This window comes from Acinonyx jubatus, chromosome C2 (assembly GCF_027475565.1).
Source record: "Acinonyx jubatus isolate Ajub_Pintada_27869175 chromosome C2, VMU_Ajub_asm_v1.0, whole genome shotgun sequence".
Classification (NCBI taxonomy): domain Eukaryota; kingdom Metazoa; phylum Chordata; class Mammalia; order Carnivora; family Felidae; genus Acinonyx; species Acinonyx jubatus.
Genome location: NC_069384.1, coordinates 131,877,737 through 133,031,169, shown reverse-complemented (window position 1 = coordinate 133,031,169; position 1,153,433 = coordinate 131,877,737). Strand labels below are relative to the sequence as shown.

The 1,153,433-nt window shown below is 39.1% G+C and overlaps 3 protein-coding genes, 2 long non-coding RNA genes, 1 other non-coding gene and 3 pseudogenes across 18 annotated transcripts; 4 read left to right on the top strand and 5 right to left on the bottom strand.

Moving 5' to 3' along the window:
- The first annotated feature begins 286,622 nt into the window (after positions 1–286,622).
- On the top strand, positions 286,623–287,144 carry LOC106971597 (U6 snRNA-associated Sm-like protein LSm3; annotated as a pseudogene).
- Positions 287,145–332,221: 45,077 nt separating this feature from the next.
- TBC1D5 (TBC1 domain family member 5) lies at positions 332,222–863,145 on the top strand. Of its 10 annotated transcripts, XM_027061905.2 has the most exons (26): positions 332,222–332,418; positions 376,783–376,842; positions 441,345–441,564; positions 469,451–469,650; positions 525,799–525,930; positions 603,886–603,952; positions 623,852–623,960; positions 625,444–625,533; positions 625,635–625,709; positions 627,096–627,163; positions 638,115–638,150; positions 647,831–647,933; positions 655,012–655,100; positions 656,632–656,682; positions 656,779–656,848; positions 662,622–662,794; positions 727,419–727,561; positions 748,383–748,489; positions 779,754–779,839; positions 796,352–796,653; positions 800,764–800,829; positions 809,514–809,677; positions 841,762–841,861; positions 854,575–854,654; positions 855,477–855,632; positions 861,302–863,145. In XM_027061905.2, exons 5-26 carry the CDS (start codon positions 525,834–525,836, stop codon positions 861,602–861,604), a joined length of 2,535 nt encoding a protein of 844 aa, XP_026917706.1. In that variant the 5' UTR covers positions 332,222–332,418; positions 376,783–376,842; positions 441,345–441,564; positions 469,451–469,650; positions 525,799–525,833; the 3' UTR covers positions 861,605–863,145. The 10 variants fall into 10 exon arrangements, with proteins under 10 accessions (XP_026917706.1, XP_026917709.1, XP_026917707.1 ...); XM_027061908.2 differs by lacking the exon at positions 441,345–441,564; XM_027061906.2 differs by lacking the exon at positions 469,451–469,650.
- LOC128315309 (protein-L-histidine N-pros-methyltransferase-like) lies at positions 588,923–599,305 on the top strand (annotated as a pseudogene).
- LOC128315359 (POU domain, class 5, transcription factor 1-like) lies at positions 641,091–643,269 on the top strand (annotated as a pseudogene).
- LOC128315310 (uncharacterized) lies at positions 695,948–700,090 on the bottom strand. Its single transcript, XR_008298012.1, has 3 exons — positions 699,666–700,090; positions 697,871–698,138; positions 695,948–696,188 (listed from the first exon to the last, which is right to left on the bottom strand). It is a non-coding gene; the product is annotated as an uncharacterized LOC128315310 (long non-coding RNA).
- On the bottom strand, positions 745,714–745,816 carry LOC113600080 (U6 spliceosomal RNA). The gene has a single exon (XR_003421047.1). It is a non-coding gene; the product is annotated as a U6 spliceosomal RNA (small nuclear RNA).
- Positions 863,146–864,720: 1,575 nt separating the features above from the next.
- Positions 864,721–872,520, bottom strand: LOC106971618 (uncharacterized). The gene is made up of 4 exons (XR_003420991.2): positions 869,823–872,520; positions 869,255–869,369; positions 868,855–868,984; positions 864,721–868,251 (listed from the first exon to the last, which is right to left on the bottom strand). It is a non-coding gene; the product is annotated as an uncharacterized LOC106971618 (long non-coding RNA).
- A 63,780-nt stretch (positions 872,521–936,300) lies between these two features.
- PLCL2 (phospholipase C like 2) lies at positions 936,301–1,124,758 on the bottom strand. 4 transcript variants are annotated; one of them, XM_015068497.3, is made up of 6 exons: positions 1,124,254–1,124,758; positions 1,008,394–1,010,880; positions 1,005,330–1,005,533; positions 978,706–978,781; positions 954,963–955,072; positions 936,301–936,680 (listed from the first exon to the last, which is right to left on the bottom strand). In XM_015068497.3, the coding sequence occupies exons 1-6, from the start codon at positions 1,124,605–1,124,607 to the stop codon at positions 936,501–936,503; spliced, it is 3,411 nt and encodes a 1,136-aa protein (XP_014923983.2). In that variant the 5' UTR covers positions 1,124,608–1,124,758; the 3' UTR covers positions 936,301–936,500. The 4 variants fall into 4 exon arrangements, with proteins under 4 accessions (XP_014923983.2, XP_053077470.1, XP_053077469.1 ...); XM_053221495.1 differs by lacking the exon at positions 1,124,254–1,124,758 and adding an exon at positions 1,078,331–1,079,143; XM_053221494.1 differs by lacking the exon at positions 936,301–936,680 and adding an exon at positions 972,227–972,330.
- LOC113600012 (putative hydro-lyase KRH_21160) lies at positions 1,124,740–1,126,646 on the bottom strand. The gene is made up of 3 exons (XM_053221909.1): positions 1,126,610–1,126,646; positions 1,125,151–1,125,999; positions 1,124,740–1,124,843 (listed from the first exon to the last, which is right to left on the bottom strand). The coding sequence occupies exons 1-2, from the start codon at positions 1,126,644–1,126,646 to the stop codon at positions 1,125,158–1,125,160; spliced, it is 879 nt and encodes a 292-aa protein (XP_053077884.1). The 3' UTR covers positions 1,124,740–1,124,843; positions 1,125,151–1,125,157.
- Between the last annotated feature and the right edge of the window lie 26,787 nt (positions 1,126,647–1,153,433).

Below are 1,153,433 nucleotides of genomic sequence, written 5' to 3'. Positions count from 1 at the left end.
CAACAATATTACCAAAAATAACCTCACACATAACTAAAGAGAGGAAACAAGGGTGGGGGAGAATCTGTCAATACGTTTGGAAATGTACCATGAGGAGCCGGCAGAACAGCTTTAACTTTCTGAAGTCACATCTTTGGGACATTTGGAACAACCAAGGGTCTGTTGGGCCATCCTGCAGGAGGCTGCAGAACTTGGACTGAGGCCAAGAGCAGGGAGATGGCACAGGGTGTCAGCTCTACAATCATCAACGTGTGGCACATTGCAGCAGGAGCTGTGACAGACACAGAAAGAGAGGTGAGCAAGCGTCCCAATGTTGGAATGTACTTGCTGAAAGGAAGCTGCAGGCTCCCTCCAGAGCCCGGGCCCTACTCAGCTCAGGGAACTCAAAAGGCTCCTTCTTTTTCCGCACTGCTCCTAGTTTGCCAAGGTCGAGGTTGAATGCCTTCCCCCACAGAGCTTCCCAAAGGCGGCAGAGTCCACATAAATGGCCACAGGAGGGATGCGATCCCTCCACAGGCTCCAAGGGGACAAGCGGCAACAGGTAGAGCCTGTTCAGACAACAAGAGCCTTTTTAGAAAATCCCCTCCTCTTCCGAGTTTCCGGAATATCGTCAGTACTGATGAACTAATGAACCACAAGAATATGTCGTGCGTGGCTTTTATGCAGGCCGTTCTGTCAAGATGCAGAACACTGGGGCCCGCCGTGTGGCACTGCCTCTTCCAGGTACAGCTTCAATGATTTTTATCTCAGCTTGGAACACAAAGTGTGTTCTGATACTAATACTGATAAAAGCATAAAGGCTGGCGCCATCTGCCATGGCAACTATCAAGATGGCAGATGCTTTTCATCAGCTTTATCTGAACTTTGCATTAATGGGAATTCAGAGACTGTGGGTGCGTTTTCAAAAAAAAAAAAAAAAAGGACATTAAAATGATAGCACTCCTCTGAATAGAACTAATTCATCACATATCAACCTATCCTCACCACCTTTCTTTCTCCTGCGAGAAAAATAAGAGGGAAAGAATCTTGCTCTGTTTTTGTTGTTGTCGTTGTTGTTTGTTTGGGGTTTTCTTAGGTGCCACTCTAGTGGTCCTGTGGCTTTATCCAGACCACTCGCAAGGGCCCTGACCCTGGAAAATTTGCTAGGGAGGGGCTGTCACCTCCAGGCAATCGTCTACACTGCAGCAAATAGGATTTCGATGTGCAGTCTCTGAGCGCAGGACATACAACAAAATAGTGTGTGAGGGTTCAGAGCTTACCACAAGTAACAACAGAGGCATTTTTCTGTTTCTTTGTCTTTAAGTTTATTTATTTATTTTGAGAGAGAAAAAGAGCACAAGTGTGGGAGGGGAAGAGAGGGAGGGAGGAAGAGAGAATCCCAAGCAGGCTTTGCACTGTCAGCATGGAGCCGGATGCGGGGCTTGAACTCATGAACTATGAGATCATAACCTGAGCTGAAGTCAAGAGCCAGAGGCTTAACCAATTGAACCACCCAGGTGCCCCGAGGCATTTTTCAAAGAGGAAGAAGGACAAGGAGGAAGAGCAGGAGGAGAGGAAGGAGAAGGAGATTGAGAGAAAGAGAAGAAAGGAGAAAACATGTTCCAATAGGACTGTTTGGAACTGGGATATGTATTTGAAGTTTACAGTTTATCATTGGCACACCTCTCTGTCATTCATTAGCCACAGAAGAACAGAACGACTCACTATATCTAGAAAAGATGCTAATAATTTCAGCCCATGAGCTTAGTTATGTTGTCTAGGAAAGCATATAGGATGTATAAATACATGATGGTAATAACAGGCTGTGTACATGATACTGTTATGCTTCTCTGGCTGACCATGTATTATTTTCCACAGGATGTTTCCCTCCTTTTTTCACATGTTAATTACATCTATTTTTTATCTATCTATCTATCTATCTATCTATGCATACAAATGTCTTGATATGAGAAAGTTTACTCAGGCTTTTCCTATAAGTAAGATATATGGGATTTCAAATAATATTTTTTATTATTTCTATATTTTTATTTCTACGCCTTATGTGTACATACATACACATGAAACATAGAAATAAATATATATAAAGCATAAAAATATATACATATAAATCACACGCACAATTGGCCATTTATGTATACATACATATTGTTGCATGTAGCAAAGTAATAAAATCAACAGAAGCATGTAAATTAGAAAGGTACAAACACATGACATATAAAAATATTTAAAGTAAAAATCTTTATAGCTACACAAATGACTACCAGAAATTGGAGAGAGTCCTTTGAAAACAGTTTTCTCACCCTGAAAGGGGAAAAGAGGAAAATCAAAACCAGAGAAGATGAATAGTAAAAACTAAAAGAGCAACACCATAGAGGGGACATGAGCTCTTTCATGAAACTTGAGCTGGACCACTGACCTCCATCTGGCTCGGGGCTCAGGAAGATATTGCAGAGAGCATGTCAAGCCTGCCCAGTTAGATAGAATAATTGAACTGCAGCTGGTCACACAAAGAGACTTCTGTGAGAACTCTTGTTTTCCTGATTGTGACCAGGTTGATGGTGGGTTTTTCTGCAACATGATCACAGGCATATTTTCCCTCTGGAATTTCTCCATTCAAGATTCACTCTCAGAGATGTTTCCAATTTTTTTTTGATGGAAGGAAGGAAGGGAAGGAGGGAGGGAAGGAGGGAAAAGGGAAGGGAGGGAGGAGGAAGGAAGGGGGAGGAAGGAAGGAGGGAAGGAAGGAAGGGAGGAAAGGAGAAAGAAGGAAGGAGGGAAGGGAGGGAAGGGAGGAAGGGAGGAAGGGGGAAGGAAGGAAGGGAGGAAGGGAGGGAGGGAGGAAGGAAGAGGAAGGAAAGAAGGGGGCAGGGAGAAAGGAGGTAAGGAGGAAAGGCAGCTGGTGCCAGAGTGAGGGTATCTGCTGACGTGCCCTGCACCGAATCCCACACAGCATTACAGGGTGAAAGTCCGTGCTCCCTGAAGACGTGATGAACAGCGTTTTGCTTTAATTTTTGGTCTACTCAGCTGTCTACTTTTCAAACAAAAAGGAGAACCGTGGGTTATATTTCAAGAAACAACCAACTGCATTTCAAACACCTTCATATGTCCATCAATGTCTCATTTAATCATTTACAACTTCTCTCAGCTCATTCCATAGATTCTCGGTATGAGACATTATTTTAGAGGAGGGGGAAAAAGTGCAAACTTCATACTATTCATAAAGAAAAACATGTTTTAATGGATCATTTTATTATAATAAATGAATACATAGCCACTTAGTCCTAACAACCGAATTCAGTACTCAATAAACAAGTTTATGTTTATAAAAGGGATCAAAAAAGGTAAAGTCATATAAAAGGAAATGCTGTTACACACTAGGAGTAAATCGGTAGCAATAGGATATAAATACAGATCTTATCAGAATAAGATGGCTAACAAAAGCCAGGCTGAAAGGATGGAATAACGAAAGACAGTCTCACAAAGTGTCTTACGTAACAGGAAGTATCTGGAGAACAGGTTCCAATGCTGGCTTCTACTCTCACTGTGCATTCTTGTACAGGTCACTTATGTTCTCCAATCATTGAGGTCTTTTTTTTTTAAAGTGGCATTGAATTTAGTCTTTCTCGTGCTTTTAAAGTAAATTACAAAAAATTGGGTTGTGGCATCCAGTGTAGAACTGCCAACATTTTCATCTTATCTAAAAAGGGCGACTGAAATAGTCGCATTTGTAGCCAGCATTTGATAAGAGATGGGAATTTTAACCCCCTAAATAAGAAGACATCATATCACATAGAGAATAATCCTTTAATTTGAAGAAACTGACTCTTAGGGAAACCTCAGCACGTTATCCTTATTTTTCTTATTGCACCATAAACCAGCAGAAACTTTGTCTCAGTCTTGTCCCCATCTGTATGTGGACATTTGAGAATCATTGGATGTGATGTTCCTTTGCTACTGCAAACAAGTCTGTGATTCAAAAGCGTGATGTCCCTTCTAAACTCATACCTCCAAGTGCAGTACCATCCAATAGACTTGAGCCCTAAGCCTTTGCTGATGAACAGTAATAGCTGTGTTATACTACCACAAAAGGCAGCCTTGAGAGGGAAACAAATATTTTCATTTGTACAATAAACAGATCTCTGAAAATTTCATATAAACTAGTTTTTTGGTATATGTTTTAAAGGTACCACAGGAAATTTCTTATCCAAACTGATCCTAAAGAAAACTTTTCTTAAAAAAGGAAGACTTCTATTTATAAAGCAAAGACTAACTTATTAATACGTCTACTGTGTAAATCTGCATTTTCATATACTGGGGATACTTAGGCAGGGTCCACATGTATCATTAAAGATTACCTGATAAAGGCCAGTTCAGTACTATGAATTTTTTTACAGGGTCTAATTATAGTTCCCATGAACAGACACCTCTACTACAAATCTCCTCAAAACAATAATACATGTAAGTATTCCAAAGTACTGGGGAAACCATAGGGCTCAGAACAATCAAATAACAGCTAATATACACTGAGTACATTTTATGTATCAGGTGCTGTATATGTGTCATTTGTTGAATCTTCAAAATACTCCTATGAAATAGATTATGTTATTATCCCCCCACTTTACAGATGATTAAGTTGAGGCCCAGAGAGGGTAAACAGCTACTTTGGGTTTAGGCATCTAGGAAGTAGTAGGACCAGAATGGAAAACCAGAGTCTGACTCCAGACAGGTGCTCTTACCCATTCTGTTCTCCAACTGTGAAGAGTTTCTTAACCCCACATGGAAGGGTGGCTACATATGGATCGGTAGTGGAAGTTCTCACGAGGGCACCATCACTATGACTGTGAACGCTTTCACAAGGGAACCATTGCTATTAATCACCAGCCTCCATGGGGTGGGAAAGATGACACTGTAATGGCATTCGCCTGCCTTTCCCAATTGGCTGAACTAGGTTAGTGGTCCTCAAATGCTAGTGCATAAAAATCCCCCAGGTGCTTGCTGAAAACGCCAATATCCAGACCCCATCATCAGAAGTTTGGATTTCCTCTGGCTTAGATGAGTCGAAATGGTCTGTAATAATTTCATGAGCCGATGAAGGTTCCTGTTTGATTCCTAGACCTCCCTTTTCCTCCAAGGTAACGAACGGCATTCCAGAACAGCAGCGGCTCCTTCAGCTGAATCGTTCATTGAACTAGCTAATTTTTAAAAACACCCCTGTGTTCTTTCAATGTAAATGTTCTTTTGACCTGACTTAGAAACATCGTGAATCAAATAGTGTCTAAGTTTCATTCTAGTTCCAGCTCTTTGAATTTATCCTCATAAGTAATGTCTCAACCTTATATTCTCTATAATTATCATAATAGCGGGGTTTGCCTGTGTACTATTAATAGAGTGATCTGCAAACACTGACAGAGAATAAGATATAACTAGCTCTCATCTCTCTCTCTCATTCATTCATTCATTCATTCATCATGTATGTATTGCTCAACTGATATGTCAATTAACGAACTAAGTGTAGGATTCAACAAGGAATACAACTGCTGTCATTCTTTCCCATATGGACCTGACAGTCTAAAAGGAAGAGGCTGTGTTAAAGAGTTATTAGACATCTGATCAGGGTTGTAAGGAATCAATCCAGGTTGCAGAGGAGCACATAGGAGGGGGACATATCTGTGTTAGTCAGGTTAAGTTAGGATATGCTGTTAATAACAAAGTAAGCACCAAAACTCAACACAACCGAAGTTCTTTATTATCTGTGCTCCATATTCAGCACAGGGGTCTGCACCATACATGGTCATACAGAGGTTCAGACTGAAGGAGATTCTACCATCTAGGATGTTATGTATCTCCACAGAGGAGAAGGGAGAGGGGGGAATCAGACATGAGCTTTCCCTGTTCATGGAATTGCTATGTGCCTCTTCCATTCTGCCTTCATCAGCCAGCAAAAAGTCACATGACTTTGCCTAACTATGAGGGGGCTAGGAAATATAAGGAGGAACCAGAATGTTGGAAAGCAATATTATGAATCTCTGTCCAATAATCTAGTCTGGGTCAGAGGAATAAGAGGAATGTCCCCTGAGTAAATGAAGTTTATATTGCGACTTGAAGGTCAGGTGAGAGGGAGGGATAACAGCAATGGGGGAAGGGGATTAGAGAAAACAGTGCTGCAGACAGAGGGAACCACACATGTGAAGTCCCAGTAGCAAGAGAGAGCATGCAAGTCTGAGGAACTGAAAGCCTCTAAAATGGCTAGACAGTACAGATGAAAGGAGTGTGTGTCATTTGTTGCTTTATCCCAAGACAGACAGAAGTCATTGAAAATGCACTTATTTTAGGGGCACCCGGGTGGCTTAGTCCGTTAAGCATCAGGCTCTTGATCTCAACTCAGGTCATGATCTCAAGGTTCATAAGTTTGAGCCCAACATTGGGCTCTGTGCTGACAGCATGGAGCCTGCCTGGGATTCTCTCTGTCTCTGTCTCAGTCTCTCAGAATAAGTAAATAAAATATTTTTTTAAAAAAAGAAAGAAAATGCATTTATTTTAATAATAATTTTGGATAATCAAGTCATGAATTTTGTTTGCTAATAACGTCTGAGTTAAAGTAACTATGAATGGTATCTATTTTGAAAAGAAGTTTAGAGGGAAGCCATCATAAGATATTCCTGGAAGTAAAATATCACTCCTTATTCATATTGCCTAATGGGATCAACCAAGTGATAATCTGTTAATTACCAAATGCTAATCCCTAAAACAGTGGATTTTCTATCTTGGCTGCCCACTAGAATCCCCTGGGAAGCCTTTAAGAATCCCAAAGCTCAATTAAGGCAGAATTTCTGGGTGTGGGACCCAGGCATCAATAGTTTTAAAACTCCGCAAGTGATTCCAATGTGCAGCCAAGGATGAGCACGACAGCTCTGCAGGCTTTCAGGAACAGTGACTCTCAGTGGGACACCGAAGTGTGAGAAGGCATGTGGGAGTAACCTGGGGACTTTTTGGAACTACCCCTCGCCCAGATTCTGGTAAGCCTCTCCCCGTTGAGGAGGAAGTACCCACTGGGAGATGAGCACAGCAGGGAGTACAAAGCATTGTTTTTAATGGGATTGTTATATATATCAGATGTGTTAGAGGTATAAAAATGTTGAGAACAACTGATTTAGAGGGTCAGTGTCAAACAGAACTTCCTGTGATGATGGAAGTGTTCTATAATCTATGTTCTCCAATGGAGGTGCCGCCTGCCACATGTAAGAATTGAGCACTTAAAATGAGACTGAGGAACTGACTTTTTAAAATTTATTTTTATTTTAATTAATTTAAGTTGGGCCAGACATAACCAAATGCACCTAACAGCTAGTATATTGCACAGCACAGAACAGAGCCTTAACCTGAAACGGTTGTTTTATTCCATCTAACAAACCCACACATCCATGAGTCTATTGCTTAAGGATATTACATTTGTGATCCATCATTTTTCTATAGAAAATTTCATCTTTCAATCAAGGTGTGTGGGTAGATAGTTTGGATGGTTTGTCCTGTTAAATTCACTTGCTAATGTGTGAACCAGCAATTACTTCCCTCTCGATATTCATGCAATAGTGAGTTACCTGAAAGTTTCAAGGTCATCTGGTCTAGGACCATGAACTAAATATCTAAGTGAGCTAGGCAGGTAAAATAAATGAACAGAGTATGTTATTTGCACATTGCACCAAGAGAAATAGTGTTCTTTTCACAAAGAAGTATGCTTTCTGCCATTTTTCTGGAAACATGCGCCTCTCTGTTTTGCTATCCTGTTCCCATCCTCTTTCCTAGCCTACTACAGACTTAGCCCCTCACACACAGAACACAAAAGGAAAAGAAAACTTCAAAGATCAAGGACTCTGAGGTAGGAGTGATTTGTATTGGCCACATTAGAAACACAGTAGCAGGATAGAATTTTAAGGCTGAAGGAGACCTTTGAAGTCAGCAAATCTAAGAACTTTGGAAAAGGCCTATCTTTATCATGCTCTAGTGTTTTCCTCTCTAAAATGGGACTATTTATCTCTTTACCATACTCACCTGAGGTCATAGGAGTAGCTACTGCCAGATCCAAAGCTAGAACCTAAGTAACTCTGCAAGCTTCCTTTCCATTAATCTCTTAACCAACCTTCTTGCAATAAACTGATGGAATCCGATCTGTGGACATGTTTTGCAAGCTACAAATTTCTATACTCATATCTATCGCTATTGTTACTACTTATTTAAAACACCACACACAAAGCCATAGCATGTTCAATTTCAATGTATTTATCATTATAACTTAGTTGTACCAAACTCTACCAGCTGGTAACTATCATACAAGTTTCTTGCATCTGTTAGGAATTGTTTTTAGCTGCTAATAACAGAAACTAGATATGAGTGCGGCTTTGGAAAGAGAAGATTATTATTTGCTCATGAAAATGAAATCCATACTCTGGGACTGGTAGGGAAGCCACCATCGTATAATTAATGCAGTCAACAACTGAATGATCTCCAAAAGCAAATTTGGAATTCCTATCTTAGGAGGCAAAAAACTGTTTGGGATTTTTATATGGCAATTTTTTTGATTTTGAAAAAAGTCATATGATCCTGTATCTGCCTACTATGGGAAGTTATGGGAATTTCTGCTTTCTGAACATTTCCACAAAGCGATGACTTAGAGTAACCAAGAAAGATTATACCATGTCCCATAAACAATATAACCATAATCCAACCATTTATATACAACCCAACATCACTGTATATAAATCTTTTATACTATTTCTAGTTACCTGATGATAGGTTTATGGAAGTGGAAATACAGGCTGTAGACATGTATTTGCAAAATACCTTCAGAAAGTTTGGAACCACTTCTTGTATCACTAGTAGGTATGAAAGATTTTCTCACCATAAAATCACCAAAGTTGAGAATAATCTACTTTTTTCCCCCAAAGATAGGGAGGGAAGGAAGGAGAAGGCATTGACGTGTTGTTATATTTTTCACCTTTTGAATCATGAATGAGCAGCCATGAAATATAGTTCGAGGAGTGTGATCACATTATCATGGAGGTTGCCATAAAGTAAACCCATAAAATGGTAGTGATCGATAAGGCAAGAAAATCATTGAAATCAAGAACATTCATCAAAAGACAACCTGAATGATATAAAGAGGGAGTGTCTTAAATTTGTGTGTTCTTCAAAATTTTGTCATCTTATTTTGATGCTCTCATCTTTCTTATTCTATACACACACACACACACACACACACACACACACACACACACAATCCTTTAGGAATCATTGGATAAAAAGTTACAATGTTCTTATCCAGATATTTCTAGTCATTTCAGATTTACTACAACAAAAATCAACAAAGCACTAATCAAATCATAGCAAATCACTAGAATTTATCTGATTTTTGAGATAAAATTGGGAGATTGGCTGACTGTGTTTGATAGAACTGCTCCAAATCCCCAGTTGCTTTGGCACTTCTGGAATGAATATACATGTCTAAAATGAATACAACTATTTCCAACATGGAGGCTTTGGACACATATTTACATGTTACCATTATTACATGAATATATTCAAAAGAAGCACAGGATTGGTATAATGGTTTGTGATTGGGTGAAGTTACTTAAGCAAAACTTTTAGGAGAAACTGAACTTTAACCAGAATTTTTAAAATGGAGATATGAGATTTGGGAAATGTTGGGAAGACATTAAACCATAAATTTGAGGGGCACCTGGGTGGCTCCATCAGTTAAGCGTCTGACTTCAGCTTAGGTCATGATCCCGTGGTTGGTGAGTTCAGGCCCTGCGTCGGGCTCTGTGCTGACAGCTTGAAGCTTGGAGCCTGCTTCGTATCCTGTCTCCCTTTCTCTCTGCCACTCCCCACTCACTCATGCTCTGTCTCTCTCTCTCTCTCTCTCTCTCTCTCTCTCTCAATAATAAACATTAAAAAAATAAAATAAATAAAAACAAAATAAAATAAAAAAGAAAGTAAAATAAAATAAAACATAAATTTGAGATTACTGGGCAGGGAGAGGAGATAAATTTGTGAAAGAGGGCCAAATCTAGCAGAGGTAGTGGTTGAGAAGGAGGCAGAAACATGGCATATGATCACTTCAAACAGGCAAATCCAGTACAAGTTGCTGGAGGCCTTCAACGGCAAGAGTGGAAGATTTATTTGATTAGAGCCCTGAAGGACCACTACAGGATTAAGTCACTGGGTATCCTGATCCCAGTGCCAGTCATGAGAAATCATTTTGGCAGCCATGTCCAGAATAATTTGCAATGGAGTGTGTTAGAGTCAAGAAAGAAGAATGTTCTGGTAATCCAAGAAGTAAACTGGAAATTGGATGCAGTAGAGACATAGGGAAGATTTGGAAAACTCCAGGTACATCAGAAAAGGGCACAGGAAATATCACAGCAGTTCATAGAACAGGTCTGTTGGGAGCAATGTTCTTTTTTGGCAATGGCACCAGCACCAACATGGCGGTAGTCTTCTTTGAGCATGGATATTGCTTCCTTTGCACCCAGAAAACTTTAGCAATTTGCCTCCTACTTCCCCTCATGAGTTCGTTAGAGCTCTCTCATGTCTGAATGCCTCCAAACACTTCTCGAGCCTATTTATATCTTCAGCAAGCTTGGTTTCTTAGTGTAAGCAGTTGCCTTTTGCAGGTGACTATTTGTGACCGAGGACAGATAGAAAGGAACTGAAGATCACCCTGAAGTTGGAGGCTTACTGGGGCTTTGGATAATAAAGATAGCATAGGAAGAAAACGCAGTAGGGGAAAATTCCAGCAGCCGAAGGATAGGAAATGGATTCGTGGCTGCACAGGCACAGAATGCAGGTCAACAACAATTACTGCGTTATAATGGAGGGGGCTGGAGGAGAGTCTCCATTTGGAATGCAGTGAGAGCAGTCCTACAAGACGGATCGCATTAATATGAAAAGAATATTATTGAAATCAAGAAGGTACAACAGAGGGCAACCAGAATGATACAAGGACTCAAGGACCTTAATTATTTACAAAGGTGGAAACATAGTTGCTCTACTTTCCTCTGGGAAAAAAAAGGAAAGAAAGAAAGAAAAGAAAGGAAAAGAAAATGTACAAGGAATTCACCAAGAATGTCCTCAATTCCAAGGTAGCAGAATAGAGGGAGATTTGCAAGGACTTAATGCCAAAGAGAAAGAAAAAAGAAGGGCTATGTACTTAAGCCCAGAAAGAACATGGTATTAAATAAGTTTTAGCGGGATTTCTTTACAAAAACAGGGGTAAATTTACAGTGCAAACTATGTGTGTACTGTACATATGCATATGTGTATTTATACAAATACTATATATTTTAAGGAGATAAACATTACAAAGGAAAGTAATTATGGGGTAGCACAATTGCAGACTCAACTAGACTTACAGGGATTTCCTGTTCTAAAATTTCCTGTGTTCCATAACCCTTCCATGTAATTTTCAATGTTTTGAGTACCCATTGGCAATACAGACTAAACACTACACCAATCTAGAATGATATTCAGGTGAAACTTACAGGAAAATAAATCTGATCCTGAGCTGTCAAATCACCACTTAACATACGGTATATTGACACTCACACTAAGGAACCTCTAAAGATGCCTTCTGAGGAGTAAACCACAGAAGCACTGAAAATCCATTTTACCCCAGCCAACAGGTACCAAACCCACACAAAACTCACAACGGACTCTGATGTTGTCAATACATGTTTTGACTGTTGTTACAAGCAACAATTTGTTAATTTCCTATCATACACTCTGCACTCTATTTGCAACGTGAAATAAAACAGAAATGTAAGGACTGGCCCTATTTCCAATAAGTTATTATTAATCTTTTCTTTGTCACAGCTGTATCCCCAGGACTGAGCACTGTGCCTGGTACTTGGTAGGTACTCAATAAATCTGGAATAATAAGGAGACATCATCAGCTATTGCTTATGGAGAACCGATTAAAAGCCAGGTTTTTTGGATACATTGACATTTAATCTTCATAAAGACTCTGTGAAGTAGGTAGTTTGATCCCTATTTTAAGGGGGCACAGAGAGGCTAAGTACATTATCTAAGGGCACACAGCCTGCAGGTAGCAGAGACAAGACACAAGCTCAAACTTGTACAATTCCCTCTAAGCCACAATATGTCCTTTGATCTAGTTGTGAAAACAAGATAAATGCATCTGAAACAACAGTAAGTGATGCAAAATAGAAAACCCTTAAGAGCTAGCAGGTATGGTCCAGACTTCATGTGTTAGAGAGATTCAGAGCAGATGCAGCCTGGAGTGGTCAGGACTTCTTAGAAACGGGATCATGGAATGGGCCTTGAATGATGAGAGGATCAGAGGGAAAGGTCACCCCAAACCAGCTGTGTGGTTAACTAGTTGTTAAGGTTAATGGTTGCCAAACCTGGCCAAGCAAGTCTGAATTAGCATTGAAAAGAATCACAGATGTAGAAAACTAGTATGCATAGTGCCCTCATGATAAATCGCTTTGTGATGGGAAGAGGGAAAAATGTTTAAAAACACTGACTCTGAGGGTGCTTGGGTGGCTCAGCCAGTTAAGTGTCTGACTTCAGCTCAGGTCATGATCTCATGGTTTGTGAGTTTGAGCACCAGTTAGGCTCTGCGCTGACAGGTCAGAGCCTGGAACCTGCTTCAGATTCTGTGTCTCCCTCTCTCTCTCTGCCCCTTCCCCATTTGTGCTTTGTCTCTCTTCCTCTCTCAAAGATAAATAAACATTAAAAAAATTAAAAAAACTGACTCTGGCCTCCTAAATTTTTGAGGGAAAGTTGGTGTAGCTTGCAATACAGAGAAGGCGACATTTTTATACTACTCCTTTCTATTCCTGCCTAAGATTTCAGCCAAGCAACATTAAAGAAGGAGTGGTAATTTCAAAATTTATAGCAGTGCTTTGTGCTGCCTAAGCTATGCTGTCCCAGAGAGTAGCCACTGGCCATATATATCTATGGAGCATTTGAAATGTAGGGGGCCCAAACTGGGATGTGTAAATGTAAAATCCACACCAATTTTTTATGAAAAAAAAAGAATGTAAAATATTCCATTAGTTTTATATTGATTACATATTGATAATAGTTTGCATGTACTGGGTTAACTAAAGTATATTATTGTCATCAATTTCACATTTCTTTTTTCTGTGTTAAGGTGGCTACTAAAATGTTTCACGTTACGTATGTGGCTCGTGTTAAATTTCTATTAGTCATATGTTAGTTTGCTAGGGCTGCCATAACAAAGTATGCCAAATGGCGTAGATTAAACGGCAGGAATTTATTTTCTTAGAATTCTTGGGGCTACAGGCTCAAGATCAAGGTGTCAGCTGTACTGTTTTTTTCTGAGGCCTCTGTCCTTGGCAGGTAGATGGCTCTTCTGGTGTCTTCACATGGTCTTGTGTGTGTGTGTGTGTGTGTGTGTGCATGTATGTGTTTGTGTGTGTGTCTGTGTCCTAATCTCTTATGAGGACACTGTATGGATTAAAGCTCACCCTAATAACCTCATTTAACCTTAATCACCTCCTTAAAGGCCCCATCTCCAAATATACAGTCACATCCTAAGGTACTGGGGTTAGGGCTTCAACATAGGAGTTTTGGAGCAACACAGTTCAACACCTAGGTGTTCATCCTAGGTCAACACCATGCTAGAAAGAGGAGGGGAGAAGATGTTTTTGATTGAGGATGATACCTTCTGAAGTGTTTTAAATGTGTTTTAATGTGAGCTTGAGGCATGAGGCGAGAGGGCTCAGAATTCCTTACTGGGCTTATGAAACAAGGAGGCCGATGCAAAGACAAGAGTAGAAAAGCCAGGTTGAGAAATGTGAATGAGTGCAGAAATAGGGAAGTAGAGGAAATGATCGATAGTGTCACTGGAGATCAGAGATTTAAGAAAAGGAAAGTTGTCAGTGGTACAATCTGTGTGGCAAGAATTCCAACACAACTCTAGGAACAGGAATGCCATCTCATGTTTAATGGGTGTCTGCTTTGCTGGGACTGTTGCACGGAAGCCTTTGTATATGACCCACAACACTATAGCAACTGCCACAGCAGCTGTAACAGCAAAGTGCACAACCGCTTTGTGCAAGTCTTTGCCTTGAAAAACCAAAGCAAGAGGGATGGTATGGGACAGAAATGAAAGAGCACCTGCAGAAGGCAGGCTGTGAAGGAAATCAGGAATCCAGTTGCTAAAAAGAACAGGGGAAGTAGAAGAAAGGTGAGTTGGTTGAGATTCTCCATCAGTGTTGGCCTGCATCTCATGGAGAGGTCAGGGTGGGCGGGCAGGGTTTGTGGTCTCCTACCATATGGAGAATGAGGGCTTGAACCCATCTCATGGCACTATTGGGAGTATTGGGGGATGCCCTTATACCTGGAGTTTGAGTCCTACCTGAGTAAAATTCACATCTGTAGGTGAATTTCTACATCACCTCATTTAAACGCATCACCTTATTTGACTTTCAAAACAAACATGTGAAGCAGACAACTGTACCACACCACTTACCATTCCCATGTTATGACTGAGAAAACAGAGGCTCAGAGGAACTGCATGATTTTTGGAACTAAAATACCAGACGTATTCGGGGCTACAGCAGCCCTCCCACAGCTCTCTGCCATCCTCACGCCAAACAGCACGTACACACACACACACACACACACACACACCCCTCATGTGTGTGGGCTGGATTCCCAATGTTCAGTTTTCTGTCAGAATCTCTCATGATCCATTGTTTCCCCTTGGAAATTCATGTATTACTCAATTCTAAACACTTCTGGTGGGTAACAAAGTGGATGCCGGGAAATTATCCAGGAAGTTCGTGTCAAATTGAACAATATATTTTAAAAATACCAGCTACATGGGTCTTGCAGGTATTTTACCAGAGCGATGGCCTAAATTGGGTGAAATATCTCTGCACCTCAGATCTGTCATCTTTTTTACAGTGGTTTTTGCCCTGGGCAAAGATTTGGAGAAAGAGGATTCACTGGTTTAACATGTATCAAGAGAGAAAGAGGATGCCTTAAACTTTTTCTCCTTCTGTCAGCATGGAAATGAAAACATATAAAGTGGGGAAAGGGGACTTTTCATTCAGCAATAGATTTAAAAAAAAATTCACTAAGCATAGCTCTCTTTATTCCATGTATACTACTTTCCTCCCATGGATTTACCCATAAATCCCTTCCCAGCAACGGTGCCACAAATAGTGTGTGTCAGTGATGTAGGAATCTAACCTACCTTAATGTCTTTTTATAGGTGGTTGTTTGATTTTCCTGTAATCGAACAGGAATTTTCAGGGCGTTGGGTGGCTCAGTTGGTTAAGCACCTGACTTTGGCTCAGGTCATGATCTCATAGTTTGTGAGTTCAAGCCCTGCATGGGGCTCTGTGCTGACAGCTCAGAGCCTAGAGCCTGCTTCAGATTCTCTGTATCCTGCTTTTTGCCCCTACTCTGCTTGCACTTTCTCACTCTCTCTCTCTCTCTCTCTCTCTCTCTCTCTCTCTCTCTCTCTCAAAAATAATAATAGTAACAAAACATTTAACAAAAACAGGAATTTTGATTTTGCAACAAACTAAGATGTCCCAAAATAGGGGACATTTCTGAAGAGTCCCCAAGTCACCTCACTCTAGTTCTTGCTACTCCGAGTCTGATCCGCAGACCAGCAGCATCAGGGTCACAGGTGAGCTTGTCTGGAATGCAGGCTGTCGGGTCCCATGTTAGATCTACTGATTCAGAATTGACTCTTGAAAGCATCCACAGCTGATATCCTTGGAAGTTTAAGAGGCGCTGCTCTAGCCAATTCTCAGATACAGTACCTAAATCCTGACAAAGCAGAATTCTAAGTCCCAGCTACAGAGACATTTGGGGTTGAAATCACAGACTCTTCACTAAGAACTTCACAAGCCAGGGAGCAAACCACAGAGTTGGGTGGAATCATGGCAGTCTGAAACATAGCACCTATTCCCACTTCAAGTGATGGCTGAAATTCCACGGTAGGATCCCAAGCTATTATTCTTCAGGAACAGTCCCCACATAACCAAACAGATTGCCTAGCATTGCAGCCCAAAGCCAGAGAACTGGGACTGGCCATTATTGTTCGGTGGGGATAAGTGTGAGGAAGGGTATTGGGGGGGGGGGTCTCAGAATAGGGGCAGGAGTGAGGGGAGGAAGAAACGAAACAAGAGAAAAAGCAGCTTAAATGTGCCGGGCAGCCAAGGATGAGTCACAACCCTTTAGAAAGTAGAGACACAGACAAAGTCGGAAGGGGTAAAGATGCCTTTCTGAGGCTAACTGAATCACAGGACCCCTACGTCTAGATGACAGCACTCCCTGAAGAATAAACAGCTTTCTTGGCTTTCCTAGAGGAAAGCACAGCACACGACGAGTCACCAGCCCACCCTGCAAAACCCTGCCATTTCCTGACAGATTTTAGGGCCGAGGACTTGCCCTCAGGCCATGAGTCCCATCAACGTTTACATGCCAATTCCAAAGTGGCAAGTGTGGGAGGAAAAGAGCCAAGTGTCTGATACACTTCAAAAGTAATAACAATATTAATAGTACTACTACTACTAATAATAATCTAAAGGTCTTTAACCTGTTAACGATGCACTGACAAACCCTGAGTTTGCCATTATTGGAAGAAATGATGCTGGGGCCAGAACTGAGACTGCAGATTGATTGATTTTTTTAATTTAATATTTGTTCATGGGGAGGCTGGCTTTTTTATTGTGGCGGCACCTGCTAGTGCCATTATAGTTACAAGGCCTGTTGGAGAGGCTTTATGGTGAAGGCTTATTTCTATTATAAATACTGGTTGGGGCTGGTGGTTAATATCCCGACAGATTCCTGTTATACTGGGATCAATCAAATCTGGCCCATATTGTTAAATCACAGACATCATCTTTGCACACAAACATTTTTAAATAAATGTTAAGCCAAAATCAACATCATTAATTAAGTTGTGAAGGAAATATTACCCAAGTCATCCCTTAATTTAATCACTAACTTCAGATCAAGAATGTGAACAAACAAGTTCCTTAAAGCTCATTTTGAACTCAACTCAGTTATAAAAGCTCAATTATTAAAACTATATTATAAAAATATATACATTTGATGGCTATAAAAGTACTTATCTCAAACAAGCAACTCAGCACATGGGTTTCCTTCCATTTACTCAAAGACAATAAACGAATATTAATCACAAGGTTCAGTGTTCTATCAGCCAAGAAGCTATTATGTGCTTACCAAACATAGCATTTCTATTGCAAGCTCCCAAACTCAGGCACACACTGTAAAATATTTATATATGCTACTTGATAGTAAGTGTGAATTTTATTCTCTACACCAATACCTCAAGTGGGTTTTGTGAAGGTGAGGTTTCCCTCATGTACTGAGCAGCTGCAAGCATAGGCATGAAGGGAGATACACTTGGATTCCAGTCCTTTTCTTGATCTCAGCCCCTTTCCAGCTGTGTGACCACGGGCTGGTTAATTAACCTATCTATGTTTCATATTTTCCCATTAGTGAAACAAGAGTAATAATGGCATCTATCATTTTTGTTGTTGTAAAGACTGCAACATTAAAACAGGTGATGGTTAATTCCAGGTCAGGGGTAAGGAAAGTACAAAATGAGCCTGGAATATCTTGGAATGCCAGAAAGTATCAGAATGCTTAAAAAATAATAGATACATGTTGTAATTGGCAGAATACTGTTCCCCCAAAGATGTCCATATCCTAACCCCCAAACCCCTGAATGTGTTATCTTACACAGCAAGGGGGTGGGGGGATTCAAGTTTCAGATAGAATTAAGATGGTTAATCAACTGACTTTAAAATAAGCAGTCTATCTTGAATTTTCCAAGTAGGTGCAATGTCATTGCAAGGCTCCTTAAAAGTGGAAGAAGGAGGCAGAACAGGATCAGAGTCAGAAAGAGACTTGCAGTCTGCTGGTTGTGAAAATGGAGACATGAGACCCCAAGCCAAGGGATGTGGGTGGCCTCCAGAAGCTGGTTAAGGCAAGAGCCTCCAGAAGGGATGTGATCCAGAGATACCTTCATTTTAGCTGAGAGAAAACAGTTTCAGAATCCTGCCCTTCAGCTGTAAGGTAAAAAATTTGTGTTGGTTTAACTCGCCAAATTCACAGCAATACGGCAATAGGACATTATTGCATGGGTCAGGAAAACAGGATCCAGCTCGCCTACATACCAGGAGAGAGTGATAAAGCAACTATTAACATTTGGGGAATCTGGGTGAAGGGTATAAGGAAATTCTTTGTAGTGAATGCAATTTTCACAATATGTCTGAAATTATGTCAAAATTAAGTTTTAAAAAAGAGAAAACTAGTTTGCATAGGAATATGATCCTCAGCACCCCTCCCCTATTCCAGGCAACTAACTGTCTCTCCCTGACATCAGAAAGAGATTGGAGTTTCTGTCTTCTCCAAGGACCTGAGCTGGGAGCACCAGCCAAGCAGAGGGTGGAGGGGAGGTTGGTACTGGACAGTAGAGATTAGGATAAAGTCTCCCTGCCGAAGGTCGGGGCCCTTCTACTAAGTTTCAAACACAAGCAGCCGGTTTGACACCCCAACCCCCACCCACTGGCAGAAATTTAAATTACTCCTTTCTGGAGAAACTAACCAGTCCTAGAGTAGACATCCATACAAGGGATGCCCAATGAAAGAGCAAAACCACTTATTCACTGAAGACCACAAGTTGATGAGATTCATATACACACACTGAGCCCCCCACACCCCCCCCAAAGATATCCACAGCCCAATCCCTGGAACCTGTGAATATGCGAGGTTACATGAGAAAGAGGAATTAAGGCTGCAGGTGGAATTAAGGTTGCTAATTAGTCAACCCTGAAATACAGAGATGATGCTGGATTATCCCTGGGAGACAATATCGTCGTAAGAATCCATTAAAAAAGAAGACAAAAACAAAAGAGGAAAGTCACAGGGAATGTGACCATGAAAAAAGGTGAGTGATACGATGTGACTCAACCTGAGATTTTTGGTTGGCTTTGAAGGTGGAATTAGAGGCCATGACCCAGGGAAGCTTCTAGAAACTGGAAAAGCCAGAGAAACAGATTCTCCCCTACAGCTTCTAGAAAGGAAGGCAGCCATGATTCTAGACACCATGATTCTAGTCCAGTGAGACCATGTTGGATTTCTAAGCTGCAGAGTTGAAAGATAACATATTTGTGTTGTCTTAAACCTTACATTTGTGGTCATTTGTGAGGGCAGCAAGAGAAGACGAATACATACATACAGAGCTTCCAATTGGCTTTATGTGGTCTTCATTTTATTTATTTATTTTCTAAAAGTTTTTAAGTTTATTTATTTGTTTTGAGAGAGAGAGAATGAACAGGGGAGGGGCAGAAAGAGAGAGGGAGAGAATCCCAAGAAAGCTCTTAGAACTGTCAGTTCTAAGCCTGATGTGGGGCTCAAACTCACAAAACTGTGAGATCATGATCTGAGCCAAAAGCAAGAATCAGATGCTTAACTGATTGAACCACCCAGGTACCCATGTAGTCTTTTTAAATGTGAATGTGCAACCAAGAATCACCAGGCATTTAAGAAGTGCTTCTAACACGAAAGAGATGGAAACAAGTAAACAAACAACAGAACAAAAAAACAATGCAGAAGGCAATAATGTTCCCAGAGAAATAAGTGGACATATTGCATCCATGAAACAAGGACAGAGTGCTATTTATTATTGTATTTATCTAATATTTATACAGAACTCACTGTGTGCCAGGCAATATACTAAGTGCTCTACAAATATTAAACCATTTAATCATCATAACAACTTTATGAGTTAGGTTCTGTTATCCTTTATTTTACAGATGAGGAAGTCATAGAGAGGCTAAGTAACTTGACCAGGATCACACAGCTGAGCTGGATTATGAACAGAGTCACACAAGAATACTTGGGAATATAAAAATATACTGGCGGCAGTTGAAAAAAGTTACAGAAAACGTTGAAATATATGAGGCAATATTTTAGGAAGGAGAAAAATATATAAAGAGATCAATAATAGGAAAAAAGATGTAAGAAACCCAGGAAGTTCAATATCCAATTAATAATAGTTTCAGAAAATGAAAATTGAGAAAACAGAGGGAAGAAATTACTAAAGAATTTGTTGGAGAAAATTCTCAAAATAGTGGGACATGAATTTCCAGATTGAAAGGGCCTGTTGAGTGCCCAGCACAATAAGTGAGAAATAATTATTATCAGTGTTATGGGCTGAGTATGACTATCTTCACAAAATTAATACATTGAAACCTATTTCCTCAATGTGATGGTATTTGGAGGTAGGGCCTTTGTGAGGTGATTATGCAATAAGGATGGAATCCTCATGAATTGGAATCATGCCCTTATAAAAGAGACCCCAGAAAAATCCCGCACCCTTACACCTGTGAGAACACCATAAGAAGGCAGTCATCTATCTATGAACCAGGAGTAGGCTCTCACCAGACACAGAATCTGCAGAAGCCCTGATCTTGGATTTCTTAACCTCTAAAACTGTGAGAAATAAATTTCCGTTGTTTATAAGATGCCCGAGTTATGGTAGTTTGTTATAGAAGCCTGAATGCATGGAGAAATCAAACCAGACTGAAATTTCGGGATAGCATGTATAAAGAAGCCCTCAAAACTTTCTGAGGAGAAATAAAACACATCTTATTCAAAGGATTGGCAAAAATAGTAGCATCAGATATCATAAGGGCAGTACTGAAAGCTAGAAGACAATAAAGCAAAAATGTCAAAATCTCAAGTGGAAATGAGCTGCATACTAGAATTCCATACCCAGTCAACTCACCGTCGAGTGTGAGATCAAATAAAGATTATTTTAAGATATATAAGGTCTCAAAATCTCTACCTTGCATGCACCCTGTATCAGGGAGCTCATTAGTATATTACCCAACAGAACAAGGAAGTAAAACCCAAAAAGGAAAACCTGGGAATAGGAAATAGGTAATCCCAAAGATGATGGTGACAGGAGGTCCCAAATGATAGCTGGGCCTCAAGAGGAGCCCACGTATATATGAACAGGAGGATCGAGGTTATAGTCTCCTAGAAAAACAAAAAATAAAGTCACTGGTAATTACCTAATGGGTTTGACTGAACTTAGAGGAGTGTTAGAGCTTTTAGAGTTTGAGGAAAGAATCTGTGATAGTTATATAGAAAGCTAATTTTTTAAAGAGTGAAGCAATTATTAACTCCAAAAAAAAAAAAAAACAACCCGAAAGTGCCACAAAACTCCAGCTATAAGTCATATTAAGGTCATACTAAGGCAAATGCTGAAATTGAATTTTTCAAGGCTTTGAAATAACTATAATGAAAGGATGGGGAGATGGAAGAGATATCATTGGAAAGCTGAATCCTCATCTCCCAAGATAGGAAGTCAATAAATAATATTTCAAAATAGAAATTCAAGATATTGAAATATAAGCTTGTTGTTTTTAAATATGGAGTTAGATAGCAGAAGAAACAACCAAAATGGTTGAAAGTGATTGTCTCTGAGGAGGGCGACTTCAAAGATGGGGGAGAGGGTGGAGCAGGAAAATAACATTTCATTATAAACCTGGTTGTACAATTTGACTTCTTTTTTTCTCTTTACCCCTTCTTTCAGTTCGATATACTTTAATATAAAAGCATCATCTTGATAATAAAAATTACACATAGGGGCACCTGGATGGTGCCTCAGTTAAGCCTCCAACTCTTGATTTTGGCTTAGGCCATGATCTCATGGTTTGTGAGTTCAAGCCTTGCATCGGGCTCTGTGATGATGGTAGGGAGTCTTCTTGGACTTCTCTCTCTCCCCCTCTCTGCCTGTTCCCCCATTTGTGCTCACTCTCCCTCTTTCAAAATAAATAAATAGACTTTAAAAATTTTTTTAACATTTATTTTTGAGACAGAGAGAGACAGAGCATGAGCAGGGTAGGGGCAGAGTGAGAGGGAGACACAGAATCTGAAGCAGGCTCCAGGCCCTGAGCTGTCAGCACAGAACCCAATGCGGGACTCGAACTCGTCAACCATGAGATCATGACCTGAGCCAAAGTTGGACGCTCAACTGACTGAGCCACTCGGGTGCGCCCCCCACACACACAAATTTTTTTTTAATTAAACATAAATGCCTTGAACAGGATTCGGCACACAGTATGTGCTCAATGAATAGTTGATGTTGATATTCATACTGCTGTGATCATTGTCAAAGCTGTTAACACTAGAAGGGGAATCGCTCCATAGTCTGCACAACAGCCCTAAGGTAAGTTATTTCACACCTTTCCATTTCTCCATTCAAAGACAGAAATGCTCAGTGAATCACACTCTAGGTAAGACTAAGATACACGCAAATCTAAAAATGCTCTAAAAATGCTGGGAATCTGTTCCCTAAAAACATACCTGAGTGCTTTCTATAAGCTGGAATAAAGTTTAGCTAAAGATGCTTCCTATTATAGTGTAACAGGATCTTACTTACCACTCCATTTATTACTCAACTCTTCGTTTATCTATTCATTCAAAAACATGGAGCATCTACTATGTGCCAACACTGTTCTGGAAAAGTATCAAAACAGACTAAATTCCATACCTTCACAGCACTTATATTGTATTTACAGAAACAAAAAGAGATTCTGAAGAGACAATGAGACTTGTTGACAGACATGATGTAAGTGTGAAAAACAGAAATTAAATCTCTTCCAAAAATTTTGGCCTAAACAACTGAAAGGATAAATTGTCATCAGCTCATATGGGGAAAGCTGTGGAAAGGGCAGGTTTAGGTGGGAAGATCAGAATTAAGTTTTGGATTTAAGGTGGAGATGCCTATATATCTAATGGAGTGTCAAGTAGGGCTGAATATAGGAGTCCAAGTTCAAAGAACAGATCTGGCCTGGAGATAAAATGTTAGAATCACTGGCCTATCAGTCAGGATGTAGGGAAGCACAGAGAAACCGTTCAAGGTATTTAAGGCAGAAGCTTCCAAATTTGTTGGGAGGAGCGAAAGAATGTAATTCAAGAACCACTGCTGGATGTTCCATTCTCAAGTCCCTTCATCATCGCTGTAATCCAGAAGGCAAGACACTGTTACTACTACCTCCACTCCATGTCTCGCACCCATGAAATTGGCAAAAAGATGTGAAATATGAAGCCCAGTTGCAGAAAACACTCATGCATGTCAGATGGAGCTGCCACAGAAAAATGGCTTCAGCATCCTTGCTGTCTGTTACTCTTCGTATGAGTACTTATTGTTGGCAGAGCCTAAGTCATGTTCATAAGCTTAGTTGCACAAGAGTCTAGGAAGTATAGCTGTTAGCCTTCAAGTACCTGAAATTCAGAAGGGAACTTAAGGGAATTATATGGATGCCAAAGGACAGTAAACAATATCTGGCATAAATGGCATTGAAAACCATAAAACTAGGTGAAGTCACCAAGGAAATAAATAAATAGAGAAGAGAGGAGACCCAACGACTGATCTGTGGATCACTTCAAAGGGAAGGTGAAAGGAAACAGAAACAGCCTTCAAGGTAAGTGGAACATCAGGATGGAATTTTGTCCTGGAAGCCAAATGAAGAAAGTTCTTTAAGGAGGAAAGAGTGATGGGGCGCCTGGGTGGCTCCGTCAGTTGAGCTTCCGACTCTTGATTTCAGCTCAGGTCATGATCCCAGGGTCCTGGGATCGAGCCCCCAGTTGGGCTCCACGCTGAGCACAGAGCCTGTTTAAGATTCTCTCTCTGTCTCTCTCCCTCTCTCTGCCCCTCTCCCTGCGCCCCTCTCAAAAATTAATTGATTTTTAAAAAGGAGGAAAGAGTGACAATCAGTCCCATATCTCCAGATGCTGTACAGTTCTAATTTTTTTGTAAAAATATTGCATAGTTACTGTAAAAACAAAGATACAAAGAATAAATACCACTTGAAGTTCTACTCTTCAGGGAGAGATCATCACCATTAACATTTGGTGAACTACTCACTGTTTTGTATACATAAGTATTTATAATGCTTCTGTACTTGATGTTATCTATCTATATACAATTATATATCAATGAATTATATACTACTTCTATTTCACAATCAACTTTTATCAGCCAATAATATGATATGGCCATGTTTCTACAGCCAATAGATGTATATTTGCATCACTGTTTGTTCAAGAATGCATTTTATAAATAAACCATAATTTATATAACCATTCCCCTATAAATGGACATTTAGGCTGTTCTGGTATTTTAATATTATTTCAATACTGCATGAGCATCCTTATTAATATGATATAAAATTCTTGGTGTCTAAAGCTCCTTTCCACCAAATTAAATACTTGAGGTAGAAAGAACCCATTCAATTCAGAAATGGTCATATAGTTGCAAAGCTTCATAAAAGAAAATAATTTGGAATGATGTTATTATAAAACCTGCACCTGATTTTGTGTGTCATGAAGTTGAAAATAATGTTATGTTTTCTTGCATAGTTTGTATCAATTCACATGGTTCTAAAATTTGGTGAGTATTCCAGCACAGGTGCTCTTTTGAACTTATGCTATTATCAACCTATGATACTGTATTTTATTTTTAAAACACTCAGAAAATATTTTTCCCATAAGCTTCCTTAACATTATAATTTGATAGTTACATCAGTAATCAGTGTTTTGTAGATATAAAATTTAAATATTTAACATACAGTATAATTTCTGCTGCTTGATGTCCACCAACACAGGGTTGAGTTTAGTAGGAACCAAGATAAAAATGAAAACTCATACCATGGTTTACCCAATCATTTGTGCAGGCAGACTCAGAAAGCTGATAGAAGTTTTGGCACTGTGTTTACCATCCTCCAACAAATTATTTCAATAACAATGAATTTATTAAGGTGGGGTGACTTCATCTCTCTCCTTCTCTGTGTATATATTAGCTACTGTGTAGATAAGCCTAAGTGTTCATGTATGCCTCTATGGATAGATTCCTACATAATCCCTGGATGAAATGCACTATATACAGAAAGTGTAAGGCATTATTGGTATGTAAAATAGAATTCTAAAATTGTGAAGCAAATTATATCATAGGAACACTGGGCACCAAATTATAAACAAACATAGGCAAATAAGCTTTAAATCATTCATTTCTGCTTCCAAGAATATTAAATCTAAGTCTTAAAAGCTTCTTATTTCCTTCCCCCTTTTGTAGGCTGTCCTTCCCTGTCTACATTTTGTGATATATGTTGGCCTCTTCAAACATTCTACAGTCATAAAAATCTCAGGGAAACATTTCACCACTTGACAGACCGTTCTGCACTTGGCTGACTCCAGGAGCCACGGGTGCCATCTGTTTACGATGACTCCTTGAGCATTCAGGGGATTCTTTTCCATACAGGAATGCTATCAGGGACCCTGCAACCAAAGTGGTCACTCTTGGACCTCTCCAATCAGCCTATACTCCTAAAGACCTTCAAGTTTCCAGGGATATCAGTGGAACCTTTTTAGACTGTCAGCTTTTACTGGGGTAAGACCTGGGGATCAAATAAGAAGGAATATGCCGTTGCCCCCTTGTTAGAACTATAAGGCAGATTCCTCAGGAAACAGATTCTGACACAGCGATTTGGGCACAGGAGGCTTATTGTGGTGTGCTTTGGGGACTGCCATTGGTGGGGTGTGATGGAAGCAGAACTAGGAACAAGAAGAAGTTTCACTTTGATGCAATGGCAGCAGAAGCTTCGGCTTATCCCACAAGGGGCTCTGGAGCTAGGATGGCTTCTCAGAGTTGTCCCTAGTTGAAGTAAGTAGATCTAGCCTTGGTGCCCTTGCATCGACCAGTCATTGGATATAGGAAGCCCCCTAGGAAGGAGTGTAATCTGGAGTGAGGGACCTCTTCTTGGCTAAGGATATTTCCTCAATGGGGCCTTAGCTGTGAGCTACCAGCAGTCACAACCCCCAACAGCAGGGGAATGAGAGCCTGTGCCTGGAAGGAAATCTGGGCAAAGCACTAAGGCATGCACTACACTCTTCCACTCTGAGGAATCTCCTGATGTCTTGGAAAGCCAACTCTATATGAAAAGTTCCAACCTGAGCACTCTCAAGATGGCGATCACTGTCTTTAGACATTAAAAGGCAAGTATCACAGAGGGACCACCAAGGTTTGGTGACCCTCAAATGCAGAGCCTTAGCCACCCTGGGCATAGTTTCCATAAAAACTGCTACAGCAGGTTTTAAAAGCCATATCTGATTAAGAAGCATCTCAGGGTCTATGGTGAGGGTACCCTAAATGTGTAGATTTTTCCTCAGGGACATGAAATGAGAATTTATGCCAGAATATCAACAGCATCATCTACAACTGATGTTTCCTTTAATTACTGTACAGGCATCCTGCCCATTTCCCTGAGCCCACCCCCTTAACTCACTATCAATACCCAAACATGTCAACAGATTCTACATTTTTCTACCATATTTCCTGCATCTCTCTTTTCTAGCTCCTGGAAAGTTGGACAAACTGGAAAAGCATGGAGATACTATCCCAGGCAAAATGCTCTGACAATGGAAGATGGATGTTGGCAGATAAATACTCCGGCTACATTGCCTCTTAAGGACACAATTCCAAAGTGTGGAGACCAAAGACGGTCTCCAATTGCCTGCAATGGAAACCCACTCAATACACCATTTACTGGCTCTTCTTCCCTGATTCCTCCACTTCCTCTCTGTTCCTGAGATCACCTCCCAATAAATGACTTGCACCCTAATCTTTGTCTCCACATCTGCATTGGAGGAAACCCAACCTAAGTGGATATACGAAGACTATCTTCATCATCATTGATCTTTATCATTATAATGAAGCCACTAAAGTAGTGTGTAAATTCATCTCTGCTGAGGAAAAGCTATTGCCTTCTCTTCACCTCCAACATTCTACAGAGTAAATGCCCCTTGGTGTCATCTTCTTTCTGGCCCTTTACATCGGGATAGATAGAAAAAGAGACAGAAAGATAGATAGATGATAGATGATTAGATAGATAGATAGATAGATAGATAGATAGATAGATAGATGATAGGAAGGATGTATTCTGATGGTTTTATAATTATTCTTGCCTATGTACAAAAGCCTGTAAAATTTCTCTCCAGAAGAGACTTTAACAGTGTGTCATCTTTGATTTTGGCTGCCTGCCATCTCTTCCCCTTCCTTCTGTTCATAACACTTTGGATTTTCTTTGAGGAAGGACCCTTGCCCACACTCAGACCCAATGGACTCATGGTAGCAGACCTTCATGAACTACAGTCTTCCAGTTCCTACAGAAGCACTGGATCCACAACATCTTTCCCCTGTTTAAATCCCACCGCCACCACCACCATGCCCAACACACACGGCTTCATGCTGTACTTAAAGTAAAACTCCAACTATTATGGGGCACCTGGGTTACTCAGTTGGTTAAGCATCCAACTCTTGATTTTGACTTAGGTCATGATCTCACAGTTTGTGAGTTCAAGCCCCTCATCAGGCTCTGAGCTGACACTGCAGAGCCCGCTTGGGATTCTCTCTCTCTCACCCTCTCTCTCTGCCCCTCCATCACTTCTCTCTCTCTCTCAAAAATAAATAAATTAAAAAAAAACCCTCAAACAATTTCCCTGACTGCTATAGGCCGAATGTCTGTATCCCCACACAATTCATACGCTGAAAACTAATCCCCAATGTGATGGTATTAGGAAGTGGGGCCCTTTGGAGGTAATTAGGTCATGTGGGTGGAGCCCTCATGAATGGGACTAGTGCTCTTATGAAAGGGACCCTAGAGAACTCCCTCACCTCTTCCACCACGTGAAGACACAACAAGAAGACGGCCATCTATGAACCAGGACGCGGGTTCACACCAGACATCAAATCTGCCAGCACCTTGATCCTGGACATCCAGCCTCCAGAACTGTGATAAACAAATTTCTGTTGTTGATAAGCCATCCAGTCTATAGTATTTTGTTACAGTAGCCTGAAAAGACTAAGACACTGATCTAAAAATTTTCAGGTGATCTGGACCTTTTTGAGCTCATGTCACATTCTACTTCCCCCAGCTCAGTCTGGTTCTCTCTCTTCTTGGACCTGCCAAGCTCATCCCCGTATTAGGCCTCAGAAGTAGTACGTTGCCTGGAAAACTCCTTTCTCAAACCTTTGTTTACCTCCTTCTTGTCATTCAGTTCTCAAACCTAATATCACCTCCTCAGAGAACGGTTCCCTGCCTACCCAACCAAAGGTAGCTAACCTCTCAGTCACTAGCACATAACCCTGTCTTGTTTTCACCAGTGCTCATGACGATACAAAACTATTGTGTTTATTAATTTACTCATTCACTGTCTGATGTCCCTACAAAAACATAATCTTCATAATAGCATGGCATCATTCTTGTTCACTCTATTATCCCCAGTATCTAGAATAGTACTTAGAACATAGCAAGTATTCAATAAAGGTACTTAAAGTAATACATGAATAAATAAACTGTTTCTTGCTTATATAGCAAAGCATAAGCTTGGAGAAAAAAAATATGAGACATCTACTCCAAAATGTATCGATCATTATTTTAAAACATCCTAAATTCTAAAGGCAAAGTATTAAATAAACATGGAACATAGCAATCATTAAGATTATTACAGGCCATCAGGTTTCAATTGTCATTCCAGATTGTCTAGAGATGTAAAATCTAAAGGCCCTTCCACTTCCAAACTTCTTTAACACTACAGATTTCATTATTCTACATTGAGTTATTTGTTGCTTCACAATGTTAAAATAATAACAGGCTAGTTAATAAAAATAATATAATGACAACAATAGCAAGAAGTCGATGTTGTTCTTTCCTCTGATTTACAGAGGTACTCTAGATGGGGGATTGAAAAGCAGCTGATTTCTGAGTCAGGCAAAGAAGTCCATCATAGTTATGGATACTTCAAGTCAAATCAGCAAAATGTGCTACCCGAGGTAACCCGTGAAATACGTTTTGCTAGATAGTGCCAGGCAGGGAGGAGGGAGAAACAGGTATTCTAGCAAGGATATGGGACTGTGTTGTTTTTGCAGACAAAAAGGAACAAAGCCTGAAAGATTTAGCCCTTCAGAGCAACAACTTTGAGAGCTTGCAGTGATTTATTTGACAGGGAAGAGGAGGGTGGACCCCCTCCTCTACAGGATCAGCTCCTTGATTATAAACATTCAATAACTTTCTGGTTGAAATGCTTCCCCCCCCCCCACCTTGCCTATACATTTCTGACACCTGCTTTATTATTTTCTATTAGGAAATTCTATTTAATTCCGTCCGCAGCTTGGCGACCTTTGCGTGGCTTCCCCACTTAGGAAATTTACAAGTAAATCACCAAGAAGTATGTACAAATGCTCTTATAAAATATACATGCGCTTGTAAATGAAAATGCACCAAACGGAAAAAAAAAAAAGGCTCCATGCATTGCAAGAACCAGGCATATGTGCGTAAGAGGTGGGAGGCAGGTGTTTGGGAAATCTTCACACCATCCCAATATTTTTCTAATGGTTTCCATTTCCAATGCAAGGGAGAATTCGGAAAACATTAGCCACTCTGGTGTGCTCTGAGCGGTGACATGTAGCTGGCAACGTGGTGGGTGGGATCCCCCCCTTTCTTCCTCTAACAAAGAAATAGGGTGAGTTTATTAAAGCATAAATGCCATTTTCATCCTGCAATGTTAACTATGAGGCTGGGATCCCCGAGGTACAGAGGCAGTCAAAGCAAACAGCTGTGCCACCTACTTGCAACAGTTGTACGCCCACCACACAGCACTGAGGGGAGGAGCAGGTCAAAGAAAGCCCTTAAAGAGGACGGGAACCTCGCTTAGCTCTCTCCTCACAGCCCGAGGGAAAATCCAGCCCTTCCGAGGGTAGGTATTGTGTGTGAGGCTCACAGCACTGAGCATTCTCTTGCAACTCGTCTCCTATAAACCACCTACTGCATTTTTATATTCTACAGTCACATAGACTAAAACAGTGTTTAGCAAATTAACAGAACGCTAAATAAAAGACATATCAACCAACCTAGCAGGCAGCTTGTCGATGATCCTGAGTTCCTGGGGTGGGGGGGTGGGGGGTGGTAACTGCTGTTTTGGTGGCAAGTGGTTGCTTCATCATCCAAGTCTCTTTGTGGGGCTCGGGAAAGATGGGGCGCTCTGGCCAAGCTGTTATTAGGTTATTTTTGTGGAGCCTAAGGGTTGCCCCATGCCTGCCTGTGTCGACAGAGAACATAGCGGGAGGGCTCATACAGAAGGAAACTGAGCCCCGCTCCAAAGACTTCCAGGGGCAAAGAGCCCTCCTCTCTTGTAACTCGGCTGCTTTGTCAGCCTGCAAGAGGCAGACTGCGGAGAGAACACCCTTGCTTGGCAAGCCTTCCTCTCAACCTCTTCTGTGCTTAAGAGGAGTTTGTAGGAGGAGCCCTGCTATGTGAAAAACATGAAAATAGAAAAACGTTAGAATATGTTCTTCTTCTGAAATGTGGCTGCTGACCACCTTCTTCCCAGAAGGAGTCGCAAATGCGCAAGGATCCAGCCTGACGTGTTGCTCATCCCTCGTGACCAACTCCATGTCTTATGACACTGCAGCCCAGGGTCAGGAGACAACAATCAGTAGCCCCTATTGGGAACTGAATCTACAACCTGGACCTCAGTGGCGATGTGTCCTGATCAAATAAGATCAACCTCACCTGAATCCCCATCAGGCAAGTTATACCCCCTGGACATGACTGACTCTTCTGTGCCAGCATCCCATCCTCATGGGCACCTTGTTCTATCAATTGTCCCCCTGCAGCTTCAACATATAAAACATATAATATTTTTAAATGCCTTCCTTCATTCAACACCAGTAATTTAAGCCCATCTTTGTGCCAGGCACTGTTCCAGGGCATAGAGGGTGTATCAGTGGAATAAAATGGTCAAGCATCCCTGATTTGGAAGAGATCATATTCTAGCCAGAAAAGACAGATGATAAACAATAGAAATAATATATTAAGTGATATATGAGATAGAAAAAGAAAATGTTAAGTAGAATAAGAAGGAAGCAGGAGTGTGGCAGTTGGAGGGCAAGTGGCAATTCCCGAAGACCGGTCAGAATTTTATTCACTGAGAAAACATTTGAGTGAAAACTTGAAGGGGATGAGTGAGTTAGAGGATATTTGAGGAACAAATGTTCCAGGCAAAGGTAACACCCAGAGCTAAGATAGAAGGACATCTGACATGTCAGCAAGAAAGGAGTTGTTGCTGGAGGGGAGTCAGCAAGGGGGGCAGTCACAGGAGTTCAGGCTGATGGGGAAACAGGTCATGTCAGACAACACACATTCTTCTGAGGACTTTGGCTTTGATGCAGAGAGAAATGAGGAGCCCTGGCAGTTTCCAGAAGAGAAGTGATGTGATCTGATTCATGCATTTAAAAACCCACTAAGGGGGCGCCTAGGGGGCGCCTGGGTGGCGCAGTCGGTTAAGTGTCCGACTTCAGCCAGGTCACAATCTCGCAGTCCGTGAGTTCGAGCCCCGTGTCAGGCTCTGGGCTGATGGCTCAGAGCCTGGAGCCTGTTTCCGATTCTGTGTCTCCCTCTCTCTCTGCCCCTCCCCCGTTCATGCTCTCTGTCCCAAAAATAAGTAAAAGTTGAAAAAAAAAATAAAAAATAAATAAATAAAAAGCCACTAAGGCTGTTATGGGCAGAGTAGCGAACCCAAATTCCTCTCTTGTTACTGTTAGCTATCTCTTTATAGCTAGTCTTCTTAAAGAAGTTGTCTCCACTCAACACCTCCATTTAGTCTGCTGCCAATCATTCCTCAGTCTGCCTTTCCATACCCACCAATATTGACAATGGCCCCTTAGTGCCATCTGGAAATCCACTTGGATATCCACTTGGGAAAATCCAAAGCTGGCCTTTTTGTCCTTACTTTTCCTATATTTTAGTTACTGCTGATGCTCTTTCTCTCTTCCATGAAAGTCTCTCCTACCCTGATAGCCATTCTCACCTATTTTCCTTTAATCACCTTCATGGGTCTTCTTTCTCAACCTGGTAGACATGGGTGCTGCTCAGGTTTCTATATTAGGCTCTCTTCTCATTTGATACATTCTTCTCATTTGATACATTTGATGATTTCCTCCTATCCCACAAATTAAATTTCCATCTTTATGCTAGGGACTGACAAGCTATTACTTTCTTCCCCAATCTTGCTCTTGACTTCCAGACACATATATCCAACTGCTGAATGGACATCTCTATTCGACAGTAAAGGCCCCAGGATTTCTGTATAGGAGAGGCTTAAAAATAGAACTCTAGTGGGAAGGGAAGGGCTGGGATTGTATTAAAACTGATTTTCTACAGTATGTACCCTGTACTGGCTACAACTGTGTCTGTAAGTGGGATAGCCAAGTGGAAGGCTAATTGAAATTATAAGGAGGCTATGAGCCACTGCAAGCTACTTGTTGGCACCACTACAGACATTTGGATGATTGTGTGTGTGTGTGTGTGTGTGTGTGTGTGTGTGTGTGTGTATTCATTATAAACAAATCTGAACCCCTCATCCCATATCCTGTAGCCCAGGCCATGATACCTTGAATGGAGTTTGGATGTGGTCATCCAAACCCCAAACTCAGCCTCTTCTTTAGTTACTGAGAATCCCCTCCCCTCCAACATTTTCTTCTGGTCATAAACTGTAATTAGCCTCAATCATCTTCCCTGGGGCTCTGTTCACTCAACCCAGCCTTCACTCTTTAAGGCCTTGGCCCCATCTTTGTAATACCCTCTCAGCAACTAGCTGAGGTCCTCCTCCAAATCACAAAATTATCCTGAACCACCATGATTCCTCTCCTATGATCTTAAGTATGGTCACTGCCCAGAAAATCCTGCTGCTGTCCTGCCCATTAGATCAAATCTTCTTGGATACACACTTCAATCTAGAACAAGCCTCATTCTCTGGACACTGTCGAGTTCCAAGCTGCTGTTGCTTTCATATTGGTTCCACTGAACCTGCTTCCTAGCATGTTCCTCAGACAATATGTTCCTAAGCATGTTGGTTGCAGCTTATCACAGCTGTGGCCATGTGTGTTAGTCAGGAGAGGGCAGGTGATCTGTAGCAAAATTATCATTAGTGAAATTAAATACAACAAGGGCTTCATTTTTGCTCTTACCAAAGTCTGAAGTGGGTCAGGTAGTTCTGCACAGCACTCTTTCAGATGGCAAACCAAGGACCCACTTTGCAACTCCATCAACTCAAGCAGGTGCTCTCTAGTATCACCAAAGTGGGAAAGGTGAAAGCGTGGAGAAGATGTGCCTTCTCTTACAGACAAGAAGTGACACAGCACTGCTATTTACATTCCACTGGTAAGAATTAGCCACGTGACCCCACCTATCTGCCTCAGGGCTGGGAAATACAGAAGACATGGGCACTAATTAATAGTATTTGGTAAGTATTTCAGACCCATAATCTATAGGGTCTGAAAGGGCGAAACAAACAAACAACAACCTTAGGTCGATGTAAGAGTCATACCCATCTGTATCTAATAAGAATAGCAGCTGGTGAATAAACAGAAGGGTAGGAGGATACCTTCATGTGGGACTCATGACTGACAATTACTTAAGAGTGCTGACCCACATGGAGAGGGTTGGCTTTGGTAGGTTTTCTTTTCGCCAATAGTGAAAAATGGTGGCTTATTTATATGTAGGGTGAGACTGAGTAATTGATGGCCGCCTGACAAACTGGCAGAAACTATACAGACATTCTGAAAAGTTCATTCAAAAACACGCACTTAAATACACCAAGATTACATGTGACTCTCTTCCCGCCTGCAACATAATTAAATAAAGCTTTATCTAACCATTTTACTTGCATGCATTAGGGACCTCAACCAGGGCTCTCTTCCTCCCAAGACTTTAATATGCTCTTATCTGTTTGTACTAATTGAGTTTTCTCATACTGCCACATGGGCAGCAGCTAAAACAAGATGGGAAGTCAGATCTGATACGCCTATGGGATGGTGGTAGGGTTCCTAAAGATCTCTGCATGACCTCAGATCTTTGGGGCCTCAGACTCATGATTGGAGGTCTGAAAATCTCATGCCTTCCTACTAAATGACCTAATTCATATAGAAAGAAAAAAAGAGAGATGGAGAGAGAGAGAGAGAGAGAGGGAGAGAGATTGAACCTCACATACTCACAAGGGTCAGATAATTGCATGAATGAATGGAACGGCTTAGGTGGAAAGCTTTCACACTACCAAGTTCTACCTGATGATAGTCAATAGCAGTGGGAGTTCTCAAGCGCAGGCATGCGTCAGCATCACTGAAGGGCTTGTTAAAACACAGATTGCTGGGCCTACCCCCAGAGTTTCCAACAGCTTCCAGGTGGTACTGGTACTGCTAGCCCAGGGCCACACTTGGAGAACCACTCACTGCTTGAGAGGAAGGTTCACTGTCTTGCCACGTTGTCTACTTATTCAAAAGAGACAAAAAATCTGGATTTGTATGCGAAATTTCCCAATTTTTAAAATCTTGGCAACAAATTCAAAATTATTTTTAAAACACTCTGTGAGCCAGAGTTTTGGGGCAGTACATAACTCTACAATAAGCCTCGATCAAGGAGTAATGCACACACATGCATGTGTGCGCAAACGTGCACACACACACACACACACCTATGTATGGGAAGACAGCACCTTCAATTTAGCACACACCTTTTGGAGGACACATCAGCTAGGTAGGTGAGTCAGACAACTCTCCTGATAGATGAACAAACAGATACTAATGTCACTTCACATTCCTTTCTTGTCCATCAGGTGATCCTACTTTGTTTCCCACCACTCTAAAAGCTACATTTGCCTAGAAGTGGACCAGAACACATATATAACTTTCACATTCCCAGACTAACCCTCACAAACCCTTTCACACGTTGCCAAGGAACATACACTTAAAAAGACATCGATCTTATTTGGATTAATTTTTTAAAACACAAACTCTAAACATTTCCACCTAAAACACCTAATTTTCACGTCTTGATGGGCACTAGGCTCCATGTAACTTCACAAACATTAATTGGGCATCCTGATGTGCTAGATGTTGTGTCAAGTATTGATGATGGAGAAACACCCAGCCCCACCAGCTCTGTCCAGTTCTGGGCCCCATGATCTAGATTTGGAAAGACAGAAGGGCAAGGAGCAGAGAGGAGAAAGGTAAGCAGACATAACTCCAGCCTTTATCTATTTTTTTATGCATTGGGGTTCCATTAAAGAGTTTATTTGAAAAACATTTCCTCGGGGTGCCTGGGTGGCTCAGTCGGTTAAGCGGCTGATTTCGGCTCAGGTCTTGTGGTCCGTGAGTTCGAGCCCCGCGTCAGGCTCTGGAGCCTGTTTCAGATTCTGTGTCTCCCTCTCTCTGACCCTCCCCTGTTCATGCTCTGTCTCTCTCTGTCTCAAAAATAAACATTAAAAAATTTTTTAAAAAAAAGAAAGAAAAAAAAAGAAAAATTTCCTCAGCATAAAAATTGTGACGATTATTTTGGACGATGATTCAGCAAATCAAATACTCTCTCTGATTCCTTCCCTTAGACGGATCCAAACTCTCTGGGCCATTTAGTCGCCTTCAATAGGTTTTAAACTTTGAAGACCACACCGTGCAAAGTAATTATTTCTAGTATGGAACAGCCTGGGTTATAATTCTGACTACTCACCAGACTATATCAAAAGCCAATAGAATTATTTTTTTCCACTTGGAAGATGAAGAACACGGACTGTGGTAGGCACTTCGAGTTTGATGCCATCATGCTACATACAGAGGCATGCGTTCTAGGCAGGAAGTTCAAATGTGTAGTGACTGTAATGATGTACCTTTCAGAGTGTGTGCTCAAGGGTGGCCCAGGATTGCCCTTGTACATGATTCCTGCCTCTCAGATTCCATTCCTGAGCTTAACTTCAGGGGGAATGTTTGTCATGATAAACATTCACATGTTGAGGCTAGGTGTGAAAGGGTTTTGATGAATAAAAATGCTATCTTGTCTTTTAAAAGGGGCATTCGATCAATCAAATCTGAATCACAGTTTCCTAAGGTACATTACTCTTCTTCCATCAATTAAAGTATATAATTTCTGTGCAGTACTACCTTTCATAGGTTCTTTCCTCCAGAAAGCTACAACAGCAGAAGCTCTGGTAGAATTATGGAGTTTACATTCACAAGAAGTGTTCTTAGTGTCTCTGCCTGGACATTTCTATGTCCCGTGTAAGCAGAGAGCTCTGCCCTCCTGTGTAGATACCCTTCGGCTGAAAGGACAAAAACACCGCGAGCTCTTTGAAGTCATGAGGGAGGTGAGTGAATGGAAAGGACACGGAAGCAGGTCAGCAAGGGCAGAGATTAGGGAAATTCTGAGAAGAGAGGAGGGGGTTGACCCCGTCTGTGGAGGCCCGCTGCTCAGGGCAGAGATCCCCAGGCCATCTGCAATGCGACGTGTGCCCTTACGTGTAAGAAGCACCCGCAGGATGGAAAAGGGCTGTCCTGGCAGTGCCACACTTGGAGGAAGGAGGCCCCCTGAGATTTGGAAGAGACATCACATGTGCCGATGCTGCTGTTCTGATATGTCCGACTTGGAGGGGACGGGAAAAGCCTGTATTGTTAGCAGAGGACGTCCAGGGAGAAAAATCATAATTTGTAATGAATCCTTCACCTATTTAAAGTAATTAAAGATCGACTCCATATGTGAGACTGAGCCTTCGTCTCTTTACTCTCCTAATTAGTCCCTTCACTGCCTGGCTCTGGCTTTACCTAAGGCAGATTTTGTTCCTCTCCTCTGCCTTTTTGATCGCCGCGGTGCTCACGGTGCCTCCTAGAATTTGCTTCCCCCGCAATGATGAAAGGGTGTTGCTTTTGGCACACCTCCAATTGTCTCCTTGCTTCAAATCAGTTCCTCCCCTTCCCTCCAAACCCCCACCCCCATCTCTTCTGTTTGGGGGAGTCGGCTCACATTTCCCCCACGTGCCTGGTAAACCTCCACCTTCTTAGACGCAGCAGAAAACGCTTAGAGAGGTAAGATACCGATGGCCATTTTGAGCCAAGAAATGTAATCAAACATTAAGAAAATGATATGCCAATTTGGCAGTTTCAAAATATCAAAATATCAAAGGCATGCAGACCCCTTTGCCTCAGCAATTCCCCTTCTGAGAATGTATCAGTTGCTCAGAGATGTATGTATAACACATGGCAGCATTTCTGCACTACGAAAATTGAAAACAATTGAAATGTTCATCACTAGGGGACTCTTTACATGAACTCTGCTGCTACCTTAGGGTGGAAAACCGTACGGCCATTAAAAAGGCCATGGAGCTCTTATGAAATGATTTGCAATGATCTCCAGGACTCATGGTAAAATGGGAAAAGCAAGGAGCTGAACGGTATGTCCATAATAATAGATATTTAAAAATAAAATATGTATTCTACCCGTGTGTGCATAGAACATGTCAGTAAGGGCACAAAAGAAGGTTGATAACAGATTCTCCCCTGGGAAACAGGACCGAGGAACAACAAAAAGTGGAAGGGAGACTTCTGTTTTACCTTCTTAACTATCTGAATCTGTGAACAATGTGTGTGTCACAGACACAAATGCAAATAAATCAACCGACAGTGAATTAATATGTATGGCCCAAGATGGCCATCAGGGAGAAGCATCAGAACCAAGGCCTTCCTGCTATAGCAGAGCCACGATGGGACCTCTGTTGAGTCTAACTCTGCATGATATTTGGCAGTGTTTCTGACGAAATCCTTCAAGTGACCACAACAAGTTAGTGCTGAGCTAGGGATGGCCTAAGCACCAGAAAATACCCGACAGGCTAAGAATACAAATTGAATATCTCCACCTGCATTCCCAGACAAACATGGCCCAGAGTTTGAGTGCTGATGCTTGATTTGGAAGGTACAGTCCCAGGATGGGAAGAATGGGGAAAAGGGACGTGAGGCCCAGGGCCCTGGAAGCAATCCCAGATGAAAGCAATCTGAGATGATACCTTACTGTGTGGGCCACAGCTTCAAATCGATCTTTGAGAGAGGCCCCGCTGGGTGCCTGGCAGATAAGGGACATATTTGGATCAGACAGGCTTTGTAGAAAAACCACTCTCAGTAAGCACATCAGAAGGAGGAAAGCAAAGGAATTTATGGGCTCACTGTCCTCCTGTCTCCATCTCTGCAGTTCGGTTTGCTCCACAGAGAATTGACTCCCCTGCACTTCTGGGTTGCATCATCTGGCTCCTTCAGCAACTGCTCCGGAAGCCAGACCCTGCACAGCACTTCTTTCTTGGAGCCCAGAAGTGGGGGAATGGGAGGGGAGCCTGGGCCAGCAGCCTCGGGATGCAGCGTCAGCACCACATGGACCTACATGGACCGCCATGGAGTTTAGTGGCTGTGGCATCTGCCCAGGCAGAGCATGCGATTTGGGGTCCAGCAGGCAGACTAGGCCAAAGAGTCTGATGAGACAGGTAAGGTGTGTCTGCTACAATGAGCAAAAAACTCTTTTTGCCCGAAAGAGTCTCGCCTAAGGGGAGAAACTGATGCTCTCCCCAAAATGAAAGCACTAACTGCTTTTTAAAGTGGTTTACTCTGGGGCACCTGGGTGGCTCAGTTGGTTAAGCACCCAACTTTGGTTCAGGTCATGATCTCATGGTCCATGAGTTCGAGGCCTGTGTCGGGCTCTGTGCTGACAGCTCAGAGCCTGGAACATGCTTCTGATTCTGTGTCTTCCTCTCTCTGCCCCTTCCCTGCTCACACTCTGTCTCTCTGTTTCTATCTCTCTCTCAAATAAACATTAAAAAAATTTAGAGAGGTATGTTCTGTTATTGTCCATTGGAGCTGCTATAACAAAATACCACAGACTATTATAAACATCAGAGGGGCACCTGGGTGGCTCAGTCGGCTGAGTGTCCTACTTCAGCTCAGGTCATGGTCTCCTCATTCAGGAGTTCAAACCCGGCATCAGTCTCTGTGCTGACAGCTCAGAGCCTGAAGCCTGCTTCAGAGTCTCTGTCTGCTCTCACTCTGTCCCTCCCCCACTCATGCTCTGTCTCTCTCTCTCTCAAAAATAAATAAACGTTAAAAAAAATTTTTTTAATATAAACATCAGAAATGTGTTTGTCATAGTTCTGGAGGCTGGGAAGTCCAGGATCTGGGTACCAGCATGCTTCAGTGAAGGCCATCTCTAGGGCCACAGACTCCTTGCTGTGTCCTCATAGGGTGGAAGGGGCTATGGAGCTCTGTGGGATCTCTCTCACAAGGTCACTAATCCCATACATGAGGGCTCCACTCTCATGATCTAATTGCCTCCCAAAGTTCCAACCTCACACTGTCACCTTTGAGGGTTAGGATTTCAACATATGAGTTTTGAGGGGGGACACAAACATTCAGACCATAACATTCTCTATTAGTTAACTTTCAGAGCATACCAAACCACTCTGAAACTTAGGGGGTTAAAACAAGAACCATGTTTTTATTGCTCACAAGGCTGGCTGTTCACTGGGGCTGGGTAGGTAGAATGGCCTCATTGCCTTGTCTGGAGGTAGGGAGGGCTGTCAGCTGGTGCTGGCTGTCAACTGAGGTGTCTCTCACCTTCCAGTAGGCCAGCTCTGGCCTCTTCCCAGAGCGGTGGTTACAAGGTTCCCCAGGGTAGCAAGAAAGGGCAAAGCCCAATGTGTAAACACTTTTCAAGCCTTTCCTTGGTAACACATTTACTAATGTCCTTTTGATGAGAACAAGTCTGGCCAGGACCAGAATCAAGAGATGGAAAAATAAAATCTACGTCTTGATGGGGGAAGTTATATCACGAAGGGTATGCATACAGGGATGGGAGGAATCAGGGTCCATTTCGCAATCAACCGCTCTTTGCCAAGTATTCACCCAGCTAGAAGAGTTCTCTTCATCATTTCCTTTCCTAACCATGGCTGAAGAAAATAGTTTTCTGATCACCTTCAGCCCTGGAAGTTCAATTTCCTATATATCCAAACGGACTATTTTGGATGTTTTCACAAAGAGGCAGGAATCCTAAAGATAGCAGGCAGCTCTCGCCCTTCTTCACAAGACCTTGATAATTCACAATTCAGTCATTCAACCAGATGTTCAGAACGCGTGACCTCATGTTGAACTCCTTAGCAATAAAGAGTTTACAGGATGATTATTTACATCAGTATTATTACTTATGCTCACTCTTACTGATGGAATAACTAACGCTCCGGCAATTTGCACAGAATTTTATGAGAAATCTATTGTAGTCAGCCTAAAATGACTAAGGGAACTGCTCGTCTTCTCTCTGTTGAGAGAAAATGAGAATCTTTTTGGTGTGCAATAGCTAGGCGAAGACCTCCAGGTTTACCATCACCTTGAGAAGATTTGGTAAGATTAACGTTCTAAAGAGTCTTTCTTTCTAGGCACTAATTTCCCCTCAATCCAGGTAAACTGCTCCCAAGTGCTCAAGCCACAGCTTCATGATTGGAGCATTCAGGCATCCCATAATGTAGTTAGTTCACTGAATCACTGAGGATACTACCTGATTCTTAACCACCCTGTTACTCTTCACTTTTAAAAAAACTGAACCATTTACTAAACAATGATTTCAAACAATTACTTATCATTGATTGCTATCGCTAAAATGATACAATATTTAAAACACTAGTTGAAGACCACTCCTAGGCATAATTAGCTATCTAGATAATAATTAAAAACCGTTGGTGTCCAATTTTGAGATATCTCCTAGGACAGTTTTTCGCAGAGTATGGTGCCTAGATAACCTCCATTGGAGTCACCATGATCAGGCGGGGGTAGAAGGCAGAGCGAACTAAATACAGATTCCCCTTGCTCCAATCACTTAATTCAGATGTTGTGGGATCCAATCTGAAAAACACTGTCTATGATTTGTTAATGGGTCTGGAGGAATGTCAAGGTTTTAGGGAAGATTTACATCAAAAGTACTTGCAATAGTCTTCCACATAGGCTTTGGTTTCTTTTGCAAGACAAATGTCTTTTTTTTTTTAATGTGTTATTTATTTTTGAGAGAGCGAGAGAGAGAGCACGCTCGCACGAGTGGGGGAGGGGTAGAAAGAAAGGGGGAACAACTCACAAACTGTGAGATCATGACCTGAGCCAAAGTTGGATGCTCAACCCACTGAGCCACCCAGGCGCCCCTACAAGATAAATTTCTAATTGACTGTTAAAAAGTCAGGGAGGGAGCCTATATGTATTTCCAAGTTTCTTTGTTTCTTTTTCCTCTCCTAATAAAAGTGAGAAGAGAGAAGTGAAGAAGGGGGAAAGGGGAGGGGAGGGGCAGGGAAGTGAGGAGAGAGAAGAGGAGAGGAAAAAAGAGAAGAAAAGAAAAATCACACTCTTCTAAGGGGCTACCAATGCTTTTGAAGTGATTTTTGCTCTAACTAGTACTTTGGTTTATAAGTCTTCATATTTCTTATCTGGTAAAAATTATCTACCCCTCCCTGGACCTTGTTTTTGATCAAACTGTTTAATGTTTGTTCAGGAGGTCTCTGAATGACTACATTCAGTTTCCCTTGATATAGATAGTTACAAACTTAAAGCAGAGGCTGTCAAATCCAGTTGTGCTTCATAATTCAATTCAACTTAAATGATGAAAGAGAGTTATTGGCTGAAAAATCTAAAAGTAGAGTAGGCTTTAATTGAGGCTAAATCTAGCTGCACAGTGAAATCAGCAAAGTTCTAATTTCTTTCTGTTTTTCTTTACTGGCTTCTTTGGAGCTACTTTTACCCAAGGCTGACTTCCTTTGGCAGCTTTCATGCTCCCACATTCATATTTAACACAAGAAGAATGTCCAGGAATTTTCACAGAAGACCCAGGATCCCCCTGAAAATTTGTTCTGTGATCTAATTGGTCTAAACTAAGCCACATGATCATCCCTGAACTAATCATTACAGCCACAAGGATTTGGATTTGCTGATTGGGTGAAGTCTATCAAGGCTTATCCTGGATTTGGGGGTGGGATATGTTTCTCCCAAAGCACAGAGGATAAACCTTGGTTGAGGGGTACCAACGGGAGGGAGAGAAAATCTTAGTGGTCTTAAAAAAAAACACTCAACACCCTTTTATGTAGGGATCTGTGAGGATTACATAAAGTAACACACATAAAACATTAGTGGCTGACACATGGTAAACACTCAATAAAGGTTTACTATGATTATTACTATTATTATTACCACTGTCAGCATCAATTAATGGGCCCAATGGATGGCAATGTCATTAAGGCCTGAATATTACCCAGAGAATATGGGCATCTGCTTCTCATTTGTGGAAACAAAGGAGGGGATGTCATGCTTAAATTCCACTGAAGCATGCTTTTCTTAACCACATGTGGTTAAGAGTGATTGTTCAGCATGACAAGGTATGAAAGTTCTGGGAAAAACCTACTGTTTGTTTGTCCTTGCTCATAAAGCTACATTTCACCACCAGAAAGGACACCTTTATGCCACCTCTAGACATACCATTATACGGTTCCATCATCAAAATTACATTTGGTAACTACCATGAAAATGGGACCCTCAAAATAGAGACCCGTGTTGACTTTTATGCTTATACTTACAGGCAAAGAGTCTGTAAAACTGATCAAATTTCATCAGAATTCTAACCTCTGAAATGCACTGTCTTTGTGATACACTCATTTTCATGGTGTTTTTACACTACAGTGGAAAGGAGAGAGGTATGAATTGGTGACAGGAAGAGAGCGAAGAGGAAAATTGGACAAGTTGTAACCATTCCCTAGCATTCTGCTTAACAAGACTGGCCCATTGAAGCCAAAACAAATTTAAAAAACTATACTCAAGAGAAAAGCAAGGATTCCCAGCAGAATATTCAACGTATCTCTCTACACATGATCTCTGTTCCAGACAGTCTGGACCTATTTTTTCCAGAAAAGCATAGAAGAGGGGCACCTGAGCGGCTCAGTAGGTTGAGCGTCCGACTTCGGCTCAGGTCATGATCTCACGGTTCATGAGTTCGAGCCCCGCGTCAGGCTCTGGGCTGACAGCTCAGAGCCTGGAGCCCGCTTCAGATTCTGTGTCTCCCTCTGTCTGCCCCTCCGCTGCTTGTACTCTGTCTCTCGCATTGTCTCAAAAGTAAATAAACATTTTAAAAAATTTAGAAAAGCATAGAAAAGGCATAACTAGGTGGCAAAGTGTAAATTACTCTCCTCTGCAGCTCAGTTAACAATACTAGGGCCCCAGCCTACATTCCCCATCAGTCATTTCCTTGGGTTGAGAAAGAGAGAACTTAAAAGGAAATAATCCCTTCCCATTGCTGGCACCCTCAAGGGTCTGCTGTGTGGTTTCCACAACAATTCTTTCATCTGTTTGTGCTTCCATCCTGTCAGCCATGAATGAGGCAGGCTTCTCACAAAAGATTATAGACAGTTTGAACTGCGCATGTCCACTTATGTGACAGATAGTTCTACAGTACAGGACTATAAGTGTAGTTTCTCTTTCATGTGAGTTTCTTAATAGTACTTTCTGTTCTCTAGCTTGTTTTATTGTAAGAATATAGTATATGATACATGTAATATACAAAATATGTGTGAATCGATTGTTTACATTACCAGTAGGCATCTAGTCAATGGTAGGCTATTAGTAGTTAAGTTTTGGGGGAGTCCAACTATATGTGGATATTTGACTGTGTGGGGCTGAGGTAAGTTCCTCTAACCTCTGTTCCATACAAGAGTCAACTGTATTTCTAAACAGAACATTCCACACAAGTGTTTCTCAGTTGGAAGTGCAATAGTAAAACCCAGGGTGGAGGGGAGGTAGCTTTCAAAACATAGATGCTGGGGCCACACTCTAGAACTACTAAATAAGAATTTCCAAGGGAGGGGCGCCTGGGTGGTTAAGTCGGTTAAACATCCAACTTCAGCTCAGGTCATGATCTCACGGTTCGTGAGTTCAAGCCCTGGTCGGGATCTGTGCTGACAGCTCAGAGCCTGGAGCCTGCTTCGGATTCTGTGTCTCCCTCTCTCTCTGGCCCTTCCCTCTTGAGCTCTGTTTCTCTCTCTCTCTCTCTCTCTCTCAAAAATAAATAAACATTAAAAAAGGTTAAAAAAAAAGAATTTCCAAGGGAGATGCAAATATATGTATGTGTGTGTGTATGAAACATATTTTTTTACCTTTTAAACTCAGTTCTGATAAACATGTCCTCAATTTATATATAAATCAATATAAATGTAATATGAAGGGCCCAAGTACTATAAAAATGTGTATTTCATAAAAGGGAAATTCTATACATTTCTTATGGAACTCCCATTAAAAATAAGCTTTTAAATTCTTTCACTTTATTGTATCCTAAAATGGCTAATGACAAATTGATACCATAAATGGAGAATTCCAGAATTAAATCCTATGTAAAAAGATAAAAGCAATCACAGGAAAGATGTACCTTATTTACATGTTGCCTAAGGTTATATATCTGTCACAGAGGTGATAACATTTTACAAAGGAAGACAAAATAATCAGTAGGTTACGTTTGTTCTTACTGAACAAAATAAAATTGAAAAGAACACAATTATAAAAAAATCATATTCTTTTCATTAGAAAGAGAAAACTTCAAACACCAAAGAAAGAAAAAGAAAAAGAAAAGCAGGGACATTAATTCTGACTTCCTAATTTAATTCAAATATATACTAATGCAGAGGGGACTGTATTTTAAAAATTAGCTACAAGGTGTGAAGTGTGCTAATTCCATTTCATAAAAGCTTTATCTGGATTACAATGAAAGGAAAAAAAGAGGGGTGTGGGGAGAGAAGCTTTGCCAACATTAATTAATTAATAATGTGCTATACTCTAAAGAGAAGGAAGGCATAAACGAGTAAATTATTATTTCCTGAATCAATGTATTGGTGACTGTATACATGAAAACTCTATCTTTTGGTCTGGTCTACATCATCCACCCCAGTTTTTGCAAGCAAATTAGAAACAGATAAGCCATAAAAATCAGATGACTGCAGGCTAATATATTTTGATGTGTGCTCTTACAATGAAAAATTGGATCATTTTCCCAAAAGATGTTCTTTATATTTAAGACATCACTAAGCCTCCCATGTTCGAATCAGAAGGAAAGTCCTAGAGAAGAATGGAGACAACATTACCTTCCCCCACTCACTTTATCAGTTAAAGAAAAGCAGCAAAGGTGAATTCAACATATTGCAAACATTTATCACCACACACTGGTGTGACTATTCACTCTTCTCTTTGGTCGACTAATCACTATGTTTTATCATTCAACCTATGAGTGTATTTACCCAGCAGGAACTAAACAAAGAGGAGCAAGCAAAAAAGAGACAAGATACTGAGGAAGAACGTGGAAAAATGTAACATCGCTGGAACAAAGAAGAAGACATTATTAGAGAAATCTAATTAAAACACTAAGTCAGCATTTCTCTAAGTATGTTCTCTGGAATACTTGTTTCATGACAGACTCAACTAATTGCAGGTTCCATGGCCAAGTAGATTTGAGAAACATTGCATGTTATGCCTCCCCCACCTCCCTTGAAGATTCACGATACACACGGACATAAAAAGACTCTGGGAAGTCTTGCAAAAGATGGATGAACTTGGTTTACACCAAGTTACACGCAAATTTATTCAGTTGTGGAACTCTTTTTGGATATCCTAGTACCTGTAAATAATCCCTAGAGCTAGTGTTCTGTAGAACACCTGGGAACTGTTGGAGCCATGAACATAAGACTGGTGGCTCAAGGTAGCCCAGGAAAGAAATAATGCTTCAGAGGTTAGCCAAAAATAAGGATTCTCATTCTTTTCCATTTCTGTGGCAGACATCAGCACAGATATGGAGGAAACGGGGCAATGTCATGATCTCAAATGAAATTCCACACATGAGATGAGTGAGTCATTGAAAATTCAAGAATTCACAATCTGAATTCAACTAAAAGAAGAAGACGGAGATGATCAAGACACATAACCCTCTAACTACTTTAGAGAACCTAACAGTTTGGGGTGCTTGGGTGGCTCAGTTGGTTAAGCATCCAAATCTTGATTTCGGCTCAGGTCATGTTCTCACAGTTTGTGGGTTTGAGCCGTCTGCACTGACAGTACCGAGCTTTCTTGGGATTCGCTCCCTCCCTCTCTCTCTGCTTCTCCCCTGCTTGCACTCTGTCTCTCTCTCTCTCTTAAAATAAATAAATACAGTTAAATAAACATTTTTGGACTATATTTCACCATCACACTGGAGGAAGAAACATTTTTTAAAGCAGGTATACCAGCAAGGGTAGAGGTCTCATATGTGTTAGCATCTGCAATGCACCAAGCTTTGGGTGGCTCACTCCACATAGCTAATCTCATATTCATCATGACAATTCTAGTGAGAAAACATTAACCTATTCAAACATGACGAAGCATCTTTAGAGGGAGTAAGTGAACTTCCACTACTTTGTGAAGTGTTTTGGAAAGATGAAGGAATACGCATGGGGAGAGATAGTAAGAAGACCAGAAAACAAAAAGAAAAAGAAAAAGAAAAAAAGGAAGAAAATGCCCCAGCTGTGTAAGGAGGAATGCAGAGCCAGCAGCCACTCAAGGCTGCAGAGGTTATGAAAAGGCGTCCCACCTCAGGGATGACTTTTGCGAAGCACTGGTAGAGCGTTACTCAGCCTTAGTAGCCCACACGTCAAAGATACTGCACGATGAGTTCATCTTCAGTGCCTTCTGGTGGTGTCACCATCACATTTTCTCTTTTCTCCGTGAGTCAAAGCAAGAGTAAGTGAAGACAGTTCAGGACTTCCCTAAACTTACAACAAACAAGAATGAGCCCAAGATTCAATGGCTGATAATAATTGGTCATGAATTTTTTTTATAGGAATGCAGGGGTAAGCGGTAGGTCTAGAGGACTTGAGGAGTAAAGAACATACCTATGACTAAAAATAATCAAGAAGGTAAGTGGAGAGAAGCAACAAAAACAACAAAAAAAGATGGCACAAGAAAGCAAGATGAGATTTTTCCATATTCAATCCAGCTTGAAGTAGAATGTCCAAGGACATTCATTTCTGAAAGGAACCCATTTCTCCATTTACCAGTGAGGAAATGTCTTCTGCTGCCTATCTTACCCACATACTGACAGATTTTGGCATTTTAGGAAGTTATACTTACAATTTTTACTATTTGCAAATTCAGAAATCTTTTGGTTACATGTGAGAAAAAAATTCTGCTCAAATGGGTTTAAGCAAAGATAAGATAAGGTAAGGTAAGATGAAACAAAATAATACAAAAATAAATTTAATTACTTCATTGAAAAGTTCAAGAAATGTTTCTGGCCCATTTAACCTCAGGATCTCAAACAGCCCAAATCATATTAGTAGCTTTCTCTCTCTTCCTTTTCTTTCTTTTCCCCTCCTTTACTCTATCTCCGTTTTTATTTCTAGTTCTATTTCTTTCTCTCTGTCCTACTTTCTGCTCTATTGACATCATTCTCAAGGGGGCCTTCTCCACTAGGGATCGGATTACCCCAGCTCCCATTACTAGTACAGCTGTTATTCCAAGTGGAAAGGGCCTTCTCTTTCCCCAAAAGGCTAACAAAAGTCCTGGCATTGAGTCCATCAGACCAATTTGAGTCACCTGTTCCTTCAAGCACAACGTCCAGGGAATGGGTTATGCTGATTGGCCATATATGCCCCCCTGGAGTTGAGGGGTGAGTTAGACCCTCCCAAAGCCATGGACTGAACATAGAGGAGGGATGTTCTCCAAAGTAAAGAAGGGGAATTGATATTGAGCAAGCAGAAATAACAGGTGTGAAGTCCAATGTAGTCATTTTAAAATTTAATAAGGCTCAAATTTAAAGCACTCGGGCTTTGATATTGGCTATCAACATGTATATCAAAGCTCTGTGGATATAAATGAGGATGAAGGAATTTCTCCTTAAAAGGCAACAAGTACTGCTTCATGGAGGAGGTGCTCTTTGAGCTGCAGCTTGAAGAAGGAGTAATGTTACAACAGAGGCAGTAAGTGCTCACAAAAAATGCATATACTCCCTGACCCTTCCCAGCCTTCTCTGCAGTTGAGCCGGAACCATGTGACTACTTAGGGCCAATGGGCTTTGAATGGAAGTGGCCAGCTCCCAGCAAATGCAGTCAAAGCCAGCATGTCTCATCCATTTCTTTCTTCCCCTTTGGCAGAGTCTGTGGAAGTTGTGTATTGTAATTGTACAGCCTCAAGATGGAATCCTTGGGTCACTGCATGGAAGAGAGCCACCCAGGAAAGGTGCCCAACCCACAACAATCTCTGAATGGGTGAGAAAACCTCTGTGGTGGTAAGTTACTGAGATTTGGGGTTAAGATAAGATCACCCAACAGGATCTGCTTTATATTTCTGGAGTCTTGTCCCATGACTTGTCCCATGAAGTTTATAAACTTCATCTAAGCAGGACTACTCTGCTCTATGTGTCTTTTTTTGACTTTAGATCAGTGAGTGAGATGTCCAGGTCATGTCACTGTGATGGGATGGCACATGAGAGCAAATGAAAAGGTACACAGCCCTCTCGGGCTGAAGCTCAGAACTGATACACTGTCATTTCTCATGCCATTAGCCAAAGCAAAGTCACATGGCCAAACCCAAAGTCAAGCGGTTGGGAAATGTATTCCACCCATGACAAAGGCATGGAAATGCTGTGAATCTCGTGAAGGTGAAGATTTGGGACCAATAATTCCATCTACCTCTTACGCATCTTACATTATGTGAGAACTGATGAAAACCTCAGAAGACAACTGGAATGTCAAGACTCTCCTGGACTTTGAAAGCAAAAATAATGACCCCTATCCTCCAGAATTTTCCTCATTCAGGAAGCTCAAAAGCCACAAGTGTCTCTCTCAACTTCTCCACCCTTCTCTCCCACCAATCTACTTTCTCCACATTGTGGATATAGGAGTCTGGATCTTTATTTACCCCAGTGACAAGCAAGGAGATGTAAATAGGCCATAAGGAAAGCTGCTTTTTCATTTGCACTACCTCATTCGTTTTTTATTTATAAGATATACAGCTCTGAAAAGCTGTAAATAAAGAGGCTAGAAACAGCTTGAGGGGCTGGTGATGGAATCACAAATCACCAGAGTTACATCTTCATCTGTACCCTGATGTAGAAACTTTATAATTGCCAAAATATATTTATCTCTGCTCAGGCTACACAATTTGTATATCAGAAGCTAACACTAAGTGACCTCAACTTTCCTAAGATGGCTGTGAAGTTTCATACTGACCAGGCCAAATTTGGCCGGAGTGGATCCTGCTATTTCTCATCCTGTCCAAGGCGATGTGGGCCATGCTGCTGGTGGCCCACAGTCTGGTGTGACTGTTTGTATGTGTTCCCATGTGTCTGCTCTCATCTTCTTATAAAATCCCCAAATGAGCCAGAAGGTGATGTGAGGGCTTAGGCCCACCAGTCTACCTATCATGATACAAATTCTTACCAATTAATCCCTTTTATGATTTATAGGATAAACTGGGAAGATATGGGTAGGTAAAGAGTGTTGTGTCCAAAATATCTCACTAAAAATGCACCTAAGACAGTCTGAAATGAATTTATTTACCGTCCCCATTAAAAAAATCATTTTCGGGGCACCTGGGTGGCTCAGTCGGTCGCGCATCTGACTTCGGCTCAGGTCATGCTCTCATGGTTCGTGAGTTCCAGCCGCATGTTGGGCTCTGTGCTGATACCTCAGAGCCTGGAGCCTGCTTCGGATTCTGTGTCTCCCTCTCTCTCTGCCCCTCCCCCACTCACGCTCTGTCTCTCTCTGGCTCTCAAAAATAAATAAACATTAAAAAAATTTTTTTAAAATCATTTTCAGATCTTTGAGCTGTCTTTGTGGATTTGAGAGGATAAGAAGCATATTTTATTAGAAAGAGAAGCCTGGACTCCAGAAGGAATGACTCAGTAAAAGTAAGGAGGTAGAGCACTCTCAATGGACAAAACTGGACGGTGGGGCCCTAGAGAAGGGAGGATGGACTTACCACAAAAAGGAATAATAAACAAAAATAAAATCTGACAGAAACAGATTTTGCTCTCTTCACAATGTTGCTGAGGCTTGTCCTGAAAATGGGATTCACACTAACAACCAACGCTCATTGAGTAGTTGCTCTAAGCCGGACAGTGTGCTAAGTGTATTACGTGCCTCGTCTCATGCCATCTCATTTTTATTCATAGATGTTATTATTATCCTGTTTTCAGACCAGAAAACTGAGGCTTGAGAGATAGTGAGTGACTTGACAAAGGTCACACAACTGGTAAGTCACAGTGGGGTGGGAGGTACAGATGGGCCAAGGATATAACCAAAGCAGTCCGCCTCTTACCCAGAGAATGTAATCATGGTACCACTTTTCCTTCATTCTCTTTAAAGAATGGACTGACCTAGCTGTGGGGATGTTAAAAAAAGAGGCCAAAAGAGAAAAAGCAAATAATAACACCAAAAGAAATATCAAACAAATAATGAGGCACTAATAATACTGAATTTGGACTCAGGAAATCAGTGTTTTACTCCTGGCTCTCTCTGCCATCTAATTATTTGAAAGATGAGGCACAGATTCTCTGGACCCCAACGTCTTGCACAAAAATCTTGCAGTGTAATGGGATACTGGATGATAATTTTTCTGTTGCTCAGAGTTGATAACAGGCTGCAAAATAGAGGACAAAAAAGGATCAAGTGCCCCATACTCTAAAGTCTGCCATAAGTGAGGGGGGACAGATATCCACTGCAGGGATTACCACGAGACAGGCTCTGCTACCTCCAACCAGCACCTGTAAAATGCGCTCCGTGTCCCACCCAATTCCCCCGGCACTCACCATTTCCACATTCTCCTTCAGCTTTCTACAAAAAGAACCTACGACTCTCTGCCTATGAGCTTTCTCCTTCCCTAGAAGCATGTTCAGCCTGTGCATTAAGTAGTCTGGAAGTGCAGAATTGTTATTTCTTCCAGGAGAAGATGGAAAGGAATTCATAGGAAAATAAACCAGCTCCCTTGCCTTCAGCAAACGCCTCCATGAATTTTCACCTGTCCTTCTCTCATTCAGTAATGTCATATATGCTTGGAAAACTCCTTAAATTACTCATAATAGGATCAGCTCAGCTGTTGTAACAAGTAACCCTAAATCTGAGTAACTCACCACAACAGAGGTTTTCTCACCCATGCAAAGATCAATATGGGTTAGGCGCCTTTCCCAAGTGGCTGCCTTCCATGCAGTGACCCTGGGATTCCATCTTGAAGCTCCACAATTTTAATACAAAACTTCCACAGACGCCACCAAAAGGAAGAGAGAAATGGATGAGACACACAGGCTTTCAACTATCTTTGCCTGGAAATTTGTCACTTCCACTCAAAACCCATTGGCCAGAATCAGTCACATGGTTCCAACCCCAGGGCCATACCCCTACTCCTTCAAGCCCCAGCTCAGAGAGCACCTCCCCCAGGAAGACTTGCCCGGTCCCCCGTGGCCCCTTCCAAAGAAAACAAATTGCTTCATCCTCCTTTATGTTTCCCACAGCACATTTGATACATATTCCTAATTTATACTTCCCAGATTGCCTTATAATTTTGCTCTCCCTTTATTTTGTGAGCCCTACAAAGGCAAAAAACATGTTGTTTCTTTTTCTAGCTCCTGTCACAGTGGCAGGGAAGTAGCAAGGATTTAATAAATGTTTAGCGAATAAATGAGTGAGTGAATGAATGAATGAATGAATGAGTGAATTATGGCTTCATAAATAGCCATAAACTTGCAAGTTTCATCACAAAAGCATGCAATCAGCATCTTCATGAAGCCATCCTTGACTCTCCTGATGTGGGATTGTTCCTTGACTACATTTCTCCTTCTGGGAATGGCAAGGAACCAAAGTCAAGGAAATACTAGATAACAGTAAAGCCCAGGATCAGGAGCCTTGAATTAGTACAGCAGGACACAGATGCCAAACCTAGGTCGGAAATAAAAACAGGACCTCCAGGCTTTAACACACTTTCCAAGATGCACCAACCCCTCCCCTCCAGCCCCCACCACACTGAGAACCCAGCTCAAAGCCCCAAGGGCAGCTGGCACTTCCACGACCACAGTCCAAACCTTCACAAGAGATGAGCTGAGCCAAGACAATCCCTAACTGGCAAGAGTGAATGAAAGAATTTGAGATTTGTCAGCTGAGGAGCCTCTGAGAAAAGCAAAAATTTAAGCTTCCTAAGATCCATCACTCTTGCCATATGCTGCGACTTTTCCATTCATACCAGCAATTGTGGGAATTTCAGCTTCTGAATATAACATTGAGAAACTGAGAGTTTATAAATGAGTCTTGACTCAGAGTAGGCCCTTGTTAAAGTTCTTCAAGCCTTATGTGAACCGATGCTCCAATCAAGACCCTTACTGTTTGAGGGGCACCTGGGTGGCTCAGTCGGTTAAGCATCTGATTTCGGCTCAGGTCATGATCTCACAGTCCGTTGAGTTTGAGCCCCACATCAGGCTCTGTGCTAACAGCTCAAAGCCTGGAGCCTGCTTCAGATTCTGTGTCTCCCTCTCTATGACCCTCCCCCATTCATGCTCTGTCTCTCTCTGTCTCAAAAATAAATAAACATTAAAAAAAAATTTCTTTTAAAAAGACCGTTACCATTTGAGACAGTGCCCACCAAGAAGGAGGTCATCACTGTCTTATTATGACCTTGTTACTACCAATCCTTGCCACCTCTCTGATACCACAACTGATACTTTCTGGGACTCTCAGGTTGTGCCCCAAATCAAAACATTATGCCGAGACACGAGCTGTGAGAGGGACATAGAGGATGGGAATGTGAGAAATGTAATAGAAAATTGCAGCAGGATAGTGCTTTGTGTTCTGGCCAAAGCAGGACCACCTCTAGGGTACATGAGTCCCCTGACTCTATAAGCAACTTGAGCAACCCAGAATCAGTGTATCAGTCCTATTCTGGCAGGCTGGCCTCACCTGATCCTGTAAAAGATATACTGTACTTTCCAATATGATCAGTCTTCTTGCCAGGCTGCTCTCCTGGAACCAGGCCCCAAGTCAACCCTGTAGGCCAAGTCCTACAAGCTCTTTAGGGCTTCTGGTCAATCCCACATGCTGCTGAAGGGTCAGACAGAGCCCTGAGGATCAGGATCTGCTCTCGACCCAGAATATCCAGTTGGGATGACTTCATAATCAGAGAAAACTTGAATCATAGAAAAATATAAAGAAGGCAATAGATGTCACCTATAATATTTCCACCTAGGATTACCCCCTATTGAAATTTTACTCTATTTAAAACTAGTGGGTTTTTTTCCTACAGTTACATAATTTGCTTTGACTCAGGACTGGCTACATAATTTGGGGGCCTAGTGCAAAATGAAGGTAGGACCCCCTATTTAAAAATTTCTTAGACTTTCAAAGCAGTGACAGCAGACTGATCAATACAAAGACACTTGGGAGCACAAGGTTCTGTGTGACTGTACAGGTTGCAGCCCATGACGCCAGCCCTCATTGTTGGCCTGCACTGGTCCCAGGCACTAAAGGAGAATTCAGAAAATTGTTAGGAAAGCACTCCAGAGTGTGAGGCCCCCTCCAACACGTGGACTAGGACAGGAGTCATGTCTGCCTGGGTCTAAGTGCAGTGTTGTGCCAAGAGATACAGAGATAAGGGGCAAGTTTCAAAGTGACTTACCCCAATTTGTCCCCAAATCCCCAAATGTCAAGGAACTCATGATAGAAAGGCTATGTAATTTATGAAGCACTTAGCCAGTAAAACATTACACAGTCACCAAAAATGATGTTTGCAAGATACTTCTAATAATACTGGGTAAAATTATTGCAATGGAATAACAAGTAAATTAAATATACAATTATGTGAATATGTACGAATAGGAAAAAAAACTAGAAATAGAGTCAAATCTCAAAGGGGTAATCCCAGGTAGAAATATGACAGGTGACATTTATTATCCTCTTTATATTTTCCTATGACTCAAATCTTCTCCAACAAACAAATATGAATTTTATAAGGAAAACACAAAATTTTAAAATATAGCTGTATATGGTAGCTTTCACTTCCGGTAAATTCTAGAAAAACTTTATTATGAAGCTTTATAAGAAGTGGACTTATGCTATTCACAGTGCTCTTTAATTCCTAAATGGTAGGAAAAGCACAAAAATACTTTTATGTAATACTGATTTCTTCAACCATTTTTGACATAATATTAAACACTAAAGGAAAAAATGTATTTTGAATTATTGCCACACCAATTTACCTAATGCCAACCCATCCCCTTCTGTCCCTTGAAGGGGATTATGTTCCAGTTCTCAATTTGGGAGTGAACGTTATTGAGAGTAACTGAGGGCCTGGAAGACAGATGTTTAGATACAGATGTAGCAAAGCAAAAAATTATACACTCCAAGAAACACTAAAATTGTAACCTGCTATTTCCAACCTTTATTTCCTCATGATCTCTCTCCTTCACCCCATAACCATGAAATAGGGTGTCTTAGTCACTTTGTGCTACTATAATAAAAATGCCACAGACTGAGTGGCTTAAATGACAAAGATTTATTTCTCATAGTTCTGAAGGCTGGAAGTCCAAAGTCAAGACCCTGACAGATCCAGGGCTCACTTCGTGCCTTGTAGACAACTGCCTTCTTGTATCCTTGCATGACAGAGGACAGGGAAAGGGAGAAAGCAAGCTCTCTCTGTCTCTCATAGAGGCACTAATTGTACTCTGAGGTCTCCACTCTCCTGACCTAATTGCCTTCAAAGGCCTCTTCTCCAAATGCCATCACCTGGAGGATTAGAGTTGCAACATATAAATTGGGTGGGGCTTTGGGTGGGGGGAGAGGCACCCATGAGTATTCAGTCCATAACAGAGGTAAAAGGGAAGTTGATTTTGCCAATTAAGGACTACTCAGCGTCTGCTTGTTTAAAGCAGTCTCTTTCAGGGGCCCCTGGGAGGCTCAGTCAGTTAAGTGTCCGAATTCGGCTCAGGTCATGATCTCACAGTTCCTGAGTTTGAGTCCCGCATCGGGCTCTGTGCTGACAGATTCCGTGTCTCCCTCTCTCTCTGCCCCTCCCCCACTCATGCTCTGTCCCTCTCCCCTTCAAAAATAAATAAACATTAAAAAATAACATTAAAACAGCCTCTTTCAGATTCACTTAGAATAAGTCCAAATTTTGCCATTTACTAGCAAAAGTTCCGCGGAGAGAAATGAGAGACACTGAGGATTTCTTGAAAGATAATCAGAATATTGATTTTTCTAGTTACCACAAACCTGATGTTTGGAGTAAGCAGAAGATGAGATTTCATCAGGAGATATTGTTCCTACACAGTATCTAGCACTGACCTCTGTGTTGAAATTGCCTCACTGGCCTATTGGAAGGAAGATTTAAGAAACAACCTTACTTGAGATTTATTTGGTTTATGTAGGGGCAATGAGGACTAGGTTTCAATTAGGAGAACACACAAAATATATTTCTCTTGGGCGTTCATTTGGCACAGTTCATCTGTTTTGTCTTACAAATACTCTGACCATGGAAAGGATCATAGTTTCCTCTTTGCTTTGACTGGTAGGAAGTTCAGAGCCAAATTTATAGTTTATCTCTAGTAAGTGCATACTGTATGACATGTAGTTTGTTCACTAACCTTCCATTTAGTTCAATGGACTTTTCTTACTCTAGTTTCCTTAGTCCCAGTTTCCTCACTACTCAGTTTTCACCATAGTATGTTCCAGCTCTGGAAAGCACCTCAACATTGTTTGGAAACACTGAAGCCTTCCTTGAATATCCAGCACCCCCTCCCAGTAGCAGGAATACTCTATCTCATAGGGTCCTCTTTTGGGTATCTCCGTTAGACTGTTTTACAACACAAATGCTTCCCCCACTGGCCTGCACTTCTTTTTTTTTTTTTTTATGTTGATTTATTTTGAGAGAGAGAGAGCATACTCACACAGGCACGTGACAGTGGGGGAGGAGAAGAGAGAAGGAGAGAGAGAATCCCCAAGCAAGCTCTGCACTGTCCGTGTGGAGCCCAACACAAGGCTTGATCCCATGAACGGTGAGATCATGACTTGAGTTGAAATCAAGAGTCAGATGCTCAACCAACTGAGCCACCCAGGCCCCCCTGGCCATAAACTGGGTCTTCCTACTTGACACCTGGTGTGTACCAAGCAGTTGGAAAATGTTTTTTCAAGAGAATGAGTGCAAGGGTGGGGGAATGCTTTGAAATGATTAAAAAAATGTGCAAAAGCGACTTACATTGTGGTATTCATTGCACATGACAATTTGCTTTACAGTATTATGATAATGTTATATAAGACGGCTCTATAAAAAATTAGGATGAAACTTTAACAGCAGGATTTTTCAGTGCTACCCACCAAGTCTTGTTCTGCAAAATGACTGTCTGGCTGAAAGCATGTTTGACACTCTTTATTGGTTGTGAAAGCAAACCTGTAGCTTCGTGAAGCAGGTCCAATCGAATACCCTCTGCTGTCAAGTTGAAGATTTTTTGTCTTCGAGTCACAAAGCCTTTAAGCAAAAACTGCTTTTGTGTTTGAATGGACACAAAACAAGCAAATCTTTTCCATGGGGAAACTAGCATAGTCTAGAAATGTAGATTGTTCTCAGAACCCTCAGAGTGACCATGAAAGCCATCACCTCAGTAAGTCCTAAACCCAGGGCTTCTGAGCTCTTGGAGTTGTGTAAAGGTTTGTGTAGTCCTGACTGCCATACTCGTAGCCAATGGCTTGCATTTGCCCAGTACTTTACAGCCTCCAAAACTCAGGTACTTAAGGCAAAAATGATTGTTATTTTCTGAACATTTACTATGTGCCAAGCACTAACGTGAGAACTTTACATATATTTAGCAGGGAAAACATGGATGTTAATAAGCACCCTTTCTACCTGAAAAAGGAGAGTAAATTCCTAGATCCCCTCTCTGTGCTGAGAGAAGATGGTGGGTGGGGATGCAAATGAGGAAGCTGATAGCTCAATCACAGCAAGAAAAGAATCAGAAAGACCCACAGGAAGGTGTAAGAAGGTGAAGGAGCTTGAACAGCAGAAGGGGACAAGACAGACTCCAGAAAGAAAGGTCTGCAGCAAGAAGAGACAGGGGAGCCCGAGAAAGGTGGAACAGCTGCTGTGGGGAAAAGAAGAAATGTTTCAACGTGACAGGGCCATTCGTGACATGGTGTGCAATATAATCATTCCATGAAATAAATATGGAAGCACAAGTGAGGTGTGTGTGAGGAACTGGAATACCAAACCATGCCTGGGTTACATACGTTATTTCTCTCTCTGTTTGTAAGATTCGTTACTTTATACCAGGTGCCAGCAAATTACAGCCATGGGCTAAATCTGGCCAGCCTGGTTTTGCAAATAAAGTTATATCACCACATGGACACACCCATTCATCTTAAGAATCAATTATGGCTGCTTTGGGGGTTCCTGGGTGGCTCAGTCGGTTAAGTGTCCTATTTTTGATAGAAGCTCAGGTCATGATTTCACAATCATGGGATCAAGCCCCACATCAGGCTCTGGGCTGAGCACAGAGCTTACCTGGGATTCTCTCTCTCTCTCTCTCTCTTTCTGACCCTCCCCCACTCTCTCTTTCTCTCTCTCTCTCTCTCTCACACACACACACACACACACTCTGTCTCTCTCAAAAGTAAATAAATAAGCTTTAAAAAAATCGACTATAGCTGCTTTCACACTATAATGTCAGAAGTGGGTGGTTGCAACAAGGCTGTTGGCTTTGTGGCCCACAAAGCCTATAATATTTACTTTCTAGCCCTTTATAGAAAGTTTGCCAACCAACCCTTGCTTTCAACTCCTAAATGAGAAATACAGAAGTATCCATGAAAGGAAACTATTTTATCAGTCAGGCTAATGGCGTCAGGGAAATTTGGAGTCAGTAAATCTGAGTTAAAGATATATTCATTGTTTTCTTGGCCAAGTTTTCCCATCTGTAAAGTGGGATTCATAATAACGTGCTTCACAGAGTTATAAGGAGATTCAAATGTGAAAATCATTTTTTAACACATGCTTTGTAGTTCATAAACATTAGAGAAATATCAGGTATTGCTGATAGTCACAAGTGGCTCAAAATTTGTAATTAATAAACACTACAGAAGCCTCAGATATGGCTGATTTATATATCATCCTGCATGATTTCCTCAGACAGGGAGGAGCTAAACAAAGGGTCTTGTGAAGGTTCTTGAAAAGATGCTTGATCTTTCTACTAGAATTAGCAGCCTGCCACGTTTTGTCTTAAAAGTTCCTACCAAAAGCTTAGTTTGACATTTTCCTCTGTGAACACTTTCTATTTCCATGAAGCTAATCAACTATGAAGTTTATTCACACACAAGGATGTCACCAGGCTGACGAATAAATATGAGGAGGTCATACAACTGTAAAGAAAGTTTTGTGTTAAAGCAATGCAAGAAGCCATCACAATGACGTAACCATGAGAGGACTGATCACATTCTAGACTTCCAATGAATAAAGGGTGTTCATAAAGTCCTCATCTCATTTTTTAACTTTCAGAGCTTAAATTGTGTACATGAGACAAACACTCCTCCAATGGCATTTGAAGGCGTATTCATAAGCACACATAGAACAACTAGAATACATCTTGGCATAACCACCATCCATCATGACATGAGACTTAAATGCTCAGTTTACTCTTTCAGTCCCTTGAAGACTGCCTTAAATTCCATCATGAAATACAATTTTGTTGCATCAACAAAGTCTTTAATATGCCCCTTTGAAATATGATAGGTCAGGTGAACAAGTGGCCAAGCAATCGATCATCCTTTCTCTGAATGATATTTAAGGGCTTATTTATTAAAGTTTTAGGATAGCTAGAATAGATAATTGTACACTTCCACATGACCATCCATCTTTCCCTGCTGCCCATTTGCTCCAGAAAGATACAACAGTCTCATTGATGATTTGTCACTGATGAAATTCCTTTCGGTAAACTTCATCCAACTAGAGTTTAAAATGTCATGCATTGCACTATTCTGGTTGAGAGCAAAGAATTTTCACCTCGTAACTGATAGAGGCTTCAATTTGCTAGCCATCTAGAAGCCATATCTCATTTATTGGGCTTGGAAAAAAAGAATAAATTGCATCTTACGGAGTTGCCCTGAATTACTTTAATAAATTTGCTTTCAGATGATATTCAGAGGGTATCTTGCATACCTTTGACCTAAGGCATTTTAATTCTTTAATCCTTTAAATAAAAACATGTACAACAAATTTACACTGAGCGATATCCTTAATTAGCAATATTGGTTCAGAATTTCTTCTTTTATCAGAATTATTTTTTCCTCAAGAAATTGTTTCCAATGGAGGAGGAGAAGAAAGAATCATAAAAAAACCCAAAATTACCTTTTAGTACAGTGAGCAGTGGTTCCTAAACATGGTAGCCCATCAGAATCATCTGAGAACTATTAAAAATTCACATCCCTAAATTGACTTGAAATAACCAAATCAAAATCTCTGAGGTGTTAGTCATTTTTATTCTTAACGAACATCCAGGCTACGCTATTACAGACTGGTTCAATACCTGACTGGAAACTGTTTTCTGGAGTAACTCAGTCAAACGGGACCACATGGCATGTCCTCATTCCAATGGATTGACCTTGCACTGTTGAAAAAAGCACTCACAGTTCACAGAAAAGACAAAAGTCAGAAATTCGGTTAAAAATTAATATATGAGGGTGCCTGGATGGCTCAGTCGGTTAAGTGTCCGACTTCGGTTCAGGTCATGATCTCACAGTTCGTGGGTTCAAGCCAGGCATCAGGTTCTCTGCTGTCAGCACGGAGCCCACTTGGGATGCTCTGTCCCCTATCTCTCTGCCCTTCCCCCACTTGTTCTCTTTCCCTCTCAAAAATAAATAAACATTTAAAAAATAAAAATTAATACATGAGACCCTTATGGATGCAAATATATTATGTATTAAACCTCCTAAAAGATCAAATTAAAAAAATAAGTTCATACTCTCAGATATGATTTACTTCTAAAGATATCAATTTTCCCCAAATGCAATTCCAATTAGTATTCACAATTTATATTAAAATGCCCATGAATAGCTAAGTCAACTTTGCAGTTGAAGAGAAAATATAAGGAGGGAACTATTCCTACCAAATATAAGATATATAAAGCGTCCGACTTCAGCTCAGGTCACGATCTCGTGGTCCGTGAGTTCGAGCCCCGCGTCGGGCTCTGGGCTGATGGCTCAGAGCCTGGAGCCTGCTTCCGATTCTGTGTCTCCCTCTCTCTCTGTCCCTCCCCCGTTCATGCTCTGTCTCTCTCGGTCTCAAAAAAATAAATCATCGTTAAAAAAAAATTAAAAAAAAAGATATATAATAAAAGCACAGTAATTGAAAGTAATATGGTACTGCTGTAAGAACAAATAGGCCTAGGGAAGAAAACAGAAAGGGGTGCCGGGGTGGCTCAGTTGGTCAAGTGTCCAGCTTCGACTCAGGTCACATCTCACAGTTTGTGAGTTCAAGCCCCACATTGGGCTCTGTGCTGACAGCTCAGAGCCTGGAGCCTGCTTCAGATTCTGTGTCTCCCTCTCTCTCTGCCCCTTCCTAGCTCACACTCTGTCTCTGTCTCTCTCTCTCAAAAATAAAATAAACATTTGAAGACATTTTAAAAAAAAAGAAAACAGGTCAGAGTTAGACCCACATATAAATGGAAATGTATTGGTACAAGCCAAATCCATAGGGGAAAAGATAGCTTATATAATAGATGAAGTTGGGAAATTGGTTCATTATACGCAGAAAACTACTACAGGATCCCTACCTACGCTACATGCAAGGTAGACACCGAGTGGATTAAAGTCCCACACAGTAAAGGTAGGAGCAGTAGATTTAACAATGTCAAAGAATATCTTTAGGATCTAATGGTGATGAAGGACCTCTGAAACAAAATCCCAAAAGCATAAACTATCAAGACAAAATTAATTAATTTAATCCCATCAAAATTGAGAGTATCAGTGTGATGAAGGAAATTATGGAGAAAGTCAATTAGACACACGACATTCTGAAAGAAAATAGTTGCCATGTCTAAAACTGTCAAGAAACTAACATGTAGAACACAAGGAGGAGGCGGGGGGGAGAAGAGGAGGAGGGAAAGAATCGAATGTGAATTTTTGATAGTTCTCAGATGATTCTGATGGGCTACCATGTTTAGGAACCACTACTCACTGCACTAAAAGGTAATTTTGAGTTTTTTATGATTCTTTCCTCACTTCTCCATTGGAAACAATTTCTGGAGGAAAAACAATTCTGATAAAAGAAGAAATTCTGAACCAATATTGCTAATTAAGGATATTGCTCATTGTAAATTTATTGTACATGTTGAAGTTAAAACTCTTACCAATCAACAAGAAAATTTCACAAATCTCAATAGAAAAAAATGGGCCAAAGTTATAAAAGGCAACTACTTAAAAAGAAAACACACAGCCTGATAAACACATGAAAAGAGATCAAACTAATAATTACAGAAGGGCAAATTATAACTATGAGATGTCATTTCCTATCATAAGATTGGTAAAAATTAGATAGCAAGATAATGCTGAAAGCTGACAATGTGTGGCTCAAGGAATTCTCATGCAGAGCTCATACAGAATGTGTTTACCTATCGGAGGGCCATATAGCTGTGTAATCAAATTAAGTGTAGTCTTACCCTATGACCCAGCATTCTAGCTCCTGGAAGTGTTTCAGAGACATTCCCACACAAGTCAATGAGGGTATGTATGATAATACCCTTGATAGCATTGCTTCTGGTGGTGGGAAATTGAAAGCAATCCTGGTATTCCACATCAGAAGATGCATAAGTGCAATGCTGAATATTATGCAACAGCTAAAATCAACAGGCAGATATACACAAAAGCACAAAGAAAGATTAACACCAGTGTTGAATATAAAAAGAGAAAGAGAATGAGATCTACATAACACAATAACATTCACGTAAATTAAAAACCCATGTTCAAAAATAACACACACTGTGTAACAACATATATAAATAAAAGGATACCCATGAAATCATTCAAAAATGGTTGACTGTGGGTGAGGGAGACAGAGGGGGGAAATGGAGATAAAAAGGAAGGAAGGGAGGGAGGGAAAGGCAGTAGAGAGGAGGGCAGGGGGTAATAACGAAGGAAGGAAAGAGAAGGAACTTGCTCTACCAACAATAATCGCACGCCAGGAAATGTGATTAAGTGAATTCTCTGAGTCTGAGGGCCAAAGAAAAAGAAAGAAAATATATCAATATCCTAAACATGTGTTGCTTTGTATCTGAATTGTTGTTCTACCTAAGCAATTTCCAAAAAAAGGAAAATGTTAGTTCTTAGAGGGCACAAGTGATCTGTGAGACCACCCAGGCCTGTAAATCCCTTCAACTCTGACCACTGGATTGACCAGGAAGGCTCAGGTAGTTGTCTCAAATTCCTTGCCCAGTGGTCTGAGAGCTGGATCTTTATCTTTCATCTCTCTGTTTGTGAATAAATATATACATTATTCTTGTTCTTTTAATTCTGTAACCTCTTCAGAGCAGTTAAAAATTATGTTAAAAACTCATTAACTTTGACGAGATATTGATGATGCCAGCGGTTAATTACGAGCCAGCTGGTGTTATGGCAAGAATTAAAAAGTTAGACACTGGAAGTTTGTTTTAAAAAAAAAACAACACACAACAACAACAACAACAAAGTCACACTGCATTCACTTGGAGGATGGCTAAAACAGTGTCCCTCGTTGATGACCTTACAGTACAGGTCAAGGAGAGATCCGGGGAGCAACAGATCAGATTGCATTCCTTTACTCCATTATAGCCTTGGTGTCTTCCAGATTCTCCCTCGCTGAGAAAATAAAAAGTAAGGGCTATAAATTCCCATGCTTCATGGTGTTAATTGATTGCAAGCTGGGGTCAGAAAGACATTTCTCCCCAAGGAGTACTCCTGCACAATTTAGAGGCACTGCGGGGGTTCTAACATGCCTCAAAAGCATTAAGTGGTGGTCACTGTCGAGTACCAAATAGCAAAATTTAGTATGCTTTCAGTTTGTGCTCACAAGGGAGGCGTGAGAGCATTGAGGGGTTCCCATCTCCTCAACAGTGAGGGTTTTTAATAAGCGTATCACCCAATGAGGTCTTTCCTTTGGCAGCCAAAAAAAAAAAAAGGTAGCATTTTTAAAGAGAAAATAGATTTTAAGAGACAGTCATGGATTTTTAAAAAGAAGAAAAATAAACAGAAAGGAAAGTGTATCCTTTCAAAAGACTCTTCAACACATGAGTAGAACGAATATACGATGGGCAATAAAGAACAAGGATTCAGGGTGCTGATTTGGGGTTTCATCCGACCTCAGTCAAGCAGAGAGGTACCCTGACTTGCTCACCTGACATGGGTGAGTTACTGGCACTATAGAAGCCAACATCCGTCATCTGCAGCATGCGCGTGGTTTTCGTCCCTGCCTCATCAGCTTTGTATCAGTAAATGATATGATACACATGGAATGCTTAGTACCACCCGGGAGTGTAGGAAACACACAGGAAACATTTATTGTTTATTTCCCAGGTAAGCAGTGCAATGCAGGGTCTGGAATCAAGCAGCTGAGCTTCACATCCATGGCTTTGCCACCTACTTCCAATGACATTTCCAACACCATTGGGAAGTCAGGGGACCTCTTCAAAGCTTCAGTGCCCCCATCAATAAAAGGAAACAATAGTACCTACCTCACAGCATGCGTTAGGATTAAATTAAGTAATCTGTGTTAAACATAAGAATGTCTGGCACAGAGTGATTTCTCTCTAGTGTCAGCTATCACTTAATGCTGTTACTATTACTACCATCGGTACTGCTGCTCTATGAACAAACCCTTTACTGATGCTGACACAGCCAGCAGGGATCAAAACACTTTGCGGAACTTTGTAATGCACAGAAAAAAATGTGTGCAGATGGAGATATAAAACCAGTTTCTCCAGAGGCCTGAGAGGGGCCCAAGCCGAAAGTGAATGCTTATTTCTAGCACCTTCAGTTCCTACGCCTGTTAAGTGGGGATGTCTCTGGCTTTGCCCCTTCCAAGCCCTCACCCTTTGGGGGTGATGACGGGCAGCCTGTGAGCTGTGCTGAGTGTCTTTCCTGCTAATTATCACTACTCCCCCCGCTTATCTGTGGCTTGCATTTCTCCTGGCCCAGGGTGCTCTCTAGCTGAGCACCTAATGGTGGATTCAGCCATTATCATCTCTCACCCATCAGCGAATAATCGTTATTGTTTACTCGCTTCTCTTTTTATGAGGAGCACCGTTATGAAGATGGTTTTCTTTCCTTGTTTCCCATGAGGCTCTTTATTTTATAGACCTGCTTTCAACTTAGCACGGCTTTATTCTGTTCCAGAAAACTACTTATCATTTACTGATTTTCAACATAAAAAGAAAAAAAGTTTTCTTTTCTCTCACAAATCAAACTGTTCGGCCCAAGCCTTACTGATCTCAACCTCCCTTGTTTCTAGGAAAACAAACCTTCCAATCTCATCTCAGAACATTTGCTTTTTTCTATACCTATTCCATATAGCTTCTCTCCCTAATGTTATTTCATCTTGAGAAACTTAGGGGAGGCATGTTTGTGTGGGAATTGCCATGAAAAATGAAGCTTAGGATATTGTAAATGCTAATTAGCACAGAACAATGGGGCAAATACTCAACCAAGAAATTCCTTTGTTTTCTCAGAGGTCACAGAAATTACCTTATCTTACCCCCACCCCCATTGATGACCCTTAGAAGCCTCAAATAATTAAATACTTTGAACCACAATTTGCGTCCAAACTTAGAAATAAAAACAACCAACCATGGTTGGAAGGGACATCATCCTAAATTCTTCCCGGTTCTATTCTCACAACTAATTTTCTGATTTTTCTTTTTTTACTATGAGAATGTATGACTTTTGTAATCGGGGGGGGGGGGGAACCTTTTTAACAACTTTTTATTGGTAATATTGAAAGAAGTAGACAGATGATCTCATCAAACAAATGCTTTTCTCTTCCCTCCTTTTCCGGAGATATCGGGGAAGGATCGCTAACGGCAGCGATGCCGGATTGTGTCACGGGCTGCGTTTCGGAAGGCTGACAATATAATCTCTCTGCCAAGCATCCGCTATCGCATTTTTAGCTTACTGTTTGGGGTCTCATGTTTTTGCAATCCAACTCTTGACTCATTGTATGTGTACGCACACTTTGTTCCAGACTGTCTGTCAGAAGAACACTTCTTTCTAAATGAAGAAAAGTGTTTCTGCTGAATGCCAAGACTATATGAGGAATCATAGTGCGAGTTGCTATTTCTTTGTTCCTGCTGGGTTAATTGCTTTAAAGACAAAAATCAAGGGCAAGTGTGCCACTAAAAAAATGTTTTGCAGGGCACACATATGCCCCCCCCCCACCTTGTACCTTTTGAATGATCACAAACCGCATTTGCCAACTTTTGATCAAGGTGACAAATCTTGGCTCAGAAGAGAAATTTAGCGATGTGTCAGCCCCATCAATAAGCTCTAAGGAAAAGTAATTCATTTTTAATGGAAATTCTGTTTACAAAATAGACTAGGTATATAACCAAACTCTAAGAGGAGATAACTCACCCTGGCAAATAGTCTGCATACCTAATAGAGTAAAATAAAAGTGAAGCAGAACACATTGTACTTACGGAAATAAAGTACATGCAACATTTTATAGTTACTACAACAGTGATTTTGCATCATACAGAAGCTTTTGTGCTCAGCCTTGATTTAGATTCAAGAAGTACAAAAAAAAAAAAAAAAACTTCGGAAAGATGAAAAAGGAATGGAGCCATTCTGTTAAGTAAAATTTGATCCTTACTTTTCAAAAATCTTTAGAACAATACAAGTTCCTTTCAGTGCCTAGAATTGATTGGGTCTTCGCCAGTTTCTAACCTCCAATGGTCTAGTGCCTCTTGCTCCTTAATAAATGTGACATCACTACCATTATAGATACTATGAAAACATTGCTTATATTCTTTTGTTTCCATTCTGTAATTCGCTTTTCACGCAGACTCTCTAGGCACCTGGGGGTGGAGAGTATTATTCCCGATTGGCAAATGAGAAAAACAAAGCCCTGAGTGGCTCTGCTCCCTGCAGAAAATCACTGACATAATCCATCCAACAACTCTGGGTACTCACCACCCCCATTTGCCAGGGGAACAAACACATAAATGGCTCTCCCATTTGGCTAAAGGATCTTAAGCTCCCTCTAAACGTATTCAGTTTCCACCACACACTCAGAAACAAAAAGAATTAAACAAAGTCCTTGGAAAATATAGAAATGAAAGGCAAAGGCTTACTCGTCTACTAGAGCTAGTGAAGCCTAGAGTAACAAAAGTTAAGCGCAGGATAACCAGGGATGATAATTGAGATCACCAAACATGGTAGAAAATATTCCAAAGATTTAAACAGTAACAACAACAGCAACAAGTCTTAAATAAGTAAACAACAACGAGGAAAAGACCAAGATAGGAGCTTAGGGAAGTAAGACACAGACACGAACATCCATGCTGCTAAAAATAACATAGTTGCCGGTTTATGTGCCCCTGGGGATCAGCTATTCCCCAGCTGCTAGCTCCTGGCATATAGCTCGTGCTCAGTCATTTTTGAAGGAAGTCTAAATGCACCAAGGTCCCCCCTCAATGAGTCTAGGTCTAGCAGAGAAATAAACATGAAAGCAAATAGTTGTTACAAAGCAAGGTCATCTTGATAATAATAGCTAACAGTTTTTGAGCACTTTTTGAGGCCCAAGACCATCATGTGCATTAATTCATTAAACCTTCACAGTAGCCCTATGAGTTTGGACCTCTTAACAGCCTCACTGTACAGATAAGTAAACTGGCACAAAGTCACCCAGACAGCTGCAAAACTGGAATGAGAAGCCAACATTGGTAGCGTAACACTGGTAATGACTGGTACCACTTAGCGTAACAACATTGTGTGTTGTAGAAGGAGGAGACTCTATGTTAAATCACGCCCACCGGGGTGGACTGCACAAATGGCCACGGCTATTCATTCCGTCTGTATTCATGCTCTTTGCAACTGCCTTTCCATTTCCTCCCAGCAGGAGGAGAATGTGTTTCCCACCCCATGAGTCTGGACTGGCCTCGTGACTGACTTTGGCCAATAGAATGCAGGAGGGACAGATGTTTCTGTTGTAAGCCTGGGACTCAAGAGGCCTTGCTTCTGTTTATTTTCTTGGGACTGCCGTGTGAATAAGCCTGGGGTAGCCTGCTGTATCATCATCGCACGGAACACAACTGAGGCAGTTGGATAATCCCAGCTGAGGCCTCAGAGATGTGAGAGAGTCTATCCAAGATCAGCAAAGCCTGCTACATGACCTGCAGTTGATGGCAGATACAGAAGGAGTCCAGCTGAGCCCAATCTAAACTGTCAACCCACAGAGTCAGGAGCTAGATAAATAATTATCGTTTTAAGCCACTACATTTTAAGATGGTCCGTTACACAGAACTGAGTGATACACCCACCGTATCAAAATTTTCTAGAATCATGCTTACATTTTTTTAAGTCATATAAATGCATGCATCTTAGAACTGCCAAGATAAAAATATTTTCGCAGGACCAATGTGGCAAACTATTAGGATCTTCTACCAGGACTATGTCAAAAAATGTAATCAAAACAAATTGAAACAAGGACTTTCACGGACCCCGTTTAGTTATGTGGTAGGCTGACTTCAGCTCAGGTCATGATCTCACAGTTCGTGAGTTCGAGCCTGCTTTGGATTCTGTGTCTCCCTCTCTCTCTGCTCCTCCCCCACTTATGCTTTCTCTCTCTCTCTCAAAATGAATAAACATTAAAAAATTTTTTAATAAAATAAAATGGTCCCCAGTGATCCCCAGCTTCTCTTGAGGGTGTCCTACAAGGCTGCAGCCAAGGTGTTGCTGGATCGGCTACCTCATCTGAAGGCTCAGTGAGGGAAGAAACAACTTCCAAGGCCACTGCATGATTGGGGCAGGATCAAGTTCCTCGCGGGCTGTTGAACTCAGGTCCTCAGTTCCTTGCTGACTGTTGGACAGAGGCTGCCCTCCAGTCCTTGCCTGGGGACGCCTCCACAGGGCAGCACACAACGTGGCCGTCTCCTTCTTCAGAGAAGGCACAGGAAAGGAGTCAGCAAGAGTATGAGCAAGATGGAAGTCCCAGTCTATCATAACCTAATCTTGAAATCTCTATTTCGTCACATTTGCCATATTCTATTCATGGGAAGCCACTTACTAGGTCCAGCCCAGGCAGAAGGCAAGGGATGTGCACAAAGGCACGCATACTGGGATGTGGGGATCATTGGGAACCACTTCAGAAGCAGCCTGCCACATAGCCAAATTCTAGGAAATTGTGAAGATACGAGTTTTTTAAACAGGGACTGACACATCGTATCTCAAAACGATAAGCCTTCAGGAACCAACTCTTGAAACTTGAAGGGGGCGATTTTTTTTAAGTACAAATCATGCAGTGATCTTTTCCTCCCAAAAGAATAACAAAGGGCGAAACTATAAATAAGTTTTAAAAGGTTTAGGAAAATTCTCAGATGCTGGTTCTGTAATAGAATATTAAAGGGCATGAGGAACGTGTACAGTCGATCCTTAATGTTTTCAGAGTAACGTCAAGAAAGACAACCTTAGCTCCCCACGAAACGTCCCTCAGAGGCAGGCAAGATGGACCATTGGCCTAATCCGTTGTGGCATTTCTTATATACTTATGCATAACACTATGTGGGAATGCAATAAAAATTTAAACAAGGTACTACAGTTCAACAAAATAGAAGGATGCAGCCTTTGAAAAACGGAGACACGGCACCCCGCCAGTGTCTCGGGCACTTGATGTGCCCATGATCCCTTAGTTCCCTCCTCAGAAGCTCATCTAAATCATAGATTCAGAAAGCAGGCCTTGATTCCTCACAGAATTAAGGAGAAGAAAACAGGGTTTTGTAGCATCTTCCCGTTAGTGAGGGGAGGAAAAAATCTGAATCCATATGACAGGGCTCTCTTTTATACCTACATTCTGTTCAAGTGTTTAAAACAGCAAAGCCATCTATTTTGCCCTCAGGCAATGTCTAAGTAGCTATTTTCGGGATACCCTTGGGGCTTGAGGGGATTCGTTTCCCTCAAGTTTCTAAGGAGAAGAAGGAGGATAGGTGCATTGAGGCTTATGCTTTACAATACACACAGTAGGGCAGAAAAAAATGTTGCCTGCTAAAGCAGTCGCGCTTAGTTAGAAGGTAAACATCCCTCCACGAAAAGGATGAATTTAAAAGTTTCCGCAGAAGCGGAGTCAAACATTTTGACATTGTCAGAGCAATAGCTTCTGTCAATCAACCTGAATTCTCTTTAAGCCTTAAACATATAAGTCACATTGAGAGGGTTATGCATTTCACAAGTGGATTTATATATAAATACTTTTGCTGGCTCCAGTTCAACACAACAAAAGAAGTCAAACATTAGTCTGTATTTGTATTTCTTTGCTGAAGTGTTTTGACATAAACTGCACACAATCCTAGCTGAAAAGCAGCAGGCAGTTTGGAACTAACTGCTCCTCACACTTGCATTCTTTTGATAGGATTTTTTTTTTTCCTCCTCGGAAAATTAGAAAGCTTAGGAGTGAAAAGTTTGCTCAAACTTAAGAGAAACAAAGGCAGCAGAGCGTTTCTGACAACTTCGAGCTGCGCACAGAATTCACTTTCTACGACATCTCAGAATGCCTATACGTTATCAGATTCCCGAATTCCAACTGCACAATTTGTGGTCAGCACTTATACTTTTTGAAGACAGAAAGTAGTACCTATTACATCTAGAAGTCACTCAGAACAGGATTCTAGTTTTTAACTGATTCAGTCCTTCCAAAACAGAGAAAAGGCATTTGTAGCTAAAACCCACTAAATAGCCAAGTCGCATCGCAAAATACTGTTGAAGACACAAATGGAGAGGAATGGCATTTTGTAGAAATTTTCATAGCATCTATGTCTATGTGGAGTTAGAAACACATCTCTGGAAATCATCTGTGTAGTCCGTTACTGACATGAGAATGCTGAACCACAAACCACCCTGAAACTCATGAACTTGGAACACAAGCATATTCTCACACTCAGCAGTGGTAGGGTTGGCTGCCTGTAGCTTGGACGATGGGCCCCAGGCTGCAGGTCAAGTTCAGATCTATTCCATGTGTCTCTTCCTCCTCCTCGGATCAGCAGTTGCCAGGGTCTATGGTCAGCTCCTTAAGACTCATTTTAGGACTCAGGCTACAGCCGCAGTGGCTACATCATGAGATACGGTCCTCCCTGAGGATCACCAAAATGCAAAAAGGCTAACCCATCACACAAGCACATCCAAAGCCTATGCTTGTGTCATGTGTACTAACACCACTTTGGTTAAAACAACTGACATCATCAAATCCAAAGTCCAAAGGTAGGGGATTGTACTTTGCCGCGATGAGGCCGTAGCAATAAATCAGCCTTCCACACTACCATTCGTGGATGTTATTGCCAACCTTAAATAGCCAGTGGAAGAGTTTTGCTTTCTTCCATATTTCACATATCACCGTTATATTTAAAAATTAAGAATCTAAAGTGCATGTGTTTTTCCAAAAAATGTTTGTATCTCATTGGAAATCTGCATACAAAGGGCAATCTATGGTTGAAAAAATATCCGTGGTTATGAGCTTTATATCAAATATGAATACATGGATATGCAATTTATGTATACAGAGGTATATTAAGGTAGATTAGGTTTATAATTACCTTTAGATTTAGATATATAACTCTTTTACTATTTGCTTTCTTTTCTAAATAGCTTAGTTGGAAGTCAACTGGGCTGTAGCCCCCACCTTATTAAGTTCTTAGAGGTAGCATGTTATTCCAAAGAAGATAAATCTTAAACAAAACAAGATGAAAAGAAGCTAAAATAAATACTAAAATTCAACTTGTGTTTTGCTTGTTGGTTCAAAAACTGGTGCCGGAAAGAGGTGAGCAAGAAGGAGGCCACTCTGGATTGGTAGGTGGCAATTTGAATAAGCCAGGGAACTGACTTTTGAGGCTTGTCTTGAGCGGCTGCAAGATGAGATCTTCACACCCACCTTCCAGAATCTTCCAAGTTTATACAGAGGCCTTAAGTCACTGGGTTCAGTTATACATACTGTCCAGATGGTCCCAGCAACACATTGCTCTCTCAAGGCTGTGTCCTTGGAAACGGCTCCCAATCCAGGAACCGTGGACAGAACTTTCCAAGGACAAGGGAAGGAGTGAGGAGCCTCCAATCTCCGGCTTCTGCTTTCAGGTCAATGGACCGTCACCTCTTCTCCATGGCCTCCTCTACAACTCCAGCCCTCAACCAGCTCCTACAGTCTTACACACACATCCCTCCTCCACTGTGCATCCTGAGCAGTCAGCGAGGGGTTTCATTAGCATAGAGGTGGCTCGTTCTGTGGCTATCTGGCTGTATTAGAGGCAGATGCCACAGCAACAATACAGGTACATGTAAGAGACAACACAGAATAACATAATAACTCCCAAAGGGAGTAACAATTTTTTTCCACCATGACCCGCATAGTCTGAACCACTAATTTATTAAGTCCCCTAGGCCAAGGGTCAGATCACTCAGGGCATCCACTTGTGTCCTTGTTGTGATTTAATTAAGATGATACCTTAGCTTATTCATTGGATATGAACACACATTCTTTTTTTTATAAAAGTACAGGTACCTACCTCCTTGCCAGGCAGTAGTCATGTCCAAGGCCATCCGATTTTGGAGGGTAGCTTTTCTCATCAGAGTCATTTCAGTGTTCACAAGGACAGGCTTTGCCAGCTATTCCTTAAGACTTGCTGGGTGAATTTAGTAAAGACTCCAATGACCTCCCCCAGCAGAAATACATACATACATACATACATACATACATACATACATACATACATATTTTACTCTTCCTGAGACAGAGCAGCAACTTCTTCTGTCCATTTGAGGCTTTATGTAACAACCCCAAGTTAAAGTGCTCCCATACTTATATACTTTTCCTCCAGAATCCTGGATTGGCTACACTCCAGTGGCCTAATTAGCTAGTCCAGAATGTACCAATTTCTAAAGCAAATAGATGTGTGAAGTTGACACAGCAACCTTGCTTTCTTTGGAACAAGTTATTTAAGAAAATGTCTATCTATAGCAGTATCTTTTCCTAATGGATGGTAGCAAAAACACTCATTTCTAATTATTCTAAAGAAACCATCTCACAGTTGGTTTTGGGTATAATCACATGTTCCTTCAACAAGAGTTTAGTATAAGGGATTTATATAAGGGATAGACTATATCCCCTCAGGACCAGGGAGAAATCATTTTCTGTATATTTTTCCTGTATGCCCATAATTTGACTTCAAATTCCTTCAGGTCAAGGACTGTTCTCTTTGCATCCCTGAAAACATCTTCTACTATGTCTTGTATTTATGAAGCATTTGATAAATCTGCCCAAATGATTCAAATGAGTTGAATCATTGGATTGCACCTCTTATAAATCCATTGGCTTAGAAGAGTATTTACTAGTCTTTTGGAGAAGACAATGATTGTTCTTGACAGCAGTAGGTAAATTATGAAAAATGAGGAAAATCACCAGAATGAGAGACCAAACTTTGAGTCAAATATAGTTGGGCTCCAACCAAAATGGCAGGAGATACTATATTAGCTTCATGGGAAACCACTGGAGCTGGATTTCATTTCCTGTCTTAAAAGAGAATCTTCATTTGCCCAGAGATGTTTTGGCTGGAACATGTAGAGAGTGAGTGCCTGGTGAGACACTGGACTCAAGAAAACTGTGCTGGTTGTAAATAATTTTATACATGCAGCAAAAGGAAACTCATGAAAGCTAGAACATTCAAAAGGTACCACGGAAGCTATCTGGAGTACAAGCCTGTAGCCTTATATATAATTTGATTAACTTGTTTATGCAATGACACATTCAAATGTCCAAATAACTCCCACTTTACCAGCTTAAAAACTATTAAGACCGTGGTTTGCCTTCAGAAAATAGCTTAGTAAAATTTGGAGGGAAACTGAGACAATGATGTGATTTTTATGTAGCAATAACCCACTTAAAAATGTTCCTGGCTTGGGGCACCTGGGTGGCTCAGTCGGTTAAGAGGCCAACTCTTGATTTAGGCTCAGGTCATGATCTCACGAGTTTGTGAGATCAAACCCCACTTTAGGCTCTGCACTGACAGCATGAAGTCTGCTTAGGATTCTCTCTCTTTCTCTCTCTCTCTCTCTCTCTCTCTGCCCCTCCCATGCATGCGTGCACGCTCTCTCTCTCTCTCAAAAAAAAAAAAGATTCTCTCTCTCTCTGCCCCTCTTCCCTGCTCTCTCTAAAAAAATAAATAAATTAAATTAAATTTTAAAATGTTCCTGCCTTACTTTCAGAAGTTTGAAAACAATTGTTACAAAACAAACTCACGTGGTTAAAAATACATATCACCATATACTAACTTTGCTTTAATTTTATTAAAATACACACAGATAAGCTCTAAAAATAATCATCTAACAAAGATTATCATTCCTTTCTTATCAACAAATGATTACAATTTAAGCTAGTGTTAAGTTCGTCCTCTCAATATAAGTTCCTCAACTTCAAGCACTCAGGATACCACTTTCTACCTCAAGTCATCTGATAAACATGTTCCTCTCCTCTAATGCCCATATCCACCAATACCCATTTACTGACTAAAAAACCATTTCCCCTTGTGATGGGCATTGAGGAGGGTGCTTGTTGGGATGACAACTGGGTGTTGTACGTAAGTGATGAATCATGAGAATCTACCCCCAAAACCAAGAGCACGCTGTATACACTATATGCTAGCCAACTTGGCAATAAATTATATTTTAAAAAACAAAACAAAACAAAACAAAAACCATTTCCCTTTGACCAAATGATTGCCTCTTCAATTTCCTGGAATTCTAAGCAAAAGAGTAGTTTTTTAAAAATGTTTTTAAATATTACAGAAAAATTTAAATATACACAAACTAAACACGCATCACTAGAGTAGTAGAAGTCTCTACTGGAGACTTCCATTGATTTCAGAGTCTCACTTGATAAAACTGTAAGTTAATGCTTAACACAGCATCTCATTCTCTTTTGTCCCCAACTCTGTTCTTTATTAGAATTCCAAGAGGGTGAGGAACAAATGATTCACTGCCTCCTCTCCAGCTCCAACCTGCGATGTTTCTTTCCGAACCACTCCTTACCCATCCTCACACTCAACTCGATCTCCCTTAATCCCATGAGGAATTTTAGAAAATGAAAGGCAGCTCCTTTTATTCATAAATTCATTCATTCACCAGCTATTTATGGTTATGTGCCAGGAAATGCAATAGGTAGTGAAGATTCTATGTAGGAGTGGGACATGATTTCCATCCCACATGGAGCTAAAATGGTAATGAAGGAGAACAAAAGATACATGGTTACAATCAGGTGTGATTAGTGCTGTAACAGGGACGTTCAGCTTACTCTTGGAGTAGAGGAGTCTCCCCAGACAGGTGGAGGGGCTGGTTGGTCAGGGGGTATTGTTTGGAAGAGGTAATACCTCCATGATATCTATCTACATAGACTAAAGGATGATTAGAAATCAACCAGGCAAATCTATAAGGGGGAAGTGTTCAAGGCAGAGAGAACAGCACATACAAAAGCCCAGATGTGGAGAGCTTGGTACATTTGAAAAAATCAAACTTCAATATGGCTAGAGCACAGACTCTGCATGGAGAAGAGGCTTTAGGTGAAATAATAAAGGAACAGGTGAGCCTGGGAAGATAATCAGCGGCTAGTTTTTGCAGCACTTGTATTTCAAGTGACAGGAGCTTGGATTTCACCTTGAAGGTGATGGGAACAATTGATGAATAACAAAAAGGACCATGACATAACCAGATTTGATTTTAGAGTGATTGTTTTCGTCACATGTGAAGACTAGATTGAGCAGGAAGGTGGGGGGAGACAAGGAGACGGGAGGGGAGACATGTTAGGGGCTGTGGCAGTGTTGCAGGTGAGAAATGATGGTGGCTTTCTTGGGGGTGGAGGGAATGGAAATGGAGAGAGGTAGAGGGATTCAAGGAGTACGGTGGAGGGAAGGACGATGACATTCACTGAAGAGTTGGTTCTGGGAAGAGAAAGAGAGAGATCAGTGATGATTTCTGGATTTCATATGATGCTCAGGTTCCTGTTTGACCAAGAGGGTAGACGGTGGTGCCATTTGCCAAGATACACAGTCCATATTGAGTCCAGAGTCCCCGGGATATGTCAGTAGCTACATGGGGCCTTGGATGAACAAGATTAGATTGGACAAATGCAGATCACAGAAATCATCATGGAATTTTGACAGTCACTTGCCCTATTATTTTAATGTGTCCCCTCATTGGACATTTGCCCCTTTACCATAAGCCACCAACTTGATGCAGGGGAAAGGGATCTGGGTTAGGAATCAGGAGACCTGGGCTCTAGACCAAGCTCTGCCACCCAGAGTCTGTGTGGCCCTGAGAAGATCCTTTTCAGTCTCTGGGTTTCATTATGTGCAGAACAACAAGATTAAAATTATCCTCAACTTTCTTTTCAATCTCAACATCCCATTGTTATTGTTCCATTTAATCCGTTCCCTGCTCACTAAAGTTTACTTTTGAAAAATAAACCATCAGTAAAAAATAAAATGAAATAACCCTTAGTAAGACATTGAATAAGCAATGTTACAGGCAGTGAAACTCCCTTTAATTCTCTCATATCAAAAATACTTTTAAAAAGCTTCTTCATAGCAGAAAAGTATCCTGGGTTGCTATTAATGCTCTTTGTTTTGGTTATTCTACCAGATATCAGGAGGTTTGTTAGATAGCTTTCCCTCCTGTCTAGCACAGCTACTCATAGCACAGTACCTGCATAACAGTACCTGAAATTTAACTACTCCAATTTCTATAAATAAGAAAACATCAATAAGCACTTGACTTTGAAATTATCTTACCATCTATTTTCTAGCATTATTTTGAGTTATAAAAAAATAAAAGAAGAAAGAAAAGCAGTTTCCTTCATTTCATTATTCCTTCTGGAAGAACTATACACCAGCTCTCATTTCTTGATAGTAATTTCCTTTGTTATGGTGAGTCCCTTGCAGAAAATAGATCTGAAATAGCTTTGGAGACAGCTTCCTTTCACTGTTACATAGCCAGCAGTAGCAACCCAAGTCAACAGGGAATGAAATCAAAGCAAATTTGCTCTCATGTCTCATTTAAACATCAAGCCCGTATATCTGACAGCTTCTAGAATATTTCCATCACTGCGTCTCACTGCCACCTTACACAGTGGCACAGCACCTGGCACATAGTCATAACAAGAGCCACTATTATGGGGTCCTTGTTAATACTAAGCACCGTACTAGGAGCTCACCATATATATCTCAGTACGTTTTCACATCCAGACTGTGAGTGAGATGGGTTTTATTTTTAGCCATCGTGGAGGTGAGGAAATTCAGACTCAGAGAAGAACTTGCCCTAAGTCCCTTCACAAGTAAAAAGTGGTGGAACCTGGGACTGAAAGGCAAGCCATACAATGTCAGAGTCTGGGCCTTAACAACTGGTCTGCATGGCTTCCCCACAAGCACTCAACGAGCATTATGGTTGAAAGGATGTGTAGATGCATGGATTGTCTTCATTTCTTCTCAGATCTGCTCATCCTGACTTCCCTGCTTCTGTTGGCCCACACGGCAATCCTTTGACAACCCATTTCTTTAAAAGGGCTTCCTCCCCTGTCTCCCTCCAACACAATTACACAGCAGGCCATGTTCTAGGAGCAGTAAATTCTCTGTTCTCCAGAGCTTACTTACATTCTAGGGGAGTAAGTAGACAATAAACAAGTAAATGCATAAACCAACAAAGGACCTGCAGATTGTGGAAAGCGTTTCAAAAGCAATGAGACAGAACACAGGGAAAGAAAGTGATTGGGAGAGAGCTATTTTCATCTGTCCTATCGATACTCTTTCCTCTAGCTATTCCCACTGCCCGATCCCAACAGAGGTTCAGCTCTTGGAATCCTCATTATCAGCATGGCCTCGTAACTGGTCTCTCTACTTCCAGGTTCTTTTTTCTACAGTTTTTCATGATGGCCTCTTTCGAATAATCTTCTGATAATGTGTTTTCTTATTTTCCCTTTTGCTGTACTTGGGCTCAAACATCTCATCTTATACCCCAATCCTTCCATCATCTGATCTCCTCCCACACATCCAGAAACATCTTTCTTCTTTCATCCACATGTGCATCTGAAGCACCTACCGTGTGTCTTAGTCATGATAGAGTCCACAGTACAAGCCATCTGGTTCTTTTGGATGCGTTTCTTGGGTCCCCTACGTGTTCTATGCTGATTCCCAGATGCCTAATACCAGAACACTCTTTTCTTCTCTGTCCATCTATAAAACTTTCTTTCTTATCTAGGGCCCCACTCACATTCCAGTTTTGCAACTAAGTTTCCTCTATGTATGCTATTGGCGCTTACATCCTTGTAAATAGTCACATGAGCTTCCATAGCTTTCCCTTCCAGCACGTTGCTCTGTAATGCTCTTTAATCATTGCCTGACTGTGTGTGTCATATACGTCTGTGTGTGACTGAAAGCTGTACCTTTATTTGTTCAGGACAACAACCAGTTCTTATACTCTTCTCTTACTCCGTAGGGTCAATGATCACAATAGCAGCAAGAAGACATTTAGCATTTATCATGAGCAAAGCACCGTGTTGCGTTTTATACCTTTCAATCCATAACTTGTCCCCACAGTTTTGTGAAGAAGTCAGCCTTTTTGCCCCCATTTGGCAGATGACAAAACTAAGTCTTGAAGAGGTGACTTGACTTACATGAGGCCACACTGTTTGCAAATGGCAAATCTGGAATTTAAACCTAGAGAGTGCGGTTTCTGAGTGTTCAACCTAGCCTCTAGGCCAGTCTGCCTGAACACAAATTTCTGCTTTATTTTTAATTCCTGTCCCTAGCTACTTCCTAAAAAGACTCAAGACTCTCTACAGGAAAAGACACCATGTCAGGGGTAGCGCGGTGGGAACAGAGAGGGTGTGTAACTCCAGTGCGGGACTCTGTCTTCTGGGGGTTGCTGCTGCCAGGACTCGGTGGGAACAAGCCACAGCCACTACACCTGACCAGAAGGTGAACTTTCGCCTGAAAAATTGGTGGGTAAGAAGGGGAAATACCTTAAACACAAAGTCATTGCACAGGAGAGCAGCAAGGTGGAGAGGACAAACACAGCAAGAATCATGCTACCCACATTAGGGCTTCCAAGGAATGGACTTGGGGTTCTCCTCCACACTCAAGTGCATTTCTGATAATGCAGCTCCAAAGCACTGGGAGTAGAGGAGGAGAGGTAGTTGATTTTTATCAAGAACAGCAGCAAGCCATTCAACAGATTCGACATTCTTTTAATGTTTTTGCCTATTCCTTAGTCCCTTATTTTTATAAGTAGTTCTTCTGTAATGTGACGTAAGTGCTCACTTGAAGCAGGTCCCCACTCCCTGAGAGCCTGCCTTTAAAATATCTGGTATATTTGGGGGGCCTGGGTGGCTCAGTCGGTTAAGCATCTGACGTCGGCTCAGATCACGATCTCACGGTTCATGGGTTCGAGCCCTGCGCCAGGCTCTGTGCTGACATCTCGGAGCCTAGAACCTGCTTCAGATTCTGTGTCTCCCTCTCTCTCTGCCCTTCTCCCATTCTCTCTCTCTCCCTCTCTCTCTCAAAAAAATAAATAAATAAATAAACATTAAAAAATAAATATCTGTCATTTTGAATCTCAGTCCTTACTGTTCATTTTCATTGGTCTTCGTTTTGCTGAGCTCTTGTGATTGAACTGGAGCCTCCTTCACATTACTCTCTCCTTTTTATAAAGTTTATGTGAACATAGGGGGAGAAGGCCACCTTTTCTAGAAGTGGGCATTTTCAGGCTGCTCTGCTATGAGACTGATGGATGAGAGTGCACCCAGTGACTCTTCCATGGGATCTGAAGTTCTCACCCATGACTGCTTCACTGCTGGACCTCCGGTAGGTGTCTTAGTCTGGTCAGGCTGCTATGACAAATAGCACAGACCGTGTGGCCAACAAACATTTATGTCTCATAGTGCCAGAGACTGGAATTCTGAGATAGGATGTCAGCATGGGCAGGTGAGATCTCTCTTTCCAGTTGCAGGGTTCCTGTGTCTTCATATGATGGAAGGGGAGAGGGACATTTCCGGGGCTTCTCTTATAAGGGTGTGAACCACATTCCTGAGGGTTCCACCCTCATGGCCTTATCATCTCCCAGAGCCCCACCTCCCAGTACTATCACCTTAGGGGTTAGGATCTCAACATAAGAAATTGGGGGGAATACATTCTGACCATGGCAGTGGGACTAAAATGGGGGAAGAAAAGATGTTACCTTAATTTGAACATACCTTTAAAATGTAATGGTCTGCACCAAAAGAAGAAAAATTAGGTTGGAAGTGAGGAAGTTAGGTCAACTCCAAAGGTGTCTCTACTGAAGAGACGATGTATTTTAAGAGTCTTAAGGACAATAAGAAAAAAGGTCATACAGAAACATCTGTAACAGAACACCTTTATCTTTCAATTTTGATCATACTTTTTGGCCTGTGGATGGATTTTAAGTGGTAATTGTCTGTACCAGCTACTCTGAAACAAGTAAAATACTTGTAAAAGTCTGTTAATTTTTTTTAAGCGCCATACGATAGGAGTGTGAAATACAATAAAAAGCTAAGAATCATATATAAGAAAGATAGCAATCAACATACCAAAAATTTAAATGAATACCAGGTTTAGGGTAAATCTCTCAGCAACTAAAGCAAACAAACAAACAAACAAACAAAAAACGTGTAATCAGTTATAAAGTTCAGAATTTGATGACATCACCTGCCATAAGAAAAAAATTATTTCTGCCTTGTTTTTCATGAAAACGTCCTCAATTGCCCTGTGTTGTCCTAAGAATACACATAATATAAACACATTTGAAGCTTTGAGGGGCTTACCCTTATTCTTAACATGAAAACTCAAATATCATCCTGGGCATATTGCCCAGTATCCAGTAGTCTATTGAGTTCAACGTGTTGAGAGTCTCTGATTTTGATTAAAACATACACCTGAGAAATTCATGAATGCATGCTTCCTTCAGGCCATTCCTAAACACCTCTTATGGCCATTACCAACACGCGCAGAGTTATTTAATTATGTCCTGAGGCGATGAGGCCAGCAGGGCGTAAGGTGATAGCCTTGAAAAGTAAGGGTTCAAAGACAGCATCTCGCCCAGGAGAAATGTCCTCACATAGACCCCGAATCCTGAGCTACCCCCATTTAGCAACCTGAGGAGCAGCTTCTTACAGTAAATGAGCTTCAATAGCAAACCATGAGAGGAGACAAACCCACCGCTTGTCTCTTGCTTTCATGCACTATCCAGCTTCCATAAGTGACATGGTTTTGGTCTTTGCTTAGCTGCGTTTAACAGGTTCAAAACCCCCGAGGTTGCTGATAAGTGATTATATAAACATTTTTTCCAAGATACACATTTTCGCAAGTCCAAATAAATGGCATATATTCTGTTCGTAATTGGCGTTTATCAGTAGTCATTCTTCCTGTCTCTGAAAACCAATCCGGGCTTTGTTTTTCTCACTCAAAATCCTTTTTAAAGAAGAAAAATATATGTATTAAAGGTACAGCAAGCTTTAGTGTCTTATGTCGACCGTTCTCTGCCAAGAATCCCATTTTAAATGTTTTATTGCCCCCCCCCCAAAGTTGTGTGAAGGAACAAAGTGGATATTATTCCTTAAATCTAAGTTTAAACAGCTTAATGAGTGGAGCCATTTGAAGTAAATCATAATTGCTAAACAGGATTAGGTTTACAACAGCCTCGTGAAAGTCTGCAGGAAAGCACAACACAAAAACAGACGTAGGCAACCAAACTGCATTTGTAGGTAGCTGCTGTCCCAAGACGTCTTTCTCTAAAATGCTGGTATTATGAATCAGTGTGTGTAAATCAGGAAACTTCATGTCCCACGTCCTCACTTGATCCGTATTATTTATATTCCACACTCTATTATGTAACTGGCAAACATTTTCAAATAGTAAGACTCACATGCTACCAACGGTGATGTATAATCAAGCTGAATTACTTTCTCCTGCATTAGGAAATTAGGGCGATCCCACCCTGTCGTATTCATTTGCACACCCTTTGTACTACACAATTTATCTTCACTCTAATGGATTTTATGCAGGTGATTAAAAGTTGTGGGCTTACTTCTCAATTCAATTAGCTAAACTATTTCTTACCATTTCAAATCATAGCCTAAGGCTCCACAAGGAAGCAATTTTCAAAAACTTAGAAGTGGGACCTTCCTGTTCAGACCTCAGACCTGTAGTAAGAAAAGCCTAAGCCTTGATAAGATCCAGAGAAGAAAAGGATGCCTACACAAGTGAATTGGAGCTTCTGTCAGTCTGCCTGTTCTGTTCTGTAAGCCCTCCATCCCCAACTATGTACTTGCACACTTGCTGTTTTATTTTCATATAATTTATCATCAAATTGACTAACATACAGTGTGTAAAGTGTGCTCTTGGTTTTTGGGGTAGATTCCCGTGGTTCATCGCTTACATACAACACCCACTGCTCATCCCAACAAGTGCCCTCCTCACTGCCCATCACCATTTTCCGCTCTCCCCCGTCCCCCATCCACCCTCAGTTTGTTCTCTGTATTTAAGGCTCATGTGGTTTGCCTCCCTCCCTCTCTGTTTGTAACTATTTTTTCCCCTTCCCCCGCCATAGCCTTCTGGTAAGTTTCTCAATATCCACATATGAGTGAAAACATATGGTATCTCTCTTTCTCTGACTGACTTATTTCACTCAGCATAATACCTTCCGGTTCCATCCACATTGCTATAAATGGCCAGATTTCATTCTTTCTCATTGCCAAGTAGTATTCCATTGAATATGTAAACCACATCTTTTTTATCCATTCATCAGCTGCTGGACATCAGTTGATGGAAAAGTGTCTATTCATGTTTTGTGACCATTTCTTCACTGGATTATTTGTTTTTCAGGTGTTGAGTTTGGTAAGTTCTTTATGGATTTTCGATACAAGAGGTCTTGGGTTTTTAATGAGGCCTGAGTTAGAGCTCTTTCCATAATTTGGCTATTGTTGAAAGCGCTGCTATAAACATTGGGATACAAGTGCCCCTATGCATCAGCACTCCTGTATCCCTTGGGTAAATTCCTAGCCATTCTATTGCTGGGTCATAGAGTAGATCTGTTTTTAATTTTTTGAGGAACTTCCACACTGTTTTCCAGAGCGGCTGCACCAGTGTGCATTCCCACCAACAGTGCAAGAGGGTTCCTGTTTCTCCACATCCTTGCCAGTATCTGTAGTTTCCTGATTTGTTCATTTTAACCACTCTGACCAGTTTGAGGTGGTATTTCAGTGTGGCTTTGATTTGTATTTCCCTGATGATGAGTGATGTTGAACATCTTTTCATGTGTCTATTGGCCAACTCGATGTCTTCTTTGGAAAAGTGCCTATTCATGTTTTGTGCCCATTTCTTCACTGGATTCTTTGTTTTTCAGGTGTTGAGTTTGGTAAGTTCTTTATAGATTTTGGATACAAGAGGTCATGGGTTTTTAATGAGGCCTGAGTTAGAGCAAACACTTTGGGGCAATGTGTCTCAACAAGCCTGTGTCAGAACACTGTTCTTGCCAGATGCTTAGGAAAAGAGGGTTCTATGGTCTAGTAAGTTTGGGAAATGCACATTTCACAAAGTTCATTAGCATTTTAACACCTAAAAGGACTCCCAGAAGTCCTACCTAAACTTTTTAGTTAGTTGAGTTAATTTAGCTGAGCCCCCTGCTTCCCAAAATTAAGAGGCCCCACAATCTCTTTTTCAATATAACATCCCAGGGAACCGGTGCTTGGTCAGGATGCACTTTGAGGAAACCCAGTTTTAGAGTCTGGCCTTCTGCCAATGTTGGCCTTCTGCTTACATCACCTTTATTATTTTAAGTTGGATAATATGTTGTCAACAATCCACCATGCCTTTGCATAGAGCATCATAATCTAGTTTTGTGGATGGTTTTTACGTAAATTGGAATTTCTTTTGGCCCTTAAGCAATTTGCTAATTTGGGTCTTGAAGCATGCATTCGGTTACATTCTTCCTTGGCACACAGAATGAAAGGTTTTCAAAGTCTGTCCTGGCGACCTGTTACTTATAACTTTTTACAAACGCTTTATTTTCCCCCAACCCCAAACCTCACTTTATCTGCTTGACTAGTATTAAAGCAGCCAAAGTGAACTGCTTTAATACTCTCTATTGAATCCAGTTCCAGGCCCTCTGGAGCTAGGACACAGACTTGATTAATTACACTAAGTCTCCTAGATCTGTCCCTCTCTATAGTCAAGTGACATCCTCCGAACACAACATCCCGTGCGACCGAGCTGCCTCAGTGCCACAGACTCTCAACTCCCCAAACTCAGAAAGCTGCAGTGTCTCCATCGTCAGTGTGATTCAGCAAGGACCTAGCATAATAAAGTCTTAGCTCCAAAATGCTAAGTTTTGCCAGAGCATATGGGATTATAAAAGCAAATGTGTATTCTGCATAATATTATGTCACATTATCGGGCACATTTTTTAAAAAGGCAACACCCACAGGTCTGAACAAGTTCAGTCTTATGCAAATTCTACAAGCACTAAGACGTGCTTACTTGTCACTTTTTTGTGGTATCAGCACGGTGCCTGGGGAGGAATCGTGGCTCACGTTGCCTTGCCATTCTTAGTGTCTACCTTTGCAAACACTGTCCCCACTTGCCAAAAGACTTCTGGATCCGCACAAGACTTCTCAGTTCACATTCTTCTTTTGTGACTGGCAGAGAGGAGCTTCTGTGAGTACAATGATGCAACTCAGTCCTCCTTGGGAATTCAATATGCTGTACCATTGATGCCCAACCCCGCACGCTTTTTATAATCACAGCCATCATCTTTTTATTATGTCTTGGACTTGAGGAGGCCTGAAAGCAGATGTAACTCATGATGACCTGACTTCAATGGGAGAATGAACCAGGTGGCTAATTGTCTCTAAAACAAATACACTGATAATTAGCAGGAGAGCACAATGCAACAGAAGCCTAACCACCAACCTTTTTTTAAGTGAAGCAAATGGGTGAGCAAATATGCAGCTGCACCGCACTTTGACAAGTTAATAAGGGAGCCGTACTTCATCCCGTCAGCCCTACTAGCCAAAGCATGCCCTCAGGACTTGGGATCAGTGAGGCTGAAACCGGGAACTTGGGAGATTGTCAGTGCTCACGGTGGGAAACGCTCGTCTGAGTACTTTGTGGAGCCAGGGTTTAAGGTGCTAGGTTTTCTCCCCTCTGGAATGCCGGGGTCAACGCTGAGACCCGGCATGCTGAAGTGCCAATAATGGCAGCTCTCGAAGAGCGCTGATTTAGTGACAACGTCACTGCAGATTTCATTTTTCTAGGGCTCAGGTTATTCAGTTTGGATTGGCTAACAAACAGGAAGATCAGAGTTCAGCAAACTTTTTCTGTAAATGGCCAACTAGTAACTATTGTAGGCTTTGTGGGCCCTACGACCTCTGTGGAAATTACTTAGCCCTGCCATTTTACCAACCATAGACAAGTCATAAATTAGTCTACCTGTAGTCCAATAAAACTTTATGGACACAAATTAAATTTCATGTAACTTTCGCATCAAAAATATTCTTCCTTTTTTTTTCAAGCATTTACAAATGGAGGAACTATCCTTATTTATGAGCCATACGAAAACAGGATGGATGTGACCTGTGGGCTGTAGTTAGCTGACCCCTGGCCTAGATTAATGAATTGAGCTGGAGTTAAGGTTTCAGAGGTAACGTGGGGTTCTTCTCTCCCTGTCTTCCCGCTTACTTGTTTTTTAGGTGTACAAGGGAATTCATTTCTTAAGGGAGCTAGAATTAAGGCCATGGGAAAGGGATATTCCAATTACTTGATCTAATAAATGCATATTGATCATCTGCTGTACAAGTCACAGGTCCTGCAGGACATAGACTCTGAAGAAAGTTATAATTCAGAGTGCTATCTGGAAATGGATCAGTCTCGGGACTCGGGACTCAGACAAAGAGATGCCTTCCTGGATGATTTGTCAATAGGAATTAAAATGCACAGATTCTTTGGCCCAGATACTTAATTTCTGAGGATTTATCCTAAAGAAATAATTAAAATTGCATGCAAAAATTAAGGAACAACATCAAGGATGTTTATTACGGTATTGTTTACAAAAGCAAAAAACATAGAAGCAACCTAAATGTCAAACAATAGAAACTTAGTTAAACAATTCATAGTAATACTCTATACAATGGATTATAATGCCATTTAAAGTATAAAGCATAAGACTATGTATTGTCAAGGCAGGATGTTCATCTTGAGGGGAGAGGCAAGCACGCAACAAAACAATAAAGACAAAATGATCAAAGTTTTGTTTTTAAAACTGCAGCTAATCTCTAGGAGCATATAACCAGGATGTGGTGATATAGTTCATCTCTGTAGGGTAGGTTTATGACTGGTTCTTAATTTTTTTCTTCCTCTGTATTATATCTTCTAATTATTTTTAATCCCTTCATTCATTCAGTGCATATTCAGCTTTTAAATTTTTTAATGTTTATATTTATTTTTGAAGGAGAGAGAGACAGAGTGTGAGCGGAGGAGGGGCAGAGAGAGATGGAGACATAGAATCCAAAGCAGGCTCCAGGCTCTGAGCTGTCAGCACAGAGTCTGATGTGGGGTTCAAACTCACAAGCTGTGAGATCATGACCTGAGCCAAAGTCGGACACCCAACCAACTGAGCCAACCAAGTGCCACATTCAGTGCATATTTATTCAGTACTTACTGTGTTCTAAGCCATGGTTTTCTGCAGTGGAGATGTTTATATCGTATAATTAAAAAAAAAAAAAAAAAAAAAAACCTAAAAATTTAAAAGAAGAGGCCATCCTCAAAAGTTAGTGTAAGCATGCTTACCAGCAGCTGGAGTGAGTTACAGCATTGGAGAGACCCTGGAAAGGGTGAGGGCCAGAGAGAATGAGGCCCAGACAGCTGGGAACTGGGTCTCTGAGATATCGAAAGCTACATGGGTAGCGATGGTTAGCCATGTTGCATGAAACTCTGTCATTCATTCTACCATTTCTCAAAACCAACTCTTATAACCATCTCCCAACCTTCACAATGGGCCAAAGGATGAAATGTTAAGAGTTGGCAAAGATCTAGTTTAATAACACAGGCCCACAATGTCCCTTTCTTCTAAGAGAGAGGGGGCGGGAAACGAGAGAAAGAGGCTTGAGGAGTGAATGTTTTCAATTTGGAAAAAAGAAAAAAGTGACTTAGAGCATCCTCAGCGTGATAGAGTCTAGACGGCACTAGCTTGTTTGGGCTCATGTTGACATCTTTTGTCAAGCACATTGTATTTTAGAGCACATACAGTAAAGTACCAGAATGGTGTTGATGGAAAAGTAGAAAAGCAAACATTTGCATGTTTTTCCTGCAGATTTTTTTTGACTTGTGGGTCTTACTGAGGTATGTAATCTTTCCAGGTGCTGTGCCTAAATATTTGTTCTTCTGACATTCAAGTACGTCAGCCATTTTCTACCGCATTTCAGGTTATACCTGCAGTGTGGTTCAGAAAACCACTGAGATAAGAAATATTTGCAGGGTTATTGGAAGATATGCAATCCCAAGACCGCTGTAGATCACATATTTATTTCAGCTGTGAGATTTTTATTGTGAGAACTCAGGTATAATAACAATTGAAACCGAATACCAGAATGCATTGCTTTTGGTGAGTCCTTCTGTGAATTCAGGTCATTGGATGTAGTTTAAACTACATTGATGTCTCCTTGAAAGCATTTTTACAAAAGACGGAAAGATGGTCTTTTCATGGAGAGGAACAAGAGGTCTGAAGGAACTGGGGAACTTCTGAAGTAGAACTGGTAGGCACCTCCCATCTTGTCTCCATCGCTTCTTATCCACCCCCCCACCCCGCCCCAGACACACACGTACACAGTGTCTATTTCATTCCCTGATCTCTCTCTCTCTTCCCATTGATGTTGGATAATTCTCTTCCAGCCTCCGAAAATAATAGTTCTGGTGTGTGGCTGGCTGACAACCCAACATACAATCAAAACCATGCTGGCCAGATATGTGTAACTGCTTCTCAGTCATTGCCGATCCATCTGTCACTTCTCCGTACGTTGGGTTGGAAAAAAACATTCAGTGAGCAGAGCAAGTCTACCAAGCATGCATGAGTGTACACATCACACATCCAGACACACATATACACTCCCTCACTCGCCCTGTATGCAGATTATGTGTGCGTGTATTTACCTAGAACACAAGCCAATATTTTTCAATGACAGTTTGACCTCCATTTATCTAACGGCTGTGTTTCTTTTTGAATTTCAAAGTAACCTATCCCTTCCCCCAAAGGAAAAAGACCTGGAATGTTTCTTTCACTCCTTCCATTTTTCAAAAGACCCCTCATCTGTACTCCAGGGTGAACCAGGTTGGGTTTGAACCCTGGAGCAAACATTTCCATCAGCTATTTTGCTTCCACACACACTCAAAACAGCAACAACAATAAGAACGAAAGAGAAACCTAGAAACAGTTGCTTTAGTCTTTAATATAACACTTAATTTTCCCATTAGTGTATGAAAATTCTCCAGAGGCTGGTTATGAGCTTGCATTGCTATTTTTATTTTTATCAATAATAATAGTGATTTTTATGGGGCACTTATTTTCCAGAGCTCTAAGAAGTTTATGCAAATCGTCTTTTCACCCTCATACCATCTTTGAGGCATCGTCAAAGGGTACATCATTTTATCCCAGTTGGAAAGATAAAGGTAGAAATCGCACAGGGAAAGATAATTGGCCCTAGATCTAATTTGAGGTTTTCCTCTGCCCTCCTCCAACCAATTCTCCGTCCAGTCATTGCCACACTAGCAAACAGAGTGGTCTTTTTAAAAAGTAAGTTAGGTTGGGGCTCCTGGGTGGCTCAGCCGGTCGAGTGTCTGACTCCTAATTTCAGCTCAGGTCATGATCTCATAGTCATGGGACAGAGCCTTGCCACAGGCTCCGTGTTGACAGCACAGAGCCTGCTTGGAATTCTCTCTCCCCCTTTTACTGCCCTCCCCCACTTGTGCTCTCAAGTTCTTTCTCTCTCTCCAGATAAATAAATAAACCTTAAAAAAAAAAAGTTAGTGAGGTTACGTCATTGCCCAGGTTGTACTGTGGCTGCAACCCCTGATCTGTCTGTCTCTGGAATCTTCTCTCCTGCCTCCTTCTTCCTTCATTGTGGTGCAGTGTTACTAGCTGCCGGGGGTCAGGTACCTCAACATCATCTCCAGACAAGAATTCATGTGGGATCCATTTATTAGAAACTGTTCCAGGAAAAACAAATAGAATAAGGAAGTGTGCCCAGGTAAGAAAGGAAACCAAGTGAGGGTCAGAAGTCCAACAAAGTCCCAGTGAGGACAACTCTGGTCAGTTCTATAGGGGAGGTCTGGGGAGGCACTCCCACTGGGGCAAGGGACCTGGGGAGTTTATGCCCCTACACCCACCAGTCATCAGCGAAGGGCTGCCCTGCAGAGTACACATTTCCAGAGATAACAGCTCATGGACTTGCAGAGAAAGTGCATTCTGCAGCCTGAAGGCAGCAGTGTAACAAAGAGACGTAGGTGCTGGTACTGGGACAGAAAGCACACGCAGGGGGTAGTGCATCTGAATGGATATGGACAAGGTCATGACAGTGCTCGCTACACTGAGCTTCTGCTCCTAAAACACAGCGTGGAGCCATCTTCAGGCCTCATCAAGGTCCTTCTGTTCTGGATCTCTCTTCCCCTGGCCCCCTGCATGGGTGCTTTCTTTTCCTTAAAGTAGTCGCTGCTTCATTTTCACCTCTACTATTCCCTTATAAATGGAGATGGAAGTGTCTCTGTTGAAAGGAAGGTCTGCAATGTCCTGCTTTAGCCTTCTTAGAACTTATCACCGTCTGGTGGTTTCCCTGCTTCCTTTGTTTGCTTGCTTCCTGTCACTCCACTAAAACAGAGGCTCTGTGAGGGTAGGGATTTTGTTTGTCTTGCTCTCCACTGTATTCTAGCACCTAGCCCAGCTTCTAATGCTCAGGAGGGACTCACTCAACTGGTATTTCTCAAAAAAGAAATAATAATTGAATATTTTCCTTTACACTTAATAATTTCAAGTATTCTACTATGGGTAACAATTCATTTTAAGATACCTAAAAGCTGTGGCACCTGGGTGGCTCAGTCTGTTAAGAGTCCAACTCTTGATATCACTCAGGTCACACGGATCACATGGTTCGTGAGATCGAGCTTTGCATAGGACTTTGCGCTGACAGTACAGAGCCTGCTTGGGATTCTCTGTCTCCCTCTCTCTGTCCCTCCCCCCATCTACATGCTCTCTCTCTCTCTCTCTCTCTCTCTCAATGTAAATAAATAAACATTAAAAAAGATACCTAAAAGCAAACTCAGAAGAATAAAACATGTTCTGATAGTATTAAAAACCTAAACTCCATGCTAATGTATTAATAAACAAAGCCAAAAATAATTCAGTTATTACTAAAACAAAAAAGTAAGTTAAATAGGAAAGTTTCTCTCTTTACCTTGAGTAGAAAAGTCAACACATGGTAGAAATGAGAAAACTAAAAATGGATTTGGGGGAGGGTGCTTCTATTTTAATAAACCAGATTGTTTCTAAATTGGGTCTGGGAACTTCTCTCACACATAATGTGTATTTTTGTATTACTCTCCCCCCTAAAAATAAGGTGTTTATCATGTAAGCTAAGCATCCTCAAGTTTTCTGTGGTGAGTGGATGTAAATATGGCTCTAATTCTTTCCTTCCTGCATCCAATGGGAGTTTGTAGCTCCTCCCACCAGAGGCATTATTTATAGCCCCTCCTCTTGAATCTGGGCTTCCTTTTACCCATAGAATAATGTCAATGTGATAGTGTTCCAATTCAGATCCTAGGCCTCCAGAGACTTCCCATACTTCCATTCTCCTCTGGAACCCTGTCACTGCCATCTGACCAAGTCTGGACTTTCCTGCTAGAAGAATAAGAGACCAAATGGAGTCGAGTTCCATTCGTCCCAGCTATGGCCGTCCCAGACCAACCAGCCCCAGCCAACCCTCCAGCTGACCACAGGGACACACGTGCGCCCACCTGAGATGGGCCAGTCAGCCCCGATCATTGAATCCACCTGGCAGATACACCGACTTGTCAGGAATAACAAATGATTGTTATTTTTAGCTCCTACATTTTGAGGGGGGTTATTGCACTATAGCAGCTAACTGAGACGTTCCCCCAGGTCGTTATGTTGGAGAAGCAGTTGAAACGGAATCTCACAACAGCTTTGGGCATCTCTGTTATACTGTTACTGTCTTCACAGTGGTTTTCAAGTTACTTTAAGAGAAGCCATCTCAGAATTATTTGGTGTAACTGATTAACATAAAAAACAACCTCAACAGGTAAGCTCTGTTACAAGTCCCTTTATCCCTTCCATAGTCTCCTGAAGCTTAAAAAGTAAGAGTTTACTTTGAAAAAAGAAAGTAAACAAACAAACAAAAAAAACCCACATGCTAAAATAGGTAAAAAATTTAAAAATAATAATAAAATTAAATTCTGTCTAGTCCTACTCCCTCCTATACAAATCAACTGTATTTACTAAGACTTAAGTACTTTCCTCTTAATTCATAAATAATTAACTATGATTTAATAGTAAGAATAGGATTGAGTGAATCTCTGTTCACTTCATTTTTTTGAGGTTACACTTGTATGTGGGATTTTGTTCTCGTTGTTACTTTTACCAGCTCATCGGCTGCTTCATTGTCCTGTGCAAAGATAAAAATCTAGGCACCTGCCAAACCAAAAGAAAAAAAAAATAGGAAGGAGGAGGGGGAAGAAGGGAAGCTTTGTTCAATTTAACTGCTCATTGGCCTATATGAAAAAGAATAACGAATAAACAACCTGCCACAAATTGAGGTGTATAAGGAGGTATAGACCTTTAAAGCATATTTCAGTTGCCACAGTTACCATTTTGCAAAATGAAGCAATGAAATTATCAAATGAAATTTTGGCTGCGTTTCTCATGGGGGTCCAATACATGTTTTTTATATTGATAGGCTTTTCCTCCACATTTGGTGTGATACTTTCAGTTCTAATTGTGCATTGTTTTAGGAAACAGCTCATTTCCCATGTATTTTTGCTATGTCAAAAGCTGAGATTTAAAAAAAATTGCTTCTTTTTATTTCTCTTTGTCTTCCCCTTCCAAACATATGTGCCTATACATGTATTGTTTATTCATGTATAATCAAATCAAAATAGTTTTACTGCTGCACAAGGAGTTTTGGAAATTCAGAGTTTACCTCCTTAAGGTAGAACCTCTCATTTTACTTAACCATATTTTGGAGTTGTGGCACCCTGTGATTGCTAACACACCCTGGAAGCCTTCATTAGTCTAATGGGAACCTTCAAGAATCCTTCACCTACCTACTTAAAATAATAACAGATACTCAAAATGACTCTCTGTCCTTGCTTCCATGGTGGTTTGTTCTGTTTTTGTTGTTGTTGTTGTTGCTGTTGTTGTTTGTTTGTTTGTTTATTTCAGGATCCCTAAAATCCATTTCCCCTTTCTTTCTAACTTCACTCTGAATTTTTGAGACATGTAGTTGGGATGGGATTGACCACACTCCCAGGGCCACCCAGCCATATATTTGCTTAAGCAAATCACTGTATCAGCAACAAAAAAATAAATCAGAGTATCCCATTTACTGTGTATTTTCTTAGGCCTATCGAGGTATCTCATTTCCCCCCAGCCACAGGAATTAGTTCAGGCTTGGGAGCAGGACCCAAGGCAGGCCAATTAGAGATAGAAACATGACCTGTGCAGACCAATGAGGGGTGGGACATGAATCAGTGAGGGCCAGGGAGAGTCCATGCCAGGATTTGTTTGAACCTTTGTGAGCTGCTGAGAGCCCTTTTTAGGCTACAAGGCGAGCCTACCTCAGGATGGAAACAACCCTGAAGAAGATATGCTAGGAAATGGAGAGGAAAAATAAAATGAAAACTGGATCGAAGACACATCATTTGAGCCTGCAGTAAAGCTTTACCTAAAAATTCCCTCTGGATTGATCAATTAAATGAGCCTATAAATCCTATTTTATTCTTAAAGCCATTTTGGGTTGGGCTTTTTAACACAAAGTGTTCTAATTAAAAAATTAAAATTTGTAACAGGAAACATCTAAAGATGAAATGGGAAACCTTAGAAATTAGTGAGTTTCCCATGAATATATCCAAAAGGGCAGGGCAGCAGAGAAAAAAAGCAAACATCAGAGAAGTGGTTCTAAGACTACTGTCCACCCTTTTGGTCCTGAGTAGTGGATAAAAATGCATGAGGGCCAGACCATACTAAACCCATAACCCATCTCACCCAGATAGATAATAGTGTCACAGACAAGACAAGTATAGAAGAGAAACTCAAGTCAAATGCTCAAATTCCCTTGAATAAGTGATGCACCAAATTATTACCCCAGGTTACTCTAGGAATTTCTCTAGGAATCTCAATCTGTGGGAACCAATCAGGAAAATAGAAACCACTCTAAACACTAAACTGAGAAACCAAATGGGGACAGGAGGACAACCCAGACATCAGCAACTACAGGAAGTTAAAGACCCCTGAGGCTGGAGGTTCAAAGAGGGGAGGTAGTGTTATCAGAGCCCAGGGGCAAGGAGAGAGGGCAGAACCCTCTGAACAGAGGGCCTGTCCCCTGGGATCTGGTGCCACAGAGGGTGTTCAGCCCTTGCTAGTGATGCTGCATGAGTCAGACAGAGATAAGAGGAATACCCTGGCTTCACCCTCCTCCTAGGCTCTAGTCTCCTATGAGGACCTATGGTACCAGCACAGGCCAAAGCCCTCCACTTAGAAGTCCAGGAAACCCTGCCTGCAACGATCAGCTCTTCTGTGATACTGAGCAGAGCAGAAAGGCAAGGAACAAATCTGAGCCAAGGGCCAGCCCAGAATCCAATCCACACTGGGTGATGATCTCTTGTGAACAGAAGCACACCTACCTCAGTTAGCACATACTGATAAGGGCTAAAAGCATAGAATGTTCTTTGTCTCCACCCACAGTCCTATTGAAGCCAACATTCAAAACAGTTTGTAAAATTTCTGAGATATGTGTTAAACTTAATATTATTTATTCACTTAGATCCTGCTGGCGATTTATAATAGAAATGTTCCACACTCTTAATCCCCGAGCTAGAAGCCTTCTTCTCTTGCAGCTTTCCCCACCTCACTAAATGACAACCCCAACCTGTAAACTGCACAGGCCAAAATCTTTGACTTCTTTCTCTTTATATATTGTGTGGGTTAATTCTCCTCCTTTACAATCATGTTTAGTCAAGTTCCTAAAGTTGTGCATTTGCAAAAAGTGTTACATAACATAGTTTATAAATAACTTACATCAGAGTTTGAGTGAATTACTTTCAGAGCCCGATCTAAATAATCTGACCAAAGAAATTGTGTTCTATCATTCAGTTCAAAACACCTAGTCTGCTCTGTATTAATCTCATATCTTCTGATATATCCATCCATCTGTCCATGCAACATTTAGAGTTTGCAAAAAATATTTACTCTGTATCAGGAAAAGTGCTTTGAACATGGAGTACTACTAGTATGCGCCATGGTGGGTACAAAATGGTTAAAACTTTTGTTTAAAAAAAAAAAAAAACAAACACAAAACTGTATCTAAATCTCACAGCTTTAATGACAGTGAGGTAATTATCCAAGATGAATTTGCTAGACTTGAAGGATTTATGGCACAAAGGAGCCATTGATGGGAGCCATTGATTGGGGGTTTGAGCAGTGATGTGACAGGAACGGTTATCTTTTAAGAGTATCACCCTGGCTACTCTGTAGTGAAGCAAGGAGGGACAAGAGTAGAGGCGAGGAGCTCTGTTTGGAGGTGATCCCAGTGATACAGGTGGAAATGATGATGACTGGGACAGAGGGGTAGCACCACCCATGGAGATATATTCAGCTTCTGGATATATTTTGAAGGCAGAGCTATTAGGCTTTGCTGACAGATACCTGTTGGGGGTTATTTTAGAGTTTGTCTGCTGCACCACGTAACATTGTAAACCATGTAAAGAATGTGATATTTTATCCTAATACCAACATTGGGAAACTCATTCAAAGGAGGTATTGAATGAAGGAGTGGCAGAATCAGCTCTGCAACTTCGAGGCCCCCGCTGGTTTTCATATAAAGAATCCACAGAAAAGGCAGGGGATCCACTTAAGGTCACAGAGTTAGTGGCGGAGCCAGGGCTAAACTCTTTGAGAATTACCATGCTCCAGCAATATCACAAGGTCCCTTTCTATTCCACGAAACTGTATTTCTCTGCATATACAGGATGATTAAATGCCATATTTAATAGCATTGCATCAATGTGAAGGATAGAAAAGTCACAGAGAGACTATTTTGGTTAGTAAATATTTGGACTTGGTCTTACATAAAATCTAAAACAAATCCTGAGTTTAATTTTCCCCCTTTTACAACGTTTGTATGTGTGGAATAGCTCTTTAGAAAGAAACGTCGTTTCTCCTGCATGTCATCTTGGAGGGCCCTGGGTCTCTCAGAGTAAAAGGTAATAAACCCAGAGTTACCTTCCACCTCAGCTGCTGGCCCAACTGGGTGGCCAGATCCTAAGCAGGATCTAGGTAGGCCATCTCACATACTGTGGGAGGAAGAAAATTAAGCACAACCTTTCTGGAGAGAAAAGGCAATATATGCATTTAAAGGCTTGCATTTGCCATGCTGGCTCACAAGAACCAACTGCTAATTTTTCGGGAATTTTTCAAGGTACATAGCTTCATTGGTAGCTTGAAATCAGCTTCAGTGGGAGTATTTACACCATAGAAATTGGCAAATGCTACAAATCAAGGCTTCCTCCCCGCTCCGCAAGCGTGTTGTTAGATAGTTACCAGCATAGCACTGCCATAAGATGTTCAAACCCTCAGTCCCATCACCTCTGTTCTAAGAAATATTCAGAGAAACACGTAAATTTTTACATATAAAAATGGTGTCTGGGGGCGCCTGGGTGGCTCAGTCAATTAAACGACTGACTTTGGCTCAGGTCATGATCTTGCAGTTTATGAGTGATTCAAGCCCTGCGTCAAGCTCTGTGCTGACAACTCAGAGCCTGGAGCCTGATTCGGATTCTGTGTTTCCCTCTCTCTCTACCCCTCCCTGGTTCACACTCTGTCTTTCTCTCTCTCTCAAAAATAAATAAACATTTTAAAAAATGTAAAAAAAAGGTGTCTGTAGGAGACAAAGTGGGAAATAATCTTAATATCCAGAAGGACCAGGTTAAACAAACTGCTCTGCAGCTACTAAAATCATATTTTTAGTCTACTTGATGACATGAAACATTATTCAGAATATAATAAGGGGAAAACAGAATACATAGTATAAGAGGAATTTTCCATATATAGTATAAGAAATTTTCTGGGAAAATTGTATGTATGCATACATAGAATTTCATTTTATTTGTTTCCAGTTTATTGAAGTGTAATTGACATAGCATCATATAAGTTTAAGGTGTAAACATAATGACTTGATATATGTATATATTGTGAAGTGAATACCACAATAAGTTTGGTTAACATCCATCACTTTATATATAGAATTTTCAGCACCTGGGTGTCTCAGTCGATTAAGCATCAGACTCTTTTATATATATATATATGGATATATATATATATATATCCATATATATATACATATATATATATAATTTTTTAAATCTTTATTTATTTTTGAGAGAGAGACAGTGTGTGAGCAGGGGAGGAGCAGAGAGAGAGGGAGACACAGAATCAGAAATAGGCTCCAGGCTCCGAGCTGTCAGCACAGAGCCTGACCTGGGGCTCAAACTCATGAACCATGAGATCATGACCTGAGCCAAAGTTGGACGCTTAACCAACTGAGCCACCCAGGCTCCCCAAGTATCACATTCTTGATTTCGGCTCAGGCCATGGTCTCACGATCTTGGGATCGGGCCCCACATTGGGCTCTGTGCTGACAGGGCTGAGCCTGTTTGGGATTCTCTCTCTGCCCCTCTCTCTCTCTCTCAAAATAAATAAAGAAAGATTAAAAAAAAAAAAAAAAACCTAAATGGTATCAATGATATCTTTGGATGATAGGATAAAGTTGACTTTTATTTTCTTCTTTATATTTTAAGTATGTTCTAAATATTCTGTGATAAACATGCATTGCATTTGTATTCATTCAAAAAGATGCTATCAAGAAAAAAATAAGGTCAGAAGAACCTGGAAAATATAGGCTTAAATTTAGCCACCATTTTCTGCTCACCATACATTTGCTGTATCAGACTGATACCTACCAATCAGGGACAGACTACACACTTTCTGCATCCCTGGCATAATAGGTTAGTGACTCTAGATTATGGTGGTTCTGTGACTTTTTAGCTCTCTGAGCTCTTCAGGATGTGGCCAGCTTTATTTCTCAGAACATTGCATAGAATTGCACTTCTAACCTCAAACGCATAAAAAGCAGTGAATTAAGCATGTAATTTACCACATACAAGTTTAGTCTCCACTTAACATCCTTTCCAAGGCCTCTCAAGAAGGAGCTTCGTGTTTCTGTGTAGAAGGACTTGAGCTAGAGAGACAATCTAGGCTTCTCCTCCAGCTCACTCTTTGCATGGTAGCCTGTGATTATCCAATTAGTGTTCAGAAGAGCCTCTTGGAACCAGCCTTTCCAAAAGATACATGCATTCTAATCTGGTCTCTGCCCTAGGGACTGTTTCCCACTCCCTAATCAGGGGGAATACCCATAGCTGACCAGCTCTGCCAGTGACCAGAGGTAAGTGCTGATTTCACTGATGACTGGACAAACTCATTGGCCACCGGTCTAACCCATGTTCTCCAATCAATGTTGTTAGTAATCAAGACAATACGATTTCCCATTCTCCAGCAACCATCAATTTGTCCCACATTTGGAAAGGGAAGAAAGAGGCATCTATTATTAGCCTCCTTTAAATCCCAACACTACCCATCACCGGTTGTCTAGAGCGGACACTGTTGAAAATAAGGGTCATGTCTTAGATTTCCATTTTTGTATTTATAGCACTAACTGTGAACATTTACACACTTAGAGGTGCTCTGTAGAAGACTGGGGGTGTGAGAGAGAAGGAGGGCTGGTCAAAGGAAAAGATACAGAATGGAATCTCTCCACCTGTTACCTTGTACTCTTATTTCCTACCGGAAGCAGTGAGAGTGGGACCCTTCTCGCAGGCAGATTTTGGCCCATTATCCCCATTCCCCGTTCCTGGCTTACTGGATAGCATAGCATTTGTGGCTTAAATAATTTATAGTGATCAATGGGAACTAACACAAGGTGAAATTGGGTCTCATCTGAGAAAAATCCTTAGTAATGACAGACAAGGGAGAGGTAAGGCCATCAGCTCTTAATTACATTCTGTCTTCTCTTGGCTGTCTCCTGCTTTCTCTTTTCTCCCTCCTTTAATATGTATTTTAAATAAAGCAAAAATTTTAAATGGAAGAGTACTAAGTACTCAATGCAACTTTCTGTTTCCTTGGCTGGAGCCCCCTGACTAACTCACTCCTGAAAGTCATAACACCATTTCTTCCTTCTCATCAATTGGTACCAATTAGACACCTTCTAGGTAGAGAAATAATTTGCTTAACTGCATAAGAAAATAGCCACTTCAAGCCCTTTAAGAATTTTGGTTCTCAATTACCCAGCCTTACCTCTCCTGTGAAGTGATAATTAGAGTCTAGATGATAACTGGATTACCAAGGACATCTCTCCCGACAGTCGTTTAACACCTAATCAAGTGTTAAGGTCGTAAATTATGCATTTCTCAACAGCATTCAGACCCATTTGAAAACAATTTGAAACAGTTCAAGAGTTCCTAGATGGTCTTCAGTTTTACAGGGCTATGAAGGGTCCTGCTTAAAGGAATTACCCGCTTAGAAGAATTACCCAGTTAAAGGAATTACCCACTTAAAAGATTCAATGTGTAAGGCACTCAGTTCTTTAATGGGCTACAGGTCATGATTTTTTTTTAACTGATAATTGAGTATCCTCCTACTATATAAGAGAAAATGGAGTGTTTCCCACAGTGTCAACGCGCCTCCCCAGGGAGTTCACATAAAAAGATTCTAGAGGGAATCTGAAACCAAGAGGAAAAAAATAAAAAACAGATAGAAGGAAAAGTCTTACAACTTGCTTTTCTCATGACTTGTTCAAAACCACATCTGAAAATCAAAAGTTCAAGATTGAAAACTACAGTCTGTATTTCACAATTCTGATTCAGGGGGGAAGAGTATGTGAGGGGAGAGGAGGTGGAGGAAGTGTGGGGAAAGACTGAACAAGAGGGTGGCACTCTGGATCTGTCTCCCTTGAAAGAAAGCCAAGCTTCCATTATGCAGTGGGCTCTACTGAGGAGCCTGGCCGCGTTAGAACTGTTAGTTCCCCCCGCCCCTGCCCGCACCCTCTCCACTGTGCTTCCCGTGCCTGCAGCTCCACCAGTGACCAGAGCCAAAGCCCAAGTTGAAAAAGCAGCCATCACCATTATCTTATATTTTACAATTAAATTTCCCTCATCCCCATCAAAGGGTCTACCAGTCTCTCCGCCTTCCCTCCACGCTTCACGGGCAGGAATGCGGGTGTCTTTAAAGGCAGTGGGTGTCATACACATTTATGATAGCACACTTTTTCTTTCTTTCATAACAGTGACCACACTTCTCGAGTGGGACTGAGAATCTATTTACAAGCTCAGTTTCTTCCTCTTGTAAAGGAAGAATGGTATAATTGGAAACATAGATTATACCATGTAATTGTATGTAGATAAAGATGCATCTTTAGTCCGGCCCAGCTCAATTAGAATATTTTTACTGCTTAATATGATCTGAAGAGACTTGCAAAAAAGAAAAAAAGAATCTGCCTTCTTGGGGGAAAAAAGTATGACACATATAGCTTTCTTCCCTCTTTCTCGTTCCCCTGCTCCTGCCTTAATAATTAATGTCCCACATACTGAAAAAATAAGAACTATAAATCCAAAGTGAAAATAGCCCTTTCTCATCCCTTCTGCTATGTTTTAGCTCTTCATTCACTGGGACAACCTGAGTTGCTTGAGTGACAAACACATTGATTTCTCCAAAATAAAGATTCTTTATTCAGTATATTTATGAGAAGAAAAAACAAGATGAAATTATAAAAGATACGAAGGATAATTTTACCTGGGCCAACGTAACAAGCCTTTTACCTGATCTCCTTTCCCTAGCTTTCTAAATCAAAATTTTCCATTATGGTCACTCTCCTACTTAAGAATCTGTGATGGCCAATGGGCACATTGGATCCCAATGAAATCCAAACACCATTCAGAGACCTTCACAATTGGGCTCTTACCCACCTTTCCATCCTTATTCTTGGGCATTTTCCCTCAAATAGTCATCATCATTCCCATCTGCCAAGCAGTTATGCACATTCTTGTCTCTGTCGTTGGTCCCATTGTTTCCTCTGCCTCTAACTTTCTTTCCCCACTCCTTGCAAAATCCTATGCATCTGTCAAGACCAAACTCAAAGGCCATCTCCTCTATAGCCCCCCCCCCCCACCAGCTGATGTAAAATGAATTGCCCAGCCCCTGGGTTCATCTGTCACATTTCAATTCCTCTAGTCCATTTTATCAGGGTTTTTATGTCTATTTTCCCCTTGGGAGATTGTTAAATTTCCTGAGAGCACTGATCATTTCTTATAATTTTGTATATGCAACATCTCTAGTACCTTGCCTGGAACAAATGTCCATTTTCTGGAAAGATATTCTCGAAAGATATCAGATTTTTTGTCTTTTATTTTAAATGAGATTTTAAAAACTATTTTTAAAAAGTTTCTAAATGACTTTCTGTTGTTGTTCAAACCCAAATTTTGAAGATTGGATCTCAGTGAGATCCACTATACTAAAGTTCAGAGAAATTCAAAACTTGGTCTTACAATCAATTTTCTTCTTCCTTTAATCTTTCTTATGAAGTTACATGTGTTTAGATATGTTTTTACTTGCAGTCACTTTTTATAAGGGGTCTTTTACTCTTTGTAAATCCCCAGTGTGAGTCACATAAACAAAATGTTCCCCTCTCACTGGTATATTGACAGAAATAAATCACTGGCAAAGCAGACTTAAGTGATAATCTCCTGAATTTTGAAAAGAAAATTTTGAATTTTCTATTATCAGGATGCTAAAAAGTATATGATAAATCATGATAATCATGATCATTAAAGTAGGGTATTTAACATATAAATTGTTTGATTCAAATAAAAGCAATGTCCCAGCTGATGTACAAATTAGGTACACACATAGCCAGGTCAACAAATATATCACTCAGGTGGGTAGAATTTCTATGACAAGTCCCCACTCTTACACATTATCAAGTCAGGGAGAATGGTCAAGGTAGAAGCCAATTCTCAAGGGGCTGAGGACCCCCAATATGCATGGAGATCTAAATGCAATGTAGACACCTTCCCTGAGCCCTGCTCATTGGAGGTGGAGTTTGTACTCAGACTTTTCACACAGCTCCACATCCTACCTGAGGACCGCTCCCCAGACTCATCCTTTGGTCATGTGGCCAGTGCTCCAGTATCTAGAGGTCCCTGTGCGCAGACAAACCAGCTGATAACCTTTCCTCTCAGGCAGCTTTCACACCGTAGTCCTAATCCCCCAGGATCATGGAGCTTGAGGCACCTTCCAAAGTCCTCTGTATCCTAAACGTATCCTGTTGGGTAATAACATAAAAAATATCATTAAACATGATTAACAAAGTGATGGAGGGTTTATGAATATGAATATGAGAAACAGAAACACGAGATCGAGGCTGAAGTGACCCACAAAAGAGAGGAAAAAATAAAGCATGTGCTGAGGGCAAAGCAAAATCTAACCCTTACAGGTTATGGCATGAGGATCGTCACTGTTTATCACAATTGTATTTCCCCCAGACTGAAACACCAACAACCAACTCCACACCCTATGGTCCTGTTCCAAAGGTTCACTGTCTTTTGTCCACCTAGAAGGGATGCCCCTAATGACCCGATGGGATGGGGGTTTTTGATAGGGGAGGACATTTGTCTTGCCAAAAGGAAAAAGGGGAGAATGGGACACTTCACAATGTCTGTCCTGTGGATGATGTGCAATGACTTAAGATGATAGAAGGATACCATTAAATAAGATTAAATCTCAGAGTAAGTTATTTATAAATGTCTCAATTATCCTTAGATGAGACAAAGCTTAGTGTCAGGTTGTTGCTACCAGGTCCTTAACACATCTTAACACCTGCAAGTTTCTTTTTTTAGCAAAAAGAAAGCAGACCCCAGGCTTAGAGCCTTGGCCAGGATACTGTATGCAACTAGATTTCTAATACCATTGGTCTGTGTCTGATGTATTTAATTTTACAGTTATTACTACTGACTTTATATTCATTATAGTCGTATGGTCTTTGTTTTAGGATAGATTATTTAACATGAAAAAAATAAGTCAGTTTAATGTAAAATACAAAGTAAATAATAGTGCAGGCTTGCAAAATTATGGTAAAAATCAGAAAGGATAAATGAAGCTTGGGAAACATTATAATCATCAGAAAATGAGACAATGAGACTAGAAGGCCTGGAATAAAAATCCTATCTCTGCTACTTCACCAGTCCTGTGATTCAGAGTAAATGCATAACCTCTCTGAACCTCAGTTTTCTCATCTATGAAATGGGAATACAGATAATACTGCTACTCAAGATTGTGGTCGGCCAGATAAGCCAAGCACAGGGGATGGGGATGGGTAAATCAGTGTCCTGGTGCTCATTACCAATTAATTTACTTGACCACAGCAGTATTTGTATGTGATACCATATGTGGTATCTGATCATATTTGCCTTGCCCAAGAGGACTATAAGCTCCTTGATGGCAGCAACCATGCCTTATTGATCACTGCACGACTCTGTCTCGGGGGCCATCACCTCTCTGTAGGAAAGGTTTTATGAACATTTTTAAATCAAGTCAAATTAACTGGTTGAATGGAATGTTCTATTTGTCTTGACAATGCAAAAAAAGACCCTTGAGGTCAAAAGTTGTCTATTATGTCACATACAATTACTAGTGTAGGAAATTCTCAGTAAAGACACACTGGTTGATGGTAAACGCATCCCACGTCTGAACTACTGACGTCTAACTCGTCTCCTGCCTCCCCCATCCACTGTCCACGTGGCAACCAAAGTGTTCTAATACTCTCCCACCAAAACCCCGCCCAGGATAGAATTGAAATTCTGAACACAACGCACAAGGTCCTTCATTACCTCTCTCCTAGGTATAGCTTTTACTTACACCCCTCGGCAACCCCTCCTTCCAGCCGAACTGAACAAATTTCATGTGCTCGGATGAGCCGTGTGCTCCCACCTCAGGGACATTGCACCTGCTCTTCCTTGCCCTGGAATGTTCTTTTCCTTCCTACCTCCGTACTGGGCTAGGTTCCACTCAGCCCTCTAGCTGCCCATCACCTCCTACAGAAGGCCCTCCTGTCCTCTTCTGCCTGGGGCTGGATGTCCCTCACAGGAGAAGGTGGTCTTGCCCCTGTCTGGACCCTCATGCCACCACATCGAAATGGCTGGTTTTTCCTATCTGTCCTCACCATAGATTGTGATCCTTTGGGACAGTGGTTCTCAAACATAAGTGGCAGAATTATGCCTACAAGCCTTCTGAAAACACAGATTCTGATCAATTAGGTCTGAGGTAGGGCCCCAAATTAGCATTTCTAACAAGCAGTTGTTCTCAAACCACACTGCCTATTGGGAACACCAGGGAGATGGTTCAAAAATGTCTACTGCCCAGACTCCACCCCTAGACTGATTAAATCAGAGCCTTTTGGTGGTAAGAGCTGGGGAAGGAGGAACATTAGTATTTTTAGCTCCCCAGATGATTGCAGGGTTTGTAACACCTGCTTTAGAGTTGTTCTCAAACTGGAATGTGCACACATGGAGACACTGTTACAAGGAAGTAGGTCTGCAGTGCAGCTAAGAGTCTGCATTTCTACCGTGCTCCCAGGTGATGCTGACATTGCTGTCCATGGACCACACTTTGAGCAGAGTGTTAGAATAAGAGCTGACCCTTATGCATCACTAGAAGCCTCTTGCCATATTGATAGAAAAAGTCATTAACACCATTAGATGAACACCTGTTGTGCTAGTGACCCAGGAGCACCTACATAGAGTTGACATTGTCAGTAACAGATGTTTCCTTTGTGACTTCCAGTTCAGGTGTCAGATTTGAATCTACTGTTTGTAGTCTCTCTGCTCACAACACCTCAGGCGTCCAGTGGGTCTCATGTCCCTGACAAACAGTAGACCTCTTTTCAATGTTCAGTTTCTGCCGCTCTGGTGATGGACTGTGTGCCTCACTGAAATGATTTCCTCAAGGAAAAGTTTACACAGTTTGTATAACGTCCAATCTTGTCAACTTTGCCTCCAAATTTGGTAAAAATCTATATAGCTGTTTCACACGATATGGTTTTTTCAGAAGTCAGAAATGTAATTTTATGCATAGATGGTATGCTCATAGCCTGGTAAAGCTCCTGGCACAGTGTTAGTGGTCAGTGAATTTGTGGAAAGAAGGAAATAAGGAAGAAAGGGAGGCAGGGAGGCAGGGAAAGGGGCAGGAGAGGAGGGCAGTAAAGAGAAAGAAAACTGTGGGGAGGCTAAAAGGGACAAACTGTTGTCCTAGTTTCTCTTTATCTCCAGTAGCCCTGCTGAATCCCACCCTCACCAGCCCCTCCTTCTACCAAGATTTTTTTGTTTTTGCTTTTCTCACCTGACTACAATCATGGCCACACCTGGCATGGCAGCCTCATCCAGCCCACATTCCATGCAGTGTCTAGACACAAGAGCTGGAATGTTCTCCCTCCATCCCACTGGCTTCCTTCATAACCTTGGGGATGCAGATCGGGACTGGGGTACATCCTGGGCCAGCTCTGTCTCATCCAACTCCATGTGTATTATGAGGCTGAGCTTCTTAAAAATTTGAAATAACAGAAAGGTTATCCTCTAAGAGATAACCCAACTAGGCAGGCCATTGGGGCCAACAGCATTTGAAAATGTTCAAATTAGTTACCCACTTTTCTTTCTTTCTTCCTCTTTCTTTCTTTCTTTCTTTCTTTCTTTCTTTCTTTCTTTCTTTCTTTCTTCCTCTTTCTTTCTTTCTTTCTTTCTTTCTTTCTTTCTTTCTTTCTTTCTTTCTTTCTTTTTCTTTCTTTCTTTTAGAGAGAGAGAGAGAGAGCATGATCAGGGGAGGAGCAGAGGGAGAGGGAGAGAGAGAATCCCAAGCAGACTCCATGCCTAGTGCAGAGTCTTACCTGGGGCTCGATCTCATGGCCATGAGATCATGACCTGAGCCAAAATCAAGAGTCAAATTCTTAACAGACTGAGCCACCCAGGTGCCCCAGTTACCAATACTTCAAATTCAAGGTCTGTTTCACAACAATTTAGATTTCCAATATCTTTCCCAAATTGGAAGATCTGACACCATGGGGCCAGCTTTGGTTGGCTCTGAGTGGAGCTTCCCCCTTCAGCAGAGGCATGTGTTGTTTTTTAGTTTGCCACAGTCCCCACCCCTCCTTGTCATCCCCCAATACTAGAGCCAAACATATTGTCATGTCATCTTTATCTCATTTTACTTGCAATATGTCTGCCTTTCACTTGACCTTTTTCATTTGCTACCATTGCCTGCCAGCCCTAGAGACTCCTGAGTGTGTGATCTGAAGACACACATGTGGAGCAAATGGCCCCCCGTACAGTGTGTGCATTGCTTTTTCTTAGAACCAGAGCTTGCACTGTCATTTGCTGCTGATAATTCATGTCCTGCCTTCCCAAGAGATAATAATACTTATTAGGACCTTTTGTAGAGTTCCCGGACCTTTTGGGATTGAAGCACACTTTGCGCGCATAAAGCCCTCCATTATCACCACTATTGTTGTCATTATTATTATTTGGGATTAGGCAGCCCTCTCAGAAGTCTTGCCAACCGCAGGCAGGTGCCACCCCAGAGCCTCACCTGGCCCGGCACAGTGACTCAGGCCGGACGCACCTGGCTGTAGGACTCTGGTTCAACCTGCTGAGTCTTGGGTTTTTGCCAAAGCAAAGACCTGCCCTGAAACATTCACGCCTCCCTTGCTCAAGGGACAAAGACTGAGTTCCAGGAAGGGGGGGTGGGGTGGCGAGCAGAGTCCTTCCCAGGGAGCACAGTCTCTGGGCCACACTACTAGAGAACTATTGCCACAGCAAGCCTCAAACCAGGCAGAGTCTCAGAGGCCAGATTCTCTCTCTAGGAAGAAAGGGACATACGGTATAGTTTGGGGTCAGAAGCTGGGCCCCCATCCCAACTGCCACTCTACAGGTGTGTGAGCCTCAGACAACGTATTGACGTTTGCGATCTCTGGTTCTCATGTGTGGGTTATAATCCCCAACTTTATGATAATATTATGAGATTTATATGTAAGTACAATTGAAAGTACATATGCAATATATATAAATATGTATTTATTTATAAGTGTTTGTAAGTCTCAGGTATGCAGTAAGCCCTCTATTAGCAAAGACGGGGTTCCATCCCTATTCAGGCTTACAGAACCACCCAGAAGTTGACTGCTTTAGCAGCAGACCCAGAGTAAACAGACAAGATGCCCCCAGGAAGCAGTAGTGAATATAAACATCTCACCAAGAAAACAATCCCCACTCAACAACATTCCTGCCTTATCATTCTCCACCACTCACTGACGTGTTTTCCAAGAAAACACGAACTTCCCCTCTTTGATACACAGCCTGTCTCTCTGCTATGTGCCCGAGACAGGTTTTTCACCAGTGAAGGGACTAGGTTGGGGGCATCAACATTGCTTTCTAACCCCTTTATTTATCCTCATCCACCCGTCCTCCAAAAATCTCCCAGAAACCACACTCAAATCAGCTTAAAATAAGAATGCCTGGAATCGGTGATTCAAAGAAGAGCTGAACATGTGACCAGCAGAGGCGGAGATGGGCCTCAAGAGAAACTGGAAGCATGAAAGGAATGCTGTCAGGACCTTCGCTCCATTTCTCACTTCTCCTTCTCTCTGCCCATCTGCCTCATTCTTTGTTGCTGCAGAACAGCAGAGAAGATGGCTACAGCAGGTGCATGGTTGTTCAGTCATTAGGGAGGCAGCCGTTAGAGACTGGCTTATATCCTTTCTGATAGCAGATTTTAAAATCCCAAGAAAGAGCTTTGAGTGGCCAGTTCTAGTCAGGACCCCACTCCTGGACTAAACAGCGTTGGTCAGTGTTCAAAAAAGAGACATCAGGCTCAAAATGGAGTCACTTACACTGAGCCCTATGTCACCAAACTGAGACTTACTATCTAATTTAATTACAGTTTCAGCTTCCCCCAGGAGTGGAATCTTAAACCGGTCAATCTGGAATTACCTGGTCAGTTCTAGCAGACTAATCTGCTTGATAGACCCCTGCCATCCATTCAAGGAAGGTGACCTTGCCACAACTAATCAGCTTTTTGCTAGTGTAACTTCCTTGTCCTGCCTCCTTCTGCCTATAAATGTCTTGCATCTTGGATAGCTCTTTAAAGTTCCTTTCTGTCCGCTAGATGGGATGCTGCACAATTCATGAGTCATTGAATAAAGCCAATAAGATCTTTAAAATGTATTCAATTGAATTTTGTTCTTTTAACACCAGCGAGGGCAGAATATTGTGATGAGTGCAATTTGGTCAGGACCCTGCCCCAGACCGACCAATCGTGTTCCTCAAAATGACGAGATTATGTTAAAATACAGAAGATCCTATCATCAGCATGTGGCAGAAGAGAAGGAAAGACAATTGCTAGGACAAGGGAAATCTCTATTAGGGAATGCTAGAATGGAATTAAGTTCTCTGTTTGTGAACCTTTCTAGGTTGCCAGGCTTTGGTCTTCTCCAGGACAGAAATGAAGCTAGTGCATCCGTGAATCTTGGCCATGGCAAACACCCAGGAAATGTTTGTAGAACTGAACATGAATGACAACTTTTAAAGCTGCGTGTGTGTCCATCTTAGGTCCTATGTGTCCATAGAAGAATCAAAATTCGCTGCAGAAATAAAGATCCTACTCTGCATGAAGAATTTTCTAACAAATAGAATTGCCTGAAGATGTAAGCAGGGGCCTCAGGAAGTTGAGTGTCCCTTTCAGTGGAAGTCTTAGACCCCAAGCAAATGATCATGTGTCAGGGAAATTGAGAAAGATATTTACGTACTGACCTAGATGCCTTTCCAAATATTATTATGATATTATGATTCTGTGGACTCAACCACGGAAGACAAACTCACTGCACCTAAACCAGGAATCTCAAAACACCACAAAAAGGAGAAATAGCCACAGTAATACAGCCAAAGCTTCTGCTGGCCACATCTGAATACATACCTTGATGTGACCCTAGCCTTTCCTCTCCTAGGAATGCTGGCCACTGAAGATGAATCAAAGCACACCCTTACCTCCACACCAGTACCTTCCTGTTTGCAAACCAAAATATGCCCAGCTTGGAATCTCCTAATTGTTTCATCCTAAGATATGACATCGTTCAGCCACATCCAGTGTACTATCAATAAATTGAAACTGTAAGCTATCTGAGCATCATTTATTTTCTTTTTTTTTTTCCCAACATAAAGTTCTGTTTGTTTTATTTTGGTGAGAACATTTTAGTTCCTACTCCTAATAAATTTCAGTCATACAATACAGTGTTATCTACTACAGTCACCATGTTACACATTACATCCTTAAACCTTATTTATCTTATAACTGACAGTTTGTACCCTTTTGCAACCTCTCCCTATTCTCTTCATCCCTCAGCCCCTAGCTACCACTAATCTACTCTGTTTCTATGACTTTAACTTTATTTTTTTTAATTTTTTAGATTCCACATATAAGTGGCACCATGCAGTATTTGTCTTTCTCTGACTTTCTTCACTTAACATAATGCCCTCCAGATTCATCTATGTTGTCACAAATGTTGGGATTTCCTTCTTTCTCGTGGCTGTATAATATTCCATTGTATACACGTTCTGTAAAGGTTAAATTGTACTGTAGGGCTAACACTTAGCTTGAAAGATAACAACTTTGGGGCGCCTGGGTGGCGCAGTCGGTTAAGCGTCCGACTTCAGCCAGGTCACAATCTCGCGGTCCGTGAGTTCGAGCCCCGCGTCAGGCTCTGGGCTGATGGCTCGGAGCCTGGAGCCTGTTTCCGATTCTGTGTCTCCCTGTCTCTCTGCCCCTCCCCCGTTCATGCTCTGTCTCTCTCTGTCCCCCAAAAGATAAATAAACGTTGAAAAAAAAATTAAAAAAAAAAAGAAAGATAACAACTTTGTTCTGACACTGAAGGTCAAAAGATAACAACCTTGCTTTTTACTCTTGTAAATCATACTTCATACTCTTGTGAATCAGGCTTTACCAATGAAGGAAACAAAAGCTCAAAAAAGAGCATCAGAGACAAGGTCAAGGAGATCCACTGGTTGCAACTTATCGGCAGAAAGTCTAAATTAATCACCTCGTTCGATAACTGTTTCTGACTCATCTGGCAACTGTTTCTAACTCATCTGGGAACTGTTTATCTGTTCTGTTCCCAGATAATGATAAAACGATGTGATCGGCTTTAAAAACTCTGTACCCCGGCTGTTCCGGGCCGCACTCTTATCAAGAGTGTTGGTCCCGATCGGTCAGCCTTGCCTCTCATTGTAATAAACTTTGTTGCAACTGTCACTGGTGCCCGTAGCATTCTGTTTCAGGAGTCGTGTGGATGCAACAGTTCCACATCTCTCGTATGCATTTATTCATTACTGGGCACTTACATTGTTAGCATATGTTGGTCATTGTGAATAATACTTCAGTGAACGTGGAGTACAGATCTCTCTTTGCTATCCCCTTTTCATTTCCTCTGATTACATACCCAGAAGTCAAATTGCTGCATCATAGGGTAGTTCTACTTTTAATTTCTTGAGGAAACTCCATAGTGTTTTCCAGAGTGTCTGCCCCAGTTTGCATTCCCAGCAGCAGTGCCCAAGGGTTCCCTTTTCTCCATATCCTTGCCAACACTTGTTATTTCTTGTCTTTTTGATATTAGCCACCCTAACCAGTATGAAGTGATATCTCACTGTTGTTTTGATTTGTATTTTGATAATGATTAGTGATATTGAGCACCTTTTCTTGTACCCGCTGGCCATTTGTATGTCTTCTTTGGAGAAAGAAGGCATATTTAGGTCCTATGGCTCCTTTTTAATTGGGTTATTTGGTTTTTGCTATTGAGTTGTGTGAGTTTCAGTATTATTTCTAATCTTTTTTTAATCCATCTCTCTGATAAATTGACATCTTGATTTTTATAAGCATTTTCAATGTCTTATTTTCCTCACAAAAAGTTCTGTATATTTGATAGATTTCCTTGAAAGGGGCTTTCCTCATTCTTAGAACTACAACAATGACAACAATTGGGTACAAGTAAACTTTTGAAGGTGATAAATATGGTACTATCTTGATTGTGATGATGGTTTCACAAATCTATTCACATGCTCAAACTAACCAAATTGTGCCTATTACATATATATGGAGCTTTAATATGTCACTTATATGTCAGTAAAGCTATTTTTAAAAGTAAAAAAAAAAAAAATCACCAGACATTTTAGAGGAAAATGTTATGAATGAGACCAGAATCCCCCCACCATGAGGGTCCACCTGGGAAATCCTGGGCAGGTACAAACAAGAAGGGTATCTTGGATATCTTTTACCAGATGCAGGGGCTATCAGTTCTCAGAGAAGATTTGTAGTGGATGCTGGAACCAGATTATACTACCTTATGAAAGTTAATTGTTAAATTTGCAGGAATTGTGTGAGCGCGTTGTTAAACCATTGGTACCCTGAAATGAGTCTTGATGAAATTGACAAATGCCACAAATTAAGCTTCTCAGACCCCTACTCTATCCTCACCCCAACTTTACTAGCACACCACTGATTAGCTGCAACTTATCAACTCTTGTCACTGACTTTTTGCAAATAATAAGTCACATTGGCACCGATTCTGGCACCGATACTTAGCTACATTATGTAATTCTTCTCATGATTCCACGAGAGAAATGAAGAAAAGAGCCACCTATTTTAAGGCTATAATAATTTTTCTCTTGAACCCCTGTGCCCATTAGATAGGAATGTAAATTGGTGCAGCCACTATGGAAAATAGTATGGAGTTTCCTTAAAAATTCAAAATAGAATTACCATATGATCCAGCAATCCCACTTCAGGGTATGTATCCAAAGAAAACAAAAACAGAATATCAAAAAGATATCTTCACTCCCATGTTTATTGCAGCATTATTCATAAAGCCAAGACATGGAAACAACTTAAATGTCCATCAAAAAAAGAAAGCCATAAAAAGGAAATCCTCCCTGCCTTTTGCAGTAACAGGGATGAAATTTGTGGGCATTTTGCTAAGTGAAGTAAGTCAGAGAAAGACAAATATTGTACGATATCACTTATTTGTGAAATAGAAACTGAGAGTAGAATGGTGGTTACGAGGGCCAGCAGTGGGGAGTGGGAGGTTGGCAGTGATGGGGATATGTTGGTCAAAGGGTACAAACTTTCAGTTAGAAGATGAATAAGTTCTGTTTATCTAATGCATAACATTGCGATTAAAGTTAACAATAGTGGGTTATAGACTTGAAAGTTGTTAAGAGAGTAGATCTTAAATGTTCTCACCACAAAAAAGAAATGGTAATTATGTGATACGAAAGAGATGTTATCTAATGCTACAGCGGTTACAGTGATAATCATATTGCAACACATGTGTATCAGATCAACACGTTGTACACCTTAAACTTATACAATGCTATATGTAAGTTATATCTCAATAAATCTGGGAAAACATAAAATAATTTTAATGTTCTAATGTTCCTAATATTTGTTGAAAAAACTTTAAAGGAAACAAAGTGTTAGTGGAAAGAGCATGAGGGGCTGATATATGAAATTGGACATGCTATTCAACTCATGTGAGCCTCAGTTAATGTAAATGGATATTTCTGGGTTGTTTAAGAAAGAAGGAAAAAGTATGAAAAATGGCACATAGCAGTCAATCAATATTTGGACTTTAAAAAGTACAACTTCTGGGGTGCCTTTTCCATGTCACTCCAAAAATACTCCCCATATTTTAATAGAAACAACAAAAACAAAAGGAAGAGTTTCAGAAGTTAGCTATATATGATCTACTTTGGCACATATTTATGTAGCTTCTCCTCACCGCCCCCCCCCAATAAAAAAAATAATTCTGATTGCATTTCACAATTTCTATTCCTCAAACAATCTGTTGTTTGGGAAAAGCCAGGTTAAATGAACATGCCAGTAGCCTTGACCAAAAGGTGTTTGAAGAGTTAACACCCTGAACATGTGCTGATGCTTCAGAGATGGGAAACAGGAGTTCCTGGTGGTTGTTCGTAGCTGTACAGATAGAAACCCAGAAGTTAGTGGAAATCCAAGTCAGCTCCTGTGAGAATTCTGTCTCTTTCTCACCAAACAGAGTCTACAATATGAGAGACCTTAAAGATGGTGGGATCTTGAAGCCCATCTGCTGCATAAGCTGCAGACATAGGAGAGACATGTTGTGACTATTATTAGAGAAATTTTTTACTCTTTAAAATTCATCAAGGTAATAGGAGGCCTTTTGGGGACTAGAGAATGGGGCATTCTCATAGCCTAGGATGTCACTTCAGATTCCTTGCTGGTCACAACATTGTCAAATATTCAAAACATGTAGGAGTCTCATGTTACAGCTCTCCGGACGGCTTTAGCAACGTGTTCTTACGAGTCCAGGGTTGCAATTCAGGGGCTTGAGTGGTCATCTATCTCAACTCAAGGCTCTGCCAAGAGGTTGCCTAGAACTTACACATGAACAGGCACAAAAGATAAAGCAGGGTCAAAGCCTAATACAGTTTAGAATTAAATAACAATCACATATAGGAAGGATATATCACAATGCTGAGTGTGTTCAAAGTACTTATTAGGAGAGATTGACTGCTTTGGGCAGAGTTGGTGTCCGGGTTGAGGATGGAGTTAACGTTGCCTTTAGTCTTGGTATAGGTGAAATATTTGGAAATCATTCTGGTGTCTCTCAAATCACAATCACATGTTGGATGCCAACCCACTAAATTAGACCTGACACTAACTGTCCAACTAGATTATGAGTTTCTTTAGCAATGAGACCTATATCCTAAAGTCCCTTCATCCTCACAGCATCTAGCTCTGTACTGTACACATAGAAAATGTTTGGTAAATACTTATCTTCTCTGATTTGTTAAAAAATGCAGCCAGATTCCCAAAGTCCTTCGTAGGTGATTTTGTGAATCACAAAGAGAGCAGAAGGGTCTCAGCAGACAGAAGCTCAAGATGCCTCTGACTCCTTCAACTGCCGAGGCCATTTATTCAACTGTGGTCTACCTAAGAAGCTGCCATTTGTGCAACTCTATGTACCACTGGCTTCAAGTGAAATTTGACATAACTAATAGGACTGCCACCTTGAACACCCTCACTGAAGTTCTTCTACTTCAACATCAAACTCTCACACGTTGTTGTATCTAGAGAGAATGCACAGTAGAGACATTTTCCATAAGCTGATAGAGACATTGTATAAAGTTGTCCCTGCTTATCAAATTAAAATCATGAAGACATAACTCTGAAAAAATTAGCTATCCACAGTCTTGTCCCAATCGGTCCAATGTGTGTCTAAGTGTGATCACTTCCATGACATGTCCCCTTAGTTTCTCCAGGATGAAAACACTCAAGCCCTGTTGATTCCAATTTCTCCTAAGTGCTGACAATCACTCCAGAGCAAGGAAAAACTTTAGTAAATGTCATGCAAAAACAACAAAATACCTATTCGTGGCGCTAACGGACATCGGAAAATGAGAGAGATCACCATGAAATTCTGGAAGATGAAATACTTAATGAGTGTTTCCTGGTTATAAGGTGTTGTTTATGCCATCTAAATGAGCCATCTCCTCCATACAGGGGTACCCACAAGGTGTGCCCTGAGACTTGGTAATAATTGCAGGGTGGCTGGAGGCCAGAATCTCAACCTCAAGTAAGAGCCAAAATTATATCACCAAGCACCTATTAATCAGGATTAACCTCCAAGGATACCAACTCTGGAATCTGCTTCACAAATAAGCATCTTCATGTACACTTTTAAAAGAAAACAAAACACTCATTTTCTCAGATGGAGTCATCTGGCTAGGTATGTCCGGAAAAGATGCTTTAGCCCAATCATGAAAATAAAGCAGTGAACGCCCTAAAAGAAGTTAGAGTGGGTCTAATGAAACTCCATCAGCCCTCCTAATGAGCCTGTTCCTGAAGGCTTTCTGGGACCCTAATTTTTCTGGGAAATCTCTGCTTGTGGCCAAGATAGGAAGCTGTTTCCACAGATAAATAGAGAATTGAGGTCATCTGACACATATGTAGGCCACGTAGGCATTTTTATTTCAATTATCTGATTATTTCCAGAAAAGGAATTCTATTCCTACTCGACTGGACCTAGGAATAAATTGTGTTTTACATTCCTTAAAATATACTTTTGTCCAAATCATTTCCTCCTTTTCCTACTTGCAGAAAGGCTAAGAGTTGGTCTGCGGCCCAGGGAGCGAGGCAGAAACTACCCTTGAAGCAAAGCTGAAGAGGATGTAGGAACCCTGAGGTCATAAATGTCAACAACTAAGTCTGGAGGGTCACAAAAATCTGGGGGATGGGTCCACATCACTAGCAAGCACCTGCAATGTCTTCTTTGGTTTGTAGCCTATATGCACGGACTCGTTGGGATTTTCCAGGTGATGGGAATACGAGCAACAGAGGATTTTTCAGAGCTTTGACAGTTCTGAATATCTTCAAGATTTTTATTTCATTTCCCTATATCTTGACAACTAATCCATTAATAAGAAGATGGCCACATAGATAAGTTAAATCTTTTAAGGGCAAAAATCTTCCCCAAAAGGAAAATGACAGGCCTTAAGTTGGATAGGTGAGAGCCTGTGGGTCACTACCTTGGGGAAATTGTTTGAGCTTCAGGCTTTCCATAACATAAAGAAGTTGCTAAGAGTTTGTTATCGTGTAAGGGAAGCACAGTAAATCAATTTGCAAATATTGAAATTGAATAGTTCAGGAAAATCTACTCTTTGTTTCAAAGTCTTTAGATCACTGTATTTTCTTAAGAAAGAAATCTCCCAGACGATCATAAAGACCAAGATCTTACTTATAGGAAACACCTAGAGGATACAACATAAGATGTGCCCTCTAATCACAGGGGGATGTGTGCAAATTCACATACATATGTAAGAATCTACTTGATAAAAGTTATTCTTTCAAGGAATTTTCTGATCTAACTTATATAAAACACATTTTATGGACACCTGACTTTTATTTTAATCTTTCATCCAAAGTATAGATAGGTTTTTACTGAGCTCCGGGTCTTAAAATTATAACTCTTCATTTTGATCAGACTTTGTAGTATACATAAATTAGCAAACATGCAGAGCATCTCGCTGTTAAAAACAAGTTGTTTTAATGAAAACATAACCTGAAAATCAAGCAGTATTTTTTGGAGGGAAAAGACATTGGTTGAAACAGCAGTGTCTTATTGACATTAAAAACAGTTGACATAAGTCTGCAAGGATGCTGAAATTTAACTTTTGTATGTTTTTATTATACCCAGAGTATCAAAGATAACAGAATTTATTCATAGAATGGCAGTCATTGAATTCAGTTTTCTGGTACAATTTTCTTCCCATATAAACTCATAAAAAATGTGATGGGTGAACCATTAGGAATGCTTAAAGCAGCCCCTGATGTATGCCCGCACAGAAAGAACAGATAGATTGCAAAATGTTTATGCCTTTTACATTTTTTACAGTATTAATAAGGAAACACTGTGATTACCAATCAGAAAAGACTCCAGAGTGCTGCTTGTAAAGTGCACCATTATAAAGATTTATATCTGTATCTAGGGAGTAATATGGAGCATTGATATTTTAAGGAGCTCAGTTCAAAAATTTCTTTATTCAGTGAAAGCCTGGGAGAGTGAAATATCTTTTTTCCTGTGGCAGAAGTGTACGTATCGTAGTTAGTTAATGATCGACATGGTGGGAAGAAAGAGACTTGGTCCGCAAATATTCACCAAGCATTTGCAAATGGATTACGAGGGGGCTATCCAACTTCTCAGCACAATTGTCCATCGTAATTAGAGGTGAAAGGGGCGTGGGGTTACCTGTTCGGTGCAAGTTCTGCATTGGCTGTCTCCTGACCTAGGCCCCGTTCTGTGTCAATAATGTATAGTGTGTCAGCCCTACCTCGAGGCCCCAACCACACCAGCACAAATCCATCTTTCACTCTCAGAGACTAAGTGTTTCAGCCATCTAGAGACATCTAGGAAGGCCTTAGGAAGAACGGCTCTGTATTATTTCAAGGCACGGCCACTATACCCTAATAGTTGGTATCTTTCAAATAAATGCCCAGAGAGGATCAAGGTCTCTGCTTTATGGCCGTTGTCTACACTCATCTTCCAAGTTTTCCAAGCAATACCTTTTCAGAGCTTTACAATCTGTTCCACTACTTCCCAATCTCCAATAGGAAAGCTTGACAGAGCAGGATTCACCTACTTTTGACTAGGATTTGCTTAAACCCTCTATGCCAGTCAGGATGCATTCTGCGGCAAGTATCAGGGTTTTATTTGTCTCAGTCAACATGGTCTGGAAGTAAGGAGGCCAGGCCGTGCAGCAAATTGAGGAAAGCATTTCTCCCATCTCATGGCTCCACCATTCTTAACAGGCAGCTCTCTTCCTGCTGTTGGTAAGATGACTTCTGTACCTCCAAGCATGATATATGACCAGGCAGGAAGAAAAGCGACAGGGGAAGGGCAAAGAGCAAGATTCCTCTCTGTTCCAGACATCTTTTAGATGGGAAGGAAAGTTCCTGTGACCATGCACAGCTGCAAGAAAGTCTGGGAAATCGCGTTTTGTTTGTGGGTTAGCTGGGCTTTTTTCAGTTTTTTTTTCTTTAATATTTACTTATTTTGAGAGAGAGAGAGAGAGAGAGAGAGAGAGAGAGAGAGAGAACGCACAAGCAAGATGGGGAGTGGGAGGCGGCAAGAGAGCAGAGAGAGAGAATCCCAAGCAGGTTCCACACCGTCAGTGCAGAGACTGACACGGGGTTGGATCCCACAGAGTGTAGATCATGACCTGAGCTGAAATCAAGAATCAGATGCTTAACCAACGAAGCCACCCATACACTCCTGTTTGTGCGTTTTAACTGGGCACAACAACATACTACGAAAATTAGGATTCTGCAAGAATAGATGTTAGGTAACGAACTAGTAGAGTCAACCACATAATTTATTTTTTAAACATCCAGAAGGGGGGTTTTCTAGTAATGTCTAAAGCTGTGCAGTCCAGCACAGTAACCACTAGGCACAGGTCATTATTGCAGTTAATTAAAATTGAATTAAATTACAAATTCAGCTCCTCACCCACACTAGCCCCATTTAAGTCAATAACTACATGTGGCTAGTGGCTCCCATATTGGATAGTGCTGGCTCCCAGCCTTGTCTCCAGGAAATGGATGTCCATGCCTTCCACATCCTATATGTTTCCATCTAAAGCCATTTCCTGCGACCAAAAAAAACAGCAAGTTACCACCTCTCATGTAGAACTATTTTAAGTTCATTGCACTACTAAATCACCCCTTGTCTTGGGTTAGTTTCCTCCAAAAGCTGAGGGTAGGAAAAGACTTGGGGGTAGGTAGTTTATTGAGAGACACCCACCATCACCAAACAAACAAACAAACACGCACATGGGATGAAAGAGTGACACTCAGAAAAGGAGACTACAAAGGTGGGTTGTTGTGGTTACTGCTGCAGAGAGAGGGGCTTGACTCCCCCGGGGCCTCTGAAGGACACAATATGCCTCCCAGGATCCTCTGTTCAAAGGACTTTAAGGCACTAGCTCCCACGTCCCATTGGCTGAGGTTTGCCACTGGGGTGTTAACTCCCCTTTCCTTCCAGGCTGTCTCTACCTACTGGCTGAATAGGCTCCCCCAGCTTTGAAGAAACCTGTCGGGGGGATCCCTGTCTGAGTGCACAGTGCTATCTATCAACACTATTGCTGATATAAAGGATGAGTCTAGGAGAAAGGACAGAGCACTCCAAGACCTGCTACACCCCTCCACCCTCATTGCTGGTGACTAAATTTTAAGCTTATTTCTCTTCAAACAGGAGTTTGACCCTACTCAGTCACAGACAGCTTGAGGAGTTCAAGAGTTTATCAATAGACTTGAGGCCATTGTTAGCCATGATTACTGTTTGTATCTTTCTCTACTACAACTGAGATTAAGAGCTTAAGTCATTAGACAGATTAGAGAGAGAGAAAGAAAGAAAGAATAAAGAAAGATAGAGAGAGAAAGAGAAAAAGAGGGAGAAAGGGAAGGAGAGAAAGAGAAAGAGATTGAGGGAGAGAGGGAGGGAGGAAGGAAGGGAGGGAGGGAGGAAAGAAGGAAGGAAGGAAGGGAGGGAGTCAGGAAGGAAGGGAGAAGGGAGGGGGAAGGAAGGAAGGAAGGAAGGAAGGAAGGAAGGAAGGAAGGAAGGAAGGGAGGAAGGAAGGAAGGGGGAAGGAAGGAAGGGAGGAAGGAAGGAAGAAGGAAGGGGAGAAGGGAGGAAGGAAGGAAGGAAGGAAGGGAAGAAGGAAGGAAGGGGGAAGGAAGGAAGGGAGGAAGAAGGAAGGGGGGAAGGGAGGAAGGGGGAAAGGGGGGAAGGGAGGGAGGAAGGAAGGAAGGAAGGGAGGAAGGGAGGAAGGGAGGGAGGGGGGAAGACATGCAGCAGTAGCAGCAGTTGCTAAATTAATGTCACCAACAAAATGTATTTTATATCAGTATGTTTGGGGAAATAAATGGGTTTACATGTAGAAAGAGCAAATGCCTCCCTCACATCCAAGCATTTGCCCTGATGCTGCTTAAGAGCAGACAGCTGACACTGCGCTGTGATTTGAAGGATTCCAGGCATGGCTCCCGTTCCAGAATTTATCCCACCCATTCATCTACCTCAGCCTAGAGGTCAACCACGAAAGAGTCCTGCTCCAGGGGCACCTGGGTGGCTCAGTTAGTTGCATGTCCATCTTTGGCTCAGGTCATGATCTCATGGTCCATGAGTTCGAGCCCCACATTGGGCTCTTTGCTGACAGCTCAGAGCCTGGAGCCTGCTTCGGATTTTGTGTCTCCCCGTCTCTGCCCCTGCCTCTCTCTCTCTCTCTCTCTCTTTCTCTTTCTCTCTCTCTCTGTGTCTCAAAAATAAACATACAAAAAATTTAAAAAAAGAGCTCTGCTCTGGCTTTAAGGCTTTGCATCTCCAGAGATCTCTGTTAAAACCAGCTGCTTCTGGAAAAGAAGGTCTGTCACCACTGAGTGGAACTTGTTTGAGGTTTGGCTTTATGTGATAGTTGGGAGAGGACACTCATGAGCTCAGTTTGTGGAGGGGGAACTTGATCATGAAAGACCATGGAAGGCAGCATGAAGCCCTTGCCCCCTCACCTTCCCCACCTGTACCTTGAGACAGGAGCACTGATAGAAGTCCCCAAAGGCAAACTTTCATTATGTTTCTCTGAGCCAAAAATAATCTTGGGTAAAATTAGCTCATTTGTTCATTACAGATTACTTGAGCATCTACGAAGTGCCAGGCTTGGTGCTAAACTCCAGATACACAGTGACGACCAGAACAGACACAACCCAGACCTCAAGGAGCCTACAGTTCTAACAGGGAGAACTTTCAAAATCTAGTAAATAAATGAGTAAATAAGTACAAATTCTAGTAATTTACAAGGGAAAAGAACAAGGTTCTGTTTGACCTACCTTCTGAGGAAGTAACACTTAAACAGAGGCTTGAAGGATGGGGTAAGGAGGAGAAAGAACATTCCAGGAAAGAAGGGGTTTAATCTCAAGATCATATGGATCTAGGAGAAAAGCCAGGCGTCAGTAGTACAGTGGGCAGGAGGAGTGTGGAGAGAAAGACAATGGCGAGGACACATAAGGCCTTACTAGACCTTCATCCCTCTAATTTCACAATTCTAGAACAAAGCGCCACATTACCAGTCTTTGTACTTGGGTAATTCCCATGCACTTTCTCTGCCTGACAATAACGATACCAAGAACCAATATTGTGTGGTGCCTGTACGATTCATCTAGGGCTTTCACACTGGTATTTACTTATTTACTATTATTAATACTGTTAAATAGAAATATAATAGCATTTAAGGAAAATGCTTGGAATTTGGGGTGGCTCATCTCAGTTAATTGTCAACACAAGACTTCAGAGCAAGAATCATCACACCTTAATTTTTCGGATGAGGAAAACAAAGCTGGAATAGGTTAAGAATTGACCCCAAGGTTGCACAGCTACTCTGACTCTAAAATGCATGCTCTGGACCAGACATTGGCAGACCACAGCCCACGGGGCAAATACTGCCCACCAGCACTTATTCCTATAAATTCATTTTTTTGGAGCACAGCCAAGCCCATCCATTTCCATACTGTCTATGGCCGCTTTCCCACTATAATGACAGAGTTGAGAGACTCTGTATGGCCCATAAAGCCTACAAAATTTACAATCTAGACATTTACAGAAAAAGTTTGCTGACCCCTGCTCTAGACAGGACAAGGGCTTTTATACAGACACTCATGGAATCCCCTTAGGATAAATTCTCTAAAATTACAAGTGTCTATGTTTAGCTATATACCTTTCCTAAGGAAAGGGTCCATGGCTTTCATCAGATTCTCAAAAGAATTTACGGGCTTTAAAAAAAATTTAGGATCTCAATGGAGCCAGAAGATGTTTTAGAACAGTGATTACCATGTGTGTGGTCCCCACACCAGCAGCCGAGAACGTGCTGGGGAGTTGGGAACTTCCACCTGAGAACTTGTTCAAAATGTAAATTTCTACTAAATTAGAAATCCTGGTGATGGGGCCCAGCAATCTGTGTTTTAACAAGTCTCCCATGAGGTTCTGAAGCTTGCCTAAGTACGAGACCCTCTAAACTCACATTGAAAAGTCAAAAATCACAAAACCAAAGTCAGAAACACTGAATGCCACCACATCAGAATCCTTTGGCTTAACCATAATATTTTGTATTTTATGGAGACAGAGAAGGGGGGGAATGGCTTATTTAAACAGATACTTGAAGTTGTCATCTCATCCATTGGCTAGGACTGTCACTATGGCTTTTAAAACTGAACATTCAAGTTCATCCGAGATTTGAAATTAAAGAACATTTCAGCATTTGGCTTTCTTGCCTTTCAACATTGGACTCTCATTTAAGCTGTTCAGACTGATTGTTAATGGCCGACTAGGGTAAACCCCTCTGCAGACGCCACACTGTGAAAAACATACTAGAGACCACCATCTGGCCCATTCTTTTTTAGTGACACAAGTGACAAAATGGTCAAACATAAAAATTCACTGCCTTGGAACTAGAATTTTCCTCCAACAAACTAGCTAGCTGTGGCAAGTGCGCCCATCCCAGCCACCACCGTCCACACATACATTCCTGGTCCAGACGCACGATGACTCCACCTCATGGCTCCTCGAACCTTGCCTCCGGCTCTTCTCTCAACCATTTGTTCACTGCAGAGCTATTTTGTTCTGGCTTCGAAATCACCACCGTTACTTTAGACAAGAAAATACAGTAGTCGGTGTTGTTGTTTCAGATTACAGTTTTACAGGAAAATACAATTATTCGGGAGGCTCTGTCATTTTCCTTTCCTATTTTTTCTTTTAATTCTTAGGACTGCCTGATCAGAGTGGCTTTCTCTTTTATGTGCTCAGGCCATTTGGGGGAAGCCTTGCCCTTGGTTTGGATGAACTCATCCAGAGAAATATCTACCTACGGATGAATGTGAAGTTAACCAGCTGCCCAGTTCAACCATAACTTCACAGCATTGTCTTCCAGCTCAGAGCCCCATGCAGGCTTTTTCATTGTCTATACCCCTCCTGCAGTGATTCCAGAAGTTTCACATAAACCTATCCTACACCTGCATAATTTAATAATTATTATATCAATATTTAATTACCCTCCACCTGCATAATTTAAATCAATTTTTTTGCTTGTTTTCTCCATTTGGAGCTCAGGGTGTATGAAGCAGGTGTGCTGATGTTGAATGTGGCATTTTCTGGAAGATTCCCTCTATAGCATTAACGAGACCTCTCTGCCTGGAAGCGGAAGGGAAGCGTTGTGTGTGGCTAATTAGTGCAGGTAACCCTGGTCTGGTAAGGACCCTTCTGGTGGTTCAGCGGGATTTGGTCTGTACTTGCCCACAAGCAGCTGGAGAAAGTACACCGCTCCACTGATTCCTTTCATTTCCTCAGTAGCTTCCTACGTTCTCTGTTTACTCACTCCTTTGGCACAGTTTTCTTCAGAAACCCACTAAAATCAGTACTCTTGACAAGACTCCATGGCTACCAAATTCCTTCTTATTAGAGGAATAATAGCAGCAGATGACAACAGTAGCAAATAGTGCCAGGCACTGTTGTAAGTGCCTCCCCTAAGTTAACTCATGGGCTCTTCAGGACAACACTGTGAGGATTTGAGCACCATCCCCATCTCACAAGATGAGAAAACTAGACTTAGAGAGGTTAGTTAACTTGCCCAAGCTCCCACAATGAGCAAATAGTGAAGCTGGGATTTGAACCTGAGCAGCCTGGCTCCAGAGTTCACGTTCATAACCACTAGGCTCTCCTGCCTCCAAAGAAGACTTGTCTGTTCTTCGGCTGTATAGGCAATAGCCTCCCCCTGAATGTGACAGTGAGCTCTCCAGGGGGGTTCCAAGAGCCACCTGCAACATGGGCTGAGGTGGTTGTTGAACTTGTCCATTTTTAGTCCTTTCTCCAGCTTTACTGAATCACAGTCTCTGTGCTGGGGCCCAAGGAATCTGCATGAGTAGCCAGATTTAAGGCGAGTTCGTGCCCATCGAAATTTTAGAATCACTAATCAATCCCTGGGAACTGAGTTTTGCCAGTCATTACCTAGACCCACGTTACTCCTCTGTGTTTCCAGTGTTTACAAATTCTCCTTCTCTTTGAAACCTTTCCACTGCACAGGCATAAAACCACATGTTGGAAGCCCCAATTGTGCTGTGGTTTGAAGTGTGCCCCAAATGCTCCATCCCATAGCATTCCATATCTCAGGGCACTCAGAATGTCGTGACTCAAGAGCTCAGAGGCTTTGGCCCCTCTGAGGGGTATTCCTGAGAGGGGCCTTGGGCCATCCTTAGCTAATATCAGTAGTTTGTGTAGAGTCACAGGCTTTGGAAGGGGGAGAGAAGAGAGGCACCAAGATAAAGGAGAGAGATGACAAAGGCAAACATACACATAGTTCATTTTATTCACAGATTGGCACACGAGCTATGTCACTCCAGGCAGGAGCAGCTCCCCATTTCTGGGAGTCAACAACTACAGGAAAGAATTTCTATGCCTGCAACAAGGTGGAAAGAAAAAAAAAAGGTCCCTTTTTTCTTTTAGAAAAATTAGAATGAGGTATGGCTTGCTCTTGTCTACAGACCCACTTCTAACATTTGAAGACCTTGGAATAAGAGTACAAATAGAAGCCCATGTACCAAATGCTCAAATATTTAAAAGTTATAGATCAAATGAACAAACCATTCAGTCCAATGTATTTTATTTTCTTGCCTGACAAATACACCTTCATAATGACCTGGAAGGCTATGCTTGGATTTAGAATCCTCCAGATCCTCAGAGCTCTGTGTTAGAACGTGGAGGTGGGGAGGAAATTGGTTTCTGGATTCTAATCCATAGCTGGCGTCCTCATTTCTTCCTACCCCTTGGATTTATCTCCACTTTGGCCAGCATGTACAACTATGGGCACAAGAGTTTGCAGGTGCAAGTTCTGTCCACACAGCAAGCAAATACGCATCCCACGGCCACCCCTTAGGACTAAGGGTGCACAGATCAGTGAGACAGTTCATCTTCGGGAAAAGAAACCTAGGGAAGGGGTCCACCCAGTCCTAGAAGTGGGTTCAGGTGTGTTTGGGATGAAAAATCTAAGACCTCCAAATCCTAATACATGAAGAGTAGTCTGGAAGGTGGGTCATGGGGTGTGAGCGAACACCACCCTTTGGGCTCTGCAGACCCTTTGCCCTGTAGTGAAGGGACAGCCCGGGGTGGGGGGGGCCCAGAGTGGGCCCTCTAAACCAAATGTGCTCCCTGCCAGCAGGATTAGCCTCGTGTGGGACATTGTTAGAAATACAGACCCTCGGTACCCACCACAGAACCACTGAGTCAGAAACTCAGGAGGGCGAACCCAGGAATCTGAGTTTTAGCAAGCCCCCCTCACTTCTGGTGCATGCCAAAATGTGAGGCTCACTGCTCTGATAAAGTACAGGGCTCAGAGCAATGCCACCCTGCCCCCTTGCCTAGGTCTAAGGACAATACTACTTATTCGTATTTTTTTCTTCTTTCCTTTGGGCTCTGGCCACAGGCTCCATGCACATTTTCCCCAGCTGCTTCATCCTCCTGAAATATTATCTGAAGCTCATCTCACCTGCGGCATTTTCCTCTCACCTGTACCCCCATTAGCACTACGTACCTCTCTACAGCCCGGTGTTCCAATGATTTGTGTAGTTATTTTGCTCCCTCTTTTATATGGCAAGGAACTGAATTTTTTTTTTAGTGTTTATTCATTTATTTTTGAGAGAGAGAACACAAGCAGAGGAAGGGCAGAGAGAGGGAGACAGAGAATCCCTAGCAGGCTCTACGCTGCCAGTGTAGAGCCCAACACAGGGCTCGAACCCACAAACCGTGAGTTCATGACCTGAGCCAAAACCAAGAGTCAGATGCTTAACCCACTGGGCTACCCAGGTGCCCCAGAAACTGACTTTTCCATCTTTGGGTGTGTATCCCAAGGCCTTGAAGACACCACACATGGCATAAACACCCATTGATTGCAATCACAGAAAGGAGAGAGAAATAGATCAGGAAAAACAAAAAAAAGAAGAGGCTCAAGCAAAAAGGAAAGATCTTTCCCATTACCCCAGAATCCTCTTCCCTCCCCCCTTCCCACCTATCACTGCTTATGCCACAAGGAGGACTTGTCTCAAGGGCTGTGCCACTTTCAAGCCAGGTGACCTTCACCAAGTTACCAGACCTCCCTGAACCTGTCCCCCCACTTTGAAAAAGTGAGACGTGGAAAGTCTGGACTTAGGTGACATTTATGAAAGCAATGGCTACACAACAAGGGCTCAGATCCTTCCTTAGGACCCAGAATTGCAATTGCATGTTGAGGACACAGGGAGCACGTGCAAACAGAGTTCGGCAGTTTAAGGCAGCACAGCTCCATTTAGCAAGAGGAGTGGTCTCTTGGGGCTCAGAAGCTGTGGATATTATGTCAGAGGAGGTTGGGTCCAGGGGCAGATTCAGATTTCATGAGCCCTAAAGCTTGTACAGTTTGGGGGACTCATTAAGAAAAAGAATACCTTACTTTTGCAGGTTTTACAGAAATCTAGAACCACGTGAACCCATTGCTAGGGCCTTCTCTGGTGTTGGAAGGGGGTCTGTGCAGGTGAGAGGCTCGAGACCTAAGCTTCCTTCATTTTCTGTTGTTTCCATCTCCGGTCAGGTCTCAATGCAAAGTTTTCTCCCAACTATGAAGCAGATAACATATCATACAGCTTGGTAGTTAGGTTTGAACATCAATAAATAAAGTTAAAGGTGGCCCAGATCATTTTTTTTTTTTTATCTTCCCTTTGGTCTTGCGTCAATAGAGTGTTCCCTTTTCTTTGTTCTAGAAAATTCTGTAGGTGAATGAACGCTTTTTTCTTCACCAGTCTCCCGTCAGAGCATATCACTGCACTCACTCGTCACCCTTGCTTGACTCACCATAATCTCTTTAAGATTCTTCCCAAACTTGCCCCATGCCTGTGGCTGTAGAAGTGGCTCAGAACTGGGAACCCCGTGTTCTGTTTTCCTACCAGCCAGGGACTCACTGAACTCCTAGGGCAAATTGCGGTGGCTCTGGATCTTGATTTCTCACTCTGTAAAATGGGGTGGCATGCTGGGCATTTCCCTTATACCCCCATCTCTAGACATCCTATGAGCTGACAGGGGATGAGAGATGAATGAGGTCATGTTTTTTAAAGGCTTGGCACTCTTGAGTGGGAATGCAATGTTTAATTACAAGAAAGATGTATTCTTGGGCTAAGAGTTCATTCCTTTATTATTATTTTTTTTAACAAAGATTCTGGGAGCAAGGTTAGCTGGAACCTGCACGTGCCCCCTCAGCACTCAAGGCCTGAGAAATGTTTATCTTAGAAGAACACACTGAAGTGTGGTTAGAACAAGGGAAGGAATAAAAAGGAAAGTGAGATCGTTATCAGACTTACTGAGGGGATCCTAACAAGAGAAAACAGAGAAATACAGAAGCAAGAGTTTAAACTTGAACATTTACAGAAATGTGCCACCCTGCCCTGGCCTTGCCCTTTATTAATTCAAACTGGGATTATGATATTCTCTGACATCCACAGCTTAAAGAAGCTGAGCCCCAGGGAAGCAGGGTCACTCATGAGGGACACCATAGCTCATTGGCAGCAGAGATGGGATGAGAGTCTAGTATCTCCACTCCCCCTGGAGAGTTCTTCCCACTATACCACACTGACTATAGAAAACAACTCAACTTGAGAGAAAAGTCTACTGATATGCCAGCTTATTAATTTCCAGTATATATAGTGCTGGCATTATTAGAAATTTTCGGGGTGCCTGGGTGGCTCAGTCGGCTAAGTGTCTGACTTCGACTCAGGTCATGATTTCACGGTTCATGGGTTCGAGCCCTGTGTTAGGCTCTGTGCTGACAGCTCAGAGCCTAGAGCCTGCTTCAGATTCTGTGTCTCCTCTCTCTCTGCCCCTTCCCTGCTCATGCTCGCTCTCTCTCTCTCTCTCTCTCTCAAAAACAAACATAAATTTTTTTTTCAACTGTGAGACCTCTGAGGTCTGTTTTCAATCAAATTTATTTGTAACTAACAGCACTCTTCATACAAGGTGCTAGTAACTCATTAAACTACAGAACATTGTGCTTAGGCTGTCCTCTAGGACTTGACGGTCTTAGTTGAGGAAACAGAGCCTAGGCACACCAAAAATTGACAAAAAACCCAGATGGGATTAAGATTCAACCAGGAAGAGTCCTGGGAGACGCTGGAGGAATTTGGGAGTACAGCCATCCTGGAGGCTGGAGGACGTGCGGCTTCAGCTAGATGTGAAGAACTAGTGAACTCAGAGACAGGACCTGAGAATGCGTAGCCAGCATAAAGAACTTTGTGGGCAAAGATTTTAAGACAGGAACTGTAGGATATAGGAACAGCGGATTCACCAGTCTGGCTAGATTGGAGATCTGGTGTACAGAAAATAGTATGCAAGGGTGGTAAGAGTTTGGGGCCAGATTGGGAAGACAAAATTAGATTTGAACAAAGGAAGAAGACACTATCTTGGAAGTAAAAGAAAACATGATGACAATGTTGGAATTAACCTGGCATGTTGTACTATAAGGATTCTTTTATTTTTTTAATGTTTATTTATTTATTTTTAGAGAGAGAGAGAGAGAGCAGGGGAGGGGCAGAGAGAGGAGAAAGAGAATCCCAAGCAGGCTCATGCTGTCAGGGCAGAGACCAACGTGAGGCTCGATCCCACAAACCATGAGATCAAAATCAAGAGTCGGACACTTAACCGCCTGAGCCACCCAGGTGCCCCCTATGATAAGGATTCCAGGGCAAAAGACTAGCAGGAGAGAGATTAGCTGGGAAGTTTTTAAGGTACGGAGTGATCTCGAACAGATTAAACGTGCCCCTCACCCTCATTTGTATTACTCATTGAAGCAGAGCTTTTCTTCAGGGATAGGGGAGAAGGAAGCTTCGACCCCATCGCAAAGACCAGCACAGCGGCATGCCCATCAGTCGGGAGTCATATTCACAGGAAAGTTTAAAGGCTGTGCAGTTTGGAAGGGCTGCCCCCTCGAATATTCTTCTCGGGCACTGTTAGTGTCCAAGGGAGAAGCTAAAATTGTCACAACAGTCCTGACAATGAGGGAACTGGAGTCAGAATTAGCACCACTCAGAGTGTGGCCCCAGCCTCCAGCCCCCAATCTCCCCAACACTAACCGCTGCCTCCAGGCAGAGCCAAGAGGAAATCCACAGCCACAGAGGCTGTTTGTTCGAACCCGGCTGGCAGTTCACCGGGGCCAGCCGCACTCCTTGCACAACCACAACTGTCGGTTGAAAAGAGGAGGAAGGACACCTGGGGGCTTCAGCCTTAAAATAAGATCTGGGAGCCCTTACAACAAACCACCCTCTGGGCAAGCTGCCTCTCATTATGTTTGCATTCCTCCTGGCTTTGGACTTCCACACCTCTGCGGCTAGTGAAGTAAATGCTTGAGCAGAATATGCTTTAACGGAATGTTTTATCTTTATTATACGGTGTGTGCACATGCACACAAGAGCAGGGTACCCAGGACTTACACAGAAAGACTAATGAAAATGCCAATTAGTATCTGTAGCAGGCACAAACATTGCTCAAATTCAGGTCAGCCTCTGAATAAACCGAGACATCGTTTGTGTCTTGCCTAAAATGTTGGTCTTTTCACCCACCGAACTTTTGCTTATGCGAGTGCCTCCCTGCATTCTCCTCTCAATCTACTGAAGTACTCTTGTCTTTCACATTCCTTCTCTGTCAGCCTCCTCCTCCAAACCTTCCCCAGAGCATGTCAGCCCGCATGGCGCCTCCATAATATTGCTAAGCTAACCCCCATAATATTAAGTTCTTGCTGTATGGCCAACACTTTGCAGATGTCAGAAAAAAACAGGTGCCTACCCTCAAGGAACTCACTCTCCATAAGAAGAAATGAATGCATGAAGAGCTGGCCCCAGGAAAATGGGACCAGTGACCTAACAAGGCACGCATATTAAACATTAGCCTTAGTGCCTGCCAAGCGCCTTTGCTAAGGGAGCAGCTCAGGCTGCTGTGTTCGTACCATATGATGCCCCTGTTCTCCAGATGCAGCTGATGGACCAGTGAAGGACAATAAAGCCAAGGATTCCCAGTAGGCAGGCTTCAGCAGCCTACGAAGTAGCTGGGCTTAAAACAGTTGGTTCACACAGAGCTGAGCCAATCAAATCCCCATTCTTGAGAATTTAAAATAGAAAACATGGCGAGAACATGGCAACAACGAGCAGGAGTAGAAGATGAAAGGTTGTGAGGTAGGAGGAGGGCAGAACGACCATGATGGGCCTCAGCGAACCCTGTAACAACCACACTGGTCGTTAATATTTATTGAGTGCCTACTAAGTGTTATTATTCTCATTTCATAGCTGAGGAAGCTAAGACTTGGATGAAGTAATTCACTTGCTTTGGGTCTCAATTCAAATATACTTCTCTTACAGAGACCACCACCCGGCCCTCCTCGTCCACCCTATTCATGTCCTTTCCCACCTTGATGCTCAAAGTGTTACCCATGGACCAGCAGCAGCATCAATTGGGAGCTTATCAGAAATGCATCATCTTGGCCCCACCCCGGATCTATTGAATTATAATCTTCGTTTCAACAAGATCCTCAGATGATTTGTTTTCCACATTAAAGTTTGAGAAGCACTTCACATTAGTTTATGTTACTTGTCTGTAATTTTTATTACACTTTACAGCCATTTTGAATATGGTCCTGAGTATCTAATTTTTTAAACAAGATTATAGGTTCCATAAGGGTTTGGGTTTTGTTTGAACTTGACCACTTCACCTCTTTATCCTCAGAACTTCAAACATAGGATAGGCATTTCAAAAATATCATTTGAATGAACAAATGAATGAAAGATTTTGCCCGAGTTCTCACAGCTAATACACTGTTGAAATCGCCCCTTGGAACCCCAAAACCCAATAGGTGGCTTCCTATTTGAAGCACCCATTCCTCCAGTTTCTGAGAGGGCTGGAGGCTGATGGCAATGAACTGAGACCCTCCCTAGAAATTGCCCTCAGCAGCCTCATCCATGACCACACCCCCTGCCCAGGACCAGCCTGCACCCAAGAACTAGTGGATGGGAGCATACAAATTATCAACCCCTCCTCCCTCAATTCGGGGAAACTCAGAAGGGCCATCCCAGCTCCAGATCTCCCCACTGGGAGCTGAGGCCTTTGTGGTTCGGGCTTTGTGTCCAACTTCTCCCTCTGCCCAGTCCTGTTTCTGTCCCTCTCAGGAATCAATCCTAAAGGCATCTCTCCCCCAATCCACTTTTCTGTCTTCAGAACTCCACCTCGCAGTGTGTTTCCTGGAGAATCCAACCTGAGACCAACCGACCATGGGAAGAGGTGGGGTCACATTGGTGGTGGGCCCTTCAGATAAGATCCAAGAGCTCCTACCAAGGAGTTGCCTTGGATTATTTCTGTATCCCATGAGGGTCAGTTCTTCCTCCCCTGGAGCTCCCATGACCCCCTGGAAGCGAGCCTCTATTCCTGCAACGAAAGTGACCATGTCTGGGAGGTTTGAGGAGGAGTCCATGTAAGTTCAGAGGAAGTGTGAATGATTTTAATGCAAGGGATAAGAGAGACTTCTAATTGTGTGAGTATTGCATCCAATACAAGATTTCAAAGTCCAGCAGCAGTATAATGTAATAAGCGGAAGACACGAAGTAGACATGTAATAAATACTTAACTGTGCATAAAGTACCAGAAACAAACATCTAAATATCAAAACTGAAGTCTAAGGAAAATGAATGTTTTTCTCCTACTGAAGTCATGAATTAGCCTTTGCATTTTAGCCATAAAGTGTACAACACACTCAAATTGTAATCTCGGCATTGAAAAGTGGGTGAATTGGCCTCAAATAATATTCAAGAGGGTTTTTGTGACTGAAGTACTTAAAGGACCCACAAGTTTATCCCATTCAATAGTCCTGAAGGCAGAGCTCCAGAGAAAAAGAAAACAGTGAAACAAGATTGGTTTCTCAATAATGGCCCAATTTCAGCCACCTATCAGTTGGATGCGTTTGTTATCTCACCAGTCTTGGAGACACAGCAGGGCTTCCTGTTATCCCCCTACTTAAAATAACTAAAACTCAAAAAAAACTACAGAAAACACAGGTCTCAAAACATTGGACATCAGATCACAAAGGACAATAATCCCTGAAAGACAGAAAATAAATAAGGTGAGCCCTACAATTGCTTCAGATTTCTACCTGAAGAAAATTTCTAGGCCATGGTATAGGGAGGGGAACTTCAGGGAGAGCCCCGTGGTCTCTCTGAGTCGAGGAGACTGGGAGTCTAGGGAGGCCAGGGAAGCTACAATTTATAGGGCAGGCAATCTGAGAGGAGAGCTCTGTACAGGGAGAGAATCTCAGCGATCTACAGAGGGTCCCTCTCAAGCATGCAGCTGAGGGCCAACCAGTGCACATGTGTCCAGACATTAAGAGGAAATAGTGCCCATTAGCAGGCAAAAATTAACCCTATGTGAAACACAGCTCTGATCCCACCTGGCAAAGCTCAAAAGCCAGACTTGGAAGGGTAAAACTGGTTCTTAAATAACTTAACCATGTCTCAGCACAAAGCTCAGCGATACAGAATTACAAAACTATCCAGCACCCAACAAGATAATATTCACAATGACTGGCATCAAATTAAAAATTACCAGGCACACAAAGAAGCAGAAAATGCAACCCATCTGGGTCAATTGAAACTGACCCAGAATGACACAGATGATAGAATTAGTAGACAAGGACATTAAAACAGATACTATAACTGTATTCCAGATATTCAAGAAGCTAGAGGAAAGACTGGACATGGGGCATGGAAGGCATTTTGTAAACAATCAAACTTCTAGAAATGAAATACAGTGGGCTGAAGTCTGCAGTAAGAATCCTCAAAAGTCGTTGTGCTCTTCGCAGAGAAATTAAAAGCTCAGCCATTATTCCTCTCTTTAACCCTTCCATCCTGGAGGAGAGACCTATAGGACTGCCGTTTGGGGCCCTGTTCAGCAAAGGGGACCCTTCTGGCTTCCTATAAAGGTTGCTGTTTAGGACTGTATGAAGCGAGACCAGCTGCCACCAAGGGGCAGCAGCTCTCTTCCCAAGCAGAGCAAGGGATAAGAGGCCAGGGGACATGAGTTCCCGTCCCCTGTGTCCCTCAAGCAGCTACGTGACTTTGGGCAAGCTAGTTATCCTCTCTGAACCCCAGTTCTTTAATCTGTAAAATAAGAATGATGATGATAATAATAATACTCGCTTTGTAAGATTGTTGAGGCAATTCAGTCGCATTAAATGCATCTAAAAGTTCTTTATAATGTCCACATATTTGTAATTACTTTCGCATACCACAAAAGCCAGGAGATATGTATCAGCATCTGTGGGTAGGTCACATGTTCTTCCTCAACCCCCAACCCAACCCCCAGGAATCTCTTAATCATCTTTATCTTTTTATTGCCATGCCTCTGACATTCCTTGGGGCTTCTTAGTTCATAGTAAATAAGATAAGAGTAAGACATTATTTGAACAACTAAGAATGGGAGAGACATTTTAAAAGCTTGCCATTCTAGTTCTCCATGTTGTATAACAAACCACTCTGAACTTAATGGTGTAAAACAACAACCCTTTTTATTATGCTCCCCAGTTCTGTGGGTAGGATTTGGACGGCACTTGGTGGGAATGCCTCGTTGCTGTTCCACTGCAACTGGGGCCCTAGCTGAGCACGCTGGAATTGCTGCAGGCTAATACCATCTGAAAACTTCTCTCACATATCTGCACCCGATCTGGGATGACTTGAAAGCTGGGTTCAGCTGAAACTATTGTCCCCATTCTGTGGACATGGGCTTCTCATAGCATGTCTGGGTTCTAAGAAGGATCATCCAGAGAGAGCATCTAGAGAGGAAATAGTGTACAAGAACCAAGTGAAAGGCATGGCCTCTGTATCCTAGTCTTGATAGTCTACCCATGGTGGAAGCACTTATAAACCCTCCCAGATTCAAGGAGAGGGGACATAGACCCCTTCTCAATGGGAAAAGTAGCAAAATATTTGGGACCATATTTTAAAAGTGCCACACTTGATGCCTAAATTCTGCATAGCAGAAGTAACATTAAGGCTTATCCAAGTATTCCGGACAAATGATGGTCAATGGAGCCATCTTTCCCTAGCTCAATCGAGCCCAAGAAAACCCTATCTTCAATAGTCCATCTCTCTGGATTATCTGGATCATCACGTACATCAATCACTTTGCACTGTCACTGAGAACTGCAAATGTAGTGTAGAGGCTACCATGGAAATTAGGCCTGGTGTGTTAGAAACACAAAATTCAAACCATCCTACAAAATTATTAACAGAATAGAACTAATTTCAGAGTTGCCCTCTAAGCTTAATTCAAATAACCTTAGGAAGAAAGAAAGAAAGAAAGAAAGAAAGAAAGAAAGAAAGAAAGAAAGAAAGAAAGAAAGGAAGGAAGGAAGGAAGGAAGGAAGGAAGGAAGGAAGGAAGGAAGGAAGGAAGGAAGGAAGGAAGAAAGAAAAGGAAAGGGAAAACAAAATCTGTTTTCTTCTTGAAGCACATGAAAATCTCAGAAAATTTTAACTGATAGTATGTTTGTATTAGAATCCCTAGTTTTCAGGGGTTACTCCAAAGAAAGTCAAAGCTAATAAAAGCATGTGTTATAATAAGTGCCATGAGTAAACACAGGCCTGCTTCTGCAGGTATTAGGTCCGATATTTTTCAAGTTTTATGTAAAAAATTGACAAGCCCGGTCTGAATCAGAAGGACCTGAGCTCAATATTTATTGTAGCATAGATGGGATGTGTTAGGATGGAAAGGTGTCCAGAAAAGTCAGCACAAGAGCTTGAGAAAAACTCCGCCATCGGAAACATGCCAGCGTCACCACAGAAAGCTGAGCTCCGGCAAACTGATGGAGCTCTCATGAGCTAGAATGCTGGTGTCTGGAAGCCCCGTTCCTTGGTTTGGTTTGAACAAAAACACAGCCCTTGATTTGGAGAGAAAAGCAGAATCACCAAAAGTGACATCCCTTATGAAAAGAAAAGACATGATTCCAGGACCCAGCACGGTGGGAGAAGTGGCCACACACTGCCTCTTTCAGCAAAGAAGAATCAGTGACACCTTCCGATTTTTTAAAATTTTTTATGTGTTTTTATTTATGAGATAGACAGCATGAGTGAGGAAGGGGCAGAGAGAGAGTGAGACCCAGAATCCAAAGCAGGCTCCAGGCTCTGAGCCCTCAGCACAGAGCCCGACACAGGAGTCAAACCCACAAACCGTGAGATCATGACCTGAGCCAAAGCAGGACGCTCAGTCCATTGAGCCACCCAGGCACTCCCCACCCCTAATTTTTTGTTTATACGTGAAATGTGCATGAAGACCAGTGACTTAGAAAGGCAATGTGGTGGTTGAAAATGAACAAATCTATCCCAATTTGAATTGTAATTCTCTACTTCTCTAGCGGAGTGGCCTTGGACACTTACCTTATCTCCCTCAAGCTTTAGTATCCTCATCTATAATATAGGAAAATAATCAGATAAGCTCTCTCAGCGTTACTGACAATGTATATAAAAATTTAACATAGTATAATTCATTAAAAATGCATCCTTAAGTCTGTTTTTATCATTTTATTAATTTTCTTATAGTTTATATTAGTTTCATTTTGCAAACATGAATGCATATTACAGAAACTTTGAAAATTAGAGAAACATACACAGAAAAACAAGTCACCCATAATCCTGCCACCCAGAGCAAGTTGTGTTAACATTTTAGGATATTTCATTTAGTCTTTCTGCCGTGCATTATCTCTCTCTGAGATGTCACTGAGGATATAATTTTGCATGCTGTATTTTTCCCTTCTCATTCCAGAATCAGTATTTTCTATGTAGCTAAAAATCCTCTCCAAACGTTCCTTTGAATGGTTGTATAGTCTTCCATTATATATTCGTAGGACTTGCTTAACTGTAAAACAGATTTCTCTAGAATAACGACAAAAAAGGATCCATTCTTTTCTTTGGGAGCGAAGACACTGGGAATCACCTGCATGGCAGGGGCGATTTGTGCTGCCTGCACGCTTAGAACGATGATAGTAGTACAGTTTTGGGGCATAAAAACATTACAAATATGGTTCTACATCTGCCCACTTGTGAGGAATGTAGTACTAGTCACTAGTCCAGTTTTCCAGATTTCCAAGCGTAAATTCTTGCATAATTGCCTCAAAAATGTCACAGGCCTGTGACTTTCACAAAGGAATTATTTCCATTTTCTGATTTCCACTTGCATATCTATCACTGCTACTTCTGAAAAGTCTTTTTTTGAAATGTATAAGAAGGCATGGTTGCTGTGGTTAAAAACTGCCTTCCTGCCCATCACAAATAAGGCTATTTTCTTCTCTTTCGTAAGTGTTCTGAGAAATGAGCAGGTAATTAAGGGCAGATCTTTATTAATAAATACCAGACATACACAAATGAAGCTAGAAAGCAGCGCAGATATATTCCTGCTCGCACCATGCAGTCGTTGGATGGGCCAGCTTTCCGACTAACAATTTTAAAATCTTTTAATTGTCCCTCTTTGTTTTGGCCATTCTTGCCTAAACATTTAATGCTCCTTAGAAGTGCCTCCTGCGTGTGTTATTAAAGCTTCTTGCGCTCCAGTTTGGGGTATGTCTCCTTCCACAGGCCACCCAGACCAAACAGAAAATGCCTTGAAATGCAAACAGTCCCTGAATTATGATACCTATTACTTTTTATTAGTAGTAAAAACAAAAAGAAGCAAGGAACAATTCTATTTATGCAGAGCAGTTAGAACATAAATAATAATAAAATGCTGAAACTATAAAACTACTTACACAATATTAATTTAATTCTAATAAAAAGTAGGTTTAGGTATTGCCTCCATGAGAGCAAATGTGGTGCAGTTTTTGCTTTCATCCAATATTTATACCCAAAAAACATTTTGGTTTAGGAAATAAAGTAGTGATAAAAAATTACAGTCTTTGAATATTGGGCTTTGACTAGTCCCCTGCTGCCCTTTATTGTATGTTTCAGTAAAATACAGTACATCTTGCTGTTTTATTTCATTGTTTGTGGCCCGTGCAAAATCCTATTGTCCAGCTGCCCAGCGTAAATGAACAACAAATCAGAAGAACCAGAGAGACACTTTAACTGATTAAACTGAGTCTGGAATTTTCCTTTTACTGCTAAATTATCACCTTATTGCAATTATTTTTACACATTGTGATCATTTTTATACATTGTGATTATTTCTGCAAAATTCAGGGTCATGCCAGTCAGGGGGCTTAGGCTACGGCACTCCATCTTCAAATCTCAAATCTCAAGTCCAGTAAAGAGTTCAGCTTTCAAATTCTAAAGTTGTATCTTTTCTCCCCTAAAGTTATTGAAATCAGCTTATTAGTGTAACTTGAGTAGACAGCCCCCCCCCTTTTTTTTCTGTTTTGCCTCCAGGCTCATAACTTGACTTCTTTGTAAAGTTATTTGGACTAAGGAAATTTGTCATCAATTGAAGTAATATTATTTTGTCACAAACAAAATGAAAGACAAAATAGAATGAAGATACGATTCACATTGTACCCATAGAGTGATTTAGAGATAGATAAATAGACATAATGCATGTGAGGAATTGCAGAAAATATTAGAGCAATCAGGTTTGCAATATAAAAACTAACACATGAAAACACTTTTGCTACACTTAAGGATCTTTAAAGGTACCTGATAAAACAGAATACATACCATCTGAAAATGAAATAAAAATGATGTTTCAGCCAAAATCAGAGATACTTCTTTATCAAGGCCAGGTGTATACAGACCGAAAAACAGAGCTGCAACGTATGGATGCACGGATTGTGCACTGCACAACTCCTGGGGGAGCCATTCACACAGACTGCAATGAAAATGCGGTCTTGATTAAATCTCAGTAATTTGGGGCTTTCTATTCAGGAATGTGTAATTTCAAGGAAGTAAGAACAAAATTGACCTTTTTTAGGAGCTAAGATAAAAAAAATTGTTGCTGAGTCAAGGTAAATTGACAGATATGTATTAAATCCATTACCATGGGTATTATTGGCAACAAAGAAAAAATAATTCTACATTAGAGAAGGCCACCTACAGTTGAGTTGCAGGGGGATTTTTAAGGTATATAAGAAAGCAATTTTGAAATGCTTCCGGAGCATTTACTACCAACTGGCAATTAACGTGCTGTCACAGGTGGTCACATTTCCAGACATAAAAGCGGACCTGGCCAGAGCTCCCTCTGCCTGATTACTCTGGAGTAGCCATTCAGTACACTTTAAAGTAATAAAATGACATTTCTTTTCAAAAATTATACTCCTCAACTTCGTCACCAATTCATACTCAGCCCTTTCCACCTGACATTTCAATGAATAAGGTTCAAGTGTATCTCGGCCTGGGGTGGGGGAGAGTCAGGAGTGGGGGTCAACTCACATATTTAATTCTAATTCTAACAGATATACTAGAAGAACGTAAAAATTCAGAGAGCAAACCAATGCGGATGGCAAGTTTTATACGTGCTATCGCTACTGAGTTTATCAGGGTCTCTTCTTATTTAAACATACGTGTGTGTGTATGCGTGTGTCTGGTCTGGTCACCTGCTATTTTTGGGCAAATATTAAAGACGTTTAAATGATTAAGCCTCAAGTGATATACTTATGTTAATATATGCTGAAGAAGGACTTTTGATTCTTCTCTTTAATTACTTTGGTTTCCTTGGACTGAACAAACTTGCCTTGACCACAGCTGAGGCCAACGGTTCAATTATACATTAGGGTCAACTCGAGATATACCTTGTGGCAGGTCCAAATCGTTCCTCACATACCCTCGATCAAGGCTGACTGGTGAGCACATGGTTTACACACACAGCCAGGAAAATCCAGTCCCCAGTTTGTGTATACACAAGCAGGCATTCAGATATTTGATCCATCAGCTTGCATTCAAAGTACGAATTCCTCTCATGGTGAGGGATATGGCCATTATATCTCAATTTTTTTTAAAAAGGTAAGAATTCCTTTGCAGAAAAAGAAACCCCTCTGCTGGCGTATCTGTGGCACGGGAAACTGCTGAATTCTCAGAGTGCTGAGGTGCAGACAAATGATTAACACGTCTCCATAAATCACTGCAGATTTAAGATTTAAATACATACTAAAAATGGCAGGGACTCTTGGGTCTTCTATTTATAAATGCGGTCCTTCTTTTCCTTTTGCTTCTCCTCCACCCCCTCCCCCTTTGGATCAAAGAGAGAATTCCAACCCTGCTGCAAAACAATGGTAAATGTTTGCATTGCTGAAATTCACGCTGGTGCCATTAGTGGATTTAAGGCGGACTGGGCTCTATAAACAAAATAAAAAGATGGCATCCAAATGAAAATATGTAGAAAAGATACTGGGGGAAAAATGCTTCAGAGAAGCAGTCTGGTTAGTTGTAAAATGACTTTAAATTAGGCTTTAAAAAGGATTGCTAAATCTTGACACATATATGAGCAGCTTATTATCATGCAATTGTGCGGTAGTTGCTTGATCTTGTTACTGATTCGTCACATATGAATAAATGATTAATTACCAGAAAGGCTAAAACAGAGTAGAGAGAGAGTACTGAAGCTCACCCTGAAAGAGGGTTTAAACACGTTTATTGCCCTTTAAGTGCATTTCATTAAGGCCAATTAAGGACTTTCATGTCTTATTAGAAAAATGAAGTAGATTTATGAGGTTTTCGTAGGTTGTAAATGCTGGGGCTAGCAGATACAAAACCGAGCAGAAATGGTAGTTAAGAGCTAAGAAAATATATACAAATGCTCCCAGAAAGCAAATATTTAATGGCAGTAAAAAGCCGGTTCAACACGAAGGCGATCTTTAAATAAAAGAAAGGGCATAATTTTTATTTCCTGTCGTCGACTCACTATAAACTTCAGGATCTGCACATGGGGAGTGTTTCTCTCTGCAGCTGGGAAACCTAATTCTGGGTGGGGAAAAAGCACGGCCCACCCTAAAATGGCCTGACAGTCCCTGAATTCTTTGTCAGAGCAAAAGTATACACCAATAAAAATGCTCTTTGAATCCCAGGGTGAGAAACACATTCTTGAAAGAAGGAAAGCTCAGAAGTCAATCCAGAGCTGACATGGTTGTTAATAAACAAACAGCAAGCAAAATTCACTGGCGGTGGTTAGAGCCACCCGCCTAACTTCCCACTTTTCCGGTCCCGTCAGATGGCATCAGAACATTAGCCCTACCAAATGGTTATTATACACCCTGGATTTCCTTGATTCGTTTTCCAGGAAAATTACCATGACAGGTTAGCAAGCATTTTCTGTGGCCCTTTGGGACTGATTATCATCCCCACAACCATTCTAGCCATGGGTTGATCTATTTACTCAACATATAAGCAGCTTCTTTACTTTCTCTCTCTCTCTCTCTCTCTCTCTCTCTCTCTCTCTCTCTCTCTCTCTCTCTCTCTCACACACACACACACACACACACACACACACCACACACACACACCACTTAATATTTTCTCAGGAGACTAGTGCAGCTTTGTGAAATGCAGGAACGTGCATTTATGAATGTTTGGTAAAATGCACATTTTTACCTTGCACATCATTATGGGAAGCTTCAACTGTTTATCACATACCGTCTTGGATAAATAATTTAAAACCATATGAAACTTCTTCAAGAAAATATCAACTGAAGATGTACAGTCACAACTTTTTAAGCTCAAATCTCTCCTCCTTTTTAAAAAAAAATGAATATTGGCAAGTCAGTAGATTACGTCTTCTTGATTTTTTAAAAAATTCAAGAGAAGTGCCATACAGCACATGAAAGATGTCCAAAACTCACCAACAGTTTTGCAGCACACGCATATTACTTTAAAATAAACGCCTCGGTTTTGCTTGTTGAAAACCCATTTGCCACCACAGAAAAGACTGAATATGGAATTTTAGCACTTCTTCAAGAGCACTGGCAAATTTTTCTGCTGAGAACCTTTAAAATGGTATTACTAGAAGATATAACAGAAGGAAATCAGATTAACTGTGCTGTTTTAGAAGAAAAGATGAAGAGGTGGTCGATGATACAAAGGTGGAACTTGGGAAACTGAAGGCAAAGTTCCATAGTCTCCATTCCCTCCAACAAGTAACAACAAACACACAGACAGCAAGCAAAATATTAATTTCAATGTCCTTAGTGTAACTCTATTTTGTTCTGTGAATTTGATTTTCCAAACAAATAATGGCCTGGACAGAGACCTAAAGCAACTAGCCATGTATCTGTTCAGACTCTGCAAAGAATTTTATTGAACCGAAATGTGATGAGCATCTGTCCTTGGTGATTTATTCCAAACAGCGGAGATGTTATAAAATGAACACATTGCATCTCCTGCTATAAAAGAGAAACAAAATGATCTTTTAGTTAATATCCAATCAAACTTCAAGACACCTTATGGAACACAAGGATTTCATGGGATCATTTCATTCCATTGCACCTTTCTCCAGAACACTAAAATGGGATTAACTTAAGAATTTCTAAAATGCAGAGCTAAATGTGTTAACTGGTTGGGTTTTTTTTTTTTTTCCAGATCAACAGATGCCACTTAATTTTTATTTTTATTTTGACAACCCAAAATGTAGGCCCAGGCTAGGGTGCTAATTACCAATAAGTTCTTATTAAAGAACCAAGAGTGCTTTTTCAGAAAGTTCAATACCAATTTGGGCCTCGGGGTCACTGAGTTACAAACAGGAGTGGATCCTTTTCAAGTTCGGGATTAGATACATTTTGTCAGGCACAATAGACTATTTCTGGGAGAATTGCTGCTAAAAAGGAAAAAGAAAAAAAAAGACTTTGGGTTTAAAAGCCTCCAAAGATTTCTAGCATGTGAGTTTCATTCCACAAAAGAATTTTCAGATGGCTTCGGTACAGATGAATCCCGTGGAATAAGCACAGGGACGTTTAAAATTACAACTTGCACCCCCAAATACTTCCACAATAATGCAGTTTGAGATTGTCAAATAAAAACAATACAAGTTTTATTTAACCTATTGATTTTAAAGTAGCTCATTAAAATGAGGGAATTAAACTTTCACATGATAAGGTAATTTTTGCTTATATCCAGCTCAGAAAAAAAAACAAGTCTCACATTATTAGAGCTTAGAACAAACTGAGATTTTAATATTAGGAAAAAAGAATGGTTTCTATTGAATCATAGAACTGAATCTGCCAACACGAAGAGCAGGGATGAGATAAGGGAGGGTTTCACGCATTCAAGCAGAGCTGCACAATTTCAAACCCAACGTGGACTGATTTCTCTTTAAATTTGGTAGGTTGGTTGTCCATAAATCTTCGTTGTTAATGAACAAGCTGCCAAGCCTTCCCCTTTTCCTTCAGGCTGTTCAAATTCTAATGAAATCCTATCATAGAATTTCACTGGGTATGCTTGGTATACCTCAACCTACGGTCGGGTGAAGCCTCGTGGTGCCATCTTGGGGTAAATAGTTTTGCAATAGAGGGGTGACTTTAAGGAAACAGGCATAAATGTGATCAGTCCTTGTAAAATTCAGACTGGCTTTGCAAAAAACTCTAGCCCCATTTTATGGCAACTACAAGTATTTCAACGTAAAGATCTGTGGACTGAGAGCAAAGGTCACAAACTACCAGCCTAAGGCTACATTTTTTTAGTGGGGCACTGAGTGTTTGTTTGTTTGTTTGAAGTTTATTTATTTATTCTGAGAGAGAGAGAGCATGAGCAGGGGAGAGGCAGAGAGAGAGGGAGACAGAGAATCCCAAGCAGGCTCCACACTGTGAGCACAGAGACCGATGTGGGGCTCAAACTCACGAACCATGAGATCATGACCTGAACCGAAATGGAGTTTGCTGTTTAACCGACTGAGCCAGCAAGGTGCCCCAACTCAATGGTTTTAAAACTGTTTTTAGAACTGTTTTTAAGCCAATATTTAAAAATCAGGAGATTTGATGAGGTGTCTGGGCTCTTTTGAAAAATTGGAATATCTAAAACATTGGGCCCCAGTTCCCTATGGCAACGGTCACCTGCAAGAGTGTGTGTTCTTTCTCTAGCAACCAACCACCCGTCCGGTCCGATTGTCTTATTACTGCCTGCTCCTCACGTATGTCTAGCCTTTGAGTTTGGACAGCAGACTCATACCTCTGATCCCTATCTCCATATTACTTGAAATCCTTATAAATATTATAAATAACTGTTAACCAGAAAGAAATGAGAGATCCCTTATTTAAGGACTGTGACTTACTTAAAAGAGTACACTTATCATGATGAGCCCTGGGTGATGTATAGAACTGTTGAATCACTATACTGTACATGTGAAACTAATGGAACACTGTATATTAACTACACTAGAATTAAAATTAAAAACTTAATTTAAAAAGTTGATTACAAAAACAAAATTCTGGATAATTTTTCAAAAAAATTTGTAATAAGAGAGAAAGAGAGACAGTGCCAGTGCGGGAGGAACAGAGAGCAAGGGCAACACAGAATCCAAAGCAGGCTCCAGGCTCTGAGCCGTCAGCACAGAGCCTGACACGAGGCTCAAACTCATGAGCCATGAGATCATGACTTGAGCCGTAGTCAGACCCTCAGCCAACTGAGCCACCCAGGCACCCCGTAAAATTCTGGATATTAACTCATCATATTTTTAATCCCTTATACCAGAAATCAACAAACTGTGGCCCATGCATGGGTCAAATCCTGCCACCAAATAGTTTGATTGGAATACAGCTACATTCATTTGTTTGCATATTTTCTATGGCTGCTTTACACTACAATTCTGAGAGACCACACATATAACCTGTGAAGCCTAAATATTTACTATATGGCCTTTTACAGAGAAAGTATACCAATCCCCACTCCCTTATACTATAGATTTGGAGATGGGCTCCGATTTCTAAAGCCTACAAATGATAGTAAGCTTCACTTAATGACTATTACTTCTTCCCAATGCGCTTTACATTTGCTAAGATCACCTACCTCAATCTGGGGTGCTGGAGTCGTTCAGTTGGTTAAGCATCCAACTTCAGTTCAGGTCATGATCTTACAAATTCAAGCCCTGCATCAGGCTATGTGCTGACAACACAGAGCCTACTTGGGATTCTCTCTCTCCCTCTCTCTCTGACCCTCCCCTGCTCTCTCTTTATCAAAATAAATTATAAACTTTTAATAATAATAATAATAATAGTTTGTTTTATAGGTTAGCATGGCCACTGTTCCAAATTTGGAAAGTGTTCTTTAAAAGAATTATTTCCTCAGTACCTATACACCTAAGACTTCAAATTTCCTTTGTTGGCCCCCTCAAGAGATGTCAATTTTGATAGTAATTTATTAACTGGCTATATCTTGGCTTAACTCTCTAAAATAATACATTCAGGGGAATAAACCTGAAGTCTATCATGCCCACTGCTTCATTTAACAAATATTTTATCATCACCTGCTCTGTCTGGCACCATGTTATATGTAGCTCTGAGGCTCTCAAGAACACAGATTGTTCTGCCTCATTAAAAGCAGGTAAGTCAAGGGGGGCCTGGGTGGCTCAGCCAGCTATTCGCCCAACTTCGGCTCAGGTCATGATCTCATGGTTAGTGAGTCTGAGGCCCGCATCAGACTTTGTGCTGACAGCTCAGAGCCTGGAGCCTGTTTCAGATTCTGTGCCTCCCTCTCTCTCTGCCCCTACCCCACTCATGCTCTCTCTCTCTCAAAAATAAAAAAAAAATTAAAAGTCTTAAAAATAATTAAAAATAAATTTAAAAAATTTTAAAAAGCTGGTAAGTCAATGAATACGAGGGTCAAGCAATGAGATAAAAATGACATAGATCTGTAGATTGATGGGTGGTATTCTTCCTGCTCCAACCTACAAAAATCTTAACACTGAACAACATCTATTTTGGTCTTACTCCATGACATACACAGTACCATGAATTTGCCATCTAACATTCACAACAATGCCACGACCTAGGTGCTGTTATCTTCTCATTTTATAGAGGAACAAACTGAGGTTTAAAGAGGTTTAGGAGGGGCACCTGGGTGGCTCAGTCAGTTAAGTGTCCCGATTTCTGCTCAGGTCATGAGCTCACAGCTCGTGAGATTGAGCCCCACGTAGGGCTCTGTGCTGACAGCAAGGAGCCTGCTTGGGATTCTCTCTCTCCTCTCTCTCTTCCCCTCCCCCACTTGCTTCCATACATGCTTCCTCTCTCTCTCAAAATAAAACAAATAAACATTGGGAAAAAAAAAGAGGTTGAGGAATTTACTCAGCGTCATGAAGCTAATAAAGAACGGAACTGAGACTAGAACTCAGATCTGTCTGACACCAAAGACCTAGCTTCCATTGAGATTTCATGAAGATGGAAAGAGCCGTTGGGACAGCTTCTTTTCCAGCTGCAGAAATCCAGCAGTAAATAGTCATTCAGCTCGACAGGATTACAGGTTTCGGTGTTCAGTCAAAGGTTGCTCAAATACCCAAAAGGTCATTTAGATACTGTACTGTGAAAAGCAAGGTGCCTTCTATTTAGCTGTAATTCATCCTTCCTTTTGAATGGTATCTATAATTCCCATGAACAAGAGTCAGTCAGAAGCAAGGCAAATACCTAAAGAGTCTAGAACAAATGTCAGATGCCTCTCAGATCTACAAAGATATTCTAGAGGTGAGTGTTCCTGAATTGTGTCCTTGTATATTTAGCTTCCCTTGTAGTTGGTGAACTTCTTAAGTTGATTTACATTTCTTAGGTAAGTTTGAGATCTTCTCTTCTCAGGGCACTATTCATGAGCTCCATGAAGTAAAGTAAGGCTTACTGACTGATCCACCTACCGCCACCCCCTCACCAGCAAGATGTGATCCAATGTTCCTAACCCAGTGGGAACCCAATTCAATGTCTATTTGCTGATGAATGCCATAAATATACTACCTCCTGTAACCTGGAGAACCCACCTCCCTTTTGTCAAGTCCAAAGTCCCTGGATAAGGGAAAGAAATCATCTCTGACAGTCAAGGACAATGGCATGTGTAGGGACAGCAAGTCAAAGGAACTGAAAAAGAACGAAGAGGCTTCAGGAATTTCTCAAGTTCCTGAGTTGTAAGGGGTTGTTTTTGTTTTCTCTTTAACATCGTTTCAGAACCTTTCCTATCATTAAGAAGAAAATAAAGGTTTGTCTCTGAAATATAAGCTTATGTATTTTCTTTTTCATCTTTCTACCAAAGAAGAATGTTCCCATTCCGTGGGAATTCATGCTAACAGTGGCCAGCAATTTGAGAGAAAACCCCCTTTTTAGTGGCGAAGGCACATCATCTAAGCAGGCACCTGGGGAGGAATGTGTCATAAAGGCACATTCCTCATAATCAAGGATAATTCAAAAGGGAAACAGTGACCGAACATCCATGGGAGCCAACAGAAGCCTAATCCTGAGCCCAGCGCTGCAGACGGGGACACAGGCTGCTGCAAAGCCAGGGCAGATGCCAGGGAAGGGACCAGCCACAAACCGAACAGAAGTCCAGTCCAGAGCTTGGCATCTGGGTTCTTCAGCTGCCAGCCTCGCCTCGTGAGTAGCCACAATGTCTGGCTCCTGTGCAGAAAACAACAGAGGATGAGGCTAAAGAGGTCCATGCTCTGTCCTGCCAGCAACAGGATGAGGCAGTGCCAAGAGAAGGCTGCAGTGCCACACGGGTGCCAATGTGCCTTGGAACGGCTTCTACATTTTCTAAAGGGACAACAGAATTCCTGCAAAAAGAAAAGACCAGATCCAATACTCAGAACCATTTCTCCCATTTTCCTCTTTCAAAAAAAAAAATGCTCTTCCTGTCCACAGTCCATTTTTTTCACAAGGCTAATGTGGCCAGGTCCCTTTCTACTTTTCTCCTACATCCCATAGCACATCAGAACCAAGCCGACAGTGTGTTTCACACACGCTACTAAACTTCTAGGTTCAATTTCCCTGTTGTTATTTGCCTTTACCCAGTTTCCAGAAGAAATTGTCAAAAGAATGGGGTGGGGGATGTAGAACGTACTGGGGTAGCCTGAGGTACCATCTTGGTTATGAGTCGAGTGAGCCATTCTGACCCTGGGGATTTGCAGGAGGCTTTCAAAGATCCAGTGATCTTTTTGTAAGGAAGTTTTTCTATGATTATTCAACTGGGGAAATTATAAGGAAACAGGAGCAGTAAAATGTCCAAAGAAGTGAAATATGCCACCTAGACTCCATGATTTCTTGAAACATTAGAAATCAGAAAAAGGTGAGGGGCACCCTTTGTCCATCCATGTTAGATGTCCATTTTCATTAAAAGAAGAAAATAAAGAGGCCAGTGGAGGATTCAGAGACCCTTTCTGTCCCACCCAAATGAGTGCTCAGACTTGTCAACCTGAAAAACTCTATCTAGCACAGAATATTTTTGGTAAGAAAATGCAAAATCTCTTGTCATCATAGGGAACATGTTGATTTTGTCACTTCATTCCGGGCCTCACAGAAAATGAGTGAATTTGAGAGTATAATAAGCAAGACTTTTCATATGAAAATCAAGGACGTTTTATTTAATGGTGGGGATGTTACCAGGCTCTCATTTTCCTTTTTACAAATCTAGTTTAATAGATACTAAGGTCAAACATTAAATCTTCTTAACTATTCTTACATGGCCTCTTGTATATTCATGTTTCTTTGGTGGAATGGCTGAATGATTGATAAATAAGACATAGGGACAAGCCCTCAACATCCTAAAATGCAACTCTTACAAAATTCTTGAGAAACACAAAGCTCCTCAAGGTCACTGTGCATATCTCACTATTCCCTACCATGGACCAAATGGCACACCACTCTGTTCTCTCCTTTTACCGTTCCCTTCCCGTCAATGGTACTTGTGCACAGTGCAAAGATTATTTGTCTTTCTCAGGCTTTCCCCACCCACCATCTGTTCAAGGCTCAGTTTAAGTAAGTTATGAAACTTTCATAGGCCTTTTTTTTTCTTTTCCTCTGGTTCTTCCATCATTCATGGCCTCTACCATAGAGCTCAGCATCTGATTACATTGCCTTGTAATTTAGTAGTCTCATGTAAAGATTACATATACAATGGTGGTCTCCTGGGAGGAAGGGGTCATGATTTCTAGTTTCCTTTTATCTTCCAAAACATCTGGCCCAGGGCTGGGCTCTTGATAACAAGGAAATTTTGATAACTTGAAATTTTAGGAAAGATTACTTGCTTTTCAAATTGAACTTTATCTCTAGATGGATTTCTTTCTCTACAGAGATCATGAAAAATAAAGCTTTTGACAAGAGAAGCTTTACAGCTCTGCCACAAATTAACAATTTATTGGGAATTAATATCATGTATGGGGTGCTGACTATGTATACAGAAAGCTGGGGTTCAAATTAGAGTAACCTGCATTCAAAGGAGCTTACATTTAGAGGCCAGGATCACAATTACAACTGGTTATGACTTGGCCCCGCCTACTTACTATGAAACAAGGATACAAGCACCTGGGTTAGCTATCAGCACAGTCTCTAGAATCTTGCCGAATATTACTCCATAGTCCACTTAAATAGGATTTCTCTTTGTTTAATGGCACAAAATTCCTCTAAACAGCATCTTTGAAGGAAAGTGCCTCAAGATTTTTCTCAAAACGATGGGGTGCCTGGGTGGCTGTCAGTTAAGTGTCCAACTTCAGCCCAGGTCATGATCTTGCAGTTCATGGGTTCGAGCCCCGTGTTGGGCTCTGTGCTGACCACTCACAGCCTGGAGCCTGCTTCAGATTCTGTGTCTTCTCCTGTCTCTGCCCCTCCCATGCTCATGCTCTGTCTCTCTCTCTGTCTCTCAATAATAAATAAACATTAAAAAAAAATTTTTTTTAATTTTTTTCTCATGAGGCGTTCCCAGAGCCATAGTTCACTTGGAAGTTTTACTTCACTATTAAGGGGGAAAAAAGGAATCAAGAAAATCAATAGTAAATGCTAATTTAATGCCTGCATTGTCTGAGGACTGTTCCTCTTAAATGTTTAAGGAGTTTTTATTTTATTTTAATAATAGCATCGCATTAAAAGCCAACACCAGTCTGCATAACTAATGGCTACCGACTAGAACAAAGAGAACAAAGAGGAGCCAATGAAAATTGTTTTAAGCACTTTCAGCAATATCAACAGAAAGGAGATTTATTCAGAGAAGATGTGAGTATCAATGTCACTTTATGTCAGATGTCAACGTGTCAAAAATAATCGTGTTTTGTTGCAATAATAAAATAAAATCCCTTCTTTTATTTTCTTTCTTCATAAATGCACATGCCACATAAAGGAAGCACTTCCCAACTGTGTCTTTCTGCTCAGAAACAACATTCACTCTCCTGGTATAATTTGGGTACCTGGTGGTACAAAAGATGTTAGAGGCCTTTCAGCTTTTAACTGTCCATGGGAAAACGTAGCTGTTGCTAGGCTGTGAAGAGAGTCCTAACCGGGCATTTCTCTTTCTTCTTTCCTTACTCCAGCTGCCACCTAACCCTGACCACCGCTTCATAGTAGAGGCACCTGTTTTACAACAGTTGAAGAAAAGGTGCTCTTTAAAAAGTATAGTCTAGGGGCGCCTGGGTGGCGCAGTCGGTTAAGCGTCCGATTTCAGCCAGGTCACGATCTTGCGGCCCGTGAGTTCGAGCCCCGCGCCGGGCTCTGGACTGATGGCTCAGAGCCTGGAGCCTGTTTCCGATTCTGTGTCTCCCTCTCTCTCTGCCCCTCCCCCGTTCATGCTCTGTCTCTCTCTGTCCCAAAAATAAATAAATGTTGAAAAAAAAAATTTTTTTTAAGTGTAGTCTACTAACACACTCAGGCATAGCCGCTCAGAATTTTACGCAATCTTCTGTTCCCTGACAAGCCATTTGCTGGAAGTGGGGTTAGGCGTAGCCAAAATGGCAACTGAAAGGATAAGTTCAGGGGAACCTATCAAATTCAGCCAGCACAGGATGCTCCTGTCCTGTTTGTAGGATCTTTCTTTTCCTCACTGATCATCCCAGTCTTTTGCAAGGGGCTTTTTAGTGAATGAAAATGAAACTCATGTACATACTTTCACCAAGAAACAAAACAGGGCTTTCATAAAGAAAAAGTTTGTTTGCTTTTCACATTGGCCCAGCGTGGATTTTAGCTTGCTATGTATCAAGGGAAATAAAGCTTTAGGCAAGACAAGGATACTCACACCTCTGCCAAAAATTAATATATTTTTTAATGGTAAATTAACACCAAAAGTTTCATACATATTAGTGATGGTCTGACCTCCAACTGTTCACAGTCATGTCCAATCCACACACACAGAAGGAGAAAATCTGTCTGCGATGAATGTTCAATTTGTTCAATCCCCTGCCATGTCTTTTCAGCTGCTAATGGTGCTCTGTGAACAGATGATGACTTTAGTGGGAAAGGAAAACCAACAGGGATAAACTACTCTAAATTTTTTGAGGTGGTGATTTGTAATTTAGGTATGCCTAAACCATTATGCTTACTAGAATACATATACGTATGTGTAGTTTTAAAGTCACAGCTCACTCCCAGAAGCTGATAATTTTTAAAATAAAATCTTCTGTAGTTTTGAAAGCACTGTGTCTGCCATGTTAGAGGCTGAATCTTCCAACCCAAATGGACAAACATTTACTGAATACCTACAATATGCCAGGTTGTTTAAGGGTTTTATTTTTTGGCAGGGGCAGAGGGGCAGGGGGATAGGGGAAGAGAAGAGGGTTGGTGGGAAGAAGTTGCAAAAGCGACATAGTCGGTTTGATAAAATTCAACTGAGAACCTAGAAATACGGGACCCAGCCCAGTTCCATACACAAAAACTATCTGGCAACTAGAAACTATTTTGAAATCCATCAAAGTGCAAGCCCAGGCCAAGTAACCAATGAGAAGATGGCCATTCCATCAACTTTCTATATGTTCTTTCTCTCGGAAATCCTTTTTGTTGCAACGGAAACAACAAAGAGACCTCAGATGGGGAAGATGGAAGCCTGAAGTCACTACGAGCCCCATAGCAATGGGAGCCCCGACATTGGGGAAAAAAAGACAATTAACTCTCTCTCCAGGGAGATTTAAAACGACACAAAGCCAGGTTTAAAGATTCACACTTCAGTCCTATAAAATCTGAACTTACACATTATCTGGTGTTGGAAATTGTTGGAGATTTCTCCTCTGAATGGATGTTTTGTTAGTACAAAATGTATACATCAGGGAACTATTTCAATAATCACCATTTTTAATTCACATTTATGGAAATCTCAAAAATTATTCATTTACAGGAATATTTTTTAAAAGTCAAGTAACAGCATATTTGGCTCTAGGACTTCACCCTCCTGCTCCCCTCCTAGCTCAACAGGTGGTAGCTTCTCTCTCCTTTGCTGCCACATCCCTACTCCCCCTGACTGCCTAATGTCAGAGTCACCAGTGCTTGGGCCTTGGGGCTCTTCTCTTCTCTACCTACACTCTTTCTCTGGCTTTTAAAATACCACCTCCATACTAATTACTTCCTGATTTATAATCTCCCCAGACTCCTGTTCTGAGTTCCAACTGCCTTCTTCATATTATCACTTGTTGTCTGAATTCAACACATTCAAAACTCCTGTTCTTGTCTCCCCAAACCTACTTCATTCATGGTCTTCCTATCACATGGTAACAACTCCATCCTTCCATTGTTGATATCATCTTACTCTGTTAGCAAATCCTGTTGACTGAACCTTCAAAGTATTTCTAGAATATAACTACTGCTTACCACCTCTGTTGCTTCCATGTAGATCAAACCACCATCGTCTCTTGCCTGGATGACAATAATTGTCTCTTCCTAGGTCTCTCTACTTCTAGCCTTGCTGTTATGTCTGTTCTCAACACTGTAGTCAGAGTGATCCTTCTACAATGTCAGTCAGATTGTGCCCCTCCTCAGCTCAGAATCCTCCAGTGGTTTCCATCTCACTCAGAGGAAAAGCCAAAATTCTTATAATAGTCTATAAGACCCATTAATCTGGCCTCCAGTTACCTCCCTAAATTCATCTGCCTCCATACTCCCACTCCATTCCCACCCCTCTAACTCCTTTGGACCCTAGCACTTGCTAGGAATGTTCTTCTTCCCCAGAAATCCACTATACCAAGTCTCTCATTTCATTTTTTTCCTGCTCTCATATCACTTTCTCAATAAAGCCTACCCTCTTCTATTTAAAATTGCAAACTTCCCCTCCACACTACTTTCTTTTTCACTATTCCATTGCACATATGACCTTCTAATATGCTATGTAATTTACATATGTGATGTATTTGTTGTTTCATGTCTATCTACCCATTTAGAATATAAGCTATACAATGCAGGGATCTTTATTTGTTCATTTCACTTATGTGTTCCAAGCACCTACTACAGTGTCTGGCTCATAGAAAGTATTCAAAAATATTTTTTTAATGAATTTCATTTGACAAATGTAGACTGAATACCTAACTCTCCCAAGCATTGGGCAAATGTTAATGATTCATGTCCCTGTCCTCATGGAGCTTATATCCTAGCAAGGGAAGAGATAAAATTAACAAGTGAACTAATAAACAAGTTAATTTCAGATGGCAATAAATGCTGTGAAATGATGTGAGAGTTATGGAGAAGCAACTTTAGATGAAATGATCAAAGAAGTTTTCTCTAAAGAAATGACACTTAGGTGGAAATCTGAATAATAAGAGGGAATCAGACCACAAAGATCTTGGGAAAGAACATTTTAGGAAGAGGTGACAGATCAATAAAAGATCTAAGGTGAGGATAACATTGCCTATCAGGGAATAGAAAGAAAGGTAACATGATTGATATAAATCTGTAGAGTGGATAGGTAGAAGATTACTTTGAAAAGTAGGCAAAGGCCAGATTATATAGGCTTTGTATACCATGTATGCCAGAATTTTAGTCTATGTGCAGCATAAGCTGATCAATATTATAAAAATGTTATTCTGGTTACTTTTTGGAGAATGTATTGAGGAAGGAAATCAGCTAAGAGTCTATTGCAAGATGAGAGGTTTATACTTCTGACAATATGGTGCATTAGCTATTCTGGGATAAAAATGTTCCATCACAAAATAACTTCTGCTGGATATATTATAATAAACATGCTTTTATATACATTGTTGAGCTTACAAGAAAATAAAGGAAACCCACTAAAGAAAAAAAAATTGACAGTAAATCAAAACCAGAGTGGTAAGAAAATTTGGAAGTCAGGACAATCCTGAGGGTAAAAGCACATGAACCTAGAGATGTGAGAACTAACAATTACTCACAGAATGACAGACAAGGCCTCAGGTCTATGCATGTACAGGGGCTGAAATCAGACCCCTACATAAAAATGGGAACTTCAAATAGTCCACATTCAATGAAAGGATGAATGAGAAAAAGTCCCTTTGCCTGCGCCAAAGGGAGTCATCAGGAAAACCTGTCTGATCCAATATTGACTCCAAGAATAATTACAGTAGAAATAATAGTCTCTCTAAATTTTATAACAAACTCCCTTCAAATGTGCCTACAAGTGAACTTTATATTAGCTGCACAATTGAAATGGAAAGATATAGATACATAGATATAGATTCAGATACAGATATAGATATATAGATATATCTCAGAACAGAAAGGACAAACAATTCTAAAATTTATTGCCTCAAATAAAATAGCTTTGCAACACATAAAATTATAAGAAGTGAATAAACTCACATTCTAGTGGGAGCATTAACAAATTTACCTTAGTAATTAAAAGCTCAAAATTAGTAAGAATATAGATCTGGATAACAAAATTAACAGACTTGATTTAATACCATATAAAGAGCCCTGCTCTAAATAATAAGAAAGTGACATTGCCTCAAACACATATGAAGCATTTATAAAAATTGATCAACTATCAGGGCACAAAATATCATTGAATTTCAAAAAATATCATCATATATTTCATACTCCCTCACTAAAATATAACAAGAGGATAACCTTTTAAAATTTAATTTATGACACTTAAAATGTACTTAAAATTTACTCACAGATCAAAGAAAAATTTAAAATACAAGCCAAAATAAATGAGATGCATAGCCATTTTTTAAAGTTTGTAATAAAAAAGCAAAAAGACTGAAATTTAATAAAGTATCCAAAGTAAAAGTTAAGAAATAAAAAGAAAATAGGTATCAGTAAAGTAAAAGGAAGAAAAAAATTAAATAATATAAATTAATCATTATCATTAATTAATTAATTAAAATGGGATACAATAATAACAATGCTGAACAAATATACTGGCCAAGAAAAAAGAGCACAAATAAACAATATTATAAATGAAAATCAAGTTACAGAAATTAAGACACGGACAACAAAAGATAATCAGAATACCATAAACAACATTAGGTTAATAATTTAAAACTTAAGTGAAATAGGCAAATTCCACTAAAAATATACAACTTAACAAAATTGCCCACAAGAAGAAGTAGAAAATATCAATAATCCTTTAAACCTTTTAAACATAGTTTGAAAATCTCCCCAACACCACCAGGCTCCAATGGTTTTACAAGTGAATTCTGTTGAAATTCCAAGAACAAAAATTTTTAACTTACACAGAGAACACAAAAAAGAGAAAATAGTTCCCAATTCATTTTATGAAGCTAGTATAATCCTCATATTGAAATCATAAAAAATCCCAATAGAAAAGAAAAATACAGGTCAATCACACTCATGAATCTGGATGCAAAATTCTGAACAAAATATTAACAAATTAATTCCAGTTTTTTAGTTTTTTAAAATATAGTGCATCTTGACCAAGTTGGGTTTATCCCATGAATACAAATCTGGTTTAATTATAGAAAATCTTATAATTCATCACAATTTAGAAAAGGAGAGAGAGAGAGGGAAAAAATGTGATCATCTCAACGCAAAAAGCAAGTTAACACGGGGCGCCTGGGTGGCTCAGGCAGTTAAGTGTCCACTTCAGCTCAGGTTATGATCTCACAGTTTGGTTTGTGAGTTCAAGCCTTGCATCTGGTTCTGTGCTGACAACTCAGAGCCTGGAGTCTGCTTCTCCCCCGCTCTCACTCTCTAAATAATAATTTATATATTTAATAATAATAAATAATCTCCCCCAGGGGAGATTCTGTGTCTCCCCCGCTCTCACTCTCAATCTCTCTCTCTCTCTCTCTCTCTCTCTCTCTCTCTCTCTCTCTTTCTCTGCCCCTACCCCGCTCATGCTCTGTCTCTTTCTGTCTCTCAAAAATGAACAAACATTGAAAAAAAATTTGTTAAGTTAACATCAATTCATGATAAAATTAATAGCAAAATAGAAAATGAAGGTAACTTTGTTAAGCAGAAAAAGGGTTTCTACAAAAGCCTACAGTACACAAAACATAAAATAAAATAATGGAATCATTGTCTTTAAAATTATAAAAAGAAATCCTTTAATGTAGAAATTACTATAAAAGTAATCCTAGTCACCAAAATATGAAAACAGTATTTTTTTTTAATTTCATAAAGGATACAAGTTTAGAAAGCAAGAAGAGAGACTATAGTAATTAATATATGATAGGGTGTTTTACATAGAAAATTCATCTACAAACAAATTACTTTATTTTGTTTTAATTTTTTTCATGTTTATTTATTTTTGAGACAGAGAGACAGAGAGCAAGTGGAGTAGGGCAGAGAGAGAGAAAGAGAGACATAGAATCCAAAGGATGCTCCAGGCTCTGAACTGTCCACACAGAGCTTGACACAGGGCTCAAACTCACAAACCATTAGATTATGACCTGAGCCAAAATTGGACACTTAACCAACTGAGCTACTCAGGCACCTCTACCAACAAATTATTTTAAAGAAAGTTTTAAACAAGACATTTGCTTAACATACAAAAATTAATTATATTCATAAAATTAAGTAAAAATTAATAAGTAAGAATTAGTAAAATAAAATTAATTACATCAGCCAGCAGCAAATATACAATGTGAATTTTAAAAAGACCACTTACATGCTGAAATATTTATAGATGAAATAATATAATATCTAAGATTTGCTTAAAACAATATCAAATAGGAGAGCGGATGGAGGTATGAAACAAGAAAGGACATGTAATGACAGCTGTTGAAGCTAATTGGTGAATAAAATGAATTCATTATATTATTCTCCATATATTGGTATGTTCAAAAATTTCCATAATAAAAAAAAATTTAAGGTACTATCTAGTGACAGAAGTACTAGAAGAAAACATAAGTTAATTTCTTTTAACCTGGAACAGAAAAACTTTCTTATTTGCCCACATCAAACAAAAAATTTTCATGGCAAAAACAACAAAAAATAGCATAAGTAAAGTCAAAACACAAGTCTGGAACTGGAAAAAAAGAGAATCTGTAACACAACACAAAGGGCAAGATCCCTAACATGGAAAACCAAAACTACAACAGAAAAGTTGAGAAGACCAAAAATCCAACAGAAAAATAGGTTAAAAAAAAAAAAAAAGAAAGAAAAGAAAAGAAAAGAAAAAGAAAAAAGAAAAAAGAAAAAAATATATATAGGCAATTCACAGAGATGGAAAGATACTCAGTCTTGCTCATAAAAAGAGAAAAACAAATTAAAATTACACTGAAGATCCAGTTCTTACTTATCAAATTAGAAAAAAAGCCAGATTATAACAACATGATTGGCCAGCAAATCTATGGGAAATGAGCAGTCTTCTATAGTAGTGGCCAGAATGCAAAAATGGTACAACTTCATGGAGAAAAATTTACCATTATTTGGCAAAATTTCAGGTACATATTTGATAGAGGAATTACCACTTCTAGGATTCTATTCCAAAGATGCACTGGTAAAATGCAAATAATAGAGGCACAAAGCTGTTCATTGTGATGTTATTTTCAATATCAAAAGACAAGACATTACCCAAAAGTCCATTATTGTAGACCAGCAGGATAAACTATGGTACATCCACATAATGTGATATAATGCAGCTGCAAAAAGGAATATGCTGATAAAAAAAATAAAAACAAAAACCTCTCTAAATATTGATATAGAATAATCTCCAAATATATATTGCTAAACAATAAAAGCAACATGCAAAAAATATTTATTTATTGTATGTTTTTTTAAACTTTCATTGCTATTGTATGCTAACTGGAAACATACTATTGTACAAAAGAGGGAAAGGTAAATAAGATTTTAATACAGCAATTCATTTATATTTTTTAAAAGAAACAATAAAAGGGAAAATTAAAAAGTTTTTTTAGAAGTCGTTACCTATGATGGAGATCAGGATCAGGATAGAGAGGACAGGGATAGGAGGCAGACTTCTGCAAGTGTGTCTTGTTACATAGTTTTGACTTTTGAACCATATAAATTAAAAATTAAATTAAATTGAAAAAGGAATAATCAATGCTTCAGAATTGAAACCAGAATGAAAAAAAATGGATGTAACTAAATATCAAGTGGATGGCATAACTACTCATAGAAAAACTTCACTTCAGTTGATGCTAAAACACTCTATCTTATGTGTACCTCCCTGGCAGGATGCATTCTAAAAACAGAGAGTCACAAAGAAATCTAAAGTTTCATTCAATAGTCTTATTGCTGGTAGAAATAGTATTGCTATTTTGAAACCATTGATAGTTTAATATAGGATAAAGTAAATAACTGTGCCCTTATAAACCTAAATTTCCTGTGTAAGAGAAAAAGTATATGATCAAAGTTAAGTTAAAACTCTATAAACTAAAGTTTGAATTGGAAAATCTTCATAATATTCTTTTACAAAATTGCACATATTTCCTTCTGTCCACTTTAAAGACCTGGTTGCCACAGCAACCCAAAAGTAATGGGCACCCTTAGCACCCAGAATTAAGGCTTCTACATACCAATTGCTACAGAGGGAAGCAGGGCTTTTTAAGTTACTGCTTTTAACTCTAAAACAGCAAATATACAAGAAAAGCTTAGGACATCTCTTGTGCTAAAACTGTATAAGACTAATGGAATCATCCCAAAAAGGACACAGGAACCAACTTGAAAGGGCTCCAACAGGGCTAATATGGGACACTTTGAGCATTAAAAAGAATAATGACCTCAATAAGTTGAAAAATATCAAACATATAAAAATCCATAGTTCTTAATGATATTGACAAAAGCGTATAAGTCACCATTGAGCTAAGACATCTACTAATTACTCAACATTAATTAATAGAGCAAAAGAATCAAGTTCTGTGATGACAATTCTCTATTGGTCCCTCAGCTCCATTCTCTGTTCTCCACTGCACTGTCCTGTGACCCAGGAATCTGACCCTGATGAACTGTTTCACATAGATTCTCAGTTGGGTTCAGCCAGGGGAAAGCACTGGCAGGGATGGAGGTGGGAGCAGAGGTAGGTTCCTATTATTCCTTCTGCTCCAGCTCAGGCCCCATTGCCAACAAAGGCTGTTCTTCCCTTTGATCACAGCACCCTTCCCACTTCATCCGGTGACCCATCCTCTACATCCAGCTTTAACTTGGTAATGACATTCTTTCCCACTACCCCTTCCCACTGAGGAGCTATAGCAATCCCCTAAGGTGTATATATAAACGACCTGAATGCATTGTAAATGCATCTGCAGATCTAACTCCCAGATCCCAGGAAACGTGAGTGATAGAGGAACAATTTAGATGGCACAAGAAAGAAAGCAGCCAAATCCAAACCATAGGAACTTCCACAGGGCAAATGACCTGGGTATTTAATAAATCAATTAAAAATGGTAGAGAGGATGCATAAGAGTAAGAGATGTGAGGACAAACAACCAAATGCAACATGTAGATTTTGGATCCTCATTCAAACAAACTAGCCATCTTGGAAATTTCATCATGAACTTGGTATTAGATGATCTGAAGGAACTACTAATTGTATTAAGTATGACAATAACATGGCTGTTATGGATTTTTAAAAGCCCTTATTATCTAGACATAAATACTGAAGTGTGTATAGGGTGAAATAACAAAATGCCTGAGATTTTCTTTCAAATATTTTAGGGGGAAAAAAAAGAGGATAAATGAAACAAGATTAGCATAGTTGATATCATTGTATAATAAAAACTTAAAAGATACCACACACAAAGGCGAGAAAAATATATAAAGTTCTTTAAAACAAATTTGTCAATAGATTTAAAAGACCTTTTCGGAAAAAAATCAGCAAATCTGTAAAGACATTAAAAGACTAAAGAAATAGAATGGATAATTAATAAAAGGATAGACAGTATCAGTATAATAAAGAGATCAGCTCTGCCCAAATGTATCTAAAAAGTCAATGCAGTTCTTTTTTTTAATTTTTTTAATGGTTTTATTTATTTTTAAAGGAGAGAGAGAGACAAAGCATGAGCAGGGGAAGAGCAGAGAGAGAGGGAGACACAGAATTCAAAGCAGGCTCCAGGCTGTCAGCACAGAGCCCAATGCGGGGCTTGAACCCACGAACTGCCAGATCATGACCTGAGCCAAAGCCAGACGCTCAACTGACTGAGCCACCCAGGCACCCGAGTTAATGCAGTTCTAATCAAAACCCAAACAGAGGTTTTCAATGAACTTGATCTGCCATTTAAAAAATGCGTACTGAAGAGCAAGGCATCATGAATAACCACTTACAAGAAACAGCGAGATGGAGGAAATTGCCCTACTAGAAGTCACATATTAAAACCATACTAATTAACATAATTTTGGCATAGAAATAGACATGTAGACCAAATGAACAGTTAGACCAAACAGACTCAAACATATATGGAAACAGTTTCTGAGAGAGATGGCACTGTGTATTAAAGAGGAAATAATAGACCATAGGTATCCATAGAGGAAAGCAAAATAAAATGGGATCATTACTTTTGCTGTAGACAAAATAGCAATTCTAAGATGAATGAAAACTTAAAAGTAAAAAACAAAACATTAACGCTTTTAGAAAAAAAAATGCTATCTAAATGACCTTGGAGTTGGGTAGGATTTCTTTTTAAAAATATAAAAATCACAAATCATAAAGTAAAAGATTAACAAATTTGACTCCATTAAAGTGAAGAACTTCTGTTCATCAAATGATACCATAAGGAGAATAAAAATATAATCCACAAATTGGAAGGAGATATTTGTATCATATGAAAAACAGAAAAGGATCAGTAAAGAATAAATAAATAATAAAGAATCCTTATTTATCACTAAAAAGTAAAAATTTAAAAAGTGAACCAAAACACCATATAAGTCAGAATAGGTTGAAATGCACTAGAGCAACAAATAAACCTAAAGATTTTGGTCTATTTCTTGTCCACAGATCGTCTGTTGCAGGTGAAGCAACTCTTCTGGGCAGCTGTCCTTTATGAAGTGATTCAGTGATGCAAGCTGTTTCAATCTTATGGCTCCAACATCTCCACATAAGCCTCCATGGTCATTTTGTCAGGAGAAGATAGAGCTCAGGAGTTACGCATGAACCCTTAAATGCTCTAGTTCCTCTCATGGCCCATTGGCCAGAACCAATCACATGATCCCACCTAATAGGAAGGAGGATGAGACATCAAGAGAGGGGGGAGGGAAGGGGTGCTGGGTGGGACTAGGTAGGAGCAGAAATTCCTCCGGGATGGACATAAACAGACATTTCATAGAAGGGGGAATGCAAATGGCCAAAGAAACGCATGAGGAAGTGCTCCAATGTCATAAGGGAAACACAGAATAAAACCCGTGACAGATACCATCTTACCCACACCACACTGGCTAAAGTTTTAAAGTCTGACTATACCAAGCGTTTTTGACAAGACTGTAACAGCAGACCATCATTTGCTGGTGGAAATGCAAATCAGAACAACCATTTTGGTAAACAATATGGTCTTATCTTGAAAAATTGAGCATGCATGCAAACTGTGACTCAGAATACCATTCCTAAGTGGTCTTTAAAACTATTTTCTCTCCTAGCCTCAAAATAATGTTTTTAGTTGGGTCCTTCTAAACAATTTTATCACCAGTTTGGACAGTCACAGAAGGTATAGTTTCTGGCATGTTATAAGTACTGAAAAGCTTACATTATAAATGTATCCAAAGGTATCTGAAAACCGTAATAGTTTGATAAACCATGATAATTTCCAACATCCATTTAAAAGTACATGTACAAGTTAGTCTTCAAAGTCAGACATTTTACATCATTCCTAATTTAATTATCTGTTTATTTTATTGATCACTCTATCATACTTCTCTGCAACAAAAATACATCTTTAACAAATTGAAATATATTTCTTTATTTTCTTCATGTTCTGCCCCAGGAGACTGGATGAGAGTGCTTATAGCACCATGTATTGTGGCACTAAAAAAACCAGAAGTAAATGAAGGTGCTATCAGCAGGCAAGTATACCAACAATTGGAGGTTACTCACGTAATAGAATACTATGCAACTGTGAAAAACTGGTGAACTATTGCTACAGGTATTAACGTGGATGAATTTGATATACAATTTTAGTGGAAAAAATATCAAATCACATAAAACTACACAAGACAATATACCACTTGTACAAAAAAAAATACAAAGCCAAACAATACCTCACTGATAAACATCTCTGTGATAGAACCATAACAAAAGGCAAAGAAGGATAAACCACAATCTAAACATTGATTACATCCTCTCACTGAGAGGCTGAAGCATGGACTTAGAACAGGTGGAAGGGAATTCCAATGATATTTGCAAATGTACTGCTGACATTGGATGTTTGTTTTACTAGTCTTATGTTATTTTGTGCATGAAATCTTTTTTAGTATTTTTAAAGAGGGCAATAGTGGCCACAAAGATACTGACCAGCCCTCCATAGAGAGTCCCCCTTATGACCCAGATGACATGACTGGGAAATGTCATGCAGTCCTCCTGTCCAGAGAGGCTGTCCTTTCTGCCTGAGGACTCTATGTTGGGAGAGACAAAAAAAAAAAAAAAAGAAAAGAAGAAGAAGAAGACGACGACAACACTGTCCATACAATCAAATCAGCTCTATGCTAGTCAGCGCTCACATCTGAGGCCCAGAGTTTGTAATCTGGTAGAAGTAATTTTTTTCTATAAGATTTCATCTCCAGGGGCACCTGGTAGCTCAGTCAGTTGAACGTCCCCCTCTTGATTTCGACTCTGATCATGATCTCATGGTTTGTGAGTTCAAGCCCCACATCGGGCTCTGCATTGATAGTACAGAGCCTGTCTGGGATTCTCTCTCTCTCCCTCTCTTTCTCTGCACCTCCCCCGCTGTCTTTCTCTCTCACTTTCTCAAAAATAAATAAACTTAAAAAAAAAAAGAAGACTTCATCTCCAGCTTTGATTGACATCATGTTGGTTCTTTTCAGCCTTTGCTTGTCCACACAGGAAATCTCCAATATAGAGTATCATTTCCCTTTATATAAACTGATTCATTCATGCATTCATTCATTCATGCATTCACTCATTCATTCAACAAATGTTTATTTGGACCAGATCCCATGAAGAACAAAAAACAGTCTCTGTTTTCTTAAAGGAATATGAATAGTTTGTGGGAATTCTAGTACAAGAAGTCAGGATTATTCAAAGGAAAGAATGAAGGGAAGGAGTAATAGGCAGGGGAGAGAGAGAAAGGCAAGGTCTGTGAGAAAAGGAGATGTACAGACGTGAATGATGAGAGTTTTACTTCTTTAATCCCAAAGCACACCCCATTTGATACTTTCCTTCAGAGTCCCTCAGCTTTGCTGAGCCCTCAACATTTTAAGGCATCCTTCAGAGGCAGTGAGAAAGGAAGAGAGAATTTCATACCTGCCAATTGGCCTGAGGTGTGTTTTGTACGAGTACCTCTCACGCTTTGTGTTTTTCATTGTTGGAGTTCTTTCCCCAGTGGTCTATTTCAAGTCTACCTCTTTAACCTTTCTTGGACCAGGGACTCCTAAGGAAGCCTATGGACCCTTTCTCAGAATAATGTTTTTAAATGCATAAAATAGAAATATATAGGATTGCAAAGAAACCAATTACACTGAGATGTATTCTAATCATGGACCTTCCTGAGAGGACAGGCTAGGATAATAAAACCAAATGGGAAAGCAAGGACCGTTCTACTCCTGGATGATTCTACAAAAGGTAATTGGCTAGGGTATAGTGATTTAACTAGAGACAAATGTATTTGCCTTGCCAGACAGAGAAACAAACTAACTCAAGAAAACTTGATTTAAAAGTGGAGTGGCTGATTGTCTATTTCCTAATAAAGCACTGTAATCAAAAATGCTCAGTGTTGTACTTCAACAGAGTGTTTCATTTATCAAATGTTTCCAGAACATCCAATCCATTTCTTAATTTCTGTTTACTCTTTCATCATCTCCCCCCACCCACCCCTGCTTTATTCCAATCTTTGATCTAAGTCTTAGATGTTGACAAAGGATTTGGCTTACCCTGCCTCACTGCTCAGGATTCCATCACCTCCCTATTAATGAAGCAAATAGCACTGGGATGTAATATAAGTATTCTCTACATGAACAGTAACTGTGACATCGGGAGCCTCGTAGATTGCTTGATTGCACGCCTAATCATTTGTGGTAATTCATCCACTGGGCTTGATTTGGGGGGCAATGCTTTTTGACATGCGACATCTGACACTCATCACAACTCGGTGTCTTTACAGAAAATATTCGACAGGTATCTATATGAACCCACATGAAATGTGGTCCCTGCACGATGTCTTCATTTGGGAAACTCCCCCAGCACCCCTTTAAAAAAAGCCAAGGATTAAAATACCTCCAGACCCAGGAGACAGAAACACCTTGCTGTCTGTTTTCTCAGTAATTGCCTTTTTTTCCAAAGAACTCAATCAGCTCCATCTATCATACAATATAGTTTCAGAAAAAAAAACTATTGTATTTCTTGCATTATGATATCCTTTCTGATAATTGATATCAGTTCACATAAATATTAAAATGCATTACCCTCACCCTTCCTCCCAAATGAGGACTCAATAATATTCTCTTGCTCTCGTTCTTTCTCACTCTGTCTCCCTCACACATGCACACACACCTTTACCCAGCACCTTCTCCCCCTTTCCATCGAGAGTAGAGAGAGAAATAAAAAATTAAAAATATTAGATATTGCCTTTTGACTTGACTGCTAACACAATAAAGCCGCATTGTAAACCGAATCAACGGAGTCTGCTGTTCTTATTGCTTTCTTTGCTGGTATGACTTCATGGATATTAGAACCCTTAGGGATATTGGAATATGAATAAAGATTTTTTTTTTTAAATCAGCTGGGTTTTTTTTTTCTTGGTTCTGTTTCTAAAAATAATGCAGTTTTCAAAAACAGAAGGTTTGGTTTATAACACAAACAAAATTGTTACATTCTGAATGGGTTGTAAGTACCTGATTCTTTGCCTTTTTACTCATCCCTGCAAAAAAAAAAAAAAAAAAAATCTGCAAATCCATTTGCTAACCAGCTGTACCTCTGTGCGAAACAGATAACAACCTGTGCAAGCCAGGGTTTGCTGTGAATCGGTGCTGATAGGCCCGAGTCTCATAGCTTTTTTTAAATGCTAATGACAAGAAACATTTCCGAAGCCAAAACGCTCTTGTAGATCTGTCTTCCTCTATTATGACTGATATTTGCTTGTAAGTACATAGAACACTTGTTCCCTGGCCCTTATCTTCGGTGCTGCAGCGTGCTGACCTACATACCATTCAGCACAATATGATGCACAAACATCTTCTATATAATTTTTCATTTTCGACTTAAAAACAGTAGAGGCAAAATAGGATTGCTGCAAATCTAACAAAGAGATGGCATTATTTCCAAATAAAAATGTGCATTTTTCCAAAGAATTTATTTGTCTAGCAGCATGAAGTTCATACATAGCAATGCCGGGGAAAGGGGTGTTGAATTGCGATTAGGAAGGAAGGGACTTAGGGAGAGAGACAAAACCCATCTTTTCTACTACCCGAGAATAATTAAGCTAACTTATTTCTCACCACAATTATAAGTTCAGCTTTTCTGAACCGTGTTTTTGCAGTGTCACGAAATGCGGCAGATATAATAATGCTGAAATATGTCCGATAATAACAAAAGAATGAGGGTAGAAAGTGACACGGGGAGCTGTGGGAAGGGAAGAAAGAATCTATTCTCACACCTGCCATTGTCAGAACACTCCAAACCAAGTTATTTATCTTTTTAATTTCTTGCCGCTATGGCTGCCTCGTTGGAGGGCCTCCCCACCACTGAAATGAGACTTGGGTTTCCAGCAAAACTGTGAAGAGCTGCAGTTGAGACCTTAAGCTTGTGGTTATCTGGTAACCTAGACTTCTTAATGCTCTGGGAGACCATTGTAATTGCAAAAAGCAGCAGAGCCACGCAAAAAGGACTGTATTTCTAGGACGGCCACACAAAGGAGAGCGGCAGGGGCGCCCACAAGGGCAAAGGGCAAAGAGGGTGAAAACCCCTCATTAAACTTGGAACACAGCTCAAGTCTCCACTCACACCTCCTTCCCTTCCCCAACCAGAGAGGTGGCTTAAGAATGCACTTAGGTTTAATTTTTAATGATACGCTGTCTTTGTTTTCCGAGTTTGATGTGTCTAAGACAATCGGAAAATCCCCAAGTAAGATAAAAATGGCTTGAGCTGTGGCCCAAATGACCTCTCTCCTTGCACAAAATTACTTATTTGGCTTCCTCTTTATTTGAAGGGGACCTGAGTAAGAGGGCTGCAACAAATACTTTTGCCACGATTATTGGATGTTGACAACAGGTTTTAAGCATGAATCACATTTCAGAGTCATTATTTTACAGTTCTCTGAAAGGAGAGCAACCTTTCACAAAGAGTTGGCCGTTATTTGAATGTGACCAGCTAGAAGCCTCTTTTCCAAAAACCCGAATCATAGATAAAATTAATTTTCACACTTTTTCCAGTTTTGTAGTTATTCCGCTTAATTGTTTGCACCAGCCAAATTTATCCATCAGCTGCCAGACCCCTGCTTATTTGTAAGCAGTGTTAACCCAGCATCTTCCAATTTCCGTGCGGTATGGTGAGCAGAGCATTGTGCTGAGAGTCAGGGGACCCACTGTTCAATCCTGGCTCCACCCCAAACTAGCTGTGTGACTTTGAGCAAGTCACTTGACCTCTCTGAACCTGTTTTATCTGAGGTTTGGAGTGGCTAACTGATAAGAGCTCTTCTGGCTGTAAAAATTCTACGACTGGCTCCCCATACATCCTTTTCATTTGGGACCATTTATCTCACCACTGTTGGCTCATGTTAACTGCTAAATGCCATAGAACAATTTTCTAAGTGCTTATTTCAGATGATATTGAAAGCTCCTGGAAAACCTTGTCTTTCAGTATTACCATAGATATGTGTAAATGATAACCAGCTTCCACTTAACTATACATTGCTAATGGCAACATTGTACCCCCACACGAGCTCCATAGGTCTAACTTATTAATGGTCTATGCTAATGCAATTTCCAGAAAGTATACTGTTATTAAATTTTCTGGAATTTCAACACAGCAAAACAACATATAACTGCTTGATAAATTACTCTGAATAGATTTAGTAATTTGTGTAAGGGTGGCTCTCATTTATGTAAGAAGCCTAAACCCATTTAAAGTTAATTTCTAATTTTCTCATATTTATGTCATTCAGAAATACACTGCCGGTCCAGGAGCAATCTTTCCAAAGCCCAAGTGAACTATTAATTTTGTTTGGGTTAAAGCACAAAATGTTAGTGTACGGAATCCACGATTTGCCTGTTACTTTCCACAGTCTTTCCAAATACAGTCTATGAATTTTTTCTCATGTGACTGAGATTTTGCTAAGCATCTCTGCTTTTTATCTTAAGAGAAAAGATAGATGGGTTTATTAAGGCAGAGTTCCTAGCAAACATCAAATTAACATAAAAGTTTTCATGGACTAAGCAATCTGCATTTGACACTGCTTTTAATGACTTAGATAAAAATATAGTCCAAAATTCTGGTCCCTTTCCTTTTGAGCTTCTACTTACAAAGTACACACAAATGAAGATTCTACTTCCTCCTCCTCATTATTTTCCATGAATCACTTCGTAGTTGAATTCTGTCTGATACTGTACTAGGCACAGTATGGTTGGAACTGTGGACCATGCTAAAACAAGGGGATAACAGTGAGACGGATTCACCCACACAGAACATGCAGATGATGAAACAGAAGTATCGGGTAGAATTCCTCCCAGGAACGGAGAAAAGTGTTGAATTGTAAATGCTATGCTCCAGTAGCATCTTTTGCTTTAGGCTTCAGCAGACAGTTAATTACACATGCACCCACATACACTCGTACCCACATACAAACGTACACAAAGCTTAGGAACACAGGCCATTGACTTAAGAATGATGCACGAACACAAATTGATATTTCTGCTGGGGGATCATCTCTTAAAGAATTTTGACAGTCCATAAAGAAGTTGGAAAGGAAATGAGACGATCGATTTTTACTTGTTTGAACCAAACTCACTTATTTATTCGTTTATTTACCGTTTATTGAGTTCTTGCTATGTGCCAAACAACATGTTTTTGCTAAGTTCGGTATAATTCATGAGAGAAATAAAATGCTTCAAGAAAGAAATCACGCCAATTCCTAAAGAATTTTCATCACAAAACTTGCAAACCAAGTGAAATGGATAAGATACTGTTAATAAAATATTTTAAATCCAATTTTTAAAATCCAAGGAAAATTAAAGAGATCCTACCTTAGCTATCTTTTTATGTTATCACTGGAAATAGTTCCAAATCTTATCCCAGGTGTGTTCTTTTGTAATAAATAGAACATGTGATCCATTGCATTTCCCTTTAAAGATGCAACTAATCTGGTAACCCTAGATTACTGGAAAGTAGATGATCCACAGTCAGGCTTAATCCTCAACTAGGTGTCTGCTTCCAAGCAGAATCGGCTGTTTGGGTGAGCGCGAAGGTAGCTAAGAAGGGTCATGTTCCAAGCAAGGTATGACAAAATAAATGCTGAGGACGTGACCATTAAAGTTGCATTTGCTCATCATTTCAATCTGGCATCCTTGGGTCTGGAGATGGCACATGAGGAGCCCTTGCCCACCCCTCCCACAGGTATTCTGAGAAAGCATTCTCCATTGTCTTGGCTCTATCTAGAGTGACCACACGTCCCATTTACTCAGGCCATCCCAGTTTACTCCTGTTATCCCAGCAAAATTATTAACAGTTTCCATTCACACTTTCCAAAAGGCCATGGTTTAGGGATGATCAATGACACAGGTTCCTAATCAGAATGCAACCTATGATATATACCACAAAACTGCTTCGTTAGAACAAATTCTAGTCCTGACCCAGCACAAGAAATGTGGCAGTCTGGAAGTTACAAACACCTGCTAGAATTTACAAACCTCTTTCCCTGTGCAATGGGCACATTTTTTTTTTAAGAAACAGGCTGAACAAGCTCCCCTGTCTGGCTCATCGACATGACCCGTAGGCACATGTCCTGTCAAACCATAACTTTCCTCCACTTGCACGCACTGGACTCACTAACACTTCCCAGGGTGCGGCTAAGCTCTGTTGCCTTGTGCACAAAGCCTGACTCTGTTCTGAACTTCTGAAGGATCAAAAATTTATCTTATCCACCTCAGTGTCTCCCAGTACCTTCAGCACTCAGCCTTATTTGTAAGACCCCTCAAAAAATGTTTGTTGGAACGCCTGGAACAGCCCGTCAAAACACCTGGATGGTTAGCCTAATTCTTTACTTTCTTTCCAGCTATTTATCATCATGTACATCCAAAGAAATCCAGAAAACAGCCAAATGCCGGGCCTGTGCTTGTTTGTGAGGAAAAGTGCCCAGGTGCACATGGAAGGAAGTAACATCCACACTGAAACCACTGCGTCTCCACCTACTAACTTCTCAATCTATCTTCATGTTCCTTCCTAAGGCAAGTAATTGGCCACACTCTACAACCCAGATATTCTAGAGGTAGAAGCCAGGTCTTCCCCAACAAACCCATCAACAAAACAGTTGTTTCCAGCTGGATCTCGTGCACAAATCAAGCCAGAATTCAAGACGGAATCTTGCTAAAGGAATATCAGTGTTTGATGTTCACTTGTATGGCATCTAAGGAAGTCTTGACTCCATGGAGAGACCAGCTGCACAGATGGGAGAATAATGAGGCCATAAGGGAGGAGTTTAAAATAATTTCTGCTCATTCTGTCCTGTAAAAAAGTAGAAGTTTGTCCACAAGTTATCCGCAGGAACTGCAGTATTTGAATAAACCTTCATAAACTGTGCTGAAGAGTTTTGTCCTCAGTTTTGCTTTTCAAATTTTAATTCGTGATTTTTCAAATCGCAACTTCAGCACACTTGTGATTTTTCTTTTTTTTCAGATCGCCCGAGCAGACTAAATAAATGCGGCGAATGTGCCTAATGGAATGACTTTTACGAACCTACCACATGGGAGGGAGTCAAAACTGTCATATAATTTGGCGTCATCTGGTAAGAAAAAGATTTTCTGCAACATCCATCCATCTTTGAAAAACAACAAAAAAGCACAGTGGATTTCAAACTGGAAAGAAGGGATATAAAGAGTCGGGCCCTGGAAACAAGACTCCACATTCACACAACATGTTCTCTCGGAAGGCTTGAGTCTGGGAGCTTTCTCCTTTCATCGGCCCACATAAAAGTTGTTTCAGCAAGAAGTCGGGAACAAAGGAAGACTTTCATTTACAAAAGCAAGTCTAATGGCACAGTGTCTGTTAGGAACTTTTATTTATGCCGCACCTGGCATTATTTTTAACTATCTGTGGAACAGAATTGCCTGTGCCAACTCTGACGATGAAATAGTGCAGTTATGCATCCACCACTTAAACCTTTATCGTCTATGTGGGAACCCCGGGCTGCCGTCAGCAACATGGGTTCTGACCGAAGGACTCTGGTACAGGGGAGACAGGCTTGCATTCTTTATGGGACTGGTCTGCCTCCTGGCTTCTGCCTGCAGAGGATCATGACCGGGAGCTCTGGTTGAGCCTTCCTATAGCTGTGCCAGCTCACAACTGCAGTGGGCAAATCTCAGTGCTCCCCCACCTCCAGGCAAAATGGTCTCTGAAATAGCCTTGGAAACAGCAGATGGATGATTTTGAATTGAGGAAATCTTTTCATTCATTCCATAGTTCTTCCTCATCAAAGCAAGGTTTTGGAGTTTGTAATTGTAAAGTCTCTAACTTCATCTACAAGCATTATCCTGGGGCACCTGGGTGGCTCAGTTGGTTAAGCGTCAGACTCTTGATCTCGACTCAGACCATGATCTCACAGTTCATGGGTTGGAGTCCCACAGTGGGCTCTGGGCTGACAATGTGGAGCCTACTTGGGCTTCTCTCTCTCTCCCTCTCTTTCTCTGCCCCTCCCCTACTCGTGTGCTCGTGCTCTTGTGCACACCTGTGCTCAAAATAAATAAATTAACATTTAAAAGCATTATCCTTCCCTTCTTCTTTTTTTAACCAAAGAAAACATGATCCAGGTATGTAGTTATGTCTTACTCTGCTAAGAAGAGCAAGTCTAGTTATTGGGTTAACCTAGTTCAAGGATAGAGGGAAACACATACACACAGGACTCAGACTGTGTTTCGTTGAACACATCACTTCATCTCTTCCTTCATCAAACTTCCTCATAGATATAAAATGAATCATGGCCAAGATAGTCTCAAATTTCCATTCCAACTCTACCATGAGTCCATGATGCTCTAAGAGGAGCCTAGCTTTGTTATCACACACATTTTAGTTGGATGTGAAAAATTTATTTCCAATGCACTTAAATGCTGATTATTAAGGAGAAGAAAACTTTGAGCAAGGAAACCTGCACGTCCTGACCATCAGCCACGGTAAATTTGCCATTTCAATATTACATTCTGCTCTGATCAAATGAATGCAGGTAGAAAGCTAACCTGATATTCAGACGAAGTCTGACAAAGACACTCAGTGGCAAGTTATATGCTTAATTTGCTCTTAAAGAAAAGGAGGTGCTGCATTTAATCCACACAATAGCCTCCAAGAGCTCAAAATGTGGGTTGGGATTAACCTCTAGCCAATTTTAAATCCAAAAAAGCAAAAACAAAACAAAACAAAACAATCTCTTGGAACAAATGAAATCTTAAGTAAGAATCATTTCTGGCTAAATATGCCATTACCACAGAGTCCAGAATTTAACCATAACACTTGAGAACCCAAATATTAAAACTACAGCTTTTCCTTTGGATTTTCAAACTTTTAAAATCCAATTTAATCCCCCCACCATGCCCACAAGCCTATAATTTAGAAAATTAGTATTATAAATGTGCTCCTCTTTCCTAAAATTCTAAACACTCTCTCTTTATGCCCACCCTCCATCTCACCATGGAATGATTGCATATTGCCTGACTTTCCGACTGCAGCAGTCCCAACCAGATTAGCCGGGAGCAAAACTGAATTCACTGTGTGACAGTGAATTGCTGGTGTGCCCATAAAAGCTTGTTGCGGAGGATAGTGAAGGAAACCATCTCCAATTCCAAAAAATATTCCTCTGCCCTCAGAGGGGTGTCTTGCTGAAGAGCTGTCCACATCCACTTTGGGGCCATGCTTTCATTTATTCCCTCAGCTGCCAGTGGTCATTCCCTCCCAACGGAGTTCAGGCATTTCCTGGGTAGGTAGTCCACACTCTGAGCATGTCAAAGCTTTTCTTTGTCACTGGAGCTGTTAGCTACATTCTGAGTTCCCATGCATCACACACTTTGTTGAAGCTGGGAGGGGGTGGACAGAAAAGAAGTACACAGATGTAGAGTTAGCATTTGTGTCCTATAGGGATACCCTTGAAACTTGTTAAAAAATGTCAGTCAAGACATCTGGTCAGCTGTCCTAATCCATATTGGGGTTTTTAGGCTACTGTTATGCCCCAATATGCTTTGAACATTGCCAATATGCTTTCTCCACAGAAGCAGCAGTGTGTCCCCTTTGGTTTCTCAGTTCGTCCCCAGCCCTGGTGTTTATAGCGTCACGTACCGAGCAAAATGAAAAACCACATACTGTATCTTGTGTGTCTGGCTAATGAAACGGGTCGGACAAACCTTGTGCAATCAGGGACGGGGGCCGATTGGCTTAGGCCGGGTCCATCTTGCAGACTGCAAAAGAATCAGCTGTCGCCGGTGCCATGCGGCAGATGGACAGTTTGCATCCGATTTCCAGCCAGGCGCCAAACCCTTTAGAAGCTTTGGCAGCCCAAGCACCATCAGGCAGCAGCCTTTGATGTCCTGCAGATGGCCGCGGCAGCCATCTTGCATTTGCTTCCTGAGAGGCCCACGTCTTACTTTCAGGCAGCATTCACTCTGGCCTAGGCTTGTGCTCAGCCAGAGAGAGAGATCACTGGTCTGAGATGCACTTGACACTAGCCAAGACCTTCCACAAGCTTCTACTTCTAAGTGGATAGCAGCTAAAAAATATTTGTTCCTTAAAAACATAGTATAATACACACACATAGGCACCCCGATCTGATTTCTTCCTACTACAGATTTCCTGAGTATTATCTCTTCCCAGACAACTAGTCTAACCCCTACACAGTAGCCTTTCTTTTCACCTGCTAACTGATTTTTTAATACTTATCAAAACCTCCCACTCATGTCTATGTCTATGTAGATGATATACGCACCTACCCAGATGTTCCTTTAAAACAGAAGGAAGGAAGGAAGGAAGGAAGGAAGGAAGGAAGGAAGGAAGGAAGGAAGGAAGGAAGGAAGGAAGGAAGGAAGGAGAGAAAGAAAGAAAGAAAGAAAGAAAGAAAGAAAGAAAGAAAGAAAGAAAGAAAGAAAGAAAGAAAGAAAAGAAGGAGTAAACTAAAAAGTATGGGTTGTTTCTTCCTTCCTCCAGATTTCCTGAAGTAAATAGTGCCCATTTTCTCCTTCCCAGGTCACAGGTTTAGCCCCCAGACAATCTCAGACTCTCTCTGTCCCTGGCATTGCCACCCAAAATGGCAGGATTTGGGTAATTTCAGAATAATCAGGATTGCAAATTGGGAGGTTTTTAATTTGGTGTCCATTTTAAGGCCCCCTCAGAGCTCTGCTTCATCTGGGTCTGACTTGCCCTAAGCCCAAAAGCAGAACAAAGCATCATCTTCATGGCGGTCGGACTAATCTGGTGCCATGAACAGCCCAGAGTAATCTGTCGCAGAGCTGAGCCTGGAGGTCTTCCAAACAGAGCCCTTGCACATTTGGTAGAAGCAGTTAGGAATTCTGACTGGCGCTATTAGTCAGAAGTCATGTCACTCCACCATAGAAGCGAGTGTGGGTCTCTTCTGCCCACAAGACCAACCTGGAAATTTCCACTTCCCTTCACACTCTCTTAATAGAGCAGGGCAAGCAAAGAGAAGTTTAGAGCAAGTGGCTGACAAAAATTAAAAACAAACTCAGTGAAAATAAATTCAATAATATGTGATTTCCAGCCACTCAAAAGTAATAGAAATATTTGGTAAAAATATATAGATATCAATTGCCAATTAATGCAAACTGGTTAAAGCCAGTAAATGGAAAAAAATAAAAAGTTAATTAGAGCCTTTTTGAAGCTTTGTTATATATACATCATTTGCAGGTGCTACAAAAGTGAAAAATAACCATTATAATTACTAGTATTCAAAGATTCATATTTTTCCCGTGTAATTTATTTAGGATTATCAGTTTCCTTGTAGTTATACAAAAGGCCTGTCAAGGTGTTTCCCACGTGTTTGGCTCGTGTGTGTTCCAAAAACAAGCCAAAACACTGTTGTATTTCACCCAGTACAGGGAAGCTACTCTGAGGGGGGAAAAAAATAGGCCAAGTTTTACCTGGATCTCTATCTTGGTTAAATTACCTTACATGTGTTTTAATTTTTTTTTCTTGTTCTTTCTGTCTTTATCTCTCTCTCTCTCCCTTTGTTAAAATACATCTGTGTTTGTTGACTGCCCCAGATTATATCTAAGTGAGGAGTGGGTGTACTAGCACCTGGTATAGTATATGTAGCTTAACAATACATATCATTACATTATTTACAGCTCATTTTATGTTATTCAATAGTAAACTGCAAATTAACCCTTCCAGAACCAAGTGGAGAAAATGCTCCGTTAGGCATGAGACATCCAGTGAAGCTTTTCTTCCCCCGATAGAATTGTTAAGAGTACATCTATAACTGTATTCATAAACAGGGAAGTGTGTTCATTACAGGAGGGATGCCCACCAGAGCCAGCTAATTCCTCTCTCAGGAAATTTGTTTCATAATGATATTCCTTACTACACCACACTTGTACTTATGCTGATAACACAGGTTATAAAAGGGACTTAGGACTGGAGTCAATTAATGTACTGGCTCTTTAACCTCCTTTATTAGAGTACATTAGGCACCAAAGGGACTGCATGTAATGCTGCTGGCAACAGAAAGACCCATGCGATGCCATTTCATGCCGTCTCAGCCCTGTGTTCAGTTCACAGGGATCCACATCCTGATCTGACCTCATTAGGCACTGATTCAGCTGCGGTCCAGCGCAAGCGCCCTGGACGGGAGGTGGGTGAGCATGGCTGCCGAGAAAGCACCTTTCCCACGCCTGATGAAGGAAATCTCCTTCCCCCGAGTCCAGCCGACTCCAGGGCCCATGGCACCTGTTACTTGGTTGTCATGATCAACTGTTATCTTCTAGATCATTGAGTTCTGCTGATGTTTTGTTCACATGTGGGGGAACTGAGGCCCCAAGAGGCAGAAACAACTAGACTGAAGCTTGTTAGGAGCAGAACCCAAACAAGAGAATTCAGAATTCCTGATTCCTGGAAGGGGGCTCCCACCTATCTCATGATGCTTTTTAAATATAAAAGGCAATCATTATTGAGGGGTCATCAAAGACTGGACCCAGGGAAGGGAGAGGAATAGAAGTATAAATACAAATAAATTCTAAAAGAGAGAGACTGCACAGCAATTTTAAACTGGATTGCAACAGAAATTACAAGTTTCAAAGTAAGTTCCCTTCACTAATAAGAAATTTGGTTTCTCTTTTCTCCTCTAATTAGCATTAATGGGGAAATAAATGTATGTGTTGAACCAAAATTGAATGCATTCTTAATAATGTGGAGCTTTCTAAAAGAAGGATACAATATAATTTGAGGTGAGAAAGAATCCTACACTAACTGTGCTACCCAAACACTACTGCTAACCTTTGAAGAGCTCAGCAATGTCTTGTTCCTGAATTAATCAGTCTCAAGACTATCAGCAATTTAGCTACATTTTGTTGGTAATTAGCTTGATAAATTAAGATCTGCAATAGAAAACACGACATCGTATTGTTCCTGAGGTTTTATGGTATTTTTCTAAAAACAGCAGCTTTCTTTTAAAACATTCATTTCTATTGCAAGGAGACAAACAACAAAACCCAAAGTTTGCCGAGTCTGGCTCCAGACCACAGCCTGCCCCACATCCACTGGGCAAAATATCAAAGATTAGCCATTCAGAATGCAAACTTCAAACGCGTGGTTTAAAATAATATTCAAATCCTAGGACTGTGGGCAGTGGCTTCTAGATAGTGAGAAACTATCAGTTCAATTCCTTCATGTTCTCCTTTCTTTTCTATAATCATGGAACACATGGGCTGGTGAGGAAATATTACGAAAAATGGTGAAACACGGAGAGATGTGTCCACGTTTTATCAAATGGCTCCCTGCGTATTACCAGTGCAAAAATGACAAATTAGAAGCCGAGCTCTTTTTCCTCAAAACTATCCATAAACGAGATGATTTCTTGGGGCTAATTTCCATTCAGGGGACAGTGAAAGTTATTTTTAAATGACCAAAGCCTTTTCAGAAGGGTAAAAGCATATCAACGTGTCCACGAGGTCAGAACCGCTCGCTCTCAAAGACTTGAAATGCTCCAGGAGTGCTAGAGATAACAATTCCCTCCCTTTCACAATGCATGGAAATGAGGAAAGGTATCTTCTTCCGAAACATGCTAAAAATATAGCAATTACCCGATACAGATGTGCTGTTATAAACTCTTATTCCAAAGCATTCTGTTTCAGCCATGATTTCCATTGCAGAAAACTGTACTAATAGAAACATCCCGATTAATCTGAATTTGAGATATTTCATACAATGTATATTACCTTTCTGCTGCCTGCAACCTTCTGCCAGGTTTTTTTTTTCTTTTTAGGAGGTGCTTTGAGGGGACCATACCATGACAACAATACACAGCTGCTGCTGTATAGAGATATCTAATTGTCAATATTGTGGAAATTCTACAGCTTATTACGTGCATTCAGTCTAATTCTGGGCAAATTGCCAGTCACTTCAGGGACAATCAAGTGAGCCACATTACACGTGGTACAGCATCACAGCTTTAAGATACCCGGCTGTTTTGCCTCTGGCCAGAGAATGTTTGTACCAGTGCTACCGAGTGAAGGGGGGTAACTACAAATAAAATAAAATTTGTATTTTTTCAAGTGGGCTGCATTTCAAGCCCAGATGTTAGTAATGAAAGATTCAATTTAAGGATTTAAATTACAAATAAATAAAGTATGAAACAGATGTGATTTTTAAGGAAGTTCAAATTATCCAGGAAGAAAAATATCTCTGTGCATGACAAAGTAATAGGGATTGTCTTGAAGAGTCTGTTGAAAACAATCTGCTAAGCGCAATTCACCCTTAGGACAGGATTGGTTTGGAATGGGAAGGACTGGTGGAGCTTGTCATTAAACAAAAATTGTGTTTAATAAAACTTTATAACCGTGATTAATCCTATGAGGCCCTAAAGGAGTTTGCAGTTTCTGATAAACACATTTTCCTTGTTTGCAATGGTAATGATATTTTGAAGTGAATGGAATAAGAACAAAAAACTCTAAGGGTAGGAAAAGGAGGGTTTGCCAGGTACCAACTAGGCAGAAATTGCAGGGATGTGTAAGAAACAGGGGCCACCCATTAGGAGACTGCTCTGATGTGTGTGAGACACATGTGCACATAGGTAGGTGCAAATATTACTAAGAATCCAAGCTACTGAGCAGGCAGTAATGGAGCACATCTTTATTTATACAGACCAGCTAATAACGCTCTTTTTCTTTTTTGCTCTAAGCTGATCATTAGGTTTGCCTATCAAAAGGATGACAGCGATTTAAGACACAGTGTCTCATATGCCTTACAGATGAAATCAGGAGGGACCATCCAGAGTTGTGCTGTCCCACACAGCAGCCTCCGGTCCATGTGGCTATTTACATTTAAATTAAATTAATTTACTTTAAATTTTTCAGTCTTCCGTCATATAGCCACATTTCAAGCCACATATGAAGTCACTTCATAGCCACATATGGCCAGTGGCTACCTTATCAGACAGTGCAGATAAAGATCACTGCCATCACTGCAGAAAGTTCTAGCGGACAGGGTTTTGGAACAATGCAGCAAGATTAGATTTGGCCATTGGAAGATAGAGTTTGACACTCAGTTCTCATGGTTGTAGCCAAGGGACCTGGTCCTTTTTGGTTCTCCCTTGTCTTTCTCGTCCTGAATATCATCCATACCTGTGCGTGTGGACACACACATACAAGCACACACACAGGCACTTGAACAAGGCTGACAAGCCAAGCAAGCTTCATGAGGCCCCAGGAATACATCAGCCCACGAGCCCCGCTCTGCTAACCTGGCCGCACCTGCTGGTGGTCAGTTATCTCTAACAGGACACCGAGGACAAACACCTCCAGAATCACATTCTCACTGCACAGGGGCTACATGGCTGTCAGAGGGCCAACAACCAAACCTCGGCTGATCGAAAGCCTGCAAAACTAAATAATTCTGTGACAACTTGGATGTGGGGAAATGTAAACAGCAAAGCAATAGGACTTGCACAGGAGAACCAATTCGGGAAAAAAAAAATCGTGATTCTTTTAACACACAAGCTCTCACAATCGGCTCATGTCTGTGATGGAAATCTTGTCTCTGGGCATCTCCCCTTGTGCCAACTGAGTATCCTTGGAGTGCCAGCTCGCACACAAACCCACCCTGGAAGAACAGCACAGCTTCTTTGTGCACGGGGCATGATCCCTCTGCCACATGAACTTTTTCTGACTCCTCGGAACTGCCAGCAGCCATTTCACTTGGATCCTGGCTGTGACAGAAGCAGTACTGCCTCCCTGGCATCAGATGGAAAATGTAATTTTATGAAATCTCAAAAGTCAAATTCTTTTGAAAGTCAAAACCCTTCAATACGTGCCAGACTATTGAAAGACCTTCACAGGGTCTTCAGATTCCAGGAGGAGACTCAAAACGGTACCTTTTTAGGGGTACCTGGGTGGCTCAGTAGGTTAAGCATCTGACTTCAGCTCAAGTCACGATCTCATGGTTCATGAGTTCAAGCCCCACGTAGGGCTCTCTATGCTGTTAGCGCAGGGCCCACTTAGGATCCACTGTCTCCTTCTCTCTCTGCCCCTCCTGTGCACATGCTCGCGCTCTCTCGCTCTCTCTCGCTCTCTCTCGCTCTCTTTCTCTCTCTCAAAATGAATAAACGTTAATTTTTTTAATGTGTACCTTTTTCTCTGTAGTAAAATAGGTGCATTTCTGTCAGCTCTCACACAGCCTTACCCTCACTCTGTTTATTGAAGGATTTGTGTTTCATAAAGTCACACACAGTTCCCTCTCTAATAGATTACGATAATACGGTCATTAAAAGGATCCTAGCACATTGGAGCTAGATGGGACTTCAGAGATGGTCTGCAACAGAGTTCATAACTCAGGTCCACAGACAACTAGAGGTTCATAAATGAGCTGCAGGAAGCATGTGAATCTTTGTGTATAGAATTGTGTATGGGCATTTTTCTGAGAAGAGAGTTCATAGCTTTTATCAAACCATCAAAGACAAAAGAAATAGTATGATCCTGGCCCATTTTAAGTAAGAAAACTGAGGCTCAGAGAAATGAAGTAACTTTCAAACAGTTACACCAGCTAGTTTGACTCAAGTCAGACTGGAAACTGTTCTCGAGAGTCATGATCAACTATGATTTCCACAATAACAGGCCACGGAGGGCATTGTTCTTCTTGCCTGTAGTTAATTCATTTGCCAAAGTTAATTCAAAATCCTTGGATCTTGTTGTAAGTAAAGAAAGCCAAAAGAATCGCAACTGAGGATTTCAAGGAACTGCTCAATTGAAGGTGTGCCGTGTTCTGTGTTCCCACCACACAGACTCTGAAATAGTGCCTTTAGATTGAGGGAATTCCGGGAAATTCAATGTTGCTTAGCAAAACTTAGCTTTTTGCCTTTCCCCAATTTTTAGAATTATTTTAGAAAGATACCTTAACACTAGTTATTTCCCAAAGGCATAATATTTGTTTCACTTTCGAATAAACTCATTTACCAGATTTTGTTATATGCCTTGGATTTGAGATGGAGATACACACACGGATAATTAGGAAATGCATGTGTGTTAACATTACTTGCTTACCAGCAATTTTTAAGAATTTGAGGAGGAAAAAAATTACATATATATATATATATATATATATATATATTTGTTTTTGAATCAAAACTTTTAAGATACTTGAGGTGTATTTATTTATTTCTTTTACAACATAATGGTTAAGGGCCCAAACTCAAAGCAGGTTGACTTACACTTAATCCTGGCCCCACCCCTCTCCATCACAGAAGTTTTGTGGCCCTGGAGAAGTTAGTTAATCTCTCCAAACCTCAGCCTCTGATCTGTGCAATGGAAATAACAATAGGAGTTACCTCATAGAGTTGTCATAATGGATTATTACAAAACAATAAACTCAAAGACTGTGTATCATGTAGGCATAGAAAAGATGCTCAATAAAGCTCAGCTCATAATTACAACAAATCTTAGATGCCAACATTCAGCTATTTTACAAAGTATAGTAAGGTCAACAAACCCATTGGAGTGGACTGAAAGATAGCCTCCAAAATGATGCATCCACATCCTGATCCCCAGAACCTGTGAATGTGACCTTATTTGTAAAAAAAAAAAAAAAAGATGCTTGCAGATGCAATTAAGTTAAAGACCTTGAGACGAGACCATTTGGATTATTTGGATGAACCCTGAATACAATGACAGGTGTCCTTATAAGAGACATACAGAGAGGAGACACACAGAGAGGAAGAGGAGAAGGCCATGTGAAGAGAGGCAGAGATTGGAGTCACTCAGCCACAAGCCAGGGTAACACCCGGAGCCTCTAGAAGCTGGAAGTGGCAGGAAGGATTCTCCACGAGAGCCTTAGGAGAGAGTGCAGGCCAGCTAACACCTTGATTTCAATCTTCTGGTCTACAGAACTGTGAAAGAATATATTTCTTTTATCTTAGGCCACCAAATTGGTGGTAATTTGCTAGAGCAGCCACAGAAAACTACTAACACACCCACTGTGCCTTCACTGAGATTATATGTATTATTGATACACGCTTAGTCTGAGACAACATAAAATTGGGATGATTTTTAAGCAGGTTTCACAAAAAATAAAATATTTGATTTAAACCTAACAAAACTGGGGGCATCTGGGTAGCTCAGTAGGTTAAGCATCCGACTTGATTTCAGCTCAGGTCATGATCTCATGGTTAGTGAGTTTGAGCCTGAGTTGGGCTCTGTGCTGACAGTGCAGAGCCTGTTTGGGATTCTCTCTCTCTCCCTCTCTCTCTGTTCCTCCCCCATTTGTGTTCTCTCTCTCTCTCTCTCTCTCTCAAAATACATAAATAAACAAAAAAAAATTTAAACCTAACAAAACTGGCAAAAAGTCAGTGGGGGCCTCAGTTTTCTTGAGGGTTTCCCTGACTTCTAGGTCTATTGCACCAGAGTTAATGCAGTCTTCAGAAAGTCTGGGGTCACCTCAGAAGCACACCCTCTTCTCTCCCCCGATCCTCTTATCTTATCCTTCCTGAAAGAGAACAGAACGAAATACCAGACCTGGTTTCACAACAACGAAGGGAACAAGCACAGTTGGTCAAACCCGGGAATTAACCCGGTAACCAAATCAAAGCAGCCAAGCTGAGGAAAGGTTGGCCCAACAAAGTCCTGAACTGATTCCTACAAATGAATTTTTTTTCTTCTGCCTCTTTTGAGCGTTCAGAATAATCACATGAGAGCAGTACTCAGAAGGAAAAGGAATTAAATTTCAATTCTATTTCATTTTAAGTTGGTTAAATAATAATCTCTTCAAGAATGTTTACTTGCCCATAAAATGGCATTGCCCAATCAGTACTCAGCAATGTCAGGTAACATCTTTTCAGTGAAAATGGTCAAACCAGTTTTGTCACCTGCCTTAGTGGCCAATGTTATCAATGTATGACCAATTTGATCATGTCAGTGCTTGGCCCATATCCCCTCAGGCCCCCTTCATGGCGTCTGTGTGCCCATCCCCAGCTTCTGAATTCTCTCTCCCAGGTTGCCAGTTATAACTGTCACTGTCTCCAGGACTACCCTTCCCATAATGGAGCTGTTTCACCTCACATGTTAAAGCTGGAAGCTTCTGGGAGTTTACAACAACTGCTCCCCTGACCCCCACCTCCCACCCGCCCAAGAGTCAGTAACCAGTCACTTGCCCAATATCATAGAACATCTTTCAGCTTGGTCCTGTGTTAGTAATGCTGAATGTCAGATGACTACAAAGTCACATCCCTAAATCTGCACATCTAGTCACCCTAGTATGCTTTTCATTATTTTAACAGAGATAGACATGATGGACAGATAGAAAGATTTTATATTTGATCATACCAAATATTTGTCCTCTGGGAGTAGACTTTACTCCTTGAAGCAGACAAAAGACTTGTGAACAAGACAATGGATTAAGCCAAGTAACTCTGTCTGGGGCTAAAGGGGGCATAAGTTAAAAAAAAAAAAAAAAAGAAAAAATTAAATGGATTGTGTTATGTGGTTATAAAATACATCCTAGAAACATTTTAAAACAAACATTCAGATCTTTCTGGACAATGACAGCACTCTCAGCATTTGGAGCTTTTTCTGCTATTTGCTGAAACAGTCTGTTTCTTTACTTCCCAGCCACATGTTTTATGAGAGTCATGATGTTAACATCCAAGCCATACATCCATGCCATTCTGAGGAGGAATGTATATGATGAAGTGTCTTTAAAAGTCTTCTCCTTCTGTCATTAAAAACAAAACAAAACAAAAAACAAAACAACAACAAAAACAACAACAAAAACAACAACAACACTGAAACTTCTCAGTCTTTGTTGCTTCTTGGTCAATAAGAACAATGTGGTTTCAAGGAAATTGCCAGTGGGCCCAAAGTAGTAGGGGAGAGAGATAAGGGTAAGATAAGAGGGAAGAACATCATCTGAGGGAACAGCAGATGGAGAGAATAAAGTACACGTTGGAGAGACAGGTGGCAGAAGAGAAGCAGCACTGGACAAAGCCAGGAGTCATGGGTCGAATCCTGAGGTCCTGTCCTACTAATTTGCTCAAGGCCATTAGCCTTCCTGAGCCTAGTTTCCTCACCCGTAGAATGGGCATAATACTCATTCTCAGGGCTTTGAAGACCAACTGAGATAAGATACGTAAAAATATTTGGGGAGCTGTAAGCGCCATAAAATCTTAGATTATTTTCAAGTGCACTCAACAAGAATTAGCAATGCCTGAGGATTTGTGGCTGTCCCTGCCCCCATGCCAAGAGCACCCCCTTCCAGACAGACAACATCCCCCCACTTCTGTTATTCCCTTCTTGTGTTCTGCCCCAGCATCTCTGCAACGCCCTCCAGAAAACCATCTTCCCCTAACTGGTAATTTGGGCTTTTCTGAGGCAGAATTAAGAGGATGGGGAGAAGACAAGAAGAGCAAGAAGAAAATAAAAGAGAAGGGGGAGGGCGAAAAATGGCTAAAGACAATTTAGATATGAAAGTGCTGAGGACAAGGGAGACAGGAGACAACAGGAGAGAAGTTCTAGCACATGTTGGACATAGAGGAATTTTTAAGGAACTTGACAAGAGAGGCACTGGAGTGATTGCAACGTTGAGAGTTGATTGAAGGGAAAGGAGTTGCTGTAAGGTTTGTATTTCAATCCTATCACAGATTTCCAAAATCCAAACAGAGAAGAGAATTCCTTTTTAATTACTTTTGGCTTTGAAAATATGATTTTTGAACAAGATGCAGCTTCCAGACTGAGCCATATGGGACACTGGTTGTACAAGGATTATAAACTCTAGCTGGTTGGACTGAGGAGTTTCAACTTGTCAAGGTATAAACCTGGAGTTATTTTGCTTTTCTACTAGCTGCTACCAACTTTGTTCTGCCAACCCACCCAATTTTTCTACAGATGAGTGATCATCCTGTGTGATACCTCAGCCTGATTCCATAACTTTTCAGCCACTTTCAGTTATAAAGTGGTCCCGTATGGGTTACAAGAGGTAATCCTTAGTGTTTAAGAGCTTGTATTCAATCCAGGTCCCCCCCATGCCCTGGGCAGTAGCACTGTGTCTCTGTGGTGTGTGTAGGGGAGATTATCTGCTCTCTCTTTCTCGTCCCTCCTTCTTCCCTGTGCTTATTGTTTTGTGTTCCACAGGAAGGAGGAAGAGAAAAAGGTTATTTCCTAATGTGACTTCACTGGCAAAGTGGCTGCCTTTTTTGTTGAGCAAAAGCACTGCGCCCTTACATGAACACCCCCCTTTCCTGGGGCTGTTCCTGATTTAGGTGCCTGGTCCGTCTCATAGTCCGTACCCCTCATGAGGCAGTTAGAGGTTTCCACTGGCCCCTCAAGGGGAGAATCCTTCCTTACCACTCCCCCTGCTTTGGTGGTTCCTTGAGAAATGCAGCCATATACATCACTGAGTCCCAGCAGCTGCTGTCTAATGTGTGAGTGCATTTGCCCCACACTGGAGAGGTCTCCAAAAATCCAACAGTCCCTAATCTCATCCATCCTCCAACTTTTCAATTCTAGAGCTTTGAGGCATGATGGTCCATCTTCGGTATCACTAAGGAATGGGGAAATCAGGGAGGCAACTTGTTCCCCTTTCTTCTTGCCAGAGCAACTATACTAACTCTCCTCTGTGCTTTTCCCCTATTTAGCTGGCACTGGGGCAGATCAGCAGACCCAGAGGTTCAGCAGACACCCAGCAAAGGAACGAGGTACTAGTTTCCCTCCCTCCCCCACCCTCTTTCTCAGCTTCTGAAAAGAGGACCAGGTCAGTACTGCCCACAGGGGAGGAAAGATGAGCCAGCCTCTTCAGCAAAGTGTGGTGGTTCACATGGACTCTGAAGCAAGACTATCTGGGGTCCAGTCCTAGCTTTATCACTTATTTTTCTGTCAGCAGCGAATCTATTTCTCATCCTTCCCTATGGCGCACCATGAAATTGGTCTAGTAGCCTACACACTACATTTCCAAACTCCCTTGCCAAGTGGCCTACCAATTTACAGACTGTAAGAAAAGAGGAAGGGAGACTTAACCCTCGTGCTTCCAGCTGCTGCTGCATCACTCCAGAGCGGAAGACAGCTATGGCTCCAACCTAATTCTTCAGCGCTCATGGCATCAGCCGCATGACAACCTCTCGGCAACACTAGTAGCCTGGCGGTCCCCCTCCCACCCTCATAATGCGTACCAGCTGGTCTTGCTCTTTTGTCTGCCTGAGTACCAACCAAGCCTTCCCACCTTCATGGTTGGCTGTGCCCCCACCAGAGCTCAGAGACCATCCAGCCATGCCTCCCACAGAGGTCTGAGCACTAGGCCCTCAAAACTCCCTTCTAAGACTTAATCACTTGCCCTATGAATTTCCTCCTCCAGACCCCCAGCTTCTGGTAACGCTTCCTCTTCCCTCTCTAGTAATGGCTGCGTCCCACGCCCAGAGATTCTTAATTAATTGGTCTTGGTTATGGCCTGGGATCAGGATTTTTAAACACACTATTTTGCATCCAAGCTAAGGAACCATTGCAATGAGCCATTTTACAAATAATGAGAAAAGTTTTATGCAGATGCATCCACATCTTATCACACTAGTTCTCTAAGACCATCAGCACATTTGCAAAAATGTTGTTCACAGGTAAGGTGGAAGCAAGGATGGCCGTTTAATTAATTCTTAAAGTCAGAAGGTAGTTATTGAAATTCTACATGCCCAGCACTAAATTGGGTACTACTCAGGCCACAAAGAAGTGAAAGACATGGTTCCTGATCATTAGATAACTTTAATTTAGTTACAGAAGTCAAGATTAATACCCATGGAGAAAAAAAAAGAGACATAAGACACAGAGACACAGAGACATAAGACAGTAATTGGCATAAAAACACAAAATTCAATAGGGATAGCTCAGTTTAGTGTTAAAAACAATCCTCTTGGGGTGCCTGCCTGGCTCAGTCGTTGGAGCATGGGAATCCTGATCTCCATGTTGTGAGTTGAAGCCCCACATTGTGGGTAGAGATTACATTTTAAAAAATAAAATCTTTAAGAACAAAAATAAAAACAACCCTCTCTCCTTCAAACCTAACCAAAGCAGGTGAACATACTTACCTCCACTGAGAGGTCTCAGACCCTCTCTCCATAGGAATCACCAGGGTCATTTCTATTTTAAGATTCTGAAGCCCCACCCCCTAGTCTGCGACTCAGAGGAGCCTAGCAATCGCATTTTAACTATACAAACGATTTCAACAGAGGTGGTTTCCAACCATACATACAAACAAACAAACAAACAAACAACTCCATCCCATTACTACACCCATATTTTTAGCAAGCGGTACCCTGCATCTGAGATGCAGGCTTTCCACCCTATTGCCTCCTGTCCTTGCCTGAGCTCTTGAGCTCCTTGTCACAAATTATCTTCAGTACCAAACTGCTCCTTCAAGACTTGACCAAGAACTCTGGTCCTAGAGTTTCTGTTCTCACCTAATTATTGCTGACCTAGGATTCTACCAAGCCCACTGGCTCCCGGGGCCTTTTCCACTATGTCTTACCTGCCCACCCCCAGCCTTATCTCCATGCTCCTAATATGTCTCTGAAGCTCACAGCAAGGCCCCTTTGTGACATATGGGCTAACACATCTAAGTTTCTGGAAAGTGGGGCTTACTCTATACCTTACCATTTGGAACAGAGTAAAGCTAATTGGCTATCACCTGCAGCCAAAACCCATAGCCTTAGATTCATCAGTTGAGAGCTTTGAACTAACCAGCTGAAGGCAGAAAAACATATTTACATGTTATATTAATTTCTTTATGTTTATTCATATAAATTACCAAATTCTGCCTCCTCCCTAGTGGAAAGGAAACTAGAAAGAGCTAACAGGCTTTTGTGCTATTTTGAAACATGATACTACCTGTGTGTGACACTTTATGGTTCACAAAACTTTTTGTATGTCTTAACTCTGATGATCCCTTTAACAACTTTGTAAGGGAAGCCATCATATTATTTTCATCCCCACTTTGTGACAGAGGAAACTGAGGCCCTAAGACCAGCAGGCTTTGGAAGACTATGGCCCTCCAGAAGACTCTTTGGTCATTGACTAGCGTTCATCAGAGTCCATACCAGTCTATAGAAGGAATAAGGAGCACCAAGCACATGTCAGACATTTTACACATAATATCCTTCCTCTCTTCCTGGCTCACTCCTCTTCCCCCCCCCCCCCACCCCGCCACTGGCTTTCCCACTGTTTCTCCAACATGCCAGACACCTCCTGCCTCAGGACTGTTATCCTTGTTGGTCTCTCTGCCTGGGATGAGCTTCCTCCAAGCCACCCTCAGGGCTGGCTCCCTTCCTTACTTCCTTCCAGCCTTTAGTCAAATATTCCCTTCTCTGTGAAGTCTTCCCTAACCAACCTACTTAAAATTCCAACTCCCCACCACCAATCTCTACCCCTTCCCTGCTGTTTTTTTCTCCATGGCACATAGCAAACTTTGACACAACAGGTATGTTCTTTATTGTCTGTCCCCCCACGATAGCATATAAACCTCATGAGCACAGATTCTTATTGGCTTTGTTCACCACACAGAGCAGGCAGTCAATAAACATTTGTTAAATACGTTATATCATCTAAGCCTTCAGCATCCCTGCAAGACAAGTGTTATTAGTTCCACCTTAGAGATGAGGAAACTAAGACAAAGAAAGTTTAAGTGACTTTCCCTAAATGTAAAGTGGCCAGATGTAGCAAATAAAAATATAGGATGCCCAACTAAATTTGAATATCAGAAACACAACAAATAAGGCTTTTTAGTATAAGGATGTCCCGTGTAATATTTAGGAATAACTTTTAGTAAAAAATCCGAGAATTTATCTTAAATTGAAATTTAATTGGTATCCTGTATTTTACCTGGCAACCCTACCTAAATCACACTGCAAGCAAGAGAAAGAGCTGGGAATCCTACTCAGATTTCTTTGACCACAAAGCCCTGCCACCATCTCTCATTCTGAAAAAAGAGGTCAGACAAAGACAGATGTAGCTGTCCCCAAAAAGACCACCTCAACATGGCTTGCCAAAAGTTTCGGTCATAGTCTGTGATACAGCTGTACCTACTCATCAGTGGGGAAAAAAACCCACTTCATTCTCCTGGCCTGTCAGTCTTATAGCTTTCATAAGCATTAAATTAATTTAAAAATCTAGAGCCTCTCAATAGAATTACAGTCCTCTAATTCAGTTGCCTGTTACTTATTCTGTATTAATAATCCCATTCTATGACCAGCCATTGGATATAAAGGAGTTGATCTCATAAAATTTTAAAGTAAACCTGTTTCATTCCCAGGAGGGCCCAGTGTGACAGAACCTATTACAGAAGATTGACAAGAAAATGTTTGGGTAGCCAGGACATTCTCTGGAGCAGCATAAGATATTTAAATGATTTATTCTCAGTGAGGTGATATTTCTAAGAAAAGAATGGCTGGCACAAAGAAACTTTTTTTCTGCAGATAGGATAGCCCTTAACCAATCATGTAGAGAAACTAATCAAATCTAATGGTGTTTAGCTTCATCATCCCTCATTTAGATTTTCATTAGCAAATATTTTTCCTCACCATTACCAGATATCATCATTTCCTAAGTATGAAGCTTATTTTAAACATGAGGTGTTTGGAATCTTAGAAAGAGCAAAGTTTAGATTTCATGATCTTTTGAAGAATTTTAGGGTTCCAGAGTGTTTCTGCATCTTCCCTATGTAGATTTGGCCCTAACCAACTTGCTTAATAAATCACAAAACTCTGCACAGACCCAACTGAGCTAGGATTGATGCACAGAGGACCTTAGGAAGGCATTCTGCACATCTAGCAGAGGGTGGGGTGGCCTGTAAGGCACCTCCTGTAGAATTAATCATGTCTTGCTCTTTTTATGAGCCCGAGAATTTGTTCCACAGATGCTAGTTTACTGTGAAGACATTTAAGTTATTCCTCAAGGTAAATTACAAGTTCAGAACCTCTCATGAACTATATTTTACTAATTCTCAGAACATTCTGGTGGCATATAAAAAATGTAGTAATTCTTGTCTTCCTAACATACATTTCCTCAACTTCTAAAAGCATGTGCATGTGTGTGTGCATAAGCACTCATGTGTGGGCACACACACACACACACACACACACCATTTATACACAAAACCCAGCCTGGCCAATCTAAGCCATACCCCTCCTCGGGGTGATTGTTCAGGGATGGGCATGTGACCAGAAATAGACCAATCAGAGCCTTTCCTTGAGACTATCTAATTGATGCTAACAAAAGAGGCCTCTTGTCTCTTAGACTTTGGAACTAGAACAATATAAACCCAAGGCTAATGATAATTATAATTTCTTGCCATGTGAAGACAGCTGTCTGCCACAGGAAAGAATGAAACCAAGCAAAGACAAGCTGCACAGAGACAGAGAGAGGGTCCTAACAGAACTGAGTCCCCTGGTCCAGTCCCAGACTCCAAAGCTACCCATTTCTTCCTCAGGCTCTTGCTTCAGACTCCATGACCTGACCCAGAATTCTTCCAATAAAGCCAGTTTTCTTTTATGTAAGCTATTTTGACCTGAGTTTCTCTTACTTGCCACTAGTGGGATCCAGATTAATATATAGGGAGAAAATATTATCCTTATTTTATAAATAAGAAAAATTAAAGCACCACACTTATGTGGCTTGGCCCTAACTGTAATATAACATTAGACTTTGAAATTGCTGCTATCCATCTGAAAACTAATTGCAACACACCTCTCCTACAGATGTGACTTTCAGTCTTTTACAATTCACTGTAAAAAATTCATTTTACACTGTGGCCCAGTATATACATATTGTGTGTATGAAACAAAAATTTCACATAATACTCACCCTTATTAAGTGTGATGCACTCTTTTATTCTCTATTCTATTTCATTTTTTCAAATGCTGTTTGTGACCCACTAAATTGATTTCACCTCCTACTAAGCTGATTTCACAACCCACTAGTGGATCCAAAATTGTAACTGTTTAAAAAAAAATTGTACTATAGCCCTTTTCACAATATATTGCTAATTAAATAATCCTTCTCCCCACTATAAATTTCCCTTAGGTGAAACTCTAGAATATGTAGATTAACTTGTGTATTCATTTTGACTTGAGCATATGTAAATTCTAAGTCATTCCTACTAGGAATGATTAGAAAAAGAGAATTTTGGGGGATGGAAGGAGAAGGAAGGAAGGAGGTAGAACCTAAAAGCAGGTTTTTGCCATCAAGCCACCAAAGATAAAGGGAGTGAACTTATATAATGCCATTCTGGCCCTAAGTCACTCCCTATGTCTATCCCTCTCATCATGAGTTTAATCCAAATCAGAGTTCTTGGTTTTCCTTCCTCTTCCTTCTCCTTCTGGTCTTATTATGGCACCATCATTGACCAGAGTGTTCAAGCCAAAGACCATTCTCCAAACTAAGTTGTGAGTTCAAAATATATCCCAAATCCAACCAGCATTTCCACTGAGAGCACTCAAATTAGACTACATCATTGTTCACCTGGACTTCCAAGATAGCCTCCTAATCTTCACCCCAAATCCACTCATTCCCCCACAGTCCAGTCTCCACAGAACTGCCAGAGTAATGAATTAAAAATCTGAATCAGATTATGTCACTCCTTACTTACATGCCTCTCAAGTCTTCCTCTTCGTATTTAGAAAAAAATCCAACCACCTTACCATGATTCTCTTTTATGTCTCCAAACTAATGCTTCCCCAGTTCTTCACCTCATCAGTCTCCTGCCATCTTGCTATTTTTTTATTATTATTATTATTTTAGAGAGAGAGAGCAAGCAGGGAGAGGGGCAATGGGAGAGAAAAATTCCAAGGAGGCTCCATGCTCAGCACAGAGCCCGACACAGAGCTTGATCCCATGACCATGAGATCATGACCTGAGCTGAAGTCAGGAGTCAGACATGTAACGGACTGAGGCACTTAGGTGCCGCCTCCCTTCCCTGCTCCCTCCCAGCCCCCCACCATCTTGCTGTTGAACATACCACAGTCATTCCTACCTCAGGACTTTTCTACCTTCTGTTCCTTTCAGCTAAAACATTCTTTCCCCAGATCTTCTCACTTTTCTTAGGTCTCTACTCAAATTTCATGTCCTCAAAGAAGCCCTCTTAAAGTAGCCCTTGCCTCCTAACTTTCTCTATTCTCTTCCCCTGTTTCACTTTTGTGCATTGCACCTACCTCTACCTTAAATTATATTATGTGCTTGTTTAAAGTCTGCCTCCATCACTAGAATGTAACTTCCAGGAAGGCAGGTGTTAATCACTGACTCCCTGAAAAGACCATGACTTCAAATGAGCTGTTGATCAAACAAAGCCAAGTTTCTTGCTCACTGCACCAAAGGAATCCAATGCCTTGACAAGCCTTACTAGCATCTCAGAAGGGTTTTTAAAATTTGGGAGTTCCCTTTAAGACAAGTATTTTAATGCAGGTATCCTGATTGGCATGAGTAAAGTTTGATAGAAGAGTTTAGGGTTGGTGGGCTCAGTGGACAAAGGTTTTGAAAAGAGCTTTAAAACGTAGACAGTATTTGATAAACTAGTCAAGTATTATTCTATAAAGGTATTATTACCCTGATGAGACCTAGTTTACTAGCCTATTATTCAGGGGAGGGATGGTAAAAATGGATTCCTACAAGTTCCTGAAATAATAAAGGTATAGGAGTTTCCCCTTATACACAGGGGATACATTCCAAGACCCCATGTGGATGCCTGAAACTGTGGATAGTACTGAACCCTATATATACTATGTTTTCCCTCTACATGCATACCTATGACGAAGTTTAATTTATAAATTAGGCACAGTAAGACATTAACAATAGTAACTGATAATAACACAGAACAATTATAACAATCTACTGTAATAAAAGCTCTGTGAATGTGGTCTCTCTCTCAAAATACCTTATCATACTGTATCCGCCCTTTTCTCCTTCCTGTGATGACAGGAAATGATAAAATGCCTACATGAGATGAAGTGAGGTGCATGACACAGGCATCGTGACTTTAGCGTAAAGCTACCATTAACTTTCCAAATATAAGTTAGAAAGAAGATCATCTGCTTCTGAATTGAAACAACAGAAAGTGAAACCGTGAATAAGGGAGGACTACTGTATTCATAAATTCATCTTTCTAGACAAATTTTCTGTATAGTAAAGTCATCCTAATGTAGTCTTAGTTCTTAACCCTATTAAGCTGTATAGCTGTATATGGTTTCATGTATTGGGATCTCATTTATCGTAGTTAATAACTTAAAGTCCGTAGAACTTTGCCTGGCACATAGTAGGCATTCAACAAATGTTTACTTCTGTTGTTCTTTTTTTTAAACAACTTTTTTTTAAGTTTATTTATTTCTTTTGAGAGAGAGAGCACGCAAGCAGGGCAGAAAGAGAGGGAAAGAGAACATTCCAAGCAGGTTCCATGCTGTCAGCATGGAGCCTGACATGGGGCTCAAACTCACAGACCATGAGATCATGACCTGAGCCAAAATCAAGAGTCAGAGGCTTAACTGACTGAGCCACCCAGGCCCAACATTGCTATTGTTCTACAGTTGTGAAAAATTTTTTTCAGGCTCACAATAAATGTTTGTTGAATTAGTTAACTAATTATTACAGTTGGAAGGACAGACACAGAGCTATATCAAACATGAGACATAGAAGCCCTTGATGATAGTGTCCTGCTATCTCCTTACAAGCCCTGGCATGGCATTATTATGGACAGAGACACTGGGAAGAATGGCAGAGAAAGTCTCTGCTATAATGAACTGAGTGGATTCAATGAAGACTCCCCAGTAGTGTCTCCACATCAAGCATCCTTGCACAGCAGACAGACCATGGCGGTACCTCATGATGGAATCAGAAGTTAAAAATATAAAAAGGCAAACTTGTTGAACCGTCAGATGGAAGATCAGACACAGGATGACTGGGCCCCTCAATCCACCTACAACAAAGCAAACAACTTTCCATACGTCTCATTGAAACTGCAGAGGAAGAGAGATTCTGAAAGATTTCTCTTAAGCAAGGATGGTGAATGGAAATTGACTTTGCACTAATGATAATGTAAGATGTGCAAAATGCTATACATAGTGTTAAGTATAATGTTTCATAGTTGAAAATAAGACTCTCATACAAATATAAAATGAACACCTGTCAAAGATTTATTAACTCATTAATGAGGGAGGCGGTAAGAAGGTAAATCCAGTCCAGAGAGCATTTTGAGGAATGGGATATTTATAGGCATTGAAAAAGAAGTGTTAGAATTAGATTGCAAGGTTAGATACAAAATGGATTTAATGATTCACAGGACAGTAAAAACCATAACATTTAGGGTCATCATTGCTACTGGACAGAAATTATTTGCACCTCTGCCACATGAGATCTACAAGCTAACATGTAACTTCACAGAGTCTGAGCCTTAATTAACAGTAAATAACAAAGTCAAGCAAAGGCACATCCCCAAGAAAACTAATCATCTGTAAGTAGCCTTGTTAGACAGTGCTCTATATGTCACCAAAAGACATGCCTGATTTCCAAGCTTTGAAGAATGTTTTTTAAGTTTATATATTTATTTTGGGAGACAGAGAGAGTGGGAGGGGCAGAGAGAGAGGGGAGAAAGAGAGAATCCCAAGCAGGCCCCACACTATCAGCGCAGAGCCAGATTGGGGGCTTGAACTCATGAACCGTGAGATCATGACCTGAGCAGAAACCAAAAATCGGACCCTTAACCAACTGAGCCACCCAGACACCCCTGAAGAATTTTTCATAACAATATTCTTTTTACTTTGTGTGCTTTTTTATTTTCATGAGTTTCATTTCCATAGATTCCATTAATATCCATGGTTTTTGTAGATTCTATCTGGATCCCCAACTCTATTGTTCCTATAATGTGTTATGATAGAACATACTATAACAGAGAAGTTTTTGTATTTGTTGAGTTTTTGTTTGTTTAGGAGGAACGTCAACCTCATGACTGGAAAGGATCATTGTACTTCACGTTTGTCTCATTCTTCAGACTGCAGACACTTTACAGCTAATACCTGGTCAGTTCAAAAATGTCAGCATGGCCTCAGCTAATACATTTCTTTTTTTTTTTTAAGTTTATTTATTTTTGAGTGAGAGAGAAACAGAGCATGAGTGGGGGAGGGGCAGAGAGAGGAAGACACAGAATCGGAAGCAGGCTCCAGACTCTGAGCTGTCAGCACAGAACCCAATGCAGGGCTCAAACTCACGGATGGCAAGATCATGACCTGAGCCAAAGTTGCATGCTTGACCAACTGAGCCACCCAGGCGCCCCTTAGCTAATACATTTCTGCTGTCTCATAATGCCTGATACATACTGGGAACGTGCTCAGTAATGATGCCTAGATAAATGAATGAATGTAATTAAAACAAAAAAATCATTACCCTTAATCAGGAAAAAGTTGCAAAGTTATATAACAGTTTAATACACAGGTCCAGACCGTGAAGGAGTTTTACACAACAAAGGTACAGTCCAGCAGGCTGAGCCTCAGAGCTGCAGGAAGACACCTGTTCTTTCAGGACAAGTAGAAATCAGCCTACAAGGAAAGGGCTTTGGGTTAGGGCAAAGATTGTTCCAATCAGCATTTAGCCCAGGAGACACTCTTTTCTTCTACCTAAAATAATTAAGGTCTGTAAAATCCCAACCACCACACTTAAGAACGGGTCTTGAGGGGTGCCTGGGAGGCTCAGTCAGTTAAGCGTCTGACTCTTGGTTTTGGCTCAGGTCATGATCTCACGGTTCGTGAGTTGGAGCCCCACATTTGTCTCTGCACTGACTGTGAGGAGCCTGCTTAAGATCCTCTCTCCCTCTCTTTCTGCCCCTAGCCTGCTCACTCTCTCTGTCTCTCAAAATAAATAAATAAAGTTAAAAAAAAAAAAAAAAGAATGGATCTTGAAACAGTACTGCATTGGAGAAATGATCCTCCTGGTTTAGGGTGGGTGGGAGAATAGTTCTGTCATTAAAGAAATTTCCCAATAACTATAAATAAGACAAATTATAATAGATTTATGTGTTTATTATATTTTTCCTATGTTTTATTTAAGAATTTGAAGTGGCTTCACTAAAAGATACAGACAAAAGTATTTTCTGGGTGGAAAAGTGTCATAAAGAAAAGAAGATAGGTACCTGTACCAGAAAACCTAGTCCTGAGCATCCTGGTAGCCAAAGCAAGAAAGCAAAGTTTACAACTTGCATAAATCCTATTTTCTAATAGGCAAAAATACCAGAAGAGAGAAATTTTTCACTATCACTGAGTTATATGAAGAATTTATTTTAGAGACTCCTGTATAGGGACACTAGATAGTGTAGTCAAAGCCTTCAACACAAGTTTTACCGAAGTTTTATTTATGTTCTTTGTGTTTCTAGGTTTTTAGTGTTACTGCTTAGTAAAAAGCGAAGTCCACATTGTGGTATCATATATAGGCAATATATCCAGATATGTAGCATTTGGTTGACCTAATGAGATATAGAGCTATAACTTAGAGAATCTGCATAAATAAAGCTAGAAAATATTTTGGTTTTCAGATATCAATTATTTGAACTGCACTTTGACCAAAGCCGTGTAGCAGCCAATTCAAGACTTAGATATAAATGTTAAAAGGGCAGAGATACATCTGACTAATCTTTGTGTTTTCCGTGCCCCACATGATGCCTACCACTATAGGAGCTCAATAAATACGTGACAAACAGCATTAGTAATGGAGAGCAGCCAGAGGGCCACGAAGTAGCAAAGATGGCCTCGAAGAAAGGACTCCCGTCACATTCGGGCAGGAGAAGCGTCTCCTCTCTACCTGTGTCGGTGTATCTAATACATCTCTTACAATTCAGGACTCACCACAGTTATGCAGTGATACTTTTATCCATACTTTTAGTAATACGTAAGTTACTGTTCAAAACCTGCATGTAGTTTATTCATTAATAGGGGTTTCGTTCTTGTCAAGAAATCCTTTGCTGTTCTAGGAGTGTGATCAAAAGAGTTTTTCTTTAACTGTACGTGGGAGTCCAATGGATGCTCCTACAGTAGCCTAGCACCAGCCCCCTATTCAGTGGAATGGGGAATGGGGGCCTACCACACCGGGGTTCTCACGCAGGCCACCATGGTAATACCAAGATCAAGGTTATTCCAGTGATCCATTTCAAAAAGTGATACGTCAGACGATCAAAGTCATTGTCCCAGGGGCCTACTATGCTTTTCCTAGTCGAACCCATGCTCTACATGTGCACAAGTCTGACTTTCTGAAAATACTACTTTCCTGCTCCTTTGCTCAAGACATTCCATGTTGGGGATGAAACGCAAACTCCACAAGTGAGTTGAGGACTGGAAGGCAATGAGGACTGGTCCCTCAAGGACCAACCCCCTGTTGTGTCTGTGCCCTGATTAAACATCCAGTAAGCCTCTGTATCACAGATCAGTCAGAACACAGGCCAGCCCTTTGGGAGAGTAAACAGTGGTTTTGAAAAACACACTCTGTTGTGCTGTCTATCCTGCTCTCGCTTTTTCTCAAACATTCCAGAAGGGCAGAAAAGGCAGGGTCTTTCTGGGACTGTATCAGCTTAATCAACGCATCAATGAGGAAAATGCAGTCCATTTGTGGAGCAATAGTTTCGTATATGCAGCTTTTGACACTCACAGTAACCCACCTCATAGAACCCAAGACAGCGATCTAAAGCAGTGTTTCTCAGACCATCCCTAGCAATGAAACACTGTATTTTTCTGTTTCCAATCCATTCCAGACCCATCCTTTTGTAAAATAATGAATTGTTTCTTCGTTTCATTTTTATACTCAGGATGCACAAAATATAAGTCAGCACTTTTTATTATTATATTCAACATACCAAAAAAATGCTCAAATTCCTTTAAAAGCTTCTGCATATTTTCTGTCAAAATCTGGACTTGTCATATACCCATAACATTCAAGAACTAGCACCAGTCAGGTAACAACACTAAAGAGCAAGGGTCTAAAAAGTGTGCTGGAAAGCCCCTTAGGACACCAGACAAACTCTCTTTCCTTTTCATTCTGGGTACTGTGCTTGAGAAAAAGTCATACATACAAGAAACACAAAATTCCTAACAATTTTTTAGGGGGGTGGATAAGAACATATCAATAAATCACATGGGTTTTATGACATGAACCCAGCTTGCATATCAAGTCAGTTTCACTGACCTATATTCATCACCGCATTGTCAAGGAAAGGCCAGTCCTTGGGATACAGGTGATTTGGTCTCCAGGGACATATTAACAGTTAATTCAGATCACAATACTAACACTAGCACCCTAGCACACCAGAGAGAGTGTGAACCTGTCTACAGTGGCACACACTTAGATCCACAGAGATTCCCAAAACAAAAGCATCCATCCATCCAAACAGAAGTCATCCTCCATTTCCCCTCCTGCTTAGAGTCTGAGACACTCTGGCCATTTCAAGGTTCCTACCACAAGCAGGAAACGTTTCATGTTCCCATCCATACCAAAGATTATCCACACTGTTCTGCATATTTTATTTTCCTTCAGCAGGCAGAAGAGCCTGGGCATGCTTCCTAACCCATCGGAACAATTCTCCTCTGTTTACCAAACTGTTTTCTCTTCTTGGGTGAGTTTCATTCCTCCTTGCAGTTAGGTGTGGCCACAGGACTGAGTTCTGGATGACGGTGGATAGAAGAGATGAAGGTCGCACCTCCTGGCCTGCCCCCCAGAAACCTCCTATGCCTGGTCCTTCATACTCTCTTCCTCCTCCAGCAACCTTGGAAGCCACGTGCTGAAGCTCTAGGAGCCACAGACTGGAGGAGCCGGGGTCCCTGAACCAGAGCTCGGAGGAGACTCTCCCCAATCAGGGACACTCACTCTAGACACTAAGTGAGAGTGAAATCCAACATGGGGGTATGCCATTGAGATTTGGGAGTTTGTATATTAGAGCAGCTGGTGTTACCTTCATTAATATGCCCTCATAATCAAAGATATTAACTACTTTTCTCCTTTAGTGTGCAAGGTTGGCTGGTGAATTAGAATGTCTTTATATATCAACTCCTGTCATGATCCATTCTATGGTCCTGCTCTGTATCTATTCACCCATTCAAAATTATTTACTGGGCATCTACTATGTGTCTTCATTGGGCACAAGTATCATATCTAAGGGTCCCTTAAAACGAGACCCAAGAGGAACAATTCTTATTTCAAATTCGGTTTTAAAGTGACTAGGTTTCGAGCTATCATTATAAAGCAGAATATACCTGTAGACACTTTAATGTCCACATTCTTCTCCCCTTTCTACCCATCCCCCAGCTTCACCCCTGTATTCCTGTGTACCAAAGCAGAAGCAGGACTCAGGCTGTACGATTGTGGAGAAAGAAAACAAAAATTTCCTGGGGACAGTTCCTTTCTCACCCTCAGTTCAGATCTAGAGTTTCACAAGGACTTCAGCCTGGGAGGATATTGCTTCCTTTGTGCTGGTGAGAGCAGAGAGACACAGGGAGGGAGAATGACTTGCACTTGTGAAAAGAGAGATTTAGTTTCTTTTTTAGGTGATCCCCTCTTCTGGGTGCTCAAGTGATTCTCACTGAACACCAGGATTATTTGTTAAGGCTGGCTTGCTTCTCATCAGTGTGTCACAGCAATGAGACAGAGCTTTGGAGGGAAGGGTTTTACAACATATGTGAGTAAGACATTCTAACTTATAGACTTGTATGGAATTTACCTGGGCACCTTACTCCGGATTCAATTCCCAGAGAGGCGCACTTTCCCCTCGTCATGTCTCATCATGCATCTGCCTCTCAGCTACAGGCTCTGCGGTCTTTGCAAAAAGTTTAATCTTTCCATATGAACCTTCCCACATAGCTGAGCAGCTCCCTCACGCACCATCAGAATTTGTTCACTTGAAATGGAAAGTTGGGATTTGCAAATCTATTTTGATTTGATTTTTTTGTAAGTAAAGAATTAAGCTTAGATGAGTATAACCCAGTATATTTTATTCTTTCCTGCTCCTCACATCCAACCTGTGGTCCTATTTCTCCAAGGGAATATTCATTTATGGTCCCCACTGTCCCACCCAGACTACTCCCTTTTTTGCTGTCTATAAAAACACTGCTGGGAAATTAAAACAAGAAATGCTCTTTTCCAAAGACAGTGAAGCATATCTGAGCTTAGGCAAATGATGTTGTTTTCAATGATATTGGAAACTCAGAACTGAGTACAGTGTTGTGCAGGCACCATGGAAATGGTTAATTATGATGATGGAGGTGAAGGAGCTATCCACTGACCTATCAGAAAAAAAGAAAGGAAAGAAAAACTTCAGTTTGCAGACCGCAGACCCAGCTTGGGGACCAATACTCGCTCTGAACGTGGATTTCAGGAAACTTCAAATCGCCCTCCATCTGCAGGATTTAAGCCCCCACAGCCAGAAGCATCTATTTTTCACATTTGATTTGGGCAGGGACCTGGGGCTGAAAGCAGATATCCTTCCCCCTTCTCCTCACCACCCTCCCTTGCGCCTCTGTAACTCTGTTATTTCTTCTATTAATATCTCATCAACATCGGGCAGGTGCTTCCTGTACGGAGGTTCTTCATTAACAAGTTGTCAATGGGACAGAGAGTCAGATCCCTATTGCTGAAGGAAATTGGCAGGAGACCGGCAGGCGGAGGCCATAGAACATCCTGCTCCACGATTACACTTGCTATCGGGTCTCTGTTTTCCTATCAAACTAAGATTTGGATTCACCTATCTGACTTCCGAAAACTTTCCTGGAACTTCCTCCTTAAGCAAACATTTGTTCTCAAATTAAATCTATTTTTATGCTCAATGTACTATCTGAATCAGCAGTTTTTAAATACTCAATATATCTTTAAATGCCAACAGACAACAAGTATAGCAGGTGTTTAATTGTGGTTTAAAGATCCACATTGTTCACATTTTACAATCACAATTAAAATTAAGCAATAACACCAAAGGAGTTCCGGTATACAGCAATAATACTTACCCGTATAGTGAAATTGATAAGGATCCAGATATAATGATGCCCATTGTAGTAACCCTGTGGTGACTGATTGCTATTCTGCTGTTAGCAAACAACCAAGAAATACTTTATTTTTTCAGAATTATCAATTTGTTTCTAGGGTATGTGAACAATGGAAACCTTAAGGGAGAATGCAATAGTTAGTGAGGTATTAAAACAGTTATATAACTAATAAAAACACTAAATCAACTTAGATATGCAGTAGTGTGTCATTTCCATTTTAATAAAAAAGTACATTATTCTCTTCCCGAAATTACAAAATTTTATTTTTTTTTACTCCGTGCCAACATATTTGGAAAGTAAAAAAGTCATAAATCTACGGTTTCTGGAATTGTCATTTATGTGATTCTCTTGTCCTTAAAAAAGATAGAATAAAAACAGGCATTTTCATAAAACGATCGATTTGAAAAATTATTTGCATTTGCTGCTTGCAATTTTTTTTTCTTTGGGAGGTTGGAAGGGGGAGCGCAGGGACTTATAAATAAAACACATTTTATTTTCATAGCACCCCTGTATGCTCAGCGTTAAGATCTCTAGATGTGCCTGCTGAAAAGGCAGTGCACGGAGATGCTTTATTGAGAGAGAAGCCTTCACATTCTTTCCTGTGCAGCCCACAAGGTAACAAAGACCCAGGCAATGGGTCAGACTCCTGTTCAATGAAATCCAGTCACTAGCCAGGTGGGAGACAATTGGGTAACTCATGCATTTTTCTTCTCTGAAAACATAGAGGCAGGCTTATCAACAGGGGCCACAGGATGGTTTTCAAACACCCTTGAAAATCCCCATGAGTGTATTGCCTGGGTTGCTGGTGAACACCCTCCCATGGGGAAGAGCCAAAAGTAGCTCCTGAAAGACCAAGAACTGGAATTTTGGAACCGCAAGATCATTTGAAAAGACCTGAAGAGAAAAGGTAAGAACTACAAAGGACCCTTGAATTCATCCAGGGCACCAAGTCCCATTTTTTCACCAAAGTACACTGGAGCAGTAGTCTTTGTCCTGCCTGCACATAGGGACCCACAGAGAGCTTTTTTTTTTTATATATATGTATATATTTAGATGCTTCACTCTGGCCAATTAAAACCAAATCCCTGGGGACACAGCCTGGGTGATTCTGACACACGAATGCATATCACCAAGGAATCTGGGGGTAGATTCCTTTACCTTAAAATGTGTGCACATTTTGCAATTTGATTCAAGAAAGCCTTTTTGTTTTATTAATTAATCATATAGGCTTGGCTTTCCCCAAATATTCAGGTAAAATCAATGAACCAGGAAGATGACCATATTCCCCCTGTGACTTGCCCTACAACTGAAAGTGTTAAGAATGCCAGAAAAGTAAGGCTCTAACTCGTGCATAAATGAAGAAACTGAGGCTCAGAAAAGTAAAGTCCTTTGGGATTTCTGACGATACTCTACCATCTGCTCCTTTGTACCATATGTAAAGGGCAACTTAGTGATGAAATACTCTGGATTCCATTCAAAAGAACATAAGGAAATATGAAATGGCTGGAAAGTCTGATAAGAGAACACGCTAACAATGGCAGTTACGATTTACTGAGCCCCTGCTAAATATCAGAAATTTGCATATTCATGCATTCATTCAACAAATTTTGTTGAATACTATTCTAGGAATAGCACTGATCCAGCCACTCGGGGATACAACAGATAGCAACATGAGACATGATCCCTGATTTCTTGGAACTTCAAGCTACTGGGGAAAACCAACATACACCAAACATCACAGTAATAAGATAGTAAGAAATATAAATAATAAAAAATAACTAGGACCTGTGATAAAAGCTCTGAAAGGAATTTGGTTTCATGAGAACAACAAAGAAAGATGATCTATGGAGGAGACTCAGCAAAGAAAGGGACACCTGAGCTGAGAGCATCACGGGTGAATAGGAGTTCACCAGAAAGTGAGGGATGAGAGAGTGAGGAAAGAGCATCCCTCACAGAGAAAACAGCATGTGCAAGGGTCCTGTGGTGAGAGAAGGCAAAGCACTTTGGAAGACTTGGAAAGGGGTTAGAGTGGCTAGAACAGAAGTAGATTGGAGGGGCAGGCAAAGGCCAGGCATTTATTAGATCTAACCTTTATAACCACCTTACATGGAGGGTGTTTAAGATTCCATTTTATACATGAGAAAACCATGGCTCAGAATTTATATAACATAATCCAAGGTCACATCGCTAGTAAGTGGCTGAGTGGAAATAAAGCAAATCTGCTTCCCTGGATTATCCCATTATATGCCTTGCCACTGCTCATAAGTGCTCAGAGTGGACAAAGGATTTTTAGAAAGCTGTCTATTATGCCTCCATGTGGGTTATACATCCCTGCTGCATCATACCAGTAAGCACCATGCTTGGGAGCTTAGACTGCAAAGTGGGCCAGTGTTGAATGGAATGCAAGAGAAACTCACTCAGAAGCCTCTAAATGAACCAGAGTCAAAGAGCAATGAAACAAGGAGAGAACAGCTATAGAACAGCTAAGGCAGCCAGTGCAATCCTAAAATCTACTTGGAATTTTCATATTGTTACAAAGAACTTTTTTATTTATCATGAGGATGTTTTTAGCTGCACTTAACAAAACACTCAGCTTTAAATGGTGTAAGACATTTTACTATTTCACATAACACAAGTGCCAAAGGAAGATGGCTCCAGTGATGGTCCATTCAGAGACTCAGTGAAACTATCAAGGACCAACTTTTTTCTGCCCCACCATCCTTAGCTTATGTCTTTTCCTCAATGGGCTTCCACAAGAAAGTTGGTCATAAGAAAGCTACCACAATTTAGGTTCTGCTTGCACGCTGGACAATAACCAGCCAGAAAAGGCCATTTCTTCCTGATGTTTCCTTTTTCAGAGTGAGGAAACATTTTCCCAAATGTCTGTGCACCAAAAGACTTCTCCTCAGATATCAGTAGACAAAACTGGGTCACCTGCCCACTGCACACCATTAACCGTCTAGGGCAAAGAGAAGACCACACATGGCTTAGAATAATCAGGATTACCCCCCAAGGTGGGGATAATGTCACCTGAAAGGCAATTATATGAACAAAGTTGGAGTTCTGTTAGCAAAAAGGTAGGGGGGCTTATTTGAGGTAATCAATAGTATTGTTTCCAAGTTACTTGACTTGTTCAGAAAAAGTCTCACCTTTGGGAAAGCAGGAATTCAGTGACATCAGGTTCACTGATGGTGTTCCCAATCAGTTCAATGTGGTAAAAATAAAACAATAAACAGAGGTGCCTGGGTGACTCAGTCAGTTAAGCGTCCAACTTTGGCTCAGAACATGATCTTATGGTTCGTGAGTTCGAGCCCTGCATCAGGCTCTGTGCTGACAGCTCAGAGCCTGGAGCCTGCTTTGGATCCTGTGTCACCCTCTCTATCTGTTCCTCCCCCACTCGCACTCTATCTCTCTCTCTCAAAAATAAATAAAGATTAAAAAAAAATAGTAATAAACAATGGGTAGGAAGAAGACAGTCTAACTTTGCATCCTAGATCTCTTATTGCGAGGGCAAAAGAACAAGACAAAATCCTAGGCGGGGGCTGGGGCCAACCGTGACAACTGTGAAGAAGTCATCAAACCTGCAGTTGTATCCGGTGCCCAAGTTAACCCACCACACATGAGGGTCAACCACACATTCAGGCCAAGGATGGGGTTTAGATGATCCCAAGAGTCCATTATCAATCAGTGGGAAGAAAATCACAGTGCAATTGGCAAGTCTTTCTGCTTCCTTCTCAGGGTACCAGGGAGAGTTATAAACATTAATTAGGAAAAATCTGTGACCTTCCTGAGATGATAGCGGGTCTGGAATCACAACTGCCCATTACAATTAGCCCAGAGGACGAACAGGCAGGCCACCTAGCACCTTTCCTGAGATTTGGTGGCAAATGACATTGAAGCTCAACAAACTAGTGGGTAACTCACAAACCACTTTCAGACATTAAAAAAAAAAGTCATATGCATCTGAATTGCAAATAGGACCCCCAGCAAACTTGTAGTCAGGGCTCTTGTGTAATGTCACACCCCCTGTCCTCTGCAGACAACATCTCCACTCAGACTCACTTGATAATTCCTATAGGGTAACTCTGGAGTTTCTGGTAACTATTTTTTTTAGAAAAGCTACTCATCTATAGTATAGCATGAAATAAAAGTAAAAGCAAGGGTTTAGGGGTCAGATGTTGGGTAGAATATCGCCTCTACTATTTACTGGCTGTGTGACCTACTTTGCCTCTCCAAGCCTCAATTTCCTCCTCTATACTATGGGAAATCTTTGGGTGGGATCGTGAGGACTGAATGAGAGAATAACAATTCAGTGCTGTAGACAGTGTCTGACACACAGTAAGTATTCAATAGCTGCAAGGCCATATGATAGAGGAGGAGTCATGCCATAAATAGCATAACAAGGAGCAGGATCAGACAGACACAGACATGTGGAAAGAAACAAATTCTCAGAAAATGAGGATCCTAGGATCAGCAGATGACAGAGGTGAAAGAGGCCTCAAGATGACACAGAACTACTTTCTCATAGTATGCTCAAAGTACAGTGAAGTCTTCTCATCCCCCAGAAATTAAGAGAGGTTGACATCCCTAGAAAACTTCTATAGGTTCATTCTATGGTTGCAATATTGTAAACAAGCCCTTGAATCCCACGATGTGACATGTCTCACCATTAATCACTCTTTAAGTCTCCATTCATGCACCCATCACACATTTCCTGGATATGTACTATGGGTCAGTAGCCATAGAGGAGATTTTAAGGCCCCATGCTTGGCATTTTAAATACTTAATGGTGACCCTAAAGATTAACTACTACTAACTCCATTTAAATGTGAGACCATCAGAAAGGCTGGTTATATCTCAAAACCACAGCTTATGAGTTTTAGAGATCAGATTTGAACCCCTGTCTATCTATGTATTGCCACAAAAATGTTGCCAACAAACCACCCCAAATATCAGTAGCTTAAATTTACATTCATTTATTCTCAGTGAGTGATCTGTAGGTCAGCTTCGGGCCATTTGGTCCAGGTTGGGCTTGATTCAGAGTGCCTCTGCTCCCAGTATCTGTCATCTTTCTGGGAACATCAGGCTACCTTGGGTATATTGTTCTTATGAGCATGGCATATACCCAGAAGGGCAACTCCGGGTGTGCAAGCACCTTTCCCACTTGGTTGAATCATCTATGCTAGACTCCACTGGCCAAAGAAAGCTATATGGACAAACCCAGGGAAGTCAGAGGAATCTACTCTAGCTTTAAGTGAACTGCCAAGTGATATGGCGAAAGGGTGAAGAATTGGGGCCATTCAGGTAATCTACCAGAGCCTGAGTCTGACCTCAAAGCCTGCACACTTTCCTCCATCCTGCCAGCCTCCCAACATAAGTGAATAAATACAATGCCCTGTAAATCTCCAACACAAATACATCTAAGATGCTGGGAAAGTATGGTGGAAGGGACGTATCACTCAGCTGAGGGAGACAGAGAGGAGGTACAACAATGACCACTAAGAGCATGTAATTAGATGTCAATGTCTCCTGGCTGAGACAAGGTGTGGGACAGGCATGCAAATGCCAAGCTCTGGCTTCAGCAAACCCATCACAAGGGGGGAAACTTGGGAAGTGGAAGAGGCTTTTGATGATTCAGATTAAACCAGGACACAAGCAACAATGGGAACTGAAACTCTCTGTGGTTTGCCTAAGCCCAGGCATCAGTGCCCTGGAGAGATGGACGTTACGATCAGTTACACAATTTCATCAAACTCCACACTGTAACCTTTAGGTAAAACCAGAAATAATAATTCACTGGTAGAAGTTTCACAGCTAGAGGTGGGCCCAAAACTCTGACGGAAGAGTGGCATCCAGTGGCCAAGGGTTAATTTGCAATAAGCCACAGCTGCAACAGACAGATACGGCAGTTGCTGGCTAACCACACCCCCTTGGAGGTTCAGCAGACCACAGCCTGGGGCCTGCAAAGGAGAAGGCTCAGTCAACGACAAAGACAGATAGGGTCACCCTCCTCCTGGAAGACCAGAGGAAAACTTCTGAGTTTCCTTCACTCCTGGTGTTTCAGTTTTTGGTTAGGGAGATGCATCTGAAACTTGTGACACAATTAGAGAACAACAAGACCATTGAGTATTGAATTATGTGACACCGATGCCAGTTGCTGTGATGCATCAGAGCAGTGGTTCTCAGGGTGGACCGGCAGCGTCAGCATCCCCTGGGAACTCGTTAGAAATGCACACCCTCAGCTCCCACCCTAGGTCTCTTGAATCAGAAGTTCTGAGGGTGGAACCCAACCATCCGTGTTTACACAAGCGCTCCAGGTGATTCTTAGAACCACTGTGTCAGAGCAGTGAGGCGGAGGTTCCCTAGAGGAAGTATAGCTTCTGGTGAAACTTGAAGAAACTGGATAATGGGAAAGATTTTGTGTAAATCAATCCTCTCCTGAGGCAGAGCAGCCACCATGAGAGTGACCCACTTAAGGATCACTTAGCTGACTACCTGAACAAAGGACAGGGTGTTCCGGGTGGTGGAAACAAGATTAACTAGATCGAGTGCAGTGTGGTTTTAGAAAATCTTGAAAACCGGGCACAAAAATGTTTAGACTTCTTGCAATGCAACATTAGAGTAAAAATCCTGGAGTGTGGAAAGGGCAAGAGGATAGGAGAAACAGAGAACAACAACTCAATTGAGCATATCCTCCAAAAGTAGTACCATCTTTTGAAACAACATTAAAGGACACAGTATGAAAGCAAGAGCCAGCTGTCCAATAAGCAACTATCTATCAGTGGTTAGACAAGGAGACCCAAAATGAAGTCAAAGAATGTCACCTTTGTTTAGTGCCCTTCCCCATCTCCTGTCCTACAACACCTCCTCCCCACCATGGTGACAACTGTGAGCAAAAGGATTTAAAGAAAGGTAAGTGAGGCAGCAATACAAAGACCAGACTGAAAGTGTGAGAGGCATTCTGGTTCTGGAAGCAGCTTCTAAACTCCCTTTTTAGAAACTACTGATAATTTTATGGGGATTAGAAACTGAATTTTCTATTTTAATTAATTTAATTATAAATGTAAGTAGACACATGTGGCTAGTGGCTACCATATTGGACAGTATAGTTCTAGATTACTGAAAAATTTTGAAAGCTTCCAAATTCTTTTTTTTAAGATTAGCCTAGCCTTGGTCCCAAAACCCAACAACATGAGCACGAAAAACACACACATCTCGACCAACTTAAAATTACTTCAATATTTGCAGAAAAGCGTATTAATGTGACTCATTGCATTAACAGGTTAAAAAGAAAAGATGACGGGGGGGGGGGGGGATAAAAAAAAAAAGAAAAGATGATCTTGATAAACACCAATAAGATGTCTGATAAAACTAAAAATAAAGTCCTGATTTTTTTTAAAGAAAAATCTCTTACTAAATCAGAAATCGAAGGCTATTTCTTTAATACTACAAGTAGCTATCAAAAATAAACTATAAGCAACTATAAGCAATTCCTATTGATGAAATACTAGAAGCAGTCCATTAAAGAACAAGAAAAATACATTCCCAATGATTGTCATTGTTTTGACAGTGTTTGCCAATCTTATACAAGAGAAAAATGAAGTCACACAAATACATGGAAGAAAGAAATGAAATGATCATTATTTGCAAATGATTTTATTGCTACTCCGAAAACCAAAGAAAATGAACGATTAAAACAAATATGAAATATCAGCAGGTTGTCAAACAGGACACGTTTAATAATATCCCCACTCCCTCCCCCCAGTCTTTAGAACCCTGATAACAGAGACCTGTCTACTCTCATTCATCACTTTATTTTTAGCACCTACTAGAGTCTCTAGAATATGAAAAATACAATAAATATTTGTTGAATTGACTGACCGATTGACTAAAAAGTCTGGAAATTCTGAATGTAGGATGTTATTGTTTACCCACAGAACTAGTTTTTGAACTATATTTGGTAGAATCCTAGTAATCTGGACTGTTATGACAGCAATTACAGATGAGGGCCAGTAGAAAAGGCATGAAGGGAGATCTGGATGAAGCCAGCCCCTCTGCTCTCGCCTAATTTTTTTATGTTACGGCACTATGTAAAAATCTATTTGCAAACACTGAGGTTATTATTCTATTTTCTAAAAAATAATTTTAATTACCATAATATATATAGGACTCTGAATATGATTACAAACAAGTAGTAACTTATATAATAAAATGTAAATTTAATTACCTCACAATTTGCACCTCTACTCCCGGACCCATTAAATTTCTTAGGTTGCTAATGTGGATTTTATCTCTGATTTCTCAGAATAGTTTGGTCCGTTTTTCCTGTCATTGCTGTAAAACAAAACATACCACCCATACATTAAACCCATAAAAAAAGGACTATTTTGCAAGTGACCGACCATCTCACCCTTCACCATGAGATTTGACTCTGGAAAGGTACAAAGACGGACTTTCTTATCGCTAGGAACCACATCTTGGGTCACAAATCAAACTTCAACTAACTTAAAAGAATTTTTTGAAGTTTAATCATTTCCAGAAAGAGAGAGCATGGACAAGTGGGAGAGGGGCAGAGAAAAAGAGTGAGAGAGAGAGAGAGAGAGAGAGAGAGAGAGAGAGAGACTCCCAAGTAGGCTCTGACTCAGATCCTGAACTCACAAACCACAAAATCATGACCTAAGCCGAAGTCGGACGCTCCTGAGTCACCCAGGCTCTCCTAACTTAAAAGAATTTAAATCATTTTTCTGTGTCTTCTTCAATTTCGTTCATTAGCTTCCTATGGTTTTCAGTGTACAGATTTTTCACCTCTTTGGCTAGATTTATTCCTAGCTATTTTATGGGTTTTGGTGCAATTGTAAATGGGATCGATTCCTTGATTTCTCTTTATGTTGCTTCATTATTGGTGTATAGAAATGCAACCGATTTCTGTGCATTGATTTTTTATCTTGCAACTTTGCTGAATTCATGAATCAATTCTAGCAGTTTTTTGGTGGAATCCTTTGGGTTTTCCATATAGAGTATCATGTCATCTGCAAAGAGTGAAAGTTTGACCTCCTCCTGGCCGATTTGGATGCCTTTTATTTCTTTGTGTTGTCTGATTGCAGAGGCTAACACTTCCAATACTATGTTGAATAACAGTGCTGAGAGTGGACATCCCTGTCTCATTCCTGACCTTAGGGGGAAAGCTCTCAGTTTTTCCCCATTGAGGATGATATTAGCGGTGGGTCTCTTTTATATGGCTTTTATCATCTTGGCTAAAATTAACAATTCAAGCAACAACAGATGTTGGCAAGCATGCGGAGAAAGGGGAATGCTTTTGCACTGCTGGTGGGAATGCAAACTGGTGCAGCCACTCTGGAAAACAGTATGCAGATTCCTCAAACAATTAAAAATAAAACTACTCCACAGCCCATCAATTGTACTACTACGTATATATTCAAGGGATCTAGGGATATAGGTGTGCTGTTTCAAAGGAGCACATGCACCCCAATGTTTACAGCAGCACTATCAACAATAGCCAAACTATGGAAAGAGCCCAAGTGTCCATCAACAGATGAATGGAAAAAGAAGATGTGGTATATATATACAATGGGGTACTACTCGGCAATCAAAAAGAATGAAATCTTGCCATTTGCAACAATGTGAATAGAACTAGAGGGTATTAAGTGAAATTAGTCAGAGAAAGACAAATATCATATGACTTCACTCATATGTGAAATTTAAGATACAAAATAGATGAACATAGGGGAAGGGAAGCAAAAATTATATAAAAACCAGGAGGGGGACAAAACATAAGAGACTCTTAAATACAGAGAACAAACTAAGTGTTGCTATTGAGGTTGTGGGTGGGGGGATGGGCTAAAAGGGCAAGAGGCATTAAGGAAGACACTTGTTTGGATGAGTACTGTGTGTTATACATAGGGGATGAATCACTGGATTCTACTCCTGAAATCGTTATTGCACTATATGCTAACTAACCTGGATATAAATAAAAAAATAAATTTTTTTAACTTAAAAAAAGAATTTAAATCATGCAAAATATATTCTCTGACCATCATAGAATTAAACTACAAATTAATAACAGAAGAATAATAGGAAAATTTCCAAATACTTAAAAAATGAACACATACTTCTAATCCAAGGGGAAAAGGAAAAGAAATTCCTGATTATAAAATATTTTAAATGTAATAAGATTTTCAGAGAGAAATTCATAGTATTAAATTCTTGTGTCAAAAAAAAGGAGCATTCTTAGGGGTGCCTGGGTGACTCAGTCGTTAAGCATCTGAATTCAGTTCAGGTCATGCTCTCACACACTCGAGCCCCGCTTCATGTGAGCACGAGCCCTGGGTGAGCCTCACTTCTATCTCTTTCTCTCTCCCTTTCTCTCTCTCTCTGCCCCTGATGGGATTCTCTCTCGCTCGCTCTCTCTCTCTACCCCTCGCTCACTTGTGCCCTCTCTAAAAAAAAAAAAAAAGAAAGAAAAAAAAAGATTCTCAAGTCTCCAAGAAACTAGAAAAGAGCACAATAAGCCTCATTTAAGTTAAAAAAAATGAAATAACAAAGAGCAGAAATCAACAAAATTGAAAGCAGAAAAACAATAGAGAAAATGGATGAAACAAACTAAGATGAAATTAACCACTCTTTGAAAACTGTAAACTACCAAAACTCATGCAAAACAAAATAGATAATCCAAAGAGCCCTAAAAGTATTAAAGAGATTGAATTTATAGAAAAGAAAAGAAATCTCCAGGCCTACATGGTTTCACTGGCAAATTCCACAAAGGAGAAATGACACCAATCCTACCCATTCTCTTCCAGAAAATAGAAATGGAGAGAACCTACCCCAACTAATTTTACAAGCCCAGTATTACTCTTATACCAAAACCAGGTGAAGATATTTCAAAAAATAAAATCACACCCCAGTACCTCTCATGAAAATAGGCATAAAATTCCTTAACAAAATATTTGGAAATCCAACAATTTACAAAAAGAATAATACAACACAACCAAGGGGATTTATCCTGGGAAAGTAAGACTGATCTAATATTCACAAATCAGTATAATTCACTATATTCACAGCCTAAAAAAAAACAAACAACAACAACAACAACAAAAAACCCCACATGTGGTCATACAATAGATTCAGATAAAATTGTTCACAAAATATAACATATGTTCATGATATCTTAAAATCTCCCAGTAAGCTAGGAATAAGGGAAGTTCCTCAAAATTATTATAAAGGACATACACACAAAAAAAATCTTCAGCTAACATCAAACAATAATGCAAAACTGCATGTTTTCTACCTATAATCAGAGACAAGACAAGGATGTCAGTTCTCACCACTCCCACTCAACATTGTCCCAGAAGTCATAGCCAGTGTAATAAGGGTCAGAAAAAGAAAGAAAAGACATACAGATTGGAAAAGGGGAGATAAAACTGACCCATTCACTAACAACATGATTGTGTATGTAAAAAATTCCAAGGAACCTATTAAGAAAGAGGGCAAGGGAGGGAGGGAAGAAAGGAAGGGAGGGAGGCAGGGAGGGAAGAAGAAGGAAAGATAAGTTTCTAGAATTAATGAACTTAGCAGGACTGCACTACAAGATTAACATATAAAAATCTATTGCATTTTTTCTCCCTAAGTAGTAGCTTCCTCATCTGTAAATTGGGAAAACAATAGAATTTGCCTATAAGTTTGTCGTGAGAATTAAACAATTAATATATGGAAGCCATATAACCTTGTACAGTGAAAGCACTTGACAGAAGTTAGCTGTCACTATTATTAGGCATACAAAGGAGAGGCAGATGCATGTGAAGTTGATGTGAAAAGACCTATGGATTTTACAGGCTAAAATCTCAGTAAGGTCAGCGGATCTAGCTGCTAAAAATCACTAAAGCAATCTTGAGACTTTATTCTGAGTTCTGCAAAGTAAGAATATATTAAGCATATATCAGGCCCCAAATTTGAGTTCTCTAAGTTTTGGGTGCCACATCTTAACAAGTACATTGAAAAAACCCTGTAGCTTTTTGAAGGAGTATGGGCAGAAAGATGAAGATTTGGAAAACTATGCCATGATTGTAGTGGGGGTGGGGAGGTGGTGCGGACGGGGGGGAGGCCGGGGGGGGGCCTCTTACAATGAAAATACAATGGCTTCACAACTGCAAGATAGCTGATCACAAATATGTTATATGGAATGGTAGTAAACATTGTCCAGAGAATAAACCTATGACCAGAAAGTAGACAGTATATACTTATTAAATTTAATATTAGATATAACAATTAAAACTCCTTTTGACCATAACCAGTTACCTTGCAGAGTACATGGGGATTATAATTTGACCCCATAATATAGATGAAGGAAATTAAGGCTAAAACTAAAGTATTTGAGCAACACCTGGGTGGCTCAGTTGGTTAAGCATCCAACTCATGATTTCAGCTCATGCTGTGATCTCATGGTCATGAGACCGAGCCCCGGCTCAGGCTCCATGCCAGGCATGGAGCCTGCTTGAGATTCCCTCTCTCTCTCCCTCTGTTCCTCCCCTCCTCATGTTCTCTCTCTCTCTCTCTCTCTCTCTCTCTCTCAAAAAAAAAAAAAAAATTAAAGTATTTGATCAAAGCTAGCCAATACAGAGTCATGATTTAAATCTTGGCCTTTTGACTCTACACAGTGAGTGTCATGGTCCTTCAGTAAGTTCAGGGATAGGCTAGGACTAGAGCCCACAGTCTTTGGGTCTGCTGTTTGGTCCAGTGGTCTGGGCCTCATGGATATGCCTGGAGTCAAAATGCAACTGTTTTGCAGCAACTTTCTAACTATGTTGGAGTTAGTCCACAGTATAAATCCTGAGCTTAAATTCATAGAGGTGCAGAATCTAACATCCAGCTAACTAGAGCTATCCACCAAATGAATGTGGGGTAGGGTGATGGGGTGTGAGCAGATGCTATTGATGTTTTTTGCAAAGTGTTTGAAAACCCACTGTGAATATTGATGCCAAGAGCTTGTTGCTGGCTCTTAGAAACAAACAGAAGATGTAACAGCCATTTTTTTCCCTCAATACAGGATACTGTTAGCCAAATGCAGAATTTCAGTTTGATTAAGAAACACAAGTCCATCATACATTTGCTCCTATTGTTAAAATGTGGTTGTTGATGCCTTGGGAGTGGACTCTCCTGAAAGGTTATACTAACCCCAGCATACAGAGGCCCAGGCAGCCAAGCCAGATGAGTGACAATGCCGTGTCCTGACAGCCGGATCAGCCAATGAATGGATTTTTAAATGATTATTCAATCCCTTCCAACAGAACCTCATTAGCTGTGACCATTGTCACCCTCTATCCTGCCAGTGAGTTGGGTTTTCAGTTCAGTGGAAGCTTAGAGTTTTCTTACTCATGCAGGCAGATTAAAGCTCTCAACTAACTCAGGTGTAACTTATTTAATTCACCACCCAACTAATTACTGCAGATGCAGATAAGCCAGGCTAAGAGGAAAGAATCCACTTTCCAACACAAAACAAAGAGCAAGTAAGCATGTTTCTAAATACCCAGCAAAGGATGTGTCAGATGGCAGACATTTTTAAAAAACAACCAAATGCTCCAAATAACTTCAAAAATCAATGAATTCTAAGAGGTCAAAAATTACAGCATGTTCTCTGTACATTTGGGGTCTACCTGGTTCAACTTTGAATGCCATTTAATAACGAAAGTAGATCAACTGTTTAAATCAAGTAAAATTCAAATTCAACCTGTTCTCACACAATTCCATTCTAAACCAGGTATTTTTTTTTCTCCCCAAAATTGGGCTTGATTAGCAGTGAATAAAGTATGGAGACTAGAATCAAGGACATTTTTAAAATGTGAACTCTGTCGTTCAAAGAGGTTAACTTTGAAATATGAACTTATTTGAATGTCCTTTGCTCCAACAAATATTAACTGGATGTATCTTATTGTGGTAAAAAAAAAAAAATTGTTCCAAAGGGAGATAATTTTAAAAATCAGATTTTTTTTTTTGGACTGGTTATTTTCTCAAGAGGCATATTCAGGAATAAGTTATTTGAGCATATATTTTGAAAAAATATAAAACCAATCTCAAATACTATTAAAATAATTCATTTTTTGGGGCGCCTGGGTGGCTCAGTCGGTTAAGCGGCCGACTTCAGCTCAGGTCATGATTTTGCGCTCCGTGAGTTCGAGCCCCGCGTCAGGCTCTGTGTTGACAGCTCAGAGCCTGGAGCCTGTTTCAGATTCTGTGTCTCCCTCTCTCTCTGACCCTCCCCCATTCATTCTCTGTCTCTCTCTGTCTCAAAAATACAGAATTGTTAAAAAAAATTTTTTTAAATAATTCATTTTTTTCATTTTCAAAGGTTATGGACTGAATACAAGTTTTAATCTTGGCAGAAAATGGTATTCCTACTTAGGGAAGGAAACCTCTCACACAATTTTTTTCTGTTTCATAAGTGACAACTACATGGTAACATTATAGTCATCATATTCCTACAAATTCTCCGCTGTGAAATGTTTGGGGAAATATTTCATGGCCCCATTGTACAAGACTACAACCGATCCTGAGAAGTATGGCCAAGGGGAGTAACCGTGGCCATTAGAAAAATTACCAGCTCCACCATTCACTGAGTGTGTGACCTTACCAAATCTCTAAGTCTCTGAGCCGCAGTTTCTTCATCTGTAGCATATTATAGCCCTTCCATAACATGTAGCGCAACTAAACAGAGATAAGCCTTAATAAGCCAAAATTCCATTAAAATGACCAGGTCATAGGAAGCTAACCACTAGAATCTTAACTCATAATCACATTATAGAAACCCATTGAGTCTGGATTTCTATGTACTATATGACAGAACACAAGAGATGCTTGAAATTAGTATTTGCAATATCCACAAAGGAATGTGTTCCGAATAACTGAGTTTTGTTTCTGTAGAAAGAACTATAGATGACTTAACACACTCATAATGAACCAGATACCAGCCTCAGATTCTCCCTCCTCTTTCTCTCTCCCTCCCTTCCTCTCTCCTTCCCCCACCCCTCCCATCTCACCTGAGGGCTCAGTGACTCTGCGTTTTCTTGGGGGTGTAAAAGCAGCAGGCTACCCAACCATGGGGCAACAGGAGAGGTGTTTTTAAGCTCTCTTTGGTATAAATCTACTTCCAGCTTGGAGGAAGAAACCACCAACAACCCATTGCTCTGAAACATGGGTGCTGTGACCCTTTCTGGAGAACATGATTAAAAATTTCCTCAGCAATCATTACTCAAAATATTTCCCCAAATTTATTCTCCAGAGTCAAATAAAAAAACAATATTCAGGGCACCTGAGTGGCTCAGTTGGTTGAGTGGCCGACTTCGGCTCAGGTCATGATCTCTCTGTTTGTGGGTTCGGGTCCTGCGTGGGGCTCTGTGCTGACGGCTCGGAGCCTGGAGCCTGCTTCAGATTCTGTGTCTGCCTCTCTCTCTGCTCCTCCCCCCACTAACGCTCTGTCTCTGTCTCTCAAAAATAAATAAACATTAAAAAAAATTTTTTTTAAATATTCATCGAGAAAAAAACAGGTAAGGGAGCTTAGTGACTAAATGCTTGGGAAACCTTACACACTTTACTCCCTTCTTAGAAATTCTTAATTTCTCTTAGTTTAAAGGAACTAATATTTGCAGGAAATAAATCTGTTTGACTTTGCTCAACCAGGTACTTCCCAAACACATTTGACTTTGTCCTCATGCTATTTAGAAATCCTACTTTAATATTCCACCAAACACATTTAGCAAATTCCGATTCAGTCACTTGGTGCCCAGGATCACGTGGACCATCACCAGAGGAACCTTGTTTAAGGCAACAGGAAAATATCAAGAAACTAGAAATTAAAGAACACACTTCTAAATATTCCCTGGGTTGAAGAGGGGGTCTCAAAGGAAATTTTTCCTTATCCTTGGACTTTAGAAAATTTACCAGACTGGTTTGTCAATAATTACTATTTTCATAATTCCCAGTTTAAAATGTTGCCTGAATCATAGCAAACTCTTCCAATTCACTGGCCCAAAGTTGTTCTGTTGTGGTTTTAACGTAAGTTTTCTTCTTACATTGTTCCTTGTTACTTTAATTATTGTTCGTCTGCTTTCTTTCCACCAGCTCTTCTCTCCTAGTCAGTTTGACCATATCTTTTCCTCTGTGTTCTTAGTGACTACTGAAGGTTTGTCCTTTAAATCAGTAATTTTGAGCGGGGAAGGAGGTTTGCAACCAGCAATGTGATTCTGTGCAACCAATGAAGATGTATATTACTATCTGCACCTTAGCCCGTTCCCTTTTACTCCCACCCTGCAACATCAGAAGGTGCAGGAAGAACTACATGGGGTGATGCCCCAGCCTGGCATCTAGACATAGCAAACATGCAGGAAGGGCAGCTATTGTAGTTATTATTCCAACTTATACAAGTAGTTGAGTATCCACAAACGAACTAAAGTAATGCTTTTTCAATAAAAAAAAAAGAGGACGCAGAGGCACCTGAGTGGCTCAGTCGGTTAAGCACTGGACTCTTGATCTCAGCTCAGGTCATGATGTCACGGTTCATGCGTGAGTTCTAGCCCTGCGCCCATCTCCGTGCTGACAGTGCAGAGTCTGCTTGGGATCCTCTCTCTCCCTCTCTCTGCCCCTCCCCCACATGCACATGCATGCTCTCTCTCTCGAAATAAATAAATACACTTACAAAAGAAAAAAAGAGTATGCAAAACTAAAGTCACAAGTCTCCTAGTAGACAAAAAAAAAAAAAAAAGAATGATAGCCATTATGTTTTTTCACATTATTTAGAAAGTAAAAACAATAGGCAGAAAAAAATAGAGGCAGGAGCAAGAATCATCATCCCTCAACATTACTGGAATGTCCACTGTTCAAGAGAGTCCCTGACCTCTTCTCAACCCTACCACTCTGTGTTCTTCTGTGAGTTCCAGATAGCAAATAGTAGATTATGGCTCTAGGTTGCTGTTTCTATCAGGAGCAAATAATCAGAGAACTCTAGCTTTAAAAAATACATTTGTTCAAAAAAAAAATGAGAGTGAGAAAATGATACCATAAGAAAACTGCTTTTCACGGCCGCATAACCCCAGCAATAGAACAGTAATGGCTGTTAAATAGTAGCCTAATCCTACAAGTGAACAAATCATTGAAAATTTCAAAGTGGCAGCTTTGATTTGAAGATTCACCTCATTGACTATCTAATTCATTCCTAATGACATAATCATTGGTGAACAGTAAACGCAATTCAGAGGGTCAGAACTCTCCTATTAGTCATTAGCTTTTATAACCAGAGTGCTGTTTTACTACTGAGCCTTGTATTTTACTATTTAGAAGAAGGAAGTATCCCCATTTCCAAGGTGATGGTTATCGAAGTGCTGCCACAAACTGTACATGGTTATTACAGCACAAATAGAGAGCTGTTTGAGATACACACAAAATACATTCAAATCAATTCCACCAAAAAAAAAATTTTTTTGCAAATAAAACTCAGCTAGAGATAAATTAATTACCTTATTATGTTCCACAAGGAAAACAAGTGTTAGATACCCTGCTGCATTGTTTGTGGTAAGCAATCAATATTTTACTGTCTAACCATATTTAACTTTACGTGTATATCTAAATCCCTTTCTACTAGGAATTCTAATACAATACTCTAAGCATAACTCATGGCCATATTCAGGTAAATTAAAGATTCCCTGAAATACACCACACGAAGGAAGTCATATTTTATCTGCATCTGTTTCTCTTATTCATTACCTAATCCTTCAACCCCCAATTCCCTCCACAGTTCTTTATTAATTTAAACAAAACATGTTCAGTTGGACTTTTCTCGGTTAGGCATAAATCTGTACCCTTACCCTATCACAGACCATTAACAAAACCCAAAAAATTTTATATAGTGAGTACTTATAACAAAGTAGGTTTCTAAAATGTAATGTGATTAATTAGGGAATTGCACTTGCTTGTATTAAGCTCCTTTGGAAGGTTTGCTTATAGATTCAACTGCCTGTAGCTCAAATATTGATCTGTTTTCTGGATTCTGAAGATGGATGGTACCAGACTATAACGTTTGGATTTCCAATAGTTAACCTGAAAGCCTTTTTAAAGGTAGCCAGAGAAATTGTTGAGTGATAAATGTCAAGAGCTCTTTAACCATGGGAAATGTGTTCATACTTACTGGTGTGTGTGTGTGTGTGTGTGTGTGTGTGTGTGTGTGTGTGTCTTTGAGTGTTTATTTCAAATTTGTTACCCATGCTTCTATATTTCAAAATCCAAGAAAGGGACTAATGCTAAAAAAGGGATAGTGGTGAAATAGAAAAAATGCATAGCAATGTTGGTTTTAGTTTTGTATGTGTATTAATGTGATGAATCCTAAGAGAGGGGAGTGAGGGAAACCTATCTTTTGTGTTACCTTGAAGTTACTGGACTTGATTTATTTTATTTTATAACTTGTAAGATTAAAGATCAATGCTCATTTGACTTTACACTTAATGTTTAAATTTAACAAATACCCTCATCTCCATGCCCGTATTACTGCTATTTCCCTTTCTCAAAATTCTGAAGCTGAGTATTCTCTGAGAGCATATTTCTTAATAAACTATAAAATCTATACTAATATTAGATATTACCAAGGGTTGCCAACAAAGTCTCAGAGAAAATCAATAGGTCAATATCCTTTACCTCATCCATCCCAACTGTGCATAAAACCCTGTCCTACCTCATCTGCAGAAACACCAAAGAAGGCGTTGATTGGAATTAGTACTCCATTCATTAATCCAGTCACATTAATAAAAACAAACAAATTATTCAATAGGTGGAGAGTATATCTCTGAGCAATGCCATCGTATAATATTAATGATAATATTTTATAACCCTCAGAGGCAAAGAACAGTCCATCTATCAATGGAAAGCCCTTTTGCAGATTTTTCCACGGGCAATAAATTCTTGACCTGGTGCTTTTTCTAAATAAATAAATAAGTAAATAAACTCTTATTGGAGGTGTTAGGGAGAAATGTGGAAGTTTTTGCCAGGGCTAGAGGTTACTACTTCTCCTTTCTCATGCCTTAAAAAAAAATACAGTAAAGATTTTGCCAAAAAAAAAAGCCTTCAGGAATAATTCAACCCCAATTATTATAACCTAGGCAACACTCACAAATAACATATTTTATAATGTAAAAATACCAATAACATATTACATGAAACTGAGTTCTGAAACCTCAACTGTCTACAGCTCTTAGGAGGGAAGTGATTCATCAGCACTGTTATCTTCTGGCACTGGAAATTATTTCTCAGTCTCTTATCCTTTATTTCCAATAAATACTTACTTGTTTGGAATCACTTCAGCAATGAAGATCATGGATTAGGGAGAATACATACCTTAAACTGGAGCCTCTCCTTATTCTTTACCAAAAAAAGCCTTGGACAAGTGACCACATTCTGTGGACTTTTCATAAAAACCACCTGACCTACCATAACTCTCCTTCTCTCTATAGGCTCCCTAGTCTATGTGGAATAGCAGCTCTTAACATTTCCTCATTTTCAATAAATCCAATTAACCTTGACCTTTTTGCTGCCCTGTCTGGTTTAATCACATCTTGCCAATAAGTGAGGTCCAGAGAATTCCTGAAAAGTTATGATGAACCCCAAGAAATTCCAAGATAGGATTTTAACAAACATAATGTAAGATGCAAATCATTTTAATCATTTTAATAGGGGTCAATAAAAGAGTGTCATGTCACAGTCAAAATTGTATTCGTAGGATATACCTTCAGTGCTCCATCCAGATTGCCACAGATATTTCAGTATCTTTCTTTTTCTTTTTTTTTTTTTCTTTTTTTTGAGAACTGCTTTCAAGCCACCAGAACACAGTTTTGTGCATTCTAATGTCTAAGAGGCTCAAAGGTATGAAAGCCTAGCTCCCTCAGCATGGCAGGCTGGGGAAAAGCTGCATTTGTAAACAAGACTTGATTGTCATAAAAAGGAGCCGGCAAAGATAAAAGATTTTGGCAGTTAAAAATATGATTGCCATAACCAATTTGACAGAAAGGGTGAGAAAAAAAGAAGAGTAAGTCTTCCAAAATACTGAGGAGAATTAGAAAGAAAAGGAAAATGCATAAGGAATCAATTAAGAAGATTCATAACAAAATACAAGAAGAAACTAAGAAAATGAAGAAAAGAAAATAATTGGAGACAAATTTCCTCAGCTGAGAAAAAACAGAAGCCATAAGATTAAAGGCAGCCACAAACTGCCTAACATGGTAACCTTAAGAAGACTCATACTCAGGGGTACCTGGCTGGCTCAGTCAGTAGACCATGTGACTCTTGACCTCGGGGTTGTGACTTTGAGCCCCATGTTGGATACAGAGATTTCTTAAAGAAATAAAAATCTTAAAAAAAGTGCTCACTTGTTTGGATGAACATTGGGTGTTATATGTAAGTGACGAATCACTAAGTTCTACTCCTGAAAGGAAAAAAAAAAAAAAAAGACTCATGCTCAGTGATCATGAGATTTCAAGCCACAGAAGATGATATGAAAATCCAAAAAAGGACCACCAAAAAAAGACCTACAATGGAAGGAGAATCGTAGAGGCACCAGACTTCTCATCAGCAACATTTGCTGTAGACAATTAAGTAATTCTTTAAAGTAGTGAGTAGAAATTATTTTGAAACTAGATTTATATTCCATGGCAAAAGAATTCATTTTTAGATGAGAAGTTTATCTCCACTAGTCCTTTGTAAAAAGTAACTTGAGGCTCTAAACAGAAACACAAGAAAGGAGGCATGGAATCTAAGAAATATTATTGCCAGGGCAGGAGTTCAGTGAAAACATATCCCAGGAGGAGAGCTGCGTATTGGAGCTAGAAAACAGCTGTTCCAAAATAGAATGGGAGGTCAGGGGGATCCAAGAAAAACATTTCTAAGAAGAAAGTATGTTCCATTCCCTTCATTTTTAAGTTGAGCTTTGCAATTAGATTAAAACATATGTTTATTTTGTCATGGTGGGGGGGGGGAAGAATGTCAATTAGAAACTCCAAGAAAAATTAGTTGCATAAGACGAAAATAATGATTCAAATATAAAAGAAACTGAAATATGGCAATATTTTATTTGAGAAATAAGCTGGGTAAGCACATTAAAGTGGGAGGGAAAATATGTGTAGTGGGTACTTTCATATGCCTTCTTCAGAGCTAATTCACCAGTCCCCCAGCCTCTGGTAATAGATGCTGACTGATCGCATCTTCATTCTTCATTGAGGGAATTGCCCTCAGCCTCAGGAAATGTCTTGCCAAGGTTATGTCCCTAATAGGATTATTTGAGGCCTTAGTTGCAACCACATTGGGCATCAGCTTTTCCTGAAGCCCAATACTGCCTTTCTCACTTCCTTACAATCTCACTTTCCTTAATTCCTTACAATGTTTCCTTCCTCACTTCGTTGTGAGTGAATCTCCCAAGAGCACTTCCCATGCAATTATCCATCTCAGAATCTGTTTCCAGGGAACCCAATCTAAGACACATGTGTAACATCACAAAGGTCAAAGGGAGCATGGAACACTCAGAAAATTGCACACAGTTCTCTCTCTGTGACTATGGCATTGGACTCATACAAAGAGATGGAGAGGTGGAGAGAGAGGAAATGAACAGATATGTGGAGGTCAGAGAGTAAAGAGACCTGAATGCCACATTATGGAATCTGCATGGAAAGTCTAAGCTGTATGACCCTGATGAATTATCCTCTCTGAACTTCAATGACTTCATTTATAAAATGGATTTTTAAAAAAGTCTCTGGGTTCTTATGAGAAAAATGAAATGCTGTCTATGAAAATGCTCTGTGATGAGATTCACATGTGTGTTATTAGTAGGCTGAAGTCTACTTCAGCCTATCATGTTTGAGCTTGCCTTCAGGTCTGATAAAGTGGGCTAACTACAAGTCTATTTGCAACAAGAACTAAGAGGATTTTATCCTGTGAGGAAAGGGAATCAGATATATAAGCCAATCTAATAAAAGTGGTTACTCAAAGAGGGCATAATTCTGAGTTAAGAGGTGTCACTTGGATTTGTCCACCTACCCTCACTGCCCTCCACCCCCAATCCCAATGAACTTTTTTTTTTAATTTGTGTTAAGGGTCCTCTGGGTGGTTCAGTCAGTTGAACAGCTGAGTTTTGATTTTAGCTCAGGTCATGATCCCAGGGTCATGGGATGGAGCCCTGCGTTGGGCTCCATTCTGAGCCTGGAACTTGTTTAAGATTCTATTTCTTCCTTCTGTCCCTCTCTCCTGCTCATGCTCTTGCTCTCTCTCTCTCTCTCTCTCTCTCTCTCTCTCTAAAATAAAAAAAAATTTATAAAAATTTAAAAAATGAATAAATTTTTGGTGATAGGTCCTGAGAAGAGAGAATGGAAGAAGAATCAGGGAGGAAGGCTAAGAATAAACACAGGAAGAAGCTCCATAAGACAACAGAAACAGTCCTGCTTCATCATGTGACCCCAAATATTTTATCTACTTCTTCCAAGAATATGGTGTGGCTATGGCATCCTGAGGATTCCAGAATGTGTGATGCACAGTTGCCAACTAAGGGGTCCCACATGTCAGCAGCAATGATACATGGTGGAAGAGGTGGAAGCCACTGAGAGCAGCTCAGTCATGGGCCCCTGAGCCAGTGAAGTGCTGAAAACTGGAGGCCAAGCAGAAGGAAGCCAGAGCAGCGGACTAAGAAAATGGGGGCCGTATGTGGTACCCATCAGACACCCTGTGGGACCCCTGGCACTAACTGCCAGACTCTTTTCCAGAAGTAGAAGTCCTGCAATTATAGCTGAGAGGAGAACCAGAGAAGTATGCACTGTTACTGCTAACGCCATCCCATGGCCACCAGGATTTATATAGCTTGGGGCAGCATAATAATAATTACTGTTATTATTTATCAGATAATGGCAAAGTTTATAAGAAAAAATGTCTCTTGGTTGTTACTTATTCAGCCTACAAATAGGTGCTGAATAAATATTGACTAACTAAATGAATGAATCAGTGCATGACTGCATCACTATATCAGGTGTCCCTGGAATTGGACTATAAAAGATATTATGAAGGGTTAAAGATGACAAATCAGGCTCATCATCAAAGGATGCTTAGTGAATGATATCAAAGTCCAAAGAATATGGAATGTCCAGAAGCACTCAAACTTTCATGGGTGTATCATCTGTAAATATGTCTAAAAACTCCTCTGGAATTGACAATATTTTCCATCTGCAACATCTCCTTGGGGTAGTAAATGTCATATGCTACTACCCCCTGGGGAAGTAGCATATCCTTTCCCTGTGTCTGTCTGTCTAAAACTCTAAGGAGTGTTATTTGTCATCAGGAGTGTCTCTCCACAGGGCATAAACTGGGTATTCAGTGTTTGCTAATCATTCAGAGTGTGTCTTAAGCTGCACCAAAACCTGGACCAGTTTCTCCTACTCAGCTCTGGTGAGTTACAGAGGTGGTACTTTTTTCTTGCTGACATTGCCACTAATAATGTGTGTTGGCCTCAATTATTAAGAATTTAAGGGGCGCCTGGGTGGCTCAGTCGGTTAAGCGGCCGACTTCAGCTCAGGGCATGATCTCGTGGTCCGTGAGTTTGAGCCCCACGTCAGGCTCTGTGCTGACAGCTCAGAGCCCGGAGCCTGTTTCAGATTCTGTGTCTCCCTCTCTCTGACCCTCCCCCGTTCATGCTCTGTCTCTCTCTGTCTCAAAAATAAATAAAACATTAAAAAAAATTTTTTTTAAAGAATTTAAGACATAACAAGCAAAATCTTACAATCTAACCATATTCCATCCAAAGTCAGAGGTCACACTAAATTTTTTCCCTGTTCTTAATTAAAATCTTTGTCCTGTGGTGTCTGAGTGGCTCAGTGGGTTAAGTGTCTGACGTCGGCTCAGGACACAATCTCACAGCTCGTGAGTTTGAGCCCAGCATCGGACTCTGTGCTGATGGTTCTGTGGTCTGTCCTGCTTCAGCTTCTGTGTCTCCTCTCTCTGCCCTTCCCCCACTTGCACTCTGTCTCTCTCTCTCTCTCAAAAATAAACACTAAAAAAAACTTTTTTTAAGATAATTAAAAAAAAAATCTTTGCCCTAAGTAGAACTTCTGCCAACTAGATCTCATTTGTGTCCTTCTCAGCTAGGCCCCAGGACACATTTGGATTTAAGCTCACTTTGTTCAGAAGCCTCAGGCTGAAAATAGATGATAGATAGATAGATAGATAGATAGATAGATAGATGATAGATAGATAGATAGATAGATAGATAGATAAAAAATTTGGAACATTTGGCGGGGGGGGGGGGGGGTGGGCGGAGTTTTCAAATAATCATATGAGCCAAAAATATTTTTTAAATAAAAGTTTGTAGGGGCACCTGGGTGGCTCAGTCAGTTAAGTTTCTGACTTCAGCTCAGGTCATGATTTCATGGTCTGTGAGTTCAAGCCCCACATCAGGCTCTGTGCTGACAGCTCAGAGCCTGGAACCTGCTTCAGATTCTGTGTCTCCCTCTCTGTCTGCACCTCCCCTGCTCACACTATGTCTCTCTGTTTCTCAAAAATGAATAAATGTTAAAAAAAATTTTTTAAATAAATAAATAAATAAATAAATAAATAAATAAAATTTTCTTTTAACTAAAAAAGGTCCTATATATTCCCTCCCCTTTAACACACCTTGACAGTAATATCCTAACCGATTTCATCCAATAAACATGGTTCAACCCATTTTTCTTATCAGGTTTTTTTTTCTCCTGCAAAGTTTTCTTAAGTGTGGAACAATATTATTGCCCTCAACTGTAACATGATCTATATCTCTGGTCTTGTTTAAGCTGTTTATCAATTGCTCCACTATTTCAGATGAAATTAATCTTCTAAAAACAGATTACACTCTAGGATGTTTTATGGCTAAAAGCTCCATCAAGACTTTTTCACAATGTTTTAATGGAACAGAAAGCAGCCAGGTAACGTAGTTCCATGTGCTGTAATAAATGCTTACTACTGCATTCGTTGAAGCCATCATGGTTGATTCGCAGACATCGAGGAAGCCTTTTTGTTTCATAAATCATTGAAATATTTCAGGACCTTTTGCATAAGTCAGAGATATTCTTAGAGTGTTTAGCATCAATAACAATGAAAACCAACATGACAACATTTAAGCAGTCTGAAAATATCGTGCAGTGAGTTCCAGCCTGCTTCCATTGGAGGACTACTAAAAACAAGTACATTTCACCATCCCTACACACACACACACACACACACACACACACACACACACACACACACACATATACACACCACTTAGGCAAGTTATTACTTCTAGGGTTAACTAAGCCTTTCTCTTTAATAGAGATACCATAACCAAACATAATGCATAATGGAAAATTTAAATTTAAATCTACTCATACCAAATGGATCTAAAAGATATAAATTAGTTGAACACATTATGCATTATGAGTGAACTCAACTTGAAATTCTTTGCAATGGAGGATCCTGCTCAGTTTCCACCAAAATACCCTGTAGGATATTTTATCAAAATAGTCCTATGTATTTACACAAACAAGTCCTACCAAAAGAAATGAACTTGGCTTTAGTGAGACTCCTTTCTCTTTCCAGTTGCTCAGACCAAAACTCTGGGAATCATTTTTGATTTCTCTTACTTTCACAGCCCACATCCAACCATTAGCAAACACTAACAACCCGAATTTAGCATAACCAATATCTAGCATCTCACCACCTCCACAACCACTGCCTGACCCAAAAGTCTCCAAGATGGTTTCCCAGCTTCCTTCTTTACTCCTCTATCATCCATTCTCCAAGAGAACGTGGAACGATCCTTTAAAAATGTAAATCACATCGTGTCACTCCTTTGCTTCAAACTCCAATGATGTCCATCTCACTTAGGGTAAAAGCCAAAGACCTACCATGGTGGTTTAAAAAGCCCTTCATGGCTTAGCCTCTACTGCCTTTCTGTCTCATCTCTTACTACCCTTGCCCTCAATTATTCCAGTCTAGCCACACTGGCTTCCTTTCTGCTCTCAAAGACACTATGCTCCCACCTTCTGTCTCAAGAAGATCTTTGCACTTGTACTCTCTGCTCAGAATGAATTTCCGCAAGATATCCAGGTTGGCTCCCACACTTGCTTCAGAACTCTGTTCAAATAGTACCTTATCAGGGAGGTCCGGTCACCATATACAAAAGAGCTCATGTACAAGATTGACTTTATGTGCTTCTTTAGATTCATTCTGTTCCACCTGTCTCCAGGCATCATCCATTTGCCCTACTTCCCAGATGGAGTAGCCCCAGCAAACTCAATGCATGTGATCAACGTCCTGGTTGTCACCATCATCTGCTCACCTCTTACCTTTGCTGGCTGACTTAGCTTTCCCATTGGGGAGCACTTGAACCCAGGTCCAACCCAACTGGACTCATGAAGGGTTCAGGCTCTCCAAGAGCTTCCCTGAAAGGCTAGATAAAACAACCAGAAGTGGAACACCCTGTTAGGTGGACTTTGATCAGTGAGAGACAAGGGACGGAAAGAAATCAACATAAATTACTCTCTCTTTCTCCCCCCAAATATAAAGCTCCATATGGTCTCTCTGGGAATGTTCTGAATAATCCAGCAACCAGCTGTTTCTTCTGATGCTGCAGCCAGTTCAAAAATGCATACCTTCCCCCCACCCCCGCCACGATTTCTCTGCTTCACATTTCATATTCCCTCTCTTTTACTGCCCTGAGATTGTACCTCCTAAAAGTATTAGGATGCAAGCTTTGTCTCAGGCTTGGTGTTCTAAGGTATCTAACTCAGATACATACATACACACACGCGCACGTGTGCACACACACACGCGTGCGCACACGCGCGCGCGCGCGCACACACACACACACACACACACACACACAAGTATACTCCAAACTCTGATCCTGCCTTACTTCTCTTCATTGCTTGTCATCACTTATCTTTATGTCCATCTCCCCTTGTGAAATGTAAACTCCATGAGGGCGCTGATTGTTTCTTTTGTTCAATGATGTAGTCCCAAAAGATAGAGCAATGCCTAGCACATATAAGCATTAAATAAATGTGTTTAGACAATGACTAAGTGAGAAGTCTGTTTGCAAGCGTAGAATTAAGCACCATTTTATATTCCAAAAACAGAAACTGGAGAAGTTCAGGTTTTTATGCATGACCTGCCTTTTAATGTCAATGCTCCCACCGGGAATTTTTTCTGTTCTTTCCCCTCTCCTTAGTTTGGCCACCTTTCAATTCCAAGTTCAACTCCCAAAACTTCCTTTCCCCAAATTAAGCTCATGACTGACATAACCACTTCCATCACCATGTGGATCATTTTATTCAATCCCCTTCGATAGCATGCATAGAGTATACGTTATGCATTTTATCTATCCTTCCAGAACTGCATACTATCCTAATAGATTGAGCACTTCTTTCACCCTTCATGCACCACACATCTCCTCGTAGATATACATAAGGATGTTCCCTCCCCACAACCAACTACCTCATGCTGATCTTGTCATTAACGATAACAACTATTCATCGCCAAGCACATATGATGTGCCAGGCATTGTGGTGGACATTAAGTCACCACAAGAACCCTGAAAAGTGTGAAAACACCTTGACATTCACTCATACTAAAGTGTTTGGGACTTCCTATATTCACCTCAGAGTTATTTGCCTGGATAAAGCTGACATAATCAAAAGAAATAAATCATTCTGTTACCATTTCGTGCATCAAGGAGCAAGAGATTCCATGGCGAAAGGTAGGCTCCTTCCTTCCTCATGCCCCTCAATTTACAGCCCCGTTCAAATCATTGATTCACTACTTTATAACTGTCCTAGAATTGCATCATGAAAATATGTTCTGTCTTTTTATGTAATTTAAAGCTCCTTGAGATCAGACATGCCTTTTACTTCTTGGGTGTTCCTGGAATACCATATTTATCTTTTAACTTGATTCAAGCCTTCTGTCTCTCACCTCTCTGGCCTGTCTGTACTTCCAGCACCAGAGCAGTGGTCTCCAGAGTAGGGGTGCACATGTCCAGGGAATGAGCAAGATGATTTTTTGTGTGTGCAGAAAAAAATATTAGAAATTATATATACATTTATTTATTGTTATCCAAAAAATAAGAAATTGTATATGCTTAATTGTGTTTCATATATGAATCCATGCTGGTATCTTTCCCTGGTGTATATGTAAGAATGCCAAGAGTATATGAGATACCCGAGATATCCAAACAGAGGAGATGAGCAGGACCCCTTCACCTCTTTTGTGCAGTCAGCACACTACAGCTTAGGTATACGCAGGTAAAAGTGGAGTTACAAAGTATATAACTGAGTTTTAACTAAACTAACCCTCACAAAATGGGTACCTGGCTTAGATTCCCCCAAAGAAACCATGAATAGAAGAAAACACCATTTTTGTAAGCCCAGGTGAACAAGAAAATGGCAGTGGTAACATTTCTACTCCTAGTACAAATTCTTCATCTAACACGTTGTAAGATAAAATCAGTTACAAAAAAATAGGCTTTAAAAATTCAAAATTATCCAGAAGACTGTTTAAAATATGGACTTACATTTACTTTCATTAACAACGAAACTCATCCTATGTGTATATTTTACCTCAACATGTTGGTTAATGATGATTATATGCACATACAGAATTGTAATAGCTGATGATAATATGAATCAATCACAATTAACAAGACATTTTTAAAGTAAGCATCTAAAACCTAGAGTAACCAGCTTAAGGTCACAGGGCTAATAGGATGGTGGAGTCAGAACTGGAATCCAGGCTGTCTGGCTCCAGAGTCGGCACAATTAACCTCTACATTACCGTGCTAACAGCAACATATAACATTACTCCAGGTTCATCCTTAACATTGTATCCAAGTCACTAGCCCTTATAACCGCATGAAAAAGCCACATGCATTAGAATCAATCTTGATGACAATACAAAAACTATGATTTTACTATGTAAGTTCAATTTAAATCTAGATCAAAGAAATCTAAATTACTTGTCATTTGGGTTATAATCTCGTATTCCAAAGCTTAAATGCCTATAAGAAAGCTTTATCTAATTTAAGATTACTAGCTCAAATATAAGCACAGAGTTAATACTACTTTTCTCTAAAATAATCAGTACAAAGAGTTCTATTCTTCCCATAGTAAAATGTGTCATAGAACTTGAACTAGTAGGCAATCACTATCTTTTCTTCAGAAGGAAAAAAAGCTTTTGAAATATGTACCATAACCTCTAAAAAAATACAATTATCCTCCTCAAGAATTGAAGCATTTTTTTTGACAAAAACGATGAGCAATTGATCTATAGTTCTTTTCTTCCTCAAAAAATGATTGTATATTGTGTAATGATCATTATAATTAAAAATTAAGATGGCTTGCAATAATTCCACCATTATTTGATTCAAAATCTTTATAAAATATTGGCATTTTCCAACATTTATTTTTCCTGTCTATGTTCCATTTAAGGCCAAATTTTGAAACCCAGCTGCCAAATTACACATATAATTACTGCATTTGCGCACAAAAATGTGATAATTGCTTACACAATTTCAGAGGCCAGCTTGAGGCTCCTTTCCAAATTTGTTTTACATGTACAGTGCGGTGTATGTAGTTTTATATGAAAATGGGGGAAAGTAGAATTCATGGTTTGTCTGAGTGATGTGTGAAAATGGGTATAAAATAAAGCCTTTCTGTAAATGTTTGGGCCTCTCTTCATATTTTCTCCCCATAGATCTTTGTAAAAGAAGAGTTATTGAGCAGCTCAAACTTCAGCTGGCATTGGAGTTACGTCAATGGAAGGAGATAGTGTCCAGTATAATGCCATAAGTAGGGCAGGTGTCCATTTTCTCAGTGGTTGATATGTTGTCATGGAACATTCTTCTGTCTGTGAACTATTTCTATCCACCTGGATAAGAAGAGATAAAGGTGATATAAGGTCCACAATTGTACAGTCAGCTATGACATCACCAACCTCTGTAGGGCAAAGTGGTTGAGCACTGGGTGCCTGAGGATTTAGCCTTCTGATTTTACCTGAAGGCTGATACACTGTTTGGCAAATATCCACAGTGGGTATTCCTAACTGAAAGGTTTGGTTCAAGAAAAGACAAATAAAAAGGATCTACCTGGTCATATACATTAGTGAGATGATTTCAGATACTTTTGTTTCTGCACAAGTTGGTTAGAAAATTATGCCTAGTTCCACATAGCCTGACACCGAGGCTCAAAAACTCTGCTTTTCAAACTCAAGGACTATGAATCTGATCTCTAACTATGGCCATATATCTGACAATGGAACTAATCACTAGTAATTAAGCCAAAAGGAAGTTGTCAAAGAAACCCTCAGAAAGATCATGCTCCCCAACGCCCACCTGAAATAACCGTAACACTTCCTGAGCACTTGATTCATGTTAACTAACATTCTAAGCATTTTGCAGATACCCATTCCCTCTTTACACGCTTACTGATCCTAAGAGGAAGTACTATTAATATCCCCATACATCTGAGGAGACTGATGCGCAAAGAGTTTAAGAAATTTGCCCACATTCTTAACAATTAGAAAGTAGAAAAGACAGTTATTGGAATGCAGACACTCTTACTGCACAGCTTTTGCTCTTAAATAACATACTGCCAAGGAAAATAGTGAACAAATGATAGACTCCCAAAGAGAAGACCTTCGACAGCCAGCATGACTATATGAAGAATTCCCTACTGGAATGTAGTCCTCACCATCTCTGCCCAGCAGGAATGATATTGGCATGGACTAAGGACTATTACGTGTTGTTTCCCATTCTTCCCTTTTCCAAATGGTAATTTTTTATTGCAGCTTTTTGCTCTTTCTTCATCATTTTATATGGGTTATATTATAGGTGGAAAACATATTACCAAAAATCCCCAGACTGTGAGGAGTTTCACTCAGACATGATAGACAAGACCCCCACATGATCCAGAAAATCAAAACTTGGAGCTAAAGCACTAGTCTTTCAGTTGTCTCTGGTGAAGAAACATGTTTCTAAGAGGATGAGTGGAAAGAAGGGTATGTATGGGTTCTGGGTAAGCAGTGGACACTTACTGGTAACTTATCCAGTATCCACTTCTCCCTTCTACTGATTCACGGGCTCCTCTTCATACAGCAAGGTGATTGACCACTCTCGTAGCAGTGACAATTGAGCAGGGAGGAAATTCCTGAAGAAGTGACAGTGCTCAAGCTATCCTGTCTTGAGTTTTTTTGTATTCTCCCCAGTATTCCCAGACCTGAACTTTGGAGCCCTTACAGACTTCTTGAAGGATTTTGTCAATCTTGTTACCAATCCAAACTTTACCTTGTCAGTATGTGACTGGATTTTGCAAACTCAAAAGAATTACTTCTCAGCCTCCACATTTGATCTTTACTTGCTGTTAAGCCACTTCTCTGACATGGGAATACGGAACATGTATCAGAATCCACTCAAAATGCAAAAACTGACACCAGTTATCTTAACAGAGAAATTATTTATATTTATTTATTTATTTATTTAAAAAAAAATTTTTTTAAGGTTTAAGAGAGAGACAGAGTGCAAGCAGGGGAGGGGCAGAAAGAGAGGGGGACACAGAATCCGAAGCAGGCTCCAGGCTCTGAGCTGTCAGCACAGAGCCCAATGCGGGGCTCGAACCCACGGACCTTGAGATCATGACTTGAGCTAAAGTTGGACGCTTAACCCACTGAGCCACCCAGGTGCCCCAATTTTTTATTTATTTATTTTTATTTAAATCCAAGTTAGTTAATACATAGTGTAATAATGATTTCTGGAGTATAATTTAGTGATTCATCACTTTATATATAACACCCAGTGCTCTTCCCAACAAGTGCCCTCCTTAATGCCCATCACCCATTTAGTCCATCCCTCTATCCAACACCCCTCCAGCAACCCTCAAGTTGTTTTCTGTATTTAAGAGTCCTTATGGTTTGCCTCCCTCTCTGTTTTTATCTTATTTTTCCTTCCCTTCCTCTATGTTCATCTGTTTTGTTTCTTAAATTCCACATATGAGTAATATCATATTTGTCTTTTTCCGACAGACTTATTTCACGTAGCAGAAAACATTCTAGTTCCATTCATGTTGTTGCAAATGGCAAGATTTCATTCTTTTTGATCACTAAGTAATACTCCATTATATATATATACGACATCTTCTTTATCCATCCATCGGTCTATGGACTTTTGGGCTCTTTCCATACTTAGCTATTGTTGATCATGCTGCTATAAAACATTGGGGCGCAAGTGCCCCTTCAAATCAGCATTTTTGTATCCTTTGGATAAATACCTAGTACTAAAATTGCTGGGTCATAGGGTAGTACTATTTTTAATATTTTCAGGATCCTCCAACTGTTTTCTGGAGTGGCTACACCAGATTACATTCCCACCAACAATGTAAAAGTGTTCCCCTTTCTCCACATCTTCACCAACATCTGTTGTTTCCTGAGTTCTTCATGTTAGTCATTCTGACAGGCGCAATGTGGTGTCTCATTGTGGTTTTGATTTGTATTTCCCTGATGATAAGTGATGTTGAGCATCTTTTCATGTGTCTGTTAACCATCTGGATGTCTTCTTTGGAAAAGTGACTGTTCATATCTTCTGCCCATTTCTTCACTGGATTATTTGTTTTTCAGGTATTGAGTTTGATAAGTTTTTTTTATAGATTTTGGATAATAACCCTTTATCCAATATGTCATTGTCAAATTTCGTTTTCCATTCTGTTGGTTGCCTTTTAATTTTGTTGAGTGTTTCCTTCTCTCAAAATCTTTTGCTTTTTATCTTGGTGAGGTCCCAATAGTTCATGTTTGCTTTTGTTTCCCTTGCCTCCAGAGACATGTCTAGTAAGAAGTTGCTGTGGCTGAGGTCAAAGAGGTTGCTGCCTGTTTTCTCCTTTAGAACTTTGATGGTTTCCTGTCTCACATTTGGGTCTTTCATCCATTTTGAATTTATTTTTGTGTATGGTGTAAGAAAGTGGTTCAGTTTCATTCTTCTGCATGTCTCTTTCCAGTTTTCCCAGCACCATTTACTGAAGAGATTATCTTTTTTCCATTGGATATTCTTTCCTTGCTTTGTCAAAGATTAGTTGACAATACATTTGTGGGTCCATTTCTGGGTTCTCTATTCTGTTCCATTGACCTATGTGTCTATTTTTGTGCCAGTACCATACTGTCTTGATGATTACAGGTTTATAATACAGCTTGAAATCTGGAATTGTGATGCCTTCGGCTTCGGTTTTCTTTTTCAACATTACTTTGGCTATTCAGGGTCTTTTCTGGTTCTACACAAATTTTAGAATTGTTTGTTCTAACTCTGTATTAACAGAGAAATTTCAATATAAAAATTAGTTGGGCAAATAAAAGGATAAAAAGAGAACCCTAAGGCATCTTGGAGGTAACAACTTCAGCAAACAGCCACCACCCCCAGGTCTGAGAGAATAAATAGGCTGGAATTATTAAAACTTGCTTAGAAAAGGGACTTCTTTTCTAATTGTAACTGTAATTGTAATTGAAACCTAGACGTCTGAGTGGGGGGCACTGCTCACCTAGTGTTGGTGTCCCTGAGTTCATAGGAGGGTCCTGGCCACAGGACTTCTGAAGAGGGGATTCACCTAAAACCTAACTGGTGCTGGCATCTGAAAGGGGAGCAGTGAAAGCTCTACAAGTGCTGGAGGAACTGCAAACCAGACTCTGACGCTACCATAGAGAGGAACTGCCCCTACCTGGGTGAGAAAGCATGGCTGGGCTTATAGCCACAGAAACAGGAAGCAAAACTAGAACAGGAAGGAGCAGGTCCCTCTTTCCTCCTCCAATCATGCAGTTTCCCTCTAGTGCCCCCTACTGGCACTACATGGAATCAGCTTGTAAAGCGGTAATGTGGTTTGCAGAACCCCAGGTTCTGCAAGGGTGAGTTTGGAGCTTAGAGATAATAACTTAATTAGCACAGAGCAGCTCATTTTTATTGTATGGAGGAGGAAATCATAATCCTACTCTCATAAAGGATAAAAACACCCAGTTTCTACAAGAAATCTCCCATGATTCCTATATGACTATCAATGATGGTATTATTGAAAGAAAAGTACTGGTTATTATTTCTTCTGGAAGACAGATTTGAGGGTGCCTTGGTGAGTCAGTTGGCTAAGCATCTGACTCTTGGCTCTAGGCTCAGGGTCATGAGTTCTAGCCCCAAGTCTGGCTCCATATAGGGCATGGAGCTTCCTTAAGATTCTCTCTCTCCCTCTCCCTCTGCCCCTCCCCTACTTGCAATTGCACTCTCTCATTAATAAATAAAGAAGTAAATAAATAAATAAATTTTAAAAAATTTAAAAAGATATATTTGTATAGGCAATCTCTAACAGTGTGGATATTAAACATGTGAGTGGCCATATTTATATATGTACTATTAACTTCCAGAAACATAGTGTTTCTGTTCCTACGGAATCATGAGGATGCTTTTTCCCCAGGAAAAATCTTAGACATTGTGAGTATTCTCCACAGATATTTATGGCACCATCATTTGAATATCTCTATTTTCTCAGGGTGCTGAAGGAGAAAATATTGATTATGGAATCTTTTGAAAGTCACTCAGTGTGTATAAAGCTAATAAAAAAGTATATTGTGGTCATGGTAGAATTTTCAAAGAGGTAATGATCATGGCTTCACTATGCCTATCTGTTTGGCAGTTATTCCTTTATATAAAATGTCTATTCATTATATTGTCCACATTGTTGTTGACTGAGATTAGCCAGATTTAACAAGACAGGAAAATCTATATTCTCATACCAATTTTGACAGCCCTAATAGACATAAAAATCTTTCTGATGTCTTTTCTAGGGCAGTTAAATGTAGTGGTCAACCACAGCATTCAGAGCCTTCCTTTAATTGCTAGATTGGAAGGTTGGCCTCAGACTGGTATTCCTAAATGAGGCCTAAGGGTTACATATAATTTGAGCACGGTTTGTTCTGAAGAAATTTCTTCAGGATAAATGGGCTTGGGGAAGAGCAGAGAAGAAGGGTGTCCATCCCCTTAGGCTTTCAAAGGCTTGAAAGTTCCATAAAAGGTAGACAAAGAGACAAGATATAATGCTTAATCTATACCTCTCCCTGAATGGAGAGACAAGGTAATGTGGTAAAAGGCAACTTAGTCACCAAGAGTCATTTCATGTCCATCCTGTTTCCTACATATGATAGTCCATAGAATGGAAATACAGAATAAGTAACTGAGAATATAAGATGCTCTCATCATAGCCACTCCTAAGTATCCCAATGAGTTGAGAGGTCACAAAAGATAATGTAATATTTTAAACTGTGGCCTCTGGAATCAGGTTACCTGAATGCAAAACAAGGTATCTCTTATTCATTAGCTACGCAATCACAGGCAAGTTACTTAACTGCCCGTGCCTCAGTCTCTCATTTGTAAAATGAGAAGAATAATATACCTACCTAAAATTAATTGGGGTAAATAAAGTGTCACACAAAATATAGTGGCTTAAAGGTTATAGCAGTTTCTTCCTCTCATGTAGCAGCTCCCAGTTTGTGATCCAGTGAGTTGAGCATTTCTGCTCTACTCGTTCATTCACAGACCCCACTTCCCCTCATCTTGTTACCCTACTTTCTCCTACGTAATTGTTGTCATTTGCTTTGTCAAAGTTGGCTCCAGGGCATACCTGTGAACCAGCTTACAGGAATGGAAACAGAACCGTGATCTGGGGCAAAAAGATTATCTTCTTTGGAGATGACCCATAAGTTGCACTTATTTCCACTCACATATTGACCCATACATATTCACCTGCTTCAAAGAAAGCTGGGAAATACAGTGTCTAGCTGGAAGCCCATGTATTCAGCTCCATTTTTTTAGAAGAAAGGGAAAATGGATTTTATTGGCCAACGGGAGTCTGTCATCCAACTTTATAGGGTTACTGTGGGGTCAATGAGATAATGTACTTAGAAAAATGTCTGACATTTAGTGTTCTATAATGGCTAACTATTGATATTGCCAGGTTACAGGCTCTTCACAAATATTCTTTTTCTTCCTCTTTTGGGCACGTTATAGGACTAAAACTCCCTGCCCTTTTTTTTAAATTTATTTTAATCTTTTAAATATCCCCTTCCTTTTTCATACCTTTGATTTGTCAGAGAAACTGAGTCATTTTTTCCTATAGGAATTCCCACATTCTGGATTTAACTGCTTCTTATAGAACCCTTTTAGTTCAGTACCTGAATTTGTTCACTTACTCTAGTATTTCTTTTCTACTCAATTTCAATTCTACTCCCAGAATTTTTTTAAAGGTTTTATTTTTTTTTAAGTTTGTTTATTTATTCAGAGAGAGAGAGAGAGAGAGCCCGAGGGGCAGAGAGAGACAGGGAGAGAGAATCCTAAGCAGGCTCAGCACCGTCAGCTGCAGAGCCCAATGCAGGGCTGGAATTCACAAACTGTGAGATCATGACCTGAGGGGAAAACAAGAGTCAGTCACTCAACTGACTGAGCCACCCAGATGCCCCAACTCTCAGTATTTTTTTAATGGAAAAAAATGGAAGAAATTAAAAACTGCCTCTGGCAGTTTGTAAGGAAGATTTTTGAGTTAATGTCTGAGCCTCTAGAGTAGCACCATCTAGTAGGCATATGTGAGTCCACTTGACACATTATAAAAGCTAAAAAAAAATTAGGTGAAATTAATTTTTAACAATAAATTTTATGTGACCCGGTCTATCATAAATAATATCATTTCCATTTATAATTGAAATAAAAAACCATTGAGATATAGTTTTTCATTTTGACACTAAGTTTCCCAAAACTGGTGTATAGCTAATACTTTCAGTAAATTACAATCCAGACTACCTTAATAGCCGTTTTAGTGGCTAGTGGTTACCTGTTCTGAAGGCACAGCTCTTCAGAGATTAACCACCCCAGGACCCTCTGATCATGCTGGAAGTTAGTGGGACTTTGTGAATGTTTTTAAGCTCTCAGTCACAAATAAAAGCTTGTAATTTTATTTTCTTGTTTCTCTCAATTTCCTCAACATGTGGCAGGAATATTTGCTGACATTTTCTGGATTATGAGACTTCTAGAACTATTAGAACTTCCTTTTTCTCCTCTCATCTACTTTTGCACAGTTGTTAAACCCAAGAGGGGTCTGTGAGCACCTTGCTGTTGTGCTTTGGGAATTTTGGGGGTAACTTGTAAGTTAGCTTTGTTGAGGATGTTGCTTGAGTGTTTTCTTTGCTGTTCCAGGCACTATATCTGTTTTTATGTTAGGTTTTGTAAAACAAACCCAGCATCATTATTTTGTCCCATTCAAAAGCCTACCACATTAGATTTACCTACATTTTCTACCTATTTATTTGTTTACCATATCAAACCTTCTTTCTGATATTATTTTTTTAACCTTTTGATCCTCTTCATCCATTTCACACATTCCCCAACTCCCCACCTGTGGCAACCACCAATCTGTTCTCTATATCTATGAAGTCAGTTGTATTTTTATTGTTGTTGCTGTTGTTGTTTAGATTCCACATAAAAAAGATATCATACAGTATTTTTCTTTCTGTATCTGACTTATTTCACATAGTACAATGCCCTCGAGGTCCATCCATGTTGTCACAAGTGGCAAGATTTTATTTTTTTTTATGGCTGAATAACATTCCATTGTGTGTGTGTGTGTGTGTGTGTGTGTGTGTGTGTGTGTATTTATGGTATATATTTACTACATCTTCTTTATCTATTCATCTATTGTAGACATTTGAGTTGTTTTTGTATCTAGGCTATTGTAAATAATGCTGCAATGAATGTGGGGTACATATATCTTTTCAAGTTAGTGTTTTTCTTTTCTTCTGATAAATATTCCAAAGTGGAATTACTGGATCATATGTTAGTTCTTTTTTTAGTTTTTTGAGGAATCTCCATACCGGCTTTCATAGTGGCTAAACCAATCGACATTCCCACCAACAGTACACATGGTTCCCTTTCCTTCACATCCCTGCTAACATGTGTTATTTCTTGTGTTTTTGATAACAGCTATTCTAAGAGGTATAAGGTGATATCTCATTGTGGTTTTGATTTGTATTTCCCTCATGGTTGAAGATGTTGAGTATCTTTTCAGGTACTTCATGGTCATCTGTATATCTTCTTCAGAAAAATGTCTATTCAGATTTTCTGCCCATTTTTGAACTGGATTATTTGTTTTTTTTTTTTTTTTTTTTTTTGCTATTGAGTTGTATGAGTTCTTTATGTAGTTTAGATAGCCCATTATAAGATACATAATTTGCAAATATTTTCTCCTATTCCATAGGTGACCATTTTATTGTGTTGATGACTTCCTTTGCTGTGAAGAAGCTATTTAGTATGATGTAGTACCACTTATTTATTTTGTTGTTGCTGTTGCTTTTACTTTTGGTGTCAGTTGGAAATAGTCATCTAAATTACAGATTCATAGAACTATTGACCCAGCATATTTTCATCTAGGTATTTATCCTACAGATATACTGGCATCCAGGAAAATGACATATGTACAAAGTAACTCACTTCAGCCTCAATTCTAACAAGAGATTGGAAACAAAATAAATGTCCATCAATAAAGGGCTAGGTAAATAAATTATTTATTTCACTTCTCAAACATTTTTATAGATCTTTGAAATGCTCATAGTCCATGAACACTCACCTATGATTACCAATGATTAAATTGGCCCCAGTAAGTGCCAGTAAGTGCCGATCTTCATCTCATTTTACCAGAATGCTTTATCATATGCCAGGTCAGTTTGCTGCCTAGGAGGGTCATTGGGTAAAGAAATTGCTAGTAGACATGATGGTGCATTGTTTTAATTTATTCATTCAATTCATTCATCATCCATCAAATATTCACAGCACCTACTCTGTGCCAAGCACCCTAATAGGTATTTTTGAAACCTGGGATCTAATATGCGTATGTATACAGACCGCAGGGGTTCCTTACTGATAAGCGATGAGTTGGAAAATTTATGGTCAGTGTACAACCACTGGGCATGATATTTAGATGTAAGTCATGCAAAGGTAGAGGTTTAGGTCAAACCTTTAGTGAGTTTGATAATGTAATACAAGTGGAATTTAATCAGGACAGTTTTTATATAATTAATGTTTTTTATTTCAATTATTATGTAGTCCAATGTCATTATTATGACATTTAGAAGACATGATGGTGGAGATTGTCAAAAGTTAAGACCCTACTGTTCTACTGGCTCATGGGTCCTAATAAAAGTCCAAGCGCTATGGAACTCAGCCAACATGGCAGACAAGTAGGGGGATCCGTACTTTCCACGTGTCTCAAACAAAGAAGGGCTGAAGCCAAAGGACTTTGAACCCCAACAGTCTGGGAGGAAAAGAGACTGAGTCTACCAGCAAGAAACTGGTAAAAGTCCAAGCAATATTGGGCAGGAGGTGATTAAATGGAATGTCCAAATCTACCACTTCCCAAGGGACATTTGATGATGTTACAAAAGTATCACCATGCTTTTCAAATGGAAAGGATTTGTATTCAGTTTATATTCCAATCAGGAAGCATCTGTTCCTGCACTGAAAAATGATATTATTACAGAGAGAATATAACCACCAAAGAAGCCAAAAGCACAGTTTGTAGAGAAAATATCTAGGTATCTCTTTAAGCACCTCTTGCACTGTTGGTTGGAATGCAAACTGGTGCAGCCGCTCCGGAAAACAGTTTGGAGGTTACTCAAAAAAATAAAAAATAGAACTACCCTATGACCCAGAAATAACCCTACTAAGAATCTATCCAAAGGATACAGGAGTGCTGATTCATAGAGGCATATGTTTATAGTACCCCAATGTTTATAGCAGCGCTTTCAACAATAGCCAAATAATGAAAAGATGTCCATCAACTTCTGAATGGATAAAGAAGATGTAGTTTAAATATACAATGGAATACTACTTGGCAATAAGAAAGAATGAAATCTGGCCATTTGCAGCAACGTGGATGGAACTGGAGGGTACTATGCTGAGTGAAATAAGTCAGTCAGAGAATGACAGATATCATATGTTTTCACTCATATGTGGAACTTGAGAAACTTAACAGAAGACCATGGGGGAAGGGAAGGGGAAACAAACAGTTACAAACAGAGAGGGAGGGAGGCAAACCATAAGAGACTCTTAAATACAGAGAACAAGGGTTCTCTGAGGGTTGATGGGGCTGGAGGTAGGGGAGGGGGGAAAATGGGTGATGGGCATTGAGGAGGGCACTTGTTGGGATGAGCACTGGGTGTTGTATGTAAGCAATGAATCATGGGAATCTACCCCCAAAACCAAGAGCATGCTGTATACACTGTATGTTAGTCAACTTGACAGTCAATATATTTTTTTAAAAATCCTTTAATATTTCCTGTAAACCTGCAATTCTCTAACAAAAAACAATTTTATCCCCAACTTTTGCTAAGCTGGTATCTGAAAATACATCATGACTTTTGTGGATATGATAATCACGTAAGCAAGTTGCTGTTTTCACCATGAATAGATTAATATATTCTTGACAACTGATAATTTTGCAGTTTTTCCTTAAATACTGGTTATGTTCTTAACAGGTTAGCCAGTCTTTCTTTTTTTTTTTTTAATTTGTTTTTCAATGTTTATTTTTGAGAGACAGAGAGAGACAGAGCGTGAGCAGGGAAGGGGCAGAGAAAGAGGGAGACACAGAATTCAAGGCAGGATCCAGGCTCTGAGCTGTCAGCACAGAGCCCAACACAGGGCTCGAACCCACAAACCGTGAGATAATGACCTGGGCTGAAGTCGGATGCCCAACCGACTGAGCCACCCAGGTGCCCCTAGCCAGTCTTTCTGAAGTCTGACTTCCTTGCACTGTACAAGTGAATTTTTTCTTTCCTTTTCTAAATACTTTGATCTCTGAGCATTCCTTTGACAATGTCTGAGTGGGACCTCCCACCTTACTCTCTAGTTCTTCTACTAGCCTCACAGAGAAAGGAAGTTGTAGAGAAATGGGAAACCACATGGCCCAAGCAAGACCAGAGAACAGCAGGAGTTTAAAAGGGTAAATTGTTGTATGTTTCTACTTGACATTTTACACATCTGTCATTGCTGTAAGAAGACATTTCCCCAGGTAGCTGCTGCTCCTTCAGCCCGGGCTCCAGAATGAATATACAGTGAACAGAGCTGACCCAGGAATCTGCAGGCCTATAGCATGAAGCAGAGCCACCCCAGATGACCCTCAGACTCATGAACAAGAATGAATATTCTTTTAAGCCATCAAACTTTGGTGTAATTTGTTTGACAGCATAAGCTAACGGATACACCCAGTTTTACTTATATGACCACTCCCACATCAGTAATTTGTGACCAGAAAACATGACTGTGACAGACAACTACATCTCCTGCACAAACTACATTTTTGGAAAAGAAGGGGGAAATGATTCTCAGAAAAAGATTGTGGCAGGGAGTGAGGAGCGTACTGGGCACACAAATCAATAGGGATACACCAGGGTCTAGAATTCCCTAACTTTTATTCAATAAAACACTTCATCCAATGAATTAATTTTTTTAATTTTTTAAATATTTATATTTGAGAAAGAGGGGGGGAGGGGCAGAGAGGGAGACACAGGATCTGAAGCAGGCTCCAGGCTCTGAGCTGTCAGCCCAGAGCCTGATGTGGGGCTCAAACTCACAAACTGTGAGATCATGCCCTGAACTGAAGTCAGACACTTAACCGAATGAGCCACCCAAGCGCCCCAAATTAATTTTTTTCTTTCACCCAAAACTCTCCTACTACAATTTAATAAAAGTGTTTTGTTTTTTTTTTGGAGTTGGTGAGATTCAAAGAAGACTTTGAGAAAGAGGGAGACCACATGGTCTCAAGCAAATGGCTCAGTAGTATGAGTGAGAAACTGGAATGCAGGACCAAGGTCATGTTGGAGAGGACAGAAAGCAAAGAGCTGGGGTGGAATGATGACCTGTACACAAACATTTGCCCTAACAGGGCACACATGAGACTGGTCTAATCTTTCTCACTTTTGCTGCATTCTGTGGAATACAACAGGAGGAGTTCTTTGAGAAAAAATCTTGAAGAACCCATTGCCATCGATGCCAAGAGAAAGCCAGAGGTCTGGGGAGCATAAAAATGGCAGTCATAACTGGCATTTATCCTTTTTCTTATAAACAATTTTTCTGTCTTCTTTCCTTTCTCTCTCCACACATCACCATCCACAGAACTAAATAAATGGAAGATACAAAATGAGTATTTGGAGCCTACATATATACTATCCCTCAATTACTATAATAGCCTGTTCTTTAATCCAGAACGTTTCTGTAACATACCACTAATCATTTGGGGGTTTGATTCCTCTATTTGAAGTGTGCCACATGTCCTGTCAAAATAACTTCTTCTAGCTGCATAACAATTGTGGGTGGCCCGTGATCACCTTGTCAGAGTGTCTTTTACACCCAGAGCTGGTTGCCAGATTCCACGTTACTTACTTCCTGGCCCCCCTCCTGATAACTTATGCTCCATATATCATCTCCTTCCGCTTTTTTTGCTGGCAATTGGTGGGGACTAACAGCAATTTCAGATATTTATGCAGCTTAAACCCTATTGTCAACATCCTTATCCTCAACACACAACCATTACAGCGGTGTGAGCTGAGTTTTTCAGGAATAATGGGTAAGTAGGGGAGGGAAATGGGCTGAGGTTAACAGAAGCAAGCCTTCCTGAGGTCCTCAGCCAAAGCACACATTGTTGCTGAGCTGATTTTTTCCTTCTTGCCTCTATTTGGGGTGGATTTTCATTTGGAATTAAAAACAGATCACAGCTTGCTGTTTGTTTGCTATTGTCAGGTCAAACCAAGCACTCAGGAAGAGGGTGGTATCACTATGTGCACAGAATTTTCTTGGCAGTTTAATAAGGATGATGGAATTTGCCTGCATTTGCATGGCACCTTCTCTCCTGGGCTCTCAAATTCCTCCCAAAACAAAATATAATCCTCCCAGAAGTCAGGTGTGGCATGGGACTTTGTTCACCCTCACTCCCTCAAGCCCATTTTAGAGAGCCTAGTTCAGGGAAAACAGGTGAAAGTAAATAGGAGTGGGGAGGTCAAGGCTGATGCTTTCCTAGAGAACCACAATTACAGCCCTTGTGCTACTTACAAAAAAATATCCCCTCTGTTTGGATTAATTTCATTACCCTCTGGACTGACAGCTTCATGCCAGGGCACACAGCTTGATGAGTGGAATATGGACTAGATTTAGGCACCCACCCATCCCCTCAGCCAGGCATTTTTTTGACATGGCACAAACATACAGCTCAACCCTGAGTTCTTACATCCAACAAAGTGAACTAGGTCTTTGTACTTAGGGTCAAATTTTTGTCAAAGGGGCTCATTATATCTCCAGTACACAGTTGACCAATTGAAGAGACCATCAATACCCAAACATCTAAGTCAAAAACTAGTTTAGAGACCTCTAGGGGCACCTACATGGCTCAGTCTATTAAGTGTCTGACTCTTGATTTCAGCTCAGGTCATGACTACATGGTTTGTGGGTTCAAGCCCCACATCATGCAGTGTGCTGAGAGTGCAGAGCCTGCTTTGGATTCTCTCTCTCCCTCTCTCTTTGCCCCTCCCCTACTCGTATTCTCTCTTTCTCTCAAAATAAATAAACTTAAAAAAAAAATAGAGACCTCTAAAAGTCTTTGCAAACACCATCTCATTTATTCAATAAATAATTTATTAAGTACTTATGTGGAAAGCACTAGCCCCCTCCAGGAGCCTAAAGCCTTTTTGGGAAGACAACAAAAATTGTAATAAATAACTGTAGCTGTGGTAGGCAGCTTCTGACATGGTCCCCAACGATCCTCACCTCCTGGTATTAATGCTGTTGTGTAATGATCCCCTTGAATGTAGGCCAAGTCTAGTGACAAAAGAGTTCTAACACATTCTAACAAATAGAATACAACAAAAGTGATGGCATATCACTTCCATGGTAAGATACAAAAGACTGTGCTTCCATCTTGCTGCTCTCTTTCTCTTGCTGGTGCTCTCTCTTGCTCTCTCACTTGCTCACTCTGATATAGCATTCAGCCACATTGCGAGATGCCCTATGGAGAGGCCCATATGGCAAAAAACCAAGAGAGGCATCCGGCTAACAGCTTTTGAGGAGCTGAGGCCTCAATACAACAGCCCATGAGGAACTGAATTCTGCCAACAACTAGAGTGAGCTAGGAAGTGGATCCTTCCCACTAAAGCCTTGATAATTCCTCTTCTACTATTCAAGATTTCTCTCAGTCTAACCCAAAGTACCTTACCAGAAATACTTCCTACTACACTCCAGCCAAACAGGTATACTCATTGTCTTTAGATCACGGCCAGTCGATCTCCTTTTCCATGGCTTTGTTCATATTGTTTCCCCTGGTTAGAATATTCTCCCCTTTCTATCAGAATCCACCCCCAAATTTTGTGACTCAGCTAAAGCCCTATCTCCTTCTGGAAGCTTTAAAACTTATTGTAGAGTCCCTTGGACATAGCTGGTAAAGTAACATATTAACCTAGTTTGATTAGCCTGGGTCTAGATCGCCTCTTTCTCCTCCTGATTCTTGAACCACCCCTCCTTCTGATTCACTGAACCTCTAGTGTGACACACCATAGACTTCTGTTAGCTTGCAATTCCAGGAGAAAATAATAAAATAGGCATATTAATGGAAGTATTAAACAAGTTAAGATTAAAGATCCAAGTTGAGATGTCTAGTTTGGGAAGAGTAGATTCTACCATCAACCTTGACCACAGTCAAGGTATATTCTAGAGCTGTCCTATCAACTTTCCTGGGATTGTATTGCTTATCATCCTGTCTTTAGTAATTCATCATTATTAGTTCGAAGAAAGTATTGCAACTTATATTCATAAGCATGAAATTCTTAGAGTTCTTCAGACATTATTTCTTACCTTAATGAATAATGTAATAAAAAGAGTGCTTCTTTTGAAGTTTATGAAAGGGGAGGAGCAAGCGAGATCCTTCATGACTCTTTGAGACTCAAGGATATATGAATAGTCATGCATACAGACATGTGTGTGGGTAGAGTTATGGCATACAAAAAAGGTGCTGACGACCTAAAGGTGATAATCGGAGAATGAAATAAGAACTTGAGGAGCACCTGGGTGGCTCAGTCAGTTGAGCATCCTGATTTTAGCTCAGGTCATGATCTCACGGTTCGTGGGCTTGAGCCCCATGTCGGGCTCCATGCTATCTGTGCAGAGCCTGCTTGGGATTCTCTCCTTCTCTGTGCTACCCCCACCATCACTTGTGCTGCCTCTGTCTCTCCCAAAATAAATAAATAAACTCTTAAAAAATAAAATAAGAACATGAGGAAATGGGAAATATTTTTGATAAATTGAAGTGGTAATTGATTAGAGAAATGTAAGAAGGCTAAAATTTCATTCACATACTACCAATTATTCACTAATAATTAGTGATCACCTACTAGCTACCCTAGATTACATTATCCTCTCTAATTATCATAACAACCCATTTTACAAAAGAGAAAATGAAAGCCCAAACATATTAAGTAATTTGCCAGAAGTAAATTACTTCTGGTGACTGGTAAGACCAAGATTCTAACACCAGCATGGCTGATTCCAAATCACATGCAACTCCCTTTTGGACACCACAACTGGCCTCATGCATGTTTAAGAGGCATCATACTATTTTGCTTAGTTATCACTGGATGAAAGGCAACTTGTATCATTCTTCCTGAAATGATTCCATTATCTTTAAACAGTATTACCTATCCAATCTGTGTCTGTAAGAAAGCCATCCTTCTCTATGTCTCTAAATGAAAGGAAGAGCAGACTAGCCAACTCACTAAGAAAATTTCATTATAGAGAGGGAGAGATGGTAGAATTTGATGGAATCAGTTTATCCCACACCAGGTCTTCTGATGTCATATCCTTATTACCCATGGAAAAAAGCCTTCAAATAGGTTCTTTATTTCAGACACAAGGTGTCTTCTGCCCCTGAAAGAGCTTTTATGAAGAGATATCAGCATGCTATATTTTAAAAAATGTTTCCTGGAAATGCAAGAGGATATAAGGTACAGCCTTGTCCCAGAGATACGTCCCAGAGATAATTAACTGCTTAATTGGTAGTCTTTCCTGACTTTCTAAAGTCTTCCATTCAAAGAACGTCAAATAATAGTGTCTAATTAATATACTATATTGACATTAGTCAACCGTCTGGCAAACCTGAGGGTACAGAAAGACTCAGGGAGATGCCGAAACTGGATTTATCAAGGTCTGGGAAGCGTGGGCCTGGGAACCATGAATGTGGCCCGTGAACAGAGGGGGGCAGCAGAGAGCTGCTAGAAAGGTACACTCAGGGAGCTTCCAAGGGGGCAGCTGGTTCTGGTCATCATGGGAACATTGGCTGGGAGACATTGCCCAAGGGGGTGTAAGTCAGCTGAAGGATTTAGCCTGCTGATATCCTTGTCTGGGATCCACAAATAGGACCTCCATTCCCCAAAAGGTGGCCAGAGACCCTCATAAATCATGTCATCCTCTTGCTAAACAGTCACTTTCATCAATGGCTCCCCATTGCTTCGAGCACTGGTTCTTAGGCTTTAGTGTGAATCAGCATCACTTGGAGGAATTGGTAAAACACAGATCACTGGACCCACTTCTGGAATTTCTGATAGATTAGTTTTGGGGCAGAGCCCAAGAATTTGCTTTTCTATCAAGGTCCCAAGTGATGCTGATACTGTTGGATTCTGTTGGCCCAGGGACCACTTCTGGTGAAGCACTGGCTTAGACAGTGCTTGAGCTGCCCACCTACCCCCAGTCCAACTTCTCTTCTAACTACTCAGTCCCACCTGCATCCCCCACATCCTCACACTATGCTCTGCCTGGGAACTTCCTTCAGTCTCACAAGGGAGCCATGTTCTCCCACACCTCTTAGCTTATTCACATTTGCCCACTCTTGTTCCTTCTCTTCACCTGGCTAATGCTTCCTTACCTTAGATCCCAAGTTAGAAGCCTCCCTCCTGTGAACTCCCATAATGCTCTGCACTTCACTTTCCACATTATGTTGTAGATAACTGTTTGCCTGTTTGTGTCCCAACTATTCTATCAGGCTTGTGGGAGCAGAAGATCACAAACAGTCACACCATTATAAATCCTCGGTCATCAGTCTCATCTGGAGTCTCACAATAATCATGCCACATTTCTTTGATCACCTCCCTCTTCCGTTCTCAATGATTATTTCAAACAGTCTTCACTTTCCTCAAATCCCTAACCTTCACACCTTCTCTATCACACTCAACAGATGGCCTTGCCTACTCCTTCACAGAGAAAATAGAAGCCACCAAACAGAAACCTCTCAACTTCCCACCACCAAACCTACAAACCCACCAGCATGCACACTCACTACATCCCCCTGACCTTCTGTTACAATAGAGGAGACGCCTGTACTTTCTAAGGCTGCATAAAGCCAATCGCTCCATCTCTACTGCAGTTTTTTCCTTCTTGCTTCCTCAAAACCCCACCATCAACATGCCCACTTCACGTATCTTCAACTCCTTACACTCCCTGATTTTCTTCCTGCCATTTTTAAAATGTATTCAACCCTCTCCTCTCTATATAACCATCCTCCTTTGGCTACATGTCACCCTGAAATTGTCATCTTATTTCTATTTGCTCTTGCTCAGCCAAATATGTCTAACTTTGTGATTTCCATTTCCTCATTTTCCATTCATCCCATAAGACATTTTTCCTCAAAAAATGCTCTTACTAAGGTTGCCAAGGACCTTTGTTTAGCTTACTCCCATGGATACTTTTCAGTTCCCATCATACTTGGCCCAGTTGACTTCCTCCTCCATTGTGAAGCCTTCTCTTCCCTTAGCTTCTGTGACATCCCAGCCTGCTTTTCTCCCTGTCTGGCCTCCTTTAAGGTCTGGTCCTCCTCTGCTTCACCTGTAAATACCAGTGTTTTGCTGCAATCCATCCTAGAACATCCTAAAGTCTGCCTGGATAAGTTTATCCATTCCCATCGATTCACTTACTCTACATGTACCAACCGCACCCTTTACTGGACAGGTCTCCAACTCTCTGATGTCATATAACCAACTGCCTACTATATGTTCTTTCTTTGATGCTCTACAGGCTCCTCATACTCCCCTGAACTTATGATCTTCCAGAAAACCTGTTTCTTCTTTGTGCTTCTTCTTGCAGAAATTGAATGTCAATAGCCCTGAGGACACATATTTGACATCTCCCTCTGTCTCCCATTCCATATCTCACCAAGTCCACAATTCCCGAATTCGACTAGCCTTTCTTCATTTCTTCCAACAAGTCACTATCCCCTCTCTCCTGGATTACAACTATAGCTGCCAGTTTCCTTGTAACATCACAGAAGCCCTCCCACTTTTCCCACTTTGCTAGAAGGTTCTTTCTAAAAACAAATGTCACTTCCTTGTTTAAATCCCTTAATAGCTATCCATCACCATTGGGATAATTAAACCTTGTTTTGCCCCATACCTCAGCCACACTGGCCTTCTTCAGCTCCTCTCCACCTCAGAGTCTTCATACATGCTCTTCTCTCTCCCTGGAATGCTGGCCCTCACACCCTTCTTTGCCTCGAAAATTTCCACTCATCCTTCAGGGCTCAGCTTCAGACTGTCTATGGGAAGTTTCACTGAACCTCCACTGTCACTCACCACACACTGCTTCAAGCTTACCAGTTAAACACATCATAGCATGCTATTCTCTTCCTTCATAGCACTCTTCACAATTGTGGTTAATTAATTACTTGTGAAATTATTTCAATACTTCTCTCTCCTTCTAAGCATCATACAAGCAGAGATCAAATCTTTCTTATTCTCTACCATATCTCTACTACCATTCACAATGCCTGGCTTGTACTGAGCTGTATTTTTTCTTTGTTGAAAAAATAATGAATGATTACAGAAAATATATGCCACAATCTGAGATTCCACACTTCATGGGCTGGTTGGTTTGCTAATTGTCTACATTTTGCAATGTCCTCTATGTTTATCAGATGACAAAATAATAACTCGTATTTCTTCAAAGTTTTCTGTTTGGCTGGCACTGTCCTAAGTGTATTCCATTCTCACAAATTTCCCATGAGCTAAATACTATTATTGTCTCCATTCTACAGGAAGAAACTGAGGCACAGAGACATTAGGTATCTTGCCCCAAAACACAGAACTAATAAGTAATGATCTGAGATACAAATCCAGATAGTCTGATCTAGGTCCCATGTTCTTAAGGTAGTTATATACAGGGAGACCTCCGTGAGTGCAGGGATTTGTGCTTTATTAAGGCTGATATTATAGAGAAAGGAAGACAAAAATTTGATACGCCAGTGGTTCTCAAAATTTAATGTACATTACAATCACCTACAGAGATTGTTGAGATACAGATTACAGGATTCCATTATCAGATTCAGTAGGTGTGAGGGGTAAGACCCAAGAATTTGCATTTCTAACAAGTTTCCAGGTGGTGCTGATAAACTGGTCAAGGGTCACACTATGAGAATTACTGCAGTCCATAAAGGATTTTCACAAGATTTCTCCATTTAAAAAGGTACATAGTCCCCTTCTGCAATATGCCCTTCCATAATATATAAATAAGAGAGAAAAGCTGTCCAAGAGAAAATCTTTAAATGCAAACAAAATAGAGCAAGGGTAAAGTGGTGTTTCACATTCCTCATCCACTAGACTCTCCTCTCTTTCCTTCAATCTCACTGCATCAGTTGTGGTGCACCTCCTTTTGAAGGAACACAAGTATTTGCATCTAACAAAGATGAGAATGTTACCTAGCTTATCTTCTTAATTCTCGCAACAACTTCATGAGATCCCTATTATTATCCTCATATTGGAGGTGAAGAAACTGAGAAATTAAAGATCACAAGATCCAAGATCACAAATCAATTGAGTACTGACTCAAATTCGGGTTGGTATGACTCCAAACTCCTTATCCTTTCCATTAATTGGCACTGTCCTTCATATTTCCATTGGCCTTTTTAATTCTCCTAAACGCACAAAAAAGCAGAAAGTAATTTCTCCCACACTCATAGAAAATGTCAACTGAAAAAACACAAATCTAAATCCATCTCTCCCTGCAAAATATGCTTTTGACTTATTTCACTTAGCATAACACTCTCCAGTTCCATCCACGTTGAAGAAAAAAAAAAAGGTTAGAGAGGGAGCGAGCCAAAGCATAAGAGACTCTTAAAAACTGAGAACAAACTGAGGGTTGATGGGGGGGTGGGGGGGGTGGGTGATGGGTATTGAGGAGGACACCTTTTGGGATGAGCACTGGGTGTTGTATAGAAACCAATTTGACAATAAATTTCATATTAAAAAAAATATATGCTTTTGATATTTCCTTGGATTACTTCTTTGAAATTGGTTGCTATTCATTTCAAATATGTAGTGAAAAAAATCAAAATCTTAAATTATAGAATTATTATAAAGTTTCTCTTTGTTTTATTTTTATTTGAGAGAGAGAAAGAGAGCATGTGGGAGAAAGGGGCAGAAAAAGATAGAATCCCAAGCAGACTCCACGCTCAGCAAGGAACCCGATATGGGGCTCGATTCTACAACCTTGGGATCGTGACCTGAGCTGAAATCAAGAGTCAGATGCTCAACCAACTGAGCTACCCAGGTGCCCCTATTAGAATCTCTCCAAGAAGTATATAGCTCCCCAAAATAACAATGGCCTGGTTTGTCTTTCTAGAACTACCAGAAAATACTGAATTCTATCACCTTCCTGGTGTGGCTGAAGAAGGCTTTTAGAATTCCACTGCAGTGCTGTGAGGCCATACATCCCCCAGGATTAATCACAAATATTTTATAAAGATGAAGTTTCGTTATATCTTTGTTCTTTGTATCTTGGCTTTTGTTGGCGCATTTTAATTAGGATCTGGTATCTGCAATAAACAGTAAACATAAAGAGCTTTGCAAAAATGTATTAGACTGTTTGTTTTCACACTCTAATGCATATTTGCACAATTTTACCATGAAAAAAGGAAAACATGCTAAGCTCTTGGGCTCTATCCCAAATGTCCTGGAATAGAATCCGGAAATTACTAAAAATGCAACCAAACCTCATCATATTCCAGCAATTAACCTAAGAAACGAGGGTCCATTCTCTGTATGAAAAAAATATTTTCAAGGGGAGAAGTCTGTGGAGGAGAATGCTTCTCGATAACAACGTATCGCATTCTCCAAGCCTGTTTTGAAATTTGGACTTTTTCCCTTTCATGCTAAAAGAGCTTAATAAACAAATTAGGTTGGGTAATGTTTTATTTTTCTCTTTCAGAGTGTTAAGAAAGCTTCTGTTACTAAACGAAGACAGGAAGAACTGTTAAGCATAAAACAAGGGATAAGATAATCACATGTTGCCTCATTTTTAAAAGTAGCTGGGGATTAATAATCTCCCTGCTAAATAGTTATACACTAGAATGAATTATTATTAAAACAGCAGAATCACAGCAAGTGCTGATGACAAAGGACAGGTTGGCTGCGGGGGGGGGGGGGGGGGGTAGGCATTTGAACATATCCTGATCAAAAAGTAGCGAAAACTTTTAAAAGTCCCCAAATGTGGCTCCTGTGTACAATTGTTATTGATAGGACAACTTGATAGTGTTTGAATGCTATGCAAAATGATAAAAGTGTGAGCAATTCAGAGGCATAAAGTGATTTTTCCTTCTGTATCTATCCCTTAATATGTTTCCAAATAAAACACAGGATTAAGTAATTTATTTTGTTGTATGATTTATTTAAGGGTTGAAACACAGTAAACAGCAGATAAAAGGCATAGTCCCAGGCATCAACGTAAAAGATAAAAATCACTATATTTTATTAGAGGGAGACATATAAAAATGCCAATGGGAACTGGAAAGAATGGAAAAGTACTAGCTCATAGGTCCCAAGTCTGAGTTAGACTTAGTGTCTCTAACTCCCCTTTAGGGGAATGATATGCCTGAATTTAATTAGAAATCTGCTTTTTTAAGATTAAAGTTGTGAAAAAGTTAAAAGGTTGGATCATGCAAAAATAAAAATGACTCTGAGGATCTTAGGGAATTTGAACTGGTAAACTTAGATTTTATTTCCTGCCAACTGTTTGCACAAGGATTAAGAGATGTACAGGAATTATTAGTTTTAGATAAAAGCCAGCGTTTTATAAAGCAATTAATTTTTCATTAGTTCCACATAATTTTGGCAAAAAATAGTTTTGTTCCAATAAAGCTATTACATTTCAAGAGGTTACTCTAAAATATAGCCATTAACTTTGCATTAATTTAACCAGATTTATAATAGGTTAAACTACAGGCAGGAAAGCAGTAATAGTTTTTTACAGAACATATTAGAATTAAAAGGAAAAAATTAAGATGAAAAATATTTTAAAAACAGGTCATAAAACTTCTAAATTTCTAAGCATGGTTATGCATTTATTTAAAAGACATTTTCCTATAATGTTTGTTAAGCAGATAAAATGAACTACATGAAGTCCACCTTAAGTTTTTGCATGGGGTTATCTTGGAACTATCAGAAATAGTTATTTTTATTATAATACATTTATTTTATGTTACAATAAATAAAGTATACTTTAAAGATTGAGAAAACAAAACTTGTTAGCACTGAGAACTTTAGCCAAAGGGCCATAAACTCCCCTTCCCAATGCTTGAACTACCTTTAATGCACCCACAAAATTCCACTCAGACTGCCCATTCACCCAGATTGCTGAATGTTTTCACCTCCAGTTTGAGCTCTTTAATTCTCACTGGACTGACAAAGAAGTCTAGGTGAGTCGGATAACAGACCTCAAAGTCCTGACTTGGAGAATGTTTCTTGTGTGTTTACCTCCAAATAGGCTTCAATGATTATCACTGCATCTCTACCACCATCCACCAGCCCCAGCCCAGAACCACCTCTCTCCAGCTCACTGCGAAGTTCTCCTAGTAACTCCCTCAAATCCCATACTTGTTCCCAACCCCACTCAGGTTCCATACTGTAAACAGAATATTTTTGTTAAAAATGTAATTCAGGTCATGTCACCCCTAAGTTGAAAAGCCGCTGGTTGCCCCTGCATCTTGAGAAAAATCTCATTCCTTGCCTTGGCCTACAGAGCCCATGACTTTTGTTTCTCTCCTCTGAATATCATATTCTCTTGCCGTCAGTTTAGGAACCCCATGAGGTTCCTTCAAGAGCTCTGCAGCCACTCCCACCCCCAGTCATGCACCAAGCACTAGGTGAATGCTGAATCCCTATGTTACCATCACTTTGGTTCTAAGACATTTGTTCCAACATGTTCTCGATGAGACTTTCTGTCGATCTAGTTTTAAGATTTGTTGCCTGTTTTCGTACCTGTCTTTGTCCTTTAGATTTGGCACCCAATACACTTATTCATGTAAGATCTTAACTCCCCCTCAAACACTACATACCCTCTCTGATTCAGGGTAGGCCCAGAATCTTCTACATAAGCATCGCTCGGATGGGAAGTACACCTGCTGTTCATACCAGCCATAGTGGGCCCAAGGAAATACCACATTCTAACATTAAACTATTCTCTAATGATTGTACCTGTACTTACATTGTCTGTCCCTATAGACCATTAGGTCTTTGAGGGTAAGTAATATACTTACTTATTTAGGTCATGTTAGTAGTAGTATGCTGAGGACTTATCAGATGTCATATCCAACATGGACTGTGCTCAGGACATGGTAAGACCCTGTGATGAGCTGGTTCAGAGAGGGACATTAAGGCAGGACTGAGGAAACCAAACCAGGAGGAGGGCAGATCATTCATTCATTCAATTACCATCCACACAGCAACTTCCATGTCCTGATAGCCATACTAAGGGATGTAGAATGAAATGAATAAAACATAGCCACTTGCTTTTTATTTCTTTTCAAATTCTTGGCATCCTAGCATAATGAACATGATGCATGCATGCACACACACACGCGCGCACACACACACACACACATTTTTGTTTCTCTGTTCAGTATCATTAAGTTCACTTTAAAAAGGAAAGCAAATCATTGTGTATGTATATAGAAACCCCAAAAGATAAAATGGAAAACAATGATGAAAACTAATAATAGAACCCACTTAAGTGGCACATTACTGGAGAAATGTACAAAAATCAATAAATTCCTATACACAAATAATAAGTAAAAAATAACCAAGTAGAAATTATTCCCACTTGCAATACTAATAAAAAGTATTAGATAGATTGTAATAAACCTAATAAAAAATAGGTATAAAGAAAACTCTAAATTTTTGAGGCACATAAAAGTCTTGTGTAATTTAAATGGAATATAATGATCTTGTATCAGAAAAGCTCAAATGAGAGGCACCTGGGTGGATCAGTCAGTTGAGTATCAGACCTCGGCTTGGGTCACGATCTCACAGTTCGTGAGTTCGAGCCCCACATCGGGCTCACTTCTGTTAGCACAGAGCCTGCTTCGGATCTTCTGTCCTGTTCTCTCTCTGCCCCTCCTTTGTGCTCTCTCGCTCTCTCTCTCTCTCAAAAAGAAACAAACATTTAAAAGAAAAAGAAAAGTTATCAATTGGTCCCAAAATGATTTAGAAATATGAGGCAATACCAATTAAAACCTTCTAAAAGTTTTTGGAATAAGTCGTGAAAGGATAAATGGAGAAGAATACCCCTCCCCCGCAAAATTAAAGAATAGTTGTGTTAGTTATTGTTGCATTAAAAAATCACCTCAAAATTTAGCAGCTTAAAACAACAAACTTTTTATTCTTTATTGCTTTTTTTTCTTTTAAAGTTTATTTATTTTGAGAGAGAGAGCACAAGCAGGGAAGAGGCAGAGGGAGGGAGAGAGAGAAAAGAGAGAGAGAGGGAATCTCAAGCAGGCTCCATGCTGTCAGCACAAAGCATGACACGAAGCAATCTCACAAACCATGACCTGAGCCAAAATCAAGAGTCAGACACTTAAACTGCTTGACTGAGCCACCCAGGTGCCCCCAAAATTTTTATTATTTCAACTTCTGTGAATCAGAAATCCAAGCATGGTTTAGCTAGATGCCCCTGGCTGAAGTTCTCTCACAAGGCTGAAATCAAGGTATTAGCTGGGGCTGTGATCTCATAGAAGGATCGACTGAGGTGGGATCCACTTCAAAGCTCACACGTGTTTGTTGGCAGGATTCATTTCCTCCTGAGCTGTTACAATGAGGGCCTAAATTCCTCACTGGCTGTTGTCAGGAGACTTCCCTCAGTTCCTGGTTTCATGGCCCTCTCCAAAAAGCAGATTACAACAAGACAGCTAGCTTCAAAATAAGTTAGAGAACAAGAAAGAGTGTATATATACATATATATATAGGATCTTTACCTCACTCCATGACCCAAATAAGTCCCAGATGTTTAACTAAATATATACATTCGAGGAGGGTTATAAATTGATCTTCAATTCTATTAGTAGCAATTTTATTCCTTAAGCTGGGTTGGGATACACGGATATACCTTATACAATACCAAAGACTTCAGCTCACCACACATCAGGCATTGTTATAAGCACTACACCTACATTAATTTACTTAAACTTCAAAACTATCTTAAAAAGAGAGTTCTGTTATTTTCCCTCATTTTAAAATACGGAAACTAAGACAATCTCACAGCTTGAAGATTCATGGCCATTGTATTAGTCATCTATCGCTACAGAGCAAACTACCCCCAAACTTAGCAGTCTTAACCAACAAACAATTCTTATCTCACACAGATTCTGAGTCAGGAATCCAGAAGCAGCTTAGGTGGCTCGTTCTGTCTCATGGTCTGTCATGATATTGCACCAACATGTCAGCTGGGGCTGCGGACATCTGACGGCTTGATGGGGCTGGATGATCCACTTCCAACCTGACTCATGTAGCTGTTGTCTTAAAGCCTTCATTGGCTTCCCCACTGGCTGCTGGGAAAAGGCCTCAGTTCCTCATCACATGGAGTTGATTGAGTGTACTTACAGCATGGCAGTTAGCTTCCCACAAAGGGGGAAATCCAAGAGAAGGAGAGAGAGAAAAAAGCTTCAATGTCTTTTATGACCTGGTATCAGAAGACACACTCCATCATTTCCACAATATCTACTCATTAGAAGCAGGTGACTAAGTTTAGCCCATACCCAAGGGAAGGGGAATTAGGCTCCAGTTTATGATGAGAAGTGTCAAAGAATTTGTGGACTTATTTTAAAACCACCACACTCATGAAATCAGGCTCAGAAATTTGTGCTCTCAACCACTGCATACACCGCCTCTCTTATATTATTCTTTATGCCAGTTTGTATGTGTAAAATATTTCAGAATAGTTTAAAGTTTAAATATAAAAAATTAAAACCATTAAATCAATCATAGGCAAGTATTTTTAAATGTTAGGATGGGTAAAAATCTTTCCAAGCATGACATCTAAAGTAGAAGGCAAAAAAGAGAAAAAAAGAAAAAGACAGAAGGAGATAACTACTTTAAAAATAAAGATGTCTACATACCAAAAATCACCATAAAAAAAATTAAAAGTCAAATAGAAAACTTGGGGGGAAAAATTGCACGATTATATGATAGATGAAGAGTTCCTGTCCTCAATTTCAAAGGATGCTTTAAAATCACTAAGAAAAAGATATATATATTAGTAGAATATGAAATTGACATAAATATGCAATTAAAAAAAAGAAATAGAAAATACCAATAAACACATTAAGAAAATATTCAATTTATTTGATCTTTGGTAATCAAAAAACAGCAATTAAAAATGAGATCTGTATGTTCTTTCAAGTTGGTAAAGATTGGGAAAATTACAGCATTGTCAAGACTTGGAGGGAAAGGGAATGTCATATGTCTGCAGGGTATATACATTGGTATCTGCAAAGAAGTTTTCAAAATGTACCAAAAACCTTAAAGAGTTGTGTTCCCTTTCACAATAACAACTTTACTTCTAGCAATTTATCTTAAGAATTAATTGGACAAAGATAGAGAGAGACATGCTTATCACAGCATTTTTTATTATACCAAAAAAATTTTTAAACAACTTAAATGTCCAAAAACTGAAGATTTTGTTAAATAAATGATGGTACAGCAGTGAATGATGGAATATGATGCCATTAATAACTGACATGGAGGAAACTCATGAGGTTAAATGAGTAACATATTTTAAATGGCATATATAACATGATACAACTTTTAGAAGAAAAAATTTTAACCTGTATTGCATACAGCATATGTTAATAGGTTAAAGTGTTATATAGAGCAAAATGTTAATAGTGTTATCTTTAGATGATATAACTTCGGATGGCTTTTTATTTTCATCTGTTTATTCTTGTTTTTAAAATCCTGCCTGTGAGATAAGCCCAGATTATAAATCCAAAGTTATTTCTTCACTGACCTCTCTGTCTTTCTACTTGCTCCCCCACTAACTGAATAAATGATAGAAAAGGCTGGAACCGGGCGCCTGGGTGGCTCAGTTGGTTAAGTGTCCGACTTCAGCTCAGGTCATGATCTCATGGTTCCTGGGTTCGAGCCGCATGGGGCTCTATGCTGACAGCTCAGAGCCTGGAGCCTGCTTCTTTGGATTCTGTCTCCCTCTCTCTCTGCCCCTCCCCCACTCATGCTCTCTCAAAAATTAATAAACATTAAAAAAAAAGGAAAGGCTGGAACCTGATATTATCAGTTAATAATCATTAACCCCTCACCCCAGCACAGCCTCTGTAATTTGCATAATAAAGAAATGAGTTTGAAATCCCCTGCCCAGAGATCTACATCTGCTTTCATGAACCTACTAGTGTTCTGCTTTTTAAACTAGAACGTTAGGCAACATATCCAAAATGATGACATGTTCACATTTAAAGCAAGTGATCAAAAACATGAATGTGAGTCTGTCTTACACATCTAAAGAGCTCATGGTAGCCTTTATCAACGCAGACTATCATCTCTTAAAACGGCACTGTCGTTTGCTTCTGTGGTTTTGGAGGTGGCTGAAAGTTTAATTTTGAATATGAAAAACTTTAGATGGCATACACAGGTCTACAATTAACAACCAATCATTCACATTGAAAGGGAGCCAGGGCCAAATATATGATCCACGTATCACTCTTATGTTCTATTGGATTAATGTTTTTAATTAAATTAGCCAAATTCTGGCCAACTTTCTATCAAGGAAAACAAAGTCCAAGAAAACAGATAAGCATTTTTTGACACAACAAGAGAAGTCTTACTGACTTCAATGTTTTAAAAAAGTCAAAAACAACTACAGAAATTGCATAATAATAGAACACATTTCAAAAGGCAGTTGCCAACGTAAAGTCATCATTCACTTTTTTTTAAGTAGAGTATTTCTATATTCAAAACAGCAAGAAAGAATTTTCAATACTTTGTAACTTTTAAGAGGAAGAAATTCTAAATTGTTAATTGCTAAGAAAGAATAAGTGATTTTCATCTTCTTTCCTTCCTTAACTAATAAAATTCCATAAATTCCTTCATTCCTACAAGGCATCACATACCAGATCAAACCAATATAAACTTACAAAGACTTTTTGAAGTTGTATGATTCATTGACTCATTTGGGAAGATTTGGATAAATGACTTGCTAACATTTTCCTATATTGTCATTGATTATCTTTGGAAGAGAAGTATTGGCTGGTGGTACTTGTCCTTTCAGAACATTGCAAGGAAGGCTTTATCCTTTTAGAGCTATCAATTCCCACTGAGAACCAACCCCCTTGATGGTATTAAATAAATAATAAGGATAAAGCTATAACATCCAATATCTGATTCAGCACACGGCTTAATGAGTTTTAAGGTACTGTTAAGTGCTTTGAAATCTTCAGAGAGTGGAAAGGACAATATACCATATCACCCATCTGGAACATAACATCATCTTAGTAGAGATTAATATTTCAATTCTTCACTTTGTTTCGATATTTTCACTTTGATCTCTTTTGCATTGCCTACCTACATTTCATGGAGACAGCTAGGGTTTAAGATAATAGAGAAATAAGCACAAATTCTTAGGGGGCTGAGAAATATTTGGGGGTGGTGCTTTCTATCACTGGCAATTAATAAGTGCTTATTGCATTACATTGAAGAGCATAGAACTAACACTCACAAGAAGCATCTGTTGCACAGTAGAAACAAGCTAAGCATCAGGAGATTAGGGTTCTTATTTCAGCTTTCTTTTCAATACCTGTGACCAACTAGCTGATCATGCACCCAGTCTGGGTCTTCTGAGTCTTGTCATCAAAAAGTGATAGCTAATTGGGGCTCCTGGGTGGCTCTGTTGGTTAAGCGTCAGACTTCGGCTCAGGTCATGATCTCACAGTGCGTGAGTTCAAGCCCTGCATCTGGCTCTCTGTTCTCATCACAGAGTCCACCTCAGATCCTCTGTCCCCCTCTCTCTCTGCCCCTTGGCCACTCAGGCTCACTCTCTCTCTCTCTCAAAAATAAACATTAAAAACTTTTTTTAAAAGTGATAGCTAATGAGACGATCTCCAGCTGCAATATTCTTTGAGCACATGATATCCAAGTTGAGAAAAGACCTGTATCTGCAAATGTCTAAGTAGGGTTGCTTGCTACAATGTAGAGGTACTTCTTTAGAAATCTCCACCTAAGAATGCTCAATCCATGAGAACTCCAAGCTCATACATTGAGAAAACCAAGTTCCCTTCCAAGGAAGGTAAAACAATCACCTACCAATATCAATTCACCTTGACTGATGGCATAATTTGTTCAAAATGCTGTTACAATCAGACCAGTAATTCAGAGCTTAGCCATCCGGAACCAAGGAAATTTATTTTTTATAAGTGAACATATCAAAGATGTCATCTGCCAGCTACACCTAAATTCTTTAAGGGTTAAGACATGTTAAAAATAAAAAAACCCAAAAGGTTTTCAGTAATTATTTGGCCTAACAGCTTCTTTCCTTTTCAATATTGTCAAGAATTAATTTCACAAAACTAAGCTGGAGAGTTTTAAAAATTCTATTATGATTTCACTCCTGGTAGGTCCTACTCCCCTGAGATGAAAACGTTGATTTTTTTCTTTTTTTTTGAGACTTTGGTACCAGACAAAGCTTTGCCTCCCCTGAGAGATGAGTACACCTCTTCCTTTCTAGTGGCTGATTTGTAATTTATCATGCCTCCCTCTTCTCAGCCTGCCAAGAAGCTTAGGTATAAGGGTTGAAACTCAATCACAGCAACCACAGCTAAGTTATAGTTACCATATTTCCCTTGTCCTTTTTTCTATATCCTGCTTTTCTATTTTATTAGCCTTGTTGCTAAGTCATTTTTTATTGCAAACTCTTGGAAAGAGGTGAAGTATAAATAAATATAAATGTAAAATGAGCATAACATATAAAAATTATAGTCTACATCCAAAGAACAACATCTTTCACCTCCATACAAGGATATTAAAATTAAAAGTGAACTTATTTGGAAGTGAACTGCACGATATCAGCAAAATTTAGACAAGTAAGTAATTTGTTTATTAGATGTTTGTCAAGTGTTTCAATCCATTTTGCTTTATTAATCTCTTGGGGAAAATTGAGACCTCTCAACACGTAGAGTGCTCAATTAAATTAAATATTTTGTGAAAATACGTACAACTAATTTTTAAGTGAGTGTCTACCTTTATTTTTTTTCAAGTTTATTTACTTATTTTGAGAGGAGAATGATCAGGGGACAGGCAGAGAGAGGGAGGGACAGAGGATCCCAAGCAGGAGCCCAACTCGGGGCTTGATTTCACAAACCATGGGATCATGACCTGAGCCAAAATCAAGAGTTGGATGCTTAACCAAACTGAACTACCCAGGCTCCCCATGAGTGTCTACCTTTAAAGTGAAAACAAAACCCTTTAGAATGAGAGGCTCTGTTTTATTTAGGGGAGTATTTGCTGCTCTAAAAACCCAAAATGTGTAAAAACTAAAACACATTTGAAGTTTATTTTTTGCTCCTCTAAGAGACTGAGGGAGTTTTTCCTAGTTAGCAGGCAGATCTCTACATAGAGCTTTAGGGACCTGGACTCCCTCCATCTTTGGCTTGGCCATCCCCTAGGGCATCCAGCTAGCAAAAAAGAAAGAGAGCATAAAGCATTGGCCTGTGTCTCACTCTCACTCCTATTCCATTGGTGAAGGCTGGTCAGGTAACCACATCTAGATATAAAGCAAGGGAGGGTGCAAGGTGGGGGGAGGTTAGGGAATTAGGACTAGGAAAGTTCAGGGCTACACAGTCACTTTCCAGTAATGACTCTATACAATGGAAAGGGAGCACATAAATTTTTGCGGGCAGCTTGCCCTGCCTGCTATCGGTTCGTGCCTTTCCATTCTTTGTGTTTCCTTTTTCCACAGTCTCTATTGTCTATGCAAAGAAAAACACTCAAACATAGAGTGGCAGTTTGGCAACATAGCTTGCTGCTTGTCAGACTAGGGTGCGGACAGAGAAGAACTGCTGGGAAAAGGTAGTTGAACAGAACCAGGAAATCACACCAAATGCTGAGAAGACAAGTAGATCATGAATGGACACCTTCCTTCTAGGTTGTTGAGTCCATGAGAACCAAATGAACTAGATATTCCAGGACAGATCCAATCTCATTTTCTTCTCATCAATGGAGGTTCTTTGTTTAATGTGTTACAAAATATGTACCTCTGAAAGATTCCTCTTATTAATAAATTTACAAATCACGAAATTGCCTTTGTCGAGCCATATATCCTGAGGTTTATTCAGGAAATATGATTATCACCTGGGTTATGGGTGTAGCTCAGCCAATAAATAGCTGTGTAACTTCAGACAATCCTCTTTACCTCTATGCTCTCAGATTCTTCCCTAAAAAAGAAATCAAGGGATTGAACCAAATGGTCATTTATATCCAATCAAGATCTAAGTGAAAAACTCTGCGATCTGAGTGGCACTATAAAGCTAATTCAACTTGAACATATTTTAACTTAATATATTCTAGCATCAATGATAAATGAAGCTATTGTAATAAATACATCCATTGACTGGATTTTGAACAAGTAATGGTTTGTTAAATCTAAAAATTTCCTATGATGGGGTGACTGGGTAGCTCAGTCGGTTAAGTGTCCGACTTCAGCTTAGGTCATGATCGCGTGGTTCATGAGTTCGAGCCCTGCATCAGGCTCTGTGCTGACAACTTAGATTCTGTGTCTGCCCCTCCCCAACTTGTGCTCTGTCTCTATCTTTCAAAAATAAATAAACATTAAAAAAATGTTTTAATTGCCTATGGTGGAGGCTATTCTTTTCATGTATCAGACTGCACTTAACCAAAGGCCTAACTTACTGCTATAAAATAAGTAGAGTCTATATAGGTCTTTACCTCTTTACAACTATGACATTACATTTAAATAAATCACATGAAACTTCCTGCACAACTTCTTAACCTAATTATCTAAAAAGAGAATACACGAAATTAATAAAAAAATGTGTTATAAAAGTAAATACCAGGGGTGCCTGGATGGCCTACTTGGTTAAGCATCCAACTTTGGCTCAGGCCATGATCTCACGGCTAGTGAGTTTGAGCCCCATGTTGGGCTCTGTGCTGACAGCTCAGAGCCTGGAACCAGCTTCAGGTTCTGTCTCCCTCTCTCTCTGCCCCTCCCCCCCCCCTCTCTCTCACACACACACACACACACACACACACACACACACACACACAAAATAAACATTAAAAACATTTTTTTTTAGTAAATACCAGTCTTCCCCCACTGGGTATTTTTTGGGCCAGTTAGAACGTCATTTAGTAAACAACCAAATGCCTAGCTTAGTGAACTAAAAATCATAATCTAGTTACCCAGTTGGTTAACTCTGCCTTCCTTAAGCAGTGCCCTGGGCCAGGTTGCTCCTGCAGCAGGAATGTATGCCCTTTCCACCCTTTCTCCCTTGGAAAAGTCCAAGGTTGAGGACCTGTCCAACTCACTTCTCCATGGTCTTCTGGGAACTTCATCAGAGTTCAATATTCATTGTGCCTTCCCTACAAGTAGCTTCAAAAAGTATCACTCAACATCTAACTCTCTGCTTGAAAACCAAATAGCAAATCTTTGGCTTTGGCTTAATTTGGGTTTTTTGCTTGTTTTTTTTTTATATTAAATATAATTTATTGTCAAATTGGTTTCCATACAACACCCAGTGCTCCTTCCAACAGGTGCCCTCCTCAATGCCCATTACCCACTTTCCCCTCTCTCCCACCCCCCATCAACCCTCAGTTTGTTCTCAGTATTTAAAAGTCTCTCATGGTTTGCCTCCTTCCCTCTCTGTAACCTCCCCCCTCCTTCCCCTCCCCACTGGTCTTCTGTTAAGTTTCTCAGGATCCACATATGAGTGAAAACATATGGTATCTGTCTTTCTCTGCCTGACTTATTTCACATAAATACCCTCCAGTTCCATCCATGTTGCTACCAATGGCCAGATTTCATTCTTTCTCATTGGGCTTTGGCTTAATTTGATTTCCAAACTCACTAAAGACAATTGATGCAGTCCCAGAAACTGGTAGGCATCATGAAAGAGGGAAGAGTCAACTCTACCTGGGTAGGGGATCAAGGGAGGAAGGTTTAGAAAAGGTTTTATAGATAAAATAGCACTTGAGAAGGCTCTTTAAAGACATCAGGGGCAAGGAGATAGACAAGGAGATGCATAGGCTAGAGAAATAAACCAGGACCAGATCATGAAGGACCAGGTACAGGAGGCTAAAAAGTTTGAACTCCATCCTGTAGATAATGGAAAATCCCCCCCTGAAGGTTTTAAGCATCAGTAATATGATAAAATTTTTCATTTTACCAAGATTGTTATTTTGGCAACAGTGTGGAGGATAAATTATGGGCCAGAATGGAAATAGGGAGCCAGTCAGGAGACAATTGTGGTAGTTATTACAATGCCAGTTTACACACTATGACAAAGTTCCTAGCCAGAAATCACCACCCCCCCCACACACACCCCAACCTTTAGGCAGGTTCACAAGCAACAGGAAATTTCACACAGATAAATGCTCCTAATCTGTACATAGATGCTTCCAGGCAGTAATGTTAGCTCAAGTTGTATTTATGAAATGCGTAGAGCTAGATGAGAATGCTTTCCTTTTTATTGATTACTCTCAATTACACATTACCTGTGATAGTCCTTTGCCAGATATGCTTTATGATTTAGATCAGCACTTCACTATCTGTGGGAAAGGACCAGGTTTTGTGTTTTCTTTTTCCAATTTGTTGCAGACTGACACTTTTGTCAAATACGATAATGGGAAATTACTAGGAAAATGAAATGAAAAAGCAAAGAACACAAAATGCAAGCCCTTTTTCTAATTATATTGAACAAACATAAAATAATTCTGTCAAATTGCTATCAGAGTTTCTAAACGTTTACCCTCAGTTTCTGCCACAGACCAGTAGGAGTTTGCAGACTGGCACAAGTCCACAGACCACGCTATAAGTAGCCCTGGTCCAGATGGGCATAGCAAGAGGTATGGAAGCACAGGAAAATTGATAACCTCCAAGAGCATCAGACCCCCTCTTGTTTAACCTCCCTGAAGAGACTGAATAATGAGAGCACTAAAACTATCAGACAGAAGTGGTCAGACACAAAGTCCACATTTGTATCATGAAACAATTTAAACAAAGTAGCATTTTTATTAGATTTGGGTCGTTAGGGGTGTTTCCCTCCTACTCAACTTTGCTTTAAGCAACCACTGAGACCAATATTTAAACATGTTAGCGCTGATGAGCAATGCCAAAAAAAATATAATCAAACAAAGTGACTAAATTAATAATTTATACACTAACAACTATGTGAAAATATAAGGCATGAGGAATTCAATTAGAAAAAAATGTAATCCAAATTAGAGTGCGTCTCAATTAAATTAGATTCCCCAACAGTGCTGTAAGTTTAGTTAAAGCCCATAGCACTACAATGACCTTAACATCACTAATGGCAACTTGACTTAGAGCGTATGTGGTATATTTGAACCACTTTATAAATACTTATGTGGATGCTTTGCTTCAGCTTAAGTGGTAGTAAGACTCTTCTCAGACTTCTCTTTATAGTGTAATAATAATAGTTATTTATTGAACATGGTTATGCTTCAGAGACATTATCTCTTTAAATATACCCCAATAACCCTGTAAGATAAGTATTATATTCTCTCATTTTAAAGATGAGAAAATTGAGGTTCAGAGCGGTAAGTACCTTATGAAAGGTATACAGTTGTTAAGAGCAGAGGCCAAGTTGAAACCATATCTCCCTGATGCCAAAGCCTATCCTTCTAGCCTTCTAGCTACACTCTGCCTGGATCATCAGCTTCAGTGGTGACCCAGAGGCTGTAGACTGCCTGGGTGGAGTTGTTTTATCAGCTTTGAAAGGGAGGGAGATATGCTAGTCCTTGACCCTCACTAAGTAGTAAAAACCCTAACAAGGTACCACCATCCAGGGCAGCCCTATCTCTGAAACTGACAGTCTTTCTTTTAACTTTTTATTTTGTAATAACTGTACATTGATTAAAAAGTTGCAAAAGCAGTTCTGAGGATTCCTATATGTCCTTTATCCATTTCCCCTAATGCTAACATCTTACATAACCATAGTACCATTAATAAATCAGGAAATTGGGGCACCTGGGTGGCTCAGTTGGTTGAGCATCCAACTCTTGATTTCTTGCACTGACAGTGCAAAGCCTGCTTGGGATTCTCTCTCTCTCTCCCTCTCTCTCTACTCCTCCCCAACTCATACATGCTTGCTCTCTCTCTCTCTCTCTCTCTCTCTCTCAAAATAAATATAAAATAAAATAATAAAATCAGGAAATTAATATTTTTATGGTAGTCTTAATTAAGCTACAGACCTTATTTGAATTTTGGAAGCTTTCCCATCAGTGCCATGTTTCCTGTCCCAGATCCTATCCAGGATCTGTCATTGCATTTAGTTTTTCTCTCTCCTTAGTGTCCCTCAACATATGACACTCCATCAGTCTTTCTTAGTCTTTTATAACCTTGACATTTTTGAAGAATATTGTCAGTTATCCTATAAAATATCCCTCAATTTAGATTTGCTGGATGTTTTGTCATGATTAACTTAAAGTTATGGATTTGGAGGAAGAACACCACAGGGGTTATATGCCCTTCCCAGTGTATTGTGTCAGAGGATGCATGTTGTCAGTAGGTCTTATTATTAGTGTTATTCACCTTTATCACTCCATTAAGGTGTTATCTATCAGGTGTCTCTACTGTAAAGTTACTATTTTTTCACTTTGCAATTAATAAATATTTATTTGGGGGGAAATGTTTTGAGATCATCCTGCCAGGCTTTTTAATGTCGACATGATAGGTTACTTGTTAATTTTGGCATTTATGACACTGACTTCAGAGTCACTCTTTTATGTGACTGTTGAGAAGAAGAAGGCTGGGGTGGATGATAAGAGCACAACCTACTCATTACTGAGAAGGAAAACAGCTTCTAGGGGCCTGGATGAAGAGTAGAGAGGCAAAGTGAGAATGGTTAACAGAGAAAAATAAAGCCCTAGAAAATCCTAAGAAGAGACTACAAATTGTCTTGCACCCCAGTTTTCAATATCCCCTTATTCGGTAGTAATTTAATCTCCACTCATGCTCAAGTTTTAGGAAGACTAGTGGTCTTCCAGCTTGACACTATATTTTCCAGCTAGATGTGGCCCTGGGACTAAGTTCTCAACAATGCCATGTGAGCCGAAAAGTGCTAGATGCACATCATCTAAGACATTTCTTGCCTTCTTTCCTCCTTCTATGACCCTAGAACAGGACCTCCTGCTCATTTTGTATCACAGACCAGTTTGGCATGGTGGTGAATCTCCTGAGACCTTAATAGAATGATGTTTTAAATGCATAAAGATACAAAGGGTTATAAAGGAAACCAATCATAATGAAATACAGTTGTAAAATATTTTTAATGTTTTGTTATTATTTTTTTTTAATTTTGGAGAGAGAGCACATGCAAGAGGGGTAGAGGGACCAAGGGAGAGAGAGAGAACCCGAAGCAGGCTCCATGATCAGCACGGAGCCTGATGCAGGGCTCCATTCCACAACCCTGGGATCATGACCTGAGCTGAAATCAAGAGTCAGACGCTCAACCAACTGAGCCACCCAGGTGCCCCTGTAAAATATTTTTAAATAAATGTATGATATATTACTCTATGTACTTCTTTATTGACATATTACATAAAAATATTTAACAAGGGGTCTAACGACTAACATAGTTTCCAAGCAGTAAATATAAATGGTAGTTTGAGAGAACTGTAGTAACTATAAGGTGATATGAAAATACCTGTGACTTCTACTGGTGACAGAGTCACTAGGCCTGCTAACACTACTATGGTTTATTGCCTATAATTGTTAGATATGCTACATTTCTATTAGAGGTTTTCCTACTCAAGTTCATAAACATCCTGAATCCCATCCATAGTCCTCAGAATAGAGAATATTGGAGCAACAAGATAGAAAAAATCTGAGAACCACCTGTTTCCCCTAGACTCCCTCCTTATTGACCTCTGGACTATTACTCAAAAAGAGAGAAATTTCTCTATTGTTTGAACCACTTTGTCATGCCTTTCCTATCTAAGTCTCCTAGTTACAATAGTTAAGCTGTACTCCAACTCAGCAGTTCTCAACCTTTTTAATCTTTAGACCCCATTACAATCTTGAAAATTATTGACAACCTCAAACATCTTTTACATGGATTATATATATCAATATTTACCATATTAGAAATTAAAACTGAGAACTTTTTATTTTTATTCATTAAAAAATAACAATAATAAACCCATTACATGTTAACATAAATAACACTTTTATGAAAACTAATTGTATTTCCCCCCCAAACAAAAATTAGGGAAAAGAATAGGCATTGTTTTACATTTGTGAAAATCTCTTTAGTGTTTGGCTTAATGGAAGACATCTGGGTTTTCATATTCTCTTCTGCATTCACTATGTTTTGTTTTGTTACTTTGGTTGAAGTAAATGAAGAAAATCAATCCTCACATAGATATGGAAAAGGGAGTATTTTAAATAGCCATTTCAGATAACTGTGGGTCTCCTTTTTTGATATTATTCAAAAACTTGACAAGTAGTGCTTACGTTTGTTGTAACGTGGAATCTGAAACCACATCACTGAACTTTTACACTGTCACATTAAAATCCTTTAGTCTATAGTTTATATGGCTCTCTTACCCTCACAAGATTTTGTAACACCATGGGAGCACCTGAGTGGCTCAGCTGGTTAAGCATCCAACTCTTGGTTTTGGCTCAGGTAATGATCTCACTGTTTCGTGAGTTCAAGCCCCACATCAGGCTCTGCACTGGCAGCATGGAGTCTGCTTGGGATGCTCTGTCTCTTTCTCTCTCTGCCCCCCACCCCCACTCACTCTGTCTCTCTCACTATAAGTAAACTTCAAATTTAGAGATTTTGTAACATCACGAATTGGTCATTTTGAATACATTGGTTTGCTGAGTTCTGCAGCTCTTCTGAATGTTGACACATTTCATTATACAATATCAAAAAATCACACTGGTTAACATTAGCATGGATCTCATCAAAAAAAAAGTTTTTAAGAATTGAGAAGTTGTCGAGCTCGTGGTGGTGGATACAAGTCTTCCAAAATTATAATTTTCACTTGAAAGCTCAAATGTCATCATTGGCAACAGATACTGTCAGTTGTTTTCCTTGAAGTGACAGGCTTACTTTCTTCATTTTTGAGGAAATGTCTGCCAAACACCATAGCTTGTCTATCAGTCGTTCTCTCAAGTAAAAATGGTTTTCTGCGAAAAAGGGGCTAATTCATCTCACAGCTCAAACAACCACACACGCCCTTTTCCTTGAGACAACCACACGCAGCAGCCGTGCCTTATGTACACTTCTCATTCCGTCACCCAGAGTGTTGCAAAAACATACCCATGGGTCAATATCTGATAAAATGTGATTTAACGTTGTTAATAAATCTAATAAAAATTTATTTCCTTATCAAGGAAATTCTCAAATGAAACTTTTTTTATCTATGTGATGCAAGCGTATGGCGGTGAAGAATACCATCACTGCCGATATTTTGGTATCGCGGCTTTGATTTGTGCTGAGACGCCAGCAATTTTGCCTGTCTTCGCTTTTGCACCATCGGTGGGATTGTCAATACAAGCCGGTGAAAAGGCCACATAAAATCTTAGTGTTATTACGAAGATAGTCTGACCTGTGGAATGCCTGAAAGAGTCTGGGGCCCACGAGGACAAAGGAACCTGACTTTGAGAATCGTTCTAACTAATACAACTTCCAGGCTCTAAAGCAGGCAATAGATTGGATGGGGGTTGCTCCAGGAAAAGGGACATAAAGCAACAAGAAATGAGTCAGTGTGAAGTTTAATGCTCTAAAACATGACCCTAGCCAGGCCAGTCCCTAGGAAACTAGGGACCTTGATTCTGCAGGCTGCCCCTGGGTCTCATTAACTTCCCTGACTACTCCCGTCAAGGTTTTACCTAGACAGTAATGGCTCTCAGATTTATAGTATGGAGATATGGCCCTCATTTTTCTTTTGTTTTATCCATGTAGCATTACCCCTACACTCCACTTATTTTCTAACTGTTTCCTGAAACTGCTCTCAACTCCACCTCTGTCCAGTTGTTTTGTAGTGGGATGAGTAAGGTTATGGTACCACCCAGCTCTCAGGACACAGCTAATCAGTGCAGGGGAGGGCCTGACACCAGGTGTGCCCATAGGCCTTTGCTGAAATTTTTAACCTTGGGATTGCAAATTGGGCATTCTTTCTCCAGATGGCTGAAGCAGTGAGATAGAAACCAGGGATTCTCAAACGTGGCATACAATAGAATCCTGTAAACCAGACTGCTGGGCCCCACCCCAGATTCTGATTCTGTAGATCTGGGGAGGGGCCTGAAATTTCAGAGTTTTAGCGAGTTCCCAGGTGAGGCTAATGTTCCTGGTCTGGAGACAATACTTTGAAATTGATGTAAAGTTCCAGAACTATAAGGGTTTAAGATCATGCCTCTCATCATACAACTAAAGAGGCTGGGGGTGGGGGGAATCTGTCTAGAGAGATAGAGAGAGAGAAAGAGTCATAAAGAGAGAGATGGAGAGAAAGAGAGGGAGCGCTCACCTGAAATACAAAGGTGATTTTCACAGAGACTATCCCTGAAGTTCTATTTGGATCCATAAACCATGGCATGGAAATAGAATGGATGCCATGAAGCCTCTTACAGATGCCTGGAGCTTTAGACAAGATCTGCATCAAAGCTGCTAGATAGTGAAGAAGACCCCCAAACACCAACAGTATTCTCCACTGTAGCTCAGGAGGTAGCATAATAGATGGAAAAGTATGCTCTGGGTGAGAATGCACTGGTTTGAATCTGGCCCTGCTACTTGCTGGCTATGCAATCATGAGCCATTACTGAAGCTTGCTAAGCTTATCTATCAGTGAGTATGACAACAGGACTACCTCATAATGTCCCTGTGAAAACAAAACTAGATATGCAGGGAAGCTTGGAACAACTTCTGGCACATGGTAAACACTCGATAAACATTGATTATGGTTATTACTAATTCTTGTTTCTAATCTGTTCTCATTGTGATCCTGTATCTATAGAAGCAAATGCATTGACCCCGGTCTGTCTCTAGTCTCTGTCCTCTGAACTTGCCTCTTATGCTTGATCTCTGCAGGCTTTATCTCATACACAGCTCCTCACCCCAGGTCTAGCTATAAGGGATCTGGCTGATAGTTTCACTAGGAGATAGTTCAGGCCTCCAAGCCATCATGGTTGTAATTCTATCAAAGACTGAGAGTCTTCAAGGGACTGTCTTGGCCCCAATCATCTGGGCAAGATTTCCAAGGCAAAACAAGGCCTGAGAAGGTGGATTTTAGCAAGCTGGTAATGAGAGTCAGCTTACCTGTGCTGATATACCAAGATAATGGAAGTAAGACAAGGGGGGGAAGAATTCAGATCCTAGATTCAGGTGTTATTGTGGCTTCTTATGCAAAGTCCATGCCTCCAGGTACAGGCATCTGGGATCAGGTAAAGAATCTGATAAGGGGTAGACCCCACTCCTGTCAGCGATAACACCAACAGTGCCAAACTTTGAAAATCAATCATGGTCTTCCATTTCTTGTATTTTTTAGCTTGGTCGGCCCTGTGTCCTAAAAACCCAGGACAGCTGCCTACTACAGGGCCGACCTCCATAGGAAGCCAACCCTGACTTTCTAAGAAGGGACAACGCAGAAAAACTGTTAACACAAATTCTATACCCTGTGAATACTTCCATCCATTTCTCTCCTCTTTTGTCACTCTCAGAAATTCTCTCTCATACCCTTATATGCTTCTATGGCCCTGTTCTTCTTCCCCCAATTCATCTGGCTTTCCCTACTACCTTGGTAGGCAATATCTCTATGACACATGTTTAGTGTTTTAAGCCACTAATTGAGGTAATTCACTATGCAACATGACACTGGGGTAGGCACTAGAACACAGTGGTCAAGATGAGAGACTGTATCTCTTGCCCTCAAGAAACTTACAGACTACTTATGCCCTAGTCTTTCCTTCACAATCATCAAAACATTGGCACCTGATCACTGTCTACTATTCCAGACTAAATCTTACATTTTCCAATAAATATCTATGGGGAGTATCATTCAATACCCCTGCCTCACAGCTCCTGAACCTCTTCAGACCCTATAATCTGCATCTTCTCTATTTCAGCAACTCCACTACTGTGATCATGCTGTGATCTTGTCTTCCCCTATATCCGGACCAACTGTAAAAAGTTTAACTCTGATATACAACTTTTTTTTCCCACAACGACTAGTTTTCCTCTCTTGGTTATTTCTCTACTCTTAGAGCTGCTCTGACCTCCTTAAGAGATCCAGGTCCAAGGAGCTCTCCTGTTCCTTCCCAATCTATCAACCCCTTCCTAATTTTATTCCCTTCTTTAACCAGGTTAGATCCCATAGTCTATCACATAAACGCCTTTTCTGCCATGTAACCCTTCCTTTTTTGTCCCCAGACTTGGACATTTTCCACATCTATTGGTGCCCCGCTCATCCTCCTCAGCATTCACCTGTATCTCCCCAAAGATTGCCTACAATGAATACCTGCACCTCCATCTCTGAAGACTTTTTCCTGGCTATGGAGAGACTCAGCCAGAGTATACAGGGCAAGTCAGAAGTGCTAAAGAGTTAATGACTCTGGAAGCAACTCTCAACTAATGGTGAGTGAGGAGATACAGAAACACCATGTTTGGCAGCCACAGCTGATCCTTACCATTGACCAGATGACCTACTTGTGATGGTCATCTTTGCCTCTCATTTCTGTGGCCAGCCCAAGGAATGTCCTCACTCACCCTCAGTGCATCTTTTTCTGCTTGACAGATGAAGTGGGGAAAATCTCAGAGGAATGTCATTAAATTCCTTTCCCATGCTCCTCCCCTGCCTTAAAAAAAGAGAGAGAGAGAGAAACAGAGAAGAAAAAGTCTCCCTTGCTTCTTTCTCTCATTCATTTCCAGGAAAATTTGTCCCTTCTATCTGCAGCTAATCTTTCACCAGGACTCTGGATCCCACCACCCCCTGCCTTCATTACTAAAGGTCTCAAATCGCCCCTGAACTGACACATGTGATGAAAACATCTCAACTGTCATTGTAATTTACCTCCTGGCAGCACCTGCTGTGGTTGACCGCTTCTGAAACTATTTCTTCCTAAATGTCTGTGACATTACTGTCTTGCAGTTTTCATTCTGCATCTCTGATCACCCCCTGTGTTCCTACTAATCAGACGCCTCTTAAATGTCTCTCCACCTACTTCCATCCTCATGGCCAGTACCATCATCTCAAACCAAGGTCACTAGGTGATTCTTCTACTGGCCTCCTCTGCCCCACCTCACTCTCCAGCCCAAATCTATTCTCTAGACCATAGCCAGGGTATTCTCTCTTTTATCAGGTCATTTCCCAGTTTAAAATCTATCAGTGACTCCTCATCAGTTGGGCCTGATGGATGTCAAGATTAGCAGAAGAGATAGGAGTTGTTAAAGCTGGTCCCCTCCCTCCCCCCTGCTCTGCCTTGAATACGTGTGAGGTTTTTCCACTGGGCAACTGCTATATCTCTCTTGGAAAAATCTCACCACAGTTGTGCTTGAATACCAGGACTTTTAAACAAGCCCATCTGACTTTCTAACCCAGCAACAAGTGTGGAACACTGCATATGTTGAATCATCCTTTAGTCTTGATCTCTCGCTCACTTCTAAGCCCCAAGCCCTGCATATCAGCTGCAACTTTCTGAAACCACTACCCCCAGATTGATATTGATTGACAACAATTGATACTACAGTTGTTAAACATTAATTAGGCTCCATGCTCAACATGGAGCTTGAACTCACAACCCTGAGATTAAGAGTCACATGCTCTACCCACTGAGCCAGTCATGTACCCCTCAATGCTCATGTCTTTTAAGTCTGCAAGAGGAATCATATGCTACACACAAAAGTAAATTCAAAAATAAATGAAAGTTCATATTTTTCCTTTGATTTTGACCACCAAGAATTTCAAAATTAAATCTGTGTTTTAACTCCATAAGCGTCCAAAATCCCTTTCTGTGGTATCTACAAAACTTTGTCCTTACTTTCAATTTATGTCTTGATCTTGAAGTCTTATTTGGATTTTCTCCCTGATATGTTAGTTTTCTATTGCTGCATACCGAATTACCACAAATTTAGTAGCTTAAAACAACATACATTTATCATCTCTACTTCTGTAGGTCAAGAGTTGGGCAGAGTTTAGCTAGTTCTGTTCAGGGTCTCACAAAGCTGCAAGATAGGTTATGACTGGACTGTATTCCTTTACGGAGCTCAAGATCCATAGTTGTTGACAGAATTTAGTTTTGTGCAGATGTAGGACTGAGGTTGCCACTGTATTGCTGGCTGTGAATCAGGGGCCATCTCAGCTCCATGGAGGTTCCTCTTAATTCCTTGCCACATGGTCCTCTAAGACCCTCTTACACCATGGCAGCTTATTTCTTTAAAAGCCAAAGGAGAGCTTCCCCAGTCTGCAAAGACAGTCTTAGAAAATGTCCCATAACCATGGAAATGGCTATGCTATCACTTCCGCCATATAAAATAACATAATCAAGGGAATAACTATCCCATTATAGCCACAGATCCTACTCATACTCAATATAATGGGAATGTACTCCAAGGGGCAAGAATCTGATGGGCCATTTAGAATTTGGCAAGCCACATCTAATCTTAAATTTTTATTTATTATGTAAGAATTTTTTTTGCATAACTCTATGTTATTCTGAAATGTATCTAAAAATTAGGGGGAAGCAAGTTATATAGAATCTTAAGAGAACATCTCACATTGTATGGTCGATTGATTCTAAAAATGGCCCAACTCAATTGTTCCCTTCCCTGTATCCATACCTGATGCAATTGTGACACTGAAGCTCATCCCAGAGATTTTGAGACTGTGGTGTCTTGCTTTGGCCAACAGAATGCAGCTAAAGTAACAGTATGAGAATATGGAGCCTAAACTTGAAGAGTAATTGCATGTATTTGTTCTGTCTTGAAACCACACCATTGCTATGGTAACAAGCCCAGAATTGCCTGCTAAAGAATCACATAAGCTGTGGAGCAAAGATAAGCTCCCATCTTGGTGAGTCCTAGACCAGCTGGCCCCTAGCTGAGCTACTAACTGACCATAGACCTATGAGTGAGTTACTCAAAACTAGCCAAGCCTGTTCCAGATTAGCAGAACTTCCCTGTCAATCCATAAACTCATAAGAAATAGCACAGGATTGTCATTTTAAGCTACTAAAATTTGAAGTTGTTTGTTATACAGCAATAGCTAACTGATGTATGTGGGGAAAGGCAACATACAAAGGACTTGGCTGTGTAGTGGAAGTAAAGTATCCTAAAAAGGCATAATTCATTCACAGTACCCTCAAATTTCTGTGTTTCATATACGAAATCACTACTGCTGATGATGGGATGTTTTCAGTCTGTGTGTCTAAGTAATCTTCATTCAAAAGACTGATGTGTGACCTGCAGTTCTTTCTACAATGAATAGAGCAATAAAGAGACAGAGAAATCAAATAGCAAAAAAAAGAATTCTGCTGTGCTGTTCTAGACACAGCTGCCCTAATAGAGAAATGTGCAGTTTCTACTTTCCTTGCAGTTTTTCGGTTCAGAATTACTTTAAAATAAATCCCAATGAAAGCAGTAATCAATTATGTTGAGAAGAAAACAAAGTTTGATCTGAAAATACTAACAGAATCTAACATTTTAGAAATAAATTACTGTGTCATGTCCTGTGGCAACATTGTATCAAATTGCTTAAAGATAAATTGTACCATCAACTCCTGGGTGTCTGCATGTGGATTATCTATTTTTGTAGATTATCAAGGGCAAACATTTAATTTCAGGTTTTTATCCCTCTTCTCCTCAGTGTATTTCTCTACACATTTCTGAATACCATCAGTCATAGCAAGGTAAGGGGACAGAAGTTTAGTGAAATATAATGATAATTCACTTATATTGCATTCTACAAGAACAAGGTGTTCAATATAAGTAAATTTCCAAGATAGCCTAAAAGTTATCCAAGTACCCTTGTTTTTTAAAAACCTGTAACCATTCTGGGGCACCTGTGTGGCTAGGTTGGCTAAGCATCCGACTTCAGCTCAGGTCATGATCTCATGGCTCATGAGTTCAAGCCCCGTGTTGGGCTCTGTGCTGACAGCTCAGAGCCTGGAGCCTACTTTGGATTCTATGTCTCCCTCTATCTCTCTACCCCTCCCCCAGCCATGCTCTGTCTCTCAAAAATAAACAAAAAAATGTTAAAAAAAATTAAAAACCTTTAACCATTCTGATATAAATTTTTCTTTTTTTTCTTTTTATTTTTTTAATGTTTATTCACTTCTGTGAGAAAGGGAGACAGAGAGAGAGAGACAGAGCATGAGTGGGGGAGGGGTAAAGCAAGGGAGACACAGAATCTGAAGCAGGCTCCAGGCTCTGACCTATCAGCACAGAGCCTGACGTGGGGGTTGAACTCACAAACCACGAGATCATGACCTGAGCCGAAGCTGGTCGCTCAACCAACTGAGCCACCCAGGTGCCCCTCTGATATAAATTTTTCTAAAGCATATTTTACATTTTCCTTCCTTATGAAACAGAATGTGTTTTACTCCTTAAACCTTTATTGTACAAGTTACTCTAGTAGACGTTAAAAGGAGGCACAGGTGGATCACAGGAGATTCCAACCTCAAGTGGCTTACAATTGAAGGAAAGAGAGTGGATACTAAGACATGTACATAGATTATTCTAATGGTGAGGTCATGAGAATGGTAAAGAAAAGTGAGATATAAATTTTAAAAAATATATTGAGGGGCGCCTGGGTGGCGCAGTCGGTTAAGCGTCCGACTTCAGCCAGGTCACGATCTCGCGCTCGGTGAGTTCGAGCCCCGCGTCAGGCTCTGGGCTGATGGCTCAGAGCCTGGAGCCTGTTTCCGATTCTGTGTCTCTCTCTCTCTCTCTGCCCCTCCCCCGTTCATGCTCTGTCTCTCTCTGTCCCAAAAATAAATAAACGTTGAAAAAATAAATAAATAATAAATAAATAAATAAAAATAAAAAATATATTGAATGTATTTAGTGACATGAGATAAGGTTTTGTGGAGTTGGATCTGAGAACAAGAGAGCTGGGACCAGGTGCAAAGTACTAAAACCTCAGCAATCAAGACATTTAATAGTTTCATGTATAATTTTTAAAAGTCAAAATCAATGCAAAAATATCTATAATGAACAAAATGCTGAAATAGCAAAGAAAGACTGGGTTGGTAGCAGTACCATGCAAAGCCATATTGGAGTCTGAGGCCACAGGAAAAATCAACAGAGGACTATTTGAGTTGGTGTCTGTTTAGATGGAACCTAAAACGTGTTACCAACCTTTAACTTATAAGTCAGAATATTGGGTCAGAACTGTACTGCTCTAATAACAACAGAAACGTGTTTTTCTCTACAGTTTCTGTTTAAGACAGCTCTTGAGGCAGCCTGGGGCATCTATCTGCATTGGAGGGGATTAGGATTGTTAAACAGGAATGCAAAGAAAAAGAAAGCTATAGCTTTCAGCTATAAGTAACCTGGAAAATAGAATTTTAAATATGCAGCTAGACTTAAAAGTTAGGCCTTGTCAACAGAATAGGAATTTCTAAGTTCCCTTATCTCTCCCCTTTTAACTTATCAAGACAGAAGCTGACTCTGTATAAAGTCTCAGAGTGTTTTCCACAGTGAAGACAAGTATCCTTCCACATTTGGCCAAGGCCATGGGAAAAGAGGATGCCCTAGGTAATGAGGATATTATACATAGGAAATGAAAAGCCCAATACTTGCTGCTTCTCATACAAAGGGAGAAACACAAGAGGAAGAAAATGATCTCTTCTGGAAATGGCACATTTGAGAGTTGAAGGAAATGAAGACCAGAGGGGATTTTTCCAAATGCAATTTTAAGGCATGGGAAAACACTGCCTCACAGGGTTCCCTGACTCCGGCTTCAGATACAGCCCCATTAAAGTCAAACAAGAACAAGATTAGGCAGAGTGAGAGCCAGGGTTAATTTTTTCTGAGTCTAAGTAAGGTATGGATAGAACTTGAAAGTTCTTCCATGCCCCCAAGAGGAGATGGAAAAGAAACTGAGATGAGAGTCAAAGGGCTTTCTGGAAATGACCATGGCAAAGGACAAGGTCACCACATGGCAGAGACCATGTGGTAAAGTGCCTAAACCATGACCAGGGGAGGGTGTGCCAATGTGAACCATGGCAAGGCCAAATAAATAAGTATGCCTGTAGGTGCACAGGTTATACAGTGGATGGTCACATGTGGGAGATTTCCAGGTCCTAAGTAGTTCCTAGACTCAGTTACACAAGCTACCCTTTTATCAGTTTGTGTGATTTAGTCTCTTCTCTTGGCCTACCAGGTAGACAAATGACAATTCTACAGAGATCAGATGAGCCAGAAGACACGATGAGGTGGACACTGTCAGTGCTGTGCCCATACCCTCTTGGATCCCTTTACAGGTTCTGTGTGCACCAACACCACCCCCCGCCCCCCAACACACACACACGTGCTTTTGCTTCCAATACCTATACCTGAGACTCTTCTTTGGAGGTACACAATTAGGCTACCAAAGCAGCTTTATGCACCTGTCCCCTAGAGCTAGAAGTGTCATGGGAGTAGACCTTAGGCAATGATTGTTGAGGGAGAGGGTTATGTGAAGGGAATAGGAAAGTCCAATCTTTCACTTCAGGTCCTTAAAATGGAACTGCTGTGAGAAGTAATTTAAGACTACAGAGTTCCCCTGCAGGGTCAGGTTGAAGTTACCATCCACCTGCTTTTGCCTGAAACTGCACCCTTATTTGGTGGGCTCCTCCTTCTCCTCTCTTACTGGTTTCTCCTGTTTATTATAGTTGCTCTCATGCTTTTTGAGTTTCCTGAGATAAATGCTTAATTAGTTTATTTTTGTCCTTTTCAGTATAACATTTAAGTCTATGAATTTTCCTCTTAGTGCAGTTTTGATGTCACGTGAATTTCGATATAATGTTAATGTAATAGTCATGTATTTCTAAATATTGTGTAATGGCTGGCTTGATTTTCCTCTTTGATCTGAAAGATAAAATGGAAGACTGTCTTATCATGTGTTTAAATTTCTACTTGGTTAAATAGAAATAAATGTCCACATAAAAACCTGTACATGAATGTTCATAGCAGCATTATTCATAATAGCCAGAAACCAGAAACCCAAATGTTCATCAACTGATGAATGGATAAATGAAACGTATTATTTGTATATAATAAAATATCATTTAGCAATGAAAAAGAATGACCTACTAATACATGCTGTAATATGGATGAACCTTGAAAACAATTCCCATAAGTGAAAGATATCTGTCACAAATGACTGCACGTTGTATGATGATCAAATGGGGCAAATCCATAGAGACATAAAGTAGATGAGTGGTTGCCAGGACTGGGGGAAGGAGAGAATGGGGAGTGACTGCTAATAGGTATAGGGTTTCTTTTGGGGGTGATGAAAATGTTATGAGATTAAATAATGATAACGGTTAAACAACACTGAATACTAAAGACCACTGAATTGTGCATGTTAAAAGTAAATTTTATGTTTTTTTGAATTATATGCCAACAAAGTTATTATTTTAAAGATACTGTTGTAGCACAAAATGTTAAAAAAAAATTGGATGCTCCTATATCCATATACTATATCCATATATTCTATACCATAAGTTGCTTGTTTCTATATCCATATCCAGAAAAAATATATAGATAAAATTTTTTAAATATAGCATCCATACATGAAAGTATACTAAGAGGTGTACATCTTGATAAATTTTCTAATGATGAACACAGTGAATGACTACCTAGATTATATAAAGGACTTTTCTATCACCAGCACCTTAGAGGCCCCCTGATTACTCCCTCCAGAGACTACTTGGGAGAATCCTCATCTCAAAGTCTGCTTCTGAGAAGCCCAACATAAGACAGTGTGGACTCAAGGATCCTTTGTTTTTGCCCTGATCCAAACATCCAGAAGCCATTCTTGGGAGAAGAGAGGAAGAAAAAGAAAATACAAGAGTCTAAGCTTTTACCAGAAGGAACTATAATTAGAAGTTATACTCTGTGGGGGTGCCTGAGTGGCTCAATCGGTTGAGTGTCCAACTTTTGGTTTCAGCTGGGGTCATGGTCTTTCATTTCGTGGGTTCAAGCCCTGCATTGGGCTCCATGCTGACAGTGCAGAGCCTGCTTGGGATTCCCTCTCTCTCCCTCTCTCTCTTCCCCTCCCCCACTCACTCTCTCTGTCTCTCTCGAAATGAATAAACTTTAAAAAAAAGAAGTTATACTTTGTGTGTGTGTGTGTGTGTATGTGTTGTGACACAATTTTTTTTCTTCAAATTTTTATTTAAATTCTAGTTAATTAACATGCAGGGCAATATTGGTTTCAGGAGTAGGATTTAGTGTTCATCACTTACATACAACACCCAGTACTCATCATAACAAGTGCCCTCCTAATACCCATAATCCATCTAGCCCATCTTCCACTCACCTCCCTCTGTCAACCCTCAGTTTGCTCTCTATCGTTAATGGTCTCTTATGGTTTCTTTCCCTTTCCCCTTTTCCCCCCTCCCATATGTTCATCTATTTTGTTTCTTAAATTCCACACATGAGTGAAATCATATGCTATTTGTCTTTCACTGACTGACTTATTCTGCTTAGTAAAATGTACTCTAGCTCCATCCACATCATTGCAAATGGTAAGATTTCATTCTTTTGATGGCTGAGCAATATTCCATTATAGAGATAGATATAGATACACAGATATGCCACATTAAGGTTTTTTTTCATGTTTATTTATTTTGAGAGAGAGAGAGAATGCACAAGTATGTGCACATGAGTGTGCGAGCAGGGGAGGGGAAGAGAGAGAGGGAAAGAGAGAATCCCAACACACGTCTCAGTCCCATGAACCATAAGATCATGACCTGAGCCAAAACCAAGAGTCGGACACTTAACCAACTGAGCCCAGGTGCTCCAAGATTTTTTATTAATCTCTACACCCAATGTGGGGCTCAAACTCATAACCCCAAGATCAAGATCTGCATGCTCCACTGACTGAGCCATCCAGTCACCCCTGGAAGTCATGGGAAGGAAATGACTGAAATAGTAGTGAGTGGACATCATCACAGCTATTCAAGAATCAGGGGACCATGAGGAATGTCAAAGCAGATATAGCGACATAAAGCAACCACCAGTTCCCTGCACATTTGACACCAGGAAAGTTCATCAGGTAACCCTATCAGAGAGATACTGTATGTAAAACACAGAGCTCAGTGACTGACACATAGCTGTGCACCCACTGATGGTAGTTATAAGCATTGTCTTCTACTGTGACCTTAGAGAAGTAATTTAACTTCTCTTGGCCTTTAAGTCCTCAACTATAAATAAAAGGAAAAGATGCTGAATTATATGTGGTTTTCACATCAATGGTAATCTAATTGTAGCTGGTTCAAAGAACTTCCACTTTCACATCAGAAAAGGCAAATATTCATCCATATAAATGACCAGCACAGCATAGATTACAGCTGTAGAGAGGCCGTGATGGAGACACCTGCAACAGGCTTCCAGAGGGCAGAGGAAGGCATCAAGTTCCCCTGTGGCCTTCGGCTGCCTAGGACTCTCAGGATGCTCTTTGAGGAGGCAAATCAGTCCCTTGGTGGAAGAATATGCTCAGCTGTCCCTTTGACAATAAGCTACCCCCTATCTTGTGAAAAAGACGTGGACTTGGTCAGTTAGAAGCCAATAGTTAAAGAGGGCTACTTTAAAAATACAACAATCTAAAATGCTGTAGTGAAATAAGCTGGATGAAAAGGAGACCAGTGGTAATGAATCTCATGTTGGTGAGATTGCTCCTACAGTTGAGTATTCAGTCCTGACACTGTCAAATTTTATAGGGTGGTAAAACCCACCTCAACAGAAGAATGAATTCAAAGCTCCTTTGAGTAATATTGAAGATCAATCATGATCTGGTTCTTTATACTCCTCCAAAGTCATTTCCCACCAATTCTGTGTGTTGTTGGATCATAGAATATTGCTCTGCTCTTCTCCCAAAACATGCCCTGTGTTTTTGCACCTGCTTTCCCTATTTGGGACTTTTTATGTATTTTATATTCAAGAATTCCTATTTTGCTTGAAAGGATCAGACTAGCTTAATAGCCAAATGGGTTGGATCATATTTTTTTTTAAAATACAGCTATAAAAGACAGTTTGAGGGATAATTGGAGAATTTGAATATGGCCTGGATATTAGATCATAGTAGGAAGTATTGCTAATGGTATAATGGTTATGTAGTAGAATGCCTCTACTTTTAAAAGATGCACATGAATTATTTAAGATGGAATGCTTGATGTCTATAACTTACTTCCAAATGGATCAGAAATATGTAAAGAGAAGATAAAGCCAGTATAGCAACATGTTAACAATTGTTTTATCTACATGGTAGGTATTCAGATGTTCCTTGAGTTGTTTTTTTCAAACCTCCCTTATGTTTAAAATTTTTCATAATGAAATTTGGGGACAGAGGAAACTAAAGTAAGGTCTTGGTATTATCCTAGCCCAAATGTAAGTAACATATGGATTTTTTTTAAGTAATTACCTTAGATGTTGTCTCCTCAGCGATGCCATCTTCAACTTCTGCATTGTGGGCTCACATCCTACCCCAGCACAAGTACCAGGATAAGGCATTCTTGTTGACACATATGCAGTAGGATAATTTGTCAACTTATTGTTTGTATTTGGTTCCCACTGGTTTTCCCCTCTCTCACTTCTCAGACACAAGCAGGACTCAAGAGACTTTGGCCCAAAGTGCCAAACTTGGGAAACAGCTCATTAAACTGTAGAGTCCTACTTTAAGTGTGTTCAGTCAAGTTACTTGTATAAAAAATTACTTCTATTAGAGTTCAGAATCCCAGCACTGGAAACTAATCATGGATAGCTTTATGAAAAAAGTGGTTAAAAAGACGCATCTTGAGAAGCAAAAACCCAATTTGGATTTGGGAGAAGGTATTCCTGGTAGGATATAAATATGGCTTGAATAAATATGGGGAAGACAGAATGGCCAAAGTCTGTACAGCAATGGACAGAATTCATTCATTCATTTAGCAACAGTTTATTGGTACTTGCTGTGTACAAAGCAATGTGCTAAGGACCTAGGGTAAAACGGTAAGCAAAACAGACAATGTCTAAAGTCCTAGATTAGATGTTGGCAAGTCTCAGAGCTGTGGACAAAATAAAGTCCACCACCTATTTTTGTAAATAAAGTTTTATTGAAACACAGTCACTTATATTTGCTTCCATTTTGTCTGTGGCTCTTGCACTACAATAGAAGGGTTGGGTAGTTGTAACAGAGACTTATGGTCCACAAAATCCAAATTATTTATTATTTGGCTCTTCACAGGAAAAACAATGTGTTGACTCTTGCCTTAGAACATACAGTATTGTGGAGAGACAGATATTAGTTAAATAACTACAAATAAATTAAAAGTTAACTTTGATAAGGGCCATGGGAATACGTAATAAAGGAACTTAACCCAATCAGAACAATGAGAAGATACCCTAAGGAAAATAAAAATTGAGGTCAAAGCTAAAGGTTGAGTAAGAGCTGACCAGATGAAGGAGAAACAGAAAAACATCATATGCAAAGGCCCTATGGGAATATGGTAAATTTGAAGGAATAAACAAACCTCACTGTGGTTACAGTTCAAAGCACAAGGGGAACATGGTACAGGTTGAGACTGGAGAGGAAGGCAAAGGTCAGACTACAAAAGACCTTGCAGGCCAGGTTTGGAGGTTGTCTTTAAGCTTAAAGAGATCTATTGATCTCTTCAAGCAGGTGAGTGATATGATCCATTACATTCTAAAAACATTGCTCAAGCTTCGTATGGAAGAGATAGGAGTGGTGTCATGTTACTCTTTGCCTAAATCACTGCTTTGTTACCCTGCTTTGCCACTCAGAACCACAAAGACAGGGGACCATGATTTTACCAAACTACCCAAGAATTCTATGTTGTCTCTGAATCTTAGCCTCACAGCTCTTTTCATCTGATGTGTCCCTAGCTGCAGCCTGGGACAGTTTTGCTTTAACCCAAGTGTGTATTTCCGGGCTCAAGTGGCCAACAGGAAAGATACTCTGTGTTATATCCTAATGGCCTATTGGACCAACACAATTGCCTTACACCATACCAACCCAGAATTTAGCACTTGAGCTTCCCCTGCCTGCCTTACCAATTTCCTGCAATTGGCCCACTGCCACTGGGTTTTGGGAGTTTCCAGGCTCTCAAGTCTCGGTGTAGCTCATGCAAATGTTTACTCAGAGCTCCTGGCTCACCTGCTTTTACAATTCAATGACTTTCAGCAGACATCAATACTACCAATTATCAAACCCCTGCATCCTCTGCAACACTTGTGACCACAGTGAATTGCTCTGGCATCTATCCACTTATGCAATCCATGGAAGTCATCCATGACACCTCTCTCTATCTCACATCCAATCCATCACCAAGTTCCATCCATTGTAGGCATAGCTCTTGAATTTGCCCACTCCCCATCTCCATAGATTAACTGACAACTTTATATCTTGTTCATGTTTCGCATCCATTGGGGGTCAGCTGTGCTCTGCTGCATGCTGTCTTCACTCTGTGACCCACACTGAGGGAGCAGCCTCTATCCAGAAAATTGCTGGTGGTGTGGCAGATAACAGAGAACATGTGAAGCTCTTGCTGTTCACAAATGCCCACATCAAACATCAGTGCTATTGGGGAAGTCTTGTGTTTGCAGTCTTCTGACCCCCAGTGAACAACACAAGGCTCCCACTTGGCCTGTAACACTTCCTTACCAAGAGATAAAGAACCCACAAAACCTATGCTGGGTTTATCGCCTTGAATGGGAATATCTTCCCTTGTTTCAGGCTCAATACTGTCCCTTTGTTCCACTTAAAGTGTGTACTTCAAGTGGCACCAACTTCACCACAATCTCTGTCCTCCATGGGGAGGGGAGTAGGGGTCCTTCCACTACAGCACAAGAGGGCTGTGCCTCGGTGAATTTCCCTGCTTGGCCTCAGGAGAAACTCACTGGCCATGGGGGGACGAGTAGCCACTATTCAAAATGATCTTGCTTTTCTCTTCTCTATGTAAGTAGAGCATCATTCCATCCAGCGCTTGATGTTGTTATGTTTTCCTTGGCAGTTCTGAGACCAAGATGCAGTAGGCAGAAGTCTTTAGAGTCCTTTTTGGGGATTGATAACTGATGTACGGTGTTCTACTCCCCTGGGATTGGTAACTGGTGCAAGCTACCAAGCTCGACAGCTACCCTCCTTCCACCATTTTATTGGTCAAAGCAAGTCACAAAGCCATGCCTGAGTTCAACAATACAGGGATGTATACTCTTCTCTCAGGAAGAAGACATATAGATAAGAGTTGTGGCCTGAGCTTTGGAGACAACATACAAGTCCCTCAGAAGTCTAGTAAAATCATGGTCCCCATTTTGGGGTTCTGAGTGTCAAAACAGGTTAACAAAGTAGGGATTCTGGCAATGAGGAACGTGACAAGGGACAGTCATTGGAATGAATTAAAGAGAAAAGAGAACTAAGTCAGGAAAACAGCCCCAACATGACCTACAATCATGATAGAAATGTGAGAATAAGAGCAACTAAAAAGGAAGAATTAACAGAACTGATGGGTAACCCAATACAACTGGTGAGGGAGAGAAAGTGTTAGCGACAACAAATACACTGAGCTCTCTAGGAAAGTGCATTGTGATAACTTGTTGACTTTGTTGACTCAGCAAAGCTGGAACTAAATTTCCCAACATTCTCTTTTCTCTAAAATTCCAGGCTAGCATTTGCCATGAGAGACCTTTTGCATGAAATTTGAAAGAAGTGAAGCAGCAGCTATACATTTTTACCCACTGGAGGTCAGTGCAAGGTGCCGGAGCTCGTGGCAGCTCATGCACACTGTCACTGATCTACGCAGGGTAGCACCAACTGGAAGCTCCTCCAGCTCCCACCAAATGTCTTCCTTCAGCTTCTCTGAGTGCTCTCTCTCAGAACAGCACACCTCTGTCTGAGGCAAAAGGCACCAGCTTCCCCCGCAGGACACCCATAGTGCCAAGGTTGGAGTTAGAGGTGGAAATAGATTTGCATCCATCCTCATAGATTTCAGATTGTCTTTGCTCTTGTCCACTTCCACCTGTCCTTCCTGATGGTCTGGTTGACCTATAACAACCTCAGGTCTGCCCTACCAGCTCCCACAAGGGTAAGTGTAACCACCTTAGTAAGTCACGCACAGCAGCTCTGTTTTTCCCATTGATCCTGACAGAACATGCACCTTAAGGCCTTTTATGTGATGACAATGCTCAGCCTTAAAGTGTGGGGTTTTCTCTGTCTTTTTAAAGAATGCTCTTCATGGGGTGCCTGGGGAAACTCTTGATTTTGGCTCAGGTCATGATCTCACGGTTTGTGAGTTTCAGCTCCACATTGGGCTCTGCACTGACAGTGTGGAGCCTGTTTGGGAATTTCTGTCTCCCTCTCTCTCTGCCCCTCCCCTACTCACTCTTTCTCTCTCTCCCCCTCTCAAAATAAATAAATAAACATTAAAAAAAAAAGAATGCTCTTCATTACAAAAGAAAGAACTAAGAGTCTAAGTGACCTCACCTGTGGAAAGTCACAGCGATGATTGGGAAGTGCGTGCCCACTTACTCTGCATCTGTTAATGTAGTCCTTATATAATGACATATATATGCTATCTACTCAACCTTTCTCCTACGACTCATGAAGACAAAAACAGTTGCAGGAGACCTTGACCAAGGCTTCACAGAAAGTCTCACCAAAAGCAGAGAAAATGTAATCAACTCCTTCTTCTCACTCAGGTTTGTCTCTCACTGCAGACATAATTCCCAAGACTTCCCTCTGCAACCCACCCCCACCTTCCCTGCATGAGTTCCTTGCCGCCAACTGGACACAGAAGATGGCCAGGTTCAATGCTGACTTGCACTTCCCTTTCAGGAAGCGCTTACCGTCCTTCACCCTCCCTGGATATTCAACGTCCTGTTCACCGTCCAGACCCCTACTATCAATACCAGTGATAATTTATGTGTCTCCCAAACAGTTACAGGTGTGACATGCATAGTTCACCCACCATTCACCAACTTAGTGTGCACTACCATCCTACCACCCTTTCTTCAGGACCCTGAAGCCTCCATCTGCCAAGTCAGAGGAATCCAGTTTGTTCCAGAAGCTGTTCTTCCCTAACATGTGCAGAGAGACTCATGTATATTCCGGATTCTGGGTTTTGTTTTGTTTTGTTTACTGTGTGTTAATGGGGCAGAAAGTCAAACACCTTACTAAGATGTCTCACAAAGTAACTTGGATTAATGGGTGGAGAGCTAAAATCGTCCAGGCAGTTCAGCAAGGTGGTATTCTGGGATCTCTACCTTGGGCACACAGTGACATGAATTGGGGGAGGTCATCCAGGCATGAATATATTCTACCAGGGCCATGGGAACTAACCAGCTCCAGGCTCCAGGACTGGTGCTTTAAAGGGGAAGTCCACCAGCTGAATCCTAGTATACAAAAAGCCACACGTGGGCTGATGCTGTATTCAGGGCATCCAGATTTGTAGGTTAAGAATAGTAGTTAACCGATGTTATTGAGATTCACTCTAAGCCCTGTCCATTGGTGAGCATGAACTTCCCAATACATCACCAAGCTTGGTTGGGTTCAGTTCAGGAGTAGGGTTGACTTGAGTCTGCAGATTGAAGGCCTTTAGTACCTGCTGCTAAGCAGAAATAGGACAGGTAAGATACAAGGCTACAGATAATGATTTTTCTGTGATGGGTAATGGTTGGATTATTCTCCTCTAAAGAGGTTAAACATTCCAATGGCAGACATTAGAGACAAGGCAGGTCCTCAGACAAGAAAGTGGAAGTGTGAAGGTGAATCTAGCTCCAGCTCTTAAAAAGGGAGGGTTTCGAGGCCTGGGCTTCTTCCTAGTATATGTTAGAATGATTATTGACACCTTGAGAAAGACAGTAGTCTGCAAGGTCTGAAGAGCAAGCCATGTTTCAGACACCAGATATGTGGCTTCATAGTACTCTTACTATTTATTGCTATTTGATTCCCTTTGTTACCTTTTATCTGGCACAATGGTTCTCACCCTGGCTGCATGTTAGAATTTCCTGGCAAGCTTTCAAAACTACCTCCCCTCTAAGCTGCTCTTGAATGAATTTAATTAGAATCTCTGAGGGTGGGGCCCAAGCATGATATATTTGGTACCTATCCCTACCTAATGTTTGTGTGTGTTCGTGTGTGTGTGTGTGTGTACAAATGCACATACATGTGTAAATATAAAATTGATGTATATATATATGATTTCTGAATATGCATTGTGTTGTATATATATAATCACTGTGTGCATATATATATAACCTATATATATATATGATCAGCATATATAAGATATATATTTAATGAATATATTCACAAATATGATTATATATATATGTGTGTGCATATATATATATATATATATATATACACACACACACACACACGCATATGTATATGTGTTTAACACTGCAGGTGATTCTAATGTGCAGCCAAAATCAAGAACTGCTTTTGTAACCTTTCTTGGATGTACTCCGATCCTGCCTCAACTTTGCTACTGAGACAATGTGAGGCCCATATGCAAAAACAGGATGAAGATGACAGTGCTTTTACTGAGAAGAATGTTAAATAAGTTAGAGTGGCTAAACATTTGGGGTATAAGATCTAGTTTTGCCACCCCATATGAACATTGATAATTTCTACATATATCAATGGTTTTCTAAAAGATAGACATAAGGTTTCTTGAGGCAACTCTCTAAAAATGACTTGATTTGTTTCAATAATTCTATGATAATATATTTTTAAAATTTATTTCCACCACGGGTTGTCAGTATTTTAAAGAAAAGGTATCTAACGTCTGGTTTCCTTACAAGGTAACACATGATATTTAGGGGATGGTAAGAATCTCCTCAAAGAGTCTCAGCTAAACAACATGTATAGCTGTATAAGACCAGTCCTTTTCCTTTGCACTTATCATCCTAAATAATAGCTTATATTTAAATTCTTCATTCATAAGCTGAAATTCTCACTTTAAAGATTCACACTGGTTATAGTTCATGCAATATATGACTATAACATAAGGTGAGTGGTTTTTGCTTAAAAGTATCTCCTGATGATAGCTGCTAAAGAAATAGTTTGGAGAGTTTTCTTATTTGCCTTTGAAGATAGTCAGTGAATATAATATATATTCAAGAACCCATTTTAAAAGTTGTGTTTTGGGAAACATGGCGGACAACATGGACCAGCAACAAACCAGCAGCACTGTAGAAGAGCCCCTGGATCTCATCAGGCTCAGTCTGGATGAGCAAATTTATGTGAAAATGAGAAACAACAGGGGCACCTTGGTGGCTCAGTCGGTTAAGCATCTGAATTTGGCTCGGGTCATTATCTCATAGTGAGTTTGAGCCCCTTGCCAGGCTTTCTGCTGACAGCTCAGAGCCTGGAGCCTGCTTTGGACTCTGTGTCTCCCTCTTGTCCCTTCCCTGCTCACACTCTCTGTCTCTTAAAACTAAATAAACATTTTAAAAAAATTTTTTAAAGAAAAAACAGAGAGCTCCGAGGCAGATTACATACTTACAATCAGCATTTAAATATACTGACATGTAGAAGAAACTGTGACTACTATAGAAATTTATGAGGAAACATATAAAGAGGTATATGAATCAATAAAACAGAATATACTGATGATCTTTTTCCAGGAAGATGGCGTTGTACTGGTTGTAGCCCCTCCACTAAGAGTTGGGTGAAACAAAGAATTTATTATCTATGGAATATAGGAGACTTTGTATGCTTGCCTCTTTAAATGCAGAAGATATTCAAAAGAGAAACTTGGGTAAATTTTGTTATTAAGAAATGACCAAGGGGCGCCTGGGTGGCGCAGTCGGTTAAGCGTCCGACTTCAGCCAGGTCACGATCTCGTGGTCCGTGAGTTCGAGCCCCGCGTCAGGCTCTGGGCTGATGGCTCAGAGCCTGGAGCCTGTTTCCGATTCTGTGTCTCCCTCTCTCTGTGACCCTCCCCCGTTCATGCTCTGTCTCTCTCTGTCCCAAAAATAAATAAACGTTGAAAAAAAAATTTTTTAATTAAAAAAAAGAAATGACCAAGGATTCTTCCACCCCTGTAATGAGTTGATTTTCAGATAACTCAAAAATTCTTAAGCTAAAGACCATTTTTATTTATTTATTTTGAACTCTTTCAATAAATGTGATCATTAAGATGCAAAACTCTTGTCAGGAATTGATTTGCTTTGTTGTTTTCTCGGACAATTTCTGATTATTTTTTTAATGAATGTGTTTTCTTTCTTTTTTTTTTTTAATGTTTATTTATTTTTGAGACAAGAGAGAGGCAGAGAGACAGGGAGACAGAGGATCCAAAGCGGGCTCTGTGCTGACAGCAGAGAGCCTGACATGGGGCTCAAACTCATAAACCATGAGATCATGACCTGAGTCAAAGTCAGATGCTTAACCAACATCTGGTTGAGCACCTGAGCAACCCAGGTGCCCTTGATTTTTTTTCTTTAAATTAAATTCTACATTTCCTTTTTGGATTTTTTTTAATGGAAAAAAAAAAGTTGTGTTTTGTAGATGGAATCCATAAATCAATTTGATATATTTTTTAAGTTATATACTTTAGGGATATTTATCTGTTATAGTAACGATTCTCAAAAACATTTTTTCCAGCTTTATTGAAATATAAGTGGTATATAACATTATATGAGTTTAACGTACATGTAAAGATTTGATACATGTATATACATTTGACCATTGAACAACACACATTTGAACATGTTTGAACTATGTGAGTACCTTTATATGTGGATTTTTTTATGATATGGTACAGTACTGGTAAATTTATTTCTCTTCCTTATGATTTTCTTAATAACATTTTCTTTTCTCTAGCTTACTTTATCATAGGAATTCAGTATATAACATATAAACTATGTGTTAATCAACTGCTTATGTTATTGGTAAGGCTTCGGTTAGTGGGAGGTTATTAGTATGGTAGTTTTGGGGGACTCAAAAGTTATACACAGATTTTCAACTGCAGAGGAGGTCAGTGCCCCAACTCCTGTGTTGTTCTAGGTTCAGATGTATTATGAAATAATTACCACAATAAAGTTAGTTAACACCTCATCACCTCACATAGTTATCATTTGTTGTTTGTGTCATGAGAACATTTAAGATTTACTCTTAACAACTTTTAAGTATACAATACAGTTAACTGTAACTATTCATTGTTAACTACAGTCATCATGCTGGTACATTAGATCTCCAGAACTTATTTACCTTCTAATTGGAACTTTGTACCCTGTGACCAATATCTCCTCTTTCCCTCCACCCCCCAACCCCTGGCGACCACCATTCTGCTCTCTGTTTCTATGAATTCAGCTTTTTTAGATTCCACGTGTAGTATTTGTCTTATTTCACTTAGCATAATGACCCCAAGGTCCATCCATGTAGTTGCAAAAGGCAATATTTCCTTCTCTTTTGTGGCTGAATAATATGCCAGGGTGTGTGTGCGTGTATGTGTATGTGTGTTTCTTCATCCATTTATCCATCAATGGACACTTACGTTGTTTCTATGACTTGGATACTGTTAATAATGTTGCGATGGATATGGGAGTGCAGATACCTCTTTGAAATCCTGACTTCATTTCCTTTAGATAAATAGCCAGAAGAGGGATTGCTGGATCATGTGGTTGTTCTATTTTTAATTTTTTCAGGCACCACAATACTATTTTCTCTAAGGGCTGTACCAATTTACATTCCCACCAGCAGTGTACAAGGGTTCTCTTTACCAAAAACATTTTAAAATCTACTCTTTATTAGTTAAAAAAAATCCACAAAGTCCTTATACCATACACAAAAGTTAATTCAAAATGGTTCAAAGGCCTAAATCTAAGAGCCAAAAGTACAAAATGTTTAGAAGACATAGGGTCATATCTTCATGTTTAGATTTGGGGGTGGTTTCTTGTATATGACACCAAAAGCACAGGCAGCAACAATAACAAAAAAGAGATAAACAGGACTTCATTAAAATTAAAAACTTTTGTGCATCAAAGGACACTATCAAGAGAATGAAAAGACAAACTACAGAATGAGAGAAAATATTTGGAAATAGCATATTGGGTAGAGTTTTAATATCCAGAATATATACAGAACTCCTACAGCTCAACAACAAAAAGACAAACCAATTTAAAAATGGGCAAAGGACTTGAATGAACATTTCTCCAAAGACAATATACAAATGGCCAACAAGCACATTAAAAAATGTCCATCATCATTAGTCATTAGAGAAATGTAAATCAAGACCACAATGAGATACCACTTCAAACTTAATAGGATGGCTATAAATGAATTAATGAATAAAAGAACAAACAAACAACAGAAAATAAGTGTTGGCAAGGATGTAGAGAAATCAGGCCCTTGTAAATTGCTGGTGAGAATGTAAAACAATACAGTCACTTTGGAAAACAGTTCAATGGTTCCTCAAAACGCTACACATAGAATTACCACATGAACTAACAACTTCATTCCTAAGTATATGCCCCCAAAGAACTGAAAACAGGGATTCAAGAAGATACTTGTATGCCAATGTTCACTGCAGCACTATTCTCAATAGCCAAAAGGTAGAGACAATCCAAGTGTCCACTGACAGATTAACGGATAAGCAAAATGCAGTATCCATACAATGGAATATCATTCAGTCATAAGAATGAATGAAATTCTGTTACGTGCTACAACATGGATGAAACTTGAAAACATTATGCTAAGGGAGGAAAAACAAAGAAAAATTACGCTAAGGAAGTAGGGAAGAAACACTATGCTCAGGAAAATAATCCAGACACGAAAAGGAAAATATTGTAAGATTCCACTTACACAAAATATTCAAAATAGGCAAGTTCATAGAGACAGAAAGTCGATTAGAGGTTACCAGGGGCTGAAAAGAGGAGGCACTGTGAGGTTATTCCTTAATGGGTACAGAATTTCTATTTGGGGTGATGAAATAATTTGGGGAACAAACAGTGGTAATGGTGGTACAACAGAGTGAATGTAATTCATGCCACCTAATTAATGTAAAAATGGTTAAAATGGCATTATGTCGTGTGTATTTTAGCACAATAAAAATATTTTTTAAAAATCCATGAAACTAACTATTTTACTTAGTAACTTCTCCCAGTTTCCACTGTCAGATAAATGTCACTGAGATTAATAAGAAATGTGAAGTTACTTTTGATGAGAGCAAGAAATGCATTACTAATTTATGCCAGACACCAAATACAGATGTTGTCAAAGTATAAATATTACCACCACATGGCATTAGTTCATAGGACACTCAGGAGACCACCCTGAATATGGGAACAAGGCTTCACAGACCACTGATCTAGAAGGAAATGTATTATGGAATATACATGCTCTGATTCTAGAAGGACAGATTTCCTTTTACCTTCTGATTTAATTTTCTCTTTAAGACGATCCTATTATATGTGGATTTATTATAGTTGAAATTAGTTTTTAAAAAGAAAATAAACATGGAAGGTAATGTGGATTTTGAGTAAGAAAATCAATTTAATTTGCCATTATTTAGAATTGGTGTTTTAAAGAAAAAAAAACATAAATTCTATCTCTATATTGTCAACCAGGTCATCATAACACAGATTACTTAGACATTGCCAATAGATTCCAGTAAAATTTTGAAACATGGGAATACAGGTAACATTTTTTTTTTGAATCATAGGTCTTTCTTTATGCTGAATATGTATTTGAGCATGCAAAAAAACAATGTATTTCAAAGCCCATTAGAAATTCAGATGCAGAATTTCCTTTCATCTGATCATGTAGAAGTGGATTAATACAGATAATATGAACAGAGAAAAATAAAAAAGATGTCATGTTGGATATTCAATAATCCATTACTCAAAGATAAAAGTTTTCTAATAGCCATTAAAAAGAAAATCAAAGAATATATAAATTTTAATTTAGCATAGCATTGCATCACATCACAGCTAATGGGAGGCTTCCAAAGCATCTAGCAACAGATGGATTACTGGTCATTTACTATGAATTTTAAAATGCCAAAGGTAAAGAAAATTGGACTGCTCCAAAAAGATTTTAAATAAAAAGAAGTTAAATTCCCCATAGTAAAAACCTTATGGAGAACTACTATAAACTTAGGCACTACTGAATAAAACTGTAGTTAAGAAAGCCAATTATTTTTATGGGAAAATAAATTTTCCTATGATAATTCAGATAAAACTGGAAAATGGATAACTGCCTTAATAAAAGGGAGAAAGAAAGCTCAACATAACAGCAATTTATACAAAACAAGGAGTGATAATGAGGAAACAGATAAGGAATATCTGTAAGGCATATTATGAGTATATAAATCTGAGAACGTGGGAAGTGTGGTAGATTAAGAGAGTGGAGATGGGGTTGAAATTTGAAATCTTCTTAATAAGAAGTTTTTTTTTAAAGATGAAAGAGTGTGTCTACCTTAAAAGTGTGCATATGGAATCATCCAAATTTGGGGGAGGTCTAAAATAGGACCCATGTGTCTATGTTTCTGTAAACACATTTCATTGTGGAGGACTCAATCCCACTTTTAAATCACTGTGTTTTACTGAATTGCTCCTAAATAATTAGCCAGTCCTGTGAAAAAAACATTTGCTTACATTAGTCAGGACTCTCTTAATTATAAATGACAAAGACTAACTTAGTTGGCTTAAACAAATGAGCAGGCTAAGTTGGTTACCATAGCTGGGCAAAAATATAGATACTGACCTTATAGATTGGTGATCTGGATTTACCACTGTCCTGGGTTTTCTTTCTGTTTCTTCTTATCTCTAATCTTAGCCTCTAATGTCTGCACTCACCTCCATTTGGGGAGAATAAAGCTAAACCAAGCCAAGCTGGGATTAACGAATTAGAAGAGAAAGAACAAGAGGAAAAGAATGTCTTTATGGCAAGGGAGTCCCCAGTTTTTTTTCCTTGTTTTTTTAATGCTTTACTTATTTTTGAGAGAGAGCATGTGAGCACGGGAGGGGCAGAGAGAGAAGGGGACAGAGGATTCCAAGCAGGCTCTTCACTGACAGCAGTGAGCCCAAAGCGGGCCTCAAACTCACAAACTGTGAGATCATGACCTGAGCCAAAGTCTGATGCTCAACCAACTGAACCACCCAGGTGCCCCAAGGGCATCCCCAGTTTCAAACTCTGAGATTCCCAGTACCAAGCAGGTTTTTGAAACTCTTCCTCTAGTTTTGCTATTGCAACATCATTCAGATAAAGGCCCACTTTGGGCTCAAGCTAGTTTGAGTTGGGTTTCTGTCACTTGTAACCAAAAATGTCCACATTTACATAATATACCGCTCTGAATAGTGCTGGAGAACTGAATTCCTGAAAGAGGAAATGTATGGGCAAGTAAATGTCAACCTAACAGTTTGTGATTTGTTACTAAAGGAAGGAAGAATATCCTAAGTGGGGCTTCCGGAGACGGGCTGGTGCAAGTAATATGTGAGGTGTGAAAGTGGAGCTGAAAGTGAAAGCAGACCAAAGTTATAGAGATAAAGTAAAGAAAGGAACAGGAGTTGATGATCTGGATATGTTATACTGGTCAGCAGAATTGCTCATTGCCATGCTTGACAAGCATTTACTGAGCACTCTTTATTTTCCAGGCACTGTGCTAGGTGCTGGAGAGACCAAAAAGATGTATGACACACATTTGTGCCCCCCAAGGCGTCCATATTGTGGTAGGGGACACAAGAACATCTCACATTACAGTTCTACAGTTTTAGTGATGTGGTCCAAAAAGAGGACAAAGTAAAGAATTATTGAGTCTCAATTTTGAAAGACATTTGTCCCAGATGGGAGGGTAAAGCAGAGTTCATGGAGAGTGACATTAACATGGATGTTGACAGATGGGCATCCTTAGCACAAATAAAGTGGGAGGGTGGGGGAGAGAAAGGATGGATAAACAAACACTTCACATAGAAGAAAAAAGGCGACAGCACAAGAGTGTGTGGACATCATTGTTGCTAGAATGGTGGGGTTTTGCTAGAAGATACCACTTCTTAAATATCACTCTCAGGGATTTAGAATGAAATCTTATGAATGAAGCACCAGTGCAAGTGTAGAAACAAAATGCAGCCGGATTAATAAGACAATGGCAGGTAGAATGAATTGACACTAGAAGGGATGGAATTCAGGACAATTCCTCAGAAGTCTATTAAAATTGTCCAGATGACAGGTAATAAGTAAGTCATTTGAGAAGTCATTGAGGAAAAGGGGAAATTGTAGTTTTAGAAAATATAGAGAAGGTGGGACAGGCGTTGGCAACTGATAAGACAAAAGGAAAGATGATGCCAGGGTTGTATGGCCACTAACTGAGCTGCGGGTGGAAAGAAAGAAGAGCAGGTGTGTAGGGGAAAAGGATAGTTCAAGCCATCTCAAGTTTCAGGTGTTTTGTGGACATACTGGGGTAGAAGATCAGGTAGCTATTAAGTGTGAGACCCTGAAGTTCCAAAGAGAAGTTGGGAACACAAGTTTAGATTTGGAAATAGTCTGCAGAGAGGGAGTCGTTGAGGTCAAGGAAGTGTAGGACATAAGGAAAGAAAGAATAGGGCAAGAGACCTCAACAGCATTAACACAGAGAAACTACCCCTTCCTTTATTCTCTGATCTCTCCTCTGGTCAAATGAAGGCTGTTGTGGAGACAAAAGGAGATGAGAAACACAAAACACTTTGAACACTGCCTGTAACAAGGCAAATATTCAGTGAATATTGTCTGGGAGGATCAAAGAACTGATTGTTCTAATGAATGGGGTTAGTTAAATGGTTAGTTAAATAAATAATTGTGTATTTTCATGACAGGATATTAAGCCATTGTTTAAAATCATGTTTTTGAAGAATAGTGAGATGACTTGGGGAAATGCCTTTAATTTAATATTATGAGGAAAATCAGAGTATAAAATAGAAATTTTACAGAGCACATGGGTGGCTCAGTTGGTTAAATGTCCCACTCTTGATTTTGGCTCAGGTCATGATCTCACAGCTCGTGGTTCAAGCCCCTGATAGAGCTCTGCACTGACAGTGTGGAATCTGCTTGGGATTCTCCCTCTGTCTCTCTGCCCCTCCTCTGCTCTCTCTCTCAAAAATAAATAAATACACATTTTTAAATGAATATATAAATAAATAAATAGAAATTTTACTAAGTAAAATTTGCAGACACACAAACAACACTTGCAGTAAAAAAAATGTTCATGGTGGTTATTTCTGGATAATGGGTATAAGAGGGATTTAAGTTTCTTCCTTAAGAATTTAATTTAAATACTTAAATAAGTTTAAGTATTTCACTGTATTGTCCGTATTTTTATGATAAGTAACATGTTATAGTCAGAAAACAATTTTTAAACAAAGAAAGTTTGATTGGTAGCATCAAATCCTGTAGAGAGTTGAAGGATGGAGGTCATTGGTCTTGGTATCTAGAGGGTCACTGATGGCAGTTTTAGTACAATAGCAATAGTTGAAGCTACTTTAAGAAATATTACAAAATATTTCATTTATAAAAAATATTTAAATAAATAGAACATTATCAAAATGGTTGAAGCTTTCTGTGTCTTCTTTTTTCTTTTTTTACAGTTTTTATTTATTATTTTGAAAGAGAGGGAGAGAGAGAGCAAGCGAGCATAGGGGCATGGGAGGTGCAGAGAGAGAGAGAGCGAGAGAGAGAATCCCAAGCAGGCCCTGCACTCTCAGCACAGAGCTAACACAGAGCTTCTTAACACAAGAACTATGAGATCATGACCTGAGCCAAAACCAAGAGTAGGAGGCTCAATCGACTGAACCACCCAGGTGCCCCACCTGTGTCTTCATTTCTAATAACATTTTCTTTCTTTTCCTTTCCTTCCCATAAGATGTAGAGATTATTCAGAATGCTGTGCTTAAAGCCACACTGTGGACAGTTAAGTGAGCAGGTGGCGAGAGAATTGTGGTAGGGCCCCTTGAAGGCTCATGATTTGGTGGCAAAGTGGAGGAGAACAATAGGAAAATAGCTTGAGGGGAGTGCAGAGTGAAGGGAGGGTTTTTAATTTAGAAAAGAGCATAAGTGATCCTGTTTCTGGCAGAAGTAAAGGAGCCAGATAGAGATTAAGGATTCAAGAGAGATGGGAAACTGTAACTAAACAATTCACTCTCAAAAAGATAGGAATGATTAAAATAGGCACTTTGGGGTAAAATTCAGCTACATCCGTTCTAATCATTAACACAATTCCATTTATTCAATTTAATGTGTTGATTTTCCTTGTCCTTCATATATTCCTTCAGGGTAAAATATATGTTACATTAACATAAACCTTTTTTTAAGCAGGAAAATCCCATTAGAAATTTTATAAAAGCAAAGAAATGGTTAAAACTCAACAAAACATTAGCTGAACACACAGAAAGAAGAATGTTGCTACAATTCCTTGAAGAATTGAACCCTGTAAAAGAGACGATTTCTTCATTTTTATTTCAAATAGTGTCACATGCATAAATCAATTTGTGGTCCCATTTTTACATTATTATTGAAAATGAATAAAAAGAGCTACTTGGCTGTTCAAGATGTTACTCTATTTTTCTCAACAAGATTATGCAATAATACCCAAATTTTAACCAACAGAATGTGTTGGGTTATGGAACAAATTATTCATAGAGATAGGACTCGCCTCATAAAAGGTAGACTCTCATGAAGGAATATGAGCAAGGTCTGAGTATTATTAGTTGCGCCCCAAATAGCTCATTCTCGGTTCTGATGATGGTGAAATACATTGAATCAGCATCTGGTAATATTAAAATGGCTATGTGCTTTTTTGAAGGCTTTAAAGGATCTAGTCTCAAGAATCCATTTACAATATTCAGCCTACTTCAGCCTGGTATGCCTACTTCTACACTTTGAAAACATTTCTTACAATTAATCAGCATTAACCTGCATTCTTTATTCAAAGGATAAGGTGATCCAGGATAGCATCTGTCTCCATAACTATATTTTCCTGATATTAAATTGCTTTTGTACATGTATTAGGCAAAAATAATAACAATATATTAAAGTATTATGGATGCAGGCAGCATCTCATTACTTACCACTGAAAATTATTTACTACTTAAATTATTTAGAATTTTCTTTCATCTAAAAGACATAGGGACACCTGGCTGGCTCAGTTGGTAGAGCATGTGACTCTGTATCTCAGAGTCATGAGTTTGAGACCCACATTGGGTGCAGCAGAGATTATTTTAATTATTTTTAATGAATTAAAATAAACGAAATAAAAAACATAAATAATATATTATGGTTCTGTTTCTGAGAGATATCACATGGGCATACACTTGAGTCTTAGTATTTTATGATCATAAAAATAAAGTCACAGAACAAGCCTCTGAAATTGTTTTCAAACTGACTCATTAATTGAACAATATTATTCATATACAATTTTCATAGGATTATATGCTTGTTAAAAAAGCACCAAAATTTTCCCATATGGAGAAATATTATTCTCATCTTAATAAATATTTTGAACATATTTCCCAAAGAAAAAGCTAAAATTCTTCTTCGTGAACTACTATGGCAATAATATTACTCTTGGGTAAGTTATTTAATTCCTGAGCTTAAACTGGCACCCACAAACAGCTTGCTTATCCACGGCAGTCAGTCATGCATTTGTAGGTCCTATCCATGCCCCACTGACAGATCACACTCATAGGAAAAACTCAGTCATCACTGACCGTGAAGGACTTTGTGAGTATATACTGATGACCGGTAATTCTTAAACTCCAGGAGGCATCAGAATCACCTGGAGGATTTAAAAATACAGACTACTGGGCACCAACCCCAGAGCTTCTGATCACAGTATGTGTGGGGTAGGACCCAAGAATATGTATTTCTAAAAATTTCTGGATGATGCTAAAGCTGCTTGTGTAGGGACCACACTTTGAAACCTAATGTGAACAATTCATTTAAATGTACGCACCTGTAAGACACACTCATAATGACAATACCATTGATTTTTGAAGATTTCTCATCTACAAAGGTAATCACTTTTCCTCTGAGTATCTTGTCCTTTTGGATGGGTTCTAATATTCATCTCAGCCAGGAGCAATGACAAAGAAATTAAGGGGTGCCCTGAAGAACTTATAATTTCGTATACCTGTTGTCTCCTGATCTCTCTGCAGTTAACCCACATCCCTGGGAAAAGCCAGGCATGATCTAGCCTTTGACCACACAACCATCCTAAAATGGAGCAGATTCATTTCTCTTCTTTATGGACAGGAACATATGTTTGTTAGAAGACTCCAATGACTTTTCGTACACGGAGATTCTATTGTTCTCTTAATATAAAGAAAATTGTAGGCTATTAGAAGCAAAAAGGATCACTTTGAAATCAATGGACCAAACAGACCTTTTGTTGTATCTGATCTCTGTGTTAGCCAGAGTTTTCTACAGGAAAAACAAATCTTTCTAGATACTTAAAAAGAGGGAGAGAGAGAGAGAGAGAGAGAGAGAGAGATTTAACATGGGTAGCAAGACGCTTGCAAAATCATCTGAAAGAGTTGGACTATTCAGAATGCTATGCTTAAACCACATTGTGGGGAGTTAAGTGAGCAGGTGGTGAGGGAAATATTAAATCTGGACACCTCAACTTCCTTTAGATACATGTCTCCATTACTTTGCTATTCAAGAGAAGAAAATGGCCTTCACCTCATTTCTGCCTTCCAAAGCTAGGACATGTGCATCTAATTGATAGAGTACAACTTGCAGTTAGAATCCAAGTTGTAGTTTTCAGATTGCCAGCCTTTGCAGTACAGGAGGATACCCTAAGATTAAGGATGAATGCAGAACAAGCTGATAAACACACTGATATATTTTCATAATGATTATCTACCACTATGTGAAAAAGTCCTGATTTATGTTGGTTATCTCCTGTTCTTCCTTCTCCTCATTCTCTTGCACGCACGCACACACAGACGCACATACACGCACACAGGTACACATGAATGCAGCTAGGTATATATCCACCTTCTTCATTTCTGTAAGTGGGAGTCACTGTCCTTTAGTTCCTAAATCTTTGCATTAATTTTTATTCTTTTAATCACAAAGTGTTCAAATTGGAAAAGACCTAGATAATCTAGGCCTGCCTCCTGCATTCCAGATGAAGAAGCTAAGGCACATGAGTAGCCAGTGGCTAAGCAGGGAGTCAAACCCAGTTACAGCACCCTGGACCTATACTCCTTGCACAAAACATGCTACTTTGTCACAGAACTCTGTTGATTGTTCTTTTTAGGTCCCTTATTTTCATCCCTTTGCCTCTGTCTCTACTGCCACCATCCTAGCCCAGGTCTTCAACATCTCAAACTCAGATTCAAGCAAGATACTCTGAGACAATATTTCTGCATTTCTCTACTCCAACCTACCCTATGTTCTGCCACCATCTTCATTCTCCTAAAAAACCTCCACTATGGCATCCCTTACTTCACTTGCTAAAATAGCTAATGCTGCTGAGGGGATGAAGTTCAAATTCCTTAGCTTGGCCCACCAAAAGCCAACCCCTCTTACTTTATCCCATGTCACTCTTGTAGAAGAGGATTGGAATCACAGCCACTTAATGATGGGTGTGTACTGTAAATTACCAGGAGGAACCAAGAACAAGAAGTGGTTGAGTACTAGGCCAAAGACATAATTAAGGGTCAGATTTGATTTTGGGGGGTCAGGTCAAGAAGGTCTGACAATAAAAATATATGAGAAATTGGAATAGGGTACAGTTTAAGGCTGAAGCACAGTAATAAAACTGAATATTAACTCAGCAATAATGGAGCACAAGAACACAGGGCTTTGAACCAAAAGACCTAATTTTTACATTAAGTTCCAACACTACTAAAAACACTTTGAAGCCTGTTACTTAACCTCTTGGAGATAACTTCCTTATTTGTATAATGGAGACAATGATTGATACTTGGTAAGAGTGTTGTTAGAATAAATGAAATAGGGGCACCTGAGTGGCTCAGTTGGGTTTCAGTTCAGTCATGATCCCAGGGTTGTGTAATAGAGTCCCATGTCAGGCTCCACGCTGAGCATGGAGCCTGACTGAGATTCTCTCTCTTTCTCTCTCTACCTCTTCCTCTCTCCCCTGCTTGCACTCTGTCTCTAAGAAGAAAAAAAGTAAAAAAAAAAATGAAATAAATGAAATAACATGTCTGAAATAATGCTGGAGAATACCTGGTACGTATTAGGTATTCATTTTTTTATTATCTTTTCATTCCTTTATTCATTCTACAAATATTTATTCAGCACCTATAATATGCCAAGTATTATGCAAAGAGCTTTCTAAGTACTATGCAACAATACAGTGAGAAGAGGAGGAGCCAAGATGGCGGAACAGCATGGAAGTATTTTTGGTGTCTCGCGTCCATGAAATACAGCCAGACTAACACTAAACCATCCTGCACACCTAGAAAACTGACTGGAGGATTAACACAACAATCTGCACAACCTGAACCAGAGAACTCAGCAGGTACTTGGCACCGCCAGAGAAGTGAACGGGGCGGGGAGAGAGAAGCCCCTGAGGGCAGGGAGCTGTTTTTGCTTGGGGAGAGAGGATGGAGACGGGTGGGGGTGGGGGAAGAATATAGGAAAAGCACTCCTCCCAAAAGCAGCTGGAGAGAAAGTGGAAAAGGGAAAAGTGGTAACAGCCACAGGGACTGAACTAAAAAGGGAGAAAGGAGAAAGGAGAGGGTTTAAATCCCATTAAGACTCTATAAACAGCAGGAGCGCAGAGTCTGAAACGGCGCAGCTCCATACCTGGCGGTGCTCTGGTGGGAAGGGCGAATCCCCAGGAACAGAGTGAGGTCCGGGGGTCTTCGGGCCACATGGGAGAGGCAGGTCCCATGCTGGGAGGACATCTGGGAGGCTGTTTGGCTGCCCCATATGCAAAGGCCTCAGTGGACCCGGGAGAACAACCACATTTGCTGATGCTGGAACACGGTTGTTAAGGGTGAAGCCTGGTGGCAGATATGTGTTGTGATTTTCCATAATCCCTGAAACGCTGTTGCTGCATGATCCCGTGAACTTTTTCTGGGGCAGGCTGGCGCTCAGCTGCAGTCTCTGGGCATCGCCAGCAGCACAGTCTCGGGAAATTTCCTGGGTGCGGCCATCACCCGGCCATTGCTGGGTGAGACCCTCCCACAGAGGGGCAGAACGGATCAAAGCCACAGTCCATCAGAAACGAGGGGTTGGGAAAAACAGCCGCATCTGAGATAAAACTCAGGAAGAAGGTGCTGCCTGGGGTTTGGTCATGGACAGTGTAAAAGCGGGGAGTGGATGGAAGCCCGGGACGGTGCACAATTGCTGATCAGAGAGAACAGAGTTCCAACACTAGAGAGCGGGACGCCATTTTCACCGTTCCCGCGCATGCGCATACACACCTACCAGCGCCACAACAATCCACTTCAGTAAGCTAAGCAACGCCATCTAGTGGAGAATGTAGCTGTTACACTACGCCCCGCCCAACTGGGCTAACCTCATTCAGGAACACAGATTTCTCCGCCTGCTTGGTTTAGTGACTATAAAGCACTTCATATTTTGACTTCGAGGGAAAAACTAAGTAATTTCAATCATATTTCAATCTGCTCGCTGGTCCATCTGTTCAATTTTCGTTTTTTTTTTCTTTTTCATTTGGTTTCTTTTTCTTGAATACAGAAAGAAAAAATTATTTTTATTTTCAATTTTTATTAAAAATATTTTTCTTTAATTTTTTTCTACTATATTTTTTACTTTTGTGTAAATTTTTTCAAATTCTATTTTACTTCCATCATTTCATTTTATTCTATTTCAGTGTATTAATTTTTTCAAATTTTCAAATGATTTCCTTTTGTTTTCTTTCTTTCCCCTTTTTTCTCTAATCTATCAAGCTCCTTTCAACACCCAGACCAAAACACACTAAGGATCTAGCATCACTTATTTGATTTTTGTGTTTGTGTTTGTTGTTTTTAATTTTTTAATTTTAATTTTTTTAATTGTTTTTTAATTAAAATTTTTCACCTCATTAATTCCCTTTCTCCCTTCAAAGTGACAAAAAGAAGGAATTCACCCCAAAAGAAAGATCAGGGTGAAACGACAGTCAGGGACTTAACCAACACAGATACAAGTAAGATGTCTGAACCAGAATTTAGAATCACAATAATAAGAATACTAGCTGGAGTAGAAAATAGATTAGAATCCCTATCTAAGGAGATAAAAGAAGTAAATGCTAATCAGGATAAAATAAAAAATTCTATAACTGAGCTGCAATCTCGAATGGATGCCCTGGCAGCAAGCATGGATGAGGCAGAGCAGAAAATCAGTGATATAGAGGACAAACTTATGGAGAATAATGAAGCAGGAAAAAAAAAAGAGAGAGAGACTAAGGCAAAAAAGCATAATTTAAGAATTAGAGAAATAAGTGACTCATTAAAAAGGAACATCAGACTCACAGGGGTCCCAGAAGAAGAAGAGAAAGAAAAAGGGGTAGAAGGTTTATGTGAGCAAATCATAGCAGAAAACTTTCCTAACCTGGGGAAAGACACAGACATCAAAACCCAGGAAGCACAGCACACTCCCATTAGATTCAACAAAAACTGACCATCAACAAGGAATAACATAGTCAAATTCACAAAATACTCAGGCAAGGAGAGAATCATGAAAGCAGCAAGGGAAAAAACTCCTTAGCCTACAAGGGAAGACAGATCAGGCTTGCAGCAGACCTGTCCACAGAAGCTTGGCCGGCCAGAAGGGAGTGGCGGGACATATTCAGTGTGCTGAATCAGAAAAATATGCAGCCAAGAATTCTGTATCCATCAAGGATGTCATTCAAAACATAAAGAGAGATTAAAAGTTTCCCAGACAAACAAAAATGAAAGGATTTTGTGACCACTAAACCAGTCCTGCAAGAAATTTTAAGGGGGACTCTCTGAAGGAAGAAAAGAGGAAATAATAAAGACCAAATGCAACAAAGACTAGAAAGGACCAGAGAACACCAGAAACTCCAACTCTACAAGCACCATAATGGCAATAAATTCATATCTTTCAGTACTCACTTGAAATGTCAATGGACTAAATGCTCCAACTAAAAGACATAGGGTAACAGAATGGATAAGAAAACAAGATCTATCTATATGCTGTTTACAAGAAACCCACTTTAGACCTGAAGACACTTTCAGATTGAAAGTAAGGGGATGGAGAACCATCTATCATGCTAATTGTCAACAAAAGAAAGCTGGAGTAGCTATACTTATATCAGACAATCTAGACTTTAAAATAAAGTCTGTAACAAGAGATGAAGAAGGGCATTATATCATAATTAAGGGGTCTATCCACCAAGAAGACCTAACAATCATAAACATTTATGGTCCACGTGGGGAGCCACGCAAGTATATAGATCAATTAATCACAAACATAAAGAAACTCATTGATAATAGTACCATAATAGTAGGGGATTTTAACACCCCACTTACAACAATGGACAGATCATATAATCAGAAATTCAACAAGGAAACAATGGCTTTGAATGACACACTGGACCAGATGGACTTAACAGATATATTCAGAACATTTCATCCTAAAGCAGCTGAATACACATTCTTCTCCAGTGCACATGGAATGTTCTCCAGAATAGATCACATACTGAGACACAAATCAGACCTCAACAAGTACAAAAAGATCGAGATCATGCCATGTATATTTTCAGACCACAATGCTATGAGACTCGAAATAAATCACAAGAAAAAATTTGGAATGGTAACAAATATTTGGAGACTAAAGAATATCCTACTAAAGAACGAATGGGCTAACCAAGAAGTTAAAGAGGAAATTAAAAAGTACATGGAAACCAATGAAAATGGTAAAACCACAACCCAAAACCTCTGGGACGCAGCAAAGGTGGTCATAAGAGGAAAGTATATAGCAATCCAGGCCTTCCTAAAGAAGGAAGAAAGTTCTCAGATACCCAACCTAACCTTATACCTTTAAGAGCTGGAAAAAGAATAGCAAATAAAACCCAAAACCAGCAGAAGACCAGAAATAATAAAGATTAGAGGAGAAATCAGTGCTATTGAGACCAAAAATAACAACACCAACAACAACAACAACAACAACAACAACAACAACAACAAATAGAACAGATCAATGAAACCAGAAGCTGGTTCTTTGAAAGAATTAACAAAATTGATAAACCCCTAGCTAGTTTGATCAAAAAGAAAAAGGAAAGGACCCAAATAAATAAAATCAAGAATGAAAGATGAGAGATCACAACCAACACAGCAGAAATAAAAACAATAATAAGAGAATATTACGAGCAATTATATGCCAATAAAATGGACAATCTGGAAAAAATGGACAAATTCCTTGAAATATGTACACTACCAAAACTGAAACAGGAAGAAATAGAAAATTTGAACAGACCCATAACCAGTAAAGAAATTGAATTAATAACCAAAAATATCCCAAAAAAATAAGAGTCCAGAGCCAGATGGCTTTCTAGGGGAATTCTACCCAACATTTAAGGAAGAGTTAACACCTATTCTCTTGAAGCTGTTCCAAAAAAACAGAAATGGAAGGAACACTTGCAAACTCTTTCTATGAAGCCAGCATTACCTTGATTCCAAAACCAGACAAGGCCCCATTAAAAAGGAGAACTATAGACCAATTTCCCTGATGAACATGGATGCAAAAATCCTCAACAAGATATTAGCCAACCAGATCCAACAATACATTAAAAACTTTATTCACCACGACCAAGTGGGATTTATACCTGGGATGCAGGGCTGATTCAATATCCACAAAACAATCAATGTGATTCATTACATCAATACAAGAAAGAACAAGAACATGATCCTCTCTCTCAATAGATGCAGAGAAAGCATTTGACAAAATACAGCATCCTTTCTTCATAAAAACCCTCAAGAAAGTAGGGATAGAAGGAGCATACTTTGAGATCATAAAAGCCATATATGAATGACCCAACACTAATATCATCCTCAATGAGGAAAAACTGAGAGCTTTCTCCCTAAGGTCAGGAACAAGACTGGGACATCCACTATCGCCACTGTTATTCAATATTGTATTGGAAGTCTTAGCCTCAGTAATCAGGCAACACAAAGAAATAAAAGGCATCCAAATTGGCCATGAGGAGGTCAAACTTTCACTCTTGGCAGATGACATGATACTCTATATGGAAAACCCAAAAGATTCCACCAAAAAACTGCTAGAACTAATCCATGAATTCAGCAAAGTGGCAGGATATAAAATCAGAGATCGGTTGCATTGCTATACACCAACAATGATGCAACAGAAAGAGAAATCAAGGAATCAATCCCATTTACAATTGCACCAAAAACCATAAAATACCTAGGAATAAATCTAACCAAAGAAGTGAAAAATCTATACACTGAAAACTATAGAAAGCTTGTGAAAGAAATTGAAGAAGACACACAAAAAAATAAAAGAATATTCCATGCTCCTGGATAGGAAGAACAAATATTGTTAAAATGTCAATACTACCCAAAGCAATCTACATATTCAATGCAATACCCATCAAAATAATACCAGCATTCTTCACAGAGCTAGAACAAACAATCCTACAACTTGTATGGAACCAGAAAGAACCCGAATAGCCAAGGCAATCCTGACAAAACCAAAGCAGGAGGCATCACAATCCCGGACTTAAAGCTGCATTACAAAGCTGTAATCATCAAGACGGTATGGTACTGGCACAAAAACCGACACTCAGATCAGTGGAACAGAATAGAAAACCCAGAAATGGACCCACAAACGTATGACCAACTAATCTTCGACAAAGCAGGAAAGAATATCCAGTGGAATAAAGACAGTCTCTTCAGCAAGTGGTGCTGGGAAAACTGGACGGTGACATGCAGAAGAATGAACCTGGACCACTTTCTTACACCATACACAAAAGTAAACTCAAAATGGATGAAAGACCTCAATGTAAGACAGGAAGCCATCAAAATCCTTGAGGAGAAAGCAGGCAAAAACCTCTTTGATCTTGGCCACAGCAGCTTCTTACTCAACATGTCTCCGGAGGTAAGGGAAACAAAAGCAAAAATGAACTACTGGTACCTCATCAAAACAAAAACCTTCTGCACAGCGAAGGAAACAATCAGCAAAACTAAAAGGCAACTGACAGAATGAGAGAAGATATTTGCAAATGACATATCAGATAAAGGGTTAGTATCCAAAATCTATAAAGAACTTTTCAAACTCAACACCCAAAAACCAAATAATCCGGTGAAGAAATGGGCAAAAGACATGAATAGACACTTCTCCAAAGAAGACATCCAGATTGCCAACCGACACATGAAAAAATGCTCAACATCACTCATCATCAGGGAAATACAAATCAAAACCATATGAGATACCACCTCACACCTGTCAGAATGGCTAACATTAGCAACTCAGGCAGCAACAGATGTTGGCAAGGATGCAGAGAAGGAGGATCTCTTTTGCATTGTTGGTGGGAATGCAAGCTGGTGCAGCCACTCTGGAAATCAGTACGGAGGTTCCTCAAAAAACTAAAAATAGAAGTCCCCTACGACCTAGCAATTGCACTACTAGGCATTTATCCAAGGGATACAGGTACGCTGTTTCGAAGGGACACATGCACCCCCATGTTTATAGCAGCACTACCAACAATAGCCAAAGTATGGAAAGAACCCAAATGTCCATCAATGGATGAGTGGATAAAGATGTGGTATATATATACAATGGAGTATTACTCGGCAACCAAAAAGAATGAAACCTTGCCATTTGCAACTATGTGGATGGAACTAGAGGGTATTATGCTAAGCAAAATCAGTCAGAGAAAGACAAATATCATATGACTTCACTTATACGAGGACTTTAAGACACAGAACAGATGAACACAAGGAAAGGAAGGAAAAATAATATAAAAACAGGGAGGGGAAAAAACATAAGAGACTTTTACATATGGAGAATAAACACAGGGTTACTGGAGGGATTGTGGGAAGGGGGGGATAGGCTAAATGGTTAAGGGGCATTGAGGAATCTACTCCTGAAATCATTGTTGCACTATATGGTAACTAACTTGGATGTGCATTAAAACAACAAAAAATAAAAAATAAAAGAATATAGTGAGGAGCGAAATATATGAAATCTCGGCCTTATGGAGTTTGCAAACTAGCAGAAGAGACAGACAATAAATAAGTGAGCCTATAAGAAATGAAACAGATGAACCTATGAGGAAAAAGATAGGAAGCAAACCGTAAGAGACTCTTAACTATAGAGAGCAAACTGAGGGTTACTGGAGGGGAGGTGGCCGGGGGATGGTCTAAATGGGTGATGGGTATTAAAGAGGACACTTGTTGTGATGAGCACTGGGTGTTGTATTTAAGTGATGAATCACTGAATTCTATTCCTAAAACGAATTTTACACTGTATATACTAACTGGAATTTAAATTAAAAAAATAAGTGAGCCTAAATATAATTACAGATGGGGATGTGTGCCATGAAGCTAAAGAATAAAGTGATGTGAGGATGACCAGCAGATGGGACCAAATTTAAATTGGGGCTGGTCAGGAAAGGCCTCTCTCAGGAAATGCCATTGTAACTGAGACATGAAAGAGAAGAAGTTAAGAGAAGAATGGGCAAAGAGTGTGGTCAGTAAATGCCAATTATTTTCTGTGCCTGCATTGAGAAAAAGAGGCGGTTATCTTTATTTTTTTTATTTTTTTAATGTTTATTTATTTTTGAGACAGAGAGACAGAGCATGAACAGGGGAGGGTCAGAGAGAGAGGGAGACACAGAATTCGAAGCAGGCTCCAGGCTCTGAGCTGTCAGCACAGAGCCCAAAGCAGGGCTTGAACTCACGGACCATGAGATCATGACCTGAGCTGAAGTCGGATGCTTAACCCACTGAGCCATGCAGGTGCCCCATGAAGTGGTTATCTTTAGATGGAGGTCAAAACCAAACATGCTGGCCGCATGAGCTGAAAGTGGTTGTTTTGAAGGTGAGGAAAAATGCAGAAGGGTCAGTGATGTTCTGGAGCTGGCTCATGCTAACTCACAAAAGCTGATGGTACACCTCTCTTCCCAACTCTGTGTTCAGTCGTGTCACATTGGCCATTTGAAACTGGGCACGGATGGCATATTTACAACGTGGAAATCAGAATGTATTATAAGCGAAGGCCTTTTTTTCCTCCAGAGAGGTGGCTGTTAAACATTAAGCAACATGCCACTAGACAAGCGCCTGTTGTACTATTTGGCATCTTGGACTATGTTCTTTGATAAAGATAACAATTAAATTAAAAAGAAAATGAAAATTTAAACACTGGATTAGAACATGAAATCGTTCTAACTATGAGTAGTGTACATCAGCCAAAGGCCAGGCATGAAAGCAAAAACCATGCTGGATATTTCAAACAGAGGTATTTGATACAGAGATTTGACACACAGGCGTTGAAAGGGAGATGCTGAGATAACCTATAGAAAACACCAGGAAGCTACCCCCATCAGGGCTAAGAAAACAAAGAGCATGAGATGGTTGACTAGAACCTAAAAGTTCTGTGGGGTTATAGGACAGGAAAGGACACCTTCACGGAGTTGATTTTTGTTCAAATCCTTGAGATGGGGGTAAAACCATGTGGGTTGGGTGCTAGAAGATCAAGGAGACAGGGCTGGAAGATTATGGCAGTGGGATTCTGGGGACAGTATGGCAGGTGCCAGGACAGGCTCTTGATTGGGTAGGGAAGAGGGAGTGTGGTGAGGCTGTTCTTCCAACAGCATAGCTGCTGCATATTCCTCTGAGGGGCAGCTGAAGGCTGACTTTGGAAGTACCAAAGGAAGCTGGAGTTTACAGCTACCTGTCCTCTCTTGCTGGGGGTAGGCAAACCTGAGTTGGAAACCAGGAGAGGGCCCATTACCCCCCTTCTCTTGGCTTCCAAACTCCCATCAATGCTTCCTATCGGTAGAATACATCTTGAAGATGTCATTTTGGAGTCCCAGTGCCAATAGCACAGGGAAGCCTATAAATAAGGGGCTTGGGGCTCAGAAAAATAGGCAAATAACTCACAAGGTAATCCTGTATACTGTCACAATTTGTAGCTGAAGCTCTTTGGGACCGTAAGGACTGGTTCACGGCTAAAGTGGTTAAGGTATGTTTTTGTTATCAGAAGAATCAGATGAGTCTCATGACCTTGGGAGACAGATTGGGAGACAATTCTCCCTGGGTCTCTGCATGTCTGATGAGCAGGAGCACTGACAATTTTGTTATCCACTATCTTTTTTCAAGACAATTTATATAACAAATAGCCTTGGAAGGTAGAGATAGTGTCTCTCTGAAATAGAAGAAATTTTGTTTGCTGTCCAGTAGAACAAAGATACTCTTTTCTCCCCGAATCAAATGTTGGAACAGTTGGCTTGCATGAGGCTGAAAGAAAAGATTTTAGAAGACTGGAGTTTCCTAAGCCATGGTTCCTCAGCTATGACACAACGCCACTGCACCTATCTGATGTGTTCTGTATCACCTTTGGTACTCACCACCTCCTCTGCACTACCATTTACACTATCCCACAAAAACTTAGCAGAGTAGAGAAAGCTGAAACAAGTCAGTTACCATGAGGCCATCTGCTGTCAGTCTTCTGAAATATTAACAATCTTCATTTGCCACTGTCTCCTTTCTTACAGCTTTTTCCTGTTAGGTTTATTCTTTACTGTACTTTTGGTGCGATTTTAGAAGGAAACCATCAGAGGTCTTCAATATGCCATACATAAGCAGATGCCCCTAAAGTTGTTTTCTATCTTATATGCTATATATCTTTTTTTGTTTTCGTACATGTCAATGGATTATAACCTTTAGGGTCCTGCCTTGTAAAAGGACAGCCGCTTTGATATCATTTTAGGTGTGGAAATGGTATTACACCTTCACCAATAAAAATCTTTCTTCAGGAGTTTTATTCCCTTTTGGGGCAAAAAAAAAAAAAATGCTTTGACTTGTTTGCCATCATTAACATTGGCATGCAAATGAGTGTAGGTCTTTGAGATAGGGAGAAAAACCAGAGGCCTCCATTTAGGATCCTGAATGACGAGCTGCAGTGACATACCTCCTGGAGGAAAAGCCTGAGGCTGGGATCTCGCAAATCTGACCTACTTCACAGTTTTACTTGGAGCTCAGCTGAATATGTTTTCCATAGAGCTGAGGTGTATATCTCTGGAAGTCTCTAACTTTCCAGGAAATAAATAATGTATTGAACTCAATAACCTCACTGAAGCTTGAACTACCCCCCGATCCATCCCTTGCAATGAAGAGAGAAAGCACAGCTTCGGCATCTTCTGCCCATTAAACGAGATTAGTTTACCTTTCCACCAGCTTAAACAAAATAGCGACTCAATGGTCCTCCTAGGACTAACCAAATAAGAAAACAGTGCTCTAATCAATGTAACTGCTAGGCTTAATAGTTTTTTGATTTTTGGTCTAAATTTTATTGCTGTCAGTTGAGTATCTCTTTTTAAGCAATTATATTTGCCTCTCCATTATGTGCATATGTTTCCTGTAATATATCTCCTTGTGGTAGACGAGTAAGGGGACACTGAGAATGTCATTGGTTATTTAGTTTTTCTTGTTATTACAATCAATGGTTTCTTTATGATCGTTTTGTTAAACTAGACATTTATCAGGTTTTTCATTTGGGGTTCGGTGAATTCAGTGATGCCGGCCACTTACCCCCACGTTCAGTATTTTCCTCCCCTCTGATGAGAAAGTTGGTAGCAGTGTCTTTTCATCAAGGTGCTTTTAAGGTAATTTTTATGTTTTTGTTTAACATGGCTCAAAGAGCATCCCAAAAAAATCAAGATACAGATGCTGATTAAAACACATGGCTGTCTGCTTCCCTGCATATTGGCCCCGTGCCTGGAAGGATGGTGCACCAGCAGGTGGATAGGATTGTGGCTGATACACCTGACATGAGAATGGACTATAATGAAACCCAGGCTGCACTCCAGTGAAAATCAGGGTCTTCGTGTCTTTGACAAAATCACTTCAGATCAAGCCTCTATTATGGCAGAACTAACTAGTGGTTTCAAAATTAAAATCAGGAAGGACTTCAGCATCATTATCGTGGTTCCCACATATTGCAGAAATTCTAGACTTGGGTGGTGAAATCATGAAGATGAAGGAGGAAAGGGAAACCGCTGTGGAAGATTAATAGCAAGAATGGCTCCAATTCTTTACCATCCTTTGTCATATTGCTCTGCAGTGCCCTCTCATTTGGACCCCGGGTTGGTCAGGTAATCTGTTGGGGCCAATGGGATATTACTAAATATGTGCAAGCAACCGCTTGAAAAACACTTATTTGTCTCAACCTGCATTGCTGCACTTCTGTCACCACCTTGAGAAAATGAGTGGGCTGGCCTGCTGGTGGATGAGAGACAAAATGCCCAGTCACCCCTATCACATAGCAATAGTGAGCTTACCATCTGACACGTCATCAGATGATCCAGACTGATGAGCCAAATAAATGCCTTTTAGTTTCAGTCACTGAGATTTGGGGTGGATCCACTGAGCACTATCATGGTAATTAATAACTAATACTACCACTATTCAATTCAGCAAATATTCATTGAGTGTCTAGTAGGCTCCTTGATAATACAGAATGGGTAAGGCATAGTCCCTGGCCTTAAAGTGCTTACACACTAGTAAAAGACCCACTTGCAAACAAATACTTTCACGTGCTAAATTCAAGAACAGGTATCTTGCTGTGAAAGCATTGCTCAGTCTCAATGATTGGAAAGAATGCATATGATGTGGAAACTTTTGCATTACAAGTGGGTACACACACACACGCGTGCCACCTGCACAGTATGGGACACACAATGGAAAGCCACTCAAACTGCAATAGCAAAGTGGCTGTTTACTGGTCTGACACGTAAGGTTCATAATGTTCACATATCTGTTCATTTGGTGTTGGGGAGAGGATTCCCTGTCATCGTGAGCCCCAATCTGGAGATGACTTTTCCTATCAGAGGGAAGGAAATAAAATACCATTCGCTTCATCAAGATCTGTGCAAAATTGTGAATAACTTAGAGAAAGAAGACAGGGCCAGCTAGATAGAGGATAGAAAAGGATCCGATTAGAAAGGCAAGTTGAAGCATCTTTGTCTAGTACCTGGCTACTCAAAGTGTAGTCCATGGGCCAGCAGTATTATCTTTACCTGGGACCTCATTAGAAATGCAGATTTCAAGCTCCATCCCAGATGTACTGAATCAGAATCTTTACTACAGCAAGGACCCCAGGTGATTTTGATGCTGTTAAAATTTGAGATTAAAGTTTGAGAAGAACTGGTCTAGTCCACATGCTGGAAATGATTGCAAGTGGCTTACCCAAGTACAGAGGTACAGGAGCAAATGAAAGCCTCAGTCTTTTGTAGGGTGCATTTGAATAAATAATAAAGAGATAATTTAAAAAATAAAAGAAATGAAATAAAATAAAATATTTTCAAATTGTTAGAGCATCAAACAATAATTGAAGAGGCCATTTCAAACAGTGCTTTTCAAACTGAGGGATGAAACTTAATGGAGGATGGGGAAATCCATTTAAGTCCATTTCTCAACCCTGGCTACAACCCCTCTATCAGAATCATAGAGGTTGCTTTTTTAAAATCCCAGTGCCCAGGTCCTTCCACAGACCAATTAGATCACAATCTTTGGTGGTAGGAATTGAAGGGGGCAGAGAATGAAGGATGAACCCAGGTATCGGTATTTTTAAAGCTCCCTAAGTGATCTTTATGTACAAATTAAGCCACATTTGAGAACCAATGATCTAGGTCACAAGAAGCAACTCTTCCTAGCTAAAGTAGAATAAGAAGAATTGGAGTGAAATGGAATAGAATAGAAAAGAAAAGATCAGTGTCTCACATGCAGTCAGGGTATTATTTTGAGACATTTTTGTTCCTTATATATGTATGTGAGAGTATATATGTAATGGATTACCATAAAATACATTTCCAATTGTGGTTCACTGCCAAGAAATTTTAAACTATAATTTTGAAGTGATCATCTAGCAAAAAAACAAAGCAAAGATAGAGAAATATTCACAAATAAAGGTCTTAATAATTAAAAAAAAAAAAAGTTACATCCCAGCACAAATCCAAGCAAGACAAGAATAGTTTAGGACACAGAAAATTACCGATAGACCTTGAATAGACAGAAAACAGAAGAATCTAGATTGTACTGGACTAAAACTTAGACCACTTTTGTTTGTTCTATGTACTCATGCTCAAACTAGAGATGAAGGAAACTATACAGCATGAACTTCCAATAGTGAAGGGTCAATCACATTCACTCTGTTATATCCACAAAATCCTGACTTAGGGAAAAGTTTTTAGATGTTGTCTGAGAGATATCCAAAGTATGTGGGCAGAGAAATTTAGCAGACTTAATCATGAAGGGAATACTTGTAACAGTGGCTCTCAACTTTGGAGCCCTCTTGAAAGTCTGCTAAAAGCAAAGGGACTTCTTTCATAAAACTATGCATATTCAGCCACACACAGAATTTTGCATAGAAATAAAGACCCACCCTCAAACCCATTCATGGACCACTTCACAGTGGTGGTATCCAGATTAAAAGCCCCTGAAAGGAGGCGGCTTTGAGAAAGCTTATTTCCACGTGGGTGTGCTACAAATTATTCAAGTAGCCATTAATTGATGACAAGTTGATATGCAGAGTTTTCATCTCACAGAATTAATAAAGCAGGGAACAGATTTAGTAAATGAAGACTTGCAGTAATCAAAGGTGAGGTCCCAGAGGTTCAATTCGAAGGTTCTGCAAGGGGTGCAATACACCTTGCCTGTGCTGCATAGAGCTTTCTGTACTTCCTTTATGTCCTTTATCTCCTCTCTCTGTTCTAGTCTGTTTTTATTGTGGTAAAATATACTTAACATAGAATTTGCCATCTTATTCTTTTTTAATTGTAATTTTTTAGATGCGTTAAGTACGTTCTCACTGCTGTGCAATCTTCAGAACTCTTTCACTTGGCAAAACTGAAACTCTATGCCCATGAAACAAGAACTCCTCATTCCCCCCCCCCCCCGGGGACCCCAGGAATCACCATTCTATTTTCTGTCTCTATCAATTTAGCTACTGTAGGTAGTTCATAGAAGTGGAGCCTTTCAGTATTCGTCTTTTTTGTGACTGGCTGACTTCACTTAGCATAATATCCCCACTGTTCATCCATGTTGGAGCATGTGTCAGAATTTCCTTCCTCTTTAAGGCTGAATACTATTCCAATGTATATATTACTACAACTTATTTATCTGTTCTTCCATAGATGTACGCTTGAGTTGCTTCACCTTTTGGCTATTACAAATAATGCGGCTGCTTTAACCTTTTACAAGCTTCAACCCTGAGAGCAGCCAGGAAGAAACCTAATTTGGGAGTCTAGAGTATCCTAAAATGAAATAAAGCAGTTTCTATCAACCATCATCAAGGATGAAAGAAAGTGCAAGCCTCAGATTTTAACTTGCCACACAATAACCTGATGATGGAATGCTCTCTTCTTACAGAGAAGAGCTGATTTTAAAATGTCTCTCTTTTTTCTAACTATAAATATAATACTTGATTATAAAAATAATATATGTTCACTGTGGAAAATTTGGAAAGTATAAAAAAAGAATAAAGAAGTATGTCAAAATTGTCTCTAAGCTATCAACCAAGAGATAATTACTGTAAAGATTTTGGTGGGTTTCTCCTAGTTTGCTATATTATGAGTGCTATGCAGAATATATATAGCTACAAATGATTTTTTAAGCCATTTGGGAACATATATTTTTGTATCCCTTTTCCATTTACAATACCACATTGTATTGTTGGTGGTTTTTGCAAGTTATTAAAATTCTTTGTAATGTCTGCATAATATTCCATTTCATGGATGTATTATAACTAATCATTTCCCTACTGTTTAATGTTTAAGTTATTTCCAATTTATCTATTATAATCTTCTGGTAAACATCTCTCTACAAAATCATTATCTGCATTGCCCATTAACTTCTTTTGGATAGGTAGCTGGAAATAGAATTATTGGGTCCAAAGGTGTGAATTCATATAAATCTCTTATGTATATTGCCAAAGTATTGGAAACTTGCAAGTAATTTGGTAATATGTATTAAAAAATTTATGTAAGTTCACACCTCTGGATCCTTTTATTAGTCTTTTATTAGTCTTAGTTTATTTGGGGGACTGAAGAGCAATTACTATCTTTTGTTTTTCTTTAATTTGCTTTCTCATAAGCTTAATGGCCCTTTGTATTTCTTAAAAGTCAAAACTATGGAGACAGTAAAAAGAGTAATAGTTACCAGCAATGGGATGGTGGAAGGGAAGGATGAATGGGTGGAACACAAAGGATTTTTAGGGCAGTGAAAATACCGGTAAGAAAACATAATGATGGATACATGTCATTATACATTTGTCCAAATCCATAGAATGGACAATTCCAAGAGTGAACCATAATGTAAGCTATGGTCTTTGGGTGATAATGATGGGTCAACGTAGGTTCATTAACTGTAATAAACGTACCGCTCTGGTGGGATGTTGATAATGGGGAAGGCTCCGCGTGTATAGGAGTAAGGAGTATATGGAAATTCTCTGTACCTTCCCCTCAATTTTGCTGCGAACCTAAAGTTTTAGGTTCTAAAAAAGTAAAGACCCCCCAAAAATCATTAAAAAATATCTTATGACTTACAGAAACTTTAAATTTTATTGGAGTTAAATGTTAACCCATTGTAATTTAAGCTGTTTTTATGCTTAGAATGCCCTTCCTCAGGACAAATTAATTAATTAATTAATTAATCCTTCAGATAATTTAATGTTTTGATTTTTTAATCTACCTAAAAATTATCTTGATATACTGTGAGATGACAATCTAAATTAATCTATTCCCACCCTCATCCCCATTTTGACTAACACCAACTCAGAGCCTGGAGCCTGCTTCAGATTCTTTGCCTCCCTGTCTCTTTGCCCCTCCCCCACTTATGCTCTGTGTCTCTCTCTCTCTCTCTTTCTCTCTCTCTCTCAAAAAAATTAAACATTAAAAACATTTTAAAAAATAATTATTTGGGCTATTGTTTAAGATAGTTACTAAGGAAATATAGTTTTATTCTTAGCATATTAAAAGCTTCTATCAGGAATGAATGTTCACTTTATTAAATAAATTTTTTGGCCTCTACTGAAATGAAATTTTTTGTTTTGTTCTTTTTTTTATTTTTTAATGTTTTATTTTTTTTTGAGAGAGAGAGAGAGAGAGAGAGAGTGCAAGCAGGTGAGGGACAGAGAGAGAGAGGCACAGAATCCAAAGCAGGCTCCAGGCTCTGAGCTGTCAGCACAGAGCCCGATGTGGGGCTCGAACTCACGACCTGAGCTGAAGTTGGACACTTAACCAACTGAGCCACCCAGGCGCCCCGAAATTTTTGCTTTGTACTAATGATATGATTGTATATATGATTTCCTAATATTAGAGCATCTAATAGAAGCCTAAATACAACTAAAAAATGGCATATTACTATGTTAAAATAACTGATTAATTCCATTTATGAACATCTGTCATTTGTGGGTCTTGATATTAGTACATAAAATTGTGTATTACATTTTTTAGGTTTGGTATCAAAGTTTCATTAGTTTCATAAAATTTTTTGAATAATTTTCCGATAAAATCTCCATCTTTGCTTATATCCACTTTCCTTTTTTTTTTTTTTTAACATTTTATTTATTTTTGTGTGAGAGAGAGATACACACAGAGCATAAGCAGGGGAGGGGAAGAGAGAGAGGGAGACAAAATCTGATGCAGGTTTCAGGTTCTGAGCTGTTAGCACAGAACCGGATGTTGGGCACAAACCCATGAGCTGTGAGATCATGACCTGAGCCAAAGGCAGACACTTAACCTACTGAGCTACCCAGGCGCCCCGTTTATATCCACTTTCTATGAAAACTAATATATCTTTACATGTTGCCTTCTTTTACAAAGAAGTACTTGATATATTTATTAATGCTTCTATTCATTTGTTTTTATTTACCAATCTCTGCTTTTACCTTTGTCAGTTTCATACTACCAAATTACATTAACATAAAAGTGCACAAATATATATTTAAAGCTCAAATGACAATCATCAGAGTCATTTAATTCCACCTGACTCTTATCAGAGGAAAGAAATAGTTAAATGGAACATTATTCCATGGAGAATCAAAAAGGCACAACTTCTATTTTTGTGGAGCACAAAGTCTAACATATATATGTTAAATTGGCCTTAATAATTATATTATTCAAACTTGGCATATACTATCCAAACTAGAACTATTTTGGTTGCAAGTGACAGATGCCACTTGAACATTCTTAGAATGAAGGCAGACTCATTGGCTAGACTGGATGAAGTTCCTGTTACTTGGAACCAAAAAAGTCCTAAATGCATTGTAATGCCTCCTAGGAGGATTTCTATTTCTCTAGTTTGTCCTCCACGTTACTGGCTTATAATTTTGCAGTGTCAGTTTTGCACTTTACTCACTTCCATATAGATTTTAATTCTGTTTTTGTTGTATTTGGGGTTTTCTTACATTCTCTTTTTTCATTTCAATCTGTTTCTTTCATACCATCTTTATGTCAGTCTTATCATTTCATTTTTTAAAATGTATTTATTTGAGAGAGAGAGAGAGAGAGAGAGAGAGTGAGCAGGGGAGGTGCAGAGAGAGAAGAGGACAGAGGATCCCAAGTGGACTCTGTGCTCACAGCAGAGAGCCTGATATGGGGCTCAAACTCATAAACCATGAGATCATGACCTGAACTAAAGTTGAACACTCAACTGACTGAGTGACCCAGATGCCCCCAGTCTTGCCATTTCTGTTCTCTACACAAGAAGCAATGTCCTTGGGCATCTTTTTTATTACTTCAGGCATATATTTTGTAAAAATTTAATGTATTTCTAAGAGACTTTATTTCTTCAGAAACATGATCTTCCTGTGAATATTAAAAGGTGGTGTTTCTGGTCCCAGATGCTATGGTATTTTTTCTCATACCCCTAAATTGGATTTTTCCCTTTCTCTTCATGTTTTTGGAGGGCACTATTGTTTGAACTCAGACTGAGCAAACATCCTTGACCATTCTCAAATGCAAATCTGAAGGTCAAATTAATGTGCAAAGTCCCTAACACAATGCCTACTAACCAGGGATGGCACCATCACAAGCGGAGAATTTCGAGTCATGGGTAGGCATCTTAGTTTGTGGTAGGCAGGCAGAATAACACCCCTGCTGAAGATGACCATGCCCTAATCTTTGGAATTTGTGAATCCTTAAATGGCAAGTGGAGCAGATGTGACTAAGGTTACGAATGTTGAGATGGAGAGATTTGCCAGGATTATCTAGGTGGGCCCAATCTAATCATGAATCTTTAAGGCAGAGACCTTTTCACCTTTCCAGGCTGTGGTCAGAGAGTTGTGATGATAGAAGGGTCAGAGGGGTGTTACACAGGAAGGACTTAACCTACCATTACTGGCTCTGAAGATGGAGCAAGGGGACTACTAGCCAAGGAAAGTGGGTGACTTATAGAAACTGGGAATAGCCTTCAGCTGACAGTGAGCAAGAAAATGAAGACCTCAGTTCCACAAACTTGAGGAACTGAATTCTGTCAACAACCCGAACCAACAGGAAACAGACTCTCCCCTAGAGCCTCCAGATTGGAATGCAACCTGCTAACACCCTGATTTAGTTTGGTGAAATCTGTGTCAAATTTCTGACTTACAGAATGAAAAGATGATAACTTGTGTTATTTAAGAGACTGAATCTGTTGTAGTGGCCATAGAAACAAATACAGAATGTCTTAACGCCACACGTATTCTATTTCCCAAAGATGACAAGATATCTCCCTTGACATTTTGTCCACTGAAAAGTGGGTCATGCCTTTGACCTCAAATCTGTGTGGGTTTAGACTCACTTGTAATCACGAGTGCAGCAGAAGTGACACTGTATGACTTTCAAGGTAAGGCCAGAACATGCCACACCACTTTCACCTTTTTCCCACAAGCACTCATCATGCACTCAGAGCCCTGAGCTGCCATGCAGAAGTCTAATTGTCTTCAGGCTACCAGGCAGTGATGAAGTGAAACCACATGAGGCCTCATGCAGGTGCTCTAATGACTAGTCCCAGTCTTCCAGTCCTCCCAGCCTATATGCCAGATACATAACTGAAGGAGATTCCAGTCCCCAACCATTCACTTGCCTCCTAGCTTTGGAGCCTTCCCTGCTGAGTCCCAGATGGGGCGAAGCGTGGAAGAGTATCCTGGCTGTGCCCTGTCCAATTCCTGACCCACAGAATCTGTGAACATAACAAAATGATTCTTGTTCTATGCCACCAAGTTTGGGGCAGTCTGTTACATGATGTTAACAACTGGAATGCAGGGGGCACAACTTCAATCAGTCCCCAAGGTCCAGTGAAGCCATCTGGCCCACACAAAAAAGAATCACTCCTCCCAAACTAGTAGTGCTGCCATTGAGAAATGTTGCTCTAATACATTCACATACGTCTACTGGTCTGACGTTGCATTTTTCTCCTGCCTTTAACATCCGTTTCTCTGACTAAGCAGTTTGCAATTCTTATTTGAAGAATATGCATATGAGCAAGATCTTCACCCAGCGGGCAGTCTTCCTCATGCCCTCTGTCTCTATCCCACTTACAGCACTTTTCATTTGGTTAACTAAAAATCCCAACATTTAACTTGTCTCTGTTCACTTGCCCCTCCTTCGGCCATATTGTTTCTAGGAGTTGTTTCCAAATGCATGGAGAGATAGGTGCTACCGAGATTAGGTAGGGAAAGAGAAGGTGAATGATAGAGCTGTAGCGCTCACTGGCTCAGTTGCTGTTCATGGTCAGCAAAATATCTGCATGTCAGAGTTAAATGCAGATGGAGGTGGGGGTGCCCAAATTTCTTCCCAGTTTTTGACATCATCTCTCACGTTCTGTTTCAGAGGGAAGAACTTACAGGAAGTAGTCTAAGAGTATGTTTTCAGTCCGTCATCAGCAATAAAACAGTTTGGAAATTCCACCTGGACTTTAGCAACTGTTCCTACCTCATTTTAAGTCCACAGTGCCATTGGCAGTCTTTCTCCCTTTCTGTATCTTTATGGGCATTTTAACAGGAAATTGTAAGTCAGCCTGTCAGACATCTCAAGATAGTCTCTTTGTGAACCCAAATCATAGACTCTCTTCTAAAGGCGTTGCCCTAGGAATATACCTCTCAATATTTTAACAGAAGATATCGAAGTTAAATGAGGGAATAGTCTGATATATGGAATTTAGCTCTCCTCCAGCTTTTCAGGAATGCATCTGTTCATGTCTTAAGGCATACATAAATGAATTGATAATTGGATATCAGGAGTTGGCTGCATATGTGACACTTATTATGACACTACAGAATTTGGAAGGAAGAGCATTATATTGGAAGGAATAGCATTACGTTCTTTAAGTATTTTTGATAGAATAGTGTTTCAATTTCTGGTGTTTCTATGTAATTTAAATTTGATGTCTAATTAATTAATTAAATATAGTATAGCATCTAATGTCCTTCAGATAAGCCAAGTTAAACGGCAAGCTTCAAATAATTCCATACTAATCCATTTTAACTGTCCAGGTAAATAATAGTTGAAAACAGATGATCTTTGGAGGGTCTATGAGATAAAAAGTAAACAGAAACATAATATGTTAGTTTGCCAGGTTCATGAGGCCGACTCATTTGTGAGGAAATAGATCCCAACAAAGAACCATCAGTGAAGGACAACTACTGAAATTTGAAACAAAAACACAGGAGTAAAATATTGGCACTATCCATACTACAGCTAAGAAAATGTGTTTCTTTTTATTTGGGTTACAACATTGCAGCCTTTTTGAATGAAAATTACTTTATTCAGTCACCTATTAAACATTCGGTTGTATTATGCTTTACATTACTTGAGGCTTCATCCATGAGATAAAATTCCCAAAGTAATTTTTCTAACTGAACCCATAACTCTTTCATCACCCGTATCCCTGAATATGCATGATTTCCCATTACTGTTTATAGTTAGGACTTCTGTCTTTACAGTATATGGGCACAAAAAGCTATGTTATATTTGCCATGGGAACTATAATTTTTAAGGCCCTTGTGCTTGTAAAATCTTTACCTTTATTATATTACCATAATGTAGATTTTGTATTTTATAGAGGATTACATATCAAGGGAGGATAGCGTTGTATCACTGAATACAATGCATGGCCTGAATTGTTAGTTACATGATTGTGTGCCTTGTTCTTTTAAAGCAGCAGTCAGAAGCTCATTACAGTGTCACAAGCAACTTGACCAGCTTCTAATGTTGCTACCTTGTGCTTGCTCATCACACTGCATGTTTTAGTCTCTCTTTATACTGGAATTACTCACCATGTTCTCTGTCATGGGACTCTGCATTGCCTCCCACTAAAGTAAGCAAAGTATAGTTCTACATCATATTGATATTGGAATTGGCCGTATGACTTTAGCCAATAGAATGTGGGCAGAGGTAATAGAGTGCCAGTTTTGAGCCAAAGTCTTAAGGATTATTTAATGCTTCTACTTGCTTCTCTTGTACTTCTGTCATCTAGCCCCTGTGTAGTCTTAGTCCCAAAATGAAGAAGACATGTGGAACAGACCTAAGCCCAGCCCAAAGCCTGGAGTCCACCCTAGCCCAGGTTGGCCCAGCCAAGCCCAAATGAGATTATGCGAACCACAGCCAACCTACAATCCCTGAGCGAGAAAAATAAATGCTGCTGTGAGTCATTGAGATATTGGAGTTGTTTGTTATGCACCATTATTGTAACAATAGCTAATTAATACCTCTCCCATTATTGATGGCTCTCATGCATTTGTTGCCGTGTATGCATGCTTAGTGCTTTTGGCTGGCTATTCAGATGGTCCAAATCAACTGGTGCATGCCAAGGACCACATGAGATGTTTTTGCTTTGAATTCCCAAGCTGGCAGAGAGCTATTGAATACCTTCAATGTTCATATTTCAGTCACCAATTAAAGGATTTCTAGATGGGCAATCATCCTAACAAACACTGTCTGGTGATTTTGGGGTTCAACTATTTTCTGTTGATAAGTTATGACTCATCCATTCAAATTGTAAGGACCTCTGTGTTAAGACTGACTTCCTCTTACATTCATGTGTCTGGACCATTAACACATTTGAGCAAACATCTGGACATTCTCATGAATTAGCATGTGAATCCAACCGAGTTTCTTCATTTGAGTGGACTAAGTACTTATATCTTATTTATGTGGTGAATAGACTCTAGAATAGCCCCCAATAATGCTGAAGCAGAGAATTTAGGTAAACCATGCTCAAGTGCAGGACCTGCAGAAACTGTGAGATTATCAAAGTATGCTGTTTTAAGCAACTACATTTGTGGTAGGTGGTTACACTGTGACAGATAAATAAAATACTGTTCCATCATGTAACAAGTTGATGATTTCCAAAATGTGATACATATTTACTTTTATTCATATCAAACATTTATTGAACGTCTACCAGATGCTAAGCCCTTCTTAAAATACTGTGTATATAGAGATGATACTGCTTCCTGAGAAACTCACAGTCCAGGGAGTGTCAGACATTCAAACAGCTGGTCATAACACAATGGGACAAACATAACAAGGATATGAACTAAATGGCATAAGCCATGTTGCTTATTTACACTTTTCTTGGCACAACATTTTAAGCTTGCACCTGGAAAAAAATGTGAGGGTCTCATATGGAATACAGACACTATAAAATCACTGTTGAAAGGTGTTTACGAAGGAACCATCTGTACACACCTGACCAAGAATAAGTAATCCAATGGAAATAATTGCTATCACAGAGAACAAAAGCTTCAAAGAAATGGCTTCACATAATTGTGATCATGACTCCATTGTCCTTCTACAGAACTGTTAAAAATCAACACTGATTATCTCCCTTCTATGAGTTCTTTCTCTTTATAGGATAATGTTTTGAGATATGATACTTCAGAATAATAAAGCTAAGAGACATTACTTTTAGTGCATTGCCATTTAGGTATATTAATGAGTATGTCATAGGTGTTTGGGCAGTACAACAAAAATATCTCTGTCTTTTTGATGCCCAAAGTCAAGTCCAGAATTTGTGAATTTGTGTGTGCACACCATGAATCTCAATCATTATTGTTATATCTAGGATAATTCGCTCTTTCTACAGAATGCAGGTATACTTTCCTGACCAAGACTTTTCTGATTAAGACTCCAAGATATAAAATAAGATAAAGACAATATATAAGTTTTAATTAAATGATTACCATGTGCTTAAACATCTGAATTAATAGTGGATTATTTCAATTAATGCTCACAACAACCTGATAAATTAAAGGCTATTATTCATCTCACAGATGAAACTGAAGCCACAGAGTTTAAATAACTTGCTTGAGATTGTATCATTCACAAGTAAGGGTAAACTGGGATTTTAATTTGGGCAATTCTAGTCCTGGTTCTACGCACTTAACCACCATTCTATACTGTTTTGTAGTGTCTCTGACAGCCTCAAGATCTTTAAAGGCAACTTTGAGCATGATGCTCTGGTGATAATAAGTAGCATAATGATAGAAAAATGGGCCTTGCAGTGTCAAAATATTTAATATTCTTCATATACCCATAAATATTGACATTATTTCTTCCAAGGGCAAGTGTTTATCTACTTATGTTTTAAAAAATTGATCTATGCAGTCTTTCATGAGATTCTTCACATATTAACTTAGTTAGAATATAATACCTCATATATTGTGTCAGGTAGGGTAGGGGATATGCAGCTTAAAGTAGAGATAAGAAACCTCAGTTATTTAAATGGAGTAGAATAGAAAACCTGAAAGACTCCACCAAAAAACACCTAGAACTAATACATGGATTCAGCAAAGTTTCAGGATATAAAATCAGCGTACAGAAATCGGTTGCATTTCAACACACCAATAATGAAGCAGCAGAAAGGGAGATCAAGGAATTGATCCCATTTACAATTGCACCAAAACCATAAGATACCTAAGAATAAACCTAACCAAAGAGGTAAAAGATCTGTACGCTGAAAACTCTAGAAAGCTTATGAAAGAAATTGAAGAATATACAAAGAAATGGAAAAGCATTCCATACTCATGGATCAGAAGAACAAATATTGTTAAAATGTTGACACTACCCAAAGCAATCTACATATTCAGTGTAATCCCTATCAAAATAACACCACCATTTTTCACAGAGCTACAACAAACAATTATATATAAAATTGTGTAGAACCAGAAAAGACTCTGAATAGCCAAAGTAATGTTGAAAAAGAAAACCAAAGCTGGAGGCATCAGAATTCCGGACTTCAAGCTGTATTACAAAGCTGCAATCATCTAGACAGTATGGTATGGCACAAAACAGACACATAGATCAATGGAACAGAATAGAAAGCCCAGAAATGGACCCACAAATGTATGGCCAACTAATCTTTGACAAAACAAGAAAGAATATCCAGTGGAAAAAAGACAGTCTCTTCTACAAATGGTGTTGGGAAAACGGGACAGTGACATGAAGAAGAATGAAACTGGACTACTTTATTACACCAAACACAAAAATAAATTCAAAATGGATGAAAGGCCTAAATGTATCATTTAGGAAGACAGGAAACCATGAAAATCCTAGAGGAGAAAACAGGCAGTAACCTCTCTGACCTCAGCCACAGCAACAACAACTTCTCCTCCTCCTCCTCCTCCTCCTCCTCCTCCTTCTTCTTCTTCTTTTAGTTTTTTTAATGTTTATTTATTTTTGAGAGAGAGAGAGAGCAGGAGAGGGGCAGAGAGAGATGGAGACACAGAATCTGCAGCAGGCTCCAGGCTCTGAGCTGTCAGCACAGAGCCTGACATGGGACTCAAACCCACAAAACGTGAGATCATGACCTGAGCTGAAGTCGGACACACAACCGACTGAGTCACCCAGGCACCCCACAACTTCTTACTAGACATGTCTCTGGAGGCAAGGGAAACAAAAGCAAAAATGAACTATTGGGACCCCATCAAGATAAAAAGCTTCTGCAAAGTGAAGGAAACAATCAACGAAACTAAAAGGCAACCAACAGAATGGAATAAGAAATTTGCAAAAGACATTATCGGATAAAACGTTAGCATCCAAAATCTGTAAAGAACTTATCAAACTCAACATTCATAAAACAAATAATCCAGTGAAGAAATGGGCAAAAGACATGAACAGACACTTTTCCAAAAAAGACATCCAGGTGGCTAACAGACACATGAAAAGATACTCAACATCACTCATCATCAGGGAGATACAAGTGAAAACCACGTGAGACACCATGCCACACCTGCCAGAATGGCTGAAATGAACAGCTCAGGAAAAAAGATGTTGGTGAGGATGTGGAGAAAGGGGAACCCTCTTACACTGTTGGTGGGAATGCAAACTGGTGTAGCCACTCTGGAAAACAGTATGGAAGTTCCTCAAAAAAATTAAAAATAGTACTACCCTATGACTCAGCAATTGCAGTACTAAGTATTTATGCAAAGGATACAGGAGTGGTGATTTCAATGGGCACGTGCATCCCAATGTTTACACCAATGTTATAAACAATAGGCAAATTATGGAAATAGCCCAAATGTCCATATGTCCATTGACTTATGAATGGATAAAGAATATGTGGTATATATATATGTGTGTGTGTGTGTGTGTGTGTGTGTGTGTGTGTGTGTGTGTGTGTACACACACTGGACTATTAGTCAGCAGTCAAAAAAAATGAAATCTTGCCATTTGCAACAACATGGATGGAACCGAGTGTATTATTTTTTTTAAATATTTATTTATTTTTAGAGGGAGGGGAGAAGGACAGAGAGAGAGAGAGGGAGAGAGAGAATCCCAAAGAGGCTCCACACTGACAGCAGACCTCAAACTCATGACGCCTGAGATTATGACCTGAGTAGAAATCAAGAGCTGGATGCTTAACTGACTGAGCCACCCAGGCACTCTGGAACTAGAGTGTATTGTGCTAAGTGAAATAAGTCAGTCAGAGAAAGACAAATATCTAATTTCAGTCATATGTAGAATTTAAGAAACAAAAGTAATGAACATAGAGGAAGGGAAGGGAAAATAAAATAAGATAAAAACAGAGAGGGAGCCAAACCACAAGAGACTCTTAAAAGTAAACTGAGGGTTGCTGGAGGGGAGGTGGGTGGGCGGATGGGCTAAATGGGTGACGGGCATTAAGGAAGGACACTTGTTGAGATGAGCAGTGGGTGTTATATGTAAGTGATGAATCACTAAATTCTACTCCGGAAGCCAATACTATACTACATGTTAACTAACTTGGACTTTTAATTAATTAGTTAATTAATTAATATGTCAAAATTTATTTCTGTATCTTTTAAAGGGGTTGGGTTGGGAGGCAGCTCTCCATGAAGGGGCCTGGTTTCCTCTACCAAGAGGAACTACCAAGCTCTACCATGTCTGTGTTCCAGATGGCAGGAATAAAAAATAGGCAGTCTAGAGCAAGCAATTTTCTTTTAAGCAAGTAACGTGGAAAATGTACACAATGCATCTTCTTACGTTTCATAGATGAAAACAAAGTTACATGGCCACACCCAGCCACAAGGCAGAATGGGAAATGCTGTCTCCAGAGAGGACCATGTCCCCAGCTAAAAGTCAATTCCAATGAAAGAAGAGAAAAATAAACGTGGAAGGGAAGAGCAGCCAGCTGTCTATTACACATAGGTATGCAGACACTACATATAAATCAGTCTTTGGTTTCTCCTTTTTTTTTTTTTTTGGTAGGTTTTCACTAGAATAATGTCAGTTTTGTTTTTCCATGACTGAGATGAGAGTTAAAATGACTTTAAGCCTAATATCACTAATCAGTTGGTTGAGCACCTACTAATACCTACTCTTTAATCACAGGGTTAGTAAATGGATAATTATTTCACATTAGGTAAGAGCATTTGAAATTATGTAACTAATAGAAGGAATGTAGTAAACATGTGTTGTTTGGTCTGCCAAAATTTGTCCCCATTTGACAAATAGTCATGACCTTTCTTTAGACAATTGACCATGTCCCTGTCCTTGTGGTTGCCAGTTGGGGTGGGGGGAACCTCGTAAATGCCTCTGAGCAAAGCTACCCTAAGTAGTTTTCTCTGCATGCAACCACTCAGACTCTTTATTACCATGGTGTAGATTCCATCTGATGATCCCATCCCTGGAGCCCCAGTGACATGATCTCTTCCTCACATCACTTCAGCTATGGGATGGTATAGTTCCCCTCTGCTATTGCTAATCTCAGGGCAATGTCCTCATTACTTATTTGGTTCTCAGCCCCTCCATTACCTGTATAACTCATTCCCTGTATTAAATTTCCTTGGTTGTAAATAATGTAAGTGGATTCTAGCCTCCGGTCAGACACTGACTGATGAAATGGCCTACTCCTTGGGGCTGTTACAGGTCAAGCCACACGCAAAGACTAACCCATTGCTTTTAAACCCAATTCTCAATTATCTCAGAAAGAGGAGCCATTTAGCCCTGCTTGTTTCAGGTTCTTGATTGAGGTTGGAGGTGGGGAAAGAGAAAGGTGACTGAAGGTTGTGGGAGATAGCTCTTACGCTTTGGAACAAACAGCTCCCAAGCTATCCACTATAAGAACACAGGATGTGGAGGGGAGTAGCCAAATGGCTCTTGTTATCTTGCAAAACTTTTAAAAACTTTTACTATTACTTTCACAATCTTTATCATGATCTTAATTATCTTTATGGTCAAAAATAACTCAAACTATCTTTCTTATCTTAAGTGAAGGCTTTAGCTTAGTGTTATCTCTACCCAGGCTTAGCCAATTTACTTGATGGCTCTAGGAGATGAAGTTTCTCAAAACACCAAACACAAAAGAATTAAAGAATTTAGATTTCTTGGTATTACTCATAACTATCCCCTGTAGCTCTAGTCTGAGGATGGGCCAGAAGTAGTCCTACATGGAAGGTAGGTTTCAATTTTGGTCCTCGCAGAAGCAGACACCACAATGGGATTGGATGAACAGAAGTTTTATTGGGAGAATTACCAGTGAACGATAGAAAGAAGTGGAAGCTGAGCTAGAGAGAGCCTTCGGACCGCAATGCAGGGCGACAACTGTAAAAGCTAAGGGGGAAGGAAGGTAGATTAACCAAGAAGAACTTAAGACTGCAGGCAGCCTTAAGAAAGTTTTGACCAGCGTAGGGAGAATCTTTAAGTCAAAGCTGCCCCTTAGAGGAATCCTGCATTCCTTAAGAATGGGTCTGCACTAATCCCATTTGTGTGCTCAATCACTGACTGGGAGAAGCCCAGGGGAAATATCTCAGCATAAACACAGTGCTGGATCTGGCCAGGCAATAGGCAAGGCTGAAAGCCAACTGTGTTCCTTATAGCAGAAGATCTGAGCAAGTTGTTTCCCAGGATGCTGCACAGGGTACTTACTAAGGGAGGAGATGATTCCTAATACCAGCTCCACACACAGAGCATGCTTACCATACTCTTCTCACTGCCATGTTTCAGAATGTGTATCTTATTATCATGTTAGTCTAGGTCCCTATGGCGGTTTCAAGATCTGAATGTGGCTTATTTACCTAGGTGAGCTGAGTGAAGTGAAAGAGAAAAGAGCTGGCCAAAAAGGTCCAGGCTGAGTGTCCCCAGAGACAGAGGCCTAGGAGAGGGTTTCTACTTTTTCCAGAGAACACCTGCATTTCTGTGTGTGCGTGAGTGCATGTGTGTGTGTGCTTCATTTTCTGCCATGTCCTGAGACAGAGAACGCACATTGATGCCAAAGCAAAGAACCAATGCAGCAAAATTGTCTCAATTGCTATTTTTTCTAACAATGCTGATGCTGATTCAAATTTAATGTTTCTACCTCAAAATATGAATTGTATTATAAGTAGCATAACTCAAAATGAATTTTCATACAATGTTTATATTTTATGGAGTTATTAATCATCAGCTTTATTACTTTAGTTTCTTTTTCCTTGATTAGGCTGCAGACCAGTCTCAGCTCTGTCAGGGTACTCTGTAGCAACTGGAGACTGACGGACCCCTTAGGTTTTCTTTTGCAGATTAAGGATGTGAGGAGCCAGAGAGAAGCTGAATCCCTAGAGCTACTGTTGTGACCTAAATTATGGAGTCATTCTGTGGTTCTCCAAACACCAACTGGGCCTCCCAGCGTGAAACCACCCGACACAGGTGATGGGAGATGACTAGGCTGGTTTTCCGTCTCCTCCCTCCCTGGCTGACAATAAACCTCTAAACTAATCTGGGTACATGTATGACTTTTCCCTGACTAGTCCTCAGTAGTTCAGGAGAGAGATGAAGAGCACCTGAAGTGAGAAGGGGGTGGGCCTGGGGAAGAAAGCCCATTACTTGGGTGACTGAATGTTGTAGGATAAAGAGGAGTCAGAGAAATTTTCCAGGTTTTCTGTTTGGGGCCCTGGTGCTAGTTGGGGGATAAATGCATCATCAGCAGAGGTAGAGGATATAGGAGAATAGGCAGGTTTGGAGGGGATTTGCAAAACTCAGTTGGAGCAGGTTGTGTTTGAGTTGCCTGTGGGAACTCGTGGGACACATCTCTAGCAGGCAGCTGGAGATATAGGTCTATTCTGGTTACTTATTGCTACCTGACAAACTACCACAAAACTGAGTGGTTTCACACAACACTTTTATTTATTTGCCCACAATTCTGTGATTTGGGCATGGTGGAGAATAGCTTGTCTCTGCTCCATGTGGTCTCAGCTGGGGCAACTTGATGGGACTGGAGGATCCACTTCCAAGATGGCTCACTTACAAGTGTGGCCAAGTTGGCTGTGCCCAGTGGGAGCACATCTAGGGCTGTTAGCCAGGGGCCTGAGTTTTCTTCTATTTGGCCTCTCAAAATGACTGGGGTTAGACTTCTGACATCATGGTAGCCTCAGAGTAGTTACATTTCTTACATGGTACTACCTCCAAAGGGGGAAAACGGAAGCTGTCGTCAAAAACATAAACAGAACAAACAAGGAAAATAGATTTTATGCAGACTATTGCAAAGGAGAGAGTACCCAGATTTGAAGATTGGAGTATAAGAGCAACTTGAACTTTTATAGAGAGGTTATCAACGGATGCTTATAGTTGTGAGAGAGGGAATCTGAAGGGACCCTATGAAAGATGGCTTTTTTGCTGTCTCTATTCTTGCTACACCCCCACCCTACACATGTCTTGTGGTACAGATAATGTATGTCCTCCTTGTAAAGGTCAAGGATTCAATGATTTCTTTGGAGTCTTCCAGCACAGTAGATAACATCTAAGGAGTGACCAGGCGTGTCATTATGAACATTTTTCTAAGACCCCTAGCTGCAGGTCATAAATGACTTATGGAGGACACTTAAGTACTCATCTTTGTTCCTGAATGCCTGAGAAGACATGTACATGAGTCTACAATCCTCAGTAAAAACACAGACACCAAGTAAAGACAAGACTCATTTTTTTTTTCCCTTTCTGAGACTCCCAGATACTGTCTGCACTCTTTCTATGTCTTCGGTAAACTCTGCTGTCACTTCCTCTTGGCTTATGTTTGATGTCTATCCTGTGCAAAGCCAAAGACTCTCTTGGCCTGTCTTGTGGGACCTCTTTTGGGTCCTTGGACCAGCCAGCTTACATCAGTTAGAATTGTTTTGTAATCAGGGGATGTCTTAATCAGCCAGGATGTGTTGATATCTGGGTCTAGCTAATTTTAAGGAGACAAACAGTTCTAATCTCAGCTAATCATCTATGAGACACAGGAAGTTGAAGGGTTTGTGCCTGGCCTTGTCAACAGGTTTAGACAAAAAGGGAAAGGTCTGTATTTGGCCTTATCACAGGTGAACAAGGAGTCACCTGCTAGTGTTATGAGAGAGTGGACAAAGTTTCATCTAAGTCACACGGGGAAGGGCGGTTCTTTGTGGTAAGCCATTTCCCAGAACACAAACACGTGTGTGTGTGTGTGGGGGGGGATTTCTTAGTCATTTTCGTTTTCCATGAGTATAGGCTCCAGTAAATTTCAATGTTGTCACTGCAAAGTCTTCTTAAGGCCTCAGCCTGAACTGGCAGTCATTTTTGCCTCATTCTTTTGTTTAAAGCAGTAACAGATCCAGCCCACATTCAAAGGGAGAATGTTACACAAAGGCATGGATACTGGGGAGGCATGGTTCATTGTGGGCCACCAGAATAGTCTCTCATAGAGTCTGAACCTTGGACTGGATATTTAGAATAGGATGCTACTAGCATATCCTCGTGGTAGCTGCAACCAACAGGTAGGATCACTGGGCATGTGCACACATTGGTAAATGTAGAAAAGAGTCCATCAACATTTCAGACATATCAGATTGGAGTCTTGAGGGTTGTGACTTTCCTAGTTTCTCAGAAGCTCTCATTAATACTGTTTCTTGATTAACATTTACTCCAACATTTTCTTTAATTTTGTTGTTAGTTATGTTTCGTGAACATCAGCTCGATATTCACCTAGCATCACGGTAAGGATGACTGGACTTAACCGGAACTGCCAATTAGTAAGTTTTTACATTTTAATTATTTGCCCAGATTAGATATGGTCAGAGCCATTGACTTAACCAGCTTCTGCAACAAAGAGGGCCAACAGAAAGAGAGGGAATCCCTATGTGAAGGGGAGTGTTTGTGAACAAAGGTCTCCCACACAGGGACCCTCCGCAGAAGGTAGCTAACCTTTGGAAATTTGATCTTTCTCTGTCTTCTTCTGGACTCAACAATATCAGTTTCTTTTGGAGCTCTTTATGAATAGACAGGCTAATAAAAGACCATAAATCTTTTTTTTACTAGGTGAAGAATTTACCACTCTAATTAGCATCACCATTCAAAGGCTTTCATATTCCAGAAACAAACACCAGGCATTCTGAGCGCTAGGGTTAAAGGGAATCTTAAATCATGAGTAAGCATAGGTGAAGGGCATGAAGACTTAGAGTTTAGGTATTGCCTGTGTGCTGACAGTCATCGGGACTTTACTGAGATACAATGCTGAACACACTGTCCTAGGTTTTATGAGTAAGAGATAAAATCCAAGCCTAGTACTGTGGGTTTGTAAAGAAATGACTGTAATATATTATTTCGTTCTGGGTTATACTAAAGTAGGTCTGCACAAAATGTTAATGACTTCCCCAAAGCAGAGTGGTGTATGTTTCACCAAAGTAAGTGACAGGCAGGGTCCTGAAGCATGGATAGGAGTCTACTCAGCTATACATAGTAAAATGTAGAACGGAAGGCCATTTACATGCAACAAGGAAACGTAAATTTTGAGGTAGGAGGACCTGCCTCTCAGGAATTTCCCAGAGGCTGTCATCTCCTACTCTCAGTCCCATCCCGGGAAGGTGGTGGTGAGTGTGCGTGTTAAGTCCCCTCAGCAGGTTCCTAATCCTACAGCCGCGCGCTGGTAGGGGAATGAGAAAGAACAGAGAAGGGAGGCGGGGTGTGTGGGGGGAGTGAGGGGCAAAGACTTCCCGCGCATGCGCCCTGGCAGATGGCCGGCTCAGCAGAGTAGTTTGGCCTGTGGCTCCCTCCGCACGTCGCGCCTCTCAGGGGCCCGCCGACTTGGCCCTGGGAGCGAGCGCGCTGCGCGCTCGCGCAGCCTCTAGGCCGGGCGGGCGCCTGCGCACAAACGTCCTGGGCGTTGGAGCCGCGGGGTTATTAGAGGTGGAGCGCGGGGAGGGCGCGCGGCAGGAGGCGGCCGCCGTTACGGCGCGAGCGTGGTCACGTGGTCGCTGGTCACCGCCGCCGCCTCCCCCTCCCGCCCTGTTCTCTTTCTGGTCCGGCCGGGCCCGGCCGGTTCCACGAGCACTCGGCAGAGACTGAGGGAGAGAGAGAGAAAGAGGAGGGGAGGAGGAGGAGGATTCAGGGAATAGGAGCTGGGGAGCCCTTCTGCGCCACAGGTAAAACAAGATGATATCGTGAAAAAGCCCGAGCCCCCTGAGCGCCTCCGCCTCCCTCCAGTGCAGCCCCCCACATGCAGTCGCTCCCGCCCCGGCCTCCCCCTCAGCTTCTTAGGACCAGTCCCGCCTTTCCCAGCACCGCTGCTGCAGCTGCCGCCGCCTCCCGGGAGGGCCTGAGGGTGCTGCTGCTGCTGTCGCCGCGAACGGGTAGTCGCACCGCCCCCGTTTGTGCGCCTCCCGGATCGGCGTGGGGGCTGGGTGGCGGGAGGGAGGCTCCTCTAGCTCCAGGGCGGGCACGGAGAGGAGGTTGCTTCCCCCAGTCGGCCAGCCCGCCTTCCCTCCTTCGAGAGGTTGGGGTCTAGGCTGCAAGGCCAAGTGCAGCGAGAGGGTAGAGCCTGGTGGGTGGACGGGCTCAACTTCCTACTTGGTAAATTTCCCTGTTCATTTCAGCCTAGGCAACACGTTTCCTTCACAGGCCGGAAGCAAAAGGGACCCGTAATCCCCAAACCTTTTAAAATGCAGCCTTTAGACTAGCGAAACCTTTCTCGTTTTTGAGGAAAGAAACGTGACCATATTTTAGTGGGACTTAAGTTTGTTCACCTGTAAGAACGTGCAAGTTGAGGCCTTTAAGGATCTGAGAGAAACTTTGTGAAAGTTGATCCCTCCTACTTTTCCTGCAAAAAACGAACACAAACCTAAACAATTTTCGGTTCTGCAAATGACCTAGAGTTTGTTCATTACCAGCTATTAAGCAGTTTTTAGTTTCAGGAAAATGATATAAAGTTCACATCCTTTAGGGTGTTTGTTTGTTTTTTTTCTGAATGATGATTTTCGGGAATGAGCTGTATCCGTCAACCCCAAATTGGACTAAATCTCAGATAGGAGTAGCGTGCAGGTTGAACAGCTTTGGGCCGGGTTGCGCGGGGACACCTAGAACCAGTCATTATTTGTACTCTTTGTACAACAAAATATAGTACCAGTAAAACTGTATGTTATTAGTGTGCTGTTGCACAAAATACTGACTGAAAGCAGGAAGTGTTAAATGTAGGCATTGTTAAAAATCTGTACACTCAAGTTCATTTATATGCTGGTCATTTTTCTTAATGAGCTTTTCTGATTACATGTCTTGGAATTTTCATGCTGTATCTCTAAATTCAGATGTAAACTTGAGTATTTAAAATTTTTTACAGCTACCTGCAGTAGAGTCAGAGCAGTGCTTCTCAAACCTTAATGTGCACAGGAATCCCTTGGGGATCTGGTGTAAAAATGCAAATTCTGGTTTAGTAGATCTGTGATGCATGTTGATATTCTGCATATTTTATGAGCTGCTAGGTGCTGCTAGACAAGGAACAATTCTTGAATAGCAAGGAATTGGATAATGTGTGTGCTGAGAAATAAAGTGATGTGTCAATGAAAACGTTCCTTAATTCATCCTGAGTGTAGAGGTGGCTTGAGAGAAGGGGTAGATGGCAGGATGAACTGCAAAAGCTTGTGTTAGGGAGATCCTTTATGAACAGTGAGCAGGCTATGTTGGAATCCCAGGGAAGGGATAGCAGACGGAGGGTGAGATGCCCCAACCTGGAGGAGTGGAGGTACCAGGTGTGCATCCTGTGGTGCATACATCACCTGGCCTGTGAATTTTTCCGTGGAAGCCTAGTATACTTCTGGCTGACGGACTCAGCTACGGGTAGTTAGGTTTTATCAGCTTATAGCCTGTGTGTCTCTGAATCCATTGCTGGGAGGAAGTTTTCTTTTATTGGTGAGAGTATTGAGTGTGTGCTTCTTCTCCCAGATGCAGCCTCCGTTGAGCAATGCATTCCTGAGCTTTGGAAGCAATCTTGTAAAGAATTTAGGGTCTCCACCTGTTGAGGTTATCCTAAATGGATTCAGATGTTTTCCTAATTTAATTAATAAAAGTAAATTGAAAAGTTGAAAAGTCCTACTTAACCTCATACTTTATGTAAATAAAAATGGTTGTACTTGGGGCACCTGGGGGGCTCAGTCAGTTAAGCATCCGACTTCAGCGCAGGTCATGATCTCGGGGTTTGTGAATTCAAGCCCTGCATCAGGCTCTGTGCTGACAGCTCAGAGCCTGCAGCCTGCTTCAGATTCTGTGTCTCCCCCGCCCCTCCCCTGCTCATGCTCTGTGTTTCTCTGTCTCTCAATAATAAATCAACGTTAAAAAAAATGGTTCTACTTAACTTTTTAAGAACTTTTTTGAACAGTAACCTCGACTACTTTTAGCACTGTAATTTTTATAGTCTTCATTCTAGTCCTTACTTTACCATTGTTTTTTCTTGTTATTAAGTAATATTTATGACAGTACTTTTGAAGCACTAGTGCCAGACTTCTAAGCACTTTACGTGTCTAACTCCTCTAATTGTAACAATCTTTAAGGAAACTAAAGCAGAGAGTGGGTAAAAGTCCTATGCTAACAGAGTTGGGCCTCTGGCTGGCTCTAGAGTGTATGCTTTAACAGTCTTCTCTGTGCAGCTTTAAAAAAGTTTTTTTTAAAATGTTTGTTTATTTTTGAGAGATAGTGCATGAGTGGGAGAGGGGCAGAGAGAGACACACACAATCTGAAGCAATCTCTAGGCTCTGAGCTGTCTGCACAGAGTCTGATGTGGGGCTGGAACACACGAACCGTGAGATCATGACCTGAACTGAAGTGGGACACTTAATTGAGTGAGCCACCCAGGCGCCCCTCTATGCAGCTTTTTGGAAAGAAAATAAATTGATACTTTTTAAAATCCCCTTTCCCTAGTATTGTTGAGAATTATGAGTTTTGCTTTCCATTTTTAAATCCATATTTGTCATCTTTTAAAAAATTTCCCCCATTGTATTCCATGAAATGCAATCCCATAAAATGAAAACTTGCCTCAATGCTTGTACTCTTTTCTGAATAAGATACTGAAATAGTGAAAAGCTTTATTTTATTTGCACCTGTTACCTGGACCAGTCTCTTTCAAGTCTGTAAGTCATTGTTAAATGTGAAAGTAGCGTCTGCTTCCTTTTGGCTCTGCTAGTTTTCAGTTCATTTTTTGCCTATGCCTCTCTTTCATCTTCCACTGCCTCCCCCGCTCTATGCATACATAATAGATGCAGCTTATATTTGTTATTGTAACGTTTAGGATTTTGGGGGGGATTGATGGGGTCACTGACTTTTTATTTGGCCAGTAAGGGAGGATGCCTGTGTGGCTCAGTTGGTTAAGCATCCGACTTCGGCTCAGGTTATGATCTCACTGTTCGTGGGTTTGAGGCTCGCGTTGGGCTGTGGGCTGACAGTGCAGAGCCTGGATCCTGCTAAGAGTTCTGTGTCTCCCTCTCTCTCCCCCTCTGCCACTTATGCTCTGTCTTTCAAAAATAAATAAACATTAGGGCGCCTGGGTGGCTCAGTTGGTTGGGCATTCAACTTCAGCTTGGGTCATGATCTCAAGCTTGTGAGTTTGAGCCCCGTTTGGGGCTCTGTGCCGACAGCCCGGAGCCTGGAGCCTGCTTCAGATTCTGTTCTCCTTCTCTCTCTGCCCCTCCCCCGCTCATGCTCTGTCTCTCTCCTTCAAAAATAAACATTAAAAAAAATAATTTTTTTATTTGGCCGGTAAGGATGATAACAATCTAAGCATGAGTCATTGTTATCATATTTTAACACTGAGAAAGTACTAAGGACAACCTCACAATAAACGTTAAATAATTGGTTTTCATAAGAAAATTAATATGTCATCTGTCCCCCATCCCCTTTTGTCTCAGACCATTGGAAGTTTTGTTCTGTATTAGCACCAGTCTGGGGAGTGGTGCTTATACACCTGGTCTAAGACATTTCTCTTAATGTGGACAGATGGTTAGAATGGCAGTAATAATATAGTGTGTGTACTGGAACTTGAGAAATGAGATTTTGTGGGAGGGGGAAGTGAGAAGGGAGGGCCTATGGGCTGATTGCAGTAGCATTAGTTTTTCATTAACGGGGATAATAATGAGTTTAGGTAGGAAGTCAGTGTAACAACAAAGCCCGGTTGTAAATGTTTTCTCAAAGTTCATACTTTGTTGTGATGTCTGTTGTAATGTTACGCTGCCCAGTTTCTTAGCCTCATAGTGCATCACTTTTCTCATCTTTGAAGTGAGGATAGTAATAGTACCTCACAAAGTTGTTTTGAGGATTAAATGAATAGATGTGTGTGTATATGTTTATATATATTAGTATAGCATATATGTACGTATACATATATAATACTTAGTGTCTGACACACCGTTAATGCTATCATGTGTTAGGTACCGTGTTTTACTATGGATCGTCTGCCATGTGGTTGATCATGTCCACATGAAGACTATTTGAATGAACTTAATGGAAATTGTACATTTATTTGGTATAAACCTGTGTGGGCCCCGAAAACAGAAATTGTTTGTACTTTTTGGATAAAAATACGAAATTGGGGAGGTGCCTAGGTGACTCAGTCCATTAAGCATCTGACTTTGGCTTAGGTTATGATCTCAGCCTGCTTTAGATCCTCTGTCTTCCTCTCTCTCTGCCTCTCCCCTGCTCACGCTCTCTTGCTCTCTCTCACTCTAAAAAATAAATAAACATAAGAAAAAAACAAAATTGGTATAGTAATGTTCTTATCCCTTTGGAGAATTAAATATGAATAAATATGGTTTGGCCACTCAGATTTTTCAAAACAAGGAAGAAAGGCTGTAGAAATAAAAGATGTCTTTGGTGGTGGTTTAGGATTGGTTTACAATTTTCAAGTCTTGAACAAGGTAACCTTTTTCCTGAAGGCTTTTCTGACTAACACATCTAAGTAAGATAAAAGGTTGAACCAAAAGCAGTTTAGGTTTCCACTTGTAAATAATGGATCTTCAGAGTAATTAGATTAGTGAGAGGTAAGCCCCCCACTTCTCATATAATCTCCCTGGGGGAGATGTATCTGCTTTCTGATGGAGTTGGGGTGATATAATCCTGCAAGAAGACTGAGCCGAAGTTACAGATCCTGGCTGTAGAGGTGTGCATTCTGTTTGCTGGTAATTAGTGGGGATCAGAATCAACCCCTTAGGTTTCCCAAAATAGGTACCTTAGGAGGTGTTCTGGTAGCTACCTTGCAGGAATCCAAGAGGAATTACTAACATTACATCTCTTGCCACCCTGGAGTGAGATGGTGGATTGATTGCCCTGGATCCTTGGTGGGGGTTGGGAGAGAAGGTGTTGATAGGAGATGGGCAGATGGTACCACTATTTCCGTCTTTGTCTACTGCCTTGATTAAACTAGACTTCTTTTCATGAAGTCCAAGAGTCTTGTAGTAAGAATGCTCCTTTTGGTAGGTAGATATGTGTGGGGCTTGGGATAAATTGCCTCCCCTCTCCAACCTTCATTACTCTTAATAGTTTAGGGGTTAATTTTAACCTATTTATCCTGTGGGGTGTGTGTGTGTGTGTGTGTGTGTGTGTGTGTGTGTGTGTGTGTGTGTATTGTAAGTATATATGGATGAACATGTGGATGTGTTGATAGACTTATCTTTTTAAACTAAAAGTGGATTTATGCTATTTTGTTACTTGTTTGTTTTTCCCTTAATATTTTATGTTACTAATGATGTTATTCTTCCACACAATTTTTAGTGGCCCATACTGTTTCATTGTATGAATGTACTATTAGTAGTCCTCCATTCTTGGACACCTAGATTCCTTTCAATCTTTACATGTCAAGCAGAGCTACACTGAATATTATTGTAGCTAATATCCCTTTGTGCCTATACATTATTATTTAGGAAAAATTTTTGCAAGTGGAATTATTAGTAGGTCAAAAGATATGCCCATGCTTAGCAGTTTTGATACACATGACCAAATGGCTTATCAAAAAGGTTGTACCACTTTACCCTTTCCTACAAAACTGTTTGAGAGGCCCTGTACTTGCTGTTATTGGGTATTTTCTTTATTTTAACAGCTGTATTTGGGTATACTTGACTTTATACCTCCTCCTCTGTCTTCTTACAGGCTTTAACATTTTATGTAGTTAAATCTTGTTGTTCCTTTGTGAATCTTCTAGGCGTTTCCTACCTTATGTTTATATAGCTATGAATTTATATTTTAAACGATTTTTATATTTCAATTTAAAATTTTGAATTTACAGTTATTCCAGAACATGTTTAGTTGTACAATGTGAAGTAGAGGGTACTAGAGTTTTAAGCTTTTGAGTAGTGAGTTAGTAGTACTGAATGAATGATTTATTCTTTCTCGATTGTTATCAGAAGCTTTATCATTTGGTCTTCTATTCAGTTCCACTGTATTTAATTTTTTATTGGTGGGAATAAGATTTTCCTGTGTGTGTGTGTGTGTGTGTGTGTGTGTGTGTTTTCTACTATATCTGGTAAATAGAAGAGCTATTGATTTTTTTGTGTGTATTTTGTAACCAGTCACTTTCTGAATCTGTCTACTATAACAACTTTTCAGTTGATTCTTTTACATTTTCCAAGTAGATAAGCCTACTGTCAGAAGCTGGTCATTTCTGTGGGGTTTTTTTATTTGTTTTTTATTTTTCCCATGATTAATTTTCACTTATGGAAGCTGTGCTGGAATGATTTTCTTAATTTCATTGACTTGAAAAATGATATTTTGATATGGTATTACTGTGAACTGATCTACCCAGCTCTCAGACGGATTTTAAAATATTTGGAAAACCACTTCAGCAAGTGATCTCTGTTATGTACTCAATGTGTCCTCCCAAAATTTGTATGTTGAAATGCTGTACCTTTACTCTCCCATGTAATGGTATTAGGTGGTGAGACTTTTTGGGAGGTAATTAGAGCATTAGATGAGGTGATGAGGGTGGAGCCCTCATGAATGGGATTAGTGCCTTTATAAGAGTCAAAAGAGAGTCTGTTTCTTCTCTCTGGCATGTGAGGCTATGATGAGAAATCAGCAGCCTGCAACCTGGGGGAGGGCCTTCAACCAGAACTTGACCGGATTGGCACCCTGATCTCAGAGTTCGGTCCCCAGAGCTGTGAGAAATCAATTTCTGTTGTTTGTAAACCAGCTAGTCTATGATACTTTGTTACAGCAGCCAGAACCCATAATCTCTAAGGACCTTCTGGCTCAAAACTTTTGTGATTCTACTTTTATGTCAAAATACTTGTGGTAATATACATAACGCTCTGGTACTTTAACTTACAGTGCCCACAGCTTCTTTTATAATTGTGGCTGTCTAGCTCCACTGCCCAAGCAATTATTCTGAAGTTTTACATTTTTATCTCCTTAGGAGAACTTGAAGATTTTTTTTCTATGTGATTTGGCAGAAATCAAAAGGAAATACTGATAGACTACAGAGATCAAACTGTGCAACGTTGGGTTTGCCTAGTTACATTATTAGGTATCACGATTTTCATTCTCTGGTCAAGTGGTGTAATTTTGTACTATTTATGATTTTTCTTTTCAAGCTATGGTCTTGGTATGGTCTACTTAAAGTTCGCCAATCCAAATTAGGTAATTGTCAAAACTGAGTGTAATGGAAGCCATTGGGAAGTGATAAATAGACCAGGAAGCAGTGAAGATAGGATAGAATAGGAAAGGTAGGGATGGGGAAGTGCCTGGTATGTCAGTCCTTTTTTCTCTGGCCCCCTCTCTGTTCTCTGATTATCCTTTTGTACTTCTTTGCCCTTTTAATGATTTTCTGGCTTCGTATTTGTTCTCAAGATATATTTTATTTTCTCTTTCAGAGAATAGCCCCACTACCTCCTTGATACTTTGGTTAGGAGTACAGATGCTTTCCCCCAGTCTTTGAAGTAGTCCTGATCAGTATCCCTAATTACCTTCCTTCTTGTCACTAAAACTACCCGCATAATGCCTTCACTAGTGGCCCCCATGCATCCTGCCTGGCAAAAGATGTGATAAAACACTGATTAAACTTGGGGTTCTTCATAACATAAAACCACTGTTGTGGAAGCATTAACAAAATGAGAGATCATAAAGACAAATTGTCAGAGAACTGTAGAGTAATATCTGAGTGGCTGAGGAGATAGTGAGAGATTAATATTACAGAGTGAGAAAAAGCTTCTGAAGAAAGTCTGTTATCTTAGCTCTCCAATCCTGATTTCTTATCTGAGCTTTGGACCTGTGTGTTTGTTTGCCTACTGGATGATTCCACTTTTGGATGGCCCACCGAGAACTCACATTCATAACGTCTGCAACTGTCTTCTCTTACAAAACCTGTTCCCCCTCTCAAGTTTATTATCTCAGTGGATGATACCACCATCTTTCTGGTTGTTGAAGCCAGAAATCTGGCAGACACACCCATTTTACTCCCTTTCCCCAAATCCTTATGTAAAGGCATCTCTCTCGGATTCTAAGTCTTGAATCCATTGTCTCTTTATCTTCAGTACTTCTACTCTGGTATATCATCTCTTGATCTTTAAAAAAAAATTTTTTTTAATGTGTATTTATTTTAGAAAGAGAGACAGAGCATGAGCGGGGGAGGGGCAGAGAGAGGGAGACACAGAATCTGAAGCAGGCTCCAGGCTCCGAGCTGTCAGCACAGAGCCCAAAGTGGGGCTTGAACTTAAGAGCCATGAGATCATGACCTGAGCCGAACTCGGACGCTCAACCAACTGAGCCACCCAGGTGTCCCTCACCTCTTGATCTCTAGATCATCATCATTTGCCTTTGTTTCTGTAGGGTTTTCTGACTGGTGTCCCTGGAGCCACGTGATCTTTATAAGCCCTCAGTTGATTCTCTGACTCTATAGCTTAAAACCTTTCAGTACTCTTCCATCACCTATTGCTTAGTCTTGTGTCTCCTCCTGCCTCCCCTATGATTTCATTATAAAGTACCGAAATATTTGGGTTTTTGGAACTATTTATGATTTTGCTTGCCTCAAGCCTGGAATAGTCTGTTTGTCTGTCTCTGTCTCTCTCTCTCTCTCTCTAAAGTAGGCTCCATGCCCAGTGTGGGGCCTCACATTCCTGAGATCAAGGGTAGCATGCTCTACCAACTGAGCCAGCCAGGTGCCCCAATCTTTCTGTCTCTTGATTTTACTAACTCTTGTGAGGTCTTAGCTGAAATGCTATTGCTCTAGGGAGCTTCCTTATACCAATAAGTCTGTGTTGTGTCCTTCCTGTTTGGCCCAATACGCTGTTGTATAATATAACATTTATTATGTATTATAATTGTCATTTTACCTACAGTCTTTGTCCCACTTTTGACTGCTCTGTGAATGCCAAGGCCATGTATGTCATCTTTACTCATACTCTCAAAGCTGTGACTATTAAAAGTGGGTGCCCCATACCAGGTATTGTCTTAAGTGCTCAATTTATAGCAGTAAACAAGAGACTGTTAACAGTTTTTAACTGCTGTGTGATAAACCACTCCAAAACTTAGTACCTTCATATTTATTAGGTATCCATATTATATGGTAATATTAGTACTGTAATATTTACTTATTCATGATTTTATATTTGTATAATATTTGGTAGGGTTAGTTTATCTCTGTTTCACTTTGTGTCAGCTCATTGGAGGTTAGAGTTTCCACTTCCAACATAGTTTACTCACATGGTTGGTAGTTGATGCTGGGAGCTAAACTGGGGCTGTTGATCAGAGCACCTCCATTAGGCTTTTCTCTGTGCCCTAGGTATGAGTGGTGGGTTCTGAGAGTGAATGTCCCAAGAACAAGCATTCTGAGAGGTAGGAAGTAGAAGCAGACAATCTGATGAACATTACTTCTGCTATATTTTATTGGTTAAACAGTCAGCCCAGATTCAACAGGAGGAGAATTAAACTCCATTTCCTGATAAAGTGACAAAGAATTTGTGACTGTATTTCATCTGTTATACAGACCAAAAAATAAACAAAAAATAAAACTACAAAAATTGTTGGATGAGTTAAATCTTGTCTATACTTTTAACCTCCCAAGAATCATGATAGTACATCATTAATTAAAGAAAAATCAAACTACACCATAAAGTGAAATTTTAAAAAGTAACTTTTATTCCCACCCTTTTTAATAGCGATATACTTTTTTGTTCTTATTCATACAGTTTCTGAACTTTAAGTTTTAATTGTGCATACAACTCCAAACTTTAATGAGTTTTGTGTTCTATTTTTTTATTTTTATTTTTCGTAAGTCCTCATGCATTGATATTATTACTCTAAGTATATTACTAGAAGTGAAGTTATTTGTGTGTGTATGTGTGTGTGTGTGTAAGAAATGGGGTTATTATGTAAAGGAAATGCACAATTTAGGTTTTGATTCTTATTGCCAAACTGCCAAATAGGGTAGAAATTAACATTATTTTTCTAACTTTAGTGCATGGTATAAATTACATTTGCCCACAACTTGCTATCAGAAGATGTTATAAATCATTGTTTTTGGTTAACCTATTGACAAACAATGAAAGATTGATTTTGTTCTTATTTTTTTTAATGCCTTTTTAAGCCCTTTGTCCATTTTGGGTTTTGTTGTTGTTGATTTTCAGGAGCTCTTTGCATGCTGTTGATTTTAACTCTTTGCCCATTATGTATATTGCAAATGTTTTCAATTTTGTCTTTTAATTTTGCTTATACATTTTAAAAATTCTTATGAAGACTTACTAAATTTTTATGTAGTTCCATATATTAGCCTTTTTCTTTACTATTCTGTTTTTTGGCAGAAATAAGATTGAACTCAGTTCCTTGTTATTTGTCATCTTTTTACCACTTGAGCTAATCTTCCAGTAGCTTCAAATACAGAATTTTTGTATATTATATATATTGCTGTTGGGAAAAAAAACCCAGTAGACTAATAAATTCCATAGCAATTATACAGATGTCTATTTAGGGAATTAATTTCAGAATCTTTTCCATCTCTTAATGGTCTTACAATATAATGGAATTGATCTGTTTCGGGATTTGGCAAAATTCTGTCCTAGACAGTACCAGTGAATTGAGCTGAATAAAGAGTAGTTGTTCCTTGTGTCAGTGTTACACTTACCCACAAAATGAAACTTTTAGTGATTGAAATATAAAAATATGAAACCTATTAAAATTGAAAACAAGGTAATATGGTCAGCTACATTATATGGATGAAGTAATTCCCTGAAAAGAATTAGAAATGCTAGAAATTTTTTTTCTTTAAGAGCTAACATGACAGTAAGAAATCACCCAAAATGTATATGAAAGCCAGAATTCAGAGAAGTAAGTAGAATATTAAAACTGCTTTTCCTCTGAGGGTATTTCCCACTTTCTAGGGTGCTTTTACTTTAGTTTTGAGGGCCTTCTAAGGCTCAGAGTATTAAAGCTCATAAAGGCCCAGGGAGGAGAATCTAATAGGAAATTCCTTCCCTACACAATTGGACTCCAAAAGAGTCCAGAGGGTCTATGACCAGAGGGTCATAGAGTATGGTTAAACCAAGATGAAAACCCTTCTCATGCTCTTGCTCACAGGATGCTGTAAGAATGTTTGCCTTGGGCTTGAAAAAATATTATTTCCTAAGAAGTTATAAACATAATCCTTCCTTCTTGATTTGCAGCTCAAGTTCAGTGTTGCCTGGTGGTCCAAAAGAACCTTAAATTGTGAATTTAAAGGTGGGTCTAGGTACCTGGCAGAAGCAAATGAAAGTCCTCTCAGGTAGAATATATTTTTATCTTCAGTCCTAGGAAATTCCCACAAATACTTTTCCAAAGAACTAGCTCACAATAAAATATAGTCAAGCACACAAGGAAACGAGGTACCATGAGTAAGAAACAGCAGAAACAACTGACTGACAGAGATGAACTCTCAAAAACTAAAGATTTTGAAATTATCAGACAGATGATGAAAGAACTATTTTCTTTGCAAAAAGATAGAAAATATCAGTGGGCAACAGGAAACTTAGGAGATTTGAAAAAGACCTGAACAAAACTTACAGAAATAAAAAATACAGTAAGTCAATGAAAAACTCAGTGGATACTGTTAGCAGTAGATTAAATACAACTAAAGAAAACCAATGAACTGGACATAAGGGAGAATAAATTATACAGAAGGTAGCACAGAAAGATCAGGAAATGGGTAAAAAGAAAGAGATTACAATATATAGAGAACATAGAATGAAAAGGTCTAACAGTATTTCATCAATTTTCTAATTGTAAAAGGGAGAAATAATAGGAAAGGAAGGAGTGTTTGAAAAGTGAATGGCTGAGCATTTTTCAGGGCTGAGGAAATCACTAGTCCACCAATTTAAGAAGTTCTGAGAATTTTATTTATTTTTTTAATGTACATCCAAGTTAGCATATATATAGTGCACCAGTGATTTCAGGAGTAGATTCCTTCGTGCCCCTTCCCCATTTAGCCCATCCGGCCTCCCACAACCCCTCCAGTAACCCTCTTTCGTTCTCCATATTTAAGAGTCCCTTATGTTTTGTCCCCCTCCCTGTTTTTATATTATGGAAGTTCTGAGAATTTTAAACACACATCTAGACACATCATAGTAACATGGAGAACACTAGAAACAAAGAGAATCTCTTAAAAGTTGGCAGAGAACAAAAGATGGATTATCTTTAATGTGGCTATAGCAGTTACACTGATGGTGGACTGCTCAGGAGCAGAAATGGAAGCCAGAAGACAGTGGGATGGTGTCTCAGTGTGCTGGGAAAGAGTTGCCAGCAGAGTAGTCTGTACCTAGTGAAAATAACTTTCAAGAAGGATGGAGTAATGACCTCTTCAGACAGTTGTAAAATATTCTCTGTGAAGAAAATGTATAAATACATTTTTCTGGTTGATTCTAGTATTTAGAGTGGAGAATTCTAACATAACTAAACAATTTTGAGCTTCACGTAGTTTTATTCTTAGAAAGTTGTGTTTACACTTAGTGCAAAGAAATACTGTTTGGCAATACTTTTACCAATATACTACTCCAGCTTTTGGATGTTTGCTGTGTTCAGAGTCTTTAGTGTTGTTGTAGGAAATACTTCGTGGTGATTAATGCATGCCTTTAAGTCTTGAGTCTTGAGTCAGTGATGTGATTTTTAATATTCATGTTTGAAATATCATAAGTCAAACCAAGAAGAATTTGGAGAAAATTGTGCCATGGTATTCACAGAAATAATTCCTGGAAATAACTTTATTCTCATCTCCCAGTCCTAAATACAAATTTCTGGAGGAAAAAGAGGGGGAGTTTTTTTTTAAACCCATAAACAAGGTTGGCATAAAGGGGAGTCTGTGGCGCTGGGAAGAGCAAACAGACCTTACCTAAGTGGACCTGGATTGGAGTCTGGTTCCACCACTTAGGAATTCAGTCTTGATGTGACGTGAACATTTTGATACTTAGTTTTCTCGTTTGTAAAATAGGGTAAGACTACTTTGCAGGCGTATGGTGAGGAATAGAGTGTTGTTTGTAAAAAGTGCTGAGTAGGGTCCTGTGGCTCATACCGAGTTCCCAGCTAATTGTTACTGATGAGTAACATAGAAGAATGAATCGAATCTGGCAAGGAATTTGAAATTACTTAACTGTACAAATGGTGTAAAAGAGTTAATCATACTTTTAATATTGAAGAGTCATGGACACTGATCATAATGATAAATATTTTTTGAAGTTAAGAAATTGTCAGAATGTGCCTTCTCTTAACTGATTTGGTGGTTAATTTTGCACCAGATCAGCTGTGGATGCTGCCTACAAGTTAGGCTGCTTTACGTTCTTCATGGCAGGTAACAGGGCAAGATGAAATCAGTGACTTTCTTCAGAAACTTAAAAACATTGCCAGCCACAACACACACACATCATATATCTATATTTATCTACATCTATATCTACATATGTGTGTGTGTGTGTGTGTGTGTGTATATTTCCGTCTCCTGAGGTGGAAGTTCATGATGACAGCTAATTGTAAACCTGAGTATTTTAGAAATTCAATCCACAAAATGTTTATAAAGTATGTGCTTAAAACTTTATACTGTGCTTTTCAGAAGTTAAATAAATTCACTGGCCTGCAAAAATTTAGAGTAAGAGCCATCAGAGCACTCTTATTATTGCTCTTTGAATTGAGAATCTGACTTCTATAAAATATTTAGACCTAGATTTTCCATTCTTTTTTCCTTTTTATTGTTTATAGTCAAGATGCAAAATAGAATCTTTTATGATATAGAACTACTTGCACACCTTGAAAATTATTTTCTAGTTTTTTATTCTTTATTCAACATTTGGACATTTGCCCTCATTGAGCAGTGATAACTATGCAGAGTATATTAGCTGATTGCCTTTTTAAACCATACTTCTTATCATAGCAAACTTTAAAAATCATGTAATGAAGATAATTCAGGAGTTTTTTTCTTGGAGCTTGACATTTTTAGAATGTTCGTTACAGTAATGTTATATTTGTAGTTTTTGAGTTTATTCAGGTTATAGAGACAAGGACTAAAAGCAAATCAGGCATTTCTTATCTTTCAAGAAGTTCTAGGATCACCACTTTGAAAATGATTTGGGTAAAGGTAGTGACACAACTTTATCTAAACAAACACATGCACAAATGCTTCCTAGTAAACATCTAAGTGTTTCAGTTTTCTTGGTCTGTGTTAGACCCGCATGTGATGCAGAAATTGAGCAACAGCAAATTTTTGTGCAGTTAGATCATGTGATACTGGTATTCGTTCAGTGCTGCTTTTGATCTTGGAGGTAATCTCTTGTAATCCCAAACTTTAAAGCACTTTACGATTATACTTTCTAAGCTGATATATTTTGCATTAGTAAAAATACATAGGATTAGAAAAGACACTATGCAACTCATGTAGACATCTTTTTTTCTTGTTTACATTTGACTTTTTGTTTCATATTTGAGATTTGTTTGTTTATATTCCGTAGGCTGATAATTTCTTTTTAACTAGTGGTTGTAGTATATGAAAAATTATGGGTTAAATTTGAATGAGCCCCCGTTTTGTCTTTTATCTCTTCTAGTCTTTTATATTTTGAAAATGAGTGTTATTTTATGATATCAAACTCTCTGTGAATCAAAGTCCTTTCTCATAGGAATAGAAATTACTACTATAGTTGTTAAACTAAGGATTTATTCATGTATCATTTCAAGTGTTCTAGTTTGACTGTTTTTACAGAACCAAAAAGGTTTTTAGGTACAATCATATCTTCACATTTTACAACACTGTTAAGAACACTGCTAGGTTAAAGAAAAGTTACCTAGGTTTTTCTTAATTTCATCTAGTCCATTAAAAAAAAACAATACTAGACAAATAGGCTTTTCTAGTTAGTAATGATTGCTTATATAAAATAAATAATGATGCTATCTGATTACACTAGGTTACTTTTGTGCTGTTTTGCTGAGAAAACATTCCATTTATGAGATACTAAGTAATATTTTGTGTTTTTAGTAGAGAACCATAGTCTCTCTGTAGAATTCCTCAGAAAGCTTTCATTTGAAACATTGTGGTATTTTTAGTCTTGAATCATAATTATCTTTTATTAAACAGTTATACATGAAATTATTCAGAAATCATTGCAGTATTGAGAGGATCAATGAGAAGTTTGGTGAAAACAAGTATTTTTTATAATTAAGTTGACTATATTTATAAAATTTCAATGTTGATGATACCAAGGAATTCTTGTTAATTTGTTAGCGGTGATAACGACATTGTGGTTTGTAAGAAGAATCTGAAGTTTTTTATTTTCTAAGTAAGTAGGGGTAAAATGACAGGAGGTTTGGGGCAGGTAAATAAATATAGCAAAATTTGATAATTTGTTGAGTCTGGGTCATGTGTCTATAGGTGTTCATATTTTATTTTTACGTCTTTTGTTTATGTTTATAAAATCTTATAAAAATTAACTAGAGTTTACCAGGGTTTGGGGGAAGGGGAATAGGGAATTACTGTTAGTTGGGATGGAGCTTCTTTTTGGGATGATGCAAAAGTTCTGAAAATGGATAATGGTGACGGTGGTACCGTTGTGAATGTACTTAACGCTACTGAGTTATACAATTAAGAGTGGTTAAAATGGGAAATTTTATGTTATATATATTTTACCATAATGATGAAATATGAGTATGTTGTTAAAAATAATTCCCAAGAATCATTATACTTTTAGGGAAAACTTTTGGAGGCATATAGTACCTTTTACCCTTATTTTTCTTTCCTCATTAACTTTTTTCTCCTTTCGTTTGGAAAGAAAGAGGAAGGAAAAATCTTCATGTCGTGTCAGGACTTTCTTAATGGGTTTGGGTTCTAGAGTGGTGTTCTAGTAGCATGTTAGTGATTTGTGAGGTTGTTTTAGTGGGTTGCTCCTGTGATTAAGATAAATTAGAAAATATCAGGTGCATTGTGTACAGTGAGTGTAAACATGGTAGTCATCAAATGTTTTTTTCAGTTGTATAACATGTGTATGTGTACTGAATTGTGATGTAAACGATATTCTCTTGGTGGAGCCAGGTGTATTTTAGAAAGGAATATCCACGTAGAGGGTATTGGTGACTGCATAATAGCTAGAAAGCAGATGTCAAAGTTTGCACAGAGGGGCTAGGATAGTAACTCAGATTTCACCAAACTTTCAGACATTAATCAGACAAATAGGACAAATAATTAATCGAGAAGATCTGACAAGGTTATTCTATCCACATATGATGATAAATAATTACAAAATTAGGGGAGTAGGTTGGATGGTGACTTTGAGAGGTTGATAATCATTTTTGAGCTTTTGTATCAATGAGAAACTAATTGGTAATTATGAACTGTTTTAGGTAGGTTTTTTTTTTTTATCTGTTTGTTTGCAGATCTCGACACACAGTTGATGCTAAGGAAGGCTCTCTTTTTATTTATACGAGTATTATTTAGGTTAAAAATGTGGAGAGTTTGATATTATTAAATACAATTTAAAATACTAGCTAGAGAAAAAAAATTAAAAAAAATAAAATACTAGCTAGAGATTGTGATGTCATTTTGCACCCCCCCCCCCCCTTAAGTAATTCTCTGGTTCATGTATTTTTTTTTTAATTAAAAAAAATTTATTTAATTTTAACTTTTTTTTTTTTTTAATTTTAGAGAGTGCAAGCAGGGAGAGGGGCAGAGCGGGAAAGAGAGAGAATCTTAAGCAGGCTCCTTGCTCAGTGCAGAGCCTGATGTGGGCCTCAATCCCAGGAACCTACAGTCATAACCTGAGCCGAAATCAAAAGTTGGTGCTCAGCCGACTGAGCCACCCAGGCACCCCCTCTGGTTCATTTTTAGCTTGAAATCACCCACAGGAAATACTGTTCTAGAGAAAGTAAAGGAGAATCAGATTCTAGAGCCGGGTAAGACTGATCTCAAATTTTACTTCTACCAGTTGCTGGTCAAGTTGCTTGGAAAAACTCTGTAACCTTTTTTGGGTTTCCATTTCCTCACTGTGACATTGCCTTGTAGGGTTTTAAGTAAATTGAGGTGATTTATGTAAAATGCCTAGTAGTGTGTGGTTTCTCAGGACGTGCTTCTTGTTGTTAACATGAGGTCCTTCTCTCTTTACTATCTCATTCTTCCAAAGTCTGTACTCTTAAATTGATTTTTTCTTTAGTTTGGGGAGTATCGTCTAATATTTTTCTGTGGGATCCAGAACAAACTATTTCAATGATTAAGAAATATTTTTATTCACAAAATAAAACCAAATAGTAGATGTTCTCTGTGCTCTAAAAGGGTTTCATTTCCTGAAATATTTTATAGATGGTGAATGATTACTGAATTATTTTATTAGACTAGTTCTATTTGGAGGATTTCATGTAGTAATGACATGAAAGGGGAATTGAGAAGTCCTGTAATAGTCAGTTGTTAATATTGAACCATTTACAGCGTATGCTCTTATTTATATTAAAGCAATTCTTTTCACTTTAACACGTTATGATCTTTTAAGAAATTTAGGATATAAGATGAATGGTTAAAGGTATGTCTTTGATTAGTTGGGTTTGTCTTGAAAAAGGACTGAATTTTGTGGATTTGGATAAGTCACTGACAGGAGGTCTTTAACATTTTCCCCCCCTCTGAACAGATGTCTTGGCCTGCAGTGACTCCAACTCCCATAATCCTTCCAATTTTCTCCTCTACCAAATAAGTTTATAAAAAGTGACATTTTTATTATAAGTGAATGACTTAATTCAGGCAAACATTGCAGCTGAGGAAAGACTTCATTCCACTGAGGAGCACTTTGGTATGAATAAAATGTTAGCTTCTTTATCTTTAAGAATTAAATGCATGGTTCCCTCCTGTCCCCCCACCCTCGCCACCCCGTATTCAGAATAATAATTTTGTGTAATAAGTTTTCTTCAAGATTAAAAGTTTTTATGCTCTAGTATGCTGAGGTATTGCACTTTTTGATACGCTTTATTTTAAATGACATTTAAAAACAGGATTCATCCAGAATACATTAACCACAGTAGGTCTTTCAACAGAGGAGAGTTAATTCAGGAACTGGTTGTACAGGTATTGCTGAGAAACCAAACGGAACTGTGAGACAAATCAGATATTAATAATATCCGAAGCCTCTGATGCTGTTAGGACTCGGGGAAGATGAGAAAAGCTGGTGTTGTCAGAGTTCTGAAGCCAGAGCCCTGTAGGGGAGCTAGAGCCATAGCTGGGGCTTCGTGATAGGGGCAGGGATGTCAGGGGGCGGGACTTCTGGAGGGAACTGGAGTTATGGAAGAGACAAAGCTTCTGCCAAGGATGTGTCAGGGAGTGGGAAGAATGGAGGAGAAATACTCTTGGCTTCTTCCTCTTTTGCCTTCTATCAATCATTAGCCACTCTCACTGGCCAAATCTCCCTGGAAACGAGAGGGCAATGTTGCTTGGAAAATGGAGTTGCCTGTGCTACAGAGCAGTACAGGGTAAGCCTGGAGAATAGATCTGAAAACATGTAGTTATGTTGCTAGTTTATGATAGTCATCAAGACACCTGTGCTCTTGTGTTGTATTAGCTGTTAAGAAGACCTAGCGAAAAAAAACAAATCAAAAACCCCAACAGACAGAAGAACCTAACCAAAAAACCCTCTCAGCTCCCTCCCTCCCTCCTTTCTATCTTCCTTCCTTCCTTCCTTCCTTCCTTCCTTCCTTCCTTCCTTCCTTCCTTCCTTCTTTCTTGTTTCTACAGTGGAAAGAAATAATTCCTTGGAAACCAACATTATGGTCAGTATTTCAGTTTAGTAAAGACATTTACTGAGTGGCACTGTTCAGATAAATGAGCTACAAAGTGGAAACCACTTGGTTCTTGGTTTTGTGGTACTCAGAGTCTACTGGAAGAAACTTTTTTTTAAGAGGATACTTTTAATTTTTAAATTTCAGCAGGATGTGTGATAAGTTAGAGATAGGGAACATGTTTTTCTGTAGGAACTCAAGGGAGGAGCCATTAACCTAGGCTTGTAGTTTGTGGAATGCTCTCAGGAGTTGGGAAACTTGAGCTGAGTTTTAAATGATTGGTCAGAATTGGTCAAGGGAGGGGAAAGGAAGCTGCTGGAAGGAGAAGCTTGAGCAAAGGCTCAAAAGCTTGAAAGAGCTTAAGAAATTTCAGTCACTTGCTAGAGATTCAAGTTTGGCTCAAAAAATGGGCCTTGGGAGAGGCCAGGTTGTTTTTATTCTCAAGCAGATAGGCAACTGTTGGAGGGGTAGTGAAGTGGACTGATTAGCTTTTTTGTTGCTGTAATTTTCCCTAAGTGTAAAAGCTGGGTTCAGGAGGGTGTGATCTAGAGGTAGGAGACCTGAAAAGGGGAATATTCTACTGGTCCAGGCAATAGAGGAGTGATGGACATGAAACTCTCAAAGGTAGCCTCATGTCTTAGTCATTCATTTCATGTCAGTGCCTATGCTCTACTTTGATATACCCTTCTTTTATGTTTGAAAATTCAAACTAATACAACTTTCAAAATAAAGAAATGGATGAAGTGTTGTTTTGTTTTCAAACTACGCATGCCTTTTTGGATACTCTGTTATTTGTTCTTTTTGAGAATCCTAGGACCAGAAACAGGAATAAGTCACAGACTCTGCTCTCTAGAAGCAGGCATAGGATACATTCACTAATTGTACACTCACTAGTCTGCTTTGGAGTGCTGGAGGAGTGCTTTGTTCTCCTAGAGTCAGGTGATTGTTCTGTTACTGAAGTATTATAGGATGAAGCAATTTCCTGTAGAAATTTCCTTGAGAAAAATTTCCTGTATTCCTTAATGTAGTTTCTGATATTGAAGAGTGACAGATTTGCAGTGTGACATTTAATTTTAGTAAATATATCTTTTAAAATACCAAAATCCTGCATTTGAATAAGATCCACTTTACACATTGATTTTAATGTATATTCTGTAATTTATTCTGATAATGAATGTGAGATAGATGTTATTAGTGCTATTTTCTTTCTTTACACACTCTGGTCTGGGTTGTCTTACTCAAACTCTAATGGGATTGCTACTGTATCGTAGATGAGCAAGACAGAATTTTTGTCATCACGAAGTCTGTAATCTAAAGTGGTCAACAGACATTAATTCATAATATGAGGCCTGAGATATAAGTTAATGAAATCCAAACATTGTATTGAGGAAATTAAGAGGAAGAAGATATTTATTGTATTTTACTGTGTCTAAGGCATATATTTTTTTCCACATTTTAACATTTCTAACATTGACAGATGTCTATAATTTGATCACATCTTAAACTTGAAGAAAAGTATATTTTGAGAGAATAATAAAGGCATCTCTGTTTTGGAGGATGAGCAATTTAGTTAAGTCAAATGAAGTTCTAAGAAAAAGCACCTGGGCAAGAAAGCCATGATGTGCTAAAGTAACGGTAAGTGTTTTTGTTTTTTTTTTTTTTTTTAGTGTTCAAGAATGACATATAAAAGGTTTTGTAGATAAAGCTGTGGAGAAGGGGAATTTTATTCTGTAGTGAGTGGGAAGCTACTGAAGGGTTTTAAAAGGGGAAGGTATGGTACATATTACATTGTGAATTTCTTGACCGATATTTGGGAATATGTTGCTATATTGGAGAGAAGAGGAATTGAAGGAAAGGAAATTATGCTGTTTTGAAAAAATGACTTTGTTGAAAGCAAAGATGTTATAGAGGTAGAACTGACAGAAATTGGTTACTGAATGTGGGGGGTAGAGTAGATGGTGGTGACGGAGAGATACCAGAATTACTGGTATGGGAGGAAAAGACCTGTTAGCTGAAACAGTGTGTTGAAGTCTGAAAATCAATTTGAACTTTGTGACTGACATGACCCCTCTTGTCACGAATACAGCAGGAAGTGTGGGTATTTAGGTCTTGAGTTTAGGAGAAAGGTCAGGGCTGATGGCAAAGATTTAGGAGATATCAGCTAGACAGTGTTATAAATGAATACATTTTAGAGATCCATGAAGAGAGTAAATGGAGAATATTAGTGAAGGAGAAATATATATGTATACACATATGTATACATACATATGTATATATACACATATGTGTATATATATGCATGCATATATATACATATGCATGTATATACACGTATATATATGCATGCGTATATATATATGTATGTATATATAGTTGAACAATTTTAATTATTTTGGGCATGTATAGTCTATCTCAATCACTTATTTAAAAGTGTACGACTCATTGGCTTTAAGATTTTCAGAGTTGTTCAGCCATCACTATAATCTATTTTTTAAAAAATATTTATGTGTTTTTGGGGAGAGAGAAAGAGAGAATCCCAAGCAGGCTCTGTGCTGTTAGGGCAAGGCCTGATGTGGAGCTTGATTCCACCAACTGTGAGATCAAGAATTGAACTGAAATTAAGAATTGGACGCTCAACCAACTGAGCTACCCAGGCTCCCCTACAATCAGTTTTTAATCAGCTGTTTATTTTTTATTTTATTTATAGGGCATGTGAGTGAGGAAAAGGGGTAGGGGGGAGAGAGAAAGAATCTTAAGCAGACAGCACATTCAGCATGGAGCCTAACATGGGGCTTGATCCCATGAACTGGGGATCATGACCTGAGCTGAAATCAAGAGTTGGATGCTCAAATGACTGAGCCTCCCAGGTGTCAGTTTTTAGAACATTTCATCATCTCTAAATAAATTCCGTGTTGTTTAGCCATAGGCTTTGCCATTTCTGCAACAAGGGCTATTGGGATTTTGATAGAGATTGCACTGAATCTGTAGATCACTTTGAATAGTATTTATATCTTAGCAATATCAAGTTTTCCTACCCACGAGTGTAGAATATCTTAACACTTATTTAGGTCAACTCTAATTTCTTTTAGCATTCTTTTCTAAATTTCAGTGTATAAGTCTTTCCCTTAGCTAAATTTATTTCTGGGTATTTTATTCTTTTTGCTGGTTTTGTAAATAGAATAACGTTTTAAATTGTCTTTTTGGGTCATTCATTGAAGATAGATAAAAACACAACTGATTTTTGTATGTTCATCTTGTAACCTGCAACTTTGCAGAAATTGTTTATTTGGTCTAGTGGCTTTCTTATGGATTCTTTGGAATTTTGTTATATAAATGGAGGATCATTTCATTTGTGAATAGAGATAGTTTTACTTCTTCCCAATTTGGGTGCCTTTTATTTTTCACATTTTCTTGTCTCATTGCTCTGGCTAGAACTTTGGGTACATTGTTGAATTGTAGTAGTAAAAATAGGCATCCTAGTCTTTGTCCTGATCTTAAGGAGAAAAGGTTCAGTCTTTCACCATGAATATGCTGTTAGCTGTGGATTTTTGGTAAGTGCCCTTTATCCTGTTGAGGAAGTTCACTTAATTCCTCATTTTCTAACTGTTTTTATAATGAAAAGGTTGTCTGAATATTGTTAAGTGCATTTTCTGCATCGGTTGAGATGATCATGTGCTTTTTTTCCTTCATTTTATTAAGGTGTATCACATTGACTGATTTTTGTTATGTTGAGTCATCCTTGAATTCCTGGGATAAATTCTACTTGGTCATGATGTACAGTCCTTTTAATATGCCACTGGGTTTAGCTTGTTAGAACTTTGTTGGACATTCCTGATTATAGTCAAAAGGATACTGGTCTATAGTTTCCTTTTTATGTGAAACCTTTGTCCTTGGTGTCAGAGTAATACTGGCTTCATAGAATGAGTTGGGAAGTGTTCCCTTCTCACTAATTTTTTTGTAAGAGTTTGAAAAGAATTGGTGTTAATTCTTTAAATGTTAGGTATAATTCACTAGTGAAGCCATCTGGTCCTGGACTTCTCTTTATTGGGAGGTTTTTAATTACTGATTCAATCTCTAGTAGTTTAGGTCGTTGAGATTTTTCTTTTTCTTCTTGAGTCAGTTTATGTAATTTGTATATTTCTAGCAATTTGTCCATTCCTCTGGGTTATCTAATTTGTTGGCATAAAATTGTTTACATTATTTTCTTATCCTTTTTGTTTCTCTAAGGTCTATAGTAATGTTTCTACTTTCATCTGTGATTTTAGTTATTTGTGTCTTTTTTTTTCTAGCCATAGGTTTGTCAATTTTATTGATCTCAAAGAATAGTTCTTGGTTTTGTTGATTATATGGTTTTCTTAATTTTATCTCTGATCATTATTATTTCCTTTCTTCTGATAGCTTTGGGTTTAGTTTGCTCTTCTTTTTCTCAGTTCTCAAGGTGTAAAGTTAGATTATTGATTTGAGATCTTTCTTCTTAATGTAGGCATTTACAGGTATAAATACTCATTTGAGCACAACCTCAATGTATAGTATAAGTTTTGATATGTTTTGTGTTTCTGTTTGTCTCTAATTTCTGATTTCTCTGGTGATTTCTTCTGTTACCAACTGGTTGTTTAGGATGTATTAATTTCTACATATTTATGAAATTTCCTTCTGTAATTGATGTCTAGCTTTATTCCATTGTGGTCAGAAAAGATCCTTTGTATAATTTCAGTCTTTTTAAATTATTGAGACTTGTTTCGTGGTATAACGTATAGTCTTTCCTGGAGAATGTTTTCATATGCACATGGGATGAATATATTGTTGTTCTGTAGAGTGTTTTATATGTGCCTATTAAGTCTAATTAGTTTATAGTGTTGGTTATGTTCTCTTTTTTCCTTATTGATCTTCTTGCTGGATGTTCTATCCATTATGGAAAGTAGTGGATTGAAATCTTCAACTATTATTGTAGAACTGTTTATTCTTCTGTTCTGTTGGATGTTTTTTTTGTTCACATTTAAAATAATTGCTGATAAAGAAGCACGTGCCTCTGCTATTTTGTTAGGTGTTTCCTGAATGTCTTATTCCATTTTTGCCTCTCCATTACTGTCTTTTTTTGTATGTTTACTTGATTTTTGTAGTGAATTGTTTTGATTCCCTCCTTATTTCTTTGTGTATATATTTTTAGATACTTCTTTGTGGTTACCGTGAGGATGACTTCTGGCATTCTAAATTTATAACAGTCTCGGTCAAATTGATACCAGCTTAACTGTAATGGCATACAAATTCCTGTGCCTATACTACCTCTGTTCTCCCACGCTTTATGTTGTTTTTGTTTCAGGATGCATCTTTATACATTGTATCCCAATAACATATTTATAATTTTTAAAATGTATTTTAAATTTTGTAGGAAATAAAAAATGAGGCTACAAGTAAGAGGTACCATAATAGTGGTCTTTATATTTGTGTTTTACCTTTCTTGGAGATCTTTATTCATATGGCTTTGAGTTCCTTTCTAGTGTTTTTCATTTAGACTAAACAACTCCCTTTAGCATTACTTGTAGGATGGGTCTAGTGGTAGTGAACTGTGTTAACTTTTGTTTTATCTGGGAATGTCTTAATTTCTCTGTTATTTTTAAAGGATGTTTTTGGCAGATACAAAATTCTTGGATGACAGTTGTTTTCCAGGGTTTTCCCTGGAGGGTTTTCCAGGGAACCAGAACCAGTAGAGTGTATGTGTGCATACATGCATGCACATACATTATTTTCTTAGGCATGCATTATAAGGAATTGTCTCTAGTGATTTTGGGGGGCTGAGAAGTCCCAAGATCTGCAGTCAGTAAGCTGGAGACCCAAGAGAGCCAATGGTGTAGTTCCTGTCAGAGTCTGAAGGCCTGAGAACTAGGATTGCTAATGATATAAGTTTTAGTGTAAATATTGACAGGCTCCAGATCTAAGGAGAGCCAGTGTTTCAGTTCAACTCCAAAGTCAGGAAAAGACTGAAGACTCAGCTCAAAGCACTCAGGCAGGAGGAGTTCATTCTTACTCAGCCTTTTTGTTCAATGTTCGTCTTCGATTATCTGGATGAGGCCTTACCCATGTTATGGAGGGCAACCTGCTTTACTCAGTCTACCAATTCAAATGTTAACCTTAGCCAGAAACACTGTCACAGACATATCTGGAATAATGTTTGACCAAATATCTGGGTACTCAGACACGCTCAGTCACGTTGACACATAAAAAGAACCATCTCAGAGTTTCTTCTTTCAGTACCTAAACTTGTCATTCCACTGCCTTCTGGCCTGCATGGTTTCTGAAGAGAAATGAGCCATTAATCTTATTGAGGCTTCCCTGTACATGATGAGTCACTTCTGTCATGGTACTTTCAAGATTCTCTCTTTGTCTTTGGGCTTCAACAATTTTATTAGAGTGGGTCTCTGAGTTTATCCTACCTAGCACTTATCGAGCTTCTTGGATTTGTAGATTCATGGATTTCATCTAATGTGGGAAGAGTTTTGACCTTTTCAAATACTCTGTTCCTTTCCTTCTCTTCCCCTTGAGACTCCCGTATTGTCTGTGTTGGTCTGCTTGATGGTGTCTCACTGTATCTCCTAGGTCTGTTCACTTTTTTCATTTTTTTTCTCTCTCCCAGACTCAATTACAGATGTCCTACATTCAAGCTCACTGATTCTTCTTCTGTTGCTGAAATTGCTCTTGAGTCACTCTAGTGATTTCTGTTTTTTCATTGCAGTTCTTTTGCTTTTCAGTTTTAGAATTTGCTTCCTTCCTTTTTGTAACTTCTGTTTCTTTGTCGATGCTCTAATTTTGTTAATGCATGGTTTTCTGAATTGTTTTTGTTCTTTTTCATGTTTAAGCTTTTTGAATATATTTAAGACTTGTTTTAAGGCCTTTCTAGTAAGTATCTTATATGGGATTTTCTCAGGGATATTCTTGTCAATTTTCTTCCTTTGGATGGGCCATATTTTCCTGTTTCTTTCTATGCTTTGTGATTTGTGTTTGTAGTTGGCAACTGGGTATATGAATATTATAATGTGAAAACTCTGTCATTTGTATTTTCCCCTTAAGGTTTTTTTGTTTGTTTGTTAAAGGCTCTAATAGTCCATTTTTTTAAGTGATTTTTTTTTCTCAAACCACTTTTTTGGGGGGGGGGTGGCAAGGACTTTATTCCTTGTCATGTATGGTAAATTCTTTGTTCCTTAGCTTGTGTTCGGCCAGTGTTTTGACAGAGACTGCCTTGAATACCAGCAACTAAAACAAAAGCTAAAATATTCTGAACAAACATATAGAAGAATGAATACCTTTCCCGATTCTGTGTTGGGGCAGTCCTTCACTTAGCCAGGCTTGCACTGAGCCCAGTGGTCAGTCCAAGGTGGAAGTTTAGGGATCTCAGGTTTTTTCTGAGCATGTATACTATTGTGGGCATGCATATAGTCTTCACATTTCCATCTGTACTCTTAATTTGTCAAAGAAATCTTTTGCTACTGTGCTTTAGGTGATTTATTATGTGCTTAGATAGTAACTTTTGTTCCAAGCATTTTTAGGTGGTTCTTCTTGCTCTGTTTTCAGATGACTATTGGTTTTCTAGCTAGAGTTCTGAGTTAGGTGAAACAGAAATGAGCAGCTTGCATCAGCCCTTCAGGTAGCCCCCAGAAGGTGAGACCAGATATTCACACAAATTTGTGAATAAAGTATATTCTGTCTCTGGGACCAGGATTCCATACTGGGACCATAGACTAAGGTTGCTGCTCTGCCAGGTTTTGAAATTGTCTCTTTCTTGATTTGTCATTTGCTTAGTTGTTGTACACCTTTACCTGTTTTCCATAGTTTAACAAAGTTGGTTGTGGCATTTATTGCTTGTTTGTTGATGTTTCTGTCAGGTGAGAGAACTTGAAGCTCCCTACTTTGCCATTTTGCTGATTTTATTTTTCATTGTGGTTTTGACTTGTAATTTTCTGATGTCTAATGATGTTGAGCATCTTTTTAGGTGTTTATTGGGCATTAAAAAAATGCTTATTTGTTTTTGAGAGGGGGGAGGGACAGGGAGAGAGATGAGGACAGAGGACCCAAAGCAGGCACTGTACTGACAGCAGAGAGCCTGATGCAGTGCTCAAATTCCTGAACCATGAGATCGTGACCTGAGCCAAAGTTGGATGCTTAACTGACTGGGCAGCTCAGGCGCCCTTTGGTGTTTATTGGGCATTTGTGTATCTTCTTTGGAGATTTGTTTATTTAGATCGTTTGCCTAGTTTTAAACTGGGTTGTCTTTCTATTGAATTTTAAGGTTCTTTATATATTCTAGATACAAGTCCCTTATTATACAAATGATTTAGAAACATTTTCTCTTATTCTGTGGGTGTCTTTTCACTTTGTTGAAGTGTTGAGTTGGACTTTGAAGCACAAAAGTTTTAAGTTTTAGTGATGTTTATATTTTTCCTTTTGTTACTTGTGCTTTTGGTATCATAGTTGTAAACTATACTTAAGGGGCAGGCAGAGAAAAATGAGAGAGCAAACTGCTGGTATTTCCTATCAGAATGAGCTTTGGGTATTTATATGTTTGACTTTTAAATGCTGATTACAGGAGTCCATGAGTTGTGTGGAATTAACGGTTATGTTTCTCATAGTTACAATCCATTTTACTTGTCACTTTTTTCCCTTGGTTGTTGTTGTAGATGCTTTCTATGTTATCTGCTCATCCTAGGCCCTCATCTGAGAATTGCTGCCTTTGCTTTAACAGTAGGTCTCTAGAGCTGTGTTTGTTAAGAGCAGGATCCTGATATTCCCAGTACATATAGCTGTCGGGACTGTAGGTAGACCCCTTTGCAAAATGAGGCTAAGCAGTTTTTCAACAACTTGGAATTGTTAGAAGGCAAAGATACCGATTCTTTTGGTCTTTTCTTCTAGAAAAATGTGTAACTGGGGCATGAACAACTACGGTTAGCCTATGGTCACAGAGAAACGGCAGAGGGGACTGGTGTGTGGAGAGCAAAATGAAGTCCACTGTCAGGGACAAACTATCTCTCACCTTTGCGAGGCAGTTTTGTTCCAGAGGGTTAGAATACCTTTAATTCTTGACATTTTTGTAGTTCCTGATTTCCAGCTCACACTGTAATTCCTGCTTATCAGTTCTGTGAGATACCTTTATTTAATATAAGTTTCCACTTAGGGCTAAGTACCTTTGTATAGGTTTTTATTATTGCCACCCAGAAAACCTCATCTAAGAGAATGACGTATTGTGATGAAAATATCCACTGAGCAAACAGAAGGGAATGAGGAGACAGTTTCCTGTGTGATGCTTATATAATTTTAACTTGTAATTCTGGGCATTACAGAATAACAGAATGGTGATGATTATTTTTAATGTGGATTTGAGTGCTTACCTGTGATTCAAATTTAATTAGGCATGTGTTTTACATTGCTTATGTTCTTTGGTGTACTGGCTTTCTAACTTAAATAACTCTTCTTTGAAAATAATGAGGGGCACCTGGGTGGCTCAGTCACTTAAACATCTGACTTCAGCTCAGGTCATGATCCCACGGGTTTGTGAGTTTGAGCCCTGTGCTGGGCTCTGTGCTGATGGCTCTGAGCCCGTAGCCTGCTTCAGATTCTGTGTCTCCCTCTTTCTCTGCCCCTCCCTCGCTTGCACTCTGTCTCTGTCACTCAAAAATAAATAAAACGTTAAAAAAAATAAAGTGAAAATAATTTAGCATTGTCTTTAAAATTGAACGTGCATGTAACCTGTGACAAAATCTCTCTTCTGGTTATGTAAGAAAAATTCTTGGATGTGTGTAACAGGAGAGGTGTTCAAGAGTGATTTGTTAGAAACATTATTTATAATAGCATGAACTTAGAAACAGTCAAATACACATCAGCAGGAGAAGGGGTGAGGAAGTTGTGATGTACATTAAAAGTGTTCATACAGTAGCATACTGAAGTGTTACAGAATACCACAGATGAATGACCTATAGCCACATATACCCACATTGATTATCGTAGAATCGTATATAGTGAAAAAATAGTGTGTCTTCACTGGAAAACATGTATACAGGTATTCCGTGGAGGTATTGCCTGTTTGGTTCCAGATCTCTTCAGTAAGCAAATATTGCAAGAAAGCATGTCAGATGAATTTTTTGACTTCTCAGTGCTTATTTATAAAAGTTTACACTTAGTCTATTAAATGTGTAGTATCATGTCCAAAAAAACGTACATATTTTAATTAAAAAATACTTTCGTGCTAAAAAATGCCAACCATCATCTGACCTTTCATTGAGTCATAATCACTGATCATAGATCACCATAATAAATATAATTATGAAAAAATTTGAAATATTGCAAGAATTACCAAAAGTGTGAGACAGAGACATGAAGTGAGCAGCTGATGGGAAAATTGTACTGATAAACTTGCTTGATGCAGGGTTGCCACAAACCTTCAGTTTGTTGGGAAAAAAAAAAGGCAGTATCTGTGAAGCACAATAAAGCTAAGCACAATAAAATAAGGTATGCCTTATAGTATGATGCTGTTTTTAATCGGAAAGTACAAACAAGTTAAAAACTAAACATAGTGTTTAATGATACAGAAACAGGGTAAAACCCTAAGGAAAGGTAAGGGTATGATTAAGTAAAAATTTAGTACAGTGATTTCCTATGTGGAATGTGGGGCAGGTTAAAATTCGGGATGAACGCAACAAGAACTTAAAGATACTGTTCATACTCTACTTTTTAGATCAGAGATGAATTTATCATTCATTTTATTTTTGTGCTTTATGGTATATTTTACATATATTCTTATCAGATTCTTTGCACATATCAAATGCCTCATCATACAAAGGTAAAAACTTTTATAAATATATTTGGTACAAAAAGTTTTTTTACATAAAAATAAAACTAAAAAAAACTCAGCATTTCTAAAACTGAAATAATCACCTAGTCTTTTAAAATCAAGTGTTCTCTCCAGAATTTGCTCGTTATTTGCCTCACACTACTTTCTGAAGCCCTGAATCTTTTTTTTTAAATTGTTTTAATATTTTTACTTACTTTTGAGAGAGAGAGAGAGAGAGTGAGCGAGCTTCAGCAGGGGAGGGGAAGAGAGAGAGGGAGACACAGAATCGGAAGCAGGCTCCAGGCTCTGAACTGTCAGCACAGAGCCCAGCGCGGGGCTCGAACTCTTGAACTGTGAGATCATGACCTGAGCCGAAGTTAGACACTCAAACCGACCGAAGCACCCAGGTGTCCTTCAAACCCCAAATCTTAAGGGTTACTTTTGACTTATCTCAGATTGATTTAATAATGCTAAGTGCTAGGGATATTGTAATAAAACTTATAGTAAGCATTTTCTGAAAATAAATGAATGAAGCAGTCTTTATCTTTTCCTCTCTCATAACATCAAATTGTTCAACAGGTTCTTTCTGTTCTTAATCAGTATGTCTAGGTTAATCTATGTTTTCTGTTAAGTTCTTGGATTTCAGGTTCTTACTTACCTGTACCGTTTCCTGACTGGCTTTCCTGTCTGTGTTCTTCCCTCCTCTTTGTTCATCCTTGTTAAATAATACTGGATTAATCTTCCTAAAACGTTAATTTGATCATTTTTTCTCAGAAACCTTCGATAGTAAAATGTTGAGTTACATATTTTTTAGGTTGGGTACCCATCTTCTACAAACTGGTTTTTACCAAGGGTCCATACTCCTCCTTTTTGGAGGGCAGGTGGGTGGGAGAAGACACACAGATACCTCTCTTAGCTCTTACTGGCTGCTTGGCCTTGGGGTATGGGGGCGAGCAGTGTGGAGGTCCCTGATGCCTGATATTCTTAGTCTTTGTGCTGGTGATAGCCTTCAGACTCCCCTAGCTTCAAATATCCTAGCTTTTGTACTATTCTCAGAGAAACTTCTGTATTTTGCAGCAAATATAGTGTTTTGGTTTTTTCTTGTTGTTTTTGTTTCTTGTTTTTACTTAAGGTAAAATTTGTTTTCTATCTTTCAGGTATTCCTTTTAGTTTCTGGTCTACCTCCTGAGTTTTCAGTCTGGTCAGGGTTGGAATCGTTATCAGTGGAATCATCGTTTCATTATGCTGCTGTCTTAGACAAGGTTCTTTTGGTGCCACTAAGAGGAATCCATACAAGACTGCTTACCCCAGAGTAGAATTTATATTAAAAAACAATGCAGAACTGATAGAACTGATGAGCAAGAATTACAGTTGATATTTACAGGGGGTTGTCAATCAGGAACCACGTATTTCAGATCTAATTTCTGTAGATTTGCTATGAGGTGGGAAGCTACAACGTGTGTTTAGTCCACTGTCTTGATTCAGTCTGATTTCTAGTTTTAGAATCAATTGCTGAGTAGATTCCTTTACAGATAGGGTATTTGGTAAAAGATATTTCCATCGTGAATGTCCACTTGTATATCTCTAGCCTACTTTTATATGTAGAGATGATCAATTTAGAAGTGTTAGAGTGAGGAACCTTTCACAAGTGAGGACACCAAGTACTTAAAGTCAGTTATTTAAAACTCTGTATGGTATTGAAAGTTTTAAGAAATGTGGACCAAGGATCATAATTTTGAAGCTTCTAGAAAACTAACACTATAAAGTTAACTTGGTCAAGAAAAATTCACTTAGCAGAAAAGAGGCAAAATAAAATGAGAAGGGGCTATAATGTAAGTCAGTTCCCCCATTTAAGGTTAGGGTTTTTAGTTATGATTGCTTGGAAGTGGCATCTGTGAACCTTTTTTCTTGAATAGTTGCAGTGGCAGTCTCCTTTTGGGAAATTAATGATTTATTTTGCTGGAAAGATTTAAATTGGTACACATTATCAACTTTTGGCAAGGATATTTGGAAATCATAGGTATTATATGCTGGTGGGAGTATAAGTTGATATGGCTGTTTAGAGAACAGTTGTGCAGTATTCAGTAAAATGGAAAATATATATATAACCCAAAAATTCTACTTTCAACTATACCTTAGAACAGTGATTCTCAACCAGGGCATTTTTACCTTTCAAGGGACATTTGGCAGTGCCTGGAGATGGTTTTGATTGTCACATCTGGGGAGGCATCTAGTGAGTAGAGATCAAGGATGCTGCCAAATGTCCTACAGTTCACAGGACAGACCTCCACAATAGAGAATTACTCATTCCAAAAATGTCAGTAGTGCTGAGGTTGAGAAACCTTACTTTGGAGAACAAAGCTCACATGGTATTATGTATGAACATGGAGATTTGTTCAAGGATATTCATTAAAGCATTGTGATAGTGCAAAATTAGAAACAATCTAAATGTCCGTTGGTGGATGATGGATAAATAAAATGTAGTATGCGCCTGTGATTCAGTACGTCGTAATAGTTGAAAGGAATGAAGTATATCTATATTTGGATCTCAAAGATAATGTTGAATGAAAAACCAAGTATTTTCACTATGATACCATTTATGAAAATTGAAAAAAATATACAAAACACGACTCACTTAAATATGTAGATAAAAATGTAGAAAATGAATTAGGAGGCTGTATGTCAATCTCATGACAATGGTTGCTAATAAAGAGGTAAGAAGAAGGAAATAGCACTGGGAATGATGAACAGTGGACTTTAATTTTATCTCTGCTTGTTCTTTAATAAATGCACATAAAGTGAAAGAAATAAAGGTTCATAGTTATGTGAGTTTGAATTCATAATGTGAATGTCATTTGTTATAAATTCTGGTTGGGGAAACATAGATATTTGTTATATATATATGTGTGTGTGTATATATATATGTGTGTGTGTGTGTGTGTGTATAAATTTATTTTATAGTTCCGAAATTTCTAAAAAACTTACCCAATGAATTCGATTTACAGCTTTATTTGCATTTAGGTTTCATATTATTTAGCATGTTCCTTTTTCAATTCTTTCTGCTCAGGAAGTTAACTTGGCTTCTTATGGATAGAAGTGGAGCTACTTTTACGTATTCATTGTTTATTTTATTTAACTTATGTGTATAGTTGTAGAGAAACTGTATTAACGGCCGTTAACCACTAGATTTGTGCTTAATTCATAAAAGTAAAAGCTGTCATACAGAATTCCCCACAACTATGTATTTTGTTTTACCTGATTTTTGTGTATTGGCATATATCGAAATAATTGGGCTTTTGGCAGAAACATAAAATATTTCTCCTATGTGGACATTTTGTTGAATTAATTTTTTTTATTGTTGTAAAAGTGTTTGATTATAGTAGTTTAATCTTTCAGTAACTATTCAGGAAATTAAATTCAGATATCTAAGGATTCTAGGAACTTTACCCATAAAATGTACTTTAAAATCTTAATTCACATTTTCTGACTAAGTTCACTGTGACAATTTTTGTAAATGTTATTGAAGAGAGAAAATGGATATAATGTCATACCCTATATATATATATATATATATATATATATATATATATATATATATATATATTTGGAACATAAGGATCAATTTTCATGTGTGATAAAATCTATTGATAGTAAAATAGAGTAGAGATAGGGCATGACCTGTAATTTTTTTCTTAAAGTGATATAAAAATAAATGTCTCAAACACAGTGTAATTAAATGTTATAATAACTATTCACGATACCTTTGAATTTAAATTATGTCAAATTAAAAAACTTAGATTAAAATTGCATTTATAATTATGTGGAAGTTTATAATTTTAAACAAAAAGCATTTACCAAAAATTATCCAGAAGTTTAGGAAACCCACTAATTTAAATTTAAAAACTTAAAATAACCTTTAGTTAATGATTTTTATTTACCTTTGTTAGAACTTAAATGCAAAAATACTACCCTGTATTTCTTTATATGTAAATGGCAATCCAATCAAACGGTGACTGAAAATTAATGACTGTTTTAAAAAATAGTTCTTAAAATTTCAGATTAGATATAATTTTTTTGTTAAAGGATTTAATACAAATGATAAGACTGGCTTAATTATAAAATTCATAAAGATAATTTAAATTCAGAATATTTAATTTAAGATAATTTAAGCTCAAATGTATAATTATGAATAGTTATAACTTCTAACTATATAGAATTTGAAATAAGTCATATAACCTTTTTAGATAATTTTCATAATTAGGTGAGAACAAGGCATGAACTATCTCCATTTGATTTTCTTGCTAATATTTGCAATTTAATGCTAGAGTTATTCCTTAATTACTGAAGAAAGAGTTGGCTATAACATGGTTACCAATTATTTTTCTATAATATGTGATACGTTTTAAGGCTGAACTATTCAAGCAATAAGCGTTGGTTAAAAAATTTTAAAAGAACAACTTACTAGTGGTGTGTGTGTAAAGGTAGAGTTAATTCTTTGGTGGATTTAGTGTTTATGGAAAAGAATAGCTGATTAAACCCAGAAATTTATTAGAATTAGCTTTCTTCGTGTATAAAATCTGTGCTCCGCTGAACAGAGGCATGAGGTTCTGGTTTGAGCAGAAGAGTGAGACCCTTAACTGTATGTACCCTTTCTAGTGAGGAAGTAGGACAAACATGGTGCATTCTTTTCGAGCTAAGATATTATTGAATGGGAAAGAATTAACATAATTATTTTAAGATAATACTTGCTGAAGAAAACTAATGATAACTGTTAGCAGTTTTGGCCTCTGTTCCCAGATCCCCATGTATGTGAATTTTTTGCCTGTTGAGGTGCTTATTAGAGGTGTTTTGGTGGGAAAGCTTTTGATTCTCTGACTTAGGATATTAATCTTTAGATGTCAGTGATTTTAGTTACTAGAGTGTCCCTGTTGTAAGCTCAAGAGGTGAAAAGTACTAACCTTTATTTCCCCCCAATTTTAAGCCATTTACAAATGTTTATGTTGAAGAATTTTGGCTTTGTGGCTTGTTTTAATGGATGCCATAGAAAGATCTTTGCAATTTGCTTTTACTTAATATTTTATTATTTTATTTTATTTTTATTTATTTTGGAGAGAGAGAGAGAGGGAGGGAGGGAGAATGAATGAATCCCGAGCAGGCTTTACACAGTCAGTGCAGAGGCTGATGTGGGGCTCAAACCCACAAACTGAGATCATGACCTGAGCTGAAGTCGGACACTTAACTGACTGAGCCACCCAGGTGCCCCTTAATAATGTATTTTAAAAGAACATTGATTTTTAGTATTACCTTAAAAATTTATTTACTTGTTCACTTTTATGTTTTAAGTAACGATCAGGAAGTACCAGTGAGAAGCTTACAATTATGGGAACATTTTTATGTCTGGATATGTATATGTATGTATGTTTTTAATTTTTTTTTTTAACGTTTATTTATTTTTGAGACAGAGAGAGACAGAGCATGAACAGGGGAGGGTCAGAGAGAGAGGGAGACACAGAATCTGAAACAGGCTCCAGGCTCTGAGCTGTCAGCACAGAGCCCGACGCGGGGCTCGAACTCACGGACCGCGAGATCATGACCTGAGCTGAAGTCGGCCGTTTAGCCGACTGAGCCACCCAGGCGCCCCTGTATGTATGTTTTTAAAGTCTGCCTTTTTCTCTCCACGAAGAAGACTTGAAGAAGCTGAGAAGAATACACACAAATTTAATTATAAGTTTGAATAAAAACTCTAAAGGCACCACAGAGTATTTCATTTTTCTTTGTATTGGAATGGATTGGTGATTAGTTAAACTTGGGGTGGGTTGTCAGAATTTTAAATTATAAGGCCAAATATTCTTACGGTCTGACTATTGTGTCTGGTTGAAATAATGCATTAAAAAATTCATCATAAATTTCCAGCTTAAATCCATCTCTATTCTAAACTACAAAGTTAAGGTGTTTGGTATCTTTTATCTGCTCAGGCATTAACTTTGAATCTGTATACCTATGGAATAGTTTGGAAAAAAATTTTATTTAAGGACCTTACCGCTGAGGTTTTTGAAATGGTCTGACAGTTTCTGCCTTTCTCAGCCTTTACTCACTTTTACCTGATGGATGTTTTAACTGCTTAGCCCAGTTTTCTATTAAATTTTTTTCCCATATCCTCAGATGTAGCACCATAAAAACCTTAAGATTCAATAAGCAGTGAAATTTTTAAAAATCTTGATAAATTGTTTGAATTTGGTGATACAGAATCAAATAGGTTAGTATATCACTTCATTTAGTTTATTTGCTACGTGTGCCTAGTGATTGTCCTTTCAATTGCATGTGATGGGGTATGATGCAAAGAAGCAGCCATTGGTTAGATTTTGGGTATCTTTTTCTCCTTATATTGTTACATTTAATTTACATGTCTTTCCTTGTGTTTCTTGATGCCGTTCAACATGTTTTTTGACTTTCTAAGCTTTTACTTTATTATATCTGTTCTGTGAAACCAGGATCCCATCAGGTTATTGGGATGCTTCAATTAGATGTGTGTCAAGCATTTGAAAACATGACCAAACACTTACACAAATAGTAGTTATGATTTTTCCTCAGGAGGTATAATTTCTTTTTTTCAGGTAGGTTTGAATTTCCATTTGATTTCTGTTAGATGTCTGAGCAGTGTCTTTTAAATGAACTGTGTTTAGAAATAAAAGAATCTGTTGTGCTTAGAGGATTCGATAGGTAAAGTATGCTGAAGTATTTTGTAGCTCACCTCACATTGAAAAAGGTAATGGAAATTGGAATCCTGTTCATTTCAGTATAATTGAAAATATTTTCAGACTCTAAAGACACAAGAATATTTATTGTTGTTTTGTGTTTTTTTGTTACATTAAAAATAGCTCTAAATAAACCAAACACAATTTAGTATGAGTGGCAGCATGGACAGAGTTTAGTGTTTAGTGAAAGTATGGCCAGAATGTTTCCAGTGGGAAAGGAAATCATTAGCTGTTAAAACCTGGTCTCAATAACTTTCTTTACGGAGACCATTTGTCTCTACTAGAGCACATCTAGCCAAGTTGTTAGTTTTTTAAAAACAATGATAGAAAATGCAAGTCTGGAATTGTGTTGCAGTTATTGTGGTGGCTGTAGCCTTTGCACTGATAACGAGGTAACCGCATGTTTACCTGTTTATTATGTTTATTATCTTTTTTTCTTGCATCTTAGATTGTCCAACTGTGTCTTCACTTAGGTTGGGAAATTTTCAACCATTATCTGTTCCAGTGTTACCTCTACTCTTTTCTCTTTTAAATTCTTTTCTAATCTTGATCTATTTGTGTTTCAGAGCGTTGCTACTTCAAATGTGATTTTCAGGTCAGTGTTGGTCTGCAAACTGATTTCATTGGTCTGTGATGAATTAAGGACAAAAATTCAGAGTAACCATTCAGAAACTTTTAATAACAACTTGATTATTACTATGATATCTAAGTACCAGATTTTTAAAAAAACAGATTTACTTTTATTACATTTTATAGCTTTTGTCTGCAGTGGATTAAAAATTTGAAAAATGGTTCTTCATCACAGGTGGTTTCAGAATTATTTTGTTAGGCCTTCTTACTCTATTCTTTGTTTTTCTTAGTTGCTCTTACATATTTTCTTTCTTCGTCTCTCTGAACTGAATTTTTACATAGGTTTAAAAAGTCTTTGTGATTCTTTATTTGTATTGAGTCTACTATTTAACTTTACCCTAAATTAAAACCTGTGTTTTTTATTTCTTGAGGATTTATTTAACTCATACATGTATTTTAAGCTTTTCTATTGCTTGGAACATCCTTATTGTATAATCTTTTCAATAATTGAAGAATCTGCAGTCTAATCCTGCTGTCTTTTGTTTGTGTTGATTCATTCATTGTGTCTAGTTTCCTTGTATGTTTTGTGACTTTTTTAAAAATTTGAGTAGAGTTGTTTTTGAAAGTTGGTGGATTCTTTGAGGCCTGGATTGAAGTTACTTTCTTTCACCAATAATTTGCCTATGCTGCTTCCCCCAGATGCCTCGGGGTACTAACAATTTAAGAGTACTTTAAATAACATTGTCATATGAGGTTTATTGGGTTTTACAAGTAGCATGAGTGTATCCTGAGAACCTTTGTGAAGGTTATACTTTGTGGTTACGGTGTCAAGAGAATTGATAAAACATTCTTGCAATAACAGAATTAGAGATGATCAGAGAGATTAGAGGTTGCCAGGGGTTAGGGATGGTGGGGGCCAAGGGTGGGTATGACTGTAAAGGGTAACCGGAGGGAGATCTTTGTGGTGCTATTAACATGAGGGTATAGCCCTTCAGAGTAACAGCTTTATGTAGGGTTTCCTTTTGATAGACTTTTAGAGTCTGTCTCCTGAGCCTGTGGAGCCATCAGGATGTAAGCCCAGTTTCTGCAGTGCGACACCTACTATCAAGATAAAAGCTATTTTCTGGGTTTGCTTATTCTACGTTTATTTTGTTTATAGCTTAGGTGAATACTGTACTTTCTTGCTAGCTAAGCAATTCATTAAAATAGATTTTTCTACTAACTTTAAAAAGTGATATATAACAGTATCAAGATAATCTAGTCTGCCATACTGCTGGAAATCAGTGTCTACATCTATCTACAATTTTGTCTCTTATCAAGTATGTTGCTATTTTGCGCCTCAGCTGTCTTATGTTTTTGTTATTATAATAGGCATTTTTCTTTATCTCCTTGGTCTGTCAGACTTATTGTGTGGGCCCATCACAGTCTATGCCTAGTTATGTTTTCTAATCTTGTCCCTGCCCCCCCCCCCCATTCTTTCACTAGTCATATTCTGGTTTATTAAAGACATCGTATATTGTAGCTATCATTCTTTTACTCATGTCATTCCATCCTGCTTAAATGCTATCTCTTATTTTGACTCCAACTGCTTCTTCTAGCAGTGTTGACATTTTGGGCTGAATAATTCATTTCTGTGGGGGCTATCCTGTGCATTGTAGGATGTTAGCAGCATCCCTGGCCTCTGCCCATTAGATGCAAATAATACCTTCCATTTGTGATAAATGAAAGAGTTTCCAGACATTGCCACATGTGCTTTGTAGGGGATGACGTCTCCTATGTTTGAGACCCACTGTTTTAGCCCTATATTAATTTGGTCTCATTTGAGGAGCCTTGTCTGATTATCTGTGCCTGTGACTTTTACCGTTTGGATTTTTGGTAGTACATTTTGTCTGGATTATACATTTGTCTCTGAATTTCTTTCTCTTCCTCCCTGTTCTGTGTGTGTGCGTGTGTGTGTTTGTCTTATTTCCCCCAAGTTCTAGAGCGTGGGGACAATATATTTGTTTGCTGTTTTGGTCAATCCAATATACATGTTAGTAGTTTTAAATATATCAATTGCTTGCCTTTTTCCGTTTTTTCTAGTTGTATATGGTAGTAGTGGGGGCTTAGGAAATTGAATCACTCTAGAAAGTGTGCAGAACTTCCAGGCATCCCAAATTATGAGACTTACAAATAGAGTTAATTCCAATGTAACAATGGTATGTATGTATACCTAGTAATAGCTCTGGAAGATTCAAGGCGATGCAAGATAGTTGTAAAGATACAAGAAAGATATAATTTCTTTTAGATGTATGCAATATATAAGTACCCAGAAAAATGTACAGTAGAATAGAAAAAATTCAGAAATATAGAAGATGGTAGGATTTGTAGAAGTTTGAAGTATGAATTATTAGTTCTACAGAGTGATATGAACAAAGTAATCAATATGTCGGAGTAAATTGTTAAGAATGATGGATGTAGCATCTGGCTAGGAGTGACTTGAATAAAGCTGACAAATGTGATATGTGAATGTTTGTAAGTTGAAAACAAATGGGGCCCAGATAGGTTAGCTTCTTACTCCCAACCAAAGAGAAACCTACAAGTTTTGCCCCAGATGGGAAAGATACAGCTCAGTTATAGATTTCCCCCCACTTTTTTTTTTATTATCAGCATATTGTAAGTAAAAGTATAAATTGAATTTTGAATCTAAATACTTTTATAAGGTGCTTTTCCTCAGCTAGGCCAAAATCTTCATGAAAAATAATTATAAGTATAGTATGTGTTCATTGTAGAAAAATGAAAATTAGTTATGTTTCCCAAAGCTTAAACCACTGTTACCATTTAGGTTAATTCCATTCTCATGAATTTTACATGGTCTCAGCCTCTCTCTAGATATAGATACATGATGTACTATGTATGAGTATAAATATATACTGTGCATACATATGTGTATGTGTTAGTATGTATCTATGTTTATATAGAATGAGATGATTATTTTTTAAAAATATTTTTTACTGTTTTTTATTTATTCTTGAGAGAGAGAGAGAGTAAGACAGTATGAGCAAGGGAGGGGCAGAGCGAGAAAGGGACACAGAATCCGAAGCAGACTCCAGGCTCTGAGCTGTCAGCACAGAGCCTGATGTGGCGCTCAAACTCATGAGCTGTGAGATCATGACCTGAGCCGAAGTCGGACCCTCAACTGACTGAGCCACCCAGGTGCCCTGAAAATAGAGATTATTTTATATGAAATGTTTTATAGCATGTTCTTCATTTAATATTATGAACACTTTTCCATATCAGTAAAATTCTAAAGTATCATATTTAGTGACCACATAGCATTCTGTACTGAGATTATCCCTAAGTTAATTTCAACATTTACTTAGCATTTTTATTTTATTTTATTTATTGATTTGTTTTTTTAAAATTTACATCCAGGTTACTTAGCATATAGTGCAATAATGATTTCAGGAGTAGAATCCAGTGATTCATGCCCTACATATAACACCCAGTGTGCTCGTTCCAACAAGGATCCTTCTTAATGCCCCTTGCCCATTTAGCCCATGCCCCTACCCACAACCCCTCCAGCAACCCTCAGTTTGTTTTCTATATGTAAGAGTCTATGTTTTGTCCCCCTCCCTGTTTTTATATTATTTTTGCTTCCCTTCCCTTATGCTCATCTGTTTTTTATCTTAAATTCCACATATGATTGAGTCATATGATATTTGTCTTTCTGTAATTTTGCTTAGCATAATACACTCTAGTTCCATCCATGTTGTTGCATATGGTAAGATTTCATTCTTTTTTATTGCTGAGTAGTAATATATATATTTATATATACAATATATATTATATATATAAAATATTTTATTATTTTTTATATATAATTTTATATATTTATATAAAATTTATATATATTATATATATACACCACATCTTCTTTATCCATTCATCTGTTGATGGATAGCACACTGCTGTAAACATTGGGGTGCATGTGCCCCTTCGAAACAGCACACCTGTATCCTTTGGATAAATACCTAGTAGTGCAATTGCTGAGTCGGAGGGTAGTTCTATTATTAATTTTTTGTGAAACCTCCATACTGTTTTCCAGAGTGGCTGCACCAGTTTGCATTCCCATCAGCAGTGCAAAAGGGTTCCTCTTTATCTACATCCTCACCAACATCTGTCATTGTCTGAGTTGTTAATTTTAGCCATTCTGACTGGTGTGAGGTGGTATCTCATTGTCGACATTTATGTAATGTTAAACATTTAGGTTTTCTTTTACACATACACACGTATATACGTGCACCTATAATGTGCAGTGAACCATGCTAATGAGAAATTTAGAGTGCATCTCTCATTTTCTTTGAAGAGTCATAACCTCCACTGTAGTCTGTGTCTTACAATTTCTCCTGCAAAATTCATTTTACCTGTCTTCCTTAGTAAGAAGAATACCAGTATTATAGCTGGGCATTGTTACCAATGTTGGAGACTACATTTCCTATCCTCCCAAATGGTTAGGCGTGGCCAAAAGACAAAGCTATGGTTTATAAGCTGTAGGCTGAAATAAAGCATGAGAGTTAGAAGGGAGCAGGGTGGGCATTTTTTCCCTTTCCTTCTTTCTGCTGCCTGCAATGTGGATCTATTAGTATTAGCTAGAGTGCCCATAGTCCTCTTGGAGTATGAGGCAACTTGGAATAGAAACAACATGTGGTAGAGCAAAAAGATGGAAGGAACTTGATCCCCAATATTTGGAGCTGTCACATCAGCTTTTGATGTCTATTTCTGGACATTTATATGGGGGAAAATTCTCTTCCTATTTTTCCTCTTGTTTAAAAAAGTCATTATATTATTATTACTTAAATACATTTTTTTTTTTTTTTGGCTTGGGAAGAGTATGACCTAATCCTACCTGATAAGGGATACCATTGTTTAATACTCTATGTAGACAGTAGGTCAAATATAAGGAAACATGCATTGTATCATGGTAGATTCTAGATCTATGCTGTGAACAAAAGTCTACTTGGAGACTGGAGAGAGATTAATTGATGTTGAAAGGAGAATACTTAAAATGATACATAATTTCTGGATTTTTTTGATGACAGTATTATTGGATTTTGTTCTCAAGTGCTTTTAATAATTATTGCACATACGGTTTCAGAAAACACTAGAGGTAGCGTTTACACAAAAACAAACAGAAAACCCCAAACAAACCCAAAACAAAAGTAGCTGAAAAAATCAACCACAAACAGTTGCAGATTATATATACTATATTGTATCAGAATAATTCCTTCACGTCCTATGATTTTTAATATTATTAAATATATTGGCTAGTCACTTTGACAAAGTCAGCTCATAAATGTGACTTTTAATGTTCTCATATTAACATTATTGGAAAAATTTTGATAAATGAAAAATTTAAAAAAATTTTATTACTGTAGACTTTTTTTAGTATTGATTCTAATAAAGTATTCATAAATTTAGTGAAATAAATGACACACACTTAAAAAGTTAAAAAACTTTTTTTTTTTTTTTAAGAGCACGAGTAGGGGAGAGGGGCATAGGGAGAGAGTGACAGTTTGTGTGTTTATTTATTTCTTTTGAGACAGAGAACGTGAGCAGAGGAGGGGCAGAGAGAAAGAGAGGGAGAGAGAGAATCCCAAGCAGGCTCCATGCTGTCCACACAGAGCCAGATGCAGGGCTCGAACTCACAAACTGTGAGATCATGACCTGAGCTGAAATACAGTCAGACACTCAACTGACTGAGCCACCCAGGTGCCCCTGAGAGAGAGAGACAGAGAGAGAGAGAGAGAGAGAGAATATGTTAAGCAGGCTGCATGCTAGGTGTGGAGCCTGAGGTGGGGCTTGATCCCCTAGGATCATGACCTGAGCCAAAATCAAGGGTTGGACGCTCAACCAACTGAGCCACCCAGGTGCCCCAATAAACTTTTTTTTTGAGCAGTTTCAGTTTTATAGAAAAACTGAGCAGAAACTACAGAGTTCCCATATATCTATTTATTCTTTGAAGGATATAAATTTTTTTCCCAAGGTATTCCACTATATACAATGTTATACACATAACAACTTTACATCTCTGAACCGAATACGTACTATAAGAGGAAAACCATACACTGCTAAAAATCATTTTACTCTAACCTAAGGTTACTCATCAGCACTATTAACATTTCAGGCCAGATAATTCTTGGGGGGCGGGGGGTGTCTCTTCTGCGCATTGTGTTTATTAGCAGCATCCCTGATCTCTACCCATTAGATGCCAATAATACCAGTCGTGACCACCAAAAATGTATCCAAACATTGCCAATGTTCCTTGGGAGGCACATTGTTCTCCAGTTGAGAACCACTGCTCTAACCAATTTGTGATATTTTAGGATTTGCTGTATTTTTTTAGGTGGGGGTCAGATTTAAGGGGCCTTTAGTTCAAGCAGTTGTGTAGAGAGAGTTAGAATGTTCCCTTCCACTTGGGGGCATAGGCAGTATAATAGTTTTACTGAGCTTCAGTTTCCTTAACTGTGAATAGGTAAAATATTACCTAACTGAAAGGTTGTTTCGATAGTTGATTGAGATACATTATATAAAAAACTTTGGTTAATTTTAAATGTTATGCTATCTTGTTTGAGTTTATTCTTTGGAATGTATAGAAAACCCATTTCAGAGTTCTTATTTCTGTGGGCAAGGCTATCATAGTTTGGGATCTTCTATTTATGGACTTCAAGAGTATTATTACCGTGGGTAGACGAAAACTTTAAATGTTCAGTGAAAACTCATTTATGAGGTCAGTTGTGTTTTGACTCTTTGTGGTGCTCTAATTAGATTGTCACTATATTCATATGTAGTAGTTAAGTGATCTCCTGTATTCTTTCAACGACTTTGAGCTTCTCAAATTGAGGATAGCCAATCACATTGTCCTTCAAAGTTTTTGTCCTCATATCTGAAATCCTGCCAATTGTGACAGCTGGTGTGTCAGCTCCAATAGAGGAAGCTAGCCTCTGTCAGCATGTACTTGGTCCACTAAAGACTTCTAAAAACTTTGCACAGTTTACAACAAATGTCCACTTCTCATTGCTACTTTGTAGAATTATAAAACCTTGTTCATTAGTGATGAAATCTTATCTGTAATAATTAAGCTTATTCTTATTGTTCTACCTCTGCAGAAAATTTGCAAAGACTTTGAGAAGACAGGAAAATTATCAGAAAGACAGCGCCATTATACTGTAAGTATTGCTTTGAAAAACAAATGTAAGTTAAGAATATTTTAAGTATCCAGTTGTTCCAGGGGAAAATATGTTAGGCAAAGATATTATATGTAAAATATAGAGCGGATATATTATAATCTTATTAATAATTTATAAGAACTAATCCAATGCAGTCTTTTAAAAATTGAAAATGTGTTTTTATGTATTCAGATGAGGATTTTACCAATACCATTGAAAAATATTTCTAATTCTAACAAGGATTGATCTAGTTTATGTACATCTGCTTATTTAAAACTATCAGAATCCAGAAAATCATTGTAGTTTTGTAGGCTTGTGATTTGTTTGGGTGACTTATTGTTTAGGTTATTTTGCAGAATTATTTATTTGCTGATTTATTTATGTATTTCATTATTTATTTATTTGATTATTTAGTAAATTATTTATCTGATGAATTATTAATACATCTTCATGACATGCTTTAAATTATTTATAACTTAATTTTGAGTTTATTGCTTTTAGAGGCTGCATTGTTACTGACTAGTTTTGATTTTTTTCTTTGCGGTTCTTTAAAATTAAAGTATTAGCTCTAAGGCAAAAGTGTATTCATTGCAATGGCCATGGGTTTTTCTTTCTTTTTTTTTTTTTTTTTAAGTAATTTATGGTAGAGATGAAATTCCAGTTATGCTTTGTTTAGCTCTAAATTTACCTGTTTAGGGTTACTGATGATAGAATGTTTATGTGTTGTGTACATACTCATTGTAGAGTCACTTACAAATTAATGATATAGCCTATAGTATGTAAACTGAGATTGAACATGTAAACCTCAGTCCACATTATCCTTTGTATCTCTAAAGGACAGGTCTGCATTTCTTACTTGCTTTAGAATCATGAATAGAGTCTTATTTTATTTTAGTGGCAAATCTATTTTACTACTGGGATATTTTTAGGAAAGTTCAGAGAAATGAAGTCCAACTTAGATTTGGATCCCTGAGATATAAATTTGACTGATGAAGCCTTTGTTTTTTTAAGTTATCATTATATGTATATTTAGCAAACCGCATGATGTTGGTATAGATTTTTATATCAGTCATAATGACATATTTATTTCATATCATATCTCTTAATGGAAAGTTTTATACCACTTTATTTTAATGAACTAAAATGGACAAGGGCCTTTATAAATGCAAGCTATAATTTCTCTGACTTGAGCTAATAATTCTCTTTTGTAAAGTTTCTATTTTTAACCAGATAAAGTATTTCTTCTTTTGTCTGATTCTATTTCATAAGGTAGTGCAGTTATTAGGGCTCTCTTATTGAATAGGTTTAATGAATAGGTTAAGTAGTTGTTTGGGTAAAACAGTGTTGTGTGCAGAACTAGGTCTTCTGTGTTTGCTTGTAGTGAACTACTGTGTACTTTACAATGTTAACATTTCAGAGAGAGGCAGCATTGTACAATTCAAGTTAGAATTTCTTATTTTGAAATATTGAGTATATGAATGTTTAATTGGAATATTGCCTTAGTATCTTCATATACTTAAAGGAAGTGGTTTCATTTGATTTTTATACAAGGATTTAAAAATGTGAGGCGCCTGGGTGGCTCAGTCGGTTGAGCGACCGACTTCGGCTCAGGTCACAATCTCAAGGTTTGTGAGTTTGAGCCCCGTGTCGGGCTCTGTGCTGACAGCTCGGAGCCTGGAGCCTGCTTCGGATTCTGTGTCTCCGTCTCTCTCTGCCCCTCCCCCACTCATGCTCTGTCTCTCTCTGTCTCAGAAATAAATAAACATTTAAAAAAAATTTTTAAAAATGTGCGTATTATACATATCCGTGACTTCTGTTTTGGAGATGAACAACCACAAACACTGTCAGATACGGAATTTTATTTCAAAATGCACTTCAGTATGCCACTGTGACTTCTTTTGAAGAAGAAAGCCACCTTCTCCAATGTTGAATAAGATCTACTATGTGAGTTGTCATGACAATATTCCCAGCCACACTGTTAATACTTATTTGTGGAGTGTTAGCTGTGTTACCAAGTGGTCTTCATTGGAAAATAAACATGTGTGTGCACACACATGCACACACATGGGAAGTTTTCTCCTGACATCAAAATAATTTTTTAGGATTTGTTTTTAGAAGGAGACATTAATGGAGATTGTCATAATAACAGCTAGCATTTATTGAGCACTTATGTGCAGGTAAGGTGCTTATATCTTTTACATGGATTTTTCGTTTTTCACAGTGAGATAAGTACAGTTATTGTCTTCATTTTATGAATGAGGAAACAGAGACTTGGAGGTGTCAAGTAACTTGCTCATTGCCACCTACCTGGCAATAAGTGTTGGTGCTGGGATTAGGACTCACTGAGTCTGACTCTTCAGGGTCTTTCTTAGCCCATTACAGTTTGCTTGTATAGTTGGTATTAAGCAGGTTTTTTTGTGGCGTGTGTTTTTTTTTTTTTTGACTTGTTTTTGAGAATGTAGTTATTTATCTCTGATAGGTTTAACTTGCTAAGTATATTCATTTTGTGTTACACTTGGACATCTTTTTTATTTAAAAAAAATTTTTTTTAATGTTTACTTATTTTTGAGAGAGAGAGTGTGCACGTGCGAGCACGTGTGAGCAGGGGAGGGGCAGAGGGAGAGGGAGACAACAAATCCAAAGCAGTCTCCAGGCTCTGAGAACACTTGGACATCTTTTTTAAACAGGAGGAAGAACTTGAGCTTCTTGAATTTTCTGATTTGATTCTTCTTGTAATCCTGTATAGTGGACCAGAATTATGTAAAGAAGAATTTGTGCCTCAGGGAGATTGTATGGTTTACCTTGTAGATGTCCAACACTCAGATCTTTTTGACTTTAAGCCCAAGGCCATTTCCAGGGCTCTCTTAGGTCAAATTGGATATCTTTATTAAAAAAATGGTATTGTCAGGGTTAGATACATATATATTGTTGAAAGAATGATTAAGAGTCTGATGTGTAAGCTTTTATAAGAATGACCACAAACGTACTATTAAATTAACTCTAAATATAGTGTTTTATATACAGTTAAGCATTTTAACACGTACATAAAAAGAATGAGAAAATAACCAATTGTGATTTTAAACACTTAAATGTAATTATTTAAAAGATTCTACAGAGCCTCCAGGAGAAAGGAAAAATGTTGTCAATTTGGTGTGAGGCTAAGAGAACAGGATCTTTCTAACTCTATTTGCTACCTGAAAACGAAGGGCAGTCTTTCTCACCTTGGGTCTGAAGCACACAAAGAACATCAGAAAGCGGATGAGCTAGAGTTAGATAGCAGTAGAGTTTGGGTGATGTTGGTATGAGTGCCCCAAGTAGCTGCATTTGTATGAACAGCAGGGTACTGTGTGAATCACTCAAAGTTTTAAGTTAGGGTTTTCAAATAAATAATTAATATGACATCATAAAATGCCCCAAACCTATGAGTTAGTTAATATGAAATACTGTAATAGCTAGGATGACCATATAATTTATCTTCCAATTTAGGACACGCCGTTACTAGTGTGGTAGTAATATCTCACATGCCTATTGAGTAATTCCTAATAGCCTTATATAACATATATTTAACAGGAATCTTAATTCACATACACTATCTTTAAAAATGTTTGATTTTATGGTAAAACTTCTTTTGCTAGTATTTATGTTTTTGTTAGCTATACACAGCAGTTTGTGGCTATGACTTTTATAAAGTGTGACTGATGATGTTTCACAGCTTATGGAGCCTATTTTCAAGGTGAAAGTAAAGAGGTGTTGCTGTTGGGAACAGAAAGATGAGGATAGCAAAATTGCTCATGGTATAGTAGAGAGTTCTAAAGGTTCTCTTGATGTCATACATTACAGGATACTCTGTGATCATTTTGCCTTATAAATCTTTTAATTGGTGGCATATTTAACGTTGTACTGAAAATGAATTCTATTTGTTACACCTTCAGAATTTATAATTTTATGTTTGATGATCCAATGGTTCCCGGCCGCCTCCCCCCCACCCCCCCCCCAAAAAAGCCCCACCATGTTACATGTCATATATATTGATATGTTGGCAGTTTGGCCAAAATATCTTTGAAAACCACTGTTTTTTACCTTAGTGAAATGTTGTATAGGAAAATAGGAATCTCTAGAAAAGGGTGGTTTTTTGTAGTTTTCTTTTTAATTCCCTATTGACAGATATTTATCTAAAATGGCATATTGCATTATTAAAGTCATAACTAGATTATTAAAAGTTCCAGTTTATTTGCATTTATAGATGATTTGTTAAGTTGAACCAGGTAACCACACTGGCATATTTGTGTTTGAATATGTAGTTAAAAAAAAATTCTTGTGCAATAATTCTTACTCATTCATATGTATAATATTAGAATCCTTTTCATTCAGAAAAGCCTATTATGCCTCGTAACAAAGGAGGAGCTTCCTTATATTCTGCCTTGAGTTTGCCACAGTATAAAGTACTTTGTAAAATACTACTGTAGTTCTAAGAGTAATAATATAACTTCTGTGTTGGCTCTGAGAGAAGCTCCTTTATAATTGTGACAAGTGAAAGTACAGCCAAAGGTCACGTTGAACACAAAATTTCTTTCACACCTCGTCCGTTTTGTGGATAGCATGTGAAAGTAGTGTGGGTCCCTGCACTGATATTTTAAGAGAGCAACCCAAGGTTGTTCCCGTGGAAATGTTTCAAATACCTTTCTCCCTAACCTCCCATGCGGTTGCTAAATTTGGCATGAATGTATATTTGAATCCTGGACTAATTAAATGGAACCTTATTAAATTTAAAGTTTGCAAAATAAAAAAAGGGACTCTTAGTAAGGATTTCTTGGGGCACCAAATAATACTGATATGAGTCTTTAATACTGAATATTATGAATGCAGTGTTTTGGTGTTGATGTTGCTCAGTGAAACTGTGAACCCCAAACAACATAGCAACAACAAAAACAGAAAGTAAAATCCACACAAATGTAGTTATAGAAGGATGGCATGCCTATACGTGTACAGTTTATTGATTATATCATATTTGTGACTTTAATTTGGTTAAGTAAAAGTTGGAATATTAAAAAGATTATAGAAAAACTTTCTATTAAAAATTATATAAAGAGGATATACATATGATCGAGGTTGGTTATCAAATCTGTTTAGTCATTCTGTTTACACAACATCAAAAAATATAGGTCACAGAAAGGATATTTGGAAGAGGATAAAATTGGCAGGTTACAGTTTTTAGTATAATTGATAAAAGTGTTTCTTTTTGTTTTTGGAACATTTTTTTTAAAGTTGTTTTTCCTACTGCAGTATGCTCTTTTCTATGATTCTTCCAGAATAATGATTTAGAAGGAAGAGTGGTGCTCCTTCAGAAGAGAAATTTTGGAAATTAGTAGAGATGTTTTTGTTTGTCACAATGATTGTGGGAGTGTTTCTGGCATTTAATGGATGTGGATCAGGGATGCTATGTATCCTATAGTGCATGGGACCGTCTCAGACTACAGAAGATTGTCCTGAGTACCACATAACTTTTGAGTGGGTACTTGTTTAAATTATCTTTAAAGATAAAGCAATAATGCTTTGTGTGTAATGATACAACTTTTTATAAGATTAGTTACATGAAAGATCTGATACTTTGGGGGAAGTTTGTGTGGGGAGGCTTAAGTAGAATAAAGAAATCCTCTTAAAATTCTATGTAATTTACTTCACACATTCTTTCCACATCCTGATTTATATATAGCATTTAAAAAAATATATATATATAGCATTTCTAACTAGAAATTTAGTTGTAAAGTTTTCAGTTCAGTAATGCAGTTTACTGGAGGCTCAAGAATACTGATTGCAAATATGTAAGAAGATATGTAAGGTTTTTGTAACAACAAACTAAATTTTAAATTAATGGATCTCATTGAATTTTATTAGTTAATATGAATTATATAAAGATATTTCATGATTGCCATCCTAAATATTAAAATTTCATTTTTCAGAATAATTATAATGAGTTAACATTATATTTAAAAATTGTTTATTTTTATGTTGCCTAGTCTTCGGTAGTACTCTGATATCATCTCTAGTAGTTTATTATATAACTTCTCTGTAACTTTTTATGTTACATTTCCTTACTTGCTCTATTTACTATTTTCTCTTTTAGGAAGATACAGCCTCTATCTATTGTATTTTTTTTAACTATCTTTTTTTTTTTAAGTTTATTTATTTGGAGAGAGAGAGAGAGTGAGAGAGAGTGAGAGAGAGAGAGAGAGTGAGAGAGAGAGAGAGAGAGAGAGAGAGAGAGAGAGAGAGAGAGAGGGTGCTCTAGCAGGGGAGGGGCAGAGAGAGGGAGAGAGAGAATCCCAAGCAGGCTCCATGCTGTCAGCACAGAGCCTTGAGTAGGGCTCGATATCACAAACCGTGAGATCATGACCTGAGCCAAAATCAAGAGTTGGATACTTAACCTACTGAGCCACCCAAACGCCCCATCTATCATATTTTTAAGTACTAGAGACTTAATGTATATATGTCTTGACAATGCGGTAGCATTCCTGGGATATATTGTAACTGCACTGTACCACATCTTAGCATAGGTAATTGTTTGACACTGCACTTAAAAGTAAAATCCAGGTCAGTTGCACTAACAACCACGTTTCATAATTTTTTCCATTTCAACAGTGTATGATTTGTTTTGGCATTTTAGTTATTTCATTTAAGCTTCACATTAGATTAATTTTGTCTGCAATCACTTATCTCAACACTGATTTTCATTCTGGAGTTCTCCTATGCTACTTACTCTTTTTTCATTTTTTCCTATAGTTTTTGTAGAGAATGACTTGTTCTTTCATCTCTTCGATCCAAACTTATTTATTATATATAGATGCAAATATGTGACTTTTATTCTCTCTTCTTAAGTAGCTATGCCTAAGCATTTATTTAATAAAATATGTATTTTGATATAAATTACTTTTATTTTTCATTAATATTATGATTATGGAATTAGTATTGATTAAAAAATTCTGTGTGTAGTTATATTTTATTATCTCTGTACTTCATTTCAGGATAGTACAGGGAATGAAAGAGGTATGGGATCTGGTGGGATTGAGAACCACTGTTGTAGAAATGTGTGCTTATTCCTTGTAGCTCTTCCAACTCGTGTGCTTAAAGGATTCTTCCAGCATAAATTGGAGCTTCTATCAAAACCAACAATTTGGAGTGCCTGGGTGGCTCAGTTGATTGAAAGTCCAACTTGATTTTGGCTCAGGTCATGATCACAGGGTCTTGGGGCCGGCCCCGCATTGGGCTCCATGCTCAGCATGGAGCCCGCTTTGGACGGTCTGTGTGTCTGTCTGTCTGTCTGTCTCTCTCTCTTCTTCTGCCCACTCTCCTCCCCCCCCATTAAAAAACAGGGGAGCTTGGGTGGCTCAGTTGGTTAAGCATCCGACTTTGGCTCAGGTCATGACCTCATGGTTTATGAGCTTGGGCCCCACATCAGGCGAACTCAAGTCCCTCAGTTACTCATGTGCTCTCTCTCCCTCTCTCAAATAAATGCATAAATAAACAAATCCCAACAATTCATGTAGAAATTAAAATTTCAGCCTAAACACTCTTCTAGTTAGGAATATAGGGACTTATTCTGATTTCTTTGATATTTTATAAATGAAAATTAGTTGCATATGAAGTATGTGTAATAGATTGAAAGATGAGATTTTATTTTGTCTATAAGATACCCAAACAGAGTGGGCACAGTTTTTCACATAAAATTTGAAAAATTACTAATGCTAATTAATCAGTTTTGGGGGGGGGGGGATTCTGAAATTAATGAGTGATATACTGATTTGACAACCATATTGAACTGTTGCTTATGTCTCTAAATCATTCTCTTGCTTCATGAAAGCTATACTGTTACATTTTGTTATTGGTTTTTTAAATGAAACATAATTATAAAATATTCTAGTTAAAACCCTGTCAGGAGTGAAAATGTCTTTGTATGCATTTCGGTATAGATACATGATTTTGTTTATCTTCAAAGTGATACTGTTTTACAATGCATGTGAGCATAACAGTAGAGATGAATGTGTAGCAGTTTGGCAGTCATTTGATACTGGTTTAATGTAGATACTCAGTCTGAAGACTAATGGCCATTGCCATGGGGTTTCCCTCCAATCTTACAGGCATCTTTGCCCAGGCAAAGAATACTTGCTTCTAATTGCTTCCTCTAGTATAGTTTGCTATGGGTACTATTGAGCTTCCATTTTCATTCATGTTGTGAAGTATTGAGGTGATCCAGAAGGTCAAGAATTTTTTTTTAAGTTTGTTTATTTTAAGGGAGAGAGCGTGTGCATATGTGTGCGTGCATGAGCCAGGGAGGGGCAGAGAGAATCACAAACAAGCTCCACGCCTAGCTCGGAGACTGACACAAGGCTCAATCCCACAAACATGAGATCATGACCTGAGCCAAAACCAAGAGTAAGATGCTTAACTGACTGAGCCACCCAGGCACCCCTAGAAGGTCAAGGATTTGATATCCTCTGAGGTTGGATAGCTTTGCTCTGGTCTCTCTCTGCAGATTGCAACTCATTGCCTTTTTTCTGGCTTAACTTCCTTATTATATGGACATAGATCTTAGGAAAGGTTAAAATGACTTCATTTTATTCTCAGACTTGATTAATAGTTTGGTTGGGTATAGAATTTTAGGTTGTAGATAGTTTATTTTAGAATTTTGAAGGCTTTGTTTTACAGCATTCAGTGTTGCTACCAAGAAGTTCATTGTCTTTTTTCCCCTCCCTCTACATTGTTTTCTTCTGTGCATGACCTGTTTTTATTATTCTGAAAGCTTTTAAGATCTTTATCTCTGAGTTTTTATGATGATGTGTCTTGGAATGGGTTTTATTCATTGTTTATACTGGGACTTCAGAGGACCTTTTCATTCCGGAAGCAAGTGTTTTCCAGTTTGGGGAAGTTATCTTCAATTAATTTATTCTTACTGCTTGTTAGTTTTTTTCTAGTTCTTTTATTTGCAGATTTGCCACCAGGGTAGTAGAGGTGGCATGTGTGAGACTGGATGTTATTATACTGTGGATAAAATAGTTTGCTTCTCCTTGCTATCTTTTATGAAAAGTTCTCTTATGAGTTACTTCCTTTAATATGTTACTTCTCTATTTTGCAATAATTTGAGATCTTTTTGGGGTTTTATGAGGGAAAGGAAATAAGCCTATGTGTTAATCTTTGTTGACTCAATCTTTCTATGTGCTGTTCACTGCTTACCTCTTTTCCTGGTTAACTTATCCTGCAAGATGCAGCTCTAAAAAGCTTTCTCTGATTTCTCAGTGATGTCAGCTCACTTCCTACAAACCTTTGTAGAGCACTTACTGTATCAATTATTATCTTATTGGTTATCTTTGTAATAAAAATAAGAGTTGTACTATCTTTACCAATATTTCTGTACAAAAATAGTATTTCCTAAATGAATGAAAGCATAAATAAAATATAGAAATGAGATAGGGGTACCTGAGTGGCTCAGTCAGTTGAGCATCTAACTCTTGATTTGGGCTCAGGTCATAATCCCAGGATCTTGGGATCGAGCCCTGCGTCAGGCTCTGTGCTAAGTGTGGAGCCTGCTTTAGATTCTCTCTCTCCCTCTGCTCCTCTCCCCTATTCGTTCTGTCTCTCTCTCTTTCTCTCTCAAAAAAAAAAATTTTTTTTTTTTTTTAAATGGAGTGCCTGAGTGACTCAGTCAGTTAAGCTTCTGACACTTGGTTTCAGCTCAGGTCATGGTCTCACCCTTTTGTGAGATTGAGCCCCATGTTGGGCTCAGAGCTAATAGCAGGGAGCCTGCTTGGGATTCTCTCATCCTCTCTCTCTGCCCCTCCCCCATTTGCATGCATGTGCATGCTGTCTCTCTCTCTCTCTCAAAATAAAAAGAAAAGAAATGAGATAGATAATAGGTAGAAACAGTACAGTTTTGTCAGAAGAATTATAGTTATTTCTTCTTTTAGTCCTATTTAATTAATGTTTGAATAGATAATAAAACTTGGTAGATATTTACTTTTAGTAAAATATTAATACTGTTTTTGTCCTCAAAGTAATGTCTTTATATTGAAGCTAACGTACCAAGTAGTCATGAGAATTTCAGTGTAAGAGAGCATCTTTCTTAATGAATTTAATTAGGAATTAAGCTATAAGATATTAAAAAAAGCAACTAGCGAAGAGTTATATATTAAGGACAGTACAATGAAATCATAGGAAAGAGGCAAGAATGGAGAACAACTCTTGTCTTTTTGGTTAACATAGAATTCTAATAATTCCACATAATAAAATTGAAAATTCTAAGAAAACAAAATATATTTACTAGTTTTGTGAAAACTTTCTGTATCCACAGACAAAAGGAAAACATCTGCATTAGCACAAGATTTTGTTAAAGGATCTTTGTCACTCTCTTGAATTTAAGTTTCACCATCAGAATGACCTGTTGTCTCTTTGTGGGAAATTTTCCTTTGTTCATAATTTTGTTTTGTTTTATCAATTTAACTTTAATGGTAGGAAATAAAGTTTTAAACTATTTGACTCATGACTCCTGTTTCCATATAAGTTAAAATAAATCAATCAGGAAATATGTATTGAGTACATAGATGTCCTTGCTTGGTGTGAAGGCAGGTTCAAGAGGTATTCGCTTTGAGAAGGTGCACTTTATTAAGATGAATACACATAAGAAGTGGCAGGTACAAAGTTCAGTAGGATCAGAAATGTCTCAAAATTGTATATGGTTAATTACCAAAGAATGCACAGATGGGATTTATAGTAAATTTAGCTATCTTTAGTAGAATGTTGACATACTCTTTTTTTTTTAAATTAAAAAAAAATGTTTATTTTTGAGAGAAAGACAGACAGTGAATAGGGGGGGTGGGCAGAGAGAGAGGGAGACCCAGAATCTGAAGCAGGCTCCAGGCTCTGAGCTGTCAGCACAGAGCCCTATGTGGGGCTCAAACTCAGGAACCATGAGATCATGACCTGAGCTGAAGTCAGATGCTTAACTGAGTGAGCCACCCAGGCGCCCCTGAATGTTGACATATTCTTAAGTTATATCTTACATGGTATATATAAAAGCAGTAAGGATTAATAACTTGATGAAGTTACTTAATGTGTTCTGAATTTTATTTTTAATATTTCTCTCTCATTTTAGCCCATAGACCCAGTATCTTCAGGGCTTAGTCATTGTTCTCCTTGAGTTTGTTTACTAATTAGAAATGTTCTTAGAATTACATAGAATTACTCTTGGGATATTACATTTTTCACCTATTAATTCATATATGTACTGTTATTATGTATGTGATATGTTTTATACTATTATAATATTCATGTACTATTATAATGTTTGTATAAAATCATTCACATTTCAGAAATTAGGATTATACCAGAAAAGGTGATTTTTTTTTTTTTTTTTTTTTTTTTTTTGCTGTGTGTTAATGTGCTTCATAAAGCATGGTTTGACTTCTTTGTTTTTTGTCCATGTATTTTTATTTAAACTCAGCATTCATATTTTTCAACAGTCATTTCAGGATAAAGCTAGATATATTTTTTCACCCAAATTCACTGTTTTTTTTCTATCTTGTAATTCATTTGCAATTTGATGAAAATATTTTTTTACCTGGGCCAGTTTCACATGTGCACTGTCTCTACCATCCATCTCCATCTCCTCTCCTTGTCTTTTATTTTGTATCCCATTTCATATGGTAGATGACAACAGAACCCAGTACACACACAAAAATATTATGAAAAACTCAAATCAAGTGCAGGAAGGTTTATGGAAAAAAAATGTAATTATCTTATTGTATAAACTTTTACAATGTTGTCTAGCAAGCTAGAACTGCCTAACAGATGTGACTACTTCATTGTTTCAAATTTATGCCAATCAGAGTTGATAGGATTTGATCACACTCTGGTAGATTTATGAGATAAATTACAATATTGCATGACATACTTCAGATAGAAAACATCAATTTAAGTTGAATATGATTTCTTGTGTAAGATAACAAGCCAGTAATTCTTTAAATAAGATGTTTTCTCCTTTAAGAGAATATTTATCAGTTTTTGTGAAAATTAACACTATCTCTGATATTTTTTTCATGGTGACAAAAAAGTATATTACACTTTTGTTTTAGTGTACAAATGTGATTGTAAATGAGTGGCATCTTGTTTCTATTTAGATATAGATGACCTGTCAAATTTCCAAAGGCCTGTAAAGAAATGAGGCTGAACTTAAAAGAAATTTGACTGCAGAAAATTTTAAGACAAGATAAAAAGCTTGTCATCGTGGTACTTCTTTATTTTATTTTAAGTGTATTTATTTATTTTGAGAGAGACAGCGAGTGAGCACGAGCAGGGGAGGGGCAGAGAGAGAGGAGAGAGAGAACCCAAGCAGGCTCTGCACTGTCAGCGCTAACCTGCCCAATGTGGGCATCAAACCCATGAAATGGGACGTCATGACCTGAGCCGAAATCAAGAGTCGGACACTTAACTGACTGAGCCACCCAGGGGCCCGAGGTACTGAGTTTTTTAGAGTAAGGTTTCATTAGATAAGTCTTACTAGGAATTTTCTTTTTCTTTCTTTCTGTTTTTTTTTTTAAACAAGTAGAAGTTAATACTTCACACAAACAAAGAAAGTGAGAAAGAACATATTCACTAATGAAGTGATGGGTTTCCCCAAGGAAGTTAGAGCCAAGGAATGGGAGTGAGGTTCTCAGTCAAACCTGTTTGTTCTAACAATGAATGATAGAAGCAGTTAGTTAAAAGTCCCTGCTAAGATTGTTTTTAACTTCACTTAGGAAGTCTACATGGTGGAATCCCTCAGTTCAATTTTGAGATGAAAGCATGGAGTCTCTTGAGAACTTGATATGAAAATGTTACTAAGTCAAATCATTTGTGAAAAGAGGGTAGTGGGGCGCATGCGTGGCTCAGTAGGTTAAGCGTCCGCTTTCGGCTCAGGTCATGATCTCCCAGCTTGTGGGTTCGAGCCCAGCGTCAGGCTCTGTGCTGACAGCTCAGATCCTGGAGCTGCTTCGGATTCTGTGACTCCCTCTCTTTCTGCCCCTCCCCTGCTCACTCTCTGTCTCTGTCTCTCAAAAATAAATAAAATATTTTAAAAAGCTAAAAAAAAGAAAAGAGGGTAGAATTTTTAGTTTCTTCAATTGAAATTTAAAAATTTTAGAATATGGAGAGTAGCCAAACTGATTATTATTAATATTTTTTAAAGAAGATAGACCCTCGTTTTTCAGGGAAGGGTATTGTAAAATCTTCCTAATTTTTTTTTCAGAAAAAAGTTATTTACATCATGGTTTAGGTTTAAAATATTTAAGAAATATTCCAAATGTTTACAGATGTCTAGAGGATAAGTAGAACAGGCAACCTTGTATTTAACATGCAGAATTAGTATGTTAACATTTGCTGTATATATATTGTAGAAGCCTTTTAAAATCCTTCCTTTTACAAAGATTACTACATCTTGAAATTGGTTTATATCCTTTCCGTCCATGTTTTTAGACTAGTAGTACATTTATGTGTTCAACATGAGAGTTCTTACAAACTGAAATATTCTATTAGAATTTATGTAGTTTTTTTTTTTTAAATCCTTTTTACCCAACAATGTTTCTGAGCTGTTGCTTCTAATTTTACATTTAGTTACTATTTTTAACTGTTATCTACCTAATATTCCGCAATAGGACAACATCAGTACCACAGTTGCTTTATCTGTTTGCTTTTTGATGGACATTTAAGGGTCAGGACACTTTGCACAGACTTTTCCACAGATACTTGTGTGGCTCTGCAGTGCTCAGGGTGTTCGGTACATGGGACGGACTGCCATCAACTCTTACAGCACTGTATCCAGGTTCTGGTACTCAGCAGCATTCTCAGGCAGTTTCGTGCTGTCCCTCTTTTCTTGCTGAAGTTCCTCTGCTGTTAAAAGCCAATTGCGAAGAAGCCTGCATAAAATCTTGTTATGCTGTTCTTTAAAAAAAAAAACAAAAACAAAAAGCAAAAACCATTCTTCTGTCCTTTCCCCACTCTGTATATAAGAACATAAAATCTGTATCTTTTTTGGTATTTGTTTGAAAAAGATGCCTTTTGTTATATTTTCCAGTTTTTACATTTTTGTTTGATTTTAACCTGTGGGAGGCTGGGACCTCTGCTATTTGGGGGGTTATTTTTCCATAGCAACAGGTGCACTGGGGTCTGTGCATAAATAAGACATGATTTTGCTTAATATGAACAATGTGATTTTGAGCCCAGTTAGTTATGTAACTGTTTCATTTACTAACTGTGAAATATTGAAAATGATACATTCTTATTTGTGAACATTTTGGAATTTTTTTAAAGATTATTTGAAAATTTTATAATCTAAATTACATTCTTTGGGTTCAAATTTATATTATAATTTTCACAAGTCAGGCTTATTTTAATGCATTTTATATTTTGGTAGAAGTCATACATTTAAAAGTATACTTAAACATATATTAAACACTTAAGATTTGGATTATGATGCACTCTAACCGTTGAAGAGAAAGCTGTCAGTTTATGAAATTCTTTGACTTTGTGCCCAGCAGCTTGAAGCTGCCTCATACCATGCCAAATATTAGAATATTACTATTATTAACCCTTTCACTGAAAGTATTTCATCTTGAAATAAAAAAGATGGAATATATTATTAGATCTGTATCATTTCTTACATATCATTAGTTTCAAAAAGCTGAAAAATGTTTATGCTGTGTAATAAACAGATGCTGCTCTAACAATGCAATACATTATGTACCAAAAATGATCTCTGTTTTAATCATAGATGCTGATTTAATGAGACAAGACTAGCTTACATCAAAAATGGATTTAGGATGTGATTTTTTTTTCTGTCTGTGTTTTTTCTACATAATTAATAGACATACCTTTTAATGTCAGTGTCAGAATATTTTTGGAGTATTTATTTCTTCGGTTTTTACGTGTGTTTTCTTTTTTAAATTCCTAGGAGAATGTAATTGTCTCATAAACCCGTTTAAAATAGTAACAAAATTTTAAAGAAGATACCTCAGTTTTGCCCTGTATTAAGTCTGTTTTGCATGAAAATGATTCTTACGTGTTGTTGTTTTAAAGTTTCTACCTTTTTTTTTTTTGAGGGAAGACTTTATTTTTTACATAACTTATGGGGGAGTTTTAGGGGCGACCGTCAATTAGTCCATGAATTGCCTGTTGGGAGATGGTGACACTTGAGGTTTCCAGTCTCTCTGCAGGGTACTTAGGTTACTGTGCCCAGAGTTACTGGAACCTTTCCTAATCTATGAGAGAGCTCTTCAGTGGGCTCTACTTACATTTCCTCTTCACTTGATTTTATTTTCTCAAACTCAACTGCAGTCGCTGACTTTGAGCTCTTAAATTCTCCTACATCTGGATTGTACATCTCAATCGACAAATTTGCCTTTGCATATGGTCAGATAATTCTATATTTGGAAGAATATTCCTATTGTGTGTTTTATTCCGTTGAATCTAGCAGAGTTAAATGTAGTTTGGATGCATAGGGAAGAATTAATGATGGGAAGATACAGAGTTGGTAAATTATTTATTCTGGCCCCGAGGAAGCTGAAAAGCTGAGTGAAAGACTAATAAATCATTTGTGGTAGTGCTGGTTGTCACTTCCAATTATTTTAGACGGTTTTGTGATAAACTGCAGCACCTGCTAGATATCCGCACACCCTCCCTTGATGCTGGTGGTGCAGCTTGTTTAGTCGATTATCAGAGGCAAGTTTGTGTAAAGTTTATTTAGGTCGGAAAGGAAATTGCTCTTTTTAAGTCAATTTTGTTGCCTTTTTTCATCGTTTTGATTGCTGAAAGGATTCCTGTGACGTGGCAGGGACTCTGGAATGTACATACCACTTTAGCCAGGGGAGACTCTCTATCTTTTGTTAAATTAAATACTTGAAGGATTGAGCTTCTTTGTTATTCCCAGACTAATTAAAAACTACTTCTACTGAGATGATTAGTATGCTGAAGATCAAATCATCTTTTTGATACCACACCATTTAATAGAAAACCACTGCTGCTGTTTGACCAGACCTTTCTTCATCATTCTTTGTTACTAATGGCCGAGGCTTTGAAATCAGTAGCTCTAAAAGGTAGTGAGGTCCCTCTGCGTTGGTCCTGAACTCAGCTGCTGAGATCCTTGGAGGCATAAAAACAACTTGAAAGAAAGCTTAGCTAAGACTGGTCTGGTGGTAGCAGTGATGAGATAGAGCTCTCTAAAACTCCGTGGAAATAAATTGTGAATGTTACCTAATATGCATGCTTGAAATTCTGGTCAGTTCTTTTGTTTCCATCAGAGTTTAATTATTGTTTATTATTTTGGTCCCAGAGCACAACAATTTTTGTTTAATACAGAATAACTTTGTTTTCATTGAGATTTTTAGCTTTAATGTAAAAATATGGGGTATTTGAGAGGACTCTTAAGACTATATATAAAGAAATAATCTCGATAAGTGTCTTGTATTCATTCAGTCACACTTTTACTAACTTATTTCTCCTCATAAACATTTATTAAGTTCATGTATTCCTGGTGTCTGGGAACAACTACTACTATTAGTTATAACTGATTCTTTTTTTAGAGCTTACAGTTACCACGTACTACTGTAAGCATTTTATATATATTAGCTCATTTCAGTAAGGCTTTTACTTACTGTTCTTATTCTTATTTTACAGAGGACCCTTATGGAGTGATAAGGCCATAGTGATCTCATTTTTCCTTTGAAGTCTGTACAAAGAGGGAAGTGTTTATGATAAATCTTAATTAATTAGGTTTAGAATTTCAATCAAAATGGCATTTGAATTTCCTATTATATACATTCTTTCATTTTTATTCTCTACATAATTAATCATTATTATATTCTTATGACGAAGAAATTGAAGTTTAAAGAGATTAAACCACTGTCTTAGGTTAATCAGCAGTTTAGAGGTTAAGGAGCTGGGATTTGAATCAAGATCTGACTGCCTCTGCACTCTATTTAGGAATTACAAACCCTAGTCTTGATAGTCTCTTGTTTGGTAAGCAGTGGGAAGTGGCTAATAGGAACCCAGGCTACTGCAGAGCTTTTCCAGAAATAGGCTCAGTGTCCCTAGATGTAGTCGGGTTTTTTGTTTTGTTTTGTTTTTTGTTTTTGAGAGAAGTTAAAAATCTAAATCTTTTTATGTGAAATGTTCAGATTTTTAAGTCTTGGCAGTTTATTCGGGATAAGTTGTTTGCCTACTGAATGTGAATGCCACTTTGTGACTTTTGCATATTGCCTTTGGTAGAATTTGTTTTAAACGTAAGTTTCCCTTCTAACTTTATCCAATTGAAAGCTAGTAAGAGTCTATGAAAGAGTATTAATAGGATAATATCAGTGGAATTACATACTTTGGGGAGATTAACAATAATTATTCATTATTTTAGTAATTTTTTTTAGTTTATGATATACCTCAGATGAGTTTTAGTTGAACTTGGATTTCTAATTATCGTGGGATACTACTAATTTAAATACGCTCTGGCATAGAACATAAAATCAAAGAATAAAAAAGTCAAATTAGAATCTTAAAAATCTAAGCAGGTATTAAAAAATGTAAATGTTAATTGAAACTCTCTCAATGTTGTGCCTTTGGTAACAAATCCTATTATTCCCTCCTTTCCCTACTTATATTCGTTTATTTTCCTATGGTATGAACCATGTGGAGGTTTAAGATACATGGAGTTTTTCATTGAAATGCCTTTATCACATTTATAGGTAGGATAATACAACATGTGGAATGTTGTGACTTTTACTTTGTGAAACTTTGTGAAATGGAATTTCACACAATTAGAGGCCTTTATTTATATGGAGTATTACCCCAGTAGCACTTTTTTTGGTGAATGGGAAGCTGAAATAAAAATCAGTGGTTGGTTGTTATGCTTTTATGTTACTTAAAATACAAATAATGTATCCTTGGAGACAACTTCAGTGTCATTTCATCAGTGATTGAAAAAAATCGAGACTAAATTTAGTTGTTAGGATAGAGTTCTTTGCAAACCAGGTTAATATTTACTATTTCAAATTTATTATTTCAAAATAATTTTTCTTTATGAATTTTTAAAGCCTGTGTTATAAGGAAAGACATTCCATCCAGAATCACTAGCTCTTTCAAAAAGAGCGTAATCATTATGAATTCTTTAGTTTGTCCTTCAGATTCTTTATGTATTACTTAATATATAAATAAAATACTTGTTACTGATGTAATTTTTCTCAATTAGAGTTTTTGGACTTAAAGCATTTTATTTAATAGTATTCACCTATTGGTCAAATTATGGCTTTAAAAATTTAATAGAAAAATATTTTACTGTGTCTTTTTTATTTTAAGAACAGTATATACTCATTACAGAAAAATTGAAAAAATAAAAACCACACATAATCCCACTACCGAGAAATGACTAGCAAACCCCTTTCTTGGAGGTTTTTTTTTCCTTTCTCACTTTGTCTGGTTAGCATTTTATATTTATCTTTTCTGTGATATTAGTCATAGTTTAGTGATTTGTTTTCATTTTTATTTATATATATATTTTACATATATATATTGTAAAGTTTATTTATTTATGAAAGAGAGAGAGCAGGGGAGGGGCAGAGAGAGAGAGAGGGAGAGAGAGAATCTCAAGCAGGTTCTATGCTGTCAGGGAGAGCCTGATGCAGGGCTCGAACTCACAAACTGTGAGGTCATGACCTGAGCTGAGATTAAGAGTCAGACATGTAACTGACTGAGCCATCCAGGTGCCCTAGTCGATTGGTTTTTTAAAGGACATTGTAATATTTGACAGAGTTCAAATGCATATCCTTCACAAAACTTGTCATCCAGTACCTGGAAGTAAATTCTCCTTCCTGACTTCCATGTGACTGTACTTCTATTATGATACCTTGTAGCTATTTATATTTTACCCCAGCCATCTGGAGGGTAAGCACTCTCTTATATTTTCTTTATATTCTTATAACAGTTCCTGACTGTTGAATGAATAAATGAAAATCGATCTCTTAAATGTTTAAAAAAATTTTTTATTGATTTTTGAGAGAGGGATAGGGAGAGAGAGTGCAAGCAGAGGGGCAGAGAGAGAGGGGGACAGAGGATTCTAAGCAGGTTCTAGCTGACCGCAGTGAGCCCATTATAGGGCTCAAGCTCATGAACTGTGAAATCATGACCTGAGCTGAAGTTGAACACTCAACTGACTGAGCCACCCAGGTGCCCTGAAAATAGATCTTTAATTGCATTTACCAATTGAAACAGCAAAATGGCAGCATATATATATATGTGTGTGTATATATATATATATCAATGGAATTTTTATAATCTTAATGGGTTGTACAAGTAGGGCTTTTGTGGGAATGTGATTATACTAAGAAATCAGTGAAGTTTATGGAGCTAATAATCCTTCCTAGATCCTAAGATCTCCCTGGTCTTCTACATCATAATTAATTAATGAAGATTTACCATGTTCAGATTTGCCAAATCTAATTTGAAGAGGGAATTTTGCTAAATAAGTATCTATTTAAAATATTACAGTATTAAAAACCTGCAAAAGAAAAACTGACTTATTGGAAGGTTTGTAATTAAAGTGGAGCATGAGAAATTTAAAATAAAAAATTTAGATATGGTAGATCTGTTCTGGTATTCTTTAGATAGAAGGTAAATCACAGTCCTAGAGGTGATTAGGCCTTTAGAAATTCTCTTCTTATCAGTAGGAAACTGAAGTTTTAGGACATAAATAATTGGATCAGAGTCATAAGACTGCATTGTACCTAATGCTTATCACTAATGTCTGCTCAAATAAGTTTTGAATGAGTAAATTAAATGCCTTATATGTAAGAAGGTGATGAAACTTCACCATGTGTCCTTTAGGAAATTTATAACCGAAAACACTTACCATCAATGTGTATATTAGAAAACAGAATGTTTGTATTCCTTAAAAACATTTATGCTTCAAAGAGAAGAACTTAGAAGACATAATACTTATTAAAGTATTATGGTAATGTAAAGGAAGATTAAAAAAAGTGGGTTCTAGTTAGCTTTGTTTCTAGCAGCGCTTTGACTATATTATTGGAAGGTATCCTTGGATAAGCCTTGTGGAAACTTTTCAAGTTGGAAGATTTCAGCTGGAGTGTCTAAAGGGTCACTTAAAAAAAAAACAAAAACCTCTATATTAAAATAAAATGTGTCCAAGCTTTAAAGAAAAGATCTCAGAGTTTGCAGATGATCCTAAAATTGGAGCTAGAGGAAATAATGAGGAACAATGCAATCAGATTCAAAAAGATTTGGATTGTTTAGGTGATTGGGCCAGCAGATGGCAAATGCAGTTCAGTGTAGACAAATGTAAAATAATTATCGTAGGAACAAAGAACCAATCATACAGCACACTGATCAGGAAAAAATTTGTGGTTTATTGTAGGAAAACCATTGAAACAGTTAACCCGGTGCACAGCTGCAGCAAAAAAGGCAAGCAAGAAACCAAATTAGCAGACGGATAGAATATAAAGCAAGAGGCAATACTTATAGTGTATTAAGAAACTTGCTAGACCCCATCTAAATTACCCAGTCTAGTATTGGTTGCTAGAACCACTTTAGAGAAAGTAAATTTTTGCCTTGGAAATAGACAAGAAATTGTAACAAGCAAGTCTAATAATGTTAAAGAGATTTGAACTAATTTTTCTGAACTTTGAATTTGTGAGCTTTTATAGATTCGAGCAAGATACTGAGAGTAAAGGCACTTCATTCAGGTCTGTCCACTATCAAAGCTTGATCTTAGTAGAGAATGCATATGGTTTCAGCTGCCTAGGGCTTTACCTAATCCCCCTTCTAGTTTAGGTAGGAGGCTGCTCCTCACATCTCTCAAAGAAAGAAGCCTAAAAGCTGGCATGATGAGGTCCTTCTGTAGTTTGAGAACTGTACCACACCTTGGCACCAGAGAGATCATGGGCATGAGAGCTAAGAGCTGCTGATGAGATGCTCCTTTCTGTCCTGTAATGCTGGATGCGGTAACATGTTGCAGGGTTCATTCTAGGCTGTGGAGGCAGGACTTTGGTTCCTCATTCTCCAACCTAGTCTCAATTTTTTTGAACTACCCAATACTCAGCCAATAGATTCCTTTTTGACTTAGATTAAGCAGAATGTGTATGTTGTTTATAATAAAGAACCCTAACTGGTACATTGGTAATGTTTTGCTGTTTTAGCCTTGCCATTGCCTTTTTTTGTTTTTCAATGTGTTTGCTTTGTTTGGAGTGGTATCTCACTATAAATCATATCTTGGATGAGGAGAAGAAAGCTAAAATGCAAAATCTGTCTTACTCTCTTCTCTCACAGTCTTTCTCATAGTTGAAAAGATGCAAGAAAAATACTATCAGCATCAATAATTCTCTTGTAAAATTTGACTTTATCTGTGCAACTGAATAGCATCACTTTGTTAAAAATGGGTGTTTGGTGTTCAGTCTGTTTGTAAAAATAGTGTATATACATACCTTTATATATTTGTGGGATCTTTAAAAAGCATTTCCATATTTTATTTTGGATGATTTTCTTAGTGTCACATGAGTAATAAGTTGTAGATTAGGGTATACTGTCCAGTGTTTTTTGTTTTATATTACTGTTGATTACTGAATATTTGTTCAATGAAATATTTTGAAGAATAATAACACTTGTGAATTAAGAATTGTGGATTATACTTTAAGTTTTTGGTGAGTTGATTGGTCAATATTTAGAATTTGATCTTTTCACACAAGCAATGTTTTAAATAGTGGTTAGATTTTCTATTTATCAAATATGTCATATTGACTTGTATTTAAATTGTTAGTCCAGTGTATGGATGCTTGAGGCATAGCCACATGTAAAGTGAGAAAAAAGTAATAGAAGTTTCTTTTTTTGAGGGATGTTGAGAGGGCTATTACCTGGAAAATTTTTGAAGTAATCAAGAATTTGTCTTTGAGACTTTCATCATTCTTAAATGTGCAATGGAACCCTTCCCGTAGAAGGATTGTCCTTGAGTCCATTACTCATAAACCTGTAGATTGCTAGAACTCTTACCCTGACCTAAGACTGTATGTATCATGGCATCCGTGGCATGCCCCTGCCTTTTAAAAAGTAAGGATGCCAGGATTCAAGTTTGACTCCCCCTGCAACCCTGCCCTATTGTATTGATTATGGATGGCATTAGGGAGAAAGCTGTATGACTGCACTAGTTCAGACATCTGTATGAACCCTTTCTTAGAGATTATTCTTTTATGAAGAAGATACTTCATTCTTCGACATTTTGGTTAGTGTATCTCAGTGAAAGAAAGACATTTGTCTAGGGTTCAGGGAAATGTCTTTGGTTTGTTGCACCATTAGGGACTGCCTATATTTTATACATGTCTGTATAATAAAATCAGTATACTTGGAAAATGATTTTGCATATGTGAATGTTAAGAGTAGCTGAGGTTTTCCATTCTAACCTTTAAAGTATTTGAGATCTTCAATTTGTTTTTTCCTGATCCTGATTCTATACATGTGTAGAAAGAGCTGTCTGGGACATGGGGCTGAAATACTTAGTAGATGATTACTTTCTGTGGTTGGTATGCCAGACTGCTGAAGACTGATCTGCATATCTTCAAGGTAGCATAATGGGCCTTTTAGGAGTAGAATTAAGACCCTGTGCCTCAGTACTTGCCCTCCCAAGAGCAGTTTATCTGCCTTGCCTGCATGCATCACAGCTTCCTCTGTGGTTCGGGATCTGCAGCTAGCGTTTTCTGTTGACGCTTGCAGTTGAGCTCCACTGACTGCTGTTAGTGCTCTGACTACCTCACATGGGGGCCTGATAACTCTTGGCTTTTTCTGGTCGGTTCCTGGATAAAAAGACAGGCCTTTGTATTAATCATGCCTTCATGCACAAAGATGAGGTCTGTGACTAATGCCTACTTTGTATGCTACTGTTGGATGCTCAGGGGCTAATTTTCCTTACCCAAAACCTTTTCTTTCTTTACTAAACTGCTAGGTTTGGAGTCATTTCAGAAGACCAGTTGCTGTAGACAGCTTAACTGTATAGTGGGATTTTCCTACATTTAGTTCTGGTTGCCTGCCTGTCTGCCTACCTCTTTCCTTCCTTTCTTCCATCCCTCTCTTCATCCCTCCCTCCCTCCCTCCGTCCTCTATTCCTTCTTTCTTTTTTCTTTTCTTTCTTTGGTGACAATTTCGGTTATTTTTTTATTCAAAGAAAATGATCATGTTAGAAAAGTCTATGTGAAAATGTAACTTGTCAGTTTATTCTAAAAATATTGGGTTATTATTTATTAGGAAAGAGGGATTAAATGTGTTTAAACATTTTTTATATAAAAATGGGATCTTACATAGCCATTGCTGTTTTTCATTTAACAGTATATTATGGACAGGAAATATACATCATCTCTTTTATATATAATATTATCTCTTTTAATAGTTGCATGATATTCTATTGTATGGATGTACCATAATTTATTTAACTGGTTCCCATTGATGACTCTTTGGGTCATTAGCATTTTTCACTGTTGTATATGATACTGCATTCAACATACTTTTGATAATGTTCATATATATGTATATATCCCTCATCACTTCCATAGGATAAATTCCAAAAGTGAAATTACTGAATAAAAGGGTAATTACATTTTTAAGGCTTCTGATACTTACTGCCAAAATTCATGTGTTTCACTCCCATCAATGATATTTTTTTTGTTTATTTACATATTTTGAGTGTGAGTGAGAGAGGGGCAGACAGAGGGGGAGAGAGAATCCCAAGCAGGCTTCATGCTCCATGCGAGTAGGACATGGGCCTCAGTCTCATGATCGTGAGATCATGACCTGAGCCAGGATCAAGAGTTGGATGCTTAACCGATTGAGCCATCCATGCACCCCTCTCACCAGTGATTTTTGAGAATCCTTTTTTTTTTCATGTCAACAATAGGTATTATTACTTAAAAAGAAAACATTTTTTGCTAATATTATAGGAGAAAAGTGTATCTTCATGTGTATTTTAAATGTTATCGACCATGTGTATTTATTTTATAATTTTCTCCTTAATGTCACCTAGCTGTTCAGGTGTTTTACTCATATTTATTTAAGTAGTAAATTGTATATTAAGACGATTGACCCTTTTCTGACATGTTGGTGGTATTTTTTTCTGTATTTCATTCTGTATTTTTTTAAATGACTGAGTGGAGGCATTGCTTTGTTGTTTTCTTTAATTTTTCTTTTTTATTCTTGGGCCATTTAAAATTTTTAATTAAATATATGTCTTGTTTTATACATTTTCATTTTTAGTATTCTAAATTTTCCTTTAGATATACATTTTTAATCAATTTAGGATTTTTAAATGTTAGTTTTGGAGCATATATTCTGTATTTTCTCTTTACTGGTTTTGCAGACCTTGATGGGCATATAAACTCATAATAAAGAATGTAAGAAAAGAGAAGTGAACTGCTGCTAACTGACTGTGACCTTGAGTCTCAGCTTCTGTATCTGTAAGATGAACATACTGGTCTGGTACAGTGCTGTCATTGAATTATTTTGCCCATGAACCACAGTAAAAAATAAAATTTAAATCCTAACCTAGGACTAACATATATCTACTCCTCTACAGATAAATATTTGTGTGTGTGTGTGTGTGTGTGTGTGTGTGTGTGTGTGTGTATACACACATACTACATGCATTCTCCTTTTTGTATGTCATGCCATATCATGTCATACAATGCCAGACTGTTAAAAAAAAGAAACAAAATTGCTGCCTGCAACTTCCTAAATTGCTTTCATTATACACAAAGGGGTATTTCTCACAGTTAGTGAAACACTGATCTGGTGAATTGGACACTCAAATGCCTTCTAGGGCTGACCAGCGAACAGATACAAGTAACTTGCCAGTTTAACAAATCAGAGGACCCGGGTCCTATCTAAAGGCATTCAAATTAAAATAAAACTTGCTAGGTCCACAAACACATTTTCAGGTGGAACTCAGCCTACTAATTTGGACCTCTAGCCTAGACCAGAGTGGGGGAGAAAACCCAAAGATGGTAAAACACAAGCTCATTACTCTGTCAGATTGCTATAAAATGTTTTAAACAGAGCTTGTTCAGGCAGTGGATCACAGACCATACTTTGAGTGGCATTGGTCTAGATGGTGATTTTGAGGTACTTTCTAGTACCTTCCTAATCTAGAATTCTATGGCTTCATGACAACTTTCAGACATAGAAATTAGGGTACCAAGTGGCCTCACTCAGTTTTTCTGGTATGATAATCCTATGATAGCATCTGAGAAAGGGAAACACTGAAGAGATTATGCTAGGTATCTGAGTTACTCTGGAGGCTGATTAAAGGGGAAGGTGAACTTTGTCCTTTCCATGACACAATATCTCAGCAACTGTGTCTAAAAATGAAAGATGCTGATGAATAACCAATGAAAAATTATATTGCAAAGTTAAGTGTCACTGAAAAAATATAGCAGCATTTGGATGCCTATGGAACCTTTGTGTGTGTGTGTATATGCACACGGAATTATTTTATGACCCGATTTTCTAGTTTTGGGGGCAAGATATATACCTACAAGAGAGATTCTGTGATGTATAACCATTAAGGCTCACTTTGGTGACTTGGGTAATTGTAATGGAACCATGGAGCCATTAGGCTCCAGATGGAACTTTAATCTGGCTTCTGATTGAGCCAAGTGTCCTTGTAGAGTCTCTAAGCATCTGTTTTGGAAATATATCTGACATTATTCAAAATTTGTACAAATTAAGCCACCCTTGGGTTATAATTCAATTTTTCTTTATTGAGAAATGTATTGTAAACAGTTTTATGCAATCAAGTAAAACTAGTTTATACCCATTACTTATTTGCCTATTAACTGGTCATTTATATTTTGTGATTAAACTCTTAATGGATTTCAGAAAGCTTATATTATACTTCTAAAACTGTAATTTGTTTATAAAATGTGAAGAGTTGTTTCCTAGTTTCAAATAGCTTTCACATAGGTCTTTATTTTTGAGAAACTATTTAAAAATACTTAAAATTGTGGTGATTTCACCTTTGAATAACAGAACCCCCTAAATAATCTGCCTTATACCAGAATGAAGTTTATTTTCTTCCATAATGGACGTTAGAGATAGAGAAGACTCTAGGGCTTGGTCTTCAAACACTAGATGAAAACGGTGTTGGCTTGGTTAATCTGTCTCTCTTGCTTTGTCTTCAGACTGGTTTCCTTCATGATCACAGGATGGCTGCCATTCAGCAGCTGGAGCAACAAACATCCTTCTGTTCCAGCAGAGAGAGAAAGCAAGAATTTTTTGTTTTGGTTTTTTGTTTTTGTTTTTTGGTCATTGCAGCCTGAAAGTTTTTTCTTTCAATTTTATTGGCCCAGTTTAGACCACCTGTCCATATAATCGTTAATTAATTACTCTATTTACAGAAGCACGGAAATTAAAAATTATTGTGGGAAGAAATACTCATTCAGTAGTTTTTAGTCCCTTTGGCTTTTCTTGTTAGGTAGAGGTGGACAAATACTTTTCATATTGAGGGTAATAAATATTACTTGGTCTAGGTGTACTGCAAGGAGATTGCATTATTAAATAAATGTTAGTGAATTTTCTCACTGTATTATCACTACTCTTTGTTCCTTCCTCCAAAAGAAGAGAACATCGTTCTTTGGACTGATGGTCCTCAGCAGCTTGCCTTGCCATAGGTAGCTAAGTTTTATTTTTATTAAACTGTAGTGTAAGTTACATACAGTGAAATGTTCAGTTTTAACAATTGAGGATGAGTATTGGATATGAAGAGTTATAAATTCATGACAGAAAGATCTTATTCTGGATTTGTTAGGAAATTACTGGAATGTAAGAGAACAAGTCCGAAAGGAGTGTTAGAGCAAACGCCAACGTCAGATTTAGGTTGTCTTTCCCTAGATGGTACTGTTTGTGTGCAGATTTTCCTAAAGGGTGAAAAGCTGTGTTTTTCTGCCAGTTTGTCCACTGTTCTTAAATTTCTTTTGCTCCTTCAAAATGTATTATTGCAAGTGCCATTAATTTGGATTTTGTGATAAATGAGCCCTAGATATTTTTAACTATAACTAAACAATTTGATAAGCAACTAATAGAATAAATAAGGAACCCGTTTACCTCTTTAAGGGGTAAGACTGTTAAAAAACAGTCAAGCATTCTACATGTCTTCCTCACTTTTATCCCTGTGGCTCATAGGTCTTGTTGATTTTCCCTGATGTTTATCTCTGAAATCAATTCTCCATTTTCCAGTTTGGACCCTGTTTATCTCTTATCTAGACTCCCTAATCTCTGTGCCAGAATATTCATATAATCTATATTATTCTTCACTTTGCTTTCTTTCTTCAATTTAATAGGATATCCTACCACCTTTCCATGTGAGCACATAGATCCTCTCATTTTTAAGAGCCTCACAGTATTCCAAAGTAGGGATGCATCGTATATAATTAAAAAAAAATTATTTATTTAAGCAATGTCTATACCAACATGGGGCTTGAACTCACAACTTTGAGATCAAGAGTTGCACGCTCTTCCAACTGAGTCAGCCAGGTGCCCCAAATTTCAAAATAGTCTTTCTTGATGCTACCTTTTGTTAAAAGTTGCCATCCTTGGGTTAGGGGAATAGGTGAAATAGGTCATGGGAATTAGGGAGTCCATTTGTCATGATGAGCACAGGGTGATGTATAGAAGTGTTGTTTGATTATAGTGTGCACCTGAAACTAATATAACACTGTTAACTAGGTAGAATTAAAATTAAAAAAATTATTACATTTCCGTGTCCTACAATGGCTGTTCTTAGCACGGGGAACATTCACTTCCCAAGGATGGGTAAATCTGAATTATGCGTGGGCATTTTAAGACTGTAAAATTTTGATATACTTTCTTGGTTGAGGATTTCTCTTGTAGGAAGAACTGTAACCATTTTAAATATTAGAGATGACAGAAGTTTGTAAATTCCCTCATGGTCTGACCTTCTTGCCCTCTGTGATCTAATAATTTTGAACAGGTTTCCTTATCCTTGGCTGGAAATCTTCTATTTTCTCCTCTCTTTCACTTCTTTGCATTGAGGTGTGGTTTTTACTCTATTTTAGTACCCTTTTCATCTTATCCTGTTCATCCTGAAGTCTTATCCGATATTTTTCCCTCTTCTGGATTATTACGTGGCTAGTGAGCCGTTTACTAAGAGCACTTGTAATTTCCTTTAAACTGCCCTCTACTAGATTTTGAGCTACTTGAGGACAAAGTGGTATTTTGATATATATTTTTAGCATGTAGATAGTATACATAGTAGTACACATAGTAAGAAATGAAATGTCTGAATACATGAATGAACTTTAGTGGAGTAACTGTGGAAGTGTACTAAGTATATTTATGTTTTCGCTCAAAGTAGCTGAACTTTCAGTAGTGACAGTTGCTGACTGTGTTTTTTGTTGTTAATAACTTGGAGTTGCAGAAAGCCTTTACTCAAGCATCTGGTAATAGGGGAAGTAAGATAAGCTTTGAGAGTTAAACTTGCAGATCTTCACAGAGAGGAATAGAGCAGAGATGCAAAGTCTCTGAAGAGGCAGAAGACTGATGGGCTTGCAAGCCTTGGTGCTACCTGCTTGACTGTATTGATGCAGCTAAAGGTAGACGATGGCCACTAAGGGTACAGACTGAATTTGTCTGCCGTCACTGTAAAAGGAGAGGCCTGAAGGGTGAAGCTGGTAGTACTCATCCCAGCATTAGCTGGAAGGTTCTTGATACTCACATTTCTGCCTCTCTAGAAAGACGTAAATGTAGCGGGGTGCAGATGGATGGATACTCCAGCTTTTCTTTGCAGGTGGAATAGTGATTAGGAGATAGACCTCAGCAGGCAGGGCTGAAATTATGGCTTCGTTGCTTGCTAGCTGAGCATCCTCGGCGAGTTTCTCAACCTCTTTGTGCCACAATTTATTGAGCTGTAAAATGGTGATAACAGTAGCTACTTCATAGGGGTGTGATACATGTAAAACTCCTACAACTGTTTCTGCTGTACGTACTGTGTATTAGGTGTTATTATGCCCGTAATACTTGGGTCTTCTGTCTCTTCTTGTTCTAAAAGACCTCAACTTGTTTAGATTATTTGACTTCCTGTAGAAGTTTGCCTGCAAGGAGAGAATGTGCTAGATCTGCCATTACAAGAGTGATAGTCCTGTGACACAAATATTCTTTGTGTTTGTGTCTCTGAGTCATAATTCCATTTTTGAACGTTTTATCAGACTCTACTTTCTAGCCAGTGTGGCTGAAGGCCAAACCCGGAGCCTATTAGATCCATAGTGAAATGACTGCCCTCTCCAGACATCTTTTGAGAGCCAGTTGTCCTGTTGTCCCCTGACAAGTTCACATCTCATCTCAGCAGTGCGGTGGGCTCAGCGGCCCAAACTGTGTCCCTGTTTCACCATGTATTTCTATATGTATGTAGCTGTATGATTGACAGTTAATGAAACATCCAGTTCTAGTCAAGAAATACATGAAAGCATATGAAATGCACTCAGCATACAAAATATGCTCGTATTTTTTAAAAAAATTTGACTCTCAAGGAATGAACTCCTTGAGAGTAGGGTCTGGGTTTGGGTCTTTTTATTTCTGTTTTTCTTTGCATTGTGTTTGCAAGGCATGCCTGAAATTCAGGTTTAAAAGATATGTGTGCAGCAGGAAGAGGAGTAGGGGCTCTCATGGAAATCAGAGAACAGGGCTTGATTTTAAGATTATAGGGAGTAGGTTTTGGTTTTAAGGCAATGCAATAAAACAAACCTTTAGCTTTACTCTGTATGCCATCTTTCTCTGGGTACCAACAGGGCTTTCTGTTTTTATATTATTTTAGCTTACATTGTTAGTTTCCTGCTGTAGCAGCAAAGGCAGGTGTGTTTTTTTCCGAGATTTTTAGATCAAATTATTTGAGAGGCACAGAGAAGCAGTCCATCCTTTTAAACCAGGTGGTGAAAGTCCTACTTTACTGACGGGCTTGGGTCTGATACCCAACTAAGGTCCAGCCCATTTTTGTTGGTGTGGTGTAGAATTGGGCAGCCATGCCCCGGAGGCAGGATTCAAGGCAGCTCCTTTTACAGAGTGATTGTGACTGATGTGTTCAGTAAAGTATGCTAGTCTTCAGAAGCTGAGAAAATGGCTACCTTTAATTTGAATGTTCTTCCAGGGAAAGACTGTTGTGGGAATATAGGAGGACACTATTTTATTTGTTGCATGGTAATTGTATTTGTTTTCTGCGACTGCGGTAACAAAGTACCACAAACTGGGTGGCTTAGGTAATAGAAATTTATTATCTTAGGTTTTTGCAGGCTAGGAGTCTAAAATCAAGGTGTCAGAAGGACTGGTTCCTTCTGAGAGCTATGAGGGTGTGTTGATTGTTTATGTAACAATCTTGATTGTTTATGTAAATGTCTCTTTGTTTTTGGCAATTAGAGTTACTGAAGAGGATTGTGTTGTATTAGGAAAATAGTTATACACAGTATTTGGTTGTGGGGATGTTAAATATGATTAATAAAATTGGAAATGTTTGCAGAATTTATGTTGGTGGCTTCATTTAAAAAATTGGTCCTTTTGGTCACTGGATTGATTTCCAAGGGAATTATTTTTAATAAGAAGGTACCTCCTACATAATGGTATGACAGCCACGAGTTTTATTTATGTCCAGGCACAAACTGATTGAAGTTAATTATGTATCAAAATCTTTTTAATCTTTTGCATTATAATGTTTCTAAAGAGAAGGTTACAGATTTAAAGTAAAATTAAATCTGGGGCGCCTGGGTGGCGCAGTCGGTTAAACGTCCGACTTCAGCCAGGTCACGATCTCGCGGTCTGTGAGTTCGAGCCCCGCGTCAGGCTCTGGGCTGATGGCTCAGAGCCTGGAGCCTGTTTCCGATTCTGTGTCTCCCTCTCTCTCTGCCCCTCCCCCGTTCATGCTCTGTCTCTCTCTGTCCCAAAATAAATAAACGTTGAAAAAAAAAATTAAAAAAAAAAAAAGTAAAATTAAATCTGATTAAATTATCAAACTGATTTAAGTCCTTGTTGTTCTAATCATTCTGCTACAATAAACATGTTTTCCTCATTTCAGTATTAAATTCACAATGTAGTTGTAACCTATAGGAGTTACAACAATGTTTTGTCCTAATTTTTCCCTTTGACTTCGGGTGTTTTCATTTTGAATTTTTCTGTTGAAAATGTCAGTACTAGTTTAATTTTACTTACCCTGGTTTCTAATATTTAATTATTGTGACTTAAGAATCTACTCCTTCCCTCCAAAATGAGTGCATATGTGTTAAGCAGATGCAAACCTTGTGAATTAAGTTTTGCATTAGAATAATCCCACTACTTCTCCTTCAGTTAATTTATTTCAACATTTTCCTAATATATATATTCATAGAGTAAAGTTGACTGGGCCCCCTTTTTCCCCCTCTATCCCTTCATTTCTTTTTTCCTTCTTTTTACTTTTTATTTTGAAATACGTTAGGCTTGCAGCGGAATTACAAAACTAGTACTCTTCACCCACCTTCCCCTTATGTTAATTAACACCTTATATAACCATAGTATAATTCCCAGTGCTAACAATTAACATTGGTACAGCACTATTAACTAACTGATTTATGCAGGTTTCACCAATTTTTCCACTAATTCCTTTTTCTGTTCCAGGATCCAGTCTTGGAACCCTTATTGCATTTAGTTGTCATGTCTTGTTAATCTCCCCACAACGTATGGTGGCTCCGCATGACCTTGAGACTTGTGAAGGCTACTGGTCAGTTATGTTGTAGAGTATCCCTCCATTTGGGTTTGTCTGATGTTTTCTTATGGTCAGATTGAGGGTATGCATTATTGGAAAGGATACTGCAGAGGTGATGTCCTCTGATATGCTCAGTATATCAGACCAGTGGTATGTGAGGTCTTATTACTAGTAATATGACTCTTCATTATTTATTTAATTTTTAAATTCCAGTGAGAGTGACAGAACATAAAATTAACCATATTAAATAATTCAGTGGCATTTGGTACACTGACAGTGTTGTGTTGCTAATTGCCTAAATCTAGTTCCAAAGTGTTTTGATCACTCCAGAAGGAAACCCGTACCCATTAGTCAGTTACTCCCAATTTACCCCATCCCCAAGCTCTTCCCCACCCAAATTTGTCTCTGTGGATTTACTTATTCTGTCTATTTTGTATAAATGGAATCATTCAAGAAGTATTCTTTGGTTTCTGGCTTCCTTCACTTAGCATGATGTTTTCAGGGTTCATCCGCATCTTAGCATTTATCAGTACTTCATTTATTTTTTATGGCTGAATAATATTTCCTTGCCTGTGTAGACCACAGTATGTTATCTGTTCATCTGTTGATGGGCATTTGGGCTGTTTTTGTTTCTTGGTTGTTGTGAATAGTACTTCTGTGAACAGGCACTGTACAGGTATTAGTTGAATTGCTGGATCCCATGGTAATTCTAACAAACTTCCTGGTTGAGTTATTTTTTTAATTCTTTCATTTTCATTTGATTGAATAAATCTAATTTGTTATAGAATAATATGGCACCACAAAATTCAGAGCAAAAATACTTTGTAGATTGTACATGTCAGAGTGAGTTTTATTTTAAAACCTGAAAGTATTTGTTATTCTGATTAAACTATTTTTTTCTGGATTTGATTGTGGACAGAATTTACCAGATTTTCCCATTTAAAATGATAAGATACAGTGCTAGAGTCCATGCATTTGTTTTGTGTTCTGTATTATCAGTTGATGTTGTATTGATTTGTCCTTATTTTGGACAGTTTATCTCCCAGTATAGAGGATATTTACTAGTTTAAGGAAACATCTATAATAAATACCTTGATGAACAACTTAAGGAAGCTTTTTATATCTTTCAGTAATTTTTCAGTGTAGATTTGAGAATTTTTAAATACAGTTTTGAACCTTTGTAATTCATTTTCATTTTCACATGAAAGAGAAACATAATATAGTTTTTTAAATGCTTTATACTTTTCCATATAGCAGATAGAGAATGGAGGGTTGATAATTCTATTACAAACCTGTGATAAAATGGCAAATGAGAAAGTCCTGTATTTAATAAGAATAGATCAGATCTATAAAGGCTGTCCTTTAGTTCAGTTTTCATTAATCTTGGGTAAGAGCTTTGTGTGTAGTCTCTGAACATATTTCCACCAAATAGAACTATAAGTTGGGTTTTCAGTGGGTAAGATAAAATCTGTGGTCTTCAGGTCATCTTGTTCCAAAAAGACCAGTCTTATGCTGACACTCTGACCCAGGAAATCTCCCTTTACCCTTGCGATTAAGCTCTGTGCTCAGACCTGAGGCTTTCAGGCAGAGTTAAGGGGCCTTGAACTTCTGGTTTTGGTAAGAGTTTTAACTCTGCATTTTCAGCCTCCTTGCACTTTAAATCCTCTAGAATAAAACTCAAGGACTATTCCTGCTCTAACAGTAGACATCTGATATTGACACCAGTCCTGTAGCCTACTGGTCTTCATTGGAACGAAGAGGATAATTCTGGAATTTTTATGGAAGAGGACTAAATTAATGGACAGAGTATTTGAAAACAATTTGAAGCTACATAATTTTTTTTGTTTCTGTTAATAATTCTCAAAAATCAAGCATTACTATGAGGGCCTAGTTTTACAGGTCGGTGATACAACTTATTCGAAGAATAAATGGTTGCATGTATCTCTTAGACTAATGTCACTCCATTTCTAGTATGTAGACTAGGAGAGCAGATGATTCGTCTTCTTAATACTTTTTTTACCTTGCAGGTCAGTTTTTTTCTCTCCTCTTCCTCACTTCTAGGTCCCCTGGTAGTTAGTTGTCTAATTAACTTGGTTGTGAAACTGCCTCAAGCTATTGCTGAGATTTGGAGAGCTGGGTGAAGGCAGTTAAAGATTGGGCTCCACATTCAGGACTTGGAATGCCTATATTTTCAGATGATTGATGATAAAGCCATATACTTATATTGTAAACATCTTCTTTTCTGTTTTTGGCTATGTTTTTGAATGTTCAATTTTTAAATAAAAATGTTTCTGAATATTAGAGATGTAAAGAGATTTAAGTGGTATTTAAAGATTTTTTTAGGTATAGCAGCATAACTATGGTAATAATACTGTATTGTATTTTTGAAAGTTGCTAAGAGTAGATCTTAAAAGTTCTCATCACAAGAAAAAAAATGTAACTGTGTACGTTGATAGATATTAACTAGACTTATTGAGGTAATCATTTTGTAATATATACAAATATCACATCATTATGTTGTACACCTGAAAGTAATAAAATGTTATATGTCAATTATATCAGTAAAAAGACTAAAAAATATTTTTTGATTCAAATCAATCAGAACTCACTCTTAAGAATAATTTTGGAGGGGCGCCTGGCTAAGTCAGAAGAGCATGCGACTCTTGATCTCGGGATTGTGAGTTTGAGCCCCACACACATTGTACAGGTTACTTAAAAAAACAAAAAAACAATTATGATTATAATTGGATAAGAACTTTAATATTTGAGAAAGAGAAGATAAACAATTCTTGATTTTTATTAACAGGGAAAACTACATGCAGTGACTAATGTTGCCATGTTGTTGTTGCCACGTTGTTATTTGTTAGTGAGCAATTGAATTGATAGTATTGGGAGTACTCTAACAAAATGAATTAATTTTCATATGTGAACACAGTATAAAATCTGAATTCTTGTTTCCTTAGAAGATGGGATTACCTTGTATAATGAAGTTTAAATAATCAGAGATGCTGTACCCAAAATCATTGTTTTAATACATTCACTTCTTACACATTAAGCCACCACCTAAGACTTCAGACTTACATCAGTGGGTAGCATGCATTAAAGATGATACTTCTGTAAAAAGGGAATAAAATTCATTCAGCAACTTTAAACCAGCTACAAAGAGGGGGGTGCTTTCATAAATACAGAGCTACTTTGTGAAAGCCCTGTTTTGGAGTCATGGTACTAAATTCAAAAGTGTGACATTGCTTTTCTTCCTTTTAGGAAATCTGTTTGGCCTATTTAGAGTGTTCTTTCCCCCTTCCCCTTCCTTATGTATTTTTCCTTATGAGTAGGAGAGAAGTAAAAGTCATTTTTACCCATTTGAAACTATAGCTTTGTTCTATTCTGAAATTAAGCTGATAAATTAAAAAGATAGCTTATGTAATCATATGCATATCCATATACATATATTCATCATAATTACCAGAGTCCAGCCGTTTCTACCATCTCTACTCCATTCCAAGCCACCATTATGTCTTTGTGTCTCACTTGGAACTCCTAGTAGCTTCTTAACTGATTTCTTTTTGTACCATACTCCCTCCCCACCAAGTTTGATTTCTCCATAGCACCAAAGTGATTCTTTTATAATGAATATTGGATCAGGCCACTCAAAAATTTCACTTTTTTACTAATTAATTTCTGAAATCTTACAGTGAGTTTCAAGGCTGTACGTCATTTGATTTTCCTAAAACCTCATCTGTCCTCATTCTGTTCCTTTCCCCTACTGAAGTCACAGTGGCCTCTGTGATGTTCTCTAAACACTCTGCCCCACCTCCTTCCCTTAGGTATCCACAAACCTTATTTCCTCACTTTCTTCAGATCTCTTCTCTCACCTTGTCAGAAAGGTCTTCTCTGAGCACATTATCTAAAATCATAACCTTACTCCTTTCTCTACTCCCAGTCTCCCTTATTCCCTTTACCTTGCTTTATTTTACTCTGAAGCACTTAGTACCACTCTGAAGCACTTAATACCACCTGTATATTTATTTACTTATTTACTTTTGTTTATGATCTATTTACCACCCTCTTTAGAATGTAGATTTCATGAGGTCAGGAATGTTGTTTTATTTTCCACGGAATATCTAGCTCTTAGAGCTATGCTTTGTTGAGTAAATGAATGAGTGGTTAAATAAAGGGAAGAGAATTCTAGGCAGATGTAAAAAGCTTTGATGTGTTTGAGGAACTGAAAGTATTTCTCTGTGGATTTGAGGTGGGTGTGGTGAGTGATGTTCTTTCTCTTCAGTCTTTTAGAGGCCATTGCATGAAGTTTTGTCAGCCATGAAGTTTTGTCAGCCAGGCTAAAAACATTAGACTTGGACTTTGTCCTGATGTATCATGGATACTGCTCATTGTGTATTCCATACTGATAAACTAAAAGTGTGATCAGATTAGCATTTTATTTTTTATTTTTATTATTTTTTTAAATTAGCATTTCCATTTTATTTGATGTTTATTTCTTTTAAAAAAATTTTTTTAAAAACACTCATTTTTGAGAGTGAGAGAGACAGAGAATGAGCGGGGGAGGGGCATAGAGAGAGGGAGACACAGAATCCAAAGCAGGCTCCAGGCTCGGAGCTGTCCACACAGAACCTGACGTGGGGCTCAAACTCACGGACTGTGAGATCATGACCTGAGCCGAAGTCGGATGCTCAACTGACTGAGCCACCCAGGTACCCCCAGATTAGCATTTTAGAAAGTCTGGCTACTGAAGATGAATGAATGAGAGTGGGGAAAGACTGTAGGCATGGTGACCATTTGGTGGACAATAGTCTAGGGGCATGATGATGGTGGCCTGAACTAGAGTAGCGATGTAGAGATGGAAAAAATGGACAAATTAAAGAGATACACAATATTTAGGAAGCAGACCTCAGTAATTGATTGGATGTTGAGCAAGAAGGATAATTGCCATGGCCAGATACGTGTGAGATGCTATTCAGAGATCAGGCACAGGTTGGGCAGTACGGGGTTTATAGGTCATTGAATTCAGATTGTTTTTGGGGTGTTGTGTTAGTTTCCTAGGGCTGCAGTAATAAAGTCCTGAAAACAGATGGCTTAAAACAGTAGAAATTTATTGTCTCAGTTCTAGAGGCTAGAAGTCCAAACTCAAGATGTTGGCAGACAGTATTCTCTCTGTGACTGCTCTAAGGGGGAGAGTTCTTTCATGCCTCTTTCAGCTTCTGGTGTTTGCCAACAGTCTTTGGTGGTCTTCGGCTGATGGCTGCGTCACTCCTATCAGATGGCTCTATTTCCCATGTGTCTTCAGATTGTCTTGCCTTTGTGAGTGTCTGTCTCCGTGTCCAAATCTCCCCTTTTTATAAAGACACCAGTCATAATGAATTAGGGCCCACCTTAATAATCTCATCTTAATTTGATTACCTCTGTAAAGACCCTGTTTGCAAATCAAGATCACATTCGGTGCTATGGGGGTTAGGACTTTCAACATCTTTCATTGATGAATGATAGAATGTCACTGAAAAATTAATAGGATTTGATGAATTGAATTAATATAGAATAGGAGGTCAGGAAGGAGAAAGAGCAAAGGTAAATCTTGAGTTTTCATGCTTAACTGCGAGAATGCTGGTACCATTGGAGGAATAGGAAAGTGTCAGGGGTAGAGGTGGGTAGGGAGAAGATAGAGAGTTTCTAAGCAAGGTGAGGGTGGAGGGAGATGAATTTTGTTGTAATCCTGTTGAATTTGGGATTGTATGAGATAGATTGGTTCATGATCTAATGAGAATTCAGGGAAGAGATTTGCATCTGGATAATTTGCTATGAGAATATTTGGGTTCTCTGAGGGAGAGAAGATAGAGGGAGGAGAGGTAAGTCTGAAAAGGAAGCTAAAGAGAGAGGGTTACTTTGTTGACATGGATACCTTCATCCATTATAGAGAAAAAGTGTCTCATGAGGGGATCTATCCCTTTACTCTAAACGTCAGTTCTAGTAATGCCTGGATAGTGGATTTACTAGCTGCATGGTCGCTGCATGAACAGAAGTAGAGTTACCAGTTCCTGACAGCTGCGAGTCAGCCTCTGGGCATCTTGCTAAATTTTCAAATATAATTATACAGTAGACTTCCTTTAACAAATTCCGTGTTCCCAGCTATAATTGTAACTGCTTTTCTTGCCTTTAGCCTGTTCTTTGTCTTGCTACTCTCCTCCTTATCTCCCCCTGCTGGTTAGAATTATCCTCTGGTCATTTGGGATCTGAGAAGAAATGACATGGTTACTTCAGTTTTCTTTCCTAGACATAGATTTACCAGTGCATACCAATTTCCTCTCTCCACTCTATTCTAAAATACATTTCTAGGAATACGGAGTAATGTTTTAAAGCACAAACTAGCAATATTCTGTATTAAAGTAATTTTCATTTTGAAATAATATGGAAGTACAAATTAGGTACATTGTATACTCTCTATGTAACTGTCAGAAAATGACCATCACAACTTACCCAGTACTCCATGTGATAGTTAAGAAAGTCTTAAGTAAAATTTTGCTCATGGCCATGCTTTAGACCAAGGTGCTTTTTTTTTTTTTGAAATAAATTAAATTTTGCAACCAGAAATGAAGTCATCATAAATCCTACAACTATAATCCTGCAGTAGTTTCCAGGATTCATCACAGCAGTAATTTGTAAGATCAGAAATATGAGTGGGATTTCCTGTTCCTCATCTATTTTTATCACCTAGATATCCATTATGAAAATAAATCACTTTTAAAAATGACTTGATATCCCTCACAAATATATTGTAGTTTTGGGGTGATAAACTTCAAGAATGTTATTTCCATGTCATTTAGATTATATTCTAAGTCATTTTAATGTCTTTCTTGAGAAATAACTAAAATGTATGGATTTCTGAATGTGCAGAAGAAGAGGCATGCTTGAACTCTTAGTCTGCAAGGGATGTAGTCCAGAAGGAATTATGGGCCATTGTATGTGTATTGTTCATCACTAACTTATTCACTGAAAAATACTTAAGTGTATTTGCTATGTGCCAGATACCATGTTAAGTTGTTAGTTTACTGGGCTTTAGTTTGAAGAACGAGATTAAAAAGGTATGGTTGGATATACTTGGGAATACACAGTGGTGTATTCAGTTGCCTAATAAAATGATTCTGTGTATTCTGGGTAGCTTTAGATACTGAAAAGTAGAACTTCTCTTACATAGTAATTGGTTGACAGTTTTTTGACCTCAGTGTAAGACTTCAGTATTTAATGAACAAACAAGAATAAAGTTCTGATAAAGAAGGCATTTTCTTGAAACATTTAGAAATAAGCTTGAAGTCTTTTAGCATTAGATTGACAGGTTTTCCTTTTGTGAAAGAGGAAGTGAATAAGGTTATATTTCATGTTTGTAGATCCTTATCCTGTTATAGGAATAATAGAGTCTTGAAAAGCAGAGTTTTGGAATTCACCATTCTAAGAAATCTCTCCTTACCAGTAAAATTTTACACTCATGCAGTGAGGTTTCTGGTTGAGGAATGAAATTAGATTTGCAGGGGCAGAATATTTGCTGTCCTTGTTGTTTTGATTCCCAAGGAATGCTTACCCCTTAGCCTCAAATGTGCTGTGGTATTAGCTACTTTAAAATAGATTGCTCAAGACTCTTTATTTGGAAAACCTTAAATATGCATCGTGATGCATTACTTGCAATAAAAAAATGAGGCTACAATTATATAAAACAAAACACTACAGCTGCTGACAGATGTCATTAACTACTTACTCAAACACAGATCCTTCAAAAAGGAACTGCTAGACATATGATTTGGGGAGTTAAGGTCATTGTAGCTCAAGATGAAATACTGTTGTCCACTATATTTATGATTTTGGGTTTTTTTTGTTGTTGTTTTTGTTTTTGGTAATTTATTGAGACCTTGGTATTTGATATAGTTAAAAAGTTATCCTTCTGAATTACAATTAATAAATATAGAAGGACTGAGGGAAATAGCAAATCACCATGAAGCAGATACCACAGTAGTAGTTACTATAGGTAAGATATATCAATGGATGCCAAAAATAGGGTGCAAGTTTGAGGAGAAACAATATTTGCATAATATAAATGTATTTCTCTAAGATGTTTAATAATTAGAAACAGGAGAAAGCTGGCAGACACCAAGTGATCTAGATTGGTATCACCAGTAAGAAGACATGTTAACATCTGATAGGAAGGGGGCGCAATATCACTTATGTGATATTATTGCCAAAAATGTACATAACCTTAGTCTAATCATGGAAGAACATTGGACAGACCCACATTGAGGCATGTTTTACAAAATAATCAATACTTTTCAAAATTATCATGGTCATGACGGATAAGGAATTGTAACAGATTAGAGAAGACCGTAGAGACATGACATCTGAAGGCCATGTGGGATCCTGGATAGGATCCTTGAATAGAAAAAGTAGGAAAAATAGAAAAAAAGAAAAGAAAGAAAACAGAGCATTAGTGGACAGCTGGAAAACTTTGAGTAATTTAGTTAGTATAGATCCAATGTTAATTTTATGTTTTCATAACTGCCCTGCAGTTACATATGATGTGAACGTTAGGGGAACCTATGTGAACAATATGTGGGAACTCTACTATTTTTACAACTTTTCTATAAGCATAAAATTATTTCACAGTAAAACATTTTTAAAAACCCATTCTTCTGGAAGTCTGCTGTAGTGCTCTTAGCACACTCTTAGAGACTGTAAAGATACTCCCCTAATATAAATGAAGTGTCTTTGGTTTTAGAAATAAGGATCTTGGACAAAAATCAGCATAGATTCCTATTGTAAGAAATTGTGCTCAATACTGTGTTGTTGAACACCGTTTGTCATTTCGTTTCCCCCAATCACCTTTTAATAACAATTGTAGAGATATTCAGGTTGTATAAATTGTCTGGAGATGTTATCTGGCCTCTGCTATAGTCAGTGGACTAGTATATGGGGAGAATTTGAAGATTATAAATAGATGATTTCCAAAAGTGACATAAAAAGTGAATGAATAGGAGGTATCTGGGGAGGTGTGTTCATCATGATTTTACCAAACAACTTCTACATAGTGACCATCTTTCCAAGATGTAAACTAAGTTTTTCGTGTTAAAAGTTTGCCTTTTTCATACAGACCATACTTTAGATGGGTTTCAGCTATGAAGGAAGAAATCTGTGGGAGGAAGTGGACCATGGAATGAGCTTTCTGTTTTATTTTGTTAAATACATAGCACATCACCTATCATCCATTTGACATTAGATCCACATAATAGAATAAAAATTTAATTATTTTTTTGAAGTTTATTTATTTTGAGAGAGAGAGTGTGCATGTGCACACGCAGGAGGGAAGGGCAGAGAGGGAGACAGAGAATCCCAAGCAGGCTCTGTGCTCTCAGCGTGGACCTGACCCAGGGCTTGATCTCAGGATCCCATGAGATCATGACCTGAACCAAAATCACGAGTTGGATGCTTAACTGACTGAGCCACCCAGGTGCCCCATTAAATGAAAATTTATAATGCCCCTATCTATATATGGAAAACCATTAGTTATACTTACACACACAAAAAGTTTTATACCTACTGTTGCAAATATCACGACCAAACTAAACTTATTGAGGTCAGTGACTGTTGCTTTTAAAAAAGTTTTTGCCATCTAGAATAGTGCCTAGTTATAAATAAATATTGAACGAATGAATGAATACTGAGGACTGTGTAAGGTAGATTTTCATATGAAATGTAAAATTCACATGTTTATGTTATTTACAATGTTAGACTTGAACATTTAGAATCCAAGCCATCAAAGTGTCAGTTTTCTAGAAAATTAAGTCCTTTCTACAAATCTACACTTGCTTTTAAGAGCATTTCAAATTTTGTATTTGGTAATTTACTGATACTCTGAACATTTCCACATCTGGCTTTGTTTTTATGTGTCTACAGCAGTGTGGATTTTGGTGATGGCAGGGCATACATAGCCCCCAGAAAGTTCCTTGGAGAGTTGACAACTGTGTTTTGCCTGATAAGTTGAAATTAGGGAGTGGAGAGAATGAATGAAGAATTCTCCTGTGTCTGGGATATGACTCTTTTTTTTTTTTTTTTTTTTTAATGTTTAAGACTTATTTTGAGAGAGAGAGAGACAGACAGACAGACAGATGGGGAGAGAGAATCCCAAGCAGGCTTCATGCTGTCAGTGCAGAGCCTGATTTGGAGCTTGATCTCACAAACTGTGAGATCATGACCTGAGCCAAAATGAAGAGTCAGATGCTTAACCGACTGAGCCACCCAGGCTCCTCTGGGATATAATTCTTAGCAGTCTTGTAAAACTTATTCTAGCCAGAAAATATTTGCAAAATATAGTTATCAGTATTATGCACATCATAAGGAGAATTTAATGACATAGCCAATTTGTGTCATTAGCCAACTTAAAACATACTCTTTGGAGTAATGCATCTGAATGTATGTACTGGAATATGGATACTGAAATTACTAGCGTCTGCTTTGTTAAAAAAAAACCTAATTTTACATTGTTACAATTTGTTTTTACAGACTTCATCAACCCTTTTTTTTTCCAATATATGAAATTTATTGTCAAATTGGTTTCCATACAACACCCAGTGCTCATCCCAAAAGGTGCCCTCCTCAATACCCATTTCATCAACCCTTTTTGACACAAAGGTATACTTTAAAAATGTAATCTTTTTGCTGGTTTAATTATTGATTCCTCTTAACCCCACTATGACACATTATGTTTATCCTAGTCAATGCTTCTTTTCAAGGTCATTATTTATATTTCTAAACGGTAATTAATCTCCTTAAAAAGTAGATTTGGTTAGCCTACTTTAAACTCTTTGGAGAAGTAGCTATGCACAATTGGGTGGAGGGGATGCGGGAAAGTTAATTGTTTCCACACTTAAGTATTCCAGAACGTCCATAGGAAACTAAAATTACTTAAAGTCTCATTTAATTCTTAGCAGTTTTTATTGTGTCTAAAGTAACCATTAATACTGGTTGGAAGAAAGTGTTTGCAATTTTTATTTTCGACGAGGAATATAGGCTTTATATTAAAAATATGTGGTTTTAATGTTGTAATTCATTTTGGTCTAAAACTTAGGGCAGGTTGGAAAGTTGATGATTAGGGGTTTGGGTCCTAGGTCTTCCAGATGTTGTGATCTTGAGCAAGTCAGTAGGACTTTCTGAATAGTTTTTTTTTCACCTATAAAATGTTGAAATTAAGAATAATTCTGTCTTTAGTGGTTTGTGAGGATTATTACATCAATTAAACATGATGACATATATCTATATATATGGGCTGCCTAACTCTGCTTCAGATCTGCTGTGAATGGTGGCCTCCCAGAGACGTGCTGTGCACTGTGCCTAGAACACAGTGCTCACACCCTGTGAATTGGCTCTGATTTTCTGTTGAGAAAATGCCTGCGAGAGGGTGTTGTAAGTTTGCAGTATTGGAAAAATAGGAGCATGAAAAATCTTTAGATTTTTAAAACATGGTTAACCAAATTATTGCAGTTTTATAGGATTTTTATAAATTTTTTTTTAATGTTTGTTTGTTTTAGAGAGAGAGACAGAGACAGAGTGCGAGCCGGAGAGGGGCAGAGAGAGAGGGAGACACAGAATCTGAGGCAGGGTCCATCCAGACTGAGCTGTCAGCACAGAGCTTGATGGGGGCTTGAACACGTGAACCGTGAGATCATGACCTGAGCCAAAGTTGGACTTTTAACCGACTGAGCCACCCAGGTGCCCCTAGGATTTTTATATCACAGACCTAAAACCTGTACAAACTAATTCATTGAGGTCTTATTCAATAATTAATAATACCTAATTTTGAACCAATAAAAAAAGCAATAGTGTGTAATACTATTTACAAGCAACAGATTTTGGGCTATTTCAAATCATTTCTTTTTATTCTTTTGCTGGGGAAAAAAGTCATTAGTCTGCATTTATAATCAGGACTAGCTTCCTGTAAAATTATTTATTTTAACTTTTTATTTATAGATTTTGAAATTTACAATTCTAAATACAGCAATAGTAAGGCACTGCATTTTTTGCAGGAAACAAAAAGCACAATTAACATAAAGTCAGAGCCAGCCACAAATAAAATATTCCAGCAAACTGTGTAAGGAAAAAAAATGCTCTGGGAAGCAGATGCCAAGAAATGTTGCAAAGGTGGCTTTATTACATTGGAAAGAAAAATAGGAAGGATTCGTAGTAATATTAGTGGGAAGAGGAGGGAGAGGGAAGAAGGGTGGGGAAGGTAGGTAGCAAAAACTATTGAATGAGCTTTAAGTGCTGGGTGTAATTCTAAGCACTTCATACAGATTATCTCATTTAATCCTCCCAACTACTTTATGAGTGAGGTTCCCACTTTACAGTTGAAACAGCTGGTGCTCAGATAATGTTAAGTAATTTTTCGTATATAGCTAGGATTCAAACCCAGACATTTTGGCTCTGGAAGTAATGTTCTTAACAACTATATACATACTGTATAGCCACTGTCTACACAGAATGTAGATAATGTACAGAATGTAGTTTGTGTGTTTTTGTGGCTATTTTTTTTTAATGATATCATTGGATTCCCTTTGACCAAAGGTATTGATTTGGCCCTTTAAAAAAGTAATTGGCTAGGGGTGCCTGGGTGGCTCAGTTGGTTGAGCGTCCGACTCTTGACTTCAGCTCAGGTCATGATCCCAGATCGTGGCTTGTAGCTCAGGGTCAAGACCTGCTTCAAGCCCCACATGGGGCTCCACACTCAGCATGGAAACTGCTTGAGATTCTCTCTCTCTCTCTCTCTCTCTCTCTCTCTCTCACCACCTCCTTCTGTCCCTCTTCCTAACTCATGCTCTCTCTCTAAAAGAAAAAAAAACCAAAAACTAATTGGTTAATTGTTTCTTGTTCTCAGTAATAATAACCCACTTGAAAATACCTCAGTGCTATTACCTATCTTCCTAGATGGAATTTTGTTAACATTTCTTCCATGGCAGCATAAGGTATATTAATACATATGATAGTTTCATTTACATAGTTCTTTTAATAATTGTCAAGTGCACAGATGAAAGCATAGAAATGGTGAAGTGTGGTGTGGGATTATATCACTTACCTTTTAGGCAGGTATTGTTCTTGGATTTTTTACTTCCGGGAAGACTATCTTGCAGCTAGTGTGAGATTTTCATTTCTTTAAAAGAATCTCCTGTAGTAGAGGCTTACTATGTAATTGATGACATTATTCTCGGGATGGAAATAATGAAACTCCCATAGTTCTTTCTTCGAGAAAATACTTTATATTTCAAAATATTTCCTTTCTGTTTGACAAATACCACTGGATTTTGCTTTAAAGATAAATGTCATTTTTTGTTTTGTCTTCTAACTTAGACTGTGGTACAATCAAATGAGCAATAGTTTTTGATGGCTAGCAACTGTTCTTTTTTTTTTTTATTATTGTAAAAATCTTTAAAAAGGTGTAGTGACTAAATTATTTTATTCTTAGACATTTTCTTTCCTTTGCCTTTAAAGTTTTACAGTTCTCTTTCTCACAGCATTGTCCTGCTCAGCCCTAAGACCTAACTTTCACATTAGCCAAATTTTAAGAGAAGTTCATAGTTTAAGAGGAAATTTTGGGTACAGCGTTTCGGCCAGATCTGAGATTCCCTATTATAATTTAAAAAGATCTTTGGGCACCTGGGTGGCTCAGTTGGTTAAGCATCCAACTCTTAATTTCGGCTCAGGTCATGTTCTCATGGTTCATGGGATTGAGCCCCTCGTCAGGTTCTGCACTGATGGTGTGGTGCCTGCTTGGTGCTCGGGATATTCTCTCTCTCTCTCTCTCTCTCTCTCTCTCTCTCTCTCTCCTTCCCCACTCACACATGCTCTCTTTCTCTCAAAATAAATAAATAAACATTAAAAAAAAAAGATTGTTGAGGCAATTTTTATTATTTGCCTTAATTCAGATAACTAATTCTGGCTTATTTTCTCTTAAATCAATTTTTAAAAATGATAGATTATGTACCTTAACTATACCAAATGACACATGATTTTATAAGAAAGTTCTAACTGTATAAAGTCCCAGGGAGTCAGGAGATATACTTGCGGAAGTGTGGAATTTGGCATTTTTGTTATTGTATGGACTCACCAATCTCCCATACCCCTCAACCTTATGTCACCTGTATTATACTCCTCTGTAGCTACCTCACCCTGGTCAAGAAGAGGGCTGTTTGTGTACTTTGTTCTTGGTAGGGTGTAGAATTGACTGAAGCAGGTTTGGCAAATGTGGTTTATGTGTACCCTTTTTCCTATGCTTACTGCAGATATCAGGTCATGGCATACTTTCTTGCTTAGCCATGAAATGGTTTTGTAATTTTCTCAGCCTCTGCAAGCTGTTCCTTTCTCATAGAGTTTCTATGTGAGAAAACTTATCTCCTGTTGTTGGTATAGAGTTTGGGATGATTACCAAAAGTTCTGTATCTTTTTCTTTTCATGCTTAGGATTTGAGGTAGCCCAGGATTAAGAGATCTTACTGTTTTAGGGTTGGTAAGTTTGCTAGCAGTTTAGTAATCTTTTAGGTGTACTTAAAAAATTTAGATTTAGCACAACAAAATCAATCCCCCCCCCCACCGAAATACCTTTTTAATGAAATATTGTATCAGGAAACCTTTTTAAGATACTACTGCAGTTCATTTTTGGACAATTATCCCCCGATAAATTTGTACTGAAAAAGTTTTCCTTGGTTAGGGATGAGGAATAGGTTGTATCTTGCAATCTAAATCCGTTTCATTGATACGATTGATGTATTAGGATTTACTAGAGAAACATAATATGGGGTGTGTGGACGGAGCGGGGGGGGGGGGTAGATTTTAAGGAGTTGGCTCCTGTGATTGTGAAGGCTGGCAAGTCCAAAATCTGCAGGGTAGGCCAATAGGCAAGAGCTGGTGTTGCAGTTTAAATCCAGAGTCCCTCACTGGCAGAATTACCTCTTCTTCAGGGGACATTAGTCCTTTTTATTTTATTTAAGACTTTCAGCCAGTTTGATGAAGCCCACCCATACATTAAAGAGGGTAGTCTGTTTCACCTTCAATCAAAATCTGTTGATTTAAATGTTAATCTCATCTAAAAAAATAACCATTACAGAGACATCTAGAATGATGATTGAATTTTTTTTAATTTTAGAGAGAGAGGGAGAGAGAGAGAGAGCAACAGGGGAGAGGGACGGGGGGGGGGAGAGAGAGGGAGCGAGGGAGGGAGGGAGGGAGGGAGGGAGAGAATCTTAAGCAGGCTCCATGCTCAACACGGAACCCAATGTGGGGCCCAATACCATGACCCTGGGATTATGGCCTGAGCCTAAATCAACAGTCGGACCCTCAACCAAGTGAGCCACCCAGGTGCCCCCAAAAATATTGCTTAAAAAATACATTGTGAGAGAGAGATATTCAATGTTCAGTCAGCCAGTAATTTAGGATTAGAGTTAAGAATTTTGGAATGGAGCACTCACTAGTCTTCATTCTGGCTACATAATTGAAACATGCTCATGACAGGATCCCACTCCAGGCTGATTTAATCAGGATCTCTGGGGTTGAAGTCTGGCCATCAATATTTCTTTAAGGATCTCTAGGTAATTCTAAGGTACAGCTAGGGTGGAGAAACAGAATATATTATGCAATTAACTATTTAATGTTTTTCTCTACATAGAAAGAATACCTTGCTCTGCATTTCAAAACCTAGATGAATCATAGCATTAAATATATAGTCTCTGATAGAAAACAACTTGTTCTAAAGACCTGTAAGTTCGCTTCTTTAGTTCTGATCTCTTCTCTGTCTCAATTACACGTAGCTAATTTTTGCCTGTCTTTTAAGGACATTTCCTCTTCTTTAAAGCTTTTCCTGAATATTCCTTTTCATAATAATATATTCTTTTTATCTATTGTTTGCCACTAAATAAATTTAGTTTTACAATGGTTTTATGATACCATGTAATAATCTTTTGGTAGTGGTTTAACACTTTCTCTAGTGTGGTTTACTATACATCTCAGTTAATTTACACAACAGTCCTGTGAATAGGAAGGAATTAACATCTATTGATACTTCCTACACATTCCAGACCGTGAAGCATTATGCTTTATTGTCTATATAATACTCAACAACAATCTTGTAATATAGCCATTATCATTGCACTTTACATATGAGGAAACGAAAGTTCGGAGGAAATGAAGTTTTAGTGACTTCCCCAAGTTTCATAGTTCTGTCCTTTATAAACTTCAGAACTGGACCTCAAAACCAAGTCCTCTGACTCACAGTCCTGGGCTCTTTCTGCTATATTTGTAGACTTATTTCCCAAGCTGTCATGATAAACAGAGGCCATGTTTTATACATTGCTGTATCTCTTCATTTATTTGAATTTATACATAGAAGTTGCTTAATCAGTATTGATTTATTATGTAACTTTTTAAACTTTATTTATTTTGAGAGAGAGGGAGAATGTGCACGGGGAAGGGGCAGAGAGAGAGCATCCCAAGCAGGTTCTGCTCTGTCAGCACGGAGCCTGAGGGGGTGCTAGATCTCACAAACTGTGAGATCGTGACCGGAGCTGAAATCAAGAGTCGGGCACTAACTGACTGAGCCACCCTGGTGCCCCTATTATGTAACTTTATAGACCTGATTGATTGGGCTATATTTTCCATTTTAAAGGTACATTTAGTTCCATTAACTTTATATATGAATATTTGCTTCCATATTCTTTATCTTCCTTTGTATTCTTTAATGTTTTAATTCAAAAATTATTGTGAAACGTTTCAAACTTAGTAAAAGTGCAGAAAATAATAGAATAGGCATGTATATACCCACCTTGCTTTGATCTCTCTCTCTCTCTCTCTTTTAAAGAGAAATAAAGTTATAACAGATATTGCTAAAGTTCCATCCTTGTCCCTTTGTCCTCCCTCTTTCCCAAGAAGCAACTGTTATTCTGAGTATACGTGCCTGTATACTTGTTACACTATAAATAAAATTGTTTTGTTTATTAAATTTTAGATAAATGGAATTATTGTCCCCTTTAAAAAATAAATATGAGCCGTATTTTACATATCGTATAATTCACCTTTCAAATGTACAATTCCTTGAGATTTTAGTAAATTTACCAGGTTGCTCAGTTATCATCATGAATCATAGAACATTTTCATCACTTGAATATCATCTCTCTTGTACATTAACTGTTAATCCTCATTCCTTCTGCTGTAGGCAACCATTAATCTATTTTCTGTCTCAATAGCTTTGCCTTTTCTAGATATTTCATGTAAATGAAATAATATATTTGGTCTCTTATGCCTGACTTTTTTCATTGAGCATGTTTTTGAGGTTTATCTACTTTGTAGCATGTATGTATAGTTCATTTCTTTTTATTGGTGAATATTATTACATTGTTATTATGTTTTGTCAGTACATTCACTGTCAATCCATTCCGTGAATATTTAGCTTTTTTTCAGTTTTTGGCTATTATGAATACGTCTGCTAAGAACATTTGCATTTAAGTCTTTGTGTGGATAGGTGTTTTCATTTCCCTTGGGTAGATACCTGAGAGGAGAATTGCTGAATCATCTGATATATTTATTTTTTAACTTTTTGAGAAACTGCTGAACTATTTTCCACAGTGGCTGCAGCATTATATACTCCATCAGCAATACATGAGGGTTCCCATTTCTCTGCATCTTCACCAACATTTGTTACTATCTTTTTTATTATTATTATACATACCCTTTAGAACTTAAATTTTTCTCTCAGTGTTTTGTTTTGAGATCTATCCTTGTTGATACTTGTAGCTATCATGTATTCCCTTTCACTGCTTTAGGGTATGTCATTGAATGAATATATAGTAAAATTCCAACCGTCATATTGAAAAATGGCTGTCCATAATTGTGTAAAACGTAGGGTTGTGTTATTGTAAGGCTATTGAAAAATCTGTGTTTTTAGTGAATCTATATTGTCAGAAAAGTTACAGTAAGGATGTTGAAATTTATACTCAACACCACTGACTGACTATTGATGTGAGAAATTTCCAAATGATCACAAGGCAATCATTTCCTGAGTCCCTCCCACCTGCTTCCACAGAAAATAAGAATTTTAGCTTTATCTGAGAAATGGGTAGAAAATGCCTTCTGTTATTAATGGGAAAACTCAATGGCACTATTGAGTTTTAGCATGGGAAATATTACTGTGGATTTTTATTGACATAGTTTGTTTATTCTTTTGATGAACATATAGGCTGCTTGAAATTTTCACTGTTAAGAAACTTTTAGCAGACGCACATTTATGTACTGGTTGTCTTATACATGTGCACACTGCCTCTAGGGGTAGACAGATTTCTTTTTTCACTCAGGCAGCATGATGTAGAGATTAAAACCCAGGGCCTTCCATCTTATTTCATTACATGATCTTGGGCAAGTTATTTAACCTTTTTTGCGCCTCCCTCCGTTCAATGGGGATAATAAAAGTAAGTATCACATAGTGCTTTTACAGGATTAAAGCAGTTTTTTCTTCCGCTTCATTAATTTTCCCCTCATTACTAGTTCTTTCCCATCAATATGCAGTCATGCTGTTATTTCTCTCATCTTAAAAACATACTGTTTTATCCTACTTTTTTGGCTGCCTTTTGTCCCAGCTCTCTCTTCCTTTTGGCAAGACTGTCTGTACTTGGTGTTTGCGAATCTTCTCCTCCCATCTCTCTCTTAATGTCATCACGGTCAGGGCAAAAGTCTCCCCCACTCTTCTACATACATCCTTATCATGGTTACCAGTAACTTCCACATTGATAATCCTGTCGTCAATTTTGTCCCCCCCCCCCTTTTTTTTAAATGTATTTATTTTGAGAGCGAGAAAGAGAGCATGCCTACATGTACATGTGGGAGGTGCAGAGAGAGAGAGAATCCCAAATAGGCTTTTTGCTGTCAGCGTGGAGCCCAATATGGGGGCTCAAACCCAGGAACTGGGAGATTTTGACCTGAGCCAGAATCGTTGAGTCAGACACTTAACCTACTGAGCCACCCAGGCACCCTAATTCTTGTCCTTACTTGAAACCTGTTGTTAGCATTTGATGCAAGTCTCTTCTCCTTGGTATACTTTTTTCATTGTTTTCCAGAATATTGTGCCTTCTTGGTTCTTTCTGCCGCACTGATTGCTTCTCACTTTCCTTTATTGGTTTCTCATATTCTTCCTTACCTCTTAATTTGGAGGGCATCAAAGCTCAGTTATTTGACCTTATGTCTTTTCTATCTACATTTACTGCATTGGTGATTTTATCTAATCTCATGTCTTTAAATACCAAAGTATTCAACTCCACAGTTGAAGGTGGAGTTTTATTTCAACTTCAAGTTTATATACCTAATTAATATGTTTGGCATCTCCACAGAACTAACTGCCATCTGAAAGTCATTATGTCAAAAGTGACTTCCTGTTCTTCTTTTTCAAACCTATTTTATCTATAGTCTTCCCCACCTCTGTTGATGGCATATCCACCTTTCTAATTGTTCAGATAGAAATAGTGGTGGAGTCATCTTTTTCTTACATTTTCTAGTTGCTTTTGTTGATATGTAAGAAAGCTATTGAAAGTAATATATTTAATTTATAGCAGTGAACTCATTATTTTGGTAATCATTTGTTTTTGGTTTTGTATGTATTTCCACATATAAAAGAATTAATTGACAAGAGTCATTTTGCTAACTATTATCCCAACTAACTATTATTTCATTATCTTGTCTGATTGCATTGGTTAGCAGATTCATTTCTTGACATTAAGCTTCAACTAATTTTGACTTAAATGCTAAATAGCTTTGGAATTAGGGTTTGGTGACTCTTAAATTGTTTGAAATAATATTAATTCTTCCCGGAGTTAGTACAACATGAAATTTGTCATTCCTAAGAGAGCCACGGCACATCTAACAATGGATTGTTGGTTGATACCCATTTCTATAGTACCTACAATTTTATATTTTAAATGTAATTCAGTGAGAATTACATTGAATTAAAAGAAGCATTTATATTCAGTTTAGAATGACTTTATTCTTAAGTATATTCTAGAAAGTTACAGTCTTTCAAGCTTAATAAAATTCAGATCTCTTTAGAAGTAACGTGGATTGAAAGATAAAATGCTGTTTCATCCAGACTGCTAGCTCAATTTTCTCACAGAAAACACTTCCCCCCCCCCCCCTTCTTAACGGAGAACCTAAGTTTAAGCATAAGTAGAACATTTGCATCTTCTATTGAAACGTATTCTCTGGCCTTTGCCTAAATGAGACTGAATAGTTTTTAACATGCTTAGGAGAGGGACATTTCAGGAGAGCTTCTCAAACAAACCTTTTCCTATTTTATTTCTTTTTGAATTGTTATCAGAGGAGGCGAAAATTTTATTAGCTCTCTAATACAGAATGTAAGAAACTAGTATGTACTAATATGTGGAATGAAATTTTAATTGTTATGGGGAAAAAAGGTACGTGATGACTATTTGCACCTTCTTGTGGAGTTTAATTCTTTCCTGCAAGTTCCTTAACAAACGTTAACTTAAAATGGCTTGGGTTAAAACTTCCTGTTGTTAAGGTTAAGAGTCTGAATTCTCTGTTGGATACTATGATTCTGTGTTAGAAACATGTAATAGTTTGTCATGCGTGTGGCCTTAGTTCTGAGTAGGGTGATCATAAGCCCAGTTTGCTTGGGAAAGTGCTTTGTATGCCTGTTATCCTGTCTTAATTATTTCTAGCACCCCTGCGTTTTTATTGTTCCCTTGCATATTACTGTCAACTTAGTGGTTTAATGCAAAACAGAATTTTAAAATCAGTTCTGTAGGTCAGAAGTCCAGCATGGGTCTCATGAGGCTATAATCAAGGGTTCAGGGAATCTATTCCCTGTTCATTCATCTTTTTGGCAAAACTCAGTTATTTGTGGTTGTAGGACCTAGGTCTCCATTTTCTTGGAGCCCTTTCCAGCTTGTATAGGGAACTATATCTTGGCTCCTGACCATTTCCTCTATTTTCAGAGCCAGCAACAGCAAGTTGCAGTCTCCTCATTTTCTTCTCCCTGACCCTTCTTCTCTCATAGCATCTTCCTTTATGACTCATGTGATTAGGTTAAGCCTGCCAAGATAATTTCTCCATTTTGAGGTCCATGACTATCACCACATCTTGAAAGTCCCTTTTGCCATGTAAGGTAACACATTCACAGGGTCTAGGGATTCAGACATGGACGTCTTTGAGGGAGTTGGTTGTATTATTCTGCCTTCCACAGCAGTTTTTCACTTTTGGGAGTGACCCTGTTTGGACATAATTATATGGACATTCGATTTCTAAGTAGCCAATTATTTCAAATATGAATAAAACCCCAAACTCAAGTTTCTGCTTCCCTGTCTTAAAATTTTGTTTAAGTTCTTTCTTTTTCTACTTCCTCTCCTTCTTTCTCCTTGACACCTTTGCAAAGATCATGAATAGTTTTCCTGGCTCACTTGCAAGAAGTCAGCGTGGAGAGTAGATGTGATTTCTTTTTTGCCCTTATTTGTGGATAAAGGAGCCACATGTCTTATTATTTTTTTTTTTAATTTTTTTTTCAACGTTTATTTATTTTTGGGACAGAGAGAGACAGAGCATGAACGGGGGAGGGGCAGAGAGAGAGGGAGACACAGAATCGGAAACAGGCTCCAGGCTCTGAGCCATCAGCCCAGAGCCTGACGCGGGGCTCGAACTCACAAACCACGAGATCGTGACCTGGCTGAAGTCAGATGCTTAACCGACTGTGCCACCCAGGCGCCCCGAGCCACATGTCTTATAGTGTGATGGCTTACATGATTCTTGTAGTCTTTTGCCATTGCAGGCTGCCATTGTCATGTCCTCAGTGGTTAGTGACAAGGGAATAGGTGAATTCTGAGGTTCTGCTGCTTGTGCTAGACATTGTTCTTTAAACTGATACCTGGCAAGGAAGAGGAATTAAGACAGGCTTTTTTTCCTCCCTCTTCCTTTAGATTTTATTTAATACCAGAGAAATAGCTGGGCATTGCATTCATTTAAACACCTGCTGATTTTTTTTTGAAGGGGACAGGTTATTATGTTATAGAAGCAATTTTACTAGCACAACCGTGTTATAATAAAGTAGATACATGAATGCTTTTATTTCACATTTTTGAAATTTTTTATTTATTAAACTACATTAATTGAAGAAAACAATTATGTGTTTTCTGTGTATCAGAAGGCCAAATTGCCATTTATGTCTAACCTAAATTTGTAGTCAGGAATTTTTTCCGAGGTACAAAATATAATTTGTATTCAAATGGATTAATTTTTTTCCCTTGGATAATCCAAACAAAGACCAATGTATGATTTTGAATCCTATATCTTATTTTAGTAAGCTAAGCAGATATTTGATACTTGCTATTTTATATATATTTGTGGCCTTAATTTAATAGTGAATCTATCAGAGTTTAAATTTAGCAGTTCGTGCATACGATGAAACCACTGCTACGTACCTCTGAAGTTAATTTCTTTCTTTCCAGTTTACAATGCCAGTTTTACACTCCATTTGCTGTCAGTGAAAACGTGGGTGGCAGACACACCACATATTTATCATCACTAAGTTCACTATATCATACAGGAAAAGTACATTAATATGCCATACGGAAAATCTAACACACGTAAACAACCACTTAGCATTTTTAAGAACATATCTGACTTATTGATTAGCTTAAATACCTTTAGTAGAGTGAGACACCTACACAGAGTGCATACATTCACTTACTTATCTGAACAAGTGCTTCTTGTGCTGATGAATGAGCAGATCTCGTCTTTATGTATCATGATGAAGATCAAACGTTCGAAAGCTTTCCCCTTTCCATTGGAATCCCTAAATCTTGACACAATTAAATTATTGCCAGGGTTCTTCAGATAAAGTGCACTCTGGAAAACAGCTCTGTAAAACCTTATTATACATTTACGTTTACGGTGGGTGTTCTAAGTCTCTTTTCCTGAAGTTTGTGCTGTTGTTATTCTCACTCAATAGTGAGTGGGGTAGGGTTTGAGAACTTTTCTTAATTTCTGTTTTCCTTGGGAACACTGTACACTTAACTAGTCTCAGTTGGCTTGTGTGTATGTTTTAAAAAATATGTACATTACCTTGTTAGATTTTTTTTCTCACTGGAATATTTTATTGAAATTAGGAAAGACCAATATATAATATCTAGTTTACGTAGATATGGTCCTAAACCTGAGAAAACAGTAATAAGAAATAATGCAGTTATGAAAAATGGAGGGAGAAATGTATCTAATATAAAGCATAAGGAGCAAATGAAAGTGTTTTCCTTTTAGTCTTCTGTGAACATTTACATTACATGCATTCCAGGATTAGGAGGGTTTTAAAAGAAAAATGTCTTAGCTCTTTTTTTTTTTTTTTTTTTTTTTTTGGTGAAACAATACAATAGGAAGTTCTGTGTTTAAAAGTTTTATACTTTTCTCAGATACTTAGTTTTTCCCTCTGTTATATCCTAGTATTTTCTCTCTAAAGCAAAAACAGTATTTAAAATTCCTGCTTCCTTGTAGTACTTTCTAAGACCCTGGATGTTAAACAACTTTGGGTAAGGTTTTTGTTCATGCCCTCTCTGTGGATATCGTGTCCTTATTTCTTCAGTCATTCCTTCTGAACTGGGACTATCTAATAAGGCCAGTCATTCCATTTTTATTTTAGTTAATTTCCACAGATATATTTATAGACTGTTAGTGTAGAATAATCTTGTCTCTGTTCTTTACTCTGTTTCCCTCCCTTTTGAAGATTTTAAACTGTTTTCATGGAGAACTGTAAAATGTGAAGCTCTAAATATGCGCTCATTTTCATGCTTTTCTCTCTCATTTCCTACTGTCTTGACTACTTTGTTTCCCACCACAGTGAATATCTGGAACTGAAAGCATTATTTTTTCCCTAACCTCTTGTTGCCAGTCAAATCCAGAACCGTTATTGGTTCTTGGCTTCCTTCTCATTACCCTTTACATTCTTTATCTTAGACCTAGGAATTCACCGCCCTCCTCCTTACAACATCATCTCTAATTAGTCAGCATATGGTTTTAGTAGGTTTTGCTCCTGCCAGTTCCATACCATTCCCAAAAACCAGCCTTAATCCATTCCTCTACACCCTTATTCCTGGAATACTTCAGAGGACGTTGCTATCCTCAAATCTGTGCTGTATATTGTTACCAGATTAATCTTCCTAAAGCATTGCTTTCACTGTCACTCCCCTGCTTATGAACTTTAAGTGGTCCCACTTTGTAGATTGAAATTTGGAGTCTCTAGCCCCATACTCAAAGTTCTCTCATAAAGTTGTCCTAATTTACCATTCAGCCTTCTCTACTAGTCAGTAACAAAAATTCTCGTATTTCTGTCAAGATGGTTCCAGCATCCTGAGAATTCCTGCATTTGCACATCCTTCCAAACTTCATAGTATTTTCTTTCATTCTCTCCTTTGTGCCCAGTCATCTCTCTCCTATTTTTCTTTTTGCTCATCCAAAGCTTACGTTTTCTGAACTTGCAGCTCATGTCTTGTTTTCTCTGTAAAATCTTCCTGAACAGTATGGTCTACCGTGATCTCCCCCTCTTCTGAACCCCAGTTTTTCTTTGTCGCTTCTCACAAAACACTTTGTTTGGTGTTTTGCTCTCTTGTTTTTAGTTGGATCTAGGCCCTATGTGGATAATTGAATTTTAAGTGTCAAGAGAGCAGGGACCATGTTATATTTCTTTGCATCTCTCTTATGGGCTAAGTACAATTCATTACAAATCTCAGATGATAAATTGATTTTTGCTCACTTATTCCACAAATATTAGCTCATTACCTAACTCAAATACCGTTGATAAAGAGTTAAACGTAAGAGGTATGGGATCTGCTTTCATGGACTTTACATTCAAGAAAGGGGAGAGAACTAGTCTGTAGCTAATTTAACAGTGCCTGTTTAAATACAGTTGAGGAATGTGGTTTGCCACTTTTTTGACAAGTGGGGGAAAAAAATCGCCTTTCCCCTCTTCTGTTATTTGTATGTATAATTTTTCTTATTTTAAAAATACATTTTAATGGAGTTAATTACTCTTGTGAAATCACAGGTTTTCAAATGGTAAAACCTTGTTTTCTTCTAAATGTACATAATACTGATATACTTTTTAGCTAAATCAAGTAGACAAAATAATAGAATAATTCATACATTTTTGATAATAAATGATAGGAAATTTGTATATCGTTTATGTGGTAATGTAAACTGATGTAAAATAATTAAAAGATAATGAAAATATTAAAATTTTTTAAATATTTATTTATTTTTGAGAGAGAGAGAGAAAGAGAGAGAGGAGAGGAGAGGGAGGGGCAGAGAGAGAGGGAGGCACAGAATCCGAAGGAGGCTTTAGGCTCTGAGCTGTCAGTACAGAGCCTGATGGGGGATTGAACCCATGAACTGCAAGATCATGACCCGAGTCGAAGTTGGGCACCCAACCCACTGAGCCACCCAGGTGCCCCAAAAATATTTTTAAAAGGAACATTTCCTAAACTCAAAACTATCAGAACTTCTTAGTTAATATTCTAAAGCTGTCTTTTGTAGGAAAACAAGTTTAAAGAAGAATACATTATTGGACACATTATTATTTTAACTTTAAGTGTTTCTTCCAGTGGCTTGAACAACATCATGTATTTCATAAGATTGTTTGAGATTCTAGTAACTATAGAAAGTTAATGTTAAAAGAATGGCAAAGTATGCATTGAAACAAAAAATTATTGTATTTGCAAATATAAAATCATAATTGACATAAATGTTATAGTTAGGAACATTATGAATGTAAATATGCCTTCTCTGTTCTCAGTCCTGTAATGCCATTCTTTGTCCAGTGGGAGATGAAGAGTGATGTTGAGACTGCTGTTTAACCTATTATAACAGCTTTAAAAAAATTAAATAGCGTTGATGTAAATATGAGGAGGGAAAAGAGTATTTATCTCCATTAAGTGACATAAAAAGCCACGGTAAGAATAACAGGCGGATGGGTGTGCATTAAGCAGTGAAATCTCTAAATTCAGATGCTAATTATAAGCACAAGGACAATTGCCTCCCACATACTTAACTGTTGTATATTTTCTTTAGTCAAAGTGTAATTCAGAGTTTGTGAAGTGCTGAATATGGCTTTTAGTTTTTCATCCCCCTTAACATACATGTTAAAAAAGAAAAAAAACCAATAGAACCACTTCTGCTGGACTGTGATTTTGGCCGATATAGATAGAATATTAAACCAAATGCTACCAAGATCATTCACGTGATTGCTCTTGGATCGTCTTTATTGAGTGCCTTACCTACTTCCCACTATCAAAAAGCAGATATTTAGTAGTAAAGTTAAAATTATTTAAGTATATTTGAGCACAAATTCCTTGCTGTGGTGTCCCAAGGACTAATTTAAGGCTTAGATTGTGAAAAGATGTATTGGTACTGGCATTAAGAGTATATTTGTTTAGATTATTATCATTTTAAAAATTTATTTTGGTTATGGTCTCTGGCATCATGTCTTTAAAGTACAATACTGTTTTTTTTCTTCCATTATCTGAGAAAAAGAAATTTCCTCTGCATTTTCTACAGTAAATAGAAAATTTTCACCACTTTCATGGTGGTTTTGTAATGTGTTCATCAGTTGTTGAAAGGGTACAGAGTACGGAAACCCTGTTCTGAGAAGGGAGATTGCTTTTAAGTGTAGAATAGCAGGGAAAATGTTAAGAGTCTTAAATTATTTTTAAAACTTTGTTTTTAGAAATAGAAGTACAAAAAACCTTTTTGTAATTTTGCCACTTTTTTTATTCTTAGGTATGCTTTTTATTTAGCTTTTAGTAACTTGTAATTTAAGATCTCAGTTATTAGGTGTATTTCTGCATTTTATATATCGCTCCCAGATGCTACAGTATTAGTTTTTATCACTGCATATTTTATGAAATGTCAGCCTTCTGTTGGCTGTTCACGCAGCATTGTTAGTGATCAAAGACACAACATAAAGGAGAAGAATCTAAACAGTTGGCTTATCTTTGTCCTTCATTGTGACAAAAATACTATAAAATCACTTTATTATAAAAAGTAAAGGCATCATCTAACATGCAGTGAAAGGATAAATGTCATTGCTTTTGAGTGAAATAAAATCTTAAATATTTAATATCAAGAAAACCAGTTATAAAGAGAAATAATTTCTTATTTCACAAAGTTTTCCTTGGTGAGGAATGAGGGTAATATGTTGTATGTAATATTATAATACTTTGCTAATTGACAGTATTGTGCCTAGAAGAAGCCACACGGTTTTTTGACAACATAAGAGGTTATTCGGTTTAAACCGAATAATTTTGTTACTCAAAATATATTTTAGAAAAGTGGTTATTATAGTTTTAGTATGTGCATTATCTAAGTTGTATGTAATCTGGTTTATTATTTTCTCGAGTTGACTGACTTTGTAGTTTAAAACTTTATTCCACAGATTTAAAAATCCTTTTTTCTCTGTCTGGGTCAGTGATTTCAATATCAAGATAAAAGTATAGAACGGGAAAATATTCTCAAAGCCTGAAAGAAAATCTGTAAGAATAAAAATCTTGAATGATTTTGATCAGCTGTTGTGTATGCCCACCACAGCAGTTGGTTCAATCAATTTTATGTTTTGGGATGGTTTTATTAAAATGAGCTGCTGCTTTCAGTAAATCATTGAGAAAGATGCTGGCTTTATACATGTCTCTTTTTTGGTGGAGGCAGGGCAGTAATAGTTTCTCTTTGCAGCCTTGTAAGTCAGTGAGTCAGTGAGGTTGGGGGCAATCTGTCCACCATAGGAGTCAGTATGTTTCTGTGTCATCACTGTGGGCCTTTGGAAATAGAAGTAGAATGAGGATTTAGACCAAAACGTGATTATTTTACATGCACTTTTATGACTTTTGGCAGAAAGCTGCCATTTCTAGGAAAAATAATTGTCAGCAGGTAATAATGATTTTAGTATCTTTTTATTGTATACAATTTCTCTTTTTATAAATGAGTGAAAGCTTGTTTTCATATGGGAGAATTAGACCTTTGAAAAGCAGTTTGAAAGACAGAGCTGTTGGATACTTGTAATTTAGGGGCCTCCACTTGTTGTCCTGTGGTGCCCGAAACCCTCACCCAAAGTGTGGTCCATAGTTCAAAGGCAGTGGTGTTACCTGATAGCTTGCTGAAAATGCCGAATATTGGGCTCAATCCCATGCCTACTAAGTCAACATCTGCTTTGTTTTTAAGTTTATTTATTTATTTGGAGGTGGGGAGGGGCAGAGAGAGAGTCTCAAGCAGGCTCCATGCTCAGCACAGAGCCCACCGTGGGGCTCAGTCTCGGAAATCATGAGATCGTGACTTGAGCTGAAATCAAAAGTCGGATGCTTAACTGACTGAGCCACCCAGGCACCCCTCAACATCTGCATTTTCATCAAATTTTCATTTGTACGCCCATTAAAATTTGAGAAGCACTACTATATGCTTCTCAGGCAAAGCCTCTCATTTGCTCAGTGTATGTATGTTTTAATCGTGGGATGCTGATAGTGGAGTTGGTCATGTGCAGCGGGAGAGTTGGAGGAGGCAGTGTTAAACTCACATCAGAATTGGAGTTGGATCCTGAAGAAGGCAAATATTTAATCTAGATCTCACAGGGATTTAGTCTATAAGTAATTACAATTAGAATCAATTGCTACTTTGTATCATATGTGGGATGCCTCTCGTTACCCTACTAATGGTTAAGCTGGTGGTTTCTTTCTAAGTGTCTTTATCACAGGCCAGATATTCTGATGTTTTCTCCCACTAACAGTGTAGTTGGCATTTCCAAAGTGTATTCTATGGTGTATTTTCCCCAGGAGATTCTCTAAATAAAAAGAGGTCAAATTTTGGAAAGCATCGTATACTTTCTTCCTATCTAGGAGAATCACTGTATACATTGATTTATATTAAAATATCTGAGAACCTGGTGTAGCTTAATTCAATTTTTCCAAATTAACTTGACCATAGCATTTTTCCCCATCCCCCCTTTTAAAAAGACTGCCATTAAAAAAAAGAAATGAAAGACTACCGTTATTATCTTTTCCTTTAGCATATGCAAACTGGCTTGTCTCCAGTATTTATTCTCCTTGATGAAAATAAGAGATGAGGACAACTTTTGAAATTGTCATGGCGTTGCCACTTCAAACAGACTTTCCAGTATTGTTATTTAAGTGCTAAAGGTACTGGTACAACCCTTGTGTGCTGAAGGGGTTGAACGTGGCAGACATTTTTAGGGCTCGAATAACTGAGAAAGCATCTTTTAGAAAGTGAATGTTAACTAGATCCCAGTCAGATTTGGTGGGTAAATGGAAGGGAGGAAACAGAGCATTCCTAATGTTTGCTAGAATGAGGAAAACCATGAGCAATTGAACAAGTTAAACATTTGAGTTCAAGCAGTAAGAAAAAGTAAGTGGCTGGCTTAAAAAATTCTTCTAACTAGGAATAAATTCAGACTTAGAGAAGAGCTGTAGGAGTAGGAAGAGTATATATTCTTTTCCCCAGATTCACCTACTGTTAAGATTTTACTGCATTGGCTTTATCATTCAGATATTTTTCTCTCCCTTCTCCCTCAAATGCCTCCCTCAAACAGTTTTTCCCCCCCGAACCCTTTGAACAGAGATTGCAGAGATTGATGCACCATCCTAAAAGTGTATCAGTGTGTATTTCCTAAGAGTAGGGATATTTTCTTCCATAACTATAGTATAATGAACAGCTTTGGTAAAGTTAACATGGGTATAGTACTGTTATCTAACCTACCATCCATATTCCACATTTGTCAGATGACCCAATAATATTTTTATAGCATTTTCCCTCTTGAATAAGAATCCTGTCTAGGATCAGTTATTGCACTTGGTTGTCATGTCTTTTTAGCCTTCTTTAATCTGAAATGGTTCCATGGTCCTTGAGTTTTATGACACTGACGTTTTTTAATAATATGGTCCTTCATTTGTCTATCACTCTTCATTTTGGATTGTCTCCTGTTTCCTCATGATTAGATTCAGGTTGTATATTCCACCCAGAATACCACGTAGATGATGTTATGTCCTTCTCAGGACATCACATCTGGAGGCATATTGGTGATGGTAATTTTTATCGTTTGGTCAGACTGTTGTCAGATTTCTCTACTCTAGAGTTACAGTTTTTTCTCTTGCAACTAATAAGCAGTCTGTGGGGAAACACTTTAAGATCATGCAAATATCCTGCTCCTCATCAAAATTTCTGCCTAGATTTAGCATCTATTGATGATTCTTCCCTGGTACAGTTCTTTCTATAATGGTTACAAACTGCTGATTTTCCAGTTCCAGCCCTCCTTCCAGTCAACATCAGCATTCTGATGAACGCAAAATCTATGCTGATGGACTGACTGATTTACAGTTGACCCTTGAACATTGTGGGTTTAAACTGTGTGGGTCCACTTATATGTGGATTTTTTCCCCATAAATACAGCACAGTGCTGTAAGTGTATTTTCTCTTCCTTCTGATTTTTGTAATATTTTCTTTTCTCTAGCTTAATTTTAAGAATATAGTGTATAATACATATACAGAATATGTGTTAATCGACTGTTTATGTTATCAGTAAGGCTCTAGTCAACAGTAGGCTATTGGTAATTAAGTTTTTGGGGAGTCAAAGTTAATATGTGGACTTTTGACTCTGTGGGATGTTGGTGCCCTTGACCCTTGCATTGTTCAAGGGTCAACTATATTTATTCATTCAATCATTTATTCATTCAATCATTTATCATTGGTATGAGCTTATGGATATCTATTCTTTTCAATGCTTTATAATTCACTACTGAGTTATAAATTGTCCAGGTTTGGTTGGTGAAAGTAGATAGAAATGTTGACCGAGAAAAGAGGCTGAGCTAAAATAAAACAAAAGCATTTATATGAGGTCTCAGAATTGCAATTCAGGGAACACAGATTTGGGCAGCAGCCCAAATAGTGTCTGTCCCTGCACCCTCCCACCCCCACCCCAGAACAAAAGTCAAGGGTTTTTAAAGACAAAATGGAATGCTTGTATTTTTTTCTTTTAACAAAAAATTTTGATTAATGTTGGCAGCAGAAAATTAATCGTGGCTGAATTTAATTGGTTAAGGCTATCACCAAGCAAAGTTTCTTACTTTAGCAAATTTCAGGCTGAGTCCTTGGAATATTTGCAGTTTGGCCCAGTTCAAAAGTTCATGGTTCTACCTGGTGAAGACATGCGTAAGGCCCATGTCTTTATTAGGCACTTGTCTCTGTTTAAAAACCCCCTGATGTAAGTGACTCCATTTTATTTTACCTTTCTTTTTTTTTTTTTAATGTTTATTTCTTATTTATTTATTAGAGAGAGAGAGAGAGAGAGAGAATGAATGTATGTGGGGAAGGGGCAGAGGTGGGGGGGGAGAGAGAGAGAGAATCCGAAGCAGGCTCTGAGTTATCAGCATAGAGCTCCACGTGGGTCTTGAACTCACAAACCATGAGATCATGACCTGAGCTGAAATCAAGAGTTGGAGGATGCTTAACCGACTGAGCCACCCAGAGGCCCATATTTTACCTTTTACAGCATTCCCCTGTCACATTATTATCTTAAAATTTTTTTTGGTTAATGTTTATTTATTTTTGAGAGAGAGACAGAGTGCGAGCGGGGGAAGGGCAGAAAGAGAGGGAGACACAGAATCCGAAGCAGGCTCCAGGCTCTGAGTCGTGAGCACAGAGCCTGACGCGGGGCTTGAACTCAGAAACCGTGAGATCATGATCTGAGCTGAAGTTGGACGCTTAACTGACTGAGCCATCCAGGCGCCCTACCCATCACATTATTTTTTTAATTTTTAAAAATATTTTTATTTCTGAGCACACAAGCAGGGGAGAGGGGCAGAGAGAGAAAAATCTTACGCAGGCTCAATATTCAGTGCAGAGTCAGATGTGAGGTTCAATCCCCCCATGCGACCTGAGCCAAAATCAAGAGTTGATGCTCAGGGTGCCTGCGTGGCTCATTCAGTTAAGCTCCCAACTCTTGGTTTAAGCTCAGGTCATGATCTCATGGTTCATGAGTTTGAGCCCTATGTCAGGCTCTGCACTGATAGTGTGGAGGCTGCTTGTGAGTCTGTCTCTCTCCCCCTTTCTCTCTGCCCCTCCCTGCCCCCCTCTGCCATAAATAAATAAATAAAAAGAAAGAAAGAAAAGAAACAGAAAGAAAGGGAAAGAAAGAAAAAGAAGGAAAGAAGAAAGAAAAAGAAAGAAAGAAAAAGAGTTGATGCTCAACAGACTAAGCCACCCAGGTGCCCCTCCCCTATCACATTTTTGAGTGGTTTCTTACTTTCCGGCAAAACAGATTGTCACAGAATCTTTATCTTTTCTGTAACAGTTCTGGACAGCCATTTCTCTGAAGAGTCCTGGTTTTAGTGGGGGAATGTTATTAGAGATCAAGATCTGGGCACTATTGTGCTGGTTGCTACTGGATGGTGCTCATCTTTATAGGATCTTGGCTTTTAGGCCATGAGGACAGAAAGAGGACAGAGCTAGGAAATAAGGGTTATATATATATGTACACATGTACCTTGATGGGTAAGTGTATACATACATTCATACTGATAAACATATATTACATACTTTAGAAATCATTAGGTCACACCAGTGTCTCTAATTCTAATCCATCTCCACAGGGTTCTTTCTTGCCTTCCATCTTTCCATATTTGTATGTCTCTTCTTTCATCGTGAGAACATTGGCTTCCGACAGCATCAACACATTAACTTACTTGCGCAGCTCAATAATACATCTGAAATAGTTTCAGAATTGGTTCATTATACCACTAAAATGAACAAATCTACCAAAAAGCATTCAAGATTTGTTTGAAGTACTCTCTCCTCACCCCACTGAATTCTGTGAGTGTATTTAATCAAATGCTGTACTCCTAATTACTTGCATTACTTCTTTCTTCTTTTATCCCTTAAGGATGGATATAGTATTAATTTGAAATACAGTTTAATTCACTCATTTTACTTTGCTGTCAGCTTTTGCATATTTTCCGTCTTTATATCATTGCTAATTTAATTATTTTGAATAGGTAGAAAGTGATGATTTACTTTTCCAAAAGGTCAAGTTTTATGAAAAGGTATACTCAGAAAAGTGTCACTTTATTTCCCTCATTCCACCGCATCCTTTGTTAGGTATCCAACGTTACTGTTTTTTAGTTCATCATTCCTTTTATAAAGATAAGCAGATACATTTTCTTATTTTTTTCCTTATTTCCTCTTTCTTATGAAACACAGCATAGTATATATGTCCTTTTGCAATTTACTTTTTTCATTTATATCTTTAAAAAAATTTTTTTTAATGTTTATTTATTTTTGAGACAGAGAGAGACAGAGCATGAATGGGGGAGGGGCAGAGAGAGAGGGAGACACAGAGTCAGAAGCAGGCTCCAGGCTCTGAGCCATCAGCCCAGAGCCCGACGCGGGGCTTGCACTCACGAACCGTGAGATCGTGACCTGAGCCGAAGTCGGACGCTCAACCGACTGAGCCACCCAGGCGCCCCTATCTATATCTTTTAAAAATCACTCCATATCACCTTATAGAGATCTTCCTCTTTAATTTTTTGCATCCGCTTACTACTTTATTGTGTGTACGTATGTAATGTAGTTTATTCAACCGATCTCTTATACTTGGGCGCTTAAATAATCTCCAGTAGCTTGAAATTGCAAATAATGCGGTAGTGAATAACCTTGTGCCTATGTATTTTCATATTGTTTCAGGTTTATCTTCAGGGTAAATTTCTTGAAGTGGGATTGCTTGCTTTTCAAAGGATAAATGCTTATGTAATTTTATTAGATATATGCCCAGCTCTTCTGTAGCATTTTGCATTTCCACTACTAGTGTATGGGAGTGCCTGTCTTTCCACAGCCTTGCCAACAGAGTAAACTGTAAAACTTCTGAATTTTTCCTGATTTGAAATATGAGAGATGGTGTCTCAGTGTCCATTTAATTTGTTGTGTTTATCTTAGGAGTGGAGTTGAATGTCTTTTCATATGTTTAAGAGCTGCTCTTTATGGGATATTTGGTTTTTTACCCTCAGTTTTGAATGCTCTTTGTAGTGATATCAGCCATTTATATTTATCAGTGATAAGTCTTGCAAAAAAATGTTTTCTCCTCATTTGTCATCTTTCTTTTTCTTTTGCTTGTGTTTTTCTTGTAGTATAAAGGTTTCATATTTGGATTTTAGTTCTAGTAAGGAAGGCTTTTTTTAAATGATTTCCCAGGTTATAGGAGGAATTTAGTGATTCTTTTTTACTTGTATAGTTCCCTTTGTTACATTTAAATCTCTGGTTTATTTGGAGTTGGGTTCAGTGTGAGAAATAGATGGATTTTTTACACCCCCCCCCCCCGCAAATGTGTATCCATTTGTTAAAAAGACCATTCTTGTACCAGTGTTTTGTGATATCACCTTTATGATAGCCGAATCTATTTCTGCACTTTCCTATTCTGTTTCATTGGTCTCTCTGACTATTCATGCAGCAATACCACACTGTTCTCATTACAGAGGCTTTGTCGTGTGTTTTAATTTCTGTGGTATTTTTTTAATTAAAAAATGTTTAATGTGTTTATTATTTATTTTTGAGGGAGACACAGAGTGTGAGTGGGAGAAGGGTTCAGAAAGAAGAGGAGACACAGAATTTGAAGCAGGCTCCGGGCTTCTTGCTGTCAGCACAGAGCCTGTCGTAGGGCTTGAACTCCTGAACGGTGAGATCATGACCTGGGCTGAAGTCACATGCTTAACCGCCTGAGCCTCCCAGGTAGCCCAATGTATGTAGTATGTTTTAACAAGGTTTCCCATATATATTTCTTTTCAGTATTTCCTAGACGTTCTTGAATGTTTCTTTTCTACTTGACCTTCAGTATCAAGTTGTCTAGCTCCACAGAAAAGTCAATCATATTTTTGGGGGGCTCAAATTATATTTATAATTTTATGGTGTATTGATATTGAGATGTCCCAATCAGTGACAAAGTATTTATTTTCAGTTGTTCAGGACTACTGTTGTCTCTTTTAAGAGTGTTTATTTTTCTTTATGTGGGTTTTGAACATTTCAATTTATTCTTATTTAATCTTTTTTACTATTTTACTACTGTTTTAAGTGTGGTTTTCTCATCCATTATATATTCTATCTGGTTTTATTTGTGTATGTCAGTGTTACTGATGTTTTCATGTTTATTTTATATCCTGTTCCCTCGGTAAAATCTTTTGTTCTTGAGTTTTGTCATTGATTTTCTAGGATTTTCCAGGTATTCATCAGGATATCTGCAGATAGTTTTAGTTCTTCTTTGCCAGTTGTTCTCCCTACAATCTTTGTCAGTAATAGTTTTGTTTCTTCTTTTCCAATTCTTGTTTTTTATACTTCTAATGGCTTCCTCTAGTCTTATTTTATCGACTAACATGTCCAGAAAAAAAGTAGTAGTGGTCCTAGTGGGTATCCTTGCCTTATGCCTTACCTTAGTGGGCAGAGTAACACTGAGAGCTAGCAGCGGGAGAAAAGATAGATCTGCGCAAGGTAATAATGCGCAGTTCGAAATGCTTTACAGGCAGTACGTGTATTGTCATATACGGTTCTCTATAGTATTTCTCTTCCCTTTCATGGCTAAATATTTTGAAGGCGTTGTCTCTACCTTTCACCTTCATTGTTTTACCTTCCATTCTCATCCTTTAAACAGCTCCATTCTGGTTTTTCCATTGTTAAAACCAAGGCCGCTGCTGAGACCCCTTTGTTACTCAATCTAATGGATTTATTTTCTCTTTATCTTACTTGCTTGTTTTTCCTCTTAGTGGCTTTCAACATTGCAGACCCTGCCTTCTTCTGAATGTATTTTCTCCCCTTACTTTTTGTTAAATCACATTCTTCTGGTTGTTCTTTTTCAGTCTCCTAGCTCTTTCTTCTCTACTTGGTTTCTCACTGCCTCTTCTTTCTGACATCCTGGGCTGCCTCTTTCAAAATTCTATTCTGTCTTCTTTTTGGACTATGTTAGTTTTCTAAGCAAACTTGTGGCCTAAGTTATCATCTATATTACAGCTATTCTGAGACTAACATTCTTTTTTCAGTTTTAAGTTTATTTATTTATTGGGCACCTGGGTGGTTCAGTCGGTTAAGCGTCCGACTTCGGCTCAGGTCATGATCTCACAGTTCGTGAGTTCGACCCGCCTCAGGCTCTGTGCTGACATTTCAGGGCCTAGAGCCTGCTTCGGATTCTGTGTCTCCCTCCCCTCAGCTCCTCCCCTGCTCACACTCTGTCTCTCTCTCAACATAAACAAAGATTAAAAGAAAAGTTTATTTATTTATTTTGAGAAGGAGGGAGAGAGCGAGAGCGAGCAGGGGAGGGGCAGAGATAGAGGGGGAGAGAGAGAGAGAATCCCAAGCAAGCTCGGCATCAGCATGGAGCCCAATATAGGGTTTAGACTCATGAACTGTGAGATCATGACCTGAGCTGAAGTCAGACACTTCCCTGCCTGAGACACACAGGTACCCAATGAGAGTAAAATTTCTACTCTACATCTGTCTTCTGAGATGGAGATCTACATGTTCACCTGCCAACCTGGTATCAGTGTCCACTTTGGGATGTCAAAGTCACTTCACCGTATAAGTTCTAACCCTCTCCTCAAATGCTCCCAGTTGTAAGTGACCAGTACCGTGTATCTTACTGTATAAAGTAGAAACCTGAGGATCATCCTGATTCTTGTTTGTCACTCATCTTTATCCATTGTATTGTCAGGTTTTGTTGAATTTATGTCTCTACTCCTTCCAGTTTGCTCTAGCCTAAAGGAAAGGTAGACCCTGTCAACCAGAAGAAACGTCATGAGTAAAGAATAGAGATGTTATATTTGGTAGAATACATAAAGTAAGATTAGAAGTAAGGTGAAGGATACCACTTGCAGTCATAAGAAATTTGGGTAGTCATTGGGTGAGATGATTAGATTACTTTGCAGGACATAGTAAGTCTGAAAAAAGGAAGGGAAGGGACTGCAGGTGGGAGACTAGTTAGGAAGCTAACAGCTTTAGCAGCTTTGTTAAGAGATACTAAGTGCTTATATTAAAGTATGACACTGGAGAATAAAACGAGACAGATTTGATAGATACCACATTGCTACTCAGTAAAATAGAGCAACAACATGGATCTGAAGATACGAAACAAAATTATCAAACTCTCAAGATTTCCTTAGAAGGCGATGAAGGTGGGGGCACCTGGGTGGCTCAGTCGGTTGAGCGTCCAACTTTGGCTCAGGTCACGATCTCACGGTTTGTGAGTTTGAGTCGCATGTCGGGCTCTGTGCTGACAGCTCAGAGCCTGGAACCTGCTTTGGATTCTGTGTCTCCCTCAAAAATGAATAAACCTTAAAAAAAAGTTTAATAAAAAAAAAATAAAGAAGGTGATGAAGGGTGGAGTAGTAGAAAGTTTTGGAGAAACATAATGAGTTCTGTGATAAAGTATGCATAAGGTGTTGATACGGACTATCAATCAGGTGGAGAAAAACAGGGAATGATTGGAGATGGTGAGTAGGTTTCTTCTTCAGTGCTTGCTTCATCTGGTAGTATAGTGACTGTCCAGAGCAGTGTCGAGAAGTCATTTGAGGCAGCATCCAACCTATTGGCAATGTGTGTCTACTTTGGCTGATATGTACATGTGAGCATGGTCTAGGTTTTGGAATCCAAGTCAGAACTAGAGACATGGGGACAGAAGATAATGGTTGAAGACAGGAAATTTGAATGAGTTGTTAAGCTAACCACCCCCTCCCCCCCCAACACACAAAAGAGATTTCTTTCTTTTTTCCTGAGAAGGGAATCAGCCAAAGGAAACATAGATCTTGAAGAATCCTTATGTTAATTAGGTGGCAGCATCAGAAAAAGGGTCAGACCTGATGGATTTGTTGTTGGGAAAACAATGATAGAAACACGGCAAAGAGAGAATTTTAGGAAGGAGATCCTGGTTATTAGGGCTATAGAGAAATCAAGGAGTGTAAAGACTTGGGAAAGGACATTACATTTGGACCATTGAGAGAACAATTTCAGTAATTCAAAATGGCAAGAGCTCTATAAAAAGGAATTTGTACTTTTATGAAGATAATGTTGAAGAAAAATGTCCCATTTGAAAAGTTAAATAGTCATGTAATGCTAGTACTGTATTTTGCTAGACTTTGAAAAAATTTATAAAGTATGAACTGAGTGATAATTTGAAAAAAACAAACCCATCATGGATTAGAAACTGAATTAGAGATAGGAAATGAGAAAAGTATAGTCAGTCAGGCCCACAAATGAAGTTATATATGGAAACAGTGGGAATTTTCTGGAAGCATGTGGTAAATAATATGTTCCAGATTTTTGCATGATACTGTGGTCTAGGAAGCAAAATGCCAGTAAGGCAAATGGTAAGAAATAAATGTAGGAATACCGCTGAAGGCTACACGGCTGAGCAGGGACCTGGCAAAGTCCTCTTAATTTTGACAACTGCAAAGTGATCCTTTAAGTAAATTGAACTTTGTTTTGCTAAGAATAATGAGTTGTGATTGGTTTATTCTGGTATAGGAAAGAAAGAGGATATATTGGAGACATTTTAGGGTATACTTAGAGATATTGGCCCACTCTGATGTGGCCAAAGACTAGGAACTAAAAAGGATATTTAAAAAAAATTTTTTTTTAATGTTTATTTATTTTTGAGACAGAGAGAGACAGAGCATGAACGGGGAGGGTCAGAGAGAGGGATACACATAATCCAAAACAGGCTCCAGGCTCTGAGCTGTCAGCACAGAGCCCAATGCGGGGCTCGAACTCATGGACTGTGAGATCATGACCTGAGCCGAAGTCGGCCGCTTAACCGACTGAGCCACCCAGGCGCCCCTAAAAAGGACATTTTAATTACAGAAGTAATTTGGTCTTAGAATAGAAAGCAATGGAAATGTAACAGATCTGAGAAGGGAGGTGCACTATTCTACTGGTAAGTCTTAGCATTTAATATATCATGTGGTTTTTGTTGGCCACTCCATTAATGAAGGCTTAAGCCAACATTCGAGCACACAAAAAGGGAAAGAGATAATCATGGATTAGGGAAAGTGGATGAAGCTTATTTTTGTGTATATCCAGAAAACATTCTGAATTCTCTTATTAAAATTTTATAAAATGTCTGTAGATCCTCTCGGTTCTTTTAAGTTGACTATTGTATCTGAAAAAAATGACAACTTTGTTTTCTTCCTTTTTACTCATTATGCCTTTTCTTACTGATTTGTTTTACTATTCTATTTTGAAGTTTTAGTACAGTCTTGAGTAAAAGTGGTAATAGTGGGCATCTATGTCTTATTCTTTTTTAAAGGCAAATGCTTCTGATGTGCCACCATTATGTATTATGTTTGCTATAGATTTTTGGGAAGATGCATTTCATTCACTTCATCACTTTCATCACTTCATCACTAGCTAAATTTTGTGTTTAATTTTTAAAATCATTAATGCTATTAAATATTACAAAAATATTGTTTTCTGTATAGTTTTACTCTTAGTGGGTTGCATAATAGGCAGAATTTTAGTAATAGGACACTCCCAGTAAACATCATAAACAAAAAGACTGTTAAGTCTATTCTTAAAGATATGAGCAGTCATTTTTCTCTTTGATTATCATGGGTCCGATAGGCTGTGGTACTGATTGCAGCTCTTCAGAAGTCAGCAGGAATGAAATTGAATTGGGGCCTGAGAAAGTCAGCTGTGAATTTGCAGATGTACTAAAACTTCTTGTTTTTTTTTTGACTTTGAGTAACCTTGGTTTCTTTTCCTTGATCATCTCTGATAACTGCAGATTTCATACATAAAAAAGAAAATATTTGTAGTTAGATGCTGGTATGTTATTAATTGGAATGAGTACAGAAAGATTGAGAATGTGGTTTCAATGTTACATGTGACCACAGGTCATTATGTAAAACTTGAAAATAGATTAAATTTCTATTCATCTTTATTCACTACCATCTATGGAATTTTTTAATAGTGCAAACTAGGTGTTATTGAGAAAATATTTTAAATTACCATTTGTATTAATGGGTTATAATTACCTCAATCTGACAATACTCTTCTAAATAGCTTGCAAATAATGAAAGTTAAAAAAAAAACACACATTACTTTCTTTTAAAATTTTTTTTTACATTTGTTTATTTTTGGTAGAGAGAGACAGAGCACAAGTGGGGGAGGGGCATAGAGAGAAGGAGACACAAAATCCGAAGCAGGCTCCAGGCCCTGAGCTGTCAGCACAGAGCCCGATGCGGGGCTCGAACTCACAAACCGTGAGATCATGACCTGAGGTGAAGTCGGATGCTTAACCGACTGAGCCACCCAGGTGCCCCAACACATATTACTTTTTAAATAGTTACCTGACTATTTAGATAACTTCTCTTCTCTGGGATATTATCTGTACATTACACTTGAAAAAGATATTCTGGAAAATACCTGATTTTAATCTAATATTAGCAGCTTTTGCATGGTTAATCATTCTCTTGGATAAAAGTTTGTTTTATCCGAAGCTATTGCTGTGTATTGAGATCCTTCTTTGATTTGCTAGTTTTGGGTTATTTTGTTGTTGTTGTTGTTGTTGTTTAGTATAAAAATGACTTGTTTGTCAAAGTGTCTTTTTGAATTTTCACAAAAGATTTTTTAAATGTGTGAGTTCTGAACCCTTAATAAAGGTGTATTACTATAAAATGCTGTGTTTAACTTGTGTCTTCTGAAGGACATTCTCTCACATTTAATTATATTAAATTAAACATTTCTTATGCTGATTCTTTTTATTTCATTTGTACATTCCAAAAATTATATAAAAATTTCCATACAAATTAATACTAATCATAATTTTCCTTACTAAAATACCATTATGGTCCCTTATTTTACATTAATTATAATATTCTCATGTTTCATATATCCTAGATAACCAAAGATTTGAGTAAATAATAATAAAGTAAGAACATTTGAAGAAAATTAGACTGGGCTAAGCAGTTTATGACTGACCTTATGGTGAAAGAGGCAGAGAAGTGGGGAGTGTGGGGCAGTGATGGGAGAGGAGACCTATTTTTCTTGTGTTCTAGTCCATCACAATTTAGAAGAAAGAGACTCAAGATAAATGTGCCTACAATTACAGAGCAGGCTGATACGATTTATCATTTTTTCAGAGTATAATACAGTAGTCACAATAATTTGGTGAATGATCTTCATCTTTGTGTGAAGAAGTCTATTCAGTATCACGAAAACATCTATTATTACACAAAGCATAAATATAATTTCTGTATTGCATTATTAGAGGTTAACAAAGCCCTTTTTTTGTTTTTTGTTTTTTTGTTTTGTTTTGCTTAACTCACAGAAACCTCACAAGATTTGTTTGTTACCATTGAGCATGTTACTGTATATATTTAGTATTTACTGTTATACCCCCCACCCCCCAAATGAAGCGCACTTTCCTGATGTTTAATCACAGAAATTGATAAAATGAACCCTCACATATGGTAAATTTTGTTTTCTTACATGGGCAAATATTCTGGTTACTGAATATTGTTTTCTTGCCCAAACAAACTCTTCTGGGCATAATTTAAGCTCTGTGGGATAAGTAAAATGGTACTTTAAGTTCTAAAAATCAGAAGTGCTGTTGAGAATTCTGGTTACTAAAAATGCCAGGTAAACTAGACATTTACATATATCTAATTCAGTATACTACTTATAATTCAGTCTTGCTGATACTTGAAGTATCAGATTTTCTGATATACATGGTCCTTAGAGTGTTAGAAATTTGCTTGTTGTGTGTTTAGATTGTATGGTTTTCTAAAAGTATTTAGTATTCTGTGATTATTATTTGTTGTGGTTTAAGAGCTTGTCTCCTTTAATAAGTCAAGTTAATGAGTCATTCATTCCTGCAAAGATACACTGAGGTGATTGTTTTTTATTGAAGAATAATTGACATATAGTACTATTAGTTTCAGGTGTACAGTATATTGATTTGATATCTATATGCATTATGAAATCATCATCACTAAGTGTAGTTACCACCTGTTACCATACAAAATTGTTACAATGTTAGTAACTGTATTCTCTATGTTGTATATTATATCCCTGTGTCTTTATTGATTTTATAACTGGAAGACCGTATCTCTTAATCCTCTTCACTTATTTTGCTCATTTCCCCCCTCCTCCGTTCCCTGCCCAGCAACCTTCAGTTTCTTTTCTGCATCTGAGTCTGTTTCTGTTTTGTTTGTTTTTAAAAAAATTTTTTTCCACATATACATGAAGTCATATGCTATTTGTGTTTCTCTGTCTGATTTATTTCACTTAGCGTAATACCCTTGAGGTCCATCCATATTGTAAATGGGAAGATTTCATTTTTTCATGACTGAATAATATTGCATTGTGTGTCTGTGTGTCTGTGTGTCTGTGTGTATGTACATACCACATCTTCTTTATCCATTTATCTATCCGTGCACATTTAGATTGCGTCCATGGCTTGGCTATCGTAAGTAATGCTGCTGTGAACATAGGGGAGCATATGTGTTTTTGAACTAGAATTTTCATTTTCTTTGGGTAAATACCTAGAAGTGGATTTGCTGGATTGTATGGTAGTCCTCTATTTTCAATTTTTAAGAGACCTCCTTACTGTTTTCCATTGTGGCAACACCACTTTACATTCCCACCAGTGGTGCACAAAGTTTCTTTTTTCTCCACATCCTTACCAACACTTGTTACTTCTTTTCCTTTTGAGACTAGCCATTCTGACAGGTGTGAGGTGATGTCTCATTGTGGTTTTGGTTTGCATTTCCCTGATGGTTAGTCATATTGAGCATCTTTTCATGGGCTTGTTGGCCATCTATGTATGTTCTTTGAAAAAATGTGTATTCTGGTCCTCTGTCCATTTCTAATTGTTTGTTTCTTGATTCTGGGTTTTATAACTTTGTATATTTTGTATGTTATCCCTTATTGAATATATTACTTGCAAATATCTTCCCCCATTGAGGAGGTTGCCTTTTCATTTTGTTGATGTTTTTCTTCACTACGCAAAAGTTTTTTAGTTTGATATAATCCCATATTTGTTTATTAAAAAAAATTTTTTTTAATGTTTTTATTTATTTTTGAGACAGAGCATGAGCGGGGGAGGGGCAGAGAGAGAGGGAGACACAGAATCCGAAGCAGGCTCCAGGCTCTGAGCTGTAAGCACAGACCCTAACGCAGGGCTCAAACTCATGGACTGTGAGATCATGACCTGAGCTGAAGTCAGACACTTAATCGACTGAGCCACCCAGGCGCCCCAGGCAGGCTCTTTATTTTTGCTTTTGTTGTCCTTGCCTGAGGAGACAGATAAAAAATATTGCTAAGGTGACTGTCAAAGAGCTTACTGCCTATGTTTTCTTGTAGAAGTTTTATGGTTTCAGGTGTTACCTTTAATCTGTTTTGAGTTGGATTTTGTAGGTGGTGTAAGAAAGTGATCCATTTTTTTTTTTTTTTTTAATGCATGGAGCTGTCCAGTTTTTCCAGCACTATTTATTGAAGAGACTGTCTTTTCCCCACTGTGTATTCTTGCCTCCTTTGTCATACACTAATTGACCATATAAACATGAGGTTATATTTGGACTCTCTATTCCATTGAGCCTTGTTTCTGTTTTTATGCCAGTACCATACTGTTTTGATTACCAGAGCTTTGTAGTATAGTTTGTAGTATAGTTTGAAATTTAGGAACATATCCTAAATTTTGGCTATTTTGGGTCTTTGTAGTTCCATACAAACTTTAGGATTATTTGTTCTTTCTGTGAAAAATGCCATTGTAATTTTGATATAATTTGCATTGAATCTGTAGATTGCTTTGGATAGTATGGGCATTTTAAGAATATTAATTCTTATCCATGAGCATACCATATCTTTCCAATTATTTGTGTTGTCTTCAATTTTTTTTCATCATTGTCATATAGTTTTCAACATACAGCTCTTTCACTTCCTTGGTTAAATTTATTCCTTTGTGTTTTGTTCTTTTTTGATGCAATTGTAAATGGGACTGTTTTCTTAATTTCTCTTTCTCATAGTTTGTTAGTAGTGTATAGAAATGCAACAAATCTCTGTTATGTTGACTTTGTATCTTGCAACGTTCCTGCATTCATTTATTCTAGTAGTCTTTGGGTACAGGCTTTAGGGACTTCTATTTATTGTATCATGTCATGAGTGAACAGTAAGTTTTATATCTTCCTTTCCAATTTGGATGCCTTTTAGTTTTTTTCCTTGCCTAGTTGCTGTGGCTACGACTTTCAACACTATGTTGAATAAAAGTGGTGAAGGTGGGCATTCTTGTCTTGTTCCTGATCTTACAGGAAAAGCTTTCAGCTTTTCACCATTGAGTAAGATGTTATATGTGGCCTTTATTATGTTGAGGTACATTCCCTCTGTTTCCACTTTGTTGAGAGATTTTATCATAAATGGATATTGAATTATGTGAAGTGCTTTTTATGCATCTTTCAAGATGATCATATGATGTTTATCCTTCCTGTTGTTAATATGGTGTAGAACATTGATTGATTTGTGGATGTTGAACCATTATGAGATCCCTGGAATACAGCCCATTTGATCATGATGTGTGATCCTTTAACTGTATTATTAAATTTGGCTTGCTAATATCTTTTTGAGGATTTTTGCATATATGTTCACCAGTGATATTGGCCTGCAGTTTTCTTTCTTGTAGTGTCTTTGTCTGGTTTAGGTCATGGTAATGCTGGCCTTATAAAATGAGCTTTATAGCATTCCTTTCTTTTCAATTTTTTGGGATAGTTTGAGAAAGATAGGTTATCAGCTCTTCTTTAAATGTTTGGTAAAATTCACCTATGAAGCCTTCTTGTCCTGCACTTTTGTTTGTTGGGTGTTTTTTGATTATTGATCCAACCTCCTTACTAGTAAATACTTACCTTCAGATTTTCAGTTTCTTTCTGATTCAGTCTTAGAAGATTGTGTTTCAAGGAATTTATTCAGTTCCTCTAGGTTGTCCAGTGTTTTGCTCTGTAATTTTTCATGGTAATATATTTCTGTGATATTGGTTGTAAATTCTCTTTCATTACTGATTTTATTTATTTGGGCCTTCTTTCTTTCTTTTTTCTCTCTTTCTTTCTTTCTTTCTTTCTGTCTGTCTGTCTGTCTTTTTTTGGATGAGTCTTGCTAAAGGTTTATAAATTTTGTTTGTCTTTTCAAGGATTATCCCACCAAGTTTAAATTATGCCCAGAAGGGTTTATCTTTTCTAAGAATCAGCTCTTAGTTTTATTAATCTTTTTTACTTTTTATTTTAGTCTCTATTTTTTTCTGCTCTGATCTTTATCATTTCCTTCCTTCCTTTAACTTTGGACTTTGTTCCTTTTCCTAGTTCCTTTAGGTATAAGGTCCGATTTCTGCTGTAGATTTTTCTTGTTTATGGAGGTGGACTTGTATTGCTGGACACTTCTGTCTTAAAATTGTGTTTGCTGTTTCCTGTTGGTTTTGGAGCAGTGTGTTTCCATTTTTGTTTCTTTTAAGATATTACAAAATTTTTTTAATGTTTATTTTTGAGAGCAAGAGAAAGAGAGAGAGACAGAGAGGGGGAGCATGAGCCAGGGAGGGGCAGAGAGAGGGAGACACAGGATCCGAAGCAGGCGTCAGGCTCTGAGCTGTCAGCACAGAGCCCGACGCGGGGCTTGAACTCAGGAATGGTGAGATCATGACCTGATGTGAAGTCAGATGCTTAACCAACTGAGCCACCCAGACACCCTGTCTTAAGATATTTATTGATTTCCTCTTTGATTTCTTTCTTGACTCATTAGTTATTTAGTAGCATGTTGTGTAGTCTCCATGTGTTGTTTGTTTTTCTCCAGTTTTCTTCTTTTTTTCCTCCATTTTTCTTCTTACAGTTATTTCTAGCATCATACCATTGTGGTCAGAAGAGATGCTTGGTATATTAGTCTTCTTTTAAATTCAAATTGTTTTGAGAGTTGTTTTGTGGCTTAATGTGATAATATTCTGAAGAATGGTCCATGTGCACTTGAGAAGAATGTATATTCTGCTGGTTTTAGATGGAATGTTCTGTATATATCTGTTTGGTGTATCTCACCTAATGTTTGTTCAAGGCCAGTGCTGTTTTTTTTTTTTACTTTTTCTTTAATGTTTATTTATTTTTGAGACAGAGAGAGACAGAGTGCAAGTGGGGGAGGGGCAGAGAGAGAGGGAGACACAGAATCTGAAACAGGCTCCAGGCTCTGAGCTGTCAGCACAGAGCCCGACGTGGGGCTCGAACCCATGAACTGCGAGATCATGACCTGAGCCGAAGTCGGACGCTTAACCAACTGAGCCACCCAGGCGCCCCAAGGCCAGTGTTTTCTTATTAATTTTCTGTCTGAGTGATATGTTCCATTGACATAGGTGAACTGTTAAAGTCCCCTACTGTTACTATATGACTGTCAATTTCTCCCTTTGTGTCTGCTAATACTTGCTTTTTCTGTAGGTGTTCCTCTGGTGCATAAATATTTACATGTATTATATATGTTTTCTTGTTGGGTTGATCCCTTTATCATTATGTGTGTAATCCCTGCTTTGTCTCCTGTTACATCCTTTGCTTTAAAGTTCATTTTGTCTGATGTAAATATTGCTACCTGCTTTTTGTCTGATACTAGGTATTGCTACCCCAGCCTTCTCTTTGTTTCCATTTCCATGGAATATGTTTTTTCATCCCTTACTTTCAGTCTGTGTGTATCTTTAGATCCAAAATGAGTCTCTTGTAGGCAGTATATAGATAGATCTTCTTTTTTAATCCATTTAGTCACCTATGTCTCTTGATTGAAGCATTTAATCCATTTACATTGAAAATAATTATTGGTATGTATTTCCCTTTTATTAATGGTTTTCTGGTTGCTTTTGTAATTTTTCTCTGTTCCTTTCATTTTTTTTCTCTCTTCCCTTGTGATTTGATGACTTTTTTTAGTGTTACATTTAGATTCCTTTCTCTTTATTTTTTGTGTATCTATTATAGGTTTTTGGTTTGTGGTCGCCATGAGGTTCATATATAACAACCTATATATCAGTCTGTTTTAAGTTGGTAGTCATTTAAGTTCTAAGCATCCTGAAAGCACTACACTTTTACTCTTTTTTGCCACCGTGTTTTGTTTCTGATGTCATATTTTACATCTTTTTATTTAGTGTATCCCTTACTATCCCTTACTATCCCTTAACTAATTATTATAGATTCAGGTGATTTTACTAATTTTTCTTTTAATTCTCACACTAGCTATTTTTTTAAAAATTTTTTTTAACGTTTATTTATTTTTGAGACAGAGAGAGACAGAGCATGAATGGAGGAGGGTCAGAGAGAGGGAGACACAGAATCTGAAACAGGCTCCAGGCTCTGAGCAGTCAGCACAGAGCCCGATGCGGGGCTCGAACTCACGGACCGTGAGATCGTGACCTGAGCCGAAGTTGGACGCTTAACTGACTGAGCCACCCAGGCGCCCCCACACTAGCTTTATAAGTGGTCGATCCATTGCCTTTTCTATGTGTTTGCCTGTACCAGTGATATATTTTTCTTTCAGGTATTTTCTTATTTTTAGTTATGGCCTTTCCTTTTATGCTTAGCGAAGTCTTTTTAATATTTCTTATAAAGCCAATTTAGTAGTGATGAACTCTTTTAGCTTTTTGTTGTCTGGGAAACTCTTCATACCCTGTTCACTTCTGAATGATAACCTTGCTGGGTAGATTATCTTTGATCCTTGGTTGGAAGTTTTTTCTTTTTTAGCACTTAAATATATCATGCTCCCTCTCTTCTGACCTGCAAAGTTTCTGCTGAAGAATCTGTGGATAGTCTTATGGGGGTTCCATTATATGTAACTAATTGCCTTTTCCTACTGCTTTTAAGATTGTCTTTATCTTTAATTTTTGACATTTTAAGTATGAGGTGTCTTGGTATGGATATCTTTTCCATCTCTTCATTGAAATTCTTACTGTCTTCACCTGTTCATCTCATGAGTTTGGTAAATATTGTTATGACCATTAGTTTGAATTCTTTATTGAGTGGGTTACCTATATCCATTTTGTTTATTTCTTTTTTTGAGGTTTTATCTTGTTCCCTTGACTGGAACATATTCTTCTGTCTCTTTATTTTGCCCAGTCTGTGTTTGTTTTTGTGTTTAGGTTGTTCAGCCATCTCTTGGTCTTGAAGGAACAGCCTTATGTAGGAGTTGTCCTGTGGGGCCCAGAAATGCAATCTGCCCCGGTGCTCCAGAGGTATTCCCTGTGTGGGCCGCATGTGCCCCCCTGTTGTGACAGGGCCGCAGTTGCTGCAGGCATACTGTTAGGCAGAGTTATCATCCTGTCAGCTGCAGGGTCTGGCTGAGCTGCTGGGTTGTATGGGCTTCTTAGTGGGGCACCATCCTCTGGCATCAGCAGTCTTGAGGGAGGCTTCCAAAATGGCACTCTCCAGTGCTGGAGATAAGGCTGAATAAACTAGCAAAAATGGCTTCTGCTAGTGTCTCAGTCCCTCCCTCCTGCCTCTCTGGTGCTTGCTCTGAGATTGGTAAAGTAGATCTCTTTTACCTATGTTTTGTGCACTGTTTTTATTTGTTTGTTTGTTTTTTGTTTTGTTTTTAAAATCTGGTGTTTTTGCATTGGTTTCTGGATTGAGTGAGTCTGTGTGTGTGAGCCCTTTAAGAGTCGGTTTCCCTTTCCCTATAGTTCTGTAGTTTTTCTGGATATACTCCCTGCTGGTTTTCAAAGCCAGGCATTTTGAGGTCTTGTCTCTCCTGTGTAGGATATAAAGGTTGGGGTGCACAATGTGGAGCTTGAATCTTTTACACCTCAGGGAAAAGTTCCATACCTTTGAGGTTCCTCCTGCCCATGGAGCACCACACCTGGGGTGTGGTTTATTACTTAGCAATATTTTATCTCTACCCCTTCTACCCATCTTGGTGTTTTCCCTTATTGTGGAGGATCTTTTCATCCAGTATGTATGTCCTGTTTATAGGGAATTATTTCAAACGTGATTCTAAATTGTTGTGTCCATGAAAGGAAGTGAGTTCAGGATCTTACTACCTACCATCTTGAACTGTGACCTTCCTATTATTAATTGTATGAAGCTGGGAAGGCCAGTCCATCAGGACATGCAGCTCCATTGCTTTGTGAAGAGTTTTTGCTCCGATGAGAGCTTTTTGGTTAAGAAGAAATATTAGTCTGGAAGAGAACTGCACCAATCTAAAGGTGGATGTTTTGTGTATGTGGAAATCTGAGACTAAATTGAACTGAAAATGTGTCTCTTAGGAAATTAATAAACTTATGTTAAGTGGTTTCCAGGCACCAAATCTTGGTTAAATACAGCTCAAAATAGTCTACTGAGGGTAAAACTAGAATATTAATAATCAAAAGAAAATAAACTACAGAATTTTTTTAACTTAATGTTTTTTTAAGTTTATTTTTATTTATTTTGAGAGAGAGAGAGCAAGCAGGGAGGAACAGAGAGTGAGACAGAATCCCCAGCACTGTCAGTACAGAGCCCAGTGTGGGACTCGAACTCATGAACCATGAGATCATGACCTGAGCCGAAGTTAAGAGTCAGACACTCAATGGACTGAGCCGCCTCAGAACTTAGTTTTTTAAAATTCTCATACTTGAGAAAATGATTTACCAATCTATTTCCTAAAAGTAACTTATACGTAACATAACACATACATGATCGAATCTTATTGCCATGTAGAGCTCTGTTTTCTGGTCAACGTTATTCCTGTGCTGCAAGAGCCAGAAGTGGCTTATTCTGAAACTTCCTGTCTTGTTTTAAATGTGTTCTGACTGAGAAACTCTGCTAAGTGTCAAAAGAAGTCTGGCCCTCTGTCAAGAGTGATGAGTTCTTCATAAGGAAATTCTGGAATTGCCTCTAGGCAGTATTTTAATAATTTCTTTGGAACCCTTTTTAATTGGTTATGTCAACTCTGGATCTGAATTTTCTAGTTTTATTATTATTTATTCTGAGTATGATAATTTGTATTTGAAGACTTACTCTGGGATTTATCTATATTCATTGCACATTTATACTAATGAGGCTCAGGATGTATTTTGTCTTTGGCCAACTTGCACACTACTTTCGGGACATTTGAGAAGGGATGCCTTTTAAAAAGTCTGATTTGCAACTATGTATGTATGTATGGTCTATCAAGGTTACATAAAGAAAACTAAGAATTTGTTGTTTAGAGAGTTTAATCCTAAATCGGTGTGTACCACTGAAGCACAGAACTTGAGAGATGTTTCTTTTCTGTAGTATTGAATACAAGAGATAATATACTTCAGAGTGAAAATAAAGTGAGAGAAACTGATGTTTGAGCTTCCTGAATCACAGATTTCAGTGGTCCATGGTCCACAGTCATAGGTGATACACACTCAATCACTTTTGATGGTAGGTTTCCAAGGTACTTTGGTGAGGTAGAGATAAAGGAATCACTTTAATTCACCACATGATTTTGACTTACATTACTTACTCATAGGTATACTTGAAAGCATTGTGATGTTGTGGAAAGGACATGGCTTGTGGAGCGTTACAGACCTGAGTTTAAATACTAATTATTAACAGTGTGATATTAAATAAATCTAGTTAACCATGCCTACATTTCTTCATCTGCAGAGCAAGTAGGAGTAATGATAATATTAGGACTTTTCATATAGCTATTGTGAGAATTAAACAAAATGACGTTTTTACAACACAAAGAAGAGTCTTTCTTTTAGGACATTCTCCTCCCACCCTCACTCCCACCCCAAGTATCATGGACTGAGAAATTAACGTCATCAGGCGTTGCTCAGAAAGGCAGTTAAAAGTTTAAACGTAAGTTTTACATATTGATAGTCTTTAGATAAGGTCATTTTGAGTATTTTCAATGAAAGATATTATTTCAGTGAATTTGTAGGCCATCATATTTTAAAAGCAGAAACAATTTTAGGTTAGGTAACCTAGTCTTTAGGGCTTTTTTTTCTTCCACAAATACTGCTCTGAAAGGTGGTCTGGTGTTCAGTCACTTAGGCAAGGAGACGACCAGTATAGAGGGCTGGGGAGTGTGTCCTTTTTAATAGGGTTACTAGCTTTTTTGAAGGTTTCAACAAGCCTGTTTATTTTTTTTTAAGTTTATTTATTTATTTTGACACACAGAGAGAGCATGGTGCACACATGGGCAGAGTAGGGACGGAGAGAGAAGGAGAGAGAGAATTCCAAGCAGGCTTTGTGTTGTCAGTACAGAGCCCCACACGGGGCTCCATCTCATGAGCCACGAGATCATGACCTGAGCTGAGATCAAGAGCCAGATGCTTAACTGACTGAGCCACCCAGGTGCCCCCAACAAGCCTTTTTAAAATTTGTGCTTGTAAGGAGTGTGGTAGTTAATCATGCATTTACTGTCACATCTCCTATCTGTTAGCTTGGATGAGATAAAATACTATAAAGATAAACACAAAAGACTTTGAGCATCATTTCTTATAAGATTGTCTTTGGGCAATTTTTTTTTTTTTAATGTCCTATAAGATTTGGGTGCCTTATTTGGGTTTCTGTCCTTGGAGAGTAATAGCCAGTTGCTTGCTGAATTTCCAGCATTCAAAATAGAAAACAGTAGTTTTTTTGAAATAACTTTGTAATCCTTCTGGTTATAAAACCAAAAGTTTTGGTATACTGCATTTATTATTTTTATGATTTTCCTCTTTTCATTTTCCCAACTTATAATCTTTTAACTTCAGCAGTTTTCTTATGGGATTTTGAATAGTTTTAGTTTTATACATCATATTGCAATATTCTAGACCATAGTAATCATTTTGCCTGGAATCTTTAAATATTTTTAAAGTGGTTTGAAGAATACATTTAAAAAGCTATCCTTCTGAGGAGCAAAAGTAAATTAATTTACTGCTGTTTTATTGAGTTAGGATACCGAAAGCACTAATACAGGTGTGATCTTTTGGTATTTATATTGTTGGAATGTTACTACTGAGCGAGTGACCTTATGCAAACTTTAACATTCAGCTGGATTATTTATACCTGTTAGTTGCTCGAAGTGAGATATTAGGTGAATCATAGAGACCACAATTTGGCAACTTTTAAAAGAGAGTTACAATTGGAGACACTTCTAGGCTTCCAGCAGTGTTGTTTAGAATCTAGGAAATTAAAAAAAAAAAGTCTCAAGTAGTTATGGAATTAGTTGTGACTTTAGAAACTTCATGTTAACTCTTAAAAACTGAGAACAAACTGAGGGTTGATGGGGGGTGGGAGGGAGGGGAGGGTGGGTGATGGGTATTGAAGAGGGCATTTTTTGGGAGGAGCACTGGGTGTTGTATGGAAACCAATTTGACAATAAATTTTCATATATTAAAAAAATTAAAAAAAAGAAGAAAAATAAGAAACTTCATGTTGGTAAGCAAATTCAAATTACTTGATGTTATAAAAGTTAACAAAAATAAAATTGAGATATTTCATTCATTTTTTTATTCACAGAGAAACATACATTTTTAGGGGTACGAGGTACTGAGATAGCTATAGATATGACGTGATATAGTATGTGCTTTTTCTCTTAACTTTTTTCTTACTCCTTCCCCTCCTACTTTTTTTTAGTCCTTTCATAGTATAAATTATACATTTTGCCTAACTCCTAAATTAGAAACCTTGGAAATTTACTAAGTTTATTTCTCTTCTTCCATTTTTATGTCTAGGTGCCACCATTTTTTTCTCATATTCTTTGTCAGTCCTCCCATTTCTGAAGCTACTATGCCAGTTTCATTGCTAGTACTCTACGCCACCACTGGAATTATCTTTCAAAAATACCAAGTGCCTGATAATTGATTCAGCCATTTTTCTATGCTGCTAATGATCACCAACGTTATCCAGTTTAGATTTCCTTTATTTCTTTTTGAGAAGAAGCTAATAGGTAGTGAGATCAATAAAGGAACAGTGGTTTGGTAGTGAAGTAAGTGATGGGAAAGTCATGAGCCACGCAGCAGAAAAAATAAATCTTAAATAATTGAGTCCTTTGTAGAGCTAACTTATTATCTGTTCTCTTTCTTATTATAATTAGTTTCGTCCACTTGTGTTTTCTGAGAATTAAAGCTTCCCCAGAATTCTAGAATATTTTCACAGACTTTCCTCCAGCATAATCAAGTATGGTTTGAGTTTTTCTTTTTGCATAGTTTGAACAGGATAAATTACAGTGTTCATGGATAAAAGGTGACAGGTAATGTTATAAAAAGGCAACAGATTAAAAAAAGGAACTCTGAAACAAATGGAATAACATAAGGAGGAGTAGTTAATGAGATGTGGAATAATTTAATTAGTCTGGAACTGAGAATTTAGAATACAAAATAAAATTATGGACAATGCTTAAACTTTCAGCTTATTTAATCTAAAATAATTTCTTCAAAAATCTTATTTTCATGTTAGTTACAGGAACACACTTAAAAGAAGGGAGTACTTTAATTACAAATATGTTTACTTCCTTATTGTACTGTGGAAGATGTGTACTTTGAAAAGTCCCATGCCTTATGTCTGCCGGAGGAAATGGATGAAGACTAAAGCTTAATGGAATTTTTCATCTCATGGAGTCAGGTTGAATCTGCAGCTCTCTTAGGGAAACCACAGTTCCTGGAATTTTCTAACTTTTCTCAGGGCATTTAGACTGATCTTCAGGATTGGAATGAACCCCAAGTTCCCAAAGCAACTCTCAGAATTGACTGGCTTCTTTTGGTTTATTTATATATACAGAGTGATTGAGACTGATCTGTTTCTTATTCTAAAGCTCATTCAAACTTGGTACTTAGAGCTTGGTTCTAAATGAATCCTAAATGTAACCAAGATTTGGGAAGAAAAGTTATCTTGTTGGCACCAAGAGAAATAGTAGAAGATATAATCTTTAAATCACAAAAAGTTATTTTCTTGCACTGTATATACATTGGTTTCTGTCTTGCCTGGAGCTTCTGGTAGTGTGGGATCTAACTTGGTACCGACTGTGGTTAGTAAAAATGAGCATGACTGTGAGAAAATAATGTTATATGCTATTTCAAGATGACGAGTCATTTAGGAAGCAAAGATATGCTTTGTTATTAGAACGGTGTGGAAGCATTTCATTTACCATAAAAGACAGAAAGAAAGATTTATATTGTGTCAGTACTTTCGGGATTTTTGGCTGTGTAAAGGTTTATAGAGTTAAGGGATTTCATGAACAGAGTGAGTAATGGTCAGGTAAATCACACTTAATATAGCCTTTAAATTAATATAGCATGTTATAATGGTTAAGACCATGTGGCCTCTGGGTTCCAATCACATGGATTCAAATCCCAGCTTTACCAGTTGTTAATGATAAGATCTTGGGCAAGTTAGTGTGCTCAAGCTCCTCTTAGCTTTTTTAAATTTTTAAATTTTTGTTATTTTGAGAGAGAGAGAGAGACACTGCATGTGCTGAAGAGCACAAGTCAGGGAGGGGTAGAGAGAGGGGGAGAGAGAATCCCAAGCAGGCTCAGCACTGTCATTGCAGAACCTGAGGACAAGCTCGATCCCATGACTGTGAAATCATGAGCTGAGCTGAAATCAAGAGTCAGATACTTAACTGACTGAGCCACCCAGGTGCCCCTGTTTTTTGTTGTTATTGTTTGTTTGTTTGTTTGTTTGTTTTAAGTGGGAGTGGTTAGGGTGGAGGTGAGGAGACATTAAATGAGATATACCATGTAAATAGCAGCACAGTATAGTAGTAATGTTATTGTTACTGAAGTTCTTTTTCAAGCAACTTTTATTATCTTTAGTTTTCTATTCCCTATCATGGTCCTGATGTAAATCACGGGATAAAAAACAGAAACCTGAATGGGTATTTTCTTTGAGACAAGGAGATATTATGTCATAAACTTAAAATTTTAACTGCCCATATTTAGCTTCACAGATAATATGTCTTAACAACATCCATCTTGAAATTTCAAAATAAAAAAAATTAAATTCAGTTAGCCTTGGATGAAAGTTTGGAGTTTTGGAATTTGTTATTTGAGAGAGAGCGAGAGAGAGAGAGAATGTGCACACAAGTTGGGGAGAGGGGCAGAGGGAGGGGAAGGAGGGAGGGAGGGAGGGAGGGAGGAAGAGAGAGAGAGAGAGAGAGAGAGAGAGAGAGAGAGAGAGAGAGAACACGAGAACACATCTCAGGCAGGCTCTATGCTAAGCATGGAGCCTGATGTGGGACTTGATTCCATGACTCTGAGATCATGACTTGAACCAAAATCAAGAATTGGATGCTCCACTGACTGAGCCACACATGTGCCCCATGGAATTTGTTAGAACCTTTAGGTCACTAGAATGTTGTTAAGGCAGCCCTGACTCAGGGCACCAGTAGATCAAGTTGATGGGAGCCGCTGGGACAATGATTGGAATATATGCTTCCACAGTGACAGCTGCGGTTCATGTAGAAGGAAAGATAGACATACTTTCATTGTTAAGTGATCGGAAGTGTCTGGAAATAGAGTAGACATTTTCTTTTTTGAATGCTGCTTTGGTACCAGTATGTATTAGTTTTCATTGGTGTCACTTGACAGGGTTACATGTAATCTCGTTATCCATTTTTTGAATAACTATTACTGTATTAGACCCTCTTACATAAGTACAGGATTCTTTAATCAAATATATATATATATTTTCACCAAAGGTTAACTTTTGTGACAAAATGTTCTTTATGAACCATTCATCTCCTTTAAACATTCCTATGTCTTTTGACATATATATCCCTAGATGACTTAGTTTTAATCATAAGACTAAAATCTGTATTAAGGAAAATAAGTTTTGATGGAGGCATTTTATGTATCGTTAAAACTACTTTTGTTTTATTATCCCTCTTTCCATTGGGAAGGAACCTTGACAGTAGTTGTTAAGAAAAATATCTGAAATGTTTATATTAAGTTGGGTACAATTTAATTGGACTAAAAAAATATATATGTTTAACAAATAATTTAAAAAACACATGCTAAAGAATGGAAAGTGGTTGCTGTAGGTAGATATCTTTTAGAAAGCTTGAAGGGGCATCTTTTCCATTTCTGTGTCAGAATCCTTGAGAAGATCTGCTTGGCAGTCTCCATTTTTAAGAAGCTTCTCAGGGGGTGCCTAGATGGCTTGGTTGGTTAAGCGTCTGACTCTTGACTTCAGGTCAAGTCATGATCTCACTGATTCATGAGATTGAGCCTCAAGGCGGGCTCTGTGCTGACAGCACGGAGCCTGCTTGGGGTTCTCTCTCTCCCTTCCTCTCTTTGCCCCTCTCTCATGCATGCACACACACTCTCTCTCAAAATAAATAAACTTAAAAAAAACCTCTCAGGTGATTTTTATGCATTGTAATGTTTTAGAAACATTGCTGAACTCTCCACCTACAGCTTTTATCATATTAGCATCTGCTCTTTTGATGGAAACTACTCTTCCTCCATGAGGGGAAGAACAAGGATGAGCCGAGGTACTGTACCTGATGACCTGCCCTGACCTATGCTGTGAAATTTCCCAAACTTTCAGTGTCAGCCTTAGTTTCTGCTCTAAGCCCTCTCTCAACTGTGGCTCCTGTGGTGATGGATCATGTGAATGGTGATACACACTTTATATGTTCCCTGAAGTGTCAGTATTTCCTAGCAAGGTAGGAATTGCAGATGAGGATATTTAAGAGAGCTTAAGTGGTCTTCTGGGGCCAGGTTTGAAACTGAGGTAAATTTATTTTAAAGATCGATACCTGCTACCCTCCTTTTTAGTGGAAAGAAAAGGGGCTGTGGATTCAGATATGCTTGGGTTGGAAGTGTGCCTCTCTCATTTATTGGCTTTACTAGCAACTCTTAACACTTCCCTAACTTCGGTGTCTGCATCTAAAAAGTAGGCTCAATAATTGTTCAATTCTAAGGTTATTGTGAGGATTAATGACCTGATGCACATTTTTAGAATGCTTCAGCATATTTTTAATAGTTTTTAACCCAAGTAGGCATTTCAGTAAATGATGACTATTATTTAGTAACTTAAGATAAGGCATATATGCCTTATGAAGTTAACCATTTACAAGCTATATGATTTTGTCACATTATGAAGTATATATTTTTTTCTGTTCCAATGTGGTATGATAGCTAGAAACAAGGAAGATACAACATGTGCGTAGGGAATTTTTCAGGGGGGGAAAGCAATGTAGGTGCCTTTTTGTTGTTGTTGCTACCCATATCCTAGTAAGTTCTAAATTTGATTCTAGCCCAGACCTTTCTTAAATCTCCAGACTATTATAGCTCTGATGTTTACATTGAAACCCCTGTAAGACCTCTCCAACAGATAATCCTTTAATATGCCCTAGTGTAATTTGGTCTCTTTCTTCCAACAGCAGATCTTCTTCCAGGTTTCCTTATATCACTGAATGGAATTGTTATCCAGCTTCATTCTCCACAAAATTGAATCTTTCACCAAATTCTTCTGTTAGCCCATAAATCTTCCTGCCTTCTCTCCGCATCTTTACCACCACCACTTTAATCTGTCACCTCACACCTAACTCCTCCCCTTTACCTTTCTTGCTCGTCTCTGTAACTCAGCCAAATTTGGTAGTTTTTCAATGTGTAATTGATTGATACTATATTTAAAACCCTGTGGTAATTTTGCCTTATTGACTTCTTCTGCCCCATTTTGTCTCACATATGTTCCCTCTCTAGCTGTGACTGGCCCTTCTGCTTCTCTTTCTTGACTCAGAATGTGCTTTTCTCATAATGCTTTGAGACCTTAGTACTTGCTGTTCCTAGACTGCCCCATACTTTTCAGATCTCATCTTAAGTAGTCTTTAGGTCTTTGCTGACCTCTGGGCTAAATCAACTCTCCTGTTATTAAATCTCATGGCTTACCCCTTCCCCTGTTTTTAATGGCATTGATCTCTGTTTACGGTTACTTATTTGCATCGTTATTGGATACTGTCTGATATCCCAAGTAAAATGTAAGTTCTATGAGGGTTGAGAATTTCCGTGTTTACAAAGGCCTAGAACAGCCCTGACAACAGATGAGAAGTAATAAATGACTGCCTGAAATACATAACTAGGCAATTAAAATACAAAGTGTTTAATTCTAAAGTGAGGTAAGTACAGATGGAGTCACAGTGTTGGCATATTAAACATTGTTATTTGGGAATACTTTAGTTATTGTAGCATTTGTTTGATCAGCCTCTAATTTTACTTTTTCTATTAAAAATAAAGATAAGTAGTATTTTGAATTTTAAATTTCCCAGTACAGATTAAGATCTTTCAGAAGTTGATTGTACTTGAATGTAGCTTCAGAGTCAAAACTTCCCCCTTTCCTCACATCTGCACAGGATTCGGAAGCTTACAATTCAAAAACATATAGCTGGTTACATACTTCTTGATGCTTACCATATAGAACGTGTTCATGTATGTTTGTTGCCTACGGCATAACAATTTTAAAATGCTACCAGAATTTTCAAAGTCAAATAATCATAGATTTTATAGTAGGTTTCTCAGCTTTTATAAAAATTAAAAAGGAATCAAGAAGATTAATATAATATTGGAATTAAGCTTCTGTGTTGCTCGTTGGTATTTGGACCTCAAGTTAAGTGCATGACTGTTGTTGGCAGCTTGAACTTTTATTCTGAAAACTCTTAAGACTTTAGTATTTTCTTGGAAGTTGGTTTAGTACTGTTGTTTACATTTTAAAATTAGTGCTTTGAATAAGATTTTGGTTTCCATCTCTCCTGAATTCTCCCTAGGAGTGCACAACTTCAAAAATAAAGAGGCACAGTCAGCAGAAAAACGAGGTGGTCTGAGCATTTATGCGTTAAATATGCATGTTAATTAGGAAAAAAATTAGAAAAATATGAAAACAGATGTTACATAAATTATTGCAGTCCCAGGGCAGCAGTAACTTATACACTGACAATAATTTTTATATGTGCATGTGTATGTCTATTTCTAGATTTTCTCAATATTTATGCAATTCCATAGAGGATAACTAGAAAAAGAACTGGTATATCCTTTCAGTGAGACTAATGGTAAACATTTTCTCTGCATATAGATGGCTGAGGAAGTCTAGTTTCATACAGTATTACTGTAGAGATAAAGCCTCTGTTAGCTAACTCTGCCTTGTAGGTCTTTTTCTCCTTTTTGGTTTCTCTGATGGTATGCCAATAAAATATTTCATTGGATATATCCTGTCAGAGCAAGAAAGTAAATTACTTTCGGAACAATGTATGACATGTAGAATTGACCTGAGTGTAAAGTATGTATTTAGAAATAAAACAAATTATAACTACTCAGGATACTGATTATATTAGCAGTTTTTCTTTGGTTGTGAATAGCCATTATGAAGTAATAGCCATCATTTTCTGAATAGTATTGACACAGTAGTGTGACAATATAAATTAACTATTCTATAAACACACATTTGTGAAATACACATATATTGGAATAGTTGAAAGATATTTGAATGTCCTTCATTCTAAAGAGCCACCCATAGAATAAAAATGGTCTGTATTTTTACAAAGGAAAGATAAGAAATGGAGACATGTAGCAATTTTTAGCTCAACCGTACAGAAAAAGCATGTGACTATATTACTGTCCAAGGAGGTGTAGACTATATTTAGGTATCTTTCACACATATATTGTATAATTTAGAAATGAATTGTTGGTAATTTTTCAGATAAGATTGAAAGTTAAAATAAGGAAATGCTACATCAGAACATAATAAATCATTCTCTTTATCAAACAAACAGAACATGAATTGTATTCAATACAAGAGCATAAAAGTTTCTGGACATCTGTTTAGAGGTCAATGCCATGTTCATCTGTTCTTTACAAATCATACTTTGTTACTTGGTTTTAATAGCATATGATGCTAAAATGTGTTTTAAATAATTTCTTTTGAATCTCAGTAGGTTTCAGTTATATCTATTGTCATAATGCTTTTCAGTTCTGTGGTATTGATTTATGTTTCACATTATAGTACCTAATTACTTTTGTCCTTTTGTACATATGTTGAGCTACTAATAAGTTCTAACAGGTTATAGGGAGTAAACTCTATAGAATGAAATCTAGAGGAAAGTGATAGTAATGTTTAGTAATTTGATATTATTATTAAGAGGTTCTTTACTTACGTTAGATAGCTATTTAAGAAAGTCAGTTGTCATTCTTGCAGATTTCATGTAGATTGTATCTGTGTCATATGACTTACGGAAGAATATTAATTACAGGTGATAAGACATTTTTCTTTTTCTCTATGCAAAAAAGCTAGGGAAATTACTTTTTACATCACAAATAATATTTACTTGTTGCACTGATACATCAGTATTTGAATTTGACATTTTATTAATGTTTGGAATCCTTTTCAATGGAATTTTTCCCCATGTTTGTTTTCAAATGGCAGTTTTCCATTTTTTTATTCTTTGTAATTTTAGTACTTGATATTATTTTACTATGTATTAGAATAGTGTGTTTATTATTTGAACACTTTCATGTCAATGAAATGAAGTTGTAACGTGATTTGTTTCATATGGAGGTGTTTTAGATTTAAAGTTTTTGTAGTACCATTTATTTTAAGTAAAATAAAATGGCTTCCTTTCTTCCAGAAGTTAAAATAGATGATAGAAAGAGTGATTAGTGAGTAGGCTAACACTTGTCGTCCAAAAGCTTAAAATAGTATGACCTAAATTTTTTCAGCTTGCCTTTTTATTGTTTGCTTTGGTTCAGGGTTCCTTTTGGGATAGGAATGTGTGAGGCTATTTTATTTATTTATTTTTCTAGGTATTTGCTTCTTTGTCAGAAGCTTGGTTGAGGGAATACTCAAGTGATCTCTATTTCTTCATTCTTCTTTGCTTCCTGTTTGCCAACCAAGACTTGTATTTGGAGAACTCTGTTGTACTGAATCTGAAGTCATCTTCAGATTAGAGCATGCATTTTCAGGTGTCAGTTAGATTTCTGGATCAATACAGGTCTCCTGAAAGGTAAGCATATATTTATTCAAAATGTACCTTTAAAAATTGAATGCTCTCAGTATCTTAGTCTCTGGGCTGCTGTAACAAAAATTCCATAGACTTGGTGACCTACAAACAGCAGAAATTTATTTGTAACAATTCTCACAGTCTTCACAGAGACTGAGAAGTCCAAGATAAAGGTGCCAGCAGATGCAGTGCTCGATTCACAGACCACCATCTTCTTTGTGTGTCCTCACATGGTGGAAGGAGTGAGAAACCTCTCTAAGGTCTCTTCTTATAAGGACACTAATCCCATTCATGAGGGTTCCACCTGTCATAGACTCTGGGTCTGGAGTCCTCTCTTGTCCAGCAAGAAAGTGGGATGCAGGACTAAAAATGCGAGAGAGGCTAATGTCCTGGGAGGAGACAGAAGTCCCCAGTAAGAGTCCTTGCTCTGTTTTTATGAGGATCAGAAGGCTTACAAGTGTGATGGATATGCACAAAGAGACAAGGAAACCATGAACATGAACTCATGGGTGGGGGGAGGGGAAGAAGGTTTTGGAGATACGTGGTGTTAGAGGTTTGGGTAAATACAAAACAAAATCTGGGTGGAAGGTTGTTTACAGCAGAAGAGAGGCCCCACCTCTGTTTACCTAAACTGGCCTAGGGGACAAGAAAGCCTGAGCATGCTACCTCACTGTCAGCAAGGCATCTTTCTTTTGCTAATTAGCTCTGCTCTGGGCAACTTTGCCCCACTGTGGTCTGTAGCCCTATTTACCTGTTTACCTAATTTGGTCCTTCCTTCCTGTGAAAGCAGCTTTCTGCTATACTAAGTTAGGGGGCCTTTCTGCCCTGAATACCTAATCTTGTTTACCTCATCTTGGATGTTTTCTTCCTGAGATTCCCTGTTCCTATACCTTTGTCCTATACTGGGGGCCTTTGCCCCATTTACCTAATGTTATTTACCTAAGCTTGTTTACCCAAACTTGGGTGTGTATATCCTATGACTTTCTATTTCTTTATGCCTTGTTAACTCATCCCTGCAAGCTCAGGGAATTCCTAAGCTTATTCCACATCTCCACCCTTATAATCTATATTCCCATTTCATCGTGTATTCCCATTACATTGGGAATTAAGATTTCAACATGTGAGTTTTGGGGGGGACATAAACACTTATCAATAAAATATCCTTATGATAGTAATATGTTCTGTAGATTCATTTGTGTGTGTGTGTGTGCGCGCGCGCGCTTACACAATCTGCCAGATTTAGATCGTAGGCTTTTTCAGGGAATGATGTTGTTCTGTAACAGTTACTCAGAGTTCCCTGATTACTTTCTTTCCACTTCTTACATCTATCTAGTCATCAGTTTCCAATCTTTTCCTTACCCTTTCCCTTATTGTTTTCCTTCTCCTTTAACTGAGCCTTCATCGGGGGCCTTAAAAAATGTTTTCCTGCCAGTGTACTTTTAGCACATTCCATATAGAAGGCTTTTTGGTATCCATATCTCTTTCTGCCCCCCTCCCCGCCACCTTCATTAAATTTGTTAAAGGAGTAGCAAAACTAGAATTATTGAACTTAGAGTTGAAGGTGTCTCAGATAGGAGGAATTCACATTTATTTTAACACAACCATTGTAAGGAATAAAATTTACGTTTATGAGCCAATTTCCACAGGCATAAATGTACCAATGAAAGTGAAACAAAAGCTGAAATAGTTTTTACCCTAGCTACCTGAAATGTGTGCAGTGCTCTATTCTATTCTAATCTTTGTATATTTCTCTTATTACATGCTGCTTCCCATAACTAAATTTATTTCCCTGTCTAGTAACGGATTGCCTTTGCAATTTCAGAAACCATACTTTATATCACCTGTGTGTAAATCATCACCTGTGATACTTTACATCACTTGCTCATGACTGACTCATTGGGAAGTAAATGGAATCCATTTGTTTTCTATCTCAGTCAAGCTGCCCTTTATCTGTCTTCTCCATGCTTCTCATCTCTCTCTGTATTCACTACAAGCTATCACATGTTGTGGTCAAAAAGCTGGGTAACTGCTGGGAAACACCAGAGCACTTAGTTGGTTCTTCTATAGTGAGAACACAGGTACAAATGGTCCTATCTCAAAATTTGAAGAAGGGATAAACCTTAGATAGAACCATCCCTTATAGTTAAGTATATATTTCTTTATTCTCTTCTTGCTTGTTCTATGTAAATTGTATGTGCATGCTGATGCCCTCAAATCATTCTGGGTTTAACACATTTTTAACTTTTTAAGTCCTCTATATCAGCTTCGAATAACCCAGATCCTTTTGCAAAGTGATCTCTTTCAGTACCCCTTCCCATCACATTTATCATTGTTGTCCTTTAAAAAATTGCAAGCATTTTTTTCTGATTATAAAAGTAAAAGCTGTGGTAGAAAGGATGGAATATATAGAAAAGTAAAAAGATGATAAAAATTATCCCTAATCAAATGCAGAAAAAGAAATTCTAAGGGAGAAGTTCATAGTGAAAAATGTTAACAGTAAGAAAAAAGAAAGAGCTCAAATAACTATATACCTAAAGGAACTAGAAAAAGAACAAACTAGGCCGTAAGGGAAGAGAATAACAAAGAGCAAAAATAAATGAAAATGAGACAAAAATGGCAAGAGAAAATATCAGTGAAAGTAAGAGCTATTTTTTCCAAAATACAGACAAAACTAGCTACATGTCAAAAAAAAAAAAAAAAAAAAGAGGACTCAAAAGATAAAATTAGAAATGAAAGAGGAGATATTATAACTGACACCATAGAAATACAAAGATCAGGGGTGCCTGGGTGGCTCAGTCATTTGAGTGTCCGACTTTGGATCAGGTCATGATCTCACAGTTTGTGAGTTTGAGCCCCACATTGGGCTCTGTGCTGACAGTGGAGCCTGGATCCCGTTTTGAGTTCTGTGTCTGCCTCTGTCTTTGTGCCTCTCCTGCTCGTGCTCTGTTTCTCTCTTTCTCAAAAACAAATAAACATTAAAAAAAGAAAAGAAAAGAAATATAAAGATCATAAGAGACTACTGTGAACAATTATACACCAAAGAATTAGGCACCTGGAAGAACAGAGGAATTCCTGAAAACTTACAACTTACGAAGGCTAAATCATGTCAAATAGAACATTCGAACAGACCAATCACTAGTAAGGAGATTGAGTAATCAAAAACCTCCCAAGAAAGAAGAGTACAGGACCTGATGCCTTCACAGGTGAATTCTACCAAACATTTAAAGTAGAATTAATGCCATTCCTTTTCAAACTCTTCCAAAAAATAGAAGAGGAGGGAATACAGTTGACCCTTAAACAACATAGATTTGAACTGATGTGGATTCACTTTTATGTGGATTTTTTTGATAAATATAATATTGTACATGTGTTTTATCTTAATGATGTTCTTAATAAGAATTTCTTTCCTCTCTCTTTGTTGTAAGAATATAGTATATAGTACTTATAAATACAAAACATGTGTTAATTGACTGTTCATGTTATTGGTAAAGCTTCCAGTCAGTAGTAGGCTAGTAGTAAAGTTTTTGGGGAGTCAAAAGTTATCCATGGATTTTCAACTGCATGGGGTGCCAATGTGCCCAACCTCCACATTGTTTTAAGAGTCAGCTGTATTTCCAAAGCCATTTTATGAGGCCAATATTACCCTGACACCAAAACTGGATAAGGATGCTACAATGGAAGAAAATTACAGGCCAACATTCCTGATAAATGTAGATGCAAAACTCTTGTACAAACTGAACAGAAGTAAATTCAACAGTTCCTTAAAACGGTCGTATACCATGATCAAGTGGGATTTATTCCAGGGAAGCAAGGATGGTTCAACATCCACAAATCAGTCAATGTGATATACCACATTAATAAAATGAAGGACAAAAATCAAATGATAATCTCAGTAGATGCAGAAAAAGCATTTGACCAAATTCAACATTCATTTATGATAAAAACTGCCAACAGAGTGAGTGTAGAGGGAATGTACCTCAACATGATAAAGGCAGTATATGACAGGTCCACAGCTTACATCATACTGAATGGTGAAAGCTGAAAGCTTTTCTTCTAAGATCAGAAATAAGACAAGAATGGCCAAACTTGCCTTTTCCCCCCTTTGCAAGGACCTAACTGTTCTTCACTTGGATTTTTCATCAGAGTTATTTTTGCAGTGAGTAATTATGATGGATGAGGTAATGTTCCCTATATACAAAGAGCCAGTCTCACCATTTTTATTTGACATAGTACTGGAAATCCTGGTGAGATCTGGCAAGAAAAAGAAATAAAAGGTATTCAATTTGGATAAAATGATATTTGGTGATAAAATATTATTTTTGTAAGGTTATCTACTGCCTTTGAAGAAATATCTCACATATCCTGGACTTTTATGAACCAGTAAACCAGAGCTTCCTGGGCCTTTTGCTCAAGTGTCATTCTCAGATTTCTTTTCGTTATATTTCTGGATTTGCTCCAATATTGCCTGGATCTCATTGTCATCTTTATTCCTAGGTTTCCTTTAAGTAAATTTTCAGAAGGTTAAATGGTGAAAGGTGTATTTTCTGACTTGTGCATATTAGATAATTTTTTATTGTTTTTATAAAATATTTTTCTTTTATTCTCACAGTTGATCATTTTGCTGGGTATTTCTAGGTTTAAAATGATTTTTCTCAAAACATCAAAGACTTAATCTTTTTCTGCCATCCATTGTTCCTCCTGAGAACTTTGAAGCCGCTGTCACTGAAAAGTGTTCTAGGTGATACCACAGTGAAAACAAAATAGAGATAATTCTTAACTTCATTAAGCTTGAGTTTTAAGGTAGAGAAGTCCACAAGAAGCAAGATAAATGCATTAAATATATAGTAGGTTAGATGGTTGTGCTATGAAGGTGAGAGCTGCAAAGGCTCTGATGTGAGAATATTGCTTATGTGTTCACAGAACAACAGAGTGGTCAGTGAGGCTGTAGCAAAGTGAGGTGAGAGGAGTAGCGATTAAACTGTAGAGGAATCTGGGAATTATCATCTGGTTTATTGTTTAAAAGAATTACAGTTAATTTAAAATCAATTAACAGTTGGGGTGCCTGGGTGAATTAGTTGGTTAAGCCTCTGACTCTTGATTCCAGCTCAAGTCATGATCTCATGGTTTGTGAGTTCTAGCCCCACATCTGCTTGGGATTCTTTCTCTCTCTCCTTCCCCTACTTGTGTGCTCTCTCTCTCTCTCTCTCTGTCTTTCAAAAATAAATAAACGTTTAAAAAATTTTTAAAAATCAATAATTTTAAGGGAGCAAGGTAGAAGCAGAAGGACCATGCAGAAGGTTAGAGCTGAGAGATGATTGTGGTTTGAACAACAGGATTTCCTGATGGATTAGATTTGAACTCTGAGAGAAAGAAGAGTCAAGAATGACTCCAGTAATGTTTTGGTCTAAATAATAGGAGAGATGGAGTTTCATTTGATGAAGAAGGGGAAGATTATACAGGCTGTGTATTAAGGGGTTTGGGGGAAGGCCAGGAATTTGGTTTTAAACATGTTGAGTTAGAGATGTTTATTATATATTCAAGTGGAAAGGTCAAGAGGACAGATAGACTGGACCAGAGTTCAGGTGAGAGGTCTGGGATAAAGGAGAGACCATCGAAGTTGTCAGTTATAGATGGTATTTTTAAAGGGTTATATTGACACAGTCCAGTAAATATAGCTAGAGGAAACTGAAGGTTCTAGCTTTGGAACACTTTAGGTAAACAGGTAAGGAAAAGTAGAATTAGTAGAGAAGTCCAGGGACGGAAAACCCAGTGAGGTAGGAGGAAAACTTCTTTGGCCTTCAGAATATCTGTAAGCTAATGAAGCTAGATGGTATAAATATTTGAAGAAAGGGAAGTGATCATCTATGACAAATGTTGCTGAAAGATGAAGTTATGGATGAACTGTGAATTGACTGTTGGATTTAGCAATGGGAAGTCATTGGTGATTTCAGAAGAGTAGTTTCAGTAAAGGACAAAATCTGATTAGAGTGGGTTCAAGGGAGAGTGGAAGGAGAAACATGTGGCAGCTTAACAGCAAAGCTGAGGTCCAGACAGTTTTTTTTTTTTTAAAGTAGAAGAGAAGCAGCATGCATCAATCAGTATTGAGAATGCTCCAGTAAAGAGTTCCTTGGTCACTGAGCTGGAAGACATTTTGAGTAATACCTCCTGAAGATTCATCAATTCACTTGTGCACTTAGGACACATCTACTGAGAGGATATTTGGTCTACTGTCACTTTACTTAGTACTCTGTCTTAGGGAGCATCCACTGTTATGGATGCAATAGAAATAAGATGACATGTGCCTCTTGTGACTTTATTTTGATTCCCTCTAAATGCAGGTTCTAGCTTATTGCATTACTTTTTAGGCAAGAATAAAAGTTCTCACATTTTCTTTTGATATGTACCCACATTACATCCTTGTCCAATATGTGAAATATACTATTTTGTGGTGAGTCTGACCAGTACTTCATTGGCTGACTCTGAGAAGGGTCTTCAGGGAATTCTTTTTATAGGTTTAGGTGTTAAAGAGCACTCCTTCATCATATTCTTAGTTGCTTCCCTGTTAAAAACAAACAAACAAACAAAAAACTTTATTATTTAACATCATTTAATGTGTCTCCTTTCCTGGGCTTCAAGTATACATTTGTCCAGTGGGTTGCCATTTTGTCATCTGGGACTTGGTTTCTGGTTTAGGTGACTTTCCCTTTTTAAGTGCAAAATTTTATGCAAAAACCTTAATGCAAAAACCCCAGCTGTCTCATTCTGACATGCTTGTGTTCCTTTGCAAGGTAATAGTGATGTCCATCCTCAAACCTCTAATAGTTCTGAGTTAAACAAGACGAGCCATTGTCTCTGTGCGGTTTTATGATAGTGGCATATTTTGAGTAACACATAAGGATGGTTTTTAAATCCTATTCACTGAATTGAAAAACTTAAAGTGGAGATGTTTGGGAACGTAGGGAGAGGGTCAAAGCGTAATTCTCTGTTTATAGACTCTAAAATGTCATCAGCTTTGAGAGTAGAATCAATCTGAATTCATCTCTTCATTTGATCAACAGATATTTATTAACTGTTTACCCTATGGCAGGTACTCAGCTAACTTTTAAATACATATGTCATTTTAAGATGTTTTCCTTTATGTTTTGCTTAAGTTTATTGTGAATATTGTTTTTTATATACATGTGCTGTACATTAACTCTCACCTTTTGATAATGGATAAACAGCCAACTCTAGATAGAAATGTGGAAAAGACAGAATCTGTTTCACATTCTCTTTATGTTACTCACTTTTAAAAAAGACTTAATGAACAGTGAAATCGACCAACAGTTTCACCTCCTCCTCTTTGCAGTTCTAGTTTTTGTGGTACCTAGTAGACCTGAAAGGAGCGTCTCGGAAGGGAGAAGTAATATGACCATATAATCAGACAAATAGACAGTGGATCCTTTATAATTGCGAGGTGGCCTCATTTCTATTTTACATAGAAATTTGAAGTCTTTACTTGAGGTTATTCCCATTTAGGTAGGAGTAGTCTGTGAACAGCTCACTCATTTATGAGAGAGGATTTTAAAGAAGTCTTTAATTTGTAATTATTTGACCGTTATTAAACCAACATTTCATTGTTGAGACAGGATAAGGTTTTAGTTATTAAAACTATGTGTTCAGGATATAAAAATGACATGAACTAATTTTGCCTCAACTTAAGAGTTACTTAATTTTTTCAATGTATGTAGTGAGAGATTGGCTGGATATTTTGAAAGCCTAAATTACTTGGAATATATTTGAAACCTCTCTTCTTATGTACTTCTGTTCAAAATGTTACTTATTTTTGGATCATTTATAGTGTAGGCTTAAAGTTTGGAGTTTTACATTTTCAGTCTTATAAAGACTTATAAATATATTTATGTTCTATTCAAACTAAATCATTTTATCCACATAATAGTCATTCAGCTGTAGCTGTCTGGAATAAAATTTCTTGAAGTAGGTAGCCATTTTCCACATGAAATAACCATTTAAAAGTGCTTTTCATCTGATAGCATGTATTTTAATTTTTATAAATAGCACAGAACAATGGAAATATTTATGTAGCTAAGGGAGATTATCAGCTCCGGTTCAATAGTATGTTGTTTGGCATTAGTAGGCTGAGGATATTTTATAATTTTTAAAAAATACTTTTATTATTTTTATAAAATACATGTGCTCCTGTTATAGCTTGTGTGTTAATCTAATTTCCTATCGTAGTCACCGATTAAAAGGAAATTGTGTACCAGTGGGGTTCTAAAACCTTGACATTATTTTAATCTGATAACAAATGGGTTTAAGTTCATGTTCTTTCAGTTGTTGGCAACAAATCTAAACCTGTATTTTTTGGATTTATGAGGATAAGTCCTGCTTTGGCAATCTTGTAGATCCTCCAGAGAATAGTTAAACAGTGATTAATCATTGTTTCTTCACTGAGTGTGCAGAAAAGAATGGAAAAGCTGCATTTCACACTTCTGAAGCAATTAATCCCCATGATCTTAGCCAGGTTTGTCTTGTAGATAAGTCGGGATACAAAACGGTACCTAATTTATCAATGTATGCATGCCATAAAGTATAAAACACACAATTTATTTCATATCATTTATAGTCAAATGTAAAAAAAGAGTGACTTTGCCATATCCAAGAGTGTTTCCTACATTACCTTCATATAAACTAAGTACCAGAGATTACAATGGGATTCCTGTTTATTGTGCACATCTGGTGCAGTCACTATGCATTTTCTCATTCACTTGCTGGCATTTTTAGTGATTGTGGCATAAATCACCTTGCTAATCAGAAACATAAGTGACGGGAAGTCATCTCCTTTTTTTGAACAATGGGAAAAAACATATGGCTTCTCAGACAGGACTTGGCTGTTATACTATTTATGTGGCATTATATTCTGTATTTAGAATTTCATATTAATTGCAGCGGTTTGATTGAAGGCATTGAATACGCAGGTTTGTGGTCAAAGTATTTGTTTTGTACCATTTTCAGAACAAACAGAAGAAGGTAAAATTAAATGCCTTGTATTAAAACATTTTTTTAATAAAAACTACTTTGGGACGAGTTTTTAAGGTTAAGATGAATTAAAGAAAATACATATATTTTAAAATGTGTAGATGTTTCTATGGATGCATAGATATAATAATTACAAGTTTCAATTTAGTTTTCAATTATACCTCTTTCAAAACACTGCATGGATTAGAGTAAAAATTACTGTCCTGCAAGTGCTAAAATATAAATGACAGTAATTTGCTTTTCTAGTAGTAGTGTTTCAAGATGGGTTGCATTTTTAATGAATTATTAGTTATTAGTTGGAACCACTTCTGCGCATACTATATAACTAAAAGATGAAGTAAAGCTTTGTAAGGTAGGAGAAATTTATACCTGCAGTCTTCAAAGTGGATTGGCTGCTATTTGTTATACAATGCTTGCTATAGATTTGAAGGTATTTTTCTTTTTCCTCAGTAGTCACTTAATTCTCAAAAGGTAGTGACTATAACGGTCTTTCATCCTTACTTGGCTTTTTAATACCTAACTTCTTTATCACTTATCGCTTTCCATTTTCTTACTATTGAGTGGTAAGGAAAGATTTATTTGAATGTTTGCATTTCAAGTGAAAATGTATTTGTTCAGAGAACCTTACGTCTTTTACAGTTTGTTTTCTAGATTACATGTAACGATAAATTAGGCAAATTTTTAAACAAATATTTCAGAGCCTATTTATTCAAATGTGTGTTATTTCCTTTGAAGTAGTCCCTTTGGGGAAGATGTATACATAATCCATTAATCAAAGTATTTTAGGAATGTCTCTTTTTGAATTTTCTTCAGTGGAATTGATGTATAGCTGCCCAAAATGGATACTTTGAGGGGAGATAAGATCCATTTTGTGTATATATGTGCAAGTATTTTCGTTAAAAAAAAATCAATCAATCATAATAGCTTGTGCTACAGACTGTATATATCTTGTAGATAATTGGACACTCTGCATAGAAATAGAGTTTTGAAAAACTGCCTGAATTTTAAATAAATGGTCACACCTACCCATTTTGTTTTAGACATCTTTTGTGATACCGTCTCAAGGACCACCTGCAGTCGAGTCCACAAATTGAATAAACGTGACATAAGGAGAGACTTTTTTTTTTCTGTTGTCCTTGCTTGTTTAAAAAATGCCACCACCTAGATTCTCTAAGGTAGAGTGTGCTATTTTAAAAAAGATATTTACTTTTGAATTGAGACTTTTCTAGATTAAAATTACCTAATCCTTAAAATTACCTGAAATTTATACCAGAGTGCCTCAGTTCTTGTCCATGTGTATTTTCTTCTTATTTCCTTCATGCCTTTAAAGCTTCCTTCTCCTCATTCCCCTGGTGTTTTTTGTTTTTTTTTTTTAAGATTGAGATGCATTTGTTGTTTAGAACAATTTTAAAGTCATACAATTTTAAGCACGTATTTTTTTCTTCACCAAAATATAAAAATTGTAGGAGGATAGGTTGTTAAAATCTAAGAAATATGCAATTTATAAGATGGCTAAAAGTACCCAAATAAATGACGAAGAGTAAAGAGTTCTATTTTTAGTGAGTGAACACTTTGGAATTTGTTAGTAATGGAGCTTTGAGGAAAAATTTCTTATATAGAGTGCTTGATGGGAAAAATATATTAACCTAAAGCATTTGCTTATTCATCATGTTTATAAAGCCAGAAATTTAATTTCTAAATGTGTATCATTTTTTGAATGGAATTGAACTACTAGTAATGTTGATATTTATTGTACATTTTGTCTAAAATTTGCTTTTTCAGAGAATTTGAATTATTCTTTTTCCTATAGTCTGTTCTTTGTCTCATTTATACTTATACTTGTTGGTGTATCTTACCCTCAAAAGTAGATTCTGATTTGAATGGAATTTGCAAGAAAAGCTATTGTTCTTTCCTTGTGTTCTCATGGCTTAAAGAAGGAATCCTCCCATTGTAGGGATAAATGTACTGGTAATTCCTGGCCAGGGGGATTATCGCTTGTTGTTCCACTCTATAGCTACCCCTTTTCTACCTTGGTGTTTTTCTGGAAGTACCTTTTGGAATGTTGACAGAGGCAGAATGCCTCCTACTGCTGAAGCGCTTTGGGTAGGTGGTGTGCCACTGTTGGCATAATCACAGTAAAGTCCAGATAAAAATATTAACTTGTGGTGCCCGGATGGCTCAGTCGGTTAAGTATCTGACTCTTGATCTTGGCTCAGGTCATGGTCTCACAGTTTGTGACTTTGAGTCCTATATCAGGCTCTGTGCTGGTTGTGCAGAGCCTGCGTGGGATTCTCTCTCTCCTCCTCTCCCTATCCCCCTACCTCTCTGTCAAAATAAATGAATAAACATAAAAGAATAAACATAAATAAACATAAAAGAAAGGTTAATTTGTGAGCTATTTCCCAAAAGGGAGGCTTTTATTTCTGATTGGGAAATTTGCTTTGGGTGGCAAATATAATTCAGAGATTTTAATGTGAAAAATTTTTTAATTTCATTTGTTGATTTTGAGAGAGACACAGACAGCACAAGAGGGGGAGGGGCAGAGAGCGAGGGACAGAGAATCTCAAGCAGGCTCTGCACTGTCCGCGCAGAGCCCCACACGTGGCTCAGACCCACGAACTGACCTGAGCCTAAACCCGGAGTCCTATGCTTAACCGACAGCCAGCCACCCAGGCGTCCCTAATGTGAAATCTTTAATGGAGTGTATTGAGTATGAAAAACATAGAGCAAGAAAGGATATTCCATGTTTAAATAATTCGACTTTTTGTTGTTGTTGTTGGTTGGTTGGTTTTTGTGTTTAAGACTCTTTCTGGGTAGAGTATTATCAATGAGGCCCTCGAGTACCACTTGAGGAGTTCAGCCATATCTGGGATGTGGTGACCAGCAGGATTGGCCTGCCGATAGTCTTTAATGTGTAGGAACAAAAGTGATTTTTTTTTTTTTTTTAAGGAAAATGAAAGAATAAAGAGCCAGACCTGGTGTTACAGTATTAGTTGTTAGAGAGGCAGCATTTTGGAGTTCATCCAGGGATCTGTTTTGTTTTCTGGTCCAGATGTCTTAGGCCTTGTGTCGGAGACCTGTGGAGATAGAAAGGTGGGTGGGCTGTGAGAAAACAAATACTAACAACAGGAGAATAAAGAGAAATACCGTAAGGTACTTGGGGACGAGCAAGTATCCTCTCGCTTGTATCTTCTAAGCTCAGAGACCAGTAGAAAGGCATTCTTTCTCCTCTTTGCCACGATCCACAGGGTAATTGGCATTTTACAGACTGCGTTTCGCTGGCAGTGTTAGAAAGGCGTGGGGCAGCAGTGCTGCTCGGCAGAGCAGTAGTTAGAGCAGAGGTCAGCAGGACTCAGGGCGAGTGGGCGTCCGCTGAAGAAGCCGTAGTGGTCTCTGTCAGTGACAGTGGCCGCCAGTAATCAACAGTACAGAGCAAAGGCAATACCTGGGTGGAAATAACAGATGAGGCCCACCCAAGCTTAATTTGGAGGGAATGGAGTCAGCTGACCTCAAATACCACACAGAGAGAGGCACAAAGAGGGGTGAGATGATCAATGTGTATGGTAGGTGACTGTCAGCTGATTGGTCTTGCTCATGAATACATATGAGATACTTGACGATGACTCCTTGAAATGTTCTGGGGAACAATTTATAGGGGCTTGGCATCCTGCACTGTGGATCGCATTAGAGTTCTCTAGAGAAACAGATCCAATAGGAGATGTACATATAAAACAGGTATTGGCTCGTGTGGTTGTGGAAGCTAAGAGGTAATGGGGTTTGGGAGTGGTGATAGTGGGGCATCCAGAGCTGATGGCCAAGAAAAAATTCTTGAGAATTTGGTGCAAAAAAGGTGATTTTATTAAAGCACTGGGACAGGACCTGTGGGCAGAAAGGGCTGCTCTGGGGTTGTGAAGAGTGACTGGTTATAAACTATGGAGATGGGGGTGGGGTAAAAGAAAAAGATTTTCAAAAGTACTTTCATATGCTAAATTTAGAGGCCTCTTGATACTGGAGGTCTTGCTATTGTCAGGCTAAGGTTGTTTTTCCCTCTAGTAAGTCATAAACATTAAGACAGTAGAGAGTTTCTGGAGGAATATTTTACTCTGTATTTGCCTCAAGTATTTGTCAATGGGTTGCAGGCTATAAAGAAATTTAATTTTATCTACATTTTCTTCTTGCCTTTGTTCCCTACATCACTATGGAGGGGAGGGTGATGTTAGGGCTCCAGGAAACTGAGTCTGTAGGTTTCTGGAGATTAGGCTATTGATAAGATTGCTTTTTTCTTTTAATTTACCAAGACATTTGAAAACTGATTGGAGACTCTTGTCCTGTATGACTGTGATCTCTATCAGTTAACCATTTGTTTTTCCCTTTCCTTTGTTCTTGGGCTTCCAGGAGTGCCTGAAGAATGTCACACATATCCCACGGGGGGGGGGGGGGGGGGGGGGAGGCTGGGGGGTGGGGAGGGTTAGCTTGTGCTTTGCCCTAAGCTTGCCTTTGGCTCCCTCATCAGGAAGTCCCAAGATATGCCCTCTGCAAGCCGGAGAACCAGGAAAGCCTGTGGTGCAATTCGTTCTGAGTCTGAAGGCCTGAGAATTGGGGTGATAAAGGTCGGGGGTGGGGAGATCGTCAAATCCTGGTCTGAGTCTAAGTATCTCAGCTGATGCTGAGACAGTGAATTTGCCTTTCCTCCATGTTTTGTTCTATTCAGGCCCTCACTGTATTGGATTATGCCCACCCACATTAGTGAGGGCATTTTCTTTACTCTGTCTGATTCAGATGTTAATCTCTGTGTCTCTCATAACAGTTTACCAGCTATCTTAGCATCCATTAGGTCCATCAAGTTGACATATCATATTAGCCATCACAGAGATGAAGGTGAGAACCAGCAAGTATGAGTTACATTATTTTGTAAAATAGCTTACAAATACTAAGGATCTTTTTTTTTTCTGTTTTCCACAAAACATTTTGCTTAGTTACCAATGGTGGCAAAAAGTATTCTAGGTGTTGGATCAACCAAGTTAAAATAGGATTCTTTCCCTCGGGAGCTTGCAGTTTATAGCACAGAGAATGGCAATTTAAAAAATTAATATCTAGTTGGGGGTGGGCAGGGGAAGTTTTGCCCCTTAGAGATGCCTTGTGTTGGTCAGGAATGGTCTTCCTCTAGCAATGCTCTCTGGCTGGGGTGCGTATGGCCTTGACTTGCACACTGCTGTGGCTCCTGAAGCTATGACAGCCGGGAAGTGTCCGTGAACTGCGCTCCTCCCAGCAGTTCCTCTCTGAGTGCTGCACCTCATTGACCGCCACAGTGGGCTGTGGGGTTCAGTTGTTGTGAAATAGAAGTAATGCCTACTAGTTCTTTATTTCCTCTTCTTTCGGCAAATTGTTTGTAGACTCAGAGAAGGTGACTGAGATTGAGCAAATATTAGAATGATTTCAGGAAAGATAACAGCTGACAGATGCAGAACAAAAGAGGACAATGTATTGATAAGACATTAGTTGAGATAGTAGCTCATATAGTCTAGGATTGTTGGGGAAGGAAGTGAAACTAGAAGGGGAACAAGGGATTGAAATTAAGTGAAGTCAAAGAAGTAGATGGTTTCAATGAGTTTGAAAACACTTGTACTGAGGGAAGGGGTAAGAGGGGATTGTGGCGACAAAGTAGTTTATTAGTTTAAGATTAACAGCCAGGAAATTCTCATACTCTGAAATGTCATCATGTGAATTGGGAATAACATTTTGCTTGCGGAAAATGACAATTATGTATATATCAAAGAATCACAACCACAAACACGTGAAAATGTATAACGATATAACCATTTAATTTTAGTAGTGTAACTTTTCTTTAAAGTAAAGTTTCGAAGCCACTTGTATGTTGAGTTTCTTGATGAAGTCTGTTCATTTGTCAGGAAGTGCAATTTTTTTTTTCTGAGAATTTTTTCTGAGGTTTTTTTTTTTTCAATTTATCTTACAGTCTAAGAAAGTATTTCAGTATTTTTTTCCTCAAAAGAGAAACATGTGAGTTCTGTCTTCTTCTGAAGAGTTTGTGTCTTTATACTTGATAGAAAAATCAGAAATGTGAAAAAACATTCAAAGCATGTATAGCCAAACATTTCTTGAACTGAAAGTAATAAAGGTAAGATAGCAGTTTTAAATACATGAAAACAACTTTTCAGTAGCTCTTCCTTTGTAGAAGAGAATCAGGAATTGCAACCAATAATTCAGACAATTAAAATAATAAGAATGATTGTTAGAAGGGTGGATGAAACTTTATAAAACAAGTATACTAAAATGTAATTGAAGATTCTAGGTGGATGTTCACTGTAAAATCCCTTCACCTTTTCTGTATATTCAAAAATATTTGTGATAAAATGTTGAAAAAATAATATAGTGGCTACAAATTTGAAATGCATAAAAAACGATAGTCTGATGGATAGATGGATAGGTCAGTGATAAAACAAGTCTAGTAAAATGTCAGTTATAGGATCTAGATGGTGGGTAAAGGAATGTTCAGTGTAACATTATTGTAACTTTTCTGAATGTTTGAAAATTTTCAGAATAAAATGTTTGAGAAAATAGTGTCATAAACACAACAATGTTTGGCATTAGAGATTAGAGTTGTACTTGTGTGCCCTTAGACAAGGTAACTACTCTCTGAGCTAGTTTCCTCATAACGTATAGTTTATAGATAGTTTCAGGAATTAGAAAAAATACTGTAAAGCCACTTGCAAATGATAGGCATTTATTTGAAAATACCTCTGATAGTAACTATATAAATTCCAAATTTAGGGATCATAGCTTGGTTTTTGCTTAATATATTTAGAATTTCTGGATGTATGAGCCAGTTAGTTATTTGATGGAACTAGGATGAGGTGAATTCAGGGTGCAAATTTTTATTATCAAGACCGCTTATTTTCAACAGTGTCTGTTCAGAGGCTCTGTGTTTTCTGGCTTAGTCTCTAAGTTAATCAGAATTTGACCTTTACTGATGGGAGGGTAGAACCATGCTTATATGAAGGATGAGATCTCTGACTTTCTAGTAACTACCAAGGTAAAGTTTACTGCCTTTAAAAGTATTTTCATTTCGTAAAGTACGTAAGTTCCATGAAGTGGAGTTACTGTGTTCCTGTCTTTATTGGTACTTCCTTCTGAATATATGTATACTGTACATCAGTGTGAGGGTCACATTAACTTTTGAGTCACATTAACTTTTTTAGAATATATAGTAAATGTAAATCATACTGCAAAATAATGTAGTTATGAATTATATGTATAAATGTGTAAATATTTACTGCATATAATGTTCACTAGTACTTCATCTGTGACTTTCTTTTCTTTATTTTCTTAAATAAAAACCAGCCATTCTTTGGTTTCTTTTTAAGAAATAAACTTCTATTTTTGGTTTGTTTTGAACTTCAGCTTGAAGTGCATTTGTAAAGTATAATCCTCTTGTTTTTTTATTTGTTCTGTTTCAATATGCAGGATGGATAAAAATTACTGAACTTTTTATATTTATGTAAATTTACTTAAAATTAAATTCAAATTTACTACCATATGCCTCAAGGGCTAAACATAATATAGACTATTATAATCATTTATATAAATTAGTTTTAAAAACCAGTTCAATATGTTGAATCAATATGTCATGAATTTCATATCTGTATAGTTGTCATCCTAGTAAATTCAATGGCATGTACATTTACAGCATACAGATTTTAAGTGAAATTGAATAGACTTTTCTAGCCTGCATTATGGAGGAACTTCTGTTATCTTCCAGTTGAATGATTTCATATCTAAAAAGAACCCGGCAACTTCAGTGTGAGGCAGCCACGGTTTTTATACCCATCAAATCTGATCGGACAGTTTCATCTCTTAGTAATAATTCACTGATTGGCCTTCGTTTGCTAATCTGTGTGTGATGTAGAATAACATGAAAATAAATTTTCATTTCAAAGGATTGTTCAGGGAGTGGCCTTGTTTTCTTTCTGTGGGTGTTTGCCAGTCTGTGGCTACAAATCTTTGTGAAACTTTAGGGGAATGGCAAGACATCTCTGAATCCACATACTTTTGTGTATTTCGTGTATTTTGTCAGTTAGTGAAGACTGAAAGTACTTTTACTTATGTCTCTGTGTGGAGGGCAGATCTGTGAGATTTTTTGAAATTAAGAGTATCTCCTCTCTCCCTCTCGGTGCCCCTCCCCCACTCTCTCTTTCTCTTTCAAAATAAGTAAATAAACTTACAAAGGAAAAGAGTATCCTCATATTCGGATAAGGATCATCAATATTCTAGGAACATCAAATATTCCATAGTTTACCTGAATGAAAAATTTAAGGATAAGTAAAACACTGGCAACTTTTGGGAAGAACAGATACATAAGGAAATCTTGGTAGAAAAAAGCAGGCAATAAACTTCTTGAGCAGAAACCTAGAATAAGAGTAATGAATTATATAGTAAATATATTTTCTGTTGTCAAAATAGAACAGAAGGTTCCTATTCATTCTTAAATCCAGATCTTATTGGAATTTAAATTTTAATTCACTTAAATTCTGATAAAAATTTCAAAAATATGGAAGACTTAATGTAAGCAGATGTTACAGTATTTGTCTTTGGCTTTGAATGCTAAGCGGTCCAGTGTACTACTATTTTTATGTAATTGTAAAAATCAGGTCATTTTAGGTGCAACCTAACAGTTGTTACATGAGGTTACACTATTTAATGCTTGACAAAGAAATATTTAATATATAAACAAAACCAGTTTCCACCAACCCCTTGACAGTGTTCTCTTTTCGTAACCAAATTAAGTTAATATTTCTCACCTGTTATTTGTTACGTTTATAAAAAAAAAAAATAGAATGACCTATTTTAAAAAACAGTAATATATACCTTTCTTTACCAATCTTTCATTTTCTCTATTTTCTAAATATAAAATAGGAATGAAAAATGTCTATTTCTTACATTTGTACAAAATTTCTTTTCTTAAGCAGGTGCCTATCAGGGTCATATGTTCTAAAATCTTATTCTCCCCACATTCAAAAATGAATGAAAAATGTAGAAAAGCATTTACCTTTAACTGTCATCTTCTTAAATGCTTCCTAGAACATGATTACCAAAATCTATGTTCTATGAAGAGAAGTGGTAGCAAGAAAACAAGGATTAGAATACTGTCTTAACTCGTTATTTTGATTCAGTAGGTCAGGATTTTTTTTTATTATTATTAATTTTGTGTAATCTGAGAATTTTCTACTTGGATGCCTTTTGTTCTTGAATACTTTTTGCCTTTTTATACTTGTGTGTGGTTTTTACCATGTCAGATATAGGTATATTTTGTTTATTTAGACCAATTTCTAATTGTTTTCAGAAAGCATTGAAAGCTGAAGACTCTAAGTAATTTATTTTCAATGTGTAGTATTTACTGCTGTGCTGTATATACATTTTATATTTATGTCAGGAAAGGGTTGCAGAGGGGTGCTTTAGAACCACCTTTTCAGCTCTAAATAGCTATTGTGTACATATGGTAAGGTACTGCTGCTTAACAATTAGTAACTGCTTTGATGAAACTAAATTACATGTTTAAGTTCCCATCAGGAAGTCGCTTCACATATCTGTATTAATGTATTCAAGGCTCGAGAAGGAAAGTTAATTTTCCAGCTTAAATATTTAATTCAAGCTTAAAATTTAGTCTGTAATTAGAGCTCCCAAATGGCAGGAACATGGAGTATTTGTCCATTTTAATTAGATTGTTGTTTACCTATTAATTATATATCATATCTTGTCATATAGTTTTGATGGTAACAGATGGTGCTAGGAGTTAGTAAGGGTTTCAACAAAATAAGATTCCACATGATTTATTAAGTTGCACTTTATTAGTGAGTGGTCTGCTTTAGTCAGGTTATTCTGAATAAGAACTGTGCACCATTCACTAATTTTAGTAATTATCCTTTTGTGGAAATATTGAAGACAAAAAAGTCTGAGACGAGTAATATCTATTTAGAAACAAAATGAATTACTCTAGGACTATTTATTTTTAAGGAGAATGTATTGTCAAATTGTGTAATTGGTATGAAGTTTAGTGCATTTTGCTAGGATAGAAGTCAGGGAATCAGAATTTTATTTATCAGCCAAAATGTAGGCATGGGGATATATATAGTAATGATTCAGGGTATGAGAAATAGTAGGATGATGATTCAGTTATTTTTTTACCAAGACATTTCCTTCTCTGTCTATTGAATTTAACAAGAAGACAAGGTTCTTTGTTTACCAAAATATCTAAGAGCAGACTGGTATCTAGTGAAGTTGATCTATAGAATTTCCATATTCAAAAAGTAAATGCCAACTAAATAGAAAGGTCTGCTAAGTTGTTTATACAAGATTTTATTAATTTTTTTGTTACCAACTCAGCTTCCTGAAATGAATGAATTATACATATATATGTATGTCTAGAAAGAAAGAAAAACAGAGAAGAGGGAGAAAAGGGGGAAAGGAATGAGGGGTTAAATATTTAATCTTTTAATCTGATACAGTTTGAAATTTACTATAGTCTTTAATATGATTAACTTGAGAGTACATTTGGTTACTATTTCTTAGCTCATGAGGTTTTTATTTCAAAAATCTGTATCAGTGTTTTATACCAAAAGTAAACAGAAGGCCCAGCCCCAGTTTTACTGATTTTAATATTTGCTCTGGAAGGGCTCCCTGGTATGTATCAAATCTTCAAAACTCTGTCCTGTTATATACATTACCTTCTGTAAGCAGCTTGGTTTTGGTTAGTTTTATTTTTATCTTGTTTTTGTGTTTTAATTTGTCTCCATTTAAACCATGTCAATTTTTAGAAATATATATGTTGGTATCATAACTAATTCTTTATGGTGAGGTGGCATTTTAACGTTAAGTATATGATTCTACATGTTCACAGTAGACTGTTAGAGATGTATCATATGGTACTCGTAATATGTATGAAATGATAACTTTACTATGGCCTTAGTTTCATTGCCTTCAGAATGTTGTGAGTGCTTAAAAATTTATCTCAAATATTTTGCTAAACCATCGTATGGGAACTTTGCTGAATTATAGTTGCAGTACTTAAAGAGAATATCAAAGGAGAAAAACTGTTATTCTTTTAGTATGCATAGAGCCTTAGTTTGAAAGTTTGACTTCTTAACATTTCTACTTTTTCTGGAAATATGGGAATTTACATTTTTCAGCAAAATTTATCAAATGTATAAGTTTCAACACACACACACACACACACACAAAACTGAATTGAAGCATATAAATGAAATGAAAGAAAACAAATTAATTCCTTATTGATTTTAAAATAATGAAAAGATGTCCTCTATAAAGAAACAAGGTAACTTGATTTCTTTTTTATAAAGCATGTGAGATATACCATATATTTGTTTTGTTTTATCTGGGAGAAAGAAATAACTATTTGGTGACTGTTAACAGAAACAGCAAGTGAAAATAGAAAAATGCTATCTTAGAAATGAGGTTTTCTTTGGGGTTTATTCTCCCCAACCCCTCACTCACCACTTCATCTCTTTGGGGGACGTTTATTTCAACAGCCAACCATGTACTTATTTAACTTTTGCAATGAAAATGGCAGTCTGATTACTTTGTTGGAATTACTAGTTTTTTCTTTACTTAAAATAGCAGTGTATGAAAAATATTTTAGAAAATGTGGTAGTTGATACATCATTTTTATTACTTGATACTAATTTGAACCAAATTAGATTTGTTGACCTGTTTATTATTTTCTTCTTTTTCATTCAACACTAGAGTATTACTCTGCAATATGATAGATTCAGAATTAAAATAATCTGTAAGCAGTGTTTTCAAGATTTGAGATCGCAGGATTTGATGGATGGGTGCTAATTTGTTTTAAAGCACATATAAAACAAGACACCCATTTATCTGGGCTAAGTACTTAAGATAGAGGTGATGGTTTGATCAGGTCTTTATCAGTAGTAGTGGGTATACATAGTTTATACTTGTTTTTTTTTTAATTGGACCTGTTTGGTTGGCTAAAGTGTCCCTAACAACATTGCGTAAAAGTATTAATAGCCAATATCCTTGCCTGTTTCTGACTGTTAAGAAAAATACATTTGTGTTTTACTGTTGTATCTTCTATCAGTGGTTTTTCCATGCTAATAAATGCTGTATTAAAGAATGACAATTTTATTTTTTATGTATTTTTCATTAGGAATGAGTGTTAAATTTTATCAAGTTTGTTATACTCAATGAAATGATGTTAAGGTCTTTTCTCTTTTAGCTTACTTATGCAATCAGTTAATAGGTTTGCTAATATTAAATTGCCCTTTCATTTCTGGAAAGATACCTTCTTGGTCATGGTATTTTGTGAGATAAGCATTCTTGTACTCTCTTTGTCAGATTTTGGTGTTAGAGTCATGCTAACATAAAATGAGTTGGGATGCATACCTTCCTTTTTTTATGGAACAGTTTAAACATAATAGAAATTATTAATTTCTGGAAGTTTGTTAAAATTTACCCACACTATAATCAAGGTGCCTTTGGTTGGGAGTGAGCAGTATTGTGGTGATGGAGGAAAATCTTTGATTACATTTCTGATAGCTTCTAAATTTATTGGTGTATTCAGGTTCTTTGCAGCTTATTGAATTGATTGTGGAAATCTGTCTTTTGTTAGAAGACTATCCATGTCATTAATTTCCCTTTATTTCATTTAGATCTTCAAATTTGTTGGCATAAAGTTGTAGATAATGTAACTTTTTCTTCCTCTGTTTTTAAAAAAATTTATTTAGGTCTGGGATTACATCCCCTTTCTTTTTTCTTTATTAAAAAATTTTTTTTACATCTGTTTATTTTTAAGAGAGAGAGAGAGACAGGGCAACAAGTTGGGGAGGGGCAGAGAGAGAGAGAGAGAGAGAGAGAGAGACAGAATCCGAAGCAGGCTCCAGGCCCCAAGCTGGCAGCACAGAGCCTGACATGGGGCTCAGACTCACAAACCTTGAGATCATGACCTGAGCCGAAGTCAGACTCTTAACCAAGGGAGCTACCCAGGTGCCCCTACATCCCCTTTCTTTTAACAACTGATACTAAGATGTTGTTGTTGTTTGCTTTCATTAATTTGTTTTTAACCTTTTCAGTGTAAAATAGAAAACTGTAAAACAAGTGTGTATCTTGTTGAAATATTGTAAGACAGACGTGCTTGTAATTATCATCCAGTTCAAGAAATAGAGCTTTGCCAGCCCCTTTAGAAGCCCTTCCGTGTGCTTTATTATGGCACCATTTCTGTCTCCAAAAAATTAACCACTCTTCTGACTTTCAGAATAATGACTTACTTAATTTTCTTTATGGTTTTATTACCCAAGTGTGTATCTCTAAACACAGTTTAGTTGCCAATTTTTAAAAACGATTTTTGCATTTTTAGGTCTTTCTTATTCTATAGTTTTCTCCAACTCTTTCTGTTCTTTACAAGTGACCTATTGAAACCTTGCAGAGGTCACTGCAGTCTGTATTTTGCTGATCCCGTATTCATGGTGCAGGTAAACATTTCCTTCTATATTTTCTTTAAATTGCCAGGTGGCATGAGAGCTTAATTAGATTTAGATTTAATTTCTTAGGCAAGATTATAGGTGCTGTTCTTTCATCAGGAGGCATATAGTATTTTATCATTTTAAATGTTGGCAGCCATTAATGCTCAAAGTCTAGACCTATTAACTCATTATTTCAATTACTATATGGTGATTTTGTTATATAAGCTGTCTAGAAGTGAAATTTGTTTCAATTTCTGATTATTTAATAAGGATTTTCTTTGGCATTGAAAAAATTCTACATTTGCATTGTGGTCAACAAATGTGGGTTTTGTATTTTTATAGTATTAAGATTATCTTCTATATGTAAATTTGCCGATGTTCCATTGGGATTTGTAAAGAACTTCTATATTTTCTTGTGTTTGTGATTTAAATGCTTTGTATTAAGTCAAATTTATTAATGTATTCTTTAAAAAAATTTTTTGTTTATTTTTTACATTTATTTATTTTTGAGAAACAGAGTGAGACAGAGCGGGGGAGGGGCAGAGAGAGAAGGAGACACAGAATCCAAAGCAGGCTCCAGGCTCCAAGCAAGCGGTCAGCACAGAGCCTGATGCGGGGCTTGAAACCCACAAACTGTGAGATCATGACTTGAGCCGAAGTTGGACGTTCAACCGACTGAGCCACCCACGCGCCCCTATTAATGTATTCTTTAAATGATGTGTGTTTTTATTTATGTAGCTCTACATGATCAACCAAACTTATAAGAGTAGGCTTGCATTTTAAAAGATTACTTCTAGTAGTAGTCTTTTAGGATTGTTTAGAGGTATGACCCATACTAGAGGCATGGAGATCACGCTGTTTTTTAGTTTGGTGGGCGGGGGGGATTTATCTAAGTGAGAAATGATAACTCTGAATTAAGACATTGGTGATAGAAAATGGAAGATAGATCCTAAAATATTTAGGAGGTAGATGTAGAAAATGAGGGAGACAAAAGTTTCTAATCTCTGTTTTGTGATTAAAGGATGATAGTGTGGTAAAGCATGACTTAGAACAGGGGTTGACTTAAGTCTGGTTCATAGGCCAAGTCTGACCTGCCATTCATTTTTGTACAACTCACAAACCAACCGTGACTTCTACATTTTATTTTTTTAAGTAAGCTCTATGCCCAATGGGGGCTTGAACTCACAATCCTGAGATCAAGAGTCATATGCTATACCAACTGAGCCAGCCAGGCACCCCTGAGTTTTTCAGTGTATTTTTTTTAAACATTTCTTTATTTTTGAGAGACAGAGAGAGGCAGAGCATGAGTGGGGGAGGAGCAGAGAGAGAGAGGGAGACACAGAATCTGAAGTAGGTTCCAGGCTCTGAGCTGTCAGCACAGAGCGTGACACAGGGCTTGAATTCACAAATCATGAGGTCACAACCTGAACCGAAGTTGGATGCCTAACTGAGTCACCCAGGTGCCCTGAGTTTTACAGTTTTTAATATTTTAAAATAGTCAGAAGAAAAGTGGTATTTCTTGACACATGAACGTTTATACTGTTTAAAAAATTCAGTAGAGTAAATCTGAAGATCAGTGATCCATGAATTGGACATCATCCCATCTAGCCAACAGAAAGGAGCTCTGAGGATTTGTACAAAATGGAAGCTTTTTATAGGCAGAAAGAAGTGGGGCAAGATAGTTACTTTAGCAAAGAGTAGCTTGTTTCAGGCAACCTTGGCGGGAAGATAGGGGTCTGTCAGACTAAGTCCCTAGTGCTGACCATGTAATTCCAGATTGACTGGTTAAAGGTCATATTCCTGGGAGAGGCTGAAATTGCAAATAGGTTTGGTAGTAAGTCTTGGTTTGTTGATGTGAGGCTAAGCACAAGTGACTCCATTTTGGATCTGTTGTTTCTTTCTTTCTTTTTTTTTTTTTTTTTTAACAATGTAGAATTTAAATTTCAGTGGCCATAAAGTTTTATTATAACATAGCCACACTTGTTAATTGACAGCACAGTTGAGTACAGTAGTTAAGACAAAGACTGGCCCACGAAGCCTAAAATAATGACTGTCTGGCCCTTTACAGAATGAGTTTGCCATCTAACTCCTAGCTGAGAAGTACCCTCTCTTCCCCAAATTTTCTCATTCCCATTCAACCTGGCATTCATAACCAATAATTTCTTAAAGGGCTTTTACTTACTTTTTATTAAAATTATTTTTAATGTTTGTTTTTGAGAGAGAGCATGCACAAATGGGGGAGGGGCAGAGAGAAAGGGAGAGAGAATCCCAAAACAGGCTCTAAGCTATCATCGCAAAGCCCGACTTGGGGCTTGAGTCCATAACCCTGATATCATGACCTGAGCCGAAGTTGGACCTTCAACTGACTGAGCCACCCAGGCGTCCCAGGGATTATTATTTTTAAAAATCCTACGTATAACTGCATGAATTCAACCCTGCTCCTGACCATTCATTTTTGACGTCATTGATATCCATTCCCCATGCAAAATTTTTTTGGTCTTTTTGTATGATTATTGAAAACTTTTAAAAGAGAAGTCCATTTGATATTTGTATGCTATTAAATCAGTGGATTTTACTAAATACTGTTCAAACAGTCTTTGCCATTAGTGTTATTAATTTATAATTTAAGGTGATAATTTTATATTGTACAGACTGTTAGGTTTGTGTTTTCCATAGTGTCTCTTTTTTCATGAGCTCAAACTGCAATTTACATAAACAAATTGATTATTAAAAATCATTTTGAGAGCAAATCTGAGGTTTTGGGAAACAAGATTTTGGTTTTAATAAAGATTTGATATTAGAGTTTGTTTACTTACAAAGTTATAGTTTATTGATTTGTTCAGGTATCATAAAATAGAATTTTAGCAAAACAAGAATTCTTGAAAAAAAGGCTGATCTGATAGTATGTTTATAGGTAGAGAGAAGATTTTTGGTTCTGTTAAAAACAAGACAACAGGTCCTAAATAGACTCTCTTATGCTAAGCCCTACATCACCAGACTGAGACTTAGCTTAATTACAGTATTGGCTCCCCTAGAAATGGAAACTTAAACCAATCAGGAATGGCTTAATCAGTAGCACCAATTAGGTAATCTCCCTGATCGATCCCTCCCATCCCATGAAGAGAAGTGACCTTGCCATAACCACTTTGCTTTTTTGCCTAGTGTAACTTCTTGTTCCTGTTCCCTTCTGCCTATAAAAGTCATTCATTTCCTATAGCTCCTGGGAGCTTCCTTCCGTCTGTTAGATTGGATGCTGCCTGATTCATGTTCTTTGAACAAAGCCAACAAAATCTTTAAAATATACTCAGTTGAATTTTGTTTTTTAATTGCTATTATAACAATATAAATGGGTACTCTTATCCACAAGAGAAAAAAATTTGTATCATGGGAATTTCTAGTGTTTTTATAACATAGTTGTTCTGTGTAATCAGGAAGCCAGCACTGACCCATTCTTAGAGATTCAAGATGACACTGTTACGGTTTTGTATGTGGTTGTGTTTTTCTCTGCATTTATTTACTGTCTGTCATACATATATTTCTGATATTTATGTCCTGGCAAATTGGAAAATGTTATCTTTTAATTTCTTTCATCTTCCTATGGCTGTTACTTGTGTTCAGATTAAAAAAAAAAAAAAAAAGCCAGAGGTGACTCCATGGAAGTTGCCAAGAAAAGCATGCAAAATATATTTCCATTTGAATGCTTGTTAGCAGCAGAGCACATTGTTAAACTTTATCTTTTTATTTAGGAGAGTGCTATATTGATATATAAACTTCGAATCCCATCAAATAATTACATCCAAATGGGAATGTTAATTCATTTATGCCATTGTGTGTCCAAGGAACTCTGAGGAGAGGATCCATCACTCTGTTCTTTTCCTAGATACCCAGATTTCATAGCTATCTTGTAAATATCGTTACTGGGAAAGTTTTTAATGTTTGTTATATTAATTCTTGATTTACACTTATTTATTTAGTTCTGTTACAAGTAGTTAGAATCAAATACTTGCTCTTAGTTACTAATGACAAACATTTATCAGTGCATAACATGCTTTTCATTCACGTTAAGCAGTTTTTATTTTAACTTTTATTTTGTGTTGAAGGAGGAGGGTACTGTAGGTTGTTTGACACATGCATTTTGTGAACAGTGTAAAAATTTAAGTTCTCTTTGACTTCTGCACTTTTGGCTTTTCCTGTGTATGTGTTTACCGGTGTCTTAAATGTTCCTTTTTTTTTTGTTTATCCTTCCTTCTATTCCTCTTGTTTTTTATTCCTACTTTTGGTACTCACCAAAATAATAGAAAGGGTCACTGCCTGTAATTCACTTTGTATGTAAATTATTGTTCTAAGGGCAGTTAATAATGGTTACTTCGTGCTTTTAAGGGGTTTTCTAGTCTATGACAATCAGTTATGAAATGTTTTTCTGAATAGTAAAATTAACTAAATTGTCAGGCTTGAAAGTGCATTATCCTTTTGATACCTAAGAGTTGATTTAAGATTATCCTTTAAAAACACCATATACAAACAATTGCATTCTAATAAACTTTCAGAGATGGAAGAGAAAGATATGCAACAAGGTATGTCCTGATCAAACCCTGGAATCAGAGGTTATTCTGGTAGTAGTGTATAAATTAGTATTCCTGAGTTGGGTGATGACTAAATGTGAAGAGAAGATGAAACTATAAGTAACGGAAATGAAGTTTAAAACTTGTCAATTGCCCTTTTTTTTTTTGGTAGGTAAAAACTATTAAATATTAGCATTTTCATATGGTTCAATTTAATACATTCATTATTAACTAGTGTTAGTAAGAAAAACGTAACTGTTAAATATTTGAATGAAGAGATCAATTGAATGGTTGTATCATTTGTAAAGAAAGGGTCAGTGACACTAGAATGGAAAGATCTTATGGGGAAAATTGATGTGTTTTCTAACTTCCAAAGCCTATACTCCCTTTAGGAAGGCTCTAACTCAGATCCCATTTTCATAAAGCTTTTACTCAGCACCCAAGTACAGAAAAGTGCTCCGTGATGGGAGAGGATAGAGAACATTATATATTCATTTGTCAGCAACCTTTGTTGATTTTCTAGAATGTGTTCCTGAGTATTGTATAACAAAAAGGAAGACTGAGCACACAAGAACAGTTGGATCCCTATCGTTCTCTCCAAAGGAATATGTTCAGCCTAAGCCTCTTAATGTTCTTGCTTATTGTCCTATTTTCTTTTACTTTCTCCTGCCCTATAAGGACATGTACTATCTCCAGCATATGAGAGCTTCCCTATTGGTTACATTAGCTGTGGCTGCCTGTCAAATTCTGAGTAAAGCTTCCCAAATTACTCCTTCATGAACTAACACACCATGATTCTTTTCAAAAATTCTTTTCAAAAGATGTTTCTGGATGAGTTCTTTTAAAAGAATGGAGTAGTGAAATGATAAACAGTGAGGTTTGGTTAAGGACGTTTTATATTGACTAATAATCTCTTTATAGTGACCTTGGACTGCTATTTTAATCTTAGGTTAACATTTATGCAATATTTTCTTACCAGAATACTTATGCTTTTACAGAGTTATGGGTCCTATCTGATGCTTTCATAGATCTCACTTTAAGAGACAGATGAGGTGAAAGTTGACTATAAAAAGTAGCATACACCACCCAGAAAGAAGATATTACACCCACATAGTAGGCTGAGTGTCTAGTGAAAAGATACAGGATTTAAGGGCTGGAAAGAGTGGTTTTCTGTAGTTTCTTCAACCAGTCCCCTATTGTTGAACACTTGGGTTGTTTCTAGCATTTTGCTTTTATAAACTGTATTATAATGAATAAGCTTGTATGGATTCTCAATCCCTTATCTGAAATCCATAGAGGGAGTAGATCTGTTTGGGAATTCAGTTTTTTGGATTTTAGAATTATTAATGTGATGCATGTTCCAAAATTATAGAAGATTTCTGGTGAGGAAAAACCCGTCCCCGGTAAACAAGCTCCTGTTTCTAATGGAAATTGTATGATTATAACATTGTTGTGTAAATAAAGACTATAATTAACTTCATATTAATTCAAGTCAGATTTTGCTGTCAAATGACTTTATGTCAAAGTTAGGAAATTGCTGTTGGTTTTCAGAGATTGTGGACATGTGTATATATATGCATGTATGTACAACAGTGCAGAGCCTGCTTGAGAGTCTCTCTCTCCTCTCTCTGCCCCTACCTCGCTTGCACTCTCTCCCTCTCAGAATAAAGAAATGAACATTAAAAAAAAATAAATAAAAGCTTGATGCAAACTTTGAGCAACAGCCTTAAAGAATTCTTCATAATCACTGTTAAAAGGTTATCAGTCAATACAAAGGGTCCTTAACCAAAGCCATATGAACTGCCATTTCTTTAGATATGTTTTCTTGTAAAAGTACAACATTCTATTTTTCACTTATCAGATTGGCAAAAATCCAAAGTCTGGCAACACATTCTAGTAGTAATACTGGGAAAGACCAGCACTTCTTCCATATATTGCTAGCGAGTAGGAAAAAGTATAACAATAAAAAAGGAGAAACTGTCAGTATTTAACAATACTACAAATGCATTTTCTCTTGATACAGAATATCCATATTGGAAACTATTCCCAAAATACACAAGTATGTGGTGCCCCTGACCCTGGGGCTATTTTAAACTGGGCATTCAGGTATCTGAAGGTGTGACATTTAATATATTTTTTTTTGATGTTTGTTTATTTTTGAGAGACAGCACAAGTGTGAGAGGGACAGAGAGAGACGGGGACACAGAATCAGAAGCAGGATCCAGGCTCCGAGCCATCAGCACAGAGCCTGATGTGGGGCTTGAACTGACGAACTGAGATCATGACCTGAGCTGAAGTCGGATGCTTTACCGACTGAACCCACCCAGGTACCCCTGAAGGTGTGACGTTTAAACTGAGAGAGATGAGTGACAAAAGGAAGCCCATCATGAATGGGATTCTAGGAAAATGTTATTCCAGGCAGAAGAAACAGGCACTATAGATGCTGAAAGGCAGAAATTAGCTTTAGGACAATTCCAAAGTTCCTTAGGCTAGAGAAACCATATATCCTAACATTTAACATGGAATTTTGCATTTTTCAGTGTTTTTGTTTACTATTAATAATGTTCTAGCCAAAAGACCTGCGTAGGGGACAAAAAAATAAACTTTTAACCTTACAAACTCTGGGACAAACAGAATAATTGAATATATGGTAAATGTTCATTCTTTACTGGATTAATAGACTGAGCACAAATATAACATTGGACAAGCATATTTGGGACAAAAGAGAAAGAAAAAGAAGAAAAGAGAGGGAACAGTGTCATGTGTCTCTGCTATTTAAAGAATTCTTCACAGACACCTGGGTGGCTCAGTCGGTTAAGTGTCTGACTCCTGATTTGACTCAGATCATGATCTCATGATTCTTGAGTTTGAGCCCCACGTCGGGCTCTGTGCTGACAACTCAGAGCCTGGAGTCTGCTTCAGATTCTGTGTCTCCCTCTCTTCCCCCAGTCGCATTCTGTCTCTCTGAAAAATAAACAAATGTTAAAAAAAAAAATACTTTTAAAATAGCCCCAGGGTCTCTCCATTCCATCAACTTGGTTTATTCTGCTCATAGATGTTCTGGTGTTTTTATATTTGCTTATTGCCTGTCTTCCATCACTAGCATTTAAGCTCTGTTTGATTAGGTCTTTTGTTGAATGCTCCGGTCCCAGGGCCTAGAACAGTGCCTGGCAAGTGCTACATTTTTAGTAATTGCTCCTTGAACAGATGTCTTCTTTTATTTTTTTTCATGCTTACTGCTGCCTCCAGAATGCTCTTCCCCTCAGTCTTACCTTTTCTAGCTCCCAAACTCCTATTTTTCCTTCAGTATGCTATTTGATTTAGGAAGGAAAATGGTATTTGCAATTTGATTTCATTTGGAAAGTTTAATAATTATTTTCGTTGTTCTTTGAAATATTTTTAAAATCTCTTGATTTGAATTATGACTTTGAAACTTAATTTTAGCCTTTGAAACTTTTTTTTTGGGGGGGGGGTAGGGCGGGGGAGGTTCTTCAACCAGAGTAATAAGCTTTGCCCAGACAAGGTGCTTATTTTGCTTTAAAAAGCTTGCTTCTTTGAGATATCTGTGATTGTTCTATTCTTTTCCCTCTTATGATTGCAGGTCTCTGTATTAATCGTTTCGAAGGATTTGTGTTCTATGTACTCAAATTTTAGTTATTGAGCAATGGTTTTCACATTAGAGATAGCCTAAAGGGAAAAAGAATTACATAAAACCACAAATCTATACCATTCAGAAATAAAGCTTCCCATGCCATTGCTCAGGTGTTGCAGATGTTGAAGATAGTATCAACACATACCATATGTGTTAGAAAATAAAGGAATAAGAGGAGGAGTGTAAGGAATCAGAAATACCTCATTTCTGAATTTACTATTATAAGTTTAAACTAGACGTTGTGCCTCATTTTAATATGCAGTTATTTTTGGTGTTTATATGTTTTATGTTTTGATCACTGTTCAGTATTTAAACTCCTTCAAATGTGCAAAGATTAAATGTTTAATAAAAATTGCTTGTTGTTTTCAACATCTGTGTTCAGAGAACAATGGCTCACTGGAGTGCAGAAAGCTTGTAAAGTTTTCAAATGTATTGAGAATGACAGAAAGTTCAGTGAAGAGTTTGCTTCCCTCATTACAGAACTACTTCTGTGGCTGCGATTACACTAAGAGCATCTTTAATTGCTTTAAAATCTGAATGCATGATAAGAATGGATTAATTTGATTTTTCTGTTACTACAAGTAGCAGATGGTTTATGTCTTAGGAATGCTCATGTTGTAAAATGAGATCCCCAGCTCATCCGTGATTGGTCACTGTTAATGAAGCATGCTGTGCTGATTATTGATTTAGAAAATGAGGATGACATGAGTATTGTGTGTGTTGCTGTAATAAATTAAAGAGGAGTATTTTAATAGCCAGCAGACATACACCTTAAATAACATGAAATATTTGATTTTCTATTCAGGTGGTCTCTGCCCTGTCAAACTAATTTTATTGTTTATTAAAAAGATATACTTTTATAGTTTCAGCTAACAAGCAGATGGTCGTCTTTACTTATTTCTGTTTTGTATTGCTGTATGACCGATCAGATGCATGATAGGAACCCAAATTAGCTTGTTGTCTGCAAAGCAATGGTGTAGCCATGGGAGGAAATCTTTTCCAGTGTGTGTGTTCGCGCGCGTGTGTGTGTGCGTGCGTGAGTGCAAGCTTGTGCACTCACTCACACATCAGTACTTTACTGTTTCCTTACAGCTTCTCATTTGTTTTTGAAATAAAGCTATATACTGAAAGTTCTCTATAATAATTTTAATTTCTTTTTCAAATAAATTTTAAAGGATAAATGGGCTGGTTTTAGACTGTTTCATATGAAAGCTGATGCGAATTTATAGTCCTGTCTTATAGGCACATTGTAAAAGTCAGGGTGATGACAATTTACTGATATTTTTACTTACGGCTTTATATGTATATGGTATTTGGTGATGTCCATGGATATGTAAGTACTTTATTTTTTTGGCAAAATATTTAGGGAATCACAGCAGGTGGATTGCCTTCTTAGCATTACTTAACATCTCTCATTCTATTTCCAGAAGTCTGGATACTCTTATTTTTTATTTCAAGTAGTAAATGTATTACTTACATTAGAATCAAAATTTTGAAGTTATTTCATGACAGTTTCTGTTTTATGACAGTCTTAATTGTGGTTATGATATAAACATTACAGATTGAAGTGCTTCTGTCCTTGACTGTAGGGGTGTAATAACACTGTGGAAGAAGACACTGTATTGTATTTTTTAATACTTTGTGTATGTGCACTTGCATTTTTTGTTTTAAATATTTGTTGAATTATATTTTACTCCTGTAGATGTGCTTCACTTCAGAGAACATGGCCATTCTTAGCAGTTTAGTGTTATTTCAGAGTGATTTAATAAATTAAAATTATAGGCAATGGAATCACAATCATAGAGTAACTTTTTTTTTTTCTTACTGCAAGTACAGATCAGAGATAATGGGGAATTTTTAGTATTAGTATTCTTAAATGGTCCCATTTTAACCCTGAATATGAGCCATTTAAAATATATTGATAGTAGTAAAATCTTTCCAAATAAATACTCCAGTAATAATTACAAAGACAAAGAAGGGGAGAGACTCAGTAATTTAAGAGATTTGATTTCGATAGTAACGCATCATTACCTACATAGACAAAATATTAGTTTACATAATATTTCTGACGTCATCCTCCTTCACATTAGATTATTTCACTGAACTCTCGGGAAAAACTAGTAGAGGTTGAGAAGTAAAATTAAGTACATTAATGTTATATTTTATGTAACAGTCCATTTTGCAAGAGGATGCTAGAACACTATTCATTATTAAGATGCTGTCTTTATGGGAGAGTAAAGTACTACCTGTTGCATAGTTGTTAAATAGTTATAGTGTGGTTTTCGTTTGTAAGTTGTAATAAATTATAAGCTTACTTTCCTGTATTTGTCTATATTTTTATTCATTTATTTATCACAGGAGAAAAACCATTAAAATTATCAAGGCCTTGTTTTCATATATCTTTATATTAAAATATTTTTGACTACTAGTAGTGTATGTCACTGAATAGAAAAATACTGATACCTGCTTTTGTTTTTGTGAACTAGTACAGTCAGACATGTGGAAATATCCACTTGATAGAAGTATTAAAAAAAACCACATTCTTGAAAATGGTTTAGAATTGGTAACTAAAGTTCTTAAAATTATTACTGCATAAAATAATATTGAGTAGAGTAATTGAAAGTATTTGGGAAGTCCTTTCAGATTTACCTAAGAATTTATACTTCAGTGAGCTGAGAAAGTGTTTTTTTTTTTCAAATGTATATTGTATACTTTTCTAAAGCATATATATCCTTTATTATATCAACCCTGGTAAATGAATGACTTTATTATTTTTCAGTGTAAATTATATTCAGAGCTTTAATCATTGAGTGACTTTTTTGTTACATGGAGAGAGACAGATTAGTATTAACATTCTCTACTCTTTTCCCTACCATGTTTATGCTTAATGCATTTTCCTCCCTCAACAATAGCTACAAAAAGTCTAGAAACATTCGTATGAAAAGCACCTTTTCTAGGCAAATGTTGATTTACTAATAATGATGGATAATATATATATATTTATATTAACGTTTGTTTCAGTGGACCTGCTGGAGAGAAGGTGCACTTTTTTGGGTATTGTTTTTCTTTTATAATACAAAAGACTACTTTTTGAGGTAAAAGCTTTGTAGGCTAGTTGCTGAATAACTTTGGGAGTATTTTCAGAAAGAGAAATGATTGCCACCAGGTACACTTGTTTCCTGCTGTGTGAAATTCTAACACTCTATATTGGAATATGTCCTATATCGCGTTTTATAGTTACGTGCTTTAAATCTTAGCCAACTTATTTTAAAAATTTTTTGTTTTGAAAAATTGAAAAAAAGTAAAAGAAGAACTTGACAAGATTGTAAACTTGTCAGCCACATTCCTCACATCTTGTTCTCCCGAGCAAAGTGAGGAGATGGAAGAATTGAGGTTTCATATATGTCTCATTACACATATTGCAGTGAACAGCTAGAGAATCGTATCATGAAATCAGCTAGTCTCACGTGCAGTGTGATCAGGTTGTTACTATGGTAACATTTCCATTTGTGGGTTTTTGTAGAGTTAAAATTTGTAGTCATCACATGACACCACCATTGGCTTTTGATTTTGCATGTAAATAAATCACTATACTACCTGCATGCTATTAATATTAAGTAGCACCAGTCATAGCACTTAACTACCACCCATACACTCTAGGCTAGGGAATCAAAAATAGAAAAATAAAAGAAATGTGAAATTACATTTTAAGACTGTCCTGACATTGCTACTAAAATATTAAATGTTTCTTTAAAGGAGTAAGAGCATTGCCAACTAGTTGCTCTCTACGTTGCCTTCATTTTGTAAGTATGTGATATGAAACTGGTTAGGCATGGTAGCAGTAGGAGGTAAGGAGGGCTTTAATTTATCAGCTAAAGGGGTGCTAAATAACCAAAACAGAAGTAATGACCCTTCTGAGACTGAGAAGGTTCATTTGAAAGCCGTCCTCTTTCATTTTAACCTTATTAACTGTTTGACATTTGTTCTGTTTCCAGACATTCAGAGTTGTCCTGCTCATTTCACTTCTGATTATAAAATCAGACTCTAATATCTTAGATTAACTTGGATTAAAATAGCCTATAATGTTCCCTTGTATCAATTACTGTATTCTAGTAAAGATTCCTACTGTTTTTGTTTTGTTTTGCTTCCTAAAGCCCCCTGCTGCTGTTGATTACACCTAGATCTGCTACTGATTGGAACTGTTAAAAGGCAAAGATAGTGTGGCTGGTTGCTGAATCATTTAATTGTAGGGCTAATAAGAGATGTTCTCTCTGGGACCTGAAAGAACTAGCGACACTAGAATATTACGTATGAAGAGGCCAAGGAATATTCTTCTGCACTTTAATAATTTTTGAAGGTGTGAAATTTATTCACTTGTAACATAATAAAGGAATATCAGTAGCCTAGTTGGCTTCTGAAACTGTGTAACTGAATTCTGTTGAGGAAAAGAAAAGGGAGGAGAAATTCTAGAGAAAATTTAGTGCTAACAATTATTTTTCCCTGGGAAATGAATACTGTTACCAAAATAAAACAAATGGAATAACTATATAAAAATGTTAATTCAGTAGGTGAGACATTTGATAATAAAATGGCAGGGAATTCAAAGTTAAATTTTAATTTGTAATTGAGGCCATCTGTGTAAGCCTAATGCACAGTATGGAATGAAGTTGTATAAGGCGTAAGCTCCCCATGAGAAGTTTACATACAAGTTTTGGAATCTAGGGATAGGGTTTTTGTGACACATTCAGGTGTTTTATGAGGCACCCACAGATCGAGAACAACTATTAATTTGTACACTCACTACTTCGTAAACTGAGATCATTAGGTCTGTGCTGGACTTAGAGATTATTTGAGGCGGAGAGCTATTCGTAGGTGTATTCAATGATGCTTTATGATATTGCTACTCCTGTTCATTATAAATAACTGCCGCTTCTGAAGACATTTCAGTTTTCTAAGTGCAAACTAAATCTGTGGTTTTAGGTAATTTGTTTGAAGGTATGTACATCTATTGGGAAGTACTGACTGACTATAGCTTCAACTGGGAAAACGAATGTTCTTTTAAGATATTTTTTGAAACATTTTAATGATGAGACTTACATGAAGGGTGCTGTCAGGAAGGTGTTGGAGAGGGGGGAAGAGGCCAGTTAGAAAAGTCTGTGCTGAGGATTAGGTGGCAAGTAATGGGTGCTGTAATTGGAATGGTGATAGTGGAAACGAGGTACAAGTCACAGTGTTGGCGTCTCTTACTTTTTATTGAGGGAACCGTTGAATCAAGCATCAAAACACTGATACGATGGCTGAAGTCTTATTAATGACTAAATGAGTATTTATGCCTTAAGTAATAAACCGTTAGACTGTAAGCTCCTTAAAGGCTGATCACTCATTTTTGTGGTCTCAGCACTTGACACATTACATTGCTGATAGTAGTCATTCAATCTGCTAGAGTGAAAAAAAAGTAAATAAAAGGGAAAGCCCTTGTTTTGGTTTGCTAGGACTGTGAAGCAAAGTACCACAAACTTAGTGGCAGAAACAACAAAAATGTATGGTCTTACGGTTTTGGAGACTAGCAGTCTGAGATGAAGGTGTCGGCAGGATTGGTTCTTTCTGAGGGTTTTGGAGGAAGGATCTGCTCCAGGCCTGTCTCCTTGGCTTGTAGAGGCTGTCTTCTCCCCGTGTCTTCTCATCCTCTTCCCTCTGTAGGTGTCTAAATTACCACTTATATTACCCCTTACACTTAAGAAGACCTGTCATATTGCATTAGGGCCCACCTTAATGATGCCAAATTTAACTCGGTTTTCTTCTTAAGGCTCTGTCTCCAAATAAGGTCACACTCTGTGGTACTGGGGGTTAGGACTTAAACAAAGGAATTTTGAGGGGAGGATCATAATTCAACCACTAATAACTCTCTTTGGAGTTGATATTGTTGATAGGCCAATGGCTAATGACATATACAGTTAATCAAAAAGTAAATATGGTCATTTTGCAGTTAATGGCAGTATAGGGACCCACAGATATATGTCCCTTTGTAATTACTACCGTGTAACATAATTTTCACCTTAGTTTTATTGTTTTTCAATTTATATCTGCAATTTGACAGCTAACCATTGTACTGGTTTCCATCTAGTGGCAGAAATAGGAGATAGGAGGCTGTTGGAAAAGTACAATAGAACTAATTTCCTAGTCTCCTCTCCCATTTTATTTTACCCTGTTTAGAATAAAGCATTATCCACCCCCACCACCCAGACTTCTTAAATTGTAGGAAAACAAGCCTTATCTAAATATTATTGATAATAATGAAATTACATTTATAATGTTGTAGTAGGTGAGTTTTTATGTAAAATTCTGAACAGCTAGTCCATTTATCTAGAACACATGGTCTCCAACTGTGGTCCCTCGATCAGTAGCTCAGCCTTACCTGGGGACTGTTAGGTAAAGCAAATTCTTTTAGGCTCTATTCCAGACCTATGGGTCAGAAATTCTAACAGTGGAGTCTAAAAATCTGTGTTTTAGTAAGATCTTCAGATGATTCTGTATACACCAGCATTTGAGAACCACTCATATACTGTGAATATATGTATACTGTACAATACCTAACTGTATTGTTTTCAGTAATTACAGAAGCTTAGAGTTATATGTATTTTTTCTTTCTAATATTATTTTGGTTATATTATCTGATACTGAGTCTTTGATTAGGAATGCTACCCAAAGTTACTACATTATTTTTATGGGAAACCATTAATTTCTATTGTTGGCTTATTGTGTGTCTTTCCAGAAATGTTTTATGCATGTAAAAGCAAATAAAACTCTCTCTCTCCTGCTCTTTTTCCCCTCCCTCCCCCTCTGTCTACATATGCGCGCGTGCGCGCACACACACACACACACACACACACATGTGTATATATCCTCCTTTTTTTTCCCTCCTGTACAGATGGTAACATAGGACCTTGCTGTATTCACTTACCATTGTTACTTGGAAGACTTTCTCTATCAATGAATCATTTTTAGTTTGTCTTTCTCTTCTTCTTTTTTAAAATAGCTATATAGTGCTACCACTGTATGCATGTACAGTAACTTATTTAATAAGTCCCCAATTGATGGACATTTAGGTTTGTTTCACCATTTTGCTATTTAAAAAATTCTGTGAGAAATATTCTTGTGAGTAGAGTACAGAATGTTTTTTAGAAGATTCACATTAAAAACTCACAGCATATATAAAAGTTATATCTATATTATTTTACACGTGTAGGTATAGTCATAGTATATTTTCCTAAGAATGTAATTACAAGGTCAAAGCGTGTGTATATCCTCATTTTTAAAAAAAATTTTAACGTTTATTCAGTTTTTGAAAGAGCATGCGAGCAGGGGAGGGGCAGGGAAAAAGAGGGAGAATCTGAAGCAGGCTCCAGGCTCTGAGCTGTCAGCACAGAGCCCGATGCGGAGCTCAAACTCAAGAACCGTGAGATCATGACCTGAGCTGAAGTCGGACGCCTAGCTGACTAAGCCACCCAGGGGCCCCAATGTACTCATATTTTTGATAGCTATTTATAAATCATGCTCCAAGGAGGATTTGTGCCCCCTTAAGAGATAAAAATTACTGTTTCAAAATGTGTTTATTTAAAGGTGTACAGCATCGTTATGTACTAGTCTTATATTTTTGAGGGGAAAAAATCTCCGTTAAGCTGAAAAGAAAACACAAAACTTAAGCTAGTGTCTTTAACAAACAGTGTATAAAGAATGCTTCAGAGTTTCTTCCATTAGGTCATATATTTTAGACACTTCTTGATGCATAAATTGAAGATAGGATTGAAGATTGTCTCCACTAATCTGAAGTAAGTCTACATTTAGTGATTCATTAAAAAGTAATTTTTACATATCTGGAAAAACAGATCTTTGAAATAGTTTTGGTTTACTGTCAGTGAGTACTTGGACAATCTTTAAATGTGGGGATTATTTGAGATACTACATATGTAGTTGTTTAAAAATTTATGATTTTTTTTTTTGGTAACCGCCATAATGTTTTTAATTAAAACTCTTTTTAGGTTTTTCATTTACGCAGTATCATTGGTTTATATTGTGTTAATCATTTCAAAATTTAAAATGAAGCAGTAGTGAGACATAGAGCATTGGTTTTTTTGTGTGTGTTTTTAAAAACATTCTATACTCCACCCACCCTCCCCGCCCCCCCCTCCCCCTTTTAACACTCTCTTAACTTAAAACTACTAAACAGATTTTTATTTTAATCTTTGGAACAAAAATTGTTCTCTTGGGCTGTTACCAGTACTTTCTATGCCAAGTTACAGACCGGAATCTATTTTTATAGGCCAAGATACAAACCTCTGAAAACCAGAGTTTATAATGGAAACATTGACAGGTCCTTAACTATCACAGCACACATGGCACTGCTGAAATCATAAGGTACAAGGCACAAGATTTCACATGCTGGGTGAGCATTGAATTTTTCAGTAATTGTATTGTCAGATGCCTCTCAGCTAGGGTTTGATAAGCGTCACCTGCGAATGGAGCTACGCTAGGGGCCATGAGCGCATTGCTGGGCCTGATTCCTGCCCTCTGAACACTTATGCTGAAGCACACAGACACTGAGAGGCACTGGGATAAACCTGTTGGGCTTAGAGAAGGGACTTGGTTGGAAAGAAGTGTGGGAACTTGCTTACCTCTAGATTTAATTTGTGCTACAACGCTGAGAATCCTGCATGTTTTTGCAGGTAGGTCATTATGCATGCGTTCTGGGTATTATTACAAAACAGGTAAAACTGATCAATCACATCTTCATTTTAATTCTATCACAAAAGAAAGTTTAAACTTGAGATTGTTACGTAACCAAACAAGTTTGATATTGAGCAGTTAGGTGAATTAAAAACTCACCATTTTGGGGCGCCTGGGTGGCTTGGTCGGTTAAGCGTCCGACTTCGGCTCAGGTCATGATCTCACGGTCCGTGAGTTCAAGCCCCACGTCGGGCTCTGTGCTGACAGCTCAGAGCCTGGAGCCTGTTTCAGATTCTGTGTCTCCCTCTCTCTCTGCTCCTCCCCTGTTCATGCTCTGTCTCTCTCTGTCTCAAAAATAAATCAACGTTAAAAAAAAAATTAAAAAAAAAAACTCACCATTTTACTTCCTCTTTGAGGAAACCTATCTAGGTTAAAAAAAAAAAAAAGAAAAGAGAAAGAAACAGCCTTCTTCAAAGACTACATCTGATTACTCAGCTTTATTTGATTAAAGAAAAATCATGAAAACCACCATCCTGGGTCCTTTGTATCACAATACCTTGGTTATATTTTAGTTTCGATGTGACTAGTCCTCCCACCATTAGTTCCTAAATGCCTTCAGTTACAATAATGAATGAACCTACAGCCTATTAAGTACTTTAAAGGGAAACTTGAACTCTGACCATGTCGGATGCCTTTATGGGAAATAGTTACAGTGGTTTGAGGTATATATTTAATTTCAATGTTCATTGCAGGTTGGATTCTTGCATTTGTAACACCAACATTGTCTCCTTTCTTACTGCCTTTTCTTTATCTTGTTAAATTCTGGAGAGAAGTGGAGGTGTTATGTCAGATATGCTATCTCAGAGGCATTGTGAAGTGTTAGAGAAACCAGTATCTTGTGGGAAGATAATGAAGTGATAGTTTGTTGTTACAGATTTTGTAAGTACTGCCAGAAGGAATAGGGAAAAGGAAGATGTTAATTTGAATCTGAATCAGATTTTCTGTTCTAGTTTAAATTTGCCTTATTCATTGACCTCTATCCATATACATTTCATAAGATTTAGATAGGAGACAGGCCTGACATCCCAAGAGGCATCTTTTTTATGTTTCAGACTGGTTTTCCACTAAGAATGAGAATATGGACATTTTAGGAGTAGTTTAAGAGTTTTGAATCTGTGATTAAATTTCTTCCCCTAATGTGTTAGAAATAATGCTTTTGTATCTTGAAAGATGGAAAATCTAAATGTAAGCTATTTAATTCTGTACCTCTGTAATAGTTCTAGAAATAGGGGGTCCTCATTTTATCTATTTTTTTTTAAGTTTATTTATTTTGAGAGAGAGAGCATGTGCATATGTGAGTGGGGGAGGGACAGAGAGAAAAGGGGAGAGAGAGAGAGAGAGAGAGAGAGAATGAATGAATCTCAAGCAGGCTCCTCACTGTCAGTGCAGAGCCTGATGGGGGGCTTGAACTCACGAATCATGAAATCATGACCTGAGCCGAAATCAAGGGTCAGATGCTTAGAACTGACTGAGTCACCCAGGCACCCCTTGATCTGTTTCTCTATGGAGGAAAGTATGTACACTAGCTCTCCCGTCTGCTTCTCTTTGCCCTTGCTGTAGAAAACCTCACCACAATTTTCAGGAACTACAATCTTGATCTTGGTTACTTAGGGGCAAGGTAATACCACCTCATTTTCAAAGTATCATTTTATTTCACTATGAGGTAAAATGGAGGAGTGTGTGTTACATTTATATATCTATAGATAGACACTGAGTTCCTAGATTTTCAGATTTGTCTGCTTTATAAATTGTTCCAGAAACAAAAGTACAATAATGTGAGCAGATCGTAGTACATAAAACAGAAATCCGGAAGGATTGTGAGAGCTGACTAAACTTAGTCCTTTGTAATTCACATTCATAGCCGGAGGGCTAGTAAGTGCTAAAGGCCTGTGATGTATCAGACAGTTCACAGAATCTATTCTATACTGATCCAGTTACTAAATTCATCTGGTGTGGTCTTACCACTAGCAGTTTCTAACTGAAATAGTTTTTAGGAAGGGTAGTATGTTAATCAGTGAAAGGAGAGACTTAGATTTTGTTTTGCCTTTGTGCCTCATAAAGCAGAGGTTGTATGAGTTGGTGCCAAGGTTTTCTTTCCCCAGCGCATTCATGTGTTCATCCTCCCTTCCATTTTTCTCTTATTAGGACTTGATATACAGACACTGGGCTAGGAGTCCTGACCTTCAGTAGTCTGTAGTTGTCATTTACTCAGAAACAACTAAAGGTCTTGAAGCCATACAAAATAAGATCAAGTTACATTTAATATTGTATTTTATTTCTTATATGGCTTCCTAATTTTATTTATCGATGGATTGATTGTAGGTGTTTCACTTCTCCAAAAATACTGCAAGCATCTTAAGGATTGTCGTCTGGCTAGAAGCCCTTTAATGTGACTTGGTTTTTTGTCCTTTACTAGACCTTACCTTCCTCCTTCTAATGTGCCACACAGTCTTGGTGTTACTCCTAAGACTGATCTTTAGCTTTATTCCTAACTTTTCTGAGGCAAGGCTCTTTTCTGAAGAAGGTCCTGAGAGGATGGCCTAGGAGCTCACTGCTTCTCCTCATTTGAGACCTGTAGTGTAGTTTCTGTCATAACATCTCGTACGCCCATGCAAAAGCCCCCAGTACCTTTGCATCCCAGTCAGAGTATAAACCAGAGTCCTTTCATGGCCTAAAAGGACATCGGTGACCTGGCCTCTCTCCTGTTTCTCCCTCCATGCCCCCCCCCCACCATCTGTCTTCATTTACACCCCAACCTTCTTTGTTCCTCCAAAACTCCTAGCCGTTTCCCATTTTATCTGCCTTTGCTCTTCCCAGCAAGCTCTGCCCCCAAGTGATCGGGTGGCTTGTTCCCTCACTTTATTCAAATGCCACCACCTCAGAAAGGCCTTCTATGACTACACTTTCTCAAATAAGCTCCCAGCTCCCAAATACACTCTCAGTCATGCCCCATCATCATTTTCTGTCCCCTTATCCTCTTTACATTTCCTTCATAGCATATGTCACTACTTGACATGTAAATTATTTTTTATGCTTAGTTTATTATTTGTCTTCCTCTAGAATGTAAATTCTCTGAGGACACAGACTGTCTTGTTCACTTCTAAATGATTACCTTCTGGACTAGCTGCCAGCACATGGGAGGATTTAACAAGTATTTACTAAGTTGAATGTGTGTTACACTTGAGCAGCCCCCTGTCTCCCAATTTCTCCTTTCTTTCTTTTTTCCTTTCTCAATAAACAAAATGAGAAACTATTATGTGAAATCTAATTGTAATGTATAAGCGGGGAAAAAAAATCCTATGGGATACTCAAAGGATCCATATTTTTGAATATATTGTGAGTATATTCTGTCTTTCATCTTGTTCTAATAACCTAATTGTGTAAATACAGCCATCAGAGCAGTGGCAGTGTGGTGGTGATAGTAATAACAATAATAGCTAATATTTATTGAGTGCTTACTATGTGTGTGTCTGGTAATGTTCTGAGTTCTTCAAGTTTGCTTAATCCTCACAGAACCTATGAAATGGATATTTCTCATTTTACATTGAGGAAACTGAGGCACAAAGAGTTTAACCAACTTACCTAAAGTCAGATAGTTAATAAGGTCCTTTCCTCAATTTGTGCCTAGAAAATGCGACTCTAGTTTTATGTCAACAAAAGTAGATTGTAGAAGTTCCCTTCTGTGGAAATAGTAAAACATGGTCATGGAAAGAAGAATGATTTGGGAGGGGGTTCCTTCTTTGGGCTGTTCTTCCTTTTTTATTCTTTTGGATGAGAGCCTGTTTTGCTTACATTTTCCTCATTGGAAGTAGAAATATGATACTGGCTTTTACATGATCAAGTTTCCAGATTTATTCATTTAACTGTTTACGGCAGAATGGAAAAGAATTAGGAAATTTCAGAGAGAAGGGAGCATTTGAGATGGACTTTGGGAAGTGATCAGTGGAATCTGGTCTGATGGATATTTATTCAGTAATATTTACTATTTGCCAGGTCATGAGAATAGAAAAGTGTGTTTGTTTGTTTTTAAGAAATATTTCAGAGAGAGGAATGGGATGGAATAAGTTTTCTTGACCAGGGCTAGTTGCCCAAATAAAAAGAGAGAGAGGTGGGAGAACACTGGATGTCTTTAGAGAATGAAAATATATGAAGGAGAAGATTAGAAAGTTAGATATGGATAGATCATGAAAGGTATTGAGAACCTGTAGGTGTATTTATGTCAGCAGCATCATGGAATCATAATTATCTCTTGACTTCTTAGAGTTAGAGCTTTTCTAATACATCTCCTTTGCTATGAGATTCTGTCCTATATTACATGGTATGCACATTTTCTACATTCTGCCTCCTGTCAGATTCTAAATGCCAAGACAGCAAGGATGTTGCCTGTCCTCATTCTTTATTCCCTGGTGTTCCTTTCCTAGTGCCATTAAACATAGTGGAAAGCCAGTAAGGATGTCTTAAAATGAATTTCTGAAGAAGTCTGAAATTCACGTCCCAGCCACTTGGTGTGTGCCGTTGGGCTGAGATCTTTAATCTGCCAGCCCCAATATCCATATACATAAAATAGAGATGATAATAATGCCTTTATGATTAAGATTCCTAAAGGTATTGAATGGGATAATAACATAAAGCACAATGTCTGGCATTTACTAAGCATTCAGTAAAATATTAGTAATCATCAGTAGTGCATGCCTCTCAGCATAGAGAAAAACATCGAACAAATTACTATAATCATTTTTAAAGTTCTTTTTTGTTCAGGAACATAATCTGTTGTTCATTGTACCATATTTACAAAAGGAAAATCTGGTTTTCTTTAAATCATTCTTTTCAGAGTGCATCCTACAATATAATTCACCAAATGAGGACCATTTAAAGTATATATGAATGATAATTTAATATACTAAATTAAATATTATATTTAATATAATTTAATAATGTACTCCTGATTTTTTAATACTGGACTAAAATTGCTGTGTATCCATGATTTATTTTTTTTAATCCTATAAATTATTAAGCACAAAAGACAGCACAGCTGAAAATTGGGCAAAGAATGTGAACAGGCACCTCTTAGAAAAGGAGACCCAAATGGCCAGTAAACAGATGTGAATGTTTAATTTTATGCATCAACTTGAGTGGGCCACAGGGGCTTCCCAGATTTTGGTCAGGCATTATTGTAGATGTTATTGTGAGGGTGTTTTGGATGAAATTAATATTTAAATGAACAGAAAGCAGATTGGCCCTCATAATGTGGGTGGGCCTCATCTTATTGGTTGAAGGCCTGAATAGAACAAAAGGCTGACCTTCCACCACCCCCCACCCCCCCACCCCCCCACCCCCCCCACCCCCCCCCCCACCCGCGGCAAAAGGAATTCTACAGCAGGTCTGACTTGGACTTCATCTGCATCATCTCTTTTTGCCTGATGGCCTTCAAACTATATCATCAACTTCTCCTGTCCAGCAGCCTTTGAAATAGAACACTGGCTATTCCTGGATCTCCAGCCTGCCTTCTTGCCTGCATTGCAGGTTGAACTTGCCAGTTCTGTAATTATGAGCAACATTTCCTTATAATAAAACTCTGTCTGTCTCCTCCTTTGCTTTCTGAAATCCTCTATTTCTCTGGAGAACTCTGACTATATGACAGATGAAGAGAGTTTCAGTCAAGAAATAGGGAGATGCTAATTTAAACCACAGTGAGATACCACTTCATACCATTCAGAATGGAGAAAGGCTCATGATATTCAGAGCTGGCAGGGATGTAGAGAAACAGGAACTGTCCATACGAACATGTAAACTGGTATAGCACCACTTTGGGTAGAAGTTTGGCAATATTTTGTTAGAATTAAAGATGGGCAACAATTTTGATCTGGCAATTTCACCTCTAGATTAAAATTACTAGGTTTTTCATCAAAATAAGATTGCATTAAATGTTAAGGTAGGATATCAAAATTTAGTTTTGTGTTAATATTATTCTCATTAAAATTGTTTCATGATCCATTTTTATATTTGGTTGCTTATTTAACTATAGATATATGTATGTGCCCTACCTGGGGGCTCACGATTGCTGTTTTGCACTGACTTCCATAGGGTACCTAATAAGATAATTTTGAAATGAGATGGTTTAAAGAAATACATCAATTTCAGTCACTATAATCCACTGTTAAATTCTAGTAGTAACTAAAAAATATAGTTTAATTTTCATACATGTTTTTTGGTGCTAACACTCCAAATTTTGTAAAGAATAATCTTGATGTTTCAAGAGGATGTGCATGCCATATGAAATAATCCATATCATATTAGAAGGCAAAGTATTAGTTTCTCAAATATGAGTAAGAAAAAAGGTGATACCAGTGCATTTGTGTAATTAAATTACATAAGTTTACTGCTTTGACCTCTTATGTTCGTTCATTGCATTTAAATAATTAGTGACCTTTCTTAAATATTTAGTGAAAACTTAGAGCTTCATAGTATTTGGACAAAGTCGTCTTACTATATTAAAAAAAAAAACTGGCCATCTTAATCTTTTGCTTGAGTTTTCTAGGATTTAAAATCCTAGAAATTTAAAATATTATGTATTTATGGTTTTTAAAGTTACAAAAACATTTTTTTGCTAAGGAAGACTTTGTGAAAATGTACTTAAGTGAAAGTGAATATATTTGGACTTGTGGGGGAAATTATTACCCGGTTTCAAAAGTTTTTGTAGGAAAAATTACTATATGATAATGTCACTTAAACTGCTTGATCCTGTTTAGTCTTTTTAGAAATTAAGATAAAACTTCTAGGCCCTAAACAGTTTTCAAAGCTTCAGTTCTCTAAGTCAATATGTAAATAGCACATTGTAATTCTGAATGGCTGTGTCATTGTTTTGCAAATGGCAAAGCGTGGCATGAAGTTTGTAATCTCCCTTTAAATTTTTTGCTCCCTTTAAATGTTTGCAAAAAATTTTGGGCAAACATTATCAAAATTTTAGAAATTGTGCAGGGGTTTCATTTAAATCAGTATGGTAAGGCTTAAAAAGAGTATATTAAATCTGAAAACATGGCTGGAAAAAAAAATAAATCAGTATGGTAAGAATTAGGTAAGTCTAATTTAATGTACTTACCTTTTAACCATTTATATGATATTCTTTGAAATTTCAGGGGAAGTATACTACTGAACTCTGCTACAGTATATATACAATAAGAAGGAGTATATATATTTGCTAGTAAAATTCTCTGACAGTTGAGGTAGGGTTTGTGTAGCCTCTTTGTTGGCCCTGTGTATACCCATGTTACTATTTGTGTATTTATTCCATTTTGTTAATTGCATTCTTTCATCAACCGTTTCAAGGCCTTTATTTGTTTTATATAGTGTTCATGAAATTATTTTGGTTTTTTAGTATGCATTGGTGTCTTGAAAAATTCTTTCGTAGTAGCCATAGAACTTATGCTTTGTAAAGACATCAAGATATCATGTAAACGCTGTTTTTTATATCATATTCTGTTTTTTATAATTAATCCTTTCTTCTTTATCCATCTTTCATCTTATCAGTGCTTTAAACTTACCTGCTTGTAAAAATGAAATGTAAACAGTTTTGTTCTCATTTTGAGGGCCCATAATGTTCGGTGTTAGAAAACATACAGAAGTTACACATGTGTACATAAGTGAAATCTTTTTTGGGTAAAGATGGAACCATTACAATTGAATGGAGAAGCAAAAATTCAGAGACTCTTAAGTCCTATCACTTTCCAGTCAGGCTCAAATTCATTATTTTACGGTAAGTTTTACTATTTTAAGTGGTTATCATTTTCTGCTATCAATTACAGAAAACCTGTGTGTATTTATATGGCCTCAAGTTGGAAACTTGGAGTTTTCTTGTCTCTATTATTACTGATGATCTTCTATTATAAATTGAAACATTTTTACGTTCATACTGAAGTTTATGCTCAAATATATAGAAGCTCCTACTCCATGAGCAAATAAGCTAATCAATTTTGGAGTCACCAATCAGTTAAATTAGCAGTTTTTGTATGGAGAATAACATGTCTTCACCTTATGCATTATTGAATATTTTTTTTTAAATTTAAGGTCACACTCAGAGCTTACCATACCTTAGATTCTTATGCAATATCATGCATATTTATTAACATTTTATTTATAATAAAGAATGAAAATATCATATATTTGAATTAAGACTGGTCTCAGCAAATTAACAAAGTTCAATTTTCTTTGTATTTTTTTTTTCCTAAATATACCTATGTTCCTTAGGGGTAAAGATAATTTCACTATAAGAATAGTCATATACTCTGTCTCCATTCAGCAGGGTCCTCAGTGGCTCCTGGATTTTTGTTGGGTTGTTTCATTTTTCTGCATTTGGTAGCTGATGATTTCCATTAAGTAGTCGGTTTTTTCATTTGTTTATTATTATATTTCTTTGCAGTTACTTAGGGAACTTGAAAAACAAGTTTCTGTGGGGCCAGGTCAGTGCATTTGAAGAGTATATCTTGGTCTTTCCCATTAGTAATCAGATAGCAGCTCTGGAAAAACAACACTTTACTGCTTTTGGGTGAGTTTTTTGGGAATCTTACTCTCAGAGTTTTGATCTCATTTAATCCTGGGATTCCTATAATGAGCATTGCACATATTTTCCCATAGATATTCATTTTCATTTATCTATTGATAGGATTGTTAGCTAAAGTACAGGATGCACAATTAAATTTAAATTTCAGACAAATTATGAATACTTTTTAGTATAAGTATGTTCCAGGTCTTTTGTTGTTTTCTGAAATTGAAATTTAACTAGGCATCCATATTTTTATTTTATTTTATTTCAATTAATTAATAATTTCAATTACTTAATGCTAAATCTGGCAACTTATTTCCTGGGCTCTTTCCTCACTAAACTTTGAGCTCCTTGGGTAAAGGGGGTTGGGTGGAGGTACGCTTATTCATCTGGACCTAGTTTTCCAATCTCCATGGTAGTCTGGTGATTTTCACTGACTGAAAGAATGAAATCTGTAATCAACTAAAATATTTCTTTATATGAGTATTTATAAAGCAACTGTATTCTACTGGGTTTCCCCGTTTATGTGAGTTAAATTCATTGAAAATAATGTTTCAATGAAGAGTTGCAGATCTCAATGGTAAAAAAAAAAAAAAAAACAACCCTCCATCTCCCTTTCTCTTCGTCATCTCTTTTCCTCTTCTCTTTCCAGATCTTACTATAATTAGCTAGCATTAACAGCAAATGTTTACTTTAGCTAAATTATTCAGAACATTTATTTTACTTGTCAAAGGTTAGATCAGGTTGTTGTTTGAACTGGTAATTAAATGCAGCCTAATATGCTCTCATATTTATATGCAATATAAGCCTAGTTCCTCATCATTCTGTATAATTTTGATGTTCAAGGCTGACATTTCAAAAAGGTTTTCTCTCTTCAAATATTGCTCATTCTTCTTGAACTCCTAATTGTTTGTTAGAGTTACCTTGATTTTATGAAAGCCTGAGTAAATAGTTTTTTAAAGGCTAGAGGTGTTCTTGATATAAAATGAGGACAGTAACAATTGGAAGTATTTTTGTATGGCTGTAAAATAACAGAAGGTTTGGTCACTAGGCTAATTTGCTTTCCCAGTCTTTGCATCTTGAGCATCGTTCTGGAGAACTCTGAAACCAAATGAGGATATACCCTGAAGAGCTTTTTGTTAGGCCACTTTAACTTTTTATAATGCTAGGTTTTCTCTTGGTTTATATAGTCACAACTGCCACTTGCTATTGCTTTATAGCATTTGAATATTGAAAGGCCAAATATATATATTTTTAAAGTTTATTTACTTGGAGAGAGAGAGAGCGAGCACAGGTGAGGGGCAGAGAGAGAGAATCCCAAGCAGGTTCCACACTGCCAGTACAGAGCCTGATATGGGGCTCAGACTCACAAACTGTGAGTTCACGACCTGAGCCAAAATCTAGATTTGGATGCTTAACTAACTAAGCCACCAGGGAACCCCAAAAGGCCAAATATATTCTTATTTTGTTATATCAATTATTTAAGCCCAGTTGCGAAGCTTTCATATATTGTACTTATTTCTGATTATACGTATTATTTATAAATCTAGTATTTTTATAGTGGATTGTTTACTTTAAACATCTTGTTCTGGTAACCTGGAAAATGTAAGAATTAAGTCTTACAATTTTAATTTTCTTTTGATCATTGTTCTTAGTATGTAGACCCTTACTGTATTTCTTTGCCTGTTTAATTGGCAACACTTGAATAGTTCAGATGTGTAGTTGCTAAAAGTGAGTTACGTTTTCAGGATTTTACCAATGAGTGATATTTAATATTGAATGACATGTATTAAGACAAATGCTTTTATATATAATTTATTTGGCATTGTAAATGCATTTATCTTGTGAGAAACAGACCCCCTGTTGTCAGATGAAGTATTCTGGAAAGGTTTGGAGTAAATAAATAATAAAACTACTTTGATATACAATCTAACCAATATTAAATATTAAGACTTTTCAGATGATTGATTTTAATACTTAATTAACTTAAAGTCCAATGTAACCTTCTTGCATTAAAGATGGACAGGATTTTAAAATGGAACTTTATTCTTTCTCTTTCTTTTCCTTCTCTCTTCTCTTTTTCCTTCATTCTTTCTTCCTTACTCCTTTCCCACCTCCTTCTCTGCCTTATGATAAAGACTTTAGAACATCATTATTCCCAACCATCAAATTTACCTCTAGCTGCCTTGATTTTTAATCAATTTACCTTGATTAAAAGGGTTTTTTTAATAGAAGATTCTATAGATAATGTTTAAATGCTCTCTCTCTTAATTATGAAAATATAGCTTCTATCAAAGTTTGTCGCTTTTATAGCCATGATGTCATGTTTTAGTTTATACACCCATCGTGGTAAATGCGTGCTGTGACCGATACTTATTCATGCTATATCCTCTCCCTCTTTTATAATTGTGTTCTGGAAATAGTTCGTTTAAGCTCTTTGATATGCTTTTCTTATAGGAGGTATCTTTATGTAAAGTAATATTACTCTGTCATTTCAGTGTTTGACTTTAAGTTTACCATCAGTCAAGAATTTAAATGAATGAAGTATGCTTATATGAGCTTTTCTGAATATGGATGTCTTTAGAAGACACAATTCAGAATGCTAATTCTCTGCCTGTGTATTAGAAGCTTTGAAAGAATGAATATACACTGAAATGCATAGAACTTCAGACTCCGAGGGAATAAATTATTTTTCTAGAGGCTTTGTTCATGTAATACCATTTTAACGGAAAAAAATTTATTCAACTAACCTTTTGTTTTGTCTGTACCATGCTAAGAGTTTGAAGTTTTCACCTGATGCTTGTATTGCTTCACTTACATGGAAAATAATCTTGTTTTGAAATTTTATTACTATACTTTAAAACTGTCCTCTAAGCTTTAGTGCTGAATTCTTACCCTTTCATTAAATATTAACTATTTTCACAAGACTTCCCTTCTTTCAGTCAGATCACTTTTATCCTAAGATTTAATACTGCAAGAACCAGATCATAAAGCCAATATAACTGTCCTTAAGATTAGTCTTAGAAGGGCACCTGGGTGGTTCAGTTGGTTAAGCATCCAACTCTTGGTTTTTGCTCAGGTCATGATGTCATGGTTTTGTGGGTTTGAGCCCCACATTGGACTCCGCGCTGACAGCAGTTTCCACCTAATGTGTCAATTCCTGTGACCACAGGATAGCAATAAAACCAATTTTGAGTTTTGTGAATTTTAAGTTTATGTGAAGGAGAAAATTTAACTGTTATTTATAGTAATGTAGCAAAGAAGGGATATCTCCTTTCTCAAGTCTTGGAAGGTTATATTGCTGTGGTTTCTGAATTAAAAAAAAAATAAGATTGCCTTCATTTAAAAATTCTTAGGGTTTTTTTTTCCAGGAAAATTCTAGAGACAGATTGGCATTACTTAAGAAAACTGAAATCCATCAATTATGGGTTTTAGTGGTCATTTACTAAGGTACATATTTGTGGTCATTATATACTTCCTCTCTGTCTACCTGTTATGTAGAGAAGATTAAGGCATATCAAGTATAGAAGTCGATGTTTGTAACACAAATATAAGATGTAATGGTGAATTGTACATTTCAAAATGTTTATGCCAATTTGACTTTTAATAGTGATTATCTTAAAATTTTCAGATAAAAAAATTCCGTTAATTCTTTGAGTTTTTATCAAATATTTTCCTATGGTCTGATATTTAGAAGTAAAAATACTATTCAATATAGTGATTAAAATAAATATAGACACATTTGCTTAAAAACCTTTGATACTCTCTTTTGTGGTAGTCAAATATTTTTGCAGTTGGTATAGTCACAAAACACAAATTGGAAAATTTTTGAGAAAATTACTTCACATTTAAAAGCAACACTGCATTGTGATTTTATAACATTATCATAATAGCAGTAACCATTGCACTTAAGTATTGTTTATTCTAGAAAACTAAAATAGCCCCTGTATTTAAAACAGGACAATGAAAAACAAAGCAGCACCTGTTTAATAAGTTAATTTTCAACCAGATTATTATTTAAATCCATAACTGAAAGAAAAGAACATCATGTAACTTTTTCTTCAACAGAATTTTTGTTTTTCTTTTAATGTTTACTTGTTTGAGAGAGGCAGACAGAGTGTGAGCTGGGGAAGAGCAGAGAGAGAGGGAGACACAGACTCCAAAGCAAGGTCCAGGCTCTGTCAGCACAGAGCCCGACATGGGGCTCGAACTCACAAACTGTGAGATCATGACCTGAGCCGAAGTTGGATGCTTAACCTACTGAGACACCCAGGTGCCCCTCTTCAACAGAGTTCTTGAAAATAACTCATTATTACTTTTCAATCAGTTTGCTTTCTTTGAATAAAAAGAATTTCAGTGATTCAGTTTCAATCTTTACAGGCATAATAAATTAGAATATGGTGGATCCTTGATTATATAGACTAGTTGTAGACTGGTGTATTTGGTAAATTTTTTATTTTTGTTACAACCATATAACCATAGTTGGTTATAACCAAGTTGTCAATTTCTAAAGAATTATTAATAAAGGTAAAAATCAGTGGATGACTTCTTGAACCTAACTTTCTTTAAGGAGCCAAAAGACCTTAAGTATCTTCTAAAATCTTGAATGAATGTATGAATGTCATCATGTTGTATTTTTTTAAAAACATTTTAGGTTTATTTATTTATTTTGAGAGAGAGAAAGTATGAACAAGAGAGGGGCAGAGAGAGAGAGGGGGAGAGAGAAAATCCCAAGCAGGCTCCACATTGTCAGCATGGAGCCCAGTGCAGGGCTTGAACTCATGAATGATGAGGTCATGACCTGAGCTGAAATTGGGAGTCAGACCCTTAACCAACTGAGCCATCCAGTTGCCCCTAGAGTATTTTTTCTTAAAGTTTATTATTTATTTTGATAGAGTGAGTGCATGTGTGTGGGGTAGGGCTGAGGGGAGGGGAAGGTGAGAAAGAGAGAGAGAGAGAGAGAGAGAGAGCGTGTGCGCTCCATGCTGTCAGTGCAGAACCTGACCATGAGATTGTGACCTGAGACGAAATCAAGAGTGGGACACTTAACTGACTGAGCCATCCAGGTGCCCCTAGAGTATTTCATTTTAGCTACAGAAAGGTGTTTTTTTAATGTTCCTTTAAAAAATGTGCTTTGATATCCGTTTGCTAGTTGTTTATTTCTCATAGTTTGAAGTACATGAAATCCCCTTATTTGTATATTTTAAGTTTGTGAAGTCTTTAATAGTGGAAATGTATTATAAAACTGAGAGATTAAGGTAATGATATGAAAACATGTCTAGGATATTAAAGAGATTTTATAGAAATCTGGCGGTTAACTTGGAATATACATTTTCAAACATTTTCCTTAATAATTTCAAAAGTAGAACAAAATGTATGGAACAAAATATGAATCTTAACATTAAAATAGTTATCCATGGGTCAAATATGCTTTTGAAATGTTTATTCTATACAGGTTTTTGTTTTGTTTTGTTTTTCTGTTTTTTGTTTTTGTTTTCTAGTTTGAATTACTTGCCAACAGTTTAAAGAGATTTCAAATAAAATTCTAGATTTCTAGCTTTCTTGAAAAAGTTGAAGCAGAGTAAAGGTGTTTCAGTTGTTCACAGATCCCATCCTCTTGTACAGTTTGTTTTGTATTTTGTCTATTTGTCTCATTGTCCAAGAGCCAAATATAGTGCAGGAGTAAAGAATGTGAGCTCTGGAGCTAGACAAGATAGGTTCAAATTCTGGCTTCAACACTTACTACTTGTAACTGTAGACAAATTAGTTAATCTCTCTGTACCTCTGTTTTCTCTTTGGTAAAATGGTGATGAATGTATGTCAGTAGGATAGTTGGGAAGATGAAATGATGAGTATACATGAAGCATTTAGAGTGGTCTGTGACTTAATAGTCATTGCTCAATAGATGTTAACTTTGATTAATAATGTTTTTTGCCTGATACCGTCAGACATTTGAGTTTGGTGGCTCTTCTCCATAGTAGAGGACTTTAATCTGATTATTCATTTGATCAGCAAAATTCATCAGATTCTGTTTTATAGTATATGTAACTGATCATTTACTTTTTCCTGTCCTCTACTGCATTATATTCCTCAGAATTCCTTCTGTATTGTAAGTGCTAAATATATGTTGATTGGTTTGCATACATAAGAAGCAAATATTGACAGTTGTTTAGATTTATGGATTTAGGATTTGATTTATGGCTTTAGAAATTCTTACTGTATGTTGACAACAAAAGTTTTCCGCCTTGTCTAGTGTTGGTTTTGCCTACCCGTTTGCTCTTGTTTTAGCCACAATCTAAGGTGGAGAGGATTTTTTACCATTATGAATGTGGGTGGGTGAGAGTTGGAGGGTTCTGGTAAAACTCAGAAAATGTACTAAGTATTTTACAGAGTGAGAGCTTTAGGGAGAAACTAAGCAGGATAGAGGAGCATTTTATGTTGGGAAGAAAAGGATTTGTATATTCATGGGCTTTTCTGGAAACTTTCCTCCATAATTGTCGCCCTATCCTGTAAAATTATGTACTCATTTTGGTTGGTCTTGCTTTTCCATCAGTTTTCATTTATTCTTCCTATCATGTCTCCCCTCTCTTGAAACTTAAAATTTCATGTGTTAACATTATTTTGGATGAAAATTAGAGCCCAGTTTATATTTTTGGAAGATTATGACTTGAGAAGGTTATCTGTAGCTCATAGACATAGAAAATTTACAAGTAGTGTAGCTTAAACATGTAAAAATAATTAAAAATATCTTTGTTTAAATTGGCATTGTCTATAGAAATCAGAATCAAGGAGAAAAACCTTCAAAACAATTTTAAAAATGTGGTTATTTATATAACTTTGCCTTTTTAAACGTAGTAATACCAGGGGTAAAAGTCATAAAGTAGATATAGATATATTTGGGTGCATAGCAATGAAAAAGTTACTTATGTCACAGAAACACCATGTTATTTGAAGACAGACACACTCAGAAAAATATCTGTATCACATGACAAAGGTTTAATATTCTTCATATTTAAAGCATGCTTATAAATTATGAAGATGATGATAATAATAAACTCCATCCACAAAAGATAATAAGTAAATGTCAGAGAAAACATATGAATCTTCAGTAATCTCACTAGTTATCAAGCAAATGCAATATAAAAATTGACTATCACACTCGTCCGTAAAATGAATTACCCATTCCCTCTGTTAATGAGGGTCCAGGGGAATGAATTGTTCTGTATACAAATCTTTCTGGAGCATAATTTGCTAAAATATATCATAGAATATTATTTTTTTATATACATGTGTTGGTCCAGCAAAGACACTTTTAAGAATTTATCTTAAGGCAATAATCATCGATGTGACACAGAGATATTACTAAAGATATTCATTGGGAAACTGTTTATAGTGTTGAACAACTGAAAGCATTCTGTTTACTAATAAGGAATTGGTTATATAAACTGTTATAGCTATTTAATGGAATACTAGGGATCCATTTGAAGTTATAATATGGTCTTTTTTTATGGGGTAGAAAATACCCACAATAATTTATATAATCAGTATATTTAACATGGTAGATCGCATTAAAATAAATTTGTTTTAAATGCCCAGAACAAAGTCAGAAAGGATATGTGTAATAAACTGAAATGTTAACAGGGGTGTTTTTAGTTAATACAATTATGAATGATCTTATTTTGCTAAATTTTCTGTATTTTGAAAGTTTCTATTGTAAATGTGTATTATTTCAGCAGTGAAACAAAAGGATGTTATAAATGGTACGGTGATTTAACTTAGTTTGACTTTTTGTGCAGAAGTTTATTGAAAATAAGTGTGATTGAACATTGAGGTAATGGTTACCAAGGAAGTTCAGATTTGGGGAGAAATTATTGAAATGGAAATTTTGTGCCAGTTTTCACTTCTTTGCATATTTCTGCCAATGTGTTGTAACAGACCCTGAAGCCTGTGGAAAACTTGTTAATGTCTGTAATGCTCATTTAATCATTTCAATGTTGTATTTATTCCCAGTCATAGCAAAAAGAAAAAGTATAATTTTCCTTTTTTTTTTTTTAAATCTCCCAGGTAGTCACTTTCAGTGACATTGTCCGGTTCTCACAATGTATCATTCCTTATCTGAAACTAGACATCCTCTGCAGCCAGAAGAACAGGAAGTGGGCTTTGACCCCTTGTCAAGTTACTCAAACAAGTCTGGAGGTGAGTTTTGTATGCAGATACATTCTATGGTTACTGGGAAATGTAGCAGAGAGCCTCCAGTTAGTTCTGCCTACCTTATGTGTGTAATTCTTTAGATGAAGCTGAGCAGGGCAGCATGAAGCACACTTCCCTGGATAGGTGGAGAGCACTCTGACAGTAATGAACACCACAAAACATCAACTTTCAATTATAGACAGAAGCATTAGCCAAATGTTTAATGCACCGTCATTCTTTAAAAAAAAAAAAAAATCATGATCTTAAATAATTACTTCAGCATAAGGATGTTGAAATCAAAATGGCCTTTGTCAAACATCTTTTAAAGAAGTCTAGCTTTTGGTGTTGATTTTGCAGGGATTTTTTTTTTGTCTTTTGAAGCAAGTTGACCTTATTCCAGGATAAAGATTTGTCTGATTCTTTTTTTTTCACCACTAATTAAAATTTGTGTCCTACTTTTAAAGATCCATGCATTGAAATTGTTAAAAAGAGACTGTTAAAAGTAAACTGTATTCAGGGTCTACCCTATCAAAATTTATCAAATATGTATGTTTTAGAATTCAGTGTTGTTTTCTCAATATTAGTAATAATATAGTATCTTAAAAGGAAGCAGTTTATGCAGATTCCTAAAGCCTTATCCTTGTTTTTGGTTGATTCATTGACTCAAGTAACTACTTAAAATTTTTCAGTCATGACGTACATATATCAGGATTATGAGATTGATTTTAAAAAATCATAACTGGTCAAAGTGATTCACATGTGTTTTGTATACTTCAGGTACAGTTTTTTTTTTTTTTTTTCTGTATTGGCATAAAGGTCTGCTATTGTGTTTTGGGAATTTAAAACCAATGATTGATGTTTTAAAGTGGTTATTTCTTTAGTGATTAAGCCTTGACTTTATGGAGTGCATTTATGTTTTTTGTGCATTTTTACTGCCTTCTGTGTCATACAAATTCCATTGTTATTTTCGATGAAAATGATATAATTTGCCTTACAACTTATTTTTGTGATTTTACTTTTTATTTTCATATGTGCATTTATGAAAAGGTCACAAAAAGACTGTTGTTTAAAGTTTTGATCATATGAAAAAATTGTTATTGTCTCATTTTCATTTCAGCATCTTAAACATTTCAGTGGTAAGAATACTACATCTCCTAGTGATGTTTATTTTTTAAACATAATACCTATAAGAAACACTAATAATTAAGTCAAATTATTTCACAACCACTTCAAATTATTTCACAAGTCAGTATTTTAAAAGAAAAAATATTTTTGTGATAAGTATATAAAATAATTTCACCAAAATTTTCTGATTTATGTGCTTATTTTAGAACAGCGTGTGTGTGTGTGTGTGTGTGTGTGTGTGTGTGTGTGTGCGCGCGCGCGCACATTTTTCCTGGCCTACTTCATTAAACACTGAGGTTCTATTTTTTTTTTAACTGGTTAAAAAACATTTTAAATTAATTTTATCCTTTATTGTTTGCAGGAATGAGTAGTTACCTTTACTGAAAAGGCTTTTCGTTTATATCCTAGCCTAACATTTCTATGACATACAAAGTTATTAGGACTGAATTGATGTTTAAAAGTGCCATTAATTCATTTACCCCAAATGTTCATTAACAATGTAAATGTATGCTGATGTTCTATGAGACAAGGAAGTGACTAATGACTCTTCCAACTAACAACACTTAAAATGAATAGAAACTTTAGATAGCTAATCTTGAAGTAATCAAGACCCTCATTCAGCTTGGCATCTCTGTATGCTCTAAAACAGCTGTCAACTGTTAAAAATATATACAAAACACACATACGCACACGCACATGCAGAAAGAATGATATGTAAATATCTAGTTCTTGAAAGCCATAAAGGTTACTAACCGTAGTGGGTTTTGTGCATTGTATATGTAAATATTTTATATGAAGCATCTATTTCATCTTCTCAGATTTCCTTTTAGCAGAAAAACATGTGTTGCATTTTAATAGGGTTGTCATATTTATTTGAAGAATCATCACCTTTCTCGTATGTTTGTTTATTTTAATATATGTATTTCATGGGGTTCTCCACGTATTTGAAGCCGGTTACACATTTTTCCCACCAGGGAATTTATGGCAAATGGAGGACTCATTTTGTAAGTAGTCAGGCACTGGACTTAATCAGTGATTTCCCTGTGTGCAAGGCGTGGGTTTTTGGTCTTGTTTTTAATTCCTGTTACAGATTCCATAAGTAAACAAATGAGTTCTTTAATTTCTCAAAACTGAAATTTTAACATTTATAAAGAAACAGTATATTATTGAGTTAAATGATCCTGAGTATTCTGGAAAGGATAAATAATAATAGCCACATAATTGGAATAATAAAGAGAAAACGGTTTCTCATTGGTTTATTTTCATGGATGGTGGAGGAAGGTGGGTGAGATCAGAAAAAAGACCTGTTTGGATATATACATGCAGAATTTTCCATGGGAATCAAACTTTTAACTGCTTGAATTTCTTTTTCAAATAGAGAATAGCATAGAAATTATGACATTTTTCTCTGTGCCCTATTTGGTCATATACATAGTTTACTACTTTAAATTTCAAGATCTTTGATCAAAGGGCATTAATTAGTAATTGGCAAGCTACCTGTAATTCAGTTGAAACTATTAAAAAAAAACCCAAAATGTTTGTTCAACTATTCATGATTATTCATTGTAGGAAAAGAACATTTTCCTCTATTAAGTCTCTTTTGAGAATAGCACTTTGTTACATATTGCCAGAATTTTTAGCTTCAATTTTATATGCCTTCTTACTTACAGCTTTTATAGTATTCAGATAATTACTTAATGTAATGCTTTTTATATAATATCTGTTTCAAAGCTTTCTTTCTATTTTCACGGATAAAATATTTAGTAACCTAACTAAAAAAAAAAAAAATCCAAGACATTCAGAATATCCTGCCTACTCCATTTTTGACTCTTGTAATTTTGTTTTTGTCCTCAGTCTTCTTTTCTTTCTGTTATAATATCATAGAATTGTAGAACTACAAGGGAGTGCCTGGCTTTATTGCTAAATGAGTTGGTATTAATTAAAATAGTTCACTGAAGTTGGTATAATAAAATGATGCAGCCCTATTATGATCTTTAATATTGTTTTCCATATAGTAGAAGTGGATTTAGATTTGAGTAAAAGATGAATTTGTTTTGGGAAGATACCTGACAAAAGTATAGGATGCTGTCTAAGTTATCTTATTTTAAACCCTGCCTTTGCTCTAATTATAATTAGCAGGAGTCATTTTAGGGAGGGAAGAAAATCTTCCTTCCCTGGCTTACAGCTTTTAAGTGGTAAAAGCTGTATTTCCATTTATTTCCATTGCACTAAAAATAAAATCCTAACTCTTGACCATGATGTTCATGGCTGTCCTGCCTGTCTGGGCATGATCAGATGTGCTAAGCCAGTTCTAAACTCTGGGCCTTCCCACATGCCATTGTTCTCTGACATTATTCTTGAATCCTTCACAGCACTCATCCTTAAATGTAACCCTACATTTATTTGTTTCATTGTTTATTGTTTGTCTCCTTGTCTAAGTGTAAGCTGTATGAGGGCAGGAACTATGGTATACCTATTGGCCCGTGGACACTACTGAATTAACTAACAGATGAATGAATTGTGTTTTACCAGTCTAAGTTCCTTCACTTACTTTGATTCCTTCAATAATTATTCCATGTATCTTTTTTTCCATCTACTTTTCTCCCTTGTGTCTTAAGTTGTAATGTATGAAGTCTGTTTTATCCCCTGATTATTTTAGTACTTTAATTTTGTTTCCTTTAGGGCTTAAAAAGTCAGTATAATCTCCTCTCTTCCTTTGGTTTTATTGACCTCTCCTTCTTTGAAATCCTTCTTAAAATTCACTTCTTCCATTTTTTGTTTCATTATGACCCAAATCAAAATTTCCATAAGGAACAAATGGAGAGAGCTTTCTGGCAAATAAAGGTCAATTGTGATATCCTTATGAACCCACAGGAAACATTATTTAGCAAGGGAAAACTAAGGAAATAAATGATGATTTGTTCAAGATATTTGTGGCCATAACATGGCAGCATAGACCAAAGTATACTTACATTTAATATATATGCTTCATATATGTAGCTCCTAGTGAAAATTCTAGAAGACACTGTTCTTAATTTTTGGTTTATACAACTTACCAATACAAATATTGTTAACTTTGCATATGAAACATTGTGGAATCAACACCTATTGTGGTATAGGCTTTTCTTAAGTTTGCATCACTTCTAAAGTTTGTTGTCATTCAATAAATATTTATTGAATATGTTTCAAATGACGGAGATAAAACATTGGAAAAGATAAGCATAACTCCGAGTGTTAGTTGTAATGGTTAATAGCCAGGGTTGGGGGACCAGGAAGAGAAAAGTAAGTGGCCAGTTAAAATGGAGAATGTAAGTACTTTCCAAAAGTAACTAATAGTATGCTCAGGTAACATAAATTTGTGGTAGTTGTGGGTCAAGGAAGGTGTGATATCTAAGACACGATCTGGGGCTGTTTGGGTGGCTCACTGGGTTAAACATCCCCCTTCTGCTCAGGTCATGATCTCATAGTTGGTTAGTTCAGGCCCCACATCAGGTGAGCATGAGCCCCCCATCAGGTAAGCGCTGGCCCAGCTTCTGGTGAGCTTGAGCCCTGCTTTGGGTGAGCCCCATTTCTCTCTGTCTCTCTCTCTCTCTCTCTCTCTGTTTGCCCCTTGCTCACTTGCATACTCTCTCTCAAAAAAGAAGAAGAAGAAGAAGAAGAAGAAGAAGAAGAAGAAGAAGAAGAAAGAAGAATAAAAAAATAAAGACACAACCTGAAAGATGAGTAGCTGTTAGCCAGTTAGCCAGTGAGTAAAGAGTATGTGCTATGTGATTGCCTTTTCTACCTTTTTCAGTGTGGTTGGAGGCTAGCATTCAAAGGAGGAATGGCCACAAATGAGACTGATGACCAGGGCCAGGAAGCCACTTGATCCTAAGAACAGTAAGCAGTCTAGTGAAGGAATCTTATTGCCAGAATTACATTTTAACAAGATTATTATGGCTACAGTGAAGAAGTCATTGCAGTGTTCTAGGTAAGAAATCATAGTGGCCTATATTGGGAAAGCATAGAACTGGAAATGGAGAGAAGTGGAAACGTTTGAGAGATATTTAGTAGGTAGAATTGACAGCACTTGATATTTGGATATAAGGAAGTGATAAGGGTGAGAAGCTTGAAGTGACATTCAGCTTTGTGAGTTGACCAGTTCTGTGATAATGCCTGTATTGAGATAAGGATCTCTACAAGGAGGAACTTTATGTGATGCAGGTAGAATGGGGGGTGGCAAAGAAGATTGTAAGTTTAGTTTCATGTGTGAGTTAGAAGCACCTTATGACATTCAGATGAAGACATCCTGAAGATTTTGATGTATGGGTCTAAAACTTAGTGTACAGGTTTGGGCTGGAGATAAACATTTTCAGCTTAAGTGTGGTAGCAAAATACAGTGTGAATGATTGTGATCACCCAATAACAGCACCTGGTGTGAGAAGAGGACCTGGAAGCAGTCTTAAGGAAAGCCAGTTTAAAGACCTTGTAGCAGAGGAGGGTATTGTAAAGGAGACTAAGAAAGAGTGGCTAGAGAAGTAGTAGGAAAACTAGGAGAGTGTGGAGTCAAAGAAGCCAAGATGTTAAGCAGAAAATAAACAAAACCGCCCAAGGTTAGCTAAAGGTTTAAGCAAATAGAAGTATGCACAGGATAGAGTCATTGTAACAGTGACAAGCAGAGTGCTCTGTAATCTCAAGAATCCACAGTCTTGAGTACTCTATATTCATAACTGTAATTTATATTACAAATAAACTAATCATGCTCTGTACTAAACAGGTATGAGGAATAGAGGGAAAAGTAATGGTAGTACTTGAAAAATTTTAAATCAGTGGGAGAAATGTCTGAGGGTCTTGGAAATGTGCAGTCTAGAGCCAAGATGGAGGGATTTGTAGACAGAGAGGAGTCATTATTTTCATCGTAATAATAGGAGGGAAGGGGAAAAGAAGATAAATTTAGATACAGTAGGTTCATTAGTTCAATAACAGAGTTCAGGGCAATATCAATGATGTTTTAATCTCTTTGATAAGTTACGGTGAAGTGATTTGCTGAAAGTCAGTGATAAGATGAAGTATTTGAAGATTTGTGGAGAGTGACAAAGGTTAGGATGATTTGATAAAGAATATATAACCTTGGGGACCAAGTTGAGATAAGACATCATAATTTATAGGCATACAAGCTTATAAATTTGCATGGTTATGTCCAGTATAACTCAGCACCTAGGATTTGGTTACAAAGAAAAGCAGTCCTGGGACAAAAGGTATAGGAGGTACACACAAGCAAGGAAGTAGATGCTGGAAGAATTTATTGATGGTTTGAGAATATAAGAAAGTTTACTATCATGGAAGGAGATTCTAAGAGGGCAGAGTAGAAAGTTTTGGAAGCGATGGAGGAGTCCAGGGAGATGAAGTATAGAGTAGTGTGGTGATGGGAGTTATGAAGGGGATATGGGAATAGTACATGAGTATTTGTTAATTTGATGGAACATTGTTAAGTGGTAACCAGCAAACTAGCTCCATACCTTCACTAATTCTCTGTAACAATCTGGATCTGCACTAATTTAGATAGGTTTTGGTTTGAAGTCTTTTTAAATTTAATTTAAAGGCTTAATTTTTTTAAGAGCAGTTATAGATGCACAGCAAAATTAAGAGGAAGGAGATATTTCCCACCACCCCCCAACAGAGTGGTACATTTATTACAACTGGTAACCTACATGGCACATCATAGTTACCCAAAGTCCATAGTGTACATTAAGATTGACTCTTGGTAGTGTATATTCTATGAGTTTAGACAAATGTATAAAGCATGCATCCATTGTTACATTATCATACAGAGTATTTTCAAAAAATCCTCTGTGCTCAGTCTATTCATTCTTCCCCCAACCCCTGGCAAACACTCATTTTTTTAAAATTTTTATTTATTTGAGAGAGAGTGAGTGTGAGTGAGTGGGGGAGGGGCAGAGAGAGAGGGAGACACAGAATCCAAAGTGGGCTCCAGGCTCTGAACTGTCAGCACAGAAGTCATGAACTGTGAGATCATGACCTGAGCTGAAGTCGGATGTTTAACCAACTGAGCCACCCAGGTGCCCCACTGATCTTTTTACTTTTACAAAGTTTTGCAAGAAGTATCTTTTTAATAAATTCTTCATGGAGCCCAAGTGTCCATCGATAGATAAATGGATAAAGAAAACACAAATACACACAAACACATAAACTGAATATTATTCAGCCATAAAAAAGAATGGAATCTTGCCATTTGCAACAACTTGGATAGAGAGTATAATGCTAAGCAAAATAAGTCAGAGAAAGACAGATAGCATATGATCTCACCCATATGTGGAATTTAAGACACAAATCAAGTAAGCAAAAGCAAAAAAAAAAAGACAAACCAAGAAATAGACTCTTAACTATGGAGAAGAAACTGATGGTTACTACAGGGGAGGTGGGTGGGGAGAGGGTGACATAGGTGATAGGAATTAAAGAGTACACTTATAATGATGAAAAATAATAAAATACAAAAAATAAAGCAACGTCTTTTAAAAAAATTCTTTGTAGTTATCAAGGTAAAAGGCAGGTTAGTGAGATGAAAACTGTAAGACTATAAAGCCGTCAAGAAAAATGGGAGCTTTGTTGAAGGTAAAGATTGTTAAATAGGGTGACTTGGAAGTTCTTCAGTAACAACAACAAAGATAAATAAAATGATGGTTTAAAACCTGTCTTCTTGAGGCGCCTGGGTGGCTCAGTCGGTTAAGCGTCTGACTTCGTCTCAGGTCATGATCTCACAGTTCAGGGGTTTGAGCCCCATGTCCAGGCTCTGCCTGACAGCACGGAGCCTGCTTGTGATTGATTCTCTCTCTTCACTCCTCCTCAGCTCATGCGCATGCACGTGCTGTCTCTCTCTGTCAAAAATAAACATTTAAAAAAATATTTTAAAAATGTCTCCTTAAGAACAGATTTTGTTAAATGCTCTGACAATAGGTAGAAATGAAATTAGAGAGTGATGAATATGCCATGCCCAGTTTCTCTACATCAGGCTGTCCCAAGGGAAGTTGAAAGTGCAACATTTCAGCTTGAAAGGATGTGAGTTAGAGATCTGAGAGTCATCCTTCAGAGGTAATCAGCTCAAAGTATGTGAGACAGATATTAATCCAAAGAAAGGAAAAGAGCTGAAGATTGCTATATAGAAATTCTCCATGATTAGAAATTGGGTAAATAGAATAGTATTAAAAAATATTGGAGGAATAGTTAAAGTAGGGGAAAGTTAGAGGAGTGCCAAAATTATAGAAACTACAGATATATGAGAGCTTCCAGAAGGTCCAAAGAGGTCAATGCTTCAAGGATTGCATAGGTTAAAGAGTACAAAAAGAGAAAATAAAGGATTTGGTGATTGGAAGAGTATTGATGATCTGTAACTAGTGGTTAAGCCATTTTCAAGATACCATTAACTCATTTTAGTGGATGGAAGTGAACTAAAAATCTGATTCAGAATTAACATAAAAAGATAGCAGTTAAATGTCAGTGGCAAAATAGTTGAATAGTGAGGAAGGGCCGATTTACTTTTTAATATGAGATTTGGGTGGTTATACGTGAATATTATGTATTCATGTTCTCATGGTGAATCGAGATTTAGCAAGTTAGACATTTTAACGTTAACAATGGCACTCACTTCTTGTAAAATGTAGATCCTTGAAATAAAAGACTTGTCTTCAGAACTTAATTCTGATCCTTTTTTTTTCCCATTGAGTTGTCCATTCCTTATTAATTGCATCTGGTTTTTAGTTTTATTTCAAATTTTCTTTTGGCATGGCACTTCCCTTTATTTACCTGAAGAGAGAGGCTCTTTTAGAGTTGGGGTTTTGTGAAGAGTCATTGAGTCACCTTGTGGCTATACCTGACTGTTACTCATTTCCCAGGGTCTTAGGATCAAAGGAGACCTCACTCTTGTCCCTGGGGGAGACACAAACTATAGCCCTGCAAGAGCTCTTGGCACTACCCCCTTGGGCACAAGTTGGTCTGCAAAGGAATGTTTCTTCTACCTTGCTTCGTCAGCCCTTTACCCCATTGGATCTCCACAAATGGGAGGTCGTGTGCTGGTGGCTTTGGTTGCCTGGGTCTAGGAATAACTAGAGCAGATATAGGTGATTCAGAGCGGCAGTACTATCTTAAAACCTTAAAAAAAGGTAGTCAAAAAACCCCACTTAGGTGAAATGATAGTGGATTTCTTATCAAAGAATTATGTTACTTGCTTTTACTAATTAGTGGGGCCAGAAAAGAGCCAGAGGAGAGCCAGAGTTTTGGCTGTTTAAATAATGACAAATCCAGCTCTGAGCTCACAGGACTTAGAAAAGTATTTCGGACTTATCACCTGGCATCTCCTACAACAGCTCCTTCTTATTCATTTACATATTAAAACAGATCCCCCTCCCCCATGGCGTAGTAGTGAAATGAATAATTAGTCCCTTACAAGTACAATTCTCCAGGTCCCTCATGCTGCCTCTAACTCCTTTCGTAGCATTAACCAATTTTAAAAACTGTATCTATCTAAACTACTGTTTTTAAAGATCACAGGCTTTCTTACTTTGATTTTACTCAATTAGAGGTAAGAGTGGAATATCCAGGGAAGTTGAAATAGGAAGAAAAAATTGAAATCTTACTCTGGGAGAATAATCCAGGACCTCTTCAATCCCTCTTCTGTATTTCTCCTGCTCTTCCTCTAGCGGAAATACCCCAAAACCTATTATTCCCAAGTTCAAATCCTCTCCTTTGCCGTGCTATGTAATACAAAAGCCAGGTGTATTTTTCAAAAGAGCTTTTATATTTTGGTAAAATTCTCTTTTCACCTAATAGTAGTTAAAGAAAAAACATTTAAATACCATTATACTTGGATATTCGTAAATTTTTTTTGTAGACTTAAGCACCTTATGTGTTTCACTTAAAACACTCAATTTTTACAATTATTAAAGATCCAGTGATCTTGTTAAATAGTGAGGATGGAGAATAGTCAATTTACTGCACAGAGTTTTAATCTGTATTGCACTGGTAGATGTTGATACCTACTTCATATTTTAACAGTTTGGAAATTATGTAATTTGTAATAAGAAGAGGTAGCTACTTGGTTATTACTGTGATTTTCCTTCATATTTGTAAATGTAGATTTTTCTGTGGTTGTTCTCTAACATTATCCTTAAAAGATCTTACAAAAGCTTTGAAAACATACTTTACCCTATTTATATATTGTTAATTTGATCTGAAGTATTTTTTTAATGTTTCTTTCTTTTTAATTTTTTAAATGTTTATTTTTGAGAGAGAGAGAGAGAGAGAGAGAGAGAGAGAGTGTGTGTGTGAGAGTGAGAGTGTGTGTGGCAGAGGGGGAGGGCAGACAGAGAGACAGGGACACACAGAATCGGAAGCAGGCTCCAGGCTCTGAGCTGCCAGCACAGAGCCCGATGCCGGGCTCAAACTCACGAACTGTGAGATCATGACCTGAGCTGAAGTCAGAAGCCTAACCTACTGGGCCACCCAGGTGCCCTTGATCTCAAGTATTTTTTATTCTTAACTTGTATTTTGCGAGTATTAAAAATAAGTTAGTTTGCTGTCACTATACTTTCGCTGTAAGGAGGCCTTGCTTATTAATTTAATAGGTGTTCTGAAATATGAAATCATTTGCATATAATACTTGTACTTTACTCTGGAGTTTGACCATTTACTGCTCCTTGAATTTCCTGAGAAGGAATCCCATGTGTGGGATATAGGAAAGCACACGATCAGAAATATTATGTTAGCTTCAAACTCTTTTGTTTTCACATTTTAGGAAAATCTGAGTGTTTCAAATATAAGAAATTAAGAAGCTAGTAAGTCATAAAAATTGTAATATCTCAAGTTATTTATTTTTTATTTTTTTAATATTTATTGTCACGTTAGCTAACATACAGTGTATACAGTGTGCTCTTGGCTTCAGGAGAAGATTTCCATGATTCATCACTTCCATACAACACCCAGTGCTCATTCCAACAAGTTGCCTCCTCAATGCCCATCACCCATTTTCCCTGCCCCCACCCCCCATCAACCCTCAGTCTGTTCTCTGTATTTAAGCATCTCTTACGGTTTGCCTCCCTCTCTGTAACTATTTTTTTTCCTTCCCTTCCCCCATGGTCTTCTGTTAAGTTTCTATAGTTCCGCATATGAGTGAAAACATGATATTTGTCTTTCTCTGACTGATTTATTTCACTTAGCATGATATTCTCCAGTTCCATCCATGTTGTTGCAAATGGCAAGATTTCATTCTTTTTCATTGCCAGGTAGTATTTCATTGTGTGTGTGTGTGTGTGTGTGTGTGTGTGTGTGTGTGTGTATACATATATACATGTGTATGTATGTATATGTATATATATACATGTATATATGTATACATATACATACATACACATACACCACATCTTTATCCATTTATTAGTCAATGGACATTTGGGCTCTTCCCATAATTTGGCTATTGTTGATAGTGCTGCTATAAACATTGGGGTACATGTGACCCTAGGAATTAGCACTCCTGTATGGTTCAAGTTATTTACTTTTATTATGTCTCCAGTATTAAACATATAATTTATTTGAGTCTTTGGAAATGATTTTCTACCATTTCGTAATTATTGTATTCCTATACATTATAGTGATTGTTTTATCTTTTCAGAATGTACAAATACGTTGTTTTAGTCAGAAAAACCACCCTCTAGCCTTAATTTATCAACAAACAGTGAGAATGAACTTTTACTTAATCAGGTCACATACATGGCAATGTGTGAACCAAATACATTTATGTTATGGGAATATGTGTGCTTAAATACTAATAATTCTCCTGCTTTCCCTTTTCTCCTCCTTTCATCTTCCAAATGTGGAGAGACTTAAATACAATTGACTTCCTAGCATTTTCATTGAGTGACAATTTTAATAGAATATGACTGATTTTGACCAAGCTTAGAACAGTGCTATCAGTTTGAATCTTTAATTAGTCTTGTGAATAGATCTGTTATTATGAAACTTAAGGTTTTTCCTTTCTTTCTTTCTTTTTCTTTCTTTTCTTTCTCCTCCTCCTCCTCTTCCTCCTCCTCCTCCTCCTCCTCCCCCTCTTCCTCCTCCTCCTCCTCCTCCTCCTCCTCCTCCTCCTCCTCCTCCTCTTCCTCCTCCTCCTCCTCCTTCTCCGTCTTCAAGTAAATTCTATGCCCAATTTGGGGCTTGAACTCATGACCCTGGGATCAAGAGTCATATGCTTTACTGACTGAGCCAGCCAGGAGCCCCTGAACTTAATAGGTTTTCAGTCAGACGTGTTGACATGACATGTTGACATTTTCGTGATACTCGATTAATGAATAGAGATTTATAGTGTCATATAGATTTTATCACACGCAGTAAGGGCTGTAGGCCACAGGACTTCTCATTCATTCATTAAAAAATAGTTATTGATCATCTAGTATTGGGAGATAAACTGTTAAACAAGTAGACCGAGTGCTTTCTCTCAGTAGAAATCACATTTTACCATGTGAATGGTAAAAAAAAAAAAGTATGGAAATAAAAAATACATACATAAGAAGGTGATAAATACTAGGCAAAACATTAAAATGGGATAATCTTATGAGGAATGACTGGGTGCCTACTTCATATTGTCACAGATTTCTCTAAGAAGATGATATATCAGCTAGGTGCAAATGACAGATGAGAAGGAGCGAGGCATGCAAAATTGGTGAGAGAGAGAGAGAGAGAGAGAGAGAGAGATTGAGATTGACAGTGAGAACTATCAGTTCTGAAAAGGGGAAGAGTTCATACAAAGGAAGTCCCTAACCCAGTATAGGAATAGGCCTGTCATATTCGAGGAATTGAAAAAGATCACTGTGGCTGGGCCATCATGGGTGGCATGGCAGTGGCACAGGATGGGCCTAATAGGCAGAGGCCAGATTGAGGATTTTGTAAACCAAGCTGAGGAGTGTAGATTTTATTCTAAAGACTGGGAGTTATTTAACAGTCTGTATTATTATCTCTGTTGAACAATTAAATTTATTCTCAAGAAATGAGGACCATAACTACTTTTTTTATTTTAACATTTACTTATTTTTGAGAGAGAGAAAGAAAGAATGAGAGCAAGGGAGGGGCAGAGAGAGGGGGAAACACAGAATCTGAAGCAAGCTCCAGGCTCTGCGTTGTCAGCACAGAGCCCAATGCGGGGCTCAAATTCACGGACTGTGAAATCATGACCTGAGTTGGATGCTTAAATGACTGAGCCACCCAGGTGCCCGGGGCCATAACTATTTTTAAAATATGTATTCTTATGACTTGATACTAGGCATTTAGTAAGTAATGACTGATTTACACAGTTGTATGATTTTTAAAATATATTTTCACGTTGCAGTTCTCTGTACCAATCTTTATTGATTTCCTCATTCTCAACATTTTAACTATTTATAATGGTGAAGTAATTTCTGCTTAATCTGAGGTAAAAGAATGCCTTAAAATTAGCCATTTATCTAAAACTCAGTTGCTTGTACATGTTCTCTTTAAGGCCCTGCTATGGGTATTAAAATACTAATATTAAATGCAGTCTAGTATGACCTTTTCTGTATGACCTATTGTGTGTGTGTGAGAGAGAGGGAGAGAGAGACAGAAAAAGAGAGAGAGAGAAAGGGAGGGACAGAGACAGAGACCTTGGGGGTGGGGGCACATAATCATTATTTTCTCTTTGCTGATGTAATGGAAAATTTGCTCCTCTAGGACATATTAGAACAATGTATTTAATGCTCTTCAATTTAATTTGCTAGTATCACAATTAATACAATTAAGGTCACTTGAAATGAAACTATTAACAAATTGAGTAATTTACTTTAACAATGTCAATGTGTTCTCACAATTAGATTTGCTTTAATTAGTGTACAAGCTATTATTTAATAGCATACTTCACATAGAAAAATGTAATAATGTATTCTCGGTTTCTTGTAACAGAAAGAAAGAAACTTTTAATGGACTGAGTGATTTTGTGTAAGAGCTGCTAGATATAAAGTGATGGAAGAGAAAGTATAAAGCTAGAAAGCAAAGCTTAAAAGAATGTAAATAAAAAATATCTTTTTTTGGCTCTTACCAATACATGTCCTATGTATCATTGTTTAAATAGTTTTGGAAACTTTTAATGGTAGTTTGGAAGGGAACACAAATTCTGGAAAATTTTAAGTGTTAGTTTTATCTGGTTTTTGCTTATAACATTTTTGAGTATCATAAAATAGGTCACTTCTAATTAATCACTGTAATAATGGAGAGGAATAGAATGATGTGGAATATAAAAATGGTAGGAAGCAAAAAAGTTTTTATTTTCAAATCTGCTTTTAAAAACATTTTAGGGGCACCTGGGTGGCCTGGTTGGTTAAATGTCCAACTTTGGCTCAGGTCATGATCTCTTGGTTCGTGGGTTCGAGCCCCACGTCAGGCTCAGATCCTGGAGCCTGCTTTGGATTCTGTATCTCCCTCTCTATCTGCCCCTCCCCCACTCAGGCTCTGCCTCTCTCTGTCTCTCAAAAATAAATACTGTTTTAAAAAATTAAAAAAGAATTTCATATGAATATTTCTTACCTCAGAATTCACTTTAATAGCCAATATAATAAAAAGCTCTTCTTCTACTCAGCCTACTCTGTGTTGAGGTCAGAAGATCCAGGGATGAATAAATGGTTATATTTCTGTTTCTATATATGCAGAGTAAGGGGAAGCAGATGAATTGTCAACCAAGTCATAATTAGCAAGGTCTCCTGTTCTCTGTAAACATGACAGCAAGATTTGCTATCATGTAATCAAGTGGTGATTTTATGTGGAAGGGATATAAATGCAATCCAGATAATTCAATACTCTAATCTTAAAAATTAGTTTGACAATCTTTTTTGCCTAGTTTGATTGATTTAAGTTTCTGTTGCATTCATCTTCTTTCCTTTTTCGCCTTTGGTTAATGACAACATTTTGTAAAGTTGCAAGTGAAGAAAGAAGAAGGCATAAGAGTAATTAGGTAAATAATATTTAAATGTAAAATGCAAGAAGCTTAGAGAACCCACAGACTTTGAAAAATTAACTATAGTTCTTATTTCTAGGGAGGGGGTTCATAGGAGTAGAGTATATTTAGTTTTTCAGTACTTGTAAATGTTTATACAACAATCTCCCATTGGTTTTCATTATTTGTCCCCAGTTCTGACTTCACCTTACCAGGTTCTTAAATGAGTCAGAATAGTGTAGCTTCTAATAGAACAACTTAGCAATAGTGGAAAATTAGTCTAGGTAATTCTCTAAATAGTGTCTTGAGTTTAGCATGGGTAACCTGCTGCTTGGTTGGTATGTGTATACCAATAGTTCTCATTTGGCCCTGATTAGATTCTCATTATACCTGATCTCTGAATTCTATCTTGAATTTTAAAATGATTTGTCTATTGATTCCTTGGCCTATACTATAGAATATTAGAAAAGTAACTGGAATCGATTATTTAAATGTTTGATCTTTAAAATGGAATAGATTTTTAAAAGAAACATTGACTGGTTTTATCAAAGAAAGTCAAGTATAAGAGGTTAATTGCTTTTTTCTAGCAGCCTGAGTTTTCTTTGATTAAGTAAAGTTTTAAAGAAACCTCAAAGACATTCACAACCTGGTTCTATGCATTTGTTCAGTCACTTCCCCGTGTGACTAGATAGAATTTATCTCTTATAATCTAAGTTCCATCCAGAATAGCCGACACAACATGGAAAGAGAACAAAGTTAGAAGACTGACACTGCCTGACTTTAGAGAGCCCAGAAATAAACCCATACAAATACAGTTAAGTGATCTTGACTAGATAGTCTTCTCAACAAGTAGTGCTGGAAAGCTGGATATTCACTTGCAAAAAAAAAAAAAAAAAAGAATGCCCCCAAAACAAAACAAAGTGTAAACACAGATTTTACACCTTTCACAAAAATTAGATCATAAACCCAAATGTACAAATGTAAAATGCAAAACCATAAAATTCTTTGAAGATGATATAGGAAAAAATCTTTGTGGTCTTTGGTTTGGCAATGACATTTTAGTTTCAAAACCAAAACCATGATCCATGGAAGAAAAAATTGATAAGTTAGACTTCATTAAGACCATTTTTTCTTTGAAAGACACTGTGAAGAGAAGGAAATAAAAGCCACAGACTGAGAAAAAAGTCTGCAAAACATAGCTGATAAAAAAATAGTGCCCAGGTGGCTCAGTCAGGTAAGTGCCCAGCTCTTGATTTCCACTCAGGTCATGATCCCATGGTTTGTGGGTTTGAGCCCACTTCCGGCTCCATGTTGACAGTGCAGAACCTACTCGGGATTCTCTCTGCTCCTCCCCAGCTCTCATGCACATGCGCTCTCTCTTCTCTCTCTCAAAATGAATAAACATCAAAAATATGTAAAATAGACAAAGAACATTTATAACTCGACAATACGCAAACAAACAACCCAGTTAAAAAATGGACAAAACATCTGATCAGAAACCCCACCAAAGAAGATATACACATGGCAAATATACTTAGGGAAAGATACTAAATATCATGGGTCATCAGGGGATTGCAAATTAAAATGAGATACTGGTACACACCTTTTAGAATATCTAAGATCTAATACACTGACATCATCAAATGCTAGTGAAGATGTAGAATAACAGGAACTCTTCCTTCACTGCTGGTGGAAATGTAACCTGGTACAGCCACTTTGAATGACAGTTTGGAACCCTTTCTTTCTTTTTTTTTTTTTTTAAATGAAACTAAACACACTCTTACCCTATCATCCAGCAGTTGCACTCCTTGGTCTTTGCCCATATGAGTTGAAAACATATAAACCTGCACAGTGTTCATAGCAGTTTTATTCATAATTGCTAAAACCTGGAATCTACCCAGATGGCTTTTGGTAGTGGAATGGATAAACCTGTGGTACATGTATGCAGTAGAATCATTACTCATTGATAAAAAGAAATGACCTGGTAAGCCACAGAAAGACCAGGGGAACCATAGATGCATATTGCTAAGTGAAAGAAGCCAGTCTGCAAAGCCTGCATGTAATTCCAATAAGATAATATTCTGTAAAAGGCCAAACGGTGGAGACAGTAAAAAGACCAGTGGTTGTCATTAGGGGTGGGATGTAGTGTGGAGGGAGGGATGGATATATAAGTGGAGCACAGTGGAATCTTTACGGCAGTGACACCATTGTGTATGATACTGTAATGATGAGTACGAGTCATACATTTGTCAAAACCCATAGTGTGTACAACATAAAGAGTAGATCATTAATTATGGACTTCAGTTAATCATAATGTATACCTATTCATGCATCAGATTACATATGATGCATATGTACTACTCCAACGCAAGATGTGAATATTAGGGGAAACTATGTATGTGAAGGTGAGGGTTGTATGAGAACTCCATACTTTGTTGTTGTTTTTTTTTAAAGTAAAATGGCTCTGAAAATAATATTTATTGGTTAAAAAAAATCTAGGGTTCCTCTTTCATTGCTTTTTACTTCTTCAAGTGGTACCGTACCTTTTCCCTTCATTCATCATGCCGGTTTAACATAGAATATGCGTGCTTAACCTATTTGAAATATACAGAATACTCAGGACTAGGGATTCTTGAAATAGCAAATTATTAAAAAAAAAAAAGTATGCTACCCTCTCTGTTTACAACTGTCAATTAACTCAGACCTTTTTAGTTGGTAATAGTTCTGTTTCCTTCCTGAAAGAGACTGAATCCTCTTATAGTCTGATCCTTTGCAGAGATACTCTTTATCATCAGCATTTCCTACTACAAACCGAATCCTCTGTTTAACAGTTTTTTTTAAAGCATTTTCTCTTCATTTGTGAGCACACCTCTTCTTTGTATGACTCTGTTCTTCATTCTAGATTGGAAATCATTTCACAGTCATTAGAACATTCACTCAGCCATACTTTTGGAATTTTTCTAGGATTTTGACAGGCTGGTTACATATAATAACAGGGTCAAAGAGAAATCTTAGTTTCACTGTCATATGTTAATCTCAGGTAAATTTCTATACTAGGTTGTTTCTTAGAACTGAGGTTGGCGTTTTTTTTAAGGTCCACATAGTAAATATTTTAGATATGTGGGCCCTGGCATTTTAGCCTGAAAGTAGTCATAGACAGTTTCTAAACAAATGTCTGTGGATGTGTTTCAATAAATGTTACTTATCAAAACAGGAGGTCAGTCGGTTCAGACCATGGAGTGTAGTTTGTTGACTTACGTTTAATTTTCTTTTTAATTTGATTTGAGAGAGAGTATGTGAGAGTGTAAGTTGGGGAGAAGGGCGGAGGGAGAGAGAGAGAGTCTTCAGGTTGACACATGTTGACCCCTGTTTTAGAAAGAATAACCATTACTGTGTTATTAAAACAAATATATATAATGCAAATGTGACAGGGAGTAATTGGATATTCCTTTTTCCAAAATTTTCTTTAAATACAGTATCTTAAGCTCTGGGTTTGATAGCATTGAGACTATTAAACCAAAAGTGTTTCTTTACATGTATTTAGAGGCTTCTTGTCAAAAAGATATGTTTATTATGAACCTTAATATACTTGCTGAATTTATCTGGCTTGCAATTATGCTAATTAAAGAAATACACTGAGAGCACCTGGGTGGCTCAGTTGGTTGAGCGTCCGGCTTCGACTCAGGTCATGATCTCACAGTTTGTGAGTTCGAGCCCTGCATCGGGCTCTGTGCTGACAGCTCAGAGCCTGGAGCCTGTTTCAGATTCTGTGTCTCCCTCTCTCTCTGCTCCTCCTCTGCTGGTGCGCTCTCTCTCTCTCTCTCTCTCTCTCTCTCTCTCAAAAATAAACACTAAAAAAAATTTTTTTAAATACACTGATTTTTGTACATTGATCTTGTATCCTGCAACTTTGTTGAATTCATTTATTAGCGTGAGTGTGTTTGTGTATTCTTTAGTATTTTCTCTATAGAAGATCATGTCAACATTTAATAGCAGTCATTGTACTTCTTCTTTTTCAATTTGGATGCCTTGTCTTTTTCTTGCCTAATTACTCTGGCTAGAACTTTTAGTACAGTTCTAAATAAAAGTGGTGCCTTCTTTGTGATTTTGGGGAGAGCTTTTAGTCTTTCGTCAATGATTAATGTTAGCTCTGAGTTTTTCATAATAGCCCTTTTTTATATTGAAATTTCCTTCCATTCCTAGTTTGTGAGTGTTTTTATCTGAAATGGATGTTGGATTTTGTCAGCTGCTTTTTCTGCACCAATTGAAATGATCATGTCATTTCCCCCCCCTTTATTTTATTAATGTTATGTATTACATTTCTACACTGAACATTTTGCTTTCCTGGGGTAAATTCCACTTGGTTATGGTGTATAATATTCTTAAAATGCTGATGGATTTGGCTTGCTAGCATTTTGTTTAGGATTTTTATACTGATATTCATAAAGGATATTGGTCTATAGTTTTCTTATAATATCTTTATCTTACTTGGTATCAGGGTAATGCTGGCCTGATAGGTAAATGCTCTCTCCCTAATTTACCTAATAGGTAAATGCTCTCTCCCTTTCTAGTTTTTGGAAGAGCTTGAGAAAGATTGGTGTTAATTATCATTAATATTTGGTAGAACTACCAGTGAAGCCATCTGGTCCTGGTCTTGTGGGGGGGGGGGGGTATAGTTTGATTATTGTTCTAATCTCTGTACTTCTGACAAGTCTGTTCAAATTTTCTCTGTTTCAAATTGTTTCTAGTAGTTTATAAAATCTTTCTTATTTCTGTAAAGTCTGTGGCAGTCTCCACTTTCATTTCTGATTTTACTGTTTTTCTTTGTCAGTCTAGCTAAAGAGTTGTCAAGTGTTGTTTTCTTTTCAAGGAGCCAACTTTGAGCTCATGAATTCGAACCCCTCATCAGGCTTTGTACTGACCGCTGGGAGCTTGGAGCCTGCTTCAGATTCTGTCTCCCTCTCTCTCTACCCACTTTGCACTTTGTCTCTTTCTCTGTCTCAAATATAAAGAAACATTTAAAAAAATTAAAAAGAACCAACTTTGGTCTCACTGATTCTCTTCATTTTTTTTCTACTCTCTATCTATGCCCCATTCTTGTGTTGTTTTTGTTTTTTGTTTTTCCCTTGAGACTAAATAGTCTTCCTCAACTTATATTCAGGTTTCCTTATTATTCTTCTGCCTGCTCAAATCTGCTGTTGAACCTCTTCATTGAGTTTTAGTTTTATTTTTTATTTTTTTTAACGTTTATTTATTTTTGAGACAGGGAGAGACAGAGCATGAATGGGGGAGGGTCAGAGAGAGAGAGGGAGACACAGAATCCAAAACAGGCTCCAGGCTCTGAGCTGTCAGCACAGAGCGCGACGCGGGGCTCGAACTCACAGACCGTGAGATCATGACCTGAGCCGAAGTCGGCCTCTTAACCGACTGAGCCACCCAGGTGCTCCTACTTTTAGTTTTATTTACTGTACTTTTCAGCTTCAGAATTACGATTTTGTTTCTGTTCATAATTGTTGATCTTTTTATTAGTATTCTCTGTTGAGGCATTGTTCTCCTGGTGTGGTTTCTTTTAGCTGTTTGAACATATTTATGACAATTGATTTGAAGTCTTTGTCTAGTAGTATAATGCTGGGCTTCCTCAGGGACATTTTCTGATAATTTTTTTTCTTTTGAATGGGCCATACTTCATTGTTTCTTTGCATGCTTCTTAATTTTCTGTTGAAAATTGGATTGTTTTGAATATCATAGTGTGGTGACTCCTCTTTGGGGTTTGTTGTTTCTGGTAGTTTCAGGTTGTTGTTGTTTTAATGACTTTTTTCTTTCAATTCAAGTTATTTAACATACAGTGTAGTCTTAGCTTCAGGAGTAGAACCTAGTGATTCATCTCTTATATATAACACCCAGTGCTCATCCCAACAAGTGTCCTCCTTAATGCCCATCACCCTTTAACCCATCCCCCCACTTACTTCCCCTCCAGCAACCCTCAGTTTGTTCTCTGTATTTAAGAGTCTCTTATGGTTTGTCTCCCTTTCTGTTTTTATCTTATTTTTCCTTCCCTTCCCCTATGTTCATCTGTTGAGTTTCTCAAACTCCACATATGAGTGAAATCATATGATATGTCTTTCTCTGAATGACTTATTTTGCTTAGCATAATACATTCTAGTTCCATCCACATTGTTGCAAATGGCAAGATTTCATTCTTTTTCATTGCTGAGTAGTATTCCAGTGCGTGCGTGCGTGCGTGTGTGTGTGTACTACACTTTCTTTATATAGTGATCAGTCAATGGACATTTGGGCTCTTTCCATGATTTGACTATTACTGATATTTTATAAAGTCTACATTCTTTGTGTGTAATTACAGAAGTCTCTGTTATATTAGTTTAGTGTTCAGCTAGTGTTTTGACAGATTTTCCTTAAATATCTGGAGCCAAAATAAGAAGAAGATAAAAGTACTCTCTTAGACCATAATGGCTCTTGTCAAGGCAGGCATTCCTTAATTGCTTCGCTAGGCTATTTACAACTTTGCCTTAGTTTTTACTTCTTGCTTGCGTGGAGAATGAAGTTCATCCACAAGTGACACTTTTGAGTCTTTTCAGGCTTTTTCTGAGTATGCACATGGCCCTTCTTGGTTCCCTCAGCTACATAGCAACTTTTGAAAGTCCATATTCTCCTACATATCTCCTCTCCCAACCTTTTCCTACCTATGCTATGTGGTTTGTCTGTGGCTTGTCCTGACTTATTTCCTGCCCTCGTCTACTGCGGCCAATACTTTTAACTTTCTCTGCTTTTAGCAAATGCCACCAGGAAATTTGCCCCAGCCCTGAGAATGCTCCAGTTAGAAAAAACAAAGGCAAGCACTTGTAGTGTTCCTTCAGGGAGCTGCCAGACGGGTTGAAACATTCAACTACTTTTCTTTCAGAAGAGAGTCGGTATAGCTCACTCTGGCATGAACAACCTGCACCAGGTTACCACAAAGTAGCAGCTTCTGTCTTCATTAATCTTTCCCCTGTTTGTTAAGCTTTTGACTAAATTTCAGGATTCTGCAAAAGTTGATTCTTAGCAGTTTTTGCCAGCTTATCAGTTGTTTTTGTGGAGGGATAGGGCCCTGAATTTCTCTTCCCTGCCATTTTCTGGAGTCACTTTTACTGATATATTATGAAGAGGCTTTTACAATGATACTTTTAAAAAATTTTATCTTTAAAAGTAATTGAACATAGACAGCAGAAAAACTGCCAATAATGTTTTCAGATGTGTACAGAATCATAACCTCCCAGCACCTTAAAAAAAACCTGTTCCTTATTTCAGCACCAGAGCCACTTAGTAAATCCTAAGTATCAATTTGCTTTATTTTTCTTCATTATTAGAAAGTGGTAGGGACAGGAGCATCATACCTTAAAATTTCTCAGTGTGAAAGTGATATTCTCTAATATAATTTCCACTTTTTTATGTCAATTATATTTCTTTAATAATTTGGTGTTGTCCAGACTCTCCTTGTACGTGTGAAGAATCGAATGTATTATTCTCTTTGATTTTAAGAAGCTTCAAGTTGGTTAATGTTAGTGCCTCATTCTCCCCCTCTGTGTTTGTGTAAGTGCATAGACCAGATCCTGGGCCTTGTGAATTCACCCTGGGGAAGGTTGCTTTAGACCATGGTAGTTTATATGCCTGGTGCTACCTGTCATTCCAATTATAAAGGTCCCCCCAAGGTGCTTGGAGTAAGGACTGTTACCCAAGCCACCAGTGGGAGGCTTTCTGTCAGCTACTGAGTTTCTGATTAATTTGTTTAGTTTTAGTTCCACTCACAACATGGTAAGTTCTAAGTTTGTTATCTTTTAATCGTGCCTTATGATTAAGTTTCTCCAAATTATGACATCAGTAGTGTGATAGGTTTCATACTAAGAAATAGTATTGTGTACCATATTGCATTGAAAAGTCCTTCTATTCATATCCTTAAGAATAAAACATGAAATTGCTATAACCTTACTTTCTCTCAAGGCAGTGGTCTTAACTTTAACCAGCTTTTTATTACTGAACTTGCTTTTCATCCTGTAATTTTCTCATGTTCAGCAACTGTTTAGTTATGATGCTTCATCCTCAATGTCTGGTATAGAATCTCTCTTTTCCTTAAATCTTGGTGGATTAATGACAAAAGATCGACACTAGGGTAAAAATCATTGCTCTTTTTCTATCTGAAAACACCTTTATAAATAAATACTTAAAGTATGAATGAATCACAAATTAACCTTAAGAATGAAAAGGAGACTCTGGGGGGGATCTTCTGATACTTTTTCAGTTGTCTCCAATATCTTTGCCTAATAAACCCATTTTCTTTAATCACTTGTCTGATTGTTCTTGAGAAAAGCTCAAAATCATCATATCTGGGTAGCTACATTTAATAATTTAATTTTATTTTAAAGTGCATATTTTATGGGCCAAAATGACCTATAGACAGTATTTAATTTTTAGTCATTTAAGGTTAAGTTATTTTTTGCAGCTGTCAGGCATAATATTTTAATAGTCCTTTATGTACATTTAATTAATTACATGTTAAAATTAACATCACAAGTAACTAAGTAACAAGTTAAAAATAAATCTTTTGTCTTGTTAATCAAACTTCACATAAAAAGCAGTAATTAAATATTTGACACATTTTTATAACTTCTACTTTTAATGATTTCAGAATGTGATTAATTTGATACATGTGAACACTGTTAACTATACAGTTCATACATGAGTTTTGAAATTAATTGTATGCATATCAGTGGGACTTACTTTTTATATTGTATTTAAAAACTTAAGGTAATAGAAATATCTGCTTATAATCAGATCAGAATTGAACAGAAATTATGGAGTGGATGGACCAGTTAAATAAAAACTTTTGACTGTTTTGTTCAAGCCAGAAAAAGTAATTTATTTTCAGCCATATTATTGCCAAGGCAAAAATAGTAGGTTTCATTTAAACCTTCAGTGTAATCAAATACATGGAAGCAGTTAGGATTGGAAGCCTGTACCTTACCAGGAACTTTTTGCAGGGGAGGGATGAGGACCCTTAAGAATGTTTTTTAATGGCAATTAATAGCATTTATTTATACTAACTTTCCATACTTAATGGAGTTTATATGATTTTCGAGATGCCTGTTATGTTAAACCTCTTTCCAAAGACTGAGTGGTGCTATTGTTAATAAACATTGAGGCAAGGGACTAAGTGAGTTCAGGTACATGGCTTGAGTGATGGGAAAACCAAGAAGCATTTACATGCTTCATAATTTCTTGCCATTAACGCACATGCACACGTACACACACACACACACACACACACACACTCACACCCTCACACTCACACACCCAGACACACAGATTAGGGTTATATTTATGCACAATCTGGCCTTTTAACAAAGAAAAATAAGCCTATGTTTAGGCTGCCACTGCTATGAACAAAACAGCTGAGACTTTAATGAACACCATACTGAGGGCATGTAGGACATAAGGCGAATTAAGCAGGTTACAAACTGCACATCTTCTGTTTAGATATAAGAGATCTCCCCAACCCTGACAATTAGTTGTACTGACAAGGCAAGCAGATAGACAGAAACAGAAGGAGATCGTTTGTATCAATTTGAGAAATAGAACTAGTAATGAAACAAAATGGTCTTACTTTAAAATTGTTCTTTCATTGTATTTTTTCCCAAAAATAAATACACATGGTTAAACAAAAGCTTCTTTTATTTTGTTTGCAAATAAAGACCACCATATTTTTTTTTTTGAAGAAAGAAGAAGATTTTCTGGACACTCAAACTAATTTTAATTCTGGTAACCTGACAGCTTTGTTTAAACATTGAGTATGAGTTTCCTTTCATGAAAATCTTTTCAAAGTATAGCAGTTCAGCTGTGAAAACCTGAATACATTAATGATGACAAAGAAGCTCCAGAATGAGCCAACATTTGTTTTGTTCTTTTACAACATTTCTTGATGAATTGCATACACAAAAGTGTTGCAGGCCTGTTTAAATTTTTCCCTATTTCTTTGCTAATAAATGTCTTTGTGTTTACCTTTTTGATACAATGCCTTATTATTAATCACTTTAAATTATTTTTAAACAAAAATGACTTTAAGAATTTTTTTAAAAAATATGACTTAAAGGTATGTATTACAGGAACATATAAACATTGCCTTCAATGTATGTGGTTAAACATCAGAATACATTACTCATGGGTAGGTTTTGGATAATTGTTTTCAAGAGTACACCTCTTCCAAAGACAAGGCATTTATTTAAGGATCATTTACTTTGTGTCTTAAGTGATAAAGATGAGTTATTTGCAAAAACAAAAAAACCCCACCAATATTGAAATATTTTAATGTAATACTACTTATTCATCATTGTCATTCATAGGAAGAGTGGCATTGTTAATTTTTCTGAAATAAATGTTTCTTAGATTCTTAGAAATTTTTACTTTTTATTTCATGTATGTATGTATATATTTTCATTTTTTTCTTAATTTTGTTTTTTAATTTACATCCAAATTAGCTAGCATACAGTGCAACAGTGATTTCAGGAGTAGATTCCTTAGTGCCCCTTACCCATTTAGCCCATCCCCCCCTCCCACAGCCCCTCTGTTTGTTCTCCATATTTAAGAGTCTCTTATGTTTTGTCCCCCTCCCTGTATTTATATTATTTTTGCTTCCCTTCCCTTGTGCTCATCTGTTTTGTGTCTTAAAGTCCTCATATGAGTGAAGTCATATGATATTTGTCTTTCTCTGACTAATTTCACTTAGCATAATACCCTCTAGTTCCATCCATGTAGTTGCAAATGGCAAGATTTCATTGTTTTTGATGTGTGTGTGTGTGTGTGTATACACACATACCACATCTTCCTTCCTTCCTTCCTTCCTTCCTTCCTTCCTTCCTTCCTTCCTTCCTTCCTTTGTTTTTTCTTTCGTTTTCTTTCTTTCCTTTTCTCTTTCTTTTTCTTCCTTCCTTTCTTTCCTTCCTTTTCTTTCTTTCTTTCTTTCTTTCTTTCTTTCTTTCTTTCTTTCTTTCTTTCTTTCTTTCCTTCCTTCCTTCCTTCCTTCCTTCCTTCCTTCCTTCCTTCCTTCCTTTGTTTTTTCTTTCGTTTTCTTTCTTTCTTTTTCTCTTTCTTTTTCTTCCTTCCTTTCTTTCCTTCCTTTTCTTTCTTTCTTTCTTCCCTTTTCTTTCTTTCTTTCCTCTCTCTCTCTCCCCTTCCTTTCTTTCTTCCTTCCTTCCTCCTTTCCTTCCCTTCCCTCCCTTCCCTCCCTTCCTACCTTCCTTTTCTCTCTCTCTCTCTTCCTTCCTTCTTCCCCCTCCCCTTCCCCTTCCCTTTCCAATTCTACATACAAGTGATACCATACACTATCTGTCCTTCCCTTTCTAGTTTATTTCACTTAGTACAGTGCCCTGAGGTTTCATCCATGTTGTCATAAATGGAAAGATTTCTTTCCTTATGGCTGAATATTGAATATCCAGTGTGTGTGTGTGCGCGCACACGTGCATTGGGTAATGCAATATTACTCAGCCATCAAAAAGAATGAAACCTTGCCATTTGCAAAAACATGAATGGAGCTACAGTGTGCTATGTTAAAAGAAGTCAGTCAGAGAAAGACAAATAACATTTGATTTCACTCATGTGGGATTTAAGAAACAAAACAGATGAACATAGGAGAGGGTAAAAAGAGAAAGAGAGAGGAAAGCAAACCATAAGAGACTCTTAACTATAGAGAACATGATGGAGGGAGGTGGGTGGAAGATGGGCTAAATGGGCGATGTGTATTAAGGAGGGCACTTGTGATGAGCACTGGGTATTACATTTAAGGGATGAATCATTAAATTCTGCTTCTGAAATCAATATTGCCCATTATATTAACTAACTAGAATTTATAAACTTGAAACAAAGAAAGAACAACTCCCAAAAAATAGAGATATAATGACATTTAACATTATGTTAGTTTCAGATGTAAAGCCTAGGGATTCAACTTTTTTTCTTATGATGAGAACTTTTAAGATACACTCTCTTTAGTAACTTTCAAACATATAGTACAGTAGTATGAACAGTAGTCACCATGCTATACATTCCATTCCATGACTTAATTGTTTTATAACTAGCAGTTTGTGCCTTTTGATCTTCTTAACTAATTTCACCCACCCCCTATCCCTTTGCCTCTGACAACTACCAATCTGTTTTCTTGTATCTATGAACTCTTTTCTTTTTAAATTCCACAGATAAGTGAGATCACGTGGTATTTGTCTTTCTCTACCTGACTTATTTCACTTACTGTAATGTACTCAGTCCATCCATGGTGTTGCAAATGGCAAGATTTCTTTCTTTTTTATGGCTGAATAATTTTCCTGTGTGTGTGCATGTGCGCACCATATTTTCCTTACCCATTTATCCATCAGTGGACACTTAGGTTGATTTGATGTATTGGCTGTTATAAATAATGCTGCAATGAACATGAGAGTGCATATATCTTTTTGAATTAATGTTTCTGTTTCCTTCATATAAATATCTAAAAGTGAAATTTCTGGATCATATGGGTAGTTCTATTTTTGATTTTTTGAGGACCTTCCATACTATTTTTCACCATGGCTGCACCAATTTACAATTTTACATTTACACAAGCGTTCCCTCTTCTCATATCCTTGCCATTGGACTTTTTCTAGGGATTTCATTGAATCTGTAGATAGTTTTGGGTAGTATGGACATTTTAACAATATTAATTCTTCCAATCCATGAGTATGATATATCTTTCCATTTATTTGTCATTTTTGTCTTCAGTTTCTTTCACCAGGGTCTTACCATTTTCAGTGTCTTTAGGGTTTTCTATATGTAACATCATACTTCTACAAACAGAAAGTATTTTTGTCTTCCTTTTGGATATGTATACCTTTTATTTCTTTTTCTTGCCTAATTGTTCTAGACAGGACTTCCAGTATCATGTTGAATAATACTGGTAAGATTGATTGTTGGGTTTTTTTTTTTAATGTTTATTTCTGGGACAGAGAGAGACAGAGCATGAGTGGGGGAAGGGCAGAGAGAGAGGGAGACACAGAATCGGAAGCAGGCTCCAGGCTCTGAGCTGTCAGCACAGAGCCCAACGCGGGGCTGTAACTCACAAACCTTGAGATCATGACCTGAGCCGAACTCCGTTGCTCAACCGACTGAGCCATCCAGGCGCCCCAAGATTGATTCTTTATGTATGGGTCATCTTACCTCATTCCTTTTAGTCGCTCACTTCTAAAGCAACCCTGAAAAATTGCCCAATTACAGAGCATTTAGGTCCTTGCAAAAAGAAATTAAGATTGGACATTCTTGTCTTAATTCATGATTTTAGAGGAAAAGATTTGAACGTTTCATCATTGATATATGGTGGTAGTTGTGGGCTTGTCATATAATGGCATTTGTTATGTTGAAATATATTCCCTCTATTACCCGTTTTCTTGAGAGTTTTTATAATAAGTGGATGTCGAATTTTGTCACATGCCTTCCCTGCATCTATTGATTATATGATTTTCATCCTTCATTAATGTGTTGTATCACATCAATTTGTATATGTTGAACTATCCTTACACCGCTAGAATAAATCCCCCTTGTCATGGTGTATGATCTTTTTAATGCATTGTTACATTCAATTTGCTAATCTTTTGTTGAGGCTTTTTGTATCTGTGTTCATCAGGGATATTGGCCTGTAGTTTTCTTTTCTTATAGTATCCTTTTCTGGTTTTGGTATCCTGATAATGCAGGCTTCATAAAATACATTTATAAGTGTTCCCATATCTTCATTTATTTGGAAGAGTTTGAGGAATATTGCCATTAATTATTTAAATGTTTGGTAGAATTCACCAGTGAAGCCAGCTAGTCCTGGATTTCTCTTCTTTTGGGAGCTTTTTGATTACTGATTCAATCTTATTTGCTGTTACCTTTCTTTTACTAACTGGCTGTTCTTTTTCTAGTTCTGTGAGGTGTGAAGTTAGGTTGTTTGAGTTTATTTTTTCTTAGCATAGATGTTTATTGCTATAAATCCCTTGTACAGTGGCTTTTGCTGTATCCTATAAGGTTTATTTAGTATGTTGTATTTCCATTTTCATTTGACTCAAGGTATTTTTTATTTGTCTTTTGGTTTCTGCTTTGACCCATTGATCTGTAGCATGTGATTTTTCCTGTTTTCTTTTTATGAGTGATTTCTTGTTTAATACCATTATGCTTGGAAAAGATGCTTGATATTATTTCAGTCTTCTCCAATTTATTGACCTATTTTGTGACCTAACATAGGATCTATCCTGGGGAATGTTCCATGTGTGATTGAGAAGAATATTTATTTTGCTGCTCTGGATGAAATGTTCTATGTGTATTTGTTAAGTCTGTCTGATCTAATGTGTTGTTTAAGGCCAATTTTTAAAAATTGATTTTATTTCTGGATTATCTACCCACTGCAATAAGTGGGGAATTACAATTTTTCATTATTATATTGCTTTCTATTTCTCCTTTAAGGTCTATTAATATTTGCCTTATATATTTAGGTACTTCTTTGTCAGGTGAGTAAATATTTACAAATATATTCTCTTGTTGGAATGACCTCATTATCATATAATGATCTCCTTTTTTTTTGTTTCTTATTGTCTTTGGCTTAATGTGTATTTTGCTTATTTTTTTACTTTTATTTCTTCAATATTTACTTATTTGAGAGAGAGAGATCTCATGAGCAGGGGAGGGACAGAGAGAGAGAGAGAGAGGGAAAGAGAGCATCCCAAGCAGGCTTCATGCTGGCAGTGCAGAGCCTGACAAGGGGCCTGATCTCATGCACTGTAAAATCATGACCTGAGCCAAAATCAAGAGTCAGACACCCTCTATTTTGTTTAATATAAGTATGGGTACTCCTGCTTTTCCTTTGGTTTCTATTTGTATAGAATACCTTTTTCCATCCTTTCACTTTTTTTTTAGTTGGTTTGTGTATTTATTTATTTAGAGAGAAACAGAGACAGCATAAGTGGGGGAGGGGCAGAAAGAGAGGGAGACAGAATCCCAAGCAGGCACCACACTGTCAGCGTGGAGCCTGATGCAGGGCTGGAACTCACGAAACTATGAGATCATGACCTGAGCTGAAACCGAGAGTTGGAGGCTTAACCAACTGAGCCACCCAGCCACCCCTCCATCCCTTCACTTTTAACTTTTATGTGTCCTTAAAGTTGAAATGTGTCTCTTTTAGGCATCTTATAGTTGGGTTGTCTTTTTTTTTCCATTCAATCACTCCATACCTTTTTTAAAAATATATTTTTTAAGTTTATTTATTTTGAGAAAACAGGCAGGGCAGAGAGAAAGGGAGGCAGAAGGAATCCCAAGCAAGCTCTGCACTGTCAGTGTAGAGCCCTTTGTGGGACTCGAACTCATGAATCATGAGATCATGATCTGAGCTGAAATCCAGAGTTGGACGCTTAACCAACTGAGCCACCCAGCTACCCGTACTCTTTTGATTCAAGAATTTAGTCCACTTACATTTAAAGTTGTTCTTTTAGGTTTGGATTGATTCTTCCCATTATGTTGTTTTCTGGCTGTTTATAATTCTTTAGTGTCTTTCCTTTTCTCTTCCTTTTTTCCTTTATGATTTTCTGTAGTGAGCACTTAGAGATTCCTTTCTTTTCATCTTTTGTGTATGAGCCGTAGGTTTTTGCTTTGTGATTACCATGTGGCTTACATAAAACTTGTAAGATTTGATTGCTTTAAAAAATTACTGGTATCAGGTATATTAAACCATGTGAATAATTTATTCATCATTTTAGCATGCGTTTATTGAGTACTTGTCTTGTGCCAATCACCATTCTGGTTCTGGAGATCTACTGAGAGAATAACAACATAAAAGGTGGTATGTAGACGATAAATACTTAAGAAAAGCACAGGTGAATAAGAGCTATACAGAGAATTAAAATACATTGATAAGATAGCAAGTGGCCTTATTGCTTGTTTGAGCCAGATTTTAAGGGAAGCCTTTTCTGAGGAGAGAGCCAGTTATATGAAAATCAGAAGAAAAAGCATTCCAGTTAAAAAAAAAAAAAAAGAGCCAGTGTGGAGACACATTTATCATGTTTGAGAAACAGAAAGAACACTAATGAAGCTGGAGTATGTGGAGATGAAGGGGAAAAAGTGGTAGTAGGTGATGTCTGAGATTGGCATGGGATATCAAAGCCAGTAGGGTTCATAAGTCAAAGGAAATAGTTTGGATTTGATTTTAATAGTACTGGTAAGCCATTGGAGCATTTGTAAGAAGGGGATTGACATGATCTGATTTACTTTGATTACTATTTTTATTATGTTTTATTCTGAAATAGTATAGGACTACTGAAGTTGCAAAAATAGTACAGAGTGTCTGTGACAGTATCTTACATGTTTGTTTTACATTGTCAAAACCAGGAAACTGATTTTGGTATAATAACATCAATTCAGGTAAAGACTATTCAGATTTCAACAGTTTTTAAATGTGTAGTTCATATCCCCATCCCTTATGTGTATAGTTCTGTGGAATTTTATTACAGGTGTAGATGCGAGTAAATAGCACCATAATCAGAGTACAGACTGTTCTGTCATTCAGAGAAACTCCATCATATTATCCTGTAATAGTCACATTCTCCTCCCAACTTTAACCCCTGGTAGTCATTGATCTGTCCTCCATCATTAAAATTTTGGCACTTCAAAATGTTATATAAATGAAATCATACGGCATTTGATGCTTTCTGTTGACTTTTTTGATTCCACAAAATGATCTTGAGATCTGTGTCAGTTGTTAGATGTAGCAGTAGTTTGTTCTTTTTCATTGCTGAGTAAAATTCTGTTGTGTGGATGTACTGCGGTTTGTTTCTCCGTGTACCTTATTGAAAGACATTTGGGTTATTTACAGATTTTGGCAGTTACAAATAAAGCTACAATGAGCATTGGTATACAAGTTTTTGCGTGGATGTAAGTTTTCATTTTTCTAGGCTAGCTCTTCAGGGGTGCAGTTGGTGGGTCATATGGTAAGTGTATGTTTAGTGGTTTTCCAGTATTTGCATCATTTTACATTTCCATTAGTAGTGTGTAATTCGTCCAGTTGCTCAGCATCCTCCCCAGGTTTTTGATGTTGTCAGGATTTTTTAGTCATTCTGATTGTGGTTTTAATTTGCATTTCCCTAATGGCTAATGATGCTGAACATTTTTTATGTGCACATTTGCCATCTATATTTTCTCTTTGGTGAATATCTGTTCAGGTTACTTGTTGAGTTTATTGTTGAGTTTGCAGAATTCTTTATATATTCTAGATAGAGGTGCTTTATCAGACATGTGACCTGCAGTTTTCTCCTGGTTGTGAACTTGTCTTTTCATTACTTAACAGTCTTTTGAAGAGCAGTTTATTATTTATATTCAAGAATTGTGTCTTTGGTGTCATATGTATAAGAACTCAGAGTTGTCAAATAATTCTTCACCTAACCCTAGGTCATGAAGATTTTCTCTGATATTTTCTTTTTTTAACTTTTTATTTATTGTTTAAAAAATTTTTTAATGTTTCTTTATTTTTGACAGAGAGAGACAGACAGAGTGTGAGCAGGGGAGGGGCAGAGAGAGAGGGAGACACAGAATCTGAAGCAGGCCCCAGGCTCTGAGCTGTCAGCACAGAGCCCGATGTGGGGTTCAAACTCACGGGCCGTGAGATCACGACCTGAGCTGAAGTCGGGTGCTCAACCGATTGAGCCACCCAGGTGCCCCGGTATTTTCTTAAGTTTTATAGTTTTATGTTTGCTTTTTAGTTTCCTGATCCTATTTAATTTTATTTTTGTGTAAGACGTGAGATGTAGATCAAATTCTCTTCTTTTGCCTGTGAATGTCTAATTGTTCCAGTGCCATTTGTTGAAAAGGCTATTCTTGAAGTGCTTGTGTACCTTTGTCAAAATCAGTTGCTCCTATTGCTGTTAGACTATTTCTAGGCTCTTCTGTTCCATTGGCTAACAGGTCTGTCCATTCACCAGTAATGTCTGTCTTGATTATTGTTGCTATGTACCTTGTATTCTGAGTGGGGGTGATATTGCCCCCAAGGGGTCAAAAGTGTCTTCTTAGGGGTTGAAAAAGGCTTTAGACATTACAATGGCTGTGGTTCTGCAAAGGGCCACCATATATAACAGGTATATACTATGGTAATGGCACTAAAATTTCATGGATGGAGAGGAATTAGGAAAAAATGTCTGAGAAGTTTCCTTTGGGAAGTGTAATGTAAAAAAAAGAAAAGAAAAGGAAAAGACGAGAAATGGTGCTATCTAGTGAAGTGTAAATCAGGCACTGTGATTCCTACAACTTTAATCTTCCTTTTCAAAATTGTTGTGGTTATCCTAGTGCCTTTGCCATTCCATATAAATTTTAGAATCAGCTTTTCTATATCCTCAAATAATCATGCTCGGATTTTATTAGGGATTGTGTTTCACATTTTTTTTAAGTTATTTATTGAGAGAGAGAGAGGGAGGGGTGGAGTCCTCACTGACAATGCAGAGCCCTGCATGGGGCTCAAACTCAACAAACTGAGATCATGACCTGATCTGGAATCGAGAGCCGGATGCTTAACTGACTGAATCACCCACGTGCTTGTGTTTCACATTTTTAATATATCATTCTGCTCTTTTGTAGATTACAGGCAGGAGTGGAAGCAGGGAGATTAGTTAGGAGGTAATGCTGTCTTCAGGAGAGAGGTGATGGTGGATTTGCATTGGGGATGGTAGTAGTGGACATGAAGAGAATTAAACAGGGATCTGTTTTCAAGATAAGCAGACAAGAGTACTTCTTGATAAATTGATGGCAGTGAGTAGAAGAGAGGAATCCAGGAAGATTCCTAGATTTTTGCCTTGGGTAAATGACTAGATAGGTGATATTTTTTAAAATGGTGGAAACTGAGGGAAAATTAAATTTGGAGATAATGTGAGGAGGGAAGAGAAATTGGGGTATTTGTTTGTCCCATGTCCCAACATTTGACATGTCTGATAGCTGTTCTTGTGGAGATGTTCACTGAACAGATAGATATGTGAGTCAGAAATTTTGGCAAGACAGAATCTTGAGATACGGATTTGAGACATGTCAACACAAGAGGTATTGGATATGAGAACATGTAAATGGTGGGGGGGCGAGGTGGAACCCTAAGATACTCTAACAGTTGGAGCTGGTAAATAAGAAATTGATAGCCTTACTGTTTGAGGATTGAGACAAATTTGTAAGAAAGATGAACACAGTAGCCAAATGGCCCAAACAACATAAATATTCCAAAAAAGTACTTTAGATTTTTAATAATTATATACTCATGACCTAATTTTTCATCTTTGGAGTGACATCAAAACAAGTTTATTCTTTTCTTCTATATTGTCAAATATTAAATAAATAATAAAACTGGACACTGGTTGAGGTCCAGAGAGATAGACATTTTCATATGCTTTTTTAAAATTTCATATGCGTTTAAGTGGCAATATAAATTGGTATAATCCTACTGGCAATCATTTTGGCAATATTTAAAAAAGCCTTACTGTGTCCTTACCCATTAACCTTCCAGTTTAATAAATCTTCTCCCTGAAATCCTGTGATTTTCCTCTCCTTTGCTATGTTTTGCTTTCACTGTCAGTGATGCATCAAAATACATTAACATGTGGATAATTGGTTGAATGCAAAGTCCTTTCTCACCTGAAGCTGTATCTGTTATGTGTTCTGAAGGTTGGAGTAGTAGTTCTTTATATTTCTGTGTTTACTGTGTAGTACTCTTCATTTCTTTTCCTTTCACAACCTTACAGATTTTCTTCCTTACAAATAACAAATTTATTCCGCCTTTCAAATATTGATTATGTTGCCCATACTTAGCATAAAAAGGCTTAATTACAATAAGTTATGTCATGTTTACTATTATGGACTGAGTATTTGTTTCCTCTAAAATTCATGTATTGAAATCCTGATCCCGAATGTGATGGAGCTAGGAGGTGCTTTGGTCACAAGGGTGGAGCCCTCACGAATGGGATTAGTACCTTTATAAAAGGGACCCCAAAGAACTTTCTCCCCCTCTTTCTACCATGTAAGGACACAGAAGGAAGAACAGCCATTTATGAAACAGGAAACTAGCTGGCTGTCACCAGACACTGAATCTTTCACCAACTTCATTTTGCATTTCCCAGCCTCCTGAGTTGTGACAAATCAATATTTGTTGGTTAAACTACCGGGTCTATGGTATTTTTGTTACAGCAGCCTAAATGGACTAAGACATTCACTTTTTTAATGAATTAAATAGGAATTAGGATATGGTTTCCCATTTTGCCCAAAGGGAAAGATAAGATAAAACTTCTCTTATGACCAATATAAATAGTCTCAGATTATGTTAGGACTTTTTATCTCAGTAAGTGTTGCAACTATCTGTTTTGAGGGGCACTTGAGTGGCTCAGTCGGTTGAGCGTCCTACTCAGGTCAGGTCATGATCTCATGGTTTGTGTATTCCAGCCCCATATAGGGCTTTGCACTGACAGTGTTGCAGCCTACTTCAGATTCTGTCTCCCTCTCTCTGGCCCTCCACTGCTCATGCACTCTCTCTCAAAAATGAAGAAACATTAAAAAAAATCTGTTTTGATACATAAGTAGTTAATATTTCAGAAAAACTGTAACTCTATCCTATATTCTCAAATGATATATTACATAAAAGCAATTTTTACCAATTACTGACTTTGACTATGTATACATTTAGTAGATTATAAGTGTTTCTTTCCTATTTTAACGTTTCTTTGAGTATCATTGAATTTTATTTCACTTTATCATTGTTAAGTAAATCCTTTTAGATTAAAACCTCATATTTGAAAGTGTAAAAGTGAAGTTTGTGAATCTTTCCCCTCTTGGGATATATGCATGTTTGATCCAGAATGTATCATAAACAGGTAAAAAGCAAAACTTTTTTAAGAGAGTAAAATAAAGAGTTATAAGAGAGGATTTGGATGCACATTCATTTTGTGTTATTTACAAAAACTGTGCTTTTGTTTACTCTTTAAATGAAAAAAAAAGTTTTATTACATAAGAAAAGCTACAAATCTGTTTATCAGTGGGCATTTCCACCTTATACACAGCTAAATTCTCATCAAATTTGATTTACTGACTTATGCCCAGAACAGTTGCTATCGTAATGGAAGAGAAGAAAATTAAGTATGTTGAGCCACAGAAACACCTCCAAATTTTATTCTTTGCAGAAGTACAAGAAAAGTTCAAAAACCTTTTTCGACCATTTGTAAGTAGTATGCCAGAGCTTAGTATTTTATACTCTGCACACTTATCTTTACCTTTATTTTAAGTTTGAAAAATACAATTAAATATATAAAGAATGAATGTTGGCATATTCAGGGAATAATTAGTGTTCTAAATTTGTGTATGAATTCATATGTTTATATTTATTTATTTTTAAAAAAATTTTTTTACATTTATTTTTGAGAGGCAGAGAGAGAGCACAAGTGGGGGAGGGGCAGAGAGAGGAGGAGACACAGAATCTGAAGCAGGCTCCAGGCTCCGAGCTGTCAGCACAGAGCCTGATGCGAGGCTCAAACCCACAACCTGAGATCATGACCTGAGCGAAGTCGGAGGCTTAACTGACTGAACCACCCAGGCACCCCTCATATGTTTATATTAATGTGCTAAATTTCCTAATCCTCTATGAAAATCACACATTTTTGTAAATAGTCGATTAGGGACATGAAATTGCTTAAGATCAGTAATTGTTCTTTTATTTAATCTCTGAGGATTCAAATATACTTTCAACCTATTGATACTTTAGAATGTTAACCAGTTTGTTTTCTGTACATTTTAGGTGAAATAATTCAGGGGGACAGGCAAGTCAAAGTTTATCTCTTTATAGGATTAATAGTTGGTGATATATTTTTCTCCATTGTATTTTAAGGATTGGATAGCTCAGCTAAGATGACTGAATGGGTAGGTTAAGGTACTCTGGTAACTTAGCCACACATTTTGATGACATTAATATATTATTAGTATTTAGAATTTAATAGGGCTATGAGACATTCCATGCTAGCTCTCATAAATATTCTGGTTTAGTTGTTAATGTAAAAAAATTGTTTTATCTCATTTGTCCTCAGATATTCATTGTACGCTTTAATAGTTATTGATTCCTTTATTCAGTACCTATTTATGAGTGCCTACTCTAGGCCAAAGTGTGTTATAAATGTTGGAATACTGGAATGAACAAAACACAATAATCTCTACTCTTAAGTTTTCAATTGTAGTAAAAGACAATAAACAAGATTAATAAATAAAACTTATTTCATGTTTGATATTGATAAGGGCTAAGGAGAAAAATGAAGCATGGAAAAAGAGTAGGAAATAGATGGACAGTGTTACAGTTTTAAATAGGGTAGCATGGGGGCGCCTGGGTGGCTCAGTCCGTTGAGCGGCCGACTTCGGCTCAGGTCATGATCTCGCAGTCTGTGAGCTCGAGCCCCGCGTCTGGCTCTGTGCTGACAGCTCGGAGCCTGGAGCCTGTTTCGGATTCTGTGTCTCCCTCTCTCTGACCCTCCCCCGTTCATGCTCTGTCTCTCTCTGTCTCAAAAATAAATAAACATTAAAAAATAAATAAATAAATAGGGTAGCATGAAAGGCCTCCTTGAGAGGGTAGAAAGCAGAAAAGGCTCTTGTTCGTTTGTGTGAACACCTAAAGAAAGTGTCCAATTAAAAAAATCTCCTCTCCTTCATAAAACCTCAGTGTATTTAAATAACATACTAGATTAGTGTTGAATTTTAGTGTTTTGTAATTACATAACAATAAGAGCTTTGAAAAACGTTGTCCTGGAACTGGCATCACCATGTATTTAGTGTATCCTATTAGGGTGGTTTGTCATTTATTTAAGGTATTTTAAAAGATACATTTTTATTTTATGTGATAATGTTTTGACCTTCTGCTACAGCAAATGTGTAATTTGGTTGGTTTTATCTCTGTGATAGAAAGGAAATCAATTAAGGGGCACCTGGGTGGCTCCGTTAAGCGTCTGACTCTTGATTTTGGTTCAGGTCATGATCACAGGTTCCCGCAATTGAACCCTGCATCAGGCTCTGCCCTGACGGCATGGAGCCTGCTTGGGATTCTCTCTCTGCCCCTCCCCCACTCACCTGTCTGCACATGCTCCCTCTCCGTCTCTCGAAAAAAATCGAATGTTTTTTTTTTTTTAAAAAAAGGATAGACCTGATGAATAGACTATAAATTAAAGGCTGTAACAAAAGATGAAGAAGGGCATTATATAATAATCACAGGGTCTATCCATCAGGAAGAGCTAACAATTATGTCTATGCACCGAATACAGGAGCCCCCAAATATATAAAACAATTACTCACAAACATAAGCAACCTTATTGATAAGAATGTGGTAATTGCAGGGGACTTTAACACTCCACTTAGAGAAATGGATAGATCATCTAGACACACGGTCAATAAAGAAACAAGGGCCTTGAATGATACATTGGATCAGATGGACTTGACAGATATATTTAGAACTCTGCATCCCAAAGCAACAGAATATACTTTCTTCTCAAGTGCACATGGAACATTCTCCAAGATAGATCACATACTGGGTCACAAAACAGCCCTTCATAAGTATACAAGAATTGAAATCATACCATGCATACTTTCAGAGCACAATGCTATGAAGCTTGAAATCAACCACAGGAAAAAGTCTGGAAAACCTCCAAAAGCATGGAGGTTAAAGAACACCCTACTAATGAATGAGTGGGTGAACCAGGCAATTAGAGAAGAAATTAAAAAATATATGGAAACAAACGAAAATGAAAATACAACAATCCAAACGCTTTGGGGCGCAGCAAAGGCAGTCCTGAGAGGAAAATACATTGCAATCCAGGCCTATCTCAAGAAACACCTAAAGGAAATAGAAGCAGAACAGCAAAGACAGCCTAAATCCAGCAGAAGAAGAGAAATAATAAAGATCACAGCAGAAATAAACAATATAGAATGTAAAAAAACTGTAGAGCAGACCAACGAAACCAAGAGTTGGTTTTTTGAAAAAATAAACAATATTGATAAACCTCTAGCCAGGCTTCTCAAAAAGAAAAGGGAGATGACCCAAATAGATAAAATCATGAATGGAAATGGAATTATTACAACCAATCCCTCAGAGATACAAGCAATTATCAGGGAATACTATGAAAAATTATGCCAACAAACTGGACAACCTGGAAGAAATGGACAAATTCCTAAACACCCATACGCTTCCAAAACTCAATCAGGAGGAAATAGAAAGCTTGAACAGACCCATAACCAGCGAACAAATTGAATCAATCATCAAAAATATCCCAACAAATAAGAGTCCAGGACCAGATGGCTTCCCAGGGGAGTTCTACCAGACGTTTAAAGCAGAGATAATACCTATCCTTCTCAAGCTATTCCAAAAAATAGAAAGGGAAGGAAAACTTCCAGACGCATTCTATGAAGCCAGTATTACTTTGATTCCTAAACCAGACAGAGACCCAGTAAAAAAAGAGAACTATAGGCCAATATCCCTGATGAATATGGATGCAGAAATTCTCAATAAGATACTAGCAAATCAAATTCAACAGCATATAAAAAGAATTATTCACCATGATCAAGTGAGATTCATTCCTGGGATGCAGGGCTGGTTCAACATTCGCAAATCAATCAATGTGATACATCACGTTAATAAAAGAAAAGATAAGAACCATATGATCCTGTCAATCGATGCAGAAAAAACATTTGACAAAATTCAGCAACATTTCTTAATAAAAACCCTCGAGAAAGTCAGGATAGAAGGAACATACTTAAAGATCATAAAAGCCATTTATGAAAAGCCCACAGCTAACATCATCCTCAATGGGGAAAAACAGAGCTTTTTCCCTGAGATCAGGAACACGACAGGGATGTCCACTCTCACCACTGTTGTTTAACATAGTCTTGGAAGTTCTAGCATCAGCAGTCAGACAGCAAAAGGAAATCAAAGGCATCAGAATTGGCAAAGATGAAGGAAAGCTTTTACTTTTTGCAGATAACATGATATTATACATGGAAAATCCGATAGACTCCACCAAAAGTCTGCTAGAACTGATACATGAATTCAGCAAAGTTGCAGGATACAAAATCAATGTACAGAAATCATTTGCATTCTTATACACTAATAATGAAGCAACAGAAAGACAAAGAAACTGATCCCTTTCACAATTGCACCAAGAACCATAAAATACCTACGAATGAATCTAACCAAAGATGTAGAAGATCTGTATGCTGAAAACTATAGAAAGCTTATGAAGGAAATTGAAGAAGTTATAAAGAAATGGAAAAACATTCCGTGCTCATGGATTGGAAGGATAAATATTGTCAAAATGTCAATACTACCCAAAGCTATCTACACATTCAATGCAATCCCAGCCAAAATTGCACCAGCATTCTTCTCAAAACTAGAACAAGCAATCCTAAAATTCATATGGAACCACAAAAGGCCCCGAATAGCCAAAGTAATTTTGAAGAAGAAGACCAAATCAGGAGGCATCACAATCCCAGACTTTAGCCTCTACTATAAAGCTGTAATCATCAAGACAGCATGGTATTGGCACAAAAACAGACACATAGACCAATGGAATAGAATAGAAACCCTAGAACTAGACCCACAAATGTATGGCCAACTCATCTTTGACAAAGCAGGAAAGAATATCCAATGGAAAAAAGATAGTCTCTTTAACAAATGGTGCTGGGAGAACTGGACAGCAACATGCAGAAGATTGAAACTAGACCACTTTCTCACACCATTCACAAAAATAAACTCAAAATGGATAAAGGACCTGAATGTGAGACAGGAAACCATCAAAACCCTAGAGGAGAAAGCAGGAAAAGACCTCTCTGACCTCAGTCGTAGTAATTTCTTACTTGACACATCCCCAAAGGCAAGGGAATTAAAAGCAAAAATGAACTACTGGGACCTTATGAAGATAAAAAGCTTCTGCACAGCAAAGGAAACAACCAACAAAACTCAAAGGCAACCAACGGAATGGGAAAAGATATTTGCAAATGACATATCGGACAAAGGGCTAGTATCCAAAATCTATAAAGAGCTCACCAAACTCCACACCCGAAAAACAACCCAGTGAAGAAATGGGCAGAAAACATGAATAGACACTTCTCTAAAGAAGACATCTGGATGGCCAACATGCACATGAAAAGATGCTCAACGTCGCTCCTCATCAGGGAAATACAAATCAAAACCACACTCAGATATCACCTCACTCCAGTCAGAGTGACCAAAATGAACAAATCAGGAGACTGTAGATGCTGGAGAGGATGTGGAGAAACGGGAACCCTCTTGCACTGTTGGTGGGAATGCAAATTGGTGCAGCCACCCTGGAAAACAGTGTGGTGGTTCCTCAGAAAATTAAAAATAGACCTACCCTATGACCCAGCAATAGCACTGCTAGGAATTTCCCCAAGGGATCCAGGAGTACTGATGCATAGGGGCACTTGTACCGCAATGTTTATAGCAGCACTCTCAACAATAGCCAAATTATGGAAAGAGCCTAAATGTCCATCAACTGATGAATGGATAAAAAAAAATTGTGGTTTATACACACAATGGAGCACTACGTGGCAATGAGAAAGAATGAAATATGGCCCTTTGTAGCAACGTGGATGGAACTGGAGAGTGTTATGCTAAGTGAAATAAGCCATACAGAGAAAGACAGATACCATATGGTTTCACTCTTATGTGGCTCCTGAGAAACTTAACAGAAACCCATGGGGGAGGGGAAGAAAAAAAAAAAGAGGTTAGAGTGGAAGAGAGCCAAAGCATAAGAGACACTTAAAAACTGAGAACAACCTGAGGATTGATGGGGGGGTGGGAGGGAGGGGAGGGTAGGTGATGGGTATTGAGGAGGGCACCTTTTGGGATGAGCACTGGGTGTTGTATGGAAACCAGTTTGACAATAAACTTCATATATTGGGAAAAAAATAAAAATAATAAAAATTAAAAAAAAGGAGGGGCGCCTGGGTGGCTCAGTCGATTAAGTGTCTCACTACGGTTCAGGTCATGATCTCGCTGTTCGTGAGTTCAAGCCCCACATCGGGCTCTGTGCTGACAGCTCAGAGACTGGAGCCTGCTTTGGATTCTGTGTCTCTCTCTCTGCTCCTTCCCCATTGGCGCTCTGTCTCTCAAAACTGAATAAAAGTTAAAAAAAATGTAAAAAAAAAATAGGGAATTTGGTAAACACAAGTAAGTTACAATGCAGTAAATAACATTTTAAAATCAAATGATATTATGAATACATATACTTGATATCATCTTATTGTCATGTTTTTAAAAAAGGCTATTTGTATAGTACTATCATTTGTGTACTTTTCCTAGATATTTTGGAAATGCTAGGAATGAGGAAAGCAAAGAAGATTCTTCCATTTTTTTTAATACTTTTGATTGTTTCTGTAATGTCTGTTTGTTTTTTTTTTTAGCTTATTGCTTAGCCAAACTTTTTTAAATCACTATTCGAGCATAAGAGGACAAGGATATTAACATTGATAACATTTCATTGCATTCTAATATTTTAATCCTGCTATTAAAACACTTTTCCAGTGCACTGTGAGAATAGAATTATTTGTAATTTTTATGTAATTTATGTACTAAATATACGTCTCTTCTAATACTTAATCTTATGGACTACAGTTTGATTTAGTTGTCACTTGGGTAGTATGATCACCTACAAGGGGGGAGGTAGGCTTCATGTTCTCCTGTTCCCTCTGAGTTATGGTGCCCATTGAATTCAGTTTGGTAACCCTTGCAATGATATGTCAGTAGTATGAAATAGTCACACTGCAAAAATGATAAGCTGTCTTTCTCACACAAGTCCATGTTACAAAAATTGATTTTATTTTTAAGTCAGATTTCTCCTGTTAGTGTAGAAGCCCTTGTGATACTATTACATACTTATATATCCTTTAAGTCATATTCCATGTAAAGCACCTTGCTGCAATACCAGTTTAGAATTATCTGCAGAGATAAAAGTACACTGCAATATATTCCATTTGTTTCTTAATAACAAAACATCGTAGCACATGCTATGCCTTAATGCCACCACTAAAATGTATTCTGCTATATGTTACATGTAGTGTTTTTACTTTATTTTTGATTAGTAATATAGTTAGTATTTCTTTTTTTTTTTTAACGTTTATTTATTATTCAGAGACAGAGCGTGAGCATGAGCATGGGAGGGGCTGAGAGATGGGGAGACACAGAATCTGAAGCAGGGTCCAGGCTCTGAGCTGTCAGCACAGAACCCGACGCAGGGCTTGAACTCACAAACCAAGAGATCATGACCTGAGCTGAAGTCAGATGCTTAACCGACTGAGCCACCCAGGCGCCCCATACTTAATATTTTCTAAGGGATTGAAAGAATGCAGAAATAGTTACTCATTACCCAATTACTCTATGTTAGGAAGACTTTCTGCCTAAAGTAACATTTTGAGTTGAAGAAAATAGTTTTGAATAGTCAAGTTTTGTAGTACAGATTAAAGAAGTCACTGAATCGTGATTGAGGGGAAAAATAAAATGATAGTAAAGAAATGTGATAATGGAGTAAATGAATAAAATATGTTTTAGTATAAACTGGAGGAGGGTCCTGAAAGTTTTTGACTAATGTGGCAAATTATGAAGCTAGGGCTCAGTTCAAAGTGTGGGGAGATACTTGACTGGAGGGGGATGCGATTTTTATAGCTACATTTCAGATTGATTGTGAAGGGTAAGGTGGAACCAAAATAAAGTGATTAACTAAAATTTTTAATATAAAACATTGATTCTTTTATTTCAGTATACTTCTTTTTCTGTACAGTAAGTTATGTCCTAATAAAAATTAAAGAGCAAGTTGCATTTGGAAGATCAGGTCATCGTAACTCATTGACATTAGGCCACATAACTGAATAATGTCTTCCTTCAGTGAAATACATCAAATGAGATCAACAATTATGACTCATAAACATGCCTCGCAGGCATAAAACAGCAGGGAATTAGCATGTGAGGCTGATAAATATGCATGTAAATAAGCTCCCAAAGGAATAACATGGGTTTGATTGATAGGTTTAGAATTGGAACATATGTAAACCCCTTTATTCCTCATTCTGGTGTAGCTAAGTAAAGATGCGTTTTACTTGTTAAAAAGTTTCAATAACTTTGTAAATCTTAATGCCACATCTGTTTTTTTTGTTGTTGTTGTTGTTGGGTTTTTTTGTATGTCACTTGTAAGATTAATTGAATTGTCTGCAGGCTGGATGGCCCTCACATACAATAAATGGTGGAACATGTGAATGAGTGGCTGTGCATCTGGGGCTAGAAATGGGGGAACAGTCTTCAGGAAATCTCTTGTTTTTACATTGCAAAATGATCTACAGTTTTTGAAGATAAAGATGTGACCTAGCAGTTAACTTTGACTCTCTAAATATACTCTTTCTGTATTTAGCTCCTAAAATTAAATTTGTTTCTTCATTCATTTCATACTGCTACTCTGATTGTCTTCAAGGAAATGTGTCTTTTGGGGCACCTGGATGGTTCAGTTGGTTAAGCATCAGACTTAGGCTCAGGTCATGGTCTCACGGTTCATGAGTTCAAGCCCCACGTCCAGCTCTTTGCCTACAGCTTTGAGCCTGGAGCCAGCTTCGAATTCTGTGTCTCCCTCTCTCTGCCCCTCCCCTGCTCACATATTCTCTCTCTCTCTCTCTCTCTCTCTCCCTTTTGGCTCGCTCGCTCTCTCTCAAAAATAAATAAACATTTAAAAAATACAAAAAAATAAATTGTATCTTTTTAAAATACTCTTTCAGTTCTTGATACCTATGCTTTTTCTGGCCCTTCCAAGTCAATACTCATAAACTATTGTGGAACTGTATTAGAAGGCACATGCTTAAACAATAATCAGATATCGGGAGCCTCAGGTTTTGTGCCCATGCTTCTTAATCACTAGATGACTTTGGGAACTATTAATTCCTTCCTTTAGGCTCAAGTCATTTCAGGTAAATGGAAGGAGAAATGTGGCTTTTGATTTCCTGGTGCAGAGTCATAAGCATTATTGCTGTGGAGGGTTCAGAGATTTTGCTAACTAAAGACATTATGGGATCATTTAGTGCCCACGTCTGTAAGGGAAGAGCTTTCCTGTCTCCCTCTAGTAATAAACAAGTGAATAAGAAGCAACATTAGCTTAATTCCATGAAAGAGCTTTTGGTTTCAAAGGAATCATATTTTGGTTTGGTGAGATGTGACTGAATTCTCCACAGTCTACATCCATCATTCTGCAGACCATTGTTGATACAAACATCGGGCTTTCTGAGTTCTGCAGCCATGTTCTAGATGCTTGGGATACATCAGTGAACAAAACAAGGATCTTTACCCTCATGGAGCTTGTCTTCTAGAAGAAGGAGATAGTAAATAACAAGCATAATAAAGAATTAAGATAAATAGGGTTTTAGAAAATGGTAGTTGCTTTGGAAAAAAATGAACATTGTAGTTTAAGGGCATTGACAGTGTACGTATGAGTCAGGAGGCTGCAGAATTAAATAGCAAGGTAGATCTAATGAGGAAAAGTCTTTTTTTGAGCGAAGACTTAGAGGAGATGAAGGAATGAGGAATATTGGAGGCAAATGCCATCCAAGCTGAGGAAATGGCAAGTGCAAAGGTCCTAACGTAGGAGCTGCCAATCTGTTCTGCAAGTCCAGTGAAGACAGCGGGATGAGAGTTAATAACCCTTCGTTCTAACCCTCAGTGGGTGTTAGACTCCTCAAGTGTGACGAAATGACCATTTGCTTAATCCAGCTTGGCTGAATTGCCATCTGCAATTGTCTTGTTGCTAGGTGCCTCAGAACTTTGGTTATTCTTTCCTGTAGGCCTTTTGCATTAATCCTTTGCGTTTTGGCACTTCATTTATTTTGTGCATTCTATTCAAAATGTGTACCTCCCTTCCAACGTTATTTTTTCTTGACTTGGTTTCTGTCTTCACCTTAATACAGTGAAATTGAGTTAGAGGTGAGGGCAGGATTTTCTATACTGTAGAAGAAAGAACTATTGGAAAAAAGTAGATTGAGTTAGGAGATACAGAGTTCAGAATCTGAAAGTAAGAAAAACCAGGCAAATCAGTTGTTAAGTTATAAGGGATTTAGGTCCAAGGTCCACAAAGTACATGTTATCGTAAATCAGTTGGGAATGGTACTCCATGCCCCCTTGCCTCTTCCTCCCCCCACCCCCAAGCATTTGGAAACAGAGAAGGGAAGGGTGTGTGTGTGTGTGTGTGTGTGTGTGTGTGTGTGTGTGTGTGTAAAGGTTGTCATGGTAACTAGGAAACTTCACTGGCATTTAGTGGGTAAGTGCTAAAATGCTTGTTACTGCCCTAAACAGTTTCACATAAGGAAGAAATATTTTGCCCCAAATGCCTACAACTATGCCACTGAGAAACGCAGCAAAAATACTGAGTACCAGGCTAGTCCAAGCTAGCAAGAGAGTCCTAGAGAACTGGAGAAGGCAGTTTTCTGGAAGACTAAAGACTATGTTGTGGGTCAATAAGGGCAGCAAGGGGAGTTGCCTATCTTAATGGCCTAGAAACTCTGTGATGAGTTCATGCTAATTGCCATTGTAGGGAACAAAGACTTCTAGATAAAGATACGTGTTTGTGTATACACATTTAAGACTGAGCTCAGCATCAGATGCTGTTAACCTCACCCTTAAATATGACCCCATGGTTACACATCAGAATTTCATGTTACGGTGATCCGGTATTGGTTAACTGAGTCATCTTTGGGAATACATTTTTAAATACTTAATTGGCTGGTTTCAGAATTCTAATCATTTCAAACTGGACATTGCGTTCTTAAACTTGCAAAGTTGTTTTTAAAAGACTTCATGGCAAATATTCCTCTACAAATTCTCTTGAAAATGAGAATTTTATAATTTCCAAGAAAACTCAGAAATGAATATTGGCTATAGGTACCTTTTCTGGGTTATCTTAGGAATAAAACAGTCTTACATGACAAAATGTCTGATCACTTAGAAATAAAATTATATGGAAAGGGGAGAAATAATTTTTTGAAAAAGAAAATTTTGGACAAGTATCAGGTCTCTTGTCTGTTTTGCACACTTCTGGATCCCCAGCACCAGGATACAAACACTAAATGATTATTTGTAATGAAGTGAATGAAATACCCTAGGGATAGAGCCTTGAGTTCCTGACCAGGACAAAAGGTTTAACACTACAGATGCATAATTCTCATCCTTTAATGAAAAAGGACCCATTTCTACGAAAGTACTTATTGGTATTAACTTCAAAAGAAATTAATCAAATTGACACTTATGTAATAATTATTGATTTTAGGTAAAGATTATTAGTATATTCTAAAGAAAATGTATAAGTATTCTTAAAACTTTGCTAATTATTAATGATTCTGTAGTCTTTAGTAGTAGTAACTTTCTGGATCTATACCATGTTGGCCACCTGTGTCCCAGAGGAGGAGGCAGTGCAGAAGGCATACAGCATGTTTGTAATGAAACCTAGATTGAACAGGGACCATGTAACTGTGCCTTCAGTGTCGGCAGGGAAGAAACTGATTGGCTAAGAAGGGCTGGCAGAAGCTGGACCCTAACTAGGTGGATTTTGGAGTCAGCATCATAAAATCAGAATGGCACTGAACAACTGGATGAAGTTTCAGGCCTAGAATAACAACAATAAAACATACTATTTAGTGTGAATTTTATCTGTGGCAAAGCAAAGTATTTATAGTCATTAAGATTTTGAAGGGAGAAAGATAAGGATGGATTTTTAAAAAGCAAGAGTGGATAAATGGAAATCACTCCTGTCATACCCATTATTAATACTTAAATATGAGTAACACAGAATATCTTCTTTTTACTATTATTATTTTTTTATTTTAGAAAATACTAAATATTGTCGGGGCTTTCAGAAATTCAGTTTTAAAATTCAGTCTTCTGCATATGGTTTTCATTATAAGTTTTTGTTTTTGTTTTTGTTTTGTTTTTGTTTTTTTACTAAAGATGTCTTCTTTACAAGTTTATTTGGAGGGGGGAGGGAGAGAAAAAGAGGGAGGGAGGGAGGGAGAATCCCAAGTAGGTTCTGCACCTTCAATGCAGAGCCCAATGCCAGGCTCAAACTCAGGAATTGTGAGATCATGACCTGAGCTGGAATCAAGAGTTGGACGTTTAACTGACTGACCCAGGCATCCCTTTATTATAAACTTTTAAATTTCTTTGCGATAATATTTACAATCCTGTTATTTTTCAGTAACTTAATTATTCCTATTGAAGATGGACTACTTTAGTTCCTTTGATTACAAAAAAAAATTAATAAGGACATAATTCCTAAAAAATTCTAATTCTTAGGAAAGGGACTAAGTCAGTATTATTCCTATAGGAATCTCTTGTCCAGTGATGTAACTTCATCCAAGGAGAAACAAAAAATCCTTAAAGGAAATGATGACTAGCTTATGTATTAGATCACAGCCTCCCAACCTACATTATCCTCTGAACCAACAAACTATCTAAAATCCTCATAACTGTTTTCTGGAGCTAGGGAAAAGAGAAGCTAAGTAAGTAGAGGAGAGAATTGGAAATGAGGTAATTAAAAAAAAAAAAGTTTGCACATTGCCTTAGATGAGTTTTCTTGCACTTTGGCTGTTTTAACTACTTAAACAGTAGTTAGGCGTTCAGGAGCCTGTTGTACAGATATTTCTTATATTTGGTTTATTCATCTGTTTGCTCAACTAAATTATTTGTTCTTTGAAAGCAGAGGTTTTTTGTTTCATCCCTGAATTCCCCTAGGCACATAGGAGAAGCTCACTAAGTTTTTACTAAATGAACTGACTCAGATGTTTTAGCTAGCAAACATGCTTACGGCAAGGCAGTAGCATTTCATCATGATATGAGAGTACTGATTTGTATTCTCACTGGGACCTGTACTTCCACTGATGTGGGCTATAGGGATGCTTATAGCAGAGCCAAGATATTTCTCAAGAAGCAATCCATGTGAGAAATATGTACTGTGTTGATACCTCAGAGTTTTGTGCTACAAAAGATAGCAAGGATCTGGAAAGTATAAAAAGAAAATGCAGTCAGTTGTCTATATCAATTGTGAAGCAACTCAGGTCTGTATAACATCTGATTTGAAGTTATCTGATTGAAGTTACATCATCTCATCCCCCCCGCCTCCCTTCTGATTTGAAGTTATGTTATCTCTTAATGGACCAACCAGAAGGAATTGGCTAAAAATATGTTGCCCCAGGAATTGCCCTGCTTAATTGACTTTGGCATTTACCTTGTGTACACTTGAAGATGGCTCCCACAAAGAAAGATTTGAATTTGGGTACATTTGATACTGAGTTTTTACTCTCAATAGTGTAACTATTGGTCCATGGTTTCTTCAAATATTTCTCAAGTTATGATAATGTAACCATATGATCTATTTGGAAGATGAGATACATATTTCTGTTGGCCAAAGCGGGGAGGTTAGGTTATCAGTTTATCCACATCTATAAAGTGTACAATATATTGAAAGTAAGTTTATGTTTGTGGGGTGGAGAGTGGAGTGAGCCAGTTTCTTTTTCTGAGCATGAAGTATGATTTAAAAGTCAACAATCAAGTTTTAGGTCTTAGCACATTGCTTTCTGCAGCTAGTAGAATGACTCCTTTCAAATCTTTTCCCCCTTCACAAAAAACTCCCTCTTTGACATTAGAGAACAAAAGTTCTTTGCTGTGGCCACCAAAGCCTTTTTTTTTTTCTTACCTCATGTAAGAAAGTAAGTACCCTTACTTTCAGGGGGTAAGGTTGCTCAAGGTATTTATTACTTTACTGATCTAGACTAGGAATGGACAGTTTTGTTTGTTTGTTTGTTTATTCTGTAAATGGCCAGATAGTAAATAGTGTAAGCATTGAGGGCCGTCTGGTCTATAGCAACAACTCAATTTAGTCCTTGTAACACAAAAGTTGTTAGCCACAGAAAACATGTAAATCAGTGGATATGGCTGTGTTTCAATAAAATTTTATCTATAATGACTAAAATTTGAATGTTATATAATTTTCATTATATGTTACAAAATATCCTTCTTACGATTTTTTTAAATGAAAATACAGAAAGCATTCTTTTTTTAAATTTTTTATTTAAATTTCTTAAAAGTTTTAAAATTCCAGTTAGTTACCATACAGTGTAATATTAGTTTCAGGTGTACAATTTGGTGATTCAACACTTAAATACAAAACCTGGTGCTCATCGCAACAATCACCCTCCTTAACCCCCATCACTTATTTAACCCATCCCCCCCACCTCCCTTCTGGTAACCATCAGTTTGTTCTCTATAGTTAAGGGTGTGTTTCTTGGTTTGCCCCTCTCTCTTTTTCCCCATGCTTGTTTGTTTTGTTTCTTAAATTCCACATATGAGTGAAATCATATGGTATTTGTCTTTCTCTGTTTTAATTTCGCTTATTAGCACAATGCTCTGTAGCTCCATCCACATTGTTGCAGATGGCAAGATTCCATTCTTTTTTTGTGGCTGAGTAATATTCCATTGTGGGTGTGGGTATGTGTGCATACATACACCCCCCCCCCCCCCCCACACACACACCACATCTTCTTTATCCATTTATCTATGGATGGACACTTGGGCTGTTTCCGTAGTTTGGCTATCGTAGATGATGCTGCTATAAACATTGGGGTGCATGTATCCCTTTGAATTAGTATTTTTGTTTTCTTTGGGTAAATACCTAGTAGTGCAAAATTGCTAGATCATGGGTAGTTCTATTTTTAACTTTTTGAGGAACTACCATACTCAGTACTGTTTTCCAGAATGGCTACACCAGTTTGCATTGCATAAAACCTTTCTTACCTCATAGGCCATAACAAAACAGCTGGAATTTCTGGACCCCGGATCTAGACTTGTTGGAAGAATTATTGGTTTTGCTTGCTTGAAAGTTTCTTTTTTTTCTCAGTATAATTTTTGATGATATCTGTTAGTATCTTGAAGGAAACCAAATTATTTACCCTAAATAGCTTAAGTTTTTAAAGTAGGTTTCTTGCACTATGTGGTAGTGTTCCATCTATTCCTTTTTATTAAGGTGAGTTCATTTTGTTTGTTTGGTGCTGGAAATACTAAAGTGAAGGAGAGAAGGGAAGTAAAGTGAAGGTCCAAGCAATTTATAATCTAGTGAGAAAAGGATCTCATTTAAAATGTACCCTGTACATGGCTAGGGTTTTACTGGGGGAGAGCATGTAAAATATAAGGAGTGGTGAAGCCGAAGGTAGCAGACAGGAATGCACAGCCTGTTGAGAAGGGGCTTATCTAGGACTGAGGGGAGCATAGATTTCTTGTTGTTGATGGCAAGAGATGAGGGAATAATAATTGGCACGTTGTAGAATGGATTACAAAACTGAGATGGAGCCAAGCAAATTAGAAGACTAGGCACCAGTTAGTTAGGAGCTGTTTCAGTCAGGTATGAACGAGACGATGAGGCTGTCACGAAGGGACAAGAAGTAGTGGAGGCCAGGTGAGCGTTTTCTTTAGAGCCATAGTAAGCAAGTGACAACTAATATTAGAAATTTGGCCAAGGTTCTTAGGATCTGAAAGATGTAAATGAAATATGTGGGTAGTGAGGGAAATTAATTTACCACCTCCATCCTCTTCTCCCATTTGTTAGGGAAGAGCAGAATTGACTACTTCAAGAATGAGTAAACAGTCAAAAAAAAGATCAAAATAGTCAGTAGTACAAAACAAGGGGAGCGCTGTTCTTAGGGGACAGAGAAAATACACATTTGTGGAAATGATTCAAATCTAGGGAAAACAAGTAAATTTTATTGAAATATGCTTCAAATTTTCAATAAATGTGCATATTCTTTTACACTTGATCTTAGCCAAAAGGCCGAGAAGCGATGTGTGTATATTCTTTTGAAACAAAGTATGTAAGATGGTAGTTAAAAGACAGGTGAAAAGAATCCTGGCTGAGAATATAGGAAAAGATGAAGAAGGGTATGAATAAGAATTATAAGAAATTTAAATTCAATAGCTGAAGTGAAACATCTGTTAGAAGCAGTAAAGAGCATAATCAATAAAGCAGAAATTCAAAGTATAGATAGAGAGGACAGATTTCGAGGACTGTATAAATTGAGGTGATGGATATGATTAGAACCAACGTCGCTAATATGGAACATTGAGATTATAGAAAGGAGATTGTGGAAGACAGGAGACCTCTTCATAAGGACCTTTGATTCTTTGGGAATTTAGATTTGAATTAGTAATCAGGTGAAACAAAACACATACATACACACATACATTTACAACTGTGAGCCCTTGACTCATGTCTTACCTTGATAAACATTTATGTGATGGTTATTCTCATAGTTTGTTTTAGAACTATTGAGAGAGAAAATGAAAGCAGATATTGAATCTTCTGAGAAGTAGCAGTCTATGGATTAGGTTATGAAACCAGGGAAAGGAGTGTGGTGGCTTTGCAAATAAAGAACAATGTAAACAACTTTATTTATTTATTCATTTATTTTTTAATGTTTATTTATTTTTGAGAGAAAGGGAGTGTGTGTGCATGGGAGCAGGGGAGGGGCGGAGGGAGAGGGGGGATAGAAGATCTGAAGGGAGCTCTCTGCTGACTCAGAGTGCCTGATGTGGGGCTTGAACTCACCAACTGTGAGATCATGACTAGAGCCAAAGTCCAAAGCTTAACCAACCAAGCCACCCAGGTGCTCCTGTGAACAATGTAAACAACTTTGAAACATTGTGTGCAAAGAATCATCAAAACTCCATAACTATTAGATATAGAGGTAAAAGAGGGAAAGCTTCTAAGTCTGGGATTTGAGAGAAGTCTGTAGTACATGCATAAGAACATATTAACAAAACCTGTTGGAAATGTAAAGAAAGGAGACTTTCATCAAAACAGAGGTAGATCGTGTGTGTGTGTGTGTGTGTGTGTGTGTGTGTGTGTGTGTGTGAGAAGAAAACATGAACAATTATCCTAACCAAATATGAAGTGAAACTGTGTTTGCATTATTGCTTTGGTATTAACATACTTAATTCACACCATAAACTACAAATACTTCTAGTTATACTGCGTTGTCCTCTACTGTACTTGAATAAACCTACTGTAGAATTTTACTTTTTGTGCTTTATTTGCAAGTTAACATTTTAATAATTATCATAAATAGTTACCTGATTTGCATATTCTGGTTCATAATCCAACTGTTCTGTGGATCAACCACAGTTCTCTTATTATTCATGCCAAGACTTCTATATTAGTCTGAAAATCTATCCTAGACTGCATTTCTGTTTCCAGTTTTCTGAGCTTTTTATAACTCTTAAGTATAGTGCTTTTTTAATCAAAAGATTGAATCATGCATGTGGTAGTATAATAATCTTTCTGACCCACTATTATATGGAAGCTAATTTTTATTATATGTAGTATTTTTTAAACTTTTATAGCTCTATGAGCTTGATATTCAAGTGGTATTTAAGTGATCCATTATCATTTGTCGTTTCAGAATATATATTGAAATGAAAAATAGTTGGCCATGCATGCTAAAAACTGAAAAATTTAGAAAATGTTATTTTTTGAGAATCAAATTACAAAGTAGATTAAAAAAAATATAAAATAGATATGCTTAGGAGTGGTCATATTAGAGGGGCAGAATGAGAGACCAGATTAAGAACTTGGCTGTTATGTAACTAATGATACTAAAATACCTAGAGAAACTTAATCTGTGAGAAGTAGGGTCTGCTGGAAATGGAAAGAAGGAAATATTGGTAATAACCATTTGAGCATTAGCTATAGAAGGAGCAATTGTTTTGGAAAACCACAGTGTTCTCAACAAGTATCTCCAAAGATGTAGAGGAATCAATGTGTCAAGTTGCAAGAAGCCATTAAAACTAGAGTCTTCTAACCCCCTTTTACTATTGTATTTTTTTTTATCAATTTACATTCCGAAACGTTAACTCTCTAGGTAGTTTTTCTTACATGTAGAGACTGTACTGGTTAGACTTCCACAAATATCTGATTTTTATCATAGATCTTATTTTTTTTGGCTCCATATAATGCATTCATTTATTGGCATATATACTTTAATTTCTTATATGAACAGAATTGGCTAGAAGTACCTGACTACTAAAATCTGATGTACTGAAGAAGTCAGCCTTTAGGATTTAAAACTGAGTACTTACCACCAGAGTGCTAGAGGTACAAATGTGAAATAGGTAACATTCCATGAAGGCTAGTTAACTTTAACCCCAGGTGATATATTCCTGCTATATAATGTCATATAATCTGGTATATCCTGCTAGATTTTTTTTTATCCTGTCCTTGTCTGCTTTTGCTATGAATTTATGGGATCAATATTGCAAGGAAAACTCCATTTTTTTCTGAGGCATCGATCGTGCCTTCAGTTCCTCCGTTACCTGTGAATAGCGATTCTTATTCATTTATCCATGCCTTAACATTCTCCTTAAATACATGTAACTGCAGGTTAATGATAAAGTGTGCTGTATGGTATTTTTTTTTAATATTTGAACTATTCTCTATAAGCAAGTAGTATAGAGATAAATCTTTATCTTACTCCTATCTATATTCTCTACAGTGCCGCACAAAGTGTTTTAAGTCATTTGAATCAGACCACAATATATCTAAACCTAGCTACAAATAAATGTAATCATGAAATATTTTTCTCTGACCTAAATGTACTCATCCTTAAGGTAGACATTGGGTCATCTCGTCTTGGTAGGGAGATTGGTATGGCAGACATTAGTTAGCTGCCAACTTTGGCAGAAGGAAAGCATTAGTTTCTGTCCCAATGCCTGCCACATAGTAAGCAGTAGCTGAACATTTGATGGATGAGTGAACTTACGTGGAAAGTTATATGGTAAACTTTGAAAACCATAATACATGAAGTTAAATGAAAATAGGATGGCTTCTGGTTTCTGATCAGAGATGCGGAGAGTTGGAAAAAAAACTCAGTCCCAGTTTTAAAATAAAAAGGTGGACAAACAACAAGTTCACAGCTATTCTTTAACCCATTGAGTGCTGAAATGGCAGGGCAGTGAATCTAGGCTCAGAATCTAAGGAGAAATACTCTTTTTTTGCAGAGAGAAGCACAGTACAAGTACTGATTTACCTGGGCAAGACACAGTCAGACACTCACAGAAAGAATTCAGCTAAAATGATTGTTGAATTGGTGGAGGCCAAGTGTGTACTGGTGAGGAAAGGTGAAACTCCTGGTGGGCACAAAAATAGGAGGACCCCAAACTCCTATGTAGATTTTTCTTCATGAACCCCATCAGCCAATAAAAGAAAATCTCCCCTTGGTGAAGGACTGGAGGATGACTACAGCAGCCACTGCAGGAGGAACAATAAACTCCACCTGGACTCCTCTTCCCCTTTTCTGTTATAGAACAAAGCCATATTCTGTTGGGGGAGGTGCAACAATTATTGTTGCCTTAGGACACTGGTGGAATCTCTCTGTAACTGTGGGATTGGAACAAGAGGAAAAACTCTCAAGCCCTAGGGGAGGGGCAGGAATATCTATAGGAACCAGAACTATACCAAGGGAGAGGAAGGACTAAAAAGGCATATACATGAGATCAGGGACACAGTGCTTAACTAAGACTAAGTCTTGATCAGAAGATCAAAGAACACTCTCCCCTATTTTTTACTCCCTGCTGCCAGGATAGCAAGTGTCAAATAGTAAGTAACTTACAAGAGACAGATCTTTTCTGAGCACAAAGCCTTAGAACTAAGTGTGGAGCAGTTAGAAGAATGAAAAAATATTCTTATGGCAAACTGAATTCCCCATCCCCAACACAAGGTATCACTGTAGAAACTTGTGGTCTGTGGTGCATTAGGTGTGGCCATAGCAATGACAGACTTGAAACCTAGCTTAACTCCTAGTTAACATTAATTCAAACCCCTGTGCTAAAAGGCCTAATGGAAATGTATACTCATTTCGAAGCCTAAAATTGCCTTAGTCTTTACTATCATACACATGATGACAGTAATACATAAGATCTTTAATAAAATTTACAAAGCATATGAAAAAGCAAGAAAAAATATATATATACTCCGAAGAGACAAAGCAATCATCAAAACTAGACATAACAGTGACACATGTTAAAACTGTGTCACAAGGTATTTTTGAGTAACTAGGAATTACATGTTAAAAGCTCTTGTGGAAAACCTGGACAGCATGAAAGATCAGGTGGTTAATTTCAGCAGAGATAGTGTTGAAAAATATATCAAAAATTGAGTGGAAATCCTAGAAATGTTTCTAAGGTATTTTTTTAAATTAAAAAAATTTTTTTAATGTTTATTTATTTTTAGAGAGAGACACACACACAATCTAAAGCAGGCTTCAGGCTCTGAGCTGTTAACACAGAGCCTGACGTGGGGCTCGAACTCATGAACTGTGAGATCATGACTGGAGCTGAAGTCAGAGGCTTAACTGTAAAGTCTATTTATTTACTTTGAGACAGAGAGAGAGAGAGGGGCAGGGGGATGCATGTGGGGGAGGGACAGAGAAAGATGAAGAGAAAGAATCCTAAGCAGACTGGGCACTGACAGTGCGTAGCCTAACGTGGGACTTGAACTTAGGAACCATTAGATCATGTCCTGAGCCGAGATCAAGAGTTAGATGCTTAACTGACTGAGCCACCCAGGTGCCCTTGGAAATCATAGAAATTTAAAACACAGGGTGGTCTGGGTGGTTCAGTCAGTTAAGTGTCCAACTTTGGCTCAGGTCATGATCTCACAGTTCGTGGGTTCTAGCCCCGTGTCCGGTTCTTTGCCAACAGCTTGGAACCTGGATCCTGCTTCAGATTCTGTGTCTCCCTCTCTTTCTCTCTGTCACTCCCTGGTCACACTCTGTCTGTCTGCCTCTGTCAAAAAAAAACATTAAAAAGAAATAAATTTAAAAAAGAAATTTAAAACACAGTAACAGAGATGGAGAATGCCTGTGACAGGATCATAAGTAGAATTGACACAGACAAAAAAGAACCAGCAAATGGGAAGATACATCAACAGAAATTACCCAAATTGAAACACAATGAGAAGTAAGAATCAAATAAACACCCAAGAACCATGAGACAATATCAAACGGTACATGTCATTGGAATCCCATAAGAAGGGAGGTAGAGAAGAAATATTTGAAGAAATAATGGCCAATAATTTTTCCAAATTAATGATAGACACTAAACTACAGATCCAAGAGGCTCAGACAACATAAAGTGGAATAATACAGAAAATAAAAATAATTTTAAAATATAGTCATATTCAGACATAAAAACAAACAAAAATTCTTAAAAGTAACCAGAAAAAAATTTATTGATATAGCAATAATAGAAAGCTAATACAAAAATGCAGAGTAAGAACCAGGTAAGAATTAGAGCAGATTTCTCTTCAGAAAACATGGAAGCCGGAAGATCATAGAGTGACAACTTTAATGTTGCTGAAGGTGGGGAAAAACTTTTGAAACCAGAATTCTATGCCTAATAGAAATATCTTTCAAAAAAATGAAGTGATAAAGTTTTTTTTAGATAAGCAAAACCATGGGGATTTTTTTATTAGCAGACAACGCTGTAAGGAATGTTAAAGGAGCATTGTCAGGCAGAAGGTACATGACAGGGCAAAGGCACTTGGATCTGTACAAAGGAAAGAGCATTGGAAGTAGAGTAAATGGAGGTAAAAATTTTTTCTTTATTTTAATTGCTCAAAAATGTGACTGTATAAAGCAAAAATAGTAGCAATATATAGTATTTATAGCATATGTAAATGTAAAATACATGGTACAGTAGTACAAAAAATTAGAGAGAATTGGGAATATACTGTTGTAAGGTTCTGACACTACATATGACTATGTAATGCTGCTTGTAGATTCTGATTAATTAAATATTATATGGTAAGCCTAGAGCAGGGGTCAGGAAACATTTTCTTAAAGGATAATATAATTTATATTTAACCACTTGTGTTATGATCTCAGTTGCAACTACTCAGCTCTTCCATCATAGTATATAAACAAATGGTCAAGTTTTAATAAAAATTCACAGAAACAGTGTACTGGCCCATAGGCCGTGGTTTTTCAGTCCCTACTCTAGAGCATCCATTAAATAAAAATGTAATACAGAGGCATAAATGATAATTCAGTAGGGGAGTTCAAATAGAATCATAAAATATCCTCAACTCCAAAGAAGGCATAAAATGAGGGAAAAAGACAATAGATGGAACAGATAGACAACAGATATTTGAATTGATCTATAGCAATGCACATTAATATGAGTAGTCTAAACACACCAGTTAAAAGGCAAAGATTGTCAGAAATATTTTTGAAAGAAAGAAGCAATTATATGCCATCTACAAGATACTTTAAATAAAAAGATGTGGTAGGCTGAATAAAATCCCCACCCCACCCCCAATATTTCTATACTCTAATCTCCAAAACCTGTGAATATGTTACCTAACATGGATGTTTTTAAAGGTTACACATGTTTAGATCAGAAAGGTATTAGGGATTTTCTGGTTAGGCCCAGTCTAATCCCGAGTCCCTAATGGCTTAGAACCCTTACAACTGCAGTTAGAGAAAAGCAACAATAGAAGGCGTGGGAGAGAAAGTGTGAAAGGGACTAGGTCCATTGCTGCAGCTTTGAAGATGGAGGAAGGCAGGGAATTTGGGTGGCCTCTGGAAGGTGGGAACAGCTCTCTACTTACAGGTTTTAAGGGATTGGGGACCTCAGTTCCTGGGGAATTGACTTATTTGAACAACTGAGTAAGAAAACAGATTTTCCCTAGAGCTTCTAATAAGGTATAGAGCCTTGCCCACACCTTAATTTTAGCCCAATGAGACCTGTATTGGAATTCTGACCTACAGAACTGTTAAGATAATGTATTTGTGTTGTTTCAAGCTTCTAAGCTTGCGATTGTTTGCTATGGCAACAACGGAAAACTAACACAGATAACTTAGGTCAAAAGTAAAAGGGTGGAGAAAGATACATCATGAAAACACTTAACAAGTGGGCTAGAGTAACTGTTAATATCAAACTAAGTAGACTTCAGAACAAGGATTATTATAAGGGACAAAAAGAGACATTGCGTATTATCTCTGGCCTATTTCTGTTTGCTAATGTTTTTGAGGTTCAGCCATGTTGTAGGCATGTATTAGTACTGTGTTCCTCCCCCCCCCCCCCCCCCCGGTGAATAGTATTCCACTGTGTGGATATTCATTTTCTGTTTATTCAGTGGTTAATGCATATTTATGATTTATGTGGCTTCAGGTTTGGGATTGTCATAACAATTTTGCTATACGCATTTGAACACAGATCTTAATGTATACATATGTTTTCTATTCATTTTTGTTGGATAGATTCTTGGAGAATTGTTGGGTCATATAGTAAATTTATTAACTTTTGAAGAAACTAGCATACTGTTTTCCAAAGTGGCTGCAGTATTGTATATTCATAGTAGCAATGTATGAGGGCTACAGTTTCTCCACACCATCACCATTTTCTGTATTTTTGTTTATCGCTACTTTTGGGGTGGGATTTAGCCATTGTTACCATTGTTCTAGTCTATGGGAAAGAAAGGAAGCTAATGTAGGGCATCAGATTTTTTTTTTTTTAATCACTTGTGCCTCCACATTGTGAAATATAGTCTGTAGCTGGGTTGCCATATGCCCAACAAAAAGGGGGAAACAGATTTGGGGCAACAGTCAGTATTCTGTAATACTTAAATACAGAATATCTAATTCACAAAATGTAGCTGTTCATCTTTCAGGCACTGACTTTCATCACGTTACAGTTCTATATGGATGTCTAGGGTGAGCAGCAGTAGGAATATATTTACTTATTGGTGGTTTATAATATGCTGTAATGCTGTGAAAATCAACTATTGTTTAAAATTCTGTGCAGCCATTGAAGGTTGTTTTACAGTAGTATTAAACGTATATTGTATGCAAATTTTAGAATATACAGTGCATTTCATTAAAAATTTAAAGAAATCTGTCAAAATATTAACAACAGAATTATAGGCAGCTTTTCATTTTCTTCCTTATATGAATCTGCCCTTGAAAGTTTTCCAGAGAATCATGTATGAGTTTTGTAATCTTTATCAATTTGTATTAATTTAGTAACTTTGTTAGTACTTTTCCCTCAACCTATTTAGTTTTGTACCTTAAGGCAGCCAGGGAAAGAGTTATGCACGAAGATATTTACCATAGTGTTACTAAGAATTAGGTAACTACTTTAAATACAGAAATATCCAGTGATAGGAGAATGGTTAAATAAATATAAAACATTCATTGATTACTGTATGTTATGCAGCCATTTAAAATTTTGTTGTAAATAGTTTGTTTTTTTTTTTAATTTTTTTTAACATTTATTTATTATTGAGAGACAGAGAGAGACAGAGCATGAGCAGGGGAGAGGGAGAGAGAGGGGGAGACACAGAATCTGAAGCAGGCTCCAGGCTATGAGCTGTCAGCACAGAGCCTGACGCGGGGCTCCAGCCCATAGACTGTGAGATCATGACCTGAGCCGAAGTCAGACGCTCAACCAACTGAGCCACCCAGGCGCCCCACTAGTTTTTAAAATAATATGGGAGAAGTGCTTACACTTGTAATACATGAAATAATAAAACACAAAATTGTTTGTATAGTGTGTGATTTCAACTTTACAGAAAAAAAGAGAAAATATTTCCCCCCATGTAATTATAGGTTGTTTTTCCTTTATTTCTTTCCTTCTTTTTTTTTCAAAATCTTTTTTGCTGGTCTTTATCTTAATAATTTCTCTCAATGTGTACAAGTTTTTAAGGTATATGTATTTTTAATGGAAAAATGAAATATATCTAAGAAATGAAAGAAAAGTTGAATGTGGGAAGGAGTGAGATTAATTTCCACATTCTGTTGTAATCTTATTCTTCATTTAGATAATTCTTACATTTGTTCTTTATGCTGCAACTGTATTTGAATATATCTGCAAAGATAATTAGATTATATTGACGATTTAGATAATGTGATACTGATAATGTTTTAAAGTTTATTTATTTTGGCAGGGGGAAGGAGGGAGAGAGAGGGAGCTTTCTAGTTCATTGACTTGTTCTTCTGTCAGCTCCATGTTGATTTTGAGCCCATCTATTGATTTTTTTTAAAATTTCAGATACTGTACTTTATAGTTTAAAATTTTTAATTTCATTCTTTTTAATAGTTTCTTTTTCTTTTTTCTTTTACTGTGAATGTCTGTCTTTCAAGAGTGTGCTTCTTGGCAAAAAGTTATATAGTAGGTTCTTTAAATCTTTGTTGATTGCAGCATCTAAATTATCTCGGGGTTAATTATATGGCGAAAATTGGCTGGAATTTCCTCATTCTTGATATATCAAGTAATTTTGGATTGTGTCATGAACATTTTGAATATTTCATTTCAAAACTCTAGATCTTGTTAAGTCCCCCCAGAGAAATCTTTTTTTTGTTTGTTTCTTTTCTCCTTTCTTTCTTCCCTTTTTCTTTCCTCTCCCACCCCTGCTCCCACAGCCAACACAGTTAGGTTCATACTACAAGTTTGGCCTTACTTTCTGTGGTGGTGATGGTGGTTTCAATGTCAGTTTTTATTTTATTTTATTTTATTTTATTTTATTTTATTTTATTTTATTTTATTTATCTTATCTTATCTTATTATTTGTTTTTAATGTTTATTTTTGACAGAGAGAGAGAGTGTGCGCAGGCGCCAGCAAGAACTTGAGGGAGGCCGAGTGGGGGAGGGGCAGAGGGAGGGAGACACAGAATCCGAAACAGGCTCCAGGCTCCCAGCTGTTAGCACAGAGCCCGAAGAAGCTCGAACTCACGAACAGCAAGATCATGACCTGAGCCAAAGTCGGAGGCTCAACCAACTGAGCCACCCAGGCGCCCCTGTGTCAATTCAGTTTTTAAAGTCTTTTTTGTGCTTTTGAGTCCTCCTTGCATGTCACCCCCAGAGGTTAGTTTGGGACTACAGTAGTAGTTTATGTCATAGATTAATTTTCAGAGTTTTTGCTGTGCTTCTTTGGGTATGTTTTGAGCATACATAGCTTCGGGGTGAATCTGGGGTTTTTGTCAGTTCATACACAGAAGTAGAGAATCCCCTGACCCGCTGTATTCTTCTCTAGGATAACCCCACACCCTCTGCCTTGTTCTGTCAGAGCTTTGCTTCTCATGCTATCACATGGTTCCACCAAATGGGCCCACTTTGTCACAAAATGGTGAGAGAAAGAGAAAGAAAAAATGATGGAGTTCCCCACTCACTGTTCACACAGTAGGGTCTTCCTTTTTTAGTGTTCTATCTGAAAAGATAGCTTTATCCCTCTGGGTCTTATGTGCACCCCTCACTGCTACCACCTACCCCCAGGGCAGTGTAGTTCTTCAGTTAGACCTGGCCTTGTTGCAAGGTTGGAAGTGAAAGAAGGGAAAAGAAAAGAGGATTCTTTTCTCAGTCCCAGAAAAATGGGATTGGAATTTTTGCTCTTGGTGCCTATTACTTAGTTCAGCCCTGATGGGAGCTCAAAGCTGGGACATGAAGGAAAAAAACCCCAAAGCACTCAACACCGCTCTTTGAGTCCTTGTCCAATATTCCTGCTAGTGTTTACATTTCAGAGTCCTCAAGAAGTTGTTTTTAGTATTTTGCCCAGAGTTTTTAGTTGTGATCAGTGGGGGAGAGAGGCTTGCAGTGACCCTCCATGTTGGATCGGATTGGAAATCCTACTAGTAATCTATTATGTGCTGTTTTGTTGTTTCTTCTATTTGTGACCAGATGTCAGTCTTATTTAGAGACCAAATTAATTTCTGATGTATATAGAAAGCAGTTTGAAAAAATCAATAAAAATTTTAACCAAATTAAGGTAATTCTTCATTGTGTACAGAAATAAAGTATTAGCACAATTATTTACTTTTCCACCATAGAAATAATTTCAGATCATTTCAGAGGCTTTAAAATTTCAAGTCTTCATTTAAACTTAGAATTAAGTATGTAGTTGTTTCTGCCCATTTTGTCAGGTTATCCCTATGATGGCAGATTGTAACTGATCTCTTAGCTTCCATCTTGTCTCCCATTTTCAATCCAGTATTTACACAGCAGCTAGAATCATCTTTCTCAAACATGAAATAGATCTTTTTCATCATTTTAAAGCTTATGGTAGCTTCTCATTGTACTTATCAAATCTAGACTTCCACCCTACAAAATTCCAAGTTCAATGGTTGTTCCTTCTCCCACAGACCTCATCTTCAATTCCTAGCCTTTGCGCCATCTTGGCTTTCTTTTTTCTTTTTCTTTTTTTCTTTTTTTCTTTTTTTTAAAAGCAAGCTTCTGCTCTAGGGCCCTTGCAGGTTGTGCCTTTTGCCATTGATATTTAAATGGCTATTTTTTTCTTGTTACTAGAATCTCAAATCAGGTATCACCTCTCCCTACAGAGAGCATCCATCCCCACTGAATATCGCATTATTCTGCTGTATTTTCTTTATAGCTATTATAATTATCTGAACTTATCTGTTAAGAATTCATTTTCTTTTCTCTTGCTTCCCTCTACCCCCACACTTCATTCTGTTTTGTTTACTATAATACTTCCATGTCCTAAAAACTGTCTGGCACATAGTAGGTTCTCAGTAAGTAATATTAACAAGGTCTAAAAATGGAGAGTTGCCATTCCTAAGGTGGTATGATAATGATATCATCAATATGACTATTTTATCATCATTTTTTGCCTTGCAGGGCTTTTCATTCAGTATCATTCCATCCACTTTCCTTCTCCCTACACCCACTCTCAAATTCCTTCACTCTGAAGTTGAAGTGATCTTTTTAAGGCTGCAAACCTTACCATGTTCTATTTTTCCTTAAAACAGTTCTTTCACTGCCGTGCAATTCATCTTGACCCAAATCATAAATGTGACCTTCACAGAATTCTGGCACATGCTGGTCTCTAGTGGAGTGCCTTTTATGTACTTCTTGGTCAGTGACCCCTCCCCTCTTATAGTAGGGTGTGTTATTAGTGTTAAAATGTAGGAGGTACTCAACACATAATTGTTGAAAGAATAAAGTAGAAGAGCTATTACATGATCTAGCTGCATGGTTAGAAGTTTGAACCAGTAAATGCATTTATTAATTAGGGCCCATTTTCAAATTTGTGTAGATAACTAAATATGTTCATTTGGATAAAATGCTCAATAAATAACTAATTTGAATAATATTTTTTATTCTCTAAAAGGATAGTTGAATATTGTACATTGCACATTTCCTAGCAAATTTAAAGAAGTCATTTTTTCTTTTACGTATTCCTAGTTATTATCAGGTTTAAAAATCATCTCTGCTAATAAGTAATTTATACTTTATCATAAAATGGTAAATAGGAATCAGTTTATGGATTTACAATTTTTCTTTGAAACTCAGATTCTACTATAATTCTTTAATGTCGTAACAAAAATAACTTAAATAAAACATTTTTATAGATCAATTGAAATGTATTTGAAACTATATAAAGGAGACTGTAAATACTAAAACATTTTTGATATTGTACTTGAGGATTTTAGATTACCGTATTTTAATGTGATTTAGTTTAGTAGATCACTTGTAAGAATAAAGATATGTTTGAGTTTTTACCCTTGGTTCTTCATCACAGCTTTGGGATTTATAGTTAAAATGCCCATTATACCTTTTAAGTAGATCTTTGGTATAACAACTTGTTCAGTTAGCTATCATTCAGGCATAAATAGGATTATTCACCGTGGTTCATGGATAATTTTTATCCTTCAAATATTTCAGTTTAATATTTCATACAAAAGGGTGATATTTAATAATTAGCTAAGTTAATCACTTTGGGGAAATGGATATCTTTACATTAAAAAACATTTTTTTTAATATTTGTTTATTTTTGAGAGGAGGGGAGGGGCAGAGAGAGAAGCAGACATAGAATCCGAAACAGGCTCCGACCTCTCAGCTGTCAGCACAGAGCCCATCGCAGGGCTCAAACTCATGAACTGTGAGATCATGACCTGAGCCAATGTTGGATGCCTCACTGACTGAGCCACCCCAGCGCCCCTGGATATCTTTATATTTTATTGAGGTCTTGTCCACCAGATGTTAAACCAATCTTAAAGTATTTAGCACTGATTGTAATCAAGGGTGAAAATGGCAGGTGCCGAAACAAATCTGATTTGCAGAAAAAGGTATTTATTTATTTAGACATTGAAGAATAATAATAAAAATATTTTATAGTTATTATTTGAAAGATTTATAAAAATGAAATAGGACTTCAGTGTTAGATATACTCCATTTTATTTAGCAAATAATGTTTTTATTATATTTACTTAGGTACTTAACAGATAATTTAACATCAGGATTAGGATTACCTAAACCAATTAGATTTTCTTTGAAAAGCTATTGTGTGTTGTTTTGTTGTGTTTTGTTTTGTTGGTGGAGGCGTTTCATTTAAACATTTGTTAAGATTGGCAGCAAAATTAAAAATTTCAGGTAGTCAAGGTGTAAACCAAATCATTATTTGAATTTTTGTTAAGAAAAAAATTTGCAAAGGGCAAATTATATAATAATCACCCTTGACTTTAATACTCTTTCTATAGGTTTAAGGAAATATCTTCAAATGTCCTTTGTTAAGACATTTACCTCTGAAGAAGCTCTTCTCAAACTTGTGCATCTACTTAGTCTAAATGTACTTTGTACTTGTGTAAATTACAGCATTGGCATTGGCATTGTGTAGCTCTTGTAGGAAAGTGCTTTTCAAGCCCACGTGGTCCACAGGAGGCCCACACGGGCCCATCGCAGTGTTCTGCTTGGCATCTCCAAGTCTGCACCCTTCCGCCAAGAATCAGTACATGCTACTGGTCATATTAGGGTCATGTACAGTGTTGACATAGCTTAGTGCAGCCCACTACTCCTGCTGGAAAATGAGATTAAAGCTTGGCTTGTAATAGTGCAAGGTAAATGATGACACGCAAAATACTGAATAATCACCTGTTTGGGACAAATTAAGTTGCCTTCAACAAGAAACTCACTTTTAGCACAGTAGAAGTTTATTATTTTGGACTAAAAAAGACTCATGGATCATCAGAATAATCTAGAAAAACATTTAAAAGTAGGGAGTCATAGACCCATCCATGATTATCTCCATCTCATCTTTCTCTCAGTTTCTCTCTCTCATTGTCTCTCTCTCTTCTCTCTCAAAAACACAGCACACATGCACGCACAGTCTCACTCTCACTCTTGCTCTCTCTTTTAGGATCCAGAGAGGTTAATTTTACATTAGAATTCTGTTTTCCTGATCGATTCCTGGTCTACATTTGTTCCCACCCCCCCCCCCCCCCCCCAGACATCAAGCAGCTTTAAATCTATGGAATGCCTGGAGAAATAACAATATGCCCAGAAATGACAATCACAATAAGTAGAAACATTTGCATTTGTGTAGTACTACAGGTTAACTTAAATTAGTTAATTGTACTTGTGATTATCTTTGAAATTATACCTTTCATTTCATTTGCAGAATCATTAATAATTCTTCTTAAAACTTGTTTTATTCTGGTGCATGGGTAATATTGTAAACTATCCTAAATGAGATAGTTTTAGTTTAATACTAGATTGACTATAGTTTTAGTTCTTTATCTGTCTACATTTTATCAATCTCAAAAAACATAAAGTTAATGAAGTAGGTGGCTTTGTATTTCAAGAATGTAATTTTATTTAATTCTGCTATTTTTTCTACTCTCTTTATATCATATTCAGTATTTGGTATGATTATCATCAGGAAGGATATTAAATTTTTTTAATGTTTATTCATTTTTTGAGTGATAGAGACAGAGCACAAGCAGGGAAGGGGCAGAAAGAGAGGGAGACACAGAATCCAAAGCAGGCTCCAGGCTCTGAGCTGTCAGCACAGAGCCCGATATGGGGCTTGAACCCATGAGCCGTAAGATCATGACCTGAACTGAAGTCGATGCTTAACCAACTGAGCCATCCAGGCGCCCCAGGAAGGATATTAAAAGAATACCACAGAACTTGACAGAGTTGTATAACCCATTAAATAAACTTCTTGTTAATTAAAAAATTGATCAGGAATACTACGTTTTAATTACTAGAAGAGTTACAGTTTTCAATTATTTAAATTATAAATAAGTTTATTCCCTATAACATATAGAACTAATAGCCTTTTAATTGTATTCCACCACTGAATCCAGCATGTTAAATACATTAATTAATATGTTTAGAAAAATCATAGCTAACATTTATTGAGGAATTACATTATGCTACCTGCTACACTAAACACTTTACTTGAACTTATTTAATCCTTACAACCACACTTTGTGGTAGAAACTGTTTTCTTCCCCCATTTTCCAAATGAAGAAACAAAGATACTGAATGGTAAATAACAGCAAGTAAATGGTAGAGCATGTATTCAGGTTTGTCTTGCTTGAGACTTAACTTTAGTTGTGATGTAATGATGCCTTTACTTTAAAATTTCATTAAATGGAATGTGGCATTTAGTTTTACCAATCCAGTGTTTTTTGTTCCCAGAAGTTACTTTGAAATTTAATGAAAGATCATTAGTAGTATATTTTTTCCTTTAAAGTTAAAACCACCATGTTTAAATAGACTCCACGCACATATTTATCTGTTTGTCATTTCTCCATATATAGACACACATATTTGCATTTATACTTGAAAGTTTTCAGTTTTTCTTCTGCAGTTGATGTCTAGCTTCATTTCGTTATAGTCAAAGATATGTATGATTTCAGTCTTTTTATATATTGAGACTTGTTTTGTGACCTAACATATGGTCTGTTCTGGAGAATGTTCCATGGGTACTTGAGAAGATTGTGTATCCTGTTGTCGGGTACAGTGTTTTATATGTCTGTCAGGTCTAGTTGGTTTACATTCTTATTCAAGTTCTCTATTTCCGTATTGAGCTTCTGTCTAGATGTTCTGTCTATTACTGAGAATGGTAAATTGAAATTTTCAGCTATTTTTGTAGAACTGTGTATTTCTCTAATCAATTCTGTTAATGTTTGCTTCATATATTTTCATGTTTTATTGTTTGGTGCATATGTTAATAATAATTATATCTTCCTGGTTAATTGACCCTTTTATTAATATATAATGTCCTTTTTCATCTCTTGAAACAGCCTTTGACTAAAAGTCTATTTTGTCTGATATTAGTATAGCCACAGTATCTCTTTTTTTGGACTACTTTTTACATAGAATATCTTTTTCTACCCTTTCACTTTCAATCTATTGTGTCTTTGTGAATCTTAAGATTTGGACCTTGTGGACAATATAGAGTTGTGTAATTTTTTTAAATCCATTCTGTGAATCTCTGTGTTTGACTGGAAACTTTAATACAGTTAACATTTAAAGTAACTGCTGATAAAACAGTACTTAATTCTGCTATTTTGCTATTGTGTTCTCTGTGTTTTGTAACCTTCTTACCCTTCCTTCCCTTCATTACTGCTTTTTCCTTGTGTTTAGTTGATTTTTTTGTGGTGACCATTTTGAATGCCTTCTCATTCCTTTTGTGTAATTTTTTTAGATATGGCCTCTGTGGTTATTACAGATATTACATTTAACATCCTAAACTTATAACAGTTTACTTCAGGTTGATACCAAAACTTCATAGCATACAAAATATCTGGTCCCGTTCAGCTCTGTCCTTCTTCCCTTTTTTATTTTTGTTTTCTTTTAAATGTTTATTTATTTATTTATTTTGAGAGAGAGAGAGAGAGAGAGAGAGAGAGAGAGAGCACAAGCAGGGAAGGGGCAGAAAGAGGGGAGAGAGAGAATCCCAAGGAGGCTCCACCCTGTGAGTGCAGAGAACCTGATGTGGGTGGGGCTTGATCTCCCGAACCACAAGAGAATGACGTGAGCCAAAATCAAGAGTTGGACGCTTAACTGACTGAGCTACCCAGGTGCCCATATTTTATGTTTTTTAAAAATGTTAATTCCAGGGTAGTTAACAGTGTTATATTCATTTCAGGTGTACAATATAGTGATTCAGCAATTCCACATATTACTCACTGCTCATCAATATAAGTGTATTCCTTAATCCCTTTTACCTATGCCCCCCACCTCTCCTTTTCTAAGCATCAGTTTCTTCTCTATACTTAAGAGTCTGTTTCATGGGTTCCCTCTCTTCCCCTACCCCAAGTTCGTTTACTTTGTTTTTTAAATTACACATATGAGGGACACCTGGGTGGCTCAGTGGGTTGAGCATCCGACTTCGGCTCAGGTCATGATCTCGAGGTCTGTGAGTTCGAGCCCCGCGTCAGGCTCTGTGCTGACAGCTCAGGGCCTGGAGCCTGCTTGGGATTCTGTGTCTCCCTCTCTTTCTGCCCCTCCCCCGCTCATGCTCTGTCTCTTTCTCTCTTTGTCAAAAATAAACATTCAAAAAAAAATTAAGAAAAAATAAATTACACATAAGAGTGAAATCATGTGATATTTGTCTTTCTCTGGCTTATTTCACTTATTCAGCATTATACTTAATAGCTCCATCCATGTTGTTGCAAATGGCAAGATTTCATTCCTTTTTATGGCTGAATAGTATCCTATTGTGTGTATGTGTGTACACACACATGCACGCACACACACACACTGACACATACCACATCTTTATCCATTTATCTGTTGATGGACAGACATTTAGGTTGCTTCCATAAGTTGGCTATTGTAAATAATGCTGCAATAAACATAGGGGTCCATGTATCCCTTCAAATTAGTGTCTTTGTATTCTTTGGGTAAATGCCCAGTAGTGGAATTACTAGATCATCTGGTAGTTAGTTCTATTTTTAATTTTTTGAGTAACTTCCACAGTGCCTATACCAGTTTACATCCCCACCAACAGTGCGCAAGCGTTCCTTTTCCTCCATATCTTTGCAAAGACTTGTTGTTTTCTGTGTTTTTGATTTTCGTTCTGACAAGTATGTGATCATATCTCACTGTGATTTTGATTTCCTTTTCTCTGATGATGGATGATATTGAGCATCTTTTCATGTGTCTGTTGGCCGTCTCTATCTCTTCTTTGGAGGAGTGTGTCTGTTCATATCTTCTGCCCATTTTTAAATTGGATTACCTGGTTTTTTGGGCATTGAATTTTAGAAGTTATTTATAACTTCTATTTTGGATACTAACCCTTTCTCAGATATGTCATTTATACATATCTTCTCTTATTTAGTAGGTTGCCTTTTAGTTTTGTTGGTTGTTTCATTTGACTTGCAAAAGCTTTTTATTTTGATGTAGTCCCAATAGTTTCTTTGTGCATTTGTTTTTCTTGGCTTAGGAAACATCTAAAAGGATGTGTTGTAGCCAGTGTCACAGAACTTACTGCCTGTGTTCTCTTCTAGGATTTTAGTGGTTTTCTGCCTCACATTAAATCTTTAATCCATTTTGAATTTATTTTTGTATGTGGTATAAGAAAGGGGTCCAGTTTCATTGTTTGCATGCTCCTGTCCAGTTTTTCCAGCACCATTAGTTGAAGAGACTGTCTTTTTCCCATTAGATATTCTTTTCTCCATGGTTGAGATTAATTGACTGTATAATTGTGGATTTATTTCTGGGCTCTCTTTCTGTTCCATTGATCTATGCGGTATATGTAGTCACTGAAATCTTTATTTCTTAGGTTGTGTTCAGCTAGGGTTTTGACAGATAACTTCTTTGGATGCCAGGAGCTAAACAAAACAGAACAAAACAAAACACGCACACACACACACACACACTCACACACACACACACACACTCACACACAAACAAAACCCACAAGAAACAAACAAAAAACCCAAATCTCTGCTTGTCTTTGCAGGTTGGTTCTGTGCCACATCAGTCTTTCATCACTTAGCCAGGCTTGCACTCTCTGAGTGATCAGCTTAGGGTGGAAGGTTGTGGTCCTCTTATTTCCTATAAGATCATACTTCTTGTTCTGGACATGCCCATGGACTTCTACATTTTCCTAAATACATGGATGCTTTTAAATGTCCTAATTTCCCGAGGAAACTCTCACCAGCTCTTGCTCCAAACCTTAGGTGGTCTTTTTAATGTTTTCACTTATAATCTTTTGTGCCAGGCATCTGCTTGTTCTTAATTCAGTTTGCAGTATATTCAAGAGCAATGCCCACCACTTTTTTTTGAGTTAGACAAAAAAGAGATATTTTGTGTCAGACCTTCAGGTAGCTCCTAAACAAGTTAGAAGAGAATTACACAATATTTTGCAATTATGGCCTGCGTTGCTCCCTCCAGAACCAAATACCAGTTTCCCACACTGGAAACTGCATTCCTCTTCAAGATTGCTATGGTACCAAGAAGGGGCTAGGGTAAGGGCAAGTAAAAATGCCACAAAGCTATCAAGATGTCTCTTTTGTGGCATTGTTCATTTGGTTTTCATAAATCTTTGGCTGTTTTCTAGGATTATTGCAAAGTTGGTGTGCTTATTTTTGATGTTTCTGTGGGATGATGAGAATTTGGAGCTGTATATTCTGCCACTTCACTGATGTCACACTGCTTTCTTTTTGAAAATTATTCTCTTGATGGTTTAATAGGAATAACAAATATTATTAAAAATTAAATTATCTTAAAATTATCCATTTGAAATATTATTTATTGAAAATTTTCTGTATATTTGCTTTTTACATCTGATTTTATGTTATCTAAATAATTTTGACCCCCTGCCTCAGCGCTGAGGAGGCTGGATGGGCGGGTTGGGTGCAATGGCTCTAGTCTGGGCAAAGGCATCTTCATGTTCTCGCCCTGACACCGGTGTTTGATCCAAACTAGTGGCCATGGCCCTTGATGAGAATGTTTGTGGGCTGGTTGTGCCCAAGCCTGGTGTCCGTGTGGCTGGTATGGAGCCCACTCATCCACTCCCCTACACGTAAATGATGAGCAGACTCGACAGGGCCACAGTGGCCTAGGCCAGCAGGAGGGAGAACCACTACTGGTAGGTGTGCAACAGAGAGAAATTATGTGAATCATTCCAAGCTTTGTTAAGAGTTATCTTGATCAATGAAACACAGATCTTCTTAACAGAGTTGAGAAATTGGGCTGGCCCTTTGTCCAGTTATATCACTCTTCTGTGTCATCTGTGTTTAACCTGTTTATTTCTCCAATGTCTATCAGTCGGTTGCTAGGAAGAGGCCCAATGTTTGTGTTTTCACTAGATCAGTTTCAGAGACTGCTAAAAATTAATCCAGACTGGAAAACCCGTAGATTTAGGTGCTGGTGACAGGTCACAAAAATCATGAGCCCTCATTTTGAAGAAATTTATGCCATCAAGCTGTATGAAACTATGGTATGGCAGCTTCAGAAGAAGAAATACAAAGTGCTTGGTATAAATGAATGACAGAATACAGGGTTCCAGTATGATGTCAGCTGCTTGAATTTGCTGGACCACTGTGATCAACTCCTCACTTTGTTAAAAGATATCAGAAGTATCTTGGAGCCAACTAGAGGCAGGGTCACCCTTCCCTGGCTTTACCCTTTCATCCCTGTGCAGAAAACGTAGGTGGTAAGTGGGAGAAACAATGAGAAATCAAGGGACAGAAATGGGAAGAACAAGTGAATAGTCTGCCTGAAGTTTTCAGAAAAACTGGTTTTGTTACCAAAGCTTTCACCAGACTACCGTACCTGTGTGAAGGGGACATGTATGATGGCTATTATGTTCTGGATGATGCTGCCTCTGTTCTCAAACTTGAATAAACACGTGGAGGCCCAAGTCTTCAGAGCCCACACCAAGAATATGCACTCCAGAAGAGGGTATGCGTTTGTGGTTATGTGAAGGGGAGGACCTTTGGGGATTGCCATTGTAAATATCATGTAGGGACTTAAGAAGCCCAAATACTAATTATTTCTTTGTAGTGTGTAAAAGGAATTTTTTTTTAAAAAACAAAACCCCAACTCTTTGAGGATTTTTCTCAGCTCTTAGTAATACAGGTCACATTCCAATTTTGGAGATATTTTTTATACTTAATTGTAGTAGGGACTCATTCCCAGTCAAAGCAATAGCCACAACCTCACATGGAACCAATATATGTGGATCGTTTTTAATAAAATGAAGACTGGTGATAAAGCTGTCCATTCACTTGCAAATATTTGGTTATAAGTTATAGCACTGATACTCTTTCATGTTTAGAAATCCTTTCTATCATTCGAAAAATGTTTTGAATCTTGACAGTAAACATTTTTTGGAGATGAAAAAATAATTTTTAAACATATATATTTATTTAAATATATATATTTGTTTAAATATTAAATATATTAAATATATTAAATATTAAATAAAATTTATTTAAATATATATTTATATAAATATATATTTATTTATATTTAAAGATATATTTATATAAATATATATTTAAATACATAAATATATTTATTATATTATATTTATTATATATTATATTATATTTATATTATATTTATATAAATATATATATTTATTTAAATATGTGTTTATTTAAATGTGTATATTTATATATAGATATTTATTTAAATATACATATATATATAACTTAATATGGCCATTAAATTATTAGAATGTAGATAATAATGATAGAGAAGATGGAAAATTATTGAATAAGGATTGTTTTGTATTTACTTCAGCACTGGGTCTTAGACCTGATGGTAGTCCTTTGATTTTTAGCACAAATAAATTAGCCTAGAGAGACTGTTCTTTACATGATTCCTGAAATGAGGTAATGTCCTTAGTGGCTACTGTCTTCATAGATGCTGAGTCCTTATACTTTGATTTACTATATATCCACACATGAATATACCTAATTCATGGATTTTTGAAGGATTTACTTTGAATGGGATTTTAAATTTAATAAAAAAGCATTTCGGGAGTAATATTCATTTAAAAAAAACAAAAGGTTTCAGGTCTTTACACTATTTATGTCATATTATCCTGTCACAACTAAATGTGGCTATCCATAGCTTTGGTTTTTAACTTAGTTTAAAGCAAATCTTTTTTTGTTTCTTACTATTAAATATTCATCACACACACGTGGTGACATTTCTCTAACAATTTTGAGATAAACTTTATTTTTTAACTTATGTAATAGTTTTTGGAATCCATACCTAGTATGATGTGATCTTCTAAAAACTCGATGATATTTGGATGTAAACTGAGGGCCCAGTTGAGTAAGTATGTTTATTTATAGCATTATTCTGGTTGTTTTTAACCTAACCTAGTTTAAAATCTCTGGTTCTACCTTCATGAAGCAGATGTTTGTGCATAAAAAGCACTATAGAAATCTATTGTAAACCTTCGTTTAGCGTGATTTCAACGGTGCACAGATAGATGCTATAAATGCCCTTAGCTAAACATGACTGCAGTAAAAGTTAAAAAGGAGTCTGGAATTTGATTTATCTTGTTTTGAGATTTAAGTCACCATTATATGTATTATTTGCTAAATAAGTTAGACACATGTATGTTAGAAATTACTAATGGAAAATACATGTTCTTTGTATCTTCATTTAAAATAACATAACTACAAACATTTTTTTCAAATCAGTCAATTTATTTTAATTTTGATTGCTAGGAATTCATTTTACAAAGTACTTACCAATGAGAAGTTGATGTGTTATGTAAATTTAAAATTGTAATGGTCACAAATAATTGTTGGACTATTCCTGTAAATATATGTTGCACAACATACATATACATAGCAACACATATAATATGTATGTTACATGTTGCATATAATTTATGTATTTATTTAAATTTCCTCTCTCTCTCTATATATATATAGATTATTTTATTGGTTAACTTACATAAATATGAAATACTTTGAAAATCATAATTGTATTTTAAAAATTTACTCTTTTGTTAAGTTACTTTTCAAGCAAGTGAAAGGTAGTCCGTTATCTTAAAACACATTTAAGTATTTGTGCTGTCTGATCATTTAAAGGTCTTTGTGTAAGATTACTGTAACAATGCACTTATGTGTGTGTATATGTGTGTGTGAGAGAGAGAGAGGGAGAGAGAAGAAAGTGAAGAGGAAGAGAGAGATCTGAAACCAACCTACACATCCTTGTTACAGTTATGGCTACCTGATAACTTAGAACAAGAATCAGAGCAGCAATTTAAAACATCATATTAAACTCTCTTGCACCCTCTGTTGTTTTTTTGGGGGAACACTGCACATACCTTCCCATGATTGTATTGGCATTAGTCTTACTAAATCCCTGTTAAAATTAGTACTTAGTTTATTGTATTTACTCCAAATTAGATTAATAGTAAGGTAACATTTATCTGTAATTCTTAGTTGATGTTTCCTTGTATTACAGATATGTTTTTATTGTATAACACCTTAAATCAAAGAGGAGCCTCTCTGTCTTTGAATTCTCCTAGTTACCAACCAGTTCAAGCCCCATCAAATGTTTCACGCAAATGAAAATCTCCGCAGGGTATACAGTACACTGTATATACAGTTTTCCAGAATTACAAATTCTGCCTGTTCTTTTGTAAATCTTTCAATTGTCAGACAGTTTCCTTCCAAAATAAGAATCTGGAATCGTCCATACTAAAATTCAGAATTTATAACTGTAAGGAACAGATGTTTTCATAAACATTTGCTATAATTAATTTCAACTAGAGGATTGAAGGAACAAAGCAGTTTTTCCTGCTTCAAAACTTCATTGCCTTTTCCCCATATAGCAAACTCTGAAATCTTTTCTCTAATACTGTTTGGAAAAACAGTTGTACTCCTTATTTGGTATGTTTTCGAGAAAGAAAAACTGCTTCTTTTCCTTATTCCCATCCTTTGAAGGTCACATCTAATGTGATATACTCATTTTGAAACAAGTATAAAATGGAGAAACCTTTGTAATATATTATGATGGCAAAACCTAGTTTAAAAACTGAACGTCTCTTAATTGTTTGAAGGATTTTATATTTGATCTGGTAAATATCAGCAGAAAGGGAAAAAAATTCTGTTCGTGAGATCTTATGTGTTTAATCATAATCTTTAGTTTTAAAGAAAAAGAAGGCTTATATTTTAAATGTATGATATAGCACTTATTTTATACTGATTATAGAATGTTTCACAGGAAATGTCTGCAAGCTGTTAAATAACATGTGTTGTAGGAAATTTTCATTTAGCAAGAAACAGACTAATTTTCTTTCAATCTTTTTAGTTTACTTATTATAATACCATTAATTTTTTTAAGAAAATGAAGTATGTTGTGTGAGTAATCCTACAGTGTCTGTGTTTTCAAAGAATTAACAAAATATACCCAGCTAAATTGATCTTAAACATTTAAGTGTTTGGGGGTAATTTTCTCCTATACAATTTGGCAATAGTTTTGAATGCTGTAATCCATTTTAGGATTTTTGTTAACGAAAAAAAGAAAAGAAAGAAAAGAAACCTGAAAGTGCATTTTGAAAAAAGAATAGAGTTAAAAGTTAGTAAGTGGACTCAGTCCAGTTCTTGTCCTGCTAAACACTTTGGCACAGCTGTAAAGATTTTGAAAAGAACCAACATTCTTGACTAATCTGTCAACTATAAAATGTGCAAAGAAAAATAGGTAGCTGTCATTAAAATTACATTTCAGCTTTCAATAACCATTTAATGAGTGGCATAATTATATAAGTATGGTGCCTTAAGTACTGTACTCAATAATTAAAAATAATCTCATCTTTAAAGTGAAAGCTCTGTAATTACTATTTGACTTAACCAGGACCACTATGATGATCTCCAGTGGCACCTTAGATTGTTCAAAGTGGATTAAAAGTATAAATTAAAATAGATAAATCATTGAATTATTAAGCTTTAAAAAGCATAAAAATGAATATAACCTGATGCTTGAAAGTTACATTACAAGAATTAGGAGTATAAAATGTAATCACAATCTAGTCTTTTTAATGTGTTTCTAAGAATAAATGGTCTATTTATTAGTAGCATACTATGGTTTCCTGAAGACTATACTTTGAAGTATGTATTTTAAAATGTAAACTACTAAAATTAAATTAAATTTCTTTTAATAAGCATATATATTTTATATTGTGGCATTGGTAAACATTTTTTAAACTTCTTTAGCACATTTATTTTTATTCTGTAATCTCTAAACTGGCAGGTATGAATTTGTTCTGCGTCTGATACAATGAATATAACTGTTTCTTAAGTGGAAATTTTTTTTCTAAATGTTTGGCATTACTACATGATGCAGAAATATCTTTCAGTGTTGTTTTTTCGTTTTTAAAACTGCTGAACTTTTGCCCATGGTTAAAATAGAAAGTTTCAGGAAGAATATTAAGGTGTATTAAAAGCTCCTTAGAATGCATTCACCACCTCCCCAGCCTGCTTTCTGTTTAACTTCTTTGCTTACCAAATTCCTGGAGCATGGAGAACTGGGAACTGAAAACATTCCAGGTCCTCTCTCTGTTGCTCTCTTTTGACTGTGTGGCCAGGACAGGTGATTTGGTCACGAACAAAGAATTTCCCTTTATTTATAATCATTAGTGTATTATTAAATAGTTTATAAATTTCAGTTTTGTTTGTGATTCATAAAAGGAAAATGTCTCTGTACTGTACTTCATTTGTTCCTGTTAATAATTACTTTGATAGTATTCTTATTCCAACTTAGGAGTTGGTGGTATTAGTTCATATTATAGCATCAAAATGAATTTTTTGACTAGAGAGCTCTGATTACAAAAGCTATTTGGGGGGTAGGGATAAAGGGTTATATGTTTTTGGACCCAATATACTGCATAGAGCTGTCACACAGCAGCTTTTCAACTAAAATACTCAGTTTCACAATCTTCATTATTTCGTATTTTTAAAATTTTTTTTTCCAGGAGATTCAAATAAAAATGGAAGAAGAAGTTCTACTTTAGATTCTGATGGGACTTTTAATTCTTATAGGTAGGTGACAAATTATTACAAGATACTATACAAGCTACCTAATGTTACAGGATTCTAAGAGTAGTAAGGAATTGTTACCTGTGTTTTAAAAATACGTCAAATGTAAAGGATATTGTGATATGTGATTGTTCTGCAGACTTATTGAGTAATGAAAAATGTAACCTTTTAAATTCTTGAGTAAATGGCCTTATTGTAGATACCAGTTGTTAGTGTATACAGGATAATTGGTATGAATGCATATGTAGTGTTAAACTCCGTTATAATCAATTTTTGTTTTTGTTTTTCCAGTATATCTGTTACAGTACTAAAGGCTTCCTTTTGTTTAAGTTTCCTTTTAAAACAGGATATATTCCTTATGAGCGTCTAAGAGTATGAAATGTACTCCCTGGTTACATTAAGCACTGTTTGTTAATATCCCCTTTGACTCTTCAGCAAACAGGACAGTTACATCTCAATTAGTGATTTTTTAAAAAGGATACACGAGTTAAGAAAACCTGGATCTTATCTAGTATTTTGGTAATGTTCTCCTTATAACTTGATATGCTTGAGTAAATGTTTATGGATTTTGTACCTTCATAACAGGGAAGCCTAGGAAGAAGAAAAATTATATTATTTCCAGTAGTATTTGAAACTTCCTATACTGAACCAACGTGATATAAGAACTAGGTTGTTTTGTTTTAAGAAAAAAAGGTACATATTCAGTAATAATACATTTTGGCATTGTAGATAGCAATGCAGATTCTTGAGGAAATACTTTGAGTCCATTGTCCTTATGATTAACTAGTTGTGACACTTTGCAGTGACCCCATAAAATACACACGAGAACCACTACACACCTGGAAACTCATTTAAACATTAAGCTGTAACTCCGTTTATGTAATAGATACGGGGGTTTACGATTGAAATCTTCATATTTTTACTTGAATACATATTGGATATCCCTAAGTGGAACTGTGTCATTTGTTTTTTTCAAGTCCCAGACACGCTTTTAATATCTAGAATAGAACCTTGTATACAGGAAGCACTTAATAGGAATGTGGTCAATGGGAAAGTTTTCTACAGTTTGTTTCTGAATTCCAGAAATGAGATGGTAATTGAAACACTTGACATCTTTATTTTATATCAGTTGGGGTATGTATAAATAATCAGTCGTTCAAGTGTCACAGATACTACAAAAGGCTTATGTTCCCATGGTGTTCTAGAAGGGTATTATCACAGCAGTAAAGCTCATATGTTGTCATTATATTTTCACTGTACTCATCCTACCTTATAAATGTTGGGATTCTTCAAATCCTTCTTTTAGTGCTGAAGTAAATATAAAAGATAGTTAAACATTCATGCTTTGATATGTAAGTGAGGAATGTTAATATGGTAATACATGTGAAGTCTATATTAGTATCATTATTAGATATAAATACGGTAAAAAAACTAAGACAAAAGAAAAATAGAGATGTATTTCAAAAGAAGGAAAATCCGTATGTGTATAAATTTTGTTGGTGAATTCAATTTTATAATTACATTTGTCGTTTAGCTAATTATAGTAAATAATGGACATAATATAAAGTTAAGAGAAATGTGTTAATGTGAAGGCTCGGCATTATCTTGTAGCTTATTTTATTCTTGAATAGTTTGAAGATTAAAGTATTTTAGTATTGAATGATAATTGTACTTTGAAAATGAACTCCTAATGCAACTTTGCACAATAAATACTAATGTTGTTAACTAATATAATTTTAATCAATGCCTGTCAGTGTTGTAATGTTAGGATATTAATTTATTGTTGTAATTAAAAAGGCAAGATAAAAAGCTCAGGTAGTACAATATATAAAAACGAGCTTTTAATAGTTGGCAGGCCAGTGCTGTTATTAAATAGTATTATAGTATTTAAGGTGTGAAATGAATATTTTTCTACTCAGCAGGCAATAGCTCTTACAATGTAATGAGCTTACTTGTGAATTTGACACTTGGGTTAAATGCAGAATTCATAGAAGCAGAGCTCTGGGGTGTATTTCCATATTAAGGTTAACTGATAAAACCTGGGAATTTTCGTACAATCATACTAAAATGGCAACAGAATTGTCAGTAAAATTCACTTTTGAAAACGAAAATTATTTTTCTGTTGCTATCATTGCTGTTTTAAACTTAATAAATAAGTTATTAGAACAATGTGAATATTTCAACCCTCAAAGATCCTTTAACCTTAACAATTCTACCTTTGTATTATTTAAACTGTCTCAGAAATCCTGACCTTTCTTCACAGTCAGACAATTCTGGCTGTCAGCCTAGTACCATCATATTCAAGCTATATATACTTGTGTCCAGGATAATGATTAGCCTTAGTTTATTATCTCATAAGACAGACTTACAGTGTCTAACCTGCTCCCTCCTCACATGTGTTTTAAAGACTGAGATAAAATGTGTATGGTAAAGCCTTTTGAAAATCCAAATGCAAAACTATGGCATTATTAGTTCTTTGGATATTATTCTTTCCTATAAATTGGCAACTTTGTTGCCTTAGTCTTCACTTAACCCTCCAACACGTGTACCTTTTGTAGCATATGCCAAGGTTTTATTGACTTTTGAATTCAGTCTTAAATTCGTCACCTAAGTCTGTAGTCTTTCCATTATTTATCTTATCATGGTTTTAGATTGTCACTTTCAAGAGAGTGTAGTCACTGATTTTTGTTGTTTTGTTTTTCATTTGTTAATATTTAAATGTAGTGAGGTGGTTCAAATCCTGACTCCAAGTACTTTGGAAACGTGGGACAAGTCTTAGCCTCAGTTTCCTCATCATTAAAGTGGGGGTAATAAGACACTTGTTATAAGGAGTTAATGGGATGGTGTCACATGGTAAGTGCTGCATAAATATTAGCTGCTTTTATCTTCCAGTCAATGTCATTATCATCATTGTCATCATCGTTAACCTTCTGGTATTTAGAATTGTTTACAGTGCTCTGATACGGAGACACTAAAAGGAAGGTAAAAAAAAAATGTGTCTTACAAGAAAATAACTTTTGTCTGTTAGCTGAAAGGGAGCTAAGAACAAGCTTAACCTGAGGCTTGAAACTCTCAATCTCTGGTACAATATTCTGGGTTGCCTTTGTACAGCCATTTTGTGCACAGAGTAGTGATAAAAGGCAGATGTTTTACTATTTGTATAAGTTCAGAGGTGGATTTTTGGAATTTTGACAACTTTCGAAATCTATAATCAATCAGATCGTAACATGATAGTTTCATATGCCTAACGTTCATAGATTTGTTGTTCTTAGGCCAGGAGGTTTTACTTGGATTTGTGTCTTTTGTGGTTTTACTTCATTGATTCCAGTGGAGTACAGCTGAATTTAACTCCTAAGGCACCAGTATGATTATTATATGGTGCCTAGGTAATAGAGTAGATTTTTAGAAGTTTTTGTTAAAATTCAGTTACATGTCCCCCAACCATTTTGCAGATGATGTGTTAAAATGGAAATTTTATAAGAATTGAGAAGATATTATTGGTTTATGCAGTAGATCATATGCTTTTTAAAGACCAGCGTTTTCTGTCAGATTTGTATGAGCGCTCTGTATGTCTTATTTAACTATTAAACCTGAGAGACCCTTGCTGGGTATGAAAGAAGAGTAGTCGTTTGCCAATTAGCAGTCTGCAGTAGATGATTAACTTAGTGACTGTAACGCAGGGCCACATGGTAGAAGGAATATTCTCTCCGCACCACCCTCCTCCTCTTCCCAAGGGCAGCTGACCTTCTCCTCTCCAAAGAGGCGAGCCCCTTGCCAGCACATATGACTACAGACTATTACATTAATCTGTTTAGCTGTAGTACCAGCTGCTTGCATGTTTTTAATTATCTTATTAGATGGTATAACAGTGACCTATGAAATAAATTGAAGGTGAGCATTTTTAAACTTTCCTTTTTTTACCCTAGGTTTCTAAATATCTTTATTGATCAAATTATAACTTTCCACAAAAGTTCAGAGAAGTCTATATGGTTTTTGAGTCAGTGTAATGCTTTTTTCACATGTAATGTTATAATTCCCCAAATAGAAAACAACTTCATTTTTGCCTCATTTTTTATCTAGGATTTAAAGATTGAGGATTGCCTCATTTAAGATTTAGGTTGTATTTCTGTAGTGACAAATCCATGTGAAGATACATTGGTTAAATAGTCAATTTAGTTAGAGAAGACTCAAGACCAGTTATTGGCATTCTCTGGGAAACTCAGAATATTGCTTCATTTTCAGACATCATCTTGGCATTGTATAAATGTCATAGGATAGAATATAAGTCATTGTAGATTATTTTTAAATACACTTGTATATGTAACTGTGATTTTCTAGATTCTGATATGTGGTAGTAAATCATGTAGTCTATCCTAATTATTTTTACAATTTAATTTCACATGGTACCATTTCTGGGTGTATTTTCCCAAGCTGTGTCATTAAGAAAAATGTATTGTCTTGTGAATTTTGACAATTGGATGATTTTCAAATAATACTTTGTAACTGAAGTGTTGACTACTGAAGATACAGTTGGAGATAGTAATAACCAGTGATTGTTCTAACTCATAGCCAATAAACAAAGAGTGTAATAGTTAGAAACCCTGGTGTTGAATGAAAAAAAAAAAAAACACAGATAGTGGGATGCAGAAAGGATTGCAAAATACTTGAGCATGTCTTTTGAATTAATAAATCCTACAACGGGGATAGTGGGATGCTTGAGACTTGAAAATTTATAAAGACCTTAAATATTTGTAAAGTACACGCAATGTTTTTGTAAATCAAGAAATACCCATTCTTTTTGGCTTCCTATTTTTTTTTCCTGTAAAGAATTGCTATATTTCATATTTCAAAAGAAAAAGGTAACTTTTTTCCTTCATATATTTTATTTTCTTGCCTTAAAAAGGAAAGAAGATAAAAAGCCATTTGGCTCTAAATTGGTGGTATTTAAAATTTCTTAATATTGAAGTTGCCTCGCTTCAATGTGGGAGTATTCTATACTCTATACAATGTGGTGTATTCTTTTTTTTTTTTTTAATTTTTTTTTCCAACGTTTTTTATTTATTTTTGGGACAGAGAGAGACAGAGCATGAACGGGGGAGGGGCAGAGAGAGAGGGAGACACAGAATCGGAAACAGCCTCCAGGCTCTGAGCCATCAGCCCAGAGCCTGACGCGGGGCTCGAACTCACGGACCGCGAGATCGTGACCTGGCTGAAGTCAGCCGCTTAACCGACTGCGCCACCCAGGCGCCCCTACAATGTGGTGTATTCTGTAGCCCACAGAGTTAAAGGCTGTTGAAGTTGATAAAATGTTTTGAAAATATTATAGTTGGTTTGGCTTCTTGAATCTAAAGTTAATTATTTTCCAGAATAATAAAAATACCTTAATTTGAACATTGTTTAGTCATTGAGTAAACTTTAAAAATTTAGGCTTACAGTTTTATCACAAAAATATTTATCCTATGTACATGTAATCAGTAATTTGAGAGAATGTGGAAAATATTTACACATTCTATCATTTACATTTATTTTTAGCATAATACCTTTTTTCCCCATTTGTGTGTGTTAAGTGTGCATGTCTTAAATCAACCATGAAGTAGTGATTCAAAATATTAGTAGAGGTAATAGAACAAAAGCATACTTTGGATTTAAAATTTAGAAATATGGGTTCTGGTTATACTCTTAGAGTGATAGAAGTTTGTTAATCTGTTATATTTAAGAATATGGAGTCCGAGAATTAATTTAATTGCTGAATGTTACGCTGTTAGTCTGTTCAGGCTGCTAGGTGGCTTATAAGCAACAGAAATTTATTTCTTACAGTTTTGGAGGCTAGGAAGACCATGATTAAAGTGCTGGTAGATTGGGTGTCCAGTAGGAGCCCACTCCTGGTTCTCTTTCTTTTCACAGTGTTCTTATATAGCAGAGGGGCCAGAGAGCTCTCTGATCCACAAGTTCTATTCATGGGCCCACCTCCAAACATCCATCCCACTGGGTGTTGAGGTTCAACAAGGGGAAGCAGGGGGGAGACATCCAGAGCACAGCATATACTAAAGATAATAGAGACTAACTTGAATTTCCATCCACTCTTCCACCACCCGGTCATTTTAAGCAGTTTCTAGCCTTTGCCATTTTATTTTTCCAGGGTATCATAGCTTAGTGTGCAGATGAGAGAGGTTTTTCCTGATTCTTAGAGCATCGCTTTTCTCACTTTGTGTTGTCTACATTTTGTTGAGAATTCACATACCTATATGATACAAACTCTACACATTTTTAAGAATAAATACATGATTTAGGGAAACAATTTGGAAAAAGGCACACAGGTAGAAATAAGACTCTCGGTTACTGACCTTAGGCAAGATAATTAGCCTCTCTGATTCCTGGTTACTTCATTTGTAAACTGGGAATGTTAGCAGCTCCCATATCGTAGAGTGGAGGGAGCATACCTACATATGTGGAGAACAGCTGGCCCAGTCAGCTATAGCACACAGTAAACAATAAATACCGCATTTTGCACCTTTCCTTTCTCTCTTTTCTAAAACCTTCTGCAATTTTTTTTCAAGTTCATTTATTTATCTTGAGAGAGATAGAGTGGGGGAAAGACAGAGAAAGAAAGAGAGAGAATCCCACGCAGACTTCGGCACTGCCAGCACAGAGCCTGATGCGGGGCTTGAACCCACCGACTGTGAGTTCATGACCTGCGCCAAATCCAAAAGCTGGACACTTACCGACTGAGCCACCCAGCCACCCCTAAAATTTCCTGTAAATTTTAATACACTTTTTCACCTATTATAGTTGTCATTTGTCTCAGAAAAGTATTTTTAGAAATTCTGTGCAGTTCTAAAGGGATGATAAATGAGTGTTTAAGGATTAGATCTATAGTTATCTGTAAAAGATCAAATCTATAAATATCTACAGTTATCTATAGATTACATAGGAAGAATATTTATAAAATCCACACTCATTTAACCTCATAATCTCAATATCACATTTTCTGAGTTCTCATTTTCATATTTGTTGAAATAGCACCACAGCCTTTATAGTTAAATGATAGTTTCAGAGAGCACAAAATGTAACCTTCGCATTTTCCAGAAACCAAAATCAAAATGATACCTTTTATTATATCTCCATAATGGAGCCATTTTTGAGAGAAGGAGAAAAATCATACTTGAATGATGAAAATATCATCTTGAAGTAACTTATTTTTTATGATAGTGGAACTGGTCAGTATCTATGCTTTTCTGTAACATACAACCGTTTGAACTAATTATTTGATCACTTAAGGCTCTGAAAATGTTACCTTCCACTTAAGTAATCAACTGGTTCCTTTGCATTTATAGTCTTAAATTAACATAACCCAAACTGACTTGAGTGTACATGTTAGTTTGAGTTCCTTTGCTTCATAAGTCCCTTCAAGCCCTTTTTATTATCTGTAGCCAGGCTCTAGAGGAAAAATTTTTTTCATATTTGTTTATTTACATAGTCAGCTGCAAGCTCCAATCATCCAAGGCTGTGTAAATGTTTATCTTTGAAAAGACAGGCATACATTTCAAATATAAGGATAAGCTGCTCTCAGTCGGTCAGCACCGAGAGTCCCTTCCCCAGGACACATTTCTGTTTTCCTCTGGGGTTCCCAGTTGAAATGCACTCCTGGCAGCTCATGGGTCACTATTTGTAATATATATTAGCATGCTTCACTTTTTCTTTTACTTTTTTTTTTTTTTTTTTTTTTTTTTTGTCATTTTAGAGACAGCATGAGTGGGGGGAGAAGAGCAGAGGGAGAGAGAGAGAATCCCAAGTAGGTTCCACACTTAGCCCAGCTCAGGGCTGGGTCCCCCAACCCTGGGATCACAACCTGAGCGGAAATCAAGAGTTGGACACGCAACCAACTCTTGAGACACCCAGGCGCCCCTAGCATGCTTCGTTTTTTAAGTGTGGTAGCGAAATAGGTAAAGTCAATTAAATATTTGGTCAGTAATGTTGAAGTGTGTTACTGGATCTATAATTTGAGAAAATAATACAAAGAAGTATTGTTTAAAAATGAAAAGTTATAAATCTTTTTAAACATTTTACAAATAGCTTGCTTGTTTATTTACTTATGGGTCGGCTTTATAGTTATATAGTTAGCTCTATATAAGACTTAATTACTGATTTTTGATTTGATGAAGTTTGTAAGTCTCAAAGATACAGTTTAAAGGTGGAATTTTCACAGAATATTTTAGTAAAGATTGATATGCAGCGTTTGTGTATTTTCTGTATCAAATTACCTTGCCTTCTGGGGAAAAGTGGCAGGGGGGGAGTAATCCTTTTTTTTTTTTTTTTTTTCATTTTTCCCCCCTAATCTAGAGCTTTCAGAAGTGTTTTTCTAACATTTCTTATATCTTTTTTGTTGTTGTTGTTCAAGAGACCTAACACATCTTCAGTCATTCTGAAGATCTTTATTGTATATCCATTATAGGCAAGCCAAGCGTGCTAAACCTCCAAGACTGAAAGAGAAGTAAATGCTGCCCGCTTGTCATGTAGGAGGGGAGACAGACATGGAAGCAACTAATGCAGATTATGGCCAGTGTTATAATGGGGGTGCATTTTCCTTAGATGGAGTAGTTAAAATTAAGGGGTTGGGGAAGTCATGGTTAAGGGGAAGGTAATAACTTGCTAGACATTCTAGAGGGACAGGAATTTTTTGTGAGGTGAATATGAAAAAAGACAGTCTTCATTTTCTACTCTCTAAGCAATTCATTCTTTGTTTTTTGTTTTTTTGTTTTGTTTTGTTTTTTGGCACTATTAGAATGGTTAGATCAATTGGCCTTATATTTGTTAGTGGTAAAATTATGCCTTAGTTATAAAAGACAGTTACAGTGGTCCTTACAATATGAGTATTTACATGTATCTGTTTCATTGTGTTGATATTGTTACTTTGCATGAACTACTGTTTTGATAGTATTAAAGTTTTAGATTTTATTATATCATAGGTGTTTGATATATTTAAATCCATGATCAAAAATTTTAACTGGGAGGTGAAACTGTGAATCTTTAAATCACAAAACATATTATATGAAATAGTTGGTAATGATACAATTGAGAATGAATATTATGTGCTTAGAAATATGGGAAAAATCAATAAAGCAGCTATGGAATAAAAAATAGCCTCTAATGAGAGAATATTTGAAATTTAAAAGAAGTCCTAGTATCATCTGAACATATGGACATAGTTTTCATTTCATGATTAGAGATGCAGTGTTCTGAGATAGATACAGTAGTTTAGCTGGTTGACATATTATTTCAAGGATTTTCAAAGATTGCATTTCAAGCTATTTGTTCAGATTGGTAGAGTAATTCAGATGATAGGCCCAAGTCTTTGAACCCATTTGAAGCCAAACAGGATAGTTGAACACTATCTTTGGACTCTCATTCCAATTTTTTAATGTGCTTCTAGATCTTAAAGTTGTTTTGAGCAACAGAGCTCTACTGTCATTGAACCAAGCACAGACCTGGTGTTGTGTGGATTTTGTTCAGTACTCAGTAATGAGTTTATAATCTCTTAAGTAACTGCTGTTGTTTGCTTGCCCCTCCCCACCTGACCCCTGGGTCAAACCCAGACCCCATTTCTCTCTTTTATATTGTGATTATGTAGGCTGAACGGGGACTACTTTGTTTCTATTTAAGAGATCCAGAAGAAGATGCAGGGAGTGGGATAAATAAATAAAGCCCGGGTAGTCTGATTGACATTTTTAACACTGTTCCCATCCCTGTTTCCTCCCCCTGTACCTGGACAGTTGGTGGAACCTAGAGAAGGAATGCCCTTTCCTGCCTCTATATGTCTAGGCGCCATTCCTAATCATAATATTTTAAACAGCTCTATAGAAAATGAGCATTTTTTGTGCTTATTTTTGTTGTATATTAGCATTCCATGTGACAGCTTTATGGAAACATCTCTGGTTCATGTAAAGATATCTGTGGTCATATAATTGAAACTTTTGTGGCATTCATTTGGGAATATCTGAATTATTGAGCATATGGATAACAGAATAAAAAAAATAACAAAAGGCCTCATAAAGTCAGGAGGAGATTTGAGTTCTCTTGAAGTAGGTGAGCTTTCAGATAACATAAAATTTCATCAGTGCAGAATACTTCTGCCTAAGACAGGACTTTTATGAAACATATTTTAATTTGGACAAGGAGGTCATGAGAAAATGGTTCATCTTCCACTGTGATGCAGAACAACTGTTTTTAAAAAAATCAGTAATAAAAATACTACTCCCACTGGTGTTCTAGCCTACATAGGAAACACAGTGCAGACTCAAATTAGGTCTCCACACCCTGATTCCTTTATTTTAATGTCTTCTCCCAACCCTTTCTCCCTTACCCCCTATACACGGTATTCAGAATAGGGATTTTTCCTTCTTTTTTTTTGAGATAGAGTAGGCAGTTAAGGAAAGGGGTGAGGTGGGGGGTGGAGGGGGGGAGATACCTGCAGTCTCCCCTAAGACCCTCAGGAGTCTAAGCCAGGAGTATAGCTTCATTATAATACATTTACATTGTGATTTTGACCCCCTTCCTGCATGTGGGGATGGCTGTCCTAACCATTCCAACAAGGACCATAGAGGGCCAACCCCTCCCCCCTCCCCATAGAGGAGTCCCTTAGATGATTGCCAGCAGCCTCAGTCAGACCCCTTAGCTGGGACCCTTAACCTAGCAAACATTAAAAAAAAAAAAAAAAAAAGAGAGAGGAAAGACAAGCTGACTCCTGTTGACGTTGCCTTCTGGGCTTGCCTCCTCTCCTACTTGGAGAGGGTACTTTGATCTCAACTGCAACTAATGGTTTGCTCACTTAAGAATTTGACTGTGGATGGAGCACCTGGATGGCGTAGTCAGTTAAGCTTCAGACTTCAGTTCTGGTCAGGATCTCATACTCCCTAGTTCCAGACTCTGCACTGATAGTCCTGAGCCTGCATGGGATTTTCTCTCTCCCTCTCTCTTTGCCCCTCCCTACTCCCTCTCCCCCCTCAAAATAAATAAATAAAACTTAAAAAAAAAAAAAAAGAATTCGTGAATTCTTTCTTGACCAAACTCAAGGACTGAGGCTGGGAATGGGATTGGCTGCTGATATTTGGATGTACAGTGACATATCAGTTATTTACAGGTCAAATTTCTAATAGCTTCAACCAGCTAGAATATAACCAGAAACTTAGAAATAAGGGGAAACTATTAGAATACCAAAACGTTTGTTTATTAAATGTGTTTAGGCGCAAAAGAGCCCTTTCAGTCCTTATTCTACTTTCACAGTCTTATTTGACATTTTTGTTAAATTAGAAAAGATTATGATAGTTTATGATGTTGAAATAGGCTGGAATGTATGAAGCTTAGAGTATCGTTTGTCTTTATTTCAAAAACGGCAAACTGAGCAAGTGACAGAGGGATGTAGATTTAGGATTTCTAAAAGCTAATGTACAATCATTACACAAATTAGTAGCCAATAGTCATGAAAAAAATGCCACTAACACAGAATGGAAAACTCCAAAAGCAAAGCAGCGTGGAGTTATTTAATGTGGGGCAAATGGCCATACATTCTCCAAATGTATAGCACATTTATACAAAAATTTCTGCAAGATTTAGGGGCGCCTGGGTGGCGCAGTCGGTTAAGCGTCCGACTTCAGCCAGGTCACGATCTCGCGGTCCGTGAGTTCGAGCCCCGCGTCAGGCTCTGGGCTGATGGCTCAGAGCCTGGAGCTTGTTTCCGATTCTGTGTCTCCCTCCCTCTCTCTCTGCCCCTCCCCCGTTCATGCTCTGTCTCTCTCTGTCCCAAAAATAAATAAACGTTGAAAAAAAAATGTCTGCAAGATTTAGAAATATTCTGATACTCTCAAAATTTTTATGTTGCCCCCCCCCCCAAAAAAAATCACATACGCGGCATATATTGGTCTTTGTTTATGCTGGGTAAATGAGGTATTCGAGTATAGGATTTTTTATAGTGGTGAGTTTTTTTCTTTTAAATTATAAATTGTGAGATTTTCTAGTGGCCCTTGGATAGAGATATTTCCTTACCTTTTCAGAGGCCCATGTGAAATTACTTTCCTAGGCACATTAATCCAAAGAAATTATACAGTCCATAAAGTCCATATTGACTTAAACTAAAGTTTACTTTATCACATGACCCATTTATCTCCCATTTAAAATTTTCATTTCCTGGATCTTTGAGGCAGTCTACTATGATCATATTAGGCTAATGATTCAAATCTTGGGTCTGATTCTTTGCAGCATTGATCGTTTTTGTTACCTGTCATCACTAAAGATTTGCTTCCCTAACTTGTATGTGTGTGTATGAGAAGAAGGAGGTGGGAGGAAGCAAGAGGCAGTGGGGTGGTGGTAGAGACAGAGTCATAGACAGGGAAAGGCAATCAGAGACAAAAAAGAAAAAAAAATATTACATCTATATCTGACCTTATTAGTAGCACCCCATTCATTTAGAATTAATTCTATACTGTGTTACATCTCTTATGGAATTATCTTGACTTCATAACTACTTGTACTGTTGAACTTTAAAAAAAATTTTTTTAACATTTTTATTTATTTTTGAGAGACAGAGACAGAACATGAGCATGGGCAGGACAGAGAGAGGAAAATCTGAAGCAGGCTCCAGGCTCTAAGCTGTCAGCACAGAGCTTGACCCGGGGTTCAAACCCACAAACCGCGAGTTAATGACCTGAGCCGAAGTCTGACGCTTAACCTAGACTGAGTCCCCCAGGTTCCCTGTACTATTTAACTTTTAACGTGTATCTGTCTTCTTTCCCCCGTAACACTATAGGTGATATGTATCACGTGTATACTTATGTTACAGGTTTTACTTTCAAAGTTAAATGTATACATGAATGGTTTATTCTTAAAACACTTTGAATTTTGATGTTCACTATAGGAACAACCTGGTGACATGAAGCTATTTAAATTTAGGTTTAAATTAATTAAGATAAAATATGTAGTTCTTGAATTGCAGTAGCCTTATTTCATCCGGTTAGTAGCTACATGTGATTAATGATTACCCTATTGGACAGTCAGATATAGAACACTTCTGTTACTTCAGAAAATTCTGTTGGATGGTGCTGATCTACAGATTATCAAATGAATGATGGATTCAGTTTTAATCCATTTAAATCTCTTTAAGAGAAAGTATTTATCTGAAGCATACATGTATTTCTATATGTGTAATATCCTATAAGTCAACCCAGTCTTGAAAACATGGTTTATGAAATAAGATGGGCTTTTAATTAGGATATCAGATTTTGCTAAATAAATGCCTGTTTCTGAGTTACTGCAAAATAATTTGTTCTCAGTTCTATAAGCATTTCTTTCATAGTATTGTTTACATTATAGACTGTGTGGCAAATTCTTCATCATGCGGAGAGTTAGGTATCAAGTCCCTGCTCGTATCCAAATAGCAAGGTAAATGTGGTGCAGTGGGGATGGAACGCAGGTGGGAGAAGTCTGCAGGAAGGTGTCTCCAGGAGTTCCTTATACAAGAAACATCAGTGAACTATGGAATATAAACTATATTCGTTCCAGACAACTTAATAGAGATGGTTTGGTACAGGATCCATTTCTCACCTCGTTTCTAAATGCCATTCCTTTGATAGTCTAATGACCTTTATTATATACTTAATTTTTTGTGACCTTGTGATACAGCTTTTCTTGATTCCTTTTCTAAAGGCATGTTTGTTGACTTTCCCTACATAATATGATCTTGAATTTAGAAGCTCTTAAACATTATATTTTAAAGAAAATGATCCATGTTTTTTAGAAAAAGAATTTTCTATCTGACTGTCCAAAACTAGCTCAGTTCTTTGTGTCCTTGTGGATATTGAGGTGGCAGTTCAAGATTTTTCAATTCAGAGTTAATTCCAAACCCAAATCAGAGCATCATCATAAATTAATTTTAACAAACCTCCACTAAGTGAACTATTTATTGCCTTTGTTTCAATGGAGCCTCACCATATGAGAACATATTTCACCTAGACATAGAAAGAAATCCATTTTAAGCTTGTGAGTAATTGTGCATTCTGTTTTTATATTTATTTATATATGTATAAGTGATATGCCCTGATGGTTCATTATGGAGGAAAAAAAAAGCTTTAAATAAAAGTAAGTTTTTAAAAATTCCTGATACAGGAAGCAAAAAAGCCAGTACAGTTTCTAATTGCCTTTTAGAGTCTCTGAGTTCCCTCATTACCTGTGATTTAAGCTAAAAATGAGGTAATTATAGATAACATCAGTGTTTATCTGGTTGATCTTGGCACCTGCAGTCCTAATGTTGTAGCTTACCCATATCTGGTGCCACACTTTACAGTCTGATGCTGACATACCTAATTTACACTTCTCATATTTCCATTGATTTTTTTTTTTAGTTAGATGTTCCTTGTTCTATTTGAATAGTATTTTTAAAATCATACTTAAGATGGCATAAAATTACATACTCTTTTACTTGGAATATTGGATTTATGTGCAGTCCTTTCATTAGTAAAAATAACTAATATATTTCCATACAGATTTAAAAGTTTATTGTGTCCTTTTACTTACATATCTGATAAAGCAGTTATGGGAATTCATTGGCAGTTGTTTCAAATTTGCCATGCGCTTTAGGATCATAAAACTGTTTTCTTACCTTGTGCTTTCACACCGTCAAATATTCTACGCATCTAACTCTGGTCTCATTCTGCTTAAAGATCACCTTTATTTTAGCCTGGCCTTTAGTGCTGCTATTAGTCTAGTCAGGTCTCCAAAAATGAAATGATCGAGGACTAGCTGACCTTGTAAAGGATGGGATCATCTCTGCGGAGCTGCTTCACCATACCACCTCCTTACCATTCCTCCCTCTTAGGTGTCCCTTCTCTGTGACCTGTTGCAGTTCCCCCGTGGTGATAGTCCCTTATACCTTCCCCTCAGCAGTTTCTTTATCAGTGAAAACCAGAGTGTCTCCTCTTTACCAAGTATCGGCGATCCTCAGTACTCGACGGGATGTAGTCTCTGAATTGTTTTCAGTCGTCTTAGTTGTTTGAGTTTCTTTAGTTAGCCCCATAGAGACATTGCTCCCTGCCCAAGTAATGCATGAAAATGGGTTAGAAATCATCATATAAAATGGACATTATAAAATTGTTTGTCTAGTATGTCATCATGTGGAACAATTCAGAAATTTTCTAGTCCAGAATTGCCACATAATCAAGGGATTTATGCATTATTTAGGTTACCAAAGTACTTAATTAAATTTAGAAAGTACTAACTAGTTTTATACCAATTTTATGTGCATATCTTGGGAAAATACTACATAAATATATATAATTAGAAATAGAGATCTCTTTATGATCATGCAGCTTATCACTGCATATTCTAGTTGATTTCCATATCAACAAACAAAAACAAAAACACATTGCCAAGAGTCTTAGCTACCTAAATAGGTATTCTTGGAGGAGAGACCTCCTTCAGTTGCTGCTGCAAAAGTTGATTTCATTTACTTAGAAATGACTTCAACACTCAAGGCCAGCATTTTTGAACAGTCACAGTGTTCTTCTCTGAGGAGCACCTGGTATCCTCAGAATCCTTCTTGACACAGTGCTTCCATGGTAGTCACTACCAATCCATTACCATTGGCTGCAGAAAGGAAACCACTATTTGCCTTTCCCTCCTTAGATGCTGGTTGTTTTTAGGGACCCAGTGCCTGCAAGGCTTAGTGGTTGCCACTAGATGGCACAAGTGCTTTGTCAAGGGAGTCCTTAAGGCCCAGGTGTCTCTCTAGAATCTGTTCCCTTGCAGTGAGTGGTTCCACACCTAAATACCCCAGGTTGTTTTTAACCACTCACAGGAGCTATTGACTTATTTTCTCAGTCCAACTGGTGAAAACTTATCTCTGTACCCTTGGACTCTGTACCCTTCTCAAAAACTAGAACTCTAAGGAAGAAAATCTGAGGTCATATTCTTGTCTTGCCTTCTTGTGAGAGGCCATTTTTATACTTTGATGTCTGCAGTATGTTTCCCTTTTAGTGTTGTTTCCATGTTATTCCAGGAAGATGCTTTTACTAATTCTTTTTTTTCCTTCGTATTCAATTTTTCTGAGCCTTAGTTTCCTCACTGATAAAGAGGGGTTAAAAATATACACTGCAGGAGAGTTGTTGTAAAGGTTGAAAGTGATTTACTTAAAATATTATATATTTTAACATATCAGGATTTTTTTTTAGCATTTTAATAGCATCATTGTCAGATTTTGGCTGTTACAGGCACACTGTATACTTTTTTTTTTTTTTTTTTTTGATATGAGAGTTTAGGAACTACCTCTCTTTTGTTTTTGTTAATTAATCTGAAAAATTCCTTCACTGACTCCTAAATAACTTATTCTTCCATGTCTTGTTCTGAGTTCAGGAGTAGTTCGCCATTTGTATTTGTGATTGTAAAAAACTTGTATTTTGGTTCAGCTTGGACTGTTCAAGCTCTAACAGCCCAGCTCTTGGGGTAGCATTTGAGTACCTCTAGTGCTACTATTGTTTTCTACACGAAGTTTTAATTTTTAGGTGTAAAACTATTTCTTTAAAAAATTTTTTTAAATGTTTATTTATTTTTGAGAGAGAGAGAGAAACAGAGTGTGAGTGGGAGAGAGGGAGATACAGAGTCCGAAGCAGGCTTCAGGCTCCTAGCTGTCAGCACTGAGCCCGACGCAGGGCTCAAACCCAGGAACCGTGAGGTCATGACCTGAGCCGAAACCGGACACTTAACCGACTGAGCCACCCGGGCACCCCTGTAAAACTATTTCTGCCCTCTCTGTACTACCAGAGTGCTTCGCCTTAACCATATTATTACTGGTTTACATAACTTAATGCTTTTTCTGATGTCTGTGAGTGCTAAGCACATAGTAGGCACTAAATGTTTATTGTGTTTATTGTTACTCTGTATCACTGTTTATTAATAAAACACTATTCCATAGAGGAGAAAGACAATAAGTTATCTTGTGGCCTCTATAAGTTCCTCTGTTGTTAGGGCTAGTCATCAGTTTGAGGTGTTAAGCCTTAATTGGAACTATAAGTACCATGAATAAATTTAAATGATTGTGAATTCCAAAGATAATGTTTCCATTTCACATGCCTCAGTCTCCTTTTCTCTTTACCAACACTGTAATCAAGGCCTAGGGTCTTATTTAAGCTAACAAATAATTATCCTTCATTACATAAGTAGTATGTAACTTGACCTTAAAAGGCTGCTTAACTTGACAAGATGGCAATGAATCTAGCCCCCAGCTGTGTCTACTTTCGCACTGTCTTGGTACCTGTGAATAGGAGCTGATTTGGGGAGAGGCTGGGGAAGTTGCCTCACACTTCCCTCTCATCTGGAACGTATTGGTGATTTCAGGCCATGGAAATGCATGGTCTTGCACGTATTTTGATTCCTCTTGGGTTCAGAATGCATTTAAAATCTGGGCTTTTTGCTTGCAGACCGCAAGCTATTTAGACATACATTTTCTGAGAAGTACTCATTGCTTATCTCATCTTTGAGTATTACTAAAACTGGATAAAAACTTGAATATGAGATGTGGATAATATATGATGACATTGTTGGGAAATGGACAATATATTTTAAAAAATTATAGGTATTACAAATGGACTAGTGTGATAAAAATAAAGATTTCAGTAAACATTTCTTTGAACTTGGAGTGGCTAAGAATTAAGCATGAAAACAGTAGAAAGAGCATCAAGAGAAAAAAATGTTAGGTTTAAATTAGTACACAAATTGAAAGTTTCACTGTGTTGAAAATCAAGAAATTGGGTTAAAAATATGTGTGGCAGACAAAGCTGTGGTATTTTTAACATGAATAACTCCTCCCTTGGACCTATAATGAGGCACACTAAAATAAAAACAATGTTACAATTATTATGAACACTAATATTTATTTTAAAAAATGTGATATGCTGGACATGCTTCTGAGGGCTTGCCATGCATTTTAGTCCTCATAATAATTCTTTGAGGTAGGCTATTATTTCATTTTACAGATGAGGAAACAGAGGCACAGGGAGGTTAAGTAACTTGGCCATGCTTGCATAGCTAGTGAGTCGCTAGTAAATTGTGTACTGTTTCTGTGAATGCATGGCTTTCTTTTTATCCCCTGAGTGTGGTTCTGCAATCCATTCTCTTTTTTTTTAATTTATTTATTTTTGAGAGAGAGAGAGTGTGAGCCAGGGAGGGGCGGAGAGAGAGAGGGAGATACAGAATCCAAAGCAGGTCCCAGGCTCTGAGCTGTCAGCTCAGGGCCCCATGCGGGGCTTGAACCCACAAACTGTGAGATCGTAACCTGAGCCGAAGTCACTGAGCTACCCAGATGCCCCTGCAATCCATTCTCTTAACCACTCTCCTATGGTGCTTAAAATAGGCAAAGGACAAGAAAGGAAGTTTTTAAAAAGAAATAAAGTGACTCAAAAGCATGACAGATTTTCACTTTCACTAATGATACAAATGCACATTAAAATAAAAATGAAACATGACTTTCTCTTATGAATGGAGTGTTGAGAGTAAGACATTTTCACGGAATGGTGGTAGGAATGCTTTTCTTCCAGTATGGGGTTGGAGTGCTTATCTCATCTGGTGTCCTTAGCCACTAGCCCTTCCTGGCAGAAGGCGGGTGGGGGCGGGGGGCGGGAAGCAATGCTGCAGGGCTGAACTGGAAAGTCTCCTGTTTGAGGCAGTTAGGAGGGTGTCATTGCCTTGGTCACTCTTCTGGAAAACTCTGCAGAAGATACTTCACAGTCAGGTTTGTTTTTTTTAACTGTAGGTGTGCAGTAGGTTGCATTACTGGCCCAAAGAGCATGGTGTCAAGGCTGTCCTTTTCTCAAAACGAGTAGGGTCTGGCCAGTGACAGTTGCACGTATAGGAGGCTGATGGAGGCTTGTAAAGGCTTTCTTTTGAGGAAGTCGCACTGAAGAGCTTGCCAGGGTTTCAGCTTTGATAATAAAATTTAAATTGTAAGTATGTTGTGGCATTATGAACTCAGAAATTTCATAAATCTGTGCTCAGTAGCCTCAACTGTTGACGAATGGTTCTTGATGTTTAGCTTGGTACAAGATGCAAGGAATTTAGGTCTACTTTCTTTATTCAAATTCAGTAAATGGTTTGGGACAATTAATTTCCAATTGTTTCCCAGTAGAGCAGATTTACTTGTATATTAATGAGGCACAGGTGTTAGGCCCCTGGTGTCTGCGTGCCTGGGAGGCATATTTCAGTTGTTTATCTACTCAGCCATAGGTACTGCAAGGTACTCAAGCTTGCCTTTAACAGTTTTTACAGTGAGGCTTTTTAATTTTTTGATGTTTTTTTTCAAATTTGCCTGCACCTGTTAAAATTTTAAAACTGATCATGTAGAAAGAAGTTGCCGAGATTTCAATAGTAAATAGCACTAAAAGTTAAAGAAAGTAGTCTTCTATTATATTTAACTCCCCAGCCTGACACTAAAGAGAAATGGGTTCATTTAAACAGATATTTCATGTGAGAAGCCAATATAATCAACACTACCCTTTGTGTTGTGTATTTTTGGAGCAGGTATATCTTTGTCAGTGGCTAAAGCCGTCATATATTTATATTAATATTCATTTTTTTCTTGTTTCACTGAACTGCACTACCAACATTTTAGACGAAATGGAATAGCCTCCATAGACATTATGAATTTCAGTATCTGGCATAATTATAGCGATCTACATATTCATTAAATCTACAGAAGAACTGTGTCCAAAAAGACAGCCATGCATTCAGAAACAGTACACAACTAAATATATACGTTTTAAAAGTTGCATTTCTTAGACTTACTTAAAATTAATTTCCTGTAGCACTCCTCTCCAAGCAGAGAATTTTAACAAAGGGATCCCCATGCTTTTGGTTTCTTGCATATAGGAAAGAATGGGAAGAACTATTTGTAAACAACAATTACTTGGCAACAATAAGGCAGAAGGGGATTAATGGGCAGCTGAGAAGCAGCAGGTTCCGCAGCATTTGCTGGAAGGTAAGAAGAAAATATTTATTTACAGTTTGTGGTTGCAGTATATCAACACATTACCTGATGCCCTGGGAGATTACCCATGCAGGGGATCACTGAATTTTCCAGGAGACTTCACTCTCGATTTTTTGGCCATCCATATTTATCTTTCATAGAACATTTACTAATAAGGTTGAACCACCTTAGTCTCGAATAACTGGTACGGTAAAGGAGTCATTTGAAATAACTATTCTTTCATCTCATTTGATGGTGTGGAATTCAAAGCAACACCTTTGCATTCCCCAGAGGTTTTGGCAGACGTCCTTGAAGGTGGGCAGTAGAGGCGGTTTTACTTTCAGGTTCCTGTTGTATCCAGTGCCTGCCTTCATTGAGGCACCTTCCCTTTTCACTTCAGAAGCAGCAGATGGAAAAGATTTTTCCTCTTTCTCTCTTTCTTTCTTTCCTTTCGTTTCTTTCCTAGAAACACAAAGCAAAGGGCAGCAAGAAAGAGAAGTAAAAGAAAATTAGGTCAGTCTTTTAAGAGAAAGGGCCACTGATTACCAAAACTAGTAATAATCTGTACTTCTCTTTTTAATTACTTGGAAATATTGTCCCTTTTTGTCCTCTCAAAATGAATTAATGCAGGTTTAGACTTATTTCTGAAATGACTTCTACTGAAAGTTTTTTAGGTCTTATCTGCATAAATTAAGCATACAGAGTCTGTGCAAGTAAAGACAGTAGGAAACACATGATGTATTAGACAGTTTTAGATTTAATAATTTAGATTTAATAATTAAAATACATTTTTCTTCTGTTAGATGCAGGCAGTAAAGGCAGGAGACCTGCTGCTAGACTATTTGTATACACACATTTGTGCCCCGCCCCCCATTCCTTGTTGTTTAACTTTCAGTATCATTCGCTTGCTAAAAATAAACTCAAATCTAGATTTATTTTAATGTTGTATTTAAATTAAATCAAATTTGTCTTTTTAAGAATGCTTGTTATTTTCATATGCTGATTGCCAGTTGCAGATTCCATTTCTGCTGTAAAAGGAATCACTTCGTTTCTCAAGCTGTGCCCTCAGGTGTTTCTTCTCTGTCCTTTACCTGCCTGTTTTAAGACAAATCTTAAGCCTTGAGATTAATGATGGGACTCTGTGTCTGTCAATAGCCCATTAACATAAGAATTTAAAATGGGAATCATACTTGAACCTCAATGAATTCTTCTTGTTCATTTTTAATATAAATTTGGAGGGGAGGTTGATTGAATTTTGTGGTGTAGCTTTTGTGATCTTGTTTTTTTGGCCTTTGTTCACTTTTTAAATTATCCAAATATGTATATTTCTTAAACATTCCCAAATATACTTTATTGGGAATTGGAATGATATGAATATGAAATACAATGAATATGAATATCTCTTTCAGTTTTCAGGTGACTCTGTTTGGCATAGTTTTACCTGTTACTTGTTATGATTTTTACAAAAGTTTCCTTTTTTTTTTTTTCTCGACAGCTATTTCTTTGTGTTCTTCCTCAAGATAAAAGTCAGTGGATAAGTAGAATTAAAGAATTAAGAGCATGGTATAGCAACGTTAAAGAAATAGTAAGTTGTACTTTAATTAATATAATTGTTTTCTTAATGTATGCTTTCAAGTCCAGATCAGTCCAACTCTGATCTTTGTGTTTTCTTTTTTTCTTTGCCAGCACATCACAAACCCGAGAAAGGTTGTTGGCCAGCAAGATTTGATGATCAATAATCCTCTTTCACAGGACGAAGGGGTAAAGTTCATCTTTATTCATATCTCAACTTCTTTTGCCCATAAGAATATGCTTATGAAACTGGTTATCAATCACCATGAAAGCAATATTATTTTGTGCCAACTAATTTTTTGTTTTTTTACTCTGTATACTATATGACCTAAACCCTGATGGAAATTATTCCATACTGTATTCATCCTCTGTTATAGGAAGTTTATGATGTATTACTGTGGAATGGCACTATGGAGGAGAAGTCTCAGGGGACCATAAGAACTCAGAGTAAAACCAAAGAGCATAAAGAGGGGGATAGAACTGTTTTATCAAGCTTGTAGTGGGCAGTGGGGAGGCTAGGAAAGCCTCTCTTTATGATAACTTGGTGGACTCACTTGGTGATAGATAGGGCTCACTTGGTGGACTAATCCAAGAAGAAAAGTAACTATTCAGAAGTTTTTAAAGAGGGGTGCCTGGGTGGCTTAGTCAGCTAAGTATCCGACTTCGGCTCGGATTACGATCTCGCTGCCCGTGAGTTTGAGCCCCACGTTGGGCTGTGTGCTGACAGCTCAGAGCCTGGAGCCTGCTTCGGATTCTGTGTCTCTTTCTCTCTCTGCCCCTCCCCGGCTCATGCTCTGTCTCTCTCAAAAATAAATAAACATTAAAAATTAAAAAAAAAAAAAAGAAGTTTTTAAAGATAATGAAAAAGATCAGCCTGTCTCCACTCATATTCCAGTGAAGACTAAGAATAATTACTGCCTTAGAGGTATTGTGTATCTTCTTCGGTCACTGCTCTTAATTCCTGTTTCCCTGCTAACAGAAAATATTTTCCAGCTAATATCCTAATATTAGTGTTTCTTTTTTTTCCTGATACATATAGTTGTTACAACATAGTCTATAGGAGAGCTACATAAAATATTAAGTAAGTTTTAAAACTTTACTTAAATTCACATTTTAGTAGATGTTTAGGTAGATCTAAACATCTATCTGGTCATGAAACCAAGCTTTGTAGAAAAACTCCTGTGTCTTTCTTAGTGCATTGGGAGTTCAGGTGAGGTTCAAGTTGAGACCAGTTGGTCCATGGCCCTGCTGTAACCCAAGCAGACCTCTTTGTTTTTGTAAGGGAAGTAGTGGATGTATGGCAGTAAAGCTATCATTCATTTTATATAGATGATACAAAAATTTTAAATATACATACATACTATATATATGTCTCACTGGAAAAATTGATGTTAGTATAAGAATGTGCTTCTGAGATTAGTTTTTAATATTTTTATTCCAATTTCAGGTTTCCTTTGCAATGTGAAATGATAACTCAGAGAAGGATAAATTTGATCATTTAAATTATTAAATGATATCATAAAAGTCAAGCAAAGGTGTGGGATTATTTTAAATAGGTTGTTTTCCTTATTTCAGAGTCTTTGGAACAAATTCTTTCAAGATAAAGAACTTCGATCGATGATTGAACAAGATGTCAAAAGAACGTATGTAGAACTTCCAGTGATACAAATTGATGTTATCTCTTTGTAACTTGGGCAAAATACAAAATCCATAGAGAAGCTCTAAATAAATGCAGTATTTTCCTTGTGTTCAAAACAAAGTTTTTTTGGCCATTTTTGGTAGTAACGATTATTTTCTATTCTTAAAATACAGTTTCCTCTTTTTAAAAATAAATTAAAATATTGATAATCTTAAAATAATATTTAATCCACTTTTCAATTTTCAACAATTTTGAAGTCATGTGCTCTGATTAAGGTTATATTATGTTGTCATAGTACTAGTATTCTTAGACAAATTTGTCTCTTGCTTTACACCTTTGAATCCCTTTCTAACCAAATTACTTTTTAAATGACAACTATTATTTTTACCCTCCTTATTTCTCTCTCAAAATCATTCAGGTTTGCAAACAAACTCTTCTCCCAGTCTACTTAGTATTTCCCGCGTGCAAGAGTTGTTTACTTAGCACATAGTTAATATCTGTAACTTTTATATATTAGGCTTCATTTTGCTGGATCATGTAGTGGGAAGTACATGGAATTTGTGTAGAAAGGTCCTAAGATAAGTTCTAGCAACACACGGTATAATCTTAGGCAGATTACTTTCAACTAATGTCTTTCCTCCTCAGTGTCCTTTTCTGTAAAATGGGAATAATAGTTAACCGCCTCAAAGGACTGTTGTAGATTAATAAACGTAGTATTTTGATACGTTTACACTTTAAACTGTAAACAATTACATAAATGTTAGTAAATTTGATCTAACCAGCGGGATCTAGGACACGCCACGTATTTGCAGAGTCATGGATATCCCTAGTGCCTTCTTCCCGCTCGTTCTGCAGCTTTGCACATCTACCCCACTGCTAGTTCAGTTCCTGCTAGACCTATTACACAACAAGGTCAAGGCCTCTGGTTCTCTGACATTCATCTCTTTCTAGGTCCCAAACACAGAATAATCAGATGACATAGACTGCTATTAAGATTATACTACATATTGGACAAATCAAATTTTCTATTTTAAAATGAAAATCAGGGGCGCCTGGGTGGCTCAGTCGGTTAAGCGGCCAACTTCGGCTCAGGTCACAATCTCACGGTCCGTGGGTTCGAGCCCCGCGTCGGGCTCTGTGCTGACAGCTCAGAGCCTGGAGCCTGTTTCAGATTCTGTGTCCCCCTCTCTCTGACCCTCCCCCGTTCATGCTCTGTCTCTCTCTGTCTCAAAAATAAATAAACGTTAAAAAAATTAAAAAAATAAAATAAAATAAAATGAAAATCAGTGGAGGGGTGCCTGGCTGGCTCAGTCAGTAGAGCATGCAACTCTTGATCTTAGGGTTGTGGGTTCAAGCCCCACGTTGGGCCTAGAGCTTACTTGAAAGAAAGAAAGGAAGTTAGGAAGGAAGGAAAGAAGAAAGGAAGAAAGGAAAGAAGAAAGGAAGGAAGCAAGAAAGGAAGGAAGAAAGAATGAATGAACAAACGTTCAGAGTATGATGGAACTGTATGTAACTGGCAATGGTGGCAGGTTGGGGAGTGAGAGGTATGGGATCATTTTGATGAGCTGAGTTATCTGGTTAACCAAGGAGTAACCGATAATAGGGAAACTACTCTCAGAGGAGCTGGGTGGCAATGCTTGACCTCTAGTATGTAGTTTCAGAAAGTAGAAAGCCATTATACTGGTGCTCAGAAGACACTCAAATATTTGTTAGAAAAAACAAAAAAATGAATTTCCTCACCAATAGTTTAAGTAACTGTATAATCAGTGGCAATAAAGCAGACCTCTTAAAAACAAAATGCATGGTATATATTGCTGACCAAACAGTAAAGGTATCCCTTTTTTAAAACATTGGTAGGCAGTTATCTTAGAAACTTTGACATCTTCAGCTTAAAGTGGCTAATAAGAAGGATTATGACCAATCTTTCTACTGTTACCAAATGAAAAGAGGCACCATGGCACTGAGCAGAAGCACACACTCAGAGGCCCTGTTGGCCACATTGGCTAAAAGACAAAACAAACAAAGAGAAGGGGAAAATAAAGCTCAGACAGCCAAACCACATAGGAAGTGGCACTGAGAGCCTGTTGATCATTTTGGTTACTTAGCGCAAACATTTCTGCTTTGCTGTGTGAGAAAGTGTTACTTCTTGAAAACTGTGTTCTTGGAACTATTTTTTTTTTAATTAATGTTTTTTTTATTTATTTTTGAGAGAGAGAGAGAGAGAGAGAGAGAGAGGGTGTGTGAGCGGGTAAAGGGCAGAGAGAGAGGGAGACACAGAATCTGAAGCAGGCTCCAGGCTTCAAGCTGACAGCACAGGGCCCGACGCGGGGCTCGAACTCATGAACCGTGAGATCATGACCTCAGCCGAAGTCGATGCTTAACCGACTGAGCTACCCAGGCGCCCCAAGAACTATTTGGTTTTATATCTTCTGTGTATTTTTCATATAAAACTGGGCATGTGTGTGTGTATAACACATATATGGCTGACTTTTTTTCTTATAATTGGTCTCCACTGGTACATTTTAATTCAGTTTGCAATCCTGAGATTCAGGGACGGCAGTCAGGAGACCTTATAGTTCACAGCATAGAATGGAGGGGGTTGCACATCTTCTTCCCCAGAAGCCTCTCCCATGGTTCTCCTCCACATTTAGAGTAAGTAAGTCTCCTTGCCATCTCTGTATAAATTCTATGGCAAATGACTTAGCTTGTATGGTAAGACTGTCAATCTCACTTTAAGCCACCAAATTGCCTAATGATAAAAGCCAAATAGCTTGAATAATTATACTACTTTAGGTAATACACTCTTTTTATAAGGCACCACATGATCTAAAATCCAAGGTTTTCAATCCAGTCTGTAAAGCACCTCATTATGCCATAGGGGAAGAAAGGAAGAAATACAGCTCAGTGAATGTTATGTAGTGTTACTCATTCACTAGCATCTGTGATAAGAATTCTGTTTCTTGGAATGTATGTTTACTGAATGTCTGCTATGTTCCAGGCTTATCCTTTGCATTGTGGGAACAGAGTGGCGGATAAGACAGACAAGGTCCTGCTTTCATGGGATATACATTTTAGTGTTGGAGGGATGGGGGTGGGGTGAGACAATCAGCATGTATAGATAAAGAAGATGATTGTGGAGGGTGGTAATTGCTGTGAAGAAATAAAGCAGGGTGATAGGATAGTTAGAGGGATGGCTGTTTTAGGAACAGTGATTAGAAAAGACATCTCTGAGAAGATGACATTTGAGCTGAGATATGAAAAATTTTTAAAAGCCAGCCCTGTGAAGATCTAGGGAAAGAATATTCCAGGCAGAGGGAACAGTTAGTGCAAAGTCCCTTCGTGAAAATATTTTGAGAAACTGAAGGGGGGCAGGTACGGCTGGAAGCAAGCGATGTAAGAGGGGAAATCTGCGAGAAAGCAGATGCCGGTCAAGCAGTCCTGCAGGCCACAGTAAGGAGTTTGGATTTTATTGCAGTTGCAATGAGAAGCCATTGGAGAATATTGAGCAGAGGTGTGATATCTAAAAAGATCATTGTGGCTGCTGTGCAGTGGGGTGAATAGAGAGCCACAAGGAAGCTGGGAAAATAGCGAGGAGTCTTGTGGTATCCCAAGTTAAGTAGTGTTAGTGACTTAGACTAAAGGTGTAATAATAAAGATGGTTAGGAGTAGATAGATTGAGGATATGCAGTTTATATTTGTAAATATGGGTTAGAATGTCATTATATGTAGATTTCTCATGTTCAATCAATTCCTTTCCATTTTTACTGCCCTGTGTTAAGTCCTTTTTTACCTCTTTCCTAGAGTCTCTCACTTGTTTAGTTTTCTCTTCAGATTCATTCTCTTTCTCCTCTAGTCGAATCCATGTGTTCCAGCCTTATTTTCTCAAAGCACACTTTGAGTCATGCTACTTGCCTAATCTAAAGCCTTCTATGACTCTTTGTGATCTGCGCAAGAACGGACTTACCCAGACCCCCTAACACACAGATGGTTCTCTTTTAGAGTTTTCCAGCTCTCTCTCTGTTACTGATGTCTAGTTTATCTCTATTGTGGTTTGAGAGCAGACTTTGCATGATTTTCTCTCTGCCAAATTGCTTAAGGTGTGTTTTGTGGTCCAGAATGTGGTCTCTCTTGGTGAATGTTCCCTGTGAGTTTGAGAAGATTGTGTATTCTGCTGTTGGTGGTGGAAGAAGTACATAGATATTAGTATATTCAGTAGACTTATGATGTTGAGCTCACCTATATCCTTCTGACTTTCTGCCTGCCAGATCTGTCCATTTCTGACGGAGGGTGTTGAACTTGCTAACCATGATAGTGGATTTTTAAATTTCTCATTGCAGTTTTATTAGTTTTTGCTTCACACAGTTTGATGCTCTCTTGTTTAGTGCATACATGTTAAGGATTGATATGTCTTCTTGGAGAACTGACCCCTTTATTGTTAGCTAATGCCCCTTTAAAAAAAATCTTCTAATTAGTGTTGGCATGATATATTTTTCTTCATTTATTTACTTTCAATCTAAATGTGTCTTTATATTTAAAGTTTATTTTGAGAGAGAGCAAGAGCGTGCATGTGCACACATAGGGGAGGGGCAGAGAGAGAGAGAGAGAGAGAGAGAGAGAATCCCAAGCAGGCTGTGCACTGTCAGCCCAGGGCCCTGATGTGGGGCTCTATTCCATGAACCGTGAGATCATGACTTGAGCCGAATTCAAGAGTTGCTTCACCGACTGAGCCACCTAGGCACCCCTGAATGTGTGTTTATACTTAAAAGTGGGTTCCGTCTGGGCAGCATATATAGTTGGGTCCTGTTTTTGATCAACTCTGATGATCTCTTTTAGTTGGCGCATTTAGACCATTGACCTCTAAAGTGATTATTGATACACTTGGATTATTATCTATCATATTTGTTATTCTTTTCTATTGGTTACCTTGTTCTTTGTCTTTGCTCTTTGTTCTTTGTACCTTGTTCTTTGTTACTTTGTTCTTGTCCTGTTACTGTCTTCCACCCTTTTTCTACCTTTCGAAGTTTTAATTGAGCATTTTATATTATTTCATTTTCTCTCCTTTCTTAGCATACCAGTTGTACTTCTTTTACTTTTTTTAGTGGTTGCCTTAAAGTTTGCAATTTGCATTTGAGGTAATCCAAATCCACTTTCAAATAACACTATACCACTTCACCAACAGTGTGAGTACTTTATAATAACAGAGTAATCTTAATTCCTTCCTCCTATCCTTTGTAACACTGCTATTATTCATTTCATTTATATATAAGCATATTCATACCAATGTTTGTATATATACACACATATAAGCGTACATGGTTGAATACATTGTTGGTATTATTATGTTAAACAACTGGTATCTGTTATATCAATTGAGAATAAGAAAACTAAAAGTTTTTTTACTTATTCCTTCTTATGTTCTTCCTTTATATTTTTTGATTTTCTGTAGTTGGAAGATGATATGCCTAGGCACAGCTCTTTGGCATTTACCCTGCCTAGTGTCCTCTGACCTTCCTGGATCTGTGGTTTTGTGTCTGACATTCATTTGGGGAATTCCTCTGTCATTATTGCTTCAAATATTTCTTCTTTTGTTGTTCTGCATCTGTTTCTAATTCTCTCCACCTCCTTAGATGAGACAGGATAGTTAAAGTGGACTGGAGTTGGGTATTTCCCTTCCCCTAGGTCAGTTAGGGTCTAATAATACCCCAGCAGATTAGGCTCTGGGTAACTGGTTTTCCCTGAAGGCAGATTTTGTTTAGAACAGAGTGCTATGTTCAGAATGGCTCCTTCTCCCTATCCCCCTCTTCCTGTGGGAAGCCGAGGGGATCTTTTTGTTTACTGTGGAAGCCTGGTCAAGCTCTTGGAGGTGTTTGGGCGGGTGGGGGGCTTCCTATTGTCAGGTCCCTTGGCGTATTTAACTCAGAGTTGTCCACCCCAGCAGTTGGTTAAGTATAGTTCAGGTTTTCCTATCCTGCACTGGTTCCTGCCAAGGGTTTTGCTTAGGAGTTGTGCTCTGATTAACGTGTGACTGCCCATGTTTGCCTGTCTGTTTGCCCTGTGTCCTCCCCTCTCTTACAGATCCAAGAAGAGTTGTTGGTTTTTCAGTCTGCTCGGCTTTTTACTTGTTCTTAGGATGGAGTAGTGATGTTCAGGTTCCTTAGATGCAGAACCAGAAACCTGAAGTCCTTCTACAGTTCTGTTTTAGACCAGTGCTCTAGCATTATTGCATTATTTCCTGAATGGGTTTTGTGCTTTCCTTTTTCCATGCTTTGCATTGCTTGGTTCTCCTCTGCTGGAATGCCGCTCCTTCTCATTGCTCCCTTTTGGATTCCTGAAACTTCATTTTTAAAGGCCTGGGTTCATCATCACCCTGTTCATGAAGTATTTTCCAGTCTTTACAATTGGAAATAATTTGTGTCTATTCTGTGTTGTAGTAGAACTTCTTAATAACATTTTGATGACATTACTTAATTTTGTTGAGTCCTGTATTTACTTAGACCTGCACTGGAGATGCCAAGATAAATATGGCATGGACCCTTAAGAATCTCAAAGTCTAATAGAGAAAGCAGCCACACAAAAGTTACAGTGCAATATAACTGGTGCTGTAATCGAAACAGTATGTATGAGAGCTCTGGGGTTAGCCCAGGTCTCCTCTTTCAAACCTACTGATAGCCCCTTAGAGGGCATGGACCTAATCTTGTTTTTGTGCCACCTGCAGAGTCAAGTCGATGCTTACTAAAGGCTCATTGATTGTGAATCTTATCACTGATGATCAGTATTGCTCAATTTTAGTAGTAACAATCTTTAACATTCTTAGTCTTCAGAGACATAAGTATGCTTTAAAAAAAATATTGTTATTAGCCTTCTAGTCCAAGTTTAAACAAGATAATTTCATCTCGTAAGCTGTGTTGTTGCCATCATTATTGAATTTGTTTGATCTGAATATGTCACTGTATTAAAATATTATCTCCTCTTCAACTAGTTTTAATATTCGTTTATTCTACTAACCCTTTTTTGCCTCAAAGCGTTTTGTATTCATTTCAATTAATTGTTCCTTATCTCAACCTAATGAGGTTGTTACTGTTCTCATTTTTATTACTGAAAAAACTGATAATCAAAAGGTAAATCAAGAAGCTTCCAATTTACAGTGTTTCTAATTCAGAGCTTGAATCGTCCATTCTGAACCAATTTTGCCATGCTTCAAAGGCTGTAACATTGAATGAAATACAGTATTATTTAAAATGATGGAAAATATTGAATTCAGAATAAAATATCCCTTCTGCATTAGATGCCAAAGAAGTCTGTTATTTGGTCTATCAAGGTCTATTCTGAAAGTGTATTTGTAGTGTATATAATATCATTTGCAAATTAACATATTTATAAGCTATTGCCAAATAGTATCATTTCTTCTTCGGCTGCTTTCTTCCTGTCTCTTGAATTAAAAGATTAAAATTCTGTAACTATCACCGCTGTAATTTTGAGTGTATTTAAAGTTCATCTGATTGCCTGTTGGATATAGTAGTGAGCATCTTCAAGTTTTGGTCTTTTATGTTTCCGGTTACTGTAGGGTTACTGCAATAGCACCTCAGGCAGTTAGACTCAGCACTTCATTACATTCTCCACGATATGGTTAGATCTTCAAGAATTCAACTTTCTTGGGACGCCTGGGTGGCTCAGTCAGTTAAGCATCTAACTTTGGCTCAGGTCAGGATCTCTCCATTCCTGAGTTTGAGCCCTGCATTGGGCTCTGTGCTGACAGCTCCTAGCCTGGAGCCTGTTTCAGATTCTGTATCTCCCTCTCTCTCTCTTCCCCTCCCCGACTTGTGTCTGTCTCTCACTCTCAAAAATAAACATTAAAGAAAAATTTAGAAAAAAAATTTTTTCTAATTTAAAAAAGAATTCGACTTTCACATTTTAGTGCTTCCTTTTGGTTATAGTTTATGTATGGATCAAGCTTTAGACACAAATGTATATAAGTAGACTTTATCCTCTCGGTATTTTTTATGTTGTAATTTAATATTTTGCGGATTCATCCATAATTGCTAAAATTCCCTTTTTAAAACTGTAGACATGTGGTGTCCACTTTGGTAGCCACCAGGCACATGCAGCTATATAAATTTAAATTAAGTGAAATTAAAACTTAAATCTTCATACACAATAGTCATATTTCAAGTACTGATGGCTGTTGGATGTGACAACACAGATGTAGAACATTTCTGTCATAAAAAGTTTTACTGGACAGTGTTGCATAGCTAATTCATTGTTACATATTTGTGTATGATAGGAATGTCTGCATTTTATTTTTTATTCATGGTGAATTTTTAGACATGGTCTATGTTAAATACTTTTATTTCCTTCCTCTGCCGTTAGGAGTACCTCCGTGAATTTTTACCATACACAAGTCTCATCTGAATTTTTGGTTGAATTTACTTATCACCTTACATTGTAGTGGGCAGCTTGAAATTAGACTACTTGAAAATTGTTCCTATATTAACGACACACAGAAGTGATTTTACAAAGTGAATTTGTTGGTTTTTAAATTTTTTCTTAAAGACCATCTTCTCCAAAGTTCCCATTTTGAGAAAAATAACTGCCAGTCCTCAGGTCTGACATTGATCACTGCACGTTACAAAGTTAAGATTCCTAAATGCTGGTCTCTTTTATACAGTTTCCTCTAAGCCCATTTTTTACTTAAATAAAAAAAAAATTCCTTAGGGGAATGAAGATCTTACAAGCAGTTTCAGAGCAGAATTGATTTTGGTTTGTGTTAATGCAGACAATCTGCCCAGTGTTAAAATGTTAAAGAGAAAAAAAAAAAAACACACAAGCTGCCATATTCGTGTGATCACACCAAAATAGCAGCTTGTATTTATATTTTCAGTCTCCTCGAGGTGGACTGCAGGCACACATGAATGAGTGGATGTAGTTGGTGTTGTGTTGTGATTTTATTTAATGCAGGCAAAGTACATGCTTGTGCATGCACGACCAGCCCTCACATATGCACTTGTTCACAGCCGGGGAAGTGGAAACTACAACACAAGCCGCTCTCTAAGAGTTGTCGGCAACCTGTGTGTGTGTTTCTTAAATATTAAAGAGGGGAAAAACAGATTTTCAGGAATACGAGAAACCATTCTCCTTGTCAAATGGCCTGTAGTCCTGCCTCATTTGACAACATTTAAGGTAAAAACAAAATATTTTATTGTTATTATAGTTGCATATACATATTTAGAAGTCTGTGTTTTCCTTTACCGCTCCTGTTTTTAACATGTATCTTTCCCATTTCTGTTTCATTTAGGCGTGCAGATTCTTACCACACATTTATTCTAATTTATGGGATTTTTTTTTTAATTTGAAAACAATTCTTTAGTACTTGAGTGAAAACGTTAGATGTATTTGCTGCAGGTCGCACCATCATCGTGCTTTGGTCAGCTTCCTGATGCCCCTAACCTTTGGACTTTGGGAGCAGTGCTACATGCAGCAGCAGTTACAGATCTAGCACCACGGGCTCTTGACCGCAAGCGGTTTTGCTTTTGAGATCCTCCTTGTTTTACATTGAGCCAGTTTTTTCAGCACTGTCTGTGGTTGTGGATTCACATACTAATCGTCAGAGGGTTCAGAAGTCAAGTCTGGTGGGTGGTCAAGAAATAGTTCATCCTAAAATATTCCTACTAGGCACAACCTGTTTAGTAGTGTAACGTAATCTTTTCAGAACTTAAATGCAGGTTCAGAATTGAAGCTCCACTGGTACTTTAGGGGTAGATGCTTTGAATTGCTTTAAAATGTTTTAATTATTGAAAAGCTGCAAAATCAAGTCTGTATTTTCAGTTGTGACAGACTCTTACATGTAAAGTGCACACATCTATCCACCTGTATATTTTTTTCCTAATTTTTCACCTTTATGGTATAAGTAGAAAGTTCTTTATTTTTGTTTTTTTTGAGGCAGGGAGGCAGTGAGGTAGAGGGCTTGCTATGTAACTCAGAGCACTGGAGAACTAGACAGAAACTGTGATGAAAATGTCTAATTAGATGGTGACACCTACCATCTCCTGAAACTCCAGCCCTACCCGCCTTTTCCCCACTATGCGTTCTTTCATATTTCCTGTCCTCTAACCCTTCTGCTTCATCATCTCACTTGTGTGGTGATTTCAAATCCCTACCTTCCATCTAAGACTCTCAGAGATTTTCTGCTATCCTCTTGGGCTGGATTCTGCCTGTTGTCATCACAACAGATTTCTACCTCCCGCCCCCCCCTTTCCTTTTTAAAATCAGTGTTCACCTTCAGTTTATGGCCTGTGGAAACTGTACGTTGCTCTTGTCTTTATTAATTGCAGAAACAATGACACAACTCTGGCCCGGCCTTTCTTAGGCTTCACCTTCCCACCTCTAGTCCCTGAGTCCATAGATTTCATTTTTTATCTTTCATTGGCTTGTTTATAGGTTTGTGGGTTCAGTAACTCATTCAACAAATACTACTTGGGAAATTACTGTGTCCTAGCTGCTGTCCTAGAAGTTGAAGGCCCTGATAAAGAAAATAATGCCTGTTTTGTTCTTTTACCGGTCATGTACATTTCATTGTAATTATCTTTCTTTAAAAATATCTGTCAGATGTCTATTATCTGTACTAGATTTTCTTGAGTGCTTAGTTCTTATGCTTTGTATCTTATATTTTGTATGTTTCTTGAGTGCTTCATTCTTATGCTTTGTATCTGGCTCTCATAATAGGCATTTGTGTTATCGGTAGTCCCCTAATTAAATCTTTTTATTTTTCAAATCTGGAAAGTTGAAACTAAGAAAAAATAGGACTTAGGAAAGTATAATTTGTTAATGGCCAAAATGGAAATAATACCTAGGACTCCTAGTCTTTCCATACCTCTGTAATATTTTATGTTAATGTTGTTTGCCTAGACTTAACACTTTCTCAATTCAAGAAACATTAAGTGAATACCTTTTATATGCAGAGCACTCTGTGGAGCGAACAGGAGATGGAAACATAGGTGAGTTATATAAATCTTCCTCAGAAAGAGGTGGAGATTAAATCAATGCAGTTTGTACCTCTGGGTGTATATACTCTAATGCAGAGTTCCTCAAGGCTGGGAGCACTGACCTTCTGGGCCAATTCTTTGTTGTGAGAGGCACTCATGCATGGTGTGGGACGTGCAGCACCATCCCTGACCTCTCACTGCTGAAGGCTCTGTAAGGCCTGGTGTTAAATCTTTATAGGGCCTCTATAGGGCCTTTATAGGGCCTCAGGGTGTCCTGTCTCACAGAAGGGTTCTCTGAGGCACCACTTTAGAGCTTTCTGAGTTCTTAACAAAAGATTTTACACTGACTCCCTCGGTTTCATCTTTAGACCTTTTTTTTTTTTTTTTTTTTTTTTTTTTTTTTTTTTTTTCCAAACTGTGTTTTAGATTTGATCTTTGCCCAGAAGCACTTTCTTAATGTTAGCATTATTTGCTGGATAAAGAGGCTGAGAATGAGAAGTTTTATTTTCAAACCCAGCAAGTCCTAGAACCTTTATGTTTAGCAATTCTCTCTTTTGCTTCTCTCCTCTTTCATTCTACCACAAGCAACAAATATAAATCAAGCAGCACCTTCAACACTCTGCCTGGATAGCTCCTTAGCTAGGTTACCCAGTTTATGTGGTACATTTTCAATTTTCCATATAACTAGAGGCTGCCATGTTGCTGCTACACAATAAGGAACCTTCTTCCTCCATTTTTCCTATAATTTTTTCCTTACTTTCATTTAAGCTTCACTGGAAGCCTCCTCATGGGCTCTCTTTTGCTAGCAGCCTTTTTCACAACCTTTAATCTTTCACTGGTGCTATATCCAAAGTCCTTCCAGCTTCTGTCCAATCCCATAGACACTCCTACCGTGTATTTTATAGTTTTTTAATAACATCCCAGAATCAGGTATCAAAACCTATATTAGTTATCAATTGCTGCATAATATGTCAACCAAAACCTAGTGACTTGAAACAATGATCATTTATTTCATAGTTGCTGCACATAAGCAATTTAGAACAGCTTAGCCAGAAGGTTCTGGGTTGGGAGTCTTATGAGTTTGCAGCCAGATATCAAGTGGAGCTGCAGTCATCTGAAGGCTTGACTAAGGCTGGGGGATCCATATTGGTTCCTCTCCATGTGGATCTTTCCATGAGACTGCTTAAGTGTCTTTCTCCAGAGAAGACTTCTCCCAGAGCAAGCAATCCATGAAGGAGGATGTTCTAAAGAATTTGCAAATGTCTTTTTAAAGCCATTGCACTCCACAGGTAGCTTCCCAGGCCTCCTGGATGGACTTTTTCCTCCTATCCACATGGAAGAGGAAATGTGCATGGGGCCTGACTGAAGTGGATGTGACGGTTGAATTTTGTGGTCAGTCGTACATCATTTCCACTCTCATTTCATTGGTTAGCACTCAGTCACATGTCTACAGCTAAACTGAGAAAGAAGCTGGGAAATTAAATCCAGCTGTGTTCCTGGAAAGACGAGAAAGCAGATTTGGTTGAGTAAGGAAAGTGGTGCAATCATCAACCAAAACACGGAGCACAGGAAGAAAAAGTATGCCTGCTTTCATTCTGTGTGAAATTGCTCTTCTTCATGGTTTTTGCCTGATTTTCCACTTTTTCTCTAATAAAACAATAAACCAGAAGAAGGTATTATCGTTATTTTGGTGTTTAATAGTATTCGAGGGAGTTTCCATCAGCTCATTTTAAATTTTGGATGAATGCTTGTTTTGAAATTCTGTTCTTGAAGTATGGGCATAACACCAGTTATTGTTCCTTCAAGTCCTTCTGTGCTTCTCTGTCCTACTGCATGATTATAAACCTTCACCAAGGGCTTTGTTTTTTCCCCTGGGGCATCTTATTGAATACTTGCATCTTCAGTAATTCATCTGGGCCCAATGCTTTGTCTGTTTTAATACTTCTAATTACCTAATTATGTACTATAATGCGGTGGCAAAGCCCTTTATCATTTCACTCTTTTCTTAACCCTTTTTTTGCTTAGAAAATACATATATTTTTTTGTCTTTTTGTTGTCTGAGGAACTCTTCATTATAGATTGCCCAGAAATTTGCCTGGCTTCTCTTTATTGTCTGTGTGTAATATGACAGACCATTGATTGCCCTGTTGAGTGTCTTTCTACTTATCTTACATCAGCCACCTGGGTTCCTGGTTATTGGGGCTCTAAAGCTGGTGTGTAGCTGTTCCTCCTCCCTCACTTGATTCCTTCCCATATACTGCAGTCACATGAGAAGATACCCAAAAGGCATGTAGAATAGTCCGGTTGTTGTAAGTTACTTTTGTGACAGAATTAGTGACTTTTCTATCATTCATGGATCTTAGATGTCCGCAACAAGTATCCACGAACTAATGTAATGGGAGTCAACAGGATTTTTCAAAATTTTGCTGACCTTACTTGATTGAGGATAAGTAAATATTGATGAAGGGAAATTTTTCATTATATATGGGTTTTACGCAATGAGGATAAAATGATAGAATTATAGTTTTACTATTTACAATCTCTAATGAATTAATAGGTCTAGGCAATGATCACCAATGGTTGCTAGCATCATAAAAAGAAATAAGCTGATATGTGCATCCTGATGGAGGTACGCAGTACAAGCCGTACGAGAGATCTATTGCTGCATCGTAAACCACCCCAAAGCTTAAAACAACAGCACTTACTTTGTTGATGAATCTAGTACGTGGGCAGGGCTGAGCCGGAGAGTTTGACTCTGTTCCACATGATGTTGGCCAGACCTGCTTAAAAGTTAGGGGCTGGAATCGTTCGAAGGCTTGTTCACTCCCCTGTTTGGCTATTGAAGTTGGCTCTCAGGGGAGGCCTTCTCTGCAGCTGTGATCAGAACACCTCCACAAGGCCCTCCCACGTAGCTACTTGACTTAGGAGCAGCATGGTGTCTCAGTTCCAAGGATGGGTCCAGATGGAGAGCCAGACAGAAGTTGTGTGACAGCATCACTTTGTGAGAAGCTAGTCACTAAGGTCAGTACATATTCAAATGGAGAAGAGTTCGATTCCTCCACCTTTTCATAAGAGAAGTGTCAAAAACTTTGTTAACATGTATGAAAACCATCAATACCACCCATGAAGAATTTTGTTGAAAATTGAACTTGAATTTGATGAAGTCTGTAGACCTAACTATCAGTTTATAAGATATATAGGAGGAGGAGGAGACGTGTTAAATAACAAGATAGAGGTACAATAAGTAAAATTCAGAATGTGGGAAGTTTCTACAGGATAAGTAACCTGGCTTCTTTAACAAATACATTGGAGAGAGAGAGACAGGCAGTGGGGGGTGGGGGGGGGAGGGGAATAAATCTATAAAGTAAAAAAAATCTAAAGAGATACATCAACAAATTGTAGTGTGTGGACATTTCTTGGATTGTGACTTTGAACAAACTGAAAAAATTAGGGAAATTTGCACATTGCCTGGATATTTGATTTAATTAATGGATTATTACTTTTATGAGTTGTGGTATCAGAATGGTACGTGGTTATGTGTTTAGAAAGCCCTTATCTTTTAGAGATACATACTGTGGTATTTATCAGATTTATTTCAAAATGCAGAATTGAAGGAGGAATATATATGAAACAAGAGTTGATTGGCAATGAAAGTGAGTGATGGATATATCGAGTCTACTATGGTCTGTTCTCTAGAAATGTTTGAGTTTTCTATAATAAAAGGTCTTTTAAGTCTTATAATGAAAACTAGAGTGCCTACGAATTTTGGGTTATTTCAAAATGCAGAACAAAACACACACACCAAAGTTTTATATCTCTTGGTATTAATTTTTAGTATGTAAAATTTGTCTGATTATAAGTTCCTTTACACATCTTGAGAGAGAAACTGCTTTATTTTAAATTTGATCACTTAAGTTAGAACTGAAATACTTTTTTTCATCAAGAAAACTCTTAGAGTCCCTTGGAGAGCCCTCATTTCTCCAGGCTCCCGGCTTGGGGTGTCCCCGTTCCCTTCGGTGGGACACCTGGCTCCCATCTTGGCCTTCCCTCCCTGGCTAGGGGATGGAGGCGATGGGCCTGGGACGGCCAAGCCTGGCCGGGTTGACCCTTGGACCTTGCAGAGCTTCCGAGGCCCTCCTGGTGATTCAGGAATCCTGGGTGTTGGTCCAGGCTCTGAGGTGTGAGGGATTCCTCCATGCCCCGCCCCACCATTTGAGTTCTGGGTAGGATGGCTACTATGGACATCAGGTTGGAGTGGGGCTTGTGCCCCCGTGCCTCAAGGTGGCCTAGAGACCTCCCAGGTGGAGGGCGAGTGGGGAGCTGGGGTGGAGAGAAACTCCAGTGGCAGGGGGCCTCCCCCAGCCCTGCGCTGCCCCACCTGGGGCTGTGAAGCCAGAAAAGGAGAAGCTGGAGTAAAATCCTGAAGAGTCCCAGGACATCAGAGCTCTGCAGAAAGACCTGTAATGTAATGACTCGCCAAGCTCCTGAAACAGAAGAGGATCGCTCTGGGATGTATTTAGGCCGATGTGGGGCTCACCCTGAGGGTTCTCTTTGGGAAGGTGTTTAGCCAAATGACCGTCTGTTGTTTTGAGGCTCTGCAGCTCAGTTTTAAGAACTTGTAATCCGTGTCCTGTGCTGCAGAAGTAGGAGGACGAAGCTGACAATCATGAAAATCTGCAGGAGATAGGCAGAGCAGAGGCCCTTGTGCAGACTCCAAAGAGTAAGTGAACAAGTATGAAGAACTGAGGGACAGTCAACCTGGAGGACGTGCTCCTGCAGTTCCCGAAACCCACCCTGCGGCAGATGAGCCACACAGCCCAGCAGCTTGGGCTGGAGAGGGATGTGCTCCGAGTGTGTTTCTGCAACCCTCACCGGAAGGGCAAACGACCAAGCAGTGACTGTTCGCTGGGAGAAGATCCTGGACTGCCGGGTCCCCTTTCTCAGGGGCACCGGCATGCTTTCTCCTGGCACCAGGGCTACATTTTGGTACCCCAGGCTACAGGGGCCCTCACTTCACTACCCTGTACTCCTCATTTCCTTTCCCTCTGTGTCTGTCACCACCCTGGGCTCTCGTATGCATTCAAACTGTGGTGCCTGCCCTTCCCAGAAATGGGGGTGGTGGGGGGACTAGGAAGATAACCCGGGGTTTGTACCAGGGCTTTGGGATTACATTCTACAATCACTGAGAATGGATTTGGGAACACAAGGGGTGTGTGGGTAGAGGGTTTGGGGGGGAACTGGTTGGAGGGAAGGTAAAGTTCAAGGATGCTCTTGTTTTTAATCCTCACATCACTCATCACTTTGTTCTTTTTTTTTTTTTTAACATTTATATATTTTTGAGACACAGAGTGAGACAAAGCACAGGAGGGGCAGGGGTGTGGGGTCAGTACACAGAACCCAAAGCAGGCTCCAGGCTCTGAACTGTCAGCACAGAGCCCGACGTGGGGCTCGAACTCACCGACCGTGAGATCATGACCTGAGCCGAAGTCAGATGCTTAAACTGACTGAACCACCCAGGCACCCCTCTCATCACTTTGTTTTTAAAGAAGTCTGGGATACAGTTTAAAAAAAAATTTTTTTTGGCAATATTGTCTAAATTTCATCATGGAATATGTTACTATGACTTTCTCTTTGGTTTTATCTATACCAGAGTTCCACTCTCACTTATTTCTATTTCCTTCCCATTTCCTGGCCAGATTTGGAAATTACTTCTCTTGGACTTCCATTTTCTGATAATAACATAAGTTATCCTCAGTCCCTATTTAGTGTGAATTTTTTTCCCTTTTATTTGCTTATCAGATATTTGGCTTGAACTAATCTATAAACTTCTACAGTTTTAATTCTTTTTTTTTTTAATTTTTATTTATTTTAGAGACAGAGACAGAGCACAAGCAGGGTCAGGGCAGAGCGAGAGGGAGACAGAATCTGAAACAGGCTCCAGGCTCTGAGCTGTCAGTGCAGAGCCCGATGCGGGACTTGAACTCACGAACCGCGAGATAATGACCTGAGCTGAAGCTGGATGCTCAGCCGACTGAGCCACCCAGGCGCCCCTACAGTTTTAATTCTTAAGTTGTTTTTTCTACCTCATCTTTACTGAAGTTACTACCATTTCCTTTTTTTTTCCATGATAAAAGGCCCACCTTGAGCCTGTATTCTATGATTTTTATTATTGTTTCAAAAGTAAATTTGCCTTTCCAATGATATTTGGGTTAGAATGGTATTCAAATTGCTTTCCTATCCTGATCAACACCAGGTGGCATGGGGTAAAAGAAAGCATAGAAGTGTAATGAATGGCAGGGAAGCTATTTTGGAACTTAAACCATATCATCAAAAACTGATTATTACTATTCCTAGAAAAGCTACTCACTGTACTTTTCTCCCTCTTATTTCTGATTCCTATAGATGGTATGTTATGTCTTCTGGTTTGAAGCCTGACAATAAAACAATCAAATATTTGTTGTGGGAAATATATTACCATTCAGGTGTATTCATCAGCCTTTTGAGCTAGGTTCTTCTTGGTAACTCTGAACTCATGGAATTTTACCTAAATGTGTTTATTTGGCCTATTTATAATTGATGAGTGAAGCGGATGGAAAGTACTGCTCCCCTAACTGCCCAGTAATGTGGGGGCAGGTATTAATCATGGTGTCTCAGAATCCTTACCTGTGACCTTCTGAGTTAGACTAGATAATCTCCAAAGACTTATTGAGCTTAAATCTTCTCTGAATAGAAGTTCTTTTTCAAACTTCTTAAATAGCGTAAACTTTTATATCTTTTAAAAAACTTTTCTGTATCTCTCTACGTTACTTATTTGGTGCTATGAAATCATCAGAATTTAGAGAACAAGTCACACTTTTCTGAAAAAGAGGGTATCGCGAAACTTCATAAATTGGCACTTTAGGATTGTAGATCGTGTGCTGTTGCGTAGATATGCTGTGTCTGCCTAATACGCATTTTTAGTTGATTGGGTATTTGCTAAAAGTGGGTAATTTAAATTATCTACCTGCAATTTAATTCTTGTAGCTCTCTTGTTTTTAATCTTGCAAGTGGTTAGTATGCATTTAAATGAAACTATGAATCGGTATGTAATATAATTTACATTTTTAGTAGTTAGGTATTAAACTCTTACTATATAGTTCATAGGTATTTGTTACAAAGTGAGTTTTTAGTACTTTCTTGCACAATCACTTCAGATTGCATCAGCTACACAGAATGTGGTTGTGCCATTGTGTATGGTAAATTTCCAAAGATGAGTTAAGGGAGGGGACATGCAAAATTGGGAAGCCATATGATCTAACTCATGGGGCAGGAAGCCTTCTTTGAAGACATGGCTAGGATGGTAACTAGGCTTACTGTGGTGATCATTTCACAATATATATAAATACTGTATCATTATGTTTTACACCTGAAACTAAGATAATGTTGTATGTCAATTATACCTGAAATTAAAAAACAAAGACAGGGCAGATTTAAGTCCTCTAATGAGGAAGAAGGGGAAATAATTTCACTTCTCAGAAGGATTAATCTGTTTTTACCTTAGTGACTAAGTTTTCCCAAGAAATTTCTCTTTAGCAATTTATTTTAACTACTTACATGTCTTTCATCCTGATTACTTTAATTGGGGATATTTGACTTCTGTCCCACAGAAGTCATTTAAAAAGTGCTTGTGTTTCTTTCCTACATCAGTGCATTTGACACCTTTCTGGAACCCCTGTGGCTTTTATGAAACAACATTCTTGCCCTGAATCTACTTTCAGGTTAAGTTTTCTCTTCTTTAGGAGCTAAGGTCACTTGCACCTAGTCACACTTCCTTGCCTGAATAGGCACTGTCCAGAGGGGTCATCAAATTCAGATTTAGGCAGGGATGTGAGGTAATCTTGCTCCCCCCCATGGGTTTGTTTTATTACCAGCCTCCAAAAAAGAGGCTTCCTTTCTGCAAGAAAGAAAACCACATATATGTGTCTGGGGACAATTGCACATCAAAGGGAATTTCAAGCAAAAGTCACACAAACGGATGAAGATAAGACAGGCTTTAATTTATTATAAAAACTAGGACCGGAAATGAGATGCTTCACAAACCACTAGTAGAGTTAACCCAGGAACCCAGCCTGGACTGGGGAGAAAGTTGTAACTCTCACAGGGAGGCAGAAAAGGATCAGGATGAAACATAAAACAGCTGAAGTCTCCTGGAAAAGGCAGTAAGCCATTATAATATGAAGTAAAACAACCAGTTCTGCTCTTTAGAGGAGGCATTAAGGAGTATTTTTCTGTCTTGATGATGCCCTGTGCCTCCATATCTTGGGTACTCTTCCTCTTCAGCCTCTTTCCTGTCCCTCTTCTGCCCTAGTTCCAAAGCCACCTAATTCACTTCTTTATCACCTGAAGTACCAGTACTCAGAGACTAATGATCACCTCTATTCCTGCACATTTACTGCTTGCCAGGCACTGTTCCTGGTGCTTTAATGTTATCTCATCGTGGTCACAAGATCAGCATTATTATCCCCACTTAATAGGTGAGGCAGTTAAGCAATCACTTACTCAAGATTATATACGTAGTAGTTATGCAACCTGAATTTGAACGCAGGCTTTTCTTCTCAGGTTTGTTATTTCTCCCCTTCACTTCATTATAATGCCCTCTTGTTCCTTCCTGTAATCTCTCCTCCTTCAAGGCTTATTCCCACTTAAAGTTACTCAGATACTGTTTTCTTTGTTACTTAAATATTCAGAAATGTAGAGTCACTCGGTTGTTTGTCTTCGTTTGTAAATTCAGCATTCAGAGCTCTTTCCGGACCTGCCCACCTCTTCTTCTGTCTTGTTGTCCTTCTCTCAGCTGGCAGTGCTTCATGGAAGTACTTTTCTTTCTCATTACTGATTACCATACTGTGCTGTACACGTGGAATACTCACTGCTTTGTGTGCCTTCATCTGTCCTTCTGATCTGCTTCTCTTTCCCACTGATAGTCCATCTCCTCCTCTCCTACAAATCTTTGTTCAAATCTTTTGTGCTTGAACCTATTTGACTGTTAACTCCTAGGTGATGTAATTTCTTCCCTTATATATTCATTGTGTATTATTGCTATGTATTTGTTCTTTGGAGTGTGCGGTTGTATATTCTTTCATTAAAAACAACAGCGTAAGCTCCTTTCAAGTGGATACTGTGCCCTTTTTCTGTTTGACATTACCTCAGAGCACCTGGCAGAGGTTTTGATCCAGAGAACATTTAAACAATCCTGACTGACTTGTTCCATTTGAAGTCTACATTTTAATCAGACAAAACTAACAGGGTGGTCATGTATAATAATTTAAATCCTGATATTTGCATTAAAAAAAAGATACTGATTTCTTCAAAAAGCTGATACATCCAAAATTACATTCTAGTCCTAAAAACCAAATGGGCCCAAAGGCTAGGATTCATTTTGCTTAAGAACTGTTGTATCCACTGTGTGAGGACTTGAAGCATATGGAGACATTTGAAATATTTAGGTGTTGAAAGGTATCGTTTCCCTCTGTATCATTTCTCATCCTTTGTTCCTTGACATTGTCAGTCTCACCAGTGGCGTGAGTTAGTTGCATGGCAAATACACGCTTGTACTAACACATAAAGTAACCCTTGATGCCTCTTAGAGATGAGAGTTTGAGGGTATTTCTTGGAATTGTGCTAGTCAGTTTTAATCCTGTGTTTTCTTTCTTCAGGTTTCCTGAAATGCAGTTTTTCCAACAAGAAAATGTGAGAAAAATTCTTACAGATGTTCTTTTCTGTTATGCTAGAGAAAACGAGCAGTTGCTTTATAAACAGGTAATGAAAATATCCTACAGGTGGCATCCATTGACTCAAAATTTTCTATACAGCTTGACAAATGATAGAGCAATAATGTAGCCTTTATTGTATCCAAAGTTGTATCATAATAGTAAAGCAATCAGAGAGCTGCTTGTCAGCTGCATGGTGAGAAAAGTAAGCTCATTGAAGCACATATGCTTCTTCCTTATTATAAGACATTCCACCAAATTGTCTTCTGTAAGGCGTTCAATCTTTTCTTTCAACTTTTGGGAGTTTGTTTATAAACAGCACCTTTGAAGCCAATCTAGTAATAAAACTTTTCAGAATTGTATATATAAATAGTGTTTATAAATATGTGACCTGCTGTGTAAAAATAATCAAGTGTCCTTCCACTCTTTAAAAGTTACTGGTAATACGACTTCAGAAAGTTCCTGTAAATTTTTGGAAATTTATGATACTCTTTGTTATCCAGGTATCTGATTCATCCCCCATTACTAAAGGACAGAAGATTGTTGGGTTATGTTTTGCTCTCACTGAAATGTGAATTAGTTATTTAATATATAAAGAAGTATCTAGGTTTGTACTTAAGCTGATGGTGTTCCAATAAAAATACATGAAGTTGGATATTTTTATGTATTCTCAAAATGTATAGTAAGTGGGAAGTCAAACCAAATTAATAAATTCTCTAGCAGTCAGAAGTTATGATGTATGTTCAACTGATAATCACTTAACTTTAGTGTAATAAAACAGAAAACACTGTATGATTAGAGCAATGTATCTATTTAAATTTTTTTTTAATTTTTTTTTAATGTTTATTTTTAAGAGGGAGAGACAGGGCACAAACAGGGGAGAGGCAGAGACAGAGGGAGACACAGAATCCGAAACAGGCTCCAGGCTCTGAGCTGTCAACACAGAGCTCGATGAGGGGCTCGAACCCACAAACTATGATGAGATCATGACCTGAGCCAGCGTCGGATGCCTAACTGACTGAGCCGCCCAGGTGCCCCTAAATATTTTTTTAAATTTATTTATTTAAGTAGTCTCTACACCCAGTGTGGGGCTGGAATTCACAACAGCGAGATCAAGTGCTGCATGCTCTTCTGACTGAGCCTGTCAGGCTCCCCTAGAACAATGTATTTAATTTGAAATAAACTTGATCAGTTTAAAGATAATAAACTAAATCATATTACAATGGTCCTAAATAATGTATTTGTTGTTATATACATAGAAGACCCAAGGGAACTAATTCTATCTTGCTTTTAATGTTAGTAATATGCCTTTATATTAATTACATGGTGATAATCAGCTTTTAGAATGGGAAATGGAAAAAATATATCTCACTTATAATGGCAACCAAAACTTGAAAGTGTCTTGAAATAAATATAGCAATGTAGGTATAAAAGCTATATGAAGAAAATTATAATATTATTGCAGGATATAAAGCAGGGGTTGAATAAATAGAAAAGTGATAGCATGTTTGTGGATGAGAACACATCAAATAAAATGAATATTACTTCTTCCCAAATTAATATATAAATATATTAGCATTCCAATTATAATCTAAGAGATGAACTTTTTAAAAACTGGACACAGTTATTTTAAATTTAGTGCACAAAAGCTTTATAGTAATTAATGGAAATAATATAGTTTAGTGGTTAAGAGCATTGGGTGTGGGCTTATATCTGTTATTTGAATCTCAGTTCAACCAACCATTTACTAGCTACATAATCATAGACATTTTACTTAAATTTTCTAAATCTTTGTTCTGTTAGCAGTAAGATGAGGGCAATGACAGTATTGACTTTGTAGAGTTAAAAACACATAGTGCTCACTAAGGGTTCTTGTTTGTAGTTGGGGTGGTTATTACTATACTGTCATTGTTAAATATGTTGGAGTTGCCACAGAATTTAGGGGAAGGGGAGAATGGTAAAGGCATTTGGCAAAGAATGGCAATTATTCTGTAAATATTCTGTGATCAAGCCAGTATAACAACAGTGTGGGAGTCAACAGAGATCAGTTGGAATAAACTAAGAACAGGTCCAGTTACATATGGATTCTTTTTTTTTTTTTTTTAGTGTGTTTATTTAGAGAGAGAGAAAGCGAGTGGGAGAGAGGGAAGGGGACAGAGAGAGAGAGAGAAAGAGAGAGAGAGAGAGAGAGAGAATCCCAAGTGACCTCCATGCTGTCAGCACAGAGCCTGATGTGGGATACAAAGTTCAAAGACCAAAAACCAATCAACCAACCAACCAACCAACCAACCAAAAAGGAGACTAGGAGAAAATAAATATCAATGTAGGATGTTTGGAAGCAAATAACTGAAAACCTCATTCAGAATAACTTCAAGTCTAAGGATGTTATTAACACACTTTGCAAGAAGTCTAGTGGCAAAATGGTTCTGTAGCATTAGTTCAGTAGTTCAGACTCCTCATCAATGATCCAGGTTTCTTTCTGTTTTTCTGTTCTCTCCTCATTGTGTTGGCTTTTGTCATCAAGTGTATCTCTTCATTGTGCCCTTTCTTCTTTCCAATATTTGAAAATACTGCACAGTAAAGGATTTGATGACAGTGAACCAAGTCATAATAAAATCATCCCAAGTTGTACATTTGTTTCTCATTTTTCTTTTCTTTAGTGGAAGAAAAAAGTCAACTAAGGAAGTGTTGTAATAATGAAAACAAGTTCCACAGACAAGGAACAAAACATAATAACTGCACTCAGGCATTTATGATGTATGTGGCCCACTGCATTTGTAAGGAAAACTAAACAAGAATATGGAAGATCAGATTCTGGATAATTTAGACAAAATCAATCAATTACTGAATAAGAAAGTATTATTAACCTACTCTTGGGAGTCACTTAGTAAGATTTAATTACTCCCTGTACATGTTTAAAGTCCTATAGATTCTTTACATAGAAATAATACTTTGCTAAAGAAGGACTGAATATTTAGCCAGATCAAATTTAAGAAAAAAACCTTGAGTTTCATCACAAGCTGTTAAAGCTATTATTTTGTACTAGGTGACACCCCGTTTAACATCGACCATATTGTTAATAGTTATGGGATTTTATTGAATTAATGAGACTGTTATCATGTAGTAGAATGTCTTGCTGAGTTAATTGAAACTGCAGAGATTATATAAATGGTATTAATGAACTTTGACTGCCTGATGCCTCAGCTTTAATAAAGACTGCTTGGTGGGCTAAATGAACACAGGCAGATAAAAGAACAGGTTCAATTTTGTGAGCCTACAGGCTGTTGATGAAGAAAACTTCGTTACCTTTATGTTCAACTGGCATGAGTTTGGAGTGCAGTGACTACTAACGATCCAGCAGGGATAAAGACTTTAAGCAAGCAGAAATGCTGATGGTATAGATGAAAGCAAAATACACATTTTGGGAACCAATAAGTATACTAGACAATACATTGTGTTTTATTATGCTTTGTCAAATTAGAGCATATTGAATTTATGATCATTCTTTCTAAATAGTTCTCTTTTCCTTTAAAGATGCCTATACACTTGCCAGTTGTAATTATTAATCAGGTTTTACTAGTCTAGAATTAAGAGTAAAACCAACAATCTCTTCAAGTCTATTTGAGAAAATACCCCCAGTTTAGTTAAAAGTCAACAATGAATTTGTAAACGGTTGTCCTAATGATATTCAGGGAACTCTTAATTTCCATTATACAAAGAGCACCCTTATTGATTTGATATATGGTTTAATGTTCTCCTTTTTTTCATTTCTAATATTGTAGTTCAACTTTTACCAGTACATTGCTATATGGAGAGGTAGATATTTAATCAGCCAGTCACCATCCAGTAAATACCTTCTATGTGGTGAGCCTGTAGCAGGAGCTAGATTTTTGTATCTACACATAGATATCATTTATCACAGTTTATATAGTCATTTCTGTGCTTATTTTATTATTGTGTGTCTTGCTGTCTGGACTGCAAGCTCCATAATGGTTAGGAACTTGCCCACTTCATTTACATTTGTGTTCTCATCATTATCATAGGTAGCTAATAATTAGTTAATTTTTAGAGAGAGGGAGAGAGAGAGAAAGCACGAGTGGGGGGCAGGCAGAGGAAGGGGAGAGAGAATCTTAAGCAGGCTCCACACCCAGCATGGAGCTGGACTCAGGGCTTGATCTCATGACTCTGAGACCATAACCTGAGCCAAAATCAAGAGCCCAGTGCTCAACCGACGGGGCCACCCAGGCACCCCTGTTTTTGAAATATGAATTTGGAAGATGAATGATGCATGGGCAAATGGAGACTCTGTATAGTGTCACAGAAACCAGAAGGAAGAGAAAAATTTAAAGAGGGTTGGAAGATGCATTTAGGCAAAAACTCATTCTTGTTAAACCAGCCATTAGTTAGAGAATACATTGAGAGGGAAAAGACCCAATCAGAAGATCACCACCACCATCAGCAACGACAAAAACCTAGTGAGAAACTAAGCAGTTTTCCCAACTTTTGGGCTAGAAAATGTGTTGTTCTTTAAAATACCTATTTTCTTCAAGTTAATGTTAATGCAATGCCAATAAAAATTGCAGTATTTTGTTTAGCATTTTATTTAAATGATACTTCAGCTTACCTTCTAATTAGAATAGACAAGATAATTTTGAGAAAAAGAATAGAAAATAGGGCAGACTAGAATATTTTGCAGCTCAAGTCATTAAAGTAGTAAAGTTCTTGTCAATAATGAACAAACCAATGGAATGCTAGTAAAAGCTGAGAAAAAACAAGCTCTAGCAATTCAGTGTATGGTAAAGATGACATTTCAAAACTCTTGGGAGAAGATGGGTTATTCAAGAATTAGTTGAACTCTTGCAGAGAAAAATACCGATTTATTCTTCAGGGCAAAAATAAATACCGGATGGGTAAAGAGTTAGCTGTGAAAAAGAACACTACATACTCACCTAACCTCTATATAAGGAAGGTCTTTTTAGGCATGGAAGCAAAACAAGAAGCCATGAAGGATGATGTCTTGATTTGACAGTTTTAAAGAATACAGCTTCACTGTGACATAAGATACCATCAAGATTAGAAGACAAATGATGAATGTGGACAAGCATATGTAACAAAAATGACTACAGGTTCCTATCCTGAGTTGGTGAAGAACTATAACAAATCATCAGGAAAAAGGAAACACTTCATTAGGAGAAAATGGGCAATTCATTAAATAAAAATGGTCAATAAAATTTTTTGTCAGTCTCACTAGCATTTAAATAAGGTAAACCATTTGACTATGAAGTTTTAAAGGATTAAAATAAAACAAAACACTACAAGTTAGGATGTATGAAGTGGCAACTTTTATGCCCTAAAGTGAGGGAGTTCTTTCTGAAGGGCAGCTTAATTGTGTGTATATCAGAGACTTGAACAAATGTCTTTACTCACTTACCCAGAAATTCTACTTCTAGGGACTTTATCCTAAGTTAATGATCAGAAATAGGCAAAAAGATTACCATAAGGATATCTAGCATAGTTTTTAATTTCTTTTTTTTGGTTCCTTCCTTCCTTCCTTCCTTCCTTCCTTCCTTCCTTCCTTCCTTCCTTCCTTCCTTCCTTCCTCCTTGTCTTTTTCTCTTTTTTTTTTTTTCCTTTTCTATAGGTACAGTAAATACAAGTACTATAGTAAGTAGCTTGTACTTTGATGATTAAATTATGGCACTTGGTGTTTGGAATACTTTGAGATTATTCCAGGAGAATAAACACCTCATGATGATTTTAAAGCATACTCAGCAGCACTTAATTCCATTTTTTTCTGGATCTCTACCATGCTCTTCTAAGGGATCATCAAATAGTCATTTAAAGTTTTGTTTATTAAGGACATGGTTAATTAAAAAGATTGAAGTGGTGTGTGGTAATTTGTCTTAATCACAAGTAACTATTCAATGTATCAGAGATTATTTTGCGCAAATGTCATAAAGTCCTAATTCAAGGCTAGTGATAACTTATGAATGAACTCTGATAGAGTTCACTTTCATCTTATTTTGTGCTGACCACTAGCTTTCTAAGAATAGCCTGGTGCTTCTAGGATGTACAGAGGGTTGTGCGACTGCCCTTCCATCATGGGAAGTCTCTGCTCCCGCCAGTGAAACTCTTCTCTTTGCTTCCATATTTTATTTTTATTTCCTATAAAGGTGGTATTTTGTCTTATTTTTTTAAATAAAAGATCATCCATAATTATTAAGCAATAGGAAAGTGATAATTTACTCACTTTAAGAGGCAGAAAAGAATATAGTCTACTTTTAACTTGTTAAATATGTTTTCTGATGCTTAAGGGGGGGGAAATATTTCATTTAAAAGGCAGATTATTTACCTTTTCCACAATAAAGGATAAATAATGAATTTTTAGAGATAGCTTAGTAACTAATATGCTTTTTTGTTTCTGTGCCTATTCGTGTAATTCATGGGTAACACCAATATAAGGAAAAAGAAAATACAATTGGTGAACTCACTAAATAAATTGAACAGTAACCTTATAGTTGATGTAGACAGGAAAGAAATTATGGTCGTTTTCAGATTAAACATGTTGAAAATCATACTTCGAAAACTTTGTTTGCTGTCATACCTGCTAGAGATTGTTTCTTTTATTATCCAGCATTTCCAGCTAGCTGACTTCAGCTTTTCCTAAATCTACAGACATCCTAATTTTGAGCCATTATGTAATGAAAACACTGGATATAATTTCTTTAGGTCTACAGTTCTCAGTTGCCCTTCTTACTGCAGATCTTTACACTGTAGCTCATGATTATAATTTGCATAAATGAAATTCATATTTATGAGTACAGATCCTGAAGCAACTGACAGGTGCAAGGTTGTCTGCCATGCCAATTTATTGTTTGTTGTGTCATTTAAACGAGAACTGTTCTCCATGTTTTAAAGAAGAAGAATTTGTGCTGTGGTTGAATTGGAATCAAATTCTAAAAGTAAATAAAATCTCATTTTGTAGCTTTTCATTTTATGCATTTCTCTAAAATATGGAAATGTTGGTAGTAAGGATCAGTTGAAGAAGCATTTCACTGAGCCTATTCTGTCCACTGGTGGACCCTCAGCATCTTCCCCTTCTCATTTGTCTTGCTCTTACGTTTCAGGGCATGCACGAGCTCTTAGCACCTATAGTCTTTATCCTCCACTGTGACCACCAAGCTTTTCTTCATGCCAGTGAGTCTGCCCAACCAAGGCAAGTTTTTATATGAGCTCCATCTGTTTTTTAAGCCTTGCGGTAATCATCTTAACCTCAGAATCTTTTACGTTGAAGGTACTTTTATAAATTGTAAACATTTGGTTGTGTTTCATGTGGCTGATTATTAATTCCACTTAGTAGTTGTAGTCCTATGGGCTATGGGCAAATTTGTAATTGTAATAGTATTTGCAAGTCACAGATCTGTGCCACAGGAAGACATTTAAGTAGCGGATCGAGAAGAAGAAATTTTGGTGTAATGGCAAAGTGCTATTGACTAACAGTATTCATATGTACCATCCTCTAATGAACCATTCTTTCACTACAAGCTTCACAAGCTTTAACTTGATCTGAGATCCTTTCTCCTCACCAGATTTGACTGAGTTCAGGTCATAAATAGGAGACCAGTACTCCAAAGAACCCCAGTCTATAAATACACAAAAATGGTTTGTCATGTTTTTGAGATACATTAATGTATTCTTTCTAGCAAATAACTTTAGTCATTGTATTTAACCTGGGCTAATTGTTAGAATTTGTTTTCTAACTTTAAATGCCCTAACTGATGGCCCAGAGAAGTAGCCAGGAAGTATCTTGGGAATGGAAGCTGTGAGATTATAAACTTTTGTCAGAAGGATTCCATAGGCTGACCCATCCATATGCAGAACAGAAAAAATTAACACATAACATCTTATGTGTTTATCTGTATGATTTCTATTAATTAAATATAGCCATCCATTTTGCTCAGCATAAATTAGAGTCTTTGTTAAATTAACTTTTGTTTACTGTATTATAGATTAGTATTTTCTAGTTCATTTTGAGTTTCTCTAATTTTACTGAGTTTATTGGATCTGTCTAGAGCACTTGTATCTTAATTACCCTTTATTCAGTTATTCTAAAGTATGATATGGATGAAGTTAGTATTGTGATCCTGTTTTCATGCCAGTTTTTATCTTTTTCAAAATGTGTACATACATCATACTCCACAGGAAAGTATAGATGATTGAAAATTACTTTTAAATAATTTGGACATGCTGCTTTAGCAGTTTCAAGCCATTGAAAGGTAAAAGCAACACTAAAATTTGAAAGAGGTACTGTCACTGATTAATGGGTATTAAAATATAATTAAAATAGAAGCCGTTAAAAGAAAAAATGTTTTCATATGGTATATTTGACCAGTAAGTAAATATTTGTTTTGTTTTGTTTTAGAAAAACAAAATAGATTGTGAAGTAACCAATTTATTCTAGATCAGACACATTCAAGGAATATATTATCACATTTTGTATTTTTTATTTGTAGCAATTAGTTATTTCATTGTGGTACAGACAAGGTACCTAGTTTGTTTTTGATCTTTCTAGAAAGAGAAGATTTCATTTGTTAATGGAATTGATTTTTTTTATTTAGAAAGGATGATTTTTTTCATATACACATTATATGAAAGTTGGCTTATGAGTATAGAATAAGGTAACCTCTGCAGCATCCCCTTCTATTAAAAACATTATACATTTTGATTATTTGTATTGCTTTTTCAAGTGAGGAGATGAAAACTCTCTTGAACCCTGAGTATCTGGAACATGATGCCTAGTAAGTACAAAAGCTTTCTATTATGTTACTTTTTTACCCCATTTCTACTTTAATAAGGGTTTAACATTAACACTGTATTATTTTTCTAATTTTTAGTGCAATGTTCTCACAACTTATGGAAACTGCTGAACCTTGGTTTTCTACTTTTGAGCATGATGGTCAAAAGGTAAATATTATAGTACAGATATTTTCAATATATTTGGGGGGGAAACAAATGATTTCAGTAAGTAGCAGCATCTAATCAGAGAAGCAAAGCCATTATTACTACTATAAAAAACCAAAAATTTAAAAAGACTTACAGAATAAGATTGAATTGGGGATCTAAACCATGTTGCTAGTAATATTGGCAGATGTACAATGGTAGTATAAGAAATTGCATATAAATAGAAAATTTATTTTATATGTATATGTATTATCCATGCAATAGATCTTCTTTAAAAATTATTGTAAATTTTAAATGAAGTGCATTTATCTACTTTATCTGTTGTTGTCCTAGTGAGTTGATAGACAGACATGTTGTTACTGAAGTGCATAGATTAACTTTGTACCAGATAGGTTGTCTTATTTTTACTAATGCATCACTACTGAATTTATACATTTAGCATCCATACCATTTATCCTTACTCTCTCTTATTCTTTTTAACTATAAATTTTATTGTGTGATGTAACTGATATACCATAACATTCTCCTTTTTAAAGTGTACAATTTAGTAGTTTAGAATATTCACAGGATTGTGCAAATGCCCTTACTATCTAATTTGAAAATATTTTCATCACCATAGAAGGAAATCCCATACCCATTAGCATACTCTGCATTCTCCTACTCCCCAGGGTCTCTGGCATCACTGATGTACTTTCACTTTCTATGAACTTGCCTATTCTGGACATTTCATGTAAATGGAACCATATCATATGTGGCCTCTTGTGATTGATTCCTTTCACTAACGTAAAGTTTTCAGTGTTCGTTTATGTTGTAGCACGTATCAGTACTTCATTCCTTTTCATGGCTGAGTAATATTCCACTATGTGAATATACCACATTTTGTTTATCCATACATCAGTTGATGGACATTTGGGTTCTTTCCCTTTCTGGCTATTAGAATAATGTCACTATGAACATTTGTGTATAAACTTTGTGTCAACACATGTTTTCAGTGCTCTTGGCATTCTTCTGGGAGTAGAATTGCTGAGTTAACTGACATTTTAAGTAAACATATATGCTAACTTAGATCATTATGGTGTTTTCATGGTTATTACACGATATCAGAAAAATTGCCAATTATGCTGGCAAGGGATGTCATTAAGAGTTTTTGGTAAATTTTTTTCTATATGATTCATTTGCTTTATGTTGGCATGATTGTTTGCATTCTGGTCAGAAACCATATATTCTTCTGCCACTTTATTCCATCTTTTAAAAACTGAAATGGATAACTAATGCTTTTTATGCCTTTGGTCTAGATCAGGGCAGACTACTGCCTGTAGGCCAATTTGGTCTGCCATCTGTTTTTATACAGCTTGGGAGTTAAGCATGACTTTTACATTATTAAATGGTTGAAAACTATCAAAAGAAGAATAATATTTTGTGACATATGAAAATTATATGGAATTCAAATTTCCATGTCCATAAAAAAAGTTTTACTGGGATACATCCATGCCTGTTGGTTTCCATAGTGTCTATGGCCGCTTGCTCATTACAACTGCTCATTACAGAGTTAAGTAGTTGCAACACAGACTATAACCTCTAAAGCCTAAAATACTTGCTGTCTGGCCTGTACAGAGAAAATTTGCCAACCTTCAGCCTAGGTGATAAAGTCTTTCTTCAGCAATATGTCAACATTTTACATTCTGTCAGGATTATAAGAGGTGAAACTTGTAAGCATATTTGATAAACTACTGTGTTTTAGAACAGTGTATTTATTCTTGTCAGGTGATTTGATGAAGTCACAGACTTATGTGAAAAATCAAAATTTTGAACAGAAAGTATTTTAATACATTTAGATATAAGCATCCTGATCATGCAGGGGTCAATTGTATTTTATAACTGTTTCACAGTATCTGCGAAACTGAATGATAAAAATGTGAGCATTACCACTTTTCAGTTTCACCCATTCATGCTGATATCACTGAGTCAAGTTCATGAAATGGCTAAGACAACACAAAAAAGGATATCCATTTTATCAAGGAACATATAGATGTGACCTCTGAAGATTTATATTAATTACTTGCATATATCGATAATATATTCCTAGAAAGCACATCTAATAAATCCGTTCTTCGTCCTCCCCTTTTTATTCTATGTCTTGACCCTGTCACCTTTTTAAAAAGAAGTTTGAGCTTCATACACTTCTCTCTCTTTCAGTTCTTCTCTGCTCTGTATGCTGCCTAGGTTAGCAGACATACTTTCCTTAAGACTTTCTTGATGAAGAAAGCAGTGTGTTGGTTTATATAATGGTGTAAAATTATCTCGCTGAATCCCTGTAACTGGCACTGACCTGTAGACCGCATTTTGAGTACCACTTAATAAATGGTTAAAGATTGCTGGTTTTGTTGATACTTGTAGCTGACCCATTTGATTAGATCTGTGAAATGCAAATGGCATTTTTTATTCTAAATCCTGAAGGTAAGGGATATCTAATACTATTTTCTCTTTTGATTTCACTGTTACATAAACTGTTTATCATTTAAGTGATCATGAGCATTACTTGTGAGTTTCTTGAATTTAAGAAATGTTGTTGTAAGTATTAGCACAGGGGACATGTTTTCAAACTACAGTTTATATACACCTGTAGTTCTTAGGCTACTCATGAGTCTCTACTAAGCATTTGAAAAATGGACTGCATATACTATCGATTTAGTGACAACTCATTCTGTTCAACCTGGAAATTGATTACATGCTTTCATTAAGTTAAACATTTTTAACAGGTTAATTTAGGATCTGTTCTCTCCAAAGTCAGTGATTGTATCTCTACAGAAGTATGTTTATTTAAGACCCTTACAAAATGGCTAGACCTGGTGATCTGTTTCTCATGTGACTGACAGAAACCCTGCCTGAGCTCATTGCCTCCACCTGACACAGTATGGTATTCAGCCACACGAGGTTCTTCATTAAAGAAAAGCTACATGACTAAAATGAGTGAAATGTTATATTGTTCTTTTTTTTTTTTTTTTTTTTTTTTTGGTAGAAAGAGAAAGCGTGCATGTGTGTGCACACAAGCGAGTGGGGGAAGGGCAGAGGGACAGGCTCCATGCTGGGCATGATCTCCTTCTCCAAGGGCTCCACTCTGGGCTTGGTCTCATGACCGTAAGACCATGACCTGAGATGAAATCAAGAGTCGAAGGCTTAACCTACTGAGCCACCCACATGCCTGACTTCTTCATTTTTAAAGGAAAGTTGGCTTCAGGGAAACACTGTCTTTTGAATGTGAATGGTGTCTTACAATTAACATGAATTCCCCCCCCCCCAGATTATTTCAATTTAGTATCAGGAGAAATGCTAGCAAGAATTATAATTTTTTTGAGAATTATAGCACCCTATCATCTGAAGAGAATACTCAATAATATAAAATGAGACAAAGGTGTCTTGGTTGTGTTATTTTTATAATAAATGACCACAATATAGAGGTATCTTTTTCTCCTGTCTATACGAATTAACAGAAACTAATTGAGCCATAAAAATCGGTATGGTCTTATATCCCTAAATGCACTTTAGGAAGTACAAAGGACTACATTTCTTTTTAAGACTTGAAATGATCCTGGAAAGACAGATGGAACCTCTTCCAGGAAATTTTTCTTTCTGCTAACACATGCCCCTCCTCCTCTGTACTTTGTACCAGCCTGATTAGTGATTGCTCCTATGTGGAATTCTAAGTTTTTTTTGTTAGTCTTCCTCTTCCCTGCCCTTTCAAGGGCAAGAGCTTTACCTTCTTTATTTTTGTGCCACTGAATTTGGTCCAGTGATGAAAAGATGATGTTCCTTTTAGAGATCTCACAGTTTAGGAGGCAGAGAAGTAGAAATGGATACTGTATGTAGTAGTAAAGAAGATGATGAAATAGAACCTGACACTTGAGCCAAATCTTTAAATACACTGGGGAGCTTCTCTGTGGGAACACTGGGGAAGGGATATTTCAGGTAAAAGAATGGCATCCCCAGCATCTCTGGGAGCACAGTGAGAGTAGAGTTTGCCAGATAATGAAAGGCCTCATAGACCTGGCTCAAGAATATGTCTTTTGTTTTTTGCTTTTGTTTTCTTTTCCTGAAGAGCTATTTAAAAAATTTTCAGAAGGGGAATTTGGCGTACTCCAATATCTTTTTTAGATGGATTACCAGACATTTTGGAAGATAGATTTAAAAGCGGACCAGGGCACTTGGATGGCTCAGTTGGTTAAGCATCCGACTTTGGCTCAGATCATGAACTCATGGTTTGTGGGTTTGCGCCCCGCATCAGACTCTGCACTGACAACTTAGAGCCTAGAGCCTACTTTGGATTCTCTCTCTCTCTCTCTCTCTCTCTCTCTCTCTCTCTCTCTTTCTGCCCCTCCCCCACTTGCGCTCTTCTTTCTCAGAAATAAACAAACATTTAAAAAAATAAATAAATAAAAGCAGACCAAATTAGGGGCAGTGAGACCAGTTAGGAGGAAAGAAATGGTGAGGACCCCAAATCAGGTTATAATAGTCAAGCTGTAGGAGAGAAGACATAGTAAAAGTGTCTTAAGTTGTTGTGAGGAGATAAAATTGGCAAAGCAGGTGTTCTTATTGGAGGATGGTTTGAGGTAGGTACGGCGAAAGGATGAACATATTTTTGAGCAGAAGATGATAAACTCGGTTGTGGGCCTCCTGAATTAGAGACCCTTTTGCAACGTAAGATTCCTTGCCAACATGCGAATGTATGGGAGAGAACCCAAGAGGCTTCTAAGTTATGAATACAGATTTAGAAGTCTTTGGAAAAATGGGTATTGGTTGAAACACTGTGTATGAGTGAGATCAGTCAGGAATCACATGCAAGTAGAGAGTTAAACTAAGACCAGATCTGTATGAAAAAGCAGAGTTGCAAAGCAGAAACAAAAGTTTGAGCTAGAGAAATAGAATGAGGATGAGTGGTAAGCAGGTAGTCACAAAAGAATGATGCTGTAAATCCCAAGATTGGAGAGAGAGAGAAATTGAGGGCTCAGCATAAGAAAGGGTCACACATAATAGGGAAAATCATCAGACTCGGGATAGTTGAAGTTTCCATGAAAGAATTAGAAAGGGTATAGACTTATCTTTCTTAACTTGGGCTTTGGAATGGGAGGAAGGAAAGTTGTAGTCAGTTACGTAGTTGTTGTTTTTTTGTTTTGTTTTGTTTTTTTGTTTTTAGCTCAGCTACACTCTTGGTCTGGAGAGTTTAAAACTCTTCCTACTCAACTAGAATTAATCAAAGGGCAGTTAGAAAATATCTTCTTTTCTAATACTAGTTTCCTTTTTTTCCTGACTTTTTTATAGTTTTGAGAGCTCAAAGTAAAGCAGTTTTTATTTGCTGTTTTTCATGTTTAAATTTTATGCCACAAGAAATACCTTTTCATCAGAGTATTCCACTTAGGTATGATGGCTGATTAGACAGATGGGCTGTAGACACGTAGATTAGCAGCCACTGTGGCGAAAATTATCTTGAAAAATATTTAATTTAATAATTTAATATTTAATGTCACCAGAGAAACTGGTCAAGGGAAGACAGGTAGAAAATATTTTAGAAGGCATTTCCTGGCCTTTACATTATGTGCACAATTCATCTGTATGACGATCAGCATATGATTCCACAGTTTAAGCATTTGTCATGAGATGATTGTCATGAGTTTTTGGTTCTTATTTAAGCTTCCATAGGTGAGTACATTCAAGAATGATGTTTATACATTTGCTCATTTCATACTGAAATAACACATGCTCCATTTTTTTCTGTTTGTAGGGAAAAGAAACACTGATGACTCCCATCCCCTTTGCTAGACCACAGGATTTAGGGCCAACGATTGCTATTGTTACTAAAGTCAACCAGATCCAGGATCATCTACTGAAGAAGCATGATATTGAGCTTTATATGCACTTGAACAGACTAGAAATCGCACCACAGATATATGGGTTGTAAGTACTAAAGTTTACGTTTCAGCTGTATCTAACTATGACTTAGGGTGGTTTCTGTATGTCTCAGATTCATAGAGGTAAGAGCTGGAATTATTCCAGCTCCGCTTCATTTCCTATGTCTATTGGGTCCTATGTGCCAGACCCTGTGCTCATTACTTTCACAGATGATATTTCATCAAATATTCCCATTAACCTTGTCAATTTAGTGTCATATGAGGTAAGAAACTTAAGGCTTATACTGTGTTTTGCATATTAAATAGTGAGGTCATAATTCAGATCCAGGAAGGATTGGCTCCATAATCTGCAGAGCCCAGTGTAAAATAAAAATGAATATCCCCCTTAAAAAAAATTAGTAAGAATTTCAGGATTGCAACAACAGATCATTCAACCAAGCATTCTAAGAAGGGCAGAGCCACACAGGTCATACACACATGAAGCCAGCCCCAAACCCAGCCAGTCCTGCAGTCTATCCATGTGTTTTCCATTTTATTGGGAATTGCATTTGTAGAAGTGAGCTCAATGTTCCTCAGGGTGAACACAATATGGTAATCATCTTCAGCCATGAAACTTTTGTAACATGCTATCGCAGAAGAATAGGGAGCCAAGTGCACCTCAGAGACGTGTGTTATGTTTGTATGTGTGTTTATTCAGTGGCTTAATAAGATGAGTAGGAAAATTAGAAAGATTGCAGTTCTAATAAATATAAATTTGTGTAGTGCTGCAACATTGAAACAATAAAACATTCATATCTAGTGCTGGACAGTTCCTTGGTAGATATTTTCTGCAATTCCCATCTCTCAATTAGGTAGAACTTGGAAAATAGAGACAATATTATTAAGATGTACATAGTAGATGCTCAGTAAATATGAATTTGTTATTTGAATTACAAAGAATTTAAAAAAGTCGAAGGTTTAAGACCAGAGCAGAGTCTGTTTATTTAGCCCAAAGAAATATCAGTGAATGTTTTCTTTATGTTCTCATGTTACATACAGTCTTTCACTGATAATAACTCTGCTATCTATCATCTCTGGAAACCCTGAACTGTGATTAAAGATGTCTGCTTTTCTGTTTAAATAATGCTTATTTTCATTTCTGTGACTTAAACTTAAACTTGTGACTCAAGTTTAAGTCTCAGCATTGAGAGCAGCTCCATCATTCCCATGAGAAATGAGAAAGTTGAGGGTAACATGCATATTGGGCAGTACTGTAAGTTATTAGTGAATCATCATTTACACTTAAAAGTCTGGCTAATGTGTTTGTGATTGTAGACATAAAAATGTATTTTAAAATAGCTGGTGGTAAGGTCAGGAGTTAAATTCTATATTCCTCTCCACTGTGCACTCAAGTGGTTTATTCAGATCCCAAAGCCTATTTTACACCCTCAAAAATTGTTTACTAAAGTCTAGATATTGGTCTTAAATATTGGGGAAAGAATTTAATGTTGGACATACTTATCATTTCTTTGAAATGCTTTATTGTTTATTAACTTTTCGAGATGGTGCTTTATATTGCAGTGGTGGGTGGCATGGGCTTGGGTAAGATGATTTATAAACCATTATGTTCCAGTTTCCTTTTCAGACATTAGTTTCCATCAGCTTTCTCGTCATCATAATGATTCCTAGAGCTTCTTTGACACCTGACCAGCACCCTCCCAATAAAATTCCATGATCCATGACATAATCATTCTTAGTCCTGTCAACTTTAGTTTTCAGCAGTAACCATAGCTGACTCATTTATCCCATTATTTTAGTCATAGAATCTCATCTGCATTAACTGAAAATGTACATATTTTTTTTAAACTTCGATGAAGTCACTTGTTCTCTTAATTGGTCTCTACTGCATTTTATAGTGCAAGGAGTTTATCTATTCACTTCATTTATTAAATTTGATTGTATTATTTCTATTTGTGGGACACATGTAGTTCAGTTTTCCTTTGTCTTTATGCTAGTTTCAGTTGTACTACTCATGTGTATATTTCCTGTTGATTACTGTTAGAATCTTTGGGGCCAAGGAAAAATATGAGTATAGTATGCAATAGCATTTAGAAGCACAGACTTTGAAATGAAACAGATCTGTTAGCCGTTTTGATCCTTGGTTTCTTCGTTTGTGAAATGGATATTGAAAATAATGGTACTTACTTCATCGGGTGTCTATGAGAATTAAATTATAATATACAGAAATCATAGTGCTGAATGTGTAGTAAGCATTCAATATCATTCAATATATGTTGGCAGTCCTTCTATTACCATTATCTGTCATTACCATTCCCCAGTTAGGATGTCATGGCTCTGTGAGTATGATGTTCTGCGTGTTTCATGAACCTTTCCACCTCTGGCTTTCTATGTTTTCTTCACCAAAGCATATGAATAGCTTCTACTTAGGTGGAAACTTAACAGCTATCCTTCAGACCAGTGCTTCTAAAGAGCCAGTATAGAGCTGAGGAGTAAACTTCTAGAAACAGATTATAGCAATTTAGCAAAATAATTTTGTGTCCCTAAGGCTAAAAGAATATTGTAGGTTTGTACTTCAAGGAAATGAATTGACATAGTTTGTTTTGTTTTATGTCATAAAAGTAATATTAATCTAAGTAATTGCTGATGCTAGTGTCCATTCCTGTTGAAATCAAGCTGGTAATTTAGGCTGACATTCAGTATTCATGCTTAAAAACAATTAGTTGACACTTTGAGTACATTATCCTCAAGTTACAAACACAAAATAATCAATTTTCAGTTAATAAAAACTGTTCTTCTTTAAGATATCAGAATTCATAATAGGCATCATCTAAAATGTGCTTTTGCTTGCCATTTTTTTTACAAAATTTTTATTTTTATTTTTTTAATGTTTATTTATTTATTGAGAGAAAGAGAGAAAGAGAGAGAGAGAAAGAGAGTGTGTACGCATGCATGCATAAGGGAGGGTCAGAGAGAGAGAATTTAAAGCTCAATCCGAATCTGCCAGCACAGAGCAGGATGTAGGGCTCAGTCCCAGGAAACATGAGATCATGACCTGATCCAAAATCAAGAGTCTGATGTTCAACCGACTGAGCCACCCAGGTGCCCCAGAATTTTGATTTTCAAACAAGTATTTTCTTTTATACCGAAATGTTTTAACAAAATTAGAAAATGATATGATAAAAATGCCAATAACGAATGTATCAATGGGAAATGTTATCAGTATTAACAATTTGCATAGAATGGGGAATAAATCATATATATGTGAGAATTTAAGTCTGCTTTATAATATGGGTTATAATTATCATTAAGAGATGTTGCAGTTACTCCATTTTTAGAAATAGTTTAGTTCTGTTTTTTGTAAGAGAATATATGTGGAAGTCTCCCGATGTGGCAGATGAGCCATATACAAACATACTTATTCTATTTTGCTAATAAATTTATTTAACAAAATTAGAATTAATAATTAGTATAAAAATATTAATTGTACTAACATTGGCTAAAGTCATTCCAAATTAGCTTATCTAAATTTTAAGTAAATTGATGATACTTATCTTGAAATGTGGGAATTAAATACCCATGAGATCTTGAATATTATTATATAATAATTTGCTTACTAGTGCTATTATTTTATGTACTTAAGTACATTATCCCCTGGATAATTGTAGCTGGTTTTTGTGTTACAAAATGTTAAATCAATCAACTTACTGTTTAGTTAAACAAAGCTAATTTTAAGTTAAATGTGATATTATAAAATGATATTTCCTAGAAGTAATTTACACTGTTTTTCATTAACTTTATGAATTATTACTCCTGTTGCACTTTGATCAAAGTTTCTCTTGCTTTAATGCAAATCATTAACATTTTGAATTGTCTTTTGTTTGCCAGTTATTGATGGGTATTAGACTTTTAAAATTTTAGTTCTGTAGGGGCCTGTCAGTGCATGCTGATTAACATCCAAAGCAAATATTGACTACATTATTTCCAGCTTTCCAAGGTAGTTTCTAAGGGTTGCTTTTTTTGGCATCTTCATTTTTAGTATGACAATAGGAATGTGCTGTGATTTCATCACATAGGGGTTATTTTTGTGCAAAAGCCTCTAAAGTACCAGTGTTAAGGTTCCATTCCCAAGTATGTGCTTGTTTGAGTCCAAAAGACTCTTAATCACAGATTCAAGTATAAAGACTGAATACCATTTTCACTTAATACCATAATACTATTTTATAGAGAGACCAAAAATTGAAGCTTAAAAATAACAATTTTTGCTAGGCCAGAGTAACTGTGTTTTATTATCACCCTTTAATATATTGAATCTGTATATTTTCAACTACATTTTATACTCTGATATAAATAGAATACATAATAAGCATCTGTGGGATATGCAATTAATGTCACTTTTGAGGAAAGACCCTCATAACACACTTGGGCTTTGGCATTCTTAAATTATGAGCTCTTTACAACACTCATGGGATAAATTTCATATCTCCCAAATGTTTAGTATACATCTTCCATTTCCCTTACTTCCTGTTTTCTGGATTAGCAGTTGTTTTGCTATGGTGGTTTATAGTGATTTAATTGGGGAGGTTCTTGGTTACTGATTAATAATTTGCTAAATTTTGTGATATAATTTTTAAATATTTATATCAGTATATTCTAACACATATCACAGTGTAATTATGTATGACTACTAAGTTTTTTAAATCTATATTTGAAGTGTAAACATATAGTAAAAAATACAATTCTTAGTCATCAAAGTCAGTATAATTACCTTAAAAATTCTGTCTCTCAACAATTTAAACAAATAGCTTTCTATTCTAAACACAGCTAATGACTGAAATATTCTTTCTTTTCAGTGAGTGTTGTGTTATGTTATACATTAAATGTAAAAAACATAATGACGGACTAAAAGGTGAAGATCCAGTGATACCTTATCTCATACCACTGAATATTCCCCCAGAATTACCTCTTTGGGAAAAAAAAAATGGTTTTTTCTTCTTCTATATGAAGAATTATCATGCTTAAAAATTGTAGAGGAGAATAATACATTATTTGAAATAATGATTAATAATTGTTAACATTTATTGTTTTCTGTGGGCTAGGCATTGTACTAGAGACTTTACATAATTATTTTACTTATTTTCACAACACCTTGGAATGGGTACTATTATCCCCATTTTGTAGATGAGGAGATCACAGCTTATAAAGGCTTATTTAGATCAGATGGCTACCAAGAATCTTTGAAGTCTTTGAGGCTTTGAACTCTTGAGCCTACATTCACACTCTAATTTGAGTAGGACTAGCAGTGTGGTAGAAAATCAAGGCACTCAAAAGTCCTTTGTGTGAGCTTGGACCATGAGCCAAACTCAGGGTGATCAGATAACAACAAAGACCAGGCAGATGGTACAAGGCCTGGAATCAGAGGAGTTTTATTGGTAGTGATCAGAAACAAGCCCGCTATGGAGGAAATGGAAAAATCAAGGGCACTGGAGAGTCTGAGGCCCACAATAGTGTAGCTAATTGATGACGTAGAAGAAATAGAATCTGCACTGACAAAGTAATCATGCCTTTTAAGTAGACAGAGGCCAAAAGGGAAAGGATGTGCCCAGTCATACATGCACAGATTTAGGAAAGGTACCATCCACATGCCTTTTTAGGTAAATGTATGTTCCTCACACTGAAAAGTAAGTAAACATTAATAATTCAAGTAAGAGGAAAGCAGATCTTCAAGGACTTCTAGAAAGCAATGTAACCAGTAAGATAAGTTTAGGCGTATACAGCTGAATGCCTCTCCTCTGTCTCTTTTTTTCCCCTTCCTATACATTCCACCCCTAAATTCCACATATGAGGGAAATCATATGATATTTGTCTTTCTCTGACTGACTTATTTTGTTTAGCATTATACTCTCTAGCTCCATCCGTGTTCTGCAAATGGTAAAATTTCATTCTTTTTGATGACTAATATTACACATACATACAGTGGACACTTGGGCTCTTTCCTTCAAATCTGTATTTTTCTATGCTTTGGGTAAATACCTAGTAGTGTAATTGCTGGATCGTAGGGTAGTTCTATTTTTAACTTTTTGAGGAACCTCCATACTGTTCTTCAAAGTGACTACACAGTTTGCATTCCCGCCAACAGTGTAAGAGTGTTCCCCTTTCTCTGCATCCTTGCCAAGACTTGTTGTTTCCTGTGCTGTTAATTTTACCCATTCTGACAGATGTGAGGTAATATCTTATCATGGTTTTGATTTGTATTTCCCTAATGATGAGTGATGTTGAGCATGTTTTCATACGTCTGTTGACCATCTGGATGTCTTCTTTGGAAAAATGTCTATTCATGTCTTTTGCCCATTTCTTAACTGGATTGTTTGTTTTTTGGGTATTGAGTTTGATAAATTCTTTATAGATTTTGGATACTGATCTTTTATCAAATATGTTATTTGCAAATAAATAAATGTGTGTGTGTGTGTGTGTATTTCCCATTCCGTAGGCTGCCTTTTAGTTTTGTTGAACTAAGAACAATTGTAAGAACAATTCAATCAAAACAGTTGTAAGGACCTCATGCAGGGAAAACAGTATGAGCAAAGGTGTCTGTGTTTGAATACCATCATAGATACAAGACGAACTAACCAGTTTACTAAAACTACAGTAAATTTTGTGTGAGAGGAAAATGCAGTGCCAGGACATGGGAACTCTTATATGCCATGATAAGAACAATCTAGACCTGTACTGACCAAAAGGTAACTAACCACACACATGTAGCTATAAAATTTAAATTAATTAAGGTGGCTCAGTTGGTTGAGTGTCTGACTTTGGCTCAGGTCATCATCTCATGGCTTGTGAATTCGAGCCCTGCATTGGGCTCTGTGCTGATAGCTCAGAGCCCAGAGCCTGCTTCAAATTCTGTGTCTCCCTCTCTCTGTGCCTCTCCTCTGCTCAGGCTCTATCTCTTTCTCTCTGTAAAAAATAAATAAACATTAAAAAATTTAATTTAAATTATAAATTTACTTCTTTAGTCACACTATACCTATTTCACGGGCTCAGTAGCCAGTCATATATGACTAGCAATTATTCTGTTGGACAACACAGATATACAACAATCCAGTCATTATAGTAAGTTCTGTTGGACAGCATTGGTCTGTATCTTTACTCTAAAGTAGGGGAGGTAGCATTGAAACATTATGGTTTTCTGATCATATTTGTGATTTAGAAGGATTACTCTGGTTGCACAGTAGTAAGAGATTGGACAAGTAAGAATCGGGTAGCAGTGATTAGCTACAAAAGTAGTAACTTGTGTTTTCTCAAAGAGATGATATGATGGCAGCCTGAAACAAGATAAACGCAGTAAGAATAGAGGTAAGTGGAAAAATTTGGGAAATACCAAGTTGCTAGAATTGTCAGGACTTGTAACTAATTGAATGTGGGAGTGAGGGAGAAGGAAAAATCCAAGATAATTTGGACAGCAAGGTCAATGGTGGTAAAAATCACAGAAATAGTGAATAGTAGAGAAAGAAATTTCAGAGAAAGGAAGAATTTTATTGAGTTTGGAGTTTCTGTGGAACCATGGATACTTAGTAGAAAATTGAACGATATGGTTCTGGTGCTTGGGTGAGAGATTGGAAAGTACCTGTTAGATAGCCTACATGCTATATGTTGTTGCTAATTGAAGTGGCTAGTAAAGTGAGACAAGAAGGAGAGAGATAATTTTCTAAAGAATATCCACTGTGTGTAACTAACTTTTGAGAATATAAAGCAGGAAGTGATTTGGTATAACTGGCATTTAAAATAAATTATCACAGTTTGTGTGTTTGAGAGAGAGAGGTAAGACTGGGAACAAGGATACCATTTAGGAGGGCTTTGCACATGTCTGAGTAGATAATAGCCGTGGGGAAGAGTCAGTTTAAAGAAATCTTACAGATAGAATCTATGATTTGGTAATAACTCAAAATGTTGCATAGTACTTGGGAGAGCGGAAACGTTGTGGATTAGAGCCACTACAATTTTAAAGCATCCAACTGCCCTGTTGGGCCATCCTTTTATTCATGTGCTCAAGTGACTATTTCAACTTCGTTTTCCCTTTCCGCTAGCCTGAATCTCCCCTTGTTTTCTGTTCTCTGGTTGATACTTCTGTTCAGTCTTTCTTAGTATACTTTGGAATTGACTGTTTACCTCTCCTGCATGACCATGAGTCAGGTATTGTATCTACAACATTTTTATTCTTTTCCTTTTTGCTGGTTTCTTTTTTAAGAAAAAAAGTAGCCAACAAAAATGCTGCTTTGACCTTTCTCCTCTAGCAGCCCTACTCATCTCCTCTTTCCTTCTAAACTTCCACAAACTTCTTCTCCAGTTTCCATTTTCTGTTGATTCACTGTCACTGTGGAGATACTGTAAGTGGTCTAAATACACCAATTGAAAGGTTGAGAGTAGCAGATTTTAAAAACACAACCCAGCTATATAATGTCTTCAAGAAATACACTTTAAATATAATGATATGGGCAGATTAAAAGGTTGGGAGAAGACATATCCTGAAAACATTAATGAAAAGAAAGCAGAGTGGCTATGTTAATATCAAATAAAGTAGACTTCAGAGTACAGAGAATTATCAGATACAAAAATGGACAGTGTTTACATAATGATAAAATGGCCAGTCCCCCAAAAAAGACTTAGCAATCCTAACTGGGCATGCACTAAACAACAGAGCTGCAAAATATATAAACCCAAAACTCATAGAACTGAAAGGAGACATAGACAAATCCACATTTACAATTACAGACTGTCAATAATTGATAGAAAATAGCCAAGTATATAGAAGAACTCAATAATAGTATCATCCAACAAAATCTAAGTGACAGTTATAAAACATTTCATCTATCAATAGTACAAACATTCTTTTCAAGTGTTCACAGAGCATGTACCAAGAAAGATTGTATCCTAGGTCATGAAATAAACCTCAACAAATTTGAAAGAATTGAAATCATACAGGGTGCATTCTTTGATCACAATCAAATCAAATTAGAAATAACAGAAAGGTAACAGGAATTTTGCAAATGCTTAGAAACTAAATAACACCCTTCTAATAATCTCTCGATCAAAAAGGGAGTCTCAAGATAAATAAAAATTACATTGACGTGAATGAAATGAAAAAACATTATGTCAGAATTTGTGGAACACAGCTAAAGCAGAGCTAAGTGGGAAATTTACTTCACTATCTGGTTACATTAGAAAAGAAGAAAAGTCAGGGGTGTCTGGGTGGCTCAGTCAGTTAAGTGCCCAACTTCGGCTCAGGGCATGATTTTGTGGTTCATGAGTTCCAGCCCCGCATTGGGCTCTGTGCTGAAAGCTCGGAGCCTGGAACCTGCTTCAGATTCTGTCTCCCTCTCTCTCTGCCCCTACCCCGCTTGTACTTTGTCTCTATCTCTCTCTCAAATTGAATGAACATTAAAAAAAATTTTAAAAAGGAAAAGGAAAAGTCAAATTGTAATCTAAGCTTCTACCCTATGAACCTAGAAAAAGAAGAACAAAATAAAGCAAGCAGAAGGAAATAATAACGGTAAAAATTAAAACCAACATAATTAAAAGCAGAACAACAATAAAAAAAAGAAAAATCTATTTCTTTGAAAAGATCAGTAAAATTAACAGTCTATCAAGAAAAAAAGACCAGAAGAGAGTGGGTGTGGCTATAAAAGAACATAGGTAAGATCCATATGTTAATAGAACTTTTTTTTTTTTAGTTTATTTACTTGAGAGAAACAGAGATAGTGTGAGCTGGGGAGGGGAAGAGAGAGAGGGAGAGAGAACAATCCCATGAAGGTTCTGCTCTGCCACCACAGAGCCTCACACAGGGCTCAAACTTAAGAAACTGTGAGATCATGACCTCAGCTGAAACCCAAGAGTCAGATGCTAACTGCCACCCAGTCACCCCAAAGGAATATTTCAGTATTATGACTGTATCAGTGGTTATATATCCTGGTTGAGTTATTGTACTATAGTTTTGTAGGATATTAACTTTAGGGAAGTAAGGGTCACAGAATCTCTACTATTTCTTACAACTGTGTATGAATATATAACTATCTCAAAACAAAAAGTATAAAATAATGTCAGTTCACATGGCTCACATCTTTTGCCATTTTTATAAATTGGGTTATTATTCTTAGTACTTACTGTGTTTTGAGAGTTCTTTATATACTCTAGGTACATCTCCATTGTCATTTTTGTGATTCACAATATTATTTCCCAATCTGTGTCTTGTCCTTTCTTTTAAGTATCTTTGATAGAGTAAACATTTTTAATTCTGGTGAAATCAACTTTATTAAATTTTTTATCAAATTTGTTTGATTCGTATCTAAGGACTCTGTGCTTAACCGAAGTCAAAAACATTATATTTTCTTCTAATTGTTTTATAGCTTTATGTATAATTCATCTTGAGCAATTTTTTGTATAATGTGAAGGGTATAGGTCAAGGCTGTTGGTTGATTTTTGTCATAAGAATGTTCACTTATTTTAGTACTATTGTTGAAAGATTATCCTTTCTTCATTGGATTTCCTTTGTCTTTTGTCAAAAATTAGTTAATTTTATTTGTGTGGGTTTATTTCTGAACTTTCTATTATGTTTTATGGATCGATCCCTGTACTTAATAGAATTTGTCAGTTAAACCATCTAGCTTGGAATGTTCTTTCTGGAAAATTTTTAACTATAAATTTGTTATTTAAGTACATATATGACTACTCACATCATTTCTTTTTTGTTTGTTTGTTTATTTTTATTTATTTTGAGAAAGCAAATGGGGGAGGGGCATACAGAGTGCGAGAGGCAGAATCCCAAGCAGGCTTCATGTGGTCACGTGTGAATACAGCGCTCGAACTCACCAACTGTGAGATCATGACCTGAGCCAAAGTCAAGAGTTAGACACTTAACCGACTGAGCTACCCAGGCACCCCTCCTAACGTTTATTTCATGAGTGACTTACTTATGTTGTTCAAGAAATTGTATATTTCATCTAAGAAGTCAAATTTGTGAGAACAAAGTTTGTACTTCCTCATAATCCTGTTAATTTCTGTGGTTCCTATAGTTATTTACCTTTGTGTGTGGGAGCGTTCATGCTATGGGGTAATTTTGTGTTACCTCTTATCTGCCTAGAAGTTTATCAACCTTATTAATGTTTTCAAAGAACCAAATTGAGGTTTGATTGATTTCTCTCTCTGTTCTGTCTCTTTTCCCTCTACTTTCAAATTCATTGGTTTTAGCTCTTACCTTATAAGTTTTTTCCTCTTGACTTCTTTTGGTTTATTTTGCTCTCGAAATATTTAAAGTGGAATTCCAGGGGTGCCTGGGTGGCTCAGTAGGTTAATCGTCCAACTTTTGATTTTGGCTTAGGTGGCTCATGGGTTGGTGAGATTGAGCCCCGTGTTGGGCTCTGTGTATGGGATTCTCTCCCTCTCTCTCTCTCTCTCTCTCTCTCTTTCTCTCTCTCTCCCCCTCTCTCTCCCCCTCTCTCTCTGCCCTTCCCCTGTGCACTCTTGTGCGCGCTCTCTCTCTCTCTCTCTCTCTCTCTCTCTCTCTCAAAATAAATAAATAAATAAATGTTTAAAAAAAATAAAACGGAAGCCCAGATTAATGACTTCAGAATTAATTTTTATAATATAAGAATTTAAAACTGTAAGTTTTCTTCTAGGCACTGCTTTAGCTGTGTCCCTATATTCAGTATGGTATATTTCATTTTTCTTCAGCTGAGGATATTTTAAAAATCTTTTTAAAGACTTCTTTTTGGTACCATGTACTAACAGAAGTCTGTTGTTTATTTTCCAAATATTTGTGGGTTATCCTTTTTTTTTTTTGTTTGTTTTTGTAATTTATTGCCAATTCCATTCTGGTCCAGAAACTTAATTTGCATGATTTTTATTTATTTAATTTTGTTAAAGCGTATATTTTAGTACTAACATAATCTGTCTTGGTGAATATTCCATGTGCATATAAGAATATGTATTCTCCTGTTATTGAGTATAATGTTCTATAAATGTCTTGGATCAAGTTGGTATTGATAGTGTTGTTCAGATCTTCTGATTAATTACTGAGAGATAATTCTGTTAATTACTGAGAGGTAAGTGTTGATCCAGTTATTACATTGGTGAATTTCTCTGCGTTTGAATCCAGAACTACTTTAGAATGACCAGACACCTGAGACTGAGAATTCTTATTCTTAACTCAGTACGAATGGCCCAGTGTTTTTTTAAGTTATGGTATGTCACTCAGTTTTGTTTATTTCCTGGCTCTTTTTGACATACAGGGAATATAATTTCAGTCATTTGTATAGTTATGTGGAAAATTTATTACAAAACTTTTAAATACAATAGGACTTATGAGCTTTAAGAAACCATGGCATGTTGTAGCTAAAAGGACTGTAACATATATTTGGAAACGTAGTTTTTAACGTAGACCAGGATTTTTTTTTCTTTCTTCTTGAAATTCTGCCCATAGTTTCTTCCAGTTAAATGGCTTCTTCCTCTAGTGGAAGAAGTCTACTGGACTACTGAGAACAACCAAAAAAATTATGGCATTTTCATTTAATATATTTGAATAGTTTTAAATGCTTCCAAAATACAGGCATACCTCATTTTATTGTGCTTCACTTTATTGCACTTTGCAAATATTGCATTAAATTGAAGGTTTAAAACTTCGATGGGGTATGTCAGCTGCAGATGCAGTAGAAACAGCAAGAGAACTAGGATTACAAGTGGAGCCTAAACATGTGACTGAATGGCTGCAATCTCATGATAAAACTAATGGATTAGAACTTGCTTCTTATGGATGAGCAAAGAGAGTGGTTTCTTGAGATGAATCTACTCCTGGGGCAGATGATGTGAAGACTGTTGAAATGACCACAAAGGATTTGGAGTATCTCATAAACTTAGCTGATAAAGTAGCAACAGGGTTTGAGAGGATTGACTCTAGTTTTGAAAGGAGTTCTTCTATGGATAAAATGCTATCAAGCATATCACGTGCTTCAGAGAAATCATTTGTGAAAGGACATCAATCAATGTGGCAGACTTCATTGTTGTCTTATTTTAAGAAATTGCCCCCAGGCACCCCAGCCTTCAGCAACCACCACTCTGATCTGTCAAGCAGCCATCAACACTGAGACAAGACCCTTCAGCAGCAAAAAGATTGTGACTTGGCGAAAGCTCAGATGATGGTTAGCTTTTTTTTTCTTTAGCAATAAAGTATTTTTTACTTAAGGTATATACATTGTTTTTTTAGACATATTGCCATTGCACACTTCATAGACTACAGTGTAAACACAACTTTTATATGTACCACTGGGGAAACCAAAAAATTAATTTGACTTTCTTGCAGTGGTCTAGAACCGAACTCCTAATACCTCTGAGGTATGCCTGCATCTAGCTTCTAATAAGGAGTATTTACAGTTAATGTTAAAATGCTTCCAAAATATATGGCATATAGGAAGTTTTTAATCATAAACTTTTTAGCTCTGCAATTAAGGTCTCATCTATTAAGTTGTATTTATTAAAACAGGTCATTTATTCAAGATCAATGTGTAATGTATTTTCCAAAATTTTCTTCAAGGTTGTGGTTAAATTTACAGTTTTGAAATTGAGGTGATTGAAACACAAAACATACTAGACACTTGAGAAATACTGATGTGCTGAAGACTGCAAGGTCAGGATAGTTCGTAATAGAACATACCCCCCCCCCCACCCCCACCTCCAACACCATCCCAGGTACGAAAAGTCATCCTTGTCTTTCAGTCCTGTATCTTAAACAGAACAACACTTTGCCAACTCCAGGCTTAATAACCAGTCCTGGATCAACTTCAGGTTATATCAGCATTCTCTAAAGGAAGCCCGATAAAACTGTGACTTTACAACTGTTGTGATGTCTTTAACTGAATATAAGTGTATAGGGAAAAAAATATTACCCCCAAAACTTTACACACATAAAATGCCATCTAATGAGGGTCATAAAAAAAGAAAACTTCACCAGAAATATGTCGTCAGAGTTGTTTTTAAATCACTGTGGGACAATGGAATATTGTCTTTAAGCATTCTTGTTTAACAACAGAGTGATACAGCTGTAAATCCTGTATTGCTTCGAGTCTATTAGGCAGCCAGCAGAATACATTTAGATTAGAAGAGAAATAAGTTTTTTCCTCCAATCAAAACTGTGCATTCTAAAGCATGATGGAGAAATTTCCAGGACTTACCGGGAAATAATAGTTAAATATAGGTAAAAATCTTGGCATTAGTAATCAGTCTGTCATATTCTCTTTCTCTCCATCTTTTCTCATACTTGGCTTCTTTATTTCTGGGTCTCTGAATGTTTTTCTACTCTCCAGTTTTTCCATAACCACATAAGCCAGAGGCAAAGTGAGTATCTACAGCCAATTGCCCTAATAAGCTCTTTCCTATTGGAAAATACTATTGGAGTATGATATCATATTCCATTATGAAGTATACTTTGTATTTAACCTAACTTGTATCACTTCTATCAGTGACTACATTGTGTGTCTTTGATAGGTCTCTGACCAGACATAGACTTCTACCCTTATTTTTTGACCTCTAAAGACTCTGCCTGATATGTGTAAAAACCTTTTGTAGGAAGTATTAGTACTTAAAATAGATCTGTGTAAATGCCAACTTTTCTGAAGAAGTGTTTCTTGACTAGCTTTTAAGACATTTGAGATCACCAGTATGCATTTTATGCAAAAACTCTATTATTTTTCTGACTTTTGTGAAATTATTTTAAGGACAGTGTTTACCATTTAAGGACAGTTTACCATTGCATATTATAATTTTATATGATCCACAATACCAAGATAGAATGCTGCCTGCCCACCATTAATTCTTCCCTGACTGAAATGTTACAGAAATAATGAGCTTGCTTATTAATGAGAGGACCTCTTCCAAGCTCATCCTTTCATGAGATGCTATCTGACAAAGGCTGCCGAATCAATTAAGAAAATTCATCATTTATTACAGTCTGTTAAAGAGGATAAAAAAATAGAGCTTTTATACCACAAACTAAAGAAAACTTTTTCTTAACTACTTAGGGATACAGATGAAACCCTGGTAGAGCATATTGCCTTTTATTTCTTTCTTTTGGCTTTTTCTACTTTTGGTTCTTCGTCATGTGTTTCTTTATTCTTATGTTTGTATACTTAAATAGATTTATACCAGAATCTAAGTGCAGACAAAGATATGTGTAATTCAGTTTGCATATGTGTGTGTGTGTGTGTATCTGTGTGTGTGTGTGTGTATATATATATATATATTTTTTTAATTTTTTAGATGTTTTTATTTATTTTTGAAACAGAGAAAGACAGAACATGAGCAGGGGAGGGGCAGAGAGAGAGGGAGACACAGAATCCGAAGCAGGCTCCAGGCTCTGAGCTGTCAGCACAGAGCCTGATGTGGGGCTCGAACTCACAGACCATGAGATCATGACCTGAGCCGAAGTCGGACGCCCAACCGACTGAGCCACCTAGGTGCCTATATATATATATATATGTGTGTGTGTGTGTGTATATATATACGTATATATATACACACACGTATATATATACGTATACGTATATGTATACGTATATATATACGTATATGTGTATATATATATATATACATATATACATATATATATTTCTAAAAATGTCTTTCCTGAAAATTTGCTTTCTCTGTAAAAATAATGCTTTTGTTTTCATTTCACTTCAATTATTATTTGTTAGATATTTTTGCATGATTTCATAGATGACTTTTTTTAAACCAATGTACCACCTGCAAAAAGTTTTTATTAGGACTTGAACTGTAAATGTTGTGTAAAAAAAAAAGAAATCTCCAGACTTAAAAAAATTAGTCTTATTAAAATTAAAGGTTGTACTACATGGAATTTGTTGAAGAAAATATGTTGGTTCTGGGTTACAATGAATGCTTGCAGAAGTTGAGTTAAAGTCAAATTAAGAGTACTTCCTTTATAGGATTGCCACATGGAGTTTCTGTTTGCAGAGCACTTAAAACCGTGTCTGGCACATAGGAAACACTTTCTAAGTGTTCATTAAATTAAAAAATAATGATAAATCATAGCAAGGATCATAAAATTCTAGTTAAGACCTCATACCTCTAAATAATAATAAAAATGATGAATAATATTACTCCTTCAAATTGAAAATTAATGGGAAATGGTTCTTTCCAGAGTCGTGAGTTCCCATATACCAAATGCCTTTGCTCTGGTTTAGGCCATCAGTAATAGCTGTCTTTTGTGTAGCTTGATCAGCTCTCGGGAGGAGGAGTACCTCTGTCTCTTGGTATTTATGACAACAGTGCCAAATCGAGCTGGACTGGCCGGTTTTCCTCTTCATTTCCCTCCCACTCTTTTCTTTGGGGAAAATGCAATTTTAAAACAGTAGTAAAGTGGGGTGAGAGTGCTCACTTATCTAATTATCCTCTTCTGTAGGTTGCACTGCTGGTGGTGGAGACCAGGCGCCTCCTTTCTGTACAGCACTGCTCAGAGTGGGTCTGCTAGGCCTTCTCCTGCCTGGCTCTCCTCCACCGCCCTGCCTTTCTGCCTCTGCTGTCGTTCATTCTTTATCACCCTCCTTCCCACATCCTCTTCCTTGCCACTGCCTCCCATCACTACATTCCCATCTCCAACTAATGCATTCTGCTGGTGTTAGAACGTAAAGACAGGAGGAGAAAGAAAAGAAAGGAGGCCAGTGAAACCTGTAGAGTTTTTTAATGCTTGGTAGCCATGCTGCATTCAAACCACTTATTTAGAGTTTATATACTCTCACTATTCTTTTGTTTACCAGGCAATGTGGATCAGTCCCCCCCCCCGCCTCCAATTTTTTTTTAATGTCTTAAAGGATCTCTGAAAAAACAAGTTTTGACTATTAACCCTGTACCAATTTACAACTGTAGGTTTAACAGTTGCCTCCCAAGTCCTGCATTTTGGAATGAAGTCCCAAGACAGTGAAAGACTAGCCCACTAAATCCAGGGCCAGTAATTTCATAGCCTAAGTGTGGGTCCCCACAGCTACCTGACCCACATATGATTGGCCTCTGCTTCTGGTTGTTGCCAACTCTGTTCTAAGTGGTCAGAAGTTTGACTCTTTACCTGGCTGTTCTTAGATTTATAAGTTTTCATATTAAGGGAATTTGAGTAAGCTATATGTATATCCTTTTTTCTTTATTACTTTAATTCCTTTTACTTGATTTCATTAATTTTACGGTAATTGGGCTTTTTCAGTTTTGTGTTTTTTTTAAGTACTGTTTCAAGTCATCGAGCTTTCACTAATTATTACTTTTAATTTATTTATTTTCAGAGAGACCAAGCACACGGGAGGGGCAGAGACAGGGAGAGAGAGAGAGAATCCCACGCAGGCTCCGTGCTGTCATCACAGAACCTGATGTGGGGCTCAAGCTCACAAACTGTGAGATCATGACCTGAGCTGAGATCGAGTCAGACACTTAACCGCCTGAGCCACCCAGGTGCCCCCCCCATTCACTAATTATTAGTAAGCACCTATTGATATCAAGGTTTCTGCTTTACATTAGCATCATTTGGATACTTGGAGGATTATTAATTAGAATAGGGAAAAGCTTCTCTAGAAGGCTAAACTTCTGAGAAGGCTAAGAACCAGTAGAAAGAATTTGGGTGGTGGGGCATTGTTTGCATCAACAAGTGGAAAAATCCTCTATCAAAAAGTGTTTGCAAAATAGATGGTTTAGGATTGTTGGGTGCCTTCACCTGGTGTTTCAACAGAAGCTCCACCATCCTCAGCCAGCAGAGAGTTTATAGATGGGTTGCCTGTGAATGAGAGATTGGACGAAATGGCAAATAAAGTCCAATATTAAAGTTGCAAATCTTTGAAAATGACACAAATGGCTAGGTTCATTTCCATTAAAAAATAACCAAACCCAAGTTTTTAACCAGTAGTGATTAGTTTTTTGTTTTTTGTTTTTTTTTTAACTAGCATACTGGTATTTTTATATTGAAAATGACCATGCTCCTTCTAAAGCATCGTTGCTTTAACAAGTTACACACTTATGCTAATGAAACATTATTAGTCAAAATACTTGTGGAATTCCGTTTTTGGAATTATCTTCATCACTAGTGGAGGAGCCACATTAGAAACGTTTTTTATAACAGTGCAATCCAAATAATCAAAAAAGTTTTTGACCTGAAAGTATTGCCTATCTTCATTTCTCATGTTGTTCACTATATTTGTCTCTAGTTAGAAGTGTTAGTTACTTACAATGATAAAACTTAGCCTCAAAACACACTTCCCGGCCTCTATAGGCTATACAAAAAACCTACCATGGGCTCTGAATGAATCATTTTATATATAAATTCTGGTATTTCTGTTTAAAATATCAGTTTCATTACTTTCTAGTCACATGCTCTATGTATTTTTTTAAGGATGTTGAAAAATTGATGTCAAGTATCATGCAGTGAAATCAAACCAATACACTTGATACTCCTTTGTGATGAACACTATATTCTGAAATACTACGTTAAGGTGAAACTTGTGGATTGCCTAAAAAAGAGAATCCAGTCTGAGGTGCTGTCCTTTCCTACAAGATACTCATTCAGCCAGTGACATACTTGACTGAATTTTTTGAGTTTTGTTCTCTATGTGAGCCAGTTTAATTGGCCACAGCCTCCTGAGACTAAGTATTCATCCTTAAAAACAATTGGGAGCATACAGGAGCCTTGAGAGTGCCATAAATAGAACAGTGCATTTGAAGGACCATGGAAACTGGTAGAGTAGGGTCCTGGCTCCTGTAGCAGCCATAAAAATAGCTGAGCCAATAAACTGCCCTACCTTCTTTTGAACATAAGCTGGAAGTTAGTGAATCTGGAAGACAATTTGGTAGAGTTCTATAAAAACCTTGGCTTATAAGAAAACAACTAAAGGGAAATGGTAAAGGGAGTGAAATGATCCTGTCCCTTGGATTGCAAACCACAGTCCACTTGGCCAGATTTGGATTTTCAGCTATTGCCCAGCTGGTGAACAGTTCAAAACTATTTTAGGTCATGTGATCCCATGGCAGCCAATTGGGTGGTTTGGCAGAAAACAACATAGTAAATTTCTATTCACACAAATTGTACGCATACTGCATTTGTCCATGTGCATTGTCTGCTTGTCTATATTGATGATAACATATCCACATAGATGGATGGATAAATTGTGGGTATAGGTCCATACCTGGATATTTATACACAGCAATTATGTACTTTGATTCCTTCTAGGAAACAGAATGGTAGGAATAATCTAGTTAAATCAGTTTCTATGGGGATTTTTTTTACTCCTTTTTTCATATTTCCTCTAGTTGTAAAAATTACAGTGATTACACATCATAAAGCCTATCTGTAATAAAACGCATCAGCTGGCCAAGGTTTTCATCGCTCACTCAATAATCCATTAATACAGCAACGCTGCCCAGGCATCTTTATAATACCAACTCGGAGGTAATTTTAATCAGCTAGACCAGCTGGTATTTAACAGCAGCTGCTGGAGACGCCACAAATATACTCAATAGCTGACATCTTTATTTGCAGTTTTTCAAGGGGAGAAGAGATTCTCCTGTGGTTACTTGTATTAAGCATTTAAAAGAAGGTGTAAAGTATACAGGGGTTTATACCTAAATGAGAAGGGGAAGGGATTAATGGTAAAACAAAGGTGATAAATTCTGTCAGGAGGAGAGGTTTGTGAATGAAGAAGCTGCTTAGATGAATAAGAATACATTGGCTTTGGGTGGACTTCAGACCTTTTTCCCAGTTGTGTTTATACTGATCTTGGGTATTGATCCCAGCCATGGAAGTGCAGTCTGTAGTCGGCTGTACAGCATCCTTATATCCTTCTCTATACTCGATCTGTGGGATTCTTTCCTACACAAAGCTGTGAAAAATTCGATCCTGTGAAAGAGTGATCTGCTCACATGCAAGCGGTCTCAGCCGCAGCTTGCCGTGTCCTTTTCGTTGTTTTATGAGTTTATTTTTATTAATGTTCAGTTTTGATATTTTTAAATGAAAAGAATCAGCAGCAATATGTACTGTCTAGTAGTAAATGTAGAATGCCATTTCACACTGGCGTGTATGAGCATGTGTGGGGGAAGTAAGTGTCGGCAACATGAAGTTAACAGTCACAAACCCATTATAAATAAAAATTTAATTACACTTGGGGGAGCTTGGCTTACAAAGCTCAGAAATCCATAATGGAGCCTGCTGGTAATAAATGCCTGATCTGTTTGTTAAACTCCACTGTTCCCATCCCTTTTCTCGTCTTCTTTTATAAAATACCTTGACATCTCCACTGATTAGAAATTGGTAAACAGAGCTGGCTTTCTGATTTTTGAAATATGTTGTCCTTACCTCGTTGGATGAGAATCTTACCTTTTGGTTTGATGAGTAAAAAGGAAGAATTAGAGTAAAGTAGGAAAAGGAATAGCTCTGGTTAGAGAAATAAAAGTCTCACTTGGTCTACATTTACAGATGATGGCTGTGCACACAGATAGCTGTGTATTGCAATGTGTTGGTGATATAAATGTCTGATATTTATATGAACAGAAGTTAAGTGGTTTCCATTTTGTGGAAAATTTTTTCTGTCATTTTCTCTAAGACTGTTTTCAAAATTAAAATTTGTATAAAATTAAAAATTTTTACCCTGGTACTCTTGCTATAGAAATAATTTTGTTTCTGACTCTTGTAGAGCAATCAAACCTTCTTTTCTTATGCTAATAGTTCTTGCTGGGAGATATGAAGCATTACAAACCCCTAAAAAAGTAAAGTGTATTACAGGCAAAGTGTACTTCTGTACTAAATTAATCAGAGGTTAACAAAATTCATTGTAATACCGAGTCTTTTGCAGGTAGCTTCATTTATCAATGCCACTGATTCTTTTTCCAGAGCCAAAGAGTGATCTGTCTGTGTTGGACCATGATTGAATACTTAAAATTAAAATCCAGTGACAGAATGGATTACTAAGATAGCAATTTGAATTTTAAAATTACTTAGCAAGCATTTTTTTTCTGTTATTTGTAGTGAAAACAGTCTGTTTAAGTTTGTTTAGTGTGTTTGACAACAGACAGTTTGATATATTGCTGGGCACAGCGGTAGGTTGGACTTGAGTGGTATTAGCTCTCAGTGTTTTGATTAATGGTAATTGTTTCGATGAAAAGGCATGTTTTACGTACAACTCATAGTTCTGAAAAACAGAAGTCAACTTGCAAGATCCATAATTACTATTCTGAGTTAGCATATAAAAAGGGCCAGAAGAACCTGCTGGAGTAGCACAGTAGGATTTTTTTTCTCTTTGCTTTCTATTGTGGTTACAGACTGTTCTTTATGTCAGAATATAATTCTTCTATTATTTATCTTTTGTTCAATATTTGAAGTTGATTTATGACACATTTCTGTGTCCCATAATTGAGTTTGAATCTGTACCAGGGTGAAATTTCACCTGTCTCTACAGTTGACTGTAAAAGGAACCCAAATCAACCCAGTATGGTATAGATTTAAAAAGTTTTTAAAATTTTTTTTCTGGTCTTGCTCTCTTATTTTGAAAGAATGCAATTCAGCAAACAATTAGAAAGCTTATTTTAACACTTCCAACATTTGTATTGCCTTTATTTTAAATAAAACATTTCACATATCATTAGTGTACACAAACCCAGGAAAAAATAAAAGGTTATTTTTCACTTGGAGAAAATAAAACATGTGCTTAAGGACCAAGTTTTTGTCAGTTTGGAAGCTGTCAGAATAACCCCTTATAACATCTTTCATTCAGACACGTAGGTCTGTATACATGTGTGAAATAAATGTACATACACCTATCTGTCCACTGAATGCATAATGCTGTGCATTTAGGTTATCAGTATGCAGAAATTGATTTTAAGTGATTGCCCTTACTGTTAGCATAAACAAAGAAAAACCACCTTCACGTAAGGACTTGGGAAGGAAGTGGGAGAAAATGCCCTTAACCATATTTAACTACCCTTATTTTAAGATGGTGAGAAATTTTGTAGGTGGGAGGTAGTGCTAGGGGATTTTTTCCTTCTTCTTTTCCTTTCTTCCTACTAAAGAAAAGAACTAGGTAATACAGTAAATACAATCAGAATTTTTAAAAAGTGGTATGAATGGCCACTGTGTGTGTGAAGCCAAGGTTGAGAATTAATACTTGCACAACCTTTCCCTACTTATTTTTTTAAGAAGCATAGAAATTTTAAGTCTATTGGGTAATTTCCTAGATACTATCCAGGAAACTTAGTATGTTATTTAAAAAATAATAGCCCTCCCTGACAGGAGCAGGATTTTAGGTTTATATTAATATTAGAGCTTTGGCATACATATTAGCACATATCTCCTGTATAGCTTTTAGATAAGCCGTGTTCTTTAACATGTTTGGGGGAAAGGAAGAGGAAGTGAAATCTGCAGTGCAGAAACTTGTGCTGTTACTGACTGTTTATATCTAAAAGGGAATGATCCTGCTCTATAGTAGCCTGGATTGAAATGCTATTTGTCAGGTTGCTTATTCCCAGCAAAATTAAAATTAATAAAAGGTTGTCTAATGCATACCTAAGCCTTTGACACCAAAATAAATATAATTAAAAAAAATTATTTCCTCGTGGTTAACAACCATGTGTCATTGTGGCATCTTTTATTGAAAGGAACTTTATTTAAGTAGCATAAACTTGTTGGATGGGCTTCAATTAAATGATGATTTGTTAATGCAAATGTGTAGCGAATGACTGGTAGTACATCTGTCTCTTCATCCATAGGCCATTACTGTGCAGCGTTAGCACATGATTGTAAAAAACGAGAAATCATTATAGGCAGGTAGTACATATTCAATCAATTCTGACCTTATGTCTCTGGCGAAATAAAAAAAGTATATAATGTAAATGATATTTAACCTGAATAACAAAAAGTGGCTCTTCCACTCCGTGTGACTCAGACTGTTAGGTGATTTGAGGTGACTGCTGTTTGGGATTGATGATTATGGTGGCCCAGTGGGGAAGGGCCATCGCTTTAACCCTTTGTCATTCCTCCCATGCACTTTTCCAGCCCAAATTATATTTTAAGTTCTATTTTCCTTTTTTTTTCCCCTCTTCATTTTTGTTTCTTTTAGAAAGTGGTTTGTGGGATAGTGGTGAGAAATGGGCACTGATGACCACCAGCATGAGCATGTTAAGCAAGCAGTGACAATTAATACAACAAAAAATGGTACAATTAGCTTCAGCTCCATAAGTGTCTAATGAGCCATTTGTCAGTCTTTTGCTGAAATAAACTACTCTATCTTAATTCTCCACTCTTGCAGCAAATAAATAAAAGTTATGAAACACCCGGGCACCAATAAAATATAATTTATTTCACAGGGCATGACAGAACTCTTTACATGTCTAAAATGAACGTGTTATTTACAAATGACTTGTGATACTCATATAAACCACGGATGTGTGTGCTAACTGCTTTCATTATAGAGATCTGCATTTTTTTTTCTGATTGTTTAATCATTTAAACGTATCATTACTCCTAAAGGCATGTGAGTTAAAGTGACTCCTCCTGGTGTGATTAACTCATGAGGCCAAAAAGAACCTCAGAAATGAGCTACTCTGCAGCTGAAGACATTAAGAATTTACTGGAAAGGACAAAACAGTAATTTTCATTTGGGAACCTCTCAGCTCTCTGCTGATTATCTTCCTGCCCTCATTTATTTTTAGGAACCCCAATCTCTCGAAAGTTTTCATCATCACTATACATCAGTCAAACAAAACAACATTGTAAGCTTCTTTCACTTGTATTTTGTACTAAGTTAAAAGCTGTCATCTCATCACACTGTGAAAATGTGAATTGAAAATTCACATTGAAAATTTGAAGTATCACCCAAATGAAAGCCCAGATATTTTCTTTTTTTTTTCACAGTATAATCTTATTTTAAGCCCAGATATTTTCAAAATAATAATTAGTTGTTTTAATCAGAGGAAGAATACACAAACAGTTTTCCAGAATAGCATACGCTGTGGTTCTTCAGTCTAGTCCCTAACCCAGACAGCATCTAGCATCATCTCAAAGATTGTTATAAATGCAGATTCTGCAGTCCCTATTGAATCAAAAACTGTGACGGGGTCCAGGAATCTCTTTTAACAAGTTCAGCAAGTGATTCTGACATCTGCTAAAGTTTGTGAGCCACTGCTATGTAGTGATAGAGTAATTGAAGCAAAAATAAACATTGTAAGACATTTATGAATCCCTGATGTACACATAGAACCCAAAAGAAAGCAGACAACTTGCAGCTTCAAATAATTTCCATGAGATCCAATCCATCTCATTCCAACTCCTCTTGGTCACTTTACTGCTAGCTCCCCCTGCCCCCTTTCTTTTTCTCTTCTTTATATATATCCATTTTGCAAAATTATCTTAGTAGAGTTTTCAGGCAAATTCCAAGTTACTTTGCCTGTGAATTACTACTAACCAAATGTTTCTGTCTAGCAATTTAGGAATACTAGTATTTGATGGTTAGTATTTTGTTTCACCTTTTCCTTTTAAAATTGTTTCAAAGCTACTAATAGTCCTCTTAAAATAAAGAAAACAGGGTTCTGTCAGTGGCAGCCTGGGTGAATCCATGAAGGAGTAGGCAGGTATCCCTGGAAGGAATGGGTCACGTACCCCAAAATGGCTGATGGAGATCATTAGGACTTGATGCTTTACACCTGTAGCCTGAATAATGGGCTATTGTTGCCAGTAGCTGTAGATTGACCCCAAGAATGAAATTGAGTCTAAAGTAGAGAGTGGCAAGTGAAATCAGAAAAAAAGATGGCCAGGAAGGATTTTACTAAAAGTGAACTAGAACCAATGATAATTATAGGTGGTTCTGTTTCAAAGTCATTTGTATACCCCGTGGTACTCAAAGTGTGGTCCATCGGTCAGCAGCACTGCATCACCTGGAAGCTTGGTAGAAATGTGGAAGCTCAGGTCCTGTACCAAGCTAGCCTACTGACCAAGAATTCACATTTTAGAAAGATTCTCAGGATATTTGCCTGCACATTAAAAATAGAGAATCACCTGCTTAGTATGTTAGCAGGCAGGGGATTGGATCAAAGATTGATAGTGAAGGCAAACAGTTCAGTAATGTCACACTTTTATATGAAGACGAATTCTCTATGACTGCGGTTGTTCCGAGGGGATTTTCAACAAATACACAGAACTATTGCTGCTGTAGGAGGAATTATTTTATTGGCCTGACCACTTGATTTTGGAATAAATCCAATATGGAAATATGAAACTTGATTAATTATTTTTTAATTTAAATTTTAGTTGTCTCCTCTCCAGAGAAGTTAAGGTGATATAAATGTGAAAGGTGCCATAATCAAAGGGTAACTTAGTTTTAAATCTAAACTCTAAAAAAACATTCTGAGCTTAGACTTTCTTAATTTGATTTTTTAAAAGTGATAGAAGTGTTCAGATTTTGATATTTTTAAAACTCTGTTGCCTTATCTCAGAAGGTTAAAGAAAAAGAGGTGAGATTATTATTACTTTGTTTTTCACAATACCAGAAGAAAGATTTATAATTTTAGTAACTTGTCACACCATTTTCAATTTAATTCAGAGCTGAGAAAAATCCACTTATAGCTAATTCTCAATTATCCATATTAAGAAGAAGCAAGAATAGTTTAAGAAGTGAATATTAAGTAAAATAAATGGATAAGGAGAATTGCAGAAGACTAGGTTATTTGGAATTAAGAAGCTAAACCGAGTTTACTTGGATATAAAATAATCATGTAACAAATGGTGTCAGATGCTTGATCTCACATGCCATCCCAACTCCTCCCTGACGTGTTCAGAGCAAGTATCACTGAGGCTCCGAGATGCTGACTAGCTTACCCAAGTACCCATAGCTGCTACCTAATGGAGCGATGTCTAAAACTTTTATCTTCAGACTTCTGGGCCAAATGTCACCATATTTCAAAAACCTAAAAAAGAGGGGCGCCTGGGTGGCTCAGTCAGTTAAGCGTCAGACTTCAGCTCAGGTCATGATTTCACAGCTCGTGGGTTCGAGCCCTGCATCAGGCTCTGTGCTGATGGCTCAGAGCCTGGAGCCTGCCTCAGATTCTGTGTCTGCCTCTCTCTCTGACCCTCCCCCACTCACGCTCTGTCTCTCTGTCCTTTCAAAAATAAACATTAAAAAAAAATTAAAAAACAAAACAAAACATAAGACAGAGAAACAGCCCTAGGATGTAAAACATCCATGCAAAAGTATATAAATAAAAATGAATTTTAATTGGTGGTTAAATTACATCCATTGTTACCCTGTATAGAAATTAACAGACTGTTCTATGAAATGGAATAGAGTGTCCAAAGACAGATGCAAGTGTATGTAAAAATTTGTGTATACCAATAGTAAATAGATACTAAATATGTTCTATATGCTTACATGTATTAATGTGTAATTTTTGGAAAATTTATGGAAAAGGATAAATTATTCAGGAAACAGTGTTCAGACAATTACCTGTTTGAGAAAAATTAGGTCCTTATCGCAGTCCGTATACTGAAATTAATCCCATAAAAATTTAAAGGTAAAAAGTAAAACCGCAAAACACTAGAAAAAAATAGCCAAATATTAATTATTCTTGGGTATGGGAGGGCCTTTCTACATGTGATTTCAAAGCAAAAAGAAAATTTAAAAAATGAGATTTTGGTAAATAAAATGTTAAAGGTATAGGAGAAAATGCCATCAACCGTAGGACAGACTAGGAAAAATATTTGCAATGATATTACAAAGGATTAATACTGGTAATATGTTAAAATCGTTTACAAATAAATAAAACTAATAGCTGAATAAAGAAATAGGCAGATGTATAGATATTTTCGTATAGATATGATTATATATGTACGTATCTACTAATAGGCATATGAAAACATTTAACTTAGGAATCAAATCCATGCTAACTAAAGCAAACAGTGATAAGCATTTGCCTGTTGGATTAACAAAGGTATACACTCTGTTTTGGGAAAGTCTCATGGAAAGGATCAATTTGGTAGTTTGTTTCAAATTCATAAAACTGTAAATAACCTTTACCCTCAGTTCCATTACTAGGGATTTATTCAAAGGAAATAATTAATGACATACAGAAATTTTGCCTTAAAGTTTTTTTGGCCATATTATTTATGATACTGAAGAATTTTAGAAATGTCTAGAATAGAAGACTAGTTCAATAGATAGCAGTGTATCTGTACAGTGGAATATTATTCAGCCATTTTAAATCATTCTTTAGGGATAAGTATTTGTTGACACAGAAAAAGATTATAATATAGACATATTGTGGACATATTTTTATTATAAAATAAATGTATTTATGTCTTATCTGTGCATAGAAATAGAATTGGAAAGCCAGAAACCAAGATTATATGTGGGTTATGAGATTATGGGTATCTTTTTTATTTTCTTTCTGCCTATACTTTTATTTTCTGGCTTTTATGAAACAGATATAGATGACTTATGACTTATGTAATAAGGAAAAATTAATTTTAATAAGGTCAACCTTGATGTTAGATAGTATATAGAAAAATACATAAAATTAATTATTTTAAATGTAGATTGAACATTTCCCTTTAATTTAGCACTTTTTATGTGCTGGTGACAAGTTTAGAAATATAGCTCGAGTAATTCATCATGGGGTATAGAAGTTAGTCCTGTAAATAAAAGGCATGTAAATCTGAAAGATTTGTGTAGTAATGAAGGTATATCTTCTGGTAATTAAGAAGAATGGCTATCTGTACTTCATGATAGTCAGAAGGCAGATTGGGCAAGAAGAGCTATTTGAGAAAGGTTTTGAAGAAGTTCCCCAAATCCAGGGAAGAGGCAGAGCATTTCTGTCATGTGGAAAAGTGGTAGAGAAAACATGACTTTGTAGTCTGCAGTTAGGAAAGACTAAAATATGGGCTGCGTATAAGGAAGTGTCCAAAAATGAGTCTCAGAAGATAGGATTTTAGATGCCATACTAAAAGTTCTTCAGATAAGCAGTGCAGGATAGAAAGAGCTCTCTGGCAGCAAAATGGGCCGAAATAGGATCGCAACAGGGAGACACAAAGCTGATGAAATGTCAGGCAGGGAAGATAAGGTGTTTGGCAGTGGTGTGACAGAGGGAAAGGTAACTACAACTCAGAGAATGATGTATCTTGGCCCTCAAGGATTGGAGACTGGAGAGGGTGGGCTTTAGAGGCTAGAGCCTTTAACTGTTCTCCCGGATACAGTAGGAGGGAGGTTGGGGCGGGAGAGGGTACAGTGATGAGTTCTGGACCAGAGAAATCAGGGTTAAGCTGCCTGTTCAAATCTCTGTATCTGCTACAGTTCTGTATCATGACTTCTCACTGCAGTGCTCAGCTTGAATAATCATTTTACAAATTATTGGTAATATTCTGTTAATTTCTTCCCAGATACTTGGCTTCATTTAAATGTGGTGCTTTAAAGGTTTTACTACATTTAAATGCCATTTATTAGAAGTCACTGTAGAAGAGTGATTAAGAGTGTGAGTGAGTCAGCCTGCCTGGAATTGAAGTCACTCTACCACTTCCGCTGTGCGACCTTGCAGAAGAGTAATTTGCACCTCTCGGCTGCAGTTTTGCATCTGCAGAATGGGCATAATACCTGTAAAGAGTTCAGAATTAAATGCAGTGCTATAGGTAAAGCCCTCAGCATAGTAATCACTCAAATAAATGTTAGCCAGTGTTATTACAACTTAAGACAAAATTTTTTTAGGCAAGTACAGTTTTATAATGGAATATATAAAATATTTACACACTTTTCTAAAAATGATTACTGCAATATCTTCACTATGCAAAACTACAGGAATTTTGTGACTATGAACTTGACATTTTCAGACTTGCAGTTGCCTGGGCCAGTGTCTGTAGTTCAGGAGTTTATCTACAAGGTGGTGATCCAGTGGGGACCACTTCAATTAGCAAAGGAGCAGCAGGGAAGGACTGGAGCTATGGGGCTGATAGAAGAAGGAATTCGCTTATTTCATAAATATTTGTGAATTAGATAGAATCGCTGAGATCACTGGGAAGGAAGCTGGTTCCCCTCTGTCACTGACTCCAGACTCTTTATGATGGTTTATCCTACACTCTTCCTAATCCCACTGCTCTTTCAGCTCTTCAGGGACTGTGGAGACTCCAGAGGGCAACCAACATTCCAAAGTCTTCTGAATGTGTTGACCTTTCCATTCTCAGTTTCCTAATACGAAATGAGAGCTGCTTTTGTTAAAGTTACAGTGACATGCTTAGCCTGTACTTTCTTCTTGCCAAATGTATGCTTTCTCCATCTGCTTCCTCTAAATGAGATATTAGCATCGTGGCCAGTGAAATCTTAACCTCTCAGAGGCCTCGGGGATGCCTAGCCCTTCAGCATGACTGCACCCCAGCAGTGCTGCTGCCACGTCGCTGCTTGTGCTGGCGGCTGGAAATAGATGAGAACCACTTCTGTGCGGATCTCAGACTCTGGGTTGACTGAAGGCCCCATTTGTCCCAATGTGGTTATTCAGGGCGCGGGAGCCTAGACTTTTTGATGTTCCTTACTGTAAACTTCTGAAACCGACAGTTTGCAAGCAAGCTGGCTAGCCCTTTCATGTGGTGACCCATTCTCAGTGTGGCAAGGACCCAAGCATGAGATGAAAACATAGCTGCTAGCAACTGTTTCAGGGTTTTCCCTTTTAAATATCAAATAAATAAGTAAATGGCGTTCTACTTTTCATTGTCACATTAACAGTAGTTTTCATCTTAAATGTAAAGTTTGTGTTCCTTAATTGAGTTTTTTAGTCTTCTGCAAGGCCCTTCGTTATCTACTCTCTGGCATTAACTTTAGGTACTGACCACTATCTTTGTTTATTCTTCCTTAAAATAATCTCCTTGCCCGTGATCAAAAGGATCATCTCCTTCATTCTCCTAGGTAAATTCATTGCAAATGTCATGCAGAATATTAGAAGTGATAAATTTTCAGCTGTAGAGTGTGCGTGTGTACATGTGTGTACCTCTGGAAAGCCTTTTTAATGCCCCTTTTGTAGATTTCTGTATCAGTATATGAAGATCAATTTCTCGGAATTACTAACCATGGGAATATGTGGGGAAACATTGATGACCACTTATTATTGGTCAAATTCTTTTCTTCAAGTAGTTTGTTTTGCCACACAAGTCACTAAATGGTTTTTCAGAAAAAGCTTAGTTTGATGGGTCGTCACATAAGCTATTTGACATTTGTCCCCAGTCAGACCGGATGCCACATGAAAAATTTACTCAGGCAAGAAGCTCCTAGGAATAAACAGTTCTCTAGTGTTGCTCACAGGGGACTCGGCAAGGTGAGCGGAACTTCAACTTGTCACGGATGCACTGTTCTGACAAACATAAGTAGATGCTAATGGCTAAATCGTGACAGAATAAAGTCCCACAACCATATGGCTAATTGCCACAACAATATCTTCAGTGTTATTAATCAAGTTTTCATAGTGTGCCATGATAATTGGAATAATTAGAAACAGCATAGGCAATGCTTGTCTCTACCACACATTTTGCAGGCAGGGACCTCAAATAACCACACTTGCACATCCAATACTGTATTGTTTAATGCTGTCTTTTCTTCAGAAATACTTTGGTTAATGAATTAATCGCTTGCCATTGGTGTCTTTTGTGTGAGCTTCTGTAGGGGCACAAGTATCTAAATGAAACCATTAAACCCCCGTGTATATGTGTACACAGGCAATATTCATTTAAGGCAGGAGTAGAAATCTGCCCATCTTGGATCTTATAGTTTGAAACATGAATTCATTGTACGCTAATTTGGATGATGGACATTCATTTTTTGGTCATGTATTTCCCGTTTTCGCTAATTTAGTTAAGAAAACGAGGAATTAGAAAGCAGTTGAATAAATTACAAGATAAAAGCGTTTGCATAATTTGTTTCAGACAACGACTACATGGTAGTGCTCCCAAAATTAATTATTTTGAACATGTCTTTCAATTATGGATGAAGTAAATATTACCATCTCTAATACCACAATTGAAACTTATATTTTCGTGTTGCTAATATTGAAATATACTCAACTTCAGTCACTCATAAACTGATATTCACTCCTTCATCTTAAGAGTGGAATGAGAATTCATTTGTGTTTGGCACAATGGTCTAATTAAGAGGGCTTCTTGGATTGCTTTGCTTTGTGAAGAGGCGAGTGGACAGGAAAGGCAGAAGATTGATGATAGCCCGCACCTTGGTGGTGCAGAAGCATTTAGGTAAACAGATGAAGGGAAATGGCTGCTCTTGGTATCTGTTACTAAGAGCTTCTCTAATAATTTTTCAATATGTAAATAGTCATAGTTTTGAATTCTGCACCATCTCGATGTTTGTTTTTCTTGCTCTTTTTTGTCCCATTGCTAGATTCCTTACCAGAAACAAGTCTAACTGCATTTTTCTAGAATTTTAGAATCACTGGTGTCTTCGGTTAAAAAGTATCCCCCAAACTCCCCTAATAAAAATAACTAATTAGAAATATTATTTCACTGTAACTTTAGAATTACTAAGCCAAAAACTGTTGCTTCCGTAAATCCTGAACTCCACAAAATTTAAAATCACTGTGTTTCTCAGTCTCTCTTATTTAAATGAGTCCACTTTCTTCCTGCCTCCCTTTGCTTCTCTATAGATAGAGTCGGAGGCATATGGTAGAGACTGTATTAGGCAAATTGGAAATTAGACATAAGAAAGCAAAAAAAATGTGATTTTTTTTTCAATCAACTTAACCGCTGATTATTTGTTCACTTTATGGGTAAAATTATTTCGACCTTCTACTTCTTGCTTCTACTTTATGTCTTCTGACTGACTGTTCAGTAGATAGAGGTCAGAAGGGGAAAAATGAAACTATTCATTTTGGTGCTCATTAACAGTTATAAAAAATGGGTGTTGAGGAAGATTTATACTAATGTCTAAAATGATGCTTGGAGGGGCGCCTGGGTGGCACACTCGGTTAAGCGTCCGACTTCAGCCAGGTCACGATCTCGCGGTCCGTGAGCTCAAGCCCCGCGTCAGGCTCTGGGCTGATGGCTCAGGGCCTGGAGCCTGTTTCCGATTCTGTGGCTCCCTCTCTCTCTGCCCCTCCCCCGTTCATGCTCTGTGTCTCTCTGTCCCAAAAATAAACAAACGTTGAAAAAAAAATAAATAAAATGATGCTTGGATTATATGTAGATTTTATTCATTCATGTCCTGCTTTTGTGCTCTTCATTTAAACTGCAAGATTATCCTTTGTATCAACCAAGATGCTTTTGGCTACAAGTTATATAAAACTCTACCTCGAACTGGCTCAAGCAGCTTAAGGAATTTAATTATTTAACATAGCTGAAGTCTAGAGGTACTGTGACTCAAGAGGCTCAATTAAAGATTCAAGTTTTTTCTGTATCTCCACTGTGTTAACCTCGTCATCAGCTTCTTAGGACTCGTTCTCTTGTAATCACAAATTATTTGGGGGCTGCAGTCCTCCTTGTTTTAGCGCAGCAGGAGCGAGAGAATGAAACCATTCATCTAATACTAAACAACAGTTTCTTTCAGCCCCGTTGGACCAAATTAGATCGTGTGCCTACCCCAGACCAAGAACAGTTGCTGAGGGGAAAGCTGTTTACCTTAGGCTAATTGGGGTCTGCCTTTAGAGCAGCAGTTCTTAAATTGTAGCCTCTGGACCAGCAGTGTCAACATCCCCCCTGGAAACTTGTTAGAAATGAAGGTTCTTGAGTTCTACCTCAAACCCACTGAATCAGAAACTCTCGGGGTGAGGCCCAGCCATCTGTGTTCTTTAAAACCCTCCGGATAATTCTGGTGCTCGCTGTGTTTGAGAATCACTGACCCTACAGCAAGGGATGCTCTCAGCTTCCTTCTGAGTAATGTTGGGGAGACCTGCATGGCTGAACTAAATCAAGTTCATTTAGGAAGAAAGAAGGCCAGGATAGATGATGGTAGGCAGTCACCCTCCCTATACTTCAATAAGGTATGAAATAATAAAAATAAGATGGAAAATAATAAAAGTAAGAAACAAAATGTAAGTTCCTCTTTTGCAAAACTGTTTACGAGTGATGTGCTCTACATCATTTATAATGAAACTCAACTGCACCAAATTCTTTTCCTGTTAGATGTGGCAGACAGTACTGTTCACCCACCTAAAATTCATTTGCCCTTTCTTCCTTGCTAAAATAACTTTGGTGTAGACTTTGTTGGATTTTTCTGTTGCTTTTTAATGATGCCATCCCCACATTTAGGTGTGCAGCGGGACACAGTTCTGACCACTCATTTAATTTCCAGTCAGCTGCTGGGGACGTAGGTCAAAGGTTTGCTTTCCAACACAGGCCCCACCCTTCTCACAACTTTCTCTCTGCTGTAGGATGGCTGTACGACGCAGCCGCCATTCTGCATCTATGAGCCGCCATTCTGCCAAAGAGAAATTGCAGAACTTCTAGTTACACGAGACAAAAACAAACTTTATATTTCAGACACTGTTTAAATTTTTCTTACTTCGAACCGAATGCGATCTTGACTGATTAAGTACCATAGTAGAATTATTTACATAAAGGAGAAATAGGTAGCTTTACGGTCTCTAAATTCTTAACTCTGTTTTCTCCACCTTTCTGCTGATCAACAAATCATTAAAGCCCTTGGCACGGAGGCCAAGCCCACATGCTTTAGGCTTGAATCTCCCCTCTCCATACCATACTGTCTTTCACAAGTTATAGAACTTCTCTGAGCCATCGTTTCCTCACATGTAAAATGGGACTAATAATACTTCTTTTGACTAAAGGGATAAAATATGTAAACAGCTATCCACCTTTAGCTCCATGCCTGACAAATTATAAACTCTGAAAAATAGTGGTATGTTCTGTTGAAGCTAAATGAAGATGAAAATGATTTATATCTGTAAATATTATCCTGTTCAGCAGCATAGGAATGAGGTCATAGGAAACAAGAAATCAGCATGAGCCTTATTTTGTTGCAGTATTTGGGCATTTTATTAGCAGCTTATAAAATTCTTTTTAGAAGCTCACTGTGCCAAAATAAGACCTCCAGTAAGTATGAATATGCATTTCGTTTCATCTGTCTAGAGAACACCTCAGTTCTTTATCTTTGGTGAGAATCATCACTTAAATTCTTCAATATAATAGTTGAAATCCATCCTACATAACTTGATATTCCTTAAGATTCAAACTGAATTCAGTATAGACCTCTTAAAGCATAGATTGTTGCCCAAGTTTTTCACTTTAGCAGGTAAGACCCACGCCTATTAAGACAGTGAAACGTGCAAGTGGGCATTACTGGTACTTTCTGCTGGTAGAGAAAATGGAGCACTTGTCACCGAGGAATGATTTTCTATATTCTCAGTCTGGGACTTGTGGATGTACTAGACTGTACTTGCCTTTTTTGCAAGTTTAGGGTAATTTTTGCACTGCTGCTCTGACCACCTGAAGGATCCAATTAGATAGTGAATGGATCAGGGCAAAAGTTTTCAGCATTAGGCAAATATCAACTCAAAGATAACACTTATACACATATTGCAGTCTTCATCAAACTTAGTAAATGCCCCATGTCAGATAAGACTATAACTTGCCAAGGTATTTTTAGTAATGCAGTCCGTTAAAATAATTAGCCAAATTAATATTTACCATTTTCAAAATGATCTTATAAGAAATGATTGCTTTCCTTATCTTTGGGGTATATGTACTTAGATTTTCAGGCTTAGACCAAATTTAAATCTCTGTTATCTTATTTTGATTAAAGGGTATGTGGAAAATTGATTTTATAAAGGTTTTAGTATTATTTCTAAGCTGACTAGCTTATCTGCGCTTTATCTGTAGATTTTCCCCCCTAAAATTGAATGCAGTGTTTCCTTTAAATACACAAAATCAGATCTCTTTGGAAGGAATAAAAAAAAATTACCAACTGCAATTACTCGTTTTACTACCAGGCTCAGAAGAGCTTGAGATGTTCGAAGGAAAAAGTAGGAAGTTTCTCTCTTGTTCTGAATCCTTTCAGTACAGTTCTATAGAAATATGAAAGCCATAAGTTTATGTAGAAATTTATACCAAAAGCTGACTTACTGAGGGCTCAGTGTTTGGATTTAGCTAGATCTTGAAGTGAAAGACCAGACATTCCAATCTAAGGGATGAGAAAGGTGTTATTTCCCCTTGTAAATGAGGTTATATTTAAGAAGAAATGGCCTTTCTTTAAAGGTACCAATTAAGAAATAGGAAGAGTCTTCAGTTTTGCAGTCAAGCAGTCCTAGGTTGTAATCTTGACCGCATGATTTTCATAGCTCTGCAACCTTGGGTGAGTTCCTTAAATATCTTTGAGTTGTAACTGCTTCACCTGTAAAACGGAGACATATGATTATCTCTCAGAATTGAGGTAAATATGAGAGAAAATGACATAAAATATTCAAAACAAGTGTCTTCAGTAAATGTTAGTTCTCCTATGAGCCATCAAACGCTGTACATATTCCAAGAATTAACAGCCATTTGAATTTGTAAAGCTGATTTAGATGATAAGTAGAAAATATTCCCTCTGTCTTCCAGGTGGCTCATAAAGTCAGCTTCTCTATAACACAGTAAATACCTAACTCCACCCTCCACAGTTATTCCTCTACCTCCTCACCTCCAGCTTCCTACTTTCATGGGCACGTCCGGAATCTTTCTATTTCCAGTGCTTGGACCGCCTCAAAAACTTCCACCTCAAACACGCCCCTACTCTCTGACTTGTCTTCTTCACTCCTTCATTATCCTGTCTGCAACCCCAGCTGGACATCCAGTTCATATACCCGACTGCTTATTCATTGTCGTTTATTCCACTAATATCCTTGATTCCCCAGTTCATTCTATGCTCCCTCATTTTGATTCCTCCCTTGTATTTACTCCCAACACCTTTGCCCCTTCCTACCTGTGTTATTTGACTAGTAAAACCCAAAGCCTACTAGTGTTACAAGTGAGCAGCTAAAAGTGATAAGAAAAACAGCCATGCTTAACTGAAGTCACTTTCTCTAGCTTCAGGTGGGCCCTCAGTATTGCCTACCAACTCTGCTGTATTTCCTGTCATCTTTTTTTTTTTTTAATGTTTGTTTATTTTGCGAGAGAGAGAGAGAGAACAAGTAAGGGAGGGGCAGAAAGAGAGGGAGAGAGAGAATCCCAAGCAGGCCCCACACTGTCGGCACAGAGCCCAATGTGGGGCTTGAGCTCACGAACCGCAAGATCATAACCTGAGCTGGAATCAAGAGTTGGACACTTAACCGATGAGCCACCCAGGCACCCCTCCGGACTTCTTACACATACAACACTTTTCTCCAACCCCCTTGCTTCTTATTTCACTGGGAACATAGAAGAGAACTTTCTCACATTCCAACAAGCAGATCTTTCTGTCTTCTTGCATTATCTCCCAGCTCCCCTCTAAGACTGACCTTTAGCTCTGCGCTCAGGCACTGAGGCCTGCTGGCTTCTGCACAAAGAATGTGTTCCTGTAGTTACATCCCTTTATTTCTGTAGTATCAATTTCCCCATCTATTGTATTATTTCTAGCATTTGGACATGCTGTAACTCTTTTATCTGAAGGGCTAGGAAATAAACATAAAACACCCCACCTTGAACACACATCCCTCCCCAGCTGTTTCCTGTTGCTCACTACTCATTACACCAAAACTGTTTACACAAAGTGCAGAGCGGCAGCACAATCCCATTTCCTCGAGTCTCTTAAAAACCCACTACTCCCAGGCTGCCCCTACCCCACCCCATTCCACCTATCCACATGCATCCCCATGTTGCTAAATATAGTGGTCAATTTTCTTTCCTTTTATTTCTCAGCTCCTCATCTTTGAAATCATTGGTTTTTTCCTGTCTCTTGAAATACCTTTTTTTCTGGCTTTCCAGAATACCCCATTACATAATATCCTACTTCCACTGGCTGTTTCTTCTCCATCTTTTTCATTCGCTCGTTGTCCTCTTCCTGACTGCCAAATGTTTGCATGGTCCAGGACTCAATCCTTAGACCTTTTCTTTTCTCTTCCCCTAGGTGACTGCTGGGTTTGACCAGCAAACCCCAGGGGCAGCGGATGACAGATTACTCCAGATTCTTGAATCAGAGAAAGGAGAGGACAAGGGGGCCAAGCGCTCTAGTGGCAATGGCCCCAAGTAAAGCTCTTCTCCAGTTTTTATTGAGAATCTTATCAGTACATTTCAAGGGGTGCAGGGGAAAGGAATGTGTAGTTGCAAAAGCGGCAACAAAGCATACTCAAAAATTATTGGGGAAACAGTACAATCAGGGTAATGATGTGCAGGCATACGTCACAGGGGCAGTGTATACATCATAAGAAGGGGGTTGTTTACTTTAGATTAAGCATTTACAGAGTGGGAAAATGTGTTGACCACAGGCAAGGTCAGGCTGTCTTTAGCCTTGACATTTCAAAGGAGACCCAGTTTTCCTGGTCTGCTTTGCTGCTTCTCAACCAGCCGTTTGCCAAGCTGCAGACATTCCTTATTTAAATCTTAGACAGCCAGGCTCTATGAGCTCCCACAAGTGACCTTACAAGTCCTGGGGCTTTAAATTTCATTTCTAAGTGCATGACTCCCAAATGTGTATCTCTGGTCTTGGATTCTCCTCTTCTGAGGTCTCAACTCATGTATCTTAGCTGCCTAACCATCACTTGGAAATCCACAAGACTCTGACTTGCCATGTCCAAAGCCACTTTCTCTATTTTCTCCTGAAAACTGCTCTGCTTTCTCTCTGCTTCCATCTATAAATAAAATGACACCAACCTCCAACCCATGCTCACCCAAAACCTGGGAATTGTATGTATTCCTTCATTTCCCTCTCATCCCCTTCCACCAGCACATCACAGTGGTTCTATCTTTAAAAGAACCAAAATCTCTCCGGTTGTTTTCAATTCCAGTGGACTACTTTACCCTAGTCCAGGTTTGCTTTCCTCTCGCATACAGACTATTGCAAATGCCCCCTACCTGGCCTCCCCGTTGTCGTCCTCCTCTCCCTACGCTCTCTTCTCCACACACACAGCAGCAGGAGTGGCCCATTTTAAACAGAAATCAAATTCTAACAATTTCCCACTGAAAAGCCTCCAAGAATATCCTATCTGTCTTAGTCCATTGGGGCTATTATGATGGACTACCATAGACTAGGTGGCTTATAAACAACAGAAATGTATTCCTCACAGCTCTGGAGGCTAGGAAGTCCAAGATCAAAGCATTGGCAGATCTGTTGTTTGGTGAAGTCCAGCCTCCTGGTTCATACATGGCTTCCTTTCCATCCCCACCCCACCCCATGTCTTCATATAGCAGAAAGGGGTAAGTTGCTCTCTAGAGTCTCTTTCATAAGGACACTAATCCCATTCATGAGGGCAGAACTAATTATCTCCTAAAAGCCCCACTTCCAAATACCATCACATCAGGTGTTAGGATCTAACGTATGAATTTTGTGGGGACACACGTATTCAATCCATAGTACCATTACACTTGGAACAGCACCCAAAGCCGATCCTTGATGGTCTGTAAGATCCTACATGACTCCTAGTCACCTTTCCTATTTCTTCTAGTCACACTAGTCTCCTCGCTATTCTCAGATGAGTCAAGTTTATCCTACCATGGAGCCTTTGCACATGCTGTTTACTCCTTCACTGTCTCCACTCTGAGATTTTCCCACGGCTTATTCCCTTACTTCATTTGTAGTTCGTTATCCCTTTACCTACTTTATTTTTCTTAATAGCATTGATGATTTATTATGTATTTATTTGTTTACATTCTAAGTGTCCCCTACAGTACAGCATAAGCTCCAGGAAGGCAAGGACTTTATCTTGTACATTGATATGTCCCCAGGACCTAGAATAGGCTCTGGCATGTATAATATGTTCTTAAGTTTATTTGTGAATGAATAGATTACATTTTCCTTTAAAAAAAAAGTTCTCTGGTATAAAAATCATTAAGTATTTGATGAGCGTCTGCAGTGTGGAGGGTATAATAAGAGGAAGAACAGTAGAGACAGACACAGAAGACCTAGACACAGAGTTCTGTGTCATCACAGAAGCTGGGGAAGAAGAAGGTTGCCAGATGTTGGGTTTTGTTGATAGAGACTGAATGTTAAAGAATGTGAGAAAAGTATTACAAGAGATTAAAGAATTAGTGGATGGAGAGGAAATGGAAGTTAAGAAGGAGTTACAACTGTATTGCACCTGAACAGTGATTAGAGGGCTGGAGCTGGAAGGTTGGTATGGAGGGAGATGTGGGTGTGGTAGGGAGGAGCCTTGCTAATCCAGTAAGGAGTTTGAACTCTGTCCTCAAGCAAGTGACTAAAGGATTATAAGCAGGGGGGTCCCACGGTCAGATTTTAATGGCAGGAGCACATTCGCGGATGGTATGGAGAGAGGACTGCAGGGAGGCCAGGCTGGGGATAGACGAGCAATGCAGTCAAATGGGCCAAAGGTGATGACGGCTAGACTAGACTGAAAAAGAGGAAAAAAGGGTAGATCAGAAAGTGTAAGATGGTATTTATTAGATGGTGAGGAAGATGCAAGGTGAAATGAACAGACAGGAGTTGGATAATATTCTAATTATTGGTTTGATGGTGGGTGGGAAGATGGGGAGAAGTTCTGCGTTGAGGCTACTGAATAGGAACTGTGGCCACATATTGAGAATGAAGGTTGGAAATGGCAGATTGGGAGGTTTGAGGACATCAAAGAGAAATTGAAAGAGGTGCTGTAGTGAAACTGAGAGTGACTGACTAGGAGCAGCTTGAGAAAATGCCAGGGAGGGCTGAGGCACTACCGAGATTGAGTAACTGGCTTTATACTGGGAACTGTGTTTAGAAGATTGCTCTGAAACATGGATGGAACTGGAGAGTATTATGCTAAGCGAAATAAGTCAGGCAGAGAAAGACAGATATCATATGTTTTCACTCATATCTGGATCCTGAGAAACTTAACAGAAGATCATGGGGGAGGGGAAGGGGGAAAATAAGTCACAGAGAGGGAAGGAGGCAAACTGTAAGAGACTCTTAAATACTGAGAACAAACTGAGGGTTGATGGGGGGGGAGGGGAAAGTGGGTGATGGGCATTGAGGAGGACACCTGTTGGGATGAGCACTGGGTGTTGCATGGAAACCAATTTGACAATAAATTATATAAAAAAAAAAATAAATAGAAATAAATAACATAAAAAAAAAAAAAAGAAGATGCCCTGAGCAACCAGTCACCTACCTCCATGCCTACAGATGGGACAGAAGGGTGATATAGAAAAGGCTCCAAGTAATAGACCATAAATTCTAAACTGGACAGGAATAGAGATAGGAGGAGAGGCCTGATAGATGGAGTTCAGAATGTCTAGGGCGTAGAACTTGTCAGCGGTGGGATGGGGTGGCTGGAAGATGGTCAGGGTCAAATGGGAAAAGTGTCTGGGCTGCTGTGTTTTATTCACATCCCTGGGCTGTTTGTTTAAATGAAGAAGGAGTAGTAATTTGTAGTGGAAATACCCTGCCAGTATTCCCAAGTTTCTCCTAAAATGCTTTGTATCTATTGCCAATGATAAAGAATAGAGAAAATAAATGCTGTGTTTTATCAAAGACTGGAAATTCACAAGGTGAGAGGATGAAGCCTGACCAAATCCAAAGCACTAGTTCTTATCTTTGAAATGTTTACTCCTGGGCCCCAGCCTGCATATTTAGGAAGTAGGGCCAAGGGTCTAGGGACTGTGAAACAAAGAAAAAGTGCAGGCAAGAGGTAGCATGGGAAAATCACTGGACATAGTAGTCAGGAGACCACTTTCTGGAGCCACTTCCGTGATTTTAACTATCCCTTTTTATGTTCATAAATCTAAGATCTATTTTTGTGACCCATTTTCTAAAATTGAGTTTATAATTACTTGTATGGTGTTTTGCAGGTTGTGTTTTTTGTTGTTGCTGTATTTTATCCTCCATGAGGTCAAGGGTCATATTTTATTTTTGCATGTTTGTGCTTCCACAATAAAGTAATTATTGACTAGGAGTAAAACCACAAAATTTCCATAAAATTAAGGTAATCGAGAAGCTCCTACTAAAAAATTACCAGTTTTAGGTCACCTAGCCTGTCAAGGTATAACATGTGTACATATTGCTTATTTGTTCCTTTGCACCAAAGCTGAGTATTTCCCCATTATTTATGCCTAGTGTAGTTCTCTGTAAAGTGTGTTTGTTATATAAGCTCATTTACGTTGATGGATGGCTTAGTGGAGACTTAGAACAATGATTCTAAAATGATCATCAAGTTATCCCTACGGATGTTATAACGGACCTAAGGATGGTGTCTCCCATAATTCATACAATGTAATTCTAGCAGCAGAAACGTATGCCATCCCCTGGCTATGGCTTTTCGTGGCACGGGGTGGTGCTTAGAGGAGTTTCAGTCCATTCCTGAAGAGTCAGGAAACATCTCTCTGGTACCTGGCTCCAAGTCTTTCCCCTCCCCTCTCTGTCCTCAGTGTTATCCACTCAACATGTCTTTATTAAAATCGCCATTTCCTCATCCCTTGAACTTAATGATATTATAAACAAACGATACCAAAACATTTGTACCAAATGTCTGATAGACATAATTCTAGTACTTGTGGATCCACACTTGAAACCCCCAAATTTTATTGATTGTATACAGTTTTTTGAGATTTTTTAGTTGGGGAAGTTTTCTTAATATAACTTTGTTATTCTGGGTCTCCATTTCATGACCTCACCTTGTGTTGTAGAAAATAACTCATATTTTAGAAAGTAATTGAAGCTAGCAGTTCGGCGTTGCAAACTCTTGAGGAGCAGTAGGGCATAAGGAAGGAGGAGTGCTGTACCCTAGGGCAGGAGATTTAGAAGTGAGTCCCAGTCCTACAACTGTCTCACTGTGTAACTAAACAAGTCACTTCACTTCTCAGTTTCCTCATTTGCCTGTTTGCCACTGGCATGCCAGTTGATTGCGGGTGGATAATCTATGGCACGTTAGGTCAGTAGGGAAACAACAGAGTGCAATTACTGATGGTCATCTAGCTGGAAGAAGCAGTTCTTAGTAATAGATATAAAAGCAGTTATCATTTCCTACCTGGATTATCTGTAGTGCGTGTTGACAAAAACAGGACTAGAAGATCTTTAAAGTCACGTCCAGTTCTAATATACCATGGTTCTAAACTAGATGTATAAAAATGGTTAAGGATGTATAGCCAAGCACTGGTTTTATAGTAGTGGGAAAAAAAGCAACAAAGAAAATCCCCTGCCTTTATGGAACTTCTATTATAATGGAGGAGATAGACAGTAAATGTGAAATATGGATTATGTCAAGGAATACTAAGTGCTATGGAGAAAAGTAGGTAGGGAAAGGATCTGAAGAGTACTGGGGGACTTAAAATTAAGAGTTGCAATTTTTAATTGGATGAGATAGTAACATTTGAGTAAAGACCTGAAGTAGGGATGGTAGCAGGCCATGCATATCTCTTGGGGATAAGCCTCAGGGCAGATAATACTGCAAGTACCAATGCCCTGGAGCAGGCCTATGTCTATGTGCTCAAAGAATAGCAAAGAAGCCAATGAGACTGAAGCAGCAAAAGCAGGACAGTAGTGAGAAATGAAGCCAGAGAGCACAACCAGATTGTTTAAGGTCTTGAAAACCACTTTAAGGACAGGCTTTTTTTTTTTTTTTTCCTGAGATGATATGCCAGAGAAATTTAAGCAGAAGCATGACATCATCTGACTTTCCTTTTTAAAGGATTACCTTAGAATCAGTGATGAGAATGGAAGACAAGGGCAAAAGCAGGGAAGTCCGTTAAGAAGCTATTGAAATTAATAATCATTTTCCACCAAAAGTAATTTTCTACCAGATAAGCTCCACAGGACAGAGATTTTTGTCTGTTTTGATTACTGCCATAACCTCACCATTTATAATTGTAGTTGGCATATATTAGGCTCTCAAATATTTTTTAATTACATGAAAGACTAATTTTAAAAATTAAATGTTTGGGGGACACCTGGGTGGCTCAGTCTTTTGAGCATCCAACTCTCGATTTCTGCTCAGGTCATGATCCCAGGGTCATGGGATCAAGACCATCAGGCTCTCCACTGAGTGTGGAGCCTGCTTGGGATTCTCTCTCTCTCTCTCTCTCTCTCTCTCTCTCTCTCTCTCTCTGTCTCTCTCCCCCCTGACCCTGCCCTTCTCCACTCAAGCATGCTCCTAGCTCTCAAATAAAAATTTTAAAAATTAAATGTTTGGTGAGTTAAGGTGAAAGAGGATGGTGGTAGCTGCAAAGTAAAGTTGGTAACAAGATGAAAGACCAGGGTGCTATCAGCAAAGTTGGTGACAAATGGTCAGATTATGAATACATTCTGAGGTGTAAAACTCATAGGATTTGCCGATACACTAAATGTGGGGTATGAGAGGAAAATAAATCAAGGAAGATTCCCAGATTGTTGGTCCCTGAGCAATTAGAAGGGTGGAGTTGCTGTTTGATGAGTTGGGCAAAGTGGTGAGAGGATTACAAGTTTGGCATTGGGTGTTTCTAGTTTGAGATGACTTTAAATATTAGAATGGAAAGGTTCTGGTTCCAGGTAAAAGGGAGCGAGCACACTGTACTCTGGGTCCCACTGCATGCAGCTGGAAAAGCCTATCAGGACGAATGAAATAGCCATATGAAAATTCTGGGAGGGAAATAAAATAGGCACAGTGGAAAAGCCCAGAATTTGAAGAACCACCACAGTGGCAGTTAATGTGCCATTTCCCGCCCTCTGGTGTCCCCAGAGGTGGAACTCAGCTCTGCTCTAGTTGATTAGTTATTTCACCTTTTCTCTTTGTAAGTGTTTTGAATATCAGAACAAATTTTCCCCTAGATTCTGTAAAGTACTTCTTCGTGTGTCGTACCTGTTTATATTTTCATGGAATTGTTTCATCTTCCTTATATTTCCTCCTTACACGTTACATTCCTAGTTCTCTAAAAAACGAATACAGTCACACAGAATTGATCTATTCTGCCATTTTTCCCACTTGCTTGACACTAAATACTAAACTTAGATTTTTAAAAACATTACTTATTGACTTACTGACCTTTTTGTTATTTGATTGGTTGCTTAGCATTAAAGGTCTTTGTAACTTAATTTGCCTGTATCTTTTTTTTAAGTCAAGTTTTTTCTAGTTTGACAAATACAATCATTTGCTTTTTAAGTCAGTACATAGAAGTGATCCTTCAATTCAAAAGTTTCTCTTATACCCCCCTGTAGTCATTGCCTCCCTCAACCCTAGTCCCTGGCAACCACTGACACATTTAGTCTCTATAGTTTCGCTTTTTTCCAGAATTTCATATAAATGAAATCATGCAGTATGTAGCTTTTTAAGTCTGGTTTCTTTTACTAACCTTAAGACATTTAAAATTCATTCATGTTGTTGCCTGTATCAGTAGCCTATTGCTTTTAGTGACTGAGTAGTATGGCCATGTTTGGATGTACCATAGTTTATCCCTATACCAGTTGAAGGACACTGGGTTTTTCCAGTTTGGAGCGGTTATGAGTGAAAGTACTAGAACTATTTATGTGTTGCTGTTCATGTGAACATGTTTTTCTCTTGGATAAATACCAAGGGAATGGACACTGATTTGTTTGGTAAGTATATATTTAACTTATTATAGGAAACTGCTACGTGGTTTTCAAACTGCTTTCCAAAATTACTGCTATTCTGTTTTGTATTCCCACTAGTAGTGGATGAGGATTTCAGTTGTTTTGTATCCTTGTCACCACTTAGTTTTGTCATTTTAAAACTCTATTCCAGTGGGTATGTAGTGGTATCTCATTGTGGCTGTAGTTTGCATTTCCCTAATAATTAGTCATGTTGAGCATCTTTTCATATATTTATTATTTATCTCTCTTTGGTGAAGTCTGCAGTTTTTAGAGTTGGGGTGTTTATTATGGCTGAGTTATGAGGATTATTCGAATATTTCAGAAATAAATCCTTTTTCACATATATATTTCATATTTTCTCCCAGTGTGTTGCCTGTGTTTTCATTTTCTTAACAGTGTCCTTCAGAGATAATTTTTAATTTCAAGAAAGTCCAATTTATCAGTTTTTTCTTTTATGATTTTTCCGTAGCCTAAGAATTCTTTGCATACAACAACATCCCAAAATTTTATCCTTCTTATTTTCTAGACATTTTATAGGTTTTGTACTTAGACCTATTATCCATTTTAAGTTAACTTTTGTGTGTAGTATGAAATATAGGTCCAGGGTGCATTGTTTTTTAGCAGATGTGCAATTATTTTGATACCATTTGTGATGGTTGAATTTCCTTGACATCCTTAGCAAAAATCAATTGACCATATATGTGTAAGTCTATTTCCAAACTCTCTGTTCTGTTCCATTGATCTAGGGGTCTTTTACCAATACTATGTTGTCTTCATTCCTTGATTCCTTTATAGTAACTCCAGAAATCATGTAGCATGAGTCTTCCAACTTTGCTTTTCTTTTTAAAATTGTTTTGGCTATTCTTAATTCTTTGCTTTTCCATTCATATTTTTATTTTTATTTTATTAAAAAAAAATTTTTTAACGTTTATTTTTGAAACAGAGAGCATGAGCAGGGGAGGGGCAGAGAGAAAGGGAGACACAGAATCTGAAGCAGGCTCTAGGCTCCGAGCCATCGGCACAGATGACGCGGGGCTTGAACTCGTCAAACGCGAGATCATGACCTGAGCCGAAGTCGGATGCTCAACCTACTGAGCCACCCAGGCGCCCCGCTTTTCCATTCATATTTTTAAATTGACTTGTAATTTCACCAAAAATCTTTCTGGGATTTTGATTAGCATTGCATCAAATCTATCAAATCAATTTTAGGAAAACAGACATCGTAACAGTATTGACACTTCCAGTCAATAGACTTGGTACATCTTTCCATTTATCTAGGTCTTTGTAGATTTCTCTCATTATTTTTAAATTGATAGCTTTCAGCATATAAGTATTTTACTTACTATATTCATCCCTAAATATTTTGTGAGGGGTTTTTTGTTTTTTGTTTTTTTTTTTTTTTTTTTGGTGCTAATTGTAAAGATGCTACTTTTAATTTCAGTTTCTAGTTGTTCATTCCCAGTAAGTAAAAATATAATTGATTTTGGTATATTGACCTTTTCATCTTATATCATTCTAAAGTCACTTATTAGTTTAAGAAGATTTTCTGTACATTGTTTGGGATTTTGTAGAAAATTGTGTCTTCTGCACTTACAGATAATTTTATTTCTTCCTTTCTAACCTTTTTTATATAGCTGAATATGATTTGCTAATATCCTGTTAAAGGTTTTTTTCATACTTATGTTCATGGTGATGTTGGTCCTCTGTTTTCTAATGGAGTCTTTGTTTGGCTTTGGGATCCCAGTAATGCTGACCTTATGGGAATTTCTACTGATTTTATTTTTTCAGGATGGGTTTATGTAAAATTGGTATTCTTCCTTTCTGGATATGTTTAGTTGTAGGTGAAAATTTCCTGTTTCTTTACATGATTTGTATTTTTTAAATTAAATCTTGCACATTTTAAATGTTATGTTGTTGAATTTCTGAATTTTGTGATCTTCCTTTAAAGAAATGTTGAGCTTACTTTTTGATAGTCTGTTAAATGACTTGGATCATCTTGATCTTTTTGATGCTTGTTTTTAGGCTTTTTAAAAAATACAGTTCTAATGTATCCTCTATCCAAGGGCCTGCACTTTAGGATTTCTACTGAATTTCCCATGTGTACATCAATCTCTCTCCAGTCTGTCCAGTCAGAACTTGAACATTTCCTGACCTCAAAACCCTCCTGCAATCTTTATGCTTCCCAGTTCTTTCTCTGATAGTTTTTCTTTGCTGGGCCTGCAATAGGTTTGTCCTAATCATGTACAATTTAGTATTCAGCACAGACCTCCTGTGCAGGCTTCTGGAGTTCTTTATATAGCTTCCTCCTTTAAAGGTAACATGTCCTGCAAATGTCCCACAGCCTCTGATCTCTGTTTTCTCAACCCAGTAAGATCAATCCATTCTGTTTTGGGTTTCCCCTTTTTGCTATATGCTCTCAAAAATGCTTCCAGGAAGAAACCCAGGTATCACAGAGTTTCCACTTTCCCCACCGCCTACACTTATGTCAGAATTACAATGCTGTGCTGCACTGCCTGCTTTCTAATATTTCATGCTTCATATGTTTTATCCAGTTTTATGTGTACTATACGTTATCCCATCATGGTGTGAAAAGGAAGTCATACCTAATTTTAAAAATAAAATTAAATAAAATCAACTCTATTCTAAGAAAATAACTCCTACAGCAAAGGAAACAAAGAGATTGAAAATAAAACAATTTTCACATATGTAATAAGGAAAAACAAACAAAAATGAATTATAGTAATAATCAGACAAAGTGAATTTAAAGCACTAAATAGGATTGAATGAGATAAATGAGAGCACTTTATAGTGAAAAAGTGTACAATTCACAATAAAGACCCTTCTTTAATCATTGTACACCCCCCCAAAAGAAAAAAAAAATGATTTTATTATGTAACAGCTGCAGGAAATAAAAGAAGAAATACATAGAAATGCAATAGTAATAAATGACTAGTACTTCTCCCCATTCACAGTAAAATCAGCCAACTCACTATAAAGGAGGGATGTAGAGAACCTAACTATTCACATTTAATAGGTCAGATAGACCTGAGGGATATATATCAAAGTCTGTGTACTATTAACAGAATTAAATGAATGCATCAACATAATATTTATCTTTACAGTAGCCATAAACAAAAATGTCAGTAAATTTCACAGTAGAATAGGTATAAGTTGCATTCTTTGGCAACAAAACTTGAAATTGATAACAAAAAAAGAAAACAACCCCCAGTGAAAACCTATGACAAAATATGAAAACTCTCTTTATTATTGTACTAAAAGGAACTGTGAACTGAAATTGCATAATTTCTAGAAAAAAATGATAAAGTCTGTTGATCAGAACCTATTGATTTTGATGAAAACAATACTCTTAGAAGTTCTTAGCCTGATACTAAAAATTTTAGTTTAAATTACTAAACAAAAAGGAATTAAGATATGTGAATTAGACATTTGTCTCTAGTAATGAGGAAAATAACATGAAAATATATCTAAAGAACACAAAAGGAAGGAATTAAAAGTAAAAGTGGTGGTGAATTAATAAGAAAACATAAATGACAGAACTAATACATGAAGGAACTGCTTATTTGGGGGGGAGAGAAATAATAAACATCTTAACATAGTTTATATGGTTTGAAATAATGTAGAAAATATAATACATGCACAAATTAAAAATAGATTATCAAAGGTACAAATATGTCAAAAGGTACAGATTCCCAGTTGTATAAAATGAATCAAATCTTGGGAATACAATGTATAGCATGGTGATAATAATAATACTGTATTGCATATTGGAAAGTAGCTAAAGACTAGATCTTTAAAGTTCTTATCACAAGAAAAAATAATTCTGTAACTGGTGACAGATATTAACTGGATTTATTATGGTGATGATTTTGCAATATATGCAAGTATTGCATCATTACACGGTGTACCTGAAACTAATATAATGTTAGATCAGTTATACCTCAATAAAAAACAATTTTTTAATTGTAAAAATAATTTTTAAAAAATATACATTCAAGTATAGCCAGAAATGGTTGGGGGTAAAAGAATCATTAGCCCCATCCACTGTTAAAAATGTGTTATAAAAATATCATAATTATAATAATTTAGAATTGGCACATAATTAGACTTGTTGGTAAAATAGAGAATCTGAAATGAACCCTTAATACATAGGGGAATTTAGCATATGATAAAAAGAGAATTTCAGTTCAGTGGGAAAACAATGGATTATTCAGTAATACAGTTTTGAGAACTAACTAGCTATTTGGTAAACCATGAAACTAGATATTTTTGCACCATAACAAATGCCAGATGGATCAGTGATATAAACAAAACTGGAATAAAATTATTGTTTTTATATTCTTAGGTGGAGAAATAAAAACCCCATAAACCATAAAGAAAAAGCTTGGTAAATTTGACAACACTATAATAAAATTTCTGCCTGAGTAAAGAGCTCTCCCTATATTCTGAAAAACATGGAAAAAGTTAGGGGGTCACTAAAACTTCCTTGATAACCTGGTAGTTTTTGGGCCCAGGACTATATCCTCTTACATACTTTTAGAGTAGTGGCTCTCAAACTTGAACTTGCATCAGAATCACCTAGAGGGCTTGTTCAAACACAAATTGCTGGGCCCTGTGCAGAATTTCTGACTTAGTCGGGATAGGGTGGGTGAGGTTTAAGGATTTGCAGTTTGAACAAATTCCGAGGTAATGCTAATGCTACTGGTCTGGGACCATAACTTTAAAAACCTCTGTGTTACCATGTTCCCAAATTCCCCCCATTTTCTTCTGAGATCACTCAGTACTGGTCTTTGCAATCAAATAGTTCTAAAGCAAACTAAGTGTCAAGGATGATATGCAGTAAGCAAGCAGTTTGCTTCTTCCCATGATATTCTTACAAGCACAAAGACCTATATGGTGATACTTTATGCAGTCTCATGTATAATAAGAAAGGAAGAAATCTAAATGCCCCCAAATAAAATAATGGTTAAATCATGATGCATCCACTCACTGGAATGCTATGTAATCATTAAAAACAATAAGGTATTTCTATAAATGATCTCCATTTTGAAATGATCTCCATTTTAACAATCATATTGTTAAATTAAAAAGTATGTTGTACAGTGTGTTCCTGTATATGTTTTCTTTTAAGTTTTTATTTATTTATTTTGAGAGAATGAGAGAGAACAAGCAAGGGAGACACAGAGAAAGAGGGAGATAGAGGATCCAAAGCAGAGAGCCTGCTGTGGGGCTCAAACTCACGAACCACGAGATCCTGACCTGAGCCAAAGTCATATGCTAAACCGACTGAGCCACCCAGGTGCCCCACCGTGTATGTTTTTAAAAGGTGTGTGCAGCATGAAAATGTCTCTGTGTTAGGAAAGAGCATTGGCTCCCCTTAGGAAGGTGAGTTTGGAGGGAGAGGATCTGGGACAGGAAGGGAAATGTCTTCTCGTTGCATGTACGATTCCAATTTAAAAATGTTTTTCAGCATTTAAAGAAAAATTACTCTAAATTGACTGAACAATGGTTGTACATAATTTTCATTTAATTCACAGGAAATAAAAGAATTTAGGAGGTGAGAAATATAACAAGACAGGAAACGGTAGTCAGAAAACAATGTTTCAGACTCTGAGATTGCAGATTTGTAGCTTCTCAGCACCAGCGCTCAGCCACGGTCCCTGCTAGCTGATGTGGAAAAGAAATGAGTGTTGTTGATGAAAATAAATTTAAAGTATTTTATGTGATGTTTTTGTGCTTCATATTTGAGTTGGTTTACGAGCAGATTAATTTATGATCATATTATATACCATGATGCCCTCAGTAAGCTAGACTTCACTGAGTTTCTGTTCTCTTTGTTAGCCCAATATACAATTCTAGACCTCATAAGTCTTTCTAAAATCGGCTGACCAAAAGTGGCAATTAATTTTTCTTTGTAAGTTCTTAGTTCTTTATAGTTTCCTTAATGAGTTTCCTTGAGAGGAAGCACTCTAAATCTTGTAGAATACCGTAGCTGTAATCACCACTGTATTGTAGCTGGGTTGCTCATGAAAGACCAGATCATGATTCATCAAAATAAGTCGTTCAGAAAGCCCCGTTTCTTCTACTCAGAGAAACGCAGTTATCACACGTATGACAGCAATGGTAGATATTGTGCATTTTGAGTCTTGGAACTTAGTCATTGATGTGGAGAGGTGATTTTTTTAAGTATAAATCTGAATTAGATATCCTTTAGGATTTAAAGAGGAGAACTCAAGAGGAGTATAAAAATTTGGGAGGGACGCTGATTTAGGAGTTAAATAATCATCATGTAAATCTATGGGGTGCTCAGGCTGTGCCATTTGCCTCTATTGAGGCATCTGTAACATGCAGGGGTCTGCCCTGCCCGTTTGAATCCATGATTAGGTACTAGGTGTGAGCCAAGGAGTCACCTATCTGTGAAACAGGCGGGAGCTCTCCCACAAGTGATTCAAATGCATATATTTCACTTGGAGAAAAACTGTTTCCAGTGGTTAAAGCTTATTTTTAGATCATATATTTGGTAGTACTTTTAGAAATCAAAATTTAAGTCATAAATGCAAGATATTTGCCATTATCATCAGAAATTGTGTGTTTGTTTTAAAACATTGAGTTGCAGTCTTTGAAGCATAAGGAAACACATTTTCCTTGCTTAAAATATATTTGTCCTTCTTTTAAAAAAAGTTATGCATATATAATTGACTGTAAAGTTGTTTGGGCACCAAACTTCAACTATTAGCCACTGAGCTAGGGGTAAAATGGAACAGCCAGCCCCTCTTTAACCCTCTTTTGTTAACCTTTTGCTTCGAATACTAGGGAAAGGTAATTTGTGACAATCGACTTGGGCTTCTGAATTTCTCACCAAAACCACATACCCAAAGTAATGACTGTGGTGGTGCTGACTGCCCTTCACCCTCACTGGCTCCTTCAGGATTTCCCTTTACCTTCCCTGTCTCACGCTGCCCCCTTGTGAGTCATCTGGGCCCCGTGCAGATATATTCAGCTCTTCATTTGTCTGCATTAATGGATAAGAAATAGGGGACATATAATTCCAAATGGTGGATAATCCAAAAACAATTAATACATGGCTTTGGAATGTATTTAGTAGTGTTTTAAATTGTCTTACCTTCCTAATTCTATTTTGCTAATGTTGGATTAGTTTGCGTTCCCTGGGCATACCCTGGTTGATTGGGGGGCTCAGTGGGGGCCAAGAAAAATGCCAAGTGACTGTAGGAACCCAGATTGATAGAACTTTTATTGAATTAGAATTTTACTTTGGATAATTTCCATGTTAATGATTGAAAGTTGTCAGCATATCATCCATCTAAGACTAGCACGATAGCAGCCATATAGTTGAAATTCAAGAAAACATTTGTTAAATGCAGATCTTCAGTGTTTTTCATAGCAGGCTTACTTATGGTCAAACCAGAGCTAGCATAAGCCAGGAGAGGAGGTCAGTGAAGGATGTACATTTCCCTCCCTCCATCCATCCCACCTCCAGCTTCGTGAAGATGAGTATTGTCAAGTCATGGACATTTTCTCCATGTGATGATGGCTTGTAGGCTATTCAACCAGCTGAGCCACACAGATTAACTACTCAGTAGTAGAGTCTTAGTCCAGGGACCCCTCAAGAAGGAAGGTATGCTATTCTTTTGAAACGCAAGGAGGAACTTTGAAATAGGCACAAGGAGGTTGTGTATTCCTTTCAGTGGCATGAACAAGGATAAAATGAACAATAATATAGAGCATCACTTCTCAATTTAAGGTCCATGGTTCAGCTAAACTCCTGATGTAGTTTGCACATGAGGGGTGTGGTATGTGTGGGTATGTGTGTATTTTTAGGGGAGAGGGTTTGTAAACTTGATTAATTCTAAAAAGGGTCCACAACTCCTCTCTATTATAATATAGAGAATTGAATTTAAGTTTCACTATTTTATACCTTTCATAAAGTTTTGTGAAGAGAGAGAGTATATACCCACTGCCACTACCTCTCAAATTTGTTTCCATTTGAACTTAAGAACTATCCGAGAACTTAATTTTGTGAATTCCCATAACTACAGCTAGTTCCAGACTGGGCACAGGCATAGGCTGAGAAGCCAAGATTCTGTGTTGAAAGACTGAATATGCAAATGGACAGTGGCCAGACAATATAGGACAATAGAACTCTGACCTGCGTAAGAATCCCAGGAAGCTAAACCATAACCTCTGTGGCAAAATCAGGCCAAAACAGTCAGAACTTGGTCGGTCAATGACTGCCAACTTTCCTGATTTTGCCTGCTTCCAACTCAGGACCAGCCAGAGAATGTCAAATACATATGCTCCCCAAATCAACCACATATGATGCTCCTGTTTTGGTTACTTCACAGCCATACTTAAAACCTTTAGCCAGGCATACCTGAAGCCTTTCCTTTTTCTCACTATAAAGCTTTCTCCCTCCCCTGACTGCTTTTGATTCTTTGCCAAACACAAGTGATGGTAGCTGATTCCCTTGGCTATAGTAAGCTTTGAATAAGTAGCCTCTGCTCGGTTTTATTTGGGTGGTCTTCCTTTATTTCAACTCTGCATTGACATATAAAAGTTTCCAGGAAAACTCCCTTATACTGAAAGCTGTCTTCCACCGGGATGTATGGAGCTGGTGGTAATGCCATTGGGTGAACATCTCCTAGAGTTTAGCTCTTTATCTTCCCAGAGATAACATACATTTATTTATTTATTCATTCACTCATTCATTTTTATTGAAGTATATTGGATATACAATGTTATATTAGTTTCGTATATACAACATACCAATTCCACCATTCTATACATTACTCATGTGCTCCCCACGGTAAGTGTAGTCACCCATCTGGCACCATACAATGTTATTACAATATTATTGAATATTCCCTATGCTACACTTTTAATCTCTGTGGCTTATTTTCTAACTGGAAGTTACCTCTTAAACCCCTCTTATCTATTTTGCCAGTCCCTACACCAGCTTCCCCTCTATCAGCCACCAGTTTATTCTTTATATTTAAGAGTCTTTTTGTCGGTTTTATTTGTTAAATTCCACATACAGTGTTCACCTTTTTCTGTGTGACTTACTTCACTTAGCATAACATCCTCTAGGTCCATTCGTGTTATCACAAAAGGCAAGATCTCATGCTTTTTATGACTGAATAATAGTCCATTATGTGTGTGTATGTGTATACAGATATATGTATGATATATCACATCTTTATCCATTCATCTGTTGGTGGGCACTTTTGCTGCTTCCATATCTTGGCTATTATAGATAATTCTGCAATAAACATAGGGGTACATATATATCTTTCAGAATTAGTGTTTTATTTTCTGTTTTATTTTCATTGGGTTATAATTCCACTCAGTTGTAGAATTACTAGGTCATGTGGTATTTCTGTTTTTTAGTTTTTGAGAAACCTCCATACTGTTTTCCACAGCCAGTGCACCAATTTACGTTCCCACCAACAGTATAAGCAGGCTTCCTTTTCTCCATATCCTAACCAGCCTTTGTTATTTCTTATCTTTTTGATATTAGCCATTCTGACAGGTGTGAGGTGGCAGCTCTTTGTGGTTTTGATTTTTGATTTTCATTTTTCTGATTAGTGATGTTAAGCATCTTCTCACGTCTGTTGGCTGTATGTATGTCTTCTTTGGAAAAATGTCTGTTCAGGTCCTCTGCCGTTTTTAAATTGGATGATTTGGTTTTGTGGTGTTGAGTTTTATGAGTTCTTTATGTATTCTGGATATTAAGCTCTTATGGGATACATCATTTGCGAATATCTGCCGCCATTCAGTAGTTTGCTTTTTTATTTTGTTGATGGTTTCCTTTGCTGTGCAAACACTTTTTACTTTGATGTAGTCCTAATAGTTTATTTTTGCTTTTGTTTCCTTTGCCTGAAGAGACATATCCAGGAATATGTTGCTATGGCTGATGTCCAAGAGATTACTGTTTATGTTTCCTTTTTGGAATTTAGTGGTTTCAGGTCTCATATTTAGGTTCTTAATCCATTTGGGGTTTACTTTTGTCTATAGTATAAGAAAGTGGTTCAGTTTCATTCTTCCGCATGTAGCTCTCCAGTTTTCCCAACACCATTTATTGAAAAGACTATCTTCTCCCCTTTATAAATTCTTTTCATTCTTCCTGTTGTTAATGTCATATATCACATTGATTGGATTATTAAACCACCCTTGCATCCATGGAATAAATCCCATTTGATTGTGGTGAGTGATGCTTGTAATGTATTGCTGAATTTATTTTGCTTATATTTTGTTGAGGATTTTTGTATCCATGTTCATCATATATTGGCCTGAAGTTTTGTTGTTGTTGTTGTTTGTTTGTTTTGTTTTTAGTGTCTTCGTCTGATTTTGGTATCAGGGTAATTCTTGCCTTGTAAAATGAGCTTGGAAGCATTCTTTACCCTTCAGTTTTTTTGGAATAGTTTAAGAAGAATAGATATTAGCTCTCCTTCAAATGTTTGGTAGAATTTAGCTGTGAAGCCATCTGGTCTGGGACTTTTGTTTGTTGGGAGCTTTTTTATTATCAACTCATTCAGGTTTAGAAGATTGTACATTTCTAGAAGTTTATCCGTTTCTTCTAGGGTATCCGGTTTGTTGGCATATAATTTTTCATAATGTTCTTTTACAGTTCTTTATATTTCTGTAGTGTCAGTTATTTCTTCTCCTTCATTTCTGATTTTATTTACTTGTGTCTCTCTTTTTATTGATGAGTCTGGCTAAAGGTTTATCAATTTTATCTTTTCAAAGCACCAGCTTTTGGTTTCATTGATCTTTTCTATTGTTTTTTAGTCTCTATTTCATGTATTTCCACTCTGATCTTTGTTATTTCCTTCCTTCTACCAGCTTTGGTTTTTGTTTTGTTTTGTTTTCTAGTTCTTTTAGGTGTAAGGTTAGGTTGTTTGTTTGAGGTTTTTGTTTTGTTTTTGTTTTTTGTTGTTTTTTTTTAAATTTCTTGAGGTAGGCCTGAGTCACTATAAACTTGCTTCTTAGAACTGCTTTTGCCATCTCCCAAAGATTTTGGACCATTGCGTTTTCATTTTATTTTGTATTTTAAATGCATGTTTTTTTCTAAAGACAGATCTGTCTGAGCAAATTAATTGTACAGAACCTTAGAATGAGAACAGCTCACAGGTGAAGCAGAATAAACACCAAAGAGATGACCATTCAGCCACGCTCCCAGTATTGTACGGCTTCTGCATGGGAAATGAGAGAATGACCTTTTGGGTCCTGATGGCATTTGGATTCTCTGATTTGAGGACCCACACCCAGGATTGGGCCACTTCCCTCCTGGGCTCTGTCTCTTTGCACTTAGCTAATCAGCCATGTCCTATCATGTCCCAACTCTCTTACCTCATTAGAACCAATCACAAGAGGCCCAGGAAAGCCATTAGCTCAGGACTAAGCACAGAGGGCCTCAAATTTAGAGTGCTTACTCTGGCTTCAAATGAGATTATATCTATCTATCATAGTAAATTTATGTTTAAAAAAAATTGACTTGTAAATGTTAGCATTTAAAATGTCACAATTTTTATAGCCTTGTTTTGGCATTTCTTCATCTTATAATACACTGAGAGTTAAAAAAAAAAAAAAAAAATCAAAGCAGCCTAACTTCTCCCAACCTTTGGGAGGCTTCCCTGTCTCCTATGTCTATGTCTCTCCTTTTTATTGGCTAATGTTTTCATAGTGTTTTGTGGGGGGGGCGGGGGGTGGGGTTATGGGGGAATATAGATGTTAACAGAGATAGAATATTAAGAGGTGTTTGGCTCTGGGTGCTTTCGGTCCCAGACAGTAGATGTTTAGTGGTTGTTGATCCAGTGACTGAACACATGAGTAAACTGATTTGAAGACCCACGTCCAGAACCGAGCTAAGGAGATGCAGAGAGAAACCAGAATTGCCTGTCCTAATTCTCTTACTGTGGCACCCAGATCAGCAGCATCAGCTACTTTAGGGAACAAGTTGAAGATCCAATTATCAGGCCCCACCTGAATCTCAGAATCAGAATGAAAAGTTTGAGTATGAGTTTTAGCAATGTGTGTTTTAATAAGCCCTCCAGGCTAGTCTGATACATGCTAAAGTGTGAGACTACTACTCTAATTAGAAGAGTCATTCAATAGTTTAAGACTTTTCTTCTTCTGGGATAACAATTTATATGAATGCATGGTAGATTTCAGGAGCCTGATAGCTGGCACCTTAAAATGGACAGGAAACAGGAATTTGTCACCTAGACCACTGCTCTCAAACTTTAATATACACACTGATCCCCTGGAGATCTTATTAAAATGAAGATTCTGGGGCGCCTGGGTGGCTCAGTCAGGTAAGCATCCGACTTCGGCTCAGGTCATGATCTCACTGTCCGTGAGTTCGAGCCCCACGTCGGGCTCTGTGCTGACAGCTCAGAGCCTGGAGCCTGTTTCAGATTCTGTGTCTCCCTCTTTCTCTCTCCTCCCCCACTCATGCTCTGTCTCTCTCTTCTCAAAAATAAATAAACATTAAAAAAATTAAAATGAAGATTCTGATTTCAATAAGATTATATTAGGGGCCTAGGAGTCTGCGTTTCTGACAAGCTCCCAGGAGATGATCCTGGTCCTACGATCATACTCAGAGTACCAAGGTTTTCGTAGACTATAGGTTCCAGCTCAGAAGCATGTGAGGTATGAGCAAGCAGGGAGCCAGAGCTCAGGAAATGTAGGGGGAAGTCCAGGAAGTCTTAGGAGGTCTTGATCAATTCTTACATAGGTGTTATCACTTACTATTTAATGTGTATATCCACGGATCCCCACAGAGATTAAAAAACAAAACAAAACAAAACAAAACAAAACTTAGGGAAATGTCTACTTAGCAGCTAGGAAACCTGTGAGAGAACAAGGATGTAGGGTCAAGATCAAGAAGACCCCTGGCTAAGAAGAGCTGACTGGGGAGGAGAATTCATATTAATTTAATAAACTTTGTTAATACCCTACTTTGTGTCCAATACTGAATGTCCCCAAGGAGCTTGTGATCTGCTGGAGAAGGGAATGAAGCCAAACCAAACTACCAGTAGCTAACCCTTCAGCTCAAATTTGCTTAGCAGCACCTCACCTCTGGAAAACGTAATTGGGAAGCAGTGACACCAGTAGATAATGGAACTTCCAAACATCCGCCCTGAGTGAAGTACCTGTCCTAGCTTCTGAGCAGCCAGGCAGGGTTAGGGCGACTTGTGGGATCAGGAAGAAGAGAAAGAGGACAGAGCCAGTAAAACCAATCCCAGAGGGTGTTTAGAGCAATAGGTAAGTGAGAAGAGGTCAAAAGGAATCCGGCACCACTGCTACCTTTTTGGAATGAATTCAGTCAGACTTTCTTGATGACATATTACCAGCTAACAGACTTGTGGTCTTACCTGTTTCCTGAATTGCATAGATCCTGATATTTTTCCGCTTGGTGTTATGCCTCATGTCAGTTCTTCCAACAATGTGTGTAAATATATTAGGAGATTTATGCAGAGGAAATTGAAAAGTGTTACTCAGTGAGGTTAAGATCCTAATGGTATTTGAAATGGTCTGTGACAATTAAAAAAAAAAAGTAACACAAGTTTGTTTTTTTTTTTAATGAGTTTCAGATTAGGGAGGATAGGAGCAATTATTTTTAGCAATTGTCTGTATGCTCTTTTAGAAGACTGATTTGGTCATAACTTCCTTTCCTGAGGTAAAATGACAGAACAAAGGGTATTTACAAACTTCCTATAAGTAAAAATAGTCTCTAGTGTGAATAAAGACTAGTATTCACAGAGCCTAAAATTAATTTTCCCGACATGACCACCAAATGTACATTAATACTTCATGTTGTTCTTATAAGGCAGTAGTGGCTTCCAAGTGATTTTCTCAAGCAGATGCCCAGTAGTACTCACTTATAGTGGAGCCCAAGTAAGTGATAGGGTAAAAAAAAAAAAAAAAAAAAGTTCTCAGCAACTTTTACCCCCATAGTCTTCTCAAGGTAGAGCTAAAATTCTAACTCTATACTGGTTGGAATATACAATAGAATTCTCAGAGAGAGCACATCCTATTCATACAACTAAATGTCTATTGAAGTAATACCATCTTTTACTAGCTTTATTTGAATTGCTGGTAAATCACACATCCTAAAATTCCTCAGTCCTTGAAATACCATACTTGTAAACCAAATAGCACGTATACATTAAAAAAAAAAAGAGGGGGGTGTGGGGGTGCCTGGCTGGCTCAGTTGGCAGAGCATGTGTGGCTCTTGGTCTCAAGGCCGTGAGTTTGAGCCCCACATTGGGAATGGAGCCTACTTAAAAAAAAATTTTAAAGGGGTATATGAGTGTGTGTGTGTGTGTGTGTGTGCGTGTTTGAGTGTGAGAGAAAATACTCAAAGATTTTACAACCTCTAAACATAAGATAGTCATCTTCTGTGCTCAGCATTCTCGTGAGCATCTTATACCTCTGAAAAACATAGATACACAGCTCTATTTTCCATTCAGACTATTTTTGCAAAGGGTGTATTACAGTTGTTCTGACAAAATGGCTTCAAACATTTGCCAAAGAGAATAAATTATAGTAGGAATGGGTGGTAATTATTAGGAACTTATTCTGGGAATAAGAAACCTTCCTTAATAAAGGGCTATGTACTGCCCTCTGAAAAGAATAGAAGATTTCCCCAAAGTTAAAAATGTACTTTTAACAGTTTGCATACATATCCTGTGGGGGTTAAATTAAGTTTAACATGTTTTCCCAGAAAGCCAAATTCAGTCTGGGTTCAACCCATGGATTACAAGGAGCCCATAGAAAGCACATTTGAGTTGTTTAAAGATAATAACTAACTCAAAGTTTCTGTTCCTTTTACTTTTGAAGCAGAGTTTAATGGGCTTGAAGTATTCAAATCTTTCTGTGACACATGCAGATCCCAAACATTTTTAAGAGGACTGAGTTGAAATAGTACTAGATAAAGAAAAAAAAATTAATAAACAGGCTAAGCAGCTTCCAGTGATGTATTCTGCAGCACTGTTAGAAGAATGTGAAATTGGGAAAAAATGCTTTATTTTGGTTTCCATCTTTTGTCGCTCTTCAAAGAAGTTAGAATTAAAGATGAGAATGCCTTGTAACCCTAATTATAATAACTGTAATATTTGGTTCTGATTTTAAGACTATTTTCACAGAGTTGATGTAAAGGAAAACTCAGGGTAAATTAATTTTAAAAGAACTGAGTACAAAGGAACCCAAATAAGAAGAGCCTCAGCTTCTTCAAGGAGCTGCCAACCACAGATAGGAGTACTTGGTTTGCTGTTGTTTTTCTCTGATACTAATACAGAATTTGGATTCTGGGTTTATCCTCTACCAGGCATGGGTTATTTAAAAATTAATTAATTACTTTGAAAAGTACAGGTGAACAGAAAGCAAAAAAGCAAAATTAATATCATTAAACAAAAATCTGGCTTTGTTTTCTTGTGTTCCAGTATGGTTACCCAGTGCTATCATTTGGTGATCACAGGTTGCTTGAGATGCCTTTATTATTTTTGTTAAATTAAGTCAAATGTACCTTTTTTTAATTTTACTTGTTCTTCTAAGCTGGCTATACCTATATGTTACTAAAGGGTCATTAAAGGAAAAAGAAAAGGAAAGGAAGATAGATATGTGTTTCTTTCTGCACATATAACCTACCTCAGCCATGTTGGATGAAGGCTATGTTTAGTTAAACCTCAAATTGGTCATTTTCATAAACTGCTAAAAAAATGGATTTCTCTTGGTGTTTCCATGGGTCATTCACCAAGCAATAATACCATCAGGAGTTACTGATCCCCTGGGGATAGCAGCTTAATTACACAGAAATTTTAAATTGAGAATCGTGTTATAAGAGCAGGCATAGAAACTGTCCTGTCTTTGGGTGGTTTATTATTAAATTTAATACCTCATATGGTCTTTTTTGTTTTTGTAGATTTTAATTCTAATTTGGTCTGGTAAAATGTGAATTATTGTATTATCACAAGTGATAAAATGTGTACGATTATGAGCATTGCAATCTGCAGGTGTAACATACCGAAAGCAAGATTAATAGTATCAAGCAATTAAACTGAAGCTATCTTTAAGGGGAAAAGAAAGCCTTAATGCTACCCTTAAGTGTAAATTAAACTCACGCTAAATATTTTTAACTGCAATAAAAGCATGTTAATTTTAGGAGTGACTTCTTTATAAGACCTCATTTCTTCGAGTAAGTTTTCCTTTCTAAGAATACAAAAGCTTACTGAAATAATTTCTGTTGGTAACTCATTCCATAAAGAACGGAATTTTTCCTTGGCTTTTAAGCTCAATGAAGAAAGCCCAAAATAGCACAGCAAATTTTGTATGTGGTGAATATATGTATGAACTAAATCCAGTAGGGATTAAAATGATTAAATTATTGATAAGGTCATTGTTGGTCCCAAAGCATTCCATTAGTCATACAGTACTACTTAAATATTTTGAGAATTTGGCTTTAATTTTCCTATAATCGCATATAAAATAGAGGAAACTGGGTTTGCTTTAATTTTATATCCTTGCATATACAACTTACTAGCAGTCTTATATAAAAGAAACATGCCAGGCATCTAATAATAAATTCTTTTCCTTATGTGTTTCTGTTTTTTTTTTTCCACTTCCTGAATTATTTTTATGCCGCCACTAACAAGATCACTGCCTGTACTTTCAATTTAGCTACACCTTTGCCTCTCGGTAGCATGACAGGTGGCTTTGCAGTGAGTTTATCAAGACCTTGGTAAACACTTAGAGCACTTAGCAAAGTGTACAGAGCTCTTTGCAAAGAACTTTCTGGATATCTATCTCTCTCTGTCTCTGTCTCTCTCTGTCTCTGTCTCTTTCACACACACACACACACACACACGCACGCACGCACACACGCACGCATGCGCGCACGCATGCACGTTTTGGTCCTTGCCCTGGAATTATTTAGCAGTGTACTTGGCAAGGTGAAACTTCAAAAATAAAGCACTGTGAAACATTTATAAAGCAGCACATCACAGATTACACATTGAATCTAAAAGTACTGAAGACCTACGTTCTATGCAGTTTTGATGATATGTTTTATTCAATGTAGATTGTGAGATATTTACAGCTGTCCCTCCTGACAGTGCCACAGCCGAGATGGTTGCATGTAGGCATGAGTGGGGTGTCATCGCCGAAGCTAAGCTAACACAACCCTAACCAGCAGGAAAGTTGCGTGAGAAGTTTGGGCATTTTGTTATAGAAATAATAGGAATGTATATCTTATTTCTTTAAAAAGAGAGGCTAATTTTTTTTTTTTTCGCTCTTGAAGCACCATCTGTGATGAAACTAACAATGCAACTGTCCATAAGAAAATGAGAGGACTGAGCCTTAAGCAAGGGGCAAAGAGATAGTATTGTATTCTCCGTGGTATCTATTAACTTTCCTCAGTTTTTTTTTTTCTTTTTTTGCTAAATGATGTCTGTTATAGCATGATGGATGATGTCAGCTTTTTTCAACAGTCATTTTGCTTTTAACAGGAGATAGCAGGAAAAACACACAGAACATTTTTCCTCTACACATAAGAAGGCTAACGAAAAGTAATGTCTTCCAGGAAATACCAGCCATAGTTATTAAATAGGCTTACTCAAATAAGGAAAGTATTAAAATAACCTCCATGAATGAAAGAAGCCAGTTCAAGGCATAGTACCATTTTATAGCTGTAATTCTTTACAACATTGTGATTGGACAAGTTTATACATTATGCTTATGCTTACCTCAAGTGTAGCTAATGCCATCATATAGGTGTGATTCTTGAATTTTATACTGGCATCCAGATTTGAACCAGATTTGAATCAGTTAAATGTCAGAATTTTATATTTCAAAAATGCCAAAATTTGCCTATCCATCAAACCAGGATAATTCTTATTTATTTTTATTTTTCAGCTTTATTGAAGTATAATTGGCAGATAAAATTATGGTATTTAAAGTGTACATTGTAACGATTTGATGTATGTGTACATTGTGAAAGGGTTTTTCCCATCTTGTAAACACATCCATCATCTCACATATTATATTGATTCATTCATTCATTTATTTTTGGTGAGGATATTTTAGTTCTCTTGGCAAATTTTGATTATATAATACAGTGTTATCAACTACAATCAACATGTTGCACTTTACATCCAGTTTTTTCATTAATTTTTCTTCCAGTTGTATCAGCTGAATAACTGTAAATGACCACATTCCAACTGTTTTACTCATTTAATAATACATATGTAATTATCAGTTTAAAGATCCTGTTTTTAAACAGGTCGCTAAAATGGTTGAATCCAGGTGCTTTTTGATTTGCTCATTCTCTGGTTCCCCTGATCCTCCTTGTGAGACTCGTTGGTTCTTTGTCATTTCAAGAAGAGCAACCTATTTAATTTAGAGATATTTTTGTACTTCTTAAAATAGTAAATATTGGCATATGTAATTTGAAAGAGTTAGAAGTGTGTAGAGAAGTAATATTTTTCCTGAAGCCACTTAACTACAAATAATATTAGACCAAAAAAATATATATATATATTTAGACACCTCATATTAGCAGTGGAGTGAGAATTGAAAGATAGATAAAAATTGTAAATGATACTGTTACACTTTTAAAAAGATAATGTTACTTAGGCTTTAAATCTTTTTCCTGAAAAATTGAGTATCATAATTCAAGATGTAACTGAAAATACAATTTAATCTGTTGATTAATTTGATAATATGAATGAAACTTAAGTATTTGATCATATGGTTCCTAATAACTGTGATACATGTGTGTGATTATACACTATATTGTCACAGCTTTGATTCATCCTTAAATATAATACTCCCTAAAGAAAGTATTTGAATTTTTTGGCGGGGAGGACTCACTTTAACCCCACAGATAGTTATATTTGGTTTCTAATTTTGCAAAGAGGTGATCTCTTTTAACTATTTTTTAAAGAATTTCCTCTATTCTGTACTATTTGGAATACTCGAAATTTGGAATTTTTGTTTCTTTGTTATGTGCCAGAACTACATAGAATTCTAGCTGAAATTCCTGGAGAAAGTCTTGTGTAAGGAAAGTATAGCCATGTTATATAAAATTAGAGGTAAATGGATAAAAGCATATCAAAGTGAATTATTTTAATTTTCTTGTAAGAATTACTTATGAATAGCTTACAGGCATTTATTGAAAGTTTAAAGTATAACTGTTTATGACATATAATTATATACAGACCTTGTTGAGTATTCTTATAAGCTGATTATGTCTACTTATAGCACAGATGTCCCATTTTCCTGGCCATGTATTTTAGAACATCCCTAAAAAGATAACCTCACTGATGAGGTATATCTATTCTAAAGTTGAAAATAAAGTATCACTATTTGTTTTGCTTGAAATAACTATCTATGCTTGACCAAAATAAAGATACCTGTTTTTTCCCACATTTAATTTTAAAATGAATATTTTAAAGAGTGAAATGTGAGAATGCAGTTTTCTGTTTAGCTATAGTTAATTTGTTGTACATACAATCATTTGCAAAATTCCAGTTAACAACAATAACAACAACAACAATAATAAAATCAGTAGTTTTCATAAAATCTTGGAAAATTCTATTTTTTAATCCTAACCTTACATATGATGTGACTGTCAGACCAGTGTGCATTCACTGTCCTTTTTGCATTTTGAGTTTGGGATTTCTGTTAAATATGAAAGATTTCTACCCTTTTCAAATATTCTGCTAGTGTTTTATACATATAGGAATAGACTTTAATGATTGTGGCCCAGTTATAAAATTACAAAATTGATCTGAAAGCTTGAAACTTGGATTTTACTGTATTTTCAGTATGTAATATTTGCTCAGTGTGATCAGTTAAAAAATTATAATTTTTTTCACAGTTATAGTAGAAAATGACTCTTCCTTATATTACTCTCAAAAGTACTATTTTCTGAATTTTGGTTTTGTTTCTCTGCAGACGGTGGGTCCGGCTACTGTTTGGACGAGAGTTCCCCCTGCAGGATCTTCTGGTGGTCTGGGATGCCTTGTTTGCAGATGGCCTCAGCCTGAGTTTAGTTGATTATATCTTCATAGCCATGTTACTCTACATCCGAGATGCTTGTAAGTGTTAATGACCTTGCCTACATTCAAGTAGGTGGTCCTGAGTTTTTAAATTGTTTTATCTTTTAAATATATTTTATCTTTTATTCTGAATTACCATACCTACCTTTTTATAGTAGGTAATATATTGAAGTTTCAAAGGAGCATACTAAATATCTTTTTTGTTAGTTAACTATGTACATATTGGGAGATGTGGGTGATTTTATCCTGAGGGAATTGGAATATTCTTCAGAACTATTTTTCCAAAGACTTTACTCCTGCTTTAATCTCCTCATTACACACATTTGTGAAAAGCACATATGAAAAGCCAATATTTCAGATATGTTTAGAGCTCCACCTTCTGACAGGTAGGGAGTATTCAAAGATATTTATCAGGCGATTGGAGCTATTTTTGTAGTATCAACAACTTGCCAATAAAAAATAAATATTACATTTAAAGATATTTTAACTTCTTCTCAGTTATATTTTGGCCAAATGTATTTCTCAGTACATTGCCAAATGGGAGACGTATTCCTATCTCATCAGATCTACCTTGGGATGCTTGCCATAGCTGGAAAGCCAGTGCCTGTCTGTTGTGAGTACTCTTGTAATCTTCAGCTTGAAGAAAATACCAGAGCATGTTTTAAATTCCGAAATACCTCAAATTGTTTTCCTTCTCAGAAAAATAATCACTGTTCACAAAACAAGATTTTAAGCCAAAGTATAATTAGGAAAGACTGCACAGAGTGATGATTAAATAGGAAATAAAAAAAAAAAAAACTATCATAAGAGTAGGACTTTGTCAGCAGAACATAAACTGTTTGGAGTCATTCATGATCTCAACTGTTCCATTGCTTTGTGGCTCTCTTTATTTGCTCACTGAATACCAGTTGTGCCAGATGTTCTTCTTATGCCTCTGGTAACGCTAATAATATTCTTTAAAATTTTAGATTATACTTTTTTAATTCCCCCAAAATTACTTGAATGAATAAGTGACAGGAGCACCACATTTTATCTAAAAATTGTGAGTTTTTTCTGTGCCTTGAAGGTCAAATAGTTTGGGTTTTGACAGACAAAGTGGAAAGTTCCTTCTTTCTGAGTCAGAGCTAATCATATAAGAACATGGAAATTATAAGAGGTAACATCTGGAAAGTAGAGAAAGATGTTTGGGTAGTGTTGATGGATACTAAATTTTAGGATATTCAATACTGCTCTCTCATTTTAAACTAGTATGAATTTTTTTTTATTTTTTATTTTTTAAAATTTACATCCGAATTAGTTAGTAGTATGAATTTTTGAATGTAAATTTAAAAAAAAAATGAGTTTTACTCTTTTAGAAAAAAATGGTTTGGGATATTTTCACAAAATATTCCAATGCAAACAACTGTTGAAATATATTCTGATTTTCTGTAGTCTTAAACAATTAAGTATTTGCTCTTTTCTTAACTTTGGTGTATCACAACTGTATATTTTGTAATTTAATCATTCTGTCTCCTATGCTGAGATCTACTTTTTGAAATCAATTTCATAAAACAGGTGAATTTTTGGCCGCTGAAGCCCTTACACACTTTCAGTCCATCCACTGATGTTATAAAACATATGTGCACATGTGGAAAAATGCAGGAGTAATGAAGTTGTTTATTCCTTTCAATATTTAGGCCAGTTTATTTTAATTTGCTTGTTTAAATCCATAAGAGTGCATGAGATCTCCTAAAAATAGGGTGACTATTAAGTTTTAGGGTCATTGCCCTTATGCTCAAGAAGTTTATCAACTAGCAGGAAAGACTGACATAATTAATTTCAAACTAACATATCCAGTGCTGTGGTTGAGGTGTGGATGGGTAGTATGTAAGTTTAAGGGAGAGGTACTGAACTCCCCTCTGGGTCAGCTGTGAGTGACTAGAGAAAATGGTGTAAGTGTCAGCAAGTTAAATAAGGGGATCTGAATTTCAGGTGGAAGGGACAGCATGAACAAATGCTTAAAAGTGAGAAACAGCTTAATGGGGGAGTGTGTGTGTGTGTGTGTGTGTGTGTGTTTGCAGGTAATTTGGTATTAGTGTGCAAATGGAGATTGACAGGTTATGAGACCAAAGAATCATGAACAGGGATAGGATCGTGATGAAAGTCTTTATCCTGTAAATAATAGGGAGCTCCGGAAGGGTTCAGAGCAGAAGTATCATTGTTAGATCCCTCTGGCGGCACTGTGGAGAACAGACGTAAAGGAGACAAGAGTAGAACAAGGAAATCCAGATAAAAGGTTATGACAGTTGTTCAGGGAAAAATGAAAGATTAGAGAAGTCTTCAAAATTAAATCAGCATGTCTTGGTGACTAAATATGGGTGAGGAGGAATAGGAAGTCCAAAATAGTCCCCAGTTTGGGGAGTTGAGTGACTGGGTAATATGTGTAACTTGGCTAGGAAATGAGGATTAGCATGTTTTAAGAATGGAAATGATTAAATTTTGGCCCTACTGATTATGCGATCTGTGAGAAATCATAACCTGAAGATTTGGAAAACAAAGCTCAATGTCAGTATCAAGGCTACAGATTTAGTTTTACAAATGTTTAATAGGTATGTGTTAGTTAAAACCAGAATATTGCATGTGACCTCAGCAGGGTGACCATATATCCCGATTTGTATGGGACAGTCTTGGTTTACACCTGCTAATGAAGAGTAATAATTACTAATACTGCCCTCTTGTACTCTCAGAGACCCTCCGTTAGGATCATAAGAATTACATGGTCAGCCTACCTAAGGTGGGTGCTTATAGAAGGAGAAGATAGACAAAGGTAGAACTCTGCATTTAACATCAGTGTTTAAGGCATCAGAGAAGAAAGGGCTTGTGTTGTAACCTCACAAAACTGTGTTATCTGAGCCAGGGGAGGTAATGGGGATTGAGAGTGCTGAGTACGATAAGCTAAAGGGGGAATGTCCATTCACTTGGCCCTGTAGGGGGACAATCATCAGATACCCTTGCCAGAATGGTTTAGTGGAGTGGTAAAGCAGAGGCTGGACTGCGATGGGTTGAAGAGTGACCAGACAGGTAAAAAGTATAAGAGCTTTCTCTATAGTTTTGTTGTTGTTCCCATTGCTTTCTATATGTATTACAGTTTCAACTTTAAAAATCAATAAAAAGGAAAGTATGTAGAGATAGCACATGTAGAGTAATCTTTAAAGACCGCAGAGCAGGGATGAAGAAAGATGTAGGTAGGGGTTAGTGGAGGGACAAGGAAAGTTGGATGGCTGTGTTTAGAATAAGACGAGAGCTCACTGGAGGCTGGAGAGAACCAACTGAGGATTTACTTCTCAGCCAGTCTTAAGTTGGTCCTTCAAGGTTCAACACTAGTTCCCCCCCCCCCCCGTTCCATTGATGAGATCTATGAAAAGATAAATTATCCTGTTTACTTGAAGTTTTTGTTTATTGTTTATTCTTCATACCGACTCCCCTAACACCCAGCAAGAGGCCGGATTTTTTTCTGTCTTGGTTTCCCTACCGTATCCCAGCATCTAGAACAGGGCCTGTTATGTAGTAATCTTGATGAGTATTTTTTGCGTGAAATGATCGAAGAAACAAGAGCTCAGAGGCAATGGAACGATGTTAGGAGTCCTATGGAACAGGAATAAAAGTTGGTACAGGTCCTGGATGAAGGCACTAGGCAGGTTTCAGAAGTAAACTAGTTGATTGGTGGAGAAGATGGGAAGTGGAGGAATTGCATGTCTGCTACAGGAGGAGGCAAGGTTGTCTGCTGTGAGTGAGGCATGGTAGGATTAGGGAGCTTAGGGGAATGCCTGGGGAGTGTGAGAGAGATGGCTGACCGTGGACTAGGACAAGCTGGTCTAGCTGTTGAAGATTCTGTCCTGCAGAGACTAATAGTGGGCAATAGAACCAGGCCTCAAGGTTAGGATTTTTGAGCCACACACTGCAGTCCAGGCATACAAAGGAAGCAGATAATGATCTAGGCTCCAAGCTAGGCGCACATGCAAATGAATTAGGCAGAACTGAAGAGAAGCAAAAGGGTGGAGGGTGTTGAGTGCATTTTTGAGAGAGTGATTTGGAATGTGTAGGGAGGGAAGCATGGCCAGGAAAAGACTGTGGGGAAATCAGAGTATGAAGGGATTCAAGGTAGGGTGTATGAGACTTTAAAGCATCAGAGGTGTGGTCAAACAGAGGATATTGAGCAGTTATGGGTGTGACCCGGATGGTTGGAGTTAGGTAAAGGGAAGGTAAGTAAGTCATTGGAGAGATCAAGAGATTGTACAGGAGGTGGGATTTTTGTTTGGTCCTCTATGGACACTTCACCAAGAATCATGGTAGGAAAAGACGTAGAAGGGAGCACAGTGGGCCAGACTTTAAAAGCCTCAACTAAACGCAGAAGAACGACCAAGGAAACAGCTTTTATTCAGTCATTTATCAAAGAATCAACCATTCAATCAGAATTTACTGAGTGCCTGCTATTTGCTTGCCATCATGGTGCATAGATGGCAGTGATGAAGGAGCATGATGAAGGTTTAGACGTATGGCATGAACTTTTGAGGGAAAGGAGGTTTGATGGTAATATCAGAAGCCATGGCACCCCTCACCTCACTGCTGAAGGTTGCGGAGAGCTGGGCCCAGAGGGAAAGGAGTTTTTCCTCAGAAGAAAAAGATTAAAAGGGAGAGGAATAGCAGAAAGAGGACACAGAACAGGACTGGGCAGTATGCGTGGGAAGCAGTACTAATAAATGAGCTTACATTTTAGGCCACGGTGAAGGACAAGAGGAAGGTAGACAGTTTGTTCCAAGTGGAACTTTGGTGTCAAGTTTTTATTCTATCTCAGTGGATTCTGAATCATGATGCACTGCCTGGGGCATCCAGAGTGATGATGTTCAGTTATAGCTAGTAGTTTCAAGCCCATTCATTCAAAAAATCCTAAATGAATTCCACTACCTGAGGCTGTGGGCATTGCACGCATTCTTTTGGAGCTGTAGGTGATATAGTTGTAGCTCAAAGAATGGTGCGCTTGGGGAAACTAAAAGAGCCTTCTGCCAGTGACGGCAGCTCCCTAGGGGTTCAGTGCAGGACTTCAAAGGGCCTGTGATCATCCTGATGCTGTGCAAAACATTATGAACATGTGCATTTCCCTGGGCCAGAGGCATATAATTTACATCATCTTCTTAAAAGGATATATAACCTAAAAAATGGTTAAGATTCACTGCATCTAGTCTAAAATCCTGATTTTACAAGCACTGATAATGAGGCCTGAAGATATATTGAAGTCCTAACCTCTGGTACCTCAGAATATGACCTTTTTGGAAATAGCTTGTTACAGATATAATTAGTTAAGATGAGGTCATATTGGAATAGGGTGGGCCTGTAATGCAATATGACTAGTGTCCTTATAAGAAAAAGCAAATTTAGGGGCACCTGGGTGGCTCAGGCGGTTAAGTGTTGGACTTCAGCTCAGGACATGATCTCACGGTTCGTGGGTTCAAGCCCCATGTTGGGCTCTGTGCTGATAGCTTAGAGCCTGGAGCCTACTTCAGAGTCTGTGTGTCCCTATCTCTCTGCCACTCCCCCACTTGTGCTCTCTCTCTCTGTCTGTGAAAAATAAATAAGCATTAAAAAAATTTAAAAAGAAGAAAAAGAAAAAAGAAAATTTGGGCCCAGAGGCATGCAAAGAGGAAAGTTGATGTAAAGACACACCGGGAGAATAATGCCATTTGAAGACAGAGGCACAGATTGGAATGATGCATCTACAAGCCAAGGAGCAAGGATTTTTAGCTGTTACCACAAACTAGGAGAAAGGCAAAGACAGATGTTCCCTCGGAGCCTATGAAGGAACAAGCCCTGCCTACTAGACGCTAGAAGACACAAGGAAGGATTCTTCCCTGCAGGTTTGAGGGGGAACGTGGCCCCATCAACACCTTGACTTCAGACTTATGTACTCTAGAGCACTTCGACAATAAATTTCTCTGGTTTTGAACTATCCAGTCTACCTTGGGTGCAGCGGCTCTAGCACTCTATTCCAGTGCCCTTCGCAGTTAAGCAGTTTAGAACTTGGGATTGGATCCGAGGGCCCTGCTTCATTCTTGTTCTGCCCCAGTAGTGAGCTACTGTCAGTATCTCATACTTAGTTTTTAACAAAAGTATTCTTACAGTTTTCTTTCATTACCTTGAACCAAGCTTTCATTCACTTTAAAAGTAGTTTGTCAGGCAAGTAGAGTATTCAACTACTTAATAGATTTCCTACAAACATTGCATTTTTTTGAGGCTTCAGAGATTCAGCCCAACCTCCACGTTTAGAAGTTAGGAAGCCAGATCAAGACCATAGGGCTAGAGCAGGCTGGTTCTTACACCACCTTTTCCGTTCCTCAAGCCCTACCTTGATTTTATTAAGTATAAATAAAATTTCATATTGGAAGAATAACAATATGAACATTATCTGTATAGATTTTAAAATTTAACCATTGAAATGATGGGGTCAAATGGCTGTTCTTTGAATGAAACTTTTGCTTTACTACAGATACATGGTATCCATTTCTGAATAATTCCCAAACATTTTAATAAAACCATCACGTTTACTTTCTTATGTGTTATAAGAAGTGGGTTTTTTTAATTCTTTGCTGGATTATGTGGATTAAGTTTGTGTATATTAATAAAGGTTAGGAGATAAGGAAATCTGATCATGAACCATTACTCCTGCAATAGTTTATTAATACCCATACTCTCACCACACTATTGTTTTTACTGACTTATTCTGTACTGAAATAAAGTCACTCATGTGGTTCCCTCCTTCCCCTGGCTCTATCTGCCTAAAAGGTGCTTCTGTTTTCAGGTCTAGGCCAAGACAGCTTTTTCCCAAACTTTCCCCATTATTCTAGCCCATACTGACCTCTCGCTTTTGCATTCCTATAAGATTTTAATCAATACAATTCAGCATGGCATTTAATTATACTCCATCTTATGTTGTTCTTTCTTGCATGTTAGTCCCATCTTTGAAAGTAGATTTTTAGCTCCTCAGGACCAGAACCACATGTGTTACAATTCTTCCCTAACCCTCAGAGCATCTGAAGCTTTTCATGTGCTCAGTATATGGGGTGATCTCAGATGGAAGGGTACCCTGGAGACCTGGGATGGGTTGGTGGAATGGATATGTATGCAGTAATTGCTGAGAAGACAGAAGAAACTCTTAGCATATGAATTCAAATAGATTTTTTATAATACACTTTTCAATATGGCTTTTGTAAAGAAAGCATTGTCTACTTTTTAAGTATCTAAAAATGTTTACATTTGTTTTTTATTGATTTAATTTTTATTAGCACCAAAGAAAAACATTTTCCCTCATTTACAATATACCATACCTTTTATTTGTCTTGTAAATTGCATTAACAGCTAAAATACTATAATCAAATTCTTTTAACAGTAGATTTTCCTAGCTAGAAAGTAACTCTTAAATGTTATTGTCTCTTTTAATTTACCTTCGCTCTGAATACTTTGTAAATGGAAAACTTTCCTTCTTGGTACTTCTACCCACTTCCTACCTTGTTTTTTCGCCAACGTAAACATGTCACAACACTGTAATTTTCCTGGGTTTTCTGTAGGGTGTCTTTAGCCATTCCTTGGTCTGGCCTGGCATGGCAATTGGGTCATCTTGGTAGTTTGAAACTGTGCCTTTTTATTTCATTTTAGATCTCTACTAACTCTTCAGCAGCTACCTGTTTCTCTGCCAGTGTTTCCATCTGTCCTACCCCAGAATTTCTGTTTCTCTATTTTCTTGTTAAGATCATGTTCCGTATTATACTGATGTCAAAATACAGTTTATTTCAACTACAAATTGAATTTATTTGTCTTTTCTGGAAAAGCTTTACCCAACCTCGGCGACTAAGAAACAAAGGCTCTCTTAAATTACATAGTAGTGTGTCACAGAATTTTTATCAAAACACAAATTAGTGGTCTTATTTTTAAAGGAGTGTTTAAGCACTTCCTGACTGCCAGCTCTCTTCCCACTCAGACATTAAATATTGCCAGTCACTTTATGACCATCTCAGATATGAATATTAATATAACCCTTTGAATTACAAATACCATTTATATTACTTTATATTTTAGTTTAAAAATTTTCTAAAATCTCACTAACAGGCTGATACATAATAGTAGCACATTTTTTTATGGTTAGATTTTTTTCAATAGACTTTTTCTTTAATGTTTATTTTTTTGGGAGAGATAGAGACAGTGCAAGCAGGAGAGGGGAGAGAGAGAAAGAGAGAGAGAGAGAGAGAGAGAGAATCCCATGCAGGCTCCATGTTGTCAGCACAGAGCCCAGTGTAGGGCTTGAACTCAAAAACCACAAGATCATGACCTGAGCCAAAATCAGGAGTCAGCTGCTTAACCAATGAGATACCCAGGTGCCCCACTAGACCTTAGTTTTTAAAGAAATTTTAGGTTCACGGCACAGTTGAGCTGAAAATACAGAATTCCCAGATACTCCCACCCCAACATGCACAACAGCCTACCCCACTGTCAGCATCCCTCACCACGGTGGTGTATTTGTTATAATCAAGCCTATAGTGACACATCATTATCACTTAAAGTGCCTAGTTTACAATACTATTCACTCTTGATGTTATACCTTCTGTGGGTTTGGACAAATGTATAGTGACATCTGTTCATCATTCTAGTAGTATCTGATAGTTTCCCTGCTCTAAAAATCCTCTGTGCTCTGCCTCTTCATCTCTTTGGCCCCTGTAACCCATGACAACCACTGATTGTTTTTATTGTCTTCATAGTTTTACCTTTTCCAGAATACCATATAGTTGGGATCATACAGTACATAGCCTTTTCAGATTAGCTTCTTTCACTTAGTAATACCCATTTGGGTTTTCTCTTTGTCTTTTTATGGCTTGATAGCTAATTTCTTTTTAGCTCTGAATAATATTCCATTGTCTGGTTATACCACACTTTATCCACTCACCTACTAAAGGATATCTTAGTTTCTTCCAAGTTTTGGCAACTATGAATAAGGCCACTGCAAATATCAGTGTGCAAGTTTTTGTGTGGACGCGAGTTTTCATTTCATTTGGGTAAATCTCAAGAAGCCTGATTGCTGGATAGGATGGTAAATGTCAGGAACTCAGTTGAGCTGGGCAGAAGAGAGACCTGAGCTATTAGGTGTTAGAGTATCCAATTAGAGAAACAAGTGAAAAATGGAAGAGTTATGCCTTTAATCACTGTGGTGATATAAGCAAGAGTCAAAAACTGGAGAAAATGTCAACTCCATCTGCTTCATTTCACCCATGGAATGGTACATTGGTTGAGGGTCAGATAGATCAGCATGTATGTGGGGTCATCTCACTGTTGAAGGAGCCCTGAACAAAAGATTCTGGTAGTTTAAGGACCCTGAGATGGCTGTGGTTTGGGGGCACGGTTGGGGGATTGAGGTGGAAAGACTCGAAATGGAAAAGAACTGGGTGCTAAGTCAAATGAAGAAAAATGTTTTCAAGAGTTCTTCCAACCCCCATAAGAGGTCCTGGCAGAAGCACCTGAAAAGGACCTGTGCCCTAGAGCTCAGATAAAGAAACCTAGGAATGAAAGCACCAGGGCTAGGAATATAAACATGTGAAAGATAATGCTGGCTAGGTTGGCCAAGACGTTGACTGCATATCCTTTCAGAGACTAGAGTGCCCTGGCTATGCACCATGTCTGGTGTGGGGTGGACCGTTTCCCCCTGTGACCTATCAGGTAGAAGTTTTTGTATTAGTCAGAGTTCTCCAGAGAAAAAGAACCAATAGAATATAAATTCAGATATAATGAGGACATTTATTATAGGAATTGGCTCCCTCAGTCATGGAGGCCTGGAAGTCTCACCATCAGTCATCTGCAAGGTGTAGAACCAAGAAAGCCAGTGGTGTAATTCAGTCTCAGCCTGCAAGCCTGAGAACTAGGGGTCCTGTGGTGGAAATCTCGGAGTCCAAAGGCTTGAGGATCAGGAGCTCTGATATCCAAGGGCAGGAGAAAATGGATATTCCAGCTCAAGAATAGAGAAAGAATTCACCTTTTCTTCACCTTTTTGTTCCATTTGGGACCCCAGTGGATTGGCTGATGCCTACTGTTTTTAAGGGCAAATCTCTTCCCTCAGCCTACTGACTCAGATACTAATCTCTTCCAGATACATACTCACAGACACACCCAGAACTAATGTTTTGCATACTATTTGGGCATCCTATAGGCCAAATTGATACATAAAATTAACTATCATATCTTTGTAATTGCCTGTGATCAGACCTGAAAAATCACAACATAATTGCTAAACCATCTTCTAAAATGGCTATAACCACTTTTCATTACCTTCAATGAATGAAAGTTCTCGTAGCTCCACATTGTCACCAGCATTGGGTGGTGTCATTGTTTTTGATTTTGACCATTCTAATATGTATCGCATTGTCTTTAATGTCAGGTTTTTTTGCTTGAAAATAATTTTAATTTCTGCAACTACAGGAATGGAGTTATGAAAGGATAATTATTCTCCTAGTGACATTCTATTTCATGTTCAAAATCATAGTTAATACACTATTCTGGCCTTTTATAAAGGGGAGGGAGTAGTCTTCTCTCCTAACGCCCAAATCTTGCCTTTCCATGTTCTTACTCCCATCCCACATTTTCCCCTCGCCCTAGAAAGCCATATAATAGATGGATTCAGGAACTCTAGGATAACTTAAATGGGCAAAAGCCAACAAAATTATATCCATCACTGGAATCTTACCCAGAAATATTCAAGATTCCATGTCCATCTGTTGCTGTCAAAATACAATGTGAATAGTCCTGCAAGTTGACTAGAGCCATTCTGTCTGATGATTAGAGAAAAGGAGATGGTGATCTTGGGTTTCCTGACTACTAACTTCCCCAGCTTTTTCACTTAACCTTCTTCCTTACCTTTCCCCACTCTGTTGCCTCCTCACCTAGATTCTTCTTCCCTATCAGTTCATCTGCCCAGATGCTGAGTAGAAATATCATTAAAGAAGTAATTAAAGATATCAGACATGAGATGTTATACTGATACCCTGCCTTTACCCCTGTTGCTCCTGAAACCCCATTAAAATAACATAAACCCATGGGACCCAGAGAATTAGGAAGGAGATTACAGAGATTTTGGAAGCAGGAAATCAGATGGGTGAATGATAACTGACAGATCTGAGAAGGCTCAATACAAATTTGATCATAGAGGAAACCAAGAAATAATCCATAAAATTCCTAAAAGAAGAGAAATTGGCAGTGCTAGGTATCTCTGAAAATTGGTAGAGGAAGGGAAACGGTTAAGACTAAAAAACAAGGGGTACCTAGGTGGCTCAGTGGGTTAAGTGTTTGACTCTTGATTTCAGCTCGAGTCATGATCTCATGAACTGTGAGATCAAGCCGCAAGCTGGATTCTGTGCTGACAGCACAGAGCCTGCTTGGGATTCTTTCTCTTTCTCTGCCCCTCGCGGGCTCATGCTCGCTCGTGCACGCTCTCTCCCTTTCTCGCTCTGTCAAAATAAATATATATTTTTTAAAAAATCTAAAAACAAGAACTGGTTGAAAGTCTATTTAAGAAGCTGTTATATACTCAGATCTCCAACCTGTACCTCCAGGATTTATCCTGGAGGCAGTAAAATGGAGGATCTCCGGACTAGGGACTCAGGGAGTTTCAGTAAACATGGAGCCCAGCAGTATTCTTTACCATCTTTAGTGTTCCCAGAACACTAAAACCAGACTCTCTCCCTCTATACAAAGTTTGGGGGATTCTTCTCTGGCAAAACCCAAGAAAAAATGCCTAAAAGTCTAGGCTCAGGGATTACTCAAGAATGACCTGTGTAAACCCTAGAGTTAACAGACCTACCCATCAATGCACAGACACCTTCAAGTTATCTCTGTACTACCCCACTCTTAGACATGACCAGATAGCCAGAAATCACTGAACATTTGAGGAAAACATCAAAATGAAAGCAGAGATCTAAACAAGCAGCCGGGAGAAAAAACAACTGTGAGTACACAGAGACTATATAGGGAGGAGGAAAAGTCTCAGAGAACTAAGAAAAACATAATTCAAAGGAAAAAGTGTAATTGAAAGTTACAATATGAAAATAAGGTGGTTGGAATATAAAACTGAAAAAGTATCCCAAAAAGTAGCACATAAAATAGATTTAGAAAATAAAAAAGAAAATTAAAGGATCTGGCCAGGAGATCCAACATCTAGATAATGAGATTTCTTTTAATAGAGAAAGAGAGAAAGAGAAGAAAGACATAACAAACACAGGATAAACAAACAAAAAAGAAAAACAGAAGGGAGAAAATCATCAGTGAAGCAATTAAAGAGAAACTTCCAATTGAACAGAAAAACATGAGTTTCTAAATTGAAAGGTCCATTATATCTGAAAATACATGCAAATTAAGGTACACTACTATGAATTTAGATGGGGGGGGTGGAAAAGATAAACTGGTCACATAGAAGAATGTGAATTAGAACGTTATGAGACTTTTTCACTGGAAGACAAAATACTCTGGAACAGGGCTCCCAATTTTCTGAAGGAAAAGTATTAACAGCCTGGAATTCTGTACCTAGCGTAGCAATTAAGTGTCAAAATAAAATCTTTCAAACAGAGAAACTTTCAAAAAATTTCCTGTCCTGTCCCTAAAGCTTTTAGAGGATGTGCTCCACCAGACTGAGTGTATAAAGCTAGAAAGAAGCTAGGTACTCTAGGAAATAAGGATACAACATTTGCAAGAGGTAAAGGGCCTCCCCAGGATGAGAGAACAGTCCAGAGAGCTCCTGATAAATTTCCTCAAAAAAATAAAATTAAAAAAAAAGAAATTGACAGAAATACCTAAAAATTGATTTGAATTTTTGAAAATGGATATATACAACTGGGATAGTGTTTAAGGTTAAACTTGTGTTAAATAACTACATGACATGGCAAATGGAAAAGGAGACAGTTATAAACCCCAGGAAAGAAAAGAGGTTGTGGAAAAAAATACTTTCTACAAATAATTAAAAGTCACTGTATTTTTGAAGTCACCTTATTATGTAAATTCGTTAACATTTTTCTTGGTAATTTCTTACTGTCTGCTCTGTCATATGCATACATTGCCCAAATTTAGTTGCATACAAAAATCGCATTTTTCCAGCAATTTCTGCCCACTGTACCCCTCTGCCCCTTTCCTACTTCAAGTATTCATCTTCTCCCCTCTGTAGGATTACCCTACAGATGTAGCTGACCCCCTGCATCTTGTCCCTCTTTTCCTCCCTCCACTGATCACTCTGTGCTGGCATTAATCTTTCTAAAACCAAATGTGATTACATTACTTCAGTCCTTCCATGAGGGTTCACGAATACAGAGTGAAATCTGAACTCCATCCCCTGTGTACAGGCTAAGACTGCCACTTGCTTCCGTGCCTCCATTTCTCTGCAGCACTCTGCCATTGGGCAGCTCAGTGTCCTGCTCTGTGGACTTCGATTTGCTGGCTGGTCCTCTCTGCCTTTGTGGCCTTCCACCCTGGGAGCTGTCCCAGCCCTTCGCATGTGCCATTGTTACCAGCTGCCTCCTATGTTGCAGTCAGTCTTATGCTTGTCTTCCACCATGCTATCAAGAGAAAGCTGAGATTGTATCTTATTTCTCGTCGTGTCCATAACACTTAACTCAATGTATGGAACAAAATAGGTATTTAATAAATGCTAGTTAAATAAGTGAATCATGAAGGGCAACAAAAGAAAGAGATAATGTCAACACTTCTCAAATATCTTCTGTACCTCCACCATTTCTACTGACACATCTGTGTTTCTGAGTAAGGAATTAAAAATCCTCAAGCAATGAAATAAAACGTACCTATATCTATATACCTGTACTCAGATTAACAAATAATTGATTAAAAACCTGACCTATGGTTTTCCTTCATTTGGATCAAAATGAGAGGCAAAAACTATAAATCAGGCTTATTAAACATGAGTCTCTAAATTGAAAAGGTTCATTATATATTATTTTTTTTTATTTTAGAGGAAGAGAAAGAGAGAGAGAGCAGGGGAGGGGCAGAGAGAGAGGAAGAGAGAGAATCCCAGGCAAGCTTCATGCCCAGTGTGGAGCCCAGTGCAGGACTAGATTCCACAGGATCATGACCTGAGCAGAAATCAAGAGTTGGACCAGCTGAGTAAGCCAGGTGCCCCTCTTTGTGGAAGTTTTAAACAGAGTTCTGATTTTTATGGAAGTTATACATGTACATACTTTAAAAAGTCAAATCATTCTATAAAGCTGGTTACAAAATTAACACTTGCTCCCAGTCCCCAGGCCCATGTGCTTCCTTTTAGTTGACCAAAAAAACATTTGCCTTCCATATTGTAAAGAAAAAAAAAAATCCTAATGTTACTAACTCTCACTTTAAACGTTGTCTACTGACTTCTCATTCAAGAAAACGAAGCTTTAACTCATCCTTAGCACTGAAGGCCAACCCCTGCCAGCCCCCACATCACAAATGCATTCCTTATCTCCCTACCCCTATGACATTATACCATAATTTTGGTTAAATCAACTTTAACCAGAGGCAAATGTTATTACAGCTGAGCAATACAGTGTATCATAACTATACTCACACCCTACCCACTGCCAATTCTCTACTCAGATACTTGTTTACTTACTACCTTTCATTTGACAACACTGTATGTTTAAAGATATAAAGTCTTGAGTAGAGATCTCTTAGGTTGTTTGATCTCTGATTAAAATAAATTCTGTTTAAAACATATTAAGCTTGGAGCACCTGGGTAGCTCAGCTGAACATATGACTATTGGTTTCAGCTCAGGTCATGATCAGTTCGTGGATGTGAGCCCCACATTGAGTTCCGTGCTGACAGTGAGGAGCCTGCTTGAGATTCTCTCTGTCCCTCTCTCTCTGCCCCTCCCTGCTCTTGCATGCTCGCTCTCTCTCTCTCTCTCTCTCTCTCAAAAAATAAACATTTAAAAAATCGTTATAAAGTGAAGCAATAAGAGGAGCACTTTTATTTTTTATTTTTATTTTTTAAATGTTTATTTTTGAGAGAGAGAGAGCGCAAGCAAGGGAGGCGCAGAGAGGAATCCAAATGCTGAGCTGTCAGCATAGAGCCCGATGCGGAGCTCGAACTCACGAACCAGGAGATCATGACCTGAGCCAAAGTCAGACACTTAACTGACTGAGCCACCCAGGCGCCCCAAGAAGACCACTTTTTAAAGTTTTTTTTTTTCTGGGAGTGCCTTGGCTGCTTCAGTCAGTACAGCATTCAACTCTTGATCTTGGGGTTGTGAGTTTGAGACCCACGTTGGGTGTAGAGAGTACTTAAAAGTAAACTCTTAAAAAAATAAAAAATAAAAAAATAAAAATTTCTAAAGAGTAGGCTACTCTGAATTTGAGATTCTCCTCTTTCCAAAAATCTAATTTAAAATTCTCATATTTCTGAGCAAAATCTACTAGAGAAATAAAGAGCATCCCATTGCTTACAGAAGAGTGTGTGTCCATCTTGGGTTTTGAGGGTGGATGTTGCAGCGATTGACGGCGCTAAGAGCGGCAGTGGTCACAGCGGCAACCAGGGAAGAAGACCCAGAAAGACACAGTCTTAGGAGGATCATAAACACTGGGTGAAAGTCACTTTGTATGGAGAAGGATATTACTCTGTTTTATATTTGGCTTTCTCCAAGACTGAAAAGAATCAGTTTCGTTGATTTTATTTACGATACTCCCTGCCCCAACCTGGTTTTTTGGTCCATCTGAAATCCAATCTTATATATTGCCATTTTATAACTGGGAAAGTCAAAATAGTAAGGGTTTTAAATAGTGGAAGAGAACAAATGCAAAAATTATTTCTTTTTTCCTTCATGTATTAGGTCTTCGACAAGTATTTTTTCAGAGCACATAGCATTTATTGACTATCTTCTGCATGCCGGGTAACTTGCGAGACACTTAAAATACACGTTGGCTTTGTTTTCAGTGTAGAGGTAGAATAAATTATTTTAAAGCCTTGAGGTTTTCTTTTTTGTTATTCTTGTTAGCTAATTATTTTTATTTTACATTTAATCCATGATTATTTGATTTATATACCTCTTTATAGCTAACTACAAAATTATGCCTATTTCTAAATATTTACTATACTTGCCCTTATATACGGAGACCTTTATTTCAGTGTATCTTTGAGGCTTCTCTGTCACTCAACACAGTTGGTGTTCAGAAGCCATCTGCCCTGTGTCTGAACTTGACCTCTGTACATGGATACTCCTGTCGTGACCTTTTCTGCTAGGAGTGCAGCAATGTGTAAGATATAGCGATGGAGAATGAGGCTGTCAGCTACACAGACCTGGGTTCATTCAGCGCTGTCTCTGCCATTCAGGAGCCCGGTGGCCTTGAATGTGTTGTTTATCCTCTCTGCACTGCTGTCTCCTCATCCACAATGTGGAGTTGATGACCACAGGTTCCTTAGTAGGGATTAGCAGGACTCACAGGATATTTGTATAATGTATGGCAAGTTGCCAGGCACATTATAGATGCTTAATAAGTGATAGCTATTACTTTTTTAATTTTAGAGAAATTAAAGGAAGTCTACATTTAATTTTGTGTTCTTTGGTAGTTGTTCCCAGTCCATTTTGTCAACTTGAGAAAGTAAGTATATCTAAATATAAAATTAAGTAATTAGAATAAAGTGTTTTATTTGCGAGTTTTACACTTGTAGGTACAGCTAACTTTGAATTATATGTAAGTTATTTAACCATATTGCTTTAGGCTTTCTCAAAACAGTATCATCCTCTGATTATCTTTACTGATTTCATTATTTTTTTGTTTTCTTATTACTGGAGAAACTATTTAAGCCAGCTCCCTTAGACACCTCCAGAACAGTCGTGTGCCATGTAGAGGTAGAGACAGAGAAGTCAGCTCTGCTTCGTGCGGAGGGAGTGCCATTCAGCAAGAATTAAACAAGATGGGAAACACACTACCTTGCATCTGTGCCACCCTTATAGGAACCCTGCGCGTAGTGTAAGCATCATTATCTGTTTTATAAATGGGAGAAATAAAGCTCATGAAGTTAAGCGCCTTGCCTAGGTCACACACGGAGTAAGCGAGCATTCTGAAGTAGATCTAATCTAGATTCTAACTTAGATCATCTGATTCCAAATCCAGTCTGTTTTCCTAGGTACCACTTACATTTGTCTCCATCGTCTCCGAGTGAGCTCTTCAGGGTGTGCAGCTTCGGTACTTTGTTTTGAAAGCATATATGTACTTGGTTTCAAATGCAGGGAGATAGCAAAAATCAGCCTTTTTACTTGTTTTCCTGTGTCACTGCCCTGCTCTGATAGAATAAGCACTAGAGAAGGAACAGCACTGCAGATGAGTTTCTCACGTGCAACAACAATCTGCTATAAAGATCAAAACTAAATTCTTACTCGATCAGATCCCTGCTATTTTGTTTGTAAACCAGCTTGTGTTATTCTCTCTTGCGTACTCTTAATTGGGCACGGCAATTCAAAATGGACTTAACGCTTCGCGTATGCAATTGCAAATTAAAAGTGCTCTAAACGTACAAGTTTTCATTAATAGATATAGTATTATCTGAAGACAGTGGGCTATAGGGTAGGTAAAACTTTACCTACACTCATTTAGGTTTTCAGCTGCATTCTTTAACAAAAAGCATATTAATGAGAAAAACAGAAGTTTATTAACATCTATCTTATTATATAATTATATATGTGTTAATTACATAATCATATATTTTAATATTATTTTAATCTTAATAAAATATTTATAATTATATAATTAATACATATTGACATGTATATAAAAATGTGTGTCTCATTTGTATTTGGTACTCAGGGAATAATGAGCAAATCTCAAAGATATGGCTTTAGAATTTAGGATTAAATACTGTCTTAATAAAGAAAGGGGAGAGAGGATGTAGATCTCATAGAGGAAAATAAATGATTTTTAGGAAAGACAGTGGACCCTTAGAAGAATAGATGAAAGGTATGAGTTTGTGACCAAGTTTGTCCTGGGGGAATTTATGACCATTGACTTCCTTTTGGAGGATTTATCTTTAGGCAGATAAGGGGAGTTCAAAGAAAGCCTCACTCTGTTTTTGTTGTTTTTCAAGTGCCTATAGCTCAAAATAATCAGTATACCAAAGGGACATATTTGGGGGTGGCATGTCCTGAACTCCCATAGCAGTATTTAACTTCACAAATTTGCACGTCACCCTTGCTCAGGGACCACGCTGACTCTGTATCGTTCCAGTTTTAGCACATGTACTGCCGAAGTGAGCACTCTACAGCACTATTTCAGCTGGCATGTTCTACTACCCTTCAGAGCTCAGATTCATTTGCAATTATATCCCTAGTGCCAGTGCCTAGCGGTCTCTGTGTGTCCGGGATATAGTAGATGCTCAGGAAATGTTCATCGCATTCAGTGTCTGGGTGGATGAAAGGGAGAAATGAGAGAAAGAATGTTAGCTCCTTCTTTCACTCTGCAAGTAGGATATTATTAATGCATTAGTTGGCTTCCCTTACATGTTTTACAGCTTCTGACAGCTTCAAAAGTTCTTTCAAGTTGTAATAATAGGACTGTTGCCCTTGTCCCTCCAAATAAGTGCCTGTCTATATCAGGCCATTCTAGAGACAGGGTTATGCTGACCATCCAGGCTGCTTAAAACTGCTACAACAAGGGTAGTAATACTAACTGGCTTTTCTGTTTGCAGTGACTATTGCGTTCATTATGGCATCTCATTTTTAAAACAACTGCCTTTTCAAAACAAAGCCATGTATTAGAGCGCAGACCCTGTAGCTAGATTTCTGAATTTCAAGTGTTGCACCGCTACCAACTCACTGTGTGATTTGGGAAATGATTCAGCCTTTCAAAGTATTAGTTTTCTCATCTGTAAACAGGGATGATAACTATACCCTTATAATAAGATAGTCGTAGAAATTAAATGAGATAATGTAGGGAAAATTCTTAGCATAGGGCCTGGTCTCAGAAAGCCTTCGATAATTTTTTGTCATCTTAATGGTAGTCATAATAATAACTGCTTCTTGTTACACATCTGCCCTTCTTCGCTTTAATTTTCTACAGAGTAAGGACTGTGTTTTGTTTATTTCTGCCTCCCCGCCCAACATGGGGCTTGTCATGGGTTAGGTACTCAACAAATAACTATTGGATTGAATAAAGCAGGCAGATAATTTTTTTTAACAGGAAGTTGTATTCCAAATGACTGAGTTTAAGCTCGGAGAGGTTACCAACAGGTTTTGAGCAGCTGCTATAAATCAGCCATACAGTATGTCCTTTAATCTTAAGGCAACTTTATGAAAGGTTCATACGGTGTCCCAGAATTCAAACCCACATCTTTGAGTCCCGAGCCCAGAACCATTCCCACAAAACCCTCCTGCCTCTCTTACAAAATATACAAGAATTCTTTCCGGGTCATTATATACTAGTATATAATCATTATAGTATTTGGGTAAGTATGAATTGATTATCTAAGTTTTATTCATTTGTTAGATCTCAAAGAAAAAACTACGTGGAAGCATTATACTGTTCCCAGCCTGCTAGCTTTTTGAATTCTAGAGAAAAAAAGGGTAACAGGTAACTGAATGTGAATATGACAAAATGAACGAATAAGGAGAGAGTAGTCTGAACAGATACAGAAAGGGTAGGATAAGTGAGTGCTTTACAAATGAAAGCAGATGTATGAAATTACAAGCTGTCAGATCAGCAACGGAAATGAAGATGATAAAGTGGTTCCTTACATAGATTATAATTATTCATTTTGCCCAGTCCTGTCTCCTTTCCCCATAATGTTCATGGGAAGGGGGAGGGGGTGAGAAGCTGTTGCAAAAAATGTTGCTTCCAACAAAAGAAGAAAAAAAAAATCTAAGAATCGAAGGTATTTCTGATCACAAACAATTGTTTATTTTGTGATTTATGTTGTTTCTATAGAATCACAGTTGTTTTCCTATGGAATATTTTTCAACTGTTTGTTCTGATTAATGAAAAGGATTCAGTTGCAACAACAGGAAGTTGTAACTGTAAAGTTTCTTCACAATCAATGCTGTGGAGGCAGTCAGTGTGGCTTACAAAACAAGCGTCATTAATGGGCAAGACTGTGACAGCAGTGGCAGATGGATTGCCAAGAAATGAAGTAGTTTACATAGACCTGCTTGAAAAGATGTGTTTAATAATTGCGCCCATAATTAGGTTGATTTGGGAAAAAAAATTAAATGACAGTCTAAGGAACACAGTTAGGCTTATCTATGAAGATTTTGACATTTTTCCTCCAAGAAATGCTGCATAGATACTCTACCTAAATTTCTCGTTACCTTTAGAAAAAAATAATTGAAAGAAATTAGATTTTTTAAAACTTTGAATTACGTAATATTTATATATAAAAGAATAAATGTAACATATGTAACTTATGGAGCATAATTAAGGTAAATATTATTTTATGATAATTTTAAACTGGTTCTTTCCCATTCATAAGATTTTTGTTACTAATTTCTAAGCAGCAAAACTAGAGACATTTAAACACAGACATATAAATGGCAATAAATATGCATGCTTCTAAGAGTTTATTTATATTGCAAATGTACACATCTCGATATCTGAGGCTCTTCTTCCAACACCCCCTGAGGATAAGTACTAGATATTAGATTGCAGTTAACAGTACAGTGTGCTGCTTCAAAGGCCATTTGGTAAAGATCCCTTTCCCCATTTCCTTTTATCAAATTAATTGAGTTATTGGTTTGCTTTCTTTGAATCTAAGTTGTTATTTTTTTACTCTCAAGTAATGCAAACATCTTAAACAGTATTGCTTCTGAACTTTTTTTTTCCTCCTATTTAGTGATCTCTAGTAACTACCAGACCTGTCTTGGCCTTCTGATGCATTACCCACTAATTGGGGATGTACACTCACTGATTCTTAAGGCTCTGTTCCTTCGAGATCCAAAGGTAAGATTTCCAAATAGAGTATGCACAATTTTAAGTTGGGTGAAAAATTGGTTTCTCAGTACAGCTCCAAGAATTGCTAATGGGGAATTTGTCTAATGACAGAGGAACTGCCTAATGAAAGAATGTGTCTAGAGTTGTAGGCAAAACTCACATATCTCACTGGCTAGCAACTTAGCAGGTAAATTAAGTGGACGTTGCCCTGAGAAACTGGAACACCTATCTCTTGTCCCTCAGAAGGTTGTTCTGCCCTCCTCCTTCCTCACAACTCAAAGAATAGTTGAGCAAGTACTTCTCCTTATAGCCACACTTCATTATCATGGGTACTCCTCACAGGGACTGAGATAGAGCCTCAGGGGCCATGTGTTCATTAGAGCTATCAAAAGCACTATTTCTGTAAGAGTTTATGATACAATGAAATCATTCCATATTATGAATATGTATTTTTTATTTTTTGGGTGAAGAGTAACCTAATAAAATAAAGGCTTAAACAGACTTTAATGCTGATTTCTCTATTTGAACTTAAAGCAAGCCACCAAAATTTTCTTTACACTTCAGAGAAAAAGTGTGCTCTTTTACAACTAATGTTATATTTCTTGAAAATAAGAACATTTAATGATCTAAAAAAATCTGTGAATCCTTGATGCTTTTGAGCCAAACAAAAATATTGGATGAAGTATCAGAGAGAGAGCTTCAAACACGAGTATGAGAATGCCAGGCATTGGGTGGTAATCCCAGCCTTTGGCTCTTTGGCAGAATTCCCAACAGTCATGTTGGCAGTTGTCGAACTGTCTTTGAGTCAGTCTGTCTGTGGATCCATTGCCAAAGCTCTGTCTGATCAACTTGGGCCTCCAAGTTTAACGTAAATTTTAATTCTAAAGGATTTCTGCTTTCTCCTGGGCTGTTGACTTCAACATTTGAGTATGACCTCTATTTATCCTTTGATAGATTTAAAAGATTTTATTTTCTTGTGTCTATATATATTTTTCTATAAAAATATGCAATTTTGTATCATTTCTCCTATGCAAAATTTCATTAAGTGTCAGAAATATAATCCATCATTTCTCTGATACTTAAGATAGCATATATATATATTTTTTTTTTTCTTTTTCTGGTAAGGCTCAGGAGTCTGACTATAAAATCAGAATTTCCATATTTTTACGTATTTTTCTATATAAATACCCATAATTATGAAATATCTATAAAATGAGTAAAGAATGAGGTTGCTGGTCAATGAGGTATATGAGTTTTGGTCTATAAACTTAAGGTAAGCTCTATCAGTTCAGCATTAGGAATTCTTAGAAACATACAGAGTGGGGAAAACACTGCTAAAATAACTCTTTGAATTCTCTACTTATATGATTTATTTGGTTTTACTGAAGGGAGAAGTGAATATGTTATCTAAACCTATTGATCTTAGTAATTTTTCCCTAGTTAAATATGGTTGATCTTGCTATGAATCATCCACTCTTCTTGTTCCAGAATTCTATACAATAAATCAATCAGTGTTATTAATGGAATCTGTGATTTTAATAGAGTACTTTTTATCTCAAAGGTATTATACATAATATACGAGTATAATGAAGCCAATTCTATAAGCTTTAAAATATATTCTCTCTAAGGATTAAGAGAAAAAAATAATAGCATAAGTATCTTTAAAAAAAAAAACAAAACAAAACCGTAAGTATTCCATTCCCCACTTGTACATTCAGAGTCTTACTAAGTAAAAACATTATCAAGATAATGGCCAAAAATGTAGGACCTTAAATTGGTATTTCTGAGACAGAAGAAATTGGTCAGGAGGAAGGAGTCATGTTTAAAAGGCTGTTGAGAACAAGTTTGTAGAATGATGATATCTATAGGAAAGATAAAGAAGGCTGTATGGTGTTAAGGGGCTTTCACATGGCTAACCCAGCAAGGTGATAATTTTAGTTACGGAGCAAGGAGACTGAATTAGGAATCAGGATACGGGGTCAAATCTTGACTGCCAACAGCTATCCCTGTGATTGGGGGAAATTCGTGCTTGCTGTCTTGGTCTTCCCGATAGGGATTGAATTAAATTATCTCTAATGACCCACTCAGCCAGAGCTCCTATGGCCACAAAGCACTGACTTACAATGATCTAATAAGGTCCAATCCAGGGGACACCTGGGTGGCTCAGTCAGTTAAGCATCCAACTCTTGATTTCGGCTCTGGTCATAATCTCATAGTTCATGAGTTCGAGCCCCACGTTGGGCTCTGCACTGACAGTATGGAGCCTGCTTGGGATTCTCTCTCCCTCCCTCTCTCACTGCCCCTCTTTCAAAATAAATAAACTTAAAAAAAATATTTTAAAGATCCAATCCAGTGCTACAGAGGTTCAAATTAAAAAAAAAGAATGCAACACAGCAAGTTTGTATATAGCACAGATATCCACAAGTGGACAGACTTTTCAGTGTAGTAATGTCAATTATAAAGTAATATAGGAGGCCATTTACACTGAGGGGGAAGAAAAAGAGGGAAAGATGATGCTAGTACCCTGCCCATATCCTCTAAAAATCCAGACATCAGAGTGCTTAAATTTTTTCTATTTATTATTAACAATGAAACACTTAGAAATACCAGAATCATTCCCAGTTCAAGTAGATCAGAGTAAATATATAACCACACGAGTCTCTGTGAAGCGAACTAGTAGAAGGATGAGATTTGAGGCATGAAAGTACATTTTCCCATAGCCCAGCTCCTTGTGACAGTAGTGTTGAGTGTTGCTGACAGACTCAATAAAATAAAAATAAACAAGGAACTCTGAGCCCCCCAAGTTCATTGCCAGCTTCAGAAAAGCACTTTGTCCCAGTGCTCTCCCTAAATCCCAGTGGAGATTGCTCAACTGAGAATAGACTTTGAAACTAGAGGATAAGACACTGAGCTTTAATTGTTTTATATCAGATGTAGGCTTTACTGTGAAAAGATTTCTCATTTGAACAGACTGAAATAATAGGGCTGTAAACTGTAATAATAGGATCATACTCTTCACGGTTCCCAAGCACTTCAATGTGCTTATTAATTTGGTCCTTACAACAAGCTATGAGGTAGGCAAAGCAGGTTATCTTTCTTCATTCTTTTTCAGTGCAGACAGATTAAGGGTATGTGGCTTTCCCCAGGCTGAAAACTTGTAAGCTTTCAAGCTAGCTAGAATGGCTCCATGACCCTTGTATGTATCCATCCCCTCCTGAGATTCCCAGCATACCTTCTGCCTCCTCCAGGAAGCTATTCTCAGGCTCGGATAGGATATGTTTTCCCCTTTGTGTCCCTGTAAGCACCTTGTATTTTAGCTATTTGCTTATTTATTGCATCCATTATTCCTTCTTATGATCCGACTCATTTATTAGCATTTAGCTTTGTGTCCTGCAGTGGTTGGTATTAAGAAAATAATGGTAGGGACGCCTGGGTAGTTCAGTTAGTTAAGTGTCCGACTCTTGATTTAGGCTTAGTTCATGATCTCACAGTTTGTGACCCCTGAGTCAGGTTGGGCTCTGTGCTGACAGTGCAAAGCCTGCTCGGGATTCTCTCTCTTTCTCTGCCCTTCCTCGCTCTCATGTACGTGCTTGCTCGTTTTCTCTCTCTCTCAATATTAATAAATAAAATTTAAAAAAAGAGAGAATGGTAGAATTGAACTCTGACTCATTTGCTAAGCCTCTTCCTGTGTACCATACTGACTCTAATCTAGGTGAATCTCACTCAACTAGCATATTTCCAGAACCCATATCCACATTCCATGGAAGCCATCACCAACTGTATATTTGTCAGCTGCCATTTTTATCAAAATGGTTAATAACCCTACAACCTGAACGTAAAGGGCATCTAGTTCCTGGATTTGCTGTGTGTCAGAATTGTTTGAAAACCTATTACCACCTTCATATGTTATGGAACAAAAAAGACGTAACAAAGAATCTAGTCAGTAACCTCACTTAGACTGTCGTAATTTCAGAACTGCAAAGAACCTAGAGATCTAATCCAGCTCCTCTTTTGGTTGATGAACAAACTGAGGATCAAGGTGAAGTTAAGACAGTCATTTAATACAGCTTGTCAGTGGCAGAGCCAACAATTGAACCCAGGTCTTCCAATCACCTTTCCACACAAGAGCTACAGTTTTAAAAATAGTAGAATCCTATTTACTAATATTTGTCATAAATATTATTTAATTTGTAACAGACATTTAATATGCATCTGTAATAAATGAAACTGCCATGTAAATAAGTGGACCTAGCACTATTCGAAATTTTCTTAAATGTATACTATATAGAGACTAGATGTCAAATAGCTGTTTATAGCATCCTATACTCTGTTCACCATAAATACGGTTCCTATGCTTGGCTCTTTTGACCATGATCCTAGTTCCTGTTTTCTTGTCTTTATCATATTAGAACCACTGAGCAGATTTCCAAAAACAATCCACTAAATGGAGTAGAGGGATAGAAGGAGGACAGTCTGAAAAATATGAAGTGATTAAAAAACATTGTTCTAACTAGTTGTTCAAATTCAAAAAAAAATTTAAAAACCCAATTAGAAACAAAAGTCATAGAAAATGTGAACATATTGTGTTCCTTAAATAACCAGATGTTCTCTCCTTCCTGAAGGCAGTAAGGGCTAGGAATAAAAGGTTTAAAACTATTGTTTTAAGTTAACTGTGAATTTTGCAAATCTGTTTTTACCCTTTAGCAAATAAAATTCTAATACGGAAACATAAGCAAAGTAATTTTCATTTTTCGGTGCTCTCTTATTTGTGTTGTGTGCTGAAGTGTTAACCTTATCACAAAGACTTATTACAAATGAAATACAGTACATGGATTAACATTTTAGATTATGCAGTAAGAATTTGACAGCTACTGTTTGTTTTGAAGACTGGAATATTCCCCCAAAAATATTTCTGGTAAGTTTGCAAGCAACCCTTTTAGCAGTGACTGTTGTTGTTTATGGAAGAAGATTGCTAGAAAGAAGACCATTTAATTTCATAGTCATTCTTTTGTACACAGAAACATACTATAAAAATGTAGTGTACAATGTTGTTATGGTTGGCCAATTCTGTTTTGGCTTTTATTTGGAGTTACATTAAATTTTGCCTTTTCAAATTATAAAAAGGCTATTCAGATTTCAGATTTTATGCAGCTAATAGGTTTTTACTCTTTTAATTCCAAAAATCCCCACTGTAGATGTAACTTTTTAAAAATACCGGATGACTTTGGTACAGTGTCATCTATCAGAATTGAAAAATGGTGAATGGGGGCGCCTGGGTGGCTCAGTCGGTTAAGCAGCCGACTTCGGCTCAGGTCATGATCTTGCGGTCTGTGAGTTCGCGCCCCGCGTCAGGCTCTGTGCTGACAGGTCAGAGCCTGGAGCCTGTTTCAGATTCTGTGTCTCCCTCTCTCTGACCCTCCCCCGTTCATGCTCTGTCTCTCTCTGTCTCAAAAATAAATAAACGTTTAAAAAAATTTTTTAAAGAAAAATGGTGAATGGATCCAGGCCTCACTACCAGTCAAGTGACAATGTTGGAAAATGTGCATTGCAGTAATGGCATAGTCATTTTTTTTTTTCCTCTGAGCAATAAAGAACCTAAAAACCACATATACTGACGCTTTCAAGAGAATGGACAGTATCTATTTACTTTTCGTGATGTTCCCATCAGATGTTCTGTTCAGATTTTCCAGTATTAGGGTTTTTTTTTTTAATTTTTTTAATGTTTATTTATTTTTGAGAGAGAGAGAGAGAGAGAGACAGAGTACAAGCAGGGAAGGGGCAGAGAGAGGGAGACACAGAATCCGAAGCAGGCTCCAGACTCTGAGCTGTCAGCACAGAGCCCGAAGCGGGGCTTGAACTCACGAACAATGAAATCATGACCTGAGCTGAAGTCGGATGCTTAACCGACTGAGCCACCCAGGCTCCCCTCCAGTATTAGTTTTTAATCTGATTTTCTGCTTCAGAAAGAATGACACTTCTGTTTTCTTTATCCTTTTTTTCCCCTGAAAAGCTGGAGCATTTCTCTGAAAACTGCCATTCTTTGAGAATCATTTGTTTTTGTGTTTACTCTGTTAGTGCCCCCACCAACATGTTTTTTTTTTTCTTTGTATCTGAGCGTGTAACTACATGTCATTCTTTTTTTATCATTAGATTACAACCAATTGGATGTTTATTATCATTAATATTTAGGAATTAGTGATTAATCTGGTATATTTTCACATTTAATCAGAAACACTTTTTTGACACAGACTAGCATTGAAAAGAACCTTAAATTTTACTTCTGAAGTAAGTTGGTGGCTATCAAAACTCTGTAAAGAAGTAATCTGAAAATCTTTATTAAACCAGTATTTGGAATGTGTTATTTGTTGTGTTCAGACATTTCATAATGTAGAACTGGGTTTCTCAAAACTTGTTAAGGGCTGCCTAGGGGCCTCAGATAATTCTGAATTTGTTTTATAAAAATATTTTGAATTCATTAATTGATGCAACAAATCAGTCTATTGTGTGCTATCTAGAATTCAACAGGCATTGTTTAGATCCTGGTGAGATAGAGATAGATACAGATATTTAGATATAGATACAACATGTGGCCTTTATCATAATCATAATACACAAGTGAACAAGAAAGTACTCAACTTGGCATGTGTTATAAAGGATACAAATAGGGTATCATTTAAAAAATAAGAGAAGGAACAATCTGGGCTGAGTGAAGATCTAATTTATGTAGGTTCGTCAAAAGGCCCTCTCTGAGGAGAAACCATTTCAGGTGAGAACTAATGGAGGAGAAGGAATGAGCCAGACATAGAATACGGGGAAGAGCCTCCAGACAGGGGAACAGCAAACACACACTCCAGAGTGAAAAAGAGCTAAGACTGTTTATGGAACTGAAAGAAGACCAGTAGCTCTAGAGCCAGGAGCAGGGGGAGCATGCCTGAGACAATGGACGAGCTAGGGAAGGCTTGCATTGCTTTGTTCTTCTTGTGCAATTTTACACACTGATACATAGTAAAATCACTTTTAAGGTCACATTTTGCCACTCCCTAAAGATTGCTGGGTTTGTGGTGATTCTTCCTCATGTTTAAGGTATCCTCTCATTATAAACTACTCTTACTCTCAGCCAGAAGTTCTAAGAACTCTCCTTGAATGAGTTCCTCAATTGGTAAAGCACATTCACTTATTGAGATCTCGGGACTGTCACATGGATCTGACCAGTAGGTCATTGTTTGATTTAGGAAGACTGGCCAGGACCCTGAACATTTATTACTTTTATCTTTTAAAAAACTATCTTGGCTTCCTTTTGTAAACTACCAATCTCTGTCAGTTTTGCTTTCATTGCATCAGTATTATGCTCCACTGTATAGTGAGGAGGGAATCTGACGGGTCTTTCTCACCTACCAAAATGAGAGCTCTACTAGGTCAGGGATTAGATCTCCAACAGCACTAATGCGGTGGCAGCCACATGAGGGAGGCACAGAATCCAGGTTCCACTTACATCACAGCCTGCTGTATTTATAGGGCAACTCCTTTTCTTGAACTGTAGAAGGAAGAGGCTGGGTCATGTAATCTCAGTAGACCTTCTGGATCTATTTTAGCAAGATGCAATTCAACGGATACTTTTTTTAATTACTGTGGGCAGAGGATGAGACTTGGTCCACAGGATTAAGACATAGTCCCTTATAGATGTGAATGACTAATGGTTATGAAAGGTAACATGAGTGAGAGTATTGCATGAAAAACAGCTAATTTGGATTTGTAGAGTCAGAGAGGCTTCCATTTGGAAGAGGCGTTCTAACTGGGCCTTGAAGAATTTTCTCGGGAGATGTTACTCCATCTTAAGAAAGCAGCAGAAGTAAAGCTCCTGAGAATTGCTGGAGGAAGTTCCCAGGCTGGGCCTGGCAGTTCTACATCCACAGTCACTCAGTGGCTCAGGGATGCAATACTGTATTAGCAGACACATTTCTAAAAGTCCATCAGATGTGACTTTTATTTGGCATTAATTTGTATAGTATTCCAACTTTTGTGTTATTATTCAGCCTAAGTAAATGTTATGTATTTCAGTGAAAAGTCCTTGTGAAAAGAATTGTATCCCAATGATTTTTACTGGATTTATTGGCTATAAATAATCACCTGTAGGAACAATATTTACTCAGAATAGGCAAGTCTTTGTTTCAGTCTTTAAAGTCATTCTTGGGAAACTTAGTGATTTTTATTTTGGGTGGCTGAAGAGAGCTGTGAAGCTTTGTGGCAAAGATTCTGTGTTTTAGAGGAGAAGGTTTCTCCTCTGAAACAATGAATTGTGGTGGTGATTTACTTTTCCTCAGATAACTAAAGAAGAGACTTGAATCCATGGTTAATTCTGTTCTGATTAACAATAAAGAAACAAAGTCTACAAACCATTTCCCCTGATTTTTATTTGATATCTCACAAGGAAGGCAAGTCTAGGTTTTTTTTGGGGGGGGATATTTATTTTAAATAGATTACTTAACTTTTAACAACTATTGTATGTGTATGTTTAGAAAGGCACTGTGAGGGCCCAAATGTAAAAGCATTAAAGTATTACAACAGGTTACAGTGATATGTTTGTGATATGTCCCTGAGGTCAAGGAATGAAGTATCTGCCCCGCTTCACTGCTGGCTTGCCGTTTTACCCCGAGAGAAATCATTTAACCTTTTGCTGCCTTAGATTCAGGTTCATTAGTTGTTTTTTTTAAAAAGGGATAGGTGACTGATGAGGCTTTAATTAGCCTGTAATCTCTAAAAGTCATTTGCAGCTCTGTGTTGTGAGAATCTAATCACTTACTCTTCTTATTGTATATGAAGTAGTTTATTCAAAAAGTAAAGACACTACTTTGAGTTGTGTCTGTGTTGTCTTACTGTTACAATTTGAAGAAACTCGAAGTTCTGGATCACAGAGTATGACAAAAAGATTATAAACTTAAAACTGACAAAACAACAACAAAAAAAGAATTCTCTTTAATATAAATAAATATGGCCACAATAAATATTTTGTTTGCTCCTTAACCATATTAGCTGTGTAAACATATTATTGCTATCTCAAAATATTAAATGTGTTGATTTTATAGGAATAAAAGTCAATACACTCAAGTAGTAAATTGTGTAACCGTAATCAATTAACTTTGTGTTATTTAAATACTTTAGACAAGAAGTTATATCTGTTCCAAAAACAAAAACCACACAAAATCACAAAAGATTTTTTCACCGAGGATTTTTAAGTATATTTCATCATTTGTGTGATGAGCATACTGGGAAATGGAAGGTAGGTTCGCGGAGGTACGGAAGTGGCAGTTGCACTCGGATGAGCCTGGAGCTCCCATCACGCGTGCAAGGCTGGCCCGCAGCTCTTCCAGGGAGCGCCAGTTTGGCTCTGTGGAGGGGGTTTCACAGTAGCATTTGATGTGTGAGTAGGGTCCTCATCTGCTGTTAATGACATCTTCCAGAGATCTTCATATGATCTTTATTTACTTGGTTGCTTTTCCTGGTTTCAAAGAGGAACTTCATAGGTTGATTTCTTCACATTGTTTCTTTCCTCCAAAATGTATATTTATTCATTTAGCCAAAATTCACTGAGCTCTTGCCGGGTACCAATAGCATCTAAAATGTCTCAGAAATCTTGCTGGAGTCATGTAAAGAGGGATGAACAGGATTTGTGGCAACGGAAAGGAATATGCTCTTGGTTGATTCTCTCACCTCCTTTAAGTCTTTGCGAAGGTCCAGTCTTTTCAGCGGGACCTACCCTAATCACCCTGTGACTGCCCTGTCCCCACTTCCCACTACAACACTCCTGTTCCCCTTGCCCTGCCCTACTTTTCTTTTCCGTAGCAATTATCATCTTCTGTCATAGTAGATAATTTATTTATATGTTACGTTATTTTTGATTTTCTGTCTTCCCTGCTAATCTATCAACTCCATGACAGAAGTGTGTTTAGTCTGTTTTATGTTCTGTTACCCAGGTACCTACAATAACAGGTGGATGAATGATGAATGAATGGATGAAAGAGTAAATGAACGTATGGTGACTAATAACCCCCAACCAAACCCTCGAGCACTCCTGCCAGAGGAGAAATTACACTCTTGATTGCAGTTCAGTTTAGCAAGTGCTTATTGCTTCCTGTGCCAGGTCCTGGGGATAGAATGAATTAGGGAGACCTGGTCCCCTCAGCACATAGCTTGCAATCTAATGCAGTGGATCTTAAACCGTGGTGGGCCAAAGAAGCACCTGCCAGATCTTGTTACAAGTACAGACTCCCAGACATTCTAGTGTAGATGCTCTGCAATAGGATCCAGAAATCTGCATTTGTAACTGTTGTGAAACTGGTCAGCCATGGACAACACTTTAAGAAACAGACGCTAGATTGAGAAAAAAAGTTAGGACGCAAACTGAAAGCTATAACTTCCAGCTATATTCAATTTTCAAAAACAAACAAACAAACAAACAAAAACCTGGGGGGGCGGGTGCCTGGGTGGCTCAGTCAGTTAAGCGTCTGACTCTTGATTTCGACTCAGGTCCTGATCTTGCAGTCATGGGTTCAAGCCCCACGTCGGGCTGTGTGCTGACAGTGCAGAGCCTGCTTGGGATTCTTTCTCTCTCCTTCTCTCCCTGCCCCTCCCCTGCCTGTGCTCCCTCTCTCTCTAAATAAATATTTAAAAAATATATTGAAAATGTTTTAAATTAAAAAAAAATGAAAAACTGAACTTTACTTTTTAATGTACAAGTTAATATTGTTGGCTTCAGAGGCCTATGTGTCAGCCAGTCATGTATCACCTATGAGGTCTCCTAAAGGAAGAGGGGACTTATCCACACAAAGGCACTGACAGTGGCCTACTCTCCTCTCTCTTTGCTTCCACCACCTTATACCCCATTGCCATTTCCATATGCCCAATTAAGGCGATTTATGGGCTATGTTATCTTAAATGATGACATATTTACAATACCAAAGAGATGTCAGCGACCATGGACATCTCTTGTGGGTTCACTAGATATCCTCTGCTAATGTAGTTAAAAGAGTTGCCAAATGTAATTTCTTTTTGAAAAAAAAAAAAGCAAAAAAAAAAATTGGCTTACCTCTGTTGTGACAAGTAGCTGTCTGTAATATGTTACCATGCAAATATTTTTGAAAAAATAAATATAATTGGTGTCTTCAAATTAAGATTCAAGGTAATGGTGACGTTTTAATAATGAAGGAGAATGGGAGCTTTTTCAAAGAAATTCATACTAGAACATTTTAAATTTGAATATTTGGAAATGTTTCATCCATTTGTGATGCTCTTGCCAAAGACAAATTAAGCATATCACTTATTTAAAACTCTCAAGGTACACTAAGAAGTTGTGGAAACAGAATTTTCTAACTTGGTTACTAATATCCTAAATGAAGAGATGAAGTCAGGTTTGAATCTGGTTTTTAAAATATAGAAATGTAACATCCTCTAACTAAATTTTAAGAAGAGCTGTGTGATGGCTAATTTTATGTCATCTTGACTGGGCTAAGGAATACCCAGATGGCTGTAAAACATTATTCCTGAGTGTCTCTGCAGTGGCAGTGTAGATGGGCATCATCCAGTCCCTTGAGAGCACAAATAGAACTAAAAGGTGGAGGAAGGGCAGACTCCTGAGCTGGGACATCCATCTTCTCCTGCCCTAGGACAGCTGAGCTCCTGGTTCTTGGACCTTGAGATTCCAGGACTTCCCAGCATACCATCCCAGTCTTTCCCCGGCCTCCCCTCAACTCACCCACCTACACTTCCCTCTTTCCACCCCCACCCACCACGCCCCAGTTCTCAGACCTTGGAACTTGGACTGAATTATGTACCACTGGCTTTCTTGGTTCTCCAGCTTACAGATGGCAGACTTTAGCTTATCTCAGCCTCAACAATCATACAAGCCAATTCACATAACAAATCTCTTATATACCTACCTATATATATCCTACTGGTTCTGTTTCTCTGGAGATCCCTAATACAAGCTGATTAATATTAAGGAAGATAGAAATTTATTATTTTAACAAAAATCTTGGCATAACTGATGAATTGCACAATGAATACCATACTTTAGCAAGGGAAGCCAATAGTATCTTTCCTCCATTCAGACCTATGTCTCTTTGTATGGTAGTTTTCTGGGATGTCATTGACAAAAGCTGTCAAAAGCATTTAACCAAGATTTTCAAAAAGAAGCATGTTCAATCACATCAATATATGCTAACCGAATATTTTTAGGAAGAGCAAAAGTTACCATTATAAGCAAACTATAATGAAAAATTTAATGTATTTCATCTCTATCTCCTTTAAAAATTCTATTGTGCATACATATCTTTTCTCATGTACATAATAGATTAATACAAGTGGTACACGCATATGGCTTATAATAAATAAATATGCACATATTGATAGTACAAGCACACCCCCCCCCATTTTAACTAGTAAAGGATTAATCAAAGTTGAAGGATCCCTGGTGTAGACCAGTAGTTCCTGAAAACTGATCCAGTTGATTCTTTTTTTTTTTTTAATATTTATTTATTTTTAAGAAAGAGGCAGAGAGAGAGAGAAACAGAGAATCCCAAGCAGTCTCCATGCTGCCAGCACAGACTCCAACTCAGGGATTGAACTCATGAACCTGAAGATTATGACCTGAGCCAAAATCAGGAGTCAGACACTCAACCAGTTGAGCCACCCAGGCACCCCTGATCCAGCCAAGTCTAATGCTTCGCCAGGATCAGAGTCTTCAGGCTGACTCCCGGCCCACATACAGTTTTGGAGTCTGCAAAGACACACCCATTAGCAGGGGCAGCTTGGGAAGACCCAGGCCTTACCCTTATTCATAGGAATGAGTTCTCCTGAACTCCTCTAATGAAACTGATGATTTAATATCTTCTGGACCATTGGCCTTTCACTGAGAAGTATACCTATTCCATCCCAGTCCTCTTGCTGTGTTCTTAGACTTAGACTCATTATGTACTTTTTGTAAGTGGTACTGATGACTACAGAGGCCTTTAAAACATTCAGTTATAGGGATATGATGCATTTTGCAATTTCTTCAGAGGTAGTTGAGACTCTAGAGGTCATATAATTATACCTTCATTTCCTCCCGAGGCTTGATGAAGGTGAGGCAAAAATACCCAAAGTCATCCAGAATTCAGTGGCATAGCCCAGACTAGTCTCCAGCCTCCCACTCCCAGTCTGGAGCTATCCGAAAGCTTCCTCCTTGGCCTTGCTCTCCCTGCAGACTCGTGGGACAGAACTTGCTCACTACTTCTGCTCTCACCATTTCCCCCACTTCCTATGTGGTCACTGGGAAAATTAAGACGAGCTGTTTGGTCTTGTGTAGCAAACACAGAACAATGCATTTCACTTTGATTATCCTTCCAGGAATAGTTTTTTACTTTTGATTTCACATTTATTCATAGTCTGAATACTGAATTTGAAAGTTGGTCTGTTATTAATTTGTTTGCAAAGTCTAGCCTCCACATTCCTGAAGTGAAGTGTACCCAGTGAAAGTGATGGGGAAAGTGTATAAAAATAATATTAATTGCATTTCTATAATGAAAATGATCTTTGAGTTATTTCCTTAACCATGTGGCTATAATGGCTACCACTTAGATGGAAGGCAATAAGATAAAAAATAATAAAATAAAAAATGAAAGTAAACCAGTTGAGAGAGCCAATTCAAAGGGTTAAGAGTGACAGTGTGAAATGCAGAAGAAAGGGGGAGAGAGAGAAAGCAAATGTATGAGTATATGAATATGAAGAAATAAGTAGCTGAAAAAAAGGAGGTGACCTTGGGCAATTTTCTTCTTGAGAACAAAATGTGTGCATACTACAATGCTCATTCACTTTCATTGTTATAGTGTGTTAAGGTTGACCAGCTGCTATAACAAGTGAACCCATACGTTTCTGTGGCTTACCATAGTAGATGTTCTTAAGTTTCATACAAGTGACAATACATTGTAAGGCGGGGGTGGGAGTGTCTTAGTCACACAGTTCTTTTTGGACTAGTCCTGCTGTTTTCATCTTCAACCTTCCAGGGTTGCCCAGGACATTGACATCGCCAACAGGATGAGAAAAATAGCAGGGAAGATAGTCCTTGGGAGTTTTTACAGAAAGGACTGCAGGCGGCATACATCGCTTTGACTCACATTCCCCTAGTTGGAACTCAGTCCTTTGGTTACCTCTAACCACATACAACTTAAGAAAATGTAATTGAGCCATGTGCCCAAGAAGAGGAGCAAGCAGGTGAGCCACTAATGGCTCTCTTTAAACTGGAAGCTTCTGGTTGCTTTGCTTCTTCTGCTCTTTGAAAGGGCTCTCTCTAAGGGAAAAGCTAAAACCACAGTGGGAAACTTGTGACCTTACATCTCACAGTCTGAGAAATCTGACTTTGTCAGCACTCTCAGAAAAACCAGGCCATCTCTCAGAGACAGACTCCCAAAATTGAGCTCAAAAGGCTGCTGTGTGAAGCCAATATGTTCCTTTCTCTATCATAGGACATATGTAAGACTGACATCCTCATGCCCCATGGACCACCGCATTCACTTGCTGGTAGCAGACTTACATGGACGCTACATTGTTATCTGATCACTTACAGTGAGGGAGAAAAAACAAGTTATTGAACTACGTATGACCAGCATACTGTAGGCCTACATGGCAAACGCAGTCAGAATCACAGAGCTCCTTGGAGGGCCTGGTATCAGATGGATGCAGATGGGAAGACATACTTAGTGAAACCAGGCTGTAAGAGCCTAGCATACCTGCTCCACAGTAAGGAGAGTCTTCCTGTGGTCCTAGAAAGCACATGGCCCATTAACCACTAACTCAGCCTCCCTCTCCCACTGGCTCTTCCCATATGTGCCTCTTTGACTACTTTTCTCTGCTTCTTTGGCAGACCCTTTTTGACTGACATCTTTTTGCTTTTGATATTATATTAAACAGGTAAGGGATATAGTCAGATCTTGTTAGCCTGAAAACCACCCAGTCTCGTGAGGAAGGCTTTGCATACCTGTATGTTCGGAGGTACTTTGTATTAATTTTACAGTTTGACTTTCCCATAGTTCTTGGGTGCACCTCACAATTACTTCCAATCATTAATAAACTTGATTTCTGAAAGGAAAATTGGAAATAATTGTTCCCTTACCTACCATTTCAGGGATACTGACATAACATCTCTTTACTGTGTGGTTGCTTCAGTAAATCAAGAGTTAGGCTCCAGGTTTTTCTCTTCATGCTGTCATTCTTCGCTTTTTGACAGCCCCTTCAAGCTGATCCTCTTTAGTGTTTACTGAAAATGTGTTGAAGAAACACGAATTGATGAAGTTGAGAGCTATAAGATGTTTCACAAGATTGTCAGCCCTAGGTCGGACCATCATCATGTTGTAAGTTGGGGTTGTTAGTGATATGATTCTTGCCTTTTCTTGAAGTTCCTATTGCAGTACAAGTGCCTTATTCATCACTTCTCTCTTTCTATAACAACAGCAATAAAAACAGAGAGTATTTCAAATTATTCCACTTAAGGTAAACGTTGTATGGTGCTTACATGGCTTGAGCTGTCTTTGGGGAATAGCGCCAAATAGGAAAATTTGAAGAAGGCAGAAAAATGACAGGAATGGTTGGAGTTGTTTTCATAAAGCCAGGAAAGAGATAAACCCTTTAGCCTCATCTTTCCAGCTAGTATCTGAAAAAATCCCACCAGATTTTCTCAGAAAAGTTGTAATGGAATGTATCTATTATAAATTTTACTTTATGAGAGGACCCACTGACAAGAATATCAGCTATCAATTTGAGATCAACTACTTAATTTACTTAATTGATAACATCTTGTTTAAGCTTTCTCATTTGAACTTTCCTCCATTTGAGTTCTAGAGACTAACCAACTACATAGGAAACAGCACTGAACAAAAACTAAATTTCAAGATATATTTAGGACTTACTCATTCAAAAGAAACTGACCTCTGATTAAACAAGGGAGAAGAGATTCCATTACGGCAGAGGTAATAGAGTTTGATGCCCTAAAGAATTTCATTGAAGGATTTAATGTGTGTGTATGAATAGTCTTATTAAAATTATTGTCATTTGCTACCAACCATTGCTTTTGGTGTAAGAAAGCAAATAATGCAATATAGATAGTACGAGCATCCTGTTTCCTTCTCCCGTTTTCTCTTCCTTCCTTCCTTTTTTTAAAATAAGATTTAATTATGAGCTTCTTGAAAAAAGGAAATATAGAGAGTAGCTTGAAAGAACATTTAAGAGAGTATCAACAAGGCTTAGTGAATAATTAGCTATGGATGATGAGCAATCCATTGTATTTCCCAGGTATCCACCTATTGATTGAGTTAGTGGGAAAATGTATGAGTTGAGGAAGTTTGCAGCAGTAACTAGGTATAAGAAGGTTAGATAATAAGTTGATTTTGAGTAGGTTGTGGGATATCCAGGTAGGTATGTGCAGAAGGCAATTGGGATGTGTGTCTAGTGCTCAAAGAAGAGCTTGGAACCATGAATAGAGATTTCTAAATCTAAATCTAAATCTAAATTGTTGTTGAGGGACTATAGGTGATCTCAAGGAATAATATGTTGAGGAGATGAGAAGAGAGCTGGGAGGGGAAACATAAGACATAATAGGGGCAAGAGGAAGGAGCATATGGAGAAGACTTAAAATGTGGGAAAACCATGAGAAGATAGAATTACAGTGGCCTAAGGATTGATAATTCCAAGAACATGGAAATAGTGACAAATGCTGTAAAGAGATCAACCAAAACAAAAACACTTAACACTGTTGAAAATCGCTGCTGTATTTAGGGTGTACATTGAAGGGGAAATAAAAGCGTCCTTTCAGATTGAAACAATGCCATGAAAAATATTTAAAAAACAAGCAAAAAGACTGTCGATGATTGAGAAATAAAAAGGGAGAAGTAGAGATAGTATGGAACCTACAGATGAAAGTAAATCAGTAACACCATGCTGTTGATAATAAAGGGATAATTCTTCTCAAGTGCATAGATAATGTGGCATTTTTTCAACTAGATCCTTACTAAAGTAATAAGTCCAGTTTTTCATTCTACATTTTGAGATGTGAAATGTTATAAAACATTATTTGAAGATATATAAACTGATTATTTAGAAGAAACAGATAACGCTAGGGAAAAAAATGATCAAAGCTATGTACTTGAATCTGAGATTATTTAGCCCAAAAAGAAGACTGAGAATTAAGAATGTTCTTGGGGCCGCCTGGGTAGCTCAGTCGGTTGAGCGTCCAACTTCGGCTCAGGTCATGATCTCGAAGCCTGTGAGTTCAAGCCCTGCATCGGGCTCTGTGCTGACAGCTCAGAGCTTGGAACCTGCTTCTGATTCTGTGTCTCTCTCTCTGTCTGCCCCTCCCCCACTCATACTCTGTCTCTCTCTCTCCTTCAAAAATAAATAAACATTAAAAAAATTAAAAAAAAAAAAAAAAGAATGTTCTTCAAACTTTCATGAACCGTTACGTAAATGAGAGCATTCCCTGGTATATGTAGCCGGGAAAGGTTTGAAGATCGAAATGGACTCAGTTCCTCAGTTACTATCTCCATGACTTTAGGGAGACTACTCCATACCATTCTGAACCTGTTTCTTTACCTGTAAAATGGTGAAACATTTGTTGTGAAAATTCTGTGATTGTGAGATAGTGTTTGTAAAGGGCCCTCTATGATCTGGCACCCGGTAGAGGATACATGATGCCGTGTGTGCTTTCTCTTGGAGAAAGTAGCAAGACTAGTAGACTTGAATCTATTTATGGCATATTTAAGCTGTGGGTTTTTGTCTTTAAATTTAGTGTTTAAGTGGGGCCTCACGAATGAGCAAGGTTATTCCTAAACCTCTTAATTTTCAACAGTGTCATTTACATAGAAAATTTCCCCAAATAACTTAATGGTGCAGCATATTATTTGTTGATTTTTTAAAAAATTGTCTATTGCTTTCTATGTAACCTACATACAGATAAAGTGAGAGGGTTCTAGAAATCATTAGTCATTAAATAGTACAGTCTAGAAAAAGAAGTTACAATTTAATAGCTGACGAGAGCTCTAAGAATGACAAAATCAGTTAAGTTCATTCTTTTCCTCACTGTGGTGCACAGTCCTCCCTGATTTCCCTGAAGAAATCATATCCCCCTATTGCGCACTCTGATGGCACCATATACCTCCTTTTCTAAACATTCAGCACAGACTCAGTCCTACGTTAATATATGTACTTATTTGATTGTCTCATCCTCTAGTATAAACTCCTTCAGGGATTTATTTCTGGGCTCTCTATCCTGTTCTGTTGATCTGTGTGTCTGTTTTTGTGCCAGTACCATTCTGCTTTGATTAGTATAGCTTTGTAGTAGATCTTGAAATCTAGGTTTGTGGTATCTCCAGTTTTGTTCTTTTTCAAGATTGCTTTGTCTGTTCAGGGTCTCTTGTGGTTCCATACAAGTTTTAGGGTTATTTGTTCTAGTTCTATGTAAAATGCTATTAGTATTTTGATATGGATTGCATTAAATCTGTAGATTGCTTTAGGTAGTATGGACACTTTAACAATATTTGTTCTCCCAATTCATGAGCATGGAATGTCTTTCCTTTTGTTTGTGTCATCTTCAGTTTCTTTCATCAATGTTTTACAGTTTATGTAAAGGGGGCTAAGGTCTTTCGTCTCCATGGCTAAGTTTATTCCTAGGTATTTTATTCTTTTTGGTGCACTTGTAAATGGGATTGCTTTCTTAATTTCTCTTCTGATTCCTTATTCACGTATAGAAATGCAACAGATGTTGCATGTTGTATGTTGTTTTTGTATCCTGCAACCTTACTGAATATATCTATCAGTTCTAGTAGCTTTTGGTGGAGTCTTTACGGTTTTCCATATATAGTATCCTATCACCTCTGCAGCTATTTCTTTAAAAGCCAGACTCTGGCAAACTCTTTGGTTTACCCAGTCCATTGAGCACATACTGGGTACGAGACACTTTGCTGGAGGCAGATACTATACAATTGGTGATCTGGACCTGGGGTCTGCCCTCGGTGAACTTACACTCTGCATGGAAGGTAGACATGCACACAACTAACCATAATGCAACACAAGATGAAACAGATGCAAAAGTAACTTAAAACCAGCATGCTGTCAGAATGGAGAGACTGGAGTAAAGTGGAAATTCACAAAAGGCTTCATGAGGAGGTGGTATTTGGAGCTGAGAATGAGCAGGATTTCAGAAAGCGGAGAACAAGTGAGTAGATGAGTCTAACCTGAGGGGACAGCTTACCTGAAGTCTGGTGATATGGGAAATGTCCATAGTTAGTTGTGAGTGAAAGGTAGCGTATATAGCGAATAATATGAGAAGTATTTTAGGGCCCAGATCATGGAGGTCCTTGAATGTCATACTAAGAAATTGGAACTTTATTTGATTTGCATTTGAGACCTGATTCAGAACCAAGGAAGGTAGTAAAAGAAAATGAGGCCTAAATTTTTGAAAGGTGATTCTGGTGACATTATATGTATGAATCACTGGGAAACCAGATTAGAGACTTGGAATACTCAAGGCAAAAAATAAGACATAGTCTGAACTACAGGGAGGGTCATGATCATGCAGCAGTATGGTTTTGTCATAGGAGTCATAGAGAAGGCATATTGATAGAACTTGCTCGGCCCAGATTTTTATGTTCTGGGTCTAAGGTTCTGTCTAAGAGGCAGTCTGAAATGGTGATACCAGAGATGGAGGTTTAGGGCTTTTTGTGTGGAGAGGTGATAGTGGAAAGATGAACATAAAAAGGATTGGACAGAAAGGATTGAAATTGAGGGTATATTCACAAGGAGTTACTTTGCCAGATCTGTAAGATTACACATGAGTGAGTAAGTGAGTGAGTGAGTGAGTGTGTGTTTTGTAGAGAAATCCTATAGTTGGTGCCATTTAAGGCTTCCAGATGACTTTTAAGTGTCAGACTTACCTGACTTCCCAGATCTTCAAAGGCATGTGTGGAAGGAACCAGTCCTACCAGAGGTCAAAATGACTCACTAAGAAAAGTAAGCATAACACCATTTGATAGACTTTTGGTAAAAGAATGACAGCTTCAGCCAGACTTGTAAAGTGTTCTGCATGTTATTTAACCTATTATATGTGTGCTATGAGTACAAAAAAAGTAAACTGAGAAAGATATAAAATACCTTTTATCTTGTATTTTAAGTAACGTTGAAGAGATTAAGTTTTATTTTTAGTTTAGTGCAGATAAGTATAAAGAAGAAATCAAATGAACCCCATACATAAACCTATTATAGAGATAACTCCCAATAATAGGTGTATGGGAATGGAGTACTATGACACAAGTTAAGGAAATGAGGGCTCAAATTCTCCACACCCTTGCCAACACTTGTTATTTCTGTCTTTTTTATTATAGTGATTCTAATGGGTATCAAATAGTATCTCATTTTGGTTTTTATTTACATTTCCCTGATGACTAATTATGTTGAACATCTTTGCATGTGCTTATGGGCCATTTGTACATGTTCTTTAGAGAAATGTCTCTTTGGATCCTTTGCCCATTTTAATTGTGTTGTCATTTTATTACTGAGTTGTAAGAGTTCTTTATATATTCTGGATTCACAACTCTGATACATGATTTGCAGATATTTTCTCTCATCTGTGGATCTTTTCACTTTCTTAATGGTGTCCTTTAAAGTGCAAATGTTCATAATGTTGATGAGGTCCAACAAATGATGAGAGTGTTGGTGCCATAGCTAAGAAACCATTGCCTAACCCAAGATCATGAAGATTTACTCCTGTGTTTTCTTCTGAGAGTTTGATAGTTTTAACTCTTACATTTAGGTCTGTGGTCTACTTTGAGCTAATGCTGTGTGTGATGTGAGGTAGGCTTCCATATTCATTCTTTTGCATGTGGGTATCCAGTTGTGCTGTTTGAAAAGACTGTTCTGTCCCCCATCAAATTGTCTTGCCCCCTTTCAAAAATTAATTAACCATAAGTGTGAGGGGTTCTTTCTGGACTCTCAGTTCTGTTCCATTGATCTGTTTGTTCTTAATGCTAGTACCACACTGTCTTGATTACTGCAGCTTTGTAGTAAGTTTCAAAAATCAAGAATTATGAGTCCATGTACTCAGCTTAATCTTTTAAAAGATATTTTTTGCCATTCTGAGTCACTTGCATCCCCACGTGAATTTTAAGATCCTCTTGTCAATTTTTGCAAACTATTTATTTTAAAAAATATTTACATAAAAAGAATTATACTTTGCTTTTTTTATACTCCCCCCCTCTTTTCATCTTTAAGTCATCTCTCAAGGGTATTCTAAATACAGTGTCCATCAGGAAATAAGAGCCCTGTGCTTCTACATAGAATAACTACTGAAGAAGGATGGCCTCCAAAGATTCCTCTTAATCTAGATGGGTGATTACTTAAGTCCTTCTCATTCTCCTTTCTGAATCACAGCAAAGTATGCAGCTCTGTTTCCACTCACTGCTTCACTGTTCTAACCAGGGGTATCTTGGACCCCAACTAACTGATTTGATTCTTCAGGAAAAAAAATGAGCTCCTAAAAGTTATCTTTGTGGAGCATTTATGGCTGTGGACTACAAGAAAGTTCAGCTGCCTCTAAAACAAAACAAAACAAAACAAAACAAAACAAAACAAAACAGTGGTGAGTGGACAGCCCCACTTATGGAGACCCCGTCCATACATCTGGGCGCTATCAGTTGCTCCACACCAATAGGGAAGTTAGAGAAGTCGGAGAAGCTAGCACAGAAAGAGTGGGCTCTCCAGAAGTAGACCTCTTGCTTCACCGTAGTCAAGCATGTCCTCGTCCTCCTCACCCTCACCGCCCCCCACAACGTCGCCTCACTTCTCATTCATTCAGATAAGGTACTAGATGCTACCCAGGGTGAAACCCGTACTTCTGAACAGCCCTACTCCCACATAGTGTTTCTCTCCAGGCTGGCATTCACCTGGTGCTCTACAGCTATGCCAGTTGTTAAAATATTGAAGTTCCTTGATGTCAGTGGTTAGAGAAATCCAGTGTCTGAGGGGTTACAGCCTGGCACCAGCAGCAGCTTTCCAGACATCTCCTCCTGGCTCCCAGCTGGCCCTAATTGGTCTCTGCCTGTGCTACAGCAGTTGTTTTATATTTGACTGTTGCCTCTGCACACATTTATACAGTGAAAAGGGTTGATAAACTAATCCAATGGTGTCCTTCAGACCCTGCCTTCCCAAGAAGAAAGCTGTTACCCAAAGCCACCTTTCAGGTTCCTGAGAAAAGCCCCCAGTTGGTGTGTGGATGGAATTCAGGGCTTCTACGAACTTGGATAGGAAAGGTTTATTTTTTCACTTCATTTTCACCAAGCCCTCACTAAAACTTAGTATTTGCTTCAGCTAGGAACAAAGACAACAAACCGCACTAGTAGCGACAGCACCCGAAACATTTTCACTCGTAGCAATCACAGATATTTTGTATCACGTTACGGTTGATGAGCATATCTTGAAATGCCATTTACATTCATCGCTACTTCTAAATTATAGTAGTGATTAGCCAGCCGCTATATCTTATTTAATACATTAATATAAAAGTGCATGTCACTACGTTATAGATTTGTTCGATATTTTGATTACTGTATTTCAACATAATTGGTTTCCTTTATAACCCTATTTATTTTATATATTTAAAAGCATTATTCTGAAAAGGGGGCTGAAGTCTTCACCAGAAAACAGAGTAGTCCACAGCACAGAAAAGATTAAGGACCCCTAGCATAGACTGGCCGTGTGAGCAGCGTGCAGTTGATGTGCCTAGTTATTATCACTGCATATTGGAAGGGGTGTGGTTTTAAGATTTTAAGACTGACATGTATCCAAAGTCACTGATTAAAAAGAAAACATTTTATGACACTATCTACTCTTAAGAGAAATTCATGTCTGATACCGGTGTTCTTTTTTTACAATGATACCTGAAATCCTGAATAAAGTCATGAAGAAAGGCAAAAGTCCATCTGTAGGAACTCTTCTCGACGGTCTCTGTGGTCTCGCTTGACATACTTTCTTAAGTAGGGATTGCTGTTACTCAGGAGAATATAACTAGTCTGGGTGTTATTTATGGTTGTTGTCTGATTTCTTTCCTCATTTTGACATTTTTAAAATTCAGTACTGATACTTCATTGTTCTACTAGGAAGCATCACAAAAAATACAGTGTACATGAATGACCTTCGTGAGAGTGGATTTATATAATAAATGAATGTTTTTAATTTCAAGATGTTTCATCATTGAAACTACCCCCCAAATTGCAAAGAAGTGTGGCTGTGTGAGGCTTCCTTTTACCAGGCTCAGTGTGCAGGACTTTAGTTTTGGTTGCCTTGACAATTGCAAAGCAGGTAATGAAAGGGCAGAGGATAGGGAAAAGGAGATGGGAGCAACATTTCTCAAACCAGGGTTCTCATTCCCATAGATTCATGTAGACTTCTTCTTGGGAGTTCAAAAGCCCTAAAGCCAGTTTTAAATTGCCTCTGTTCTGATGATACTTTGTTTAAACTTCCTGTAACATACCTAAGATAACACTTTACAATGATAATTTCTCTAGCAGAGATTTTAGCTTCTAAGTCACAAATTGGAATATTTAGGAATATTTTTTGAGATTACCTCTTTCCTTTTTCTTTTACATCATTGAAGGCTGGGAACCACTCTTGGGCAAAGACCAATGGGTTTCCATATTTCTTTAAACCATTGAAGTAACACTTCTCCCCCATTCTGCTCACATTTAAGGAAAGAAAAAGGTAAAGAGTTCAGTACTGCTAAAAAGAGCTAACCAACTATTTAAAAGTAATATTTTGAGGCCCAGTTTTAGTAACAAAGAAAACATGTAGACCTAAACTACTTTGCTATGCACATATATATATATATATATATATATATACATATATATATACATGCATATATATTGGGGGGCATGTTAATCTGGCATCTTTCCGCATGCTAAATTCAAAAATGTAAATATATTTTAAAAAAGGAAAAAATTGTATTTCTCTTTTGGTGTCTATTTATTGTGTGAAGCTACAGTCGAGCATAACGCACAGGTGGTTTAAAATGCTTCTCTGCCATCTGAGATCTCGGCTTGCCAGGGTATAGATGGGGATGTCACTTTAGGGAATTGGGCTTATTCAGTATGTAAAATGAGGCTGGCATGGGTTCAGAGGTTTTGTCTGTGTCTTTACCCAATTAATGATTTTTTGCTTCCCCCCCCCTTTTTTTTTTAACTTTTTTAAGGCCTTTGAATTTTTCTCTTTTTTTAAGTTTTAATCCGTAGATGCGTAGATTAGAACTACCTGAATATTTCTGTCAATTGCACTAAGCTTCCTAATACCTAGTATTCATAATACATATTTCCTATCAAACCACATCAGAATTATCAATATATAAACCAGAGGTCACTTTAATTCTGTCTGGTATTGAAATAATAGTCTAATTTATAACCTTGTCACAAAGGTTTATTTTCTTTTTTTGGTGAAGATCTATGTTAACTTGATGAATGCATTTTGGATTTGTAATAGTGCAAAAAAAACTAGATTTTATTTTTCCAAATCTGATATTTTGTGAGCTTTTTTTATTACCAAGTATGACATTTAATTCATGATATGGATTGTTTTAAAGAAAGAAAGGAAAAGTGGTTTAGGTAAGGAAGGTATGGTTCAGTACACTATTTATACATAAATATGTGTAGTAAAATGAGTATTATCTCAATAACAATTAATGTAAAGAGAAAATGAACTCTTGGATAAATGACAGGGAAGGAAATAAAATGCAAGCCTAGGTTTGACAGCAGTATCTAGATAATACCGCTCATTTTATTTTTATATATATTTTTTCTTAAGTGTGAATTTTGTGAGCATTTAGGATCATAATGTCTGCCTTTTGATCCACTGTGTTACTGTATCTAATTTTAATGAAGAGGGCAGTATGTGGCAATAAGAAACAGAAATAGTGAGACCTTTGTGGACCCTCTAGCAATCAGTGAATATCAGATCGCAAATTTCCCCAGCTTTAATTACAGGCAAAAGAAAAGATAAAATTAGCATTTTAATATAGAAATATCTTAGGCTTTAGGAGAATTATGATAAATCTAATGTTGCCTAGCGAACCAAAGAGGGAATATTACAACAAACTGTCTCCTTAGGAATATTTGTTTAAATAAAGGCAACAATACTTCATCCTTATCTTTTTTTGGATAATTATCACTATTTCAGGCTGTTCTTTGTTCCAGGTTTAAAATACCTTTAGTTAAAAAAAAAAAAAAGTAATTGGCAGTGTTTGTTTTCTATAAAACTACAAGAAGGGAAAAATTCTGTTTGCTTGGCACTAACAGGATAATTTCAGGGGGAGTTTTTGCTCTTCGGCTCCAGTTCACTGGTGCCGTGGCATCCCTGTTCTTGGAAGCATTTGGGTTATCTCGTTTCACTTACAGCCTACTAAACTAACTCCTCTTCCATGGCTGAGGTTTGCCCACCTGTCTCCCCTAAAACACCTGCAACATATGTTTGCATAACCCTGTAATGCCTTGCCTTTGGGGTCCTAAGAAATTCCCCCAGAGCTTTTTGCTTATAAACAGCTGAGCAATTCGTTTTTCTAATGACGGTTGCTTTTCCCCCAGCATTGAGGCAATAACATATTCACTAAAACAAGAGTCTCATTTTTCATCAAAGAGAAATGTTCGACATATTTTTACAGTGCTGCTTCTCCTCCTGAGCTCTTATTTTTTTCCCCTTTTCTAATCTGGCTGAAAATTAAGAGTTGGTAGCAAGGTAATAGGGGAGTGAAAGCGAAGTAATTCTTCATTTGTCAAATATTTTGTTTTCTTCATGCCAAACATACATTATATTGTAAATATAAGTCAATCTTTTCTATTAAACAAGTGCTACCGGAACTTTATCAGTTTAATTTAATGTAAAAATTGTGATCAATAAATTATAGAAGTGATAATAATTTGGACATATTGCAGGAGATCGCTTTAATTATTACAGCCTTATAAGCTGGTAAGCAAGTATGCATTAATACGGTTTTACAATTTTTTTTAATTTATAAATATATGTACTCTTATGCTGAGAAGTAAAATAGCATCGTTCCCCACATAGGAGATCCAGTATGCATGAGAGATTTTCCTAAATACGCGTTTTGCTTTTATTTTTTTTTTTTATTTTTTTAACATTTATTTATTTTTGAGACAGAGAGAGAGCATGAACGGGGGAGAGAGAGGGAGACACAGAATCCGAAACAGGCTCCAGGCTCTGAGCTGTCAGCACAGAGCCCGATGTGGGGCTTGAGCTCACGGACCGCGAGATCATGACCCGAGCCGAAGTCGGGAGCTTAACTGACTGAGCCACCCAGGCGCCCTGCGTTTTGCTTTTAAAAAACACGTTTGATAAAAATCCACCCAAATTTATTTGTGATTTCCAGAAGTACAAAGCACCACTTTCTCTACCTACAGTTATCATGAATTTTAAGTTGTCAATCTGTCAGATCTGCTCTCAAATTAAAAGTCTGTGTGTCAGTGTTCAGTGTTACCAGAAGATAACCATAGCTTCCATTTCATTGAGTTTTTATCGAGTGCCCAGCACTGAGCTGTGCGCTTCGTGTTCATCGTCTCATTTGATTCTTACCACAAGTTTGCAGTGAGGGAACTACAGCTAAGAGTGTAACTGGCTCCTCACAGGGGCCCTGCTAGTGGGTGGAGCAGGGGGTCCGAGCAGGGGCCTCACTGACTGCTGATCCCTTGCCTCCCCTGCCAGGCAGCCTGTGCCTCTAAAGCAGATGAGTGAGGTTATGTTTACCCTACTTTAACTCCTAGTGGTACATTCATGAATTAGAACTGGAATCACAAGGGTCACTGCAATTGCTTTTCTCTTGCTCCTTTTGGTTCTACGTGTTTGTAAATAGCCAGCCCTATGAAAGGCATTGTGTTGTTCCAAGTTCTGAGAGGAATACTTTACACTCTTTTCCTTCTATAGTCTCCATATTACAATTCAAACGGAGATAGTCATCTTCAAATGAGGATGAGCTCAGTTGAGGGACCGATCTAGAAAGTACTATTTGTAATGACCTTTGTTGGATGAGTTTGATTTCACCAGGCTGAGAACAAGGAAAACTGTCATATAGCATCTTGTAGTTAATTATTCCTGTAGCATCTTTTCGTTACTTGTACTTAGTGTGGGTTAACATTTAAATATTTGTATACTACCGCACAAAGTGAGCATCAACTTAAAATACTGAAATATTCATGGGGGGAAGAGTGGCAGAGGGAGGAGGGTGATGTGCCGATCTGTGACTTCCATTATAGATTAGAGCACAGGGGAGTTGTCCACCGTCAGAAGTCATACTCCGTAAGGGACAGGGTATTTGTTTTACCTGAAATTACATTAAGGAGCAGCTTGCTAGCATATAACACAGACCTCAGAAGTGTAGAACGTTAGTTAACTGTAATGGAGAGGTTAGATAGATTCCGATCAGTTTCAGCCCTTACATTCATTGATTGCTGTCCTTTAAGTACTGTTTGTAAATTGATTTTGTAATCATGCCAAATTAACAAAAGCATTTTGGAAATTCACAAGTACAGCATGGGTTGGGTTGGGTTTTCGCATATACTTCCTTCTAAGACACTTGTTTCTGCTTCTGTAAGTCATTCTGTCCCAAGGCTTTAAGATGCCTCCCAAAACCCAGCCTGTCTGTAGAATGGGTGGGATTTTCAGCATTCTTCTTCTATTGAAATAAAATAAAATGCTCAAGAGAAAGCTTTAAAAAGAGCTCCAACAGCTTGTTAACAGAGAAGAATTGAGTGAGTGGTACTTGGTAGTTAACTAGCTACAATCTTGTAGAAGATCTATCTCCAGTCCATCCGGGTTGGTCTAGGAAAGGCATGACTCAGGGTGAACTGAATTTGTGGTTTCTGCATCTTCACCTATAATTTAATACAGACTTCCCAGGTAATGGAACGTAATCGGTACTCCTCGTACACAAATCACTGTCAGTTATGATCACCATTTTTCTATCTTTTGCCCAAAGAAAAATTCACCAAGAGTGTGTTTCTTTTGTATAATACACATTGGTTTGGAAAAGCCTGTAATAGTGAAAATCCTGTCTGTATGAAAATACATTTAAAATAATTAGCAATTGTTCCTGCCCGTGCAAAGACACACTGTTAAAGCTGTTGACATCACATGTCCTGCACAATGAAAAATTATAACTGTCATGGAGTCCAATCTTTCTTACATACAGAGCTTTATATATGTACAATTCTACTAGCTCATATTTTAGAGGAAAGTCCAGATATTTAAAAACTAAAAATCAGAACTGTTATATTTCTATAAAATTTTATTTGTAAAAAAATCCTTTTAAATATGAAAAGCGAGTATCTCTTTACTTTTAAAATGTTTCAGTTGCATAAAGTTAGAATTATGCTCATTTAATCCGATGCCCCTAAGGAAACCATTGTTATCATTTTGGTAAATAGCTGTGCGGAAGGTTATCATTCCAAAATTTCTTGACTTTTTCAAACCTTATTCAGAAGAGACAAAACGAACTTAATTAAAAGAGAAGAATTACAGGTAGATTGAAGAGCTGTCAGGACTGAATCTTAATGTATAGCAGCGTTTGTGCCCTTTTTATGGTTCATGTCTATACATGTTGATTTTTGTAGCTACACGATTTTTTTTTATGTGTATGTCAGACATTTAGTTCTGTGCTGTCCATTACAATAGGCACAAGCCACATGTGGCTATTGAGCACTTGAAGTATAGCTGGTCCAAATTGAGATGTGCTGTAAGTGTGATATATATAGTGGAGTTCAAAGACGGTACAAAAGGAAGAATGTAACGAACCTCAGTGATTTTTATATTGATTACATGTTACAATGACAACATTTTGGATATAGCGAATTAAATAAAATACTACATTTAATTAAACTTGTTCCTATTTTTTAATGTGGTTGCTAGAAAATTTTAAATCACATATGAAGCTTGCATTTGTGACCCACAATGTATTTCTGTTGGACAGTCTAGTCCAGATCATCTATCTGTTGACATATTTATGTTTTAGTAATAGCATCATCTTCTCATAAAATCCTGTTCGATAACTTTCAACTATAACCTCTGATTTTATTTTCTTACATTTCAAATGCTGTTTTTCAACATGATCTTTTGATTCTTTTTTTTTTTCTTTTTTTTCATCCCAGTATAGAGATACTTTAAACTGCCTCTCGCTTTGATACTAGTAAGTCTCCTAGGAATTTAAATAGGCCTCTGTGAAAGCAATACTTGAGCCTCATTCATATGTTCAAGTTAGATCATTATTCCTAATAATGGCTTTAAGTGCTTAGATACATCAGCACTTCGTGTCTTGAATTGCTTGTCATTTCTTTATGAAGATGTTTCAAGAACTTGCTCCATGCAATCCCTTATTTCATTGTTTTCTAGCAAAAAGTAACATAACCTTTTATTAGTTTGTTGTTGGGAGTCCGAAGAAGAAAAGCCTTTTTATTCGCAAAAACAAAATGTATTTCCAGGTAGTGAGAATCTAAAGAGCAAAATGAGTCATGAGTGATAGTCCTGCGGAAGTTATTTTTTTAAATAAATCATGAATGCCCTGGCAATCTGCCAGTAGCTTTAACCTCTGTTTTATTTTCCCATTATACTTGGGTCCAGGTTGTCATCAGCTACCATGAGGAAACCTGTGTAATTCCTAGAGAGAGAAAAGTTGCACTGTTAGACTTAATAGTATGGTAGTCATGGAAGCATCAGTCCTCTTCATCAAGGCAATTCAGATTTGATTATTGTAGAACTGTGTTGAATACCAAACCAGTGGAGTAGTAGCTGGAGCTAAATCAAGGGATTGTCATTTTTGTCAGATGATTAGGGCTGACTTGGAAGAGATATGAAAGGGTTGAGCTGTGTAAATATTCTCTTTTCAGCAGAAAAAGAAAAGGTCCATCATGGCCATTAAGATGCAGATTGTTAGCTTGATGAATTTCAAACTATTTAACCTTAGCAATTATACACCCCCGCCTACGTACAAGTATATCAGTGCCTTGGGATTATGGCTCCAAGGATTGATATCGAAGTGTATTGGTAATTTTCTATTAAGATGAAATGAAGCCTTTCTATGTCTAGATAGAGCTCTCAGAGGACAAGGCATGCTCTAGTTCAAAGTCCTACTCATTAACCTGAATTATAAGTTCAGGTAAACCTTGGAACACACTTATTTATAAGTTTTGTCAAACTTTTTCATGAAAAATATATGTAATTTAACATTTTAGAGATGGTATTCGTTTTAATTATGATATTAACATAGTAACCGTTTTATAAACTAGAATTTATTTAATTTTTATTTGCCTGTGAGGGACTTGATACATTTAAATAATGGACACATTAAACGATGGTAACATATTTAAATTGACAAACCTGACCTAATGATTTCAGGACATTTTTGCAATGTTTATGGAGAATATCAAATGCCAGAAAGGCCAGTGTATTGCTGTTGGTATGAAAATGTGCATTGGTCAGTTTGATTTTCTGTTTTGATGGTACTCTGCTAATATTTCCACTACTTTGGTACTTGTTAAACTCGTAAATAAGAACAGATGACATAGAAATTTCTAACTTTAAAAGAATTGCTGAATTCTAAAATAACACATTCGTTTTTGGAGAAGAAAGACTCGGTGCGCCATCTAGTGGGCATGTTTAGCATTCTGGTTATCAAAAACTAACGGCGATTTTTTTACTCTTCCTCCAAAAGGCAGCTTTCTTAACACTTTGTATCTCTCAGGCATTAGGCCTAGATTGTTCTTGTGTTACATCTCATATAATTTTTCAGTTTTGTCATAATTTTATCTAGTTGCATTTTGGAAAGTCATATTCAAAGTGATCAGAATCATCAGAAATAAATCTACTTATCTTGAGTACTGAGAAATGTATAGAATTGTTGAATCATTATATTGTCCATCTGAAACTAATATAACACAGTACATTAAGTATGCTTACAAAAATCTAATGACAGAAATAAATCTTTGTGAACTTTGAGACAGGTAGAAATAAAATCTGTAAGATAATTTCAGTGTTTAATCACGACTAAGATCAGTTAAGGTAAACTTCAACAATGAAAGCAAAACCCAAGCATGCTAACTATTGAACTTTGTTATCATATGTATTCTTTCTACAAAAACAGTTGTCTTTGTTCTTTTATGTCTTAATGTGTAATTTAAATAGCTTTATACATTTAAATTTCTTTTTTCTGTAGAGAAATCCAAGACCAGTGACTTACCAATTTCATCCAAATTTAGATTATTACAAAGCACGGGGAGCAGACCTCATGAATAAAAGCCGGTAAGTGCCCTTTCTCTGATGAAAGTTACAAGCCACAAAGATATTCTCTGAGATTTTCAGGAATTTTTACACATTTTGTGACAATGAATTTAGAGATTTTAGTATATCAGTGGGCAATGACATCTTTATTAAATAAATCATCTGAGTTTTTTTTTAAGGCATGAGAAAATGTATACATTGATGTCAGTGGTAAGAAGAAAAATAGAAGAGTATCTGTTATAATTTGAAGTTAGGCAACTTCATTTTTCTAACACTAATAAACCTGAATAAATTGCGCCTTTATCTCTTTCCAGATCCTTGCTGTTGATTGAAAAGAGGCAGTTCTATAATATATTTTTAAATTATTTCAGTAACAAAATTAAAATTGGGTTTCCCAACTGTCTTTAGAACTACACAATATGCTTATAAATGCATCTTGTGTGTGCATTTGTGATTACATACATAGAAATTTTAAGGGTCACTGTAGGAATAAAAAAACATTAAAATTCTACTTTTAAAAGAAATTAACATTGGCATAAAGGGTTGATGAACAGTTTTGTTCTTTCATAATACTGTACTCAGATGTCTCAAGAGTTAACTTGTCAAACCAGAACCATCTCAAATTAGAATGTAATTTCAAAGTTTACTCTGGAAGACTAAAATGTTAGTAATGATAAATGCTGCCAAGTTGTCCGAATTTTTTTCCGTAAGCATTTTGCCTATGTGCTAGCTTTTCTTCAGTAGGATTCCAGCAACCTAAATATACATCTATGGAGTAAACACACATAATGTGTTCTGCTCTTACTTGGAGAGTTAAAAAGAAGACATAATTCCTGCCACATAGAAACTCATAGTCCAAGGGGTGAGAAGAAGTTTATGGGAGAGCAGCTAAATTTAAACTTGTGTTCTGACCCCTGTTTTAGTGTTATGTTATTTTTAAATTACCCATCCTTGATTGAAATCTGTCACATACTTTGATGTACCGTATAACTGTGACCCTGGCTCTATAGCCCATGAGGCTCTTCTCTGAAGCTCTTTTTTGTTCGTTTCATCTGATTCTTGTTTCACTAATAGAAGGCTATTCTCCTTAGTCATTTGTTCATTTAATTTAACAATTTTTATTGCGCGCCAGACTTTCATTATTCTAGGTGTTGGAGATACTCAGGGAACAAACCAGATAAAACCCCTGCCCTCAGGAATCTTAATAGTCTAGTCACTTGTATTTCTACTCTGTCATGTCAAGTATTTAGTTTTGGTATGTTTAAAAGAACAAGGTATTTTAGGTACTTTCTTTATATAAGATTTTTCTAGCTAGAATCCCTTCTTCTCTCCCCTATCCTTTCCTACCCCAGCACCGCCAGATTAGTTTCCACACAACAGCCAAAGAACTCTCAATTTACAGAAGATTATATTACACCCCAACGTAAACCCCTCCAAAGGCTACCTCTTACTATTGATAATCCAGTCTTCTTCCTGGGCCCATTTTCTATTTCTGTGACCTTCTCTCCTTTCACTCTCCCCTTGTCTTAACTCCCGTGCTTGCACTTGCCCTGCACCTTTCCTTCCCTCCTGTTTTCTTGCTTCTGCGTGATTTGGGGCTCAGCCCAAAGGTCATCTCAGAGAGGCCTCTCAGACCTGCCTATTTTCTTTTTCTCTCCCTCTCAGTAACCCTCTACCCCATTGCCCAGTATCATTTTCATAGGGTTCATAACTCACTGAAGCTGTAGACTTCATTTACATGTGTCACCTGACTCCCCAACTTCCACACTAAAATCTAAGCCTCCTGAAGGCAGGCACGTTGTCTTACCGCTTGAGAGCACTGAGGAGAATGTCAGGCATAAGGAAGTTCCTCAACAAATATTTGTTGTATGTGTGTATACGTGCATTATCTTTTTACGTTTTTTGATGTCTACCTTTTGTTCCAGAAAAAGAAATGGACTATATACCCTTTCCTCCCCGCCCCCCCGCCGCACTTCATGTTTTATCTTTCTTCTGTTTAGCCTTCTGTCCTTGCATTTTTCCTCTCAAAAGATCAGTTCTGTTTTAGCATTTTCTTGTGAGCACATTGAGATTCTTGTACAAAATATCATTGTGATGACTGGAAGGAAGGCTCTGTTTTAATTTCAAAGCTTAAAACTGAAATGCAACTAAATGCAAGGTGGTATGTGAAGAGCACATCACAGATCAGTGGGAAGAATTAATAAATGGTGTTGGGAAACTTGACGAATCTTTTGAAGAGGTATCAACCCATAACCTTATCATACACCAAAACAAATTCCACCAACAAATTCCAGCTAAATCAAAGTATACTCAGGCAAACATCTAGTGTCTATCTGACCTCTAGTTACTAGAAGACTTTTTAATCTTAAACGCAATGGAGGAAAACCACAGTGGGAATGACTGGTGCATTTTACTATGCCACTATTTGTAAGTAGATATGTCAAAAATAAAATAAACTGAATCAAAAGGTAGATGGAAAATGGGAAAAATATTTGTAGTGTAAGTAACTGAAAAACCAATATCATTAATGTATACAGAATCTATGCAGTTCAGTAAGAAACTTAAGATCCCATCTCAGTGGCCATTCTATCTCATGCCATGTTCTGTTGGACCCTCCTTTTCTGTTTATAAATTTTGGAACACCGTCCAGACTTCTGTTCTTCACTGTACTCATTCCCTAGAGGATCACAGCCCAGGTTCATGGCTTTACATACCATTTATGACTGAAGGGTCCTGAATTTATATCTTAGGATGACCTCTTCCTTTGAACTCCAGATTCATATGCCACTTACTAAGTATTTCCTCTGGGATGTCCCATATGTATCTCAAATTTAATACTTGCCAAACTAAACCCTTGATTCTACCTCCGCAAGTCTATCACTCCTCTGTGTTTCTCCAGCACAGTAAATGGTCAACCCAGTTGGTCAAGCCTTAGAATCGCCTGTGACCTGTTTCTTTTACATCACACATCAAGTCCATCACCAAATCCTCTTCTAAATACATCCTGAAAGAAATCACCTTTCTCTCTGTACTGCTAATACCAAGTCACCACCACTAGTTTCTTAACTAGTCTTTTTACTTTCTCCCTTGCTTATAGACCCTTTCTACATAGCAGCCAGATTAATGTAAGTCAGTTCCTATCACTCTGCTACTCAGAGCCATGCAGTTACTTCCCAAAATGTATAGGATAAAATGCAATGCCTTTTCGATGGCCTACGAGGTAAGCCCTGCTTGATCTGGCCTCCTATCTCTCCAACCCCATTTGCTACACCACCATACTTTCTGTTGCCTGTTGGACTCCAGCCACACTGACCTGATTGCTATTCCTCAAGCAAACAAACATGTTCCCACTGCAGTAGCTCTGAACTTGCTTTTCTCTATGTCTGGATTCTTACCTAAGAATCCCCATGGCACACTGCTATTCACTCTGTTCCAGTATCTGCTCTTCAGAAAACTTCTCTTTGACTCCCCTATCTAAAATAAGGGACCCCTTTACTCTGGTTTCTACTTATTGTTTTTCTTTTTGTGTTTTATAGCATTCTTACTACCTGAAATGGTAAAAACATTATTGGCTTGTTTTTTGTTTTTATTGTTTGTTTCTTGCACTGAAATGTAAACTCCACATTTTGTCTCGTTAACGTTATATCACCAGCACCTAAAATAGTGTCTAGAATATGGTAGGCACTCAATGAAAAAATTTCAGAGAGAAACAAACATTCGAAAGGCTATCCAAACTCCTAATTAGTCAAAGAAATGCAAATTAGAACAACAATACAGTATCATTTTCACCTTTCAAATTAGAAAATTGAAAAAATAGGGGCACCTGGGTGGATCAGTGAGTTGAACATCCCACTCAACTCTTGATTTTGGCGCAGGTCATGGTCTCATGGTTCCTTCATTCGAGCCCTACTTGGGCTCTGTGCTGACAGTGGGGAGCCTGCTGAGCCTGCTTCATATTCTTTCCCTCTTCCTGTCTCTCTGCTCCTCCCCCTTTGCATGCGTGTATGCACTCTCCCTCAAAAAAAAAAAAAAAAAACAACCTTTAAAAATATATATAAATAAAAAATAAATGAGCCAGAGATGACTAAGTCCCAGAGATCTACTGTATAGTATAGTGCCCATAGGTTATAATAATAATATATTAATTAATATATATTAAAAGTTTGCTAAGAGGGTTGATCTTATTCTAAGCATTTTTATCACAAAAAAAAATAAAACAAAGAGGGAGAGAGAAAACTTTTGGAAGTGATGGATATGTTTATGGCATAGATTGTGGTGATGGTTTTATAAATGTTTACTTATCCCCAAACTCATCAAGTTGTACACATTAAATATGCACAGCTGTTTGTATGTCAGTTATACCTCAATAAAGTGATTTAAAATAAATGAATGAATGGGCAAGCTAGTACTGGTGAAGGTGCATGGATACCCTTAATTCTTGATAATCTTGCCAAAGAATTCTTCCAATTCTGTATGTAACCCTTATAACTACCACGTTATGGCCTGGAGGTTTGTTTACCATGTCAGTATCACCACTTTACCCATCATCAAAAGCCCCTGTAGCTGTGATACCATTGGTAAAGTCCATTTCACTCTTTAAGGCCAAAGATGCTCTTACCTGGCTGGGCCCTTCAGCCATAATTAGCCTTGCAACTACTTTCTTAGCTGTTTAGAAGCTATTAAAGAGTTAATGCATTGGAGCTGTCACTGAGTAGCAAGACAGAGATGGGAAGGATCCAGAGGAGTATATATACTCATGGGGGAACCCCCAGCAGTGATCAATGAATAGAAAATAGGAGACAGGCAGACACCTGAAAAGCAGGGACGTAATACCTGCTATATCTATGGTAATGGACTTCTATTTGTGTTGCTTATCCAAATAAGGGATAAGGATGCAAAGATGACATGTGATTTCATGGATAAGAATATCTCTAGAAATCAAGAAGCCTGATTTCTCGTCTCTGCTTTACCATGGATTGCTATAATTAAGTCTTTAAAAGCAAGTGCCTAGGTATTTTAGTGGTAGATTTTCCATTACGTGTGTGCATAATATTCACTGTGCTCTGATTTTACTTACTTGCAAATTTCTTTTTAAAAATGGGAATTGACATTTTCTTATTCATTCAACTTTTAAGCTCGGAACGACAATTTAACACTCAAAGCTCGTTCCAATTTTGTCCTTAAATAACCAGAAATTGCTGCTATAAAAAAAAAATAAGTACATCTAATTTGTGACCAGTCTTCAGTGGAACCTATCAATCTATTTAGGAATCTGTAACTACTAAAATGCCCAATTGAGTAGTCGTGGAACAGAATTTCATAGTTTTTAAATACTGCAGTTGCTTCTATTAAGAGTAGAATCACATACCTTCTTTATTCCAGAACGGTCATGGATTTTCTGTTTGAAAAGGACACAACACAATTTCTCAAAATGTGCAGTTCTTTCTGCTCCACAGAGGTGATGCGATAACGGCACGTGAGTGGTCAGTAGTGCCTCCAGAGCACATGTCACTTTATCTAGTGGTGACTGTTTACACATTCCACAACTGTAGGTCTTTTTACTTAAGCAGTTTCATATCACCAAAATTTTAGAGATAGAAAATACCAAGCTTAGTTCATGATCTCTCCACGCATCAGCTCAGCAATAACATTCTGTGTGCTAACTATGCCAGCTTTCCTCTGCACCCCCATCAGAGCTTAAACAACTTAACTCATATCAATGATGAAAGAATCCAGAATTATAATTCTGGTAGATGGGCCTTCTGCAGAAGGCCTCTTGCCAGAAACTCTACATGAGATCCTAGAGGAAGCGAGGCTCCGGGGAAAGAAGATTCTAATAAAGAGAGTACCCTGAGCTCTTAAGATGCATCCCACATTCCTTAGCTGGGCTCCATGTGACTAAAGCGTGATGGCATCCAATCCATTCTTACCCTAGGAATGCCTGGTGACTAATAATTCTGCATCTCTCCTTGGGATTAGGATCTGCCTCAGCTTAGAAGGGCTCCTTCCTCTCCAGGTCTGGCCTCACTAGAATGTCCTGAGAAAGTGCAGGGTTCCAGGAAGCACAAGGATCCTTCCAACAATCTTATGTTAGAATATGACGAACATCATGAGAGCAGTGACCACATCTGTCTCATTCATTGGTGTTGCTTCAATACCTGCCACAAAGAACAAATTTAAGTATTAGTGAAATAAGTGAGTGCTTTTTAGCTTCAGTTGTAGAATAACTCATACTGATGTCACGAGCCACATCTTAGAATCCTCATATTCCTAGCACTGTACTTGGTACTATTTACAAAGGTTAGTAAATACTTTAGTTTAATGATTAGGTAAATAAATACTGTTTTGAATACCTAAAAGACATGATAAAATTCTCCTCAACAATTTCCATTTTACATGGTCAACAAAATTTTTTAAATTAGGCTTTATTATATTTACTTACATAATGACTACAATTGTTCAGAATTATTTTATTGCTAAAATATGGTAAAGAAATAATTGCTAATAATATTCCCCAAGCTATAAAGCCAAGAAGTCCATGGTTATCAGTATTAGTAGTTAATTGGCTAATCAGAATGTCAGAGAACCCTGATTTCTATATAAATGTAACTTTGTGATACTTTTGTGCTCAAATAACTAAAAGTTTGTGCTTATAAGCACATCTATGTCTGAAGTGCTCTTTCTGTCATATCAAAGAGTTGTTACTACCCAACCAATTTAGATAAATTGCTAACACTGTCTCCTATCTAATCCAGAGTAAATAGATTTTTCTCCTTTTTAAAAAAATGTATGCATAATTTGTACCAGTACACAGATCCGTAGTATTCTATCTGATGAGTTTTGACAGTTGTGTATACCCATGTAACCTCCATCCAAAACAATATATCTGGCATGAACATTTCTTTCACCTGAGAGTTCCCTCGTATCCCTTTACAGTCATTTGCAACCACTCATCCCGAGACAACCACTGTCTGATTTCTGTTACAGTATATATTGGTTTCGCCTTTTCATGAACTTCATATAAATACAACCAGGCAGTGTGCACTCTTTTGTATCTAGCCTTTTTTTTTCGTTCAGCATGATGTCTTTGCAGTTCGCCCATATTCCATGTATCCATGTTCCTTCCTTTGGATTGTTGAGTCGTATTCCATCATATGAACATACAGCAAGTTGTTTATTCTCTCGCTGACTGAGTTATTTCAAGATTTGGAGTATTATGAATAAGGCTGCTATGAACATTTCTCTACAAGTGTTTTGATGCTGTTGTTTGTTGTTAGTGTTGTTTATAGATGTATGGTTTTCTTTCTCTTAGGTAAACACAAATTGCTCTATAGGATAGATGAATGTTTAACTTCATAAGAAACTACCTGTTTCAAAACAACCTGTTTTGAAAGTAACTGTATCTTTTTCTACTCCCATTAGGAATATATGGGGTTTCCAATTGCTTGCATTCTTGTACATCATTGTATAACATTAGTAATTGTGCATCCTTGCCAACATTTGCTATTGTCAGTCTTTTTTATTTATTCCAGTTGATATGAAAATGGTATCTCTTATGGCTTAATTTGCGTTTTTCTGATGATTAATGATGTTGAGCATCATTTCATAACATATCACTGATATATAGGTCTTCTTTTATAAAGTGTTATTTCAAGTTTTTTTTTTACCTATTTTCAATGGGTTATTTGGTTTTTTTTTTTAATTTTAGGAATTCCTTATATATTCTGGATAGGATTCTTTGTCAGATATGTGTACTAGAAATATTACTCCCTAGTGTATGGCTTGTCTATTCATTTTCTTAATGATATCTTTAGATGATCAGAAAAATTTTATTTCAGTGAAGTTTCTTCTTTCAGTTTCTTCTTTTATGGCTAGTGCATTTTGTTTCCAACCTAAGAAATCTTTGCCTCCCTTTAGTCTCCATTTTTGATGGTCCCCAGACCATCCTCAGCTTAGTGACTCGCTAGGACTCACAGCACTCTGCAAAGCTGTTCCACTCATGGGTACTGTGTGTTATGACAAAAGGATACACACTGAAATCAGAAAAGGAAAAAGTTTGTAGTCTAGTAGGAGAAACTAGGTACAAGTTTCCAACTGTCCAGTCCCAGTGGAGTGCTTAAGTCTCCCAGTAGCAATATATGACAACATGTGGTAAGTGCTGCCGCTAGGGAAGCTCACTCAGGCTTGCTATCCCTCAAGGTGTTTTGTTTGTTTGTTTGTTTTGTTTTTTTTATTAGAGCTCTGTCATGTAAGCATGAAGCAACAGTGTGACTAACGGTATGATATGGAAACCTCAATTTTTATTTCTATAGATAAGTCTTAGAGAGTTTATCTAATGATTGTATACACAGCAATCTACGTATTTATTATTCTTATGTTAGTTTGACAAATGTTATGAATGGTGTTCAGACCTAATTAGGTAAGCCCCCTATAGGCTAGCTTATAGCCAACCATGCATTAGGCCAACCTTTTTATCCCTAAAAGCACTAGTCCTTTTGCTTCATGACACAATAACAAAAATGTATCTTCCACGTACAAAATAATCATAGCCTTATAGATGAAAGGAGTACATTTCACTCAAAAGTCAGACTCCTAAGGAATAAGTAATAGCAAACTAACTTTTATCATCTTGTTTTAATAAAGACCTATCAAATCTAGAGTTCTTTGAGATGTGGAGATAGTTTGTTTTCTAAGACAATAGAAACCTCACAATATGGCAAACAAATTTAGAATTACATATAGATGTCTTTCATTGAAGCAAATTTGCTACTCTCAACTTTAAAGATAAAGAATTAAGAAAGGTAGAAACCAATTCATTTTATAGAATTTGAAGTCGTCAACTCACAGAATTTGTAAACAAAAGTACACCATAAATTAGCTCAGGTGTTAGAATCATCTTGAAAAGTACTATGTTGCAATCCTGACAGCTGTTTTGAATTTCCAAATAAAATATTTATGTCTATAAGCATGAAAGAAATAAATATGAACCGTAATCTGTTGAGGGTAGATCACTAATGTAGATTTCTAGAAAGATGGCACAGATGGAAAGAGAATATTGTTTCTATCTAAAAACCAAAGTCACATATTCATTTTTACTTTTTTCAACTACGCTTTGCACTTAAGAAAATAATTTTAAAATAAGTTCTATGTTTTTATGGTGGAAAAAAAGGTACAGTGAGGTGAGAAAATGATAGAAAAGGAGACTATGAAACAAATGAAAGAGCAGCGGGAAGAATAGCATCTTGAAAGGACAGTGAACGTGGAGGAAGAAGGAAGGGCAAAAAGAACAGAATAGAAACAGAAGGTAGAGGTAAGGAGGCAGGGCAAACAGGCCCCTAAGCTTGGAGATGGGGTTTGGTCAACATTCCTCAAGGGCCTAGACTAGTGTACAGGCCTCTCATTTGGTCCTGCCCTTTCAACAATATGATGAATATGGTGGTGGAAGCCATTTGACACTGCAGATTATAAATCCCTAGAGCTGGAAAGGGCCTTTCATTTAAGCCTATGTCTCACCCAGGCCAAGACTAGAAAGCCACAGTGTCTGAAGGTGGTTTTCCAATCTCTTACACAGTTCCAGAATTGGAACACTTATTATTTTAAATACAGCCTGTTAAAACATTAGAAAGGGTTTCCTGTGTTATAGCTTTTGAACTGTTTTCTGTAACTTTCGTAACACATTTCGTTTTCTAAAGCCATGCCAAAAGGACTGCTTTCCCCCATGACAGCTCCCATGATATTATAAGACTCGCCCCCCAGCTTTTTAAGCGATTCCTCTCGCAGCATAATTTTCATACCTCCCCACTGTTCTACTCCATTTTATAAAGACACAACTCAGTTCTGCCAGACATTAATGCCTCAGCGAAAGCTGTCTGCCATAGTTGTGCAGTTAGCTTCTGCCATGTAAGCACTCACCTAGTATTTTTAGTCACATATTTATATTACTATTAAGGATAATATATATTTACTACATAGAGATACCATATTTACTTTTGAAGGATAATTTCACAGGGTACAGAATTCTAGGTTGGCGGGGCTTTTTCTCTCAGTATTTTAAATATTCACTCCATTCTCTTCTTGCATGCATGGTTTCCAACAAGTTGGTTATCTTTGCTCTTGCATAGGTAAGGTGTTTTGTTCTTCTGGTTTCTTTCAGGATTTATTTATCTGTGATTTTATATAGTTTAAAAATTACATGCCTAGGTGTAGTTCTTTTGGCATTCACCCTCCCAGGTGTTCTTGAAGCTTCCTTCAAGAACTGTGGTTTGGTGTCTGACATGAATTTGGGGAAATTCTCAGTTGCTATTGTTTCAGATATTGCTTCTGTTCCTTTCTTTCTCTCTTCTCCTCTGGTATTCTCATTATGCATATGTTATACCTTTTATAGTTGTCCCACAGTTGGATATTCTCTTCTGTGATTTTCTTTATGTCATTTTTGTGTTTGCTTTTCAGTTTGGGGAATTTCTTTTAAAACCTCCTCAACCTCAAGAGTGTGTATAGTCTCTTTCCTTGCCTGTGTGTAGTCTACTAATAAGCCTATGAAAGACACTGTTCATTTGTTATAGTTTTTTTTTTATCTTCATTCTTTTTTTTCTTTCTTTCTTAGAATTTTCTTTTCTCTGCTGACATTTCCCACCTGTTCTTGCATGCTGTCCACCTTATCCATTAGAGCCCTTAGCATTTTAATCATAGTTATTTTAAATTCCCAGTCTGGTAATTCCAACAGATAGAGCAGGCTATATCTGAATCTGATTCTGATGCTTGCCCTGTCTTTTCAAACTGTGTCTTTCTACTTTTTTTCAGTAAGTCTTATATAAATTTTTTGTGATAGTTGGATATATGTAGTGGGTAAAAGGAACTGCTGTAAATGGACTTACAGTAATGTGGTGATAAGGTGTGGGAGGAGAAGAACCATTCTATAGTCCTGTGATTAGGTGTCAGTCTTTTTGTGAGCCTGTGCCTTCAGACTGTGAACACACATGCCTCTCATCCGCCTCCCCAACGTGGGTGGGACAGGGTGACTAGAGGGGTGTGGGGTTGGGTATTTCCCTTCCTCCAGGTCAGTTAAGCTCTGATAAAACCTCAGCAGGTTAGACTTGGGTTGAATGATTTCTCCTGAGGGCAGACTTTGTTAAGAAAAACAGAATGTTCAGATGTATTTCAAAATGGTTCCCTTCCATTCCACCTGTTGGATGCACAATTTTTCTCCCATCGGTAGAACTCCAGGAGATAAAACTCAGGAGTGTGGACTACCCCCTCATGATTGGGTCCCCCTCGGAGTTTTTATCTGTCAGATTGGTCCCCATTGAGCCCCTAGTAAGATTTGTCAATTGTACTTCATATCTCCCTACTCCAGTGCTGCTTCCTATGGGTCTCTGCTCCAGGAAGTTGTGATTCTCTGTAGTCACCTGTCAGTCTGTCTGATTTGGGGACAGCAGTTTATGCTATGGATCTAAGAAAAATTTGTTGATTTTTTTTTTTCAATTTATTCAACTCTTTCTGGTTGTTAGGACAAAGTGGAAACTTCCAAGCTTCTTACATGCCAGACTGGAAACCAAAAGTTCACTCATTTAGTATTAACACAGGCTAAGAATCTTACTTTTCTTCAGCAGTGTCTCTGTGGGCTCAGATTAGCCTAGCAGACCAAACTAAAACACTAATGTTTGGGTGTTGTTGTTGTTGTTGTTGTTGTTGTTGTTGTTTTAATGTGAACTCATGTTAGCCCATACCTCTCTATTCTGTGTGTAATGTGCAGTTATAAAAAGGTTTGACCTAAGTGCTTAAGATTCTATTTATCTTTGTTAAATTTTATCAGTTTAATTCATTTCTCATGCTAGCCTGTTGAGAGTATTTTATATTTTGATTCCTTTGTCTAATAGATTAGGTGTCTCTGCAGGCCTTTAGTCTCAAATTCAGTGAGCACTTGTTCTCTTTCCAGTCACAAAATTATAGAATTTTCTATCTAAAAGGAACCCAAAATATCAATAATCCAGCCCCCTTGTCTTAAAGATAAGGAAACTTCAGTCCAGAGAGCAGGCTACATAACTCTCCCCAGTTACGCAGCTCATTGATGGAAGGAAGATTATGAGCTTATAAAAAGGACTGATGAGCAGGTCTGTGAACCAAGTCTGAGACACATGTCATCACCAGAAGTCTTTGGTGGGTGCTAGAACATTCAACAATAAACTTGAGGTACAGTTCTCCAACTATAACTGAGGATGCATTATCTTTCATTCTATCCACGGCACTGACATACCTTGGTAAATCTTACAGACTTTAACACCTCAGATAAGAAATAAAGTTGCCTTAGAATGACTTGTTTTTAGTGACCCATACTGGCTACTTGTGATAGACTACAACCATTTTCAAGTAATTAGGAAAAAAAATTTTAATAAGCCAGTCCATTTTCTGGTTCGTGGTCTCTACAATCCTTCTGAAAAATTAGAACAGTTCCCCCACTTTCAGTCTTCTGATACCTCTTTTTCTATTCAGTACAACAAATTGGGTATTATATTTAAACACAAACAAACCCAGCCGTCTGAAACTTTAAAATGTACCTAAATAACAATTGAGCCAATGGACTATTTAGAAAACGTGTGGGAAAAACTGTGATGCTGTTGCTATAATCAGATGCAAATGTATATCTTTAAATGCTTTTATTGGGAAAGGCAGAGAACTGAACAAGTGAATGAATGGATGAATGGATGAACGAACCAAGCATTCAACCTTTGGGAACACAGAAAGGAAATAATAAGAAAAATATAAACTAGCATATTGAGAAAGATAATTACAAATAAATGGAAAACTCTTCCTTTGACAAAAATATAAACAAGCATGTAACAAAATTTTATTGAAAAAGGCGTTAAGTAAACAAATATTAGATACTTAATATCAGACCTGAAAAACAAATCCATAGATAGAAAGGAAGAAAGCCTGAGGTGGTGTCAAAGCTTGGATAACAGAAGAGGAAAATCTCCGTGGCTGTGGAGAGTTTTTACAAACGTGATCACATGATAATGTTCTGGGTTTTTGGTTTGTTTGGTTGGTTGGTTTTTTTAAGCTTTAGAAAAGTTTTAGAAGTTGAATGAAAACAGCTCATGCCTCTGGCAGTTAAGAAGACATTGGAAACACTAGATGCTCTTTCAGGAGAGTGTGGGTTAGAAAGTCAGGCGGTAAGAGATCAGGTGGGTGGCAAGAGGCAGCAAGAGTCACCCAGTTTTAGAAAGTGAACCAAAGGGGCCCAACAGTGAAGCCAGGTTGGGTTCTGATGCAGTTGTTTTGATGACTCTTGAATCTTCAGGTAAGTGTCCCATCGCTACTGATTTAACCTGCTAAATGAGGCTGTGCAAAAAGTAGGGTCTTGGCAACAATTTGAAGACAATCCCTCCTATATTGTACTATTTTTATTACTTAATAAGAGTATGTAGTAAATAATAATAATGAAAGACTTTGATTACACAAAATTAGTTACTCATTAGATTTATATAATGTCCTGTTAACTCCAGAGTCCTCTTACTATTTATTTCAACAGTGTTTACACGTTACACTCCATTGTTAATCCAACCCAGTACTCAGTGTCCATCAGATCTCTGACAAACGCATTAATTTTCATTGACTCAGCACACATGACTTGATAACGTACATCACAGCCAGTAAAGAATGCTGCTACAGATATTTAAGATCTGTGTTTAGCTACCTTTGGCCAAAAAATTATCATCCTGAAAAACAAACACACTATGGACAGCATGTTTGTCCTAGAAGTACATGTTTTACAGTTGTTTGTATCTGTAATAATTGAAGAGTCACCTTCAATAGTTGTTTTGAGAAGAAAATATTCTTCTGGAAGCAGTGGGTAGTGAATGAGGGGGGAAGTTGGTTAAAAACAAAAAATACCCAAAAAAGGAAAATGGTGTTCATCCCCTTTTAAGAGGTATTCAGATGAAAAATTGCTCGGCATGAGCTTGATCTATGTTTTTTGTGCTTATTAGTAGTAATGAAGATGCATTAACCATATTCTTTTGATAATGCTCTAGCAGTTTCTTAGTACTTTTATCAACATATAAATTTTACAGCTGGCAGTATGGGAATTTGACTAGTACATTTTTGTTCATAAAAATGGGTAACGACATTTTAACTTCTTCATATCTGTGAATCATGAATCTTGCCTTCAAACAAGCAAAACTAAAATGCAACAAGACATGGGATTGCATGCAGGCTGCTGAGTGAAATACAGTGCCAGAGGTGAATGCCTTCCTAATCCACAACTTACGAGTTCTTTTCATTTCCTTCATTTATTTTTCAATAAACATGTATTGAGTGCCTTCTCTGTTGCTAAGCTGTAGTGTCTGTAAATTGAGAATGCCGTACTTCATTAGGAAGCAGCGGGAAACTGGAAGTAAGTGGTGTATAATCACGATATATCCTTATCTCCATTAGGAAACGTTATTTTCAACAATTTTTGGAAGGGCATGAAATAGCTCAGTTCTTTAAAGATAAAACTTGATACAAAAAGAATCATTTGAAAATTTTTTTCACATTTCGTGGAGTTGTAAATGAGCAACTCTTTCTCTTATAAAGCCGAATTCCAGGTTTTAAATTTGATTTGTCCTAGCTCCAAAGTAATGTAAGTCTCCGATATGTAGCCCATAATATTAGCGAGTACCATTAAAGAAAAACTTGATGAAAGGAAGAAGCATAGTGTTCTCTTTTATTATAGGACTATGGATCAGTCCTATCTTAGAGCTGTATCTAGCAACACCAAGGATACAGCTGTTCTGTAAAAGGTAGGAGAATTACTATGTAAGAGCTGTCAGGTAGATCTGAGAGAAGGAAATGATAGTAAAATTCAAGTTAAATCAAGTAAATGTATCCCTCAAACTTGATTTTCGATCTCCTACTTTTATGGAAAAAAGAAGCAAAATGTGAGAAAATAAGCTTCTATTAATGATTTGGGCAATAAAAATACAAACTTTGGTATTGTTGTGGAGTGGGACTACCTCCTGCAACTAAAATAATTTATAATAGTAACTGGTCTTCAAGATAATACCCCTGAGATACTTCAAGGTTACGAATCATCTGGGAGGTAGTCATTCAGTTGACAAATGTTTACTTGGTGACTTCTGTTTGCCAGATGGCTGTCACACAGGTGCTGGCAAACCATGACAGCCAAGCGAGGAAGTGTATGAGAGGAGCGGCGGGTAAGGGGGTTAACCATTGACAAGGGTAGAATAAAATAAGAGTGAGCCTTCAGCTCTGCACTGTGGAGGTCATCCATGACTGGAGGAGTAGTTTTTGCACATTGGCAAGGAGGCCACAACCAGACCTGAGTGGGCCTAGGACCGAAGAAGCAGAAGTAGCACATAAGACAGCTTTTTGAAAAAATATGTCATGAGGAAGGAGGAGAAGTGGGATGGTAACTAGGAAGAGATGAGGGTTCACAGGATAAGTTAGCAAGGGCGCTTGTGTGAGCATGCACACGCACGCGTGCGCACACACACACACACACACACACCATGGTTGTATGCTAATGGGAATGTCACTACAGAGAAGGAGAAAATGATTCAGGAGAGGAAGGTGCAAGGGCAACGATCTCAGGTCAGAGGATGGAATCCAGAGCACAGTGAGAGAGGCTGGCCATCGCTAGGAGCCGGGACTCTTCACTGTAGAGGTGGAAAGACTTCGACTACCTGGACGTGCAGCTCCCTTTTAACAAATATTTATAAAGCACCTGTTATACGCTAGGCAACAGCAGCATAGCAGACAGACCAGAACCCCTTATCTTCGTGAAGCTTGCGTTCGAATGGGGATTGGAGGAGATGGACAAATAATAACCCATCAAATAGGATATGTAGTGCCATCAGGAAAAGTGAAGCAGGGCAGTGGGGAAGGAGGATGTGGAGAGCCGGGATGGTCGGGGTGGTGAGGGCAACTTGCAATTCTCAGGAACTGGGCGATTCTGTACAGCTTTTATTGAATTTACTTTGTGACTCTCAGACACGTTTATTTTTCAAAATCAGATTAAATGTGGCCTAATACCCACATGCCAGGGCTTGTGGGAAATCTGCTGTCGGCTTCATTTCACAGGTGCCGCCTTCTATCCAAGGCTTGCTGAGCCCTGGACGTCTCCTTTAGAGTCCTTATCACAGGCTTTAACCATGCTTTTTTTACACGATTATTTAATATATTTCTTCCCTACTACACTGAAAACTCCAGCAGGGGAACTACGTCTGCTGTGGACAACTGCATCCCCAGAACCGAGCACAGTGTTAGCACAAAATAGGCCCCATTTGTTGAATGAATGAATGAATGAATGAATGAACAGTAAAAAGACTATTTTCCATAAGCCACCTCTCGAAGAACCTTATCGTTGTTTTATTTTGTGATCACTTCTACGTTTTCACTTTCGCTTTGTGTAGCTGTTCCAGTAAATGGCCTTTTTCAAGCAGGTAAGGTGTGTTTTTATACCATTTGGAATATGTGACATAGAGTTGTCCTCTAATTTAAGTAATGTTTCTCCACCTAATTTTTTTTCTACAGGGCCAATGTCAAAGGTGCTCCCCTGAATATAAATAAGGTCTCTAATAGCCTGATAAATTTTGGAAGAAAGTTGATTTCTCCAGCAATGGCCCCAGGCAGTGCGGGTGGCCCTGTACCAGCGGGCAGTAGTGGAGGCTCCTCCACTGCTGTGCCTCCCACCAGGACTCTGGCAGAGGTCCCCAGGCATCCCCTGCGGCAGCAGCAGCAGCAGCAGCCGCAGCAGCAGCAGCAGCAGCAGCAGCAGCAGCAGCAGCAGCAGAGACTGATGAAATCGGAAAGCATGCCAGTGCAATTGAACAAAGGTAAGGAAACAATCGTAATAAATCGAACGAAAACGCTCACAGTGTAGCCTGGGATTTCCTCACCTGCCTGGGAGGAACCAACCTCCTAGAGTTGGAAATTAATGCAAAACCTAATTTTTAAAAATCTGTTAGATTCGTTTTTTTTTTTCAGTGGGAATATCAGATCCTGTGTCGTTTTTAATAAGACCATTTTATGAAGTAATTTGTTAAGGTACTTCTTTAGCATCTATATCCTAGGATACGTGCATTCGAGTCCTCTGGATGCCCGTAGAGTATGGCACAGGCTATCACAACACAGAACTTGAAAGCAGTTGATGCGATCTCTGCTAACGTGTAATGATGTATAGTCTGAAATGGGACGTTCCAAGAGCATGGGCTTCACTGGTCGCAGCATCCATCCGTGCAGCCGGTTTGAAGAAAGCGTGCTGCCCCTAGGCTTGCGGTCGCTCATCCAGCTGCTTTACCCATGAGCAATATGAACTGTACCCTTACGGGGAAGGCTAAACAGAATCTCTAGCAGCCAAAGTCAGTCTGTGAGTCCAGGCCCTACAATTTAGAGCCTTAGAATGCTAGAGCAGAGGAGACCTGGGAGACCACCTCATCCAAAGCTCTCATTTGACGAGCGGGGCCGCTGCTGGTGCTGCTACGAGTGAGGGGTGCCCTTGCCACCCAGCCTCAAGTAAGGGTGTTGGTCTGTTTCCGGGCTTTTCTGGTGCTTCATCTCCCGCATGTATTTAACTCGTAGTAGAGCCCTTCAGGTTCCTACTCAGAACCTTTATGCTCTTATTTTCCACTCTTTTCAGAGACCTATATATTAAGTACCCCTGTTCACAGCAGATTAGAAACAGCTGCATTTATTTTTAGTGGTGGGACTCTGCTATCTATACTATAGAAGCAAGAAATAGGAACATGATGGCAGAAAATCCACAGAATTCAATCCTAAGACCTCACAAAGCACAGAGCCTGTGGCCACTCAGTTGTCAGGGCACAAATAGCCTGACCCATGCCTCATTCACATCTTAAAGGGACCCTTGTTCTAGCCGTGTTCGATGACCGGTGTTGACAGCAACCACAGTAATATTGAATCAGTTAGAAGACCTTAAACCATGTTCCCATACACTCTGTTTAAGAAGATTGCATCTAAAATGGTTAAAAATTTTAAATTCTTGGCATTTAAGCTGGCAGACTTAAGTGGACTTTATTCCCCAATGGCACAAAAATAATGAGTATTGAATTCACTAATGAGTGTGTGCATGTTTATTCTTCTGTCAGTTACAGGGTATTATCACCATTGCCTATATGAAGTATTAGACTTTGTATAGTTAGTATATAAGTTTCTGTTAGAATATTGAGTTTGCCTTACACAGGAATGTCTCGTTTAAAACTACATTCTTTTCTTTTCAATGTAGCGTTGTCACACATGATTGAAAGAAAAGGAGACTTCAAATCATTAACACATTGTAAATGTATTTTAATGCCAGGAGACATGCCCACTTTCAGAATGGAAATGAATGTTATTTTCAATATTTCTTAATTGTACTGTTTTATTGTTCTAACCAAATATGATTTCAGTATTGCTTTGATAACAAGCCATAGTCAGTAGTAATTCTAACTGATGGCAGGCAAATGAGTCAGAGAATCTCTTAATGCTGTAGCTTAAATCTTCAGAGGAACCAAGCCAAATGACTATAGAAATATAAAGTTGTATCTCTAAGGAAATGTCAAGTATTAATATCACAGTAAGTGAGAAGGAGGCACACGAGGATGGAACGACTGATGAAAACGAAGTCCCCAGTTAGAAGGAGACAACAGAGCACTTAAGCAAAGTACTTGGAACATGAGTATCACTAGGGCATTTTGTAACTGATCCCCGTGCTGAAAGAACGTCTCCTTGTGTGGCAGCTCTTCTTTTTCTTTCTGGTTCATTCTCCTCGTGTCAATCACGAAAAGCTTGTCTACCTTCCTCTTAAAGATAAACATTCCTGCAAATGTCCCACCCTGCATAAGGATTTGAATGAAACGGAGTAAAAGGCGAAGAGAACAGTTGATACAAGTAGAAACCAGCTAGGTTGCTGCTCCCTCTCACTGACTTGCCCATGAAATGAACCGTAAGCACAGTCCTGAAGCCTTCTGACCATGTCTCCTCGCCCTGAAATAAGAGGTGTGGACTGCTCCCTGGGGAGCCTCCCAGCTCCAAACATCTGTAAAGATACACTGGGTAATGCTACAAGGAAAAAATACGTCTCCAGCATTCGTTCTTTATGCTGGTGTTTCCCACAAGTATCCCGCTGTGCTGTGACAGTGACAGATCTGCAGCTGTGTCACCTGGTCCCAGAGATTGGTGAGCACAGTACGTAGCCTGTCGGGAGGCTTGCGTTGGAATACGGCTTCTTACTATCGCAGAATAGAGTCATCTACTTAGGGCCTTTGAGGAGAGAGAATGTAATAGCCTTTGTAGTGTCCTCTGCCGGAAAATTTGAAAGTTGATTTGAATAATGGCTGTTAGTAAAGATGAAAATGTTTGTGGTTTTCGTAGGTTACTTAACTCTCGAATGTTTATGCTTCCGTAGGATGAGAGTTGTATGGAAAACCCAAAATTCATGTATGTGTTGCTGGGAACGCAAAGTGTAGTTTGTGTATGTGTTGGGAGTCGGGTCGTGAAAGAAAGAAGAGGGCGCACAGATATTCCTCCGCTACTTTCTGGTGATATTTAATACTAAAATGAGTTTTCAGTGTCTAAATTATACACTAATAGGTAATCCAGAAGCAGCAGAGAAAAGTGGGTAACAGGCACAGAATTGAAAATCCCCTTCAAATAAACAGAAGATAGGCATGCCATTTATCAGTGAACAGAGAGGTAACTGTATTATGAAAATTCAGGACCTGATAAGTTCCGTTGAAAGCTGGTTTGGAGTGTGTACCCATTTATAGATTTTATTTCAGTTACAGGAGATATAGATACACATATATAAATGCATGTACTGTTAATGGATGGGATGATAGGATTACAACCCAGTAATTTGCAGATAAGCTGGCTGTGCTGTCAATTATAATTGTAGCAAGTGGTCAAAACACTTGAGGGTATGTTGTATAATTCCAAAATTGATTTGCTATTATATGAAAGGTACAGGGCAAGCAAGTCTATTAATCCTGCATTATCAAACCTGGAAACTACAGTGTCTTTGTAGAAGACTTGGATTTTAGTTTATGAATTTCACAGTAACTTAGACCTTCAGATGCTGATACAGCCAGAGGATTAATTCTGTTGACAGTGACTGTGCCTAATGTTGAACTTGGCCAGGAAGGAAGAAATCAGAGAACCGAAAAGCCTTCCTTCTAAATGGGAGTGTACCTCAAGTTCTTCACAGAATTTCCTGTTCTCCTTTTCCTTTCTCTCCTGTACTTTTAGAATGCACTCCCTCTTTCCCCATTTCCTTTGTCTATTTTTTGAAGTTGAACGCTTCTTTATTTTAAGCATTTACCATAGGTCCAATTTGTGAATGAAATCTCGCCTATCATAAGTATATCAAGTTTAAAGGGTGTGCAGTTCACAGATTTATTTTTACATGTTGACATTTATAAGTACATGTGGTAGCTTATGAAATCTTTTCAGTACTTAACTATGAAATTAGAACTTGTTTAGGTATTTATCTTATCACTGTAGAAACTGGTGTCAAGTTTAGTTAAAAATAATTTCTCTCTGTTGTAGGAGGAAATGCGTTTCCAAAAAATGCCTGCTTTGTAATAAATGCATATTTACTTTTGGATAAAGAATTTTTTTTAAGAAAGAAAATATGAAACCACATTACTATTTGTAGCATAATTAAACCTCAGAAAAATCATTTGATCTCTCAAGTTTCTTATGTTTTAGACTAATAGAAACTTGTTTTTTTCTTGAAGAAAAATATTCACAGAAACCTTTTAGGAAATACTTTTAAAAAATTAATTCCTTTAAAAACTATTTTATATTAATTTTTCTAAGATTGTATTTTGTTTTACTGTACCTTTAGTAATTAGGTTGATAAAAGTATTACATTAAGTATGAAAAAAAGTAAACTTGATTTTTTTTCCTTTTTATGAAATCTAATTATTTTTTCTTATGAAATCCAGGCGATGTAGTTACAGGAAGCGATGCTCAGGTTTCTGTTCCTGTCCAGACTCTAACTGACCTCCAAGGTACAGTTACCATGGCAACGTAGTATATCTTTTTGCCTGCAGTATTATCATTGCCTTCTCCAAAATTCCATTTTTCTTTTTGCCCACCCTCCATTCATACTGTTAATCAGTTCACTACCATTGTTCAGCCGCTGAGTGGCACTGTTGTTTAGAACAAGAGTCCCCTCTCATGTCATACCTTGGTGATGCCAAATCTGGCTATGATGTGGTTTTTATGAAGTTTACACCAGCCTCTTTTCTTGCCAAATATGGTCACTCTATATTTTGTGGTTATTTTAACACTACACTTTATTTGGAAGCTCACACTGAGGTTTTTTTTGTTTGTTTGTTAGTTTGTTTTGTTTTTTTATTTCATAGGTGCTCTATGGCAGTATTTGACAAATCAGTTCTCAGATTACATGACTTAAATGCTGTTTTTATGCATATTATCATATGTACTAGCCAGAAATATTTACTATATTTTACCTAAAAGAATTACAGCTTGAGTTTGAAATAAGTTTTTAAGTACAGGCTTTGTATTATGAATCATATTAACAGTGCAAGAAATCTCCGTATGTAATTGGCAATGATTTAAAATAAAAAGATCACATTTAAATACCATAACCGCTTATTCAAAATCTGTATTACAGGAATACAGAAATAATAGCAATTCACATTTAGCACCTCCTATGGAATTTTAAAATTATAAATATTAACGTTGCTGCATTAATCTTTTATTATATAATCTTTTACATAAAATGTGCTGTAGAGAGGATTTCTGTATTAAGTGGAAGCCTAAGCTAATCTTAAGAATCTTCCATTCAAATTCAGATTGAAAAGATAGCAGTATAAATTAAAATTCAGAATCTCATCTTCCTAAATTTAAAATATCCACATAATATAGTCATGTTCCTAGTATCAAAATGCTGTTCTAATAATGATATGTCTTCATACTATCTGTGCTTTTTTATAAATTTACAAAAAACAATATATTGTGATTAGGAGAATGAGTGGTGTATTGGCTTCTTTGAAAAATGTTGTGGCAAAAGAAGGATGAGATCTTCTATATAGTTCTGTTTCACAGGTACAGTTTCTGGCTGTATTCAGGTAATTAAACCCTGACCTTTAAGGGCTTTTTCAACTTGGTGATTCCATGAAGAGCTGCTGTTTATCTTTCTTAGTGTCTAAGTGATCCATATTAGAAAGGGGTGCAGTAGCAAGGACAAAAAAGGGGTGCAGATAATCTCCAGATGATTTCTCTTAAGCTTTGTCATTTACTGTACTTAAGTGAATATTACTGTGATCATCTGATATGGTGAGAATTCACAGGACTTCAATTGATTTCCTAAAATTAAAATCTGACCTCCCCCAGGCAACGTTTTAAAAAAAAATTTTTAATGTCTATTTATTTTTGAGAGAGAGAGAGAGAGAGAGGGAGAGGGAGGGAAGGAGAGGGAGCAGGGGAGAGGGAGAGAGAGAGAGAGAGAGAGACACACACACGGAGATGGAGGCACAGAATCCGAAGCAGGCTCCAGGCTCTGAGCTGTCAGCACAGAACACGACGTGGGGCTCAAACTCACAAGCTGTGAGACCATAACCTGATCCAAAGTTGGGCGCTTAACCGACTGAGCCACCCAGGCACCCCTGGCAACTTTTTAACAAGTGTTTTGGTATCCCAAATTTAGTTTGGTCACTTTTTAAGTTAGTTTACTGCAGAGTAGATCCTTGGCTGTGGAATCTCAGTTTATACCTATGGAAAGAGAAAGGTGAAGGCTGTCTGACTTACTCTGATTTCTGCTTCTATGCTATTGCTCAATCTATTTTTTCCTACAGGCCAGAGCCACAAGAACAGTTTGCATTTTTAATAGAATCTTGCAGAGGGAGGTTATATCATTTTGTTCAGATCTCTTGTGTTATATAGGTAGAATCATCTTATTCATTTATTCACCAACTATTCGCTGAGTGCTTACTATGTGCCCAAGCTCTGTTCTCATTGTTCTCTTGGCTTTCCCGCTTTTTTTTTTTTATTATTTACATGGTTGCTTGGGCATCAGCCTGTGCATTAGATAACCCAGGCAAGCCTACACAGTCAGGAACCAGCTCTTTTCTGGATACCCAGTTCAGAATTCCTCCTGCCTACCATGCTATGACAGAGATTGTATCAGTCTGATAGAGAAGGCTCCAGCCACTTTATGAGACATGGAGCCCAAATAATGAAAAGCTTTCAGTATGTCATGATGATAGTGACAATGATGATAAGAAAATAAGACTAACCTGCCCTGATTTGGAGAAGTCACTTTGTGTTTTCCTCAACATACTTCCTGCACAGTGTCAAAAAGCAAGGGGAAGTAAAAGTCAACCAAAATAGTTACTGGGGGCAACAAAAAAACTTTCTAACAATCTATGCTTACTAGGATCAGTAATATTAGAAGTTGAAGAACTTCATCAGAGGGGCCACACCCATTATACTCTCCTATATAATGTTTTCAGAGTAGATATACTTGTAAGGGAAATGAAACTATCATTTTGACTTTCCCAAGTATGTTTTTTCAAATGGAGTAAGTTTTAAGAAATGAAGTAAATAACAGCACTTTCAGTGATTCTTTGATTATGTTTTTTCATGAGATCTTATATTTGTATCTTTGCCTTTAAACACACAATTATATGTGTTTTATTTAATTTTTTTTTTTTTTGGAGAAAAACTGACTATAAAATGAAATCCCACAATTTAAGTCAATAAATAGTTTTTGGAAAATTGTTGGGAAGTTCCATTTTATATCTCTCAGTATGGGTTGTACTCATAAAAAAATGTGCCATGGGAGAATTTGTTTTTGAAGACTTAAAGAATTTCTTGGAAATTAGATTTGGAAATTGCCCGGCTGCCCCAGAAACTTTTCAAGAGATATTTAGGAACCGCAGAGCTTTAAAATAGGAGTACACACACAAACACACACATGCTTACAGAGCTTACTTCCAAAGAGAATTTAGAATTTCCAACCAAAGTATACAAGTATTGTCACTTAATGGATCATTAGGGGAAAAATTTAGATTTCTTAAGTTATTGCCATAACCATTTAAAAAAAATTTTAATGTTTATTTTTAAGGGTGAGAGAGAGACAGAGTGCGAGCAGAGAAGGGGCAGAGAGAGAAGGAGACACAGAACCCAAAGCAGGGTTCCAGGCTCTAAGCTATCAGCACAGAGCCCAGTGCAGGGCTCACACCTACGAACCATGAGATCATGACCTGAGCCCAAGTCAGACGCTTAACCAACTGAGCCACCCAGCACCATTTTTAATGTTTATACTTGTGTGTACATATTTATGTTGCAGATACAAATATATATACATACGTACATCCACACATAGATATCACTGTATAACATTGATCAGGTTTTTTTAAAAAGGTGGGGGGGAGGTCAAAAATCTCCCTGCCCAGATAACCACTGTTGACATTCTTAAGGTAAATCTAAAACACATACAACATTTGACCATCCCAATTAATTAAAGTCATTAAATGGGAAAAAAAAAAACAACACACCTCTCTCTGTACTCCTCCCACTGGTTTCTGCCAACCCATTTCCCTAAGGGTAATCACTGTTAATTTTTTTATAATTCCTTCTAGGAAAAAAATAGATTTTAAACTGAGGAGTAACGTGCAAGTCACATTAGCGCAATACCAGCTCACATGTCGGGAGAGGACTCCCCTCTGGACCTTCAAGAACAAAGAACTAAAACAAATGCCCTAGTGCAACAAATTGGTAGAACAAAGAAAAGAGAGGCCGAATTAATTAGAATAGGACACAGTAAGGATGGGACAAAGAACGCCTACTCACAGGAGTGAGAGGAGAGACTGAGAAGCCAAAAGCTATCCTCGTGAATGACCCTATGTTGGCCACTGTGCTTGTTGTTGAGAAATGATAGTCGTGAAGCCGGACAAGCAGTTCCATTATGTTCTGGATAATCACTCTAAGAAGGAAGGCAGAGAAACACGATACGTAAAAGAAATCTGGGGAAGCATCAATTAGCTAGAAAATGCATTTTTGTGGAAAACTTATTCCCAAAAGACATTGAATAAATGACTTTTTGGACTGAGAACAAGGACAGAATTTGCCCTTTACTTTCAAAAAACCTCATTCCATTTGTCTTTAATCTTAGGTCACATGTGCGACAGCGCCCCCCCCCCCCCCCCCCCCCCCCCCCCGCACATCCTTATTGGCAGGGGAGGGGCAGGCAGACTGGTACAACTCTCCCAGCATGGGCTCTGGAGTTGGGTCCAGGTTTGAATTCTGCCTCTACCGCTGCCTTGCTGGATGATCTAGGGAGGTCACTTAACCTGTTATCTGAGAAGAAAGGAGAAGAACAGCTGCTTCTGGGCTGGTCGTGGGAAGTTACCACCGTACCTATGCTCCGTCAGGACTCACGGGTGCTGCCTGCTCAAGTGGCAGTGATGAGGGGAGCACTGTTATGTGTTTTGTTTTGTTTTGTTTTGTTTTGTTTTGTTTTGTTTTGTTTTGTTTTCCAAATACCTCTGGTTTTCAGAATCAAGTTCTGAAAGAGCCAACTCAACTCCTCTATCTTTTCTTTTTTAATAATTATTTCTGGGGTGTCTGGGTGGCTCATTGGGTTAAACATCTGACTTCGGCTCAGGTCCTAATCACACAGTTTGTGAGTTTGAGGTCCGCCATCAGGCTCTGTGCTGACCGCTCAGAGCCTAGAACCTGCTTTGGATTCTGTGTCTCCCTCTCTCTCTGCCCCGCAACCCTCTCAAAACTAAATAGACATTAAAAAAAAATTTTTTTTAATAATTATTTCTGACATTCTATAAACACATGTTTGCATGTAGGCACTGGATCCAACAATGCTTAGACTCTGTGGTCAGACTAGAGCAGGTCTGTTTCCAGGAGTTTCATTTACAACCTTCCATTCACTCTCCCGTGACACCAAGATGTATGTTTTTAACGCATAAACATCAGCCCTCTTGCTGTCTGTCACTCAAGTCTGTGAGGTGACAAAATATTACCAGAGAGGGGACACATGCCTCTCGTTTTCTCCTGGGTCATTGAACAAAGTCAAGGCCACAGCACTTTTTCCCTTTTTGCTCTCCTGAGCTGTGCCACCCCACCAGTGACCTCCCCCACCCCAGATTTCCTAGCCTTCTGAACATGTTACCTTTGGAGGTCCTGTGTCTAGCTCCTCCAGCTGGTCTCAGGTTCTTGCCTGTCCATTTAGGAATATACCCCAGCCCTGTTCCTATTTTCCATTGAGTTGAATGAGAGAAAAATCACAAAAATATTATTCATGGGACATAGTAGGAGCTTAATAAATACTTTCTCCCCTTTCCCCTTTCTTCCTTCCCAGCCATTCTGTAGTCAGGGCTCCTCGTGATGCCTTTGAAGCTCATTCAGGCAGCCTGGGCTCTTGACAAATAACCTCCACTGATAAGTAGCACATGGGACACAAAACTTTTATTGAATGTTTCAGAGAGGAAAAGAGAATGAAGGACAGATTTAATATGCCTGGACACAGCCACAGCTAGTCCAGATAACACCTTAGTGCCCTTTAGAAAAAGCTACCCCTTCTGTGCACATGCAGCTCACACCAGGGCACCCATCTTAGCAAGCAGAACAGTAGAGCGGGGCCTGGATTCCCGCTGTCCCACTAGGCAGTCTCAGGTGTGGCGGATGTGGCAGTCCTCGGCTCAGCTAGTTCGCCAAAGTCTGTGGGAGGTGCCGCTAAAGTGAGACTAGTCCTAAGGGGAGAGGACTAGCAAATCTGCAGCCCACAGTAACTGCATATGAAACTACCTGCTTTAGATTTGGAAGTCACCACTATGCTAGTAATGCTTTATGTCTGCTGACTACTTAGCATATCGCCTGGGATCCTAAGCCACCCTGAGCCTTTTATACCCATTACCCACTTGGGCTACAAAGCATGTATGAAGTAGGTGTCTCACTTATAGATGAGAATCATGGCTAATGGAGGGGCAGTGAATTGTTGATTCAGCTAGATACCCGCTAGATACCCGCTGGGCTTAGACTCCAGCTTAGGTGTGTCAGACCCAGCAGGTACTGGTTTGAGGAATTCTGCCTTGTAAACATCTCTCAAATCTACCACCACAGCCTTAGGTTCAGCCCTCGTAATCTCATGTGTGGGCAGGCGCAGGAGATGCCTTGCTCAACCAAGCTCCTCTAATCCTCATGCTACTTTCTTCCTTAAAATCTGCAGTAACTCTCATCATCTACCGACAAGGTAAGGGCCAGACCCTTCAGCATGAGAACAAAATGCTCTTTCTGATCTACCTGGCCCTGTTTAGATCCTCACCTTCCCTCGCTCCTCCGTCCCCACTATGGCTGGATGACCAAGAGGGAAAATAAGCTCACATTTAGGATACCAGCAGCTTTTAGGAAGAACTTCCTTGATTCTCTCCTTTTCCCAGAAGACCATTGAAATCGTCATCGAGTGCAAAAGAAGCACTCTGTTGGACTAGTCTTATTTTACACTGGTATTGGTGTCATTTTCAGTTACATATAGATAGCAGGAAGCTCCAGAGGATTCAGGCAAGCTCTGATTGAGCTAGACGTCCCCAGTAGCATTTACCAGTTGCCTTCACAAATGGCGTGTTCTCTGCTAAAAACGACCCACCCTGAGCCACTGAGGCCACGGCCGCCACCGCCGCCGCCACCCTCTCTCTCTTCAGGTGTGAAGACGGAGCACACACTTCTGATTGCCTGAGACAGGCTCAGTTGCTCTCTCTTTTGTGCTTCCAGAGTACTGTTGTTTACACTTGTGTGTTTGCTTTTCTCACCTAGGATTGTAGGTTAGTTAGTGTACATAGAGGTGTGTATTTCCCTGGTACTGCTATTGGAGCTCTCTGAGAGCTCCTGTTGTGGTCATCCCTCATCCTTAGTGCTGGACAGTTTCTGCAGACATTCCATCCGATCCACCCGCATGGATGGTTATGAATGAAGAATATGTGCATGCCTGAGGTAGCCTAAGAATTTGGTCTTTATTTGGCATATTTAAAAATGCCTACAATCTAAAACAATTCTAAGTAACTGCCGTGAGTCAGAATTTCTGAGAAATAAACTATGAGACAAAGATTTATGGGTAGGAAGCTTTAGGCGGGGCCGGAGGGAGGGGGGTGCTGTCAAGATCAGTATCTGGGGAGCAAAAGGAGCAGCAGTGAGCTGAGGAGGAGTGGAAATGCTTTGCAGTCGTGGCTGGAACCTCTGGGACCCTCTGGGACCGGGCTGGCCCTTCAGAATAGTCTGCCTTGAGGCAAGAGGGCCAGCCTTTATCCTCTATCACCCCACCCAGCCCCTAGATTGGAGCTAATGCCAGGGGAGGGTACATGACCTTAGAGCAGCTGTCTTCAGCTGAGGGCCACTTCCAGAGAAGAACTCAGGGCCACTTCCAGAGAAGAACTCGTAAGAACCCTCATCAGTCAGCATTCCCCATGGCTGGGGAATAGTACCTTGGTCCCACAGGGGGCTTGGGCGGGGCACCACAGCAGTACACTTCAGAATGTGCCTCCAAGAATAGGCTTTAAGTTTCAATGCAGCAGAAGAAATTGTTAACGTTGTTCCTATCAGTTAAAAACTTGAAACGGTTTATAGAGGGCTTCAGAACCACTGTGCAGCTTACAGGCTAGAAGCCCGTTGAAAATCCTGGCAACTTGCCTCGGGAGCTGTCCAGGTGAGGCCTGGGTGATGGAATGGCTCGTCCATTTGCCCCATGTGCCAGCCCAGTGTTGTCATGTTCTGTGTGTGCAGGGCATGAGGAGGACAGAGAAGTGTAATAGTCCTTTCTTCTATCTCAAGGCAAGACTACTTCTGGTGCCTAGGCTTTTCCTTCAGATCTCCAGATGAAGTGCTCCATCCTTTGGGAACATGTTCTAGTGACTCCATTTTCTTAAGGTCTAAATGTTTACGTTCCCAAAGGGGATGAAAATGTTAGTAAGCTAATTTCTGTAATTAAAGGGAAATCATGCAGGGATTTTCTGTGAGATATAGGCCAGTTAGTACTTTATCCATACTATCACTAACTTGGAATTTGATAATTCAGAGATACATTCTAAGAGGAGTTGACCTTAGGGTTATCTCTGAGAAGGTCATTTGCCAAGCAGAGTGATAGCTGCTGGGGATCACAGGTGTCCCCACTGTAGTGTAAGGAAAGGTCTAGAAAGAGGCCCTGTGAGCCAGCACCTTATCCCATTTTTCAGATGCTTCTACCGTAGGCGGGGGCTGGCCACGTATCTGTTCTGCAATTAGTGAAGAGGAAAGAGACTCTTTTGAAAAACTGCTGAAGGATTTATATTTTTTAATATTAATATAATACGTAATATAATCATTTCTGGTGTCTGTCACTAAGGGTGATTCCTTTAATGAGGGAAAATCTAATTATCTAACCTGTCATTTCTCAAAATGAGATCTTTTTGCTGTTTTTTTTTTTTTTGATGTATGCAACACTTAGACAATTATAGCATAAATTACATGTGGAAAAGTATGGAGGCACTTCATTGTTTTTTACAAATTGGCAGCTTTTTTGCTACATAAAATGAGTGCATTTTAACAACTCCTCGGTGTCCTTATGTTGACAGTGTGAACAAAGATGTACAATAATTGATCCTTTGTTAAAGGCAGTGAATAAAGTAGCTTTAATGAAAAAGTCTAGTGATTCATTATCGCCTCTTAATTTTTCTTACAGGACAGAGTTCTAAAACCATCAGCTCATCCCCGAGCACTGAAAGTTTGCCTGGAGGAAGGGAATTCACTGGCTCCCCACCTTCATCTGCTACTAAAAAGGACTCCTTTTTTAGCAACATCTCCCGTTCCCGCTCACACAGCAAAACTATGGGCAGAAAAGAATCTGTAAGTATTTAAGGACAGTTTTTCTTTTATCCTTCATTTTCCTGTAGAGTGCTGCGTTTATTAAAACTTGTTTAGGGCTGAGTTCTAAAAAGCTCTTCACAGGACTACAAACTAAAATTAATACTTTCATCAAATTATTTTAATTTTATGATTATCACTTAGTAATATTTTAAGGCCATGGCCTGCATTCCACTAGGAGAAAAAAAGTAGCATCAGTTTAAAGTAAGTGGAATCCCAAATCTGCCCTTTCTTCCTCTGCAAATGCTTTTTTGTCAAAGCCTAGGTGTTTTTTTTTCTAGAACGTATCAAATAGCATTATACCAAAAAATAGATGAAGACACTTATAAAACAAACCAAGATGGATTTTTTTCAGTTTTATTTCTTGAGAAGTAAAATTACTTATTTTACCTCCTGTTTTGAAAAGTTATACAAATTACATTTAAATGATGGCATATTGATAGCTGCTCTCGAAGGTCCTTTGTATACGTTGTTCAGGACATATCTAGAGCATATCAACCACTTTAAAAATCTGGTTGTGTCTGAAAAGATTTTTTTTAGTTTTTTTTTTTTACATTCAATTTTGAGAGACAGAGACAGAGACAGAGCACAAGCGGGGGAGGGGCAGAGAGAGAGAGGGAGACACAGAATCCGAAGCAGGCTCCAGGCTCCGAGCCATCAGCACAGAGCCTGACAGGGGGCTCGAACCCACAAACCGCGATATCCTCACCTGAGCTGAAGTCAGACGCTTAATCGACTGAGCCACCCAGGCTCCCCTCGTTGTGTCTGAAAAATTTTTTCAGCCAACTTCACAAAAAAATAAAACATTTAGCCACATCTTAGAAGTAGTTCGACACTTAATATTCTACTATGAAGAACCCATCTGCCTACTGGAGCAGGAGGCATGTGTAAGATCTTACAGACAAGGATCTAGCTGTTGCTGAGAGAGCTTTAAATTAGAAGAAAAATAAAACAACAAAACTTTAAAACCTTTGAGGGATAATTATGATACATAGACTAGATAACAGTATGATGTCTGTCTGGACGGCTGTGTTGACTTTAGGCAAGACACTCAAATCCCTGGTACTTCAGCCACCTCATCTGCAGATCAAACAACACACCTTGCTCCCCACAGAGAGGAGTTCACTGCTCAGTCTCTTGGGGTCCCTTCACCGCGTAAGAACTGCGATTCTCCAACTTGTAGAAGAGCAGAGTAGAACTCTCACTGAAAGATGGCAGCTGTAATACAAGCAGTTGGCTCTGCTCTCTCCTGGCCTCACTCCAAGGACAGTTAGGGCCGGTAAAAGTAAACCCTCAAGGAAGAAGAAATCAAGAGAAAAGATAACAGTAACAAACACTTGGTACTTGTGAAGCAGATGTTAAGTGCTAACTTAGCAGCCTAAGAAAGCTGACCACTAAGTCAGCAGTAGGTAAAAGCCAAGAAGCAACTCGATTTACATTGTAAAGGCCTCTGGAAGCTTAGGAACTAGAAATGGAGTCAAGTTGGGACTTGCTCTTCCAGAAACAGAGGGATGGATGAAATAGGTGATAGGGGTTAAAGAGTACACTTGTGACAAGCACCGGGTGATGTATGGAATTGTTGAATCACTGTATTGTATACCTGAAACCAATGTAACACTGTATGTTAACTATACTAGAATTAAAAGGAAAAAAAAGCCGCCGTTCCGCCGCCGTCTTCTTCTTCTTCTCCTCCTCCTCCTCCTCCTTCTTCTTTTCCTCCTCCTCCTCCGGTGAGCAGAGAGAGAGAGAGAGAGAGAGAGAGAGAGAGAGAATCTTAAAAAGGCTCCACACTCAGCACGGAGCCTATCACAGGGCTCAACCTCCCAGGGCTCGGCCTTGGACTCTGAGCTCATGACCTGAGCCACAACAGGAGTCAGATCCTTAACTGACTGAGCCACCAGGTGCCCCCAAATTATAAATTTTTAAAAACACACAAATTACTGACTTTAGGTTCTCCAGGTAAACAACCAGTTCACTTTACAGTGAACCCAACCTCCACAGCCCTGCCCAAACACAGAGCTTTCTTTTAGCTTTTGGTTCACACTGTACATGAGTGTGACAGCCAGCGATCACTAGATACTTGAGAGCATGTGACAGTTAAAGACAGGCAAAAACAAATAGAAGAAAGCAACTGGGAGAAAAGTGTTTATTCAGGAGAAGAATGCTTCAGGAAAAAAAAAGAAGGAAAGAAAATATTCAGAGGATAACAACAAAAGCTATTAGAAATCAAAATATGATATCTGAAATGTAAGGCTCAGTAGAAGAGTTGGAACTGATAAAATTGAGGAAATCTCCCAAGAAAATGGAGTACAAGACAGAAATGGAAAGAGATAAAAGAAGAAATATTAGAGAACCAACCTCAGAAGTTCAAAATCTGAAAAATAGAAGTTCCAGACAACAGAGAAAATGAAGGAGATAATAAAAAAATACAGTTAATTAAATGTTCCACTAATGAAAGACCAGAGTTTTCAGATCAAAAAAATCCATAGACTCATATGAGGACTTTAAGAGACAAAACAGATGAACATAAGGGAAGGGAAACAAAAATAATATAAAAACAGGGAGGAGTACAAAATAGAAGAGACTCATAAATGGAGAACAAAACTGAGGGTTACCGGAGGGGTTGTGGGAGGGGGGATGGGCTAAAGGGGTAAGGGGCACGAAGGAATCTACTCCTGAAATCATTGTGGCACTATATGCTAATTTGGATGTAAATTTTAATAAATAAAAAATAAAACAAGTTAAAAAAAAATCCATAGAAAGTCTCACACAAGTAAAAAGAAACCCACAGCCAGACACGTCACTGAAGAAGTTCAGAACTCTGAGAGCAAAGAACTCTGAGAACAAAGAGATATCCTCCAAACTTGGAGAGTTGAGGGAAAAGAAAGATTTCCAACAAAGGATCAGGAATTAGAATAACTACAAATTGCTCACAGCAGCACCAGCAAGGCAGTGGAGGAATACCTTTAAAGTTCTGAGAGAAAATTACTTCCAGCCTAGATCCAATACCTAGCCAAACTAATTAAACGTGAGATTAGAATTAAGCTACTTTCACATATTCAAGATTCAAAAAATTTATCCTCATGCACCCATTCTCAGAATCCACTGGGGGATGTGCTTACAGAAATGAGGACATACACTGAGAACAAGGAAACAGAGTGTCCAGAGCAAGACAAAAAGATTCCTCAGAATGATAATATTAGGAGATCCCAAGATTACATATAGCACGGCTATTTAGCAGGTCGAGAGAACAGCAGCTAACCCAGGTTGGGGCAAGTCAGAAGGTTCAGAAAGTTTTCTCCACAAAGATGATGTATTTGGGAAACAACTAATGTATTTGAACAAATTAAAAGATTTAAACTAGGGGTGAATTGGGGTTTGACTTAATACCTTTATAAAAACAAAGCCATTAAAACACAGGACAGTGGTGCCTGGTGGCTCAGTCAGTTGACTGACTTGGGCTCAGGTCATGATTTCATGGTTCATGATTTCGAGCCCCGTATCAGGCTCACGGCTGGTCAGTTCAGAGCCTGCTTCGGATCATCCGTCCCCCTTTCTCTCTGCCCCTGTCCCGCTCCCGCTCTCACTCGCTCTCTCTCTCAAACATTCATAAATATTAAAAACACACACATGGGACAAATTGTAACTCCAAAGGAAAACAGAGTGTCAGAAAAAGGAAGAAAGGTTACGATAAACCTTGTAACTGAGCCATGACTAAAATTTACGTAGACATGATAATGAAAGCCTATTGACTACAGAGCTCATCAAAATCATGATAAAATTGGTTAGTAGACCTAAACAAATCATTTTCTTCCTTAGTGGAAAATACCGTCCAGAAAAATTAAGAGACGGCAATATAAACTAGAGATACCGAGATAAAAAAAAAAAAATGGGTAAAAGAATTGAAAGTGGTTCCTTCTGGAGCAGGAAGTGGAGGGTGGGGCTGTGTGAACTGTTTTTCATAACAGGCCTTCTCGAACCATTTGACTTTTCAAGGTGTTACATATATAACTTAGATTAAAAATAATAACTAAGAATCACAACAAAAACAGAATGTATTGGCATCATAAATTAGAAGAGATATCCGCCTGGACAGAGAACATGTCTATGAAGAAGCGGAATAAGGAATAACAAATGAAAAAGGCATATGGAGACACGTTCCATTTGCACTCTGTCACAGTTTGGTGGCATATGGATTAGTCGACAACACCAATTAATTACTTTTCTTTATGGTGATAACTGTAACTTAAAACTGAGACGTCAGACAAAAATAGAACTAGAGTAAGTCTCACTCTTTACATAGACCTGTTATGAACCAAAAGCAGAATGTAAAATTATTATTCAAAATTCAATATATTTTCTAACTTGTGGGAAGTAAGTAGGCAGGAATTTTCAAGAGAAAGCCCCTGATTTTTCAAGTAATAGATTATCTTATTATTTTATGAAATAATGTAGTCCGTGCTCTTTGCCAGGTCACACTATATGCCCCCCCCCTCCTTCTAAGGTGCTTGATAGGATCGCACCTCCTTGTCAGAGCCACGTGACTGGTTCTATCCTGGGAGTTGTAAATGAAAATGACCTGTGCGTATTGCCACCACTGGATCTTCCTCAGCCCTCTCCTTTGCCCTGCCACGCCTTGGGAGACGTGAAGTATGAGTGAGAAATAACTTTTGTTGATTTATGCTGAGACTGTTGCTTATCATAGCCTAACTGTACACAGGTGGAAAATGCTCAGGCCCATAGCTAGGACTCGTCCTCCCACGGGAGCCACGTAGCGCCTTTGCCACTGGTGGCACCAGAGCTTATGACTGGACACATGTCATCCCTTGAGCCTAGATTGCTTTCATTTTCAGCCCAGCTTGGGATAATATAGGGACATTCCGTGTCTTCAGAAAAGTTGAAGGTTGCTTTTCATTAACATCGTCAGCATCAGTTTCTCACATAAGCAAGTAGCCAGAAATGGAAGCAAAGATATGTCTTGCTTTGGCTCCCCAGTGCCTTAAACTATATGTACCTTGCAGATTTCAAGACTCCGTTGATCTTTTAAAGTGGCCCAGGATCAAGAAATTGTTGATGTCACTTAACAAAAGGTTAAAATGGCAGTTGAAAACAGACATTAAAACAAAATAATCTAGTAGGAGCTATCAACCTAAGTGTGGCGAAAGCTGCTTATAATGGTTCTAACGTAATTGAGAGATGATCTTCAAAATCAGTATGTGTGATTTATTTTGGATAAGCATCATATATTAGGTCATAGAACTTATGTCTTCTCAGTATTGTCTTTTTATATATCATATAAAGCCTTTCTGTAATCCACAGGCTGGCTCTCTTCTTTAGATGAAGATGTATCACACTTATTACTGTTAATGCCCCTGATTTGGCCATATCATAGAATACAGAACTCAGCTAAATCTTTAAAGAGGTAACAAATTAAGCTTTATGTCGTATGTTTTTGAAAGATATCATTATACTTCCTCTCTGAAATGTGAGCAAACTAGTAGGAAGTTTTAAACATTCACCTTTGCTTCATTATCAGTAGTAGTGTTGTTTTGAGAATTAGTATTTATTCATGAACCATCTTCCCTCTGCTTTGTTTCCCAAAAGAGCCTTTAGGGCCCACCTAATTCAAACCATGGTTTCCAGCAAGCTCTCATTTTTTAGTCATGAAAACAGAACTGAAAATTTTGATACTTTTAATTTTCCGTGATAATGTAAATGACATCCAATACTTAGTTTTCTAGAAATCTACTTTAGTTGGGTCATTCATCTGACTGTTAAGTAATTTTTTTTACTTGTTTTAGCACTGTTAGTCATGTTCCACAATTGTTGCCAAATCATTTTCCAAGAATATCTTTGCTAACATTCAAGAATAGGGAAAATACTGAACATAAGAAAAACTCTAAAATGGATTTGTAACTTCTAATGCTTAAGCACATCAGCCAAGTAAAACATTTTTTTTAAAGTTCCTGATGAACTGCAAGACATTCTGCTATGCTTTTTGATAATTACATACATACCAGTCTCCAAAGATCTAAAGTTATCATCCATGGTTCAGAATCCTCTCTAAACTACAGGAAATCAAAATTGTCTGAGCTAGAAATCCCTGCGTAAAACAGGATGTGTAACAAAGTATGCACCACCTGCGAGCTCCCGGCACTGCTGAGGGTGCTCATCCCGTGTCTTTGTGACCCCTGCATGGACTCCTCATTGCCCTTTGGTAGTGTGAACATATGCCATGGTCATACTAATATAATTATTTTTGTAATATTCATTGATCTATTCTTTATGATAAAAGAATAACACCAAGTGTCAGATGAATGAAAACTAATTTGAAAGTAGACTCATGTTTCCTTCTGAAAGTATAGACAACCTGAACGTTACCTAATCTACTTCAGGTTATGTTCTAGGAATGGAAAGCTAAGACGTATCTGTATAAGAAATGTCAGAGAGTAGTAGTCTCAGCGAGGGTGCTTAGGGTAAAATTGGGGCAGAGGGGAACACATCAAAAGTTAAGTAATAATTAAACTAAATAAGAATTTAACTTATCAACATGAGATACATTATATGGTTTAATATCAAATAAGCAGTAAAGATCATAAATAATATGGATCCAGAAGATAGGCCGTCATGGGGTTTGTTGTTGTTGTTGTTGTTGTTGTTGTTGTTGTTGTTGTTTTGATCCAGACAGGCTTCACGTGAGAGATCAGACTTGAACCCCAAACATATTTCTTCTATTAAATGCAACCATTGTTTTCTCTTATGAAAATCCAACAACTTCCTAGGACCGGATAGTGGTGGTGGAGATTGAGTAGGCAGTCAACAATGTCTGCTGTGGGTGTTTTCTTCTCCCCCACAGCCTCTGGCAGAATGTAAAATGGTTGGGATTATATCAATTTGCTTGTAAACATGAAAGAAATCATTATCTCAAATGAGGAAATTTGTTGCTTATTATTTCAAATAACAAGAGTCCCGAGATAGGCAGGTCTAGAATTGGATAATTCAGCTGTTCATTGACATCACCGACTTTCATTTTACCATCCTCAGTGAGGCTTTGTCCTCACGTCACGCCCATCATGTTCTCAAGAGGGCTGTCATAAGCCTAGTATATATCCTGCCATGCCCCCTGCCCCTAGCATACACAACATCTTCTAGAAAAGTCTACTTGGAAGCTCCCCAGCAGGCTTTCCTCCCAACCCAATGGTTGGCCAGACTGAAATCCCATGCCTACTCCTAAACCAGTCTCTGGTACGGGGAAGCTTTAGAGAAGTCCATGACGATGTGGAAAGGTGGTAGAAGGATAAAACAGTTACATGGACAAATAATCCCTAAAGTATTTTCTCTGATCCTTCCCTGAAGCATTTGCCCTTCATGAGAGCCAGTTCCGTTGTGTCAGTGATGTTTCATTGGTGGGTTTTTAGGCAGCTTGAGTTAGATTGGTAGTTAGAAGAGAGAAACTGAGCAATAGCATTCCCAGGAGGCCAGAATTTTCCTAGTTATCAGATTTTCTCTTCAGCCAGTGATGTATACTTCCTAAGAACATGTATTATGTGGAAAGTATTGATTGTAACAGATTTCTTTGTTGGCTTTCTGGGTAGAATTGAAAGCTGGCATCTAGAGTATGTCTAATTATAGGATTGTTTCAATTAATAAATATACATTTGTAATCTCTCATTGTTTAATCAATAATACTAATGATAACTGGATTAAAATACAGTCCCATTTAAAATACATTCCCATTTAATAATAGTCTATTGAAATGAATACATGCAAAATGAATTTAGGCATCAGCAGTTTTTCTAGCTTCTGAGGAATTATAATCTAAGGTCAAAATGAGCTCAGATATTTGAAGCACAGCATTTAGTTACTCATTAGGTGTTATATGAACCTTGTTCACAATCCTTCTGCAGTGCACCAGCTCAAGGTCAGGGAAAGTGGACCATATATCTTTGCGGGAGCGTTCCTTCCTCCTGCGTCCCTCTTTTTGCCTTACCCCAAACACCTAATTCCATTTCCAAGAAATGTGAGCATCAAAGGGAGCATCATAAAGAGGTCTCTGTGGTCAACAGCTTATAGGGTGAGCATTTTAATTTAGCTTAGTAAACAGGTTTTATAACCAGCTTTTAGTATCTTTATGCTTCAGTACATTTATTTTTAACCAAAATGTCGGAGGAGCCTATGAAAGCCGAACCACAGGAAGCAGAGTGCTGAACCTTGACTGTAATGCCCTTTTTAGGACAGTGAGATGGTGCCCTTTGGGAACGAATGAAACACTTATTCCCCTCATGCTGGGCCTTCTTCTCCATCATTTGACTTCATCTCCATCATCTCCACAAAATGCAGAGGCGCCGGGCTGTACTGGTGCTGAACACTGCCCAGGAGGCATAGACAATACGTGGGGAAGAGCTCAAGTGAAGCGGTTAGAAATAGTGAGAATCCCTGGCCAGAAACCTGTCAGTTTGAATCGTGCTAAATTAAATGTGTCATTAATAGCATTTGCTTCCTTCCAGGGACCTTTCTTGACACTTGTCATTTATTTGATCTTTCAATGCCACATTGCCTTGGGGACAGTAATTTTTGTCCTAAAGCACACATGTGCATGGCAGGAAAGATGAGGGCTTTGAATTTTCCGTGCAGATGGTCACCTGCGGCCAGAGGCCAAACTGTGGGGACGGTGAGGTTGGACTCCTCTTTCCCCCTCAGTGGCTGAAACCCTCTCACCTACATGGCATCTTCCTGCTTTTAAATCTCCTGCCCCTAGCATCTCATCATTTATTCTTTTTAACCCCTGTGTTACCTTTTCCAGAAAGCTGTATGTTTAACTGAATGAGCTTTAATTCCAGAAAGAATGACTTTGCTCCTGTCATAGGAATTCTAGGCCTACTGAACAAAGCGGGAGAGCTGGGTCAGGCGGGCAGCTTTCCCCTTGCCTTGAAACCTTAAGGCTCAGGAACACCTTTTAGATTTTCCCTCATGTTAGCGCTGCTGGGTCAGTCAGCAGCTTCAGCACCTTTACTTCAGCTTTCTCTCTTTTCCTGAACCCTGATTTTTTTTCCTCCCAGTTTTCTGCACCCAGATGCCCAGGTGTCAGGAATTCATACATGTGGAAGTATTCCAGGTGGCAAGCTCCAGGAACCTCACGCCTGAAGCCTGGAGAAAAGGGTGGGTTACAGAGCATTCAGTAGTGCAGTTTGTGCATTGCTCGCAAGAGCCCCACTGCAGGGGCAAGTGGGTGCAAAAACCCAGCCTGTGCTCTGTTCACCAAGAAGCGTGCCCAAGTCTGGGGGCTGTGTTTGCCTGGAAAGGCAGTGTGTTTCTCTCTACAAAAGTGATGTCCATTCCCCAAGGCCTGCACCCAAAGGAAGTGAGTTTTCCTAATTAAAGTAAAAGCGTGTGTTAGGTTAGTAAAGGCCCCAAGAGGAAACTGTAAGTGTTGGAAAAATTCAGGACCTTTCTGTTTCATGGCAATAATGATAAAATTGGAAAACATGGGTGGTACCAGAAAAACATGTTGGCATCAATATGAAGAACTAATAAGATGAGAAAAGAAAAACAAAAATAAAATTCTCTTGGGGCACCTCGGTGGCTCAGTCGATTAAGCGTCCGACTTCAGCTTAGGTCATGATCTTGCAGTTATAGGAGTTTGAGCCCCGCATCGGGCTCTGTGCTGACAGCTCAGAGCCCGGAGGCTGCTTCGGATTCTGTGTCTCCTTCCCTGTCTGCCCCTCCCTCACTCACACTCTCTCTTTTCTCTCTCTCAAAAATAAATATTAAAAAAAAAAGTTTTTTAATTCTCTTGACTGTAAAAATACTAAGTATAATCATTTACACAGAGAGTTCCCCATCCATTCTTTATTAAGCCTCTTAATAAGCATGTCTGTCATTACAAATGATGTGATTAACTTTGTTGTAAATTATATTTGGTTCGACTAGTGAACTTGACTCACATAATCTTAACCTTGGTCTGGGGTGTTTCGCTGCTTGTGAAGTACATTTGGTCACAACCAACTTTTTCAAATAGGTGAAAAAAACAATAACCAACAGCCTTCTCAGCACTGACATGATATTGTGGCCAAAGTATGGAAAATGTCTTGAAAAGATAATCAAATTTCCAAACGTCCTTTTTATTTAAGATGATGGCAAAGCCCTCCCTCCCTTCCCTCAGAATCGTCACCAACTTAGCACAGTTCTTTCTGTCTATAGCCTTATTTCCTGTCAGAACATATTCTCCAAAGTTACTTAAGTCAGTACATGGAAAATTTAACAGCAGTAACTGAAAGTACGATGATTTTAATAAGCCATGCACAAATTAGCTTCACCCTAAAAAGTTACGGGCTACCTTTGAAAACAAGAGAGAAGAAAATAAAAAGTGTTTCAACTGGAAAAACAGTGACAAAAGGGGCCACTTCCCCCACCGTTTCTTCATACACCCCTCACTGCACTCTGATTCCTGGCTTTCTTGGTAGTATTTTCCAATTACTGTTTCACCTTTGATGTTCTTAGCGTTCTCCTCTAAAGTTTCCTATCTTTCTTATTTTTGCCTCTTTGGCGAACGCCTAAAGATCGTCTGATCTCGTTAGATAAACCCATTCCCACCATACCTTGAAAGGGCCTTTCAAGACCCACCTGTAGGATCAGTCACTTTCAGGTGATCACTCTGACCTCTTGATCATCAACACCTTCTTATTCTTGGACACCATCCCAAAGTTAGGTCAGAACTGTAAACAGAATCATGAAAGTTTGCAACATTTACCTGAACTCTTCCATGTGCCCCCTCAGATATATCAAGAGTTCCATTAACAAGAAAGTGTAACAAATTGGAAATCATGGCATTAACCTGCCCCACAGACGCATATACACCCACCACCACACAGTCCCAAAATCGAAGGAGGTCCCATGTGCAAAATAATGCTCCAAGTAATTTAGAATAAGCGGGAGAAATGCTGCCAAGTTGCCTAATTTCAGGATGTTCTCAGTCTAGATTCTAGTCAGGCTTTTAGATTTGAAGCATATTTGTATTCTCTACATAGCATCTCTTAGTCATTATGACACAAAGATACACACTTCATATAATATCAAGAACAATACTTTTGAAAATGAAATTGAAGAAAACAAGAATGGAACCAGCAAGGGACCACTGTGTGAAAATGCTAACATTTATAGCAATCCTAAATTCATCTCTAGACAACAAACTTTCATATCATCCAGTTGGACTGTGATAAAACTATTAATACCTATTTACTGCCCAGGATAAATGAGTGTTGGGTTTTTTTTTTTTTTTTCTCAATGTCTGTAGTCACAGTCACCAACCCTCAATCTCAATTATGACTAAACTCCTTTTTTAGTATCCTTGATGATTATCTTCAGAATTAGGTGTGAAGGATAAGTAGTCACAAAGTCTTTTTTTTTTTTTCTTCAAATAAATGAATGGGCCTAAATTTTTTTGGCTTGGAATTGACATTTAAATTCCTGAGATCATCTAATGAGATTTAAAGACTGTTTAAATGTTGGGCCTTGTGTTTCATTCCAAAGACAGTGTCCCATTATTCAGGATGTCTTAAGCTGAATAGAACAGAAAATAAGTCCAAAGGACTCCTCATTCCTAGGTGCATTTTAGAATCCCTTACAGAACTTTAAAAAATACCAGGAACAGCAGTAAGCAGTACTGAATGAGAATCTCTAAGGTGGGGCTTGGGCCATGGTAAATGATGAAAACTTCCCAGGTTATTTGTATGTCGGGGTTCAGAACCAGTGATTGAGAAGCTCATTAGTGTGTCTTCAAGGAACCAAGTCCTCTCCACCCCCCTGCCCTGCCCTGCCCTGTCCTGCTCAGAACAGACCCTTCCCCAGGTTAGAAGTGGGGCGCTTGGCACGAGACCTCCTGGGGCTCTGCACTGAGTCACCTTCCCCTTGAGAGGAGGGCCCTCTTGGGGAGGAGGACATGAGGAATGAACAGGGAGCACCAACCCTCCTCCCTGCAGAGTCAGAGTTTAGTTAGCCCTACGGAGTGCCACCGTAATCTGTCAACTAAAGCTTTTACGGTCGTAGAAAAATATAACCATTCTTTTGTCATGTCGTATTTCTCTTCAAATGAACAGTCATGTTCAGAATAGTCATTTCTGTTATAGGCAGTTTATATGTTCCCCCAAATTACCATGCTGTGCAAAATCATGATTCAAAACTACTGGACTCCTGGGGAAATGGGATTGGGGAACAACATTCAAGAACTTTATCAATGATGCATAAAACAAGGTAGGAACCTAGCTAAAGTGGTAGCATGGTTTTACACATGTCAAGTGATTAACTAAATAAGTAAATGCCATAATAAATACAATCCTGAAGCTTGGTTGGGGAAGCGGACCTCAGAAAGCTTGCAGTTTTTGAGTTACCATGAAATTGCAAAAGAAAGACTATCTGGAATCTGATGAATTTGAGACATGGGTGGAGCCCATCACACACACTGGGAACCAAAGTAGCCGGCAGATTTGTGAGGTGTGCACATGTGTGCATTTTGTGTATTCCTGCCTGTCTGGGTTCGGCTACGTGCACCTTCTGCCTGCAGCCAGTGTTTGTGTGGATGTGTCTGTGCATAAGCAAACATGAAATTCACATTATGCTCAGTTCCCTACTCATCGCTCTCGTTGAAACAGATTCACATTTTCAAAACAAACATTATCGCAAAACTGATTTTACTCCGGGTTTGATGTGCAGCTTCTGAATGTCACAGGTTAGAGGAATGAGGATATAGAAAAATGACACTTTATTAATTTTTTGTTCTCAGCTCAGTAACTTAGCAATCCTACGTTAATTAGAAATTTTAGAGTAAGTCCATTTCATCAGAGCTGTCACATCCCTCTCAAGAACTTGATAACACCAGCTTACTCCCAGTGAATGTCTTCCTCAGAGTCTGATTCCCCACCACAATTCTGCAGGGGCTCCTTCTCCCAACGATAAATCCTGTGATTTTTAAGTCCCGGTCTACAGGGCCCTTGATGACCTCCCTCTGTTCACCTTGTCATCAGCCCTCCCTCCAGTTCCTCCTCAGCCCTTCAGGAATGCACAGCTACATCCATTCCCTCAGGTGAACCCCACTGCCTCGTACGTCTGTGTTGATTAGCTCTGCCGGTCTCTGCCGACCAAAATGATTTACGAGACCACGAAACTCCTAGAGTTCCTTCCAGTCTCAGCCCAAGTGCGTCGTGTCCCATAAAGCCTTCCTTCCACCCTCTGGAAGCTTTAAGCACTTTCAGGAGATAGCTATGGCCCGATTTAGGCTGCAGATTCCAGAGCCCCTCCCCAAACCTACAGAAGCGGTATGTTGAGGTGGAGGAGAGGGGCGTCCTAAGTTATCTGCAAATGCTTCCTTTGTTTTGACTGTCAGAGAACTACCAGTGTTCAGTTATAAGACTTTTTCTTGTCTCTATCACAATATCCTCTGTGCCAGATTTTGTGTCTGGCACTCAGTAAGTGTTTTTGAATGATTGAAAACTGTTAAGGGTTTTGTGTGCTGTGCAAGAATTCAGATGTATTAGGCTTTACTCTGGCCTTTCTTAGGGCCTGAAAAGTCACCTCATTTCCCAGTGATACTCACCAACCGCATAAAAAACCTAGTAGCAGTTTGTTGATGTATAGTGAGAAATGAGATTTTTATAAATTAGTTAAGGGGTAAATTACTGAAAGTGGGATAGGCATAAGAGTAAACCGGGTAACTTAGAGAATTATTTCCTTCTCTCATTTTTCATTTTCGGCATCTCAGCATTGGTAGTGTTTGTGTTAATTAAGCTTAAGCTGTTTCAATGCTTGGTATCATTTTACCAGTTGTAACAAAGTATTTCTTGAACATGCTTGATCCTTAACTTGGATACGCTGTAGGGTGCCATTTTTTGCTTGTCCCTAATGGGACATTATGGGCGTCAGCCCAGAGAACGGTGGTATGAGGGTGCACGTTTCATCCTTACACAGGTCAATTAGCTTTGCCATAAGAAAAACAACCTTGGCGAAGGCCCTTCTCTCTGGGTCAGCCATTGTTCAGATGCCTACTTTCTTGATGCCAGGAACAGCAAGCGAAAGCACGCAGACGGGTCTGCCCAGCCAGCAATAGTATGTGAAACTCAGCTGGAGGCCCCGGTGCTGGTAAGCAGAGAGGGAAAAACCTTTGTTAAATAGAGTAACATCTGTGCTAATTGGCATGGTAGAGGAGAGAGCTATTCTGGTTTACAAAAGATTGGTCAAGTTGCCTAATTATAAAAATACAACAAGAGGTGATGTAGCCTAAAAATCCAAAAGATGGGGACATTTCTCCACAGACACCATAGAATTAGGCTACCGAACACCACCCCTTCTAGGAGAGACCTTTTTTCCCCCAGTTACAATGTTCGAAAGATAAGCACTTGTCTTAATAACTCCGTTTAACATTTTTATACCTTTTGGATTTTCACATTTAAGCCAGGAAGTTCCTAAGACATACCATGTCTGTAATTATTTATTTAAAGGAGCAGTTATAGGATTTTTGTAAATAATAAGTTTTGTAACTCTGCAAGTAAGATTTTATCCTTCCTCTGGTTATACCTGCATGAGGTTTTCCTGGTTAGACATTTTATCTTCACTTTCAGTATATTTATTTCAGGACTGTAAAATGTATTCCGTTTATTTTAGGATCTGCAGTAGGTGATCCTGTTTTCTGGCACCATTCTTATCTTTTCTGTTTATTTTTTGTAAACAACTTCTAGAAAACCACAGTTTAGATGAAAATAGCTCACAATGTTGAAATGGCAATAGGCATAAAAACATTTCTAAAAGGCTAAACATATTTAATAAATATTACTTATTAGGATTATGATAAAAATATCTTCAGAAAATCAGGGATGAATTTAAACACCATGGATTACAGATGTGGCCTGCTTTGTGATTCTTTTTATTGCATTCATATTGGAAAAGCATCCTTTTATTCCTTCAAACTTACACACAACCTCTGTTTATCAAAAGTTACAGAAGAGAGCATCCATAATCCAACAAAATTAATTTGTATTTGATTTTACAATAAGTGCTTATGTTTACAGTAGAATAAATTGATACCTAATAGCCTAAGAATTAGCTCTAAATAGAATACTGAAGCCACTCTATACAGAACTGACTGAGGAGCACCTAGGTGGCTCAGTGGGTTAGGCGTCTGACTCTTAAGGTTGGCTGAGGTCATGATCTCAGGGTCATGAGACTGAGCCCCACATTGGGCTCCATGCTGAGTATGGAGCCTGCCTAAGATTCTCTCTCTCACTCTCCCCCAATCTCTCACCCCCCCAATCTCTCTCTCTTTCTCTCTCTCTCCCTCTCTCTCTCTCTCTCAAATAAAAGATGAACAAAAATAAAAGAACTGACTGAGGGAGATTGGAAAGCTGTCTTGAAAACCTGTCTGCCACCCTGCCTCTCTTCTCACCACATGCCACTCCATGTTGAGAAGAGGTCTTTTGGACTGTTACCAAATATGCATCTAACCATGCTGCCATCTGTTAAAACTGCCTTAGAGCAGAGAAGTGGTAAAGCGTTTCACAGCCTTTCCAATCCCTAGGGGGACTGGAAGCTGTATTCAGAAGTAGGAGGGCATGAGATGGGTCCTCTACATCCTTGCCATTCAGAGTGTGGTTTGGGGACCAGCTCCGTAGCCATCCCCTGGGAGCTCGTTAGAAATGCTGAAGCTCAGGCCCCACCCCAGACCTACTAAATTAGACTGCATTTAACAGCATTCCCCAGATGATTTTTGTGCATAGTACAGACCGAGAAGAATTAGTCGAAATAAGAATAATTTAGTACCAAATCAGAAATGAAATTTGCTATAGATAACTCCAGCTGCAAATGTATGCTAGTATGATGAACATGTTCTCCTTGTGGATGATGGTAAAGTGCTGGGCTGAAGGTTATAGAACATTTTCCATGTGTGTCCTCTATTCTAAGCGTTTTCCATGTATTAACTCCTTTAATCCTCTAAGACTCTGTGAAGTTGGTGCTATAATTATCTCTGATTTTACAGATGAGGGAGCTGAGGATAAAGAGAATGTGGTTAACTCCATGTACAAAAAAAGGGCTCTAGTCATGACAACAATGGGTCATTTCTGCCTTATCAGGTGGAGGCAAAAGAATAAAACAGGGTAAGAAACTAAGATTTTTTACCCCCTCAATAAAAATTATGAGAGGCACAGGAATAAAAGGAAATTTATTTCTCTTAATTTTGTGAGCCTTACATGTTCTATTTTAAGGTAACATTTATAATCTATGTCCCATATGTCCCACCCACAAGCACGTGATCTGAGTTAATCATTTTAACCTGCCAACACCTGACTTCAAAAAGATATTTGGCCTTTCACATGTAAACCAATGAAGTGAATGTGGATCTAATATGCAATTGGCCAGCTCTTGGAATATGCTAAACGTCACACTGCAGTTGGGCAGAGGAAAGATTTTCATGGAAAAATAAAAGTTTCTCCCTATACTTCACCTGGTGGCCCTGTCTGCCATCTCTCCTTGGGCTCATGCCTCACCTGCTGACTCTGATTTTAAGGCAAGCAATTTTTAATTTTATAAAGTATAAGGAAGCACTATTCTCTTTTTTACTTTGATAAAATAGACATAAAATTTACCACCTTAACCATTTTTAAGTGTATATAGTTCAGTGTATCAAATTCTTTCATATTGTTGTGCATTGATTCCATAAACTCTTTTTAGTAAAGCTGAAACTCAGTACCCATTAAACAGTAACCTTCCATTCACCCCTGCCCCTTGCAACCAGCATTCTACTTAATGTCGTCATGATTTTTACTCCAAGTACTTCACGTAAATGCAATCATCCTGTACTTGCATTTCTGTGACTGGCTTATATCACTTAGCGTAATGTCCGCAAAGTTCATCTGTGTTGTCTATCAGACTTTCCTCCCTTTTTAAGGCTGAACGGCATTCCATTATATGTCTGTACCACATTTTGGTTATCCATCAGTCCGTGGACACTTTCTTACTTCCACATTCTAGCTATTATGAGTAATGCTGCTGTGAACACAAGTGTAAAAATATCTCTTTGAGACTCTGCATCCAGTTATTTGGGGTATATACCCAGAATTGCTGGATTTTTCAGTAATTCTATTTTTAATTTTTGGGAGAACCCCCATACTTTTTTCACAACAGCTGTACTATTTTACCTTCCCACCAACCGTGCAGGAGGGTTCCAATTAGTCCACATCTTCCCCAACATTTGTTATTTACTGGTATTTGGATAGTAGCCATCCTAATGGGTGTGAGATAATGTCTCATTATAGTTTTGATTTGCATTTCCCTAATGATGTTGTGCATCTTTTCATGTGTTTATGGGCCATTTGTGTATCTTCTTTGGAGAAGTATCTATTCAAGTCCTTTGCCCATTTGTTATCCAGGTTGTTGTTTTGTTACTGAGTTTTAGGAGTTCTATCTGTATTCTGGATTCCTTATCAGATATGTGATTTGCAAATTTTTTCCTTCATTCTTTGGATCGCCCTTTTACTGTATTGATTGTGTCTTTTAATGCACATTTTAATTTTTTTTCATGAAATCCAGTTTGTCTATTTGTTGTCTTGTTGCCTGTGTCTTTGGTGTCATAGCTAAGAAGAAATCATTGCCAAATCCAATGTCCCATGTTTTCTTCTAAGAGTTTTACAGTTTTAGGTCTTACATTTAGATCTTTGATCCATTTTGAGTTGGTTTTTGTGCATTGTGTTAGATAAGGGCCCAACTTCATATTTTTGCAAATGGATGGTCAGTTTTCCCAGCACCATTTGTTGAAAATACTATCCTTTCCCCTATTTAATGGTCTTGGCACCATTGCAGAAATTGACCATAAATGCAAGGGTTTATTTCAGAGTTTTCTTTTCTAATCCATTGGTTTATGTATCTGTCTTTATGCCAGTACCACGCTGTTTTGATTACGGTAGCTTTAGAATAAATTTTGAAATCAGAAGTTCCTCCAGTCTTTCTTTCTTTTTTTTTTTTTAAGTTTTTTAAGTTTTTATTTAAGTTCCAGTTAGTTAACATACAACACAATTAGTTTCAGGTGTACAATAAGGTGATTAACCACTTCCATGTAACACCTAGTGTTCAGCACAAGTACATTCCATAATCCCCATCACCTATTTCACTCAACCCCCTTCCCCTCTGGTAACTATCAGTTTGTTCTTTATAGTGAAGTCTGCTTCTTGGTTTGCCTCTCTCTTTTTTTCCCTCTGCCCATTTGTTCTGCTTCATAAATTACACATATGTGTGAAATGATATGGTATTTACTTTGACTTATTTCTTCAAGATTGTTTTGGCTACTCAGGGTACCTTGAGATTCCATGAATTTTATGAATTTTATGAATTTTAGAATGGGTTTTTATATTTCTGGGGAAGAAATGTCATGGGATTGCATTGAATCCGTAGATTGCTTGGATAGTATTGACATTTTAAGAATATTACATCTTCCATGAACATAGTCCATGAATATTGGATATGTTTACATTTATTTATGTCTTCTTTAATTTCTTTCAGCGGTGTCTACAAGCTTTCATTGTACAGGTTTTTCACTTCCTTGGTTAAGTCAATTCCTGAATATTTTATTGTTTTTGATGCTATTATGAATGGAATTGTTTCTGTAATTTTTTTCAAATTGTCCGTTGTTAGTGTGTAAACACTGCAAACTGATTTTCATGTGTTGACTTTGTATCTTCCTACTTTGCTGAATTCATTTGTTAGTTTTAACACTTTTATGTGAATTGTGATTTTTTTTGTGGAATATTTAGGGTTTTCTACACATAAGATCATATCATCTGCAAAAAGATAATTTTATTTCTTTTCCATTTTGAATGTTTTTTTATGTCTCTTTCTGAACTTCACAATTGCTCTGGCTGGAACTTCCAGTATTTTATCACACAAAAGTTGTAAAAGTGACATCTGTGCTTTTTTTGTCTCTGATACTAAAGGAAAAGCTTTCAGTTTTTCATCGAGTATGATAGTCTGTGTTTTTTCCATATATGGTTTTTGTTATGTTGAGGGAGTTTCCTTCTACTGATAGTTTTTTGTGTTTTACCATAATGTGTTGGATTTTCTTAAATACTTTTTCTGAGCAATTCAGATGATCATATTTTCCCCCCTCATTTTGTTAATGTAGTTTAATACATTGAGCAGTTTTCATATTTGAATCATCTTTGCATTTCAGAAATAAATCTCAACTTGGCATCAAGGTCTGTAATCCTTTTAATATACTGCTGAATTTGGTTTGTTAGTATTTTGTTGAGTATTTTACATCAGTGTTCATAAGAGATCACTGGTCTGTAGTTTTCTTTTAGTGTTTTTGTCTGACTTTGGTATCAGGTTAAAGAGGCCTCATGGAATGAGTTGGAAAGTGATCTCTCATCTTCAATTTTTTTTCAAAAGTTTAAAAAGAATTAATATTTGTTTTCTCTAAAAGGTTGCTAGAATTCACCAGTGAAAAACCATCAGGTCCAGAGCTTTTCTTTGTTGGGAGTATTTAAATTACTGATTCAGTCTCTTTACTAGTTATAGATCTGTTCACATTTTTTTAATTTGTGAGTTAGTATTAGTAGATTTTATGTCTCTAGGACTTTGTTCATTACATGTAGCTTATCCAATTTCATGGCATATAGATGTTCCTAGTATTCTATATCCTTTTTGTTTATGTAGAATCAGTACTGATGTTCCCAATTTCATTTCTGGTTTTAGTAATTTGAATCTTCTTTTTTTTTGTTGTTCTTTTTTTTGTTTTTTTGCTTGTTTGTTTTGTTTTTAGTCCTATTTAGCTAAAGATTTGTCAATTTTGTTGATCTTTTTGAAGAACAAACTTCTGGTTTCATTGATTTTCTCTAGTGTTTTCTAGTCTCTATTTGTGTATCTCTGCTATAATCTTAATTATTTCCTTCCTTCTGCTAGTTTTGCGTTTAATTTTTTCTGTGTAGTTCCTTACATTATATAATTAGGTTGGTGATTTGAGGTCTTTCTTGGTTTTGTGACGTGAGCATGTGTAGCTGTAAATTTCCAGCTTTAACACTGCTTTTCCTAAATCCAGTAAGTTTCGGTATGTCATAGTTTTGTTTTCATTTATCTCTAAGTATTTCCTAACTTCTCTTGCTATTTCTTGTTGGATCCATTGCTTGTTTGAAAGTTTGCTGTTAAATTTCTACATATTTGTGAATTGTGGTCAAAGAAGATACTTGGTATGGCATCTGTCTTTTTAAATTTATAGAGATTTAATATGTGGCCTAACATATGGTCTATCCTAGAAAAGATCTGTGAACATTTGAGAAGAATACATATGCTGTTGTTATAGATAGAGTGTTTGTAATGTCTGTTAAATCCGGTTGGTTTATTATATTGTTTAAATCCTCTATTTCCTTTTGTCTGGTTTTTCTATCCATTTTTAGAGTATTGAAGTGTCTTTAGCTATTATTGTAGGAATGTCTTTTTCTCCCTTCAATTCTGTCATGTTTTGCTTCATAAATTTTGCTGTTTTGTTATTAGGTGCGTTGTAAATGTTTATAATTATTTTATCTTCTTGCTGTATTGAACCTTTAATTCATATATAATATTCTCACTGTGTGGGGGGCTTTCAGTGCATTTTACTTGGATTTGTTAACTTTCTTGAATGTTTATATGCATGTCTTTCATCAAAATTGGGCCATTATCAGCCATTACTTCTCTAAATAACCTCTCTATCCCTTTCTCTCTCTTTTTTCTGGGACTCCCCTCATGTGTATATTGACCCACTTGATGCTGTCTCAAATGTCCCTTAAGCTCTATTGACTTTTCTTCAATCTTGCCTTTCTTTTCTTTCGATTCAGTAACTTGTTGACTCCTTTTTTTCTCTGCCTACCCAAATTTACCTTTGAATCCCTCTGGTGGATTTTTCATTTCAGTTACTTTTCAGCACCAGGATTTCTTTTTTGGTTTCTTCTTAGGATTTTTATCTCTTTACTGATGTTTCTGTTTTGATCATGTATCATTTCCTTGATGTTCTCCCCTTCTTCCTTTAGTTCTTTGGGCATCTTTAAGATGGCTTTTTTAAAGTCTTTGTCCAGTAGATCTGCTATCAGGTCTTTTTCAGGGGCATTTTCTGTTGATTTATGTTTTTCTTTGGAATGGGTCACAGTTTCCTGTTTGTCTGTGTGCTTTGTGTTTTTGTTGTTGTTGTCAAAAACTGGATATTGTAATCTAATAATGCGGTCACTCTGGAAATCATTCTTCCCCTTTCGCAAGGTTTACTGTTTTCTGTTATTGTGGTATTTTGTATGTTTGTTTGTAGGCAGTCTCTGTACCAAGGATCAGCCTGAGATGTGAACTTCTGGTCCTCTTAGGTCTTTTCTGAACCTGTGCCTTTCCCTGGGCATATGTAGTCACTTTCTTATTTCCCTCATATATGTAATTGCTTTTGAATGTTCTAGTCTTTAATAGCTGGCTTCCCAGAGGGGAAGAAGAGAAAAATGAAGTGGAGGATAGAATGCAGGCTCTTTAAATCCACTGGACATGAGCAGGGAGAGTGGATGCAACAGTAGTGACCACTCTACGCTTTGTAGACTGTGATCAGAATTAGCAATCAGCAAGGATGCCTGGGTGGCTCATTTGGTTAAGCATCTGACTCTTGATCTCAGCTCAGGTCTCAATCCTCAGGGTCGTGAGTTCAAGCCCTGCATTAGGCTCAGCACTGGGAGTGAAGCCTATTTAAAAAATAAAATAAAATAAAAAGAATTAGCAATCAGAGCAAAATCCTTGATGTTTGGAGGACAGGGTCCTTTTTGCCTATTTTGGCTCTCACAAGTTGCATGCAAGCTGCTCGGGGAACAATTACAAAGCTGCCTGCTACAGGGCTAGGGGTGGGGGGTGGGTAGCTGCTATTGTCCTCAGAGCTGAAATGGACCAAAACTGACTTCACTTTAACCTCAAGCTTTCCCCTGGAAGTAGTTAGTCTTCAATGGACTCCAGCTTTCTAAAATAGTTACATGACGAAGGTTCTGCCAGTGGAATTGTTGTCTAGGTGGGGAGACAGATTTCCTGGTGCTTCCTAGTCTGCCATCTAACCCAGAGGCAGTATTCTTCAGTGCAGTGGTTCTTAATAGTATGAAGTCATGTAAAATAATGTGGAGTTTAGGTTTTAGTGCCTTTTTTTTCTAGACTATAACAGGCAAGAAGGAACATCACCATTAGAACATGGGTAGAGGGAGGTCTTTGTGATTGTTGAAAAAAAAACAAAAAAAACCAAAACCTTTCCCGTGAGCACATCTCTGGTGTCGGCAGGCAGTGTGCATCTCAGTGGTGGGACATAGCCCTGCTGCATCAGAGCCTGGGAAACAAGGAAGCCTTCCAGTGTAAGTTTTGCTACTGGCTAGCTACCTAGCCATGTTGAAGTTTGTTTGTAAAATGAAGGGGCCAAAAGAAATGATCTTTAAAGGCAAGTTCAGCACTGAAATATGATTTGTTACCTTAAAATGTAAAGCCGTAAGCTTTGAATTTCAGTCCAAAATTTCTAAAGATCTTCCCATTCGTATTTAACATGTTTGTGTACATACTGTCTGAAAACGGGAACTGTTTTATTTACTGGGGAATTTGCTTACTATCTTTAGTTTTCAAAGTATCTGCAAGAATCTCATTCTTTGTAGGCAATACGTAAAGCACAACATGCAACCACTGATGTTCCCACGTTAGGTGCACAGCAAGAAGCCTTTTACCCTGAAAGTATGCTCAGGGTTTGCACACTGTACAAAATATCGTCATTTACTTTTTTACAAGTTATTTCATGTAAGTTATTCTTAGTGTTTAGCGTTATTTATTTAGTTATTTTTATGTTTATTTTGAGAGAGCACGACCTTGAGCGGGAGAGGGGGAGAGAGAGGGGAGAGAAAGACTCCTAAGCAGGCTCCGCATTTTCAGTGTCGAGCCTGATGGAGGACTCAAACCGTGAGATCACCTGAGCTAAAATCAAATCTTAACCAACTGAGCCACCTCAGCGCCCCTAGTGTTATTTAGAGTATAGGTTTGTTTAGACTATAGTGTTGTTTAGAGTTTGATTTGGAATAAATTTTGGTAATTTAAAAATATTAACATCTTTTTCTCCTTGGTAATCAAGGAGAACTTTTTTTTTCTTTTTTCCTCTCCATTATGTTATTTGAATTTTGAAATACTTGAGTTATTTGAGTTTTAAATTTTCTTTTCTTTTTTCCTTTCCATTATGTTATTTGAATAGTAATTTTATTATTACAAAAAATATGATATGATTTCTTTGTGGAAAATCCAGAAAAAATAAGCAAAAAGAAGAGGGAAAAATGATGTATAATCTCACCATTTGGAGAATAACCAATATAAACACTTTGGTGAATGTCTTTCTTTCCTTTTTTTTTTTTTTTTCCAAAATCATTCTTTTCCTACTACTTTGTAACTTGTTTTCCCCTCGTATATGATGTTGTCGTTAAATGTTTTCCTATGAGAACATTTCAAAAAGTTGTGTAATCCTCCATTTATGAATGTACCACAAGTTACCTAAGTCACTTGTCGTTAGACATTTAGGAGGTGTGTGGAATACGTATGGTGAATATCCTGGGAGTTATGCTTTTGCACGTGTCGATGATTCCTTGGAACAACTTCCTAGAATTCTATAAACAATGTAGAGACAACAAGGTGGACACTGAGTGGGCGTTTACCATGTGGCCCGTACCACACAAAGCACTCCATCTGGAAAGTGTCCCGTAATTCAGTCCTCCAACAATCATCTGACGTAGGAGTTATCGTGATCCCAATTTTACAGACAGGAAAGTGAGGGGCAGAGAGCTTTGCTGTACGGTCAGGGTCACAGAGATGGGGACGCAGGCACTGTGTGTGCAGGTCCCAGGGTCCGTGAGCGTATTCCCGCCCACTCCAACACAGCGGTGTCGCCTTCCACACCTGTACCACTTATTTTTAGACTCCTCAGAAGTCTCCTTTGTGCTCTTCTTCCGTTTTTCCTGGTGGTGGCTTCCTCTGCTGATACCATATGCTCTGGCTTGGATTTGCTCCACACCGTGTGTGTATTTTGCCCTTGTGTACACCACAGCTTCCTCAGAACATCCGCGGCCTTCCCACTTTTTCTGCTCGAGACTTTCCGCTTCCTTCACTTCCCACTTCTTGTTCACCCATCTGCTCCAGAAAGCCTGGGCATCTTTCCTGGCTTCTGGTTGCTATATTTAGCCTGTTCCCGCAGCCTGCAGTTGGTGTCGGTTCTCTTGCCTGCTTCTCTTTCTATCCGAGGGCGCCCTCTTGGAAGCCAAGAGAACTCGACGCCAGTGCTCGTGCTGCCCCACTTTTCTCCCAAACCAGGGGCTCTGTGGTTTTAACTAGTCCATGGGCAGCGACCCTGCTGCAGCCTGTTCTCATCGTCATGCACATGATGCGTGTCAGGCAGTTGCCGTGGCAGTCTGCACGTCAGACCGCGGCCCTTGAAATAAAACATTATTGTCTGAAGTCAAAATATAATAGAGATGAATGGGAGATGAAGGGAGCTGCTCTGCTGACCCTCAGAACAGCTGTTCTGCCGACCCTGTGCTATTCTCCACACTCGGGCTCAACTCAGTGGCCGGGTTTTTTGCCCGGGTCCCACGCTTCTGACCCCATTCTTTTGTTTACTGGGTCCCTGGCTCCTAAAACACCTTTCTTCATCATTTCTTCTGAGCCAGGTCCCACCAAAGTCTTCTTCCTTAAGACCCACCAAATTGCCGCCTCTTCCGGAAACTCTGCTTTCGTTTCGACCTCTGACTTAGAAGTCATGTGCTCCCCGCGGAGTTGTGAAGCCTCATCTTTCCTATCTTCTACAGAACTCACCTGATTCCTTCCTTGCCTCCCTCTGAACCTGTAGAGGTCTGAACCCATGTCTCATTCATTCTTGTATTTCCTAACAGTACAAACGAATATGTTGCTGACTACATCAATGAATAAGTGAATAAATAATAAACTACACAAGCTTATCCTATTAACCAAGAAATAACAGAAAGATACAGCATCATTGTACAAAACTGACACATAAGATCCACATATTATTAACCAGTTTAAATCATTGTATAATATTTGAGTAGAAGTATAATGATACATCAGCTATTCGGGGATGAAGAATGGTGGAAATTCTGCTTTTTAAAAAGCAAATTAAAAACAAAACAAAACATGTCTTCAGAGACCGTCAAAACAACAATGAAAACAGAACACAACCAATCGTACCTCAGTATTTTTGAAGGAAAACGATTTAGTAAGTAATTTGGGGTCAGGACTTAACATTGTAATTGTTGAATCTCTCTTAAAGGAAACTGAGTGTGAGGTTATTCATTGGAAGGACCGTAGTAACGAATCCTAAGAAAGGACGTGTACACAGGGAAGAAATGGGAGTGAGGGTCATGTGACTTAGGTTCTCAAATAGCTGTCTACACCTTGGCACACACTTCCAGAAAATGTGGCTTACAGAGGAGTAGACCATGTTTCATGCAGGAGATAATGAGAGAATCTACCTCAAGGTTTTGTTGTGAGAATTAACATGAGTTCATGCATGTAAAGCTCAGTGGCTGGCAAATTGTAATTGCTATAAGAGGGTTAGATACTAGCTGTTTTTCTCTTTAGGTGGAGTGGCCCTCATTCTCTGGTCCTTCCCTGTGGGGCCGCCACGTACGGTTGGTGATGTGTTGCACACAGTAGCCTACGTGTGGCCCTATTTCGTAAAGCTCCATCAGTTTCTTCCCTCACCTGTCAATATTGCCATCCAATAAGACGGTGATGGGCTCTTTAGCCTATACTAAGTCTTTCTGTGCCAAGCCGCCTAAAGTTTTAAAACTATGAACCAGTGTTTGCCAGCACTAGGTCATAAAACCCTGTACTTAAATTCCCTTTCACTGTTTTGACCTGACTGTCAACAAAATTTTTTAAAGAAAGAATAATTGCCTTTATTGAGTACCTGCTTTGTTCCAGACACTCTCCCAGTGTTCTCATTTCATTCTCCCACCAGTTCTGCCAGTGGAGGTGAGGGGAACAAGAAATTAAAGAACTTACCCAATATTATACAGCTAGTAACTGGCAAAAACACGATTTGAACCCAGGTGTGTCTGTGCCAGAATTCCAGCCTCATCTACCGCACTCTGTCCTATACTGGAAGGCAGAACATACATGCCAGAGTAAATATCATAAGGGTTTCTCTTCAGTGTCTTATTTACACATAAAAATTACACAAACTGCTTGTTTCCATAAAACCTCAAGGCAATTAGCCAAGCATTTGTTTTGGATTACAGACGACCAGTTTACTGAAAACAAATGACTAAAGCTGTCCGTGTTTAAAGCATGTTAGTTGGGAGCAGAATGAAGCTTAAGAAGCTAAGATAGAAGTATAAAGTTGATTCCCACAATTTTAGAAGCTTGATTCTTGGCTGTTTCTTTTCTCTGTAATTATATAATAGAGTGAAGAATAAGTGACAAGCCACCCTTTGCCTCCAAATGATTCCATTTCTGTTTCTACAGTCTGAGAAAGTTGAAGGGTTCAGGAATGTTTTAAGATTAAGAAAACTCTAGAGGGGAAATACACTGGCTTTCAGACTTCCAGATGGAGAAGGTTCTTGGGCCCCTCAGCCTGTTCCAAAGAGAATCCTCCTCTTATCCCATCCGTGGGCTTTTTGGTGGGCTTTCCTTTGGGAAACAAAAAAGGTTTAAATGAATGAAAGTTGTCATTTTCTACATTGTAGATTCCATTTGTGTTGATATTTACTTGGGACTTAGGCAAGAAAACTCTCTTCACTTGCTGCCAGAGCCCAGACCACAATTGCAGACTTGGAAAACTGTATTCCTAATTTGTGCAAGCTCACCCAGCAAGTGCTGGGTGCTGCCTGCTTCTCAGGGCTTCCCCGTGCCCTGGTGCAAATTGTGCACGGCACAACTTAGAGGGCACCAGTCTGCTCACGTTTTTGTTATTACAGTGTTCCAGCTAGCACACTAAAGTGTTTAAGGAAGAGACCCTCTGAGCTGCATGTTTCCTCCAGCTGTCCAGCGCCTCCACCACCAGCACACGAGACCTCTCTCCTCAAGTGTCTCCTCTCGAGATCTTCTTCCTTCCCAGCTTTTAAAAAGCAAACAAATGAAATAAAACAAATCTGTTTAGATGGGAGTGGCTACTGAAGATTAAAGTTCCCAAGGGCTTTTATATCTTAAAGGAAGTGATTGCTAACTCCAAATTAAAACTAATACATAAGATAAATAGAGAAGACTTTTTAAGCCAGGAGGCAGTACATTCCTGGTGTCCTTTGTCCTCTCTGGGCTGACAGCACCCCAGTTGGTGGCCGCACGCAAGAAGAAACTGAAGCCATTGCTGGGCCCCCTTCTTTTAAAAGCCTGCCAGGCTCTGGCCTCGGTACCATTCTGAGCTCATCCAGCTGGGTTTGTGTCTGTAACCTATTGAAAAAGTGACTTCAGTGGAGGTGGTAGGAGGCAGGGACCAGGATTTCCAGAGCAACTATTCTTGTTTCATCATAAGACTTGCATGTACTCTACCTCATACTCTGGTAAATTACACAACACTCTTACTCTAATTATGCGATTGTAATCTCCATGGAAGCAAAGTGTCTGACTTATACCCTCTCCAAGGAGTGCTGAATTTAAGCCCAGATTGGGCGAGGATTACTTAGGGTTACACAACTAGTTAATGGCAGGACCAGAAATAGAACTCAGATTTCCTCATGCCGTAATAGCAGCCTGGTATTCTGCCCCTTCTACCTCTGTTCCAGTTATCTGTTGCTGTGTAACACCCCATCCAAAATTCCACTCCTTTAAACAGCAACGCTGCTATTTCTCATAGGTTTCTGGGTCAGGCATTTAGTTGGGCTGTTCTTCTCCATGTGATGTTGATTGAGTCACTCACTTAGCTGGTGTCAGATGGATTGGGCTGAAAGGTCCCGGAAGATGTCACGTACATGTCTAGAACCTCAGTACTTCTCCGCTGGCCTCTTTCTCTCCATATTTTCTCTCCTCTCTTTCAGGATTCTAGCCTGAACTTCTTGACATCTTGGTAGCTGTCTTCCTCTAGTGAAAGCAGAAGTCAGCAGAAGCTGACAGGCCTCTTACACTAGCCCAAAACTGGCACAGTGTGACTTTTACTGCATTCTCTGGGTCAAGGCAGGTCACAAGTATCTATCTGGGAAATAAATACTACCACTTGCTGAGTGGCACAGCATGTACACCGAGGGAGGGAAGGAATTGATGGCGGCCATCTTGGAGACTAACCATAACCGTAGTTAACCAGCAGACATAGCCTTCTCTCCCTAATTCCTAGTGCCGGACAGAATGGAGAAACTCAAGCCTGGGCAGAAACAAAAGAGAAAAGGGAGAAGAGAAATGTCCTGAAACACCGCATCCTTTTCCATCTTCAAGCCTAGCATAGAGTTAAGAAGGTGGCACCCACCTACCCACATGGCCCTCCAATCATTCCTTGGCTGAGTTTCTTCTGGTCGTCTTTTGCGCATCAGAGGAGACGGCGCTGCATTTTACAGTAATTTGGTTTTACAGCTACTGCTATGTCTGTTTTCTGTGTCAGGCTTTTAAGTGCCTATTTCTAAGGCCCATTCTCTACATAGCAGTTAAAAACAGTACTTTTCAGTGCTGCATTGTGTATTGCTAAAATGTAATACACCTACAAGTAACCTTTTCAACCTTTAATTTCCATCTGTAAGTCAAATTATACTCAGTTGCTAAGAAAAAGCGTGTCTCATTAAGTTTCTCCTGCTTTCTTTTTAACAGTACAGAAGATTCGTATATGAAAGAACAAGCATCTAAGACCGGAAAATCAATTTTCTAGCCTATTCTACCTCTGGCAACATCCCTTGTATGCTTACTAACTTGGTTAGGAATATCCTACATAATGAGGATTACAGGCATACTTCGTTTTATTGCGCTTTGCAGATATTACATTGTTTTACAAATTGAAGGTTGGGGCAACCCTGCGTCAAGCAAATCAGATGGCACCATTTTTCCAACAGCTTTTGTTCACTTCGTGTCTCTGTGTCACATATTGGTAATACTTGCAGTATTTCATTCAAACTCATTCATTTTTAATGTGTTTGTTTGGTGATCTGTGACCTTTGGTGTTACTGTTGTAAATGTTTTGGGGTGCCACAACCCACACCCACATACGACAGTGAACTTAATAAATGTTGTATGTGTTCTGTCTGCTCCACTGACTGACCATTCCCCCATCCCTCTCCCCTTCCTTGGGCCCCTCTATTCCCTGAGACACAACAGTGTTGAAATTAGGCTTAGTGAGGGAGGAATGTTGAAAGCTGAGATAGGCTGAAAGACCTCTTGCGCTGCCCCGGTAGCCAAGCTGTGACTGTGAATGTGAAGGAAAAGCTCTTGAAGGAAATTAGAAGTTCTGCTCCAGTGAGTGCATGGATGATAAGAAAGAGAAACAGCCTACTGCCGATATGGAAAAAGTTTGAGTAGTCTGGATAGAAGCTCAACCAGCCACAACATCCCCATAAGCCAAAGTCAAATTCAGAGCAATGCCCAGACTCTCTTCAATTCTACGAGGGCTGAGAGAGGGAGGAAGCTGCAGAGGAAAAGCTGGAAGCCAGCAGAGATTGGTTCATGAGGTCTAGGAAAAGAAGCCGTCTCCATAACATAAAAGGTAAACCAACCTTCTATTGGAAGAAGAGGCCAACTAGGACTTTCATAACTAGAGCTAGTTCCAGAGCTTCAAAGAACCATAACTAGTTCCAGAGCTTCAAAGAACAGGCTGACTCTCTCGTTAGGGGCTAACACAGCCGGTGACTTTAAGTTGAAACCATCAGTGCTCACTGACCATTCTAAAAATCCTAGGGCCCCTAAGTTATATGCTAGTTCTACTCTGCCTGTGGTCAATAAATGGAACAACAAAGCCTGAATGACAGTGCGTCTATTTATAACATGGTTTACTGAATATTTTAAGCCCACTGCTGAGACCTCTTGCTCAGAAAAAAGATTCATTTCAAAATATTACTGCTCATTGACAATGCACCTGGTCACCCAAGAGCTCTGATGGGGGTATACAACAAGATTAATGTTTTCCTGCTTACTAACACAGCATTCATTCTCTAGTCCATGGATCAAGGAGCCATTTTGATTTTTAGGTCTTATTGTTTAAGAAATACATTTTCTAAAGCTCTAGCTGCCATAGATGGTGATTCTTCTGATGGATCTGGGCTAAATAAACTGAAAACCTTCTGGAAAGGATTCACCATTCTAGATGCCATTAAGAACATTAATGATGCCTAGGAAGAGGTCAAAAGATCAACAGTAACAGGAGTTTGGAAGAAGTAGATTCTAGCACTTATGGATGACTTTGGCAGATTGAAGACTTCAGTGGGCGAAGTCACTGCAGATGTGGTGAAGACAGCAAGAGAACTAGAATGAGAAGTCAGCCTGAAGCTGCGACTGAATGGCTACAATCTCCTGATAAAACTAACGGATGAGGACCTGCTTCTTATGGATAAGCAAAGAAGGTGGTTTCTTGAGATGGAATCTTCTCCTGGTGCAGATGCTGTGAAGATTGTAGAAATGGCAACGAAGGATTTAGAATACCACATAAACTTAGTTGATAAAGCAGCAGCAGGGTTTGAGGGGATTGACTCCAATTTTGAAAGAAGTTCTGTGGGTAAAATGCTATCAAACAGTATCACATGCTGCAGGGAAATTGTTCATGAAAGGAAGAGTCAGTTGATAGGCTTCATTGGTATATTAAGAAATTGTCATAGTCACCTCAGCCTTCAGTAACCACCACCCTGCTCAGTTAGCAGTCATCAGCATGACGGCAAGGGTCTAGACCAGCAATGGCCAGCATTTTTAGCAACAGAGTATTTATTTTACTTTATTTTTAAGTAACCTCGACACCTGACATGGGGCTCGAGCTTACAATCCTGAGATCAAGAGTCTCATGCTCAACCAACTGAGCTAGCCAGGCTTTAAATTAAGGTATATATGTTGCTTTTTTAGACATAATGCTGTTGCACACTTAATAGACTACAATATAGTGTAAACATAACTTTTTTTTACATTTATATAAACACAACTTTTATATGCAACTGGGAAACCAAAAAATTCATTTCATTTACTTTATTGTGATATTCTCTTTATTGCAGTGCTCTGGAACCAACCCCACAATATCTCTAGGGTATGCCTGTATTCTCTTACTCTGAGAAAAATTCTCTTAATCTTCTAAATTTCCTTGGGAAATTTTTTTGCATGTATGTTTTTTTCCTTAACAAAAACAGAGGTTTTTTGTTTTTTTGTTACAGTTAGATTGTCTTTTACAGTTTAGATAATTATTCAACCTAGAGTATATTTTCCTAGAAACAATCAAATAAATAAAATTCTCTAGTGTCATATCAAAAGAGGAAATGTAAGAGCAGCTATTTATGGACTGTAGGGGCAAAACATTTCCAAGTGCTTTGGGAAATCTCACATTTAAAGAGATTATCATTGTCTCTGGTTCCCCAAATGTATGTGAGGAAATGTGGTATTTTTGTACCCAGCTGCCTAGGGAGTAGGGTCCACTGAAACACATTTTTTTCTCCCCATTCGTGTGGCTCGGATATTGAAGATATTGTCTGTACTTTTTTTATACCAGGTTGTATGGGTAAACATTTACACATGGCACAAAGCTAGCATTCAGTTAGAAGAAGTCCAGTTTTGTTTTGTTTTTTATTTTTTTTTTAACGTTTATTTGTTATTGAGAGACAGAGAGAGACAGAACGTGAGCAGGGGAGGGGCAGAGAGAGGAGACACAGAATCTGAAGCAGAATCTGAGCTGTCAGCACAGAGCCCGACGCGGGGCTCAAACTCACAAACCGCCGAGATCACGACCGGAGCAGAAGTCGGTCGCTTAACCGACTGAGCCACCCAGGCGCCCCGAAGTCCAGTTTTATTTTTTAACACTGTACCATTTCTCTTATTTTGTGCCTCGATAAAATCATCCAAATCACTTGGAAAACTGTGGGGATTTTACTAAATTTTAAAAATTTTCCATATCTTTACCCCTTTCATTTTAGGAAGAAGAATTAGAAGCCCAGATTTCCTTCCTTCAAGGACAATTAAATGACCTGGATGCCATGTGCAAATACTGTGCGAAGGTGATGGACACCCATCTTGGTGAGTGAGCTGCTTTGTCCCCGGGAGTGATGATGGTCATAACAACAGTATCCACTTGGCCCTGTGTTGAGCTTTTCATGTGAATTATCTCATTAATTCTCACAGCAGCACTGTGGGAGAGCTACTGTTACTATCAACATTGTACAAGTGAGGAGACTGAAGCCCAGAAAGATTAATAAAATTTCCCAGGATCATAGTACTAGTAAGTGGAGTAGAAATTCAAAATCAAGCAGTTTGACTATAGATTTCAATTCTTAAGTGCTACACTGCCCTTTATAAATATTTGTCTACATCAAACCAAAATGAAATGTTGACCTTTCAAGGTCAAATGGTCAGCTCTACTGTTGTGCCAACCTATCTGTAATTACTATTGTGATTATTATTTTTTGACAGTGCTTTATTTTTTAAATACATAGGCTTTTTTTTAATGTTTATTTATTTTTGAGAGAGAGAGACAGAGACAGAGTGGGAGTGGGAGAGAAGCAGAGAGAGAGGGAGACAGAGTATTTGAAGTAGGCTCCAGGCTCTAAGCTGTCAGCACAGAGCCCGACGTGGGACTCGAACTCACGGATCACAAGATCATGACCTGAACCAAAGTCAGATGCTTAACCGACTGAGCCACCCAGGCACCCCTTAAATACATGTTTTTAACCACCAGCCTGAAATGCACGTCAGGACCACATGACCTTTTCTTACTTCTGACTGTGCTTATATTCTAAGAAATGTCCTAGTTTGAAATTCAGTTTATATGTGAGTCCTACATATGTCACATTAGAAAGTCTTCAGGCATTACTCTCTACATTTGTAAAAGTTCTGTATTTTGTAATAGAAATGGTCTCTGGTGGAATCACATATGTTTTGCTTCAGTAACTGTGCTGCTTGCGAAACTTCATAATGCATACTATTACTGGTTTTCAGTTCTCTTACAGACATCCTTTTTCTGTCCGTTATCTTCTTTCTCCAGTGTCTAGCATCTGTAGTTTGGGAACAAATTAGGAAAATAAGACTTATACTCTGATAGACGTAGCCAATATGCTGCTGTGTAAGTGTGGACAAATGACAATACCAATTACTATAAGGTATCAGGATGCATCCCAGTTGTGAGGGGAAATCGAAGAGAATCCACCAAGGCAGAGGTCCTAGGAGTGGGCCATCCCTGGAGCCTTCCCTGAAGGTGGACTTTACCTTGGGCTCCATTGACTCCTCAGCCTATTCATGAGTTCACTTGCATGTGGCCCAAACAGCTGTCATTTAGGTGTAGCCTAAACCGTACTGGCCTCTAGCAAGTAATGTTCCCTTACAGTTTTGGAGAGGTGCTTGACCTCAGTAGCTGGTTGTCCGCCAGTGTCTTACGAGGCAGCTGGCTGGGCCCTGTTCCATCATCAGCCTTATTTCTCCTCTCTCGACCACTCTTCTCCTTTAGAGAAAGAGCTCAAGAGGGAGAAACAACAGGGGAAACCCGGGCACGTGATCAAAAGGGTAGTACCCCTGATCACAGTAAGAAATGTTACCCTTGTCACATCTGGTCCACCCCTGTCGAAACGATTTATTTATATGCTTCATGATGATCATCTTTAAAAATGCATATAGAACTAAGTTTATGTGAATCTCATAGCATCCCACTATAAATGCATCAAAAAGAAGTCATTAAGAGAGATACAGTTTATATATAAATAATATATATTATATAACTAATTTTAGTTTATTTAAATATAATTTTTAATTTTAAAGCAAGTGTGTGGGGAGTTGGGGGGAGGGGGGCATGTGTGTTTGTGTATGTTTGTTTCTCTGGCCGTGTGGGTGACCTTTGTAGTGCTTGATTTTGGTTTTGACCAAAGTAGGAGAACAAAGAAGTGACTGAGAGAAAGATGTACTGGAACTCTAGAAAATCCTGTTAGGAAATCTCTAGGTTGTTTGGTCCACATAGCAGCTTTTCAAGCAGCTTTACTTAAGCCTAAGAATTTTTAAAGAGCTTTCGCTCTGATTTTGGTCTTTCAGTCAGCTCTGTAAGAGTATTTTCTCACTGCATGGGAGGGGGGAGCACTTTAATTAAAGAAAAGCCCATACCAGATGTGAATTTTCAACTAACCACCAAACTAAATTCGTTTCTGTGTGTACGTTTCACTTTCAGCCAGAATCCCCTCATACAGTTGTCAGCTTCTTTTCTCCATATAAATAGCAGGACACTTTATAAAATGGGCTTGAAGGGGTGGGGGGGGTGCCTGGGTGGCTCAGCCAGTTAAGCGTCTGACTTCAGCTCAGGTGATGATCTCACGGTTCATGAGTTTGAGCCCCGAGTCAGGCTCTGTGCTGACAGCTCAGAGCCTGGAGCCTGCTTCAGATTCTTTGTCTCCCTCTCTCTCTCTGCCCCTCCTCCCCACCTCAAAAATAAGTAAACATTTTAAAAAATGTTTTAAATAGGCTTGAAGGATGCTACAAAGAATTCCTGGCCCCAGGGCCCACAGATGCATTTCTGTCCACCTGCCTATTATAACAGTGATTTATTTATTAAAGGGTATGCCTATGTTGTAGGCAATTTTGATTCTAAGCAAAAATTAGAGGAAAACACAAAGATTAATTAAGGGAAACTCTTGATTGGTTCTTTGACTTATTGGACTTCTTTTAAAAATTACTTCAGCACCCTAGTATTTTTTCCATATGATGTTTTCTGTTTTTCGCAATTATTAAAGTAGTACAAAATCGGAACCACTGAAAAACCCATTAGTAAGTGACTGATTATAACTTAGTATAATGCCATCTTATCGAATATTAAAGTACTTTCTTATTAACAAGGAGATGTTCATGCTATATTATTAAAGGAAAAGATAGGTAGCACAACAGTATATATTTGATGCAAAAATAACCATTAACAGTCATGGCCTGGCTGAAAGGATGATTGTAGGATGACTTTCTGGGAGACCTAGTTTTTATGCTTGGAAGATGCAAGGTGGTCACTGAAAATCTGTAGGTGGCTGAAGTGCAGCTAGCACCTGGGACTTCGTCTTCACGCTCCAGGCAAGAGCCCCGTTCTGAGAGTGGCTGGCGTGGTGTTTGAGGAGAGAGCCCCGTGTGGCGGCAGACAGACACAGGGTTGAGGTCAGACTCGGTCCCTTCTTAGCGCAGCCTGCTTCTGATGGTGTCTTCATATAGAAAATGGAGATGCAAATACCTACCTTGCCAGTTTGTTGCCAAGACTAATGTGCTTTTAACCCCAGTACAGGGCATGGCCCAAAGTCGGATCTTCAACACAAATTCTCTCCTCTGCCTCATTAACTCTTAACTGTCCCTTCTCAGGGAAGATCATCGAGTCTGTGACCAGAGTGCTGAGTACTGACATGTGCAGGCCCCTACAACTAGTTAGTGGCCGAACTAGGACCAATACCACATTTCCCAACCCCTAACTAAATATTCCCTTGTCAGTGATGCAGAAAGATGCTGGAATTGGGATACGCCGGTCCTTGGGTTAGGTGTGTGAGCTCTTTGGGCAAGAAGAACTTTAATGATGCAGAGTCCTTGACCTGAGCGGCTGGGCCTCCATTATGCACTGGGCCACAGGCTACCAAGGCAGCTCTGAGAACTGCATCAGAAACTATTCTAGGAGGTATTTTCTGTATTCTTTCCTAATGTTAATTGTTTTCACCAAGTTCCTTTCATTTCAATAGAATTCCATATCACCCTGCGCTTTCATCATTTCAGTAATTTTAAAACGTCAAGTACAGTTCAAGGCTATTTTTATAACTGACAGAACAAATATAGAGAAAAACATCTCAGTTAAAAATTATATAAAGGCACTTGTTCAAATGGTCCTTTAATTAGAGAGGTAATAACATTGACAGCTTAGCAGTTACTTCCTTATGGGCCTGGAACCCAAAACTAAAGAAATATTTGTTTTATCAAAACTCTACCAAAATTTTATTACTTCCACATAGTTGAAGCACGTGAATCCAAACACTGAGAGACAGGAATTGAAAATGCATGCATTTATTAAATCTAAACTTTCCTGTCAACTTCAGAAGGCTTGTTGTACGTGTTCATTTTTCTGTTGCTATGGTTAACTCCCCTTCCTGTCACCCTGACAGTTGAGTCAAAGGCCATTGACAGTATTAACCTCAGGTGGTTGAGCTCAGGCTATTTTTAGGTTTGCCGTATTTTACTCATAATTGCACGTGGGTGAGCGGCCCACGCTTCTCTGTTCTGTGAGCAGCTGGGCTGAGCTGCTAGCTGTTTACAGGGAGTGTGAGCTGTTCACCCTGCTGGCCCTAAAGGCCCCACCTGCCCACTCCCGGGGGAGGTATTTCCAGTCTCTGTTCGGTATTTAGAAGTGGTTGCCAGCGGCTTGCCCTTTCATTGGTGGCTCATGTAAACAATGGCAGGGTTAAATGCAGTGAATTAAGGGAAGTTGGGTTTCCCAGAGTGCTGTAGCTCCTAGGAGCTTAGAATGTTGAACAGGTGAAAGCTTTAAAAGCCAACTCAGCAGTACTTCATTGCGAAGATGAGGAAAGCAAGGTCCAGGAAGGATGAGAGGCACACAGCTGGCTTGTGGCACACACGCCATGAGTCTAGACCCAATTTCAGTCCCTGGCTTCTCTTTTACTGACGCTTTGACTAAAGCCAACACTTGAATCGGTAGTTGGATTTCAGATCTTCTGCTGTTTCATTGCACGCATCATTACCGATTTTGCACTTGTCATAATATTTATGTAAGAATTAGCTGTAAGAGGAGGCCAGTTTTGAAAATCAGTTTATTTGCTTCTGCAAGAACTTTATAAATCTCATTTTCTCATGTTTATAAAAACAACTTTCAATAGACGTCTGTGGAAATGTTCAATAAGGCAGTTAACTAATCACATTTGAAAAAAACAGGGAAGGAAAATGTGATCACCAGACAGCTTCCTCTCTGTCAATCACACTGTGATAAAAGTTTTCATTACTATTTTAAGAATTTTAAATGCTGCATTTAATTGTGGGCAGCATAGTCCTCTGTAGAAGGAGAAGATACCTTCCCTTGAGAATCTTGTTAAAAAGACAGATTCTTATTCAGTAGGTCTGATATGGGACCTGAGGTTCAGCATTTCTAACAGCCCCCAGATGACCGGATGTTATTGGCCCATGAAAGTCTTCAAGCAGCAAAGAGCAAAAGAACTTAAAATTATGTGGGCAGAATTAAATTAATATATTCATAATCCTATTGATGTATTCACAACTCCACCCTTCAGGCACATGTACAGCTAAATTCTGTGGGCAGACCGCACACAGCCTCCCCTGGTATTCTCTTGTAGCTTTCAATCATGTGAAATTCAGTTCTCTTTTTAGCCTCTTTGAACTTGTTCTACTCTAGTAGTGAAAGGCTCTTCCCACCCACCCCCCACACCCCCCACTCCAATTTTATTATCACAAGACTTGGAACAATTGGTCAAAATCTAACTTGTACCAACCCTGTGCCTATTTAGAAAAACTCTGCAAACTATACACTGTCTTACCCTTTCCCAGGCTAAGATACCACAACTCTGATCCCATGGCTTCAGTATAGACTGTCCCATCTTCCATCATTTTGCTTTCCACTTGCTGGCTGTCTCCCATTTTCCCATGTGTTTTTCCACAGGAGGACCCCACACTGAATATCTTTCCTTCTCTGTCTTTTTAAAAATATAGTTTCCAAATCCTTCATCTTTCTCAAACTGTCTGACTGCATAGCCCATTCACAGCCCTCCATACCAGGCTGCCTCTCTGTCCTCCAATCCCAGCCGTCTCCAGCTAATGACCCAACAGGCAAAAGACTTGTCCACCCTATCTTGTGGAAACAGGCTTGCTGCTGATTGCTTGAAAGCTCAAGGACTCTGTGGCCACCATAAGCATCTCACACTAAGCATAGAGCTTGTGAGCAGGGAAAGTGAAACCCAAGTTAAGAAGGCTAATGTTCATTGCCTTAGGCCATGTTTAAGTCCCTACTGAGTAGTAGCACTCAACTTTGACTACTGACTTTCCTCCTGTCAGGAAAACTTTCATGGCCTCAAATTCACCAAAAAAAGTATTTCCATCTTAAACCTAGTTCACGGGATCTTATTTGACTAAATGATGTGATTTGAGGACAATCTTGGTCAAACTGCCCTCCTCTCTCATTGCTTCCAAATGAGAGGGTCCAATGGCAGAACCCTAGGGTATTTCCTTTTAGTAAAGGAAATTTCCTTTTAGTCCTGGCCGTGTTTCTGCTTTTATTTTTAGAAGCATGTCTTCTGGAAAAGGCATCTAACCATTACTAGAGCTTAGAGACCTTTTAAGTTTAAAAATATATGTAAAGTGTCTTTTCTGGTTGACCCTCAGATATGGGGTGACCCATATCATGAATATGATAGATTTTGCTGTGAGGAGTCCTACTTCCATGACATTCCCTGGCTGGCAGGGTGGTAAATCCTAAGAGAATAATATGCCAAGTGGTAGAGATGAGTAAAGATTTCTAACTCTGCCCAGTACTCTGTTTACTTGAGAACTATTTATTGTCACCAAAAACTAATGTTAAATGCAGGACACGTATTTGCCTAGTCTTACCCTTGGGTTTTCCTAACTAAATGCTCCTCTCCCAGTGCTGAGTTTAGGGTCTTCACTCATTCTGACATTTCGATGCAAAATAGGACCCTTGATTATATTTTCTGTGCAGTCTGCTTTTGTTTTTTAAAAAAATATTGAGCATGAAGTGCCTTACTTAGCTCTTAAGAAATCCTCAGTGAAAGTTATTTCCCTTCATCTGCCCCTACCATTTTTCAGTCTGAGATCTGGTTGATCATGTTCGTATCCCTTAATTCTTCACCTGAGAAATATCTCACCTACGTCTATTCCTCAGAACATAAAAATCAGCTCGCTTGCTGGCAGGAAAGCCCTGTATTGTTCATTCAGCCAATATTTATGAAGTACCTGCTTTCTGATGTAAAAATACATCCTGGGAGAAGTAGATTGGGGTAGGGTGAAGTGGAGGAGTGGTATTCTAACTGAGCTCGGCGCTCAGTGGAAGACGTGTGTAAAGCTTCAAAGTAGGGAGAGAGAGCAAGCCAAGGAGAATATACCTCGTTAGAAATACCTAAAGTGACACACAGCTTCACATGAAACCGCGGTCCTCCCAGAGCACCAGTGATTTCACAAACATGGGCAGGGACCCATGGGGTCCTAAAGTAATACAGATATAGTGAACAGACTACCATATTGGGAACCAAAGGACCTTGCATCCAGGATTCGCCACATAGAACTGTGCAGTTTCAGAAGACTTTTAGCCTCTGAGCCTAGTTTAAGATTACAGTTCCAAGAGTAAAAGATGAAGCAAGGGAGAGTCTACAACTGGATGCTTGCAGAGGGAAGACTGTTAATAGGCAGCCAATGCTTAAACACAGTTTTAAGGTGGACTTTGAAGAAAAAGGAAGGTGTGTTGTTGTAAGGAGACTAGGAGGGTTTTCTAGAAGGGGAATGGCATTTGCAGAGACATGCAAATGCAAATGATCTGTTAAAGGATGAATTTGACACCTGTAGTCTTCTACTAAACCCGCCTTCTCCCAAGATGTGGACACCCATGGCACACACTCTGTCATTTGTCAGCAGTGCAGCCAAACCCAGTAGTGACAAATTACAGGTCTGCCCCCCTCCTTGACCCATCACCACCTCTTAAACCACTACCACTCTGAGCACACATGTGACCCTAGATCAACCCTACATGTGACCCCTCTATTTTGTAACAGCCTGCATATTTCCTAGAGTCTGGACAGTCCTTTATATGAGATTGTCTGAGGCCAAGGTAGCTAAATCTCTGTCAGAGATGAGAGAAGCACAAAGAACAGAATCCACTTATATGGGTGTTTAAGGTAATGGAAAAGGGAAACATACTAACCAATAATAGTAATAGCGACCAATGTGTTTGAAGCAGACCATTTTGGTGATCCCATGTAACTAATCTCTCCAGCAACCCTCTGAGCTACGTATTGCCCCCATTACCAATGGATTTACACAGATCTTTGCCTAAGGTCATCAAAGTTCAAGGTGTTTAATGCTAGGACCAGTGCTCCAGAAAGTTCTGACAGAAATGATACAGCAGTCTGTTTTGCATGTAGGTGACTTCCTGTCCTGCCGGCTGACCTCACTTAGGTCAGTTCCACCGCCAAATAAAGGGCACTGACATCAGAAGGCAATCAAGTCAGTGGCAAGACCCCATCCTATGCCTCTTCATATCTCTCTCTGGCCCTTCCATCAGTGCCGTGTATGGAAGTGTGGGGGAGCTGAGGAGTCCAGATGACGTAGAATCTAGTCCTTGCTGTACACTTCCCTGTCATGAGACCTCAGATAATGGACCGGGGATTGCTAAGCTTGGCTCCCTTTTCTGTAATAGGATGACAGTCCTCATCTAGAATGGTTGTTGGGATAGTCAGATGAGGTAACGTGGCCATGTCGAAATGAAAGGAACACTGTCCTGAGCTTCTACGGTGGGCAACATACTGTGCTAATGTATTTACTCTTCATCGTAATTCTTTGAAAAAAGTTCTGGTATTACCCTCCGGCATAAGGAAGCTAAGTTCCACCTCCACTGTAGATAGATACTAGTTCTGTTTTGTCCCCTTTCCACTCCCCTTCTTAATGAGCTTACGTTACCTTTTGTCCCAGCGTTCAAATGAAAACACGTTTATTCTAGCAGTGAAGACAAAGGGTTTTTAAGAAATTGAAAAAGTAGTTTGTGTGCCGCTTCCACTCCTGTTACAGTCAGAGATTTATTTCCGTGACGTTGACATCTCTTTAGATACAGTGGAGTCACCATGGAACTCTTACGTTGATGAGATTTTTGGGTAATTTTCACAGAAGTAGTTATGTGAGATTTTCCCCCTTTAGTTTCAGTGCTCCAGCATTTATACTTTATGAAACCTAAGTAGAAGGAGATTGCAAAGAACATAAACTTCCTTCTACACAGAAACAAAAAGAAAGAGACTTTATCTCATCACTTATTCTGCCTCTTGCTATAAGGAAAAATGTGCGTTACTATTTTACTATTACTGCATTACTATTTTACTATTTTAAAGCATGAGGAAAACATCATTATGTTTTTCCATTTTTGCATGTAGATGCAACTGAAAGCAGATTTGTTACTGAGAAGTTGTATATTAATAGAATGCTCATAAATGCTACCTTAAATCAATGTATAGTTGAACTAATGCGGCAAAGGATTGACATGGCCAGTACTTTGTTGTTAGTAAAGTCAAAATTCCTGCATTCAAAAATTTTAAGTCTCCAGAGGTGCCCTTTGTTTTAATTTGGATTTCTGTGCCCTGGATTCCTTAAAGTGAGACTAGTGAGGTTTTATAGCAGAGGCTTATCATGAAAATTAAATGAAAAAATTAAATTATGGTGAGGTTTTATAGCAGAGGTTAATCCTTAAAATGAAATGAACATTATATACATGTGTGGGTTTTCAGGGCAGAAGGTTTTGGTTTTCATCAGATTCTAAAAGGTGATCTTTGATCCTGTCCAAAAAAATAAGGCTGAAAAGTTTCTGGGAAAGGGCCCACACACAGCTCTGCCACCTCTAGACCCAGGAGATGGTACCGTAGGGGGCACCTAGGCTTGTTGGCTGTTCATGCTTTTAAGCAAGCAACAGCACATGGGATAAAGTGGCCTTTAGATCATGGGGCATCATTGTCACTTAGACCTGCAATGAAAAACAAGGGGCCTCTCCTCTTCCACCTTCACCGCCACTCCCCTCTTCAGCCTGCCCACTGCGAACACCACCACCACTCAGATGTATGGGTTTGTGGCGTCCAGGAGGGCACATTGGGAGCACTTGCTTCCTGAGATTTTCAGGCAATATGGCCAGTATGATTTTGTAAGATGTCAGGTAGATACCGCTACTTCTGTACTGGGGTGATAGATCATATATTTAAACTCGGTACAGAAACCTCACTCTGGAGGTCCATTCCCACCAGTGGCAGAGTCCAAGGCTTAAGTCTGCCACTTAAAGGCAACTTTGTCTCTTACAAGTTAGCCATCTCAGCTGAACAAATGCCCCCAGTTAGAGTGTCTCCGCTTTGTCTCTTCTCCCTGCCAGGATGATGTCAGGGCTCTAGGATGGCTCACATGTCTCTTTGGTCTTTGAGGAAGGATCTCTGGGTGCCCTCTGCGTCTTTGCTCGCCTCTAAGGAGATATCGGTTCCTGCATAGTTACCGGCCTCTGTCCCCACTGGAGCCATTGACTGATTGCCCTGCTAGCCTGTAGCCTGTGACCCTAAAGGCCTTCGGCTGTGTTGCCGCTGACCATGGGCCCCACATTACACTGGAGGCAGGAGCCGGGCACTTTGGCCAAACCTTTTGATTCAGGATATGTTCCACAGAAGACCGTCAAAGGGGCAGGCAGGAGCTGAAGATCGAGCTGGGGCAGCAGGATACATCACATTTGCTTTCTGCACGTTTCCTCTTTTCATGGTCCCCTGATCCGGCCTCCAGTGGCCTCCTCTCCAAGAAGCCTCCTGTGCTTCTTCCAGATGTCCAGATGTCCCTGCATCCATTGGCTGAGCTTCCTCCCAGGGCCCCAGAGTTATTCCCCTGCTGCCCCTGCTTACACAGCAGGAGCTGGGACATCTGCCCCACACTGTGGCTCGGTGTGCAGAGCTTACCGCCCCACCAAACTACCCAGCTGCTACATGCAGCCCGCAGACCCTCAGACCTCTGCCTGAAAACCATGGCATTCGTAAGAACAGAAGTGACCATATTCAACCCCCTGACAGACCTACATAACTGCTTCTTGTCAGCTTCCTGCCGTTGGTTGTCGTTGATGTCTTGTTGAGTGGATTCTGCGTTGTTTTTCTGTTGAGAGAGAACAAATTGTTACAGGCTTTTAAGGAAACCAGAAACATTCACTCTCAAATTATATCTATTATTCCATTCCCATTCATCTTGCTTTCTTGTTTTGAAGCAGGCCTTTATATGAGCCAGAAACTACAGTCACGTTTTCTGCATAAATAAAAGCTGCTGTTTTTCTGCTGCGGTGTGTGAGAGGACTTGTCAGCATGGGTTAGAGAGTTATTCCTATTGAAGATTCTAACAAACTGTCAGGCTGGGCCCATATTGACGATATCAGTCATTGCCTTTTCCCTCAACTGCAAATATTTTTGGAAATATTTAGCATAGCAGTGTTTTGAAATGCAAGTTCCAAGGGTGTTTTCCCACGTTTGTTCAGTCAGTCAGTCAGGACTTACACTGTACCTGAAAGGTAGGTCTCATGCCAAGGGCCGAGAGGATAGCCCTGAACAAGACAGTCTTGGGGCTTGTATTCCGTTGGGGGATGTGGACAATAGACACGCCAGCAAATGCATGTGAGAATGCCAGATGGTGACAGGTGCTTCGTGAAAGTACAGGAAAAGAGATGATGTGGCAGCGGCCAGAGGCTCTGTGACCCGGGCTCCCTTAGTTTGGATGGGCAGGAAGGCTGCTCTGAAGAGGCATCATGGGACCCGAGTTGAACAGTGAGGAAGAGCTGGTCTGCACGGATGTGGGCCCAGCCCCCCAGGGCCAAGAGAGCAGTGTGCCAGCCCTGCCTCCGCTAGCAGTGGGGCAGGGGCGGGCCAGCAGGGAGTGATACACAGCTCTGGTGGCCATAGGGGGCCAGGCATACAACTGAGGAGTCTCGAGTCGAGACTGAGACCGCTCTACTGAGTGAGTGACTAAGCATGGGCCTTATAAGGCCCGTGCGTATAAGTAGGTGTGATTTAAGGCCACAAAATAAGCAAGTAGATGTTAGTGGAGGTTAAGCCTACTTATTGTCATGATTCTCCGACTGGTGTGCATGTTGGTATCCTCTTTAAAGTGTGTTTTAGTTGCCCTTCACCCCACACATTCTCCTGCCTAGCCCCGGTGGGGGGAAAGTGTGGGAGGGCTCTTCCTCCTCCCCTGTTCTCTCCTGAGAACCCCGGCTCAGTCAGGCCCACCGGCAACAGGGCCGTGTGCGTCCCTTAGGGGTGTCGTGGGGGAGCGCCGAGGCCCGCTGCATGTTGACCGTGCAGCTCAGTGTGATGCTGAGCCTGGCAGTCACGGCTGACTTGCTGGATCCCCCCGATCGGGCCTGGGTGAAGGACTTCTCACATGGAGGGTGAGCCTCCTAGAGGACATAGAGAAGTAGCTCCTGTGAAGACCCCGGGTGAAGTCAGGCAGACTCCATAGGCAGTGATGTCCGATGGCAACCTGGGGTGCCGTGAGTTTGTTCTTTTATTCTCACCATTTTGTTGAGTTTACAACATGCTTTACTGTTTAAATCTTTAAAGACGGTGTCTTTACTGACTTCAGTCACCTGGGAGGACCTGGTCTTCAGAGACAGAGGTGAGTTAACCCGATGGAACCATGAGTCAGTGTAGGAAGCTCAGAATGAAACGCTTCCTCCCAGAGGCTGGATGAATGCTCTATAGACTGTTCACATTGTAGGTTAGCAGGAGGTGCCCTGGTCTCTCTGCAGAAGTGAAGACACATTTGTCATCATAAGAACACATTTGTGTCTCGTCGGTGGGAAGGCTGTGCTCACCGGGCTCGGTGCTCCCCTCTGCTCTCCCCCACACCTGCCTCATCTGCACTTTGACAGAGCGTCCTTGGTGGAAATACTTACTATGAGATTGGACAGAAACATTTCCAAGCAAGTAATGATGTGGCAGCAGATAAGTTATACTCAGGGCATTAGTTATAAAATGGCATTCTTCTATTTTCAGTAAATATTCAAGATGTGATATTACAAGAAAATTTGGAAAAAGAAGATCAAATTCTGGTTTCTCTGGCAGGATTAAAACAGGTATGTCCATTGATCTGACTTTGTGTCCCGCTGGCCATCTTTCAGTGCTTGTTGGGGAGGGTATCCTGTGGAGGGTGGACCATGCACATATTAGAGCCAACATCCCCCAGCCCCTCATTTCCTCCCAGACAGAGCCCATCCTGAACCGCCACCTTTTTACACCTTGTGCTCCTACGAGTGATTATGTCTGACTGGCTTGTAGCCCAAGCTACTTTTCCATTCTCACCCTTGCTTCTTCCTCATACCAAAGCCATTCAGTTGGTTCCTCACCCAGAGCTGGTGTTGCCTGGTCCGGCAGCATGTTCAGTTGTTTACCCGTAAACACGTGCTGTCCTCGGAGCACAAGCCACCCACGGCAGGCCTCAGACCCACAAGGACCACACTCACCCAACCCTTGGAGGGCTGAGTGGAACATACGCGTTAATGAAAAGAGCGTACTGCTCTCAGAGCCGTCTGCCTGTGTTATTAACAGTTCAGCTGGGGTGCAGCCACTTGAGTAGCTAAGGGCCGTTCAGTGGGACTGAGTGTGTAGGCAAAGGGCACTTCCTGCTCTAAGATAACTGCCCAGGATGTGACACCCATGTCTGACCCCATGAGAGCCTGGCCATTAAGACTCTGAAATTTTCCTTGGTCATTAATAAGTCCATGGCTTTGATAGAGTTGGATTTTTTCCTGTTATTCCTTTCTTGTGGTAATATATTCATCATCCTATTAAAAAATGGCCCATGATAAGTCTAGTTTAAAGGTATTAGAGGTTTAGCTAGCATTTCAAAACAAACCCATTCACCTTTTTCATTTATTTTCTTCTTTTTTGAAAAATAGATCAAAGACATTCTAAAAGGTTCCCTGCGTTTCAACCAGAGTCAGCTGGAAGCTGAGGAGAATGAGCAGATCACCATCTCAGATGATCACTACTGCTCCAGTGGCCAGGGCCAAGGCCAAGGCCAGAGCGACCAAACACCTGGGGCCACCAAGCAGGTATAAGAGCTCTGATGAACTGTGTCACATGAACTTGATGGGGGGGCACATTCATGAGAGTTCTTCAAAGCAAGGAATAATGAAAACTTTGCCAAAGTCATTTCAAATTACCGTGTGTGAAGTTCAGCTGTGAAATACCACGGGTGGCCTGAGCCAGAAGTGCTGTATACAGCTGTGCGAGTTACATACCCTAGTGCCCTACGGGGTACCATTCACAATGATAACAATTAGGCTGTTATCTCCCAGAGTTGTTCAGTATACAACCTACATGCCTGTATGCAGCAGCTTTGGCCTGAACCTCCTACCAGTCCTATTGTGTGACATTAGAAAGCCAGATCTCTGCCTCAGCTATTGGTTACCTCTAGCTGACGCCCCAATTCCCCGTTAGCACAGGAAGTGCTGTTCATTCTTTCCCAGTGCTCTCCTGAGTGTACTTCAGTTGGCTAGACCTTTTTTTTGCCTTCGTGGAGGAGGGCTTCTCATTAATGTCCATCCTCTAAGGGAGAGAGGTCAGCGAAGTCTTCCTGTAAAGGATCAGCTAATTAATATTTTAGGAGTTGTAGGTGACATGTGGTCTATGTCACGTATTTGTTTTTGTATTTGGTGTGTTTGTTTCTTTGTTTTTACAACCTTTAAAAATGTATAAGCTATTCTCAGCTTGAGAGCCATACAAAAACAGGCCACGGACCAAATTTGGCTTATGGGCCATAGTTTGCTGACCCCTGCTCTCAAGGTGTCGACATAGTATATAATTTATTCTAACATAGGAACATAGAATTTTCCAGTGAGAAAGAATCCAAGAAATTCCTCTTGTGCTTAGTCCTGTCTGCTTATTTTACCAGTGAGAAAATGAAGGCCTCAGAGGCGCATAGGCTCAACAGGCATCACGTTTCCAGAACTTCTGTTCCAATCCAGTAGGCTTCTAGCTCCATGCTTCCTCACTATACTTTCTCTGACAGGACTAAAAATCCCTAATAATACACTTTTTCATGACTTACAAAGTTTCATCTTGAAAAATGAACATTAGCAAAATCTCATCTAAGGCTCTCTCTCAAAACCGAGCATCCAGATACTTAGAAATTGTTTTTGTGATGAAAAAACCAAAATGATACGTTAGAATGGGAATTTTTTTCGTTTGAAGAGTACTTTTCAAGGAGAGAGAGGCTTGTGTGGTTAATTTCATTCAGCTTTAAAAAGAAGTTTTCGGGGCGCCTGGGTGGCTCAGTCGGTTGGGCATCCGACTTCGGCGCAGGTCATGATCTCACGGTCCGTGAGTTCGAGCCCCGCGTCGGGCTCTGTGCTGACAGCTCAGAGCCTGGAGCCTGTTTCAGATTCTGTGTCTCCCTCTCTCTCTGACCTTCCCCCATTCATGCTCTGTCTCTCTCTGTCTCAAAAAATGAATAAACGTTAAAAAAAAAAAAGTTTTCATAGAGCGTTTAGTCTGCATTTTTAGCCACATGAATAGAGCATTAACATTGCAAGTTTAATTTGATTAGTTCCTCCAAATTCTCCTTCCCTAAGCAGATGTTTTTCAATAATCATTTCTTCATTCAAATTTTGTTGAGTTTAGGCTCACCCCCCAACTATTTTTAATTGACAATGTTGTTTTAAAATTTAACGTGATTTTTTTATTTGAATGTGTAAAAATATTACAGAAAAAGACCTTTCAAAAGCACTAATGAATTTGCTAAATTTAAAGCTTCTTGATTATACTTTGCCATTGTTACTCCCAGTTTTCATTTTGTAAGAACCTACCTGTTACCGCCATTGCCCCAGCAGAACCCAGGTGCACACTCAAGGTGAGCCAGCCGTGAGGTGTAGATGGCCCGAAATAGGATATGCCCTTGCTCTGGCAGGGCCACACTCCTGTGCAGCATCCAAGAGACCTGCCTCTGTGTGCGCTTCTAAAACACAGTCAACCCATCCTGTGCCCAGAGACCCCACAGCTGCCTTCTCTGCATCTCTGTTCCTCTGTAGGGTTAAGTGGAAATGAAGAAAAGTGGGAAAAGGGAAAATAGCAGGGCTTTTCTTCTTTGCTCATTCCTGCCATGGCTTCTTCCCCAAGGATGTTAGCAGGTTATAAAAACAAAAAAAAACCCTGTACTCCTGAAAGAGGTTTTATCTGAGGAAGGAAGAATTAGGGAAGCAGTGCTGTCCTCTTGCCTTCACGGGAGGAAAGGCAAGAGAAATCCCAGATGAAGCAACAGGTCGCATAGAGAGCCAGATGTCTGGAGCCTTGTGCCCCAGTGCCTGGGGATCTGGTCTAGATTCATACAGGAACCACCAGGCTGGAAGTCCTGGCCCAGCATCTTTCCTTAGGAACCTGTGTCTCAAGCCTTGGGACGACTGTCAGGGCTTGGAACTGGCGGACTTACTTTCTTACCCTGTGGGGCCAGGGTGGCAGAGGGGGGCTGGCTCTGGACGGGAACGTGTGGGCCAGGTGGGTGTTCTGAAGGCGTTTTCCCTCCTGCCTCCCAAAGGTGAGCTGAGGGCCTGCTCTGCCAAGTGTTCAGGGTCCTCAGGGTATGGGATGTAGTCCCCGCTGATGAGCTTCCAGTTAGAGGGCCAGAGGCCGGGGCAACAGTGCGAGGCGGGCTTTGGAGACATTTTCTGGAGATGTAATTACCACGTCTTGGTGTGTGGTGGGTTGTGCCACAGCTCATTCCTAAGTTGGGAATGAGCTTTGCTTCTTGGTTTAGCACGAAAGTACGTGCAGAGGACAATGCCGAGGGTCAGGCTCACCGCCTTGGGGCAGGTGGCTCAGTGCCCTTCCCCATCAGGAGCTTCAGTAGGGCTTTTCCCTTTTTGGAAATGCACGTGCCTCACTCCCTGCCAGTATGTTGGTTAGTACTGTTCTTTCCATTCGATTCACAAATCTTATCCCCAGCTCTGCAAAGGGCAGATGCAAAATTGTATTCTGTAGAATGGGAAGAGCCACATTCTTCCCCTTCCTCCCAGTCTGTCCTTCACACACTCGTTTGGAAGTTTTTTGGTAAACTTGACTCAACTCCATGGCAGTAGACGGCAGGACCTTGTAGGACTCTAGATTCTTTTCGTCAGCCAGTCCACATCATGTGCCTCACTGGTACTTGGGGCCCCTATTTTTATTTGTATGGTCTATATCTGCATTGTCTAAATACAGTAGCTACTAGCCAGATGTCTATCTAAAATTAAATTTAAACTCATTAAGATTAAATGGCTTTAAGTTAAAAATACAGTTCCTCCGTCACACTAGCCACCTTTTAAGTACTCAATATCCACCTGTGGCTGGGTGCTTCTATATCAGCATAGAAAGAGCACACTTCTCTTGAACAGCTAGTCCACAGTTGGGCGCACCTGCATCCACCATGTTCCTAAACTCAAGGTAAGAAATGAGGCAGGGCGAGGACAGCAGGTCGGGGTCCGGGGGCTGTATATTGTGCTGGTCCTGGCCAGTTTTAGGCAGGACTGATGGATTGAAACCTCCCGTTGTATAGTATATGCTTGTGTTTGGCAAAAAAAAAGAGGATTGTGTAAATGATATAAACAGAACCAGGTAGTAGCAAAGGCTAGAAAGAAGGCATCTTTGTGTTTAGAAAAAAGTTCTAGGTAGGAGTCCAGAAGAGTCCAGATCTTTTAATTCGCTTTGTGACAATGGCCAGGCCACCAGGCCTCTGAAATGGGCTTCCTTTTGTGATCTGTAATATAAAGGTGAGGAGGGGTAATAAAAGAAGGTCAGGCCCTGCCAGCTCTGCCGTGCTTTGTCTGAGTCAGTCCATAATTTTTTCTGGGAATGGGAGGCAGGGGGGTAACCCAAGATTAGTACCTTGACTTCACTACTTTCCCAGAAATGTGCCAGATAATTAGAGTGATGGCAGGAACCTCATCTTTACTTCCAGTCGCAGGCTTTATAACGTATTTCTCCTCTTCAAAGTCTTGTAATGTATTCACTGTAAGCCAAAGGAGAGTGGGTTGTCCTGGTATTTCTGTAGTCACTCTGAAAATAGGGCCTGCTGTACATGCTCTTTTTATTTTCAAACTAAGATGAGCTCTGCCCGGCAGCGTTCCAGCCACAGACCCTACGTGGGGTGAGAGGTCAAGGTTTTCACAGTTTACAGTGCAGGACAATGGTCACATGAACAGTGTCCACACTTTGGAGGTAGAAGGTTGAAGCTGAGGTCCCACAGCCCAGCCTGCCCTGCACCCCGTGTGCATATATATGCGTGGGAGCACAAGCCCCACTCACGTGTCCCTTCCAGCCTCTCCAAGGGTGGCACCGTCCGACTGGGTACACCTCACAATGGACGGTCTTTCTCTCCCAAACTGCCCTAGTACCAGCTATGATCACATCCCCTTCTACCAGAGTGTCAGGATCTGTGTGTCTCCTCAGTTTTGTAAGAGTTAATGTGTTGATGGAATGGAAACAGCTTTAAACCTTGAGATGAGGAACTTCAAGACCTGTTGTCTCAAGCCCTGTGATCTCAAGGCTAATTCTGTCTCTGTTCTCCCAATTAAATACCTTAAAGGTGGACAAAGGGTCAGAAGGTAGAGGCACCTGAGCCATTATTTAGCTACTCACCACCCGCATGTCACCAAGAACATGTAGTTCAGAGAAAGCACTGTCAGTCAAGCCCAGATTTCCCTTGGAAGTGTTGCCAGCTACCTGTCCAGGCTCTGCCCACAGCCCACCGGTGGCCCAGGCCATACTGGTCTGGAGGCCAGAGGCTCGGGTGGCACTTCCAGCCACGGTGCTGTGCGCATGTCGTCAGACCTCAGACTCCCGCCCCAGCCCCCACCCACGCTATGGGAGAGTAGGCGAGGTGGGTGGTCGAGCAGGTGTGGGTACCACACCAGCTTATGTCAGCACTTCTTCCGCCTGGCCAGCTCTGGAACAGCCTTGGTCAGGCTGTAGCTTTCCTCACGTCGGGGCGGGCAGGGGCTTCTCTGGGCTTAACCCAAAACCCTTACTCGTGTTCATAGATGTCTGCATTTTTAGTTAAAAACAAACGCTACTCATAATTGCTTAAGAAGAAAGGAAAATCATGGTCAGTAAAGCACTTCTGCCTTTCTACCTTTTGCCATATACTTGGCACTTAACCATTCCTGGTTTTTCTGTTTGCCACCATTGTCCCAGGGGGCCCCTAAGCGCATACCCGGGATGAGCTGGTTATGAGATACATACATTAGGCCCTCCTGAAGCTATTCTTTAAGCCGGTAGTAAAACCGCTCCGGATCTGGGCTTACATTAGGGAGCCAATTCTGTGTGATTCATATCCATGCACATGACCTCACTGCACGGTGACCACACACTAGGTCACAGATGCTGCCCTTATCCCCATTTCGCAGATGAGAACATTAAAGCCCGAGGAAGACGAGTGATGTGCACGGCAGGGTGCCACGTGCAGCTGGCAGGGAGTCTGTCTGCAGCCTGCTGGCTGTCTCTTGAGCCGGCCTCTCTCAACTTATCAGGCAGGAGATTTACTCTATTGCCCTGGGAACCCAGCATCCAGCTTCAGGGGAGCTGGCCCCCCGCCACTGGGAAGTACCTGGCCAAACATCGCATCTTTCCAAGGAAGAGCATCGGGCCAGGGGCCTGAACTTCCATGAAGTGCTCCCAGGGCTACTACTTAGTTCTCTCATTTCACTGGACTCTTCTCTCATCCACCTCTACTTCTGACTCTGCTTCACAGTCCTCTTCAGAAACACCAGGGTGCACGGACAGAGGGAGCGCAGACGACTTCATCCTGGTCTCCAAAGAAGACGACACGGGCAGCACCAAGGGGTCCTTCTCAGGCCAGGCTCAGCCTCTTCGTACCCTCCGAAGCACCTCTGGGAAAAGCGAGCCCCTGGCCCGCTCCCCTCTGGTGTTCTCTGACCCACTGATGGGCCCAGCCTCAGCTTCCTCCAGCAACCCCAGCTCCAGCCCCGATGAGGACAGCAGCAGCAACAGCAAGGACTCTGGCTTCACCATTGTGAGCCCCCTGGACATCTGACCACAGTGCCCTTGGCTTTCCTTGTAGGGACTGGCCACCCCCCTCAGCGGCCCCAGGGTCTGCCTGAGGCTCCCCCAGCGGAGACCCCTCTGAAACCAACACTTCCTTCCCAGCAGGCCTGTGGCCCTAGCGCAGCCCATCGGAACCCTCCAGAGAGAGGCAGACGGGGCCACAGAGCACACAGACTGATGTTCACCAGAACGTAGACAGGGCTTTCGTGGCCCTTACCTCGTCCCACCCCACCCTTCCTCTGAGGTGGACCTGGGTTAAGTATCCAGGATCATGCTCACTGTCAAAAAAAAGACCAAACCACAATTAGAATCACTTTTCCTCTGTCCTCTTCTCCCCAACTAAGAATTAGGTGTGGCAACTCCTTTAATTATAACTAGAGAAGGAAGAAGAGTTGGTTTCAAATCTTCCCTCCCTCAGAGCATCAGGCGTAGGAAAATCGATTGATATCAAGAAGGCTTTCTCTCTGGAAATCTGTATCTCAGCGTCTTTCATTCCTCCTTTGGGAAGCCATATAGCAGAGCCAAATACAACAGGATAGACTAGAACTGGTAGATTCCAGGCCTGGAAAAAACCCATCACTGACCTTTCAGAAAGTTACAGCGATCTTTAGAAACAGGGTCTAAACTTAGGAATCCTATTTCAGTGTGATGGGAGTTAGATTTTTTTCATTTCTTAAAGAGTACATTTCCAGACCTCAGGCCAGATCAACTCTGGCCATCACTGACCCTCCTCAGACAACTGTATTTCTCCCCTTAGGATCTTTCACAACCAGAAAGCAAGGTCACGTTGAGCCAGTCTTTGCTGCACTGATTTCAAAAGTTGTAACAATATTACTTCCTTGAATTGGTAAATGTGACCCTGACTTGTGGGATAAACATCTCTCAGTTTTCTGGTAAAGCCTCTGTAGCTTTGACGCTAGAATACACTTGTCACCTGTCAATTGAGAAGTAAAGGGAAAAACCCAAACTCATTCCCATCCAAAGTCAGGATCTCCCATTGGCCTTAAAGTAGCAGTAACAGGGAACTAGACCTGGAGTCCCTTCTGGGGGAGCAGGGCTTCCCCGCAGAACATTCCAGATGTCAGGAAGGTGTGGGATTTCTGCACAGCCCTTCCTTGCTGGGAGCCAAGTGTAGGAGCTGCAGGGCCTGGGTTCGGTTGTGCACTGCGTCCCAGGCACCACCGCCGGGGCAGGACCAGGTCTGGCGTGGCTGCGCCTCCCCGGGCTTCAGCACAGGGTGGGGATTTGTGCTTTTCCGTAGGCAGCTTATGGAATCGCGATGGGCAGAAAGCATCACAGGAGCTGTTTGTCTCCTTAAGGAGAAGTCCCTATAGAGGACACTTCCCCTCTCCTGTGCCCAAGCAGGAGTTCTGACAGGAGAGCCACAGTGCCCCTGCCCTGAGGTGACTGGCTCTTAGGGCCTCTCCTCTGAGGATGTCGAGGCCTCTGGGCAGCGGAACCTGTCATGCCCGCGAGCGAAAAGCTAAGTTTGAAAGAACACACACCGTGTACATCCTTCCCACTGCTAACCATGTATCTCTCTACAGACAAACGTGATAATGACCTCATTTCCCACGTGCTCTCGCTCTCCAAAAACTAGTGACGACTCGAGAGTCAGCTACTACAGAGAGGGTTCTAAGTAGCTCTAAGATTTGTTCTTAACCTCTAGCAGGAAAATCTCTGAACGCGTGAGCTGGAAGAGGAATGACAACCCCGGTTTCGCTCAGATAACAGGGTTGTTGGGCCTTCCATGGTCACTCAAAGTTACGCTGATGAGCGTCCTGTCTGAGTGTCTGCCCAGCCCCCTGTGGGGGTGACTGAGTAAGTTACTGTGTGTCGCCTTGAAGACACTTTGTATGCTCCCAAGGTCCCCATGCAGTGAGTGGCCTTGCAGCTGCACCGGGTTGCCATTATTTTCTCTCCGAGGACCTGGTTTGGGGAGCTGTTGGTGTTTTCGGTTCTAAGGTAAGAAGCCTGGAGCCATCCTTGCCAGGGCTCCAGGACAGTGGCTGGAAAGGGCCACAGAGCGGCTGTCCCCTCGCAGTGGCGGACAGCCGTCTGCTCGCTTCGAGCATTTCCTTGGCCCTGAGAGCTAGAGTCGTGATAGTCCAGTGTCAGTGGGCACACGGGAGCTGCCAGACAGCCAGCACCCTGACAAGGCTCTAGGCTACCTCCCTGCAGTCGCAGTCGGCTGGGTGTCTACGAGTCACTGAACACCCCCGGCCCGCCAGCACACCAGGGGCAGGTCCTCCGTTCTGTGCTTCCGTGTCTGTGCTACACGGGAAGCGACGGGGTCCCTCAGAGCTGTTGCTTCTGCGGTCCCCAGTGCACTGCTCCCCCCTCCGAGGAAGGGGGCACGAGGGGGAGTGGGACGTGGGCAGTGCCACCCTCCACTTTCCATAGGTCCATGGGGTTTGAGAATTGTATTACTCTCTCGGTCGTTTTAAGTGACTTGTTATTTTTCATAGTCGAGCATTGTTTGCATTTTTATTAGTTACAGTGCTATTAAAAGAATGTGTTCCTTTTTTATTATTTTATCAGGTACTTCTGTTTCATTGCACATTTTTTTAAATCCTGAATATATGAAACCTTTTTATTTTTCTTTAACAAACATAATCAGTGGAACCCTCTCATGTTTTGATTATTAGCAGTTAAATAGATTTTATATATGTAAAGCTTAGATGAATTCTGTCATCCACTTTTTCAAGATGTGTGTCTGTGTTTCATGCATTCCTCTCTGATCAGTTTGGAAATTTGAGTTAAATTTTCTCTCTGTACATTACATATGAGAGCTACAGATTAGAGAAAGAAAGTCATTATGACTTTGCCTTACCTTTTGTATATGCCAAGGGGTCTTATAACACTTAAAACATTTAATTATACTGGATTCTTCTTCCAAAGGTGATCTCCTGCAAATGCTCACTTCTAACTGCAATCTGGTAAGAAGTAATACCACTGCGGAATAAGTGTGACTAAAAATACACCCGAGGCCTCCCTGTGCTTTGCCTTCTCTGCATCTGACAGAGTTCATTAGTCCTTCGGGTCTGATTGCCCACCGCTAACACGAAGGACTCCTCCACTTTGTCAGAGACGATGAACAAATACAAAACTCAGTGGCAGTTACGTTGTCTCCTAAAGATAGGTAATCTGCCAGAGGTGACTTAAATTTACTATTTTTGTTTTCATTTTATTGTTTCCTTAAGAAGTTGCCTCCGGGGGCTGTTACAGAACCAGTGTTGCGGGGAGCAGGGTGAGGGGCGATGCAGGCCCTCCCAGTGGCTGTCCTGTGGAGGCCAGGCCATGCCATCATTCCATCCCCCTCCCCTGCAGGTGCACACCGGTTCCCGCCCCCATGTGTACAGAACAGGGGCTCTGGGGGGCCGTGGGACAGGGAGAGGAGGCCGGGATGAATTAAGGACGGCACCTGGCAAGCCGAGCTTCCTTCTCACGGGCCAAAACCGCTTCCCCACCCCACCCCCCATGTTACTTTCAAAAGCTCTCTTTTTATAGTGTTGAAAAGAAATCTAAAGTTCCTGTAAACAGGCTTGAGACCACTTTGATGTAAAAGTTGTCATAATAATTTGTCTCATGATGGCACAATTCATTTGACTTATGGAATATCCTGTTGTGCCATTTATATCCTATTGCTTTGTTCTCATTCATCTTTACGCTGTAACTCATACTGATTTAAGAAATGACTTCTCCTTTTGGCAAAGTGATCCCATTAAATACAGTTATAATAAAAGACTAATGTGAAACTGAGAATGTAGCTTGACTTGTTCTGGGTGGGGGACCAGGGCAAGATGCTGAGCAGGCCTGAGTCACAGGACACCAGTCCAGGACATGGCCAGCAGGGCCCCCAGCCCAGCCTCACCCATGTCACTGCATGAGGCACTTCCCTAGGGCTCACGCCTAACCGTGCCAGTCCCTTCTTCCCCAATTTGGGCCCTGCTAGGCCCGCTGCTCCAAGAAGTCATTTAGGGGTGTGGCCCCAACGGCTTGCCCTCCCCTCTGCACTGTCTCCCCTCCACACCAGGTTTGCCCTGGTAGCCTCACTTATGCCCACCTAACACAGGGTTTGATGCAGGGCCACAGTGGGGAGGGCTCCCCCAAGTCTTAACTGACAAACTAGGAAAGGTAAGGGGGATCCTTTTAACTTAGGTAGAGCCATGAGGCCAGTGATACCTTTGTGCCACTGCCAGGATTTGTGCGTGGGCCCATCCCTGGCCTAGGTCTCTGTCCCAGGCCCAGCCAGCAAGGGACTTTCCCTCCCATGGGTCACAACCCATTCCCCCAAGCAACTTTATTATCCACAGGTTCTGCCATGAAAAAGTTGGAGGGTCCGGCACACTTCTCAGGTGGCTCGTGCTGGTGATGGTGACCAGTGACAGCCACGCACGCTGGCATCCCTCGCTGGCCGCCGGGAGCAGGGACCCTGTGGGGCAGGTATGATGGGGGCTTCACCCGTATCCTCTGGGAAGACCACTTCCGGGCAGCTGGCTCATCCTCCTGCACTACCTACATCTGTGCCTGAGAGCTTTGGGGCCCCATCTCCCGGGAGGGGCTCTGCTCTGGCTGAGGAGCGGTGAGTGCAGGCTGGCGGGGGAGGGAGGCTTCCCTGCAGGGTTGAGTCCAGGTGCTGAGTGCCTTCCCCTCCTGACTCCCTTCCCCACTCCTCCTTGGCATTTTGCTCCTCCCACTTAAGCCACTCTTCAATCTTCTCTCAGGGCCAGCCCCGGGGAATCGGGGAATCGCACTAACAACACATCCTCCTCCCAGGACCCCTTCTACAGGCAGAAGCCTTGTCCCTGCCTCCCCTGCAGCCAGGGTGATGGGTAAGTGGGAACGGGTTGCAGGTGGTCAAGGGGGGTCCTCTGGCCTCACAGACAGCTGTGCAGAGGAGTCACCAGTCCCACCCAGGGCCGAGGCACCCTCGGACTGCTCCACCAAGTCCCCAGCTCCTCCCCGAAATGCACCATTAGGGGGACCACCGACAGCTTTGTTTTTATTTTGTAACTTGTCTCTGTCAGGCCACATTCTTGACCTCTTAAGGGTGTGTGTGTGTCACAAGAAATTTGTGCACTCTGGGAGGCGCATCTGTGGCGAGAAAGGACCCTTCCCACAGAAAGGTGAAGGGCCCGGGAGGCACAGATGGTAGATGCGTGGACCCTGAGCATGCATTCGGCCTCGGCCACTTGTTCCTTCAGCAGGCTCCACACAACACCCTCAAAGCATCAGGCTGCTTGGACGCCAGGATGCACGGGTTGCCGGGAAAGGAGGGAAGAGACACGTGGCTGCCAGGAACGCCAGAAAAGGTTTCGGTACCGAGAGAGCCCAGGGAAGTCCTCTGGCCGGAGAGGCTCCGGAAGGTTCAGAGGTGAGACCAGTGACCTAGGCCCAGCCTGCCATCCTCCTCCTGCGGCGAGGCAGGGACACTCTATTCCCTGCAAGTCCCCGCCAAGAGCTAGGGTCCGGGGAGGAGGGTGCACAGACAGCCACCAAGCAGGATGCGTTTCCCCCAGGCATGTGCTGTAATGTAGGCTTGACGCTTTCGCAGCAGTTCTGGCCAGAAAGCGTACCCAGCTGGGGGACCCCAGCAGACACCTGAGGCCTGAGCTCACGGCAGCCATTGTTGAGGAAGCAGCCACACTCTCCTGTGTCTGTCTGTCTCAGAGGGATAAAGAGTTTCGTCACAAGGTGTAAATGAAGGGGGAAAGGGACTGCAGTAGATGTCACATCCCCAGGGGATCTTCCCAGAGGAAGGACAGCTAACAAAGGCATGCTGTCGAAAGAAGAGCATCGTACGCTGCCCTTCCCCTTGTCCCTCAGCATGGGGATCCCCACCTCCTGCCACCTCAGCTTCTGGTCCTAGCCTCGCATCCATCCGGTCAGGAGGGTCTGGTTCCCGCACAGCCTCCCATCCCACAGCTTGGGCAGGCCCTCTTAACCATGCACCTGCACAGCAGAGGCCTCGAGGCCTCGTTCTCACTCGCTGGGCCTTGTTCCTCTGACTTACCGTCCCCCCTCCTTACCTGGAAGCGGATCTGACCCAGGGCTCTCCTCCAAGTGCCCAGGATGAAGGGTGGCCCCTTGTACCACCTACCCTGTCCCCACAGGGCTGTGTGCTAGCCCACTAACCTTCTTCCTGCTAGGCCCCTTCCTGGCTCAAGGCCTCACATATGCCCTTTTCACTGTCCAAAACACCTTCCCTTGCTCCCCAGTTTATAGCTGGTGGAAGCCAGCTTCAATGGCCGGACCGTTCTGGTGAGTTTCCACCAGACTCCTCCTGCCCGTGGAACTGCTTTCTGGAGGTCTCGTTATATTTCACTTTGCCCTCTGTGCCAGTTACTATGGCTACCCAACAAATCACTCAAAAGTTGGCATTAAGTAACCATTTATCATGCCCATGGGTCGTGTGGGTCCGGAATGCAGACAGAACGTGGTGAGGATGGTTTGTCACTGGTGCCTCTGATGGAAGACTCGAAGGCTGGGGGCCGGGGTCCTCTGAATTGGCTCACTTAGACGCCTGACAGTTGATGCCAGGATCATGGGCTATCTGCGGGGATCCCCAAAGTGGCCTCTTCACGTGGCCTGGGCTTCCTTGCAGCATGGTGCCTCAGTTCCAAGAGCGAGTGTCTGGAGAGAGAGAGAGAGAGAGAGAGAGAGGAAGAGAGAGAGAGTGAGCACCAAGGGGAAGTCCTGTCACCTTTTATGACCTAGCCTCAGAAGTCACACAGCGTCGCTTCTGCCCCAGTCTTTTCGTTGAGGTAGTCACACGTCCGTCCCGTTTCCAGGGGAGGGGAAATAGATTCCAGTTGTTGAAATAGGCAACATTCTGGAAGCACGTGTGAGACAGGAAGTGCTATGGCCACATTGGGAGAATACAATCCACCACGCCCTTTGACTGGAGGCTTCTTCAGGGTAGCCGGAGCGAGGCCTCGGCCATGCTGCGGTAGTCCAAGGTAGTCCCGCTCCAGCCATACCGAAGAGCTTAAAGGTGCTGTTCAAACCTCTAATGTTTGTAGCTACTCACACCTCTCCTCCAGGAAGCCTTCTGTGATGGTTTTAGGCAGGGCCCCAAAACTTTTTGACACTCTTTCCATCAAGAGCCCCTTGAATCTTTCTTGGCTCTGGGACTTTTTAACCAGTAAAATATGGAGGACATGATGCAATGACAGTTTCTGGGCCCAGACCTTAAGAGGCCAGACCGCTTCTACTTCCTGTCTTTGGTATACTCACTCTTAGAACCCAGTCATCACGCGGCAAGAAAACCCAAGCAGCCCTGCGGAGAGGCCTGTGTGAAACCAACAGCCAGCGGCTGACTTAGAGTGAGCCGTCTTGGAAGCGGATCCTTCGGTCCCAGTTGACACTGTGGAGCAGAGACAAGGCACACCGGCTGAACTCCTCCCAAATTACACAATCGTGAGCAAACAAAACGATTGTTGATTTAAGCCGTTAAGTTTCATGGTAGGTGGTGATGCAGCAATGGGTGACTTTCCCTAACACCCTAGCAGGACTCATCTCCTCCAAACCCCCTCGTCTTGTGACCAGCCCTCCAAGGCCAGAACTTGCATTTCCCTCCTTGAAAAGAGGGTCTGAGCTTTAGCAATTCGTTCACCCATATTTGTAGAGCACTTACTGTGTTCTAGGAGCTGGAGACGCACAGTGAACAAGATAGACAAGACCCCTGTCTTCAGGGAGCTCGGGGTCCAGCGCGGGAGACAGGCAAAGCCTTCTTATTCAATGCATTGCTTCTGTGAACAAATGAAGGAGATAATTTCAGATGAGAATGACGTGGCAGAGACTCTTCAGGATGGCCAGTTCCTTTTCCCCCGGGGCAGGGACACAGCTGGACCACACTTCCCTTGCCGTAACTGCGCTTGGACCACTGGGTATGGGTGAAGATGCAGGAGCAGTGTATGGAAGGGGAGGAGGTGAGTAGATGACCCTGGGAGCCCCAGAATGCAGGAGTTAGGAGGCCGGGACACCCTTTACTTTCCCCAGATTATGAGACCCAGCCTGTCCTAGATTTTTCCCAAGCCTCTTTGCTCTCATTCCCACAAACATTACCCGTGGGGAAAGAGCCGGGGCCAGTTCTGATGGACTGGGGGGAGAGGGAGGCCAGTATCACTCCCAACCAACCCCCCCCATTCAGAGGAGATTTTAGCGCCACTGGACCCCAATGGCCTGGGCCCTGCCTGTCTTACTTTCAAGATGCCAGGGCTCCAGCCCATGTCCAGCCAGTGAAGAAGGTTCTTTGAGTCTGACAGGTGAGCTCTGAGAGCCTCCATTTCCTTATCTGTAATATGATGGGGAGAATGCCAAGCTTGTCCACATGACAGGGGTGCTGCAAATACAATCAGGTCAGCGAAGTGTCAGGTACTGTGCCCAGGTACTGAGCACTTGCATGATTAACTCTTACCATAACGTCACGGGGCTAGGTGATGGGGACAGCACAAGCCTTGTGCCCTCCCCCGCTGATCCAGGGTGGCCTCAGCACCTGGGTGACAGGCTCTGCCAGTCTGTGGGATGCATGAACGTGATGGCTGAAGGCTCCTACCTGCCGGTGTCAGCATCAGCACCAGGGCCCGAACTCACTGTGTGTTAAAAATGGAGGTGTCGTTCCTGGGCATATGTGCTTATAATTCAGCTAGTGCTCTCATGGCGGTGACCAGGCCGCTGCCAGGTTTCTCAGAATCCTGCCACCTCAGAGATTCAGAGAAACTTAGATTTTCAGAGAAAGTCTGTTGGTACGCCGCAGAGATGTTAACCACAGAGCCTGAGCAGAAGCCAGGTGAGAGTTAGTTCAGCAGGCCAGGCAGAGTTCACCCTTCCTGTCCCCAGCTGTGGGCAGAGGCCCCAAAGCACAGTGTAAATGTCAGATCCGTGCCCCTGAGCGTGTGGGAGGAGCACTGTCCCAGGAGTCAGCAGCCCAGCAGTCAGCTCTGCCCTGTCCAGCAGTACACAAAGCCCACCCAGGCCACACAGCAGTCATCCTCCTGCTTAGGCAGGGTTTGGTCCCAGCTCATTCAGAAGACATGGGGAGCCCCTCCCAGTTCCTGACACTTGGCTTCTCCATCGGAAAATGAAAGGGTTACATTAGATCAGGTCCTTTTTTCAAACTTTTCTGACCATAACCCACGTTAAGACAAACATTTTACACGTACTACATAGGACAACCTCAAGTGCTGTAACTCACATCCCAAGATGTCAATGGCTTAACACGAGAAAAGTTCATTTCTCACTCACATAATTTCAGTGCACTGTTTCCTGCTTTGTGGGTGAATCCTGAATTCACAAAGTGATTCAGGAACCCAGCCACCCTGACCCAGAAGTAAAATGTCACTTTCAATCACATTCCATTAGTGAGGGCAAGTCACCCAGGGGCCCTGCCTAGAGCAAGGGTCTGGAGATGGTCACTCCAGGAGCCCACCCCCTCCCTCGGGACACACGTATTCTCCGAGAGGGGAGCACAGATCTGGCAGCCAGTCAGCCACCTCTGACACACCCTGGATACACACACACACACACACACACTCACCCATGCAACTGAAATAGAAGGTTCATGAAACAAACTTGCTCATCCTGCATGTGATGCTTCCTGATTCTAATACCTTCTACCTTATTTTATTTTATTAGTGCTGGGCATGCCCCACTATTGGATCAGTGCCTACAGTTTACAAATTCAGACGATTACTCAAAGAAACGGCCATAATATTATCCTACTCTGTAGAGTGTATAGAGTTGAATGGCCACATGTCTTGAAGGACTTAATTCAGCCAAGAAGAGGGTTCCTTAACACCATAGCTGCTGCTCAGGGGAAGATGCAATGCAGAAAATTTGGCTTTTAACCCACTATAGGCTCAGATGAACTACTAATCTATCCAAAGAACTGAGGCCTGGTCAAACGTCCAGGAGCAGAAGGCACACCTGGGGGCCCAGGAGGATGGTTTCTAAAGCAAGTTACAGACCGGACTGGAGGAGGCTCCAAGCCTCCTTCTGAGAGGGATTTTGCAAGTTCTTTTCCCAGAATGCAGTTGACTTTGGACAAAATTCCAGCTAGGTGGCAATGATGATGCCCTAGAACAATGGAGAAGCAGCAGGCATCTTAGCCCCTGCCATGAAATATCCTGGTATCCCCCCAGACCACCTCTTCTCTCTCTTGCCCCTACCCCCAGGAAATATCTAGTCTGCCTCCATCTCATTGCTGATGCTCCCTGAGCTCTGATGGGTCTGCAAAGCAACTTCTGCTCTGGAAGCTCTTTTCTCAGAAACACCTGGGAGAGGGCCCTGTAACTGTGAGTCAGCTTATGACCTATATGACTCAAAGTCACACTGGAGACACTGGCCCCTTTCTTTGAAGAGACAAATCAGCCTTCAGTGAGTGACCTAGATCCAATTTCAAAATTTCCAACTAATTTTGGTCAATAACTTGTGCAACTGTCCTATTATGAACCGAGAGCAAGGAGCCTCTCCGTGGAAAAGGTGTGTGAGGGCAGGAATATGGGATTGTTCAGGCAGTGGATCTGGGTTCAAGAAGGGCCTCTGCCTCCACATAAGCTGTGAGCTCTTGAGCAACGTGCACAACTTCTCTCAACCTCCATTTTCTTACCTGGGAATGGGAAACGTTACCTGCCTCCCAGGACATGTGTGAGAAGCAGATGGTTTAAAGTAAGTGAAGGGCAAGACTCATGGTGAGTACCCCGTAGACACTGCCCTGTCCACCCTCAACCTCTGGAAGAGGAAGGGCCACATAACACATTTACTTTCTAGGTGTAGACTTCATTGCCCTTCTGCATGGATGTGACAAGCCAAACGAGCCCTTTATTAGGAATATATGTGTGGTGGACAGATGCATTCCGAGGACCACACACACCCAGCCCAGCCAAGGGACTGGCCTTGGGGAACCTGTTGCTACCGTGTATATTCCCTGACAAGTCCAAATATGACAATTTGTGAATTTGAGAAAGGCGGACTCAGAAGTAGAGGAGGGATGTGATGTGTGCCAAACCAGGAAGAAAGGGCAGCAGGTGGATTTGCCCAAAGAAGCGAAGTGTTGAGCTGGACCTTGGAGTTGACTGGGCGGTTTTGTGGGGAGGTGTTCTAGACACTGGGAGTAGCGGCATACACAGAGTGTGCAGAGGTGAGGCCCCGAGCAGGGAGGGAGCAAGGGAGGTTCTTGGTGGGGTGGGGGCCCTAAGCGAGAGACCCCAGCAAGGTCTGAGGACTCCAAGTCCTCTCTGGGACCTTCTCCCCACTCTGGGGTTGTGTTTATTAGAGGTGAAGGCTTCTACAATATCTGTAGTTCAAAGCTCAAATTTAAGGAATCGCCTCAGAATGGCCAGGCTGTCTCAGACAGGAGCCTGGGGAGATTGGCACTGCTGTAGGGAAACAGCATGAGCAAAGGCAGAGAGGCTGGGATAAAAGAAGGAAAGAAAGACAGTCTAGAGAGACATTTCTGGTGTCAGGGAGGAGCATGAGCTGGAAATAAGAAGGATCTGAGTCTCTGCCTTGGCCCTGCTTCTCGCTGGGTAGCCTTGGGCAAGTCACCTCCCCTCTCTGGGCCCCAGTCTTATCTCCTTATTGATGAAATGAGAGGTAGGAACTGCACAGAAATCACCTGTAGGGGCCTAGAGTGGGAACTTCCAGAGCTGAGGGTGTGGGCATGCTCACCGTCCCTCCAGATCCTGGAATCTGGGCACGGCACAAATGGCTGCAGATGAAAGAGGGGAGGGTGAGAGGGAATCAGTGCATCAGTGAAGGCCCCGCAACCTGTTCCTGGGACAACAGGCTGTTGCCGATAGGGAGAGCGAAGATGTGGAGGAATTATAACTCATGATTTCTAGTGGGAGTTATGGTGCAATGACTTTGTAAAATAGTTCAGGGGCTTCTAATAAAGTTAAACATACACTTAACCAGCAATCACACCCCTAAGTATTTACTGAAGAAAGATGAAATACATGCCTCACAAAAAGACTTACACATTACCATTCACAACAGCTTTGTTCACTGTAGCCCCAAACTGGAAATCACCCAAAAGTCCATCAACGGACAGCAAATGGCAGAACGGCCAGGTGACGGAGAGCCACTCAGCAGTACAAAGGAGTGAGCCTTGGGTACACACAGCATGGATGGACCTCATGGACATAAGGGTGAGCTACAAAAACCAAACAAGAAGGAGTCCCTACTAGGATTCCATTTAGATAAAGTTCAGGAAAAGACAAAAATGAGTCTATAGTGACGGACCTCAGAGAGTGGTTGCTGCTGGTCAGTGGGGGCGGGGGTTGTCTGGGAAGAGGCCCGAGAAACGTTCCGCATTGTGTTCAGTAAATATCTTCCTCTCCCCTCCCTGTCCCCCTTCCCTCACTCCCTTTCCCTCTTCTCTCTCAATGAAACTGTCTTCCGTCTGCATATAATCAAATATAATTGTGAGTACCCAACAACAGAACGTATGCATCTCCTATGGATCTATGGACACATATTTCTGCATACACATGCATTCAACAAGTATTTCAGACACCATTCTAGGCACCAGGGAAGCAGTAGTGAAAAAAAAACAGGTCCTTATGGAGGTGATAGTCTAATGTCACCATTCTTGCCAGTCCTCCACCCCAGCCTCCTCTGGTCTCATAGATGTTACAAATCTGGGTCACTGGTTTGGGTAAATGAAGAGCTCAGAGTCATGGTGAATAATTATGTTTATAATAATAAGTAATAGGGACTCGGCCAACATGGCAGAGAAGTAGGGGGATCTGTACTTCCCGTGTCTCCCAAATAAAGAAGGGCTGAAGCCAAAGGACTTTGAACCCCAAGAGTCTGGGAGGAAAAGAGACTGAATCTACCAGGAAGAAAATGGGACAACTTGAGAGACCATAGGTGAGTGATTGTGAACTAGGGGAGACAAAACGGGCCATGTAGGCATGGAGGGGACGGATCACCTCCTGCCGAGAGACAAAGGGAAGAGAAAGAGAGGCTGGGGAAGCGTAGGACTGTATCTGGACAAGAGAAAAAACATCAGACCTGGACGAAGAAGGATCCCATCTCTAACTGCAGGTTACAGGATCTCTAACGACAGATCCCATCTTCGGACTGGGGTCCGCTGCCCTGTTTGCACACCTGGGGAGGAGGGGAGCCACTCCTGGGTTCCGTGGTAGATCAGCAGCCCAGTCTGCAGCAGGAGAAACCGGTCCCCTCCCCTGAAGGGCTCGGCACAGGACAAAACCAGCTGGGACCTCATATCGGGAGATGCTTCCCCAGTACTGGGGCGCACGAGCAGGAGTTTAATTCCCAGCCAAGCCTCCGGGGCAAGGGAGTCGGTGGAGCAAGACAGAGAGCCTCGTCTGTGCCCTGGCACAGCGAGGAGGGCTGCAAAGGAGTGATTTGGGACACCATGTCGTGGAGAAGAGACTGGGGGGTCGCCATTTTTCTCCCCACCACCAATAAGGCGGGGCCTCGGGGATCGGTCTGCGGGGCCCACGGTGGAGACAGGACCAGCCTACACCAGACCGTGCCCTCCACGCCAGGTAACTGCATATCTACTGGAGCGGGATAGACGCTGTGGAACTATACGGCCTCCTTCTCCAGACCAGCGCTGCTGCATTGCCTGGATTAATTCTAGGTCAATTCTGGATATATAGATAAATTCTCCCCCCAATTTCTCCTCCTTATCTCTTCCCTCCTCTAGGCTGGTTACTCTGGTTATTGGTTTGTTTAAACAGACATATTTAAACAGACATATTTATTCATACATGTTTTACACCTCCTTCTTTACATTCCTTTCTCTCTCTCTCTGGAATAATCAAGCCATATAGTTTCTCTGTCTGGGTAACTTTATGTTCATTTCTTTTTTCCCCGCCTCCTTTCTTATTTTCCTTTCTCTCTCTCTGGATTAAGCCTTTTAGTCTCTCTGCCCAGTCAATGTTTATTTCTTCTTTTCCCCCGCCCCTGTCATTTCTCTCTTTGTATGTGCTCTTCCATCAGCACTGCCTCCACCCTGTTCTTTACTGTGTTTCTGGTTTTTGCTTTTGGATTGTTTTTAGACTTTTGTTTTCTGTTGATTGTTTGTTTTATTTGCTTGTGTGTTTGCGTGTTTTTGTCTCCTGTTTGTTTTCCTTTACAGGGCTACTTCAAGGAACAAATCAAAGCACACCTGACGGAGGGTCCAAAACATCACTACGAGTAGGGAAATAAAATAACCAAAGTCACAACAACAGAGAGCAAGTAACACTCTCCAAAAATCACTTCCTGAAGGGCCAGGCCCTGGACACTGTATGACCCCCCTTTAATATAGGAGTACTCGCAGGTGCAGCACATAACAAGCTTTTAAAACTCATAAGGGACAGAAAACTAGCCAAAATGATGAAATGGAAGAATTCTCCTCCAAAGAAATTCCAGGAAGAAGTGACAGCTAAAGAATTGATCAAAACAGATTTAAGTAGTATAAGAAAGAAATCTGGAATAGCCATACTTCTATCAGACAAACTAGACTTTAAATTAAAGGCTGTAACAAGAGATGAAGAAGGGCTTTATATAATAATTATAGGGTCTGTCCATCAGGAAGAGCTAACAACTATAAATGTCTATGCCCTGAATTCGAAGGACCTAAATATACAAAATAATTACAAACATAAGCAGCCTTATTGATAAGAATGTGGTAATTGCGGGGGACTTTAATACTCCACTTACAACAATGGATAGATCATCTAGACACAGGATCAATAAAGAAACAAGGGCCTTGAATGATACATTGGATCAGATGGACTTGACAGATATATTTAGAACTCTGCATCCCAAAGTAACAGAACATACTTTCTTCTTGAGTGCACGTGGAACATTCTCCTAGATCACATACTGGGTCACAAAACAGCCCTCAATAAATATAAAATAAATGAGATCATACCATGCACACTTTCAGATCAAAATGCTATGAAACTTAAAATCAACCACAGGAAAAAGTCTGAAAAACCTCCAAAAGCATGGAAGTTAAAGAACATCCTACTAAAGAATGAATGGCAATTAGAGAAGAAATTAAGAAATATATGGAAACAAATGAAAATGAAAATACAACAATCCAAATCCTTTGGGGTGCAGCAAAGGCAGTCCTAAGAGGAAAATAAATTGCAATGCAGGCCTATCTCAAGAAATAAGGGAGGAAGATGGCGGCGTAGGAGGATGCTGGGCTCACGGCATCCTGCTGACCACTTAGATTCCGCCTACATCTGCCTAAATAACCCAGAAAACTGCCAGAAGCCTAGCAGAATGGACTCTCCAGAGCCAAGCATAGACAAGAGGCCCACGGAAGAGGGTAGGAAGGGCAGAAAGGCAGTGCGTGCTACACGGACTGGCGGGAGGGAGCCAGGGCGGTGGAGGGGCAGCCCGCCCTGCAAGGCAGAGCCCGAGTCTGGCTTGCAAAAGCAGAGGGGCCAGACAGAGTGTGTTCTGACAGCCAGCAGGACTTAACATCTGGAATATTATAAGTCAACAGCTCTGCTCCGAGAGCAGGAGGACTAGAGGACAATGGGAGGGAGAGTTGTTGAGCCCCAGAGGACAGAGCTCAGCTTGGTGGGGAACAAAGGCCCTGGGAAGTGCCATCTCCCTCACCCATCCCCCAGCCAAAATCCCAAAGAGAACCAGTTCCCATCACGGAACTTGCTTGCACCATGCAAACACCCAACACTGTGCTTCTATGGATCCATCCCTCCGACGGGTCTGCCTCCCTCCTGGTGCCACAGGGCCCCTCCCGAAGCGGACCACCAAAGGCAAAGCAAGCTGAGTCTGCCCTTCCCGCCCCTGTGCATCTTGCTGATCAACCCCGGCTAATACGCCAGATCCCATTGAAGCAGCACCATAAGCCTGGCGGTGTGCAAATAGCCCAGACAGGGGCGACACCCCTCCACAGTGAGTCCTGCCCCTGGGAGAGGGGAAGAGAAGGTACACACCAGTCTGACTGTGGCCCCAGTGGTGGGTTGGGGGCACACATCAGGTCTGACTTCGGCCCCGCCCACCAACGCAAGTTACTCCAGACAGCACAGAGGAAGAGCCCTGCAGTTCCTCGCCACTCCAGGGACCATCCAAAATGACGAAACGGAATAATTCTCCTCAAAAGAAACTCCAGGAAGTCGCAACAGCTAACGAACTGATCAAAAACGATTTAAGCAATGTAAAAGAAAATGAATTTAAAATAATAGTCATAAAATTAATCACTGGGCTTGAAAAAAGTAGAGAGGACAGCCGAGAATCTATTGCTACAGAGATCAAGGGACTAAGGAACGGCCAGGAGGAGCTAAAAAATGCTATCAATGAGCTGCAAAATAAAATGGAGGCGACCACAGCTCAGATTGAAGAGGCAGAGGAGAGAATAGGTGAATTAGAAGATAAAATTCTGGAAAAAGAGAAGCCGAGAAAAAGAGAGATAAAAAAATCCAGGAGTATGAGGGGAGACTTAGAGAACTAAGTGACACAATTAAATGCAGTAATATACGCATAACTGCGATTCCAGAGGAGGAAGAGAGAGGGAAAGGTGCTGAAGGGGTACTTGAAGAAATTATAGCTGAGAACTTCCCTGATCTGGGGAAGGAAAAAGGCATAGAAATCCAAGAGGCACAGAGAACTCCCTTCAGACGTAACTTGAATCGATCTTCTGCACGACATATCATAGTGAAACTGGCAAAATACAAGGATAAAGAGAAAATTCTGAAAGCAACTAGGGATAAACATGCTCTAACATATAAAGGGAGACCAATAAGACTAGTAATGGATCTATTTATGGAAACTTGGCAGGCCAGAAAGGAATGGCAGGAAATCTTCAATGTGATGAACAGAAAAAATATGCAGCTGAGAATCCTTTATCCAGAAAGTCTGTCATTTAGAATAGAAGGAAAGATAAAGGTCTTCCCAAACAAACAAAAACTGAAGGAATTCATCACCACTAAACCAGCCCTATAAGAGATCCTAAGGGGGATCCCGTGAGACAAGGTACCAGAGACATCACTACAAGCATGACACCTACAGACATCACAATGACTCTAAACCCATATCTTTCAATAATAACACTGAATGTAAATGGACTAAATGCTCCAACCAAAAGACATAGGGTATCAGAATGGATAAAAAAAAACAAGACCCATCTATTTGCTGTCTACAAGAGACTCATTTTAGACCTGAGGACACCTTCAGATTGAAAGCGAGGGGATGGAGAACTATCTATCACGCTACTGGAAGTCAAAAGAAAGCTGGAATAGTCATACTTATATCAAACAAACTAGACTTTAAATTAAAGGCTGTAACAAGAGATGAAGAAGGGCATTATATAATAATTACAGGGTCTATCCATCAGGAAGAGCTAACAATTTTAAATGTCTATGCGCTGAATATGAGAGCCCCCAAATATATAAAACAATTACTCACAAACATAAGCAGCCTTATTGATAAGAATGTGGTAATTGCAGGGGAGTTTAATACTCCACTTACAACAATGGATAGATCATCTAGACACAGGATCAATAAAGAAACAAGGGCCTTGAATGATACATTGGATCAGATGGACTTGACAGATATATTTAGAACTCTGCATCCCAAAGCAACAGAATATACTTTCTTCTTGAGTGCACATGGAACACTCTCCAAGATAGATCACATACTGGGTCACAAAAGGGCCCTTCATAAGTATAAAATAATTGAGATCATACCATGCATACTTTCAGACCACAATGCTGTGAAGCTTAAAATCAACCACAGGAAAAAGTCTGGAAAACCTCCAAAAGCATGGAGGTTAAAGAACACCCTACTAACGAATGAGTGGGTCAACCAGGCAATTAGAGAAGAAATTAAGAAATATATGGAAACAAATGAAAATGAAAATACAACAATCCAAACGCTTTGGGATGCAGCGAAGGCAGTCCTGAGAGGAAAACACATTGCAATCCAGGCCTATCTCAAGAAACAAGAAAAATCCCAAATACAAAATCTAACAGCACACCTAAAGGAAATAGAAGCAAAACAGCAAAGACACCCCAAGCCCAGCAGAAGAAGAGAAATAATAAAGATCAGAGCAGAAATAAACAATATAGAATCTAAAAAAACTGTAGAGCAGATCAATGAAACCAAGAGTTGGTTTTTTGAAAAAAATAAACAAAATTGTAAACCTCTAGCCAGGCTTCTCAAAAAGAAAAGGGAGATGACCCAAATAGATAAAATCATGAATGAAAATGGAATTATTACAACCAATCCCTCAGAGATACAAGCAATTATCAGGGAATACTATGAAAAATTATATGCCAACAACCTGGAAGAAATGGACAAATTCGTGGACAAATAGCCAAAGTAATTTTGAAGAAGAAGACCAAAGCAGGAGGCATCACAATCCCAGACTTCAACCTCTACTACAAAGCTATAATCATCAAGACAGCATGGTATTGGCACAAAAACAGACACATAGACCAATGGAATAGAATAGAAACCCCAGAACTAGACCCACAAACGTATGGCCAACTAATCTTTGTCAAAGCAGGAAAGAACATCCAATGGAAAAAAGACAGTCTCTTTAGCAAATAGTGTTGGGAGAACTGGACAGCAACATGCAGAAGGATGAAACTAGACCACTTCCTTACACCATTCACAAAAACAAACTCAAAATGGATAAAGCACCTGAATGTGAGACAGGAAACCATCAAAACCCTAGAGGAGAAAGCAGGAAAAGACCTCTCTGACCTCAGCCGCAGCAATTTCTTACTTGACACATCCCCAAAGGCAAGGGAATTAAAAGCAAAAATGAACTATTGGGACCTCATCAAGATAAAAAGCTTCTGCACAGCAAAGGAAACAACCAACAAAACTAAAAGGCAACCAACGGAATGGGAAAAGATATTTGTAAATGACATGTCGGACAAAGGGCTAGTATCCAAAATCTATAAGGAGCTCACCAAACTCCACACCCGAAAAACAAATAATCCAGTGAAGAAATGGGCAGAAAACATGAATGGACACTTCTCTAAAGAAGACATCCGGATGGCCAACAGGCACATGAAAAGATGCTCAACGTCGCTCCTCATCAGGGAAATACAAATCAAAACCACACTCAGATATCACCTCACACCAGTCAGAGTGGCTAAAATGACAAATCAGAGACTATAGATGCTGGTGAGGATGTGGAGATACGGGAACCCTCTTGCACTGTTGGTGGGAATGCAAACTGGTGCAGCCATTCTGGAAAACAGTGTGGAGGTCCCTCAAAAAATTAAAAATAGATCTACCCTATGACTCAGCAATAGCACTGCTAGGAATTTACCCAAGGGATACAGGAGTGCTGATGCATAGGGGCACTTGTACCCCAATGTTTGTAGCAGCACTTTCAACAATAGCCAGATTATGGAAAGAGCCTAAATGTCCCATCAACTGATGAATGGATAAAGAAATTGTGGTTTATATACACAATGGAGTACCATGTGGCAATGAGAAAGAATGAAATACGGCCCTTTGTAGCAACGTGGATGGAACTGGAGAGTGTGCTGCTAAGTGAAATAAGTCATACAGAGAAAGACAGATACCATATGTGTTCATTCTTATGTGGATCCTGAGAAACTTAATAGAAGTCCATGGGGGAGGGGAAGAAAAAAAAAAGAGAGATTAGAGATGGAGAGAGCCAAAGCATAAGAGACTCTTAAAAACTGAGAACAAACTGAGGGTTGATGGGGGTGGGAGGGAGGGGAGGGTGGGTGATGGGTATTAAGGAGGGCACCTTTTGGGATGAGCACTGGGTGTTGTATGGAAACCAATTTGACAATAAATTTCACATTAAAAAAAAAAAAAAGACACAAGAAAAATCCCAAATACAAAATCTAACAGCACACCTAAAGGAAATAGAAGCAGAACAGCAAAGACATCCCAAACCCAGCAGAAAAAGAGAAATAATAAAGATCAGAGCAGAAATAAACAATACAGAATCCAAAAAAACAGTAGAGACCAATGAAACCAAGAGTTGGTTTTTTGAAAAAATAAACTAAATTGTAATCCCCTAGCCAGGCTTCTCAAAAAGAAAAGAAAGAGGACCCAAATAGATAAAATCACGAATGAAAATGGAATTATTACAACCAATCCCTCAGAAATACAAGCAATTATCAGGGAATACTATGAAAAATTATATGCCAACAAAATGAACAACCTGGAAGAAATGGACAAATTCCTAGACACCCACATACTACCAAAACTCAAACACAAAGAAATAGAAAATTTGAACAGTCCCATAACTAGTGGAGAAATTGAATCAGTTATCAAAAATCTCCCAACAAATAAGAGTCCTGGACCAGATGGTTTCCCTGAGGAATTCTACCAGACATTTAAAGCAGAGATAATACCTATCCTTCTCAAGCTGTTCCAAAAAATAGAAAGAGAGGGGAAACGTCAGACTCATTCTATGAAGCCAGCATTACTTTGATTCCCAAACCAGAGACCCAGCAAAAAAAGAGAACTACAGGCCAATATCCCTGATGAATATGAATGCAAACATTCTCAACAAGATACTAGCAAATCGAATTCAACAGCATATAGGAAGAATTGTTCACCATGATCAAGTGGGATTCATTCCTGGGCTGCAGGGCTGTTCAACATTCACAAATCAATCAATGTGATACATCACATTAATTAAAGAAAAGAAAAGAACCATATGATCCTGTCAATGCAGAAAAAGCATTTGACAAAATACAGTATCCTTTCTTAATAAAAACCCTTGAGAAAGTCAGGATAGAAGGAACATACTTAAACATCATAAAAGCCATTTATGAGAAGCCCATAGCTAATATCCTCAATGGGGAAAAAATGAGAGCTTTCCCCCCCCCCCCGAGATCAGGAACACGACAGGTATGTCCACTCTCACCGCTGTTGTTTAACATAGTGTTGGGAGTCCTAGCATCAGCAGGCAACAAAATGAAATCAAAGGCATCAAAATTGGTAAAGTTGAGGTCAAACTTTCACTTTTCGCAGACGACATGATACTTTACATGGAAAACCCAACAGACTCCACCAAAAGTCTGCTAGAACTGATACATGAGTTCAGCAAAGTCGCAGGGTACAAAACCAATGTACAGAAATTGGTTGCATTTTTAGACACCAATAATGAAGCAACATAAAGAGAAATAAAGAAACCTAACCCATTCACAATTGCACCAAGAACCATAAAATACCTAGGAATAAACCTAACCAAGATGTAAAAGATCTGTATGCTGAAAACTAGAGAAAGCTTATGAAGGAAATTGAAGAATACAGAAAGAAATGGAAAAACATTCCATGCTCATGGATTGGAAGAATAAATATTGTCAAAATGTCAATACTGCCTAAAGCAATCTACACATTCAATGCAATCCCATTCAAAATTGCACGAGCATTCTTCTCAAAGCTAGAACAAACAATCCTAAAATTTGTATGGAACCACAAAAGACCCCAAATAGCCAGAGTAATATTGAAAAGAAGACCAAAGCAGGAGGCATCACAATCCCAGACTTTAGCCTCTACTACAAAGCTATAATCATCAAGACAGTATGGTTTTGGCACAAAAACAGACACACAGAGCAGTGGTATCCATTGGAAAAGAGACAGTCTCTTTAATAAAAGGTGCTGGGAGAACTGGACAGCAACATGCAGAAGGTTGAAACTAGACCACTTTCTCACACCATACACAAAAATAAACTCAAAATAGATAAAGGACCTGTATGCGAGACAGGAAACCATCAAAACCCTAGAGGAGAAAACAGGGAAAAACGTCTTTGACCTCAGCTGCAGCAATTTCTAACTCGACACATCTCCAAAGGCAATGGAATTAAAAGCAAAAATGAACTATTCGGACCTCATCAAGATAAAAAGCTTCTGCACTGCAAAGGAAGCAATCAACAAAACTAAAAGGCAACCAACGGAATGGGAAAAGATATTTGCAAATGACACATCAGATAAAGAGCTAGTGTCCAAAACCTATAAAGAGCTCACCAAACTCCACACCCGAAAAACAAGTAATCCAGTGAAGAAATGGGCAGAAGACATGAATAGACACTTTTCCAAAGAAGATATCCAGATGGCCAACAGGCACATGAAATGATGCTCAACATCATTCCTCATCAGGGAAATACAAATCAAAACCACACTGAGATACCACCTCACACCGGTCAGAGTGGCTAAAATGAACAAACCAAGAGACTATAGATGCTGGCAAGGATGTAGAGAAACGGGAACCCTCTTGCACTGCTGGTGGGAATGCAAACTGGTGCAGCCGCTCTGGAAAACAGTGTGGAGGTTCCTCAGAAAATTAAAAATAGACCTACCCTATGACCCAGCAATCACACTGCTAGGAATTTACCCAAGGGATACAGGAGTGCTGATGCATAGGGGCACTTGTACCCCAATGTTTATAGCAGCACTCTGAACAATAGCCAAATGATGGAAAGAGCCTAAATGTCCATCAACTGATGAATGGATAAAGAAGTTGTGGTTCATATATACAATGGAATACTACTTGGCAATGAGAAAGAATGAAATCCTGCCATTTGCAACAACGTGGATGGAACTGGAGGATATTATGCTAAGTGAAATAAGTCAGTCAGACAAAGATGGATACCATATGTTTTCACTCATATATGGATCTTGAGAAACTTAACAGAAGACCATGGGGGAGGGGAAGGGGGGAAAAAGTTTCAGAGAGGGAGGGAGGCAAACCATAAGAGACTTTGGGGTACTGAGAACAAACTGAGGGTTGATGGGGGGTGAGGGAGAGGGGAAAGTGGGTGATGGGCACTGAGGAGGGCACTTATTAGGATGAGCACTGGGTGTTCTATGGAAACCAATTTGTCAATAAATTATATTAAAAAATAAAATAAATAATAAATAATACTAATAAAAAACCTGAAGAAGAACTTGGGAAAAGTGATTTTCCATTTCAACACTGTACATAAATGGAAAGCTCACAGTCGGAAGGAAAGATGAGAGAGATGACTGAGAACACAAGGTAATCCAGTGTTTCCACTGGCTTTCTTACGTAGACTTAAAAAAAAAAAAAAGAAATTTACCTTTTTATTTTGAAATAATGTTAGGCTCACATAGAAGTTGTGCAGCTAGTGTACAGAGAGTTCCTATGTACCCCTCACCCAACTTCCTCCAGTGGTAACACCTTACTATGCAGAGAACAGTTCTCATGACCAGGAAATTGATGTTGGTGCATTATTATCAAGTAAACTGCAGATCTTAACTCCACCTTCACCCCTTTTCACATGCACTCGTGTGTGTGTGTGTGTGTGTGTGTGTGTGTGTGTGTGTGTGTCTATGAAATGTCGCCCCACATACAGACTCGCACAGCCACCACCACAGTCAGGATGCCCGATGACTCCATCACCGCAATGAGCTCCCCCACACCCCCCTGCGGCTGCAGCCTCTGGTGGTCTGTCCCCAGGACCATAGTTTTCTCATTTGAGAGTGTTCTATAGTCCGTACGTGATCCCTCTCCGGGACTGGCATTTGCACTCAGCCTAATGCTCTTGCCATCCATCCGAGTTCCACCTAGTAGTTCGCTCCCTTTGTTGCTATGTAAAATTCCATGGTGTGGATGTGCCAGTTTCTCCATCCACTCATCCACTGAAGGACATTTGGGCTGTTGGTACTTTTTGGCTGTTACAGATAAAGTTGCTAACAGCATTGGTGTACAGGCTTTTAAAAGGCCTTTGACATGGGGCCCCTGCATGGCTCAGTTGGTTGGGCATCTGACTTCGGCTCATGATCTTCCCTTCCCAAGTTCGAGCCCCATGTTGGACTCTGTGCTGACAGCTCAGAGCCTGGAGCCTGCTTTAGATTCTGTGTCTCTCTCTACGCCTCCTCTCCTTGCACTCTGTCTCTCAAAAATGAATAAATGTTAAAAAAGTAAAAAGTCCTTTGATGCATGGACTTTACTTTTTCTGCGTGCCTCAAGCCACAGGTTTTCATTAATATGACTTCACCATCATGCACAAAACTCCACTCATCTGGATGTAATATATGTAACAACACAGACTCTAACACAACTGAGAGTCAGGAAGAAAGCAGACAAGACGTGGAGAAGAAGCAATAATTTGTAAATGTCAAAAAGCCCCTGTAGAAGGTCTGTCGGCCATCACCTCACACCTTTTAATGCATATTTTACACGCACCTAAAGGCTTAGCCATGTTGTCTCCTGTCCACATCAGTTTAGAAGGCATGGAGATGGCTTTTGACAGCCGCTGGAGTTACAGCTGGTGGTATGACAGAGGGCTGAGACTGGAGAACCATGCCATAAAGCTAAAAATGCAGCCAGTCAGTGCAGGATAAATAATCGAATTCATGTCAGCAAATCAGAGGGCATCTGTGTCACTGCGGCTGAGTGCCCTTCACAGAAGTTACCAGAATCCTCTGGAAAAGACTCAACAAGGCAATGACAGACGGCACGTGTTTAAGAGTGATTTTCACCTCAAATCCTTGACAATTACAGAAATCAAAATGCTTCAAGTAGTGAGCTCTAGCAAACAGACGTGAAGAATACCACCTTCTCTAATGCCAAAAAATAAGGTATCATGTTATTAATTTTAATGAACACATTCCAACAGAAGACATATATATGCTTTATGCCTAAGAAGAATTGAATCAAACTTTCCCCAAAGAGTATGGCACTGAAGTCACACACACCTGGGTATGATCATCAGTGGGGTGACCTTAGTCAAGTCATTTAATCTCACTCAGCCTCAGTCTCTCCATCTGTGAATGAATGGGAGTCATAACAAGAATGGACCCAAAGGAAGATCTGTGGCATGTCAGGGTCTTGTGAAGAAACAACTTTCACATGAGAACTTTCCTTTGAAGCAGTTTCAACTCCCCACCCTCCTGGATGTCAGGGGAATGGGGCCAGCTGGTTAGTGGCAGTGAAATCTCTGTTCTCAACCACTTCCTGCTCAGTGTCCCCTCTGTCCCTACCCTGTCCGACCCCTCCCACTTATCGCCAACATCAAAGGCTTCATTGGGCTCTGGGACACTCAGGGACAAGCTGGCTGGTGAGGAATCTGACTCAGCACCACCGGAGACTCCTCCGCCCCCGGATTCCTGTCCACACCCCCTCTCTCCATCTCCACCAGCAGACAAGCACGATCTGTCCTCTCAAGATCCAAGGGCTCCTGGAGGCAGCATCTGAAGGCGTTGGCCTCTTCTTACGAAATTAACCTTGCATCAGCTGTCAACTTCTAAACCTCCCAGTGACAGGAGCAACTCACTCCCTCCAGACACTAACCACTTAATTAGACTTACTGGGGCAAATGTTTTCTTTCTGAGAGAATCTATTCAGTGCCCCTGTCTGCCTGAGCAGGAAATGTGCATACCCTCCTTGCCGCTCTGGAAGCTCACTCATGCCCACTGGGGATATGGGATTCTTCAATGGGGAGTCTGATCCTGGAGAAACTCCTACACATGGGATGCTCACATTCCAAGCTCTGCCCTGAGACCAGAGGGGTGCAGTCTCCTGGTGCCACCAACCAGTGGTGTGATTGGACTAAAACCCTGGGACCTCGGTGGGGCCTCAGTTTCCTCATCAGCAAAATGGGATGACAAGACCCTCTCCTAGGAGAGTGGTAAGAATTAAAGGAGATATTTAAGGTTCCCTAAAATGTCACTGTCCCTAGGCCAGCACGCGAGGGTACATTTTTCCCACAGCAGGGGCAGCCCCCAGAGGGAGTAAGCCCCACTGTGGGCGCGGGTACACACACACACACACACACACACACACACACACACACACACACGTATCAGCCATCTGCTTGCACTGCTCCTGCTAACATCCCATTGGCCAGAACAAGTCATGTGACCCAGGAGGCACAGGGAGCAGGGCCCGCAATGGGATGAGGGAGGGAGGAGCTAGAACAACACTCCAGATGCCACAACGGTATGTTGTTGAGCTGGGATTTGTATCCACTTTCCCTTTGAGGACAAAACCTCCACGTTATTAACTTGCAGTGACTCAAAATAAGAATGAATACTTTTTGGGGGTGCCTGGGTGGCTCAGTTGGTTAAGCGGCTGATTTTGGCTTAGGTCGTGATCTCACAGCTCATGGGTTCGAGCCCCATTGCAGGCTCTGTACTGCCAGCTCAGAGCCTGGAGCCTGTTTCAGATTCTGTGTCTCCTACTCTCTCTGCCCCTCCCCTGCTCATGCTCTGTCTCTCTCTCAAAAATAAAGAGTAAAAAACAAAAAAAAAAAATTGAAAAAGAATACTTTTTTTTTTACTTACAGGTTTTTTTTATTAACACCCATCTATGATTGGCCTTAAATTGTTTTCCCAGGAGGGAAAAGCCTGTTTAGTGAGCATTCACAGACTAGGACTAGGAGTGTTTTACATACATTAACCACTGCAACAACCCTGTGAGGTACATGTTGCTATTATCCCATTTTAGAGAAGAAAAAACCGAGGCAGAGGGCGGTTCAGTAACTGGCCCGGGGTCTCACAGTGTTCTGTCATCACAGGCATAGAGAGGACACCAACCAGACTGGCTGGCTCTAACGCGTGGGTTCTCCCCACTGGGCTTGCCTCGGATGACAGCAACCTTGAAAGACTGGCAGCACTCAGCAGGCAGCGGAGAAAGGCCCTCTTCATGCCCCCACCCCACTCAGGATGGTTTCTGTCATGAGCAGTCTCAGTTCTGATTTCACACTGCCAGAAGGTTCCCTCTGCTGCTAACACGCACACCTGGCTGCCTTTGGAGACCCGGCCTCGCTCAGTCCCTGCAGCTGTTGTGATGCCCATTTTAAAGGCAAGGAGCCTGAGGGGCGGGGAAGGAGCCACCACCGTGGGCTCTTACTGGAGCTAGCGTTTGAACTCTGGGGGCTGAGGAGAGGACCACGGGGGCTCAGCAGCCCCCCAGACTGGGGTGGTGGGGGGCACAGGGCCCCGGCTGAGGCAGAACGTTGGGGTACTCCCAGTATGGGGGAGGGGGCCTTGTTTCTCAAAGAAGCCACCCATGGGGCTTTCCTCACAGGGGTGTCCTAGAGGACCAGCCTTCCAGCCAAACCTGAACTCTGGCCCCTCCCCCAAACCACAGCAGAGAAAACACACAAATACACATTCGCACAGAAAGGATATTCTCTCTCAGAGGTCTTTCCCACTCGACCTTTTCTCTTAGGAGCATCCACCACTCCTTGGCCTCCTCCCAACTCAGCCCCAGACTGCTCTGCCGCTTTCTTGACTACTTGCTTGACTCAGGGAACATGAGGAATTTGCTATGTGTGCACCCCCAAAGCACAGGAACCTCCAGCAGCCCTGCTATCGGCAGAAATGCTCCAAGGATGGGGGCGCCTCAGTGACTCAGCCATTACGGGTCTGACTGCAGTTGGGGGTCATGATCTCGCAGTTCGTGAGTCAGGCCCGTGTCAGGCTCTGTGCCGACAGCTCGGAGCCTGGAGCCTGCTTCGGACTCTGTCTCTCTCTGTCTCTCTCAAAAATAAATAAACACTAACAAATTTTTAAAAAAAATAATAAAGGCTCCAAGGATTAAACATTTAAAAGGAGGTGGTTATCTGGCAACAGGACTGACGCGAGGCCCACTGCTTGATTTGCAGCTGAGGCATCGCAGTGGACTCTCACACGACAGGGGTCTGAACTGTGCGGGTCCGCCTCAATGAGGGCTTTTTGCGATAAACATGGGAAGAGGTTCTGGAGATTTGCAACAATTTGAAAAAAAACCCACAGACAAACCACATAGGCTAGAAATATCAGGAAAAAATTTGAGAAAAAGTCAGGTACTGTAGTAATGCAGTATACAATACATATCCAAAACATGTCCTAGGTGACTATGTGACCAGCAAGGCTTCTGGCCAACAGTAGGCTATTAGTACTGTAGGTACCAGCACTAAAAACAGGGAGATCTGACACAAAAATCAGGACTTATGGCAGCTCCTAAAGCCTGGGAGGCTCTGCCCACAGGCCACATCAGGCCGGGACTAGTGAGCCGGGGAGGCACCCACGGTGCCATTTAAGGAGCCTCATTCTCCGGTCCGTGCCCAGCCCCCACCCCCCACCCCACCCCAGACCAGCCACAGCCACTGAGCAGAGAGCATCATGTTTGTCAGGCCTGCTTTTAGGTTTGGCCAATGCCTCCATTTACCCTGAGTGGACCCTGGAGAAGTTGAGCCACATCCTGCTCTTTCTGCTCCCCTCCTGTCCCCTCTTCTTTTTTTCTTTTCATAATTGGCAGCCTAATTTTTTTCTTAACTGAGTTAGAATTCACATACGGTAAAGTGGATCTTAAAGAATCCACGCAGTGAGTTTTGACAGGTGCTTGCACCATGTTAACGACTGCCCCATCGAGATACAGAGTCCTTTCCTCAGCCCAGAAAGCTCTCTCACCCCTCCCAGTCACCCCACCTCCTCGCCTGAGGCGCCACTGATGTGCCTTCTAACACCAGGAATGCTTTCGCCTGTTCTGGGACTTCACAGGGATGACTCCTACAGAGTGTAGTTTTCAGGGCCCATCCTCTGTTGCTCATCCACCATCTGTGAGACTGGCCTGTTGCTGCAGGTTTCCCCAGTGGTTCCTTTTTCATTTCATTTTAAGTTAGAGAGAGAGGGAGAGAGAGGGAGCGAGGGAGAGAGAGAGAGAACACAAGCAGGGGAGAGGGGCAGAGGGAAAGAGAGAGAATCTCAAGCAGGCTCCACACTCAGCATGGAGCCTGACGGACGGCTCAATCCCACAACCCTGGGATCAGATCATGACCTGAGCCAAAATCAAGAGTCAGCTGTTCAACTGACTGAGCCACCCAGGCGTCCCCTCAGTGGTTCCTTTTTATTCCACTGGGGGCTATACCACATCTGATGTAGCCATTCCCCTGCTGGTGGACAACTGAGTCATTTATGGGCTAGTGTGAATAACACCAATATATGAACACATTTCAGGGGATTTGCTGGAATATGTAAACCCCTCACACTCATGGGGGAAGAGAGAACATAGATTAGGCCCAGTCTTCATGATCCTCATCCCCTTCCCCAGCTTTAAAAAATCTGTCGTCTTTGCCCACCCTTTCTGTGGGCTCACAGAGTGAAGGATCTTTGAGGAGGGACAGAGAGGGGAGGGACCAGCCACGGATAGGAATTTAGTGAAAGACTGCAACAATACCACACACATACACACACACATGCCTATGAACATTCATGCACGTGCACAGGCACACACAGGCATGCACACAGGTGCACATATATGCATACGCACACGGGCACACCGAGACATGTGCACACATATGCATATATGCACCGGCACACACAGAGGCATGCACACACGTGCACATACCTGCATATGCACACGGGTACACAGAGGCGTGCACACATATGCATATGTGCAATGGCACACACAGAGGCATGCACACACATGCACACAAGTGCATATACACAGAGGCATGCACGAATGAGCACACACATGCATATGCACACAGGCACACACACAGGCTTGTCCACATGCACACACATGCATATGCAAACAGGCACACACACAGAGAGGCATGCACACACATGCAAATACATGTGCACAGGCACACACGGAGTCATGCACACATGTGCAAGTACATGCATATGTACACAGGCACACACAGAGGCATGCATACATGTGCACACATGCATATGCACACAGGCACACACAGGGTCATGCACATATGTGCAAATACATGTATATGCACATGGGCACACAGAGAGGCTTGTGCACATGCACACGCATGCGTATGCCCAGAGGCATACACACAGAGGCATGCACATGTGCGCATACACAGCCAAGACACACAGCCTAGCCCCTGGGGTTGGGCACAGCCTCCTTCGATCAGCTCTGCCTCATGAAGGTATTAATCATTTCATGGTCTGTTTTCTAGCTGCCTGTTTTGCCTCTGAGTCTGCCACCGATCCTGGAGCTGCCAGCCTTCTCTTTCTACATAAGACACTATTTTGCCCACATCACCCACTGTTCGGGCACCTTGCATGCCCCCAAACTGATCTGCATGGACCACAGGTGGTTGCTTTCTCCACTTCCCTCCTGCACACACACTCCACACCTGTTCCCACTGTAGGGCCTTTGGGCTTTGGCTGGGTGGGCGTTCCTGCTGTTTATCTAAGCTTTCTCCTGGTCAGCTGCCCCTCCTGGATGAAGCCATTCCCAAATGCCAGCAGCCTGGATGCTTCCCCATGATCTGCCCCTGCAGACACACTCTCACCCGTCCCAGCCCTCTCTCTGCTGTCGTTATTGTAGTGACCACTTAGGTGCAGGGCGAGAGAGCAAAAGAGCACTGGGTCAGGGGCCAGCCCCTGGTGTTCTGGGCAGACAGGAGAGGTCTGAACCTGTACCTAGGGTAACGGGATGGGGGTGGGGGACAGGGTGAATCAGGTATGGTGGAGACAGATCTTGGTGCTCGGCCCCCTTGGTTGCCGCCTGGGGTGCCCTACTTTTGGGGCACAGGAGCTGCTCCCCAGTGGGCATGCCAGTTCTCACATCCCCTAAGTGCACAGGTAAATATGAAGGTCACCTTTGTTCGAGTATAAGTGACCCCAAATGTAAAGTTTTCTCAGTAAAATCTATCAGATTGTTTATGACCATGTAGACTTACAGGGATCAAGCAAAACTATTCAAATTTCCTGTATATTTTATTGATTAATTGGTTGCACACAAATCCTAAACATCTCTTGAGACTGGATTATCTTGTGCTACTTTTCTTCCCTGTTAGGTCTGGCCCAGTCTGAGTACAGAGGTGCTTTGCACAGTCTAAGAACAGCCCCATGATGGGGGTAGGTGGGGGGTCCCCCATGGTGGCAAGAACTGGGACCGAAGTTCTCCTGAGGATCCATGGGGTAGGCAAGGCAGGGGGTGGGGGTTGCTGGACAGAATGCGTGCCCAGGCTTTTTCCCCAGGAAGTAAATGGATTGTTCTCCTTCAGACAGACCAGCCCTGGCTAGTTTCCCTGTGGTTTCCAGTCACGGCCAGTCCTGACTCACTCATGTCCCCACGCTAAGGTTTCTGTATTAGACCAGAGAGAGACAGCAAGAGACAGAGCCAGACAGAGCCAGAGAGAGAGACAGAGATAAACAGATACATGCAGACTGAGAGAGCCAGACCAAGATAAAGTACTAGCCACAGAGACGCAGAGAGAGAGAGAGAGAGAGAGAGAGAGAGAGAGAGAGAGAGAGGTGGGGGGGGGGGGGACACACAGTCATACCCACACATACTCACAATGCCAGCAAGATCCTCAGCTGTTCAGAGACACGCACTGACACAGAGACCCCGGAGAAACACTCGGAGCCACAGACGCAGAGGCACAGATGGGGAAAGGAAGACACAGCACCCAAGAAAGACTGAAAATCTGCAGGAAACATACAGACAACCAGCCCCTATGATTGCGATAGCTGCACAGGGTGCTAAGCACAGGGCCTCCTCTGGCCTTTCACGTCTGGCAAGCCCCCACCGTCCTGAAAGACCACATGAGGGAGGCTCTTCATGAGTCTAATAACTTCTCACCCAACCCCAGATCCTGGCCTGGAATGCTTTCTCAGAAAGGGCTTCTCGAAATTTAGTTAAAGGCATTCAGTCATGGCTGGGAACACACCCCTCCCCCACCCCAGTGCAGAATGAGGCTGCTCGGCCGCCAGCCTCTGCCTATAGGGTGACGCGGCTGAGCCCACATGTAGGGAGAGCTCACAAGCTGCCCACGGCAGCCACGTGCTGAGTGTCCAGGGGAACAACTTGCAGCCCAGGAACTGTCCCCCATTCCGAGAGGGCAGGAGAAACGCCAAGACCCCAGAGCTGTGCCGGGCCACCTCTCAGCACTCCGGGACCCTGGGCCCAACAGTAAAGGCAGGGAAGACAAAGGGGTGACTTGGGGATCATGGTCCCAACCATGGCATGGCTTGTCCTGTGTGTCTGTCTATCTACAGCTGTTACCCCGAGGAAGCCAGGGGAAGGAGACGTTCCTCAATACGATGGGTATAAATAAACCTGGAGCCACATGGGTTCAGACCAGGGAGCTATTTCGGGGTTAGAACAAATGCTGGCCCCTGATGAAAGAGAAATTCCACCAGCAGCACAGAGCACTTCCCTCAAGCCTGGGATTAAGTGTTTCTCCAAGTCACGAACGCAGGCCAAAGCGGCCGCGCTGGCTCCTGGCGGGGCAGCCAGGCGCCCCAGTCACACCACACAGTCCAGAAGGGCTGTGGTTCCGTGTATGCTCCCAACTCCTCCCCAAAGAGCACTTTTTCTGTCTGCTGACCAACCGTGCAAACACATGCACCAACTGGCCCCCAAAGTAGATCATAGTTGTGCCCTTACTAAGAATAAACATTCAAAAACCTTTTTTTTACAAAATGTTGCACAACAATGTGAAAGTACCTAATGCCCCACCGTTGTAGACTTAAAACTGGTTGAAATGGGGTGGCTCAGTCAATTGAGCATCCGAACCTTGATTTACGCTCTCAGGTCTTGATCCCAGGGTCGTGGGATTGAGCCCCACAAGTTTACTTACCATGGAGCCTGCTTGGGATTCTCACTCTTTCCCTCTGCCCCTCTCCCCCACTCTCCCTCTCTCCTCTCTCTCTCTCAAAATAAAATAAATCTTTAAAAAATGGTTGAAATGGTAAATTTAATGCTATATAGATCTGACATAATTTTTTTTTACAATAATCTTTTTTTTTTTTTAATGAGGGATTCAAACAATGTTGTCAGGATCTCTCAGCTCTGGTTTCCTCAGGTGGACGTCATTGAAAAAGTCTCTTTCCCACCCAGCCGCAAAATAGCCAGGCCACCCCTCCCGCTTTGCGAGTCTGCACACCAGTGGTTTGCTCCCACCCACCCCAACTAGCCAAATCCTGGGCCTCACCCACTGGTCACCTGCTCACCACAGGTCACGTGCCCACCCAGGAGCCCACCGAGCGGCGGCAGGGGGGTGGGGAGGTGAAACGTGGCCGCGTTCCCTGATAAGGTTTGGCTCCAAGCTCAGGGACATCTACCTCTACCGCTGGCTGGAGACTGCACATTGCAACCCTCCCTACCACCACCACCCCCACCCCAAATGTTCTGTCTGAGGGCTTTTGTCCTGCAAGAATGCACAGAGCAAGCTGATAAGCTGAGGGATTCTGTCCCCAAAGCAGCCTGGGCCCTTGATGGAAAGGGGGTGGTCAACACCCCAGCCTGGTGGTGAGTCCAGCACCTTCTCCCACAGCAGTGCCCTCACCTCTACACCATTTCCTGGGATCACCCTAAATGAGCAGCTTGCAGTTGAATCCTTGTCTCAGAGCTTCTGGAACAACCCAAACCAGACAGAGCCCCAGAGGAGCCAGGGCACTGCTCAGAGAGGGGAGAATGGTTCTGGTAGGCTACACCTAGCTTCCTCTCCCCGTCCCTAGAAGTGCAGGAGCTTAGCTCAGGGGCGGGGTGACAGTTGAGCTACAAGGACCTCTGCCGGAGGGAATCGGCTCCACCCAAGGCCCTGTGACTCCTTCCCTGCCATACACACCTCCCCCTCTCTGTCCCTGGGCAAAATCCCACCGAAAGAATTCCTGCATTGAAAGACAGGATGGTGCCTCCTGGCAAGACATTTAGCTGCTAAATGTCAGAGGCACCCAGGCAGCAACAATGGATTTGAGCAGAAAATAATAATAAAAAAGAGATTAGAGCAGAGCACTGGTGCAAGAAGGCCTTGGCGGCAGGCACGCAGGACCACAGCTCTGCAAATGGCTTCTTTGAAGCCGATCTGTCACTTGAGGGGCTGTGATTCAGTCCCAAGTAACCTGAATAAGAAACAAGGATTGCTAATTAAGGGATCAGTGGCTCTTGGGGAACAGAATCCCCTTTTGTTTGTAAGTGTAAGGAATTAAGGAGATTTCACGGGACAAGGGGTTCCTGATGACTTACTCTGAGCAGGACAGAGCCTGCGCTGAGCCTCCTACTCACAGCACTCGTGGGCACGTCTGCCCTCTTGGTCAGTGCGGGACCCTGCTGGGCTGGCCGAGGAAAGCAGGAGCCCTGCAGGCTCCAGTTAACGCAGGCGGCTAGGATCTACGGTCGGTCAGCGCAGAGGAGGGCGCAGGGTGAAGACGGCAGACGGCACTTCACTTGATTCTCACAACAACCCCATGATCCCATTCTACGGATGAATAAACTGTGGCACAGGACAGTTATTTGTCCATGATCAAACAGCTGGTCAGTGGTAGGGGTGGGGTGGTGTTTTGAAAGTCTCAGGTAATCTAGCTCCAGAGAATTTACTTGCTGTGGGATTCTGTGTGCAGGAATGGGGGAAGTCAGAGAGAGGTAGGGATGATGGAGACATACAGAAAGATCACACACACACACACACACACACACACACACACACACACACACACGGCGCCCTGAGCTAGGTCCGGCCACCTGAATGCACTTCCTGGAAGCAGTGCCCACCCAAGCCCCCCCAACCCCCCCCCAAGTCTGGGTCTGGTAAGGTCCTGCCAGCAGAGGAGCAGGAGGAGAGCAGGCTGGAGAAACGCAGGCCAGGCACGTTGGCTTTGCCCTCTTCCATTCCAGGACTCTCTGTGCATCAGCTGAGCCCAAGTATTTTTTCACAGCCCCTTGCCTTAGGACCACTTCCATTACCTCCTGGCCCACAGAGACGCCATCCCTCCCCAGCAACACCCCATGCCGGCATTAGCAGGCTCCCTGCATCTCCATGAAAACTAGGCCACTGTGTCCTTCAGCCCAAAATGAGGGGCACCGCGGAGACCTCTGTCAGTCACATACAGGAGAGAATGAAGCTTGACCAGCTGGAAAATTGAGGATAAGTACAGCCGCAGACCCAGTCACCATCCAGAAGGTTTTTCCCTCTGCAGTCGGGGTGCTGACTTGAAAGAGCAGGACACAGTTGTGCTCACGCAGAGCACAGTATAAAGGGGGTCCCTTATGCCCCCTAATGCTGCCCCCACTAGAAGGGCTTTGGCAACAACGTTCTGAAACCTCCTTCCCCCTCAGCACCTTAGGCCTGCATCATTTGGGGTCGGGCTGTGAGGCAGCCTCAGTAAGGTCCATCCCGAGGACCTCTCCCTTCCCCTGGTCCCGAATCAATGGCTTATGCATAATATCTCAAGTTGTGGGGCACCTGGCTGGCTTAGTCGGTTATCCTCAGACTCTGGATTTCGGCTCATGTCACAGTCTCACAGTTTGTGGGATTGAGCCCCACGTTGGACTCCATGTTGATAGCTCAGAGCCTTCTTGGGATTCTCTCTCCCCTTCTCCTTCTGCCCCTCCCCTGATCTCTCTCTCAAGAATAAAATAAAAATAAAAATAAAAATAAAAATAAAAATAAAAATAAAAATAAAATAAGGGAGGAGCAAAGATGGCAGAACATCATGGGAGTTTTTTTGTGTCTCGCATCCATGAAATGCAGCCAGATCAACACTAAACCATCCTGCACACATAGAAAACTGATGTGAGGATTAACACAATGATCTGCACAACTTGAACCACAGAACTCAGCAGGTACGTGGCACGGAGAAGTGAACTGGGGGAGAAAGAAGCTGCGGAGGGCAGGGAGCTAGTTTTGCTTGCGGAGAGAGGACAGAGACAGAAGCAGGGGGAGCGAGAGGGAGGGAGAATACGGGAAAAGCACCCCCCCCCCCAAAGCAGCTGGAGAGAAAGTGGAAAAGTGGAAACAGCTGCAGGGACTGAACTAAAAAGGGAGAAAGGAGAGAGGAGACGGTTTAAATCCCATTAAGACTCTATAAACCGGGAGCGCAGAGTCTGAAACGGCGCAGCTCCATACCTGGCGGTGCTCTGGTGGGAAGGGCGAATCCCCAGGAACAGAGTGGGCTCCGGGGGTCTTCGGGCCACACGGCAGAGGCGGTTCCTCAGTTGGGAGGACATCTTGTAGAGGCTGTGTCCCCCCCCCCCCCCCCCGCCAGGCAAATGCCCCAGTGGGCCCAGGAGAACAACCACATTCGCTGGTGCTGGAACAAGGTCGTTAAGGGTGAAGCCTGGTGCCAGGTGTGCGTTGTGAATTTCCATAGTCCTGAAACGCTGCTGCTACATAATTTGCGCAAAGTTTTTCTTGGGCGGGCTGGCGCCCAGCCGCAGTCTCTAGGCAGCAGCAGCAGCATGGTCCTGCGAACGTTCCTGGGTGCGGCCGGCACCCAGCCATTGCTCAGTGAGACCCTCCCGCAGAGGGGCAGAACAGGTCAAAGTCGCAGTCCCTCAGAAATAAGGGGTCAGGAAAAACAGCCGCATCTGAGGTAAAACTCAGGAGGGAGGTGCTGCCTGGGGCTTGGTCACGGACGGTGTAAAAGTTGGAAGTGGATGGAAGCCAAAGACGAAGGACGGTGCGCGATTGCTGATCCGGGTACTAGTTCCGGTACTAGAGACTGGGTAGGTGGATGACTCCCTTTCACCACTTCCGTGCATGCGCACACACACCTACAAGCGCCACAACAATCCACCTCAGTAAGCTAAGCCTCGCCATCTAGTGGAGAACATAGCCATTACACTATGCCCGCCCAACTGGGCCAAACTCGTTCTTCAGGATCACAAGTCTCTGCCTGCTGAGTTTACAGACTACAAAGCACTTCATGGTTTGACTCCTAGGGAAAAACGAAGTGATTTTAATCGTATTTCAGTCTGTTCGCTGGTCCATCTATTCAATTTTCTTTTCTCTTTTTTGTTTCTTTTCTTTTTCTTGAATACAGAAAGAAAAAATTTAATTTTATTTTTAATCTTTATTAAAAATATTTTTCTTTAATTTTTTTCTATACTTTTTACTTTTTTATATATTTTTCAAATTCTATTTTACTCCTATCATTTCATTTTGTTATATTTAAGTATATTCATTTTTTCTAATTTTCAAATGATTTCCTTCCCTCCCCCTCCTTTTTTCTCTAGTCTATCAAGCCCTTTTCAACACCCAGACCAAAACACACCTATCATATAGCATCATTTATTTGATTTTGTGTGTGTGTGTGTTGTTTTTTATTTTTTAATTTTAATTTTTTTACCTCATGAATTCCTTTTCTTCCTTCAAAATGACAAAATGAAGGAATTCACCCCAAAAGAAAGAACAGGAAGAAACGTCAGCCAGGGACTTAACCAACACAGATACGAGCAAGATGTCTGAACCAGAATTTAGAATCAAGATAATAAGAATACTAGCTGGAGTCAAAAATAGATTCCCTTTCTGTGGAAATAAAAGAAGCAAAAGCTAGTCTAGATTAAATTAAAAAATGCTATAACTGAGCTGCAATCTCAAATAGATGCCATGGTGGCAAGGATGGATAAGGCAGAGCAGTGATTCGTTGATATAGAGGACAAACTTATGAAGAATAATGAAGCAGACAAAAAGAGGGAGACTAAGGCAAAAGAGCACGATTTAAGAAATAGAGGAATCAATGACTCATTAAAAAGGAACAACATCAGAATCATAGGGGTCCCAGAGGATGAAGAGAGAGAAAAAGGGGTAGAAGGGTTATGTGACCAAATCATAGCAGAAAACTTTCCTAATCTGGGGAAATACACAGACATCAAAAACCAGGAAGCACAGAGGACCCCCATTAGACTCAACAAAAACCGCCCATCAGTAAGGCATATCAGAGTCAAATTCACAAAAGACTCAGACAAGGGGAGAATCATGAAAGCAGCAAGGTAAAAAAAAGTCCCTAAGCTACAAGGGAAGACAGATCAGGTTTGCAGCAGACCTATCCACAGAAACTTGGCAGGCCAGAAAGGAGTGACAGGATATATTCAGTGTGCTGAATCAGAAAAATATGCAGCCAAGAATTCTTTATCCAGCAGGGCTTTCATTCAAAATAGAAGGAGAGATTAAAAGTTTCCCAAACAAACAAAAATGAAAGGATTTAATGACCACTAAACCAGCCCTACAAGAAATTTTAAGGGGGACTCTCTGAGGGGAGAAAAGACGAAACAATAAAGACCAAAAGCAACAAAGACTAGAAAGGACCAGAGAACATCAGAAACTCCAACTCTACAAGCAACATAATGGCAATAAATTCATATCTTTCAGTACCCACTCTAAAGTCAATGGACTAAATGCTCCAGTCAAAAGACATAGGGTAACAGAATGGATAAGAAAACAAGATCCATATATGTGCTGTTTATAAGAGACCCACTTTAGACCTAAAGACACCTTCAGATTGAAAGGAAATGGAGAATGATCTATCATGCTAATTGTTGACAAAAGAAAGCCAGAGTAACCATACTTATATCAGACAATCCAGACTTTAAAATAAAGACTGTCACAAGAGATGAAGAAGGGCATTATATCATAATTAAGGGGTCTATCCACCAAGAAGACCTAACAATTATAAACATTTATGCTCCAAATATGGTAGGACCCAAATATATAAATCAATCACAAACATAAAGAAACTCATTGATAATAATTCCATAATAGTAGGGGACTTCAACACCCCACTTACACCAATGGACAGATCATCTAATCATAAATTCAACAAGGAAACAATGGCTTTGAATGACACACTGGACCAGATGGACTTAACAGATATATTCAGAACATTTCATCCTAAATCAGCAGAATATACATTCTTCTCCAGTGCACATGGAACGTTCTCCAGAATAGACCACATACTGGGACATGAATCAGCCCTAAGTAAGCACAAAAAGATCAAGATCATACTGTGCATATTTTCAGACCACAATGCTATGAAACTTGAAATCAAACACAAGAAAAAATTTGGAAAGGTAACAAATACTTGGAGACTAAAGAACATCCTACTAAAGAATGAATGCGCTAACCAAGAAGTTAAAGAGGAAATTAGAAAGTACATGGAAGCCAATGAAAATGATAACACCACAGCTCAAAACCTCTGGGACGCAGCAAAGGTAATCATAAGACGAAAGTATATAGCAATCCAGGCCTTCCTAAAGAAGGAAGAAAGGTCTCAGATACACAATCTAACCTTACACCTTAAAGAACTGGAAAAAGAACAGCAAATAAAATCCAAAACCAGCAGAAGACAGGAAATAATAAAGATTAGAGCAGAAATCAATGCTATTGAGACCAAAAATAACAAAAAACAAAAACCCCAAAATAGAACAGATCAATGAAACCAGAAGCTGGTTCTTTGAAAGAATTAACAAAATGGATAAACCACTAGCCAGTTTGATCAAAAAGGAAAAGGAAGGACACAAATAAATAAAATCAATAATGAAAGAGGAGAGATCACAACCAACACAGCAGAAATAAAAACAATAATAAGATAATATTATGAGAAATTATACGCCAATAAAATGGGCAATCTGGAAGAAATGGACAAATTCCTAGAAACATATAAACTACCAAAACTGAAACAGGAAGAAATAGAAAATTTGAACAGACCCATAACCAGTAAAGAAATCGAATTAGTAATCAAAAATCTCCCAAAAAAACAAGAGTCTAGGGCCCGGTGGCTTTCCAGGGGACTTCTACCAAACATTTAAGGAAGAGTTAAAACCTATTCTCTTGAAGCTGTTCCAAAAATAGCAATGGAAGGAACACTTGCAAACTCTTTCTATGAAGCCAGCATTACCTTGATTCCAAAACCAGACAAAGACCCCACTAAAAAGGATAACTATAGACCAATTTCCCTGATGAACACAGATGGAAAAATCCTCAACAAGATACTAGCCAACTGGATCCAACAATACATTAAAAAAATTATTCACCACAACTAAGTGGGATTTATACCTGGGATGCAGGGCTGGTTCAATATCCGCAAAACAATCAATGTGATTCATCACATCAATAAAAGAAAGGACAAGAACCACATGAGCCTCTCAATAGATTCGGAGAAAGCATTTGACAACATATAGCATCCTTTCTTGATAAAAACCTCAAGAAAGTAGGGATAGAAGGATCATACCTTGAGATCTTAAAAGCCATATATAAAAGACCCAATGCTAATATCATCCTCAATGGGGAAAAACTGAGAGCTTTCCCCCTAAGATCAGGAACAAGATAGGTATGCCCACTCTCGCCACTGTTATTCAACATCATATTGGAAGTTTTAGCTTCGGCAATCAGACAACACAAAGAAATAAAAGGCATCCAAATCGGCCAGGAGGTCAAACTTTCACTCTTCGCAGATGACATGATACTCTATATGGAAAACCCAAAAGATTCCACCAAGAAACTGCTAGAACTAATCCATGAATTCAGCAAAGTTTCAGGATATAAAATCAATGCACAGAAATCGGTTGCATTCCTATACACCAACAATGAAATCAAGGAATCAATCCCATTTACAATTGCACCAACACCCATAAAATACCTAGGAATAAATCTAACCAAAGAGGTGAAAAATCTATACACTGAAACTTATAGAAAGCCTATGAAAGATATTGAAGAAGACACAAAAAAATGGAAAAATATTTCATGCTTCTGGATAGGAAGAACAAGTATTGTTAAAATGTCAATACTACTCAAAGCAATCTACATATTTAATGCAATACCTAACAAAATAACACCAGCATTCTTCACAGAGCTAAAACAAACAATCCTAAAATTTGTATGGAACCAGAAAAGACCCCAAATAGCCAAAGCAATCTTGAAAACCAAAGTAGGAGGCATCACAATCCCAGACTTCAAGCTATACTACAAAGCTGTAATCATCAAGACAGTTTGGTACTGGTACAAGAACAGACACTCAGATCAATGGAACAGAATAGAGAACCCAGAAATGGACCCACAAACGTATGGTCAACTAATCTTTGACAAAGCAGGAAAGAACATCCAATGGAATAAAGACAGTCTCTTCAGCAAGTGGTGCTGGGAAAACTGGACAGTGACATGCAAAACAATGAATCTGGACCACTTTCTTACACCATACACAAAAATAAACTCAAAATGGATGAAAGACCTCAATGTAATACAGGAAGCCATCAAAATCCTCGAGGAGAAAGCAGACAAAAACCTCTTTGATCTTGGCCGCAGCAACTTCTTACTCCACACGTCTCCAGAGGCAAGGGAAACAAAAGGAAAAATGAACTACTGGGACCTCATCAAAATAAAAAGCTTCTGCACAGAGAAGGAAACAATCAGCAAAACTAAAAGGCAACCAACAGAATGGGCAAAGATATTTGCAAATGACATATCAGATAAAGGGTTAGTATCCAAAATCTATAAAGAACTACTCAAACTCGACACCTAAAAAACAAATAATCCAGTGAAGAAATGGGCAAGACATGAATAGACACTTCTCCAAAGAAGACATCCAGATGGCCAACCAAAACATGAAAAATGCTCAACATCACTCATCATCAGGGAAATACAAATCAAAACCACAATACGATATCACCTTACACCTGTCAGAATGGCTAACATTAACAACTCAGGCAACAACAGATGTTGGTGAGGATGTGGAGAAAGAGGATCTCTTTTGCACTGCTGGTGGGAATGCAAACTGCTGTAGCCACTCTGGAAAACAGTATGGAGGTCCTCAAAAAATTAAAAATAGAACTATCCTATGACCCAGCAATTGCACTACTATGTATTTATCCAAGGGATACAGGTGTGCTGTTTCAAAGGGGCACATGCACCCCAATGTTTATAGTAGCACTATCAATAATAGCCAAAGTATGGAAAGAGCCCAAATGTCCATCGATGGATGAACGGATAAAGAAGATGTGGTGTATATATATATATACAATGGAGTGTTATTTGGCAACCAAAAAGAATGAAATCTTGCCATTTGCAACTACATGGATGGAACTAGAGAGTATTATGCTAAGCGAAATTAGTCAGAGAAAGACAAATATCATATGACTTCACTCATGAGGACTTTAAGAGACAAAACAGATGGACATAATGGAAGGGAAACAAAAATAATATAAAAACAGGGAGGGGGACAAAAACATAAGAGAGTCTTAAATATGGAGAACAAATGGAGGGTTACTGGAGGGGTTGTGGGAGGGGGGATGGGCTAAATGCATAGGGGGCACTAAGGAATCTACTCCTGAAATCATTGTTGCACTATATGCTAACTAACTTGGATGTAAATTTAAAATAAAATTAATTAATTAAAAAATAAAAGTCACATGTAAAAATTTTTTTTAATAAATAAGGGTTTTTTTAATTAAATATATAAATAAGTAAATAAATAAATAAAGCAAGCAAGCAAGCAAGCAAGTAATAAGGGCATGTGCATTTAGGAGCCAGAGAAATGGGCTCAACTGCCTGTCAGAACAAACATTTGGAGGCATTACCAAAAGGTCACAGGTTACTATGATCATTGAAATGGGTCAACCGAAATGGAGAGGAGCGAAGGTCAGGGGAGTGGGGGAAGGGAGGGTGACCCGCCTGAACCCTCTGGGCTTCAAGGTCCAAGCCACTGAGTTGCAGACCAAAGAAAACAGGAAAGGGGGAAACTAGTTTCTTTTTCTGAGTACCCATATTATAATATGTTGTTATTATTGCTTGAAATAGAAGAAGAACAGCAACAAAAACAGACTTACGCTTTCTTCTCTTTCAAGCTCACTGGGAAAGGAAGTAACATTTATACTCAACCATCATATGCTGGACACTTTTCTAACTGGCATGTGACCCCCATGGAATTCCTGGGAGGGAACTGTTATTGCAGATGAAGACCTGAACGTCAGAGAGGTAAAGCAGCGTGCCCATGGTCACACAGGATGAAAGTACAGAGACTGGATTTGAACTTGGTTCCCTCTGACACCAGGTCTATGTGTTGCTTCACAACTCCCCACCTTTAGCCCCTTGGGAACATGGCAGCACAGCTCATGGCTTTATTCCACCCCAAAGCTGCTGTCGGGAGGTTCTCACTGGTTTCTTTTTTCTTTTTCTTTTTTTTAACAGAGAGAGAGCACAAGTGAGTGAAGGCGGAGGGAGGAGAGAGAGAGAGAGAAGTGGGACCACCCGGAGCGGGACTCGAGCTCTCCCCAAATGGGGCTTGAGCTCACAAATCAATGGTTTCTTTTGAGTTTTAGAGGTGCCAGAGATGGGGATGTGATCAGGGAATTTTTAAAGCCCCCCTCCCCCACCTCGCCCTCCTTGGAGGAAGAATACATTCTGCTCTCTGCCCAGGCCATCGCCGTCCTGCGTCTCCCACATCCAACTGGGTCTGGCCAGAACCACACACTGTGGACTTACTTCTTAGGAACTGACTCATAAGGGATTCACTGAGTGATAACAAATCTTATGTTGATGTTAAGGATATTTAGGGGCACCTGGCTGGCTTGGTCAGTGGAGTGTGTGACTCTTGATCTTGGCGTTGTGGGTTCGAGCCCCACAGTGAGTATAGAGATTACTTAAAAATAAAAATATGTTTTAAAATACTTAGAGAAAAAAAGCCAAAATAAAAATCAGATTATCATCATGTTTGTACTGTTTTTCCAGACAGTTTCATTTTTTTTTTAATTTTTTTTTCAACTTTTTTTAAATTTATTTTTGGGACAGAGAGAGACAGCATGAACGGGGGAGGGGCAGAGAGAGAGGGAGACACATAATCGGAAACAGGCTCCAGGCTCTGAGCCATCAGCCCAGAGCCCGACACGGGGCGCGAACCCACGGACCGCGAGATCGTGACCTGGCTGAAGTCGGACGCTTAACCGACTGCGCCACCCAGGCGCCACCCAGGCGCCCCCAGACAGTTTCATTTTTAAGATGAGAAGAGCTGGCTGCGGTTGAGAGCTTACTATGTGCCAGGGAACTGTGCTAAGCCCTTTAAGTGTTAACTCACTGTCACCAGTCAAATGGTTCAGGTGCAATTATTGCCTGTGTTTATTGTTTTGTTTTGTTCTGTTTTTTGTTTTTTGTTTTTGTTCTTTTTTGGGGGTGGGGGGTTTGGATGAGGAAGTAAAGCCAGGGTTTGAATCCAGGTAGTCAGACTGTACTCTATCATCTCCCTACCGGGATGCCTGGGGAACCAACAGCCTCACAGCCCAGGAGAGCCCTGCAGCTGAGAATCACAGAAGTCAGTGGGGGGTTAGCATTTCCCCCAGGGGAAGGGGCCATGGAGATTAGTAACACCAGAGCAGGAATTTGAAGAATGAACAGCCATATGCCAGTTGGTCAAGGAAGAGAAAGATGTTCAGGTAGAAGACAGGATAAGGGCAAAGATTTGGAAACTTGAAACAGACCCGTAACACTGCGGAATTCTTCATCATGTGAGGAGGAACGACAAAAGGCAGTGTTTGAGCGATGGAGGAGTCCAGAGGGAAAATGACAGCATCTGGAGATGACTTATTGACAGCATGGGAGAAGCCAAGGACTCCTAGGGTCCTGGCCTGGAGGTGTGACCTTATTTATCTGTTCAACAGTTTATTTTAACCATTCACTTATTCACTCACACCATGCCTCACCTGGCAAGGGAGCCGAGGCATTTCCCCGGGCCCCTCCATTTGAAAATCCAGTAAACAGAAGGAAATCCCTCCAAAACACTCATACCTGTCTAGTCATGGACTCACATAGAAGTGACGTATCCAGGAGAAACAGTCAACGATGTGTCCATATTCCTCACGGTGTCAGCCGTTCATGTTGGAGAAGGATCGGGGGTGGAAGAAATGACAGGGGCACAGATAGAGCATGACACATCTGTTCACTAAAATGCTTATGTGATGTTTAAAATGTTCAATGTTGTGGGATATTTACCTGGAAAAATTCCAAGTGTTTTTACATAGTATGACTGCGGTAACGTTATCTAGAAAAAAAAAAACTCTAGAAGGAGCTAAATGAAAATACTCTCAGCTGTTTGGTCTGTGGGGTTGTGGGTAATTTTTGGTTTTGCCTTTATATTCCCATCCTTTGTTTTCAAAGTTAAATTCTGTAATTTAGAATACATGACTTTTATAATCAGGAAAAAAACACTTCTAAAAATTAAAAAGTATTCTCTAAAATACTTGTAATCTATTATTTATGTTTTCATAATAAATTTCTGGAGTCACAAAAACATGGCCGAGAGAAATGAAGAAAAGGGGAAAAACAGGGTAGTAAATAGAACAAAGTCAGGTGTAAGTTTCCTCCACAGAAGTGCCTGCCACAAATGCCCTGGGGAGATGCCACCTGTGAGCTTCCTGACAGCCAAAGCAAAGAGGGAAACAGTTCACAGAGTCTTTAAGGTCCACATTAACAGCCATAATCAATTATCATTAATACCACAACAAAAGCATACCTCTCCCTTCCCCGGAGCTGAGATTCGATAGAAACTGCTCCCCATCGAGGGAAAACCGGTGTGAGGGTGGTTACCAGGCAGGACACACAGCCACTCTCGACCACACTGGCCTGTGCTGTCCAGGTGCAGTGACCCAGCCTGGGTCGGAGACTGAGCTCTGCCCAGGGAGAGCCTTGAGAACCAGGTGCCCAGCTGTCTCACGGTCTGACTGCATGAGGGGTTCTGGACCCTTCATCATTGTGAGTGAAAGTTGTGCAGTTCCAGCTCAAACACGGGAAACTAAAAAGCCTGCCAGCCTTATCTGTGGGCAGCCTATGAGAAACTCCCAGCACGGGTCGTGCACCAGGCTGGGCTGCGTTCTGCGGGTAAGCATGGCCGGCAAGGGCCAGGGCTCACAGCGCTTTTAGAGGCCCACAAAAGCGTTTGAATTTCTTTTAAACTCAGAAGGGGAAAAAAAATGAACTTCGAGGTCAAAGAAAATGTCTTAATTCGGAAATTAATAAAGTTGTCTTTCTAGCAACACAATTGTCAATGATGATTTTTAACACATTTCTGTGGAGAAAGTGTTCACAAAAGTCCCAACATGGCCCTGGGTCTGGGTTCCATGCTAAACGTTTCCCTCCATGATCTGATCTAACACTCACAGTAGCCGCTGAATGGGCAAGTATATCGCTCCCAATTTACAGGTGAGCAAACTGAGGCAGAGTGGTGGTAAGTGACCTGCTGTGGGTCACCCAGGCGAACGGCAGAGCCCTTCCAGACGCAGGTCTTCAGATGATGATGCTTGAGCTGTCTAGGCCCCACAGAAGCGGTGCTTCCCCGAGGCTGGTAGTAAGGGGCACTACGAAGGAGGAGGGAGTGAAGGGAGTGGAGGAAGGACGTGCAGGTAGCAGAACAGCCCTGGGTTGGGCAGGCTGCGTGAAGAGGGGCTGAGTCCTCCTTACATTCAACAATCCTGGGTTGGGTTCAGGGGTCCTTTGGTCTTGGGAGCAAGCCCACTGAATGGCTGTTTGGCCCTGGGCAAGTCACTTCACCTAGCCCATGGCCCAAGCTGTAAATTCACTGGGAAGGGCACCTCCACTGTAAGGTCCCGTGTGGCTAAAACGAGACGGTGCAGCGAAGTGCCTGGCGCACAGCAGGCAGCCCATAAATGCCACCTTGTGTTGATATTATTTCCACAGGCCAGACCCAGGGGTCCAGCTTCTTGTGAGTGAGTTCTCTGTCTCACTCAGCCATGACCAACTGCCTTCCAATCATCCAATCATCTGAACTCGTGGAGAGAATGCACTGAAAACATCTTGACGCCTGTGCAGAGACACTTGGAAGGCTTGCTACAACATTCCATAAACAATTTTCCCAGCAGATGGTGGCCATTAAAGGAACACTAAGCTACTTGACAAGTTCTAAGGTTCAGAAGTTTGGTTTTTTTAACATTTTATTTATTTTTGAGAGAGAGAGACAGAGTGCGACCAGGGGAGGGGCAGGGTGAGAGGGAGACACAGAATCTGAAGCTCTGAGCTGTCAGCACAGAGCCCGACGTGGGGCTTGAACCCACAAACCACGAGATCGTGACCTGAGCTGAAGTTGGACGCTTAACTGACTGAGCCACCCAGGCGCCCCTGAAACTAAAGTTTAAACCGAAGTTACAAAAGCAAAGAGTTGGCTAGAAGTTCGTGGGCCCGGTTCCTGAGTCCTGGGCAAGCTCCCCAGTGTTGCTGTGGTTGGAGGCAGCCATGGATGGAGATTCTGGCCAGTGGCAGGGGAGTGAAGGGTATTATGTGATTCAGGGGGAAAGTAAGAATTGAAGGCCCAGCCACATTTATCTAAATATTTAAATGTTTTCCATTAAGCTGAAGAAACTGTTAAAAAATAATTTTATCCTTTCAGTGATAACTTTCATAATATACCTTCATATGACAATTATACTTTCAAATACACCTTCATAATGACATTGCAAATATGAATAAAACTATAGATTTTATATAACTGATTCAGTCATTAAATATGAGAAGTGACTGAATTTAATTAATATTTTATCTATGTTCTGTTACTGGGTCAGTGGTGTTTGGATTAGTAGTAAAATAAAGACATAATAATTCATAAATGTTTATATATATTATTTCCACGGAAGCTATTCTTACCCTCATTTCAGCAAAATCACTAATTTCAACAAATTGATAATTTTTTCATGTAATTTTTATTTGGTTAATAGTAATAATCTAAATTATTAAAAATATATTCAATGTGTATATAATCTTATTAATTGTTATCAACAATTTAAATTAAAGCAAGTGTGGGATGCCTGGGTGGCTCAGTTGGTTAAGTGTCCGACTTCGACTCAGGTCATGATCTCGCAGTTCCTGAGTTCAAGCCCCATGTTAGACTCTGTGCTGACAGCTCAGAACCTCGATGGAGCCTGCTTAGGATTCTGTGTCTCCCTCTATCTCTGCCCCTCCCCTGCTCATACTCTGTCTCTGTCTCTCTCTCAAAACAGATAAACATTAAAAAAATTTTTTTTAATATAAATTAAAGCAAGTATAAAAGTGAAAAATTAAAATTATTTTAAATGTCTTCAAATTTTTAAAAATTTTAATTAATTTTTTAAATAATTAAATCTTAGTAATTTTTTTATAAATTAAACGTTCAGCATTCCAGCATTCAATGTCTGCCTAGTTGCTCATGTAAAGGTCTAGTGTCCCACATCATATTTGGCTAGACCAGTAATTCTCAACCAGGGGCAATTCTGCCCTCCCCACCCCCACCCCCCAAAAAAAACATTTGGTAATGTCTGGATACATTTTTGATTGTCATAACCAAGGATGCTAGTGCTCCTGCCATCTAGCAGGAAGAGACCAGGGATGCTGCTAAACATCCTACATTCAAACACCTGCAACAAAGACTTACCTGGTCCAAAATGTCAGTAGTACCAAGACTGAAAAGCCCTGGTCTAGACTTAACTATCTGCAAATGTTAGACGCTTACTGGCTGGTTAATGTAGCAAAGGTTGGTCAGCTGCGATGCACAGGGGTGCGAATGCCGCACTAATTCGTGAGTACCTCCAGAACCACAAATTGGAACGTGAAGAGAAGCAAGAAAAGAAGAAATGGAACTCTGTTATACAGGGATCTACTGCATCCCTCCTACGGGACAGGATGGATTTGACAAGTTAATTAATTGTGTTTTCTCTTATTAAGTGCTTCCTCCATTTTAACCCTCCCACCTCCCAAGGCAGCTCTGGTCCCTGATGTTGGCTGTGGCACAACCCACACACCTGCACGAAATTTATACAGTTATGTTTTGCAGAGGACGGAGGGCGAGAGATGTGGTGAAATGGTTCTCTGAGGCCTGAACTGTGTTAGGAAGATACGTGGGCTCTCTAAAGCGTAGGCCCCAGAGCAGGGGCCCTCTGGCCCAGGCTGAACATTCGTGCTGCAATGTGACCGGCACACGCCCACCGGCATGGCTGAGATAAACAACACGGAGAATGCCGAGTGCGGACGAGGATGAGAAGCGACAGCCATGTGCGTGCACTGCAGGCGGGAGTGCGCGTTTTGCACTCAACTTCGAACGCAACGTTGTTGGTGAAGAATGTCATATTCACTGTAGATTTCTTTGGAAACTGGAAGCATCTGCTGAGGCTGAACAAACACACATGTAGCAATTCCGCTTCTAGGTAGAGCCCAGCGATGGGGATGAGCCTCACAAACGTAGCGAATACCTTTTTCTGTGAAGAAGGGCAGTATGTGCACTTTGTAGACCGTTCAGAAAATTGAATGAAAGGGAAAAATCGTCATTTCCAACTCCCAGAGATAAATATTGTGAACATTTTGGCTGATTTTTTAAAAAACACCTTATGGATACGTACAGATCATAGAAAAATGTGGTATAGTCTCTTGTTTTAAAAGCATCACAAGCTTATTTGGCAATTATACCTCAATTATAAGCATTTTTGCATCTCATTCAATAATTTGCTATGACATAATTTTAACAGCTGGATAATATTCCAGGGCATGAACTAAGTATTTAATCAATCTCTTATAAACAGATCCTGATGTTGTTTCCAGGTTTCTGCTGCATAGACATCTGTCTGTGTCTCTCTGGTTATTTCCTGGCATGCTTTTTCTAAGCGAGATGGTTGGGCCAAAGAGTTATGAACATTTTCAAAGTTCTTGACACATACTATATAGATCATTTTCCCAAAATATAGTGGCAGCTCACATTTCTTTCACGAGTATAGGAGACTGCCCTCTTCACAGCACTTGCCCCAAGTCTGAGCATCGTTGTTGTTTTCATTGTTTTTTAATCTTTGCCTATTTCAAAGGTGGAAAATAGTGTGTTGTTTTAGCTTATTTCTCCCTGATTACTAGTGATGTTAAACATATTTTTCTGATGCTTTATTATTCTGTAGAAAATTTGGAAATCACAATTCTGAAACAGCATAGTCTAATGTATGGAAATTTAAACTTAAAACGCAAAAATATTCACAATAGGGAAATATGTGTATTACTTTATATGACTATATACCACTACAGAGTACTCTACGATAATCTCTGTCACTGTAAAGAATCATAAAATATTTACAACTGCAACTGATACAGAGAACATGTAGGATACAACAAAAATGCGACCCTTCCTGTTTAAAATGTACTCACCCTGCCTGGGACGAAAGCTCTGGTCCTACTTTTCTGCTCATTCTTAGGTATTAGACAGTCTCACAATCACGAACATAGGCTCAATTTGCTAATTAGATTTCCCAGAACCAGAGAATAATCACAAATTCCCAAGTGGATTTAGGGTTAAATCTTCCCCTCCTCCAGCTAGCCGGGCTCCAGGGGATCCGGGCCAGGGAGTGATCTCTATACTCTTCTTCCTCAACTTTCCTCTCTACTTGCTAAGGAAGTGGCTTCTGGTCTTCTCAGAGAGTTACACAGGACGGGGGACAGGGACAGTTCTTACTTGTCTAATGCTGTCATGAGAAGGTTTTTCAAACTCTGGGGGTCTGGTGAGTACTTAGGTCTAATTCCTTCATGAGCACATTCAGGGATTTATCAGACATTCCCCTGTTGGGTCCCACCAACTATAGCTCCCCAGAGAGAAGGGAAATCATGTTCCTCCAGCTGCTGCTCCCTTGCCCACACTCCTGGCTTCTCAGTGGTCTCTTCAGCACGGAACTCTCTCTCTTGGAGTCCCCTCCTGGCTGTCCTGCCTGGCTGTCCTCTTGCACAGTGCCAGAGGGCCTCTCTCTCTCAGGTGACCCGCCTCTAGCTCGTAAGAAACGTAATGCAGACTGTTCACCCTGTTCTTGGAGGCAGTACAGTGATTTCCCAAATGCAGCCTTTGACGCTCTCTCTCTGTCTCTGCTGGTGACTATTTACAGGTAGCCATATCCTATAATTTTAAAATTCCTTAGTCATGTGGAAGAAATTAAACCCAATGCTCTGCCGTAACTGCACTATTTCAAATTTACTGAAGACTCTTGGAAAACTGGCCACAATTCCCCACCCTTCCCTGCAGTCACACCCCTTTCTATTATAACCTGGATGCTTCTGCCATCAAGAGGCAGAATTTATTTTCCCTTCCTTGAAAATGGGCTGATCTGGTGACTTGATTTGGCCTATACAATGCAGTAGAGGCAAGGATGTGATTTTTCCAAGCGCAGATATGGAGAGGCCTTGTACATTTGTGCTTGCTCATTTGGATCCCTGCCACTGTCTTGTGAACAAACCTAGCCTAGCCTGCTGGGGAATGAGAGACGGCATGGAGCAAAACTGAGTCGGCTGATTTGTCCCAGACTCATGAGGGAGATCAGACAAGATCGGCAGAACTGATTTGCTGACCCAACAGCTGACCACACAAGTGTAAGTAGGACCATCCTAGACCAGCTAATCCCTGGCCAATCAGCATGGGACCTAAAGGAATGCTTGTTAACTTTCTGAGGGACCTCCATGTTGTTCTCCAGAGTGGCTGCACCAGCTTGCATTCCCACCAACAGTGCACCAGGGCTCCCCTTTCTCCACATCCTTGCCAACACTTGTTGTTTCTCGTGCTGTTCATTTTCGCCATTCTGACAGGTGTGAGGTGGTATCTCATTGTGGTTTTGGTTTGCATTTCCCCCGATGATGAGTGATATTGAGCATCTTTTCATGTGTCTGTTGGCCACGTGGATGTCTTCCTTGGAAAAATGTCCTTCACTCATTTTTTTTTTTTTGAGAGAGAGCATGCATAAACATGTGCAAGAACAGGAGAGGGGCAGAGGGAGAGGGAGAGAGAGAATCTCAAGCAGGCTCCACACCTAGCATGGGGCCTAATGCAGGGGTCAATCCCATGACCCTGGGATCATGACCTGAACTGAAATCAAGAGTCAGTCTTTTAAGGGATGAAGCTATCCAGGTGCCCCAGCCATTTTTAACATGGTTATTATTGTTGTTTTGTTGTTGAGTTCCTTATAGATCTTGAATACTAACCCTTTATCAGATTTACGGCTTACAAATATTCTCCCCATTCCATAGGTTGTCTCTCCACTCTGTTGATTGTTTCCTTTGCTGTGCAGAAGCTTCAGTTAGTTGCACTCCCACTGTTGTCTATTTTTGGTTTGGTGATTTAGGGATCATATCTAAAAAATCATTGCTCAGACCACTGTTAAGAAGGCTTTTCCCAATATTTTCTTCTGGGAGTTTACAATTTCAGGTCTTAAATTTAAGTGTTTAATCCATTTTGTGTTGATTTTTGTACATGAGATGAGATAGGCGTCTAATTTCTTCTGCATGTGAATATGCAGTTTTCCCAACACCGTTTATTGAAGAAATTATCCTTTCCCCGTTACGTGTTCATGGTACCCTTGTCAAAGATCAGTGGACCGTACGTTTGTGGATTTATTTCTGGGTTCTATTCTGTTCCATTGATGTATGCATCTGTTTTTTAATGGCATGCCATACTATTTTGATTATTGTAGCTTTGTAATATATTTTTAAATAGTTAGTATGATGCATCCAGCTTTGTTCTTCTTTCTCAAGATTGCTTTAGCTATTCAGGGCCTTTTGTGGTTCCATATGAATTTTAGGAATTTGTTTTTTCTATTTTTGTGAAAAATGCCTTTGAATTTTGATAGGGATTGTACTGAATCTGTAGATTGAATCTTTGGGATTTCACAGGTATAACATTATGGTGCCTTGGTCAAAGCTTCCAACTTAACATGCTGCTGTGTATCTAGAAATGCATCTGTTGGTTTCACTTTACCTTTTGCTTATTGCAGTAACATTTAACTTATAAATGCCAAGGTTTTTGGTGATTTCTGCCTCATTACAGTCATTGTAATTGGTGATTCAGGTGTCTAGAGTGGGCCTTTGGAACACCGGGCAAAGCTACCCACTCATTGTGATGCCAAGAATCAACCTAAGAAGCAAGTGTTGCCCTTTTCAAAGTATTTCACACCCAGTATCTCAGGTATGAGAAAAACACTCTATGATGTATGCAGAGCAGTTATTGATACACTCATTTAATAGATGAGAAAACTGGGGCATAAAGAGATGAATCAAATTGGCCAAAGTCAAATTGTAGGTCCAGAGCCCAAGGCTCCTGACTTCTGCCCAGATTGTTTCTTGTTTCCCCTCTCATATCACCCCTGTGCCAATTCCAGCTTTCTAGGTCAAGGACTTTGTGACCTTGTAATCTCTTAAGAGAACATAATCAATGATATAGACAGGTGCTTGGCTTGGGGCTTTCTTTAAGAGGTCTGGGCTAACCCTTGATTTAAAATCTCTCAAAGGCAAGGACCAGACATTCTCCTCAATAAACAGTAAACAAGCTGACTATAAAAGGAAAATTACAGTCACATGGGGTTATGCAGCCTATTTATTTGAATTTCAGTTATTGTTACGAGAATTTATGGTATATTTATCATCATGAAAAGCATTTATCTTCGGGCAACTAAAGCAATAAGAAAGGCGTAGCATTTAATTTTACCCACAACATTTCCTTTAATCCAATCTGACACCACAAAAAAGAATCTGTTAGGATTTACTGGCTCAGGATAATCCCTAATTCTCAGATGGCAGCTGCCAGAGAAGCTAATTAATTCAGATTGACTGCTGGGTTTCATTTTTATTTGGAATTTTTTTTTAAATGAATGAGGGTAGCAGATCAATAGCATATGTACAGCCTGGACTCAAATTCTAAGATGTTGTTTGCCAGCTGGGTTCTGTGCCCTTCTGAGGCTACATCCACAGAGGGAAGCTTCTGGGAGGATAGTGCCTTTCAAATATTAGCAAGAGCAAAAGCTGTCTGGGCTGGGTTCGAGAGCAGGGCAACTGGGGAAAGTCTGAACACTGAATTCAGATAAGTCTGATCTCATTCTGTCCCGTACTGTGTGACTGTGGGCAAGTTGATTCACCTTCTGAGCTTGTGTTTCCTTATCTATAAAATGGGCATAATACTGCCTACCACACAGGCTGTTAAAGGGAATTAAGTTGCATAGAATGTGATCACTGGGTGGTAAGAGCTTTACATACAACAGGCCCTGTTTACACCAGGTCTTCATCGTGTAGTGTTGTCTTCTAGAAAAAATTCATCCCTTCGTTCATCTGTTAAACTAATATGTACTGAGCACCCATAGTGAATGGGCTGTGGTGCTGGGTGTTGAGGACCCGGGAACAAGATGGACCAAATCCTGGCCATGATCGTTTTTACATTCTCACTGGGGGAGACAGTGTACAAGTAAAAAAAATCTTAGAAGAAATGAATAAGGTTGATAAGCTGGAAAGTGAGGAGTGAGATCTTGTGGCCAAGGAAGGCTCAGGGAACATTGGGTTGAGACTGGAATGATGGGAAGGGACCAGTCTTGGGAAGTGCTGAGAGGAGTGGGTACCCAGGTCTTGTGGGGGGTGAGCATGGTGTGTGGCTGCAATGCAAGAGGGAGGGAGACAGGACCCACAGAACCTGGAGATGAGGTTGGGGGTGGGTAGGGGCCAGATTATGTGGGACCTTCTAATTAGGGGTTGGCAAACTTTTTCTGTGAAGGGGCCAGGTAATAAATATTGAAGGCCATGTGGGTCATATGGGCTCTGTCGCAACTACTCAATTCTGCTGCTGTAGCTGAAAACAGCCATAGACAATATGTAAAGATTGGAGGTGGCTGCATTCCAATAAAACTTTGTTGATAAAAACAGATGGCAAGTAGGATTTGACCCACAGGCTGTAGTTTGCCAGCCCTTAGTTTAAATCATGGTGATGAGTTTGAAGTTTATTCCAGGTACAATGTGTTGCCATTAGAAGGCATCAAGCAGGAGTGTGATATGGTCTGACCCGTGTTTATGACTTCCATCTGAGGCTTCATACCAATAATATGCTGAATTATGGCAAGGCCCCCAGGTGCTCCACACAGAATCCCCAGGAGCATCCAAAGCCAGCTGATAAGAAGACTTAGAAGAAGAAAGGAAGAGGAGCAGGAGAATAAGAAGGTATGGAGAAAGGAGAGGAAAGAAAAAGGAAGAACACAAAAAAATGCACCTTCGTTGTATTGGGTAAGAAAGGCTTTGGGTCTGGCTTCCTTCGCTCATGGTTACACCCATGAGACACCTAGTGTGGTGAGTTGTAGTATTTTGTTTATCACTGCTCTAAAGTATTCCATTGTGTGAACAATTTATTTATACATTTCCTGTTGCATACATAACAGGGAGGACTTGGGTAACCAGGAGCCCTCAAGGGTTTGATTTGGGTGTTGGCACAGCTCTGGGTCACATCTGCTGCTGACTGGCTCTGGGGTCTCTGGAGACCCCGTGAGTTCTGCAGGTCCTAGCAGGCACAGAGAGCAGGCACGAGTCCAGGCCACAAGCCCTGGCCCAAGCCCCACTCTTTGAACCTGAGCTGATTTCAGATAAATAAACATCAACAACCCAGATTTGTGCCCGGAAGTGTGCACAGGGGGAGGTAGTGATGGGAGGTGGGGGGCTTTCAGTGTTTGGTACCTTTGTCCCCACTAGGCTGAAGGTTAACAGACCTTGATGATCGTACCTGTTGCAAGAATTTGCTTATTTCCATGAGAGCAGGAAAGCAGCCACTGCCCCGAATTTCCCTTGTACCTCCCTCCTCCCTAGCCCCCTCCCCAGGCCCTAGATGTTCACCAGCCCAGCAGCCTGCCTCAGCTCCCATGCCCCAGCCTTTGCCCCTCTGGCCAACACAGGCCTGGTCCTGGTGGGAGGGAGAGATACCTGGTACTGATGCTCATACCCTGGCTGTAGACCCATGATACCCACTAGTCCCCCAAGGCTGGGGCACCTCACATTACTGCAGTATTTATAGTGCACTGTGCCAGTTGTTAAGTATTTGGAATATCAATCACATATGCCTCCTCAGGCCTATGTTCTGCTTCAGACTGAGAATTGCTTCGACTAAATTTGATCCTTGATGCGAGAGCTACCAAGAACAAGAGTTATAGTACTTTCAATAGAGACCCTGATAAGGGCAATAATAGCTGACATCTACTCAGCTCTTACAATGTCCCAGACACGGTTCCAAGCATGTTACGTATATGAGCTCATACAGTCCTCACAACATCACTCTGGGGTAGGTGCTGCAATGATTTCTATTTACAGGTATAGAAACTAAACTGCTCAGGACAAAACTGCTCAGGACCACACGGTCAGTCAATGACCAAGCTGGGATTCAAACCCAGGCAGTCTGACTCCAATGTCTAGAAAGAAAAAGACGAGTGAAATTAGTGCACGCATTTACTTCCTTCTGCGTCTGCTTCCCTGTCATTCCTGGACAGTGGAAATGGTGTGTGAAGGAGACAGAGCCCTATAACCCGAGTAGGGGTGGAATAAAACATTCTGCCTTAAGTCCTTATCTTTACTTACAGTTCTTTGATTCATTTACTCACATACACATTTATTCATTCATTCAATCGCATGTATTAAGACAGTATTAAATATGAGACTTTGCTAGTGCCAGGTGATACCTGTGTTCCCAGTGGGAGTGGGAGTCAGCCAGGAACACACAAGGAAGTGGAGATGTCTTTCCCTGCTGGCTCTGGGCAGATCCAAGTTCTAAGTGGGATCCCTGCCCCACCCCCACCCCCTGCTGTGAGTCTGGGGTCTCATCCAGTCTCTCTTGGGTTTATGGATGCTCTGGGACATGTCCACACCGGGGTTCCTGTGGGGGACTGAGCCTAATCTGGGCATATCTTGCTGGGACTTGGGCTCTGGCTGATTGCTGGTGGTGGTTTTGAAATACGGCCATTAATTCTTTGACATTCCTCCCACAAAGTTGGGGCCATGTCACTTCCCCTGGACCTGGATGGGCCTATGACTACTTCAAGGAAGGGATGATGGCAGGAGTCCCGCTATGTGACTTCTGAGGCCATGCAGCTCTGCCTTGTCACCTGGGAATGTTCCCTGCTGGGAGCCTTGAGCAGTTGGACTTCTCTGAGACCACAATCTGAATAGGTCACATGGAAGTGCTCTGGTGAGCAGTCTGGCCGGGCCCAGCCTGCCTCCATCCTAGCCCCGGAGCCAGGTTTATGTATGAGGAGGTTATTTCGGGCTTGGGTCCCCCGAGTCGATTGAATCCCCTCCCTCCCCAGCCATTTAAGTCATCCCAACGGAGGCACCAGACATCAACGGGGGAGAGAGAAACACCTGCTGTGACCTTTCCAACATCTTGACTCCCAGATTCCACGAAGAGAATAAACAGGTGGTTGTTTTAGCCACATAGTTTTAGGGAGGTTTGTCATGAGCAGTAGCTAACTGGAAATCTGCCTGTGGCAGTCAGAGTCCAGAATTAGTGGAAGATGTATATCAAGACATCATTGCAAGTAATTGCCTAAAATGACTGTGGAGGCTGCTGGACAAGTCCAAAATCCGTAGGGCAGACCATGAGGAGGGGTAGGCAGGAGGTGAGAGTAGGGCGAGAATACAGATTCCAGGGGCGCCTAGGAGGCTCAGTTTGTTAAGCATCTGACTCTTGATTACGGCTCAGCTCTTGGTCTCACAGTTTGTGTGTTCGAGCCCTGGATTGGGCTCTGCGCTGACAGCATGGAGCCTACTTGGGATTCTTTCCCTCTCCTTCTCTCTCTGTTCCTCCCCAACTTGTGCTTGCTATCTATCTCTCTCTCTCAAAATAAATAAATAAACTAAAAAAAAAAATACAAATTCCAGGTTGGAATCTCACATAATCATCCCATCTAATACAAGGTGCCCAGAGTCACATGGTGGGGCAGAGAGAACCACTCAGCCAGCATTTGGGGATGGAGAGGGATGGGAAGAATGTGTTCCCCAAAGAGGGCATGCCAGAAGGTAAATAAAGGATAAGGAGAAGGTGGCCAGAGGCTTGAGGGGTGGGAGACGGGGCAGGGTGACACAGATGTCAGGAGAAGGATCAGTATTTCTCCAGTGCTGCTGGAGCAAAAAGTGTTCCAGGGAGGGTGGTGGGAGCAAGGGGACCTCTCAGGGAGGGCGCTGCCTGCAAAAGCATTTGGACTTTATTCTGAAGGAGACACAAACTACACACTATGTCATAGTATTGTTTGCTTTCAGTGACACAAACAGATCTTGCCTTGCCTCATTTCCTCTTATACAACAATGTTGATGAGGAAAATGATCAAGAAATTCAAATGGCGCCAGTAACAATCCATTGACGGTGATCACCTCTGCTGTTTCTTCTCCCACACAGTCTCCAAAATGATAGATTTGATTCTTCATATAAAATATCTCTTGTGCTATTTAAAAGTATGTGGGAAACATGACTCAGAGCAACATCACCCAATATCATAAGAAAAAACAATGATGTCACTGGTGAGAATTCAAAACAACAAGCTGCTTGTCAGCTCTGACAAATGTTGGTCTCCTCACAGCTCTGTCCTGAGTCTTCTACTTTACCAACACTCTCTCCCAGATGTTCTCATAGACCCTCTAGGCAATAGATGCCATGTATGTATGGTAATGACCCCCAAGTTTGTCTTCCCGTACTTGACTTCCCCTCCATGCTCCAAATCATATATCCACATGCCTACTTGACATCTCCACTTAGATGCTTAATGGCTTCTCATCCTCAACATGTCCGAAAAAGGAACTCCTAATCTCCCCTAAAATGTGCTCTTTCCCTAGTCTTTCAGGTACTGTTTATTAGGTCAGAATATTAGGAATTATCCTCCACCTCTCCTTTTTTCTCATCCCACTCATCCAACTGCATAGACATTCTTCATCACCAACATACATCCCGGATGCACCCTCCTCTCTCCTTCTCTATTGCAACCCTCACAGTGGAGGCCACCAATCCCCTTGCCATGAATTATTGCATCTGCATTCTTGTCCCTCTGCTACAAGTCTTGCAACTCTCCACTGTTTCCTCCGTCGAGCAACAAAAAGGATCTTACAACAGAAATGGAATCATACCCTTAAAACCCTTCAATAGCTGTCCAATTGTATTTAGAATAAAACTTACTTCTCTCAGACCTTTGACCTAGAAAGTTCCATATTATCTGGTCCCTTCCTGTCTCTCCAGACTCATCTAGGCCACTCTTCCCTCTGTGTGTCTCCTCTTATTCCCCAACATACCAAGCTCGCCCTGCCCCAGGACTTTCACGTGTTTTCTTCTCTCCACAGGAATGCTAGTTCTACCTCTCTTTGGGTAAATCCAGTCTTTTCAAAGTCAGAAGGCCTGGCTTTCTGGACACCTGTACCTGACGTAGAATCCCTCCTACCAATTTTTAATGTAACTCTTGACTTGTTTCCATAAAACTCCTATTACAACTTGCCATTTATTCATTGGTCAGTTTGCTTATTGCCTGGCCCCTTAACAGAGTTAGCTCGTGTTCTCTTTCCCTAGCACCTGAAACAATGCCTGGCACATACGGGTGCTCAGTACATAAGTGCAGAATGAATTCAGACTGTATAATGCCTTCTGTTTGTTGCTCATTAGGAAGAACAAGAATCCTGTCACAGCATACATTTATGAAGCACAGTCGCTGATATATTTCTTCCACGAGATGTGTTCCATTTAGGTCAAAGAAATATCAAAAAGAGAGAGGGATCCAAAAAATACTTAGGTGAAGAAGACAGAAAAACTCTTGGACAGAGAGTTTCCCTGGGGGGAAGGGGATCCCTGTGTGTGTCTTAGTGAGCTGTCCATTTATAAGGGTCTATTGTGGGGTTGCAGCTCAGCCCTGCTTGACTATATTTCAGCTCAGCCACATTACCTGACACTGGGGGAGCAAGGACCTTACTTGGCTGAGCCCCAGCAACCACGCAGTCTTATTTCCAGGATGCAAAACCCCATTTCTTCTGGACCCTTGTCCAAGTTCACACTGGGCAGTGGGGGGTGAGATTCACCACAAAGAGGAATGGATTTGAATTCCAAACTCTGGTCATGTGTCTGAGACAGTATCTGTTTTTCAGAAATAAAACGCCAATGATGACGAAGAGAGTGTAGGGTAGTTAGGGAAGAGTGGTTCTGTGAGAACAGAACTGATAAGGGCACTGAAGCTGATCTCTCTGGGGAGGTCACTTCACCTCTCTGGGCCACACCTTCCTCATCTGGAAGCTATTGTTGCCAAACTTCCCTTTTTAAATATTCACAGTTTTAAAAACTGACCTATAATTTCCATTTGCTTCTTCCCCATGGTAGCCCCTGAGGCACCTCTGTGGAACCCAAAGGCTCCTGCCGCTGGTGGTTCCAGCCCACCTTCTGTGCGGTCCTTCTGTCTACCTGAGGGTCCCTGGTGCTCCCTTCTCTAGCCACAGCTACGGGGACAACTGGAGAAGCTTTCTCACTCACTGAGCCAACACCAAGATTTTCTGAACTTGGTAAAGTTCCAGGATAGAAATGAACATTTACTAATGATTTATGACAAATTATGGGGCATATATATGATATATCACAGAAATTTATGATAAATTAAGTGATTATAAAGATTCATATGCTCTCACTTATAAATCCGCTCAATTTCCCCCAAACTCCCAATTTTTCCAGTAAAAATCACTGGGCAACTTTAAATGCCCTGTATAATTATTGGCAGAATTAATTCATATAATTGTCCTTATACAATCAAGATATTCCCTAGACTCTTGCTACTCAAATGTGATCTTTGAACACACAGCATAGGCATGACCTGGAAACTTGATATAAATGCAGAATCTCCAGCCCCCTAACTATATTTACATTTTGTTTTTTGAGTTTTTTTTTCCCTAAATACCTCTCTCTCTCTTACTGCCTTTACTAACGCTCTGTACTCAAGTCTAAGTCAATTTTTGTACAGGTTCTTTTTTGGAGAACACTTGATATGTTACAGATGGAAAACCATTTTGTGCTGCTGGTAAAAACATGCCAATAAAAATAAATCTATATGTTTGTTTTAGTAAGGTGAATTTTTATGAGCGTTTTCTAGCTACATTTTACTGGTCAACATCATCAGCCTTTTTCTGCTATATTCAAAAGCTGATCTTAATTTTTCTATATATAAGATACAGCTCATGCTTCTGAGCATGAGCTCAGAAATATAATTTACGCGGTAGGAAGATATGTATACATGCTAATAAAGGTATATGGATTTCTATTTTTTAGACCAAAATTTCTACTTCTTATTTAAGTGAGGTAGCCAACAATATTACATCATTTTCAGAAATTTTATTACTAGTAAAAATATGTTGTTAAAATTCCTAAATGAAGATGGGTGCAAAATTCAAGAACTGAAGTTCACCACACCATATGCCATTTCTACTGCTGCTGCCTAGGTGCTGGGTTCAGAGCAACCAGGATGGAAAACATCTGAATATATATGACACGTGACACTACTTTGACTGGTACATTTCAAATTGCTGACTATAGGTACTGAGGAATCATTTCCAGAAAAGATACAATTGCTGGTAGGCATCATCTCAAAATTAAACTGAATTGTAAGAACAGAGGTGAAAAGGAATTGAATTTCTAACCAGAGTTCCCAGCGTCTGGTCTCACATCTGACCCTGGCTGGTTCTGTGGCCTTGAAAATTCTTGTAACATCTCTCGCCTCAGTTTCTGCATTTTGAAAAAATATATTGGATTTGATGAACCCAGGAGCCGTTACCAGATCCGAAATATTATTGTGCCATCTAATTCCTTTACCCAAGCCTAAAGGAGACACGTTCTCATCCCTGATATGTTCCTGCAGAGATTAAAAAATTCCAAGATGTGAGTCTCATGAGATCCCCTAAATCTTGAGAACATGGCCTTGATTTGCCTTTTTCATTTAATCAGCATTCATATTATATTCACATGAATATTCATGTCCGTCGTGAATGCCATGAGCCAACAGCAGATGTGGGAGGAAAATTGCAAGAAGATTCTCCACCCCAAACCCACCCCAATCAGGGCAATTCTTTTCCTTCTCCTATATGTCTCTGCAAATTAAGTGGAGATGCTGGCGATAATGCTCTTTATATCGAAGGTAATTTTGAAGTAAATTGGAAGAGTAAACCAGCAGCCCTGCAAAGCAGCAGTGGCTGGGTAACTAGGAGCACCATCACGGCTCACCAGCACCCCTGTGCTGGACCACTGCCCCAGCCAATAATGATGCAGCCATTCTGGAGACAGGGGCTGCCGAGAAATTTCTGTATGACAGGCCACGATGCTGTTGTTGTTGTCGAATGTGAATTAGAGTGTCTTCAGGGGTGATATTAACTCTCCCCTTGGCTGCAGGCTTCACTACTCCCTCTTGCCTTCCCATCTATTTTAGGCATTTATACCGCCAGCCTGGCTTCCGGCTTCTGGCCACACCGATATTCACAGCTTCGCCTTGTTTCCCTCTCCCGATCGTCATTTGTCCCACCATCACACTACTCTTTAATATTTCTGATTGACATTTAGCCTGACTCACGAAGCTGGGACTGACTCACTGTAACTTTTCCCAGTGGGTGCCTTGTCAAGCCTGCACACAGCAGGCCTGACCCGCCGTGCATTTGAACTCTGTCCTCCCTGTGTTCGTTCTGCTGAATTTTTCCTTAGGAATGTAACGTCTGTTGGTACAGGTCCCCTTTTACTAAAGCGTGCTTCTTAAACTAGTCAAATCTGTCTTTCCCAGTTGCTAACGACCACATCCAGTTTGTTTTCATTCGTAGGGCCAATAAATGTTTGTATATCAGCCATTAAAATACCATCAAGTGCAGTGCACTCCAGTTAACCATGTCTGTGGAAGTAACAGAAGTATGTATATTCCAAAAGTAACTTACATCTAGCTCGTGACATAATCAGTTACCTAATGATGCACACCTGTTTTCGGACTCATGCACACGGCTACTTCATAGTCAAACTGATTTCCTCTCAGGTCAGCCCTCCTTTTGGCATTCTGGCAATAGACACCAAACTAAGTCTACATACATTTAACTGTGAATTATCACTGAATGAAATGATTGTTATGAAGTCCCCCAGACCAACTCGTGGGTATCTCCTCCAGGCTGAGTCTGATATACAGACTCCAGGGCTGTGACCCTTTGACAGTGGTATGGTCTGAAGCAGGAATCACACGGGAGAGCCTCCTGCCCTGGCCCCCCCGCCCCGGCCCCCCTACTCAGGCACCATTAATCGATCAATGTCTCAAAAAGAGCCTTGATCAATTGGTAATATTTGCCTGGGCATTTGTTTTCAGAGAGGGGTAACTTCTGTTCATCACTTCTTTTCTGTATTGTAATTTATCCAAAGAGTCCACACTACACTAAATTCATAAGCATTTGCGATATCAGCTTGGGTGCTGAGTAAGATACCCATTCCTGCTCGTGTGCTAGGAAGCCTGCTAACAGACATACTCCATTGTCGCAGGGAGTCTCCGTTCACAGAGAGACAAAGAGAACGCACACAAGCATGGACATGCACCCAGCCATGGTGACCACGCTAGTAGTTTCTCATTCATAGACAGGAACAGAGCACTATGGCCCTCCTAATAATCGATGGAAGAACGTAGTACAAAAGAGAAGGTCTGCGATAAATAAACAGAACAGCTGACCACAGAAGAAATAACACAGGGAAAATAAGAGCACTTATTGGACAATAACCTTCACCAAACAAGAACAGATTGCCATAAAGAAGAAACAACCATCAGAAAATAACAAAGTGTTTGGAAGTGAACAAAAAAATATTAAAGCCAACATCACACGGATCCATCTAATACCCAGACAAAAAAGAGCCAAGAAAGACATGGAACAAAAGTGCAAAGAGATGAATAAAATGAAGGAAAATAATGAAATGAGGATTGTTTCAAAGAATGTAGCATCCACCTCGAATAGGAATTCTGGAAAGAAAGGACAGGCAAAATGCAGAAGTTATAATTCTATAAATAGCAGGGGGAAATGTCCAGAGTTGAAGACGCACGAGTCACACACAGATTTCACAATGGAAGGGCCCATCAGGTATCAAGCAGGGCACTGAACACTACCTCACAGGCTGGAGACCCTCACCTCTCCTCCCTAACTGCTCACCTGTCCAGGATGTCTCTGGCATCTCAACTTAGATGTGAGTTTTCTCTTCCAAACCTGCTGCTCCTCTCGTCTCCTCCCTCTCAGGTAAAGGCTCACCATTCACCTAGTTGCCCCAATAAAAACCCGAGGCATTGCTGATTTCATTTTCTCTGCTGCCACATCCAATTAAAACCCCGATATGACCACGTCTCTCCCTTTCTACTGTTACACTCTGTTCCCAACCATCACTGCCTCCTTGGTTTACAGCAACACCTGTCTCCACTCTTGACCCTTTCATGCTTCATACACAGCCAGAGCAATCTTCTAAAATACAAATCAGATCACAGTATTCCCTAACTGACCTAGAATAAGATCCGAGATCCTCACAGGCTCTGCAGAGTCTGCTCCTCTTTGCCCCTTATTTTCTGCAGCTTTCAGCTCTATTAACCCTACAGTCATCCTGACTTATTTCTATCCCCAAACAATGTCAGTCCATTCCTGCCTTGGTCCTTTGGGGGCATGCTCCCTTTACTGTAATGTTCTTTTCCAGATCAACCCAGGGCTTCACTCAACTCATTCTGCTTCAACTTATTATTCTCCCATTCCTGTTCTATTTTCTTCTTAGAACGTATCAGTATTTACAGGGATCTCATCTACTTGTTTATATTTTATTGACTATTTCCCACACCAGAATGTAACCTCCTCGAGAATGGGGGACTTACTGCTCTATTTCTGGCTCCTAGGCTTTCCTGAAATCAATATCTACAATAAGTATTTGTTGAATGAATGAGCAAACTCATATATATCACAACATTTCAGAACACCAAAAATAAAGAATAGATCCATAAGTTCCCAAGAAAATGGAGCCCGTTACCTACAAATGAGTAAGAACCAGAATGGTATGCCTTCTCATAAGCAATAATGACACTAGAAGAAAATACAGTGATACTTCAAAGTTCTGAGAGAAATGGTTTAGAGCCTAGAATTAGACACCCGGTCAAACCTGCAATCAAATATGGGAGCAAGGTCAAGAATTTTTTAACATGGCAAGACTCAGAAAACCTGCCTTCCCTAAACACTCTCTGAAAGAATTACTCGCGGGTATCCTCAGCGAAAAGCAAAGACAACCGCTCCCCAAACAAAACACAGGATCCAGGAAAGAGCAATATATAGTAAAACTAAGTCAGCACTGTAATAAATAAAATAAACCTCAGAATTAAATCTGTGCAGCGGGCCGGGAAGGCAATTAGTCCAAATTAAAAACAAGAAATAAGAGGACTCGGAGGGGGAAAAAAATGTCTTCAGGAGAAAATAATCTGTAAAAAAATTATATAATTAAGACACCAAAAGGATTTTACTGATAAAGGAAAAGTGTGAAATAATACCATGTTCCCACTTTGCACTCCTATTCCCAATTGTTTTTCTCCTGGTTTTTACATTCCAATCTCTTTTTAAAAATATAACATCATATAGCTTATACACAAAAAATATACAGATTTCAAATACACAGTTCGAAGAGTTTTGACAAATGTCTGGTACATTGTAAATGTGACCAGTATAACTGCAATCAGTCTAGATGTAGATTTACATGCATGTTACATCCACATCCCTCCAGAAATTTCCTTTGCAGGCAACCCCCTCCTCAACCCCTTCCATTACAGAGTCCTGGCTTTGCCCATTCTAGAACTCCTTATGAATGGAATCATACAGTAAGCACTCTTCAGTGTCTGGATTTATTCACTCAGCATGAAGTTTTTTTCCAGTTATCATGTCTGTGGCAGGTACCAGAAGTCTGTTCTCCTTATAGTTGAGAAGTACTGAATCTCATGAATATAATACACTTTTGTTTGTCCATTTTCTTGTTGATGATGGTTTGGGTGGTTTAAAGTTTTTGAATATTATGAATAAAGCTGCTGTCAACAAAATTCTACAAGTCTTAAGAAGGATATAAGTTTTGATTACTCTGCAGAAACTCTGGGATTGGAATTACTGGTCCATAAGTTAAGTATAGATTTAACTATATCAAAAAAATGCCCAACTGTTTTCCAAAATAGGTACACCTATTTCAACAAATAGGTGTACATTTCAACAATAATGTATGAAAATTAAAGTTGTCCCATATGCTCAACATGCAGGATTGTCAGTATTTTTAATTTTAGCCATTTTAGTGGGTGTATGGTGGTATCTCATCGTGGTTTTGATTTGCATTTCCCTTATGACTAATGATACTGAATATCTTTTCATGAGCTTTTTGGCCATTATATTTTCTTTTGTCAATATTCCCTTAGCCATGATTTTTGTTACGTTGCTTGCTTTCTGACTTCTGAGTTGTAAAAGTCTTTTACGTGTTCTGAAAACCACGGTTTTGTCAAAAAATATAGGGTCACAAATGTTTATCCCAGACTGACTTTTAATAATAGCATCTCAGAAAAAAGCAGAAGCTAATTGTAAAGTCAGATTTATCACATTTTTGTATGTGATTTTGCCAATTGTTTTCTATTTGCCCCATCTATTTATCCTTTTCCCTTTTTCTTCTTTTTCTTTTGAGTATTTATTATTCTAATTCACCTCATCTGTTGAATTATTAGCTATAATTCTTTGTTTTGTTATTCTACTGGTTTCCTAATGTGTACAGTATATGTCATTATTTATAACACTACACTTTTAAGTGGTTTTATATCACTTTACATACAGCATAAGAACCTTACAGTAATATACTTCTATTTCTCACCCTAGGATCATGTGCTATTGTTGTTAAACATTTTACATTTACATAAGCTGCATCATTATTTTTAAATAGCCAATGATCTTTTTAAAGATATTTTAAAAATAAGAAAAAATCTTATATATTTATAGGTGTAGTTACCATTTCCAAAACTCCTCATTCTTTGTGCAGATCCATATTTCTATCTGCTATCATTCTTCTCTTCCTGAGGACTTTCTAAAACAGTAATGTAGTCTGGGTCTGTTGGTAATGAATTGTTTTAGCTTTTGTCCATATGAAAACAATTTATTTTGCCTTATTTGGAAGATATTTTTGCTGGGCATAGACATCTAGGGAGACAGCTACTTTTCTTTCAGCCCGTCCTTTAAAGACTTCTGTCACCTGCAAAATCCGCCAGCACCCTCGTTTTCATGCTTCTGCATAGAATGTGTCTTTTTCTCTCCGATTGCTTTTAAGACTTTCCTCTTTATCACTATGGGCTTTGAGCAATTCAAGATTGATGTGCCATAGCGTAGTCTTCCTCACATGTCTTGTGCTTGGGTGTTGAGACTCCTGCATTTCCGGGATGTAAAAGTGTCTGTAGAAACTGTTTCACCATATTTTTCTTTCTTTTTCTTTCTTTCTTTCTTTTCTTTCTTTCTTTCTTTCTTTCTTTCTTTCTTTCTTTCTTTCTTTCTTTTCTTTTTCTTTTCTTTTCTTTCTTTCTTTCTTTCTTTCTTTCTTTCTTTCTTTCTTTCTTTCTTTCTTCTTTCTTTCTTTCTTTCTCTTTCTTTATTTTCTCTTCTTTCTTTTCTTTCTTTGTCTTTCTTTCTTTTTCTTTCTTTTTTTTCTTCCCACTTTTCCTCTCCTTTGGGCACTCAAGTTACGCACATAGGAAGCCACCTGAAATGGCCCCACAGCCCACTGATACTCTGTTCATCTGTTTTGTTTTGCTTTCTTGTTCTTTTTTTTTTCCTTCTGTGTGTTTTATTTTTGAAAGTCTTTATTATGCTGGCTTCAAGGGCACTAATTTTTTTTTTCTTTTGTGAGGTCTACTCTGCTGTTAGTCCCATCCATTGTAGCTTTCACTCACACGCTGATGTTTCCATCTCTAGAAGTCAAATTTTGGTCTTTTCTACACCATCCACGCAACCACTTCACTTTTTGGACATAAGGAATACAGCTGTAATAAGTGTTTTAACACTTTTGTATGCTAATTCTAACATCTGTGCCAGTTCTGGGTTTTAATTCGTGGATTTTTCTCCTCACATAGGTTGTGATTTTCTGCTTCTTTACATGCCGGGTCACTCTTTTTTGGGTACCAGACGTTGCAAATTCTACTTTTTGGGGTTCTAAATATTTGTGTATTCCAGTAAATATTCCTGAGCTTTGTTCAGGCATGTAGTTCACTTGCTGGAAAAGCTTGATTTTTTTAGGCTTTGCTTTTCTTAAAATTTGTAGGTGGGACCAGAGCAATGTCTATTCTGGAGGGAATTATTTCCCACTCCTGAGGCAAGACGCTTCTGAGTACTCTCCTTGGGGTCCTGTGAATTATGTGGATTTCTGGTCCAGCTGGTGGCCGGGCACACTGTTGTGGGCCCTGTGTGAACACTGCATGAGCACTGTTTCCCTTTGTGTGGACAGCTGCTCCCACAGGAGTAAGATTTACTCCTTACTCCCAAGGAGCAAGATTTAGTTTTGGGAGAATAGCTTTTACTCTGTTTGTATATAAAGCGAAAAACACACAATTTTACATACATATTAGAGATGCATACAGTACATAAATAGCTGGATGGATCTACATTTATATGTGTGGTCTTAAAACTTCATGGGGGAGAGTGACTATGGAAAAAATGTCTAAAATGACTCGTTAGGGGGTTGATGATCTGGAAAGGTTGAGAAATGCTGTTCTAATGACTGAGTGGTTCTCTCTCCTGCCTCAGGGAGTGTCTCTGTTTGTGCTGATGAGCACTCTGCCGAACACCGGGCCTTGGTAGCTCTGTTCTCTGTCCGTGCAGCTCTCTCCTCTCCAGCACCCTGTCCCGCAAACTGAACCCATCTTGGTCTCCCAGGTTCTCAGCCCCACTTCCTTGACTCAGGGGTGCTTCTAGGCTCTGCCTCGCTTTCCTCTCCTGGCACAGGGCCTGGAAGCTCTCTCAAGGTAATCACTTAGGGAAATCGCAGGGCTCACCTCATCTGCCTACTTCCTCCAAGGGATCACTCTCTTTCTATGCCTGAGGTCTAGTGTCCAAAATCCATTGTTTTCTGGGTTTTGGTTGTTTTATGCAGGAAGGCAGGTCTGCTCCCCGTTACTCTGTCTTGGTTGGCAGTGGAAGTTAACTCTATTCACCTTGAACGGCACAGGTTTTGTGGCCTGGGGTCCCAACCGTCTACTTCTGGGCAGGTTTAGTTATACTATTCCCATAACAAATTAATTCTTATGAAATTATAACATGATAAAGGCTGGTTATTTAATTTTAGAACCAATCTCAGAGGAAGCATGGGAAGTTTATAGTTACGGGACAGAATATGATGTTACCCAGAAACAAGTTATATATGTGACAAGTATGGGCGTGGTGGTCAGCAAGGGTGGGCGTCAATGGAGGGAAACAGTGGAGAACTCTAATTTCCTGACCTAACACGGCAGTGGATCAAAGTATGATAGTCAATAATTGATGTATCAAGAAACGGCTTAAAATACACTACTTAACTCCATAATGGTACACCAGCAGCACGAAAACAAAAATGTTCCTGACAGGGCTTGGGAATGAAGGGAAAGCAAAGAGAAGGAGCAGTGAAGGGAGCCATATTTTTCCTTTTCCTTTGTGTAGAGTCACAGATCTCTTAAGGTTGATAAAGAAGCAGCGGAGGGATGAGCCTCTTCTCTATCGCTGCCCTGTCCATGATGGTAGCCACCAGCCACATGTGGCAGTGGAGTTACTGAAATGCGGCTAGTGTGACTGAGGAAGCAAATTTTTTATTTCACTAAGTTCTTATTAATTAAAATGTAAATTTATGGCCACACGCGGTTAGTGGCTATTGTATTCGATAGCACAGACAGAGATGTTTCCATTATCACAGAAAGTTCTATTGGACAGCATTGGTCTAGAATTTGGGAGGCAATTACAAGAAGAATCAAACCAGAAATGATTAAGCATGGTAAGTTCTTGGCACTAAGGCCAGGGGGAAATGGAAGGAGAGTTTTACTCTCATATTAGACCTTTTAATACTTTGAATATTCATTATCTATATCATATCTCGCTATATGTCCAGAACGCTCATCTCAACCTATAATCTCAAGCCACAACAATCCATTCCCAAAGGACTTTTGTGATTTTGGGTTTAGAGTAAAAAAATCTTTTTAGAGGGAAGACATTTGTTGTTATAAATTCTAATAGTCATATTTCACCTAAGTTGTTAATTTCTATTTTCCACCTAACATCTGTGGCTTTGATAAAATGCAAAAGTATTGTAGTTCATGAAATTGAACTGCTATTCATCACTTTCCAGGCCACAGCTTTACTTTAAATATTCGATTCTTTGGTTTCTGCGGCCCCTAAGGAGAGTTTCAACTTTTCTTGACAGTAAAAGTGGGAACTTATCAGAGAGAGGATGGCATTTGTTGGCAACATGTGAACATCTCCGCATGGAGGAGGACTGGCCAAACCACTCCCGTGGGGAGCAGGAGATAGGCCGTGTGAGCGGCACATGCACTTTTTAATTCACATTCTTTAGCATTTGACCTTTTTAGTAACAGGGAGCATACATTTCTCTGTAATTAAGTAAAACTAATAAAAGGTAGATTCGATATAATAAAACTAAATATTGGGCACTAGCTTTTTAGGAAACCAAGACCAAAATCCCTGACAAGGCCCTCCACCACTCATTCCACACCTCCCCCCTCTCATTGTCTGCACCCCAGTCTCACTATCCTTCTCTGGGTCCTCAGGCATGCCACCCTCCCTCCCATCACCGGCTTTGGCAACACGCTCTCCCTAAATTGTCTGAATTTCACCCTCTCCTGACAATTTTTGCCTCCAGGTCTCAGTTAGAATACAACTCTCTCAGAGAATCTTCTGTGGCAGCTTGCATATTCCGAAGGTGATCTTAACATCTCCTAGCCTATATCCTCTTCTGCAAGACAACCTTGCCGCTTCCCTAGCAAGAGAGGGAGTTGATTTCTCCACCCACTTGAACCTGGGCAGACTTAGTGACATACTTGAATAATATAATGCAGCAGAAGTAACATTCTGGGACTTCTGAGGCTAGGCACAAGAAGTCTCAAGAAGACCAACAGCTTCTAGATAGGTCTTCTGGAACACAGACTCTTGGAACCCAGTGCCCTGCTATAGGAAGTCCAAGTCACATGGAGAGATGATATGCAGATGCTTTGGCTGACAGCCCAGCCATGTGAGGGTGCCATCTTGCAAGACGGCACGTGTAGCCAGTCAGATGACTGCAGGTCCCAGCTGACATCTGCCAGTGACTGCACGATAGACCCCAAGCAAGAACCACCGAAGTGAGCCCAGCCAACCCAAGACATAAGGACTGTTTTAAGTTCTCAGGGTTGAGTTTCAGAGCAATATATACTCAGTCCATCTTCCAAGGAGGGTGAGGCCTCTGTATACTCTCATGGCTCTACCTTTCAAGAATCACTACTGATGATCATACAGCAAGTCCGCTGTGAGCCGGGCACCTTACACACGTCCTCACAAGAATCCTGTGAGGGAAGGAAGCATTTTTTTAATCCTTCAATTACAGAAGCAAGAGAGTCTGAGCACACTTCCTCTCAGTACTCAGCTAGGATGTGAGCCCAGGTAGCCCCTCCATTGCCCTCACCATGGTTTGTAATTGTACCTTCTCTTTGTAATTATTTAATGTCTCCTTCTCAAAACCACATTGTGAGTTCCATGTGGGTTGGGACCATGTCTGCTCTTGTTCATGGTGGCCCCTGGTGTCCAAAATGTGTGCTCGGTGAAATCAGAGCAAATCTCAGTGGTTTCTAGGGAGCTCATGTTCAGAGTGAAAGAGAAATAAAATTACCTCCTTGCTTATGACATAGTGCCCACCTTGTAGTTAAGGATGAAATATATATTTGGAATTCAGAAGAGTACAGATGGAGGTTGGGGAACACAGGCTTCAGGGCAGGCAGCTCTGGGCTCAAATCCTAACTTGAGCAGTCTGTGACCTTGGCCAAAGTCATCATCTCTTCACCTTATTGGTTAAGTATCTTGCCAGTTGTTGAGAGGATAAAATGACATATGCAAGTCCCTAAATACAGTCCTTGCTTGGCACACAGCCCCAACAAAGGGTCCCACTGTCAAACGTAACAAACAGAAAATTCTTCCAATTCATGGTAAATGTCAGGTCTGTTCAGATCAAAGCCTAGCTTGGGTAGGAGCTCCTACTGAAGGCGGTAAAGAGAAATCTAGCGGGGCTTTCTCACTCAGTGGGTGGGTACCAGGGAGTGATGTTCTTGAGGTCAATTTTGCATTTATGTCATTTCAACCCTTGATTAAAGATTCAACGCAAAGTATCCAATGTACCAGATGAGGCCGCATGACGAAGACTGCAAGCCGGATGACTCTCCCCGTCCAGCCCCACCTCTGTGCAGGTGGAGAGCATCCTCCCGAGGACTCAGGCCACCCAGCTGGGGAGGGACTCCACCTGGCCCAGACTCCCAGGCCACACCCCTGCCCTGAGACGGAGGAGGTGAGCATTTGGGGTTTAGAGGCCTTCTTTCCCACCGTTCAGAAGCTGTAGCTGCTAGAAGCAGAAAAGAGACCAACACTTGCAACGGCTCAGGTATCAGAGAGGATCCATCTCACAAGCAGATGCCTCAGGATTTATTCCGTGGACAGGTCATCCACACGACTGCTGGAAACCTGGTGCTTGGCTCTGTTTGCAGGTTGCCAGTGTGATGTTTCGTTTCTCACTGAACTCACCAGGCATTGGCCGTAGTCCCTGCGCAATTCTGCCCGACTCTTCACGTTCCTGTATCCTCGCCAGCACTACGCCAGTTGTGTTCATGGACTTCCCATCAGATGTTTCCCTTAACTAGGGATGATGCAGTGTGTGTGCACAGTGTGACTGATGTACACATTAGTCAAACTAAAGGGCGTTATTTGTTTGACTTATTGTAAGTAAACAAGTCTCTTACAGTAAGAGACTTAAGTGGGGGTTCCCCCATATAAGGAAGGGAGATGAGGGAGGGAAGCCGGCCTGTCAAACCGCTGTCGCCACAATTTATGAACTTAGGAGTGTGTCCCACGTTTGTTTGACTAGTGGGGTTATAATAAGGCCCTCACAGGTTTGTAGTCGGAGCAGACCAATTAGTCCTTTGTAAGAGAAACCTGCTTACAAAGGTCATAAATCATAACTTTGGCTCAGGGCCAGGTGACGAATGGTTCCCATTTCCGTATGGAGACGAACAGAATAGCTCAGTTGGCCGTGACTGCATGTTCTGCTGATCTGAGCCACCATCTTCTTTAATGAAGGATGGGGGGGGCCTCACTGGGGCGGGGACAGGAGGAACACGGCAGCTTCGGGAGCAACTCCTCAACTGATGTGCCTTCTTGTTCCCGTTACATGGCCAATTCCTTTGAAGAGATGGGTCAAAAGAAGGTTGCTTTTTTTTAACTGAGGAAAAGTAGAGCAAACCCGGGGCTGGGTGCAGTGCCCACACCCCCCTCCACCCTCCGTCCCGGCAGACTTCGTGACCTGGGGTTGTGTGTGATATTGTCCTTGTCTGCAACCCCTGCGCCTAGAAAGGAGTGTCAGGAGCAATCATCTCAGACTCCTTGTGTCCTCAAGTTGCCCATTCCACACCTGTATGACCTACATCAAATCACATGGGCCTTGCTCTCCGAGTCATTCAGGCCACACCTCCACTGATGCCTGCCACGGCTGTAAATGTAGCATTGCGTTCAATCTCATTCTATTGTGAAAAGTCATTTTTTTATTGTTTTTGGATTTCACCGTGAAGTTGAATATTGCTATTTACTTGCCAGCTGAGTTCGAGGATTATTAACAATGGTCTAAATCATAATCATTTTATTTCTCATTCTATAAAGCTACTTTTAATTCGTTGCTAGTCTCCCGCACCCCCCCCCCCCCCACCGCTTTTTTTTTCTGTGTGGAGTTCATTTCCGAGCAGAGAACTGAAGCTACCTACCCGCCGGGCGTTCGCCGGGGTGCGCCGGGAACCGCGCAATCATTCAAATGACAGATAGGTTTAATTTTCTAACTGGAATTACACGGTGCCGAGAGCCAGCGAAGATGCATACCTTCACTTAAGCACACTCTTTAGAATGCAAATGACAAGAACTGAGCAGAGAAACTGTTTTTTAAGAGGATATTTAGGAGTCTGGGCAGAAATAAATTAAATATATCAGCCTGAGCGTCTTCCTAACTGGGAGGAAATAGCAGATTACGCATATTTATCTGGCTTGCAGACCTGAACCACTGAAAAGAAAATGGACAAATCAAGGAGGGTTGCTGAGGATTTAGAGCTTTTACTCTTCCAAAATCTGAAAGCAGGTTTGGTTTGGGAGAAGCAGTAATTAGGCTGCAGTGTCTGGTATGTTTTCAAAACTAGCACAAAGTTTCACCGATTTAGAAAATAAAGCCTTGGATTAAAATCCCAGCCGGCCGAGGACAGCTACACGTGCCCCAGCCCCTCTAACTGCCTCTGATGGACCCTCTGCACGGTCTGGAGGCACCTGCACTCCAGTGCGAATTCAAAGCACAAAGCGGCATCTCGGTTCCTGGTAGAATCAAGTCAGCTGTCGTTGCGCAAAGTCGTGAGCACCTTCCTCGAAGCAAACCCGCTAGGCCAGACAAGCAACTCATTTTTGACAAAGCTGGTTCAACAATCGGCTCCTCTGAAGAGTAGAATTTTTTTAACTAGAAATGTTAAAAGTTAAAACTTTCATTAAGTGCATGTACTGCTATAGGAGAAATATCATAAAACATCGTTTTAATGTGAACACTACTTCATACAATGAAAAACTATTTACAATGTGTTGCTTCCAGATTGGCTGCTTTTACATTGTATGTCTACCCAGCGTGTGTCTTCAGCCGGGAGTTGCAGTCCTTGTACCCGACGGCTCTCCAAGGCCCCTGGGGACTCGGAGCATCTGTCCACTTACATTCTCCCTAGTAATTATGGCTCAGCAGGCACACCACCAAAATCATCTATAACCCAGAGACTCTGGCAATCGTATAGAAGTAAAATGCGTAGATTAGGTTTCTGTCCAATAAATACTAATTTGACAATACAATCCATTTCCATCTTAAGAAATTGTTTTCAGTTAGGAAAACATTTTTTCTCAACGGAACTAGAACGAATAGTCTGTGGTTCACCCTGGAACTGTTAACGATGTCTTTGCATACAAATATAGCATATTTTGGCCAGGAATATAATTTCTTGTTAAAGAGTTTATTTGCCTTCACACGCAGAATTGCTACATACATTCACAGTTTTAAGAGACTGCAATTAGCTATTCCAGTTGTGCTTTAAAATCCCGAATATTATTTTCATTAGTGAGTGCAAAGCAAATGTCCCACTTGACTACAATTGGTCCTAGAGTTATAAACTCCATAATGGTTTCTAGAAAATTCCTTCAATCTCCAGTTTCATCATTTGCTTTTTCAGGTATGACTTCCAGGCTCCGACGTGGCTTCTGAACGTCGGCATTTTCTGTGCCTGGTTTATTCAGCCCACATGAAACAGCAGCATAATGGATTTGTTTCAGGTTCTCCAAGGTCTCGTTCTTGGCATATTTCAAAAGATCCGCTTGTCCCTGTAACAAGACATGCAATTAAATGTTAGATGTGACTAACATGACTTCTTGTTGCAGTCTGACAATACAGGTGTTCCACTGAAATAGAAATATTTTGATGCCACAAGAGGGCATGTTTATCTGCTATTGGCACTGTATCCGAATAGGTCAATTGTAATAAAAAACAAGACTGTCTTCCCAGTTTTCCACATCAAGCTCCAAGACCGTGCTGCCTCTTTGGTTCTTTCCCTTTATAAATCTGAATAGAATGCTGTGTGTGTGGACCATGGCTGTCTGCCCTGGTTAGAATTACATCTTTTTGTAAATTGTTTGGCCCATCTTGGTTTTTTCCTTTTAAGATTTGCCTTATTTTTAGCTTCTCATTCTGAAGTAAGTATAAATTCACAGGATGCAAATATAATACAGAGAGGTCTCATATACCTTTCCCCAAATTTCTCCCAATGGTTATGGCTTACATAACTAGAGTACAAGGTCCAAACCGGGCAGCTGACGTTGGTGCAATGTACACGTATAGCTCTGTGTCACTTCATCCCATGGGGAGATTCACGTAACCACCACTGCAATCAACACACAGAGCTAACCTGCCGCCACAGAGACCTCCCAGGCACCAGGACTCTACGGTCACACCCTTCCCCATCCTTCCACCATCCATAGCCCCTTGACAACCACCAGTCTGTTCTCCATTATAAAGACTTGCTTTTGAAGCAAGCTTTGGCAGATAGGCACCCAGCAGGTTTTCACGGACTACTTGCTTAAAGGAGGAAGGAAGGAAAGGATTCTTTACTTTCAATAAACTTTCTTAGCCAGATCTTAATTTCTTTAGTGGGGTGTGGCCATCCTCTTGACATACATGCAGTCTAACACATAGGTCAAGACACAATGGGATGGACTGAAGCACCAGTCACTGGGAGTCTGGAATCTGAGCTGATGCCAGAGGTCAATGGAGAGTTTGTCAGCCTCATCACTTTGACATATTGACCAGAGAATTCTTTGGCCGGGTGGACGCGTGGACGGCTGTCTTGTGCATCTTGGACTGGTGAGCAGCATCCATGGCTTTTGTCCCCTTTAGACCAGTTGCACCCCCTCAGCTGTGACAACCAAAATGTCTGTAGATGTTGTCAGATATCCTCTGGGGGGTGAAACTACCCATATATCAGCTGACCATTTCAAGATTACTGGTTAGGAGAGATGATGTGGTACTCCACTGTAAATTCCAACATTCCTACTTTGGTCGTTTGTTCTATTTTCCCTTCTGATATTTAATCTGCCTTCCATTAATAGTTCTTTCTACTTATACTATTACCTTTCCTTCTCTCCTATTTTCCTTGTCCCTATTTTGTCTCCTTCCTCGGGCTCTAAATTCATTCTGTTATTCTCTTTATCATCCCTCCATACTTTGGCTTTTTCTTTGTCATACTTACATTCTTGGTACTATCCCCTCTTTCTCCTGTTTTTTTTTTTTTTTTTCCCTTAACTGCCTCTCAGCGTGCATCCCATTAAAGTGCTCCTGTACAACAAAAGCTGGGGGCCAGTTGCGGAGGCAACAGGTAAGGACTTACCTTGGAAGGCAACTGGACTACAATCAAATCTCAGCCTCTGGTGAGACTAAATTGCAGCGTAATCTTAAGCCACTATGAGGCCGGAATCCACAGAATGGTTTGCTGTTTACCACTTACTGTTCATGATTTTCCTGCTTTACAAAGACCTTTAATTAGTAACTATAAATACATGCTCCATTGCTTAGTTTAACTGAAGAGCTTCATTTTTATTCATTCTTACTAGTCACTGAACTCATATACTGAAATTTTACAAGCAGTAAGGTCTTTGTACATAAATATAGCATATTGTGCCAGAAATATAATTTCTTGTTAAAGACTTTATTTGCCCTCACGTGCAGGATTGCTACATACATTTATGGTTAACAGATTGTAACTAGATATTCCACTTGTGCTTTAAAATTCCAAATATTGTGTTTAAATTAATTCACTTTATTTTTTAGAGCAGTTTCAGGTTCACAGTAAAACTGAGCAGTTAAGTACAGAAATTTCCCGTATGCCCCAATCCCCGCATGAGGCATAACCATCTCCACTACTGACATCCTGCCCCACAGGAGTACATTTATTGTAACTATAGACCTACACTGCACATCATTATCGCCCAAAGTCCATGGTTTACACGAGGGTTCACTCTTAGTGTTGTACATTCTGTGGGTTTGGACAAGTGTACAATGACATGTGCCCCATTACGCAGCATAGTCACACTGCCCTAAAAACCCTCTGTGCTCCCCCTATTCATCCCTCCCTTCCCCTTAATGCCTGGCAACCACTGATCTTTTCACTAACTCAATATTTTGCCTTTTTCAGAATATTATATAGTTGGAATTCTACAGTACGTAGCCTTTTAAGATTGGCTTCTTTCACTTAGTGATATGCAATTAACTTTCCTCTATGTCTTTTATGGCTTACTAGCTCATTTGTTTTTAGTGCCGAATAATGTTCCATCGTCTGGATGTACCACAGTTTACTCATTGACTCACCTACTGAAGGACATCTCAGTTAAACCCAAGTGTTGGTGATTATGAATACAGCTACTATAAACATCCATGTGCAGGACTTCGTGTGGACATGAGTTTTCAATTCATTTTGGTAGATACTGAAAGGAGCATGACTGCTAATATCATACAGCAAGAGGATGTTGAGTTTGGTAAGAAACTGCATCCCGTCTTCCGCAATGGCGTGCCGCTTTCTGTTCCCACCAGCAGTGAATGAGAGTTCCTGTTGTTTCACATCCTCACCAGCATTTGGTGCTGTTAGCACTTTAGATTTTGGTCATTCTAAAAGGTACACATTAGTGTCTAATTTTTGTTTTAATCTGTAGTTCTCTAATGACATATAATGTTGAACGCCTTTCCACATGCCCACTTGCCATCTGTATGCCTGCTGTGGGGAAGCGTCTGCTCAGATCTTTTGTCCATTGTTTAATTGTTCATTTTCTTATTGTTGAGTTTTAAAAGTTCTTTGTATGTTTTAGGTAACCATTGCTTATCCGGTGTGTCTTTTACAAATATTTTCTCCAAGTTTGTGGCTTGTCTTCTTGTTCTCAACTTGTCTTGCAGAGCAGAGGTTTTTAATTTTGATAGAGTCCTGCTTATAAATTCTTTCTTTTCTTACTTTATTTCATGACTATGTTGTTGGGGTTACACCTAAAAAGTCATCACCATACCCAAGGTAAGCTAAGTTTTCTCCTACGTTATTTTCCAGAAGTTTTACAGTTTTCCATTTAGGCCCACAATTGGCTCGAAGTTAGTTTTTGTGCAGGGTGTAAGGTCTGTGTCTAGATTTTTTTTTTCTCTTTGCATGTGGATGTCCAGTTGTTCCTGCACCATTTGTTTAAATGAGTATCTTTGCTCCATTGTATTGCCTTTGCCCCTCAGTCAAAAATCAGCTGACTAAAATTTATGTGGGTCTATTTCTGGGCTCTCTATTCTGTTCCACTGATCTCTTTGTTCTTTCACCAATATTACACTGTCCTGATTACCATAGCTTTTTTTTTTAAGTTTAATTATTTATTTTGAGACAGTGAGAGCCAGGGAAGGAGAGAGAGGGAATGAGAGAGAGAATCCCAAGCAGGCTCTGCACTGTCAATGCAGAGCCCGATGCAGGGCTCGAACTCATTAACGCAGAGACCATGACCTGAGGCATAATCAAGAGTCAGATGCTTAACCAACTAAGCTACCCAGGAGCCCCAGTTTACTGTACTTTAGAGTAAATCTCAAGTTGGGTAGCGTCACTCCTCTTTGTTCTTTTCCTTCAAGACTGTGTCATCTATTCTGGGTCTTCTGCATCTCCATATAAACTTTAGAATCGATTTGTCAATATCTACAAAATAACTTGATGGAATTTTGGTTGGGATTATGTTGAATCTATAGCTCAATTTGGAAAGAAATGACATCTTGAAAATATTGAGTCTTCTAATCCATGAACAGGAAGTGTCTCTCCATTTATTCATTTCTTCTTTGATATATTTGATCAGTTTTGTAGTATTCCTTACGTAGATCTTGTACATATTTTGTTAGATTCATGCCTAAGTATTTTATTTTTGGAGATGCTAATGTAAGTGGCATTATATTTTTAATTTCAAATTACCCTTGTTCATTGCTGTTATCTGGGAAAGTGATGGACTTCTATACACTAACCTTGTATCTTGCAACCTTGCTATAACCGTTTATTAGTTCCAGGAGTTTTTTGTCAATTCTTTTGGAATTTCTACATAGATGATCATGTCATCTGTGAACAAAGTTATATTTTTTCCTTCCCAATGTATAACTTTTATTTTTCTTTCTTGTCTTATTGAATTAGCTTGGACTTCTAGTACAATGATGAAAAACAGCAGAGTCAGGGGATTTCTTTGCCTATGTTTGCCTAATGGGAAACGTTTGAGTGTTCCCACCATTAAGTATGATAGTTAAAGGTGTTTTGTTCTTTACCAAGTTGAGGAAGTTCTTCTCTTTCTAATTTGCTGAGAGTTTTTATCATGAATGGGCACTGGATTTTGTCAGATGCCTTCTTGCTATCTAGTGAGATGATCATGTGATTTTTCCTCTCTAGCCTGATTACACTGATTGATTTTCGATTGTTGCACCAACCTTCATACCTGGTATAAATCTCACTGGGCCACAGTGTATAATTCTTTTCATACATTGCTGGATTCAGTTTTTTAATATTTTCTTGAGGATTTCTGCATCTATGTTCATAAGAGATATTGATCTGTAGTTTTTTTGGTAATGTCTATCTGGTTTTGGTATTAGGATAAATGCTGGCCACGTACAACATATTAAAAAGTATTCCCTCTGCCTCTATTTTCTGGAAGAGATTGTAAAAAAAAAAAACTGGCATAATTTCTTCCTTAAATGTTTGATAGAATTCACCAGTGAACCCATGTGAGCCGGTGCGTTCATTTTAAAAGGTTATTAATTGTTTATTTGACTTCTTTAATAGAGATAAATCTATTCAAATAGTCTATTTCTTCTTGTGAGTTTTGGTAAAATGTGCCTTTCAAGAAATTGGTTCATTTCATCTAAGTTATCAAATTTGTGGGAGTAGGGTAGTTCATCATATTCCTTTGCTGTCCTTTTAATGCCCATGGGATCTGTAGTGACATCCCTTCTTCCATTACTGATATCAGTAATTGGTGTCCTCTTTTTTTCTTCCTTCATAGTTAGCCTGGCTAGAGACTTACTGATTTTAATGATCTTTTCAAAGAACCATCTTTTAGTTCTATTGATTTTCTTTCTTAATTTCCTGATGTCAATTTCACTGATTTCTGTTCTAATATTTTTATTAATAAAAATTAGTAGGTCTGTATTCAAACTGCTTCCTTGGCATGTCCTCTTAGACTTCACGTGTCCAAAACTGAGTTCCTGATATTCTTCCTACCAGCCTCTCTATAACCAGCTCCTCTCAGGGTAAGACAACTCCGTTCTCACAGTGACTGAGAACACAGACCCTAGTACCACCTTTGACTCGTCTCCTTTTCTTTCATCCCTCATCCCACTTGTCGGCAGCCTCCATTATCTCTGTCTTCAAAAAATATACACATATACAGGTTCTCAGCACTTCTTACCACCCTCATTGCTGCCACTGGCAGCCTGAACCACCATCACCTCTCTCTGAGTTTATGACAACTGGCCATCCGGCTTCTCCTCTGTCAACATGACAGCCAGAGACATACAATCAAACACAGTCAGAACATGAACCCCCCAACCCGTGGCTCCTCGTATAACTCAGACTGAGAGTCAAAGTCCTTTCTCACAGCCCCTGAGCTGTCTTCACCCTCTTCATCACCCCACCTTGTTCACTAAGCCACTGTAACACTGGGCCCCTAAATGCTCCTCAGACACGGCAGGTCCTCTCTGGCCCCGCCTGGAGGTTGCACACTCAACATTGCCTATGCAGGGAAGGCTCTCGCCCCAGAAAGACACACAGTTTGCTCTGTCACCTCCTTTGGGCCTTGACTCCCTGACAGCCTTTCCAAAATGAAAACTGCCACCTCTTGCTCCCAACTCTTCTTGCCCCTTCCCTGCCTTGCTTTCTCCATGACATGTTCTCTGTTGCTCTGTTTACTGTCTGTCTCTCCCATTAAATGTGAGTTCCAGGAGAACTGGGACTTTCACGTCTTCAATCCACTGCTGAACCCTCACCCCTCAAGCCTACAACAGCACCAGGCATACAACACAGGCTTAAGAAATGTGTTGAATGAGTATAATTAGACTAAGATGTGAAAGTCTCTTTAATCTTCACAGTGGCCTCCCAATCATGTGCTTCACCTTTTTCTCTGCATTTACATATATATTATGAATAGGTATTGTATTTTTACAGAAATGAAATCAAGCAAACCCTACCATTCTTCAGTTTTCTTTTTTTCACCAAAAATCATGTCTTGGCAATCTTTCCATGTCAGCATATATAGATCTGCCACAGGATGACGGGGCATTTAAATAGAAAAATCCCCAGATGGTATACAGGATAATTAATGTGGTAATAACGAATTCTTTATCTGGTGGAATCTTGGTTCCCAAGTTTAGACAGGTCATTACCACACTTTGAACGGATCAGGCTTTCCACACCTAGCCAGGGGAGACACAAAGGACCCCCAGAGCCGGGGAGCTGCTGAGTTTTATCCCCAGCACTTGTATTTTGTTCTGTGCATCCACAACCGCACGTCTGACACGTCTCAGGATTGTGGCATCCAGCGGGAGCAGAGAACAATTCTGAACAAGGTGATGATGGTGTTTGCTGTAGCAGCGTTCACATCTCGTTGCTTCAAAAGAGCAAAGGCTATTTAAAACACTGCCACCCACTGACACAGGGCATCTGGGTTTGAAGACTCCTACGAAACTGGCTTTGCAACGTTTCCAGTTGAGAAACTCAAACCCTATTTGGTTTCACACATTCTGTTTTGAATTTCATAAGTTATTCTATTTGGTTTTCATCTTGAAAGAGTTATAACAACCTTAGGTCAAAATATTTAAAGTTCCTACTTAGACTCGGAATATAATCTTTAAAAGACATAGCTAAGGGCAGGGCTGGATCCCAGCGGCTCTTGTGGAGAGCAGGCCGCAACTGTGCTCCTTCTGGCCCTGCCGGCGGCTGCCTGAGATCAGGTCAGAGGTCGGAGCAGCCGGGAAAGGAATGATGGCAGATCCCAGACACCAGAGCCAGTGCCCCAGCCATACTCAACCCTTGGCCAATCACCAAACTTTCTGTCTGACCATAAAAGATGCCCTAGCTTTTAATATGTTAAAAATACTTCAAGGCACATCTGTTAGTCCTACATAGTTTTTGAATCTAAAATTAACAACCACAATTCACTGCTTTTATTTAGACTTAGAGCTAAAACTATAGGGATTGTACACTTCCATTATTCTTTTTCAAAGCTTTTTAATCCAACTGTCTATTAGAGAAGAACAGAATCATCTCCTTCTGAGATGAGTGAACCAGGGTGGCCACAAAGACTCCCCCGACCTCTGCCACCAATCCGTGCAATGGCCACGTGGCTGAGAGCTGGAAGGGGCAAAAATGGCCATCTGCCATTCCCTGGGAGTCAGCAGACACGTTTCTTCCACATTATAAGCAGGTGGATGGAAGAGGAAAAAAGAGGATACCCATACCATTTTGGGAGTCTGAAGGAGGTGCAAAGGTAGTCAAAAAAATTTTAATTTAATGCAAATAAAGACATAAGCTATCAGTGTCTGGTTTGACCTCAGCATGTCTGGGGCCCACACTGACTTCTGGGTTGTTCTGGGACTAACGGCCCCAGCCCGAGAAGCTTCATTTGGATGGCATGGACTAGGCTGCCTCCTTCCTGCTTCTTTGTCCACTCAAGAACAAAGCAGCTTCTAGGCACCTCCACCGATACCTTCCGCTCCCCCAAGACATGAAGCTAACTCTGGGATAAAGAGAGGGGGGCAGACACCTGGAGAGCGCCAAGGCCCAGCAGGAAGACAGACTGCCACCCTGCAAGCGCCAAGCACCGGCCACCTGCTGGCCCCTTACTCAGCAATTTGCCATGCACGCGTCCTTATCCTTCCTACCACCCAGAAGGCTGCAAGGGTTTTCCTGTCCCCTCCCTCAGCATCACTCTGAGATGACAGCACAAGGACCTAGGGATTTTCTGGCTGTCTCTTGCCAGAGAATCTAAATTGCAAAACCCTAACACAAGCTCATAATCAGGAAACATTTCTTGGAAAGAGAGTGACTAACGTATGCCGGGCACTGTATTAAGCCCTTCGCAAAGACTATCTCATGATAATCTCAGTTCTGTGAGAGCTGCTGTTACTATTCCCAATTTTGTAGACGAGGACATTGAGTTTAGAGCGATGAAGGGGCTTACCCAAGGCAGAGCCTGCACAGCGAATTACACTTAAAAACATACCACTTTCTCTCTGTGTGTTCTGTTTTCTTTTTGGATTAAGTGAACCACAGGGCCCAAGCTATACAGTTGAGCCCCACACATTACATGTGACACTTAAAAGCAAGCAAAGTGTAATGTGCACTACGTTTCTAATGACCCCAGTACATCACCAATGGTGCAGGCAATTCCTTCTTCCTGTGCTTAAACACAAGAACAAGAGATACAGATTTCCATTCATATTTGTTGAATGAGTAGGGAGCGAACAACACCATGGTGGGGCCACGGAAATCCTGGCCCCGGTTCTAAGCTGCCTCACTGCACTCCGAACGCTCCCCTTGAGAGGCCCGTGTGGCTGGCCAAGGCTGTAGCACATTCGTCAGAGTTAAGGAAGGCCTTCTTCCTACTGACGTCTTACTAAACCTTACACTTGAACAAAGATCCCCTGATCATCAGTCACCTGAAGTTGGAGCAACAGAGCATAGCAGCATGTGCTCGGCTGTGGGACGATAAATGCATGTTAAATGTTTCATGATTTTTTTCTGTCCTATTGGCTTCCCCTGTGCTCAGTCACATGTGTGAAGGGAGTGGAATGTGAATTGCAAGTGAATTCCTCTCTTCTCAGCAAGAAGACTGCCTTCCGTCTCCCCTGACTCCATCCCAAAGGGTTCGCAGGTGCTGGCCAGGTGGAAAGGCCCTCTGAGAGTATGAAGAACGGTTCTGGGAGCAAGACTCCTAACCCTTAGTCTTCACCTTAATCCAGAGAGACATTTAAGCTGTATGAAGCAGTGTCCTGATTATGCAAGCAAAGTGGGTTCATCCAGGACTATCCTTGCACCTCGATCCCCTCCCCACTGCCAATATTTTGGCTATTTCATCACATTTACAGTTGTTCCTCAACTTCACAAAGGTTGTGCTCAAAGGTTTATGCACACTTTAATTTAAAATTTTTAATATAAGATGCGATTTAAATTCAGAGTGGGTGTCTTTCACCTCGGAAACTATTTTACGTGTCACTCAACAAATATGGGGGGGTGCTCCCAGGCATTCCTAGGCAGCACAGTGGAGAAGGTGTGGTGTCTAAGTTGGGCCTTGACATGGGCGGGAAACGATTTCAGCAGAGGCCAAGGGGCTGTGGAAGATGCTGCCTTTCTTCCACACGTGACTCTACGACTCCAACAAGTGATGCCTTTGGGGCCTAACCATGGCTTGGTAGCATGATTTCTATGCTACAAAGCTTTCTGAGTTCCAACTGTGGTTACATCTCCCTCTGATAATGGGAATGAGCATGGGAAAAGCTAAGTCTCACACTGGCAGTGAGAGCTGGCCCCTACAGTGGGAGACGACCTCCCCTGACACAGAGCTGGTGGCTCACATGGTAGAGGGGGGGTGAGGATTTCAGGAGGTGCCGTTGGAGGCTGCAGACGGTGGAAGTGAGCCATGACCTAAGCATAGAAGACAGGAGGTCAAGAGAGTGTTCCAGGCAAAGGGGCCAGGGCCAGAGGGGAGCAAGGGCAGTGTGCCCAGTGTGTAGAGAGAGAAGTGGAGAGCAAGGGGATGCTGAGGGATGAGCAGGGCCAGGGCCACGAACACGGAAGCTTTGAAAATGCTAGTAAAAACAGCACACACAAGCACTTCCCTCGCACTGTTAATTTTTTAAGCACACTTTTTGCACGATTAAACGTTAGCTGAGTGATCACAAATTCCACATTAGTGGGATCCAAGGTCTGAGGTTTTACTGTGTTTTAAATGGACCAGAAAGTACAGCCTGCCTAATGACAGGCACTACCATAGTTTGGTTTTCTGAGCCATTCTGAAGAGTCTTCACACGCTAAAGAGAGGAATGGCTTCCAGCCAATTACAGATTTTCAGGAAAACAGGCAGCATAATACATCACCTAGTACATAAAATAACTAAAGGATATTAACATCAATAAAGAAAAGGAGTCGCCCATGGGCCATCACAGCAATGTTCAGAAAAGAAACAAATATCAGTCTTCAGTCTTCAAGGTAAGTACTATACCTCAGGTAAAAACAAAATCAAGATGAACGTCTCAGCAGGTGCAAAGACTGTCTGGTTTAACTATTTATTTTTGGCAGAAGTCTCATTTTCCTAGAGAGAACAAATCTCTAATTACTTCTAGGGCTTAGCTTTTAGTCTTGGTTTTGAGGGCGGATGGTGCGGAACAGGAAGAGCTGGCTTGGCAGCAATCCTTCTGGAAAACATCTTGGGGTTGTAATAAACTTTATTTGAGTCTGTGATATGACACAGGTGCTAGAAAATCCAGCATAATTTTGGCCTGTATTGACAGTAAGATAATTTTCAGATTATGAAGAAAACCATACTGACGAGTCCTACCCTGGGGCCATCAGTGCACCGCGTATCCAAAGTATGGGGATAATTCTGGCCACCCCATCTTATGAAGGACACTGACAAACCAGAGCCGTCAGGAGACCAACGGACCCAGTGAGGAGGGGATCAGATGCCATCTCACCCTATTATCTGCAGAGATTGAGCATGTCTGACCTGAATCAGGGAGGTCTAAGAGAAGGTAATGATAGTTCGCAAAGGTACAAAGGGATGTTGAGGAGGAGGGAATACAATAATTCTGTGCTGCTTTGAAGGTATTACTGGAACCAGTGGGTAGAAATGAAGTTACAGAGAGATAAAATTCCATATACTGTATGACAGAACAAAACTAAGATTGCATGACAGTGGAGCAGGCTGCCAATCTGGTGGGAGCAGCAGGAAGGTGGGTTTGATGACTTTATGGGGTTGTGTGGCCAAGCCTCACAGTGTATCCTATACCCTTCTAAGGGAAAATGCGTCATTGGCAGGTTCTGCCACTGTGGTAGACTATCTGCAAAGGCAGGTGCCATAATTCCTTCCATCTCTGTCCAGGCATGCTACTCCATCCACTAAGAGGTGGAGTCCACTTCCCCCACCCTTGAATGTGGGCTGGAATTGATTTCCTTTGGTCAGTAACATGGAGGAAGTGGTCTTAAGAAGCCTGGCAGCTTCTCCTTTTGTTTTCTTGGAATCTCATAGCAATATAAAGAAGCTGGGGCCGGACTACTGAATGACGATGGGCCATGCAGAGAAAGGGAGAGATCAAGAAGAGGGGGACCCAGCCATTCTAGCCATCCCTGGTGACATGCCAGCCACATGAGTGGAGCCTTCTTGGCTACTCCAGGCCCAGCTGACCTCCCAGCTGAACCAAACCAACACCACGGGGAGCAGAAACACCACCCGGCTGAGCACAGCTAGCCCACAGAATCATGTCAAATAAGAAGCTGTTGTTTTAAGCCACTAGTTTTGTCATGGTTTGTTCTATGGCAACAGAGAACTGAAACAGCCAGTCAAGGTGGCCGTATTTTGTGCTATGTGACAGTGCCTTCCTGAGCACAGTGGATTGAAGCAGGTAGAGAACCTGATCCAAGGAGAACTTAATACGAGAGGAGGCTTATACCTTTAGGACCGCAGGTCTGGATGTGAAAGGAAAGGGTAGGACCAGCCGATCAGATTTCCTCTCCTTGGAATTTGAACTAGGAAATACAAACAGATTGAGAACTTGGAATAAAACCTTCTAAGGTACAGGCGGGGTCAAACCAAGACCACAGTAAGTCACAGGGCAACAGAAACATGAGTGAGCAGAGGGAGAAGGACAGAGAGAAGACCATCGGCCCCTGGGGAAGAGCTGCCCCGGGTGCTGCTGGGCTTCCTGGCTGCCCTTTACTCCTGTGAGGCTGGAGCACGGCTTCCGGTCCCAGAGCTCCCTGTCCTTTCACAGTCCTCCCCGAGGCCAGCACCTCTCGCCCCTCCTCTGTGAGCTGGCCTGCAGGAGTTCTGCCTCTTACAACCAAAACAGAGCAATTAAAGCAGGGCTCTTCTACCATGAGATTCTACCATCTTAGGAATGGTAATAAATAGAAGCAATAAAAATTATCACCAGTACAGTGAGCGTTTAGCAAATGAAAAATAAAGGGAGAGAAACCTCTTAATTAAGCTCGTGGGCGGAAAATATTAACAGGATAACCTTCCCACATTTCTGGTGAAATGAGCAAAAAATAGTAAAATTGGCAAACACACACACACACACACACAAACACACACGCGCACACACACACACACAACACAAGCAACAAACAAACAAACAAAGGGGTATGACATAATTTAACAAACTTCTGAAACTCAGAATTCATAGTGGCAATTCTTAGAAGTCCTGAAACTTTTAAGAGCCCAGTCAAACTGCAAAGACACAAACTGAGTGCCCTTTTCTTTTATTTCTTAAAAACAACTTTTTTTTCATGTTTATTTATTTTTGAGAGAGAGAGAGACAGAGCACAAGTGGGGGAGGGGCAGAGGCAGAGACACAGAATCCAAAATGGGCTCCAGGCTCCAAGCTGTCAGCACAGAGCTCAACTCGGGGCTCGAACCTGGGAATGGCGAGCCATGACCTGAGCTGAAGTCAGCCACTTAACCAACTGAGCTGCCCAGGTGCCCAGTCCTTTTTGTTTACTTCTGCTTGATGCAACAGAAAAGGTGATGGGACAGAGGGTAAGAAGAAAGAGGTAACGCAGGACAAGTGAGGAATCGGACTGACACACATAGAAAACTGGACACAGTATATTGAACAATGATGTTCTGACAGTGCAACACAGTGCGCCCTGATGGAAGAGATACAAACGGGGGTCCAGCTCCCTGTGTGGAGGGGTTCCAGGCTGCAGTGCAGGAAGGCAGAGCCTGGCAGCCCCACCAAGCCAAGGGGATGGAGTTTGGGGTTCAGGGAAGCTAAACAGCTGGGATGTACAGGGCGGAGTAGTGGGGCTCTTAAACAGCTACTGTCAATATCTGGTTCGGGAAGATGAAGGGTATGATGAGCACCAAAACGAGAGAAGTGGGAATCTGGATGGGATTAACGGCAGAGTAGACACTGTAGAAGATACAGCAATATTGGTTGAAGATGTAGAAACAATGGAAACTATTTTTTAAGAAAAGGAAAGGAAAGGAAAGGAAAGGAAAGGAAAGGAAAGGAAAGGAAAGGAAAGGAAAGGGAAGAAAAGAAAAGAGAAGAAAAGAAAAGAAAAGAAAAGAAAAGAAAAGAAAAGAAAAGAAAAGAAAAGAAAAAAGACCTAAAAAGAAATGAATAGTGGATCTGTCACTTTTGGGAAAATATCAAGCAGTATACATGTATAATAGGAGTTACAGAAGGAAGAGAGAAAGGGTAAGACTGAAAAAAAGATTTAAAGAAAAAATGACTAAAAATTTTCCCAAATTTGATGGAAATTTCCACATATAGAAGAAATCTTATTCTTTCACATATAGAAGCATCTCAACAAACCCTAAGCAGAAGAAACATGAAGAAAACCAGACTGAGGCCCATCATAATTCTTCTAAAAGTCTAAGAAAAAGAGAGAGAAAAATCTAAACAAAAGATGCCCAACCTCTCTGCATTTACTAGGCTGGCTAAACTGACAATAGCAAATGTTGACATGGATGTAGAATAATGGGAACTCTCAGAACACTGTTGGGGGGAGTGCTAAATGGGACAGTTTAGAAAGCAGCTTGGCAATTTCTTATAAAGTCTGGCACGCACTTACCATATGATTCAGTAACTGCACTCACAGGTGTTTAGCCAGTAAAATAAGAGTATGTCCACACAAAGACCTGCATGTGAGTGTTCACTGCAGCTCTATTCACAACAGTTAGAGGCTAGAAACGGCCCAAATGTACATCAACCAGTGAATGTATAAACAAAGAGTAACACACCCATAAAATAGAATGTTGTTCATCAAAAAAAAAAAAAAAAAAGGAATGGATTGTTGAAACACACCTTCCCTTGGATGAGTATCAAAAGCATTATGTTACACGAAAGAGGCCAGGCATAAAGACTACATACTACATAACTCCCATTTACACAACAATCTGGAGCAGGTGAAACGATAGACAGAAATCAGGTCAGTGGTTGGTGAGGGAGGGAGTTTTCTGCAAAGAGGCATGAGGGAATTTTGGGGGTGATGGAAATGCTCTGTCATCACTGTGGTGGGGTTGCATGACAATATACATTTATCAAAATTCGTTGAGTTGTGCAGTTCAAAAGGGGGAATTTTATCTTATGTAAATTGTACCTCGATAAAGTTGATCAAGAAAAGGGAAGGATGCTGACTATCTAAGGGAAGTGAGGTCTTGAGGGCAGGCTTCTGAATTAAAGAGCAATCAGAAACCTGTGGAAATGGATTACACCCTCTCCCAATTATGCAGCAGAGACCCTAGAACGTGACATTTACAAACTCTGAGAAAGCTGGGTCCAAGAATCCAAAGACTGTCAATGACCCCAGCTGAGATTTATCTCTTCTCTGTCCTTTCCTCAGGCTATGGATGGTGGTGACAGTAAGCTAATTTAAATATTGAACTTATACCAAACAACATGGTAATCATCGTCTTGGGGCCAAATGGGAATATTTAAAACCGGAAAATGGAAAAATAACAGCATGCCTAAGTCCTCACCTAGAAATATTAGTGGGTAGATACTCTCATCTTTCATAGCAGGTCAACCAACCGACCTCATAACTGAAATGTGTAGCTTAAAAAAAACAAAAACCCGACAAAATGACTCCTACTAACATTTTTCATAATCTTTTTTCTTAACCTCAGAGATATTTCATAGGAAATAAATATCTCTCACAGTAAAACTTGTCAGTAATTCATTTAGCTTCTTTTCTTCTGTTAAATAAAGAAAAGTGAAAGTACTTTTTAAAAAAATTTCAGAAGAGCAGTTACAGTAGGATCCTATCTACTGGTGTACCTTATTTCATAATACGTGAGACAGTAGCTCTTGTCAGATGCACCACTAAGAAAGAAAATCACTGCCAATTTAACTAGGATGCAATGCACGGATGCCATGGACTAGAAGATACATACCAATTTCAAAGATTTTTGATCTCGAAAATAAAAAAAGAAGGATGACTCAGAATCAATAAAATGTATCTCCATCCATCCATATGCAAATAAAATGGTTGCTAAATAAGGTCACCTACATTTAGTAATAGCTATTTCTCAGAGGGTTTGGAGTCATTTTAAAACTTCTATCTTTTCTACATTAAAAAAGTTCTGTATAGTGAAGATGCATTTACAAAAACAAATGAATGATTTTTATTCAAAATAAAAAATGATTGGAAGTAAATGTGCCAAGGTGTCAACAGTAGATATCTCTGGGTGTGGTGATGACAGCTGACATTTCTTCTTTGTTCATTTCTGTATTCTAAAGCAATTCTGAAAATTGAAAAACTAAACAAAGGAAGCCAAAAAACCCATAAAAATAGGGATGAATGTCCTTAGATGAAAAGAATTTATGGCAGGACCAAGCATTCCTGCTTTGCCCCGATTTTCACATGGAAGTCCTATGTCCCAGGATGCCTTGCCGCCCTGCCTACCTTCTTGTTCAAATCAGTGGTTGAAGGTGCTTTGGATTTCATTCCAGAGCAGAGGTATTCCATTTTTCTAGGGTGCCTCAGAATCACCCTAAGGAACTTGTTAAACAAGCAGATTCCTGCACTCTACCTCTAGAGATTCTGATCCAGATTCTGAGGGGGAGCTCAGGAGACTACATTTAAGCACCCGAGGAAATTCCTGTCAGGCCTCACAGCCGCAGGGCTCCTTCAGCATGTCTTCTTGTCATCTTTCTCCTTTTCTCTCCCTAACCAGTATCATCTGAAACCTTCCCCAAGCTTCTGTGTCCCCCAGGAGGGCACTGTGGCCTCTCGCCCACCACACATAGCCCTGGAGGGCTGCCACCTCACCAAGGTCACAACAAAAAACACACGGTCAGAGGAACCCAAAGGATCCGATTCCCTCCTGTCAGGAAAAGGCTAGTAGCTCAACTCAGACCCAAACTCAAGTCCAAGGGGGCACTGACTCCCCTAAACAAAGTTAAAACTTGTAAAACATCCAGGAATGGAAAAAACCCTTCCATTATACGGAAGTGACACACAGATCTCTCCAGTTCTTCCCCGTTCCTCGCCCAGGTTCTACCACATTCGAACACCATCTACAGCAAATATGCTGGAAATTTTTAAAAGATCGATTACCCTGTCCTACACATTACTTTCCATATGAACATAAGTCTGAAGTGTTAATTCTCTCTCCTGGACATAATTCCAAAGAAAATAGGTTTCCTCAGTGTAGCTATTTGGTTCAATTACTGATTTCTAAAATCTGGTGTATTACTTTATGTCGGCTGTTTTTCATTAATATGTGCGCCCAGCTCCCATTTTCCATGGCTCTTAGCCAAGAGCGTCTCAGACTTTCATGCGCATGAGAACCCCTTGGGATCTTGTAAAAACACAGATCTGTAGATGTGCAATCAGGAGATCTGGGGTGGGTCCTGGGAGTCTGCATTTTGAACAAGCTCCCAGGTGATACCCAGGTTTCTGGTTCCTAGACCACAAACGAGTAGCTAGGACACTTGACAGGTGGGAGTTTGGTTCCTAAGTCTGTTTTTGCCTATAATAAAGTAAAAGAAAATGAGCATTTGGTCTCTCACAGGGCTTAAACAATTGTGCTACTTTTCCCTTGAGATTTGCAGGAAATCTGTAGTGTACCCACACCTCTGGGTGGGAGTGAGTCAGCAAGTTATAAAGCCAAATTCCTTTTCATTGTAAATTCTTATATCTGCTTTTTACTTAACTGTAAACTATCAAAATTAACTTCTAAGCAGAAGATTGAGAGATTACAAAAAAAAAAAGCCCATGTGAAGGATGGGAAGTATTTTAAGAAGTCAAGAAAATGATTTTAATTATAAAAATGAGTAGAGGTTTAACGTGAGAAAATGCAAGTTGGCTAGTTTTGCAAGGGTGACTTTTTATTAAATCAGAAAACTGTTGTCAGCTGCAGGAATGAATCTTTTAACTTCAGGGGAAACAAGGAAATTAAAAGGGGCAGCTGTGATAACGTCTTTACAGTTTTGACTTCAAGGGAGCACAAAGTTAGAAGGGTGAATACCAAAGAATGATTTTACATTTAGCTATCCAAGATCCAGAGTGAAATAATGTGTCTGTGTTATGATTATCAAGCTCCCAAACACAGAGGAGAAGAAAAGTAAAGACCACTGAGACAAAATTCAAAAAAGTTCCAATGTCCTATTATGCCCAGCATAGAGAAAAAGACAGGGAGAATGTACAGCAAAAAGGCCAGTGGCAATTGCCTCTGAACGGTGGGAGTATGTTCATCTTGGCTTGTTTTATTTTGACAGTTTCAACAATGATAATGTACTAATTTTATAATAAAAAATAATTTAAAAATTTTAAATGGTCATGTTGAATTAGGAAGGAAGGAAGGAAGGAAGGAAAACAGATTGATACAGATGGCTTCTCCCTTGAAGGAAAATTTCTTTCAAATGGCAATTCCTTTACATATTTCTTTTAATTATGCCCCACACAATTCTTTCCTCTTTTTGTCCTGGGATCATATTAATATTAAGGCTGTGATTATACTTGAAAGTGTTAAATGGCATTTGAGTCATTAGAATCTAAATTCCCAATCATTCCTCTGTAATCATATTTTCTATTTCACATATAGCAACTGACATGTATAAACTTGACAATGCTTCAAGGACAGAACTCAAGGTCCTTTCCCTTCCTATCAGAATCCACAACGTGCCAGCCATGACAGTCCCATGTTCTCTCTCCGAGAGGCACTGGCCAGCTGTCGTGCCTGTAGGCTCTCCAGAGGGCCGAGTTCTCCCTGGATTGCTGTGACCGTGCTATGGCCTCAGTGGCTGATACTGCACAATGCAGGACATGCTACACTGAAAGGAAGAAACATGCTGAGAAAGACTGCAAAATCACCAGCATCAGAAACAGCTTGGCCACGTACCTTTAGGATGGTGATATTCCAGGTAAAGCTCTCCACTGCTTTTTGTAGTTTTCGTTCCTTCAAACCTTCCTTGGTGCCGATGCTGTGCAAATGTTCATGGAATTCCATGGCTGAAAGAAACAGAGTAGTTTACTTACTTCCCCATCCAACCAGTGGGGAGGAGCTGGCAACACTTATTTTTCCAATCTCTAGTGAAAGAATTCCGATCCCCAGTGGATTTTCATAAACGTGCCTATTTAAGAATGTGATCATTGGGTCGTCTGGGTGGCTCAGTTGGTTAAACGTCTGGCTCTTGATCTCAGCTCAGGTCATGATCTCAAGGTTCTTGAGTTCGAGCCCCACATCAGGCTCTGTGCTGATGGTGCAGAGCCTGCTTGGGATCCTCTCTCTCCCTCTCTCTGCCCCTCCCCTGCTTGTGTTCTCTCTTTCTCTAAATGAAATATAAATAAACAAAAAAAGATTAAAAAAAAAAAGGAATGTGATAGAAGGGAAACACTGAAAAAAACTCATGGTCTTAAACAAGGCAGAAGGCATCTTAGAGGTCAGCAACAGTCATTCTTCATGGTTTCGAAGGGGGAATGGGGCACATGTGATTATTCTCAGTCCTATTTTAGAGATGAGGAATCAGAGGTTTAGCAAAGGTGAGAGATGGAAGGCTGTGGAGGTAGCAAGAGGGAGAGCACCAGAGCCCAGGTATTTGGAGCCTCAGAGTGCAGATTTAAGCTCTGCTGAGGACACAAAGTTGGCAGCCGGAGATGAAATGAATACAAAGTAATGTATTTCCGTCAACAGTGAGTCAATCTGAGGTCAGTTACCAAGCCTATTGTAAAAGGGAGAAGATGGGGAGAAAGACCCTGACCTCTAACTCTACATTTACATTATGACTCTTTAACATAATTGACATAATCAAATGAATACTCCCTACTGTCATTCAAAATAGTGTCAGAGGCTCCCTATGCAGCAACAATGCAATAATGCAGGAATAGCAATGACGGTGTCTTTGCTGGCTTAATATCATTACAACTCACGGAATTTTACATAGTAATCTGCAGTCAATTATCCCACCTCTGGCCAATGGGGACCCTTCAGACTGGTACCTATGTCCTTTTGAAATGACTAATTAGCCTTTTGGCACAAGATGTTCTAGACTTTACCAAATACATTTTCCACCCCAGACCTAGAGCCAGGCATTTCTCCAAGGACCTCCAGATACTTTTAGTTGGAATGATCCTTAAAGACCACAATCTGGGTAGTAGGAGTGCCCATTTTTACTGAGTTTTCATTGTTTTCTAGGTCTTTTCATTGGACTGATCTCCAACACCTTTTTTTTTTTTTAAAAAGAGGGAAGAATAAGATCCTGCTAATACTTCTAATTCAAATATAAGTGTATGAGGTTTTTACATATTTTTAAAAATTTGATGCTTATGTTGTATCTCCTAGGTGGAAAACCCTAATTGCTAACCACATCAACAGAACTCTTAACAGTATTAACAGTAAAACCAGCATTTGCTGGGGGAGGGGTCCTCAGGGAGTACCTCATTGAGAATGTACAGTAAGAATATTGTGTTCTAAGGTTAGTCAGAATAATTCTTTTTTCCACGTCGTTATGTGACTAACAAACTCGAGTTAGGTTCATTTGGCTTTTGTATTTTTCATTCTCTGTGTGTGTGGTGGGGCAGTGCTTTTTTGGATGTAATTTGTTTTATGATTACGTCAAACCTACATGATTCCAGGCGTGCCTCGGTGGCTTAGTCAGTTAAGCATCCAACTCTTGACTTCAGCTCAGGTCATGATCTCATGGTTTGTGAATTTGAGCCCTGCATCAGTCTCACTGCTGTCAGTGCAGAGCCTGCTTTGGTTCCTCTGTCTCCCTCTCTCTGTCCCTCCCCTGCTCACTCGCAGGCACTCCCTCTCTCAAAAATAAATAAACATTAATAAAAATTAAAAAGACTACATGATTCCAAAGCCAAACCTCGTATCAAAGAGCTCAGGTAAGTCTTGCTTCCTTCTGGTGTCCTGTACCCTGACCCCTCCCTCCCCCTCCACATTTTTTGGTAGTTTTTAATATACCCTTCTCCTGTCATTGTTCCCCTTGAAAATACAAGCAACTGTGTACACGTATCCACGGCCTTTCCTTTCTTGCACAAGAAATTTCTGTACTTGGTTTTGTTTTCTGTACACTGTTCAGAAGGACACTGTTCTACATCTTGGTTTTTGTTTTTTTCCTCATGTAAGTACAGAGTGGAGATCACTCTGTGTCCATGAGTACAGCTCATCTTCACTCTTTTTTCTTAACAGCTACGTGGACTCCTTGAGGGGATGAACCAGCATTTACTTCACCAGTCCCCTACTGCCAGACATTGGGTTGTTTTGAAAGCATTTGTTGTTACAAACGATGTGGAGGAGCAGTCATAATCTGTACAAGGCATTTCCTCTGTTCCTTTGTGCATGGTTACTGTTCAGTTGGGCATTCCAATTGCTAACACCCTTCCTATGCAACACCATTTCAAAGAACTCTTTATACTGTGATTGACAGCAACTTTATTTCTTAGTGTCTTTAAACAGGAAGCAAAAGCTGACACATAGGATAAATACGGTAAGCAGCCAATTTTTTATTAGTCTTTTTTCTTTTTGTCCCCCTCACCGAATAGGAACAACAGCTGTAATTCCTATCCTGCTAATAAGGCTTAAGAACATAACTGGTTTCAAGAAAGAACAGTAAAATTCATTACATCGTCTAGGAAACTACCACACTGACCTCTCTCCTTTTCTCCAACTTCTCTTTGCCATGATGGTACCTGAGAACATCCCGACTTGATTAACTAAACCCCCTCCACGATAATGCTGGTGACCTGGCTCACACAGCAGGCTGCATCCCCTATACCTAATTCTGACTTCTACTGAATGTGCTTGGCGGAACATGCTGCAAAAAACAAACAAAAAACACAAAAAAGCAACCATGAATAGGATACAATCTTGTTCTAAAACCCAGGATTTTTGCTAGAGCATTTAACTGTGCCCGCATGTTTTTCTTTCTCCCTGGGACACCCCTTGGGGAGTGCGATGATGACTACCACCCACTTCTTAGAACATGGCCAGGTGAAGCCTGAGCAGTGAGACCTTGATGTGCTGGCTTTTCCGCTAATATTTAATACTGGACTTTGTCAAGACCTAGATTTTAGGACATGAGTCATCAATACTCGTCATGTTTCTAGACTAGCCTTCAGGAGGCACTAGAGCCTTATAAGCATCACTGAGGCATGGCAGAGAGAATTCATGACTGGAATGCGGGAAAGAGAAGAGACACAACAGAAGTGATGAGGGAGCAACTCTCTGTAAACAAGAAGGTAAGGGAATGCTGAGCTTAGACAAACGTCTACCCTAACTTCTAAGAAGGTTTCTGAAGGTTCAGAAGAATGCAGGGCCAGAGACAGTAAAAGCATAGGCTGTCTTGAGAAGGACTGAGGACTCAAGGAAGAAACAGTCAAAATAATAAAAGATGATACTGATAAGGAAGAAACAGGGAAACATTTACAGAACTAAAGGTAGTTAAATACATGCCTGCTGTCTAAAAAGTTCATATTTCATTGAAAAGTGAGACTATACAGTTCCCTCTTATCTCTCCCCTCTGGAAATATCAACAGTCCAATAAAAGTCCATAAGGAACTATATTAGTAATGAAGTTCTTTTAAAAATGTGCACAAGAAAGGTGATTAAGTTGAAACTGGAAAAATTATGTTAAAAATATAAAACCTGGCAAAAAGAAAAAATATATATACAAAACTTGAAGCTTTAAAAAGCGACCAAGATTATCAGTCCCACTGTTACTTATTTCATTATTTGAAATATTGATTCATTATATATTTGCCTGCATCACACAATGGTTTCTTTAAAAAGTCTTCTGATATTCATAACTTATAGACTGATCTTTGCAAACATTCTGCTAATCCACTGATTCAAAGCATATGTTGATTTTATTTAAGGAAATCAAAGGATTCTGACCTTGGCCCATACAACATGACTGTACCCTTCACTGCTTCCCTGTGACGTGCAAAGCCCAGAGCACGGACTAAGGGCACACAACTGAGAGAAACAAAAGGCATCCGTCCAGGTGCTTTACGAACATTATATAGGAAACTTGGAGAGAGGCTATATAGCACTTTCCTAAGGAAATGGGAAAGAAGAATTTGAATACTGGTTTGTCTTCCAACTACCATGAGTTATTTCCAATCAAGAGTCCCTACTCTTGACATGAGCTCAGGCTACGGTTACGTGTACCCAATAATTACTCCGTGAGGTAGAGCACTGTAAGGGCTGATGCACATGCACTGACCTAGTTCTAAGAGAATACAGAGGGAGAGCAAATGAGATTATGCATTTGAAGTGGGTCAGTCCATATATAACAAGGAAATCTAATTATATTAGATGCAAACTGCATTTATTCCCTTGATATTAAATTATCAGGAAATCTATTTTAACATGTCACAGGAGGTCTTTTAGTTCTTTACATCAACATTGAGTATAAAGAACTTGTCTGGGTTAGATGTTAAGTAACTTTCTCCCTATTTTCCAAATTATTTTCAGCAAAGAAACATTAGCCCAATGACAAAGTTTCTTATTGAGAAACATAAAAGCACTATCTCTTCTCCATCTGGAAGTTGTACCATTCTGTCTAAAGAGCAGAGTGAGACTTAAAGTCATCGATGAAAATCAAATAAGCCAAACTTTTAAGACTAATTTACCACCTCTCCACTCCCGCCCCCAACCCCAACCCCCACAAGGAAGTCAAGTTGTTTTCGTTTTAAAACTCTTTTTCTAGAGGCGCCTGGGTGGCTCAGTCAGTTAAACCTCTGACTTTGGCTCAGGTCATGATCTCACGGTTTGTGGGTTCAGCCTGCGTCAGACTCTGTGCTGACAGCTCAGAGCCTGGAGCCTGCTTCGGATTCTGTGTCTCCCTCCCTCTCTGCCTCTCTCTCTCTCTCTCTCTCTCTCAAAAATGGACAAATATTTTAAAAAAGTAAAACTCCTTTTCTTTAATTATAGTTTGAGGGGAGTTGGGGTAGGAGCTAGAGGCAGGTGGTGGAGATTGGGAGCTCCCACTATGGGAGTGAAGACAGGATGTTAAGGAGGCATGGAGAAGAGCCCTGGGTAGGCAAAGAGCTGGTGTGTATGTGTGACTGCAGTTGGATGGAGCCGGGCAGAGGACACTTTCACAGTAATCTGGAGAATGGGCGGCCTCCATTATTAGAGAGACTGTGATGAGAGGTAGAGGGGATTCTGTAAGAGAATCTCAGGGCAGTCTTCACAGAGCAGTCACGTACATGCTAGGGAGCGGGTCCCAAACTTCAGTACAAGGCAGTCACCGGAGGTGCGTGTTTAATGCAGAGTCTTGGGGCGCCTGGGTGGCTCAGTCGGTTAAGTGGCCGACTTCGGCTCAGGTCACGATCTCGTGGTCCGTGAGTTCGAGCCCCGCGTCGGGCTCTGGGCTGATGGCTCAGAGCCTGGAGCCTGCTTCGGATTCTGTGTCTCCCTCTCTCTGACCCTCCCCCGTTCATGCTCTGTCTCTCCCTGTCTCAAAAATAAATAAAACGTTAAAAAAATTTTTTTAAAAGTAAATAAATAAAACGCAGAGTCTCTGCATCTCCCCCAGGATCCTAGTCAGAAGGTCTGGGGTAGGCCCAGACCCAGACGTTCTTAGCAAGTACCCCAGAAGATTTCCATGCAAGAGGGCTGGCGATGGGGCATCTGGGTGGCTCAGTGGGTTGAGTGTCCATCTCGTGATTTTGGCTCCGGTCGTGATCTCACGGTTCGAGAGTTTAAGCCCTGCTTTTGGCTCTGGGTTGACAGCATGGAGCCTGCTTGAGATCCTCTCTCTCTGCCCTTCCCCCACTTGCACGCATGCACTCTCTCTCTCTCTCTCTCTCTCTCAAAATAAATAAGGAAACGTTTTTTAAAAATTGAAATTTAAATAAAAAAAAAAAAGAAGAGGGCTGGAGATCACTGCAAGGAAAATCAGGTTCGGAGGAGAGGGAGATGACACTGAGACTCTGCAGGTCATGAGGAAGACAGACACACGTGCAGCAGGTGTTCGAGGGCATTTCAGAAAACTTAACAACTGTGATACTGCTGACTCCATCTATCCTGAAGGAAGGAAGAGGGGGAGGGAGGGCGGAGGGCACATGAGAGATGTGGCAGGCACCACAGTCAAGACTCTCCCTTTTTTTTTCTTCTTTTTTTAACGACTGGTCCAGCCATTTTTTTTTTTTTTTGTAATGACTGCATATAAAAGGTCTCATCATTTTAGATAATGGAAGTAATTCTTGAGGCTCCAAGTAACAACACTAATCGGTCAGAGAATAACATTTATTGATTACAAACCAAGTGTAGGTCATTTGACTATATGCTGCGTTGAGCCCTATTAAAACCCATTACTTAAATCTGTAAACCCATTACTGATCGTTCTGTAAAAAACTACAGATTTCTACAAATATGTGGAGTAAACTGAGGGAAGGGAACTAGTGCTTATATTGTCAACTCATTGATAGCTCTTTCATAAAGAAGTGTTGACAGTTTTGTTCTGGAACACAATGGCTGAGTTCAGCTGCATCACTATAGCAAAAGGGACAACGGCATCAAAATGATGTGAGAACACCTAACAATCGTTGCTTTGTAAATCAATGCCAAAATAAAGTCTGTAGGAACACCATCAGGGTAGGATTTCTGTACTAGGAAACACACCCTGGGCACAGGAGATTTAGTAGGCATATCAGGTCTACGTATTAGATTGTAAAATTTTACAGAACAAGTTACAAACAACTGGTAATTTAAGACTAGATTGTTTAATCTTACAAAATAAACTAAAAATACAAAAAATCAAAGAAATTAAAATTTCCAAAAACATGAGGAAGTCCATTCTGTGTTCTCACTTAAGCGACTGGATAGTAAATGAGAAGATAATAGATACGTCCCACAGGAGAGCTGACTGCCCTCAAACCTACTATAAAATTGTGAACGATTACACTGGAAAGTTACGTAACAAGGTGGACAGGGAGTCCTTCATCATCTCCTGTTCTTTATCTCGGCTAGCCTTAGTATTCTAAATGAAGTAATAAGAACGCTGGACTCTGGTCAGAGAGAGGCTATCTGCTCAACTGTGCTCCACAGACATGTACCAGACAGAGCCCGGGACGCAGAACATGCCAGCAGCCAGCGCAGCTCAACTGCATCCGAGGGTGCGGGCTGGGTCTCAGGCTGTCTGCACCAACTATGACCTTGTTTGGAAACAAGACCTGGCCACTTCCCGTAGCTGTTCTACCTACAGAGTTTACTTCTATGTCCTGCCTTATTAACTACACTATTAGCCAAACTGACATGCAATTATACAAAGTAAACAGTCAATATATTTGTATGTTCCTTGTTTACCAATTAGCAGTGTCTTTTATCTGCCTGTCCATATTACTGGTATTTTAGAGTGAAAGTCCCTCCACTCTGGGGAGGGCACTGCTCATTTACATAGATGGAGTGCTTAGAAGCAGCCCTCACAGCAGGCTTTTGGCTTCAGTGGAGAAGCCTTCATGATTTCTTAGAAAGGATAAGAAGATGTATGAGAACCACCCAAACCAGCTTCAGCTGTCATTCCCTCAGGAGACACCACCACTGAGGGCTATCCCCATGCACAGCCCTATCTGGGCTGGGGGGAGATGTGCCCCAAGCCGGCTTTCTGTGGAAACTGTGCCTTTACCTGGGGCATTAGGGGCTGAAATAGAGGGCTTTCCAGCTCCAAAACACAGTATGTCTCATTGATGAACTGTAGGTAAAACAAAACAAACAAACAAACAAAAAACAAAAACAAAACTGTAGCTTCTGAAAATAATTGGAATTTTATTGATCCTGAAAAAATTTCTTTTGTGACTATCTGCAAAATCAATATTTGGAGGTTTCTAATCTGCAGATTTAAGACAAGAGAGTTTGCGGATTTAAGACCAGAGAGTTCTAATAATCTTACAAAACACGGCCCTCAGCTTCTGCGGCCTGAGCATTGCTGGTGGACTTAGCTCCCAGGCAGGCACAGGTCACAGGTTCTTGATTGCCTCGCTACCGCTGCTTAGTGACAAGAATTCCCACTGTGAAAACAATCTTCAGGTTCAAAAACAGAAACAAGGCCGATAATAATGAGGGAATAAGAAGTGGCCTTGTTTTGTTTTGTTTTGCTTTGTTTTGTTTTGGGAGCAAATTGTATTTCTCTGTATGTTTCCAGTATTTGCCAAATACTCTGCCACCGTTTTTATCATCAATTTGCATATTTTAGACCCATGTGTAGTTGTTCACATTATCTTGTATTTTTTCAATTAGTAATGTCCCATTTACTCATCTGATTTATACTAAATGGCATCACAAAAGCCTCAAAGAAAGCATGGTCTGGCTAACATTTACAACATGTGGGGCACCTATTAAGGTAGGGGAAGGAGACCGGGTTTCTTGATTCTACCAGGATGTTGCCACCCAAGCAAGACAAGAGGTAACAGTTAATTCTGGCCAAAGGAAGGAGAATCTTTCTAAGTTTTAGTCAACTTCACTTGAAAACCAATACTACCTAGGTAAATCGCCCTTTGAAAAGTATGACACGCTACACAACTGCAATGGGCTACATTATTTAACAGTCAAAATACACGGTGTGTTTAAAGGCAGTAAAGTTTGAAGGCTGTGAGCATATGTTACACAAATCCAGTGAAGTACATGGAAACACAGACCAATGCCTAGGGGACATGATGTCCAGAGAGCATCAAATGGTCGTATCTCATGCACAGACCTGGCTGGCCTGCTGTGACTGCTCTTTTGCCAAGAGGATTGTCTTTAAGCCTTGGCTACTCTGTGCCAAAGAACCTGCAATTAGGTTCCAGACTCCATGACCTCAAGTTTCTGTTCCCACAGAAAAGATGTGAGTTATTTTTCTTTAGGAATGTTAACCAAGAAGAAAATCTGCTCAAATTCCTTGGTGGTAATGAACTTGAGAATTTAGGAAATGAATAGTTGGTCATCAAACAGCAGAGGAAGAACAAATGGAAACCCATAAATTTCTATGAGAATTTAGTTTGGTTCTGATCTAAGGGAATGGAAGACAAAGGCCATGTGCACAAAGAACAGGGCCATGCATCCATGGTGGGGACTGCACAAATCATTTAATCCTTCAATTAAATCCTAAAATTTAATATTCAATTTTCAAAATTGGTATGCCCGCACAAATTATATGATTTGTTTTTTACATAAAGAACTACATTTTGGAAAGCTGTCACTTCTTCCCATGTCATCTCTTGAAAATATAAACAGCTAATGTATTTTTTTTTATTTGTAGCTATTGGTTTCACATAATTTTCCAATTATTATTACAAAATACCTTACAACCTAAATATTTTAAAGACTTTCTTTTTGGAGGGGCTTAAAGCTTAATGACCAAAAATAAAATGTAAAGCTGACAGATTAAGTATCATGTTTTGTGAAAATGAATAACGATAAATTTTCCAGGATGATATAATTAAATTAACTAAGCACATTAGTACAACTGCAAAGAATGGAATATTGTGGAACTTGTTACTGAGTTTCCTGCCCACCACAGATGAACATAGATGAAAACCAAACAGCCATAAAAATAAAATTAACATTAAAAAAAATATGATATATGCAAGAAATATAAAGATATGAAGAAAGAGGCTTTTGCTCAGAAAGAAAAGGAGACTTGGTCAAAAACATGGCATCATTTCCTGTTCGATCTAAGTGAACGCCATTTCTTCTTGCCAAACAGAAAGCAGAATGACCTTTCAAACATTCTGGTTGGGATTTTCTCTACCAATCTAAATGATATGAATCTAAAATACACCATGTAGCACAAGGCTAAATATTTTTAGAAATGAATGTAATTTTAAAAAATGCTCATAAGAGAGACATATTGATCTTAAGCTTATATAAAGATTAGTTTTTTCAACCAAAAATTTATTTGCTGCCCTAAAATGCTCTTTTATCACAAACGTATCCAGTGCAAAAATATTTTTCATATGTTGAAAATAGAAACCAGCCACAAGCAAAGGGTAAAATCTGCCCAACGGTGACAAAAGAAATATGTATTTATATTTTATTTCAAATTTCCCAAATCGGGTGTAGTGAGATATTTTCTGGAAGATGGAATCCCATATTACACAGGTCCCATTTGGGACCTCATTCAAGACAATGATTTATCAACAGTATTAAAAGTACCTTAACATAACACAGTCTGCACGTGTCTTGTGGCACAACATCAGAGTATCTTGAAAACAAAATACAGTTATCGGATTATTTTTCCAACTAATTTGCATACAGCACCTGTTAAAAATCACAGCCTTTGTAAACTATACGCTCTGTCCCAAAATCCCAGGGGTCTGAGGTTTGTATGCGCTGCTGACACGTGGGCGTTTACACCATAATCCCCATGGAGACACGGAAATGCCTAATTATTTTTCATACAGTTCCAGTTGGTAGTCTCTTTTTCTTGGCCTTCTTTCCAATCTTGGCATTAACAAAAGCCAAATTATTTTAAGATGGATTTTTGAGCTGTTAAATCCCGTTCCACATGAGGTGGAAGAGATAAACCAGGTCTCTTAAATATATCCATGAAACCCAGATGGATGACAAGATCCCGGAATGCCAAATCCACAGCAGTACAATTTGTGAATGGATTGCATGAGGGAGGTTTTCCTTCCTCTGCCAGCATGCTCCATCTGGGTAAATCGAGGTGAGAGGAAGTTGCATAACTTTCAGTCCTTTGTGGAATGCAAGTGCCATGCCACCATCCTAAACACATGGCCACATGATGCACTTGGGGTGGGGTCACAGGAGCCAGGATGTAGACCCTCCCCATTTCATTTCGCTGAGGTGTAAAAAGGCCTCTTCATCCCCGTCAAGCTCAAAGATTAGTTTCTTTTTCTTTCTTTCTTTCTTTCTTTCTTTCTTTCTTTCTTTCTTTCTTTCCTTTTCTTTTCTTTTCTTTCTTTCTTTTTTTTTTTTTTTTTATACCTAGGACATCTTTGTCTGGATTGCCACTCTAAGTTGGATCCTTCCCCTCTACCACAGTTTGGCACAATCACCATAACACATCAGGCCTCGTCACAGGGACAGCCCTGCCTCCCTTGCTTTTTATATCTCTTCTTAGCTAAATTTTTGAATAAATAATATAGTCATATGGCTCAGCAATTTAAAAAGTATAAACTCATATACAGAGAATTATGTTTTCTTTCCCCACCCCCCAGTCTCCTTGTTCCCCTCCCACCAGGCAAGTGCTGTTACCCGACCTTAGGTATCCACCCAGACAGAGTGATGCACTCACAAGCACACAGAACCCTATTCTTCTACCCGGCCCTTTAAAACAAATATTAGCAAATAGCACAGTTTGCCTTCCCTTTGAAAACAATGTACATGATATATATATTTAACCTATATGTATATATAAGATCTTCCTTATATACGTGTATATATGTAGTGTGTGTGTGTGTGTGTGTGTGTGTGTGTGTGTGTGTGGAGGTGAATGTACATACACAAGCTTATATTTTTTTTCTACTTTCTTATGGTAGCATAATGTTCCATTTTATGGATCTATCAGAATGTATTAAACAAGGGCCTCCTACTGAATGCTTAGGGTATAACATTTAGCTTGATTTCAGTATTGCAAAGAAAATTATTTACATATTGTCCTTCCCCACGTAGGTGACCATATCTGTAGAATAAACTCTGAAAAAATGGAATTGCTGGTTCAAAGTGTACGTACCTTGTAAATCTGAAATTTACTGCCATATGGTCCTCCCTAGGCATGGACCGCACCCCCCCCCCAACATTGTGACAGATATCAGTTTCCCCTATATCCTCACCAATCCATCATGACTCATGTGTGATGTAACTTTGTGGTCTTGGATACAAACATTTGGATCTGATGCATGAAAAGTGGCCATCTCCTTGAAACACCTTATTTACTCATCTTTCAGAAGATCACAGTTCTCTCCTCCTACTGCCTGGCTGCATCCTGACTTGCTGTGCCTGGTCCTCCACACCTCCTCCCTGACATCTAAATATTGGAGGGCCAGGGCTCCGTCTTCTCTATCCACAGTCACTTCTTAGACGATGTCAGTCTCCATGTATAAAAGACCACCTTTGCGCTTATGGATTTCAAACTCACTACTTCCAGTCTAGACCTCTCACCTGAACTTTCCAACTAGGCATATCAAACTTAACATGTCTAAACCAAGTCCCTGACCTTCCCTCTCGAGCCTCTTCTCCCCAGCCCCCTCCACCTCAGTGAAGAGTAATGTTCCCCCTTCAAGCCCCAAATCCTGCAGTCATACTGATTTCCCTTTCTTCCCTAAGCCACAACCCACCTACCATAAATCCTGACATATCCAGATACAGCTGAATATCCAGAATGTAACCATTTCACACCACTTCCACCCCAACCACCACCTGTCAAACCACAACCAGAGGGTGGGCTGGATTGTTGCAAAAGCCTCCTGAATGGTCTTCCAGCCACTGCTATAGCCGCCTTGCCCTGTCCTCAAGTGATCTGCTGCAGCCATTCCACTGCTCAGACCAGGGAAAGACCTCTCATCTCACTGAGAACAAAGCCAGCCCCTGTGTCTGGCCTACTGTTAACTCTGGCTCATTGTTAACGCTGGCTCCTACCCAACCCCCTCCCCGCCCCTCCGTGTCCTGCAGCCACACTGGTCTACTAATTCCTGCTCTGACACATCAGCTCTCACACCCAGGCCTCTGCCTCTGTAGCCCCTCTTTCTGGGAGCATCCCTTTTCCAAATGTTTGGAAGGCTTGCCCTCTACCTCCCATCACGGCTCCATCACAAGTCACTGAGGTCTTCCGGGAGCACTAGATTTACAAGAGCCGCCCTCTGCATACTCTGGGCACTCTGCCTCATTGTTTCCAAAAACACTCACTGCTGCCTGACAGCCAATGTTTTATTTATTTGCTTTTTGTTTATTTTCTGTCTTCCACAACTAGATTTCAGCTTCATGAAGGCAGGGACTTAGACCTTTTGGAACAGGTTTGCACCTTTGATGAATGAGGTTGAACATCTTTTCATTTTGTTTTAGTCTTTTGAATTCTCTTACTGTAAACTGTGTCCATATTCTTTTTGAAGAATATAGGGCCGCTGGCCTTTTTCTTACTGATTTTAGGGGTTCCTTACATATTAGGGAGATGAGCCCTTTCTGATATGTACGGCTAACATTGTTTCTCAGTTCGTAGTTCTTGTTGCAACTTTGCTCCTGATAGTTTCTGCCCTATAGAATTCTTTTCATGCAGTCTATTTACATCAAGTTTTGTTGTTGTTGTTGTTGTTGTCGAATGTTATGTTAAAGTTTCTGGGTTTGTGTTGTTTCCTGCCTGCACCTCCAGCTTCATTTGCTGCTCCCATCTTTGTCACGGCCACGGCCGATGGGCCTTCCTGTGTGTGCTTTTCTCCCTGCCTGAATTCCTGTCCCCACCTGCCTTGTTCCCAGACACATCACTTGCTGGACTCAACTCCTGTTCTATAGAAAGTGTGCTGTGCAGCGGGGCTCTCTTCACACGCCTGTGTCCTGACATTCCACCTGGAGCCCCCCTGGGGGAAGGGAAGTAGGGTCCCAGCTCTTGTCACACTGGGAGTAAGGACCTCATAAATGTCTGGTGAATAAAAGAATTAACAGATAAATGCAGCACTCAATGTTCAGTTCAATTCAACATATGTTTGCGGAGTACCAGGCACCGCTGTTGGCGTTCGTGCTACGTGATGACTAAGCTCCTGCCCTCAAGGAGTTTATATTCGGGTTGTAAGAAAACACAGTAAGTAAACTATATGGTATCAGGAATGCTTTTATGACCTGAGGTTAAAGTAAAACCACCAGTTCTGAATTACAGATTCATAGTCATCTCTCAGGATTTTCAGTATTTCCTCCCAACCCTTTTTTCCTTACAGAACTAGTCCAACAAGTAATGCTTCCATTGGGATGACACTGATTCTATCTGTAAGCCTGACTCCATCCCAAGCTTCAATGCAGTTGCTTCAACAAGTTATTAGCTATTTCCATCTGACCATATACTATGCTCTGAATGTCTGCTTCCCCCTCCAAATTTATACTTTGCAATTCTAATGCTCAGCATGATGGTATTAGGAAATGGAGTTTTGGGGAGGTGCTTAGGTCACGAAGGTGGAGCCTTCATGAATGAGATTAGTGTCTTTATAAAAGGGACCCCAGAGAGTTCCCTAGACCCTCTCACCACGTTGAAGACACAGCAAGAAGGTGCCATCTATGAACCAGGAAGTGGGTGCTCACTCACCACCATATGAAATCTGCTGCCACCATAACCTTAGACTTTCCAGCCTCTAGACTTGGGAGACATAAATTTCTGTCGCTTATAAACTGCCCAGTCTATGATATCTGTTACAACAGCACAAACAGACTAAGACACCATCCTACTGTGATCAGGCTCACCAAACCAGAAACAGACCTTCACAGTCAACTCTCTCCTATGCTGACATTGCAAGCATCCATGTCCCATTGTGGGAAGGGACGTCTGAACATGGAGGGCAAAGGGCAGAGAACAGTCATTCAGAGAGTCACCAAACCTGTCCTAAACTACTTACTACCCCACCACCTATAGCACTTTCCTGAAGTGTTCAAGACACGGACAGAAGTTGAAATAAGGGCTTATAACCATGTACGTTCCGGAAATGTTGAGTGAAACTGGAGGATATTTAGCATGCTGATGTGTACTGAGAATCTCCAAAGGGGAGTAAGTTTTGTTATGAAAATTTGAGGTCCTTTGCCCAGCGAGCATGACCAGCGTTCCTTGAATCAAACTTTGAGAAATGCTGGCCTAGAAAGTCAACCCCAAGTATTTAATTCAGACACAGCTGAATTAAAAGGCTTCCATCATTTGAAGCAACCTGTATTTCCAATCCTAATTTCTCCTGCTTCCTGAAGCAAATATCTTCCTTCAGCCAGGACAATATATGCCATGTGTGCAGAAAGCGCATCTTGATAATGAGGCCTCCTCCACTTTGGCCCACTAAAAAGCCCTGCTCTCCCTACATTGATTCTGCATTCCCTAAGCCCCTAGGTGTAAGCCCAACTCCTTCCCTACCAACGAAACCTTCTGGGCTTACTCCTTTCTTCAAACTTCATTTGTACCTATTAGTTACACCATATGCTTGGTGGTGATTATAACTTTCAATGATAGCAGAGACCTTTAATTGTTTGTTTGTGGTTTTGTTTTTTTTTTTGCATCTTCATAAGTAATTAGCACATCTTGCCATTGAAGACATTCTATAAATGCATAAGTGTGCTTTCCCTCTCATATGTTAACATGTATAACGACATATTTTTGACATGGCACGGACTGACCTGTAATGAAAGAATACAGGTTAATTAAAGTTGCTTTAAATTCCTTATTCTTTTAAAAATTTTTTTTAACATTTATTTATTTTTGATACAGGGAGAGACAGAGCATGAACGGGGGAGGGTCAGAGAGAGAGGGAGACACAGAATCTGAAACAGGTTCCAGGCTCTTAGCTGTCAGCACGGAGCCCGACGCGGGGCTCAAACTCACGGACCATGAGATCATGACCTGAGCCGAAGTCAGACGCTTAACCGACTGAGCCACCCAGGCACCCCAAAATTCCTTATTCTTAAAAGACTTACCTCTAGATATTGTTTACACATTCTTAGAATTCATTTGTTCACTTTTATCTACTACAATCCCTTACTTATATTATATTATAGGACTTGCAGACCACAAAATTTGAGAGCTGGAAAAGCCTCAGAGATCATTTTGGCTGTTTATTTTAGAGCCAAGGATATCTATTAGGGGTAGGGGTAGGGGTGTGTGTGTGTGTGTGTGTGTGTGTGTGTGTGTACATACATATATTATACAAATATATATAAATTTCTGGTATTTGAGAAAGATGATTTATCTGTGGACTTGACTTGAATTGTGGTTCTTCTCAACTTCGAGAAACAAGTGTGACAGAATAATAACAAAAATAGTTGTATGGGAGTGCAGAGCTGAAGCAGCCTGACCCCTCTCCAGCAGACCATCTGCTGAGAGGACCCTGACAGCTCTTATTTAAATAAAAAGTGATGCTTTCAGAGACTGTGAGTGCATAAAGGAAGGAGGGAGGAAGAGGTGACAAGAAAGCACAGCTTTGGGATTTGCTCACAGGAGAGATATTCCAGGAAGGTCAAGCATCCCCCCAAATTTCCTCCCCTTCATTTGTGGGGAAGCTTCCCCAATGAAGGTATGTTAGGAAGGAAAACAATTTGGCTGCCAATCGATCCCATGAGCAAGTGTGCATTTGCGTCTGAGCAGTTCTTCTCCCTTGAGAGCCAAAGAGGCCCAGAGTTGAGCATGAACCCCAAAGGGGGCCTGCTGTGCTCCACCCTCCAAAGAGAGTTTCTGAAAACCTGAATGTGCTCATTCAATTGCAAATTCCTGAGCTCTATCCCCAAAGATTTGATACTGGGGGTGATGCAAAGGAATAGCATTTTAAATAAGCATCCCCAGGAGATTCCGACCACACTTAGGAGAAATACTATTAGTGTGATGGTTGATGCAGGAATCTCAAAATGGAACACGGTGATGGGTACAGGAGATGGAAGGGGTGTGATGATACAGTGGATTTTAGAGACCAGTCACTTATTTTGAGGGTTTTTTTTTTTCTTTTTTTTTTGCCCTGAGTTAGCCTCGTTGTCACCTTTGTGGTCATTCTCTCTACTCTCCCTGATCAGCAATGAAGGTACCTTTCAAGGGAACAAAAGGGCAGGTGGGGCAGACTGGCCTGCTACCAAAGACCCTGCTACTTCTTGGCTTTCCGTGGTTTCACTAACTGTGAGTTAACTAAAGTGCCTGGGGAAGGAAGTTCCCGTTCTTTAAGAAGAGTACAGATGCTGAGGGACTTCTGGGCTCTGACTCCAGGCAGGTCTGTGTCTCACTGCCAGAGAAGTCACTCTTCACCTTCAAAGCTAGGCATTAACTTTCCCCTTTGAAACTCATGCTGATGGGTTGCAATTTAACTATCCTGATGCCACCGGATGGGACTACTTGTTTAAACTTAACTGTAACCAGGCCATTCAAAATGACTAATTAGACAATTGATCTTAGGTCACTGCGTTTTAGAACCCATGGGGCCAGGAGGAAATCATATAATCCAATGTCACTCAGAAGGAGAAAGATGAGGCAGAGAGGGGTAGTGACTAACCTAATATTACACAGCAAGATGTTGAACAGAGGGCACAAGAACACGGATCTCTGGATCCCCAGGGAAGAACCTCTTACTTCTGTCAGACACAGCTGAGAAACATCCTGACATAAATGAAAACAAAAGTTATAGGCTCCCAGATTTCCTTTTGCAAACTTTCTCACACAGAAGTGCTTTCAGAATAAATCTTTAGATGCTTTTATGTTTACTGTGTTGGGCAAGACGCCGATGTGAGTCTTGGACGGAGCAAGTGATGGATGGTGACAGCTTGCTTATCTGGTAACCCCAGCTCCCAAGAACACACTGAGATCCGAGGACTTTGCAAAATAAAAAAGGTCTCTGAGCCATCAAGTCCAGGACATGTTAGGTGGGGCCTGAGGCGCTGCCTGTTCTTTCCACGTGGGAATGTGTCGGGCTCTCACCAGCTTTTAGTGAGACAAATCCATCAAGGTTGGCCACAGGGGAGACACCAACTGCTCAGCAGACTAGAAGCAGCAAGTTAGAAAGGGAAAAAACAAAAAAAAGAGTAGTATACTAATAGGCAGTCGGAGACACAGTACAAATTAGCGGCAGGAAGTGAGAACTGCATGGGAATAGATGGAATAAACCATTAACACTGGAAAGAGATCTGAGCAGGCAGAGCAGGTGTGGGGTCCTCCAGGACACGCAGGCTCCTGGGGGAATTGCCATTAAACCACAAGATAATACCAGATGCTCCTCAACATGACCTTCAGTCATCAAAGTTCAAATTATGTCTGGCAAACCAAATTTAAGGAAGCAGGGATGCACAGAATCTATTATACAAAGTGTTCCATTAAAAGGATTAAAACGAAGGGTAATGAAAGCTTTCATTTATTTGGAAAGTTACCTTATATCCCACTTTACTCAGTAATGAAGCGGCCCTGCCATGCATGCAAATCCCTTAGAGGTTTTAGAAAAGGAGCTTCTATTTAAACAGGTCTGGGGTGGGCTGGGGTGTCTCTCCTTTGGAGCCTGATTCTTCCCTGTCATTCAGAAAGAGGGTAAAAACCGATTCTCCTGCCAGGAGAGGAAGCAGGCTCCGGCCCACCCAGGCACACAGATATTACCTGCGCCCTGGGCCTGCCCAGGACGCCAGAGGTGCCGGCTGGGGTCTTTGGCAGAAACCTCACCTAATCACTCAACACTGTACCCAAGCCTTGTTGAGTGTGGTGGGGACATCCTCAGTCAGGGGTTCCTGTGGCAGCTTCAGGTCCTTGATTCCTTCCTTCCTTTTTTTTTTTTTTTTAATATTTAAATTAAATTTAAATTTATAGTGATTTAATCTTTATCAGAATTATGTCCACAGTTTAAAGAGAAAAATAGTTGTCACCAATTTCCCCTTTTCAGAAGCAGTTGTATTCAGCCCCTATAGCTGAGGTTTTGTTTCCTTTTTTTAGTGTTTATGTCCATATTTCTAAGTAACATGCTTATATTGTCTTGATTTTTTTTTTTTCCTGAGCATTACCTATTTAGTTCCCCAAATGAAGGATGAAAATTTTGCTATTTTCATCTTTCCACTGTCAGGACACACGTAGTCTCCCAGCCATCTGGGGTCTAATTGCTTCTTAATCCAGCTTTTGGACAGTTCTCTCTTTTATCCCTACCTTTATTTATCCCAACTTCCAGGGGCCCCTGGTGCCACCCAGTTCTGGGCAGGTGGGGGGTGGCCCACAGTGTAAATCAGATTGCTTGCCAGGTGCCCCACTGCCAGCCTCAGAGTCAGCTTTCTTGCATCACCTAAGTCAATTATCACTTGTTCAGGTATTTTTCAATTTCCAAAATTTTGTTCCTCCCATTTTCTGTATCCTTATGGGTTTCTGCCTTAAAAATAACCAAAAAACAAAACCCCAAAACAAAAATTCCTTACTGTCATTTAATGAGGCTCAGAAGGGAGTGGAGATTAAATGCATGTGTTAATATACCATCTTTACCAAGAAGTATGTCATTGATTTCTTTTTCCTTTCCAAAGAGCAAATTATTTTCCATTTTAATTCACCAGATAAAAACATCTAACTCGTTGAAGCAGAGCAGTTTGGGTTTCCTTCTACACCATCTTCCTATCTTTTAGGTAGCAGATCAATGCAGTGACTAAAAGAGGAAATTAAAACTCAAAACTAGGCTGCCATTTTGGGGCAGTGACAGAGAGAAAGAGATAGACATTATACAGTGAAAAAGACCTCCCCAGAAAGAATCTGGCTACCCTTTTATTACCTTTCATAAACTTTTTAAAGAAGAACGTTTATGAAGCTTCCCCTCTGCAGATTCCCATTGAGAAGCTCCCCTGAGTGTGTTCCTCACCAATCTCCTACTTTGCTACTTCTTGGAAGAACAAGCATGGGTTAGATTTGGGAGACAGAGTGTGTGAAACATGTTCGCCTGTGCTCACAGGTTTGTACACACTCATGCTTGTACGGCCACGCCATTCATTACTTACCCATCCCTGTCACTCATGCGTTGACCCAGACCCACCTGCCCCATACCATTCCTGCGTCACCCGACATTTCATCCGTCCCTCCACTGGCACTAGAGTGCTTGACTCTGACAGAATGCTCCCACCCTCCTGGCTGTCTGTAGACCCCTCTTTCACTCCCTCTCTCCTGAAGCCTGTGCTCTCCTACCATACCATGACTGCATCAGAACAGTCCTCTCCTCAGAATTTCTCTAAACAGCACAGCTTTCTGGAGTGTCTTGGAAGAAGAGGCATCCATCCCCCTTTCTAAGGTCAAGTGTTTCTTGACTGTACTGGATTCCTGCCCCTCTCACTTCTTCCCTCCTTACCCCCTGTCTCATCTTTGAATACCTTCCTCTTCATCTCTTCAATGGATCTTTCCTATTTCTAGGGGCATGGCTTTCTTATAAAGATGTCCCTTTAACCCTCTGACCCCGCTGTACTGCCATACTCTCCTCTTAAAAGAGTCGGCTCTGCAGGCTGTCCCCACTGCCCATCACCCAGTTGTCCCTGCTGTCCTCCCCAGGGTCTCTTCGGGTCACCTGCCTGCCGGGGCCTGCAGGTTCCCAGCCCACCTTGGCTGGGAGTCTTTACTTCTCAGCATTCTTCTCCTGCCTCCCTCCCTCTTCCCAAGAACACCACCGGCAAAACACATTTCTAGATCCAAAAAAACAAATCAATCCCATAGCCGGGAGTCTGAACATGTCCAAACTGAGCACACTTTTGAACATGTGGCTGGAGGTGGCAGTGTGACTCCTTACTGTCACTTAGCTGTTTAAATGAAGGCTTATCTAGTAAGAATAGAAGTTTGTGTTTAGAAGTTCGAAGTGCTTCTAAAATAATCCTCTCTTACAGCATTTTGGTACCTGCATCTTCATTCTGTCATTGCCAGATTAAAGTTCTATAAGCAGAACAGCAATTATTTATCAGAAGTAAAATCTCATGCAAATGTTTTTGAGCCCAATACAAATTAGCAATTCTTCATATGACTAATGACTATGTGCCCTTCCGATAACTGTAAACATGAGAAACAAAAGATCAAGGACTCTAAAATAAGCCCTTGGGATAACAGAAGGGCTGTGTAGGCGTTCAGCAGTAACTGTGAAACCAAAAGATAATCGTTATGTGCTTCTCAAGATCTTCAAACTCAGAGCAACACGAACCATTACATAGTGGTTATTCTTTTTTGCCTTCCAAGCAAAATTCTTAATAGACAAGACACTTCAGCTTTTTAAATACAAGTAAATATTATCCCTCACTGAAATTAGACATAAAGCGGCATTATGCTAGAGATGAGCAAATTTCATAAATCGATGAAGTTGCAAAAAATTGGCAATAACTCAGACTGTCAATAAATAGGTCTTTTTTTTCAGATAAATGTAGTTTCAAATTCTAACAGTCCACAACTCTTCTGGCAACGCATGCGCTTAGGAGAATCAAATCCTTAATGCAAGTCAAATCACATTTAGTCAGTTAGTATTCGAGTGACTGCTCTGTGCAAAATGTTAAAACAGGTGCCATGGGTAAAATGCAGAGTAGCTCAATATGCAAACCTGTGCCTTCACAGGTTACGTCGGTTTAGAAGACAGACTCCATTAGTAAAATACATAGCAACTGAAACTGTCAGCTAAACCAAACACATTTTGAAGGCTGACTAGAATGGTTAGGTAACATAATTCCTACAATCATAAAAGGTCTCCTGGAAGACTGCTGAGACAAAAAGAAGAAATGTACAGATTGGCAGAGAGGAGGGAGAGAGAAGTCCTACTGGAGAGGTGGCCTGTGAAAATCTGACTAAGGAGAAACACACTGGGAGCGGGGAAGGGCAGCCCAAAGGCCAGCCTGCATGCATCCTGTCACTTCCAGCCCTTCTCACTGCTCCCAACAGCTTCCCAGTTGGGAAGTCTCCCCATGAAAATTTTCTGCACACAGCTATTGTGAACATCACCTTACAGCTCAATTTCTCTCCTTTTCTGCTAAAAAACCAATCGCTTCCCACTGCCCCCAAAACCAAGTTCAGACTCCTGAGTAACACAGAATAAGTACTCAATACGTTTGAATATGTGTGATTACTTTCATATCTCCTGCTTGGCTGGAAGGTTCTAAAAGGCAAAAATCAATCTTATTTTTTAATATTTTGGTATGTGATAGCTCTTACAAGTACCCTTGGCATGGTGTAAGTCCAAACATATTTACTAAATGAATGACGAGATGATTTAATGAAGAGATTTTATATAATAATGGCAAGAGGGGCTGGCCAGTTCGTAGACAACCTTGCATAGTTAAGTTAGAAGTTTAGATCTGCCTCAACAGACTCTAGTCAGCTACTGGACGACTTTATGTAAAACAGTGACAGGATAAAAATGGTGTTTGAAGTGTCTCATTTTAGTTGTGGTTGTAGGGAATATTAGCCCAGAAAGGACTAGAAGTAGCAAGATCACTTTGCTAATACTATTTTGCTAACAAGATGAGTAAAACAAGGTGAGGGTTTTCATCTGTTGATTAGTCACTAATGTGAATATTCCTTCAATAAACACCAAAAAAGAAAACCGCCATATATACCTTTGTCTTTGATCTATTTTTAACGAGTTCATTTCTGAGATAAGAGAGGAATCTTTTTTTCAGGCTAGGTGATACTTATGGTCTCTTGATTTTATTTTATTTTATTTTATTTTATTTTATTTTTTTATTTTTATTTATTTTTTTTCAACGTTTATTTATTTTTGGGACAGAGAGAGACAGAGCATGAATGGGCGAGGGGCAGAGAGAGAGGGAGACACAGAATCGGAAACAGGCTCCAGGCTCTGAGCCATCAGCCCAGAGCCCGACGCGGGGCTCAAACTCACGGACCGCAAGATCATGACCTGGCTGAAGTCGGACGCTTAACCGACTGTGCCACCCAGGCGCCCCGGTCTCTTGATTTTAAAGAATAGCAACAAGGGGTGCCTGGCTGGCTCAGTCAAAAGAGCACTGGGCTCTTGATTTTAGGGTTATGAGTTGGAGCCCTATGCTGGGTGTATAGATTACAAAGAATAAACAAACTTAAAAAAAAAGTATATATAAAAAAAAAGAAAAGCAACCAGAAGCCTTAGAAATTAAAGACAGATATTCTTATTTATGCAGCATAAATACCCTCCACATTAACATCTTCTAAAATGATGCTCTCACAAAATTTGAAAATTGAAAGAATTCCATTTTGCCTATTCTTATTACAATGCAGAACACTTGAGTTTGGGGTTTTATCTCCGCTAAAATTAATTAGATGGTAGCATTTTAAAATCCAGTGTAACATTTTGAAGTTAAATTGATGAATTCATCAGCATCTGAAAATGCCAGTGCATTAAAAATTGTCAAGAGGTTGTAACTGGTGCCCACCCTCCTTCCTGAGTACTCATTCCCTCTCTGCTCAAGCCTCACTCACCTTTCCCATCGTGTGCTGGAAGGTCATGGGGGACTAGCACAGGGGACACTGAGCAGGAGGTCAGTGCAGTGGTTCTCCATCTTGGCTGCTTACTAGAAACACTGGAAGCTTTTAACAGCTATGAATTTTTCAACCACACCTCCGGCTGATGTCAATGTATTTTATTTTTATTTATTTTTTTTCTGTATTTATTTTGAGAGAGACAAAGACAGCATGAGTGGGGGAGGGGCAGAGAGAGAGGAAGACAGAGAATCCCAAGCACGCTATGCACTGTGAGCATGGAGCCTCATGCAAGGCTCAAACTAACAAACCATGAGATCATGATCTGAGCTGAAATTAAGAGTTGGATGCTTAACCAACTGGGCCACCCAGGCGCCCCTAGATGTCAATATATTTTAAAAGCTTCCCCCAGGTGAGTTTGTTATCCAGGCTTGAGAAGTAGTGAATTAGTATCTTCTTTAGCCATGGAAAAACTAATTTTTATGCCTGATTTCCTGGTTACTGTGTCAGAAGACAAAATGGTTTAAGGAGCTACATATATGATGCTACTAATTTTATTTTAAAGAGAAGAAACAAACTTCCACTTACCTGCCTTCTGACAATGTACAATCTTTTCATATACAGCGTCTGCATTTTCAATCACTGCCTTGAGGGACTGGATCATCTGCAAAGGGAACATCCAGACACAGGATTACACCTGACAACCGGATGCCAGTCTACACAGGTGCATGAGGCTCTCCTCTATAAACAGGCTGAGGTGCTGTAGACATGTGTTCTTTTATCTGCCTTCCCACTATTCAGTTCAAATGTATATGGAAGAAATGAAAAATCATGCATCCCATGTCACAGTTTAAGTAGACTGAGTATCACGTTGCAGACAGTTAGGCTTGTACAACACTGAATTTGAACCTTGAGCCAATACTGAATGGAGTTTGTTTCAGTGTGAAAATCTAGAAATCAATACGTATACACATCTGATCTGTGTTTTAAATTGTATTTTCAGCCATGCATTTTAACAAAATTCAACTTCATCTTACAGAAAGCTCTATGACCTACACACCGTACCCATTTAAGCTAAAATGCCTTCGTCCAAAAATTAGTTTAAAACTTACCATGACAATCAAAAAACAGCATTTATTTAATGCATCACTAATGATATCACTCAAACCAGTATTTTAAATGTTCCTATCAATGATTTTAAAAGATCCGATTTTGAGGAAAAAATAAAATAAAAGATCCAATTTTGAGTTCTTATTCCAAATTATACGTGCTTGTTTCAACAGCCAATCTTGAATTTAACAACAAAACAAAAAAAAAGGATCAGGGCATAGTTGATCAATCATTTTACTTACCAGAATGTTAGGAAAAGATCTGTTTGAAGTAATCTTTTTGGCTCTAAAATCACTATGAAAGTGGGAGAGTCAGATTCAGTTCTCACAGCTCAAATGTGAGCAACTATGACGCTTGCATTCAGTATAGATTTCAATTTTTTCTATTTAAATGTCTGGATATTTTGCATTATTATATTACTCATCTATTTTATATGTCCATTTTATTTTAAATAACAAACACCAATCCATCATTCTCTATTCCTTTAAATTTACTGCCTTGTTTTTCTTTATAGTATTTATCACTAACTGCCACAATAATCACTTTATAGGAACCAAATATATGTAGGTTGGATTATGTGTATAATTCAAAGAAATAACACCAAATTTTGATTAGTTACACTTATTTAAACCGAAGCATAATCAACATGCCTCTCAAGAAGTATACCAGATTCTTAAAATGAGTCACACAAGCATTAATCAACTTGTCCACTGTTCTAAGAAAATTATAGTAAACACCAAAAGGTTTAAGGCCAATGAAGGTGTTCATTCATGCCTTCATGCATTTCCACGGCCCAGAGCAGGAACTGGGGACATGGAGACCTACAGGATATGGCCACTATCTTCAAAAAGCCCACAGCCTACTGGAAGAGGATGCACTTTAGAATTCATGATTTTCACATTCACTCTTCAAAATCTGAGTCATGCCTGTAAATTAAAATAGTCTATTTTACAGCTTGACATATTGAACAGGCAATGATAAAAATGAATAGTTAAGAACTCGATTACACCGATATAAAGTCATTTGTACCATGACATCACTTGCATACTGAAAAGGTTCATACCGTCATCAGTAACCTTTTTCAGCTTTGATGTCAGGCCAAATGAGAGATATGAAGAAGCAAGGACTTCTTCAAGCAAGGATGGTGGCTGTCACAGCTAGCTCAGTGTCAAAGAACTGGCCAACTGTGCCTCTATCACTCAAATAGGAAAAAGGAGAAAAATGAAATGAACCTGGTCCTCAAGCAGACAGGCAGCACAGGGGCAATAACAGAGGGAAGGTAGAACAAAACAGCAGTATTAAGCATAGGCTTATGCATACAGATGCCCTGTGGGGGAAAGGTGGTCAAAACCCCAGTTTTTACTGAGGGTGGTGTGGGCGCAGAAAAAGCACAGATTTACATGGGCTCGAATCCCGGCTCTGCTGTTCATTAGCTGTGTCATCTCCATATTAAATGTCATGGAGCCATAACTTCCTACCTATAAAATGAGTTTAATAAAAGATACTACCTTTATAACGTTGTAAGGATTAAATGGAAGGATGCATAACCGACACAATGAAGACACTTGCAAACAGATGAGACAATGGATTCCCCATTTACCCAGGGGTCATGGAAGAGCATTTTCTGGTAGCCCAAGTTGAGCTGAGCGAGCATGCCTTCCCTTCATAAGTTCACTGGCAGTGATTCAAACATCCATTACTAATTTTGGTTTTACTCGAAAAGCCTGGTGTGATGAAGTTCAGAGAAACAACAAATCACATTATTATTCTTAGAAGCATCTTCTGGTGTAAAGTATTTCCAGAGGTTACATAGTTGGGCACCTTTCAGCTACAAAAAACATGCAGGGCTTAAGGAAAGCACATCCATCTCAAGGGTCTGGAGACAGAAGCTCACCCGCCTCCTGTGTTCTCTAACACTTGAAGGAGCAAACCTTTATTCTTGGGATAATCATTTACCGAGGCTCTCTGAGTATGGGACCCCGAATTAAGTGCTATGAATGAATAAAGAATAGCTGCTGACCCAGGACTATGAGCAAACAATAATCGTAACAAAATGCAGTACTGCATCGTAGCTCGTGGGTTGTGACAAAGTTAAATACCCCTAAGTAGGTGGACGGGATATTTAATCCACCAGTGATGTACTTACTGGTGGTGTCACGGCGTCGTGCGGACGCTCTGTGGCTCAGACTTGAATACACTCTCCACCCCTTATTTACGAGCAGTATATAAAATATGAAGGTGGCTAACACACCAGGGTGGAGAATGCAAACCCACTGAAAAGCCGTTCCTCTCAGGTCTGGAAGTAAACAGCAGCAGGCATTTGCAGACCGTACAAGAGGGGTATTCTGGGTATTCTGGAGGGAACCAGCCTTGGAGAAGGTAAGCACAACAGTAAACAATCAGTGGAACTTAGAGCTAAGGCAGGAAGAAAACATATCCCCAGACCTTAGCAGAGATGATTCATCTTGCCACACCTGTTACTAAATGTTTTCACCACTTCCTTGGGGAGGAGGAACTGCCAGTTTATATCTTTTTATAGTTTTAGGGTGCATGTTTACAGTTAGGGTAAGTACTTATAAATACATTAATATGTAGTAAACAGTTTATAGTTCTTGTCCACAGAGTGAGTTCATTAATCTCAACTCTTGCAGTACCTGTGTAAATTCTTCTGGAGTGAAAGGGCCCCTCTAGGTATTCCTCAGGACCATGAGCTCCGACAGGTGCCCTAAGTTAAGGGTCCAGCAGGCCGAGAGGGCAGGGTACCTACCTACCCAGATGGCTGATTTCTTGCTTTCACGCAGGGGACAACTAGGACTGAGTGTAGAGCACATGGCACTGAGGATACAGCAGGGACAACATGGGGGTGCCATTAGATCTAGTGGGGACCAACCTCTGCCTGGGTCTGCTGCTTTATAACAAGCTGTGGTTATAAATAGTACAAGTGTTGGCTGAAGGAATCAAAATGAAAGTAATTCAACACCTCCTCTGCATCAGGTGCATACCTGGTGCTTTCTATTTCGTCTAATGCTCACAAAAGCCACGTGAGGTGGGTCTTTACGGTGTCAGTTTTACAGATTGAACACTTTAGACCTGAGAGTTAAGCTACTTTCCCAAGGTCCTCTGGTAAGATGGGCAAAGGGACTGCCCCTAGGAAAAAATGAATTCTGCTTGACCTCAAAGTCTCTGCTTTTCCACAGCGCTGGGACCGGCCCTGCCATACGAGTAGCAACTGCGCAATGAAGATGAGGAAAGGGCAGTCCAGCCAGAAAGACCTACGAAAGCAGAAAGGAATTTAGTAACTCCTGACAGGTGCTACACACATTAGGTGGTATAATCACAGCTACTGACTTTACCCCTGAATTTTCTTTTTAAGTAATATTTCTGTAAAGTGCATTGGGAAAACATCTTTCAAAAGTGACAACAATAAACAATTTGGTTGGCTCCACTTAACAATTCATTATTAAGAGAAATCATAAATGAGAGAAATCAGTTATATTTAACATGAAACTACTAGAATAAGCATTTCAGAGTAGACAAAAGCAAATACATGGGGAGCGATATCAAGAGATGAGTCAAAGGGAGAAACCGCTTTAAATTATCTTATTTTCTCTGTATATATGACATTACTATGTCAACATAACGCAAGGCCCAGGAGAGTGGTTGGTTTTAGAAGCATTATTTACATTAATGCAAATGCATTTCCATCAGTCCCTTTTAAATGCAGAGGTGTGGGTCTTGGCTCAGCAATCAGATCATCCTGCCGCTTACCCTAGCGACTTACTGCACGGACAGCTCATGTTGTTTATGAAGTACAAGATGCGTTTGTGTAGTTGTGTAGTTGTTGCTAACAGATTTTATATTAGTGTCCAGTTACCAGTAACTCCTACATTTCTGGAACCAATGCATTAGGAAAATCTATAGCCTTCACATAGCCCAGAAACCCATTTCATAAATTTGATCCACTCTAATATAAGATTTTTTTTTTAACGTTTACTTATTTTTGAGACAGAGAGAGACAGAGCATGAATGGGGGAGGGTCAGAGAGAGAGGGAGACACAGAATCCGAAACAGGCTCCAGGCTCCGAGCCGTCAGCACAGAGCCTGACGCGGGGCGCGAACTCACAAACCGCGAGATCGTGACCTGAGCCAAAGTTGGACGCTTAACCGACTGAGCCACCCAGGCGCCCCGTCTAATATAAGATTTTAATACAGGACTCAAACAGATGAAAAGCTGGAAGTTTCAACTAACGGCAACAGAAGTTCGTATTTTATTAAGCTGGACAGAAACCAGAAATGCCTTTCATTAAGAATGTTCTGTTTTGGGGCACCTGGGTGGCTCAGTCGGTTGAGCGTCCGACCTCGGCTCAGGTCATGATCTCGCGGTTTGTGAGTTCGAGCCCCGCGTCGGGCTCTGTGCTGACAGCTCGGGCCTGGAGCCTGCTTCGGATTCTGGGTTCCCCTCCCCTCAGCTGCTCCCCTGTTCACACTCTCTCTCTCTCTCAAAATAAATAAAGATAAAAAAAAAAAGAATGTTCTGTTTTGAAAGTAACTCCCCATGTTAATATAAGGCAAACTTCTCCACTTAATGGGCATGGATATAAAAACTGCTATTGTATTAATACAGTTTATTTCACTCAATTTCTATAGACTGCTTCTTTATTTTTTGCTTTGAAATTTACACATCAAGTAGGAAAATTCTGTTTTCAGGACAGGCAAGTCCACAGTTTTATGTAAGGATCTTATGTCTAATTTTGGACAGTGCACCAAATCTCCTTTCATCCCAGGCACACAGATTTTGATAATTAAAAAAAAAATGCCAATAATTTCAAGTCCTTGGGTGAAAGAAGTTTAATAATAACAATAATAACATCTTCTGAGTTCTAGACTTTTCCCTTTATTGTGCTTTCACTTCCATTTCAGACAGAAAATGCCTCCCTCATAAGACTTGGCTTTGCCTGTCCCCATCTTCACACACGGCCGCCGCGGCTGCTTTTGCTGTAGGTGTTTCTAAATAAAGTTACAAAGTCTGAGAAGTGCTGAAGCTCTTACAAGAGGGAATGTCTAGGTAACAAACAACGTTTGTTCCTTAACACAGGTTCTGTGACTATGTGACACACAACAAACTCAAGTAATTGAGCATCATTCTCAAACTTGCCAAAGGAGAGGCAAGAGAAACGATACACCCGCCCCCATCTCTGAACACCTCCCGGGTTCCAACGCTGTCATGGAGATCGATGGCAGGCCTTAGTGGACAGCGAATGTCCAAGTGGCAGGTACCCTGGTTTGGGTACCGCCAGGCTCAGGAAAGACCCAGGGAGGACTGGACCGAAGCACAGCTTGCCTCTCAGGACTCTAGGAATAACAGAACCGCAAATGTGAATCAAGCATCAAGGTCTTCAGAAGACCAACTAATTCAGTCCAAAGCAGAGTTCTCCACCCAATCAGAATTATCTGTGTGGCGCCTCTAACGCTCAATGTCATTGGAGAACTGTCAGCCTGTGCTACACAGCCCTACAAAGCAAGTCAGTTCCCTAATGCTGAGAATGGGACAGAAAACAGGGAAACTCCCTCAGGAATTTGTAAATTTTGGATCTTTTTTCTGTGCTCTTGAAAATAATCTCTCTCCAAGTCAACAATACTACCTTTCTTTTTAACACTTTACAATAATTATTCCCATGTGGCTGAAGAACTTTAAAATCGAATACAAGAACACTAGGATCCGAGACTTTGAAACTGAAATTCAGAGGTAACATTTTCTTTCAGTAAAATTTCAAAGCACAGCAAAATATCACAAAGTTGAACTAATGGAAGACAAACCATTTATGAAGTTACTGTTGGAAAAGGCAACACAGCTTTTAATACTTGAAAATAATATAAAAGTCACACACTTGAATGGGGGTGTAAAAGTTATATCACCTGGGGGTCTTTGCCCAGGAGCATGCTACAGTTAAACCCAGCCCCTTGTGTGAGCCGGGGAGGGCTTTGGCCACATTTTGCAAAGAGCTGGTCGCCATCCGGGGGCTGAGGTATGCCATGTCATTAATGGCTGTGGCCATTGTCCCTTCTAGCAAGGTCACCATGAAAACACTTTCCACAGAACAAACGGTTTCCAGAATAATTTGTCCGTTTCCTCTTGAAACTTCACTTCTATTTCCACATTTTCCACTATGCAAATCATAGAAAAGTATAGGAAAAAACCTATATAATAGAAAAGTTATAGAAAGGACCTAAAGCTCTGCCAGATGAAAACCACTACTGAATGTTAATGAACACGGAGAGAGGAGCATCGGTGGCTACTGTCGCATATGGGGCCCCCCTGCAGGCATGGTGGGGAGCGGGCAGCATACGAATCAATGCAAAATACCATTAAGCTCTCCAAGCATTTCCATTCACGTTAGAGGAAAACAGGGAAATGTGGTTAGAAAAGGAGAGAAGGGTCAGCTTGGATGGGGTACAGACTTTCAGCTTTGTGCAGAGACCAAAGGTGCAGGGAGAAATGCAGGGTCGAGGGCGTGAAGGTGGGGACAGGCCTCAGGCAGGAAGCCAGGGCAGGAGAGGCATAGGAGGTGGTGGAGGGGCTGGGGAGAAAGGATGAGAGTGGGAGACTGTGTGGGGGACAGAGCAGGACTCAGGGACCGATGTGCTGTGGGCACAGAGGACGAGCCAAAGCCTCTTTTCTCTTAGAGGGGCAACTAGACAGATGACACAAACTTAACCCACCCACAGCTGTAAAGCATTTCACCGTTTCCAAAGTGTCTTTCCTACTGTTCACTCATCTAGGATGTGGAGGTCCTCCTTGGTTGGTCTGAGCTGGTGGTCACAATGGTGAAAATGTGCAGCAGCAATTGGAAACTCGTGCGGTGGCTTGGTTCTGGCATTGGAGAACTGGGAATGTTCTGCACAGAGGTGGCAGCTGAGATGAAAACATGTATGCATCTCCGAGGGAGGGATTTTAAAGATAAATGAGATGAAAACATCACAGTGCTGTTCCAGATCACTTAAATTAATAAGCAGAGAGAACCAATGTAAGAGACACAGCAGGAGTGGTCAGAGGGGAAGGAACAGAATGAGGATATTAAACATTTACAGATGTGTGAGGAGAGTTTCTGGAAGGAGGGTAGGACTAAGCATTAGGAGCTCTGGATTTGGTCATTTGGTAACTGTGGAGAATATAATTGCAGTACCCATAGTTCTGCTATAATGGGACATACAGGCTCCTAAAAATCACTGCACTACAAAAAGTTATGCAGTAAAAACCACAAGGTTGTGGGAAAAATGGGGTTAGGGGCCCAGCACTCAAAAAGTTTGCAGTGACATATTTCAAACAGACAGGAACTGAATAAAAGTGATAGCCCGGCTCCACATGTGTTAAATAGTTAAGGAATGCAAAACTACTGCAGTGCACGTGGCACCTGACCCTGAAAAAGACCTGAGGTTTGCTTGGGAAGTGGGTGGTAGAACGGTTGCAGCTCGCGGGTCATGGGAAGTGGAGGAAAGGTGATGTGACCTCTGAGGCAAGGCTGTAACAGCAGGCGTGGACAGGCACAGCTAGCAGCCCGTTCAACTAACTGGGGGAGCCGGGTGCCCTGTGAGGTGTGGATGTGCACGCAGGTCAGCCACGTGTACTTTTCCAGGCTCACCAGGGTTTCCTGTGGTCAAAACTGTGCACACACAAACACAAAATTTGACTTAGGTTAAAATTGTTCCTTAACGTATCAATCACATTCAAATAGATTTGCATCTTCACAACAAGTGTTACTGTCAAACGGACTACTGGAGATTCTTTCAAAATCTGTCTGAAATTTCTTTTTTTCAAAATCTCCCATGCAATTTCATCGTGAAGTGCAGTTAGACTCTCAGTTTCTATGAGATTCAACCAAAGCATGGTTTTGGCATCGTATAAGCCTGCCCCCAACTATTTTAACAATCTTTTTTTTTTTTTTTTTTTTTTTTTTTTTTTTTTAGTTTTGGCCAGAGAATAGATGTCAAGTGCTATATAAATCTGGAGCGAATTATGAGTTATGAGTGACCCAGGGTCCACATTCAGGAAGCCAAGAATTCTCTAGCTTTTCAATACGCTCTGATTTTTTCATAAAGTTCACTTCAGAGCTAGGGTGGTATGTGCCTCAGGAATGAATGTGGCTCCCCTGGTAGATAACTTTTATTTAAATACTGGTACAATACAAATCTCTTATGCACTAAATTTCAGATCAAATCCTGTAAAGTAACACACCATCTCATGTGTAGGTATCTAGTTGAACTTTCACACGATATAAAGCCTCCTCAACCACAAATCTTCGTCTCCATCTACCACTTCTCACTTTCACTTAATACAGAATCACATTTACAACACTTAGAAAGGGCTGCGTTTCACAGATTAAACCTCCAGTTTTAATTAAACTGCAGTTTCTGAGGTGAATCACCATGTAAACAAAAGACGAAGACATTATGTTTGTTATACACACAGCAATATAGGTTTCTCCTGTACTCACCTAAAATACCACTTGGATTCAGTAAAAAATTCATGAAAATAAATAGTGTCATGTAGTCAAAACAACCAAGTTATTGCCCTAGGTTCTTGCTTTCTAGTGGTTGCTGTGCCACCAGGTACCCAAGGAGGGCCCAAATGTGACATGTGTGGGGATTTCTGAGCAGTACTTCCAATGTCAGCCACTAGAAGTCCTTAGTAATACACATCTGCTGGGCTGGGAGGGAGGAGAAAGGAGCAGAGGAGAGAAAACATCACAAAGGGAAAACTGGGTTTGGGAGGAGTACTATGTAGAGGAATAAAAGAAAAAAAAAGACAAAATCACAGAGGAAGAGCTCAGAGGAATTAAAACAATAAATGCACCAGGGTGATTGATCTTATCAAAAATCATACTTTAAATCAGATAAGAACATTTTAATTTATGCAGACAACTGAATAATCTATAAAGCTACAACCAAACTTGGATTTAAAAGGAATTCATTCCTATTTCTAGACTAATTGGGATTTAGCATTACCACAGGTCTCCATATGTTCCCAAACATGTTTAAATAGACGGCGAGCTGGAGACGCAACACTGTGCAAAATAGCTTGGGAGAAAGAAAGGGGGAGTGTGGAAAAACCTAGAGTTCCAACAGATCAAAAGATTAGTTATAAAGCCAGTGTATAGATTTTAAATGTTTATCCTACTCTAAACTGTTGGCAAAGTTTTGAAACTTCTGAATAGTTTTAGCTTCAGGAAGTACACAGAATTTTTTCAAAAAGTTGAAAAGAATTTTAATCTTGTGCTGTTTCTGGTTCTTGTACAATACGATATTCTAAGAAGACAAAAATCATTGAAAATTAAGCAACAAAATAGAACCTAAGCTAGGTTCCCAAAAAGGAACTCCAATGCAATTATAAAACTATGCAGAAAAAGCATACAATAATTCCTACTAGTTCCTGTAATAATATGTTGTGCTGTACTTTTCTGTGTGGAGAACACATATATAGTTAAGTTCAAATGCACTTAAATTATAATAATGCTGTTATCTCTCCATGTTATGGTCAGCCTCATACTCATCACGGAATAACCTGGTGTGCTACACAGCATCACTTGGTGTTTACATGATTACTGTGGGAAGACTCACGATATTCTCACACTCGATGGGCTGAGTCATCGTGCACCATGGCTGCCTCATGGAGACCCACACACAAACCCTACCCTCTCCAGGCTTTGGGTCATGTCAGCCTCTTAAGGCTGTAAAAAACATCTCCCGCTTTCCTAAATTAATAACGATATGCTCTCAGGACACCCTCAGACCATCTCAGCACGATACCTAAGTGCACCTGTGCTCAAGTATCCTCTGTGGTCAGGACAGAAGGAAGGGAGAGGAGTACAGAGGGACTCAGCAACTTGCAAAGGAACTTTGGCCTCGGCCTGAAGGGCAGCCAGGCACAGTCCAGTGGGGACGCAGTCTACATCGTCAGCTGCTCCTTCTGCCTCCAGTAAATGCCTGCAAAGCCGGAAAGAAGGGCAATGCACCACTGTAGCTCTCCAGTCTCGGAAGTTTTCAGGATAGTGAGTTCAGAGGCTACATCTTGGATGGAGAGCATAAAAAGTGAACTGATAAGAATGGCTTAAAACATGGCCAGAATCATCCCTGCAGGAAGAAAGGGGAACTTGAGCTCGTTAAACCCAATTATTCAGTGAGCAAGCTACTTCCGGAGAAAGATTAGGAACTTCTGGATGCTACATTAACTCTTTCAAGTCACCAAGGACCATTTTGAGTTCTGACATGCTTGTTTAAAACAATTATTACTACATTAATTAAATTTCAAAAGATACAATTAGAATTAAACATAGTACCACTTTTATTACTGTCTACTTATAGCAAGCCTTTTCTCCAAGGGCATCACGGTGATCTAGAAACTCCTAATTAACAGAAGGTAATTCCATCATAGTTTTACTGTAAGGTATCATTAGTTTCTCTCAGGTCTGTGTGACTAAGTATAGACGTTAGTTAAAAGAAAAAAGCAAGGAGGCTTCTCTGTAATGAAAAGCAGGTTGGTTTTTGTTTTTTTTTTTTTTTTTGTTTGTTTTTTTTTAGCACAGTGAAGTGTCCACAGTATTCCAGGAATGACAGAGCAAGCAGGAAGACAAGAACGCAGTCAGCCAGCTACTAGAGTATTTACTGTATAAACCCAGGATTTCTTTCTCCTGTTGACCAAATTACTCACGTGTTCCCCTGTCTTCCCCTTTCAGAGAAGACAGACAGCTTGCCTAGTAAGGCGGTGGGAGACCTTACCTTCTGCTTTTCACTTTGTAATTCTAACCCTGCCTTTAAGAACTGGAGTAGCCATGCAGCAAAGCTGCTGCTCTGAAGTGGTGTTAAAATATGCAGACAAAAAGGTCTTACAGCTTCATGAGCTGCAGGTTTCTAGCATTTGAAAACTAATAACATGATCATGACTCAATTCTCAATTTATTGAGAATTTATTGTGGTCTGGTCTACTTACATATAATTTCATACCCTTTGAGGTGGTGATACTATGCCCATTTGAAGATAAAGAACTGGACTTGCCCTCGGTCACACAGTAAGCACCAGGCAGGGACTATCTCATCATCAGGGCTCATATTCTTTGCTAGCACAACCCTCAACCCCAAAGCCCATTCATATACTTCCGAGGGTGTAGGGTCTATATTTCCTCCTTCATTCCCCAATTCTGGTCGCGGGGTCTTTACATAAGAAGAATTTTGTGCACAGGTATTCACATTCCCTGCACACCTGCCCAGATGGTCTGTACTCATTGAGATGTGCCCTTTGTAAAACACACCAGGGCATTGTCTTCTGCTGGGCACCTGTTGCCCTCACTCAGCTCACCATGGCAGGTGAGATAAGGACAAAGCCAAGAATTTCCCAAGGTGGGGCCAGAGCTGGCGGACTGTGTGTGTGTGTGTGTGCGCGTGCGTGTGTTTTCGGCAGAGTCTGGTTTCTTCACCAAGGAGCAAAGGAGTGTGGTACACCTAAGCATGGGCAGTGAATGTCAGCAATGAAGAGGCTGGGACAATTGAGAGACAGGGTAGCTGTGTGGCATTCAAGTACTTCTCTGCTTGGTCCACCAGGAGCCTATGCCCACCTGCTTAGCTCACATGACAATCGATGGATAAGCATGCTTTGTAAAATCCTAAAACACTACACATGTATGAGCAATGTCCCCATCCTGGGCTGGCTTCACTGAATCAAGCTGTTCTCCTGTCTGGCTGGGTCAACAACTAGGGCTCTCCCCTCCTGTCCTCAACTCTGCTATATTTTCCTCTTAGGACATATGAATTTTTTAAGTAGGGAATTTCAGACACAGCAAAGTCCTCTGGCAAAAGGCAGGGGAGAGTTGAAGCTCTGAACAAAAAGATAAATGATTTGGGGAGGGGGACTCTCATGCCTGCCTTCCCATCTCCCCCAGTTCTAGTCCTGAGCCTCCTGCCTCCAGCCTACCCTCCCCCCCTCCCCCCGCCCCAGGCATCTCAGGCGTCCTCTTCTTGTTGGACCCACGGAAGGCTCCACTCACAGCCTTAGGACATGGGGGCTGCCGTCTAGGACACAGCCTGGAAGAGCAGAGTGGTAGCTCCACCCTCCAGCCCCTGGCCAGTCCCCAAACCTAACATCCCAGGGAAGACCACTGGTGATGGTACCAATGAGCCAAGTGTGGGAAAATGGAGGCACTGCGGGGCAGGGAGACAGGGTAAGAACACCTGATCTGTGTCCCAGAGAGCAAGGTCATTTTCATCCATTCATTCATAGACAAACTTTGAGCGCCTGCTCTGTGGCAGGCTCTGCTGTGAGACAGAGCGGTGAACAGGGCACACACTGTCCCTGCCATCCTGGAGCTCCGATTCAGGGGCGGGGGAGAGAAGTACCTTAAAAAAAGAAATCAAACCAACGAATGCATAATTACAAGCTGCAGTGAGTGTGAGAAGGAAATGAACAGCATGAACCAGCAGGGTGTGGGAAGCTACAGAGGGCCCTCAGCACAGCCTTCCCATTTCCTCCGGTGGGAGAGGGCTTCACAGGCTTGGTCTCCGCCCCCGGCACCCTTTATAATCCCCACCCTGATGAGACAGCTTTAAATAGAAGGTGGTTCGCACAGCCTGGATTTTATCATTTGAGAGAGAGCCCTGCTCCCTGTTCAGGGAGGGGAGAAGGAATCCAGGCGTTTTCAGAGAAGATGGCAGAGCCTGCTCAGGAACTCCACCCAAACCCCCTTCTCTGCACCCCTACATCCTCCCCTGACAAGAAAGGTTTGATCTGACTGATAAAAGGAGCACTACTTAAACTGGATTCGTTGGCTCATTTTTTTGGGTCAATGTTTATTTATTTTTGAGAGACAGAGAGAGACAGAGCATGAGCAGGGGAGGGGCAGAGAGAAGAGGAGACACAGACTCCGAAGCAGGCTCCAGGCTCCGAGCCGGCAGCACAGAGCCTGACGCGGGGCTCGAACTCATGAACGGTGAGATCGTGACCTGAGCTGATGTTGGGACACTCAACCGACTGAACCGCCCAGGTGCCCCTCCTTGGCTCATTTTTAATGCCTTATTACCAGGCGGCATAAGCAGGACAACACGCTCACTACGTGTGAAGTTAGTTACACATGTTACTGGATTATAACACAAAACTCCGTGGATTGTCTCCATTCCCACCGACCTAGCGTACTTGCCTCATGAGCACTAGAAGGGATCAGAGCAAACGTTAATTGTCACTGGCTTTTCTCTTGCAGTTTGTGCCTCTGGTGTCTGTAGGCTCCTCCCCATCAAAATGCTAAGTAAGCATTACCGCTGCAGGGGCTCACCGCTCTCCCCGGCTCTCCCCGGATGGGACTCAAGCCACCGCAGCACTCTCCGCCAACCAGGTTAACAAGTAGGATGATGTTCTTTTGGAACAAAATTCAAAGTGCGCGGAGCACGGAATTTTAAAAAACAAAAAGAAAACCTTTAGGATTATAATTTAAACTGGTGAAAGTGAATACAGGAACCAGTGCATTAAAATACCCTAGGGACTTTTTTCTCCTGATCCTCTTTTTGAGGGGTTGGCCAATTCTTTCCGCAAAGGAGGAGACAGCAGGTATTTTAGGCTTTTAGGCTTAGGCTTAATTTCTGTCTCAACGACTCACTGCTGCTGTTGTGGTACAAAAGCAGTCACAGAAAATGTATCATGGATGTGGCTGTGCTCTAATATAACTTTGTTTTCAGACACTGAAATCTGAATTTCAAATGGTTTTAGCAAGTCTTACAGGTATCATTTTTCTATCTTTTCCAGTCATTTAACACGTAAGAACCATTCTTCACTCTCAGACCATATGAAAACAGGCGGTTGCCAGTGTGGCCCACAGGCCACAGTTTCCCAGCTGTGCCCTAACACGTTACAAGATGCATCATTTGGTGATATTGGACGAAAAGGCTTCAGGAGAACATAGCTCGATATGTTACTTGCACATTTTATCCAAGACCATGAAATAATCAAGTCCAGCTAGTATTTTTAAAAGGATAAACGTATCTTATGATATATGCAAGCAAAGGAAAGATTTGGTTATGGAGAATCCTAACATTGGTCAAAGACTTCCACCGACTCATAGCAAAGACAGAGAGCTCCGTTTTAGGCAATCAACTAAAAATCAGTTAAGTACCATGCTAGTACCATTTAGTTAAATCCTCAAATAGCTACATCTCTTAGGTTTGTTTACTTGTTTGTTTGTTTTTGCTTTTGGCACCAGATAAGTGATTTAAAAGCGAAAATCATTTGGTGCCCATATGATGATATAAAGATGGTGTCACTCCACACGGCCATCCTGCAGTGAGGGAGTGTCACGATTTTAAAGAAAACCAGAATAATCAAAGCTGATATCAAAGAAAATACTGGAATTAAAGATTTCTGTAAGTTGCTAAAGGATTTCCTATATAAAATCTCCACATAAAAATCTAAACCATTTAGCCCTAAAGATGTGACTAATACTAAATGTAGTAGGGAAATAAATATTTGAAACTACCTAACATGTTATTTTTAAGTTAATTGGTAATTAAGCTTGTAGAGTTCAACTTAACTCTGAACACATCATATCGTCCACCCACTGAGTTTACCGTGAGAGTAGTTTTCCTATGGTTCGGAATTTAAAATGCCCCAATTAAGTTAGAAAAGACTTCAAAGCCATTGTTAAGTGCTATTTTTATTCCTGATAAATTCATGTGGTCATGAAATCAGATTTCTGATGTTAAAGGTGGCTATTTCTGTGGGGTGAGTGGCATTAATTATTTTACAACAATATGGGGGAATAAAAGTGAACAGAATGAAAAACAGGAGCTGTTAAAAGAGAATGAGTGACAATTTCTGTAATCCCCACCGAGAGAGGCGTCCGTGTGCAGAGGGCAGTCACCACCCAGGCTCGTGCAGACTAGAGAGGTTTGTGAGGCTGAGGGTGTGCACTCCTGTTCATACGAAAACAAGAAATAAGGAATCTACACGCAGGGCTGATTTTTATTTCTCTCATGAGCATGAGGTCAAATGTACATATCAACAAAACATAGGCTTCAAATCTCATGTAGTGTCAAATGTTATATATTACCCACATCTAGCTGTGGAGAAAAATCACTACCTCATTATTCAAAAGGCTGTGGAAAAACACCTTTTAAATTTTCTTTTCCAGTTCATAACTAGGGACATAAAAGGTCAGAAATGAATATACCCCTACTGCCCAAGAAAAGATGCCAGAAGATAGTTCAAGTTAAGTGTCTAGAATTACATTTTCTCAAAAACAATTCTGAAACAGATGTTTTTTCATCTAAACTGGTTACTTCAATAGCTTCATTTTCATGGAGTTGGTTCCATTCAAATTATCCCATTTCTTAGAGAGTTGTCTTCTAAAGTGTGATTGCACGTCCAAAGGGCATGTGCCCAAAACAGAGGAGCTCATCACTGCATTTACAAACAAGTCTGTGCATCACCACTAACAATTTTATACAAGTATCTGGTGTAACTTCAATCTTTTTAACTCAACTCCAAATTACACTTGCAACACTGTGCCATTACACTTGCAACTGAATTTCTAAATGGAAAAGCATATCCCGTTCTAAACTACACAAAAATGGGTGGTAATAAATCAAGTTAATCGGTGAATGGATCTCACATTGAGAAAGTCAGGGAATGATACTGAAAACATCAAGATTCTAAACAATAAAAATCATATTATCACTGTAGTTTACATGCTTTCTAAACTTTAATCTGAAGATGGACAATGGGACACAATGAAATATTAAACAATTCATCCTTTTGATGAATCTTTGACAAAAAAAATACTTGTGACCAGAAACTCTCATGTGTCCTTCCTAATTGCTAATTGTAGCCAGCACTTTGAAGCCAGCACCGGTGGCAAACTATCTCCATTTAACTGTCTGGAGAGCATTCTGAAGCCCAGATGGAGCTGGACACGAGGGCAAAGGCAGCCACTGCCCCGAGGTGGAATGGAGAACCACCACAGGATTGACTTCCCCAACTCCCCACCTGGTCAGAAACTGCCACTGTTAGGAAAACTACTTAAGTTCAATGGTGAAGATGCATTTCCTAGGTCCTCCAGTGGAGTGTGGCCCAGGAAGTGCTTGGTGTTTCGAAGGGGTGCCCATACTTGGGGAGCTCCAGGGTTTCCATCTCAGGTCTCTGCAAGCTTACAGAGATGCAGATCAACACATTGGTTTCTCTTCCCAAGTAGCAGCCAGTAGCTAGCTGCAAGTAGAGGTGGCACAGCCACCTGTGTACCAACAGCAAAGGTTAGAAGTCAAGGAGAGACACAGCTGTGCGCTGGGTCCAAGGTGAGAGGATCAGAGAGTCCCCAAGCAAGGGGAGAAGCAGGCTGAATGCATCAGTGAGCTATGAAGTGCATGTTCTAGGTCAGCTAATCTTCATTTCTGTGAATCTAAAAGGATATGGAACTCACAAGCTGTGTAAAGACACACAGACTATCACGTGCTGAAAGCCAATTAGGTTCTTTGTGTCTTTGATCATTGCTTTTCTGGTTAAAAAGGATTTCCACAAAAGAGGACAATCACACCCACAAAACTAGATGTAGAGATGATACCATTCTGTGGACACTACAAAAATAATTCCAAACTTTAAGATGTCAAACAGATTCTGGACACTGTAAAAACATTTTTTTTAAGAGCTGTATGTTATTAATAGTGTTTGATGGATGTTTTACTAGCAAATCAAAAATTCTGATTCTGGAAAACTTCAATTGCTAGAGGAATACATGACATACATGTCCTTAAAGTTATTTTTCTCTTCTTTTTCTCGCTTCACAATATTAGGCTTAACATAACTTCATTAATCCAAACACACCAAACGGATGCTACCAAGATGCTCTAAGAAGAATGTTATTGGCTTATAACCAATAGCAAAGGTCACAGAGAACAATCTGGCTTTGTTTCTCTTGATGATCACAATCCCTTTAGCTAACAGGGTTCTTAAAGTTGTCACATCACAATTCTAACTCTACCTTCTGGCTCCTTTCCAGGTCTTTCTCTAGCTGGTATTTCAGGACCGTCTTTATAGCGATCCAGAAGATGTGCTGCAGTGGGGAGGGAAGCAGTGGGGAGGGAATGCTGATATCTGGGGCGGGCGGGGGGGGGGGGCGCAGGGCTGCAGCAGGAACATAGGTGTTATCAGGAGAGCGTAAAGTTATTTTTTCCCCACATGTATGGTCATATTTTATAAACCATTTTGTGGTTGGTGGCGCCTGGATGGGAGGAAGAAAGGAGCAGTGAAGGAGAAGTGTCTCTTGAAGTCCTGAGTGACTGGAGGGAGCTATGAGACCCCTCCATGGCAAGAACCAGCCTTAAGGTGAATGGGGGTGAGGGAGAGGATGGCAAGCTTTAGAATGATGTTCTTTAGGGGCGCCTAGGTGGCTCAATCAGTTAAGCATCCTACTCTTGGTTTTGGCTCAGGTCATGGTCTCACAGTTCGACAGTTTGAGCCCCACAGCGGGTTCCACGCTGACCATGCAGAGCCTGCTTGGGATTCTCTCCCACCTTCTCCCTCTCTGCCCCTCCCATGCTCTCTCTGTCTTGAAAGAGAAAGAAAGAAAGAAAGAGAGAGAGAGAGAGAGAGAGAGAGAGAGAGAGAGAGAAAGAAAGAAAGAAAGAAAGAAAGAAAGAAAGAAAGAAAGAAAGAAAGGAGGGAGGGAGGGAGGGAGGGAGGGAGGGAGGGAGGAAGGAAGGAAGGAAGGAAAGAAAGGAAGGAAGGAAGGAAGAAAGAAAGAAAAAAGAATGATTCTTTAGTAAGAATACAGAAAGAACCCTTTTAGAACCCACCCCCCTCCAGGCAACAAGTGGCCACTTTGTAGAGAAGCAGCGGGAAAGAAAGTGTGAGAGACTGAGCATTTATAGTCCAAAGTAGATGATTAAATCAATACAATGGATCAAGTTTACTAAGTGAATGAAAACTGAGGAATACCCACCTCCTTCCTGAAAGAGACAGGAAAGGTACATTTTTCTTTGCTACCTGAGTTGAGTGTGAAGTTTGCACTTATCTGCCACAGAGGCATAAGGTCATGTGAAGATGAACTGGCCACAGAAGTGAGAAGACCACAGTGCTACCTGCTCTGCTCAATGAACATTTACTTGCTCAAAGTCTAGTGGAAACAAAACATTTACTAAATAAATTAGGATAAGGAAACTAAATGCTTCCTCACAGTTTCGAAAAGCCACCAGTATACATCCTGACTGAGCAAAAGAACGGTGTATATTATTTACAGAGCAAGGAACGCTGTTTTACACATGTGTACAGTCCTTTTATTTTTTTTAATTTCCTGGAAGTGTTCTTGACAGAAAGAAGAACTTAGCAAACAACGCAAGGAGGCACCTTTACCCAATGCAGAAACCTGAAATGCTTCTGGTCAAGGCGAGACAATATTAAAAATAAACTTTGAAGAAATTACATAAGAGCAAAATCTAAAATGCAATGTGGAATTTGATGGGAACAGGTAATTCCTCTGTTCTTGGATAGGAAAAAAAAATCACAATACTTCAATGATCTTAGTTTTATCAAAAATGTAGTAGTGTTCTCTTACATAAAGCATAGTTTAGAATGAAGTTCCCTAACTTTTCTGGAGCTTTAGGTTTCAGATTCAGTGAAATTAAGTGTTTGCAAAATAAGCAATCTAGCTCTGCCCCTTTAAAAAGCAAAAGAAAGGCTCTAAACAGAGAAGTAAAACAGCAGAGACCCACCAAATACATGGCCCCAAACCACTGCACAGCTCCCCTGGTGGCCTTCCTTCAAACGAAATCTACCCAAGAACTGCAGTGATTTCAAGAGCAGGCTCCCATTTCTCATTTGCCAATATGGTTAGACAGCTCCAACCATATTACTCTTTCCTAGCTTACTTTGAAATTTTAAATCAGACTGCTGGTACATCACATGCTACAGTGCTTGCTTAATACCGTTTATCATTTCTTGCCTGAAGACACCATCTGACAACATGTTGAACTCCATTCATGTTTTCATGTCTGTTCTCCCAGAGAGTTCAGAGCTGGGTATCAGATTTCGTTGATAAAAATTGCTATACAATGAAGTCTCTCTTTCAAAGGTACTGTCAGCCCTTAAAATGCTATTCTTTTGTGTGTGTGTGTGTGTGTGTGTGTGTGTGTGTGTGTGCGCACACACACACACACATAAGAATACTTCTGAATATGTGCTTCTCAGTTTCTGTGGAGACATGTAAGACTAGAAAACTGATCAGAAATAGTCTATAGTCACCATTGTGTGCACACCCTGAAGCCCCATCTTCCAAAAGTTTCCCAATCTCCCTGCATCTGATTACTGAGTGGCAGCCCGCTGTATCTGATCTCATCACATGTGTGATGTTGTCACCACACTGTGTCTTTAACATTCCTTCTTCCTTCTATCCGCTTGGCAGCATGAACCATTTTGGAGTAGCTCAGCTGTATGGTTTTGATGACTCCACAGAACTGCTTTTGGACACATCACTGGCTGGACCTCCCCTGTCACTGAATTAGACTATAGCCTTTGGGTTTCTGATCTTCCCTCTGCAGGATATACCCACCTTTCCTACACACACATATACACACATACCTACACACACACATCTAAGCTCAGTCTTATCCCAAAGCATAATATTCCATCGGGTCTTTTTTCTATAGTTACAAAAGTTGGAAAGGTTGACACCTTCAATTAAAAGAAGCTTCTGATGTTAAGTTCTGAGGCAGTAGAGTGATAAAGTGAGCCACAAAGGAGATGGGATCAATAGCAGCCTTATTACAGATCATCTCTGGCTCGGTCCAGATGGGCCGACTCCATTAATTATGAAGTGTGATTTATCTCTTCACTGCATTAAGCAGTGGTAAGACAAAATATGTGAAATCATACCAACAAGATAAAGCAGAGTGCTCCTGATGTTGGATGCTAATTGCTAACATGTCATTTCACATGTTTTATTTAAAGAAACTGTTTTTTTTTAAAGAAATACTTAAAGTAATGAGTTAGAAGGGACTCTTCAGTAATTTATACAAAAACACTCAGAGAGCAAATAATATCCTCCTAGACAGAGCATGGGGTTCCTCCCGTTTAACACTAAAAAAACCCAGTATTGTCTACTGGATAAATGGATTCCTCAGAGTATGCTTTCTTAATTAAATGTGAAAGCAATTAAAATAAAGATTTTTGTGAAGCTGCAAAAGATTGAAACAGACAAATTTTAAATAGAAAGTCGATACAAAGGTACTGCAATGGTAAGAATGAATTTCTAGATAATCTCTGAATAGACAGGGGCTGCCCAAGTGCCCACCGCTGTGCATCTGAACAGCCCTACTGCCTGGAACAGAATCAGCCATTATTTTTTTGTACTTTTTCTTCTTTTCATTGCCTACAACTTCGTCTTCAATTTAACTACAATGACCGAAATGTATTCCATATTCCATATTAGAAAACCATAGCTTGAAAAATCAAGGAAACACGTTTTTTCTTAAAAAAGTTGTACTAAGAACCCCTTAATGCGAGAGCCATATTCTTTACAAATTTTAGATGAACAACACGTTTCTGTTGACTAGTGGCATGATGCTGTGTGGCTAATGCCAGTCTCTAGTTTTAGGACCTTGACTCTTTGAGATAACTCACCCAAGGGGGAATCACGTAGTACTTATCTTTCAGTGTCTGGCTTATTCTACTTTGAATACTATCCCCAAAGCCCAGTGGAAAAAAACATTTAAGGAGAACTTTCTTTTTATGGAACACTGCCAATGTTTTCTTTCTAAAGAGGGAAGGCGTTGACGCCTTGGTCTCTATATTTTAGGACAGATCTCACAAAAATTTAGAAACTTCTAGTCTGAAATCTGAAACTAATAAAAAAACAGAGCTAGAGAGCAGAATGATGACTTTCATCAATATTAAAAGGGTGGTAAAAATCACTTTCATTTAAAACAACTATGAGTTAGATCACTGATATCGGTGGCAGGGGAAGGTTGAGCCTTGAAATGCCAGTACAGATATAATCTTAAGAGCACGATATATCATAAAGAATATCCAGGCATTCACTAGAATGTCTTAAACTCAGGTTACAAAATCCTTAATTTTCTCCCACCAGGCTTTTTTTAAAAAGTTTATCTATCTACCTACCTACCTACCTACCTACCTACCTACCTACCTACCTAAGAGAGACAGAGTGCAAGTGCATCAATAGGGGAGGGGTAGAGAGAGAGAGAGAGAGAGAAAATTCCAAGCAGTTTCCACACTGTTAGCTCAGAGTCTGACACGGGGCTTAATTCCGCAACCATGGGATAATGACCTGAGCTGAAATCAGGAGTTGGACACTTAACTGAGTGAGCCATGCAGACGACCCGAACAGCTTTTAATTACATGAGAGAACAAGCTCAATCTTGACATTTAATTGTGAAGAGTGAATGCATTCAAGTTCATTTACATAAATTTTAAGTAAAATATTTAAATGTTTTGTTTTCTGAAGTAATAATATAACAGATATGTTCAGATACCTATAGCCAGATTTCTTTGAGCGGAATTTGATCTAACTATTGAAATAGTCTTCCTTAGTTTAAGCTCATTGAATCTTCCTTTTACTATACACCAAAGTATGAAATATGAATTATTTTCCATCTTCATGAGGAACAGGAATCAGGAACGAGTTACCTCTTACTTTGAGAGCCCCACATGAACAACTTTGGATTATTATTATCGAAGATATCTGGGCTTTATCTGCATATTGATCACTCATCTACATACCACACATGGCTAATTTTCCTGATCTGGATTGCAGAAAAAAAATGGACAAAGACACTCTTTGGGCTCTAAACCTAGTTCTGCCATTAATTTGATGTGCCACAGGGTTTCCATTTAATTATCTGTAAAATGAAGGCACTCATCATGTGTTCTCTGAGCTGTCTTTTGCTGTAACCCTCTTATAGTCTATAATACCCAAGTCTGAGCTTGGCACTGTACGGCTGCTCAGAAATGTGCAGGAATGACCACAGTCCAAACGTTAATTTCCCAGATGTGCTTCCACATTTCTGAGCATGTTTCACTCTGTGAACTCAGCTTTCAACAGCCTACTTTTTATCATCTCTACCTGTTGAAATGTGACTCATTCTTAAAGGTCTAGCTCAAAGGCCAATATTTCTCTGAAGTTTTCCTAATCCCTATACCTGAAACTGACCATTCATGCCCACAACTATCCAAATAATTTGTTTACATATTTAAAAATATCTATTAGGTATCATTTTACCCTCTATGGATACACTTTATCTCTTCTATTAAATTATAAACATCTCAAGGGAAGAAAAGGCTTATTTGTCTGACAACACATGGACATTCCCACTCTCCATACCAGTCCAGTCCCTATTTTCAACAACCCCCACCCCTGATCTGCCTAGTCTAAGAAGGTATCTGTACTTCTCTTCTTCCTCTACTCCTGAATGGCTTTGACATCTGCTTTGACTCATGAATGGCTTTGACCCAGGGTTAAACGTCATCATTTCCAGGACCCAAGAAGTTACCACAAATAGGGCAAAAACACAATTTGGCCAGATTTAAAAACCCATTTGTTGGTGGTAATCATAGGAGCCATTAGGACAATCCAGGGGCTATGGAGAGGGTGACCATACAACTAATTGTCTAAACAAAGACACTTCTAAGAGTTAAAGGGAAAATTTGTAATAATGATTCTGGGATAACAGGTGTATCAGCAGGAAAGCCAAGACGTGTGGCCACCCTACACCTGGGCATTCTTTTCTAGCCTCCAGAGTGGCTTATACGTTGTTCACATTTCCATGGCCAATTCCTTCTCTGCATTCTCCTTTTTCACAAAGCAACTGGCATATTTCTGATATACTGGTTTATTAAGAAGAGTTTAGACACTGAAAAGTAATCACAGCCGTGATAGCATAAATAAATATCTGTACACTCAAGACAGGCCATGTCATAGCCCTGCCCTTACCAGAGGGCAGGCTTCAGCAGTGTAGACTGGCAATGACATAGGACTTTTGGAGGGGATTTCTCACACTATTTTTACTTCTCACCTGGAGGCTTCAAAGTATAAACGGGAAGTCAATGAAATGAAATAAGATCTTATTCCCAAGGTTAATTTTGGGTAAATCTCAATATAACATTACAAAAATAAAGAGCTATATTTAAAGTTATAGGCTGTCCAAGGCCTTAGTACACTTCCCATTGATATTCTTTTATCTACCTTTAGTCCATTAATTGCCACCAGGTGAGAAACCATTAAGTTACTTATAAAAGGACTAAAAAACATTACAAGAGTTATTGTTATAGCAGTATTACAGTTTTTAAAATTCAAATTATAATAATCTGAACTTAATTTTAAATATTTTATAGCGTAGCTTTTCAGATGGGAGTTAAAACAGAACAAATCAATAGAGCCAGGGGTATAATACAGCAGAGCTATTTCAATTAAACATTATGTAAGAGTAATTTCACAATTTAAAAACTTTCAACAAGCTAAAACATTCTGTCTTATCACTTCCGCAACCACACTACTGTAAAGTTATGTGCAGACAAGAGTTACGCAATAAGAGTTATCATTTACAAGCCCAGGAAGAGGAAGGGGCAGGGAACCAAGTACACTGAGTGATTCCTGTGCCAAATACTGTGACAGGTGCTGTGAGGTTGCCCGCGTCCATAAGCCTCTTGACCACGAACCCTGAGAACCTCCGGCTCAGGGTCGGCACTCAGCCCCTGGACTAGGTCCTGGGACCTAACCCGTGTTCCGTCCACCCTGTTATCACCTACGTGGGGTACCACCACCCCAACTCTCAGGAAGTCCCTGTTAAAAAGGTTACCATGAAGAAATATCACTGTATGACTGCCACAGAGATCAGGGTCTAAGTCATGTTAGATTTTGGTGAACAAAATAGGTCTACAAAATGTCTGACAGTTTTATTTGTTGCTTCAGGTTAAGAAGCATTTACACACATCAATTACTTCTTCTGGCCCCTCCTCATGAAACTTGAGGAGGTGGGAACTAATTAGGTGGCCTCGGTCACAGCATGAAAGAGCTCTTCAAACTTTCCCATTTTTACCTCTTCTATCTTTTTTTTTTTTTTTTGGCCACAAAGGATCACAGCATAAGCTTCTTGTTTTGCTCCCCAGCTGCCTCCTACCTTCTAGTTGACTGCACGGCTCCCTGAGGACAAGGGAGATTCATGTTCATTCTTGTGACTCCTGGGACACCCAACACAGTGCTCTCCCCAGGGTTTAGATACATTTGCCCCTGGCCTTCGTCCTTTCTTCAGGTTGACTGCACTCTCTGTAGTTTGCTTGCAGTGACCACTGTTCGGCCCTTTATATCTCTTACGCTACCATGAATTCTAAGCTAGAAATAGTAGGGACTAATTCGCATCTGCAGCTACTGCACAGGAATCTAGGAAAAAGCTCACAAATCACCTTTTTAAGGTAATGAACTGATAAGCTGTTTTAAAATATTGTGTTCTACTGACTTGTACCTCCAGATCTTATTTACCTGAAGACTCGAGTGAATACGGTCAAGAAGTGAAGAAGATCAAGAGCAAAAGGTATTTCAAACGTTTGTTTTTAGAAACAGTACGCCATGGTCAAGTCGATTTGTGAAACGGGGCATACTGTATCTATCGCCCTCTTGGGGACTCACTGTGTTAGCAAATAAAAGGCCCCAAGAAGTCCTGCAGTAAAGACATAGGATTAATTTTGTTCAAAGCAGTATTTCCCCAAATTATTTCACCACGGAACCCTTTCTCCCATGTGACATTTACTCATATCCTAAGAAACCAAGGTTTCTCTGAACACACTGTGGGAAATGCTGACCTAACGTGTTGTCTCTTTCCTTTGAATTGTAGAAATCCCTCCAAACTAAAGCTTTTAGATCAATTTACAGAACAGTCAAAAATATTTCTGTTAGGGTTTATGATGCAAATCCCATTTCTTTTTTTTTTTTTTTAATTTTTTTTTTCAACGTTTTTATTTATTTTTGGGACAGAGAGAGACAGAGCATGAACGGGGGAGGGGCAGAGAGAGAGGGAAACACAGAATTGGAAACAGGCTCCAGGCTCCGAGCCATCAGCCCAGAGCCTGACGCGGGGCTCAAACTCACAGACCGTGAGATCGTGACCTGGCTGAAGTTGGATGCTTAACTGACTGCGCCACCCAGGCGCCCCCAAATCCCATTTCATCTTTAACACAGCAGGCTACATCAGATGAAGCCTAGGGTTCTGTGGTCTTAGCTCATGCATTTCATGTGGAGGACGTAGTGGGTGTGGCCTCTTACCTCTGAGCACCCTGAGGAGCAAAGGCTGACAGCCTGGCCAATGTGGGAGAGGGCTGCCCAACAGCACCAAACCTCACAGGCTGTAAGAGCAACAGCCAGCACTCATGAGTTCTGACAGCCTCCACTACGTTGTGAGCGTGAAACAGTGCTGTTCACCCACTAATTCTCCCTTAGAGCTATGCAAAGCCGAAAAACACAATAAGAGCAGGATGTGATTATGAAAATGCAAGATCTATGTAAACACAAAAATGTAATATTCTAGCTATCCTGAGGATACCTCATTAACGTTAAGTTGATTACAAATTACAGGTATCTCAGAGAAGCGGCTGTAAGGAAGGAAAGCATCAAATATTATAATCATGTGATGGAAGAAATTGCCCCTAATGGTGTTTAAAACTTATTTTAGAAAAAATTAAACTTCTCACTTTTACCAGTCTCAAAAATGAAAACAAAACAAAACTGAGCAAATTTTCTCTGATTGCAGAGAAATACGAAAAAAAAATTCTTTGCTATGTATGTGTAGAAAATAGTGTATGCTTTCGAAATCAATTCAGATATATTCTTGAAAAGCTAACGACTATTTAATCCAACTGAGAGAAGTGTTTCTGAATCCTGCTTTCTAAAACAACAACAAAAGAATAAGCTCTTTCATATACAGCGAAGTCAGAGGAATAATTTTTCCAACAGAGCCACATGAAGCATGAGATAGGAAAGCACATCTTAACAAGAGCGCCTAAGTATGTCTGGTATATCGTCTGTCTTAAGATGTCTCTCTCACTCGGGCTCCATAAAAGTACAAACAACAACTCACCATGTCGTAAGTTGTTACAATCTTCTTTAGAACCTCAGGCACGATTCCCTGCAACTCCATCGTGGGATACTGCTCGCTAAGATTCAGGACCACGAGGGGTGTGTTATCAGCTCCCAGAAAGCGGGGAGATACCGCCAACATGCACTGCATGAGATTGGCCACAGAGGAGAGGCCACACAGCTCTTTGAATGACACCACTGCATTCTGTTAAGAGGAAAGAAAGGAGGCACTTTGTAATTAACCAGAGGCCTTAATTTCTCACGGATATTTTACTTGATATACTTGATTATATTTGAACTGCCTGATACAATGGTTATTAACAATGTTATGACAGAATTAGCTAATGATTATTTTATTCCAGGAAAAATTGGCTATTTTCCAAAGCAAATACAGTTATAGACATACATTTGCAATACCAATTTATCAGAAGTAAAATTCTTCTGAAGGGTAAAGCCTCTTTTCCGATCAAAGTTCACAGTGGTGCTAAGGCTGGTATGCAATCATGAGCAAACAAAAAGAATGGCTTCTGTACTCAAAAGAGGTAAAGAAAAAAAAATCGGGTTTAAAGTAAGTGTCAAATATGTTAGCCATCAGAAAGGGAAAAGGGTATTTGTGAGACAGAAACTTGAATGTCTCTCATCTGGTTATGCCGGCTCCAAATCTAAAGGAATTTTTTTTTGGGGGGGGGGGTGCGGTTTAAACAACAAATTTATTATCTCACTTATGGAGGCTAGAAGTCCAAGATCAAGGTTTTGATATGGTCTGTTCCTCTGAGGGCATAAGAAAGTCTGCTCTATCTCTGCTTCTTAGCTTTGAAAGTCATATAAAGATGAAGGCAGTGATCTGCCAGCCAAGGGATGCCAAAGATGGCCAGTAAACCACCAGAAAATTGAAAGGGATTGTGAGGGCACTGCAGTTTACTGGGGAGGCCTGCCCACCGGGAGACCGTCCCTATTAGTGTGCCCACTGATTTCAAGGTTTCTCCCTCTCTCTTTTTGCTAATCACCAGAGGTATGCCATTAAAATATCCGTTAAAGAAAACCTCTTGAGAGTGTAAAACACCATAAGCCGGCATTCTTTGAGCACTTACCAAGTGCGAAGCTACAGTAGGCATACTTACTACGTACTACCTCCTCTAATTCTCTCAAAGAGCCACGCAGTGGGTGAAGAAACTGAGTCTTGGCTGTAACCTCTCTCTGTTATTTCTCTAAGGACACACAGCTGGTAAGTGAAGGAGTCAAGATTTTGCCCGAATCTGCCGATGTTGAGACCTATGCTTTTAATCACTATGCTATAACAACAGGTACATCCTAACCAGAATAGGAGTTATTCCAGACACACATGGGGTCCCTATCTGGGCATGGCGGCCAGAGGGGAGGAGTCGGGCCTTCCAAGTCCTGTGTCTTCTGCTTTCAGATAGCCCAGTCTTAGAAATGAGTAGCACTTTGCTTTAGATTTAAACATTTTCTTATTAGTAGCTCTTTAAACATGGACATCAAACTCAATGTTATTTTGCTCAAAATCACCTGTATGTCGACTGCTTGTGACGATAAACCACGGCTGTGATATCGACAGCAGGGTCTCCCAATAACTCCATCACCCCTTCCTGTTTTATTTTCTTCACAGCCCTTGCTTGTGTCTGCAACTGACCTATGTGCTCATTCGCCTACCTGCTCACGGTCTGATTCCCCCCCCCCCCACTGCCCACTCCCAACTAAAGGGACCGCTTGTTCACAGCTGCGTCCTCATGGCCCAGACTGCATGCCTGGCAGGTGCTCGTTAAACCCCGCCACCGACTGCCCTGTCGGGGTCAGTGCAGACACGCAGCTCTGGAAACAGGATGTTCGAGCTCTGGAGAATCTTCACGGGAAGGCTGTGTCACACACACAACAGCAGCCCTGTGGCAGGGGACCGTGTGGCTTGCTCAGAGCTGAGGGTTTACCAAACCATTTTCACCCTGAGAAACAGGGAAAAGCCCTTTGGGTTTCTGTTATGCTTTTACTTGGAGAGAAAGAGAATAAAATTTCTCCATTGTGGTAAGGTCTTTTTAGTAATGAGGTATCTATAACATCAGTACAGGGTTGAAATCTGAATATTCTGAATCAGGTTTACTTGCTGCTGGCATTCTTTTCATAATGGTTATATATATATATATATATATATATATATATATATACACACACATATATATATAAAATATATATATATATATACACACACATATATATATAAAATCAACTGATACGTTATATATATAATACATATATATACACGTATATAACGCACATATATATAATACAAACACATGCCGAGCAGCTACCACAGATGTGGCTCTCTCACACACTGGGCCGGGTTAGGGCCGCTTAGCTCTGTGAGGCAGGCCTTAGTATATTGCTGGACATGTGGACGATCCTTAATTACACATTAATTCCTGATTGCTTTTAGTGATTATACAGTTTAGAGGTAATTATTATCTTAGACTTCTAATAAATATAGATGCCACATGTCTTTTACTTAAACAATTAAATAGCTGTCCTCTAAAATCAAGAGGAGGCTCAAAACACAAATGCAATGGCTCACTTAAGGGCTTGCTATTTTCCTAGTACTGTAGCTCCAGAAGAAAGGACTGGAACCTGTCCCTTTTATTTTGGTAAGTCCTCAAAGTGTGCTCCAGCTAAAGATAATAAAGATTATTTATTCAGAAAAACCAGAGATTCCCGTGTACATTCTTAGAAAAAAAAATGGGGATCCGTTAAGCAGACAAGGACTAGGATTAACAAGGACTAGGATATGGTTATGTGAGACAGAAAATTTATTTTAATATTAATAACATTTCATTTCATTTCAATAAAAACTGATTCTAATACATTATCAATATTTTCAATACCAACTACAGTTTTGGAAACTTAAATGATAAAAAAATGAGACTAGTGGTAAATGGTCTAATAACGAATTAGAATTTACAAATTATTTAAAATCAAACACAGTATTATAAAAACAAACCCTTCCAAAGCCTTCATGTGAAGAAAAGCCGTTGAGTAAATACTTAACCACAAGAACGTACCTGCATGTTCTCTCTCAGATCTGTGGCATCGCGTATAGGGGGCTGGGCATTCTTGAACACCTCATCTACAGTTTTAATCCACAATGTTCTTAAAGATGCATATTCCCTGGATTTCTTCCCTTTTCTCACAGAAAGGCCCCTTTTATGTGGTTTCCCTCCTCCTCTTCGGTTAGTAATGGCCACGTGGACAAACAAAGAAGCGTGTGCTAGGACCTCTCCAGTCAGTGACTGCAAGGGGACATGGCGGTAGCCTGTTTGTAAACATTCAAAGGGGATTGTGTACTGACCAATGAACTCATCCCCAATGTAGTCATCATCTAGTACAACAAAGCGCACCATGGCCAGTTCAGGAAGGTTGATTTGAAATTCAAAGCTTTCATCAAAAATGGGAGCATCCCCATTCTGGTGCACTGTTTTTGTCCTTTGTTCCGCACAGTCGGCAGGGATTCCGTGAATTTCAACATAGACGTAAGGATCCACTACATCACCTTTGGCACCTGATCCTTTGGGTTTGGGAAAGTTCTGCCCGCTAATGATTTTAATGTGAAGAAGCTGAGGTGAAACCCCAGGGACGGAGTCCTTTGTGTTGGCACTGAAGAAAGACACTTCCTCCCTCATGATGGCCGGCCGAAGGACATAGCCACAGTTCCCATTCTGCCTGAACCAGCCAATATTCAGGTCCATCATCAGGCCTGGGGTCTGAAAGTTCATGGCTACGATCTGACAACCACACTTCCAAAAGTCTTGAGGGTTCATGTTACTGGAGTCAATTCTCATGGGGCTGGGGAAAACCCTAGCAAGGAAACGTTTGTTGTAATTTACAAAGTCCCCTGGATTCTCATTGGCATATTTGCTGGCAAGCACTTCGTTAAATGAACACACTTCCCAGTACTTCTGAACCTGAAATGACACCTGAAATTCTTTGAACTGAACCGACTTGCAGATGCTCACCAGTTCAGACAGTTCTTTACATAGCTGAAATCGCTTCACAGGCACATTGTTGGGCTGCTCCACATTCTCCTTTCCCATCCTCTGAGACATTTCTGCTCCCTCATCTTCATCAGTAACATCCCCTTCTACGCCTGAGCAATTTGAGGACAGCTTCTTGGCTTTAATTAGTATCCTCCCCTTCAGGACATCTGGGGATGGCAGATAAGATTCCTCTACATTGGGTGATGTTGTATAGAGCTTGTCTCCTAAAATTTTCTTCATGTGCTGAACCATTACCTTCTGCTGTTTAATAGAACAGTGATTTTCTAAACATAAGATAAGAGGATACTCTGAAGCAAAGAATGCGTACTTGTTAATAATATCAATGACACTGCGGAAGACTATCTGAGAGGTCATGGTGTGGCCCGTGTAAATTACAGGTTCATTATCTGGCCCGTCCCATACATCTAACTCAACACTCCGGCAACCCATTTTAAGAGCTCGGATGTATCCCGTGATATCAGAGGGACCTCGGAACTGATCCTCTATTAAGTATGTATTATGAGATGAGTTTATAAAGTAATGAGACAAAGGTTGCTTCATATCTTGACAGACCTTCTTATGTTCTGGATCAAATATATAACAGTCAGGTGACATAAGGTAGTTAGTGAACCCATCTATGGAAAGCCAGCCCTTTTCCTTACCTTCTTTGGATGGCTCATATTTGTGAATAATCTCAAGGCTAATTTCCTCATTTATATGTGCCACACCCTGCTCTGCCTCAAGAAACATCATAAGGTCCTTGGTATCAAGAAATTCTTTATTGCTTGAAAACTGAACTAAAAGGAAATAAATTTCAGGTCTGGTACAAAGCTCATGGAAAACCTCAACAAATTCTTCCTTTGTGACTTCAGTACCAGCTTTGTCCTTGGATTTGTGCAATTCTTTGAACTTGAGCTCAATTTTGCTAGTTTTTAAACCGGGATTGAGGTTTCTGATGGACTGCACAGCATTACACAGAGTTATATGTCCAAGGTCTTCTACATCAATTTCACTAAACATGTGTGAAACCCAAGAAGTCCTCATGTTGTCTTGGCTACTTTCTAACATATCAAGTGTATGTTTTCCATAAGAAATTAGGTACCGCAGTCCCGTAACCCAGATGTTCGCAACATCTGCAGAGTTGGCAACCAAATCAAGTGACTCATAATTCTCTCCGTATATGACTGAAAATGCGCAGTCTTCAGATATCTGGTCAGAAATGCCATTGCTGCGGAATATGTCTGTATTTTTTCCCGTCCTCACTTCCTTAATGGATTTAATGTCAATCTTGGCTTTCTCGGAATCCTTCTTAGATGGCTCCCACCTCAGGCTCTGCATGTCGGCATCCAGTAAAAAATACCTGTGGTAAATCCTGGAGTTGGAGCGAACCTTTTTGAGTTCTGAACCCTCAACCATCGAATTGATGCAATCACTTGCACTGCTGATCTTCTTCTCTGTTGGCATGCTACTAAACGAGACTGTCTTCTTCCGTTCTCTTTTCTGTTTTGTACCATCCTGGGAGAAAAAAATAGTGTATAAGAATAACATAAACACAGGCATCTATGTTCAAGACTAGGAATAAAAATTAAATTTTTAGGGGCTCCTGGGTGGCTCAGCTGGTTAAGTGTCCAACTCCTGATCTTGGCTCCGGGCATGAGCTCATGGTTCATGAGACTGAGCCCTGCGCTGGGCTCTGTGCTGATAGCACTGAGCCTGCTTAGGCTTCTCTCTCTACTCTATCTCTGCCCCTTCCCCCCGCCCCTTTCCCGACACACACGCATGCTCTCACTCTCTGTCTCTCTCTAAATAAATAAACATTTTAAAAATTAAATTTCTTCAAGAAAATCATTCTGTTAAGATTTCCTATTGAATGTTCTGTGATAAATGATACTCAATCACTTACAGAGCTGAGAAGGGGCCCTGGAGTTTACAGCCTAATATAAACAAGTAAAAAAAAAATCATTATTGAATAATTGCAGTCCGTGGGTGTCAAAAAACACAATTTCAATAATACACAATGAAATCCTGTACAGAGAGCTGGCTACATAATTTTCAGAGCTCAGGGAAAAATGAAAATGCAGGACTCCTTGTCCAAAATCGTTAAGAATTTTAAGGTGACAGAAGAGCATTAAGCCAAAGTGCAGGACCCTTCTGAGTGTGGGGCCTGCACAACCGCACAGGTCATACACCCACAAAGCAGGCTCTGCGTGTGTGCACATCTCCCATACTCGTGTTTCTCAAAGGGCTGTCACCACACCATTTGCCTCACAACCACCCAGGTTGCTGATTAGAAAGCAGATCCCTAGGCTCAGGGAATCAGATCTCCAAGGGTTAGTGCCCAGGAATTTGCATCGTAGGTAACACTCTGGGTGATGGGGATGCACACTAAAGTTTGAACACCACTTCCTGACCACTTGTACACACTAAGATGTCTAGACATTTCTGGAAACTATATATGCCAAAAGACCAGACAAAGCTAAGTAGTGACCACTAAATTGTGTGTTAAGTGAGTAGACACTGAAATCCCAGCAGAGATTCCTGGCTCATCAGAGTCTCCTATTAGATTAGTCACGTTTCTAAAGACTTCAGATAGGTATGGTTTTACTGTTGTGGGGGTAATGAATCTGCATCGGAGGCCTAGATTACAGCTGAGGGTGCTTCTAAATTCTAGAGTTGGGTTTATTAAAGCCTACTAGCATGCACCAGGCTAGTGCTTAGGACAATGTCACCTAGGTACTTCCAATATCAACAGGTTATTAACACTATCAAGTGAAAAACTTTCGGCAGCATCTATTTCTAAAGAAGTCTGTATCACCAACGGCACACCCCTTAACTTTCTCGCACAGTGTAATAGGTGCCCACCTTAAGATGTCAATGCCACACCTCTGTGTGTATTTTAAGTTCTTTCCCTGTGCAGACAGACACTTTTAGTATTTTCTTTACATGCTCAAATGACCTCAAAGCCTCTTTCACGATTTTCACAATTTTAACCTAAAACATGCTATTGTCTTTCAGGAGGTATGTGAAATATTTGAAAAATTTTCAGTAAGTCATTATATTCATACATAGGGAATAGACATGGAGATTGACATAATATAACTTCCGTGGCAATAAAGAAAAGAGCATGAAAAATATTATACAAAAGCAATTCTAACTTTCCTGCTCTGGAAAGAATCTATTTTGAGTAAAACCTCTACATTTTAGAAAGTGATTATGCTATTCTCTGCATCTGCAATTTAAAACCACTCTTACTTTTTGACTACCTATACTTCCAAAAGCAATTTGCAGAAGGTAATTAAACTTAAACTTTAAATCATATGGGTATCATTTCCCTCAAAGTTTGAAAATGAACCATAGAGGCTTTTGTGATCTAAATGCCAAGATAAAACATAAAAGCCACAAGGCAGAGTATTTCTTTGCAATTGAATCCTCAGAACAATAAAGTGCAAAAGACATAAAAACTGTGGCAATTGTATCCATAAGATGCATTGTATCATAGCTGTTCCAGATCCCTAAAGCATAGACTGCCTTCTATCTATTCAAGCAAGTTGGCATGAAATTAAATTTGTAATCAGCCATGCATAAGGGCACGAAACAAATGTATAAATTTCCTATTTTTCAGAATAAGGATTGTCTTTACCTTTAAAAACACACATGTACCTTCAGTAAAGACAACATAGTAATTAAGTAAGGGAATTTTATAGTCTTTATACATTATATCTCTAGATGCCACTAGTAAAAAGAAGTCACAAAGATAAATGGAGGTGCTTATCCATTTATCCATTAAGAATATATATAGCATTTCCTCAACATTGTAATCTTTTATTCTGTCAGTTACAACATATTGATTCTAACTTACTACAATTGATACATTTCAAATTCATAGTTTTCTTTGTTATTAAGACGAAAAGGCCAAATTGCAAAGCACATTAATAACATTCTTCTGTGCTCACACACCCTCATCTGTGGGATAGGCAGGAACTTAAACACCATACTTGAGGCTTTAAAAACATTGCTTTGCTTTTCACAAGCCAGCCAGGTTTTGATTGGTGAGTTCTGATCATCCACTGTAGACACACGAATGTGATGGTCACCCAAGCACAGGGTGATGTAATGACAGCAAGGACCTCCCTCACCAGAGACTTTCCTGTCTCTTCTTCCCCCTCTATCTGCTGTTGCCCAGAACCATCCTGTCCTCTCTAGAGTGCGCCAAAGCCTCCTTCCTCCCTGACAGATGAAGCTATTAGGAAACACGACAGAGGCATGTGCTTGCTCAGAGACCAAAAAGGAGAACGGGTGTGTGAGCTTGCCCTCACCAGCGGGCGGACCAGAATCACTGGCTGGAAACAACCGGAAGATGTGAAGGCAGGCCAGTCCCCTCTGGCCAAGAGTAAGGAAAGAGAAGGACAGAAGTCCTTGTGTGGGAGGGGAGGACAACTGAGGTTCAATGGCAGGAGATCCAGGCCCCCAACTTGCCCGAGTCCCAGAATCTTTACCTCACACCTACTCACTTCTACTTGGCTTTCACTTTTCAGTCCAGCAGTGACCAAGTACAGTTCACTCTTGACCAACGTGAGGGTTAGGGGCACCAACCCCCCACACAGTTGAAAAACCCATGTATAACTTGTGATGCCCCAAAAACTTAACTGCTCATAGCCTACTACCGACCGGAACCTTATCCATAACATAACTGGTTGATTAGTAAAACATATTTTACATGCTATACGTATTACATACTATATTCTTACAACAAAGTAAGCCAGAGGAAATGTTATTAAGCAAATGTCAGGAACAGAAAATACATTTACAGGACTAGATTGTATTTATTGACAAAAAGTCCATGTGTGAGGGGACTCACACATTCAAATCCACGTTGACCAAGGGTCAGCTGTATTGCATCAGTATCAGACCTGGAATCTATTTGCTGTGTTGTCTCTTAAGGTTAGCTGAATTTAACAGTGAAAAGTTATCAAACCATATGTGCTACATATATAGTCTTTTTACCTAAAGAAAACAAAATGCATATAACTTCCATGCACTCATCACCTAACACCAGAGGGAAAAAACACAAGTTTCTGCCGAGATGGAGGTGCCTCAAACTACTTTTAAAAAGAGCTGGCTCTTGTAAGTCCTCACCATCTAAAGCTTCTGAGTGGTCAAAGAGAATGCAAATCTGGCCCATTGGTGGATTTCTGCTATCAGCACTTATTAACACCAAGAGAAGGAACAAAAGACAAATGTTCAGTCTGGAGGAATATCGGCTTCCAAAACACCCACCTCTACATCCACCCTGAAACGCTGAATTCTACATAAAGGCAGTGATGTCAGTGTGGGGATGGGGGCAGGACATAACAGCATGAAGAAGGGGAGGCAGTATGGAAACTAAGCAGCCGTTTGTCCCTCCAGTTTGAGTCAAGTTATTCAATTTCATTTATAAATAACATTAAAGAAAGACCTGAGATCTTTATGTTGATTGAAGGGGGCCTAGGATTAAAGAGAGTTAAGAAACACCAGGTTAAAGAAATGTCTATCCTTAAAAAAAGAAAACAAAACACCCCCAGAAACAACTTGAGACCCCTTAAAGGAGCACAGCAAGGCCTGGTCTTTCTTAAGCTCAGTAACAATAACCCTGAATTGAAGGAATAAGTCACGCTGAGCACATCAGAGTTACCTTGCCAAGGTTTTTCATTCATTGTTAAAACTTTGATGTGCTCTTCAAGATGAGCAAAAAAGGAAAAAAAAAAAAAAGGGATGTAGAGCAAAGTCGGTCACTTTGAAGGTCATTTTATACAATCATATGGATTGAAAGGAATAAAAGAAAAGCTAGGTATGGTCAGATGTTGCTTCCCACTCACGTGGAAGTCCTCTTACTGCAAATAACAGAAAGCTGCTTGGCCCATGGATTCTTCTCCTTGAGGGTTCCCTCTCCCATGATGCCCTCTACTGTATCACCAAGAGTTCACCCTGACCCAACTTTGGCAAGGAGTCTATGAGGGCACAGATCAGCTTATGGCTTGGGAACCTATAGGTGACTTGAAGGTCACCCATGTGACTAAGTACAAGTTAAGATGACAGCTTAGAGGGCCACCTGGGTGACTCAGTCGGTTTAGCATTCGACTTTGGTTCAGGTCATGATCTCGCAGTTCATGAGTTTGAGCCCCGTATTGGGCTCTGTGCCGACAGTTCGGAGCCTGGAGCCTGCTTCAGATTCTGTGTCTCCCTCTCTCTCTCTCTGACCCTCCCCCACTCGCACTCTGTCTCTCTCTCTCTCAAAAACAAACATTAAAAAAAAAAAAAGTTGATAGCTTAAAATGTGGAAAGCCAAAGCCAAGAGAGAACATCACTCCCTACTATAACAAGAAAAAGCCAGACTATCTGTAAAATCATGTTTTCTTCTATTCATCAGAGAACTGTGGTCACAAAACAACCAAGTTTGGAACTGAATTCCAAAGAGTGACAAGCCCTTCCAAGGAGAGACAAGACATAGAAACTGTTTCATGTTTGACAGAGCATGGAGGAAGAGGCCACCAGGGAGGCCTGTGAGAAGTCCGCTAAAATTTTAAGGAATTCATAAAGGCCAAGTGTGGGCTAGTATATCAGTGTAGAGTAACCAGGAGTCCCAGACACAGGGAGAGTTTGTACTCATTTTTAAGCCTTCTTCATGGGTGCTCCTGAAAAAGATGGGGGGGGGGGAGAGCAAGAGAGAGAACCCCTCTCCAGGTCACAGGCAATTAAAACTGCCTGTTTCCCCAACTACCTTACTATATTGAAGCAAAAGCTTTACACCCCTGAGGGAAGAGCAGCAAGCCGTCTTTCTCCTAGGTCCACTGGGGGAAGGGTAGAAGCAAAATCCATCTATCTCTAAAGCCAGGCAAAGCTCTACTGCCCCAAGGGATAGGAGAACCTCTTGGACTTAGAAGCCTGCACCAATAAAAACAGAACCTGACTACCATCAGAAGAGGGGCAGAAAACTGTCTCTGCCCAAACTCAGCACAGATACTCCCTTCTATGGGAAGCAGGACAGGAATGCTGACAAGGTCCCAGCCCTGATGCACAGGAGCAGAGGGCTGCCTAATATTGAAACGAGACCAGGAGGACCAACAACTCCCCCAGACTCCCCCAGAAGCCCAGCACCAAGTAACAGGCAGTGTACCATAGAGGAGGGGTAAGAACATGGAGAGAGATCCCTTTCTCACACAGACTTTGTAGATGAAAGCTGAGGGCAGAACAGGAACAATGAGTAAACCCTCTGGGACCCTAGCCCCCACTTCAACACAAGGTTATGGTGGCCCACTGGTGGAGAAATGTAAAGTCAGTGGTACACTGAAGGTAACAAGGTAACAATGGCAACTCAAAATACAAAACCAGCTCAATTATGGACTAGATTAGCTTAACTTCCCCAACACTAATGACCCAGAAGAGGAAGAGGCATGTTCATTTCTCAGTATAAGTACTCTTTACCTCAGTCTTTATTAAACATGATGCCTAGCATTCAATCCAAATTACAGGACACACACACACACACACACACACACACACACACACACACACACACACATTACCCTCTACCCAAGACAGGTCACAATCAAGCTGCTGAAAAACAAATACAAAAAGAAAAAATTTTTAAGTTATATACAGAGGAATATACATCAGAATTATGATCCAGATGGATTACAGGTAGTCCACTTACATCTAACCACAGGGCATCTACTTGACCCAGCTTGCTAATGTACTCCATGTAATGAATAGTTTTCAAAAGTTATTCCCTTTTAAAGGAATGTAGTCCCTAAATTCTCATGTGCTTCCACCAACAAAGGTGTCCTTAAGCTATGGGTAGGTCTCTGAAGGGTCACAGGTGGGTTTCAGAGGCCCCAAAAGACTGTGATTGGATTCTGAAAGTGATATGCAAACCCATCCCTCCTCCTCTTAAGAGGTTTAGAATCATGGCCCTTACTTTAAAAAAAAAAAATTTTTTTTATGTTTATTTATTTTTGAGAAAGAGGGAGAGACAGAGTGCAAGCAGGGGAGGGGCAGAGAGAGGGAGACACAGAATCCGAAACAGGCTCTGGGCTCTGAGCTGTCAGCACAGAGCCCAACGCAGGGCTTGAACTCACAAACCGCGAGATCATGACCTGAGCTGAAGTTGGTCGCTCAGCCGACTGAGCCACCCAGGCGCCCCATCATGGCCCTTATTAACATAAGTTTCCAGAGGCAAAGAAAGAGATGATCATTTTCTAAAAATGAATGTGAACCTTAAATGTTAAAGGCCAAGGATATGTGTTTTTTAGGGATGTCAAGGAAATTTTAAGGCTCTCCAAAAGAGAAATGACAAACTGAGAGACAAGAAAGCAAAAGAAAACTACATAATTCATGGATAGAAGTAACAGAATTTTACTAACAAAAACAGCAAAGCCAATCAATCACAGAGTTCTTATTCATAGCTGTGAAACGGTTTTCTTTATTCCAAGGTAGAACAAAATAATCCAACAGTTTATAAACTTTTTAGTTTACGAGTTACCCACAGAAATACTATGAGCCACAAGATGGGAGCTAGTATTGCATATTCTCTATGCCTCCATTTCCCACTTGTAAAATAGAGATTAAAAAAAATACCTGTGTCCCCATGTGTTATTTATAGTATCTACCTCATAGGGTTCTTATAATGGATAAGTGAGTTCATAGTTGGAAAGTGCTCTAAATGCTGTCTGAAGGTTTGTACCTTCTTTATTGCTGCTCAATAAATACATTTCAGGCTGAAATTATTTCTTCATGAAATAAAAATAAAAAGAAACACTATCATAAATGTACAATTGCAATACTCTAATCACTTAGAATTTGTTGAAAGTTAGTCCCATTCCAGACGAATAGAATGAGCACATTTCCCCTCTGGGTCTTTTTTAACTAAGGTTACTAGTTAATGCTACTTGTAGGACCCAGTGGATGTCATGTCTAAGACATACTGGGAAACTGTCAAAGGCAGCCAGGTGCCCTCTCAGAATAAAGCTTCAACAGGTTGCACCACGACATTCATAGCAATGATCCCCATAATATTTTTGTCTAAAAACTAATCAAATGACTTCACTCAAAGCATTTTCTGATAAGAATTATTCAGGTGATTCCTTCTACCTCATACTCCCATACCATAATATTTCCTACAGTGTTCAAAATAACTCCATGCAAAGAAAACACATTTCCAATTCCTGTAAAATGAAGTTTTCAAGGTCAGGTTAAAGCTTCCAAATCATTTGATGCAATGGGTTACACCTGCTCTGAAAAGAATAGGGTCTTTAATTATGAAAGCAGAGGATCGCAATGGAATACAATTATTTTCATGAAAATACTCTTTTTTAAATTTTTATTTATTTTTGAGATGAGAGGGAGGGGCAGAGAGAGGGAGATACTGAATCCGAAGCAGTCTCCAGGCCCTGAGCTGTCAGCACAGAGCCCGAAGCAGGCTTGAACCCATGAACCGTGAGATCATGACCTGAGCCAAACTCAGATGCCCAACCGACTGAGCCACTCAGGCACCCCACGACAATACCCTTTTGGTGAAACACATTCACTGCCACTGAAATAGTTATTCAAAGTAAATTTACAAAACCATAATGTACGTCTGTGTCCAATGTAAACTGCAATAACATCTATTGGTTTTCTCCAGTAATGAAAAACTTAATGTTGAGCATGGAGCTCCTATAAACTAAATAAGCGCTACTTTACATTCCAGTGAAAATACTGATCTTAATGAATTTTAATTTATGATCTATAATAATGGTACTTAAGTGGCCCACTTTGGTGTGAAAACTGTCAATGTTTCCCAACTGTGTATATGGTAATTCCTTATTCAGCACACTATAAAGCCTGCTGACTTCCTATACTACAGAGCTATTTCAAGATGTGGTTACATAACTTTAATTGTTAATAACTGTTTGGTAAATCATACTGAATTTTAAAAGCCATGCAAGTTGAATCATATACCATGTAATCTTAGCTGCAAATACAATTGATTCTAGGCATAACTCCTCAAATCACAATTTTCTACCTAAATTGTGCTGGTTCTTCAGTATTTCAGGATAGCATAGGAGGAAGAATTTATTTTCCTCACTTCTTATCCTTAAATCTATCATTGCTTGGCATCAAGGGGAGATGATGGACATCCAGGGGTAGTCAGGATTCAGAAGGAAAGCTTCAGGGGCTTCCTGGCTGGCTCAGTTGGTACAGCATGTGACTTGATCTCGGGGCTGTGAGTTCAAGTCCCAGGATGAATGTAGAGATTACTTAAAAATAAAATCTTAAAAAAAAAGGAAGGAAGGAAGGAAGGAAGGAAGGAAGGAAGGAAGGAAGGAAGGAAGGAAGGAAGGAAGGAAGGAAGGAAAGCTTTGCAGAGACCAGTAAGCAGGCAGGGCTTCTGCCTTGGGGCCACACCCACCACAGCGAAGGAGGCGCAGTAGGTCTTACAGTCAGAAGTGTTAGTATTTCCACAATTATTTTAGAATTAAATTTTAAAAGGAAAACTGCTTCACGGACAATTTACTACGCAATCATCTTGTTTATTATTTCCTATCTTATTTTATAGGAAAAACAAACTTCTTCCTGGGGCTTTTTTTAATCCAATGTTTTATCTGCATATGAAATTAGTGTATGTGAACAATTAGATCAGAAAAAAAAAGAAACAAAATAATGAATCACATAAAAGGGAAACCTTACTTTCTACAAAATATTCTTTTAAGTTCTGAGCCATTCATGCGGCTACACTCGCCCAGCCCTCAATGCCGTCTCTTCCCCAAACTCATACAGTAGAGTCTCTACCCTATTATTTAACACTTAATTATAGTCTTATTCATTTCTCTAATTGTTTCATGTGGGTTAGCCTTATCTCCTCAAGCGGAAAATGAACTTTTTGAGGAAATGGGTTATGTCTTATATTCTCCAGCCCTTGGCTGGATCAACGCTGGCAGTCAGAATAGTAACCCCTTATGAGGACCTGGTAACCTCAACGATAAAGGGGTCAACTCAACAAGAGGATGTAACATTTATAAATATTTATGCATCTGACATAGGAGCACCTAAATATACAAGGCACATATTAGCAGACCTAAACAGAGAAATACACAGCAATACAATAATAGGAGGAGACCTTAAAACCCCACCTTCTTCAATAGATAGATCATCCAGAAAGAAAATCAGTGAAGAAACACTGGCCTTAAGTGACATGTAAGACCAGATGAACTTAGCAGATATGTACACAACATTCCATCCAAAGGCAACAGAGTACACATTCTTCTCAAGGGCAGATGGGATGTTCTCCAGGATAGATCATGTTAGGCCACAAAATAAGTCTTAAAAATTTATGAAGACTGACATCATATCAAGCATCTTTTCTGACCACGCTGGTATGAAATTGGAAATCAATCACACAAAGAAAACTGGAAATTCACAAGTACGTGGAGATACAATAAAATGCTACTGAACAACCAGTGGGTCAAAGAAGAAATGAAAAAAAATACCTTGAGACAAATGAAAATGGAAACACAACATACCAAAACATATGGATATGGAGAAAGCAGTTTAAGAGGGAAATCACAGCAATAAATACCTACATTAAGAAACAAGAAAAATCTCAAATAAACAACCTAAGTTTACCCTCAAGGAACCAGAAAAAGAACTAAGCCAAAAGTTGGTCAAAGGAAGGGAAGAGCAAAGATCACAGGGGAAATAAATGAAATAGAGACGAATTAGACAATGGGAAAGATCAATGAAACCAGGAGTTGGCTTTTTGAAAGGATAAACAGAATAGACAGACCTGTAGCTAAAGAGAGAGAGGACTCAAATAAAATAAAAAATGGAAGAGGAGATGTTACAACTGAAACCAAAGAAATGCAAAGGAAGGGTATGTTAATTCTTCTTTAAATGTTTGGTAGACAGAACTCACCAGTGAAATCATCTGCTATTGGGCTGTTCTGTGTTGAGAGACTTTCACACCAATTTTAAAGCACCTACTTTTCAAATTTTTTTTATTTATTTTTTTTGGAGGGGGGGGATTTCCTGAAGTAGATGTTTTTTTTAAATATGAAATTTATTGTCAGACTGGTTTCCATACAACACCCAGTGCTCATCCCAAAAGGTGCCCTCCTCAATGCCTATCACCCACTTTCCCCTCTCCCCCATCAACCCTCAGTTTGTTCTCAGTTTCCAAGAGTCTCTTATGGTTTGCCTCCCTCCCTAACCTTTTCTTTTTTCCTTCCCCTCTCCCATGGTCTTCTGTTAAGTTTCTCAGGATCCACATAGGAGTGAAAACATAAGGTATCTGTCTTTCTCTGTATGGCTTATTTCACTTAGCATCACACTCTCCAGTTCCATCCACGTTGCTACAAAAGGCCATATTTCATTCTTTCTCATTGCCACGTAGTATTCCGTTGTGTATATAAATCACAATTTCTTTATCCATTCATCAGTTGATGGGCATTTAGGCTCTTTCCATAATTTGGCTATTGTTGAAAGTGCTGCTATAAACATTGGGGTACAAGTCTGCCTATGCATCAGCACTCCTGTATCCCTTGGATAAATTCCTAGCAGTGCTATTGCTGGGTCATAGGGTAGATCTATTTTTAATTTTTTGAGGAAACTCCACACTGTTTTCCAGAGCGAAAGCACTTACTTTTTTAATACTACTTTTTGTACACTGTGCACATGCTTTTATTATTGAGCATGCCTGTAAGATGTGTTTGTTTATTAAATACACGTGCTAGCTACTAACAGATTGTGTATGCTAGAAAACATTCACAAAATTAAACTGAAGTTCTAATATTTTCTTCCAGGCTTACCCAACTTGGCAACTGCTACTCCAAACCCTGAGTCCCAAGTTCAGTGCTAAGGCCCAACAGGCTCTGGAGGCCTCTCCCCTGCTGTGCAGCTCTCAGCCCTAAAAACCTTGCAGGACTTCTCAGATCCTAAGTCTCTATTTCACAGAGCTGGTCCTGGATGAGGTCAGTGGTCTGTGGGTCCCCTTTCTTCTTGCTCTTCATCCAGACAAACTCTGGACAGATCCTTCAAACACCCTAACTCCTTCCTGTTCCTGGTGAGTCTGCCCTCTACTACTCATTCCACTCTGCCTTCCAGGAAGAAGGAATGACTAGTATAAAGACCCTGAGACCCATATGAACTTGAGTACTCCAGCACACAAAGGAGACCAGTGTGGCTGATGTGTAGTTAGCTGGGTAAGACTGGAAGGGGATGAAACCACAGAGAGGCAGATGCTAGGTCCTGCAGAATCTTACAGGAAGGCACTGGATTTCATTCCAAGGACAACTCCTTAAAGAAGACTGCTGTGGTCTCATTTGGCCTTTTAACATAGGGCCAAGTGGACAGTAGTTGAGGATGAGGTAAAAGCAGAGAGACAACCACAGCACCCCACATGTGGGACGATGGTAGCTGGAGTCACAGTGGTGACAGATACAGAGAGAGGAGGATGGCTTCACAATGTCAGTGACAGAGCTGATGACACTGGCTAATGGACTGGAGGCAGCACGTGAGAAAATGGAAGAATCTGAGACAGCTGCTGAGTTTCTGGCTCAGCGAAATGGTACACAATGGTGACATCTAATTAGATGGGAATATTGAGGGATAGTTTAGGGGCCTGAGGACTGAAAGGAAAGTGAGGAATAAAGACAGTGAGTGTGGTTAACTCCATGAAGAAGGTAGTTAGAGGGAGGGAAAGAGTTTATTCACACCAGAGACCATAGAGCAGTTTTCTATGCTGAAGGGATTCACCCAGTAAAGAAGGGAAATTAACAATGCTGGAGAAAGAGAACATGTCTCTGAAGGAGCAAAGTCCTCTGGGAAAGCAAGAGGAGATTAGATTGTCATTAGCTTCCCCCAAGGGGTGACTTTTGAGCTGGATCCTGATGGAAGATGAAAAGGAAGGGAAGGCTAATCAGAGGGAACAGCATATGCAAAGAGACAGGAAAGAGCCTACAAGGTTTGAAGCCGCTCATGGGGCCTGGGAGCAGCGGAAGGGGAAGCAGGCCAGAGGAGGCTGGATGTGAGTCAGCAACTCCTCTGAGAAGGCCTCCCAAGCTTGGGAGTGCATGCTACTGTGCCACAGACAGAAAAAATACAAATATGTGCAAATATTTGATATCATACGCATTTTTCCTGTGTGTGCAAATACAACTCACCACCTGTTTTAAAAGGTCAACAAATGAAAAAGGCCCCATTTGTTTTACAACTTTAGAATCACCAGTCCATTTATGTAGGCATTTATTTTATTTCTGCCTTACCAGTATAATAAAACTGAGCTCAAGGATATATCATGTTTACATGTTACACAGTTTATCAACCCCCCTGAATGAATGAACTCAAAGATTACTACTTCAAACACCAGACAGAAACTTGCAAACTTCTAAAATAACTTTTAAACGGTCAACAATTATCTCAAAATGTTACATAGTACACATTGTTACAGTCCAATTTTTTTTTAATTATTGAACATCCTTAAAATTAAAGTCAATTCCAAACCTACCGCTTTTCTCCTTAGAGGTGTTATATGTAAATAAAAGATTTTCTAACACAAACATCGGCTCAAATGGCACAGACATACCTTTACAACTTTTGTGTCTACTTGATATACAGCAATGACATATACACTTTATGTCAGGGCCATAGTAAGACTTTTTTTAATTTTTTTATTAAAAGCCACACCTGGGTTAAGAAATCAATAAAAATGCCAATGCCTAGCTGGCAGGAATCCATAAGACTTGAGCGATTAGCCTACAGCATTTGCAAAGCAGAGCAGTGCCAATTTGGATTGCACAAGGTCCGGTTCTGCCATCTTCCTGAATCACCGTATGCCCTTTTAAAACCAAGTCCCTTCCAGATTAATTAGCTCATCAAACTAAAATGAAAAGCAGTTTTAAAAACCAGTAAAATCTCATCATTAATGCATCTTAAATGGTCGATGCGGCCAGTGACCAAAGCAATTCAACTGCTTCAGTGAAATCCTGTGTCACCATTTCCAGCCCTCACTGCTATGGGACTTGGCTACTGAGAGAAAAGTACAAGTGAGTACGAAACCCATTCTAAATACAGCTTCCTAAACCTGGCTCATATTTTAAACAATACAACGCAGAAGACACTGTTAATAGGGGTCTCTACACTATTTTGTACAGAACATAAAATCAGGAAGCTCAGGCAATCTTACAAAGTACATACCACACATAAATCTTGGTTTTGAGGGTTGGAACTAGAAAGGCTTTTCATTAATATGTTTCAGGATTCTGGTGTGAAAATGAAATATAGGCATTTATAAGGCATGCTTAGCTTTTCTACAAAGGTATGACAGCTGACCCTTGAACAACACAGGTTTGAACTGGGCAGGTCCACTTATATATGGATTTTTTTTTTACAGGGCAGTATTATAAATGTATTTCTCTTCCTTTTGATTTTCTTAAAAACATTTTATTTTCTCTAGCTTCCTTCACTGTAAGAATACAGTATATAATACTTATAAAAATATGTATTAATCAACTGTTTATGTTATTGGTAAGGTCAAGAGTAGGCTATTAAGTTTTGGGGGAGTCAAGTTATATGTGGATTTTCGACCATGCAAGGGGGTCAGTGGCACAACCTGTGTTATTCAAGGGTCAACTGTATAATGTAAAAGGTGAAAGATTGATGTGATCTAAAGAGAAATCAGAGTATCAATTGTATAATGTAAATTTAAAATACCATTTATTTCATTAAACTTATCCAGGAGTAACAACAAGGACTAATTCTAAGCCTACCTGCAAACCAATTACAAAAGCCCTTCTAAACAGGATGCCATCCTTACTCCGGGAATCAGACTGATGTATCCACTACCATCCTTCTCCTTCTCCTTCTCCTTCTCCTTCTCCTTCTCCTTCTCCTTCTTCTTTTTAATTTTGAGAGAGAGAGAGTGGGCACGAGTGGGAGAGGGGCAGAGAGAGACAATCCAAGCCCAGTGGGGGACTGGATCCCACAAACCATGAGATCATCACCTTGGCCAAAACCAAGAACCGAACACTTAACTGACTGAACCACTCAGGCGCCCCTACCCACTTCCACTTCTAAACAGTGCTTGAATTTCTGAGAGTGCAGAAGCTGACCTTCTGTCCACCATGCAACTCTGCACTGACTCGCCAAGGCCCCAGCTTCTTGCAGGGAAGACTTTCAGGGAAAGAGTACTGGGAAATGAAGCAGTGCCCCCAACAGAAGCCTCCAACAGGAAGGTGAAGGCACAGGCCCCCAGCACCCATAGACCACCAGTAATTAGATTTTATTCCCCCAAGGTAGAGTGACATCTAAACTGGGACACTTCTAGAATCAAAGTGGGAATTATTAATAAATATGCCACAAAATCAGGGACTGTCCTGGGCAAACTGAAACATACAGTCACCCTACTTGAAAGTGACCTTATTACTAACATGTTAAGTCCTTACCAAGTGCCAGGCACTGCAGAGTCAGGTATAACCAAAGTCCAATGTCAGCTAACAGACGTTTGCAGGCCGACCGGTAGATAGGCAGGCTGGCTGTTTGGTCTGTCTGGATGCTCCCAACCTTGTCCAGTGTGAGAGCCCCTCCTACCCAGGCCAGGAATCCACCTGTAGGTGTTTGTGAGGTGTGGCTTAGTCTTGCTGCCTTGAACCAGGGGACAGCCAGCCATGTGGACCTTTGGGCACCGTGACCTAGTCCTTACAGCTGCTTCTTCCTTACTTCTGAAGTTGCTCCAGTTCTGCCTACTCAGCCCCTACGTAGCCCAGTCTCCGGCTTGCCTGGCTAGAACTGAGTCCTTGCCCAGCTCCCCTGTGATCTGCACTGACCTTGCTGGGAGCACAATGAGACCCTCAGCTGCACAGAGTTCTATTCTCCCATGACTCCCAGGAGGTGCAGCCCTGCAGGCACCGGCCTGGGCTCACCACTTACCCTTGGACGTTGCAATTCAGATTCCTCTGAATTTGCAACCCCTGCCTCTTCCACAGTCTGGCCTTCCTGCAAATCACACAGCATTGCCTGGGTAGCCCACAAAAGGAGAAGCAATTCTTGAAGCCAAGCAAGGAAGTGAAGTGTGAGGCAGGGTAAAGGAACTGATGGTTGGGCTATTCCAACGGACCACAGATTAGTTCTTCTAGAGATCAAATCGTGCCTCCCCTCCCCTTCAAAATATGCATGTGTAATGCAGCTCTCATTTTAAATCAAGACAAGAATATATTATATACATCACCATCATATGTGTGACCATTGACAATCCAGGACTCTATCCCAGCCAGCTCACCATTCAACTCACCAAGTTCAGAAACTCTTCGTAAGGTTGGTCCGTTGAGTCTATGGCTCATGGCAATTAAGAAATGCATCTCAAACTTAGATTAGCAAAAAGTTTATCTTTTAACCTGATTTGATGCAACTCCCCTCCTCCCCCAAGCCAATATGATGCAAGACTCACTTGGGTTTACTGGAAATTATAATGGCAATATAGAAATCACATTTTATCCTCTGGAAAGAGGAATTTTAGCTGAACCATGTTTACTCCAATTATACATTTGTTTTTCAAGTAATTTAGTTGTGCTTCTAAAAGCATTACTATAGAGCAGTGTTTAATAAGACTAAAACTTGAGACCGAGGCCTTTTCAGAATAAGATGGGGCTAGAAAAGGGGAACATCAATGCTCTACATGGCCTGTATCAGCTCCCTGTGGGCAGTCCTACTCGCTTTTGGGCCCCCTACCTCTGGATAAAATGGGAAGTGTCCTTGATGTAGATAATATAATGAACTTTCTCTATGAATTAATTGTGAGAGGAGAAAATTCCAAAAAGAATGAAAAGAACGACGTGTGGAGAGTGACTCAGAATAATCCGTGGCGGCTCGCAGAGCTCAGGGAGACCGTCAGGACCTCATTCATCCTCACGTGCCACATACCTACGCATTTTAGGCCACACGGTAACTACTGTCCACTTTAGCCACAGTTGTTCCACAGACGGAGGGTGGTGGCCAACCTTTGCTGAGCTACTGTTATGCACCGGCACTTCATAAACATGATCTCTGTGAATGCTCAACTCTGAGGCAGGACCTATCGCCCCCATTTCAGAGGTTAAATGGTTTGCCCAGGCAGACTGGTTCCTTCTCCAACCCTGTTCTACTCTGCATGGCCAGAAAGCCGGCCCTCAAGGCAGATTTCCTCAGATCCCAAGTTGGCCTGATGCCCACCAGGTTGCTTCCATGAGGCTCTGGCAGAGAACTAGACCCTGGGCAGGAGGAAGGGTGAAGCTGGGTGGGTTTCCATCTTCCTCTCTCTGCAGGGGAGAGGCCAGCAGAGGCTGCATCCCCTCTGACGTCCCCGTGGCTCCTGGGCTCAGGGACCAAACTGCTTCATCTCTCCAATCTGCAGGGAGGGATGGTTTTCTGCTGTTGCTAATCGCTGGGTGGCTTCACCAATCCCCCGTTTGGCTTTGTGGTTCTTCCAGCATCTGTAACAATTCCCCAGATTAAGTTCTCAATAAAGATGCTGTTTCTTTCTGACTGGACCCTGAGTGATTCAGTGTTCAGAGTTGTAGCTGTTAAGTGCAAAGCCAGGTTCCTACCACTCTGCCAGCTAGGGCTGAGTTCTTCCAGATGCCTAGTGACTGGCTATGCGGCCTTGGAAGGTCTGTAAACTTCTTGAAACCTCCGCCACTGATTTCATGACATGAGGAAAGTAATTACTTGCCCTTAATTACTGTAAAGGGCTTGGTAAGGCATGGGTGAGATACTAAATGTGAAAGCACTGTATAGGCTGACTTGAGCAAGACTTTTACATTACTAGTCCTCAAGTCTCACTTGGCTGGGATTGCTGGACACAGAAGAAGTTTACTTGATATTGACTCCCCAATTAATCTCATGGCTCTAAATGGCTAAAAATTACACAGAGCTGGGGTGCCTGGGTGGCTCAGTCAGTTGAGCATCCGACTTCAGCTCAGGTCACTATCTCACGGCTCATGAGTTGGAGCTCCTCATTGGGCTCTGTGATGACAGCTCAGAGCCTGGAGCCTCCTTTGCATTCTGTGTCTCCCTCTCTTTCTGCCTCTCCCCTGCTCACTCTCTCTCTCTCTCTCTCAAAAATAAACATTTAAAAAGCTTTTAAAAAATTACACAGAGCTGCCTTCTAAGAGCTCACTGGGAGCTGACAAGCACTTTGTCCTCATAAAGAAAGGGAAATCGGTTGGCCATGGCGTCCACGGCTTCCACAGGTATCTGGCATCTGGCCACCATGGACTGGGGCTGGCATCTGGACCACCACTTCCCGTGTTACTGATCCTGGCCCGCTGCTTTTGAAACATGGACTAGATAACAGTGCCTGCTTCCTAGAACTGTTGCTCGGTATTTAACAATGTAGAAATTAAATCATATAGAAATGCCTACTGAAGTTCTTGACACCCTCAGTAAATGTCAAACGTAGTCAATGTATTTGATCTTATCACTACTATTCTTATTAGCAGCACCATCATCCTCTCCTATGACAAGCATTTTACAAGGGTCTGATGCAAGCTTCCTCTTCTGCCTGTATTATTCCCAGATAAGCAGCAGCCTCAGATGCCTGCTTTCCTGGACATCTGCACACACATCAAGCAGTCATCATTACATATGGGAAGGATGGCTCTCCTCCCCACCCCTGCCTCTTCCCTTTTTTTTCATTTCTATTCTAAGCACCTGGGAATCTTGGTTTCCCTATTTTTTTTTGTATCATACTGTGACAGAAACAAACTGTACTATCTACCTCGTGTTTACGTAACGGGTTAAGGGGCTAATAAAAAGCCGTAATACTCTGATTTCCTAACCTGTTAGTCTTTGCTATTATTTGTTGTAGTTATAAACAAGAGCATTTATGGAGAAAACACTGAATTATCTTTGGATGATGGACATTTCTCCCTTGGTGATAGCACCAGAAGAAAGTAGAGACTATATAGATCAGTGGTGTCCAAAAAAGTATGAGTCACATATGTAATTTAAAATGTTTTAATTGCCTTAAAGAATATAAAAAGAAACAGATGAAATAAGCTTTAATAGTTTATTTTATCTAACCCCAAATACTATCATTTCAACATGTAATCAGTATAAAAACTATGAAGACACTTTGCCTTCTCTTGTCCTACTACGTCCCTGAAACCCAACACAGCATACATTCACAGCACATCTCAATTCGGACTAACCACAGTGCAGTGCTCAGTAACTACATGGGTCCAGGGCTAATGTATCAGACAGTGTAGGTCTAGACAAGGAGCTCCTTAAGGGTAGGGACCTATCACATTTTAACTCCAAATTCCTGCTGACATTTCTAGTGTGGTGCTTGCACAAAGCAAGCACTCGGCAAATTTCATCACTGATCTCGAGAATGAACGGCTGGAAAGAAGGGCTGTCGGTCATAAATGTAAGCAAGGCCAGTACACATTTCTTGCAAGAAATAACATTTTGTTGGTCTTACACTTTAAAACATTACAAACAAAGCTCATTGCTAAAACTTCCCACAATCTTCACTCACCCTAATATCACCCCAGAAGCCACATTAATATATAAAGAGAAAGCAAAGTTAACTCTCTTCCAAAAAAGAAAAATAAAGTGGGGGGGAAGAGAGTGAAATCAAAAATGGCCCCAATCAGATCTTCATAACAAATAACCTCAATGAATCATCAAATACTATTTAAATGACTTCATATGTCCAGTATTATGTAAGATACTGTAATGTATGCTTAGGTACAGGCACAACTTGAAAAAGAATTAAGAACTAATATTCCAATGAGGTAATTTATGGAAATGACGAATACCTTTTTTTAAAAAAGCATACTTGACTTGAAAGTTTTTAGGGTTAACAAATGCAAATTACAGGTAGCTTTCACCTAGTTGATACAAACAAATCAACTTGCTCAGTCCAGATAACCATTAAAAAAAAATAACTTGTACTTCCCTAAGGACACAAATTCACACTGTATAGAACTATAATACAGGTGCAGCCAAGGTTACGAAGGTAGCTCCTTTCCATCTGTGGTACAGAAATTGCATTTGCCAAATCCCTTTTGATTTGCCAGAAACTGCATTTGCCAAATCCCAGTGCTGCTGTCCATGGAAAGACTACCTGACTTTAGTCATGCATCTGGGACAGCTTCTCCATAAAACTCAACAGGCATCCCATTCCCCTCAAAAAAAGGAAATGGTAAAGCCTCAGCAAAAGTTTCATGCCTCAGCATGAAATTGCAAATATTTGGTGTATCTTCACTAAGTCTGTGAAATGAACTTCTAAGGAAAAGTCAACTAGCACTAAAGGTACTTACTTGAAAGGATGCTTTCTCTGGGGAGACAAAAAAAAAAAAAAAAAAAAAAAAAAAAACCAAAAAAACCCAAGCCTCTCCTTTACCATGACAGGACTGGTGTTTGCTCTTTCTAAATACTCTTCATGACCAAATGGATTCAAAAGAAAAGGCATCTCGATGTGTCTGGCTCTATGCTAAAACTCCTGTCTGTTAGGGAAGGGGGAAGTGAGGTGATTCAACCAAGTGCAATACACTTGTGCTGAGAAGAAGCTCCATGGCCATCGTGGTTACTTTTTACCTGTAGAGAAAAGTCCTCATTTAACAGAAACTTGACTTATTCAACTAGTAGAATTTCCGTCAGATCCCAGCCTCAACAGATTTATGGTTCTGTGGTTACTAATAAAATACCAGTGTTCAACTAGCCTTTTACATTTCCATCATCAAAATTCTCACAAAGCAGAGAGCTAATGGCTTCATTTATTTGGTCAAGAACTGGCCCAATCTATTTGCTTCTTAAATTATTACATTTACTTTTCATTTTCAACCTGATTGAAAGTTGTTTGTGCTGTCTTTACATGAAAATAAAGAATGCTTTAAAAAATCTCTATAATGGCAACCTTGGAATATGTATACTTCAGAGGAAAGGAAGCAGAGAATGCATGAATCAAAATTTGTATCATTCATTTTTAAAAGCTATTTTTAGGCTTATCAGCTTACTCTTCCCAAGAAGCAGCATGTGCCTCTTCAGTCATTTAAAAAATTGTTGACATCTTCTGAATTTTATTTTGTGTCAGTTTTCCACATATTGTCCAATTTTAAACACAGATCTTTAAATTCTGTATGGCCACTTGTGCAGAGCCTGTGTTAATAAATGTCACATATTTTTCAGTAACTCAATAATGTTGATGACAAATTTCATATTGCTGACAACCTGCTACTTGCTGAAATAATTAGTTTTCTACCTTAACTTGTGGCTTTCATTCACTCTGTAAATATTTACCTAGAGCCTGCCATGTGCCAGATGTCGCCGGGCCCTGGGTTTGCCAAGCAGAAGGCAGTCGCGGCCTTCCAGGCACTCGCAGGGCAAAGGCTGCTGTGCCTGTCTTTGAAGCCTCTCCTGCCGGGCAGTCTTCCTGCATTTCAGCAAATGTGGGAGGATGACGAGCAACGGCAGTAACAACTGACAGACTGGGTCCAAATCCTGGCCCCTCCTGCCAGTAGCTGATGACCATGGGCCACCAGATTCGTCCTCTGCAGGTCTCAGTTTTTTCATATTACAAAAGGAGAAGAATTTATTCCACAGGGTTGTTGTGAAAATGAAATCAGGAAGGAAAAGAGAAAAGAATCTGGCACTCAGAGGCCCCCTGTTTTTAAAGCAAAGATAGATGAACTATAAATCTGAACCATGTAATGGTATATCAAATATTGAGGAGTTATATGTCACTGGGGTTCTCGGTAACCTGAGAGTCTGTCACCAGTTTGATTCCTGCATCCTGAGCTTCTCTGACAACTGACCTGTTTCGGGCCAATCGTTAGGTGATCATTTGCTCTTCCTCCATTAGAGCTTTAAAACCAGTTCTACCATGACCACAATGGGAGCTAAGGAACCCCTAGAGGCTGGCCCTTCCATCGATGGGGTAATTCACACCAGAAGAACTGCAGGGTCAGGAAGGAACTAACATAGTAATAAGCAGCTGTAGTGTGTCAGCCCCAGTGCTAGGTGAATCGCATGCATTGCCCCGTGTAAACCCCACAACCACTCCAAGATGCAGGCCTTATTATCTCCTACCTTCTACGAAGAAGCCCAATACTCAGGGAGGCTAGGAAAGTTGTCCACAATGATGAACTTACAAGTAGCTCAACATCATTTCTCATGACTTCTCTTCTGACTTACAGGGCCATTAAAGTCCTCAGCTTGGCAGATATCTGGCTGGTTGCTCCTTACAGCTCCTTTCACGGTTTCTGTTAGTTGGACAAGATCTCCCTCCTACAGATTAGAATTCCCTGTGTCTTGACTCCACTAACCGCTCCTATCAATATCTCCACGGTCGCTCAGGCTCACGGACAGCTTGTGACGTCACGTTTCCACGGATCACCTCATTTTTTGGTTCTCCTCCTCTTGGTCTCTCCACGGGGCTGGAATATTAAGAACGTCCCTAATGCTGATGAACACCTTTGTCCCTTTCACAAAGCTCTCCGACATTGCCACTGGAAGCAAGCAAACACCCTTTCATGCTAACTGCCATCTGCTCTTACTAAGGGTGACTTGCAGCCCACCTATGCGTCTGTACTCTGAGTAAGTGACTATAAAGAGAAAGGTGGCTTTCCATCTATTCCATGGTGGAACAGTCATCATCACTCCTCTTGGCAGTGTCCAAGCACTATAACAGAGAGGCAACAACCCTCAATCCTTTCATATATTCCCTTGTGCAGACAAAAGCACATGGAGTACACAAATTAAGCACAGGCACAGCCATAGGACTCTCAGTCCCCGAAGGAAATAAGCTAAAAATGATACTGGATTAGAATCAGAAGCCAAAGTCTCCCTCACCTCCACCTTCAATGTTTGAATGTGTGTAAAAATGGAATATTATACTTATCAAGTATATTAGTAACTTCAGGCATGAGACAGACCATTTTTTATGCTAATTTGGCTTTTAGTTTAGTTTCAGTTCAACAAATAATTATTAAGCATTGTGAGCCAGGCACCGTGGAAGTATTAAAAAGCTTAAAGTATTGTGGAAATGGCAGCAATAACAATTTTAAAAGAACGTGATACGGAAGCATGCCCAGGGAGTTACGGGCACCTGGAGTGGGGCCACCATTCCCAGCCAAAATGTTTAGTTAGAGAAGGCTTCCTATGGACCCCTAAGCCTTAAAATAAGTAACACACACGGAGGTCAAGTTACTACATCCGTTACTGAAGAAAAGAAGTAATTGAAGGAATTCCATGAAATCATCTCTTTGAAAATGATACAGTCCCACATCTAAAAATCAATAATGAACCCTCTTGCACTTGTACTTCTTGAAAGCAGTCAATCTCCGCTTCTTTTAAGTAATCTATTTATGCCTGAAATTGCTAGTCACGGGTCTGATTCTTAAGTCATAACCCTTAAAACATAGCTCTTCTTTTCCCCTAGTGGTGACACTCTCTTCTTTCTGACTGTCCATGTCAATTATGAATGATCATCCCTCTCATTTCTAATTTATGGAGATTAGAAGCTAAATAGATTACCCAAAGTGGGGAACCCTGGAAATACTGACATAAAAACAACAAGCTCTAACACTCCTGCCCACACAGGAAGACTTATAATCAAAGAACCAGGGAAATGACTTAACAAAACCTCATTTTCCCAACATTCCAGACCTTCACAACCAATTATAAATCTACTAAGCAAAATCAGCAGGTGGAATAGAAAGGAAGAGCCAGTGAAAATAGCTAATGGTAGGTTAGTTTTATTCTTAGAATTATTAGACATTTATTTCTTCTCTCACAAATCATAAGCTTAAAAAACAAATTAGCTCTGTTTATGTAATTCATTTCTTTTAAAAACAAGTATTAGTACCTGTCAATGGGCCTTATTATTTAAGCTTTGCATATTAGAAAAGAAATACCCTGCACGCATTTAAATATGAAGACATAATAACATGGCTTTTTGCAGAAACTAGAATTATCCCATTTCCTATCTCGGTTGTAAACAACAATTTACCTAAATGGCTGAAAATAAATACTTTCATATTTTGACTGTCTTCATAATATATAGAAAAATGTAGTTTGCTTCTGACCTACAATGAGGTACAAAATCATTACATTTGAAAACGTGACTCCAAAATGCAATGGAATCCTTAGACATACGAAGGAATAAAATTCGCTCAAATGGTAATGTTACATGTCTTAGGATGCTTTTCTGGATAAAGGAGAAAAAGTCTCTATAATTAGAATGTCTCTGTCCCTATTAAAATTACCTCAGTTTAAATTAGTCATCACTAGCATTATAAATGCATGAGTCCGTGGTGGACAATTCTGGCCACATTGTTTGGTGACAGCGTAGCTATGAAGACACTTGAAGCCATTCTCCCATGTGGGCCATCTTATTCCCACAGAAATCACTCAGCACTGTTTTGAGCCATGGCCACAGACCACAAACTTATGAACTTGGTTGGGCATTTTATGAATCCAAAGGAGAGTTGGATTAGAGACTATGGTTGGATGGCGACAAGCTCAATCCCAAACAATAAACATCCCTTCACAACAGCTCTGTGTGTACAACTAGAAGGCAAAATGCACAAGCAAAAATAGTTGTGTGGGAGGGATGAGACCTGGAGGGATTTTCCCCCCCCAAAATGTTCTTTAATATATACTTTAGATCATCTTTAAGTTAATGTGAAAAATTTAAAGACCTAAAACAATACCACTGCCATGGATAAACAGCTCAAAGCAAAGACCCACTAAGGGGAGATTAACAGATTAGCATTTGCATAGAATAAAGAAATGCAGAGACAGGTAAGGACATAGCTATGTAAAAATAAAAATATACCTAAGGGTACAGTAATTTTTTGTCATTAAATACGGAAGAACGGATTATGTTTTTAGAAGCCTTCACTCTGGCTTTCTTCTTTTTATTGTTTTTTTTTCCAGTAAGAAAACATGCAGCTGTTGAACAGCTTCTCTCCTTTGAGGAAAAGAACAAGAAGAAAGGGCAATGCAGCAAGATTGGCCAGTGCTGTTGACAAAGATAGTCACTTCCCCCTTCACTGAGGGGCTCACAAATCAAGGGGAAAATGAAGACACAATTGCTAGACATTAAACACTAAATTGAACCAGGCGGGTCCCGGCAACCTCTAACACTTGCTTTTCAATTCAAAATGGGTGGAAAACCCTCTGCCCAGAAGTGTGAGTTTCTGTCTTGGCTTTGGGCCATGTTTCCTGGGTTTGATAAATGTAGTAGGTGCCAAAAGCTGCACTGATGATGATAAACACCATCCCCTCCACCCCAAAACACACATGCCCCAAAGTGGGAAAAGAAAAAACAAATGGGCAGCCATGCAAATATTGTGTGGCTCAGAAGCTCCTCAAAATTTGCAAAAGCCTACATAAATTGGTACAATGAGAAAAGGACAGAGTCTGGATGAAGAAAAAAGGCACAGTGAGGAACAGGTCTTAATTTTCCAGTTTGGAGGAAAATTTATATGGTATAGTCATATCAGTTTGTTGTGTTTTACGGAGTGTCTCCCAGGTGCCATGGACTTTTCTTTTTTAAGTTTATTCACTTATTTTTGAGAGAGCAGGAGGAAAGGCAAGTAGGGGAGGGGCAGAGAGAGAGGGAGAGAGAGAGAACCCCAAGCAGGCTCCACACTGTCAGCACAGAGCCTGATGCGGGGCTCAAACCCATGAGCCGTGAGATCATGATCTGAACCAAAGTCAGATGCTTAACCGACTGAGCCACCCAGGTGCCCTGCCATGGACATTTCTAATGTACTCTGGGTTTCTGGACAGGAAGCAAACACATTCTCTGCCTCAGATGTTCCCTCCTTCCACCACTTTCATAGGGATGAAGTATTAACCAGAAAACATATTTTTAGAAATGTGTATCCTGCCTACTTATAAAGAATCTTAAGTGACATATGGTTATAGCATAATATAAAAGAGCATAATTGGGGGGTGAAGAAAATAGAACATCTAAAAAAAGCTTTAAGAGAAGATGTCACCACACACCTGAGGTGAACAAACTGCTATAGTTAGATATGAAATTGTTGTGACAGAAAAGTCACAAATGATAATATACAGGATTACACAACTTCTACTGTCCAACAAAATTAAGCAAGCAAAAGTCTTTGCTGAGATTCTTCCAGAAACTAAATTCAAGATGCAGTTCATCACATGGTTCTTGTATAAAGAGCACTGTGGAATCAAGTAGGTGGCAACTGCTTTTCTATCTAGGAAAGAGAAACCCAAAGATGCACAAAATATCAGTCTTTCGGAAGATGTACCTACACTTGAACCAAATAAGCCAAACTGCAGGCACCTTCATTGCCATTCTGAACTCGGTAGGATGCCCCGCTACTATTGAAACTTTCTCATAGAAGGTGAAAAAGAAGACAGTCACAATTTTAGTCAGATTACTATTGACTTTCTTTTCCCAAACCTTCAATATAAAACTTTAAAGTATGTTATTATTTGTAAAAACCTAACTGATAAAATATTTGCTTGCATTAAAATGGAAAGTATGGGGCTCCTGGGTGGCTCAGTTGGTTAAGCTTCTGGCTTCAGCTCAGGTCAAGATCTCAGTTTGAGTTCGAGCCCCGCCATCGGGGGCTGACAACTCAGAGCCTGGAGCCTGCTTCTGATTCTGTGTCTCCCTCTCTCTCTGCCCTTTCCTGCTTGCGTTCTGTCTCTGTCTCTCAAAAATCAGCAAACATTTTTAAAATATTCACATGGAAAGTAAACTGGGGAACAATGCGCTTTTTTTTCATTTTTGCTGCTTAACTAGTATATTACCAATATTACATTATTAAAATAAACCCATAAAAATTATGACAATTGCAGTTAAGGGTGGTTTGATAAATTATACTTTTTCAAAAATTAAAGCACATAGCCAATATAATTCACTTACACAGAGCACTCTGGGAGGGAGAGAACATATCCGTAAGAGTTCATGCCTTATACTTAGCAGGCTTTTAATCACACAACAAACGTGGTGTGTGTCCCTATAATGTGTAAGTCACATCATCAGGTGATTTTGAAATATTAGTCAAATTCAGAGATTCTAATTTGGGTTCACAATGGTCCAGGGGCACACTGTCCAAAACTAAACAAGGTAACAACAAAAACAAATTACTGATGCTGTGAAAGAGTAAACATTCCAAAGATAAAGACCTCATCATTCTTCATAATTGTCTTTTCTTGACAATTCTTCTCTCTGGGCAAGTACCAGCTAAAAGTTCTAATAGAAGAGACAGGGCTAACACACGAGTTTTCCTACACTTTGGCATAGGGCAAAATCTGGCTTCCTCTCTGCCAACAAAACTTCCTAATGTGAAAAGAGTCATTTTCAATAAGTTTCCAACCTCGAAAATTGTTGCTAGGATTCTGGGCTTGGTACACTGACATAATGTCGTCTGGCATCTGAGCTTGCCAATGCTTCTACAGTGAGAAAGCTAATGAGCTTGTAAGAATGTCCTTACATCATCACGTCCCCAAGAACACGGTGGCCGCCAGTACTTCTCCGGGTAGAGTATTCTTCTCCCTTGCAGCGGTGATATCCAGGCTAGACCCAAATTCACTGAACTGCAAAAGAACTGCCAGCAGGCTCCTGCCCACCCTCTTTCTACACCTTTCATATCTTTCCCCCTTGTCTCTCCTTCTATCATGTTACTGGACTAGATGTTCTCACTGGCAGCTAACTGCAATAATAAGGAAAATGAAGTTCCAGATTGCTGTCACCGGCCCCCAGAGCAAAGCATCAGTAACCGGTTTGTGAGCATTGATGAAAATGAGGCCCACTGATAAAGAAGCCACAAATATTTTTCATCTTTCTTGTAACCATTCATTTTAAACCTTCAAATGACTGTCTTTTTTTGGTTAACTGTCCTCTTATCAACAATAAAACAGGCAGGAAAGACCGCCACTTCTTGTCCTCTGACTACATTCCAAACACAAAAAGAAAAGCCTGAGATTGTCCAGAAACTGAATGATCAGCTCAAAATAATAATGTGGTTGGCTGAATAGATTCCTGACACACATATCAAACATGCAAGAACTGCTGGAGGTCTTTGGGGTCCTACTGCATTAACACCTGACCTGCAAAGTGCAAGGGACCGAGCAGGGGTACAAAACAGAATGAGACCAGGACCCTGTCCTCCAGAGGCTCTCACCACAGAGGTGAAAACACACACATGGCATCCTAAGGAAGTCATGAAAGGGCTGTGGTGCAGATGGTGAGCATGGGGCCCTGGGGGAGCACCTGAGGGAGCACCTCGTCTACTCAACAGTGGATCTGAATGGGTAAACATGGAAGGAACTGGCAAGACAGCATATTTCTGGTGGAAGGAACATCGAACAAAGAGTGGAGCTGTTGTCGGGGTGAACTGTGGAGAGAGGCTTCTCTGGGGCAGCCTGAGAGTGGGCTACGGGAGCGGCACAGTGAGAGCTGAGGCTGGAAGGTTAAACTGAGGCAATCACAGGAACCATGAATGCCAGCCAAGGAAGAAGCACTTACAGGACTCTATGTTCTAGGATATACTAGATTGAAATTGTTCCCCCTCTAACTCGGGGTGGGTGGGGAAGGGGAGGGGGAAGGAAATACAAATCATAATGTAAAGTGATGTGAAATAATTCCCTCAATAAGTACATACTCAATGGCTATTATAATACCTAGCACAGTGCCTTGAATTTGGAATACTTCAATACTTTTCAAATGAATAATGTCCATTATGTATAAGGCTCAGTACTAGACAATATGGGGTTACCAAAAGGAACAAATATTGATTCTACCTTTAAGGTGCTTCCACCTAAAAATATGGGTCCCAACAGAAGACCAGGAGTCTGGGACTCTGGCTGGTACCAATAAGGGTAACTTGTTTAGGAGGGAATGATCTATGATAAGCCAGCCCCCCAAATGCCATTATAGCGTGTGCCAACAGAAGACTCAAAGTTCAAAAAGCAGCTAAAGATTAATAAGTCCCACAAATAAGCACAACAATCTTCTCTCTCCCCCTCTTCCCACCAGCTCTTGAGGGGAAAATGCTTACCTAATGACCTTCCTTCCTTTATTAGATGACAGTATACAATGAGCATTGCTGGTGATGCTTAATTTTATGTGCCATCTTGCATGGACTAGGGTGTGCTGCTGTTTGGTCAAACACTAGTCTAGATGTGGCTGTAGAGGGTTTTTTTTTAAGAGGTGATTAATATTTACAATCAGTTTTGTTTAAGTAAAGCAGATTAACCTCCATAATCTAAGTAGGCCTCCTCCAATTAGTTCAAAGCCTTAAGAGCAAAGACTGAGTTTCCCAGGAGAAGGAATTTTGCCCCCAGAAGGCAACACAGAAAATCTGCCTGAGTTTCCAGCCTTCAGACTCAAGACTGCCACATCAGCTCCTACCTGAATCTCCAGGCTGCTGCTGGCTTATTCTATGGTTTTGAAACATGCCAGCCCAAACAATCACTCGAGCCAATTCCTTAAAATCAGTCTCTCATTCTCTCTCTCCATTTATAGCCATATGTATGTACACACATACCTCTATCAATTCTCTCTCTCCGTTTATATTGATATGTATATACATATATGTGTGTTCACACACACACCCTATCAATTGTGTTCTCTGGAGAACCTTAATACCATTGTGATCTGGACTGTGGCCTCTTATAGCCATCCCCCTTTTGCTCAATGGGCGTTTGAGAGGTCCATTTTGCTCCTTTGCCAGTTTCTTCCCCAGAGGAAATCACCCAGGTGAGCAAGATCCAATGTTACCTTCTCCTATCAGGTCATTCTACAATGGGACCAGAGGCCCCATCAGGTACCATGTGCTCAGCCAGCCTAATGCAGTCCAGCAGGAGCTCAGCTGAACCAGACCTGAGCCAAGGAGAGCCGGGCCTCCTGAAAGACTGGCAGCAGCTTTTCTGCTGGCAAGAGGGGTCTGAAAGAGGCTGGCTTCCCCAACGCTAGGACATGGCACTCAGATGAGCTTTGCCCCCACGACTCAGGGCACCTCAATTCAAAAGCTTCCTTTTCCCAATTCAGTCACCCTAGACTTCTGCCCAACCAGTCTCCAGCCATTCAACTTAGGGTACACCTTCTCACCCCCCCCCCCCCAGCCACCTGGAAGAATCTCCATGGTATAACTCCAGGATGTGCCTGTGTCTGAGCATCCCATGGCCTGGAAGCCCTTTGGCAAGGCCCACCCCCTACCTGAGCCTCTCAGACCTTTCCACCAGTGTGAACATTCAAAAGAGCTACATCTTCTGGACTCTGCAATTTGGAAGTCTAATCCTTCACAGGGGTCCCAAACTATTTTAATGAAAACCCCTAATAAGCTGTTCATGTGCTCCACGCTAGATATTTCAAAGTAGTCGAGCCTACTACCTAAGAGAGCAAGGGCCTGAAATCTGAATGATTCTAGGCTTCAGTGAGCTGTGCCTTGAAGAAATGAATGAGGAACCAAATCCTAGCCTCAATTCCTCCTCATTACTTGGGAAAGGCCACCAGGATTTCCCTGGGAAACCAGCCTCAAAAAGGCCCTGTGAAAAGTCTCCATGTTTATCAAGGGCCTGTCTTTCTACCTCTGCCCTAGTGTCACCTGAGGCTTGGGTAAAGAACATGATTTGTTCTTTGAGACCTTTTAGAGGAAGGCAGTACTCTTGGAGTCCAGAATGGGATTCTCCATTCTCACTGCCCCTTCTAGACAGCCATACAAGGTCTTCCACTTGAGCAGACCTCCTCATATTAAAAATCCGTAATTGAGGGGCACCTAGGTGGCTCAGTCGGTTAAGTGTCCAATTCTTGATTTCAGCTCAGGTCATGAGCTCACGGGCTCATGGGATCAGGCCCCACATCAGGCTCCGTGCTGACAGTGCACAGCTTACTTAGGATTCTCTCCCCTCCTCCCTGTCTGCCCCTCCCCTGCAAGCGTGTGCTCTCTCTCCAATAAATAAATAAACATTTAAAAAAAAAATCCGTAATCAGGGAAAAAGAGCCAGCACCAGAATTGAAACCAGATGGAAACAGGAGCCTCTGGAGGAATTCCAAGTGCCTCCACTATAGACTTTAGCCCTTTCCTTCATTAGGACAATTTTCAAGACTTTTCAATAAGCGCATATTATATAAAGTTAAGACGTAATTGCACTTTCAAAAGTTATTAAATCTTTATGCTACTGGGCAAAGACTTTAGGACTTAAATTTCACTTAGCAAACAATAGAAGGCACAGGAAGATAACCATAATCCAAAATGGGAACTCTTAACACCAGCAGGAAGAGAGGCCCAAAGCACTGTGGGAACTCAGGGGCAGAAGGGATCATGTCCATCTGGGTGACAACAGTCTGGAGCTCTTAAGAGTACCCAGCCTATATGCCCAGGTGTCTCCCAGACATTCCTTCCTGATGGTTTCAAGGGCACTTCAACTTCAGCATATAGCCAACTGGACCTAGCTGGTCCTCTGGAGGTGTTCCCACCTTAGCAAGGGTTTCACCATCCATGGGCTAGAAGCCTAGGAACATCTTCGACCAATCCACCCTTCCTTCTGCTCTTCCTGCTGATGTTACCTCTAAAATCCAGCCCAAACCCATTCACTTCTTTCCTTCCTACCACCATCATTATGTCTCTGGGTTCCTCCAAAGGACTCCTGGCCTGCTACTGTCACTCAGTCCTGTCCTCTAACCCACTGTCCACTAAAGCTATGAGATATGGTCTTGATGTCTGTTTGCCTAGAACTCTCCATGTTTTCCCTTCCCTAGCTGGATAGAAATAACGCTCCTTCAGGTGGCCCATGGCGACCTGTCAAGACTGGGCCTTCCTTCCCAAGTCCCAGCTGCATGTCCTGTCTCCCTCTCCCCACCATTCTCTCTGATACGTCACAAGCCCCATCATCCACTGGTCCTTTGCCTGTGCTGCTCCATTGGCCCTTCCCTTCTTCTCCTCTCTTGGCTTAGCTAACCCCTACTCAGTCTTCAGATTTCAGAACAACTGTCATTTCCTGGATCTCTGTAATTACTTCTAGTTCTCCTATGATGTGTTCCTTCAGTTCCATGTAACTCCTGTCCAACACCTGCCATCGCTGTAATTTTGTATTTATTTCTCTCATTATGACGGACATTTGTCTCTCCCATTAGACTCTAAGCTCCTTGAGAGCAAAATCATGACTATTTCTACTCCTTGATATCTAGTGCAGGGTCAGAAACTTGGCAGAACCTAAATAAAAATTTGCTGAATTAATGAGTATATGAAACATACAGGCCCAAGGTCAAAATGGAACAGTGACAGGAACAGTATCTGAGTGGAGACTCTTCTCACTACCTCTGATCACACTGTAGGGTTCCATGTTTTCAAGAACAATACTCTTTAAAACTCATGTTTTTCCTGTCACTACCTTAAGCATAATTTTAAAATAGTTAAGATTTCTGGTAATTTACATAGTTACAAAAATTCATTTGCTAAATCTGGCTAACTTTAAATATAACTTTTTTGTTCTTATTTCAAATATTTTCATTGACTAACTACAACGTTTGAGCACAGTGCTAGGTATTAGGAATATAAAAACGAGTAACACATTTCCTGCCCTCTATATATTGTAGGCTCTGGAGCCCCAGCACCTAGGTTCAAATTCCTGACCAGTCACTTAGGAGCAATGTCATATTAAAAAAAAAAAAAAAGCTTAAACTTCTCAGGTTTTAGTTAACTCACTTGCAGAACAGGGACAATAATACTAAGTGATAGGTTATTCAGAGATGTGACATTTTGCGTGTAGGCATTATTATTGGAGGGGTTTTTCAGCACTTTTATGAGTACCAGCTAGAAATACAAGTTAAATAAGGCTGTTCTCTACTTTCAAAGAATTCACAATCAAAGGGGTAAATAAATGATTAGTAAACAAATAACTTTAACCCAGAGTCATAAATACTGTACTCGGGTATGTATAGTTTGCTGGCATAGGTCCAGAACATACAATTGTATTATCTGGTTTTATTATCTATTTGTGAATTAATTCATGAATTACTGTATTTATAATTACTGATGCACAATTTACTTTTCTCTTAAGATAAGCTATTTTTTCATCTTTATGACTATGATGGCCTGTTACCTTTTTCAAAGTTTGATAAGACACATTACCTTAAAAAATTATATATGTACATATATACATGTACATGTGTATATAAACACACACATATTCTTTTTTTAAAGTTTATTTTAGAAATATGAGCTGGGGAGAGGAGCAGAGGGAGAGAGGGAGAGAGGTGTGTGGGGGAGGGAGGGAGAGAGGGAGAGAGGGAGAGAGGGAGAGAGGGAGAGAGAGAGAGAGAGAGAAAAGGAATCCCAAGCAGATTCCATCCTCGGTGCTGAGCCCAATGCAGGACTCGATCCCATGACCTAAGCCAAAATCCAGAGTCAGACACCCAACCAGCTGAGCCACCCAGGGGCACCCACACACACATATTCTTTACTTTTTACTACTAGAGCCTATTATCTTTAGGAATCAAGAAGAGGGAGGTTTTAGTACTTCGAGGCAGTTTTTTCAAATCTCTTATTCGCTATATGTTTTCAGTTTAGAAAGGTTCTCTTAATTCCTTTTCATGTCAGTTGCTCTTGGTTTTATTTTTCAAAGCAGCTTTAATTGCTTTTGCTCTCTTCACATTTGAATTACAGCGCACCAAACTGTTATGATACCAAGTTTTATCAGTAGTAGGCAATGCCACAGGGCAGAGCAAGGATTATGAAAATATCAATGAGTACCTCCATTACTTTCTTTTCACTGATTATTTATAGTTAGGTCATTAAAAACAATTGACTCTGAATTATTAATACTAAAGAACTGTAACAGCATAAGAATCAAGCATGAAAAGTCCTAGGGGGAATAAAAGATCCTGGAGCGGGGGGGTGAGGGGGGGGGGCTCCTCCTGACTACAATGAGAATCCAGAGAACCTAACATTTGGGTTATGAGACATGCTAGCAGCTAAGGTCTACCATGACTCAGGGACAGAGAGGCTTCATTCTGACCAGACCTTATCAGTATGTCTCTGCTAGCTTACCCTTTTATTCCAACACAACCCACCAGACCATAAGCTTTCAAAATAAATCTGTTTTAAAATAATCTTTTTAATATCCCTTCCTCTTCGTTCCGGCAACCAACTTTCTATTCCTTACAATCAACTGCCACATAAGGAGAATGTCTGCTGCCCCTGTAATCAGTGCCACTCCTGTCTATCCCCAGGCTTCTCCGCTCCCTGAGCTTGTCCAGAGCCCACACAGATCTCGGATCATTCCTGCATAACTGCCATTCGCCTTGCTCATCAGTCCCAGCTCTTTCCCAATAGGAGCTGAGACCCTGGGCACCCTGGACCACCATGAACATCAGAGGGCTTGACTCCTGCCACGCAAATCCCCTACTCACCCAGTGGTGATCTCTGCTGGATATCTATGAAAGCCTCCTCAGGCCTTTTCCCTTCGCCATCTTTATCCTTCGTGGGTGATAGATGACTTTGCTCCCTACATTGCTCAGAAGGCCAAGACTCTTGCATTTCCTACAAGGAGGGAGGGGTTTCAAAAACTCTTGATTTGCCTCCACCTCCCTCCCTACCCTCAGTCTCAGCCAATGACCTTGTGTCCTACTTCATCCACAAAATAGATGGCATCAGATGGGAATGCTCCTTAGCTTCCGGTTCCCTTTTTTCAACTCCATTCTGGTTAGAAACTCTACCTCTCTCTGGTCTGAAGTTAGTGGCCCCACCTGTGTTCTGGACACTGTTCCTTTCACACAGCCTTCAAAGGCTCATCAACTGCATCAGTTAACCTTCAACCAAACCTCAGCCTTTTCCCTGCTATTGGCACTTTCCCTCAGCATTACACTTCTTCAAATCCTTTCCATATTAAAATAAAACAGCATAAACCAGATTATTTTCCTCCACCTCATGTTCTACTATATTTCCATTTTCCATTGACTTGCCTGCCTCCTCTAATAGATTAGACTCTTTTGAGGGCCGGGACTGTATCTTATTTTTTATTATATTTCATTGCTGAGCCTGGCTTGACATGTAGTAGGTGCTCACTAAGTGTGTGCTGAATGAAAAAAATGAGTGAATAAAGTACATGCAAGGGTGCAGTAGAAAGGTCTGTGGATTTGATACAAGAACACCAGAGTCTAGCCCCAGCCTCAATATCTGCCACTAAATTTCTGTTGACTTCAACTGGGAAAAGAGAAAGTTCTGCAAGACTATCTCTAAGGCTACTCTAACACTGACTTCCGTGACTCTAGTACCTTATAGCATGAGGGAGTTTTATGTTGTAAAGGTTAAAAGGCTATCCTAAGGAAAATGGCCAACTCTCCATCTCCACTGAAATGAAAGGACACATTTTAATCAAAAGTATTTCATCTAGAAGACATTTTTGGTTTTTTAATTCCAAGAACATTAGGCCCTAGCATGTTACTAACAACAGAAACTTTGGGTGTTTCATTGAACATAGATGATTGGATTATTTGAAATCTTATTTAAGTTTCCTTAACCTGATAAATATTCAAACTGTAATGCCCAGCATCTAATCAATAAGTAAGTAGTTAATGAAATTATCCTCTGTATCTTCCGGTGACAACAGTCCCCGGAGGGGACAAAGAAGGGGATGAGATATATTCTCATCCTTAAGAAGCTTCAAGTACAATCAGGAAAATAAGACTAAAATGTGTTTTAAGAGCTGATAGAAAATGGAAAGGATTCAAGAAAGGCTTCTGAGGGAAGGTGAGGTTTATGTCTGGGGGGGTTGCTTATTCATCCACAAATGAGACATAAAAGAACATGATTCAACTGAAGGTACTGACTTTAAACGTAGATTTGGAGAGATGTTGGCAGTCCTTGAAAGCTAGGGAGGACGTGGGAGTGAAGCAGGCAATCCCGACAAGGAAACCACGTGACTGAAGGCACAAATGGGAGAATGTAGCTGGCTCCGTGGCAAATGGGCGGGAGGAAGGAAGCGGGACACAGAGGGTAAAGGCAAATCCCCGGAGTCCTGAGAGTCAGGGTCAGGAGCTAAAACCAATGTCACAACAAATAAGGAACAGCTGGAAGATTAGTGGCTTGACTACAGTGGTATTCAGAAAGTGTTATTAGGCAGCGATTGCCCAGAGGTCAGAGGCTAGGCAAGGTGCGCAGAACCAGGGTGGTGGCACCCACAGGAGCTGGGTGAACTGACATCAGTCAGCAGATGACTCTACAGAGGAGAGAGACTTCTAGATTTCTCAGTTAAATCACTAGAAAAGGTGGTGCCACTTACAGAGATCAGAGTAATGATGGTGCTTTGTTGAAACAAATAAATGCTATGCATTTACCTAGTTTTAAGAAGAAAATGACTTTCCTTTCCACTTTCTTTTCTCCCAAAGAATCACAAGTTTTCAGGTTGGAAAGGACAGAATTGTTGGACAACTAAATGAAAAAGTTCTGAATGCGGGCAGGATACAGTATGGATAACCAGGTAAGTCTTTAAGGACAGAAGTATGTTGAAGAAGCTGCTAGTGTAGTGGTGCTAGGTGCTGCTTAGGAGAGCTCTCCAAGGGAGAAAATATTTATTCACAGAGGAGAGTACGGACCCGAGGACAGAGCCATGATGGATATCTATCGCCAGGCAGCAGGAGGGAAAGTAACCAGCAAAAGCAAGCCAGGAAGGACTGCTCTAAAAGCAACAGAAGAATCATGATGGATAATATGAGAAAAACCAGAAGGAAAAATATATATTTTATGAAAGGCACAGTCAGCAACATTAGTGGGATGGAAAGACAAATGTGAGAAATAGTGAACAAGAGACATTTGGGTTTTGCAACATAAAGATCAAGGGCAGCACTGAAGAAGGAAGTTGTTCCACAGACTATCAGTTTGGAGAGGCTGGGAGATAGTGGGCATGAACCACGTGTTCAATGTGTTTTGTCGTAACAAGGAATAATAGAGAACAGGAGTACAAAGGCACATACTATTACAATAGTGAGGCTTAAGTGTGTGGCTGAATTCAGAGGGAAAGGCAGAAGACCCTGGAGAGAGTGAGGATGAATGCGGAAGCAAGTGCTGGGGCAGGAAAGAGTTATATGTCATCAGGTACAGGTGCAGCAGCCAGCACGGAAGCAGTTGGAACACCCTTTCTCTGTATTTGGATGGGAAGCTGGAAGGATATATACAAAGCTGAAGATGGTCAGAGGTGCTGATGAGGCTAACTGCAGAAGTTAAACTTTGGCAGTGGAAAACAGAATGCAAAAATAACTAATCCCAATAAAGGGGTAAGGGTGTTAGGGGCAAAGTCTACAAGAGTCACAGTATCCCGCCAGCGGGGAGCACAGCTCAAGGGAACCAGAAGATTCCTCTGACAGTTCTAAAGACCTAGCATTGCTCCTGACATAGGTGTGCATTCAAACACCATATTAAACAAATACTTACAGAAAACAAATTGTCAGCTTGGTTAGAGCTTAGAGGGACAGAATAGAATAAGGCGAAAACTAATGCATGAGTTTAAAAGTGGTTAAAAGTGAAGTCTTGCAGTTACCTGCAGTGACTTTTAGTTTTTATACAAAAGAATTTGACATCATTATTTTAAGCCAGTACTTTCATTTTATCCTCTTTGTGATCTTCTTATCAGGAATTTAGCTCAGTCATTCAAGGTAGCACTTATTTCAAGTATCTGCCAATGATTCTAAAGAACATAATGGCTTCACCTATTTACAAAGTTTCAGGGAATAAACTGCACATGGAATTATTTCTGCTTCTTCTGCTTCATGTTTAATTTGCTTTATTACACTTTTGCTTTGACCATCGCACCCACATTTATTTTTCAGACACCAGAAATAAAACACGGAAGAATGAAAACACTGAGTATGTAAGCTGTAGCGATGTGACATTTCTGTAAACGTTGTTTTAAAAATCTAGCTTTATAATTACCTACAATTAATGGTTTATTGCTCATCCTTTTCTAACCTTAGCTTTTAGTTAAAGTTTTATGGTAGCTAGGCATTTAAAGGGATTACGGAACTGCTCAAGAAATATAAATGCCACTGAGTGGAAATTATAGCTTAATATTGCATGAATTAACAGGTATTTTAAAGTTCATCAGGTACACTAAATGAAAATGAGAAATCAACTCAAAAGTTAAACACATGCACTCATCTTTTTAAAATTTTTTCATTTTTATTTTAGAGAGAAAGAGAACGAGAGCATGAATTGGGGAGGGGGCAGAGGAAGAGGGGTAGGAGGGGGAGGGGGAGAGATAGAGAGAGAGAGAGAGAGAGAGAGAGAGAGAGAGAGAGAGAGGAGGGAGAGAGAAAGTCAGTCTCAAACAGGCTCCATCCACACTCAGCACAGAGCCCAAGCAGGGCTCGATCCCACAACCCTGGGATCATGACCTGAGCTGAAATCAAGAGCAGGACACTCAGGTGACTCGGTTGACTAAGCCACCCAGGTGCCCCTGCACTAGTCTCTTTAACATTACATGATAGTTATGACCCATCATAAATAATAAATTCTCCCCAAGACTTACTTCTACATCTACTATTAAAGACACAGTGGTGCAAACATTACAAGTTTTATTATGACTCATAGGAACTTTGGAAGTTTTCTCTAATGTTACTAATTCCACCCATCTAATTCTTTTCTGAGACAAGTTAAATATCCACCTTGGGATTATCTGACCTGTATAGGATAAACATCCATGAACTTCACCCCTAGTTCACTGAGGGAAGAAACTACTAAGTTGTTATGTAAGCTGACAAGTGTTAACTAGACCTGCTATGGTGATCATTTTGCAATGTACACAAATATCGAATCATCATGTTGTACACCTGAAACTCACACAACGTTATCTGTCAATTATGGCTCAATGTTTTTTTATTTTTAAAAAGGAATTACTAAATTGTAATTATTAGACTTCTGGAAAATTAATTATCATGTTACTACCAATTAAAAATAATTATATGAATGCTGTATACCTGTGAAAAAAAAAAGAATTTCAGAGGACAAGCTTCTCCAGAGCGTGATTCTATTTTACGTGCTTGTTACACGTCTAGGCATACTACCACAAACAGAGAGGACATACAAAGTAATATCTGATGGCAGTGCTATTTTTTAACTTTTAAAATTTGTGTTTATCAAAATTTGTTCAAAGTAATTCTTGTTTATTGTAAAAATTCAAAATTATAGTAATACCTGAAGTGAAGTCACTCAGGTCCTGTCCTTTGTTCACAGGTGAATACTGTTAACTATTTCATACCTATTTCTCCAAAATATATTTGCAAAATTTTTTATGTTTATTTATTTTTGAGAGAGACAGAGAGACAGAGAGTGAGCAGGGGAGGGGCAGAGAGAGAGGGAGACACAGAATCCGAAGCAGGCTCAGGCTCCAAGTTGTCAGCACAGAGACCAATTCGGGGCTCAAACTCATGAACCATGAGATCATGACATGAGCTGAAGTCAGATGCTTAACTGAGTGAGCCCCCCAGGTGCCCCTCTCCAAGATATTTTTAATGCATATAATACTGTGTGTGAATGTGCACACACACAACCTATTTTACAAAAATGAGATGATACCATACCTGCTATTTTGCAACTTGTTTCACTCACTTAACAATGCATCTTGGACACTGTTTCATGTCATTTTCCATAAAGATCCCCTTTATTTTTCAGGCTTGTATAATATTCCCTTATTTAGATTAGATATAACACAATTTGTTGGACCAGTTCCATACTGATGGATATTAGCACTTTTTCTATTTTTTAATTTAATTTAATTTTATTTTATTTTGCGATTATAAACAGTACTGAGTGAAATCCTTTGTCCTTTTATAAGAAATGCTGTGGGTTGGGGCGCCTGGGTGGCTCAGTTGGTTAAGTGTCTGACTTCGGCTCAGGTAATGATCTCACTGCTCGTGAGTTCGAGCCCCACGTCAGGCTCTGTGCTGACAGCTCAGAGCCTGGAGGCTGCTTTAGATTGTGTCTCCCTTCTGCCCATCCCTGGTTTGCACTCTGTCTCTCTCTCTGTCTCTCAAAAATAAATAAACATTAAAAAAAATTTTTTTTAATTAAAAAAAATTTTTTTAATAAAAAAAAAAAGAAATGCTGTGGTTTAATTCATAGCAGAGAACTTTCTGGGTCAAAGGATATAAATATCCAAAATTTTAACAGCTATCACTAAGGTGTGTATCACATGCTGTCTATCACTACTACCAATAGTAGAAAAGAACACCAATTTCCCCACCAACCCCCCCCACCCCGTGCACCCTCCAGAACAAAATGTATCATCTTCTTACTCCTTGTCCATGGGACACTATTTTAATTTAAATGTCATTGAGCATATTTTAGATTAAATCTGCCATAATCATTTAAAGCACTTCTGCCTTTACAATTAGATATTTCAACATTAAATGTTAGTGATATCCTGATTTTTAGGTTACATACATCCTAAACAAAAAAATCTATGTGGTAAAAGATGTTTCCAAAGACATACATTTCATTATATTTAATAATAATGTAACTTAATGTTTAAAAAAGATTTGAAAACATAGCCAAATATAAAAAACAAATCAAATTATCTACACCATAGAGATAACTGTTAAAAAACTTTTATTCTATGCATATATTTAATGTACATATATTGTTTTTCTCAAAATGTAATCATACCACATGCTATTTTATATCCTGCTTTGCTAAATAAAGACATTAGCAATAATTCCCCTCTAATATTAAATACTGTTTTTAAAAATATGATTTTTAAAAAAATCACATAATGTCTCTTCATTTAACTGTCACTACTGGACATTTCCCTGTGATTTTTGATTATTACAAATAATGTAGAAACGCATCTTTGACTGCATCTCTGAATATTCCATTAGGTTAGAGAGATTCTTAAAAGTGGTTAGAACAAGCCCTGTATTTTATATTATTTTTGAATTTTTTAATTTGAGTACAGCTGACACACATGTTACATTAGTTTCAGGCGCACAGCCTAGTGATTAGACAGTTCTAACCTTTATGCTCAGGGCAAGCGTACCTACTACATGTCATCATACAGCACTATTATGGTACCATTGACTATATTCTCTATGCTATACCTTTTATTCCCATGACTAACTCTGTATTTTAAAATAATAAACGATACCTTTATAACATCAAGTCTTTAGAGTTTTACAGCCCCATCTATATAGGTGACTCCTCACTTTCTTAGGATATGACAGGTACCATGGTTGAACTGAACTTTATAAATAGACCAGAAATGTGTCCTTTATTTTTTGTAAAATTGTTTGACTTTGGATATCAGCACATTTGATTGACAAAGCACTAATTGTGGAAAGACTTTTACCACATTTTTCTCAGAAATCATCTATTCAAGGACAGAAAACTAGAGATGAGAGCCTCTGAATAAAAAATAAGCATTAGTCTTTAGTATATCCACAAAAAGTGATCTTGTATTAGGCCAAAAAGGAGCACTCAAAAACATTCCCAAAACAGAAAACATACAGGTGAAATAATATCAGAAGAATCCTACACATGTAGACATGTGAAAACACATTTTCATGGTGCCTGGGTGGCTCAGCCGGTTGAGCATCCGACTTCGGCTCAGGTCATGGTCTCGCAGTTCATGAGTTCAAGCCCTGTATCAGGCTCTGTGCTAACAAACAGCTCAGAGCCTGGAGGTTGCTTCAGATTCTGTGTCTCCCCCCCCCCCCCCCTCTCTCTCCCCCTCCCCTGCTCATGGTTTGTCTCTCTCTGTCTCTCAAAAATAAATAAATGTTAAAAAAAATGTTTTTTAAACACATTTCCCAAAAAAACCCTGTAGGTTAAAGGAAAAACAAACCCAAATGGAAATCATCAACTGTATAAAAATGAATTGTATAAGAGTGCTGTCTGCTACATCCTTTGTGCTGCTTGAAAAGTAGCACTGAGGACAACTTACAGCCCTAAATTCCCATTTAGAAAATAAGAATAATAAAAACTAAGTAGGCTACACTTTCGATTCAAAAGCTAGAAAGGGGCACCTGGTGGCTCAACTGGCTCAGCATCGGACTCTTGATTTCAGCTCGGATCATGATCTCACGACGGTAGGATCAAGCCCTGTGTCAGGCTCCACACTGGGAGTGGAGCCTGCTAGGGATTCTCTCTTTCCCTCTTCCTCTGCCCCTACCCCCCCTCAAAAATGAAGAGAAAAATCATATGATTGTGTTAATTACTGCAGATAAAATTATTTGATAAAATGCAAAACATATTGTAAGACTCTTCACAAATCAAAAATAGAATTTTCCCTAATCTGAAAAAGGGAACCTATGACAAACCAATGATAAGCTTTTGATTTAATGATGAAATGCTAGAAGCATCCCAATTGAAGAATAAGACTCATATCAGCCAAATCAATATCTCAAGAAAAAAAAACAATATAAGACATATATATTAGTAAGAAAGACACAAAATTGTCATTATTCGCAAATTTTTAAACTGTCTGCATGAAGAGCCAAGAGACCAAACTATTAGATATATAAGGATGTCAGCAAGGAGATGAAATACAAGATCAAAGACAGAAAAATTATTAGCTTTTATACATATTAGCAGTCAATTAGAAAAGCTTAGAAATAAATCCCATTCAAAATAACAATTTGAAAATGCCGGACATACAAGACTGTTAAGAAAAAATATGTAAAACTTTGCTGGAAAACATAAAGTAATTAAAGAAGAGATATAGCTTGTCCCTAGATGGGAATTCTCAATATTAAAAATATCTAATTTTTCCAAAAATTAATTTGTAAATTTAATGTAATCTCTAAGAAAATACCAAATTGGAATTTGCAAGAAATCTGACATGCTGATACAAAAAAATTAAAACAAATGAATAAACATACAATAGAGCTGAGGCAATCTTGAAAAGAATAGGGGCACCTGGGTGGCTCAGTGGGTTAAGGGTCTGACTCTTGATTTCAGCTCAGGTCATGATCTCACAGTTCGTGACATCAAGCCCCACGTCAGGCTCTGCACTGAGAGCACAGAGCTTGCTGGGGATTCTCTCTCTCCCTCACCCCCTCCTCCCTCTCTGTGTGTGCATATACACATGCACACACACTCTCTCTCAAAAATAAACATTAAAAAAAAAAAGAACAAAGGTCTTGTCCTACCAGTTATCAAAAAAACATTGTAAAGATACAGCACTTAAAACAGCATGATGCTAGTGCCTGAACAGGTTCACAGAACAGAACACAGACACCAGAGACAGCCCAATGAATGCAAGGGAATTCAAAATATAAATCAGCATTCCAAATCATAGGAAGAGGATTAACTGCTCAACAAGTGGTGTTGAAATAATTAGCAGTCTGTTTGCAAAACACACAAAATTAAAAGCAAGAAAATCTCTTCTTCACACAAGTCACAAACACACACAAAAATATCCCAGAATAATTAAAGACCTAAAACCTAAAGTAACATATAAGCAGGACCAACTACATAATTTGTGGGGCCAAGTGCAAAACATAAAGCAAGACTTTTAAGGTGGCAACAGCAGAGAATTAAACAAGGTGGGGAGGAGATGGAGAGGCTCCTGAGCCCAAGGAAGGTTATGTCTTACTACATCTGAATTTAAAACTTCTGCCTGACAAAAGATATCGATAAAGTTTAAAGACAAGCCACAGAAGAAATCATTTATAACAAATATGAGACAGAAAATTAATACCCAAATATATGAAGAATGCCTATCAATCAATAAAGAAAAGATAAACAATCCAATATTTTTTAAGTGGATAAAGGATATACAAGAGTAGTTTGCAAAAGAGTAAATTAAAGTGACATTAAACATGAAAATCTGTTCAACCTCAAGAATACTCATGCAAATGCAAATTTAAACAAAGAGGTATTTTTTTCAACCACAGATAAAGTCTGATGGTGTCAAATGTGGGCAACTGGGCATGGAAACTGCTGGTAGGAGAGCATACTGGCACCTTCCATGAACAACTTGGCAGTTTCCAAATAGAAAAGAGGCATACCTTCTACCTAGCAATTCTGTCTCTTGCTTACTACCTTAGAGAAAAGCTTCCCACATGTGTGTTCACAAGGAGTCACAGAGGGGGATTTTACTGCTGAATTGTTCCTAACAGTAAAAATTACGGGAAAAAAACTTAAATGACCATCAATAGGGGACTGGTTAAGTAAATGATGATATATTTGTGTTATTTATCATACATGCATATAACTGTTCTGCAACAGTTAAAAAGAAAGGTGTAGAACTCTATACATATAGGCATAAAAGGCTCTCCAAGACATATATTTAAAGGGAAAAAAAACTGAATTGCAGAAAAAGAAACACAGTATGCTACTATTATGTTGGTGGATTTTTAAAAAAAGAAACCACATATCCAAACTGTATTTCTATAAGAATATATTTGTATATATGAAATACAGAGAAAAAGACCTAGAAGCCCAAGGACAACACCTACCAAATTAATAACAGTAGTTTCCTCTCTGGAAAAAAATGAGATTGTGTGGTGGTCAAGGGGGATTTTAGCTGAATCTGTGATGTGTACTTTTTTTAAATGACATATATTCATAAATTATTTAATAATTAAAAATAACTTCTAGAATGTGGTAGGATAAACATTGCCTATTTGAAGATGGATTTTAAGGGGCGTCTGGGTGGCTCAGTCGGTCGGGCGTCCGACTTCAGCTCAGGTCATGATCTTGCAGTTCACAAGTTCGAGCCCCGCATCCGGCTCTGTGCTGAGAGCTCAGAGCCTGGAACCTGCTTCAGATTCTGTCTCTCCCTCTCTCTCTGCTCCTCCCCCCGCTCATGCTCTGTCTCTCTCTCAGAAAGAAATAAACATTAAAAAATTAAAAAAAAAAAAAAGACGGATTTTATACTAATATACTTCAGCTGGCCAGCACTAAAACATTTCAAATCTCCTGTGCCAAAAAGAAACTGTCTTCCATCTCAGAGAGAAAGAAAGGAAGTCCAAATATTTTCTTGACACCTTTCTGGAGCACAATGACTTCCTTTCCCGATTATATTAAATCAGTGAATGGATTAGTAACAACATCTTTTCTTTTTATTGAAGGCTTTATTGAGATATAATTCACATACCATACAATTCACCTACGTGAAGTGTCAGATTCAGTAACTTTTAGGATATTCAGAGAGGTGTGCAACCATTACCACAATCAATTTTAGAAAATTTTCAGCTCCCTAAAAAGAAATCCTATACCCCTTAACAGTCATTCCCCTTGCCTTCTAATCCCGCACCACAGCCCTAGGCAACCACTCGTCTACTTTCTGTTACCATAGATTTGTCCCTCTGGATATTTCATATAAATGGAATTATAAATATGTGGCCTTTTGTGACTGGATTCTTTCACTTAGCACAATGTTTTCAAGGTTCATCCATGCTTCAGTATGTGTCAGAATTTCATTTCTATTTATTGCCAAACAATACTCCATGGTAGGGATGTAAATTTTATTTATCCATTCATCAGTTAGTGGATAATTGGGTTGTTTCTACTTTTTGGGTAGTATGAATAATGCTGCTATGAACATTCGTGTATAAGTTTTTTGTTTTTTTTTTAAAGCTGACAATTCCACATAAATGTGTGCTGGAAGATTTGGAAAGTGGGACAATTAAAATACATGCTTTTCTTTATTCATCCTAACAAGTAATCCTTAATGAATCAAATGAGCCATTTTATAAAAATAATGAACAGGAAACAAGTATTGATATCATACTAACCATAATTAACATGTAAATTAACCTTATTTTAAGTGCTAAATTTTAAGAAATGAATTTTTGTAACTGGAGAAATACCATTGACCAGCAATTATTTTATTGATTAGAATTTTATAAAAAGAAAGAAATAAAAGGCTTTCTGAAAAGTGGTGGGGGCAGGTAGGATGGTTCAATCTTGCCAATAAGTGAGATAATTGAACACTTTGGTGGCAAAGATACTTTGCACCCTGACTCAGGAGTGAATTTTTGTAATTATTTGGAATAATAAAAAACTGGAGACAAAATTATTGAAAAGAGGAATATTTTGGTTGGTTGGTTGGTTGGTTATTTATTTATTTATTTATTTATTTATTTATTTATTTATAAGTGAGCTCCATGCCCAGCATGGGGCTCAAACTCACCACCCTGAGATGAAGACTTGCATGTTTTACAGACTGAGCCAGGCTGGTGCCCTGGGATATTCTGTTTTCAACCACTTTCTTCCAGGGTGCCTGGGTGACTCAGTCAGTTGGGCTTCCAACTTCAGCTCAGGTCATGGGCTCACAGTTCACAAGTTTGAGCCCTGTGCTGGGCTCTGTGGTGACAGCTCAGAGCCTAGAGCCTGCTTCAGATTCTGTGTCTCCTTCCCTCTCTGCCCCTCCCTCGATCACTCATGCATGGGTTCTCTCTCTCTCTCTCTCTCTCTCTCTCTCAAAAATAAATAAACATTAAAAAAATATTTTAAAATAATAAATAAAAAATAAACCACTTCTTTCCTATGGATGTAATGAATTGTCCTTCAAAAATGCCAAAGTACAAGACAGGTAAGATGCGTCCATCCAAACTCCTTACAGATGGCCCTTGTTTTGTTTTTTGGTTTTTTTTGTTTTTGTTTTTGTAAATTTATTTTTTAGGATAGCGCAAACGGGGCAGAGGACAGAGAGAGGGTCAGAGGATCTGAAGTGGGCTCTGTGCTGACAGCATCGAGCCCAATGTGGAGCTCAAACTCACCAACCATGAGATCATGACTTGAGCCAACTGAGCACCCAGGCACCCCAACGGCCCTTGCTTTCTGACTGTCTCAATATAAATTGCTATTCCTTCAGCCCCATTTACTGAGTGTGGCTCCATGGACAAAAGGTGCCATCCATTCTCCTGAGGAGCTCACGTTGTAGGCAGTCCAATCCCACAAAGGTGAGAGTTTAAGAAAATTTTTATTTACTGCTCTTTCAGCAATTTTGTGTGAGCTCTCACATAAAATAATAAGGATTCATAAGAATAACGTTATATTCCTTTAATCTCATATTTATCCACTTATTCTTCTTAAGTGGGAAAACGAACATAAAAGAAAGGCTCTACCTGATTATTGTGATTAAAAGGCAGAAGAAAAAGAACTACTACTAATCATTTTTACATTTTTTATTAAGCTTACTTATTTATTTTAAGAGAGAGAGAGCAAGAAGGAGAGGGGCAGAGAGAGAGAGGAAGAGAGAGAATCCCAAGCAGGCTCTGTGCTGTCAGCACCAAGCCTGATGTGGGGTTTGAGCTCACAAACCATGAGTTCATGACCTGAGCTGAAACCAAGAGTCGGACGCTTAACTGACTGAGCCACCCAGGCACCCCTAATCATTTTTAAATATTATAAGATAGTAAGAAACTTAAAATAAAATTATTTATGATATAGGACTTATAACTTGTTTTCACTTTTTGACTAGTAGCATGAAGTACAGAATCACAGAGGAAAAGCCACAATGGATTCCACTTATAGACTAGAAAAACAAAATGTGAAACCAAATCTAAAGCAAAACCAAAAATAAAATCAGTTATAATAAATCAGTCCACCATTAAGTTGTATTCCAAACATTTCTACGTAAGTCACTTGTTTGCAACTCCAAATTCATTCTCCCACAAAAACTACAATGTAAATAGTGCTTATAATCTCGGAGCAACCCAGGAAAGCCTATTTAATCCATAATGTAGCTGAAACGGTGAACATGGACAACATCTAAAAATGGATTATTGTTGGAATACCAGTAATTATATCAAACAAAATAATTTAAGTTCAATAAGAAATAACTTTTTTAAGTTTATTTACTTTCTTTGAGAGTGAGCACACATGCGCAAGAGGGGAAGGAGCAGAGAGAGAGGGAGAGAGAATCCCAAACAGGCTCCATACTCAGCACAGAGCCCAATGTGGGGCTCCGTCTCATGACCCTGAGATCATGACCTGGGCCAAAACCAAGAGTTGGACACTCAACCAACTGAGCCACCCAGGTGTTCCAATAAAAAATAACTTTTAAACTTTTATTCTGATGCTCGTCTTCAATCTAGTACATGCAGAAAAGTACATTAATTGTATAAAGACTAGACACCATTCTCTGCTGAAATTCCGAAGGGTCCTCTGGGCACATTGAGGAGCTGGGAAAGCTGGTGGGCAGGAGGTGGGCTCTCTGCTTCAACCACCTTTCCCTTTCTGCTCTTCTACCCAGACTCTGCCAACTTTCAGTCTTCAGTTTAAATTTATTTCCACAAAGGCAGCTTCAGCCTAAGAGGACCTTGGCCTAGACTAGAAGGCTGCTGCTTCTACACAGTTCATACTGTTCCTCCTGCAATTAACATCCATAGACCAGCTCTGCTCTTAGTCAGTCAGTCTTCTCGTTAATCAGCGACAGTCATCTTTGGCCAGCAAGGGATGTGAAGCGAGGGTGGAAGAAAGAAAAGGAATGAATGAAACTTTTCAGAGATGAGAGAAGGAGAAAGGAGGGAAAGGTAGAGAAGGTGTGTATCATCAGCCTTCGGGGGACAATGGGCAGTGCTGGGTAAATAGCGACAGGTCAGTTATCAGCAAAGGTCCTCATAGAGTCCTGAGCTCAGGTCTGCCAGTTTGCTCTGGGACAAGCGGGGAAAGAATGGGGAGTGGGTTACGTGGATGTTGCTGCCATCAGTAGCCACACATATTCACTCACTGTGTACTGAGCACCTAGTATATACAGAGTACCACTGGATACCCTAATCCAAAACTGAAGAATTTTTTCTGCTTGAGGAGTTTACAGTCTGTAAGGGGGAGAGACAGCACACAAACTATAGTAAGTCCAGAATATATTATGAACCACAAGAAACACAGTGCTGTAGGAGCACAGAGGAAAAATAGGAGTCTGGAAAAGAACCAAAAAGAACACTCATTCATTCAAAACATATTTATGGAGTACCTAATATGTGCCAGACAAATGTTCTACGTACTGAGGATATATAGTGAATAAAACAAACAAAAACTTTAGCCCTCGTGGTATAATAAAACAACAACAAGAACACAATACTTAAAAATACAAGCAATATGGGGCGCCTAGGGTGGCTCAGTCGGTTGAGCGTCCGACTTCGGCTGAGGTCATGATCTCACAGTCTGTGAGTTCCAGCCCCGCGATGGGCTCTGTGCTGACAACTCGGAGCCTGGAGCCTGCTTCAGATTCTGTGTGTGTGTGTGTGTGTGTGTGTGTGTGTGTGTATGTGTGTGTCTGCCCCTCCCCCACTCATGCTCTGTCTCTCTCTCTCTCTCTGTCAAAAGTAAAAATAAACATTAAAAAAAAATTTTTTTAAATATGAGCAATATAGTTCATGGCATGTAAGATGATGATAAGTATTATGAAGAAAAATAAATAAAGTAATGAAAGGGCAGATGAGTGTCCTGTGTAAGAGACAGGGACAAGAGACTGAGAAAAAGACAGTAAGAGACAGAAACAGAGACAGCGAGGGAGATCTCACTGAGAAGATATCTGAGTAAAGACCTGAAGGAGGTGAGACTGAGCACCAGAGGTATCTGCAGGAACAGTGTTCCAGGAAGAAGGAATGGATGAGCACAGCAATGTGCCTGGTACAGGAACAGCAAGGAGGCAGGGGTGGCTGAGCAGATGGAGACAGGGAGACAGTTGGAGAAAAGGCTAAAGGTGACAAGTGGCCAGATCACATAATGACTCATGGTCCACAGTATGGATTTAAGCCTTGATTCTACATGAGCTGGGTTTTAGGAAAAAAGAGTAGCATGATGAGACTTACACCACACCATCTGTGCACCGTAATAATCCAGCCTAAAGATGACGTTGGCTTGGACCAAAGTGACAGCAATGGAAGGTGGTAAGAAATAATCAGATGCTGGATATATTCTGAAGGGGGAGCTGATAGACTTTCCTAACAGATTACATGCAAGGTACATGAGGAAAAGATGTGTGGTACTAGCTTACAAATATAATAAATATCAAAAATTCTGCTGACTGGGCGGCTTAAACAACAGAAATTCCCCTTCTCACAGTTCTGGGAGCTGGAAGGCTGGGATGGCAGTGTTGACAGGGCTCTTTGTTCTCAGGCTTCTCTCCTTGACTCGTACATGGTCATCTTCTCCCTTCGTCTTCACACGGTCTTGTTCTCTGCAGAGGTACATATCTCTCTGTCCTCTTTTTAGAAGGACACCAATCATGGGGCACCTGGGTGGCTCAGTCAGTTGAGCACTGACTCTTGATTTTGGCTTAGGTCATGGTCTCATGCTTTATGAGTTCAAGCCCCACATCGGGCTCTCCACTGATAGTGTGGAGCCTGCTTAGGATTCCATCTCCCTTTGTCTCTGCCCCTCCCCTACTTGTTCTCTATCTCTCTTTCAAAATAAATAAAAATAAACTTTAAAAAAATGTTAAAAAAAAAAAAAAAAGGAAACCAGTCCTGTTGGATTAGGGCCCATCCCAATGGCCTCACTTAACTTTATCATCTCTTTAAAAACACTATCTCCAAATACAGTCACCATATGAGGTACTGAGGGGGTTAAGACCTCAACGTATGACTTCTGAGGAGACACAATCCATCCCGTAACAGGTATCAAGGACAACTCCACGGTTTTTGGTCCATACAAGTAGAAAGGTAGGGAGCCATCTGAGCTCACCGTTGAACAATGGGTAGGCATCTGATACAAGAAGAAGATTAGGAGTAGAAATCACAATAACAAAAAGATCCGTGAACATGTATCAAGGCTTTTTACATGTAAGGCACCACTCTAAGCACTCTATGTGCATTCTTTTAATCCTTACAACAATACTAGAATGTTGGGATTATCATCTCCATTTACAAATCAGGAAGCTGAGGCTTAATGAGGTTACACAACTTGCCCGAAGTCACACACACGCAGTAAGTGGAGTAAAGGGGATTTGGAGTTAAGCACTCCGACTGCAGCAGTCATGCCCTGAACCACTATCCGACACTGCCTCTGCCACCGAAAGCTGTGAGCTGAAGGCACGAAACCATAAACATAACTAAAACTAACCTGAAATGCAATCCACAAGAAATCATCAAGCTCAACTCTTTGCTTTTACAGGAGTAGGCATGGATTCAAAAGGTCATCAGATCATTTGGTCAATTCAAGTGTCCTAGAATAGACTTTTTTTTCTTCACGTTTTTATTCATTTTTTGAGAGACAGAGAGAAACAGAGCACAAGTGCGGGAGGGGCAGAGAGAGAGGGAGACACAGAATCTGGAGCAGGCTCTAGGCTCCGAGCTGTCAGCACAGAGCCCGACACGGGACTCGAACCCACGAACCACAAGATCATGACCTGGGCTAAAGTCAGCAGCTTAACCAACTGAGCCACCCACCCAGGCGCCACTAGAATAGACTTTAATTAGAATATCCTTTATTTTGTAATACTAAAAAAAATGGAAACAACCTAAATGCAGTTGGTTCAAAAATTATAGAATTACCCAATAATAAAACACCTTGCAAGTATTAAAATAACGTTGTAAAACTATACTGATTACATGGATAGATAATCTGTGCTGATATATTAAGTTTTTGAAAAAGCTGGTAATATAATGACATTTTGGAATAACCTTTTAAAAGTATTATATATGTTCTATGTATATGCAAAAGCCTACACAGATATACACTAACAAGGAGACAGTAAGAAAGTAATTTTTCATTTTCTTTTTAAAAACTTTCTACTATGTCTGATTTTTTTCTGTGGAAAATATGCACTGTGTGCAAAATTAGAAAAACAATAATGCCAACATAGGAAGATTTTTTTTTTTAAAGCTAGGTCCTTGATCCTTTGCTGCCCAAACTCCTGCCAAGCTTGAGGGCTCTCAGGATAGGCTGGCAGTCAAGCCTTCCAGCAGTTACTTCTTTCTCTCAGGTAGCTCGGACTGTACCCCAAGCAACCCTCAGGAGGCGACCTGCCAGTGGAAGCATTTCAGAGCCGGTACAGAGAAGAGCTGCACTCCCCATGACCCACCCACTTAGACTCAGAGAATCAACTTCTCACAAATGAAGTGTCTGACCTCAAGAAGTGCAAGCATATTCCTCAGCTGGTATTTTTAATAATATCAAATCTGTCAAGATTGTCATTTGTGTCAAAGCCGTTTATGTCAGGATTATAAAATGAAGCACTGATAACATCTGAAAGGAGACAGATCAGGGCATGGAAGAGAGAGGGGGGAGATGCAAGGGGCAAGCCAGCCAAGAGGCACCATACTTACTACTTAGTAACACAATCTGGCTGGACAGCAGACTGAGCCAGGCCAGCGTTCCCTACTCGGGGCATGGTCTCATGCTACGCCACAAAGACGGAGGTAAGCAAGGTGTGGCCCCCTGGAGGACCATTTTTTAGTATGTGGTCGGTAACACCACAACAGATTCCTTTCGCTCTGTTAAGTGAGGGTGCCCAAAGAAGTGGAAGTCCTCGGACATCCAGCTGTTTCTTTTATTCTTTGCTTTTGAGGCAGTGGAGGGAGGGATGGAAGAGGAGGAGGAAGGCGGAGTGAGAAGACAGTGGAACAAACGAGAGGAAACAGTAAGGGTACTGAAGACACATGCTGAGCTGGAAAGACAAGGAGCCCAGAAAGAGGACAGAACAACCCAGAAGGGAAGAGTGGCGTGTGTTACAGAGTCACGGCCGGTCCCTGGCAGGGCTAAGAGCAGGGCAGCGAGGGAAGACGAGGAGGGAAGTGTGGGGATGCCATGCGCGAGCCCCCCGAGGCTCCAGCCCCGTGGCTGCTTCTGAGGATGGCCTCAGTGGGCCCCTGGGAGGGGAGGAGGCACTCCTCTGCCTCGGGGGGTTGTTTTCTGGCTTGCCAGAGGAAAATGCACAGGACAGTCTACATGGAACCGCTCACCCGACTGCCCTTTCCTTCCTCGGCTGCCCTGGCTGCAGCAAAGCCATTTCAGAGTCTGACAGGATGGAGCTCAGCGTCCCTAAAGTAACAGAGAGCTGCTCCCCCCCCCCCACCCCCAACAATCACAGAATCTCTCATACACAGTGGGACGAGAGAACAGGTTCTCTCTTCAGCAGATCCTCACTCGACGTGTCCCACACAGGCTTCGACTGGTCCACAGGACACAGAGCCTCAGTGTGGGGGCCCAGAGCTAGTGACGCCCTTAGTGTCGGAACAATCATGTATTTCACACCCAACTTCACACACAATCATGCGCTTCATCCCAGGAACCCATGTACTCCCTTATCTCCCCTCCTTTTTGCTTCTTTGAGGATTAGCAGATTCCACATAACAAACTTTTTATTTGACTACATACTTGGCTAAACATTAGGGCTAAGAGGATAAGAGCAGTCCTTGCTCTCGAGGGGTTTACAATCCATGGGGAGGCACAAACGTAATTTCGGCAGAGCCTGGCAGATCTGAGCTTTTCAAACTTTTCTGTTGTGCCCCTGAAGAAAACCTACAGTTTACACAGCGACCCTGTGTACATTCACACACGAGCATGTAGAATAGCATCTCCTCTTCCAGTCCACTCTGTCGTTTTATTTACTCATTTGAAAATGGGTCACAATGACAGCCTGCGCAGCAGGCGGGGTGCCGTGGGGGACACGGGGCGGGGAGGGGGCGTGCTCCGCCCAGGATTCGCAGGGCCTTGTGCAGACAAAGTCTGTGCTGAGGGTAAGCAAAAGTGAGCCATGAGAAGAAAGGAGGAAAGGCAGCGCAGGCCGAGCAAACGTCATGAAGCTTGAGAAGCATGTGCAGCGTGTTAGCAGCCCTGCCGGCGGTGGATATTATCAGGGCATTACCGCGACACCGGGAGGGACGCGATCCAGTTGCCAAGCAGGCAGGCGCCGGGGGAAAGGGGTCTTGAGTGTCATGTGAGGTGTTAAAGCTCACGCTGCTGGGCCAAAGCCTTGGCTGAAGGGTTTTCAACGGGGAATGATGGATTTGTCTTCTAGAAATCACTCTATGTGACAATTACATTTAGGGAAAGCAAATACAGAAGGAACAAGAACAGGTAAGAGGGAAATGTGACAGTGGAACTGAGAGGTGATGGGGTTTTTCACAGACTGAGGGAAGGGGATATCGGGCATCCCAGTGAAAATATCGGCAGGCAACAGAGATGAGCCTGAGAACCATAAGCACCCGCAGGAGCCACATGGGGAGAAGAGGAGCAGGCAGAAGGCCAACCCCTCGCAGCCTCCTCGCAACAGTGCGGCCCGCAAGCCGCAGGCGGCGTCGGAAGCGAACCTGCGGAGAACAGCGTGGAGGCCCAGGGCTGGGAGGAGGACCGCGGGCCCACAAAGTCAGGGGCAGCGGGAAGGGCACCGGCTCTGTGCAGACGTAGGAGCAGCACTGCCCCTCATGGGGCCTTTCCCATGGGCTGAGGAACCACACACCGCACACTGTAGTAGACGCTTATTACGCACGTTTCTACCTTGTCACGCTCAGTCTGTGTAACAGAAGTGGTCAGCATCCCATTTTATGATGTAAGGCTCAGAGAGGGCAAGCGACTTATCTAATGTCACTTGATTCATCTGTAGCAGAGCCAAGATTCAAACCCCCGTTGACCTCATACTATGGCTTGTTTTAAAAGGACTAAATTTTACAATATGGAACTTGTTGGTGGCCCTTATAAAAGCAAACCCCAGGCTATACACAGCTGTGGGGGACACAGGGAGACAGACACTAAGAGAGAGAGCTGGACTCTCCCACAACAAAACTGACGAGGAGGAAAACTGAACAGACGATGCTGTCCCTAAAGGAGGAGGGTTTGGGGCATGAGGGAGGAAAGCCAATGCAGAAAAAGCATCCGTAGGTGAGGCGAAGGGCCGGAGGGACAGGGAGTGCTGGTCCACCAGAGGGACAGCTCACCCCAGAGGCTGTAGGGAAGGCAGGGAAGAAGGGTGCAGCTTCCTGGATGGTTTGCACTTGAATGGAATCCACATGCTCCCTGTCTTCCTATCATTTAACAAGTCTTTTTTCTTATTCTCTATGGTTTCCCTCAAACCCCTCTGATTTTGAACAAGGCTTTGAATGCCACTGTCTCAATTACAGAATTTTGTTTTTACAGTATGAATTATTATTATTTCTTTACACCTGAAGGCCCAGGTACCACAGGCCACCCACATGTTCGGGTACTCTCTCTGCTCCCCCACTGTCATGCAGCATGGGGACAGTCTCTCAGTTTCTTCTCTTTCTATAGTGTCTGGAAGCAAACATTTTTCTGAGGTTTTCTAAAATATGTCACTTTGCAGAGAAACAGATGGAGTGCAAATAACAAAAGTATCACCCCAATGAAAGCTGTCCCCAGTATTCTGTGCAGTGCAAATACAACAAGACCCTGGACTGTTAACAAATCCATCAATCATTTTTGTTCCACTGAGGACTGATCCATCTTTATCAACTTTATTCCAGAAAAAACTATCGTTGGATTGCCTCACCTAATTTTAACAATCAGCATGCCCTTACCTGATCGTTTTTTCTCCTTTACTTATGTGTTTGTGGTCACCTTGTTCGCCCAGCACAACAGATAGTCACAAGAATCTGTGGAATGGAAGGATGCTCTCTTTGGCCCCAGCCCCCAAAGACCACCTCATGAGAGGCACCACAATATACAATAATGGAATCGGACAAAGCTAAGAGCTGGATGCAGAGATCAGTCCCATGACTTCAGCCTCATTATTGCCACATCCCAATAAATGTAACCAACAGACTCTTCTAAAATAAGGATTTAAAAAGAAAAATCCACAGACTAAATAAATAAACTATATTTGTTTCTAAATCAATGGACCTAGAAGCTCTAGAAGACTAAACACTAGTAGTTTGGATCTATCCAAATTGCAATAGCTATTCAGCTATGGCCCTGAAAGAAAACATGATGAGAAAGAGTGTGGGATCACCCGTTCACCCTTGGTGCTATCTACAGTGAGAATTAGATTTCCAACATTTGCACAAGCACATATGTGCCTTAGTTGATTTGAAGGAAGCCAAAACATAAATCATGGGTCCGCAGTGTTCCTCGAAATGTCTATATTTAGACAGCGACAAGGTCAGATAATTCAAACAAACTATGGATAGCTATTAAATCTGCTTTTAAGTTGAATAAAAGTTAGAGACGGGACTAATATCCTCCCTCAAACACTTGCATAAATTTTTCTCATATTGCTGAATTCTTCTGCTCTAATTTTTAGACAGTGTCAGCTGTCTCTTTTTTCAGTCACAAATATGGAAGGGGTAAGCAGAATGTAAATCCTTGATATAAAGAACTCATGCCTGGGAGGGGCATTAACAAAAGAAGAGGCAAATGGAAGAGAGGCCCTGGGGACATTTTTTGTTTTAGGTGTTTCCACAAGACATCCAGTTAGGATAGAGTCTGACATCAGTTTCATCAAAATGTTTCTAAATGCTATCTTTGTACTTATTGTAGGCAATAAAAAATGGGTTCCTATTTCTTGATTGCATATGGAAATGCATTCAGACAAGAGTTAATGAAAATCTGCTAGAAAAAAACAAAACAAAACATTAATACACCGTCTTCCACAAGTGGATAGTTTTCTCCGAGTCTGTGGCTCCCCCCCCCCACCCCCACTGGCCGGTCAACTCCTACTGTATATTAACAGTGCAGGCTGGACAGAGAGACACTAAGGACAGCTAGGTGTCTTGCATTTCTTTCCAAGTGCTTTTTTGTTTTCTACAATACCTCTTCTTTCTTTTATTAGCAATGATCACTGAAAGTTGACTATAATTATAAGTTCTAATTATTATTTACAGTCCTTTAAAAATGCATTAAAGGGCAATTTATACAGTGTAGAAACAGTTCATCCCTAATGTAATTATCTGAAAGCTTTTTAAAATCATCAAAATGTTTTTTAAAAACAGATCCAAACATGACTAATCGCTTGTCCAATATAAGCAAAGCAATGTTTTTGGCAGGGGATTTATAATTCACTCCAGCGAAGTAGTTAATAAAAATATATTTAACAATGAATTAACACACTGCATTAGATAGGCAGTTAAGGTTGAAAGCAGTACTCAAAATTATGTAAGACAACTAAATTTTAATATGGAACACCAAATTACACATCAATTGCCACCTTCCAGACCTATTTTTCTGAAGTAATTTCTATTACACTATAAAAAATCCAACATAAAATGGTAATATATTTTATATATATATTATACGTTTACATAAATTATACACATATGATATATACACATATATAATACATATATACATACATTATACATATATAATAATTCATATCCTATATATACATATTGTATGTATAAATACATAGGTATAATATATACATATTATATATGTATTATATGTATGTATATATATCCTAAAATTAAGATTCTCTGCTAGAGACTGAGTCTGCTCTTTTATCTTTTGTTTGACCTGTACTACCAGTGTTAATAAAAAGGAAGCATCTTTAAAAATCGGCAACAGTGGAAATTGAACCATAGGAGAGGAAAACACACACCACTAATTTCTAGTCAAGTGTATAACGTGTAGTCATTAAAACACACAACCAAGTAAGGGTTTTGTTACAGGCTTTGGTTGATTTTCCAGATTTTTCACAGCAGGTGGGTGTTTCATCTGAATAGGTCAACCATCCACAGAAGGCCAGCAAATCTTGCATAGCCAGCACAGTTTAGAAGGGCAGGAGGATATTTTCGGAAAGAAGCATCCTGTTCTTTGATTTATGCCATTAGCGCAGCAAACAACTAAATTTAACGACTATAACTGATTTACCATAGAAGTGCCATATGATTCCTGTCCTTTGCCTGGAATCAACTGAAGCCCACATCAGATCAGTCTCTCTAGAAAATAACCTCCCAGATTTTCAAGTCTATCCTCAGGTCTCAGTTCACTGATTTCATTTTCAATATTGTTATACTGAAACTTGTTAGTTTAATCAGTGTCTTTCAGTGCTATGAGATTTCATTGTTTTTCCACTGAAGTCCAGGTAAAGGGATTCTTCCAGTGGCCTATTACTGCCCTGAAGAGAACTAATTCCTGATCTGACCAACTTCACCTTCTCTGCATTGATGACAACAGTGGTTCTCAAACAGGGATTATATGCCCCCAAGGGGATATTTTACAAGGTTTGCAAGGACATTTTTTAATTGCCCTGGTCATGGGGGAAATACTACTATCTTCTAGGGAGTGGAAGCCAGGAATGCTGCTAAACATCCTATTGTACGAAGACCAGCCCCCGCAATAAAGACCTATCCAACCCCAAATCCAGCTGACGCTGGAAAGCCTGAACTATAAAGATAAGATTTAAGGGTTAATACTTCTACTTGGATAATAGCAGAAAACCTGTGCCATAATTTTAAAAAGGATGACTTTCCAATACACCTTCTCTTATTGATCTCGGATATGCAAAGAGTAGCCAATTATAGCCTTTCTTTTTGAAAAACTATTGCTTAGTGCGTTGAAAAAAAAAAGTATTTAGAAAATCTTAACGTACGGTTTCATAGTTGATATTTATATCCTCAAAAAAAGACCAAATCACCTCAAGAAAATTCCTTTAGTTGTTTCAGGAGTGCAATTACACTTAGATTCTCCATAAATTCATGTAAAATGATAAACATTTAACATAACATTGCTTGCTTGCTTTTTTCCTTTTTTTTCTTAAACAAGATGGCAAAACACAGAACAGACAAACCACATAATTTATCAAACAGATACACATGGCATCTGGGTGGCCTGAAAGCCACCAAACCACACCTCAGACTTTTGCAAACAGCACTTCCTGGGAAGCAAGGCTTCACTGGAGAGCCAAGGGCATATACTAAAAGGAACAGCACAGCCCCAGAGGGCATGTACAAACTGTCCCGTCACCAGACTCCTCTCTCATTCTCTCCTAAACAGGCACAACATGGCAGTGCTTTTTCTCAGGAAAAATAAATCAAGCTCCAGAGTGTTAGTGTGTGTGTGTGTGTGTGTGTGTGTGTGTGTGTGTGTGTGTGTGTGTGTACACATATATATTTGTTTCTAAAAGTTTAGAAAATGTTTATCTTGCTGCCAAAATGATGAATGTCAGGGACTGCGGCATTTTATTGTCTAAGATTTCTTGAGTCATTTTGAGGCTTTGCTTCAGCACTGAGGGTCAAGACTCTACAATCTTTGGTGTTGATCTTATTTCCTCTGCCTTAGTCAAGAGAATGGGTCATCTTGGATGTCCTGTGTAGAAAGGAACCTATGAATACACAAAGATTATAGCCACCATCCATCTGAAAAGTCATTCCAACGTTAATTAATGTGTCAAAGAGAAAGGATAACTCTGAGTTGGTGAAATGCAGATTGCAACCCCGTATTAACTGTGGGCAATATGTTATGAGCTGAACTTTCCCATGTATTGGATTCTTTTGACCATGTAAAATAGTATCAAAATCCTCAGAAATACCAATTTTTCTAAATCCAGTCTCTGAGACTGCCTCCCCACACAAACTGCCTAAGAATTCTTTGCTAGACTTAGGAGAGGGTTCCTGATTTTTGCTTTCAGAAAAAAGGATTTTAACTTTTTTCTTTAACCATTGGGAACTAAAAAGGTAGATTCCCACAACACATCTCACACCAAAAAAATCCTGATCAATTAAGTACTTGAAGGTAGAAGATGAAAGTAAATGTGAATATTTTATACGAATTCCAATATTTATATAACCCAGGGTTGAGGAAGGACTTTCTGGGTACTAAACTAAAGGCAGAAAGCATGAGCAAAACATTTTATTGCATTTAAATACAATCTTTCTGCTCAGTAAAACAAAAGTAAGCAGAATAACAAATTAGAGGAACATCAGAACATATAGGGGCAATATATATAAAAGACAAAAGGTTAAACATTTATGGAGCCCCTAGAAATAAAAAAGGCAAAGATAAACGGTTGAAGAGAAAAATAAAAACATGAATACGCAATTTGTGGAAATATAATTCATAGGTAAACATGAAAAAACTTCAAGCTCACCAGTACTCATGGAAACAAATTAAAACAGAGGAAAGACATGTATTTCCCACTTATTAGACTGATGTCCATTCCCAGCAACGGTAACACTCAGTGACGGTAAAGTGACGGTAAAGTGGGGAGCTGGCAGTGTCCGAATTGCCAGTGGACCTGAAAATTGGTAAAGCCTTTACGGAAGCGATTTGACTACATTACTAAAAGATTTTAAAATCTCATTTCCTTTGACTCAGCAATTCCACTTCTAAGGTTTATTCAAAAGAAACAATACGGAAAGCTCATAAAGATGTGTGTATTAAATGCACGGTTTTTAATTCTTTTTTAACTAAACAACCAGAGGGCTGTGTCTCTGCCTCCACACCTATGTCCAGCAATCGCCCCTCACTAGGATGACTGCAACAGCTCCCTTCCCAGCTCCTTCTCCGCCTGGCAGTCAGCATGAGATCTTACAAACACAAGGCAGGTTACTTCACACACCCAGTATCGGTGGCCTCCCATTGCTAAGTCCCAACTCCTTACTTCTCACAGAGAGCTGTGGATATCCTGACCCGGGACCGCCTTGCAGGCCTCCTCTCCCCACCCACCTCAGACACACTTTGAAGTTCCTCCAATGGACCAGATGGTCTCTGGGCATGCTGCTGTTTTCTCCCTGAGAACACGGTCCCTACACTATTCCACCCCATAGCTAACTTATACACCCCAAACACATTTTTCAAGGCTCAGCTTAGCAGGCCCCTCCTCGGGGTAAACCTCTCCTGTTTCTGCCACACTTGAGTTAGATGTCCCTCCAGAGCACGTGCTGCCACAGTGCCTGCACGTATCCCATAGAGCAATGGCCACGCTGTATTGGAACTGTGTGTGGGTCACTGAAGTTTGCTGGCATCTAGGTCTCCTTTATCACTGCTTGGTCTTTTCAGAGGACACAAAGGTCTGCCTGCGCAGTAGCTCCCTCCTTTATTCACGGACCACGACACCAACAACATCTCTTACACATGCTCAACTCTTCCATAGTACATACACCTGGGCATAGCTGCCTGCATAGACATACTGAAGCTGCACATTTTTAGACCATTTTTGTGGTTCTTAGGTCCTTATTAGTTCTGCTTTAAGCATTTAAGCTTTAAGATGTGATTTCTATTGTTTTGGAAACAGAGAGTCTACATAGTTTCTTTTATTCTTTTTTCTAGGACAAACTATTAAAATCATATCAATACAGCACATCCTATTAGTTCAGCTTTCTCAAACCAGGAAGAGAATTTAAAAACCAGTTCCTTCATTCCGGATCCTTTGGTAATAATCAAAGATGAAAAGCAACCTAAATGTCCCTTAAGAGGAAACCAGTCAAATAAATTATACATCAATACAGTGGAGTACTGTGCAGCCATGAGAATGAGAAAGTCTTCACAGACCGACTTGGAAAATACCAGGAAGTAGCGTGAGGTGAAAAACAAGCAAAGTGATGAACACTATTGTCATATGCTGCTATGTGTCTACGAAGAGCAGGCACATCCATCGACCGTCTCTGGGACCACACACTTGTGGGGAGGGAAACTGAGGGGCAGGGGCCGAGATGGTGAGGGAGACTTCTCCTTGTATAACCCTACTGTTCAGCCTCGTTAGTGTGCTACGTATTTCAATGACGGCCTACTGTGGATTCCTATTTAACTAACTAGGTATGAATGTTCGACAAAACTCTTCATAGGAGATTTTAACATACCCTTTCCCCTCCCCCACATAAAAAGTCCTTACAATGTCCAGTGTTCCGGAACAAGGCTCTCATATGCAGCGGTCCCTGCTAGGTAATTAAAGTACATCTCAGAGGAGGGCTGTGGCCTTCTCCCCTGGGTCTACTCTGCTCCTCTTTCTCAGTCCTTCATCCAAGAATGTCCTGAGCCGCAGCCACTATAAAGTACTCCCCCTGTCTAACAATACTTAGGTATGTTCCATTTTCTTGGAGGCAGTGTGTAACTAGTATGGTTTCTTCCCAGGAAGTGGCGCTGAAATCAACCTTAAAGGAAAAGTAAAACTATGAATTCGTACAGCCAAATAGTACTAACTATAAATTCTGCCTTAGAGCTCATATTACCATAAAAAATGGATAGAACAAGGAAAACAAGAAAAGGAAGAAAAAAAGAGGGAGAAAAAAAAACCCTTCATTCCAATGGGCTCTTCCTTTTCCTTTGGCTTGGCACAGCCAACAAGGCAGGAGAACAGGGCAGGCCGATTTCCCCTTGACTAGAACTGGGTTTTAGATTCTGTCTACAACCGGTAAGTTGTAGATCGCACCTCAAATTCGTTTCTCCTACACCTTAAAGACATGTGCAAGGGAAGACTATGTTCTAGATCTCCTACATGTCCTGGTGCCAACCAGGTATCATGCTCACCCCATACAAACCAGCATATGACGATGCAGTGGAGGCCCCTTCCCAAAGGAGAACGGCAATAGATGGAGAGAAAATTCGGCAGAAATGCCAAACAGTGATAACCATGAAACATCTCTTGTCTTCATGCCGAGATGAAAACAAATACCTCCAAAAACTGCTAAATCTTATTACCAAGTTTTTTTTGAACAATACCATTAAGGGACACCTGGGTGGCTCAGCTGGTTGAGTGTCCAACTTTGGCTCAGGTCATGATCTTGTGGTTCGTGGGTTCAAGCCCCACATCAGGGTCTTGCTGTCAGTCTGTGAGTGCAGAGCCCGCTTCAGATCCTCTGTCCCCCTCTCTCTGCCCCTCCCTCGCTTGCACACTCTAAAAACATAAATAAAACCTTTAAAAAAATGATACCATTAATTCAATATTATCCAAAACATGGGAGAGAAATAATGAGAATTCCAAAAATCTTTAAGTGAGAAGAAAAATTTCAGTCCAATGGTCTTATAGAACAATCAGTTGCAATAATATTCCTAAGGCGTTAATACCAAAAAAGGATATTACTGACATGAAATAGAGAAAGATTTGGAAAACTGAGTTCTTGAAATATCACACACGCTTACAGATGGTACTACTTAAACCAACTAGTAGACAGATTATCAAATCCAGGCCTAATTAACTAATGTATATAAATTCAGATTCAACTTAAAAATCACATGAGAAGTTATTCTATATCAGAATTTACTCTATGTCTTACACTATACAAGACCCTTTCATATCCAATATCTCATCTAATCCTTAAAACAACGTTATCAGGTAGGTATTATTAGTCTCCTCTTATAAAGGAGAAAACAGAGCCTAAAAAAACACTGGAGACATAGCTGAGGTCATTCAGGTCATAAATGGCAGCACTAGGCCTGGAACCTGGACCCTCAGCCTCTAAGAGGATGCCTTGTCTATGATGTCAACAGATGTTAATGAAACTGCGTTTGGACAGAACAGTGATAATGTAACCATTATCTAGTTATTAGATACCAGGTTATTCTATCTGCTGATACAGAAAGACTATATTTAAATTGTTTTTATAAGAACAGAACTTTTATGTACTTCTTTCTAAGTGAGAGAAGCAAACGAGTAAGGAAGACAAAAAAAAAAGACTAAAAAGAGATCAACCAAGAAATAATACGCATCATTTAATGGTTCCTCTTTGACCCCATATATCTTTTTCTAAATTCAAGTCAATTAAATGTAGCCTCTAGTTTTTGTGCTGACATGTGCCAAACACATATTTAAGTACAAACTGGATTCCTATCCTCAAAGATCCCATAATCTAGCCAAAGAGTCAAACCCGCAAATACAAAATTACCAAATAATTTCATGCAGATTGAAGTGAAAGAAGAAATAGCAATCCAGAGGACAAAGGAAAGACATCTCCCTGGGAAGGGGGCTCAGGGAGGAAGGGCTCTGCTGAAGATGTGACATGTGGGTGGGGGGCTAGGAGCTAGCCAAAATGAAGAGAATTCCAAGCAGAAGCATCCCTGTAAAGAGACAGGCCCCACACCCCCACCTGCAGTCACACAGAGGAAAGAGTGCAGGCTGACTTCACTAGAATACACATCTCAGAAGATGGGAGTAACCAAATGCAGGCTGGAGGTGAGCAAAAAAGGAGGTAAAGATCCTTCCAAGATTTCTTGCTTGGGTCTTGGAAACAATGCCATTAATGACACATGAACTACTGAAGAGGAGGAGACTTACTGAGACAATTCAGTACATGCTGAAGTTCAGGAGGGTTCTATGAGGCATAAGAAAACCAGGGACTCAGGTTTCAGAGAGGCGACAGGGTTCACAGACTTGAGACGTAGTCCCTCAGGGGGTTTCCAGAACTCTAGGTTAACTACTCTACATTCAACTTCTTAGAAATGAACAGAGGCTGAAGTAGGCTGTATCAAAAGAAAAAACACTGAACTGTGGTAAAAGCACTAGGAATTTAAGCAAACAGTACGCTATAGCCCCCTTATTTACAGCAGTTCTGATCAAAACAAGGAGATACGATCAGCAAAGGTCCTATTCATACATTTGTTGGACTGCAGATCCACAGACAGAATAAATAACAATTAGGAGACTTTTAAACACAGCTGTTCCCAATACTGGCTCTTGCCTGCAGTAGTCGAGGGAGGGCCACTGTTTTCTCTCAGCCGCAAGTATTCGTGCCCTTGGAGCACTCCCTCAAAATCTGGGTGTTCTTCCATCTACTCAGGAAGTCTTCCCTGGCTTCAAAATGATGGGAACAAAAATAGGAACCGGTGAGGTTACTTCCTCAAGTTAAATGGAGAAATAATCAAAAGCATACTCTAACCCGCATTAAATGTTTTTTAGACAAAAAGAAAAGGGAATAAACTAGGAGCATGTATCGCCAAAGAGCCCCGTTCCAGGTCCTGAGGGAGGAGGCACACTAGGCAAATTCTGGCCGGAAGACCCCAGCTCTAAATTCAGAATCATGTGGCCCTTCTGCGTCCTTGTGCTAGCCGCCCTCCACAATATTTCTCCATCTGTAAAGAGAGGTCTCGGCCTTCTGACAGTCCCTGAGAGCCTATGGGAGGTACCATGCAGGCCTTCCTTGGGGAGTCCAGAAAGCAGTGTGGAAACAAAGCCTAGACTTGGAGTTGCACACTCGGCCCTACAAGGCAGTGGAGGTGTGCACCAGCTATCCACATGCTCCACGTGCTCCTTCGGATTCAAGCATGGAGTAGGCTCCTTAACCTCAACTAGCTCCTGTGTCAGGAAACAGAGAGTGTCCCCCTCTCTGTAAGTTTTGGGAGGCCTGGGCTGCCCCAACCTTCTAAGACTGGGGGAGAGTAGGAATTCCTCCTGCTTCATACAGGACACCAGGAAGAACAACCCATCAACGGCTACCAGAGGAGGAGGGAGTGTTGGCAGATGCATCCGTGCACGGGGAAATCAGGACAGGCGCCAATGGCTGCAGTTCAGAGTGAAATTTGGGAGGCTTTTTTTTTCCTTTTAAGTTAATAATGACTGCAAAGTGAATCTGCATTCCAAGGCGACTCCCAGGGTGTTAGAAGACTTTACCAAGATGCTCTGACTCTTGCCTGTCTTCCCAGGAGCCCTTTCAGGATACGTATGACATATGTTCTCTTTATGCAGAATGCCACAATGGTGCGCTGAACCCTGATTTTCAGGAACGTGCCAGTCTCAGTTGCCCTGGTATCTGGATGCTCTGAGGCAAGTCCTGGCATAAGGCAATTTCGCTCTGGGGCCCATCCCGTGCGCCTTCCTAAGCTGTTTGTTTCCTAATTATCCCCAGCCCTTGCTGAGCTTCACCGTTGCCAGCTCCCCAGCCTCTCGCTCTTCGCAGTTACGTGTGCTCAAACCTCTCCTATCGATTTCTCCTAAACCTGTCCTCCTGGTCCCCAGCAACAGTCCTCCGCCAAACCATTCATAACTAACCTTAAGGAAATGTCTAAATTCACAGCCTCTACTCTTCGACCTCCTACTCACTCCTCGAACTGTCACTCCACTGAAATGGATTTTTGCCAAGGTCACCCACAACCTCCGTGATCCTGAATGCGGCAGGTGTTTCCAAGTCCTCTTCTTGATAATAAGAATGATGCTATCACCCAATGTTTACTGAGCACTTCGTGTATGCCAAGTATGATCCTTCGAACCGTGCAAACTTTATCAAGGCTTCACTACCAGCTGATAAAGTAGGTTTACAATTACAGCCCTTTTATGAATCAAACCTTCGCGAATTAGAGTGACACGTAGCCAGTGTCACACAACCTGTGAGCAAGGCAGGCAGGACTCAGAACACAGGCTTCCGCCTCTGTGGCCTGGGCTGCTTCTCTGCACTATCAGAAGGCAGCCCTTGGCCTGTCCCAATTCTTCCTCCTCTTTCCTCCTTGGTCTCCATCTGGGGCTGCTCTTTGTGCACCCTTAAATACTGATGGTCTATCCTTGCCTCCTCATCCCTAGGGTGCTCTCATCCAGTCCCTGGCTTCAATTATTACTCACAGAATCAAAATCTGTCTCTCCAACTGGTCTACTGTCACATCCACAGGTGCCCCAGGTTCAATGCACTGTCCTCTACTTACTACTCACCCAGTGCTGGAGTCGCCTGTCCCATATTACTGTCATTGTCCCCCCGGTGCCTAACACTGAGGTTAGCAGGTGGGAGGTGCTCCCTCAGCAATTACGAAATTAATTAACATGGAGACTTTGGCTGCCTCCCTAGACCTCAGTTTCTCACTTGGAAAACAGACTTGCATCAGGGAATGGAAGCGTGTTACATCCTGTAAGCTGCCCTTTGAAAAGTGGTTTGTAGCAAAATAAGTGTGCAAACATGCTGCGTATCCTCCTCTTTGCAATTCACATTAGATAGCATACTAAAAGCTCTCAATCTTTTGTCATTGTTTAATAAGGGTCTCTGACCCTTTTCCGGGAATATCCCAGGCCCTCCAGAGACAGTGCTCCATGGGGGTGCATGCTTTGGCAGGGGCGCCTGGGTGGCTCAATGGGTTAAGCATCCGACTTCAGCTCAAGTCATCATCTCGGGGTTCTTGAGTTCAAGCCCCGCAGAGGACTCTGTGCTGACAGCTCAGAGCCTGGAGCCTGCTTCAGATTCTGTGTCTCCCTCTCTCTCTGACCCTCCCCCCCTCATACTCTGTCTCTCTCTCTCAAAAATACGTAAACATTAAAAATTTTTTTTCTAAATAAAGAAGTGTGAGTAGGCCAGTCCCTTGTTTTGTGAACTTTAAACAGTCACCTGGGCCACCTTAGAAAGCATCTGTCAATTCCTTAGAAAATTAAACACAGAGTTACCATATATGACCCATCGATTCCATTTCTAGGTTTATAGCCAAAGAGAAGTGAAAACACATGTCCACACAAATATATACAAATGTTCACAGTGGCATTATTCATGATAGCTAAAAGGTGGAAATAACCCACATATCCATCAAGTGATGAACGGGCAAACAAAATGTAGCAAATCTGGATAATGAAACATTATTCAGCCATAAAAAGGAATAAAGTACTGGTACTACATTCTACAACAAGGAAGAACCTTGAAAACATTATGTTAAGCAAAACATGCCAGTTGCAAAAGACCACATAGGGTATGATTCCATTTATATAAGCTGTCCAAAATAGGCAATTTAAAGACACAGAAAGTGAATTTATGGTCACCAGGGGCTGGGAGTAACTGCTAATGGGCAAGATATTTCTTTCAGGGAAGATAAAAATGTTTTAGAATTAGATAGATAGTGGTGACAGTTGCACAACTGTGAATATACTAAAAACCAATGAAATGTACACTTTAAAAGGGTGCGTTTTACGGCATGGGAATTACATCTTAATAAAAAACCAAAAAAAGGTACAGTGGATAACCACAATAAACAAAATGAACAATAAAGCTCATCTTTATAACTTGAACTGGTTAAGGTAAATAGGTGTCCCAATAAAACATGCCAATTAACCATAGTGACTTAGGTCATTCACACTAAATAACAAAGACAGGAACAAAAAAACCTATATTTAGTAGATTTAATAGATTTAAGTATATTTACTTCCATATACATGAAGTAAAGCGGAACAAAATCTGAAATTCAGACCTAAAGGTAACTTCTAATATCCAGTAAGAACTGTTCCTTCAAGAGTATCACGGACTTACACTGACAACGCGGGTAAACCATCTTCTATCCTCCCTGGAAACAGCAATGGCCCTTACAGAGCCAAGGGGGACATCCATCGTCCTTCATTTTCTGTGCCAATGTCCCCGAACAGGCACAATCAGCGGGTGACTGAAGGTTATGAAAAACTTAACCTGTTCACAAAGCTGACAGTTCCGAGGCTCAGAATGCTAAAACCCTAGACTTCTAATTTAGATTTCACTCTTTTTGTTAGATACCATATGACCTAAGAGCATTTTGTATTCATTTAAATACAGAGAAAAAATTTATCCTGAAAGTCTAACAGAAAGTGATTAAAAGAGATGGGTCCTATAGGATATGGCGTTTAGTACTTTCTAAGTAAGCCACAAAAACTAAGGATAAAACCTGAATATGTACTCTTTGACCCAGGAAGATTTCCTGTAACTCCATGATTTTAAAGGTCTAGATAATTCAAGTCATAAAGGTCTTCACTCCATAGTGTTTCATCTAACAGCCCCTATAGTTATTCATTCATTCTACTAACGTTTCTTGAGCACCTACTATGTGCCAGGCATCAGGCCTAGTGTTAGGGGTACAGAGATGGATAAAAACAGAGACTGTCTTTGTATTAGAGGATTCTTAGACTGGTGGATAAGACAGTCATCAATCAAATAATACATACAAGAGATGCAGTGAACAATATTTATTTAGAAATTAGATAAGTTCTGGGAAAGCTGAACCTTGCAGCAATTGTTAGGATTCTCTAAGCTTTATCTTATTTATTGTTGTGCAAGGGAATCTTATTAAAAAGACATCAGATCTTAAATTTTTATTACATTAACTTGGAAAAAATCAATAAAATTGCTCTAGATATGCCTATAGACCATAGTCTATTATATACATAGAGAGAGAGAAATATATATACATTGAGAAATATATATATTAGTGAGAAAGATTCATCAGGAAAGGTTTAGAGCTAGACTGAGTTTAAATTAAGCAGTTTCTGTTTGAAGTTGATAGCAGCCTATATAAAATCAAAGTCAGATGGTAAACGACATTAGTGAAAACGGCAGAGTAGAGAACTCCAAAAGTTCATTGCTCCATAAAAGCATCAAATAAACTGGCAAAACTGTCAAAATCAACTTTGTTAAACCTGGGACACCACCAAAATATTGCAGCAACCAGGGGAACCAGGGGAACACTTAATAAAAAACAGCTAGATCTCAGCAGGAAAAGCCGGCCACTTTGTGGTATTATAAGTTACCCTGGCACCATCCCCGGCTCTCCAGCTCAGCAAAGAGCCTTGAAGAAAAAAGCCCATATTCCCAATACAGATACCATTACCAGAAGAAGCAGAGTGGAGTTTGTTTTGAAAGAAGTGTGGTTGTGTGTTGTGATCTGCCTGGTCGCTTCAGCTTGACGGGCTCCAGGCTCTGCCACAGCTCTCCTAACTTGGGACTCTACCAAAGCTGAGGCGGCTGCCCCAGGGAGTTGTCAAAAACACTCAAAAGTAAATATACTAGTAGCTGCTGCCTGGGACAATAAATAACTGTTGGAGTAAACAATGAACTAACCAATAAGCTTGGGAAGAAAATTTGGGGATTGAGATGCTTTGTCAAAACAAACGCTTTAAAAAGATCACACAAAGAGGGGGTATAGCTCAGTGGTAGAGCTTTTGACTAAAACGATCAGACATAGTCCTGGGAATCTAGATAGTCAAGTGCAGGTATGGGCCTAAGTATCTGCTCAGGAAAGCCCTGAGATAACTTTAAACTCTCACCTCTGGCTGACCCTCGAGTTCTGTGCATGCAGGAGGTGAAGGCTAAGGCGGAGTTATCAATACCTATCCGATCACTAGAGAGACACTAAGCTGATAGAATAGAGATAGCATTGACTCAAGACAAAGAATACAGACTGCTCAAAATTGGCACGGAAAGTCACAAAACAAGCAACAGCAGCTACAAGTAGCAACAAACCCTGGGGAGTGAAGAGAATCTAATTTCCAGAGTTGCCACGCTACAATATTAAAAATATCTATTTTTCCACACACAAAAAATTACACAGCACGTAAAGAAATAAGAAAATATGGTTCATATACAGAGGAGAAAAGGCCACTAATAGAAACTGTCCCTGAGAAAGCACACACATTGGTCTAATCAGACAAAGACTTTGTTTTTTTTTTTTAATTTTATAAATGTTTATTTATTTTTGAGAGAGAGTGAGAAAGAGAGAGAGAGAGAGAGAGAGAGAGAGAAAGAGCAAGAGAGACAGAGCTTAACCAGGGGAGGGGCAGAAAGAGGGAGACACAGAATCCAAAGCAGGCTCCAAAGCTGTGCTGACAGCTCAGAGCCCAACATGGGCTTGAACTCACAAACCGTGCGATCATGACCTGAGCCAAAGTTGGATGCTTAACCGACTGAGCCACCTAGGCACCCCTGGACAAAGACTTTAAGTGAACTATTTTAAATATGCTCAAAGAGTTAAAGGGAACCATGTGCAAAGAACTAAAGGAAAATGATGTCTCGTTCAAAAGAGATTATCAGTAAGTAGACAAGAATTATTTTTTTTTTTAAGGAACCAAATAGAAATTCTGGGTTTGTAAAGTACAAGAAATAAATGAAATTTTCACTGAGTAAGCAAAAGAAAGAATCAGCAAACCTGAAGGTAGGTCAACTGATACCACCAAGTCTGAGAAGCAGAAAGGAAAAGAGAATGAAGAAAAATCAGCACAGACTAAGAAAGCTCCAGGACACCACCAGTCCCACCAGCTGGGAGTTCCAGAAGGACAGGAAAGAGAGAAAGGAGCAATAAGAATGTTTTAAGAAATGGGGCACCTGGGTGGCTCAGTTGGTTAAGCGTCCGACTTCAGCTCAGGTCATGATCTCATGGTCCGTGAGTTCGAGCCCCGCGTCGGGCTCTGTGCTGACGGCTCAGAGCCTGGAGTCTGTTTCAGATTCTGTGTCTCCCTCTTTCTCTCCTCCCCAGCTCATGCTCTGTCTCACTCTTCTCAAAAATAAATAAATGTTAAAAAAAAAAAAAAAGAATGTTTTAAGAAATAATGGCTGAAAATTCCCCAAATGTGATGAAAAATAAGAACTGATGTTTACTTAAGGGCAAAACTAACAGAAGCAGTTGTGTGAGGCAACTGAACTAAGCCCCATGCCACTGGGTGTTTCTGACACAGAAAGACTGGGAGTTCAATGAAACAAAATTCCTTGTGAACAAAAGTCCAATGAGAGGTGAGTGCTATGGTGGCTCTAACAGCTCTCTGCTAAAGATCCTTCATATAATAAGAGAAGGCAGTAGATGGAAATCCAGGTGTCCATCTACGCACCCCTGGCCACTCTCACTCACCAGCCTCCAGGCTTCTGCTCTCTTGCTGTGCTCCTGCTCCCTTCACATCCGAGAGCTGCCTGGCCCTCCCCAGTGCTCACAACCAGGTTTCCTGATGTCACACACACACACACACACACACACACACACACACACACACACACACCCTCTCAGACTGTTTGCCTGTCCCCACCCCTACCTTTAAATCACTAGAGTGGCAAGTAGCCACAGTGGCAAGGAGGTTTGCCTTATCCCTCCAGTGAGGGGCAAAGGACTGAGATGCCTGCCTTACATGTTTCAGGGAGACTGACCCACCCTGGCTAGTTGGGGAGTCCCACACAAATCATATTTCAATCAAAGGTTGGAGGAGGGGGCAGGAGGTGAGCTGATTTTAAGTGCTTAAAACATTTTCTTATACTTAGTCATCTTTCAAATTCATTCTTAAAGATTGTTTATCTTAGGTTATTTACTAAAGAGGGGTTGCTATTTTCTCCAATAAACCCTTTTCTAATTCTAATTTTACAGCAAGTTATCAATAGGGAAATCAGGGCTCCATATGCAAAATTTTGCCTCCAGAAGCTTTTTGTCCAAAGTATCAATAGATGCCTTCACAGAAGAGTGATGAAAGGGTCTTTAATGAAATCCCACAATTTGATTACTTCTTTTGAGGTAGCATATTTAGCTGTCTCTAAAAAGATTTTCTTCCTAAAACATAATACACTCATTTTAATTATTGTGGGCTAAGAAAGGACTCTGTGCCCATTTATAGACAGAATGCTTCATTTGCCCATTGCCAATTGTGATTTTTCTATTGACAGAAATATACTGGCAGTATACATTTCAATAGCACCTAACACCAAAGTTTCTAAGCCCTCTCTTATACATATTATACTATTACCAAATACATGCATAGGAAGATTAACTTCCTAAATATAGCCTCCTCTATAGCCATATTTGGCGGAATTATAAAATCTTAGGAATGATTTCTTTTGACCAAGGAAAGAATATTTTATGAGCATTAAGAGACACAATGCATTATCTAAGAAAGATCTATCCAGTTAGAAAAACATGAGGAGATTTCAAATCTTTAGAGTTACATTTTTAGACCATTTCAAAACTTCAGAATTCTTTTAAAATTTTGAGGGAGGTTATATCTTAAAATAGGTTTTAATTTAGCATTTCTATTGCAAACTCTAAATTGCAGTGAATTCTGAATACTAAAATTCTGCTTATTGAATAAGTTTTAACATAACAAAAACTGCAAAGCCAAATTCTATTCTAGCAGTGAAGATTCTGCTTTGCAGGAATTAATTTTCTAAGTTCATAACCATTAAAAAGCATGAATTTTCCTCTTCCCCACCACACATTAAAAATAGTTTTTGTTGTATCACATTCTTTTCAAATAGTGGCATGCAACTCTCTCTCTCTTTTCTTGTCCTGCTAAAAATATGTACAACTTAACCAACCTACTAAAATCAAAGCAACTTTTTTTCCCCCACAGCTACCAGTTTCCTGGATGTGAATCTTCCACACAGCTATCTTAGTATTTCCTGTATCCTTACATAAATAGAAAATTGTTCTATTTGGACCCTTCATGATCAAATTCTCTCTTGATGATTGCCTAATTAATAGAAAGAGGCAGTGGTAAAAGATCATGCTAAAATGATTTGCATCTGTCTTTAGAAAACATTTTTGCACTCGCATATGAAAATGAATAGTGATATCCTGGGAATTTAGAACTTTCTTCTTTTAAAGTCTGTCACACTTCTATTTCACATCTTTTTCTAGAATACAGGCAGAAGTGCATCTCCTGTTTTTCTCATCCACATCCCCACTCAGCCTTTGAATAATTCTGAAAGCATGGTGAAATAAGATCTCCTCTTAGGGAAATCCAGATGCCGTATTTCTCAAAAGACTGTTCTTAGCTCATGTGTTCAATGATTTTACCATTTATTAGATATTTTGCCAGCTTGCCAAGAATGGCTAGGGAGTCACCAATTTACAGTCCTCCATAAAGCAGGTAAATCACATTTCCAATATACCATTTCCTTGACCCTTCGGTCACTATATTTAAAGCTTTTTTATATTAAAGCTTTGGCACTAATTACTTAAAAGAAAGATTCTCTACTAAGGCAAATTTATTGTGGAACTGTCCATTTTAAAAGATATGATTAAAATATCTGACCAGCATTTCTCTACCTACTAGGCAGCAGGTATTTCTTGCTATCTACACATATATAAGAAGTGGACCACCTGACCCCCTTCCCTTAGAAAAAATTATCATATGGGCTAGATTAAATAAATATTATTAAATACAATAAAACATGTAATGCTTAAAGGTGTTTTCTTTCAATGTTTCCTTTATTTTTGAGAGTGAGAGAGACAGAGTATGAGCAGGGGAGGGGCAGAGAGAGAAGGAGACAGAATCCACGAAGCAAGCTCCAAGCTCTGAACTGTCAGCACAGAGCCCGACGCAGGGATCAAACCCGTGAACCACGAGATCATGACCCAAGCCGAAGTCGGAGGCTCAACTGACTGAGCCACCCATGCGCCCCTTAAAGATGCTTTTAAGTCAAAATATTAAGCACCTTCTTTTTTAAATGGCTTTGACCCATTTTGTTCTGGAATGAAATGCCTAATTCAAACTTTAATTGAAGGTGAGATATAATTTTAATGGCAGTTATCACACTAAATTTCTAACAAATGGCAAGGATAAAGAAAAACTATAAACAGAATAACAAAACATATTCATAGATTATGATCTGATATTGAGAAACTGAATTCAAAATGCTTTATTGTATTCTCATGTAGTGGTGGTTATAACACAGTGGTTACCAATACAGTAACACTTATTTATTGATAGTATTTGAGGAACTGGGTGGCCTCCAGTTAAATAAGTAAATCTATTTTAATTTTAAATAAAAACCCCACACAAGCATCTGCACTCCTGAATTCTGTGAGCACATTCTCCCTAAAGGCTGGCCCTCTGTACCCCCACCAATGGCCAAGCCAGTGTGCAAGGGCCACTTACAAGGCTCAGGGAGCTTGTTTCTTGCTCTCTTGAGTGCTCTCTCTCACTCTCTCTAATCTCCATATCTGATTTTTAAACTTTTGGTTCATCTTTCTAGTTGTTCATTGCCTCAACAAATAAATAGAAGTTTACCATATAATCATATTAAACAATAAAATCAACATATATATGTGGAATATTCTAGGAGCTAATACAATGCTATCTCTTATTCATCTGTAAAAGGAGAAAAACATTCAAGGATTAACAATATATCTAATAGATGCCATTTTAAAAAGTTAAATGAGAGGCACCTGGGTGGCTCAGTCAGTTAAATGTCTCTCAATTCAGGCTCAGATCATGATCTCCCATGAGATAGAGCCCTGCACTGGGCTCTACAGAGCCTGCTTGGAATTCTTTCTCCCTCTCTCTCTGCCCCTCCCCCGTTCATATGCACACGCGCACACCTGCACTCATTCACTCTCACACAAAATAAATAAGTAAACATTTTTTTAAATAATAAATAAACACTTTTAAAAAAGTTAAATGATATCTAAAGCCACTGGTCTTCTAAATAACAAGACTGAAGAATCTGGAATCCATAATCAAGTGACTCAAGCATCTGTTGTCACATTTACATGCTATTGTTGGTAGATGTTTTTTCAGGTAATAAAGTAACTAAATCATAAACAGTACCATTAACAAAACATTATGGACAAATTATTTCAGTTTGTTTAAAACACATAGGCTCTTTGTCTCACTGATTTTTTTCACTCTCAGAGGCAGTGAGGGGGAAAAAACTGGGTTCTGGTGATTCCATTTCTGGCGACTAAATTTTAGACTGATGCCATATAGGTGGCACATATGGGTATTATTTATTTCATAATATGCCTGAATGTATTTCCAATTGTTTTGTCTATTCTTCTGCCACAGCTTCCAGAAAATACCATTCTGAAGTCCATATTTACAGAATCTTTGCAGTGAGGATTCCCAGGGAAGAACATTTATTCATGCACTGCTACTTGAGGTAACTCCTCCTCACTCTTCCCTCACTCTGGGGGAAGCATCTCCAGGAGGAAGCATCTCCAGGAAGACAGATGCCTGCTCAACCTGACTCCAAAAAGGTCAGTCAGAAAAAGCATGTATTTTTTATAAGCCAACTATACAAACCACAGAATGAATAACATAAAGGAAGACTAAAATATTAAGGAGCTAAGCATACAACTTTAAAAGTAAAAAAAAAAAAAACTCAAAAAAGAAAAGAAAAAGAAATAAGGACAAAAAAAGATAAAACTAGAAACTAATGAAACAAAAGGGTAACAACAGAGCAACAGAGAAGATCAATAAACCTTGTTTAAAAAGATTATGAAACTGGGGTGCCAGGTGGCTCAGTTAGTTAAGCTTTTGACTTCAGCCCAGGTCATGATCTCGCAGTTTATGGGTTCAAGCCCCACAATGGGCTCTTTGCTGACAGCTCCCAGCCTGGAGCCTGCTTCAGATTCTGTGTCTCCCTCTCTCTCTGCCCCTGCGCTCTTGCACTCTGTCTCTCTCTCTCTCTCTCTCTAAAATAAGCAAACATAAAAAAAAAAAAAAATTATGAAATTGATAAACCATGGCAAGCCTAATTTAGAAAAAAGAAAGGACAAATAAAAAATACGAGTAATGAAAAGAAGGACATAACTATATATGCGGTGGATTACAAAAAGGTGGGATGAACGTTTTAATAAATTTGAAAACTTAAGGAACAAAGCCCCAGAACCTCTATTGCACCATTTCTTATTAAAGTGTTATTTAGTAATTTAAATTCAGGCTCTGAATGAGTAAATTCAGGTTTTTGATTCAAAGGAATAAAACTAAAAATTTTACCTACGATATTTCATACTAAGTATTATGATTTATAAATACTATAAATTTAAGAATGATGCCCACATCTTTTTAAAAAATTTACCTAATCCAGAGTTTTCTTCCAGTATTTCTATTTCACCTTTGGGATTATTTAATACAGGTGTATAAATGTTGCCAGGTGATTATAATTTAATAACTTTCTAAAACTTAACTGAATGACCCTTGTACTTCCAAATTTAATATTAACTTTGAGCTGCCATATGACTGCCTTATTCCAGTCCCAGGTAAGTGCAAGAACAATAAACTCAAAGCATTATATAGCCAGGAGAGATTTCAGCCCCACACTTTACAGATATGAAATCTAGACCTAGTGAGGTGAAGTAACTTCCCAGGTTGTCACATTAACTTTCTTTCCTCCAACACAGAAGGTCATGATAACTCAGCACTCGGTGGAACACATGATGCTGCCCTATTACCCTCACTATTAAGGTGATGGAAAGCCAGTGCTAAAACCCCAATGTGTGGCCCTCTGGGGCTACTATGTGGAAGCAGCATAGTCACTAGCCTTAAGGGGAGTTTTCACACATTATCTAAAAGATTACTTTCCGCACACACAAAAATTGCCATTATTTTAACATGTCTCTTCTTTTATCTTCCTGGTTTAAATGCCTTGTTGATTGCAAAGTTCATGGTGACAATTTGCTCCTCCTTGTAATAAACTAGCACAATTTTACAGTCTTTAGCCTCTCAGATTAAGGGTATGAGACTGTTGAACAGTCGTCCTTTGATTCTTCAGTTATACAAAAGTCATATAAAAAGTCAGATAGCAACACAAGCAGGTTAAAAGGAGAATAATCAGGCAATCATCTAAAGTCTTTTCTACATAATACTAAATTTTTTACAAGACATTTGAATGATTCACAGAATAAAAATCTGGCATTGTAGAATCAAAATATCAAGATGTAGTTTCCTCTTTTGCATAAATTTCCAAAATGACTGCTACAATGTCCCTCATGCTAGATGGTCTTTTTCCATGTGACCTTGCACTGTCCCATCAAAAAGTAGGGTCTCATTCCCCTCTCCCTGCATCTGGGCTGCCAATGATTCACTTGTAACTAGAAGAATGCAACAGAAGTGACTCAGTGTGACCTCTGGGGCTAGGTCACAGAGGCCATGAAGGCTCCACCTGGTTCTCTTGGAAGGCTTATTCAACCACCTAAGACCATCACATTGGAAAGGCCACACACAGGCACTCGGCTGAGCCCAATTTTCCCATTACCCACACCAAGGTGCTCAATATGGGTGTGAGTAAGCCAACTAGGAAGGGAAGCCCCAACTGTTTGAATTACCCAGCCATTCAAGTCTTCCCAGTTGAGGCCCAGACATTGGTGAGCAAAGACAGACACCCTAGATGTGTCTTGCCCAAACTGCTGACCCAAAGAATCCATGATCATAATAAAAGGGTTACTGTTCATGCCACTAAGTTTAAGGCAGTTTGTTATACAGTTAGATATAGTAGATAACCACAAAAGCATGTTTGGGCCAAAAACACAACCAAAAAAACTAAAACTCTTGATTACTGCTGCGTATAGTTATAGGACTAATTCTTATATTTATTCGCTAGGTGGCCAGATAACAGAAGGTTAAAAAGACCCTTCAGACCTGACCCAACTGAAAGGAAGATCAATCCACTAGCACATGGAGGATGTATGTCCTTAACAAAATGGGACCGTATCCTATGCACATCCGCATTACGAAGGACAGAAAAGGGCTAAGTACCAGGAAAAGGCCAGGCCAGGGAAGGAAGAGCCTTTTATAGCATAGCTATCTCATTCTCCAGTCACTGCCAGGCAACCTACTAAGGAAACTATGAGTCTCCAAGGAGCTCATGAGACAAAGAACACAGGCAAGGGGAAGGAGGAGATAAAGAACACACAAGTTGCTCCTTTACCCTTTGAGGTACAGGATGACACATGGCTAATATCACAAAAGAGAGAAGAGAGCCTAAGATATAATTTACCATACAGACTTGAACACCAATGAGGAAAAATCAAGTATTTTAACTATCTTTATCTTTTATCCTTCAAAATTCTGTTGAAAACATATTTATATTTTAAGTCTCTTTAAGTAATTTGCATCAAAATAACTCCAACATTCATCATCAACAATTTGGACTTCTCCTCTAAATAAAAAGATGATAGAGTTATATGAAGCACATTCATTTGATGCCATAATATCACTGAGTCTTTATACAGATGGTATTAATTTTCTTTAGACTGGATGCTCTTGGTGGTAAATTATTCCTGGAGTTTTGGTAGTAACAAATTTGAATCCCAAACTGCAGAATATATTTTTCCATGAGAAACAGTGCCAGGAAAGACACCTTCCCTCTTGACCATTTCTTCACCCCATGAACCATTTTATTTCCCTTCTTCAATACTTCAGTAAAGATACTTTGAGTAGACGTATGAATTTGTTCACTACAGAAACCCATTAGCTCCAGCAAAACCTCTAACAGCAAGGGATATTACATTTTCTTGATCAAAACAGTGAAAAACAACCAGCTCAAAAGCAAAATATTTGGTTATTTGTTGTTTTAAAAAGCTGAATAATCTTTCATTCCATATTCTACATCCTTCCTCAGATTTGTCTATTTCCTAGTATGGCAGGTTTCCTGAGTCAATTTGTACCTTGTTAATTCTGATGCTTTGCATCGTATTAAAGTAGGCTATGATCAGCAAAAATCAGCAACAACAAAAAACCTTTCAGTCAGATCAAAACAAGAAATGCTTTTCAAGATTATAGGCTCTTACTAAGCATGCTTTGAGTTAATTAAGTAAAAATAATGGAAACCTTGGCAGACTATTTTAGATGCCCATGAATTACTTCCTGAGGTATAATAACCAAGTTAGGCCTGGATTTTCTTCATGATATTTATTCCGTTCCATGTTTCTAAACGTAGACTGAATGGGGTATCCCTCTTTTTCTCTCTCATCTTTCCTCTTGCACAAAGCTGTGAGTGGGAGATGGGTGGACAATGGATGGGCACTGTCCTCTCCCTCCACCAAACCTGGCTTGACCCAAACAATGTAAAGATGACCTTTTTAAAAATAATCAAAGTTTCCCATACTGCAAACGATGAATTTGAAAGGAAAAACAGCGTAAACAGAATAAATCAATAGAAATTTCCTAGTGACAGAGATGAAACACCACCTAAATAAGAAGAGGAAACAGTGATAAAACTTAAAGGAAAAATATTAGAGCAGCAAATAAACCTACCTATACAACCAGAGAATATATCTAAACCGGGAAGTTCCAGTGCCATAAAAACTCATGAACTATGGAGCATGGATGACTCTAACATGAAATATGTGGTGAAAAATTTCAGAGAATCTACCAGCAAATACATGCTGATTCTATGTTAGGTTTTGGCTAAATATCAGCACAAAGTGAGTGTGGATGTTAACACTGAGAGCTCTCAGCTTAAAATAAAAAAGACACGGTGAGAATAAATATGAAGATTTCATTGAAGACTTAAGCACCTTCCAGGTCTTGAATCAAAAGCATTTAACTTCATAGAAGAACGTTCACTAATGTTATGCATTGTTTGGTTTATGTTAGTTTTTCCTTACCACATTATAAAAAGTATGTTTTAATTGATTTATTCTAATATCTATTAATGCAGCTTTGTATGCAGATGAAATCTTTCTTTCCTAAATTGAAAGTGTTGTTTACAACTTTAAGTGATATTTTATGAATCTACCTTTCAATCTTTAAACCACGGTCTCTTCAAATCCTATAACAATAAGATTCTCTAACAAACTCTATAGGAATTTTTAATCATTCATTTCTATTATAATGTAATTTCATAAAAACTAAGATTTCCTAAACTCTATTCAAAAAAATAAAGATATCTTATTTTTAATACCACAAATTCTAGACCAGTAAAATTGGACCACCAAGAGAAAAAAACTTGAAAATTAAAATTTAGCATCTCGGAAGTACATTAATACTCTAATTAATAAGCTCAAAATTAAATTCAACATACTAAAATTAATGATGGGTGAACATAAGGAATATATCCTTTGAAAAACTATCTTTCTCCTAGATAATATTAATGTTTACGAAAATTTAATCAAACTAGTATGCTTTTCCCTAGTTTCTCTGCTCGCTGTTAAATATATTTCTCCATATACACACACACAATACGCTTTATTATTCTCATGAAAAATTTACTGACTATATTAAAATCTGTTAGAGTTACCTTAATTTTCTCTCCAACTACTTTCTCCCAAACTCAAAACTAAAACAAAAAACTTCTCATAAGTACTATGTACACCAAAAGTTCCATACTAAGCTCGGTCGGTATAGCATACTGACTCTTGATCTTAGGGTCATGAGTTCAAGTCCCATGTTGGGTGTAGAGCTTACTTTAAAAATAGATAGATAGAGGGGCACCTGGGTGGTTCCGAGTTAAGCGTCCGACTTGGGCTCAGGTCATGATCTTGCGGTTCGTGAGTTCAAGCCCCACATCGGGCTCTGTGCTGACAGCTCAGAGCCTGGAGCCTGCTTCGGATTCTGTGTCTCCCTTTCTCCCCACCACTCCCCCAGTTGTGCTCTGTCTTCTCTCTCTCTCTCAAAAATAAACATTAAAAAAATATTTTTAATTAAAAACAAAAATAGATAGATGAAAAAAAAGTTCCACATAAAATTTAAGCACCCTATACAAAATGACTAAGTTTTGTTTTCTTCTGTTTTTTATCAATGCAATCATGAAAATGACTTCATGAAATCTAAATTATAAATACACAAATATATTTATAATATTCCTCTTCTATAAGTAATTGGATTTAATTTCATATTCTCAAAGCAAAGTCACTTTACATTTCTCAAAATCTTTTTTTTTTTTAGTTTTTTTTTTTTTAACGTTTATTTATTTTTGAGACAGAGAGAGACAGAGCATGAACGGGGGAGGGTCAGAGAGAGGGAGACACAGAATCCGAAACGGGCTCCAGGCTCTGAGCGGTCAGCACAGAGCCCAACGCGGGGCTCGAACCCACGGGCCGCGAGATCATGACCTGAGCTGAAGTCGGCTGCTTAACTGACTGAGCCACCCAGGCGCCCCTACATTTCTCAAAATCTTTGACAAAATGTAAACATTTCCTTACAGCCAAATCTAAAGTGATATTGCTTCAGGTAAACATAGAAGAAAGCAGTAAACCATTAAAATATTAATTTAATTGTTTACTAATCATAATAGAATCTCAGCAACATTCTGACAATATGATTTAAGAAAAATTTTACGCCACATCTCATACTAGGCAGTGATCCTATTTTCTGAATCAAGACATTTAGTAAGCCCACAGAAGAGTCTTATAATCTAAAGAATATAGCATACCTTATAATCAAATTTTAACTAACCAGTGAGAAGCACCCACGACTGAAGGGCTGGGCTTGCTAAAGGAAAGGAAGAGCATTTCTAGAGTAGGGCACAACATACAAAACCACAGGGATGCTAGTAAGGATGGTAAAGTGACTGCGGTCTGCAAGGCCCAAGCTGGCTACAACAGGGATTGGCGAGAAGGAGGAAAGGATCCTAGACAGACATCAAGGAGAGATGGGAGGTATCCTGAAAACCAAGATGAAGGTCAGGGCTCCAGCCTAAAAGCAAAGATCATCATGGAACTGTTGAGTGAAAAAATGTTTAAAATAGTGCAATAATGGTATTAATCTGAAAACTATCCGAAAAGGATTGGGAGGCAAGGAAGAGGACGGGGCAAGGAGATTAATTATTGTAGTGTTCCAAGCATATGGTGACAAGAACCTGGTACCAGCATCAGACATGATGGGGCAGATGTGGGGGACAATGAGAACACACTCAGCTGGCAGGAGGAGGCGATCTTCAACACCAGTATCTCAAGAAAGGTTTTGTTTGTTTGGATGGTGGATTTGGTTTGGTGAGGAAGTACATTTTTATGGACCTAACTAGGATCCATGCCACAGTCATTGTACGTTAATATTTCTTCAGCAAGAAAGCAGAATAACTCAGCAGAGAGCACCTGCTTTCACAGTCAGGAGCCCACAAATCTATTTTTAGCTTTTTGAGCAATGTCGCTCATCACCTTATACAACCAAATAGGTCTCAGTTCCCTTCAAAGAAAAATAGTAGAGCAAACTGATATAACTCATGAAGTCTTATGGGGAAATAACAAACTTGAATCTATGAAACAAAGTGCTTGGGAATAAAACTACTCTACAAATGTTAAACCACTAGCAAGTAATATTTTCTAAATAATGCCAGATGACCTTCAATTTTACCAAACTGGTTGCATTTTGTGTTTTGATGAGAGCGCTGATGTCCAAACACACTAATACCAAAATTTACCATTTTACCTACTTGTGATCATCTTCTATATCCATTTTTAGCTTCTAAGGTTGAAGATCAATCACAGTTGTGATACAATTTTGAAACACCATATGACTATTTTAAAAAAAGTGACAAGCAAAATATTACCATAAATTCAAATCCAAATCAAATATTAAAAACAAATCCGAAGCAGGTTGCAGGCTCAGAGCCTGACGCGAGGCACGAACTCACGAACAGCGAGATCATGACCTGAGCTGAAGTAGGGCGCCCAACTGACTGAGCCACCCAGGTGCCCCAAGAGTGTACATTTTAAGTTATGACCTCAAGAACTCAGCTCATATGCATCAATTTGGATAACAACTGTTTAAATTTATCAGACAAGAACATAAAAAGATCTCCTCGGTTGGTAAAATATTTCTACTTTTACCCAAGTTAAACAGATGGATAACCCAAGCCCAAGCCTTCTAGGTTACTCCTGGGACTCAGTGAGAACCATGTCTGCACTCTGGGATGTCATCATATATGTACCAAGATTACTTTTATAATTACTAGCATTACTTTTATAATATAACTAAGTACATTATATATATTTAAATATAATATAATATATATTAAGTTAATGTAGTTCAATATTATATTATATTATATTATATTATATTATATTATATTATAAATATAATTATAATATAACTAAAAAAATAGGAAGGCGGCTGACACATAACCTTGTTTCAAATATCCAGCTAACTTAGATGCCACAATGCTTATCACACATTACCATAATTTTCCAATTTAGGCATTATCAGAAAATAAATCGATACACTATGTATTTCCAGTGGTCTCTGCTACCATCAGATTTTTATTAATTCCATCTTCATCTGAATAGACATGCTATTTTAAAGGCTAGCATCAAAAATGTATAACAAACCAAAACCTGGGATGCAGCCTCGATCCCCACCGCCTCCTCCCTGAGGCTACCTGCCTCAAAGACAGCCAAGTTGTTCACCCCACTAATAAGTTATGCAATGCCATCCACAGGTCTTAGCTCACGCTATTCCCTTTGCCCGGAAGTTCACCAAGCAGTGGACGCCACCGGTGCCCTGCCCAAATCCCCCAACTGCTTTCAGAGTGTTGGTTGCTGAGACTTGCTTTAAGATAATACACAATTATAAATAAACATAAAAAGAAATTTTTTTTAAAAGATAATACACGATGGGGACAAGTGGGTAGGACTACAGAGGAAACGAGATTGGCCATGAGCTGATAACTGTTGAAGCTAGATGATGAGTACGTAAGGGTTTACTATACCATCCTATTTGTGTCTATTTTCCATAGAGGATAGAGACAGAATCCAGGAAATGGAGAGGGGAATTAAATACACACTTAGAATGACAATCTGATAGTACCCACAAATTAGGTTTCACTTCTATTTGCTTAAAGATTATTTGGGATAAATTACTGGAATTAATAGATATCACTAAAATAAAAAAAATGTAGTGAAGATTCAGTAAATGTGTTTTGAAATAAATTGAAATGAAATACACTGAAGTGAACTGACATTTCTTTTGTGGAGTCATGATAAAGGTAAGTAAACAGCCAGATTCCACCTGAAGGGCATGACTCCTTAAATGTTAAGTTTCTTCTCCTATTATTCTGTGAGTACAAAAGCAGTCACTGATTCTTATGAAGGTTGTGTTTTCCATATATGTCTTCAATAAATTCTCACAAAAATCCAGTGAAGTCTATTCCGTTATTATACCTATTTTAGAGAAGAGGAAACGAAGTTTAGAAGGTGACCCCACCCTAGATTCACACCAAGGCAGGTGACTCCAAAGCCTAAGCCACATACTACTCCTTCCGAAGCAGTGGTCTGTGGAACTGATATCATCGGTGCCCTAATGCCTTGCCGTAGAGTTAACAAAGCAACAACATTTGGGCAAAACATCTTCAGAGTGGCCCACGCTTCAAGCGCCTGACTAATACTGTGTGTGGCTATTCCACCGATGGTATCACTGGGCTCCCTTTCTGGTAGTCACGGCTTTACATTAAGCTGTGCACTTCTTCTCCAGGATTCCCATGGTCCGTGACACAAATGTCAGGCTTGTCTGGTTAATACTCAGTCCCACGATGTTGTGTCTTTCCTAGGTGATAAATCTATGCAAGAACTAAACTCATTCTCTAGGCCCTTTTAAACACAATGACCAAATAAAGCAGCTATCTTTTTAGACTATCATGAAAGACACGAGAAAATTCAGTAATTTCTTTAATTTATTTTTATTTATTTTTAGAGAGAGAGAGACAGAGAGGGCAAGCGGAGGAGGGGCAGAGAGAGCAGGGGAGAGAGTGCAGAGCCTGATGTGGGGCTCAAACTCACGAACCATGAGATCATGACCTGAGCTGAAATCAAGAGTCAGACACTTCACCCAGGCACCCCGGAAAACTCTGTTGTAAACTAACAAATTTCTAAGGTATAATTGTTAGCAAAACCCACAATTTCAAATTTCCTTTCATGAAACAGAGCTTAAACACATAAATAAAGAGAAAGATGATAAGGAACCAAAAACTAAACTAACATGGTCAAACTCATTTGTTGACAGATAACAGCATGTGAAAATAATTCATCTGAGTTGCCAAAAAAAGGAAACAGGAATCAAAAGTTAAAAGGATGATCTCTTTCTTCAACTCTGTGACAGGAAAAAAAAGAAAAAAATACCCTCCAAGGCATCATCAGCCACCCCAAGCCTGCAACCACATGGCTGTATTTTAGACCGGGTGGAGCAGAGAGTAAATAAACACAGTTTCTATTTTTAGCATGCTTTCCCTGGCCACTCTGAAATTTCCAAGTCACAAACTATTGCCTGCTATCTTTTAGATTTGTACTCAAAGAATTCATAAAAAACACCTCAGATCAGGAAATGACATTACATAAGTTCCTAGGTAAAACTAATTTATTTGAGAAAATAATTTATTATGTAAAAACTATTATATAATCACGACATAAACTAGAAAGACTGCCTAAATATTTCCATTGCATATACTCAAAAGAGTACATCCTCTCAAATATAAATTACTGGTGTTAACAGAGTAAATTTTTCATTTTAAAACTCAAATTTTGTTAAAGTTTTGAAAATGAACTTATTTGCAAAAATTAACAGTACAATAAAATCTAAAATGAAGATACAATTTACATATTAACAAATTGCAAAGAATTGCAAAAATCTCTCCAAAATTTAAATTCGCAGTATGCTCAAAAACTCAACTTTACTCAAGAATAATAGATTGGAAATAAAAAGGACAACTATCTGTATGTTCCACTTCTTCATACATTTTAGAAAGAAAATGAGGGGATTGTCTACACACATCAGGCAGGGCCAAATTATCCATTGGACAGTAGACACGATGTTTAAGGCCCACAGTGTTTTTAGGGGCCCACAAAAATGTCTGAATTTCTTTTAAAATCAGAAGGGAAAAAAGAACTATCAGGGTGAATGTTTTACTATGTAATATTAATAATTTTGTCTTTACACCAGCATAGTTGTAATAATTTTATTTGATTTTTAAATGGAGGAAGGAGACCACAAAGAGAAAAAGGCCTAGGACCATGAAAGTCCATATGCAATGTTGCTACATACATTCTTAACCCTTGAACAACATGGGTTTGAACCGCACAGGCCCACTTATATGCAATTTTTTCAATACATAGAGTACTATAAATGTATTTTCTCTTCCTTATGATTTACTTAACATCTTTTCTCTAGCTTCCTTTATTATAATAGTACAGAATACATACAACATACAAAATATGTGTTAATCAACTGTTTATGTTATCAGTAAGACTTCTGGTCAACAGTAAGCTATTAGTAGTTAAGTTCTGGGGTGAGTCAAAAGTTATACATGGATTTTTGACTGCACTGGAATCTGTGTCCCTAACCCCTGCATTGTTCAAGGGTCAACCGTAAGTCCTTCCTGTCCCAGAAGCCTCTCTGTGTAGATATGGATTATGCTTCTCAAAGTAGAAGATGGTTAGTGGTACCTTTGCTGGGCGTGGAGGGTGATGGGCACCTGTCAGCAACTACTCCATTTGTAGGGACCTCTTCCTTCCCATCACCTTCCTTCCTCCAGTTGCCCCTGAGGATGGGGCACAGAACTAATGGGATCCTGTATACTGTTCATATTCTGAGGATACTTAAACAGCAAGCTGGGGCTGCTACAATAGCACAGCTTTGTTCCGAATCAGTTGTTTGGTTGCTTTTTAAATTTCAGATGCCTTTGGAAATCTGACAAAAACTTCTCAGAAACGTACGCGCATACCCACCCAATTCTGCATGCAATTAATTCCATCACTGGAAACCCATTTCTCATACATAGAAGATTTAAAATTTTTGTAAATAATACTCTCACCCCCACTTTAAATGCAAAAATTAACTGGTTGCTTCTAAAAAATAATAATAAAAGAAATCTAAATAGTGCAGATAAAACAAAAAGTACACCGGATATTACCAGAAAGTTGCGCTTAGAGGGCAGCTACTTTGGTTTGATAGGAAGCTGACATTGGATCCTGGTCTTCCAACATTCAAGCAGCTTCAACTTCTAGTTTTTGTTTTAACAATGAAAGGCATGTAGTGCCGGGTGGAATCACAGCCCAACTTTGCCAGCAGACTGGCACAGGCGTGAGCGATGAGTGTGAAAATCCCCCAGACCTCTTGCGGTTCCATCCACTTTTCATCACGGCCTGTGCCCACACACCCTGGGCCTTCTGGGGCAAGGACGGCACCGCCGAGCCTATCTGTGCCACGAAGGGCGGCTCAGTACGCATTTCAACACAAGGCTGCCAGAACCAAAATCACCTTCAAAGGTGTGCTGCTGTTGTTCTCGGAGTCTCCTGGCTTCTGCCCGCACAAAGGCTGCCACAGCTGTGTCACTGACTCTAGCGCACCGTTCAACTTGGTTTTCTGCTTCCACGCAGCGCTTCCAGGACGGCAACTGAGCAAAGGCACTGCCAGTGTTTCAGCAGCATCCATCGTAGTGATGGCAAAGCCTCGAACTGGAAGACAGACCTTACTCACATGCAGGGAGCCAGAAAACCACCAAATATGCCGACCCATCCATAAGCTCCTCCCCCTAAAAACGGGGTTTTCCCTTTCTGAAAACACGCATGCACACTCTCGCGCACACACTCTCCTCACATTTGTCCTCAGTGTTATTAACCAAATGCACTCCACGGTCTGCTCCCACTTTTTGTTAAGATCTCTCAAAAAGGGGAAGGAGTAAAAGTCACAGCCCCGGGCCTGGCCAAACCGACAGCTCTGTGTGCAGTCAGTGCATCAACGGTTTTCAGGGGAGGATTACTGGCTGGCAGGCTTGACGACACTAAACAGGCACACGGAGAGCTGCAGTGCTCACGACACATGGGACTTTTCAGCACAGAAGCAAAACCAAATTAGCTGGCCCGTGTCCAGATGCTCCTTCTTTCACAGGATCAAGGTTTTCTTACCACCACAATCCTACACTTCAAGTATATCCATGGCCACTGTACTTTCCAAAAAGAGACCACGAAAGACGAATTCTTTGAAAATACATACACACACAACAACTGAAAAGCATCAGGTGGTTGAAATGCAAAAGGCCCAGGGGCTCACCAAGCCGCAGGCTGAAGGGACCTGTCCTGCCAAGATCTGCTTTAAAATATCAGAAGAGACACAGGCAACTTGAGCGCATAGTGCCATGTCTACAATAGCGTTCTGCCTCTTCTGTACTCAGCCACAAAAGCAACCTGACACTTCCCCGAAGTAAAACTTCACCACCACCCTCCCCCGCTGGCGAGGCCTTCCCCACCTGGCCGTATGGTACTCGACTTGGCTGAGCCTTTGGAGCTCTGTCCTCTCACGCAGCTGCATCCCTGCAGCTGGGCACGCCAGGCTTTTGCCTGAATCTATGTTTTCATTAACAAGGACCTGGCTATACAACCGGCTTAGGGGTTCTGTGTCTCGCCAAATTCAGTGATGAAAGCAAAACTGAAGTGCTGGGGCACCAAAGTACTTTGCTGCCCTTAGCATTTTCCAGTGTGAGACGAGACAGATGTCCATGGTCACAAGGCAAGAGAGGCCCGCTTTAGTGGCCATCAAAGGGGGACAAAACTAGTTCTGTAACGTGAGAGTCACTCCAGTGGCGACTTCCAGACCATACATAGCATCATTCTATCCCACTGGTACTCACCTGCAGCAAAGTCTTAGTAATATCTTGGAACACATACACGCAAAAATCTTCACAGAAACTAATTTGAAAGCATCAGGAAAGAAATCAATGGGGAAAAAAAATCTTTAAAAAAGTAGGGGAGTGCCTCGTGGCTCAGTCGGTTGAACGTCTGACTCTTGATTTCAGTTCAGGTCATGATCTCACAGTTTGTGAGATCAAGCTCCGCGTTGGGACTCTGTGCTGACAGAACAGAGCCTGCTTGGGATTCTCAGTCTCCCTCTCTCTCTGCCTCTGCCCCAGTCACTCTCTCTCAAAAATAAGTAAACATTTTTAAAAAAAATTAAAAAAAAAAAAGGAAGAAATCAATGGGAAAAAATTGCAAATCACGAGTCCCAGAATAAGAATTGGTGCTCCGGTCTAAAGATGATTAGACTCTAAACTGAAACCTTAAAAGAAAATAAATTCTACATATGGATACCCTGTTTCAAAATGCTTAAAAACTGTCCCTCCCTGGCTCACAAATATGCCCATTCCTAACTTATAACACCTTTCCTATTAGAAACAAATGGTTCTGAGCCAGATACAACTTAAATTTTGCTTTGTAACTTTAAGTAAATCAATTCATGGCAAGTAGGAAGAAACTCTCAAAATTTAATGGGGGTTGAGGGTAGAGGCAGATAAGTACCTAGATCAGTTGTCCAATTTCAACCAAGCCATTTTAGAATGCAAATTACAAAGTTATACTTATGAGTTAGATCATTTTAGTTCAATTCAGCCCATGTTCTTGCCACAGAAATCATGCACTTACTTAAATTTTAATAGTAACATGTATTAGAACTGATCATTTCTTTAAAAAAGACAAAAAGGTAAATGCAAGCATTTTTCTTGTGAGAGAAGAGCTTGCTATAATTTAAGCTTTCCAGTCCCTTTTAAAAAAAATACTCTTTAATCCAGACTGATTCTTTGACCATAAAGAAAGGTGGATGGATGATGGTACCATTTGCCACACTAAATAGCTCCACACAAGGACCAGGGAGGAGGGTGGGAGCGGGATAAGAAAAGGAAGTCGAGATCTGAACACACTGCAGTGAAGTGCGCTGAGTGAGCTGAACAGACAGATATATCTGGGGCTTCCAGGGCAAATCTGACTCCAGACATCAATTGGAGACTCATCAGTGAATGCCTAGTTAACTGCAGCTAAGGCTGTGGAAAAGTTGTCCAGGATGAGGCATGAGACAAGGGAAGCAGGGCTGGTAACAGTATGGCATGGTGAGTCCTGATAACCTTCACCAGTGGCAGATGGTGGAGGAGTAAATGCAAGAAAAGGACACAGAGCAGATCACAGATACTTTTGCAAGACCCAGCTGAAGAGAGAACTGAAGAGTGAGGAGGGAAAGTTACTCCTACGTTCCTTGTTTAAGAACGTGAGCATGTATGCATGCTGACCGAGGAGACACAAGCACAGGAGAGAGAGAATGGGAGCTGGGGCACAGGGACAGCTGGCAAGGCAGGCAGGCAGCCCCCGACCATAACAGAGGGAAGACTGGTGAACAGCTCTTAAGGCAAAGGCTCAGGGGTTTCTCTGAGAAGCAGGAGATGAGACCATATGCTAAGGATGCTGGTGGGGAGGTGACAGGATGGACATCCTCAGATTTCCCTGCCAACAACTGTCCACTTGTGTGGGCACTGCCCACCGAGAGTCAGGGATGCAGACTTGGCCCAGAGAGTGGAGTCTTTCCCTCGGAGAAGGACAGTCTGTGACCTTCATCGGCACCAGCTCCACCCTGGGTCACATGACCGTGGGAATGGTACTGCCCCAGCACAGTTGGCACAACTCAGCCCCCACATTCTGAAGGGTCTCCAGCCACCCGGGAGCCACACCTTCCACGTAGCTTTTGAAAGCAACAGGTGGCCTCCAGAATGGCCTGGTGTAATACTGTTGCTCTCTTGGAATGACAAATAGCTCCAACCTGCTAAATAAATTTAGTGCAAAACGGTGATTTTTTTAACTTCAAGGACACACAGATGCTCTGCCTTATCAGAAGAAGCAGTGAAGCAGTTAATTTTTCTAAGTAACAGTGGACCAGAGACAAATGTTCAAGGCACTGAACTTCTGAGCCCTCACAACAGAAAAAAAGTTCTGGTTTCTCAATCAGCCATACAGCTCAGCACTTCAAATAGGTGCTGCCCCAAGATTAGTTGCTGATGATACTGGGTTTCTATTTTTGTCTCTTGTTAGTTAACTGGGTGAGGAATTAAGTGCCACCTTCCTGATTTATGTGAGTAAACTGTGTGAAGGTACTTACGGCATGGAAAGAGAGTGAAAGGAGGGCCGGACGGCAGGCCAGGGGTTCTGGGGCCCAAGGTCAGCCTTGCTAACGTTCTGTGCGACTGCATGTGACTTTGTACACATGAGCCCCACATTTCACCTGTAAAGTGGGGGCCACCAAATGATGTCTACTGCACAAGATAGTTGTGAAAGGAAACTGAGCTGATGTTAAATGTGCCTCCTAGAGATTAAAGAACTATGCAAATATGAGGTGTCATTAACATACAAATGAATTTGCCCAGATTTTTTTTTCCTTTGGTTTATGAAGGTGGTTTTTTTTTTTTTAAACCATCATTTTATGTTTTTAAAACATCTTGCTTTAGGGGTTTTAAACTTATTTCAAAACATCAGGTAATTATACTGATGAAATGAGCAGATCAACCAACATGTAGCTATATTTCAATTTATAGAAAATACGATGATATAAAGAGTTTAACTGATTTTCTTAGAAGTCAAAATATAAGATAGATACAAAGTTCAGATCCTCTGTCTTCAATTGGATACTCTCTATGAGGAAAAAATAAAGTGTAATTTGTAATTTTGCTAATGAAAGTATCATCTTTTCAAGTCCACTGAAAAATACTAAAAACACAGAAATAACTGTATTTAAGTTACTACTGCCTTAAGAGACTGCCTGAATTTTTCTCTCTGAATTTTTACCATCGTCCACAGTAATACGAAGGTGATTATCTTTAGTATCACAGTCACTGCTACCTACTACACAGACCCTTTTGAAACTGAGATGAAGACTTCAAGGTCACTCTCCTGGTGGTGACTAAAATGATCCTGCCAGCCCACCAGCTCACAGAGCTGAGAAATAATAACAAGGATGGACTAGGGAGAATACACAGGCCTGGCGTTCAGTGTTTCCATTTAAAACAGTAAGCAAACCAAAGTCAAAGCGCGAGCGAAATTAAAAATATGAAACCAAAACATGATATTCAAATAAGGTGGAACAGGGAGTATTGAAAACAACATTTTAAGTTACGGACGATAAGAGAAGGGGAAAAATTACAATATGACCTTTAAAATAGGACAGAGGTTTTGCTGGGGTTTTTGAGGGGAGGAGAGCAAGTAGTTTAATGGATTTATGAACAGACTTACAGGAACAGCATGGACCTTTCTCACGTGGAGAATCAAATCGACGGCAAAATGGCAGAAACTGAATCATTCAGATAACAGATTCTCACCAGATCTATACAGGTTTTACTTACCACATCAGTCATGCAACAAGTACTTTTACCCAGGTGACCAAAAGACATGTAAGAAATCTGGCAGGCAAGAAGTCTTGTATTTCTACGGCAAACAGAGGAGAAAGCAGAGTCCTTTCAATGACACAGGGGCACAGACCCTAAATCAGAGCCCTTAACTCTGGACCGGCAGCCCCTGGTCTCTAAGGCCAGCTTCCTGACTGCTGGGGCTGGAGTCCGCATCTCACATTTGAGCCTCTCCAGGGAAACTAGGGGAATCCAGCCTCCCAACCTACTTGAGGCTCTTCTCTTGTTGGTTTTAAACCTAACCCCAGGGGACCGCTCTATTTAGTCAGCAGAAGAGCCTAAGGCTAGATTAGCTGTCCTCTCTACATATGAAATTAGCCTTCTTGCAAATGTAGTTGCTTGACTGTTCCTCTCACTCTCAAGATGCTCCCTCTTGTCCAGTTCTCACATCCAGAAGCTAGGCTAACCTGTCTACTGTTCTCATTTGCGCAGGGGCCACAGCTCCAGGACACGTCTTGGGGCCAAGCTTCAATTGACCACTCACGTGAATTAGCTCCTGGAGCTGTTTATGGAGGGCATCCCATTGACAACAACAGAGGCAGAGCACCCCAGAGCTGACCGTACCTTTCCTTACACCTCTGTTCTCCTCCCCATCACCTTTAAAACACAGCCTCCTGATAAATGTGCCCAAGTGTCCCTGGCACACCACTGTGTGCCACCAGTGGATTAAGGGCCCGCTGAGATACTGCTTCCAGCACCCACCCCACCCCCATTCCTACCCTCACATAGTTGGGTGGCACCTCTAGCCACAAGAGATCTCCTCCAACTTGCTGTGCAATGACATCTCTTCCTAGCTATAGCCTGGTGTGGAGCAGGCTGAAAGTGCTCTTTTGGAGCATGATTAATGGATCCAGGGGCATTAATAGCAGGTGTTCCGAGGAATAGCAGGCCCAGGAGCTGCCGAATTCTCTCTGGGGACAGGAGCTTTCTCACACCCTGTTATTGGGTGACATCTTCTAAGCCATCTTCCTCTTTTTTGCCTTGCTATCTGGTAACAATGAGGACAGCAGGATAAATGCAGGGGGTCAGGGCGCTGCCCCAGAAAGGACACTTTTCATCTACTTTGAAGTAAGGAGCCCAGCAGAGGCCCATATGCCCTGCTTCTCGCACTCTGTTTTACTGTCTTGTTTCCAGGCCCCTCGGGATAGTGTTCATCAATGGCAGCTATTCTTTGGGACAAAAGGGCTATTTAACTATTTAAAAATATTCTTCAACAATACTTTCTTCCCTAACAAAGATGGGTAAGAAGATCTGGCTAATTATGCTGTAGGAAAGAATTTTTTCCTTACAGATTCTTTGCTTGGTAAATATTACAGAGTACCAAATGTTCACAAAAAGATTATAGGCTTTCCCCCCAAAGAATGTTAAAGTTCATTTCTACTGTTCTTCCCATTTATAAAGAAGTAAATTAAACTGCTCCCTCAAATTGTATGTGTTAATAAGCAGGCCCTCATCGTGATCAGGAGGCACCATAACACTCCTCTGCTGCCAGACTGTGGGTACTCCTCCCGCCTCCAGAGACTGGAGTCCCCAGAGACTCGGCCCTCGTACCAGACCTCTTCTGCAGCGCCTGCCCAGGAGGAGCAGACACAAGCTCCTCTGCCGGAAGATCCACCCATGCCAATGTGGAAGAGAAAAAAACCTGACCTGAAAGAATAAATGTGAATGGTGATGATGTGCTAACAGAGCAACCAAGCTAAGGAGTAAAGTTACTTGGTGGGTACTCAAGGCCATAACTATGGGACACTGGATATTTTCGTGTTACCGCTTTGCAGCCAATAAAATATATTTTACAGATGCTCTGGGAGTTCAACGGCCATTCTTCTTGACCGCATGGGGCTGTGTGGTGAGAAAAATGCCACAGCATTCAGAAAGTAGACGTTCACCCAAAGGTCATGACATACCAGCCCAGAATGTCAGCCCGCCACAATGGGGGGTGCTGAAGCGTCACTGGATCGGTTCTCTTCCCCCCAGCGTAAATTACACGTGCAAATAGATACCTGTCTCACAAGTGTCGATTTATAATCTTCCATGAGTAAAAAGGATTTTTACCACGTTGCCACCTAAACACAAGATGAGGTGGTTAAAGGAAATGCAAAGACTCCTTTCAGCAAAATCTGAAATGTACACCTATCTCTAGAAATAGTGCTCATGTCTCAGTCCAATTAATTCTTCCTAAAAAATATTCCCAGCGGGGAGGTTCTCCCTCCACATTCAGAATGTCATAGGTACGCCAATGTCCTTTGTCTTATGAGGGATAGAAGAGAGCCAAGAGATGGATGAGGAAGCAGTGCTGCACAGTAATGATTAATCCAGGCAGATCAAGGCTCCAAATAACCAGCCCAGGCCTTTCGGGGGAACTGACACAACATACTCCTTTACTTGGATCAAAAATACATTCTTATGGTACAATCATGAGTACAGTGTAGACCATCATTTTTGTACCTGAAAATCTGTCTCTCCAGATTTGACTACGGAGTTTTTCCCCTTCTTCGGTATTTTGTATCCCCTCAGAAAAAGGGCAACTCAACTCCTTAGAGGAAAGCTCCTGTGAGATAGCTGAAGGTTTTGCCCTACCCCTGTCCCCCACCAACCACAGGATCACCACTAGCCTGTCACTGTGTAATCCTGGAGCTGCCTGTTCTCTCATATGTAACAGAGCTAAATGCAGTGAAGACCTAATATAGGAGAAAGCCTTCAGAGCCGTTCTTAACCCTAGCTATACCTTAAAATTTCCCAGGGCACTTTAGGAAACCCCCCCCCAAAAGTCTAATTTAATTGGACTTGAGTAGATCTACACATTATTAGTGCTAGAGATCAGATTTAATTCTGGTGTCCTAAAATGACCCATCTAAAGATTTGGTGTTTTCCCCACCAGGAAGAATTGTCAGATGGGACAAGGTAAGTGTTCAGTAGAGCTAAAACCATATGCTGACCGTCTGGGAGTCTAGGCATTCAGAGGTAATCAAACAACTCTCACTTTTGTCTTAAAGACCTGGATAACTGGTTTCTGTTTGCTAACTGCTTTTGAGACCAAAAAGCGCACTCTAGAAAACTGTCATGCAGAGAACAGGTGCTCCACAAATGAGTGGTTCTCAAAGTTTTGTATGAGTGGCACACTTTCGAATATTAAACCTTCTGAGCGCACCTGAACAGATTAAGATGCTCAACACGACACCAACAAGTCATGCATATCCCCAGCAATCACAGTAGCGTAAAACTGACTACAGTGACCAGGACGCCCTTCGCCACGGAGTCACCTTCCCACCCAGGTCCCATGACTTATGTGCCCTCGATACAGTCCATGAAGAAACGGTCTTCACATTACTCCAGCAGGCTGCACCTCCCTCTACCTGCCCTCTGCGCCATCACTCAGCTCAGGACTCCGCCGGGTCCTACCACAGCACAAACGTTCCACTGCAGCTAAAAGACATTTCACGTATTGATCAACAGACAGCAGCACACTGTGAAAGGCACTGTCTGTCACCTACTGCAGAGTGGAGTAGCCAATAAAGCACCTGACTGTGATTAATTTTCACAATGGACTTGTTCAAATCAACTTATTTATTGAAGTATGATATACCCCCAGAAATATCATGAGTGTATACAATTCAATGGATTCTTACGACATGCCCACTCTCAAAAGCATCCCCAGATCCAGCAGCCAAAAATTACTGTCACCCAGCACCAAAATTATTATTGGTTCCACCTCCCAGTCATTAGCCTCAAATGTAACCACTATTCTGATTTTTACCATCACAAATTAGTCTGCCTGTTTTTACACTTATATAAATGGAATCATACGACATGTATTGCTTTACCTCTGGTGTCTTTCCCTGAACATTATGCTTGAGACACTGGCGTGGCACATGTAGCAGTTATCTGTTCATTTTGTTCTTTCTTTCTGTTTTTTTTTTTCTTTACAGTATTCCATTATATGATATGCTATTTTACAAGATGGGCATTTTGAGTTTGGGGCTGTTACAGTTAATGCTGCTATATAAGCATTCTTGTACATATCTTTCAGTCTAGTACATTTGGGTATATACCTTGCTATATAACTAGTAAGAAAGACAGTGTGGTATGAACAGAAGGATAGGCAAATAAACCGATATAACAAAATAGACTCCAGAAACAGACTCTCACATACACAGTCTCTTGATTTATGACAAAGGGCCAATGCAATGCAGTGAGGGGAAATGATATTTTCTTTTTTATTTTTTTTTAATGTTTATTTATTTTAGAGACAGAGCATAAGTGGGGGGAGGGGCAGAAAGAGCTAGAGACAGAATCTGAAACAGGCTGCAGGCTCTGAGCTGTCAGCACAGAGCCCGATGTGGGGCTCGAACCCATGAACCATGAGATCATGACCTGAGCTGAAGTTGGACACTCAACCAACTGAGCCACCCAGGTGCCCCTGGAAATGATATTTTCAAATAAATGGCGCTGAATTAATTAAATGGATATTTATATGGAAAGAAAATCTTGACCCCTATCTCCCACCATACAGAAAAAATAAATTCCAGATATATTGTAGATGTAGCTGTGAAAATAAAGTTTCTAGACATTAAATAAATGAATACCTACATGGTCTTAAGCTAAGTAAAGGTTTCTTACACAGGACACAAAAATAATAACCATAAAGGAAAATACTGATAAATTGGATTCACTAAAATTAAGAATTGTATTCAATAAAAAGACACCCTTTAAGACAGGGAAAATACAACTCACATACTAGAAGACATTTTAAATATACGTATCATACAAAAGATATATCCAGAAAACGTAAAGAAGTCCTACAATGTTTTAAAAGAGAAAAGCCCAATTTTTTAAATGGGCATGTAACAAAGGAGACTATCCATATGGTGAAGAAAACATATGAAAGGGTGTTCAACATCATTAGTTATCAGGGAAATGCAACCTAAAAGCCACAGTAAGGTACTATTATATAACCATACTAAGTGTTAAGAAAGCACTTAGAGCAACCAGAACCTGGTAGGTGAAAAATCACATAATAACATCTACTAAAGCTAAACATACATATCCTATGCCACAGCGATTCTACTTTTAAAATTATTTTTAATATATAAAAAATTTACAGAAATATGTTTAAACTAGAGAAAGCCTTCAACAAACCATCAAAAACTCCAAAGATAAACACATCCTTAAAACTGGCATTATATCAGGAATTCTATTAGTTCCAATATGAAACATCTGAATAATTCTTTAGATATTTATATGGACTATTAGCACAGATTGGTAGAAGTAAAAATCTCAGTTAATCACTGCATTTCTTTCAATAATAAACATTAAACCATATTAACTATTTGAAAAATCACATCTACTATGCCCACAGGATATCAGAGCTCAGAAGGAAGATGAAAAATAAAAGATAGCAGGAAACCATATGGAGAGAGTCATATGGCTTGTGATTCTAATGGTAACTGCAAATGAGGTCACTTATCCCTCTGTGGCCACACTAATTGGTCAAGAGCAATAGAGGCTTCATCAGCAATCCTCATAAAAAAAGAGCCCACCCCTTCCTGGGCATTTTCAATTTAGAGAGCAACACCTGCTACCCATCAGTCTCTCACAAGACTGGACTCGAGTCAACCTACCACTACATTATTTGATTTGCTCTTAATCGTTACTATTTATAAACAGAGTCTTCAGAGTATATGCATACACAAGTATAGCATGTGTACACATGCAGCTATCTATAGCAAAAAACAAATTCTCAAAAGTAGTGCTTGGAAGACCACATCTTGTTCTATTAATACTCATATACTGCAGTATTACATAACAATTTTTTTTTCCAATTGTGTTATGCTAATATGCAAATAAATGAACTCAACCATAGCCAGGAGCTAAATGTACTAATCAGTACGTCCTTGTGTATCTCTAACTACAAAAGAATTTTACATAATCTCTTTCCGTTCTAAATATCCCATGAATCTACATTATTAATTACTTTTAAATCCAGCTGCTTGGTTTCGGGCTATTAATATTTACAAATCAGTATATTTAGCCTGCTCCATGAAAATACCTGAATACCGATTTCCTAGCAATGTATTAATGCATTCTACAATTTCATAATTATTTGACAATTCCAAAACAATAATAGGGATAGATACTATTAGAAGAAGCTCATCTAAAAACAAATTGTTACTAATTACTATCTGCTTTACCTTCCAGTACCCTAAAGAGTGAATAACTGTAAATCAGCATTTTGTTAAAAAAGAAACAACAAAGGAAAATGACTTCCCCAAGAAGTTTTCAAATCCATCAAAGGAGAGCAGAGAGGAAAAGGACAAAATTCTGACTTTGTGGATGAGACAGAAATCTACAGCATGGTGGACAGGACTATCACTATGGCTTTTGTTGATTAGGCACATGTTGGCTTCATCCCAAGATTCAGCCACAAAAGGCCAAAATTTCCTAAAAATCACTCAGCTATTTTAGGACTGGTAGAAACTGCCATGATCAAGGAGTCAGAATGCCTTAGGCAAACAGGAGAAAAAAGGAAAAAGTCAAAGATACATTTCAGAAGATAAAGTAGAAAGTGGGTGACAAGTAGTTCAAAGTGTGGGCTTTCAAGTCAATTAAACCTGGTCTCATGTGGTCTTTGCCTCTTACAATTTCTGTGACCTTGCTTTGAAATTCCCAAACCTTGAGGAATGAGTTTCCTTGTCTGTTAAAAGGAAATGATAAAGTCTCCTTGCAGGCTGTGGGAAGATTTGCATGAGATGATGCGTACAAAGCACTTCTTAGGATCCCTTCTATACCCAATCCTTGAGTTGCAACAAAAGGTAGAATTTCTAACACTGTATGCAAAATATGCTGAGGGATTAAAGATCCTACTTCTACAAGTCTACCTATTAGTATTCCATATTCTTTATGTATTTTCTTTTTTACTATTAATTCTGCAGCACTCCCAATGAATGTTTTTTGACAACCCAATATTAATGACAATAAAAAGTAATTCAGGTCCTTAAAAACAAGCTGAAATTAAGCAGAAACTATAAATATCACCTAAAGAAACCAAATACCAGAAAAGAGATTAAATGCTTTAACAAAAAGTAAGCTCTCTTGCCATGCTGTTTCAAGTTTGATAGCAGAACATAAATCAAAAGAAATTTTCAAAGGTTTACTCTGATTTCAGGGACACAAAAGGGGCAGATCATTTATAGTAACATCTTGCAGAACAATTGTTGAACCAACCAAATTTCTGGATCTAAATTAAATGAAGGTATTTCCTTCCATTTGATTGTTTCCAAAATCATGTATGTGAAATAAATTTCTTCTTTGAAGTACACAGTCCACTGAGTTTTATATTCTATCAAAACTAACTGGAGTTGGAGGAGGTCCAAGATGGCAGCTAGGAAGATTCTGAACCTACCTCTTCCACTTACACCAAATCTACAGCTATATATGGAATAATTCCTGCTGAAAAATAACTGAAAACCTAGCTGAACAAACCCCTCCACAAAAAGGGATAAAAGAACCACATCAAGATGGGTAGAAGATACAGAAAGACAGAGTCTTGCCCAAAACTCCACCCCTAGCATAGCAAACCACAATGGGGCAGGGGGTGGAGGGGTGGTGAATCACACAGGTCCAGAGACTTTCCCTAAGGAGTAAGAGCATCATTCCCCACATCAGGCACACCAAACCTTGGGACCTGCACCAGAAAGATGAGCCCCCCAAAATGTCTAGCTCTGAAAATAAGCAGGGCTTGTCCAAAGGATCCAAGGGGTCTATGGGAATCTGAGATACTCATCTTGAGTGGCTTATGTATGGATTTGTTCATCCTAGGATCAGCACAAAGGCAGTAGTTTGAAAGGTAACTGGATAATACATGAAGGAGATTCATTTTCTAGTCATAAAACATCTGTCAGAGGGGCAGGAACCAGGTGGGGTTCTTTAGGGACAGAGGCACTGGTGAGCACCATTATTGCACTCTCCCTCTACCTTGCTAGCTCAGGTGGGTGTGCATGGATACAGCCTTGCTAAAGCTGCCAGTATGCCCCATCCCAATGCTCTTCTCCTGTATCTCTAAAGCTGCCAGCATGCCCTGCCACAAGTACTCTTCCCCAATATCACTAAAGCCACACCTGAGCTGCACCCTCGGAACTCTCCCACTGCCTGATGAAGAGTTCAAAGCAATGGCCATGAAGATTGTCACCAAATTCAGAAGAATGAATACAATGAGAACTTCAACAAAGAAATAAAAAAAAATACAAGAAAGTACCAAACAAAAGTCACAGAGCTGAAGAATGCAATAACTGAACTGAAAAAATACACAAGAGGAGTTTAACAGCAGACTAGATGAAGCAGAAGAATGAATCAGCAACCTGGAAAACAGGGCCATGGACCTCACTGAAACAAAGCCACAGAAAGAAAAAATTAATTCTAAAAAGTAAAGATAGCTTAAGGGATCAATGGAATAACATCAAGCAGAATAAAATTACATTATAGGGGTCAGAGGAGAAGAGAGAACAAGGCAGAAAACTTATTTGAAAAAATAAAGGTTGAAAACTTCCCTAACCTGAGGAAGGAAAGAGAAATCCAGATTCAGAAAACACAGAGAGTTCTGAATAAGATAAACCCAAAGACATTCACACCAAGAAATATAATTAAAATGTCAAAAGCAAAAGATAAAGAGAGAATCTTAAAAGCAGCAAGAGAAAAGCAACTTTTAGATACAATGGAATCTCCATAAGACTATCTGCTGATTTTCAACAGAAACTTTTCAGGCTAGAAGCAAGTGACATGACATATTCAAAATGCTAAAAGAAAAAAACTTCCAGCCAAGAACACTCTACCAGCAAGATCATCATTCAGAATTGAAGGGAAAATAAACAGTTTCCTAGATAAGCAAAAGCTAAAGGAGTTCATCACCACTAAACTGGCCTTAAAAGAAATGTTAAAGTGACTTCTTTAACATGAAAAGTCAACAACTAATAACAAGAAAACATAAAAGTAAAAATTTCACAGGTAAAAATATATAGTAAAAGTAGTGGATTAACGGGGCACCTGGGCAGCTCAGTTGGTTGAGAGTCCGACTCCAGCTCAGGTCATGATCTCACAGTACATGAGTTCAAGCCCCACACTGGGCTTGCCACTGTCAGTGAAGAGCCCACTTAGGATCCTCTGCCCCCCCCCCACCGCCCCTGCACCCCTCCCCTGCTCATACACACTCTCTCTCAAAAATAAATAAATATTTTAAAAAAAAAGTAGATTAGTCACTTACAAAGCTAGAATGAAGGTTAAAAGACAAAAGTAGTAAAATCAACTATAATTAGTTAAGGGAAACACAAAATAAAAAGATATAAAATATGGCATCGAAAACATAAAACATGGGAAGCCAGAGTAAAAAATGTAGAGTTTAGAATGTGTTAAAATTTAAGTTGCCATCAATTTAAAATAGATTGCTTTATAGGCTGTTATAAGTGAACCTCATGGTAATCACAAAGCAAAATTCTATACTAGATAGGTAAAAGATAATGAGAAAGCAATCTAAACATAACACTAAGGAAAGGCATCAAACCACACAGGAAGAGAACAAAAGAAGAAAGAAACAGACAGGATCTCAAAAACAGCCAGAAAACAATAATGCATGGCAATTAGTACATACCTATTAAGAATTAATTCAAATGTAAATGGACTAAATTCTCCTATCAAAAGACAGAGTGGCAGAATGGATTTAAAAAAAAAGATTTATCCATATGTTGCCTATAAGAAACTTAGTTCAGATCTAAGAACACACACACCAAAAATAGATAGAAAAAGATCTTCCACATAAATGAAAAAAAGAAAACTGATGCAGCTATACTTGTATCAGACAAAATAGACTTTTAAACAAAGAGTAGCATAAGACAAAAAAAAGTAGGGGTGCATTACATAATGATAAATGTACCAACGCAACAAAAGGATTTGTAAATATTAATGCACACAAAATAGAAGCACCCAAATATATAAGGCAAATATTAACAGAACTAAAGGGAGAAATTGACAGCAATACAATAATAATAATAATAGTACAATACAATAATAGGACTTTAATATACCATTTACATCAATGGATAGATCATCCAGACAGAAAATCAATAAGGAGACACTGGCCTTACACAACACTTTAGACCAGATGGATAATAGATTTTAGATGGATAGACCAGATGGATATAGAGATGTATTAATTGATACATGCAAAACATTCCATCCAAAAGCAGCAGGATACACATTCTTCTCAAGTTTACATGGAATATTCCCCATGATAGATCATGTGTTAGTCCACAAAACATCACAATAAATTTTAGAAGACTGAAATCACAGCAAGCATCTTCTCTGACCACAATTATATGAAACTAGAAATCAATTACAAGGAAAAAACTGAAAAAATCATAAATATATAGAGATGAAACAGCATGCTTTGAACAACCAATGAGTCAACAAAGAAATCAAAGGAGTAATCAAAAGAAACCTTAAGACAAATGAAAATGAAAATACAATTATCCAAAAATCTATGGGATGCAGCAAAAAATAGTTCTAAGAGGGAAGTTGATAGTGATACAGGCCTACCTCAAGAAACATGAAAAATCTCAAATAAATAATCCAACTTTACACCAAAGGAACCAGAAAAAGAAGAACAAAATGAAGCCTAAAGTTAGTAGAAGGAAGGAAATAATAAAGATCAGAGCAGAAATAAATGAAATAGAAACAAACAAAAAAAAAATTTAGAAATTATCAGTGAAACTAAGAGGTGGTTCTTTGAAAAGATAAACAAAATTGACAAATCTTTAGCCAGAATCACAAAGAAAAAAAGACAAAAGACTCAAATAAATCAGAAATGAAAAAGGAGTATATGGGTAGCTCAGTTGGCTAAGCGTCTGACTCTCGGTTTCAGCTCAAATCGTGATCCTAGGGTCATGACATCAAGCCCCATGTCAGGCCTTGTGATGAGCATGGAGCCTGCTTAAGATTACCTCTCTCCCTGTGCCCCTCTCCCCTGCTTGCACTCTCTCTCTAAAAATATGAATGAATTAATTAATGAGTGAACAAGAGAAATGAAAAAGTAGTTACGACAGATACTGTAGAAATACAAAGCACCATAAGAGACTATTATGAATAATTACACACCAACAAATTGTTGAACTGTTGACAACTCTGGGAGATATGGATAAATTCCTAGAAACAGTCAATCTTTCAAGATTGAATCATGAAGAAATAGAAAATCTGAATAGACCAATGCTTCCAAACTCATTTTATGAGACCAGCATTACCCTGATACCAAAACCTAACGAGCACCACAAGGAAATTACAGGCCAATATCCCCGATGAACAGAGAGACAAAAATGCTCAACAAAATATTAGCAAACCAAATTCAAGAATATATTAAAAGGATTATACACCATCATCAAGTGAGATTTATTCCAAGATGCAAGGATAATTCAACAGCCACAAATCAATCAACATGATACTCCACATTTAAAAAATGAAGGAGAAAAATTATATGATCATCTTAATAAATGCAGAAAAAGTATTTGACAAAATTCAACATCCATTTATGAAAAAAAAAATAACAACTCAAGTTGGTATAGATGCAATGTATACCTCAACATGATAAAGGCTATTTATGACAAACCCACAGCTAAACTCATCCTCAACAGTTTTTCTGCTAAGCTTTTCTGCTAAGATCAGGAACCCACTCTTGCCACTTCTATTCAACACAGTATTGAAAATTTTAGTCAGAGCAAGTAGACAAGAAAAAGAAAGAAAGAGTATCCAAATTATAACTGTCACTATGTGCAGATGACATGAAGACTTCACTGAAAAATTGTTAGAATAAATGAATTCAGTAAAGTTGCAGGATACAAAATCAATATACAGAAATCCATTAAATTTCTATATACTAATAATGAAGTACCAGAAAAGAATAAATGATTTCAGTAAAGTTGCAGGATACTAAATCAATATACAGAAATCTATTAAATTTCTATATACTAATAATGAAGTACCAGAAAAGATCTTTTTTTTAAAAAATCCCATTTACAATTGCATCAAAAAGAATAAAACACCTAAAAATAAATTTAACCAAGGAAGTGAAAATACTGTACACAGAAAACTATAAGATACTGAAGAAAGAAATTGAAAGACACAAATAAATGGAAAAATATTCTATGCTCATGGATTGGAAGAATTAATATTATTAAAATGTCTATACTACCCGGGGTGCCTGGGCAGCTCAGTCAGTTAAGTGTCAGACTCTTGATTTCTGCTGAGGTCATGATCTCACGGTTTGTGAGACTGAGCTCCACATTGGGCTCTGCGCTGACAGCAAGGAGCCTGCTTGCGATTCTCTCTCTCTCTCCCTTTCTCTGCCCCTCTCCCATTCATGCTCGCTTGCTCTCTCTCTCAATATAAATAAAATTTTTAAAAAACTAAAAAATTTTTACAAAAATGTCCATACTACCCAAAGCATTCTACAGATTTAATGTTATCACTATCAAAATTGCAATGGCATTTTTCACAGAACTAGAACAAGTAATTCTAAAATCTGTATGAAACCACAAGAGACCCCAAATGGCCATGGCAAACTTGAGAAAGAACAAAGCTAGAGGTATCACACTCCCTGATTTCAAACTATACTATAAAGCTATAATAATCAAAAGAGTATGGTACTGGCACAAAAACAAACACACAGATCAAAAGAACAGAATAGAGAGCCCAGAAATAAAGCCACACTTATATGGTCAATTAGTACATGTAAAAGGAGTCAAGAATATACAATGGGGAAAGGACAGTCTTTTCAATAAATGGTGTTGGGAAAAGTGGACAGCCACATGCAGAAGAATGAAACTAGGCCACTATCTTATACCATACACAAAAATTACACCCAAAATGGACTAAAGACTTCAATTAAGACCTGAAAGCATAAAACTCCTAGAAGAAAACATAGGCAATATGCTCTGTGACACTGGTATTGGTGTTAATTTTTTTATCTGACTCCAAAAGCAAAGGCAACAAAACCAAAAATAAACAAATGGGACTACATCAAACTCAAATGCTTGTACACAGTGAAGGAAAGCATCAACAAAATGAAAAGGCAACCTAGTGAATAGTAGAAAATATTTCCAAATGATAGATCTGATAAGGTGTTAATATCTTTTTTAAATATTTTTTAACATTTAGTTTTTATTTTTGAGAGACAAAGAGAGATAGAGAATGAGTGGGGGAGGGGCAGAGAGAGGGAAACAGAATCTGAAGCAGGCTCCAGGTTCCAAGCTGTCAGCACAGAGCCTGACGCGGAGCTCGAACTCACGGACCGCAAGACCATGACATGAGCCGAAGTCAGATGCTTAACTGACTGAGCCACCCAGGCACCCAGGGGTTAATATCTTAAATACATTTTTTAAAACCCTTATATAATCAATAGGAAAAACACCAACAACAAAACAGTCCAAATAAAAAATAGGCAGAGGATTAAATAGACATTTTTCCAAAGAAGATATACAGATGGCCAACAGACACATGAAAAGATGTTCAATATCACTAGTTATCAGGAAAATGTAAATCAAAACCACAATGAGACAGGACCTCATACCTGTTAGAATGGCTATCATCAAAAAGATAAGAAATAACAGGTGCTGTAGAGGACGCGGAGAAAAGGGAACCCTTGTACACTGTTGGTGGGAATATAAACTGGTGCAGCCTTATGGAAAAGAATATGGAGGTTTCTCAAAAAAAATTAAAAACAGAACTACCATATTATTCAGTAATCCTACTTCTGGGCATTTATCCAAAGAAAACAAAAACACTAACTTGAAAAGATATATGTACTCCTATGTTCAATGCAGCATCACTTAGAATAGCCAAGATCTGGAAACAACTAAATGTCCACTGATGGATGAATGGATAAAGAAGATGCTGTTTATTACAATGGAACTCTATGCATCCATAAAAAGAATGAAATCTTGCCATTTGTGACAACATGAACCGACCTTGAATTATGCTTATTTATTATTTATTATTTATTATTTATTTATTTATTTATATAAATAACATATAATATATATAAACTTATATATTCATTTACGTATATATTTTATATATTTTTATATATAAATTTATATAAAAATATATAAATATATAATAAATAATATATAATAAATTTATATAAATCATTTATTTATTATTTTTTATTAAATGAAATAAGTCAGACAGAGAAAGACAAATAACTACTAGAGAATTTCACTTATATGTGGAATTCAAAAAGCAAAAGAACAAACATTACAAAACAAAGCTTCCAGATATGGAGAACAGACTGGTGGCTATCAGAAGGGAACAGGCTTGGGGCACCTGGGTGGCTCAGTCGGTTAAGCATCCAGCTTCGGCTCAGGTCATGATCTCACAGCTCTTGAGTTCAAGCCCCACATCGGGCACTGTGCTGACAGCTCGGATCCTGGAGCCTACTTTGGATTCTGTGTCTCCCTCTCTCTCTGCCCTTCCCCTGCTCACGCTCTGTCTCTCTCTCTCTCTCAAAAATAAATAAACATGAAAAAATTATCAAAAAAAAAAAAAAAAGAAGGGAACAGGCTTAGGGGGAGGGGGCGACATGGGTGAAGGGGACCCACTGTATAGCGATGACTGGCAACGAGACTTATTGTGATGATCACTTTGTAGTGCATGCAGACATCAAACTATTATGATGTACACCTGGCACTAGTATAAGGTTTATACCAATGTTACCTCAATTAAGAAAAAACAGTTGAAGTCTAAATAATATCTTCTTTGAACCCCTAAGGTAAGTTACATCATCCATGTCTATTTATTCATCCACACACATTTATTCAACAAGTATATGCTTAAAAACATGCTTCCCACAAGACATTAAACTAGGTGTCTTCGCAACCTCTTGGTGAGTAAGATCAAGTTACCTGAGAGGCAGAAAGAAACAGGGCTGTATAGAGATACAGAGTGGTGGCTGGAAGGCAAAAAAAGGAACAATTCATTGCAAGAAGTGATTATCTGAGGAAGACCTTGAAGATGACCTCTGCGCGAAGGCACACGGGCTGAGAAAAGAGAGGTGTAAATCTAAAGGCTAAGTTGGGCATGGAAAGCAGTCACAGGGGCCTTGTGATCAGTAGTAGATCCGTAGGGTGACCACATTATTTATCATCCAAACCAGGATGCCTGAGAGGGAAAGGAGGCACTCTTAATAATTTTGTCAGGACAAAAGGTGTAAATCTGGACTGTCCTGGGCAAATCAAGACATATGGGTGCTTGGCTCAATGACAGTGATGTTCAGTACCGTCTAATCACTTAGCTGGGGCGACTGAGGTGCGCACACAGTTGTACTGAGGCACCTGACTTAGAAAGGCACCAAAACAAATCGTTTTTGAAAGCAACTTTAGAATATGTCTGAGAAACTTCCCTGGGTACATTCTGCATATTTCAAAAGACAAGACTCCAAAAACGGGCATGGCAAATCTCCAACTCAAATGGAGCTAAGTGAGTTTGCTCATCTCAGGATAAACTCCAAGTAAGAGAAACTAAAAATCACAAAAACAAACATAGTAGGTACTGTTTATGGAGTGCTTCTTAGGCACCATACTCTGCTCTGAGTATTTCACACACACATCATCTCATTTCATCTTCACCCCAACACTATGAGGTTGACTTAAATATCTTGCCCAAGGCCACACAGAAAGGAAGCAAGGGAGCCAGAGTCCGATCTAAGCACCTCACTCCACACCCTCTATTTTTCTCGCCACTATTCTGCCTCCTGAATAACCCAGACGTGCAGCACGTGACCCGAGTGCAGCCCAGCTGAGAATATCAGCTAGAACACGGTTTACCTAACTGCCCCTGCCAAGTGACCAAGAACTGCTGGCCAGGAGTGCCTCGCCACCTGCCCTTCTCTACTACTTGGAACTAGGCAGTTGCCAAGTGTCCTGCCAGCAGCCTGGACCACTCACATAATTGTCACGAAAGCTCAGTGTGATTAATTATATGCTTTGAGCACTCTAAAGCTATGTAATTATTCTGACATAAAGAAAATAGGTACTCCTGAAACTTCCCTGGTGGCTTGGATTTGTTTGAGCCACAACCAAGTACTCTTATGCCCAGCACAACCCTCTAGATCCACCACAATTATCAGTAGAAAAAAGCTGGTCAGGCAGCTTGCAAACACACAGTTTCTGGTAAACTGGTAAAAATAATCTGAATATCCCTTGCACTACAGAATCCCATTGATATAAAATAAAAAAGGTAACCAAACTAATCTAGAGGTCTCGTAGATGGCAGCCAGAACTTCGTATTAATAAGAAATAGAGCATCTATTCTTGAATATCTATGTATAAAATAAAGTCTGGGGAGAAAATATGAATGTTCATACTTCATTTATGTCTGCATTTAGGCTGTAGATAACACTGCCCTGTTTTGTTGAATAATGAGGAATCGGTAACTTAAGTATTTAAAAAAAGAAAAAAAAGAATAGTTTAGCACCCTTGCAGAAGACACAGAACTATAAAAGGAACTGAACAGATTCTGGGAGACAGCATTCTAAGAAAATGACTTGAGTGACCAAGATCAGCAATTAAAAAAATAAAATAAACAATTTCCTGTCAGTTGACTATTTGGATTTGGTGAAGGAAAACAACAACAACAACAACACAGACCAAACAACTGTTTGGAGGAGAGGCTGGAAAACAAGAAAGGGGGCAAGTAATTTGGGGGGCATGAAAATTAATACCCTCTGATTACTCCTGAAAAGCGAACTCTGAATTGTGACAAAAGCTCTTTGAGTGGGCTGAGACAAGCAGCCACGCCCTGGCCTTTCAACAGTTATCCTGTGTGGCCCAAAATGCATTAGTACAAAGTGAAGTGCAGAGTGGCTGATTGGACATTACATTTTTCTGACTTAAATGATACAGTCTGCCTATCTATTCAGACAAACTCACTTTATGATCCAGTTACTGTTTGTTTAATATTTATGACATGCCCATAAGTTTGCTAGGCATGCAGTTGTCTCTCCCTTCCCTCCACTCAAAGCAAAGAAACAAACAAACAAAACCCAAAAAAATCTAAAAACCGAAAAATCTAAAGCCAAATGCAGATATTTTTAAGATCCAATTCAAGAAACGGTTATTGAGTACCTGTTATCCTTGCAGAACTGATAAATACAGCCCGGCTTTTGCCTGCAAAAGTCTAGTTTATTTAAACCATAGGCCAATATAATATCCATATGTACATTTTTTTAATTTTGTTTAAACATATATATATATGTATATAATAAATGCGAATGTCTGCTTCTTCCCCACCTTGGGGTGCTCAGCATCAAGACACAGGAATATACATGTTGGTATAAAGGCAGGAAAAAGGCTTCCCCTACACATGATGATACTGTGATAATGACATAATGATACTAAGAAAACTATGAGCTGCTACCTTGGACAAGATCAAACCACTGTCCCAAAGAAGGTGGAGGCTCTGATCAAGCAGCCACAACAGGTAGCTACAGCTATCTGGCTATATTATCCCTCAACTTCTGCCAGCAGGAATAGTCTTTTGGTTCCCTCCAATATCCCCTACATTTAGAGGGAAAAATTGAAGCCAGCATTCCAAACCACCAGTGCTACCTTAATTATACAGAAAATTTAAAACTGTCAGCGTAATCCGGGGAGCAGTAGAGTGCAGCCATACCAAAATGGGGTAAACCAGCTCTGGCACATTAGGCAAGTGGTTAACCTCTCTGAACTCTGGGTTTTCTTCAGCCTCCGTGGCAGAGGCAGGACCATGTCACAGAATTATATTAAGTATTTTCCACGTGTTTGCACATAGTGTTTAATAAGTAGCACGTGCTATTATTACTTTTAGCTACCAAAATCATGCAATGGCTATATTTCCTACTTACTAAAACGTACCCAAGATCAGTGGTTGCCACAGCCCAGGCACGGGAAGGGGGGAAGACACAAAGGGACCAGGAGAATTTTTGGAGGGCAATGGAATTTTTTATTGTGGTAGTGGTTAGATGAATGTGTGTTTTTGTCAATCTCATAGAACTGGACGCCAACAAGAGTGAATTTTACTTTATGCAAATTATATCATCTTTTTAATATTCAATTATAATATTCAATTATATATACCAACTATAATATTCAATTGGTTTTAATTAAAATAAGCCATCTAAACTAATGGGCACTTTAACTTCATCTCTTGCTAAAATGAAAAAGAAATCTAAGGCCTAAATGCTACTTCACATTTTTAGACCAAGTCTTTGAGTTAAAGGATTGAGGTATTTGTAAAAAATAGATGACGCCTAAACAACTGACCAAATTAGCTGTTTCAAAAGAAGGCGTGGATTGTACTGAATGGTGTGATGAAATGAAATATGGAAAGAGAAAATGAAAGTGATGTTTTCGTTTACTAGATTACTTAAGATGACAAACATAATGGCTCCTTCCCTAAAAATTTGGTAATGGGCCTTTGTAAATAATCTAAAAAGTGTAATATTATTTCCACTAAACTAAGGAAAAGTAGAGAAGTCTGGTGATGAGTTCCATGATTATTTCTCTTCTCAATGTATTTGTAAAAGATTCCATAAGGCTGCTCACTCTGAGTCTTCATCAGCACTGTAGCCATAACCAAGGAGCTTTTAGTATAGATCTGTGCATCTATTTTGGCAGAAAATGTAGTTTTACAACAATTTTTTACTCAACACCATATTTACAAAACAGATGGAGTTCCAAAGAAGTGATTTTAAATGAGAAATATAATTCTGGTCAGCCCACAGTGTATCTCTGCATATGTCCTGCATCTCAGCAATAATACCCTTTCTGTGCCCACTGCTTATCACATCCAGGCTGTCATTTCCCCCTCTGACTTGGGGATCCCCATACAAGAGGAATGTCAAGAGGGTAATGAAGATGAAAGCTAGGAAAAAGGTATAGCTCACAAGCCCAACGTTTCAACTAAAGCAACCCCATAAATACTGGCTTCTGTGCCTCAGCCAGCAACTCCCTGCCATGACCTCAAGTCCCCGATTATCACCTTGCTTACCCATCTACTCCCGCCCCAATCTTTTCATCACCTGACTGAACTCATCCCTTATATTCAAAAAGAACATAAGGAAACTAATGAAGAGGTGTCGCTATTGCTTTTTGACATGAGCTTCTACTAAGTTTTTCTACTGTTTTTTAACAAAGGTGAAATAATTTCTGCCATTCATATGACAAAAATGTCTGTGCACTATTCATTGCAAATATTTATGAAATTTGATGTTAAAGAATATTAGACAATATTAGAATATTGTCTTGATACTGTTATGTCTGCAGAAAATACCACACTAAGTTTCTAAAATCTTGATCCTTTAAGGCACCAATTCAAGGGGAAATATACCAAGTAGTTACCGACTTAAATATAGCATACCGCTTTCCTATAACCCAGGCTTGATCAACTTTCAACACTATTTCCATAGTTTCAAAGTGTGTTTAAGAAAATGCACATTGACAAAGAGGAAAGAAAAAGGAGTAAATCAAGTCATCTTAGGAGGTGTAAGTAAATGAACAAGATATGAGACTAGTAAACACCAAACCACCAATTTCAGAAATTAACAGAACTTAGAGAAAACATGTACTTTCTTATCATTCCTCCATTCATTCAGGAAGCAATCTATTGAATCCCTAATATGTTCCTGGCAATATGTATCCAGGGACACAACTCTGAACAAGAAACCAATTGCCTTCATTAGAAAAAAGAAAAATGACAAAGATATCTTTCAAAGTTTCAAAACTCAAAAACCAGTGATTGCTGAATAATTAATGATTTCCCCATGTGCTTCTAGAATCTTCAATGAAGAAATGATATCTACCGACAAGTTCTCAATTCCACATATCAGAAATATTGGCAAATCATCCTTCGTCCTATTCTGAATATAAAATTAAAATAGCTGTTTTAAATAAGTTACACTGTGAATCCCACTATGGACACCAATAAAGCTTGATTTTTCTTTTTAAAGTACAAAAACAGGCTCTCCAATAAATTAAATAAGAAGAATTAAAATTAAGTAGGTTGGTATCTTCTCTGGAATTTCACCTCAAATTTCATTAAAACCGCAATGCAATATCACTACAAATATCTGGCAACCAATAAAAACAGAGTTGACACATAACTCTGTTCATAGGATTGATGATCATGCATAGTTGAAAGCAACTTCCATGGAAACAGAAGCTACACAGCAAAAGAAAATGTAAGTCACATTTTAAAAGCCAAGTATGCAGCAAAAATATGTTACTTTCCTTAAATTCTCAATGCCTACTGCAGGTAGTTAACACACTTGATCTTTAAGCCCTTCACTTGTGCCCTTGCCCAGACATAAACTGTACAAACAGATGACAAAGCGAAAAGCAGTTTCACAACTGCCTGTTACAGAGGGTAGGAAGGTGGTATATTTCACTAGATTACTGCAGAAGCTGATAACACCACCAGACACTACAGAGTACTTAGGAAGATTTCTGCAGGTCCAATTAAATTTCAAATACCACTAGTGCCAATTCTCTTTACTGTGGCCTGTTTTGCCCTCTCTCCCATGGGTTATCAGCCACAGGAAGGGTGGGTGCAGCCCTGTCAATGTGCTTTGCTGCTCATTGTCCTGGTAACCCCTTGATTTTCAGAAAGCAATGTTTTCCTATTTGCTCTGAACTTAAGCAGAATGAGCTACTCTTGCCTAAGGCTCTGCTCTTCTTAGCTCATCAACTATTTTTTTTCACTTCAGGTCACGAGAAATATTTTTACACGGCAGACCAAAATGTAGTATTAGAATGAAACCACCACAAACTCAGGAGTTCCTAATATTACTTAAGTTTGAAATGCACAAAACAATTGCTGACTTTCTGCTGCTAAGTATCACTATGCAAAAGATACCAAAACCAAGCAAACTGCTCAAAAGAACTTCCACAGAACTGGAGGCCTGCCTACTGCAGCAAGGAAAAGATTAAACTGTGCAGAACTGTAATGTCTCAGTGCTTTTGAGCCTAAGAAAGCGGAAATCTTCATTTGTGTTTAGAAAACCTACTCCATTTCTCCGTGTGAGTGAGGGACCAGAGATTTTGCACCCTCGAAGTGTAACCATTTGCAAGAGGCAACTAGATACAGATCAGAAGAATCCTATTAAATAAGCTTGTTCACCCCCTGGGATTTTTAAGAAAATGTTTTCACATAACCACTGTATTTAACATACAATAGACACGTTACAGGCAGTCTGTTACCAGTCAAGGCTACCACAGAAGAGAATGTCCTGCCCAACCAGGTACAGGCCATAATTCCAGGCCAGTCCTGGAAAAGGTGACAGCCCCAAGTTCAACTGGGAATGTCTGAGCACAGCTCCCCCTGCACATTAAGGATCACCTCTCCATTCTTTCCAAATGCTGTGTGCATCCAATCCCTGTTCAAGCACCCCAAGCACCCATGCACCAGTGGTTCCCGTAGGCAGGGGACTCCTCGTATAACCCCCTCCTTCCACCACCACTCTCCTCTTGGGAAACTGACCCCGAGAACGGCTGGGGGTGGGCGATGTGCGCCCTTCTCTCACCTACCTTGATGATGCTGCTCCGGCGGGGCAGGCCGCCGGGTTTGCTCTCCCGGGGGAGGGGGCAGGCGGCCGGGCTGGGGGTCGGGGCGAGCGCGGTGCCACGGGGTCCCCTGGCAGGGCTGGCTCGGGCTTCGTCCCCGGACACGCCGAGGCTGCAGTCTCCGTTGGAAACCCCGCCGCTGTCATAGCGCGCCCGCCCGTGGCCGAGGCGACCTCCCCCGCCGCCGCCGCTGCTGCCGCCGCTGCCGCCGCCGCCTTCTCCGGCTCCAGCTTTCAGGGCGCCCTTGGCGCCGAGAGCCGGGCCCGGGGAGGTGGGCAGGGCCCCGCCGGCGGCGCCCCCCCGGCCGCACTCCGCCATGGGCGCCCCACGACCCGCCAGCACAAAGCCGCGTCCCCGCGTCCCCGCGTCCCCGCCGCCGCCTCGGGCCGCCGCGCGCGGCCCCTCCTCCTCTCCTCCTCCCGCCGCCGCCTCCTCGGCCGCTTCTTCCGCTTTTTTTTTTCTTTTTTTTTTTTTTTTTAATTTAGATGTGATGTTTGTTTCGAGCTCGCCTCGCGCACGGTTCAAGTCGTGGCGGCAGAATTATCGGAAGATTCCTGCAGGGGAGAGAAGAGAGAGACACAAGTCAGCTCCGGCGGCGGCGGCGGCGGCGGGGCCCCGGCTCCCAGTACCTGGGGAAGGAAAACACGCCCCGGCACACGCGCCGCCGCGGGCGCCAAAAATAACCCGCGCGGGCCGGGCGCCCACCGGGCCACGGGGCACCCACCCCGAGGTAACGCGGCGGCGGCCTCAAGGGCTCGGGGCGCTCTCCGCAGAGGCTCAGGGCACCCCCACCCCCTCGCCAGGGGTCGGAGCGCTCATCACGCGGGAACCAGGCGTCCAGCCCCGGGCCGGGGTGCCCACCTTGGGCTCAGGAAGAGGGGAAGCGGCGGGAGCCCGCTGCTCTCTGGCCTCGCGGAGGCGCCTCCCGAGGGTCTCGCGGCCTGGGCGAGCGGGGGATGAAGCCCGGTCTCCCCAGACCCCAACTCCCCAGAGGCCGTCGCGTGCCGGGCCCCGCCGCGGCCCCCCAGAGTCCCCGCTGAGGCCTGCGGCTCCAAGAGGAAGCGCACGGCGGGCAGGGGCGGCCGGGCCGTGACGGTGGCGGTGCGGCCCGGGGCAGCTCCTGAGGGGGGCAGTCCAGACCCCCCGCCTCCGCCCGCGGCCGTCTCCTCCAGGCTCGGCGCTGCCCACCGTAGGCCTCGGGACCTTCCCTGGCTGCCCCCGACCCACCGCGAGCCGCCCGGGCTCCAGCTCGGGGGTCGCCGCCCGTCGCGGCTGCCCCAGCCCAGGCCAGGTCATGGGGCCGCGGAAACCTCGCCGCCGAGCGAGCGGACGGCAACCGGCGGCGGCCACAGGTCCTGGATACCCGGGTCCCCCTAGAGCTGCGGCAACTGCCAATCACCCGCCCCGCGCCGGAGGGGCAACGACCGTGGAGGTCTGGGGGCCGGGAGAGAAGGTCTGGGGCTCGGGGGCTCGGCCTCTGCACCTCCCTCGAGCCCCCGATCCGCGCGCCGGACTCGTTCCCCTCCCGCCCAGCCCTGGAAAAGGCCCTCCGGACGTTCCCCTCTGGGCTTCCCCAGAGGGGCAGACCTGTTTCACATACAGAAACCAATTCCGTTCCCCAGGCTCCTGAACTGTGAATTGATTCAACTGGTTGCAAGGATGCTGGGGCGCGGGCGGGGTTGGGGCGGCGAGAGGTGAAGAGTAAAGGACCTCAGCAGAGCCTGTACTGTGCTCTCTGAGTCGCCCTACAGGGATTTATCACCGTCGTGCCTCCCTCCCAGTGTCCTTCCTGATCCCGCCGCCAGGTCCAGCCTGCTGCGGGCCCCCGCCTTAGGTCAGGCTCATCTTTTGGAGCAGCATCCTACTTGGATCAGAACAGCCAGGCCCTCTTCTCTCTGGTTCTTGCCCCTTCTTTCCCTTCCCTAATGCTTCAGGTAGAGTGACCTGCCTAAAAATCCTGATCTTGCCGTTCCCCAGCACAAGTATCTCCCCTGGATCTCCATCCCTCGAGCAAAGATGGGGCTCAAACTCCTCAGGGTGGTACCCGAGGCCCCACCCAGCCTGGCCCCACCCACCTCCCTGTCCCAGGTTCCCTGGCTTCAGCCTCCAGAGCTTCTCCAGAACCCCAGCTCTTGTGCAACTAGTGTTTCCTTTTCAGAGAATGCTCTTCCCGCAGGGCCCGAAGGATAGTCGGCTGAGGGCGAGGGTGGGGGTGGGGGGGCGGCGAACTTAAAGTCTTTGCTTTTATTAGCATGATGTTATAGCAAACTAACTGCCAAGTAGCCTCTGAGGAAACTGGGCTTTCCATAGGTATACATACCCGCCCTTGCCTCTGAAGCAGCTTCAAATACCTTCATGTTATTCTTGGGGGCGTTTTAATTCTTCTGATCTTCTGGATTCATGTTTTTGTAACCCATCAGAAAAGCTTTTATTCATCCCTAGCCAATCTGGGCCTACACACTAACAGAAATATTTTCACATCGAGGGACAACAATGTTTTAATTTTTTATTGTCTCATCCCTTTATTTTTCCTAGTTTGGGTTCAAACAATTGTTTTACTGTCGTGATAGTTTTGCAAGAAAATATATTCAAATGATGTAGATCAGATTCTTAATCTGCCTTATTTTGAATTTATAGTCAAAGTAGCCAGCCAGTATGGCTGAGGGGGAGGAAAGGAAAAATGCTGGGCCTTTATTCTTCATGTTCTCTAATTTTGATATGTTGAGTAATTGCCTGAAGATATCTCTGCCCTTTCCTGCATTTACCAATCACTAGTAACATGCTATGAGAGTCCTACATCCTGCAACTTATACCCGTGAATTTCCCTTGTGAGTGGGGACATACAGAGATTTAAACCCCCAGGATGTTTTTGTTTTTGTTTTTAATAAAACCACCATCTAATTCACCTAATGCTCTCCTACATGAGCACCTATCCATCTCACTCTGGACTCCCAGCAGGTCAAACCAGGGAGACTTCGTTGAAATAGACTTGGCATTTAAATTAAAACGTTTCCCAAAGCATCTTGGCAGACCTGTAACTAGTGATGCCAAAAGCCCAAGGCCTGTGCCAGGTTCCTTTTTATCCCCCTGAGTGCTTGTCTCCCACAAGCCACCGGTCACATGCCTGCTGATGTTATAGCTATACTTCATCACACCAACAGCCAGACTATGTAGGTACCATTTCTTCTCTATGGGTGATGGGAAGCAGCATGTTCCTCTGACATGTGCGATTCTCGGCTCCTAACAGGCTTTTTAATAGCTAAACTCAGATTTTTTTTTTTTCATCACAAACAGCATAGTAAGCAATTGTTTCTCTCCTTCCTGCTTGTCTCTCTGCAGTTACTAAGTGATTGCTTTCCATTTCTCCTATTCCATGAGCAGTGTTATTGAAGAAATTGTAAATATTTTGCCAAAATCTTACGGAAGTGTTTTCATGGCATTGTAAAATTCATAGAAGTTAGAGTTAGAAAGAGCCAAAATATCATAGTCATTCCTCAGCAGATCCTGTCTAATGGTTCCTTCAGACAAATTTTCAGAGTGGGGCAATAAGAGATAGGCAAGACACAAATAAAATGCTCATTCTGGATAACTCCATGGTGCTTATGCCAATTTATTTTATATATATATATATGTATATATATATACTCATGGTTAGATGTTCATGAGTAATTTGTCCATAACATTTAAAGTCAATAAACACCTTTAAACTCTCGTGAGCCTGTTACACAATACATACGTTTACAAAGCAATACAGAGCTTTATCTTTTTTTAAGTTTTCTTCATATTTCCATCTCAGCTTTTAATCATCATTGTCCCCCTTCACCAAATTCTCTTCTATTTGTTTGTCTCTTTAATTCGATGCCTAGAACGTAAGCTATTCAGGCTCTCTGGTCCGTAATAACCTTCCTTCAGCCTCCCAAAATAACACTGACGCTGTTTACTGACTTCTTGCCGTCATTTATACCCTTGTAGGTTATGAATTCATATCTAGTTTCCAGTTCGCAGGCTCTAACATTACGACTCTCTAAATTTTTCTGACTCACTGATCACTTGGCCTTCAGATTATTTTTTCCCCTCAATGTATTATACCAGTTTTCATTTCCCAAATCTCAATCTCATATTATTTCTGTATTTCTCTAAAGATGCAGTTCAACCTCTAAGCCTTCCTATTCGGCCGTTCCCCCCCCCCCCCCAGATGCTTAATGGAGAGCTAAGTAGAGCAGAAAGTAGAAGAACAAAATGCTTTAAGGAAACACCAGATTATATCAATGTACTGGTCCACACTGGCTACTCATTTGCCTCCTGAGTTAATCCAAGATGTTGATTTTAATCTAGTATACTCCAACAGCTTGGATTATGTTTGTTTTATCATGATCCTTAACAAGAGATATACAGCAATCACCTTTCTTCCTGGGCACCATAGAGGCAAGTTAGACCTGCCGGAAGCTTTCATTTTCATACTCTTCCTTTCCTCTGATGCTAAAAGATCCTTCACCCATCTACAAGTATATATGACTGCCAAGAAGTTAGGCGCTCAGGGAATTACATCAACACTTTCCAGCCACTGAGGAACAATTCATTAAATTGCTCTCAGTGTCTACTGAGTTAGATAGCACTTTGAGGGAATCTATTAATTACTGGAGATTTGATAAGATTACTTCATGAACAAAAGTAACAATATGATTGGCTCTAAAAAGTACCATTGCCTTTCATGCTGCTTTTGTAAACTTGCATGTATTTGACTGTATTTCCACTCTTATTTTATTAAAGGAGTCACTGTAAACTCAAATGCCCATAAGGAGCCAGGTGGATAATGTAATGAGTAAAGCTGGAAGGATTTGTTTCATAACAGCATCATAATTTATAGTTATTCAACAGTGACATATTTGCATACCAAGTACAGAGGAATACTCTTCCCGATTCATCTTTTTCTAGTTTTAAAAAGATCCTTGAATATAAGAAATGTTTCACTTTCCTCTGAACTCTAAGAAAGAGAGTGTGAACATAATGATAAACAGCAACTGACACTCATCCAGGTGTGGGCCAGCACTGTGGGGTGATAGGCACTCAGGTAACCTGGTAAGTGATCTTACTGCCACCACAAGGGAGTCCTGGCCTGGTGCTGCCATGATCATCTCTTTTTCCAGAGAAGCCAAAAATCTGGAATATAAAATTAGCTATTGTGTTAGCTCATTCTCTTAAGAGAAGGACACCCACGAAGTGAGGTCTCCACATATTGTTCTTTATAAGGTCTGAAGAGAGGCCTTTTTTTTCCCCCCTAACCTACCTCCTAATTGCATGATGAGCAAAGTGTAGTCAATGCCTTTCAGATTTTGCCTATATCGGGGTCTTGTCAAAATGATTTTCAAGGATGGCTTTATTTTAATGTGTTCAAGGACTCTGATGACCGTATCATTTTCGGCATCCAAATGTGTTGATGTACAGCTCCCAACTTGCTTCCCTTCATCTACCCATACTCACATCCCCAACCCCAGAGCTATTTCATCTCTAAACTCAGAAACTCAGAAACCCATTGTCTAGCCAAAAACTCTGCCTTTCCATCAGTCCCTTCCCCTTATTTCCCTTTACTTCCCCACCTGCCAACCTTGCAAAACATGGGCTTCCTTCACCCCCTCCCACTCTTGCAGTCCATCAGCACTCCTGTCTATGCCTTTCTTCCCTACCCAGCCTGGACCTCAGGACCAAGACTTTCAGCCACATTCCCACCAGCATCCTAGGCCCATCACTGTCAATTGTGACCATCTTGTGAATCTACAGTTTTTCATACATCCAATGATACATGCCCCAGGCTGCCACTCTGCTGGAGAGGAGGAAAAAAAAAAATCCTATAGCCATGCTGACTGGCCAAGTGTATGATTTATGTGTTCAATGGAGCCTTTGGTGCTCTGAGGCAATATTTTACCCCTTGCTAATTGGCTCTGATTTCCATTCTCCGAACTCTCCCAGCTGGCCTGCTGCTGCCTGTACTACCCTCCCGCCATCTCTGCAATAGTCCTAGAATTCTACTTTGCACACAATAAAACACATCAGAAAACAAATTGCTTTAACTTCCCCTCCATGCTATTTATCCTTACCTTACCCATCACCCCTGCATCTTAGGCTAACTCCATATCAGAAACCATGTATGACTATCTTTTTGATCATTGGACTCTTCTGGTCTGATGTGACTTTTTTTCTTTGGGGACCAAAGGGTTTTATAACCCTTCTTTGGGTGGAAGGTGGAGCGGGGTCTTTAATCTCAATGTCAATCATACAAGAATCAAGGGTTTGAAAGGCAGCCTTAGACTAAAGGAAGAGGAAATTTCCTCTTCCTGAGCCACCTGCTCCTCGCGGGCTTAGTGTCTCAGGTCTTCATGGATGTTCCAGGGAAGTGAGGAGGAGAATTGGGCCTCCAAGAGCCAAGAGGAGAAGGTTGCCTTCATCAGAAACCCCATAAGGCTGGGCCTGTGGGCTCTAAGGATTGGAACACTGTGTGCCCAGTTTAAAATTACTCTGTAGTATAATTCCCCCATGTTATAATTAAGGAGGGCTTAGGTATTAAAGCTCCTCTCCACTGTACTATCTCTCTACTTTCCTTCTACATAAATATATTCTGGTAATTTTTCAGTTACCAGTCTGTTATAACTGGCTTCCTTCCTCTTCTATTGAAACTGCCCTCCCAAAGGTCATGGTTGACATCCTAATTAACAAACCCAATGTAATCTTCATCTTTCTTGGCCTTCGTGGAACATGCTAACTCTCCTTATATCATTGAAACTCTCTCTTTCCCTGCTGAGATTTTTGGACTGGCTGTGTCACAGAAATCTCAAACTCCACATGCCTTAGGTTTAATTCACTGAATTTTTACCCCATACCTCTATTCTCCTGTATTCCATATTTCTTTTTATGATGTTCTGCCCACACAGTAGCCTTATGAAGTACTCAGCATCAGCCTCAACTCCTGGCACCCCACATTCCAGTTAACTATCAAGGCATAGTTAACCATGTAAATCAACCTAGAAATGTCTCTAGGTTGTCCCATTCCCACCAGAGTGACCTAGTTTACTGTCTCACTGCACTTGGCTTGGACCATTGCAGTAGCCTCCTAATGCTGGCTGACTCTATCTAGTTCACTGCCCCTCACCTGCCCCCAGCTTCAATCTTTTTCTCAAATCACCATCAAAATTGCCCTGAGGGGATCACTTATGAACCTACAATTCTCCAATAGTTCCACTTCAAGACAACATCATTCTCCGTAGCTGGCACACATGGCCCATCATAACCTGGTCCCCAGATTCTTCTCTAGCGTCATCTATATTCTCACTCTCTATATGGTTGCTAGGTTTTGACGTTCTATTTCCCTCTCTCCACTGGGAGAACTTAAAGGCATTCTTTAAGAAAGCACAAATGTTTCCTCCACCGATAAGATGTTCCTGACTCCAGAAGACATAATGTGTTGCTCCTCTAGGCTCTTAAAGCACTTAGTACCTACCTCTACTACAGCCCTCATTATACTACACTGTAATTATTTATGAGTCTTTTCCCCAGGAGTTTGAGCTCAACAGAAGACAACTTAGAAGCCTTTTCTCCACATTGAGCTTTATCAGAGTTTGACGATACATTAGGTTCACCTTCCAACTCTGTACCAGCCCAGGACCTGACATACAACAGATCCTCAGTAAATTTGATTTCAATAAGCCCTTTCTAAAAATCCATCTTTGTGCCTCATGTGCTTATAAAACCCTTTCTTCTCTCATAAGCCCTCTTTCTTTGGATATGCTGAGTATGTTTTATTCTCTGCCTTCCATTTTATCTTCCTATCTTTCCTGATTATCTGATACAAATAAGCCCATTCATGTAGCTAGCATCTGTTAAGTGTATTTGTACTTTGTATGAAGAACTGTATTTGATGCTACGGATGAAGGTGACTAGGATTTTATGGAAGGAGGGAGTTTTATTTTTTAGTGTGCATGCATTACAGTCTCCGTTTTAAAAGTAGTTTAAAAATAACGAATTAAAGGAGCAGTCCAGCCCTGCCATGGGTCAGTAAAACTTCTGACCTGGCTCTAAGAGGTAGGATGTAGCAAAACCTGACCGGATCAAAAACATTACCCCTCCAGCCTGGCATGCTGCCCGACTCCTTTCTTAATTAGTTAGAAATTCCCACTATTAACAGTACACAACACAAAGAAGACCAAATCTCCAGAAGGCTGCTGTTAGGATGTACAAATTACCTGGCAAAAGGAAGCTTCCCTAGACAGCTCCCACTTATGCATATTAGCAAAAAATTAGCCAAATGTCACCTTGTCCTTTTCAAAAAGCATACACATGCGGAAGCCACATGAGAGAGAAAAGATAGGTTCATCTTGTTACCCAGATGGAGGACAAGGCTCAGAACACTAGCCATTCCCACCCCCACCACCAAAACAAAACAAAACAAAACAAACAAAAAACTATAGAGAGGGGTTTAAGGCAAGTGAAGAGACTGAGCATCCCGCTGTGGTTTTATAATCTGGCTCCAGGTCTGCATGGTACAAAGCAATTCCTAAGAGGGGACTCGGGGAGGGACCAAGACTTGAGTGAACCTGACTCTCAGAGGAAGTGATGGAGCTGGCTTGGGGTCAGCAGGTCACTCTGGGGAAGCCGGCAAGCACAAACTGAGACACATCCAAGTTCCTCCCCTTGTCACCAGTTCCTGTGCAAACACTTCTTGCATTATTAAACGGTAGTTAAGACACAATGTGGAGGGAGCCTTGAATGATCTTTTTAAATCATGTGATCATGTAAATAGAGGATCTTGAGCTCAGCTGGGACTAGCACAGGAACACGAGGAAGTGAATAGGCTGTGGTCACTGGGATTTTAGGCTCCACCGAGAGGAAACCTTCCTTGTGCTGCCATTGGACACTGGTATGCATTACCGGGGCGGTGGGCTTGGAATTTCCTTTCCACAAGAACCTTAAGCATAGGGTAGGCAATTATCTACCAGGATGGTATGGGCTGCCCCAGCCTGAAGGCAAAAGGTCATAATGAATGACTCCTTTGACCTGCTGATTCTGGGTGTTTAACCACAGAGCTTTTTAAAAGTCAAATTAGATGTTTGGGGTTTTTTTTTGGTTGGTTGGTTGGTTGGTTGGTTTTTGTTTTTGTTTTTGTTTTCAGTTCTCAGTAGTCTTCATGTCAGTAGAATTACTATTTGGAGTGCTATAATGAAATGTTTCAGCTCTCTCCCAATCCCATGTATTTCTCACTGCACTGTCCAGTTCCCTCTCATTTGCTGTCTTGAAACCAAATACCTTTGTAATCATATATTCCCATCCTCTGAGTTTAAGTGTTTCACATAATTGGTCCATTTTTTCTATCTTTTAAATCAGGCTCCCTGGTTTCTCTTTATCACTGCTAAGATGCCAGGACATTCTCTCTTCTGGGTAGATTCTCCATTTGGTGAATTCTAAAATGGCCCTTTTCCTAACATGGTAACTAACTTCTCTGATGCTGAGGATATGCTGTATTTGTAACTGTTAGGGGCAATTAAAGTGTCCAGTAGAGTACAATGTTAATGTGAGTGATTTTCAATGAAAGTAATTTTAAATCACCCGCGATCTCCAGTTCTGATAATGGATAACTTGGGTTTTTGACTCTATGTTGTATCCAAAATAAAATTTCGTATCACCACATTCTCCAGTGTCAAACTCAGCCTACTGCTTCCATAAACACTTCACACATTAAACCATTTCTATGTTCTCTAATCCATCCGTCTCCCTACAAAGATTGTATTAGTCTACACTGACATTTCAGCCGTAAAAATGCTCCCAACCATCTCTTCTCTGCCTTCTCTTTTCCTTTTAAACACACAGCTTAAATCTTAAGTCTTTCATAAGCCCTTTTCTCTTCAGTGGTGTGTAAACACTTCATTCCAACAATCTACTGTTCTCGCTCTTACTTGTAGGGAAATTCAAACCTTCTGTCTAATTCAGGATGTTAGGAAGCAGCCTGGCTATGTGACTCAGCCCCCAGACCTGAGATGCTCTGGCTAGGAGCTTGTAGCAGAACCTTGCCATTTGGTCACTATTTGACATAAGACAAATCCTTTAAACCTTAGGGATTTCATTTTCCTCCAAGGTCACACAGGGATAAAAAGGCTGACCTACCTTCCGACCTGCCTCCTGGGATGGAAGCAGACCAGCACGTGCAAGCAATAAGAATAGTATACATGCTGATTGAAAAGGTAGCAATTTGAGCTCACAAATAATTTCCCCAAAAGGTCAATTAGACCCACAAGATTTTTCTGGCACACACAGGAAGTCTCAGCTTCATCTATATTTAATGTACTTCCTTTCTCACTAGTCCCCACAAAGGTGAGTTTGGGGTGTACTAAATATTTCACAGTAAAAATTTCCATGCCCCCAAATTCCAGAGCCCCAGTCAGTGGCCCCCTAATTTTTAATATAACAAAATGTCTGCTCAATCACAGAATATGGATATTTATTGGAACATAATCAACTAAATTCCCTTTATAGCACTATTGACAACTAATTCTTGTACATTATGTCAACTTGGGGATTGTATGACTGCCCACTAACTCACCCATCAGCGCACGGTGTCTTATACGCACTTTGTAGTCTCTCTAAGTGCATCTCACAAGCTAATAACTCTGCAGAGAAAGAAACATAAAACAATGAAAGGACAGAAATGTGTCCTTCTAAATTGTGATCTCATCAAGAAGAAAAGAGGGAGGCCAGCACAGCAACCAGAGACTGTAATGGGGAAAACCATTCATCAATTCAGAAGGGTGGATGAGTAATGGGGCTTATGGGTTGGGAACAGAATCCTATGTATCAAAATGAAAGAAAGCATTAGTATAATTAGTGTTCCTTGTGCGGCTGGCTCAAGAGCCCTACTCGTTTCTGGCAGGAGTGGAGTAAGGGGCAGGGACCAAATACTTACCAGTTAATTTCTTTGGGCAAGTCCGTATCATTTTAGGCCTCAGGGCAGGGGGTGGGGCGTGCGGGCACCTTGGGATGAGCCAGACATCTAAGAACTAACCTCACTTCCTATCTAGGCCTGAACACCATCCCTTCAGGGGTAAGTAAACAGGGGTCCTGGGTGTGGGCCTGCTTTGAGATTCAAGCTTTATGGATTTATTTCATCAAGACTCTGTCTCTAGGATCTGGAGGTGAGATTTCTGTGAGTCTAGTTTCAGCCTGCAGCAGCAGCTACTCTAAAAAAACAAAACAAAACTGGAGTTCAATGTGAGGAATGAGAAAAGTAAAACAAAGGGAATGAGGGTCTGTAGGCAATAGAGAGCCTGCCTATCTCCTGATCCTCCTTATCTTCCCTCCTTAGTGAGCAAGAGAGGGAAGGAGGAATGTCATCATGAGACCAGGAAGAGGGGCAGGTTGTACATATTTATTCCCACGGTATAGATGAGGTTATAAAGGCACAACCAAAGTTAGGTAACGTGCCCAGGGCCAAGTGTGGTTCCAAAGCCCATTAACTTAACCCTCATGCAATTTTGGGAAGGGGAAAGCCAGAATGCCCTCTTTGAAAGTCCAGCCCCAGAGGAGTGAGTAGCTATGGGGACACATTTATATTTCTGTTATTTTCAGCAGATTAAGACCTCGTTAGTCATACTGATCAGCCATTCCTTTTCCAGGGGCACAGAGACCTGGAGGAGTCCTCCTACATTCCCTCCTCAGGTTAGCATCCTAAGAGACAGGGAACACCTCAGAGTGTTCAACCAGTACCATCATCCTGGTATAGCCTTGAGGATTAACAATGCAGTTCAGTGGAGAACCAGGGAGCACTTATCATGCACCAGGCACTCTTTCAAGGCCTTCTCATGCTTCATCTTACTCATCCCTCACAGAAACTCTGACAAATAGCTAGTTTCCTCCATTTTATAGATGCTAGAACTGAGAAGGCTCAGAAAGGTGCAGTGACTTCTCTACATCCAAACCACAGGTGAGACACAAGCCAACCTCCAGTTCAAAGCTTCAGGGATGCTCCAGTGGTTTTTAACGCCATTCTGCCCTGTGGCAACTATTTGCCAGGAGGCATCAGGCTACCTCCTTCCCTCAAGAGAAGGTCTGTGTTTGAAGGAAAACGTACTTTGCACTTCCAGGATGATGAAAGCGTGTGGTTAAGGCAGAGATGAGTATGGCAGAGAAAGATGGCAGGTCTAAAGTGCCAAGTGCAAGGGAGCAAGCCCCATCCTTCTTGTTCTAAGAGGCCTGGGGCAGAAGAGGACTCTTGGGTTGTGTGGGAGGGAGGGAGGTTAGGGGCAGAGCTTACTTGTGCTCACAGTGCTGATCCAGGCAAAAAGCCTAGTGGGGCTTGAGCTGAGTTTCATCTGTTGGACACCTGACCAGGATCTCCTCTGGAAGTAATCAAAGAACACTTGACATTAAGTGAAGGAGACTCAAGGAGAGAACTCTCCGCAGTGATTTCACCCCAGAGGTGGGGAAGAGCTAACCAGAGGACTTTGCTGAAGCGCCTGGCTACAAGAGGATCTCATTTAGGTGATGGAATGGCTTATCTAGAAAATCCAACAAATCATCCCCAATCAGCTTGTGATTAAAAAAAAAAAAAAATTGAGTTCAGCAAAGTTGTAGAACATAAGGGACAAGCAGGACCAGCTACATAATTCGTGGCAGCCCACTCCAAAATGAAAACCCAGAGCCTTTTGTTCAGAAATTGTTAAGAATTTAAGGCTGTGACCACAGAGCATTAAACCAAGTACAGGGCCCCTTTGAGAGCAAGACCCTGTACGACTGCATGGGCTGAAATGTCCCTGAAGCCAGTCTTTGATCAAGACATGTATAGGAGAAGCTAGTCAAGTACAAGGAGATATCCACAGAAATATAATTGTAGATCTCAAGACTAAAGGAGTTTGGCAGAGTCTGTGGCCAAATAGAAGAGAAACAATATAGCTGAAAAATATAATGAATAAAGTAGAGCTAGCAGGCATCTGGAAAAGATTGGATCATAGGGCAAAGGATTATAAAGATTCTCGCTAGTTGTACAAATTAATTATACACTGGGACAGAAAAATGCACTTAGTTAATGCAAAAAACAATAGCATGAAATCTATGAAACCATTCTCACACCACAGCATAACAATACAATTATAATTAAGTGGGAAAAATAGAATTCTACAGAAACAAATCACATGAAAATTAGAATTTGAAATGCCATATTAACTTACATAGAGGAAAGCTATAGTAACAAAAATATATAGTTTTTAAATAGCAAGCATGTAAGTACAAGAAATCATAATTAATGATACTGGCAGAAATATGCTAAGAAAATTTATCTCTTTAAATATATATTAACAATAAAATGGGAATAGAAACATCATGAATTAATTCTGTGCCAAAAGAACTTTAAAATGGAGTAATGTAATGAAACGAAACAAAGTAGGAAAATAAAAACGCAACAAAAATATTAAAAATAAAGAAGGAATGGGGCACCTTCATGGCTCGGTCAGTTAAGTGACCAACTCTAGGATTCAGCTCAGGTCATGATCTCATGGTCCATGAGATTGAGCCCTGCATTGGGCTCTGCGCTGACAGCATGGAGACTGCTTGGGATTCTCTCTCTCTGCCCCTCCCTGGCTTGTGCATGTGTGCATGCATGCTCTCTCTCTCTCTCAAAATAAGTAAACTTTTTTTTTTTTTTTAAAAAGGAGTAATAGAAATAAACCAACAGAACGGTAGTTTGCATTTTGACAAAATGGACAAATTGATTAATCTTTAGACCAATGAGAAAGAGAAATTATAGATTAAAATAAACAAGGGAAAAGATAATATAGCATAAATTTTGTTAAATATTAAAGGGCATTGTTCTTAGCTACGAGTGTATGGATTTTTTTTTAATTTTTTTTTAATGTTTATTTTTGAGAGAGGCAGAGTGCAAATGGGGGAGGGGCAGAGAGAGAGGGAGACAGAATCTGAAGCAGACTCCAGGCTCTGAGCTGTCAGTACAGAGCCTGATGCAGGGCTCAAACTCATGAATTGTGAGATCATGACCTGAGCTGAAGTCAGATACTTAACTGATTGAGCCACCCAGGCACCCTGGAAACAATATTTCTTAAGTGAATTTGTTTAGCTTTGTCAGGGCGAAGAAATCTCATTAATGAAACTAGGATGCACAACCTTAACCAAAATCTCAGAAAAAAAAAAAAAAAATATATATATATAATAGGTTAAAAAATTGTCCAATATGGAAAAACACGATTTATTCCAAGAATGTAAAGTTGGTGTATTACAACAAAATATCTTATAATATTAATCACAAAAAATAAGCCAAATAAGTCCAGTGGATTACAGTCTTAATATAAAAAAGCATAGATACTTTAATAGTAAAAGCCAAATATAAATACCAGCACAATGTATTCAAAAAGAAAAAAATGATACATAAATACAGGGAAAGAATGATATTTAAAATCCTGTTTTTGCAAGTTAATGCAGCTTTATTTAGAAACTAGAAATAAACAAGCCACAAAAGTATTAAAGATAATTAAGAAAAGATCAGAGGAATTAAGAAGGGAGTAACAAAACTCAATGGCATTCCTTTATCATTCGGAGGACACACCAGTAGAAAATATAAAAGAATTTCCATTAAAAAAATAAAGGTAATGAAGCAAAATCAAAATAAATTGATTTTAAAAACCATTATAGTGCAGCCACTCTGGGAAACAGTGTGGAGGTTCCTCAAAAAATTAAAAATAGATCTACCCTATGACCCAGCAATAGCACTGCTAGGAATTTATCCAAGGGATACAGGAGTGCTGATGCATAGGGGCACTTGTACCCCAATGTTTATAGCAGCACTCTCAACAATAGCCAAATTATGGAAAGAGCCTAAATGTCCATCAACTGATGAATGGATAAAGAAATTGTGGTTTATATACACAATGGAGTACTACATGGCAATGAGAAAGAATGAATATGGCCCTTTGTAGCAACGTGGATGGAACTGGAGAGTGTGATGCTAAGTGAAATAAGCCATACAGAGAAAGACAGATACCATATGGTTTCACTCTTATGTAGATCCTGAGAAACTTAACAGAAACCCATGGGGAAGGGAAGGAAAAAAAAAAAGAGGTTAGAGTGGGAGAGAGCCAAACCATAAGAGACTCTTAAAAACTGAGAACTGAGAACTCTTAAAACCTGAGACTCTTAAAAACTGATGGGGGGTGGGAGGGAGGGGAGGGTGGGTGATGGGCATTGAGGAGGGCACCTTTTGGGATGAGCACTGGGTGTTGTATGGAAACCAATTTGATGATATATTTCATATATTGAAAAATAAGTAAATAAATAAAAATAAAAACCGTTATAGTGCAGAGCCTGCTTGGAATTCTGTCTCTCTTTCTCTCTCTGCCCCTCCCCCACTTATGGTTTCGGTCTCTCTCTCTCTCACTATCTCTATCAGAAAAACATAAATAAACTTAATAAAAAAAATTGTAAAACCCAAATGGATAAATACAGGAATATATAATAAATAAAGCAGAAGTCAGCATTTGGGGAGCCTAAAAATAGAAAAAATGACAATATTTCTAGGTTCATAAAAAAGCTAACTCACTACAAAGTCAAAGGCCCTGTAATAGACTATACAGAACTTTATAAATTGATACATGTCAACTGATACTAAGAAACCAATCCAGTAATACCAAATACTGTTTTAAAGATGTAATCATATTTGTGTTATGTTTCAAGTATATTTTAAATTGTTAAAATAATTGTCAAAAACACACAAAGTAGGTATACACAATTAGGAAAAATTAATCAGATAGAAAATCCAGAAATAGACTCAAGGCATTAAGTCAGTGCTGTCCAAAAGAAATACAGTTGACCCTTGAATAGCACAGGTTTCAATTGTGTAGGTCCACTTACATGTAGATTTTTAAAAATAAATACAGTATAGTACTGTACAAGTATTTTGTCTTATGATTTTCTTAATATTTTCTTTAGCTTACTTTATTGTAAGAATACAGTATATAATACATAGAACATACAAAATATGTTAATCAACTATTTATTATATTATAAACAGTAGGCTTCCAGTCAACAGTAAGCTATTAGTAGTTAAATTTGGGGTGGAAGTCAAAAGTATATGCATATTTTCTACTATGTGGGTGTTGATGCCCCTAAACCCCCTTGTTCAAGTGTCACTGGTATAATGTGAGCCATTCATGTAATTTAAAGTTTTCTAATAGCCACATTTTTAAAAGTACAAAGAGATAGGTAAAATTAATTCTAATAATGTTTTATTTAATCCAATACATCAAAAGTATCATTTCAACATGTAATCAGTATAACAATTACTAATGACATATTTTATATTCTTTTGATCATATTAATCTTCGAGATCCAGTCTGTATTTTACCCCTACAGTACATATAAATTCAGATTATTCACATTTCATGTGGTCAGTGGCTACCATATTAGACAGCAGCGATAATGGTAATTGATAAATTGTGTGTGTGTGTGTGTGTGTGTGTGGTGTGCATGTGTGACTCTAAAGGAAAGAAGAATAAATAGAATACAAGTTTCTTAGTTCCTTCAGGCTGCTATAACAAAACGCTACAGATTGGGTGGCTTACAAACAACAGAAATTTATTTCTCTCAGTTCTGGAGGCTGGGAAGTCCAAGATCAACGTGACGGCACAGTCACTTTCTGGCAAGAACCCTCTCCTTGGGTCATAACCAGTGCCTTCTCACTGTGTCCTCACACAGTGGAAGTGACTAGGGAGCTCAAGTGGGGTCTCTTTTATAAGAGTACTAACCTCATTCATGCGGGCTCTGCCTTTGTAATTTAATCACCTCCCAAAGGCTCTGCCTTCTGACAATGGGTTTAGGATTACCACATGTGAATTTTGGAGGGACACAAACCTTCAGACCACAGCAGCAAATGTTATCGTCATAGCATTACTTATTGTATCAATACACTGGAAACATCTTCATGGCACTAAATAGGGGTCATGCTAAGAAAGTATTGTTTAATCAACAAAATAAAATGCTTTGTAACAAGTCTACAGATACTGTCATTGCACAAGAAATGGAACTATAAAATTGCGTGAAATGAACAAAAGCCAAATAAAACAGTATGTAATGTTCCTTACAACTATATTAAAAAGCATTTTTGTGCTATGACAAAGAAAATATCTGAAATTGTGAGGAATGTAATATTAATACTGCCATAACAGCATAATGTATGACCATATTCAAAACAATTTTATGTTAATCATATTTCAATGGATGTAAGGTTTCTTTTCTGATAAAGATACTTCTGTTTATGAAGAAAGGAAAGGAAATACTATGTTATATTGCAACATGACCACAATAGTTGCCAAATTTTGGTTATACTGTGCAATTGCACCATGTGTTTGACCTAAGGATATTCAGCTATGCTTACTTATGTCTTTCTTTGATGTAATTGAAAATGCTGCCAAATTATGTTTTGTCTGGCTCACCTGGGGTTCCAGGAGAGAATTAAGCCCCAATGTCCCAAGACATCCATTCATAGTATGTAATAGACTTACTTTCTTTTAAATTTTTTTTTTTAACATTTATTTATTCTTGAGACAGAGAGAGACAGAGCATGAACGGGGGAGGGGCAAAGAAAGAGGGAGACACAGAATCGGAAGCAGGCTTCAGGCTCTGAGCCATCAGCCCAGAGCCTGAGCGGGGCTCGAACTCACGGACCGCAAGATTGTGACCCGGGCTGAAGTTGGACGCTCAACCGACTGAGCCACCCAGGTGCCCCAAGTAATAGACTTACTTTCAACTGGAATTATGTTAGCTATGTATCATCCATGGAAGATGTGTGTTTTGTGCTTCAGAAGAGAAACTCTGATAAATTTACTAAAAATCATTGAATTATACACTTAAAATAGATGAATTTTAAGGAGTGTAAATTATACTTCAATAAGGATTTTTTTTTTAATCATCTGGTTATTGAAGGAGCACAAGTGGCTTCCTTTGGTTTGGGAGGGGGAACAGACACCAAGGCTTGGGAACAGCACTGGCCAACAGAATTTTCTGCAGTGATGGAAATATTCTATAACTGCACTGTCCAACAAGAGCCACTGACAACATGTAGCTATTCACCACTTGAAATTTGTCTAGTGTGATAGAGGAGCAGAACTTTTTAAAATTTAATTTAATTTAATTTAATTTAATTTAATTTAATTTAATTTTATTATTCTATGTTAGTTAATTTAAGTTTAAACAACCACATGTGGCTTGTGGCTACCATATTGGACAGTGTGGCCACAGTGAACATAAGAAATGCACCTAAAGACTCACCCAGGAATGAGATAACCTGCTGAAAACTCTTTCAGGAAAACGTTGACTACAGCAGCATCCTAGAAACTTTTTCACCAAATGCAGGTTCTGTACTCCTGACCCATCCTCAGAAGGCATGATTCCAATTCAATTCGTTCTCACCTCTACCCACCCCTCAGTGAGAGCCATGACAGAGAATTCAAACCCCAATAAAGCTGCTTTATATTTCAGTTTGGGAAACACCTCCTTCATAGATGAGAAAATTGAAATCCCCAAACTATAATAACTGGGCTATTTCATTGCGTAGACTCCATAGGCGCAATGCCCTACGACGGGGGGATTTTCAAAGGCTACAGAAAATGGTCCAGATCTAAAATGCATGAATGAATGAATGAATGAATGAATGAATGAATGACTCAAAAGTATGAAAAGGGAAAAACAAAATCAATGATAATTTTCATGGCAAAACTGTTAAAAATCCTCTTAATTTTTAACAGAAAAAAGTTGTCATTATTTGGGATGTATGTCATTATTGGGATATGAGGAGTGGGGTCCCCACCATTATGATGTGGGATATTTGGAGGTCTCAAATGAATTAACATAAGCTTGTTGTTATTCTTTTAGGAAACTTTCTACATTTTATTTACATTTTAATACTAATTTTAATCTCAAAGTCATATATCCATTCACCTATTTTTTTCTGTGTTCATATTACTTAAATTTGAATGCATGGTAAATAAAGACTGTAAACAAATATTTAATATGTCTGGAATTTGTAAACACAAGAGCTGATTTTAACAGAAATCCAACTCCCCTGTACCTTTTGTTTATAAATACAGATATCAAAACAATCCTGATTTTTTTAACGTTTTATTTATCTTTGAGAGAGAGACAGAGCACAAGCAAGGGAGGGGCAGAGAGAGAGGGAGACACAGAATCCAAAGCAGGCTCCAGGCTCTGAGCTGTCAGCACAGAGCCCGATGTAGGGCTCGAACCCACAAACCGGGAGGTCATGACCTGAGCCAAAGTCAGATGCTCAACGGAGTGCCCCACCCAGGTGCCCCAAAACAATCCTGATATTTTTAATACTACCAGTGGCCAGCACCCACATCCTTTCAATAATTAGCACACTTAGTGGCAGTATTCATTGTACCTGCTATGTTTACAATTTAAACTGCAGTTCCTCCACTAAACAAAGGGGGAGTAACACAAAAGACCCATTGTTTTTGTGTGATCCATCTTTGGAAATGTATATTATCTGACACTTCTTGTTTTATTTACACACTGTAAGTCTGAACGTTGTGAGTATTCTGAGTTTATGCTTAAACGCTGCCTTGATATGGGGGTAAATGGTGCTTCATTTTCTTCCCTTGTCTGAAAACACAATGGGAGTACCTATACAGGCAGTTCTTGACTTAATGATGGTTCAACTTATGAGCCTTTGACTTCATGGTGGTGCAAAAGCAATACACATTCAGCAGAAACTGCACTTCCAGTTTCAAATTTTGATCTTCTCCTAGGCTAGTGATAGGCAGCAAGAGCCTCTCATGATGCTGAGCAGTAAGCCACAGCTCCCAGTCAGCCACGAGATCACCGGGGTAAACAACTGATGCGCTCACAACCATTCTGTACCCCTACCACCATTCTCTTTTCTGGTTTCAGTACAGCATTCAATAAATTACATGAAATATTCAACACTCTTGTTATCAAAGAGGCTTTGTGTTAGAGGGTTTTGCAAAACTGTAGACTAATACGAGTGTTCTGAGCACATGATGTTCAGTAAGTTAGGACTAAAGGATATTTTCAACCGACAATGGGTTTATCAGAATACAACCCCATCCTAAGTCCAGGAAGATCTGTGTTAAATATACTCTTAAACTGGTCATGTTTGCCAGCTGAGATTCATATATTTCATAGGTAAGTGGTTTGCTTACCATTATAATCACACTGTGCTGTGGTTTGCACCATTATAATCACACTGTGCTGTGAATGGAACATATGTTGACATAAGCAAGTTTGAGATACACTAAAATTAATCATTGTATATTTGTCTTTCTGGTGGCTGTGAAAATTTATATTTCCTTTGGATGCCACTGTATGTCTTAGCTCTTAAAGTCCAACTTTAATACTACATAAATGTGGCAATTTTGCCAACATTAGAATGCTCCATGCATCCATCATGCCACTGGAATTATTTATTTGATCATATTTTATTACCAAAGGGGGGAAAAAAACTAGTAGAGGAGCTTCTGAGCATTTAGTCTGTTTTATTTTGTGGCTGTATATTCTGTTGTCAGAATTTTTGGTGAAAACGTCTAGACTTATTGGTAGAGCCAGTCCTATGGCCCCATCTCCATGTTAAATGTTCCTCTTGATGCATTACATCAAGACTTCTTGTGACTTCTACAGACTTCTATTAATTTTTCAAAGCGCACACAGTACTCAATATGTTGTGGGTACTTTTCTAAGTGCTAGACATATATTAAATCATATGATCCCCCACAACAACCTTGTGAATTGGATACTACTGTTATCATTCTCATTTTACAAATGAGGAAATTGAGACACACAGAGGTTAATTAATTTGTCCAAGATCACACAGCTAGCAAGTGACAGAGCTAGGATTTGAACCTGGCTCTAGAATATGTCCACTTAACCATTATGCTATGTTGTTCCCCACCATTCAGTGCATGGGGGTCCCAATAATCTCCTCCAGATTCCAAATGTGACTTTAGACCTGAGGTCTTGTCTAGGTGTAAGAGATCCCACAGGGGAGAAGCCTGGAGATGGCAGAGGCACCTGTAAGGTTCTAGTGTTCACATATCAACAGAATGGTGGGCCCATAGATTGTGAGGCATTTGCTCAATGTTAAGCAATTCCAATGCCTTCTGTGAAGTGTCTTTCTCCAGCCTTAGGTCATGAGCTACTGATAAACCAGAGCTCGACAACCTCTGTCATCTCACCAACAAAACAGTTGTGGCCCCCATTACTTCCCTTTGGTAAATCTCAAACAATTATACCTTTGCCCTCCATATTCTTTTTCTCCATCTAAATACTGAACATTTGGGTACTTTAACAGGATAAAGACTGACAGAAAAGGGGATGATACATGAACTTCTGAATAATTTCGCTTATATCAGTGAACAGACCAGGGCACCATCAGTCCCTGGAGGCTTTCCCAGGAAGATTAATCATCTGAAATCAAGTGGAAACAAACCAAGGCCAAAGAGCAGTAAATCAAGTCCCAAATGAACACATACTCTGAAAGTTCAGCCTTGGATCTTACATCAAACAGCAGTCAATGTTTTTAAAAACATAAGAAAACCGGAGGTGGGGGTAAGGGGGGGGTTGATAGCATCATTTCATGAAAGGGTTTAATTCACATTAATTTAAATAAAAAGGAAAGGCCCACTGAGAAGAAGTTGAGTACAAAACTATTTATCATAACTGTTGATAACCAAGAATCCCTCATTCTGTGTTCTACAAAATTCTGTCAAATATTGAATGGATTCTCATTCATATGGTCAATTCCCTCGGGTTGGTTCCCTGTGAAACTGACTCTGAGATGGAGATTAATGTCTATTAGGAGTATTGTCAGAATCAACTCCTGCAAAAGGGAAGGGAAAGAAGCAGGATTGGCAGAGAGAGAGAGGTTGGGTTATCCTGTAGTCACAGGCAAGCTTGAGGCAAGCGTGGAGGTCAACTTTGTACCCTTCCACTGACCAGTTATTAGATGTGGGCTGCCCTGGAAAGAGGGCATAACCTTGGGTGAGATAGCTCTTTGCAGTCAAGGATAATTTTGAAGAGGTTTGAGGGCCATCTGCTGACAGCACTCCCAACAGCTGGGGAAATAGGTTGTTAAGTCCTGAAAATAGATGTGGATGATGTATGGTGGCATCCACCACATTTGTTTATCAAGCTGTTGAGCACAAACTATATGCCAGGCATTAGGCTTGGAACAGTGAGGACATAACTAGGAACAAAATATGTATGATTCCATTCCTTGAGGATTTTCCAACATCCAATATAAGAAATCTTCATTCTATAATAAGGGCAAGTTGAAAACCTTACAAAGCACTAAAAGCCAGTCTGCTCTTGTTTGACATCAAAACCAATTTGTTTTCCTTTCTCCATTTTGGAGTGGAACCTTAAGAGTTTCTTTAAAAAGGATACTAGTTTGTGTCTCTTAAAGCCTAAGACTTGACTTTTTACTGGAACCAAAGAATCAAAGAAAAGCTAGAAGAGACACCAGAGATCATCTGGTGTCACTTGTCTCCCAAAGTTGAAGACTTCCTTTCTATAGCATCTCTATAGCTGAATAATATGGTTATTCAGCTTTACTTTCATGCCTCCAAAGATAAAGAACTCATTATCCAGAGAGGAAGCCCATTCCATTGTTGGATAGTTGCAATTGTCATTAATGACCTCCACCCACAGATCCTAGTTCTGCAGTCTTGACTAATACCGAATATCAATAGTCCGTCAGGTACTAGAAGACACCTACTCATCAAGTCTTCTCTACTCCAGGTTAAATATACCTAATTCCTCTGACTGTCTCTCATCAGATTCTACCTCTTAGGTATCTTCCTACTTTTTCCTCCTGTGTCCTTTTCCCTATCACTGCTTTACTGAGTTTATGCCTTAGCCTTACATTGTTAATCCCAACAAGCTCTAAACTGTCCTCCCAGAATCCATTATGTTACAGGCTAGAGTCATCTTTTTATTTACTTATTTAAATTTTAGTTAGTTAACATACAGTGCAATATTGGTTGCAGGAGTAGACTATAGTGATTCATCACTTACATATAACACTCAGCACTCATCACAAGTGCCCTCCTTAATACCCATCACCCATCTAGCCCATCTCCCTCCATCAACTCTCAGTTTGTTCTCTATCATTAGGAGTCGTTTATGGTTGTTTCTCTCCTCTTCCCCACCTTCCCATACGTTCATCTCTTTTGTTTCTTAAATTCTACACATGAGTGAAATTGTATGATATTTGTCTTTCTCTGATCGACTTATTTCACTTAGCATAATACGTTCTAGCTCCATCCACGTCATTGCAATATCTTCTTTATCCATTTATCAGTAGGTTGACATTTGGACCCTCTCCATAGTTTGCCCACTGTTGATAATGCTGCTATAAACATTGGGGTGCATGTATCCCTTCAAATCTGTATTTTTGTATCCTTTGGGTAAATACCTAAGTGCAATTGCTGGATCATAAGGTGGTTCTATTTTTAGTTTTTTGAGGAACCTCCATACTGTTCTCCAGAGTGGTTGCACCAGTTTGCATTCCCACCAACAGTTCAAGAGGGTTCCTCTTTCTCTGCATCCTCACCAACACCTGTTGTTTCTTGTGCTGTTAATTTTAGCCATTCTGACAGGTGTGAGGTGGTTAGACTCATCTTTTTAAAATACAAACCTGCTAGTCACTTCCCAACCCTACACTACAAACTATTTGAATCCAAGATCTCTAACACAGCAAAGAAGTCCCTTCAAGATGGACTTTTGCCTATGATTTGGGCCTCAATTCCACAATCTCAAATGCGCACTCTCTGATCAAAACACCCTAGGGGCGCCTGGGTGGCTCAGTCAGTTAAGCGTCCAACTCTTGGTTTTGGCTCAGGTCATGATCCCACAGTTTTGTGGGTTTGAGCCCTGCATCAGACTCTGCGATGGCAGTGAGGATCCTGTTTGGAATTCTCTCTCTTTCTCTCTCTCTGCCCCTCCCTCATTCATGCTGTCTCTGTCTCTCTCAAAATAAATAAATAAAACTTTTAAAAAAAACACCCTCCTTTCTTTGTGCATGTTCTCCTCTGTACAAAGGAGGAGAACATTCTCTTTCTCTTCTGTCTTTCCAGGGAACTCCTACTGAATCCTCAAAATCCAGTTTAAAAGTCAACCCTTTTGTGAAGGTAACCCCAAAGAAGTTGTTCCTCTCTTTGTGCTTCTGCAAAACTGTTCAACCCTCTCTTTTACCATTTATCACATTGTTCAGAAATTATCAGTTGTGAGTCTGTCTTCCCAAATAAAATGTAAACTTTTGAGAACAAGGAATTCTGGGCTATTTTTGGCATACTATAATTGAGTGAATGAGTGAATGAATGAATATAAAATATTTTTCAAAACCATCATCAGCATAATAATTCCCCTCTAAATTGTTAATATTTCTTTTAATCAACCCAAGACATCTCCACACTTTGAGTGTACAATTAAGTTTTTGAGCCTGAAAACAGAAATTTGCATTTATTCCTATGAAGTTCTATCTGTAGATTTCTTATCTGTCATAATAAGTTCAATCTCAATTCTGTCGCCTGTTATGTTACTAGTCCTGTTTCAGTTTTGTACTGCTTGTACCACTTTTATACCAGAAAAGGGACAATCTTATGCCTTCAAATAAATTACTGACAAAATTGATGAGCAGAATTGGGCCAAGAACTCATAACTTTCCTCTGCCAGCCTCCCTTCAGTTGCCAAAAGAATAAGTTACACTCCTTTGATACTGCTATAGTTAAGTCTAATCATCTCCTCCTTATGGTATCATCAAAAACTAGCCAACCCATACAATCTTCATGATAAAATAGTAGGTCTATCACTAAGGTCTGTATTTGTTTTAAAGAACAGGTTCTAATGTGATCAGTGATGTATATTCGTGATTTTCTTGGATTTTCAAAAAATAGATTTCAAAATCTTATTTTTATTCTTGAGCCCATGCATGCTTAGTCCACAATGGTGACATGAGAAAAATATGATTCATTAATGTATCACTGATTCTTTTCTAAAGCCAGAATGCAGCCTCTGTCTCATTTTAGCTTTCACAAGCTATGTATTTGGAGGTAGAACATTTTGCCGTAAACATCGTTTTAAAAATATGGGTCTTGGTGTTATTTAGCCCCTCCCTATAACAAAATGGCATAGTTAAGTTTATATTACATCTTTCCCCTTTATGCAATTTAGAGTCTTACTTTAACTTGAAAAACTTTATTCTCTTTTAGCAGGTTGAAAGTGTGGTCCTTCTGAAAAAGATCCTGATTATTCTTTCCACTGTTAAGTGTATGCCAGGATCACTAAAGTCTGGGTATTTAAGATGCAAAACAAGGTTTATCTGCACAATCTAAGAGTGAAAAGAAGGAAAATAGATGATTTGTGCTCACTTTTCCAACACTAGTGTTGGAACCACATTTGATGCTCAATGAAAAGAGGCTAATTGAGGAATTAAAATAGCAAGGCCCTACTAGCATAAAATATGGAGCCTCAACTTAGCCCTGGGCCTTTAAAAATTTTTCTTGACTCATTCATAATGAGATCCAAAATGTTATATTCCATGTGGGAAATCTGGAAATAAGGATAATAAATACACAGAGGAATAAAATTTGAGACTTCCAAAATCCAGTGGAATATACAAATTAAAAGACATAAAAATCATCCCCATGCTAGGCCTCATAAATATTCTTCATTGAACTTTTCATCATGATAAAGTTTAAAAATCCACAAAGGAAAACTGAAATATCAACTAACCATTAACTATATTTCCATGCATATTCTGACTTTGAATGAATCAATCCAACTTTGTTTTTCTATTTACTAAAGAATCTTGTTGACTTATTCTAAGGTTATTGTAACCTCCAGCAGTTATTTCTACACAGGTACAAATGAGATTGAAGTATTGTTCAATAAATTAGAACATTTTAAGAAAACTCAGTGCTAAATTCAGAAGACACCAGTAATTTGGTTGTTCAAATTATATTCGAGTTTATCCAAATAAGCCAGTTAGGAATCTGAGGATGAAGAACTCATCACTTTATTTAAAAAAACTAGATAATGTCCCTTTGGCAGTACAACATTCATAAAGTCCAAAGCACAGGATTACTCATTCCCCGCTTCTGACTCATGAACATTTTCGGAAATAATCCCTTAAATGTTACTGCGATGGGAAATATGAAGAGCAAAGTTGTTTTGGCACAACTTCACTCTTGTTTTGTTGAGTTATAAACTGTATTTAGTTTCACACTTTTGATCTTGTGCATTCTTGATGATATATTTGCACACATAACATCTCTATATACATTAGAAATAGAACTGCTATGACAGTTCCTGTGATTTACAAATTCTTCATACGGCTACTCACAGAAATTTCTTTTATAGTAATCTATTACTTACCACCATGAAAATGTTTAATGCGACCAAAGTAAAATAAATTTTATATAATACATATTGTAATGCCCTTTATTTGAAATTATGACATTGCAATCATGCATAAGGAAAAGCTGATGAGAAGTAAATGTCTACATACAATTAATTTTACTTTTGGAAATAAAAAGGGGAAATGGATTATAAATGTCAGTGCTTTTAGGACATATCTTCCCAACAAAGTAAAAGAGAGAAGACTGTTTCTGTCAGTTTAGTTCAAAGGTAACCATTTCTGGAAAATGTTTCTAAACCACTCTGTTCTGCTATGATTGCTCCCTCCTCTGAAGTTCAGTGAAAACTTGTTTCACTCATCTTAGCCCTTAACTATATATTCTGTCTTGTGGTTTTAAGCATGGATTTTGGAATCAGTCAGATATAGGCTTGAATCCCATCTTGTTCTTCATCAATAAGATGGAGCAATTATACCTCACACAAAGGGCTGTTGTAAGGATTAATGAACTAATATAAGTAAAACATTAAGCAAAGGGCCAGGCACATGTTCAGAGATATAACACCAATAGCTATTATTATGATTTGATAGGTATATGTGTTATGTACTTATTGGATTCTTTAGAGGTGAAATGTCATGATGTTTGCAATTTACTTTCAAATTATTCAAAGAAAGAAAAAAATAGAGAGAGAGAGTGAGAACAAAATGGTAACTGGTGATATTAGATGAAGAACATACACATTTTCATTGTATCTTTAAAAAATTTTTTTCCATAGATTTGAATTTTTTAAGTAAAAAACATGAGAGGAAAATGTTTCTGCTTAAACACTAAAAAGAAGTTACTTGTGTATGTTTGTGTTTTCAGTCTTATAATGACTGTTTAATCACATGCAGACACCACATTTCATGATATACATAAAAGTTTACTGTCACTGATTCCACTTGTCTGTTTTACTTATCATTTCATGCTGTCACATCACCAGCTCTCCAATCTTATGACTCTATCATCCAACTCTAAAAATTTCCTTCTGACATAACTTCTGTTCTGATAACCCATTTAGTTTTTCTTTCTGTATTGCGAGATCCTGTTTTATGATTGTGTTAATTCCTTAATTTTTCTTAATTTAAAAATGCAATAAATTCATGCATATTTGTTGTAAAATATAAAATTCGGACTACACTAAAATGTAGAGGGAAAAACAAATAAACACCAATTTCCTCTCTATGTCACAGTCGCACCTCTCAAAACAACCATTTTTTTTAAATTTTTTTTAACGTTTATTTATTTTTGAGACAGAGAGAGACAGAGCATGAACAGGGGAGGGTCAGAGAGAGAGGGAGACACAGAATCTGAAACAGGCTCCAGGCTCTGGGCTGTCAGCACAGAGCCCAACGCGGGGCTCAAACCCACGGACCGTGAGATCATGACCTGAGCTGAAGTCGGACGCTTAACTGACTGAGCCACCCAGGCGCCCCATCAAAACAACCATTTTTAATAGTTTAGCATGCATCCTCTCAGTTTTCTATCCGCATTCAAAGATATAGGCACATTTCTATTTCTGTTCATTTTTTAAAAATTGTATTGTTATATATTTTTCTTATCTTATTACATTGGCTTAACCTCTGGAACAATGTAAATTCCCAATGTTAACAAATATCCTTAAATTAGTCCTCATTCTTCCATTTTATAATCATATTCTAGATTTAAATTATGCTTCTTTTGATGGCCTTTTTCAAAATAAACTCAATTAAGTGGCTAGACTAAATTCTCTACATGTAAGAGAAAACAACCAATTATATTTTTGCAGGACAATTTCTCATACTTTGTATTTCCTTCTGTACTCATCCGTGCATGTTTGCTGTTCCTACATTTTAAGTGAAATGACCCAATAAAAAATAATTTTTTCTAGAAGTGGAATCAGTTTTACTACAGATTAGTTCTAATGATGCACTAGAGATTCATCACAATTATTGTGCAGACATTGCTGTTGGAGGCTGACAATTGGAAGGGAACAACTTTTAGACAAACATATCTTGAGCAGGTTTCGTAAAGTTAGGCTTGCCATGATTAGCCATTAGGCAACTGCATGCAATGATTTACTTAAATAAAGGCACCAAATGAAAAGCTGAGAAGATTATCTAAGTCTTTAATGTCTTTTGTGAAATCCAGTAAAACCTACTGTGAGGTACCCATTTCTGGTGCTGGAATTGAAGACAGAGATGATACTGGCAGAAAGGATGATTGATGGAAGCAGCATGTTTTTCAGGAAACCAGAATGCATCCATAATAATATCTACTCCCTACAAAGTTAGGAAAAGAGTTGACCATATGAGCTTAATGTTCAGACTGTAAAACAACATACATATGATCTTCCTCAAGAGAATACAGCACACCCAGTTATTAAATCTCCCTGAATTTTGCTGTAAGAAGGATGACTAGATGGAGCCACTGAGCTTTCCTTCCATTAGACATTCAACTCCCAAATACCTCCACAAATGAGTTCTTACTACTCCATAACAGGTCTCTAATTTTCCATCAGATTTAATTTGACCTGTGAGTCAAGCATGCATGCAGTTACACACTTGAAAACCAAACTTCATATCAATCCATCACCTAATTAAAAACTGCTTCTTAGAGCCAATGCCAGATCATAAGTATATTCCTCAGCCAACTATTCCAACTAATTAATTAACTGGTTATTTTATTCATCAA

Excerpts from the sequence above, each read along its gene's own strand:
- LOC113600012 (XM_053221909.1), bottom strand. The coding sequence starts at position 1,126,646 with ATGAAGGTATTTGAAGCTGCTTCAGAGGCAAGGGCGG. Across the intron at positions 1,126,000-1,126,609 it reads TGCTTCAGAGGCAAGGGCGG|GTCCTTTACTCTTCACCTCT; the intron begins GTATGTATACCT and ends GGCTCTGCTGAG.
- PLCL2 (XM_015068497.3), bottom strand. The coding sequence starts at position 1,124,607 with ATGGCGGAGTGCGGCCGGGGGGGCGCCGCCGGCGGGGCCCTGCCCACC. Across the intron at positions 978,782-1,005,329 it reads TTGTAACAACTTACGACATG|ATGATCCAGTCCCTCAAGGC; the intron begins GTGAGTTGTTGT and ends TTCCCTTTGCAG. Across the intron at positions 955,073-978,705 it reads TGTACATTGTCAGAAGGCAG|CCATGGAATTCCATGAACAT; the intron begins GTAAGTGGAAGT and ends TGTTTCTTTCAG.
- TBC1D5 (XM_053221498.1), top strand. The coding sequence starts at position 525,834 with ATGTATCATTCCTTATCTGAAACTAGACATCCTCTGCAGCCAGAAGAA. Across the intron at positions 841,862-854,574 it reads GGTGATGGACACCCATCTTG|TAAATATTCAAGATGTGATA; the intron begins GTGAGTGAGCTG and ends TTCTATTTTCAG. Across the intron at positions 854,655-855,476 it reads CTCTGGCAGGATTAAAACAG|ATCAAAGACATTCTAAAAGG; the intron begins GTATGTCCATTG and ends TTTGAAAAATAG.